The 1,153,433-nt window shown below is 37.6% G+C and overlaps 3 protein-coding genes and 1 pseudogene across 12 annotated transcripts; 2 read left to right on the top strand and 2 right to left on the bottom strand.

Annotated features, from left to right (window-relative positions):
- Window positions 1-304,832: 304,832 nt before the first annotated feature.
- TMTC2 (transmembrane O-mannosyltransferase targeting cadherins 2) lies at window positions 304,833-842,765 on the bottom strand. 7 transcript variants are annotated; one of them, XR_014295268.1, is made up of 14 exons: window positions 842,056-842,765; window positions 678,700-679,270; window positions 634,128-634,956; window positions 595,642-595,756; window positions 567,616-567,701; window positions 566,973-567,157; window positions 565,812-565,890; window positions 545,102-545,223; window positions 512,864-512,945; window positions 491,853-491,967; window positions 479,497-479,560; window positions 417,396-417,480; window positions 402,749-402,842; window positions 385,873-386,019 (listed from the first exon to the last, which is right to left on the bottom strand). XR_014295268.1 is itself a non-coding variant. In XM_082635122.1 (13 exons), exons 1-13 carry the CDS (start codon window positions 842,136-842,138, stop codon window positions 304,841-304,843), a joined length of 2,499 nt encoding a protein of 832 aa, XP_082491248.1. In that variant the 5' UTR covers window positions 842,139-842,765; the 3' UTR covers window positions 304,833-304,840. The 7 variants fall into 7 exon arrangements, 6 of the variants coding, with proteins under 6 accessions (XP_082491248.1, XP_082491249.1, XP_082491251.1 ...); XM_082635122.1 differs by lacking the exons at window positions 385,873-386,019; window positions 402,749-402,842; window positions 417,396-417,480 and adding exons at window positions 304,833-304,903; window positions 370,944-371,048; XM_082635121.1 differs by lacking the exons at window positions 385,873-386,019; window positions 402,749-402,842; window positions 417,396-417,480 and adding an exon at window positions 426,659-429,556 and having other exon boundaries at window positions 842,056-842,165; window positions 842,664-842,765.
- A 183,222-nt stretch (window positions 842,766-1,025,987) lies between these two features.
- Window positions 1,025,988-1,121,582, bottom strand: METTL25 (methyltransferase like 25; the record flags this gene model as incomplete). Of its 3 annotated transcripts, XM_082634973.1 has the most annotated exons (13): window positions 1,025,988-1,026,315; window positions 1,028,056-1,028,164; window positions 1,029,718-1,029,789; window positions 1,030,354-1,030,428; window positions 1,039,292-1,039,385; window positions 1,051,362-1,051,435; window positions 1,056,113-1,056,142; window positions 1,059,817-1,059,911; window positions 1,090,809-1,090,956; window positions 1,093,483-1,094,082; window positions 1,101,272-1,101,378; window positions 1,101,866-1,102,030; window positions 1,121,327-1,121,582. In XM_082634973.1, 12 exons carry the CDS (start codon window positions 1,121,580-1,121,582, stop codon window positions 1,028,072-1,028,074), a joined length of 1,809 nt encoding a protein of 602 aa, XP_082491099.1. The 3 variants fall into 3 exon arrangements, with proteins under 3 accessions (XP_082491099.1, XP_082491098.1, XP_082491100.1); XM_082634972.1 differs by lacking the exons at window positions 1,025,988-1,026,315; window positions 1,028,056-1,028,164; window positions 1,029,718-1,029,789 and having other exon boundaries at window positions 1,030,066-1,030,428; XM_082634974.1 differs by lacking the exons at window positions 1,025,988-1,026,315; window positions 1,028,056-1,028,164; window positions 1,029,718-1,029,789; window positions 1,030,354-1,030,428 and adding an exon at window positions 1,037,153-1,037,721.
- Window positions 1,114,933-1,119,141, top strand: LOC309812484 (LIM domain-binding protein 2-like; annotated as a pseudogene). The gene is made up of 2 exons: window positions 1,114,933-1,115,103; window positions 1,117,927-1,119,141. The product of its transcript is annotated as an LIM domain-binding protein 2-like (transcript).
- Window positions 1,121,583-1,121,695: 113 nt separating the features above from the next.
- CCDC59 (coiled-coil domain containing 59) lies at window positions 1,121,696-1,129,248 on the top strand. Its single transcript, XM_082634975.1, has 4 exons — window positions 1,121,696-1,121,918; window positions 1,122,888-1,123,224; window positions 1,124,329-1,124,428; window positions 1,126,394-1,129,248. Exons 1-4 carry the CDS (start codon window positions 1,121,711-1,121,713, stop codon window positions 1,126,553-1,126,555), a joined length of 807 nt encoding a protein of 268 aa, XP_082491101.1. The 5' UTR covers window positions 1,121,696-1,121,710; the 3' UTR covers window positions 1,126,556-1,129,248.
- Window positions 1,129,249-1,153,433: the final 24,185 nt, after the last annotated feature.

Below are 1,153,433 nucleotides of genomic sequence, written 5' to 3'. Positions count from 1 at the left end.
AGAAAACTGTTGAGATCCCGGGCCTGATCCCCTGCACACTGAAACCCCCTCCAGCCACATGGTTCCTGAGTGAGAGGGAAGGAGGGGCAAAAGTAAAGGCTGGACCTTAGGGACCAGCACCCCTGAGCAGTGGCTGGGGAGGGCAGGAGTTCCTACACACAGTAGGAGCCACCCACAGTTAGGGGTCCAGGAGTGATGGGGAGTTCCTGGGGGAGATGGTGGGGGGGGAGGCAGGAAAGAAGGGAAGGGAAGAGGGCCAGTGCTTTCCCTATCCACTTAGGCACCGGGGAGCCTGTTCAGCTCTGGGCCTAATCCTCTGCACTCAGAGCCTCCCTCCTGCACAGAAACCAAGCCCCACCCCTACCTCTACACTTGGAGACTCCCCCCAATGAGCTGGGCCTAAACCCCACCTACACACCCTCACTCAGGGCCCTACCTCCAAACTCTGGAGCTCCACTCTCCAGAGGCCCTCCTTTTGATGTGCTGCCTCTCCCCTTCTGTGCAGGTCCTAAGCAGAGGCCCCACCCCGTGCTTGAACGTTGCCCCGCTGCCACCTGCCTAGGTCCCACCCCACCTAAAACTGTGCCCAGGTTCCACCCACTCCCACCAAAACTCCACCCTCATAGCCAAGGCTTTCTTCTTTTCTGTTTTCCTCTTTTAGATTGGGGTCCTGTTTTACCTTGTTGATTCATTGTTGTTGATTCTTTTATAATTTTATCTTTCCTAATCTTTTATTTTTCTAATTTTATTTTATCCATTATACTTTGTTAGTGATCTCTTTTTTGGCTTGTTTCCCCCTGCCCTTTTTATTTCTTTGTGGTTTTATTTTACCTGTTGCAATTGTTACAAATATAGTTTTATTTTTCTTAATATTTTTTTATTTTTCTAATTTTTTATTCTTTGTATTGTACTACTCTTTTTTTCTTCCTTTGTTTTTTGTTTTTTTTTTACTGTGCTACAAACTTTGCAGGAACTTGGTTCCCAGGCCAGAAGTAATCCCGAGCTACTGCAGTGGGAGCTCAGAGTCCAAACTGCTGGACTAACAGAGAACCACAGACCACAGGAAATATCATTAAGAGTGAGGCCTCCCAGAGGTCCTCATTACAGCACCAAGACTCAGCTCAGTCCAACTGTCTGCAAACTCCAGTGCTGGACATCTCAGGCCAAGCAAACAAAAAGACAGGAATACAGCACCACCCATCAAAAGAATAAAAAATGAATTCTTACACACAAAGGAGCAAGGTAAAAACCTGCAAGACCAAATAAATGAAGATGAAATATGCAAGCTACCTGAAAAAGAATTCAGAGTAATGAGAGTAAAGATGATCCAAAGTCTCATAAACAGAATGGAGAAAATACAAGAAACATTTAACAAGACTCTAGAAGAACTAAAGAGCAAACAAACAGTGATGAACACCACAATAAATGAATTAAAAATTCTCTAGCAGGAATCAATAGCAGAATAACTGAGGCAGAAGAATGGATAAGTGACCTGGAAGATAAAATAGTGGAAATAACTACTGCAGAGCAGAATAAAGAAAAAAGAATTGAGGACAGTCTAAGAGACCTCTGGGACAACATTAAACACACAAGCATTCGAATTATATGGGTCCCAGAAGAAGAAGGGAAAAAAAGAAAGGGTTTCAGAAAATATTTGAAGAGATTATAGTCGAAAACTTCCCTACCATGGGAAATAGTCAATCAAGTCTGGGAAGCACAGAGAGTACCAAACAGGATAAACACTAAGAAAAACACGCCAAGACACATATTAATCAACTATCAAAAATTAAATACAAAGAAAAATATTAAAAGCAGCAAGGGGAAAGAAACAAATAACATACAAGGTAATCCCTAAAAGGTTAACAGCTGATTTTTCAGTAGAAACTCAGCAAGCCAGAAGGGTGTGGCAGGACATATTTAAAGTGATGAAAGTGAAAAACCTACAACAAAGAAAAATTATTCTAACCAGCAAGGATCTCATTCAGATTTGATGGAGAAATTAAAACCTTAACAGATAAGCAAAAGGTAAGAGAATTCAGCACCACCAAACCAGCTTTACAACAAATGCTAAATGAACTTCTCTAGGTAGGAAACACAGGAGAAGGAAAAGACCTACAACAACAAACCCAAAACAATTTAAAAAAATGGTAATAGGAACATACATATCGATAATTACTTAAATGTAAATGGATTAAATGCTCCAACAAAAAGACATAGGATGAATGGACACAGACACAAGACCTGTACATATGCTGTCTAAAAGAGACGCACTTCAGACCTAGGGACACATACAGACTGAAAGTGAGGGGATGGAAAAAGATATTCCATGCAAATGGAAATAAAAAGAAAGCTGGAGTAGCAGTTTTCATATCAGACAAAATAGACTTTAAAGATTATTACAAGAGACAAAGAAGGACACTACATAATGATCAAGGGATCAATCCAAGAAGAAGATATAACAATTGTAAATATTTATGCACCCAACATAGGAACACCTCAATACATAAGGCAAATGTTACCAGCCATAAAAGGGGAAATCAACAGTAACACAATAATAGTAGAGGACTTTAACACCCCACTTTTGCCAATGGATAATTCATCCAAAATGAAAATAAATAAGGAAACACAAGCTTTAAATGACACATTAAACAAGATGGACTTAACTGATATCTATAGGACATTCCATCCAAAGAAAAAAACAGAATACACTTTCTTTTGAAGTTCTCATGGAACATTTTCCAAGATAGATTATATCTTGGGTCACAAACGAGCCTTGAAAATTTAAGAAAATTGGAATCATATGAAGTATCTTTTCTGACCAAATGCTATGAGACTAGATATCAATTACAGGAAAATGTAAAAAATACAGACACATGGAGGATAAACAATACACTACTAAATGCACAAGAGATCACTGAAGAAATCAAAGAGGAAATCAAAAAATACCTACAAACAAGTGACAATGAAAACATGACAACCAAAACCTATGGGATGCAGCAAAAGCAGTTCTAAGAGGGAATTTTATACCAATACAATCCTACCTCAAGAAACAGCTCAAATGAACAACCTAACTTACACCTAAAGCAATTAGAGAAGAACAACAAAAAAAACCCCACAATTAGCAGAAGGAAAGAAATCATAAAGATCAGATCAGAAATAAATGAAAAAGAAATGAAGGAAACAAGAGCAAAGCTCAATAAAACTAAAATCTGGTTCTTTGAGAAAATAAAATTGATAAACCATTAGCCAGACTCATCAAGAAAAAAAAGGGAGAAGACTGAAATCAACAGAATTAGAAAAGGAAAAGGAGAAATAAGTAACCCTGCAGAAATACAAAGGTTCATGAGAGATTAGTACAAGCAATTATATGCCAATAAAACAGACAACCTGGAAGAAATGGACGAATTCTTAGAAAAGCACAACCTTCAGAGACTGAACCACAGAAAATATAAACAGACCAATCACAAGCACTGAAATTTAAACTGTGATTTAAAATATTCCAACAAAGAAAACCCCAGGACCAGATGGCTTCACAGGCGAATTATATCAAACACTTAGAGAAGAGCTAACACCAATCCTTCTCAAACTCTTCCAAAATATAGCAGAGGGAGGAACACTCCCTAACTCATTCTACGAGGCCACCATCACCCTGATACCAAACCAGACAAAGATGTCACAAAGAAAGAAAACTACAGGCCAATATAACTGATGAATATAGATTCAAAAATCCTCAACAAAATACTAGCAAACAGAATCCAACAGCACCTTAAAAGGATCATACACCATGATCAAGTGGGGTTTATCTCAGGAATGCAAGGATTCTTCAATATATGCAAAACAATGTGATACACCATATTAACAAATTGAAGGATAAAAACCATATGATAATCTCAATAGATGCAGAAAAAGCTTTTGACAAAATTCAACACCCATTTATGATAAATAGCTCCAGAACGTAAGCATATGGGGAACTTACCTCAACATAATAAAGGCCATATATGACAAACCCACAGCCAACATTGTTCTCAATGGTGAAAAACTGAAACCATTTCCTCTAAGATCAAGAAAAAGACAAGGTTGCCCTCTCTCACCACTATTATTCAACATAATTTTGGAAGTTTTAGTCACAGCAATCAGAGAAGAGAAATAAAAGGAATCCAAATCAGAAAAGAAGAAGTAAAGCTGTCACTGTTTGCAGATGACATGATATTATACATAGAAAACCCTAAAGATGCTACCAGAACACCACTAGAGCTAATCAATGAATTTAGTAAAGTAGCAGGATACAAAATTAACACACAGAAATCTCTTGCATTCCTATACACTAATGATGAAAACTCTGAAAGAGAAATTAAGGAAACTCTCCCATTTACCATTGCAACAAAAAGAATAAAATACCTAGGAATAAACCTACCTAAGGAGAGAAAAGACCTATTTGCAGAAAACTATAAGACACTGATGAAAGAAAGAAAGGTGATACAAACAGATGGAGAGATATACCATGTTATTGGATTGGAAAAGTCAACCTTGTGAAAATGACTGTACTAACCAAACCAACCTACATATTCAGTGACCTTTCAAACTACCAAAGGTATTTTTCACAGACTAGAACAAAGAATTTTACAATTTGTATGGAAACACAAAAGACCCCAAAGAGCCAGAGCAATCTTGAGAAAGAAAAACAGAGATGGAGGAATCAGGCTCCCAGACTTCAGACTATACTCAAAGCTACAGTAAACAAGAGAGTATGGTACTGGCACAAAAACAGAAACATAGAGCAATGGAACAGGATAGAAAGCCCAGAGATAAATCCAAGCACATATGGTCACCTTACCTTTGTTAAAGGAGGCAAGAGTATACAATGGAGAAAAGAGAGCCTCTTCGATAAGTGGTGCTGGGAAAACTGCATAGCTACATGTAAAAGAATGAAATTACAACACTTCCTAACACCATACACAAAAATAAACTCAAACTGGTTTAAAGACCTAAATGTAAGGACAGACACTATAAAACTCTTAGAGGAAAACTTAGGAAGAACACTCTTTGACATAAATCACAGCAAGATCCTTTTTTACCCACCTCTTAGAGAAATGGAAAGAAAAACAAAAATAAACAAATGGGACCTAATGAAATTTAAAAGCTTTTGTACAGCAATGGGAACCATAAACAGGATGAAAAGACAACCCTCAGAATGGGAAAAAATATTTTCAAACGAAGCAACTGACAAAGGATTAATCTCCAAAATATACAAGCAGCTCATGCAGCTCAATATCAAAAACACAAACAACCAAACCCAAAATGGGCAGAAGTCCTAAATAGATATTTCTCCAAAGAAGATATACAGATTGCCATCAAACACATGAAAAGATGCTCAACATCACTAATCATTAGAGAAATGAAAATCAAAACTACAATGAGGTATCACCTCACACCAGTCAGAATGGTCATCATCAAAGTCTACAAAGAATAAATGCTGGAGAGAATGTGGAGAAAATGGAACCCTCTTGCACTGTTGGTGGGAATGTAATTTGGTACAGCCACTATGGAGAACAGTATGGAGCTTCCTTAAAAAACTTAAAATAGAACTACCACATGACCCAGCAATCCCACTATTGGGCATATACCCTGAGAAAACCATAATTTAAAAAGAGTTATATACCACATTGTTCATTGCAGCACTATTTACAATAGGCAGGACATGGAAGCAACCTAATTTTCCATCGACAGATAAAGAAGATGTGGCACATATATACAGTGGAAAATTACTCAGATATAAAAATAAATGAAATTGAGTTATTTGTAGTGAAATGGATGGACCTAGAGTCTGTCATACAGAATGAAGTATGTCAGAAAGAGAAAAACAAATACCGTATGCTAACACATATATATGGAATCTAAAAAAAAGACAAGAATGGTTCTGAAGACCTAGGGGCAGGAGAGGAATAAAGATGCAGACATAGAGAATGTACTTGAGGACACAGGGAGGAGGAAGGATAAGCTGGTATTAAATGAGAGAGTGGCATGGACATATATACACTACCAAATGTAAAATAGATAGCTAGTGGGAAGCAACTGCATGGCACAGGGAGATCAGCTCCGTGCTTTGTGACCACGTAGAGCGTTGGGTAAGGAGGGTGAGAGGGAGCCGCTGAGAGACAGGATATAGGGATATACGTATGCATATTGCCTATTCACTTTGTTATACAGCAGAAATTAATACAACACTGTAAAGCAATTATACTCCAATAAAGATGTTTAAAAAGAAAAGATATATGCACCTCAGATATGGAAACAACCTAAGTGTTCATCAACAGATGAATGAAGTTGTGCTCTGTGTGTGTGTGTGTATATATATATATACACACACACACACATATACAGACACACACACATATACTCAAATGAATATTACTCAGCCATAAAAAAGAATGAAATTTGCAGCAACATGTATAGACTTTGGGTCCTTTATGCTAAGTGAAATAAGTCACACAGAGGAAGAGAAATACTGTAGAATAGGAATCTAAAAAGTACAGCACACTAGTTAAGATAACAAAAAAAGAAACAGACTCATAGAGGACAAACTAGTGGTTACCAGTGGGGAGAGGGAAGGGGGAGGGGCAATATAGGGAAGGGGGAGGGGCAATATAGGGATGGGGGAGTGGAAGGTACAAACTATTGGGTGTAAAATAGTCTTAAGGATGTATTGTACAACATGGGGAATATAGCCAATACATGTAATAACTGTAAATAGAAAGTAACCTTTTAAAAGTGTATAAAAATAAAAAAGTAAAACCTTTAAAAATTATATAAAGAATTTATTATAAATAAATAAATAAAACTATGTGTAAATGAACTATTCTAAAAGAAACAAACAAACCACAATGAGATACAACCTCACACCAGTCAGAATGGCTATCATCAAAAAGAACACAAATGTTGGCCATGATGTGGAGAAAAGATATCCCTTGTGCACTGTTGGTGGGAATATAAATTGGTGCAGCCACTATGGAAAACAGTATCAAGATTTCTTAAAAAACTAAAAATAGAGTTACCATATGATCCAGCAATCCTACCTGTGGGTACATATCTGAAGAAAACAAAAACAGTAATTTAAAAAGATACATGCACCTCAATGTTCATAGCAGCATTATTTACAGAAGACAAAATAAGGATGCAACCTAAGTGTCTATCAATAGATGAATGGATAAAGAAGATTGTGTATATACAATGCAATTCTCCTCAGCCATACCAAAGAATTAAATTTTGCCATTTGCAACAACATAGATGGACCTGGAGAGTATTATACTTAGTGAAATAAGTCAGACAGATAAAGACAAATATTATATGTTATCACTTATATTCTTTCATTTGCCTTATTTTTAGATTCTACATATAACAAAAAAGAAACAGAATCACAGATATAGAGAACAAATCAGAAATTACCAGTGGGGTGTGGGCAAGATAGGAGTAGGGGCTTAAGAGGTACAAACTACTGTGTATAAAACATGTGAACTACAAAGATATTATACAGCACAGGGAATATGGCCAATATTTTATAATAACTAACTTTAAATGGAGTATAATCTATAAAAATTTTGAATCACTTTGTTGTACACCTGAAACTGATACAATATTGTAAATCAACTATATCTCAATAAAAAAGCACAATAAAAATGAATCTCAAAAATAATATTTACTTCTTTCTAGCATTATTTCTAAAATTACATCTAGGTATATTTTTAAAGCATGTATCTTTTATTTTTTTTTAAACATAGGATTGATTGGCTTTAAAATCTGAAGTCTCCTATGAAATTTATCAATTCTTTTCTATATTCCTCAACTCCTGCCGAATGTATTCTTTACTATTTCCAAAACAAAAGCATTTAAAAAAGTTATCCTAACAGCCGTCTATTTCATTAAAAATAGTGCTCCTCAACTAGGGAGGTGACTAGAAATGTGGGAAACACTTTTGATGGTCACACTGACCGAGGGAATATTTGGCATTTGCGGAGTCAGGGTCGAATGTCCAATATGTTATCATAAATAGGATTATCTCTCATATTGGGACAGTTTCCTGACTAAATGCCAGTACCAAGTACACATCCATGGAAGAACACTAATCTGAAAATAATCAGGTTTTATATCATCTAAGTATATTCATTCCTTGTAGGACAATCTAAATTTCCAAACTGTGATATCCCAGATACAGATACATTTTAGTTATTTGTTTTGCATTTTGGTTTGTAATGATTTAGCTTTCTTTCTACCATTGTTCTAATAAGAAAATATTCCCAATGATATAGGGGTCCAAGGTAGTTTTATTTGTGGTTAATAAAGCTTTCTCTATATTTATGTGGGTAACAGTCACAATCTACTTTTCAAGTTTCACAAGCACTATTTACAGAGAAAAGTCTCAAAGATTATGTGGCTTAGTCTGTAATTTCTACATAAATCTATTGATCTTAAAAGAAAATGATCATTTAATGAAAAAAATATTTTGTAGTACAAGAGACATGGCTGAAAAACACAACCACAGAAACCAAATGATTCTATCAATGAATTTTTAGATACTCAGAAGCAAATTCTAAACGAGTCTTACCAACTCATAATGACTATCAAAGTCAAAGAAACATATCCAGAAGGGGATTCTGGAAAGATGGCAGAGTAGGTAGCACAAGATAAGGATGCCCACTCTCGCCACTTTTATTCAACATAGGTTTGGAAGTCCTAGCCACAGAAATCAAAGAAGAAAAGCAAATAAAAAGAGTCTAAATTGGAAAGGAAGGAATAAAACTGTCACTGCAGATGATATGATAATATACATAGAAAACCCCAAAGATGATACCAGGAAACTACTAGAGCTCATCAATGAATTTGGTAAAGTTGAAGGATATAAAATTAATATATAGAAATCTGTTGCATTTCTATGCATTAACAACAAAATATCAGAAAAAGAAATTAAGAAAACAATCCCATTTCCCATCAAATCAAAAAGAATAAAATACGTAGGAATAAACTTACCTCAGGAGGTGAAAGACCTATATTCTGAAAACGATAAGATGCTGATGAAAGAAACTGACAATGACACAAACAAATGGAAAGACATACTGTGTTCTTGGACTAGAAGAATCAATATTGTCAGAATGACAATACTACTCAAGGCAATCTACAGATACAGCTAAATCCCTATCAAACTACCAATGGCATTTTGCACAGAACTGGAACCAAAATTTTAATATTTGTATGAAAACACAAAAAACCCCAAATAGCCAAAACAATCTTGAGAAAGAAAAATGGACCTGGAGGAACCATGCTCCCTGACTTCAGACTATGCTACAAAGCTACAGTAATCAAAACAATATGGCACTGGCACAAAAACAGACATGCCCAGAAACAAACACATGCACCTATGGTCAATCTATGACAAAGGAGGAAAGAATATACAATGTAGAAAAGACAGTCTCATCAATAAGTGGTGCTGGGAAAACTGGAGAGCTACATGTAAAGGAATGAAATTAGAACATTCTCTAACACCGTATACAAAAAAAACTCAAAATGGATTAAAGACCTAAACATAAGACCGGATACTATAAAATTCCTAGAGGAAAACATAAGCAGAACACTCACATAAATCATAGCAATATTTTTTTTGGCTTCGTCTCCTAGAGTGAAGGAAACAAAAGCAAAAATAAACAAACAGGGCTTAAGTAAACTTAAAAGCTTTTACAGCAAAGAAAACCATAAGCAAAATGAAAAGACAACATACTGAATGGGAGAAAATATTTGCAAATAATGAGACAGACAAGGGATTAATTTCTAAAATATAAAAACAGCTCATACAGCTCAATATCAAAAAAACTGAACAACCAAATCAAAAAATGGGCAGAAGACCTAAATGGACATTTCTTCAAAGATGACATACAGATGGCCAACAGGCACATAAAAAGATGCTCAACATCGCTAATTATTACAGAAATGCAAATCAAAACTACGGGTCAAATGGCTATCATCAAAGTCTACAAATAATAAATGCTGGAGAGGGTGTAGAGAAAAAGGGAACACTCCTACACTGTTGGTGGGAATGTAAATTGTTGCAGCCCCTATGGAGAACAGTATGGAGGTTCCTTAAAAAGCTACAAATAGAGTTACTATGTGATCCAGCAATTCCACTCCTGGGCATATATCTGGAAAAGACAAAAATTCTAAGCCAAAAAGATACATGTATCCCAATGTTCCCAGTGGCACTACTTACAATAGTGAAGATATAGAAGCAACATAAATGTCCATCTACAGAGGAATGGATAAGGAAGTTGTGGTGTATATATATATATATATATATATATATATATATCTCATACACAGTGGAACATTACTTGGCCATAAAAAAGAAAGAAATAATGCCATTGGCAGCAATATGGCTGGACCTAGAGATTAGCATACTAAGTGAAGTCAGACAGAGAAAGACAAATACCATATGATATCAATTATCATCTAAAATGTGATACAAAAAAAAATGTTTCCAAAACAATAATAAGCTCACAGACATGAAAACGAACTTATGGTTACCAAAGGGGAAAGGAGGTGGGGGAAGGATAAATTAGGAATTTGGGATTAACACATACACACTACTCTATATAAAACAGATTAACAACAAAGACCTACTGCACAGCACAGGGAACTATATTCAATACCATGTAATAACCTATAATAGAAAAGAATCTGAAAAAAATATATAGATATATTAATATACGTATGTATAACAATCACTTTGCTATACACCTGAAACATAGTAAATCAATTATATCTCAATAAAAATATTTTAAAACCAGAAAATCATCATTTAATGGAAAATATATCTCATAGTACAAGAGATGTGGCTGAAAAACACAACCACAGAAACAAAATGATTCTAACAACAAATTTTTAGATAACTCAGAAGCTAATTTTAAATGAGTCTTACCAACTAAAAATGACTGTCCACGTCAAAGAAATATATCCAGAAGAGGATTCTAGGAAGATGGCAGAGTAGGTAGCACCAAGAATCTGTCTTCACATCTGGACAATTCCACTAGAAGGATGTATCTAATATAATCATTTAAACTCTGGGGGCTGTTGAAGGCTTGCGCTTCCAGGGGAAGACTTGGATGGAAAAATACAATTAATTGAGTTCAATTTCAGCTCCTAGCAAAGTAGCAGCTACCTTTCCTCCACCCCCAGCCATGTGGCAGGCAGCTGTGCACCACATTACTAGAAAAGCTGTACACAGCTTGCTGGAGCCAGGATGGGCAAAGAAAGGAACCTGGTCTCCAAATACTGGGGATCCCAGCCACTGATCACAGAGGTACAGACAAAAAGTGGGTGGCATCATTGTTGTTGCACCACCAACACTGATGCAAGCCCATCTCCCTCCAGCTGAAGTGACTGCCAGGGGATTTAAAGTTACAGCACCCCTTTTTCCTCTTTCAGGAGCCAGATATTAAAAACATGGACATTCAAAAGCAACAGCATATAAGGAGAAAATTAGAAAGTACTTGTGGATGCCCCAAAAAAGAATGAAAAAAATACACGATGAGACCTTAAGTTAAGATCTGTGGCTGATCCACAGCACAGAGACAGTCTAAAATAATCAAAATAACAAAATCAATAAAAACAACAAATAAATAAAACCTGGGGAGGGTAGATAATCTGATTCCTAGAGTTACCACAATATTAGAGTCGAATGTCCAGTGCTCAAGAAAAAAAAAAAAATCACAAGGAATGCAAAAAAAATTAGTATGGCCCAATTAAAGGAAAACAAATCAACAAAACTATCCATGAAATAGTAGTAATGGCAGATGTACTAGAAAAAGACTTTAAGTATCAAGTATTGTTTCTGACCATAAAGCTATGTGACTAGATATCAATTAAAGGAAAAAAAAACTGTAAAAAATACAAACACATGGAGCCTAAACAATGCAATACTAAATAACCAAGAGATCACTGAAGAAATCCAATACGAAAATAGAAAATACCTAGAAACAAATGACAATGAAAACAAGATGACCCAAAACCTATGGGATGAAGTAAAAAGCAGTTCTAAGAGGGAAGTTTATAGCAATACAATCCTACCTCAAGAAACAAGAAACATCTCAAATAAACAACCTAACCTTACACCTAAAGCAATTAGAGAAAGAAGAACAAAAACACCCCAAAGTTAGCAGAAGGAAAGAAATCATAAAGATCAGATCAGAAATAAATGAAAAAGAAATGAAGGAAACAAGAGCAAAGTGCAATAAAACATGGTTATTTGAGAAGATAAACAAAATTCATAAACCAATAGCCAGACTCATCAAGAAAAAAAGGGAGAAGACTCAAATCAACAGAATTAGAAATGAAAAAGCAGTAAAAACTCACCCTGAAGAAATACAAAGGATCATGAGAAATTATTACAAGCAATATATGCCAATAAAATGGACAACCTGGAAGAAATTGACAAATTCTTAAAAATGCACAACTTTCCGAAACTGAACCAGGAGGAAAAAGAAAATAAAAAGAGACCAATCACAAGCACTGAAATGGAAACTGTGATTAAAAATCTTCCAACAAACAAAAGCCCAGGACCAGATGGCTTCACAGGTGAATTCTATCAAACATTTAGAGAAGACCTAACACTTATCCTTCTCAAACTCTTACAAAATGTAGCAGAGTGAGGAACACTCCCAAACTCATTCTATGAGGCCACCATCACCCTGATACCAAAACCAGACAAAGATGGCACAAAAAAAGAAAACTACAGGCCGATATCACTGATGAACATAGATGCAGAAATCCTCAACAAAATACTAGCAAACAGAATCCAAGAGCACATTAAAAGGATCATACACCATGATCAACTGGGGTTTATCCCAGGAATGCAAGGATTCTTCAATTACACAAATAAATCAATGTGATACACCATATTAACAAATTGAAGGATAAAAACCATATGATAATCTCAACTGATGGAGAAAAAGCTTTGACAAAATTCAACACCCATTTGTGATAAAAACTCTCCAGAAAGTAGGCATAGAGGGAACTTACCTCAACATAATAAAGGCCATATATGACAAACCCACAGCCAACATCATTCTCAATGGAGAAGAACTGAAACCATCTCCACTAAGATCAGGAACAAGACAAGGTTGCCCACTCTCACCACTATTCAAAATAGTTTTCAAAGTTTTAGCCACAGCAATCAAAGAGAAACAAATAGAAGGAAGGAATCCAAATTGGAAAAGAAGTAAAACAGTCACTGTTTGCAGATTACATGACACTATACATAGAGAACCCTAAAGATGCTACCAGAAAACTACTAGAGCTCATCAATGCATTTGGTAAAGTAGCAGGATACAAAATTAACACACAGAAATCTCTTGCATTCTATACACTAATGATGAAAAATCTGAAAGAGAAATAAAGGAAACACTCCGATTTACCACTGTAACCAAAAGAATAAAATACCTAGGAATAAACCTACCTAAGGAGAAAAAGACCTGTAGGCAGAAAACTATAAGACACTGATGAAAGAAATAAAGGTGATACAAACAGATGGAGAGATATACCATGTTCTTGGATTGGAAGAATCAACCTTGTGAAAATGACTATATTACCCAAAGCAATCTACAGATTCAATGCAATTCCTATCAACTACCAATGGCATTTTTCACAGAACTAGAGCAAAGAATTTCACAATTTGTATGGAAACACAAAAGACCCTGAAGAGCCAAAGCAATCTTGAGAACGAAAAACAAAGCTGGAGGAATCAGGCTCCCAGACTTCAGATTATACTGCACGGCTACAGTAATCGAGACAGTATGGTACTGGCACAAAAATAGAAATATAGATCAATGGAACAGAATAGAAAGCCCAGAGATAAACCCCCGCACATATGGTCACCTTATCTTTGTTAAAGGAGGCAAGAGTATACATGGAGAAAAGACAGCCTCATCATAAATGGTGCTGGGAAAACTGGACAGCTACGTGTAAAAGAATGCAATTAGAACGCTTCCTAACACCATACACAAAAATAAACTCCAAATGGATTAAAGACCTAAATGTAAGGCCAGACAGTATCAAACTCTTAGAGGAAAACATAGGTAGAACACTTCATGACATAAATCACAGTAAGATCCTTTTTGACCCACCTCCTAGAGAAATGGAAATAAAAACAAAAATAAACAAATGGGACCTAATGAAATTTAAAAACTTTTGCACAGCAAAGGGAACCATAAACAAGACGAAAAGACAACCCTCAGAATGGAAGAAAATGTTTGTAAATGAAGCATCTGACAAAGGATTAATCTCCAAAATATGCAACCAGTTCATGCAGCTCAATATCAGAAAAACAACCCAATCCAAAAATGGGTAGAAGACCTAAATAGACATTTCTCCAAAGAAGACATACAGATGGCCAAAAAGCAAATGAAAAGATGCCCAACATCACTGATCATTAGAGAAATGAAAATCAAAACTACAGTGAGGTATCACCTCACACCAGTCAGAATGGCCATCATCAAAAAATCTACAAACAATAAATGCTGGAAAGGTTGTGGGAAAAAGGGAACACTCTTGAACTGTTGGTGGGAATGTAAATTGATACAGCCACTATGGAGAACAGTATGGAGGTTCCTTAAAAAACTAAAAATGGAACTACCATATGACCCAGCAATCACTCTACTGGCCATACACCCTGAGAAAACTATAATTCAAAAAGAGTTATGTACCACAATGTTCATTGCAGTATTATTTACAATAGCCAGGACATGGAAGCAACCTAAATATCCATTGACAGATGAATGGATAAAGATGTGGCACATATATACAATGGAATATTACTCAGCCATAAAAAGAAATGAAATTGAGTTATTTGTAGTGAGGTGGATGGACCTAGAGTCTGTCATACAGAGTGAGGTAAGTCAGAAAGAGAAAAACAAATACCATATGCTAACACCTATATATGGAATCTAAAAAAAAGTGGTTCTGATGGACCTAGGGACAGGACAGGAATAAAGATGCAGATGTAGGGAATGGACTTGAGGACACGGGGAGGGGGAAGGGTAAGCTGAGACGAAGTGAGAGAGTAGCACTGACATATATACACTACCAGATGTAAAATAGATAGGTAGTGGGAAGCAGCTGCATAGCACAGGGAGATCAGCTCGGTGGTTTCTGACCACATAGAGGTCTGGGATAGGGAGGGTGGGAGGGAGGTGCAAGAGAGAGGAGATATGGGAATATCTGTATACATATAGCTGATTCACTTTTTTATACAGCAGAAACTAACACAACATTGTAAAGCAATTATACTTCAATAAAGATGTTAAAGACGTTAAAAATAAAGACTTTAGGGCTTCCCTGGTGGTGCAGTGTTTAAGAGTCCGCCTGCCGATGCAGAGGACATGGGTTCATGCCCTGATCTGGGAAGATCCCACATGCCGCGGAGCGGCTAGGCTCGTGAGCCATGGCCGCTGAGCCTGCACGTCCGGAGCCTGTGCTCCACAACGGGAGAGGCCACAAGAGTGAGAGGCCCGTGTACCGCAAAAAAAAAAAAAAAAAAAAAAGACTTTATGACAACTACCTTTATAATACTCAAACCGAAGACATAAAGTCAAGAAAATGACATGTGAGCATAGTGGAAACATCAATAAGAGATAGTAAAGCTAAAACAGAATGAAAAAGAAATTCTGGAATTTAACAGTACAATAACTGAAATAATTACACTACAAGGATTCAAAGGAAATTTGAGCAGACAGCAGAAAACTTGTAGAAAAATGGAAATCATTGAGCCTGAGGAACAGAACGAAAAGTAAATAGAGCCTAAGGGACCTGTAGGATACGATTAAGCAGACCACATACTCATCATGAGAGTCTCAGAAGGAGAAGAGAGAAAAAGGGGCAGAGAGAATTTTTGAAGAAATAATGGCTGAAAACTTAATGTGACGAACGATATGAATGAAGCTCAGCAAACTCTAAGATGAACTCAAAGAAACCCACACTGATTCACACTATAATCAAACTTTCAAAAGCCAAAGATAAAATCTTGAAAGCACCAAAGAGAAGCAAATCATCATATACAGGGGATCTTCAGTATAATTATCAGATTTCTCATCATAATCTCTGGGGGTCAGAAGACAGTAAGCCAACAGATTTTTATTTTAGCACTTTGAACATATAAACCCCAAATCCTATATACAGCCAAATTGTCCTTCAAGAGTGATGGAGAAATTATGACAGTCTCAGATTAACAAAAGCTGAGGATAGCTGCTAGACCTGCCCTGCAAGAAATGCTCAAGGAAGTCTTGCAAGATGAAATGAAAGCACAGTAGTCTGAAGCCATATGGAAAAATAGCTATCTTAGTAAATATGTGGACAACTATAAAAGTTAGTATTGTTGTAACCATGGTTTGTAACTTGTGCCTTTTGTTTTCTACGTGATTTAAGAGACTGATACGTTACATGGAAAAACAAAACAAAACAAAACAAGTATTAGTGTGAAAGCTAGTATTACTGTAATTTTGGTTTATAACTCCAAACCTTGTTTTCTACATAATTTAAGAGACAGGTGCATTTAAGGGAATTATTAGTTTATGTTTGGGGGCACATAATGTATAAAGATATAATTTTGTGTTATCAATAACCAAAAGGGGTGGGGAAAGGGCTACAAAGGAGCAGAAATTTTGTATGTAATTGAAGTTAAACTGGTATAAATTCAAATTAGAGTATTATAATTTTAGGATGTTAATTGTAATCCCCACAGAAACCACAAAGAAAATAGCTATGAAATGTACACAAAAGGGTGTGAGAAATCAATGTAAATATTTTACTGCAAAAAATTAACCAAACACAAATGCAGGACAGTAATGCAGAAAATGAGACACAAAAGTGCTATAAAGTATATAGAAAATAAATTTCACAATGACAGAAATAAATCACTTATTATCAGAAAGTACTATAAATATAAATAGACTAAACCCTCCTATCAAAAGACAGAGTTTGGGGCTTCCCTGGTGGCGCAGTGGTTGAGAGTCCGCCTGCCGATGCAGGTGACATGGGTTCGTGCCCCAGTCCAGGAAGATCCCACATGCCGTGGAGCACCTGGGCCCATGAGCCATGGCCACTGAGCCTGCGTGTCCGGAGCCTGTGCACCGCAGCAGGAGAGGCCACAACAGTGAGAGTCCCGTGTACCACAAAAAAAAAAAAAAAAAAAAAAGACAGAGTTTGGTAGATAAAACAACTATGAACATGTATGAACCTAATAACAGACCATCATAATATATGAAGCAAAACTGACAGATTTGAAGACAGAAATAGACACTGCTATAATAATTGTTGGAGACTTCAACATCTCACTCACAATAATGGATAGAAGAACCAGACAGAAGATTAATAATAAAATAGAGGACTTAGCACAATACACCAAATTTAACTAGCTGACATATAGAGAAAACTCTGCACTACAACAGAATACACATTCTTCTCAAGTGTACATGGGACACTTTCATGATAGCCCTCAATATATTTGAAACATTTAAAATATTAAAATATAAATAAATATTGAGATGTAAGCCTCACTAAATTCAAAAAGATAGATATCATGCAAAGTATCTTTTCCAATCACAGTGCCATAAAGTTAGAAATCAATAACAATGAAAAGTGGAAAACTGTAGAAATTTAATGACATACTTTTAAACAATCTATGGATCAAAGAGAGAGAAATGAAATTGAGAACAAAATATACCAAAACTTATGGAACACAGTAAAAGTGGCACTAAGGGGGGAATTTATAGCTGTAAGTGCTTACTTTAAAAAATAAGAAAGATCTAAAATCAACAGCCTAACTTTACAACATAAGGAATTAGAATAAGAACAAACAAAACCCAAAAGTGGCAGAAGGAAGAAAATAATAGAAAAAAGTAGAGAAAATCATTGAAATCAAAAGTTGGTTTTCAAAAAGCTCAACAGAATTGACAGACCTTTAGCCAGATGGACTAAAATGATAAAGATTCAAATTACTAAAATTAGAAATGAAACTGGGGTTGTTACTATTATTTCTACAGAAATAAAAAAGATTATAAGAAAGTATTATGAACATTTGTATGTCCACAAGTTGAATAACCTAGACGGAATAGACAAATTCGTAGAAAAACAAAACCTGTAAAATTAAATCATGATGAAATAGGAAATCTAAATAGATGCATATGTAGTATGAAGAGTGAATCAGTAATCAAAAATCTCCCAACAAAGCCACTGGCTTTACTGGAGAATTCTACAACATACTTAAAGAACTAATGCCAATCCTTATCAAACATTTCTAATATTGAAGAGGAGGAAACAAATCCTAACTGATTCTGTGAAGCCAGCATTACCCTGATACCAAAGCCAGAGAAAGATACTATTGATACAAGAAAAGAAAGAAGGAAGGGAGAAAGAAAGGAAGGGAGGAAGGGAGAAAGGGAGAGAGGGAGGGAGGGAGAAAGAAAGAAAAAAGAAGGAAGGAAGAAAAAGAAAAGAAAGAAGAGAAAGAAAAGAAAGAAAGAAAGAAAAAAGAAAGGGGAAGCAAGGAAGAAAGAAAGAGAGAAAGAAAAGGAAGAAAGGAAGGAAGGAAGGAAAGGAAGAAAAGGAAGAAAGGAAGGAAGGAAGACTACAAACCAGTGGTCAAATGATTGTTGGCAAGGGTGCCAAGACCATTCAATGAGGAAAGAACAGTCTTTCAACAGACAGTGCTGGGAAAATTTGATACCCACATGCAGAATAATGAAGATGGACCCTTACCACCATATATAAAAATTAACTCAAAATGTAAGACTAAACCAATATAGCACTTTAAAAAATACATAGGATAAAAGCTTCATGATACTGATTTGGCAGTGATTTCTTGGATATGACACCAAAGGTACAGGTGACAAAAGAAAAAACAAAATGGACTTTATGAATATTAAAAATAATTTATCCACAGAATAAAAGTCAATCTCCAGAATGGGATAAAATATTTGGAAATAATATAAGGGATTAATATCCAGAATATATAAAGAACACTTAAAACTCAACAACAAAATACAAACAATTCAAAAATGTCTATTCTGTGTCTATTTCTCAAATGTTATAGTGAATATACCAAATGTTGGAAATAAATAATATCTTTTTTCAGAACCAACTGGGAAAGAAATACAATAAAAATCAACATATATTCTTTTTTCCTATTAAGTTGTTGGAGAACATGAACAGTGAGACTCATGTAGGTTAGCTGGCTCTTCTTGAAACGCTCATCAATTTAAAAATAGCCACAGGAAATTTTGGCTCCATAGAACAAATGCATATAGCCAGAGTGGCTGCTAACACTAATCTGAGGTGGAAAGAGAAGTCAGAGACCAAATCCATAATGCTCATATTTTTTACACACGTTAGCTCTATCTAAGTGAAAAATATGTACTGATGCTTGTCATTCCACAACTAAGAAAGTCACTCCTTCATGAGGAGGAGTAAAAGTGGAGCAAGAGGTCCTGAGTGTTGTTCTGGTGGGGAGCCTTTACATGTATGACAAACTTTTCTACCTTAAAAGCTGTAGAACACCAATGCTTATTGCAAAGCTGAAATAAAGTTGCAAATGATTGATTTTTCTTGAAGGAAAGCATGCTAGAGGAGGTTGCATAAATTTCAGAATTCTAAAGTACTATTAGAAGTCCATCAGGTGGCCCATGAAGAAGAGTCCTTCACAGAAAGAAACTGACATAGGCAAAGCATGGAAGCATAAAATAGCAGTGTGTGCATGGGGCACTGTAAGTAATTTGGCATGACTGGTGAACTAAACACACAGTTGGCGGAAAGATTTGGCAGAAATGCAGTAAAACAAGCAGGAAGAGGACAGTTCATTTAAGGCCTTACATGCCAGCTAAAGAGTTTGAGCATTATTGCAAAGGCCATAGGGAAAACTTGTAGTTTTTAAGCTGGCTTGAAAATCAGATTTCAATATTAGATCATTTTAATTCCTTTATGAATGAGGGATAGAAGGTTTGGGGGACTGAGAGTGTAGTAATGAAAATTAGAAGACTACTCCCAGGCCCAAAGGAGAAATGATGTGAGTCTGGACAAGTCAGTGTTGATAAGGAGTTAAATTTTAAGAGATGTTTAGGAGGTGACATAAGACTTGATCAGAGGAAGGAGTCTTGGCTTACTTCTAGATTTCATTATTTATGATTGATTGAATGCCAATGCCTATGGGCATAATAAGGAGAAATGGAAAAATGTGGGGAAAATACAATGAGTTTGTGGATAAAGCTATTGACTTTCAAATGCTTAAGTAAATGCAAGAAAAGCTATTCAGTATGATCATTTTGGATCTTGGAAGATGGGACCCAGGTGGCAATATAGATTATTAGCATATGAGGTTATTAGCATATGGGGTTTATGAAAGGTCATTTGGAGAAAACAGAATGAAAAGAGAACATAACCAAGAAAATGTTATCATTTAAGAATGTGGTTAGTAACAAATAACATAATAGGATACCCAATAAATAGTAACCTTCAAAAAGGCTTCCAAAATATACAAACAGCTCATACAATTCAACAACAACAACAAAAACCCAAACAACCCAACTGAAAAAGGGGGAAAGACCTAAACAGACATTTCTCCAAAGAACACATACAAATGGCCAATAGGCACATGAAAATATGCTCATCATCACTGATTATTAGGGAAATGCAAACCAAAACTGCAGTTAGGTACCACCTCACACTGGTCAGCATGGCCATCATTAAAAAGTATCCAAATTATAAATGCTGGCGAGGGTGTGGAGAAAAGGAAACTCTCTTACACTGTTGGTGGGAATGTAAATTGGTGCAACCACTATGGAAAACAGTATGGAGGTTCCTCAAAAAACTAAAAATAGAGTTGCTATATGATCCAGCAATCCCACTCCTGGGCATACACCCATTCCTCTGTTGATGGACATTTAGGTTGCTTCCATGCGCTGGCTATTGTAAATAGAGCTGCAGTGAACATTGTGGTGCATGTATCTTTTTGAATTATGGTTTTCGTTAGATATATGCCCAGGAGTGGGATTGCAGGATCATATGATAGCTCTATTTTTAGATTTTTAAGGAACCTCCATACTGTTCTCCATAACGGTTCTACCAATTTACATTCCCACCAACAATGTAGGAGGGTTCCCTTTTCTCCACACCCTCTCCAACATTTACTATTCACAGTTTTTGATGATGGCCATTCTGATCTGGGCACACACCCAGACAAAACTGTAATTTGAAAAGATACATGCACCCCTATGTTCACAGCAGCACTATTTACAGTAGCCAAGGCATGGAAGCAACCTAAATGTCCATTGACAGATGAATGGATAAAGAAGATGTGGTATCTATGTACTATGGAATATTACTCAGCCATTAAAAATAATGAAATAATGCCATTTGCAGCAACATGGATGGACCTAGAGATCATCATACTAAGCGAAATAAGTCAGAAAGAGAAAGACAAATACCATATGATATCACTTATAAGTGGAATCTAAAATACGACACAAATGAACATATCTACGAAACAAAAACAGACTCACAGAAATAGAGAACAGACTTGTGGTTGCCAAGGGTGGGGGCGGGGGAGGGATGGATTGGGAGTTTGGGATTAGCAGATGCAAAATATTATATAGGATGGATATATAGGATGGATAAACAACAAGGTTCTACTGTATAGCACACGGAACTATATTCAATATCCTGTGATAAACTGTAAGGGAAAAGAATATGAAAAAGAATATATATATGTATAACCGAGTCATTTTGCTGTACATCAAAAATTAACACAACATTGTAAATCAACTATACTTCAATAAAATTAAAAAATAAAATAAAAAGGCGTATTCCTCTCACATAACTAGAAACCCAGAGGCAACCACTCCAGGGGTTTTGCAACGGTTTAACACCGCCTTCAAGAACCTGGCTTGTTTCTTTGTTTCTACTCTGAATCTACCAGTGTGTTGGATTTTATGTTCACACTTGCTCCTTGATGGTTGTAAGATGGCACTGTCCCTCTGTCTCATATCCACATTCTACACAGAACGAAAGAGAAAGAGGCACTTTCAATATAAGAAAAGGAAAATACGTTTTTCAAAAAGTCTAAGATACACTTCATTGACCAAAATCGTCATATGACTATACCTGAAAGAAAGGAAAGCATTGTATTTTGATCTCAGCACATGGCTACTCAAAGCCACTTCCATTATTAAGGAAAAGAGTAGGCAGCGCTAATGGTAGGCAATTCATAGTCTCCAAAAAAAGTAAAAGAAGTTTGTTCCAACAATTATCAGAAGAGGCAGCCCTTGTGAAGTATATTGAAAAGGAGCAGCCCAAAAGACCATGAGAATCTTAGAATTATGACATATAATTCAAACAAATAGGGAGTGAGCAGCAGTATATATGTGTGTGGAGTTCATGTACAAGAGAACTGATGAAAACGTATGTTGAAAATGCTCTGAAAAGAGTAACTTCTTGTCTTGATTGCTCTATTTAATTTGCACATGAACTGTCCTTCACTTTGAAAAACTGCTCTTTTATCTCTATCTTTTGAAATCCTGCATATTTTCCAGGTTCTGCTCTACTTGTTTCTCTGTCTTCTATGATGATCTTTACTTCTTTAATGTCTTAGTGAACTAAATATATTTAATCATGTGGGTCCCTATAATCGCTTCTTTGGAAACACTTTGATAATTTATTTGTATCATCTGACCTTGAACATAATAGCATATTGAAGATTGTGGGGCCTCTCGGAACTAAAACGTGTGTTCGTCCTGATGCTGAGCAGGTAACTGAGACCAAGGCAGACATTACGTTTATCTGAAAAGTGCCACCTCCACCAAGGAAGCTTGCTTTCAGTGCTTGATGTGGGTTATAAATATTCCCCCTATTCTGATCCCAATTCTAGACAACCCTACACTGTCAACTCAGTTCCAGAGCTCTTCTTACAATCACAGACTGACTTCTCCCTTGACCTAATGCTGCTTTCTTCACTTGACTCCCAGGAGTTTACCTTGAGAGTACTCTCCAATAAACTTCCTAACCATTAGCCTTCATCTCAGACTCTGTGTCCAGGGGAACTCATAAGTATTTCATTGACTTTAAAAATATATACTAGTCTCTGATTGATTCCTTTCTTTCTTCATTCATCCAATACATATATGTGTGAAACACTGTTGTCTGTCAGGCAAAATTCTTTTGCAATAAGGAAAGAATAAAACAAATGACATCTCTACCTTGTGATGCTTATGTTTTAGTAGAGGAATACAGATAATTAGTAAATAAAATGTAGTTGTACTGTCTGTCTAGATTGTCAGATAATAAGAAGTCCTGTGGGTGCCACTGCCATGAATTGAGATACCTATTAGGCATCCAACTATAAAAGTTGTTGGATAGGCAGTTGGATAAAGAAATCTGGAGTTCAGGGTGAAATCTTTATTGAAGATGTGTATTTGGGAGTCAGCAGCACACAGATGGTATTTAAAATCAAAAGAGTAAATATTAGTAGAGATCTGATTGAGTCTTGGGCCATCACCGTCTACAGAGAATAGGAAGATGAAGAATCAGCAAAAGAGCCTCAGAAGGAGTGACTAGTAAAATAGAAAGAGAACCGAGAGAGTATTGATCCAGAAGGCAATTTAGACTGATAGGTGAGTGGAATACAAAACAGTGTAATGGAAAAAGAGTGAGGAGGTAAAATGGATTAAAAATAATCACAAAATTCTTATTCTCTGGCAGTAAGCAGTTCGAGAAAGGAGAGAGTAAGTGGAACTGGAAAGTCGTGAGAAATACTGGGAGCAATAAATTGATGCTGCTTAAATTTGGATTGAATTTTGGATAAGAGGGTGAGAAATAAGAGTTATGCCTTAATTGTTTTTATCTGTCCTCATGCTCTGCACACTGTTTTGGTCATCCTGGATAGGTGATGAATACTTGTTGAATCTCTCTCTTCAAACAGCTCTACCTCTAATTTTCCCATTTTGGTTAATGATTTCTTTGTCACTAACCCTCATTAACCAAAATGGGAGAATTGGAGGTAGAGCTGCTTGAAGAGAGAGATTCAACAAGTATTCATCACATACCCAGGATGACCAAAACAGTGTGTTAGTTGTCTTTATGTGTTCTTGTGCTTAAGACCTAACTTTTCTTTGAACATGAGCAATTTGTATACCATTTTATCATGTCCTAAGGCTACCAAGATGAATAAGTTACACAGTCAACTACTATCAATAGAATTTCAATCCACTTAAAAAAGGGATAACGTGTATTTATGATGATGGCCACCTTATGTGTAGCAACAGCCATTTGCTTTACAATGTACACATTTAGTCTCTGTTCTTGCAATGCGAAATATAGGATTTCTATCTCCACTTAATGGACAAAGAAACAGGGCTAGAATTAACTATCCAAGATGTTGAGTAATGGTATGAAGATTTGGAGCCAGAGCCATCGGAGCTCAACACACATTCTTTCACTATGCCATATCCCTTTTAGTCACAATGCAAATCTGTGTATTTTCCAGAGGAAGAGATGGTATTCAGTTGGATGTGTCAGGAAGGAGTCAGGAATTAAGAAAATGTTTGTGAGTTACCACAGCCATATTTATGCTTGCCTTTGTATTATTCTATTTAAAATATTTAAATAATCCATATACTAATTTTTAAAGAAACCTTGGAGATTGCTTAATTGTGGCCACTTAAAATTTTCTGTCAAGACATTGGGACATCAAAGGATTGTGAGAAGGTAAACCCAGGACCCACCACAAGTATCAAACTTTTTTCAAGTCAATCTTTGGTCTTAAAACTGTATATAATCTTTCATTTTACTCTATAATATGACTATTCCTATAAGTACAGAATTTTGATTTCAAAACATAAACATATATCCAGCATTATGCTTCACCTTGCTGTCTCATATGCCTTGCTAGCTCCCTCTTAATCCAAGAGTTAGATTTTCCATAATTGGAAGAAAACTCAGTTACCAGTCAGAGAGCCTTGCAAAGTTCAAGGTATTAGAATTCGATTCCAGTTCAAATGCGCTTATCTGTGAGTGACCAAGAGTCCACTGTTATCACCTGAGTTTAGGCTGTATTAATAATTAAAATTATTTTAATTGGGAAGTGAACAAAGATCCCTCAGAAAATTATCCATGCAATTTAGATAATATGAATTATAAAAACTGAGTTGAAGTGTGAATGAAACGCTTATCTGTGATATGTTGATCCCTTGCTGTGTGTGGGGCAGGAAACACCACATACTTGTATTTTACCCTCTCTTAACACTCCTTTAAAAAACCTCTCATCCTAAATGGAAAAAAAAAAAAGTTCTCAGCCAAAAGGAGTTTATTTTGTTTCTGTCTGAGTTTTGAGGGAGATGTCTAGTGGTGTTTATTGTTTCTAAAATTTTTGGCAGGACAAAGAAAAACATTTTTGCTTATAAAAACCATAGGGGAAATTTAAATTAATAAAAAGAGAATGAGAGCAAGTTTAGGCCATTCCTTTGAAGCTGGCTAGGCAATTCAAAGTCACAGGGTAGGGCATCAAAGAACCACTGCCTAGAAAGGCCTCTCTCCACCAAATCAAGCTTAAATATATTCAGAATAAATTGTATATCCAATACAACAAGCTTAAAATATTTTATTTCATATTGGCTGGGGTTAGAGTTATTGTCCTTTTCATTACTTCAACGTCATTTCTCTTTGTGTCTTTTTCCTCCCTCGTTGCCCTAGTTGATCTTTTCCAAGTCCCTTGTACATAAATATATCCTTCTCCAAGTATCCTCCCTCTCATCTCTACTGCCTCTGCCTTCTGATATTTTTTGCCACTGATTTAACTCAAAAAATGATATGAACACATTATCATATACACAATGCCTCACACCTTTGTGTTGGTAAATTTGACACAGAATTCCAACAAAAAAAAGCAAGCAGAAAAACAACATATTTTTTAGCTTTAAAAGATAACGTGTTTGAGAGGAGTTGCGGAAGATGGCGGAAGAGTAAGACGCGGAGATCACCTTCCTCCCCCCAGATACATCAGAAGTACATCTACACGTGGAACTGCTCCTATAGAACACCGACTGAACACTCGCAAAAGACCTCAGACCTCCCAAAAGGCAAGAAACTCCCCACGTACCTGGGTAGGGCAAAAGAAAAAAGAAAAAACCGAGACAAAAGAATAGTGATGGGACCTGCACCAGTGGGAGGGAGCTGTGAAGGAGGAAAGGTTTCCACACACTAGGAAGCCGCTTCACGGAAGGAGACTGCAGGTGGCAGAGGGGGGAAGCTTCGGAGCCACGGAGGAGAGCGCAGCCACAGGGGTGCGGAGGGCAAAGCGGGGAGATTCCCAACAGAGGGTCGGTGCCGACCAGCACTCACCAGCCCGAAAGGCTTGTCTGCTCACGCGCCGGGGCGGGCGGGGCTGGGAGCTGAGGCTCGGGCTTTGGTCGGAGCGCAGGGAGAGGACTGGTGGCGTGAACACAGCCTGAAGGGGGCTAATGCGCCACAGCTAAGCGGGAGGGAGTCCGGGAAAAGGTCTAGACCTGCCGAAGAGTCAAGAGGCTTTTTCTTCCCTCTTTGTTTCCTGGTGCGCAAGGAGAGGGGATTAAGAGCGCTGCTTAAAGGAGCTCCAGAGACAGGAGTGAGGCACGGCTAAAAGCGCGGACCCCAGAGACGGGCATGAGACACTAAGGCTGCTGCTGCCGCCACCAAGAAGCCTGTGAGCAAACACAGGTCACTATCCCCACCTCCCCTCCCGGAAGCCTGTGCAGCCCGCCACTGCCAGGGTCCCATGATCCAGGGACAACTTCCCCGGGAGAACGCACGGCACACTGCTGCAACGTCATGCTGGCTTCTGCCGCCGCAGGCTCGACCCACATCTGTACCCCTGCCTCCCCCCGGCCTGAGTGAGCCACAGCCCCAGAATCAGCGGCTCCTTTAACCCCGTCCTGCCTGAGCGAAGAACAGACGTCCTCAGGCGACCTACACGCAGAGGTGGGGCCAAATCCAAAGCTGAACCCCAGGAGCTGTGCGAACAAAGAAGAGAAAGGGAAATTTCTCCCAGCAGCCTCAGGAGCAGCGGATTAAATCTCCACAATCAACTTGATGTACCCTGCCTCTGTGGAATACCTGAATAGAAAAGGAGTCATCCCAAACTGAGGAGGTGGACTTTGGGAGCAAGATATATTATTTTTTCCCCTTTTCTTCTTTTTGGGGGGGTGTATGTGTATGCTTCTGTGTGACATTTTGTCTGTATAGCTTTGCTTTCACCATTCGTCCTAGGGCCTGTCCATCTGTTTTTTTTTTTGTTTTTTTTTTAATTTTTTTCTTAATATATTTCTTTTTTATTGTAATAACTTTATTTTATTTTACCTTACTTTATTTTATTTTATCCTCTTTCTTTCTTTCTTCCTTTCTCTTTCTCTCTCTCTCTCTCTTTCTCTCTTTCTCTCTTTCTTTCTTTCTTTCTTTCTTTCTTTCTACTTTTTCTCCCTTTTATTCTGAGCTGTGTGGATGAAAGGCTCTTGGTGTTGCAGTCAGGAATCAGTGCTGTGCCACTGAGGTGAGACAGCCAACTTCAGGACACTGGTCCACAAGAGTCCTCCCAGCTCCACGTAATATCAAATGGCAAAAATCTCCCAGAGATCTCCATCTCAACACCAATACCCAGCTTTACTCAAAGACCAGCAAGCTACAGTGCTGGACACCTATGCCAAACAACTAGCAACACAGGAACACAACCCCACGCATTAGCAGAGAGGCTGCCTAAAATCATAATAAGGCCACAGACACCCCAAAACACACCACCAGATGTGGACCTCCCCACCACAAAGACAAGATCCAGCCTCATCCACCAGAACACAGGCAACAGTCCCCTCTACCAGGAAGCCTACACAACCCACTGAACCAACCTTAGCCACTGGGGACAGATACCAAAACAATAGGAACTACAAACCTGCAGCCAGCAAAAAGGAGACCCCAAACACAGTAAAATAAGCAAAATGAGAAGACAGAAAAACACACAGCAGATGAAGGACCAAGGTAAAAACCCACCAGACCTAACAAATGAAGAGGAAATAGGCAGTCTACCTGAAAAAGAATTCAGAATAATGATAGTAAAGATGATCCAAAATCTTGAAAATAGAATAAACAAAATGCAAGAAACATTTAACAAGGAACTAGAAGAACTAAAGATGAATCAAGCAATGATGAACAACACAATAAATGAAATTAAAAATACTCTAGAAGGCATCAATAGCAGACTAACTGAGGAAGAAGATTGGATAAGTGACCTGGAAGATAAAATAGTGGAAATAACTACTGCAGAGCAGAATAAAGAAAAAAGAATGAAAAGAATTGAGGACAGTATCAGAGACATCTGGGACAACATTAAACACAACAATATTTGAATTATAGGGGTCCCAGAAGAAGAAGAGAAAAAGAAATGGACTGAGAAAATATTTGAAGAGATTAGAGTTGAAAACTCCCTAATATGGGAAAGGAAATACTTAACCAAGTCCAGGAAGCACAGAGAGGCCCATACAGGATAAATCCAAGGAGAAACACGCCAAGACACATACTAATCAAACTATCAAAAATTAAACACAGAGAAAACATATTAAAAGCAGCAAGGGAAAAACAACAAATAACACAGAAGGGAATCACCAAAGGTTAACAGCTGAATTTTCAGCACAAACCCTGCAAGCCAGAAGGGAGTGGCAGGACATATTAAAGTGATGAAGGAGAAAAACCTACAATCAAGATTACTCTACCCAGCAAGGATCTCATTCAGATTTGATGAAGAAATTACAACCTTTACAGACAAGCAAATCTGAGAGAGTTCAGCACCACCAAACCAGCTTTACAACAAATGCTAAAGGACCTTCTCTAGGCAAGAAACACAAGAGAAGGAAAAGACCTGCAATAACAAACCCAAAACAATTAAGAAAATGGGAATAGGAACATACATATTGGTAATTACCTTAAATTTAAATGGATTAAATGCTCCCACCAAAAGACACAGACTGGCTGAATGGATACAAAAACAAGACCTATATATATGCTGTCTACAAGACACACCCTTCAGACCTAGGGACACATACAGACTGAAAGAGAGGGGATGGAAAAAGATATTCTGTGCAAATGGAAATCAAAAGAAAGCTGGAGTAGCAATTCTCATATCAGACAAAATAGACTTTAAAGACTATTACAAGAGACAAAGAGGGACACTACATAATGATCAAGGGATTGATCCAAGAAGAAGATATAACAACTGTAAATATTTATTCACCCAACATAGCAGCACCTCAATACACAAGGAAAATACTAACAGTCATAAAAGGGGAAATCAACAGTAAGACAATCATAGTAGGGGACTTTAACACCCCACTTTCACCAATGGACAGATCATCCAAAATGAAAATAAATAAGGAAACACAAGCTTTAAATGATACATTAAACAAGATGGGCTTAATTGATATTTATAGGACATTCCATCCAAAAACAACAGAATACATATTTTTCTCAGTGCTCATGGAACATTCTCCAGGATAGGTCACAAATCAAGCCTTGGTAAATTTAAGATAATTGAAATCATATCAGGTATGTTTTCCGACCACAACACTATGAGACTAGATATCAATTACAAGAAAAGATCTGTAAAAAATACAAACACATGGAGGCTAAACAATACACTACTTAATAACGAAGTGATCACTGAAGAAATCAAAGAGGAAATCAAAAAATACCTAGAAACAAATGACAATGGAGACACGATGACCCAAAACCTATGGGATGCAGCAAAAAGCAGCTCTAAGAGGGAATTTTATAGCAATACAATCCTACCTTAAGAAACAGGAAACATCTCAAATAAATAACCTAACCTTGCATCTAAAGCAATTAGAGAAAGAAGAACAAAAACACCCCAAAGTTAGCAGAAGGAAAGAAATCATAAAGATCAGATCAGAAATAAATGAAAAAGAAATGAAGGAAACGATAGCAAAGATCAATAAAACTAAAAGCTGGTTCTTTGAGAAGGTAAACAAAATTGATAAACCATTAGCCAGACTCATCAAGAAAAACAGGGAGAAGACTCAAATCAATAGAATTAGAAATGAAAAAGGAGAAGTAACAACTGACACTGCAGAAATACAAAAGATCATGAGAGATTACTACAAGCAACTCTATGCCAATAAAATGGACAACCTGGAAGAAATGGACAAATTCTTAGGAATGCATAACCTGCCGAGACTGAACCACGAAGAAATAGAAAATATGAACAGACCAATCACAAGCACTGAAATTGAAACTCTGATTAAAAATCTTCCAACAAACAAAAGCCCAGGACCAGATGGCTTCACAGGCGAATTCTATCAAACATTTAGAGAAGAGCTAACACCTATCCTTCTCAAACTCTTCCTAAATATAGCACAGGGAGGAACACTCCCAAACTCATCCTACGAGGCCACCATCACCCTGATACCAAAACCAGACAAAGATGTCACAAAGAAAGAAGACTACAGGCCAATATCACTGATGAACATAGATGCAAAAATCCTCAACAAAATACTAACAAACAGAATCCAACAGCACATTAAAAGGATCATACACCATGATCAAGTGGGGTTTATTCCAGGAATGCAAGGATTCTTCAATATATGCAAATCAATCAATGTGATACACCATATTAACAAGTTGAAGGAGAAAAACCATATGATCATCTCAATAGATGCAGAGAAAGCTTTCGATAAAATTCAACACCCATTAATGATAAAAACCCTGCAGAAAGTAGGCATAGAGGGAACGTTCCTCAACATAATAAAGGCCATATATGACAAACCCACAGCCAACATCGTCCTTAATGGCAAAAAACTGAAAGCATTTTCACTAAGATCAGGAACAAGACAAGGTTGCCCAATCTCACCACTATTATTCAACATAAATTTGGAAGTCTTACCCACAGCAATCAGAGAAGAAAAAGAAATAAAAGGAATCCAGGGCTTTCCTGGTGGCACAGTGGTTGGGAGTCTGCCTGCCGATGCAGGGGACATGGGTTCGTGTCCTGGTCCGGGAAGAACCCACATGCCGCGGAGCGGCTGGGCCTGTGAGCCATGGCCACTGAGCCTGCACATCCGGAGCCTGTGCTCCGCCACGGGAGAGGCCACAACAGTAAGAGGCCTGCGTACTGCAAAAAAAAAAACAAAAAACAAAAAAAAAGGAATCCAAATTGGAAAAGAAGTAAAGCTGTCACTGTTTGCAGATGACATGATACTCTACATAGAGAATCCTAAAGATGCTACCAGAAAACTACTAGAGCTAATCAATGAATTTGGTAAAATAGCAGGATACAAAATTAATGCACAGAAATCTCTGGCATTCCTGTACACTAATGATGAAAAATCTGAAAGTGAAATTAAGAAAACACTCCCATTTACCACTGCAACAAAAAGAATAAAATATCTAGGAATAAACCTAACTAAGGAGACAGAAGACCTGAATGCAGAAAATTATAAGACACTGATGAAAGACATTAAAGATGATACAAATAGATGGAGAGATATACCATGTTCTTGGATTGGAAGAATCAACATTGTGAAAATGACTCTACTACCCAAAGCAATCTATAGATTCAATGCAATCCGTATCAAACTACCACTGGCATTTTTCACAGAAGTAGAACAAAAAATTTCACAATTTGCATGGAAACACAAAAGACCCCGAATAGCCACAGCAATCTTGAGAATGAAAAGTGGAGCTGGAGGAATCAGGCTCCCTGACTTCAGACTATAATACAAAGCTACAGTAATGAAGACAGTATGTTACTGGCACAAAAACAGAAAGATAGATCAATGGAACAGGCTAGAAAGCCCAGAGATAAACCCACGCACATATGGTCACCTTATCTTTGATAAAGGAGGCAAGAATATACAGTGGAGAAAAGACAGCCTCTTCAATAAGTGGTGCTGGGAAAACTGGACAGGTACATGTAAAAGTATGAAATTAGAACACTCCCTAACACCATAAACAAAAATAAACTCGAAATGGATTAAAGACCTAAATGTAAGGCCAGACACTATCAAACTCTTAGAGGAAAACATAGAACACTCTATGACATAAATCACAGCAAGATCCTTTTTGACCCACCTCCTAGAGAAATGGAAATAAAAACAAAAATAAACAAATGGAACCTAATGAAACTTAAAAGCTTTTGCACAGCAAAGGAAACCATAAACAAGACCAAAAGACAACCCTCAGAATGGGAGAAAATATTTGCAAATGAAGCAACTGACAAAGGATTAATCTCCAAGATTTACAAGCAGCTCTTGCAGCCCAATAACAAAAAAACAAACAACCCACTCCAAAAATGGGAAGAACTAAATAGACATTTCTCCAAAGAAGATATACAGATTGCCAACAAACACATGAAAGAAAGCTCAACATCATTAATCATTTGAGAAATGCAAATCAAAACTACGATGAGATATCATCTCACCCAGTCACAATGGTCATCATCAAAAAAATCTAGAAACAATAAATGCTGGAGAGGGTGTGGAGAAAAGGGAACACTCTGGCACTGTTGGTAGGAATGTAAATTGATACAGCCACTATGGAGAACAGTATGGTGGTTCCTTAAAAAACTAAAAATAGAACTACCATACGACCCAGCAATCCCACTACTGGGCATATACCCTGAGAAAACCATAATTCAAAAAGAGTCATGTACCAAAATGTTCATTGCAGCTCTATTTACAATAGCCAGGACATGGAAGCAACCTAAGTGTCTGTCATCGGATGAATGGATAAAGAAGATGTGGCACAGATATACAATGGAATATTACTCAGCCATAAAAAGAAAAGAAATTGAGATATTTGTAGTGAGGTGGATGGACCTAGAGTCTGTCATACAGAGTGAGGTAAGTCAGAAAGAGAAAAACACATACCGTGTGCCAACACATATATACGGAATCTAAGAAAAAAAAAAAGGTCATGAAGAACCTAGGAGTAAGACGGGAATAAAGACATAGACCTACTAGAGAATGGACTTGAGGATATGGGGAGGGGGAAGGGTAAGCTGTGACAAAGTGAGAGAGTGGCATGGACATATATACACTACCAAACGTAAAATAGATAGCTAGTGGGAAGCAGCCACATAGCACAGGGAGATCAGCTCGGTGGTTTGTGACCGCCTAGAGGGGTGGGATAGGGAGGGTGGGAGGGAGGGAGACGCAAGAGGGAAGAGATATGGGAACATGTGTATATGTATAACTGATTCACTTTCTATTAAGCAGAAACAAACACACCATTGTAAAGCAATATTACTCCAATAAAGATGTTAAAAAAATAAAGATAATGTGTTCAAGAAAACTTAATCTGTAAATCTGTGTTCTTTAAACCTAATCCACTGGCATTTTATATTAAATGTGTCAAATTGCACAATGAAAATTATAACAGATAAAGAACTTCTTTTGATCTTCTCTTCAGGTTCTAAGGCCCTTAATAGTGGGATTTGACATAAAAGAGGTCAGAGAAAAATTCCTAGAGATAGTGATATGTAAACTCAAAGTTGTAGGATGAATAGAAAATATCTAGTTAAGAGTGGAAAAAGGAGTGTTCAAAGCAAAAGGAGCAATATATGCGAATAGTGAGTATGAAGGACGGGAAGAAAGCCAGTTGGGCTGCATGAGAGGAAGTAGAGGAAGACTGGTACAAGTTGAAGCTAGAGCAGGAGGTAGAGGTTGCATGACACAGGGTGCTGAAGGCCATGGTAAGAATTCTACCCTTTATCCTGAAAGCAGTATGTATCATTAAAGGGTAGCAAGCAGAGGGGGGAACATGATCAGAAACGTATTTGGCCAGATCACTCTGCAATACAGTATGGAGAATGGATTAAAGAAAAGTTTAGAGAAGTTTGGGGGAATCAGCTTGTGGGCTATTGAGAATCCCAAGATTGTAATAAGTACAGAAGGAGTGTTGTGTTGGCCTTGCACATTAAAAAAAAAAAATCTGAGATATATTTAGGAAATGTGACTGACAGGACCTAGTGATGCTTTAGATATGGAAGGTGAGGAAGAATGCTGTGTCCAAGATGTCAGCTGTTATTTGCTTGTAAAAAATAAAAGGACTGCAGTGCCATTCATGGAGATCAGGAAAGCTGAGAAAGGAATAGAACTGAGGGAGAATATTATGAGTTTATTATTTTTTATATCCTATATCTGAGGTGATTTTGAGATTGCCAGAAAGGGATATCAGAGAAGGGGCCTGGGTAAGTGCATCTGTTCTCTCTGTATACCTAATAATAATTGAAGTCATAAAGGTGAATGAAAACATAAGAGGTGAAAACAGGAGAGATTCTACCATTAAGTTTAAGGAACTTCAATATTTAATGGCCTATAGTGATGAGCCCAACAAGAAATACAGTGAGGTAGGAAGAAAATCAAATGGTACTGTTGCAAGAAATTCAAAAGATGAGAATTTCACAATGCAAGAAAGTAGAAGATAGAGCTGAATGTTATTGAGAAGCAGAATAAGAAGGGTATTAAAAATATTCTTTGGATTTAGAGACAGGAATGTGATTACTGATCTTCTCAGTAACTGTTTTGGTAGAGATGAGGTGCCTGATGCCAGATCAGTTTGAGGAATAAGATAATAAATGAATGCGGCAATCATACACACCTCGTTTGAGAACACTGTATTAGGATTTTCTTGCTCTATATTTTGGTGAAATGACACCAAAACTCATACCCATGTTAGAAACATGAGTGTTAATCAAGATTCATACTTCTAATTTACTATTCTACTCTCAGTTTGAGTTGAAATTTGCAAAGTTTTGTCCTTAAAGACTTTTATGGCAAGCAGCATCTTAGACTAGAAGGAATGTTAGCCATGGATTTGAATCCCAAATCTATCAATGACTAGCTGTAAACCCTGAGTAAGCTACTTAAGCTCTCTAAGCCCTTATTACATCATGATAAAACATAACTAATAAAATTTCTCTCATAGAATTTCTTACAAATTAGAGAGATGACTGTAAAGTGCTTATTAAAATGATAGTCATTTTAAATACTAAAATTAGACATTTTTTACCCTTGTCTCCTTTTCCTTCCCCCAGCAATACTTATGTTCGGGTTTTCATCAACTTTTGCCTGGGTTACTTCACTTTTGTCCTAACTAGGCTCTCTTCCATTCTCTTCCAGACTGTTGCCAGGATGAACTTTCTAAAAGGCAAGCATGATCATATTGCTGCCTTCCTCAAAGCCCTTCAATAGTTGCCCCTAGCTTCCAGAATAAAGTTCAAATTTATCAGATTATCATCCAGGGTCCATCATGTCGTGATGCTTGCCCTAAAATCCTAGCTCTGTTTCCTGCCATTTGCCCATGTGAACACTTCCAATCAACCCCACAGAACTTCTTGCCATTCTCAAACAAATAGACTGTATTCCTCACATTGTCACACAGATAGTTCCCACTGTTCAGAGAGCTCCTCTTCCTATTCCTTCTTCAAAACTAAACTGAATCTCCACTGTAAAGATTTTCTTGAATCTGATTGGTATGGATTTTCTCTATGCTCCAATAGCATCCTGTGCATTTTCCTCTCTTGTGTATGGGTTAAAGCACAGACATTGGGTAGATTGCCTGGGTTCAAATATTGGCTCTGATATTAGTTATGTGCCTGTAAGCTAATTATTTTACTCTCTCTGTGACCCACTTTTCTCACCTGTAAAATTAGGGACATATTAAAAGGGTCACCATTTTGGATTGTAATAAGGAATAAATACATGTAAAGCATTTAACACTCAACTGTTAGACGTTAATATGGAGGTAGCATGACACCTGTTAGCTGTTAACACAGAGGTCTTGATAGCCTACTATACTATGAGCTCCTTGGATCAAAGGCCTTCTATTGTTTGCTTTTATAATACCAATATGTCACAGTTGCTCTAATGTCTATTGCTGCTCAAGTAATACTGAATAATGAAGTAAGTAGATGTAATAAAGAATAAATTTCAGTACATTTCATCTGAGATCTGAAAGCACCTATATGAAACAAGGACTAATATGGACACTGAGAAAAATCTCTTCCTTTGTATTAATAAATTAAGGAAAAGTGCCTTTCTAACATGGCTGTATGCTTACATCCCATTATTTACTGTTTGCAGAAGAAATGAACTATTGTAAATACCAGAAATAAACATTCCTTGAAGAGAGATAAATTACGCTTTATGGGAATTTGAATATGTCTTAATTGTAAATTTACTGTTATTAACAGAATAAATAATCATTTCTTAAAGCACCATTATTCATATAAATTAGATATATTTTCAATAAAAAATCTAGTTTCCATTTTTAAAAGATATTTTATATAATTAGTTAATATGTATTATATATAGTATTATATTAAATTTTCTAGTGTGGTCACATGAAATATTCAGGTGTTAATTAAGCATATTATGAATAGCCCAAAATGTGGTATACATTGTGGTCACTATTACCTATATAAGAATAAATGGAATAAAAAATGGTTTGGTTTCCTAATTAATTTTATATAATCTGAACTGAGCTCAGCAGTTCAGAGCATATCCTCTAATTTCTAGTGAATCAATTTCAACCATCTGTCATTCTTCACAGTAAGGTCAATTCTCAGGAATCAGAATTATTTGTTTTACAAATTACAAGAATAATTTATGAGTGACCATCTTAGAAGATTTTGCTCTCACCAAACAAGACAAATTGATAAGTGGCCATGAGCTAACTTACCTGTGTGAAGCATAGTAAATACCTCTCAGTTCCTTTTTTTTCTGGTACGCGGGCCTCTCACTGTTGTGGCCTCTCCCGTTGCGGAGCAAAGGCTCCGGACGCGCAGGCTCAGCGGCCATGGCTCACGGGCCCAGCCGCTCCGCGGCATGTGGGATCTTCCCGGACCGGGGCACGAACCCGTGTCTCCTGCATTGGCAGGCGGACTCTCAACCACTGAGCCACCAGGAAAGCCCCCTCAGTTCCTATTTTATAACTGTCTTTTGTCATACTAGAAAATTTTGCAAAGGAAAAATGCAGTTCCAAAGCTTTTAATTTAAGAAAACAGAATCATGATACACAAAGCCAAAAGAGCAATACAAACTTTTTTTTTAATGGTCACTTAGCAGTATAAAATCTAAGGCCATACATAACCTTTCTTTTCTTTTCTTTTTTTTTTTTTTTTTGTGGTACGCGGGCCTCTCTCTGTTGTGGCCTCGCCCGTTGTGGAGCACAGGCTCCGGACGCGCAGGCTCAGTGGCCATGGCTCACGGGCTTAGCCGCTCCACGGCACGTGGGATCTTCCCAGACCGGGGCACAAACCTGTGTACCCTGCATCGGCAGGCGGACTCTCAACCACTGTGCCACCAGGGAAGCCCCATACATAACCTTTTGAAGATTCTTTTTCTCCAAATAACTTTTCTATTCTAAACCTACCTATGACCTGGTTGACATGGACCCTTGCTTCAAAATCATAATCCATTGAGAAGAGTTTTGACCTCTTACCTTGCTCATGGCCAAGTCCTGGTGTTGTCCTTATTCTTCCCTTGAGTTCTTGAAACTTCTAGTCAATTTGATATTTTATCACTTGTTTCACGTTCTATTGGTTGCTCTATACTCAACTTTCATATCTGACATTAAGCATTACTCCCCCAATGACCAAAATTCCCAAATCTGATTTACCTTGCTCCTTGGAACTGTGCCTTCTGTGGTCACTTATCCAGCAAGAAGCCTAGCAGAACTCCATCCCTGGGAATAAAGATAAGATAATTTTTAAAGACAGGGAATAGAGAGTTTTGAGTATGCATACATTTCTAGACATAAAGTATACTAAATTACTTTTCTTCAAGTTTGAAACATACTGATTTAAGCATTAATACTGAAAGGCAAGTTTAGATTTTAATATTCACCTTAAGTAGCAAAATGCATGTTTTAAAAAATAACTTGGCAGGAGTTTGAAAAATTGAGAATTATTCTAATAGATATGATCTAAAACTACATAAATATGAAAAAAGGTATTCCACATATTTATCCATTAAATGCAGAACTTAAGCAAAGGAAATATTAAAACTGAAGAATTAGACCAAAAAAGTTTTTAAAAAAGCATTCAAATCAACGTTTCGGCTATGCTGAGCTGAGCAAGATAGACCTAGCCTTTTATGGGTACTTGTTTTCAAATTATATTCCATAATTATCACCAAATGTTTTATATTCCTGAATAGGAAAAAATAAATAATCACACAAGTCACTTTAAAATATGTGTTCTTTACTAACCAGAAACAGAAGCTGTTTAAAGTAGAAGTATGGATATCAACAATATAAATAATTCTGCTCTAAAATATAAAATTACCCATATTTTATCATAATAGGTATAATGTGAGAAAATTTACCCTGACTTCATTTTTCACAATATCAATCTCTAAAACGATTTTATTAGTAATAAAAACATTAACTACACACTTCTATCTTGTATTTTTCTCCCAAGAAAATGCTACAGTATCTTATTTTAATATTTTGAAATTTTGAATTTGGAAAATATGGTCTAAATATACCAGGGACACATATAACTGTCTATAGTCAAAAAATGATAAGGACTCATAGGAAACATGGTTTATGGAGTGTGATATTTCAGCCATTCTTTCAATTAATACTAATGGATTTTGTTTGAGCTATAATCATAATTATTAATATTAAGCATGATCATTGTTTCTTACTCAAAATCACCTTATGATTTTGACAGAATCATCAAAACCTTTTGGTTGTTTTCCTGAATTAGGTAGATTTTGACATCACTAGTATCAAGACCATAGCAACCAAAATGGATCGATTACCTGCTCATTTTTACAGGCAGAACCAGATTCCATTTCAGAAACAATGTGTTCTTTAAATTTGGGTACTGGAATATATTTAAGAGACCTTGGGTATATTTTCATTTATTGCACTTTCTGTGTCAACTTCTTTCATAGTAGATACCAAATACAGTCAAAAGTTCACAAAATCAGATATGTAAAATACAACTTTGTTTTTATCTTCAGTTACTGTTATTGAGATCCCAATTCCATGGATATCAAAAATGTGTAACTCTACCAATTCATGGTAATTAAATTATTTCTGTTTTAAAAATGAGTCTCTCAGAATTCCACCACCCACCCACACCACCACCATCACCAAGCACACACAAACATACAGAGGTGTGGTTCGCCTTAATTTCTCACTGAGTCATCGAAATCCTAGGGTGGAACTATATATCATCCCAGCATTAGAAGCGAGGCATCTGGTCCTCATGCCAGTTTCTGGCTTCTCTGGTCTACGTGGAAATGTAGTTTACATTCATCTGGCCCTCACTACTGTATTACCTTCACTGATCCAGTTCATGTCTCCATAACACTGTTTTAATTGTCAGAACCATATAATGCACATCCTCTTTGTCCCGAACACAAGTCTTATTCTGGTACCTTGATCCTCCCAACAATTCTGAACCTTTGGTGGGGATTGGTTGCTCAGGAACATTGGTTATCGTCCCACACTACTCTGGGAGTTCATGACTTTATATAGTTGAACTCATACTGATGTGACTAAGAATCTCCTTCAATCACTGCTACACTAATGCTGGGTGCCATTTGGATAGTGGGTTTTCCCATAAAATTTGCTGATTTCTTTATTATACTGTGGGAAGCCAAGTAATTAGTCTTTTCTGGGGGTTTACTTCATCTCCTCCACTCTTTGGGGCTTGGTCCAAAACTCAGGGGATGGGCATTTCCCAGAGAAACATTGTTTCTAAGGTCTAGTCACATTCCTTTGTGATCTCTCTTGCCATAAGCGAATCAGTCTAAACCTCACTTTCCTACCCTAACATATCAATTCTTGGCTCAAATTCCATCAGGCACTGGCTCCTCATACTTAAATGGAAGCTTCTGGCAGTGAAAGAAAAATACACATTTCTACCTCAAGCACAAATTTCTTGCAATTAAAATCCAGTCTTTTCAAAACAGTGTCTCCACCATAGGTTTTCAGACATTGAGAGATGAAGAATTTGACTCCTTGTTTTTTTTTCCCTTTTGTTTTATTCTTATCGTCTCTGCCCTGAAGATACAGTTTATACAAACACCTCCTGCTGCCTCAGAGGCTGAGCCCATGAGAAAGGAATGGAAAAACTTGGTTTCAATATCAAAACTCTGCCCAGTGCACTTGCCACTGTCCAAGTAATTTAGACTAGACTCTAGAGCATGGGTATTTAACGGCCCACTCACATGTGCTTTTTGCCTCTGTAGTTGTTCACGGGGTTCCCTCACGTTCTTCCCTCCAGGTTTGTATATTCAAATCCAAGCTCGTCTAAGCTCAAGTCAAATGCTGCCTCTTCCATGAAGCATCTCTAATCAACAGAAATAGTCAAGATGGTCTCTTCTTCACTATAAATTATTATGGTGTCATATCTGTACCACTGTTATGAAGTAGAAAACTTCAGACTTATATTGGAATACTCTTGTTATATGGTTTTTTCTTATATATTTCTTTAGTAATATTTTAAGTTCCCTAAATGTAGTAATTGTGTCTGAGTCCTGTATTTATCACTAGCCATGACTGTATCTGAATGAGATATTATATCAGTTTACTTCATAAATTGATCAAACCATTTAGCTTTCTCCAGGGCCTATTAAAATAGACAGTATGTATTCTAATATTAAAATACATAATTATATGTTAGTTTCCTAGGGCTGCTGTAACATAGTACCACAAACTACATGGCTTAAAAGAACAGAAATTTGTTCTCTCAATAGTTCTGGAGACAAAGAAGGCCAAAATCAAGGTGTCAACAGGCCATGCTTCCTCTGACACCTGTAAGGGTGAAATCCTTTCTTGCCTCCCAGTTTCTGGTGGTGGCCGTTAATCCATAGTGTTTCTGGGCTTGCAACTACATTACTTCAATCTCTGCCTCTGTTGTCACATGGCTTTCTCCTTGTCTGTTTCTGCCTTCACATGGCTATCCTCCTTTTTGTGTGTGTCTTTGTCCAAATTTCCCTCTCAAGGACACCAGTCGTCTAAATTAGGGCCCACCCTAATGACCTTATCTTAATTTGATTATATCTGCAAAGACCCTATTTTAAGTAAGTCCACATTCCATAGAAACCATGGATTTGGACTTCAACATGTCTTTCTGGGGAGATACAATTCAACCCATAACAACAGTTGGTGATGTTTGACACACAGCAAATATTTAAAATATATTTGAAGAATAAAAAACAGTTGGTTTAAAAACAAGGCGTTTTCATAATTTAACATACCTACTTTATATATGCCAGCTTATAAGCAACATGTAGCAGCATGATCCTTGCATTAATCAAATGGTCCATTTGAATTTAAACAAGTCTCCCTCTATATTACTGCCTGGTAGTTCACATTCCCCCTGAAAACGTCCTTCATTTTTATTTTAAAGCTTTTGATCTGAAACTGACTGCTACTGTGAATTTCCTGTTAAAGGTCCAAATCAAATCCATTTAATCAGTAATGGAATTGGGCCCATTAATCTATTTCATTACACATCACAGAGAAAAATCAAACTGAAAAGAAATAAAAAATGATGCTGTACAATATACCCACCTGCCTCTCTAACCCAAGCCCTTGGTTCAGCTGTTCAATTTAATTGCAAATGACTGAAGATAATGGATATTTATCAGCCTTATATTGTGTCTAGATAGTTGTTGAAGCATCTCTGAGATACACCACTGTACTGACATAAAAATATTAAAAACCTAGCTGTGAAAACTGAATAGCACTGCACCACATAAATGGTATTTGTGGTTATTGATAAGATATAGAAATTCAAGGGTGAGTAATATTGTGGATGAAATGATATCTGAGTGGTGATCTCAATTAAAATTGCTTAAGACAAAAGAGTGAATGATTAAATATTATCACATTCCTACTGCAAAGTACTAAACTCCCACAATATAAAGTTATTTCCAGTTGTGTCACTTATATTTGGCATTATTTTAAAATGCCATTCAAAATAATTTAGGTGCTGGGAAAACTGGACAGCTACATGGAAAAGAATGAAATTAGAACACTCCCTAACACCATACACAAAAATAAACTCAAAATGGATTAAAGACCTCAATGTAAGGCCAGACAATATAAAGCTCTTGGAGGAAAACATAGGCAGAACACTCTGACATAAATCGCAGTAAGATCTTTTTTGACCCACTGCCTAGAGTAATGAAAATAAAAACAAAAATAAACAAATGGGACCTAATGAAACGTAAAAGCTTTTGCACAGCAAAGGAAACCATAAACAAGACGAAAAGACAACCCTCAAAATGGGAGAAAATATTTGCAAATGAAGGAACTGACAAGGGATTAATCTCAAACAGCTCATGAAGCTTAATAACAAAAAAAACAAACAACCCAATCCAAAAATGGGCAGAAGACCTAAACAGACATTTCTCCTAAGAGGACATACAGATGGCCAAAAAGCACATGAAAAGATGCTCAACATCACTAATCATTAGAGAAATGCAAATCAAAACTACAATGAAGTATCACCTCACACCGGTCAGAATGGCCATCATCAAAACATCTACAAACAGTGAATGCTGGAGAGGGTGCGGAGAAAAGGGAATGCTCTTGTACTGTTGGTGGGAGTGTAAATTGATATGGCCACTATGGAGAACAGTGTGGAGGTTCCTTAAAAAACTAAAAATAGAACTACCATTGACTCAACAATGCTACTCCTGAGCATATTCCCGAAGAAAACCATAATTCAAAAATTACATGCAGGAATATTCATTGAAGCTCTATTTACGATAGCCAGGACATGGAAGCAACCTAAATGTCCATCTACAGAGGAATGAATAAAGAAGATGTGGCACATATATACAATGGAATATTATTCAGCCATTAAAAGGAATGAAATTGGGTCATTTATAGAGAGGTGGATGGACATAGAGACTGTCATACAGAGTGAAGTAAATCAGAAAGAGAAAAACAAATACCATACATTAACGCATATATGTGGAATCTGGAAAAATGGTATAGATGAACTTATTTGCAATGCAGAAATAGGGACACAGATGTAGAGAACAAACATATGGATACCAAGGGGGGAAATGGGGGGTGGGATGGATTGGGAGATTGGGACTGACATATATACACTACTGTGTATAAAATAGATAACTAATGAGAACAGACTGTATAGCACAGGGAACTCTAAATGCTCTGTGGTGACCCAAATGAGAAGGAAATTGAAGGAAGAGGGGATGTATGTATACATGTGGCTGATTCACTTTCTGTACAGCAGAAACTAACACAACATTGTAAAGCAACTATACTCTAATAAAAAAATTCTTTATAGCCATGGTAAGAGACCCATGTGACATTTACAACATAGCAACGCATGAGAAAGTAGCACAGAGATAATGTTTGAATAAGTAATTTTGAAAGCATTTCCACCTGCAAGTGTAATATAAGTCTTAAAAAACCGCAAATAAATTGTCTTGAATATTCATATTAATTCTATACCTCAGTGAGAAAATATACTGCTAAAGAGTAAAAAAGGAAGAATTAGTCATAAATACATTTCACAACTATGAACTTTTTCATATGACAATACAAAATAAATGACTACATGTTTCTAAATATCTCATTTCATTTCACAAAGTATATATTGTTACTCACCATTATAAAATTTGAAACTCTGATGACAAAAACAACTGAAATCTCTCTTTTTTTAACATCTTTATTGGAGTATAATTGCTTTACAATGTTATGTTAGTTTCTGCTGTATAACAAAGTGAATCAGCTATACATATATCCCCATATCCCCTCCCTCCTGCATCTTCCTACCATCCTCCCTACCCCACTCCTCTAGGTGATCACAAAGCACCGAGCTCAGCTCCCTGTGCTATGCAGCTGCTTCCCATTAGCTATCTGTTTTACATTTGGTAGTGTATATATGTCCATGCTACTCTCTTACTTCGTCCCAGCTTACCCTTCCCCCCACTGTGTCCTCAAGTCCATTCTCTACATCTCCATCTTTATTCCTGTCCTGCCCCTAGGTTTGTCAGAAACATTTTTCTTTTTTAGATTCCAAATATATCTGTTACCATACAGTATTTGTTTTTCTCTTTCTGACTTACTTCATTCTGTATGACAGATTCTAGGCCCATCCACCCCACTACAAATAACTCAATTTCGTTTCTTTTTATGGCTGAAGAATATTTCATTTTATATATGTGCTACATCTTCTTTATCCATTCATCTGTCGGACACCTAGGTTGCTTCCATGTCCTGGCTATTGTAAATGGTGCTGCAACGAACAGTGCGGTATATGACTCTTTGTTTCTTTTTTTTGCGGTACGCGGGCCTCTCACTGCTGTGGTCTCTCCCATTGCGGAGCACAGGCTCCGGATGCGCAGGCTCAGCGGCCATGGCTCACGGGCCCAGCCACTCCACAGCATGTGGGATCCTCCCGGACCAGGGCATGAACCCGTGTCCCTGCATTGGCAGGCGGACTCTCAACCACTGCGCCACCAGGGAAGGTCTATGACTCTTTTTGAATTACTGTTTTCTCAGGGTATATGCCCAGTAGTGGGATTGCTGGGTCATGTGGTAGTTCTATTTTAAGTTTTTTAAGAAACCACCATACTGTTCTCCATAGTGGCTGTAGCAATTTACATTTCCACCAACAGTGCAAGAGGGTTCCCTTTTCTCCACACCCCCTCCAGCATTTATTGTTTGTAGATTTTTTTGATGACGGCCATTCTGACGGGTGTGCGGTGATACCTCATTGCAGTTTTGATTTGCATTTCTCTAATGATTAGTGGTGTTAAGCATCCTTTCATGTGTTTGTTGGCAATTTGTATATCTTCTTTGGAGAAATGTCTGTTTAGATGTTCTGCCACTTTTGGATTGGGTTGTTTGTTTTTTTTGATATTGAGCTTCATGAGCTGTGTGTGTATTTTGGAGATTAATCCTTTGTCAGTTGCTTCACTAGCAAATATTTTCTCCCATTTTGAGGGTTGTCTTTTCTTCTTGTTTCTGGTTCCCTTTGCTGTGCAAAAGCTTCTAAGTTTCATTAGATCCCATTTGTTTATTTTTGTTTTTACTTCCATTTCTCTAGGAGGTGGGTCAAAAAGGATCTTGCTGGGATGTATGTCGAAGAGTGTTCTGCCTATGTTTTCCTCTAAGAGTTTTATAGTGTCTGTCCTTACATTTAGGTCTTTAATCCATTTGGAGTTTATTTTTCTGTATGGTGTTAGGGAGTGTTCTAATTTCTTTCTTTTACATGTAGCTATCCAGTTTTCCCAGTATCATTTTTTGAAGAGGCTGTCTTTTCTCCATTGTATATTCTTGCCTCCTTTATCAAAGATAAGGTGACCATATGTGCATGGGTTTATCTCTGGGCTTTCTATTCCATTCCATTGATCTATATTTCTGTTTTTGTGCCAGTACCATACTGTCTTGATTACTGTCGCTTTGTAGTATAGTCTGAAGTTAGGGAGCCTGATTCCTCCAGCTTTGTTTTTTGTTCTCAAGATTGCTTTGGCTCTTCGGGGTCTTTTGTGTTTCCATACAAATTGTGAAATTTTTTGTTCTTGTTCTGTGAAAAATGCCATTGGTAGTTTGATAGGGATTGCATTGAATCTGTAGATTGCTTTGGTAGTATAGTCATTTTTGCAATGTTGATTCTTCCAATCCAAGAACATGGTATATTTCTCCAACTGTTTGTATCATCTTTAATGTCTTTCATCGGTGTCTTATAGTTTTCTGCATACAGGTTTTTGTTTCCTTAAGTAGGTTTATTCCTTGGTATTTTATTCTTTTTGTTGCAATGGTAAATGGGAGTGTTTCCTTAATTTCTCTTTCAGATTTTTCATCATTAGTGTATAGGAATGCAAGCGATTTCTGTGCATTAATTTTGTATCCTGCTACTTTACCAAATTCATTGATTAGCTCTAGTTGTTTTCTACTAGCATCTTTAGGATTCTCTATGTATAGCATCATGTCATCTGCAAGCAGTGATAGTTTTACTTCTTTTCTGATTTGGATTCCTTTTATTTATTTATTTTTCTCTGATTGCTGTGGCTAAAACTTCCAGAACTGTGTTGAATAATACAGTGAGAGTGGGCATCCTTGTCTTTTTCTTGATCTTAGAGGAAATGTTTTCAGTTTTTCACCATTGAGAACAATGTTGGCCTGGGTTTGTCATATATGGCCTTTATCGTGTTGAGGGAAGTTCCCTCTATTACTACTTTCTGGAGAGTTTTTATCATAAACGGGTGTTGAAATTTGTCGAAAGATTTTTCTGCATCTATCGGGATGATCATATGGTGTATACCCTTCAATTTGTTAATATGGTGCAGCACATTGATTGATTATATGTAAAAAAAAAAAAACTAAGCAGGCTGTTTTAAAGCTCAGATGGAAAATATAATAAATATGGATAACCAGGAAAATTCTTTAAAAGAAAGCCAATGAGGGCCATCAGCCCACTAATATAAAATATAATATAAAGCTTTCATAATTAAAACAAGACAGTACATTAATAGACTATTGGAGTAGAAGAAAACATACAGAAATACACACACACTAACATGAACATATTTTAATATATGAAGATATTTGGATCTCAAGTTAGTAAAGAAAAAATAGCTCATTCTATAAAAGGTTTTGGGAAAATTGGGTAACCATCAATACAAAAATATATTTGGAACTGTATTTCATATCATACATTAGAAAAAAATTCAAAATGAATCAAATACTGAAATGTCAAATTTTAACAATGGCATGTGGTACAGCTGTGAAATGAATGCCCCTAATTTGGTCTTGCAAAACCAGAATGACCTAATTACAGAATTCCATTTTCTAATTCTTGAACCACTGGACATATGTGAACATTTTTCAGCTATTCATTTCCATTTGAAACCCTCTAATCTTTGGCTTCAGTGACTTCAGTGTTCAGTGCAGACTCAGGCCAGGCAGACAGTTACTTGTTCAAGATGCCAGTACATAAAGAACATTAAAATGTCACTGAATAAGTGATGAGAAGAAAAATTAACTCCCAAGATATTTTCTAGGTATATTATTGATTAAACTGCTTGAGTCTGAGGGAAATTCTTCCTTGACTCACCTTTCATAAACAATGTTTTACAGAGGTAGGTTTTTAAACTCCAAGGTTTGTTTTGCTGAGGATTGGGCAAACTGAGGCATGTCTTTTCCATCATCCTCCCATTCAAGTATTTAGCCTCTTCTCTGAATAAATGAGAAACAGCCACTTACAGAGTGACATTGGAATAGACATCCAGCTATTGTCTTGTATTGTAGACACTAAATCTTCAGATCTCCCTGGTCTTTTAAAGTCTTCTTCCCTGGGGCCTTTAATGTTTTTAAATATTACTGTTTTCCCCAGTTGGGTCCTCCCCTTCAGAGATCTCATCTGCTCTCATAATTCAAAAATAAAAAAATATAAATTGACGACTCCAAAACCTGTAATTATATCTTTAGTCTAGAAAACTTTTAGCTCCAAACTGTTATTACCAATTTCCTATAAATTGTTGTCTCAAGTCAGAGACAACCACATGAAGGCAGTTTAACATAGTAGTTAAGAGCTTTGGAGACAGACTGCCTGGGTTAAATCCCAAGTCAGCCAATTACTAAATATGTGATCCTGCACAAGTTGCTCAGTTTCACTGTGGTTCAGTTTCTCCAGATAGTTAAATCATTTAATATTTACAAACCATGTATAACAGGTTATAACACAGAGTAAGAGCTATATAATATAAATAAGAATAAGGGAAATTTACAATGGGACCTCCAAGGAACTTATCCGTGTGCTTCATTAGAAAGCCAACAGTTAGATATCTGTCACCCAGGACTCTGATGACCCATCAGCCTTAAGGAAGGTGACAGTAAAAGAAAGAGTACTGCTCATGCAAGCCCAATAAAGAGACTTGTCTCTGTATTATCTGTTCCTAGAGCAGCTAGAGACATAAAAGCATAAGATAGAAGGTGGGGAGGTATCCTAAGAGACATACTATCACCTTCCATTTGACTCCTGGTGATAGTAAGAAAATGAGAGAGCAGACCACACTTCCTCCCCACTCCAAGTCCTTTGGCCCCAAACCAGGGCTGAATTATGATGGGGAGAGGATATGAGATTAGAGTTGTAAACTAGACTTTTTAATAACTTAAAGTAGAGAGAAGTTCTAGAATCTGCCCAAGACATCATTAAGAAATCTGCTACCCAGCAGAGAAGGAAGATTTGACATCACACAGTTGGGAGCATTGATCAGAGAAAATATAAATACTTTTCAAGTGTGTACCCTATAAAGCTCAGACTCTCCAATAAACCTGTTATACTATACACAGCTATAAAGAGCTTTGACATATGAGAGGCAGGCTGTGGCACTCAAATGGCTCTGGGTGGAAAAACTTCTGCAAAATTTAAAATATTTTCATCGAGTCAAAAAAAATCAATAACATTTGACAGAAACCAGGAGTCACTTAAAATGGCTTATACTATAGCTGATTTTATTGCTGTAACAGAAAAGTCTACTACTAAAAATGACTCTTTTGCCCAATACAGTTTCATTAAACTCAGGAATTTCTAAAGATGATATGTTGATATGTCTTAACACACACACAGTCATACACAAACGTAGTCAAAATTTAGAAACTAAGTCATATTTTTAGCAAAATAAAAATTATGTTCTTAAATATTCCCCTCTTCATTCATTGTTTCATATGAATTATGTTATATAAGGAGGATACAAATAAAAGTGATTAAAATAAAAGGCTCGCAATAGAAAAGGGTGGACAACCACCTCCACAGTGCTGTTTGAAGAATGTCAAAACATCTACAGATGCAGAATTATATTTTTCCTATTCCATTTATTGAATAATAAATTGATTTTCTCATCTTTCAACATTGCTATTAACACCACTCTGGGATTAGGATAATAAAGCTGGGGTGGGGGAGGCATTATTTCAAAAAGACAAATTAAATCAGGTTGTTAACATATAAAACACTTAGTAGTGTAACAAACATTAAATATATCTAGCAAGCATTAAATATATGTAAATGTTTGGCTACTATGGTTAATGGTGGGGATTTGGGGAGCTTACATATTTCCATCAAAGTCCATTAATTTATTAATTTTGATGGTTGAGACTTTTGCTTTGCTGAAGAATTGTGACAGAGAATTGAAAACTCTCAATTTTAGATTAATGAAAGAGTAAAGAACATAGAGCAGACACATGAGACAACATGAGGATATTAAGAAATAGATCACAAATGATCCTTTGCAAAAAGCTAGTCTTTGGGGGAATCACACCCAAAGGAAAGGAAGACCCAACTAGTTCCTTCACCACTTAAGAGATTTTTACCAAAAGAGTTTTGTTTTCAACTTAACTTTCATAATAACACCAATAGAAGACACAGAAACAACGTGAAAAATGAATGATACAGGGAGAATGCCATGTGATGGCAGAGGCAGAGATTGGAGTGATGCAACTGCAAACCAAGAAATGCCAAGGATTGCAGGCAACCTAGAAGCTATGACAAGGCGAAGAAGGAGGCTGCCTTTCCCCCATGTTAATTTGGGGTTTCTACCCTCTAGAACTATAATAGAATAGATTTCTGTTGTATTAGCCACAAAGTTCATGGCACTTTATTAAGATGACCCTAGAAAATGAATACATATTTTGGTTATAAGAATCTGCCTGTTATATAAAGACCTCTAAACACAATGGAGATGGAAGATCTTTGCTTTGTGTTAGTTTCTTTAGGTCTTTCTCATGCCCCCAATACAGTTGATCCTTGAACAACACAGGCTTGAACTGTGCAGGTCCACTTATATGTGGATTTTTTTCACTAGATACTTACTATAGTACTACATGACCCAGGGTTGGTTGAATTAGCAAATGCCGAAGCACGGATACAGAGGGCCTACTGTAAAGTTATATGTGGATTTTCGACCACACATGAGGTGGAGGTGTCAGCACTCCTAACACTCTCATTGTTCAAGGATCAAGTGTAATCCTCTCTAAATCTGAATCCATAAATACAATAGAAAAATTTACTATAAACACCAATTTTTCCAAATCAGCTTCAGCTGGTTCCTTCAGGCATTTCAGGCATTCTGTATACTTTTAGAATCTCTAAGAATGTCAGCACCCTAGTTGTTCCAAATCCTCTCCCCCTTTTTCCTCCTCCTTCCTGTCCTTCTCCCTATTCTGTTACCTTTGTCTCTATCTCTACCTCTTTTATTACTGCCACTCCTTTCTTATTTTGTCAAATTTTAAGTATGAAATATTGCCCAGAAAACACTTCAGGACAGTTTCTCTGACAACTGCCCACTTATCCAGCTAGTATATACAGCTAGGAGGGCCCAGGTCTCACCCCTTAACCTGTTCTATAGAAAACTGTCACCCCAGTTTCCCAAGGTCTCTCTGGAAGAAAGTCAAACAACAAAAGGCGATGGTCATCAACCAGACATTCTATTGATATGTGGTTCACAAATTGTGCCCCAGACTAGCAGAAAAAGTAATACTTGGGGGTAAATGAGGAGTGCAAAATTTCTAACCACATTCCAGACCTGCTAAATTAGAAACTCTGGGGTTGAGGTCCTGCCATTTTTGTTTTAATAAGCCTCCAGGTGATTCTGATGCATTTTAAAGCTTAAGAATTACTGCTGTAGATGATGTTCAGCAAATTAACTCTCCATGTATAAAAGCCAGTTAGTAGCTGAGTCACAGGAGTGATCTAGAAATAAATCAACATGGAAATCAACATGGTTAATTAAGAGAGAAACAGTGAAAAAGCTACACCTATGTACTGTAGTTCCTTTCCTGATGTTTATTCAAATGGCTCACAGAGGTAGAAGGAGAAATTGTACTTTAATTAGAATAAGTAAAAGGATCACTATCAACTAGTTATGATGAAAAGATATAAATTTCTATGTATGGTTTGATATAGTCATTTATTTACTCAGAAAATATTTCTTGAAACTTTTTCTAGACCATGAGGATACTGCAGTCAAGAAGACAGAGACCTTACTTCATAAAGTCAAATCCTAGTAGGTATAAGGAAAGAACATCTCTTCCATCCTCTTTGAGTCTCCGGCTAGGCCTAAGAATTAAACTGACATAAGATGGATTAACAGGAGAAACGCATACAAGTTTAACCAAAGTCTTACGTACACATGGAAGCCTTTACAAGAGAATGAAGACCTGAAGAAGTGACCAGAACAGAAAGCTTTTAAACCTTATAGACAAAGAAAATAAATTTGTGAAAAACTGACAAGACAAAGGAGTTTGGCCTACAACAATAAACTGTTGAGAAGTGATCAGGAAGTAAGGGTTAATTTAACAAGGCTGGTTTGTACAGATTTTTCAGCCTCAATTCCCCATCTCTGGTGATAAAAATGTCTTCCTTCCTTGTGGTACAGGAAGGGTACCTTTCACATGGCAGTTTTATCTCTGGCTTTCAGGAAGAGGAAGGGAGGGTCAGAGTACCTTTCCTGTACCTGCTGTTTCGCAAGTGCCTTTAACTTAATCACTGTGCCAAAGCAGCATATTTTGGGGTGATATGCTCTGAATTCCTTCACAGCAAAGAAAGAAAAACTAAATGTTGTATAATTTTAGGGAGTGGTAAGAGTGATAAAGAAAACTTTGTAAGGGATTAGTGATGGCTGGAACGAAATGACGGATGAGCAGAAAAGAAGAATATTTAAACAGAAAAAGGAATGAAGTTTGGGATGTAGACTTCAGTTTGGGGATAATAGATTCTGGCAGAGAAAACAGAAAAATGCAAATACCTTGGACTGGACTGAACTTATACATTTCAAAGAACAGCAAGAAGGCCCGTGTGGCTGCAGCAAATTAGCAAAAGGGGAGAAGGTAGGAGATAGAAGTAGAGGGAAAGGCCGAATCATGTAAGGCTTTGAGGACATCACCAGGATGTCAGGTTTTATTCCAAATTTGTTGTGAACTCATTGGAAATTTTTCAGTGGGAGGTTTTTTTTTTTTTTTTTGCTGTACGCGGGCCTCTCACTGTTGTGGCCTCTTCCGTTGCGGAGCACAGGCTCCAGACGCGCAGGCTCACCGGCCATGGCTCACAGGCTCAGCCGCTCCGCAGCACGTGGGATCCTCCCAGACCAGGTCACGAACCCGTGTCCCCTGAATTGGCAGGCGGACTCTCAACCACTGCGCCACCAGGGAAGCCCTCAATGGGAGAATTGACATGATTTACTCAACTGCTGTGTGAAGAAGCTCTAAGTGTAACAAGAGTAGGAAAAAGGTAAGACCATTTAGAAGTCTAGTGTAGAGGTCAAAACAAGAGTAGGTGGTAATTTGGATGAGAGTGGCAGCAGATGAGATAAAAGGAACGGTCAGATTATAGGTGTACCTTAAAGGTGAAACTAACAATTTATGGATGGATTGGGCGTGAAGTGTGATAGAACAAGGATATAAGGATTACTTATAGGTTTGGGGGCTGAACAACTGCAAACCTGATAGTGCCTTTTATTGAGCTGGGAACCAGTATGGCAGCAGCAGGCCTGGAGGGGGATATCGAGGTCAATTATGGCATGTTAAATTTGTCCATCCAAGTAGAGATGTCAAGTAGAGAGTTGGATATATCATGCTGGTGCCGAGGGGAGAGACAAGACTAGTGAGAAAAATTGGGAGGAATTCATGATTTAAGAGAGAATCGTTCTGAAGACAACAGAATCCATAGGAGGAAAGGAGGGAGAGTTTGTAGGTAATTAGGGAGCTACTGAATTTTTTGGTGTGAAAGTAAATGTTCACCAAGAAATAGAGAGCAGGATTTCAGGTAAGCACCCAATAATATTTGTTGACATCTGTTCACATGTGTGACTCTGTTCACAAATGTGTGTCTGCCTAGTTTGATAAATTACTAGATCAATAGGACCTCATATTTTCTTTCCATGATCACCTTTCAGTGAACTGCAAAAATTCAGAGATGTTCTACCAATTAATCAGGGTTGGTAACATTTTAATTCAAAGACAAAATAGGGAAGGAAAACTGCATCAAAGGAAAAATAGTCAAATTTTAGATGTATGGTTTTTTTTATGTGGAAAAGGGCTAGAAGAGAATATTTATAGAAAATATACTATTATTAATTTAAAAACACTTACAAAAACCCATAGATCTACAGCCAAGCTTTAATGATTTATTTAATGTATTACATATTGTCAAGAGAGTGTAATAAATGTGTTCTATTGCCCATTAATAGAGTATGCAGAAACAAATAAAATGATTTAATATATTTTCTTAAAATGTTTCTATATATCTTCCTGGCCAAGTTGTTAAAATAACTTGTAACTAAATATTTCTTCCATTATAGCTTAAAGCCACAGAATCTATTTTTGTAAACTTGTTGAAACGTACATATTAAATGACTCTAATATTTGTATTTGAGAAAATTAATTAATGAATATTTGTCCTAAATGGTATTTGAGCATTGTAATTTCAAACAGCTGACTTTTGCTTCTAAGGTAGAAGAAATTTATAGTAACCATAAAGAAAACCCCAGAAAACATAAAATTATAGCTAAATAAGAAAGCAAAAAGCTAATAGTAAAATAGTGAAAAGTCCAATTAACATCATGGCTTTTCCCAACAGGTATATTGGAATATGTAAATCAGTTTTTAAAATATTGAAGAGGAAAAATTCTTTTGTAAACAATACTTTTTGGTTACAAATTCACGCTAGTAATTTTATAGCAAATCTATAACACGTGAACCACCATGAAGACAGGGCATGCTGTAATCAGGCTGATTTATGAATTTGCTATAAAAAAATGATTAGACACTGGATTTAACCATGCCACATCTGGGATTTGGCATTCTAACTGTAGAATTTGGCACTGTAGCCCAGCTGCCAGCCCTGCCACAGTGGTAGAAACTTACCAGTCCTTTGTAATAAGCTTGTCTGGAGAGATTCCTTTGATTATTTTCAAGAGAGAGAGAGAAAGAATTACATATATCTCCTACATGTGCTGAGGTGGCATGACTCATTTGTGACTGGAGGCTTTCTTACATATCTTACTACCCAATAATATCCGTATGAGTGATCACTGCCGTGAACTCAGGAAATGAATATCTGGATAGTTTTCATGATGATACTAATACATTATTCTAACGAATTCTGATGAGCAGGAACTAATACAATAATCTCACAAATTTCAAATCATATTATGCTGGACCATAGAGTAGCTTGCTGTAGCCTTAGCCAGCTGCCTTTCCAAGTTCTAAAGTGATGTATTATAGTATAAATATTATAATAAGGAATTTGATTTTGCTGCCAAATCATATCTACTAAAATTTAACAACTGAAAGTATCAAATACCTGTAAAAGAGTTAATTCTCCTATGGTCAGATTTTGAAATGACCCTGTTCTCAGTCTCACCAAAATCCCAAACTAGAGAGGTTACATCATATATTCTTTTTTGACAACTAATTTCTGGAATGATGTTGTTAACAGAAAAACAAAACTGTTGCAAAGGAGAACTCATTTGAGGGGAATGTTAAGATTCTGTTTTGAGACTTTAGAATTTTAATTAACATTATATTATAGAGATAAAGATTGAGGAGATAATTTGTAATTATCTTACTAGTGTGCCTGAAATAAAGTAAATGATGCTAGCTGCTGTAATAACAAATCTGAAAATCTTAGCAGCTTCATACAGTGCATGTATTCCTTGCTCCAATGCAAATATTTCTGTTGGCAAGCACTTCAGGTGATTATTCAGGGGCAGGCACTTTATATCTTCTTGCTCAGACCATGTCCAGTATCTCCATTTATTTGCTGAATAAAGATTAGGAAAGTCAAGTATTGTGTATGAAGATTTTTAGAAGCTGGGTTTTGAAATGACATACATGAATCACCCTTGTCCACCACTGTGTAAAACTGTAAGGAGGTTGGAAAATATAGTCTACTTGTGTGCCTAGGAGTAAAAGGTGAACACACAGAATCTCTGCCACATTTTGTTTGGTTAAGAGGTGAGGAATTGTGATGTGAACCTGAGCCGCAGAATGGAAGTGACCGTGAAAACTTGATGATAGGTGGGGATTTTGAAAAAGTGTGTGTACATGAAAAAGCCAAAGTTTAAACAGCATCTTATAATTCTTTCATACATATGGGGAAAGAGTAGATATAATTTTTAAAGTATATTAGTATTAAACTAATCTTAGTAAATATGAATCATATTAACTAAGCATTTCTGCCAGTAAGATAAATGAGATCAACACATTGAACTGGTTGAAGGGATCCAAGTTCTTTTCTTCAGTTTTGTTCATCGTTTAATGTGACTTCTGGGAAAACATTCTTTTTTTTTTTTGGAAATTAAATTTATTTTTTTCTAGTTTGAGCCTCTGTGGAGCTATAGCTTCATGTTAGACCTGCAAAGGAGGACTCTTTATTTTAAATCCTACTTTCTGCAATATTATATACCTCTCCTACACTTTTTCATAGATAATGTTGCAGTTCCTTGTTGTGTTAAATCAAAACTATGCAAAATAAGAGACCAGTGATATTGTTTCTCAAGGCATACAAACAGAACCCATAAATAGATATATTCAGCATTTCAAGTTAAATATCACATAAAAGTAGCTTTGTGCCTACCATGTGGTGCAATACTCTACACATTTCATGGTAAAGAGTGTTAACTGAGATTTACAGTGGAAATTTATCTCAAAGTCTGTTTTTTTTAAATGACATATTTTCCAGTAAATGAGTGGTTTTTTTAACTGGCACATTCTAATATGCTCAATGTTCATTTCAATTATAGACATATTACTCTGACAGATGTTTCCAAGGGAAATGTTTATTTCAATATTAGCAGAGAAACATCTGCTGCTGGAAGGAGAAAGATTGCCATTTTATTTCTCCAAAGCTTACAAAGGCCAGTGGCTCATCACCAAAACCGTCTACCATCCATCTTAAACAAACATATTTATATTATTAGGAGTGAGCAACAATTTCCTTAATATTTCCTGGAACTCCAATTGTGTTCTGCTGAGATACATGAAAATGTTTTTTGCAATTCTATAATCTTTTTATTTGCCTATATTCATACAACCCAAAGCTAACAGGGGTAAGATAGACTCATAACTCAGTTAAAAACTATTACAAATAGAGTAATGGAAAGAGAATACCTACAATATAAAAGGCAATCAACCTTCTTATTGATACTTATCCATCTGAAAATAACTTCAGACTTGGAAGAGGTTTTTCTCATTATAAATTAAAGGTTAGAAATATATCTGGTGTTTTCTTGAGTTCTGTGGTTGTAGAGAGAAGTTTTACCTTGACCTGATCTTTATCTTGTAAAGAGTTTTAAAAGGAAATGGAATTGCATAACCCATGGCATACACCTTCCTATCACTACTTTTTAGGAGAAAATCAAACTTGGTAAGCTTTTATTTAGTAAGTACCTTACAAGTAATGATCATTTTTTAATAAGTAAAACCTAATGTTCCAATGTAAAGACTCTTAAATATGACTGCTAACTCTCTAATGAACTGTGACATAATACTAAAGAGGAAAAGTTTACATTTATCATCGCTTCCAGCAGTAGAATATCTGGACATAACAGAAGTAATAGCTGTATTGATTTGAGTCCATGTGTTTTTGTCTAAGCCAAATAAAAATTAATAACATCACTTTTGCAAAGTAAAAATTGTTTTTTCCAACCCAAGTAAATATGATGATTATATCTCTTTACACAATGTATTCTTTCCCCTCGGAGTTATGACTAGTCCCCAAGAAGCCTAGAGGGTAAGACTTGTTTGTAACGTTGAGAAAAGGAATTAACAATTGGTTCAAGAACTTCAAGAAGCTCATAACTATGGCTGCTTTGACATAGGAAAACTGATGACTGCAGCAGGAAGTTTAACAAGAGAATTTGTTCTCAAGTTTACTTACAGAAATTCAAATCCCAACTCAACAGCTGTCTAGCTCTGTGACTTAGACAAATGACTTAACCTCTCTCTTCTTCACCTTACTTATCTGCAAAATGGAAATAATGATAATACCTAATTTGTGGTATTGTAAGTACTGATTTTGCAAAGTCCTTATGACAGTACGTAACATATAGTAAGCTATTATTGTTATTAATTTTCTGTTAAAGTAAGAGAGATTGTAAGAGAGCACAAAAGAAATATATAACCTGGTGTTATTCTTCTATTTTAGATCAATGAAATTAAATTACATTACACATGAATTTACTCACCTATTTAATAAATTTTTGATTCATTTTTAATTGAGGTATAGTTGATGTGCAATAGTATATGTTTCAGATGTACAACATAGTGATTCACAATTTTTAAAGGTTATATTCCTTTCATAGTTATTATAAAAATATTGGCCATATTCCCTGTGTTGTACTATATATCCTTGTAGCTTATTTATTTTACATAGTAGTTTGTACCTCTTAAACCCCTACCCCTTTCAAGTCCCTCCCCCCTTCCCTTTCCCTACTGGTAACCACTAGTTTGTTCTCTATATCTGTAAGTCTGTTTCTTTTCTATTATCTTCATTAGTTTGCTGTATTTTTTAGATTCCACATGTAAGTGATATCAGGCAGTATTTGTCTTTCTCTGTCTGCCATTTAATACTTTTTAGTCATAGCCTGTATCAGGCTATTTATTAGGAGCTTCGATTCTAGCAATGAACAAGATAGAAGTGGCCTGGCCCTCAGACAACTCAGAGAATTCCACCACTAGAAGGTATTATACAATTGTATGCAATTAAGAGTTACAACTGCCTTGAAGCAACCACTATGTGCTATGTTTTTATAATTAATAAACATAGCAATACTGTTAATACTGTGTTAATTTTAATCAACAGTTATTTTACATTTATATCTCTAACTTCACAACAACTATAGGGTACCTATTACACCCATATTATAAATAAGGATCTTGAGATCGCACAGAATTTAATGGCTTCTCTGAGCTCATGCAACTAGTAAAATGACAGGGCCAGAATTCACGTCTCTGCTCTCATTCACTGCACTAGCTATTATAAAGCAGAGGTCTCTTCTTAGAAATCCCTAGACTCTGTACTCTGTACAGTGTTTTTGTTCTGTTTTGTTTTTTTTGTGTGTGTGTGTGTGTTTTGTTTTGTCTTGTTTTGTTTATGCTGAGTGCTTTCTTCCCCCTCAAGGAACCATCTTCTATTTTCACCCCAAATCAAAACGCAAATTTTTTAATCAAGCTATTGGTTCTCAAACCTCCCTGCACATTGGATTAACTCTTAAAAAATACTGATATAGGGCTTCCCTGGTGGCGCAGTGGTTGAGAGTCCGCCTGCCGATGCAGGGAACATGGGTTCGTGCCCTGGTCCGGGAAGATCCCACATGCCGCGGAGCGGCTGGACCCGTGAGCCATGGCCGCTGAGCCTGCACGTCCGGAGCCTGTGCCCCGCAACGGGACAGGCCACAACAGTGAGAGGCCCGTGTACCGAAAAAAAAAAAAATAAATACTGATATATTGTTCCTACCACCAGATTTAATTGGTCTAAGATGTTGCCTGGATATTGAATTTTTTAAAGTCCCCTGAGTGATTTTAACATATTTTGAAGGTTGATAACCAAAGAACTATGATATAAATGACTTCATGGGTGGTGCTTAAAATAGGGATCGGAGATATAAATTAAGGGACTAAGTTTATATAATTTGGAGAACTATAGTGAAAAATAAAATAATAAAAATTACAAATTCAATTTTACAGGAAAAGTATTTTGTAGTATTTCTATAAAGATTAGAAAGATAATTGATTAAAACATATCTTCTTATTGTTGATAGGTTTAACAAGACAAAAGACATAAAATCTCCCCATATATTTTATATGTTCTATGATTAGATCTTCCACAAACTAGCTTCTGCCTTCACACATTTCAAACTTTGTATTTCCTTTATTATACACATTTTTGGGGGGGCACTGAGAGCCATAGTATGAGTTCACATTTCAGTACAACCTCTAACCCTGTCAGGATGCTCTGGCAGATTTGTATAACGGGTAGTGGTAGTATTCCTGAAAGCTATTCATACCTGGCACAGCTAGCCATTATTTAGCTATACACCAAAGATACCATGAACTGTTCAAGTACATCCTGCTAAACCCAAAGTACATTTATCCCCAACTCAACTTTCCCTTAACTAGATCCCAATAAGCCTGTGGCTAATCCACAGGTACTATACTAGGGGAAGTGTAATGGAGGGGAAAGTCATGTAGTGAAGAGACGATGGTCTCAAGTGATTGTAGTTATTATACTACTTTTGAAAATCTTACCAAAAATTCATGACCCTTAAGGGACCTGTCCAAGTGAGGGATCCTGACAATTTAGCTTTATGATATTCATGGCAAATCCATCTCTAAATATTAGCCACTATTATTGTCAATAGCATCTCCATCATTTCAATAGAGGGTAATAATCTGGTTAGAACATGTAGATAAAAATTAATATTAGTAAATGCCATTCTAATCATTTCACAGATATTAATGCGTGTAAGCCTCACAGAAACCTTGTGTAAGTAATATTATGATCACCAGCTCTCAGATGAAGAAGGTGAGACCCACAGAGGTCAATGACCTTAACTCACAAAGCAAGTAAATGTCAGATATGATGTGAACACAGGCAGCCCGACTCTAAAGGGCATGTTAGGGATCTCTATAAAGCTCAGCCTCTTAGATTATTCTTGAAGCTGAAAATGCATAGCCCTTTACCCTAGTTTGAAGAACCATCACATATTTATTTCAAATAACTGAATAGGGACTGTGGTAGTTGATGAAAATTGTGGAAAACTGCTTGCTTGAAATGAAAGATAGGTGGGTCTATGGGGTCAGTATGGGAGTCTGCCACATACTGTTGAGACAGCTCACATAACACATAAAGGAAAACTTTAAGGTGCGCCTGACAAGGGAAAAGGGAACAACTGACAGAAATGCCAAGCGAAAGGAAAACTGAGTCAATTTCCTACCTTGTGTCAAAGCAAAAGCCCAAAGCAAAGAACATTTATAATGTGGTTTACAAAGATACACAGGATCAATTTACAAGTTCCATATTTGCTATTAAGATAGATATATCATAATGTAAAGGCATTACAGGTCTAATCAAAGAGCTTACAAGGTATGGAATGCAGTGTTAATTGTGGTTCACCCAATCAGAAATCAAGAAGTGGAGTGTGTCGTGGATAACTGTATCTGTTCAACGTAAAATGTGTAATAGTTATGTTAAGTATGTGGTTTGAGAGGGGAACTGGGACTAAACTGAGGATCAATGTCACTCTGAATTCCCATTTATCCTAATTCAATTCAGAAGTCAGCAGACAAAATCAGATGCACCAAACCCTGACACACTGCCTATTCCTTGTTTCTGTCTCTGTCTGTTTGTCTCTCTTATAACTTATCAGAGCATTTAGCATTTATCATAATCATTTAAGTGCTTATTTATTTGCCTGTCCCCTCCAAAACATAGAGACCTCACTACTGGCAGATCTTATCTTTTACTTCTGTGTTCTGGTCTTTTCACCTCGGAAGTGTTCCATAAACCATAGAATGATGAATGAACAAATCAGTGGGGGAGGGAAGAAATGCAATGTCTCACATCCTGCTTACTATGCATCACAGGGTTTTAAAATCAGCACCACTGAACACAACACTGAGCAATGGCCAGGAATGTGACTTCCAAAACTTTCCACAAATATTGTACACTTCCAACCACCCTTCGAACACTTTTATTCTCTTATGATATTTATCATATCCATTCTCCAACAAATATATGTATATTGGGTATGACTAGGTGATAGACACTATTTCAGGCAATAGTGTAAAAGTGTTGGACAAAATGATTCTACTTTGTGTTCTATTTATAGAAGTATTGTTCTTGTCTAATTCTTCTATATTAAAAAAATTCTTATGGCCTACTCAACGTTGTATCACCTATAATACCTAATAATTCATCTAAAACATAAGTCCCCTTTTTAATTGCTAAGTGAATTTATACTGAATAAAAGCAAAACTCTGTGTTCAAATCTTGCAAGCTAAATTCATAGTGAACGGATATAGTTATGCCATCACTAGTTCCATGGGAAACTATTTATTAACTGCAGAATAGTCTTTCCCGAGGAATTTGTGTGTGTGCACTGCTGCTACTGAATCAGAACCTATGCTTTAACAAAAGATAGGATATTACAGAAGCCCTCTTCTGAGATATCACCCCATCGATATACAAAAATCCTTGATCTGCAGATACTGAGGTAGCCAAGCACCAAATAATGTGGTATCATTTTTGAGCACCCCCTAGCGTAAACAGTAACTTCCTCACTAAGTCTGTGGAATCAGAATACATCATCTCCTGTTATTACTGAGATCTGAAATTCCAATTTCTCCATCAACTTAAATAATTTATTTCTAGGCTATGAAACGATGGCCTGATAATACTTTTAAAATCCTTTTTTGTTTTATTTCAATAGTGTTTTATAAAAAAGAATTCTGAATTTTTATTTTAAAAAATTACTACGTTTACAACGTGCACTTTCAAGCATCCAAGCTCTCAATGAATTTATGAGCGCTGTCTCAGTGTTCCTGCCGTGCAGGTCCCGCCAAACGTTCTTTTGTTTGTTCTTCGAGAAATCAATGCTGTCTTCTCTAACGGGACAGAAAAGTTTTCCTGTGAAGTCAGTGTTCATTTCATTGTTTTGATTTTACCTCCCCACTTCCCCCAAATGCAAATATAGTTTTATAATTTTATTTATATCTAAGGTTTCGCTTGTTCCTTCTAGGAATAATACATGGAAAAAACAAGGTTAAAAAAGCTATATGTTTTACAATTAAGTAAATATTGCTAGGAATTTAGAAGACTAAGAAACATGAACTCTGAAACATTTTAATTCTTACCATCCCTCCTATTTTGAAACACATATAGTACAATATGTAATTCTATTGAGAATATTCTTCTCTCCATGTGGTAAAACTCGACATTAATTAACTCCCTACATGTCTATAGATAAAACTTTTAGTAACTTTCCTTTCCTATAGTGGAATTTAAGCAAATTGAGTCCAGTCTAAAGATGAGGTTCTACAATGCCTTATCTACTTCATATTGCTTATTAATTATTCTTTCTTGAAATACTCGCCAAATTATTGTTTTTTTAAGAAAAATGGATATATTTTAATGTGTGACTTTGGGCACGTTTGTAGGCTTTTCAAAGTCAAGCATTAACTAATATTCGCTCATCTTCTCATTTTACATTCCTACGCATATTCCTTCATGTGCATACAAATTCCACTAAGATTAAGGTGTGTCAGTTCATATCTACTTATCTCCATTAATTTCACTATTTTTACCTAATGAAAGGATTAACTTCATAGTTTTGATATTGTTAAAATCATAATTAATTTAGGCCATGGATAACTTTATGGAAATCAGAAATATGTCTGCTTTACTCATTGCTTGAAAAAGACAACATTTATTCAGCAGTAGCAAAGGTGGAATTTATTTCTTCTTTATAAGTAAAGATATGAAGCTCATTTTTCATATTTCAATACCTGAATCAAAAATGCTAATGAATTCCTCAAGATAATTCTACAAGAAAGAAAACTTCTAGAATCTAACAGAATATTTAACATTGCGTGAAAAGAAAGAGAAGGTCAAAAAACAGCCCAAATTCTAGCGACAATCACATAGCATTAACCTTGGAGAAATCACTTGTACCTCAATAATTTATGAAGGTCTAAATCCATAGTAAGCAAATGTTAATAACAAACTCCCATGCTGTGCTCAAGAACAGCTCAAAAAGCATTTTATACAACATATTGCTGTAAGTCAGACCGAAATCCAGAGTTAACATGTGCTTTGTTTTCAAACTAGAAGATACAAAAACATAAACGCAGAATTAAAATATTGTTTTACAGGCTGCCTCAGTTAGCAAATTGTTTTGCTCCAAGGGAGAAAAAAAAATGTGTGGGTTTTGTGTGTGCTTTCTTTTAAATCTCTTCTTAACATTCTAAGCTACTTTAGTATCATTACAACTTTAATATTACTACTAAAGTAATGTTTATTTTTATTATTATTATTTTTGTGTGGTACGTGGGCCTCTCACTGTTGTGGCCTCTCCCGTTGCGGAGCACAGGCTCCGGACGCGCAGGCTCAGCGGCCATGGCTCACGGGTCTAGCCGCTCCGCGGCATGTGGGATCTTCCCAGACCGGGGCACGAACCCGCGTTCCCTGCATCGGCAGGCGGACTCTCAACCACTGCGCCACCAGGGAAGCCCTAAAGTAATGTTTAAATAATACTACTAAAGTATTATTACTTTAGATTTAGATTTGGGAGTGACCAACTAAGTACATGGTCATTAAAACCTTCAAAGTAAATGCAAACCCTTAGACAAACTGAAAAAAGCATAGTGAGAAAAGAGGTGAAAGGAGAAATTTGGGGAAAACTATTTTTAGGGGTCAAACAAAACAACAAACAGAAAAGGAGACAAAGCTAATGAGCCAGTAGAGAGGGTCAGCGAGTTTGAAGATACAGAGAAAAAAGGAATCGATTGATTCAGGAGTGTTTTGGAGACGGAGAGGAAAGGGGTTTAGTCATGGGAGCCAGAGGATAAAGTATAGAAATTAACCTCGACTAGAAGGAGAAATACCTCGTCTGCATAGAAAACATTTAAGTATGGATGGATTTCGACGTGGAAATGGCACGGAATGGCAGTAGAAGAATTCAGAAAAAAAAAAGTCACACACATTGTCATGTTGGTGATAGTTAAATCATTATTTTAAAATATCTATAGTAAGAAATAAAATGGGAGTTTTCTAGGAGCATGTGGATGAATATGAGTGTGGAAGACTGTAGCCATAAATAGACTTCACTTTTCAAGATATTTGGGATGCAGAAACAGATTGATGTTTTTTACTGATTAAGAAGTTCAAAGACTTTTCCTTGCTGTTTGTCATCATCATTGTTGTTCTGCTGTTGGGGCATTTCAGAGGGAACAGTTAGAGCATGAAAAGATGAAGAAGGCAATAAAAATAGTAGTGGTGCAATTTTAGATACATGGGATTTTTAAATAGGTTAGCTTGCTTTTCTCATGTGTAAATCCTTGTGCTTGACCTTTCTCCATTCAACCACAAGTATCTTGGAGAGAATTAAAATTGAAAACGAAAGGAAAAAGTTAATGAACATCTTTGCCTTTCAAATTGTCTTGTGGAGCTCATTTCATTGAGGGACAAGTAACAGCAAAAAAACTTTTATTTTGCAACAGCAGAGATCGTCAAGAAGGAAAAACAGGATGAGGATCGAGGATCAAAAATCAAAGCCCTGAAGGAACATGGCATTAACTTGATTCATAAACATAGTTTTAAGAGGTAGATGAAGAGCAATAGTTTATAGTTATTCTTTGATAGTGTTAGTTCTGACTGAAAGGCCAGGAAAACCCATAAGGCAGAAAAGGGAGAGTCTCCCCAACCAAAGTGGACCATTCTCGTTAGGGAATCCCCACTTCTTCCAAGAGCAAGTACTATCTATACCAGCCCCGGTAAGAGGGAGACATTGCCTTGCTGAGGAGCCATGTAAGCAGTCTTTCATACTGCAGGTAGTAAGGGGAAGATAGCCTTTATAGATACCAGCATGATGCTGGCCAATCTTCAGCAGGGTAAATTCCCACCACAACGACTCCCATTAGACAAGCTGTTCTTCAATGTCCTACAACACTGACATGCTCTCCAAATAGGATAAGGTCCTGGATAACCAGAGAGGCACTGGAAAGCAGAGGGAAGGACAAAGCTCCATACGCCCCTGGGCTTGGAGGGGGATAAGCAGAGCCAGCTCCAGAATCCCCACACTCCCCAACAGGGGCAGTGGTGAAGTCTATTCCAGTTACACTTTTTAAAAAGAGGACAATTGATGTAAAAAGATCTCAGGAGGGAGAATCTAATCAAGAGCAAAGGTATATGTCAAGTCACATATAAGGAAGCAGGAACATGCTTCTTCTGAGGTGGGAAGGAATCAAGGGGAATTAAAATACAGAGGAGCAAATAAGGAAAGTGAGGGAACTATCAATATATTCACATAAATATAGGAGACTAGATAAGTTATGAGAAGATGGTGCTGGGAGGATGGCTGGTCTGTGTTTTGGGGTTTGAGAAATTTAGGGAATCTTGGATAATGTGACATGCTTTAAATAAGACATATTACAAAGGTCCAGCTGAAATTAGGTAGCATAAATATGTAGTTTAAAAATCATTAATTACCAAATTATAGCAACATTCACCATGGTTCAATTTATTTCCCCAGTAACAGATGTCCATGTTATGTGCTAGTTGCCAAACCACATGATTCTGTTTTGATAATAACTCTGGTGCTTATTTAAAAATATTATTTGTGTTATTAGACATAAACTGAATATTCAAATGTCACGAAGTAAAAAATTTTTGAAAACTAAGGCTACAGAATTCCAGTGAAATTACTCACACTTCTCCCATCTGTTATGCAAAAAACGTCCAGGCTTAAAAAATGTTAGTATATATAAATACTTGACTTCCAGCATTTGCCTATATACTGTGATTTACTAAATTGTTACTTTAAAAGAACAGAAATAATAAAACGAAAAGGGAACCAGCAGTAATAGACGAGTTTTATTAGCCCAGAGAGGCATTATACAGAAATGTCAAAATGACCACCTACTGAAAATGGCTGGAACCCTCACTTATTTCTAAGTGTCACCAACTGCTCAAAATAAACACTATGGATGATGTACTAGCAGCTTTATATGATGTTCTTTTAATGTTATCCATACTTTATTCACTCTTTTTCCCTCCAAACTTGAAGTGACACTGCATTTTATTTTGCTTTTTCCCTAGCAGCATATGCCATAAAACTCTTGCTTTCCTCTCCTAGATGAACTTCTTCTGGAACAGCCTCCTTCAATAAACCCATCCAGTCCTTCAAGGCCCACTCCAGCTCAACATGAAAAGGGCACAACTTTTAAAGTCAGAAAACTTGAGTTCAGAATTCACCCTTTGCTAGTTATGTGGCCCTTGAGCAAGTCTCACTCTGGACTACAGTTTCCTCCTCTGTAAAATGAAAGGATTCTGAGTCTCACCCTTCAACCTTTAACAGTCTGTGATTCAAATGCATAAGCCATTAATACTAAGAAGCTCAGAGAAGCAGCAATATACAACCAAATTAGGATCAAAAAGCACGCCAAAACTGTCTTAGAGGGGAAACCTGGGCTTCTACACCAATATTTCTCTACCAAATTCCCCAGATTTCCCATTTTGGGTTTAAACTTTCACATGAGCGAGACTATCATTGATAACATCAGGAAAAAAAAGATTAATTTGTGTATATATGTGTGTGTGTGTATATATGTGTATGTATAGATTACATATATATGCGTGTGTGTGTGTGTGTATATATATATATATATATATATATATATATTCTAGAAACCATCTTACAATTCACAGAAGTCAAAAGGCATTCACAAAGTACTGGTTGGCAATGTTAAGATTTGCTTACTTGATAAACCATATCCAACCATATGACTGCTAGGAAAGCAGTCATATAAAAACATTGGATATGTTATTTGTATAAAAAAAATATGCTTTGAATCATAAGAACAAACTAGTGCCAAGAACTTGTTATGATTCCTAAATATTTAAAATTATTTTGATGTAAGTGTATGCCATTTAGGAAATTACAACAAGTGTGCATTTACATTAATTTTTTTTTAAATCTCTGAAATAAAACTAAGCTATTTTGTTTAGTATCAAGAAGGAATGTTTAGAGTATTTTTCCAAAATAACTAAGTTCAATGAATTTGCCATTTAGTTTCTGCAAAAAGTACCATTTATATGCTCATATACGTATATACATGTAGGTAAAATAAGTGATAACACCATAACATTTTCATCGAACTCCCATTACTTCTTAATATTTCATCAATTATTTCCATGTACTGAGAATGCATTTTAGAGCAAAAACCAAGAGTCACAGCAAAAATTTTTAAATGTACTTTTGAAGCTTATAAATGCATAAAAGCAATAGGCAAGGCCAAAGGCTAATTTATAAAGATCACCAAAATAAAATGAAGCAGGAGAAATCAGATCAATTCTAAGAATCATTTTGCACCGACAGGATATTGGCTTAACTACTGTCTGAAAATTATAGAAACTCGTTAAATCATCTCTTACTGTATTGCCTTCATGTGTGTCAATGTTTTGCGGGGTCCTATATATAAAGACAACTTTGCACATTAATCCTCCAAGCCTTTATGGCTTCAGTAAAATATTATTCAAAATTGAGTTATGGACTAGATTTTTAAAAATCACATTAATACGGAATATCTCAATGAAGAGCCATTTACACGAGAGTATAAATTTTTACCTTTATCATTATTTTAGAGTATACAAATGCCATCTCAAAAACAAGGTTCATACGACATGTGAATTGCACACTCATCTTTTTAAATTATTAATATGAGAAGGAAGAATGTTACCTCTCAGTGCAGGCGGCTGCAGTGGCAAGTCCAGCAGCTTATGACTTAGAATCCTGTAAGAGTTAATTTACAGTATTCTTCTATTTCAAAGCGCTTATGTCTTAGATGGGTTCATACCTCTAAACACAAATTCTTATCTTTCCAGCTCACTTAACTCTAATCATTAGTCCCACTCCAATAACTCTTCAACCCACTGGGACCACTAATTTATTTAGCTATCACTTTTTCATTGGCAACCAGTCCCTCATTTTCTTATTTTGTTAAATATCCAGTTTAGATTCCTGGTCCACAGCTCTCATCTAGTCTTTGAACAAAACCTGAGCTCCTGTACTTATGCCCTCACCTGTACTTACTTGAAGAAAAATAAAAAAAAACAACCCTCAATCCTAAGTAAATCCAACTTTCTTATCATACCATGCCTGTACCCACGCTGCTCAACATGACTGTAGAAACCACACACAATCATGTGGGCTAGTCTCACATTACATTCAGGACCATTTATCTCACTCTGGACCTCAGCAGTGCTCTGGAATTCTAATATACATCCCCAGTGAGTTCACTCTCCCAATTACGAAGATTATCTCATACCACTTTGCATCTCCTCAAATTTTCAGCACCCACTTCTCCTCCCCACTCTCAGGTGATAACCACATTCTTAGTTCACTGAACAAACTGAAGCAACCAAAACAGACCATCTCCTCCTCCCATGCCTATGTCTCTATTGATGAATCCTGAAGATCCTTTTTGTTACACTGGATGACAAATCTCTACATCTATCTAAGGTCAACCCATTCACTTATATGCATTTCAAACTTGCCTCCATCTCAAGGACTTTGTTCCTTTAGTTATCACTTCTCTCTCAAACATAAATTTTATTTTTTCTCAGATTATTGGATGGTTTCTATTTGCACACCAATGTTCTATAATAACTTTCACTAAAGAGAAAAGAAAACTATACCTATGTGCCATTTAGTCACTGCTTAAATTCTCTGCTTGCATCTTGGCAAACTTTCTCAAAGGGTTTATTTATGTTTACTGCCTCCTTTTGATCTCTTAGGGCTTTGATCACAACCATTCCATTGAAATTGTTTTATTCAAGGATAATGACAGTCTCCAAGTTGGCAAATTCCATGGTTATATGGTCTATATGTAGTTTTAATTTTACTCAACGTTTCAGCAGCTTTTGACTAGATATTTCCTCCTTCTTGAAACATTTTCTTGTCTTCAGTTACAAGACACTACATAATCCTGGTTTTTATTTTACTGTTTCTGTTCAGACTCCTTCTCTGTATTTTCTTCCTCTTCCTGACTATTAAGTACTGGAATGACCTAGAACTCAATCTTTGCCTCTGCTTTCTCTATCCACCCTCACTTCTTAGGTAATGTCATCCAGTCTTAGGGCTTTGGAAACCATCTATATAACTTGACAACTCCTAAATTTATATCCTCATCTTAGAATGCCCCCACTATCTCTTGACTGTTCATCTAACTGCCAAATCTCTCTTCTCACTTGGATCTTTAACAGACATCTCACACTTAACGTTTCTAAAATAGACATTTGATTATTTCTACCCCTTCAAACCTGGCACCACAAGTTGCTCTGGCCAAAAACTTTGGAGTATTTTTTTTTTTACAGCCAAAATTCAAATCCTAAATCATGAACAATTACAGTGTGCTCAGTCTTTAGAATATACCTGAATCGAGACTTCCGGGTAAGATGGCGGAAGAGTAAGACGCGGAGATCACCTTCCTCCCCATGGATACACCAGAAATACAGCTACACGTGGAACAACTCCTATAGAATATACCTGAATCTGACTACTTTTTTTTTTTTAACCTCCACTGCTAGCACCTTATTCTAAGATATTACCTTCCACAGTAGCTGGAGGGATATCAATCTTTTAAAAATCTGTTTATGACACTTCTTATGTCAAAAACTCCCAAAGGCTTCCCATCTGGTTCACCTTGGGGACCTTACATCATGGTCTAGTATATTCTCTATGACCTCTCTCTTACCTCTCCCTTTAACCTTATCTCCTAATGCCCCTCCCCTATTTTCTGAACTCAACATATTTACACTCATTTCCTCTTCCTTAATTCCTTTCTTCCTTATATTGAGAAGACTTGTTCATTCACTTTATTAAGGTCTTTTGTCAAATTTACCTCCCCAGAGAATCCTTTCATGGACATCCTTTCTAAAATAACATTCCCCTTTTATTCTCTACCTTTAATCTGCTTTATTTTTCTTCATAACACTTATCTCCAAGAAATATTATAATAGTATACATACTTACATATTTGCTTATTTATTGACTAACTCCTCCAATGGACTATAGACTCATAAGGACTTACTCTCTGTCTTGCTAATTCCCTTATCCCTAACACAGTACTTGGCACACAGTGAAAGCAAAATAATTATGTATTGAATGAACAAATGACGATAAAACAAATGAATTTAGATAAATCCATTACAAAATTCAACAGTTAAAACTTATTCTATTTAAGATTCTATTACCTATTCTCATGTGTCACAAGTAGTGCATCCTTTGTGGCTTAAGTAAAATGTTCTTTAGTATTTTTATCAGTAACTATGAATTTCAAATATAGGAGTTGTCTAGAGTTTCTTTAGTCTCACTACTTTAGCATGATATTCAAAGATGAATCCCATTCAAATATAATGACATTCACCCGAGGGTCTCACTTGCCCTTGTTCTAGAATAGTATTTCATTGTAGTTTTGAGTCAAACTACCTGACCTCCAATACAGACTTAACTCGTTATTAGTTGTGTGACCTTAAACAAATGATTTAACCTCTCTGTGTCTGTTTCTTCATCTGTACAATGGAGAAAATTCCCATAATATAAAGGATTAAGAGATATAATGCATGTAAGGTACCTACATATAGTACCTGGTCCCCAACTTGCACTCAAAAAATGTCAGGTATTATTACACATATATTTCAGAAGGTCCTGACTGCTTTGTCCCTGACTTAAGGTAAAATATTTCTGGGGACACTGGCTTCCTTCTCACTATAAATTATTTTGTGAACATGTGTGGTAGACAAGGATTGAAAAAAAAAATCAGGAGTTCTAGGATTAAAACTTGCCAGTGTTACTTGTTTATGATATTAGGTTCTGAATATCTGATCCTCAGATTCTGAATTCTGCTTACCTTTCTACCTCAGAGATCTGCCAACTTCTCTTTATTCAGGAGCCCTCCCAGGACTTGCCTACTTTCCTTTATCTACCGAATACTTACCTGATAGTCAAATACCACTGCCTGCCATTTGCCAGATCTTTGTACATCTTAAATCTAGCACTTTTATCTTTCTGCCACAAACTTTGTAAATCATATTTCTGGCTCTGTTTCTGACTATGTTTCATTACAAGTTTGTGTATTTATTCTGATAGGTCAGTATGACATACTTCTTAGCATAATTTTATATTATGCTCTTTGGAAAATTTAGTCAGAGATAGAAAAACAACTAAATTCAAACCAATGTCAGCATCTATGTTAATGTTTCTTCATCTATTTTACTTTTATTTTTCAGAGGATTCTTTTCTCCTTTACATAAATTTTATCCCTCTACATATCTCTGAAACAAATGCTCTCTATTGAATACAGTAACTAATTTACATGATTAAGAATCAAGAGGATTTTTCTATTAAAATGGATTTCATTTGTTTTTTTCAAAATATTTTATGAGAGGGCTGTTATTCTCAAGCAACTAGCTAGTTCCTCCTAAAATCTAGTATGCGCTATTATGTTGTGTTACACTCCTTGATTTAAACTCTAAACTACAAGTGAAACAAATAAAATAGTTATAGGTTATTTACTAAATTAAAAATGTAGTCTTCCAAAATATATTTCTATTGCCACTCTTAAAGTTCAACAACATTGTCTTATTGGATAGATTTGAAACATTCCGTCAGAACAAGGTCATAAAGGGGCATTTTTTCATGTTTAAGTGAGCATATTACTTGAAAATTTGGAAAAAAAAGACTTTAGCATAACTATTTCAATGTATACACTACCCGCTGATGCTTGTCTCTAAATTTTAAAACTGTTTACATATTTATAAATTTGAAGGTCAAAAAAGTAATGTAAGCTTTAGGAGTGAAAAGCAAGAATAAAATTCACCTTATATTTTACACTAATATTTAATACCTTCATAGTGCTAAATTACAGTGTGAAAATGCAGGCATTTGGTACTTTAACTGGATTAGCAAACAACACACAAGTAGACAGCAGAAATGAAACTGAATGCATATCAAATACAATACCCAAGCAAATAACTAAGAAGAACAGTGTGTTGTAAATCTCCCCAAATGAAACTGATGTATGGAAGGTCATGCTGATTTACGTGCTAAATAAATATATATCAACAGTGTGATTCAGCTTTTAAAGCTAATGAGTTATGGAGGTGCTTTTACAGTATTTAGAATAGCAGTGCAGATGTAAGGTGAAGCTTTCTAAATTACCTAAGCAAAGAAAAACATACAAGGGTTAGTAAAGAGTCAGAGGAAAGATCCAGAATAAGAGTTTAAGACATTAGAAAGACTTCATAATACATCAGAGAATAATGAAAAATTGTTCCTAAAGTAGATTGCAGAATGAACAAGATATAAGATAAAGGAATAGCACAAGATGGTCATATAGTGAAATATTTTGACAATAAGGATAGTTAAACACAAGACTAACTTTAAGTTGTGGAGTCATTTGCTTAGAGAGATTTTAGCATGGACTAGGTCTTCATAGATGACATAGCTGGAACATAGTTCTTTCAAAAATGCTAAAATGTTCACTAGACTGCTTAGAATATGTTTGCAATTCCAAAAAATAAAACTTGGAATGTAGCGTCAGTGAACCTGATTCTGAATTCCAGCTGAACCAGTGTTTATTCTCACTCATCATGGCAGAAGTATAAAGACGTAAAGTTGTTTGTTAGTGAGAAGAAATAACACAGACATGCACACTTATGTCAAGGAGAGAGACAGACATACAGATTCAGGAAGCCACAGACATTACCATTCATTAAAAAATAAATACAAATAATAATAATAATAATAATAATAATAATAATAAATAAATAAATACATATATAAACACATATAAAGTAATCATTTAAAAAAATAAGCTCCCAGCCTTTGTGATATGCATATTGATAGGAGGGACACAAAGTCTTCTTTATAAATCACAAATAATGTCTCATTGTTTTATTAATGTGTATTTATTTATTAAATTCATAAGAATAATACAAATTTAAACATGATTATTAATAATGGACCAAATTCAAAAGCAGATATCCCAGTCCAGAAAATCATAGTTGTGAGATTCAGAAGAGGAAAAAGTAGAATTCAGAAGAAGAATCTCAATCATACCAGAATTGGGACCAGTCCCTTGGTTCTGAGGTTAATAATTATAAGTACTTTCCAGGTGAGAGGAAACTAGAAGTTGACCTCAAAATCCCAATCTATAGACGCCTAGTTATTCATCATGATACCTGAGTAGAAAATATGCTTATTTTTTATTCCTTAATGGGTTCAGTCATTGCCAACAAATCTTTCTGTCATCTTCAATAAATCCTAAATCTAAGAAGAAAAAAAAATACTCTCCAGGTATTTCCATGAGTTAGATTATCTGTTCCCAAATATTTTAACCTGAAGTAAAATATAATAATAATAACAAAAGGTAAATACTCTTTAAGAAAACCATCTTAAGCAGGCTTAACTTTGGATGCTCCACAAATGACAAAATAAAGATTAGTAGTTCTCGTATTTGGTAAGTATCTGAAGAATTTAGAAAGAACTATAAAGCTTTCTTTAGAATACCAAGTTTCAGTATTTAGTACTAGAAATTTTAAGATTAAAAATATGGGATGTGGCTTCCCTGGTGGCGCAGTGGTTGAGAGTCCGCCTGCCGATGCAGAGAACGCGGGTTTGTGCCCCGGTCCGGGAAGATCCCACATGCCGCGGAGCGGCTGGGCCCGTGAGCCATGGCCGCTGAGCCTGCGCGTCCGGAGCCTGTGCTCCGCGACGGGAGAGGCCACAACAGTGAGAGGCCCACGTACCACACACACACACAAAAATATATGGGATGGGGCTTCCCTGGTGGCGCAGTGGTTGAGAGTCCGCCTGCTGATGCAGGGGACACGGGTTTGTGTCCCGGTCTGGGAAGATCCCACATGCCGCGGAGCGGCTGGGCCCGTGAGCCATGGTCCCTGAGCCTGCGCGTGCAGAGCCTGTGCTCTGCAACGGGAGAGGCCACAACAGTGAGAGGCCCGAGTATCGGAAAAAAAAAAAAAAAAAAATGGGATGGCACTCTAATGTTTACTGTATGGCTCCCAATTGTTTGCGATACACAATTAAGATACACAAATACAAGTAAATATGTATTTTAATTTAAAGCCATGAAGGAGAATTACTCAAGGATTGAAACATTTATTTACTAATATCTTCTACAAATATCATGTTGAACTATATGAAATTGTCATTTTTGTAGTGCAGAAGTAGTTGAATATTGGTGATTTCATATTGTTAAATTCAACATTTATTCAAGCACATTTGTGTTTGAGGATCAGTTACAGGCACTGAGGATACAATGTGAGCAAAATTAGAGTCTGATGTCTAAATAAATTCATCCTCTTCAGTTTTCATGGCCTTTTAGTATATCTATATCTCCCATGGATGACTGTTTTCAGTCCATCCATCCACTGGTTCATCTATGCATTCATTCTACAAATGTTTATTTGGCACTTGATACATGCCAGATATTTGTCTAGGTATTAAGCACACATTCATTATCAAAAAAAAAAAAAAAAAAAAAAAAAAAAACGGCTTCCCTGGTGGCGCTGGTTGAGAGTCCGCCTGCCGATGCAGGGGACGCTGGTTCGTGCCCCAGTATGGGAAGATCCCACATGCCGCGGAGCGGCTGGGCCCGTGAGCCTGCGCGTCTGGAGCCTGTGCTGCCCAATGGTAGAGGCCACAACAGTGAGAGGCCCGCGTATGGCAAAAAACAAAACAAAACACCCCACACATAATCTCTGCCCTAATGAAACTTAACTCTTAGGAAAACAGACATCAAAACAAACAACCCTCACCACATTATGAATATAAAGATTGTGATAAATATATTAAAAAATATGTATAAGTGGCTTTATGAAAGAGTAACCAGGAAAATCTTGCCTGATTTTTGAGGTTTCACATTTTGTAATCAGTAGTCCACATTCTTTGAGGCATCTCAAAACTGCAAGGGGGGAACCTGTAATAATGCTTAATAGCCAATGTAACTTGGGCTAAGTACTTTACAGATGTTTTCTCATTTAATTGTCACAGCAAAGCAAACACAATTCTAGTCCCCATTTTACTGATCAGGAACCAAATCTTAACGGGTTAATAATTTGCCTAAGAACACAAAGCTAATGAATGATCTCAGAATTTGGACTCTAGCAGGCTTTCTCTCCATTATCTCTGTTTTCAGCCTTTGCTTATGTTGCCTCCTATAGCTCAACTCTGATTTATCCTGTCTGGCCTGGAACTCCGGGGCTAATATAACAGCCCCAGGACACAACTTTTCTAGAAAATATCCCTAGGGTTTTTCAACTAAGCCCTTTTCTTTGTGTGCTGAGATGTAATTGGGAAACGCAGGGCAGGAGAAGGGTGACACTTGATGGCATGGTCAGTCAGCCGAGAAACGACTGAAGCTAAGGTGTCTCAAGCAGTCATCATCTCTGTTCACATAATCCTATGAAATGTGATCTGAAGTTCCCTTTTAGTTTAGGACTGATACCTGATATTCAACAGTTATAAATTGAAGCAACCTTTACTCAAATCCAAAAATGCATACTCCAAAGATGCTAAAGTTTACAAACAACTGTAACTTAAAATCCTCAGAGTCTCACAATGCCTCTTTGTGTAGAGTTGAAATGGAAAAAAAAAAAGAACATAAGCTTCAAATTTTAGCAGACAGGGTTAAAACTTAAGAACTAGGTGAAATACACAATGTTAAATCCTTAAGCAAATTTAACATAATTTGGACAAGTGAAAGACATCTCAGAATACTTGACAGGAATTCTTCTATTAAGTTTCATGGCAAATGACCCTTATTTACCTCTTCTTATCACTCCTGATAAAGAAGTGATACTGTGAACACTACCATTTAATGCACTTACTCTGAAATATAACATTAAAAATAATGTAATTATGATTACAGTCAGTAAACACCAACTATAGAAGACAAAATTTCCTGTACCATCAAATTCCCTCTCTTTGATTATCCACCTCTCCCATGTGGCTAAGAATAGGGATTTAATCTTTACCATTTTCCCCTAGGCCTCATTTGTAGGAAGCATTTCCACTATGTCCAGAAGCCATAAATACATATTTTTTATGGATGTCTTCATCTGTATGAAGCTGCCAAGTTTACTTTGAAATCTACCATACTCAACATAGTAAGATGAAACATTATTTATAGTACTGTGAAAGTTGTTACTAATGTGTGGTATATGAGTTTATATATGACACAGGTTTCTTTGGTTGCAAGCAACAGAAACCAACGTGGACATTCTAATGAAAAAAGGAATGTGTTGGAAGAAGATACAAGAGCTCACAAGATCCGGGGAAGGTAAACAACCAGATTTAAAACTGACAAGAAACAGGCAACTACAAATCCTACCAGACCTTCCAAGTCACCACTGCTGCTACTAGGATCAAATGCCAATCATTTGTTCTGTTTTGAATTACTCTGTTCAAGTTTCAAATCCACCCCACCCCCCAAAAGAGAGAGAGAATCTGGCTGAATAAGCTTAGATTATAGACCTCTATCTTTTTCCTAGAGAAAGGAGAATTCTAGTTAAGTCCTAGTAAAAAAGCCCCCAAAGACCCCTTCTGTTTCTGGAGTAGGAAAACTTGATTTATTGCATTTAAAAAAAACTATGTACTGATGGTGGATCTTTCTCCAAAAGGAAATCGGAATGCAGTTAAAATGACAAATCACTGTTGATTGGCAGAAGACAAGAAAATCAAATAAAACAATTTTCCCCCTAAACTGTAGAATATATGCATCTCCTTTGACCCAACAATAGCACTCCTAGACACTCACCAAAAAAGAAATGCATACATATGTTCACAAAAAGTACGTACAAGAAAATTCAGAGCAATATTCTTGGTAGTGGGCAAAAAAACTGAAAATTACTCAAATGTCCATTAACAGTAAAAAGGGTAAACACTACATGCATAACAAGGTGAATCTCACAAGTATTCTGTCGAGGGGAAGAAGCCAGTACTAAACAGAACCTGGTGCGTTATCTGATGCATTCTTCTGTTATCAAATTAAAAACAGGCAAAACTAACCTGAGATGTTAGAAGTCAACATACGAGTTACTCTCAGGGAAGGTAGGAACTAGAGGGGACAGGAGGAAGTTTCTAGGGTGCTACTGATGGTCTGTTTCTTGATCCAGATGCTTCTAAATGCTGTATTCAGTTAGTAAAATTCTATCCAATCTATCTTTGTGATTGGAGCACTCTTCGTTGTGAGTGTGTGTATCACTGTATATCTACATAAAATTACATAAAGGAAATAATGGTGACATAAATTATAGAACAAAAATAGAAAAGATGAAAGGAATCCATATAGCCATCCTAATGCAGACATGACCAAAAAACAAAATGGAAGCAGCACAATATGTTCATTAGTTTTCATGTAATATTTATGAATCACATACATGGCATTTGCCTTTTCAGTAAAAAAGGCAGACTTGAAGTGATTTGCCTAAGATGGCATTACTAATGGCAGCAGGCACATGGAATAGGCTTCCTGAATGCCTGATGACAGTTTTCTTTTGTTCATATCACACCTCTCCTATTAAGCAGTTCCCAAAGTTTATACAGTTTCCATTTACAGAAAGCAGGATAAATGAGGTCCTACAATACCAAGTGTAATGACATAGAGCCGAATGGATGTCCCTACTTACAGCACACCTAGAAGGAGAAGTCACATGCCTGTGAGGAGCAGCTGCTTATGTACACTTAACAAAGAGGAACTGTCATTTAAGTTCACACTGATCATTGATTATATCATTGCACTTAGGGGGCCTGTCAGGGTGATGCCAACTCTTAGGTAGAGGCAAGGGTCATTTTCTAAAATCAAAGCCTTAAGTGAAAGCCACATGTAGGTAAACATTACCTCGGAAAAAAATTCTTATCGCCCACGACTTAACAATATACATATTATCTGTGTGTGCTCTTATAGAATAGTTCTTGATAAAGAACTAAAGTCTAAACTAGCATAAGATAAAGTCTAAACTAGTATAAGAAGAAAATCTAGGTATAGCAGCCAGAAATTCAAATAGTTTTGACAATTATATATTGATCATATTCCTAGTAGCAAATGAATGAGGGGCAAATTGAGAACTATGAAGTATCCCTGCTTGTTTCATTTTATTTTCAATATTAAACCTCTAAAATGTAATCAATTTGTTTGTTATGATTTTATAAACTAGTGTGTTCACACATTGGAGGGTGAAATCGATAGTTAAGACAGTGTGAAATGAAATGAATTCATGACAGAGGTCATAAGATGATGTCATCATAGTATTGAACTTTAAAAATACCTTGAGCAGAATATGGTGTATCCTCTGCCTATAGTTCACATATTCCCTAGACTTCTCATCAGATGACTGAAATGTCTCTAGGAAATGCAAATTGTAAGCCTGAAACCACAGTTGCCATTATAAATAAAACAGATTTTTCCACAACCACAGACTCCCAGTACATAAATCAGAGAGTTTTGTAATCCAGACCCACTGGGAAGATATGTAATCTATAGAATATGTGCTGGGTTACATTAAAAAATCTAAGTCAAAGATCTAAAAATCTTCTGCATTCTGAAACCCATCTGAGCCCAAAGATTTCAGATAAGGAATGATAGACCCTTATAATTTAGTAAATTATACAACTGCAGATTTAAAAGAGTGTAATATTAGATTGATGAAATTATTCTTTGTGTAGGTCAAAATAATCCAATATCAACACTTTTATATGGTTCAACCCAGTTGTTCCTCATTCCTCATACTTTCAATTATTGGTGTAACAAGATATTAGAATGTACCTGGTTCTCAGTTTCAACTGAGGCTCCAATAATGAGTATGGGTCAGACTCACCTTACCGCCCACCCAAAGGGATTTTAAAATAGGAATGCAAGAGAACCTATTCTGTGGTCCTTGGGACCCCTGATCCGCACCAAAGATATTTATTAAAGAGGAGAGAAGGGAAGGCTGCTTAAAAGTCATGAAATCCTACTTCTAACTCCTAGCACTAGTAACAGGAGACAGGGCTTCAAGTCCCCTACCTAGGAAAATTGGTTTTGAAATATGTTGGCTGAAATTGTTGGATACAGAGAAGGCTGGTACTTGGTTCAAGCTTGAGAAGTCTAAGCTATAAATGGGATCTGGCTTCTCCCTATAAGAGATGTGCTCCATCTTTGCTTAAAGGATGAAGCCAGGAGAGTGAGACTTTAGAAGGATCAGCTTGCACTTCAGAGTGCGATAGGTCACGAGATCCAAAAAAAGTGTTACCTACAGACAAGCGAAGGCCATACCAGGAAAAGAGCAGGCAAGGAGCCATCTTGGGTCTGTCCCTATAAGGCTGTCTGGAGGGACCAGAGACCTCTGGAGAAAGAGGCCAGAGTTGTAGCAGTGGATGCTCAGAGGCCAAAGAAGTCATCTAAGGGACCTTTCTCAATAGAGAGGTTTCCTCCACAGAAAAGGGGGACCAGAAACAAACCTGGGAGGGACCCAAAAGCATACCTCATTGTGCAAGCCATGGTGCAGGACAGAGCTTATTACCAGATCACACCAAATGAAAGCTGTTCTTGTCCTAGTCCCTGAACAAATCTTCCTTCCCCTTATTGAGGTCAAGACAGCAATTGTTAGAAGGAGAAACCTGTCTCACTGATCATCCCTGCTCCTTTTTTCGTGATAATTTCCAGTCTGAAACAGACCTTTGCAACAGCGAAGGGGGGTAGAAGAAAAGATTTAATACATGCAAATCCAGTGTTTAATTACAGGTATTGAACATTCTAACCTGGGTTGAGATTATATGCAGTTTAGAGGGACTAAGGTCTATGCAGAAAACACATGAGGTGTGTTTCTGAAGCATACTTGTTTATATTTATTAAACAAGATATAAAATGAATAATAATAACTCTGTCATGGACTAACCACATGAATATGTAGATAAAATTTGATTTTTCCTATATAACTTTTTCCTATGCAAAAAGAACTAGAAGGACACACAGTACAATTTCTGTGAATGCAAGAGAAACTCCCAGAAATGCTGCATTAAGATTATTTTTTAATTATAGTATGGAGGTTCCTTAAAAAACTAAAAATAGAACTATCCTATGACCCAACAATCCCACTCCTGGGCATATACCCAGAGAAAACCGTAATTCAAAAAGATACACACACCCCAATGTTCATTGCAGCACTATTTACAACAGCCAGGACATGGAAGCAACCTAAATGTCCACGAACAGAGGAATGGATAAAGGAGATATGGTACATATATACAATGGAATATTATTCAGCCATTTAAAAGGAATGAGGTTGGGTCATTTGCAAAGATGTAGATGGACCTAGAGATGTCATACAGAGTGAAGTAAGTCAGAAAGAGAAAAACAAATATCGTATATTAACTCATATATGTGGAATCTAGAAAAATGGTATAGATGAACTGATTTGCAACACAGAAATAGAGACACAGACGTAGAGAACAAACGTATGGATACCAACGGGGGGAGGGATGGATTGGAAGATTAGGATTGACATATATACACTACTATGTATAAAACAGATAACTAATGAAAACAGACTGTATTGCACAGGGAACTCTACTCAGTGCTCTGTGGTGTCCTAAATAGGAAGGAAATCCAAAGAAGAGAGGATAAATGTATAAGTGTGGCTGATTCACTTTGCCGTACAGCAGAAACTAACACAACGTTGTAAAACAACTATACTCCACTAAAAAATAAATAAATAAATAATTTTAAAATTATAATTATTAGGAGTAAAATACATGCAATTAGTAATTGCATGCAGTTAGTAAATATCAACTTTAATTCCATAAACTATCTTCAATATGAAATGATCATAAAATATTGGTCATGAGTCAAATGTTTTAAATGTATCTAAAGATTTAGTAAGGCTTTGCATCAGAAAATAAACACAAGGTAATTCAGACTGGAAACTTCATTTCCTGTTAAGGTTTAAACTTCTATGAGAAACATAACCACATATTTCAAGCCCACAGCTTGAGGATTTTTATCTTATATTTATCTGCACTCAGAGCTACTGTGTTTATGTATATAATCTTCTCAACTAATGCCTCACATTCATTAATTCATTCTACACGTATTCTGAATACCTACTTACATTTCAGATGTTCTAGCCAATGGGTAGATAAATAATAGTGAACTAGACATGAATGCATAGACTGCTCTCAGGAAGCATTGCACAATTAATAACAAGTATGACACATGTCACAAAATGATAGAAAGCATAAGAATGCTTCAAGGAGTGATGCATAGTTCTATCGGGGAGCAAGGGAGGGTAAAAAGTCACTCATTATTTTTGTGCACAATCAGAAATGTGGTCACTGCAATAGATTCACTATGCTCTTAAAATGACAATCAAAACATAATAATTGTGGTACTGATAAAAAAATAATGTATATATAGGACTAAATGAATGATTTCAAGTCTTTTTTCGCATTATTTTCAAACAATATTTTCAAAGGTGGCTCTGCTATATTTTAATCCAAAAGTTCAAAAGAAATACAGTTGACCCTTCAACAACACGGGTTGTATAAATACTCGCGTCTACTTAGAAGTGAATCTTTTTCAACAGTAAATACTATACTACCACACGATCCACAGTTGTTTGAATCCATGGATGTGGAACCATGGATATGGAAAAAAATGTGTATAAGGAGGGCCAACTATAGGTTATACTTGGATTTTCAACTGCAGGGAGCGTCAGAGTCCCTGACACCTACTTTGTTCAAGGGTCAACTGTATTTTATTTTTCATTCTGTGTGATGTCACAGAAATTTTACTTGGAGAAATGTACGCCTTTATCTCACAATAGTTCATCAGACTATTATCCTCATTGCTGATTCAACTTTTTGACATGCTTCTGTATTATTTTTTATTTTTTCTTAAATTGCCTAAACATATGACTATGATCAGCACAGTTTTTTCTGTCCATCTCAGTGACAGAGTCAGAAGATAAATAAAGAAGTGAATGACCAAACATCCATCCACTGAAAGTATCTCAAAGGAGGCATATTTTAAAAGGTACCCCAAGGCACACGGGAAGTTAGTTTTGGATTTGAAAATACTACTTCAGAAAAGCAATATTGTTTATTTGGAAGAAAAACTGAAGGAAAAGAACAATGGGTTAGGTGGAGAGCAAAACAATCTACTATAAAAATAAGCATCAAAGAGAAAAGTAAAAATATGCCATGTGGAAAAACATATGTCCCCAATGTGTTGTGAAAAGTAGCAAATACTGCTAAATCATACTGAGGAAAAGACATTTTGTCCTAGTGATTTTCTACAGATGTCAGCTGTGGCAGGCCACTAATTTATGTTTAGAGAAATAAATAAGAATAGGTTTAGTTGAAGAATTTTTAGGTTTGATGCTTAAGTTTTCTTGGAAGGATCACTGGTTATTTTTTATGCATAAAGAATACTTGCAACCAACAAGGACCTACTGTATAGCACAGGGAACTCTGCTCAATATTATGTAACAACCTAAATGGAAAAGAATTTGAAAAAGAATAGATACATGCATATATATAACTGAATCACTTTGCTGTACACCCAAAACCAACACAACACTCTTAATCACCTATACTCCAATATAAAATAAAAATAAAATATGTATTCTAGGCAATAATTAATTAATTAATTAATTAAAGAATACTTGCAAACACACACTCGAAGTAATCTTATTTGTGATATGAAGGCAGTAATGATCTGTAAAAGGTGCATGCATCACTATGGTAATAAAAACAATCAACCTCAGTCTCTCTTCTCATCCCTTCTTACCCTGCACTCACACAGCAGTTATTCGTTTTCCTGTTTCTGCTAATGGTATCACTGTTTTCCTGCCTTCCAACCTTGAAAGCAGCAGTTTAGATCACAGGTTTGGAATCAGACAACCACCCGAGGCACTAGCTGGGCTAATTACCTAACCTTGAGCAAATTACTTAATGTCTCTCAGCCCCATTTCTTTACTCTACACAACAGAGATCACACTATCTTGCTTACTCCGTTTTTGTAAAGATCACAATAATACATGCAAACCCATAGAGGAAGCATTCATTACATGAGCTAGTGTCACTTTCACCATGATTATCCACCCTTCCTTAGCAACACTATGGTATTTATCCTTCCTTCTCCTTTCCTATTCATCTTCATTCCGTCACCGAGCCTCTGACCCTCACTTCCTGCTATCTCTATCTCCATCTCCCAGTGTTCTTCTACCCTCTTCATAAACAAAACCAAAACAGAAAGGATATTCCTCTTCTGTACACCTGGTTTCTGCTACAAACACAACCTGTCCCTTCCTTCCCCTTGCGAAGCCTGCTCAAATGTGACACCCCATCTGCATGAAATCACAGGCTCATAGGCTATCCAGCCTAAAATGTTTTTGGATGGGGAAGTCTAGGATTACTACCTATCCTATCTGGTAAGTAGAGTCTTGTTCTTTCTGAACAAGATTACTCTCCGACCTAAGGCATTTAACCTCTGTCAGTACCTTTCAACCTCCACTCATAGAAGCCCTGGTACTCATTGTAAAGAAGAAAACCTGAGCAGAGAAAAAGGGAGTTTCTCTTTCTCCATAGATATTACAGTCTCAACACGTATGCTGTAAGTGTTCCCTTTGGTTCCTTACCACAGGCTCCTTGGAGGACAAGAGGTCATGTTGAGCTTTGGGGTTTTTCCTTCTTTCTTTCCCTTTCTCTCCTCTCTCTGCCTCCTGCCCCTCCCTCTTGTCCTCCACTTCTCCTCTTCTTTTTTCTCCCCATTCTCCCTCTTCCTCATCATTACACCTGGATGCCTAATGTTTTTTTCAGATGATCCTAAGCATGTCTGAGTACATCAAGGTGCATCTGGCTTGAGCAATACTCTGTCAATCACCCAGCAGAGCATCTAGAATCTCCTGTTCTGCATGGATGACATAAAAATAGGGCAAGGTATCAATATTCAGCCAGGTTGGATAAATGGAATTTAACTCTGTATGTTTTATTTCTGCCTTAACCGCCTTAGAAAAACTAAACCCATTCTAAGAGAAAGTAAAGGATAAGGTGTATAGCCAGCCCCTACAGCACTTGTCTTCGAATAATATGAAAATATATCGCCTCACTTCTAGGCAGAGAATAGTGGCCACCCATAAGGTCTTCTCGGCTCCACTGTCACCCAGGAGCAGTCTGGGAGGGAGAGTACTGCAGATATCGATGACTTAATATACCAGGTCACGCTGCCTCCTCATGCTTCTCTGTGGCAAAATGTCAATATCACTTCAGACTATGATTGTGCGCTATTGAATGTAGTCTACTGGGAACTGTGTTGTTCCTGCTTTTCATAATACACTTTCCCATGTGCCATTACTTCATCAGTTGAAGGGTAAGCCCAGGTGACCAAGGGAACTACTAGACTCTACAAACACTTGAGTACCTCTGACACACCATTATGCTACATTTTACCTCCACATCTGCCTTCATCCTACCCATCCTCTCTCTCTTCTTAATCACACATGCTTCCCTCTGTCTGGGATCATTTCCACCAGATAAACATTTTGAAATATCTCCCACATCAACACAAAACAAAAACCTTCCTCTGATATTCATATTCTCCTTCAGATAACAGCCAGTGTCTGTGCTCCTCGTTTAGCAAAAAAAATATTTTAAAAGTTTTTATCATCTCTGTTCTACTTCTCTCATTCTCTCTTGAATCCAATGAGGCTTTCTTCTTTGCTTTCCACTGAAACAATAGTTGACACACTTGGCAGTTATCTCCACTGTTGCTAAATACTGTGGTTGTTCTTTGGGTCATCTTCTTATTTGTTTTAGCCACAGCATTTGACACAGTTGATCATGGTCTCCTTCTCATAACAGTTCCTTGACTTAGCATTTTACTCTGCCAGATTCTCATCTTCTCAAATTCTAATTTTTGGAGTTCTTCTGGGTATAAATTTTGGGCTCTGCCTCTTGTCTCATGATTTTCTATCATCTATATCCTGCTAATTTCTAAATTTATATCTACAGTCCAGCATCCCTCCCCCACAAATTCATTTCACGAAATAAAATACTTTAAGCCTGTCTTAAACTATTTTAAGTGAAGTTATTTCTCTACTCTAAGCAGTTTATTCACCTATGATTGAAAACAATATCTATATTTTAGGGTTGTTGCAAAGTTGAAATGAAATACCTTAAGTGGACATACTATTTTAAAGTGCTAAAAAATATAAAGGATTAAAAATTAGAAAATACCTTTAATGTTACTTCTCAAATACACCCAGATATTCAAAATTTTAGTGGTGGGCTTCCCTGGTGGCGCAGTGGTTGAGAATCTGCCTGCTAATGCAGGGGACACGGGTTCGAGCCCTGGTCTGGGAAGATCCCACATGCCGCGGAACAACTGGGCCCGTGAGCCACAGCTACTGAGCCTGCGCGTCTGGAGCCTGTGCTCCAGCAACAAAAGAGGCCTCGACAGTGAGAGGCCCGCGCACCGCGATGAAGAGTGACCCCCCGCTTGCCACAACTAGAGAAAGCCCTCGCACAGAAGTGAAGAACCAACATAGCCAAAAATAAATAAATAAATGTGGGTTTAAAAAAAAAAATTTTTAGTGGTACAAATATAGTGCTACTTTTCAAAATGGCATTTCCTCTATTCAATATAGAATGAATATATCTTGTAAGAATATGCATTTTCTATGGGACTCATTAGAGTAAAATTGAATGTTAACTTTTAACATGTATCTGGCAAACATCTTTATTTTCTCTAAACCGATCCTTCAGGGAAAAAAAATGTGTCCCCCAAAGAAATTAGTGTTACTAATGAAACAGCACCAGATCAACCCACTTAAGACAAATTACTCCATTCATAATATTTACTTTCTGATTAGTCTTTGTAGAAAACGTCTAGGGAAAACCATAAGTAAAAGAATTCATTTATTAGAACAATCAAGAAAATTGATACTTTTTAAAACCTTAAAGTTCAAACAGGAGTTGAATGAATTTTTTATACTTTCAAACAGTTATTTTGATGACACAAAGACATGGACACAGTGAATGCTGCACGATGTTTTGCTCTGTAAGTCTAATTACAAAAGCTTGCTCTAAAATACAAAAGGGGGTCAGCAGGGGACACAGCTGACTAATAAATGTGGATGAGATTAAAGCAAACTGTACAAACCAAATACTGTTTTTGCAGCCTAATGATTTTTGAAAACTACTTGCTGGGTAATTATGATGAATCCAAAAGAAAATCTGGCATCCAGTGCTTTTAATTCAATTTATGAGTGATTAGGGCATTGAGAAGGTAAGATAATAGCTCTCTTAATGGGGTGGCTTTTAAGCACAAACTTACCTTTTGAATGCTTGAAGAAAAACATTTCAAGATTTAAAGAACCTTGCAGTGATTATTAAAACCTCTGACAAGCATTCTCTATGCTCTAATAATCAAACAAAATAAAAGTTCTTTGCCCTACTTGGCTTTACCCTTTCAATCCAGGTCAGCCAACCCACCCACGTTGTCACATCTTCAGCCTCATCTTCATTACAAGCTCTATAATCTCAAACTTATTTTCCCCCTTTGAGCACAACTTCTTTTCTTTCCCCTTTACCATTTCTTTAATATTACAGAATCTGATCATCAACCACAACATGATCCCTCATCCCCCTACTTACTTTTGCTATCCTCTACTCTTTATTTCACTTAACTCTATTTCTTCAACCTCTCTACCATAGACATACACTTCAATCAAACTCTCACCATATCTCTCTTGAGCGTCTGCTACAACATGCAAAGAGAACATTCAGAGCCTCAGTGGATAGGGCCAAGATAACTGGCAAAAAGCCACTGTGATTATAAAACAAGGAGAGATGGACACAAATAACAGCAGCGAGGCAAAATGAAATACTGGGATAGAAAAGAACCAGGACAACACGACCAAAAAAATCAGAAAAAGTTCAACAGGACAGAGATCTGGGTGAATATAAGATCTCTGTGGCATATATGTGAAAGCTGGCTATATTCAAATAGCCAAGGATAGAATAGATCCTATTACCCACACTGGGCCCCTTTCTATGCCCTTGAGTTCATCTGCTGGAAAGCTTTGGCACAGGCTGGTTCATTTATCAGATGGGCGGTGATTTCTTGTGATCATTATTCTGAGGCTTATGTCTTATCTAACAAGTCATTGGAGTTATTTATTTATAACTCCAGTAGTTATAAATATTTAGTTATCAGATGGAATTAATGGTGGAGAATTGGATCTTATTATTTGGTATATGGTTCAGGGAACAATAGCTGTGTAGCCACCCCTCTTCCTTAAAGATACACACAGTACAATGTTGAGATTATATATGTTACAATAACAAGACAAGATATGACTGATGTGGGCTCAAGACATAAACAGAGCCTCTAATTTTCCCTAAGTAAAAATAATATACATGGGATTTCCCTGGTGGTCCAGTGGTTAGGACTCTGTGGTTCCACTGCAGGGGGTGCGGGTTCAATCCCTGGTTTGAGAAATAAGATCCCTGAATGGGGTGCGGCGCAGCCAAAAAATAATAATGATAATAAAAATAAAGACATGTTAAAATATATAAATATACACATATAAATACACACACACACACACACACACAACCAGTCAGGGCTAGCTTCATAGTGTGTGACCTGGGCAATCACAAAGAGCCTCATGCTCTGAAGGGACTGGGCATGCTTTAATGCTCTGTTGTTGCCTTCTTCAAATTCCTAATAATTTTGTCTTTGAACTTGTGTTTTGCTAGTGAAAACTGATGGGACAGTGGAGCACGCATGTTACCAGAAAAGATATGCACACTGTACATGTGCATCTCTGTACCTGCTCATGGCATTTGCAATACTTCATGACACAGAATTCTGGTGGACACACAATGCATGTGAGTTCCATAAGACTCAAAGTTAGCACAAGATACCTGTGTTACATCTACAACTGAATAAGCAGAGCATGCCAGACCTGAGAGGTCACACTTAACTATTAGAACAAGAACTTGCTTCAAATGCAGACAGAAGTCAATCGTATTCTAAAAAACACGAAAAACCAAGAACTCCTACAGTATCTTTTCATATATGTGTTACTTCCATGTATGAGCTACACATTTACACTGAAAATGATGACATACGGAATAAAAGGGAAAGATAGAGCAAGCTGTAGTTCCTTTTCACTTCCTTACTCACCAGAGAGCTGAAGGCAATAAGATTAATAGAATGTGTGCATATCAAAACGTAATATAAGAACAAATTTTGTGCAGCATTTCCGTATGTATGAAGTATGAATTGTATACTTTTGGTATTTCTAACAAATTAAATATGTTGCTATTTCTATGTTATAAACTGGCATTGTGTAATATAAATATGAGCAGTAAAATTCAAACTAATAATTAAAAGTTTAATTTTTTAACTTAAAATAACATTAAATAACCAATACAAAACACAATGGCAAGTCAAGAGAGAGACTATGGAAGAAAAGAAAAAGCTTCATGTTCTGTTACCGTTAATTGTATTTTTGCTCCTTTTTGAACAGGGGGTCCTGCATTTTAATTTTGCACTGGACTCCACAAATTATGTAGCCAACCCTTGAACCAGTTTACAAATAGAGAGGGTGGAGCATGTTTAATTGTGTGTGAAAGAGAAGAAAGGAAAAGAATATGGCTAGGCTTATCCTTGGGGTTAACCTTGCTTGATTACATATTTGGGCATAGGAAGACAGGATGCACAAAGTATGCTTATGTAGTCATAACATTTTAATATACGTGCCCAGAAAGTTTCCAATTTAGAGAGATGAAAGCTGTGGGATGAAGCAATAGTTTTCTTCTGTTTCTATCCAATTTCCCCTCCTCCCACTTTTGAGAGTAAAACGAGTATTTATTACAATTTGTGGAAATTTTAAGAGATGATTAATTATATTATTGGAAATCTAACCTTTTGTAAAGAAATCTGCTGGTTAACATTATACTCTAATCTATAGGAGAAATACAATGATAGGGGTAGGTGGATTATACAAAACAGCATGTAATTCTCTGTATTTCATTCCTCTTCAACATGACGATCGGTTTTTTCAGATTTTCCCAGGTATGGATACTTATAAATGATTGCCATACTTAATGGCTTTCTATAACAAGCGCTCTAATAATACAGAAATTTTCCAGAGTTTAGTCAGTTATGTTGTCCTTCATTCATCCCATCACCATTGCTCAACATTTAAGCTAATCTTGATTTATTTGTTTTGACATCTCTTTCCTTTACTCAGTGCAGATGGAAATAAGTGCTTTTAGAACCTGGAAGAAACTTTAATTCCTATCAACTAAGGAAAAAACACAAAACATTTCCATTTCTACCACATTTAGAAAGAGGCAAAAACTACCTTTTTCTTTTCAAATTTAGTAGTTCCTAAAAGCAAGTATGCATTATTTGTCTGTCAGAATAAGGTAATTATTAGTGGAAATGATTAACATTTGCATGTACCTTGTCCTCTCAAATTTCTCTTGTTTTTTCTCACACATATCAGGCTGGTGCTCAGTAACTGTGCACCTAGGGAATCCTTCAAATACTGCAATATTTCAATATGCACCTCCTTGCTTCTCATGATTGCACAGAAGCTTTGGTTCATAGGTGCCCTGTGGGAGAGTGTGTGCCTCTGAAGTTGCAGGTTTTTTATAACCATGTCAAGGTCTTACTCTTTTCAGGAAAAAAAACAAAAACAAAACACTGACTTTGTTTATAGTTACATGTATTATCAATACTTTGCTTTTCTAGGAGATCTTCAGCATCACTAGTCAGTTTTCTTATAGATAATGGACTCAGACTTAACTTTTGGAAGGTGATAGAGTAAACATTCTTTGAGAAACAAGTTTGCCAGTTTTTCTTTGCCTTTTGTTTCCTAAAAGATATAAGATAAAGCCCTCATCTTTCTATGGTTCTATAAAACATTGTTTGTAATATATTTATCATATTGATTTTAAATATTATTATAAAAAACTATTTGTCCTCCCTCAAAACTGTGAGCTTTTGGCAGGACCCGGTAGGGTAGGATAAACAGAAATTATTTGTTCATTTTGTATCCTCAGTACTTAGCAAGTTAATTTATTTACTAAGCACTGAAGAAATGTTTGTTGAATAAATGAAGTGGTTGAACTTAAACCTAGATTTCCCCAGGGAGACCATATTCAGAGTTAGAACCCAAACATCACTGGTCTGCTCTATGTACTTATCTACTGCAGGAATTTCAGCTTCTTACTGTGGTGTGTGGTTATATATGGTGAGGAGGCACATGGGCTCATAAACAGTGTTGCTGTTGCCTTCATATAAAAATTACTTGAGATGGAAGCTGCACGTTGTTGGAACATTATGGCTACCATTCACAATGGCACAGTCTTCTTGCTTAGGGCATTAATTTCCCAAAGCTAAACCCTGAAGCTACGAAAGCAGTACTGGGTTCCCTTCAGTCAATACTGTTCAGGTACTCTACTGTTTTCCATATAAAAATGGAACTCTGTTCTCTCCAAATAAATGACAGACATTGTCATCATTAATTCATGTATTCAATTAACAAAGCTGGGTTGAATGTCTTGTAGGTGCTAAACACTGCTCAAGGCACTGGAGATCAAACAATGTACAAAATAGTAAAGGTAAAATAATGTACAAGATAGCAAAGGTACCTGTTCTCATGGCATTTAAATATAAGTGAGATGAGAGATGATAATACTTGACAAATCTATGATTTTAGATAGTCATATAGCACAGCCCGTGCTCCATATCTCAAATGCCTCATTTCTTTCAATCTGAGTCACAAGTTGCCTTCATATTTTATGGCTCTGAAATCAGGATGTCTATTACATTGATATGTAAATTTAATGCAGTGCATCCTTTTAAGTTGTTTTCTGTGAAAACCTTTTATTGATAGTGTTTGTGACGAAGAATGGCTCTTAAGTGAAAGGAAATATTGCAGTCCCTTCTGAAGACACCACTTTTAAGTTCTGCCTGCTACAGCTCTCATGGAGCACTGAAAAACAATTCATTCAATCAAGCTGAGAAATAGATGATCCACCCCCATGAGCTCATAGAATATATTCTTGATGGGTCTGTGTGACCTCTTCACTAGATATATTCAGACATACCTCAGATTTAAGCACAAGCTCTACTTCAGTTCAAGCTGTAACATTTTACAGCTGGAAATTATCTCATCCAATCCTCTCCTTTTACAGGTAAGAAAAGTGAAGCCTCAGAGGTTAGGTAAGATGTTCAAAGTCTACTCCCATGTCAGGATTGGATCCTATGTATTCCCAACTTGGAATCCATTTATCCATTTAGCTACCAACTACTTTAAATAGTTTAAAAATTCTTTCACCTTGCTTCCAGACATTATTGTTCCTAAGTAACATATGTGAAATCTTCAAAATAAAAATATACAAGACCTTGAAACAAGCTTAGAAAGATATCATTGGACACCTCCTCTGTAGTGGAGTTAGAGGATATATGAGAATGTGTAAGAAGCTCCCTCCTTGAGAATCACGGTGTCATGGCCAACTGAATAGCAGGTATTGTAATTTATGATCATCTTCAAACAATGCTTGCTCAAGAAGAATATATTAGTGTTATACCAACAATTTCTGTTTAATAACTTAAAACGATTGTCAGTTGCTGGTCCTACCTAGGTTGGATCCTATTAAACACAAAGGACACTATAAATTCTGGGTGATCTATCAGTGTAGGCTTCATGTTCGATGATAAAAAAGAAAAGTTATATAAAATGCACTGCAGGGGACTTCATCCTACTCTTTCTCTAAAATTCATTTCCAGCCAAGCAGTGGTAAAGCTAACAAAATTCTCCCTTTATGGAAAGGCCAAGAGTCACATCTATTTTCTCTTTCTTAATAGGCTACGTGAACAAAAGCATCAATGGGAAATGATGGTGGGAGATTTTGCTCAAATAAAAGATGATTTCTTTTTCTGAGAGTTCTGTGAGAAAAAACTATGTGAAAGACTTCAGCCTTTGTGATTTATATTTTAAAGACACTGAATATGAATAATGCTATATTTTTATAAAAGGTAGAAGGATGACATATACTTAGTACTAAAAGGGTTTTGGAAGAAACCTTCACTCTTAACCACTCTTTAATTTTGATCTTAGAATCATGGGTTTCGTCAAATATCACCCAAGTATTACATACATCATCAAGCAAATATTTGATAGGAAGTCTTGGAAAAGAAATCTTGTTTCCTCACAAAAGACCCCGAATAGCCAAAGCAATCTTGAGAGCGAAAAATGGAGCTGGAGGAATCAGGCTCCCTGACTTCAGACTATACTACAAAGCTACAGTAATGAAGACAGTATGGTACTGGCACAAAAACAGAAAGATAGATCAATGGAACAGGATAGAAAGCCCAGAGATAAACCCACGGACATATGGTCACCTTATCTTTGATAAAGGAGGCAGGAATGTAGAGTGGAAAAAGGACCGCCTCTTCAATAAGTGGTGCTGGGAAAACTGGACAGGTACATGTAAAAGTATGAGATTAGATCATTCCCTAACACCATACACAAAAATAAGCTCAAAATGGATTAAAGACCTAAATGTAAGGTCAGAAACTATCAAACTCTTAGAGGAAAACATAGGCAGAACACTCTATGGCATAAATCATAGCAAGATCCTTTTTGACCCACCTCCTAGAGAAATGGAAATAAAAACAAAAATAAACAAATGGGACCTAATGAAACTTAAAAGCTTTTTCACAGCAAAGGAAACCATAAACAAGACCAAAAGACAACCCTCAGAATGGGAGAAAATATTTGCAAATGAAGCAACTGACAAAGGATTAATCTCCAAAATTTATAAGCAGCTCATGCAGCTCAATAGCAAAAAAACAAACAACCCAATCCAAAAATGGGCAGAAGACCTAAATAGACATTTCTCCACAGAAGATATACAGACTGCCAACAAACACATGAAAGAATGCTCAACATCATTAATCCTTTGAGAAATGCAAATCAAAACTACAATGCGATATCATCTCACACCAGTCAGAATGGCCATCATCAAAAAATCTAGAAACAATAAATGCTGGAGAGGGTGTGGAGAAAAGGGAACACTCTTGCACTGCTGGTGGGAATGTGAATTGGTACAGCCGCTATGGAGAACGGTATGGAGGTTCCTTAAAAAACTACAAATAGAACTCCCATATGACCCAGCAATCCCACTACTGGGCATATACCCTGAGAAAACCATAATTCAAAAAGAGTCATGTACCAAAATGTTCATTGCAGCTCTATTTACAATAGCCCGGAGATGGAAACAACCTAAGTGTCCATCATCCAATGAATGGATAAAGAAGATGTGGCACATATATACAATGGAATATTACTCAGCCATAAAAAGAAACGAAATTGAGCTATTTGTAATGAGGTGGATAGACCCAGAGTCTGTCATACAGAGTGAAGTAAGTCAGAAAGAGAAAGACAAATACCGTATGCTAACACATATATATGGAATTTAAGGGGAAAAAATGTCATGAAGAACCTAGATGTAAAACAGGAATAAAGACACAGACCTACTTGAGAATGGACTTGAGGATATGGGGAGGGGGAAGGGTAAGCTGTGACAAAGCGAGAGAGAGGCATGGACATATATACACTACCAAACGTAAGGTAGATAGCTAGTGGGAAGCAGCCGCATAGCACAGGGAGATGAGCTCGGTGCTTTGTGACCGACTGGAGGGGTGGGATAGGGAGGGTAGGAAGGAGGGAGACGCAAGAGGGAAGCGATATGGGAACAGATGTATATGTATAACTGATTCACTTTGTTTTAAAGCAGAAACTAATACACCATTGTGAAGCAATTATACTCCAATAAAGTTGTAAAAAAAAAAAAAGAAATCTATGTTTCTTGTCCATAATTTGATGAACCTGGAATTCTACTTAACATTCCTCCTGAAGACAATGATAAGAGAATACGTGTGAGGGGGGTAGTAGCTAATGAAATCATGGAAAGTTCTACACTTCTTTCCTAAAGGTTAATACGTGTATTAGCCAATATGTTACTTTACTAGAGCTGCTGTAACACTACTACAAGCTGGGTGTCTTAACACAGTAGAAATTCATTGTCTCATAGCTCTGAAGGCCAGAAGTCTAAAAGTAAGGTATCAGGAAGGCCATGATCCCTCTGAAGGTGTAGGGTAGGATCTGTTCCAGGCCTCTCTCCTAGCTTCTGGGAGGGAGTTCCTTGGCTTGTGTCACCATCACTCCAATCTTTATATGGTGTTATCCTTGTGTGCATGTCTGTGTCCAAATTTCCCTTTTATAAGGACACAGTCATGTTGGATTAGGGGTCCTTCCTACTCTAGGATGACCTTCTTCAATTTAATTAATTACATCTGCAATAACCCTATTTCCAAATAAGTTCATATTCTGAGGTCCTAGGGATTAGGATATCAACAAATAAATTTTTAGGGAACACAATTCAACCTATTACAGCATATTAAAATCTTTTGGAATACCACTAAAGAATAGCATTTAATTTTGGTTTTATTGAAGAATTTCTTTTCTTCTTCTTATTTTTTTTTTAGAATAGAACACTTCACTACTATATTCCTGTTAGCATCTTATAAAACAGTATAAAAAAGAGGCAAAAGGGAAAAATTAAGGCGCAAAATGTAGACAGCACCTGAAGTTAAGGTGGTGGTAGTGTGAATGGAAAATGGAACTTGAGAAGGAAGCTGTGTAAATAATTGCTGCAGAAGTAGAAAGACAGAAGTGCAATGAATATGAAGGGAAGGAGAGATATCAACACAAAGAGGATATACACTTGGTATCCTGCCTGTATCAACTGGCTTTTGCCACATAACGGATCACCCCAGATCTCAATGGCTTAAAACAGAAACATGTATTTCTCATGGGTGTGGAATTCAGCTGCTCTCTCTGCTAAATTTGGCTGATCTCTGCTTATTCCCTCATACATCTGTGGGTTGTCTTTGTTCTATGTGTCTCTCAATCTCCTCCTGGGATTAGTAGGTTAGCCAACATGTCCTCTTTGTTCAATGTCCAGGGTAAAGAGAGCAAGTGGAAATATCTAAGGCCTCTTGAGGCCTGGGCTTGGAAAGGCACAACTCTGCTTCTGCCTCATTCTATTAGCCAAAGTGAATCATATCACTGAGCCCAGAATCAGAATGAGAGGTCATTCATCTTCACATCTGACATCCCACCTGAAAGCTAGAGGCCAAAGGAAGCTAATTAGCCCTATCTTACCACCCACAGATGCATCAACTGCAAGTTCTTTACATTTTTAATTTATCTCTTCAACCTGGAGTGCCTCCTTCCAGTAGCAATTATGGGCTTTCGTAAAGCCAGTACCTGGGAAATCTAAAGGCTACCCAAGGGAATATCTGGTGCATATGTTCATGTTTAACAGTGATAAAAATAAAGTGTATGTAAATAGGTACTGAGCTGCAGTATATATAGGTATAATATATACATATATATATATACACATACACACAAACACTCAACACATGTATTTGTTCTGCACACTAAACAAATACATAGACTAAAACTTTGGCCTCTTCAATGTAACCACCCTCTTTATTCACTAAGTCTACCTTCCTATTTTTTAGTACAGCCAGTGCCTTTCACCTCTTCCTGTTGGACCATATATTCTGATATGCAGTACTCCAAGAAATAGTTCAATGACCTGAGATATAAAACCTGAAAGTATCATTGAAGAGCTATATAACCCTTCTGAACACATGGCTGTGTTTTACTTGCATAAAATTAGCTATGACATGGAAATGGAAAATTCAATGCATAACAAATTAGGATAACTATGCATTCATCTAATATTTATTGAACACCTACTGTACACCAAGAACTGTTCTAGCTCTGGGAAGAAACCTTATATCACTAAAACCATCTATTTCAAAGGACTTTTTATCATATCACATTAAATCAGCTCTGACATAAGAAAAATTTCAATACATAATACATTTGATACTTGTTGATTCATCTAATATGTATTGAGTGCCTATTATGTTTCATTCACTATTCTAGGCTCCGGAGATATTTCAGTAAACTCAGCTTAACGTTTCAGTGGTAGTTACAGACAAACACCAAATAAATATAAAAATAATTCCAGGTTACTATAAGTGCTATGCAGAAAAGCTAAAGCAGAGTTAAAGGGTAGACTGTGATGGGTAGGTGCTATTTTATATGGATCTATCCAAGATGATAGACCAGGGGACACCTAAACAAAGTAAAAATTACACAGGGAGAGAGAAAGCCAAGAGAATACCTGAGAAAAGACTCTACCAGAGATAACTGCACATACAAAAGCCTTGTTGTGGTGTTATGTTTGACATATTTAAGAATATAAAGAAAAAGACCAGAGTGGCTACCAGAGAGGGAGCCAGCATGCAGATAAGGTAGGGGATCCATTAGAGGCCTTGTCAAGATTTGGAATTTCCTCCTAAGTGTTAGGAAAAGTCATTGGATGGTTTTGAATAGTGGTTGTAGAAGGACAGTGAGTCATTATTCTTGTTATTAAAGAATGCTTTTACTCTGTCCATCCAAACTCTACAACCTGGAACCAATCAATCTACCTTCCAGACTTATCTTAACAACATTATTCCATAAATCCTAATTCTTTAGGAAAAGATCCTGTCATCATTTCCCACTACTTCTGTCATTGCTTATCAAAATCTTCTCATCTTTCAAAGCCTCCAAGGATAAATGCCACCTCCTTTACAAAGGAACATTTCTGATTGCAATAATTTCTCCATCTTCCACTTTTTATCTTTTTGATCTCTCCATAAATTTTTATTTCTATGTTATTCCCTAGAGGTCCTGTTATTCAATACAACTGTCCAGTAATCAGTCAAATAATTGAAAAGGTCTATAAAAATGTGGAATTTTAAACATTGAGTCATTCACATCCTATTTTATAGTAAATTAAAATATGTAATTACACATTCATGAATATTTTAGTGTAGGGCCAAGACCTTTTCTTTGAGTGTGGATCTATTGATTAAAGTTTTGCATAATGCTCTCTCCTAAACCATGCTCATAATGCTTTGCCTACTCATCTCAATTTCACTTAATATTGAACAGCAACTTAAAGAAACCTGTACATAAATCTCAAGGTAAAATCTTTGAAAGTTTATCAGTTTTCTGTCTTTTAGTATCTTCCAGAATCTTGTTGCTCAAAGTATAGTTTATGAACCAACACCCTCATCATCATACCTTGGAACTCGTTAGAAACACAGAATCTCCAGATCTTTATCAGAATTAATTTAATGTGAATCCATACTTTAACAAAATCTCCAAGTGATTCTTGTAAACATAAAACTTGGCTAAAGAATGGTCTAGCACTTATCCAATTCAACTGCAATTTTTAAAAAACTACCTTTATTAAATCTCTTCAAAATATTGAGCTTAGTTTTCATAAACACAACTACTTTCTCTCTTGATCTCTATTTTTTCTGCACTCATATTTCATTTGTATATGAATCTGCAAAAAAGACTTAATAACATAGTAGGCCTGAGACTGTTCTCCTTAGAAAGTCCTGCTTGCAAAGCTGGCCCTTGGCTGGTGTTAGGGTGCTTGACAGGGAAACAATTCTCTACATTGGTATGAAGCTGTCTCGAAATAGTAAAAGTGGCTCTCTGTGCTTAAACTCTGCCAATGATGTAGTTTATGGTGAACACTTGCTCTCCTTCTGAGAGTCTGCAATTGTGGTGTATGGTAGGTAGAGGATGCCTATGTGACTGACTTTCAAAAACCCTGGACTCGGGCTTCCCTGGTGGTGCAGTGGTTGAGAATCTGCCTGCTAATGCAGGGTTCGAGCCCTGGTCTGGGAGGATCCCACATGCCGCGGAGCAACTAGGCCCGTGAGCCACAATTACTGAGCCTGTGTGTCTAGAGCCTGTGCTCCTCAACAAGAGAGGCCCGCGCACCACAATGAAGAGTGGCCCCTGCTTGCCACAACTAGAGAAAGCCCTTGCACAGAAATGAAGACCCAACACAGCAAAAATAAATTAATTAATTAAAATAGGTTTAATTAAAAAAAAAAAAAAAACCCTGGACTCCTAGGCTCATATAGGTTTCCGTGGTAGATAACACTTTACATGGGTTGTCACAACTAGTTTCAAGAGAAATTAAGTGTATCCTGTGTGATTCCACTGGGAGAGGACTCTTGGAAATTGGTGCCAGGTCTCCTAACTCTGTACCATTCACCTTTTCTGTTTGCTATTCTGCCTTGTGTCCTTCCCTGTAATAAATCTTAGCTGTGATTACAACTATATACTGAGTCCTTCTAGCAAATCACTTGAGTTGGGAGCAATCTTAGGTACTCAAAACACAAAGTAATTCTAAAATAAATTACCATATTACTAAAATAAATACAGCTGATTTTGGAACACACAAAACTGATTTTTAGTGAGCATACATCCCAATTAGCAAGAACAAAAGTGCATGGATCTCAAGAGTCACCAAGGGCAATTAGTACATCTCAAACATAGATCAGCATATTTTCAGAGAGATGAGTAGATACTATTTGTTAATTCTCCAAGGATATAAAGCTCTCCTTAAGGCAAGATCTAAGCTTAACAGACCCGTTTTCCCCCACAGAATATAACACTGTGCCCTACACATAATAAGCTATCAGGGAATATTTATTAAAGAATTATTTAACTGTTTAAATATTTGACTGAATTATATTTTAAGCAAGGTAAAAGAGTCACTAAGATATTTTTAAATAAAGGAAATGTAAATGACATGTACAGGTAAATCCAGTTTGCCTATAAATATTTTTAACAAAAGAAAACATACTATGTTTCCAGTCTTTCACTATCAACTTACTATGTCAGTAGTTTATTCTCAACATAAAGCAAAGCACTGTGTTTTTATTTTATTGGCTGCCTGACTATTTCAGGTTTTATGGTTTTTATTCTGGATCACTAAAGCCCTCTAAGGCAGAGAAAGTCACAGGGGTGTTCCTGCTCCAAAACAAACCTGACATTCCCCAAAGCCACCATTCTTCTTAACTGGTCAACAGATTCACTTCAATTTGTTGTACTGATATAAAACTTGAATTCTGAAAACTAAATACCCCAGGAAGCTATGATCCTTCTATGATAGTTTGAAGGGCTTTGCCATTTAGACAAGTAAATGACTCCGTTTAGAAACTATTATGAAAACCAAGAACAATTGTTAAAAATGTTGATTTATCATAATGTAGGTAAATTGCTTTACTTTGCAGCTAACATGATTTCCCACAGCCTTTGGTCACCCAGAGAGGGTTAACTTTAAAAACATTAACTTAGAATGGCCTCTGATATACATGTGCTAAAAATCATTTCATTATCATTTTTTTTCTGAATTAGAACACTTTGAATACCTAGACATCTGGTACCAACAAAGTCTATGTGATCATAATTTTGTCTGAATCCTCAAAATTACTGGTCAACTTCAACTTGTATTGGGCTGACCTATGTAAACCTGTGGAATGGAATACTGTTATGTACAATTTTCCACCTAATCTGATGCAGAATCTTTTGTACTCATCATATATAAAGGGCCACAAAATACTATCTTGTTAAAGACATTTAGAACATTTATGGACAAGGAAAACTAATTATAAATTATAGATTTCATTTTAAGTTGACTAAAGCTATATCTTCCTATAGGATTTTTCTCCTTGCCTTTAACCATAGAGTTCACAAAAATGTTAGCATACTGAAACAATTTGAGATATTTATAAAGGCAAGAAAAGGGTCTTCTGCTATCCTAAGGAAAAAATAAAGTGGGTTTTACATGAATCATTTTTCATTCATATTCTAATAAGTTTAGAACAATTAAAAAATTCCAGAATAACTGTATTTTAAATTTACCTGAGCATCATTCAGCAATATATATATATACTATATGTATATATGTATATACATATTTTATTAAGATGTTGAATCTAACATATTGATTCAGAGACCAGTCCAGTAGTTGATGCATAAAGGAACAAAATAAATATCTCTTGAATAAAAAAATTAATGAAGGCATTAACAAATAAATGAGTGAATGTGTAAATTAGTGAGAGAATTTTACAGGGATCAATCTTGACCTCTCTGAAACTACAAAATTTACTAGGAGAAAAAGAAGAGGTGTCTAACATAGTACTTTTTTGCCTTTAACATATTGTTAAAATAACACAGACATTGGGATTAGGAGAACAAAACATCATGCTGTATAGTAATTCTTTGTGTTGCATGATTCACCCCTCAGTTCTTAATATCTAAATCAAATAAGAGGCTACCATACTATCACAGATGTTTCTAATCATGGATTTACCAACCTATATAAATAGTATGAAAAGTATTTGTTTGTAGAACATGTACGTGTATATCAGAATTCCCAATTTCTTTTAAATGTGTTTTTCTAAATCCCTGTAAGGGTCTTTGTTAATCACTATACTCACTTTTAAAATTGGAAAATTGGAGATGAGATAATTACATGACTTGCAAAAGGGTTTAAATCAAGTAAATAGAAAATCATGCAATAAAATGATTTTATGCAATAAAATCATACAGTGTGATGCAAAGATGTTAACTATTCTTATAGTCATCAATGCTATTGTGAAATAACAGATCACAAAGCAGTTTTCTTAATTCTTGATTTAGGAATTTAAAAAATTTTGGATTTTAATTCTATTGGAAAATTCAAAAGAGAGACAAATGCATCAACCATCAATGTTAAACCACATGGAAGTTCTTTTGTCAAAGAAGATAAAGCAAAACATCAGTAGACTGCCTTTGAAAAATACAGTAAAACCCCAGGCCTGAAAATATACAGAGAATGAGATGTGTTTTGCTCTGATTTCCAAAGCCTGAGATCTGCACATAATACATCAGCTTTGATTTATTTCCATTCCTTGACTTCCTCAAATACCTGGTACCTAATTCTGATGTTTTCTTTCAAAATTAGTATTTTAATATCCTTATACACTTTATATGGGGGCTATTTCCACTATAATCATTTTCTAGTGGAAGAGAATGATTGATTCAGTCTGTGCCTTGGGATGATACTTTATCACTTGTCTTTCCTTTCAGTATAAACAACGGTTTAAAATGTTCACTTGATGCCTGAATGGAAAGTCTGGAGTATTTATATTTATGGAGTGAATACATGAAAAAAAAAAAAGATTGCAAATCATTGTCATAAAAAGAAGAATCACTCCTCAAACTATGCAGGAAAAATTGAGAATTTACATATATTTTTTATATATTTACATATGTATTTTAAATTTCTGTATGTTGTTATGTCAAAATAAAATTGTATGTAGTATGTAAATGAGTTGGTTGTGATGTCAGTAATATTTGGATTCTTGGCAAGTCAGGAGGGCTAGGACAGTTTTGCTGGCCTCAGGTATTGGAACCATCAGGGTTGTCTCCTTCATTCTCGTCTCTGCATTCCTTTGCATGTTGGCTTAATTCTGTCTTGCTGCTAAGATAAACCTTCTGCCAGTCAGGGGCATGGCATTAACAAATAGTGGGCTCAAATTTTCACATCTTAGTGACAGAACTGAAAGAGCTCTTCTTCCATCAAAAGTTGGAAATACTCCAGGGAAGGGGTATAACTGGCTGGGCTTAGGTTCGTGGCCACTTCTCAAATCACTGCCATGGCCAGGGGGCAAGTTCCATAGAAAATATATTAGTTCTCATTTGGACCACAAATTACAGTTAAGATGGTGTTACTTTGCTCAATAGAGGAGGAGATGCTGGCAATCAAAACAATGCAATCACAACATAAATGTCTAGCATTGTTTACATTATTAGCAATAAAAATGTAAAACAAATTGCCTATAAACAAAATTAAAATATAGTGTTATGTAAATATACGCTCACACAAGTGAACATGATCATTTTATTTCTCTCTCTCCTTTTTTCACTGCAAAATAAGATTCATAATTATTCTCTAAAAAGATTATTCTGAAATTAAAATACAAAATATCTTTAAAGTAACAAGGACTTATCTTGACATGAAAATCGTGACTCATAATTTGTTGCTAATTGTTCAAAATTTAAATGGTCACAATCTATATTCACTTTGAAAGAATTCTGCTAATCTTGCCTAAGTATTATTTTCAAAACAATATGCTTCGGGGTTATTATTTTTGTTAATAATAATGCCACTCATCATTCTGATATTCTGGATATATTGGCATTTGCATTTGTAGAATACCAGCATAAATGAATACACGTATTGTATATAGATAACGCAAAGTGATAACTCAATAAAAGGAAGACTGAATAACAAAAAAAATTATCTTTTACTATTGATATACATTTGTTCTACCAAGGTGTATATTTAGCATGGTGCTTTTATAAATAATCTACTTGTATAATTTCTCTCCAGAGATTATCAACTCGGAGAAGCAATTGTACTAGAAATAATTACTCTGGGGCAATATTGTGATTTTCTACATTAGCTGGGCAGAGTGAAGGTGAAGAACCTTGCCTTCCAGTCATTGAAACAAGAAAAACTTTCCACAGCTCAATATTACTGAAAAGAAGGACTCTGTGCATCTCAATTTTAGGAGTAGAAAGTTGTGATGTGTTTGAACATTTATAAAACCTAAGTCTATATTTTCAGATTTTCTCTGCATTACCTCAGTTTACCTTTCACCTAGGAGTGTTTCAAGGGATAACTCTTTCCTAAAGTTTAATTACGAAGATAATTTTTTGTAAGTACATAATGACCAACCATGTACAAATAACTTAACTGTTGCCTCAAGCCACACCAGCCCAAGAATTGATATGGGGATTTATTACCAGTAAAAAGCTCCATTCACTGTTTGCTACCACCATATACCAAGGTGCAGTCCCCTGGTCCCCTCAGGCTTACTCTCCATGCAGAATTAGAGAGAATTCCCAAGAGGTAGCTGAGGCCATCTCTCAAACAAATTTAGGAACTTTCTACCCATAAGTTCTGTGGCTACACTGTAAATCCTTCAGGTGGCACTGTTCTCACCATGCACTGTTAACCTGTTCTGGACACCACTATTTCCTTTGTATGCCTTAAAGTCCAGTGGTCATCAAAGCCAGCTCGACTGCTGGCTCTACTTCCAGTTACCCTTAGACACAGCTATGATTCCCCGTGGGCAGTATCAAACCTTTCAGGCACTATCTGTTCCAGGTATTGTGACAAAAAGACAAAATTAGAGAATGTCCATTAGTGTTACATTCTGAGCCAAGTTCTAGAGCAATGCTTAATAACAGGTATCACTATTTCAGCACTCACAATGTGCTAGGCACTCTGCTAAATCATCTCATCCAATGTTCATTGTTTAAAAATTAAAATCTGAAGCTAAAATTATTGAGTAAATTGTTCAGGATCACTCAGTAAGCAGCAGTGCTGATTTCCCCACCTACGTTTGACTCCAAAACTCAGCTTCTGAACCATGCTTCTAAATATTTACAGAGGTTTCATGAAACATTCTTTCAGCTTTTATTTAAAGCCCTTTCTTAACCTCTAAGTGAGTCTATGAGCTGCTGTGCTGTGAGAAATCCAAATGGAAAGCACTATGTTCTATGCAAAAGCTTTCTACCCCACAACACTGATACTGTGTTAAAGAGCTAAGCCTGTTGTATATGATTTTCTCTTTGGAACAAGTTTCTTTCCAAGATTGAGTTACTTTGCTCAATACAGGGGTAGATGCTGTCAACCAAGACAATGCAATTACAACATAAATGTTCAGCATTATTTACATTAACTGTTAGCAATAAAATGTAAAACAAATTGCATATAAACAAAATTAAAATATAGTGTTATGTATAAATGCTCAGATGCATAAGATGCCTAAACATCTTATATAAATAGATACAGGCTCTAAACCTGCCTGGAAATATCTTAGCCCAGCAACGGATAAAGTTGGTATCTGTGTATCTGGTATCATCTGGTCTAGAGTAAAAATTCTCCAACTTTTTCGTCCTAGGACCCCCAACACCCTTAAAAATTATGGAAGACCTCAAAGAACTTTAACCTGTGAGTTATGTCTGTGTATATTTACCATATTAGATATTTTTAAAGTGTAATATCTTAAATAGAACCACAAATTCTTTGCAGTTCCTTCAGAAAATAGAGTCTATATCAGAACCTTGAATACTTGCTAGCCTTTTGACTTGCTTTGGCCAGAATAATGCAGCAGAAGTGACATTCTATGACTTCCAAGACTAGGTCTTAAGACAATTTGTAGCTTCTGTTTTTGCTCTTTTAGAATTCCAAAACCACCATGCCCTGAAGAAACCACACCTAGTTTAGGAGATTAGAGGCCTTGTGGAGGAGAACTTAGATGCCCCAAGTAACAGACTTATGAGTCAGGACATCCTGTACTTTGTAGCCCAGCCAATCCTCATCTGACTGCAGCGTCATTATTGAGCTTAGAGGAAACCAAGAGAGGAAACTCTCATTCATCCTAAATAATATGGAGAAATAATAAGTCACTGTTGTTTTAAACCATTAAGTTTGGGGTGAGTTTTTACACAGAAATAGACAACTGTTATGGAAATCTTATGCAGTCTTAGAGTAGTTTTGGGTTCCTAAAAATTTGAAACACAAAGAAAATTAGATTCTAGTTAATGAAAAAAATGTAATGCTACTTTAAATATAATTCACCCAAAGTGCTTTTTTCAGCTTATTTCCATTTTTTTCCCAAAACCTTTGCTCTTCTGATTTTCTGAAAACAAGAACTAGCTTGATTTGGAAAGACAGCTTACAGACTAGGAGAAAATATTTGCAAACACGACCAACAAGGGTTTAATTTCCAAAATATACAAACAGCTCATACAGCACAATATCAAAAAACAAACAACCCAATCTAAAAATGGGCAGAATATCCAAGTAGACATTTCTCCAAAGAAGACATACATATGGCCAACAGGCACATGAAAAAATGCTCAACATCACTAATTATTAGAGAAATGCAAATCAAAACTACAATGAGGTATCAGCTCACTCCAGTCAGCATGGCCATCATCAAAAAGTCTACAGATAATAAATGCTGGAGAGGGTGTGGGAAAAAAGTGACTCTCCTACACTGTTGGTGGGAATTTTAATTGGTACAGCCACTGTGGAGAACACTATGGATACTCCTTAAAAAACTTAAAATAGAATTACCTGCATTCCTACTCCTGGGCATATATCTGGAGGAAACTATACTTTGGAAAGATACATGCATACCAATATTCATTGCAGCTCTAGTTACAATAGCCAAGACATGGAAGCAACCTAAATGTCCATCAACAGATGAATGGATAAAGAAGATGTGGTATATATATATACAATGGAATATCACTCAGCCATAAAAAAAAAAATGAAATAATGCCATTTGCAGCAACATGGATGGACTTGGAGATTACCGTACTAGGTGAAGAAAGCCAGACAGAAAAAGACAAATATATGATATCAGTTATATCTGGAAGAAAGATACAAATGAACTTATTTGTAAAACAGAAATAGACCCACAGACATAGAAAACAAATTTATGGTTACCAAAGGGAAAGACGGGGGGGCAGGGATAAATAGAAGGTTGGGATTAACATATACACACTACTAAATACAAAATAGATAACTAAAACAACCTGAAAAAGTGTGTGTGTGTGTGTGTGTGTGTGTATAAACTAAATCACTGTGCTGTAAACCTGGAACTAACATGACATTGTAAATCAACTATACTTCAATTAAAAATAGATTAAATTAATTAACTAATCAAACAAATAAAGAACTAGCTTTATTTACACAATAGCTTTTGGGAGGGTATAAAAAAATTTCCCAAGACTGTTCAGCTATTCCTTCAAGTGATGTGTGTGTGCATGCACACGCACATGCATACATGTGTGCTTAATATTTAAATTTTTGGCAACTTCTGCTGATTATTTGAATAGCTGAAACATTTTAATGTCCCTTTTGTATATGCAGCAAGAGTTAGTATAATGGTGCCCAGGATCCTTAATTATTATATTAATACATTTTTCGATGTGTTCTAGTTTTAAGTGAAATGTTCAGATTCTTTGACACTGAGGCTTTGTAAGAACAGGTCTAAATTAAACACAGAGTTGAGACAATTATCTGGCTAATCAATTCCCAAACCCTATTATTAAGAAAAAGCAGAGGTTTGAAGTTGAACATTTTCAAATTGGCTGTCTACATTGATTAGAAGTGGGTGGAATAAAGGGAAGAAAAGGGAAGGGAAAGGAGGAAGGAAAGACAAAAGGAAATAAGAGGAAAAGAAACATATAAAGAACTATCATACCTAGAAAAATAATAGGAATAAATCTCAAGCTGAAATCCTAATAAATGAATGATAAAAGCTTATGTAAGATAAAGCCACATTATTATTTTTCACATGAAAACTAAAACTAAACTTGAAAAAGTCACATTAGGATAAATCCTTAAAGATTTATGAAGGATGACAGATACTTAACTGCCTCGAGGATCAATTAGTACAGTTCCTTCATGACATTTGAAATTTAGCATCATATTTTACACTTTAAGCATAATAAGCTCTCAAAACATGTTTGTGGTCAAATAACATAAAGCTGTCTTAGTTAGAGGGAAGGTTAACAAAAACATGAACCAACAGAAAAGTGTTGAAAAGTGGACTTCAACATTTTGATACAGCATTATTTAAAAGTTATTTATTCAAATGGTCAGTAAATATTTCCTATATTCAGGTTCAACAACGAATAGCTAATGATCTAGATACAAGACAATTTATGAAAAAAAAAGTCACTGCCACACAAAGTGTATAGAATCAAGTTGAGAAGAAAGAACATTTATGTAGAAAGATTTTTTTTTTTTAAATAAGGTGGGATTTATGCTCCTGACCAATTTGGAGTATTGGGGGCTAGATTTATCCTCCTGTCTAAAACCACGTGAAAAATAAGCAAAATATAGGAAACAATATTTTTAAAACACTGGCCATCAAGTGACAAAGGACATTGTGATCTCTGAGAGCAACAAATGAGGTGAGCCCCAGGATTGCACCCACATACTATATTCAGAGTCATTCCAGACCATGACACAGAGACAGTAATCCAGATGGAGCCCAACAGTCTCCTTAAATTGAGGAAATGGAGCTGAGAGCCAGGGGGACCAAAGTGGCTAGAATTCACAGGGCAGACTCCTGGTGAGGGGAGAGTTGCAAAGAATAAATACCCCAGAGGTCTGCAGAGGCCCCCCCTCTTTGAATACTCCACAGAGTGTTGAGTGGCACATGTGTATGAAATTACTCAAAGCCAGGAAAGAACCACTTAAAAAGATGAAAGGAAATAGTACTCAGAGCACACACAGGAACAGGAATAATGTGTATCCTTTTGCCAGAATGAAAACCTGTAACTCACAGGACATTGGAGATTATACTCGGAAAGATCTTGCCTCAGTAGTGGGGAATAAATAATTAGCCACAGACTAAACACTGCTCTGGTTCTACCTAATAAATCTTAGAGGCAAGACCTAAGAGTACCAGTTTTCCAAGTAACTCAACTATATCCCAGGAACAAAGCTCAAGAATACGTCTAGGAATATTAAAAAAAAAAAAAAAAAAAACAAACATCCAACAAGGTGAAATTCACAATGTCTGTATCTAAACAATATACTGAAGAGCACTAGAAATACTATGTTGGTAAATACATTTTTTTTTTCATTTTGTAAATTTACTTAAAAGAGAAAACTGGACTTCTGCTTCCAGGAAGATGCAGTAGAAGCACTTTTCTTTATTCCTTTTCTAAGTACAACTAAAAACTCTGAATGTTATATAAAAAACAAATATAAAAAGACTTTGAAAGGTAGAGAAAAGTCAGACTGGGTAGGGAAATAGGGACCCAAGGAATGACATGGTGGTGAGTTCCCTGGGTTTTCTTTTTGCCTTATAACATTACAAACTTGGAGCTATAGAAGCCAGCAACCCACAGAAAGGATATTTATGTAGAAAGTTATTATTTTTGAAAAAGATGGGATTTATGTCTGTGGCCAATGTGGAGTATCAGGGACTGGATTTACCCTCCTACCTGAAAGCATGTGAAAAACAGTCAAAATATAGGAAACAGTGATTTTAAGAACATTGGACATCAAGTGGCAAAGATGTTTAAGTGTGATAACACACATACCTGCATACACACACACACACACACACACATGCACACAGCTTCAAAGAAAGTCTGTGTGTTCTAATGATAAGGCAGAGAAAAGGGGCAGCCTAGTAAGACAGAAAAGTTTTACACACTAACTGTTCTATTCCAACCAAACATGACAGAAAAAAAAATAAAAATAATAAAAAAAAAACAACCTGTGGTCACATATCACTGACTCCAGGAAAGGCTGATTGCAGAATCTAGACTTCTAACCTAGCCAGGATGTAATGAGTCACCCCAGCCCCACCCCATTGCCAGGGTGGTGTCAGAGAAGCACAAGTAGGAAGCCAGGACTTTTATCCTTTCTAGGTGGTAAAAAACCTCCACCCAAAGAGGTATCAATGAAAACCACCGAGGAGCAGTAACAAGAAACCCCTGTCTCTCCAGCCAGGCTGACACCAGTGGGGGCCCAGAGGGGAGCTAGAACTCCCACTTCCATGCAACAATAATTAGGAAACATTTTCTTTTGTGTCAAGAGGCTGGTGGGGAAACTTCACTGTAAGTCTCACCTTGCATAATGAGGTGATGCCCTCTTGCCTGCTGAAGCTAAGGTCAGAGAAAGCCAGCTAAAATGGAAAGTTTAAACAAGATCCAGATACTCATAACATACAAAACATTCAGATTCCAATTGAAAATCATTTGTCATACCAAAACCCAGTAAAATTTCTACTTGAAGGAAAAAAATACAAATCAATAGATGCCAAGACTACATGACAGATAATTTAGAATTATCTAACAAAGATATAAAGCAGCCATCATACAAATGCTTCAACAAGCAAACAAAAACACGCTTAAGAGCAAATGAAAAAAACAGAAATTCTCAATAAAAAAATTAAAAGTATTATCAAAAAATAGAGAAAATAGTAGATAATAAAAAAAATAAATAGAAATTTTACAACTGAAAAATACAAGAACAAAAACCCAGTGGAGGGGATTAACAATAGACAGGATAAAGAATCAGTGATGTTGAAGATAGAACAGAAATTTTCTAACATGAACAACAGAGAAAATAATACAGACACAGAACATCAGTGACCTGTGGAATTAGAACAAGAGATCTTACATTTGTGATATTTGGGTAATAGAGAGTAGAAGGGGGCAGGATGGGAAAAATATTCAAAGAAATAATGACAAAACTTTGCACATTTGGCAAAAAACATAAGCCTAGAGATTCATAAACCTGAACAAACCCCAAGCAGGATAAACCAAAAGAAATCCACACCAAGACATATTTTACTCAAACTTCTGAAAAATAAAGACAGAAAAAACTTTAAGGCAGTGAGAGAGAAATGAGAAGTAGAGGGAATACTCCCAAACTCACTTTATGAGGCCAGCATCACCCTGATACCTGAGCCAAACAAAAACACCACAAGAAAAGAAAATTACAAGGTAATATGTCTGATGAACATAGATGCAAAAATTCTCAAAAAAATATTAGCAAGCTGAATTAAACAACACATCCAACCATGATCAAGTGGAATTTACCCCTTGGGATGCAAGGTTAGTCTAACATAGGCAAAAATTGATCAGTGTGATGCAACACATTAACAGAATTAAAAAATAAAAACTACATGGTCATCTCAATACATGCAGGAAAAAGATCTGATAAAGTTCAACAACCATTCATGATAAAAACCCTCAAAAAATAGGGATGAAGGAAACTTACTCAACACAATAAAGGCCATGTTATGAAAAACTCACAGCTAACATGATAATCAATGGGGAAAACGGATAGCTTTCTCCTCTAAGATCTCATAAAAGGCAAGGATGCCTACTCTTGCCACTTCTATTCAAGAGTACTGAAAGTCCAAAAAAGATCAATCAGGTAAGAAATAGAATGCATCCAAATTAGAAAGAAAGCAAATTCTCTGTTTACAAATGACATGATTCTATATGTAGAAAACTCTAAAGCCTCCAAAAGTCTGTTAGAATAAACAAATTCAGTAAAGTTGCAGAATAAAAAATCGACGTACAAAAATCAGTTGTATTTTTTTTTTTTTTCTTTTTGCGGTATGCGGGCCTCTCACTGTTGTGGCCTCTCCCGTTGCGGAGCACAGGCTCCGGATGCGCAGGCCCAGCGGCCATGGCTCACGGGCCCAGCCGCTCCGCGGCATATGGGATCCTCCCAGACCGGGGCACGAACCCGTATCCCCTGCATCGGCAGGCGGACTCTCAACCACTGCGCCACCAGGGAGGCCCAATCAGTTGTATTTTTTTACACCAACAATAATTATCCAAAAAAGAAATCAAGAAAACTATCTGATTTTATGTTGGTATAAAATAGAATAAAATACTTAGGAACAAATTCGACCAAAGAGGTGAAAAATATCCACTGAAAACTGTAAAACACTGATGAAAAAAATTGAAGAAGAATGCAAATAAATGGAAAGATATCCATTCTGATCCATGTTCATGGATCAGAAAAATTAATAGTTTTAAAATGTCCATCCTACCCAACATGATACAGGATTCAACACAATTCCTATCAAAATTCCAATGGCATTTTCACAGAAATTTTTTTTTTAATTCTAAAATATGTATGGAACCACAAAAGACCCTGAATAGTCAAAGCAATCCTGAGGCATCAAATTCCTGATTTCAAGTTAGATTACAAAGCAATTGTAATCAAAATAGTATGGTACTGGCATAAATACAGACACGTTAACAAATGGAACAGAATAGAGAGCCCAGAAATAAACCCAAGCAAATTCAGTCAACTAATTTCTGACAAGGGTGCCAAGAATACACAATGGGGATAGGAGAGTCATTTAATAAATAGTGTTGGGAAAACTGGATAACCACATACAAAAGAATAAACTTGGACCTCTATTTTAAATCATACTAAAAAATCAACTCATAATGAATTAAAGAATTAAACATAAGACTTGAAGCCATAAAAATCCTAGAAAAGAAATAGGAAAAATCTCTTAGACTTTGGTTTTGGCAATAATTTTTTAGATATGACACCAAAAAAAAAAAAAAAAGAAAAGAAAGAAAGAAAGAGAGGCAAAAAAGCAAAAATAAACAAATGGGATTACATCAAACTAAAAAGCTTCTGCACAACAAAGGAAATAATCAACAGAGTGAAAAGGCAACCTACAATATGGGAGAAAATATTTGCAAGCAATTTAGTTGTTAATGGATTAATATCCAAAATATATACAAAGAACTGATACAACTCAGCATCAAACAAAAAACAAACCCTACAACTAACCCAATTTAAAAATGAGCAAAGGATCTGCAAAACATCTCTCCAAAGAAAACATATAAATGGTCAACAGGTATATGAAAAAATATGTTTAACATCACTAGTCATCTGGGAAATGCAAGTCAAAAACACAGTAATTGATATAACCTCATGCCTGTCAGAATGGCTATTATTAAAAAAAAAAAATTCAAGTGTTGGCAAGGATGTGGAGAAAAGGGAAGCCTCATGCACTTTCACTGGGAATGTAAATTGGTACAGATATTGTGAAAAAGAGTATAGAGGTTCTTCAATATGATAAAAATAGAATGACTGTATGATCAAGCAATCTCTCTTCTGGGTATATACCCAAAGGAAATGAAATCAGTAACTTGAAGAGATATGTGCATTCCCATGTTCAGTGCATTATTTACTATAGCCAAGATATGAGAATAACCTAAGTATCCACTGGTAGATGAATGGATAAAGAAATGTTATATATATATATTCAAAGTTAAAAAAGAAAATCCTGCTATTTGCAACAACATGAATGAACCTGGAAGACAATATCCTAAGTGAAATAAGTCAGACACAGGGGAAAAAAAATGCTTGATCACACTTACATGTGAAATCTAAAACAGTCAAATACATAGAAGCAAAGAGTAGAATGGTGGTCACAAGGAACAAGGAGGTGAGGGAAATGGGGAGATGTTGCTCAAACGGTACAAAATTGCAGTTATGTAGAAGGAATGATTCTAGATATCTAATGCATAACGTGATGATTATAATTAACAGTACTGTGCTGAATAATGGAAATCTGCTGAGAGTTGATTTCAGGTGCTCTCATTACACACACACAAACACACACACACAAATGGTAACTATGTTAGAAGATATATTAATTAGCTTGACTGTAGTGGTAATTTCACAATGTGTATGTTTATATATATATCAAATTATGCTGTAAACCTTAAATATATACAGTGTTTATCCAAAAATTAAAATAAATTATAAACATAATACTTGGCTAAGTTATTGGAAGATTTTTCGAAGTATGTTTTGGCAAATTGATTTTCTGAAACTTTTATAAAAACCTATGAAATCTGATATGCCTGATTAAATTTAACTAAAATTCCTAATTGCACATGTTGCAACTGTGAAATACTGGATTTTGAAGGTCATTGTGAAGAAAAATCTAACACATCTTATTCATGATTCTGATGTGGATTATATTTTAAACGGATAATATTCTGGGTTAACTAAAAATGTTATTAAAAAATAACAATATTATCATATAATGTAAGTGGTTTAAAACCCTTCAAATAAAAGACAGAAATTGTTAAATTGAATAAAAGAGAAAGCACCAACCATGAGAAATTCTCTTTTAATATAAAGACATATAGGTAACAGGTTTAAGAATGGATAAAGATATAACATGACAGCAATAATCTGGTAGAGTCTCAATGTTAATATCAGTCAAGTAGATCAGAGCTAAGAATATCGTCAGGGATAAAGCAAGTCATTTCATAATAATAAAGGAGCCAATTCATCAAAAGAACATAACAGTGTTCTTTATGCACCTACTAACAGAGCTTTGAAATGCATGAAGCAAAAACCAGAACAGCAAAGAGGCAAAAACAAATCTGAATTACAGCTGGAGACTTCAATAATGCTCTCTGAATAAATTATGGAACAAATGGACAAAATATCTGTAAGAACATAAAATATTTGGTTTTTTTTTTTAATGCATTTGAAACTAAGAGATCAGCAACTTAATCACACACACACACACACACACATATACAGTGCTCATTAAGAGATGAATAGATAAAGATGTGGTATAGGGCCTCCCTGGTGGCGCAGTGGTTGAGAGTCCGCCTGCCGATGCAGGGGATACGGGTTCGTGCCCCGGTCTGGGAGGATCCCATATGCCGCGGAGCGGCTGGGCCCGTGAGCCATGGCCGCTGAGCCTGTGCGTCCGGAGCCTGTGCTCCGCAGCGGGAGAGGCCACAACAGTGAGAGGCCCGCATACAGCAAAAAAAAAAAAAAAAAAAAAAAAAAAAAAAAAAAAAAGATGTGGTATATATATACACAATGGACTATTACTCAGCCACAAAAAAGAGTGAAATTCTGCCGTTTGCAATAGTGTGGATGGATCTAGAGAGTATTGTGATTAGTGAAATAAGTCAGACAGAGAAAGACAAATACTCTCTTTTGTTTTTGCTTGTTGGCCTTGTTCTGAAAACTATGAACATCTGGCAATGCTAGGCACATTTTCCCCCAAGGAAACACCTTTGTCACTTTTCCAACCAAGGCAGTTACACTGGCCAGTTCTACAGTAGCTGCTCGACTTTGTTCATTGAGTATTAATTGCCATCTACCATCATAGTCACAGTGTTATTTTCTTTACAGTAAAGGGGAAAAAAATTGTTTCTCGTGAGCTTCATTCACTTAGATTCCCTGCTTTGGTCCTGGGGCATTTTACTTTGAATGCCTGCTATATAGACTGTTATTAAGATCTTAACTGATTAAAACTTTGATTTTTCTTGGTCTTCTTAGGGTAATACACCCAATGGCAAGCTCTGTACCCATGGGTACCTCTGTACCCCTGGGCTCCACATCTGTGGACAAAAACGAAACACAGAACAAAGATGTTCCGAAAACAAATTCCAGAAAGTTCCAAAAATCAAAACTTGAATTTGCCATGCACCTGTAAATAGTTACATAGCATTTACATTTTTAGGTATTATAAGTAACCTAGAGATGATTTAAAGTATACGGGAGGATAAGCATAGCTTACATGCAAATGCATCTTTTTATATAAGGGACTTGAGCATCTGTGGATTTTGGTATATGAGAAAGGTCCTGGAACTCATCCCCCCTGGATACTGAGGGACAACTGTATACTTTAACAGTAACATTGCCAAGCAGGAAACATGCAAACTGGTACCCTTGGAAGTATACTGATGTTGCTGCATAGGAGACCTGTATTCTGTTTGGGAGCTCAAAAGAAGCATCTCTTCCTTGACAAATGGAGCAAGAATAAAAGCTTTCCCTTTGCCGCTCTGTGATAGAGAACGGAGTTAACAGAGAGAAATTGTGGTTAACAAGTAAAGAACAGGAAGTCAGTATTTTATAAGACATATTAGAGGGAAGAAAGTCTTTCATAGAAAACAAAAAATAGTCAATGCGAGTTAGACTTTAAACACTGGCAAAAACAATAATAAATGCTTACTGCGAAATATAATTTGGCTCCTGATGGGACAACTATAAGTTTGAGAGTTATTTTTAAATATCAGTGCTTTGAAAAATAATTGAGACTGGAAAGCAGTAAGAGGACCCTTGATCAGAGTGGCATGTGAATCCTTCCTTACAAATAAGCCTAACATTTATATGAGCTAGGAACTATGCTAATCCTCACAGAAACCCTCTTAGGTGCAATTTCTTCATTATTCATATGAAGAAACTGAGGCACAAAAGGGTAAGGGAATACCTGTGCCAATGTGCAAATTCAAATCCGTATGATCCCAGAGCTCTTGTTCTTGCCCACTTCACTGTACTACCTTTCTCTTCCCTTCATGTCAAGGAACAGAATACTGAAACAAGAACTCTGAGTACACTGCTTATCTTTGTTGTATGTATATATTTATACTTAAATTGATACACAACCGTCAAATCTTTATACTCATTCTAAGGAACAATTGACCTTCTCCAGGCAGAAGCCATTACAATGAAGAGATTTCTGGATCAGTCTGAAAACAACCTAGGACAAGTGGATGCAAAAATTGTCAAATGAGCCTGGAATCTAGGAGCATTCAGATAACTCAATTTGTTTACAGCCCTGTACTGGGACACAAACACTGTTTAATACTCTCAGATTCCCTCAGTTGCCACGTTCTTCCTCTCCTACAAACCACACTGGACTCAGATGAAACATCACACCGTGGGTTATAGGATCTGGTTTTCTGATTTAACTAGCAAGGCACTTTCTCTCTGGGAGTAGAAAAGAGTAAATGTTGACCACAGGAAACGAGAGGTTTACTTTCCTGATGACTACTCCCAGTGACAGTTTCTCCTCGCACTCTGATGACGTTCTGACTGCCAAGCAAATACGCATAGTAAGTGGCCTGCTATCTCTCTTTCCAGCTTATTGTGAGATAGGAACCTAGAGGCAATGCATAACATCTTCCCTTTACTGACTTGGCTTTCCTTTTTCCTTGTCAGTACTCTGGGTTTGCACTTCCCAGATACCTATCAGTCCTTTAATCCTTACTTTAGACACAATTTTCCAGAGGTCCCAGCCTAAGAAAATTGATACTGGAAATTGTTATATAAAATTGAACCTTGGGCTAATGTTTTATAATTGGATGGCTCACTTGTTTGAGAACAATTTCTTGTAATAAGGAGGATAGTATGAGCTGCATATACACTGCTGCCTTAACTCGTAGAGGACCTACCTCCACCTTATTGTGTCCAATCCCATTGTCAGTAGTGCTGAGGCTTTCCAATCTCACCAAAACATACTGTGTTCATGGAGCTTACTTGTGTTCAGATAACTGGATAAGATGTGGTCCACAAATCATATGTCAATCAGGAATGGCAGACAAAGACTAGGTAGACACTGCATAGCCATTGGTGGTTGGTAGTCTTCATTCATTGATAGCTCCGTGCTGAAGCAGCATTTACTATCTCTCTGATCCTAGAAATAAAAGGTCCATCTTTCCATGCCCCATTTAATTGACATCTATTTGGGGACAGCTTCTGGCCATGTCTCTTTTACCATGAGTACCTTTTTAAATTTTCTTTGCATATCATATGACCTGATACTCCTTTCCAACTAATGAGACAAATAAAATGGTATAGAAATTTTGTTTGCTAAGACATGATCTGTGATGAATATTGAAATTAAAGTTGCGTTTATGGCCATTCATCACTGAACCTTAGCATCCGAACAGACAATGATTATTTGTAAGTGAATTATTGTAGTTTATTTTTCAAAAAGCAATTCAATTTACAAATTTCTAAAATCTGTCTGTAATGGTCCATGTTATGGTAAATAATTCTAACTTGCGAGTAAAGAACTGAGTCTTAATTTCAGACTGATCATAATTAGCAAAATCTAATAGAACCCATTTCCCAGCCTCATCTTAATGGACATCAACTTCTCTACATTCTCAAAATTGCCATCTTTAATAATGGTGAGTTAGTAAGATCCGTGGAAGCCAAAACCAGAGCATCTAAAACACAATTTTCCCATACTTTAAATGCCTGTCAGCATCTTCTTCCATCCATTCCCAAGTTTCAAAAAGATCTGCAGGTCTTGAACACAGTATTTTCTTTCTTAGATGCCACTGGGCCTTCTTTTCATAGTTCTGAGGTAAGTCATTGAATCATTTAGTGTTCAAGTTATATTCCCCAAAGCTCTCTTAGTAGCCACTAATCCCCCAAATGTTTGAAATATCTGTAATTAGTAGATCAATATCAATTAGTGATGGTTTATGTTTTTAAGGGTTGGTGCTCAACGAGTGTTTAGATACCATCAACCCTATCTTTCATGGAACAATGGTATAATCCATGCCTAAATCTACAGACATCATAAACCTATATGCCACGTGTAAGCTAGCACCTATAACATCTTTTCTGTGTTTTAGTATCTTACTGAATACATTATTTAAATGAATAATACTTCAAAAAATTCATATCTCGAAATTAAAATTAAAAAAATTTAGATTAATAAATTATAAGAGGAAGGTTTTTTTGGTGGTGGTAGTGGAAGTTTTTGTTTGCTTGTTTGTACTTACTAGCCATTGGGTATCTGCTAAAAATCACTTAAGTCCAACACTGGCTACTGGTTCCCAAGTAAAGAGTTCAAAGCAGCTTAAATTTAGGGTGTGATGTGTTCATTCACTTTAATGCAACTCTGTTTTGCCAGATTCTTTTTCCTGTATCACCATCAATGGAGATTTTACTGCTAAACTGCACATTTTCAATGTGCTTCTTCACCTTCTTTGTTTCAGACAATGCAATATCCCTAAAGTTCTCCCCAAATTTCCTAAGTTTATTCAACTTCATCCTATGTTTCCCCATGGAAAGAGAAGCCATTTCTTCTGTCTTGGAGTGTCTCCCATAGACTTTCTTTCTACTGTGAACATATTGAGGAGCCTTCCAAAATCAGTTTTTAGGCTTTTGTATGGGGAATACTCTAGGTACCACCCAGGATGAGAGTGAATTAGGACACAATGACTAGTCTATCTGTTCTGCCTCTCGCATTAGTACACAGAATGTGGAAAGAAAGGGCATCCAGTTATTGGATGCCTTCCTGCTGCTGACAGAGTTGAACTTAAAAAATAATGTTGGAATTCATTGCAATCAGAAGTGTCTACGCTTCTGAACTCTTTCCAAGTCTGGGAATATAAGTGTGGCAGTATCTACCTACTGAATGTTGCTATTATCTGGTAAGGAAATTCCAATTAAATGATACCATTACCTAGATATGGATGGGTTCCAGAATCTCAGCATAAAGAGAGAAAGAAAGAAAAACAAAATAAAGCCAAAGTCTAAATCTGGAGATGTCTCTCATGTTTTTGAAAGAACTAATACTGCTCTCTGGCACCACAGAGTTTCTTCCCTGTCACCATACTGCATCACTACTTGGGTCCATGATCATGGATCAAGGTGGTATACCTCAAGTATCTCCCCTGGGCTATCTTAAGACATGTAACACCACTATTGGAACTTATATTTGTTTTGATATATGCTCATTGGCAGTAGTAGGTTTAGATCGTGGCCAGTGTCATTTCCACATGCCCTTCTAGGGAATATTTTTATACCCTCTCTCAGCTCGCCTTCTACTTCTGCCTCCTTGCCTTCCTTGATCAGCTTTAACAACTAAAAGAAGTTGTAGGGTGAGGGGGAGCAATCATACTCTACTTTTCAGACAGAGCAATTCACTTGGAAAAGCATGAGCTAGGAACTGATCCAAAAAAACATTTGAACTCATATCCAGCTTCCATAGAATTTTTAGGTTGCAAAGACATATTTTCCCCTAGCATTCTGGGAAGTTATTATGAAAGTAGCTAGAACTGCCCTCCAGCTCTCTACACACCAAAATTCCCACTTGAAGGCATTTACACATTCTGCCACAGTTACTGACATTCTTGCTTTTTTGATTTGTTTTGATTTGGCCTAGCAGTCACGTACAGAGTTTTCTAACTCTGCTACTTCTGTATCTAGCAACAACTCAGGAAAACATGCTGGGTCACAGTTCAAAAGGTCCCTGACCTGATACTGGGGTAGGATTTCCTGAAACCAGTCCCAGCTTTTGGTTATGGTTTCTTCCAGTAAAAGAGGAAATAAGTATCCTGAAGCCAAGATGCATTCATCAGTTTGGCAAAGTATTTTCCGACTCCTCCAGATTACCCGCCTTGAGGCTCTCTCCTTTTTTAAAGGATGCATGAGGAAAAATCTGATCACTTTTTATTGGACCTCAGACTAGCTTCCAACAAACCCTCTTTATTTCAATAGGCTAGCACACAAGGTAGATAATTAATTGCATAGAAACTACTCCCTTTGGTACAGCCTTCCTAAGTACTCATGTCTAATATGATTTTAATGATGCTTGCAACATCCCATAGATCCTATTCACAGTTGGTCATTATTCCTATCACCAGAAATGTGAATATCAAAATTGACCTTTATCCCTATGCATTATTCCTGTATGAACCTGGTGCTAAAGAAAGAGAAATATGTTTAATTCCAGCTTAGAGGTAATGTTACTGTGAAGTAATTCAGGTTTTACTCAGGACTTTCTACATTGAAATGTGAGCAGATGTGTAAATCACCTAAGAAGAAGGTGGAAAGTTAGACCAAAAGAGACAGGGCCTACAGCTTTTACCTGGCACATGGCAAGGTTATATCTGTGTATCATGGAAGGGCCCCCCAGATTAATGGGGATGGTGCTGACTCGGCTCAAAGACTTCCCAGCCAACTCTGTAGTTAGTACAAGGCTTTCATTTCAAGCCACTATTGCAGGTGGATTTACTTTCTAAGTAGTACATGAAGTAGAATTTAGTATCAAACCATCATTCCCCTGGGATAATGGATTATCACCAGCCCTGAGATCTCTGTAGAGACTGCCCATATGCATTACCTTCTACTCTACCACCTACATGGTGGTAACCCATTCTGACAATGGGGTGCAAATCAACCTTACCCAGTTGTTACAGGAGAATTTCTAACGCCATACTGATTGTCATTTCTGATTCTAGTAGCCCACTAACTGAGACTTACCTGCTTTCGTCAGGCCCCTACTCTAATGTCAGCAAGTCTGCCTCTGAACCCTGACCCAGGGCAATAACAATGTCACATGAAGAAAACCTTCTCAGATGAGCTGTTAGTCTACCTGGATTATAGGTATCACCAGTGATATGCAGGTGTGATGGTTAATTTTATGTGTCAACCGGGCTAAGGTATGCCCAGATAACTGGTAACATATTATTTTGGGGTGTGTCTGTGAGGGTGTTTTCAGAAGAGATTAACATTTGAATTGGTCAACTGAATAAAAAAGATCACCCTCACCAGTTTGGGTGGGTATCATTCAATTTGTGGAGGGCCTGAATAGGACAAAAAAGCAGAGGAAGGGTGAATTTGCTCCCTGCTCAAACTGGGATATCATCATTTCCTGCCTTTAGACTTGGCTCTCCTTGTTCTCAGCGCTTTGAGTTCTGACTAGAATTTTACCACAGACTTTCACAGGCCTCCAGCAGGCAGAGGGCAGATCGTGGAACATCTCAGCCTCCATAATCACATCATGACTTGTATTATATTTCTGTAAATATTCCTACCCTGGCCAGTTTAAATCTGTCACTGTATCATTACTGAATGTAGAGCTGTGCACTAGTGGCTGGCATGAGTGGATAAAACTAGCTCCAGCACACCTATCTAGATTACCCATGATTCCTTTCTTCATACTCCACTTCTTCATCTTGGAACCTCTTTGTCAATTATTTCACCTGAACTATAAAAGTGAATGACCAGTACATTGTGGAATCCACCCAGCCCACCCCCAACAGAATGTCTGTGTGTGTAAGTAAACTTCCCTGTTCAACTAGGCCATCAACATTGCCATATTTATTCTCACTATGTGCTCAGCACAAGACCGAAATGTACAGGTTTAGTGCCAGACCCTGATCCTGGATATTTCACCAATACATCATTAAAGAACTCTAAAAAATAACAGGACAAAATCAAGAATGCTAGAATATATTTACAGTCTTTGTATTTTAGGTCAGTTAACATCAAATTAAGTTGATTACCGACTACCAATAAATTGTTTCATACCAATAGTGTGAAAACAAATGACTCCATGTTATTAAACTATCAGAAGCACTCATATGAAAGGTTACGGGTTTCAAATTTTTTGGCTACCTTTTGTCATGAAATAGTCTAGCAGGTTGTCCTATTTCTGAGCTTCACAGTGAGTAGCCTAATTGAGGGCACAGCTGTTCTTGTGTAATTTGTCACTGTCTCTCTCTGACCATACTGAGTTTCTTTTCTCTGATATTATCTAAATTAAAAGTAAATCAACAAAGATAGAACACATGAGCTGGCTAGCTAACAGGGTGAGTAGAATTTTAAATCAACTAATTAATCAAACGGAAGATATCTGGTAAAACAAAAATGTAGTAGAGGAAAATGGTTAAGATCTAGACTTCCTGAACCAGAGATGTGTTTCAATCCCCACATCTGCCAATATCAGCTGCATCATATTGAACAAGTTACTGAACATCTGTTGGCAGCGGCTGCCAGCTGATCACCACAATGACTTTTACTTCTCGGTTTTTGGCTAGACTATATCTCTCATCTGCCCAATATTAGCGATGGAACAGAAAAGCAACAGATGCTACTTTGGGGCTAAGAATGTTAAGAAGCCAGTATTCATCCTCCATTCTCCTTTTTCAGTACAGACTGAAATACAGATTCAGATGACAATAAAGACTCCGAGGGATGGTGAAACAAAATGGAACAAGCCTGGTTCCTTGAATCACCACAAGGAGAACAGTCACCTGCAGACCAAGGCCATCACTTTGACTTTTCCTTGAGTGCACTGTCTTTGAACTTCAACGTATCTGTTACATCAGTTCAGCCTACCCAAATGAATACAACATCCGTTTAATGAAAGTATAATACCACTACCTGCCTTAATTAACATTGTCTTGGCTGGGAGTAGCAAAACTTCACTGAAGCTACACTAAGTTAAATAGAGAAATTTTCTGTAATGAAGTGGTAATCCAGGAAAATACCTGTCTCTCTAGCGGCAATAGAAACAATCAGAAAAGTCATTTAAAATCTAAGAAGCCACTTTTAAAATATCTCTTATCTCTGTATATGTTCATTATTCTATCTTTCCATGTAAATGCCACTCCACAGGTTGATTTTACACACCCATGTTCAAGAAAATAACATCTCTCAATTGCAATTTCAAACTCAAGGGAATAGAATCTATTTGACCCATCTTAGGCTAAATGTTCACCATTTTCCCACTTTAGAACAAAGCAATGAGATCACAAAATACTAACATTGCCAAAGGCCCACTCCTATGTGTGAGTCAAGAGGAGCGATTCTCAGTGTAAAACGGTTTGGGGTAAATAGACTCAAAATGGGTCAAGTACACTATCTCATGAATTATCATAAAAATTAAATGAAATCCTCCTGGAATCCTTAGCAAAGTTCCTTACACACAGTAAGGAACTTGTTATTCTTATGATTATTATTATTAGACATTGTACCAGTTTTCTGTTGCCATAACAAATTATCAAAAACATAGCAACTTAAACAACGTTCATTAAACAACATTCATTTATCTCACAGTTTCCATGGGTCAGAAGTCTGGGCACAGCGTGGCCTAGCTGGTTCCTCTGGTCCAGGTCTCACAAGAACCAAATCAAGATGTTGGCAGGACTGCGTTCCTTTCTAGAGGCAGATTTTTGGAGGCACTTCAAAGCTCTTTTAGTTTGTTGGCAGAATTCAGTCCCTTGTACTTATAGGAAATAGGTCCCTGTTTCCTTGAAGACTGCCAACTATGGGCTGACTTTATCTCCCAGAAGCCTCTCTCTGTTCCTTGCAGTTGGCCCCCTATAGCTCAGGACCAGCAATGGTGCTTTGAATCCTCACTCGGAATCTTTGCCTTCCCCTTCTGCAGCATCTTTCCTGCCTTCTCTTCCACCACATCTCTCTGACTCCAGCCAGAGAAAATTATCTGCTTTTAAGGCTTATGTGATTAAGTTGGACCCACCCAAATTATCTAGAATAATCTTCCCATTTTAAGGTTCATAACCTTAATTACACCTTAATTACATTTGCAAAGTTCCTTTTTGCTGTTGGAGTTGCATACATTTTTTTAATTGAAAGAAGTTAGCCTCCTAAGTATTGCTCTTACAGGTTTATCGAAGTCAAGTATTCATACCACTTATAAATTTTAAAATATATGTATAGAAAGTAATTTACATATAAAGGCAAACACAAATTGTATGCTTACATAATATTTAAAAATCATTACAGCCATGTTTATACCATGACCTGCTTCAAAATTTCTTCAGAACTATTCACAAGTAAATGGTAGTTGGGTCATATATGTCTATCATAATTTCTAAATTAGAGAAGTCTGGAGTAGTAATATTTAATATCTTTATGTGGTAGGTAGAATTGCCCCCCGAAAATGTCCATGCCCTAATCACTGGAGCCTATGAATGTTATGTTTTCATGTTAAAAGGAACTTTGCATTTAGTTCTGAATAGTTCTGAAGAAATTTTGAAGCAAGTCTTAGTAGAAACATGACTGTAATGATTTTTAAATATTATGTAAGCATACAATTTGTGTTTGCTTTATATGTAAATTACTTTCTATACATATATTTTAAAATTTATAATTATTCTCTTTGTTAGGTAACACATCCTCTGATTTATACATTCATTTCACATATTTTTTTTTTACATGCTCACAATTTCAGGTGCTAGAGATACAGTCCCGGCCAGCACAGTTTAGAGTCCTGTGCCATGAAGGAGCCTACACACTAGTACCGACAGACAAGCAATAAGCAAGTTAACTTAAAAATCAAGGTAATTTCAGATGGTGATATAACAGAGTTATGTTTTGGAGAGGGCCCAGAGAGCTAGGTAGGCAAAAGGCAGCTCTCTTTTAGATTGGCTGGTCAGGGCACATCTCCCTAAGGAGGTAGGATTTGAATCTTACCGGTGAAGGTACAGTAGAAGAATGTATCCACAGGGAAGGGAACCAGTTTGAAGGGATGTGGCAACAATCTTGGGAAAAAGTGACCAATGGGAGAAAGGTACCAGATGAATTCAGAGAGGGGGACAGAGGCCAGATCACTTGCCTAACACTTTTATGTTTTTTTTTTTTTTTTTTTTTTTGCCTAACACTTTTAAATTCTAATTGTCAATATAGGTACTTAAAAATTACAATCTGATATTAAAGCCATAAAACATACAAATAATCAGTTCAAACTAAACTTCACCAAACTTGTCTGCTTGGACACAGTATTTCAATCAAATATAAATGTATAGTTGAAAGAGAAAGTTATAATGATTAATTTCACCCCAATGTTTCCAAGTCCACCTAGTCCTATAAAATCATTCTTCTCCTTCAAGTGTAAATAGAACACATATTCCTTCATGGAAAAGATGTCCATGTCCCATCTGTAATGGGAGAACTAAGAATCCTTCTTTTTCCTCATGCCCTTTCCCACGAATCTTTAGAGTTCATGTTTCTTCAAGCCAGTTTGCCCTAATTTATTGCTCTTGCTAAATTTTAGTTTCACTTATATCTGTCTTCTGACGGTTTTTTACTTCCTCCCCAATTAGGAAAAGAACACATTTTCCTTAATTTTCTTCAAATGCACTCTCAAATTCCTCCCCCCCAACAGTTATATGTAATTGTAACAGACTGGTTACTTATAGGAAAGAAACAGGAGTAATATTGCAGCTACTTCAAACTTAATAATGGTCCTTCCTGTTCCAAATGACGTTGGCCATTCCCACCTGGGGGGTGGGAGTGTTCATACTGTTCTCTTAGCATTCAAAAATGTTGCACTCTGATTTCTTTATTCCTCTTCTATCACCTTAGCCCCTTTCTCAGGATTGTCAAAGGAAATCGAAATCAGTTATCCCCATAGCTGCCACGTCATAAGAGTACCTCAAGGTTTTTCCTTAAATGATACTTCTGTCTTTAACAGGAATTCTGCTGATGGACTGTATTTTATTCCTTGCCTTATAAACTATGAAGACTTTTTTTGAAAGACATAGATAATTTATTTTTCCTTTAGGCACTAACTTTCTTCATTATGCCATATATCACTCACACACACACACACACACACACACTTTCAGAGGAAACCTGCTCTATAAATGCAAAAAGGATGATGATAACTATTATTCATAGTTTCTTGTGATATATACTAGAATTCATCTGTAAAATGATCTGTTGCTGAGAGATGGACAGAATGAGAGATATTTAAAACCTTAGAAGGAAAAAAAGATCTAGTGGAAATGTGTAAAAGTCTTATTTTATTCAGTACCCCAACTTAAAAATGGCATTGTTAAAAAGCTCTATTCAAATTTGTAGTGAATAGAGATCTAAATTTAATTAATCTGTTGGCTTGAGAACTTTTAGAACATTTTATCTTTCTTACAGAGTCCTAAAATATGGTCTGTAAGCAGCCCTTGACATTTTTGTACATTCGAACCATATGTCTCTTGTTCAGACTCCCACTTTTTAACATTACATAGTTTAATGCCTTAAATACCTTGGAAAAAAACCCAGAATTCTGACTCTTATAAATCAAATGATAAATACCACAAGTTGTTAAATGATGATTCTGTCTGTTAATCAACATCTTAATATAAATGCTGTGACCATTTTTCAGAGAAATGTGTATTTGAATAATTTATGAAATCTCATTGTTTTGACAAGGGACATATAAGATTAAGGCCCAACTCTGTCTGGGTATTAATTCCAGTAATTCCAGTTCTGTCATTTACTAGTAAGTTACTTCACTTTTTGTGCTTCCATCTCCTCTTTTGTTATATAGGCAATAGTTCACACAGTTGTGTTAGAATTCAATGAGTTAATACAAGTAAAGAAGTTCTTAGATCAATGCCCGGCATGCAAAGGTATTTTTAAAGGATTAGCTATGAAACTATATGAGATATGAAACTATATGAAGATAGTAAATTATTATATTAAACTTCACAGAAATGGGGAAATGAAAGTATTGCTTCTACTGAGAAAACATTAAATTGAATAGGTTATCCAAAACTTTGCCCTTAATCAAGGGCCAACTGGACTAATCTTCACAAGTGAATGATCAAATTATGAAGAAAAAAGTTGTACAAAGTGTTGGGAAAAGTTTATTGTGTCTAAATTATAACACTGTCAGCTCTCAGGAGACAGACTCAAACCACAACTCATATCATATAAATCTCTTAATTGTACATAAAAAAGAATTCGTTACTTGCTTTCTTCTTAGTTCACTTTTCTCCCTATGCTTATTTCATCACCAATATATTCTCTAAAATAAAATGAAGACTTTTTTGCTTGCTCAAATCTAAATGCATTAGCAAGATATACATGTAATTCACAATTTTTAGGCCATCTAGAGATTTTTTTTCTCCTCCAGAGATTCCCAAGTCACTGATACATTTTTCTTTCTTCAGGGGTAAAACAAATTTCATTATCTTTATTTACAAGTGACTTTGCCTTTCACAAGTTATAGTCTATAACACAACTCTGTTTTAAAGATAAGCTACAATTTAAGAAATTCTGATGGGTGATTCGAGCATTTTACTTTTTAAATGTACACTGGCCTTTTTCTCAGATTATCCATGATTGTCAGTGAAGATTTATAGATATAAAGATTTTAAAAGGAAGAAAGCCATAAAATGAGATAAGTGACCATGTCACTAAAGCTACAAGGTTAAGAGTCATGGCGACACAAACCAATCATATGTCTCCTGCCCACTGCCCACCCCCAGCAAAGCATGACACAGGAAAAAGATTCAGGGAATGTTAAGAACAGGAGAAGACTAAGATCAACTCTGATACTTTTTTGTGCAGGTGAGGATCCCCCTGGCTCAAACAGAAAATGTGAGTAGTTCAAGTATAAAAAGGGTTCAGACTTTTTACATCTGAAATTCACTTCACAAGACAAGAGATATTTTACTACTCTCTCTTGCCCCCATAAAAGAGAAAATCTTATGTGGGCCTTATCCTGGGAAAAGAAGTGTTGCAGAAGTCTTGTTTTCATTCCTTTTCTTCCTCCCTTCTTGCCTTCCTTCTTTCCTCATTCATTTGTTCATATACATATAGATATAAAGATATATAGACATAGATATAGATTTAAATTTTAAACAAACACAACATTAAAAGTCACATTACTTTTATTGTTTTTTTTCACATTACTTTTAAATGTTGTGCTACCTTTTCCTCCCCTTTTTTGACACGTTTTATCACCATCTGAAATTACCCTGATCGTTTATGTGTTATGATGTTTCTATTTTCTTCTCGTCTCTCTCTTCTTGTCACATAATCTCCCTCCAACCTTCCTAGCAATTCTCATATCAGACAAAATAGACTTTAAAATGGACTATTAGAAGAGACACAGAAGGACACTACATAATGATCAAGGGATCGATCCAAGAAGAAGATATAACAATTGCAAATATTTACACAGCCAACATAGGAGCACCTCAATACATAAGGCAAATCTGAACAGCCATAAAAGGGGAAATCAACAGTAACACGATCATAGTAGGGGACTTTAACAGCTCACTTTCACCAAGGGACAGAAATGAAAATAAATAAGGAAACACAAGCTTTAAATGACACATTAAACATGATGGAATTAATTGATATTTATATGACATTCCATCCAAACACACCAGAATACACTTTCTTCTCAAGTGCTCATGGAACATTCTCCAGGATAGATCATATCTTGGGTCACAAATCAAGCCTTGGTAAATTTAGGAAAACTGAAATCATATCAAGTATCTTTTCCGACCACAACGTTATGAGATTAGATATCAATTAAAGGGAAAAAAATAAAAAATACAAACACATGGAGGCTTAACAATACACTACTAAGTAACTAAGAGATCACTGAAGAAATCAAAGAGGAAATCAAAAAATACCTAGAAACAAATGACAATGAAAACACAATGACCAAAAACCTATGGGGTGCAGCAAAAGCGTTCAAAGAGAAAAGTTTACAGCAATACAATCCTACCTCAAGAAACAAGAAAAATCTCAAAAACTACCTAAACTTACACCTAAAGGAACTAGAGAAACAAGAACAAAAAAAACCCCCAAAGTTAGCAAGAGGAAAGAAATCATAAAAATCAGGTCAGAAATAAATAAAAAAGAAAGGAAGGAAACAATAGCAAAGTTCAATAAAAGTAAAAGCTGGTTCTTTGACAAGATAAACAAAATTGATAAACCATTAGCCAGACTCATCAAGAAAAAAAAGGAAAAGACTCAAATCAACAGAATTAGAAATGAAAAAGAAGTAACAACTGACACAGAAGAAATACAAAGGATCATGAGAGATTACACCAAGCAACAATATGCCAATAAAATGGACAACCTGGAAAAAACGGGCAAATTCTTAGAAAAGGACAACCTTCCAAGACTGAACCAGGAAGAAATAGAAAATATAAACAGACCAATCACAAGCACTGAGACTGTGATTAAAAATGTGATTAAAAATCTTCCAACAAACAAAAGCCCAGGACCAGATGGCTTCACAGGCGAATTCTATCAAACATTTAGAGAAGAGCTAACACCTAAACTTCTCAACCTCTTCCAAAATAGAGCAGAGGGAGGAACACTCCCAAACTCATTCTACAAGGCCACCAGCACCCTGATACAAAAAAGATGTCACAAAAAAAGAAAACTACAGGCCAATATCAGTGATGAACCTAGATGCAAAAATCCACAACAAAATACTAGGAAACAAAATCCAACATCACCTTAAAAGGATCAGATATCCTGATCAAGTGGGGTTTATCCCAGGAATGTGGGGATTCTTCAGTATATGCAAATCAATCAATGTGATACACTACATTAACAAATTGAAGGATAAAAACCATATGATAATCTCAATAGATGCAGAAAAAGTTTTTGACAAAATTCAACACCAATTTATGATAAAAAAAACCCTCCAGAAAGCAGGCATAGGGGGTACTTACCTCAAAACAATAAAGGCCATATATGACAAATCCACAGCCAACATCATGTTCAAAGGTGAAAAACCGAAACTATTTCCACTAAGATCAGGAACAAGACAAGGTTGCCCACTCTCACCACTATTTTTCAACGTAGTTTTGGAAGTTTTAGCCATGGCAATCAGAGAAGAAAAGGAAATAAAAGGAATCCAAATCGGAAAAGAAGTAAAACTGTCACTGTTTGCAGATGACATGATACTATACATAGAGAACTGTAAAGATGCTGCCAGAAAACTACTAGAGCTAATCAATGAATTTGGTAAAGTAGCAGGATAGAAAATTAATGCACAGAAATCTCTTGCATTCCTATAAACTAATGATGACAAATCTGAAAGAGAAATTAAGGAAACACTCCCATTTACCACTGTAACAAAAAGAATAAAATATCTAGGAATAAACCCACCTAAGGAGACAAAAGACCTGTATGCAGAAAACTATAAGACACTGATGAAAGACATTAAAGATGATACAAACAGATGGAGAAATATACCATGTTCTTGGATTGGAAAAATCAACATTGTGAAAATGACTATACTAAACAAAGCAATCTACAGATACAACGCATTCCCTATCAAGCTACCCATGTCATTTTTCACAGAAGTAGAACAAAAAATTTCACAATTTGTATGGAAACACAAAAGACCCTGAATAGCCAAAGCAATCTTGAGAAAGAAAAATGGAGCTGGAGGAATCAGGCTCCTGGGCTTCAGACTGTACTACAAAGCAACAGTAATCAAGACAGTATGGTACTGGCACGAAAACAGAAATACGTATCACTAGAACAGGATAGAAAGCCCAGAGATAAACCCACGCACATATGGTCACCTTATCTTTGATAAAGGAGGCAAGAATATACAATGGAGAAAAGACAGCCTCTTCAAAAAATGGTACGGGGAAAACTGGATAGCTACATGTAAAAGAATGAAATTAGAACACTCCCTAACACCATACATAAAAATAAACTCCAAATGGATTAAAGACCTAAATGTAAGGCCAGACACTATCAAACTCTTAAAGGAAAACATAGGCAGAACACTCTTTGACATAAATCAGCAAGATCCTTTTGGACCCACCTCCTAGAGAAATGGAAATACAAACAAAAAGAAACAAATGGGACTTAATGAAACTTAAAAGCTTTTATAAAGCAAAGGAAACCATAAACAAGATGAAAAGACAGCCCTCAGAATGGGAGAAAATATTTGCAAACAAGGCAACTGACAAAGGATTAATCTCCAAAATTTACAAGCAGCTCATGAAGTTCAATAACAAGAAAACAAACAACTGAATCCAAAAATGGGCAGAAGTCCTAAGTAGATATTTCTCCAAAGAAGATATACAGATTGCCAACAAATACATGAAAGGATGCCCAATATCACTAATCATTACAGAAATGCAAATCAAAACTACGATGAGGTATCACCTCACACCAGTCAGAATGGCCATGATCAAAAAATCTACAAACAATAAAGGCTGGAGTGGGTGTGGAGAAAAGAGAACCCTCTTGCACTGTTGGTGGGAATGTAAACTGATACAGCCACTATGGAGAACAGTATGGAGGTTTCTTAAAAAACTAAAAATAGAACTACCATATGACCCAGCAATCCCACTGCTGGGCTTATAACCTGAGAAAACCGTAATTCAAAACAAGTCATGTACCACAATGTTCACTGAAGCTCTATTTACAATAGCCAGGACACGGAAGCAACCTAAGTGTCCATCAACAGATGACTGGATAAAGAAGATGTGGAATGTATATACGATGGAATATTATTCAGCCATAAAGAGAAATGAAATTGAGTTATTTTTAATGAGGTGGATGGACCTAGAGCCTGTCATACAGTGTGAAGTAAGTCAGAAAGAGAAAAACAAATACCATATGGTAACACATATATATGGAATCTAAAAATTAAAAAAAAAAAAAGGTTCTGAAGAACCTAGGGGCAGGACAGGAATAAGGATGCAGATGTAGAGAATGGACTTGAGGAAACGGGGAGGGGGAAGGGTAAGCTGGGACGAAGTGAAAGAGTGGCTTTCACTTATATACACTACCAAATGTAAAATAGATAGCTAGTGGGAAGCAGCCGCAGAGCACAGGGAGATCAGCTCTGTGCTTTGTGATCACCTAGGGGGGTTGGATAGGGAGGCTTGGAGGGAGACACAAGAGGGAGGGGATATGGGGATTTATGTATACATATAGCTGATTCACTTTGTTATACAGCAGAAACTAACACAACATTGTAAAGCAATTACGCTCCAATAAAGATGTTAAAAAAAAAACAGGAAAAAAATAATAAAATAAAACTATTAAATCCATGTATTTCAGAAGCTTTTGATATCCAAAATAAGGTAATTTACTGTGCTCTACATTCATGATTTTTTTCAATATCAGGTAAACTTTAAATGATTCTTAATTATTGGTTTTGAACTATAGACAACTAGGAATCATTTTCTGTCTTTTCTAAATAAGGATATGGCAGAAAATGGCATATGTAAAAAACCATCAACTTTCTTTAAGATAAAATTATGTTATTTGTTGTAACTCGTAATATTAGGTTTTAAATGTATCTGTTGTATGTATATAAGATGCTATTTAATTTTTATGATAATCATAAAGGTTAAGTAAATGACAAGATAGCTTTATATTATCATTATATAAGAGGCCATATAGATTAAAAGGTGAATAAATTAAATCAGGGAATACTAATGATCAATTCAGATAGTATAATAAAAAAATAGAATCAAAATTCAGTATAAAGTGAAGGAATTAAACATACTCAAGACTTATCACTTATCAACAAGCTCTGAGAATTGTCAAGAAGTTTCATATGAGAGACAAAAAGGAGAAGGAAACAATCTCTAACTCTTAAAAATAAGCACTGAACATGCACAATTTTCAAAAGTAAAACCCCTGGATTTTCTAAAAAGAAACTAAAATTACAGACCCTTATTAGGTGTAAACTTGAGATACTGTTACTCTTGACTGTATTTGGACTTATCTTTACAATCAAATTACTTCCTGAACAGCTCTTCGGCTCTGAACCATACATAGGCCTTTCACAAAGAGGATACGGTGACCCACCCAGAGTTTCGTACTTTGGTAAATACAAGATGGAGGAGATCACCTCTTGTGAAAGGTCCCCCATGTCAGCAACTTAGGAGAGCACTTACAGGAGAAATGTACTTAAGAAATACCAGAAATCAAAGAGACCAGTTTATCTTTTAGAGAAAAAAACACTATTTCAAGACTGTTTTTTTTAAAACAAGAGTAAACACAAGCCAATTCTGTCCACCCTCTAATACAATTAATGTGTGTCTTAATGCTTAATTTCTTTTTTAAAAAAAAATCTAATTTGTCTTTATTATCAATATGTAATTAGAAACACTGAAGTACCTTCTCATAAGATGGTTCCTATATCAGCTATGGGTTCTGTTCTCTGTTTAACACAGAAAAGAGGAAGGAATAGAAAGAAGGAGGGAGGAAGAGAAAGAGGAAAGGAGAGAGGAAGAGAAAAATAAGTTCTGCAAGTTACTCTGAGTCTTGAATTGTGCCTTAATCATCTGTAGCAAATTAGAATAAGTCATCAGGACATTGTGACTCTCCTCAGAAACAGGATTAAGGTTTCAGAAATCAGCATGGTATGAATCATCTTGGATTGAGAAAAAGCATTCTACTTAAATAGGAGGAATTATAAGGAATTTGTAGCATCTTTAATCTCAAATGTTTGAACAAAGAGAAAGATCAAAGTGTAATTTTTACCCACAGCCTTTGAAACCTTAGTTTTGCTTCATCTTTGGACGGCAAATTTTGGACAAGAACAGTTGTTCCTTTAATTTTACTACAGCCCCTACTGAAACAATAGGACTCATCAGAATTGTTTCTTCTCAGAATCTAAGTCCTTATTTTTTAATGTTTAATAATTTATTAAAAATGAAGAAAAATCAGTTATTTTAAATACTAGTGTGAGAACATTGTCTGGAATGCTAATTCCTCATTAATATTTGTGAGACTACTATAAAATAATTCATTATTGATAATGTTTTAAGGCCACATGTGTCATGTGTTAGTCAATTCATGGTTTTTCAAAAGAATCCTCTTTGGTTTTCCTCACTTTACAGACATGAAAGCTCTTAATTGAACACCTGGATACTTCATAAATGGCTGATTTTGCAGCACAAATCACATTGTCTCTCCCATTAAAAGAGAGCAGAACCTATATAATCCATTGCTGTTCTGATATTATGATTTATTATATTACAATTTATTGTATTATCTAAATACACTCAGAATTTTGTCCATGTTTTGCAATTTTAACTGTTATATATATATAATGCTCAGTTTTTTTGGAATTATTTTACAAATCTCCATACTAACATTTTAAGGTCTCAATATCAAATTCTACAAGTCTCCATGATGCTGTTCCCATAATCCAAATAAAAAACAACATATAAAATATTTGAGAGCTGGCACTTTGGTTAAGTGTTTCATTGCCAATTATGAAGTTCTAACTAAACAATTTTTCTTTTTTTAAGCCAAGACTTCATCATAATTAAAGATGTTATAGAAATCCGACTCAGCAAGCTTAGAAGTAATTTTGGAAAGCAAAATTAAAAAAACCATAAACGAGCAATTTGCATGTTTTTCTCCTCTGTTTCATTGCCATAGTGGTGGGAAAATAGACAGTTTATGGATTATGGTGGTCTCATCATTTCTAGTAAATCAACTGACTGACCAAAGTCTCCAGAAAGTTTCATGGTTCATGAAGTTTTAAGTTACAAATTCTCACATCATCCATCTTTCAATTTATAGCAGCTGGAGCAAAAATCTAGTTCTAAACAATTAGCTCAGAAAGTGCTGACCCCTTTTTGTTTGATTCCATCAGTATCATTCTTGAATGTGAATCCTAAGTCTCTAAGCCAATTCCTTGGCGACTTCTTAAAAGGGCTCCAAATATTTGCTCTCTTGGACTCATTATTCACTGACAGATATTTTGATAGCATTAGCTTACATTGATCACAAATATTTCATAGCTTTTGCGTTTTTGCTTGTGTGTTGACTTTTTTTGAGAGGGAAACATTGCAGTGAATTACAGGAGAAAGAAATGAAATATATCAGATAGTAATTGACTGGCAATTAAACAAACTGAAGCATATGAACTCAAGGGCATGCCCTAATTTGATGCTTATTGGTTTGTAATTTATGGCCTGAAAGGGTCAATATAAGATAGCTGCTGCTTAGATATCAAGTACGTATATAGATTATTGTGTCCTCAGCTTATGCGATATCTCAAAACTGTTTGGTGCTAAAGGCAAATCCCTACTCCCTGAAATACTCTTTTCTCTTCTGTGATATGTTAAATTTTTTAGGGAGGTTTCTACATACTTTACCAGTTATTCCTTCTCTACCATGTTCTACTGCTGAGTTTCCCTGTGTTTGGTAGTGAGCCCTATACCTGGTAGTTGTACCTGTTCCCATAGTGTTAAATATTATCTCTATGCTGACAATTCCAAAACCGTATCTCCTATTAAGACTTCTCCTTGGATTCCAGGCACTCATATCCAATTTTCTATACAGTATTTTTAACTGAATGTTTCACAGCCATCTCAAATAAATCCCAAACAAAACTCTTATCTCCCAGCCTTCAGCAAATTGTTCTCTCCCAGTCTTTTCTAGGTATATAGGGTACCATCACATGCCCAAATTGCTGACAGTGATATCATGTAGGTGATACTAGAAAACTGGGAGTAATCCTAAATTCCTTCCTCTTCCTCACCACTCACATTCAATCTATCAGCATATCTCATGATTTCTGCCTCAAAAATATATCTTGATTAGGTCTGCTTTTCTTCAGCTAATCTCCTACCCCCTTTGTTGAAATCCCCTCCAGGGCTACTAAAATAGCCTCTTACTGGTGTCTCTGCTTTTCCCACGGTCTTCCTCCATCCTATTGCTACACAGCAGCCAATTGAACATGAACCAGATCAGGTCAGGCCTCTTTGTAAAATCCTTTAACATTTCCCCGTTGCACTTCAATTCAAATGTTCCAATGTTGGCCTACAAGTTTTTGAAAAGTCTGACTCTTGATTATGTCTCCGATTTTACATATCTTCTTAATTACTATTAGCATCACTTCATCTCCTAGAATAGTCACTTTATCACTTTTCTTCCCTACCTAGGGACATAGTACTTATTTTTCATGGTACCTGAAATGCTATTGTTCTCCAGGTTCTGAACATGGTTGGCTCTGTCACATCTTTCAAGTCTCAATTAAACGTCACCTCATCAATGAGACCTTTCCTAACCACCCTGTCCATGCTCTTATGCTCTACCAAAGTTCTCTAGTCAGATAAGCTGAAGCATGAAGATGACAGGCTCTACCCAAGCTCACATCCAAGCTTTACCTCTTCATACTGTAGAATGTTGGACAACTCACTTGACCTCTTTGTACCTGTTTCCTTGTTTTTAGAGCACAAATGACAATAGTACCTACCTCCTAGATTACTGAGAAGATTAATGAGAACTGGTTCTGGCACTGTTGTGTCAACTTTCAATTCATGTTAGTTTTCTTCACAGCACTTCACAATTTGCAATTACTCATTTTTTGGTTTGCTTTATTTTGTTTTAGTTTATAGTCCGTGTCCTCCAGAGGACTAAGAACTCTATTAAGCAGGGTTTGTTTATGTGTGTTCTTTTTATATATCATTGTAAACTCAGTGGTAATATCCAGGACACAGTAGATGTGTAATAAGCAATTATTGAATCAAGAAATTATTTTTGAATTGGGTTTACAAACTCACACTTAAACATACATACATCTGGTTTTGTTTTTCCTTTGACTATGGGAAAAAAAATGTGTGGTTGCTTTAACCAGGTATTAATGATTCACTGATGATTAACATAGATATACATGTAAAGAATTATATTTTATTATATAACTATGCTCTTGTTTTTAATCCTAAATTCACTCTTACTAAACTTAAAATGTTTTAGCCATGAGTCACCAGATCCATTTACACTTCATTTTCTCTTTATTCTCTACTTTTAATAAATTTTATTCTTAAACATGGGGCTTCTGTATTTTTTGTAGCATCGGGGGCTTTCATTGTAGGGTTTCAGACCACATCTGATCTTTCAGAGATACCAGTGTTACACTTTAAACACCTCTAAAATTTAGGCAAAAGTTCTACGTTACTGTTGAAATTGCAACACTTTCTCTTGACCTCTGAATACTTGAGCTCTGCAGAAGGATGTTTCAGTCTTTAGATCACAGGGTTTTCTTTTCTCTCTCTCTCTTTTTTTTTTTTTGCTCTTTGTTTTTTACTATATTTATACTTTGAAGTTTGTCTTTGACCATCTCTTATCCTGAGATAGGTCTCAGGATTTCCAGTCTTCAAAAGGACTGAACCGTTAACCTTATGTCCATTGCATGACCTGTCTTCCTCTGGGCTTCCTGAAAACATTGGCTATACTCACCCTTTGCCATGCCGTGAAAAGTCTACATCAAGCCTCTTAGTGACTGATCAAGTCTGCTCAGACTGTAACACTGCATCGCTCCATTTTAACCTTTAGTTTTCCTTACTTGATAAAACAATATACTATTGTGAGATGTCGTTTAAAAAAAAAAGTGGCCCTGGAAATAACTTGCTTCCTTCCTATAGCCCCTCCATCTCATCTGGTTACCAAGACTTAATCTCACCCTTGCATTGGCAAAGTTATCTTCAAGTTAAATAAAATTTAGATATATTTAAGTTTATTTTTAGCACTTCCATCATGTCACTTGTTTTGGCACAATTAGATAACCATATATGAAGGCAGATTACAGTAAAGGAAACACACATGATAAATAGAAAAAAATTTGCTTGCCTGTAGTCATTATTCAGGAAATACCTCTTGAAACAACAATGAGATTCCAGTTTTTCACATATTTGATTAGAAAACATTAAGTTTGGTGAAACCTACAATGGACACAAGTGTGCATTATTGGCTGAAGTATAAATTGAAGTGCTCATTGTGGAGAAAAATTTGGAAATATCCAGGAAAAGTTAAAATGTATATATACATTTACCCAGCATTAGTACTTCTAATAATATACCTAGCAAACAGCAAAATACACAACTTTAAAAATTTACAAAGATTTGTGTACAAACTACACAAATTTACAAGACTTAACAGTTTCTTACAAGGAACTGGTAAGCATTTTTTTCCTGTTCTATCTACCATCTTAGTTCATGTTCTTTCAGCAGGGTTGACACCCCTTACCCCAAAAGAAGCATATGACCCAAAATTGAATAATCAGAGAATCACTTTCCATGACCCCAGCAACTGGTCAAGAGAAAGGCTTATGAATGAGTCATACCCAAACAGAGTAATTTCTATCACTTTTGCTTGAGGAAACAGAAGAGAGTGTCCCTCTTTTCTGCTGGTTTCCTGGGACAAGGCTCTGAGTCTAAAACTGCTGGCAGCCATTCTGCCATCTTGAAAAGGGAGCCAGCCTAATGAGAGAATCAGCCCAGAGGGGAGGCAAGCCAAAGGATGGAGAGACCAGTTACAGACGATATTAATTGAAGCTGTAGACCCAAACACACTCAACGTCAGTTGTACTTCTGATCTTTTTGAGCTCTGATAGCAAAAATTTCCTTTTTTGTTTAAGCCAATTTTAATTGGGTTTTTATAACACTTTACAAACAAAAGCCCAATAAAAATATAGTATTTTAGCACACAAATGGAAAAAAATCATCTCTGTGGAGAATTTTAATTATGACATACTTAAATGGAATATGAAACAGCTATTGAAGATAATAAGATACAGCTATAGATATTTCTATAGACAGACACACATCCAAGATATAATAAAGTTCTAGAAAAAAAATATATTATAGTGCCACTTAAAAAATGTTAAAATCTATATATATATATATTTACATAGACTTGTATAGAAAATTGCTGAAATAGTGAATAGTGGTTACTTTCACGATTTCTCATTTAATGGCATACTTTTTATTTTATATTCATCTGTACTGTTTAAATATTTTACCATGAACATGTACTTAAATTTATAATAAAGGTATATTTAAAAAAAATAAAGACATAGAAGCAACAAAACATGGAAGTCCTATTTTCTTTCTAGCCTAAGTCAAGGTGAAATCAATCTACTATAGAAGAGGGAGTAAGATCTAATACCATTTACTATTTCTTTCTCTGCTCAGGAATTAATGGTGTATATATCATACAACTGTGACAAACTGAAACAGAAAATAAGGAAAGATGTCAATGTATCAAGCCAAAATATTTTTATTTTTCTTACTGTACTCGACATAACTGATGTGGTGTAGAGAACACAGACTTTAAGATGGTCCCCTTGATTCCATCCCTGGTGTTCTTTCCCTTGAGTATGACTTGCTTTTAACCAACAAAATGTGGCAAATGGGATATAATGTCACTCCCATGATAATGTTGCCTTATATGGGAAAGGGGATGGAATGGCACTTCCGTGATTATATAAGACTCAGTCTTACTAGTCAACTCACTCTCAAGTCTCAGGAGTTCCCTCTCTGTCTCTGTCACTGGTTTTGAAAAAACAAGCTAACATGAATCCTATACTCACAAGGAACTGAATACTGTCAACAACTAAAAGGATCTTGGAAGCTGATCCTTTCTTAGTAGACCTTCCAAACGAGAACCAGCTAAGCTATGCCCAAGCTTCTGACCCATAGAAATTGTGAGATAATAAACATGTGTTGTCTTAAGTCATAACATTTGTGGTAATTTGTTACACAGCATAGAAAGGTAATACAGATGAGACAGACTTGAATTCTAAATTCCATGCAAAACTTTGTGACTCTTCTCTCTATTTTAAGATAAAAATATTCTTTACATACCTGTTCAAAAACATATCAATAAAAAAGCTAAGTATTTTTAAGTTGTATATTAATTAAAAGGGGACATAAATAGTAAAGAAAAGAGATGACACCAGGGATAAATTATATTTTCTTTTGGGAATTTATAAAACCCAACTTTGCTATACTAGTTCCTGGCATAAAATGAAATTCAACACTAACTATTTTTTAGTAATTCAAAAACCTAAAACATAAAATTCTGGTGCTTTCTACCAAAAAAGTCACTTACACTCATTAAAAAAAAAATGGAATGATGGGAGAGGATAAAATAAATGTGTACACACCAAAGGGAGATGTAAGAAAGGTTTGGTTTACATAAAAATCATTTAATATAATTTAAATTCTTGCCTTATAAATAATGCAAATTTAGTAAAATAGTCTATCCTAAGATGCACAGGTAAAGCTCTCAGTAATTTCAAAGGGAATTGTGCTTGCATATGTACTGTCTAAATTTTCCCTCTAAAAAGCAACAACAAAAACATGTCTATATTTATAGATATATTTAGAATGTGTTGTTTTCTCTAATATTTAGTAAACTACACACATACTTAAACTTATTTTAAAATATAAAATAAGATCCTTTCCAATTTTGAATGGATTTTAATCAAGTCAACCCACACACAAAGTCCCGCATAAAGACATATTTTTACATGAAATATTTTCTTCAGTAGAGTTCACATAAATATAGTCTCTCAGACTTTTTAGTAACTGTGGCAAAAAAAAATTATGATTGGGAATTTATTTTTCTTACAGCTTGTATATGTTTTCTTTTTCTTGGATTGTCTGCCCTGGTAGTTGGGGGATTTGAACAATTCTTTCCACAATGGTAACAGTCAGAGGTCAAAAGTTTCCAAGCATGGGCTAAACCTAAATGGCAAGAAAAATATCAAGATGTATGCAAAAATATACAGAAATGTTATTGATCTCATAAAAGCAAAACATACCAGAAAGCTGCCTTAAGAAAATAAACCTTGCATTTGTCCAAAAAAAGCCTATCAAGATGTATGTAATAATCACATAAACTGACTTAAAAATTTTATTTATAAAACAAAAATAGCCATATCTATAGAATGAACAGTATCAGGCAAAGAAAAAATTTAATGCCCTGTTCAGAATGATAATTATGGAGGAACAGATAGTGGCCAGTTTAATTTAGGAAATGAAAACCAACCAAGTGGAAAATTTGACAACTAAATTAAAACAAAAAAAAAAATCAAACTAATGTTGTGTATAAAAGTTCAAACTAATGTTGTGTATAAAAGTTTCCAGAATAAAGTGTAGAATTGAAGTAATTATCTGGATAATTAAAGCTCAAAAATGTAAATCTTTCTGCTCCATTGTTTAGGTATTTCAGGGAAATTTTTACTTGGAATTTTCATGTTACGTGACTGTACTGCTATATTTCATGAATTAGCATTTCTCCAAAGAGGATAAGTAAAAACTCAAGGGTTGAGAGCAATTAAAGAGAACTCAACATAGATACATAAATATCTGAAACTTCATACTTCACGTAACTTCAGAGGCCTCTGAAAGCATTATAAGGAATTGGGGCTTTATCCTAAGGCTAAGGGAAGACATCCGTATATCATATTTGCATTTGGAAAAATGTACTCTGGCTATAATATAGAGAATTTGTCAGAACAGAGCTGGAAGGGCAATAATATTGATGCCAAAGTAAGAGAATATGAATGTGCTGTTTGTTTAACTCTTCTGTACTTCAACTTATTTTCTCTGCTTCTTTTTCTCTTTGTTCACATTTTCAGTTCAAGTGTCATCCTTCCTATGGAACAACTTCATAACATTCCAACCTGTTCTGTAAAGTCAACCATTCCTGCTTTTGTACCCCATTAAACTCAGGATACATTTCTACTCTCTTACACAAACCACTGAGTTGTATACTTAAATTTGCCCTTTTCCTACTCAATAAGTTCTTAATGACACTTATTTTCTGTTTCCAGGATCTAACACAATGTCTGGACCTGTGCTTATCAAGAAAGTTCTGATTGACATCAGGAACAATTAGTTTGGTACTATTTTCCATACCCTCACTAAAGACCACTCTTAAAAAGATATTTTGAAAATGCCATTTTGGTAAATACTATTGAGCTACTTCAACAGCACTGTAATTTAAGTTGCTTAAGGAAGATATCTTGTCTGTGTTGATCACACTGCATCCCCTGGGCCTAGAACAATGTCTGTCTGTCTGTCTCTCTCACATGTGCACACACACCCGCCATTCATCTCTGAAAGAAAAGTATTTATTTTCAATGTTCAGAGGCTAAACAGTTAAGGTTTGTATTAGAGAGGAACACACACCTGAACAACCAAGGCAACAATAACAATATCACTACAATGTTAGACTCCATCACTACCCATCTGTATTAGTTTCCTGGGGCCGCTGTAACAAATTACCACAAATTGGGTGGCTTAAAACAATAGGATTTATTCTCTCAAAGTTCTAGAAGCTGAAAGATGTCAAGCAAGGCCATGCTCTCTGAAGGTTCTAGAGGAAGATCCTTTCTTGCCTCTTCCTAGATTCTGCTGGTTGTTGGCAATCTTTGGCATTTCCTAGTTTGTAACTTCATCACTCAGATCTCTGCCTCCTTTGTCATATGGTGCTCTTCTCTCTGTGTGTATTTGTCTTTGTGTCTCTTTCTTTCTTCTTATAAGGGCACTAATCATATTGGATAAAGGGCCCATCCTAATCCAGTGTGACCTCATCTTAGAAAACTATATCTACAACAACTCTATTTCCAAATAAGGTGACATGCTGAAATTCTGGAAAAGATATGAATTTGGTGGTGAGGAGGGTGCTATTCATCCTAGTATACCATTTTGAATAAACCATTTTGAATAAACCTATTCCTAAGCTGTGCTATGGCTCTGTACCTATCTGTAATAGCAAAAGGAATCACTACGAGAATAGTCTATAACAGAAATCTGCAGAAGCTTTAAAATCACAGCATTACTTTTTCTGAATTCAAAATGAGGCTAGTATCTTCCTACCCTGAAAGTCTAATATTATATGCAGGTGATAACATATGTGGAAATTCCATAATTTTTTCACATGGAAGCTATTGCAAAACTACTTGTCATAAAGCTAGTTTGTGGCCCACTCTCTTGTAAATATATACAGAATCCAGATTATTTTTCCTTAACCTTGCTCATATGTAAAGCCTTATGAAACTTCTCTCTATTCCCCCTGCCTTGGGAGCTCTTTCTGCAGCTGTACACTGATTAAAAGGGCGTTTTGTTATGTAGAGGAAGTCCAGAACACATGGAGATTGGGAGTGTTTGTGGTCTTGCCCTTTTCCCAGATTAGGTTAAGTAAATCTGGGCCCAGCAGCTTCAGAGGAGGACTCTACTATTTATTCTTATCCTTGTAGAAAAGTGCCTGTTCATCCTTGTTTTCTGTCACTAAGCTAATTGCCTATCCATGACTAAACAATTTCTCCCTGGACCCACCTCAATTTCATAGTAACTCACATTCTTAGAAAATAGCCCTTGATGAGGAACTTTGCCAAAATCTAAATGAAGTCTAAATAACATATATTCACTAACCCTCACTAATTCATTATTTTAGTTACCCACTCAAAGATCTATAGTAGTCAAGCATGATTTCATTTTACTAAAACCAGGTTCATTTCCTACTAGAAGGTCATATTTATTTATGCTTTCAGCATTCTTACTTTTTATCATAGATTCTACTGGCTTATTGGCTCCAAACTTTACACGAGATAAAACATAAATAGGCCTAGAGAATTATTTACATTTAAAATGTCAATAAAGAATTTAAATTATATTTATATATCACTACATATTATACACATAAACCTTATAAAAAGATATTTCAAGAAAGAAAAGTAAAATCAACCCAGTTTCCTCAGTCAAAACCAAGGCATGAGAAAACTAAATAAGTAAAACGTTCATGACAACATAGATTATTCAAAGACAGAACTGAAAGACAGAATTATCACTACTAAGGATAAATTCCCCCAAGACTAGAGATATTCAAGCATATAGTTCAGATAAACAAAGTGTCCTAGAAGATGGAGAAACTGAGGATGAAAGTGAAAGCAAAAGAGTAGCAAAGTATGGGCTTCCCTGGTGGCACAGTGGTTGAGAGTCCGCCTGCCGATGCAGGGGACACGGGTTCGTGCCCTGGTTCGGAAAGATCCCACATGCCGCGGAGCGGCTGGGCCCGTGAGCCATGGTCGCTGAGCCTGCGCGTCCGGAGCCTGTGCTCCGCAACGGGAGAGTAGCAAAGTATGTTAGATCACCTTTACGATTCTGAGATTTTGTGATTCTATTAAATTATTCCATATTATCTCTATAGACTCCTGCTTATTTCACAAGAGCATAACTCTCCCCTTAAAAAACAATGTTATTTTATTTTGTTATATTACATATATCATGTAATAAATGCTTAACTCTTTTCTAGGAAACTAGATTTTACTATATGTGTTTTCTTATCTAGTAGCTTTGAAAATACTATTACTACCCTAGGTTATGTTCAAGAATAATGTTCTCTATTTTAAAACCATTGCACTAACATATTCCCAAGAGTTGAAATTGTTTCATGAATCATAGCAATTCTTTCTAGGTCAAAACTGGCAAAAAATGGAACAAATATCTCTTTGTGCTCTCATAATTAAATCTTTTTTTGTGTGATTTGTCAATGATATGTGCCCCAGAAAGGGCATCTGTAGTTTTTTCACTTATCATGAATACTCTAAAATATTATTCCTCTTTCCAAACCACCTTGACAACTAACTGAACTAGTCAATTACTCTGTCCAATTAGAATTCAGAAATTCATATTTGCATTTGCCAATAATTTACCATTTCTTTCCTTCCAACTCTTTCTGCTACTTGAAATTTGCTTTTATTTCTTTGATTTTGATTCCATGATTGTCCTTTCACATGGCATTTTTTAAAAAAAACACTCGATACAAAGTGATAATAGAGACTATCTCTAATAACTGCCTGAGAGATTTAAATTCAGTTTCTTTTCCTCTTTATAAGGTCCATACTAGATTAACATATTTTTTTACTATTCCAGTCACTGGTTTTCCTTCTGCATAATTATTCTTTTAATTATACAATACATGAATGTCATTCTCATAAAAAACTGAAATGTTACAGAAAAACTAAAATCCCCTTCATATCATCATCCATACCACTCCTCAGATGTAACCATCACTTTTTACATAGATATTCTATTGTATTTCTGTGCATTTACACCCATATATGCACCCACAGAAAATACATAGTATGGTTATGTGGGTTTAAAAAAACAAAACAAAACAAAGCCTTAGAGATCTATCACAATACCTCTTTCTTTTCAACTCTTACATCATAATCCATACAATGGATATATTATTGTTTATCTATTCTCTTACTGGTGAGCATTTAGTCGTTTCAAAATGTGTATCAATAGCGTTATAGTGAATATCCTTATACCTGCTTTCTTAAGCACACAGCATTTAATATTCCCTCCCTTCTCTTCTTTTCCTGTTGTTCTATTAAATGTCTTTCAGGGTATCTCAAATATTACTAATCTCTGGAACTCTGTATAATAGTATTTTTTTGACTCTCCTTAGAATATGGTTGACTTTTCATTTTGACACTTAATGTAGCCCAGTTTCTTTTACAGTTATTTGTAAAATATCCAGATAATTTTGGATATTCTTCTACTTCTTGAGATATCCAGATAATTTTCTTAAATTTCAGCCATTAATGAAATCTTTATAAGCATGTTCTATGTCACAAAGAACTGTTTTAAGTACTAGGAATGCAGCAAGAAACAAAACACTATAGGCTCTGCCCATATGAAAAAGAAAGGACCATCTCCTATATTTTGATTCTCTTCTAGTGCTGAGCATAATGTCATAATTGATATAAACGTTCAATAAATCTTTGGTAAGGCTGACTTATGCTCATGATATATAAGTAAATGAGCTAAGACAACTATATACATAGTGTGATAGTTAATTTTATGTGTCAACTTGTTTGGGCCATGGTGCCCAGCTTTGTGGTCAAACATTATTCTGGATGTTTCAGTATGGATGTTTTTAGAAGAGATTAACATTTAAATCACTGGATTTTGAATAAAGCAGATTGCCCTCCATAATATGGGTGCACATCACCCAATCAGTTGAAGACCTGAATAGAACAAAAAGCCTGACATCCCCCAAGCAAGAGAAGATTCTGCCAGTAAATGTCCTTTGAACTTGAACTGCAGTAGATCTTCTTCCCTAAGTCTTCAGACTGATGAACTTTGGGCTTGAATAGATTTTGGACATGCCAGCCTACATAAAAACATGAGTCAATTCCTAAAACAAACACCCATGTGTGCAGGCACGTGCACGTGCATGTGCGCACACACACACACACTATTGTTTCTGTTTCTCTGGAGAACCCTAACTCATACACAGAGGGAAAATAGTGAAATAGCTTAGCTCTTGCTCTGGGACCATGGAGAGGTTTTTGATTGACAGTAACCTCTATTATTGCTGAGCCTCCCTTTCTGAGGATGGTCCAAATCAGACTTGACTATGTACTTAGTAGGAACCCTTCCCATGGGAAAATTGTACTGCCCCACTCTATTAACAAAATAAAACTTGCCCATGTCACTCACTTTGGCCAACAAATGAGTATCATCTATGCCATTTGCAAGTATATGCTATTTTCCCTCTGCCACACAAGCAGCATGTCATAGAAAGAAGACTCCTCCTTCATACTGAACCCCAGAATGAAAAGGCATAGAAACTAGAGCTGTACTAATTTATAAGTGCTGAACATAAATGTTAACAAGAGATAGGCCTTGCTTGTTTTAAGGATTTTGCAACTTCCATTATTATAGAAAATGTAGCCTTAATGGACTAGTATAGGTGACCCTTGAACAATGAGTGGTTAGGTGTGCTAACCCTTTGAAGAGTCAAAAATCCACATATAATTTATAGTCAGCCCTCCATATATGTGCTTCCTTCAAATCTGCAGTTCCACATCCATGTATTCACCCAAACATGAATTGTATAGTATTATCATATTTCCTATTGAAAAAATCTGTATAAAAGTAGACCCTTGCAGTTCAAACTCATGCTGTTCAAGGGTCAACTGTCCTGTCTCAGTAGATTATTGAACTAATACCCTCACCCATCACCAAAAAACCTTATAAAAAAGATTTTGTGTGTGGATGGATGGATAAAGAAATGTATTCCTCCTCCCACTCTAGGGAGAGGGTCCACATATATCTCATTGAATTCTCAAATGGTTTTGTATTAAAAAGATTAATAATCACTGCAAAATATGGGATGGAAAAGAAAGATGTTCACAATAAGTTGTGACAAGTATTCTAAGGAAGAAGCCTTCAGTAGCCTTTGGTAGACATCTGCATTATTCTGATTTACTCTGTATTTTAGAAGTTCTCATATGAGGAAAAATAATTACTGTGCCTGCTTAAGGCATACAGCTCTAAGACAGAATTCATTTGTTAAATAAAATATACATCAAGCACCAACTCTGCTAAAGCATATGGGAGGCACTTGTGACAAAGATAGAAATGGTCCCTGTACTACTGGAGCCTGTGTTCTAGAAACAGACTATATAAAGCTAGAGGTTTCTTTAGCATAGAGAATAAAGTAATTCATGGATCTAAATGTCAGCCTTCCTAAGAGTAGTAAATATAAGTTAAAACCTTGACATTTCCTGTCAACTCTGCCCATTCCCTATCTATCCCTTACTGATTATCAGCTTGTGAGCTAGATGGACAAAGACTAATGTGGAGCTGTTTAATATGAAAATAAAATAGTATACATTTTCAATAAAAACACACATTTACCAAAATGTATATATATATGTAATTTCTGTATCTTTGTCAACCACTATGTTGAATATAAAATACATACTCAGTGTTCTTGAATAAATTTCATTTTTCATTCACCCATCAAGTCCCTAAGAACAGTACCTAGCAAACTAGGTGTTGGTTTGCCTCAATGACAGAGTTAGAATCACATGAATATAATGTATGTGGAAAGAAACATGTAAACCATGAAACCAATGCTCGTAGGCAGCAATAGTAGCATAGGTAATTCTAAAGAAATAGTGGAGATTCCATTCATACCATTCATCAGCCATTTCTTAGGGGAGAGGTAAGGTAACCCTCAGGGCACTACCAAAACAATACAGAACTGCTGGCAACTACTTAGATGCCTAAGGCTGCTATTTAAGTGGAGGAGGAAGGAGCCTTGTTGGGAATTTTAAAGGAAATCCTAGAGAACTACAAGACTAGGGAACTTTGAAAATCTCCAACAGGACACATTCTGGAGTACTGAAAGGATGTACACATGCCTAGGAGAGACCTAGGACAGAAGAAGGCGGCAATTGCTCACCTATGGTTGATATTGAGGCCTGCACAATCGTTGTGAAAAGCTAAGCCTGTCCTGTAAAATGTGAGAAGTTTGAGGTGAACCTTCTTACACAAAACCCTTTGGGAAAGGGTGGAAAACATACAGGTAAGGCATTTAAGGAAAACTGACTGATGATTTACAGAACATTAAATTATACTGACCTAGGTGTGACCTCTAGAAAGCAGGCTTAAAAATAAAAACAAGAATTTAAAAACAAAAAGCTAGTAGAAAACTCAGTGTCTACATACCACAGGGAATACAGAAGCAAAAGAATTCGTCCAGGAAGGTTGCTAAACAATAGGCAGCAACACACACACACACACACACACACAAAAGCTATAAGAAGTGCTAGAGAGTGGAGAAATTTCATACCAGAGTTGATACATTTCTAAAATGCCCAGTTTCAATCAAAACTTATGAGACATGCAAAAAAAAAAAAAAAAAAAAAGGAAAGTACGCCACAGCAATGAGGGGAAGCAGCCAAAAGAAAATGTCCCAGAGGGAAGCTCAGATATCAGAATTAGTAGACAAAGACTATTATAAGCTATTATAACCATGTTTTAGATTTTTTTTAAAGAAATGCCTAAAGCATGAAAGGAATGTAGGATCATGACATCTTGTCAAAATAGAGAACATCGCTATCAAAAAATAGTCCTAAAAATTATAAAAAAGACCAAATAGAAATTCCAGAGTAGCAAGTACAATAACTGAAAGGCTCAACAAAAGATTCCAACTTGTAGAAAAATAATCTTTGAATTTGAAGAGAGGTCAATTTAGACTTTTCAGTCTGAGGAACAGAATCAAAGAATAATCAGTAAAAATGTACCAAGCCTCAGCAATCTATGGGTTACCACCAAATATACAAATATACACCTGATAAGAATCCCAAGTGAAGACAAAAAAAAGTAGAAAAAACATTTGAAGAAATAATAACGAAAGACCTCACAAACTTGGTGAAAAATATTAGTCTACTCATTCAGTAAGTGTGAAAAAAGAAAAGAGATACACACTTACACAGGTCTTAGGCAAATTGGCAAAAGTCAAAGACCAAGGGAGAATCTTGAAAGCAGCAAGAAAATAATGAATTATCACATACAATGTACCTTCAGTAAGATTAATAGCTCACTCCTCATCAGAAACCATTGAACCAGGAGGAAAATGGATAACATCTTCATAGTTTTGAAAGAAAAACTGTCAATCAAGAATTCAATATGCAGGCAAATTCTTCTTCACAAATGAAGCAGATAGGCTTCCCTGGTGGCGCAGTGGTTGAGAATCTGCCTGCCAATGCAGGGGACACGGGTTCGAGCCCTGGTCTGGGAAGATCCCACATGCCGTGGAGCAACTGGCCCCGTGAGCCATAATTACTGAGCCTGTGCGTCTAGAGCCTGTGCTCCACAACAACAGAGGCCGCGATAGTGAGAGGCCCGCACACCACGATGAACAGTGGCCCCCACTTGCCACAACTAGAGAAAGCCCATGCACAGAAAAGAACCAACACAGCCATTAATTAATTAATTAATTAATTTTTTAAAAAGCAGAAATTAAATCTCTCAGATAAACAAAAACAGAGTATTCACTGCTAGCAAATGGGCCCTATAAGAAATATTAAACAGAGTCCTTCAGGCTGAAACAAAAGGGCATTTAGATGCTAATTCAAATCCAGACAAACAAATAGAGTACCTGTAAGAGTAACTGCATAAGTATTATAAGAATCAAGATAAATATATTTTTCATTGTATCTATTTTCTTCTATTTTAAAAGATAACTGCATAAATAGTTATAAAACACTTTTAAACATATTTATTGTAGTATAATTGCTTTACAAAGGTGTGTTAGTTTCTGCTTTATAACAAAGTGAATCAGCTATACATATACATATATCCCCATATCTGCTCCATCTTATGTCTCCCTCCCAACCTCCCTATCCCACCCTTGGAGGTAATCACAAAGCACCAAGCTGACCTCCCTGTGCTGGCAGCTTCCCACTAGCTATCTATTTTATGTTTGGTAGTGTATATATGTCCATGCCACTTTCTCATTTCGTCCCAGCTTACCCTTCCCACTCCCCGTGTCCTCAGGTCCATTCTCTATGTCTGCATCTTTATTACTGTCCTGCCCTTAGGTTCTTCAGAAACTTTTTTTTTTTTAAGATTCCACATATATGTGGTAGCATATGGTATTTTTCTCTTTCCCACTTAATTCCCTCTGTATGACAGACTCTAGGTCCATCCACCTCACTACAAATAACTCAATTTCGTTTCTTTTTATGCCTGAGTAATATTCCATTGCATATATGTGCCACGTCTTCTTTATCCATTCATCTGTCAATGGACACTTAGGTTGCTTGCATGTCCTGGCTATTGTAAAGAGAGCTGCAATGAATATTGTGGTACATGACCCTTTTTGAATTACGGTTTTCTCAGGGAATATGCCCAGGAGTGGGATTGCTGCATCATATGGTAATTCTGTTTTTAGTTTTTAAAGGAACCTCCATCCTGTTCTCCATAGTGGCTGTATCAATTTACATTCCCACCAAAAGTGCAAGAGGGTTCCCTTTTCTCCACACCCACTCCAGAATTTTTTTTTGTAGATTTTTTGATGATGACCATTATGACCACTGGGAGGTGATACCTCATTGTAGTTTTGATTTTCATTTCTCTAACGATTAGTGACGTTTGGCATCTTTTCATGTGCTTTTGGCCATCTGTCTTCTTTAGAGAACTGTCTATTTAGGTCTTCTGCCCATTTTTGGATTGGGTTGTTTGTTTTCTTGATATTGAGCTGCATGTAAATTTTGGAGATTAATCCTTTGTCAGTTGCTTCATTTGCAAATATTTCCTCCCATTCTGAGGGTTGTCTTTTTGTCTTGTTTATATGTTCCTTTGCTGTGCAAAAGCTTTTAAGTTTCATTAGCTCGCACTTGCTTATTTTTGTTTTTATTTCCATTTTTCTAGGAGATGGGTCAAAAAGGATCTTGCTCTGATATACTTCACAGAGTGTTCTGTGGGGCTTCCCTGGTGGCACAGTGGTTGAGAGTCCACCTGCTGATGCAGGGGACACGGGTTCGTGTCCCAGTCCGGGAAGATCCCACATGCCGTGGAGCAGAGGGGCCCGTGAGCCATGGCCACTGAGCCTGCACGTCTGGAGCCTGTGCTACGCAACTGGAGAGGCCACAACAGTGACAGACCCATGTACCACAAAAAATAATAATAATAATAATAATAATAAAAATAATTAAAAAGTAATACAAAAAAAAGCAAGGAAGAAAGAAGAGAGCAATCAAACCAAAAAGCAAATCCACCAATGATAACAAGTGCTAAAAACTATACTAGGGAAAAAAAAAAAAACGGACAGACAGAACCCTAGGAAAAATGGTAAAGGCAAAGCTATACAGACAAAATCACACAAAGAAGCATACACATACACACGTACAAAAAGAGAGAAAGGAAAAAATATATATATATATCTTTTGGGAAGTCTGAGGTCTTCTGCTAGCATTCAGTATGTGTTCTGTTGGAGTTGTTCCACATGTAGATGTATTTCTGATACACAGGAAGTGAAGGAAGGTGGTCTCCACCTCTTACTCCTCCACCATCTTGAAGGTATCCCTAAAACATTTTTTGATGGATTTATAATTTTAATGATGCAATTCATTTGAACATTGTAGAATGTGGGAAGGACGAATTACAGCTAAATTTTTCTGTAGTACTGAACATACGTTAGTATTAATCCAAACTAGATTAAGATGCTAATTATCTTCCCCAAGGCAACAAGAAACCAAAAAAAAAAAAAAAATTAAAAAAGAAACACCTAATACATTTCAAAGATACACTGGAAAATATCTATTTAATACAAAGAAAGCAAGAATTGAGAAATAGACAGGGGAAAACACAGAAGACATGCAGAAAATAAATATCAAATGGCAATGGCTATACTAATATTAGGCAAAATAGCCATTAAGACAAAAATTTTTGTATGAAAAGAGGGACATTTAGAATGATCATAGGGTCTTTCCATCAGGAAAATATTCTGTTAAAAACATATATGCATCTAACAACAGAGCACCCCAAGATATAAAGCAAAACTAGTATAATTGATATGAGAAATTGACAATTAAACAATAAAAACTTCAAAGTCTCACTTTCAGTATTTTATAAAAATAGACGGTTAAGAAATAAATGAAAACCTGAACATTATAAATCAACTAAGCCTAAGAGACTACTTATGCTCCACCCAAGAACATGAGAATACACATTCTTCAAGACCATATGGAGCAGCTCTACCCACCACCAGTCACTCCTATCAGGAAACATGAAAAAGCCTCTTAGATAGCCTCATCCACCAGAGGACAGACAGCAGAAGCAAGAAGGACTACAATCCTGCAGCCTGTGGAACAAAAACCACATTCACAGAAAGATAGACAAGATGAAAAGGCAGAGGGCTATGTACCAGACGAAGGAACAAGATAAAACCTCAGAAGAACAACTAAATGAAGTGGAGATAGGCAACCTTCCAGAAAAAGAATTCAGTATAATGATAGTGAAGATGATCCAGGACCTCAGAAAAAGAAGGGAGGCAAAGATCGAGAAGATGCAAGAAATGTTTGACAAAGACCTAGAAGAATTAAAGAACAAACAAATAGAGATGAACAATACAATAACTGAAATGAAAACTACACTAGAAGGAATCAATAGCAGAATAACTGAGGCAGAAGAACAGATAAGTGACGTGGAAGACAGAATGGTGGAATTCACTGCTGCAGAAGAGAATAGAGAAAAAAGAATGAAAAGAAATGAAGACAGCCTAAGAGACCTCTGGGACAACTTTAAACGCAATAACATTCACATTATAGGGGTTGCAGAAGGGGAAGAGAGAGAGAGAAAGGACCCAAGAAAATATTTGAAGAGATTATAATCAAAAAATTCCCTAACATGGGAAAGGAAATAGCCACCCAAGCCCAGGAAGTGCAGAGTGTCCCATACAGTATAAAGCCAAGGAGAAACACACCGAGACACATAGTAATCAAATTGGCAAAAATTAAAGACAAAGAAAAATTATTCAAAGCAGCAAGGGAAAAACGACAAATAACATACAAGGGAATTCCCATAAGGTTAACAGCTGATTTCTCAGCAGAAACTCTACAAGCCAGAAGGGAGTGGTGTGACATACTTAAAGTGATGAAAGGGAAGACCCTACAACTAAGATTACTCTAGCCATCAAGGATCTCACTCATATTCGATGTAGAAATCAAAAGCTTTACAGACAAGCAAAAAGCTAAGAGAATTCAGAAGCACAAAACCAGCTCTACAACAAATGCTAAAGGAACTTCTCTAAGTGGGAAACACAAGAGAAGAAAAGGACCTACAGAAACAAGCACAACACAATTAAGAAAATGGTCATAGGAACGTACATATCGATAATTACCTTAAACGTGAATGGATTAAATGCTCCAACCAAAAGACACAGCCTTGCTGAACGGATACAAAAATAACACCCATATATATGCTGTCTACAAGAGACCCACTTCAGACCTAGGGACACATACAAACTGAAACTGAGGGGATGGAAAAAGATATTCCATGCAAATGGAAAGCAAAAGAAAGCTGGAGTAGCAATTCTCATATCAGACAAAATAGACTTTAGAACAAAGACTATTACAAGAGACAAAGAAGGACACTACATAATGATCAAGGGATCAATCGCAGAAGAAGCTATAACAATTATAAATATATATGCACCCAACATAGGAGCCCCTCAATACATAAAACGACTGCTAACAGTGCTAAAAGAGGAAATCGACAGTAATACAATAATAGTGAGCCATCATCAAAAAATCTACAAAAAATAAATACTGGATACAGAGTGGAGAAAAGCGAACCCTGTTGCACTGTTAGTGGGAATGTGAATTGGTACAGCCACTATGGAGAACAGTATGGAGGTTCCTTAATAAACTAAAAATAGAACAACCATACGACCCAGCAATCCCACTACTGGGCATATACCTGGAGAAAACCATAATTCAAAAAGAATCATGTACCAAAATGTTCATTGCAGCTCTATTTACAATAGCCAGGACATGGAACCAACCTTGGTGTCCATCAACAGATGAATGGATAAATAAGATGTGGCACATATATACAATGGAATATTACTCAGCCATAAAAAGAAATGAAATTGAGTTATTTGTAGTGAGGTGGATGGACCTAGAGTCTGTCATACAGAGTGAAGTAAGTCAGAAAGAGAAAAACAAATACCATATGCTACCACATATATATGGAATCTAAGCAAAAAAAAAAAAAAAAAAAAAAAAAGAGGTCAGGAAGAACCTAGGGGCAAGATGGGGGAATAAAGACACAGACCTACTAGAGAATGGACTTGAGGATATGCGGAGGGGGAAGGGTAAGCAGTGACAAAGTGAGAGAGTGGCATGGACATATATACACTACCAAACATAAAATAGATAGCTAGTAGGAAGCAGCTGCATAGCACACGAAGATCAGCTCAGTGCTTTGTGACCACCTGATGGGTGGAATAGGGAGGGTGGGAGGGAGGGAGACGCAAGAGGGAAGAGATATAGGAACATATGTATATGTATAACTGATTCACTTTGTTATAAAGCAGAAACTAACACACCATTGTAAACCAACTATACTCCAATAAAGATGTTAAAAAATAATAATAATAATAAAAAAATAATAGTGGGGGATTTTAACACCTCACTTACACCAATGGACAGATAATCCAAAATGAAAATAAATAAGGAAACAGAAGCATTAAATGACAACATAAACCAGATAGATTTAATTGATATTTATAGGACATTCCATCCAAAACAGCAGATTACACTTTCTTCTCAAGTGTGCATGGAATATTCTCCAGGATAGATCACATCTTGGGTCACAAATCAAGCCTCAGTAAATTTAAGAAAACTGAAATCATATCAAGCATCTTTTCTGACCACAACACTATAAGATTAGAAATGAATTACAGGGGAAAAAATGAAAACAAACAAACAAACACATGGAGGCTAAACAATACATTACTAAATAACCAAGGGATCATTGAAGAAATCAAAGACAAAACAAAAAATACCTAGAGACAAATGATGATGAAAACATGATGATCCAAAACCTATGGGATGCAGCAAAAGCAGTTCTAAGAGGGAAGTTTATAGCTACACAAGCCTACCTAAAGAAACAAGAAAAATCTCAAATAAACTATCTAATCTTACAACTAAAGGAACTAGAGAAAGAACAAACAAAACCCAAACCTGGCAGAAGGAAAGAAATCATAAAGATCAGAGCAGGAGTAAATGAAATAGAAACAAAGAAAACAATAGCAAAGATCAATAAAACTAAAAGCTGGTTCTTTGAGAAGATAAACAATATTGATAAACCATTAGCCAGACTCATCAAAAAAAATAGAGGGAGACGACTGAAATCAATAAAATTAGAAATGAAAAAGGAGAGGTTAAAACAGACACCCAGAAATACAAAGCACCCTAAGAGATTACTACAAGCAACTCTATGCAAATAAAATGGACAACCTGGAAGAAATGGACAAATTCTTAGAAAGGTATAACCTTCCAAGACTGAACCAGGAAGAAATAGAAAGTATGAACGGACCAATCACAAGTAATGAAATTGAAACTGTGATTAAACATCTTCCAACAAACAAAAGTCCAGGACAAGATGGCTTCACAGGTGAATTCTATCAAACATTTAGAGAACAGCTAACGTCCATCCTTCTCAAGCTTTTCCAAAAAAATTGCAGAGAAAGGAACAGTCCCAAACTCATTCTATGAGGCCTCCATCACTCTGATACCAAAACCAGACAAAGATACTACAAAAAAGAAAAATTACTGACCAGTATCACTCATGAATATAGATGCAAAAATCCTCAACAAAATACTAGCAAACAGAATCCAACAACACATTAAAAGGATCATACACCATGATCAAGTGGGATTTATCACAGGGATGCAAGGATTCTTCAATATATGCAAATCAATCAATGTGATACACCATATTAACAAATTTAAGAGTAAAAACATATGATCATCTCAATAGATGAAGAAAAAGCTTTTGACAAAATTCAACACCCATTTATTATAAAAACTCTCCAGAAAGTGGGCAGAGAGGGAACCTATCTCAACATAATAAAGGCCATATACAACAAACCCACAGCAAACATCATTCTCAATGGTGAACAACTGAAAGCATTTCCTCTAAGATCAAGAACAAGACAAGGATGTCTACTCTCACCACTATTATTCAACATAGTTTTGGAAGTCCTAGCCATGGCAATCAGAGAAGAAAAAGAAATAAAAGAATACAAATTGGAAAAGAAGTAAAACTGTCACTGTTTTCAAATGATATGATACTACACATAGAGAATCCTAAAAAATGCCACCAGAAAACTACTAGAGCTAATCAATGAATTTGGTAAAGTTCCAAGATACAAAATTAATGCACAGAAATCTCTTGCATTCCTACACACTAATGATGAAAAATCTGAAAGAGAAATTAAGGAAACACTCCCATTTACCACTGCAACAAAAAGAATAAAATACCTAGGGAGACAAAAGACCTGTATGCAGAAAACTATAAAACACTGATGAAAGAAATTAAAGATGATACCAACAGATGGAGAGATATACCATGTTCTTGGATTGGAAAAATCAATATTGTGAAAATGAATATACTACCCAAAGCAATCTACAGATTCAATGCAATCCCTATCAAATTACCAATGGCATTTTTTATGGAGCTAGAACAAAAAATCTTAAAATTTGTATGGGGACACAAAAGACCTGAAATAGCCAAAGCAGTCTTGAGGGAAAAAAACGAAGCTGGCGGAATCAGACTCCCTGACTTCAGATTATACTACAAAGCAACAGTAATAAAGACAATATGGTACTGGAACAAAAACAGAAACATAGATCAATGGTACAAGATAGGAAGCCCAGAGATAAACCTAGGCACCTATGGTCAACTAATCTATGACAAAGGAGGCAAAGATATACAATAGAGAAAAGACAGTCTCTTCAATAAGTGGTGCTGGGAAAACTGAACGGATTAAAGATCTAAATGTAAGGCCAGACACTATCAAACTCTTAGAGGAAAACATAGGCAGAACACTCTATGACATAAATCACAGCAAGATCCTTTTTGACAAACCTCCTAGAGAAATCAAAATAAAAACAAAAATAAACAAATGGGTCCTAATGAAACGTAAAAGCTTTTGCACAGCAAAGGAAACCATAAACAAGATGAAAAGACAACCCTCAGAATGGGAGAAAATATTTGCAATTGAAGCAACTGACAAAGGATTAATCTCCAAAATTTACAAGCAGCTCAATATCAAAAAAACAAACAACCCAATCAAAAAATGGGCAGAAGACCTAAACAGACATTTCTCCAAAGAAGATATACAGATTGCCAACAAACACATGAAAGGATGCTCAACATCAGTAATCATCAGAGGAATATAAATTAAAACTACAATGAGGTATCACCTCACAGCAGTCAGAATGGCCATCATCAAAAAATCTACAAACAATAAATACTGGAGACGGTGCAGAGAAAAGCGAACCCTCTTGCACTGTTGGTGGGAATGTAAATTGATACAGCCACTATGGAGAACAGTATGGAGGGTCCTTAAAAAACTAGAAATAGGATTACCATATGATCCAGCAATCCCACTGCTGGGCATATACCCAGAGAAAACCATAATTCAAAAAGACACATGCACCCCAATGTTCATTGCAGCACTATTTACAATAGCCAGGTCATTGAAGCAACCTAAATGCCCAACGACAGACAAGTGGATAAAGAAGATGTGGTACATACCCACAATGGAATATTACTCGCCATAAAAAGGAATGAAATTGAGTCATTTGTTGAGACGTGGATGGATCTAAAGACTGTCATACAGAGTGAAGTAAGTCAGTAAGAGAAAAACAAAGATCGTATATTAACACATACATGTGGAACCTACAAAAATGGTTCAGATGAACTGGTTTTCAGGGCAGAAATTGAGACACAGATGTAGAGAACAAACATGGACACCAAGGAGGGAAAGCTGCAGGGGTGTGTGTGTGATCAATTGGGAGATTGGGATTGACATGTACACACTGATGTGTATAAAACTGATGACTAATAAGAACCTGCTGTATAAAAAAAAATTAAATAAAATTCAAAAATTAAAAAAAAAAGACCACATGGAATATTCTCCAGTAGAGATCATATGCTAGGTCAGAAAACAAGCCTTAATAAATTTAAAAGAATTGATCTCACACCATTTATGTTCTGCAACCACAATGCAATTAGCTTACAAATCAACAACAGAAGAAAATCTATACTAGACACCACACTAAACACTGAATATAACAACATGATGAATGCAACTTACCCTTGATAAACTTACAATTGAGGGAGGAAACAGACATTGTATCTCTTATGTTTAATATAACTTAAATACATTTTAATCAAAATCGTGCCCCTGTAGATTTGGTACATTTTTTTAAATATTTACTGTATAATCTAGTTGGCAAAACAAGTTCACATTGTAAAATCAGTCAACCTTACTTTATGTCAGGAAAAAAGTATGCTAACTTTATTTTTCAATTCAAGTTTAATGAATTTTACAAAATACAACAAAATAATTAGATGTAGTCAGATAGATAAAATATAGTAGTAAAAGGCATTATGTTAAAAGTAGTGTTACCAATCTAATACAGTTAAATTTTTACAATTTAGAAAACTAACATATCAATATCTTGTTTCTTATTATTTTATAATAAACCAATAAAATGAGTAGCTAATATTAAAAGTTATCTATGAGGTGAGGAATTCCTTTGGGGAATGTATTTGTTTGCACATGCATAAATTCCTCAAAACTGGAGTTGAGCTTTTATGAATGATTAAATAAGAAACAAGAACAAAAATTAACTATCAATTTCATTCTACATGATGACTCTACTTTCCTAGTTGCATTATTTTATTGTAGTAAGAACACTTAACATGAGATCTACTCTCTTAAAATTGTTGTGTACAATGCATTATTTTTGACTATACATACCGTGTACACAGATCTCTACTTAACTGAAACTTTATGTCCCTTGACAAGTAACTCCTCATTTCCCCCTTCACCCAGCCCATGGCAACCACCATTTCCCTCTGGTGCTATAAATTTGACTATTTTACATTCCTCATATAAGTAGAATTATGAAGTATTTGTCTTTCTGTGACTTGTTTATATCACTTAGCATAATGTTCACAAATGTTGTACCATATGTCAGAATTCCTTCTTTAAGGCAAAATGATATTCTATTATATGCACCTACCACATTTTCCTTATCTATTAATCTGTTCATGGACATCTAGGTTGTTTCCACCTCTTGGCTATTGTGAATAGTGCTGCAATGAACATAGGAGTACTGATATCTTTTTGGGATTCTGATTTCAATTCTTTTGGATAAATACTCAGAGGGGGATTTCTGGTTCTATGCGACAGTTCTATTTTTAACTTTTTGAGGAAACTCCACACTATTTTCTATAGCAACTGCACTATTTTGAATTACCACCAACAATGTGCATGGGTTCCAGTTTTCCACATCCTGGTCATCACTTTTTGCTTTTCTAATAGCCAACCTGATAGGGATGAATGGATATCTCATGGTGGTATGAATTTGCATTTCCTTGATGACTACTGATACTGAACATTTTTAATGTACCTTTTGGCCATTTGTATATATTCTCTGGAGAAATGTATGGTCAGATCCATAAGCCATTATTTAATCTGGTTTTAAAATTTTTCCCTATTGAGTTGTCAGATTTCCTTGTATGTTTTGGGTATTAACCCCTTATATATGGTTTGCAAATATTTTCTCCCATTCCCTAAGTTGTCTTTTCATTCTGTTGTTTCCTTTGCTGTGAAGAAGTATTTTAGTTTGATATGGTCCTGCTTGCTTACTTTTGTTTTTGTTGCTGTGCTTTTGGTTTCATAACCATGAAACCATTCCTAAGACCAAAATCTGTAAGCTTTTCCCATTTTCTTCTAGAAGTTCTACAGTTTCAGGTCTTGCATTTAAGTCTTTAATCCATTCTGAGTTGTGTATAGTGTAAGAGCCCAACTTCATTCTTCTACATATGATTTTTCAGTTTTTTTCAACCATTTATTGAAGAGACAATCCTTTCCCCATTGTGTTTTCTTGGCACTCTTGTTGAAGATCAGTTGACCTTATATGTTTGTGTTTATTTTTGGGCTCTCTATTCTGTTCCTTTGGTCTATATGTTTTTTTTTTATTCCAGTCTTATACTGTTTTGATTATTATAGTTTTGTAATATAGTTTAAAGTCCAGCAGCATGATGCCTCCAGCTCTGTTCTTTTTTAAGACTGATTTGTCTATTTGTGAACTTTTATGATTCTATATAAATTAAATAATTATTTATCTGTAAAAAAATGCCATTGGAATTTTGATATATCACTTTGGGTAGTGCACATTTTAACAATATTGTTTTCCAATTCATGAGCACAGGTTGTCTTTCCATTTGTTTGTGTTTTCTTTAATTTCTTTCATCAATGTTATATAGTTTTTGATATAAATGTCTTTCACCTCCCTGGTTAAGTTTATTCCTAAGTATTTTGGTCTTCTCTATGCTAGTGAAAATAAAATGATTTTCTTAATTTCTTTTCACGTAGTTTGTTGTTAGTGTACAGAAATGGAACTGATTTTTATATTTTGATTTTGTGCCCTGCAACTTTACTCAATTTGTTATTAGTTCTAAGAGTTTGTTTCTTTATGGAGCTTTTAGTGGTTTCTATATATAAAAGCATGTTATCTGCAAACAGGGACAATTTTACTTCTTCCTTTCCAATTGGGATGCCTTGTCCGTTTCTTGCCTAACTGCTCCAGCTATGACTTCTAGTCCTATGCTGAATAGAAGAGGTGAGAGTAGGCATTCTTGTCTTGTTCCTGATTTTAGAAAATAAGCATACAGTTTCTCACCATTGAGTATGATGTTAGCAGGGGGATTTTCATATACGGCCTATATTATGTTGAGGTAATTTCCTTGTAATCTTAGTTTGAGAGTTTTTATTGTGAAAAGTGTTGAGTTTTGTCACATGCTTTTTCTGCATCTACTGAAATGTGATTTAGTTCCTTATTCGGTTAGGATGGTACATCATATTAATTGATCTTAATATGTTGAACTAATTTTGCATCCCAGGGATAAATTCCACTAGGCTATGGTGTCTGATCAACTTTTACATCTATGTTCCTCAGGGATACTGACCTGTAATTTTATTTTCTTGTGGCATCTTTGTCTGACTTTGGTATTAGGGTAATGTTGGCCTCATAAAATGAGTTTGGAACAGTTCCTTCCTCTTCAGTTTTTGGAAGAGTTTGAAGAGGGTTGGCATCAATTACTCTTTAAATGTTTGATAGAATTCATCAGTGAAACAAACTCAGCCTAGGCTTTTCTTTGTTGGGCAGCTTTGATAACTGATTTATTCTCTATATCAGCTATAGGTCTATTCATACTTTCTACCTCTTCATCACTTAATCTTTGCAAATTGTATATAGAAATATATTTTATCCATTTCTTCTAGGAAATCTAATTTGTTAACATATAATTGTTCATAGTAGTAACTCATGATCCTTTCTATCTCCGTAGTATTAGTTGCAATGTCTCCTCTTTCATTTCTGATTTTAAGTGTTCTTTTTTCCTTAATTTAGCTAATGGTTTGTCAATTTTGTTTCATTTTGAAAAGGTAACTTTTAGTTTTCCTGATTTTTTCCTATTATTTTTCTATTTTGTTTGTTTTTGCCCTAATCTTTGTTATTTCCTTCCTTCTGATAAATTTGGATTCAGTTTGTTCTTTTTCTAGTTCCTTGGCATATAAAGTTAGGTTGTCTGAGGTATTTTTTTTTTTAAGTAGGCACATATTACAAACTTCTCTCTTAGTACTACTTTTGCTGTATCTCTTATGATTTTTATGTTGTATTTTCATTTTTGTTTGGCTCATGGCATTTTCTAATTTCCTTTTTGATGTCTTCTTTGGCCCAACGGTTGTTCAAGAGTGTGTTGTTAAATTTTCACATATTTGTGAATTTTCCAGTTTCTTTTTGTTATTGATATCTAGTTTCACTCCACTGTGGCCAGAAAAGACACTTGGTATGATTTCAATCTTCTTAAATTCAATCTTCTTAAAATCTTAACTTTGTTAAGATTTGTTTTGTGAGCTAATATTTAATTTATCCTGGAGAAAGTTGCATAGGTGTTTAAGAATGTGCATTCTTCTGCTGTTGGGTGAAACAGTCTGTATATGTCTATTAGGTCCAATTTGTCTATATTATCATTTAAATACATTGTTTCCTTATTGATCTGTCTAGATATTCTAGTTTTCTTTTTTTTTTTTTTTTTTTTTTTTTTTTCCGTACGCGGGCCTCTCACTGTTGTGGCCTCTCCCGTTGCGGAGCACAGGCTCCGGATGCGCAGGCTCAGCGGCCATGGCTCACGGGCCCAGCCGCTCCGCGGCATATGGGATCCTCCCAGACCGGGGCACGAACCCGTATCCCCTGCATCGGCAGGCGGACTCTCAACCACTGCGCCACCAGGGAGGCCCCTAGTTTTCTATTTTTAACCAAAGAAAAAAACATAATGTGCTGAATATTGTGCCTACTAGCTAAAATATTTTTGGTTAAAGATATTTGTCAAAAAAAAGCATAAAATATTGGGCTTCCCTGGTGGTGCAGTGGTGAAGAATCCACCTGCCAGTGCAGAGGACATGGGTTTGATCCCTGGTCCAGGAAGATCCCACGTGCCATGGAGCAACTAAGCCCATGTGCCACAACTACTGAGACTGTGCTCTAGAGCCCGCAAGCCACAACTACTGAAGCCCGTGTGCCTAGAGCCCATGCTCCACAACAAGAGAAGCCACTGCAATGAGAAGCCCGTGCACCACAACGAAGAGTAGCCCCCGCTTGCTGCAACTAAAGAAAGCCTGCGCACAGCAGCGAAGACCCAATGCTGCCAAAAATAAATAAATAAATAAATTTATGGGGGAAAAAGAGCATAAAATATTAAGCATTTTGTAGAAGGAAATAACGTGAAGTTTGACTGTGATTGGGACATATTACACATGATTTGATAAAGATCCGTTTTTGCTACCTTTTAAAAATATACATATTAAGTCTTTTTTTTTTTATATATATATTTTTAAAAACCCACATTTATTTATTTATTTTTGGCTATGTTGGTTCTTCACTTCTGTGCGAGGGCTTTCTCTAGTTGTGGCAAGCGGGGGGTCACTCTTCATCGCGGTGTGCGGGCCTCTCACTATCGAGGCCTCTTTTGTTGCTGGAGCACAGGCTCCAGATGCGCAGGCTCAGTAGCTGTGGCTCACGGGCCCAGTTGTTCCGCGGCATGTGGGATCTTCCCAGACCAGGGCTCGAACCCGTGTCCCCTGCATTAGCAGGCAGATTCTCAACCACTGCGCCACCAGGGAAGCCCCATATTAAGTCTTGAAAAAAGAAAACATACAAGTTTTTTCTTTGGATTTTATCCAGCATACCTAGATCATTTTTGTAGTCCCAGAAAATACTTTAGTGATTTTTTTTAAAACTAACCTATTCTGCTTCAACTTTTGTGTCTGTTTTTATTTCTAACTAATTATACACCCCAGAGATTAGGGTCTAGATTAGTTAAGAATTGCTTATGTTTAAATACTTGAAAATGCCACTTTTAGCAGTTAGTAATTTTTGCTCCCAAGGACTCTTCCATCCAGAGGGGGAAAAAAAAGTATTTTTAAAAAATTTTTTTAATTTATTTATTATTTATTATTATTTTTTTGCTGTACACGGGCCTCTCACTGTTGTGGCCTCTCCCATTGCGAAGCACAGGCTCCGGATGCACAGGCTCAGTGGCCATGGATCACGGGCCCAGCCACTCCGCGGCATGTGGGATCCTCCTGGACCAGGGCACGAACCCGTGTCCCCTGCATTGGCAGGCGGACTCTCAACCACTGCGCCACCAGGGAGGCCCCAAAAAAGTATTTTTTAAAATGGTGGAAATGGGGATGGAGGTAAGGATAAGTAGGCAAATTTTTAAAAAGACAGTTGTTCTTATATTCAAGACCATATATGACCCTATATCTGAATACAGAATATCTCAAAAGACCAAAATATCCAATTTGTAAAAATCATGCTTCATTCTGAAAAAGATAAATACACAAGGAAAGTAAAAATGGGGAAGCACTCAGACTTTAGGCTACCTTAATTAACCATTGAAGGATACCTCTCACTTGTTTGTATCCCAGAGGTTTTTATATACAGGAGCAGTGCTCCATAGCAAGATTGGGGAGCAATAAAAGGGATGGTCAGAGGATTGAGGATTATTTTACATCTGTAAAGGAAAAGTGCCATTGTGAGTCCAGGAATATCTCAGGCAGAACGGTATTAGGAAAGAGAACATAAAGTTGATGTAGAAATTGCCTATGTAATTCTTTGGAATTCTCAGTTTGATGACCACTGATTTAAAACATAAATTTTGGGAATTGGAGAAAGCTGATAAAAGAGGGAATAGAAGAGAAGCAGGAAGGAAAGAAGCAATGGCTTAACTTGGCAATAGGTCAGAGTCCAGCAGAAAGCTGCAAAGGGAGAAATTCATGATCCAGGAGTGACCAAGAACTTTTAACATCATGGTGGTTGGTTCCCAGGGATTCTTACCTCCTGGTACTCATATCCTTGTGTAACATCATTTTTTGAGTGAATACTGGACCTAGGGAGTTGCTGCTAACAAATAATACTTCAAAAGCAATTAGATGTCAATTCCAAGATTAGATACAGAAAGACTCTGACTTCAGTCCCTGTCTCTCCCTCTCACACATGTACACCTCACTGTGGGGGGAAACAAACTGCCGTGTTGTTAGTAACTCCACACAGAGGTCTTCATGGCAAACAACTGAGGTTTCCCACCAACAAACAGCCAGACCTGAGGCCTACCAACAGCCATGTGAGTGTGCTTGGAGGCTCCCCTACTGAAATATCTATAGCCCCAGCCTGTCCCTTACATTGCTAGTATGTGAGAAACTTGGAGTCAAAGGCACATAGCTAAGCTGTGCGTAGATTCTTGACCTCCAAAACTGTGAGACAATAAATGTTGTTTGAAGCTGCTAGGTTTTGAGGTAATTTGGTATACAGTGATGGATAATTAATACAGACATGATTATCTAATATGCTATATTTAAGTGCTTACCTTCAACTATCAAGTAAGAAACAAAAGACTAGTATAGAATTCTGAAGAATCAATATCAGAAATCTTATGATTTTTAACAAAAATACACAGATGTACACATACATATGCAAAATAAAGTGAATTCAGAGAGCTAAAGTCTCTGATAAGGCTTTCTAATTCTCATCTATAAGGCTTTCTAATTCTCAGTTAAAGTCACCTTTCTTCATCTTCAGTTCATTCCCTTCTACATGTCCACTTTCATTTCCTGCAATGCAGACACAAGTGCATACATGAGCACACACACTGGAGAAGCATGCTATATCACTAGCTAGATTTACTGTTGCTGTTGGATATAGGTTAAGTGCTTTAAGAAGCACCTGAGATGATTCACATCATAATTCAAATTTAGAAAAAATTTTCCATTTTTTGTTGTTTTCTACAACCATCCTGACTCATGAAAACTAATCTAAATAATTCCTGCCACAATTCCACCTATTTTTTAACCTATGAAATAAAATTACATACCTGTTGTCAAAGAATTCAGAGAAAAAAAATGACTACATTTAATAAAGCTGATAAGAACTTCCCTTTACAGTATATTTGACTTCTGATTTCTTAGTTTTGATGAAATAGTGTTTCCTATTCACAGCAGGAGCTCTCTTTTCATAATGTTCCAGCAAAATGTCAGCACCTCCTATGGAGATGGTTGTCAACTTTACATCCTGAGCAGAGATACTGAAAACGATTGGGTTATTTATTTTAAGGCTTCAAAATACTGTGAGGTAACATTCATTCCACATGTCATACCTTAAGAATGGTTTTATTTCTTCATATAAACTTCTTTATAACACTGTCCTCAGATTCCTTGTTCTAAATCTCATTGCTTTATACCTTTTCTTTTTGACCTTTGAGTAATTCATATGGAATCCACCACACACTCATTCTACACCGTATTTCATACAATAAATAAGATTGTTTTAATCCTAAAATATATTTTAAGATATACTTTTATTATGAAAGAATTTCTTCTCTTGTGGAAGTGTGTACTATGCACAAACTAAACCACATTACTCACACTTAGGCTATTCATCCATTTGGAATATGCTTACGTAGAAGAATTTTTCCATCAAATAAGAAAGAGCCACAGATTTTATTACGAATGAAGGAATCCATTATACATTTAAGTAAATATGACTCTGTTTAAACAGTCTCAATGCTTTTTAAAATTAAACTTGGCTGATTGTTTGTTTTCCAGGGTGATCATTAAAGGACAAAGCAAAATGTCAGCGCAAAGTGTTACTGGCAAGCTTTGCTAGTTTGCTTCTCTCTGTAAATGAGCAGCCAATGGAACTTCTGTGCTTATGACAGTGTTCCAAGCAACCCATCTTTCTCAATCTAACATCCATTTGCCTATTAAAGTCTTATTTATCATCAATTCACCCTCTTCTCTTCATGTCCATTGCAGCTACCTTACTTCAGACTCTCATCATCTTTTTCCTTAAATTTAAATTTTCCTTTCTCTTTAAATTTTATATTTTGAAATAATTTCAAACATATAGAAAAGTAGCCAGAATTCCCATATCACCTTCAACCAGAATATCCAATTGTTAACATTTTACCACATTTGCCCCATTGTGCCATCCTCTATATACATATATACATATATGTATATACACATAGACAATATGTATATATACATGTACATAAATACACACAAATATGTCTAAGTCCTTTCCAGAACCTTTTGAGAGTAAGCTGCAGATGTAATACCACATTATCCTTAAATACTTCAAACACTCCAGTGTGTATTTCTTTACAAGTAGAACACGCATCTATATGAACTACCATATAACCCTCCTAATCAGTTATTCAGCATTGATAACACTGCCACCTTTTCAGACCCCATTCCAAATTTGCTTACTGTACGACTGTGGTAGACCAAAGATGGCTGCAATGACTTTGCTATTTCTCCCATCAAGATGTTTTGTCTAATTCCTCTACCCTTGAATCAGTTGACATTAATGATTGCTCATCAATACTGTGTGTGGTGTCTTGAGCTGCCATATAAAGTAGTCTGATTTCCTGAAACCACTATGCTGGAGCTGCCACAGGTAAGCTGTCCCTCTGAAACCCCCAGCTGAGCCCAGTCTTCCCCTGCCAAGTCTTTAGAAATATGATTGAGGCTGTACTGGGCCCTCCATTTCTGCCCACCTGCCAACGCTCAATACCACATTGCACAGAAGAATTGTTCAGGTAAACCTGGCCAAATTCCTGACCTAAAAAAAATCATGAGATATAATACAATGGCATTTGCTTTATATCACTAAGTTACCGGGAACACTTTTCCCCAGAAATAGATAGAACACCTCACAATGTCCCTTTTCTTGCTAGTCTAAGATCCTAGAAATATGCTTATACTTAGGCATTGTGTATTATAGACTCCTTCAATCTCGAACAATTCTTAAATCCTTCTCAGTCTTTCATATTCTTACAGTTTTGAAGAGAACAGGTCTTATAGCTTGTAGGATGGTTTTTAGCCTGGGCCCATCTACAGAGTCTTCATGACCAGAATCAGACCATGCATTGGGAGGGAAACCACAGAAATGATGCTGTGCTCTTTGTGGTACCTAACATCAGGAAGCACACAATGTCATCCTGTCCCAAATGATAGCAATGCTGATGACCTGGTCTTAGTGGTGTCTAACAGCTTTCTTCACCTTAAATTCACAATTTTCCTGATTGTAATGGATTAGTATTAGTATTGTAATGGATTAGGTATTCCAAGATTACACTAATACCCTGTTCCTCAAATTCTACCTACCAGCCTTAGCATCCATGGACAATTTCCAACTGAATCAACCTCATCTGATGTCTGTCAAATGGTGATTCTCTATTTCCAACACTTACTGGAACTCTGAGGAATAGCTTTCCATTGCACTGCCATTTACCTACTTGCTTGCTTAATTAATATGTATTAGCATACATTAATAGATTTTATTTTATTAAAATAATTAATGACTATCATTGTTTTGATACTCAAGTCCCCTTCTATTCATCTATTGAGAGTGCCTTCAAACTGGTTATTTTATCATTTTGAGACATTTTATTTTTGAGGACTTACTTTCTTTGAATAACATGTTTAAGGCACATCTTGGACCTTCTCTGCCCCAACCTATCATCAGCCATTTCTCCTTTAAGGGAGGATGATACTTAGAAAGCAAATTCTGGCCACTTGGGACACTCATTGCTCCTGAGACATCATTGTTTCTAAGCCCTCTCAGAACGAGGAAACATTTGTATTGCATCTATATAATTACAACTATATAATATCACATATGTAATACATGTACATACTAGGAGTTAACCTGATGCCCCATACTATCATCTAACAACCAAGAGTTCTTCCAAGTCTTCCCCATATGCATGATTGTATTATATCTCCTCCAGGATTGAGAAACTTGACTGAGTATATTTATTCATTTGCTCAATTTACTTATTTGTCTGATGTATCCCATCTTCCAACACATAAACCATCTCCTCCCGTTGCTGCCCCTGCAGCAGCCCCATGTGGTCCCATGTCCTCTTTTTCCAGGCCTGCTATCTCATGCCTCCATGGAGCTCCTCAACTCTGGACTGATTCTTCATCTAGCTCCACAGTCCTCCCTCCTTGCTCCATGTCTTTGGCTGCGGTACTGACTGTGCCGGGAAGGAAGTAGAAGACAGTGAAAAAGGGGAAATGGGAAGTGAGGAGATGCCCTTGTTCCCTCTTGTGACACTGAATACATTCTTAACAGTTCTCCTTGTCCTGGTTCATCCCCTAGCTCATCTCTTTCCTATCCTACAAACTGCAGACAGTATTCTTAGCAAGAGTACGATGTGTAGTGATGAAAATAGGAAGTTGAAAATAAACATTCCGATTATGTCTTCTTACTCTTTCACTTACTTACTGTTACTATGGACCTTTGACTTATCGGAGCCTTGGTTTCAAATAGGGAAATAATGCTTATTTAGAAGACACCTTGTTAAGTTTCAGATTGAACATGCAGAACGCCAAGAATATAATTGTAGCTGTTGTGGCATTTATAATTATCGTGAAAAATTCTAACATGATTCTGAAACTCCTGCTCAAAACACCTTAATGTAAAATTCAATAAAAAATGTAAAACCTTTCAATATACCTCATTACCTACAGTATCAAATCTAAACCCTTTTGTGTTATTTTAAGAGATTTTCCATGAGCTGGCCTCAGCTCACATCTCCAGCCTCACATCCCAACTCTCCCCAATGTCACTTACACCTCAGTCAACTTAACGGCCTTGCATTTCCTTGACTTTAGTATGTTGTTCTCTTTCTATGCTTTGCACATACTATTGCCCCAACTGAAACTGTTCTTTTCCTAAATATCCAACTATGTTAAACTTTAACTTACACTTCAAGATTTGGAGTTAAGTTCATGTCCTCTGGAAACCTCCCTTAACCATCTCCAAAACAGAGTTAACTCTTCCATTCACTGGGCCGCGACTGTGATTCTTAGGTGGCTTAATTATGTATAACACTTGTCACAACATATGGCAACTAATTATACACACACACACACACACACACACACACACTTGCCTTACTAGACTGTGAGCTCATTGAAGCTAAAAAGTACATCTTGTTCATTTTGATATCCCAAAGATATTTTCTGGCCAATAGTTCAGTCTCACCAATAATAAATCTTCAATAAATATTTGCTTAATAAAAAATCCTTATAATGGTTAGAATAATCAATTATTATTGATCACATATTAACTACTAATTACTCAGTACTGTGCTAAAGCACTATCAATTTTTCATACAAAAGAAACAACATAAAACCCTGTTATGATCATTCTAGAAGATCTCTATCCTATAAATAAGAAAAATGAGGCTCAGAAGAGTCACTAATTTGTATAAGTTTGCAGCATCTAGTAGAACTGACATCAGAGCCGAAGCTTTTGATATATCTATAATGCAGAAAATATGTAATATATACATGAATACCAAGGTAAATATAAAGAAAACTATCATTTTAAAATAGGCTTTATTATACACCTCATTTTTACTTGGACACAATAAATCATTAAAAATAATAAAAGTAAATGTTGAGGGTATAGCTAAGCTACTCTATAATACTGCTTCCTTGGCTCCACTGTAAGTGACCAAGTAGCCTACAGAGGATTTGAATGGACACTAGCCCCTCCATGGAGCACATGCCCTAGATAACAGCCTGCAGAGTCACAAGTAAATGAAAGTTCATAATAAGAATCCTCTAATGGCCCTTGTGATAAAGTTTCCCTGCCTCCCAAAGCCTTCCCTTGGTGCGCTCCTTAGATAAGACACTCAAGAAGCATATCAAGCCCCTACTCCTTTTGGTTTGAATTGATTAACCTGGACTTAGCCCAAAGCACTCCAGCTATGGACTTTATTAAAGGCATGTGCCCCAGGTCCTGCCATCTCTCTGCCTGCATCCTGCCTTGACCTCCCCAAGTGGCCTCTTAAGGCATGCCATGTAACTTCTCCAGGAAGTAATAAACTTCTCTATCTCAATTCCCTTGTGATCTTCTGTTAAACCAAGGCTCACCATCCAAGACCCCAGGGCTCTACTTTAAAATGATAATTTAACAAGGTCACAAAGGTAGACCACATGCAAAGCGAATGTACTAAACATTTTATATGCAATAACTCATTTAATGAGTCATAGATGAGAGACCTGATGTTCAGAGAATTTGAATGCCACATAGCCAGTAAATGGCAGAGCTCAAGATTCTCTGTTCTATCTAATTCAAAGTTTATTTTGCTGAACCACCTTGCAATCCTAGAACTTTCAAAATATAAAATACAGCCATCCTTTGTATCCCAGAAGACAAAACATAACATAGATTTGAGTGCAAAAAAAATAGACAGGAAATAAATTTTAAAAAGAGGAATTACTAACAGGCTAAGGCAGGGTTTGGTAGACCTTTTCTGAAAAAAAGCCAGTTAGTAAATATTTTAGGCTTTGTGAGCCATAATGTCCCTGTCACAACTCTTTAATTCTATGGTTATAGCAAAAAGCAACCAAAGGCAATACATAAAGGAATGAGTGTGACTGTGTTTCAATAAAATTTTATTTATAAAAGTAGGTAGTGGACCATAGCTTGTGGCCCCCTGGACTAAGAAACTGGATATTTTTCATCATAAAAAATATTGGAAACTATTGAGACTCACATTGTACTTCAAGGCCTATACTCCAAAAGAGCAGTAGGAAGTAGTATAGGAATGACGTGATAAAAAACAAGGTTTACTTGCAAGTAAACCTCAAGGCAGATGTGGAAACCGTTAGCTTTCCTGAAAATGCCAAAAAGGTAAACTGCCATTGGGTAGTTAATGTGTAAGATATTGTATAAAGATATAAGCTTGATGGAAAGTTTCTCAGAAACATGTGGTCACTAGTTTATAATCATTTAGAAGTCAGAAGCAAATATTTTGTTTCTAGGTATATATATCCATGTAGAATTATTTTACTGTGAAACAATCTTTTAGCATCTAAGATGCTTGTAAAACCTATTCTCATAAATATCATTATAAGTGAGAAAAATTTATCTCAAATGTTAGTGGATATCAAAATCACTTGAAATGTTCATTAAACATGTTGACTCCAGAGCCCCAACCCCAGAGATACTGATTCAGGAAGTCTTGGGTAGAGTACCCCAAGTTATTCTCATGAGGATGATCCAGACCACACACGAGAAATTCTTAACTAAAGTGACAATTCCATGTATGGCATGTATTATACTAAACAGCCAGGAGCTTCTGGGAAGCAGAAAGTTGATTCTGCTGGCCACTAGGGATAGTAAACAACCAGGAATAAGACTTGAAAATAACACTGGTTACCTTCTAAGATGCGATATGGTTCTTGAGAGAGATGTTTCTAAGAAGTTTTGTGTTTAGGAATTGGAGATTAAGAAGCTGCTCCCATTCAGACTGACAGTAAACCAGGGACCTGATCATTTAGTAACCATATCTATTGGCCTTCTGGGTTCTCCAATGTGTTTATTTCCTACTGCTTCTGTAAAAAATTACAACAAACTTACTGGCTTAAAATCCAAAACGCTTTATAATCTTGCAGATCTAGAGGTTCAAAGTCTGATATGGGTTTCACTGGGCTAGAACTAAGGTCTTGATGGGGCTGCATTCCTTCTGGAGGCATTAATGGCAATCAATTTCCTTGCCTATTTTAGCTGCCAGAGGTCACCTACACTTCTGTGAGCCCTTCAGCAATCTTCAGATCCAGTATCACAGCATCTTCACATCTCTGACTCTGACTTTTTCTTCTGCATTCTAAAGGGATCTTGTAATTACATTAGGCCTAGACAAATATTCAGGATAATCTACTTTCAAAATCAACTGGTGAGCAAGCTTTATTTCACCTGTAATTTAATTCCCTATTGCCATGTAACAACATATTCACAGGTTCTTGGGATTAAGACCCAGACACCGTGAAGAGGAGGAAGTACCCATCATTCTTTCTACCATACCCAGAGAGAAGCTTTCTCTCCAACCACAAGAAAGTAGAGAGTAGGAAAAAGAAAAGAGATTCTATGAGAAAGTGAGAGTAGGCTCCTAAAAATGTTAAGGGTATTGAAGGTGCCCTGGAAAGCAGCACCTATACATTTAGAGTGTGAGTTGCAGCCCAGTACAATTCAGCAGTGGAAAAACCAGAAGGAAGGAAGCAACACACCACATAAAGCTGCAAAGGGAAATTATATGGTCACAGAGCATGAAATGAAAGACCTATTGTCTGAGAAAGAGAAATAAAAGGGTGTTATAGACTGAAGGTTTGTATCTCCCCAGTATTCATGTATTGAAGCCCTAACCTCGTGTGGCTGTATTTAGAGATGGTACCTCTAAGGAAATAATTAAGGTTAAACGAGGTCATAAAAGTGGGGCCCTGATCCAATAGGATTAGTATCCTTTTGAGAAGAGACAGCAGAGATCTTTCTCTCCATCCCCATGCAAACACACCAAGGAAGGGCCATGTGAGGACACAGAAGGAAGCTGGCCCTCTCCAAGTCAGGAGGAGATCCTTCACCAGAAACCAAAGGTGCCAGAACTTTATCTTGGACTTCTAGCCTCCGAAACTGTGAGCAAATAAGTATGTGTTTTTTTTTTTTTTTTTACACCATCCAGTCTGTGATATTTTATGACAGATTGAGTAGACTAATACAGCGGGAAAAGGAACAAAGGTAGATATAAAGAACTATGAGCCCAAGCAAGAATACAGATTCATGTGGTCATCTTATAGATCTCAAAGTTTGGAAAATACATTCCTACAATTAAGCTACTAATCCAAACCTTATGCCAGGTCAATAGTCAATTTATTCTTTTTTAAATACATGTTTAGAGATATCCCTTGGGAAACATTTTCTATAATAATATTAAGATTAATACCTTCTCATTCTTGTAATAAAACTCATTTTAGGAAAAAGCCAAGTATTTTGGAATATTTATTATGTTTATCCTTACAGATTATTAATGTATAAAATATATAAATGTGGATAAATCAATATATTTAGATGCATTCACTTTACAGTTCATTGAAATGCATTTATTCAATAAGATCAAAAATTACTTTAATTTTCAAATTAAAAATTGAAGCCTTGGGCTTCCCTGGTGGCACAGTGGTTGAGAGTCCACCTGCCGATGCAGGGGACATGGGTTCGTGCCCCAGTCTGGGAAGATTCCCACATGCTGCAGAGCGGCTGGGCCCGTGAGCCATGGCCGCTGAGCCTGTGCGTCCGGAGCATGTGCTCCGCAATGGGAGAGGCCACAACATGAGAGGCCCGCGTAGAGCAAAAAAAAAAAAAAAAAAAAAAATTGAAGCCTCACTGAAAAATAAAAAATTCCATTTGTCTTCACAGGTCACTCTTTTTATATTCATGAGTCAATCATTTTCTTTGCTTGAATAAATTTGTTTTCAAAACTAAGTGTTTAATATGCATAACACCTTTCACAATATATGAGGTCAAAGAATCATAGAGCTTTAGAATCTGAAAATAACAAGATATTGTATTTTCCAAATCCTTCTACTTATTACTAAAGAAATAAGCATTCATAAAACAGACAAAAATAGTCTTATAACCCTATAACCTTCTGTTTTTCTCCTTCCTTATAATTTTGTTTCAGGCTGGAAAGTATGGCAGCCATGTCAAAAGCACACCAGGATAGCTTGGGTAGGGAATTATTTAGAAAGGGTTTATGGGAAATAGGCTAACTGGAACCTTGTTTGAACTTGAACAAATACCACCGTGCAGGTATCAATGAATTTAGTAAGCTGAGCCTGAACATGTCAGAACTACATAAAAGATGCTGCATAATAGTTAAGTCCATGAACACAGGCCATCTGTTGGTATTCCTTTTACACAGTGTCTAGCGACTTTTACCAAGAAGTTACAGCCATAGTGAATGGGATATGCTGTGTTCAAGGAAAACACTGATTAAAAAAGTAACATTGACTTCTAATAGTCTACTCAGATATTCAAACACATCTGAAACAATGAAAACATAAAACCTTTACATATTTCTATTTATAGGTAAGGAAATGCAGTATTATAGAATATCTTACTGCTGAGATATTCTCTGCTTATGGCTGACTTTAAGAAGAGATTCTAAAATGCTAGGTTGTGAGATAAATTTAGCAGTACTAGTCTTATCATTATCTTATTCCCTTTTGGGACTAGAGCTTTGATTAGGAGTGACACATATTCCTTCAGAATGTTCAAGATTTGGACAGAGTAAGATTCAGACCAGTAATTGAGACTGATCATACACATTAGTGCCAAAATTGCAGGCTTTTCACATATAACACTAAACACGGGAGAGGGGAAGAGGGGAGGAAGGGAAAGCTAACAATTGATTTTCTTACTCCCCTTGACAAACAAAAGGAAATCCCTAAATGCAGTCGTTCACATATTCCTGAATGTGTTACATTCATAGTGATTGAACTTTGTGGCCTCGTAGTTAGGTTTGACTACCAAGAAAAACTACACTAACCTTTTCTGAAATCTGCTTCTTCCTTTACCATCTAATTTGACGAGTCAAGTCAGTCTAACTAGTTAAACCATCTGTCAGTATGGATGACCCCCAATCTACACTATTAGAGGATTGCCCAACTTGTCTCTCATTCACTTCTCCTCTTGATTCTCATTACATTTTAATGAAGTAAAAGTAGAAAAATAATCATCCACACTTAATACAACCAGCTCATTCTTACCATTCAAAAGAAAAAGGCAATAGAGAAATTTTATAGTGAAAACACTAATGAATAATAGGAATCAACCCTAAGTTGAAAAAAAAGATGCAAAATTGAGAAAGAGAAAAGCAGTTTTTATTAAGATCTTAATTTAAACTCAAGAGTAAATTTTAACTAAATATAAATTAGGGTTTCTTTTTTAGTGTTCTAATGATATATGAATATTTAAGAATGTAAATAATAAAAATGATTCATAACCATTAAAATAATATAGTTAGTGTTGTCCAAATGCGGGTTGGAAAAGAATTTCCAGACACAAGACAGAATGTAAAGAAGATAGAATTTATTAGAGGAAAGGGTCGCTGCCAGAAAAGTGGGCCCACTTCCTAGTAGTCTGGGAGAGTAGAGCCCGAGCATGTGCTGTTGATCAGATTTTATAGGCAGAAAACAAAAGAATGGTCCTAGGTGAAATTTTCATTTACTGACTGGTCAAGGCACATATACATTCCTTCTATAACCTGGGACTGGGACAGGGCATATGCCTTTCCTTATTTGGGACAGGCCCTGTTGCCCAGGTGGGCGTCTCCCAGGTAGGCTCAGGAATTTCTTAACGATTGCAACATGGTGGGGAGGGCTATTAAGAGTCCAGTAGGGGGGTGTAATGCTGAAACTTTTTCAGGCAGGGCTGTCCTTTGTCCTTGAAGCACCACTGTCCTTGGAGCACCACAGCTAGCAGTTCCCCAACCAGAAGTGATGAGATAAAATAAGAAAGAGAAATCATAGGCACATACCAAGTAAAACTCTTTCTTGTATTATAGGAAATTTCAAAGGAAATGTACATAACTTGTAACTCCTGTAATATTAGCCTGAGAAAGTAATGAGGAAGGTTGTGTCAGATATCATGCCTGCTTCACTTATCACCAGCTTGATATCTAGATATCAGGGTGGTCACACCACATCAACACTAACCCAATCTCCTGAGACAATAAAAAGAATATTAGCATAAGCTATTCTCTTAGTCTTCTTCCATTTCAATCTTACTACAGCACCAACTGAGAACTTTACACACAAAAGCCCAAAATTTTGGTTCTCATTTTGTGTTTCAATAGGATGCCACCTCACTGTTGCTTTGTTTACTTAGAATATTTTTTTAAATCACTACCAAACATTATTTATAAAGACACATCAACTACAATAGCAGTCACAGAAGCCCTAACCTGTAAAGGACACAAAGTTTCACTCTACTGGATACAGAGTATATAAAGAAACATTTAAGATGCTAAGTCCTGAAGGACTGCATGAGAAGAACATGGCACAGCTGTGGAGGAAGATGTTTCTGGAGTTTGGGGAAGCTCAGGAAAAACTCTACAGGGGCTACAGGGTAGAGGATGTGCAGTAGCTTAAAGAAAGATTAGAACCTGGGTAAATTAAACAATGATTTAGAAATGTGTCCAGAAGAGAAAAAAACCCAGCCTCTCCAGAGAAGAGAATAGAAAGAGAGAATGAGGTAAACAGCAAAGTAGAGGGAGATAGATTTCACATTCAGTATTTAGACATTTGTTTTTAACCCACATTTCCAAACCTTAGTCCAATATGAACAAATAAATAATCTAAATTCCTTGGGTGGAGGAGACAATCTGAACAACAACTACAACAAGACCTAAGAGATAGGTAAAAGAGTGGGTTCACTCTGGAAAATATTATCACCTTCCTAGCTCATAGGTCAATAGCTGGGGAATGTTTCTAGGCATTGGGAGCAATTGCAGGATTTTAAGCATAATGACAATTTAAATGAGGCACTGAAATTCTTAAACATTCATATATGTTATTTCACTTAATCACTCAGGAAAGAGTGGCATAGGCAAAGCAGTGTTGTGGAAAATTCATCTGGGTAAAACTTATAAAATCTATTAAAAGAAGCAGGATATACACTAGGAGTCTATCACTTAGAACAAAATAATAGTAATAAAAAAAAACACTAAGAAGACTGTCAAGGAAGAAATCTGGTACACTTCAGAAAAATAAAGAATTTTAAAGCTACCTTTGGAACCGGAGCACAAGTCAGCCAAATTGAGAATCGTAGTGGATTTAACACTGACCTTTTGATGAAGGGATTAGTATACACCTCCTGCTTAGCTTTCCGTTGGTCCTGAAGATGAAAACACAAAGAAATTCCAAACCATTAGATTCAGAAGCAGGTACCTTCAGGTTTGAAGAAGAGGAGAACGCAGATGCTACAAGCCAAACAAGATATATAAACCAACGGTTTGCAAAGCAACTCTATCAGCATCACCTGAGAACTGATAGATAGTCAAGTCACTGGGCTTTCCCCCTCATCTACTAAATCACTTACTCCTGCTGTAGAGCCCCTGAGTCTGTGGTTTAACAAGCTCTCCTGGTGATTCGGATGTATGCTCAAGTTTAAGAGCCACTGGTATAGCTAGTGTTATACAAGCAAGGGAGATCATTCAGTTCAGTTCAAGATCTGAGAGAGCAGCTTCTTGAGAAAAGAGATCCAGTCAAAAAACCTAATTGGATCATTCCAGAGGGTAATTAAATACTTCAGTTTGCCCATGCCCAAACAATGCAATCTTCTTAGAAATGACCCTCCTGAAAAGACACAGGAAGAGAAATTTAATACAAAACTCAATGTCAATAGTATTTTATAACACCAAATCAATTTGATTTTGTATTTCCCTCTCTTTGGAATTACCCATTGCCAACTCCCCCTCCTAAACACACAATCTGCTATATTACAAGAAAGAACTTCTATACCCAGGGGAAGGAAGGTATTTGATAAAGTTTTGTTCTATCATAACATGTAGCAATACTTTCCTGAAGATTCATATTGAACTGAAGAATATACTCTATAATATTTCATTTAATAATATCTTTTATTAGAACCAAAAAACCCAAAGTTAGCAGAATGAAAGAAATCATAAAGATCAGATCAGAAATAAATGAAAAAGAAATGAAGGAAACAATAGCAAAGATCAATAAAACTAAAAGCTGGTTCTTTGAGAAGATAAACAAAATTGATAAACCATTAGCCAGACTCATCAAGGAAAAAAGGGAGAAGACTCAAATCAATATAATTGGAAATGAAAAAGAAGTAACAACTGACACTGCAGAAATACAAAGGATCATGAGAGATTACTCCAAGCAACTCTATGCCAATAAAATGGACAACCTGGAAGAAATGGACAAATTCTTAGAAAAGCACAACCTTCCAAGACTGAACCAGGAAGAAACAGAAAATATAAACAGACCAATCACAAGCACTGAAGTTAAAACTGTGATTAAAAATCTTCCAACAAACAAAATCCCAGGACCAGATGGCTTCACAGGCGAATTCTATCAAACATTTAGGGAAGAGCTAACACCTATCCTTCACAAACTCTTGCAAAATATAGCAGAGGGAGGAACACTCCCAAACTCATTCTACGAGGCCACCATCACCCTGATACTAAAACCAGACAAAGATGTCACAAAAAAGAAAACTACAGGCCAACATCACTGATGAACATAGGTGTAAAAATCCTCAACAAAATACTAGCAAACAGAATCCCACAGCACATTAAAAAGGTCATATACCATGGTCAACTGGGGTTTACCCCAGGTATGCAAGGATTCTTCAATATATGCATATCAATCAATGGGATACACCATATTAACAAATTGAAGAATAAAAACCATATGATCATCTCAATAGATGCAGAGAAAGCTTTCCACAAAATTCAACACCCATTTATGATTAAAAAAAACCTCCAGAAAGTATGCATAGAGGGAACTTACCTCAACATAATAAAGGCCAGACATGACAAACCCACAGCCAACATCGTTCTCAATGGTGAGAAACTTTCCTCTAAGATCAGGAACAAGACAAGGTTGTCCACTCTCACTACTATTACTCAACGTAGTTTTGGAAGTTTTAGCCACAGCAATCAGAGAACAAAAAGATATAAAAGGAATCCAAACCGGAAAGAAGTAGCTGTCACAGTTTGCAGATGACATGATACTTTACATAGAGAATCCTAAAGATGCTACCAGAAAACTACTAGAGCTAATCAATGAATTTGGTAAAGTAGCAGGAAACAAAATTAATGCACAGAAATCTCTTGCATTCCTTTACACTAATGATGAAAAATCTGAAACAGAAATTAAGGAAACACTCACATTTACCACCACAACAAAAAGAATAAAATACCTAGGAATAAGCCAACCTAAGGAGACAAAAGACCTGTATGCAGAAAACTATAAGACACTGATGAAAGAAATTAAAGATGATACAAACAGATGGAGAGCTATACCATGTTCTTGGATTGGAAGAATCGACATTGTGAAAATGACTCTACTACCCAAAGCATTCTACAGATTCAATGCAATCCCTATCAGACTACCAATGACATTTTTCACAGAACAAGAACAAAAAATTTCACAGTTTGTATGGATCCTGAATAGCCAAAGCAATCTTGAGAAAGAAAAAAGGAGCTGGAGGAATCAGGCTCCCTGACTTCAGACAATACTACAAAGGTACAGTAAATAAGACAGCACAGTACTGGCACAAAAACAGAAACATAGATAAATGGAACAGAATAGGAAGCCCAGAGATAAATCCATGCACATATGGTCACCTTATCTTTGATAAAGGAGGCAAGAGTATACAATGGAGAAAAGACAGCCTCTTCAATAAATGGTGCTGGGAAAACTGGACAGCTACATGGAAAAGAATGAAATTAGAACACTCGCTAACACCATACACAAAAATAAACTCAAAATGGATTAAATACCTAAATGTAAGGCCAGACACTATCAAACTCTTAGAGGAAAACATAGGCAGAACACTCTATGACATAAATCACAGCAAGATCCTTTTTGACACACCTCCTAGAGAAATCAAAATAAAAACAAAAATAAACAAATGGGACCTAATGAAACTTAAAAGCTTTTGCACAGCAAAGAAAACCATAAACAAGACAAAAAGACAGCCCTCAGAATGGGAGAAGATATTTGCAAATGAAGCAACTGACAAAGGATTAATCTCCAAAATATACAAGCTGCTCATGCACTGCAAGATCAAATGAACAAACAACCCGATCCAAAAATGGGCAGAAGACCTAAATAGACATTTCTCCAAAGAAGATATACAGATTGCCAACAAACCCATGAAAGGATGCTCAACATCATTAATCATTAGAGAACTGCAACTCAAAACTACAATGAGGTATCATCTCACACCGGTCAGAATGGCCATCATCAAAAAATCTACAAACAATAAATGCTGGAGAGGGTGTGGAGAAAGGGAACCCTCTTGCACTGTTGGTGGGAAAGTAAATTGATACAGCCACTATGGAGAACACTATGGAGGTTTCTTAAAAAACTAAAAATAGAACTACCATACGACCCAACAATATCACTCCTGGGCATATGCCCTGAGAAAATCATAATTCAAAGAGTAATGGGGGCTTCCCTGGTGGTGCAGTGGTTGAGAGTCCGCCTGCCGATGCAGGGGATATGGGTTCGTGCCCCGGTCCGGGAGGATCCCACATGCCGCGAAGCGGCTGGGCCCGTGAGCCATGGCCGCTGAGCTTGCACGTCTGGAGCCTGTGCTCCACAACGGGAGAGGCCACAACAGTGAGACGCCCGTGGACCGCAAAAAAAAAAAAAAAAAAAAAAAAAGAGTCATGTACCAAAATGTTCATTGCTGCATTATTTACAATCACCAGGACATGGAAGCAACCTAAGTGTCCGTCAACAGATGAATGGATAAAGAAGATGTGGCACATATATACAATGGAATAATAGTCAGCCATAAAAAGAAATGAAATTGAGTTATTTGTAGTGTGGTGGATGGACCTAGGATCTGTCATACAGAGTGAAGTAAGTCAGAAAGAGAAAAACAAATACCATATGCTAACACGTATATATGGAATCTAAAAAAAATTAAAAAATGGTTCTGAAGAACCTAGGGGAAGGACTGGAATAAAGACGCAGGTGTAGAGAATGGACTTGAGGACATGGGGAGGGGGAAGGGTAAGATGGGACGAAGTGAGAGAGTGGCATGGACATATATACACTACCAAATGTAAAACAGATGGCTAGTGGGAAGCAGCTGCACAGCACAGGGAGATCAGCTTGGTGCTCTGTGACCTAGAGGGGTAGGATAGGGAAAGTGGGAGGGAGATGCAAGAGGGAGGAGATATGGGGATATATGTATATGTATAGCTGATTCACTTTGTTATAAAGCAGAAACTAACACACTATTTTAAAGCAATTATACTGCAATAAAGATGTTAAAAATATATCTTTTATTATTATTATATTCAGAACTGCTCCTCTCCTAGACTTTTTTTTTTTTTCAGCACAGGCCTAGCCAACTGTTTCTAAACTACTTTGACTAATGCTATAAAAAATAAAATTAAAAATCCATCTCATAGTACCTATGAATCTTTACTATGAGAAGGCTCAATATTATATACTTGACTAAAGATATGATTTTATTTTGAAGTGTAGATTGTTCTAATTTCCCCATAGAACATCAGACTTTTCAATAGAATAAAAAATAAGAGAAAAACTAAAATCATTAAAGCTTTGATTTCTTACTCATTTCACTCAGTTTCAAAGTCAGGCTAGTTATAAAAGTTCTAGACATGCCACATTATGTTTTATTTCTGCACTATTACTTTACTTTTATATAGAATTTGGGAATCATATCAAAGGAAATATTTTAAACCATTCCAGACTCTAGGTTAGTGTGATGCAGCTTTTATTTATTTATGAAATTTCCCATCCTGTAACTATCCAAGTTTTGTTAAAGTTGGTGATCTGAAAAAGAAAGGCCAGTTATCAAACATACCCAAATTGTGAAGGTTTTTATGAAAAGATTCATCCTTCTGCTCTGATCTAATTGTTTGCTTTATGGGGATCCCCATAAAATTAGTCAAAGAAAACTTGTGTTTCCAAATAGTATATTTGCAAGCTCTTTTGCCAGCAGCAGAGGTGCTCAGAAACCCCTTCATGAGAATCATCCTTTAATTGGCAAGGAAATTCCTCAAGTTGTCAATTCAAAGTCATTTATGCTATATCTTGAGATTAGATCTTTCACCTTCTACTAAAAAGATGGAAAACATCTAACTATTACCATTACAACTGTTTCCTCAAGTAGCCATCAAAACTTAAGGAGAGGAGGCTTCAAAATATTTAGATGTCACTAAAATGATATTCGTGCTTTTGTAACGTAACAGGGTTATTGAAATGGTTTTTATATACAGAACATTATCACATTTATTCAATTTTAAGTTTTTTACACACATAAAGAATGGAAAGGAGAAATGAGATTTCAGAACTTCATATTTCCATAGTACACAGCCATATTGAGTCGCTGAGCCTTTATTATACAAGTGATGTAGAGGCCAAAGGAACAGCCATATTTTCATTTAAAATCATGCCGAAGTTAAAATTGTTACACCAATAATGTTCTCTCACACTCATACTCACCAAATTTATCTTTTCCCCCATTCTAATTTTGGAGGGAAAGTTAGAAGCCTTAAAAAAGCATTGTTTCCAACATTTAAAATTTAATATCTTCTTATCCTCCTTCCCTTCAAACAAAAGGAGAGCTCAAATAACTGAATTTTCCAAATTAGAAACACACACACACACACACACACACATGCAGACATACACATATAGAAGCCAGGACATATAGCACTTCATACAATTCAGGTAATCAAGAATCCTAGGCAATATTCAATGGCATGGTGTTAAGTAATAGATGAGTAATACAGAATCTCTGAATCTGGATAGCAAGACTCAATATTACCAAAAAGTTAATTCTCTCCATTATACTTTATATATTTTATAAATCCATCTAATTATAATTAAAATCCATAGGAGATTTTCTTATAAAACTTAATAAGATGGTTCTGATACATAGCTGTACTAGATAATGTGGGACAATACTCCAGATACAGGGAAAAGAAAACAACCTTATTTAAAACTGGGAAAATTAAACAGAGAGGTAATTTGCAGAAAAAGGAATATATTGAAGATCCTTAGACTTGCCAGTGATCAGAGAATTGCAAATTAAAATAGTAATGGGATATCATTTTTCCACCCAATTCGTCCAAAAAACAAAAACAAAAAAACACCCAATACCCAATGCTGGTAGAGGTATAGTGAAATAGGCATCAACAGGTAATGTTTCACAGTACCTATCAAAATCTAAAATACTTACATGTTTTGACATAACAAATTCTTACACAGAACCTATCCTTCAGAAATATTTAAACAGAAAGAAAAATATAAAAGTAGATTCAACACAACATTTTTACAGGAAAGCATCAGAACAGTAAAGTTCCATGTCTGACAATGGATGACAAAGGGATGGCAATGTGCCCATGATATATAGGTTGTCTGTATTGTTATATTTTCAAAAAGAAACATTATGTGCATATACATAAAGATATGCATGCTATTAAAAAATTTATAAATGCATAGGGAACAATCTGAAAGGATGTTAATAATAACATAAGCATAATAATAAAAATAACTAAAATCAAGTAATCACTATATACCAGGTACTGTATTATGTATTTTTTTATAGATTATCTCAATTAATCCTCCTATCAACCTTGTGAATATGTGGGACTATTTAATAAATATGGAACCTGAAGATAAACATCCAAGTTTCCACAATATTACACTGTGGAGTGGAAATAGGGATGAGGGTGAGTACCCCAGTAAGGTAGATTTATTTATACTTTTTACTATTAGATTGTTGGAATTTTAAAGAAAGCATGCATATGTTAGTTTACTAATTAAAAATAAAAAACCAAAATAGTTCTACTACAACACAGAACATGTTAAATACTACAAGCCATGTGGTAATAGGTTTCAAAGAAGAGAGAGAAGAATTTTGACCGAATAATAAGAATCATTTATGAAGGAAGTAACATTTGAAATAGGCCATGAAAGATGGGTAGGGTTTCAAAAGGTAGAGAGTACTTCAACAGACCCTCAAAAGGAATGAAAAAAGGGCAAAAAAGTAAGTACCAGATGAATACAGGGAACAGCAAAGAACTGCTTAATGGGATCTGAAGAAGTATTTAACAGAATAGCAAGAGAGAGAAGAATAGAGCTATAGGAGGCCTTAAATGATTCTGATATGTCCAAGAAATGACAAGGTAGAGTAGGAGATAAGGCTGAAGAGGCAAGAGGGCTTAAAGCATTTTGATTTACTTAAAAAATGACTAGAAAGCTAGCCCTTTGGATTAAACTAAAATACAGATTCTTCAAAGAGGTGATTCCCAACCTACAGGCCACAGATCTTTGGAACTGGGCAAGGTTTTTGCAAGAGGTTCACAAATCCACAAACTCAATAAATTTTTTAAAAAATGTCTACAGTCTAATTATCTTGAATTTTCAAAGTGGGCCTGTTTTCAGGCTGGATGTCACAACAGAAAAGGTGATGTGGTCAGTTTCTTATGTTTTTCCATCTGAGGCTCTCATTTCTGCTTCCTCACTCCATAGACTGTATCCAGGTCTTCAGGATTGAAACAGGGGAAGAAAAAGAGGCAAAGGACAAAAAAAACCTCCCTTGACTGGCACAGATACAATTTGGTGTTGGTTTCCCTTAGGCTTGCCAATGCAAAAAAAAAAAAAAAAAAAAAAAAAAAAAAAATATATATATATATATATATATATATATATTCTTTCTACAGGAGCTTATTTATGGGTTCTTTAAAGCACTTCCATTGCTGGGGACTCTCACTAGCAGTTGCCGTAGCCAAGGCTCTTCATCCTGTGGGTGAATGCCCTTTGTTCAAGATTTTATAAAAAACATTTTATTTGGGGGGGTCACCTCATTCCTCTTGAACAAAAGCTTACATTTTTCCTGGAAAATGGATCATCCTTGGCCTGGAATAACTCTGGGCATACAAAGTGTTCCCAAAGCTACTATGTCTCATTGTTCTATTATGAGAGCCACTCCCCGGCCACAGTCTCTTATCTCTGGGCCTTCTCAGATGCAGATATGAAACTATATTCATTCAGCCAACTGGAAACACAGGTGAAATTCTTCAATTTGTCTCTGAAGCCCCTCTAGGGCTTATGTAAGGAGGAAATAGCCTCTTCAAGGTGGAAGAAGGGGTCATCAGCATTCTAGCAACTCTTTCCATCGAGAACATGTGACTCAAAAAACCTAAAGTATTTACAAACTTTACAGAAAAATTTTGCCAAACCTCATCATATAGCATCAACTCTTTGTGTCTGGCTTCTGCCCCTAAGCTTGTTTTAAAGATTCATCTGTGTTGTTACATATCTTTATGTTGTTTCAATTATTCACCCCTTATTATTGCTGAGTAGTATTCCACTGTATGAATATAACAATTTGTTTATCAACTCTTTTATGGATTAAAATTTGTAGTTTTTAAAGTTTTGGCTACTAAAAATAATAGAATATAACATATATATTACAAATAATATAGAGTGCTGTAATATAAGTAGAATGGTGTTTTTTAAAGGCTGTATGGGTTTAATTCTACCAAAGCCCAATTTATCAGTTTTTAATGTTTAGTGCCTTATGTGACCAAAGGAATCTGCCTACTCCAAGGTTATAAAGAATCTCTACTATTTTTTTAGAACTATATTTATTTTGCTTTTTCATTTATGTCTATAGCCCATAGCAAATGTATTCTTTGTAAAGCATTAAGGTTTTTTTTTTTTTAATTCAGCTATTCAGTTGTCTCAGCATCACTTGTTGAAAATTATCATTTCTTACAAAGACCTACCTTGGTAACTTTGTTGAAAATCAGTTAATATACCATGTTTGGGTCTAATTCTGGAATTGTTCTTCTATTCCATCAACTTATAGGTCAAGCAGAAATACTACTCCATTTTTTTTTTATTTGTAAAGATTGTTTTAGCTATTCTAGGTCCTTGGCATTTTCATGTAAATTTAAAACTATCATTCAAATTTCTACCAAAAGGACAAAGAGGATCTGCTAGAATTTTGATTGTTGTTTCCTTGACTCTTCAGACGAATTGAGGGAGAATGGACATCTTGATAATGTTGAGGTTTCCAATCTATGAATTTGGTATATCTCCTTATTTGTTTGCATTTTCTTTCACTTCTCTCAGCAATGATTAGTAGTTTTCAGTTCACAGGTCTTGAACATCTTTTGTTTAATCTTACATATTTTATATCATTTTATTTTATTGGAAATGCTTCTATATTTTTATTTGATTTTCTATTTTTTAGTTGCAGTATTTAAAAATACTATTATTTTCATATTGGCCTTCTACCCTGTGGGTTGCTAATTTGACCTAATTCCAATAGTATTTTAGAAATGTCTTGTGATATTCTACATAATGTTGTCTATTTATATAGAGAGTTTTAATTCTTCCATTCCAATCTTTTTTTTTAACATCTTTACTGGAGTATAATTGCTTTACAATGGTGGGTTAGTTTCTGCTTAATAACCAAGTGAATCAGTTATACATATACATATGTTCCCATATCTCTTCCCTCTTGCATCTCCCTCCCTCCCACCCTCCCTCTCCCACCCCTCTAGGCGGTCACAAAGCACCGAGCTCATCTCCCTGTGCTATGTGGCTGCTTCCCACCAGCTATCTATTTTATGTTTGGTAGTGTATATATGTCCATGCCACTCTCTAACTTTGTCCCAGCTTCCCCTTCCCCCTCCCCGTATCCTCAAGTCCATTCTCTAGTAGGGCTGCATCTTTATTCCCGTCTTGCCCCTAGGTTCTTCTGACCTTTTTCTTTCTTTCTTTCTTTCTTTTTTTTTTTTTTTTACATTCCATATATATGTGTTAGCATACGGTATTTGTTTTTCTCTTTCTGACTTACTTCACTCTGTATGACAGACTAATTATGTCTCTTTTTTCCCTTGCATTCCTGGAGTGAGTAGGACAATTTATTATTTCATTATTTGTCCTCCAAGTTATCCATTGTGCATTTTATGAAATATTGAAAACACAGGTCACTCTTTTCCAGATTCCTGTTTCTTCCCTAGTTAACAATAGAAGAAATGATATATATTTTTGGCTTTGGGTTTGGGCAGCCCCTCACTTCCAGTATCAGTTTCCCTATGAGTCAAGTGTGCTGTAATTACAAACAACTTCAACATCTCAATGACTTAATATTTTTCTTGTTCATGTTATATAAGAGCTGCTGGTTGTCTGAAGCTCTATTCAGCTGTGGTTCCACTCCATGTATTCTTTATTCTGATCCAGGTTGAAGGAGTAGCCCCAATTTGGCAAATACCCATTGTAGTGCCTTGTACTATCCACCTGTTAAGCTGAGAACTGTTTTCCAGAATCTACTTCCCTCTAAAGCTCCATACTAGAGTTAGCCTGAAGAAGATTTTGCTTTATATCTGCAAAGCAGAAGTGAAACTGTGGCCATTACTCTCTGAAGAACATCAAAGTAAGATACCATGATGGATAGATGAGGAAGTCAAAACTTTATGGACTCAATACAGATAGACTAGTTATGGATAGACTGGGTGCACTGTAATTTACTCTTGCTCTTTTTTGCTCTGCATTTAAGTACCCTTTCTGAATGTCATCTTGTTGACCAATAGTGGTGTCAGACTCACCAGTAAACATTTGGTTGTAGATGCACATGGCAAAAGACCTCCCCACAAACTTCCCCTTCTATGGCCAGATGTACTTAACTTCTGAGATTCATTAATGACTTCTCTGATACTCAAAATCTCTGTCTATATCTTCAATTCTTCATCTCTTTCCACTATGTAAGTTCTACTTCTTAAAATAAATTCTTTATTTTATAAAACTCAGAGTAACTGTTCCCCTTTTAAATCCTGACTGATACACCCATTCTCTAACAGACAGGACATTTAAAGTAATCGTTTGGATGTGGCATAGATCATCACTCTTCACATACCATTGGCATTGGCCAAAACATATTACATGACCAAGCTGAACATCACTGATATGCAGAAGAATCCTTGAATGTGGATATGAGGGTGTGAATACTTGTCAAAATAATATAATCTACCATCCTTACCTATCCCTGAAGCAATCACTAGGTTATATGTTTGGATTTACTATTGAGAACCCTCAGAAAGGTTTGAGGATGGACACAATCTTACTTAAGTTACATGACTGACTAGATGGGAAGGATATTTTCCAGAGTGAATTCAAGATATGGCTACAAGAAAACAAGGAAAATCTATAAGCAGTGACTCACAGGTGTTCACCATGATTAATTGGTAACAAATAAAATAGTTGTTCATTTCATAGTAAAGTTTCAACTGTCCTTAAATAATCCTTGCACATTCCTTTTTAAAAATCCAGAATCAAAGAGCTCCTTGGAGTGATGTCAGCAACAGAGCTGAACAAAACACCCTCTTGTATCCCTTCCCCAACAATAATTTGGCATCCATCCACAGATAAAAGTACCTTTGTGGGAGCTACAGGATTTAACACAATACGCCACAGGACCCAGAAGGAGACTTGCCCATCCATGCACTGGGTAACAGGCACACAAACCTCAGTCCTAGCTGTGGACCCTGCAGTGTCTTATGAACTGGCTTCAGCCCCTCTCTGCCACAGTCCAGGAGCCTTTGGAGAACACTGTCTTAGACAATCACCCACAGACAAAGAGCTTTTGTGGAAGTATAGCTTTCCAGTGTAGAAGTTTCAGAAAACCACTGGAGGAAAAAAATAGAAGTTTGGACACATTAGAGAGAGTAAGAGGAACAGTTTGACTTTATCTGCATTATCCTCTCCCCTGACATGGCACTGCTCAGTGCCAAGAGAGATCATCTCAGCCTGTGATTTCTCCTGCAGGGAAAAGAAAAAGTGTGTGAGTGAGTACCTGGCTTCCCCAGCTGTATAGTATCTTGCCAAAGAGGCCCATTTCTCTCTCACCCCATCCATGAGTTATATAACTGGGAAGTGAGAAGAGACTGAGAAAGCAGCAGATAGGACCTTCAGAAGGTGTTAAAGGGACATGGATCCTACAAATTACATTGTAGGCTCTATTAATAAGCTTACTCATGAGCAACTGGGGATGCCTGGTGCATAGATCCCCCAACCAGGCAATGGTCACCCCCAGTGCTCTATACATTTTACTCATATATACCGCCATCCTGTAGCCAGCTCCTTATGCATGCTCCCAACAGCAATGACAGCAAGGTTTGACAGATACCTAGTGAGCATTTGCAGAAATCCAGCCAGAATCTGTGGGCCAGGGAGAAACAACAAACTTGAGCTTTACCTCTGCCCTTGGGAAAGTAAAAGGGAGGCTATCAGCACCCATGCTGGTGCTTTGCAGAACTGAGAAAAGGTATATAAGCTTAACTATTCTGTCACAAGAGTGAGCAAGAAACATCCAGCAGGCATATCCATAGGAGGTCTGAGAAAGCCTCAGAATTTCTAGCAGCTGATAGAAGGTATTTCTTTCCCAAATAGAAGGTATTTCTTTCCCAAAGTGAGTTAATAGAGACTAGAAGAGATAATCACTACTTCAAATGTGAAGACAGCAACACAAGACTTCAAGAAAAGTGAAAAATCAAGGAAAGAACACACCACCAAAAGATCACAATAATCTTCCAGTAATTGACCACAAAGACATGGAGATGTGCAGTTTACCCAATAAAGAATTCAAAATATCTGCTTTAAGGAAAGTCAATGAGCTACAAGAAAACACAGAGACAATTCAATAAAATAATGAAAATGATACATGAAAAAAATGAAAAGTTTAATTAAGGGATAGAAATCATGAAAAAGAACCAAACACAAATTCTGGAGCTGAAGAATACAATGACTGAAGTAGGAAAAAAATGTAATAGAGAGCATCAACAGAAGAATCAAGCAGAAGAAAGAATCTGTGAATTAGAATTCAGGGCCTTTGAAGTTGTCTAATCAGATGAGAATAAAGATAAAAGAATAAAAAAGAGTGAAGAAAGACTACATGGTCTATAGGATACCATCAAACGTAATAATCTTCAAATTATTGTAGTCCTAGGAAGGAGAAGAGAGGGAGAAGAGGAAAGAAAACTTATTTTAAAAAAAATAATGGCTGAGAACTTTCCAAACTGGGGAGAGATTTGGTTTCCACAATTCATGAAGCTCATAGGTCACCAAACAAACTCAATTTAAAGAGATTTTCTTGCCACAAAAAAAAAAAAAAAAAGAGAGAGAGATCTTCTCCAAGACATGTTACTATAAATCAAAGACAAAGTATCTTAAGAGCAACAAAAGTAGCTTGTACCTAACAAGGGCACCCCCATATAGCTATAAGCATATTTCTCAACAGAAACCTTACAGACCAGGAGAGAGTGGGTTGCTAAATTTAATGGGCTGTAAGAAAAAAAAAAAACCAAAAACTACCAACCAGAATACCAGCAAAATTTTTCTTTGGAAACGAAAGAGAGATAAAGACTTCCCAGATAAATAAAAGCTGGTGGAGTTCATCACCACTAGACCTGCTTTATAAGAAATATTGAAAGGAATTCTTCAAGCTGAAAATAAAGGACACCAATCAGTAACACAAAATGTATGAAAATATCTTTTAAAAAGAAAAAAAACTCCTGTTGGAATGCTGGCAGCAAAGTGAGAGGTAAGGTTAATAATGAGGGGCCAACTCCAAGGTTTAGGGTGATGGAACAGCACTGAGCTGCCAGTCTGTGGTCCAGTTCCTTTTCCTTATTCAGCAGATGATTACTGAGCTCCTCTCTGGAACCTGTGCGAGGATTGTATCAGAAGTAAAGGGGAGAATGAGAGGCTGTCCCTTACTTACATAACTGACAACATAGGGTCCTACCCTTCCAGTTCACTATCCCTCAAGTACTCTCTAAGCTTTAACCATACAAACGGTTCAGCATGTAACACTGATTTCGGCATGACCTGGGCAGTGCTGGTTTTGCAATTTAGTAGTTGTATTACTTTGGACAACCTGTTTAAACTCACTGAATTTCCATTTCCTCATCTGAAAAGTAGGGTTTATAACACTCACTTCTTCAGAAGATTATTATGAGAGTTAGAGATGGTTTACATCAAGAACTTAGAACAGAGTCAGATATATACTAAGTGGTCAATACTCAGTACACTTATTAATATGTTCATTGTAATCAGGCTTTTGAGTTACTAACAATAACAAATACCATTATTTGGAATATTATTCAGCCATGAGAAAGGAGGATATCCTGCCATTTGCAACAACGTGGATGGACCTTGAGCACATTATTTTAAGTGAGTACAGTATGATATCACTTATATGTGAAATCTAAAAGAGCCAAACCTGTAAAAAACAGAGAGGAAATGGTGCTTACCACGGGGGGATAAGATTGATGGCGTTTAAGGATACAACTTTGTAATAAGGAGGAACTAAGCCAGAGAGCTGTAATGAGCAGCATAATGAATATAGACAATAATATTATGGTATAATTATGTAATGTGATAAATATTGCTACATTGGCAATATTACAATATATAAACGTATCAAAGTAACCACTGTACACCTTAAACTTACACAATGTTACATGTTAAATTTACTCAATAAGAAATTAACAAATATATGACAAACCAGTAAAGGTAAATACATAGTCAAATTCAGAATACTCTTATAATGTAATATAGTGGTATATTAAACACATATACTCCAGCATAAAAGCTCAAGGACAAAAGTATTAAAAATAACTATAGCTACAATAATTTGTTAATAAATACCCAATATAAAGAAGAAAACTGGGACATCAAAAATATATGTGGGAGGAATAAAAGGATAAACATTTGCATGTAATCAAAGTTAAGTTGTTATCAGCATAAAAAGACTATTATAACTATAAAATGTTTTATGTAAGCCTCATGGTAACCACAAAGCAAAAACCTACAGTAAATATACAAATGATAAAGAGAAGGGAATCAAGTTTATCACTACAGAAACCAGCAATTCACAAAGGAAAGCAGCAAGAGAGGAAGGATGGAACAAATGAACTACAAATCAGCAAGAAAACATTGAGATGACATTAGTAAGTCCTTACTTAACAAAATTACTCTAAATGTATATGGATTAAATTCTCCAATCAAAAGGCAAAGAGTGGCTGGATAAAAATTTTCAAAAGACCCAACTATGTGCTGCCTACAAGACACTCACTTTAACTTTAAAAATGCACACAGGCTCAAAGTTTAGGGAATAAAAAGACATGCCATGCAAGTGGAAACAAAAAGACAGTGAGGGTGCCTATAGTTATAGCAGACAAAATACACTTTAAGCCAAAAACTGTAACAAGAATAAAAGAAGGTCATTATATAATAATAAAGGCATCAATTCATAAAGAGAATATAACAATTGTAAATATATATGCAGCAAACATCACAGTACCTACAAATATTAAGCAAAGACTAATAGATGTGATGGGAGAAATAGACAATACAACAGTATTAGGGGACTCTAATACCCCACTTTCAACAATAGATACATCATACACACAAAAAACTTAACAAGGAAATGTTGGACTAGAACTACACTTTAGACCAAACAAACCTAATAGACATATATAGAACATTCCATCCTATAGCAGTAGAATACCCATTCTTCTCAGGTGCACACTAAACATTCTCCAGGATAGATCATGTGATAGGTCACAAAACAAGTCTTAGTAAATTTAAGAAGACTAGAATCATACCAAGTATCTTTTCTGACCACAATAATATGAAACTAGAAATCTATAACAGGAGAAAACTGGAAAATTCACAAATATGTGGAAATCAAACATACACTTCTGAACAACCAGTGGGGCAAAGAAGAATAAAAAAGAAAGAATTTTAATATCTGGGAAAAAATGAAAATGAAAATATAACATACCAAAACTTGTGGGTTGTAGCAACAGCAGTTCTAAGAAGATAGTTTACAGGGGAAAATGTCAACATTAAGACCAAAAAAATTTTTAAATAAACAACCTAACTTTACCTCAAGGAACTAGAAAATGAAGAAGAAACAGCCCAAAGTCAGTAGAAGGAAGGAAACTGCAAATATCAGAGCAGAAATAAATGAAATTGAGAATAGAAAAGCAATAGAAGATTAATTACACTAAGAGCTAATTTTTTAAAGATAAACGAATTTGACAAACGTTTAGCTAGGTACCTTTACTGAGAAAAAAAGAAAGAAGACTCAAATAAATGAAATCAGAAATGAAAGAAAAGGCATTATGACATACCAAAGAAATACAAAGGATCATAAGAGACAACAGTGAACAATTAAAAGCCAACAAACTGGATAACCTACAAGAAATGGATAAATTTCTAGAAACATACAACCTACCAAGACTTAACCATGAAGAAACAGAAAATCTGAAGAGACCATTAACAAGTAAGAAGGTTGATCTGTAATCAAAAATCTCCCAACAAAGAAAAGCCCAGGACCAGATAGTTTCCTTGGTGAATTCTACCAGACATTTAAAAAATACTGCCAATACTTCTCCAGCTCTTCCAAAAAATAGAAGAGGAGGGAATACTTCTAAACTCATTTCATGAGCCCAGCATTACCCTGATACCAAAGACAGATAGGACACTATAAGAAAAGAACTATGTGCCAAAGTCCCTAATGAATATAGATGTAAATTTTTTCAACAAAATAGTAGCAAAAAAAAAAAAAAATTCGACAGCACATTAAAAGGGTTATAGACCATGATCAAGCAGGATTTATCCCTGGTATATAAGGATGTTTCAACATACATAAATCAATAAATGTGATGCACCACATTAATAGAATGAAAGATCAAAATCATATGATCATCTCAAAAGATGCAGGAAAAGTACATCCTTTGTTGATTAAGAACTCTCAACAAATTTGGTACCTCAACATTATAAAAACCATACATGGCAAGTCCATGGTGAAAGTTTTGAAGTTTTTCCTATAAGATTAGGAACAAGACAAGAGTACCCATTCTCACCTCTATTGTTCAACATAATACTGGAAGTCCTAGCCAGAGCAACTAGGCAAGAAAAAGATATAAAATGCATCTAAATTAGAAATGAAGAAGTGAAATTATATGTCTGCATATGATATGACATTATATGTAGAAAATCTTAGAGACTCCACGAAAAAAACTGTTAGAATTAATAAAAAATTCAGTAAAGTTGCAGGATGCAAAATCAACATACAGAAATCAAATTCATTTCTATACAATAACAACAAAATATATAAAAAAATAAAGAAAATAATCCCATTCACAATAGCATTAAGAACAATAAATTACTTAGGAATAAATTTAACCTTCTAGGAATAAATTTAACCATGAAGGTGAAAGCTTTGTACACTAAAAAGCACAATACAAGATGTTGATGAAAGAAAGTGAAGAAGATACAAATAAATGAAAAGATATCCCATGTTCATATATCAGAAAAATTAATATTGCTAAAATACCTATAATACACAAAGTCATCTATAGATTCAATGCAATCCCTATCAAAATCCCAGTGGTGTTTTTCCATAGAAATAGAAAAGAACAATCCTAAACTTTATATAGAACCACAAAAGACCCCAAATAGCCAAAGTGATCCTGAGAAAGAAAAAAGCTGGAGGCATCACAATTCCTAATTTCAAACTATACTACAAATAAAAACAGTATGATACTAGCATAAAAATAAAAACATAAACCAATGGAACAGAATCAACAGCCCAGAAGTAAGTTCTCCCATATACGGTCAACTTATTTTGACAAGGGAGCCAAGAATTCTCAATGGGGAAGGCATATCTCTTCAATAAATTCTGTTGGGAAAATTGGATTAGTCTCCAAAATTTACAAACAGTGCATGCAGCTCAACAGCCAAAAACCAAACAACCCAATCAAAAAATGGGCAGAAGACTCAAATAGACATTTCTCCAAAGAAGACATACAGATGGCCAAGAGACACATGAAAAGATGCTCAACATCACTAATTATTAGAGAAATGCAAATCAAAACTACAATAAGATATCACCTCACACCAGTCAGAATGGCCACCATAAAAAATATATAAACAATAGGGAATTCCCTGGCAGTCCAGTGGTTAGGACTCCACACTTCCACTGCAGGGGCATGGATTTGATCTCGGGTAGGGGAACGAAGATCCTGCAAGACACACAGTGCAGCCAAAAAAAAAAAAAAATCTATAAACAAATGCTGGAGAGGTTGTGGAGGAAAGGGGACCCTCCTACACTGTTGGTGGGAATGTAAGTTGGTACAGCCACTATGGAGAACAGTATGGAGTTTCCTTAAAGAACTAAAAATAGAGCTACCATATAATTCAGCAATCCCACTCCTGGGCATTTATCCAGAGAAAAACATGTTTGAAAAGATACATGCACCCCAGTGTTCATTGCAGCACTGTTTACAACAGCCAACACACGGAAGCAACCTAAATGTCCACTGACAGATGAATGGATAAAGAAGATGTGGTATGTATATGCAATGGAATATTAACTCAGCCATTAAAAAGAATGAAATAATGCCATTTGCAGCAATATGGGTGGACCTGGAGATTACCATACTAAGTGAAGTTAAGTCAGACAGAGAAAGACAAATATCATATGATATCACTTATATGTAGAATCTTTAAAAAAAATGATACAAATGAACTTATTTACAAAACAGAAACAGACTCACAGACTTGGAGAATGAACTTATGGGGGGAAGGATGGGGAGGGAGGGATAAATTAGGAGTTTGGGATTTGTACGTACACACTGCTGTATTTAAAATAGATAACCAACAAGGAACTACTGTAAAAATAAAGAAAAAAAAATTAATACAAAAAATATAAATAAAATAAATAACTAATAAGGACCTAGTGTATAGCACAGGGAACTCTACTCAATACTCTGTAATGACCTAAATGGGAAGAGAATCTGAAAAAAGAGTGGATATATGTATATGTACAACTGATTCACTTTGCTGTACAGCAGAAACTAACACAACATTGTGAATCAACTGCACTCCATTAGAAAATTAAAACAAAATTCTATTGGGATAATTGGATAATCATGCCGAAGAATGAATTGGACCCCTACCTAACAGCATACACAAAAATTAACTCAAAATGTATTAAAGACTTAAACAGAAAACTCAGATGCATAAAACTCCTAGGAGAAAACAAAGGGAAAAATTTATTGATATAGATTTTGGCTATAATTTTTTGGATATGACACCAAAAGCACAAACAACTAAAGCAAAAATCAACAAATAGGACCACATCAAACTAAAAAGCTTCTGCACAGCAAAAGAAACAAAATAAAAAATGCAACCAACAGAATGGGAGAAAATATTTGCATATCACATATCTGATGAGGGGTTAATGCCCAAAATATATAAAGAAAAAACACACACACACAATCTGATTTTAAAATGGACAGAAGAACTATATAGACATTTTCCCAAAGAAGACATACAAATGGTCAACGGGTACATGGAAAGATGCTCAACATTAATAATCATGAGAGAAGTGCAACTCAAAATCACAATGAGATATTACCTCACACCTGTTAGGTGATTATTATCAAAAAGGGATAGAAAAGTATCAGAGAGGATATGGATAAAAGGAAACCCATGTGCACTCTTGATGGGAATGTAAATTGTTATAGTTACTATGGAAAACAGTGTGGACGTTCCTAAAAAAATTAAAAGTAGAGCTACCGTACGATCCAGCAATCTACCTTTGGATATTTAGCGAAAATAATTGAAATCAGAAACTTGAAGAGATATCTGCATTTCCATGTTCACTGCAGCATTATTTGCAATAGCCAGGACATGGATACAACCTAAATGTCCCTCTGCAGGTGAACAGATAAAGAAGATGGGAGACAGATGATAGATAGATAGATAGATAGATAGGCAGACAGATGGATATAATGGAGTATTATTCAGCCATGAAAAAGAAGGAAATACTGCCATTTGCAATAACATGGATGGACGTTGAGGGCATTGTGCAGTGAAATAAGACAGACAGAGGAAAAGCAATACTACATGATATCACCAATATGATATGATATCACTATATAAGTGTTTGTAAAAAAACAAACAAACAAACTCAGAGAAATAGAAATTAGAATGGTGGGTGCCAGGGGCAGGGAGGAGGGGAAATGAGGAGAGGTCAGTCAAAGGGTACAAATTTCCAGTTATAAGAAGAATGTGAATATGTTCTGGGGAATCTAATGTACAGCATGGTAACTATAGTTACAATACTGTATTATATACTTGAAAGTTACTAAGGGAATAGATCTTTAATGTTCTTAACAAAAAAAAGAAAAAAGAAACGATAATTACATGAGGTGATGGAGGTGCTAACCAACCCTACTATGGTAACAATTTCTCAATAATAAGTGTATCAAACTATCACATTGCACACCTTAAACCTACACAATGTTATATGTCAATTATATTTCAATAAATCTGGAAAAAAAATTTTATTAAAAAAATCATTAAAGGTATTCTCAAGGATAATTACTTGAACTAAATATAAAAGTATTGAAATACTACTCTTGTTCAAATATTGGTATACCATGTAAATATTCCATATCACCAAAAAATTAGTTTTGGGGGTTTAGTTTGGCCCCCTAGTTTGGGGCTAGTTTGCACTTCATGTTAGAGAATGTTATTCTTGGTAAACAGTGCAACCCTGTCTCTCTGTAACTTTTGTGTGTGCTTGAACAAGAATTTAAAGGCAATAGGTTCTTAGCAGAAGGTGAATGCTACATCTTCTCCATGCTAATGTTCCTTACTTCTTTTTCTACTGCAGTTAAAATCATACTTCTGAAACAGGGAGCTTGAAGGATCTTCTCACTTGGGTATAGTTAGTAACATACATACCTTCCTAAGCATCCTTAGGAACAAACCGAACAACCTAGTTCAGGTGGTCCTACAGCCACCTCTGTAGGGTTGTCCCTTTCTATGCCATTTTAATTACTTTCTGACTTTCACAGAAAGCTGGCATTTTCAATGAAGACATCAACACCCAGGCAGAGCCAACACCCATGGCTTTATACTGCCTCATATTTCAGGCTCTAACAAATATTTTTAGCTGGATCAAGTCCATAGTGCTAAATATGCTCTATTACATTCATTCCTATGGAAACAGACACACAATGTCACAAATAAAGGATTATAAATTCACTGTCTGATGGTGGGGAAAAAAAAAGGAAAAGAAAATCTTCTTTGGCTGAAAGAATAGAGCTCTATTTAAAAAAAAAAAATCCTGTAGCAGGAACAAGGAAGACATAGGAAACAACCGAAAATTACCTTTTCTTTCGAAATACTGAGTTTTTCCAACAGGAAAGACTATAGTTTGAAAGCTGCAATTGACCTATTAGATACAAATTTAATGAGAAAATAATTTCAAGTGATGTCAGCTACTTAAGGCTGGAAGTTATCAGGGCTATTGATTCCATTATTTATTTATTTATTTATTTTTAACTGAGCAGCTGCTTGTATGGAAAACCATACTTAGTACAGCAGCCCACTTATGGACTATGACACCAGCCTCTTAACTCTGCCTTTCCCCTTTCAACCGTGTCACTCAGAACCCCTAAACACTCTCATCTCACAAAATAACATGGAAACTCCATCATCTGGCCTTCAAGCTTACCCAGAGCCTGACTCCAAGCCCACTTAATAACTTCAACTTTTAGGACTTTACTGTATGTACCTTCTGTGCAAGTCAAGTCAGATTGAGGGGGTTAGCTGTGCTCACTTCTTGTGCATTTCTGCCATCCATATTTAGCTCCTATTTTTCCCTCTGAAGTAAAAGTTCTGACCCATCATCCCATCATCTCCACATTTTAAAATCCACCTATACTTCAAGTCATGCATCAAATGTGACTTCTATTTTCATAAACCTAAGACTCACTTCTTTGAACTGCCTTTCTTTGTTAGACATTTTTTTTTCCCTCATCACTAGACTGTAAGCCAATGTACTGAATTTGAAAAACACTTATATACATAATAAATGTTTAGTAAATATTACTAAAAGTAACCAGCAATTAAGATGCTGAAAGTTTCATCTACATAAAAATTTAATATAAATGTATCAACTTCAGGTAGAAATTAAACTGGAAAAGAAAAAATGGTTCTTGTAAATCTCAGTGCTGCACTGAAAGGACTGAAAAGTCCTTTTCAGCCCTTAAACACTCACATTTGATTCAGAAAAGTTTGATAAGTCATGGTGAAGAGGGTGGATGTTTTAGCATCTTTCTCTTATGAATGAGAAAATGTATATGCAGAGAGGCTATATGGTTTACCCGGTCACAGTGGAAATCAGAGCTACTCATTCAGACCAATGGCGTCATCCACTAAGCCGTACCTCTAAGAAGCCATTTCTAAGCCTCCAACAGAGTGGTTCTGAACTCTCCCATGATAGTGAGTTGTTTTGTTTTTAATTTGAGTAGTTCACATACCTCAATATCCCCACTGAAAATCAGTCCCAGGAAAAGTCAGAGAACACGGGGAGTCAGGAAGCTAGTATTGGCATGTGGTTTTATTTATTTATGAAATCATCAAAATATTTCCTCTGATATGGGCTGGGAGGTCTATAGAATTCAAATATTCTACCTCACTTCTCTGACATGCAGACCTCAAACCTCAACTACTGGTGATAAGTAAATGCTAAGGAAGAAACATTTTCATATCTCTATTGCCAGAATTGGCTCCAGATCAGAGATGACTGATAGATGTCAGGGTTACTGCCCTCCATAGATCAAACACTTATTTTGCTATAATTTGGGTACCCTAAAGTAATTAAAAGAACATGTCCAATTTTTAGGATATTTGCCTAGGATCAGTTAAAAGACCTCTAGGAACTTACAATTCGCAATTTAAAACTTAGACACTACTGAATGAAATAAAATCTATTTTCCAAGCCTACTGCCCTCAGTAATTTGATGATTACTTTTCTTCTTGTTGCAATTGATCTCTGTTTAACCTATGCATGCCTGATAGAAAAAGAGATAAATATTTTTACTTTAAAAGGAATCACATAGCTGAGATTTTTAACTCAAGTATGTATAAACTGAGTTTATGAGTGGACATAACTTCAACATTATTTGTCAATCATATGTAAAAGAGCTAAGATCTAGACAAGGTGAATTTAGGCAGTATAGTATGCAGCTTTTGACATAGTTCACAAGGATCCCTGACTCTTGATATTCATCCCTTTGGGTAATACCCTCCCTGTGCATGTGTGCTGGACCTAGTAATTTTCTTCTAGTAAGTGGAATATGACCAAAATGCTGGAATGACACTTCTGTTATTAGGTTGTAAAAATCCTATGACTTCCCTCTTGCTGGTATTCTTTATTGCCTTCTTGATTTGCAGCTTTGATGAAACAAGCTGTCATGCTGCAGAGGCCCATGTAGCAAGGAGCTGAGAGTTGCATACATCCAATAGCTAACAAGGATCCATCACGCCAATAATGCATGAGGAACTGACTTCTGCCAACAGCCATCCAAGTGAGCTTGGAAGCAGATACTTTCCCAGTTGGGCTTTGAGATGACTATAGTCCTCACTGACACTTGAATTCCAGCTTGTGAGAGACCCCGAAACAGAGAACCCAGTCAAGACATGCCCATATTCCTGACTCAGAGAAACTGTGAAATTATAAATGTGGTTGTTTCAAAACAGTGTTTGAATTATTTTTTAATACAGCAATAGATCACTAATACCATGTACAGTAATGTTCCCAGGAAGCTGATACCATCATTGGAACCAAGGGTAAATCAATGGCTCACAACCTAGGCAAAGCAATCAGTATATTTCATATCTAAATGCACAGTGATTGGCTTAGATTAGACATGTGACCTAAACTGGACATTCGTAGTGAATCTTAAGCCATCGCAGCCCTGGGAGTAGCCCTTGGAGCCACAAAGGGAGGCAATTTTACAATGAATTTGAATCCAAAACAGACAGAGTGACAGAAAGAAATTTGGTCTTCAATGATATTACCAGACACTAGATCAAGCCTTGCTTGAAGTGAGTGAAGCTCTGGGTTTTTCAGTTAAATTAATTGTTATTTAACCTAGGATGAAATGAGTTGACTGATAATTTGCCCCATTAATATTATCCCAAATATTGTAACTCTTGCATTCCTCACACATTTGACTAATTAAAACTAAGAATTTTAAAAGTCCTTAAAGAGCACCTGAAAACTTTTCCAATTAAGTGATAAAATATACCTCCCATAACAGTAACAGACATAAAAAGCATATAATACAACTAAATATTGATATATGATAATTGAACTAGAATGAATATCAATGAAAGTAGCAGGTAAACAATTCAAGAAAACACCAACACAATTTTTTTTATAATAGCTTTTTTTTAACATCTTTATTGGAGTATAATTGCTTTACAATGGTGTGTTAGTTTCTGCTGTATAACAAAATGAATCAGCTATACATATACATACATCCCCATATCCCCTCCCTCTTGCATCTCTCTCCCACCCTCCCTATCCCACCCCTCTAGATGGACACAAAGCAGTGAGCTGATCTCCCTGTGCTATGTGGCTGCTTCCCACCAGCTACCTATTTTACATTTGGTAGTGTATATAAGTCCATGTCACTCAATTTAATTGTGTTTAACTGCTTTGTAATAATTAAACATCAAAGTCAACACATATAAAAGGGTACTTCTGAAGCAGCCACATAAAGTGCCTCAAAGCCAACTTTCTTTGAAGATAAGCTATGAAGTCTATTAAACAGAAAAATAAAAATGCCCCCTGTGTAGAAGGTTTGGAAATTGAATGGAAACTTAAATAGCTTTTGAACTGTCTAAAATGTGTGGGGGGATTTTCCATAACTTCAGAGAATTTTCAAACAATTCAATATTATACTTTTTTCCTCCTAATTCCCCAACTTATTAATAAAAATTTCTATTAGACTACATTATCCAAAAGAATGAAAAGAAAAATAAATCCTGAAAGTTACAAGAACAAAGAAAGGATATTCAAGCCCTCATTAGTAAGAAAATGGATCAGAGTTTCCCCTCTGTGATGGGAAATAATGTCTGCATAGCCACCCACCCAAGTAGCAGAGCTGTTTTCACAGGTCTAAGTCTTTTAGGATGGCCAGCTAAAGAGATCATAAATAATCTGACCCAAATGTTCTGTCCTATTTGCACAAACCACACAACTTTTGAAAGTTCTAGAAACCCCTAATATTTCCCTGTGGAATTACAAATGTCAAGTTATTTTTATAGCAATGTAAAGAGTTCTATTAAGACAAATATCAGGCAAATTTGTTTCTCCCTAAAATCTACTCAGCCAATTCTACTGCTAGGAGATAAATGAATTAAATTTAATGAGAGCCTACTATGTTCTAGGTACCATTCATTTTCACATTACTTGAAAATAATTCCTGTGGTGGTATACTTTTGTTATTATCTTTCTACATTTTTCTACAACTGATGACATAAATACACCCCTTCTTCACCCAACAACTATCCCCAAAGAAAACAAGGTTTCCTCCTTAAGATAAGTCTATAAATCAACTCATAATAAATCCGGACAGACATATACAAAGTCACCTTAAGAATTCTGAATGACTTCCAAGTCAGGAAGTCTATTAACATATCTAAACATAGTCTGCCTGAATTAGAAGAAGAGTTGGTCAGCTATGGAATCATAGATAAATCAAAAAGCAAAGTGGTACCTTCAAGGACTACTCAGACCATAGCTGAGTGGGTCTCTAACTTGCTGCTCATTGATCTAAAACTAATTTTAGATTAGCTAATTTGCTAATTTTAATTAATCTGGGTTGTGCCTAGGATACTGTTTTTGTTGTTTGTTTTGTTTGTTTGTTTAAAGCCCCCCAGAACTGCTATCTTATCTCCAAGCTGTGATCTGACTTGCCTGCATATTGTAGGGATAAACCCATAGGTTACTGGGAGAGGTAAAGAATGTTTTTCCCTATGTGTTTCGTATTATAGAGGTATGGCATAGGATACCAAGTCATGTTGTGTTTGGAAAATGAAAAAAGTGAACACGGTAACTGGAAAAGAAAGGATCTGAAACCTATTAAGATACAAGATGAAATCTGAAACAACAAATCCTAAGGTGTTTCCTCTACCCTCACCCTTTCTTATGAATCTAGTGGCTACTATGGAAGGAGGAGACTGAAAAAATTATGGTAATTTGTTAAATGAAACTCTGCTTAACTTCTCTAGGGCGCCATATAAAATGTGGCTAAATCATCATCATCGTGGTCAGCTTCATTATCGTCATCGTCATCAAACTTTCCTCCACCCACCTGGTTTCTGCTTTAATTTACATTAACTTAAAACTCCAGGAGTCATAGCTACAGGGAGAATGAGAATAAGTCCTGGACAACTTAACTCATTAAGTGGAGTGAATCTTGGAAAATACCAAAAATAGAGATACTCATCAAATATTGTCTCTTTTTTTCTATATCATAAGGGTCTAAGTCCAAATGTGCAAAACAGCTTCAATCATAATCCTCGTGTTACAAAAGTTTATACTTAAACTCTCTTTTACCAGGTATTTAGATGTTTAATAAATGTTAAATATGTGAATTACCTTTTTACTCTGTACGTGTTATAAACAAACAATATCGATAGGAAGCTTAAAAAGCTGATTATATGATTTATAAATCCATCCAATATTGAGGAAAGAAAAATCCAACAGGGGCATACAGTAAAATGAAAAATAAATAGTTGCCTTACATATTACCCAGCCTCAGAAGTTACTTCACTGTTTCCATTTATGCTCTCTGAGATTATAATCTCTCATTTTTGTAGAATTACTCATTTTTCTCTGTGTGATTAAGAAAAACCCTATTTGAAATCAATATGTAATTAATATTTTCTCAGGTTCGACCAAACTTTGGATTCAAAATAAGTCACATAAACAATAATAACTCAAATTTCAATCATATGTTGCTACTACCTGTCTAGTCCCTGATCTCTACTCCCATCCCTACATCATCATACCCTTCATCCTTAGGGGTATTTCAAACGTGTTCATTGACACTATTTTGCCTCAGTTCATCATTCATTCCAGACATATGTTTGTGCACCTTGCATGTACTAAGTAAATCCCTTCATTAATATTTACCCCTTGAGGATGCTGACTCCCATAAACTCCTTCCACTGATCTATTTTGAAACAACTCTGATTATTTATTCATGTCTCCCATTTGCCCCCAGAGGTTCCAAAGAAAGAGGTGGCAAAAAGGGAACTGAGTGCACTTCATCCTCACTGGGCTGAGCTGTCTTGTCCTCTACAGATATGGGGAAAATACCCAATTTTTTGAAGGTCTGTGTCATCTCTCATTATCTCTCCATTAAGGCCATACAGTTTGTGCGTCTGCCTCAGATCCCTTATAAAAATTAGAATCTTCAGCTTCTGCTTGCCATCTCTGTTTTAATAAGGCTCATACACACACCTGAGAGTTGGGATAGAAAATACCCACCCTCCTTCAGTCTCTGTCTTCAGGAGTTTACCTTTCCCAGTTTTCTTTCTCTAATTCAAATCAATGCATCCAAATAAAAGCCTGGAAACCATTTGTCCCACCACTTTATCACCCATTCCCAACCCCGAAGGACAGTTTTGCCTCAGAGAGGACTCTGCTCTACTTGTAAACTTATATATCACTTAAAGTAACAAGACTGATGCATATAAATAGTAAGTAATAATTGATTGCATAAAAAGTTACCTTCTACCTGCCTAATACAAATAATAAATAAAAGTATTCAATTAAAAAAAACAAGAATCTAATCTAAAATAATATCAGGCTTGCTACCTTGCAAACAGGCCAAAGCAATCTGCAGCAATGAGGAAATTACACGTTGAGGTAGATCAGAGTGCTACTGGCTGAGCATGCTTTGGCCAGATCTCAAGAAAGCAACACAATTAGTTAAATTGATGAATAAGGCATATTTATCAAGAAAGGAGTATAAGTCAGGCATAGTTAAAAATGTAGCACACAATATATCTTTCTAGTGAAGAATGACAGAATATACTATGCATTTGTTCCTATTAAAGAAAAGATATTTCATGACTCTGCCACCCTCGCCACAGATCACGGGTCCAGGGTTGGATATGAGACTAAAAAGCTAGCAATCTACGTAGATCACTCAAAAGCTGACTCAAAAGCTAGCAATCTTATACAGATTGATGGATCAATGAAATCAATGGGATTCTCTTTCTCAGGGAGTTTGAATGTATGACTTAGAGAGAGAGCCAGTAGGTTTTAGAAAAGGCAAAAAGACAGAAACAAAAAATCATATAAAAAAAGAAATGGAATTGTTGATAATGGCCAGAGAGTAATCAAGTCACCGTTCTGATGCTGACCTGGAGGAAGGATGGAAGGTGGGGGAAGGTAGGAATGGTGACACATTACTTACTAAGGGCCAGCCACCACCCTATATGTGCTTAGCATGTAGTAATTCATTTGTTCTTCAAAAACATATTAGAGGGACTTCCCTGGTAGTCCAGTGGTGAAGAATCTGCCTTCCAACGCAGGAGATGAGGGTTTGAACCCTGGTCGAGGAACTAAGATCCCACATGTCGTGGGGCAACTAAGCCCACGCACCACAACTACAGAGCCCGTGTGCCCTGGAGCCCACGCACCACAACTAGAGGGAAAAAACCCACATGCCACAACTAGAGAGAAACACAAGCAGACCGTGCGCCAAAACCAAAAGATCCCACATGCCTCAACAAAGATCCCAGTGTGCTGCAACTAAGACCCGACACAGCCAAAAAAAAAATAAGGAAAATAAATAAATAAAACCCAAAACATATTAGAAAGATACTATTTTTATCTGCATTTTACAGAAATTGCAGCACCTGCCCAACATCTTAGAGCTGAGAACAGGTTGAGGGTGTGGTTCTGAGATAGACTGCCTAGCTTCGAATACTGGCTCTGCTGCTATGATGACCAAATGAGTTAATATTTGTAAATGTGCTTAATATATTGCCTGGCACATAGTAATCACTATATAAATAAAGAACAATTACAAGTACAAAAGCAAATATGTAAAAATATGAAGCCACGCAGTCCAAGTCTATGTTAGTCAGAGATTTCCAGAGAAACAGAACCAACAGGATATATAGAGATCTCTATAAAGAGGAATATATTATAGGCTCACATTACTGGCTTCCATGGTTATGCAGGCTGAGAGGTTCCACAATCTCTTGGAGAAACAGGAGAGCTGGTGATATAATTCATTTTGAATCCAAAGAACCAGGGGAGCTTATGGTGTAACTCTCAGTCTAAGACTAAAGGCGTGAGAACCAGAAGGGCTGCTGGTGAAAGTACCAGAGTTTGATGGTCCAAGAGCCAAGAGTTCTGATGTGCAAGGGCAGGAGAAGATGGATGACCCAGCTCAATGAGAGAGAGAGAGAATTTACCCTTTCTCCACCTTTTTTGTTCTATTTGGGCCCTCAACAAATTGAACGATGCAATCCCTCATTGGAGAGGGCAGATCTTCTTTACTCAGTCTACTGATTCAAACGCTAATCTCTTCTGGAAACACCCTCACAGACACCTCCAGAAATGATGTTTTACCAGCTTTCTGGGCATCCCTTAGCCCAGTCAAGTTGACACATGAAATTCATCATCACAGATTCCATATCTATGCTCTTAGTCACTATGGCTGTGTTGTAGTGTGAGAGGAAAAATTGACAGCAGCTATCCTGAGGGTACAAAAAATAACAACCAAGTTGTTAAATAAAATCTAGCCACTTATACAGTTTCTTCTGGTTTTTTAATGAGAAGAAAGAAGAAAGCCAGTTTGGCAGGTTCTGTAACCTAATATATTGGAGTGTTTCCCTAAGCCATCAGCTCTGCTTTTGGCTTATTTTGCATCAACCCATCAGTAAGAAAAAAACTTTCCAGCATTTAGTCCTAAAAATGTCTTTTTCTCCTTCATGTTTGGTGTGTGGAGGATTCTCCAGTGTACCACATTCTACTGTTTCATTATGTGGCAAATAATCTGTATTGGTAAATAAAATTCTCTTTTTAAATGCCTCAGAAATTATCAAAAATTATGTGCACATCACATATCATTGGTCCGACAAGTGAAAATAGGTCCAGGATGTATATATTCTTTTAATCAAGACATATTCTAGAGGAATCATTTTGGGGGAGAAAGGTTTTAAAATTATTAATACATTTTTGGAAAAAATAAGCATATTCATTAAGCATTAATAATCAATAGAAATACTTAAAAATAGAACTTGTGAATCTTACAGTTTGTACGTAAAAGTTTCTCAAATTGAGATATTTATAAATTACTACTGAGGAAATACCTAACCATTTCATAATGATTTCAGTACAGAGATATTAGAAGCAGAAAAACTCTTAGGAAAAAAGATGTTTTATATATTTATAAAGACCATAAGTTGAGAAAACATGTATAAAATTAATATTAAGAATAATTTCTCAAGTTAAGTCTCTGCAAACACCAAAAAAATGAAAGGGTGGGTTTAAATACAGAGGTCAGCATAATAACCCCATTTTCCTCAATTATGTGAATAATTAGGTAATAGAAGAGATTGTTCTTGAATTGCCCAGACACTTGTGTCAAATTGGCCAAGATTAACAGTATTATGCCTATAGCAATTGGAATACATTCATGACAGTACAGCCAAACTATTTTTCTCCTATTTAAAAATCCATGTAGGTAGTTGCTCATGCATTCAACTGTGATGTATCTGTAAACACAAGTCAGTAAGCCAGAATGGGCAAATTCAGCTAGATCCCAGTCTGGAGCTATGGAAAAAAGAATTATTTCTCTGTTTCCTGACCCTACTGAGATAAGAGAAGGCTCAGTTTCAGTGACACTTAATTCCCATGTGTTTCTCAAAAGCTTGGAGCAGAATTATTGTTTTATCTAATGCCAAATTTATGTACCCTTTCTTCTATACCAGCTGGTTGATCAGGTTCAAAAATAAATCCTCTTTTATTTAATATGAAATTTAAAGAGGGAAAGATTATTTCTATAGTTTCTTTTCTTTCCATTGATGTATTTTAAAACAAAACAAATGAAATGGTGCATACAATCAAGACTTTGAAAAACATCCCCAATAAGGAAAGTTTTATAAATATCAGGAATTCTCTACAGGAATAGGAACATAATGAGATGTTATTTCTGAACCTAAATTGGAAGAAGACAAATTATAGGACAATATTGTAAAACTGTTGATATCATTTTCCAACCCCTTTATTTTGTTCCCTGTCTGACTTAAATAAACCTGAAAAGTCCATGCTATATTCATCTTAAATCACTAAATTTAATGGGCTGAATGAAAAGAAAATCACTCACACATATTCATCAGATTTAACAAGAAATCCTGAATTGATCTGTAAACAAAAATTGTAAAATTACATGATGCTTCAGGCTTACAATAACATAATTTAAGTAAAACATTTATTTCACTATCACAAAACATAATCTACCAAATTTTAACCCTCAAAACAACAAATTCCCAATTCCAAGGTTTTGATTGACATATTTCTTGAAGGGGACTTCAATTATTACTTATAATAGCAGTCATAAAAGTTTAAATTATGGTAAATTGGGGTAAAATTTACCAAATTTTGGTAAATTTGGGCAAAATGGCACTCATGAGCACATTAAAATAGATTTTGGTCCTCAACTACTTCATTTGGTCTATACTGGCATTAACTCTCAAAAGGGAAAAAACAGTCTGCCAGTAGAATTATTTGCCTAAAAACAAATACATCTGATAGGAACAGGGGGTTCTAAATAATTTGTTACTGAAAGTTAGCTAAACTGAGCCAGGAAAATGAATCACTTATTTCTGTGATGAAACATATGGTGCAGCAGTGTGCTTGAGCTGGCCCATACCAATTCACAAAAACTGATTAATTCTCAGGAATTTTGCAAGCTGGTTGTTAAACACAGCTATTACTAAAAATTACATCATATAAATTTACAATTCAGTAAATTTTATATGTATTAAATGCTCAAACCTCATCACTTCCTAATTATCTTAGTGTATCTTACAATTATCTTTGATTTTGATATTATTTACCTCTCATTTCTATATGTCAGAAAAATATAGTGTGCCACTACACACCTCTTCCTAATTTCATGCTTTGTCATCATGTTGGTAGCCTGAAGTCAGCCATTGCAAGAATATTTACACCAGAATAACTGGCAAACCCTATAAACCAAGGCTTGATTAATTGATTAATGGCCCAGACTTAAGTAATAGAGAAAATGTTAATATTGCAGGGTAAACTTAAAGTATACTATGGCTGTATCTGTTCCACTGTGAATAGCACACAATATTGAGGAAATATTCTTCCAGTATTTGAAAACCATTATCTGATTCAGCAAAGTTGGTAATGTCATTAGCAAATGAGTGAAATTCCAACATACGTCTTTGTAGTTTCATGTTGTCTTATTCTTAATGCAAATGAAAATATCAACCAACAGTCATGTTGGAAAGACATTCATTGGTTGCAACTATAGCTTGAATGTGGATATACAAATTGGGCAAAAACCAAACAGAGCATTACGTGAGAATCAATTGGCTATATTGTACTTACAATAAAGAGTATTGTATACTTCATTATTATTTGTAAAACATATGTTATACATTCTTTATATCTGTAAAATTTATAATAAATATATAAATATGCACCATTTTGTTTTATCGTAGCGAAACCAGTTGTTAAATTTTTACCAGTACACCAAAGATTCTGTATCCCTATATTGTCCTAACATAGCTGGTGAGTAGCTTTTTAAAGTGTGTTCTGGACTTGTATGGAGCAGCTAAGTCACCCCCTCCAGGTGAGTGGCATCTAGATCTTTCCTAACTGCCACGAAAGTCCCTGGATGTTTGCCAGTTAAGGGAAGGAATCTTCCCTATCACAGCTGTGCCCACATTTGACTGTACAGGAAAGTTTATAATAAACTGAGGTGAACAAATGGTAGATATGGTAATTGCTCTGACTGAATCACCTATCCCAACAGAAGGGATTAGGAAATTTCAAAGGCTATTAATTCAGAAAATTACAATGCAGTCAAGTTCTTCCATCTTTCTTTTCTGCCATTCTAATTATTTTGGTTTTTGTCTTTTAAATGGTTGAAGCAGCTCTCAACCATCATACCCTCACACTGAAACATGCAACAGAAGAAAAATCTTTTCCTTACTTTGCTTTTTAAAGGCAAGAAAAACTCTTGCAGTAAGCTCCCAACAGACTTTCTCGCAGTCTGTGTTGTGTCACTTACACACTCCAAACTCAACCGCTGACAAGAGGATTAAGTTACCTTGACTGATTCCCTCTCTGTGTCATACTCCCCTGAACCACAAAGCAACCTGACACCTAAATAAAATTGAAGTTATAGGAGAAAGTGAGGTTCGTAAGCAACAGTGTCTGCTGCAAGAATTTTCTCACTTTAAGAAAACTATTTCTGAGCCTTTGGAAGGAAGAAAGGAGTAGGGGAAAAAGAAACCTAAACTTTGGTAAAAGAACCCTTATTTATTAAATTATTTAATGTACACATGGAGTATTTCCTACATATTATACTTTTTACCAGATGCTGGGAATGCACAGATAGAAGACCAAACTTTGCCCTGAGAGAATTCAATCGTTTTTATTAAGCAGACAGGTAAATGAACAATTACAATACACTGTGATAAGAATTCTAATAGATATTCCTCAGCTGGGTCATCTCTACATTGACTGTGAATGGAAACAAAAATGAAATCTGTGACATCAGCAAACATGAATTTAAAAAATATCCTACACGAATAAATTCTGATGGGTGGGCCCAAAGGTATGAGAACGCCAAACTAGGTTCAAACCCCAAGTTCTTCCCATAACTTCATGTGTAACATTAAGCAAATTCTTTAAATATTTGGTTATTCAGTTTCCTCATCTTTAAAAAGTGAATGAATGTATTAAATCAAATTTAAAAGCAAGAGAAAAAACAATGTACATGTATGTAGTGATATCTTATGGGACCACAATGAATGGAAGGGTTTTTTTTTGCCTCCCCATCAAGAGAAAATACGCATAAATTTTAAAGAAGAGAAACATTGAAAGTGCAGAAATACTTTCAGCTAAATTGAAATGTTCTTATTAGATTAACTTAAAATTAGGGTTCTCAGAGTAAGAAGAGTGTATATAGAAACTAAAAAGCAAGAATGTGAGAGAAAATTTGTCAGAGAACGTTCCATTTTAGCATCAATATACTTTCACCTTGCTAAGATTTCAGCTGTTCAACTGACAAATACGTATTGGATGAGATGCTTTTCAGATGATTCACTGTTTTCTCTAGTCATCAAGACTGCAGAAAGATGATGGCCCTGGAGGAAAAGAAAAGGACATCTCCTAATGGAGTGTAACATGATTAAATGGATGAAATAGTGAATAAATGAATATCTTCATGGTGGCACACTTCTGCCACCTTATGGCTACAAGCCAAAATTACAGGATCAGCTTTTCAAGACATGAGCCAGAAATTTCTTCTTTCCTACTTGCTTTCTTCCTTTTTCCTTTCATCTGCCACACTGTAACTGCAGGCATCATGTGCAACATTGTGCTGGGTTCCAGGAATGCAAACAATTTTCACCATGATCTTAACTGTCAGAAAATTACTATCTAGTGAAAGAAATAAATATATACCCCAATGCAACATATTAAATACTTCAATGGATGCATGTGCAGAATGGTATAGGAGCCCATTAGAAGGCAAATATAATTTTTTAAGAAGATATCAGATGACCGTGTAATAAATAAAACTCTTAGAAACGTATTATCTGTCTCTGTGCTTAATTTAGGGAGCAGTAACTTCTCCCTATCTATCTGAATACGCAATATCTGATTCAATAAAATCATTGACCATAAATGAGAAAAACACCACAACTTTCATCTCTTCAAGGGATTCAGTACCAGGCACCACTACCTAAATCATTCAAATCATATAGTTGTCTATCAAATTTAGTGATTCCCTAGGGATTAAGAATTCACAGCAACCTAACAACCCTCGGTAACCCAGGTCAGCATTTGCTCTACCGTACCAGCAAAGACACCTTCCCTATGTGTGAATTCCTCCTTCACAACAAATAAAGTCCATTTTTTTTCTCAGTCCACACCTGGGAAGATGAAGAACAAGTGAGCAAAAGAATGTCACCTTATAAATAGCTTTTTTTTGGTATTCAAAGACAATTATTCATTTACTGCTTTTGATTTATCTTTCCAGAATAAATAATGACAACTTCTTTACATTATTAGCCTAAAAACAATTTCCCCACCACTCTAATCACTTTAAGTGCTCTCTAGCCTGTTTCCTCATTTCCTGAAATGTATGATTTTAAACTGGACACAATATTTAGGTAAAGTTCTCTTTCAAGGATCTTGTAAAAAATGATTTTTAGAAGGGAAAATAGAATTACATTCTTTTGGAAATTATTAAAATGTATACAAGTTTTTGATGTTAAAATATTATTTTAAAACCAAAAATAGAAAACCATTTATAAAGGTATTCCTTTAACATAAAAAAAAAATCAAAGGCTATATGAGAGGTTATTTTGCATTTCCAAGTGTAAATCTGTGGGAAATCATTATTATGTTCCTTATCATACAATAGCTTACTGGAAAATATAATTTTCAAAAAAAACTTTCAAGTGCTTGGTCAAGTTATAACTGCTTTGTGAACTGATTTTGAATGTTGATACACTTCAGCTTTGACTTGGCAGACAAACTACCCTAACTTAATTTTTTGTTCAGAATTTTGACTAATCGTTAGTCTATCTCCAGCGAGTTTAATTTTCTGCGATAGACTTACTGACTAAGAGCACCAAAGCTTTGAAAAGTTTCTAAAGAAGTTAGAAAGTTTTGGCACACAACATTTATTCATTCATTCACTTATGTACAACTTTTACTCACACTCACAAATTTGAGATACCTAACACACAAGGATATAGAAATAAAATTAAGGAATCAAAACCAAAAAAATAATTTCATTCTTTTACATGTAGCTGTCCAGTTTTCCCAGCACCACTTATTGCTGTATATTCTTGCCTCCTTTATCAAAGATAAGGTGACCATATGTGCGTGGGTTTATCTCTGGGCTTTCTATCATGTTCCATTGATCTATCTTTCTGTTTTTGTGCCAGTACCATACTGTCTTGATTTCTGTAGCTTTGTAGTATAGTCTGAAGTGAGGGAGCCTGATTCCTCCAGCTCCATTTTTCTTTCTCAGGATTGCTTTGGCTATTCAGGGTCTTCTGTGTTTCCATACAAATTGTGTAATTTTTTGTTTTAGTTGATACAGCCACTACGGAGAACAGTATGGAGGTTCCTTAAAAAACTAAAACTAGAACTACCATATGACCCAGCAATCCCACTACTGGGCATATACTCTGAGAAAACCATAATTCAAAAAGAGCCATGTACCAAAATGTTCATTGCAGCTCTATTTACAATAGCCAGGACATGGAAGCAACCCAAGTGTCCATCAACAGATGAATAGATAAAGAAGATGTGAAACATATATACAATGGAATATTACTCAGCCATAAAAAGAAATGAAATTGAGTTATTTGTAGTGAGGTGGATGGACCTAGAGTCTGTCATACAGAGTGAAGTAAGTCAGAAAGAGAAAAACACATACCGTATGCTAACACATATATATGGAATCTAAAAAAACAAACAAAAAAAAAGGTCATGAAGAACCTAGGGGCAAGATGAGAATAAAGACACAGACCTACTAGAGAATGGACTTGAGGAGGGGAGGGGAAAGGGTAAGCTAGGATGAAGTGAGAGAGTGGCATGGACATATATACACTACCAAATGTAAAATAGCTAGTGGGAAGCAGCCGCATAGCACAGGGAGATCAGCTCGGTGCTTTGTGACCACCTAGAGGGGTGGGATAGGGAGGGTGGGAGGGAGACCGATGCAAGAGGGAAGAGATATGGGGACATATATATATGTATAACTGATTCACTTTGTTATTAAGCAGAAACAAACACACCATTGTAAAGCAATTATACTCCAATAAAGATGTTAAAAAAAAAAAACCCAAAAAACTATTAGAAGAGAAAGTCAAGTTTCAAAAAGAATTCCAATATATAAGTCATAACAGGGTATATAAAACTGAGCTTCATTTTTTGTATTTAAGCTCCTTGATAATTAAAGTGAAAGGAGAATAATGTGGTCATTTACTACATATCTCAGAAAGTCTTTTTTGTTGATAGGATTAAAGTGTAAAAAAATGTTTTACATGCTGCTTTAAACTCCACGACCTTAAGTGGTTATATGGACATAACCTTAAATTATTCAAAAAGCAAAGAGAGCAACAGAATTTCACAAGATGCCAACTTTCATTAATATTAAAACACAGCTCAGTGAACAAGTTCTATGGATACAAGAGCCTGGCCTTCATATATGGGGCTGGTCACCTTGCATTAACAAGAACACACACAATTAATATTTGAAATGCTTGAACCTATTAATGAAAATAAGTTTACTGAGTGTTCTTTTGTTTCTGAGAATCCCTTATTTTCTTCTTAGTATTTTTACAACTGGAAAAATAACTACTTCTTTATCCTTTCAGGCTTATAGCGAGAGACCACTGTTTACCTCAGATCTTCTTCCTTTGGGGGAACACTGCAAGAAACTTCTGGACACCTGCATAACTAAAGATATTTCTTATCTGGGATAAGATAAGAGATCAAGAGATCAAGCCTCTTGTCACTTTCAGCTTAAACTAGCTTTCAGCAAAAGCCCTTCCACATTAGAGAGCAGATAATGCAAGTAGCCCTTATCACATTTTATGTTGCATAAATGCTAACAGAAACAAACATCTCTTACTTTTCCTGCAAAAGCTTGCTATATTCTCTCTTTTGAATCCATATATTATTGGGTGGGCCAAAACGTTCCTTTGATTTTTAAGTAAAAATAAAAGACGCATTTTTCATTTTCACCAAGAGCTTTATTGAGCAACATATTCACTGTTTTGATACACTACCTTCTGCCATCTTTCAGGCAACTTCATAACTCCATCTTCCCAAAGCTTTTTATCTTTTTGAGCAAAGAACTGATCCAGGTGTCTTTTACAGTCTTCCAGAGAATTGAAAATTTTTCCTTTAAGAGAATTTTGTAAAGGCCAAAATAAATGGAAATATGAAGGTGCAATGTCTGATGAGCACAGCAGATGAATCAGAACTTCCCAGACAAGCTGTAACAGTTTTTGCCTGTCATCAAATAAACATGTGGTCTTGCGTTATCCTGATGGAAGATTATGCCTTTTCTGTTGACTAATTCCAGACCCTTTTCACTGAGTGCTGCTTTCAGTTGGTCTAATTGGGAGCAGTACTTGTTGGAATTAATCGTTTGGTTTTCTGGAAGGAGCTCATAATAGAGGACTCCCTTCCAATCCCACCACATACACAGCATCACCTTCTTTGGATGAAGACCGGCCTTTGGTGTGGTTGGTGGTGGTTCATTTCACCTGCCCCACGATTTTTTCCATTCCACGTTATGGTACAGTATCCACTTTTCATCGCCCGTCAAAATTTGTTTTAAAAACGGAACGTTTTCATTATGTTTAAGTAGAGAATCACATGGGGAAATACGGTCAAAAAGGCTTTTTTCTCTTAACTTACATGGAAAGCAAACATCAAAGCGATGAACATAACCAAGCTGGTGCAAATGATTCTCAACGCTTGATTTGGATATTTTGAGTATGTCGGATATCTCCCGCTGTTGACTGTTCTTAATTAATGTCTCAATTTGATCTCTATCAACTTTAACTGGTCTACCCGACAATGGAGCATTGTCCAGTGTGAAATCTCCAGCACGAAACTTCGCCAGTCACTTTTGACATGTTCAATCAGCCATAGCACCTTCTGCATACACTACACAAATCTTTTTTTGCATTTCAGTTGCGTTTTTACCTTTCTTGAAATAATAAAGCATAATATGCCGAAAATGTTGTTTTATGCCATTTTCAATATTAAAATGGCTACACAAAAATTCACCAATTTTGATGTTTTTTTTTTTAATTCATGCTCTTATGACGCTGTCACAATACAATCTAACAAAATTGTTTCGAATGTAGTTAAAGACAACTAGCGCTACTAGAGCCATCTTACAGAAAAAAACAAAAAAACTTATGGGCCAACCCAATACAATGTAAGGGCAGATTTCAAAAACAATGAGGTACTGCATCTCTGATTTATCCTGCACAGTTTTTAGTGCTAAAGACTAAGGTCAGGCAGAGAAAGACAAATATCATATGACATTGCTTATATGTGGAATCTTAAAAAATGGTACAAATGAACTTATTTACAAAACAGAAATAGAGTCACAGATGTACAAGATAAACTTATAGTTACCAAGGGGGAAAGGGGTGGGGAGGGATAAGTTGGGAGATTGGGATTGACATACATACACTACTATATATAAAATAGATAACTAGTAAGAACCAACTGTATAACACAGAGAACTCTACTTAATACTCCATAATGACCTATATAGGATCTAAAAAAGAGTGGATATATGTATAACTGATCCACTTTGTTGTACAGCAGAAGCTAACACAACATTGCAAATCACCTATACTCCAATAAAAATTAATTTTAAAAAAAAGAATGCCCAGAAAAAAAAAAAAGACTAGTGTCCCTACCCATATTTTAATATTTAAAAGTACCTACTAGGATTACCCAGCATGGGCAACACAATATTGAAATAGAAGAACAAAGTTGGAGTTCTGGCACTGTCTGATTTCAAGACTTACCATAAAGCTACAGTAATCAAGACAGTGTGGTATTGGGGGGAAAAAAAGACAGATTAATGGTATAAAATAGAGAACCCAGAAACAGACCCCATAAATATAGTCAACTGATCTTTGAGAAAGGAGCAAAGACAATATGATGAAGAAAAGATAGTCTTTTCAATAAACAGTGCTGGACAACTAGACATTCACTGCAAAAAAAAGAAAAAGAAAAAGAAAAAAAAAAGAATGTGGGCACAAAACTACATCCTTCACAAAAATTAATCTGAAATGGATGGTTGACCATTTGTAAAATGAAAAATTATAAAACTTCTAGAAGTTAAAGTAAGAGAAAATCTAGATCACCTTGGGTTCAGCAATGACTTTTAAGATACAATACCAAAGACATGATCTATGAAAGAAAGAATTAATAAGCTGGACTTAATTAAAATTAAAAATTTCTGCTTTGTGAAACATACTGTGAAAAGAATGAAAAGGCAAGCCACAGACTGTGAGAAAATATTTGCCAAAGACATATCTGATAAAGGACTTATTTAAAATATACAAAGAATTCTTAAAACTCAACAATAAGAAAAACAACTGGTTAAAAAGTGGGCCAAAGACCTTAAGAGACACCACACCAAAGAAGAAAGACAGATGGTAAATAGGCATATGAAAAGATGTTCTATGTCATATGTCATAAGGGAAATGAAAATTAAAACAACAATGATATATCACTACATACCTATTAGAATAACCAAAATCCAAAACACTGACAACACCAAATGCTGAAGAGGATGTGGAACAACTGAATCTCTCATTCATTGCTGGTGGGGATGCAAAATGGCATAAACACTTTGAAAGACAGTTGGTGGTTTCTTTCAAACTGAATTTACTCTTACCATATAGTCCAGCAATTGTGCCTCCTAGAATTTAACCAAAGGAGTTGAAAACTTATGTCCATACAAAAACTTGCACACAACTGTTTACAGCAGCTTTATTTGTAATTACTAAAACTTGGAAGCAACCAAGATGTTCTTCAACAGGTGAATGGCTAAACTGTGGTATATCCAGAAAATGAAATATTCCTTAATGCTAAACTAAAACAAAACAAAACAAAACAAAAAACACAAAAAAATGAGCTATCAAGCCATGAAAAGACATGGAGGGACCTATTCACTTACATATTACTAACTGAAAGAAATCAGTCTGAGAAGGCTACATGCTGTATGGTTTCAACTATGTGACATTCTGGAAAAGGCAAAACTATGGAGACAGTAAAAAGATTGTGATTGCCAGGGGTTAAGAAAGGAGGAGAGATGAAGAGGTGGAGAACAGAGGATTTGGGGGGCAGTGAAACTAACTCTGTATGATACTATAGTGATGAATAGATGCCGTTACACATTTGTCCAAACTCATAAAAGGTACCACTAAAGGTGAATCCTAATGTAAACTATGGATTTTGAGTGATAATGATGTGTCATTGTAGGTTCATCAGTTATAACAAACATAGCACTCTGGTGAGGGATGCTAGTAATGGGAGAGGCTATGTATGTGTGGGGGTAGGTTGTATAGAGGAAATCTCTCTACCTTTCACTCAATTCTGTTATGAATCTAAAATTGCTCTAAAAGTTTTTATTAAAACATAAAAAGTACTTGGGATCTATCCCCAGGCAGACCCAGGTTTTCTGTGAGGCTAAAGTAAGCTTACTGAGAAAAATCCTAAAATTACATGATTGAAAATTTAAAGGAATAGTGTATATGACTTGATTAATAAAATTTAATTCCATTATAAAAGTCAAATTTAAGTTTATTATACATATTGTATATATTCTCATGTCAATGCTCTTGCCATATAATAACATATTCAAATAACTTTAATAATATTATGCTAACATGCTTGGATATTTACTATTTATTTGCCAAAGAGTCAGCTGAATATTGTACATGTTATTTCATTTAAATCTCATAATAATCCTTAAGGTGAGTATATTGCTGTTTTCCCTTAAGGGCACTGCTCTTTGTTGCGGTGAAATAACCCACTTAAAATTGACTTCCATTTTTCGTTTTACTGTAAGACAGATACAGAAAATACTTGAGCCTTTTGTGCAAACCTTCTTAATAAAATCTTTCATTTTAAGGTTGATTCAATACCTCTTCCTAATTAAAAAAAAAAAACTCTTAAACAAGGTTCTTTCAAGAAACCCCTTCTTAACAACTTCCTGCCTCACTCAAAATAAAAACTAAAGTGCTTATTACAAAGTCTAAGTCTAGACGGTCTGAAGCTCCATTAGCTTTCAGATCTTTGAAGATCATGTTCTTCTTTAAATATGCCAGATAAACTATTATATCTGGGCCTTTACATTTGCTGTTTCCTCTTCCAGAAACAACCATTGCCCAGGACTCTCTTTCACATCCTCAAGGTCTTTACTCTCAGTGAGTTCATCCCTGGCTACCCTACCTAAAATCAACCCATCCAAACATCTCAATCCATTGCCTGGTTACAGTTTTGGTTTTTTTTTGTTTTTTTTGTGGTACGCAGGCCTCTCACTGTTGTGGCCTCTCCCGTTGCGGAGCACAGGCTCCAGACGCACAGGCTCAGCGGCCATGGCTCATGGGCCCAGCTTCTCTGCAGCATGTGGGATCTTCCCAGACCAGGCATGAACCTGTGGCCCCTGCATTGGCAGGCAGACTCTCAACCACTGCGCCACCAGGGCAGCCCTGCCTGGGTAGTTTTTATCCTTAATGTTTACCATTGACTAACTTAATAAATCTACTTATTTATCTTATTTATTCTCTGCCTCTTCCTCTACAATCTCCAAGTTTACCTGGCCCATATTAGGTGCTTAATAAATATTTTTGAGTAAACTACTTCAACAGAAGCCGATATTCTGCTTAAAAGTGAACAATTAAAATAAAAAAACAAGAAAATGATACCTACTTTACCACTATGTAATACTGTTCCAGAAGTTCTATATATGCTATAAAACAAAACAATGACATCTAACAATTAGAAAGAAGAAAATAACATCTGTTTTTAGATGGTTATGACCATTTTTTTTTGTATTATAACCTACAGCTTTCATACAACATACAAAAGTAGAATAAAGAAACATTAATATTCATTAGGGATTTCAATAAGCTGACCAAGTATATGTAATAATTTATATCTTGCTTATATTTTAGAATAAAATAAAAAGTTGGAAGACCAGACCTTATCACAATAGCATCCAAGATACATATCTTAAGATAAAATTTTAAAGAAATTATAGACTTCATATGAATAAAACTATGAAAACTCAGTGAGAAACAAAAGAAAGCATTAATAAACTGATGAGAAAATACAATATTAAGATGTCACTATATGCAAATTAATTCCATATTAATTTTGGCCAGAGTAAATTCCAGATCAATTACACCATGAAAAATTAAAAGATTAAACGAAAAATAAGTAGAAAGATAGAAAATTATTTCTCCAATATTAAAGTTAGGGTAGCTACCCTCAACATGAAAGTACAGAAACCAAAACCACAAAGGCAAATTTTGATGTATTTAAACTATATTTTAAAACTCCTATTTAAAAATCATGTTAAGCAAAATACATACAGACAACAAACCAGGAAGAAATATTTGTAACATATGGGAAAGCCAAAGGTTGCTTATCTGCACTATGGAAATTGTACTTGGAAAAAAATAAGAAAAATATGTTTACCTCCTATGTCAAGGAAAATAGATATTCACAGAATAAATTAAAACAACCCTGTAACATATTACAAACCTTTTTCCCTTACGAAGAACAAAGATATGTGAATGGAATACCTAGTGCTGCTGAGCTTACATTACAAAGGGCACCTGAGTACTATTTGTGGGACTATAAAGGAAGACTACTTTGGGGAAACAATCTGGAAAAGTGTTTCAAGGCCTTATAAGTGTTTCTATGATTTATCCCATAGATTCACTTTGGAAAGTGTGTTTCAGGAAAATGATCATAAGAATATTTTTTACTATTTTTATCTAGAACTGTGAAAAGTTGGAAACAATCTAAAACTTTATATAAATATTATAATATATAAGCTTATATTTTAAGGACTTTGCAAGAGGAAAATTCTCGTGATGTAAAGTTAAATGAAAAAGTGGACCTCAGCATTGTACTTACTGATGATCTTAATTTTACACAATACGAATATATATTAGCTATTAGATGTACCTAATATATAAGCACTAAATAGAAATTATTATTTTTAAATGCTTTTGCATGCTATTTTTCTTGATAAGCATAAGCTTACTAATTTATTTTGGTTTTGAAACAGAAGTTTATGAATATATTTTACATCAGTTGGGTTGGGGAAAGATGGGAATAAAGGTGATTGTGTCCTCTCTCCATCCTAAGAAATTATGGTGTTCAGTGGAGTGGGTAAGATGAGTCGTTCAGGAGTCAAACTATGGGCTCCCATCCCAATCAGCTTCCTATCAGCTGTGTGAGTTCAGACAATCAGTGAGAGTCTCTGCCTCAGTTCTCTTATCTGTAAAGTGGGAATAATAATAATAGTGGCCTAATTGAATTGTGGGAGCACTGAAATAGTTAATGCCTATAAAGCTCTTAAAACCATCTTAGGACATAGCAAGCACCACGTAGGTGTTAGCAATTATCATCATTGTTAGCACAACTCTACTGAACTGACAGAACCCTCAGGCAGTCATTTATTCCAATCCCCAATGTCTAGTCTCAATCTTGTGCTTTGAATATTATTTTAAGGAGTGAAAATGTATTAGGAACATCATGCCACAGTGGTGGGTGGCAGTATTAAGTCAAGTCAGATCAAGCTGGCAACTAAGTTTTGTTTTTTGGGTTTTTTTTTTTTTTTTTTTTTTTTTTTTGCGATACGCGGGCCTCTCACCGCTGCGGCCTCTCCCGCTCCGGAGCACAGGCTCCGGACGCGCAGGCTCAGCGGCCATGGCCCACGGGCCCAGCCGCTCCCGGCACGAGGGATCCTCCCGGACCGGGGCACGAACCCATGTCCCCTGCATCGGCAGGCGGACTCTCAACCACCGCGCCACCAGGGAAGCCCGCAACTAAGTTTTATATGCTCTGTGAAACCAAATTTGTCTCAAAGGAAGAATTTTTTTTTTAACAGATGTCTGAGTAAGTGGATGGCAGACTACTCTTTACTAGATTTAATAATATGTGGCTCAATAGCCACGAACTTGCTGATAAAATCAGGATTGTTGAAAGGTACAGCTCATTTAGATATATGCATGTACTAGAAACAGCACAACGGACACCTCCTACGTGGTTCACTCGCCTGCTGACATTTCTCTATGATTAATCAGACACAAAACCTCTACATTGGAAATGATTGAACCAATGCACATTTTTCCCTTTGTGTGTGTTCCATGTTCTCTTTTCAATGTATAATTCCAAACCGAACTATGGGTACAGAGACATTAAAAATTCCGTGTGGAATTTTCAAGCAATGAGGCAAGGTAATTTATTGAGCTATTAATTTGTATTCTGTTCTCACTGAATTTTTCCATCCCCACATTCCCATCAGGTATCCAGATCTTTTTGCCCCTTTATCTCAAAAGAGGTTTGTGGTTACAGGGCTCAAAGCATTAATTGCATGCAGATTCCCTTCTCAGCTTTTGTGTTTTGAAAATTAGATTTCAAGGATGAGAAGATAATGATAGGGTAAAAAAGAAGAAGAATATTTTTGACAAATATAGGAAAAAGCAAAAATAAGAGGGAAAATGCTGAGAGTCATCACAACTAAGGGTAATGGAGGTTGCTGTATCCTGAGAATAGTTGGGAACACATTTCCTATCTCTGGCAGCACCCCATTATATGGCAGGGCTTCAGCTGGAGACTGCATTAGGGAAGTTGGACCTACCACATGGACTATAGTCTTGGAAAAGATACCCGTCCCCACATTTGATATAAAAGCAACAGATATGATTATCCCCAAGCTTCAACAAACAGTGTATCAGCAGCTACACAAACAGACTGAGGACCGTCTTCTATTTGCCAGGTTTTTGTACAACACCAAGAAGAGAGTGTGCCCCCAATAATCAAACGACTGTAATTTTACAAGTCTGACTCCCTATAAGTTCCAAGTCTGACTTAATCATATGTATATATGTGTGTATGTATGACATTTCTTGCCCATCTGAATTTATAGATGATGACTCATAACTTATAAAAATGTAATATAAATATCAATATGACTGCATATGAGAAGCATACTCATAACACATATGAAAAGTTCCAAACTTTTATCTCCATGATTCCCAAGTTGTTGCAAGACTGAATGAGAGCTTATGTTGTGTCTTTGGATCAAATGTAGACGGGTAGTAATAAAAATATGATTGCATTCTATTTTCCACTTTAAAGAAAATGATAGGTTTCTTTTCAAAGTCACAAGTTAAATTGCTACATTGATTTTTTTTTAAAGGAGCACAGTTGAAGCTAAATGACACACTACTTGTGTATTTTATGAACTATCTAGTGAAAGGAGTCATAATACCGGAATTTAGCATCCTTTATTATCTATTGAGCAAGTCAAGCCCATTCTTTACAAAAGACTGTGACAGCATTGAAGAATAAGTAACAAATCATTACGATTTCCTTTGCTATTCATTGAAGGAATGACAATCATGATTAATGTGCATGTAATCTGTAATTTCATAGACGTGAGGCCATATATTAAGCATTAATTATAAGACTTTCAATTCCTTCATCTATTAAAATGCCCAGCAATTCCCTTTAAGTCCCAGCTTTCAAAGAACCACTTGGCCATTCTCTTACTTTCAAGGTGAATCTGGGGTATGATAGATCTTTCAATCAGTAAGAGAGAAAAGGAAATGCAAATTGTTTTTCCTAATCTCTGTGCTCTCCCAGCATCATATTAGAGAAATGTTGCATAACTTTCTTAGTCTGGCACAACCTATATCTCTGACAGAGGAAGAGAAATTTTTCACTCCAAAAGTACCCACTTAAAGATTGGAAAAGAGTAAGGAAAAGTCACTTGGTCTTCATGAAGCAACTTCTCCTGCACTGAAAGCATCTCTTCAAGAGAACATGTCTTTTGAAGTCCTGATTCTAGAGTTATTTTCCATAGTCGACTATTTTGATGCCTAAAATTTATTGCTCTAATGTAGATTGTCAACAAGGAGTATTACTGAAAATTATTGGTTTTTTTGTCAGAGATTTAAGACTGGGTTCCAATACATAAGTTAACTTTACCTAAAGCACTCATATCACCTTTTACTTTTGGAACAAGCTGTATCACAGTTCACAGTGATTCAGATACTTAAGTCACATTATTTTCTATGGTTGACAGTGCAAGAGCTAGGCTTCAGACAGCTTCTCGTGTCCAAAGTCTTGATCCACTGTGTCAGTAAAGCGGGAGCGCTGTCATAGCATATTATGACACCTGTGATTTGTCTTCCTGACAACATCACAGTCTTTTGATTTACATGGACAGGACTTAAAATAAATGAGTGGAATATTCCCCAAGGCATATAATCAGTTGCATCTGTTGCAATCTTGGTATTTCCTTTGCCCTGTTTATACCATTACTGCCTCTACTGAAGCAGTATTATCATTAAGTGTTTCCATGAATATGTCCTGGCACCAGCTCATAGCACCACTGCTATACTACAAACACTCTCAGCCTCAAAGGACCATGGCTGTATTAGTATTACTCCAATACTATACTGATTGTGATAAATGTTATGAGAGAAAAGAATATACATTTCTTATTGCATTTCTTTGTATTTTTGTGTTTGATGACATAACAGCAAACTGTGTGGAGACAAAGTCATCTGTGAGGTAATCTTGCTGTACTGCAAAATAATGTAAAAATAAATGACTGGGTGTTTCTGAACAATATTCTCTGAAGTCTATAAAAATTGGAAGCATTCGACTTTGCTGTAGTAAGATTAGGAAATATCAGACAGGAAAATGTGCTTTGCATTTAAAACAAACATATGGTGGAATCAGACAATATTTGTGCAACAAGATGTATTCCTAGAAAATGACTATATCTTTGTATATATAGTTTAATCAGTTTACCTTACTGACAGGCTCTACTAATTTATATGCCCTATATCCATTTTTGGCATCCAAGTGGATGAAAAAGATTAAGCTGAAAACAAGAGGGATTAATATCAATAGGAAAAAAAAAGATGAAAGAAAAGCTATTCTTTAAAACTAAACAACAGAAATGAAGACTATAAACTTCCTAGGTTTCCCTGAATGTTTGCTTTTATTTAAAAATAGTATCATATACCTTATTATATGTTTTAGTACTTAGGATGGCTCATAAATAAAGACAAAGTTTCACAAAGATTTTTTTTCATAATTAAATAAGTCATTATTCAAACCTATATAAGATTTTCCTAGTAAAAATGAAAGAAACCTGGTAATGAAATGATTCCATTCTATGCAATATAAGAATCCTTTGTATTAAATTTTATATAGAAATAAGATTTTGCTTTTCATGTTGGAAAATATATTAAAGTTTTATTGTTCTACTGATTTTAAAATATATCCAGTAGCTTATGTTAGATTTAATATGACTTTGCAAATGCTTACTAATAAATGAAGAAAGTAGTGGTTAGGGTATTTTTCAAATAAAAGAAAAAACTTCAATGTTAAATGAATGTTAAATTTTTATCCTTAGTTTGAATACCGCAGATGCAATGAAATATCTTCTTAAATTTCTGCTAGTAGTTAAGATGAAAAATTCTCTAAATTAATCTGACTGAATTTCCTACCATTAGTAACATCTTATATTAAAAACTTTCAAAACTGAACCTAATAGTTAGTAAAATATTCAAATATTTAACATTTAAAACATTATACAGTAGAAGTGTTTTTATTTTCAAAATAAATTTTAGAGGTTTTCATTTTTTGTTTTATCTTCTCATTTCCTAATCCCAAATGTAACCAAATACAAGCAAAATATAAGTACAAAAATATACAACTTTATTAGTGGCAACCTAATAGAGTCATTAAAATAAAAATAAATTCAAATGTATATAAATATACATGTGTATAATGCATTAGTGGTTGTTTGTGCAAAGGGAAAATCTCTGATTTATTCATGTCACCAGTTTCACCACTATCACATGACTTTATCATTATGACATGACTAGAACCATCCTGTAAAGTTTTGTCATTAGCTAGCTTCACATTTTATCCAAGGAGCAACAGGGTCATGAAGAACAGAGACTGGGGCAAAGAAACACTGGAGGAAGCAGAGCAAACACTCGCCCTCTCAATCTTGTTAACTGACTCGCAAGCTTGAGTGAGAGCTGCATGAAACCCTCCAGTGGGTTTCCATGTCCCTCAGAGTCAGTGTCGAAATTCTTACAATAACCTACAATATCCTACATGATCTGACCCCATGAGTTCTGTGACCTTGTACCCCCTACACACCCCTTGCTCTTCCATCTCCAGTCCCACTGCAATGCTAGAAGCTCTAAGAACTTGCCAAGTATACTCCCACTCAGGACTTTGCACTTGTTCTTCCCTCTGCCTGGAACATTCGTGCCACAGGTATATCACTGTAGCTCAAACCCTCACCTTCTTCAAGTCTTTACTGAGTAGATTTTTTCAGTGAAAACATCCAGTGCCACTAGCAACTTACCTAACTACCCCTGAGCACTCCCTACCCTCCCCTTCTGTTTATTTCTCTTTAATAGACCGTATACCTTATAACTTACTATATAGTTTCCTTAGTTTTTAATGTATTGCCTGATTTCCCCACCAGAATGTAAGCCCTTTAAGAATGGGGATTTGAGGTGGAGGACACCTGTGTTTTACTTTCTTATACCCTCAGCACATTTGGCACAGAGAAGACACTCAAAATATCTGGTAGTATGTTGAATTGGGAAGATTGTGGAATAAAAATCAAATTTAAGAATCAAAAAGTATTTCATTTTCTTGCTAATAAACACACCAGAGGATTGCTTCTTATGAAGCAAACTTCTGAAAATGCAGTATACTGATTATTCCTTTTTGGTCACTTCCAAGATGGCCAAATCTTGAGACCAAGTTGCTTTATTTTAAATGATGAAAATACTGTACAACAAAGTCTGGGCTGTACAATTCTCTGACTCCAGTTTTTACCCTTTATTCTGTCACTGACAGAAACTGGATTATACCTGAGCATCCTTCCAACCACTAAAGAACACTCTACCAAAATACTGATTTCTTAAAGCTGTGGTATGCAGCCAGAGATTTTGTGATACACAAAATGTTTACAGTCCAAAAGATAACCTACTTATAGGAGTACTTCCATTCAAGGTTACTGGACTATTTACACATAAGATCACTGAAATATTATAAACTGCAAATCAAAAGCCAAGCGTGTGTTATGGCATTCCCTGCCAACTGAAAAGAAAAGGTGAAGCTCATTCTATCTTAGGAACTGATACTAGGATAGAAAAAAACAAGTTCTATAAATATAATCTTGGACCTGGAAAGAACCAAGGAGATCATTTTCCCTAATTCCTTCCTTTCATAAATGTCCAGCATACGGGTTCGTGCCCCGGTCCGGGAAGATTCCACATGCCACGGAGCAGCTGGGCCCGTGAGCCATGGCCACTGAGCCTGCGCGTCCGGAGCCTGTGCTCCGCAAGGGAAGAGGCCACAACAGTGAGAGGCCCGTGTACCGCAAAAAAAAAAAAAAAAAAAAAAAAAAGCATAAATGTCCAGCATATAAGAGACAGTAAGGAAATGTTTGAGGAATAAAATTGAGGAAATTGAAAACAATTATATGATTTGTCTTAATTCATATTAAGTGGCAGAAGCAGGAATAGAACCAGACCTCCTGATTTTTTACCCACAGCAATAACTTGAAAAATTAGAAAGCTGAAATGAGAATTATAAGAATTAGTTAATTCTGAAGTATAATTTTCCTATTTTTTTAAAAAAAGGGACAATTCTGACAAAGAAGAAAATAGACAGAACAATGTTTCCAAACTTACATAATTTAAAAAAAAATCCATATTCCCTAAAGTCCCATCATGGACAAGGCAAATCAGAGTCTGAAGGTGAGCAACCTAGAAATAACCTAGTTTGGGAGACAATATTGGGCAACAATAGACAATGGCCAGGTAATTCCTTATCTTTTGGTCCCAAAACCAATCAATGACAACAATTAAAAAGACTATTTTTGCTAACAGACCTGTTATGAAGAGTGAAGAACCAGCAACTGCACAATTTACTTCAGGATGAATCCTCACCCACCAGCCGTAAGGCAAATGACTTATCATTAATGTTTCAATATTTTGTACTCAAGCCACAGAGGATATGTCTCTGTCTCTCCCCAACCCCCTTCTTTCTAGCTTTCTTTTTCTGAGTTTCTTAGTGCAAAGAAAGTCCTCAGAATCTATAGATAGAAGCAAAGTTTAATCTCAAAAAATCTCAGCTATCTGTAGTTAAGCTTGAGAGTATTAGGAATTCATGTTAATTTGCCAAAATTCAAATATAATGTGTACTTTCTCAAATATTGCATACTTCTCAACAGATGTTCATACATCCATAGAGCCATGCTAACTTTAGACACAAGTTTTAATTTTGTGGAGTTTGTCTACCTTAATTCAAAGAAAAAAAAAGATAAAGACCTATTAAAAAATGAACTAGTTCTAAATATAATTTTTTAAAATGTTGTCTTATGAACTGTTTCTCATGATGATTATTTCGTTTATTTTTATTTGAAACAAAATTTTCAAAAGCACTATTGGTTTGTCAAATTATCACACTTGGTCTTTATCTCTACTTACCTACAGACAAAAACTCCAGAAGAAAAGGAAAAAAGTGTCAGGTAAAATTTTACATAAAGTATTCATAGTCATCATCAATAGCATTATCACTGTTCAACACATCAAGTGAGAAGTTAGAATTAATTTTCCATGATGCAAGGATGATCACAGTATAGAAGGAGAACATGACATATTCAGGAAAAAAAATATGAACTAAAAAAAGTAGTAATTTCTTAAAGAAAGGGAGGGATTTTTGAAAGGCTTTTCTGAAAAGCATGCCAGAATAGACCTTTAGGCAAGTGTTCACAAACTTTAGGAAGTACAGACAGTCCCCTATTTACGATGGTTCAACTTACAATTTTCTAACTTTATGGTGGTGCAAAATCGATATGCGTTCATTCAGTAGAAATCATACTTGAATTTTGAATTTCAACCTTTTCCCAGGCTAGCAAAATATGGTACCATACTCCCTTGTGATGGTAGACAGAGGCAGTGACTGACAGCTCCCAGTCAGCCACATGACCATGTGGGTAAACAACCAGTGCATTCACAACCATTCTGTACCCATACAACCATTCTGCTTTTCACTTCCAGTACAGTATTCAATAAATTACATGAGATATTCAACACCTTATTATAAAATAGGTTTTGTTTGAGATAATTTTGTCCAACTATAGGCTAATGTAAGTGTTCTGAGTACATTTAAGTAGACAAGGCTAAGCTATGATGTTCGGCAGGGTAGGTGTGTATTAAATGCATTTTTGACTTACAGTATTTTCAACTTAAGATGGGTTTATCAAGACATAACCATATCATAAGTCAAGGAAGATCTGTACAATAAAACCAAGTCTTCTCTACATATACATATTTTAGGGTTTGGACTCCACAGATTCTGATTAAATAGATTGGTCATGTAACTCAGGAATCTGCATTCTAACAAATACCTTAGGTAGTGTTGGGACTAAAAGTTTGGAAATTTCAAACTATAATTTAGCTTATTTAATTCAAACAATATCACTTTTGAAAATTACACAGCAGACTTAAGAAAACAGTGGTGTACTTGGGTACACCATGTTCCCAACTAGGTGCCTCAGTGGCACAAACACTCTTTTCTGCCCGAATTCACTCCCAAAGATAAATGGAAACTATAACTATCCATGTTCTGTTCTTGGTCCTAATACTAACAAAGTAACATTTGGCCTGGGCTGACACCTCTTCTCACTAGATCAGAAAATGCAGTTTCAAACAAAGATCTTTAGAGTAATGTTTTCTCTGGATCATCCAATTCTGACTCCCAATAAAATCAGAAAGCTTATCTCTTAAAATGCTCATTTCCATATCAGATGGCTTGTTTGTTGAACACATTGGACCGAGTGCAAACCATCGTATGCCTCCTAGGTCCAATTTGCTCATTTACAAGATGCTACAAAAAAGAAGGTATTATGAATAGTAACCAAATATGGAGTTACTTTAAGAAAAGTTTTATGAGAAAGTCCCTCCAAGCTCCTCCTTTGGAGGTTAAGCAATTTCTTTCAGTCTACTCTTTTATTTATACTTACGAAACCAGTTAGAGCCACTTCCATTACTGAATAAACCTTAGCTCTTAAGATAGGTGTTTTACAAACATCAAGGGAGGTGGTAACAAACACTCCCGCCTACCATGCCTTTCCTTTTCACAATTGTGCTTCTCAGAAGAGGTCAAGCTTTGTCAGAATTCAGAGCACTCATAATGATTGTTCTTTTCCCTCAGATCATACTAGATATAAACCAAAGCTGGTAATAAGAATCAAGGATTTCATCAGGTATAGTAAATATATCTTCACCGTTCCTGTCATAATGCAGAAAATGAGAAGTTTAAGTGTTTGGAAGGAGGCAACTATAGAAATTAGATTTGTCCTTTAAAATCTAATGTAATGTAAAAATCTAATGTAAAAAAAGAAAGCTCCTATTAAACATTAACATAGAACTTAAATAAACTTAAGAAAAAAACTTCTGGGTTGAAATCTCTAGTTTTTGATTAAACATGAAAAAAAGATTATAGGTAGAAGCAGGATATTTTAATAGCCAGGGGATTATTTGTTCGTCATAGGCAGTATTTATAAAACCATGGTAAAGAGACTTAGATTCTAGTTTAAAGTTTTTGACTAACTAGGTACATGACCTGGAACCTCATTTACTTTCTTTAGACCTCACATTCCTTATCTTTAGTGATAAGTTTATTACTGTCAGCAATCTCTAGGTACTTTAACAAGTTGAAGACTCTCATTCTAGATTAATCAGAGAAGGGTTTTTACTGCTACTTTCATTGAGCAGTTTATAAAAAGAAATGCCTGCTCTGGTTAGCAAACAAGGAAAAGAAAATAACTTCCAAGAGACTACTCAGAATCACTTCAGAATCTTACTTCTTAAGCCAAGTGACTGGAAATATGTTATATTGATTTAATTTTGATAAAAACATACTCTTCAGCATCTAATGGAAAGAAAATTTAGCTGATTAAAGAGTGTTCAAAGAGCTTTAGGACTTCAAACAGTTCTTACAAATCATTTTACTGATTTTAAGTATTTGACTCCAGCATGTGGGTTAAATTGTATAAGAGTATAAACAGGTCAAATATTAAGCTTGAGAAAAAATAATTTAGGCTTTTGCTTGCCCCCAGTTGTCTGTAATTGAATTATCTGCAAATGTGGAAAGGTTTTCCTGCCCCTTACATATACTACAAAACTTAACAAAATGTCAGAATTTTCTGTCCTTCTTCACTTATTATTATTAAAACGTTTAACTGAAAAAAGACTTAATATAGATGAAAATCAAAAAGTCTCATGAATAACTTTTGACTGCTTTAAGAAACATTCTAATTATGTAACTTTAGGTGAGGGGACACTTTAGAATCCATGTATCTGCACCCTTCAATTTATAGATGAAAGAAACAAAGCACATTGAGGTAAAGTGACTTATCCAAAATCAGATATTTTGTGACCAAGCAAGGCTAAGTTAGGGCCTCCTTATACCTAAAGCTCTTCTCTTTTCACTACTTTGTTATTGCCAAGGTTTTATACATTGGTAAGGGAGAAACAGGTGCCAATGTCTGAAAAGTATGGAAAACGCTGCATAGTTATTCCTCTTCTCAGAACTTCACTAAGCTCTTTAGCAAAAGAAAATTTGCACATACTTGATTTTGTTCAAGTTAATGGCCTCACTCTTCCTCTGCTACACACTGTCACTGTGCCTACATATATTGCTATTCAATATATTATTACATTTACTATGCAATCCTTAGAGTATTTGCCTCAGCCTATAGCCAAATTGTGTCCTAAAATTTATAAACCAAAACAGCTATACTATTTTACTAATATTAATCATAGAAATGTAGATAAAATACCTGGAAATGGATTTTTAAAAATGCTAGTCCAGGGAATGAAGAACATAAATTTAGGCCAAAGTTATCTATACAATTATACTTAACAGGAATTCTGGATTGAATGTGTTAGAGCAACTGAGCACACTTCTGATATTTGTTCAACTGACTGCATGAAATGAACTCACCCAAGGCCTAGGCTTAATAACTGAGGTTCTAGAACTTCTTTGGTAAAATGTAGATGAAAGAATTTCAAAGACTTAGGAACATAGGGTTGTTGACATAGATTTACCATATAAGATATAGTCATGCATCCCCTAGATGGCTCAGAACACTTTCCTTATCAGAGCATTGAGTGCTAATAGGGGAGGGAAGCACCAGCATGCCTTGAGAAGTTCACTGTCCTCTGTAGAACAGACCTTCATGTCATCAGACTCAACATCCTACCTATTAATTGAGAAGGGATCCATTCTGCCTTTATGGATCACAAAATGGATACTATCTGCACTGTCTTTGGTGATGGCTAATTCAACATGGGATCTGTTTCAGACAGACTCTGGGGTAACCATAATGAGTCCCACCTCCTGGTGTTCATTTCTTTGTGTAATACCTTCCCCATGAGTATGGATGGTGTCTATGACTTGCTTCCAACAGATACAATATAGTGAATGGTGGTTATACATTATATGGCTAAGGTTATGGGCAGCCGCTCTCATTATATATATATATATATATATATATATATATATATATATATATATATATATTGCATCTTGCTAGAAGACAGGCTACGGACTCACTATATGGTCTTTGATGAAGCAAATGGTCAGGTTGGAGAAGTCTATAAATCAAGAAACTACAGGATTCCTCTAGTAACCAAGAGCAGCTCCAGTTGATAGCCATTAAAAAAATCTGGGGCCCTCAATCACAGAGCTACAAGGAAGTGAATTCCAACAATTTGAATGAGTTTGGAAGTAAACTCTCTCCTGGTTGACCATCCAGATGTGAGTACAGCTTGTTTGATATCTTTACTGCAGCCCTGTGAGTCCCTGAGCAGAACACACAACAAAACCATGCCCAGATCCCTAACCCATGGAAACTGTAAGATAATAGATATGTGTTGTTTTAAATGGCTAAGTATGTGGTAATCGGTTATGCAACAAAGGAAAACTAGAACAGAATTCCTAACACTGAAATAGATGGATAGCATTTAAAGTGGGGGGAGGGAGGGCTGTAGGATCTGAACAAACAAACACAAAGACAAAAAGTCTAGGTTTAAGAAAATGAGGCCTTGTTTGATTTCACACAATGAAAAATCATAGCCCTTTATCCAAATCTTTTCTCCAAGTTATTGCATATTTCCCTTAAATGAAAGTGATTCTAGAACCAGAAAAAAGAATTTGGTAACTCTACCACAAATAATGTGGCATTCAGGGGTTGCTAAGACTAGAAAATTATGTGGGTCAGGTGATTGATGCAGTTCTGAAATTAATTTATCTTCATAATAGGTTAACTGACTCTAAAAAACTACCCTGTAATTTTTCCCCAATACCTGAGTGTATGGTTGGGATGAGCTTGCTCAGCAATTGGAAGGTTTACCATATTGACTCTCTGATCCATGAAAGTGAGAGCTGCATTGATCAGAAAATCAGAAGAGCCAGATGTAAGTCCATGAAACTGCCCCTTCTACCAAAATATATGTATGTATATAAATATGTGTGTATATCAATACACACACACATATATATATAATATATGTATATAATCTTCAGTGAAAATCAAATACAGTATCACTAAGAATGACTTCAAAGATGCAGATGATTTCTAGCATAACCTTTTTTTTTTTTTTTTTTTTTTTTTTGCGGTACGCGGGCCTCTCACTGTTGTGGCCTTTCCCATTGCGGAGCACAGGCTCCGGATGCGCAGGCTCAGCGGCCATGGCTCACGGGCCCAGCTGCTCCACCGCATGTGGGATCTTCCCGGACCGGGGCACGAACCCGTATCCCCTGCATCGGCAGGCGGACTCTCAACCACTGCGCCACCAGGGAAGCCCTAGCATAACCTTTTTTAACTCACTTGTTTGCCCTATCAGAGGATGAATGGATCTTTGAGAATTACAATCAGTTTTCAAAAACTTAACTATTTAGTGACTCCAATTTCAGTTGCTGCTATTCTAGGTATAGTCTCTTTACTCAAATCTTTCCTTGGAACCTGGTATGCAACTACAGATCAGAAAAAAAACTTTTTTTTTTCTACCTCAATAAACGTAGAGGGACTTCCCTGGTGGCACAGTGGTTAAGAATCCACCTGCCAATGCAGGGGACAGGGTTTGGATCCCTGGTCCGGGAAGATCCCACATGCCGCGGAGCAATTAAGCTTGTGTGCCACAACTACTGAGCCTGTGCTCGAGAGCCCGCGAGCCACAACTACTGAGCCCACATGCCAGAACTACTGAAGCCCACGTGCCTAGAGCCCGTGCTCCGCAACAAGAGAAGCCACTGCAATGAGAAGCCCATGCACCACAGCGAAGAGTAGCCCCTGCTTGCCGCAACTAGAGAAAGCCCATGCACAGCAACAAAGACCCAACGCAGCCAAAAATAAATTTTAAAAATAAAATAAAATAAAAAAATAAACCTAGAATATCAGAATCAGTTTACTTTCACCTGACAAGAACCACAGGTCACTTCCACTGTCTTATTTCAGGACTATATCTACTCTCTTAAACTTTGTCATAATTTACTTCTCAGAGACTAATACCATTTTCCTGATTGGCTACATTGATAATATCATGCTCATTGGAGCAAATGATCAGAAAGTACCCTAGGTATCATGGCAAAGCTGACATATCCCAGGCTTGGGAAAAACTCACAGAGAACATAGCAACTTGTACTCATTTAAATAGAAATATTCTAGGTATGCATTTGCTTAACAGGACTGCCATGCCTTTGCCACCATCAACAACTGAGAACTTTATGAATCCCTTATTCATCTTCATGGCATTCTGACTTTGAGACTTATTAGACAGCATAAGTATGCCAATAGTATGATGCCCTGAAGACTCATGATGTTAGCATATACCTCGACACCCCAAAAGAGTTCAAGGTCTTGTTGATGAATCAGTTACAACAACTGGGGGACACCACCTTGTATGGCTGCGTGTTTTCCTACATACTGCAATTTGCTCTGCATCAGTTATCAACTTATGGTGGAGTTATGAACATAAAAAGAATACACACAGAACTTGGAATTAAGAGGTAGAAATAACAACACTACCTCTCACCATTGCACCCAATAAGGCCAGCACACAATTTTGCTTCCTGTCCACAGGACTCTGCCTGGTTGATTTTTAGGTTTTAGAAACCTGACTACCTCCTGGAGACACAGCAATTATTCCAGTGAGCTGGAATTCGAGGCTGCCACCTGGTCATTTTTGGAACCACATGGCAATAAACCAACAACCAAAACGAGATGACTCTACTGTCTGGTGAATTTGATTCTGAATATCATAAATAAATATCATTATTGACACAAATGAGGGGTGAAGGGAGAGCAGTTTATATCTGACATTTCCTAAATTTGCCATGACCAGTATTAAATGTTAACAGGAGACTACAGCAATCCAATACAGATCCAAAATCACTCAGCTCCCTGAGGAACGAAGACATGTCTCCCCACCCCAGGAAAACCACCAAACAGTCTAGGGTATTAGCTAATGACAAAGAGTGCATGGAATGAGTCAGGGAGAAGAGGGTTACAGAACTCAACTATGGGCTCATGACCAGTTATAAAAATGAGGATGGAAGTAACTCCCTACATTTTCCTTCGTATGAAATGTTCTTCCACATATATATACATTGTATTAGTTATGGAAATCAACACATGCAGTGTTAGCCCACTGAATCCAGCTCCTCCAGTACTTTCAAAAATTTCATAACACACAGTATTACTTAAGCACAGTATTTTGTAAGCACATTATTATAGTCCTTTCCACTTAAAATATCTAGATTGCTCCAAGCTTAGGAAAAGAACTGTTCTTAATAGGATAAATAATGCTTACAAAAAGAAAAAAAACAACTATAAGAAACATATGCTCAGTGGTAAAATATTGCAAACTTTCCCTTGAGAGTAGTAACTAGGAAAGATGCCAACCACTATCAATTTTATATTTGATATAAACTAAATTCTTAACCAGTGTAATAAGACAAAAAAAGAAATAAAAGGCATAGGATCAGTAAGAAAGAAATAAAATGTCATTATTCACGGATAATATGATTTGAAAGACTCTACAGACATCTACTATATTTCAAAAGTTTATAGAATAAGTGAATTTATCAAGGTCTCAGTATACAATGTCAGTATGCAATAACCAACTGTATTTCTATATGCTGACCATAAACAAATGGAAAATGGAATTTTTAATAATACCTTGGATGGACTTCCGGGGAAGACTGCGGAAGAGTAAGATGCGGAGATCAACTTCCTCCCCACAAACACACCAGAAATACAGCTACACGTGGAACAACTCCTACAGAACACCTACTGAGCACTGGCAGAAGACCTCAGACCTCCCAAAAGGCAAGAAACTCCCCACGTACCTGGGTAGGGCAAAGCGGAGAGATTCCCGCACAGAGGATCGGTGCCGACCGGCACTCACCAGCCCGAGAGGCTTGTCTGCTCGCCCGCCGGGACAGGTGGGGCGGGCGCGGCTGGGAGCTGAGGCTCGGGCTTCGGTTGGATCCCAGAGAGAGGACTGGGGCTGGCTGCGTGAACACAGCCTGAAGGGGCTAATGTGCCATAGCTAGCCGGGAGGGAGTCCGGGAAAAAGTCTGGAGCTGCCGAAGAGGCGAGAGACTTTTTCTTCCCTCTTTGTTTCCTGGTGCGTGAGGAGAGGGGATTAAGAGCGCTGCTTAAAGGAGCTCCAGAGATGGGCGCGAGCCGCGGCTGAAAGCGCGGACCCCAGAGACGGGTGTGGGACGCTGGGGCTGCTGCTGCTGCCGCCAAGAAGCCTGTGTGCAAACACAGGTCACTATCCACACTCCCCTTCCGGGGAGCCTGTGCAGCCAGTCACTGCCGGGGTCGCGGGATCCAGGGACGGCTTCCCCGGGAAAGCGTACGATGCGCCTCAGACTGCTGCAACGTCATGCCAGCCTCTGCCGCCGCAGGCTCGCCCCGCCTCCGTGCCCCTCCCACCCCTGGCCAGAGTGAGCCAGAGTGAGCCAGAGCCCCCGAAACCGCTTCTCCTTTAACCCTGTCCTGTCTGAGCAAAGAACAGACGCCCTCCAGCGACCTACACGCAGAGACGGGGCCAAATCCAAAGCTGAACCCCGGGAGCTGTGAGAACAAAGAAGAGAAAGGGAAATCTCTCCCAGCAGCCTCAGAAGCAGCGGATTAAAGCTCCACAATCAACTTGATGTACCCTGCATCTGTGGAATACATGAATAGACAACGAATCATCCCAAATTGAGGAGCCAGGAGTCAGTGCTGTGCCTCTGAGGTGGGAGAGCCAACTTCAGGACACTGGTCCAAAAGAGACCTCCCAGCTCCACATAATATCAAACGGCGAAAATCTTCCAGAGATATCCATCTCAACACCAGCACCCAGCTTCACTCAACGACCAGCAAGCTACAGTGCTGGTCACCCTATGCCAAACAACAAGCAAGACAGGAACACAACGCCACCCATTAGCAGAGAGGCGGCCTAAAATCATAAAAAGTCCACAGACACCCCAAAACACACCACCAGACGTGGACCTGCCAACCAGAAAGACAAGATCCAGCCTCATCCACCAGAACACAGGCACTAGTCCCATCCACCAGGAAGCCTACACAACCCACTGGACCAACCTTAGCTAATGGGGACAGACACCAAAAACAATGGGAACTACGAACCAGAAGCCTGCAAAAAGGAGACCCCAAACACAGTAAGATAAGCAAAATGAGAAGAGAGAAAAACACACAGCAGATGAAGAAGCAAGGTAAAAACCCACCAGACCTAACAAATGAAGAGGAAAGAGGCAGTCTACATGAAAAAGGATTCAGAATAATGATAGTAAAGATGATCCAAAATCTTGGAAATAGAATAGACAAAATGCAAGAAACAGTTAACAAGGACCTAGAAGAACTAAGAAATAATCAATGATGAACAACACAATAAATGAAATTAAAAATACTCTAGATGTGATCAATAGCAGAATAACTGAGGCAGAAGAACAGATAACTGACCTGGAAAATAGTGGAAATAACTACTGCAGAGCAGAATAAAGAAAAAAGAATGAAAAGAACTGAGGACAGTCTCAGAGACCTCTGGGACAACATTAAACACACCAACATTCGAATTATAGGGGTTCCAGAAGAAGAAGAGAAAAAGAAAGGGACTGAGAAAATATTTGAAGAGATTATAGTTGAAAACTTCCCTAATATGGGAAAGGAAATAGTTAATCAAGTCCAGGAAGCACAGAGACTCCCATACAAGATAAATCCAAGGAAAAACATGCCAAGACACATATTAATCAAACTGTCAAAAATTAAATACAAAGAAAACATATTAAAAGCAGCAAGGGAAAAACAACAAATAACACACAAGGGAATCCCCATAAGGTTAACAGCTGATCTTTCAGCAGAAACTCTGAAAGCCAGAAGGGACTGGCAGGACATATTTAAAGTGATGAAGGAGAAAAACCTGCAACCAAGATTACTCTACCCAGCAAGGATCTCATTCAGATTTGATGGAGAAATTAAAACCTTTACAGACAAGCAAAAGCTAAGAGAGTTTAGCACCACCAAACCAGCTTCACAACAAATGCTAAGGGAACTTCTCTAGGCAAGAAACACAAGAGAAGGAAAAGACCTACAATAACGAACCCAAAACAATTAAGAAAATGGGAAGAGGAACATACATATCAATAATTACCCTAAATGTAAATGGATTAAATGCACCCACCAAAAGACAAGGATTCGCTGAATGGATACAAAACCAAGACCCATATATATGCTGTCTACAAGAGACCCACTTCAGACCTAGTGACACATACAGACTGAAAGTAAGGGGATGGAAAAAGATATTCCATGCAAATGGAAACCAAAAGAAAGCTGGAGTAGCAATTCTCATATCAGACAAAACGGACTTTAAAATAAATACTACTAGAAGAGACAAAGAAGGACACTACATAATGATCAAGGGATCGATCCAAGAAGAAGATATAACAATTGTAAATATTTATACACCCAACATAGGAGCACCTCAATACATAAGGCAAATACTAACAGCCATAAAAGGAGAAATCGACAGTAACACAATCATAGTAGGGGACTTTAACACCCCACTTTCACCAATGGACAGATCATCCAAAATGAAAATAAATAAGGAAACACAAGCTTTAAATGATACATTAAACAAGATGGACTTAATTGATATTTATAGGACATTCCATCCAAAAACAACAGAATACGCATTTTTCTCAGGTGCTCATGGAACATTCTCCAGGATAGATCATATCTTGGGTCACAAATCAAGCCTTGGTAAATTTAAGAAAATTGAAATTGTATCAAGTATCTTTTCCGACCACAATGCTATGAGACTAGATATCAATTACAGGAAAAGAGCTGTAAAAAATACAAACACATGGAGGCTAAAAATACACTACTCAATAACGAAGTGATAACTGAAGAAATCAAAGAGGAAATTAAGAAATACCTAGAAACAAATGACAATGGAGACACGATGACCCAAAACCTATGGGATGCAGCAAAAGCAGTTCTAAGAGGGAAGTTTATAGCAATACAGTCCCACCTTAAGAAACAAGAAATATCTCAAATAAACAACCTAACCTTGCACCTAAAGCAATTAGAGAAAGAAGAACAAAAACACCCCAAAGTTAACAGAAGGAAAGAAATCATAAAAATCAGATCAGAAATCAATGAAAAAGAAATGAAGGAAACGATAGCAAAGATCAATAAAACTAAAAGCTGGTTCTTTGAGAAGATAAACAAAATTGATAAACCATTAGCCAGACTCATCAAGAAAAGAAGGGAGAAGACTCGAATCAATAGAATTAGAAATGAAAAAGGAGAAGTAACAACTGACACTGCAGAATTACAAAAGATCATAAGAGATTACTACAAGCAACTCTATGCCAAGAAAATGGACAACCTGGAAGAAATGGACAAATTCTTAGAAATGCAAAACCTGCCAAGACTGAATCAGGAAGAAACAGAAAATATGACTAGACCAATCACAAGCACTGAAATTGAAACTGTGATAAAAAATCTTCCAACAAACAAAAGCCCAGGACCAGATGGCTTCACAGGCCAATTCTATCAAACATTTAGAGAAGAGCTAACATCTATCCTTCCCAAACTCTTCCAAAATATAGCAGAGGGAGGAACACTCCCAAACTCATTCTACAAGGCCACCATCACCTTGATACCAAAACCAGACAAGGATGTCACAAAGAAAGAAAACTACAGGCCAATATCACTGATGAACATAGATGCAAAAATCCTCAACAAAATACTAGCAAACAGAATCCAACAACACATTAAAACGATCATACACCATGATCAAGTGGGGTTTATTCCAGGAATGCAAGGATTCTTCAATATACGCAAATCAATCAACGTGATACACCATATGAAAAAACTGAAGGAGAAAAACCATATGATCATCTCAATAGATGCAGAGAAAGCTTTCGACAAAATTCAACACCCATTTATGATAAAAACCCTGCAGAAAGTAGGCATAGAGGGAACTTTCCTCAACATCATAAAGGCCATATATGACAAACCCACAGCCAACATCCTCAATGGTGAAAAACTGAAACCATTTTCACTAAGATCAGGAACAAGACAAGGTTGCCCACTCTCACCACTCTTATTCAACCTAGTTTTGGAAGTTTTAGCCACAGCAATCAGAGAAGAAAAGGAAATAAAAGGAATCCAAATCAGAAAAGAAGTAAAGCTGTCACTGTTTGCAGATGACATGATACTATACATAGAGAATCCTAAAGATGTTACCAGAAAACTAATAGAGCTAATCAATGAATTTGGTAAAGTATCAGGATACAAAATTAGTGCACAGAAATCTCTGTCATTCTTATATACTAATGATGAAAAATCTGAAAGTGAAATCTAGAAAACACTTCCATTTACCACTGCAACAAAAAGAATAAAATATCTAGGAATAAACCTACCTAAGGAGACAAAAGACCTGTATGCAGAAAATTATAAGACACTGATGAAAGAAATTAAAGATGATACAAATAGATGGAGAGATATACCATGCTCCTGGATTGGAAGAATCAACGTTGTGAAAATGACTGTACTACCCAAAGCAATCTACAGATTCAATGCAATCCCTATCAAACTACCACTGGCATTTTTCACAGAACTAGAACAAAAAATTTCACAATTTGTATGGAAACACAAAAGACCCCGAATAGCCAAAGCAATCTTGAGAATGAAAAATGGAGCTGGAGGAATCAGGCTCCCTCACTTCAGACTATACTACAAAGCTACAGTAATCAAGACAGTATGGTACTGGCACAAAAACAGAAAGATAGATCAATGGAACAGGGTAGAAAGCCCAGAGATAAACCCATGCACATATGGTCACCTTATCTTTGATAAAGGAGGCAGGAATGTACAGTGGAGAAAGGACAGCCTCTTCAATAAGTGGTGCTGGGAAAACTGGATAGGGACATGTAAAAGTATGAGATTGGATCACTCCCTAACACCATACACAAAAATAAGCTCAAAATGGATTAAAGACCTAAATGTAAGGCCAAAAACTATCAAACTCTTAGAGGAAAACATAGGCAGAACACTCTATGACATAAATCACAGCAAGATCCTTTTTGACCCACCTCCTAGAGAAATGGAAATAAAGACAAAAATAAACACATGGGACCTAATGAAACTTCAAAGCTTTTGCACAGCAAAGGAAACCATAAACAAGACCAAAAGACAACCCTCAGAATGGGAGAAAATATTTGCAAATGAAGCAACTGACAAAGGATTAATCTCCAAAATTTATAAGCAGCTCAGGCAGCTCAATAACAAAAAAACAAACAACCCAATCCAAAAATGGGCAGAAGACCTAAATAGACATTTCTCCACAGAAGATATACAGACTGCCAACAAACACATGAAAGAATGCTCAACATCTTTAATCATTAGAGAAATGCAAATCAAAACAACAATGAGATATCATTTCACACCAGGCAGAATGGCCATCATCAAAAAATCTAGAAACAAAAATGCTGGAGAGGGTGTGGAAAAAAGGGAACACTCTTGCACTGCTGGTGGGAATGTGAATTGGTACAGCCACTATGGAGAACAGTATGGAGGTTCCTTAAAAAACTACAAATAGAACTACCATATGACCCAGAAATCCCACTACTGGGCATATACCCTGAGAAAACCATAATTCAAAAAGAGTCATGTACCAAAATGTTCATAACAGCCCTATTTACAATAGCCCGGAGATTGAAACAATCTAAGTGTCCATCATTGGATGAATGGATAAAGAAGATGTGGCACATATATACAATGGAATATTACTCAGCCATAAAAAGAAACAACACTGAGCTATTTGTAATGAGGTGGATAGACCTAGAGTCTGTCATACAGAGTGAAGTAAGTCAGAAAGAGAAAGGCACATACCGTATGCTAACATATATATGGAATTTAAGAAGAAAAAAATGTCATGAAGAACCTAGGGGTAAGACAGGAATAAAGACACAGACCTACTAGAGAATGGACTTGAGGATATGGGGAGGGGGAAGGGTAAGCTGTGACAAAGCGAAAGAGCGGCATGGACATATATACACTACCAAACGTAAAACAGATAGCTAGTGGGAAGCAGCCGCATAGCACAGGGAGATCAGCTCGGTGAGATCAGCAAAAACAAAAAATACAGTAGAGAAATAATATAACTTCTTAAATTGCTTTTCATCTTAAATTTACTGACAAAAAGATTGCCAGATGAACTGAGAACTTAAGTGTTGTTATTCCAATTAGATGTTTGGAACCCCAAATTTCATATATTCTGTTGCACCAGCACCTACTGAGATGGTTTCATGAAAAAAGTGTTGGTTTTCTAGAAGTTTTTTTGTTTTTTTTTTGCGGTACGCGGGCCTCTCACTATTGTGGCCTCTCCCGTTGCGGAGCACAGGCTCCAGACGCGCAGGCTCAGCGGCCATGGCTCACGAGCGCAGTCACTCCGCAGCATGCGGGATCTTCCCGGACCGGGGCATGAACCCGTGTCCCCCGCATCGGCAGGCGGACTCTCAACCACTGCGCCACCAGGGAAGCCCCCTAGAAGTTTTAAATATTGGAGCTGCTAAGGAATTTAAGGTCAGAGCTGGTGTGGTCGCTTTGGACAGCAGGACATCCCCACATCTCCTAATAGCTCTGAGGTATGGGATAAGCACCTTCTGACATAAATAATACTATTAACATATATCATTTGTTTACTCTTGTGTTACATGTGTACTAGTGACCCTATTAAACATTGTCCTTCTTTGTATCAATGGTATCCAGAAAACAGTAAATATTTTTTTAAAATTTTGATGACTGAATAATGAATGAATGAAGAATATTATACCTTTATTGTTTCGTATAAATAAGGCAATAATGCCCAACATAATTAATTTTTCTGCGACATACTACATGTTATACCATCAAAACATTCCAAAAATATATAAAATTTATATCTTTTTACCTAAACTTATCTCATATTCTCCCATTTATGCCCGGTTGTAGAAAATGTCTTACAAATACAAAAAAAATCAGTCTCATTTGGTTTAAAACTCAGTTTTCCTAAATTAATTTTTAGTCAATTTAGGATTCTCCCACTGCTGCTGCTTCTTGCCTTTTCCCTAGATGGCATCTACATTTAGAATAAGTTTATATATAATTTCATGCACAAAGGAGGGGGGACGTACATTGTGGAAATCAATAAAGACCACCCAAATAAGAGCAAGCAAAGGCTATTTATTCAGGGCTTGTTATAGCAAGGGAGTTAGCCATCATCACTCACATTTGGCAGAGACTCAAAGCAGACAGTGAACTGGAAAGCCTTAGAGCAGAAAAAAGGGAGGCTTCAGGTGTGCTGTGATTGGGAATTGTTGGCCTAGGGAAGGTAGAGGTGGGCTAACTAGAAGCAGGGCATCCGATGTGATTGGTTAGGGGAGCACAGGGGTGTAAAAACTTGGGAAGCTGGCAGTGATTAACCCAAGTATTAAACTTTGGGGCGGATTGCTACGGAGAATGTGGTTTGGCTTCCTGGACTGGTTGTCTCAGGGATTGTGGGTCAGCGTTCCAGTTTTATATATGGTTTGGCCACTGTCCATTTGTATATGCACTGTTTCTACATTTAGCCCAGGATGGTTTTCTGCCATTTCTGGCCTCTGCTGAGTTGCTCTTTGTTACCCTAGGTGTTGGGCTAAGTCATCGGCCCCAACTAAAAAAGTTATGTTTGCTGTAGCCCATAAGCTCCAGTCATCAGGAACAAGCACATTGTGAGGTCCCTTCCAGGCATCCCACCCTCCTAGCCATTTCTAGACCCCTCCTAGGGACAGCAATGGGATGTGGAGTGGGCTCTGGGATGCTGCTCTCAGACACGCTGGATTCTGGCCATCCCAACATCATCTCCACGTGACCAGGTTACACCAAGTTTATCCAGACAACAGGTCTGTGTGCTAAAGAAGTTGGCTCCCTTAACTTCTCTGGTGTTTCCTTTGAACTTTCTGTCATTCTGCTTTTCTTCAGAATTTACCATAGCAAATAGGACAATAGATCTTTTCTTAAACCAATAAACCCCAATTACTTTCCCTCTGATTCTTTTACCACTTTTTAATGAAAAAAAGGGGGCTTTTGTATCAAAAGTGTTTCTCATTCTACAGTTTATGGAGTCTATTCTAAGGTCTGGGTTCTTTAGGGTTTGGTGCTGGAAGTTTAAAGCAAAAATTCTGGAAGTAAAACCAGGGTAACAACCATATCTTCTCCCAGCAGACAGTGGCATCCCTATACAATTGAACACCAGGGCTCTTGATGCAAGGCCTTTTCTAGATCTTTCCTGTAATCTTCTTAAGGGATCAAAAGTCAAGAATTTAATTCATTGTTGGTTCTCTAGTGTTCCTATGTGACAGCACTGAAAAGAAAGCCATTAGTTCCACATTACTGCTTGAACGGCATTGGGGAGAGAAGGGTAGGCCAGATAGGTGACTGCACATGGAAAAGAGAAGAGGTTAATAAAAAGAATTGAAAAATATAGTAAAATCTTTTCTCATATCTCTTTTAAGCACCACTTTTTTTTTGAAAAAACTTTTTTTTTTAGATGGTGGCTGTTGACATGTTGGGGTGTATCCCCTTCCAGTTGGTTTTTTTTGTTGTTGTTGTTAGTTTCTGCTTTATAACAAAGTGAATCAGTCATACATATACACCTGTTCCCATATTCCTTCCCTCTTGCGTCTCCCTCCCTCCCACCCTCCCTGTCCCACCCCTCCAGGCGGTCACAAAGCACCGAGCTGATCTCCCTGTGCTATGTGGCTGCTTCCCACTAGCTATCTACCTTACGTTTGGTAGTGTATATATGTCTATGCCTCTCTCTCACTTTGTCACAGATTACCCTTCCCCCTCCCCATATCCTCAAGTCCATTCTCAAGTAGGTCTGTGTCTTTATTCCTGTTTTACCTCTAGGTTCTTCATGACATTTTTTTTCTTAAATTCCATATATATGTGTTAGCATATGGTATTTGTCTTTCTCTTTCTGACTTACTTCACTCTGTATGACAGACTCTAGGTCTATCCACCTCATTACAAATAGCTCAATTTTGTTTCTTTTTATGGCTGAGTAATACTCCATTGTATATATGTGCCACATCTACTTTACCCATTCATCCGATGATGGACACTTAGGTTGTTTCCATCTCTGGGCTACTGTGAATAGAGCTGCAATGAACATTTTGGTACATGTCTCTTTTTGAATTATGGTTTTCTCAGGGTATATGCCTAGTAGTGGGATTGCTGGGTCATATGGTAGTCCTATTTGTAGTTTTTTAAGGAACCTCCATACTGTTCTCCATAGAGGCTGTACCAATTCACATTCCCACCAGCAGTGCAAGAGTGTTCCCTTTTCTCCACACCCTCTCCAGCATTTATTGTTTCCAGATTTTTTGATGATGGCCATTCTGACTGGTGTGAGATGATATCTCATTGTCGGTTTTTATTTATTATTTATTTTTTTTTGCGATATGTGGGCCTCTCACTGTTGTGGTCTCTCCCATTGCGGAGCACAGGCTCCGGATGCGCAGGCCCAACGGCCATGGCTCACGGGCCCAGCCGCTCCGCAGAATGTGGGATCTTCCCGGACCGGGGCACGAACCCGTGTCCCCTGCATCAGCAGGCGGACTCTCAACCACTGCGCCACCAGGGAAGCCCTCATTGTCGTTCTGATTTGCATTTCTCTAATGATTAAAGATGTTGAGCATTCTTTCATGTGTTTGTTGGCAGTCTGTATATCTTCTTTGGAGAAATGTCTATTTAGGTCTTCTGCCCATTTCTGGATTTAAGCACCATTTTTAATGTGCTTTCATATACATTGATTAATTTGATTCTCAAACAGTCCTGCATAGAGATAGAGCAACCACTTGTACTAATAAAGAGAAAGGTCCAGTGACTTCACCAAAGTTCACATAATTTAAAAACAGCAGAGAAAAGATTAAAATTCCAGAGAAAGCACTTCTCCTTTAACAAACTTAGAATATATAATAGGAGTACACAGTAATGAAAGTGGCTTTTGTTACGGCCGTTTCTTAATAATAATGGGTTTAGAAAGCTTTTCTTTCACTAAACATTCGATATTCTTTGCCTTATTTGGAGGGAGTACACTTTCCAGGATAAAGTAGTATCTGAAAGGGAGACTGATCTTAATTTTCAAGAGAGAATATCAAGGATAATCAAACTGGCATTGCACTATTTTTTAAAAACTCTGGTTGCAAATAAATATTTTACATTTATTATTTATAATATTTAATTTTACCTTTAAAAATTTCTCAGCCACTTAACTATAAACAAGTGTTTCATACTCTTCAAAAAAATTCTTTTCTAAATCATAATTGATAAAGAGTCATGTACCACAATGTTCATTGCAGCCCTATATACAATCGCCAGGACATGGAAGCAACTTAAGTGTCCATTGACAGGTGAATGGATAAAGAAGATGTGGCATTATATACAATGGAATATTACTCAGCTATAAAAAGAAACGAAATTGAGTTATTTGTAGTGAGGTGGATGGACCTTGATTCTGTCATACAGAGTGAAGTAAGTCAGAAAGAGAAAAACAAATGTCACATGCTAACACATATATATGGAATCTAAAAAAAAAAAAAAAAAAAAGGTTCTCAAGAACCTAGGAGCAGGACAGGAATAAAGATGCAGACGTAGAGGATGGATTTGAGGACACAGGTAGGGGGAAGGGTAAGCTGGGACGAAGTGAGAGAGTGGCATGGACATATATACACTACCAAATGTAAAACAGATAGCTAGTGGGAAGCAGCCGCATTGCACAGGGAGATCAGCTCCGTGCTTTGTGACCACCTAGAGGGGTGGGATAGGGAGGGTGGGAGGGAGATGCAAGAGGGAGGGGATATGGGGATATATGTATATGTATAGCTGATTCACTTTGTTATACAGCAGAAACTAACACAACAATGTAAAGGAATTATACTCCAATAAAGATGTTAAATAAATAAAAGTATTTTCCAAATTTATTTATCTTATCTTTCTTTTAGAAAGTGAGATACAGGAGCTTGGAATAGCAGTTTCAGAATTTAATTTCTAGTTTAAGGTTCTTTCCTATGTAAATCTTCAATGGCTCTCCTAGCAGTCATCAAATAAATATAAATTAAATCAATAATTATATAACACTTTTTCTGCTATTAATTGAGCGATTTTTAAATGATAATATTTAATGATAATGATAATAAATAATATCATAATTTTTTAAATGATAATATTTAATGCCAGGATAAGAAGGTGAGTCAGGACCTAATATAAACTGCTATTGGAAGTGTAAACTGGTATAACCTTTAAGAAAATTTTTTTGTGTTTCAGTGGAAAACTGTATCTGCTATAGCACATTCTTATGGATTACCATTTTCTAGCCCTGTCTGTTGTCCTGAAGTTATTTTGCAACTCTATGTAAGTTGTAGATAACTAATATAGATATATAAATGCTATCCTGCTAGTCATTTTAATTGCCTTACCCCCTCTCTGTGAAAAAAAAAATATCAGCGTTGTCTCAATTTGCTGTTCAGTTAGGGATACATTTACTTCTTCATATACATTTGTGTTATTTTGACATTTCCTTTGAAATAGTTATAACATTTGCCTGGTTCCCTCATTTCTTATAAATAAATTATTTAATATGAATTCATTTTACATCTGTGTGAAAGTTGTGATTTTACCTTTTCCTGAAAATTTATTAATAAACCTTTCTGGAAAATTATTTGGCAGTACAGCTGGCCTTCTGTATCAATGGATGCCCAACCTGGGGATATGGAGGGCTAACTATGGGCCGTTTTAAGGGAATTGAGCACCAGTAGAAGTTGGTATCTGTGGAGGGACTGGAACCAATCCCAGGAAGATATGGAGGGCTGACTACAGTTACCAATAGTCATAAAAATTTTCAGACTATGTGCCCAAATAACTTCACTTCTAGGAATTTGTCCTAAAGATATAGTGAGAGATATATTTACAATGATCTTTGTTTCAACATTATTTACAATAACAAAATGTTTATTTGGGAAATATTTATTTAAAAATTAGAAAAACTATTAAATAAATTTTGGTTGTGCATAAAAATAAAAGTTGTGAACTATTAATAAATAAATTTGGCAAATCTGAAGGATAGAAAATCAACATACAAAAATTAATTGCATTTCTATACACTAAAAATGAACCAAAAAAGAAATTGAGAAGAAAAGAAGATACATTTCCAATACCATCAAAAAGAATAAAATAGTTGGGAATAAAATTAACCAAGGAGATGAAAGACTTGTATACTGAAAACTACAAAACATTGCTGAAAGAATTTAAAGACATGAATAAATGGAAAGATATTCATGTTCATAGGTTGGAAGACTTAAAATTCTAGATGTCAATAGTACCCAAAGTGATCTACAGATTTAACACAACTCCTATTAAAATCCCAGCAGCATGTTCAGCAGAAATTAAAAAAAAAAATCCATCCTAAAATTTATATGGATTCTAAAGGAACCCTGAATAGCCAAAGCAATCTAGAAAAAGAAGAGCAAAGTTGGAGGTCTCACACTTCCTGATCTCAAAACTTATTACAAAGCTACAGTCATCAAGATAGTGTGATACTAGCATAAAGACAGGCATAAAGACATATAGACCAATAGAACACAATAGAGAACCCAGAAATAAATATATATACATATAAAATATATACACACACACATGCACATACATATTCAAATGATTTTCAACAAGGGTGCCAAGACCATTCAGTAAGGAAAGGACAGCTTCTGAAGAAACAATGTGAGAGAAATGGATATCCACATGCAAAAAAAATGAAAAATCTTAAATCATATACAAAATTCAGCTCAAATGGATAAAAGACCTAAATGTAAGAGCTAAAACTACAAAACTCTTAGACGAAAACATAGTGGAAAAAATTCTTAACACTGAATTTGGCAATAATTTCTTAGATAGGACACCAAAAGCCCAAGCAACAAGAGAGAAAAATAGATAAATTGGACTACATCAAAATTTTAAACTTCTGTGTATCAAAGGACACAATTAACAGAATGAAAAGATAAATCATAAAATGGGAGAAAATATTTGCAAGTTGTATATGATAAGCATTTATATCTATATCATATAAAGAACTCCTATAACTCAACAACAACAAAGAAAACAAATAACCCAATTAACAAGTAGGTCAATGGCATGAATAGGCATTTCTCCAAAGAAGATATACAAATTGCGAAAAAGCTCATGAAAAGACGCTTGACATCGCTAATTATTAGGGAAATGCAAAGCAAAACCACAATGAGACACCACTTCATACCCATTAGGATGGCCATTAAAAAATAAAAAAGGAAAAGTATAATGTTGATGAGGATCTGGAGAGATTGGAACGCTTGTGCATTGATGGTGGAACTGTCAAATGGTACAGCCACTGTGGAAAACAGTATGGTGGTTCCTTCAAAAAATTAAAAATTAACTTACCATGTAATCCAGAAATTCCAGGGTCTTGAAGAGATAGTTGTACACTCATATTCACAATAGCCAAAAGGAGGAAGCAACACAAGTGCTCCTCAATGGACAGATGAATTTAAAGAGTGTAGTGTATACATAAAATAGACTATTACTCAGCCTTAAAAAGAAGGGGATTCTAACACATTGCAAGACATTAGGCTAAATGAAATAAGCCAGTCATAAAAAGATCAATACAATATGATTCCACATATATGAGGTCTCTAGAGTAGTCAAATTACTAGAGACAGAAAATATAATAGCAGTTGCCAGGGGCTGAGGTGAGAGGAGAATGGGAAGTTATTGTTAAATGGGTATAGAGTTTAAGTTCTGGAAGATGAAAAGAGTTCTAGGGATGGATGGTGGTGATGACTGCACAACACTGTGTACATACTTAATACCATTAAACTACACACTTAAAAATGATTAGGGGCTTCCCTGGTGGCGCAGTGGTTGAGAGTCTGCCTGCCAATGCAGGGGACACGGGTTCGTGCCCCGGTCCAGGAGGATCCCACATGCCGTGGAGCAACTGGGCCCGTGAGCCACGCTGCTGAGCCTGCACGTCTGGATCCTGCAACAAGAGAGGCCGCGACAGTGAGAGGCCTGCGCACCGTGATGAAGAGTGGCCCCCCGCTTGCCACAACTAGAGAAAGCCCTCGCACAGAAACAGACCCAACACAGCCAAAAATAAATAAATAAAAATTTAAAAAATGATTAAGATGGTAAATTTTACGTAATGTGAATTTTACAATTAAAAATTTTAAAACAAGTAAACCATGAAGTATTATCTAAGGTGTGTTTACTCTGTGCATTTTCCCATTTAGAATCCTTATACTCACTCCGGGAGGTATGCTGGGTTTTCTTTGTTTTTTGGTTTTGGTTTTTTAATAGATCTTTATTGGAGTATAATTGCTTCACAATACTGTGTTACTTTCTGTTGTCCACCAAAGTGAATCAGCTATACATATACATATATCTCCATATCTCCTCCCTCTTGCGTCTCCCTCCCACCGTCCCTATCCCACCCCTCTAGGTGGACACAAATCACGGAGCTGATCTTCCTGTGCTATGCAGCTGCTTCCCACTAGCTATCGGTTTTATGTTCGTAGTATATATATGTCAATGCTACTCTCACTCATCCCAGCTTCCCCCTACCCCTTCGTGTCCTCAAGGCTATTCTCTATGTCTACGTCTTTATTCCTGCCCTGCCCCTAGGTTCATCTGTTTTAATACAAGGAGACAGTATAATGCAGTCATTAAGAGCACATGCTGTGGAGACCAACTACCTGAAGTGTGAGCCTGGTTTCACCGTTTTCTAACTCTATATCACTAAGCAATTACTAACTTATCTATGCCTCAAATTCTTCATTTGTCAAAAGAGAAAAATTGATTTCATGCATGTGAAGCACTTAGAACAGGGGGACAAATAACATTCAATAAAGGTGAACCATTATTATCTCCAGGAATTAGATAACTTGTCCAAAATCAGACAGCTAGAGGATTGTGGAGCCACAGTATGAATCCAGATGTACTGGATTTTAAAAGCCAAGCTATTAAATATCAAGTGAAACAACATCTCAGGTGAATGTAGTCATTAAAATGATGTTTTAAAAAATGTGTAACAGGAGTATGTATATGTGTGTGCATCACTCATATATATTCCTCTTACACAGTCACACATCTATTGAAAAAATAAAGGAATTAAAATTTTCAGGTGAATAATTTTTCAATAAAAATACATTTATGAAATATAAAAGTTTCTATAGAAAACAGTTCAGATGGTGTGATAAAGCTACCCTACCATATTATAAAGAAGTGCTCACAGAAAAATTTGATCAAACACATCATAATTAGCTTTTATTTTAATGTATTTTTATTTCCATTTCACATATAATAATTTATATTGCACAGAAATAATTGAATGATAATGTATAATTATCAAAATTTGAAAGGATAAACCTCAAGTTTCTCAGTTCCTTCTTTGAGAGCTTATAGAAATTCTTCTCTATCATTTAACTGAAAAGCTCACATAGAAAACAGCTGGATTTAATGTTGAGCAGTTTTTGTTTGTTGCTTTTGTTGTTGATATTTTTAGTTTTTAACTTTCCATGTGTTTAAAGCAGAACAAGACCCCAGATGCTTTTATCTGGCTGTTCCTCCTTTTAAGGAGGCTTCAATGGGATGTGTGAACATGTGGTTGTACATCTAAAGTCAGCTGGTCACTGTTACGCCAGGGAAGCAAAAGCCTGTGTCTTGCAGTCATTGCCTTTATACTCCTGTGAGGCACAGATTATCTCCAGAAGGTAACTTTGGTTGTACAGTCAGAAGAAAGAAATCAAGACATAGAAAACCAGTATGGGAGGAAAGTTGATGTTTCACTGTAAGACCTTTTTTATCTTCTGAATTTTATAACACATACAGGTATTATCTATCTTTTTTTAAATGATAATAGTTAAAGTGTTTAAAATTTGGGAAAAAAATTATTGTCTAGATCACACCAGCAAAGAGTTTTTTATGGTACAAAATCATTACCATTTACTTTTATCAAATGCACAAAATGTTTCTTCATGATACATGGGAAAATAGTTTGTTGACATAATAGCTAATTATAAACTATGATATAGTGATTACATGCTAAAACCAGTAAAGTTGATTTTAAAACATACAATTTAATAAACATCTGCCTGGCCAATATGGAAACAGAACTGGGTTAGATATGGAGAACACAGACTTACAATACATCCATCTTCAAGAAACGTATTCTGATTAGAGAAAAAGACATGCCTGTTAATCCAGATTTTAAAACGTACTAACACAATGATTGATCATTATGTGTTAGGCACTATTATAAGTGCATGAAATATTGTCATCTACTTAATCATTACAATAAACCTAAGAGGTAGGTACTTTTATTAGTCCTAAAGTCCAGATGGGGAAATGAAAGCATAGAGGGTACTAATGACTTGATAGTTAAGGTCACAGAATCAGTAAATGGTAGAGAAAATATGGATCCAAATTTGGATCTGAAGACAACACTCTTAATTATTAAGCTAAAGTTCCTCCTGACTTCTGAGATATAGTTGTTAGTTGAAGTCTCCCTGCCCCAGGAGAGTACACTAGGATTCCCTCGATATCCCCAGCTGTGCCCCTGTAGGTCTAGAAACCGTTGCAGATAATTTTAATTTCCCAGAGGCTTGGGTTCCTGTGGTTCCCTCTGATTCTGGGCTCTACTATCTCTAAATCTTGTTTTGCTTCTTTGTTATCATGTATGAAAAACTGAGCTCAAACTCAAGTTAGGCAGAAAAATTTTCTTCAATCAATTTTAATGAGTTAATCTTTAATGGAGACATAGGTAGGAATCTGAGAGATTTCTACCTATAACATAACACTATATGTATAACATAACACTCTTTCCCTTTTCTCTCAACTTCCCTCACTCATCTCTCTCTTTACCTCCTTCACCCCAAACAGCCATCAAGCCATTTTTACTAAGAAATACTGTTTTCCAAGAGGACTTCTGCTCATCAAAAATTACCTTCACTATGTTTTCCACACAATGTAAAACAAAAATATAAAACTTATTAACATGCACTGAACATGTACTACTGGCCAGACCAGAAATATCTTTGCCTCCAGGGCATTTAGATTTTGCTGGGAGAAGAAAGATAACAACACATAAATAAAAGAAAAATATTATAGAATGACCAGGGCTTTGTAAAAAAAACAACAAAAAAAATTACAGTAGGCTTCGACTCAGACTGTAAATTGGATGGACAAGTAAAGCCTGTCTCAGAAGATGACATTTGAACTGAGAGCTCAAGAAAAGGAGTCAGCCAGATCAGGCAAAGGCAAAAGCTAACACAAAGCCCTAAAGTTGTAATAATCACTATGAGTTCTAAGAACAGAAAGAAGGCCAGTATGGCAAAATAGGGGACAAAGGAAAAAGTGCTCTATCACAAGGTCAGAGATGGTTGCAGAGATATGCTGAAGTACAGTTTTTAAGCTAGAGTGAGAAGTTTGGTTCCATTCTAAGTTGCTTCAGTTTGGGCCAATCAGAGAAGCAGAACCACTAGGAATGATACAATACAAGGGATCTTAGTGCATTTGTGGGAGTTTGTTAAACTGTTTGTCTTGCTGTTGCTTCTCTGTCTGGCTGAGCTTGAGCTTATTAGAAGAAATATTTGAGAGGAAAAGACAGGCATAAAGTAAGGGTGTAAAAGGACAAATTGGATTTAAGGATGATGACCAAAACTGAGCTGGACACCGCAGGGGCAAACTGAGCAGGCTGTGGCAACAATACCTCTCTCTACATTGACCTCTGGATCAGAAAAACAGCTGCTGCTTCAGTTCTCTCTTCCAAGTCTCAAACAAACTCTTTTGTGGCCAATGCTAGCCCAGAGCCACATAGGGAAAGGAATTCTGGGGGACACAGTCCCAACTTAGTTGACACAGTGCAACACTACTACAAGAGTATAATGGGAAGTCATTGGATAGTGATAAGCAGTGGCATTACATGATCTAATTTTTGGGGGGTTTTTGGGGTTTTTTTTTTTGCGGTACGCAGGCCTCTCACTGTTGTGGCCTCTCCCGTTGCAGAGCACAGGCTCCGGACGCGCAGGCTCAGCGGCCATGGCTCACAGGCTCAGCCGCTCTGCGGCATGTGGGATCTTCCCGGACCGGGGCACGAACCCGTGTCCCCTGCATCGGCAGGAGGACTCTCAACCACTGTGCCACCAGGGAAGCCCACAGCATCTAATTTTTAAAAATCATCATCATGACCATTGTGGTGGTAATTAAGTTGGGAAAGGAGTCAAGTCTAACCAGTGGTATTCCAGTAAAGGTTTGCAACCTGCTACGGGAGGAGGAAAGGAATATTTGTATGTTCAGCAAGTTCTGTGGTATAAAACCTCCCACCATGGCCAATTTCAAGCTACCAATAGTTTAGCGACTAGTTCACCAAATTCCTAAAAGTTTAAGTTAGTTCTCATGTGCTGGTACCAGTCAGCTCCAGCACACAACTGAGTTTAGCTGAGAGACGAAGACTAGTTGAAAATGAGTTTCTGATAGTTGAGATTGAAAGAGTCACAGTTGATACTATACTCCACAGTGGTCCCTCCCTGTGCCCTGAGCAAGCTTGGGCACCTTGACTCTGTCTTTCTTGAGCATGAGATACTTTCCTGGGAGGTTCCTTCAGCATTTCTGCAAATATGCCCCTCATGTACAATTTCAACGTGCCTTTTAAATACTGTAAACTCAAGCAGGATCGCCCACTAGAGAACAAGATGAAATGACGCATGGCTTATTATGTTCAGCCATTGCACATTGACTAGAATTTGGAAGAAAAAAGTCTGAATCTAGGTGCAACAGACACAACTGAGCTTCTCACATCTGGTTACCTATCTATACTTTGAACAAACTAAAGGCTATCCCTTGGTCCAGAGAATCATAATTAATAACCTATACTCATGTGCAGGTTTTGAATTTGCAACTTCAGTTTTGTCCCTGAGACAAAACTATTATCTAACTAGGCTTTGCCCCATAAATCATCATCTTGAAATGCACAGAGCTCACAGCAAGGCAAGAAAATGCAGAGTTGCTCTAACCAACAGAGGGCATCCTTAAGGAAGGAAGAGAATGTTCCCCTTCTACAAAGAGGAGCAAATACAAACGAAAAATTATCACTCAGGATGCAGGAAAATGATACAATAGTGAGAGTCGCTTCATGAAATGGCATTCATCATTCTTTATTTTTATTTGCTACCTAGAGAAAAATCTTGTGATTTTTACACTGTCACAGAACAAGGAGAAAAATGAGATGACTCGTAATTTATACAGCTGACTTAATGATTTAACGCTCACATTTCTGAGAGTTACAAAAATCTTTCCTTCACTCTGGGACAACAGGCAATAAGCCAATCATGTGGAGTCATGGCTCCCCTTGCCCTCCCTCAGCATTGCTATGCTGATGGAGGCTATAATACTTCAGTGAGTTTTGCACAGAGAGACCTATTTGCAGGATCTCAGAGAAGACACAGCATTATTTTTATAAACTGATTTCTTGTTTGGGGTGAATCCTAGTTTTTTCAAGCAGAGTGCTACAAACAAGCCTCAGGCTAGGAAAGTCATTAAAAGGAAATTTAATTTACCACCCTCGTCTAATGTTTGTACTACATGTGTAGTATTTTTGTGTACCTTTGAACATCTTCAAACTACAAACTAAATGCAAGTCTTCTGCTTTCTCACCATTTTTTTTTTCTTTCCGGTACACGGGCCTCTCACTGTTGTGGCCTCTCCCATTGCGGAGCACAGGCTCCGGACGCTCAGGCTCAGCGGCCATGGCTCACGGGCCCAGCCGCTCCGCGGCATGTGGGATCTTCCCGGACCGGGGCACGAACCCGCGTCCCCTGCATCGGCAGGAGGACTCTCAACCACTGAGCCACAAGGGGAGCCCTCTCACCACTTTTTTATTACAGGTATTCATTTATGTGTCCTTCACTTCTTAATGGGGTCTCTCTTTCTCTCTCATACACATAAATAAATAGATAGATACATACATACAGATATGATTAATAATGGTATGGTTGTATGGGTGGTATCTATAAAGCCCTAGGTATGTGGAGTTCATCAAGGCTACACTACTTAGCTTGTATACTCAAGATGAAAATGCTCGTGAGAGTCAAGCAGTCCCACAAAATTAATTGATGAAGGGCTTCCCTGGCGGTGCAGTGGTTGAGAACCTGCCTGCCAATGCAGGGGACACGGGTTCAAGCCCTGGTCTGGGAAGATCCTACATGTTGCGGAGCAACTGGGCCCGTGAGCCACAGCTACTGAACCTGCGTGTCTGGAGCCTGTGCTCCGCGACCAGAGAGGCCGCAATAGAGAGAGGCCCGCGCACCGCGATGAAGAGTGGTCCCCGCTCGCCGCAACTAGAGAAAGCCCACGCACAGAAATGAAGACCCAACACAGCCAAATAAATAAATAAATAAAATTTATTTTAAAGAAATTAATTGATGAAGAGGTAAGAGTAAAGTAATTAAGATGATGGTCTTGGTAACTAGTCACCTTGCAAACCAGCATTAGTAGACAGATGGCTAAGGATGACCAAAGGTCATGCTGAAACTTCTAAGGTCTTTACTTTTGGATAACTCAGAAGTCAGCCTATTATAGAACTGGGCTATGGGTCTGTGAACAGAAACAGGGTATTTTAATTACTATAGCTGCAAAATAAACCTCTCCAGACTTAGTGGTATAAATAACCATTGTACTATGCTCACAGATTCTGTTTGGTTAGGCATTCAGAGCCAGGAGAGCTTTCTTCTTTTTCTGTTTCCACACACACACAATGTCTAGTGCTTTAGCTAGGAAAACTCAAAGGCTAGAGGTAACAAAATGTCTGGAAGCTGAAATCATCTGAAGGCTTGTTAACTCATATAGGAACTCTGATAGGAAATAAAGGCAGCAGGCTCCAACCTTGGGTAGGGCAATTTTGTTTGAGTTCTAAGAGCATCGACTCAAGAGCACCAGGCTTTCCTGCCTTTTATAACCTACACTCAGAAGTGACATGCATGTGACTTCTACTGCAATCACAAGTGCACCCAAATTCAATGGGGAAAGAAACTAGATCCCCTCCTTCTCAATGGGAGGAGTGTCAAGGACACATTTTAAGAAGAGCACGTGGGAGGTAAATATATTTGCAACTAACTTTGAGAAACAATTTCCCACTGTCTGCCCATTAGGCCCCCAAATTCATATATTCATGTGGAAAATATGCTCCTAATTCCCTCTAAAATCCCCAAATCTAATCCAATTATAGCATAAGCCTCAAAGTTAAGGGTCTTATTATCTAAATCAGGTCCAAATACATATGGGGCTCTTTAAATGTGACTACTTGGATACAGCTCCTTCAGTACCATTTCTGTCAATCTGAAAAACTGCGAACTAGAGTTATCTGCCCTAAACACACCCAACATATGGTGGTGGGACATCCATAGGATAACTGCTATAGATGCTCCCGTTTAAAAGTGGTGAAAACAGAAGACACATAGCAAGCACTGTCCTACAGCTATTTTGAAATCTAGCACATTTCTTGATTAAATTAAGTCCTACTGCCTGAGACATGTTCTCTCTGGCTCTTGGCTCTTCCCTCTAAGTTCCTGGTTCTACCTTCTGGGCTTTTGACTTTGTCTTCCAAGTCTTCCTTTCCTATAAGAAACAGACCATGTTGGCAGCTGAGTACTTCTCTCAGCCAGCTTCCTTATATCAGAGTGACTGGGTTTCAAGAGTGAGTGTCCCAAGAGAACCAAGAAAAAACTGTGCTGCCTTTTATAACCTGGCCTTGGAAACCACAGAGCATCATTTGTGCTATAGTCACAAGCTCTCCAGATTTTAGAATAGGGAACACTATAGCCCCTACACCTGTGTTAAAGATAAATTTTGAGATTAGCTTGTGGGATTGTACAAAATGTTTAAGGCACTTTTGGAAAGTATGATCAGCCATACTGGGGATTCTATTTGTTTGTTTGGTCATTTTAAACTGAAGGGTTTTGACTCAATCTTCGGAATCTTAATCCAGCTTAGCTAGTACTAAGTATATATAGGTGTAGAGACAGTCTTACATGGAGGTAAAGTGGCCAGTGACTTCCTATATGTAACAGGAAGCCCTATTCAAAAACATTTACCCCTTTTCCCTTGTGTTAGTAAAGATAGGCTAGGATGAAAGAGGAAAAAAGCCTCAAAAATATAATGTCTCTAAAAAATAATCATCTATTCCATGCTTTCTTCTGAGTGTTCTGGTTGACAGTTAGCTCTGTTCCATGTAGTCATTTAGGGATCCATGTCTTTAGGAACAGTCTACCATCTTCAGTAGTTGAATTCCAAAGTATTCTTGCAGGGGCACCATGCAACACAGCAAGAAGTAGAAAGGGAAGTAGAAAACAAAGTACTTAACAAGGTTTATATAGGCCAGATCTAGAAGTGGTCTGAGTTTACTCAGCTTCCATTGCCAGAACTCTGTAACATGGCATACCTAATTGCAAAAAAGGATAGGAATAGTAGCATAGTTTGTTCCCATGATGAAGAGGCCATATATTTTCTTGAAAAGTAGCATCCAACTTCCCCCAAATACACTCCACCAACTCTTTAGCAACCACCATCTTCCTATTGTTAGGGTACAGCAAATCTCCAACTTTGACTATCACTTGCGTAGTTCAGTCTCTCTTCACACCCCCTGGAGATTCACAATGCACCCTTCTCTGTCCTGAGCTGCGCCCTGAGAGACTGATCTTAGGGTTTCATCCCCTAGGCTCGCTTGCCCTCTGGCTTCTGGTTGGGTTTGTCCAGTGGGAGACGGAGAGAGAAGATCTAAAGGTAGGAGGAAAGAGGTCAATGTATTGATTCCCTTCCCCTGTTCTCTTGCAGCTTTGCTGTTGCTCTACCAGCAGCTTCATCCGAAGGCTGGAGCTTCTAGAGGGTGGCCAGTTTTCCATAACTCCAGTCCCTTCTGGACTCCAATAACACCATTCCCTCTTCTGGCCCTTTTAGGTCTGTGGTGTTAACAGCTTTCCACTAAGGCTAGTTTCTTAGTATTTCTCTATTTTTTTGTTGGTTGTCATAACCTTTCCCACCACTCTCTAAATAGTTCCTTCATTAAATGGTTGTTAAACTCTTTGAAATGTCATCTACTTCCCATCTTGCCCTTAATTGATACAATCGTTCGGTGGACTTAATTTGATTCAATATATAATTATGAGGTGCCTATTTGTGCAAATATGGGGTACATAGAATAAAAAGGGATTGTCTCAGTTTTAGTTATCTATTGTGTGCAATAAATTATACCAAAATTTAGCAGCTAAAAAAATTTAATATTTCTCAGTTTCTTTGGGTAACGTATCTGGGTACAGCTTAGGTGGGTCCTTTGGCTCAGGGTCCCTCACTGGCTACCATCCAGCTGGCAACCAGGGTGCAGTCATCTTAAGACTTGACTAAAAGAGGATCTCCTTCCAAGCTCACTTATATGTTAGTGAGAAGCCACCCTCAGTTTCTTGTCATATGGACTTTTCCATAGGGCAGCTCATACATAGCAGCTGGCAACGTTCAGAGGAAGCAAATGAGAGAATAAGAAAGGACAAATAAGACAGAGACAGAATCTTTCTGTAACCCAGTCTCTAAAGTGACTTCTCATTGTTTTTGCCATAGTTTACTCATCAAAAGCAAGTTACTAGGTTCAGCCCACAGTCAAGGCAAGGGGATTATATATGGACAGGAAAATCAGGAGGCAGGCCTCATTGGGACACATCTCAGAAGCTGCCTACTATATTCCCTAACCTGCCTAACATTCTTGCTGGGTCCCTCCCTGCAGTTTGCAAGAACTACCAGTAGGGGCTTTTGAGAGTATGGCCTACAAACACGTCTACCTCCCCCTTTCCACATCAGAAGTCAACATAGCTCACTGCCCATCATCAGAAGTCAACACAGCTAACACCCTCACTGCAAAGATAAAGATATCTATATATATCTATATCTATCTATATATATATATATATATATATATATATATATATAAATTAGAACTGCACTGCACCACTTTTAAATGAAAATCATTGCATAAAGAAAGGAAAAAGATAGAATCTGGGTCTATACAAAACTCTCAGTCAGTAATTTCTTGACATTAATTGCTAAGTAACCAATCGTATTCCACATTCTAATGGAATCTCTAATTGTATAGAGTTCCTTGCTCTGGTCTTCATCCCCCTATTCAGGGTGGGCAAAAATATCTATATACTCATTTGGGTATAGATTAACTCTCTGTTGGGAACCACTGAATAAACACAAAGTTAGAATAAAGTTACTTTTTTTTCCCCTTTGTTATAGCCTACTATAGTCACGTCTATTTTCTAAAGCCATGCCGTCTTTTCCTTGAAAATAATATTTGTATGGTGGAAGGGATTTATTGAGTAAAATTAGATTTTCAAAGGGATCAGCAATAGAGGTAGACTTCAAAGTAATGTAATTTACACCACTGAGCTTCCTTTGACCTGTAAATTTACAACAGGCCCGCTGTCACTTTCTTGCTCAATCATGAGAGATGTGGAGCATCAGTCTTTGAAAGAAGACAGACGACCTCACAACACACCAGGTCTCCAGGGCTCCTCAACAATAGGGTATCAAAAGAAATTGCATTTTGTTTTTGAAGTGCTAGCCAATAAATGACTCTGCTGCTCTGAGTCCTTTTATGATTCTCGTAAATCTCAAAACAAGCTAAAATATCAGAACTCTCTTAAGAAATAGTATAGTACTGAACAGATTATAAATTAACAGCCAGCAAATTTAATTGAGCCCACTTTAACCTGGTGAGCCTAAAGAGATATTTTTAAAGTATAAAGAAAAAAGAAGAAGAAAAAAGTGTGCTCACTAGGCCAGCTTTTCCAATCTCTCTGGGCATTAATTTTGTCTTTTTTAATAAGGAGTTCCTATTAGCTACTGCATTTTCAAATGATAAAATATCACATTCAAAAGAGCTCATTTTAGCACTGATTTTTATCTCCTGAGTTCTTAATAGAAAAATTAGATTCAGAACACAGCAAACTGTACCACTCTATGAGACTGGTACCTTAACATCACTTCCTATATTGGTTTCTTCCTTTTTTTTCTCTTAAATTCAAATCTCTCCTCCATTTCAATACATGCATTATTCTGAAAGTCAGATTTATATTCATAACTTCCCTCTCATAGCCTTGACTCCCAATAAGGTTAAATGATTAGCCTTGACTCCCTCTTTAAACCACCATCTTCAATCTTATGTTATCATTCTGCCAAAACTCAGAAATTTAACAGCACTTTGATCCAAACCAAGTGGACTTTCTGACTTTGCTCCCAATTCCAGATCTCTTCTTTGCATTTGATTACACTTTACCAAGTCTTAAAATGTGCTAATTTCTCTCAAATAGACCACCCTTCCCTTGAGTCATTTCTTGATCCTCTTTTGCATCATCTCCTGAGCTTTTCTACATTTCCATGTTTCAGTCACCATTATGGTCCAAGCTCTCATTACGCTGTGTCTAGATTAAGGCAACACCCTCCTCCATGATATCCCTGCCATTTGCCCCTCCCACCAGTTATGTGCTGGAGTCAATTTGTAACAGTTTATGAGAGTGGTTTGTTAAGTTTTCAGGAATTGTGCCAGCTGGTTTCTAACAAAGTATTAAAAATTAACATATATAAACTTACATTGAAATAAATTATATTTAAAATAAAGGTGATAAATATGCATATCTCACCACTTCCCACTTTGCTACATTTTACTATTTTCTGTGGTCTTGAGTTTATCTATAACTATTATATCTGTAAGCATGGAAACAGATATATAATGAAAGACTACTGTATACCTCTCCCCAATTTTTCATTAAAGGATGTATGAAATTGACCATGGTGGGAGAAACTGGTAAATCTTACAAATCAGGACATGGATTTTCAGAGTGAATGTTTCTGAACATTTGCCAGCTGTCACTGTCATTGCACTGTGACACATCAGCCTCCTCTGCTTCATCTTTTCCTTGGCGAGGAGCTCATGACTGGATATGGGTGCTGTATTAGTTAAGGTTCTCTGGAGAAACAGAACCAATGGGATCTACAGATAGATTGGATGGATGGATAGATAGATAGATAGATAGATAAAATAGATAAGATAGATAAGATATATCCATATATAGGATATCTATATAGATACAGATATACAGACATAGCTATAAATATGGATATATAGCAATATAAATACATGTAACAGGAGATTTATTATAGGAATTGGCTTACACAATAATGAGTCTGAGAAGTCCCAGGATCTGAAGTCTGCAAGCTAGAGAACCAGGAAAGCTGGCAATGTCATTCATTCCATGTCCAAATGTCCAAGAGCCAGGGAAGCCCCAGTATAAGTCCCAAACCAAGTCCAAAGGCCTGAGAACCAAAAGTGCTGTGGTCCAAAGGCAGGAGAAGATGGATGTTCCAACTCAAGCAGAGGGGAAATTCATCCTTCTTCTACGTTTTTGTTCAATTGGAGCCCTCGGTGGATTGGATGATTGCCTATCTGCACTAGGGAGGGCAACCTTCTGTACTCAGTCTACTGATTCAAATGCTAATCTCTTCTGGAAACACCCTCACAGACACACCCAGAAATAATGTTTTACCAGCTATCTGGGCATCCCTTAGTGGAGTCAAGTTGACACATAAAATTAACCCTCACAGGTGCATTTGGCCAGTCACTTATTGAAGAGCTGCAGGTCCAATACCAGTAGAGAGGTAATGTCTGGCCTGTAACTATAGTTTCAGGTAAGATAGAGACACAGAGACAAGAGACAAGATGGAACAGAACATGGTATAAGGTTGTTAAGTATGAGAAAGATAGCTTATAAGTTGTGAGTATAATTTAAATTAGAAGACTTTGTGGCTGTATCTTGAAGTACAATCAGCAATTACGAATTGGAAAATTCCCATTCAATACGTGTGCTTCAATCTCTTTGATGTTTACTGTATAATTTCTCTGTCTCACATGCAAGATGGTTAGGACTTTCATCCTTCGTCCTTTCTTACTTAGTATTTGTGAATCATAGGTTTTGGTTGAAAGCATTTTTAGCAGAACTTTTTAGGAAAATGCTTTATATTGTATTATAATACCAGTTACTTGACAGTAATTTTATCATCCAAAATAATTTCAATAGTCTGAATTGTCATTATATTTTATGTATTATGTTACACTAAATTTTCCTAAATAAAATTGCTTTCCTAAAAATTATAAAGATCAAATTCATTATTATTTTATAACTACTTTGATAAATCACTATATCAAAAAAGGCAACAGTTAATTTAGATGTCTCATTAAAAATGTTTCATACATATTATTATTGTTAGCTACTATGTATGCCTTTCTCCATTTTACTTTCTAAAACCTATAAGAGTAAGTTATAATATTAATATTTCATAGCTCTGAATTCCATAACAATGTTTTCCAAATTTCAAGACTTGTCCTCTAAAATCAATTTTCCTTCTTCTAGTTGACTACATATAGAGAAAGAATTTTCTATAAATAAAGACAATGCAAAAGTGAAAACATTTGTAATTGAACAGTTGGAGCTAATGGAACAAGGAAAACTTTTTTTATTGTTGTACCTCTCTGACTTATTCAAATTTGTTACAATGAACACTCACAAAAAAAGGAATTGAGAGGTGATTGGTAAAAACAATAACTTGGGCTTCCCTGGTGGCACAGTGGTTGAGAGTCTGCCTGCCGATGCAGGGGACACGGGTTCGTGGCCCGGTCGGGGAAGATCCCACATGCCGCGCAGCGGCTGGGCCCGTGAGCCATGGCCGCTGAGCCTGCACGTCCGGAGCCTGTGCTCCGCAACAGGAGAGGCCACAACAGCGAGAGGCCCGCGTACAGCAAAAAAAAACAAAAACCAAAAAACAATAACTTTATTATACAAATAATTATTTTTATAGTGTATTAGTAAAGGATTAACATTAAACTGATGGCGTGGTAGCAACCAGAAAACAAAACAAATTAGTAACATATTTCTTTCTGCGTTTCTTTCAAAATCTCAGCACCAAGTCCTATTTGTTGGAAGAATAAGTCAAGATTTTGTCTCCATTCATATGCACTTAAATCTTTTTTGTCTTCCACATTTTCTTTAATGAGAACTTAATGTTAGTAAGGGTCAATTTCCACTGAAGTTTGTTTGCATTTGTGGCTAAAATCCTCCCAAGTTCTCTGGACCCAGTCATCTTGCATCTTAAAAATTAAGTAGGGAAACCAGCAAGAGGGTTGAAGTAACTAAATCAACATCTACATATCTGTAATCCTAAACAAAGACACAAAACATGTGGCCTTTGGATGATGGTTCAGTAGCAGCAAATACAAAGGACAGCATAGGCAAGTGGGGTGAAAATAGTAATGTTACTAAAGTCAGCAAACCTAGGTGTGAAACGTACATAGACAACTGGCAGCTTTATGCACTCAAAGGAGTGACTCAACCACTCTGCTCCTTGTTTCAAAAATGCCATGAAAGGATGCTATGTAAGTTAATTCATAACATATAAAAGAAATCCCATCTTAATAATAATTGTTAATTCACACAAACTCTACAAATCTCTTATCTCACAGAAGTTCTCCACAAGTGCCACCCTGACTGAAACAAGCCTTTACCTTTACTTCAAGCATTTCACTAACAAATATTTTTACAGCCTCACTAGTCTATATTAGGTTAGGAAATAGAAAATATTTGTCAGACCTTTAAGATAGAGATCACTTGTCCTAATGAAGGTAGTAAGAAGTAGTGGAAAGAATACTGGCCTAAATATTCTGAAGATGATAAACCTAGTGGATGGTGACAATACTTTATTAACTGATTACATAATTTTTCCATTTCACCACATAATTTTCTGCATCCACTAGGGTGCTGGGGATACAATAATGAGCAAGAAAAAATATTCCTGGCTTTCTCCCAGCTTAGAGTCAAATGAGAATAACAGACAACTAAACAAGTAACTACAGTTACATGTGATATCATAAAAGAAATAGGAGCTCTAGTGGGAATGCATACAGGGATGCTCAAGAAGATCTAGAAGCTGGGGTGCCAGGAAGATTTCCTTCCATCCTCCCCCTAGCTCACTATGTTCAGCTCCACAGGCCTTTTTTTTTCTTATTCCTTGATCACTCAGGGCCCTTCCTTTATTGATGTTCTTATTCCAATTCTTCAAGTAACTGGTTCCCAATCAGCACTCAAATCTCACTTAATGTCTACTGTTCAGAGTGAACATTCTGAGTCCATATCTTAAGCAATCACTAACACATCACGCTGTTTTATTCTCATCATTACATGTATACGTGATTAAAATGATCTTCACTGAGGATTGGTTTAACCAGATGGTATCTATTTCTAGTACTAGGATAGGAGCTCTAGGAAGGCAGCAGTCCCTGTTTAATTTAATCACTGTTGAATGATCAGCATGGAAAACACTGTGGGTGATAAATAATTATTTGTTGAATAAATGAATGAATCTGCCTTGATTATCTCACACAATGTTTAGAGAGTCAAACAAATAACAATTAACCACAGTAGCAAAAGCCCTGACATGTTTATATACTATTTTTCAGACTAAAACAAAAGTTATATATATCATCTCATTTGAATCTCCCGTCCTATTCTGTGAAGGAAGGCTGGCATGACTGAGGAAACAAAAGCTTGTGGAGGTCAAGTGACTTCTTTAAGCTCTCAAAGATAGTATGTAAAAAAAGGCAAAGCTGAAATGAAACTATAGATCTTCAGTGGACAATCTGACGCTTTCACTGTACCACATGGAAAGGTGAATATTTTGTATACAAAGATGGTTCTGCACAGCCAGAATCCTAAATGAACAATAAATTAGAAACTCACCAACCACCTCTTAATTCAGCTTAACTGGCAAACACCCCTAGATATTCATGACAAATCCATGCATTTGCTTCCTTTCCCCCACACAATATGTTATTACATTCTGACAACAGTAGCATGTTTTTTACCATAGAAATGTTCCTTACACTGAATGAAGAGAAAAAGTAATTATTCATTAGCTATTAGTCTGCACAATTATGTAGCTGCTTGTTATATGTCAGATGCCTAGATGAGACTTGGCAGAGAAATGTGGAATTGAATAGAGAACTGAAAGTGCAGTATTCTCCAAATAATGTGTGAATATAAGTAAATGGCTCAGCAGCAAGGTGAACTAATAAAAGAACACTGCAAATTATTCTATGAAGAGAGGATCAGGTCTTCATCTCAACAGGTCTCAATAACAAGTAGCATTTGGGATAAATTCATTAACACTCACTCCAAAATTTCCCTTGGAATACTCAAATTTGATGCCATTTGGAAATCTAAAAATGTAATGTACTTTAACTTTCTAAAAAGTAACACAAACTTATGACTACTGGGCTTTTTTCCTAAGTATATATCTTCCTACTGTGAAGAGTAAGAACTGGGGAAGGGGACTGAGGAGGGAGGCTGGAAAGTCCATCTTTTAATCCATTTTTCACTCAGGACAGGAATAAAACCTTAGAGAATTTGGATTCTTTTAGACAAAAAAAAGAAAAGAAAAGAAACCTATCTTACTGTGCTAGACTAGCATTACTAGGGAAAGTACTTTCTCTGAATAACTGAAAGAAAACATTCCTTCTGGAATCATTGAAAAGCCAGAGGATCAGTGTGATTCCAGCAGAAACATGTGCAAAAATAAGTAAAATAAATAAAAGTACTTTAAATGTACACATTTAGATCCAAGCTTGGAAATGTGCTATTTCTTAATATTGTTCAAGACCAATATATAGCATTCTTATTATATTTTATGAATGTTTCAGTAATTAGCCTTTATTGGTCATATTAAATATAAAAATTTAACACAATATTTATCTAATTCCATTGGTTATGATAAAAATGTAAAAAAGAGGCAATTACTCAATAACCATCCAGAAACTTTGTTTCTACATGAAATATTAATAATAAAGTTTATCAACAAAAAATTATGTCACAGCAGAAACTAACACACCATTTTAAAGCAATTATACTCCAATAAAGAGGGAAAAAAATTATGTCAGGCTTAAATCAAAAGTATACAGCAATGCACAAAATATTTTTCTGATGTCACTATTTTTTCAAAATTATTTAATAGTGTATCTTTAATAGAGTTCAACAAGCCTTTATAGAAAACAGACAACATGTCTGCTATTGTTCTTAAGATACAAAGATGAAAAAGATGCTGAAGCTGTCCCCAAACACAAAATTTAAGCCCACCTGTAATCATACATAAAATTGCCCCTCCCAAAATATGATCCTGATGAAAAAGTTTTACTTGGTGAATTTAAACAAATAGAAAAAGTTCATTTTAAAGCAAATGCAATCTTAAAATTCCAAAATTTTATTGGGAGATTTATTTTCTGGCTAAGGTTGCTCCACATAATCATCTTCAACAGTAAATATAATTTTCCTCAACATGCTGATCTTTCTAAAGCTATGTAGGTAACAACACAAAGTAAATCAGTGTTTATATGTCTATAAACACTTCATGTATTTTCTCAGATACTGTATAGTGTTACCTCTGTTTCATATTCCTTCAGACTGTAAAATAAATATTCTTATTAAAATATATGGCTTTTCCAATACAAGCCTACCTCAAGAAACAAGAAGAAACTCAAACAAACAATCTAACCTTACAACTAAAGGAACTAGAGAAAGAAGAACAAATAAAACTCAAAGTTAGTAGACGGAAAGAAATCATAAAGATCAGAGTTGCAATAAATGAAATAGAAACAAAGAAAATAGCAAAGATCAATGAAACTAAAAGCTGGTTCGTTGAGAAGATAAACAAAATTGATAAACCATTAGCCAGACTCATCAAGAAAAAACAGAGAGGGGACTCAAATCAATAAAATTAGAAATGAAAAAGGAGAAGTTATAACAGACAACGCAGAAACACAAAGCATCCTAAGAGCCTACTACAAGCAATTCTATGCCAATAAAATGGACAACCTGGAAGAAATGGACAAATTTTTAGAAAGTTATAACCTTCCAAGACTGAACCAGGAAGAAATAGAAAATATGAACAGACAAATCACAATTAATGAAATTGAAACTGTGATTAAAAATCTTCCAACAAACAAAAGTCCAGGACCAGATGGCTACGTTGGTGAATTCTATCAAACATTTAGAGAAGAGCTAACACCCATCCTTCTCAAACAGTTCCAAAAAATTGCAGAGTAAGGAACACTCCCAAACGCATTCTATGAGGCCTCCATCGCCATGATAGCAAAACCAAAGATACTACAAAAGAAGAAAATTACTGACGAGTATCACTCATAAATATAGATGTAAAAATCCTCAACAAAATACTAGCAAACAGAATCCAACAACACATTAAAAGGATCATACACTATGATCAAGTGGGATTCATCCCAGGGATTCAAGGATTCTTCAATATATGCAAATCAATCAATGTGATACACCATATTAACAAATTGAAGAATAAAAACCATGTGATCATCTCAATAGATGCAGAAAAGGCTTTTGACAAAATTCAACACCCATTTATGATAAAAACTCTCCAGAAAGTGGGCAGAGAGGGAACCTACCTCAACATAATAAAGGCCATATATGACAAACCCACAGCAAACATCATTCTCAATGGTGAAAAACTGAAACCATTTCCTCTAAGATCAGGAACAAGACAAGGATGTCCAACCTTGGCACTATTATTAAACATAATTTTGGAAGTCTTAGCCACGGCAATCAGAGAAGAAAAAGAAATAAAAGGAATCCAAATTGGAAAAGAAGAAGTAAAACTGTCACTGTTTGCAAATGACATGATACCAAACATAGAGAATCCTAAAGATACCACCAGAAAACTACTAGAGCTAATCAATGAATTTGGTAAAGCTGCAGGATACAAAAGTAATGCACAGAAATCTCTTGCATTCCTATATACAAATGATGAAAAATCTGAAAGAGAAATTAAGGAAACACTTCCATTTACCACTGCAACAAAAAGAATAAAATACCTACGAATAAACCTACCTAGGGAGACAAAAGACCTGTATGCAGAAAACTATAAGACACTGATGAAAGAAATTAAAGATGAAACCAACAGACAGAGAGATATACCATGTTCTTGGATTGGAAGAATCAATATTGTGGAAATGACTATACTACCCAAAGCAATCTACAGATTCAATGCAATCCCTATCAAATTACCAATGGCATTTTTTACAGAACTAGAACAAAAAATCTTGAAATTTGTATGGAGACACAAAAGACCCCGAATAGCCAAAGCAGTCCTGAGGGAAAAATACAGAGTTGGAGGAATCAGACTCCCTGACTTCAGACTATACAACAAAGCTACAGTAATCAAGGCAATATGGTACTGGCACAAAAACAGAAATATAGATCAATGGAACAGGATAGAAAGCCCAGAGATAAACCCACGCACCTATGGTCAACTAATCTATGACAAGGGAGGCAAGGATATACAATGGAGAAAAGACAGTCTCTTCAATAAGTGGTGCTGGGAAACCTGGAAAGCTACACGTAAAAGAATGAAACTAGAACACTCCCTAACACCATACACAAAAATAAACTCAAAATGGATTAGAGACCTAAATGTAAGATTGGACACTATAAAACTCTTAGTGAAAAACCTAGGAAGAACACTCCTTGACATAAATCACAGCAAGATCGTTTTTGATCCACCTTCTAGAGTAATGGAAACAAAAACAAAAATAAACAAATGGGACCTAATGAAACTTAAAAGCTTTCAGACAGCAAAGGAAACCATAAACAAGACAAAAAGACAACCCTCAGAATGGGAGAAAATATTTGCAAATGAAGCAACTGACAAAGGATTAATCTCCAAAATTTATAAGCAGCTCTTGCAACTCAATATTAGAAAAACAAACAACCCAATCCAAAAATGGGCAGAAGAGCTAAATAGACATTTTCCAAAGAGGATATACAGATTGCCAACAAACACATGAAAGGATGCTCAGCATCACTAATCATTAGAGAAATGCAAATCAAAACTACAATGAGGTATCACCTCACACCAGTCAGAATGGCCATCATCAAAAAATCTAAAAACAGTAAATACTGGAGACGGTGTGGAAAAAAGGGAACCCTCTGGCACTGTTTCTGGGAATGTAAATTGATACAGCCATTATGGAGAACAGTATGGAGGCTCCTTAAAAAAATAAAAATAGAATTACCATATGACTCAGCAATCCCACTACTGGGTATATACCCAGAGAAAACCATAATTCAAAAGGACACATGCACCCCAATGTTCATTGCAGCACTATTTACAAAAGCCAGGTCATGGTAGCAACCTAAATGCCCATCAACAGATGAATGGATAAAGAAGATGTGGTACATATATACAATGGAATATTACTCAGCCATAAAAAGGAATGAAATTGGGTCATTTGTAGAGACGTGGATGGATCTAGAGACTGTCATACAGAGTGAAGTAAGTCAGAAAGAGAAAAACAAATATCGTATACTAACGCATATATGTGGAACCTAGAAAAATAGTACAGATGAACTGGTTTGCAGGGCAGAAATAGAGACACAGATGTAGAGAACAAATGTAGGGACACCAATGTGGGAAAGTGGCAGGGTGGGGGTGGTGTGATGAATTGGGAGATTGGGATTGACATATATACACTAATACATACAAAATGGATAACTAATAGGAACCTGCTATATAAAAAAATAAATAAAATTAAATTAAAAATAAGAGAGGGTCTTCCCTGGTGGTGCAGTGGTTGAGAATCCGCCTGCCAATGCAGGGGATGTGGGTTTGTGCCCCGGTCCGGGAGGATCCTACATGCCGTGGAGCGGCTGGGCCCATGAGCCATGGCTGCTGAGCCTGCGCATCCGGAGCCTGTGCTCCGCAACGGGAGAGGCCACAACAGTGAGAGGCCCGCGTACCACAAAAATAAATAAATAAATAAATAAATAAATAAATAAATAAGAGAGAACAAGAAATCCAAAATTCTATACACTGAGAAAGATACAAATGATCACTCTCTGAACGCATATAATTACCATGATTGAGACTGAATTTTGAGTTCACTTCCTCGTTTATTTGCTTATGCTCAAAGTACAGTATGTGTTATGCAATGCTCATTATCTTTAAAAAATGTTCTACTGGTATTAACTTCTAAAATAAATTTGTCTTATAAATCCTTACACAAGTGACAGACATTTAAAACCTAATTTACCACGTCTCCTGACAAGTTTTATAGCTTATTCAGGTATATTCTTCATATGTTGTTTTATGTATCAATATATATCATATATTCTTCATAGTGTTGTTTTATGTATCAATTCTCAATGAGAACTGAATATACAATGTTAAACACAATTCAGTGAAGATTTTACTTCAAGAAGATAAGCTAATTAAGTTTTGGTTTAGACATTTCAGGTTTTATTAGCTTGGTAGGGACATATAGCATATAGACTTCCTGTATTAGATATGGAAACTAGCAGATCTTGGGACACAAATAATCTACATTCATGATTTGTCTGGCCAACATTTAAAATTGAAAGAATTCACACATCAGTAGTGATTCACAAATGCTCTTGAAACAGAAGATTCTCCCCCACTGGGCTTGCACTCCTGTATGTCCACCATCAGCTGGAGCTGAGTAAGGACTGCACCCTTTAGATACCACTTGAAGCTGTTCCTTTGTCTGTCACCTGACCCCCTTTGCTCATTTTAATTACCTGCTCGGGCCTTTTAGACTAAAGTCATAGAAAGAAAGAGTGTGAACTGAACAGTTATCCTGTGCTCAAGATGCATTTACATATTCACTTGTAGTCCAAAACACACCAGTTTTACACACTTACTTCTCCAGCATTTTTGTTGGAGGCAAAGAAATATTCTTAAATTCACAGAATTTTCTTAAACTACTATAAGGCATATTTTTCACCATCTCTGACTATGTGGTATACACACATATGTACAAATCAAAACATGCTGCTAAAATAAAATGGTAATTGCTTGTGATCGGGCAGAGAAAAAAAAATTATTTCACAAGACTCCAATTCAAGATCTTTCCTTGAGTACAATTCAGAAAAGTCCAATCTATTCATTTTTTAAAAAGCGATGAATGAAAAAATTCTGCCGATGGGATGTCAAAAATGGAATTTTCACACTTCTCAAAACTTAATGCCTTTAGCATAAATTTTTCTGTTGTGTTGAATTGCACAAATATGTTTCTTTCCACTCTTGCTTGCTAATTTCTTAGAAGTTATTTCTGTGAGATCCAATTCCAATTTGACTGTTACAAAGCAAAATTTTAGAGACTGTCACAAGAACTTTTAAAGTGCTTATAACAATTTGGCTGTTTTAAAATTTCAACTGCATTTTGATAGAGTTGACATCTCTCTCCTGGCTTCCTTAGGGGGGCAGAAATTCTAAGAGGGAACTGTGTCACATTTCCCCTTCCTTCTCAGAGTGTTCATATATTTTTGTTTAAAGGGTTCACACAGAATACTCTGATAAAAAAAAAAACTTTTGTGATTAGCTGAGAAAATGTCTTAACAAAATAGATTTCAGGAAAGTTTTCAATCCTCCAGCAAATGTCAAAACTGAAAACTTGGCAGATGTCTAATTATTATTGCAGTTTTTCAAATAGACTTTTTATGACTCACCAAGACTATGAAATCAGTTCCATTTAAAGACATCTCCTATATTATTATGTCAGAATATCCTGATTTATATGTTATCCTCTGAGACTCATTGTGCTCAATCTGCCTTTGCTGCAAACATGGCAATATATCTTGTTCTCATAACTTGCTCCTGCTCTCCCTCTTCCATCCCTTCTTCCACACTCATCACAGCCTCGGAGGCAGTAACTATCAATTGTTCCCTTTAAGAGGTAGACACAATAACCATACTTCCAGGAACTCCCAGAACAGCTAATGTCACCACAGTCCACTTGTAATAAATGGATACTTAGCTCTTTGATACTATAAGGCTAAGTACAATGTATGATGGAGTCTTTATTCACAGATACCCAATTAAAATATCTAATGAAATTACCCTACTCTAATACTCAGTTCAGCAATTACCTAATATCCTTAGCATTGTTCTCTGAAAGAGGATATATGGTTTTTGAAATAAAACTTATGAGTGCACTTTAAATCTGTTTAAAATGCACAGGCTGTTAGGGTTACCAGTGGATTGTAAAACTGACTTTGAATTTTCCTTCAAATATGTTATAATCAGGTGGGAAAACTAAAGTGTTTTAAAGTGGTCTGCTCAAGGGAATTTAGAGGGAGACAGAAGAACTATGAATCCAGCTACATCATATACTGTATTATAAATATCAACAGAAGACTGTTAATTTTGTCTAAAGGAGGACTGAATCTGCATAGGATCACTGCCACATAGGATCAGATTGTCAAATCAGTTGTGAACAATCAGACCTCTTACCCATACAAAATAATATCGAAAGGCTAAGAAGCAGCAGCGAGAGGTTTAGGACGTTGAAAGCAGTTCCTCAGGTCCTTCTCTCTCGTATCATATGTGGGTATTTTGGCCCAGAATAGATGTGGTCTCTAAATGAGGTTCTTGTGTTCTTCACACAACTAGAGGTGTTTCAGTTAGGTTTCAATTATGATACATCTTCATCTTATACCCCAGAGAAGTGCATGGCTTACATGGCATTCTCGAAGGAGCCCTGTCTCTAGAACATGGGTTCGACTTCCTATAGGTAATTCTTTGCCAGAGATATCCTGCAAAAGGCATTTCTGATATAAGGTTTCTTCTTCCTAACAAATATCATTAGTCTGTTTACCCAGAGGGCTAGCTGACAAAACAATAAGACTCCTTTTTTTTTCCTCTGGGGAAAAGAGATGAATGGATAGCAGTTCAACTGTCTTAAAGTCCTTCTCTCAGGGATCCAGCCACATATTTTAGAGAACCCAAACACCCCAAATTAAGTGACTTTTGAAAATTCCCATCTCAACCTGGTGAGATTTAAACTTTAGAATCACAGGATCATATAAATTATGATGGTACATCATATAAAGTTTCAAATGATTGCAGTCCAAATCCACATATCATATTGCAAATTACCAATAAATTCAAAATACAAATATAATAAAGCATATATATTTTCCCTATAATAATAAACGTTACTGTCCAAAGATGCAGTTGCTTTTATTAGTTTTGTACTGGACAAGTAAATGTAATTACAGATTGCCTGAAACTGTATAATATCCTGAATTTATAACAAAAAACCCAAATGAGTTTCCTGCCTTCATTTAGCTTATAATTTAAAATAGCATAATTATAAATTTAAAAAATGTGAAGGGAAAAAAATCTCTTATGAGGGAAGGCTTGGATGCTGTTGAAAACCCATGGCAACAATGCTTAACCCAGATTTAATAATTGAGACGAAGTTTCAATTATTAAAAATTCAAGGAAAAGTTTCTCTAAGGAATTTGTTAAAGAAGTCCAGATAAGGTTAGAGAAATGACTGTTCAAGTTCAAGAAAACAGTGAATGAAAAGCCCTGTATTCAAAGAAACACAATGCATTTGAGAAATTGAAAGCACTTCAGTTTGGCATAAGGCAAAGCTGGAGAACTGAGCAAGGGCTTGATCAGGAAGTTCTGTTAATACATTTGAACTTCAGTGTAAGTACAATGGATTCCCACTGAAGAATGGTAATCAGAAGCATGGCATGATGCCTTTGGGAAATGTGCAAACCAGAAAACGGGATGGGACAACATTAAAGGAAAACAAATGGGGATACTGTTGCAGGAATCCAGGTGAGAGATGGTAGTAGCCCAAGTTTGAGTTGTAGCTATGGGGAAAAACTGACTGGGTTGAAAGATTTGAAACTGCCAGAACACAGAGATTGAATGAACATAAGGGATGAAGAAGACGGAAGTCAAGAATAACACCAAAGCTTATGGTTGGGCAACTGAGTAAAGGATTTGCCATTGATCACTGATTGAGGTACAAAACACAGGAAGAAGAGAGAATTGCGGGGAAACTATGAGCTTATTTTGTTGTATGTTAAACTTGAAAAGTCAGCCAGAATAACTTCATGAAGTATCCTACAGGAAGTTGGATGAGTAGATCTGATGCTAATGAGAAGTATCTGGTTAAAATTATTTACTTGGAAATCATTAGCATGGAGCTGGGAATTAGAGTCATGAAGTTGGATGCAACTTTTCAGGGGAATTTTCCCTCAAGAGAGATGAGAACAGAACACAAAAATTGCAGTACCAAGTGGAAGAAGAACATGTAAGGAAACTGTCTAAGAGCAAAGAAATGAGAAAGAAACAAACTAGTATGGTGTCATAGAAGCCCAGAAAATAGAAGGGCTTCTTCAAGAAGGGCAAACTCATAGTAGTACATGATGCCAAGGGCAACTGAGAAATACCCGTTGCAGCTTCTAAAACAAATGCGGTAACTTTGACAACAGATATAGTAATGGGAACACTGGGGGACAGAAATCAGATGGCATTAAAAGAGAAATGCATGAAGAGGTTTACAAGCCAAGAAGGCAAGGAGAATAAACCAAGAAAGAAATATTTTTTTTTAAAAAAGTAAGTAGACAACTCTTTCAAGACAGTTGCATGCAAAGAGAGAATTAGGGAGGTGACAGGAGGTATGCAGTAGGTCAAAGAATGTTGTTTTATTTTGCATATTTAGTATTATAATAAGAGAGACAGTCTTATTTACAGATTGATGCAAAGGAAAAAGGGAAGCTGAGGAAGGAAAGGAAAAAGACAGGGAGGACTCCACAGAATATGGTTCCTAGGAAAACAAGTGGAAGGATTAGTCTTGGAAAGGAGGAGTGAAAATCAGAGATGAGTGTGTTTGTCATTTAATGATAGGGAAGAGAAAATTGCTATTTTATATCATCATGTTCTCATTAAAATAGGATATACAGCCATTGCCAAAACTGAAGGGGGCTCAGGAGTTTGAAGAGAATGGAGAAGGTTTAAAATCATGTTTTGTGGAAATTAAGTACAAGACTGCTGAGAGAAACAAACAAACTTTTGGAGACATTATTTGAAGACACTGTAAAGTAACCCACTGATGGGATTAGCGGGTAGAGGGATTTCTAATTCAAGAATGAGTCAGCCATGAAAAAGAACAAAATAATGCCATTTGCAGCAACATGGATGGAGCTAGAGATTGTCATACTGAGTGAAGTAAGTCAGACAGAGAAAGACAAATATCATATGATATCGCTTATGTGTGGATTCTAAAAATATGGTACAAATAAACTAAACAGAAATACAGAACAGAAATAGAGTCACAGATGTAGAAAACAAAATTATGGTTACCAACAGGGTAGGAGGGGAGGGATAAATTGGGAGATTGGGATTGACATATACATACTACTGTACATAAAATAGATAACTAATGAGGACCTTCGGTATAGCACAGGGAACTCTACTCAGTACTCTGTAATGACCTATATGGGAAAAGAATCTAAAAAAGAGTGGACGTATGTATACGTATAACTGATTCACTTTCCTGTACAGCAGAAACTAACAGAACATTGTAAATCAACTATACTCCAATAAAAATTAAAAAAAAAAAAAGAAGAATGAATCATTCCCTGTTGGGATATTCCTCCTTGAAACCACAAAAAGTTTCATCATCCTATTTTAAACCTTACCTTAGAACAGCCCATTTCAATCAATTATATAGTTCAGGAATGTGATAGTAAAAATAAATGGCAAGCTACAGTTTGCCAGAAATACTCCTTAGAATTCTCCTGCCTAGACAGGACAAGTGGCTTCCCATCATATTGAATAATTCTATCAGAAATGTAAATATTGTCTTCCTTCACAAATTCCTAATATTTCCTATGACCCCCTACACTTTCCTCTGTACTTCTTATCTCGGTTTTTCACTCCAAAAGCTTGGAAATATATAAACTCTTAAATACCAAATGGTATGTACTTTGTTAAGGTTAGATACAGATTTTTGACTCCAAAATGTCTGAGTTCAGACCCAAGTTCTGCCATTGACTACTGGACGATTTAGGCAAGTTACCTCTTCGGAACCTCATGGTCTCGCTTGTCAAATGGGAAGCATCATCTCATGGGATATTGCAGATTTAACACACTGGAGGGTCTTAAATCGACGCCTAATACATAGTAAGCTCCCAATAAATGTAAGTTATCATTACTTTGCTGTATCTGGGGAATAGGACAGGAGTTTGTGTTACAGGCTGGCTGTTCATCACTCTGTGCTCTTCCTCAAGGAAGATATTTTGATTTGGGGCACAGTTCGGTCCGGCAAAAGTTCCACATCGTAATAAGAAACTGCCTCACCAGTTTAATAGGTTAAGACTTTTCAAAAAGGCTGATAACCAAGAAAACCAAAAGTAAAAATTCTGGAAAGTAGAGCAAGAAAAAATTAATTTTTTTATTCCCATCCCATTTTTAAAATTAAATCCACTGCTTATCTCTTTCTGGGACCACTGTATTTCGTCCAGAGACTATGTTCATGGCTGGGTTAAATAGCAAGCAGATCTTACCGACTATAAAGGCTGGCAGACCTGGTTATGATTTACAGAAGGAGACTGTGGTGCCTACTTGTCTGAATAATTTTAAGGACTTGGCAGATAATTCTCAAGGACTTTTTAATTGTAGCCCTCAGAGAGCCAGAGGACAGGCTAATGACCTTTGAAGATTTCTTTCATTCTTGACTTGGTAACAGCAAACTTTTCGTTTACCCTAGTATGATATATTTTACATATAATGTGAATATGATTCATTCTAATTGGACATAGCATTACTGCCAAGGACGGTCGTGGATAGAGCTCCTTCCTGTCTTCTATGTAAGGCAGTGGCCCTGCCTGTTGTTTAAATTAGCCTTTCATGCAACCACTAACTCAAGTCTAGTGATGATTCAAGCCAGAAACAGTAATTTTATTTATATGATGTCTTGCATAGAATGGAGGGCAGGCTAGTAAAAGAAAAACAAATGTGGAATGGACAATGAATTAAATCAAAGCTGCTTTGTACTCGGGATATGTATGATAGAGTCTATCTACAGAGGTTTATAATGACTGCCAATATTAATTATTCACCATGCAGCTTACCATTTTCAGGGAACCTGGGCTAATGCTAGGAAATGTAGTTCTCAGGGTAATATCTTCCAGCTGAATGATACAGAGCACAACAGCTTTAGCTGTCATGTCACTAGTTGAAAAAGGCATTTTCAAGGCAATATTTCAGTGGATAGAATAAGTTCAGACAGTTCAAAAGTTCATAGTAAACATATTTCATAGCTCTGTTCGAAATGGTGAAGGAAGGCTTAGTGAGGGAAATACTTGCATCTGATTCCATTGGGAAGGCCCAGTATACATGGTGGATTAAATGTAATTAGCCCCTGTCTACTTCAAGCTTTCTTCCCTTGCCTTATACCTATAAATGATTTCACTGACTGAAACTGCATTTTATATCAAATGGAAAATAGACTGACTTGTTGGTTGGGTCGGCAAAAACATGTTGCCATTTATTGACAGGAAACCAAAAGCCTGTTTTCATGAATGAAGTCATACGTAATTCTGTTTGATGGAAAGCAGTCCGTTTGAAAGTAGTATTAAAGAAGACTCTGGGTTTTTGATGGATGTTAATAACAGCATGAGAAAAAGGCTCTTCCCAGTAATGTTTTATTGCTTTACTCTATCCTCAGGATCTAGCCTTTCAAAATGTGATGTATTCGCCTGAGCAGTGGAAAGGCCTTTCCCCAAAGAGAAATACCATGACAGCCTTGTCTTTGTTCATTCAGTGAAATGCTGTTTGGACTGACCGTGTGAACGTATCTTTAGATTTGGCATTTCTATAATGGAAATAATAATAATAATAATAGTAATAATAATGCTTTGTGTTCCTAAAGCTCCTTTCTTTACAACTAACCATGCTCAGGAGAGCTCTAAAATATAAATTAAATGATTTTCTTTTTAAATATCTAAGTGAAGGACCGTCTTCAGTTAGGCTATTTTTGAAAACTTTTAAATCCTTGGCTTTTTACATTATCTTAGAATCACTCTTTATAGTCGGAGCAGCTGCATGAAAATGTAAATGAAATTCATATTACATTTCCTACAGTTGGACTCTCACTCACCTTAACTATATTAAGTAATCATCAGGGAGATTCTATTCTTTGAGTCAGATTTGATTAAAACTGTACGGAGTCATTTTCAGGAAGGACTAAAGAACGATTTCCATGTAAAATACATCCTTGAGCTTAAAACAGACACTAAGCCTGATATTCTAGCATTATTATATGTTAGAAAGATGTGTTAGAAAATAAGATTTTCTCTAAAAGCCAGTGGTAGGAGTTAAGAAACAGGAGTTAATGAGCTAAAAGGAATTTTTAAAGTTAATTAGAAATGTGTTCTTCATAATAAGATGGGAAAATAATTAAACATTTTGGGGAGGAGTTTTAACCACTTTTTAGTTTATTTCACAGAAAGAGGTAATCTTATAATCAGAACAACCTTTAAAAATACTCCAATTAATCACTAAGGTCTATAGTTAATTATAAAATTGGGGGACAATGGAAATTATCATGTTGTCAAAAGTTTTTTTGAATTAGAAAAGCTTGTGCTAAAGTCAACGTAGGAAAGGTGGATACGTGCTGAAATCTTTTTTTTTCAATGTTTTAAGATCAGTTTGCTCATCTCATAAATGCTCAAATATGAAGAAAAGAAGACCCACTTAATAATTAAATAGAAAATGCCAGTGTCAAGAGTTCTTGACACTGCGATTGTCCAGATTTTCATATTCTGTAAAATATAAACATTTTGAAAATTCATGTTTTTATGTGTATGCAGATGGGTAAAAAGTTATGCAGAATGAAATGAGGAAGCAGTCCATATTATAGGATTTGTGAAAATAACTGCATGAGTCAAAATATTTGACTTTGAATAATTTGAAACCTCCTACACTGATACTCCAGGTCAAAGTTATGATCAGGTAAGTGTTTCTACATTACCATTGTATTTGACCCTAAATGCACTTTCCTTATCTTTTTTCCTAAGCTAATACACTGGGACTTACCAAGGCATGAAGACATGATGAATATATGCAAGCAAGACTGATCACGGAAAGCCAACTGGGAAACATTTATCTCCAAGATGCTTCTTAATATGGCGAAGATTAAATACATTTGTAATGCAGTTTAAACCCTGTCAGTCACAACCCAGAGGGGTAGACAGAGGAAGAGGGTACATGGTCAGCAATCATACGAAGATGCTGTAACTGTTCCTTTTTTATCATCTTCTGACCTCATCCCACCCCTGACCTTTAGCTCCTACTTTATTCAATACACACAGCCCTGGCTACTCTTGTACATAGAGACGTGGGTAATGTAAATTGTTCAAGCAGAAGATCCACAAAAGAACAGACTTGTGTCCACTCTCAGCGGGAATCAATGAGGTTAGCAAGTTATAGTGTTCACAGGTGAGAAGATGTTCTTCCTCATATGTGTTGTGCTACAAGTCCACTGACAGTAGGATACAGACATTAAATGCTGTGTAAATTTTTTTTTTTCTTTTTTTGCGATACGCGGGCCTCTCACTGTTGTGGCCTCTCCCGCTGCGGAGCACAGGCTCCATACGCGCAGGCTCAGAGGCCATGACTCACAGGCCCAGCCGCTCCACGGCATGTGGGATCTTCCCGGGCCAGGGCACGAACCCATGTCCCCTGCATCGGCAGGCGGATTCTCAACCACTGCGCCACCAGGGAAGCCCTGCGTAAATATTTTTTGAGACAACTAATCAAGACATAAAGCGCTTAGCAAATGTTAGTTTATGTTATCTTTAAAGCTCAACAGCAAGAGAAAGAAATAAAAATGTTTGTGTACTGCTCCCAAATAATGGCACAGTCTCTTTAGTTTACTAACTCAGGGTATTTGCTACAGCAAAAGAAGTGAATTAATGGGATTAACTAACAATTACTTTAATAATTTATATTTATTGAGTACTTAAAACTCCTTTAGGCTTTTTCATACATATTTTCCTCTTGCATATTATAGATTATTAGCAAATAAGTGTGTACATTAACTAGATGCATACAACTGTGTTAAATAAAATACAGACTATATGGAAGTATATCATACAATCCACACCTTCAAGGAGTTTGCATCTTCTTAGAAAGACAACAAAATACATCCATGGGGAAAGTTAAACGGTAATCATATTTTAATAATGATGAGTATAAACATTATTTCTTATTTGGCCTGTATACAAACTTAAGATGCTAATACTATGCAGATACTAAGGGAGATATTAATATCATACCTATGGGAGATTTAACATGCGGAAAGTGCTAGGACTTATATGATTTTTTCCAAAAAATTACCCCAAACTTATTGTAGGAATTTGCAGGAAATTCCATTTTCTGATAAGGGATATATAAATTTTTTCTGTTGCTCACTATCAATGTTCAAGGATAATAATGCTGTAATACACTACCTGTATGCATATTTATATTTGAAAAAAGCCATTATGTAATTCAAGGTATTTCTATTAATATAGCAATGCTTATCTCTAGGACTTCCCATCAAAAAAATTACTGATTTCTTTCTTTATCGATTTTCAAGTTAATTCATTTACAGGATTTTTTCTTATCCCCCTTATCTACCAACTAAATAAATCAAATTCTTCATTTTTTAAATTGAAGCTACTTCCTGGTCTTCAGCCTTAGAGAGTACTGTAGCTGATTTACTGTTTCCCAGATCCAACACACAGCCTCTGTTTTCTCCGACTACTTTTTCTCCAACTGATGTTTATAGAGAGCCTTTCCTGGAATCACATTTTTAACAATCCTGCTCAAATTCTGAACACCAAATTGCCTTTCCTTGAAAAATGTCGGAGGGCTGTACATGTAAGATAAGATAGTGGAAGATGACATAGTCTATGCAATTTGTCTACAGAAATCTTCACCAAATGATCAATGACCACCTCTAACAGAAATATGGTTTCAATTCTCCCTTTGACAGATGGTCTAGTCTGCATTCCTGAGAGATATGTTTTCCCTGTCAAGCTTTTTTTTTTTTTTAATGTATGTGCTGGTGTTTGGGGCCAATTTAACAACTATATTACCCTGTTGGTGCTATTCTGAAGTACCACATCTGCTTTCACACTGAGTTTGTGTTTTTCCTATAAAGTGATATATATATATATATATATATATATATATAGTCCTATACTAGAAAGTATTTTCAACTCAGATTTCAATGTGGTCATTTCAAATCTAGAAGGAAAACATTCAAAAATTCAATGTGCTTTTCTTTTTTTTTAACCACTAAGAGCTCTGACGCATCAACAGTTACACAGATAGTTTAGTGTAAGTTGGTTAATTGTTTCAAGAGAATATAATGCCCCTATCTTTAACTTTGACATAATTCAATCAAAAAGGATTTGGGGTCATCCATTATGTTGTCAAAAATCACTTCCCTCCTACTGCCTCTCAGACCACAGCACTCAAGTGCTCAACCTGACAATCAAATTAGCTAAATTAAAAATCAGGTCTTAACACATGTATATGTATAACTGATTCACTTTGTTATAAAGCAGAAACTAACACACCATTGTAAAGCAATTATACTCCAATAAAGATGTAAAAAAAAAAAAAAAAAAGAATCAGGTCCTGCCTTAAGTGGATTCCAGACATGCTACTGTCCTAGGACAGAGGGTACCAGTTACGAAAAATCTTCAAGTGACTGTTGCTGCCTTTCTAGCTATTTATCTTGCTTTCTATTTCAGTGGCTATACATCACCTTCTTATCTGCCTGGAATTTTGATTTCTCTCTCAGTTCCCAGCTGTCTAGACATAGAATCCTCTCCTTGTTCTGTTTCTTGGTAATTACTTTTCTCTTACCTGGGACAAGTTCAAAACTGGAATTGGATTTTTAGAAATCAAAGTTAGGGAGGTGGTTTTCACTATGCTCAATCATTATGAAATACAATGCAATTTCATTTAGGGAAGATATCTAATTTAAGGGAGCAACATGGTAGTTTGTTAATAAGTTGCTTTGCTTCAATGGGTCTATGCATTTTTATTTAAACAGTGGATGACGAAGGGAACGGATGTGAAAAAATGTAAAAGCAGTCGAAATAAATACAGTTGGTGTTGATATAAAAAGAAAGACGATTATTTTTCAGAAAAACCTTGATGTAACCAAATGCTATTTGTTCAATGACATTTAAATCCTCCATAATACATATGTATGTTTAAACTATGATTTGAGCCTAAAATTTTCAAGTTAACATCTTTTTCTGCCTAAAGCATTTAAAAAATTATAAATCTATCTATTGAGATGAAGAGCTTGATAAGCTTGATTTTTGCCTGTCCATGTGGCTTTGGGCAAGGAAGTGATCTAAGCCTATGTATACATATGTCTATGTATACCTTGATTTAGCTTAAATATCAAAATTAAAATTAAACAAGTTTATTCAGATACCTACCTGATCTTTCAAGCCAGTTTAAACTTCCCTAGGATCAGTTCCTTGACCTCAATGGTTCCTAGTCTCATGGTGAGAAAGATATTAGTTATTACACTGTAACAGTGGTTTCTCAAGTCTGACTGTACATAAAAATCACCTGGTGGAGATTTTTAAAAAATATATTAAATGGTCAGTATCCACACCAAATGAGCAAAATCAGAATTTCTGTGGGGAAAATCTAGATATCAATACTTTTAAAGGCTCCTTAAGTTTGAGAACAGCTGCCCTATTCAATATACAGCTCTTGCAGCAAATATGACCTGCCCTCCAGGGTGTTATCATCTCCCTGAAAAGATAATGCAGTTAAAAAAATGTCAGTGACCACTGGGAGATAATTGTGATATAGCATTCAATCTGGAGTCAAATAAATATGCATTTAATTTTGGGCTCTGCTGCTCACTAGATATGTGACCAAGAGCAAGTAGGTAAACATCTCAGAGTCAATTGTTTCATCTGCAAAATGTTGACACCACAATACCTCAAAAATTTGTTGTAAGAATTAAATGTCAGAAGGTATTAACCAGCAAATTAGAGACCGTGTAATGTCTATATTGTGATTTAACAAATAGTTGTGGTAAAAGATTCCAGCGAAGACTGTTAAGTGAATGGGGAGCTTAACATGGATCAGGAAATATGTGGAGAAATGTTATACAAATTTAACTGTAGCTGTACCTACACAGAATTATGAATCAATAAGGTTGACTACAGTGACCAGTTAAGTTAAAGCACCTGCTAAATTGTTCTTTTAACAGACTTTACCCTCCTGATTCGGGGTTTTATATATTGACTATGAAGTATCCTTTTCTATGATTTTAATTGAGATATTTAAACCTCATTCTAGTACAAGGATAGAATTTCAGCCAAATGGTACTGAAAGAGTGATATAAATCCTTCCTTTTATATCAACCCACCCTAAGGATTAGGAAGTTACTTAGAACGTGGGACTTTCAGTGCTAAAACCACAATTATCTCAAGCCAACTGGGGCTGGTATTCTAGATGCCTATAAGCACACTATTGCCTCCTTGCCTAATCCAGTTCTCCTCTGTATAAGCTACCCATTATCCAGATAAGCTCTGTCCAGATCCTAGCTGTGTATCCTACAGCTGAGCCACATTTGTTCACTTCTGATTTCCTCAACTGGATTTCCTAGACTTTCCAATGATTCTTCCCATGATTCTTCCTTTTCTAAATTAAGTTGAATTCATTAATGTTACTTACAACTACGAATCTGATTAAAATAGCCAAATCAACAAGGAGAATTCTGAGATATTATAGTTACTATGCATTTTCAAATCTTTTCCATGACTGCAAGTATGTTTCCTGAGGCAGTGATGTCAAATGGGTTCACTGCACACAGTAGGTGCTAAAAAAGCAGCTGTTCGATGACTAAATACATTTTCTCATTCGAGAAACTTGATACCCACTAGCTAGTGCACGAACAAGCCTGTGATAAATCTTATAATCACGGCAGAGGGAAAAATCAGGAACAGAGAAGCTGGAAACAGCTGGAGAAACTCACTATGTATTTAAAAATGAGGTTTTTAAAAAAACTAAGAACCAGAATTTGAAGATTTAGGAATGACCATGGAAAAACCATGAAAACAAAATGCCCCATAAGTAAAAAAGTTGTGTGTTTCCAGGTGTTGGAAAGATTGTGGGAATAAATAATAGCTGAGAAAATCAAAACAGCAAGTTTTTCAAGTTGTGGTTCTATGGTTAGTTAGAACACTCAATACATATACCTTCCCACCTACCCAGAGTATTATCTCCTCATAAATGTCCACTGAAATACAGTTATCCCCCATTCATTATTTTTTCCTTAGGAGAATCTTGCCTGACTCTCCGCACTGCTCTATCTTTTTCAGACATATCTATTCTCAGCCTACTTGTTTTTGTAATGTTATGGTCCAACGTCTAATCAAGGTTTGTGTTTGTCAGGTCACTTTTATCTTTAAGCTCAACCTTTCAAAATAAGAATGTCAGGGCATTTCCATTTTTAACTTCTTTCAAGGCTCACAAACTATTGGGAATTTCTGGATTCTTTTGTCCTTAGAGAGTTTCTTTTTAATTTACTCATACTGTTTTAATTAAAAATGCTCATTAAAAAATACATTGGACAGCATATCTCTCGCTAGTTAGCCAAATGAAATCAAGAAATCCATGTAATCATTCCTTTCCCCTTCAAAGATTTCCCCCTCAAAGATTACACTGAAAAACTGTGTAAACAGCAAATGTGGAGTCCAAAGACACTACTACTGCTATTAGAGAAGAATGTTAGATTTTAAGGGACAAGCCAGCTGAAGGTACACATATGGAAACTAAAAGTATATCCTGTATTTTACTTTATTAATCCAATCCAATTGCTACATTACCCTGATAAAGTATCATATTACCTTAGCTTTAAAATAATCTATATAGCCACTATTTTCCTTGTGCAAAATTAATAGTTCTTTTCTTCCCTCCTTCTTTCTTTCTTTCCTTAATAATTCAGACAAAGAGCCATTAGACAGCCCCAATCAAGGAAGGAGAAAAGCCTGGCAGGGGTTGAGGTCATGGAAACTTCCAAGTGGGATAGCAGCCCACTGGGACTGGGAAATTGAACAAATAAATAAATTGAGCTTTCTCACTGAAAGAGAAAAAAATTGTAAACATGAAAAAAGGGAAACCTTGATGATAAATAGATATATATTTATCTATTTATAAGATATATATCTCCACTAGCTCTGGAGAGTGAGAGAGTCTGGGAACAGTGATACCCCAATAGCAATCAGCACACACTCACTAAAACCTACTAGGGCTCCTTGGATTAAAGAACTAATTCTAGAGCTAGGGCAAGAAAATCACAGAATAAGCCTGGAAAATGTTATGCCAGCAATTATGGAAATGCACAAAGAAATATGGAAACATGTCAGAGAGACACAGAAGCTAGCTTGTCCCCACTGGCATAATCTGGGACAATTTTTTATCAAAAGACTTGGTGATAGTAACAAACCAGGTCCCACTGAATAATATAGGAATCCGTAAGTCCACACTGAAATAAATAGATAGATAGATAGCAAAGTCTACCATATAGTAAACTGACAACAAATAAATGTAGAAGAAATAATGAAATTTGAAAATTACCATTTGTCAACCATAATCATAATAATTAATTCAGGCAAGAAACATCAACAAAACTGGTGGGTGAAAGTTGAATGAAGAATAGGATATTTATGTAAAGTATCTCCCCACAAAATATATACTAATTATAAATGAGAAAAGAATAGCTTTACAAGGGAAGACATCACCTTACTCAAGTGATCAAGGTTAAGGTTACCAGTGATGAGACAAAGCAACCCAAAGAGCCATCTGACGTCTTGCAGTGAAAAGGGCACAGAGTCACTACTATTTCACTCATAACCTGACTCTAGTAAGAGGAAACACCAGACCTTGCAAATTCTACAAAATAACTGCCCTGTAATCTTCAAATATCTTAAGGTCATGAAAATCAAGGAATGAATGAGGAACAGTTCCAGATAAGACAACTACATCCAACATGGGATCCTGGACTGGATCCTTTTACTGTAAAAGACCATATTTTAACAGTGGGTGAAATTATTTTTATGAAAAAGCATTTTATGGGAGTTTTCTATAGTGTTCTTAGAAGTTTTCTATAACTTGGAAATTATTTCAAAATACAAAGTTCAACTTCATAACGTTTTATGGACAAGGAAGCAAAGGCAAAATGTCTGCCATGTCAAAAAAGCTAATTAACTTCTGAGCAGGCACTACAATTCCAACTTACCATTCCAGTCTTCTTTCCACTCTTCTGTCCTCAAGTAAAAAGGAATATCATCCCATAAGGTCAGGGGCTTTGTTGTCTACACTGCTGAATCCAAGTGCCGACAATTGTGGAATTGTGGCAGGCTCCTATTTGGTGATGAAAAGTACCCTTTGGATTACTGTACTTTAGTTTGGAGTACTTTTGACTATAAGCAATACTTTTAATCTCCATTTCCAAATTGATATTTCTGATCATAATCAAACAATAAGGAAAAATGTTCACTGCTGCTCTCAGTCTATGCAACCTCTGAAAACTAAGAAGGAAAAAAGGAATTTTCCAGTGTTTTTCAGGATGCAGAAGTAGATCATGTAAACAGTAAAATAACCTATTGAGTTTTCTCTATCCTCACCCACACCTCTAAAGGTTGTTCCAGTCCATTCATGCACTCACTATAAATGTCACTCTTTGCCCTTTACAATCTGCTGTGGCCTCCAAGAGTGAGTCTAGACAGGTTAGTTTTCTCATTCCTTCTAGGAGAATAATATTGAACAATCACAGATACTTATAAATGCTTTATGCTAGCTCATATAAAACTATAAAACCAAAACAAACTCATAAATTAGGCATGGAAAAGACCACATAACCATTAAAATTCAGTTGATAATATCGTTTAATGTCATAGATCGTGCTGTATTCCTGACACTACATCACCAGTTTTGAATTTTAAAGTAGAAAGGTATATTTATGAGTTTAACTCATCGCCTGCCAACTTGATTCTTTAATTTTGGGCAAGAGAAAGCATCTATCCAAAATACAAATGCTGCCTAATGAAAATTTTTCGGATGACTATTTATAGTTGATGGTGGTAATTTACTGCTTCATTCACTCATTTAACAAATATTTATTGTGTAGCGGTCACTCTTTTAGTTAATGAAACTATTGCCAAGGAGAACTACAAACAGAAATGGAATATGGTAAGACAGCTGCTGAAAAGCTGAGTAGGCTACTGTTACAGGTTCTTTTTGAGTAGTGTGCTTATAGCACTCACTACTTTTATCAAATTATTGTAGAAACTTTATTGACACGATGCTTCCTAAAGTCAATTTATTTCCTTTTAAGGGAATTCTATTTTAAGTCCCAAAACAAATGAAATCCTTATTTGCCATGACACTCAGTTATATTTTAGACTTAATTATGGCATATGTATGGTGTAATTTATAAATGTATCTTATCCATACTTTAAGTTTTAGCATCTTAACACAGGGCATAACACATTATTGATAATAAACACTTATTGAGTTAAATAATGGAGTGAATAAATAAATGCTTGTGTCTCTTCTGGAGCTCTAATTTCTCAATTAAAATAGTATATTTAACCAAACTGAAAGGCTGTCATCATATGGCTATTTTTGTTAATGTTTGCAAATATAAATGAAGAATCACATTGCTATGTGCCCACTGCTCTTATGACTTTTTAAAAAGTGTTTAAGGATACAGGAAACCTTAAAGTTTTGCTAATTTATTGGAATTGGAGGGGGATTTTGCATTGGATGGGATTTCTAATTTAAAAGGATCCCTTCCATGATTTATCTAACTTGCCTTTCCCTGGATGCCAAAAAGCATGCAAAACAATCAACTCAGAGGGAGCAGCATGTTCAGAGTAAAAGGACTCATAAAATCTTAACACAATTTAAATTAAAAGGAAAATAATAACAAATGATATTTTAAAGTCTAAAATAAATCGTTGCACACAGTTTGGAGAAAAACATGATTTCATAAGTATTATTATGTATTTCACATGAGGAAATCAATTATCCATGTATACTCATCATAAGACAAGTAAAAGATTCTTTTACATCCTGATGACTCGCTTCATTAAAAGGAAAACAGCTTCCAGAAGAAGTTATGCTTTTAAAAAACAAGAATAGTCTCTAAACAACAAGGTCCTACTGTATAGCACAGAAAACTACATTCAATATTCTATGATTAACCATAATGGAAAAGAATATTAAAAATTAATGTATACATATGTATAACTGAATCACTTTGCTGTACAGCAGAAATTAACAAACATTGTAAATCAACTATACTTCAATAAAAAATGAAAAAATAAGAATAGTCTCACTTTAGGACTCCATCTGTTCTCAGACAGAGTAGAACCAATGAAGTAGATAACTCTTCAAAGAATACTAATCAGATTTGTATACAAAAAGAGTTGCACTCCAATTCCTGGCAGTTTGGTGACCAAACATGTTACCGGAGGTTCTACATTTCTTCAGAGTATTGGGGTGGGGGCAGGGGACGGTGATGGGGAGAGTTTTTCTTACAGTGCGAATTAAGCAACTTCCAAGGTGAAAAGATAAGCTTGCACTTTATCTATCCCAATGTGTTTCTGTAAGTATCAACTCCCATAATGCCATCCTGTAAGAGCTCAATTTATGCAGACACTATATTTTGATGATCAACGCACAGGATTTCTCTTTTCCTCCCTGATACTGTTACAAGTGGTGAAGTTAGAGTAGGAGAGGAGTCACTTTTCATGGTTTGTTGTATTTGAAATGCCAATACGGATGCCAATAAAAATTTTAGAAATCAAAGGCATGTTTCTCTTTTCTCTTTGTGATATCTAAGTGTTAAAGCAAGTATTGCTGCAACTTAACCTCCTGAGTCACTGCATACTGATTATATATATACTGCATTTAATTAAAAGGTTTTTTTGTTTTTTGTTTTACTCACAGGATGATAGAATAATAGAGTCAGCCCAGCCCTCTGACTTGTCACAGGAGCTTAACTAAACCAACCAAGGAAAAGGGTTATCCATTTGCTTCCTTCTCCCTGTTGGGCTTCTTCCTCTTTAATTTGTACTTTTACAGTCTTATTCTATTCTCTTTTCTTAGGCTTTATTGACATATAACTGACAAATAAAATATTCTATTGTATTCTTACTACAAACATACCCCAAACAATTTCTAGAAGTAGGTGAGATGTAAAAAATAAAAATGAAAAATAAAGTATCACTTTTAAACTATTTCTTGTGCAATGTATTTACTTGTTTCCAAAAGCACATTTATTAAGCTTCTATTTTGTGTCAGGTACATTCCTGTATTTCTGCTTCCTCTCTCAAAAAATAGGAAATTTTATAAAAATTTTAATCTGAATATAAATTTTAATCAGAAAACTACATTAATATATAATCATGATTTTCACTACCACAAAGGAGAGTTATACATTATTACAAGATAGTTTAGTAGCATACTGGTAATATTTAAACTGGTATCATTTGATTAAAGAATCAAATGACACCAACATTTCCCTTATCAGAATATTTCAGAATATTGTTCATTCAATACATGGCCAGATTAGGTAGATTCTGTATATTCTCCATATGTATTTTTTAACTCCAATTTCTCATTTACTTAAATTCAGGTCCTTGCCTAGATCAACACAATAGCTAACCTAAATGGTTTCTGACTGTATCTCAAACCATTTCTACTAGAGTTACCATCACTAAAAAGTGTTACTTCTAAGCAGTGCAAATTTGACCATAACATAGAAGAAAGAAATGGCCATGAGCTAACAATTTTTGAAGCTGAGTAATATGGAAATGGAAGTTCATTATAATATAATTAGGATTTGTATATATGAAACTTTTCATAAAAATAATTGCAAAACCACATGATAACTGTCGGATAAGACAATTCCATCTCACAGATTTTTTTTTCAGATACATATTGATATTAAAAGCTTTGCCTAGAATCAAACAGAATCATGTATTTTATACCCTAGTTTAGATTTCTAATGGCATCCTGATCATTCATATTAATAAATCATATTTCAACTTTTTCCTAGAGAAAAATTAATCACGAAGGGAAAATAGAAATAAGGAAGAACAAGCAAAATAAGAAACCAAAACAGAGTTTCTATTTCTATCGCAGCCCATGTGAATCTGGAAATGAATTATTTAACCTTTGAGAACAGTCTCCATGTGATCAAATTATAGTTATTATTTATTCTAAACACCACTGAAAATGCTTCCTACAGTGGTGTCATTATGTAAGTGCAAGTTGTAGTTAAATAAAAGTGGAACACAATTTTGTAAAACAAACTGAGCCAAACCTTGCAAATTGGCACATGTTCAGAAGATGACTAAAAAGTATTAGGAAGCACAAGTAAACTTTTTGATAATTTTGCTCAGATAGCACCAGTCATCTACCTACAAGAACATAAATATTGCTCTCAGTCTTGACAAACCTTCCATGATCCTTCATTAGGCTGGTTTTGATGACCTTAGAACTGATAAATGACCTTGTGAGATTACTGAAGACAGTCAATAAAAACACTGGACCTGGGATTCCCCAGTGGTGCAGTGGTTAAGAATCTGCTTGCTAATGCAGGGGACACAGGTTTGAGCCCTGGTTTGGGAAGATCCCACATGCCACGGAGCAACTAAGCCCATACACCACAACTACTGAGCCCATGTGCCACAACTACTGAAACCCGCGCACCTACAGCCCATGCTCTGCAACAAAAGAAGCCACCACAACGAGAAGCCTGTGCATTGCAATGAAGAGTAACCCCCGCTCGCCACAACTAGAGAAAGCCTGCCTGCAGCTATGAAGACCCAACACAGCCAAAAATAAATTAATCAAAAATTTAAAACAAACAATAGACCTTCATTTTTGCCCTGCCTTGCCTCCAATCCCCTTCAAGTAATAAAAGCATCTCAAATTTCCTTTAAGAAGCAATCCCTCCCCAACTTTTAGGCTACGAAATTCAGGTTGAACCAATACTACCCCCCTTCTTGATGTAAGTTTGACGAATAAGTGAATTCCATCCCACTGGTTCCAGCAATCAGTTCAGGGACATTTTTCCCAGGTCATCCTAAGACTTGTGTAGCACCTACTGGGAAAGAGAATGTTTCTTTCCACCAAGGTTAACAAGCTCTAAGGGTATGAGTCAGAAGCTACCAGAAGCCACCATGGGAAAGGCTTGGGAGGTGGGAGAGTTGGGAAAGAGCAACACTAAGAATAAATCCAACTCAGGGGGAAGCAAAGAGAAGGAAGTAAGTGTTATATAACCTCTTTGAAGAGCCTGAACTCAGCTGTGCTAGACAACACTCCCCTGGACACTCCTACTACACAAGCCAAAAAGCTTGTGTGTGTTTTTGGTTTCTGTGCCTTGTTGACAGAATCCTAACCAATAAACTGCTCTATGGCTTACTATGTCTCTGTTTTCTTATCTGCAAAACTGATATAATAGTTCTACTGAAAGGAGTAAATGAACAAATACATTTAAGGCTTTAGTCCACTGCTTGCATATAGGAAGTGTTTATTAGTATTACATGCAATTATGAGTTATTTTTAAAATATTTAAATCTTATACAATAAAATAGACAAACGATGGCTTTACCTGTGACACCATCAGCACTAGTGAGTATTAAATATTCATGTAGTAGAATCACTTCATAGTTTGAACACACAGAGATGCATTCCCACAACTTCACCAAATGTAAAACACAGTAATTGACTCCAGTAGAATTGCTATTTATTGAGATTAAATAACTGCATTTCTCAGAAATTAAAGAAATAGTTTCTAATGACTCTGGAAGTTAATTTTAATGTTATGAGTGGATCTTGTCTGCTCTTTGCTGGACTTACTACTATTGCCTTCAAGTCCACTCACTCTTCTAATACGCCCATTTCCATCAATTACTTGCCAACACTAGGACCTCTGGTCCAGTGACTTACACACTTGTCACTATCTACCAGCTCCCTCACTGCCTCACTTCCTTCCTTAACCAGTGAAATTCCTAAGGTCCCTTCTGTAAAAACTCAAGTCCCTCATCCTTTTCTCCTGTTGTAACACTCACCTGGCAAAACCTCAAACCTGGTTAAATATAGGGTTGGCCAAAAAGTTCTCTCAGGTTTTCCTGTAACATATTAAGGAAAAAACCCAAACGAACTTTTTGGCCAACCCCATATACTTCTTCACCTATTTTATCTGTATGCATGTATAAGTAGCTGAACTGGCTATAGGAAAACACCTCTGAAGACTGTGCTGATTGGACTCACTTTATTTTTATGACATGAAATATCAGGTAGGCTCTCACCACTCCAAGGCATTCTTTCCCATTTTCCTAGGTATTTAATTCCCCCATCCACAACACACACACACTATTTTACACCATCTGTTTTTTCTTCAATCCTCCATTACTTTTACCCCTTTCTCACTCTCAACTGAAGGCTTGGCTTCATGTTTCACTAGAACATAGAAATAATTAGATGAGAACTTCCTCATTCTCCTAGCACCAAACTAACACTTACCTGCATTTGCATGCAAATATTTAGGCTTCTGTCCTATCACAGTGGGTGAACTATCCCTGCACCTATCTAAGGACAAACTCTCTATGTATGTACTGCACTTAGATCCCTTCTTGCATACTCATGGAATTTGCTTCTATGATTTTCCTTCTCCCTCTTACATCCTCAAATTTTCCTCATACTAACATTCCCATCAGTTTGTGAACTCCAACATACAAACATCCTCTACCATAGCAACAAGGTTGGAAGGATTGATCCTGGAGAATGCTATTGTTTCTAATTACCTAGGTTGAATTACCACCTGCACACCTTACTAGCTGTGTGACCTTAGGCAACATACTTAACATCTCTGTCCTCAAATTTCCACTAAAACAGAAATAACAATATTGTCTCCATCCTACAGTTGTTAAGAGTATTAAATTAGATGTCTGGGGCTTCCCTGGTGGCGCAGTGGTTGAGAGTCCACCTGCCGATGCAGGGGACACGGGTTCATGCCCCGGTCCAGGAAGTTTCCACATGCCACAGAGCGGCTGGGCCCGTGAGCCATGGCCACTGAGCCTGTGTGTCCGGAGCCTATGCTCCGCAATGGAAGAGGCCACAACAGTAAGAGGCCCGCGTACTGCAAAAAAAAAAAAAACTAGATGTCTGTAGAACACATAGAAAAATGCCTGGCACACCGTAACTGATAGGTGGGTTTATTAAAATAATAGTAATCATGTAAATAAATCCCTTCAGCAATACACCCGCCTCTGGGTATTGATCAATTTATCTAAAAAGCTGTGCTGTGTTTGCACTGCCCTTACTTTCATACCCAGCATTTTCTCTTGAACTCCCACCACCCAGTCTTCAGTCTTCACCACCACACTAAAACCACCCTTACCAAGGTCATCAACTGCTCCATGTTTCCAAATCCAGTAGTGATATCTGTCTTCATTATACTGTAACTTTCAGCAGCATTTGAATCAGATGAGATGATCTTTCTTTTTTTTGAAATACCTTCTTCAGTTGGCCCCTGGTACATGCTCTCTTGCCTCTTTTACTAACTCAGTGGTTATGTCTTCTCAGACTTCTTAACTGGCTTTTTCTAGTTTTTCTGATCTCTACACTGTGCAGTGCTCTAAAATGTGGTACTTCTCTATCTCCTCTCATTTCCTAAGTGAGCTCATCCACTCCTATGGCTTAAATACTGCAACAGGCTGATAATGTCCAAATGCATACCTCCCTTACTGTCCATTCACGAAAATCCAGACTTGTAAATCCCATTTGGCCAAAGGAACATGCTACAATTGAACTCTTGATTTTCTTTTCTAAGCTCCCCCAGGCCTGCTCTTTTTGTCATTTTCTCCATTTTGGCAGAGAAGCAACTCCATGTTTCCAGTTTTTCAAGGCAAAAGCTTGAAGTCAACCTTGACTCCAAAGTTTCTATCACATCCCACATTCAACCCATTAACAATTACTGTACATTTCACCTTCAAAGTACATCCACGACCTTTTTCTCAAGATCTCTTCTCCCACTAACCTAATCTAAAGAACCATGATCTCTTACCTGAATTACCACAGTAGTCTCTTAATTCATCTCCCTTTTCCCGTAGGTTGCAGGTTGGGTTCTCCAGCAAGCAGACACTGAGATGGAATCAGGAATGCAAAAAGTGCCTTGGGCAGAAGTTGCTGCTGTACAGTGATGCTCACCTGATGACCTGATAAAGTCTCTGCCAGCCCAAGATGGGGGTCTGAAGCAAAGGTTGTCCACTAGAGGTATCCCACATTGAGCAGAAATGGCAAGACCCTTGTACCACCACCTTGCTTAGTAATTGGCCGGGGTCACTCCAAGAAGAGTGTGACCCCACTTAAAAATGAGGCAGAACCTGGATGAAGCTCACAACTAGAGCTTAACAGCCAACCACACGCTTCAAGCTGGGCAGTGAGTCCCTTCTAAAAGGGAATTAGAGTAGCAAAAATCTCCATCTTCCAGAGCATCCGTGCTCTTCACCATCTAGTGGTACTCCTCTACCATTTATTCTGCACACAGCAGCCAGTGTTATTTTTAAAATGTGAGGCAGGGACTTCCCTTGTGGCACAGTGGTTAAGAATCCACCTCCCAACTCAGGGGACACGGGTTCGATCCCTGGTCTGGGAAGATCCTACATGCCGCAGAACAACTAAGCCCATGCACCACAACTACTGAGCCTGCGCTCTAGAGCCTGCGAGCCACAACTACTGAGCCCACGTGCCACAACCACTGAAGTCCGTGTGCCTAGAGCCCGTGCTCCGCAACAAGAGAAGCTACCACAGTGAGAAGCCCGCACACGGCAACGAAAAGTAGAAACTAGAGAAAGCCTGCGTGCAGCAACAAAGACCCAATGCAGCCATAAATAAATAAATTAATAAATAAATAAAAATAAAATGTGAGGCAGACCATGTCATTCCTCTGTTCCAATACTTTCTCCTGTCACTCAACATACAACTCCATGGCCTAGAAGCCCCGACCACCTCTCCCTTCACTCTCCCTGTGACCTCATTCAACAACTTCCTTTCCATTCCCTCCAATCCAGTCCCATCTCAGGGGCACTTCCACCAGGATCTTGGCACTTGATGCTTCCTCATTCTCAAGCTTTCTTCCCGAAATATCTTTATTTCCTTCTGGTCTTTGCTTAAATGTTACTTTACTTGGATCATTCTCCCTGGCCCTTTATATAAAGTAGGCTGTACACCTCCCCCACCATTCTCCTTCCCTACACTTTATGTTAGTTTTCTACCAACTGACATGTAATAGATCACATTTATTTTTTACATAAACTTCATGAGTTCAGGGACTTTTTCTTCTTTATTCACTAATGTATCTTCAGTTCCTAGAGTATGTATAGAATAGACTCTAAACAAATATTCTGAATGAATGAATTTTCTCCCTGCTTCCTCCCATATCTTCCAAAAAGCTCAACTCAGTACAGCAGCTAGGAGATAACTCTAAATGTAAATCAGGTCATTAGGGATCAAAGCCTTATAATAGCTTTCTCCTGCAGTTATAATAAAGTCCAAAGTTCTTACAATGCTCTAGGTGACCTGGCCCTTGGAGACCATCTAATATAATTACCTTCTGCTTTTCCTCTTTCTCATTCCACACCAGCCACATGGGCTTTTTGTTGCTCTTTGAGCACACCCACCATGTTTGACAGCCATTGAGTGCCTTTGCACTTCCTCTTCTCTTATCCCAGAATTCTCTTCCACAAAGATATTTACATGGTTTTCCTCAGGACTTTGCCCTAAAGCTCTACCTTGAAGAAGACTTGTCAATCCGACTACCTATAATAGCATCACCTCCTGCCGTCTTCTGGTCCTTACACACTTATCACTAATTGATACATGTATTTATGTTTATTATGTGCCCCTCCTACCAAAATATCAGTTCCTTGAGGGCAGAGACTTTTTCTGGTATTTAATGATAAACAAAGCAAGGATATTTATTTGTATATCTACCCTCACAACAAACACACACTTGAAAGATCAGCCCAATTGTTTTGGAAATAAAGTCTAATGGTAAGACTTAGACTACTTCTGGTAGAATTATAGCACCTGAAATGTTTGGATTTTTTCTCTTTTGGTAAATTTTCCCTCCACGTTAATAATTATTATTGCAAATATTTTATTCTCACCCAAAAAATAAAACAAAGAGAAAGAAGCTCAAAAATTCCATCTTTTTGAAACGTTGCTGTACCTTTTATATTAACTGAAGGAAGTTATTTCTAGATCTAATGTGATACAAATTAATAATATTCCTTGTGACTTTAATTACCTTCCACAGTATAACACATGATTTAATGGCTAATGAATTTGAATGCATTTCAGACCTCCAAGATGTTAAAATATTAAAGGCATACATACATTCTTCACCCCCCAGGTTTCCATGTGGAGGGGCTTTGCTGGAAAAAATTCCTGGCCTGTAGCCTTACCCTTTACTCACTTTCCTGCGGGAAGAAGGAAACCTCATCTGCTTGGTAGGTTTGGGAGGAGGAACCCAGCATGGTCCTTCATCTCTCCCTTCTCTTCCTGAGAGGCAGCTGTCTGCAGGAAGCACATCATCACTGCTTTTCCTTGCCCTGAATTTTACACAGTCAGGTGCCCAGACAGGACGTCAGAGGCTTTTGATCAATGCCCATGACTTTGTAGGTAGGTTAAATTCACACATGAAGTAATAGCAGGGCTTCTTTGGTACAGGTCAAGCCACATTTCTCCAAATATGATTTCCAGACATAATTCTTATGTCTGTTTCTCAGATAAATACAAGCAGAGGGAGTTGTGTTATGCCTTGACCTACCAAGACACCAACAACTGCATCAATCTTCTTTTCAATTTGATAAATAATATGGCAGTTTAATTTTTAAAAATGTACAAGTATCCTCTTATCAAAGCACTGTGACTTTAAGATATTTAAGTAACATTTTTTCTAATGTCCCATTTTTTTCTTCCTATAAAGGTTCAAAGACATCTTAATAAAGTAATAAGAATAAGAATGAATTTAGAAGATGAACCCAAGACAGGCTTTGGTATCATAGAGTATAGCCTCTTTAAAGACTGGCTTTCTTTTCTTTTGATTATTATGGGTTGTCAACCTGCATTCAGAAGAGAATAAAGGAAAGCACTGCTCCCTTGAAATTCCCACCTCACCTTGCCTAACCTTGAAGTCTCACGTCCCTCATACCAAATCAGCGTGATAAATGACACCCAGCCCTGCTGACTCTTACTAGAATTTCAATTAATCATAACTTTTAAATCCTATGATTCTCTCAGTCCTTTTTCACTCTGTCTCCAAGGAAATTTGAGACACCTCGATAATGTTTACAAGCTGAATTTTTCATGGATATTTTCACAGTCATCTCAATAAGCCTCTCTACTATTTTCAAAATAGAAGTAAGTCTGGAATTTACTGCCTATTGAAAGAAGAATCCATTCTATAAGCATTAATTATAAAATAAGTGATATATAACAAACCTGTAAAAAAGAGGGTTGGGAGTGGCCTGCAGGGGGAATGACCTTGACAGAAAACAAACTGTCAGTAAAAGCTTTCACGGAGTTACAAAGCATCAAGTTTCAAACCAAAATCTGGAACAGAAAATTAAATATACATATAATGTCTTTTGGGGACTATTACATATATGAATATAATTTTAAAGTGTATATTTTTATGAAAGACCTTAATACTAGATTAAATTGTGAAATGACAGTTTGATAGTAAGATCAGATAGGAAACTGCCATATAACATAGTGGATGCACGCTATATATCTTGAGGTTTTGTTTTTCTCTCCAGAAAAATATCCAAAAATTTTTTTGAGTTTGATTCCCCCAACCCACCATCCATAAAAAGCTCCCATTTTCCAGAATCCAGCAGAGAATAAATATACCAAGATTCAATGTTATCTTTTTTTTTTTTTTTTTTTGCGGTACGCGGGCCTCTCACTGTTGTGGCCTATCCCGTTGCTCCGGACGCGCAGGCTCAGCGGCCATGGCTCACGGGCCCAGCCGCTCCGCGGCATGTGGGATCTTCCCAGACCGGGGCACGAACCCGTGTCTCCTGCATCGGCAGGCGGACTCTCAACCACTGCGCCACCAGGGAAGCCCTCAATGTTATCTTAATGAAAATTCACATGTTTTAGAATTCATATGTACAAATAATTTGGAAAATGATATAGACGTGAATAGACATGATACAGACATGAATAGATAAGGAGAGAACAAAAATTTTTCACTCAAAAATTCAGTAAAATAAAAACAAGTAAAATTTAGAAATTTTAGAGCAAATATCCATGTTTAATAAATATATATTGAATGAATAAATGAATTAATGTTTGAACAAATAGATACATGGATTGAGGAATAAATAAACAAACAGAATTCAATAACAAATTGCTAAAAGCTGAAGAATTTTTTTCTCACAACGTTGTGTGTACGTGGGTGTAGAGAAAGAAATATATATAATGCATATTTTATTGGTAGCTCTAATTACAGAAAAGTAAATTGGAATGTCCTAATAAAAATGGTACCCACGTTTATTACATATGCCCATCATATATATTGTATATTCATCTACTTTATGAAAACCAGCATGGTTTAATAAGTCACTTTTTGCAGAGTTGAAAACTTTATTATGTGTGGTGTTCTAGACAGAAAATACCAATTTTAATTTTTAAATGCCTTTTAAAAATGCTATGACCAATATATACAGAAGTTTCTACTCATATAAATCGGTCTCTAGTAGAAGTAGAAAAAAATAATAATGTGTTAGTGCTTGTTTTATAGCCATATAGCAACTGGAAGAATTTATGTTTTTCGTATCACCAGGCTTGCTATCAAATTGTTTTTGTCTCATAAACATATCTCAAAAAAGCATCATAAAAGTTTATAAGATCTTATCCAAACATTTTTCTTATTTAATATTATAGATGGTGTTGATACACTGGGTTATAAAATACAAATATTCCCAAATGAGTGAGGTTATTAATAATCAAAGAAAAAACAATCAAAAACAATTATTAAAGCATCATTTGAACCTGGAAACAGGTTCACATCCAATAGCAATATTCATCCCCATAATCTTATAAAAACTGGCTACAAATGTTTTCCCCAACTTCCACCTTTAACTGGGCACCTATTACTATTTTAAATCTCTTCAGTTTGCAGTGGATAATAATGAGCCTACAGATTAATACGAAGTGTCTGTTTATTAAATTTAACTAATGAGACTTTAGGTTTTTGTCTTACCATATTGAAATATTTTATAAGAAATATTTATAAATTTATGTAAAATATGTAATGAAAAACTCATAGCATATATCAGAGACAGCTTTGAGCTTTCTTGACAAGGGCTATACAGTGTAAAAAAATTGCCTTTAAAGAGATAAACTATGAACAACCTGCCAGCTTCACTTTCTACCCCTGGTAGAGCCACTGTGAGTTCTTACAGAAGCAATAAACTCCTTCATACTGTTATTTACAAAACACCTACTTAAAATTTACAGGTATTTACGCCTTTTTCAGAACCACCTCAGATATTAGCTCATCCTGACCTCCCAAGGGCCCTGTAAAGTACATCAAGTGTATATTTTTACTCTAATATTAGAGGTTAGGAAATAAACCAACTTATAATAACTGTCTAGGTGGGGCCATTTAGTCATGTGTTCACATGAGGATAACAGCACTTCACTGTATGTCTAGATCCATTCCAAATTCAAGAATTCCTATAATTTTGTATCCTCACTTTAAAAATACAATATATGTTAAGGGTCTGGAGTTATTTTTAAATGTTTCTAGTCTTTTACTCTTTCTGGTCATATATGACATATCTAGACTGAATTGCTTCTTTCTAATCTGTTACATCCTAATATTTTGGGAAAAGTAGCCTTAAATACAGATATTTGCAGGCCAGTTTATGTTTTCTCTCAAAGAGTCACTGTGGTTTTGTAACTAAGAGACAAGCCCTGTCCCTCCCGGCCCTGTCCCTTCTGTTCCTCTCATGCCATATTTGCATACACATGAGATGTTTTCTTATATACCTTTGGCAACTTGCTTTTCTCATTGAAAGTCAAATGCAATAACAAATTTCCTCACTATGTTCTTGTATATTTTACTTTCTTTCAAAAATACTCCTCTAGTACCATCCAAATGCAAACAATAATTCATTATTCTTAAATTTCTCAGCCTATACAGGGGCGTGGGTTAGTAGCAGAGGAGAAAGAACACTAGACTAAGAATCAGGCCCCTAATTAGTTATGAGATACTTGACAAGTCCTTCAGTGTCTCAGTTTCAGAGGGGATTCAGCCAGATAAACACTAACCCTTCTAGCTCTAACATTTTATGATTGTTCAAAATGAAAAGAAATTGATGATAGAATATGTGTTATTTACTTACAACATGCAAAAATAAGGATAAGAAATAGCACAGAGTGTAGGGTGTTAGTAAGAACATGATCCTCAGATTGAAAGTCTGTTTCTGCCACTCCATTTATCAATCAGAAGTTTCCATCACTTATCAAACCTAAAGTATAAAAATCAAATTTTCGAAGATGGTTTTTTGGGGACCCTAGTCTGCCATCTTCTTGATCTGCCAGCTTTCCAAATAAGGTCATTATTCCTTGCCTCAACACCTCGTCTCCCAATTTATTGGCCTGTTGTGTAGTGAGCAGAGCAAGCAAAGCGAGCTTGGACTCAGTAACAAACTTGGCTTAGCCAGCCAGGAGCCTTGCTGCTCGTGGCTAGCCGGCCCTGGCCAGGGAATATTGGGGCAAGGTCCTAGGAACTGCTGGGAACATTTGTCCTGAGGATCTTTCCTTCAAAACTCCCTGAAACAGCACTGGTTACCCCAGCGTTTGGCAGTTGAAGCAAGAAACCGACAAACTTCTGTGAGTTGACAGGCTAGATTTTGGAGGCCTTTAGATAATATCACTGGACTGGGTAACAAATGACAAACCTAATGGAAAACCTGATTACTTCATCCAGATCAACAGGAATTAATTACATGGGACTGAATGAACTGTGAAGTAACACTGGCAAATCTGTACCCTGATGAATGAGAGCTGTGAAAAAAGATCAGCCTACAACCAAGAAACACAAGTCATCATTTCTGTAGAGGGAGAAAATTATAAGCCCTTGGACTTCCCTGGTGGTGCAGTGGTTAAGAATCTGCCTGCCAATGCAGGGGACACAGGTTCGAGCCCTGGTCCAGGAAGATCCCACATGCAGCAGAGCAACTAAGCCCATGTGCCACAACTACTGAGCCCACGCGCCACAACTACTGAAGCCCGAGCACCTAGAGCCCGTGCCCCACAACAAGAGAAGCCACCGCAATGAGAAGCCCGCGTACTGCAATGAAGAGTAGCCCCCACTCACTGCAACTAGAGAAAGCCCACGCACAGCAACGAAGACCCAATACAGCCATAAATAAATAGACAGATAGATAGATAAATAAATAAATAGAAAAGAAAAGAAAATTATAAGCCCTGTTTGCTATAAAAGAACGTGACTGCCAGAGTCTTAAGGCCTTTAATTATCAGCTTTATGCAAAGCACCTTGGTGGGATAACAGACTGAAGAGCAAGCCTCAAACTTGTCACCTAACAAGCTTGTTGAAGCAGATGCCTGGCTCAGTAGATCTGTGGGGAGCCCAACAATTTGTCCCTCAGCAGCCCACAGATGATGATGGTGGTGGCGATGCTGCTCCTCAGACAACATTTCCATCATCACTGGATTATGTATGGTCGGGAAGCAAGACTACATCGGAAAGCCATTTCACAGTGAGATAAGCTTGCGGGACTCTCCCCAAGACATTTGATTTGAAGATGCTAAAAATTTAAGGCCTAGCTCATGGAGGAAGAAGAAATCCTTGGTTTCAGATTTATACCTGTTCTGTATTTTTAATCATGTGATCATAATCATATGACATCCTGCTAGTTTGTATATAGAAAGTCCTTCATGTCTTTTATTTATTTGTTTTATTTTTTTTAACATGTTTACTGGAGTGTAGTTGTTTTACAATGGTGTGTTAGTTTCTGCCGTATAGCAGGGTGAATCAGCTATACATATACATATGTCCCCATGTCTGCTCCCTCTTGCGTCTCCCTCCCAACCTCCCTATTCTACCCCTCTGGGTGGATGCAAAGCACCGAGCTGATCTCCCTGTGCTATGCGGCTGCTTCCTAATAGCTATCTATTTGGTGTTGTGTATGTGTCCATACCACTCTCTCACTTTGTCCCATCTTACCCTTCCCCCTCCCCATGTCATGGCCTTCATGTCTTTTAGACCTTAAAATATTGTTGTGAAGTATAACCATTCATCTTGAAGCTATACATAGAGTTGCTTGTGATAGAAAACTTCATTTTCTGTCATTTCTCTTGTGTATAAAGCTTTTGAATTCTTTTGTGATAAATGCATCAAGATGCTGTCTTTTCTCCCTTCACACTCGATTGCTATCTAATTTATCTAAGAAATAAATTTTGTAAAGCAATGCAAAAAAAATCAAATTTTCCATTTCTTATCAAACCTAAAGTATAAATCAAAACACATATCCTAAGTAGCTTTAAACTGATGGTCCTAAATGGAAATTTTTAACAATGCAATATATATCTATTTGAAATAAACAACATCATCCACTATCAATTATTTATCTAACTCCCTATCTATCTCTACATTTACATCCTTAATCAATAAAAGTCATGTCTTGATTGTTGTTCTTTTACTGCATGAAAACAAGAAAGTTTGGGTAGATTTTCACCCAAGTTGAGGTTTTTGAAGTCTGAAGTATAATCTCTTTAGCATATGCAAAAAAGTCTCTTGGGATATCCATGTTAGGCACCCCAAAGATAGGCAATCCTGGAGTGTGTCAAGGGTGGGGCATGTGAACTATCAATCAATATGTACCATCCAAACATTTTAAGTCAGAGAAAACAAGATGGTTTTAAATTTGAGCATCAGGTCAAAATCATAAGGGCAGACATTGGGAATTGGCAATAACTTGCTGTCAGAGTCTTTTTCAAATGGGGAACTCTTGGTATTGCTCAAAAGTTAACAGCAACAGAATTTGCTACACCCAGTTTATGATGATTTCTCTAAACAATGGAGAGAGAGCTGGTGATCAAAGTATTTATTAACCGCCCAGAGATGACATAAAGTTCATGTCTAAACACAGTGGTTCTATCTTATTCATTCACCAAAAAAAATTGCTTCTGGGAATTAAGTGAGACAAATTAGGTTAGAAAGAAAAAGAAGATGTGTAAATGCACTTACATTTTTATACAAAACGTTATCAACCATGAATTTTATCTCATACCAGAAACAAACATGAAAATGAAGTAGATCAACCTAAAGTCTCTTTGGTAAACTAAGACTCTAAGACACTAGAAATGAAAAACAATATAAACATGTCCCTTCAGGATATTTCATCATCTTGACAATATTGGTTGTGGGTATAAAACCTGTTTAATGGTCTAAACAAAATCTGAAATACACTCAGGAACTGGGTCACCTAAGTTAGAGTCATCTCAGAAATATTCTCAGTAATGACATGAAAAGTAATTTTAATTTAAAACAGTTACATCAATGAATTATAACTCTTTATTAATCAGAATCAGCTAGAATAAGTTAGATAACAAGTGACCGAAAATCTTACGCCAACAATTTTCACCCAAGCTATGTATATGTCAAGAATTTTAAAGCTCACCTGCATGTTGTCTCTTTCCAGAACTCACGTCTCTATCTGGAATACTGATGACCTTTGGCAGAGAAAAACAAAATATGGAAAGCTACACACAGGCCCTTAAAACTTCTGCCTGGAATTAACACAGTCATTTTCACCCATATTTCATTGGCTAGAGAAAGTTGCAAGACCACTCCTGTATTCAGAAGGACTGGGACAGAATATTCTCCCACAGGATGGGGACACCACAGAGTGGGAATTCTACAGGAAGAAAAATTGGAATACAGGAACAACTTATTCAATGCCCATACACTGTTGTGTTAGTGTTGTATTGAGTTTTGGATATGTAAACATAAGTTTTCCATTGGCCAGAATACACTATACACTCTATGAAATTGATCGTTCCAAATCAAAAGGCTTTCCACAAGAAAAACATGAACAGGGGAGCTACCTATGTACTTACTATGTCTGTACTTAGTGAACAATATTCCAATTTAACCCAGAATTCTAAATATGTTTGCCCCATGTTACCATGCACATTCTTTCTTTTGTTACTTTCATATTTTAGATTTAAATTTTATATTTTTTTATATTTTAGAAGTTAAAATGAGGCAATAATTCTATTGCTTAAAAGCAGATTGACTGGGAACTCTACTCAATAATCTGTAATGACCTATTTGGGAAAAAAGTCTAAAAGAAGAGTGATATATATATATGTATAACTGATTCACTTTGCTGTACACCTGAAACTAATGCAACACTGTATATCAACTATACTCCAATAAAAATAAAAGAAAAAAAAAGCAGAGAGAGCAGACAGCAGAAGCAAGAAGAAGTACAATTCTGCAGCCTGTGGAACAAAAACCACATTCACAGAAAGATAGACAAGATGAAAAGGCAGAGGGCTATGTACCAGATGAAGGAACAAAATAAAACCCCAGAAAAACAACTAAATGAAGTGGAGATAGGCAATCATCCAGAAAAAGAATTCAGAATGATGATACTGAAGATGATCCAGGACCTTGGAAAAAGAATGGAGGCAGAGATCAAGAGGATGCAAGAAATGTTTAACAAGGATCTAGAAGAATTAAAGAACAAACAAACAGAGATGAACAATACAATAACTGAAATGAAAACTACACTAGAAGGAATCAATAGCAGAATAACTGAGGCAGAAGAACGGATAAGTGACCTGGAAGACAGAATGGTGGAATTCACTGCTGTGGAACAGGATAAAGAAAAAAGAATGAAAAGAAATGAAGACAGCCTAAGAGACCTCTGGGACAACATTAAATGCAACAACATTCACGTTATAGGGTCCCAGAAGGAGAAGAGAGAGAGAAAGGACCCGAGAAAATACTTGAAGAGATTAAAGTCGAAAACTTCCCTAACATGGGAAAGGAAATAGTCACCCAGGTCCAGGAAGTGCAGAGGGTCCCATACAGGATAAACCCAAGGAGAAGCACACCAAGACACGTAGTAATCAAATTGTCAAAAATTAAAGACAAAGAAAAATTATTAAAAGCAACGAAGGAAAATCGACAAATAACATACAAGGGAACTCCCAAAAGGTTAACAGCTGATTTCTCAGCAGAAACTCTACAAGCCAGAAGGGAGTGGCATGGTATACTTAAAGTGATGAAAGGGAAGAAACTACAACCAAGATTACTCTACCCGGATCTCATTCAGATTCGATGCAGAAATCAAAAGCTTTACAGGCAAGCAAAAGCTAAGAGAATTCAGCACAATGAAACCAGCTCTACAACAAATGATAAAGGAACTTCTCTAAGTGGGAAAAATAAGAGAAGAAAAGGACCTATAAAAACAAACCCAAAACAATTAAGAAAATGGTCATAGGAACATACATATCGATAATTACCTTAAACGTGAATGGATTAAATGCTCCAATCAAAAGACACAGGCTTGCTGAATGGATACAAAAACAAGACCCATCTATATGGTGTCTACAAGAGACCCACTTCAGACCTAGGGACACATACAGTCTGAGAGTGAGGGAATGGAAAAAGATATATTCCATGCAAATGGAAATCAAAAGAAAGCTGGAGTAGCAACACTCATATCAGATAAAATGGACTTTAAAATAAAGAATGTTACAAGAGACAAGGAAGGACACTACATAATGATCAAGGGATCAATCCAAAAAGAAGACATAACAATTATAAATATATATGCACCCAACATAGGAGCACCTCAATACATAAGGGAACTGCTAACAGCTCTAAAACAGGAAATCAACAGTAACACAATAATAGTGTGGGAGTTTAACACCTCACTTACACCAATGGACAGATCATCCAAACAGAAACTTAATAAGGAAACATAACTTTTAAATGACACAATAGACAAGATAGATTTAATTGATATTTATAGGACATTCCATCCAAAACGAGCAGATTATACTTTCTTCTCAAGTGCACACAGAACATTCTCCAGGAGAGATCACATCTTGGGTCACAAATCAAGCCTCAGTTAATTTAAGAAAATTGAAATCACGTCAAGCATCTTTTCTGACTACAACGTTATGAGATTAGAACTCAATTACAGGGAAAAAAACATAAAAAACACAAACACATGGAGGTTAAACAATACGTTACTAAATAACCAAAAGATCAATGAAGAAATCAAAGAGGAAATCAAAAAATACCTAGAGACAAATGACAATGAAAACACGTTGATCCAAAACCTATGGGATGCAGCAAAAGCCGTTCTAAAAGGGAGGTTTATAGCTACCCAAGCCTACCTCAAGAAAAAAGACAAATCTCAAATAAACAATCTAAACGTTACACCTAAAGGAACTAGAGAAAGAAGAACAAACAAAACCCAAAGTTAGCAGAAGGAAAGAAATCATAAAGATCAGAGCAGAAATAAATGAAATAGAAACAATAGCAAAGATCAATAAAACTAACAGCTGGTTCTTTGAGAAAATAAAATTGATAAACTGTTAGCCAGAGTGATCAAGAAAAAGAGGGAAAGGACTCAAATCAATAAAATTAGAAATGAAAAAGGAGAAGTTACAACAGACACCGCAGAAATACAAAGCCTCCTAAGATACTACTACAAGCCAATCTATGCCAATAAAATGGACAACCTGGAAGAAGTGGACAAATTCTTAGAAAGTTATAACCTTCCAAGACTGAACCAGGAAGAAATAGAAATATGAACAGACAAATCACAAGTAATGAAATTGAAACTGTGATGAAAAATCTTCCAACAAACAAAAGTCCAGGACCAGAAGGCTTCACAGGTGAATTCTATCAAACATTTAGAGAAGAGTTAACACCCATCCTTCTCAAACTCTTCCCAAAATTTGCAGAGGAAGAAACACTCCCAAACTCCTTCTATGAGGCCACCATCAACCTGATACCAAAACTAGACAAAGATACTACAAAAAAAGAAAATTACAGACCAATATCACTGATGAATATACATGCAAAAATCCTCAACAAAATACTAGCAAACAGAATCCAACAACACATTAAAAGGATCATACACCATGATCAAGTGGGGTTTATCCCAGGGATGCAAGGATTCTTCAATATATGCAAATCAATCAATGTGATACACCATATTAACACATTGAAGAATAAAAACCATATGATCACCTCAATAGAGAAAATAGAAAAGCTTTTGACAAAATTCAACACCCATTTATGATAAAAACTCTCCAGAAAGTGGGCAGAGAGGGAACCTACTTCAACATAATAAAGGCCATATACAACAAACCCACAGCAAACATCATTCTCAATGGTGAAAAACTGAAACCATTTCCTCTAAGATCAGGAACAAGACAAGGATGTCCACTCTCACCATGACTATTCAACATGGTTTTGGAAGTTCTAGCCATGGCAATCAGAGAAGAAAAAGAAATAAAAGGAATACAAATTGGAAAAGAAGAATTAAAACTGTCACTGTTTGCAGATGACATGATACTATACATAGAGAATCCTAAAGATGCCACCAGAAAACTACTAGAGCTAATCAATGAATTTGGTAAATTTTCAGGATACAAAATTAATGCACAGAAATCCCTTGCATTCCTATACACTAATGATGAAAAATCTGAAAGAGAAATTAAGGAAACACTCCCGTTTACCATGGCAACAAAAAGAATAAAATACCTAGGAATAAACCTACCTAGGGAGACAAAAGACCTGTATGCAGAAAACTATAAGACACTGATGAAAGAAATTAAAGACGATACCAACAGATGGAGAGATATACCATGTTCTTTGAGTGGAAGAAGCAATACTGTGAAAATGACTATAATACCCAAAGCAATCTACAGATTCAATGCAATCCCTATCAAGTTACCAATGGCATTTTTTACAGAACTAGAACAAAAAATCTTGAAATTTGTATGGAGACACAAAAATACCCTGAGTAGCCATAGCAGTCTTGAGGGAAAAAAACGGAGCTGGAGGAATCAGACTCCCTGACTTCAGACTATACAACAAAGCTACAGTAATCAAGAAAATACTGGCACAAAAACAGAAATACAGAACAATGGAACAGGAATAGAAAGCCCAGAGATAAACCCATGCACATATGGTCAACTAATCTATGACAAGGGAGGCAAGGATATACAATGGAGAAAAGACAGTCTCTTCAATAAGTTGTGTTGGGAAAACTGGAGAGCTACATGTAAAAGAATGAAATTAGAACACTCCCTAACACCATACACAAAAATAAACTCAAAATGGATTAGAGACCTAAATGTAAGACTGGACACTATAAACATCTTAGAGGAAAACATAGGAAGAACACTCCTTGACATAAATCACAGCAAGATCATTTTTGATCTACCTTCTAGAGTAATGGAAACAAAAACAAAAATAAACAAATGGGACCTAATGAAACTTAAAAGTTTTTGCACAGCAAAGGAAACCACAAACAAGACCAAAAGACAACCCTCAGAATGTGAGAAAATATTTGCAAACAAATCAATGGAAAAAGGATTAATCTCCAAAATATATAAACAGCTCATGCAGCTCAATATTAAAAAAATAAACAACCCAATCCGAAAATAGGCAGAAGACCCAAATAGACATTTCTCCAAAGAAGACATACAGATGGCCAAGAGGCACATGAAAACCTGTTCAACATCACTAATTGTTAGAGAAATGCAAATCAAAACTACAATGAGGTATCACCTCACACCGGTTAGAATGTGTATCATCAGAAAATCTACCAACAACAAATGCTGGAGAGGGTGCGGAGAAAAGGGAACCCTCTTGCACTGTTGGTGGGAATGTAAATTGATACAGCCACTATGGAGAACAGTATGGAGGTTCCTTAAAAAACTAAAAATAGAATTTCCATATGACCCAGCAATCCCACTGCTGAGCATATACCCAGAGAAAACCATAATTCAAACAGACACACGCACCCCAATATTCATTGCAGCACTATTTACAATAGCCAGGTCATGGAAGCAACTTAAATGCCAATTGACAGACAAATAGATAAAGAAGATGTGGTACATATATACAATGGAATATTACTCAGCCATAAAAAGGAACGAAACTGGGTCATTTGTAGAGACGTGGATGCATCTAGAGACTGTCATACAGAGTGAAGTAAGTCAGAAAGAGAAAAACAAATATTGTATACTAACGCATATATGTGGAACCTAGAAAATGGTGCAGATGAACCCGTTTGCAGAGCAGAAATTGAGACACAGAAGAAGAGAAAAAACGTATGGACACCAAGGGGGGAAAGCGGCAGGGAGTGGGTGTGTGATGAATTGGTAGATTGGGATTGACAGGTATACACTGATGTGTATAAAATGGATGACTAATAAGAACCTGCTGTATAAAAAGATAAATAAAATTAAATTTAAAAAAAAAAGGAAAAGCAGATTGGCTAGAACCAGACTTCAGCAGTTCAGATACCTGCTCTGCTACTTACTAGCTATGAAACCTTGACCACCTGAGTTAGCTTTTCTGTATTTCAGTTTTCCTATCAAACAAGGAGAGCAATATTATCTTTCTCACAGTATTGCTATGAAATATAAATGAGACAGTACACAGAAATGCACTAGAATACATGCTGGAACCTAAGAAGCCCCGTGGAAGTGAAGATGATGGTCTGAAGTTGAATTGAAATCTCCCAGGTGACATTGAAACAACTTATTAGAAAATTCAAATATGATCAAAGCATTACTTGGCATCCTGTATGTGAGAAATAGTTACCTGCATGAAATTTTTTTCTTGCAAAACACCACTGAAATCAATTTGAATAGGTCAAGAGATAATCAATGAACTAATATAAGAACCTATTATGAGTATGTCTGATGCATTTTCCAACAGGAAGAATCAAGTTTAAAATTGAGGTCAGATCATATACAGGTTGGACTGAGTGAGAGGGTGGTATCACATGATACACCTAATATAAATTATTTTACACTTATGAAGCATAACTATAGAAATTTTGACAACAATTTGTCCTTCAAGCATTTGCTTGCCCAGTTATTTCCTCTCATTCCTACCTTCAATCTCATCTCTCCACATATTCATACCCTTCTACCTAAGAACCCGTCCCCAAAAGAAAACCCTTCATTTGATACAGCTCACTCTCCAGCAGCCATTCCATATCTTCACATCCCACTTTAAGAATTCTTATAGGGCTTCCTGGTGGCGCAGTGGTTGAGAGTCTGCCTGCTGATGCAGGGGACATGGGTTCGTGCCCCGGTCCAGGAGGATCCCACATCCCGTGGAGCGGCTGGGGCCGTGAGCCATGGCCGCTGAACCTGTGCATCCGGAGCCTGTGCATCCGGAGCCTGTGCTCCGCAACGGGACAGGCCACAACAGTGAGAGACCCGCGTATCACAAAAAAAAAAAAAAAAAAAATTCTTATAGAATTCTTAATTAACTCTTTAACACATGCATTTGACATATTATGGAAACTTCACTCTGGTTGTCTAATCATATTCCTATTTTCTAAGTCTTCAATTTCCTTCACTTCTTGAAAACATGTAATACTCTTGACCAAAATCCACTTCTTGAAAGTAGATTCCTCCTCTTTCATATGATATCTCAAAGCTTAGGTTAGTTCCTTCAGTAAATCCTTCCTTCTTCTATATTCCTGAGTCTCTAGCAAAAGTACTATATTTAATAAGATAATAAAGATGATGGTAGATACATTAACAAAATATATTCCTAATGGCAATAGCTAGTTAGAAATGGAAATGATATTAAATATTCAATTTGCAAGAGTGAAAAAAATCTATAAACTCTTATTGAAGGATGAGATAACAATTGAACAATTGGAAATATCATGTCCTTGGGTGAGACGGTCTGTAATGAAAAAGCCAATTCTCCCCCAAATTAATTTAATGTAATGTCAGTTATAAACCTAAGGTGTATTTGTTTACTTCCTTGTTTTTGAAACTTGAAAAGTTCAATTTAACATTGAAGGATAAATTTAGCAAAAATGGTTTAGAATATTCAGAGGGAAACAAAGAAAATCAAAAGAAGGATGAAAGTAGGTAGCTTTACTTTAGATACAACTTAAGTGTACTTGAAAGCCACTGAAATAAAAACTGTTTGGTGCTGGCATAGAAAGCAAATACGAGGAAAAAATGAAGCAAGGCCTGCCCAATCATACCCAGGGAGACTAATTCTGTTTTATTTTTTCTGAAGAGAATTTTGTTTCCTGATATGAGCTTAGCCAAAATTACATTGTCAAGAGATTACACAGTTTATGGTAAAGAGCTAACCACACTTGCAGCTTGAGGAACCAAAGAAAGTACCTGTTGGTACCAATTAATATCCTGTTAATGATACTAAGAAATACCAAAAATAAAAAAAGATATTAAACTTTTTTCTTGTACTGCAGAAAACAGTGGAAATGAAAATGTCTCAAGCTGGGTGTCAGAGGCCCATTGTACCAAAACTTCAGAGATCCATTTCTGCTCCATGATCAATAAGTGTTGGCTATGGCTGAGCCGTCACTCCTGTCTGAGTCTGGACAGTCATACCTACCACAAAGGGGGCTGATAATAATAAATGAGACAATTTATGTAAAAAGCCCTGAGCCTAATACCTAGCATATATAAAATTGTCAATGTATTGGTCTGCTTTGGGCTTGGTGATAAATGTTCAAAATAATTTTAATTTTCTAAAATTTTATGTTTCTTATAAACCACTTGGGCTACGTTCCTTTCTATTTCCTTAGTAAACCAAATCCCAACTCTGATATGTCTGAGTTTTCTTTGTCACATAAAGTTCATTAGTTTTGTAGCAAACGGATTTTGGGTGACAGTCTTTTAACCTCCAGTTTTTTTTTTGACTGAGAATACATTCTGCTGAGCAAAAATAATAATGTCCCAAGCTTGTTTATTCAGCGGTATAACTTCAAGACACCTTAATAGCCCTACGAGCCCAGTATGAACCTGTTGGATTTTGCTTGTGGAACCTGCTATCACAGCTTCTAGTTATTACTCTCTCAAGAGTCTGGGTAGAGCAGTGTGCTATGTACTCATGATTCATCTTTCTCAGAGTGACCAGTTAGTGACAAGATAAAAAATACGAGCTTGAAAATGAAGCTGAATTTTCAGGAAAAAGTTTAGCCTTGTTAAGCATGCAATTGGCATAATTTCAGGTAAAGGACAAAAGAATTTGCTTCCTTGCATAAATAATTTAAGAATCGGCCACTATGGTAGCAGCCACAGTGAATGTAAATTGCTCTTTCTGCAGATTTAAAGTTCTCTGGTAACAATAATAGACTCTTCGACCATACAGCTCTCACTTTCAGGCAACACTTAAGAGAGAAAGTTTCCAATGCAGATATCTCTTGTTTATTTCAAAGAGTGGTTTTTAAACACTTGCTCTAAATGTTAGTACTATAAGATCATTTGTTACGTAAAAAGCTAGCATGGCAGAAAATTTAAAGTGTCATTGAGGGGTTAATAAAATCAAATCTACATGGTTTCAATAAATTTATGGCTTATGTGGATAGTCTTCTTTGATTTTTTTTTTCTGTTTTTATCTTTTCTTTTGAACACGGGAGAGTGAAATTTAGGTCTCTATGAAACTACAAGCTTATGGGATAGACCAAGAAGTCAGGGGGAACAAAATCTATGTGAAACTAGTCTATAAAGTTTAGTTGTACATATTTTTAGTGTAGAAGGGAGTGTAATAATTTCCTTGAGTTTATGGAGTTTTTCCTTTATTCCTTTATATTCCTGTCATTCTGATAGAAAATAAAGTTCTAAGGTAATAAAATCCTTGTGTTGTATACACAGACACACACACACACCTCTTGTGTCAGATGAAGGGTAGTTCTACCAGTATCTCCACCCCAGCCCTCACCTCACGCCCACCCAAGGAGCTCTTTGGAATTTTGTGCAGTGCTGAACAGTAGGACATGGAGTTTCCCTGGTCCTTACCCACTAAATGACAGTATTGCTCCCCTCTCAATATAACAACCAAAAAACAACCCTACACATTTAAAACCAACACCCTCCCCAAGAAGGGAGAGCAGCTGTCATGTACAGTAGCCAAGTTATTAACTGTTGGATATTGTCTTGTGGAACGCAGTATGTTAAAAATCTCCAATATGGTGTTAGCTGTTATACTTGCCCCTTTGCTGAGTACTTTAAGGACAAGTAGAAGCGAGAATCTATGACTCTCAAACAGGAAAAGAGAAACATATTTATCTTCTCCCTGAGCTCACCTCTTCAATGATCCCATGGTTTCTTCTGAGTAGACATGCTTAGATAGTCAGGTCATTCCTTTCCTCTTCTTCGTATATCTCATCTTCCTAATGATCATCCTGAAGTTACCCCCCCCCCACTTTTTAACTCTTTTTAATATTATGAAATAGTTAAGTAACTCAAAAGTATAATGAAAATGGGGGACTTCCCTGGTGGTCCAGTGGTTAAGACTTTGCCTTCCAACACAGGGGGTGTGGGTTCAATCCCTGGTTGGGGAGGTAAGATCCCACATGCCTCGCAGCAAAAAAACCAAAACATAAAACAGAAGCCATGTTGTAACAAATTCAGTAAAGACTTTAAAAAATGGTCCACATCAAAAAAAAATCTTTAAAAAAAAAAGTATAAGGAAAATAAAATGAAGTCTAACCTACCAGCTTAAGAAATAAAACATTGTAAGTAAAATTGAAGTGCATAGAATAAGCACTTAATAGTTGGTAGCTTCCATTATTTTTGGTACTACTGTTTCATTTATCTGTGGGAGAGTAAGCAGAGATGATTCTCTTTTGGGTACATCAATTTTGACCCCTGGGATACACCCCAGCCCCCAGCTTTTATATTGACCATAACATTTCCCTCTTCCAGTCTACATTTTAGGTTTTGTCAAAAAAGACAGAGGGGATGAAAAATTATATGAAAAGAGATCAAAGGAGAAAAGCTCATAATAATCAGTAATAACAACAATAATCACAAAATAATAGAAGCTGTCTTCAGAAGGACACTACATAATGATCAAGGGATCAACCAAGAAAGAAGCTATAAAAATTGTAAATATACATGCACCAACATAGAAGCACCTCAATATATAAGGCAAATGCTAACAGCTATAAACGGAGCAATTGACAGTAACACAATAATAGTGGGGGACTTTAACACCCCACTTTCATTAATGGACAGATTGTCCAGACAGAAAATCAACAAGGAAACGTAGGCCTTAAATGACACAGTAGACCAGATGGACTTAATTGATATTTATAGAACATTACATCCAAAGGAAGCAGAATACACATTCATTCTTCTCAAGTGCACATGGAACATTCTCCAGGACTGATCATATGCTGGGCCACAGAGTGAGCCTCAGTAAATTTAAGAAAATTGAAATCATATCAAGCATCTTTTCTGACCACAACACTCTGAGATTAGAAATCAACTACAAGAAAAAAAAACTGTAAAAAATCACAAACAGGGCTTCCCTGGTGGTGCAGTGGTTGAGAGTCCGCCTGCCGATGCAGGGGACACGGGTTCGTGCCCCAGTCCGGGAAGATCCCACGTGCCATGGAGTGGCTAGGCCTGTGAGCCATGGCCACTGAGCCTGCACTCCACAACAGGAGATGCCACAACAGTGAGAGGCCCACGTACCGCAAAAAAAAAAAAAAAAAAAAAAAATCACAAACATGTGGAGGCTAAACAATATGCTACTAAACAACTAATGGATCACTGAAGAAAATCAAAGATGAAATCAAAAAATACCTAGAGACAAATGAAAATGAAAGCACAATGATCCAAAACCTATGGGAATGGAGCAAGAATATTTCTAAGAGGAAAGTTTATAGCAATACAATCCTACTTCAAAAAAACAAGGAAAATCACAAATAAACAACCTAACCTTACACCAAAAGCAACTAGAGAAAGAAGAACAAACAAAACCCGAAGTTAGCAAAAGGAAATAAAACATAAAGATCGGAGCAGAAATAAATGAAATAGAAACAAAGAAAACAATAGCAAAGATCAATGGAACTAAAAGCTGGTTCTTTGAAAAGATTGACAAAATTAACAAACCTTTAGCCAGACTCATCAAGAAAAAAAGGGAGAGGGCTCAAATCAATAAAAGTAGAAATGAAAAAGATGTTACAATGGACACCACAGAAATACAAAAGATCATACGAGACTACTACAAGCAACCCTATGCCAATAAAATGGACAACCTGGAAGAAATGGACAAATTCTTAGAAAGGTACAATCTCCAAAGACTGAACCAGGAAGAAATAGAAAAAATGAACAGACCAATCACAAGTACTGAAATTGAAATTGTGATTAAAAAACTCCCAACAAACAAAAGCAGGACCTGATGGCTTCACAGGTGAATTCTATCAAACATATAGAGAAGAGCTAACACCCATCCTTCTCAAACTCTTCCAAAATATAGCAGAGAGAGAAACACTCCCAAATTCATTCTATGAAACCACCATCACCCTGATACCAAAACCAGACAAAGATGTCACAAAAAAGAAAACTACAGGCCAATATCACTGATGAACATAGACACAAAAATCCTCAACAAAATACTAGCAATCCGAATCCAACAATACATTAAAAGGATCATACACCATGATCAAGTGGGATTTATCCCAGGGATGCAAGGATTTTCAATATCCACAAATCAATCAGTGTGATATACCACATTAACAAATAGAAAAATAAAAACCATGTGATTCTCTCAATAGATGCAGAAAAAGCTTTTGACAAAATTCAGCACTCATTTATGATAAAAACTCTCCAGAATGTGGGCATAGAGGGAACATACCTCAACATAATAAGGCCATGTATGACAAACCTACAGCTAACATCATACTCAATGATGAAAAGCTGAAAGCATTTCCTCTAAGATCAGGAACAAGACAAGGATGTCCACTCTTGCCACTTTTATTCAACATAGTTTTGGAAGTCCTAGCCACAACAGTCAGAGAAGAAAAAGAAATAAAAGGAATCCAAATTGGAAAAGAAGAAGTAGAACTGTCACTGTTTGCAGATGACATGATACTATACAGAGAAAATCCTAAAGATGTTACCAGAAAACTCTTAGAGCCCATCAATGAATTCAGTAAAGTTGCATGATACAAAATTAATACACAGAAATCTGTGCATTTCTACGCACTAACAATGAAAGATCAGAAAGAGAAATTTAAGAAACAATCCCAGTTGCCATCACATCAAAAAGAATAAAATACTTAAGAATAAATCTACCTCAGGAGGCAAAAGACCTATATTCTGAAAACTATAAAACACTGATGAAAGAAACTGAAGACAACACAAACAGATGGATGGATATACCATGTTCTTGGATTGGAAGAATCAATATTGTCAAAATAACTATACTACCCAAAGCAATCTACAGATTCAGTGCAATCCCTATGAAATTACCAATGGCATTTTTCATAGAACTAGCACAAAAAAATCTTAAAATTTGTATGGAGACACAAAAGACCCCAAATAGCCAAAGCAATCTTGAGAAAGAAAAACAGGACTTCCCTGCTGGCGCAGTGGTTGAGAGTCCGCCTGCCGACGCAGGGGACACGGGTTCGAGCCCTGGTCTGGGACGATCCCACATGCCGCGGAGCAACTAAGCCCGTGTGCCACAACTACTGAGCCTGCACTCTAAAGCCCACGAGCCACAACTACTGAAGCCCATGTGCCTAGAGCCTGTGCTCCACAACAAGAAAAGCCACTGCAATGAGAAGTCCGTGCAATGCAACAAAGAGTAGCCCTAGCTTGCTGCAACAAGAGAGAGCCCGTGTGCAGCAACGAAGACCCAACACAGCCAAAAATAAGTAAATAAGTAAATAAATTTATTTTTAAAAAAAAGAAAAAAAAAGAAAAACAGAGCTGGAGGAATCAGGCTCCCTGACTTCAGACTATATTACAAAGTTATGGTAACCAAGATAGTATGGTACTGGCACAAAAACAGAAATATGTATCAATAGAACAGGATAGAAAACTGAGAAATAACCCACACACCTATGGCCAATTAATCTACAACAAAGGGAACAAGACTATAAAATGGAGGAAAGACAGTCTCTTCAAATAAATGGTGCTGGGAAAATGGGACAGCTACATGTAAAGGAATGAAATTAGGACATTCTTTAACACCACACCCAAAGATAAACTCAAAATGCATTAAAGACCTAAATATAAGATTGGATACTATAAAACTCTTAGAGGAAAACATAGGAAGAACACTCTTTGACATAAGTCACGCAATATCTTTTTCAATCTGTCTCCCAGAGTAATGGAAATAAAAACAAAAATAAACAAATGGGACCTAATTAAACTCAGAAGCTTTTGCACAACAAAGAAAACTATAAACAAAACGTAAAGACAACCTACAGAATGAGAGAAAATATTTGCAAATGATGCAACCAACAAGGGATAGGTCTCCAAAATTTACATACAGCTCATGCAGCTCAATATCAAAAAAACCAAACAACATAATCCAAAAATGGGCAGAAGACATACAGATGGCCAAGACACACATGAAAAGATGACTCAACATTGCTAAGTATTAGAGAAATGCAAATCAAAACTACAATGAGATATCACCTCACACTAGTCAGAATGGCCATCATCAAAAAACCTGCAAATAAATGCTGGAGAGGATGTGAAGAAAAGGGAACCCTCTTGCACTGTTGGTGGGAATGTAAATTGATACAGCCACTATGGAGAACAGTATGGAGGTTCCTTAAACAACTAAAAATAGTACTACCATACGACCCAGCAATCCCACTACTGGGCATATACCCAGAGAAAACCATAATTCAAAAAGAGTCATGTACCACAATGTTCAAGCGCCCTTTTTTATTTTGTTTCAAGTGAATACAGTTCTCCACTGGTTGACGTGCCATTTCAGGAATGAAAAATGGAACATCCGTTTATATATTCATTAAGAAGCCTTTTTGCCCTCTACTTACATACCACAGATGACAACAATGAGATTTCCCACAGAACAAAAGAAAAACCTTTCAGACCCCAGCAGTGACTTCAAAGAATGAACACATGAGAAGACAGCTCTGTGCAGCAGCATCCCCTCCCAGGTCTGCAGCGTGATATATGGCAGGTCACCTTCTTCCTTGCATTTTAATATCCTTAGATGCTACTAAGGAGTTAATAATGCTTATCACTGATCCCCTTCAGGCAAGGTTAGGAGGCTAACGAGAAAAGACTATAAATCAGTGAGTTACCAAAAAAGGTGTTCTGGAGATACAGAGCCTCCGACTACTAACAAACCTTCTACTTTTAGAAATAAAATTACACAGAGCCTACTGCATACCCCTGGCCCAGCCCTGCACTGTATAACATACAAGCCCCCTCCCAATGGTGCTGTACCATATCCATGTGCACAATTCTCATTAGCCCCTCACACAGAGAAGTTTCTGCCCTACATCCAGCCCAATTAGATCGGAAGGAATAGTTTGATCATCTATTCATTCTGCTTTTTGTAAAGTTGTAAATTCCTAACCATAAAATCAAACTACACAGTATGAAAACCAGGCCTCATGGGCTCATTCTGGCTAGTGGTCTGAAGAGAATTCAATTAAACTGACACTTTAGCTCCTTGCCTGTGTGCCAGCATCCCACAGGAGACACACTCTGAACAGGTGAAGCCCATAGAGGGGAGGGCAGGTGACTGAAGGAACAGAGTACACTTTGCTCTTAAAGGTTACCTGGTGTATTAGTCAGGGATTTCCAGAGAAAGAGAACCAATAGAATGTGTATGTGTCTGTGTGTGTGGAGGGAGAGGGAGAGGGAGAGGGAGAGGGAGGGAGGGAGGGAGGGAGAGGGAGAGGGAGGGAGGGAGGGAGGGAGGTGGAGGGAGAGGGAGAGGGAGAGGGAGAGGGAGAGGGAGGGAGAGAGGGAGAGAGGGAGAGGGAGAGGGAGAGGGAGAGGGAGAGGGAGAGGGAGAGGGAGAGGGAGAGGGAGAGGGAGAGGGAGAGGGAGAGACTTACTTTAAGGAATTGGCTTATGCCACCAATGAAAGCTGCAAGTCCAAAATCTACAAGGTGGGGAAGCAGGCTGGAGACCCAGATAGGAGCCAGTGTTCAAGTCAGAAGGCTGTCTGCTGGCAGAATTCCTTCTTGCTCAGGAAGTCAGTCTTTCTTCTATTAAGACCTCAACTAACTGGATGAGACATACCCACATTATGGAGGGCAATCTGCTTTACTCAAAGTCTGTGGATTTAAATGTTAATCTCACCCACACAAAAACACCTTCCCAGAAACATCCAGAGTCATGGCTGACCAAATAGCTAGGCACTGTGGCCCAGCCAAATTAACACATAAAATTAATCACCACACCTTGTAATTATGTACTTACAGTTCCATTTCATCTGTTACATTGAGGAAGCAAGGGGTCTGAGAGTGTCTTCACTGCCTTTGAATATTTAAGGCCTAGCCTAGTACTCAGTCCCCAAAAAGTGTGCAATAAATATTTATTAAATTGAAAAACGTTGTGTCTTGTCTCAGTACTTCTTTACGCTACTACGCAGTATAACCGTAAGATTCTTCCTTGTGAAGTTACCTAGTGAAAGGTATCCATCTGTTATGGACTGAATTGTGTCTCTCCAAAATTCATATGTTGAAACTCCAACCCCCAATGTGACTGTATTTAGAGGTAGGGCCTTTAAAGAGGTCATAAAGGTTAAGAGAGGTCACGAGGGTGGGACCCTAATCTAACATGACTGGTGTCCTCATGAGAAGATGAAGAAACACCAAAAATACAAACGCACAGAAAAAAAGCCACACGAGGACAGAGTGAAAAGGGACTTGTCTGCAAGCCAAGGAGAGAGGCCTCAGGAGAAACCAGTCCTGCTGGTAACATGATCTTGGACTTTCAGCCTCCAGAGCTCTAAGGGAAAAAAATTCTGTGGTTTAAGTCACCCAGTCTGTGGTGTTTTCTTTTGCGGCAGTCCTGGCAGACTAATATACCCTCCAAGACGCTGTTCCCCAATTCATTAACAAACAAACCAGTCCAGTCCTGGCTCTGGGTCAGGATAGGGGCCTGTAAAAGTTGCAATGAAGGAAGCACAGTTGCTTTCAACTGAATGGAGCTGGTATGATATGTGGACTGGGCAGAAATTGCAATGAGGTCCCTCTGAGGAAACTAAATAAAAATCTAAAAGAGGTGGTGGATACATGCACATTGGCTTCCTTTCCAAACCTGCAGAATACAAGGCAAACTTTCATTTTCGCAAAGTAATAAACGGCATAATCCCCTTCCTGGGATGTTTTGTTGTTTTTTTTTTTTAATTTAAATACCTCAGAAAAGTTTTAGGAATGTCATTCACACCTCAGTCTGAATTTGTTGTGATCTGCTTTCTCAAATAACTGAAATCTGAGGAAAAGAGGGAGAAAAAAATAATTTTGAATCAAAAGATCTTTAGTAGGGTGATACAGAGAATAATTTAACATGATCTTAATTCAGAAACATACTAGGGGGCTTCCCTGGTGGCACAGTGGTTGAGAATCCGCCTGCCAATGCAGGGGACACAGGTTCGATCCCTGATCCAGGAAGATCCCACATGCCATTGAGCAACTAAGTCCATGCGCCACAACTACTGAGCACACATGCTGCAACTACTGAAGCCCGTGCGCCTAGAGCCCATGCTCAGCAGCAAGAGAAGCCACTGCAATGAGAAGCCTGCTCAGTGCAACAAAGAGTAGCCCCCACTCACCGCAACTAGGGAAAGCCCATGCGCAACGAGGATCCAACGCAGCCAAAAATAAAAAAAAATTTTTTAAAAAGAAACATACTAGGGATATAGGGACTTCTTCCAAAATTTACCTAGGATTGGCCTTATTATCCCCTGCACCTTAGAGATAGGCCAGAGTTAAAGATCTTAAAAAAAATTTTTTTTCATGACCATTAAGTTTCTGCCTTTCAAAATAAAACCAGTAAGAAGAACCTTAATGCTACTGCATCTCCTTTAAGCATTTTTTTCCTCATTATTCCTCTAAAATTTATCGAGCTTTCCTATGTCAGCTCCTTTGCTGTTCACAGTATTTTCTTTAAAAAAGGCTCTTGCTCCCCTGCCCTCCTTAGCCATCTAAATCTTCACCATCCTTAAAAATATGGATAAGATACCAGAGCCACTGTAAAGCCTTCCTCGATCAGTTCAATTAAAATTCCCTTCCATCTTTCACCTTTCTGTCCTTCCTATTCATTTGACACTTGAAATGTATACACAACATTAATTGTCTTTTCATACATTAGTCTTAATTCAATGATTAGATAATAAGTTCTTTTGCCTCAGGGAACATTTTGCACATTTAACTGCAGACTACATAAAGCATTGACTAAGCCTCAAAACACATAACATCTTCAAAATTTCTGCACTGATTGATGAGTGTGTAAATGATTAAATAGCAGTCTATCCTTGCTCCCAAGAGTCTGCTTGTTTTTTAAGCATAAATTTCACGCTTATAATGATGTTTAGTATGTGGATATATGCTACATGGGGTGTCTGATGTGTAATGAAGTAAGGCACCAAAGAATTCTAACGGGTTATGGAATTTTCTTTATCTTGGCTTTTGATTTAGTACAGATTTCTGCCTCCAGCAGAGATCTGTATTCAAGGCTAATATTTTCTGGGGACAATACAATCATTTATTCATTAAATATTATATTCCTGTGAGCGCCATTAACTCTGAGAGGTTCTGGAAATATAATAGTGTATATGCTGGGGGAGGGGGAGGGGGCAGGGATTAGCAGGACAAGGCATTAGTCTTCATGGAGCTCATAGTCAAGGGAGGAGATAGACATTATGAAAAACTGTACAAATGAGGACCCCAGGAACAAGACCCCAACCTAGTGCCTCTCCCTCAATCCATCTTTCCATTCATATAATATTACAATCACTGAAGTCCTACAAGGGGAGTTATACTGATCTATAAGAGCAGAAAGCAAGGGAATTTGGCCAATGTGGCAGGCAGCATCTAAAATGGCCCCCAGTGAGCCCTCTCTTCTGGTACTCACATCCTGATGCATGAGCTGAACCTAGTGACTTGTCTCTAATAAAGAGAACACAGCAAAATTAGGTTTGAAAAACGATGAGTTCTCCCTTTTCTCACTGTAAAGAAATTGATGTACCACTGAAATCCTCCAAGACTGGATATGAGCCTGGTTCTAATCAGAAGTATTCACTCTGAACCACCTTCCTTTCCCCTGCACACACATACCCTTCTCCCATCACACTCACAAAGTTTTTGTTGAACTGGCAAAATAGTTTGGTATCAAATATTGTTTTACAAATATTTATTGAGTTGAATATAGAGATAAACACAAGAATGCACTTTGGTTCCCAGTTAGTCCCCTTATCAAGTCCTCATTAAATTTATGGGGTATCAATTAAATAATGAATGTTGGGAATATTTTTGCTTTAATTATATTACACGTTTTCATCATGTGTTTTACAAATGTGTCATAGAGGAGGAGAGGACCAGATCCCTGAAGTCTGAAAGACAGCCCACATGTAAACTACATTAACTGATACAATAAACAACAAATCAGATATCAACTTAATGATGGGTTGCATGGTAAAAAATATAATAACAATTTTGGGGGGAAGATACCTTTGGAAAACTTTATCAGCTTTGTTAATTCTCATAAGAACAAGAATTTAAATGGTTTTGTTAAACAATATGCTAAAAGTTATTCTTAGCTCTGTTATAGAAATTTTAGGAGCATAAACACCCTATTAAATGGACTCTGGCATGGAACACTTACAGTAAAACTTATGTGAAGACAATCACTCTCCAAGCCAATGAAAAAAAATGGAATGGAAGGGCCATACCATCATAACAAGACACTAGATGCTAGCAACAGATGATACAGTCCATTTGTTTGTTCTCTCAACCATACAGTCATTTATTCACTTATTCATTAACACTGAGTGCCTTTTTCAGTACTAAGTACTAAGCTTGGCACCAGGGTTTTAACAATGAATAAGCCTTGTGTTTGATGGTGATTAGAGTCTAGTGAGGAGTATAGTCAAGTAAACCACATTTGACGCAGAAGCAATTGCAGAGATATTTAAGATATTGGAGAATCTGATAATAATTATAGACTCCCTTCCAAGAAAATGCACATTCTAATTATACCAAAGTTTAGTATACAATTGCAGAGGTTTCCAGGACCCTCAAACATTCATCCACAGACCACTAAATACCACCACAGAGTCAGAACATCTGGTTTACAGAGTCTCCTAATTTGTATTTGTGGTGTCCAACTGTAGGACAGCAGCACAAAAAAAAGTTTTCAGTGACATGTGAACATTTTCTGTAGATATACTTCTCTGTGGATAAAAATACCCTTGCCATGGGCCAGCTGCCTTTGGCACAAAGTAAGTTCTAGAGACTTACCACAGTTAGCTTAAAGTTTAGCAATGCATGCCCTGTTGTGCTTACATACTCATCTGTTTATAAAGAGCTGATCCAACAAGCATAAAGATCATTTTTATTTACCTTGTTTCCAAACCAGGTCATCTACCAGAAGAATTTATGTATAAGATAAGAAGAAAGGACAGTCCAATAGAATTGGCTCTGATAAAGTATCTGCTTGTGGTAAAAAAGAAAAAAATACTTTGTTGATATTTCTGGATTCATTCAAAGCTAAAACCAGACCTTTTTTTGCAGCTTAAATCTCCAAGCTTAATATTTTGAGGTTGCCAGTGTAGAGGATGCTAATTAAAAAAAATAACTGAAGAACACTAAAATAACTTTCTAATTGTCAATTCAAACCTTCCATGAATTTAGTTAGAAAAAAAGTTTCTTCCTTCTTTTTATACAAATTAATAAAAAATATCCAATTGAAATGCATTTAGGTATAGATCTAGATATTCTTGAAAATTAGCTGAGTTTCAATCAAAAATAACAAGGAACAACTGAAACAAGCAAATGTTTCTTTTGGAAGGAAACTGATTAACTAAATAAAGTAGATTTATTTTTATAGAGTGAGAAACCAAAGCTCAGATTCATAAAAGGGGACTTGGTTACAGGGAAAATGATATAGTTTTACAGACAAAGCTTTCCAATTCTATCAATATCACTATTTATACTAGCAAATGCTTTTGTTTTCAATTTTATTCAAATTCAATTCTGTAGGCATAGATTTAAAGGAAAAATAAAGCAAAACAGGGAATTTCCTTGAGGTCCAGTGGTTAGGACTCCACACTTCCACTACAGGGGGCATGGGTTTGATCCCTGGTTGGGGAACTAAGATCTCATATGCTGCAAGGTGCAGCAATAAATAAATAAGTGAATTTTAAAAACATAAAGCAAACACTCTTCATTCATTTTATATAACATTCATCCATTTATCATGCATTTACTTATCCATCCAATCAGTTAATTTAATAAGTATCTACTGAGCAACTTCCACATGGTCTGCCCAAGGCTTGGAAAGGAGATCTGGCTAGAGCAGTGAATTAGAGAATTGGTGCTAAGACATGAGGTTGGAAATGTAGGCAGAAGCCCATCCAGAAGGCCTTGTTGGGATAGGAGAGAGTTCAGATTTTCTTACAAATGCAAGATTAATCTATTCAAATGTATTTAGATAAGGATGTGATACAAACCAACCAGTTTTAAATCAATCTACTCTTAACTTTGAACCTTCTGTTCTAGTAAAATTACTTTACAATTTCTGCTAAAACATACCTTTCACTTTTCCTTCACACAACTTCTTTCCATGTGGAAACCTTGACTTTTATACCAACTAAACATTTAATGATATGAAACTTTGAGGACCTAAAATACATGACCTTAGAAAATAATTTAGGAAAAATATAGTTGGAAGCACACTCGAGTCAGAAGATTTTAAGTTCAGTCCAGACAGTTAGTTTCCATGACTAGGTGACTACAAAAATGCTGCGTCCACTTTACCTTGACTCTAAGAGCCTACTGATTTGTGGCTACATCTTCAAACTGGCTACAAAAGCATGCTTCTTTATTATCTACATATTGTCTTCCTTACACTTCTGCTCTCAGGGTCACAGTACTTTCTTTCTCTGACCTGCTGCTCCTTCATATCTCATTACTAAAGTCAGCAAATGTATCATGCAACCAAGTTTATCAAGAAACTTCTTCGTACGAAACACTATGGAGGATATTACAAAGGATACAGAAAAAGAAAAGTCTTAGGGAAGAAAAAGAGGAAGAAAAAAATAACAAAATATATTTTGGGCAAAGGAGTAAATAAGAAGATGATAAAGAAAGTGAAAATAATCTTTGCATTGCCAGCAACTTTATAAGGCAGACATGCATTTATTGAACAACAAGTATGTGTTCCAGCTATTAGCAGCTAATATCACCATTTGATTACTAGGCATCAAGGAGTGTGCTAAGCACTGTGCATACATGATCTCATGCAACCCTTCTAGCAGCTCTGTAAGTCAAATAGATGGGTACTATCATTATCCCATATCATAAAGGAGGTTGGACACTTCACCCAGACTCTTCTCAAACTTCTATTAGAATAAGAATCACTTGAAGAACTTGTTAAAAGTACAGAAACATGGGGCTTCCCTGGTGGCACAGTGGTTGAGAGTCTGCCTGCCGATGCAGGGGACATGGGTTCGTGCCCCGGTCCGGGAGGATCCCACATGCCGCAGAGTGGGTGGGCCCGTGAGCCATGGCTGCTGAGCCTGCGTATCCGGAGCCTGTGCTCTGCAACGGGAGAGGCCACAACAGTGAGAGGCCCGCATACCACAAAAAAAAAAAAAAAAAAAAAAAGCTAAATAGCCACAGCTGAGATATGGAGAAGGGAGGGATTATTTCTGCCTGAGCACAAAAGTAGGGAAGTTTTCACAAAGAAGAGGACACATGTATAGGGGTTTATAACTGAGTAGAATTTTACCAGGCCATAAAGGAAAGACAGGCACTGAAAGCAGAAGAAAGAAAATGATCAAAACATACAAGTAGTAAGCTTTTCATCAACATCTTATTCCTTAAATTATTATTCAGAAGATGATATATGACCCACAGTGGCAAGAATGGTCAGAAAGCATCAAGCGAATACATTGAAAAGATCAGTTTGAAATAGGATTTGAAATAGGACAGGTTAGAAATAGGACAGGTTAAGGAATTCAAATATATTTTTTATGGCAATGAGAAACTGAACTGAAGATTTGGTAATAAGAATGGAAAGAAGAGGATCGATCGGGAAAAGACGTTCTAAGGTAGAAGTAGAAGGGCTCGCTGTTGATTTGATATATTGAGTTAGTAATGGGTGGGAAGGAAATTAGAAAGCAAAATGAGATGAAGAATGTGGAAACCTGGGAAATACCAACAATTAAGAACAGAGTCAAAATAGTATGTTGAAGATGCTGAGAATAACTTAATATGAGAAATAGGAGTAGCAGCTGTCTGAGGGGAGTCATCATTATAAATTCTATACATGTCAAAAGGATAAATTTTAAGAAAAGATCATTAGGTGTTGTAACCAGAGCAGAGTTGAGGGCAATTTCAACAGAAAGGTATACTCAGATTACTGTACGTTGAGGAATGACTAAGGGACTGAGGTGGTCAACAGTGATGGTGAATTTGATATTTTTAAGAGGTAAGAAGAAGGAAAGTAAACTTGTGAACATATGTAGATCAAGGGTTTTTTTTTTTCTTTTTTAAAAAATTTATTTTGCATAATTTTGTGTTATATGAGAGAGTCAGTTATAGTCAGAATCTGAAGAGAAGGAATCAATACAAAGAAAATGGAAGATGTTATAGAAACAGGGAGTCAATAATGGGGCAAAGCCACAAAAGAAATGGGAGCGGGTGAAAAGAGCATTTTCTTAGACAGGACTAATAGAAGTAAAAATTGGTAAAGGTATGGTTTGGAGAAAATTTGAGCAAGCCCATTTTATTCTATCAAGACCAAAAGGTCATTTTTGACAGTGAAGGCTCAAAGAGGGATTGAAGAGCTTAAGGAAAATGGTAATGGTTTATGTCAGAAACAGGAAAAGGACTTGTAAAAGGATAAAGTTGCCAAGCAAAAGTGTTTTTAAAAAGGGCAAAAGAAGTGAATAGAAGCGTATTATTTTACTAGGGTTAGAAGGGAAAGCTTATCAGACATATGGCTGAAATTAGATAGATCCAAAAGAGCAGATACCTCTGAAATATGAGAATATCAGAGAATCTTAAAAGCCATATTTTCTTATTTACCAAACACCGTCAGTTGTAAGGCACATCATCAATTAACTGACAAATTTAAAGGATTAAAAAAAGAGTTAATTGTGACTGGCAACATTCTTCTGTAACCAAAGACTCATCCAGGTGCTAGAAATATTAAAATATTAAAATATATTTGAGGAAATTCATTCACCTCCTTAAGAAGACAGGTCTTTTCTTTGAATCACTTTATTTTCTCAGCAGACCCACAACACTCAGCGTAGGATCTTCCTAAATTTATTTTGATACTTTAGTTCTTGCTGATTTATAATTTTTCAGTCCAGTGAGAGAAAGTCCCAGATGTAACTAACAGTGAGCAGAATGAAAAAGAAGAAGTTGTCATTTCTCCTAATGTAGAGTGACAAACGAATGTTTCTAAGAAAGGTTCATTTTGGACTCTAGAAATCTGAGATTTGTGACCATGTGATTATAGCACTAACGGAAAGAAAGTTGATTTTTCACAACGCATAGAGAAAGGCTTAACTAAGCAACAGCCTAAATGCAATTGCAAGGAAAAACATTTTACCTGAGTAGGGAAAAACTATTATGAAGTACGTTAGAAGCAATAAAGAATATGAAATCACATTATGTTCTAATTACAAATCCATGGCATCTATTCTTAAGACCATTCCTAAGGGTTTACAGTTGGGCAATAACTTTGATGTCCTAGATACTACGACAAAGACATACTTAAAAGTAATAAAACCATTTCCTTCAAGTTTTCTGTGATTGTGTCTGCTCTTTATTTCAGAGGCTCTTCCCCAGGATTATTCTGCATTAATTAGAAGGTGAGTTCTGCCTAGATAGCTCAGTGTTCTGAATAAACCCCCTGCCCCTCTGCACAGCCCCTGTCCCAGCTCTCCATCAAATCACCCAACCCAAAGCCTCTCGTGTCTGCCTGATAACTCTGGTCTAGATCTGTGAGCTCATACCTACATTCTGCCTTGTCCTTTTGGAATGATGCTTCATTGGACTACCTGTGTCAAATTTCATTTTCAGATTTGTTCCCTCAAAACTACCTTTGAGATTCTACTGGCTATCTTAGTCTAGGGCCTTCAAGTCAGTCCTGTGGATCTCTCCTGCCTACATGGTGGCTCAGACAATGCCTCTGGGGCTCACTTAGACTCTGAGCTCCATGAGAACAACTACAGTGGCTGATGTGTATGAGAAACTCAATTAATAATTAATTAACAAATACATCTAGTCCACGCCCAGCAACCAGGGTATCTGCTTCTCCAGGGAAGAAATTCAGACAAGTTCCCCCTTTCCTTGTCCCCTGGTACAAAATCAATGTTGCCTTCTGAATCTACAGAATTATACAGCAATTAGGTTAGCACTATTTCCTGTCCATTTAGCTTCCAATAACTCCAGAACAGATCTAAGGTTTTTTTATGCAGATACTGATGAGCAAAAATGGCTGAATGTCACTTCCAAAGGACAAGGATCTCAGAATTCCTGAAAGATTGCATAGTCCTCCTGCTTGTGAGACCCAAAAGGTAAATTTATGGGATGTAAACCCTGACTGCTTTTAGATATTCATGTTCTGAATCACCAAGTTAAGCCACAATTGGAAGCTTTGAACCTTTTCCAACAAAAGTTTCCTGGAATTTTTCAAACAATTCAGTTTAATTTAAGGCAGAATGTTAGCATCTTCAATGAACTTTAAGCAAAAGAGAAGGAGGTCATGTAATTCAGGGCTCAGAAACGGATGAGTACTGTACTTCAAAGAAAATCTCTCTCTTCTGTGAGTCTGACAAGAAGGCCATGATAGGAATCTGTACGTGAAAATGTGGTTAGTGAAACAGAGTTCAACTGTATTTTTTCCCCAAAGAATGTCCTCTCCATCTGGAGCCTAGAAACGCAAGCTCTTCATGGAGAATATCTTTCTAAAGAGCACAACAATCAGGGTAAAGGTCATCTTCATTAATCGTCCTCTCATATAATAGAGTCAACTGTAAAAAAATGTATTAAGGCTAATTTCCTGAAGAGATGACGAGGAACCATGAAGCTCAAACAACTATCAGGCCTAAATGTTAACTGAAACAAGGCCCTTTCTTCACGTGCCTCTGACTGTTGTGGCTTCTGCAGTTTTCTCTTTTTCCCCATCTTCCCCTCTCCCCACCATGCTTTATGGAAGAAAAAAAATCAAGGATAAAACCGAAAATGACCCTTAAATAAAAAGGTCATTTTAGAGAGAAAAGAGCAGTCTGAAAAATCCTCTATTTTGTCAAATGGGATTTACTTTTCAATCTACCCAAAATTCTATAAATATCAAATTTAAAATAATCTGTGACAGATTATAACTTGCATATTCTTTTCTGATCATCACAAAAAGGAAATATTCCAGTGCAACCGACTATAGTGACAGAACTTGGAAATGGCTCTTCAATTCATTGACAGTGTTTTCATGAACAAAAATATAATTTCTATTTAAGCTATTTCTGTCACCTTTAAGTAGCATAGGGACCATTATCCTTTACTAGCCTTTAAGTGAAATGACAAGTCACCAGTTGTTTACTTAATGTAAAATCAATAGAAATATTCACACGGAACGGAGTAATAGATTGAAAAATGAACAAAACAAAGGTGCAATTTACTGTCCGGAAGACCAAATACAAACACATACACAGACACAAACCCGAGAAGAGTACCAACAACAAAAGTCCTTATTTTAGCTCAATCAGTAAAAATATGTAACAGAGTTAATAAAATGAGTACATACATAAAAGAATATTTTTGTTTTGCAGACTTTTTCTGTAAAAGGCCTAATAGTAAATATTTGGGGTTTCATGGGCAATATGCTCTTTCATAACTAGTCAACTCTGCACTGTTAAATGAAAGCAGCCATAGAACGAGGCAACCAATATGGTGTGGCTATGTTCTAAAAAGATTTATTCACAAAAATTGGTGGCAGGTCACGTGTAGTCTGGGGACCATGGTTTGCAATCCTTGATTTATATCAGTGAGTGCAAGTTATCAGGCAAGTAGTACACACTGGCTAAAATTTGAATGAATAAATAGGTACGTTGTGGATAGGACTTCTGATCACTTACATACAAATATATCTGTTTCAACAGGGAGGAACTGTTTCATGTGGTATAACTAAATAATAGAATCTGACTTTTAGTATTGGAGGTGACCTTAAAAAAGTCTGAATATAATCTCATTAATTTTACAGATGAGGACCCTGAAGCCAAGAACATTCAGATGGTGGGTACTATGCTACATAGAGTTTTTTTTTAAAGGAAGAATGTTCCAGAAAAAAATCATAAGTAAAACCTAAGAAATAAATGCCAAAATAGGACCTCTCTAGATGCAGTGATAAGGAATAAGAGAAACATTACTATCATGGGATTTTATTGTTTGTGATAAAGACAAGCAACAATTTAATGTTTCTGTTATTTTGTTTTATTGCTCTACCACAATTTGCCATAAATGACATTACTGAAAGAAGTGACTTTTTCTAACAAAAATAAACTAAGTTTCCATCTATTATCATTGTGAACAAAATTGTCAGGTACTGCAACAGGCAAAGAGGCTCAATTATCTGAGTAAGGTAGTATCTACTAATGTTTATCACCCAATTTCCCACTGTATGACTTCTTTGGTTATCAGGCACATAAATTATTTTATCTACTATATGTTGCTGTTTATTTAAAGGGAGGGTCTGCATATGGAAAGATTATACACATATCCATATTGATGGATCATAGGAAAAAAAGGTATTTATACTTCTATTCAATGGTCATTAAGGAGAGTAAAAAACCTTGGGTATAGATGAAATATTGGGAGAATTTTAAAGGATAAATGCACCAAAAAAACAAAACAAAACAAAAACCCAATGTTATCTTGTCATTGCATTAGTTTTTCATGGTATTTTAGGGAAGAACAGAGGAGGGTCTTAGGAATAGTTACTAGGGATAGAATAAAGCATAGGTCAGTGCTAAAAAACAATCAACTGATAGTTATTTGGGAGAAGAGCCAACATTTGATACCTATCTCTATTTCACAGTTTCTTCTTTAAAACATTTCTTGTAAGGATGTTCATAGGTCAGGGAAAAACAGGCAGGCCAATTAATTAACTAAGAGAAAGTAAATACACTTAAAAAAAAAAACAAATATGCCAACCTCAAGGTTAAGAACATGTGTAAACTTACATAAACTTGTTTACCTGAAAGAGAAGTTACCCTCAGGATAAAGCATCATGATCCCATTAAAAACAGTGCTTTGCCAATCAAAGTGAACAACCTGGAGCCAAACACTTACTCTTCCTCTTTTTCAATATTCTAGTTCCTGAAATGCAGGTTTGGACTAGGTGTTCTGTAGGTTCCCTAGAAGTCTCTAATTTTATATGTGTTTGCACAAATGCTTTTTTTTTTTCCTAAATCATTATCCAACTAAATGAAACACTACCTGAACATAATCTAAACTTCGATGAGATCATGGAATGAGGGGATATTGGCCATTTCTCATTTATCTTTCATGAGAAAATGACTTTTAACCAGAATAAATTTCAACAAGAACCTTTATATCACAAACTGAATGACAAAGCAACATAACATATTAAAAGATTTTAATGAATTAATCATGTTTGGAGAACTTCCTAAACCAAAGGATAATGTTTCTTTTTATAAGGTAGCATGTTTTTCTGATTAATGTTGTCAAACAACAAGGACTGCATGTTAATAGAAGGAAATCCTGTTAGTTCATTCAGGTATTACCGTGTCACTGTAGATTAGAATATGGGGTTTGGTACAGTATATCTCCGAAAAATTTTAATAGAGTAAGGTAATTAAATTTTTTCTCTACAGAAAGATTAATGCCTCTGTGCTCTAGGGTTGAAAGCTCTGAAAACCAACATGTATGTTTCAAAAGGTTTAACTTAAGCAGAACTAGTGCACGTTTCTAATCTTCACCAGTATCAATGAACTTTAAAACTGTTAACTGATTTGCCTACTTCTTGTAAATCACTTGCTCTAAGGGCGTCTTTCACAATTTTATTTAATCAAGGGCAGAGTTATTCATTCACTTCTTTTTTTGGTTGTTCATTTGCTTGTTTAGTAAATATATATTGAGCATAAACTGTTTGCCAAGTATATATGGCTTTCTGATGTCCACTACAACACCCAAAAAACTAACTGAGGGGTAAAAAAAAACCTTTTGGTCCTATTAGAGCTAGGTATTTAGTCACATAATATATTTTTTTCTTTTTTTGATTAATGGTTCTTCTTTTACCATTAGCTACGTATGTTTTGCTTAATAATGACTTCAATTTACTAATACAGGCATACCTCAGATATTGTGGGTTTGAGTCCAGACTACCACAACAAAGCAAATATCACAATAAAATGAGTCACTTGAATTTCTTGGTTTCCCAGTACTTATAAATGTTCACACTATACTCTAGTTTATTAAGCGTGTAATAGCATTACATTAAAAAAATATGTACATACCTTAACTAAAAAAATACTTTATTGCTGAAAACTGCTGACCATCATCTGAGCCTCCAGCAAGTCCTAGTATTTTTGCTGTTGCAGAGTCTTGCCTCGATGTAGGTGGTGCTGACTGAGCAGGGTGGTGGCTGCTGAAGGCTGGGGTGGCAGTGGCAATTCCTTAAAATACGACAACAATGAAGTTTGACCCACAGATTGACCTTTCACATTTTCTCTGTAGCAGGCAATGCTGTTGGACAGCATTTTCCCCACAGCAGAACGTCTTTCAAAATTGGAGTCAATCCTCTCAAACTCTGCTGCTACTTTATAAACTAAGTTTATATAATATTCTAAATCCTTTGTTGTCATCTCAACAGTCTTCACAGCATCTTCACCAGGAGTAGATCCCATCTCAAGAAACCACTTTCTTTGCTCATCCATAAGAAGCAGCTCCTCACCTGTGAAAGCTTTATCATGACGTTGCAGCAATTCAGTCACATCTTCAGGCTCCACTTCTAATTCTAGTTCTCCTGCTATTTCTATCACATCTGTAGTTACTTCCTCCATGGAAGTCTTGAATCCCTCAGTCACTCATGAGAGTTGGAATCAACTTCTTTCAAATTCCTGTTAATGTTGATATTTGACCTCTTTTCATAAATCATAAAAGTTCTTAATGGCATCTAGAACAGTGACTACTTTCCAGAAGGTTTTCAATTTACTTTGTCAGATCCATCAGAGGAGTCACTATCTATAACAGCTATAGCCTTAGAAAATGTTAGCCTTAAATAACAAGACTTGAAAGTCAAAATTATTCCTTGATCCATGGACTGCAGAATGCAGGCATGAAAACAACATGAATTTCATCATATGTTTCTATCAGAGCTCTTAAGTGACCAGGTGCATTGTCAATGAGCAGTAATATTTTGAAAGAAATGTTTTTTTCTGAACAGTAGGTCTCAATAGTGGGTTTAAAATATTCACTAAACCATGTTGTAAACAGATGTGCTATCATTCAGACTTTATTATTCCATCTAGAGAGCACAGACAGAGCAGATTTAGCAAAATTCTTAAAGGCTCTAGGGTTTGGGGAATGGTAAATAAGCACTGGTTTCAACTTAAAGTCACCAGCTGCATTAGGCCCTAACAAGAGAGTTAACCTGTCCTTTGAAGCTTTGAAGCCAGGCATTGACTTCTCCTCTCTAGCTATGAAAGTCCTAGATGGCATCTTCTTCCAATATAAGGCATTTCATCTACTTTGAAAATTTGTTGTTTAGTGTAGCCACCTTCATTAATGATCTTAGGTAGATCTTTTGGATAACTTGCTGCAGCTTCTACATCAGCACTTGCTACTTCACCTTGCACTTTGATGTTATGGAAACAGCTTCTTTCCTTAAACCTCATGAGCCCACCTCTGCAGGCTTTGAACTTTTCTTCTGCAGCTTCCTCACCTCTCTTGGCCTTCATGGAATTGAAGAGAGTTAGGGCCTTGCTCTGGATAAGGCTTTGCCTTAAGAGAGTATTGTGGTTGATTTGATCTTCTATCCAGATCACTACAACTTTCTCTACATCCACAGTAATGCTGTTTTGCTTTCTTACCATTTGTGTGTTCACTGGAGTAGCACTTCTAATTTCCTTCAAGAACTTTTCCTTTGCATTCACAACTTGGCTAACTGTTTGGTGCAAGAGGTCCAGCTTTTGGCCTACCTCAGCTTTCGACATGCCTTCCTCATTAAGCGTAATCATTCCTAAATTTTGATTTAAAGTGAGAGATGTATGACTCTTCCTTTCACTTGAACACTGAGAAGCCATTGTAGGCTTATCAACTGACCTAATTTCAATATTATTGCATCTCAGGGAATAGAGAGGCCTGAAGAGAGGGAGAGAGACTGGGAAGGGCTGGTCAGTGGAGCAGCTGGAACATACACATTTATCAATTAAGTTTGTCAATATATAGCAGTTAGTGGGGCTCCAAAACAATTACAATAACATTAAAATCACTGATCACAGATCACCATAACAAATATCATAATGAAAAAAGTTTGAAATATTGCAAGAATCACCAAAATGTGAAACAGAGACATGAAATGAGCAAATGCTGTTGGAAAATTAACACTTGCTGGATGTAGGGTTGCCACAAACCTTCAATTTGTAAAAAACATGCAGGACCCATGAAGAACAATAAAGCAGAGTGCATTAAAATAAGGTATGCCTGTATCTTTAAAACATAGATGGAAAACTATACCTCCATAAAGTAGTAAGCCTAAATGCCTCATCGTGCTGTGGATCCTCAGTCCCCACGTATGATCTTCTGATCTCCCTGTTTGTGATCTTTGAGCCAAGCCACTCGGTTTCCTAATCCAAAGTCCTTGGATCTCAGTGCTAGGATCAGTAGTCCTAGAATCCACAGGTACTTATCTCTTAATACTTCATAGACAAGAGTACCACAGGGGATAGCATGCAATGGCAGGGAGGTAGATGTTAGAAGAAACAGAGATGGTGGTAATAAAAGCTAATACTAAGTGCCTCCCTGTCTGGCACTATGCGGCATTCTTTATATATAGCATTGCATGTAATCTGACAACTAGAAGGTATCATCACCCCCATTTTACAAATGGGAAAAGTGAGATTCAGAGCAAGCTCAGAATTAGTTAGGCTGAATACAATTCCATCTGACTCTGAGACTTCTTCTCTTTCAGAGTATTCCAGAAGCATAGATAGACCAGGAAAGAGAGGTAGAAGAAACAAATCGAAAGAAATGTACATATATGCTGCTCCCCCAACCAATGTCCCATGAAAGCAGGAATCGGATTGCTGTTGCTACTCACAGCACCTCGCTGGGGACATTGTAGCCACTTCCTAGACATTGCTACATAAATGATAGTTTACTGGTATATTCTTCCTTCCACCTTTACATAGTGCCTTTCATGTTTATCATGGACAAAAATCAACAAGTAAAATAAATATAAAATTATACATGTATATGCAGGGTTGTACATTTATTACAATAAGAAATGTTGAATATTACAAAAGTAGATATAAGAAAATATGAGCTTGGGGCTTCCCTGGTGGCGCACTGGTTAAGAATCCACCTGCCAGTGCAGGGGACACGGGTTCGTGCCCTGGTCCGGGAAGATCCCACATGCTGTGGAGCAACTAAGCCCGCGCGCCACAACTACTGAGCCTGCACTCTAGAGCCCACAAGCCACAACTACTGAAGCCTGCGCCCCTAGAGCCCATGCTCCTACAACAAGAGAAGCCACCGCAACGAGAAGCCCGTGCACCGCAACAAAGAGTAGTCCCCGCTCGCCCACCGCAACTAGAGAAAGCCCGCTTGCAGCAACCAAGACCCAACACAGCCCAAAAAAATAATAAATTAATAAATTAAATAAAGAAATAGAAAAAAAAATTTTAAAGAAAATATGAGCTTGAACATTTTAAAATGAATATTAATTGGCCTTAGCTTCAAAATTGTCAGAGAAGGATAATGCATAAATATACAAAGCAGCAAAAAGAACAAAGAGTTATTGTCAATTATCTCAGAAGACTTTATTCTTGGCTAATTTCACCAAAATCATGTACCAGTTGGATTTATCATTTAGATGATCTTTCTGCTTTAGAGAGGAATACATTTATTAGAAAAACAGTGCTTATGATTCACATTCTCTTCAAAAATGACTATTCCCTCACTATGCTGTAATGGGGCAAAGATTATATTTAAAAATAGAAATTTGCGCCTACTGAGGTTGAGGGTATTGTCATTTTTCCATTGGGACTCCAAATTTCATTTTTAGAACTGAATAGAACAGGTTTAAAATTCCAAGCTTTCTCATTAATGTATGCAGTAATATCAGTCTCTAAGTGTAAACAGGAACTGAACAATGGACTAGCAAACAGTTGGTCTCTCAAACCTAAATAAAACATCACAAAGTTGAATTATCTGTATAATCTCATTGCCAGGAATGAATGGGCTTAGGAAAAAGGGCATATAACAAGTAGAGACAAGTAAAAGAAAGAAAAAACTCCTCCACCCAAGTATTCAGCTGGGTTGGTGGACTGGAGCAGCAGAAGATTCGTGATCCTCTGTGAAATGCCAGGGGTGCAGGCTAGTTCTTTGGCATTCTTCTTGCTTCCTTTCTTGTCTTCATCACAGGAACTTTGTTATAGATTCTGTGCAATGTATTTAAAGCAACCAAAAAAACAAAAACAAAAACAAAAAAAAAACATGGGGTTTGGAGGTAATCAAACTTGATCAATCCAGGCTCTACCATGTCATTTGACTTGAGGACAGTAATTTCTCCAAAATTCAATTTCTTCCTCTTGAGATTGGAAATAGTGCAAGTTAACAGTTTGTTGGGAGGATTTGAAATAATGATTTTGAATGTCAAGCATTGGCATAGAGTAGATGCTTCTAAATTGATTAAAACTACTGCTCTTCTTGTTATTAGTAGTAATAGTAGTTAATAGTAGTAGCATTAGTAGTAAAGTACTTAGCTAGTAACACTAGAATGCACTCTCCCTTTATTATGTAAAAAGAGACTTCAGTGGTGCCGAGCTAACCACGTCCTTCTCTTCCCCATTCCTGTATATGGAAATTATGGTGTCAGAGCCTCGAGTTCATTCTTCTTAGACAATTCCAGGTTCCCTCAATGTACCTTAAAACCAATGGCCTAATCACATAGTCCGAGACCACTTCCAGTTACTTTGTCTCAGGTAATGTGGTGCTTAAGCCAGTTTTCCCATTTGTGACAGATGGGCTGCTCCACGTCCAAACCTAGCTAGGGTCACACTCCCCAGTAATTCACTCCTCAGCTGATAGAATGATAGTGATTATGAACAAAATTTCCAATTCAGTTTTAATTTATAGTTTTTCTTAGACCAAACCTCAATATTTAATTCTGCAGAAAATTGTAGCAAAAAATACAATCGGGCATTGACAACCACTATTAAGTCTGCCCAGTCACCATAATTGTAGCTAAAGACTTTAAAATTGCTAAACAATATCTATATTGTATAACAGAACCATATGGGAGGAAAGATTGTGATTAGAATTCAACCCTCAAATTCAGAAAGTGATAGAATGAAAGAAAATTCCCAACACACATTATTGCAAAAGGCCCTTTTTTTTTTTTTTTTTTTTTACATTTGGACAGCACATCAAGCAATTTAAAGTTTGTTCCTAACAGGACTGTAAAGCTTGGGAACTCTTATTAGTCCTCTGCCTTTGCAAAACTGTGATAGCACTTTCCACTAAATTAGAAACAATCTGAACTGAGGAATCCATAGTCGCCTACTTTTTTCTTTGTAATCGCTTCTTCCTGAATTAAGTGATCCGTTTGGAGGATCTCAAAGAGGTATCCTCTGTACTTTCCAATGTGTGTGATCTTACTTTGAATTTATGTGAATTGATGCTATGCAGAGTATACCCCAGTTCAGATACCAGAAAGATAACAGTCCAGCTTGGGAATCTTCTTATAACCAGGGTTGGCTTTCTGTGAAAGAAAATGGACAGTTCCCTCTGGCAATCTCCTCTATTCCTCCTTTAGCTGCACTATTTGGTTTTATGTGCTATTTGTTTCTGGTTCTCAAACCAGGACCCCAGACCTCTCTCTGTCAAATCTCAACTGGGGCCAGTTTTGCTCCCTAGGGATTATTTGGCAATGCCTGGAGTTATTTTTGATTGTCACAACTAGAGGGCGCTACTGGCATCTACTGAGTAGAGCTCAGCAACGCCACTTAACATCCTACAATGCATAGCACAGTCCCCTACAATAAGTAATTCTGAGACCACAAATATCAATAGTCCCTTTGTTGAGAAACTCCACAAAAAGGAAGCAATGGATATTGTAAGTGTCAGAAAGAAAGAAAGAAAGAAATTTTCCTCTACCCTTTTAAATTCTTCTGTCTTGTCTATGAATTAATTTGACATGAGATAGATTAACAGGAGAAAATCAAAAAAAGTTTAACAATATGTATACATGAGAGAGACCCAGGAAAACTGAGTAACTCACCAAAGGGCCAAGACTCTCACTTTAAATACCATCTTCGGCTAAAGACAAAAGAGGAAGTGAGGGGTAGAGGTTTGGGACTTTAAAAAGGAGGAAGACAATTCACAGGGTGATGGAAAAGCAAGTATTTGGTAAACAAATGTTTGCTGCACCATGCAGAGACAATGGGACATAGCATGAACTCTGATCCCTAGGTCCTGGCAGTTTCCCCTACCACATCTTGCCCATATTCTTCGGAGATATCTCTGTGATAGCTCTATTCTGGGGACAGATCCCTTATAAAAATTCTTTTAAGCAGTTAAGGGGGAGGAATCAGGAAAAACTTACTGAGTCTTCTGCTTCTTAGAAATAATCAGCCTAAACTAATCCTCATGTCAAAGAGACACATTTTGGAGTGGCAAATTTTGCTCCTCTATATAAGCTGTTTTCAGTAACATTTATTTATTTATTATTTTTTTGTATTGTTATTGGAGCATAATTGCTTTACAATGTTGTGTTAGTTTCTGCTGTGCATTTCAGTAACATTTAAAAGTTGAATAAAATATGTGTTATCTAAGATCACAAGCTAACCAGAATTTAAATTTATTGTTTTCTGTTGAATTCTTAATAAATTGGTGTGATGCTGTTTTCCTGCTCATGAGAAGCTCTGATTGGCAACTGCCTTTTATTATAATATATAATGAGAAATGATTATTAATAAATGTAATTGAACTAGCAATTTCTTTTTTCAAAATACAAGGTCAATGGAGGAAAGAACAAGTGGGAGTCATAATGACTACTGGTAAAGTCGATAACCACTGACATAGGTCTTGGTTATCACAAAAGACTATTTCATCTTACAAGAAAGATAAATAATATTTTTTCTGAAAAAAATTAATTTCCAAACTTTTTTTTTCTATTTTGAATTTCATGATAGTTTCACATAGTAGTTTATAACCTGTAGTTTCAGTTTTGATTATCTCCCTGCTCACTTTTTACTACCTGTATGGGTCTCTTCATGGGACTTTCAAACTTGAAAGCATTTTCTCAGTTATGAGTAAGAAAATAGTTTTCTTGACCCAACCATTATGCTCTCCTATGTCTCTCTCCCTTTCACTAAAGTTTTCAAGTGAAAACTCTCCTCTGTTCTCCTATGGTTTGATTTTTTTTTTTTTTTTTTTGCGGTATGTGGGCCTCTCGCTGTCGTGGCCTCTCTCGTTGCGGAGCACAGGCTCCGGATGCACAGGCCCAGCGTCCATGGCTCACGGGCCCAGACGCTCCACGGCATGTGGGATCTTCCTGGACCGGGGCATGAACCCGCATCCCCTGCATTGGCAGGCGAACTCTCAACCACTGCGCCACCAGGGAAGCCCCCTATGGTTTGATTTTATTATTTCTGATCTACAAGAACCACAATGACCTAGGTCAACAACAAATCTTTCTCTGATTATTTATAAAGTTTCCTTGCATCTTCACTTGCCTTGATACATAAGGCAGGCAAAGAAAGTGAGAATGGGAAGGACAGTTGGTGACCCATTTTTAACACACAAGTCCAGCAGAGTTACGCTATTTCCAAATTGGAATCTGTGTGATATCCTTTCATCCCCACAGCCTATCCTCATCCTACTCCTGCTGAGACTTCACTAAGTTTCTTTACTTTGTGTGAATCATCTTTTTGTAAAATTCTGAAATACATACTTTCTTTTCTCTTTGACATATAAGCTTCTGCTGCCTCTTAGAAGAGCAGAATAGCCACCTCAGCCTCCAAAGAAGATGAAATTCTAGAAGACCTGCAATTTTGGGAGGCTCAGAATTAACATAAAGGTTTTTTTTTTTAAAGAGATGACAAAAATCACATCACGGTCACTATCAAGATTGTGGTTCCTAAAATTTAAAGACCATGTGTTATGAATTTTCATTAAACCATCTAACCAACTGGCTGACTGTAATGTGCCAGTGAGACAGAAGGGAAGGGGGCAGTGCACAACCTTTAAAAGAATGACACAGCTGTTGAGGATATGACAAAAACTGGGTAGAATCGACTAGGCCCAAGATGGCAGAAGATTCGACTTCCAGTTGGCCTTGAGCCTCATTATACACTCATTGTAATACATTAGCATATGCTAAGTGATACAACCACAGGTGCCATGACAGTTCTGAGGCTCACTATAAAAGGCCAAAAAGTGGCCGGTGGCCCAATTCTTGGAAATCTCTGACCTCTTCTCTGAAATAGTTGGAGTAACCCTCCCACTCATTAGCCTATGAAATTACCCAGCCCATAAAAACTAACCACCCCATATTTCAGGGCCTCTCGCCTTCTGAGATGGCCCACACTCTGTCTATGGAGTTTGTATCTCCCTAAATAAACCTACTTTCCCACTTAGCTCTTGGGGCAGAGCCCTCTATGCCTGCCCACTTGTATCCTTCACAAGCATCCTTTATTAATAAATCTGCTTCTTACCTATCACTTTGCCTTTTGCTGAACTCCTTCTGTACTGAGACATAAAGAACCTGAGCTTCATTAAGTCCTGTGATCAAGTGTGCAGTTTCTGCTGGGAGATTGCGGGTTCGAGTCCCCTCCTAAGCCTGAGATTGTGGGTTTGAGTCCCAACTGAGGTGCGATTGGGTTTGAATCCCAATCTGAGTAGTGCAGTTCCACCAGGACCCAGGCTAGGTGCTCATAAAACAAGCATGATCCTCTCTCACAGGGCTCATATTCTGTTACACGAAACCTATAGTTAAGCAAATGATTGCTAATACAATGTGACATATGGTATACTAGAGATATACACAGAATGTTGAAATATACACCTGTAATAGAAGCATAAGGGGACAGCAGTCAATCCTACAGGAATAGGAGAGGGGAAAGTCAGGGGAAAGGGAAACAAGTTGGGTCTTGAAATACTTGAAGTAGTAGTTTATCAAGCAAAGGGAACAGGTCTTCCATTTATACTTTCTTATTTCAAAAACAAGAATACTTTAAAACTGGAAAACTTTTCTTGTAAACAAAAGAGAAAAAGACTATGCTCATTAGATCTTCTATTTAAAATGTTCTATAATACTATACTATTCCCTCAATCTCTGTGTAAGATGCAATTTACTGCCTAAATAAAAACCACCAGTGTCTCTGATCTCTCTTCCTTTTTCCTTCAGCTCTTTATATTCTTCCTCATTTCCTCAATTAACTTTTCTCTGGACCCTTTCTTGACAACTACTCTTCAATTATCCAGACACATCTTTCTCCATTTCTAACCATGTAACTGCTATCTCAGTAGCAAAATATCTGATTGGGTGCAGCTTGACCTCCAGAGCACTTCTGTCCAATTGTCAGAGGAAATAAATTTAGTTGAGAGAGACTTTTATTCTTTAGGCATGAATTCTACTCTCCTTTTACTCCAACTGGGCCCATAGAGAGGACCCAGTTTTCCAGCTGGATATTTTGTCTCTGCCTCAACATGTGACTTAGGAAGCTTTCAGATAGAAGGAAGACACAAAAGTCTTAGTCAAGGCAAATTTTCACTCACAAAATAAGATTTTATGGGAATAGCCCAGTTTAAATTTTGCTTTTATTCTATAAATATATTCAAAAGTCACTTAAGCTTCCTTTGAAACTTTCTAGAGCTAATCATTTTGCAGAGTTCCTCTGGTGCTTAAGCAAATGATTAGCACTAATTGTTTCCCACCTTGAGGAAAACATTTTTAGTGGAAGAATAAACTAGATCTACAAAGCAGCTACTTTCTTATCTTGGACTCTACCATCTCTAATCCCCACAATGTGCTGACCCTGGAGCCCATACAGGTGTGATGTTTTTAGTATCCCTCCCTAAAATAGCCTCTGAAAAGCAGCTTATTTGATTTAGAAAATAATATGTTTGTTAAGTGTATTTTAACAATAATAATCCCTTGTTTTAAGTATCACGTGTGTGTGTACTATACACACACACAAACACAAATTTAAGTTAAATTAGAATAACATACAATAGCTTGCAAGGAAATTAAAAGAATAATATGCTAACCATGCTTTCATTTTATAGATAAAGCGACTGATATCCAGAAACTCGGTAACTACTAAGTTATATAAGTTAATTGATAGCAGAATCAGTCTGAACTGATACCAGGAACTCCTCCCTTCTACTCCAATGCCTTGTTCACATTATATATTTTACAATTAACTTGTGGGATAGAGAGTAGGGATTATTAAATGAGAAAATGCTTATAAAGTTCAGTGCCCAAAATACAATAATCAATAAATGCCAACTTTTGTGGTTGCTATTGTTGTAGCTGTTTTGATTGTTATTATCACTCAAATGTTGTAACTACTATAAAGATAGGTGCCAGAATTATTTATGATCATATCGTTTCAGCCAGCATCTTGCCAACCAGGGATTCTTAGCTTAGGGTCCATGAGCCTTAAGATTTCATAAAGTGTTTAAGGAGGCTCATAAACGCCCAGAAATGTGTGGTCAAGTTTTTGTGTCTGTATGTTTGGAAATTTTTTTTCTTTTTCTGGGGAGAGAAGAGATAGTTTTCATCAATTCTCAAGGCTTATCCATGTTGTTGAATGTCTCCGTATTTCATTCTTTTTATTGCTAAATAATATTCCATTACAGCTAAACTTTGAACTGTGTGGGCCCACTCATATGCAGGTATTCGTCAAGAGTAAAGACTATAGTACCACACAGTCCATGGTGGATTGAATCTGTGGATGCAGAAGAACAGTGGTATGAAAGGCCAACTGTAAGCAATACACGGATTGACCTCGTGTTGTTCAGGTCAGCTGTATATGGATAGATCACATTATGTTCATTCATTCATCAGTTGAACATTTGTGTTGTTTCCATGTTTTGGCTCTCATATATAATACTATGGATATTTGTGTCTTAGTATTTCTGTGAACACTTATTGGTGATTCTTTCGGAGAACTGCTGAGTCAAATGATAACTCTATGCTTAACTTTCTGAGGATTTGCCAAACTGTTTTCCAAAGGTGCTACACTATTTTACATGCCCACTAGCAATGTACAAGAGTTCCCATTTCTATACATCTTTGCCAATATTTGTTATATTCTTTCTTTTTTTTCTTTAACTATAGCCATCTTAGTGGGTGTGAAGTGATATTTTATGGTGGTTTTGATAGACACATCCCTGATGAATAATGATGTTGAGCATATTTTCATGTGCTTATCAGTCATTTGCATATCTTATTCGGGAAAAAATGTCTATTTAGATTGTCCATTTTTATTAAGCTTTTTTTGATTTAGTAGTAAAAGTTTTCATATATTCTGAGTAAAAGACCCTTGTCAGAAATGTGATATGAAATTATTTTCTCTCGCTCTGTGGGTTGTCTTTTCACTTTCTTAATGATGTCCTTTGAAGCACAAAAGTTTTTAATTTTTAGGAAATCCAATTTATCTATTTTTCAATTGTTTATGCTTTAGCTGTCATATTTTACACTTGATCTTAACCAAAAGGCTGAGAAGTGATTTAGCTGCATATTTTAAAAACCATTACCTAATCCAAGGTCATGAAGATTCACACCTATTGTTTTTCCAAGAATTTTATAGTTTTTGCTCTTACATTTGAGTCTGTGCCGTTTTAAATTTATTTGTATGTATATGTCGCAAGGTAGGAATACACCCTCTGGAATACTAATGCAATACACTATGAGACAGTTGAAGCCAATACCCAAATGATCTACATTATTATATATAAAATCTCTTCTAACTAAAGGTTTATTATAATAACTTTCAATTTTACATAAGGGAAAATGGAAAATATGTATATTGCAATTTTTAAGTGTTTAAAATTTTTAAAAATTATCCTAAATGACATGTACATAGTAGAGCTACAGAGGGAGTGTCATATTATTAGCATTTCATTCAATCTGAGCTAATCACCTTTCAGATCACATAATCTCAAGCAGCTCACAGAGTATTCACAGCAGAGAGACTAGCTACAAAATAATGGCAAAGAAAGAAAGCAATCCCTTAAGAAATAACTAGAAATGGGTATTTTGCTGACCATATTGTGGAAAGTGCATCTAAGTATCAATGAAACAAACTTTGTGCAATTACAAATGTCAAAAGCTTAATTATTTTGTAAATAGTAACTTAATCTCAATTCAAGAAAATAGTATCCTAGCACAAATCAAAGCAAGACACTCAAAGCATCAGCAAAACAGGCAACTCCCAAAGAGAATTCAAGACTGAACTTCAGTAGAGATAATCATAGTTATAACTGGATAGGTACCTACTCAGAGCAAACTCTCTCTAGACTGTTACAGTCTTGATTCCAGTTTTAATATTAGGCAAACCAGGTAAACAGCCTCACAAAAGATAGTTATCTGTAAAGAGGTGTGAAGGCACCCATCTGTGTATGCAAAATGATCTATTAGAATGACAGAAAAAAACATTGGAATCTCTATTTAACGCTTTCAATTTAAAGAAAGAGAAAAACCAATATTTACTGGTACTTAGCTATTAATATGATTTCATACTGATGTCCTCACTCAGTCTATATCAGATTACTTACGTAATTCAGATAAGTTCATGTCATGTGGGATTTCTTTCCCAAAGAAAGAGAAGTTCCACAATGGAGAGTTTGACATAGTGGTCCCACTCATCCTTTGGCTTTCAACAGAGTATCATATTTCAGTGGACGGGTAACCAAGAAGGAGATTTGTGTATTATATTAGCCAGTTGTAAGTAAACTAATCCTCATTAAATGGGTACAAAACTACAGACTATTTTTGTAAAAACTCATGGATTGGTAATATGGGGAAGAGGTAAAACTGAATAAAGAATGGCAGACTAAATCTTCTTCTAATCTCTAGTACCAGCTCCTCATCAGCCACATTGAAAGATAAATAATGATAATCTAATCTAATCAGACAAGAAGCTGCCCAAAATGTTGAAATTATCTAGAAGGCTTTTGAAATGTGAATTTATATATTATTTACAATGAACATTTTTATAGAGTGTTTGTGACTTTAACAATGAATGAGAAAGCAATTAGTTTCCAAAATAACTTCATGTTATGAAGAGAATGTTTTGGAGAAAAAAAATTTTTGGAAATCTCTCTCCTGATGTGAAGTTACTGTGAAAATGTGTGCATATCAATATGTTAAAAGAAAAGTTTATGTCTGTACACTTTCATTCAAAGAAATGGTTTTAGATATTTACACCATTTGTTCGAAATCTAGATTTTGTTTGCAAGAATGAATTATTGACTCCCAGGAGAGATTAGAATTTATAAAATGAATTCAATCTAGGAATCTTTGCATAATTAGTGAAAGCAGTTTAAAAGTGAATATCACGTTGTATTAGCTGCAGCCAATGAATTATTTCTTCCTTTTCTTTACACATGTTTTTAAATTTTTTTCAAGCTTTGAGATATAATTGGCATATATTATTGTATAAGTTTAAGGTGTACAACATCATGATTTGATACATGTATATTGCAAAATGATTATACCACAATAGGGTTAGTTAACAGCTCCATCATCTCACATAATTACCATTTTGTGTATGTATGTGTATGATGAAAACATTTAAATCTATTCTCTTAGAGACTTTCAAACAGATAATACAGTATTATTAACTATAGTCACCATGCTGTAGTTTAGATTGCCAGAACTTATTCATTTTAAAACTGGAAGTTTATACACTATTTCTTCCATTTAAATGTCCTACTTCTATGACAGCCATTAAAACCAAGAATCAAACTGAATTTAAAACCTGACTCTTAAATCTCTTTAAATGATATTTAAACAAAGATTTTCAAAAATAATAAAGCATATTAAAACATAGTATATTCTCTGCAATGTTATTAATAATAATGTTGGATGAAAACAAATAAGGATGTTTGTGTTAATAATAAAAATGAATGAAATTATTTTAAAATGTTATTGCTCTATATTATTCTTTTAAATTTCTATTATGAAAATTATATATATTGTACTTTAGTAAGTAATTTATTATTAAACAATTTTAGGTATACTAAGAGTATTCTCAAAATTGCTCATTAGTGTGTGTTATCAAAAAAGTTTGGGAATCACTGCCACAGAGAATGTTGCACAACATAGGTTTATTATTCTCTGAATATGCTTTATGGTGCACAATAATCTAATAAAATGGAAATAGCCCAGCACTGAGTGACCTAGATTCTAATCCAATTTAAAAAGTTGTAAAATCCCAGGCAAGTCAACTCACCTCTCAGAAACATTTTTGCACATCTGTAAAATAAAATGGTTGGACTGGCTGATCTCTAATGGCCCACCTAGCCCTAAAATTCTGGTTTCAAGATGTTCTTCGTATAAGACTATGAATTTACAGCTATGTATTATTTGATCATAATTACATAATAATTTATCATAGGCTTTAATGATGACAATGGACAAACAAAAAAGCAAAAATTAATTTTCAGAAAAGGAATAAAAATTCATATTAAATACCAGTTCTCAAGAGTATAATCAATCTGATTGATCATTTTACAAGTACTGTTTCCTGCCAAATGTTAGACACAGTGTTTTGCTTTTGGAGGGATGCAAAGATTAACACAATGTTATCCCTCTCAATTACATTCTACATAATACTTTGTAAATAAGTAATAGCAGCACTGATAGAAAGCTTATATCATTGCTTAATTCTCAGTTTACAATTGTGCTTTCTTTTCTTTTAAGTAGGGTTACATCCTAACATGCAAAAGGAAGGAAATAAAGCAACCTATATAGATGACCCCAAATAAAATGCATTAGAGGGAGTTCTTGTTTCTGGGTAAAATGTAAAAGAAGTTTTCATATATTATTGATCTAGGCTTTGTTTCAAATTTTCCTCATATATATATAGATATACATATATATACACACATATATATATGTATATATGTGTGTATATATATGTATATCTATCTATCTATCTATCTATATATCTATATATATCTTCCCAAATCTTACTTTTGGTCACAAAGAACTAAAGGTGTTGTTCTTTTGGCACTTTAATGTTTGCAGTCTTCCTACAGAGGGTGATCAAAGTAAGTAGACAGGTCTACAACAGTGTCACTCCATCATAAAAGATAATGTGCCTAATTTACTATAGTTCATTATTTGTAAACTTACTCTAAAGGAAATATTTATCCCAAAATGTGCATGCTTCTGAGATGGTTTCAGGGAAAACATCTTGTAGATATGATTGAAAGACACAGTTAATCTGATATACAATAATATTTTAAGGAAAAAAAATGACTCCCTAATTCATTAGAATTATTTTATTCACTCATCAATTCAACAGATATTATCTAACACTCACTCTACATTGTACATTGTTGTAAACTTGGGGCACGTGTTATGAACAAGACAAAACTCCTATCCTCCAAGAGTTTCCATTCTCAAGAGAGAAATAAAGTTATTTAGCAAACAAATAAATAGTATAATTCTTAATAGTGATAAGTGCTCTAAGGAAAAATATAGCTAGTTTTTAACAGGTAGAGTGGCTATAATATAATGAGAAAGGTAGGATTCTGATGAGGTGTTTGGAAGATTAGTTATGGAAGAGATTGGAGAAGTTTGGAATTTCAGATGTTGTAGAATTTCAGATGATATAAAAATCTATGGTCTGACCATGTAATGAGTAGAAGCATATAGCTTACATGGATTGGAATGGAATAGCAAACTCTGAAGGCATCAGCTGGGCCAGCAACAGCAATATTGAACCAGGGGAAGGGATGACTAGAGATTAAGGCAAATCGCCAAAATTCTTAATATACATGGGGGAGTAATTGATGTTAGAAAAGAGCCATGTTTAAAAGTAGGAGAGATAATCGGACTCCATTAGCCTGGAATAATGAATGGGTTTTTACAGAGAGATGGAAGAATGATAACCTCTATAATTACTCAAAAAATATTTAAAGAATGCTTAATTGATCTAAAAAAAATATAGTAAATCTAAAAAAACATGGGCATGTAGGAGAATAAGCAGCATTTAGTTTAAATGACTGTATAGACCAAGTGTCTTCAATGCACAAAGGAAATTAAGTCAACTAGGAGAAAGGATGTGAGAAGCATTCTGTGAAGAGGTAAAACATGTATGGGAACAATAGAAAGTTGTGTGAAAAATTAGAAATGGAAGAATGAACCTTGGATAGAGGAAAGCAAATAAGAATTTAAGTTCTGAAGGGAATAAGTAATCAGAGGGACTTATGTCCATAAATGACAAGAATGTAAATGAGTAAAGAGATACAAAAATATAAAGTCAATTCAAATTACTAGACACTAGCAAACATATACAATATAAAATGTAATACATATCAGACATATGTAATGATATGTATACATTTTTTCTTCATAAGATGTTTAAGAGGCTTCATTTATTCATTCACTCATTATTTCAAGAACAATTTTTTGAGCATCTACTTACTAGTCAAAAGCATAATCAGGAAAAGTCTGTTGAACCCAGAAACATTTGATAACCTCAGGTTTCAAGACAACTGTGCTAAAACAATGAAGTAAGCATACACGGTAACATAAAATAATTTGAGTTACTTCCCTTCTCTGATCTGGTTCCCTTTATTGATACCTGATTTAGTGGTTGAAAAGGATTGAAGGGTGGGCATTTATTCACAGAAATCTAACTATTACAACTTTCACTAAGTCCTTAAATTTAGAATCTTATGCTTGTGGTAACACAAGCAGAATTGGCATATGAACATGTATTGTTAACCAGTTCATTAACTTTACAATCATTTTCCCATTTTTTCTATCATCTTTTTTTTTTTTTTTTTTTTTTGCAGTATGCGGGCCTCTCACTGCTGTGGCCTCTCCCGTTGCAGAGCACAGGCTCTGGACACGCAGGCTCAGTGGCCATGGCTCACGGGCCCAGCTGCTCCATGGCATGTGGGATCTTCCCGGACCGGGGCACAAACCCGTGTCCCCTGCATCGGCAGGCAGACTCTCAACCACTGCGCCACCAGGGAAGCCCTCTATCATCTTTTATGAGTTCATTTAGAAAGAACTCTTTCTAAATGTCTAAATGATATACAAGTATAAATGATTATCCCATAGTCCAGATAAGTCATCCTGTGGCTAAAACTTTTCAACATGGTGCCTTTTACTTCCTAAGGAATTTATTATTTAGCAAAAGAGTCCATTACCAAGAAATTCCTAGGTAAGTATTTATAGTTAATGTGTTTTAGTAGTAGCAATCCTTTCCCCATCTCCAGTTATTAAGTTAAAACACATGACACGCTAAACTACTACAAGTGAAAATCAGTTTGGAGCACTCTTAGAGGAATAGCCAGATTCTTACCACCAATCCACCCCCTAAAAATGCTATGAAAATGATCAGGATAAAATCTGATTTATACTGAGTAAGAAAAGACAACAAGGAAATGCAGAAAACCAATCAAACAACAGAAAAGATAAAATTGGTCATTTGGTCATTTCAGTCAAACAACACACAGTGTCAGTAAAACTGGCTAATGGACTCCATTTTTTGGAGTGAATTAGTTTATCTTTTCAGTCACTGTGACCAGAGTATCATTAACAATTTAAACACGTGTTTATGCTAAAATTGTCTATACAATATCGGTGATTGATATTACAATGACTCCAAAATTCCAGAAATTTAATATTTCTTATGGGGAGAGAGAGAGAGAAAAACAGACTGTTTACCACAAGTGCTTGCCTTGCACATAATCCAGATAAATAGCTTAAAACTAGTGTAACAAAAGAAAACTTTTTTTTCATTTTCTTTTCTACCACTCAGTTTTCACTGAAAAAGCTTCCTAAGACACTCTTTCAGTAAGTATCTAAGTAATATATGAACTCTTCAAGTCAACACCATCATGCAGGCTCTACAGGCTTTAGGGTCATAAAGGAAATTTTACATCTTAAAGAATACACTGGTAATTAAATCAACATCTATGCTACACGAAGGAACAAAGACAGCAAAATGGGAGAAAGACATTTCCTGAGATCACTCCCTCCTCTCTGAGCAGTTTCCACCACTCTGTAAGCAAATATATCATTCTTTTGTTAACTGCCAATAAATTCCTGGTCTTCCTCCTTGCTTGTTTTTCTACCTGGAGGGCTGCGTTTGTTTTTTCCTGACAGCATTTGAGATTTCCAAGCTACCACAGGGGTGCCAGCCCATACTGTGCACAGTAAGTGAAGAAGAAACAATCTGGCTGTTGTTTTAACACTTTGCAAATAGCAACTTGTTTCTTCTGCTTGATTTTTGCCCCTGGACATCCAACAGAGCAATAATCAATCCACGAATAAAAGACAGGTTTCCCTTTCATCTTCCCCACCAGTAAATTTGGCAATTTCAGATGGATATTTACAATTCAAAGAAAAGTTTTGGTTTTTAAGCACGCATTGGTATTCTTTTACACAATAAGAAAATCTGTTACCTTCCTTAATTTTTTTAACTGAATTTGAATAAATCACTCTTTGGAATTTATGCCAACCACAACACCTAAGAACAAGGCTTTTTTTTTTTTTTTAATGGGTCCAAATGACAAGATTCTTCATCAAATTAACTATGTTGCTAAACATCATAGCAAACGATCAAAGGACAAGAAAACCATTCTTGTTATTTTGGTCCAACAAAATTATTTATTAAAATGAGTACTTATTAAGTTTGTCTATGGAAGCAAAAGTTACCACCCAAAAAATGTGTCTCTTTGGCATGAGGATTAATTTAGGCTGATTCTTTTTAAGAAACAGAAAGCTCAGGAATTTTTCCTGTTAATTCCCTCTTAACTGCTTAAAAGAATTGAGGTAAAAGGCCTGTTCCCAGAACAGAGCTATCACCAGAGTTATCTGCCAAGAATATGGGGCTAGGTATGGTGGCGGGCACTAGAGATCACAGTCTACTCTGTGTCCCAGTGTCTCTGCATGGCCCAGCATACATTTGTTTACCAAACATTTGCTTCATTACTTCCATGTGAATTTTCTTCCTCCCTTTTGAAGTCCCAAGCCACTACCCACAACATCCTCCTTTGCCTTTACCTGAAGGTGGTAATTAAGGTGAGCTTTTCAGCCATTTTAGCAAGTGACTCAGTCTTCTTGGATCTCTCCCATGTATACACGTACTTAAACTTTTAAAATTTTCTCCTGTTAATCTCTCTCATGTCAATTTAATTCTTTGATCAGCCAGAAGGACCTAACAAAGCAGAGGAAAATTTCTTCCTTGCAAACAGTTGGTGTAGTCGGCAGGATTCAGCTTTTCTCCCTAAGGCTGCTGCAGCCAGGAGGAGATCCTGAGACAAAGGACAAAGGACAGCAGAAAGTAAGAATTCTTACCATGTCAGTCTCCCTGATCTCTGCCTGCAGGTCTGTTGGAAAGGAGAATGAGTGCTAAGACTCTTTTTTCTTCTTCTAAAATTAGATTATCAGGAGAAAATATTTGTGGAACTAGTTCCTTGGACTTAGCAACTCTGGTAAATTTCATAGAGTAATTTATGGCTTAATTGATCATTTCCCTCCTGGAGATGGTCACTGTTTTTCTTTGTCTCTGTTGTGTTTTTTGTCTTGTTCTAAATCCTGAGAGTTTGACTTTTATGACCAGTGAGAATATACTTTCTGGTCTCTGCCATCTGGAAGGTGCACGTACTGACGTGTATTTGGTGGTCAATTGCATAGACTGGGATCTGAGCAGCTGTAGCGAGTTGATCAGAAGTAGGTAACAAAGCGACTGGCATTTGTTTGTCTACTCATGTCAGCTCTCAGGGGAGTTTGTCATAAGGGGTCCCAGTCCATAAGGGATCTTTGTCATCTCAACCTTTGTTGCCTTGTGAATACACTTGTGCAACTTTGTTAAACTATTCTTGGGAGTGGACTTTCTGGACCATCTGAGGGCTGCATCTTTTTGCACTCTCCTTTGGGTATGCTTCTTGTGACCATGATTAAGCCATAAAAAAGCTTATCATTTGAGTCACTAGTAAGAGTCTACTCATCAATTGGCCAATGAGTCCCTTAAATTGGAAAAACTTCTAAATTGGTAAATTTTTCAGAACGCTCTCATTACAAACAGCTGATTTTCTTGGTACCTAGGAAAAGATCAAATTAAAAGGTGGATACAAAGAAATAGAATAGCTAGTCTTAAGAACTCTCTTGATTAAAAAAAAAAAACAGTTCAGGAAATCTCATCAAATTTGCCTCTCAGCTTCTCCTAATGGGCCTTACAGATGCTAATTAGGTTAAGTAACAAAAGAATGGGAAGAGGCTAAGGGGAAACCAAGAGACTCTTCCCAAGTTGGAAATTTTTGAAGGGTTATTAAGGAATAAGGTAAATAAAGTAAATATTCAAAGAGGCAGAACAAAAAGGAATCAGAAAGGGAAGAATCATGGGACTCACCCCAGCAGGGTAAACATTTTTAGATGGTTATTAAGAAATGGGATGAATAAAACAGACATTGATGGGGTTAAAACAAATGTTTTAATACAGCACTATTGAAGGTTGGGTGGGTCATAGGGACACCTTTCTGGTTGCCTAACACTAACGGGTCCCGAACAAATGCGCTCTATTTACCCCAGTTTGGAGAAACTTAAAAATGCAGAAGGCAAAATTTACAATGAGAAACCTAACCAGCAATGGCTTGGGGCAGCAGTTAGGCTGATTAATCTAATTAAAGATTGACAAAAGAACCTGGGTCCCTTGGCTTGACCCCTCACTGGGGACCTAAGGCCTTTTACAAAAAAGTAGGTAAAAGGGCCTGGGGGTAGAAAGGAGAAGTTTCCAGGATTCCTTGATGCAGTAACCCCATGAGCTTTGGTACCAAAATCTATTGGTGGGGCCTGGCTACAATTAGGGTTGATAAGATTATAAAGGTTGGAATATTTAAGTGGGTGTTATGTGAGGAGGTTATGTCAACATTGCCTTCATGATTTATGGGAATGGATGTTCTGTCTGGCCAGTAACACTTCACCTATCTAGTGTTGTAAGACCAAGACTTGTGGATGGGGTCCTAGTGAAGGCAATGGTTAAAAGTATAAGGGTTGATGGAAGTGAGGTGAAAGTATTTGAATGGGCTTTATGTAATGTGGTTGCCTATTTTGGGCATGACTGTATTATCAGGATGGGTGTCATGTCTCACTGGGGAACACTTCCCCTCCCTGGTATTATAAAACAGAGTAGGTAAATCCGCCCCTTCAAGCTTCGTTAGTTAAACAAATGCTCAAGGGAACCAGTGGGATTGCCTGAGCTCACACAGTGTAAGGTAGAAGCTTGGGGCCAATGTTCAAGGGTTAAGGGAAGCAACTACCTTCGTCTGGCAAATCTATACAAAATCAGAAATGTAAACACAGCCCACAATCTCCTAAGACTGAGCCCAGTTAACTCAAGGAGTAGAACCTAAAACCAAAGGAAAAAAGAGGGGGAAAGAGACCTTTTAAAAGCACAAACTAGTGAAAGCCTCCCTCACTCAAAATCTAATTCAAGATTAGATGTCAAGGACAAATACAAATGATACAAGTCTTTTCCACCAATAGTAAAAAGCCTTAGCTATCTGAACAGATAAACTTAACTTATTCCAACTGTTATTTATAAACTAGTGAATTTTGTACTATTGTACCTGCCTCCTGTCTAAGGTTTTTTTTATATTAAATGAAAGCTATAAGATCTGTTTGCATCTGTCTATATGTTTTTATGTGTCTATTGTAGATGCACAATAGTTTTTTTTATCCCCCAGATGGTATCACTAAAATTAATTTATAAAAGAGCTCTATTTATTAAGCTTAAAAGTAAGCACTTATGAATTAAACATTTCTAAATCTCGGAAGTATAATAGAAACTAAGCCAACTGTTTTTCAAGTTCACGTGATCTAGAATTAAACTTCAGTAAATTAAAACAAGTTTAAGGTTTTGGTTTAATTAAAATAGAGATGTCTTTAGAGTTATCAGCATTAAGTACAATTCTTTTATTCTACCTAGGTGTCCTAAAAGTCAAATAAGCTCATGTTATCTGTTACAAAACGTGTCAGGAAAAAGAAAAACAGCTTAAGGTGATAGTTGACTTTGATGTCTTATGAAATTTTAATAGGTAATAACATAATTGTAAAGAACTATAACACGCAAGAGCTAAATCGGACTCCATGTTGGATCTTTTTCTTTGACTTTAACCTTTGCTTTTTGTTGCTTTTTTTATTATGATCATACATAATGGCCTGCCTTGGGGAACCTTGCCCCTCTGCAGTTCAGCTCACCGGGAGACAATCTGACCCTGCTCACCTGTGGATGGCTGCAAGAACGAAGAAACTAACACATCCCCTCACCCACCGTGGCTGGTCATTCCAGGAGATGTTTTGCAAGACTGATGGCCCTTTTACTTTACTTCCTCACCACCTCTCCCTCTCTATTCTGCTTTTTTACTTTACTTCCTCACCGCCTCTCCCTCTCTGATTCTATACAAGAAACTGGCATCCAGACCTTGCTAAGATGGTTTTTAGAGACACTAGTCTGCCATCTTCTCAGTCTGCAGGCTTTCCGAATAAAATCCCATTCCTTGCCTCAACACCTCGTCTCCTGATTCATTGGCCTGTCATGTGACGAGCAGAGCAAGCTTAGACTCCGTAACAGAGCAAGTAAAATTAAATAGATTTAAGCAGGATAAAATGTTTTGAGGTGAACATTTTAATAATAATTACATGTTACGGTATGTGTGTATGTAAAAATAACTTCCAAAATCTTTTTGGTTACTAGAAACCTTAAGGTTTTGCTAAGTTAAATATTAAGTTAACTTCATTGAATATCTAGATCATTTCCAAATAAGATTAAATAATGAAACATTGGTTACTGTATATAGGTTTAACTACTGTTTGCTTCCTTTTACAGAGGAATTAAAATATTTGGGTCTCTTACTAAGCATGTCTTATGACACACTGAGAAATTTTTTTATGAGAAAGCACATATTTCTAAGTAGTACTGGGTTGGCCAAAAAGTTCATTCGGTTTTAAGTAAAAATAAGACATTTTTCACTTTCACCAAGAATTTTATTGAGCAGTTATAAAATAACCGAATGAAATTTTTGGCCAAGCCAATTTACAAGCATGCCAATCCATAGAATGCTAATTTAAAACACAGTTCATAGGGCTTCCCTGGTGACACAGTGGTTAAGAATCCACCTGCCAATGCAGGGGACACGGGTTCGAGCCCTGAACCAGGAAGATCTCACATGCCGCGGAGCAACTAAGCCTGTGCTCCACAACTACTGAGCCTGTGCTCTAGAGCCCGCAAGCCACAACTACTGAAGCCCACGTGCCACAACTACTGAAGTCCACGTGCCTAGAGCCCATGCTCCACAATAAGAGAAGCCACCACGATAAGAAGCCTGTGCACCGCAATGAAGAGTAGCCCACGCTCCCACAACTAGAGAAAGCCTGCGCGCAACAAAGAACCGAGGCCAAAATAAATAAATAAATTTATAAGAAAAAAAGAAGACAGTTTGTAATTGTTTACCTCTTTTCACTAGAAATTAAAAGTTTCTAAGGGTTAAGAAATCTAATTAATATGTGATTAAGTCTACTAGAAATAAGGAAAGCATACCTGTATGTAAAGAATGTACATGTATATTGTGGTAAGAAAAATATGAGGAATAACCTTCTTACATTATATTGTAAGAACATTTCTAATGTTCTAGAAATTATATGAAATTCCTAAAATTCTGCTAATGTAATATGGTAAAATGTTATCAGTCATAATTCTACTTATCTTCAAATTCTTTGTGTTGCAGAAATAACTAAATTTACCTGTCAATTGAATTATAATGAATCAGATATTTACTATGCTTTTGGCATTTATAGACAATTATTTTTTTACTTTGACACTTTTGCAAAAATGTTTCATCTTCAAGTAGATTCATAGAAAGGATTTTTGACAAATATAGGTTTCTGAAAACTTTCATTTTATACCACTGAACTTGGAAAGAAAATACAGAACTCTAATGGAAAACTGATGGCTTCATAAAACTGTTAAAAACAGATCAAGAACAACAAGAACTACTTATAAGGGAGTCAATGAACTAATGAATATGATTACAATTTTCATGACTTCTTGTCTGAAATGTTACTGCTGTTTAATCTTTGTTTTCCATATATAAAGAAACCTTTCCCCTTATGCTATGACTTGCAGAAATTTGGCAAATTATACTTTTATAAACAGAACTGAAACATTTATCTTTTCCTCCCTACCTGATCCCTCTAGAATTTGGCAAATTTTAATATTCTTATTTTCATGGTGATATAGTTTTTTATATAAATTCACTAAGAATCTGTTCTGCTTGTAACAGGACACAATTGGGAACACTGGTTATATTACCAAAGATTTGACTGGAATGTCATAACTGAGAACATGCCTTGAATCACATGTGACTAGACAGATTTAAGAAGCTAAGGTTGACTTTATGAAGTCAAAAAGTCCCTTGGAAAAACAGCCTGGTACATTGCTTAGAGGGTGTAAGCAACCTTACCAGGTGATTAAAGAAGGTCACTTCCTGGAAGGTACAGGAACCATAGGAAATCTGGGGGACCTCAAGAAGAGAGGAGTTGTCCCAAATCCATAAGTATTACAGATGAGTCTGCTGCAAGTTACTGGCTTGGTTTCCTGACCTCAGAGGCATTTAAAAGTTCAGTCTGGAGAGTCCTTATGAAAAGTTCCAGCAAAGCATTTTTAATGGAGTCTATATGCTCAATCACTATTCTTGCTGGAATTATGTAATCAGGCCAGGTTTATTAAAACTAGACTTATTTTACAAACAGATTAGCCTCAATTTGGCTCTTTTTGGTAAAAATAAGTGTGATTTTAGAGAGAAAAAAAACAATGTGTTTCAGTAGAAACTATAATACACAATTGTGGATATTAAATTCTAGTTCCATAAATCATCTTCATTTTTCTACCTGTAAACTGAACTTGGTCCTATTTCTAGTTTCCTCAAATATTTGGCTACAACTCTCCAAACTAGTGTTTCCAATATTTCACCCACATTTTACTTAGAATGATTGAGAGAAAAAGCTGTCCTTCTCCTGAAGTCCTGCAAACAGAAGCTGAACGATTTGATATAGACTTAAGAGAGACCACAACAAAAGTCCATGTTTAGACAATATTTGAGCCTGTTGCTATGTAAGCCACTCAGAAAATTTACCCAAACACTCGATGACATCATCAGAGACACTTAAAATATAAAACAGGAAAATCTGTCAGATTGTCACTGCTTGTCCTCACTCCAGCTGAAGATGCTTTGAGCCTGACATCTAGAAATCTCAACTGGCAGCTCTCAGGATCCAGAGACTGGTTTTATAATTTGTTCCAATCATTAACCATTGTTTTTCTTTCACCTCCATAGAAATGCATCTTATTAAAATCTTTACTACTTGCATATTATAGGCTTAACTTTGAGAGCCCACCTGCATCAGCATCTCTTGAAATGAATTTAACTGGACTGACCTATTGTCAGGACTAAGTGACTCAATAACATGGAACAATCTACCAACTCAGCTTATGGACTGTGGAATTTCTTGGAGAAGTTTCAAAGGTGGGAGTATAGGGGAGCAAAATTGGCCACCCCAAAATGTGTCCTTTTGGCATTAAGATTAATTTAGGCTGATTATTTTTAAAAAATAGAAGACTCAGAAATTGTGGGATCAAGATGACAGAGTAGGAAGACTCTGAGTTTACCTCCTCACAGATACATCAAAACTACAACGACAAACAGAACAACTCTAAAAGCAACACTAAAAGCAGAACAGCTCTTCTACAATTAAGGATATAAAGAAAAAGCCACACCAAGAAGCAGATATCACAAATTTGGAAATCCTCCCTAAGGAACAAGAGGTTCAAGACCCACATTGCACACTCCAGGCCTGGGGACTGGCACCAAGAAAGTGAGCACCTAACATAGGCGCACCTAAATATATAAAGTAAATACTAACAAATACAAGGTAAGAAATTGACAGTTATGCAATAATAGTAGGAGACATTAATACCCCAGTTACATCGATGAATAAATTATCCTATCCAAACAGAAATCCAATAAGGAAACATTGGCCTTAAATGACACATTAGAGAAGATTAACTTAATAGATATCTATAGAACATTCCATCCAAAAAACAGAAAACACATTCTTTTCAAGCGCATGTTGAATATTTTACAGGATAGATCACATGCTAGACCACAAAACAGGTCTCAATAAATTTAAGAGATGGAAACCATATCAAGCATCTTTAGCAACCACAATGGTATGAAATTAGAAATCAATTTAAGGAAGAAAATGGGGAAAAACACAAACATGTGGAGACTAAAACAACATGCTACTATAAAACAAATGGGTCAACAAAGAAATAAAAAAGGAAATAAAAAATACTTTGAGAAAAATGAAAATAGAAACACAACTTTCCAAAATCTATGGGATGCAGCAAAAGGAGCTCTAAGAGGGAAGTTTATGGCAATACAGGCCTACCTCAAGAAACAAGAAAAATCTCAAACTTAACTTTACACCTAAAGGAATTAGAAAAAGAAGAACCAAAAAACCCCCAAAGTTAGTAGGAGAAAGGAAATAACAAATATCAGAGTGGAAATAAATGAAATAGAAACCAAAAACAATAGAAAAGATCAGTAAAGCTAAAAGCTGGTTTTTTGAAAAGATAACAAAATTGATAAACCTTTAGTAAGAATCATCAAGAAAAAAAAGAGGGAATAGAAAAAATATAAATGAAAGAGGAGAAATTACAACCAGTTTCACAGAAAAACAATCATAAGAGAATACTACAATTATATGCCAACTAATTGGACAACCTAGAATATATATTCCTAGAAACATATAACCTACCAAGATTGAATTGGAAAGAAACAGAAAATCTGAACAGACTGATTACTAGGCATTAAATTGAATAATTAAAAACTACCAACAAACCAAAGTACAAGACCAAATGGTTTCACAGGGGAATTCCACCAAACATTTAAAAAAGACTTAATACCTATCCTTCTCAAATTATTCCAAAAAATTGAAGAGGAGAGACTAATTTTAAACTTATTCTACAAGGTCAGCTTTTCCCTGATACCAAAAACAAAAACCCTCTAAAAAAAAAAAAATTACAGATCAATAGCCCTGATGAACATAGATGCAAATATTCTCAACAAAGTATTAGCAAAGCAAATTCAACAATACATTAAAGGATCATACATCACGATCAAGGGGGCTTTTATCCTGGAATGTGAGAATGGTTCAATATGTGCAACCAATCAACATGATATCCACATTAACAAAATGAAGAATAAAAATCACATGTTCATCTCATTTGATGCAGAAAATGCATTTGACAAAATACAACATCCAATCATGAAAAAACTCTTAACAAAGTTGGTATAGAGGAAATATACCTCAACATAATAAAAGCCATTTATGACAAACCCACAACTAACTTCATACTCAATGGTGGAAAGCTAAAAGCTTTTCCTCTAAGATCAGGAACAAGACAATGATGCTCACTCTCACCACTTTTATTCAAAATAGTATTGGAAGTCCTAGCCACAGCAATCAGAAAAGAGATAAAATAAATCCAAATTGGAAAGGAAGAAGTAAAATACTCACTGTTTCCAGATGACATGATTATTATACATAGAAAATCCTAAAGATGTTACCAAAAAACTACTAGATCCCATCAATGAATTCAGTAAAGTTTCAGGATACAAAATTAATATATAGAAATGTGTTGCATTTCTATACAGTAATAATAAACTATCAGAAAGAGAAATTTTAAAAATCCCATTTACAATCAAATCAAAAAGAATAAAATACCTAGGAATAAATTTAACCAAGGAGGTGAAAGACTTGTACTCTGAAAACATTAAGACATTGGAGAAAGAAATTGAAGACAACACAAATAAATGAAAATAATTTTTTGTGCTGTGGATTGAAATTAATATTAAAATAGCCATATTATCCAAAGCAATCTAGAAATTCAATGAAATCCCTATCAAAATACTCATGGCATTTCTCACAGAACTAAAACAAATAATCCTAAAATTTTTATGGAACCACAAAAGACCCAAATAGCCAAATTAATCTTGAGAAAGAACAAACCAGGAGGCATTACACTCCCTGACTTCAAAGTATACTACAAAACTATAGTAATCAAAAGAGTATGGGGCTTCCCTGGTGGTGCAGTGGTTGAGAATCCGCCTGCCGATGCAGGGGACACGGGTTCGTGCCCCGGTCCGGGAAGATCCCACATGCTGCGGAGCGGCTGGGCCCATGAGCCATGGCCGCTGAGCCTGTGTGTCCGGAGCCTGTGCTCCACAGTGGGAGAGGCCACAACAGTAAGAGGCCCGTGTACCGCAAAAAAAAAAAAAAAAAAAAAAGAGTATGGTACTGGCATAAAAACAGACACATAGATCAATGGAACAGATTAGAGAGCTAGAGAGCCCAGAAATAAATCCATACACATGTGGTCAATTAATCTACAATAAAAAAGGTAAGAATAGGCAATGGGGAAAGACAGTCTCTTCAATAAGTAGTGATGTGACAACTGGACAGCTACATGTAAAAGAATGAAACTAGACCATTTTGTCACACCATGTACAAAAAAACTCAAAATGGATAAAATGCTTAAATGTAAGACCTGAAACTATAAAACTCCTAGAAGAAAACATAGGCAGTATGCTCTTTGACACTGCTCTTAGCCTATTTTTTTTCATATGTCTCCTCAGGTAAGGGTAAGAAAACCAAAAATGAAAAAAATGGGACAACTATACCAAACTAAAAAGCTTTTGTACAGTGAAGGAAACCATCAACAAAATGAAAAGGCAACCTACTGAATGGCAGAAGCTATTTGCATATGATATGCCTGATAAAGGATTAGTTTCCAAAATATATGAAGAACTCATACAACTCAACATCAAAAAAACAAACAATCTAATTAAAAAATGGGCAGAGGAATTTTTCCAAAGAAGACATACAGATGGCCAGCAGGCACATGAAAACATGCTCATCTGTCACTAATCATCAGGGAAATGCAAATCAAAACCTCAGTAAGCTATCACCTCACACATTTCAGAATGGCTATCATCAACAAGACAAGAAATAACAAGTGTTGGTGGGGATGTGGAGAAAAGGGAATCCTCATGCACTGTTGGTGTGTTGGTGGAAAGTAAATTGGTACAGCCACTATGGAAAACAGAATAAAGATTTCTCAAAAAATTAGAAGTAAAACTACCATAAGATCCAGCAATTCCACTCCTGGGTATTTATCCAGAGAAAATGAAAACACTAATTCAAAAAGATATATGCACCCCAATATTCATAGCAGCCTTATTTACAATAGCCAAGGTATGAAAGCAACCCATATGTCCACAGACAGATGAATGGATAATAATAATATATATTAATATTTAAATATATAAAATCTCTATACACCTCTCTCTCTCTCTCACACACACACATACACACACACAATATGGAACACTACTCATACATAAAAAAATGAAATTTTGCAATTTGCAATAATATGGATGGACCTAGAGGATATTATGCTAAGTGAAGTAAGTCAGAGAAAGACAAATACTATATGTTTTCACTTATATGTGGAATCGAAAAAACAAAACAAATGAACAAATAAAACAGAAACAGACTCATAAGTATAGAGAATGAACAGTTGGTTTCCATGGGGAAGTGGGTTGGGGAATGGGTAAAAGGGATTAAGAGGTACAAATTACTAGTTATAAAATAAATAATTCACAGGATGTAATGTACATCAAAGGGAACAGAGTCAGTAATATTATAATATCTTTTTATGGAGTGTAATCTATAAAATTATCAAATCACTATGTTGTACATCAGAAACTAACATAAGTCAACTATACTTCAATTTTTAAAAATTAGACAAAAGTAAATTTTCAATAAATAAATAAATAAATAAATAACAATGACTCAGAAAGTTTTCCTTGTTACATCCTTCTTAACTGCCTCAAAGAATTTAGATAAAGGGCCTGTTCCAGATAAGAGCTATCAGAGAGATATCTATAGAGAATATGATGCAGGTATGGTAGGGAAATTCAACATGGCCTAGGATCAAAGTCCACTCTGTCCTATTGCCTCTGCAGGGCCCAACAAACATTTACCCAAAATTTGCTCTTCCATCTCATTGTGATCTGCCTTCCTCCCCTCTGAAGTCCCAAACCCCTACCCCCAACATCCTCTTTAGTCTTTAACTGAAGACGGTATTTAAGGTGAGGGTTTTGGCTATTTTCAGGGGTTACTCAGTTTTCCTGGGTCTCTCCCATGTATACATATTATTAAATTTTTTTTCTCCTCTTAATGTCTCATGTAAATTTAATTCTTAGGCCGGTCAGAAGAACTTAAAAGGGAAGAAAAAAATGTTGTCCTCATCAACACTTCCATTTATACATAGTAGAAGTCTAACAAGTGCTCAATAAAATAGCCTCTCTGAGGGAAACTACTGACTTTTCCTAGTATCAACTCTTTTTAAGTATTTTAGGCTATGAATCTTAATATTTGAAGTATAAATTAATTACCTGGTCTTATTTAAAATTAATATTTTTGCCCCAATCCTAGAGATTTTATTTCAGTAAATATGTGAGTTCAGAAACCCCTGAATCTGCATTTGGTCAGATGAGTTGAACAGAGACAGCTCAGGAACTGAACTTGAGAAACACCCTCGGCTACTCATTACTGGCTTACAGCCTACTGTGAGACACACAGGGTTATGAAATGAATTGTTTCCCTCCCCTCCAAATTTATATGTTGAGGTCCTAACTCTCAGTGTGGCTGTCTTTGGAAATGGGGCCTCTAAGGAAGCAATTAAGGTTAAATGAGGTCACAAGTGTAGGGTCCTGCTCGGATAGGATTAATGTCTTTATAAGAAGAGACACCAGGAAACGTACTCTCTCTCCACACATGCACCTAGGAAAGGCCATTTTGGAATATGGCAAAAAGGAGGTTGTAAGCTAGGAAGAAAGTCCTCACCAGAAACGGAATCAGCTGGAACCTGGATCTTGGTCTTCTAGCCTCCAGAAGGTGAGAAAATACATTTCTTTTTTTGAAGCCACTATCACCTACAAATTGGCACTTGCCATCTACCTCTACAAGGATCAAATTATGAGCCACTGAAGCTACTGACCAACATCCCCTGAAAGGAGTTCAGGGTGGAGATTGGGAATGAGGCACTCTGTGCTCTGGGAAAAACTGGCAGAACAGGTCTTTCAGATAGATATTTTCAGAAGAAGATTTTATGAGCCCAATTCTTGCATCTCCTCATATCTAGAAAAGCACTAAAATCCTTCATGGTGATATCTGCTCCTTGTGACTAGCAATAACCTTCATGAGACTAGCAGAAAACTTCTGCAAAAAATATGTGCTTGATTGCAGGTACTCCCCCTTCACCAAAACCACATATATATTGACACCACCCCCACCCCCCCCACACACACACCTCTTCGGAGCAGTTTCTCAGAGCTACCTAAAATACTGTCTCCTGGGCTATAGTCCTCATTTTGCCCCAAATAAAACCTAACTCATAACTCGCACACTGTGCATTTTTTTTTCAGTTGACACCAACCACTTTGTGGTATTTTACTGTGGCAGTCCAAACAGACTAATATACACAGTTCTCATCAGAATTTTATTCTGGATCCCTGGAAACTTCTCCAGCCTCCTCCTCCGTGTTCCTCTCCTTAGACAACTAATCCCTTCAGACCAGTCTTACTATTCTTCAATGAACTCATTAACCTACCCGGCTCCCTAAATACTTTATTTTATCTAGGGTATGTCATACATGGAGTACAGTTTTCAACACTTCAAATCTGCATAACAAAAAGACACAAAGCTATAGAAATACACAGAAAAAGTGGTAGAAACTAGTCAAGTGGCTGAATCACTCACTATCATTGTAGTCTACTTTTTCCTTCTTAAGACTTTCAAATTTGATTGAATTCGTACTGAAATATTATATTCTTAGCCAGGGATCAATGCATAAATTCCAAGAACACTCAAATATTGTTTGTAAAATGTTGGGTACATAGAAATTTCTCTGGTGAAAGAATCTCAATGGGATCTACTGACAAGACTTCCCTTAAGGTATAAAAATCTACCTACTTGAATTACAGAACGTGCTTTTCCAGGTGTTAGATATATGAATAAAAGTTTCCATTTTCAACTTAATCTGGTAAAATAGTCCCACGACGAAAGAAAAAAGTCACCCATAAAATGTTTAGAAGCTTAGGGCTTAACATAGAGAAGGAAAAAGAAGAATAAGTGTAATAGACTATTTCAGGTCCTGTCGCCTCCTTGGATCTTTCCTGAATTCTCCAATTCAAGTGTTGTCATCTGTTCCTCAAATACTCTATTTTCTTCTGTTTGTGCTGCCCAATTGATGCTTATACTCCATATCCAGCTGTTGCCAGTTTAGCTTTCATTAGCAGATATTCCTTCACCTTTGTAATACTTATAAGATGCAGGTTGGAAGCCTTGCTGGAATTGTGAAAAAAGTCAAAACAATGTTTGAGAGAAAACCTGCACAATGGCTACAGAACAGTGTTTCTTTTTTTAGTGCAAACACTACATTAAAAAGAAACAAACCTGAAAAGGAGTCACTTCTGCTAAACCTCACCCAGACTTAGTATCTAACCCAACTGCAGTTTCAGCCTCTCCCAGGAATGGAATTTTAAACCAATCAGTGTGGCATTTCCTTGTCAGCACTAATGAGGTAATCTGCATGATAAGACTCCCTCTAAGGAAAGGTTACCCAGCCTGAAACAATTCTTTTTTGGTTTTGTTTTGTTTTTTGTTAATAACCTCCTTGTCCCACCTTATATCTAGAAAAGCCTTCCAATTTGCAAAACTCCTTGGAGCACCTGTTTACTAGGTGGGTTGCTGCCAGAATCATGAATCACTGGATAAAGCCAATTAGATTTTCAAATTTACTCAGCTGAATTTTGTTTAACTAATACATGTTTTCTTTTCATTGGACTTAAAGGTACTGTTTATAAGCTGCAGTGTCTTATTCATGCAACAATCTATACTGTCATGGAAAGAAATGAGTGAAACAAGGGAATATTATCTACCAAATTTAAGACAAGAAAAAGTGTCAAGGATAATAATATTTAAAAGCAACACTTACCTTCTATAACCAAACTAACAATGGTATTAGAGTACACGTCATGAATTTGACAATTTGAGACTATAATAAGGTAAGTTCAAATCGATTAGCTTCATAAAATCAAAAATCCGGCTCCCCGCTCCCGAGACGTGACGGGGCCTGCTCAGCCCCTGCCGTTGTTGTTTACCGCCTTTTTCTTTTACGACAGAGATATACGCTTCAGAGTTGGAGCACCTGTTGTGCGTTTTATTTATTTATTTATTTATATAAATTTATTTATTTATTTACATTTGGCTGCATTGGGTCTTCGTTGCTGCGCACGGGCTTTCTCTAGTTGCGGCGAGCAGGGGCTACTCTTCGTTGCAGTGTGCAGGCTTCTCATTGTGGTAGCTTCTCTTGTTGTGAAGCACAGGCTCTAGGCGCGTGGGCTTCAGTAGTTGTGGCACATGGGCTCAGTAGTTGTGGCTCGCTGGCTGTAGAGCGCAGGCTCAGTAGCTGTGGCGCAGGGGCTTAGTTGCTCCGTGGCATGTGGGATCTTCCCGGATCAGGGCTCGAACCCGTGTCTCCTGCATTGTCATGTGGAATTTTAACCACTGTGCCACCAGGGAAGCCCTGTGTGTTTTATTTTAAAGATTTTTTTTTAATTGAGCTAAAATTCACATAACATAAAATTCACCGTTGTGACCATTTGAAAGTGTACCATCCAGGGGTACTTAGTACCTTCATAGTGTTGTGAATCACCCCAAAAGGAGACCCCACATCCATTAGCAGCCACCCCCCAGCCCCTCACACCCCCTAGTTTACTTTCTGTCAGTATGGATTTGCCTGTTCTGGAAGTTTCACATAAATGGAATTACACAATTAAAAAAAAACTGTCCCTGAAGGACATCTTGAAAGAAAAATAATGAGAAGGATGACACAGTACTGATTTAAATGAAAGCTAGATAACAGCAGCCCCTTGGAAACAATTCAAATAACTTGGTCTGGGAATAACTTGGATTCTCACATAAAGTATAAAATTGAGAGAGGCGGTATGACTAGGAAGCAGCTATCTTGCAGCCCTAACATTTCATACACTTTCAAAATGAAGAAACCACCAAGTTTCTTCTTCCATTTGAGAAATCACAGTGTTTGGCTATCAGTTGGGTCCAGAATAACCTCTCAAAAAGACTGAGGTTGACTTCCATTTTTAGCAATATGTCAGACTAGTCCTAAGAAACCTGCTACACAATACCTAAGAAGAGTGCACATGTGGTGACCTAGACGGGTGGGACGGGGCAGTGGGGAGGGAGGTGTCAGAGGGAGGGGATATATGTATACATATAGCGGATTCACTTCGTTGTACAGCAGAAACTAACACAACATTGTAAAGCAACTATACCCCAATTAAAAAGCAAACAAGCCAAAAACCCTTAAAAATATTCACTGATGAGCTGGCAGAATAAGGGCAATTCTCTGAAGCCAGAATTGTCAACAAAGTACAAACACATAAAGCCCTGAAGCACTAGAAATGGCATTCCCAAGGATTTGATTTTAACTGACCATAAGCCTGACTTAGGCGAGCATTAAAAATAAAGTTTAGGTCCCCTGAAAGTTGGGAAGTCAGAATGGAGACCTCCACCTAATGCTGGACACCAGAAAAGCATTCAACTTTGCTGGATGTGACAGAAACAGTATTATATGTTGATCATAATCCTTTCTCTTCCTGGGCACAGAGGAAGGCCCATTTTCCACCCTCCCTTGCAGTTTTTTGGGGACTGTGTGACAGCATTCTGGCCAGTAGGATGTGGGTGGAAATGATGTCCTCTATTTCCAGACCTGGCCCTCTAGAGGTAATGTATTCCACATAGTACAGTTTAAAAATGTGAGAGGACAGCCCACTCCACATCAGACTTGGCATGAGGAAATAAACCTTCATTCTCTTAAAGCCATTGAAATTTGGGAGCTTACTTTCAACTACATTTAGTCTACTAATTTTGATTATTAAAATAATTGAACCAGGAAAAAAAAAAACTTGCTCCACAGAGAGAAATAATTGGAATACCTGCTCTCAATAGGATGCTGAAATTAATACTCACAGTTGTGTTGGGGGGAAAAAAAAAAAAGAGTCCAAACAAAAATTAGAGTGGCCTCAAATTATTAGAGCCCCCAGGTACGTTGCAGATGAAATACAAATTCTCTCTCTGCAAACAAACTTTAAATCTAGGATCAAATATTCTCAAAGATACAATTCCAGGATTATTTTACAAATAAAAATAATAAAACACAGAAGGAGACAAGCCGCCATGCACAAGAGAGAGAGCAGAAAAAATAAACTGCAGAAGTAGAAATGCAAAAGCAACAATTATTAGAATTATCACAGGGATAATATGTTTCTATTAATAAAATACTATATTAAATGCTACATTAAAATTGTAATTAAACAGTAACAGAGTTTCGAGATGTACCATGCAGATTTGGAAAGAACCAAATGTAATTTCTAGAAATAAAAATGTAATAATTGAATTTAGAAACTCCAGATTAGACACTAATTAAATTCTGGAGAATAAATGAATTGAAAAGATATAAAAATAATATTTAGAATGTAGCACAGAAAAAAAATATAAAATATAAAAGAAGGGTTAAGAAAATAAGATAGTCATGTGTTCTAAAATATGTTTATAAAAGTTGACCCTAGCGATTGGAAATAGAATCAAACAAACTCTGGAGATTGAAATCTCTTTGAATCAATTTAACAGCAGAATAGACGGAGTTATACAAAGAACTAGTAAGCTGGTGGGTAGGTCAGAAGATATTATTCCTCATGAAACCTGGGGGAAACGATGCAAAATACAGATGAGAGTAGAAGATTTAGAACACATAGTGAAGCAATATAATAAACATTTCATTGGACTTCTAGGAAGCCTAGAGAGAAAGGGCAGAGGAATATTCAGACATAATAAAATTTTCCAGAGTTGATAAAAGACTCCTATTCTAGATTCAGGAAGCAAAATACATCCTAAGCACAATAAAAGAAAGAAATCTATAGTCAGAGCCATCCAAGGAAACTGAAAAACACCAAAACGTAAAAAGAAGATTTTAAAAAGAAGATTTTAAAGCCCATCAGAAAAACAACAACTTACAAAGAGCTTACATTTCACCAACAATATATTTCTTAACAATGGAAGGCAAGAGAGAGTTGGATTAAATCTTCAAGAGAGAAAATTCAGTGTATACCCAATTTAACCATATTTCAAGAATTGTGATGAATTAAAGACATTTCTATGCAAACATTTACTAAGAATATTACCACCAACAAACACTCCTTAAAGGAACTTCTAAAGAAAGTACTTCAAGAAGAAACTGACCCAGAAGAAAAGCTAAGTTGTACTAAATAAATTCAATTCAAATAAATCATTGAAAGCTTGATTTTACCAAACCATAATATTAACAATGTTTAACTGATGTAGTTAAGAACTAATGACAAGAGTTCTGTTTTAAAATATGTCAGGACAAGAAAGCACTTTTGCTGCAAAACTGCACAAAACCAGATAAGTTATAAATATCATATTTTAAAAGCATCAGAGAACTTTAGAAGCAACAAACTAAAATTCCAGAAAGAGGAAAAACTCTTTTTTGTGAGCAAGGATTTTTCTTTCTTTCTCCTGCAGGCATTTTCTAACTCTGGGTGCCTGTGGAGGCTCTGGCTTGATCAGTCAGGTCCTTGGCTACAGAAAAGAGAAACTAGCAAAAATTTTAGCGATTCTGCAGGAGTAGTGGAACAAATTGGAAACCTGGGGGTTTTCAAACTCGCAACTCCTCGTCCTCACAGAACATTTGCTAAGTTTTGGTGCTATACAGGAAGCTGAGAACTAGGCCAAAAGCTTCCTGAAGGCAAAGTGAAATCTCCGGAAGTCTTGTGGAAATAACCTAACTCAAATATACTACTAGTCTTACCTTCAAGGAATTGGCCGTAGTTTGAAGCAAGGTAAGCTGGAAGACTGAAGAGCTGGGTTGAGATCTCTGAAGGACATATAGTTGAATTTTCTGCAGTCTTCCAAACTGGAGGAGACAGAGACGTACCGACTTAGAATCAAAACCCTGCGCAGGCAGAGACGGAGCACAGCAAACAAGATGAGCTGGCGTAAAGCAGAAGTAGGCTGGGTTTATATAAAACAGAAACCCAGCCCCCAACTTTAATTAACGTCTGATAGGATTCAGGTGCTCCAAGCCTCACTCTATTTACCAAAAAAGGAAGATAACATAATGTAGAGCCTCAAGCGTTATAGCACAATGTCCAACATACATCAAGAAATTACTACAAGTGTGATGATGAGAAACTATGACCCAACTCTCATGAGCAAAGAAGAGGAGAGATGAGCCAGATACTGGAGTTAGCAAACAAGCCCTTTCAGAAACCTGTGGTTCATGTTAAAAAAAACAACAGAGAAAAAGAGAGGCAAAGTAGATCAAACGGTGGAGAATTTAAAAGAGAATTAAAATCTATAAAAGAGAATGAAACGAACATTCCATAAATGAAAGAAAGAAAATATCTGAAGCTAAGTAATTAATGAGTTGAACAGCAGACTGAACGCAGCTGAAAACAGTGACTAGAACTAGGTGCTAGTGAACAAGAAATTAGTGTTTAAAAAACTGAAGGAAAAAAAAAAGGTATGAGAAAGCACACACATATAAAAATGTAAAAGATTGTGGGACATTGTCTTTGTTCAGGTACCCCAGAGAAAGGACTTTGATGAAAAGATTTGCATTCAGGACATTTAATAGTGAGAGCTCTCCAGAAAAACATTGTCAGGAAGCTAAGCATGATTGAGCGGAGGGAGAAATTGAACTGAAATTCACTTGCAGGAGAGGCCTTAGTCAATCCTGTAGAGGTTTTGGAACTGGGATGGCCCTTCAGAGATGTCCCAAATTGAGGCAAGGAAGCTGGGCATTTTAACCTCCATGTTGCACCTGTCACTGAATGCAGTCTCCTCTGCGAAAGAGCCATAAACTTGGGCGAAGCTGCTCTCTTTGGCTGCCAGCCATGCTGAGCAGGGCCTCAGCTGTGAGTTGTCAGAAGTCAACATTCCTAGCGGCTGGGGGAATGAGAGAGGCATGTGGATTCACCAGAAGCTGGTTCCCCATAGCCTCCAGGATTGCCCACGCTTGGAGCTACTTGCTTCATATAAGTTCACCTCCCTGGAAACAACTCCAGGATTCTGGTTTATCTCTTTTCCTGTGTAAATTTGCAAGGACAAAGTTAGTGGACATATTACAGCCCTCACGATTGCAACAGTTCTTGGAGATATAATTGACATTCATTGTCTCTCTACTCTACTGACCACTCCAGATTCACTCTTGGCCACCCCATCTACTGGTTTAGGTGCTTTATGTGTGGGGTGACCAACTTATTCTGAGCATCTGTTCACTAAGCCTCTCTCTAGCCATGGCTGCTGCCCTCATCCATTCACCATCAACATTGGGCAAAGAAATGACAAAGGACACACACCTAGACCATTTGGGTGGTAAATATAGTCTCTTCCACCTTCATCGTGTAACAGAAGCTCTAACTTCGCCTAAGGATTAGAGTCAATTACCCTTGCCAATATAGCCACTTCTTGTCTGCTGGTCTCTTGGAATGAGAAACACAAAGTGATTAGATAGCAACCATGGAATAAAAGTTCTTAGGAATCTGTGTCCCCTGATGGAAGCATTCCTTCCCTGGGAACCAGGCTTTCTATAAACTTAGAATTGGGGGTTCAGTTAATATAAAATCCCCAAGTAGATCATCGAGAGTGATGGTAAGTGGGGCCACTCCTGTTTCCAGTTCTTGGTTCCAGTTCCTTGCATTCTAACTACTCAGGACAGAGCATCTTCTCATGGTTGCTAGTTAGGGTGTCTGCTGTGTCCTGGAGGATGGGGCCCAATCCTTGTAGAATACCATCTTCCAGGCAGTACTCAGGTCGTACCCTTAAAATCCATTCCATTGCTATAGCAGGCCAAACATTTCTGGGTGGTTTGGTAGGTGACTGGACCAGTGGATATCAAGTCATGTGCTCACAGCTACAACTCCTCTGCTTTAGAGGGGTTCTTAGTATGAGGCACGTTATATCACATATCTTCTCAGTGAATCAAACAACTATAAACCCTCATAGAGGGGTGCTGCCTAAGGCTCTCTGCAGGCAAGTTAAGCAAACAGGAGTATGGAATACACGTCAGTTCCAGACAAATCACTGTCAAGACAAATCACTGACTTCCAAGATGTAAGGAATCTGGTGTACTCAATTTCCTACCAATTAACTCTTTGGTCTCCTCCAGGGATGGGGCCAGACTGAGGTACAACAATGGTCTCTTGCTGGCAGGTAAAACATTCATTCACCAGTGGCACCCTTGGTGAATGGGAGCCCATGCAAACCCCATCCTAGCCACCATTGCTATGTCATGTCTGAGCCCACTGTGCTAGTAGCAGAATGGTGGGTGACGGAGGTTGGCTGGCATCAAGTTTTTTTTGTCGATTTTGCTGTTTAATGCCTACTGTGTCAGTTTTCCATGTATTGCCTCTTAGCCCTGAATGTCCCTTTCAATATATGCATTGTAACCAATAACAGATTCCTTTAAGATTTTCTCCTTTAAAATGAACTTGATGTTAAGCTTCCTTGGTGCAGGGTGCTAGAGAAATCTTACAGGAAGAAGAGAATTCCTGGAATATTCAGCGTGGGCTGGGGGTCAGCAGTGTGGAGGGGAGGACATCCAAATAGCCTACCCCAGTCATAGGCCTAGTGCATCTTCACTGCATTGCCTCAAAGCTATTTCAATTTTCATATTCTCTACCATAATCAACCCACAGCGAACTTGTTCACTTTCTCATCCCACCCTGGTTCACTACGTGGTGGCCATCATGCCAATTGGATCTGCTGAGTAGGATACAGCTAGCACCTTGGGAGATTATCAGTACCAGAAGGAAATAAACTCTATACCATTTCTGAGGCCCAGCATCTTAGTCAAATTTCTAGAGGTTCAATGATCTACAAAGTGCTAGGAAATTCCCTTTAAGAAAAGTTGTTATACCCAGCTCCACTTAGCACTGAAGTGGAGTCATAATGTTTACTAGGCATTTTTGGATTTTGAAGGCAAACGTCACATCTGAGTGTTCTGTTCTGATCCATTAAACAAGTAACCATAAGTCTGAGAGTTACAGGGCTTGAAGCAAAAGAAGACTCTACATTAAGTCTGACCATAGTGAAATGTGTTTAGCAATTGGATTTTATGACCCAGCAAGTCCAATGATATTTAAACTGTCCAGGCCAAGGAGGGCTCTGTACAGAGCCTTTAGCCAACCCAAATAGGAGAATCGCATTGCAAACCCCCAAGCAATAGAAGTAAAACCATATCCTCTTCTGCAAACAACAACTCTGCTTGCTCCTAGGTCCTGGAAAAGACTGAATATCCCACCAGAGAGCATCCAGACACCTTGAAACATGTCATGGACTGTTTTTTTTTAACTGATTTAGCAAGTTTTACTTCAGTCATGCAAATCAGCAATTCAAAACCAAGTGGAAAGGGTATAAAAGATGTCAAGCTAAAGCAAGTCTTCAAAGGCACAAGTAAGTTGAATGACCAGATGGCTCAGATGTCTGCAGCAACTAATCCTGCTGCATTGCCCCTTCTGCCTTAACCCACACTTACAGCCTTATAAGATTTCCTTAATGATCAATTGACAAGAAAAAGCATAGGCCAGGTTTACAGACAATATTAAGAAGATACCACAAGATATTACAGTAAAATGGTTTATGTTGATACAACAGAATACCATTCAACAGTGAAAATGAATGAACGGTAACTACGTGCATCAAATAGATTCATCTAGGAAATGTAAATCGTTGAAATACTTTATGTAGAAGAGTATATTTAGTATAACTCCATTTATAAAAACTTCTAAGGCCAGAAAGCTAAAAATTAAAATATTTGGGGATACATGAGAGAAAAGCAAGGCATGATTAATACAAAGTGTAGGATATGTATGCTTTTTTACATGTGGGGTGAGCAGTGGCGGTAATTCTGTTAGAGAAACACAGAGGCCTTCAAAGGAATTGGTGATGTTATAGTTCTTAAGCTTATGATGTATATGTGAGTATTAATCTATTGTCATTCTTTTTGCTAGTGGCTCTCAATCCAGACTGCACTTTGGACTCATCTAAAGAGGTTAAAAAACCAAGAACAAAACCCAAAAACTGATGCCCTGGCACCGATTGATTTATCCTGAGGTGTCTGTGTTCGAATGCTTTCCAAGTGATTCTAATACATAACTAGGTTTGAGAAACATTGCTTTGCACTCTTAATATACTCTCTTGTATTTTTATATATTTCGGATTTTTTTAGAAGACCAAAGATACCGGAAATGAAACAATTCTCTACTTAGACTTGTTGTGATGTATTGACCCATTATGCTCCATGCTCCATGGCAGCCAGGTCATGTGTTAGTTTATTGGCCTTTAGAGACAAGCCACATAAATGTTCTCATGAGGTAATGACTATTCCCAGCCTAACTCAGTCAACCCTGTTTGCTTCTCTTTAATCATCACCTCATCTGCTGATGAATTCTACCCTGGCTTAGCAAACTTCCTACATCAAAAACACAGGCATTTTTCTTTGTGCTATCTAGGTATTCTCTGATTCTGTATGTTTATCTTTTCTCTCTTATTATTTCACTTTTCCCTGCCTTTATGCCTTCAGGCTGTATCACTGTGGCTTTCTTCTTCCCTTGCTGACAATCCCATTTAGTGCTTTTTCCATTACTTTTCCTTCATGGAAATGTCTAAACATTGACTTAGGTCTCTTTCTAAATGAAGATTATTTTAGAAAGAAAAGAAGAGTTAAAATGCATTAACTAAGGACCTTGTCTTTTGAACTGGTAAAAGAAAAAACTAATTTAATGAGGATATTAACTCTGACAGCCCTGCCTCAGGTTTTTCTCTACTTTTATAAGTTCCTAAAAATTATACAGGGGTGGAATCAATAGCCAAAATCTTAAATGTCATGGTACTTTCAGCATGGTACTTTAATATCACTAAGAAACAGTATATTTTAAATATCCTTGAATCCAAATCAAAGATATCAAACGTGTAAAAATGAAAGTATGATCATTTAGGATGAAACTCAAGGAACTGAGCCCCAAAAAATCAATACTAGCTTTACTTTTTTCATGTAAGCAAAGTGTGAACATTCAAGCTAATAACACATTGGGGAAATTTAAGACATGAAACATTTCAAATTCCCACTACTGAATGTGAGATGCTTAAATGTTAATGGTATGCTGAGAATAACTGCGATTTTTCACCAGCATTTTTGAGAACTATACTGGCATATTTCATAGCTTATGCAAGCTATTCCAAATGAAATATTTTTCTAACACCTTTGAAGGGCCACTTTGTTATCCTAAATATTTAATAAAAATAGAAATAGAATAATTTCTGAAATGGCTTTAATTTTTCAGATATTTTCATTTATTTTCAGAGTGCAAGCATCTTGAAAAAAAGGAAATATACAAGGTTTATTCAAATATTTATGACATTTTCCAAAACATTTTCTCAAAATATTTAATAGAAACAAAGGTTAGAGATCATAGTTTTCCAAACATAATAGTATAACAAGAAAAATACCAGTTGCCAAGAAACTAGAATAATTACATAAAAGTAGTTAACCTTTGATATAAGACTGATTCATTTAAGTATGTTTCAAAAGATTCCTAGCTTCCAGACAGGAAACTTGAATAGGTCAACATAGTCTTTTCAGGAATGAAACTAAGATTAGGCAATTAACCTTTTAATCCACTTACCAGTTCAAATTCCCTTCATTTTAAAGTTATACAGGCAGCACAAAGATAACTGTTGGAGTTTAAAAGAGTTTTTATGAAAGAGAGAGATTATGGTGGGTTGTGTGTGTGCAGAGGATTTGGTAATTAAAAGTAAAAAAGACAAGGCTATGTGAGGAGATGTTTACCCTATAAAGATACGTTTTTTATGAAGGTTGAATTTTAGGTCATTATTTTTATGCCTCAATAATTTAAGGTGGTGATGAGTATTATATCCTGGATTAAAATATATATATATATATATATATATATATATATATATATATATAAACATTACACTTGGATAAACAAAAATACCTACTTAATTACCTAGTAGAATCCAGTGAGATACGTACAAAGATGACCTAGGGCAGAACTAAAGCACATATATTCTTGGAAGTGGATGTGGGAAGAAGGTGAATATGTCAAATAGTGTCAACAAGGAAGTGTCAGAATCTTTATGCTTCTATACAATTGGGGATATTTGCTTTTAGCTTAAGTAGACCTCAAATAGGTACATTTCAAACTAAAATAACTTTTTTTTTTTTTTAAGAAGATGTTGGGGGTAGGAGTTTATTTATTTATTTATTTATTTATTTATTTATTTTTGCTGTGTTGGGTCTTCATTTCTGTGCAAGGGCTTTCTCTAGTTGTGGCAAGTGGGGGCCACTCTTCATTGCAGTGCGAGGGCCTCTCACTGTCACGGCCTCTCTTGTTGCGGAGCACAGGCTCCAGACACGCAGGCTCAGTAGTTGTGGCTCACAGGCCTAGTTGCTCCGTAGCATGTGGGATCCTCCCAGACCAGGGCTCGAACCCATGTCCCCTGCATTAGCAGGCAGATTCTCAACCACTGTGCCACCAGGGAAGCCCTAAAATAACTTTTAAATGTCCAACCTTTTCTGATAATCTAGAGACTAAAATTAGCTTAAACAACTAGAATATTGACTATCTCACATAACATGGCATCCAGAGGAGAAGCAGACTCCAGATTGGTTGACTCAACAGCACAATTACATTTTTCAAGGCTCAGTTTGGGATTTATCTTTTTCTCAACCTTTCTGTAGTTCCATCCTTCATGTTGTCTTCATGTTAGGGCTCATAGTAAGGTGGCTGCATAATTTCCAGATGCTGGATCCAGATCCAGCAACATGCCTACAAAGAAGGCTCTTTTAAGAGTAAGAAATAGTTTCCCTAGAATCCTCCAGAACTTCTAACATTTCATGAGACAGAATGGCCATATTCTTTTTGGAACAAGTCACTGACAAGAGGTAATTTAATACCATGTGGCTAGCCTATTCATTTGGGGTAAGGATGTTGGGGAGAAAACTCTAGTATTTACTACATATTTCAGCATATATGGTATTCATTATTTCATTTATTTAATAAATACTTCTTATCTTAGGTGTCTATTGTGTGTCACTAGAGATATAGTATTAAACAATGCAGTCACTGGTTTGATCTCATGCAGTTAACAGTCTAGCTGGAAAGGTAGATAGTTTTTAAATTTTTAGAAATAATTGAATGACTTAATTTTAAAAAATGCTGTTGGATCTAACAAAATATGGATAAGATATATATGTGAAAAACAATCAAGCTCTGCTAAAAAAAAAAAAAAAAAAAACCTCAAAGAATTAAATAAATGGAGAGATATTCCACACTCATGTATAGCAAACTCAGTACTGTTAACATGTCAGTTCTTCCCAACTTGATCTATAAATTCAATGTAATCCCAATCAAAACCTCAGTAAGTTATTTTGTGGATATTGACAAACTGATTTTGAAGTTCATATGGAGAGTAAAACACCTAAGTAGCCAACACAATATGAATGGAGAATAAACTCGAGCACTGACACTACCAGACTTCAAGACTTACAATAAATCTACAGTAATCAGGACAGTGTGGTATTTATGAAAGAACAGAAAAATAGATCAATGGAACAGAATAGAAATCTCAGAAATAGATCCACATATAGTTAACTGGTCTCTGACGAAGAAGCAAAGGCAATATAATGGAGCAAAGATAGTATCTTCAACAAATAGTGCTAGAACAACTGGACATCCATATTGCAAAAAAGTGAATTCAGACACAGACCTTATACCCTTCTCAAAAATTAACTGAAAATGGGCCACTGACCTAATGTAAAACACAAAACTATAAGACCCCCTAGAAGATAATGTAGGAGAAAATCTAGATGACTTTGAGTATGACAATGACTTTTAGATACAACACCAAAGTTGTGATCAATGGAAGAAATAATTGATAAGCTGGACTTCATTACAATTTAAAACTTCTGCTCTCCAAAAGACACTGTCAACATAATGAGCAGATAAGCCATAGACTGGAAAAAAAAAACTTGCAAAAGATATATCTGATAAAGGACTGTTATGCAAAATATATAAAGGATCCCAAAACTCAAGAATAAGAAAACAAACATCCTGTCTAAAAAATGGGACAAAGACTAGCAGACACCTCACTGAAGAAGATATATAGAGGCAAATAAGCATTCGAAAAGATGCTCTACATCATATGTCATCAGGGAAGTTAAAATTAAAGCAATTAGATACCATTATATATGTATTAGAATGGCCAAAATCCAAAACACTGACAACACGAACAACTGATGAGGATATGGATCAATAGGAACTGGAATGGAAAATGATACAGCCACTTTAGAAGAGGGTTTGGAACTTTCTTACAAAAGCTAAACATCTTACCATACAATACAGCAATCAGTCTCTTTGGTATTTAGCCAAATGAGTTGAAAACTATGTCCACACAAAAACTTGCACACTGATATTTATAGCAGCTTTATTCATAATTGCCAAAACTTGGAAGTAACCAAGATGTCCTTCAGTAGGTGAATGGACAATAGAATATATATATATATATATATATATAAATAATTATTATATATATTATATATATATTATATATATTATATATATTATAGAATAGAATATTATGTTATGGACAATAGAATATTATTCAACACTAAAAAGAAATGAGCTATCAAACCATGAAAAGACATGGAGAAATTTTACATGCCAACTACTAAGTGAAAGAAGCCAATCTGAAAAGGCTACATGCTGTACGATTTCAACCATATGACATCTGAAAAAGGCAAAACTATGGATACAGTAAAAAAAAAAAAAAAAAAAGTGGTTCTAGGGGTTGTGAGAGAGAGAGGAATGAATAGTCAGAGCACAGAAGATTTTTAAGGCAGTGAGACTACTTTTTTCTGTATGATATTAGGCTGGATACCTGTCATTACACATTCGCCAAAACACATAGAATGAACACCATCAAGAGCAAACCCTAATGTAAACTATGAACTTTGGGTGAGTATGAACAATATAGATTGTTCATGGATTGTAACAAATGTACCACTCTGGTTCAAGATGTTGATAATGAGGGATGCTGTGCATATGCTGGGGCAGGGGGTACATGGGAACTCGGTACTCTCTGCCCAATTTTTCTGTGAACTTAAACCTGCTCTAAAAAATAAAGTCTATTTTCTGACTCCCCTGACTTCAATAAACTAAAGCTCGGACACTGTCAACCTTTGCCTCAATTCTATGCTGAATTTTCCTCTGCTCAGGCCCCGTCATAAGTATGCATGTACCCTTAGCTTAAAACTTCTCCAATTTCGCTGTTTGGGGAGACACTGCTTTGGGAAGTGTTCTCCTTACTTGCTGCAAGTAATAATAAGTCCTTCCTTCTCCCTATTTTTGGTTTGGTTGTGCCTACTGGTTTGACACTCCTCAAGAAGCGAGCCCAGTTTTCGGGTAACAGCTAGGACAATGATGTCACATAACATATGCTTACTAAAGGTTTAGAATGAATAAATGTCAAGCATTATATTACTTGCTACGAATAGAATGGCAACCAATATAAATACAATCCCTGCTTTCAGGGAGCTTATGATTGAGAAGATGAATAACAAAATAGGAAGTTACCCTACAATAAGTGTGGCAAGCTGTATGTTAAAGGGAATATAGTGTGCAATGCTTTTATTTATTTTTTTTTACCTTATCACTTTTTTCTGGGGTCAGAGTTTGCAGTTTGCATTGTTCTATGAATTAACAGTAATGACTATTGTTACAGTTGACCCCCAAATGTTTGAAGGTCCATATTATTAAATCACTTGTTGCCTTCCCTATTTGAGATTGTTCTCACCTCCACACTCCATGTCAGTGTTGTATATACAACACTCCAGCCATGCAATAGACTTACAATTAACTGGTTTCTCCACTCCACTGGTGACGTCTAGGCAATAACATTATTGATGGAGATATTACAGAGACCAGTTATAGAACTAAAATAAGTCTGGGGTTAGTTTCTACATGGATGATTCACATTCATTCAGTTGCTACTATCATTTTCATACTTTCAATTTGATTATAAAATTCCTCAAATCACTATGACTAGTATATATTAGTGGCCTAATTAATATTTGGTGAATAAATGGACTGAAGCTCTATTGGTATCATACTGTAAATACCTCCCAAGGACAGGAGAACTGGATTCAATTCTCTTCTGTTATTAAGCACTCCATCAATGAATAGTGTACTGCCTGAGTAGCAGAATTTGGCAAGTGTTTAATCCTACACTGTTGGCACAATCCTTTGGCTGTGTTCCAGTACTGTGTTCTTCTAGCAAGCTTAAAATCAGTAATAGGGAGCTTACCTGGTGGCACAGTGGTTGAGAGTCCACCTGCCGATGCAGGGGACGTGGGTTTGTGCCCCAGTCCGGGAAGATCCCACATGCCGCGGGGCGGCTAGGCCTGTGAGCCATGGCCCCTGAGCCTGCGCGTCCGGAGCCTGTGCTCCGCAACAGGAGAGGCGACAGCAGTGAGAGGCCCGCGTACCGCAAAAAAAAAAAAAAAAAAAAAAAATCAGTAATAGGAGGGTTAGTTCTGGAATCTTCTCAATCCTTAAACTGAAATTGACTGCTCTGTAATTTTAAAAAAGTCACTTTTGTCTACTTATTTATATACCTTTTAGGAAACAATGCTTGAATGTGTGTATTTTGTATGCATAGTATCTAAAAAATTTACAACCATCTTTGCACGTGGACAACAGTTTCTTGTAGAGCCATTCAATTTTTTTCTTGTTTCCACAGAAAATCTGTGCCCCAGTCTCGGACATTTTTTTCTTCCTTCATGACACTGTTTAGAACACTGAGGATGTTTGCCATGATAAGAGGATTCCAGCAAGGACTTGTCATAAGCAATTGCATACAATTAGGTTGAGTATGAGGTTGTGGATGTGGATTTTGTTCTTGACATAATGTCTCTGCTAAATTACTGACAGTAGTTTGAGGCTGTTCTGATTGTTCAGGAATATCAAGCCTTGAAATATATTCTACTCTTCTTTTTGATGTCTACAGACACACTAATTACTTTCTAACTGATTCTTTTCCTTTCAGACTCATTTCTTGTCTCATGCCAACTCTGTTATTTCCTTACTCATCCCTCTGTTTCTTATTCTCTGCCTTAAATGTACTTTCTTTCCCAAAAGAAAAGACATTTTTTCTTTTATGTTTTTTTCCTTATGATTCCACAAAGAGCAAGTACTATGAAATACTGTTTTCCAAGAATAACCTAAGGATGATTCCATGGCTCAACTGATTTGAACCAGAAGATCCATCCTTCTTATTTTCTTATATGTGAACTTCAATGGATATTTTCCTTCGGAAATCTCATTTATTTTTTCTGACATTTTTCTTGAACTCCTTTGGTACTAAAAGGTGTAATAATAATATAAATAATAATTACAATTTATCTTTCATCTATAATTTTAACAGAAAGTATCTGACAAGTAAGCACATGTGCATATATTTCTTTGAAATTTTAATACAGGGCTTCCCTGGTGGCACAGTGGTTGAGAGTCCACCTGCTGATGCAGGGGACACGGGTTCGTGCCCCAGTCTGGGAAGATCCCACATGCCGCGGAGCACCTGGGCCCATGAGCCATGGCCGCTGAGCCTGCGCATCCGGAGCCTGTGCTCTGCAACGGGAGAGGCCACAACATTGACAGGCCCGCGTACCACAAAAAAAAAAAAAAAAAAAAAGTTTAATACAGTTTGTATTTAGTTTTAGGAGTAACTGGCCTTTTGAAAATATTTGCATAGCACTTTCCTAACTTTAGAATTAGTTTTTGTAATATCTGCTAGATCAATGTTCATCAAACTTTAACGTACATATGAATCACCTAGGGATCTTGTTGAAATATAGATTCTGATTCAGTAGGCTTGAGGAGGGCCTGAGATTCTGGATTTTTAACAAGCTTCTGGTGGATGTCAATGTTATAGTATGCACTGCTCTTTCAATGGCAGAGTGCTAGATAGTAAAAGCTACAAAAGAGCAAAGACCTTGACATCTTTGCTCATCACCACATCTGTTTTATCTACTGTAAGGTCTATTACATGCTTGGTTTTAAATAAATATTTATTAAGAGAATAATGAGCTCCCCCAAATCATCCACACAGCACTGGGAGAGAGTAATGGCAAACGCTATATTCCAACTTTACAGAAGTTCCAAAAAGTAAAGTAATCTGTCAGAACCATAGCTTAATCTGATTGTGCTATTAACAAGGATAGTAACTGCTCCTTTTTTCCAGTGTCTTCTTACTTAATTTTCCCTTAGAAGATGCCAGAGTCTCCAGTGATTTCGGAGTACATAACTCTGCATTTGATTTCCATGAGTTGCGGATGAAGTCGTCTAGGAGGAAGCTAATTTATCTTTGAAGTGCTTTTATATCCACTCATGTGGTCATGTATAAAAGCCCTTGTAAAACTCTGCATGGATTTTCCCAGAGACCATTTGAATGGTAAAATTGGGGAATACCTTTTAGGAGGGAGGAAGATTCAAGATTCCAATTAAAAAATAGGATTCTTTTAGCATGACCCTGTCACTCCTCCGAAAAAAATACACAAGGTACAAAAATTCAAGGATATAATCACCTTGTTAAATTTGGAATTGCAAAAACAATGTTATCAGGAAAGAACGTGAAGCTCTCCCATCAAGGCTGTGATTTAGGGGCTACTAGTAGTAACTTCTGGAGCAGCGGGAGAAAATCATTTTCAAATGTTGGAAGCCGATTAACTGTAATGAAATATTGTTGAATAGCAATCAGTAATTCTACTTCAAAGTATAGTAATGGATGGAAAGTAAACTTTCCAAAGACGCACATTCATTGTGCAGTTCTTTAAAAGACCACTTTAATTGTCAGGTCATTTTTGATTCAAGGTGTTCTAAACCATATTTTAGCAGGAATTCTGACAGCTGGGAAAAATCCACCTGCTGAGTTACTACCTTTTAATTACCCAAATGAAGAACAAAGTAGAAAACATGACAAACTTAAATAGAAAAAGTGAATTTAAAGTTAAAGAGTTATTACTCATACGTTCTAAGGTTAACTTAGCTCTCCCGTGTATGAGAGAGGAAAATGACGTTTATGATTCACAACTCTTCCTAATTCTTTTCCTCTCTAAGGAGAATAGATCTTAGGGAAACTCATTTGCCCTCCTGAGTAGAGTGACAAGTAACGATAATTTTGGAAAATGACGGGGAGACAGGAGGTAAGAAGAGAAATAAACCATTGCTAAATTGTTCCAAAGAAATGGAAGTGTGAATTTTATGAGAGGAAGGGTGGGTCAGCCAGAAGACTGGAGTTTTGGAAATAGATGTGACAGCTGCCAAGGACAGAGAGCAGAGGTAATTAAAATGGATTCTTTCTTTTTTTTTTTTTTTTCTGGCCACGTCGTATGGCTTGCAGGATCTTAGTTCCCCAACCAGGGATTGAACCCAGACCCCGGCAGTGAAAGGACCAAGTCCTAACCACTGGACCACCAGGGGATTTCCAAAATGGATTTTTAAGGAAGTTTTATAAAGTGATAGATTTTATAAGGTCCATATCCCTCCAATCTAGGGTTTCTTGGCCTGAGCATATTGGCATTTGGGACTGGATAGCTCCTCACTATGGGGACATTCCTATGCATTCTACTAACTTGGGCAGCAGGCGCTCACCCCTAGAGATAGTAGCATTCTTCCCCTAATCGTGACAACCAAAATGTCTCTAGACATTGCTAAATGTCTCCTGGGGGGCAAAATCACCCTCCCTTGAGAACCACTGATCTAATCTCAAACCTTTTGATAAAGGTCTACACTGGTTATCTGTGCTTTCAGGGTTTAGTAGGTATATGTGTGTAATGTTTTTTTTTTTTGGCAGTACGCGGGCCTCTCACTGTTGTGGCCTCTCCCGTTGCAGAGCACAGGCTCCGGACGTGCAGGCTCAGCGGCCATGGCTCACGGGCCCAGCCGCTCCGCGGCATGTGGGATCTTCCCGGACCGGGGCACGAACCCGTGTCCCCTGCACCCCTGCATCAGCAGGCGGACTCTCAACCACTGCGCCACCAGGGAAGCCCGTGTGTAATGTTTTAATTTATGTTAATGTTCTCCTTTGTTTCCTTGGATGTGCAAGTTGGTCTCAGTGCAGCACAGGGCAAGAGCAGAAGTTTCCAAGTCAGTCCAATTACATTCAGATTAACCCTTGAGGGTTTCTGTCTAGAATACTTACCCTGGGCTTCCCTGGTGGCGCAGTGGTTGAGAGTCCGCCTGCCGATGCAGGGAACACGGGTTCGTGCCCCGGTCCGGGAAGATCCCACATGCCGCGGAGCGGCTGGGCCCATGAGCCATGGCCGCTGAGCCTGCGCGTCTGGAGCCTGTGCTCCGCAACGGGAGAGGCCACAGCAGTGAGAGGCCCGTGTACCGCAAAAAAAAAAAAAAAAAAAAAAGAATATTTACCCTAAAATGCAAGTACAGCCACAACTCAATTTGAATTATCAACTTAGAATTGAGACAACATTGCATCCCTCTAATGACTGTGAAGGGCAAGTCAGTGGATACTGAACTGACAAGAGGTGTGATGACAGACCACATCAAATGTAAAATAAGAGAGTAGAAAACACCCCTCAATCACACTTTCAGTTTTTCACAGGTTAGAGAGTTAAGGAAGTATTCAGGACTGGCCGTTTCCATTGAAAAAGCAGGTGAACACATGCTATAAAATCTTACTCTAATAAAATAATCCAAGGGAATCCATGTGAAATTCTAGACTGAAAATTGCAGTTTAACCCAACCTTTCCATACATGATGTGTCTTAATAAATTATATCATTTCCTGGAAAAGAAAATCAAAGAAAGATCAGGTATAAGCTGATGTATGCCAGCAAATGTGTTAACAAAGTATATTAAAAAAAAGAAAAAAAGCACTCACTTGTAACATACATTTGCCGATTTCTGTGGTGTAAATACTACCACCATAGCCAAGTTCAACACTGATATTGTCACTAACATGATGTCACTGAAGGCAGGGTTACAAATAATTGCACACCATTGTCTCTCCTGAGTCAATAGGTGCAGGCGCTAACACACTAGTAGGTCTGAGGCAGGCATGTTTGCGCTGGTTCACAGCCTTGCTATGCTTCAGCTGCTCAAAAGTGATCCCTCAGAAAGAGAAGCTGTGGGGTATATCATGAAGTAAGTTTTAAAAACACTAATCCACTAGTCTCTTTGCCATTTCAAAATCTTCCCCTTTGGTGTCTCTTATCTTTCATTTTGTAGAATAATTTAGTGATCTTTAACACTGAAGTCGCTGGGGCTGTTATTATCTGGTGTAGACTAACTAGAAATGCTGGGGCTCATGCAAAAATTTATTTTAGGTATGTAACATATTTATAGTTAGTATGCCACACACCTAAAACACTGAAATGTGAAAATACACACGTGCATGGGATGCTGCCTTCCAAGTCATGATTAGAACATACTTTTGGGTATTATATTGTATATCAAGCCTCAAAGGTAGATAAGTAACAGAGATGGCCTAAGAGTTTAGAGGATTTCAGTGCTGTAATTATATGAGAACTTAATACCCCAAAGCTCTAGGTCTATAGAAGAACACTGCACTTCATTCAAAAGAGCCTAAGAAAAGATGGAGAGATGTGCAGGTTCTTATATTTATAAGCATATGTAAACTTTAGAAAGAGATTTTCCCTGAATGTTTATGCAGAATCAAAAGATTCTGGTAGCAAGATTTGAAGGTTATGTGGAGTGTAGTTTAAAGAACTGGAAATGACTGGAACAAGGCAGAATCAACAATGTATCAGCACATTGGCACGAGGGACTGAAAAAGCTTAGGATTCCCCAGAGCCTGTACAGCTCTCACAGATGAGTGAAACCAAATCAGAAAGCAGAGGGAGAAGAACAGAAGGTGTTTGCTCTGAAAGAATAAGAAAATCAGGTGAAGCACCAGTGCAGTAAGCTGTTGTCGGCCTGCCTTGGAGACCGAGGTGGGCTTCCTGACCACCGAGGCCCCCAGGCAGGAGGGTCAATTTCCAACCCGATTCCAAAGGCTCCTCAGAGCCCGGCTGGGCCCCGGAATCTGCATTAAATGTGGTGAAGTGTGATGAAAGCAAGATCATCATGATCACTCAGGCACTGTTCGCTTAGAACTAGACCACAAGGCTAATGGGAAAAGTTTAACAAGTAACCCAATATTGCTCAACTCTTGGGAGATGGAAATCCTCCCAGATTTCATTGTCAGAAAGTAACTCTGAAAAATACTACCTGATTCCTACTGAAGACATAGGTATAGCTAAGAACTAAACTGGGCAGTTATTACATGCAGACCCACTGAAATTCTTATACCAATGGATTTGCCTGAATTACAGGGTCACTCTCTGCTATAACATCTCTGGAGGTTTCAGTGATAAGGGGGGGAGAGGTTGTCAGTAAATAGTGTAGCTCAGTGTAAAGAAGACTAAGAAGTTATTTTGTTTTTGTTGTTCTTATTGTTTTTTGTTTGTTACTGTACTGTGTTTTGTTTTGTTGACTAAGAAGACTATGATGGAAAAAATATTTTGTTACATACCTAAAATAAGAAATACATATTATTGCAACCTAGTCCACACACACACACACACACACAAATTGTAGCAAAGGTCTTGCAAAACAAAACCTACTTATTTTCTGATCTATTATAGTTCAGTGAAAAAACACTGGTCTTACCCACCTTGGTTTCGGGATTCATTAACTCATAAATACCTATCTTTTGGAAACTATGTTACATAAAACCTCCTGTTTCAAGGTGCATTGACCCTAAAGTTAAATTTTTCTACATAATAAAAGATTAGAGAGGAGCTTCAAGATGGCGGAAGAGTAAGACGTGGAGATCACCTTCCTCCCCACAAATACATCAAATATACATCTACATATGGAACAACTCCTACAGAACACCTACTGAACGCTGGCAGAAGACCTCAGACCTCCCAAAAGGCAAGAAACTCCCCATGTACCTGGGTAGGACAAAAGAAAAAAGAAAAATAGAGGCAAAATAATAGGGATGGGACCTGCACCAGTGGGAGGGAGCTGTGAAGGAGGAAAGGTTTCCACACACTAGGCAGCCCCTTCGTGGGTGGAGACTGTGGGTGGCGGAGAGGGAAGCTTCGGGGCCACGGAGGAGAGCGCAGCAACAGGGATGCAGAGGGCAAAGCGGAGAGATTCCCGCACAGAGGATCGGTGCCAACCAGCACTCACCAGCCCGAGAGGCTTGTCTGCTCACCCGCCGGGGCGGGAGGGGGCTGGGAGCTGAGGCTCGGGCTTCAGAGGTCGGATCCCAGGGAGAGGACTGGGGTTGGCGGCGTGACCACAGCCTGAAGGGGGCTAGTGCGCCACAGCTAGCTGGGAGGGAGTCCGGGAAAAAGTCTGGAGCTGCCGAAGAAGCAAGAGACTTTTTCTTCCCTCTTTGTTTCCTGGTGCGCGAGGAGAGGGGATTAAGAGCACCGCTTAAAGGAGTTCCAGAGACAGGCGCGAGCTGCGGCTAACAGCGTGGACCCCAGAGACAGGCATGAGATGCTAAGGCTGCTGCTGCAGCCACCAAGAAGCCTGTATGCAAGGACAGGTCACTATCCCCACCTCCCCTCCCGGGAGCTTGTGCAGCCCGCCACAGCCAGGGTCCCGTAATCCAGGGACAACTTCCCTGGGAAAATGCATGGAGCACCTCAGGCTGGTGCAACATCACGCCGGCCTCTGCCACCGCAGGCTCGCCCCGCCTCCGTACCCCTCCCTCCACCCCGGCCTGAGTGAGCCAGAGCCCCCGAATCAGCTGCTCTTTTAACCCCGTCCTGTCTGAGTGAAGCACAGAGGCCCTCAGGAGACCTACACGTAGAGGTGGGTCCAAATCCAAAGCTGAACCCCGGGAGCTGTGCAAACAAAGAAGAGAAAGGGAAATCTCTCCCAGCAGCCTCACGAGCAGCAGATTAAATCTCCACAATCAACTTGATGTACCCTGCATCTGTGGAATACCTGAATAGACAATGAATCATCCCAAATTGAGGAGGTGGACTTTGGGAGCAATGATATATATGTTTTTCCCTTTTTCTCTTTTTGTGAGTGTGTATGTGTATGCTTCTGTGTGTCATCTTGTCTGTATAGCTTTGCTTTTATCATTTGTCCTAGGGTTCTGTCTGTCCGTTTTTTTTTTGTTGTTTTTTTTGTTTTTTTTTCGCGGTACGCAGGCCTCTCACTGTTGTGGCCTCTCCCGTTGCGGAGCACAGGCTCCGGACGCGCAGGCTCAGCGGCCATGCCTCACGGGCCCAGCCGCTCTGTGGCAGGTGGGATCTTCCTGGACCAGGGAACGAACCCATGTCCCCTGCATCGGCAGGTGGACTCTCAACCACTGCATCACCAGGGAAGCCCTGTCCGTTTTTGTTTGGTTTATTTTTTAGTATAATTTTTAGTGCTTGTTATCACCAGTGGATTTGTTTTTTGGTTTGGTTGCTCTCTTCTTTCTTTCTTTTTTTTTTATTATTTAAAAAATTTTTTTAAAAATTATTTTAATTTCAATTTTATGTAATTTTACTTTGTTTTATTTCATTTTATTTTATTTCATTTTATCTTCTGTTTTCCTTCTTTCTTTTTTTTTGTCCCTTTAATTCTGAGCCATGTGGATGACAGGTTCTTGGTGTTCCAGCCATGTGTCAGGGCTGTGCCTCTGAGGGGGAGAGCCAAGTTCAGGACACTGGTCCACAAGAGACCTCCCGGCTCCACATAATATCAAACGGCAAAAATCTCTCAGAGATCTCCATCTCAACACCAAGACCCAGCTCCACTCAATGACCAGCAAGCTACAGTGCTAGACACCCTATGCCAAACAAATAGCAAGACAGGAACACAACCCCATGCATTAGCAGAGCGGCTGCCTAAAATCATAATAAGGCCACAGACACCCCAAAACGCACCACCAGACGTGAACCTGCCCACCAGAAAGACAAGATCCAGCCTCATCCACCAGAACACAGGCACTAGTCAACTTGACCAGGAGGTCTACACAACCCACTGAACCAACTTAGCCACTGGGGACAGACACCAAAAACAACGGGAACTACGAACCTACAGCCTGCGAAAAGGAGACCCCAAACACAGTCAGTTAAGCAAAATGAGAAGACAGAGAAACACACAGCAGATGAAGGAACAAGGCGAAAACCCACCAGACCTAACAAATGAAGAGGAAATAGGCAGTCTACCTGTAAAACAATTCAGAATAATGACAGTAAAGATGATCCAAAATCTTGGAAAGAGAATGGAGAAAATGCAAGAAACGTTTAACAAGGACCTAGAAGAACTAAAGAGCAAACAAACAGCGATGAGCAACACAATAAAGGAAATTAAAAATTCTCTAGAAGGGATCAAAAGCAGAATAACTGAGGCAGAAGAACAGATAAGTGACCTGGAAGATAAAATAGTGGAAATAACAACTGCAAAGCACAATAAAGAAAAAAGAATGAAAAGAAGTGAGGACAGTCTCAGAGACTTCAGGAAACCTTAAACACACCAACATTCGAATTATAGGGGTCCCAGAAGAAGAAAAGAAAAAGAAAGGGACTGAGAAAATATTTGAAGAGATTATAGTTGAAAACTTCCCTAATATGGGATAGGAAACAATCAAGTCCAGTAAGCACAGAGTCCCATACAGGATAAATCCAAGGAGAAACATTCCAAGACATATTAATCAAACTATCAAAAATTAAATACAAAGAAAAAATATTAAAAGCAACAAGGGAAAACCAACAAATAACACACTAGGGAATCCCCATAAGGTTAACAGCTGATCTTTCAGCAGAAACTCTGAAAGCCAGAAGGGAGTGGCAGGACATATGTAAAGTGATGAAGGAGAAAAAACTACAACCAAGATTACTCTACCCAGCAAGGATCTCATTCAGATTTGATGGAGAAATTAAAACCTTTACTGACAAGCAAAAGCTAACAGAATTCAGCACCACCAAACCAGCTTTACAACAAATGCTAAAGGAATGTCTCTAGGCAGGAAACACAAGAGAAGGAAAAGACCTACAATAATAAACCCCCCAAAATTAAGAAAATGGTAATAGGAACATACATATCGATAATTACCCTAAATGTAAATGGATTAAATGCTCCAACCAAAAGACATAGACTAGCTGAATGGATACAAAAACAAGACCCATATATATGCTGTCTACAAGAGACCCACTTCAGACCTAGGGACACATAGAGACTGAAAGTGAGAGGATGGAAAAAGATATTCCATCCATGAAAATGGAAATCAAAAGCTGGAGTAGCAATTCTCATATTAGACAAAATAGACTTTAAAACAAAGACTATTACAAAAGACAAAGAAGGAAACTATATAATGATCAAGGGATCAATCCAAGAAGAAGCTATAAAAATTGGAAATATTTATGCACCCAGGATAGGAGCACTCCAATACATAAGGCTAACAGCCATAAAAGGGGAAATCGACAGTAACACAATCATAGTAGGGAACTTTAACACCCCACTTTCACCAATGGACAGATCATCCAAAATGAAAATAAATAAGGAAACACAAGCTTTAAATGATACATTAAACAAGATGGACTTAATTGATATTTATAGGACATTCCATCCAAAAACAACAGAATACACATTTTTCTCAGGTGCTCATGGAACATTCTCCAGGATAAATCATATCTTGGGTCACAAAACAAGCCTTGGTAAACTGAAGAAAACTGAAATCATATCAGTTATCTTTTCCAACCACAACACTATGAGACTAGATATCAATTACAAGAAAAACGCTGTAAAAAATAGAAACACATGGAGGCTAAACAATACACTACTTAATAACCAACAGATCACTGAAGAAATCAAACAGGAAATTTAAAAAAAATAGCTAGAAACTAATGACAATGAAAACGCAATGACCCAAAACCTATGAGATGCAGCAAAAGCAGCTCTAGGAGGGAAGTTTATAGCAATACAATCCTACCTTAAGAAACAAGAAAAATATCAAATAAACAACCAACTTTATACCTAAAGCAATTAGAGAAAGAAGAACAAAAAACCCCCAAAGTTAGCAGAAGGAAAGAAATCATAAAGATCAGATCAGAAATAAATGAAAAAGAAATGAAGGAAACAATAGCAAAGATCAATAAAACTAAAAGCTGGTTCTTTGAGAAGATAAACAAAATTGATAAACCATTAGCCAGACTCATCAAGAAAAAAAGGGAGAAAACTCAAATCAATAGAATTGGAAATGAAAAAGGAGAAGTAACAACTGACCCTGCAGAAATACAAAGGATCATGAGAGATTACTACAAGCAAGTATATGCCAATAAAATGGACAACCTGGAAGAAATGGACAAATTCTTAGAAATGCACAAACTTCCGAGACTGAACCAGGAAGAAACAGAAAATATGAACAGACCAATCACAAGCACTGAAATTGAAACTGTGATTAAAAATCATCCAACCAACAAAACCCCAGGACCAGGTGGCTTCACAGTCGAATTCTGTCAAACATTTAGAGAAGAACTAACATTGATCCTTCTCAAACTCTTCCAAAATATAGCAGAGGGAGGAACACTGCCAAACTCATTCTATTAGGCCAACATCACCCTGATACCAAAACCAGACAAAGATGTCACTAAGAAGCAAAACTACAGGCCAATAACACTGATGAACAGAGATGCAAAAATCCTCAACAAAGTACTAGCAAACAGAATCCAACAGCACATTAAAAGGATCATACAATGTGATCAAGTGGGATTTATCCCAGGAATGCAAGGATTCTTCAATATACACAAATCAATCATTATGATATACCATATTAACAAACTGAAGGAGAAAAACCATATGATCATCTCAGTAGATGCAGAGAAAGCTTTTGGCAAAATTCAACAATGATTTATGATAAAAACCCTCCAGAGAGTAGGCATACAGGGAACTTCCCTCAACATAATAAAGGCCATATCTGACAGACACACAGCCAACATCATCCTCAAAGGTGAAAAACTAAAACCATTTCCGCTAAGATCAGGAATAAGAAAAGGTTGCCCACCCTCACCACTATTATTCAACATAGTTTTGGAAGTTTTAGCCACAGCAATCAGAGAAGAAAAAGAAATAAAAGGAATCCAAATCAGAAAAGAAAAAGTAAAACTGTCACTGTTTGTAGATGATAATACTCTACATAGATAATCCTAAAGATGATACTGGAAAACTACTAGAGCTAATCAATGAATTTGTTAAAGTAGCAGGATACAAAATTAATGCACAGAAATGTATTGCATTCCTATACACTAATGATGAAAAATATGAAAGTGAAATTAAGAAAACACTCCCATTTACCACTGCAACAAAAAGAAAAAAATATGTAGGAAGAAACCTACCTAAGGAGACAAAAGACTTGCATGCAGAAAATTATAACATTGATGAAAGAAATTAAAGATGATACAAATAGATGGAGAGATATACCATGTTCTTGGATGGGAAGAATCAACATTGTGAAAATGACTATACTACCCAAAGCAATCTATAGATTCAATGCAATCCCTATCAAACTACCACTGGCATTTTTCACAGAATTAGAACAAAAAAATTCACAATTTGCATGGAAACACAAAACACCCCGAATAGCCAAAGCAATCTTGAGAAAGAAAAATGGAGCTGGAGGAATCAGGCTCCCTGACTTTGGACTATACTACAAAGCTACAGTAGTCAAGACAGTATGGTACTGGCACAAAAACAGAAAGATAGATCAATGGAACAGGACAGAAAGCCCAGAGATAAATCTACACACATATGGTCACCTTATCTTTGATAAAGGAGGCAAAAATATGCAATGGAGAAAAGACAGCCTCTTCAATAAGTGGTGCTGGGAAAACTGGACAGCTACATGTAAAAGAATGAAATTAGAACACTCCCTAACACCATACACAAAAATAAACTCCAAATGGATTAAAGACCTAAATGTAAGGCCAGACACTATCAAACTCTTAGAGGAAAACATAGGCAGAATATTCTATGACATAAATCACAGCAAGATCCTTTTTGACCCACCTCGTAGAGATATGGAAATAAAAACAAAAATAAACAAATGGAACCTAATGAAACTTAAAAGCTTTTGCACAGCAAAGGAAACCATAAACAAGACCAAAAGACAACCCTCAGAATGGGAGAAAATATTTGCAAATGAAGCAACTGACAAAGGATTAATCTCCAAAATTTATAAGCAGCTCATGCAGCTCAATAACAAAAAAACAAACAACCCAATCCAAAAATGGGCAGAAGACCTAAATAGACATTTCTCCAAAGAAGATATATAGATTGCCAACAAACACATGAAAGAATGCTCAATATCATTAATCATTAGAGAAATGTAAATCAAAACTACAATGAGATATCATCTCACACCAGTCAGAATGGCCACCATCAAAAAATCTACAGACAATAAATGCTGGAGAGGGTGTGGAGAAAAGGGAACCCTCCTGCACGCTTGGTGGGTATGTAAATTGATACAGCCGCTATGGAGAACAGTGTGGAGGTTCCTTAAAAAACTAAAAATAGAACTACCATACGACCCAGCAATCCCACTACTGGGCATATACCCTGAGAAAACGATAATTCAAAAAGAGTCATGTACCACAATGTTCATTGCAGCTCTATTTACAATAGCCAGGACATGGAAGCAACCTATATATCCATCAACAGATGAATGGATAAAGAAGATGTGGCATATATATACAATTGAATATTACTCAGTCATAAAAATAAACGAAATTGAGTTATTTGTAGTGAGGTGGATGGACCTAGAGTCTGTCGTACATAGTGAAGTAAGTCAGAAAGAGAAAAACAAATACCATATGCTAGCACATGTATATGGAATCTAAAAAAAAGAAAAGAAAAAGAAAATGGTCATGAAGAACTTAGGGGCAAGATGGGAATAAAGATGCAGACCTACTAGAGAATGGACTTGAGGATATGGGGAGGGGGAAGGGTAAGCTGTGACAAAGTGACAGAGTGGCATGTACATATATACACTACCAAAGGTAAAATAGATAGGTAGTGGGAAGCAGCCGCATAGCACAAGGAGATCAGGTCAGTGCTTTGTGACCACCTAGAGGGGTGGGATAGGGAGGGTGGGAGGGAGGGAGATGTAAGAGGAAAGAGATATGGGGAGCTATATATATGTATAACTGATTCACTTTGTTATACAGCAGAAACTAACACACCATTGTAAAGCAATTATACTCTAATAAAGATGTTACCAAAAAAAAAAAAAAGATTAGAGACACACAAAGAGAAAGATTTTGAAAGGGCAAGGAGACTGGTGGATCAACACTAGATATAGAAAGAGGCAGGAAAAACTGACTGGAGAGAGAGGAGGGAGGTGGATGATGTAATATCTACCAGATTAAGAGGCACTTTGAGGACTTCCCTGGTGGCACAGTGGTTAAGAATCCGCCTGCGAATGCAGGGGACACGGGTTCAAGCCCTGGTCTGGGAAGATCCCACATGCCGCGGAGCAACTAAGCCCGTGCACCACAACTACTGAGCCTGTGCTCTGAGAGAGCCCATGAGCCACAACTACTGAATGCCACGCACCTAGATCCCGTGCTCCGCAACAAGAGAAGTCACCACAGTGAGAAGCCTGCATACCGCAATGAAGAGTAGCCCCCACTTGCCGCAACTAGAGAAAGCCTGCATGCAGCAACAGACCCAACGCTGCCAAAAGTAAGTAAATAAATTTATTTAAAAAAAAAAAGAGGCACTTTGAGAAAAGAACAGATATGATTAAAATGGATTTAAAGAAAGTTTTACCATATTAGTGGAATTGTAAAGCCATTCTTCTCCCGGAGAATAATATGAAGCATTCCACATTATTAATATCTAGCAAAATTCCATATTATTATTTACTGCTTTTAAAAGAGATATTTTGGTACCATAAAATCAATTTTTTGGTCCACCACCAGCGTTTTAAAAAATAGAATAGAAAATATCAGTGAGCACTGCATGTATTATTATTTTGTAAAAATATTGTTTTAGTTATATGTGCATATACATGTGTGGGTGTTTGTATGTGCTTGTCTGTGTACTGCACTACAATATAAAATGAATTCTTTACTGAGGGTGGGAGTCAGAACAGTTTAAAAGCCACTGCTGTAGAATATTCTTAAACATGTATCCTAAGAAACACAAACCTTCATAGCAGCATTATTTATATGTTAAAAAAGTGGCAACTCTGAACATCCTTAGACAGGAAAATGGATAAATAAACTGTGGTATTTTTATATCATGGAATACTAGACTGCAAGAAAAATGAATACACTACAGCTTTACAAAACAGCACAGATAAATCTCAAAAACATGTCAAATGAAAAAACTTCTCACAGAAGAGCATACACAGACTTACTCCACTTACATAAAGTGCTAAAATAGTCAAAATAGAAAATATATGGCTTAGTGATATACACTGATATGAGAAAACTTTTTTTTTTTTAAAAAAGGAAAGGGGTGGTAAATATATCAGAATTCTGATTACATCTTGGAGCCTGAAAGGACAGACAGACATTTAGGGAAGTGTGTTGTTTCCACTTCTTAAGCTGATGTGGAGTGTATGTGTTTGTTTTTTGTTATACTTTAAAGTATATATACAGGTTATATGTACTCTTTTGTATGTATATTTTATAAAAAAAAATTCTACAGTGAAATTACTGTTGTTGGAACAACATTCTTTTAGTTAACAATGGAAGAATTATTGGTTTTGAATATTTTATATCTAAGACTTTAAAGAATACCTCAATATTTTAAGAGCTTTTTTGTTAATTTTGGGTGGGGTGTAGTTCTAGTTGTATAGTCATATCATCTGCATATAACAGTAATTTTGCTTCCTCCTGCTTGCTATAGTTCTTTTTGCTGTTGTTGTTTTATGTCAAATTGTTTTATCTAGAAGCTCCAGAAAAATTAAAAACAAAAGACATTTTTAAATTAAAAAATAAAATATTTTCTTTTATTCTACACTGTAATGAGTGTAAGGTAGATTGTTGCTTTAGGAAAATGTTATTTATTATAAAGGATGATGTTATGAGCTGAAATGTGTCCCTCCAAAACTTGTATGTTGACGTCCTAATCCCAAGTACCTCAGAATATAACTGTGTTTGGAAATAGGGCCTTTAAAGAGGTAATTAGGGTAAAATGAGGCTTTACTGGGAAGGTCCTAATTCAGTACGAATGGTATCCTTAAGAGAAAAAGAGATTAGAACACAGCATGTATGCACAGAGGAAAGACGATGTGAGGACACAGTGAGAAGGCAGCCAACTGCAAGCCGAGGAGAGAGAACTTGGAACACTAAACCTTGATCTTGAGCTTCCAGCCTCCAGAAATAGGAGAAAATAAATTTCTGTTGTTCAAGTCACCTAGTCTCTGGTATTTTGTTATGGCAGCCAAGCAAGACAACTCAGATTGTATATCCTTAGAGTCAGAAAAAACTATGCTGAAGACCTGGTTCTAGCACAAACTAGCTATGTGGATTTGGCTGCATTACTTGAGCTCTCCAATGGTTTTAAGCGATGAATAATAATAATACCTACAAACGGGGAGTTATCAGAATATATGCCTGAAGTATTCATAGTAAGTTTAGCTATTATTAAAAGTTGTCGAATTTTTTAAATGCTATTTCAACACATCTCAAAATGCATAAAAATATCCCTATCATGAGGTGCAGGCATTTTACCCAATGGGAAAAAAATGCAGACAAAGATATACACCACAAGATATTAGTCACAGCGTGGTTTATATTAACATAGAGTAGAAATAATCCAGGTATTTAAAAATAGTATAACAGAAAGTAAGATATAACTGTAGACAGAATATTTTGTAGTTATTAAAAAGCACTGTGATAATATTTGCAACACATTAAGTACAAACAACAAAACCTTATATAATGGTATGACCTTAACAAATTAAATATACCTAGAAAAAAGACTAAAAAGAAAGAGAGTATGTCAAGATTATTCATAGTGGTTCCATTTCCCTAAAAGCATAACCTGTGTGTGCGTATTACCTATCCAAAAACTAAATAAAATTTAGCTGTAAATAACAAAATGTTAGTGATTACCCTATTTTTAAAACACAAAATAGAATTCAGATCTGTTTTGATAATTCATATGGCATAGAGTATAAGCACTGTAGGACTTAATAGTTTGGAGACATATTTCACTTCAGGTCAACAAAGTTTAAATAGCTACCTGTTTTGTGATAGATTCTTATATACTAAGAATTCTAGAGATGTAGTGGGTCTTCAGAGGAGAACTATGAATATTCCAGGAAGTGAGAATAACACAAAAAAAGAGACAGCTCTGTATTAATAGAGTCTAAGTAGCCTACTGTATTATTTACTATAGAAAATAAACACTTTGCTATAAAATTTGAACTATCTATAGCCATATTTCTTAATAATTTCATTTGTATCGCTCACAAGTTTTTATTAATTTCAAATGGCTATATAACTGAAAATTTATTATTTTTATATTTCCTCCTTTCCCTTTATTAATTATTTATAAACATAAGATTTATCATCATGATCTGATATTCAATCTTATGTAAAAATAAATAAGATCACAATGTAATAGGAAAGACCAAAAAGTAAGTAAATTATTGCACATGAAAATTGATGGCAATTTACCAGCACATTAGTACCTAGGCTTTTATGAGTGAAAAATTAATAAGAAGGAATAATATAATTATTGTTTATTTTGTTAGTAGTATAAGAGTAAACGCCGAATGGTGTGAAACATTGTTAGACGGTTGTTAAGCCCATTACTAATTAAAACTCTTCCAAAACTTGCTGTATGAATAAGTACTTAAATAGAACTTGACTTAGTTCAATTAAGAATTTCTCTTTTTACGGTTCTTCATAGATGCCTTGTTTTAAAAAAACAACGAATGTGATAATACTACAAATTGCAAATTATTATTTTAATCATGTCAATTTTTGCATAATTGGTAACTGTTAGAAACGTCATTGATAAGAAATGTCAAAGAATGTCTTTTGTTTCCATTTCCTTGATATTTTCAGGTTGCAAAACAGAAAAAGTCATAATAATTGGATCGGTTTTTTTTCAAGTAATATTTAATGAGCTATACAATAAGGACTATGCTAGATGCTAAGTGAGTAAAACTGACAAATTCCTTGCCCGTATGGAGATGTCATTCTAGTGGGTGAGTTAAACAATAAATAAGGGCATAAAATATAATCAAATTAAATGTTTCTGTAAGTGCTGTGAAAAATAAGAGCAAGTGGTAGTGAAACAGAAAAAGAAATGAGGATGTACAATCTATTTAGATGGTAACAGAAATCATTCTGAGATGAAGATCTCCCAGTTGAAACCTGAAGAATGAGAACTTGACCCAGCATGGCTGACTTTTAGGACCAAGAGGTAAAGCACCATGATGAGGCTGGAGATGCAGGGAGGGGCAGATTGTGCCAATTCTTGGATTTCATTTGAGATACAATGGGAAGTCAGTGGAGGATCCAAGAATGGAAGTGCTATGACTAAATTTATATTTTTAATACGTTGCTTTTTGCTGCCTTTTGAGAATAAGTTGGAATGGGACAGGAATGGAAGTAAGGAGAGCAATAAGGAGGTTCTTACAACAGTCTAGACGAGGTATTGACATAATGGTAGCTTGGACCAGAGTGGTATCCATGGGAATTGAAAGTTCTGAACATTATGTAGACATTATAGCAGGATCACTTATCATATTTGTTCCAATAACCTGCTGACGTATCTGTACCATGCATCATTGTGAACCACCTGAGGACTGGTACGTTTCTTATTCATCATTGTCCACCAAATCTCTGATGCTCATTATTGAATAAAAATACGCATGAATGAAAGAATGCTCAACATCACTAATCATCAGAGAAATGCAAATCAAAACTACAATGAGGTATCACCTCACACTGTCAGAATGGCCATCATCAAAAGATCTACAAACAATAAATGCTGAAGAGGGTGTGGAGAAAAGGGAGCCCTCCTACACTGTTGGTGGGAATTTAAATTGAAACAGCCACTATGGAGAACAGAACATAGGTTCCTTAAAAAACTACAAATAGAACTACCATACGACCCAGCAATCCTACTCCTGGTCATATACCCTGAGAAAACCATAATTCAAAAAGAGTCATGTACCACAATGTTCATTGCAGCTCTATTTACAATAGCCAGGACATGGAAGCAACCTATATATCCATCGACAGATGAATGGATAAAGAAGATGTGGCATATATATACAATGGAATATTACTCAGCCATAAAAAGAAATGAAATTGAGTTATTTGTAGTGAGGTGGATGGACCTAGAGTCTGTCATACAGAGTGAAGTAAGTCAGAAAGAGAAAAACAAATGCCATATGCTAACACATATATATGGAATCACACACACACAAAAAGTTTATGAACAACCTAGGGACGGGACAGGAATAAAGATGCAGATGTAGAGAATGGACTTGAGGACACGGGGAGGAGGAAGGGTAAGCTGAGACGAAGTGAGAGAATGGCATGGACATATAGACACTACCAAATGTAAAATAGATAGCTAGTGGGAAGCAGCTGCAGAGCACAGGGAGACCAGCTCGGTGCTTTGTGACCACCTAGAGGGGTGGGATAGAGAGGGTGGGAGGGAGGGAGATGCAAGAGGGAGGAGATATGGGGATATATGTATATGTATAGCTGATTCACTTTGTTATAAAGCACAAACTAACACACCCTTGTGAAGCAATTATACTCCAATAAAGATGTTTTAAAAAAACCCATATGCATGAATGAATAAATCCTATGAACTTAAACCCCAGGCTTGAACATGCACATTTTTAATTGTACCATATAAGAATTAATAATGTTTATCCTTTTTTTTTTCATGCTGCCAAACAGCTGTGTCAACTTCTAAAACAGATTAAGGTCTAGAAAATATTTTAAGAATCACCTAATAAAACCCCTCTTTTCACAGGTCAGGAGACTGGAGCTCAGATAAAGGGTTACTCAAGATTATATTTGTTAGTAGCAGAGTTAGAAGTGGAACCCAAGAGTTCTTATTCCACAACTGGTGATCATTCTACTGTTCTATACCCTTCTGATCAAAATCGTGTGAAAACGGTTCAACCAGTTTGCATAGCATAGATATAACTAAAAGTTTCATAGAAGATCATGAACATAGTTTAAATTATAGACTTGCTTATGAAATAAACTCTCCTCAAAAATGACAAACTCTGGAATACCAACACACCACTTTTTAATTTACTCGCTCAAAGGACTTCATAAATTAAAGAGAACAACACCCACATACACATTAAATGACTAAATGTTCTTTGGTTTCCAAGGAGTTCTCTCACCAGGCCTTAGAATAGAGATGTTTATGATGGAAGATGAGGTCATTTTTAAAAAGAAAACATTGGTTCTTTTGAATCTATGGACAAGCGAATGTGTGTCAATATGCTGCTGACTCAATCAGACCACAGTAACCATATGAGAATATTCTGCAGTGTTCCCAGACTTCTGAATACTTATGACATTTTCCCATACTAAGACTATGACCAAATGACAACAACAATAAAAATCTGCATAACATAAGCACTGCCACACTTAAGAAGGCACACCACAGGTTCTGTATTTCCAGTCCAGGGTTGATGAAACCTGTGTCACAGACTATATAAATTGCCCGTGAAGAATGGAATTCTTTATTCTCACATTGTCATTTATAGAGAGCTAAAATGTTAAATAAATGTTAAATAAAATGTTAAATACCCAATTCTTCCTTCAGGGCTTAAAATCCCAACAAATTTGGGAGCCCATGAATGCTTCTGACACAGTTATAGATAGCTAAGCCTTAGAATGTTGCCATTGTATAAGGTTCTTCCAAATACGCTGGACATAGTTTAAGAAAACAGCATTGGCTCCTTGAAACTGACCTATGCCATAGTTTAAGAAAACAGCATTGGCTCCTTGAAACTGACCTATGCCTTATATTGACTGCAAATTCAGACATGTGTGGCACACCTGGAAGGGGAGTCTGTCTGTAGGAAGAAATGAGGAGACTCTTGTGAAAGAATTAATCCAAAGGGAATAGAGCGTAGATACACAAGTGTGGTCCAAGGACATTTGCACCACCATGAATTCACAATTTCCAAACTCAACTTGGAACTAAAAAGTGACAGAAATCCTATGTTGTTCCCTGATCCAGAATTCATTCCAACACTCCACAACTATTGCAAACTCTGCTCTCCTAAAACCTCTAAGTCCTACCCCTCTCCTTTCTCTCGGCAGATGGTTTCACTTCCCACCTCAGAGAGATAACAGAAGCGATCAGGTATCAAAACCCTCGGCTCACTGCTACCCAAATCAGTAAACCTATTGATGACCACGGCCATTTTTTTTTATGCTTTACTGCTGTTTCTGGAGAAATGACATCCTTCTTCCTATTCATGCATCAATTAATTCAACAATAAATCATTGTAGAATGCTTTGAATTTCACCTTCTTTGGGGAAACTCACCCATTGGTTATCTTCTCTTTCTTCTATATCTTCAGTCTCTTCCTCCTTACTGAATCCTTCCCAGCAGCATTTAAACACTTCAAATTTGCCTCATCTTAAAGAAACAAATGTACAAAAACAAAACAGTTATTCCTTTCACCCTAGCTTCCTAGTCCCCCAGTTCTTACCCATGGTTGTCCTTTCCTTCCCAAACTACTCATATAAGATGTCACTTCCTCTTGCTTATCTCCACTTCTACTTCTCCATTTACTTCTCAACCCACCCCAAATGGCTTTCAGCCCAACCTTTCTTCGGAATATGCTCACTTTTATCTCACTAATGACTTCTATAGAGCAAAATCCAACAGAGCAAGTCCCCAAATCCAACTTTTCACCCCTTCTCTTGCTTGAAGTATCATCAGCATTCAAAATGGTTAGCTGCTCCCTTTTTCTGGAAATAATTTGCTTCCTTGGCTTCTCTGATTCCATATTCTCTCCCATCTCTTTTCCCCCCTTATTTCTATGGCCTCTTCCTCTCTGCCTCCATTGACAGCACTACATTTTAATGTCTCTCAGGGCTCAGTCCTAGGCCATCTTTTCCTCTCACCCTAATCAATTCTACCTACTCTTACAAATTGAATGACCTCCCATAGTATATGCTGAGGATGCTCAAACTTTATCTCCATTTTGGAATTCTCTATTGACCATCAGGTCCATTTCCCATCTATCCCTGACTTCTCTACTTGAAGAAAGCAACCCAAGTTCACTTTTCAAACACTGCATTTATTACCTCCACTCATTCCCAGAGCTGTCAATGCAATCCTTTTTCCCTGCATCAGTAAATAGAAGCACAAGTGACCAAGTTATTCAAGCCAGAAACTTGAAAGTCACTTGCCTCCTTTCCACCCTTCACACCCTCATAGCCAAACACGTATCCTAAAAATTCTACCTTCTAATAGCTCTAGAATCTGTCTACATTGCTCCTTAATCAAAGTTCCAGTTATTGTTCAACTACTCGACTATAATAGAGTAATATATTGTAATATACTCTATTGGTATACCTTTGTGATTGCATTCTTAAAACTGTAGCCAGACTGAGCTTATAAAATGCAATTTCTACTGTATATCTCCTTGTTTAGAAGCTTGAATGTTTTTTACATTTTCACTATATATATTTGCTTCCATAAATAATAGATACCGTTTTATTTATGTATTTAACTTTTCTATACATGAACTGTATACTAGATATTCCTTTAGAACTTGCCTTTTTAACTAAACATCTTACTTTTTAAATGTTATCCTCAACAACTCATAAGCTCCAAGGCACTTTTTTTTTCAACTCATGAACAGGGTTCCACTGTATGACTAAACCAGGGTTTCTTTATTTACCCCTCTACTGAGGACTATTATGTTAGTCCCACTTTTTCATTGTAATAAAAAATGCTGTGATTAAGTTTCTTGAAAATGTCTCTTGTGCATATATGTGAGGTCTCTAAAATAGATACCTAAAAGACAAATTGCAAGGTCATGGGGATCGCACTTTTTGAGCTTCACTAGATACTACATCATTACATAGGACTGATATACTCCAACTTCAGGATACTGGTTATCTGGAAAGACAGGGAGGAAGAAGGGACATGAGTCTGGGATTTTAGCTGAAGTGAAATATTTTATTTCTTCAAACCCTGTGAGGCAAATGCAAAATACTAGGCTCGATGATGACTATAGAGGTATCTAATGTATTATTTTTTTACATTATTTTGTCCTTTTACAATATTTAATAACAAAATATTTTTAATCAAGCTTTCAGTGTTTCTCATTATCTTAGAATAAAAGTCAAGCCTTTTACTGTGACTTACAAGGCCCCCCTTGATCTGGTTTTCATTGGTATTTCCAGCCTCATTAAAGAAAACACAGAGGTCTCATTTGACCTCTTCAAATGGGGTTTGATCTCTGGGAATGCAGGGTCTTCACACATTTTCCTAATCCTAAATCACTGAATATACTGAATTCCCACATTTTAGCTAGTTGCTTTAGTTATTCTGTTAATTATTTCACTGCCAGAATATCATTCTTGAACATGGCTTGAGGCACAATTGCTTCTCCTCCAATTTTTCCCACGGTCACTTACTTATTTAATTCCTTCTCAGCTCTCAGATCTCAGCCTAAATGTTACTTCCTCAGGAATCCTTTCCTGACCCTCTGAGGCTGTTTAATTTCCCCTCAATATACCCTTTCATACCACTCTTTACTTCCCATTTTGCGACATCCCTTACATTTGTAATTATTTCTTCAATATCTTTTTTTTTTTTTTTTTTTTTTGCGGTTCGCGGGCCTCTCACTGTTGTGGCCTCTCCCGTCGCGGAGCACAGGCTCTGGACGCGCAGGCTCAGCGGCCATAGCTCATGGGCCTAGCCGCTCCACGGCATGTGGGATCTTCCCAGACCGGGGCACGAACCCGTGTCCCCTGCATCGGCAGGTGGACTCTCAACCACTGCGCCACCAGGGAAGCCCTTCAATATCTATCTTTAAACAATAAGTTATTGATTGATTTACTTGTTTGCACCTATCACCCCCATTAGACTCTAAGCCCCCTTAGGACAGAAACTGTGTCTGTCTTGCTCAAAACTCTATTTCCAGCACCCAGCACAATGCTAAGCACATACATGTTCAATCAACAGTCACTGGAGAATGAAAGTGTCAGAGAAACAGTGTTAGGTAGGGTATGCTGGATGCTCCAGATCAGCTCCCAACCCTCAAAAGAGCTGTGGAGATCTAGGGCAAGCGGCATGAAATTAAAAAAAATAATAATAAAATGAGAATCACATTGCCTCAGATCTGTGAGATATTGAGAGCATAAAGCAGCAAGACCTTGGGGCCCATATGAATACATGTGGTTCAGGTTGATGTTAAGTCAACTTTCCACATCTGGTGTGATAGTTGGTGCAGGATGGAACAAGAATGGGACACACAGGCTTCCCTGGTGGCACAGTGGTTGAGAGTCCGCCTGCCGATGCTAGGGATACAGGTTCGTGCCCCGGTCCGGGAAGATCCCACATGCCGTGGAGTGGCTGGGCCCGTGAGCCATGGCCGCTGAGCCTGCGCGTCCAGAGCCTGTGCTCCGCAATGGGAGAGGCCACAACATGAGAGGCCCGCGTACCGCAAAAAAAAAAAAAAAAAGAATGAGACACACAATGGTCTGAGCCACAGCAAGAGCAACCAGATGTGGAACCAAACACTAGACTTTTGAGGGAGAGGAGACATCATTGGGATGATCAGAGAAGTGACCAGAATGGCAGAATGTTGTGTCTTAGTCAGGAGCTCTACATTTACAAGCCCTTGTGAGAAGGTATCAATTTATCACAGAGTCAGTAGGGGCAGAATCATAGAAACAAAGAACTCATATTATTATTGCTGCTCCATCACACAGACACTTGATTATTTTGTCACTGGATCACAAAATGAAGACTAGATACGTGAAATATTTTCATAATTCTATGTGACGTGGCAGAGCTGGAAATCATAGGTCTATGCTATTAGTTTTATCTAAAACACAGAAATATAAAGTGTGTTAGATCTTTAAGTAAGGGCAGATCTAAGGCAAAGAGAGTTCAAGTTTGCAAACAATCTATGGCTTTCAGTAAAACATCTGTTTTTAACTCTGTACCTGATCAGTTGCTGCAAGTTATCTACATCCTAAGAAAATACTTATTTATGCTATGTATACGTGCAGAGTTGAATAAAACATCCAGAAATATCTTTCCCTTCAAAAATTATTTTTTTTAAATGAGTTATTTTGTCTACCTGATCCTAAATCAGTGAATTGACTGAATTCCCACATTTTAGCTAGTTGCTTTAGTTATTCTGCTGTTTCACTGCCAAAATATCATTTTTGACATAAACCTGGCATAGAAAATGAAAACATAAGCTGTCTGAAGAAGCAACTCTTTAAATCCACCAGTTCTCTCACACCTCTTGCAGTTACCCTAGTGATGTTATTAAACATATTACTTTCCTGACCTCCTAAGACATTCTCTGGGGCCAGTACCCTAGACCCCATAATTCACTCAAAAGCTAAAGCTATTGTCAAGGCAGCAGTAATATATCCAAGAGTCTCGATAAATAATTCATTGAATGCATTCATTTCCAGAAGATGCACTCGGCTATGAACCTGGTTCTTCTTCAAGACAGTGCAAATATTGCCTCAAAATTGAAGAGCTAGTTCAACATGGAACACCTATTGGGAAGGCTGAGGTAGAAAGACACATTTTAGTCTACAAACATTAAAGTAGATTGTACATGCCTGTTAACTTGCAATTGTATTGCTGTCTTCCAGAGCAGCATTTGCAACCACAGGGTGGGAGAGGCAGGGAGAGAACCCACAGACTGGGGAATGAATAGAAGTTTGTGGATCCTACAAGCACTTCCTTGTGATGGCCCAGGGAGGAAGCCAAACCCCCAGATGGCTGTGGCCTCTAGAGGTGAGGGTGATCCAGAATCAGTGTGTCACCTATTTCTTCCTCTCCAGCTGATGTGCATTCACTGCTTCTCTAGTTAGCCTCACTGAAAGAGCAGGTAAAAATCCTTGTCACCTGCCATTTAAGCAAGTGGAATTGTATTCAGTTTAGCATTTCTCACGTGAGGCATACTGTATCTTTCTGCCAAACTAACGATCACCTGTGTGGCTTTGGCACACCGCCAGCACTTTCACTGGGCACTTCCCTCCTCTTGACGCTCCTGCTCATCATTAAGTCTGGCATCTGTCCTCCCTGGTTACCACAGAGACATCAGCTGGACCAGCCCATGTGGTCTCTCGGGTCTGGAGACTTCTGCCTCAGAGTCACTACTGGAATGTGGGAAACTTCAGAAAGGCTAGGAGGCCATGTGCCTAGGATATTAAGTCCTTGGGAGTGACATCCGAGGGAAATCTTTGCCTCTTTGCCGAACCTAACACAGTGTCTGTCAAAAATACCCGATCAATCGTTCTTTTCAATATTCTGTCTTTTCTATTTTGAATATAAGCCACATGAGGGCAGAAACTATATCTTTCTTGCTCACTATGTGCCTGGAACATGGTAGTGATTTAAGAAATATATGGTGAGTGAATAAATGTTTAGGGGATGGATGGATGGATGGATGGATAAATGAATGGGTGATGGGCAAACATTTTCTCATGGGTCTTTGGGTTTCACAGAGTTCAATACTATTTGAAATGAATCATCCCAATATCCCTACAAAATGGCATAAAGACAGAGGAAGAAAGCCTTGTTAAAGACTCCGCTAGGTACAATTAGTGGTATAAAAAAAAGAAAGGCCCTTTAAGACCTCTGTGTTTATTAACCTCACTAGTATTCCTAAACTGAATATTATTTGCATTATGTAATCTGAACATGTTTAATTCTAGTAAATTAACATACGAGCAGTTGCTAGAGTAGGAGAGACTATTTGTGTTTTCCCTGAGATCTGCCCTGTCAATCACACCTCTAAATGCAGCTACAATAATTAGTGCCTTTAATCAATTTCCAGACCTCTTTGTTCCATAGACTGTAAAGTTCAGGGAAGGCATTTCATGAGTGAGACTGTTGTGAAGACTCATATCTTCCACAGCAGTGGGCGTGTGCGTGAGGAAGGAGAGGGAGGTTCCCCTGTTCTCAAGCTTTCAAATCCTGTCAGTGGTGGGGGCAGCAACACAATCAGAACTGTGTCTTTGAAAATCTATAACATCGCTTAGCTCTCTCCCAGATGCCTTAGTGCCCCTATCATATTAGCTCTGTTGGCATTTGGAGGGAAAAGAACTTCTAAGGCATTTTATTTTCTGTGAACTTGGAGCCACGTGCAAATATAATTTTTTTTTCCTTTTTTGATGAGGAGTCCCTGCTAATATTTAATAATGTGATCCTGTGCTATGAAAACAGTTTCTCCAGTTGAAGAATAAACATAGGCAACATTCCAGGGCAGGCAAGGCTGAAAAACTTATTATTGTTATTACTATTTCACCTCAGTAATACTAGTCTGAGGCAACTAGTTTCATGGAAAATGTGTGTGGACCTGCACATGTAAATAAACACTGCCAGAAAATTGCAGAAACATTGAACATCCATTCAAGGACCAAAGAAGAAAACTGCTAGACTCATTAATGACACATCTTTCAGGGTTATTGGTCCTTAGGAGACCAGCTATTTTAATTTTTTGGTCTTCCTACATTTGTTAGAAGTTATGCTGAAAACTTTTGTACCTGCACAGAGGAAGGGACAATAAACAAGAAAATAAACTCTCCGTTACCACCAGGAAAAAGAAAAACTAGTGATCTGATGAGACATAGTAGAAGAAAAATCTGGAAAACTGGTATTTTGATAGAACTTGGTGACCATTTTTCCTAAAATGAAATAAAAATTTAAGGAAATGTGATATTGCACTTTGACCTTCACCACTCCTAGAGTTCCAGTACACTGTAAAATCTGTTCTCCTAATTTCCATCTTCATCTTTGAGATTGCAGTAGCTTCCCAGGACTTTGTCTTATGCATAAAGTTATTATCCCCTTTTGTATCAGGTCTGTTGTAAATGTTCATTATAATCACTGCTGCTTAATTTAGCAGATGGTTGGAACTGAACAATTCTTCTCGGAGGAATTAAATATGGTTATGTCATTTCCTAAGTTGATTTAAAAGAAGTAATTTGAGATCAAGCAATGTTTCAGATTCAGTACTAGTTCAGAATCATTGCCATAGATGTTTTCTTTTCTCCACTTCTATAATTTTGAACATCTAAGATGAACTGCATTGATGTTCCAATTTTTTACATTTAATGTTCTTCAACAAAGAAGTAAAGATGAATAAATTATTGTACCCAAACCCCACATTTTACTACATGATTTATCAGGAGTCCCCAAAGGAATTTTCCTATTGTGTTTGCATCTCATCTGTTGTCAGCAAATACAAGGTGGATAGAAATTATTTCTTACACCAAACTTCTGATCCACCTCCCATGAATACCTTGCACTGCTCTCAAGATATCGGTGGTCACATATAATTAGCACGAAACAGAGAGGCTTCATCTAAAAAAATGTCATCTATGTTTTTTGTTCAATGGATATTCAATTGGCTGAGAATTATTTTAGCAGGATCACACATTTTCAAAGAAACTGAAAAGGAGAGATTGTTCGTAGTCCCCAGTCTGTCTCTAAATAACAGGGTCCTGCTCCCCACCCTAGCATCTCTTCCAAAAAGGAAGTATTTCTAAATCAAGATTTCACCATTCATAAGGACTTATTCTTATATGTTATTCAACTGTTTTTTTGTTTTTTGCGATATGCGGGTCCCGTTGCCGAGCCCAGGCTCCGGATGCGCAGGCTCAGCGGCCATGGCTCACGGGCCCAGCTGCTCCGCGGCATGTGGGATCTTCCCGGACCGGGGCACGAACCCGTGTCCCCTGCATCGGCAGGCAGACTCTCAACCACTGCGCCACCAGGGAAGCCCCCTCAACTGTTCTGAAGCTCCAATTTCTATGCTCTACCAGCCACCTACTTTTCCTGTTGATTTTCACTTTGGACACTACAGGGAGCAAAAGAGGGGTAATATTTGAGGGTGGGCATAGAGGGTTGATACACCCTGGGGAGCTCATTACTATGCCATTATATTTTGTATATAGAAGCTTTCTTCTGAGGAAGTAAAGAACCTTAATTTCAAATAGGAAGTCAGCTTTGCAATTGCCCTGTGAAACTGGCAAATTATATTAAAACAGGCAGACATCTAGCGAGTGCTGGGATTATAACAGAAGGTAGTTAGGTGACCTGGGCTTGTGTTTGTGTCTGTCACTTGCTAGCACTTTAGACTTCAGATTTCTGTTTTCATATCCTCTTCATAACTGCAAATTATGGCAATGAAGAGGAATAGAATACCGTATATGTATAATAATGTATATGAATAATATATACACATTATTTTATATATGAATATTTAGATATATTATATATATTCACATATAAAATAAGGTATATCATATAAATAAAATAATGTGTACATAAATAATATATATAAATATATATATAATAATGTGGATACATTCCATATATATTCGGACATTCTCTATGACTGATAAAAATACTGTTTGTGTAAAGATATTTTTAACATTATTGTTGTCAGTAATCTCTCCCCTCTCTTCAGAGAAGTTGAGAGAAAGGACTGGTAAGATGCCATCCGCGGGCATCCTTGTGCCCTGCCTCAGATGGTTTTCACCACTGCTGCTTCCGTCCTCGGCACCCCCCAAGGAGATAAAGGAACAGATGTACACTCTTCCCTGTGCTTCGTCAGCTACATGCTTTGTATCCCAGTCATGAGGATGGCAGCTACTGTGGTGGTGATAAATAGTAGTCCAGCCCGGCTGAAATAGGTTTGCAGCTGGCTTCCCAAGAGAAACCTTCTCTCAGCCTGGCAGAGGGGAAACGGCATAAGTTTTATAGTCAGACAAGCTCATTATCTAATCATGGTTTCTCGCTTATCTACCACCAGTTGAATCCCGGGCAGTTACTCAATCCTTGTAATTCTTGTAATCTTGATTCCCTCCTACTAGATTAAAAAGAACTGAACTACCCTTTTAGGGTATTGTAAGGCTTAAGTAAGCAACCAAAGTGAAGCTTCTGATGCAGTCTTGATCACTAAATAGGTCTTTAATACATGGTGTATCCTGTCTTTATTCCATCTTCAATTCTTCTTCTATTCTTCTGGCAGCATCCAAGAAGCTATCAGGACCATTCACTGCAGACTCCTTCTCTCTGAACCAGTATTCCTCAGCCCATCCCCCCACAAACCAGCATCTCCCCTAGAAAAAGTGTTTGGTTTTTCTTCCTATAAACGTCAATGACATTCATTGGAAAAGTTATCCTTTTGTCATAATTTCTTGTGATCCAAAGTAGCTTTCCAATTAATTCTTTATTAGGATTATTATTGTATTTTGCAAAACAGACGATGGGAGAAAGCATCTCCCATAAGAGCCAAAGAGCTCTTATATGCTTTTCCTTTACACCGCAGCATTTTGGTTTATAAATTTTTGTCTCAAACTTAGTTTCATTTGAAACCAAGGAAAGCTTTTCATCTGCAGCCTGTACTTTTATAAGGATTTACAAACGTTTATAGTCAGTTTTGCTGTCAGTTTGCATTTATTTTTCTTGAGTTCCCTAGTGGCTATGCCAAGAATATAATCGGTTGTGTGATACACAGATAAATTTTTCTAGCAAACACTGATAAAAGAGTAATGGTTATTAAAATTTCATATGATAAAGAGTTAATTCAAAGAATCTGAATTTGAAACTATATGAGACCTTCAAGGTCACTTGCTTCAATACCTTATTTTTAAACAGCTACCATGATAGAACATTTGCAAATGTCATGGTGTGTTCTATTAAACGCATCACATATTGTCTAAATTCCACATGATTTCCATTTAACAGATGAAAAAGTTGAGGATCTAAAAGGTTTAATAAATTTTCCAAGGTCAGGTGGCAGAGAAAGATCTAGACACTGCTGATTCTTAACCTTGGCTCTTTTCACTAAGCAATGATTATTGTTTTATGTGAGAGGAAACTGAAACCGAGGGCTCGTCATTGATTGGAAGGGGGTGACGGAGCTGGGATGAGACATCTTGGTTCTTGAATACCCAATTTAGTCTGTATTTTGACCTTATCACCCATTAAGATATTATGAGATGGGCTTCCATCATATTTTTCTTGAGGGTTTTCATTTATATTGAGGAATTAAACACAAACATGGGTCCCTGACTTTCTACTTTGTCTCAGTTTTCCATTTGTGTTCATGTTTTCTTTTTCATAATTCTCCACTTCTAATTCCATTGTATTACTTCTTTTCATTACACAGGCCTTTTAAATCTTCTCCATAACTTAAGGGATAGGTAAGGAATGAATGAATGAAGTATAAATAGCCCTAAAGAGAAGTGAAAAATGCATGAGCAAATTAAATAGTTTAGGGCTCTAAGAAATGTGATGTTTTGAGTATAAATGATGCTTCTTCTCCTCTCTGCACTATACTTCACTCTCCTCTATATGTTAAAGCACCATAGTCCACTGCATGTCCTGGAGAAGTACAGCCAGGCTGAGGTCCACAAGAAGTAACCAGGAACACTTCGGGAATTTTTACAGCAATTGCGTGAACCACCTTGATTTGCTCAGGCCTTTTCACCCATGGCTTGGTTGGATCCAGGTTCCGATTTAGGGCTCTTTACGCTGGCTTTTGATTCTACCTCCAGTGCTTGGATTTGATGGCTGAGTAAGTCTGACTCTCCGGGCTTGGGTCTTCCCAGCTTTCCCAGGCCTTGGCTGAAGCATACTACTAGAGCCTTCTCCTTTCTCCTTCAGGATCCATTCCTCTCCTGGCCTAGCCCCCAGGTCTCAAAATCCTGCTCTCTGCTCAATGGAAATGTGTTCAAGCCAAGACTGTTCATCCCTGTTCATCAGACATATTTCCCCAAGGCAGTGATGAATTTATCCATGTCTTTCCAACATTATATGGTCTCCTCAGCATAGTAAACATTAACACAATGCAAAGCACACTTTTTAAAAATCCAGGAGGTTGGTAAAGAATGTGGCCATAAAGTAAAATGAAAGTCTTTATGTGAGCAGTAACTTTGATGTGGGTATAATAGACATAGCTAACCACATGATCACACAGCACCAGGGATCATCTTCAATTCAAGGGGAAAAGAAGTAGAAGTGTTTTGTGCCACCTATCTTACCTCCCAAATGCTCATGGTACCCAAACCTGCTACATACACCACCTTTTCTCTCTCAGTCTGTATCTATGGCCTCACAGGGAGTTCCCTATATACACTTGACAGAGGAAGAGAATCCTGGTTTACAGATGGTTCTGCACAATATGCAGGAACCTCCTAGAAGTGGACGCTGCAGGATCACAGTTTCTTGCTGGGACACCCCTGAAGGACAGTGGTGAAGGGAAATCCTCGCTGAGGGCAGGGTTTCAGGCAGTGTACCCGGATGTTCACTTGGCTTGGAAAGATAATTAGCCAGACATGCAGTTATATAGCAATTCATGGACTATGGCCAATGGTTTGGCTGGATGGTCAGGAAGGAATATGATTGGAAAACTGATGACAAGGAAATCTGGGGAAAATTGATGACAAATATTTGGATAGACCTCTCTGAGTGGGCAAAAATGTGAAGATATTTGTGTCCCATGTGAATGCTCACCAAAAGGTGACTTAGCAAAGGAACATTTTGATAATTAAGTGGAAAAAAATGACCTATTCTGTGGGTACGAATCACCCTCTTTCCCCAGCCACCCCTGTCATCGCCTAATGGGCTCATGAACAAAGTCGCCATGGTGGCAAGGATAAAAGTCATTCAACAACATGGACTTCCACTCACCAAAGCCAATCTGGCTATGGCCTTGCTGAGTGCCCAATCTGCCAGCCACAAAAGACCAACACTGAGTCCCCCATATGGCACCATTCCTCAGGGTGATCAGCCAGCTACCTGTAGCAGGTTGACCATATTGGATGGCTTGCATCATAGTAAGGGCAGCATTTTTTTCTTATTGGAATACACACTTACTTTGGTTATGGATTTACTTTCCCTGGAATGCTTCTGTAAACCACCATCCGTGGACTTATAGAATGCCTTATCTACTGTCATGTTTTACATTGCTTCTTATCAAGGAACTCAATTCACAGCAAGTGAAGATTGGCAATGGGCCCATGCTCATGTAATTCACTGGTCATCCTGAATCAGCTGGTTTGATAACTGGTGAAATGGCCTTTTGAAGACTGAGTTACAGTGACAGCTAGATGGCAATACCTTGCAGGACTGCAGCTAGGTTCTCCAGAAGGCTGTATATGCTCAGAATCAGCATCCAATATATGGTGCTGTCTCTCCAATAGCCAGGATTCATGAGCCCAGGAATCAAAGGGTAAAAATGGGAAATTCACTACGCATCATTACTCCTAGTGACCCACTGGCAAAGTTTTTGCTTCCTGTTCTCTTGACCTTATGCCCTACCAGCCTAGAGGTCTTATCCAGAGAGAAGAATGTTTTTACCAGGAGACACAATAATTCCATTGAACTGGAGGTTAAGACTGCCACCTGGCCACTTTATACTCCTCATGCCTCTGAATCAACAGGCAAAGAAGGGAATTATGGTGTTGGCTGGGGTGATTGACCCTGACTATCAAGGGAAATTGGACTATTATTCTATAATGGAGGAAAGGAAGAGCATGTCTAGAATACAGGAGACCCTGTAGGGTGTCTCTTACTATTACCATGCTCTGTGATTAAGATCAATGGAAAACTTCAACAACCTAATCCAGGCAGCACTACTAATGGCTCAGAAGATTCAGGAATGAAGGTTTGGGTCACTCCATCAGGTAAAGAATCACGACCAGCTGAGGTAGTTGCTGAAGGCAAAGAAAATACAGAATTGGAAGTAGAAGAAGATAGGCATAAATATCAGCTACAACCATGTGACCAGTTACAGAAACATGGACTGTACTGTCATGAGTATTTCCTCCTTATTTTGGTATGGATATGTGTATGTGTGTGTGTGTGTGTGTGTGTGTGTGTGTGTGTGTGTGTGTACAACTTGTGATGGCTAATTTTACATGTCAGCTTGACTGGGCTACGGGGTGTTCAGACATTTGGACAAACATTATCCTGGATGTGTCTCTGAGGGTGTTTCTGCAGGAGATTAACATTTGAATTATAGACTGAGTAAAACACAGTGCCCTCCCATGGGTGAACTTCATCCAATCCACTGAGTGTCTGAATAGAACAAAAGGTTGAGTAGGGGAGAATTTGCTTTCTCTGCCTGACTGTCTTCAAGCTGGGACATAACTATTCTGCTGCCTTTGGACCCAGACTCAGACTGGAACTTATACCTTTCACACTCCTGGTTCTTGGACTTGAACTCGGACTTGGACTGGAACGGTATTGTTCCAGCTGATGGTACTATCAGCTCCCCTAAGTCTCCAGAAGATCTTGGGACTTCTCAGCTTCCACAATCTTGTGAGCCAATTCTCCTCATGAGCCTATATATCCTGTTCATTCTAGTTCTGTTTCTTGGGAGAACTCTAATATACCTGTTTAACACTTAATCACTACTTGTCACTTTATATAAAATGATTTGTGAGATCATTTATGGTCTGACTACATGTCCCCTGAGTGTATTACAATAGCAATAGCTATTGTTAGTATTATTACGATGTACTAATTACCAGACTACCCACTACAGCAACAGTAATGACATCCAACCGTTGTTTTACACCTAAAAAAATGCCAGGCACTGTTTTTAAATATTAGTACTTTATATGTACTAATTCATGCAATCCCTACAACACACCTGTGAGTTAGATATCATTATGATTCGAATTTACAAATAAGGAAACTGAGGCACAGAGAGGTTAATTAACATACTCAAATATTGGGTTGGCCAAAATGTTTGTTCGGGTTTCTCTGTAACATCTTACAGGAAAACCTGAATGAACATTTTGGCCGGCCAAATTCATGCTGCAGCCAGGACTTGAAACCCAGCAGGCTGGACCTAGATCTCTATCATGTAAAATGTAGCTTAGATTATTTTGCTTTGGAATTCCATAATGGAGGGCAGTAGTCTTCACACTATATTCTCTGCACCTAATACATCAGAAAAGTAGCTTGAAAGTATAGTAGTAAGTAAGTAAGTAGTATCCTGGAACTAGACCTACTGGACATGGATCCCAGTCCTAACTCAATCACTTTTAACTGTGTGATTGGAGGCAAGTTACTTAACCTTTCTGTGCCTCAGGTTTTTCACCAGGATTTTTGTTACAGTTAAATAAGCCAACACTTATAAAGTGCTTAGAACAGTATCTGGCGTTTAGTAAGTATTCAGTAAATGTTAGCTTTTCTAATCATGCTGGTTTTATTCATCAATTTATCCATTCCCATCACCCAGAAAAAGGCATATAATAGAGACTCAATAAATATCTGATACATTAAAGAATATGTTTTATTCCACATTGCATTCTTTTTTTTTTTTTTGTGGTACGCGGGCCTCTCACCGTTGTGGCCTCTCCCGTTGCGGAGCACAGGCTCAGCGGCCATGGCTCATGGGCCCAGCCGCTCCGCAGCATGTGGGATCTTCCCAGACCGGGGCACGAACCCGTGTCCCCTGCATCGGCAGGCAGACTCTCAACCACTGCGCCACCAGGGAAGCCCCCCACATTGCATTCTTTTCTCTGACAACAGTACTGCCCACTTTCCTTCCATCCACCCCTCCATCACCTATAATGTATGAGGCACTGTGCTAGAGGCTAGGGTGACAGAGAGGATAAGACATGATGTTGCCCTTGAGGCACTTGGAGCTGAGTACATAAACTGACATAATACACAGAATATGGTGTCATGAGTGGAATAACAGTCTAATCTGAACCTTATGGGAGGACAGAGGGTGGAACATGTATCTAACTGGGAGGGAGGGGGAGGGGCGCTACCGCCAGCAGCCATGTAAACGACCTTCTGCTGTCAGCTGCTTGTAGTAACTAAGGAAAATAGACTGTTCTCATAACCATTTCCCCAAATATCAAGATAATGCTGCTGAGGACACTGGTTTGTTAGGATGAGCAAATTCAGGTGCAACCTTACCGGTGGAAAGATTAGATGGCTACCTACCTCCTGCCTGTTGAACGGATGCCAGGACGGGTCTCCTGGCCCCCACAACTCTTCTTACACAACTGAGACCAAATACGTTCTAGGCCTAAAGGAAAGAAAGAGGGCACGTCAGTCAGAAAGGCATTTGCCTGCTAGTGACTAAATGCCCAGTGAAGACTGCCTTACAGACGGGGGTGATTTTTCTCACGTAACAGGAAGTCTGGCAATAAGCAGGTATTGGCCTTGATTCAGCTGCTTAACAATTTTATCAGGAACTCAGGTCTTTTCCTTTCCCGTAAGGTGCTGGCTTTGGCTTTTATATTCATCACCCCATGGTTGCAAGACGGCTGCTCTCACCGTCAGATTTCACTTTCCTATTCAAGACCTGAAGGGGCAATTAATATGCCAGCCTTTTATGAAGAAAGCAAAGCCTTTCCAGAATTCCGCCTAGCAGACTTCTGCTTGCATTTCATTGTCACATGGGCACTGCCAGCTGGACTGGAGCCTGGAAAAGCCAGAGACAGTACTATCACAATTCGCTTAGACGAGGGGTTGGTAAACTTTTTCTGTAACAGGCCAGATAGTAAATATTTTAGGCGTTGTAGCCCATACAGTCTCTGCTGTAATCACTCAATCCTGCCATTCTAGCCACCATCGACAATCTATAAATGACTGAGTGCTGCTGTATTCCAGTAGCACTTTATTTATGGACATGGAAATTTGACATAACTCTCACATATGATGAAATATTATTCTTGTGATTTTTTTCAACCATTCAAAAATGTACAAAACAATCTGAGCTCACAGGCTGTATAAAAACAGATGGCAGGCCTGATTTGGCCCAGGAGACCATGGTTTGCTGACCTCTGGCTTGGACCAATGATAACCCATCAACCAGATCTGGGCAAAAATCTATGACAAAGTTGGTGTTCTAATAGTTGAACTATTAGAGAAATGACTACTGGATAGGGAACTAACAATGCAGCAATAAAGGGTAGCTTTAATTTTCTATATGAAATAGGATGTATATAAAGTATTTACTGTATGATGAGGACATATGTTAGTTCCTTTCACTTTCCTCCATTTTCATTTAAAATTATTTCTTATTCATAAAGGCCTTTTCTCTGCTCCATGAAAACAGCTGTTATCCAGACTCTGATTTTTAAATAATTAATATCAGGGAAGTTTTTTTTTTGGGGGGGTATCTATCTTTCAGTCAACAAGGGATTGATTACTTCCTGTTGCTGCACTTTAACGGAAAGCTAAAGAGCCCTAAAATTTATGAACTAGAAACTCTATTTAAGTTTCATAAATGTTTCACAGTTTTCTTCCTGGCTTCCAGTGGTGAGGGAAATACAAATGGAAACCTAGCATAGAGAAAGATATCCTGCGTTCTGCTTTTGCCCAATCTCATTATACATTCTCCACTTATAGGAGAGAAGAAAAAAAAAAGATTTGTAACAAGCAAAAAATAAGCTTCCTCTTTATATATTTAATTACAAAGGCAATTTCCTTTATAGCCTACTTACAGGAATACCTCTTCACATGTTGCCAAAAGTATCATAACTTGTTTATTCAAAGGTTATGTGTGAATGAGAGCTTTTTGATATTAATCAAGTAATTTGCTAGCATTGCTGGGAAAAGGAAAAAGCTTTATCCTGAAAAATGAAACAGTCCATTAATCACGTTCACTCTATTGAAGACAATTATGGAGAGACAGGACAAACAGACCCTTCAGATAAGAAATTCCTAAACTGATGAAACTTTTAATAGGGTTTGGCATAGACTTCTGCATAGAAAGTGATGAAGTAAACTAACTTTAATCAACTTACAAATTATATCAGGTATTTATGGATTCAAAAGCTACCGTTTGTTATTAACCGAAAAAAACCCAATGAATACGCCAAATTCAAGAGCAAAATTCTTGCATATGGACTTTTTTGTTGGTGTTCATTTATTATCTCCAGTTAAAGTTAAAAGGTGAAACAGAATATGCCTGTCCTTAAACATCTGTCTCATTTTTTTGGTTCCCTCAGCATCACGCTCTTTGTAGGTTTGAGACTGGGTCTCCATCCATCAAAATTAAATTCTGCAGTAGGAGGCGTTTAAAACGATTTGTATAACTATAGCTGAATAGATAAGGTTGCAAGATAAGGGATAGGAAAAATAACTCTGTCCTGAGGCAATATGGTACATTAGAAGGGGTCTTTTTCTGGCATGATGAATTGCAACAGTCCATTAGTCAAACACCAACAAAGAGTTAAGTTTTATAAGCCAGGCATTATCTGAATTAGTTAATAACATTAAAGCAAATTGAGAGAAAAAGTTTCCATAATATTGTCAATTATTTCCTCAATTCGTTTGCAAACTTCATTGTTACTAAAATTAAAATTTTTTTAAAATGGTATGATGTTAGCCATCAGGGAAATGCAAATAAATACCACAATGAGATACCACTTCGCACCCAGTAGGATTGTTATAATGAAAAAAAAAAGAACATATCAAGCATTGATGAGGACATGGAGACGTCAGACTCTCATATATTACTGATGGGAATGTAAAGTGTGGGAGCCACTGTGGAAGACAGTTTGGCAGTTGCTCAGAAAACTAAATGTAGGGCTTCCCTGGTGGCGCAGTGGTTGAGAGTCCGCCTGCCGATGCAGGGGACACGGGTTCGTGCCCCGGTCCGGGAAGATCCCACATGCCACGGAGCGGCTGGGCCTGTGAGCCATGGCCGCTGAGCCTGCGCGTCTGGAGCCTGTGCTCCACAACGGGAGAGGCCACAACAGTGAGAGGCCCGTGTACCGCAAAAAACAAAAAACAAAAAAACCCCAAAAAACTAAATGTAGAATGGTCCTAGGACCCTACAGTTTTACTCGTACGTATCTATCCAAAAGAACTGAAAACACGTGTTCACATGAAAGCTTGTACATAAATGTTCGTAGCAGCACTAATCATAATATCCCAAAAGCGGAAACAACTCAGTTTTTTAAAAATGGTGTGATAGAACCTAGTCCTAAAGAAATTTTCAAATACTTAAAAAATTCTAGGTAAATCATCATCTTTGAACATTTCGAGTACACTTTTAAAAAAATTTTATTTATTTACTTATTTTTTATACAGCAGGTTCTTATTAGTTATCTATTTTATACATATTAGTGTATATATGTCAATCCCAATCTCCCAATTCATTACACCACCACCACCGCCTTCTCTCATTTCGAGTACACTTTTATAAGATCATGTGGTGGAGAAAAAAATATATTAACAGCAGATGTCACAGAATCACCTGGTAAGGGAGGAACTGACTTTGATTAGAGCAGGAGTTTTGAACTCAAATGCCTCTAGAGACTGAGCAGAAGCAGGGGTGGGGGTGGGGTGGGGACTGTGACACACCTGCAAGTAAAGTCCTATCCAAATGGAACGGCAGCTGCCCACAGAGATGTGGCCCCAGTGGCCAGATATTTTGTATTTCAAGGAAAACCAGAAACCCAAGTTTGTTTTTATTATTTTTTTTAAACTCTAGATTCCTAAATATTTGTTCACACTTTAAAAAACATGTGTGGAGGCTAAATTCAGCCTATAGGCTGCCAGTTTTCAAACTCTGTTTTACAAAAAACACCTGGATAATCAGCTTTCCTTATAGGAGGACAGGTCTGGAGGCCTCTGCATAAGCAGGTAAAGGGAATTGTGAGATTAGGATGAGCACAGGAGAGAGGACCCCCTGAGAGGGGTCTGAAACCCTCGGAGAGAGGTAACCAGTGAGAAATCCCACTTGCCGGGAGAGGCTAGAGAAATACAGAAAACAAGGATGTTCATATTCAATTTTAAGTTTTTTGATTAAAATCACTGTGCCACCCAAACCTTTAAAGCTGGCCACATACACAAATGCAAATGGTTTTAGGGGAAATCAGAAAAGAGTCTGCTCTGAATGGTGGAGCAGTAAGAAGAAAAAGCCAAGAGAAGAGTGGAAGCGGAGGCTCAGAGCCTCAGGATGTGAGAGGCAGGTATTCACAAGAACTAGGGAACTGCACCAAACCTTCCATAGAAGATGGGGAGGCCAAACATCGGCTGAGCTCAGCTGACGCTTGAATTGCAAGAGAAAGCTGCAATTGGTACACTTAAATTAGAAGCAATTCATGCCAACCCCCCACTACAGACAAGTAAAGAAAGAAAACAAAGGGACTGGAAAAAAGCTAAATTATTTTTGTGAGCCATGTATTCTTGTTGTACGATTGAATGATCCTCTCCTCTTTCTACCCTCTCACCATGTAGGGATGTAGGTGGAACTGGTCTCTAGTTTTCAGTGAAAGTCTTTCACTGAAAGACTGATGGAAACACTCCTCAATCACATCTGATCCTCAGAGACTAAGGGAATAATGGTGTATTGATTGTGTCCATACCCATCAATGCCTGCCCAGGATTTAGACTAAAGTCATAAAATTAGGAGAGAGAAAGACCTGCTTTTGTACTGAACGTGATCTTGAATGAGTCATATGGCCATTCTAAGCTTCTGAATCCTCATCTGGAGTTTGGATTTGAGGGTAATTATGATTCTCTTGTCTACTTTGTCAAATTGTTTTCAAGAGCTAAGTATAAAAATAATATGAAGCCTTTTGAAAACTGCAAAATGCTCTGCATGCAAAAAAGATAATTACAACAGGAACACAATCTTGAGAGTGAAAAAATGAAATAATTAACCCTCTTCATTCAGATTTATATCTATGGGAAGGACCCCACTGCCCTGCAATTCCAAGGAGCAAGTTGAATGCCATGTATGGCATATAACACCACCCGGGGAGCTAAAGCCAATGGAGAAAGGTGATATAATTGGGGTGCTCCAGTGGTCACCTCATTTTCAGCAGTGCTTAGAATTACTGAGTGTGTTGCTTCCTGTATTAGAGAATTCATATTGCTTAATCATTCGGTTAATGTCTCCAAGATGAAATACGTTTAAAACTAAGATATTTAAAGGTCGTTTTGGCAATTTCTCTTATCCTGAAAATGGAGGGCAACAAATCTACGTTTGCCATGTCTTCTCATGATCTGAGTGGTATTTCTTTTCCAGAATGAGGACAGGAAAGTGCCCTAGATAGAGGAGTGATTCAGCTCGGTTGTTGACAGGCACAGAGGAGAGTGTGAAGAGATATGCCAAGGTGTTTACAACAGGAGCTTAAGAAGTGCCTGCCCTCATCTCCTTTGGACTCTTGCTTGTCTGGATTTAAATTGCTCACTGAAGGACAAAAGCTTTGATCTCACTTTATTTCCTCCGCTAATCAAAACATTTCAAAGTATGTCTCAATCCTCATGACTTCCTCTCCTGGAGGATCAAATGAACAGACACTTATGTTTGAACTCAAGTTTAGTTGTAGACTTTCCAGCCACATAGTGAGTGAGTTAGAGTGAGACTGTGTGTGTGTGTACATGGATGTGTGTGCAAGCACGTGTGTGTGTATAACAGAGAGAAAGTGGACACGGTTGGTGAAAGGGAATCACACAGATTAGTCAATGATCATAAAGACTTGTAGCAAATGTATTTACTGTTGTTACACTGCAACAGGGAAATGGCATGTTATTCATATTTTACAATTATTCTTTGGCCTATAAAAAGCTTTCATCTAGCTAGTGCACTCCAAAAAAAAAAAAAGCCTCAAGTAAAATAAAGGATAAAACGCTAGCCAGGGGCTTCCCTGGTGCTGCAGTGGTTAAGAATCCTCCTGCCAATGCAGGGGACGTGGGTTCGAGCCCTGGTCTGGGAAGATCCCACATGCCGCGGAGCAACAAAGCCAGTGCGCCACAACTACTGAGCCTGCGCTCTAGAGCTCGTGAGCCACAACTACTGAAGCCTGTGCGCCACAGCTACTGAAGCCTGTGTGCCTAGCGCCCGTGCTCTGCAACAAGAGAAGCCACTGCAATGAGAAGCCCATACACCACAACGAAGAGCAGTCTCCGCTCTTTGCAACTAGAGAAAGCCCGCGTGCAGCAAAGAAGACCCGATGCAGCCAAAAATAAATAAATAAATAAATTTTAAAAAATCAAAGGTAATCACTTGTTTCTATCCCTCACACACAAACTCACCCCTCTCCTCCCTCACCAATTCTGATTCTCTGGTAACAATGATCTTTTACACAATACTAGAGGAGTGTCCAGCTTTAAAAAAAAAAAAAAAGCATTTTAATTCTCTTATGACATTTTTAGTATTTTTGGAAAGAAATTACTTTGCTTGATTTCTCTCTCAATATGTTTTTTAAACTTTCATTATAGTCTCTAGCTGCTCAATGATGTTACCAAGAGAAAGTTCTCAGAGGAGTTATTTTGAGTCTTCTGGGATGGAAAAGAAAGATACATGATAGAAAATTATTAGAAAAAGTGCTTCTAGGAGTCTTGAGCTATTACTGAAATATCGAACTCGATTCTCTCCACCTGACTTGAGAATGGCTGATAGCTTTGTCTTGAATGAGGGATATTCCTGTCAAATCCAAAGGAGGTAGGAGAGAAATTAAATATATTTCAAATCAGAATAGACGGACAGTTCTAGTCTAAACTTCAAATTGGTTGAACATTTTTCCAACCTCTCCTGTGGTTGTTCTCTCCATTCTCTTCTTTGTTAAATGTTTTCCCCCCTATAATACAGTGGCTCAATCTTGGCAGGTTATGAAGCAGCCAAAAAGGACACAGTCTCAAACTGTTCCAATCAAATTCTCCTCTTCTACAACAAAAACTTAATTATTTCTAATGGCAATTAACTGTCCATTTCCCATGTGCCCATCCTTTCTCTCTCCACCTTGGCTTTCTCAAAAATGTAGAGCTTGAAGGTCAAATAGAGACACATTGTGGCTAATGTTTAATCAATAATAATCATTAATTTGTAGTAGTTATAATAAGGGCTGCTGATATCACCAGATTTTCTGTGTACAGAAAAGATGACATAGTTTTGTTTTTATTGGTGAACTATAGAAAAGTGTTAATATCCCAAGCAAGGTCAAATTCCCTACTTCAAACATTGTTCTGGTACAAGTGGCCATATTTAGAAGACCCTGATTCTCTAGTTTTGATCCTGGAGGAGAGCACGACTCTATTCTGCTGAGAGACGTGGGTACAGCACATTCAGGAATCAGTTATAAGGAGAGCTTGAGTTGTTGTTGAGTAGAACACAAAATACAGTAGACAGGGTAAAGACTGACAGAGAATTCGATTATCTTGTTAAAATTTTTATATAATAACAAAATTATATATTGCCTAATTCCTGGATTATAGGATAAAATTTAGCTATAAGGATTTTATTTTATGCCAAACACCCTGTGGATGTGTGAGGTTATGTCCCAGCTTCACAGATAAGGAAACCAGGGCTCAGAGGTATGAAATAACCTGTCCATGCCCCAAAGCTAGCAAGCAGCAAGCCTGTCCCCATGCTGCCCTATGCTCACATGTCCTGTGTCATGAGAGCACTCAGGCAGTGAACCTGAGTCCGGAGGTGGTTTCTCCGCCCCCTTTGGTATTTCTCTAGCTATTCCATCTCCCACAAATCACCTCCTCCACCTCTCTTACTACAGAGTGATCATGAAGATGAAAGAAGGTTGCTATGATAGTCTGGATATTTACATTCCACCAAAACTCATATGTTGAATACCTAACGCCCATAGGTGATGGTATTAGGGGTGCTTAGGTCATGAGGGCAGAGCCCTCATCAATGGAACTAATGCCCTTATAAGAGAGGCTCCAGAGAACTCTCACCCCTTCCATCATGTGAGGGGGCACAGGAAGTCTGCTACCCGGAAGAGGGCCCTCACTCGACTATGCTGGCACCCTAATCTTAGACTTCCAGCCTTCAGAACTGTAAGAAACAAATTTCTGTTATTTATAAACTACCCAGCTTGTGGTGTTTTGTTATAGCTGTCCAAACAGACTAAGACAGGTAAGGCATGAAAAACATCTGAACAATTTAGACTGTGAGAGCCAAACAAGACTTCAGTGAACATGTAACTAAAGCCATTTACTTTCCACCTGAGGAGTACAAGGCCCCCAAGATAAGTGATTTAACCAAGTTCCCAAAACTAGTTAGTGGCAGTTATACAACAAGCTACAGAAATGTTAGATATTAAGTCATCTTAGTATGAAATAATTGCACAGTTGATTCTATTCTAAAATCAGGGTAGAGTTTTAACTTGGATTGAGGCACTACGCTCTGAGACCAGTGAAGGCAGGGGCCATGTCTTTCTTTTCTCACATTGTTTTTCTAGCCTGGCACACTGTTGGTAGAACATAAAATAGATCATAAATGAAAATTACATCTACTATTTGCTCATGATCAACATGATATTTTTGAAAATCACTTCCTAAACAGTTGAGATTTGGGGATCCAATGACTTTTCATTTGATGTTTTCACAAATGAAAGTGATGACCGTTTTCACATAGTATACATTTACAGTACAAAGAAAGGAAATGCATCTAAGCCGTGGTTATTCTCTTACAAGGGAAAAACTGGGTTTCTTTGGATAATTTAAGAATTGTAATCATTCCAATTCATTTCTATGTACCTTTGGAATATGATTTTTCACTTAATTTAAATATTATTTCCAATACTATAGAATTTGCTTCCTACTGTTTAACACTCAACTCAGTTTAATGAAGGGGTATTGCTAGAAAACATGGCTTAAGCATTGGAACTGCCACAAGCTGAAATGGCAATGCAACCAGGGTAATTCTGTTTTATTTAGTTTTGTAGTAGAGAAAGGTGCGTACCAGGATTTTAACCTTCTTCCAGTGTGATTTTGGGTGGTCTTCCTGCAGAATGGAATCAGAGAAGACATTGTCTTTTTTTTTTTTTTGCGGTACGTGGGCCTCTCACTGTTGTGGCTTCTCCCGTTGCGGAGCACAGGCTCCGGACGCACAGGCTCAGCCATGGCTCACGGGCCCAGCTGCTCCATGGCATGTGGGATCTTCCCGGACTGGGGCATGAACCCGTGTCCCCTGCATTGGCAGGCGGACTCTCAACCACTGCGCCACCAGGGAAGCCCCAGAGAAGACTTTGAATTGGCTTTCATTCTCTCTGCCACTTCACCACATATTGACCTCTTGATGTGGTTATTCCATAGAGATTTGAGATGTATTTTGCCCCCTGGGGTACTGCTGGAATTTGAAGCTTCTTGTTCACTTGAAATTTCTGTGAAGTTTTTCTCTTAAGTTTTCCAAAACATTCTCCCAACTTCTTACAACTGCTCTCTGATGTTATTGTGTTAGTTCATTGTCTACTTCCAAAGAGTGGAGTGAAGACCTTTTGTTTAGCAAGTAAATCGTGGATCAAATGAGAAAGTTCCAAATATGTGAGACAACTTGATGAGGTCATTTAAGAAAACCTAAAGGAATCTACGAAGTTAATATCTAAAATGGGGTTTGGGAAAAGTTTCTGGAGATTTCCAGCTTTCTCATCGGTCTGTTAAAATCCAAGACAGTATAAGTGTTGTTGCTGTAGACGATTTTAAAAAGGCTAATAAACGTATTTGTTATCAATGCTTTATTGTTGAAAACAAAATCGAAATTCTCTGGCACATAAAACAATTATTTCTACAAAAGGAAAGCCTACAAATCTTGATAATTTATACAAACAACAGTTTCTCAAAAAATAAAATTTTAATTTAGTAAACTTGTGCTCTATATTTTTAGCACTGTCTGCAATAATCCACCATAAATCCCTGAGCGGAGACATTTTTTGACCATGTTCTACAGACCCCCTCAACACTCCCCCCAAGTTGGTCAGTTACTAAGCCCAGCCCTGTAGTGAAAGGTGTCAGGGACATTTAGTTGTTAATGATCCATTTTATGACACAGGCCCAATTATTAACGCTACTTGGGAACTGGGTCAACATGAAGTGCCTCTGCTGTGCCATCAGCGAACCTACCAAGAACCAAGTGTGTGAAAAGAAGAACAATAACAATAAAAAGACACAAAATGTTAAGACTAGGAAGTCATCATAGGTCAATAACTATTTAAATAAATAAAAATGTTAGACACTGAATTCACCTCTATATCCTTATATTAAATTCCTTTTTTCCTTTATTAATTTTTGTTTTGCAATTGCCAATGCACTAGAAGATGAAAAATATACTTCAATCCACACTTTTGGTTTGACCACGTGTTTGTTGTTGTTAAACATTAAATATCATTCTGAAAACACAGTGATTTAATTATAATTTAACTTTTGGCCCTTCAATGAAATGTTTACCAAATAATATACATATTAGGAGGGCCTTCTTTTAATGCCATCAACAAATCTCTCTCACTATGTTGCCTTTCTCACCAAAACACTAATGCCATAGGAACACTACTTTAATTCTTTATCCCACTTTATTCAGATATGCAGCAAAGCATATAAAATATGAAGAAAACATAATATGATCTATTTGCATGTCCAGCTTCCCTTAAATGGGGATGCTGACCATATATACACTGAATGTGAAAGGACAAGAAAAAAAGCTAATTTTAAGTTGCAAAGAACTGGTTTAATGAATCAAGTTTTGTTACTTTGCTATGGTAGAATAATAAATAAATAAATATGTTGGGTATTGTATAGCTACTTTCTCTAGGAAGAAGTTGAGAGTGGATCATTGTTTTTACAAAGTTAATTTTTAGTAGCAAAGTTTGACTGCAAGTCAAAAAATGTTCAGTAAATGTTTCTTTCTCTCTACTTCCCTTATAGTCTTTTACTTGTGAAATTATCACTGAAGTGGTTACTAATAGGTAATGAAATAAAATGCCAAATTTGCTAGTGAAAAATAGTTTTCAACTGTGAAAAGCACTTGGCAGGAGACCTAGAAACACGTGGGCTAATGCTATAGTCTACTGCAGCTTAAAATAAGCCATTTTTTATGTCTTTTGGGAAGAACAAAGTATGATTAAAAATAATTCCTCAAAAACTTATCAGCACTGCTGTTTAGGTACCTATTAGGAAGTGATTAGCATTTCATACCGACTCTTTCCAAAATATAAAATCGTTGGCAACCATCATTATACACCCTCGCACAGACTTGATTTTTAACCCAGCAACATCTGGAAGGCACAAAGCATCTTCCCTTTTGTCTCATAGCTGCTGGTTAGTTATTGGAACTAGACCATTTGTTAAGCTTCCTTTTGATTTACTGCCTTAGCATGAGCGTTAACCAGGAATAGCCATTTTAAAAGGCAATTTCAAAAGCCTAAGAATTAATACAATGAATCCTCCTAGGCAGTTTTGGGAAAACGTCAGTGACGTCAAAGTAAAATACGCCTGCCTGGAACACATAAGGCCTCCTCATTCCCTCCTACAACACCAGTGAGAAACATGGTTTGCTCTGTTCTGTATACCCTTTTTAGAACATGAAAAGCAAAGGATGCCCAAAAGATGGTGACATCTAAATCATAAAGCGTTATGTGCACTAGTCAGGAAACAAATGTAGACTCTGACAGATCCTGACACAGTATTAAAAAAAAAAAGAAAAGTTTTCTAAGTTTTAGACACTGATAAGCAGGCTGTCCCAAAGAGGGAAGACAGCAGCGTCAGGACAACCGGCCAGCTCACCAGGATTCACACGACACTTGAATCACTGCGTGTGAACACTTGACCGTAATAGTTTACCGTGGCTGAACAGAAATTCTGACTTCCTCTCACAGTGTTTAAGGAACAGTATAATTTCTAAGTGAGCTTTCAAAATTGAACAAAATTTGAAACTTAGACTCCCCTCCCCCCTTTAAGAATGCCAAAAGATCCTGTTTTAAGTGCTCTGGTTTACAGTTCTATGGGTAACAATTATATCCTGCAGGAGGTTTCCAATGTTCCTCTTTTTGGTGTTAACGGCTGTGCCCACAGCAAAGTGGATACTCCCAGAAGTAGCAGTGACCTCAGTGACCTCTGCCCCCCGGTTTTGAAGTCCAAACTAGCTCTTGTCATAGCACTGCTGGGAAGTTCTGTTCGTTAATGAAGCTGGCTTTCAAATATGGAGGAGGATGAGGTACGGCCCTCCCGTGTCAAGTCTTGGAAGTCTTCAAGCCTTGCTTTTCCATGATGTTCCAGAGTTTGCGGAGATTGGACTGTGTGATAATGTCATCCGGCTTGAGCTGTAGCGCTCGCAGGTAGTTGGCCTCGGCCTTCTGGAGTCGTCCATTGAGGTGGAGGATGGCTCCCAAGTTCATCAGAGCAGCTGGATACTGGAACCAGAGAGAGGAAGGAAAACGATTAAGAGGCCATGGCAAGCTTTCCTTCATGGAAGACAAAAATCTTCATCCATTTATGCAAATGACTCCCTTATGTCTGGAGGCATTTTATGGAAGCAATGTAGCAATTTATACAAATAGATAAAACAGGAAGGGAAAAAAAGGTTTTCAAACAGCTGCTGTGTACTTTGTGCTTTAAAGAGGGCAGGCAGTTAAGGAAATAGCTTTTTCTTTAATGAGAAAGTATAGGTTACCTATGGAGACCTAGTAACCTAGTCACACTGTACTTTCTTGAGAAAAAAGTTAAACGGGATACAATTTTAGACGGAAAGAATTGAACTTTTTTTCAACTCAATGCCAAGCAATAAAAAATTAAGTGGGAAAAGTTGACAAATCTATGTCTACCCATTCTTTGCTTTCTCTCCTTAGCAATATTCTAGGCCATTTCTGCAAACATATATAAATAAGTAAAATAAGGCCTTCCCAAAGGAAAAAACACTTTGCTTGTTATCTACGAATAAGGGCTGTCCTGTTCTTGTCTTGTCCCTGGAACTTTCTGGCTAACAAAGGGCAGCTGATACCTTGGCAGTTACATAAATGCATATTTCAAACATCAGATAAAACTAAAATTGTTTATGCTAAGATTATATTTTCATTTCACAGATGGTGTCAACTATTAATTGTCTTGGCAACTATGATACAGCCTAAAATAATTCACAATTATTTTTATGGTTTAGTGTTTTCACAATGCAAGCATTTTTTTTCAGCTGAATTCATACGACTCCACTCTTTACTGTAAATACAATTATTTCTGAATCAAAAACAATGCTGGGGGGAGGGTTGAATAGCTCAGAGTAAATCAGCTGGGAAAAGATGATCAGATTTGGATTTGAAGAGATCTGGATTTGAGTTCTTGCTCAACCACCGGCTGTGACCATGGTGAGGTCCCCTAACATATCTGTGTCCCAATTCTTTCATTTACGAAATACTGAATAAACATCAACTTTTTTGCATGTTGTCAGAAAGATAAAATGAGAAAATAAATGTAGCATAATATTGATACGTGCACATAATAAGCACTCCACAAATGTCAAGTTCACTTTTTCTTGTCTCATTTTGCTTGAGGTCTAGCACATGCATGTTTATGATTTTTATGTTGTTATACATACTTTATAATTTTTGTTTCAATGGCTGCATAACATGTCTCTTTGGATGTATACCAAAGTTGTCTTAAGTCTTCAACTGCTGGGTATTATTTTCCGACTCTTCTGTATCCTTTTTTCTTTTCCAAAAATAATGTTGCAAATATAAGCTATTCCTGACCTTTGAAAACCTTTTGGTTAGATGACTCCATACTTATCAAGAAAAATACAGATGGTCAACTTCTAATTTTAAACACCAATCCAAATAAACATAGCTTTTGAGCAGTGAATAGCTCCACACTGGAAACCTAAAATAACACCACCTACTCTGTCTTCCTGAAAGAACTTTGTTATCATATCACCCATTGTTATACTGAGTTTCTTGATGCTGGGACACATTTCTGAATTATGTCCACTCCCAGAGCTTAGCATGACTGCCAATAAACAGCTACTAAATTGAAGGCGAAGTGTGTTCACAGCCTGACTTACTGGAGATGCTAAGTAGATAAAACGTTCAGACTTCCTGCTATCCTGAGTGGGAAGAGAGGAAATGGGGAGGGAGAACCACGGCTGGAGACCATTCCCTACTAACCAGAAATAGAAAAGGCCCAGTGTTGGGGCTGAGAGAAACCAGATGGCTCTGTGGGGTAGTGGTTATTTCTTGAACCACTTTATTATCAGAGTCTGTACCTAACTATAATTGCAACTCAAGGGGATTATTAAAAACACTCAAGAGGTTACAGAATCACATGCCTAGGTTCCAATGCCAGTTCTGCTCCAGTGACATGTGCACTTAGGAAGCACTGAGACCACAGTTTCTTCTGGAAACGGGATGAGAACAGTACTTGCTTCACAGGGTTGTTAATGAGATTACATGAGGATACAAAATTATTGTCTTTTCCCTCTTCTTTTCTGTCTCCTCATCATCTCAAACACACAAAGTAGGATCTTCTTGTCAATATGCCTGAATGACCACTGAGTCCAAATGCTGAGGATGTGTGAACTGGCTCTGCCTATACTAGGTTTGTAGCCTTTCTTAGGTTAAACCTGGAAAAGACAGCTGTGAAAACAGGTGGTGAAGTACATACCAAGCCACATAAATAGGCTTTACTATTGTTACTAAATTGCCGCCTGGGGTCCATCTCTCCTTAGACTACTTTGAAGTCACCTTTCTGCTATCAAGTGATGGAAAAAAGTTAATATTATTCGAAGAAAACACAATTAGGAAGTTATATCTGTTATCAAAATGAGTTCGGAATGCTAATTATAATGGTGTTTGGAATGATTCTAATTTTGCATTATCCACGTTAGTGTTACTCATTAAACAAAATAATAAAAAATTGACATCATGAAGTTAATGTGGGATAACCGATCTCTTGAAAGCTCACATATACTCATTAACTGTGTCCCCTAAAGAGTCAAAATCCAAATAAACTAAAAATGTGCATATTTAAGAACATCATTCAATATTTTTAAAGCAGCTATAGATGCCTACATTCAGATGAAACATTTTGGTTTAGATATGTCTATTTTAATAGAGTAAAAAAAAGCTTTTTTTTTAAAATTTAAAAGCCTATGGACATACATTATGTAACACTTAAAGCATCACTGTAACTTCTTATTTGAATAAATAGAAACTGATGAAATTTACATACTGGTGTGCTCAAATGTGACATAAGAGTATCATTGCCTTAGGTAACTGCTTTGATAGTACCAACCATTATTTTGATAAAAAATTTCATGTGTTTGTTAAACATTTATGAATAAAACTAGATATAGAAGACTTTCTTCTTATATGGTTATTTTCTCTCTTCAAAGACAAGGGCTTCTTTATCTTTTAAGCCTGTCATGTCTCTCCTCCACAGCAATGACCAGGGTAGCTTAGTGGATGCCCACTGGACTGAATGCCTTCAGGTCTTCTAGCCTTGCTACAAAAATTGCAAGGAGTAGCATTGGCATCACCTGGGAGCTTAACAGAAATTCAGAATTTCAGTTGCCACCTACTGACTCAGAATCTGAATTTCAACAAGATCTGCCAATGCTTTGTATGCTTATTAAAATTGGAGAAGCATGGTTCTAGAGGTTATTTCCGGATTCTAGATTACGTCCTTTTAGGGTTTTTGAGATGAAGTTTCCTATAAGAAGATGAAGTTCCTACAGAACAAAAGTGTATCAGATCACATGTCCATCCTTCCATAAAGTAGAATCCTTCTCTTGGCCATGTAATTATTTAAGGTAATAAATGTTCAAATGAAACTTTATTAACAGAAGCCATAAATGACTAAATATTGTTAGACAGAAGGAGAGGGAATGAAAAGCCTTTTCATAACCAAAGAAGAGCATGTAAAGGTTTCTAAACAGATTTAAAGACTACCTCACTATATAACTGAAATGCAAGAAGTCCAGGTGACTGACTGGCTGTCTGATTACATAGTAGTGTCATTGCTCTCTGCCAGCTATGACTCATGGACTGGGGAACAGAAACCCAACCACATCTGCTGATGTCTTCCCTCACACACATCCTCTTTTATTAAAGACAGCCGATGAAATTTTCAGCATGTTAACAAACGCAGTCAAGCAGCTTGCAACCCAGTAACATGGGGCTTGTGGCTCCTCACAGACTAGAAAGGAAAACCAGACCTTTCTCGTTTCCTTGAAGAGGACAGATGCTTTACATCAAAGGGGCTGACTAGCAGCCATAATGAGGCAACGAATGATGTCTTTTCCAAGTCTCTAGGGAATTATGCCTTTATCGTTACTTCACTGTGGTCTTTGGCTTACTTCTCTAACATTGGAGGCAATAAGCAAAATTAAAATTAATATATATGTAGATGTATATTGGGATGAGGTAGAGTAAAGGTAAGATTATGAAGGTCTTATTCTAATCTAATGCCCTTGAGGCTCCCAAGGAACCCAGCCGATCACACAGCACTGGAACACAAAATCATCTTCCTAGCCTTTGCCTATTACATAGTCTTGGAAAGACATCTATGGAGGAGGAATAGTGAGACCATAAGGGGATTTAAGATTGGGAATCCATGTTTCTACTGGGAACAGGACTAAAATATAGAACTTTGAACAGAGGACATGGGTGAGGCCTAGGAAAAGGAAAAGAAGGACTTGGTTGAAAAGTTCTGGAATTGAAAACCCACACAGTGACTGGTCTCTCTGTATCCCATTAGTCCCTGAGACCATGTCCCTTTTCTGAAAATAAATCAAGAGGCAAGAGAAGCTATGAAAAAGATGAAGACAGAGATAACAGACCAATAGTTCTAGTTTTATAGATATATCCATTTTCACTCAAAGTGTTGCTGAAATTATCCATATAGTTGTACATTTACTGTTGTAAGAACTAAATAACTTTTAAGAAAGAATGTCTGAAGTTAGCCTTACCCAGCTGTTATTCAGTTAATACACTACACATTTGGGGGATGTTTTCAAGATAACCACCTTTAACTTCCCTTCTGAATTTGCAAACTTAAATTGAGTTTGCACAGTCTGAAGGTTTTAATGGATTCTCACTCTTTTTCAAATAGTTACCCCATAACTTAATGAAGGCTGCCTACTGCCATTCAACTGGATTCAGTTGAAATTGCTTACCCAATTTAATTTGCTGGAGCAGTAACTGTACATGATGCTTAAAAATGAATGGTATAAACTTTAAAGAAACATATTCATGAAAAAGAGTATTTATGCATACATTTAAGGGATCTCTTTATATTTATTGTGCCTTGTACATGGCAAATATTTAATAAATAATTACCGAATTAAAGTTTTTAAGATTATCTATCAGGTTTATGGGAAAAAAGTGTGACATGGACTGAGACAAAATTAGATACCCTGTTCTCCTCGGTTCCAATATCACTCCTTCTCCTTGGTCCCACTGGCATGCGCAGTGGGCTGATACCAAGCTAGAAACCTCAATACATTACCCTTGATTCCTGGGGAATGAATACATTCCCCCACATGCACACATATACATTCATCCAGTTGTTCAGTCTTGGCAACTTCACCCTCAAATCTCCCTTAAATCTGTCTTTCAATTATAATTATGCTCCTTTCTCCCAACTTGGTTTAAGCCGTGATCAACTTCTGAGATTGTTTAAATAAAATTATTTTGACAGAAAAGAATAATAAATGAATGGGGAGCTGAAAAGACTGACGGGTGACAGGTTAAATGAATGAACACACAAGTAAAGCCATATGCAGGGTTTTTTCTTTACTGTAAGTATTTTAGTCATACAAGAATTTCAGAGTACCATAAAAACTGTGCACCTGCTTAACAAATAAAACTTTATAAAGACAACTGAAGCCCCCAAATATCTTTCAGTGAAATAACCCCCCTTTCCTTCTAAGAAAGCCACTCTCCTGAAGTTGGTGTTTATCATTCCCATGTATGTTTCACACTTCTATTTTTTGTGTACCCATAGCAAATGTATGATCTTATACATTTGTAAGTTTTAATTGTATACATATGTCATTATCCGTCATGGGATGCCATCCTGACCAGCACTCACTTGGAACTTGAAATTTCTGCTCATCTTTTTGTTTTTCAGATTTATCCTTGTTGATATATGTAAGGTTTTGTTATTTCACATAAATTCTGTTGAATGACTACCCATTTTCTGAAGGACTGGCTTACAGACTATTGAAAAAAGGCTGCCACTATAATTCAAAAAGCTACATGCCCTCCTATGTTCATAACAGCACTATTCAAAATAGCCAAGACATGGAAACAACCTAAATGTCCATTGACAGATGAATGGATAAAAAAGATGTGGAACATATAAACAATGGAATGCTACTCAGACATAAAAAAGAATGAAATAATGCCATTTGCAGCAACATGGATGCAACTAGAGATTATTATACTAGGTGAGGTAAGCCAGAGAGAGAAAGACAAATACCATATGATATCACTTATATGTGGAGTCTAAAATATGACACAGATGAACCTACCTACAAAACAGAAGCAAACTCACAGACATAAAGAACAGACTTGTGGTTGCTAAGGGGAAGGAGGATGGGGGAGGAATTAATTGGGAGTTTGGGGTCAGCAGATGCAAACTATTAGATACAGAATGGATAAGCAACAAGGTCTTACCGTCTAGCACAGGGAACTATATTCAATATCCTGTGATAAACCATAAAGGAAAAAGAATATAAAAAAGAATGGGTGTGTGTGTGTGTGTGTGTGTGTGTGTGTATAACTGAATCACTTTGCTGTACAGCAGAAATTAATACAACACTGTAAATCAACTACACTTCAATTTAAAAAAAAAACCTCTCATCTTAAAAAAAAGGAGGCTGCCATCAATATTCTTGTGAATATCTCCACATGTACTTATGGGAGAGTTTCTAAGACTGGAGTTGCTAGACATGGGGGATCTTCAACTTTGCCAGATATCACCAAATTGCCCTTCTGTGTGGTTGTAGCAAAATGCATTAGCATCAACATGTAACAGGGGTCTCTGTTTCCTATCCTTAACACCACTTAGTATTGTCTGGCTTTTTAAGTTTTGCAAATTGAGAGTTGGAAAACAGTATCTTATTCTGTGCTTAGTTTTTTTTCCTGATTACTAGAGAGGTTAATAATATTTTCAGAAGCTTACTAGCTTTTTACATTTCCTCTTCAGTGATCCACCTGTTTTGTTTTTTTTTTAAGTTATTTATTTTTGGCTGTGTTGGGTCTTCGTTGCTGCACGTGGGCTTTCTCTAGTTGCGACAAGCGGGGGCTACTCTTCGTTGCAGTGCGCTGGCTTCTCGCTGCGGTGGCTTCTGTTGTTGTGGAGCACAGGTTGTAGGCGTGCGGGCTTCAGAAGTTGTGGCTCACGGGCTCAGTAGTTGTGGCTCGTGGGCTCTACAGCGCAGGCTCAGTAGTTGTGGCACACGGGTTCAGTTGCTCCGTGTCATGTGGGATCTTCCCGGACCAGGGCTCGAACCCGTGTCCCCTGCATTGGCAGGCAGATTTTTAACCACTGCGCCACCAGGGAAGCCCGATCCACCTGTTCTTTAACATTTGGACAGAATACGTTCTGTAAGGATTGTCAACTACATGGTGATATTTGAAAGGTAATTATTCAGGGCTCCCATCACCTCAGAACAGCTGGTAAATAAGACTGTCTGGCCTGGTGTTTTCCTGGTCAGTCACTTTCTCAAGACTAACAACTAGATAACCACTGTTTCGAAGGTGAAAAGTCTGTTATACATAAAATGGAAAATCCTTGATATAGGTGCACTTTCAATGCGGTGAGAGGAGGATAACAGAAATCTGGGCGAGAGGGACAGCAGGAGCCACCAAAATGAGTCACAGTGACTATGGGAAACCTGGACCACTGTATGTAGGAGACGGATGGCTTTTTGCTGGTGCTCCTAGCATGCAGAACAGACTTCTCTTTATGGCCTGCTTCTCTGTCTCTATTCAGATGCCTTGCTTTCTGGCTTCTTAGCTCCTTTTCCCAGGGGCAACAAGCAAATTTAAGATGAACAATATGTTTCATATTCTTCCTCTCTTTACTGCCCTCCATTTCTACTGGCACTGCCTGGGTTAGCATCTCATCCCATTCCTAAATGCTATCAGCCTCCTATTCTCCCCACTTTCAATTTCTTCCTTACTCCAATACCTTCCACCTGACCATCTGTCTTTCTTAAGCGCATGGGGGTTTAGAGGGTCAACCTGTGCCGACAGAAAAGAATCCACTCTTCATCCCAGTACTAAGAAACCCTTTACAACTTGGCACCCCAAATAAGCCCTCCATATACATTCTTCATGAGCCACGTGAAACTTCTCTTTCTGCCGTGTGCTATTTTGAGCATCCATTTCTTATCAAACTACGCTTCTAACAAAGCTCTTCTTCCACTCTCTTTTTTACAAATTTCTGTTCATTTCAAAAACGAACTGAACAATCTCTTGTTCATAGCTTACTTTCTATGTTGCCATAGCACTGTCTACATACATTAATTGCAACACTTACCACAATGAATTGTATCTACTTGTGTCTGTCTTCTATGCTGGAAGGTAAGATAGTGAATTTACTTTGTTTTCATAGTGCTAGTGCCAGGCTCTGGCATGTGAAAGAAACTCTCAGTGAATGCTTTCTGAAAGAAGGAAAATTTGTACGGTTTAGCAAAAAGAGGTGACCTAGGAGAGGTAAATTCTAGTCCAAACAGCGTAATTTAACAAACATTTATTAAGCACTTACTATATGTCAAGGTTGCTGCCAGATATGCTATATAAGTGGTGAAAAAGAACAATATAGTTTTTTGCTCTGTGTCTTGAGCCAACTTTAATTGCACACTTGGCATTTATCACTATTAGGAGGTGTACATTCTATTATGTATCATTTATGCTCCTGAAATTTGTGAGGTAGGCAAAACTGATATCCATGCCCTGTTTTTTTTTTTTTTTTTTTTTTTGGTACGTGGGCCTCTCACTGTTGTGGCCTCTCCCGTTGCAGAGCACAGGCTCCGGACGTGCAGGCCCAGTGGCCATGGCTCAGGGGCCCAGCTGCTCCACGGCACGTGGGATCTTCCCAGACCGGGGCACGAACCCGTGTTCCCTGCATCAGCAGGCGGACTCTCAACCACTGTGCCACCAGGGAAGCCCTCCATGCCCTATTTTAAGAACTATAGGGCATGGTACAGAAGAAGGCTTCACCGCCCTCAAGGAGTTTATAGTCCAGGCCATGAATACAAATTCTTCTACACCAAAGAAGAATCAGACATGTCTACAAAGGACATACGAAGACTGAGCTAAGGGGTAAAGGGAGATTCCTTCCTTATGGGTGTGAAGCTTTTAGACAAGATAAATGATCAGGTTGCTTCAAATCTTTTATTCTTCTGAAATAAGAATGATACAGAAACTTTTGAAATGAATGGGTCATATCAAAATCAGTTTGTTACTTTTTAAAGCAAACTGCAGAGAGCAGAGCCAGCAGTGGAGAGAAGCCCTCACAGAGCAGGGTCTGCATTTCAATTAGTCTGGAGATTCAGATGTTAGTAGTGACAGCCATGATGTTAACCCTTCTGAGACCAGACCAAAATGGAAAAAGTTTTATTAAAAAATGAAATATTAATACAACAAATGAAAGGTCTTTCACAAAATTTTATGACAAAAAAACCCCACAACCAATGCAATGTTCCCAATTCAGAAATGATAGTTCTTTGTAGTCATATGCTGACTACAGTCATTTTTTTTTTTTTTTTTTTTTTTGTGGTATGTGGGCCTGTCACTGCTGTGGCCTCTCCCGCTGCGGAGCACAGGCTCCGGACGCGCAGGCTCAGCGGCCATGGCTCACAGGCCCAGCCGCTCTACGGCATGTGGGATCTTCCCAGACCGGGGCACAAACCCACGCCCCCTGCACTGGCAGGCGGACCCTCAACCACTGCGCCACCAGGGAAGCCCTACAGTCATATTTTGAATAAAGCATCTCTGCAAAAAGATTTATCAAACTGTACATCCAGCAAGGGAAAACAACACAGGAAGTCTAGCAATGGCAAGGCAAATGCTGACAGATAATAGAAATGATTCATTCTGATTCTCAGTTTCAACACAGTATTTGTGTTTTTGAAATAGCTTTGAATAAAACAAAACAGATATAGGTGACAAGCAAGACACGACGCTGTATTAAGCAGTAGCTTCAATTCGTCAGTGACATGTTTTATCCTGTGTGCTCAATCCTTATCTCCTACCTCTGTTCCATCCAGCGGGTATTACAAGAATGTTCATTTAACTTTTATGATGGGTTTGATTGCCACAGTGTGGAGTGCTATTCATTTCAGTAGCAATCAAAATGCCAACAGCTGTGGTTTGGGGGATAGCAAACAGTGACTGTAACAAAGTCATTTCAAAGGTGGTGGCAATTTCTAGCAGATTTTAAAGTACATCTACTAAATTAAGGATATGACCTCAGAAATTATTCTTCACTGAGGATGATCCTATTTCAAAGATAGGTTTTCCTTATGTCCTTAATTTCACAGTAAGTCTCTCACATGATCCAAATGGAAAACCTTGATCCCAGGCCACCTAAGTTTCACTCCCAGCTTTTTTTTTTTTAACTTTTTTTAATTGAATGAAAAATTCTTTAAATTGTATAGTGCTTTACAGTTTTCAAAAGTTTCACACACACATGATTTCATACAATCTCATAATAATAACCCTCTTCTCCCCCTATCCCTTACTCACAGTTTTTATAAAATGCAATTGGGGGCTTCCCTGGTGGCGCAGTGGTTAAGAATCTGCCTGCCGATGCAGGGGACACGGGTTTAAGCCCTGGTCCGGGAATATCCCACATGCCGCGGAGCAACAAAGTCCGTGCGCCACAACTACTGAGCCTGCGCCCTAGAGCCCGCGAGCCACAACTACTGAAGCCCGTGTGCCACAACTACTGAAGCCCGTGCGCCTCGAGCCTGTGCTCTGCAATGAGAAGCCACCACAATGAGAAGCCTGTGCCCCGCAACAAAGAGTAGCCCCCGCTCACCGCAACTAGAGAAAGCCCGTGTGCAGCAGCGAAGACCCAATGCAGCCAAAAATTAAATGAATAAATAAATTTTAAAAATGCAATTGGCACACTTTATCTTGATTTGCAACAAGCACGTAGCTCATCATTTGAAGGAAAATGACTAAAGAAATTTCTACCTATGTGAGAAAATATACGATGACTTAAAGTGCGTGAAGATGAGAAAAATCGAAGTAAGAAGAATTTATTGAAGGTTAAAAACAATGAAGGAAAGTTTAGAAAAAGATCTGCACGGTAGGCAAACATTATGTCTCTCAAACACCAAGAGCTGTCTTCCCTTACTAATCTAGAGAGCTGCTACAAAAGCCCATAGCATCGTCTCCTTTTCTTTGAACCAAAGTCCTTGCCTGTTTCTAGTCCAAATACGATTTAAGCGACATAATTCACTCTGCACTTTATTCGTTTCTTTTTAGCATGAAGAGGAGGGAGGAACACGTGCATGCTCTCTCAATCATAGTCATGTTACACAGAAGGATGTCCAGCTGTACAGGCCATCCAAGTGTGTATGTGTGAAGCATGAGTTTGAATATATCTAATACAATGACTGCTCATTCCAAGGAGTTGAAACATGTCACTGGAATAATCATGTTTTTATTAAAATGTATTTTCAGAGACATGTTGGAAGTTGAGATTTAGACTTATAATATTTAAGAACTCAACTGCCATGGAAGATGGAAGCAGAGAGCTAATTCTTTTCTTTTGCTGGGCGGGGTGGGGGCCGGCGGCTGGCCTTTTCTTTTCTTTTTTTTTTTTTTTTTTGCTGTGTAAATTGATCTGATCCAAAAAATACAATACAGCAAGAGGTATGGACATACCACATTGACAGAATCAAAGTTATACTGGAATAAAGACTTGACAGGGGCTTCCCTGGTGGCGCAATGGTTGAAAGTCCGCCTGCCGATGCAGGGGACACGGGTTTGTGCCCCGGTCCGGGAAGATCCCACGTGCCGCGGAGTGGCTGGGCCCGTGAGCCATGGCCACTGAGCCTGTGCGTCCGGAGCCTGTGCTCCGCAACGGGAGAGGCCACAACAGTGAGAGGCCCGCGTATCACACACACACACACACACACAAAAGACTTGACAGATGCCACAACAATCAGATCCAGGAGATTATTTTTAACCTATGTACATCACTTCTCATAATTAACTTCTATGTTTGCAATAAGTAGCTTTGATCTGATGGAGGTCAACTGAGAGACAGTAATTTGCATGCTGTGGAAATGACAGATTTGTTCCTGAATGGGACTAATTGGAAATATTCATTTTTTTATTACGGAAATAAGCATGTCAGAGACCTTAAAACAGTGGATTAAGATGAAATTTAGGTTAGGCATACACTCTCTAAAGATGGATAACACATTTTTTTTTTCCCTTTCACAAAGCAGATGGGGACCCTGGTGTGAACAAGCAGGATTAATGCAAGGTTGACAGTGTCATTCAGAGCAATCACATTTCAACATGACATTAGAAGGCAGCAACTGTACATCCACAGAATGAAATAGGAAGAAAAACATCTCCCTGGGAGAATTCAGGCACACAGCAAGTGGAAAGTTTTGTGAATGCTCTAAGTTAGGACGACCAGATCAAATGTAATGAGCAGGAGCAAAGCAATCCCTCCAGAAACTATAAATCTTTCCAGGGACTAAAAATAAAATGTAAACACACTGTCTGCTGCATGGCATTCTATTTGCACTTTCCTAGGGCCTAGACTTTGTTGATACATGCTTGTAAAAATAATGATGCAAGGTCTTCACACATCATTTCAGAAAATATTCCATCAGGACACACCAATCAAGGTGAAGCCATGCTGTATTCCAAGCCATTATACTGGCCAAAGTGTCACACCTGCTGAAAATGTAAAAATAAACATGGCTTGTGCGTATCTACACTCATGGCAAATCAAGGGAGGCTGAATGGCAGAACTTCTGCCACTCACGTAGTCTAAGCTCACATCTCCCCCTCAAGATCTCTGCATTCATTTGCACACTTGGCCTTTACTTCTGAAACGCTCGTTACCTGAAATTGCCACGTTCAGACTGAACCTCCTAACTTAAAGCCTGTATAGTCAGCACGTTATAGGAAGGCATTAAAGACTGGCTTGATGACACTTTTCTGCATAATAGCTTCCAAAATTGTAAATAAAACAGATTTTGTATCACCGTGACCTAATCTTATCTCTTCTCTGAGCAACTCTATTTTTGAAAATGCTACACACTTATTTTCTTGACTCCCGTCCTTGGTCTAACCTATTAATATAAAACAAGTGAGCAAGCAAGCAAATAATAAGCAATCAATAAAGCAACTGCACAGACCAAGAGTCCAAGCAACTGAGAACCTCAGATATACTTATTGAACACTTATTCACCCATACTCACAAATAACAACCAAAATACTTGAAAAGGAAGGTAGAACAAAATAAATTATTCCAATGATTAATTCTCTTATTCCAACTTTGATTTCTTTTAGACTCACCTTCAATACAGAGTTAGGGAACCATAATGAATATGTGATACATGTCAAATATGTCTACAAAAGCACAAGTACATTTTCACCTACTCAAAAAACATAATTTTGTATTGACAATGCAACAACCTTGAATAGTGATTTGATATTTGACTATAGAAAAAACTTGGTTACATTTCATCTCTACCTATTATTTGTATCTGAACAAGAAAACAAAAAGAACTTCTCTAGAAGTATAAGAGAGGCACATCTCAATTATTTCATGTAAGAAATTAGAGGCAAGATCCTTTTCTGCTATTACATATTAGCTAGTCTTAAAGTATCTTATAAATACTTCACTAAGTATCTAATTAAATTATAGGCCACTTGTCTCATACATGCTTAATGTCCATTACATATAATAACTAAATCCAATTTCAGTATCTTGAAATGGTTCATAGAAATTAAGCTATGCTCTAATGCCTACAATTTAACACTTTTATTTACTTCAGTCAAAGACAGAAGTTTTAGAACTTTGTGACCTTCTTTGGTTCATCCAAGAGAAGAAGAAATTAAGTGGTAATTATGAAGGCAATATTCTTAGAAAATTAAGTCCTGGATGCTAAGTGAACATGACAGCCACGTGAAAGGGCAGCCTCCAGCAGAGAAGCAGGAGGGCATGTGGTGAATCTACAGGTTTTTTAATGCCAGAACTTGAAGAACCCATGAACTAAAATATTGCCTGCCATATCAGTAAATAAAGAATGTTGCAGCCATCAAGCCATCACATTACAGCTGCCCGGAGAGTGAGCCCTGAGGGAACTCAGGATGGAGACAAATGGGCTGCCCACTGCCAAGCCCATCTAGAAATCAGCTGCTGCAACCACCTCTGAAGATGCACCCTGAGGCAACTCAGGATGAGAAAACACAGGATACTGGCCCCAGATAGCTGAAGTGTATATCAAAGGAATGATTTCAGTCAGCCCTGACTCTTGCATCTTCCTATACATAGAAAAGTGCTGAATTTTTAACTTGAGATAACTGGTTTTCTTTTATTAACACTAATGTTAATAAAAGAAATGTTTAGACTACCTGGTCTTTTGTTGCAAAATCTCATATATTGATATATCCTGGATCCCCCCTTGCCTCTTTGGGAACGGTTTTTCAGTGTTATCTGAGATGCTGTATCCCAGGCTTGAAGCCCTCAGAACGTCCACTGAACAAAACATAACTCTCTACTTTCAGGTTGTAATTTTTTTCAGTCGACAAACCATAGCAGGACAGGAAGCATGGCCATCCCAAGTGTAAGTAGATCACTGCATTAAGTATCTCTTACTAAATAAATGGGGGCTTAGGGAGGTTGAAAAAAAAAAACTATAACAATGAAATAATTAAAATTTCAAGAAAAAAGTCACTAAAGGAGACTTGTAAGCTGCAAATGGTTAAAATATCTCTCCTGTAGTTCTATGACTATCATTTCTAAAATACGTTTGAGCTCTTCAGTGATCTCATCCATTATAGCCAAATTTCTTTACTTTCTTTTTTAATGAAATTTGTTCATTCATTAATTCATTCATCTAATTATTGAGCACCTATGTTGGGGATTCAGCAGTTCACAAAACACTTCAAAAATCTCAGGCCTCATGGAGCTTAAATGCTACTTCTAAGACATACACAAAAAAAATAAGTAAAATATATAGCACGTTATATTGTGATATATGATACGGTAAAAAAATATAACAAAGGAAGGGTTTAAGGAATGTATATAAGGAGAGAGGTCAATGAACTACAGTCTGTGGGTTATCTCCAGCCCACTGCTGGCCCATTTAAAAACCTACATGTTTTAAATGGCTGAAAACACTCAAAAGAAAGAATAATATATTATGATACATGAAAATGACATAAAATTCCAATTTCAATGCCCATAAATAAAATGTTTCTGGAACATAGCCACATTCAATCATCTATGTATTGTCTATGGCTGCTTCCGTGCTGCAAAGGCATGCAAAGAGCTGAATAGTTGAAACAGAGACATTATGACTGCAAAGCCTAAAATATTTACCATCTGGTCTGCTACAACCAAAGTTTGCCAATAGTAAATAGGGAGATCAGGAAAGGTCTTAAGAGACGATGGCACTTGACTGAAGAATTGAAGGTGTAAGCTTCTCAAGGAGTGACATGATCTGACATATGCTTTGAACGTTGTGCTTAAAGTAGACTAATGAAGGACTCAAGTTTAGTATTATAGGTCAGTAGTGACGTTGCTGCCTTTGACAAGGGTAGTTGCAGTGGAAGTTGGCTTACGCGACTAGAAAAATTAGATGATTTACTGCAGTGGGAAATACCATGTGAGAAGGAGGAGTGGGAAGAAGATCAGGGGCTCAGTTTCGGACTAGTTGCTTGAGGGGGTCCCTGCAAGTGGAAATACTAAGTACACACTGAATAGATCAGTCTGGAGTCCAAAAAAGTGATCTCAGCCTGAGATATACATTTGGGAGTCGTCACTGTATTTAAAGCTAGGAGAGAGGTTGGGATCTCTGACAGACTGAGTATACAGAGAAGAGTGAAGCTGTTCAAGAAGAGAAAAACTTCAAGGTTAAGAGACTGGATGGTTGGGAAGGAATCAGCCAAGGGAAGGAGTGATAAGATGGAAGATGGACCAGATTTAGGAGGTAGCAGAGAGAGGGTGTGCTGGTAACCAAGTGAAGAAAGTGCTTCCAGGAGGAATGAGTAATTATCTGTGTCAAATGCGATTAATATGACAATAATGTTAAACTGAGAACAAACAGATTTAATGATGTTCTGTGCTGTTCTAGTAACTTTGACAGGAGCAGTTTTGGTGACATCACTGGGGAAAAAGCCTGTATGGAGTAGGTCCAAATGAAAATAGAAAGGTTTGCTATAAACAGAAGGAGGGATATTGAGTGGTAGTCAGAGGTATAAATGGGCTTGACAGGCTTTCTGTTTTTCAATTTTTGGAGACATAATATCATGTTTTTGTGTGTGTGTGTGGGGGGGGGGGTACGTGGGCCTCTCACTGTTGAGGCCTCTCCCTTTGTGGAGCACAGGCTCCGGACGTGCAGGCTCAGCGGCCATGGCCCACGGGCCCAGCCGCTCTGCGGCATGTGGGATCTTCCCGGACCTGGGCACGAACCCGCGCCCCCTGCATCAGCAGGCGGACTCTCAACCACTGCGCCACCAGGGAAGCACCATAATATCATGTTTAAATGCTAATGGAGAAAACGTGGTAGAGAGAAAAAAATTTGTTAATATAAGAGAGTCAGAGAAACAGAAACAGAAAAACGTAGAGAGGGAGGAGAGACAGAGGAAGAGGGATCGGGAACATCCTTCAGTCAAGAACAGAGGCATTCAGTGAAGAAATGCAGAGGCTGGTTTGAGCTACACGTATGGACAGTTTATCCATAATAACGGGAGGAAAGGTAGCATTTAGAGGCACAGATGCAAATAGATGGTTAGATTTTGTGATGGGATTCTGTGGAAGTTCTCTCTGATTACTTCTGTATTCTCAGTGAAAGAGGAAGCAAGGCCATCAGTTGAGTGTGATGATGGAAGAAGAGCTGTTGGAAATTTCAGGTGAGACAGTAAAGTGTGAACAGTAATCTAGAAAAATGTCAGACAGAACAGACTAGAAAATTATAGTAGGTTTGCCACCCAGCACTGTGGTCTCACTTGAAGTAGTGATATTGAGCTTAAAGTGTGTTGTCTTCTTAAGCTACGTTTAGCTTTAAGATGCAGATATGGAACAGGCAGAGATGGATTTAACCAGGTGTTGTTTGCGCCCGAAAAGTATGATGGGCAAAAAGAAGCAAAGGAGCTGAGATTGCATGCAAGGGAGTGATAATGATTGACCTTGAAATGTAATCTCAATAAAGAGGAATGTGAGGTATAATAGTCAAGAACATTGAAACACTCGTGATTTCAATGGACTGTAGGTCCTGGGTGTGGCCAAAGCATTTGGGAAATTGGTGCCAGAGCTAGAGATGGTAGGCAGGTACTAGGCTGTCTGAAATGAGACCATGGAGGTAGAGAAAAGAGCAACTATTTAAGAGGGCTCTCTTGACAGACCAAAGTTAATACAGTATTTTAAGAGTTGGGGAGTGATTGATGGGTGATGCAGGCAAAGGAGGGAAACAGAATCTTATGGGAATTAGATTCTGGGGAAGAGGGGTGACTTGTGAGGATGGGGCCTTTTTGGGGTGACTTCTGTGAACAGGGATAGAAAACATGACTGAGATTAGTCCCGATGGTACCAAGGAAAAAAAAAATGACACCACAATTTTGTTAACAAATACTAGCAAGGAGGGGCATTAGTTAGGATAACTTTTTTTTCCTTTTTAAAAACTTTATTTCATTTTAACTTTTTATTTTATATTGGAGTATAGTTGATTAGCAATATTGTGTTAGTTTCAGGTGTACAGCCACAGTGATTCAGTTATACATATGCATGTATCTATTCTTTTTAGAATTCTCTTCCCATTTAAGTTGTTACATAATGTTGAGCAAGAGTTCCCTGTGCTATGCAGTAGGTCCTTGTTGGTTATCCATTTTAAATATAGCAGTGTGTTCATGTCAATCTCAAACTCCCTAACTATCCCTCCCCCCAACCCTTCCCTCCTGGTAACCACAGTTCTCTAATCTCCAACTCCAGTTTGCAGTTATTTCTTTTACCCCTCCCCACCTCAGAAGAGTGGTTCTCATCTCCGTCTTAAAAGCCCAACAGCATTTCAGAAGGAGAACATTATTCTATCTACCAGAAGAGAGAATCTCTATGCTCTGCTATACTGACCGAAGTAGAAGTCTTTGTGATTACAAAAGTCATTGAAATTTTAAGAGTTGGCTTCAAAATTCAAAGGTGTCATATCAATGAAGTTAGTTAACAACAACTACGGAGTCTGCATCCTGCAAAGACCATTCAAAGTAACGGGGAGTGGGCTTCCCTGGTGGTGCAGTGGTTGAGAGTCCGCCTGCCGATGTAGGGGACACAGGTTCGTGCCCCGGTCCGGGAAGATCCCACATGCCGCGGAGCGGCTGGGCCCGTGAGCCATGGCCGCTGAGCCTGCGCGTCCGGTGCCTGTGCTCTGCAACGGGAGAGGCCACAACAGTGAGAGGCCCGTGTACTGTCAGAAAAAAAAAACCCAAAAAACAAAAAACAAAGTAACGGGGAGTAAAAAGGAAAGTGGATCTTGCTCTCAAAATGTTTTCAAACTCAAGGGAAGGGAGGAAGTGGCAAATACAGATAAGCAACATAAACAAATAAAAGTACACAGACATCTGAAGAAACACTTTGACATCCTCCTGGAATGTTATCCACTTTTGGCAGTACTCCACTTTGTTCAGCTTACTACTGAGAACCACTACACAATCCACAGTTTATTTATCAGAAGTATGTAGTGCTTCTCCTATAAAGAACACTGACTGATTTGCATTTTGACACAACCCTTTTCTTATATTTCAGTTTGATATCGTGTGGTCAGCAGAGCAATTCGACTTCTTGCCAAGATAAAGTCTAATTTCATCCCCACAACATGAGAAGAAATTTACTTTCCTTCCTCTATTCTCTCCTTTCATCATTAAGTAGCAAACTAGACTAGTGACCAAATATATTTTGTTCCTTTCTTCACTTATAGAAAAAGTAAGACGTGGCATACTTTCCATGCTGCTAGGATTGATGTTCACGGGATGGACGAAGGACCCATGTATCTACTTTTCTTGCTGTCTATCCAAAATCAAGCTTCTTCTCATGTGGGTACAAACTCACTTACAGGAATATTTGCACCCTAATGGCTTGAAAGTCGCAAAGGTCTACCCAGTTGCAAGGAGCTAATGTCAATACGTAAGCTAGTCACATACACTTTGCTGTCAACTGCAAGTTTTTGAATTACCTTTGTAATATGAATTTGTTACCTGCTTTCTAGTACAATTTCCCTAGTGAAAACAGCATTAGCCCACTGTTCACCTGAAGCATGACAAATCATCTTCATCCTCACTGCAATTTTTTGTTCAAAGGTATTGTATATACAAAGCTCCCAGATCTTTTTTTCAGTCTTAGTGTCTTAATGGGTCTGAAAGTCTGTCTTCCATTATTTATACTACAGACACTTTACTTTTTTTTTTTTTTTTTTGCTATTTAAAAATTTTTCAAAGCACATATACTTACATGGTTTCATCCTGAAGGATTCAGTTGTTCAAAGTAACACAGCCAGTGATCAGTACTACTGGGTCCAAAACCCAATTCTCTCCACTCTATTTCCACTCTACTATTCCAACTTATTATGATGGTGATACGGGGATTGTTTTCATTTTGGTAAACACTGGCAGTGATTCACAATGTCTGTCACAAACATTCGGATAGATTGCACTGACAATATCCTGTAACTATAATTTAAGGGCATAAGGCTAACTGGAAGATGGAGAGAATGAGACAGAGGTATTAACAGATACAGAGAATCTATCTGCACCAGCACGAATTTTCTATGATTTTTCTGAAACACACTAAACAGTATTTGGGGTCAATGAAATTATTCTTAATTTAGCCTTTACTTCTTGCTTCGTGTACTCTAAAGTGTGAAAATAAATCACTATCTACTTGAAGAAAGACAAAATTTATATCTTTATAATTGGCCCACTGCTCACAAACAGTAGGGTTAAAATTATAATGCTTTAATATTTAAAAATAAACACTGCTGTCCAAGATTATTTAATCACACCAAATAGTCTATTGAAGTTTTATCTTTTTTTTTTTGGTTTTTTTGTTTCCGGTACACGGGCCTCTCACTGCTGTGGCCTCTCCCGTTGCGGAGCACAGGCTCCGGAGGCGCAGGCTCAACGGTCATGGCTCACAGGCCCAGCCGCTCCGCGGGATGTGGGATCTTCCTGGACCAGGGCATGAACCTGTGTCCCCTGCATCGGCAGGTGGACTCTCAACCACTGCGCCACCAGGGAAGCCCTGAAGTTTTATCTTTGAATGCAAAATCGTGTCACGAGCAATCATGCTAAATGCCTGTTTTAATTTACTTGATTTATAAATTTAATTTTCATTTATCAAGTTCTATTCAATGAAGACTGATTAAAAATATGATCAATATTGTTTTTAGCTAGCCACCAAAGTACAGGGAAAACTTGTTATAAAACACGAACTGCAAAGCAATTCAATAATAAAATAACTGTTAATCAATTAGAAGCATCTAGGATGTGCTGGTAGTACCATACTTACTTTCTGGAAGAAGGTTCCAGAGATTCTGTAATACTCACTTCAGTGTTTATTAGGTATTAGAAGTAGAAAGATCATCTTAACTGCAGCCATTCTTGCTAGTATTTGTTAGTGGAAAAAAAAATAGTGTTCTAGACAGGTAAAATATAGAATTAGCGCCATGTATATTATCTAGGTTAAGATGCATTACAGTGGGGGTTTTCCCCAAGCTGTCTGATCTACATAATTATATTTTGTTCAGAAAGATCATTCTTGCTGAAAATAACAAACAGACCTCAGATTATAAAGGTGTTGATATAGTTATTCCCCAGTGAGGAGGAAATGTTTTAAGGCAAATATACCAAAACAGTATATATGTATGTATATCTCCAAAATGGCAAGTAGGAACAGTTCTGGATTAATAGTAGGAAGATCCAAATTTTAATTTTTACTTTAGCATTTCCTACCTATATGACTTTGGAAAAATTACCCAACATTGTTAAGTCAGTTTCCTAAATGAAAAACAAACAAAAAAACCCCCTGCAAAAATAGCTGTTGTTTTTCTCATTAGATATTATGAGGAATAATAAAGTAGGTACACAAACAATTTGCAAATTTATAAAACCCTACAGAAATGTTAGATATTATTGTACAGCATGTTACCAAAAGAAAAGCTGTAATATTTCAGTGGTAATGCGCAAACTTCCAGATGGTACTGTCTTAGTAGAAAAAAAACTAGATCAAGGGTGAAAATACATTAGTTATAAGGGTAAGCTAACCAACCCCAAACTGAAAGAAAATTAACATTTTTCTTCTTTTAATCTGGGGGGGAAAATTCTGTTTTGTAAATTCTTCGGTTGAAGAAGAACAATAATAAGCCTCGGAGAATCTCTTAATCTCGCTTATTCTCAAGAGGCATCTGAGGAGATGTAAATGTATGTGCATAGAGCATATATACAAGTATATTTCACTTCCCAATGTTGGAGGAATTTGGACTCCGGGAAAAAAGCAAACTATACTAATGGTAGCACAAGGAAATTCAAAGCAGCATATGGTTAAACTTCGGCTCTAAATCACAAGTGTACGTTTAAAATCCAGTGTGAGGGGACTGTGGATGTTGTGCACAGTAAGAACCTTACTAGAGGAAAAAAAATTAAATTGAACTCATCTGGTTGCCTATGGTGTTGTTTTTATTTAGTTTGGAAAATTTCATTCCTGCTATAAATCTTTACCATAAATGATAAAGAATAACACCTATGGTGTAAGAAAAAAGAACAAAATTAAGCTTTTAATCAAGAAATTAGGAGCTCCCTGGGAAACAGCTGGGGAAGGAGGAGGTATCATATTTCATTCTTTTGCAAAGTAGGAAAGCCTGAAAAAAATATTGGACCTTTATAGGAGGATATTGGCATTAAGAGAATCTGATGATTATGGAACAAAATCACTCTCTTCCAGCAACAGAGATAGATTTCTCTCTTAGTATAGCATATTCATTAAAATAATTCATTAAAAAGATATGACACTCTAATTTACTCTAAATTCCTTAAAAGGGTATAACATACCCTAATCTACCTAACAAGTCTTCTCAGTGGGTATTTAGGTTGTTTCTACTTTCTTTGCTGTTAGAAATAATGCTGCAGTACCCAGATATGGCATTTGATACAGATTTTCAAGGATGAATTAATTCCTGGGGCCAGGGAGAAGAACAGGGTAGGACCTATGGGCAGGAGAAGAACTTCAGGGGAATGAAAGGGTAAAGTGCATGGAATTTCACAGCATGTTGCGTTCGTGGATGGCGGTGGTACTGGGAGATTGGGAGGTAGTAAAATGAAGTGCCTTGTAGTACCGGGGTTGCCGGCATTGGGTAGGGGCACACTTGCTAAGGTGAGCTCATCTTTTACGTCTTTGGTTTCTGATAAAACTTTTGTTAGGAAAAGGATTTTGTATCTGCCCAGAAAGTGTGGGAAAAGATTATTATCAGCAATGAGAAGTCAAAGAGTATTTATATTTGTAACTGGAAAGAAATGTGTTTTAGATGCAGTTCTCGTGGCTAAATTAGAGGATCAGTTTGAGGAACCTGAGATTTGAGGCAGAAAGAGCAGTTAGAGACCTCTTGGAAATGTCATGCCGGGAATTATGGAACCCTAAGCTAAGGCAGTGAAAAGAGAGGTGAAGAAGAGATATTACAGAGAGCCATTTTGGTTGTTATCTGATAGGATTTGGTGATCTCCTGCGGGAGGAGGGTGGAAAAAGAAAAGAAAGGTGAAGCTACCTTGGAAATTATTAGCTTGGCCACTTGAGTGAGGGTAAATGTAATAACTGATGTGAAGAATCCATGCGGAAGAGATGTGCTGGGATGGAAGGATGGAATCAGTTGTTCTCAATATGTCCATTTTTCCCATCTCTACCTAGGACTAAGACATCACCGTCTACAGAGTAGACTCCTCCAATGGCTGATTAACTGTCTCTCTGCTTCCAGCTGGTCTCTATAATTCATTCTCCATGCAGTAATGCCAGACATCTTTGTAACATATAAATAAAATTATTTTCCTCACGCTTAAATTACCCAAGAGAGGGCTTCCCTGGTGGCGCAGTGGTTGAGAGTCCGCCTGCCGATGCAGGGGACATGGGTTCGCGCCCCGGTCCAGAAAGATCCCACATGCCACGGAGCGGCTGGGCCCGTGAGCCAAGGCCGTTGAGCCTGCGCATCCGGAGCCTGTGCTCCGCAATGGGAGAGGCCACAACAGTGAGAGGTCCGCGTACGGCCAAAAAAAAAAAAAAAAAAAAATACCCAGGAGATTTCCCTCTGTACTTAAAATCAAAGTCATTCCTGCCTACCCCTACTTATCTCTCCAACCTTGGCTCCTGTCCCTCCCTCTCTCTCTCTCATATGCTCCTTGCCCACATGGGTTTTCCTTCTGCTCCAAGCTTCCTCCCATCTTGTCTTCAGGCCTTTACACAAGCTGTTCCTTTCCACTTTTTTGCATGACTAGCTCCTTGGTACTTCAGTCCCAGATTATATCTCACTTTTTAGATATGCTAAACAGTGATTATCCAAACTACAGTATGTGGCCTGCCAATTACTCTTATTTTTTTTATGGCTTATGCTTTTTTTCATAACATGCATCATTCAATAATATTTCATGTTTTTATGTCCTTTCCAAGATCAGAATAAAAATCCTTTTTGTAAATAAAAGGGACTGTATTTCCCTTGTTACTGTTCATTCCTAAGGCCTAGGGCACTGCTGACCGCGAATAGATATTCAATACATATTTGGTAAATGAAAGAATAAATGGTGTGCTTGAAGTGCCCCGTGGCACAGCTATGTGCACATAGCTCGAAAGTAGTTTTGAGCCCAGAGGAAAGAGAAAGCTTGGAGAAACGGAGGGATTAGGAACAGTTGTACGATGACTGATTTATATTTTGTAGGCTAAGCTACTACTTGTGTTTGCATGTATGAGAGAGAGATTGAGAGAGAGAGAGTGTGTGTGTGTGCGTGTTTGAAAAGAATGACATCCCCATAATAATTACTTTTAAGTCACTTCATTATATCCTTTCCAGGACACAGAAACAAACTAAAACTCATCTCTCCCGGATTTCTCTTTCAATGGCTAGTAGCTTGAATTGGAACCTTGGCTCCACCACTAGTTAGGTGTATGACTTCAGGCAGATCACCCATCTTCATCTCTTTACTTGATAGCTATTTACTAAGCATTCGCTGTGGATAAAGATACTGTGGGACTCTGCTCTCACGGAGCCTATACTCTTGTGAGGGGAATGAACAATCCAATCATCACACAACTAAATGAAGGTCAACTATGATACAAACTATAAATATGAAGCAAATTGTAGGGAGCAAATGCAGTTCAGAGGAGGTTTCCCTAGATGATGACTGCCAAGTTGAGATCAGATGAATGAGTAGAAATTCATAGGTGAGGGAGCTATGGGTAGAAGTTCTAGAAAACCAGTCTGATGAGTGCTCAGAGAGCAAAGGAGAGAGAACTGTGAGATGGGACTACAAAGATCACTCAAGACCGTATCATGGGGGCTTCCCTGGTGGCGCAGTGGTTGAGAGTCCGCCTGCTGATGCAGGGGACGCGGGTTCATGCCCCGGTCCAGGAGGATCCCACATGCTGCGGAGCGGCTGGGCCCATGGGCCATGGCCACTGAGCCTGCACGTCCGGAGCCTGTGCTCCGCAACGGGAGAGGCCACAACAGTGAGAGGTCCGCGTACGGCAAAAAAAAAAAAAAAAAGACCATATCATGAGGGGCTAAAGGCCACCGTAAGGGCTTAGTGAATGAAGGGCTCCCACATACTGCCTTTCCCTGGTAGCTTCTCCCACTGATAACACCATGCATACTTTGGTGTAGGTATAGTAAACTTCCTGAATGTGGCAGAAAACTTACTATTCCAAACAGTGTCTCTAAAAACCACAAACTCTTCCACATATACAGAAGGCATATTTGAATAATGTGTAAAGTATCTGTAAAGTGAATTAAATAAAAGCAACTTGGTTTGTGTTGGTTAAAAGGGATGCATCTGTGACATTTGTAAGATTTTTCTCTCAATCACATACATGCTCATGATGTCAAATTTTTATAATAGTAAGAAATCATCAGTCATGACTTCAGAACTTCAGATCTAGAGCAGTTTTCCTCATCTGAGTGTAAATTTCCATTTCTAATATTTAAGAAGAAAGAGCTTGTTAAGCAAATTAATATTGTGGAGAGGGTTTCCTAGAGGCATATTTAACCTACCTGCAAGGCCAACCACTTTACAATACATGGCTTACGTGCAAATGAGAAGTTACAAAATGTAAATTAGTTTGTTCATTACAATGGTCTAGTAAGGCTTAGAACCGCACTATCATTAGTTAAGTCACTGTGATAAAGTTATAAAGCTGCATTTTCTATTAAAATTCATTAATTCTCTATTTCTTTCACTCATTCACTCACTCACTCACTCACTCACTCACTAAACCTGCTCCTTGGGGAGTCTTCCCCATCTCAGGATATGGCAACTCCATCCTTACGAAAGTTGCTCAAGCCAAAAACCACGGAATCTTCTCGACTTTTCTCTCTCACACCATACATCAAATCCATCAGCCAATACTGTAGGCTCTGCTTAAACAGATGTACACGCAGACACAGACACTCATACACACACCCACGATCATCCCACCTCTTCAAGAATTTTTTCTTAGTCACCTTTGTAAACTTCGCTTTTAATTGGCACTAATATGTCAAGTTTGGGAATCACAAAACCTCCTGATATCTCTCCATGGACTCTAGGTTTAAAACACTCATTCTACTTGTTCTCTCTGGGTTTTTAAAATAACTTCAACACCTGTATCTCCAGCCCTGATCTCTCCCCTAATTTTCAGGCTTGCATTCAGTTGCCTGATAGGCATCAAGGACATCCAGCAGTCAAGGTCAATGCATTGTCTTGCCTATCAGAATGCTCATCTTTCCGGATCCCCTATTTAAATAACAAGTGGCAGAAGCCACTTGATCCCCCAAGCTACAGACTCCTCCCTCCTCCTTACTTCCTTGTCCCTATTAAGGAATCATCAAGTGCTGCCCATTTGATTGCCTAAATATTTCTCAAATATGCCTCTTCTCCCGCTCCTACTTACCACTGCCCTAGTGTAAGGGAGCTTATTCGTGTTGTGTTTCCTAGACCTCAATTTATCTCCTTTGTTCAGGCAAGGAAGGCAGGAGAGGAGGTTCCTCTGTGGAGATGTCGCAGGTACGAACTTAGTATAAACTCACCTACTGCAATCCCCCGCTACCTTCTAGACGCTCACAGAAACAAACTCAACAAGCTGACAACTTATTTAATACACAGGAAAATGTCTGAAGCAAGAGTTATAAAAAATATTGTGGTGCCTCTCCTTCCCTGTTTTCTATGATACCTTTGGGAATTCATTGGAGTTCCTGTCTCATTCACTGAACTTGGCAGCTGTAATTCACAGACACAAAGAGAAAGGAAAAGTCTGCAGATGTCTGTCTTTTTCCTTTTCTTGCCTTCTTTTTGGCGAAGCTCAGCCAGGGCAGAAAATATAAAAATACGTAAAATATCACTTACAGACTTGATCACAAGAAATTTAGCTGTGTATCTTACCTTTGCAAGGATTTTCCTCTCTAACGTTGTTACTCATTATCTTGTTGAGCTATTCCACATGCTAAAGTAATATAGACTCTGATAGAGGAATGTGTGTGTACATGTACACACACACACACACACACACACACACAGAGTGACATCCTGAATAGGCAACAGAGTTCCTTACATGCCTCCCAAGAGATAGTATGGGGATCTCTGAAGCACAACAGTACTTCAATACTGAACACATCGTATCTTAAAAATGTTCCACATTCCCACCATTAAATTTCAAACCCATGTGCAAATAGCTGTTTGCATAACCATAGGGGAAAGAACACGGTATACTTTTATTTAACTTTGCCACTTGTCTATATCTCAAGACAAGGGACAGCCAAGCTTTGCTTGTCTCTTTATAGTTGTAGTAAACAGAATTTGATCCTGCTTGATAGAGGGATGCCTGATAGGGGATCTATGATAAAGGTTCATTTTTAATCATGGGGACAGCAAGAACATGGATGCTATTTTTAATTAACTGAACTATGCAAAATAACCTATTATAAATAGAGACGTGTATTTAGAAAGGTAAGAGTACATGATGCAAACAATATAAATAATATGATGAAGACTGCTGATTGCTCCTCCAGTACAATCTAGTTTTCTCTTCTTTCTGGGTACAGGGCTACCTGCTAGAAACAATATTCCCCACTTTGTCTTGTGGCCAGGCTTGGTCATGCAATTAAATTCTCACCAATGAAATGCAAGCAGAATGGATGTGTGTAACTTGTGTAAAAGGAAATCCTTACCCTGAAGTTCCTTTCTTTTGTTCTCCAACACATGAGGACAGAGCCATGCCTATAATCAGTTGCGACCATGCAGAAGAGGCTAATGCTCTCTGGGATGGCAGGACAGAATGGAAGGAGGACTCCCTTAGACTCTCCTGGAGGCTGGGAGGAGTTGGGCCTGGCCCTGTCTAGGCGAGAATACTGCAAAAGTATACCCTTTGGGAGAAAGCAAGATCATCTCTAAAACACAGTGGCAACCATGAAGGCAGTAGGTCAGTTAGGGATGCCCCATGAGCAGAAGCATGGCTCTCAAAGGCACACAAATGTACTTTTCCAAAGGAGGTTCAAAATGTCCATTTCTTCCTTTCCATCCAAACCAACATATACATGTTGGTATTTATTCTCTCACACATATTCTTTCATCGCCCTTCCTCTATGTGTGTGTAAACTCACATGCCATAGTGGAGAAGATAGACATCTTGGTAACAAGAAAACCTACTAGAAAAGTGGGCAAAAGATGTATTATAGGCAAGTCTCACAGAAGATGCTTAACAAATAATTAATATATAAAACATTTGAGGGCTTCCCTGGTGGAGCAGTGGTTGAGAGTCCGCCTGCTGATTCAGGGGACGCGGGTTCGTGCCCCAGTCCGGGAAGATCCCACATGCCGCGGAGCACCTGGGCCCATGAGCCATGGCCGCTGAGCCTGCGCGTCCGGAGCCTGTGCTCCGCAACGGGAGAGGCCACAACAGTGAGAGGCCCGCGTACCGCAAAAAAAAAACCCACAAAAAAATCATTTGAAAAGCTGTGTTACCACAAGAGTAGGCAGAAAGAAGCAACCTGAAACAACAAAATAGAAATTTTTAGTCTTCAGGTTGTTCATAATTATAAAAGATGTGTATTACTCCAATCTCGCCGCTGGGCTGCGGGGAATGTGAACTGCTGTAACTTTTTTGGAAAATAATCTGGCAGTATAGCAACTATGAACATTTAAAATGTTCATCTTCTTTGACTCAGCAACCATACTCTTAGGAATTTATCTTAGAGAAGTAAAAACAAAACGTTTAAGGAGCTATGTAAAAGGAGAATTGCGGCACCGCTTATAAGAGAAAGGGAGAAAAGAAGAGCAAATGAAATGTTCATTAATACGGTAAAATTTGACAAACTGATGGTAATACCTTAGTGAACTTTTACTCTTCTTTAAAATGACCTTCAGTTATACTCTAGCGTCTTAAAATATTTAAAGCCACATACTAGTGTCACCTGTGCAAAGTGCAGTTTAGAAAGGGAACGTGGGGCAAAGTATGCTGGGAGAAGAGCAGCGAAGGGAGGGCAAAGATGATGTGCTGAGCTTTAGAACAAAGCGGCTTTGGACAGGGAAAGGCTTACTGTGGTGACTAGGAAACCACCCAGACACTTCTACAGAGAACATGTAGCCATTCTTTGGGGAAAACCTGAAAATTATATGAATGGTTAAGTTCAGCGTTGAAATCTGTATATTTAGGAAACGTGACTTTATTTGATACTTGATATGACTGAATGTATTAGATGATCTACCAATGTCTCAATGGAATAGAACACAAGAGGAACTCTTGGAATTCTGGGAGAACTCTTGGAGCGCTGGGTGTAAGAGGAACCGAACAAACGTGCACTTCTTTCAGGAGAGGAATAGGAACAGATTTACATTTTAGAAATATCACTCGGCAGCAACCCAGGACATGGATCTAAGAAGGAAGCGGATCTAAGAAGGAAGTAGGATCACCCTGAGGGCCTGTACAGGGGCAATGTGGGAAGAGATGGAAAGGGGGGAAGACAGGTTTGAGAAATGAGAGATGGAATGCCTAGCAAAAGGGCAGACTTGTTGCTGCTGTCTATGCCTCTTGCTCAGTGCCGGGGCAGATGATGGCACCGTTCATATACTCTGGGAATTCAGGGATAAAAGCTGATCTCAGAAAACTATCTTATCCAAAGAAGTTAACGTTTTGCAGACACTTGTGATGTGTCAGCTGCATGACTCTTAATGCATAACAATGGAAATAGAACCTTCACTAGTAAATTAGTGCAAATGAGTTTTCTCTCTAAAGGGCATGGACGTGACCCTCGTAGCAGGGTGTGATGTTAGAATAAAGTACTTTAGTGATTATATTTCATTTGACTTCTCCAACTGTAATTCGTTTCTTTCCTTTCTCCTTCACTCAGCACAAGGATTTAAGTAATTTTTTTCAAGACACAGACTAAATCCAGGAAAATATATCTACATCTAACCTTTCTCTTCTAATGCTTCTGAAAATTAGATATTTTAATGCCACACTTAAAACATCTAAACCATGGTAACAATCTTACAGTATATTATGACTATGCCTAGTCTTTCCAACTTATTAGGGATTTGATGTGAAAAGAAAGGCATAAAAAACGCTAAACATGGGGACAGGAAGATGCTTTTTTCTCTCCATGTCCTCTATCACAACTCAAATTTGAGCCCATGAGCCCATGTTGACTGTAATCCTAGGGTATATGCATTGAATTCTGCAAAATATAGGAAGCAGAAAGCACATGCACAGAAGCACAAAAAAGAACATAAAAATCTGCCTTTTGGTTTTTACACTATCAAGCCAACCCCTTGCTCTGCCTTTATCAAGTCAAGATGCATCACTGAAAACCCCCAGAGTCAGCACTGCCTACAGAAAGGTCATGACTTAGGAGAGGTCAGCATTTGGAGTTGAAAGGGGCTTTTTTTGCTCACTACCATGCCATACTTCAAACTGAGATTCTCACGATGAGCCTGTAAAGATTTTAAGAATTTAAAATTTAAGGATTTTATGGCTTATGCTTTTGTTCTTATACTTCTGACATAGGCATCATGCTGGCTACAGAGCAGGCTATAGTTATTTGTCTGATTTAGTTTCAGAGTGCTTAGTGGGCCCAAGTGATTACTTAGTTTGGCTAAGAGCACATAAAAAATACAAAAATGTGTCTGCTGTATTGTGAATTAGTTATCTTCTGAAACACCACAGCTAATAATAGCAACAGTACCATAAAGTTAATAAAAACAATAATAATAAGTGACATTCACTGAATGCTTATGATGTACCCTTCAGTTTTTTAAAGTTAATTCTCACACCAACTTGATGTGAAAAATAAAATGAGGAATTCGAGTTAATCTGTATAAGGCAATGCAACATGTAAGTGGCTGAACCAGAATAAAAACAAAGGTTTCACTCAGTTTTTTTGTTTGTTTGTTGGTTGGTTTTTCTGCGGTACGCGGGCCTCTCACTGTTGTGGCCTCTCCCGTTGCGGAGCACAGGCTCTGGACGCGCAGGCTCAGCAGCCATGGCTCACGGGCCCAGCCGCTCTGCGGCATGTGGGATCCTCTCGGACCGGGGCACGAACCCGTGTCCCCTGCGTCGGCAGGTGGACTCTCAACCACTGTGCCCCCAGGGAAGCCCTTCACTCAGTTTTATAATATAGTGAAAGCACAAATGAGCAGATGTTCCAGAAGAGCCCAAGTTAGGAAGTATACAGAAGGAAGCAATTCAAAGGCTCATTATTATCATTTTCATTTTAAAAACAGATGATAATGCTGATAACAGCTAACCTTTGCTGTACACTTATTATGTTTCAGGCACTAATTTAAATGCTTAAAATCTATTAACTCCTTGGATTCTCAAGATGATTTTATGATTTAAGTGCTACTAATACCCCATTTGACAGAAGAGGAAATTGAAAGACAGAGAGGTTAAGTAACATACTCGAGGTCACAAAGTAAATGGTTTAGCTGGAACCGGCTGATGGAAGCAAAGCCAATCGAGAAAAGAATGCTAGCTTTTAAAGTGGGGTCCACAGTCTCATGGCACATTAGAATCAACTGGGTAGCTTTAAAAACTAGGATGATGGGGTTCTGTCTTTGACCAATTAAAATCAGAGTGTCTGGTGAGATGCAGGGCTCAGAATGTTGTAAAAGCTCCCTAGGTGATTCTAATGCAGCTAGGGCTAAGAACCACTGTACAACATAAAGTCAAGACTACTATTTCTATTCTCAGAAAATAACATTTGGGCTCAAGGTCAATGGCAGGAGGTAGATTAAAAACTCAGTAATAAATAATAGAACTATTGCCTTTGCTGTGTTAGAAAATTATTAACACTGATTGTAAGCAAAAACATTATAGATAACTTAAAACAGAGTCCCAGAGTGAATATAGAATCTTGGGTTTATTTAACGGATGTCAAAGCTGACTTTCTTATCAGTTTTAATTGGATAGTAAATTCACTCTATTGTTTCCAGAAACAGTCCAGGAATACCATGTTAGGAGAGGCCTTGCAGGATCTTTTTTCAATTGGGCTCAAATAGATGGTTAATTTCTAAAGTGTTAATTTCATTCTGTGGGTTCCATTTTTCATGGCACTTATTTCTGATAGACACAGAGGGCAATATTTTCAAGGTATAAGACATATTCCTCTCAATCCAAGTGAATACATACCACTATCTTACTATTGTTTTATGAATGGGATTTCAAACAACAAATGAAGTCCCAAAGAGAAATCTGGGATGCAAAATTTTTTGTAACATGATGGAAACTGTCTATGGACAGCCATTAAAAAAGTAAATAAAACAAACTATGCCCTCTCCCCAGGGCAAAGAGAAAGGCTATGAGAAAAAGGTAAGGTAGAAAAAGCCTAATGCTTGGTAAACCTTACCTGTTGAGGGAAGTCAGGACAAATACTGGCCCCACCAAGACCTTTTCTCAAAGGCATAGTTAAAAATATATATGTGTATTCCTTGGTTTTCCACTCTTATTTTACTTTTCCTCAACTGATGGAACTCACAGAAGAATTAACAGCAAATGTAAACTGTGGAGGGGGCTCAGACTGAGAGCTCTTTTCCAATGATGAAGTGTTGATTCAACAACCCCATCAAAAACAGAACATCACCACCAAATCCCGACATAGGACGTGTGGTCAACACTCTGGCCCTTGCTTCCTGATCCAAGAGACTCACTACCAGGCTAGACACAGTGATGGCAGGAAGAGTCTGGGGAAAAAATACTCTCCCTGGAAAGCACACATACTAGTTTAGCCAATTTGTTATTTTTGTCTTTAAAATGATTTCTTAACCACAGTCAGGTTTCTTGAAATGCAGGCAATTTTTCTTTTGGAGAAAAATTGGCCTTTCGTTCATTCGTATGGTTGACACAAACCACTGATCCCCAGGGCTGCGGCTTGTCATATTAGGTTTTGGCACTGTTGCCCTCTCTGTATAGGTGCCTCACCATTTTTTTTGTTTGCTTCTCATTTCCCCTTTCACTGGTATTTTCCTCCTATTGTGGCTCCCCATATCAAAATAAGTCATCCATAGACAACAGCACAGGGAAATAAACCACAAAATCTAGTCTTTTTTTTTTTTTTTTCCTTCATAAAATTGACTAATGGGGAGGAAAACTTTTTGGCTTATTATTCTTATTCTAAGTTTTTTCACATACCCTTCTTATTTTTAGCATCAAAATATTTGTCATTGTTTTTTTAAAAAGGAAATCTTATATAAGGTAAATTACCTGTGGAGAGGGAGATATGCCCTTTAAGGGGCTACTTTTTGGAAAATCACTGGCCAGTTTTCAATAAGGTCTGAATGTATTTATAAAATCAGCTTCTACCTTATGGTTTACTTTGTGTTTTGCAGAGGAAAGTGAGGCCTGTAAAGGAGGTAGGCATACCATTAGGTCAAACAAAGAAGTTTAAGGGTTATACTTTATTTGGATTATAGCGCTATAGAAGCTGCTCCAAAGGTTTATAGCTATTCATCCTGTGAGATCCGCTGTCACTTCTACCACAGGCTGAGTTTCAGAATCTGAATATATGAACACTTACCAAGAGTGATTCTGCATTTCCTGAGAGTATGAAGTCATTTCAAATTGGACAGAGTTCCAGTTCATTGTGATCACTGTCTCCTGAGACTCAGGTAGAGAGAACCAAAAGACCCAGGGTGGGTGCAAGTTGCGGGTACACAGAGAAGATTTCAAGGTTCTCCATTCAGCGAGAGTTAAAAAAAAAAAAAATCAACATTACTCTTAAACATCTCTCTTAAAAAATCACTTGGATGGCTCTTGAAGTAAACTACAGTACAGCCTCTCAGTGTGTTCCTGGCAGCCAGTCTCGTTGCTCTTGGTTTTATTTCCAGCGCTGTAAAAGATCAACGTGTTTTGTGCTGAGCAGCCCATGTTGTGGTTGGCTTGCATTTAGAGGCTGAATTTCATTGGGGGAGGGGACACGTTGAACACAACATGTTTCAAACACGAGAACCATACTCAGTGCTGCAAGATGTCTACGCTAGGAAAGGACAGGAAGCCAACACAGACTGAGAGGACAGAAGCTTCCTGTGAATCCCTTCCCAACATTGACCGAGCACCTACTGTCTTCCAGGCACCACCGCATGTGCTGGGGAAAGCGGAAGTACAGAAAATAAAGTCCTTGCCACCACAGAGCTCATGGTCTGGAGAGCGGACACAGATAATGCACGTAGGTAAGAAAATACATAGGCTGTAGATGGTGATAAAAACCAAGGAGAAAACGTACAGCAGGACAGGATAAAAGAGGTAGGGTATATTACTGGTACGGAGGTGTTTCTTATGAAGAAGGATGGGAAACCTTACTGATACAAGTTGCTATTTGAGCAGATATTTAAGAAAGTGCCAGAGCTAGCCATGCTGCTGTCCGGAGGAAAAGCACGGCAGCTGGAGGAAAAAGTACGATTATAAAGCCCGGAGGAAGGAGCATGCTTGAGTCTGTGACAGGCAACACCAATTTGTTCGTTGTTTATGTAACCTCGCAAGTGGAATTGACTTATTTAAAAATTATTCTCTTCGTGTAAAGAATATATAGACAGGGCTTCCCTGGTGGCGCAGTGGTTGAGAGTCCGCCTGCCGATGCAGGGGACACGGGTTCGTACCCCGGTCTGGGAAGATCCCACATGCCGCAGAGCGGCTGGGCCCGTGAGCCATGGCCGCTGAGCCTGCACGTCCGGAGCCTGTGCTCCGCAACACGAGAGGCCACAGCAGTGAGAGGCCCGCGTACCACAAAAAAAAAAAAAGAAAAAAAAATTAAAGAATATATAGACAAATTCCTGCAGTGTAAATAATTTAACAGTAGCTCTGGACCAAGCAGTATTCTAAGTGCTCTGTATGTATTGTTGCATTTCCATAACAAACCCTCTGAGGTAGTTAGTATTACCTCCGTTTACAGAGTGAGCAAATGAGGCTTAGGGATGTAAGCAACACACCCAAGATCTCAGAGCCAGAGGCAGGCGACGCCCTGTTTAGTACACCCAAGCCATGTAATTCCAGAGCCTACACTGCTAAGCTACGTTGCCTACCAGGGCTTGTGAAAATGGCGTGATTCCACTGGAAGTTCACTGCAGAGACTGCTCTTCCCAAACCAGTGAAGTCACTGAAGCGTGCTATTTATAGCAACATCTAGTAAATAGACAAACCCTATGTGCTACCCATGTCTCTGTACATTCAGGAAAGCAAAACCCAAAGTTTCTTTGTGGAATATCATGCTGGAAGTAGGTATCTTTTTTTGCACTGCTGCCGTATGAGCGGAATACACTTTATCCCTAAACATTAAAAATGTTTTGATGCCATTAAGGTACACAAAATATGTATTCATGATTAAGTGCTACACTTTTTGAGATATAGCATATATAGGCCAGACCAGGTGGGGTGGGAATAGATATAGGTTCTGGAAAACATGTTAAAAGAAAAACTTGATATATATTTGAAGGTGCTACACTAAATAAAATCTACACTATATCAAGGATCATTTAGCACTATACACTGTAATTTTACAAAAACATTTAGTTCAAAATAGGCTTTCGAAACCTGCAGTCATGAATTGCCCTTTGACTATCAACTTTATTGATGGTGTGTATCATGTTTTGTCACCATTCCTGCCTTCACTAGGGATCTTGACTTGTTCTGAGGCTATTGCCAACACGCATCTGGCAGACCTCTGGTTATTCCCAGAGCCTAGCATGTTCTAGCACACTTTAAGTGCTATAGCACGCATATATTTGAGGAGATAATAAATTTCCATTAAAGCAGAGTTGAAAATTCAAACCAAGTTTTAAAAAGAATTCAGTCATATAATAGCTTCATGCTGTAGTTCCTTTTACATAAACATCTTCACCATATCCAGCAGCTTCAGTTTAGACACGACAAGTACTTGGATTGGATAAATTAAGGACTAAAAGATCAATTCCGAATTACTCAAAAAAAGCTTTTTGCTGTAATACTCTATTCATAACGCATCATTAAACAGATTAAAAACCTACAATCAATTTAGCATATTTCTAAGTAGTTTTTTTTTTCCTTTTCTAGGGATTTTTTAAAGGAGAATGTTAATATTACTTTATTTATATGTGGGGGAATTTTAGATTCCTGTGTATTTAAACATTATTGTACTGGAAATCACAATAACCTTAACATACGAACTTTTGTCAAATACATCTCTAGACCGTAATACACATATAGTAGGAATAAAATGAAATCTGACATGATACCTGCACGTCATTCTACCATAACTCTCATTTAAAGAACACAAATTCAGTTAACAGCAAAACTTCACAAAGAAATTGCCAGGTAAGTAAGAGTCTACTGTTCAAAGTATCTGGCCTTCCAAATCCTAAACCAACATTTCACTAAATCATTTTGCTTGCTTCAGCTTATTAAAGGAAAGGAAATAAATTACCTTTATGAAAAAATGAGATTCACTGTGGTTGTATGAGTCAGCCCAAGACGAAGTAATCAACACATTTCAAGCAATACAAAAACAGTAATTTGTTTGCTATGTTTCTTGAAGTCCCTGAATATTCTCTGAAGATAACACAGTGAATTCATGAATTTTTAAGAACTGTTGTATAAGGTGTGGAAGATGCAAACTTTCAAGACTCATAAACTATATAAACCACTCATGAAAAAAATTAAGAAACAATTAAATGCTAAGCCTGCATCAGCTACATCTCTGAGAGAGTAGGAATCACAACTTCCTTGTTTCTCATTATATCCCTGGTATTCATTTTAGATACTGACATATAATAGGCACTCTGCTTGCCTGGATTTGTATTCTGAATCTACCACTACCTGTGAGATCCCAGACAAACTAGCCTGCCTCTGTTTCTCCATCTGCAAAAATGGGGTAGAATTTAACTTTTTTTTTTTCTTTTTTTTTTTTTTTTTTTTTTTTTTTTTGCGGTACACGGGCCTCTCACTGTTGTGGCCTCCCCCGTTGCGGAGCACAGGCTCCGGATGCGCAGGCCCAGCGGCCATGGCTCACGGGCCCAGCCGCTCCGCGGCATATGGGATCCTCCCAGACCGGGGCACGAACCCGTATCCCCTGCATCGGCAGGCGGACTCTCAACCACTGCGCCACCAGGGAGGCCCTAGAATTTAACTTTTAATGTTTAACTAGTATAGATGTTGTTAGGCTGATGCTTCCTAATTTTTTTAAAAAAGACGTTTTTATGGTCTCAACATTATCATGTTTATTCTTCTACAAGTTACAGAGACAAAATTTTTTTGGTAATAATTCATAATAGATACAAGCAGAAATATGGACCTATAATAGTTGTTTATCAACTTTTAACCCACTCAAAATTATCACCTCCATTTAGGTGAATGCTCTCTTTTTTACATCATTAAGTGTGTATAAAAAAGGTTCCTAACTTCCAAACATGGAGACACAGTTTATACAAATTCAAATGTAAATAATGGATTTAAAGCAATCATATGGTACTACAGTGCTTATGGTATAATCCATCATCTGTTCACCATAAACGTTCCCTACAAGTAGGAAATGTTTAGGAGTTACTGTGTCAATCAGCATAGTAGAAAAGAAAATGATAATGTTATATTACTCAATGAAAGGAAAAATAAGCATACGTGCATGTATCCAGTAAAGATTTCCAAGGCTAATCAAAGTACATAATCTTCCTTCGGCAGCAAAATAATTCCATCTTCCAGATTTATGGAATCTATTGCTTTCAATGCTAGCCTAAGAAAACTATATCAAAAAGAAGATATTAAAGTGGAGAAAAGCAACTAAACATAAGTGAGAAATTATAAATTCTACATAGGAATCTTTCTCCATAAGAAAATTCGAAAATAAGCACAGATATCCATGTATTTGCAGAGTGTCATTTAAGTAGAGTGACCTACAGAAATGCATTTTAAAAATCCTTTGTTCTTTCAATATTTTCATATTGGCACTTTTTCAAATACAGTTTTTCACAATTTCTGGTATCATTTTAATAATGCATGTAATCATGGATGAAGAAAAGTATCAGTGCATATTAAGGATATACTTATTAAAGTAGCTTTGATTTGCTGATAGATATGTACATTAGCATACTTGTGGCTACAAATAAAAGCTCAGCTAGTTGAAACAGATGAAAGCTATGATTACAAAAATTTAACAAATAGTATGACTCTTTGGGAAAAGATAGTTGAACCTTGTTAAGAAAAGGGAAAACTACCATTGGTTTCTGTAAACCAATAGTGGAAAATGCACTATATATTTAAGAAAAATAATTTGTCTTGTAGGAAAACTAAATTAATACATATTGAGGATTTTTATTCATTTGTTTTAGTAGCTTTTATTAGGATTTGTATATAAACAACCAGTAAAAATTACAGGTGGAATCAAGAAATAAACTGTAGTACAAATACATATTCCATGGGGAAGATCCAGCTATCTTTTATAGGATTAAACAGTTAAGTAGAACAGTTAAGGAAGAGTAACTTAGATTGGAGAATAAGGAAAAAAAAGTGTTTGCAAGCAGTAGCAGTAAATGTTCTACATCTATCCATTCTTGAGCTTGTTGAGATCTATCATATGATACTATCAAAAACATAGTTGGTTATTTCCACATGTAATTTAAGCAATTACTTTCTTTAGTATAAATTGTATATGTATATATACATATATGTAAATATATAAATATATATTTCATAAATCATTCTAACAAATCTTTTCAAAATTGCTTCTCTCTTTAAAATTCAGTATTCCTAATCTGAAGAAGTTACTTTTAAAATGAAACCAATTCAGTGATTTGACCATTTCAAACTCTCCGTCACAAAACCTTTAATGGCACCACATTTGCCCTCTTTAAGTTGCCATTTACTCTTCAAAAGGGCAGTGTCTCAGTAGGTCATAGTATGTGGTAAAGCTGCATTTCTGGGAGTTATTTCGCTACAGATCTCATTTAAGAAAGTGACAAAAACAACAACAAGAACAACAAAACGGAGATGAAAACCACAGAAATAATGAGAGTAAGTAAAATATAAAGGTCCTATTCTTAAAAACTTGAGTTCTCTATAGTTTTATTTTTTGCTGTAATCACAATGCAGGTTCAGACAACTGATAAAACTCTGAATACCATACCACAGTGGCCATTTGTTGGCACTTGGTATCTAAGGAAGTAACAGTTGATAATAAGACAAAGACTGAGACATTTTGTAGCATACACATTTTTTTCCCTCTCTTAAAGATGTCATTCTTTTCAGCTCTCTTCTAGGGTTTGTTAGCAAAGATGTTACAGCAATATATTTAAGCAAATTCTTCTCAAGTTGATAAAGGGAAACTCCTGACTTTGACATTATCTAGCGACAAGAAGTTTAACATTGTAACAACTCAGTCTGGGAAAATAACATCATCCAGAATGACACAGAATCTCCTTGACCAAAGAAGACATTCCTCTGAGTCCTCTTTTTGACTAGGTCTCATCCTTGGGTCTTTTCTTAGGCCTGCCTAGCCCAGCTGTAGCAAGAATTCTGCTAAGTTAATTTAGCGAGAATCCCCCCACCCTCACTATCTGATCATACTGGCTTGTCTTCAGCAAGAATTCTGTAAGTTGGTTTTCCAAGAATCCTCCTACTCTTGAGGTCTCTTCTTAGTAATTTTCCATCCACTGACCACCCCCTGCTGTCTCTGCTGTATGCCAGGTTGAACCTCATCTGTCTCCCTTATTTCCATAGTCATGACACTTATCACAACAGTCCTGAATAAAGTCTTCATTACTATTTTTAAAAGCATTGGGGACTTCCCTGGTGGTCCAGTGGTTAAGACTTTGCACTTCCACTGCATGGGGCACAGGTTCGATCCTTGGGTGGGGAAGTTCTGCATGCCCCGTGGTGTGGCAAAAAAAATAAATAAAATTTTTTTAAAAGCATTGGAATATATATTTTTTTCTCTTTAACAAAGACACAGGACTTTCAAGAAGAAATTATTCTATCAATCTACTAATTTTTCAGGATCTGCCCAACTTTTACTTGTCTTTAGGGTAAAGTTAAACATAACTTTATCTGTAGATGTAAATGAGAGTTCAGGTAGATAATAAAGAGTTAGGAGTAGAAGAAAGGTAAGAAAATAGAAAAAAGAGGAGTGGAATGTTACAGGAAACTCAGAAGAGGGAGGGGATAAAGAATCATACACAAACATGGCTTTTTGTTAATGTTTCAGTTATATTTAGAAAAAACATGGCCCCATAAGTCCAATCAAGGATGAGAAACATAAATGTCTGAAATAGAAATGGGGGAGAAATTTCATATACAATGGAATACTACTCAGCCATAAAAAGAATGAAATAATGCCATTTGAAGCAATATGGATGGACCTCGAGATTATCCTACTAAGTGAAGTAAGTCAGAAAGAGAAAGACAAATATCATGCAATATCACTCATATGTGGAATCTAAAATATGACACAAATGAACTTATCTACAAAACAGAAACAGACTCCCAGACATAGAGAACAGACTTGTGGCTGCCAAAGGGGAGATGGGGTCGGGGGAGGGAGGAACTGGGAGTTTGAGACTAGCAGATGCAAACTATTATATTTAGAATGGATAAACAACAAGGTCCTACTGTATAGCACAAGAAACTATACTCAATATCCTGTGATAAACTATAATGGAAAAGAATATAAAAAAGAAAGTCTATATGTGTAGAACTGAATCACTTTGCTGTACAGCAGAAATTAACACATTGTAAATCAACTATACTTCAATAAAAAAAAATTAAAAAAAAAAGAAATGAGAGAGGCCAGCTGTGGAAATAACCAAAGGGGATTATGAAGAATGTGGTGACTGGGGGTGAGGGAAGGTCATATCCTTCTCATGGGAGCAGCTACTGGTCCACCCTAGTTCCCAGGTAGGAACATGGGCCAGTGTGGTTAGATTAGCTGAGTTCAAAACAAAACAAAACAAAACAGGAATCTAGTTTCTCTGGAAGAAAAGGGACTAAAAGTAATTTTAGTGTGTGGTCCCCCAGTTCAAACAATTATAGCTATAAACTGATGCAAAGGATACCCTCACAAAGAAATGTGAGTAAAAATAAACACGTTTGGAATCAGAGAACATAATTAAGTGGAATTCCCCAAAGTTTTTGATGTTCCTCAACCCTTAAGTACTCAGGCTGATTTTCTTTATAGCCAAGAGCCACGGAGGTTCCTGCCCACGTCTCACACCCCCTCATCCTTTTCTGGTTGTGAATCTAAAACACACACACAACACATACATACATTTTCAAAAAATAGTGCTCAAACATGACTGCATGTGGATTGTGATGAATAACAATACCCCAAGGATGGAAAAACTGTAAATTCAGCTTAGTTGAGCCCAAATATCTGATCCCAGTCCAGGTGACAACTAGCCCACATCAACAGCTAGTAAACAAGTGGATTATACTAACCATCTTTGTCTTCTAAGCATGAAGAATTATACAGATGATAAACAAAAACAGTAATCACTTCAGAAATACATTTTTTCTGGTTTATCTCACATTTTCGAAATAGAAGTATAACACAAAGCAACAACAATGTAATCAGAGAGAAATGAATGCACCAAAAACTCAACTTTGTAACTTGTTAGAAGAAAAGCAACATCTAAATAATTTGGAAAGAAGATCTACAGTAGAAAGGAGTTTGAAGACAGATATGAGTGTCTTCTCATATCTAAAATTGGGGCTAAAATCAATCCTGGCATAACTGAAGCTCTCAGGGAAGTGAGCAACTATTTTGCTGAAATCAGACATGAAGAATTAGATATTTGATTTCTACGGCTGTGTGCATAAATGTCCATAACATCAAAAGGATTACGCCTATTTATGAACTGAAGTAGAATTAGGGTTTGTTGACTTAATTGGGTATGTGTGAATAACCAACAGTTTTTGTTTCAATGATATCTCTGGGCCCTTTTAATAATACCAGATAAAATATAGAGGGAAACTAATGGCAATTTCTCTCTTGATGGAAACCTATTTATTCTGGGTTTGTCAACTTACTCTATTTTTGACTGTAAAATACATAGAGGTATTTGAAACTGAAATGACTAGTGAGAATGGGAAATATATTTACAATATTAAAATGCATTTTACTCATAAAGTCAATCTGGTGATTCTGGGATCCATATATTATTAATGCCTGAAAGTCAAGAGACACATGGTATGTAATTTTCCCACATCACAGAAGCCTGTGGAAAGTTTTGGAAAAGGCCATATGTTTTTTCCTCCATTTACAAGCAGAAATGTGGTTTAACTGCTTCCCAGACAAATTATTATTTACTCTACCATTTTTTTTTCCCCAGTGAGATGGCAATCTCAGCAATTTCCCCCACCAAAATCCCCTATATGGTCAAATCTGAATCTGTCCTGTTTAACTGAATTTCACGGTCTCTTGCTCTAATTAGGGTTGAGGAATATCTTCCCCATCAGAAAATAACTATAACTCAGAATATTTTCTCTCTCTTCTATCAGAAGGTAATTCTTCCATCAGAAGTTAATTCTTACCCTTTCCCCCCAGATCCTAGTCTTAGTGGTTATTTCTACTGCATAGCCATCTCTCCCTACCCTATCCCACAACCATATTTACCATAAAAAGGGTAGTCCAAGTTGAAAGGAATGTATTGTAGAATCTATGTACTAGCTCATAACACAGCTGTACTCTCTTACAGTAAGCTCACTTCTTTGAATCTCATATTTCTCATTTGCTCTTTGACATATAATCATTGCCAAAGAGCCCCAAATGTATAACATCAGCTTTGATTTTATAATAATACTCTGAAATAATTTATGTTCTAAGTGCCCAGGAAAGGTATAATGCATATATGTAATTTTCTATTGGACAGTCCAATCCTTGGAGCACATTCCCCTTGAATGCATATGTAATGAATGTGCACTGGAAAACATTTATAAAATATTATACATACTAGAAATATAAAGGGTGAATACAACAATCAGTGTAAAAGTCAGAGAACTGAATCAAAACTAGAAGCAATTGACCAGTGGTTTCAGAACTTCACTGAGAATTATCACAAGATGACAAAGGGCTTAAGGCCAGAATTTCTCCTGGCACTTACTGATCATATATAGATGGTCCAGACCTATGGCAAATATTATCTACTGCCTGGCCTGGCCTGTTCAGCTCTATCTACAGGGCTTTGGCTTCAAATTCTGCCCTTTTTGCCACAGGACCAACGGACAGCCAAATAAAGATGACAGTAGGAAATTCCTACTTATGCATGCTCTAGTTCTAATTGTTTTTTCCCTCCTTATATCTTCATAGTCTACTTTTTCTTTTTCAGTCCCTGGGGAGGAAATAATCCTTTAAGATCTTCTATATTTCCTTTGCTTTCCCCTCTACTTGGACACATTTTAAATCTCATATTTAAACACACACACATACACATACCCTTTAACACCTTTTTTATTTTTTATTTTTTTGGCGGTACGCGGGCCTCTCACTGTTGTGTCCTCTCCCGTTGCGGAGCACAGGCTCCGGACGCGCAGGCTCAGCGGCCATGGCTCATGGGCCCAGCCGCTCCACAGCATGTGGGATCCTCCCAGACCGAGGCATGAACCTGTGTCCCCTGCATCGGCAGGTGGACTCTCAACCACTGCACCACCAGGGAAGCCCTAACACCTATTTTTAATATTTAATAAACACATACTTAATATTTATTTGGTATTGCCCTCTTTCATTTACTTCCACACTTATTTACAGATTCACTTTACACACCCTGCTCCCAATTCTCAGGTCCTTAACACCTTAACAACTTCCGCCCATATCACTTGCATGAAACTGAACTCACAAAGGTAGCCCATCATCTTATCCTTTGAAGTCAAAGGACTTTTTCAGTCCTTGTTTTTCTTTACTGTTTAGCAGCAGTGGAGATTGCTCACCAATGTTGATTTCTACATCCTACTGTTGTCTCATGCCTTCCTTACCCTGTATTCCCAAGGCAGGAATGCTCAGGGCTGTGAAACGGGCTCTCTTCTCTCCTTCTGTACTTTCCCTCCCTCGGTGATCTTATCCTCTCCCTTGGTACTATGCTGTTTCTGCAAATGACTCCTGCACCTCTATGCCTAACGGTGGCCTTTCCCCCAACTGCCCACTTGATAGGAATGTCCTGTAGAAAATTAGAATATCTTCCCTCTCACTTAGAATCTGCTGGGTTCAAACTTAACACTTTCTTCTTGAAATAAACACATTTTTCTGTCCTTTTTCTGTTTAGGGGATTTTTTTTTTCCAAGTTACCTAAATTTAAAATTTTGGATCACTCATTGGGCCAATTAATTTTCCTACTCATATCCTATCAAATAATATGCTTACTCTCCCTGCATGTTCTTTTCCATTCTACTATGTTTCTGTATTTTAGGATCTGTATTATGCCTTGTGCCTGTACTATTTTATTTTCTTTTTAAAGAGAGAAGGCAAGTTTTTTTTTTTTTTAATTTTATTTGTTTATATTTGGCTGCATTGGGTCATTGTTGCTGCGTGTGGGCTTTCTCTAGTTGCAGCGAGCGGACTTCTCACTGTGGTGGCTTCACTTGTTACGAGCACAGGCTCTAGGTGTGTAGGCTTCAGTAGTTGTGGCTTGTGGGCTCTAGAGCGCAGGCTCAGTAGCTGTGGCGCACAGGCCTAGTTGCTCCGTGGCATGTGGGATCTTCCCAGATGAAGGCTCGAACTTGTGTCCCCTGCATTGGCAGGCGGATTCTTAACCACTGCGCCACCAGGGAAGTCCTGCCTATACTATTTCAATGACCTTTTATTTGGTTTTCTCAAAGCTGCATCTGTCATTTCTACTTTCCCAAATGAAACACACATTCTTCATCACATCAGATAAATTACCACTTTCATTACGTCATCCTGCTGAACGCAACCCTGGAATACAAACTCCTCATTCTCAGTATGGTATTCAATGTCCTTCATCTGGTTTTATATGATTTTTCAGTTCTATCTTCCCCCACTCCTCCCCTCTGCCCCCCACCATGGGCAATATTAACCACATCTGCTTACTGTTCCTTGGGTATAGTTCATGCTTTCTAAGCTCGTGTCTTTGTTCATGCATATGCCTCTACCTGCCAGAATTCTCTCTTTTCTCCTCTTCCTGCTAAAAACTTCACCTATAAACCTCCAATCATTTCAAGATTCTCTAAGTTTGTCAACTGTGACTCAATGCCTTCTAGGATCAGCCCGGTTGAAAGTTTTTTTTTTTTTTTTTGCGGTACGCAGGCCTCTCACTGTTGTGGCCTCTCCCGTTGCGGAGCACAGGCTCCGGACGCGCAGGCTCAGCGGCCATGGCTCACGGGCCCAGCCGCTCCACGGCATGTGGGATCTTCCCAGACCGGGGCACGAACCCGTGTCCCCTGCATCGGCAGGCGGACTCTCAACCACTGCGCCACCAGGGAAGCCCTGAAACTTTTTTTTTCTCCTGTGCACTTTTCCAGCACGTAGCTTCTGTCACTCACAGAGCACTTATTATACAGCATCTTTTACTGCCTTGAAGTATGAGGATTTGGATCCCTGGTTCTTTCCCCCACTTTCCCCCCGCATTAGATAGTATATTTCTCAAGGTCAGGGTTAATGTTTCACAAGTTGGAAATCCTACTGCACTTGGCGTAGAATTTTACACAATGTTAGAACTTAATAATAATAATTAAAAAGTTGAATGAATTCAGACCAAAAACAATTACATGCAGAAAAATACAAAATATAAAGAAATATAATTCCTCATTATGAGGAATTACTCTCTTCTAACTCTGGAATTTACTAAAAGCCAAGTAGAACTGGGTGACTTTGTACTTTGCAAATTCCCCATCCTTCACATTTTACGGAAAATTTAAAAACCTATAAATTAATGCAGAATTTGGCTCACTTCCCACAGGAGGAACAAAACCATTTTATTTTAATGTTCTCTCTAGTCCTCAAGAGTCAGCAGTTTTTGATGTGAGTAAACGGGAGAGAAGACAGAGAAAAGTGTTGTCTTTTTAAAGTAACCTCCACAGAAAGATCAATTTTATTTATAAAAATGGAAAACTGAAAGTGGAAAAACCTAAAATGGCAATTTTGGTAAAGAGTTTTCCCACTACAAAAATGTTTGTCTAAATGTGCACTTAAATAAATATACTTCTCTAAATGTGCACTTCAGTAAATGACGATGTATTCAATACCCCTGATGAAGAAACAATATCAGAGTCTAACATTTCAAGTTATATGTGCCTGCTAACTGACAAAGGATTAATCTCCAAAATATACAAGCATCTCATGCAGCTTAATATCAAAAAAACAAACAACCCAATCTAAAAATGGGCAGAAGACCTAACTAGACATTTCTCCAAAGAAGATACACAGATTGCCAACAAACAAATGAAAGGATGCTCAACATCACTAATCATCAGAGAAATGTAAATCAAAACCTCAATGAGGTACCACTTCACACCGGTCAGAATTGCCATCAAAAAATCTACAAACAATAAATGCTGGAGAGGGTGTGGAGGAAAGGGAACCCTCTTGCACTGTCGGTGGGAATGTAAATTGATACAGCCACTATGGAGAACAGTATGGAGGTGCCTTAAAAAACTAAAAATAGAACTACCATATGACCCAGCAATCTCACTATTGGGCATATACCCTGAGAAAACCATAATTCAAAAAGAGTCATGTACCACAATGTTCATTGCAGCTCTATTTACAATAGCCAGGACACGGAAGCAACCTATGTGTCCATCGACAGATGAATGGATAAAGAAGACGTGGCACATATATACATTGGAATATTACTCAGCCATAAAAAGAAATGAAACTGAGTTATTTGTAGTGAGGTGGATGGACCTAGAGTCTGTCATACAGAGTGAAGTAAGTCAGAAAGAGAACAACAAATACCATATGCTAACACATATTTATGGAATCTGAAAAAAAAACGGTTCTGATGAACCTAGGGGCAGGACAGGAATAAAGACACAGATGTAGAGAATGGACTTGAGGACATGGGGACGGGGAAGGGTAAACTGGGACAAAGTGAGAGATTAGCACTGACATATGTACACTACCAAATGTAAAATAGATAGCTAGTGGGAAGCAGCTACATAGCACAGAGAGATCAGCTCGGTGTTTTGTGATCCTCTAGAGGGGTGGCATAGGGAGGGTGGGAGGGACAAGCACGAGGGAGGAGATATGGGGATATATGTATACGTATAGCTCATTCACTTTGTTATACAGCAGAAACTAACACACCCTTGTGGAGCAATTATACTCCAATAAAGATGTTAAAAAAAATAAAGTTGTATGTGCCTGCTGATTTAGATTTCTTTATTTTAGCATTTGGTCACTGGAATTCTTTGAATATGAATAACCCTAAAAGTCAATTAATAATTTTCAAGTAAGTTGTATGGAAAAATAAGACTTTCGTAGAAGAAAAAAATATAGAGCAATTCATCAAGGGACATACTGAAGAAATGGAATAGGTATTTTACTAAGAGAGGAATTCATCTCACAGATAATCAGCAATCTTCTTAATACAGTAAGTAGGCAGTACACAGGGTTGCAATAAAAAATTTTACTTCACATAGTCATGGCCTGACATGAGCACTGCTGAAAACTCCACAGAGGACCCCGACATACAGCTACAGACTGTTGTAGCTGAAACTAAACAACAGAAGAAAATGCTTTATGAAAAATAAGAATAAGATTAGATTACCATGTAGACAAGAAAAATAGAAAAGATAGTGAAACTACTTAAATAGGGAATAAGAGTTGAGGTCTGTTTACCATGTTCTCATATAAACAGGTAACTGAAATTTATTAAGTACAGAAATAACAAAGAATGTTTTTATGACAAAGGGAATAAACAGCTATGAGCAAGATAAATGTCAGATGGATGTTTTAATTTAGATCACATGCTAACTGCTAATAATTCATGACATGGGGCTATTGTTTAAATAGGTCTCTTCATTTCAGAATAGAAACCTGTGCTATTGTTAAGGTTTACATTTTTATCAGTCTTGTCTTGGTGGCATCCTACTTACCAAATTATGTACAGAAAACCAAACACAAGTCATAAAACAGATTAGGGAAATATCACATCTGTTGATCATCAACTGTAACATCATTTACTTATTGTTAAATATAGACTTCATATCTTATCCAAGTCTATAAAATACTTAGTTTATTGTTACCAGAGAAGAGGAATCTCATTTGAATAAATGCATTTTTCAAAAGCAATCTGCGGCATGTTTATGAAGAAACTTTTTGGGGTTTCAGAAAAAGTGGCTTCGAGTTGGAGATTAAATATTGATTTTATGATTCGGCCAGCCTTTAAAATAAATAATCTTATAAGTCAGGTCTAAATCTTGTGGTGCCTCATTTTCTTTTTCATTTTGGAGGTCAGGTCAGAGAGTTCAGATAGCCCTTTTCTCCCTAATCCACTACAATGTGCTGAAGACGGCCATCTGATCAACCACTTAACCAAAAATAAAAGTGACACTCAAGGGACTGCTACTCGATGAATAAAGGTTGAACTTACCATCATTTAGTATATATAGTCAGAGCATTATATCATTCTATTAATCATTCTATTATTGATTCTATCAATCAATTCTATTAATCAAAGAAGGGAAGGAAAGGAAGGAAAGGAAAGGAATGGGAAGGAGGATAAGGAAGGAAGTCAGTCAGTCAGACAAAAAATCCTGATTCCTGTCTTCAGTGAACTTCTAAGTTTAAGGTCTCAAGTCCAACCCTTTTCTTAGAAATGCTACACAGGATGCCCAACTCAGGCATTTACAAAGCTGTGCCTCCTGCATACCTCCCCCTGCTCCTCCTAATTTCCTTTTCCTGCTCCATTTTTCTCCAAAGCACTTATTGCCGTCAGACATACTATGTATTTTATTTATCTGCTTCTGCTCTGTCTCCTCACCACTAGACTATATGCTCGTAAGGGGCAGAGACTCTTGTCAGTTTTGTTCACTGCCGTGTATCCAGTGCCTGGAATAGTGTCTGGCACTTAATAGATGCTCAGTAAATATTTAATGAATAAATGAGAGGACCATTATGATTTTGTTTTTCTAGACTTCTGGCTTGCATTTTCTCTCTAAGATACAACTGCATTTTTTCCGTCAAGCTTTCTCTTATACACACAGCAGCCTGGGTTACAATGTGATTCCACTTATTAGCTGTGATACTGGGTGAGTTATTCATTTCTCTGAACTTCAGCAGAATGAGGATCACAGAAGTATCTGTGGGTTGTTGTGAGAAATAAATGAGAGAATTCACTTGAGGTATTTAGCATGATGCTTGACACATAACAAGTGTTTAATAAATTTTAGTGCTTATTATTCTTCTTCCAACTATGAAATTATTTTCTTCTGTTGCAAACAGCTTACCGATTCTTAAAGTACCTCATAATTAACGAAACTGGGACATTTAGATTCAGGGGCTAAGGTTACATGTGGTTGAGTCTCTTGATCAAAAAGCTACTTCCTGTGTGGGTTGCTTTCAGGAAGCATTAATCCTCCCCTTGTTCCACACTGTATTTCAATTAGTTGATTATGTTCAGTCTTGTCTGCTACATTGTGTGGTCTTTTAGGGTATGAAATCTCTGTATCCTATCACAACGCAGGTACTCTATAGACCTTTGTCCAATAGATGAGTTACTGTAAAGAAATGGGACTGATTCCATTATTTGTAGTCCCATCACATGTGCATTTTCATTACTGTTTGAAAATTACATTTCTCAATAGACGGCATAGATCCAGAGAGCAGGGTAGAGGTTTTAGTGTTGCAGAGTGATGCAGAGCAGTGTGGATGAGAATAAAAGCAATGCCCTGGAATTCAATGATGTACTGTGAATAAAAAAGTGCTGAGAAGACCGATACAAAACCAGTTCTTATTCTCTCGTAAATGGTTACTCTATTTCAATAGCAACGATCTAATTTATGGAAGTGTGACTACCCAGGGAAAAATTCTAATAAAAAATACTTGATAAAGTTGGAAAGCACAGTTACTAGAAATGAGGACTGTGGAATAGGGAAGAGGCATGCAGCTTGAGGTCTGACAACACGTAAGAATCACTGAGTTGTTAGTCTGAAGGTATGTAACACCACAGCAAAAAATACTTTCAAAGAACTCATTTTAAAAGTCATCCAAATGCAAAATATCTAATAATGCTAAAACCTGTGTTCAAATGATAAAAATGTATGGTGCTTCACACAGGGTAGTAAACAGCAATTTGTACCTCTGGAAAAAGAAAGAAGCTTGAGACAGGCATATTTTATGGTTGAATCAGCCACTTAACACGTATTCAAAATAAGAGATCAGAGAGAAAAACACCAGTATCACAAGGTTTCTATGTCTAAAACTCTCACATGCTGTGAGTCCATCCCTTTGAATAATGCTTCTCATTAGGAAGGTACTTACATTAGGCCTCAGCTTGGCTGCCAGATCATAATACTTCTCGGCTGCTTCATTGAGGCTAGCCTGCCTGTTAAAGAAAACAAAAACAAAAACTATATCATTTAGTTAAAAATTTTAGATAGGTGAACAGAATCATTATGTAGCAAAATAATATTAACTTTTAAAAAATTACATGGGCCTCCCTGGTGGCGCAGTGGTTGAGAGTCCGCCTGCCGATGCAGGGGATATGGGTTCGTGCCCCGGTCTGGGAGGATCCCATATGTTGCGGAGCGGCTGGGCCCGTGAGCCACGGCCGCTGGGCCTGCGCGTCCGGAGCCTGTGCTCCGCAACGGGAGAGGCCACAACGGTGAGAGGCCCGCATACCGCAAAAAGAAAAAAAAAAAAAAATTACAATCATGCCAATCAAATAATATGGTGATTAAGCAGAAAAATATCAGTAAAAATTGAATGCACACAATGTACTTGTCATGATCTTTAAGGCACTGTAAATAATATCTCAACCTAATCCTACTCAGTAGGCATTATTTTAAATTTACACGTTAGGAATTCAAAATGTTATTTTCCTTTTCCAAGATAATACAGATAGTATGTCACAGGGTTGGGATTCTCCTCTTTCAATATGATGTCCTAGAAAAATCTTAACTCTTAAAAATAAACTGTCAAGATTACTATTTAGTTGCTTTTGTTTTATGAAAATAGTAAACATTTTCAGGTTTTAGAAAAAAAAAAAAATCTATCTAGAAAGCTACTTTCTTTACAGTCCAGGAGGGGAACTTTCCATTGTGTGTAGTTTACCTGGAAAAAAAAAAAAAAAAGGCCAGCCTCTCCCTCCCTTTGCTCTCTCGCCACCAGGGTGGGCACATGATGTAGCCTCAGCTAATGGGATGTTCTTGCTTAGGACTTTCATTCCTGAGCAAATGACAGAAAGATGAGAGGATGGCTAGAATTTGCTCACAGAGACAGTGGTGGAGGCACCAGGGCTATATCCTGGTCAGAGTCTTCCTGTAAAGAACTGCTACTGGATGTCCTGCATCTTTGCAGGAAGAGTCTGGGGCTACTTGGTTTCATGCCAGTTCAAGCTATGTCTTCCAGTCTATAGTGAATTCTGTAGTTCCCATAGCCTTCAAATAGCTACAGTCAGTTTTTCTTAATTACTACCAAATACCATGAGTGGCACAGGTGACTTACACAAATAAGATGCAGACTAAACTTTATAGGTTTGTGCACTGTCTATTCTTGCAATTCACAGCAAACTCCCTGGTTCAGCCAATTGGTTAACAGAAGAAATCAAATCTCTTGAGTCCCGAAGAAGCTCAGCCAATTAACCATCAAAACATTATGCTTGGGGCTTCCCTGGTGGCGCAGTGGTTAAGAATCTGCCTGCTAATGCAGGGGACACAGGTTCGAGCCCTGGTCTGGGAAGATCCCACATGCCACGGAGCAACTGGGCCCGTGAGCCACAACTGCTCAGCCTGCACATCTGGAGCCTGTGCTCCGCAGCTTAAGAGAGGCCGCGATAGTGAGAGGCCCGTGCACTGCGATGAAGAGTGGCCCCCACTTGCCACAACTAGAGAAAGCCCTCGCACAGAAACGAAGACCCAACACAGCAAAAATAAAAATAAATTAATTAATAAACTCCTACCCCCAACATCTTCTTTAAAAAAAAAAACAACAAAAACATTATGCTTTTTGCTCATGCCATGCTGCTTTCTGAAAACCTTCCAAGATGGCAGATAATAAAAGCTAGAAGCTCTTGCAGGTTACACTGTAGTCTGGTGACCATATTTGTGTAGAAAAGAAATGCTATAGAAAAAGAACAAATTCAACTTCAGATGATGTGTATAGCACAACTATAGTGTGAACAATAGTAGTTAAAGCCGTGCGGTCCTGCAGTTAAAATGGAGTCTTGAAACTGTGATGTGAAGAACGTTTTGAGACAAGAAGATTGCAAAGAGGTCAGGAATAAAGAGGAGAAACAAAAATTAACTTTCTCAATTAGAAAACCACTTCTCTCTTTAAAAGAGAAGGCAAACTAGCCATACCTATAAAATTGAATTTGCACTTTGGTCAAGACACATAAAAATTATAAAGACATATGGCATGCAACCATATAAACTATAGGAATAAGTGAAGATAACATTTCTCTGGAGAGCAGGACATATTTTTCTAATTTTTAAAGGAAAAATAATTAGAAACACTGCTATTTTTAATGGGGTTATAGAGAAAGTAAAAGTCCTTGACTTAAGACTCTACTGGACTTACGACATGTTACAAAGTGCTGTTGCAATTTATATTCTCATAAATGTTGAAGTTCAATTTCAATATGTCAAGAAAAGTACTTCAGTCTGGTATGAAACAGTAAAAATTCTCTCGCTAGGGTATTTAATGAAGGTTCCCTAAACCAAACTATAGAATCACTTTGGTTCAGATTCATTTGGAAATTTGAACCAGAATTCATTAGGTCATGCCCTGGAAAGGTTTTCTCCAGAGGAAAATAAAAGGCATGGAGTAGGAAATTAGAGTAACTTAATTCTACAAAGAAGTAAGTTACTTTGAAGCAAGATCAACCAATAGATGTCTAACATAGAAAGTATGGTGACCATTAATATTCATCTTTATGGACACTCAGATTCATGAGGTAGATAAGGATCAAAAGAGAAACTCAAGAATTCACTAGGTAAAATGCCTTTAAAATAATAATCAATGAAATTGAAAAAAGGTTTTTTCCCCCTAAAAAGGTTATTAGTTTTTCAAGCCTTCACTGTCTTCAGTCTTTTTAATTCCCAAAGGAAATATCTAGTTTAGAAGACTTGATGTAGAATTGATGATATTCTAATGAAATAAGAAAATACAATAGAATTTATTATATTTGTCATATAACTGTGAAAATTAATTTTGATTCTAGGACTTTTCTTCTAATATTAAATGGATTTTACTGACTACTAGGCACTTATGGCAACACGTGGAAAACTGTAGGGAAAAGAGTATGTCAGTTCTATCCACTGAATCTTCCTGAATATCCTTGTTTTACTCTCTACAGAGAAAACTCATGAGGAACTCTCCAATGTCTACTTTATGGTGTAAGCTGTATTGCATACTCCCCCCTCTGCAAGAAGCATCCTGGGAGACTTAATAAATCTTAATGCAAAAATGATTGAATCATTAGTCAACATTTGAAAACTGAGGAAATTAGCAATATCCTGCCAGTTGCTTAGGGGATTCTAGTAAACACCCTAGAACCTCAACCACTGGATTGTTAGAGATTGATTATAGGACTCAGGTTCCAAAGACTATTGGGATCAAACTATTTATAGAAACTGATAAAATATACTTTTCCTGAATACCCATATTTCTTTTCTTTGTTCACTATTTCTTTTCTGAGATAGTAAATTCTCTATGTATCACTTACAAAATTCCATGGATTGATTACTCTGTTTTCCAGTTTCAACAATATTATGAATCTATTGCTATTATTGCTATTATTAACCACATTTCAAAGATGGTTAAAATGAGGCTTAGAGAAGCTGACAGTCCCCCAAGGCAACGCAGCTGGTAAATGGTTGAGCTCAGAATCAAGGGCTCTAAAATAAAATATCTGAATCACAGGATCATGCTGCTATCTTTGTGAGCGCCGGATGTATCAGAATGACATGTGGTACATTGCTCTGTGGCAGATGACCACAACAATTCTTACATAAAATACTAAGAAAGCAATAAAGCATGCTTCTTGATTATTATGCTTAAAAGCGATAATTTAAAGTAAGGAATGAGATTTGAAAAGGGAAGAATATGAAAAAAAGAAAAGGGGAGAATATGGAGAATATTTGCAATGACAGGTTTTACATCCTTCCAATTTTAACTCCCAAACTGATAGAAGTGAACTTCACCAGACACAGCTGAGCACAGGATAGTTTTAAGAACAAACAGCGAGGGGCTTCCCTGTTGGGGTAGTGGTTGAGAGTCCGCCTGCCGATGCAGAGGACGCGGGTTCGTGCCCCGGTCTGGGAAGATCCCACATGCCTCAGAGCGGCTGGGCCCTTGAGCCATGGCCGCTGAGCCTGCTCGTCCGGAGCCTGTGCTCGGCAATGGAAGAGGCCACAACAGTGAGAGGCCCGCGTACCGCAAAAAACAAACAAACAGTGAAATGCACTATAGTATTTTGCCGCATGTACTTCACCCTCTCCCATAAAGAGGGGAAGGGTAGGAATTCAGGCGAAAGGCAAGGAAATAGGGAATGAGAAAAAGCAAGAAGAGTATTTGGATACTTACTTTCTTACCCCCCAAATCTCCTATTTTGGGGGGTGGTGGTCACAATCAGACAGAGAAGGGGATCATAAGTTTCCCGCGTGTCCAAGTAGAAGACTCAGAAGGTGAGTAAAGGGGAAAGTAGTTGGCTCTGCCAAGAGATCTCCGAGGCTGTATGTAGACAACCTTGTGTTCTGGCCACAGTATACTTTACAAAAGCCAGGAATGAGATGGTAAGAAAAGTTACTCTTACCAGGAAACTACACTGGGTCCAGATGGGTGACTACCCTCATCTAACATGTCACCCTGAGTCAACATTATGTCCCTTATCTAAAGAATAAAGATTAAATCACCATGCCAACAATAGACATCAACTGGAGACTGATACAGTGGCTCCTTTCTTATTAACTCCTGTCCATCACATATGTAAGGCCCTCTCCCTCTGCATATTATCTGTGGCCTCTCAGGGCCACAAAAGGTAAGGAGGTAGAAAAAGCCAGATGGTATTTGTAAACTAGATTATGAAGTAAACCTTGACTTCTGAAGAAATCACTGGGTTGCGCTGATTATATTTTTAAAGTCTTTAGATTCAGTTTTTCTGCCATCAGTGAAAAACCAGTTTCAGAGTGAAAAAAAATAGTAACAAAAGTCACAAACAAATGTCATCATTTAATTACTACAGAATTCCATTTTTGCACATGGGACTATGAAACTTACATCTGTTAAAAAATATAGAAATATATTTCATACAGCTAATTCTTCTCTTTGGTATTATTTTATGACATAAAAGTGTCTTTTGGAACACAGGTTTAGGGCCCAATATTCTTACAAGAAAAGATACATAAGAGAAAGTTGGGAATCAGTTACATTATGAAACAACTTAATATACCCCGTAAACTGTTTGAGGAGATTCTGATTAAAAGACTCATTTGCAATTACCTACATTTTTATGTATTCTGTGAGAATTATAAAATTAAAGGTTGGTATATTTTAAATTACTTCCTTGAAAAAATATAGAAAATAAAAACTCAAGTAGCATTTAGAAGACTCTCTTTAACTACAATTATTAATGGTTGTGAATTGTCAGTTTTGAATTAAAATTATTTAATATGGATGATAACCACTGTTTGACTCATATGAAAGACAATATTTTATTTAAGTCTTGGTGATCATTTTCAAGGATAACTTATGAGGATTTTTTTTTTTAACTAGAGAGCCGTTTGTTCCTGTATCATGAAAGTAAGGTGAAACAGTAGCTGATGTTTCCTGTGCTCTTGCCAACTTGATAAACTTACACTTAGCTTTAAGTTACTCAAAGCAGAGGTAAATTTTAATTCTAGTTGATAAACTGTACAGTAGTAATAGAAGTAGAACTGAAATAAACACGGACATAAAAATGTATGGGGCTTCCCTGGTGGCGCAGTGGTTGAGAGTCCGCCTGCCGATGCAGGGGACACAGGTTCGTGCCCCAGTCCGGGAAGATCCCACATGCCGCGGAGCGGCTGGGCCCGTGAGCCATGGCCGCTGAGCCTGCGCGTCCAGAGCCTGTGCTCCAAAACGGGAGGCCATAACAGTGAGAGGCCTGTGTACCGCAAAAAAAAAAAAAAAAAAAAAAAAAAAAGTATGGAAAACCTTAAAATAGCAAAACCAGAGTCACATATATGTAAAAATAATGGAGTAGGAAAAAAACCTTGTAATGAAACTCCTAAAATAAATTATTTATGATCATCAAGGCTTCTTAAATGAAAACTTCTCAACCAAGACATCAAAAATGGCTTCAAGACCTGTAGGCAGCTGTCTCAATACTAAATATAAAGGATAGAGAGGCATAGTGGAAATGTAGCAATAACAGAGGAAAAGACTATGCTGACGGTGTAAGTTTTACAGAATGATTCCTTGAAGTTAGATATTTCTTGATGTCCCGTAAGAATTTGAGCCCATTGTTTCATGGCCTCAAATCTTTGAGGGCTGCTAAGGACAGGTTAACCTTGTATCTGGAAAGGTTACATAATGAAATGTACTGGAAAAATTAAAAGGAAGGAAATGTGTATCAGTGATGCCCGCTATAATATTCCTATATAGTAAATTACTACTTATGTTCAAGTTGTAATGCTTGGGTGGGGAGCAGGGTTCAGAGGGATGACAAGAGGAAAGGCAAACTAGAACTTGCTTGCAGGAGTGGTCCAGGAACCAACATCATAAGCAACACTTGAGGCTTGTTAGAAGAGTAAAACCTCAGGAACCACCCACACATACTAAATCAGAACATGTGATGTAACAAGATCCCTGGGTGATTCACATGAACATTAATGTTGGAAAGGCACAGAGTAGGAAGGTACCTACCTTTAACCTCATCTGCCACACCCCTTTGCTTTAAAGACCTTACATCCCACTATAGCCTACTTGAAATAGGCCTCTCTTATGCAAAACTTGGCAGTAATGTACAATTTATAAGTAGAAAACCCAATTACTTTTTGAGCGGTCTTCGGTAATTTGGGAAGTGTTAAAGAAGAAAGCATATTACTTACGGGGTCTTGGAGATATATATATCTCTCTCCAATATCCAACGTATGTGTGCGTGTGTGTGTGTGGGTGTACATTCACAATCTGCTTTGAGAAAATAACCTGATTTTGTTCCTTTATTCCTTAAGAACGTCTATTTTATGTCATTTCCAGTGAAATTATTTGAGAATGAAAATTGAAAGATAATTTTTTCTCATATATTCACTCTGCTCTCTAGAAATTAGGGAAGCATTGGGAACCAGTTGGTACAGTACAGTTTTGCTTTTCTTACTACCTTAGGAAGCAGTGACAACTTGGGCCCTTAGGCCTGGATAAAAGGAAACTGCACACTTATCTCAGCAGTGTGTCCTTCGTCAGACAATATACCGTGATGGTATGTCTATAAACTTAATGTTCCTTTGAGAGTACAAACTTGGAGTTCTCTCTCCTATGACTATATACCGACTTTCTAAAATTTACCACAAAGGGATAATCTAATAATACTGGAAGGATCTTACTATTTAGGATTTACACATTTGAAAACCTGTTACTCTCTATAAATCCTTTTTCCATCAATAAATTCAGGAATCACAGCTTCTAGGTAATCACCCAGTTATAAAGCTATGAGGGAGCCAATGTGACACAGTGAAAACAGTATTATACTTGGCAAGAATATGCTAAGTTTAAATCCCAGCTTTACCAAGTATGGGAAATACCAACTCTCTTTGAGCCTCAGCATCTTCATCTGTAAAATGGGAATATTAGTGTCTAGTTCATATATGTGAAATTATAATTAAGAGGGTGACATATACAATGCAAAATATGGTGCCAGATAGACAGGAGATATTTGAATAAATGCTACTTTTTCTCCTTCATTACCCTGTAAATGGATTTAAAAAAAGAAAATAAAAGAAAAAAACAGCTTTCCACCAGAGCCCATGAATGCTGTGAATGAGTTAAATTTGTTTTCAGTGCCTCAAGATTTCCTCTCAGGTGTCAAATACCTTTGTGCGCTTTCTAGCTTCCAGGTCTGGGAGAACACTGAATAAATCCATTCATACTAAGTGCTTCTAACAGAATAATTGATTCAATATTTTCCTCTCACAACTCTATAGACATAACTCTACTGAGTTTTAGTATTTAAATCCCTTTGATATTTTCCTTTGATGATAACCAATCTGCTTTTTTTTAATGCTCTCATCTGGAAATATCCAGTACTTTTTCCATTTTATTTGAAGTACTAAAAATGTCAACACATGTAGTCAACCATTGATTATGTGAGGCCTTCAACATCTGTGATCACCCTCCTTGGAAATATATTTAGTAATTAGCCACAGTGTGCATCCTATCTTCCCAAACAAGGCAGAAGCCGAAAATTCCCTCATTTTCCAACTTTCTTCCAGCCAAGGTATCAGCATGTGACTCAGATTCCATCAATCAGATGCAACCTCAAGAGAGTCAAAATCAGAAGTAAGTATAATGGGTAGGCAGCTGCACTCAGAAGACTCATCTTCTAATGAATGTGGTGCTTGTTCTTCTTGGTTCCTTGTGGGCGATGGTGTCAGAGCTCTGGATTCTAAAAGCTGCTGAGCCCCAAGGAAAGCTAGGTGGTGGGAATTATTTCTGGCTATGTAGAGTACTCTCAAGCCTATGGGAGAGTCTGTGGGCTACAGAATTCTCTACAATAAATCCTGTTTCTGCTTAAACTGGCAACAGTGGATTCTCTAGTTTGCAACTAAAAACGGTGACCCATGCAAGTTTAAGAGTAGATCTATTTTCATTAAGTTTGGTTTTAATAATGATGATTAAAGACCTCCATCCTATCTTGGAAATTTTTTCTATTTGTTGATAATTGCTCATCTGCGCTATGTTCTCCTTCAGAAATTTTCTATTTATATTAACATTTATACAACAAATAATATTATATATGTATATATGCCATATCTAACTACATACACATACATACAGCATAATTATATATACATAGTTATATATACAGAGACAAAAGTATCACATATTACATAAACAATACCTATATACTATACATGTATATACAACTATATATACATAGTTGTATACTATATATAATTATACAAACATATATAAATAGAATTACTAGTGTATATATACTATTCTCAATCTATTCATCAATCTTTTATCCTTTCAGTCATCATTTTCATGTCTTTAGTATTTTTCATTAAGTTCTGGGAAAATATCTACAATTTCTATTTAAATTTCAATCTATCAATTTTACATTGCCTCCACTGTAGTTATAAACTCAGAGATCCTATTAATTGCTTAATCTTTTCTGATGTTATATGGCTCCTCTTTCCAACTATGTATTTTATTTTCACAGATATATTCTGATCAGTTAGGATAGGTTAGATTACACTGCGATAATAGACACATCCTAAATCTCAGTGAATTAAGACAAAATTTATTTTGCATTCATTCATCCTATCCAATGCAGGTGAGAAGGGAAGTTTGTCTCCCTTCGCTTATTTCTGGATCTATTTCCACAATTTTCAAGTCAGAAAAAGGGAAAAGCACTGACTCTTACAATTTGGGCTCAGAAATAACATACATCACGTTCACACACATTCAACGACCCAATAAGACCCAGGAAGGTCTTCAACTTGGAAGAAGGCAGGAAAGTGCAATCCTATTATGTTTCTTGAAGTGGGAAGGCCAAATATATTTGGTGAATAGCATTAATACTTCTATCCCACACAGTGTTCTTGTGAATCACCTTGACAACAGGAATTAGAAATGTTCTAATTCTACAGAAAAAGATCTTTCTCCATTACTGAGAATTAAAATGGATCTATTAGACATTTCTTCAATTTCAAGCCTCTTGAAGGTCCTAATAAGTTAAAGATTTGCCCCTTGATGGGCTCTTCCAAACTAGTCTCTTCTGGCGGAATGATTTTTCTTTTCCTTTTTCTTTTTGGCTTTTGTGATAAGCGGTTTTTTCCTTATTAATAGATTCTTTGTGTCAATTTATTGGGAATTACCCAAGGAAAGGGAAGTTAAATAAGTATGCTTCAAATTATATCTTGGACTATAACATTTCCTAAATTGCTGATTTGGTATATTAGGTCAACCATTGATCCAGCTAACCAAGACACAGCCAGGGAGACATCTGCCCTTTCCCTCCCATCGAACTGATCACCAAACCTTGCCAATTTTGTCTCCTAAATATCTTAGGAAAGAATAGAGTTCTTGAAGGAAAAAAATTAATATCAAACTCAATTTACAACAATTTGGCAGCCCCAAGGGAAATGTTAGATGTAACGGTGAATAAGCAAAATCTTGACAGCTAACCATTTTGATAAGGCTGCATTCAAGGGAAAACTAATAACCTTTTTTATTCTTTTTAGCAAACAAAGTCCTACATGCTCTTGATTAATAAGGAAAGAGGCTGGTGTTCAGCTTGCACAATAGGCATTCAAGAAATTGTTGAATTTGACAGAGCTAAAAAAATAAGTAAAAACATTCATACGGACTGCCACCAAGTTGAATAAGGATATGACCAGGTTGCTGTGGTCATACTCGCAATCAAGATAGGAAGGCGCTGACTGAATGCAACTTAATGAGGAATGCAGACCGTAGAAAGCTGGAGGGAATGTTCTGAAAAACAAATCCTAAAGATTTCCACGTCGCCAATGTATAACAAAAACTTTCCACTGGTTTCTAGCACTATGGTAACTACGGAAAAGTTACAAGCTATATATTTAACAAGGATGTTTTTCGTAATGTTCTTAAAACGAGTTTCCGAGTTTCCGTTGGTAGACCTTGAATTTCAGATACTGATTTAATATATAGCAAAATGCCTTGTTGATGAAAGTATCTATTATGATTAAGATAAATTAGTTTCTAGTAACTTGTGCATTCACATTCTAAATGGTTTATTGTAACTAAAAGCACAGTGTTTTTTTCATGAAGAACAAAAAAGTCCTCTTCCCATCACAGCACCTAACCTTGTCATGCAAATTAAAGTATCTTTTAAAAATTATCCTTCTATTGAAGGTTCCTGCGAACTGGCTACAGTTTATTTTTAAAATATACCAATAGTCTATTGAATCCTGATTTCTCTTTGTAGGTACCTGCTTTAGGAACGCCAAGCATTGATATGGAATGAGGGTATTCAACTGAAACCTCACAGTACACTCTTTCCTCTCAAACACACTTCAAATTTCTTATTTAAAACTTATTAAAAGCCAAGGAGGAAACCATTAAGATACAGTTACAGTAATAATCTCAAATTATAAATCCAAGGTAATTTACAAAACTTGCTTTAAATATTGGTTCCTGGGGGACAGGGGTAGGTGAGGGTATGTGATTATAAAAGGAGAATATGAAGGATGCTTGTGGTGATGGAAATAGTCTGTATTTTGACTGAGTGATGGATACACAAACCTATACATGTAATAAAAGTACACAAAACTAAAAACACACAGACACACACAGGGGTACAACGAAAACTGGGGAAACCCAATAAAACCAGTGGACTGCATCAATGTCAAAATACTGTGTTTGATACTGTATGGTAGTTCTACAAGACATCACCACTGGGGAAACTGGATAAATGGTACAGGGATCTCTCTGTATTATTTCTTAACTGCATGCAAATCTACAATGATCTCAAAAAAATTTTTTTTTAATGTTCCTCTACTTTTCTCAAAAAGTCCATGTTTTAAAACCATCCACATGTGGACCAATTCTCTGATATTTTTCTTCCCATGTAAGAGTAATCTACATAATTAGAAACTTGCCCCTAGAAGCCAAGTTCAGAGACCACAGTGTGAATGCCACCCAAGGAAGCATTTACGTGGAGATATAATAGAGTGAAATTCAGGTAACAGCATGTGCGAGGGGTATACGTATGGCTAACAGAACAAACAATGCTTTTTAAGCAACTGTATAAATCATTCAAGTTTCTTAAAAACATCCTCCTTTAATGCACTGACTTTCATTTTATATTCACACAAAAAACTGTTCATCTGCCTTTTGTTTTGCTATTATTGTAATTAGCCTTCAAAATAGTCTTTCCGAAAACAGATGCACTAATGGTCTAAAAACATATATTGTTTTAACACATAGCAACAGTGTTAATTATAGGGCCATTTTGAGAATTTGATAGGCCTTAAGTATATTTGTATTTGATAATCCTCTCTACTACCAAGCATAATAAAACATATCCACATGACCCATTTAATATAATTAATACAAAAACACAAATATTGAGATGCAGTTGACTGACATAATGTTTTGTCTTGGAAACATTTAATTAGACAGTTACTAATTTCAATTTTGCAATTTTCCTTTTGTATTTTATGGCCAATAATTTTTGAAGGAAAGAGAAAAGGGGCCTGAATAATTTTCAGAGAGTCCTAAAAGTTCATATACCCTATATACTATGCACATAAACTATAATGAATTAAATAGTCCTGACTGATTTTAACATGGTTAAGCAGCATAATTCACTTTTAGAATATGGAATAAGGTGACATATAAGGGGAATTAGTATAATTGATTTAATTATATTATATTAATTTAATAAGAATAAAGCTACAGTGTTGGTCTTCTCAGGCACAGTAGCAAAAACTAACCTGAGCATGTGGGCAGCATTGAAGACCACATCAAACTCCATGCTATCCAGTTCAGCCGCTTTTTTTGCCATCTCAGCTGCTTCTATGAGGCGAGCTTCTTCCAGAAGAAACTGACCTGCAAAGCATGAAGTCAAGTGAGCTGAAAATTGGAAAATAATAATCCTGTGAAACAACTAAAGCTGCTATAGAGAAAAACGTAAGAACAGTGGTAAGGGTGATATGAAGGTAAGATTTATGTGTACCGCGCATCTACGTGCTCATTATTTACTCATATTTTATATACCTTTCCCTTAATTGCAGGGCATCGCAATGTACCTAATCTGGTACATTAACAAATTTTTTTTTCTTAAAAATCCTCCAAAGATTATTGAAGCAAGAAATAAAATGAACAAATTTAAAGATACACTACAGATATGTAAAAATGTTTTTAAAAAGTAAAGCAAAATAAAAAAGACTACGGGGGGGATTTTAGTTTTCTGATGGTCAAAGAGTTTGGGGATTAAGGCCCCATATTAGTTCTTTTGAATCTACAGCTCGGGTGCAATATATTTCAGTAAGTCACCCATCAACTGGTTTAAACATTAGTTGTTTCAGCTATATAAGTCACTATAATCATTATGTTGCATCACTAGTATAAAATTTAATTATTAGCTATAAACCTCTGAGATCCTAAGATGAGAGTTGCTTTGTAGGAAAAAAAGATATGTGACAAATATAACTTGAATTGATTTTAATTACTGATCCTTTAAAACAGTTTTTGTCTCTGATGCACATTCACAAACAGGGCTACCCATATCAAGATATATTTATTTCTTATATTTAAGTAACACTAAAATTATTGGAAGAACATAGGTTGGTTTAGCATTAACTTATAGATTGACTAATAAACATGGAAGAATATTAACAAATACAGATTTCTGAGATTACTTTCAGGTCAGCTTTTCAAGGTTAGAATTATTGCAGATAGAGCCACACAATTCTTCAAAACTGTATCTCGAGAACTGTTATATGATGCTATCCTACAATCATATTGTAAAGGCAAAGAAAACAACATAAAAGTTGGGCCCAATTTTAAGGCTGTAAACATGCAAACAGAGAGAGCAGGCTGCTTTTTCATAGCTAAGGATTTATTAGCAGCAAAAGTAATGATGTTAAAGCCTTGTCTGATACAGATAATCAAATGAAAACCAAATCAAGGGAGGACAGAGATATGCAGAAACCACCCATGCAACTGACAGGCTTATAGAATTGTTTTCTATTTATTATTTCTCTTTGCTTTCACATTCCTGTTTGCTTAAAGTTCAAGACTTTAACAACATGAAAAATAGTTACAAAAATGATTGCAAGTCCTAGGCATACATGGAAACTGAAAAACTTTAAAAATGGGGGGTCCCTCAGGGCTTCCCTGGTGGCGCAGTGGTTGAGAGTCCGCCTGCCGATGCAGGGGACATGGGTTCGTGCCCCGGTCCGGGAAGATCCCACATGCCACGGAGCGGCTGGGCCCGTGAGCCATGGCCGCTGAGCCTGCATGTCTGGAGCCTGCGCTCCACAATGGGAGAGGCCACAACAGTGAGAGGCCCGCGTACTGCAAAAAACAAAAAAAAAAAGGTGGGTCCCTCGCTTACCGTTTATCTACTAAATATTACAAATTGTCTTCTGACCTAAAAGGACCAGTTCTTAAAATACAGGGGAAGTTTTCTGTTTTAAGGATTTATAATAAACTACAGCCACTGCCTGTACTTAACCGTTTCTAAACTTCAACTGGTAAAGAGTGGTGCGTAAAGATAGGCCTAGGATTTTAATCCTACTTTCAGACTGGGAGTTGGAGATCCTTCAGTTCTTTCTACAAAAAGTTTTACATCACTTTCTTAGTTTGTCACCTAACATTTGGTGCCTTTCTCATTTCCCAAAACAAATATAATTGTTGGGTCAGAAAATTATTAAGAAAACAGAGTTGTAAATGGTTATGTTGATAAACAGAAAAACACATTACTTATGAAATTCATGTAGACCCTAACCCTACAGACATGTTGATATGAGATACAATTTAAAGTATATGAGGTTTTAAAAAAAGTAAAACAAAAATTAGACAATCTGTGGCGTACTGAATAATTAACATCCCCTCACATATCTTAGTACAGGATACCAGGCTAAACCCATATTTCAGTTAGCTATACTTATCACAGATTAAAAAAAAATTAAAACATAATATTAGGACTTCCCCGGTGGCGCAGTGGTTAAGAATCCACCTGCCAATGCAGGGCACATGGGTTCCATCCCCGGTCCAGGAAGATCCCACATGCCGTGGAGCAACTAAGCCCGTGCGCCACAACTACTGAGCCTGAGTGCCACAACTACTGCAGCCACGTGCCTAGAGCTCGTGTTCTGCAACAAGAGAAGACACCGCAATGAGAAGCCCGTGTACTGCAACAAAGAGTAGTCCCCACTCGCCGCAACTAGTGAAAGCCTGTGCACAGCAACGAAGACCCAACGCAGCCAAAAATAAATAAACTGATTTTAAAAAACCATAATATTAAGGCCTATTTACCTAACTAAATGTATTAATAAATATACTACTTATGTGATATTTAAACAAAGGATAATGTAGGAATTTATCAATTGTTCTTTTTCCTTTCTAGACAGATATTAATCCTGAAATGTACTCTGTATTAATAGTAGGAAAATACAACAATTAATGGAATAATGAAGGTTATTTTCTTAAAATTTATTACTCCAGATGGTAGAGGGAAAAGGAGATAATATTAGCTCTGGTAAAAAAGAAAGAAGGAAGGGAATGAAATCTATACTGTCCATACAGAAACAGAGACGGACAGTGACAAGAAGTCTGTGTGATGAAGACAATGATACTCAACGGCCTAAGAGGACAGTTGATATGCAATGTCCAGGGCAAAGCCTTGCAAGGTCTATTAATGCCGAACACATCTCTGTGTTCGTCAACAACAAAGAGTAACATTAACTAATTGTGTAAAATCAAATATACAATTTTTAAAATATTTAAAAACATTTCCTTATGGTTTAGGTAAGCTTTGCCACAGAACATAGACTTTGTAAGCAGCTTCCAAGATCACAAAACTACACAAAACACATAATTTCTAGTATTGCAAATGGTGACAGAAAGAATTCCTATATGATCATTTTCTAACAGGGGGATTCAATCATCATATTAACATTCAGAAAAACAATAACACAGCATATTAGTAAGGTATTTGCATAATTCCCTGCACTCTGTTCTCGACAGGCCATAGATCTCAACAGTCCAGGGTTAGTGTGTTGCTATGATAAAGCCATAAAACATTATGGAATGTGAATCATTTGGTATCTCTTTTTAAAGTGAATTTGAAAATCTGAACCAAAGTTGAAAGTATGTTATTATTATGCTGTTTATATAGTAATCGTTTGTTTGAAAGAGGGCCCCAAATTTATGGAAAATAGAGCAATAAGCATTTCAAATATATAGAACCAACGTAAATAAGGAAACAAAGACATACTAGGTTTCTTCTAAATAATTATCCGAAGAGCCTAAATCGATACGTTGTTGGGGGAATAAGAAACAAACAAACAAAAAGATGACCTTAATTGCTCCTCTTCCACCAGCTTCTTCTACTATTGCTCCCACCAGACCCTGGCTCCAGACTCTGAACTACTTCCGCTTCCCTTAGTGTAACCTGCTGCTTCACATCTTTATTTGTCCTGAACCCTCAGCCTCTAAGGTTTCTCTGCCTTGTCCCACCCCAAGCTCCAGGCCCATCTTGCCTACCTCTTGGACATCTTTCATTTTTATGCCCTAAGTCATTTCCTTCTTGGTGAATCCTTCTTTGACCACTTTCCAATAGTGGTAGAACTGCTTATGATTTAAGTTCACTGTACTATGATTTACCATCTAAACTAGAGTACTTAAAAGAGTGAAAGAGAATGGCATTGTCAACTGTGCTATAACGAGGGGGAATAAACCAGAATTGTCCCAATACCGCTGCCCCACTTACAGCATATGTGACCGGCTGTTGATCTCAATCCTCTTGTCTTGATCACTACTGGGAAGTGAACTGTTTTACACAATAAGGCACTGAATCAGTTTTAGGAGAAGTGAGCAATACTAGCAAGTGAGCCAGAGGTGCTCTTCACTGAAGAATATAAAGGTCGACAGTTGCGCCCACCAAGACAGAGACAGATCCTGAAGTTCTGTGGGTAGGAGCTGCTACTGGGGCTCTGAGATTGAGGGTACCTCAGTCTGAGACACAGTGGAGCTAGGACACTGTGAGAAGTGAAAGGTGTTAGAAGAGGAAAGCAACAACACTTGAGAAGAGCAGGCACTTCGGGGAGTCCATCCACACTGGTGGATTCTGTAAGTCCTGAAAGGTTGCCTTTCCCAGTGGTTCCCCAGCTTTAGGGCACATCACAATCACCTGGAGGACTTGATGAACCAGAGAGCTAGGTCCCATCCCTAGAATTTCAGATGCGGCAGGTCTGGGGCAGAGCCTGTGATTAGCAATTTTAAGAAGTTTCCAACTAAAGCTGATGCTGCCAGTCCAGTGCCCACAGTTTGAGAACCAGTTGTCTTATGGGAACAAGAAAATAAATGTTTTGCACCATACTCGGGACTCCATGTCTGGGATTGGGTACCAGTTAGACTGAACTTTTCTGGAAGTCAACTGCATGTGGCATGCCTTTCCTCATATTACAGGCATAATGACCAGGTTACACATACCTGTGTAGCTAGAAATACATGTGTATGAATAAGATATACTCATTACATATAAGTTTACTCTCTCAAACTCGAAATAAGGAGATTTAAGAGTTTTATCCCTCATTTGCAGACTAGATCTCTGAGACATCACTTTTCTTTCAGATATAGTAGACAAACACATTCTTTGTGTTTGATACTTGAGTAGACTTTCAAATAAAGAAACCACAAAAATTTAAGTAAAATACGTTTTGTTCTCCGGGGTGTATTGTGCTACCACACTTTATCATTATTTCTTTGGTTTGTAATTTGTCTTACCCAAGTTAATTACTGTCATTTTATTTCCTTTCTCCAGTCAAAGGGAGAAAAAAACAAGATGAGAAACTGTAAAGAAAGAAAGAAAAAAAGACGTTTGAATAGGAAAAAACAGAAGAGGATATAAAAAGAGAAAGCATTCTCTAGAGGTCCAGATACAAAGAGTGTAAGTCTCCTCACAGGCTAACATGGGAAAAGGGGAAAAGCAGTCAACAGTTTTAGATTCAACTGTTTCAGTATTAAAGGGATACCATTTCTTCTCTGGACAATTCTCTAACTGAACAATTTAAATTACTTGGTAGATTTTTACCAACATATCAATATGACAAGACTGTGAAGATCAATCTTTCATTAATTCCTGGATTTAAAAAGCTGTCTGAAAGGTAGAAATCCATAAAATTGTAAGCTGGCCTTAAGCCGTAGGCTCAAATACTGCTTAAAAGTTCTGCATATAAACTCCCTAGCTTAGTGGAACTGTCACTTCTTACTAAAATACTATGAAAAATTCACTCTTATGATCAATGCTACTAAATTAAGGAGATAAAATGATCTGTAATAAGTGTCATAATGATCCAATTCTCTTTAGTAAAAAATCATTCATATATAGCTTTAAAAATGGTCAAAGGCAAATGAAAATCTTATTTATAAAATAACAGCTAGAACATAGCATTTGCGTTAAAATATTTCCCCTTAGAGACGACATCAGATTAGCAAAATGTATCCAGAATTGTCTTACTTCTACTGATACCACCCTGTCTCAAACCATCTTCTCCCCCGGGATTACAGCAATAACTTCCTAATGGGTCTCCACACTTCTGCCCTTGATTCTACAGGGTATTCTCAGCACAGCAGTCAAAGAGATCCTGTCAGATCCCGTCATTCTACAGTTGACCCAGGGAAAGTGAAAGTCATCACACTGGACTACACTGCCTGATATGACCAGCACGGGGCTCTCCCCCCAACCTCTACATCGGTTCTCTGACCTCATCTCCTTTGTCTTCTATGACTCTCCCTCTTGGTTACTTAATTATATTAGCCCCTTGCTGTTCATCTAACTCACCAGAGTAACAAAGACCCATGCTCCACAGTCTTTTGCCATTCCCTCTACCGGGAATGCTCTTTCCCCAGATATCACAGTGGCTCACTCTCTTACTTCCTGGCACATGGTGGGGGTTTAATAGATTCATATTCAATAGCAGGACTGAATTAACTATTCATATTGCTTCATCTTCCAGAGCAAGCTAGAACCTAGTTAGCCCAGGTCACCAGGCACTTGCCTATTCATAGCCTCTCATCTCACAGTGATTTTCAGGCAGGGCTGCAGTGAATGGCCACACATGCTGGGCACTGCACAATTCTCAAGGGTGCCATTCACAATGATGTCTCTATGAATGTGTCTCTTGGACTTGAGCAATATGGTGGCCGTGGCCATGGTTTTAGAGCTTTGAATTTCCCTCGGAATACAACAAGTGATCCAGACATCAATGAAACCTTCAAAGATATCTTAATTCCAGAACAGTTCAAACTACCTAAGGTGGCTAAAGTTTATTATATTCCATTGTACTATGGAATCACTTGAACGGTTTGGGAAAAAAAGAAACTGTAGGTTAAAGTATCCAACCCAAGATATGTACATTGTGCCTTATATAAACAAGATTTGGGGGATATGAAGATAAATGCAACATTTATCCTTGGAATAGTTCCCATCTAGCAGAGGAAAGAGGAGATTATGGAGATGGTTTAACTAGTTTAACTATAAAATGGATATAAATTTGAAAAGGGGGGTGTGCAAGGTATCAAGCTAAGTGCATGATTTCTGGATGGAGGTGGATTGTTTGGCTTTGTTCAACTTATAATCAAATTTAAATATACATAAAGGGGGCTTCCCTGGTGGTGCAGTGGTTGAGAGTCCGCCTGCCGATGCAGGGGACACGGGTTCGTGCCCCGGTCCGGGAGAATCCCACGTGCCGCGGAGCGGCTGGGCCTGTGGGCCATGGCCACTGAGCCTGTGCGTCAGGAGCATGTGCTCCGCAACGGGAGAGGCCACGACAGTGAGAGGCCCGCGCACCGCAAAAAAAAAAAAAAAAAAATATATATATATATATATATACACATACACATACACATAAAGGGCACAAGTAAGTGAACTTTTACAAAGTGACTATGGTCATATAATCAGAAGCCAGATCAGGAAAAAGAACATTACTAGTATCCAGAAGCAATCTATACCTGAGGGCTTTTTCCAAAGACTCAGATGACTGGAACAAGGAAAAAGCCACAGTGGAGGGATTTGGGCGGACTGCTTTTGGTGACGTCTAACGATAACAAGAAGAGTGGGTACAGTGGGGCTGAGGTGAGCCTTCATGGGCCGCTTCTATTAGGGGAGGTGGGTAATGCATTCCTGGTGAGACAGCGTGGGTGATAACCCAATGGTCAGGACTTAGACAAGCTGTTGAAAAGAGAGTCTGCTGAAGACAGGCCACTTGTTAATGTGTGCTCCTTATGCCTGGGAGAAATAAAATTATGGAGGACCATCTTCTCTCTTGCTTCTTGGAAGGGAAGCTTGCTGAACGTCTGAGTGAGGTATGCTCTCACTCTTCAAACCAATCTCTCTCCCCTGCCCTTCTGTGAGTTTTGCTGCTTTATGTTTTTGTGCGTTGGCTGCCTGAGTTAATAAAAGCTGTGGTTTACTGAGACAGACTCAGTGTGATAAATGTGCCACAGTTACTGGCTAAGAAAACAGGTGGGCCTGGGAAACAAGGAAAAGGACACCCAGTAGATCAACCTGGACTGCTCACTTTGAGGCTGGAAGGCCCTGATCTGTCCCTAAGATCCAGCCAAGAATTTGCCCTGAATTGGACAGGTGGCATGAAAGGTGTCCAGTGCCAAGGGGAGCAGAAGAACAGCAGGCCAGGGCTCTGTGCTCACCTGAAAAGGAGGTCAGGAAGGTGAGCATTGCTTTATTGCATTGATTTCTCCCCTGACTCTTTCCAGAAGGGTTATGAAACTGATGGAGTTATGAAGACTGTCAGATGGGAATGGGAATTAGCGGGGAGCAAGGAGGAGAAGAGAGGAGACTGGGGAGGAGTTGCAGAGATCAGAGAGAGCGGAGGAGCGGGGAAAGGGGCACGGAGGGGGAAGCAACCCAATCCCATTATAAGTTTAAGTAATACATAGATTCAATAGAGATCAAGGGTGCTTCATCAAGAATGAGACATTCATGTTAAGACTTGAAACAATCTGAGTTTCATCACCTAAAGATGAAGAGAAAGACATAACTAAATGAGGGGTACAACCTAATCAAAGACAGAGGTAAGCAGCCTCACTTTGTTCTGGGATATTGTGTAACCTGAGACAAAGCAGCTGTAAGGAAAGAGATGAGGCAGACAGAGGACTCAAACGCACACACTGAAGTCACTACAGAAAGGAACATGCCTCTGAGACTAAGTTAAGGCAGGTGGTAATGAGAATGGAGAGAGGTGGTCAAAGAGCTTACATCCTCTTCCTAAGAGGAGCTCAGAGTCTTCTCACTGTGCTCCACACCATCTCTAAGGGCTTTGTGGAGGTATTCACTTACAGATGCATCCGAAGGCATGGAGGAGTCAATGGCAGGGTATACGAACGTAACTTTGGGAACCATTGTTTTAATTAAGCAGAAGCAGAATGCAAACAAGAATCTCCCAAGTGCATTCGGTCACTAAAATCAAATAGCTAAGACTGGAAAAACAGTCCCTGTCTCTGTCTCTTTCCTCCCCACCCTCTCTTTCCCTGTTCCCAATTACTTGTAACTTATAATCTTCTTTCTTCTTATAAGCAATTATTCCCTTTCCCTCTGGTCCTCTCTGCACGTTGACAGGTAAGGATTTATTCTTCTTCTTAATTCCTAGGTTCTTATTCTGTCTCCTCTTCCCCTAATTTCTGTCCCTTATTTATATATCTTATTCAAAAATTTTTCTATACAATTCATTCATTCCAGGACATTAGTATGGTTTCCACTATAATTTTAAAAGAATAAATGGCCATTATTACAATTTACTGAGCATTTATTACATGCCAGTTATTTTATGAAATTGCAAGTGAACCCTCACAACTTGAGTCAGTAGCAATCATCTCCAGATTAAGAAACTGAGCAGCAGAGAGGCTAGGGGAAGGTGGAACATGCTCAAGGAGATAATCAGCAGTAGGGCTGGGTGTGCCTCATTCCAAAATCCATGATCTGCTGTCCAAAATCCAGTGCATTTTCTGCGCCCTAATCCAAAACTTAATTCAGTTCTCGTCATCTTGCTTTTATAGCTTTTTGAGTCCTATACAAAATCTTCAAAAGAATATATGTAAATTGTTGCTATGGTCTGAATGTCTGTGCCTTCCTCCCATTCATATGCTGAAATCCTAGCCCCCAAAGTGATGGTATGTGGAAGTGGGGCCTTTGAGAGGTGCTTAGCTCATGAGGGTGGGGCCCTCATAAATGGGATCAGTGCCCACATAAAAGAGACTCGGAGAGCTCCCTTTTCCTTTCCACCACAGCAGAACACAGAGAGAGGATGGCTGTAAATGAGGAAGCGGGCCTCACCAGCACCAAATCGACCTGAGCATGATCTTGGGCCTTTCAGCCTCCAGAACTGTGAGGAATACATTTCTGTTGTTCCTAAGCCATGTAGTTTATGGTATTTTGTTATAGCAGCCCTAGTGGACTAAGACAAGAACTTAACTGTACCTTTTTCTTAGCAAAACAAAATTTGGTCAGCAATGATTTAAACAAGGTAGATCCTATTCCCGTGCAAAAAATGGAAGCAGAGATAAGAAAAGGAAAGAGTAGAATCAACTGAAAGCCAGTCTATCCTCCCTTAGTCATTCTTTTATTGAACAAAATATTGACGGACCACCTGCTTCGTGTGAGGTATTGTGTTCAGTGCTGGAGAAAGACCACCTGGTTATTTTCAAGATTCTCTGGTTTTGAGCCTCAGGTTCCTCACTTTTTAAACAAGGATAACCTCAGTGTTATCAGAAGGAATAAACAAGGCAGCATGAATAAAACTGCCCAGGGTGGGGGTTGGCGCCTTGCCTCCTGTCTTTTCTCTTCACTCCCCTCTGCTTCAGCTCCTTCCCTCCATCTGCCCCTTTCAGGCTCTTTCTCTGCCTGGAGGACCTCCAGCTGGCCTTCCTTCCTGAGGCTTTCCAGTACATGATTATGAGAGCTCCGTGGGTCTCTCCACCAGCAGTCCTCCAAAATCTTAGCATTCTGGATCTGTGTCACATTTGAAGACCCACCAGGCTCATATTTCCTAATAGTAAAACTTTGAAAGCACCAGGCAAACCATAAAAATATCATGGGCTGGAGAGCAGACAAGGTTCAAATCCTTGCTCTTCCAAGTTACTATGCGTAAGGGCCTTCGACATGTCACTTACACTCTTGATACCTTAAAGCTTGCATCTGTAAAACAGGGATAACGTTACTTTGATCTAACAGGGTTAGATTACTGGAGTGACAAACTGTGCATAAAAGCACCCAGCACTGGGTCAGAAATGTAACTGTTTGACACTGAGATTCCATAATAAGTGTACTAGCATTAATGGATACATATGTGCCTGGCATGACACTAAGCACTTTCCTTTATGTAAATTCTGAAAACTCTGGAGTTAGGCCATGCCATATTACTTGAATTGATTTAATCATTCTAGTACTGTGAGGCATCTTATAATCCTTGTATATTTTATAACAATAGTATTCATTTCTTTTTTGAAATATAATAAATATAATAAAACTTGGTGGGTGCTATGGTCTAAATGTTGAAATCTTAACTCCCAAGGTGAGGGTATTAGTACGTAGGGCCTTTGGATGGTGATTAGGTCACGAGGGCTCTGAGATTTGTGTTCTCATAAAAGAGGCCTCAGAGAGCTCCCTCATTTCTTCCACCGTGCAAGTATACAAGGGGAAATCTGCAACCCAGAAGAGGGCCCTCACCGGACCATGCTGGCACCCTGATCTCAGAATTCCAGCTTCCAGAACTGTGAGAAATAAAGTTCTGTTGTTTATAAGCCACTCAGTCTGTGGTATTTTGTTACAGCAGCCTGAACGGACTAAGACAGTGAGTCAGACCTATGTCATTTTGGAATCTCAGAAGCATGGTATTATGAACATCTTCCATATGGGGAAAGGGGAGCGCGAAGAGGTAAAAACATTTGCTTACAGCTGTACTACTAACAAGTGGCCATTTGTATGACAGTGGTGCCAGGCTGCATAATGCCTGATTGCTATCACCATAATGATTGGTGATTGGTTTTTATTTTTTATTTATTTTTATTTTTATTTATTTTTATTATTTTTTGTTCTGCAGTATGTGGGTCTCTCACTGTTGTGGCCTCTCCCATTGCGGAGCACAGGCTCCGGACGCGCAGGCTCGGCGGCCATGGCTCACGGGCCCAGCCGCTCCATGGCATGTGGGATCTTCCTGGACCGGGGCATGAACCCATGTCCCCTGCATCGGCAGGCGGACTCTCAAACCACTGCGCCACCAGCAAAGCCCTGAGTTGGTTTTTAAATGTGTTTTATGAAAAATGCTTATAAGGCTCAAGTATACACTGCATAGGGGTTATAGATTGATATACTATGTACTTAATATATTAAGAGTTTTAGTTGTACTGTGAAAACTAAAATTTTATATAAAGTGTTTATATTTTAAGTAGTATTTTATATTATATTTTCTGTAAAAGGTTTTTGGAAATGAAATTTAAAAGGCCAATAAGTAGTAGATTCAAAATAATAAATATTATATGTATACACAATTCTTACTTATTCTCCTTCCTGAAAAGAAAATTCAGATAGAACCAAGAATGGAATATTCATCGTAAATGCATGAATTCCATAAAGACTTCTCCCTCTTATTTTCAAGTCTTTTATGGCTTCAGAATAAAAAGGTAAAAAACAACAGAAGAACAAAGACTGCCTCATCATTCACTGAAGCTTGGACCTTAAATGAGTTGTCCATGTTTGACAAGATAAATAGAAATAGTCTTCTACCTCTAAATGTCCCGAATGATAATAAAAGGTGAGTGATTCCCAACTTTCAGTGTATCTGATACATACTGTATCATCCACCAATAAAGCATCCATGGATGTAAAATATCTGTGTTCATCTCTTACACTGACATAGAGCTGATGACAGTGCAACACAGCAGTCAGGAGTGTTCTGGTTCAAATGCTGCCTCTATACTAAGTGGCATTGAAATCTTAGATAATCTACCTTACAGCTTGATGACCTCACCTTCCTCATTGTAAAATGGAGACAGGTAACTTCATCACCTGGCTTTTGTGGGGATTAAATGCGAATTTCTCAGGACACAAGAACACTTAGTAAATGTTTGTACTGTTATTATATTTGATGAATTCATCATGTAAATACAGTATTTAATAGAGAATTCAGACAAGATGCCTTGCTCTACTTTTTATTCCTTTCTCACTTAATTTTTGTCTTAAGTTTTACATGTTGAGTTCTGTTAAATAATTTTTGGATAATTATTTGGTTACTATAATAATTTTCCTATCTTTTCTACAGACTATCTGAGCAATAGATTAAGATGCTTGTACTTTCACATTTTGCTAAAGAATTTAGTCCTTCCAAAACTAATATGCTCATTAAAGAAAACATAAAATAGAAAACATTAAGCCTGCCCCCTGCCAAAAAAAAATTGACTGTAAAAGTCCAAAAAGCTAAAATATCCATCTTAACACTGTTTACTTGTTTTACTTTGCTTTTTTAATGATATAGCTATTTTGTATAATTTAACCATTCTTCACGTACCATAACATAGATAGTTGCCTCTGTTATTATTATTCTTTATAAATTTAACCTAGGGTTTATAATATTTCCTCAAAAAGGGATAACCATAATTTATTTAATTATTTTCCTTCTTGGGGCATTTAGATGCTTTTTAAATTTTTGCCTCTAATAAATAGCAATGCTGTGCTCTGATTACTATCTTTGTTGATAAATGTAGAAAAAAATTATAATTTCTTAAGATATATTACCAAGAGAAGAATTACTGAGAATAAGTGCTAGAGCAGCTGAAAAGAATTCATTGAATTCTTTACTTGAATTTGAATTTCTTTGATTTCTAATGAAATTGTATGTTTACCTATCTTTTAAAACCTATTGTATTTCTTCTTTTGAGAATTGTTTGTCTGTAACCCTTGGTCTTTGTATTCTATTTTCCTCATAGTTTTATAGAGTTTCTCATGTCTTAAGTAGTCTGATCTTTTAGCTTTTGCTTTTAAGGAAATTATTTCCTATCACTTTACTGTTTATCCTTTAACTATATCCCTTTTTTTTGCAACAAATTAATCATTTAATTTCCCCTTCATTTTTGGCTTGTAAGCTTAGCTAATCCCTTCCCTATTTCTTCCCATTTTACTCATGGGAAAGTTTTAACTCTAAACGTCTCTGGAAAGTATCTCATATAAAATACACACAGGTAGGAAGGTTAAATTAAATTACTAAACACATTGTTATAAGAGGGAATTTAAAAATAAAAAATCCTAGGCAAGAAGTGAAATAGTTTGGAACAACATTTAGAAAAATCCAATTCTAATTATACACCTGTAAACTGCCTGTATTGTCCTTGGAGCAATAAAAGCACACAAAGCACTGATATTTTAGCAAAATGTTTTCATCCTAAGCATTGAATATAACTGGAATCTCAGTGTAATTTTTGCAAAGGCCAAAAATATATTTTCATTTTTAATCAAGGAAATACCACTATTTAGTTCATTATTTAATTTTTAAAATTACTCTAACAATTTCTGAAGTGATTAGAAATGAAATGTTACAACCAACCTCAGTTCACTGCCATATTCTATTTTAATTACAAACAATAAAAACCATAGGCCTCTCACCAATTCAACCCATTACATAGTTTTCAAGCTGCTTCTTCTAGTGTTCACTGATGAAATGTCAAACCCAATATTTTAACCATTTTCTCCAGTAACTACTTTTTTAAATGAAATGTAATATATATAAACCATACTGAAGAAAAACCGACTACAACATTAACAGAAAGTTCTGGACTTAAAAAGTTGAAAGAGCTGGATTTTCAAGTTCTTCTCCCACTACAGACATATGTTGAAAATGTCGGATCTGGAGAGTCACTTGAAAATTCTGAACTTCTATTATCTTAGTCAAATGTATTGGGATCCATTCCTACCTCACAGGGGTTAGATAATGACCAAAGAAGATCAGGGTCTGAAAACACTGGGTTAGATCATAAATTGTTTGATAAATGTAGTAAGAAGTTTTCAGGATTCTAATCTTGTTGATAGTGATGTCTCTACAAAAGAATACAGATAATTATAGTTTTAAAAAGTCCACACTTCTCTGTGGGCCCAAGATGGAAAATGACCACCTCTCATAATTTGGAGTTCCTCAGTTTGGAGGTACATTCTATGTATCTTCTCTTAGCATCTAACTATGGTCCTAGTTCGGTCCTTAAACTATTCTCCAGACACATGCCGTGCCTTCTGCCTCAAGCATTTTCTCTGCTTTAATGTTCTTTATTGCAACCCCTCAGTTCTACACTTTTGTTTGGAGAACTCCTACTCATCATTTAAATACAGCTTACATGCACTAGCACGGCTCTCCTGCACCCCAGCCACCCGGGTCAAGGCCCCTTAGTGGATACTGTGTCTCCTTTTAAAAATGAATTGTAATTGTAATTAAATCATTATTTTTATAATTTGTGCCTCCCTCTTCAGTTTGCAGTCTACATTGGAGCCTGTCTGGTTCCCTGTGGTATCTCTATGAAACTGAGTAGAATCCTGTGGCTCCCCACCCCAATTCCCACCCAAGTACAAAGGTCCTTCCATGTCCCCTGCCTCTTGTTTGTAGAAAAGCTGAAGTTTCCCAAGCCTCCCTGAGTCACAAAAGAGCAGGCTCAAGTAGTTAATGATAAGGACAATAGCGTCACAGAATCTTTCAGTGTCTGATGCACATTCCTGAGGTGTTTTACAAATACTATAATTACTACCAGAGGGGAAAAAGCTAACTGCATGATGACCAGATTGTAGCCATGACATAAGCTGCTCCATCCTGAGCAGTACTGAATCTATGAGTAGCACAAATGGCCTCAAGTGAATGGGATTAACACTGTTGCTCATAATAATCTATATCTTTGTGGGCATCAAAATAATTGTAGCTTGCTGTGTCCATATATGTAAGCAGGCTAAATTGTCTAGCCTGCTAAATTGCTGACAAACTAAAATTGTCAGCAAAGAGATGCTACAGAGCCAGGTCAACATCTTCTACTCTGAGAATATGGTGCCCTGTGTCAGCATGCAGAAGTTATAGAAGATGGACCTTCATCCCTAATCCCACAAAAATGGAATGATGTCTGACAAATGGGGATTTGTAAGAGCTCTTTTGCCCCTTTCCTGTTTATCTATTTCTGTTCCCCTTAAACCTTAATTATAGAAACGAGATCACTAAGTAACATTTAACCTAACTCCTGACTTATGCTCTACTGAATGTGCACAATATCTTGCCTAACCTGTTGATTCTTTCCCTAAATTAAAAGAAGTAGGAATCAACAATTATGTAGTTAAAGAATGACTAGCTTTCCACCCCCAGCAGCTCCCTTAGCGATGCTGCAGTCAGTCCACATGGGCAAGATAACATCTGAAGAAAGATCATGAGGAGTCAGCCAGCCTGCCCGCAGTGGAAAACGATGCAGAGCTTGACTTTCTGTCTTGATGATTCACTGACATTTTTCCCTTTAAAAACTGGCATGGCTGAGCAGAATCTTCAGAGTTAGTTTTGGGACATGAGTCCACCTTCTCCCCAGATTGCCGGCCTTCTGATTAAAGCAACTTTTCCTTTCTACCAATACTTGCCTCTTGAGTATTGGCTTTTGAGCAGCGAGCAGCTAGACCTGAGTTTGGTAACACTTACATCTAGTATAGTGCTTGCTAAATACTGAACTGGAGGAAGATCAGGACTTGTCACTATTGTTGGAAATGAACATCACCCAGAGAGAGGATCAATAATGAAGAAAAAGACAATAAAGTCTTTGCTCTTAGAAACATATGGTTAAGAGGTAGATGGGAAAAGAAGAACCATCCAACATCTACATAAAAGAGTACTTCTCATTATCATTTGTCACAACCTGCTCCCTTTTAACTTTTTATCTTTTGGTGCTTAATATCTAATGACTGTCCATCTGCCCCAGATTTAATCATAGTAGGTACCTTATAACAAATATGTATTGGTTTTAGTTGTTTCGGTCTATATCAAATTTACTACTATGCAAATAAAGAAAAGATTTATAATATATTCTTTCTGAAAAAATGGTTTTTCCAGTAATTCTTTAAAAAACAAAGGAAAGGGCTTCCCTGGTGGTGCAGTGGTTGAGAGTCTGCCTGCCGATGCAGGGGACACGGGTTCGTGCCCTGGTCCGGAAAGATCCCACATGCCGGGGAGCGGATATGCCTGTGGGCCATGGCCGCTGAGCTTGCGCGTCCGGAACCTGTGCTCCGCAACGGGAGAGGCCACAACGGTGAGAGGCCCGCGTACCGCAAAAAACAAAAAACAAAACAACAACAACAAAAAAAAACCCAAAGGAAGACAAAGAGACAAGGAGGGACTTGTCTTGACTTTCATTCTTTTGGAAGAAGCTTTCTACTGTAGCCAAAAGGAAATTCATGGAGAATCCCTTGTAAAACAGGCCCACATGAGACATCAGGGCACCAAATGTTCACCTCTGACATTTATAAATTAAATTCTGTAAAGACTAGACAGGATTTGTTTTTTATGGACATGGGAGTACACTGTAAGCTTGATGAGATATGAATACAACATTATACTATTACTGATAGCATAGTTTGAAACCTATTTTTTATACATTCCTTAAAATTTTTGACGAAAGACCAGTGAGAAATTAAGTATATATTAGACACAACACGAAATATGAGTTGGAAAACATTATGGAAGCCCACATCAACCCTTTCACTTTACAGATGGGGAATCTTAATCCCAGAGACTATAGGTACCACAGAGGCCTACATTTAACCAACTTTTTTTTTTTTTTTTTGCGGTACACAGGCCTCTCACTGTTGTGGCCTCTCCCGTTGCGGAGCACAGGCTCCGGACGCGCAGGCTCAGCGGCCACGGCTCACGGGCCCGGCCGCTCCGCGGCATGCGGGATCCTCCCAGACCGGGGCACAAACCCGCGTCCCCTGCATCGGCAGGCGGACGCTCAACTACCGCGCCACCAGGGAAGCCCTTAACCAACTTATTAAACCAGTTTTAAAAACCTGCCTCGCTTTCTTTCTTGCAAGCCAACATGAAGAAAAAATGGCAATCTCTAATGCAATCCCTTCTTCCAAGACATAAAACTAGTGGATTCAAAACAAAAATAACTAATAGTACTTTTAAATACTGCCTTCTAATTGCCATTGCAGCCAGTATAAATTTCTGTAATTTCCTGTCTATTCCCAACTGAATGGCATATTCCAAGTCACTTGTATCAGCAACAAGCAAATGAAAAGCATACAATCACCCAGCAGAGTAAATTTCCAATAGAACAAAACTCACTGACTCTGGCATTTTCATTGACATTTGCAAAAACATTAAAAAAAAAAAAAAAAAGACTCAAAACCACATTTACCATTTCACTTACATTACATAAACATTCATTTAACATTGACATTTCATTTAAACATTTATTTTTAAGCTGAAGAAGTGTTACTATTCATTCAATCCATGGGCTATAAATACCCTAAGAATATCCATAACCAGTAAGTTGGAGAAGAACTGATATAAAAATCATAGTATGCATCTTCTTGGACAAAGAGTAAAACAAATTCTAACGGAACAAACTTTCAGTCAGTTTTGGAACCTCCATCCAATTCTAAAATTAAGAATATATCTGAGCTCAACATTTATTGCACATTACTGTGACATGGCAATATGCTAGATATGGATGGTGCAAACAATGGAAAATACGTCTTCCCTATTAATTACCTTAGAATTTTCTAAGGAAGGTAAGTGTATAATTTCAATTTAAATACTTGCATTCCCACAACACTCCCCAGCCTAAGCCACCACCATTGTCTTGCCTGTGAGACAGCAATAGAGTTCCCCTTGCTCTACTCTGACCTTTCTCTCATCCTGTCTTGCCACATGGTCCCTTCCATTGCTCTTACAATAAAATGCAAACTCCTTAGCTTGGTTACAAAGGCCCCTGGGCTGTAGCCCTGCCTCCTCTCCAAGTTCATCTCCTCCCACTTTCCCGTCAGGTTTAATATGCTCCAGTCACATTAGCCTGTTTCTTTGCTGTGAACACAAGCTTGTTCTTGCCTGTGACCTTTGAACTTTCTGTTTCTTTTGTCTGAAATGCTCTTATCTGGCTCTTCAAAGAGTTGGCATAAGCTAAGATTTCATATATCACCTCCTCAAAGATGCTTAACCTGACTATTTGGTTTCAAGAAGTACCCTACTGCCTACCACATCACCTTCTAAAAATGACATCATCCTATTTATTGCCTACATAGCACAGACTCACTTTCTGAAAACAGAACGGTGCTTTGCATCTTATACATATTAAAATTAATAAAGACCCTTCCTTAAAAATTTTAAGCTAAGTCATGATTTATATGAATTTGACATTCTAAAACTGCACAGAAGGGCTGACTAATCAAAAATATCTATCTACCTACCCAGCCACCTATCTACCTACTTGTCTGTCTCTTTATCTACAATGTTGTGAAAGAAGTGGAATATATATTACAGAAGAAAAAACAATGATGGTTATCAAGCGACCTAAAATTTAGTTACTTACAGCTAACTTGGGCAAATCAACTTCATCTCTCCTGGTTTCAATCTACTTATTTGTACAACAGGGGTTATATTAGATAATTTTAGAAGAACTTTTCATTTCCAAATTTTAGTCATTTGAAGCAGATTTTTTCCAAATAAAAATCATTAATAGTCCTTTAAATGTACATTTTTAAATAACCTGAGGACAGTGAGATAGGAATATGAGGCCCTCAGCTATGGGCTTCCTGTCTGTTTGTAGGTTACTTTGCCTTAACTACTACTTTTTGATGCCTCATCTTCAGTCCTTTCCATTTCCTATTCCAGAGTGGGGAAAAAATATTGAAACTATTTCATAAAAATATATTGAATTATGCACTCATTCCTCCCTTGGAAAATAAATGTACTTCTAATAATAGGTATATGCCAAAAAATTAAAATAACCTGAGTACTAAGAAGAATCAGTTTTACACATGCATCTACAGAACATCTATCACTGTTTTCCAAATAACATACAAAATAAAGAATTTGTTTCACTTTCTGTTAAAACTAAATCCCCAAATTTCTCATTGGAGTAATATTCCCTATTACTACCACTGGAAAAATAATTATTTTCAGGAGAATACTGTAATATAAAAAACAATAATAAATAAAAAGAAGTGGTAAAGATAGACAAGTCAGAATAATAAATAAGGGGGCTATCTCTTAAAATTAATAAATAGTGACTTTTTTCAGTGGCATTTCAGATGAAGCAATGATGAAGTTTAAAGGAATTGAATGTGAAAAATCTAAAGCATATAATAAAATTATAGGAAACAAGCTTAGAAGATGCAGTAGGTAGGATTAGTTTGAGGTACAGAAAATGCAAGCAGCAAGACAGGATAAAAAGAGTCCTATTTCATAAAATGACAGGAGGTCCTTTAGCACTCATAGAAAATAATCAGGGAATTACTTTAGCTCAGTAGGGGAACCCAAAATAATATGCATGAGAAAATCCTAATTTAAAATATTTCATATAATAAAACCTGAAGAAGTAAACTAAATTCTGCAGCAAACTTAAATTAGTTGACTACTATTTTAACATGGCAATAAAACTGCATTGTGAAACAAAATCAGGAGTGGTAATGCAATAAGTTGTGTGAAATTACATGCTATGTTATGCTGGAAAGATAAAGTATCACAACCCTAGGTTTATAAACATTTACACACAATATAAACAAATGGACCGGTGGTTGGTTAAGTGTATCCTCCATTTTTTTATTTCCATTTTCCACACTCATAGCCTGTCACTGATCTATTTTTACTAGTGGGGAAATGGAAGAAGAAATTTAATATTATACAAGCATATTAGCTTTATTTTCCCAAGATTTTTCATTTCCATCCATCTTTAAGTTTACTACTTGATAAAACAAACACATCAAAGCCAACAGTGGTCAAAAATTTGTTTTTATTTTCCAAGGGATCAGCAAAAGTAAATGCTTTTAGGCTCTTTGAAAGCCAGTCCAAATGAAAACATGGTAGAAATCAACACATCTTACCCGACACCAAACCAGCTATATACTTCGCCTCACTGAACACATGACTCACTACTAATGACAGCATGGAGTGTGACCAGAGTTGTTACGTAACTTCATTCCAGACTGATTAAGATAAACCGAGTGAGAGACACATCCTTTTCAGCCTTTACAGTTTTTATCCTTGACCCCAATCTCAGGCATTTAGAGAACAGGCTGGGGTAACTCCGTATCTTCCAGAAAGCAAGACTCTGAGGCCAAAATGTAAGCCTCTAAAACTTCAAAATGATACATTCAGTGAGCAATACATTAACATTTAGAATGAAAAGAGAGCTAATATTTTAATTATATTCCACGCATCAGGCAAGGAGCAAGATGATTTTCTGACGAGACCTCATTTAAACTCCAAACTGAACTTGCAAAAAAAAAAAAAAAAACCACAACTGTGAAAATACCTTGCCCCACTGAAGTCCTATGAAAATTACTAAAAGTAACCATAAGGCATAGCCCTTGTTAACGGGACTGCTTTGAACAAGAAGGCAAGACTATAGCATGAGGCTACATCTACAACAGCAAAGTCACTGTCCTTTCAAAATGTTCTTTGCCCGCACAACCTAAATCTCATATCAACATTCACTGTAAACGTGGGGGACATGGAAAAAAAAACTATCAACCACTCACCATAATGCATGTAACAGTTTCCTTTGGTGGGGTCCAGCTCAATAGCCTTCAAGAAGAATTTTTCAGCCTCACTCTTACGACCCTTGAAAAACAGAGAAAATGGATGATTCAGCAGCGGATCATGAGGGATTCTTCACCTCCTGGGCCCAAATGAAGTAGACTAATGTCTACTTAGTAATCATCATCAAAAAACAGTGTTTTGTTTTTATCTAAATGAGGATGATCAAAGAGAATATGTTGAGAGAGAAGACTGAGGTCAGAATCCTGGGAAACATCAAGATTAGGAGAGACAGTGAGAGTGAGTTCATTAAAGACGTCAAAGAGAAGAGACCAGGAGAGCAAGAGAAAAGAGGGAAAAAATGGTTTCACGGAAGCCAAAAGGATAAGAGTTTTCAGGAATGGTGGGAAACATATTTTCATTTTCTATTTTATTTTCTCCCTTTGATCTGTTTCTCTTCATTCATTCATTCATTCATTCATTCTTCCTTATAAGGAATGATGACTATTTTAGCTTTGAGATGGTTTTGTCTTAATGTTCACTTTTATTTATTTATTTATTTATTTAATGTTCACTTTATATAGGAAGGAACTAAGTCACAATTTGTTGACTCGCAAGCAACTACTGCTTATCCTTGCTGCTGTCATTCAGGACTACAATACTGCTAAATCAGGATTGAATCTAAAGCTAGATCTTCTCCCTAGCTACAGTTTTAAGTAAACATTACCATAATCCTCAGAAAAAAGGTAAGCAAAAAGTAGGGGCAAAGGCTTATATGCAATAAACTGATTTTTCATGAAATAATATCATAATCCAGGCAGATTCTAAAACTAGACATTCTTTGCTGTGCTATAGCTTCTGCACCAAAATTGACTCCAGAGTAACAAAAAGGGGTGACTCAAGGTAGGAGAACAACCCAAAGAAGACCCTTCCTAAAACACTTCTGTCTCGTCCTGCAAGGTTAAAATGAAGATCTATGCTAACTGGGTGGAAGCAAGGCACAGGGTGGTATTCAGAAGCTGTGGGTCTAGAGTAAAGAGAAACAATCTTATCTGTCTGTTCCTTCTAATTTAAACGCTATCTACCACATAAACTTCAGGTGATGTTTTTCTTTCCCCTTCACATATATTTTTAAAATCACTTTTAAGGAGATAATTTTTCGAAAGATAGAGGTGTATGGTTAAGCTAATATTCACATTTCATGCAACTTTGACTCATTTCTCCATATGACTTCTCCTTTTTATTCGTTCATTTAAAAAATTCACTCTGTTGCCCTCTTTCATTTTACTAATGCTACTCCAGTCAATAACTCCTCTTTAATTCACAAGGCTTGTCAAATTTCCAATAATTAAAAATTTAAAATCTCTTGAGATATTTCTCACAGCACTTTAAGTTCAAAGGAAAGCACAGGCAAAATACTTGCTACACATATCACACTTTGATGAAGTTAGTAAGAATTAGCAAGAATCTTACCCAGTTAGGATTCACTGAATGATCATGCAGTTAAGAGCACAGATGCCAGGAGGCCAAGCAGCTCTCACACTTATGTAGCTATGTGAACCTTGGAAAATAATTTCATCTCCTAGTTATAATTTTCTCTGTTACAAAAAAGAGGGCAGGTGGAGAACAGAGGATTTTTTGGGCAATGAAACTATTCTGCATGATACTGTAATGGCAGATACATGTCATTATACATTTTTCAAAACCCATAGAATATACAACACAAAGAGTGAACCCTTATGTAAACTATGGCCTTTAATTAATAATAATGTGTCAGTATTGGCTTATTAATTGTAACATGTACAACATGAGCTCAAGTTGATACAACCAGAGAAGCTGTATAGAAGGGTGGGAGAGTATATGCCATTTCTGTACCTTCTGCTCAATATTTTTTTTGTAAACCTAAAACTGTTCTAAAAATAAAGTCTATTATTTTTTAATGAGGATAATAAAATCTATTTCATAAGATTACTGAATTATGTGAAAGGATACACATGAAGTAGCTATTACAGTACATAGGCATATTCTGAGTTTATAATAAATGTTAACTATTATTTATATGTAGATATATATATACATATACATATATAATATGCAACAGAATGCAGAGTTCTGAATGACAAAGAATATGTTTTATTATATACATAGCCTCAAAACACATGGTTAGCCTTTAAATCACCACTGGAAAATAATGTACAAAGAACTTGCAGAAGATGATAAAAGAAAGATGTAAAATGAAAACTATCATTGGTAAAGAGTCTGTACAAATGTTATATGCAAAAATATAAAAGGGTCTGTGAACTTTCTTCCACTTAAGTTTTAAGGACAGAAGAGAAGAAAGTGGCTCATTTATCAATGTCACAGTAAACAGCGTAGTAAAATTCTTATGTGTAGTCCACTGGCAAAGCAATAGTATATAGCTTTAAAAAACAAATCAGAACTCAAAGGCCAGTAGTCTCAGGTTACTCAAATGAACCAGGTTATTAAAGACAATGAGTCCCACCACCTCCTAGATACAAAACAAATACATCAAAGGCCAGAACATTCTTTTTTGGGGGAAGTATCAAACCATCATGCAAAGACCCATTTTTCTACTTTGACCACTATTTGGTCAAGTGCCAAATTATGAGGAAAATAAAATTCTCAGGACACTATAATTCAAGCAGATGCACAAGCCAACCAAACACACACATCGCTGGGTCCTAGGAAGGGTGGTAAGGAGGTCACACTGTGTTTAACCAGGTTTACTCTGTTCACTATTATCGTTATAGAGGGGTAGGTAGCAGTTAAGAAAGTGGAGAAGAAGAAAAACATGTCTCAGCAGGTTTTTCTTGGAGTCTTTTAGATTATGTCAGCGTTTTCTACAAGCAAGCATTATGGAGTAGTCTCTGGTTAAATGAACTTCTCACATCAAACATTGTTATTCATTTTATATATTGGTTGAGATGTTTGGACACAAGTAGTAGTTGAGAAAACCAAGAAAAAGGGACTGTGGTCAGCTGTGACAAATAAGGCAAATGTGAGTGGAGAGGCTCGGTTTCCACTGCCAGGTCTATGACTTATTTGCGTGTTCACTTGTTTTTGTAGGTTAAAAAACTTGTATCGAATACCTTGTGCTGTTCTAAGTACTGGGGATATAACCATATAACTGAACAACACAGACTGCTCGCTTGCAAGTGCTACTTGCAGGAGGCACACAGCAAACGAATAACCCAATAAGCAAGGGGATCAGTCATAGAGCACTGAGGGCTAACAATGAATTTCTTCAATTCTCATTGAGAGAACCGGCCCAGAGCCAGACTAGCCTGTGTTTGAATCTTGCTGCCTCTACTTATTTAGCTGACTCTGAGTCTCTTTTTCCTCATTTGGAAAAATGAACATAATACCAATTTTGAGGGGTTGCTAAAATCATAAGTCAAAGGGAAATAACTAGCTTTGGACCTGGCACAGAAAGCTCTGACACTTTGATTTTTCTTCCATCTCCTCAAAAAAATTTTATTCTTTCCACATTGAATGCCACTGTCTGGTTCCCAACTACCAAAATTCAAAAATCCTTTGCAGAATTTTATGTCATGGTAGAAACTAAATTTCACGATTTTCCTATAAAATGTCTCTCACTCACAATACTTCCCCATCCCCCAATAAAAGGCTCTTCCGGCTCACATCTTTTTTTTTAATATTCTTTTTTTAAAAAAAATAAATTTATTTATTTATTTTATTTTGGGGTCTTCGTGGCTGCACGCAGGCCTTCTTTAGTTGCACTGAGGGGGGCTACTTTGTTGCGGTGCAGGGGCTTCTCATTGTGGTGGCTTCTCTTGTTGCGGGGCACTGGGTCTAGGTGCACGGGCTTCAGTAGTTGTGGCACGCAGGCTCAGTAATTGTGGCTCGTGGGCTCTAGAGCGCAGGCTCAGTAGCTGTGGCGCACAGGCTTAGTTGCTCCGTGGCGTGTGGGATCTTCCTGGACCAGGGCTCGAAGCTGTGTCCCCTGCATTGGCAGGCGGATTCTTAACCTCTGCACCACCAGGGAAGCCTCTGGCTCACATCTTGAATGCTACAATAGATTTCAGATTTCCTGACTCACTGAACTTCATTTTACCAGCTTAATAATACTTAAACAGAACTGTTTTCATGTTATGCCATTGCTCAAAAATATTTTAATAGCACCCTGTTTCCACTCATTTTATTTAATAACCAGTCTAATTTTCAAAATATTTCACAATCTAGTTCAAATCTTCTTGGATAAATTCCTGTACCTTATCAGGCCAATTTCCTTATGTACCTTAACTGTAGCTCCTATGTTCTTCCTTAATTATTTCTTCTGGTCTGTAATGTTATTCTTTTTTTTTTTTTCATTCATTCATATATATTTTATGTTTCAGGCCTTGGTTGAAATCCCACTTTTTTATAAAGCCTTCTGTGATGGCTCCAACTCCCAGTAATTTCCCTTTTCTTTTAATTGTGCTTATGTGATTATTTTTTTTAGAGTCATCACTATCACACTGGAGTCACACAACTTGAACCCTAAAATACTAGATCAAGGGCTTTCATTATAAACTAAGGTGGTTGGCAAGTAGAATTTCAAATTTGAAAACTGTAATTCTCGGAAAGTATTTACAGTTTGTATATAACAATTTAGTGTATTCACACGGGAGTCAGTTAAAACAGCAAAAACCCAGTACACAGAAGCAAAGAGCAACTGACAGTGGAAAAGATTAGAAAGTCAATATCAAACAGACCTATAGGAATACTTGGCAAATACTTTAGAAATTTTACCATCAGAACTTGGAACAATTCTAGATTAGACATTCTCTGCAGTTAGTATATTAGTGCTGATATGAAGAATTAACTGGTTGGATCTGAAGCAGCATAAATGACTATGGGATGAAGGGAAAGAGCTAGAAAGATGAGAAAAGAGGAGAACTGAATGGAACCAGTGCAGAGACATATTCCTGGCAAGGGGTGCATGAGTAACTAGGGGGTTAGGGATTTGAGATTATCAATATACTTATCCTTATATTCGTATAATATTTGTAGCACTCTACTGAATATTAAAAACAGATTCAAGAGTAATATCATTTAAACTCATGAAAAAAAGCATCCTCAATCAGGACTAGGCTTGGTCAGGTCCTCTTCTGACTGGCAGCAATAAAACATACACATGTAAGATAAATATTCAGTAAAGTTTAGATAGCCTGTTCCACAGCATAAGATTAGTTTTCAGCACATTTATTTTGTTTTCTAATTAAACTGGATGCTACTGTCCCTGTTCAGAAAGAGGTGCCCACCTGAGTGGGTATACAAGGCAAACAGTTTCTCTTCTGAGGGCTGATCAACGTTTTTTCCAACTATGAAGTGATGAAATATAAAACTAGATACTTATATATTTATACACACACACACACACACACACACACACACACACACACACACACACACCCCAAACCTGGAGCTCCTACTTAAGGAAGCACTTGGGAGTATTAAACATGAGAAAATGTTATACTATTAATGGCTTCAGCTTGAATTGTCTTATTTTTAAAAGTCAACCATATACCAAATTTTGTACTTATTTTTGGTAACAAATCACTCATTATAGGTACCACCCTACACACAGTATGTTTTGAGGCCACAGCTCAGAACTGCTATTTTATTGAATGACCTAAAAACATCAAGACTTTGCATTGTTGCATTGCATTATAAATATATAATATAATATAATTAGTGTATTAATCTTGTTCTCTAAACTAGATTACTCCCATAAGACTTTACTTTTTCATCTATAGCCATCCAAGTGTTCTATAAATATAATTACCAGTCAACAAATGAACAGGCTACCACTATTTTCTTGTATACAACTTAATAGCATATAGTTACTCCTTAGTCATTTAGTTCACATGGTTACATGTTTTCGGTAAACTACAGAGCTATGAATAAAGCAGTGATTTCTACACTTTACTTCTGGAAACTGTCACATGAACCAAGGTCTATAAAACTATAAAAACTGTTCCTCAGAACTAGCCTGATTCTCAACCAAATATTTATATCCTAATAAGGGACTACCTGTGTCTTCAGCATTGGTAGGAACACCAGTTAGAATAATATAAAGAACAAACCAGAGGATTTCCCTTAGGTGGCCCTACTCATATTTAGAGGCTGCTGTAAGTTTAGTGTAAAGAGTCTCCTTCTGCAGTTGTGTATCCAGCAGTCACTCCCACACATTTAGTGTCTACTTTGAGGGCAAGTCTGACAATGGTGAATGCCAGTCATTTTTCACAATCAATGAAAATCACATCTTCATTTCACATTCAAGAGTGTAGCTACACAGATAAGAAATAAAAAAGGGAAGCAGCCAATAAAATGGGTCCAAAAGCTTATATGTAGTTTGGTAAATGTGTTGTTTACAGCTGCATTATAGTTTAATGAGTACAAAAGGAAAAGCAATCAAATAGCCTTGAAAAATTAATTTGTGAAGGCCACCATTTACAAATAGAAGTGTTGTTTCATGGTCTATCTTAACATCACAGTGTTTGTATGCGAAGTGTCTTCAGGATAAAAAAGGTTTTCCTCATCACAAGAAAAATACCATTTAAAAAAATCTAACAGTTGAACTAATTCTTACTAATCAAGATGATTTACATCAAACCATTTAGTTCTAAAGTCCCTCCAAGTCATTATATATAATCAGCCAGAGATAACCTTAGAGGCAAAGTGAAGGGACGGGGCAGTGGTAACTTTCATGATGAAATACTTTACTTATTAAGCCTCCAGATGTAGGTGAACCATTAAGCCTCCCAGATTTAGGTGAACCATTAAGCCTCCAGATTTAGGTGAACCATTAAGCCTCCAGATTTAGGTGAACCATTAAGCCTCCCAGATTTAGGTGAACTTTTGGAAGGGGAGGAGGCCACAAAACTGGCTGAAATGAAATGGCGGACCAAGTGGGATGAAAGACTTCAGTAGACTGAATTTCCCTCAAAGAAGTTAAAGTGGATCATCCACATGCAGCTGGGGCTCTGGCTCGAATGTCAGACATGTTACATGAGCAATAGGCACAAATAAGCAGTTTGCAAATACCAAAAAATAATGTTCAATATCCCTGTGAAAACATATTAAACTTACTCAATGTTCAGTTTACCTAAAAGGTAAATTAATACATTGAGATGTTATTAATCATCTATCAGTGAAGTTGCCCCAATATTATAGAACTCAGTATTCCTGAGGGTTCATAAAAACCAGCACTCAGCTAACACATAGCTAAAATATAGTAAAACATAATAAGATCTTCCTGGGAGCAATTTGATATGCATCAAAGCTCTTAAGTCATAGGTATATCTTGGTCAAACAGTTCTATCTCTAGGCATTTGTCCTAAGGAAATATCTGTAAATACCGAGAGGTAGCTATTTATTTTCACTGCAGTATTGTTTATACAAATTCAGTGTCTATCAGCATAGACTTGGTTGACCAAATGTCATTTCAATGAAATATTATGTATCTACTAAAATGATTTGGTAGAAATTATTGAAACTACAAGAGATTTCCATGATCTGTTGCTAAATGAAATAAGCAGGTTTTAAGTTTCTGTTTATGTCCTAATTACATTTAAAAAACAAAAAGAATATTTTAAAAAGGAGGCTAGCACTACCTGTATCACTGGCTCATTTTACTGCAGAATTTCAAAGGTGAATGAGAGGGTTGGTCCTTTGGTATTTCAAGACTGACAGGGAGGGAAGTACACTTCTAGATTAGACTGTTAAAAAATAGTGCTGTGTTAGTGTCAAACTAAGTGTCCTGAGAACACAGAACAACTCAGTCCACTGAAAAGGGAAAGAGAATGCTTCAGAGATGTGACTTTCACTCCACAGAAATGGATTAAGCTCCTGCTATGTAACAGGCTGTATTCCAGATCCTGGTAATCAAGACGAAGTTCCTGCCCTTTCGCAGTTCACATTCTGGTGGTGAAATGATAGTTCACACATGAGCAGGTGACACTGTCTAAAGCAGTTGGTACAAAAAAAATAATAACACAGGCTAAGGGAAGAGAGCAACACACACTGGGGTGGGATGATGTCTGATAAAGTGGTCAAGAAAGGCCTCTGGTAACACTGGAGAAGTGACCTAAGTAAAGGGAGCGAGTGAACCATGCAAAGATCTGGCATGTTTGGAATTTTAGGGACTAACAAGAAAACCAATATGGCGGCAGGGGAGTAAATGCCGCAAAGAATCACAGGAAATGAGTGTGAGAGACACGAGCGACCAGACTGTGTAGAGCAAAGTAGGCACTGTGGGGAGTTTGGAATTAGTTTTTCTTTTTTGGTAGTAAAAAAAAAATCACAGTTTCAACATCGGATGCCACATGTTGCTTTGACTCATATCACTTCCTTGGTGTTAACCAGCAAAGCATCAAACAGCCTCTGGGAACTGCACAAGATATGGAACACTTCATCAGTGTGTGTCATCCTTGCGTGGGGGCCATGCTAATCCTCTCTGTGTCATTTCAGTTTTAGTGTACATGCTGCTGAGGCAAGCCCTGGAATTTCTTTTGACTAGGAAGGAACACGACAAAGGATTTTAAATAGAGGTACAACATGATCTCACATATTTTTAAGAAAACACTGGAGATCTTGGCTGGAAAACTGACTGTAGGGGGCACAGAAAACAGGGAGACCACGTAGGAGGTTATTAATACTCCATGGCTAAGACTAGGGTGAAAGAAGTGGAAACAGTGAGATGTGGTTATATTTGGAATATCTTGCAGATAGGTGACTGATGGATTGGGTACGTTCTGTTTGATTGAAATGCTAGGGCAGGAGAGTATGGAGGACTAATTTAGAAAGACTGGCCAGAAAGGAAGTCACAGACCAAGCCTTGGCAAGAACACCAGATATCTAGTACCTTCCCTGAGAAGAAAGTAAAAGAAAACTTGGAAGAATGCCAAGAGGAAAGCAAAAAAAAGGGCAAAAACAGAAACAAAAAACTCTTCTATTTCAATCATGTTTTCAATAAAAGAGAAGAAAAAGATTTTAAATAACTACTGAAAATAAGTAGCTTGCTTTCCATAAATATTTAAAATATTTGATTAATAAAAGTAAATTCTATGTTGCTTTCTACACAGCTTTGACATTAGGAGTTAAAAGTTAGATTTTAAGGTATAAATACAAATAGCTAATTTCTGAAACATTATATAACTGAAGGTGTTTAACTTACTCAGATTTCTTGTTATATAACAAGTTTTTACTTCCTTTCTACATCTGTTCACTTGTATATTTTCCCTTCAAGCTTAAAGAGGTCATCCACACACACTGTAATAACATTTCACTGGAAGGTAATTAATTTGATAGGTTACAACCACATCTTAAGCTCCATCTGGGCAAATTGCTTAGGCTGTTACATTGCATTGCTATACTAAAGTCAAAGTCAAGTTAAAGCCAACATCTTACTACAACTCTTCTCCATCCATAATATCAATTTATGAGAAGAGAATTCAGATATTTTATTAAAATGTCTAAGGAAGTTGCGGTGAAGTAAGTAGGAATTTTGTTTGGATCAACTGTATAATTAAATTTCAGATAAATGTATCCTAAAATTTACTTTAAAATTATGAAACTCATTTTTAAATATCAAAATCAGCTATTTTTAGACTTCAGAATAATACACAGAATTTATCTTTGACTCACCAATTAAATAGAAAAATATCTGTTTGTAATTAAAATAATGAACTTTTAGCAGTTCATTAAATTTATTCGTTGATTTCCTTAATCCAACAAATATTTATTGGGAACTGTGTTGAGCACTAGTATGAAAATGGTGAATAAGGACATAACCCTTGCCCTCATGAAGAGTCCAAAGCTGTAGCTGTTAGGAGTACAACACAAATAAGGGCTGTACATTTCACTTAGAACTAGTTGAAGCATTCAGGAAAGGTTTCCAAAAGAACTCCTGCTTGCTCTAACAATCTGAGAGCTGTGTATGATTAACTAGTTGTATGATCTAGTTGCAGGGTAGACGAAAGTATCTGAAGTAGAGACACAGCAAGGGTAAAATCTCTGTAGCAAAAACACTGCATGAGCCCAGGGTGAGGGAGACAGAGACCAGGAGTAGAGGTGGGCCATGCGACAAGGTCGGAGGGGTAGAGCCCGCCTGGCGAACAGATTACATGAAGGAATCTGTCCTTATCTGTTTTGTCAATATCGCTCTAAGGGCTGTGTGGATCACGGTTGTAATGGGAATGGAAGGGGTGCGGGCAGGTTAATCCAGGCTTTTAAAAGAGAGTGATGGGGCTGATAATGGAGATGAAGATTAGTGGACTGACAGGAGGGATATTTAGGTAATAGGGATAGGATTACATGATGGATAGGAGAGGGATGGGGTGTGAGACAGAGGTCACAAAGATGACCTCTAGGTTTCTGATTCTGAAACGGAGACAAAGCCGGTAAATAATAGAAAAAGAAAGACCAGATTAAGGGGGGAAGATCATGAGCTCAATTTTGAGAACTGTAGAGACTGAGGTACCTTTGAGACATCTGAGCTGTCAAAGATGTGGTTTGTTAGGCTGACTCAAGAGGCCTGAGGTAAGGTAAAACAGTATTTCAAGAAGATAGAAGTAGTCAATTATGTCAATTGTTGAAAATATCCAGTGGATTTAATGACACAGAGATCATTGGTAAGCTCAGTAAGGCGTATTTCTATGGCATAATAGGTCTTAAAGCCAGAAGGAGTCGGGGGGAATTTGGGGAGTGAAGCAAGGAAGTGGATACCCTCAGTCAATAGTCTGGCTCTGAAGGGGAGGGAAAGTGACCATGTCAGCAGAAGGGAATGAGACATATTGAGTGTTTTGAAAAAGAAAACAGAAAGGCAAAACATAAATCACAACTGGGCATAAAAATTAATGTGTAGGGCTTTTTTCCCCCCTTAGTTTAATTGAAAATTAGAAGAGAAAACCTCAAAATTCCATTTCTAGGGTTCTTAGGTAACTTTCCAATTTGGTCATGGCCAAACTTAAACCAGTCCAGAATTCTTTAAACTGTGTCATTTCCTCCTGGGTGCCCTAACAGCACTTGATTCCTGCTTTTGTTGTGACACTTACCATATGTACTCTAGTTACCACTTGCAATCTCTTCTAATTGTAAACCAGTTTAGGGGACTTGTTTAGTCAACACTTCGCTAAGGGCCAGATGCATAGTAGGTGGTCATAAATGCATGAAAACATTAAATATCTTGGAAAAGCAAACACTCAAAACGCACTTCATAAATGCATGCTCTCGTTGGGAAGTCCTGTTGCCTTAATGAGGGCGTAGGTTTCAGTGGGTAAATCTGATTACATCATAAGGCCCGAGTGATACCCAGAACGTCACCCCTGGCACTGTCGTCAACACCTCCTCTATACAAGGGGTAAAAAAGAAGCCACAATTTTTATCAGCCTGCTGTGGTCCATAAGACGGCACCACAAGTTCGTAGAAAATAGTTTCCAATAGGAAACTTTAGATGGATAAAGTGGTCCACGTGATCACCGCTTAGGGAATTAGTGCCATTGGAAAGCCCCTGAACCTCAGCTATTAGCAACAGCTCCAACCATTGTCTTGCACTGTCTGTGCAAATGGGTGCTTCTTGGTGTCATGAGAACTTGCTGGATCACTCCAGCCCAAACTGCCTAGCAACAGCCTGGAAAGCGGCTATGCTGATTGGTCCCCACAGAGCTGGCTTTGGCTCACGGAGCTCAGGGCTGACACTCGGGCTGCAGAAGCTTAAACCCCATGGGGATAGTCAGGAAAGCTGCGCTGTGAGAGTGGAAAAGCAGGAGCCCCAGCAACAGCTGCTTTGCAGCTGGGTCACAAAGGAGAGCAAGCAATCCCTCGACACCATAAAAGGTAGCGGATGATGGGAAGGCAATCTCTGTGCCTCCATTTGTCACTGGCAGGGTGCCACTGGCTCTCAAATCCAAATGCTCTCACAAGAGGATAAAGCCAGATGTAAATAATTCCCTAAATTTATACTTTTTTTTTTTTTGGTAGAAATCTTCAGCAGTAAAGGACATAGAGGGTTATTTAATTTATTTAGACTCAAAATTCTTTGATGATTGAACCAGGGTGCTGAATAAAGCAATGGATTCAGTCACAGAAACCTGAGTTCTAATTTGGTTCTGATACCAAGAAGGTGAACCACCAGAGAAAACCCCTAATTTGGATAGGTTTCATTTTTCTCCTTTGCCAATCAAAGGACCTAGGTTAACTGAACTCTACTGGTTACAATTCTCTGTTTAAAAAATAGAATTCAATTCAGGGAACTCATCATTGGTTAAAAATTCAGATTAAAGGAGAGTTAAGCTCTTAATTCATGTCATACTCCTTTGCCTCCATTGCCTTCCAACCCATGACAGAGAAAAGGCATTGGTTTTCCCCCAGATCCAGCCAGCCGACACTGAGATTGGGGATAGTAGCTGAGACCTAAAATCAATTGTAGTTTACTGTACTAACAAATGAAACTAAATGGAGTTGGAATAAATAATCCATTTATCTTCTTCTGGAAGGATTTTCAAGGTAAAGATGCCTATCAAAGGCAGAATGTCCTAGAAAGGTTCTTACGCCAATTAGACCACATACATATTGAATGTGTATACTGTGCTTCTGGTTTTGGAAGTAATTCTTGGAAGTAATTCTGGTTTGCCTGAAACTATTCTATGTCCACTGTTCCAGTGGAAAAATAACAGCACCCCCTTCCTGGTTTGAACAAATATTCTGTAGTTGCCCTAATTCTTGTTTCCCTCTCACAAGTATTCACCTAAATCAGATGAGTCCAACAATGGCTCTGTGACGCTGAGATGTCCCAGCAGATGAAACCAGAAGCCTCCATTAGCAGCATCGGTGAGATCTCAGCTTTCTATCCCCGCCCCACTCCTAACAAAGAAGGCATGAACAAAGACATCCTTTCACAGCACAAGACCACGTGATCTTTGTCAAGAGTAATGAAATTTCCATTCATCTCTGCTTCCGCAAAACAGATTTTTCTGGGTGTCTGTTGTCCTAGCACATTGCAATTTTACTTTGTCTTTACAGGTTATATGATAAGAACAGAAACATTATAAAAGCAGCTTACTATGTGCCAGGCACTGTTCCAAGAGCTTTCTCTGTATCGTCACATTAAATCCTCATATTACACCTGAGATATTATTATTATCCACTTTACAGAATAAGAAACTGAGGGACAGAGGGGTTAAGTACCTTGCCCAAGGTACAGAAGCTTGATTTGGCAGAGCTGGGGTTCAAACAGAGACCATCTGGCTTCACAGTTTGTGGTATTGCATTATCGACTTGGTTCAGAAGTTTACTACCAGGAATCATTACGTTATTTAAAGATGAGCTTTATGGAGTAGGTCCACCTATACATTCATGCACCCACCCATCCATCCCTCATCACGTATTCAGAGGGTATGTCAGGCACTGGATAATGAAAGGACTCCTGCTCTTTAGACTGAATAATATGATAACTCTGGAAGTGGGCATTTATCAATTGGAAGATCATACTCGAAAGGGCTCTCATTAGACATATGCATCCTACATAAGGAGAAAACAGAGACCAAGGCATCTATTGTGCCTGAGTGAGTTTGGGGAGGTCTCATAAAAGAGGTGGCATACTTCAGCTGGCTCACAGATGGAGGAAAAGTTGGCCAAGCATCAAGACAACAGACTACCTGCTAAGTCCAAGGGCTGGTGACTTACAAGTTCTCTTTACAAGATCCAAATTAAGAATATTGCTTAAAAAGTCAGTCTAATGGAGAAAATGTTCCTTGTTTTAACAACATTAAAAGGCCTTGTAGCTTACAAAGGTTCATTTGATATCAACCAACTCAAAACACATCTATTTGAGAAAATAAGGTTATTTAACAACTCCAGTTACCAAATTTCTACTTTATGTCAGTCTAATGATTCTTGAGCCACCTTCTGTGAATAATAATTATCTGTGACTTACAAAGAAAGAAAAACCTATTGAACACAGCATTGTTTAGTGTGCAATCCTCATTCACTTTAATTTCTAGAGTGTGAAGTGACCAGAGGTAGTACATATACAATAACAGGAAACTTTAATCTAGGCAAAAACGGGAAAAATACACACACACACAAACACACACAGCAAATGGTCAGAGGCTGGCACATTACCAGCAGAACAAGTTTGTATGTATAAATACATATGACAAGCATATCGCCGAACTGGATCTTTCCCAAGTCCTAGCAGAATAGTGTGCAAGTAAGAAGCATACACACTTGGGTTTTGGCATTATCATAGAATAAGATTCTCTCTTTCTCTTTCATACAGTAAGAGAAAATGCATAATGTCACAAGAAGATGTGGGTCACTAACAGGAAAAAATCGAGTACAGAGGTGACATGGAGATGGAAAATAGAAAGTCTGAACTTCTCTGCCTCTAGATAGAAAATTTAATAGCGGTTCAGCTCAGGGCTAAATTATCACTGTCAACATCTCAGACCCTCTTGACCTTGGTAGGAAATATGTGCCACGAAGGCTGCATAGAACTCATTAGACATCAACCTCCCAAATTGTCTTCATCACAGTCTGCTGTGTAATTGACACCTGAGCCGACAGGTTTATCTGTGAGATTCAAGAGGGGCTGAATTGACACTCCCAATCACAAGAGCATCTTTAAAAGCCATGCGGAAGTCTACAGGAAGGTGGTGGAACACTCCTTGCATGACTGCTGTAAATACAAAGCAGCCTTTGGAAGAAACATATTGACCTATTCAACTTCTAAAAATGGAATACATGTGCACGTTGGGGTATATGGTCCCATGCCATGAAAAACACAAACATGGCACTTTGAAGACTTGGGGGAAAATATAAGCTATTAAATTACTAAATCATTTAAAGTGGTATTAATTTTTAAATAAGCATAGATATGTTATAAAAAGAGAAGCATCAGCATAGAGGAAAGATTGCAGGCTTAGGAATCAGATAGGCCTGAGTTTGATCATCTCCTCAAGAACGATCCCTAAAATAGTTGGGCTACTTGGCAAATTGTTTAATGTCTCCAGAAATTCAGCACCTTATAGAGATAAGATGATACCTCCTGATAAGGTTTATAACTGAGACAGTACACATTAAGCTTTTACAACAGCGCATGGTATATAATAAGTGCTCAACAAATGTTAACTGTCATGATGACTGTGCAATAGGAACAGCAGTAGCTCTCATGCAATATCTTAAAAGGATTAAACAAAGTAAAATACATTTTTAAAAGCACAGCACAGGGGCTTCCCTGGTGGCGCAGTGGTTGAGAGTCCGCCTGCCGATGCAGGGGACACGAGTTCGTGCCCCGGTCCGGGAAGATCCCACATGCTGCGGAGCGGCTGGGCCCGTGAGCCATGGCTGCTGAGCCTGCGCGTCCGGAGCCTGTGCTCCGCAACGGGAGAGGCCACAACAGTGAGAGGCCCACGTACCACAAAAAAAAAAAAAAAAAAAGCATAGCACAGCAACACATTGTTAGCACTCAAAGAAAAAGTTCTCCTCCTAACTAGACCTCTTATACCTAAATCCATTTACTCAGAGGTGGCTCACGGAAGTAGATGACTAGTTTTCATGTATGTTAAGCAGCATTCTTGTAACACACCCACATTAAGAACTTTGTGATCCCAAATACTTTGCTAACAACCAGACTATCTCTTGTTCTTGAATGTCTTAGAATATCACAGGCAAAAATTGCCTTTGAGTTCAGAGAATTTGAAGAAAAGAGAAAACAGGGAAAATACCTAAGCTCGAAACTGAAGTTACAGTAAAAAGTACTTACGACCACTTCTGATCAAACTGGAAGACCTATATAAATACTGGCGACAGTTTAAGAATATATTTCCCCTTATTCAGAAATATGTACTTTCCAAAAGGTCCATTTTCACTTTGAAATCTTGACATGATTTGGCAAGCTCATGTTGAACTAGTTAGTGCGGCTTAAGCTGTTACCAATCTTGGAACAATAAGAAAGTAGAAGAATTATAGCTGACTCTTCACCATTGCAATATTCAGATAACTGGTATTTCCTGGAAGCAAAACTTGAGTTAATCAAAATATCGTTTTATTCAGATCTGTCCTTCTTCACACTTCTTTTCCAAAGTAAATGCCAAAGATTATCATATTAATATTTTTAATTTTGTTTCTAAAAACATAACAATGAAATAAGAAGTAGTGGATAGGCAATGGAGGGAAAATAAAAGGAAGTATAGACAACACCCAGAGAAGACATTATTTTCAGCAAATAGCTTTTGTACTGAAGGATAAGCAAGAAACAGAGTAGAAAAGACAGTTTTTGGTGTTGCTGGATTTACTAGATTAATGATCAAATGAAGTTAGAAAAGCATAAGGAGACTAAGCTAAGTGCCTAAACAAGGGTCACATATATACAATGGAATATTACTCAGCCATAAAAAGAAACAAAACTGAGCTATTTGTAATGAGGTGGATAGACCTAGAGTCTGTCATACAGAGTGAAGTAAGTCAGAAAGAGAAAGACAAATACCATATGCTAACACACATATATGGAATTTAAGAAAAAAAAAATGTCATGAAGAACCTAGGGGTAAAACAGGAATAAAGACACAGACCTACTTGAGAATGGACTTGAGGATATGGGGAGGGGGAAGGGCAAGCTGTGACAAAGCGAGAGAGAGGCATGGACATATATACACTACCAAATGTAAGGTAGATAGCTAGTGGGAAGCAGCCGCATAGCACAGGGAGATCAGCTCGGTGCTTTGTGACTGCCTGGAGGGGTGGGATAGGGAGGGTGGGAGGGAGGGAGATGCAAGAGGGAAGGGATATGGGAACAGATGTATATGTATAACTGATTCACTCTGTTATAAAGCAGAAACTAATAAAAAAATAAATAAATAAAAATAAATCATATTACCTTTAAGAAAGATTTTATACAACAGGAAATATTCAGTCTTTCTGGGATAGTGACTGTTTTAGATTTGGGTGGCTTATAAGAATAATAGTAATCCATTCATTTCACAAATATTTGGATATCTGAGATGTCATTATGAAAAGAAAAATTCCTCAGAGTTCCAAATAAAGATTTCTTAAATGTCTTTTAGTACAGTAGCTATTTTACTATTTGTTTCAAATTGAGTAAGTGAGATTGTGTTAATACTTTCTAACATCACAAATGAAGTTCAACAAAACTATAGCAAAACCATGAAAAGAAAAGCTTGCTTCTTTTATAGTCATGATCAGTGTAAATTCAACCTAATCACTTCTCAGTGAAAATATTTCATATTGCTCTCCAGCCCAATCAAATTCACGTATCAAGCTGACTCTTCAACTAAAATTATAGATACTATGAGAGTTTATATAAAAGATATTATTATTCCTGGCTGCCATACATGATACTCAATAGTTAAAAAAAAAACCCAAAACCAAAAGATTATCTGTATTTTATTGTACCTGTCAGAAGAGCACATATTCATTATCATCACTATCACTGTTCATGAAATTCTACAAACTCCCCTGAAATGAATAATTTATATTATGCACTCTACTGAGATTACATTCCAAGGCTATCAGAGCAAAACAGATAGCCAGCAGATCATGCTTCGCTATGTCACCAAACAGAAAAAAATAAAGGAATATATTCAATTTTGTGTTTTTTCATTTCTATCTTTCAATAGTAATCAGGATTTCTATATTCGTGGGATTACCATATCATTTTTACTGAGACAAAAAAAAAGAAAGAAATTTCACTCCCCAAAATGTTGTTATCCAATTATTTGACCCTTTAAATTCACTCTTCAATCCGTTTTTAATGCTGAGGATTTTGACATTTTTAACCAACAGAACAAAAAATAAGTTCTCATATTTTTTATTTACTTGAACCTACTTAAAACATCACTTTTTTTCTCCTTCCTAATTACTTTTACATGATTTGGCAAGCTCACGTTTATTCCTTCAAACTTTTATTGTTCCTTTCTCTCTCCATCTCCTTCCACAATGCAACAATGAAATAATGTGTCCAACACATAGTTATTGCTGTAGGAGACCCTCCCTTGGCATCTGAAACAAATGAGTGAGACAGTGCTGCTCTCAGTCTAGTGGGGAAGACAGACATGAAAATGACTAACAGTAACAGAAGGTGCTGGAGCCACTTTCATGAGAGCACAGATAACAGAAGAATCAAGTCAGTGCGGAAGGGTAGTGATGTATCAGTGCTATGCCCTGACAGAAAACTTTTATGTGAATTGGGCCAATCTCTGCTCCAGAGTCATTTCATTTACATTCATTCAATAAATATTTATTGAATAACTATGTGCCAAGCACCAAGCTAGTAACAGTAATGAAGAGACAGGGTCTCTACTCTCACTGCCTAAAAAAAGCAACCAATAGTAATACATTAGTATTCAGCTATCACAGATATTCACGTGCAATAAGAACCCTGCAAGAGAAGCATGAAGGCTGCTTGGAAGAATCAGTCACTGTTTTATGGAACGTAGTGTTAAAGATGAAACTGGATGGATGGATAGGGCTTTGCCAAGTGGAGATAAAGGAAAAAGATATTCTAGGCCAAGGCAGCAAGCAGCATGCTTGGAAAAGACAAAGAATGAACAGATTCTTTCTTAACCTACTTAGGGAGCCATTAGAAGTTTAATATTGTGGGGGGATAATGGCTGATGAGGTTTAATGAGAAAGGCTGTGGCCAAATAATAAACAATGTTCCATGCCACACAAAGACATAAAGATTTTACTGAATAAGAATCATGATATTGTTCTTACTGTTAATTGCTAACAATTATTGAGTCCTTACAACATACATACCTGGCAGTGTTCTAAATGCTTTTATAATACATTTAGACTCACTTAACTTCTGGACCCTCTCAAGAAGGAAATACTTTTGCCCTCATTATACAAACAGGCAGAATAAGATAGAGAGAAGTTAAATAACATAACCAAGATCACTGAGCTAATAAGTGGTAGAACATGCCAGGCAATCTGGAGCCAGTGTTCATATATTACGGATGCAGCCCCTCTAAGGTGATGGAGTGCTAATGGAGAAGGGAGGCAAGTTATGTGATCAAATACATTTTTCTAGACATCTGTTTCTATACCTTTGAAATACTAAGAAAATAACTACTGAGCATTTACTACATACATTATTCTTTGAGCCACAGGAAAACAAAAATATACAACACGTCCCATGAATACCTGCAATTCCCAGTATATTCAGACAGAGATTGAGATAAAGAAACAGAAATAGAGAGACAGTCAAGATCTGCTTATATGATGAAGAAACCAATGGAGCCATGAACAGGTAGGCATACTTTAAGTGGTACTTTTGATGACTTGCTGGAGGCGGACTCTGGACTAGCTTGAGTGAGAAATTCCTGAAGGCCAGTCTTGAGGGGGTGGGGGGGTCCCACTCTTTCATGGTCTTTATTCCAAGAACCTGACCAGGTTCTCATAATGGAGAACCAAAAAAGATCCCCTCCTGGTGAGGGGAAGGGAAGAAGAGAAATCCTTGTGAAATATATCCAGAGCCTTCTCAATAACAAAGGCCTGACCCTCCAAGGTAAAAGACTTTACTAGAGCCTTTAAAGAGCCATGGCAAAAAGGCACTCTCTGACTTCGTCCTCCTCTAGCCTTCTTGTCTCATCTAAGGTGGTGGGGGCGGTAGCTCTACAAGCAGAAAAACGTGTGAAGGTCATGGGACAGAGACACAGGCTGAATCAAAGACTGAGATTTAACTGAACGATTATAGAACATTCCCCCTCCACCATAACTAACACCTCCACGACACGGCTCCAGTATGATAATACTGAAGTATACCTGAAACAGCTTCAAGACACACAGTCTCTCTGAGAAAGAGTATTAAGAAAGCCTAACACCAAGATGGAGATAAAAACAAGGACACTAGAGAAATTTGAAGCTGCTAGCACCAAAAGCTACAACAAACACTAAACAATGCTGAAATCCCAGCCAGATTAACATAAATCTTCATATTAGAGGCCCAATAATTTGAATTATATTACGAATTCAACGTATCCAACATTCAACAAAAAAATTACAAGGCATGACCAAAGGAAAGAAAAACATAGTCTGAAAAGACAAAGCTATCACTGGAACCATAAGATGTTGGAATATGCAACAGATGTTAGAATTGTCTGACAGGGAACTGAAAATACCTATGATTAATATGCTAAGGACTCTAATGGAAAAAGTAGACAACATTCAAGAACAGATGTGTAATGTAAGCAGAGAGAAATTCTAAGAAAGAATTAAAAGGAAATGCTAGAAATCATAACAGACATGAAGAATGCATTTGATGGGATCATCAGAAGACTCAGCATGACCAAGGAAAGAATCAATGAGTTTGAAGATAGGTCAATATAAACTTCCCAAACTGAAATGTAATGAGAAAAATGAATGAAACGTACAGAACATCCCAAAACTATAGGAAAATTTCAAAACATGTAACACATGAGTAACTAGAATATCATAAGAGGAAGAAAGACAACAGGGCAGAAGAAATATTTAAAGTAATAATGATGGAGAACTTTCCAAAATTAATGATAGATGCCAAGCCATAGATTCAGAAAACTCAGAGAACACTAAGCCAGATAAATTCCAAAAATAATAAGCCTAGGCAGAGTATGTAAAAACTGTAGAAAACTAAAGGCAAAGAGAAAATCTTAAAGTCAGAGGGGAAAAAAAAAAACACCTTACCAATGGAGCAACAAGGTAAGAATTTCATCGGACTTCTAATCAGAAACCATCAAGCAAGAAGACAGTAGAGTAAAACACTGAAAATGTTGAGAGAAGAAAGAAACTACAAAACTAGAATTTTATATCCAGCAAAATTTTCCTTAGAAAGTGAAGTAGAAATAAATACTTTTTGGACAAATAAAAACGGAGGGAATTCACATGATCATCTCAATTGATGCAGGAAAAGCATTTGACAAAATTCAATAACCTTTCATGATAAAAAAACACTCAAGAAACTAGTAATAGAAGGAAATGATGTCAACATAATAAAGGCCATATGTGAAAAACCTATAGCTAACATCATATTCAACAGTGAAGAACTGAAAACTTGTTTGATGGGTAATGAGTTTCAGTTTTACAAGATAAAAAGTTGTTTTGCAAGATCTGTTGCAAAACAATGTGCACAGAGTTAACACTACTGCATTATATACTTAGAAATGGTTATGATAGAAATTTTTGTTTTCTTTTTTTACTACAATAAAAAAAATAAGGTGGAAAAAAAAACAGAGAAGGAAGAAGCCTTTGGTAACAAATAGAAAACAGTTACAAACCTGGTTGATATTAATTCAAATATATCAATTATCACTCTAAATATGAATGGTCTAAATGTACCAATTAAAAGATAGAGATTGTCAGAGTGAATAATGATAATAATAAAGGGCTCAACTATATGCTGTCTACAATAAATCTACTTTAAATATAAAGACGCTGATAGGTAAAGCAAAGGGACAGATATAGATAAACCAGGCTAACACTAATCAAAAGAAAGCTAGAGTATTAATTTCAGACAAAGAAGACTTCAGACTTAGGAAAATTATTACAGTTTCTCCCACACTATTTGCTTACTTAATTTTTTCTAAGGAACACCTAGACGTGCTAATGTCTACGGAATACACTTGGGGAATGTATTTTGTACCTTCTGGGAATACTGCTTTAATAGAAACTATCAAAGCAATAATGGCAGTGGTAAAATCTTCTTGGTACCCTTAAACTTCACCGTATTTGAAATTCCCCGACTTATAATCAAGTAAAGGCCATCCTTATCATGTAGCATTACTATTTGAATCAGCTTTGTTATAATTAAAAGGTATCAAATTTAATAAGTGCCATGTATACACAGTTATTTATATAAATAGGTTGAGAACTGTTGAAGTGGTGAGGGGGAGAGGATGGAGGACCCCTTTTCCACACAAGTGGAAACAGAGTGGAGAAGATAATTACCACTTGTGGCAAATGCACATCCTGGGTGGAAAGAGAAAAACAGACACCTTTAGGAAAACTATCTTTAGCCAAAGCAATAGATTTCAACTTAATCCTTTACCTCTACTGAGGTAATCTCTTTGAGATATGCAAAGATACCTTAAAATAAAATACTCCTGATCAGTAATTTTCTGCTTAAAGTGAGTAAATTTCTGATTCAAGCAGATGGAAATTTTGTTCTTCTTCTAACTAGTGTTGTTTCATCCCCCAAAATGAGAAATAGAACAAACTTTACAGTGGATAGTATCTTTAAGTTCCATTGCTCAGGGACAAAAATTTTCCAGACTGACCATTACATCTACCAATTATAGTACCTATTTTTCCATTATATGGCATTATAATACATGGCATTATTTAATGGCCAGTGCCCATCTTAAACCCAGTGCCACATGGTTAATGTCAAAGGGACCAAAGGGTCATATTAAGTGTCAATCCTCCTGCATGTTACCATCTTCCACCTAAAGTATTAAACCCAGTGCCACATGGTTAATGTCAAAGGGACCAAAGGGTCATATTAAGTGTCAATCCTCCTTCATGTTACCATCTTCCACCTAAAGTATTGTTACTACAATGCACACTGAATTATAGTGTCAGCTCAAGAACGTACGCCATCCTGTCACTTTTGACAAAGAGCCTCAATTACACCTCAGAAATAAGAGTCCTGCAATTTTAAGTCTTTTAAAGGAATTATGCTGTTCACTGTGAGAAGAAATAAATACATTTATTAAATAAATTTTAGGCAGGTATGTGCTCAGGTGCTCTGGCTTCAACTCACTATCTACCAGTTAAAAGTTAACCAGGTAAAGGTCAGCAGTCACTTCACTCAGGCTTCTGACCTTGTGCTCCCGTTCAGTTTGGAATATCATAATGTTTCCTTCAAGACTTAAAATACAAGAGAAACTACACACCATATAAGGTACACCCTGTAAACCGTATCTAAATTAAAAATTCAACTTTCAACTTCACTATTTTCTTGTTACTTCACATATATAGATACCTAAATCCTTTTTTGAATTACCCATGTTAAAATTCTTCTTTAATTTAATGATATACACGGAAGTTGTCTTTTCACTTCAGAACTGCATTCTAAGAAAATCTAAAAACTGAATAAAGATTTTCTTTAAAAATCAATTTTTACACATTTTGAAGTTAGGCATTTATGCGCACAAGGCACCATATATCCATATTTGCTCATAATTAACAAAAGGTTAAAGAGAAATTTAAGTACAGCTTTTAGAAAAACGGAGTATAATGCAAGAGGCTTTGGACACAGGTCTGAACCTCTGTGAACCACAGTTTTCTCTCTCTAGAGTAGGTACCTAGATCGTGGGATTATGTGAGAAATATCAGAATAGCATATTCACAATGTCTAGTTCACTGCATGATGAAGAGTACGAGCTAACTACAGGAAGTACTCTGATTAACCTGATCACAGAAGCGGCAGGGTCAGGGGCCACCTTGTAGGTAATATTTAATTCTTTTTAAGTAGGAAAGCAAGAGATGAGGATTGATGTCAAGGGAGATAGGAAATGAATGAGAAGTTCAGATGGTCCTAGAAGCTCAGGACTTGGGGAAAAAAAGAAGTTGAACTCAGAATTAACTATTGTTTGGAAGAAGTATAATTTTAATAAAAAACTAAGGATAAAATCTACAAGTCTGCAGATGTCATGCTTCAGGCTGCTGAGGCTCAAGTGGCCTCATATGCGATATAGATGAATATAAGGGGGAATGACCAAAATGTCATGGGTTTGTAAACATGTTCATGGATGGGCTGATAAACCTATTTACGAGGCTGCAAAAATGAAAACTTTCACATCTTAGAACAGACGTGGCTTCCTTTATATATATGCCTCTGTGTGTGTGTGTATATCTGTGTGTATGAATATATGTATACACATCCAGAGGCTACAGGAAAAAATAGGCAACTTTTTTTTTGTGAAGTGTTGATCCAACCCCTTGGGAGGAAAGATTCTTGCTTTTGAAAATGTATGCGGTCAGTACCACCTTTTTCAAAGGTAAACAGGGGCTTAGACAAGGATGTTTTAACAAGGAAAGATACTCAAAATTGCTTCTATTAAACAATGATCAAACTAGGAAAATATAAAACATAAATTACAAACAGAGTTTAACTCACATTAAAATGTGTTCATGCTTGATCACATGACAGGAGAGTCAACATGATGTAGCAGAAAGGATAACAAGCTGGAAATCGTGATGCCAAGTCATTTCGTGTTATCAATGGGCTCATGTAACAAATTAAAGGACTGCAAAATGGGAGAAAAATACCTACTAAGTGGTGTGGAATCCCATGCCTCTAATAAAAATTAAAAGGAAAATAAGATTAAGGTACCTGTATAATTGTCCTTTCTGAAACAAAAACCATTTCCACCAGTCTTAAGCATGGTAGCCCACCAGTGAAGCAACTATAGATAGTTGTTATAATTCCCCCTAAAGAGAATACACTGAGGTCTTCCTGAGACCAAAGAAATGCCCTGCTGGTCTTTGTATCACCACTGTTTATTACAGAACATGACACAACGTTCAGGTTCAGAAAATGTATATTGAAGTCAGGTCTTTATAAAGGATTGCTCTTTTAGAGTCCTGCAAGAAAGCCAAGCTATATTTAAGGGCATACGGCTTCTCCATCTGCATCCCTCCAATAACATGGGATAGCAGAGTCCTGGGGGATTTTGAGGCCTGAGCCTGCTGGGCTGTTTATTTATATATTTTTGCTGGGCTATTTAAATTGCACTAAATGTTAACTACAGACCAAATACAGAAACCAAACAAAATAACAATGAAGTTTAAGTTAGTTTCAAAGCAGCAGCATCCTATCTACCCCTAAGTAAAAAGCTAACATTTCTTTTCAAACGTAGCATCATGATATGTAGATAGAAAGCAGGTAGAATTATTCCACATGACCTTCAATGCCTGAGAATTTTAGTATTTTGATTTTATTATTTCTGCAAATATTACTATTCTGAGAATATTATTTCTGAGAATAATGTTACTTCTGGCAAAAGAAAATATCTGTGACAATGACTTTTAGTAACTGACATAAAAAAGCAGAATAAAACTCTGGAATACTTTGGAGATACTTGGATTCCTGGGTCACTCAGTGGCAACAAATAGCGTAATTACAAGATCGATTCTATAAAGATACCTCAATTAAAAAAAAAGATTGATTCTGTATATCAAAATACATAAAAAAGAACTATCAGATTCATTATGCTTCAGAGTAAAAATAATACAATGATAACACCCAGAATGCTAAATCATAAAGTTTAGATGAGGCAATTTCATACAAAATGTTTAGCTGAGCACTACATTAAATTTTCTTCTATATGTTATCTAATATTTCAGTGGCATGATATATGTGATATATGCCTTCTCTTTTCACGGAATAAATTTGCAACTTCAATGGTATATATCCGTAATAATCATTCAGTGAGTGTCACAGGAAAATTTTTTGTTCCCTGCTCCCTCCAATCCAAACATGACTGTGCACTGATTATAATAAAACAAAGGAACCTAAATGTTAGTCAACGTGCAAAACGGGAAGAGCTTTGCTTTAAAGAGGAGCAAATGGAAAAATAATCTCAGCTCTAAATAGTAATGATTATGACAAAAGGCCCAAGGAAACACACAGCGCTGCACTCCAGATAGACTACACTGCCACCATTTTAGCCTGGGGTATGGAGCTTTTCCATGGAACTTCAAGTACTTTCACAACTGGAGTTTTACGTAGCCCAATTAACTTTGGCTAGACACAGAAATCTGGCTCAGTATTTCCACACAGTAGCCAAAATAAAGGTTTGCTGCATCAAGAATTACTGTCAGAGTCTCCCATATCCTTCCTTCTCTTTTACTAACCTAAATCTGGAAAAGAAGCTAACAGCCAAGTTGCTTTTATTACAATTTAAGTCAATATTAATTTTACTGGCTCACAAAAACTGTAAAATATATGGCTGAAATAAATTGAACAAAGACAAAAAGAAGGAGGACCAAAAAAAAAAAAAAATCAAAGTAAAGATGTACACACAACTAGAGAACACACATGGGTTTAGAAACAACTATAAAACCATCTGAAACACCATAATAATGGAAATGCTATTCCTTCTTTTCTCTCTTAATGCATGCCCAATTTCAAATTCATGGCATTAGCCCTAGGTAACAAAGTTCAAACAAGGAATAAATCAATTTTAAAGAGAGCTTGTGTTTAGTATTTTAATTGGATATGACATTGGTATGAAAGTTCCATATATTCTAAAGAGATGTCACCCAGGCCCAGCTATATGTAACCATGGAGGTTACCAGTGACCCTAAAGCAGAACAAACTATTCTCTAGGGTACCCTGGAACATTTGTATTTGAGTTGTAATGTAGGACCCAAAAGTGCCAATAGCCAAAAGTTAATGTTAAAAGTTAAAAGTTTTGCCAATAGCCAAAACCCTTAGTTAATGACCTATAACGCCTAATAATAAAAATGCGTTTACCCATTCAAACTAAACTAGCATTTAGAGGTAATGTCTAAAAATAAGTTATAAAAAATGGGGATGGGACTTCTCTGGTGGCACAGTGGTTAAGAATCCGCCTGCCAACACAGGTGACACAGGGTCAATCCCTGGCCTGGGAAGATCCCACATGCTGCGGAGCAACTAAGCCCGTGTGCCACAACTACCGAGCCTGCGTACCACAACTACTGAAGCCCACGTGCCTAGAGCCCGTGCTCTGCAACAAGAGAAGCCACCGCAATGAAAAGCCCATGCACGGCAGTGAGAAGCCCACGCACTGCAACGAAGAGTAGCCCCTGCTCGCCACAACTAGAGAAAGCCCACGTGCAGCAACAAGGACCCAACGCAGCCAAAAAATTAAAAATAAATTTAGTTAAAAAAAAAAATGGGGAGGCAGGAGTACTAACTTCCTTTTAGAATCTCTGATCAATTATAAAAGGGGGGAAAAAGCTCCACACAAAATTATTTAATATAGAATGAAAATTAATGATGCTTAATTCAGAAATCCTTGAGGACGTATCCAATTCCACTATTTAGTAGCTTATTTATTCTTGGGGACATTCCTTAAATCTTTGAAGCTCAGTTTCCTCATTTATAAAAAGAGGACAGTACTCATTGTAAAGCTTCATGAAATAACATATATCAATCACAGGCACTCAAGAGATGTACAGTCCTCTTGTGACCACCTCCCCTTCCAGGGTCTTGGAAGATTACACTGTATCCACTCTACAATCATGCCACTCTCATTCATTTATTCAGTATATATCATTGGGAATTAGAGTGATGCCTAGCATGGATTAACAAATCTCAATACATGTGTTGGCAAAATGAAGGTACTAATGAGGACATGAGAATCAGGCTAGGGAAACAGAAATATTAAAAAGTCAGGCACCCTGTATACCTTTCACTTATACAGTACTATATGTCAATTATATCTAGATAAAACTGGGGGGAAAAATGACCTATGCCCAGCCCTTATGTAACTTAACAAGGGAAATGCAAAAGGAGGGTACAGGGATAGTTATGAAGATACTGAAATGCCATATACTAAAGATATAAAAAGATAAGTTAAGACTTAGTCCCTGTCCCATGTCCAGGGTCAAAAGACATAGATTTATGTCTGCCATTCAATCTAAAATGTGCTATTATAGAGATACTGAAACCAGTGCCATGGAAGTACAGAGAAAGGAAAAAAATAATTGCTTGAAAGACTCAGGCAAGACTTCACAGAGGAAATAAAATTTGAACAGGTAAAGAGAGGAAAGGGACATTTCTGTCAGAGAAATAAAAAAGGATTTGATCTATGGAATTTGTCAGAGCATTCTGGGAAATTCCAAATCTTTTTGAAGTTTTCTAAATACTATAAATACTACAAATTCTTAAAGAAAATTTTGTACAAAAATGCTTTGAGTGAATCATTCCACTGGCTATAATAAAAGCACCAATAATCAATTTTTTATCTAATTTGTCTCAGAAAAATGTAATTCTTTATATGAAGTCCTACTCTATAGTCAAAGTCTAATTTTGTTGCACGTCAGTTTTACATATTTTGCCTTTGGTCAGTTTTGATGGAACAGTAAAAACACAATTCCATTTCTATTCTTCTTCCCTTGAGAGTAATAGCCAATTCCATTTTATAATATTTTATATTTAAAACACTCAGAAGTCAAATGTGCGGCATTTTCTACCTTGCCAATTCCATGTTAAGTCAATGGCATATTACCAGGCCAAGAAACCCAAAATTAGACAAAAGCAATCCACTGGGATCAGAAATTTGCCAAATCTCATAATTCAAAAAGAGACTGTTAAGGACGGTTGTGCAGTTTTTGGCACTTTGAGTTTAAGCCATTCCATAATAGGATTTGTATTTCATCTAATCAGCAAGTCAGAAACTGTGAAAGTTCTCTTGATTGGGGGGGGGATTAAAATTTGATTGTAATACATGTCTTTCCCTCCCTTCCTTCCATATGTTTCAGTAAATTAAAGCTGCTAAATCTTGTTTTTAAAAATACATTCTGAAAAATAAAGCAGCCTGGAAAACCATATTTTTGGTACAGGAAACAAATTATTCAGGCGTGAAAAGAAGAAGGAACAAAAATTTTAAAAGACACGTAGTTTCTATATCCAAACTAGTGTCACAATCTAGGTATATTCAGAATTAAGTACATTTAAGCATTCAGTGTTTTTTTTCTAAATGATTTTTTTTGGCGGGGAGGTAAATCAGGCATTTGAAACTTTTAGATTCTTTGAAGGTGGCCATTTCTCAATCTAATTAAAAATGTTTCCATTTGAATTCTATAAGGACATCTCAAAGACAGTAGTTGAGGCCCAAGTTATATATGAATTACATTTTTATATGGAGCTGTGTGAATTATCAGCCTACCAGAATAGGAAATGGAACAGGTTTTCATAAGGTAAAATAATTTTTTTCTAACTGATTAAACTAGACATATTATGATCCTATAGACGGCCAAAACGGCAACTTATACCCTCCAATTCTAAGTAATGTTCTTTCCCTTTCTCTGTTCCTTCTTTTTTTGGGCCCCCATATTAATTTATTTCATAATTTCTTCTTTCATATATTTTTTCTTCATCTTTATGTTTATGTATGAAAACATTTACTCACCTTTATTTTCTTATACTTCAAATGAAAATTGTTTTGCCATCATTTTTTTTTAACTTCTAAAAGCTCTTTCTTGTTTTTTCATTATTTACTTTTTATGGCATCCTGCACTTCACAAAACACTATATTACCATCTCTAAGGATTTTTTTTTCTTTTGTTTCCTTCAGTTTCCTTTTGCTAATCATTTGTTTCAGTTCCAATCTTTTACATTTGAGGCTTTCCTAATATGACTGATGATCCTTGGTTGCCCATTGTTATTTAAAAGTAATAAAAGCTGAATGAACTCCTTAGGCATAAGTATGCTTTCTAGACTGGAGTCACTTTTGTTTGTCTGGTTTGGGAGCTAGTCATTTTCAGGGACCTCCAAGGGTAGGTATATGGAAATCTTTTCCCTACGGTGATTCAGTTTCTCCAGATAAGAATGCAACCATTTCTTGTGGGGGGAGGTGAATGTATGTGCGTTGCTGAGGGGGTACGAACTTTGTGTAGCTTGTGTTCTGCGGGTGGCAGGGGAGCGGTACTGACAATCTGAGTACTCCCCTGGAAAACATTCAATCAATCCTCTTTTCAGTCCCCTCTGCATTCCACCTTTGACTGGGCAAGCTGTTCCTGAGTCATAGAGCTCTCTCACCCAACTGCTCCACCACTGTGAGCACCCCTTCCCCACTTGGAGGTGAGTGCCTACTGGCTAGCACTGTGCACATGGGGAGAAACTTGACTGCCGCATATGTAAGTTAGAACTCATTACCCTATTTTATACTCCTTAACTCACTCTCTTCTATGCCAGCTGCCGCCACGTCTTGAGTCTCTCCAGCTTTCTTCTCATTGTTATCCCGTTCCAAACTCCCTTTAGATGGTGGTTTACTCTGTTCTGACAAATCAGTTGTAATACCTCTTTCTACTTTATGACTTCCAAAAATCAGTTTAAATTTCATCTCCCCTCCCATTCTGATTGTTCCTGTGAGGTTATTCCTTCTCAATAGTTTTATTAAGTAAAAGTTTATTCTGATTTACCCACATAATCACCATTTCTTTGTTCACCAGTCTTTTTGCTCCCCACTTAGCAACTCTTTCTAGATTTAACTGTGTTCTTTCAGAGGACACCTTCAGTAACGTCTTCAGCTAGAGATTTTAGTGGACTGACTTTAATTTCTTGGCCTAGGAATTCCCTGATCATTCAAGTAAAGTAAATTCAAAACCCAAAGCCTGGTAAAGGGAGGATGATAGTGACAAATTCTCTGCAAATATTTCAGATTCCATGCTGAGACAGACAAACTTTCATGCTGCCCTCTTGTATCAGTATGTGAACTTTTTCTACATTATTCTTTCACTGAGGATATGAACTTTCCTGCTTTATTTAGGCATCTAATTCCTGGCTTTCTGTTGGTCCAAGGTTTTGTCTCTTATTCCAACAAGAAGGAAAACAAACAATAAGATCCTTCCCATGGGTTGTTGCAACTGGTAAACTATCCCAAATCAGCTGTAGGAACAGCCGATTGTTTACTGTTCTGGTGTTTAGTTATTGCTTCATTTCCATCCCTGGGAAATTCTCTTTCTACACCTTGAGCTCAGCCATGCATTAAGAGCATATCTGTTGTAGTTTATTAGGCATATCTAGATATTTTTTAGTGGGATGCTTTCTGGTTACTTAGTCTGCCTATATAATCTCTTTAGTAACATTGTAGTGGTATCTTAGAATAGATACATAATACTTTTAAGTGTTTAGCTTATCATCTTCTGTGGGAAATAAAAATGTTATTATTTTTAAATAATTATAAGACACCCTTCTAAGAATTCACTTAGCAATCACTTTCCTGACCATTTGCTCTACGTTTTGCTAGTGTTCATTTATTTTTAGTAATATTGGAGAGAGATTAAGGGATATAACTAAAATAACACAGATAAGAGATTCAGATTAGGATTGAGGCTAGTTGTACCACTTATTAGCTGGGTGAAAAGTTAGTTAAATATTCTGAACAATCCCTGATTGTATAAAATAAAAACATTAATATTACTTTGAGGCACATAAAATTACAGTTTTTGTAAGTCACAAAGGTAGAATATCAACAATTTCTTATGCTTTGAATAATACCACTTTCACAGAAATGTGGCCAAGAGAGTTTGTCACATAGTGGGTGGCCAAATGATGGCTCCACTTCTCTTACAGAATGATTTCCAATTAGTAGAAATTCTAGGTGACAGTGATGGACACACACGCAGTTATCTTATATAATGCTGGCTTTTTGGAAAGAATCAGACTTAATTCCACATTAAAGCCAATCTGGGGTTAACACAGGCTTGGAGAACATAGTCATTATACAAATATTATTATTTTCACAAGTTCATTATATAATCACACATTTGGAGTTCTCCATTTATACATTTCAATTAAGTTACATCAAGGATACATATCCAGCCATAAAAAGAAATGAAATTGAGCTATTTGTAATGAGGTGGATGGACCTAGAGTCTGTCATACAGAGTGAAGTAAGTCAGAAAGAGAAAGACAAATACTGTATGCTGACACATATATATGGAATTTAAGAAAAAAAAATGTCATGAAGAACATAGGGGTAAGACAGGAATAAAGACACAGACCTACTAGAGAATGGACTTGAGGATATGGGGAGGGGGAAGGGTAAGCTGTGACAAAGTGAAAGAGCGGCATGGACATATATACACTACCAAACGTAAGGTAGATAGCTAGTGGGAAGCAGCCGCATAGCACAGGGAGATCAACTCAGCACAGGGAGATCAACTCGTTGCTTTGTGACCGCCTGGAGGGGTGGGATAGGGAGGGGGGGAGGGAGACGCAAAAGGGAGGGGATATGGGAACATATGTATATGTATAACTGATTAAATTTGTTATAAAGCAAAAAAAAAAAAAAAAAAAAGGATACATATCACATTTTATCTATGGCAAACCCCATAGCCAAAGGAATGCATTTTTCTGTACAGAGTTCTAACTTAGTATTATCATCATTAAATCCTAACAATCTGGGTTAACTGGCCAGGAACCGGTACCTCAAACCCTATCTGCCTCAGTCTGCACAGGCAGAACCAGTTTCTAAAGGGTGAGAAAGGGAGTTACTCACTGTTAGAGCAAGCAGTTTCCCATAGGTGAGATGAGCAGGGATGTGGTCGGTCTTGGATCTCAGTGATTCCATATACCAATGCTCTGCTTCAGGGAGCTTGCTTAGTCGCATGTATGCTTCACCTGGCAAGAGAATCATGGAAATCAGTATGAGGATACAGCTTTCCACAAACATTTGCAACAGATCACATCATCATGTTTATATTCCACACATTTTCAGATTCTGTGGCAAGTACTCTCATCCGTTACCTCATTTGATTCCCCAAAAGTCACCATCATGTCTATTTCACAGATGAGAAAACTTGTGTTTGGAGAAATTAAGTGAAATGCCTAAAACTCAAAAATGTAGTACATGATAAAGGTTTGATTTTTTTTAACTTAGAAACATCTAACTCCCAAGAATATGTGCTTTGTCACCATTTCTTTTTTTTTAAGATTGGGTCTTTCTTATGTACAATCATTTGTTCTTTTTTATTCACATTCATTCATTCCTTCAGACACTCAAGTATTTATAGAATAACTACTAATTGGAGAGTATTATGCAGGACCTAGACAACAGAAGTTCAAGGTCCTACCCTCTAAGGTTGACAACCTTGTTGAGAAAAGTAAGATTAAATGAAGGAGTTAAAAATATTTGGGTTTAAGCATTGGTGCTAGATTTTAGTTTTTTTCAGAAATTATTTGTATTTTATATTTTAATAAGTAAATAAAATTTACCAGTTTCCTTTGGAAAATCCAGTGAATATATGACAGTTATTTAGCATGCCCATCACCATGTACAAAGCTAGTCTAAGGCCTTTCAGCCATCAGCTGTTTTCTTTCAAATTACACAAATTTTGCCCACCAAATAGCATTTCACTAACAGCCAAGCAAGAGAAAAAAATTGGAAATAAAGCCAAAAGTGTATCAGTTGCCGGCTTATTATCATCCCTCTCTCCCTTCTATGCTCAGAATATGAAAGAATATTCACCTGATGGTAAAAGTATATTTTAAGATGATTTGTGTATTTAAGTTAAATATTATAGTTATAATAAACACTGCAAATGTTGAAGCTACTTAATTTCTGAGACCAGGCAACAGACTGGTGACCTGCATTATTTTTCAAGCAGACTCTTATAGCTTAACTAATCATAACTATGATGGCTTTTTCCATTTAGAGGAATAAGCAGAGGCTTCTCCTAAATGTGTTACCCACACTGGTTGTACATCTTTGCTTCAAAGGAAGAGCTAGCTTCCTTTTACTTTAATCAAATTCTTTTTGCATTAGCACAGCACTGTCAATAGAAATGTCTGATGAATTGATTTGCGTCTCCTGACCTTTTGAGTGCCCTTTGCTTGACCGGTTAGTAAAAATATTGGTGACAAATTATAAGTAACATGCATAAAAGTGTAGGTACCACTCACACACATCTATGTGTTTCTAGTTCTGAGAAAAGTCACTAAACTACATTATCATAAAAATGATAGCTCGAAAAAAAATTTTTTTCCTAAAGCTTAAAATGTGTTCGCATTTAAGAAGAAATTGGTTAGACTGAATCAAATGCTCAGGGTGAGATGCAAGAAATCCTGAAGCAAAGACCAAAAACTAGAATAAAATATACAAAATATTCATAGTTGTTAGAGTGGTAGGATTAGGCATGGATTTAAAAAAATTTTTACATGTTTCTGCGATAATTATATTTTTTAATTATACTATCTCCTAATAAGTGAAACAATGTCATACAATTTTCTTTTTGGCATGTTGAACCAATAAATACTTCCAAACAAAACAAATAGTAATTTTCCTTAGGGAGAGTGAACCACTTCTTAATACTAAAACGGTACTAGATATGATTTATATAACAGAAAAGATGCACAATCCTGAATATTAAAAATTGTAAAGCAATTAATGATAAACCAAATCCAACTATTTATCTCTAAAAGGGATTCTAAAGCCAGAAGAAAACACATACTAATTTCAGAGTTAGAGCTGAAAGATGGGTCTGCATTATAGGTTCTGTTTGGAATTGACCTGAAATTCTACTTTGGGTCTTCAAGTGCTCATAGATAACTTTTTAGAAGTTCTACAATTATTGAATGTAATATGGCTTCTACTTTTCATTCATTAAAAATTCAACTAACTTGTAGAATAGTAACAGGTAAGTTACCTGTACAGAAAGAGAGTGCAGGAGAACCCCAATTCCAGGGTGCTTTCAAGATTCAAATCTTTATATTAAGTGTCTGATTTTTAAAAAATCATTTCAGACAGTGCACTATTTTTTTCCAAGTCAGAAATCTATCATGATTAAAACCCATTTTGAAATGAAATATTATTAATTTGCTAACTACTTAGGTTGAACTATTTTGTTCAGTAAGGACTCATAAGCAACTTATTAAGTTATAAAGCTTGTGAGGTGGAGAAATACCAAAGGACCACAAATAAGAAATATAATGCCATAATGCATCTTGGCAAGTATATGAAAAATGTAAATAACTAGCTTACTTAGGTACTATTCATTACAACTTAGAAAAACTTCAAGTAACCATTCAGTGCATCTCAGTAATAACAATGACAATAACATTCATTGAATGTTCATTACAAAGTAAGGTAGCAAGCTACAGGGAGCAAATGTCTGACTTACATGCAGCCACTCCTCCCATTCTATACCTTTGGGCACACAGAATGTTTTCTCACTTAGCCCCACAAGGGGCCTTACCGCATCACCCTCATTCAGCCAGTACTAACTAACTTTTCAAATTAGGTTTGTGAGATGAAACATATTTTCAATCTCTACATTAGTTGCTTATGTATCTCATTTTTTAAACTAAGGAACATCCTTAATTACCTGGATTTTACAGATAAGAAAATTGAAAAGCACAGTGGCTAAATCAAACACACAAAACCATAAATGTAGCAAGTGGTAAAACTGCAATTCAAACCCAGGACGACCTGACCTCAGTGCATTGCTAACCTGTTGGTAGTGAACAATCACAAACTTTCCAAGTCTCCAGCTCAGGTGAAAATTATACTCTGCTTCACTCACGGAAAGTTGTTTTCTAGCTATGATACACTGGCCATCAAGTTCATTTCACTTTGCCTTGGGCTTCTCTATTGAATTAAAGGAATAAGGAAGAGAAATAATAATCCACGGTTGACCTTTAAAAACGTTTCTGCCTCCTACTTTTATTCAATTATTAAGAGAGAAATATGTAACATATAAGATGTACTTTAGTCCTAAGGTTAACCTTAACACAAAACTGCCCATAAAAGTGGTAATAAAATCAAGATGTAGGGCTTCCCTGGTGGCGCAGTGGTTGAGAGTCCGCCTGCCGATGCAGGGGACGCAGGTTCGTGCCCCGGTCCGGGACGATCCCACATGCCGCGGAGCGGCTGGGCCCGTGAGCCATGGCCGCTGAGCCTGCACGTCTGGAGCCTGTGCTCCGCGACGGGAGAGGCCACAGCGGTGAGAGGCCCACGTACCGCAAAAAAAAAAAAAAAAAAATCAAGATGCAAAACCTAAAATGCAAGAAAATGATCATGGATGAATTTAAATGTGTTTAAAAGGCAACTCAATAAAGATTCAGGCAACAAACAATACAAGACCAAGTACTTGCTATATCCCTGGCACTGCCAAGGTAGGAGCCTCATATTTCTCATTTCTAATTCATATAAGGGGTTAGAACACTCATTTGTGAATGTGGAGGAAGGAACAGGAATAATAAGTGACTTGAACAGTTAATAATCCTATCTTAAAAGGTGTGAATGCCTGGAAAGCCCATACTTTTTGCCAATGCATCAAGCTACCTACTATATAAAGTTTATTACTTACTGAATACCTACTAAAGTATTATATATATATATATATATATATATATATGTATTTGGAGTATAGTTGCTTTACAATGTTGTGTTAGTTTCTGCTGTACAATGAAGTGAATCAGCTATATGTATACATATATCCCCTCTCTCTTGGGCCTCCCTCCCACCCACCCCCCATTATCTTTATACTTTTTACATTATTCCTACACTCTAATTAGTATTGGTCTCATTTTACAAATGAAGTGACTATGGGTCATTGAGCTTAACCAACCTGCTCAGTGTTTAAAAACAAGCAAATGACAGATTCAGGATTCAGATTGGATTCTCTCTTTTTCTTTCTACTATTACACTCTGTCCAAATACTATAAAAAAATAATTAGAGAAGGGATAAAATAACTGCAAAAAGTGCCATTAGTGGATTCAGTATTAGGAGAGAATGGTATACATGTAATCCTTCAAGCTTGATTAAAATATTAAAATCACAAAAATTCCATAAAGGAAATGGCCACAAGAAAAGAAAGTTCAGTCAATTCAATAAGGAAGGGAATGAAGATACTTGATCGGGAATGGGGTGGAGGGAGGAGGGTTAAGTCATCTTCTCTGGTACTATAATTCTTCTTAACTTACAATAATAGAAAAAAAATGTTTATACTACCCAGGAGGAAAGAAGCAATGATGACTATTTTTCTTTCTCACTCTACATACACACACACAAAAATGACATAATAGAGGTACCTTCGTAAGAATTCAAAGATTTGCAGGGTGATGATGTAGTGATCAGGTTCATCACCCAGATTTATTTCCAATTCACTCACAGACAAAAGGGATTTCGATGTCTCCAGGCTGGCTTCAGGCAGATATAAGCCAGTTTCAGATGTAGAACAAATAATGTCACTCTTCCTCCCTAAAAAGCCCTGAATCTAAATAATCCAGGCAAAGACTAACTCCTTAAAGGAAAGAATGCTGGATTATTGATGATGTAAGAGTCCAGATCTCACTAATTTTCATGTTTCAAGTTACTGGACAGCTCCAGCTATCAGATAAAGAATAGAGCATGTAGGGGTACATACTACCCCTACCTGCTAGTGTTACCTTTTGTTTCTCCTGCCCTTGCTCAAGAGAATATATTTCTATGTTAAGATTCAGTTTAGATCCCCTATTTTCTTTTCAGCTTCATTTAGATATAAGTGGCATACAGCACTGTAAAAGTTTAAGGTGTACAGCATTATGACTTGACATATATATTGTGAAGTGATTACCACAGTAAGGTTAGTTAATACCCATCATGTCATATGGATACAAAATAATGCTTTTTCCCTGTTATGAGAGCTTTGAGGATCTACTCCCTAAGCAAATACATCATATAGCAGTGTAAACTACAGTCATCATGGTGTACATTACATCCCTAGTACGTCTTTGTCTTATAACTGGAAGTTTGTATCTTTTGACCACCTTATGCAATTCCTCCACCCTCCAAATTCCCTATTTTTTTAAATTTTTATTTTATATTGGAGTATAGTTGATTAACAATGTTGTGTTAGTTTCAGGTGTACAGCAAAGTGATTCAGTTATACATACATCTATTCTTTTTCAAATTCTTTTCCTATTTAGGTTATTACAGAATATTGAGCCGAGTTCCCTGTGCTATACAGTAGGTCCTTGTTGGTTATCTATTTTAAATAAAGCAATGTGTACATGTCAATCCCAAACTCCCAATCTATCCCTCCTCCCCAACTTAAAAAAATGGTTTTTTTTTGTTTTGTTTTTTTTGTTTTTACCAAAAGTAATCACCCCTTTCTTAATTCTTACACTAATTGTTAAATCTCTTTTTAAAAATTCTTAAATAGGGACTTCCCTGGTGGTCCAGCGGTTAAGACTCCATGCTCCCAATGCAGGGGGCACAGGTTCGATCCCTGGTCAGGGAACTAAGATCCCACATGCCACGTGGCTCAGCAAAAAAAAAAAAAAAAAAATCCTTAAATACATATCTTGCATATCAATTTCAGTTAGCCAACATGGATAATGCATATGATGGTAAACCTAAAGGCTAATGAGGTAGCATTCATTCTTGCCTTCATGGTACTTACAATCTTCTGAGAGAAATATATTTATCAGTATTCTCCAAAGTTTGATTTTTAGGTGCACATGAAACAACACAAAAATTGTTTTAATTTAGTACTTATAAATTACATTTAATCTGTTTTAAAATGTGATTTCATAGATATGTTTTAGAATGAAGAAAATTATCAAGTAAATAATAAAACAGATGGTAATGAGCAAAATCACAGTGAACAATGAAACATGAGTGCAAAAGGTGTGAACAACACTGAATTGCATGTGCCTAGCTATAAGTTCAGAAGTTCTAAAAGTTTCAGAAGAATGTTTGTAAAATACAGTGACACCAACACACTGGGGAGAAATGCTACCTTTGTAAAAGGGCTCACGTAGGTTATAGCGTTTTTCTGGCCTGTAAAGAATAGGAGCATTCAGAAAATAGCCCTACATGATTTCTAGTAGGCTTTCTGCTGCTGATATGGTGAAAGCATCTGATTGTCAATATTGCAAGTGTTTTAGGATACTTTGCCTGAAGGTCAGGCGTTCTATGGTAATCTGTCTAATTTCTAAGCTCTCCCAGCTTAAGGACTTGGCTGGTCACTAACGTAATCATTCCATTTTTAAGAAATGCTTCTATTCCATTTAAGATATCAGGTTTATTTTGTTTTCTTTCTTTATTTTGGCTGCATTGGGTCTTCGTTGCTGTGCGTGGCCTTTCTCTAGTTGCAGTGAGCGGGGTCTACTCTTCATTGTGGTGCGCGGTCTTCTCATTGTGGTGGCTTCTCTTGTTACAGAGCACGGGCTCTAGGCGCGCGGGCTTCAGTAGTTGTGGCGCACAGGCTTCAGTAGTTGTGGCACTCAGGCTTAGCTTCTCTGTGGCATGTGGGATCTTCCTGGACCAGGGCTTGAAGCCGTGTCCCCTGCATTGGCAGGCGGATTCTTAACCAATGCGCCACCAGGGAAGTCCTATATTGATGGTTTTTATAAGTAGTGTTTTTCTGTGCTGGTCATTTTTCTTTTAATGAGCACTTTACCCATCTTCAAGTTTATGATTTTTTTTATATGTTACTTTTAATTCTTTCCTTAGGAACTAATTTTGCCACATAATTTTAAAATGAAATAAACACATTTTAATTAATTGACTGATTAACTTGGTTTGTCCATCTACCTGTTGAAATTATTTATAATTATGATGTAGCACAGAATTATGAATTATATACCAAAAGAGTAATTAGATGTCTGGGTTTCTAGTTCTTACTTTTCCATTAAAACTTTGTATGGTTATAGACAAACAGGTTATTTGACAAGACCTTTGTTTATCATTCACAAAATGAGGGGCTAAGACTACACAACTCCTTAATCCCCTAAATTATATAATCATTTGTAGATTCATCCCTGTCCAGGAATTTACATAGTCATTTCATAAACCAGTGACAATATCCTAGTTAGTTTAAAAAGGAACTGTCATATTCATGGATTTTCTAGATCATCTACTCAAGATTGACTAGCCCAAGTCCTGATTAACCCTTTAAAATTTTGTTTTTTTATATTTATTATCTAATTACTAACATTATATCTACTCATTGTAGAAAATCTGAAAGATGATAATTTTATTAAATCAGATAGTGGTTGGTAAAATTTTGGTGTTTTTCCAGAATTTATTTTATATTTTGAAAAAAATCAATTATAAGTAAAATATTTTGCTAGTTTTAAATATTTAGGTTCCTTCTAGCATTTTAAAACTATATTAAAAAATATGATAAATTTTCCAAAATTATATTTTCTCATTCAAGATCAATTTTTTGTGTATTCAAATTCCCCTCCCAATTTTTTTGCAGGTACTACACCTACTTCAGCAATTATCATCCTTCTTTGTCATTACTTAAAAAAAAATTTATCTTATTATCTTAGAATATATATATAGCAGTAGAATTCTTGAACTGATGAAAATGCATATATTTTCACAAAATTTTTAAATAAAATTTTAACCAGCAATTCTTTAAAATTGTGGGTCACTGTTTAATGGTTTTAAACCATTTTTTAAACCATTTTTAATTAAGACATTTATCTTTTCCTTATAATAGGCAAAAGATGGTAAAAGCTTTTCATTTCAGACTATTTTAATTTTTACATATGCAAATCAAGTTGACTTTTCCTTTGTAGTTTAATCACTATCTATTTTGCACAAAATTATTCTCCATCATAGGGACATATATTCTCTTCTACTTATATAGTTTTGTGATTAAAATTAGCTACTTATTCCACATGAAATACATTTTACCATATGGTGTGAGGCAGATATCTAATTTTATTGTTTCCAAACAGTTAATCAATTCTCCCAGATCAGCTTTTATAAAAACTCCCTTCCCTCAATCATATTTAATTCCACATCTATTATCTATGAAGATTTAGTAAAATTTGATCTGTTTCTGGGGTCTCCATTCTGTCCTACTAGTCAGATTTTCTGTTTTTATGCCAGGACAACACTGCTCTAATTACTACAGCTTCTATTGATATTAATATTTTAATATCAAGTAGAACAAGTCTCACCCATTATTCTTCTCTAAACCTTCTTGGTTCTATTTTCCTGTTAAGTCTACTAGATAAACTTTAGAATCATTTTGTCAAATTTTTGATAAATTTTTGAGATGTTTATTGCTATTGAATTATAATCCAGGGATCAATTAAAGATGGCAGTTTTTACAAAATTGACTTTTCCTATTTAAGATTATATTCAATTCTTCATTTATTCCAACTCCTGTCTGTCCCCCATCTTTTTAATGTATCTATAGGACTTACCTCACCAATTATAACCTTCCTGATCTTAAATTAGACTATGAGATGTGTAGAGCCAGAGAGAAAACACTTCATCTCTTTATCTGTCCTCCAACCTAAGTTCAGAAGTGGCTCCACAGAGTCTTGATAAATATCTGAGAAATAACTGATCACATTATGTATCAACTTGAATTTAGATGTTACATTTTTGCCTAGTATGTCACTGAAGAAAAATTTCCAAGTAACTTCTTTTTCTAGAATCTATAGGTCAGACAGAACCACATGACATCAGGAGACTATTAGGTCAAGAGTTTAACTTGCTGTGATTTTAATTCTCACTTTTTACTTCACGGTATTAGCATTAACATAGAAACATTAGGGAGTCTGGCCTTTACTTATTTATGTCATAAACTTGCTGTAACTATTGGCTGTCAAATTTTGTGAATCTTTTGTATTTCCATCCTAATATTTTCTTCAGCATTATGGTACCATAAAGATGACAGAGTCCAGTTACCTTAGATATATTAGTCCTGATTGGAAATCCTTAAGAGGTAGTGAACAGAGCAGGCAAAGACAAAGACAAAAATTAAAATGATTACAGAAATTAGGAAGGCTACTTAGTATCTGACAACAGACTTTAACAATTATAACTTCTTCCTTTGGGGCGGAGTGACTGGAAGTAAATGAAATATAATCCAAGTCTTAAACTGAGGGTTATGAAAAGGTTCAATACGTAACTCTTTAGCAAGTTCTTACAGCACCAAACTTAAGGGGAAACGCTTGAAGCCAGAAAGCATAGTTTTAAAGCAAGGAGAGGAAACGCAGGGGAAAAAAATGAAAATGTGTTTCATTAAGTAAAATCACAAATCATGAAGAAAGAGGTTAAACTTCAGTGAAAGTTAAAAAGGTTCCTAGTATTATATACCGGAAACATCTGATGTACCATCAAAATTTAACTTGGAAAATAGCCAGGAGCCTATGTTACTATGTCTCTTTTTGCAACTGGGGACCCTGAAGTTCTCTAGGCTAATCAATTTCCTTTATGTTTTCAAGGAAATAAATCACTAAGAGCAATCAATCAACAAATGTTGGAGACAATCCCATAAAATGTTCAGATTTTCCAAAAAAAGAGAAAGTGAGACTGTGTGTGTGTGTGTGTCTGTGTGTGTGTGTGTCCCTGTGTACGTTGGAGGTGATGATCCGCTCCCAAAAAATATAATACTGTCGTCAAGAGAATTACAATGCAATAAAATAAAACGGCTTAATACAACTGGAATATTTAGGGAATACTAAAAATATATGCAAGGAACTTCTAAATTGTGTTTAGAAAAACCCAAAGCTTACACCAGAAAAAAGAAAAAAGAATGAGTAAATGTTATACTAGCTTCGAAAGAATTAATGAAAATAACAGTATTCAGAGAAATAGGATATAAATATTTGCAGGAAGACATCAGAAGAGAATAATAAAAGCATTTTCAGTTTTATACACATCTTCTTAGGATTACATTTCATATGTATTCCTGGATCAAGCAATATGTCTCTATAATATGTAATGAATAATTTATTTTGTACTATAAATTTTTATATTAATGTTAATTACTAAGATATATCAAAAAGTTAAAAATTCATTCTATTTTTAATGAATACTTAAAAATAAGATTCTACAACAGCTCACAGAACCCCATACTCATAATTCACATGTTGGCAAAAAAAAGACTTGTAATCTGGAACAAAACTTTGCATGTTCTATTTTAATGCTTTATTCAATTTGAATATGACAATAGCTTCACCCAGTGTAAATAAAATCACAACTAAGTAACAGTTCATGGGGGAGTTAAATAAGATTTTCAAGTAGGAAACAACTTTTCCCTACCTATTAGGAAAAGCCGATATAAATACACACAGAGCAAAGTATGTACAATTAGTAATATATTTAATTTTTAACTTCATTTGTATTACAGACCTATTCTAAACATGTGCAACAATTTATCATTTTCTTGACACTGATTTTCAAGATTGTATCCTTCATACAAGATTTTCTTCTTCCTCATGATTATGTGCATTTCATCTCAATGTCATCAAAATTGGCATCTTTTAAGAATGTCAGAATTCGAAATTTAGTTAATTTTCCAAGTATAACATAGCATCACTTTAATTTTCTGAGAACAATCCAACCCATATTTATTACTGAGTAAAAGATTCACTCCGTGGATAGTGCCCAATAAGAGAGTAAAATATACACTTCTTTTTTCTCATTTATTTCTATTGAAGCCTCAGAAAACATATTTTTCAAGCAGAACATATTGAAATTATTTGGGAATCAGAGAATAAGGATATAATTAGGTATTAATTTGAATACACTCATTTCCTTATAACTCAATTTAAAAATAAAGTTTTTAAGTCTCGTTTTTTTCCTTTACCACTAAACTGGCAAAAGTATGAATTAATGTAACAGGTGGGCTCGTGTGGTTTTAATAGCAGTGAAATATAATCAACTGTCTCATATCGTATTTCCAGGAAAGCAAGCAACATCTAGACCTAAGCATGATCCTTAGGCAATCCCAGCACTGGCATGAAAATGTTCAAACTCCCCATAGGGACCATATATCTTCTGGTCCTGGGTTTAATTGAAACTTTAAACAAAATATATTACCTATTTAATGCAGCTGAACTGGAGGCTGGCCTTTGTAGTGTATAGACTAATGCCTAGCAAATTAATGTCTGTAACCATAGTACATAATGTAGAATTTATATCAAGTGTGAATGGTAAAAAGAAAAAAAAATAAACCACTACAGTATTATAATGAGAAATGAACTTTTAGGAGCAAATTGTGTACATACATTTCATATATTTATTCTTTTTGATATACAGCCAAAAGCTCATATTTCCTTATCTTAATGGCTCCATATCTTACAAAATGAATTTCTAAAATCTCCTGGCCCTGGTCTTATCCTTTCTCCTGGTCTTGTCCTTTCTGACAAACGAAAAATGAAAATGCAATGAAAAGATTTATCTTAAAAATTAGAAGTTAATATTCTTGTAGAGGTACACAGGTCAATGGCTAATCCAGTTATACAGTTGTATCATATTTGAAGGGTTGACTCACAGATTTTCAAGAGTGCCAATGGAAGCAATCAGAGGAAAATCACCAGAACTCAAAATAGGGGAAGCAGGTGGTATAAAAAGCTTAACACTACTGGAGTGTTAATGCTTCCACACTTGAAAGATGTGAAGTTCAAATCTCACACAGTTAAAAAACCATTTCTTTCACAGTCAGCATGCTAAATGCCTTGAGCAATCCACTTAAGAACCACCAGTCATAGAAGAAAACATTAAGCATGTGAACCGTCCTATCAAAAATTTACTCTGAATATTTCTATTCTAAATATATTCGGGAACAAAGTGAGGTCAACACATACACACACACGCAAATGTGCACACTAGAAAAATCCAACAAAAAGAAATTATGCACTAAAAAACCAACCATACAGAGGCTGAGAGAAAAACAGACTTCTCTGACAGCCAACCTACTAAACTGAATTCAGCAGAGTATACATCCTTCGAGTAGAGTTAGGATAAATTTACAGGTGAGAATTTTTGTGTTTTGTTGTCAGGAGGTACATGTGACATCTTCTTTGTCAGTTCTTACCTAAATGAGAGTAAGGAATCTAAAGGTCCCTGGTAGCCATTTATGACAAAACTTTTTCATTCCACAAGTTTCTTTCTCAAAAATACAAATTCTAACATTTGGACAAGCTCTTTACTCCAAAAATTGTTATAATAAATTCACTGTGTCTCCTATTTATTGGTTCTTTCACTGTTCTCTCTAACTAGCTCAATGAAATTGGGGAAATCTCTCACAATTGAAGAGCCGTTTTCACAAAACTGAAAATTAAGTCAAAAGATTCCTTCTTTTTTCTGAGAGAATGTGAGGAAAAAGCATCTTGTCAATTTTAAACCTATGTAAGTAAAAGACTTGTTAGTTGCAGGCTGATGGAGGAAAATATATTTTCTAACACTGAGCTAGGATTTCATAAGTAACAGGGATGTGTATAAAAAAAGATCTAGGAATTATCAGAAATAAGAGAATCGAAATGGTAAGATCAAAATAAAGGCAAATGAGGTAATAAATAGCAATGATCATTATCATGGAACTCCCCTGGAAGAATGTAACCTCTCCCTAAGATAAAAGCATGTTACCCATAGACACATATTTTTTAAAGAACAAGGATATATAAATATATATGCAAATTGTGACACTAGTGTCATATCAAAAAAAAAAAAAAAAAAGCTTGAGATTTTTGTTCGTTTTGTTTGTTTTGGTTTGTTTGGTCCAGTCAACATAGTAGGCCTACATAGTTATAAACAAAATATTCTCGAGGCTAGAGTAATACAATTATCCATTTTATTTATAGGCATTTACTTATTTAGGAAAGATACTAAAGAGCACTAGACCAACTGTGAAATCACAAAGTTCTATGAGAGCAGAAACCATATGGACTATTTCCATTTCATCCTACCACCACTATACGCACCCCCCAACTCAGGTCCTGTGACTTGAAGATTTTTTTTTTTTTTTTTTTCACACAGAGGTTATTCTAAACATAGTGACTGCAGACTGCAACAACAAGGCTGTAACTCTAGACTCATACTCCATGAATACATCGTGGCTTTTTTTTTTTTTTTTTTTTTGCGGTACGCAGGCCTCTCACTGCTGTGGCCTCTCTCATTGTGGAGCACAGGCTCCAGACGCGCAGGCTCAGCAGCCATGGCTCACAGGCCCAGCCGCTCGCGGCACGTGGGATCCTCCCGGACCGGGGCACGAACCTGTGTCCCCTGCATTGGAAGGCGGACTCCCAACCACTGCGCCGCCAGGGAAGTCCCATTGTGGCTTTTTGTTCTCAAGATATATTACCAAGATGAAATGGCCTAAATTGCTTATATATTATAATTAAACCCAACAATCACTTTGCATTGAGAAAGCCAAGTAATTTTATATTAAATAGTAAATAGGCTTAAAATGACCTTTGGGATTGGAAGGGCTCAAACTGATAAAATTGAAAGCTACAGCCTTTCTTAGTTTCCCATAATCTCGTAGGATTATTCAAAAGCAATGCTTAAGTACACATAGTAAGGGAAATAAACAATTATAGCGAAAGAAGAGAAAAAATGAGGGTGGTTAAAAATTAACCTACATTAGGGCTTCCCTGGTGGCTCAGTGGTTGAGAGTCTGCCCGCCAATGCAGGGGACACGGGTTCGTGTCCCGGTCTGGGAAGATCCCACATGCCGCGGAGCAGCTGGGCCCGTGAGCCATGGCCACTGAGCCTGCGCGTCTGGAGCCTGTGATCCGCAAGGGGAGAGGCCACAACAGTGAGAGGCCCGCGTACCGCAAAAAAAAAAAAAAAGACTAAAAAAAAAAATTAACTTACATTAAAAGAATTTTAATATACCGCATTTCATGCATCTGTAATGAAACCACAATTCTGTAGGTGTTTCATTCTTTTAAGATGAGAAGGTTTTTCATATATATTTGGACAAGGAATGATATCTATATCCACATATCTATACATCTATATCTACATATAGATATATATGCTGGTTTTTAAATGGGTAAAGATAAGCTGTATTGACATAGTGAAGAATGTGCCAGTTTTGGCAATACAGAGGACTGCATACAAAAAGCATTTAAATTTAAATCAGTAAACTACTGGTTCTAACACAAACTGTGTAATCCTAAACAGATCAACCTAACTCTTTGTAGGTCCTTTTCTTCTCCTGTGTCTCCCACTTAGTAAAGTTCCTTTAGCATTTGTTGTAGAGCTGGTTTGGTGGTGCTGAATTCTCTTAGCTTTTGCTTGTCTGTAAAGCTTTTGATTTCTCCATCAAATCTGAATGAGATCCTTCCCAGGTAGAGTTATCTTGGTTGTAGGTTCTTCCCTTTCATCACTTTAAGTACATCATGTCACTCCCTTCTGGCTTGTAGAGTTTCTGCTGAGAAATCAGCTGTTAACCTTATGGGAGTTCCCTTGTATGTTATTTGTCGTTTTTCCCTTGCTGCTTTGAATAATTTTTCTTTGTCTTTAATTTTTGCCAATTTGATTACTATGTGTCTCAGTGTGTTTCTCCTTGGCTTTATACTGTATGCGACCCTCTGCACTTCCTGGGCTTGGGTGGCTATTTCCTTTCCCATGTTAGGGAAGTTTTCGACTATAATCTCTTCAAATATTTTCTCGGGTCCTTTCTCTCTCTCTTCTCCTTCTGGGACCTCTATGATGTGAGTGTTGTTGCGTTTAATGTTGTCCCAGAGGTCTCTTAGGCTGTCTTCATTTCTTTTCATTCTTTTTTCTTTATTCTGTTCCACAGCAGTGAATTCCACCATTCTGTCTTCCAGGTCCCTTATCCATTCTTTTGCCTCAGTTATTCTGCTATTGATTCCTTCTAGTGTAGTTTTCATTTCAGTTATTGTATTGTTCATCTTTGTTTGTTTGTTCTTTAATTCTCCTAGGTCTTTGTTAAACAGTTCTTGCATCTTCTCGATCTTTGCCTCCATTGTTTTTCCGAGGTCCTGGATCATCTTCGCTATCATTATTCTGAATTCTTTTTCTGGAAGGTTGCCTATCTCTGCTTCATTTAGTTGTTCTTCTGGGGTTTTATCTTGTTCCTTCATCTGGTACATAGTCCTCTGCCTTTTCATCTTGTCTGTCTATGAATGTGGTTTTTGTTCCACAGGCTGCAGGACTGTAGTTCTTCTTGCTTCTGCTGTCTGCCCTCTGGTGGATGAGGCTGTCTAAGAGGCTTGTGCAGGTTTCCTGATGGGAGGGACTGGTGGTGGGTAGAGCTGGGTGTTGCTCTGGTGGGCAGAGCTCAGTAAGACTTTAATCTACTTGACTGTTGATGGGTGGGGCTGGGTTCCCTCCCTGTTGGTTGTTTGGCCTGAGGCGACCCAACACTAGAGCCTACCTGGGCTCGTTTTTTTTGTTTTTTGTTTTTTGCAGTATGGGGGCCTCTCACTGTTGTGGTCTCTCCCGTTGCGGAGCACAGGCTCCAGACACGCAGGCACAGTGGCCATGGCTCACGGGCCCAGCCGCTCCACGGCATGTGGCATCTTCCCGGACCAGGGCACGAACTCGTGTCCCCTGCATCGGCAGGCAGACTCTCAACCACTGCGCCACCAGGGAAGCCCAGTACCTGGGCTCTTTGGTGGGGCTAATGGCAGACTCTGTGAGGGCTCACGCCAAGGAGTACTTCCCAGAACTTCTGCTGCCAGTGTCCTTGTCCCCACGGTGAGCCACAACCACACCCTGCCTCCACAAGAGACCCTCCAACACTAGCAGGTAGGTCTGGTTCAGTCTCCTATGAGGTCACTGCTCCTTCCCCTGGGTCCCAATGCACACACTACTTTGTGTGTGCCCACCAAGAGTGGAGTCTCTGTTTCCCCCAGTCCTGTCAAAGTCCTGCAGTCAAATCCCACTAGCCTTCAAAGTCTGATTCTCTAGGAATTCCTCTTCCCGTTGCCGCAACCCCAGGTTGGGAAGCCTGACGTGGGGCTCAGAACCTTCACTCCAGTGGGCGGACTTCTGTGGTATAAGTGTTCTCCAGTCTGTGAGTCACCCACCCAGCAGTTATGGGATTTGATTTTGCTGTGATTGTGCCCCTCCCACTGTCTCATTGTGGCTTCTCCTTTGTCTTTGGAGGTGGGGTATCTTTTTTGGTGAGTTCCAGTGTCTTCCTGTCGATGACTGTCCAGCAGCTAGTTGTGATTCTGGTGTTCTCGCAAGAGGGAGTGAGAGCATGTCCTTCTACTCCGCCATCTTGGTTCAGGCTCAGATCAACCTAACGCTTTGAGTGTTTTCTAGCTTGTAAAATAAAAGATTATGTTAGGAGGATTTTAAAGATATGAATCTTGCATCTCTAACATTCTATGATTCTAAAAATCACTTACAATTTGAGAAGAGAAGAGGAGAAACTGAGATTCAATAAAGTCCTACAATAGGTGTCAAAATAAAGAATAATTTTGACTAAGTCTAGGGGAAAAATATGTCATGACAGGAAAAGGAGAAGAAACTCTAACCTAAATATGACGATTTCAATTTAAAGGGAATACTCTATTAATGGAATTAAATTAATTGGGCATTAACTAAGCATGCTGTTTCACTTTTGGTTAATGCAGTTAATGATAAAAGATGGATTTTGACTGTGGTTGTTGAGAGATAAGGGGAAATGGACTTCGAGAGAAAATGCAGCAATTCTAGACAGGACAGAACTAAACAGAATCCCCGTTGGTGACTCCAAGGCCATCAGTACGTCAAAACTGTATCTATAGAGAAATCAGATTTATATTGGTAAATACAAAAAGAGCTGCCAGAGAGAACACAAGGAGAGACTTCTGGAGTTTAAAGCCCACAGAAAGGATAATGATTACAACGGAAGGTAAATGGTATGAAACACTTACTAGGTTGGGCATTTGGTCCGATATGCTTTACCTTCATTATCTCAATCAATCCTCAAACTGACACTACCATTACAAGCACCTTATGGATGGGGAAACTGAGGCTTCAGTTAAGTAATTTGCCCAACGTCACTCAGTTGTTAAGTGTCAGAGCCATAATGTGAACCTGGGCTATCTGACTTCACACTATACTGATTCTCCACTGAATCCAACCCATTCTCTCAAGAGGAAACTGAGGTCCACAACTGGCTAGGAGCAATTTTAACAGTTATTGTGTGATTTGGCCTCTTTACATTTCATGTATTTTCATACCTTACTAATTTTAACTACCACCTAGGTGAAACTTTAATTTTTGTTTATAAAAATGATATATAGTGTCTTTTAAAATATGATTTGTACATGCTCGTAAATTCACTTAATTTTGGATGGGACGATACTCCTCAATTATTGTTACTCAATCACCTTGATCCTATGAAATCAAAGAGAATAATGAGAATGTTTGTTGTTTTTTTTTTTTTTTGCAGTACACAGGCCTCTCACTGTTGTGGCCTCTCCCGTTGCGGAGCACAGGCTCCGGACGCGCAGGCCCAGTGGCCATGGCTCACGGGCCCAGCCGCTCCACGGCATGTGGGATCCTCCCGGACCGGGGTACGAACCTGTGTCCCCTGCATCGGCAGGCAGACTCTCAACCACTGCGCCACCAGGGAAGCCCGAGAATGTATTTTTAAATAGATTTTTAAGTTTACTTATGGATTATCATAATAAAAACTAAGTCTTATGATAAAATATAGAAAAATATAAGTTGGGAAGCAAGTAATACTCGATAATCAAACTTGTTATTTTCTATTAATACACAAATGCAAAAAAGGCTCATTCGATGTTCAGGGTAGGTCAACTACTGGCATGCAGCATAGAGTGATATGTTTTTCATAAAATGTTCAAGGCAAGGGAAAATGCAAAGGGCTGGAGTGCTGGGTTTTTTTTAAGCAGCTGCAATTAATTGAGTCATTAAAATGATAATAACATTCAAATATAATTGTATTTTTCATACAGATTCCTTTATGTCTCCTAACCTCCAAATAAAAGAAAATAAATAATGTTTGCATATATACATGCAAGTGCTTGGGGGTAGTGGTCTTGAAGGGGTAAATGAATGAGCCGTGAGACAAATGAATACTTGCAGGCTAAATCTAGCCAGACGTTATAATCCATCACTGATCCCTAAAGGGCACCAATAATATGCAAATGTGAGAATTAGAAAACACATTCAAGGCTGTTGATAAACTTGATAGGATAATCAGCACATGTTGACAGACTAATGAAAATGATGAACTGATAGGGCAGCTTATCTCCTGGGCCATTTTTTTTTTCTTGTCAAATGGAGGCTAATCAAAATGTATTAGGAGTTAAAGCCAACACTCAGAGGATTTCACCCATTTGATTAGGAGGTGAACTCATTCTCGGAGAAAATCATAGTTTCGTGAACAACTGAAACTACAAAACCTAGTCAGCTGACAGACCGTCACATAAAATTAAACAGAAGGCAGCCACTATAATTATGGCAGAAATCTGGAATTATAAATTATATTGGGATTCTCCCCTTGCAAATTGTTAGAGGGCTTTGCAGAGTCTGGGCAAAGCGGCTCCCTCCTTCTATAATGGAAAATAAGACAAAGGACTAAGCAATCACCCCAGGGATACACTTATCTTTTGCTGCCTGTGTGTGCTCAGCATCTGTGTAAACACATGAGACACAGATCTCAAGGTGCCAGCTGAATTTTCAATCAAATGTATTTACTTAAAATAATTGAATGAATTTTCTCAAATCATTAACTATAGTGAATACCACACTTCCTATTAACAATAAAGATGCCATATGCTGTCTGCTGTCATGGATCTGAGTCCTTTCCTAATTTAAAGAAAGATATCTTCTCTGATAATTGAGGAAAATTGGGAAAAAGTCCTTCCCAAGCATTAGCGTTAAAAATCAAATTATAAACTAAAACCACTGTGCCTCCTCAGACAAAACTAGAGAACACAGTTCTTTCAATATTCATTTTGAAATGAATAACCATCCAGCACTAACACAGAAAGTTAATTCAACTGATAAATCTACATACTCCAGGTACACACTTTATGGACATGTACATTTCACCTGAGAGGATAGATTGATGGTAAAATGTTAGATAGTAAAAGGTGCGGTTTTAATTCACAAGAGGGTAAAGACAAAAGTACATTTAAGGAAGTTAGATTTTACCTTTCAGTAATTATACCAAAGAGAAAAAGAAACAGCAACTAAAACTATTCCAGTGTCCTCTTTAACACGAGCATTAAATCACCCTACTGCTGTCCAGGCTAAATGTCAGGATTCCCAGAGACAGGGAATGAATATAAACGTCTCCCAAATCTTTTTTTTTTTTTTTTTTTCTATTTACTGACCTGTGCCTTGTTCTAGCTCTAAACTATTTCTGAATTTTCTGTTATTTAAAAAAAAGTAGAAGTGAGTGTCCTTGCCAGGCATATATTTTCTAGTTTGGGAGGACTTGGGATTTTATATGCGTACTCAAAGCCATACAGCTACTACCAAATGTCTCAAATCACAGAATATAAAAGCATAAAATAATCCTAGAGATCATGTAGTCACATTTAGTTTATATGCACGAGGAAGGCCTAGAAATACTAAGCAAATTAACCAAGTTTAATGAAAAAAGAAAATCTGAGTTTGCGATTTGTTGTTCGGAGAAAAAGAAATATTTGATTTGAGGACAAAAGTAACCCCTTATCTGGAAACAGCAGAGTTAATCAATCAGCAGAACATCTTAAACTTTAGGGATTCTTTTCAAGAATCATATACCAAATAGGCAATTTAAAGGTGTGTCCACCATCAAATTAGCTGTGGTAACAATTTCCTATAAGGCTGCCATGGATCAATTGCAGGTAATAGGCAGATTATTTTATTAGGAATTCTAGTTCTTGACCCCTTGTACCTAGAAAAATCAATGGCCTAGTGTACATACTTTCTGATTAATAAGAAAATTAAGCTAATTATTCAATGTAGAAAAAGGAATAATTGTAGTAGGATATTTACACTCTCCACAGTATTGTTTTTACTCTAAAATAATACCCTGAAAAAAACCTCTTGAGATCCAAGCCTTTATCAGTGAAAACCATACAAGTTGGCTCAGTTGCTCACATTTTTTTATAAGCATCAAAACCATGAATCTCTACATCACAGCAATGTTTATTTTTGAGGAGGACATTATGATTAAGAAAATAACATGATCAAAAATTATCACAAATTTGATAAATTCATGAAAATCTACATGTACTTTATTCATCATTTTCAATCTCTAGGGTCTAGCTAACACTCAATACCCACTTCAGTTTTTGAGCTCCTTTTGAACAACTCTGGGATCCAGCCAATTCTTGAAAATCACTATGTTAACACATTTATTTCTCTTAGAATAAGTATGCTTTGTGAAAATTTGAATGTGACACTCAATTGTGAACAGGGGTTTTGTTAGTGAGGATTAACAATATGATTTATTAGAATTCCATTTAACAGAATTACAGGTTTCAATTTTTCCACAGGCCCCTGAAATACCAATTAAAATATTACTATTTTACTTACCCATCATGTTGTACAAGCTCTGTGGGGCAAACTGCCTTGGCATTTTCTGAATTGCTTCCTTGTATACACTAAGTGCATCCTAATTTAAGAAACAGAAAAACAGCTAAAGTACAGGGCTATTCACTGAAAATAAAACAACAACACCCTTCCCAAATTAAAATCTTCCATTGTTCTTTCTAAATGGTATTTAGAGGAAAATAATTAAGCCGTCCTTTGATATCATACTGCCTCCATTTCATGAATAAAAATATTCAACCCAGTCCGTGAAGAAGGTCATATAAAAATCAGTTTAACAAGGAGTCAAATGTTACCATTGTTCTCTCAATATAAATTTTTCAGTTCCCATAGATTATGCAATAAAATAACCAGAAGTCACCCACAGTCATCTAAAATCTGTAGGTACTTCAAGTCAGGTGATCAAGTAGGATCTAAATAAAATATCAACTAACGAATCTTCTAGCTACTGAGACCTACTGAGATCATTAAATGCAATTATTTTTAAAATTCTATTTTCACCCTCACATTGCAGTCTTAATACATCGTGTAAGAGTATGTGTGGGTGTCATTTGAGGAGGGAGGAGCCATACTGAATGGGAGAGAAGAAACCCATGCAGGCAGGCTTCGTGAGAGAGACAGGGAACACAGGACTGGGCCAACCTCCCAACTTCCCATCCAAGACCCTGTCTCCATCACCTTTCCCCTCTCCCCAACTCAAAAACACAATAAAATTAGTTTTCATTGGGTTATTCTTTTAAAAAGAATGAAAAGAAACGAGTAGGATTTATATCAATCATTTACTCAATACGCAGAGTACAAAAATGTATTTTTTTAACATCAAAAAATGGATATAGATAAAAATAATAATGTGTCTTGAATTGTAAAATCAAAGAGATGGTGAGCAAATAAGCTTGAGCTGCAATGCATGTTATTTTCTTTTCCTGAGGAGTCATAATTACACTGAGAAATTCACAGTGAAGAAATCCATTAAACTTTTGCTTAAGCAGAGTTTTTTTCCAAAAGAATTTCACCATAAAACTCTTTTAATAAAAACACTTATTAGCTTCTTAAATGATCAGTGTCCCTACAATGAGATCGTAGGTAGAAAACATTAAGACTAGATCAGAACAAGGGGGAGAAATAAGGCAGAGGTTTTGGCCTGACCTCATAGTGTCCCTGCTCATGATAGAGTTTCCCCAGGTTGTACAGACAGCTGGTGACCGAGCTCTTATGGGCATGAGGGTCCTTTAGGTTTTCGTCAGGGATCTCAGAACACTTCAGGAACGTGCGTCGAGCTTCTTCTGTCTTTCCTTGGTTCATTAGAATAATCCCGGTGTTTAAATATGCAGCTGAGGAGAGACAAGTGGAAATACAAATGTTGAGAAGATGATGTACACTATGGAAACGATAAAGTTATCTTTACTTCAGTTTTGTTTCTATGTATTATTTCTGATTTTAAAAGAAAACCAAGAAATAAATACCCAGGGAACAAACGTACAAAAGAACAACAATGTAGTAAGAAGTACAGGTATCACTGAAAAAATCTCTGCCTTCAAGGAGTCAGAATATTTTGAGCTTAATATCTAGAGAAATAAAAGTTATATTTATCTTAACATATTAACACGATAAACAGGCACCAAAATATTAAAATTGAGAGAGATGTAATTGTTAAAGTCTCATAATTTGATTGGCAAGTATTCAGAAATTGAGTTACCATGTTTTTTAATCTGTGAGGCTTTAAGTCACCATTTTCACAAAGGGAGGGAGGGAGGGAGGGATATTTTAAAAGGACTTGAATATTACTTACAAGCCAGCGTAGGCCTGCTCCCGATCGCCAATTTATAATAATGTAGTGCTTCTGCAAACCTGCTGTTCTCTTGTAGAAGTAACCCTCTGCATGAGCAAAATAGAAATTTGGAGACAAGACTGTATGACTATACATAAAATCAAATTTTCATTTTATATTTCTAACATAAAAATGGTTAATGGGGCCATAAAAATGATGAGGTACTATAAAAATAAATTCTAAATAGAAGGAAATGATTACTCAGGAGAGGAAATACTAGAGAGGGATCAGCTGCATTTACATTGCATTAGAAAGTATTAAGAAGTATTTTCAAAAAGCTCTTTACCCCCCACTGAAATTTCCCTTTTCCAGCAATCTTTTCTCTCCCACTAGAATTACAAACCACCTGGATTTCTCCTTGGAGCATGCACAGTTTTTCATCACTTCAGAAAGGAAACCTGTCTAAGGCCCTGATATACATATATACATTTAAACCTGAGACGCCTCTCCCACTGACCATATTGTTTGGGAAATATTGGCCCATGACTGCTTGAAAGGCAAAAGGTAATCTGGATCAATAGTATAGAGTCAGAATCTTATCAGATTCCATCAAAGACTGAAGACCAACCACATTGGTATTTCCTTATTATTTGGATTTGGTCAAATAAGCTTAAATTTCAGAACACTGGGCGAATTTCAGTTCACTGTTGTGGGACATGCTTTTGTCTACAGACCCTCAGACTCTGGGCCTCCCTAGAGGCTCCTTTGGCAGTGCGTGGCCACATGGATTATCCCAGCATTTCCAGGCCCTGCCCTCATGACAAGTGAGAATCAATTATAATCATGCCTGTGAAAATACAGTGTCAAGGAACTGGACTGAGTTCTGAAAGTTCTCACAGAGGGCTTTCTGGCCTATCCCTATTCTCGTATAATCAGCAAGTGTCTTACAGATATTTGGCACTTCTCTTGGACCCGAGTACTACTGTCGTCAACCTCAAATTGCAGATTCCATTTGCCAGCTCCTGAGGCCTCCAAAAGGCGGTAAAACGGAGGTTCGCAAAATGAGAAGGCCACTGATAAAAACTTATCATTTTGTAGAGTATTTTAAAAGACTCAGCTTTTTACTTAATGGGCATGATTGAAAAATAATGAAGTAAATCACCCTGAAATTAAAGTTAGCTCACTGTCATTAGCATATATTAACCTCATTATTCCTATTATTTGTTAAAAGAGCCATTTGAATAAATGAAACTGTTCCAAACCACATTAACAGTTACATATACACAGAAATGCACATATCTGTAGAAAATTTAGAGCAACAATTTGATAATGAAATTGATATGCTTTGCTGTTAAGTGTACTTTTCAGTTGCTAGGAACAAGGAAAAACAAAGCTTCCTGCGGTATTCAAGAGTCTGTGAAAAAGTTCAGTTATCTTTAAAAGCAAGTAAAACTGATAAAGAGAAAGAACACTCACATACTTTCCAAAAGGGAATAATATTCTTTATAAAAATAATTTTGACAAAATGCTTTCCAGTTAGCTAAGCTCATACACATTATCTCATTTCAGAAACATATCTACAACCTTAATTGTCTTTGTCACTTTCCTTTGAGGTTCAGATAAAGAGGTGTTTCTTCTTTGATACAAGGCCAATGTCATCAGAGGAGAAATCCATCTTAATCCGAGTCTTTCTACTTTCCTTAGGAACTAAAGTCCTTCCATGAGCCCCTTTTTATCCAATATCTTCAATCTTTTTCCCCATTGCAATTTCCTTTCCCTTAAGACTACAAAAATGTTTGTGTGCCTCTTAGCATAGAGAGGAAGATAAAACCCTACCACCTTATCATTCCTGCATCCACCTCTTAACTACCTCTTACTGTCATTCTTCCCCTCAAAGTCAGATTTCCTCTAAGAATAGTCTGTGGTGCACATGTCCAATGACTCAAATCCCATTTACCCCTAAATCCAGTTTAGGCTCTTTCCCAGAATTCTGCTGAAATGTCATAATCGAATTTCCACTAATTATCAAACTCCCAAAATAGTTTGCTTATATGAATCACCTACTCAACTGTAGCATCTGTGACTATTAAACCCATCTTCCTTCCTGAAACTCTTGTGTTTCCTCGGCTTCTGGAAAACCAGTCTTCCTTATTCTCTATCCCTGAGACTATCCTTCCAAGAATGAAGAAAAGTGTATCTTTATTCACATATTCCTTTAAAAGAAGTTGGTATTTCCCAGGTCTTTGTCTTTTTCTCCTTTTCTTGGTAAGTACTGTCTCTGCATGACAACATGCATACATGCAGCTCATATGCTGACTGTTCTCAATTCTAAACTAGTGATCTCAATTCTAAACTAGTGACATCCAGATCTGTTGAAAATTCAACAGCTTACTCAACCTCATCAATCTAGGTGCTTATTAGCTGGAATTTCAAAACCAACACATCCCAAAATTGAAAGCAATATTTCCCACTCAAAAATAAAGAGATAAATGAAAGAGATAAAAGAAGAAAAAAAATCTTTCCTCAAAAATCTTTCCTTTACATCAGTTGCTAAAATCAGAAACCTGGTTATCACTCATGACTTTAAACCCAGGTTTAAGAAGTCTCCAAAGCCTACCAATTCTTATTTTATTTTCTAAGGCTCTTTACTCTGGCCCCTCAAGGGTCACTTTTACAGATCTGGCAGAGCCCTTTTTACCTTTCCTGTCACCTAAATAACTGCAATCGCCCACTAATTAGTCTGCACATAATTACATTTCTAAAGGACAAATATGCTGTTAGGCTAGACAAAAAGCACATGAGGAGATGAATGCATATCTTTGAAACTGTACCTAAAGCCCATAAACCTTGAAAATGATGTATTCAGCCTCATGGGCTCCCCAATACTGATGTATTACAGTCCTGTCATTTTCCACCTCATAAAATACAGCATGATAACCACACCTAGACAATCCTGTCCAGCCTGCCTCATTCTTTGGAAGAAACTAGTCACACAGAGGGATGGAGCAAGCCAAGTCTCCAGGATTATATATAAAGTGGCTCTTTGAATTAGAGAGCATCATCCTCTGTATCATCTGAATAAAGTTAGCAATGGAGTGAGTCCAAGTTAGACGGCTATTGTGACCAATTTCTCATGGCTAAGGATTTAATTGAGCATCAACTATGCTCTAGTATGCACACTGCAAATGTGAACGAGACAGATGCACTCTCCTGGGGATGCACGATCTATTGAGGGAGACAAATAAGAAAATAAATGGTGTGGAAAATTACTATGATAGGGCACAGAGGAGCAACACCACTCTAGCTCAGGAATGGACAAAGGAAAGTTCACGGAGTCCCAAGTGCCATTGGGCAGAGGCTTGAAAGTAAGCAGCAGTTAGCCAGCAGTAAAGAGTGTCATCATCAGCCCCATGTTACTACACAGGAAGAAAGCGAGGTCCACGGAGAATTTACCAACTAACCCTAGGTTTTATGGTTAATAAGAGGCAAAGCCAGGACTGGAACACAGTTTCTTTGATACTAAATCCCATGCTCTTTCTAAAAGAAAAAAAGAAGAGGAGAGAGAAGATAAGTCAAGTCTAGATGCATATATACTAGGTTATGTTTCCTTTTGCTCTAAAATTCTTCAGATTTTGGATAATATGAATTTGAATTAATGCTCTGAAAAGGAATCCAAATGCCATTTTGACAGTTCAGGATGAATTTGGGTCAATTCTAGCACTGTAACAACGAGGCTTCTATTACTGCAGTTTTCCACATTTATAGAACCCATTCTTTATTTTACTGAAGACTGGATAGAAGGATAGAAACCCTTCACGTTGTAATAGTTGTGGTTGTAATAATAAGAGCAACAACAACAGCTAAACCCATTTGGCACCTACAGTGTTACATATATTAACTTAATTTACATATATTAACTTATTACTCATCAATAACCTTATGAGGTAGGTTATTATTACAAGTCTCATTTTACAGATGATGAAGCTGGGGCAAGTAAAAGTTCTGCAACATACCAGAGGACACACAACTAGCAAGAAGTGTGCCACAGTTCAAGCCCAGCAATCTGATTGTAAAGGAGGATCTGTATTTTAATAGACCATTCATACCAAAGGCTTTTCCACAGCTGTTTAAAATTGATGACACAGTTTGTTTACATGCTGATCATGTCAATAAAATCTTCTGGTTTCTATGTATGTTAGAAACAACAACACATTTTTTAAAAAAATAATATCAGCTGTTATTCTTTTTTTTTTTTTTAGATGTTGGGGGTAGGAGTTTATGTATGTATGTATGTATTTATTTATTTATTTGCTGTGTTGGGTCTTCGTTTCTGTGCGAGGGCTTTCTCTAGTTGTGGCAAGCGGGGGCCACTCTTCATCACGGTGTGTGGGCCTCTCACTATGGCGGCCTCTCTTGTTGCGGAGCACAGGCTCCAGACGCGCAGCCTCAGTAGTTGTGGCTCACAGGCCTAGTTGCTCTGTGGCATGTGGGATCCTCCCAGACCAGGGCTCGAACCCGTGTCCCCTGCGTTAGCAGGCAGATTCTCAACCACTGCGCCACAAGGGAAGCTGACAACAACACATTTTAATATACCATCAAGCTAGAATCTAATAAGAAATAGTTTTATCCATATTATGTGAAGTTGCTTTACAATTAAGGAAACGGGCCCATGCTATACATCAATGGGAATTCAAAGTGTCTTTTCGGGGAGAAATTGAAAAAAATTGTTATTGATCTCTAAATAATAAATGGTTGGGTCACTTTTATGTATCTGTGTGTAGGTGGATATATTATAGTGTATTTTAATAGATTCAAATCTTTTACTTCTCATATTTCTCTCCCAGTGATTTATCTTTCAGAACCACAGTCACTGAAATTAAGCAGCCAGTGAAGAATACAAATTGGAGAAACAGAAAGAATAAATACTTGTTATAGTCAAAGGAAGAAAACACATCTGGATACAAAAAGTACTATTCACTGTAACACTTAAATTCCAGAAGACCACTTTACTTCAAGAAAAAAACAGCAAAATGCCCTCCCTTAAATCCTTTCAGCTTTTTTTTAACCTGATTTTGACCATTTTGTAGGAATTACCATTAAGTGTGTAGAATTTCTTTTTCTTGTAAAAGTTTTGCCCATCTTTACCCCAATCTCCCCTAACAACCCTTTCTCTAAAATACCATTAAAAAAAAAATCACAATACTCCTGATACTTGATAAATGAAAACCAGTCAAACCCATGGTAACAGTGGACTGGACAGAGTTCAATGCAAACATTACGTGTAAACAGGCAGACCAATCCCCAGCTGATCTAAATATTGACAGAGACAGAAGGGGAGCATTTTTTAGTACAATGTTTCTCAACCAGGGGTGACTTTGTCTCCCAGGGGACACTGGGCAATGTCTGGAGACGTTTATGGTTGTCACAACTGGGTGGATGCTATTGGCATCTAGTGGGTAGAGGCCAGGTATGCCATTAAATATGTAAACATGTTAGAAGACACAAGACAGCCCCCCAAAGCAAAGATTTATCTGGCACACAAGACAGCCTCCCAAAGCAAAGATGTATCTGGCCCCCAATGTCAATAGTGCTGAGGTTGAGAAACCACATTTAGCATTTCATACATACTAACTGCAACACCTCTGTTCAGAACATAAGGTCCTCATGTCCTTGCCAACCACATACATGAACTATGTAAAGAATATAGAATGTAAAAAAGCAAACTACAGGGAATAAATTATTTTTTTCAATAAAAATCTAATCTATCATCATTTCTACTTTTTATTTAAAAAGGCAAAAAAAATAAATTTTCTAGATTATTTTAAAAAGCATGTCCTTCCCCACTGCTGTCAGTACATACAAACAAAATGTCAGTGGCTCTTTGTAGGGGGTTGCCCTCAATACAGAACTGTCAAAACATACAAATCTTCAAGTAAAGCTACCTTTTGCCTCAAGTTCAAACAAAGGTCTTTAAAAATCGTTGAAATCTGACATGTTCGAAAATTGGTATTAATAAAGCACATCAGCAGAAGTATACTTTTCAAGAATATGTATGGCAGTAAACAGAAGAAAAGTATAGTTTTCAAGAATATGAATTGCAGTAAACTAAGCGGACATTTACTCAGAACATGGGTGAAACAGGATGCGGTTTACAGAGCCATGAGCTGTTAAGACTAGGGAAATACTAAAGGATAGTAGCTTTGTTTCTTTTTTCAATTTCATTAAAGCATAATTTGTGGCACTCCTACACCATATTAAACATTGAGAATAAGATTACCAAACAATAGGTAAATATTTTTTGAATGAACTATCTCATGAAGACAGACGATCAAGCACACACAATACAGTGTAAATGAAGCCTAAAGTGTTCTGGGAACCCACAAAAGGGATACTTTTCCACGATGACAGGTCAAGTGAGGTTTGTAGGGAAGGCAAGCATGCAGGGAATGGAGTTCCAGACAGATCAGGCCACCATGCTTATGAAAACTCAAAGTTACAGAGGATAGCATTTTAATCTACCAGTAGCAGTAATGGCAAGCTTCATGGAAATTAAATGATGATCTATGTTAGAAGCCTTCTGGAAACTGAAAAGCTAAAACAACTTAAAATTAAGATTATATTATTGAGAATATTTCAGAAATAAGTTGTTTGGTTATTCCCTGGGCAAAAATTCTTAGTCATCAAAATAAATCAGATAGCTTAATGTTTACAGGCAATGGTTCACAAAATAATTGATAAACCCTAAGGTCCAAATACTAACAAAAACATCATGTTCATGTTAAATTGAGACTTTTTTTCTGAATTTTATTTTGTTTGATTATCCTTTAACACATGTAGGTACTCTGAAACTAAGATTTCTTTCCTCAGAGATAAGACATTATATGTTTTAGATGTTCAATGTTTTCCTAAGGTATTCATGCCTCTGAAATTTCCCAACTGAAATTAATTGGCATTGGCTTGGCATCATATTCAAACTTTGCATTAATTCAAATTTAATAATTGATTTTGCTAATTTAGCTAATGACTCTAATAATGAGATTTTATATAATTTAATTGTGAAATGGCATTACAGTTGCATTTCTTCTGTTTTTCCAAGATTAATGCCTAGTTTTAGTTTATGTTCATAGTAGGATATTTGGAAACATAAATCGTTAATCTCTATTATCAGACAGAAGTGATAATTAACAGCATGTCAAACTCATAACACACAAATGCCCCCAAATCTTGCTTGATAAAATAGGTATCAGGAAAAAATCTCAAGTGACTATCCCAGCAGTAAATGGAATGAAACTCAAAGTCCTTTTTAAAAACAGAAGCTGTAAGTAAAACGAATAAATTACTACTACTTGAATCAACTGCAGTAATGCCAAGGTTTAGGGTGACACAAGAGCTTAGAAATTAAGTATCTAATATGCACAAGCCACTGAATATATACAAAGAACCAGAATCAATCAGCACAGGAGTCTTGGTCATGTGACTAAATTCTATCCAATGAAATGAAAGCACAGTAGCCAGAGGACCTCTAGGAAAAGTCCTCAAAGAGGAGGGAGCATGTTCTCCCTTACCCTTCCTCTGTCCTGCTGACTACAGGTGGAGGCCCAGTTCTGAGGATGGTAGAGAAAAGCCCTGTTCTGAAGATGGTAGAGAGCAAACTGAAAGGAGCCCAGGAAACTGAGCCCTTTATAAAAATTTCCCATGACTCTGGGACTGCACACCTCTGGACTTCTCTGTACAGAGAATACAAGTTTAATTAGTTTAAGCTAATGCTGTTTGGGATTTCTTATCACTTACTTTCTTATCTCTTCTCTACCGATAAAAAAGCACATGTAAATGACCCAATTTCATTCCTTTTTATGGCCGAGTAATATTCCATTGGGTCATTTGTAGAGATGTGCATGGATCTAGAGACTGTCATACAGAGTGAAGTAGGTCAGAAAGAGAAAAACAAATATCGTGTATTAATGCATGTATGTGGAACCTAGAAAAATGGTACAGATGAACCGGTTTGCAGGGCAGAAATAGAGACACAGATGTAGAGAACAAACATATGGACACCAAGGGGGGAAAGTGGCAGGGGGTGGTGGTGTGATGAATTGGGAGATTGGGATTGACATATATACATTAATATGTATAAAATGGATAACTAATAAGAAGCTGTTGTATAAAAAAATAAATAAAATAAAATTTTAAAATAAAAAATATATATAAATATATATATAAATTTAAAAATATATAAATATATAAATATATACATTATATATAAAAATGAAAAATATATATTATATATAATATACATGCATATATAATATATATTTTAATTATATATAATTAAAATATATATATAAAAGCACATGCATTGTTTAGTTTTTCTTTTGTTTTTTTAAAAACTAAAATATGTAATATCAAGTATGGCTCTTATAGAGAATTTTAAGGAAAACTTCTATTAATTATATTTGAATGAATACAAAGTATGTGTTGTCTGGTTTTGAGTGATAACCAGATGATGCAATTTGCCAAGTATGAAATTTGCAATTAAAATATTCAATTAAACTTATATAATTTTAGAGTGTAATAGGGGCATGAAATTGGAACTCTTAAATTAAATGTCTAGACATCAGAGTGGTCAGAGTTATCACTCTTTGCCAAAAAGAGTGATGACATTAGTAGCATTTTTTAATATAAAAGCATTTTAGTTAATCCTCTCAATCCTCAAATAACTAGAAAGAAGCAGATTCATAGGAATTATCACATGAAATAGAAATAGGTAGGGTTTTAATCTCAGAAAAAAGATATAAGTGAGATATAAGTGATTGAATTTGAGTTTCATGAGAGATCCCAGAGACAAAGTTATATAAATTTTCTGGTCTCACATGGCACATCTATGGCTTTCAGGTCACCCTAGGATAATAGATTTTGTATTTGAGGACCACGCAAAAGAATTCTCTCTACTCATATATTTTTTCTCAAATCATAAACTCAACTTTCCTTCTCTCCTTTTCTTTTAATTAAACTAGAAAAGCACTAAGAGAGAAAGGGAATATAAATAGTTAACTTTTTACTTAAAACACACAATTTCAATTTATTAGAATAATAATATGTGTGTTACAAAAAGCATAATTTAATTGGATACTAATTTTAAACTACTGCTAAGTTATTATACATGATAATTATATACTGTATGTACTCTGAGCGAAATAAAAAGATGTCACTTCTTGAAAAAGTTAAATCCCACTGAGCTGAGTAATGAGCAAGTTGTTTCCCCACTCCATACTTTTATTGCATGAAGAAGAATGGAAATGGAGATGGAGCAAAAGACAACAATCATGTGACGTGAACTAGACAGATGCGCACACATGATTCTATTACATAGCTCCCCAAAGCTGAAACCCGTTTCACTGGTTATCACTTCTAAGTGTCACAGAACTGCCAAGTAATACAGTTTCAGAAAATACAGTTAAGCCTCCTCTCTGGTATCTTTCTTTTGACACAGACCTGTTTATTTGTTCTAAATTGGATTTTGTTTAGACTTTGACAACTGAATGAAGTACAGTAATGACATGCTATTTCATAAAGATGATTATTTTTTATTCTAACCTATCAAATATGGGGCAGTAGGCATCCAATCAAAAAACTGTTTTTATATTTCCAACACATTACTAAAAACCTCATCAATTCATATTAGGGGGAAAAAGAACAAGTTGTAGCTTTTATATTTTAAAATTAGTTTTTGCTCAGGGTCTAAAGAAAGAGAAATGTATCCTCACTATAGTACCATGTCTGAAAAATAAATGAAGACTCAGTTAAATGGAGCATTCATTACAAAGATACTTCTTCTGAGTTAGAGCCTGGACTATGACATCTAAATAAGCCTTTATCCCATATAAGTCCACTTCTACTCTGTAACAGGTCCTGAACAAAATGCTTCATGATTATTATCTTATGTAATTCTCTCAATAAACTTATAAAGGTATAATCCCCATTTTACAAATAAGGAGCCCCAAAATCAGAATGGCTACTCAAATCCACATAGCTAATTTTGTTGGATCTGGGATACACAGACTACATTGTATATTAATATATGAATAATTCACTTTATACCTGTCTTCCGAATATATAATTATGGCTATATTTTCCTCTACATGTCATACGATAATAATAGGTGTGAATATACTTTCCTAGTTAAAAAACAGTACTTAATAGGAAGAAAGAGAATTAACACTCGATGTGTGTTTTCCATATTACTTCTTTTCATAATTAAAATTAGCAATTTCAAATATTATTACTCTTTTTACTTTAGAGATATAAAAACATCAGAGATAGAAATTAAACAACTTGCCCATGATAACACAACTGGAAAGTCTTAAGATGAGACTCAAATTCAGAGCTGCCAGGCTTCAAGTCACATGTCTTTCCATGTCTTTCCCATATTAGTCCACTGGGAATATGTACCTGTTCTTAGTTTAAGCATTTATAATTGCCCTCTCTCTCCTGCTCATACACCCAGTGCTTTTCCATTTTCGGTATCAACAAACTTCTCTTCTCTCTTTCTGTATTTATACATGCCCATCCCAATACATAAACATCTTGGATTTGCTTCAAAGGTGGGTAAACTACAGCCTCCAATGCCAAGTCAACTTCACCAAGAAATGCATTATGATGAAATGCATCATAACCAATATACTTGGTGTGATAGTTAATTTTATGTGTCAATTTCATTGGATCATAGGATACCCAGAACACTAGTTAAACATTATTTCTGAGTATGTCTGTGGGGATATTTCAGGAAGATTAGTATTGTATTCAGCAGACGAAGTAAAGCATATTGCCTTTCCCATTGTAGGTGGGCATCATCCAATCTGTTGAGGGTCTGAATAGAACAAAAAAGAGAATAGGAAGATTTCTTTCTCTCTGTCTCAGCTGGGACACTGATCTGCCCTCAGTAATCCTGGTTCTCAGGCTTACAGACTCAGAGTGGAATTTACACCAGGCTCTTGGTCTTTGAGTCACACCAGCATCCTTCCTGGGCCTCCAGCTTGCAGAGGGCAGATCATGAGACTTTTCAACCTTCATAATTTCATAAATCAATGACTTACAATAAATCTCTTTACTATATACATACACACACACACACACACACACACACAATCGGTTCTGTTTCTCTGGAGACTGATTAATGCAACTTATAAAGGGGTTTCCCTGAGTTATTCTTGCGCTCAAGACCTACTTCTCTTAATGGAAAAGTTTACCAGTGAGTGTAAGCAATATCCTCACACAAGAGAGCTGTGAGCTGTTAGAAACTGAATGAAATTAACAGCTAACAAACTCTTTAGCTTTTATCATTACACAATTATATCAAGTTTCCAGGAACTTTGTTTAATCCTTGCTACAACATTAGGTGATATCAGAGCCCAATTTTGCAGGTGAAGAATAAGGATTAAGCAATTTGACCAAGTGCAGGACCAATAAATGGGAGATCTGAATCCAAGTCTGTTTAATGCCAAAACCCATGCCCTTAATATTTCACAAAGCTGCCTCCATGGTGTGAAATTTTTTAAAAAATGAAACTTTTCCCTTTTCCCCACTCCTTTTCTCCCCACAAAAACAAATGTTATTCAGGTAGGTCTACATATATTTTCTGGGACCATAGTCAAATCTCTTTCAAATATGTCCTCATTCTCTAAGAGAATTCTGTGATTTAAAACAAGCAAAATTAAGAACTAAAGCATACCTAACACAAATTAAAGGCATTGACCACCAGTGATGGAACTTTAAACCTATATACAGATTGCTTTTATTCTTTGCTATTTACAGGGGCTATCCAAAATCGATGACTAATTATTATGTCATTTTTTGAAGGAGAGACATTTATCAGTTGGATGGTGTACAATCACTGTGGAGGAACCCCAAGCTGGGATACAGGAGTAGGCCAAAGCTTGACCTGCTCAGTAAAAGTCAATGTAATTAGACTTTTGATTTGTTCATTCATTCATTCAAAATATATTTTGAAAGTGCCATTATAGAGATTTTAATGACTGGCAGAAGAGAGAGATAATTTAAAAAGCAGGAACAAAGTTGTGTACAGGGTACCATGACACAGTCTGATGCACTGTGGAAGTCCACAGAAGGAAACCTAACTTAAAACTAGTTTGTTCAGGCACTGGGAAAAAAAAAAAAAAACGAACATTTGTGAATTCCACAGGAATCAACACACTCAAAAAAATATTACCAAAAAAGAAAAAAAAATCAGGGCCTGATTCCATCACAGATATGGTTATAATTTGGGTTAGAGATGTTCCCATGGGCACACAGTGATTTAGTGCAATGCACTCACTTTTAACATAAATGTTCAACAAAGTGGGTGTTTTCTTTGTCCCTTAACAGCAGGTCTCTAACAAAAGTCTGCTGTTGAAGCAATAAATTATGAAAGAGGAAAAGGTATCATGTATCTCACAGACCAGCAGGAATAGGTGTTAGGTCAAACCAGCAGTTTCTAACTTAAGAAAAGGCATGAGCAGTTCCAAAAATGAAAGTCTTAGTCTATCTCTTTTGGCCTGGAATAGATTTTACAACCTAGAAACAATTCACTCATGGGCTTATCCTGCAGTACTTGAAGAATTGAAAGAAAACACCATTTATAACAATGTTCCTAAAACTGTCCTTGCAGGTTTAATTTTGGTGCTGAGAAGAGATGTCCCTTCACCCAACTCAAGGGTCAAGAGAGCAAGGATCTATTCGTGTCAGGAGGCATCCTTTACAGGTCCTAGCAGTGGGAACCAGAGGCAAATTAGTGGCTGGAGACAAGGAATAAGAGCTGGCGGAGCGCCAGAAGATTTGAACGGAATGACGGAAAGTTGGGGATTGAGGTGCTCAAGGAAGAGAAAAATGGGTGAATACTTTCAGCCATTTTGGGTGAATGGGTGAATACCATGGGTGAATACCACTTGCTTTTTAGTTTCTAATCTTTTCTGTTGACTCCACCCTCATATTTTATAAAGGTACTGGCCCTTCCCAGAGAAACTTCTCACCTCTGAATGCTTCCCATTACTTTTTTTAGAACAGAGTCTAGAAATTGGCCAGCTTGTTCATCTTTCCTCGATGTCAGTTGTTGCTTTTGATTACAGTTCCACTCTCTTCTTCAACCCTAAGTTTCAGGAGACTGAGTACTCATTTGGCATCCCAGGTCTGCACCCACCCCGAAATCTGGTCTTTGAGGAGTTAGAGGATTTACTGAGAATTTTACATGAATTAGGCAAAGATACAGGGGATACACACGCGCGCACACACACATGCACACACACACACACACACCGTCATTAAAACGAAAAACCAAAGGCTATTCACAGAATATAAATGGCGTTCAAAATTGGACTACCTTTAGACTTCAGGACAGCTCAGATTAATCCCCTAACTTGAAATTTCTATTCTCTAAGAAAGTGTCTGCCTGTCTGCCTGTCTGATGATGAGATGTGGTTACACTGACCAGGTTGGATCTTCTCTAGATGATTGGTGAGTGTTTCCTCATAGTGTTCTCCTTATTATCAGAACTGCAAGATGGGATCACTCCTCCTTCTTGCCATTCATCCAACCCCTATCCAGTCATTTCCAACTACAAGGGTGCCTGGGGCAAAGTCAACTTAGGGGCACTGTAATTGCAAGCAATGGAGGAGTAAAGAGAAAGGGCATCCTTCGGTCTCTGATTCTACAGAGGTAAACAGGGACGGAGGAAGAAAGAAAAAGCAGGGAGGCAAGTCTCTGAAATAATCATTGATGCACTCTTCACACACAAAGAGCTTAAGGAAAATGGATGTACCTAATCATGGAAAGCACATATAAATATACATACAACATATATTTATCGAGCTTGTTTCTGTGAGCTAAGCACTGTGCTAGGCACTTAGGAGACATATATATAAACCCTGTCTTCAGGGAGCTTACAGGTTAGCAATATACAAAATAAACTATACATTTGTATTTATTTTAATACCATTATATAGAGCTAAACAGGAAATTATAAAGTTCACTAGAAGGTGATAAATGTGATGTAAAAAAAAGGAATTAAGTAAAGGAGAACAGGAGTGTGAGAGCAGTGGAGGGGCTGCAGTTTAAATAGCGCATCTGGGGAGCCCCATGCAACTGTTTGGAGCGAAGAATTGAAAGGAGGGATATGAGATATAATTTAGCCACAGTAATAATTTAGTACATATTTATATGAATAACATATAAGAGAAAAATAAGCAGCAGATGACAAGATATTAATTTTTAAAATTCATCATCATCTGAATACCCAGGTGGCCTCCAACTTCAATTATACTTTAAGCAACTTCTCCAAAACACAGGCAAAATCAGTTACGTTTTGTGTAAGAGAAAAAATAAATTAAATGGAAGACAATATTACTGTATTTCCTGGTGTATCTAGGAAATAATTCTTAAGTCATAGTAATTAGAAATCTGCAGAGGACTGATTGGAACTACTCAAATAACAAATTTACATCTGTTCATTTTTTTCAGGAGTAGAGGAAAAAAGACACTTTTTTTTTCATATTGCAAAACCTCCTTCTGAGAAAACTGAAATTAATTTATTTGAAATTCTGCTGCCTATTAGCCTGCACTTTCCATATGAACATCATTTTAGGAAGAACAACAAAAATGCTTCTGGCCATTTGAGCAACTTTCAATCAGTTTTAAAGTTAAGCCAAACAAAAGGCATGAAAACAGGATGCAATTATGAATTTCTTAATAAACGTCTTTTATATGCTTTCTAATACATGTCTTCAAATTTACCTGCAGTGCTCTGGATAAAAATGACTATGAAATTAAAGGCCATTTTAATGAGATTTCAGAAAAATGTCTTTCATCATTTTTCCAACATGGAAAATAGTTAAACTCTCTCTATACAGTTAATCTTGAATGAGTATTTCTACATGGAAAAGCATGACCCATACAATGCCATTTTAAAACTACATTTATAATAGAAAACCTATAACACAAACAAGCTTAGGAATGACTTAATCTCCTTCTTTCTCTTTGCCAGGCTCCAATTTCTAAAAGGATTCTAATTTCCCTCAATTTTACTTTGGGTTGCAATGGGGAGGGCATAGTTTAACGGTCAGTACCAGCAAGCAATCCTAGACACCAGTACCACAATGTGTAGTTTCCATTGCTATAAAAGAAATGAGTGTGAAATAATAAGTGCTTTAATTCACTTCTATCCAAAAGCACTTGTTAGTACCAAGAAGGTGTCAAGGACTTCACTATGTGCTAGAAATAAAGACATAAGTAAATTACATCCCCAGTCCCTAAGGAGCTCCTAGTGTGAATTTCAATTCTTTGGTCATCGTGTCCATGGATTTCACAGGATAAAATTATTCTCTAGGATATCTTGTAGCTTTGTGATAGCAAAATGTTATTCTCTACTACATTCAGGAGAAGTGAATAATATTTCCAAGTTTTTAGACCCATGATTGATGCCACTATGTTTTTTCCCCCACAGGGACACAAAAACCTCATAGAAATACTTAACTTCTCTATAGTACATGATCTTTGGCCATTTTCTCCCTTCTTACTGTCCTATCCATCAGCTTCAATGGCATCAAAGTACCCTGGGCTTCTTGCCTCCTCCTTGAGCACACTTTATGGTTCCACTTGCTCTACCAAGCTCCTTCAATATTGGTATTTCCCAGGATTCCATCCATGGTCCTTCTTTCCTTTATCCTTACATATATTACATACACACACACACACAATTATTGACAGTCAGTTTCAATTTACACACTTAGATAATTACTCCAAAATCCACATCCTCTACCTCAGAATGCTCTCACGAGTGGTAGAAACACGTTCTAGTTGCTTAGTGGATGCCCAATAGTCATCTGAAACTTATGTAGCCAAAACTGTACAATTTTCCCCCTAAACAACCTTGTTCATTTGTCTTTCAAGTGTGATTCCTCTTGTCTTTCTTATTCTTCCTTTTTCTCCAGCCTGAGTTAAGTCCCTGCCTTCTCATAATAATACAAGCATCTCTCCCTTAGAAGAGATATTACTTTATTACTAAAAATATATATATATATATATATTTCTTTTTTTTTTTTTTTGCGCTACACAGGCCTCTCACTGTTGTGGCCTCTCCTGTTGCGGAGCACAGGCTCTGGATGCACAGGCTCAGTGGCCACGGCTCACGGGCCCAGCAGATCTGCGGCATGTGGGATCTTCCCGGATCGGGGCACGAACCCGTGTCCCCTGCATCAGCAGGTGGACTCTCAACCACTGCACCACCAGGGAAGCCCTACTTAACATATTTTTAAATCCAAACTTCAAGCTACTTGAGGGCAGAAACTATACTTTCTTTGTCAGCTTATTCCTACCATCTAACAGAATATCTGTCACTCTGAAGGCACTAATATTTGTTGAATGAATTAATGAATCCTTATTTCCAATACAGGAACTTACAAATGTGTTCAAGTGTACAAATGTACTCAGAAAGTATAATCAGTATTAATCAAACTTTATAATTGGTCATTACATCTCATAAATGGGTGCAAATTAGTGATGTTTGACGTAGGTGTTATCAGCATTGGGGATTTTAGAGTTGCAAGAAAACAGATTTCACCTTGAAAGCTAAACTGTAAAATCAACTCACAATGAATCAGAGAACCAGTGTTCAAAAAATGAACTGTGGAAAGAAGATAGCCATGAAGCTAGCAGGTATGAAGCGCTTGCTTGTTTAACTATGTTAACACAACCACTGAGTACAAAATGTAAAAGTCTGCATGAAAGAGAAGTGGTGTGACTTGGAAGAAAGGTCTGTAAACGGGGATTTACAGAGGCAAATGCCAATAGCACTTATTCCAGCACTTTCCAAGGAAGGAAGAGCTTCAGCCAAGAGGTTTCATAGCATCAGGCTGTCTTAGACTAATGTCATTATAAATTAATCCATCCAATACTCTTTAGCCTGATGTTCTTATAAACTGAATGTTTTTAACACATGGATACATATGCTTACCGGACAGACTTATGACTCTCATGCAGATTTGACTGGACTCTGAGTCCTTCTAGCACCTGTGACAGTACAGTGGGGGAAATCCCGTGAAAACACCACTACCACAGGGGCACTCTGTCGCTCTACTCTGTGCTTCTATTATCTAAGTAGGTTGCTCTGGGACCGATCACCCCAGGCAACTAAGCACCCCACGCACCTAAACTGATTGTTTCTTCCCTCAAACTACTTGCAAAAACTCGCTAGATATTTGAATGCTGTAAAATGAGCCTTCATGTTACCTACAATTTGTAATTTGAACTAATAATTACATATGATGCTTTACACTATAAAACTTGCAATAAAAATCTTTCATCGGGGGCTTCCCTGGTGGCGCAGTGGTTGAGAGTCCGCCTGCCGATGCAGGGGACACGGGTTCCTGCCCCGGTCCGGGAAGATCCCACATGCCACGGAGCGGCTGGGCCCGTGAGCCATGGCCGCTGAGCCTGCACGTCCGGAGCCTGTGCTCCGCAACGGGAGAGGCCATAACAGTGAGAGGCCCGTGTAGCGCAAAAAAAAAAAAAAAAACCTTTTCATCTTGTGCTTTTTTTTTAATTGACCTGGATGTGTTATTAAATTATTTCTGACTTCCTCTTTACATCCTACAGATGTCCAGGTCATCATATATTAATTCTCTTGCCTTAATCTATCTTGGCATTTTGACAAGACAGGCTTGGCCAAATTTCTAGAATATAGTGTAGCATGGCCAAAACTCAAGAATGCATAATTTAATGCTAAAATATATTCAAGAATTCACATTGTTCAAATGCATATAAATGGTTGATGAAATCATTAAGCATGGTTAATTTGCCCTAGTTTCAAATAATCACTAATTTTTACTTTTGAAAATATTCTCAATAAAGGCTACACTTACATACTTAGTTCATCCACTTTTCCTTTAGACATGGTAATGTTACAGGAAGTCTACAAATTAGAACTGAAAATTACTAAAAGACACATTTAAATAATGTGTTTCTATAAAGAGAAATCAGTTGCATAGCCACTTATACATCTCAAGTAGGATTTTAAAGGGACTATTACTATTTTAAGAACCATGAAGCATCACAGTTTTAATAAATCAGAATAGAAGTATAGGCTTCATTATTTACTATTTAATTTTTTTCTGATTAACAAATGAAAATGTAAGAATGTGTTGTGCTGAATCATCCCTTGGCTGGTTATCCAATTATGTAACATCCATTATCTTCTCTTACCAATTCTGAAAAACAGTTTTCAATATGTTTGTAACAAAGAAAATATTTTGGGTTTGGTGGGAGAAAGGGAAAGAGAACTCAAGTCTTGATACCAGATGATATATTGCAGAATCCTTATCCCACATCCTTATCCCACATTTTCTTGTTTCAAAAAAAAGAAAAATCTCAAATAAACAACCTAAATTTACACCTAAAGCTATTAGAGAAAGAAGAACAAAAAAGCCTCAAGGTTAACAGAGGGAAAGAAATTATAAAGATTAGATCAGAAATAAATAAAAAAGAAATGAAGGAAACAATAGCAAAGATCAATAGAACTAAAAGCTGGTTCTTTGAGAAGTTAAACAAAATTGATAAACCATTAGCCAGACTCATCAAGAAAAAAATGGAGAAGATTCAAGTCAACAGAATTAGAAATGAAAAAGGAGAAGTAACAACTGATACTGCAGAAATACAAAGGATCATGAGAGATTACTACAAGCAGCTATAAGTGAATAAAATGGACAACCTGGATGAAATGGACAAATTCTTAGAAAAACACAACCTTCAGAGACTGAATCAGGAAGAAATAGAAAATATAAACAGACCAATCACAAGCACTGAAATTGAAACTATGATTAAAAATCTTCCAACAAACAAAAGCCCAGGACCAGATGGCTTCACAGAAGAATTCTATCAAACATTTAGACAAGAGCTGACACCTATGCTTCTAAAACTCTTCCAAAATATAGCAGAGGGAGGAACACTCCCAAACTCATTCTATGAGGCCACCATCATCCTGATACCAAAACCAGACAGAGATACTAAAAAAAAAGAGAATTACAGCCCAATATCACTGAATACAGATGCAAAAATCCTCAACAAAATACTAGCAAACAGAATCCAAGAACACATTAAAAGGATCATACCCCATGATCGATTGGGATTTATCTCAGGGATGCAAGGATCCTTCAATATATGCAAATCAATCAATGTGATACACCATATTAACAAACTGAAGAATAAAAACTATATGATCATCTCAATAGATGCAGAAAAAGCTTTTGAGAAATTCAACACCATTTATGATAAAAACTCTCCAGAAAGTAGGCATAGAGGGAACCTACCTCAACATTAATAAAGGCAATATATGACAAACCCACAGACAACACTGTTCTCAATGGTGAAAAACTGAAACTATTTCCTCTAAGATAGGAACAAGACAAGGTTGCCCACTCTCACCACTATTATTCAACATAGTTCTGGAATTTTTAGCCATAGCAATCAAAGAAGAAAAAGAAATAAATGGAATCCAAACTGGAAAAGAAGAAGTAAAATTGTCACTGTTGCAGATGACATGATACTAATACATAGAGAATCCTAAAGATGCTACCAGAAAACTACTAGAGCTAATCAATGAATTTGGTAAACTAACAGGATACAAAATTAATGCACAGAAATCTCTGGCATTCCTATACAATAATGATGAAAAACTTGAAAGAGAAATTAAGGAAACACTACCATTTACCACTGTAACAAAAAGAATAAAATATCTAGGAATAAACCTACCTAAGGAGACAAAAGACCTATATGCAGAAAACTATAAGACACTGCTGAAAGAAATTAAAGATGATACCAACAGATGGAGAGATATATCATGTTCTTGGACTGGAAGAATAAATATTGTGAAAATGACTATACTACCCAAAGCAATCTACAGATTCAATGCAATCCCTATCAAACTACCAATGGCATTTTTCACAGAACTGGAACAAAAAATTGCACAGTTTGTATGGAAACACAAATGACTCCGAATAGCCAAAGCAGTCTTGAGAAAGAAAAATGGAGCTGGAGGAATCAGGCTCCTGGACTTCAAACTATACCACAAAGCTACAGTAATCAAGACAGTATGGTACTGGCAGAAAAACAGAAATATAGACCAATGGAACAGGATAGAAAGCCCAGAGATAAACCCACACAAAAATGGTTGCCTTATCTTTGATAAAGGAGGCAAGAGAATACAGTGGAGAAAAGATAGCCTCTTTAATAAGTGGTGCTGAGATAACTGGACAGCTACATGTAGAAGAATGAAATTAGAACACTTCCTAACACCATATATAAAAATAAACTCAAAATGGATTAAAGACCTTAATGTAAGGTGAGACACTGTAAAACTCTCAGAGGAAAACATAGGCAGAACACTCTATGACATAAATCACAGCAAGATCTTTTTTCACCCACCTCTAGAGAAATGGAAATAAAAACAAAAATAAACAAATGGGACCTAATGAAACTTAAAAGCTTTTGCACAGCAAAGGAAACCATAAAAAAGATTAAGAGACAATGGGAGAAAATATTTGCAAACAAATCAACTGACAAAGGATTAATCTCCAAAATATACAAGCAGCTCATGCAGCTCAATACCATAAAAACAAACAACCCAATACAAAAATGGGTAGAAGACCTAAATAGACATTTCTCCAAAGAAGATATACAGATTGCCAACAAATACATGAAAAGATGCTTAACATCACTAATCATTAGAGAAATGGAATTCAAAACTATAATGAGTTATTACTTCACACCAGTCAGAAATGGCATCATCAAAAAATCTACAAACAATAAATGCTGGAGAGGGTGCGGAGAAAAGGGAACCCTCTTGCACTGTTGGTGGGAATGTAAATTGATACAGCCACTATGGAGAACAGTATGGAGGTTCCTTAAAAAACTAAACGTAGAAGTACCATACGACCCAGCAATCCCACTACTGGGCATATACCCTCAGAAAACCATAGTTCAAAAAGAGTCATGTACCACAATGTTCACTGCAGCACTATTTACAATAGCCAGGACTTGGAAGCAACCTAAGTGTCCATCAATAGATGAATGGATAAAGAAGATGTGGCACATATATACAATGGAATATTACTTAGCCATAAAAAGAAACAAAATTGAGTTATTTGTAGTGAGGTGGATGGACCTAGAGTCCATCATACAGAGTGAAGTAAGTCAGAAAGAGAAAAACAAATACTGTATGCTAACACATATACATGGAATCTGAAAAAAAATTTTTTTAATGGTTCTGCTGAACCTAAGGGCAGGACAGGAATAAAGACACAGATGTTGAGAATGGACTTAAGGACATGGGGTGGGGGAAGGGTAAGCTGGGACGAAGTGAGAGAGTAGCACTGACATGTATACACTAGCAAATGTAAAACAGAGAGCTAGTGGGAAGCAGCTGCATAGCACAGGGAGATCAGCTCGGTGCTTTGAGACCACCTAGAGGAGTAGGATAAGGAGGGTGGGAGGGAGACGCAAGAGGGAGGGGATATGGGGATATACATATGCATATAGCTGATTCACTTTGTTATACAGTGGAAACTAACAGAACACTGTAAAGCAATTATACTCCAATAAAGATGTTAAAAAAAAAAAAAGAATAAATGAACCTCAAATATGTGAGGCCTTTTTGAACCAAAATACAGTATTTTCAATATGGGAAATTTAAAAATTGAAATAAATGTAGAAATACACATATCTAGAAGGGAAACTTGAAGAGTATAACAATGTCAGTTTACCTCACTTGAACATATAGTCACTGGAAAACCAACTAAAAGCCCAGACTTCTAAGGCAATTTAACAAGGCTATGATCATGTTCATATTAAAGACAAAACACAGAGGAATAATCAAGAATTGCTCGAAAATAAATAGGAAGAATGGGAAACTTGCCTTAAAATATAAAATATACTAGAAGTTACAGTAAATAAAACAAATTGTTCTTGGTGTGGGTTACCAAAAGACCAAAATAAAGCCCATGACAATGACTCCAGGGTTATATACAAACTTGGCCTAGGTGAGAAGCATTCAATAAATTATTATGGGGACATTAGTTTTCATTTTGGAAAAAAAAAATACCTTAATACAAAAAATAATATATCCAGGGTGGACTAAGTACCTAAAGAAAAAAACCAAAATTAATTATAAAACTATTCAAAAAATGGACAATAACTTTTAAAAATATTAGCCTATGAATGGTTTTCATAGAGACACAAAATTACAGAGGTTTTAAAGGAAAGGGTCTGTGGATTTTTTAATATATATATATATATATATATATATAGAGAGAGAGAGAGAGAGAGAGAGAGAGAGATTCAAGTTATATACAATAACGATTATCATAAGAAAAGTAAAAATACAAGAAAAAGCTAGGAGAAAATACCTGCAGAAAAGATGTTTGTGTTATACATGTAAGTGCAGCAGAGGGACCCATTTTCACCTTAAACCCCACAAACCAACAAGAAAAACTTCTCAATAAAGACTAGGCAAGAAACCTGAACAATTAATTCCCAGGAAAATTACAAAGAGCTAATAAATAAAATAAACTCCACTGGTAATTATGGAAACATGGTTTTGAAGCAACATAGCTTTGAAACCACTCCATTGGGCATTTATTAATGCTGTGTAACAGTCCCAATTGAAACAGTGTAATGTTAATGAAAGCAGAGACGGTCATGAAAATTATGACATTTGTATATACATCCAGAAGTTAAAAAATCACTGGTGATGCACATACACAGGGGAACAAGTTAAAAGTATGCCTGTGTAACTACATGTTGTAACTACATATAGAAATGCTCATGAAAAAAGTGAAAAGATATACACTAGAGGAGGGAAAAAGATGTGTAAGGAATGCAATAATAATTTTTATGCTTTACTGCTTATTCTGCAGTACTGCTTCAATGTTTTCAACAAGATTCTATTTGAGTATAAATTAAGTGGTAGGGCTTCCCTGGTGGCGCAGTGATTGAGAGTCCGCCTGCCGATGCAGGGGACACGGGTTTGTGCCCCGGTCCGGGAAGATCCCACATGCCACGGAGCAGTTAGGCCTGTGAGCCATGGCCGCTGACCCTGCGCGTCCGGGGCCTGTGCTCCGCAATGGGAGAGGCCACAACAGTGAGAGGCTTGCATACAGCAAAAAAATAAAAATAATAATAAAAAATTAAGTGGTAAAAATGATCAATTAAAACAAAATGAAAGTATGTAATAAGTGTTAGGCTTTGCTCTTGCCATGTGAACAGGTAGGTAGGTACCTGTAAGCTGTCTCACCTCCTTCCAGGAATCACTAAAGGGCCAGATGAGTTGTGTATCCAGATCTCTGGTGACCCCAAGCCAATAGAATTCCACCAAAATCTCTCAGTCACTTGATATCACACATGGCAAGCACCTCCTGGCCCTCCTGTTTGATAGCCTTTCCTGAATTGTCTATTTTGGGAGACAAGTCTGCTTACCTGGTATCCTTTGAACACCTCCCTCCATCCTTTATACACATACATACACACATCCATGGAACTTGGCAGGAAACCCTGCCCTGAACTCTAGCCTTTTGGCCAAGGGTTACTTTCCCCCTCATTTCTACAGACCTCACTTCCACAGGCTTCTCATGCCTTGTTTTCAACGGGGATTCAAGGAATGGCTCAGCCCCATTATCAGATAGTCCCGCCACTTCCATTCTGTAATCTCTGATCCTTCTAACCTCTCAAGGGTCCTCAAAAGCTGGTCCTGAACCAACAAAAAAATCTCTCATTAGAACTAGATCTGTGGTGACAACTCTGCACCCCACATTCCCTCACTGCTCTATCCTCCTATATTACTTCCTTGGAAGACAGAGTTCTCGGCATCACGAGATATATAAACTTGTTGAAATTCTAGGCAAATTTTTAGCTTCCTCAATCCCCACCCCCCTGTTAAAAATTCATGTGCTTGACATTGTGCTTGGTACTGGGGATAGATAGAATGGTACCACTATGTGTCACTCTGCCTCTTAAAATGAAGCTCCCAATAGGCAGCTATTGGTTGAATTATGTCTCTCCCAAAAAAGGTATGTTGAAGTTGTAACCCCCCATACCTTAGAATATGTCCTTTCTTGGAAAAAGGATCACTGCAGATGTAATGTGATAACAAGGGTGGGCCCCTAATCTAATATGACTGGTATCCAGATAAGAGGATGTGAAGGAAAAGTTACACAGGGAGATCGTCATGTGATGAAAAAGGCAGAGACTGGGGTCATGCAGCTGCAAGCCAAGGAACTCCAAAGAATGCCAGCAAACCACAGGAAAGAGGCAAGGAAGGATTCCTCTAAAGGTTTCAGAGGGAGCTTGCCCTGTGGACACCTTCACTGTGAACTGCTAGCCTCCAGAACTGTGTCATAATAAATTTCTATTATTTTAATTAATTTTTATTTATTTTTGGCTGTGCCGGGTCTTCGTTTCTGTGCGAGGGCTTTCTCTAGTTGTGGCAAGCGGGGGCCACCCTTCATCGCCGTGCGCGGGCCTCTCACTGTCGCGGCCTCTCTTGTTGTGGAGCACAGGTCCAGGCGCGCAGGCTCAGTAGTTGTGGCTCACGGGCCCAGTTGCTCCGAGGCATGTGGGATCCTCCCAGACCAGGGCTCGAACCCGTGTCCCCTGCATTAGCAGGCAGATTCTCAACCACTGCGCCACCAGGGAAGCCCCTAAATTTCTATTATTTTAAACCACCTAATTTGCAGTACTTTGTTACGGAAACTAATACACAAACCAAAGCTAACACAAATGTCTTTGTTTCTGAAACTTCAAGATAACAACTCTAGACAATAACAACTCCAGAATTGTTTAATGACAATGATCAACATATACTTACACAATTCAAAGAATGTGGCTAATACCCATTACTAATCTTACCACTTATAGTGACAAATGGAATCTCCTCTGCTCTGATATGAATTTCATAATTCATTTATAAAAGCAACAAATATAGCTAGAACTCCTGTAGATATGGAGAGATATAATGACCAATAAGAAACTGCCACTACTTCATGAAGCTGAATATGAATGGTAATGACCATTGTACTTCAATATTAAATATGGTATTTCTATAACTTTAGAGAGGTAATCTTTATGCTGTAGAAGTATTTATTTATTCCTAGTTTATTTATGTCTTATTCTGAGGCAGATGTTGATCAAAAGCCTTCTTGGCACTTCTAGAAATGATCATAATTGTTTTCCTCTTCTGACTTTTTAAATTGAAAGAGTACAGCAATTGAATTGTGGTATTGAATACTCCACTATAAAACTTAGAATAAATCTCATCTGATAGTGGTGTTTTAATCTTTAATATGCTGCTGCATCCACTATATTAATTTTAAGATATGTCTACATTTATATTCATAAGTCTATTGGCCTGTTTTGTTTCTGTTATTTGTTCTTGCTTGTTTGCTTTTTGTTTTGTTTTTTGAGTTTTGTTGTTGTCGCTATTCTCTTTTGTGTTTTGGTTTTAAATATCAGACCTTTTGCTATCAGTTTTATCTAGCTTCACAAAAATAAGTGAGAAGTGTAACTAATGCAAGAAATACCATTTGATTAATGACTTGACAGAACTTACTTGTGAAATGCCTTAACTTGGTTCCTTGGAGAGAAAATTCTTTAATATGGTTTTCAAATTTTTCCAAGGTTTTTGATTCAGATTGCCTACTTCTTCTTGGGCTAATGTTAATCATTTATATTTTCCCAGAAAAGTATTCATATTACTAAGATTTTCATATACATAACTAACATTTTGTTATTTTAAGCTTCCATACATCTGGATGCAGGCCCTTTCTCATTCTCAGTATTATATTGTATATTTGAGATTTTCTATTTTGTCCATTACCTTTGCCATATATTGTTGATCTTTTAAAGAACAAGCTCTTACATTTATTCATTACTTCCCATTGTTTCTCCATACTCTACTTCATTAACATTTTCTTTTTACTTCCCTTAAATTTATTAGTTTATTGTATTGCTCCTTTCCTAGCTTCTCAGAGTAGATGATTACTTAGATGCTTACAGAACAAAAATGACAACTAACTTATGGTGGCAAAATCTCTATTATCCACAGAAATAATCCCCTCTGTTATGTAAGATAATCAAGAATTGATTAAACCACATTACATTTATCATCTGCATTCTGAAATCTAATGCCTAATGAAATATTCAATGCTCTATTGAATTCTTTGTTTAGGTGGCAATTGGAACAGACGGACTGGGACAAATCTATAACAGTGAAAGAACAGAGCATTTTTCAGACGAGAAATCAATTGTATTTCAAATGGCAGTGAGTGGTGCAGTTAAAAGGTTGAAAGTCGACTATGTATTTATAAGATTTGACACTGTAAATCACTGAGTGGTGGTCCATCTGCTTTGTCCCTGAAAATTTATTATACCTGAAAAGAGAAACCAACATCATAAGGCAGATCTGTTAAACCTGGTCTTAAAATTACTTGTGGGAACTACTGAATTTTAATAAATTTGATAATATGAATAAAAGGTTAAATATAAGGCTATGCAATAAATGTACTACATCTATTGCTATTAAGAGTAGAATTGGGGCTTCCCCGGTGGCACAGTGGTTGAGAGTCCGTCTGCCGATGCAGGGCACGCGGGTTCGTGCCCCGGTCCGGGAGGATCCCACGTGCCGCGGAGCGGCTGGGCCCGTGGGCTGTGGCTGCTGGGCCTGCGCGTCCGGAGCCTGTGCTCCTCAACGGGAGAGGCCACAACAGTGAGAGGCCCGCGTAATGCAAAAAAAAAAAAAAAAAAAAAAAAAAAAAGAAGCTGACAAATTAGTTTAATATTGTCAATATTACATAGCAGCCATTAAACACAAGCAGTAGACATCTTATATGCCTGGTCCCTTCCTACAGGGAACTGGTCCTCCTCCTTTCTATTCCAACCCCAGAGGCACTGTCAATGGAGGGCTCTTATAGCCCCAGACACACGGCCCAAAGTTTCATTTAAGAAACGATCCATGATCCCGGAAAGGTTGGTCAGAGATCTTTTTCCAGGATTAAGAGATACCAAGACAACTCCTTCAGAGACTAAGAAGAGTCTATATGCATAAAGATGCATGAGTCATTTCATTAACTTAGAGTCCCACAGAGAAAGGAGTGAACCCCAAAGAAACCAAAGACACAAAATGGAGACAAATACCCGAAACATAATAAAACACCTGGATCTAATTTTGCCTTCATCTAGTCAACCCCAGGAATTTTCAGTTATGGGGGCTAATAAATTCTCTTTTGTGTTTAAGCAAGTTTAGACTAAGTTTCTATTACTAATAAATAAAAGAGTGTCATAAATACAAGAGACAGAAAAAGGATTTCAGTTTAATTTGCATTTATCCACTCACATCTAACTGCACCCCCTGGGGCTTTCCATTCAAATAACAGAACAGATTTTTCCCCAGGGATTTTTCTAACCCAGCATACACAGGCATTCTAAATTATCCCATTATCCCAACCTAATTGTCACTACTGTTGGAGGAGGGGGTGGAAAAATAAAAGAAAAACATTATCTTATTTGATAACTCCCAGGTTTAGTACATGTTCTATATATACTTTGACACCAGCAATTCTTTAACAGAGGATAAAATCTATTATTAAAAATCAAGATATCAAATACATAGAGTATCATACGTAGCAGCCTTATTTTAGGAGCCCAACCAAGTACTAATGATGTGAACTTTAAAAAAAAAAAAAACTAAAAGCATTTAAACCAATTTTTATGTTATATGGCATAGTACTTAAAAAAAAAAAACCTCAGCCATATTATATCAATACACATGAATATCAATGATGTGGCCCAAAACAGAGATCACAAATACCATCCACTTACTGATCTCAGAGGCATGATTCATGAAAAGACTATTTCAGAATATCAGCTACCATCATCTCCATTTCCAGCAGTTAAATCAACAGCCCCTCTCGCCACATGTTTCAAAGATGAACCAAACCAGAGAAAGCAACGCATACTCACAAATTATAAAGCATGTCAGCCATGTTGCTTCGGTAATACAAAGCATTTCTATAGGCGCTTTCAGCTTCAGAAATTTTGCTCTGACTCTTGAGAACATTTCCAAGGTTACCCCATGCTGCCAAAAAGAGAAAGAAGTATTCAGGCTGAGTGTCATTCCAATTATATATGACATAATATCAGGCCGTCATGAAGTACCACAATGAGAGAAAAAACTCTCATAAAACATTTTTAAGAAAGCAAATTTATTTCCTTTATACTCCAACATTTCATCAAACTAGGGGATTAAATACAATGAAAGCCTAAAACAAAAATATGTCTCAAAGCTGATATACACATACAGTTCATCATAAGGCCAAGAACTATGTTATCTTAAGATCACCTACAAAGACTTGAAGCTCTTTCAAATCCTGGTAGGGGTCTTCGTGGACTGAAATTATTGTATACTTACTAAACCAGAAACTGTAAGAAATCATCTTAAAATAAAGACTTCATTCAAATACAAAAATACTGATAAATGACATAGAAGAACTGGGAATAAAAAAGAAGATAACTAAGTAGATCAAAGCTATAAAAAGGCTTAATAGTCATCAGAATGTATCAGTAAACACCATGCTTCTTAAAAAAGTTAAGTATATATGGTTTATTCACATATAATGTTCTTTTATACCCTTCCTGTTAATAAATTCATACATGGTAAAATCAGTAACAGTGTTTTCACACATAGTCACACTTAAAAATCGACATTTTCTGTATACCCTTTATGCTTCACTCTAAATAATCATGATTTCTCAATATTATAAGACACCCCATTAACAGCTGCCCACACAGCATGGCTCTCAAACAGACCTATCCCTCAAACTTGGGTGCTTCTCTTGTCTTCTTTCTTTCCCATAAGGAGATGGGGTGTCGGGTCCTGAAATCAGAGTCCCTCCCAACTAGAAGCTGAGGATAAGAAGGCTCATGTGTGCCAAGATCTATTTATTTGGGTAATTAATAGCTGTATATGAAGAATGAAACGGGTTTTGAGATATCACTTTTTAATGCATAAAAATGTGTAGCCTCTTTCAATCCCAAATTTGCTTATGTGCCCTGTAATTTAACACTCTGTGCCTCTGTTTACTCATTTGTAATATGGGGGAGAATAATATCTCCTGGGTTTGTTGACAAGGATTAAATGAGTTTGTATACGTAGGGTGTTTAAGACGGTGCCTGCCACGTGGCAAATACTCAATAAATATTTTCACACCAAGTTTCATCTTTCACTGCAAACCAACATTCACATGCTACGAATAGGCCTTGGCACTATGAGTCCATAGAAAATTGAATCCTTATCTTTTTGAAAGATAAAAGTTAAAAAAATACTAAGTATGAAAAACATACAGTAAAATAAATTATGATTATCTTCAAATTAAATAGGCAAAACACCATATGTATTTTATATCCAACCCCCCGTCCCACCACCAACATAACAAAGTATGGCTCAATGCAAACTTCTAATAGCCAGGCTGTTTTTCAACCCACCTCACCTCTCCCAAAGTTTTGCTTTGATTGTGGCATTAATAAATGAAAATATACTTACACTGGAATCACTCCAGAGAAATGCATCCAACTAGTAATTTAAGCACCAGGAAAACATAATCATAATGCTATCCCATCTTACCCATTGTCTTTGAACACAGATGATGAAAAAAAATTATAGCAGGAAATTACTTTGAATATTAAGGCATATTTCCAGAGAAACTGATTGACATTTTTTCAAGTACTTCTAGCCCAATTAATAGTTAATAGTCAACAAATAATTATGTCTAGAATATACATTTACTCATTTGGTTAGTGGTTCATTTATTAATTCATAAATGTATTTGTTTATTAAGCACCTATTTGTGCCAGAAACATTATTGGGGGCTGGCACAACTGTACATACATACAAGTTCTCACCCACTCGCAGCTTATGTTTGAAGTGGGGAGTGGAGTGGGGATGGGAGGACCACACAATAGAAGAAATGAATTAACTTCAGGTGACAAGTGCTACAAACAATATAAAACAAAGTAAGATGGAGGAAATGAGGCTAATTTAAACAGGGATATCTTAGAAATAGGGAAATGGGTGTGATCTCTAAAAACTGAGGATAAGGAAGTAGTCTTGCAAAGACCAGCGATTCCAGGTAGGGGGAAAAGTAAGAGCAAAGAATCTAAAATGCCTTCCGCAAGGAAAGGCAGCAGAGGAGATGGTTATTTCAAAGTAAGACTACAACTTATAAATTAAAAATCATCAGTAAAGTTATCTGTGGCAAAGCCACAGCATGTTACTAAGTTTCTTTTGTCCAAGCAGAAATCACTCACGTATTTATGATTAAGTCATTGCCCTAGGTAACTACAAAAAGGAGAAAATTCCCAAATTACGTACGTATTTTTTAAACAATTTTAATTGCTTATGGATGAAAGAGGTAGTAGTCGGGAGAGAGGAAAGAAAGGGTAGACTTGGATGTCCTGAACTCATCTGACACTCACCAACAGGCCATTCTGTTCTCCTGTTGTACATATACAACAGGAAAACAGCTGGAGACAAGGTTACTTTGAGACAATGGTAAATGATACCAAGCAAGATCACTTCATAATTTTACTAAACACAAAAAAGAAAAAGGCCACTGTACCACCCACAAAACAGCAAACAACCCCCTCACTTGCTAAACAAATGACATCTTTAACCAGGCATAGATAGAATTGTCCCAGCATCCGATCTAGAGGACTCCCCTGTTTCCTTAGACCCTTTCCCAAATCACCCAACCAAAATCCAAATCCAATGACAGGACATATAATGAGATTCCCCAGGACCCCAATGGTGCAGTGTTCCTTCAGTGCAAGGAGTACTTAAGCCAAATTCCTTACTACCAGTGTGTTCCTGCTGGTCTCTGGCACCAACATAGAGGATTTCATCACATTCAAATATGAAAACAATTCTTCTTCAAAATCCCTTTTTCCTAATTGCTCTTTAGTACTGTGTTTACCAAAAGAGAGTTTAGGTTTTTAAGTAAGAGCTGACAAGACTAAGCCTAAAATTTTTGCCTACTATTTTTTTTTATTGTTACTATTCCATACTTTTAAATTTAAATACTATTGATTTTTGCTTCAATGCTACCAGAACCCAATGCTAACCTAAAGATTACTTCTAAAAATATAAAGCTACCCTACAGAATATAACCTAAAATTAAAAATCCTGTTAGTAGTCAACTAAATAGTAACCTTTTCACAAAAGTTGTTCATGTTTCAGTAATAAAACAAAAAGGAGGAAAAAAAAAAACATTGTTGACATATAAACCAGTTAAAATCTAGCTTTTACAGATATATTATAGTTTAAAGGAAAATACATTAAAATAAACTATAAAAAGTACATCTTAAAAGGGCTAATGTGATGATTTCAAATCTATATAATTAACCTATAGAATTAATCAGTGTAGCTTTAGGATTTTTTTTTTTCCTACTACTTGACAAATTTGATCATATCAACCAAGTCAACTGTTTTATATCACATCAATTTTTACACCTAGCTGGTCTGATGACTTGAAAGTATCCAAACCAAAACTTAAAAAATATGGAGAAATATTCCAAGGCTCACGGATGGGACAATTTAACACTATAAAGATGTCAATTCTCCCAAAATTAATCTATAAATTCTATATAATTCCAATCAATATTTTAGCATAATTTATTAACAAACTCAAAAAATGTATTCTAATAACAATAATAGAAGAAAAAAATGAAACTGGGTCTTTATAGCATATTCACCATATACAAAGGTAAACTCCAGATGGTTTTAAAAGATAAATGTGAAAAAGTAAAGCTAACAGGGGAGAGGAGGAGAAGATGGCGGAAGAGTAAGACGCGGAGATCTCCTTCCTCCCTACAGATACACCAGAAATACATCTACACGTGGAACAGCTCCTACAGAACACCTACTGAACGCTGGCAGAAGACCTCAGACCTCCCAAAAGGCAAAAAACACCCCACGTACCTGGGTAGGGCAAAAGAGAAAAGAATAAACAAAGACAAAAGGATAGGGACGGGACCTGCGCCAGTGGGAGGGAGCTGTGAAGGAGGAAAGGTTTCTACACACTAGGAAGCCACTTCGCGGGCGGAGACTGCGGGTGGCAGAGGGGGGAAGCTTCAGAGCCACGGAGGAGAGCGCAGCCACAGGGGTGCGGAGGGGAAAGTGGAGAGATTCCCGCACAGAGGATCGGTGCCGACCAGCACTCACCAACCCGAGAGGCTTGTCTGCTCACCCGCCGGGGCGGGCGGGGCTGGGAGCTGAGGCTCGGGCTTCGGTCGGATCCCAGGGAGAGGACTGGGGTTGGCGGCGTGAACACAGCCTGAAGGGGGTTAGTGCGCCACAGCTAGCCTGGAGGGAGTCCGGGAAAAAGTCTGGAGCTGCTGAAGAGGCAAGAGACTTTTTCTTACCTCCTTGTTTCCTGGTGCGCGAGGAGAGTAGATTCAGAGCGCCGCTTAAAGGAGCTCCAGAGACGGGCGCGAGTCGCAGCTATCAGCGCGGACCCCAGAGACGGGCATGAGACGCTAAGGCTGCTGCTGCCGCCGCCAAGAAGCCTGTGTGTGAGCACAGGTCACTATCCACACTCCCCTTCCTGGGAGCCTGTGCAGCCCGCCACTGCCGGGGTCCCGGGATCCAGGGACAACTTCCCCGGGAGAACGCAGGCGCGCCTCGGGCTGGTGCAACGTCACGCAGGCCTCTGCCGCCGCACGCTCGCCCCACCTCCGTGCCCCGTCCACGCACCCCGCCACACCCCCTGCCTGAGTGAGTCAGAGCCCCTTAAGCAGCTGCTGCTTTAACCCCATCCTGTGTGAGCGAAGAACAGACGCCCTCCAGCGACCTACACGCAGAGGCGGGGCCAAATCCAAAGCTGAGCCCCGGGAGCTGTGAGAACAAAGAAGAGAAAGGGAAATCTCTCCCAGCAGCCTCAGAAGCAGCGGATTAAAGCTCCACAATCCACTTGATGTACCCTGCATCTGTAGAATACACGAATAGACAACAAATCATCCCAAATTGAGGAGTGTGGATGAAAGGCTCTTGGTGCTGCAGCCAGGTGTCAGTGCTGTGACTCTGAGGTGGGAGAGCCAACTTCAGGACACTGGTCCACAAGAGACCTCCCAGCTCCACATAATATCAAACGGCGAAGATCTCCCAGAGATCTCCATCTCAACACCAGCACTCAGCTTCACTCAACGACCAGCAAGCTACAGTGCTGGACACCCTATGCCAAACAACTAGCAAGACAGGAACACAACTCCACCCATTAGCAGAGAGGCTGCCTAAAATCATAAAAAGTCCGCAGACACCCCAAAACACACCACCAGACGTGGACCTGCCCACCAGAAAGACAAGATCCAGCCTCATCCACCAGAACACAGGCACTAGCCCCCTCCACCAGGAAGCCTACACAACCCACTGAACCACCTTAGCCACTGGGGACAGACACCAAAAACAACGGGAACTACGAACCTGCAGCCTGCGAAAAGGAGAACCCAAACAAAGTAAGATAAGCAAAATGAGAAGACAGAAAACCACACAGCAGATGAAGGAGCAAGAAAAAAACCCACCAGACCTAAGAAATGAAGAGGAAATAGGCAGTCTACCTGAAAAAAAATTCAGAATAATGATAGTAAAGATGATCCAAAATCTTGGAAATAGAATAGACAAAATGCAAGAAACAGTTAACAAGGACCTAGAAGAACTAAAAAACAATCAATGATGAACAACACAATAAATGAAATTAAAAATACTCTAGATGTTATCAATAGCAGAATAACTGAGGCAGAAGAACAGATAAGTGACCTGGAAAATAGTGGAAATAACTACTGCAGAGCAGAATAAAGAAAAAAGAATGAAAAGAACTGAGGACAGTCTCAGAGACCTCTGGGACAACATTAAACACACCAACATTCGAATTATAGGGGTTCCAGAAGAAGAAGAGAAAAAGAAAGGGACTGAGAAAATATTTGAAGAGATTATAGTTGAACACTTCCCTAACATGGGAAAGGAAATAGTTAATCAAGTCCAGGAAGCACAGAGAGTCCCATACAGGATAAATCCAAGGAGAAACATGCCAAGACACATATTAATCAAACTGTCAAAAATTAAATACAAAGAAAACATATTAAAAGCAGCAAGGCAAAAACAACAAATAACACACAAGGGAATCCCCATCAGGTTAACAGCTGATCTTTCAGTGAAACTCTGAAAGCCAGAAGGGACTGGCAGGACATATTTGAAGTGATGAAGGAGAAAAACCTGCAACCAAGATTACTCTACCCAGCAAGGATCTCATTCAGATTTGATGGAGAAATTAAAACCTTTACAGACAAGCAAAAGCTGAGAGAGTTCAGCACCACCAAACCAGCTTTACAACAAATGCTAAAGGAACTTCTCTAGGCAAGAAACACAACAGAAGTAAAAGACCTACAATAACGAACCCAAAACAATTAAGAAAATGGGAATAGGAACATACATATCGATAATTACCTTAAATGTAAATGGACTAAATGCTCCCACCAAAAGACACAGATTGGCTGGATGGATACAAAAACAAGACCCATATATATGCTGTCTACAAGAGACCCACTTCAGACCTAGAGACACATACAGACTGAAAGTAAGGGGATGGAAAAAGATATTCCATGCAAATGGAAACCAAAAGAAAGCTGGAGTAGCAATTCTCATATCAGACAAAATAGATTTTAAAATAAAGACTATTACAAGAGACAAAGAAGGACACTACATAATGATCAAGGGATCGATCCAAGAAGGAGATATAACAATTGTAAATATTTATGCACCCAACATAGGAGCACCTCAATACATAAGGCAAATACTAACAGCCATAAAAGGGGAAATCGACAGTAACACATTCATAGTAGGGGACTTTAACACCCCACTTTCACCAATGGACAGATCATCCAAAATGAAAATAAATAAGGAAACAAGCTTTAAATGATACCTTAAACAAGATGGACTTAATTGATATTTATAGGACATTCCATCCAAAAACAACAGAATACACATTTTTCTCAAGTGCTCATGGAACATTCTCCAGGATAGATCATATCTTGGGTCACAAATCAAGCCTTGGTAAATTTAAGAAAACTGAAATCGTATCAAGTATCTTTTCCAACCACAATGCTATGAGACTAGATATCAATAACAGGAAAAGATCTGTAAAAAATACAAACACATGGAGGCTAAACAATACACTACTTAATAACGAAGTGATCACTGAAGAAATCAAAGAGGAAATAAAAAAATACCTAGAAACACGTGACAATGGAGACACGATGACCCAAAACCTATGGGATGCAGCAAAAGCAGTTCTAAGAGGGAAGTTTATAGCAATACAATCCTCCCTTAAGAAACAGGAAACATCTCGAATAAACAACCTAAACTTGCACCTAAAGCAATTAGAGAATGAAGAACAAAAAACCCCCAAAGTTAGCAGAAGGAAAGAAATCATAAAAATCAGATCAGAAATAAATGAAAAAGAATCGAAGGAAACGATAGCAAAGATCAATAAAACTAAAAGCTGGTTCTTTGAGAAGATAAACAAAATTGATAAACTATTAGCCAGACTTATCAAAAAAAAAAAAGGGAGGGCTTCCCTGGTGGCCCAGTGGTTGAGAGTCCGCCTGTCAATGCAGGGGACACGGGTTCGTGCCCCAGTCCGGGAGTATCCCCCATGCCACGGAGCGGCTCGGCCCGTGAGCCATGGCCACAGAGCCTGTGCATCCGGAGGCTGTGCTCTGCAGCAGGAGAGGCCAGAACAGTGAGAGGCCCGTGTACCACACACACAAAAAAGGGGAGAAGACTCAAATCAATAGAATTAGAAATGAAAAAGGAGAAGTAACAACTGACACTGCAGAAATACAAAAGCTCATGAGAGATTACTACAAGCAACTCTATGCCAATAAAATGGACAACCTGGAAGAAATGGACAAATTCTTAGAAATGCACAGCCTGCCAAGACTGAATCAGGAAGAAATAGAAAATATGAACAGACCAATCACAAGCACTGGAATTGAAACTGTGATTAAAAATCTTCCAACAAACAAAAGCCCAGGACCAGATGGCTTCACAGGTGAATTCTATCAAACATTTAGAGAAGAGCTAACACCCATCCTTCTCAAACTCTTCCAAAATATAGCAGAGGGAGGAACACTCCCAAACTCATTCTACGAGGCCACCATCACCTTGATACCAAAACCAGACAAGGATGTCACAAAGAAACAAAACTACAGGCCAATATCACTGATGAACATAGATGCAAAAATCCTCAACAAAATACTAGCAAACAGAATCCAACAGCACATTAAAAGGATCATACACCATGATCAAGTGGGGTTTATTCCAGGAATGCAAGGATTCTTCAATATATGCAAATCAATCAACGTGATATACCATATTAACAAATTGAAGGAGAAAAACCATATGATCATCTCAATAGATGCAGAGAAAGCTTTCGACAAAATTCAACACCCATTTATGATAAAAACCCTGCAGAAAGTAGGCATAGAGGGAACTTTCCTCAACATAATAAAGGCCATAACCCACAGCCAACATTTTCCTCAATGGTGAAAATCTGAAAGCATTTCCACTAAGATCAGGAACAAGACAAGGTTGCCCACTCTCACCACTCTTATTCAACATAGTTTTGGAAGTTTTAGCCACAGCAATCGGAGAAGAAAAGGAAATAAAAGGAATCCAAATTGGAAAAGAAGAAGTAAAGCTGTCACTGTTTGCAGATGACATGATACTATACATAGAGAATCCTAAAGATGCTACCAGAAAACTACTAGAGCTAATCAGTGAATTTGGTAAAGTAGCAGGATACCAAATTAATGCACAGAAATCTCTGGCATTCCTATATACTAATGATGAAAAATCTGAAAGTGAAATCAAGAAAACACTCCCACTGCAACAACAACAACAAAAAATATCTAGGAATAAACCTACGTAAGGAGACAAAAGACCTGTATGCAGAAAATTATAAGACACTGATGAAAGAAATTAAAGGTGATACAAATAGATGGAGAGATATACCATGTTTTTGAATTGGAAGAATCGACATTGTGAAAATGATTCTACTACCCAAAGCAATCTACAGATTCAATGCAATCCCTATCAAACTACCACTGGCATTCTTCTCAAAACTAGAACAAAAAATTTCACAATTTGCATGGAAACACCAAAGACCCTGAATAGCCAAAGCAGTCTTGAGAACGAAAAATGGAGCTGGAGGAATCAGGCTCCCTGACTTCAGACTATACTACAAAGCTACAGTAATCAAGACAGTATGTTACTGGTACAAAAACAGAAAGATAGATCAGTGGAACAGGATAGAAAGCCCAGAGATAAACCCATGCACATATGGTCACCTTATCTTTGATAAAGGAGGCAGGAATGTACAGTGGAGAAAGGACAGTCTCTTCAATAAGTGGTGCTGGGAAAACTGGACAGGGACATGTAAAAGTATGATTAGATCACTCCCTAACACCATACACAAAAATAAGCTCAAAATGGATTAAAGACCTAAATGTAAGGCCAGACACTATCAAACTCTTAGAGGAAAATACGCAGAACACTCCATGACATAAATCACAGCAAGATCCTTTTTGACCCACCTCCTAGAGAAATGGAAATGAAAACAAAAATAAACAAATGGGACCCAATGAAACTTAAAAGCTTTTGCACAGCAAAGGAAACCATAAACAAGACCAAAAGACAACCCTCAGAATGGGAGAAAATATTTGCAAATGAAGCAATGGACAAAGGATTAATCTCCAAAATTTATAAGCAGCTCATGCAGCTCAATAACAAAAAACACAAACAACCCAATCCAAAAATGGGCAGAAGACGTAAATAGACATTTCTCCAAAGAAGATATACAGACTGCCAACAAACACATGAAAGAATGCTCAACATAATTAATCATTAGAGAAGTGCAAATCAAAACTACAATGAATTATCTTCTCACACCAGTCAGAATGGCCATCATCAAAAAATCTACAAACAATAAATGCTGGAGAGGGTGTGGAGAAAAGGGAACACTCTTGCACTGCTGGTGGGAATGTGAATTGGTACAGCCGCTATGGAGAACGGTATGGAGGTTCCTTAAAACAGTACAAATAGAACTACCATACGACCCAGAAATCCCACTACTGGGCATATACCCTGAGAAAAACATAATTCAAAAAGAGTCATGGGGGCTTCCCTGGTGGCGCAGTGGTTGAGAGACCGCCTGCCGATGCAGAGAACACGGGTTCGTGCCCCGGTCCGGGAAGATCCCACATGCCTCAGAGCGGCTGGGCCTGTGAGCCATGGCCGCTGAGCCTGCACGTCCGGAGCCTGTGCTCTGCAACGGGAGAGGCCACAACAGTGAGAGGCCCACGTACCCCCCCCAAAAAAAACAAAAGAGTCGTGTACCAAAATGTTCATTGCAGCTCTATTTACAATAGCCCGGAGATGGATACAACCTAAGTGTCCATCATCGGATGAATGGATAAAGTAGATGTGGCACATATACAGAATGGAATATTACTCAGCCATAAAAAGAAATGAAATTGAGCTATTTGTAATGAGGTGGATAGACCTAGAGTCTGTCATACAGAGTGAAGTAAGTCAGAAAGGGAAAGACAAATACCGTATGTTAACACATATATATGGAATTTAAGAAAAAAAATGTCATGAAGAACCTAGGGGTGAGACAGGAATAAAGACAGAGACCTACTAGAGAATGGACTTGAGGATATGAGGAGGGGGAAGGGTAAGCTATGACAAAGCGAGAGAGAGACATGGACATATATACACTACCAAATGTAAGGTAGATAGTGGGAAGCAGCCACATAGTACAGGGAGATCAGCTCGGTGCTTTGTGACCGCCTGGAGGGGTGGGATAGGGAGGGTGGGAGGGAGACGCAAGAGGGAAGAGATATGGGAACATATGTATATGTATAGCTGATTCACTTTGTTATAAGGCAGAAACTAACACACCATTGTAAACCAGTTATACTCCAAAGATGTAAAGGCAAAAAAAAAAAAAGAAAGAAAGAAAGAAAGAAAAGTAAAGCCAGCATAAGAATATATAGATTATCTCTGTGGAAGGGAAAGTGGCTTCTTAAAAAGACCTCCAAACAGAACTCAAAAAGTAAAACAATTGATGAATTTGAGTATCTCAAAACGAAGGACTTCTACTTATGGAAGGACACTATGGACATGCATTAATACACCAGGAGAAGATATTTCAAACATCTAAACAAACAAGGATCTGTACTTAGAAATAAAAAAACTCCAAACAAAGCAATAAGAAAATAAGAAATCCAACAGTGGGGGGAAAAAATGGGCAAAGGATATGAACAGGAATCTACAGAAAGGGAAACCAAAATAAACTCTAGAATACATTAAATAATTTTAACTAATACTCAAATTCCTTAGTAACCCAGAGAAATGCAAATTATAACAATGAGACTTGAGACTGGCAAAAATTAGAAAACTGGATAAGGCCAAATACTGGTGGGGATGTGGAATGGACCCTGTGCACTGTCGGGGGCCTTGTAGCCTGGGGAAACCACTGTGTTCTGCCATCTGACAGTACTTACTCTGTCAAATCAGCAAATGTTACTGACTACGTCATGAATCATCCCTGACCAGCAATCCCACTTCCAGAGAAATTCTAAGAGAACATTAAGAGGATGTTTAATGCAAGGCTCTTAGTGTTGGCTGATAGTAGGAAATAATCAACCTGTCCATCATGGGAGTATCATGTGAGACATAAACTTCATGGATTACTATACAGCAGTGAGGACCAGCAAATTCCGTGTAAATACTGTAACATGAATGGACCTTGAAAAGCCTACAAAGATTCAAAATATCTAATGCATTCTTTTAAAAATATTAAAAATTCATTCCCACCCAAAATATCACTACATATTTTACAAGGGTACATTATAAATCTAAGGATGCAAATCAAGTACATTAGAGCAGTTACCTATGATGCCAAGGGAAATTCAAGTTAGGAATAGAGATAAAAGGGAAGAAATACATAAATAAAAGAGAGGAAAGTTGTAGGGATCACCCTGAAAACTGGCTGCAAACTGAGGAATATAATTAACTTCTGCAGCTGGGTGGTAGGGGATGAAAAGGAGAATGGATGGGAGGGGAGGATAGGAAATAAGGGACAAAAGGAAAGTGAAGGTCACACTTCACATTCTTTTAAAATAGTGATGGGGTTATTCTATATCCTACTTCAGGAATAAAGGGTTTAACATTCATTAAACTTTTTCTTGTACTAAGACAATTCGAAACAGATGTTTGAGATTATCTTCAAATTTTCACTTGGTAATTATACTTTGGACCAACATAACTTAAAGATCTTGTAGTTTCATTAATATTTAATGTCATTTACACTTTTTACATTTTTAATCTCCTATATTTTATTGATGCATTTATTTCACTGCAGTGACCTTTAAAACTACAGTTTGATTGGAATAAAATCCCTGAAATTCTTCCAAGAAATTGTGAGTGAAGCCTAAAAAAATGTATCTAGTTTTTTAAAGTCTGTATTTTAATAGTGTGCCCAGATGAATCCAATTCACACATTAAAGCACTGGAGATAATAAAGCACTTATTTGAAGTTTAAAAAAAATGTAATCAGTTTATCCTAAAGTCTCAATGTAATGTTTGAAAGTTTTTCCCAACAAACAGCATTTCAAAATATTCAGAGTACTCATTTTATTCCTATTTTTGACACAGGTTATACTATAAGAAGCTGCTCTTGTTGGGGGACTACTGTCCCATTTCATGGGCTTAATGTGCACCACTACAAGCCTAGGGAGAGAAAAAGAGAAGGAAAAGGTGAAGGGAGAAGGAGAGGTGGAGAAGGAATAAAAATATATGTATACTGGGATAATAAAAATAACAGTGCTTTCATTTATTTAAAGTTTACTATATGCTTGACAGTGTCCAGAATTTATTTAACACAAAAGTAACCTTTGAGGTCCATTACTATACCCATTTCATTGATGTATAAACTGAAGTTAACTTTTTAAATTGCAAAGTTAATGACAATAGAGAACCAGATCTGTTTCCAGGCATCGAAATCTCACCCTCTCAACACTGAGTCGGAATACAAAGTAGATCACATATTACAGTACTCAATATTTACACATATTTAATTGAGGGACTAGAGTATAATACGGAACCAAGATAAATTATCCAAATGAGTCATCCGCTCAGAACTAGTAGGGACAATATACTCCAGAAACAACAAACTAAAGCTATCTAGTACCCATATTTCATAATGTATTTTCTATACTACAGAAAAATTAATGCCAAACAATATATTAAGTGTTTTACATTTCTTCGGGAACGGAATTTTAAATGTCACATTTTCTAGTTAATGCAGTGGAAAGAGAACAGAGTCTACCTATGTAAATAAATGGTTGTTGCTCAAAGATACTGGGGATTTAGGTACATTCATCAAGGACTCCTAGGTGCCCTGAAGATGCCTTACATGTGACAGAGATTTAAAAAGCATTGTTTAACAAGTACATGACTTAGTTCTTAGGACTAAGAACTTTTCAAAAAGAAAACGAAATTTTTCTTTTAAACAAAATCAGGAAGCAAAGAAGCAAGAATAACTCATATCTCAAGGGCCCTTCACACTGGTATTTAACTGCATCTAAAAGGTATCCACTTACTAAGAAACTTGACCTTAATTCACAAGGAAAGCTTCTCTTGTACTTCGTCCACAATCTGCCACAGTTCATTTTATGTTCTTTGAAAGGCAGAAAAACAATTAAATATTCCCATCTTGCAAAAGTTCTTCTAAAGAGAAAATCAAATGTGAGGCCCTTCTGGAAATGTTAAGTGATCTACAGCAATGAATCCCTCCAAAATTTTTTCAAAGCCCTCATTCAAATACAGCAGCTCTAAGTTCATAAAGTAATTCAAACTTACTGTAAAGTAACTACTGCAATTTCATAGCACTTGATATATTTCACAAAATCAATGCAGGGAGATTTGAGCCATTTTTTCAAGGATATATATTTTTTTCATTAATTTAATTTTACTTATTTTATTTTTGGGTGCATTGGGTCTTTGTTGCTGCACGCGGGCTCGTCTCTGGTTGTGGCAAGGGGGCCTACTCTTTGTTGTCATGCGCAGGCTTCTCACTGCAGTGGCCTCTCTTGTTGTGGAGCACGGGCTCTAGAGCGCAGGCTCAGTAGTTGTGGCGCATGGGCTTAGTTGCTCCGCGGCATGTGGGATCTTCCTGGACCAGGGATCAAACCTGTGTCCCCTGCATTGGCAGGTGGCTTCTCAACCACTGCGTCACCAGGGAAGCCATTCAAGGATATTTTTACTTTACACTAAAAGTTTGGAGATATTTATATTCATTGATTATTAAAAAAATGTTTAAATAATTTTATGATTAAGGCATGCATTACTCTTTGAAAAATTAGCTAATAAGATGAATGAGGGTGGGAGGGAGATGCAAGAGGGGATATATGTATAGCTGATTCACTTTATTATAAAGCAGAAACTAACACACCATTGTAAAGCAATTATACTCCAATAAAGATGTTAAAAAAAAGATGAATGAATCTCTTAATATTCAAATTTTAGCTACTTAACATTCAGGCATGCAGTCATGCCTCAGGGTTATCATACCAGCATTTCCATTTCATTGGTGCAGTGAACACAGCCACCAAAATCAGCAAGGACTCCATTTTTGACTTCTGCCTTCAGCTGTAATTTATTTTTACTTTAGAACTTTAATATATGTCTTTAGTCCCTGTATCAACACCAAGTTCTATGTAAAGATCTGGCAAAACTGAAACATTTAATACTGTTTTAAATAAGGTGATAAATCCTAATTTTGCTTCCTCCAATTCTCTAAGTTACTTGTTTGAAATCAGAATGCTACCCCCCAAAAAGTTTAAACATTGAAATTTGCCAGTTATCTAAGCCAGGCCAGCAGCAAAAGAAAATAAATACAGGAGTGCCTAATGTACCTGTACTGGATGAGGAAACTGTGCCTCCGAGAAAGTGACACTTAAAAGCTAACAGAGCTAAAAGTTATGTCTGCTTGGTTCCAAAGCCCTTGTTTTAATCACTATGGAACACTTGGACTTTAGATGTGTTCCAAAAATGGTGTTACAAAAGATATAAGTTAAATGTCATTTTAAAATATAAAGGATAATTATGTTAAAATTTCTAACCTCAATGAAAAGGGAAAAAAGAGAAAGAAAGTAGAAGGAGGGGAAAAAAGAGCCACTCAACTGCATGAAACTTAAGATTAATGTGAATGTGGTTTTTTTTTTTCTTGTTAACCAGAATGATTTCTCATTCTATCCATTAACAAACATTGTAAGGGAGTCAACATTTGTAGCCTGGGCTTTTTACTAATTGTATGATAGTGACTCCAGGGAAATAAGAGCCCTTATAAGCCTACAAGAATTTATTTTTCCTAGTAATTATACCTTGGATTATTACAGAAATGAACATAATGTTAAGTGGGTAAAAAAAAAAAAAAAAAAAAAACTGCCTGGCTAAAATGTTAAGTGGAAAAAGTACACATAATTTAAAGATTATGATTCATATGATACCAGAATACATATACTATATACACTTTTACACTCTAATTAGAGCAATTTTATAATATGCAATTATTTCTCATTTCCCTACCTTTGGTTACTTCACACGGACCTGAAACTAAGTTTATTCCTAATAAGGGAAAAAAGTACTAAAAATGAAAAGATAAAATTTAGTATCCCACTGATATGTTAACATGGTCTTGACAGCACTGTTAATCACTACGCTATCTATGTGCATATTGTAATATCCACATATACAGCTCAGTGCAGGTGTTTTGGTTTTAACATATCTAGGGTTGGGCCTCCCTGGTGGCGCAGTGGTTGAGAGTCCGCCTGCCGATGCAGGGGACACGGGTTCGTGCCCCGGTCTGGGAGGATCCCATATGACGCGGAGTGGCTGGGCCCGTGAGCCATGGCCGCTGAGCCTGCGCGTCCGGAGCCTGTGGTCCGCAACGGGAGAGGCCACAACAGTGAGAGGCCCGCGTACCGCAAAAAGAAAAAAAAAAAAAAAAATATCTAGGGTTATTTCTTAGCATTTTACCATCTGCAATCTCTACTGTATTCTGACTATGAACCACCCCCAGGTCCACAGTTCAGTGTCTGCTATCAGTGCCATGCATGGTCTGTGGAGCTGGGTCTCACCTGTGGAAGCCTTCACTCTTTAATTTCCCATCTGTGCTCAAAATTTTCCCCATTGCCTCTCCATCAAAAGAAAACAAATCTCTTTATGTTCCTTTCTGATAGCAATGTGCTCTCTGTGAAGTTTCTGATTAACTAACCCACAGCGTTATACAGGAAGACAGTAAATACAGTTGCATTTGCAAATATAATGACTGGACAAGGAGGAAGAACTTAGAAGCATCTGAGCTTTGAGGCTCTCCTCAAATCTTACCAACAGACCCTTTTTTTGGCCTATTACACTGTCAATCTAAAACACTTGGTGAATATATAACTGGTATATAGTGACCCTACTTATACAAAAGACATACCAATTCAGTAAAGACTCATCAGAAATTCCTCACATCTGGCTGATCTCTTAGCCTATGAGGCTGTTCAACCACTACCATAGGTTGACTGTAAATTCTACAGAGTAGTTGAGTTGCTTCTGATTTCATATAAGGAACATAATAGACCCAAAGAATCTCTTAGAGTTTGTCTCTGACATATTTGGTATTTGACTCTGGCTCAGCTCTAAAAGATGAACAACCTGTAGAAAGGGCAAGAGTTCAGGAATTCTAAACAACTCCAGGGGGAAAACAGAGAAGTGATTTTTTTTTTTTTTTTTTTTAGTTCTCTCTTTTGTTCCTTTACACTCAAATCTCATAATCTACTTTATCTCACAGTGAATCCTGTCATCATTTGGATGGGTCACTGCCATTGAATGGCCCCAGGTTAATTTCCTATTATGTGTCACTAAAAGGAAATTTGATGTGGAAACATAAACCAAAATATCCCAAACCTAAGGTTTTAGTTCTAGCTCTGTTAACAATTAGATCTGGGTACAATGAAGTAAATTACTGGGCTCACCTATTTCTTATTAACAGTAGTAAGTAAACATGTAATATGGGCCAAACCCTGGGCTAGGGTGCTACACACACTCTGTCCCACACAGTGGTATTGCTATACTCACTATACAGATCAGCCACTTGACACTCTAAGGACGATCATAACAGCTATTCATGGTCTGGGTTAGGATTAGGACCCCCGTCTACCTTACTACAAATCTGCCCTACTTACCATGCCTTTCCTCCCTAAGCATTCTACCTCTCTTTTAGTTTCTCATCTGTCAAACAGGTGTAACAATGCTTGCACAAGTTAAACTCCAGCATCACTGAGATAAATAAATAAGAAAATAGAACTCTGCAAAGTACATTACTATGGAAAAGGAACAGTATGTCATTAATAGATCATCATCCATAAAAAGCATAACCAGCTAGATACATGCTTTAACAGTATATCTCCTGTATTCAGAATCTATGGTCATGCTACTGAGGATTTCATTGCCAAGCAAATCCAGGCCAAGAAAAACAAATCTCAAAGCAACATTAAATACTCTCAAAGCCAGTTTTAAGAAGAAAAAAATAATAAAAATCAAAGATTACATTTTATTTTTAAAAAAATCAGCTCCGGGGGGCCCGGAGGAAGATGGCGGAAGAGTAAGACGCGGAGATCACCTTCCTCCCCACAGATACATCAGAAATTCATCTACACGTGGAACAACTCCTACAGAACACCTACTGAACGCTGACAGAAGACCTCAGACCCCCCAAAAGGCAAGAAACTCCCCACATACCTGGGTAGGGCAAAAGAAAAAAGAATAAACAGAGACAATAGGATAGGGACGGGACCTGCACCAGTGGGAGGGAGCCGTGAAGGAGGAAAGGTTTCTACACACTACAAGCCCCTTCGCGGGCGGAGACTGCAGGTGGCGGAGGGGGAAAGCTTCGGAGTAGCGGAGGAGAGCACAGCAACAGGGGTGCGGAGGGCAAAGCGGAGAGATTCTGGCACAGAGGACCGGTGCCCTCAGGCACACACCAGCCCGAGAGGCTTGTCTGCTCGGCCGCCAGGGCGGGCGGGGCTGGGAGCTGAGGCTCGGGTATCGGCTTTCAGTCGGAGCGCAGGGAGAGGACTGGGGCTGGCGGCAGGAAGAGAGCCTGAAGGGGTTAGTGCACCACGGCTAGCCCGGAGGGAGTCCAGGGAAAGGGTCTGGAGCTGCCGAAGAGGCAAGAGACTTTTTTCCCTTTTGTTTCCTGGTGCGCGAGGAGAGGGCATTAAGAGGGCTGCTTAGGGAAGCGCCGGAGACAGGCGCGAGCCGCGAGCCGCGGGTAAGGCGCGGACCTCGGAGACGGGCGTGGTCGGCCGCCGCCGCCCGCCGCCGCCGCAGGGCCTGTGTGCGAGCGCGGGTCACTGTCCGACCCGCCTTCCGGGGGGCCTGTGCACCCCGCCACTGTTGGGGTCCCGAGACCCGGGGACGGCTTTCCCGGGAGCGCGCACGGAGCGCCACGGGCTGCTGCAACGTCACGCCGGCCTCTGCCGCCGCAGGCCCGCCCCACACTGCGCGCCCCTCCCTCCCCTCTGCCTGAGTGAGCCAGAGCCCCCGAATCAGCGGCTCCTTTAAACCCGTCCTGTCTGAGCGAAGAACGGACGCCCTCCGGCGACCTACGCGCAGAGGCGGGGCCAGGTCCAAGGCTGAGACCCGGGAGCTGTGAGAGCAGAGACAGGGAAATCTCTCTGTGCAGCCTCGGAGGCAGCGGATTAAAGCTCCACGGTCCATTTGATGTGCCCTGCGTCTGTGGAGTGCATGAATGGACAGCGAATCATCCCAAATTGAGGAAGTGGACTTTGAGGACAAGATTTAAGACTTTCCCCCCTTTTCCTCTTTTTACCACGAATTATTCCAAATTAAGGAGGTGGACTTAGAGAGCAAGATTTCAGACTTCTCGCCCTTTTCCTCTTTTTACAACGAATTATCCCAAAGTGAGGAGGTGGACTTGGAGAACAAGATTTTTGATTTTTCCCCCTGCTCTCTTTTTGTGAATGTGTATGTGTAATCTTCTGTGTAAGATTCTCTCTGTATAGCTTTGCTTCCACCATATGTCCCAGGGTTCTATCGGTCCGTTTTTTTTTTCAATAATTACTTTCTAATTTTAATAACGCTACTATATTTCATACTTTATTCTATTTTACTTTACCTGCTCTTTCTTTTTTTCCTACCTTCCCTTCCTCCCTCCCTCCGCTCCTCCTTTCCTTCTTTCTTTTTCTTTCCTCCCTCCCTCGCTCCCACCCTTCTTTCCACTTTCTTTTTCTTTCCTTCCTCCCTCCCTCCCTCCTGTCTTTCTTTCTTTCCTTCCTCCCTCCCTCCCTTCTTCCGTTCACTCTTCCTTTTGCTTTCATTCCTCCCTCCCTCCCTCCTTTCTTTCCTTTCTTTCCATCCTTCCTCCCTCCCTCGCTGCTTTCTTTCTTTCTTCCGTCCTTCCTTCCTTTCTTCCCTTCTTCCTTTCTTTCCCTCTCTCTTTCTTTCTTCTACTAATTCTTTCTTTCTACTTTTTCTCCCTGTTATTCTGAGCCAGGTGGATGAAAGGCTCTTGGTGCTGCAGCCAGGAGTCAGTGCTGTGCCTCTGAAGTGGGAGAGCCAACCTCAGGACACGGGTCCACAAGAGACCTCCCAGCTCCACATAATATCAAGCAGCGAAAATCTCCCAGAGATCTCCATCCCAACACCAGCACCCAGCTTCAGTCAACGACCAGCAAGCTACAGTGCTGGTCACCCTATGCCAAGCAACTAGCAAGGCAGGAACACAACCCCACCCATTAGCAGAGAGGCTACCTAAAAACATAATAAGGCCATAGGCACCCCAAAACACACCACCACACGTGGACCTGTCCACCAGAAAGACAGGATCGAGCCTCAACCACCAGAACACAGGCATTAGTCCCCCCCACCAGGAAGCCTACACAACCTACTGAAACAACTTTAGCCACTGGGGTCAGACACCAAAAACAACGGGAACTACGAATCTGCAGCCTGCAAAAAGGAGACCCCAAACACAGTAACATAAGCAAAATGAGAAGACAGAAAAACACACAGCAGGTGAAGGAGCAAGATAAAAACCTACCAGACCTAACAAATGAAGAGGTAATAGGCAGTCTACCTGAAAAAGAATTCAGAATAATGATAGTAAAGCTGATCCAAGATTCTATTTCCAAGATCCATAATCTTGGAAATAGAATAGACAAAATGCAAGAAACAGTTAACAAGGACCTAGAAGAACTAAAGATGAGTCAAGCATCGATTAAAAATACAATAAATGAAATGAAAAGTACTCTAGATGGGATCAATAGCAGAATAACTGAGGCAGAAGAACGGATAAGTGAGGTGGAAGATAAAATAGTGGAAATAACTGATGCAGAGCAAAATAAAGAAAAAAGAATGAAAAGAACAGAGGACAGTCTCAGAGACCTCTGGGACAACATTAAACGCACCAACATTCGAATTATAGGGGTTCCAGAAGAAGAAGACCAAAAGAAAGGGACTGAGAAAATATTTGAAGAGATTATAGTTGAAAACTTCCCCAATATGGGAAAGGAAATAGTTAATCAAGTCCAGGAGGCACAGAGAGTCCCATACAGAATAAATCCAAGGAGAAATACACCAAGACACATATTAATCAAACTGTCAAAAATTAAACACAAAGAAATCATATTAAAAGCAGCAAGGCAAAAACAACAAATAACACACAAGGGAATCCCCATCAGGATAACAGCTGATCTCTCAGCAGAAACTCTACAAGCCAGAAGGGAGTGGCAGGACATAATTAAAGTGATGAAGGAGAGAAACCTGCAACCAAGATTACTCTACCCAGCAAGGATCTCATTCAGATTTGATGGAGAAATTAAAACCTTTACAGACAAGCAAAAGCTGAGAGAGTTCAGCACCACCAAACCAGCTTTACAACAAATGCTAAAGGAACTTCTCAAGGCAAGAAACACAACAGAAGGAATGTACCTACAATAACGAACCCAAAGCAATTAAGGAAATGGGAATAGGAACATACATATCAATAGTTACCTTAAATGTAAATGGCCTAATGCTCCCACCAAAAGACACAGAGTGGCTGAATGGATACAAAAACAAGACCCATATATATGCTGTCTACAAGAGACCCACTTCAGACCGAGAGACACATACAGATTGAAAGTAAGGGGATGGAAAATGATATTCCATGCAAATGGAAATCAAAAGAAAGCTGGAGTAGCAATTCTTATATCAGACAAAATAGACTTTAAAATGAAGACTATTAGAAGAGACAAAGAAGGACACTACATAACGATAAAGGGATCGATCCAAGAAGAAGATATAACAATTGTAAATATTTATGCACCCAACATAGGAGCACCTCAATACATAAGGCAAATACTAACAGCCATAAAAGGGGAAATCGACAGTAACACAATCATAGTAGGGGACTTTAACACCCCACTTTCACCCATGGACAGATCATCCAAAATGAAAATAAATAAGGAAACACAAGCTTTAAATGATACATTAAACTAGATGGACTTAGTTGATATTTATAGGACATTCCATCCAAAAACAACAGAATACACATTTTTCTCAAGTGCTCATGGAACATTCTCCAGGATAGATCATATCTTGGGTCACAAATCAAGCCTTGGTAAATTTAAGAAAATTGAAATCCTATCAAGTATCTTTTCCGACCACAATGCTATGAGACTAGACATCAATTACAGGAAAAGATCTGTAAAAAATACAAACACATGGAGGCTAAACAATACACTACTCAATAACGAAGTGATCACTGAAGAAATCAAAGAGGAAATTAAAAAATACCTAGAAACACGTGACAATGGAGACACGACGACCCAAAACCTATGGGACGCAGCAAAAGCAGTTCTATGGGGGAAGTTTATAGCAATACAATCCCACCTTAAGAAACAGGAAACATTTCGAGTAAACAACCTGACCCTGCACCTAAAGCAATTAGAGAAAGAACAAAAAACCCCCAAAGTTAGCAGAAGGAAAGAAATCATAAAGATCAGATCAGAAATAAATGAAAGAGAAATGAAGGAAACGATAGCAAAGATCAACCAAACTAAAAGCTGGTTCTTTGAGAAGATAAACAAAATTGACAAACCATTAGCCAGACTCATCAAGAAAAGAAGGGAGAAGACTCAAATCAATAGAATTAGAAATAAAAAAGGAGAAGTAACAACTGACACTGGAGAAATACAAAAGATCATGAGAGATTACTATAAGCAACTCTATGCCAATAAAATGGACAACCTGGAAGAAATGGACAAATTCTTAGAAATGCACAACCTGCCAAGACTGACTCAGGAAGAAATAGAAAATATGAATAGACCAATCACAAGCACTGAAATTGAAACTGTGGTTAAAAATCTTCCATCAAACATAAGCCCAGGACCTGATGGCTTCACAGGCGAATTCTATCAAACATTTAGAGAAGAGCTAACACCCATCCTTCTCAAACTCTTCCAAACAATATCAGAGGAAGGAACACTCCCAAACTCATTCTACGAGGCCGCCATCACCTTGATACCAAAACCAGGCAAGGATGTCACAAAGAAAGAAAACTACAGGCCAATATCACTGATGAACACAGATGCAAAAATCCTCAACAAAATACTAGCAAACAGAATCCAACAGCACATTAAAAGGATCATACACCATGATCAAGTGGGGTTTATTCCAGGAATGCAAGGATTCTTCAATATACGCAAATCAATCAATGTGATACACCATATTAACAAGTTGAAGGAGAAAAACCATATGATCATCTCAATAGATGCAGAGAAAGCTTTCGACAAAATTCAACACCCATTTATGATAAAAACCCTGCAGAAAGTAGGCATAGAGGGAACTTTCCTCAACATAATAAAGGCCATATATGACAAACCCACAGCCAGCATCGTCCTCAATGGTGAAAAACTGAAACCATTTCCACTAAGATCAGGAACAAGACAAGGCTGCCCACTCTCACCACTCTTATTCAACATAGTTTTGGAAGTTTTAGCCACAGCAATCAGAGAAGAAAAGGAAATAAAAGGAATCTAAATTGGAAAAGAAGAAGTAAAGCTGTCACTGTTTGCAGATGACATGATACTATACATAGAGAATCCTAAAGATGCTACCGAAAAACTACTACAGCTAATCAATGAATTTGGTAAAGTAGCAGGATACAAAATTAATGCACAGAAATCACTGGCATTCCTATATACTAATGATGAAAAATCTGAAAGTGAAATCAAGAAAACACTCCCATTTACCATTGCAACAAAAAGAATAAAATATCTAGGAATAAAACAACCTAAGGAGACAAAAGACCTGTATGCAGAAAATTATAAGACACTGATGAAAGAAATTAAAGATGATACAAATAGATGGAGAGATATACCATGTTCTTTGATTGGAAGAATCAACATTGTGAAAATGACTGTACTACCCAAAGCAATCAACAGATTCAATGCAATCCCTATCAAACTACCACTGGCTTTTTTCACAGAACTAGAACAAAAAATTTCAAAATTTGTTTGGAAAAACAAAAGACCCCGAATAGCCAAAGCAATCTTGAGAACGAAAAACGGAGCTGGAGGAATCAGGCTCCCTGACTTCAGACTATACTACAAAGCTACAGTAATTAAGACAGTGTGGTACTGGCATAAAAACAGAAAGATGGATCAGTGGATCAGGATAGAAAGCCCAGAGGTAAACCCACGCACATATGGCCAACTTATCTTTGATAAAGGAGGCAGGAATGTACAGTGGAGAAAGGACAGCCTCTTCAATAAGTGGTGCTGGGAAAACTGGACAGGGACATGTAAAAGTTTGAGATTAGATCATTCCCTAACACCATACACAAAAATAAGCTCAAAATGGATTAAAGACTTAAATGTAAGGCCAGAAACTATCAAACTCTTAGAGGAAAACATAGGTAGAACACTCTATAACATAAATCACAGCAAGATCCTTTTGGACCCACCTCCTAGAGAAATGGAAATAAAAACAAAGATAAACAAATGGGACCTAATGAAACTTCAAAGCTTTTGCACAGCAAAGGAAACCATAAACAAGACCAAAAGACAACCCTCAGAATGGGAGAAAATATTTGCAAATGAAGCAACTGACAAAGGATTAATCTCCAAAATTTATAAACATCTCATGCAGCTCAATAGCAAAAAAACAAACAACCCAATCCAAAAATGGGCAGAAGACTTAAATAGGCATTTCTCCAAAGAAGATATACAGACTGCCAACAAACACATGAAAGAATGCTCAACATCATTAGTCATTAGAGAAATGCAAATCAAAACTACAATGAGATATCATCTCACACCAGTCAGAATGGCCATCATCAAGAAATCTAGAAACAATAAATGCTGGAGAGGGTGTGGAGAAAAGGGAACACTCTTGCACTGCTGGTGGGAATGTGAATTGGTACAGCCACTATGGAGAATAGTATGGAGGTTCCTCAAAAAACTAAAAATAGGGCTTCCCTGGTGGCGCAGTGGTTGAGAGTCCGCCTGCCGATGCAGGGGACACGGGTTCATGCCCCGATCCCGGAAGATCCCACATGCCGCGGAGCGGCTGGGCCCGCGAGCCATGGCCGCAGAGCCTGTGTGTCCGGAGCCTGTGCTCCGCAACGGGAGAGGCCACAGCAGTGAGAGGCCCACGTACAGCAAAAAAAAAAAAAAAAACTAAAAATAGAACTACCATATGACCCAGCAATCCCACTATTGGGCATATACCCTGAGAAAACCATAATTCCAAAAGAGACATGTACCAAAATGTTCATTGCAGCTCTATTCACAATGGCCCGGAGCTGGAAACAACCTACGTGTCCATCATCGGATGAATGGATAAAGAAGATGTGGCACATATATACAATGGAATATTACTCAGCCATAAAAAGAAACGAAACTGAGCTATTTGTAATGAGGTGGCTGGACCTAGAGTCTGTCATACAGAGTGAAGTAAGTCAGAAAGAGAAAGACAAATACCGTATGCTAACACATATATACGGAATTAAAAAAAAAAATGTCATGAAGAACCTAGGGGTCAAACGGGAATAAAGACACAGACCTACTTGAGAATGGACTTGAGGATATGGGGAGGGGGAAGGGTAAGCTGTGACAAAGCGAAAGAGAGGCATGGACATATATACACTACCAAACGTAAGGTAGATAGTTAGTGGGAAGCAGCCGCAGAGCACAGGGAGATCAGCTCGGTGCTTTGTGACCGCCTGGAGGGGTGGGATGGGGAGGGTGGGAGGGAGGGAGATGCATGAGGGAAGGGATGTGGGAACAGATGTATATGTATGACTGATTCACTTTGTTATAAAGCAGAAACTAATTTAAAAAAAATCTTAAAAAAAAAAAAATCGGCTCCTAAGATAAACATGCAGTATATCTCAAATATCCATCAGGACACCATGTTATACGCTATATTACATTAATATATTCAATATATTAATTTTTTTAAATTTAGTTTTTGGCTGTGTTGGGTCTTCATTACTGCTCGCGGGCTTTCTCTAGTTATTGCGAGCGGGGGCTGCTCTTCGTTGTGGTGCATGGGCTTCTCACTGAGGTGGCTTCTCTTGTGGAGCATGGGCTCTAGGTGCATGGGCTTCAGTAGTTGCAGTGTGCAGGCTCAGTAGTTGTGGCACACGGGCTTAGTTGCTCCTCGGCATGTGGGATCTTCCCAGACCAGGGATCGAACCCGTATCCCCTGCATTGGCAGGCAGATTTTTTTTCTTTTTTTAAATACCAGCAAAGCAAAAGCAAGTTTATTTGGGAGCAGAAAACAACTGCAATTCGAGATACGCAACTATAGCAAACCACATGTGAGTCCAGCAAAGAAAGGAGAGGAAACTTTTTGTTGAGGAGAAGGGAAAGTTGGGAGGGGCTGTTATAAACAAAAAGTCCACTATAGCAGGAGTCCCCAACCCCCGGGCCATGGGCTGGTACTGGTCCGTGTGGCAGGCAAATTCTTAACCACTGCACCATCAGGGAAGTCCAATATATTAATTTTTGACAGTCACTCTTAACTCAGCACCTAGTGCTGAACATGGAAAAAGTAGTTAATAACCAGAGAAAACAGCATTTTAAAAAGTGAAAAATGATCAGTAAAAACAAGTATCAAGAATAAAATATTTATGTGAGCAGAAAAATATTTACTTACGAATGCTAATGAGAAGAAAAATTAGCTATTAAATAAATAAATTTCTAAAAATATCAATTACTTTTCCATATGCACAAATCTTGGGCAACTATTATTTTAATGTATTTTCTTCTGTACTTTCAGCTAACTACGAACAACAGAAAAAAAGAGGGAGGTTAATTTTCTTTGCCTTTTTTGCTGCTACAGGACAAACAGATAAGGGTTCTTCAAAGGCTGTGCAGCCAGTACTTGTATGAGGCATTTTTGCATCACTTGAGAAATATTGAAACAAAGGATGATGTTATTCATTTAACAGCCTTAAACGTACAACTCAGGAAGTCTACTTCCAAACAGCGAAAGGAAGCTAGTACATAGAGGGGTAAAAGAAATAGGAAGAACCAGAAGGATGAATGCACTAAAATGACATTCTCACATCAGTTGAGCACTATGAGAAAGAGAAGGGCTGGCCCATTTTCCTGAAGCTCTAATCTTAACTGGATCTATCCATCCAAAAGAGGCCATTAAAGGCCCTTTTACACCAAACAAATCTACTGGATACATATTAGTGTTTAATAAATATTACCAACTAGAAATTATGACTAGATATGTGGTTTTAGAGGCATAAACCCCTATATTCCATCCATGAGTCCTAAGTGGTGTTGACATTCAGAGGATTTACATTTTAAGTTGATTAAAACCCACAGAGAAGCTATATTGCCCTATGAAATCATCAGGATCGGGGTTAGGATGTACTTCTTTAAGTCTAAACTTTTAACTTAAAAACCTCAAAAGTAAATATCTACTCCAGGCTCAGTTTGGACATGAGCTGGGAACCAACAGCCATGATCAAAGAAAGGCAGGTCTCTGATCAAAGTACCACTTAAGACTCTTGGTTCTAGAATCGCACCACAGAGCCCAAAGGTATGGCACAGAAAAACTTTAGTGTCTGTATCACCTGCCCGAAAAAACTTTCTCAAAATCATTGTCCTAAACTGTAAAAGCAAAAGAGATTTTTAAAATCTTGTGCCACTGCTTCCTAATAATAGAATTGCAAGAGCAAAAGTAATTTCAAATAGTGATTGGAGATAAGAAAAACGCACAACACATGGATTTGTATAATATCATTAATTAATATGCTCATGCTTTCTTTATGTAAACCCAGAAACTTATCTCTACTTGAAAATTGTTTTCAACACTCACATGAATATGGACCACAGCATTTAGTTTTAACCACTAGAGTGAACACGACTTGAAGCTGTCCTTGGGATATATTCAGATAATATGAAAACAGACTAAGTAGAGAAATGAGGTATTCTATGCCAGTTTTGCAAACCACCAAAGCTTATTTGTAAAACTCAAAAAGAATAAGCCGGGCTTCCCTGGTGGCGCAGTGGTTGAGAGTCCACCTGCCGATGCAGGGCACACGGGTTCGTGCCCCGGTCCGGGAAGATCCCACATGCCGCGGAGCGGCTGGACCTGTGACCTGTGAGCCGTGGCCGCTGAGCCTGCGTGTCCGGAGCCTGTGCTCCGCAACGGGAGAGGCCACAACAGTGAGAGGCCCGTGTACCACACACACAAAAAAACAAAACAAAAAGAATAAGCCAACTGATAAAGTAAAACCAGATATTATCTCAACATATCTCAGACCTCCTGCTCCTTCCTGGTAGTCTCGTGATACATAATTTGAGAAATTTACTCTCTTTTCCCAAGGAAAGAAAAGAGAGGAAGAGAAGAAAGAAAGTTTATCGCATTTCTTTATTATACAAACTCCCAGTTGTAATATGCAGAGCCCCAAACATTATAAGACTATAAGTTTCCTCTGCCATCCAGGGAAAGAGCTGGAAAAAAAGTTCGTTGACACCTCAGTTATCTGTTCTTGTCAAAATTTGACTCTCAACTATTGTATTGCATATCTAATCCAGTCCCTTCTTTCTAAACTTCCAATTCCTAGAGAGAAAGTTCTCCCAATTAAAATGTATGCCTACACTACTCCCAAGAAAGATGTTAATGTTGATATTTTAATATAATACCCCATAGTGTTTTACATAGAGAAACTGAATTATGCTGTTTAAAGTGACTGAATAAATGTTCAGAGCGTCAGCTAACATCATTGGGATTTAGACTCCTAAATGCAAGACACAACAAAGCCCCTAACAGAGTCCAGCCCTTGAGCAAGTTTTTTTGTTTGTTTGTTTGTGCCTGTTTCTCTCTACTATTTAATCAAGTTGGATTGTAGTGTCTTACTTGGTAAATAATATTATCATTTTTAAATCGTATCTTTTAGTGTTTGGTCCTTATTTTTTAGTAAGCACATATATGTTTCCACTAGATCCTCCTGGGTGGTAATATTCCTATGTTTAAATTAGAAATAAATTTAACACTAAACTAAAAACTAAAACTCAACAGAGGAGAGATTTCTAATTTAACACCCATATGCATAAAAATAGGACTCACACTTTGTTTCTCCCATAGAGTTATATATAAACAGTCTTCTACATCCAAGTCTTTTTCAATAATTATACAACTTGGAACATCTCAGATTTTTCCATAATCCCTTGAGACTTAACTGGAATTTTCTTTTACTTCCACCATCACCAGTAATAGGTGTGCACGTGTAATACAGGTAAAACTAAAAAACATGTGTGTTTGTCTTCTTGAAAATCGGCTATATCTGTGACATTATCTGAAAGTTTATATTACAGCAGAAAACAAATATACATTACCCTTCTGTGTTTTATAAGGGTCAAATACCTGTAATTTGATTTTGCTTAAGACAGTGCTCTAATATACTTTTTAGCTTACTTTGGCAACTTGGTTCTCTTGTGGAAGGAGAATTTAAAATTTCAAAAATATCTTATATGTCATAAACAAACAACTCTATTCTCAAACTCTAACTTCTAACGTAGCTAACCCATTCCTTAATAGATGCTAGATTGAAGGATATTTCTTAGGTGTTTCTCTTTCCGACAGTACAGTGAAACTCGATGTTCAGAGATTGCCTCCTAGTACAGAAAACATGCTAGACAGAAATTACAAAATATTTGTTAATGAATGTATTAATTGATGGGAAAGCAAGGGCAATCCCTAAGCTTAGAAACTGCTTGAAAGCAGGAATCTAGAAGGTTAAACGGTCCTGAAGATGGTATTCACCTTGCGTACATCTGTGAAACTAAGAGGAAAAGGGCTTGGGGTTTAGTCGGCTTCAAAAGGGAGGTCAGATTGGAGAAGCCAAACAAACTCAAACCCCCTGAAGGGAAGTGCCAGTCTCACTCAGGGACATGGGTGAAAAATTTAGAAGAATATAAATTTGATAAAACATTATAAGTAATTTTGGGGCTTATTCCAGGAATACAAAGTAGGTTCAACATTAGAAAATCTATTAATATAAATCATTAACATAAATAGATTGAGTGGAGAAAATCACTATCATTATCAACATTAATTCCTAAAAAGAAATTTTAGACTAGAAATAAGAGGAAAACTCTACTGATAAAAGCTGTCAACTGAAAAACCTATAAAGTACACATAATTAATGGTGAAATATTTAAAACATTCTTTCTTAAACAAGAATAAGGCAAAAATCCTGCTGTCATCACTCTTGTTTGAGATTGTAATGGGGGTTCTAGCATAAAATAAGAGAACACAAATGAAAGAAACAAAACTGTGAAATAAGAAGAGGTATGGGGGAGGTCATCAACTGTTCTGGTAATAGCTTTCTCTTAATCTGCAAAATGCATGTTTTAGTAGTATCCTTTAAGTGGTTCAAATATGAGGTATGTGTATATATTTCTCAATGAATGAAATATTTCACATATGTTTAATTAAAAAAAAAAAGGCAAAGAGGGCTTCCCTGGTGGCGCAGTGGTTGAGACTCTGCCTGCCTGCCGATGCAGGGGACACGGGTTCGTGCCCCGGTCCGGGAAGATCCCATATGCTGCGGAGCGGCTGGGCCCGTGAGCCACGGCCACTGAGCCTGCGCGTCCCGAGCCTGTGCTCCGCAACGGGAGAGGCCACAACAGTGACAGACCCGTGTACCGCAAAAAAAAAAAAAGGCAAAGAAATGTTACAGCATTTTAAGAATCAAATACAAAACTAATACGGAAATCAGAATAAAGTAACTTTACACTTATTTTAATTATATGTGAGTTTCAGTTCCTTTGAAATATAACCACTGGTAAATATATTCAATCTAAGGCAACACTAATTTTAGGTTTGAGGGTTTTCAAAAACCCTTAAAGATTCTAAAAGTTCTGTTATGGATAATCCCAAAGAAACAGCAGTACGTCACCTACTTCACTGGTAATACACTGTAGGACCATTTTCACTGAGTCTGTTGTGGTCTGTTTTTTTTGTTTGTTTTCTTCTTCCCTATACAACTGTACTTGCAGCCATTAGAGCTGGAACCAAAGAAAAGATTTATGTGTTATTCCATTCTTAAAGGCAAGGAAACCACATGCTTTTGAACTACTGTGGCTTACTCTATCTCAACTGAGAAACAACCGGAATTCAGTTCCTCAAGAATCAAATGTTTAAAAGGGGCCTTAACAATTTAGCAGATTTACTTGTTTAAATCCTTTGGTTGAGCCAAGGAGACGTTTTCATTTTACTCTTGTCAGTCCCATTATTTTATATTTCTTTTTTCTACTCAGGAGAGACGAATTGAGAAGAAACACTGAATTTCTTTACCCTCTGGAAACCTGATTCCACTTTACATTGTTTTTCTCTCAATCAGCCTTTTAGGGGGCTTTTTGCTAGCTATCTCCTATCATATCTGTTAAAAATGAAAATCTGTATTTTACAGCTTTTTAACTCAGGCCAGCCAATCTGATAAGATATTATACTGGTTTTCCTTCCTGACTTAACTGCTTCATGTTATTTTTCATAAAAATCTGTACCTCTTTTGAAAATTTTTCATCTTCAGAAGTAACATGACAAATTAGTTAAGAAATATAATAAGATTTATTACACAATCTCAAAGCTAGCTGGTTAATTGCAATTTACCATAGTTAAAGAAGACAGTCAATTAGAGGTAATCAAAAACTTAGACCATAAAATCCACAAGGAATTAGTCAAGTTTCACATGACTCAGAGGTTTAGATTGCACTTAAATTATGAATTGTTTTCTTCATAAAATGATATTCCTTCCACATACTTGTTTCTTGAAATCTGCAACCATGTGAGGTTGAAATTGAAGTGTCAATTTTACAGAAATCCAGGAAAAAAGAGAAGTTGTCAAATGTTGCATGGCTGAAACAACTATTTAGTTTCTGTTTTTCTATATCTAAATGGGCAATATTTGTCATTTGCATAAGGAGGCGTCGAATATAGGATGTGTGAGTAATCACCCTTAGAGTTTCAAATACATGCATCATTATATACACATCTTTTTTTTTTTTTTTTTTGCCGTACGTGGGCCTCTCACTGTTGTGGCCTCTCCCGTTGCAGAGCACGGGCTCCGGACGCGCAGGCTCAGCGGCCATGGCTCACGGGCCCAGCTGCTCTGCAGCCTGTGGGATCTTCCCGGACCGGGGCACGAAACCACGTCCCCTGCATCGGCAGGTGGACTCTCAACCACTGTGCCACCAGGGAAGCCCTATACACATCTTTTGTGTCTATCATTTCACATATTTACATTAGAAAAAGGCATTAAAATAAATGTTTTCTTGTTAAATTTTCCTTGGATGAACGCTGCTTCATTGTTCCTAATTATTTTAAGAAATTGTTTCCAACAATTAAAAAGCATAGTCATGTTCTCTAAAGCAAATTGATATAGAGTTAATTAACCAACCATTCTAAAGAGCTGATTTGATTTTTAATCTATAACTTGAAAAAATGTAAATGCCTTTTAGCACACCAGCTATGCTGCCTATATGTTATCATTCTTTTTTATGTGTATGTGCCCACTGATCTGTTTATCTATAATAACTTTGTTAGTCTCTGCTTATGACCTTAATCACTAAGGAAGTCAGTGAGTAGGTGGTTTTAGGGAAGACTGGTGAAGAGTTTGAGACGTGGACAAATCACCCAGGTAGAGAAGTCCCACATAGATAGGAAGTCACGGGGAAGGTAACTTAGAAATTCAATGACACATTTATTGACCCCACACTATATCCCAGGTAGTGGTCTAGATTCTATACAGAAAGGTAAATGAAGGCAGTCTTTGGACAGAACCTTGCAGAATGAATCAGTTTGGGGAGGAGGCAAAACCATACAAGAGGCAGCTGTGGAAAATGAGAGACAGTCAAAATCGTGTAGTGGCCTTGAAAGCCAGAGAGCAGAAATCAGTGGTGCCAAATTCTGTAAGAGCCAAAGACACATGGGGATTTAGATAAGGCCAGAGGCCAAGAAGGAAAGTGATCATACATTGAACCACCTTGTAATGAATTAAGAAATGCTTGTTTCAAGCAAATGCTAATCAATACAGTTTATAAAAAATGGTGCTTTAAACACACACTTCGAAAAAAAAACCTTTTAAATATTATGTGGCTTGCTCATTAAAGCAGTCATCAAAGAAAATTTCCTTTTTCCTAAGCACAAAAATGCAAAGAGTTATTGTGAAATCAGCAAACTATGGTAATCAACTATGTCTAGTATTTTCCTGACATTATCAACCACATAATGAGACAGGACTTGTAGTTTACATAGTCCAAATCAGCTATCATTTCTCCACTATCCAGATTTAAACCATAAATTAGCCACACAGTCACTATGACAGGCTCTACCCATCATCATTTGCATCCAATCAGTTAATGACTGGCAGCTGTCTGCAGGACCAATTACTGAAGGCAGCAGCTTTCATGTATAATGCTTCATGAGGCTTAAAATCATATTCTGTTAAAGTACACGGAAGACTGAAGTACTCCAAAATTTGCAAAGGCTTTCAAAGGAGGGAAAGAAAAACTAACTCAATGAAATAACTGTAATCTCAGACAACCTTACATAAGACTGGCTTTAAAGGGTTTCTAATCTTTGGCTAGGCTCAAATAACATCAGACTTAGAAAAATCTACCTTAAGGAAGATTACGACCAGTCTCATAACTGCTAAAGAAGTCACTGTAGCCAGAACTATATTTATTAGCATGTTATAAACAGAAAAAATCAGGAACCTCGATTTTAAAAGTTTTGCCTTGTATCAAAATGGAAGCGTATGTCACACAAGGCACTCGTGGAGTCCAAAACTAACTCCACTCCCAATTCTATCCCTCTTATTATGGAGTGTGCCTCAGTACCTGGTATATCAACAGCGAATTTTACACTTTCACTTCCTTTAATGAATGTTCATTTTATCTCTAAACAGGTTCTCTAAACTCTTTCAGGAGAAAGATTATGACTAAAGTTTATTCATCAGTGTATTCGTTACTGAATGCCCTCTCTCTACCAGGCACTGTCCTAGTCGCTACATATATAGCATTAAAAAAATGCGAAACTCCCTGCCTTCTGTGTCGTGCATTTTAATGGACACTGACAATGCATTCAAACAATAAACACAGAAACATGGAAAATACAGTATGTCAAATGGTCTGAAGTTTTATGGGAAAAACAAAGTATGGAAAGAGGATAGGGAATGCTAGACAAGGCAGAAGCAGAGGGGTAGTTGCAATTTTTCAAAAGGTAGTTTTACGTAAAGCACCTTATTGATAATGCAACACGGGACTGGAGACCTAGAGGAGGTGAGGGAGATAGAGGTGAGACTGTCCTGGGAAAAACATTCCAAGAAGAAGCAATGACAAGTGCCAAAGCCCTGAGGCACGGGCTTATCTGGAATAGAAAAGGCACATCAAAGGGGGCCAGTAGGGCTGGAGTGAAGCAAGTGAAAGCAAGGCTGGGAGATGTACAGTGTCAAGTCTCTATTGTGTGCTTTGACTTTGGGAGAAATGGGTACCAGTAGAGGACTGGGGGCAGTGAACACCATACTCTGGCTTACGTTTCAAAGGAATCATTAGGGCTACTGATGACAGGCAGATGCTAAGGATGGAAAAATGGAAGCAGGAGTTCAGCTCAGACATGTAAAAAGCTTGGAACTCATCACTCCCATTCTTACAACAAGAATACACTAAAGGAACTGCAAAACCAATGGCTTTTCTTGGGGACTTCCCTGATGGCACAGTGGTTAAGAATCTTCCCGCCAATGCAGAGGACATGGGTTGGATCCCCGGTCCGGGAAGATTACACATGTCGTGGAGCAACTAAGCCTGTGCACCACAACTACTGCACCCGTGCTCTAGAGCCTGCGAGCCACAACTACTGAAGCCTGCGTGCCTAGAGCCCGTGCTCCGCAACAAGAGAAGCCACCGCAATGAGAAGCCCACGCACCACAATGAAGAGTAGCCCCCGCTCGCCACAACTAGAGAAACCTCGCGTGCAGCAACGAAGACCCAACACAGCCAAAAAATAAATAAATAAAATAAAATTTTTCTTAAAAATGCTAAAGGAACTGCAAAACCAACGGCTTTTCTTGGAACCATCAGTGAATTGAGGTCACTGGGCAAACCATCACCAGGAAATCTGGAGAGACTGGAAAATCCAGTCATGCAGAGATGAGATTACCTGGAGCAGAAACTGATAGGAACAAGTAACTGGCGATTTTGAGAGGAGTTGCTGGAAGCTGAGTTGTAGAAGAGCTTCAGTAAGAGGGAGAAACTCCTGGAGGCCACGGTCTTAGGGGCCTCTACTCTTTTGTGGGTTTTACCTCCAGGGACCCCCATTCTCACATTGAAGAGCCAAGAAACAGGCCTTCCTGGCTCTACAAGAGGAGGAGAAATATAAATTTTATGAAATAAGCCCTGATCCTCCTCCATAACAAAGGTCTACTCTCCAGGGGAGGGGCCTTACCCAGAGCTGTGGGAGACAGTCACCCCTATCACTCCCATCCCCTCTGGCCTTCCTGTCCCAACTAGGAGACACAGGGAAAGCTAAGAAACTCTCATAAAGGTTACAGCCCAGAGGCACCAGGATTTAATCACTAAATAAGGGGACACTTCCCTTCTCCTACATTTAACCAACACACTTACAGGGTTTCATGATAAAAGTGGTGAATTTACAGCAGAAAGAGATGCAAAATACAGACTCTGAGTTCTTGGGGAAGCCCAAAGACAACAGGGGAGACAAGTACAAGGACACCAGGGAAATACAATGCCTCTGGCACCTATAGCTACAGCAAACATTAAACCCACGCCCAACTCAGAGCCAGATTAACATTAAAACTCACATTAAGCCTATTTACCTAAGTTCCTATTACCTGATACATCATGTCCGACTTTCACAAAAGCATGCTAAAAGGCAAGAAAATAGAAGCAAGGAGATTACTTTAGAGGTTTTTAGTAATAACCTGATGAAAAATGATGGTGACTTTGGCCATGATGTTAGCAGTGGAGGTGGTAAAATGTGGTCAAGTTCTGGATGTACTTTTGAAGAGACAGCAGAGAGGATTTGCTGATGAAATGGAGGTAGGGTACAAAAGAAAAAGAGGAGGTATGGATGACTCCTAAGTGTTGGTCAGAGCTTTTGAGAAAATGGAGTTGCCACCAACTGAGATGGTAAATGCTGTAAGTAAAGCAGCTGGCTGGGGCGCAGGTTGGGGAGGGGGCATTATTCAGGAATTCAATTTCTGATGTCTCAAAAGATTTATACTATTGGTCAGCTGTGTACTCATTTAACTAATAAAATTTGGAGTACCTAAATACTATAGCACTTCTTAAGTACTAAGAAGGAGACATGGAAATATATCAGAAACCAAAGACATGCTTAATAATTGTTTTACTGAGTGAATGGATGAATGAAGAAATGATCAGTCATCTTAACCATGTCACCAAAATAACTTCAGCAAAATCGGAATCCTAAGTGTCAGCAGTACAGTAGCTAATGCTGGAAAATATCTAGGAGTCTACGAAATGCTTTTGCTTAGTCTGGGACAGAGACTGCTACTTACACTAGCATCTCAGTATCTGCCCTCCCCTTCCTCAAGAGTAATAAAATTTGGCTGGGTGCTTAGCTTCCCCAAATAAAGATAACATTTCTCAGCCTCCCTTGTAGCTAGGTGTGGCCAGTAGTCTGGGAGCAAGCATGGTGTGGCAATTTCTGTGATATGGTCTTAAAGAGAATGGGAACACCCACCATTTGCCCTTTCTCTCCCTCTTCCTGTTAGCTGAAGTGCTGATGTGATGCTGAGGCATCTTGGACCACTTGGACAGGGTGACACTACTGAGATGGCAAAGGAACAAAAGCAAAGGAGCACGGATCCAGAAAACCTATGGCGCCATCTTATCAGCGCTGGACGGCACAGGCTTAGATTGTTACATGAAAGAATAAAGTTTCTATCTTATTTAAGCCACTGTTATCTTGGCTCTTTGTTACAGTAGCTTAACCTGAAACTTAACCAATACATTTAACAAATCCTTACAACAACCCTGTGATGAAATTAATATGCTGGGGTTTTCTTTTAATTCCTGACTGTGTATCTCTTTCAAACAGCAGGAAAATAAACTAGCAACATAGCCTTGTTTTATATACTTACATGTACCAGTGAAGAAAAACTAGCTGAAAAGCATTCTGTGAGAACTGATTGCAACAATTTTTACAGCAAGATTGCGGTTCAGGCATTCAATAAACTGTGCAGCACTCACTACGTAAAAAGCCACATGGTAAGATTTTTCCAAGAGAATTGAGAAATCCTATGCTCTGTATTAGCTCAATTTTAATGTTTCTACTCCCATTAAAATCTCCGCAATCTATTAAGCATTATAAGTACCAACAATTAGTCCCTTGGCTGAAAGAAATGAATAGTGGTTCACTGAACTCTTGACTTAATTGGTAATCAATCGATAGGGGTGTCAGAGTTGTTTCTGGGGCATCCAGATCTTTGGATATATATATATATATCCTGATACATATCAGCAGGCCATTCCATTCATTAGGAACAGTTTCACACATTCAGTATTTGAATAACTGGTACAGAAATGTGTTGGAAAAAGTGGAAAAAGCCCAGTTCAAATGCTATGCAAGCAACCATAATTTGAAGGATAAAACACTAAAAAATGCCTTATGAAGAACAAGACTCTGTGGCACTATTTACTATGATATATTTCTACACTTAAAATGCACACTTATTTTCATTCAACTGCTCTCTAGCTTCTCTCATCATTCATTGCCTAAACCAGACAGATCACTGAATTAACAGCTTTTAACTATTCATTTATGCTTTAAAGGCTACTTTCTACTCAAGCAATAGATTCTGAGATTTACTAAAACAATTTTTTAAATCAAAAGCAGTAATGAAAAATATGTTCCATCTTCTCCTTGTATAGTGAAAAGTTTATTCCCTTAATTGACTTAAGGACTTTCAAATAAGAATATGCGAACTGCTTGGCAATACCCAGATTATTTAGTCTCTGCAAAGCTAAGGGTGACTCACACTTGCATGCACACACACTGATACCTATAGACACCATGTCAAGGTTCAGAGGTGGCCTTACCTCCAAATCTTTTAAAGGTATCAGTGTAAGCCTCGTGGTGTTTCCTCAGGCAGTGCTTAGAAAACAGAAGAGCTAAACTATACTTATGTGGGATAACCTGACTCTCATGGCATGATGAAAAGAGATGGTGTGCGTACCAGTATTTTAGAATGCGGAAACCAAGGCTTTTTCTAAATTCTTACAGGCGTCAGTATTTTTACACAATAGGAGCTCTAATTCCTCTGGACAAGTATACTCAGAAACATAGGAAAACACTTCCCTATTCCAAATATGGAATGCTGGATGTTTCTAAAATAATGGTACTGCTCCCTCGCTTAAAAAAAAAACAAAAATTATAGGGCTTCCCTGGTGGCGCAGTGGTTGTGAGTCCGCCTGCCGATGCAGGGGACACGGGTTCGTGCCCCGGTCTGGGAGGATCCCACATGCCGCGGAGCGCCTGGGCCCGTGAGCCATGGCCGCTGAGCCTGCGCGTCGGGAGCCTGTGCTCCGCAGCGGGAGAGGCCACAGCAGTGAGAGGCCCGCGTACCGAAAAAAAAAAAAAATTATAAGTATTGAGTAACAGAACCTCTTCTTCCTTAATACTGCGTGTTTTAAGGCTAGAAGCAAAGATAGAAAAAGGCAGAAACCGTAAACCGTCCAGGCAAAAGCAGAAAATAAGACATTACCTTTAGCTGGGTTCACTTTTATCCCTGACCTGTACAGCACCTCCTCATTCTGCCACTCTCCGTTCCGGATCGCCGTCTTGAGTCCGTAGAAAACAATTAACGTAGCTGCAGCATAAAAAATCAAGCTCTTGAGAAAGCGCTTTCGGACTCTGACGTAAAGGGCTCTCGCACCCACTGTAACAAGGAGGCAGAAGCCCATGCTAGGAATATACAGGACTCGCTCGGCAATTACAAAGCCGACGTAGAAAAACAGGTTCGTGGCAGGAACGAAGGGTATGATTAACAAAGATAAAGACAAAACAACAATGTTCTCTGTAGAAGGAAGCCGTGTTCTCTGCGACACGTGATTTTTAATGCCATTTTCTACTTTGGATGGAAAGCTGGGCTTAATCTCGGAGTTCCGGTACTCCGCCTCTGAATGGCAGCTATGTCCATTGGCATTCTGCTTGCCATTGGTTACAAATTTCCCGCTGCATTCTCTTTCTACGCTTGGGCTCTTCAAACCATAGTAGGCAAGGAGGAGGAGTCCAGTATAGAAGGCCACGGTGTGTAGGTTTCTCCAATCACAAATTGTTTTGAGCAGAGGCACGGCATCCATGGACCAATCAAAACTGAGGGTATCTGGGCAGAGCAACAGCCAAAGGTTCTTGGTCGGCAAGTAGAAGAAGGTGAGTGTGCGAGCCAGGAGGCTATCCGAATCAGCAGCAGGGTTGTCAGAGTTGGAAAAGCTTGGTGGTTTGTTTCCCATCCAGTATAAACGGGCACCCAAAAGGGAAGTTCCCCAGAAAGTTAACAAACTAATGCTGAGAAAAAGAGACAAGTTCTTCCTCTGAAACCAAAAGAGAGGGGGAAAAAAAATTAAGATCATCATCAAGACAACATAGGAATACAACACTTAGAGATGAAACATACTTTGAATGGATAACTAAAAACAGAGCATTAGGTTTCAAATATGTGACTTCGTTTCCATCTCCTTTAAACGTGCTTACAGATATTGTAAGCTTAAAAAAAATGGACTGTGGAATTCTACTCTGCATATAACTTTTTTTTTTTTTTTTGCGGTACGCAGGCTTCTCACTGCTGTGGCACCTCCCGTTGCGGAGCACAGGCTCCAGACGCACAGGCCCAGCGGCCATGGCTCACGGGCCCAGCCGCTCCGCGGCATGTGGGATCTCCCCGGAGCGGGGCACAAACCCGTGTCCCCTGCATCGGCAGGCGGACTCTCAACCACTGCACCACCAGGGAAGCCCTCTGCATATAACTTTTGATGAGTATCTTTTCTTCTTGTTCCTCTCTAAATATCAATAACCAAAACTTCAATTTCTTGACCTCTGTAAAACGGGTTGAATACATTTCCCTCTCGAAACAGGTGTCAGGTCAAAATAAGACTACAAAGTGGAAGTACTTAGCACTGTATATGGGATATAGTAGACATCTAATAAATGTCTTCTTTCATTTTATAGTTTAGATTCTGGGGAAAACAAGGAGCAGACATGCCAAAATATATGGAGTATGACAGGATTCTGCATGGCTCAATCGCATTTAGCAACAGGTATCCCCGCTTTTCAAAAGTTCACTTTATGCCACCTTGCTTTTACAAAAGACCTAAATTAGTACCTATTTTCATTAACAACAACAAACATGCAAAGAGGATTTTCACTTTTACAGAAAAGGTGAAAAGTGGAAATAGGTTCAGCATGTGTTTCTGCAGGGAGCCATCTACAGAGGCAGTGCGTACCCCAGTGAGTGGCACCACCAAGCTCCTTCCCCGGGAGCTATACTCAGTCAGCATCGAGCTGCCATAGCTTTAAACTGTTTCTGTGAGCATTTGCACTTTATCTTGATTTATCTGGTACTTCCCTTAGCAAGATGTGCCCTCAGGTAATAGCTTATTCGCTTTAAGCCATTTCGGCTTACAAAAGGTTTCACAGCAACAATTAAAAACCACGGTATGTCTATGCCAGTCCCCATTTAATTGTCTTGAATCTCCTTGCAGAATTTATAAACTGGGTTTTCATCTGCTACCCTGTGCTCTCAGTGACATCAGTGACAATAAACATCTAATAAGACTCCTCGTGAATCCTAAAATTTTCATGTCGATAACTTTTTAAAAATAAAATGACTTTAATAATGGACTTATTTCAAGAGAAAGACAGAAAATTGTGAGAGGAAGGCCAAAGGGCATCCCTGTTAATGAGAAATTTCTGGCAAACTCTTTCAACCTGAATAAGAATTTAGTGACCTCAAATAATTTAAGTCCTGAAGAAGCAGCGGGGAAGGGGGAAGGATGGACACCATATCCCAACTTTAATGATCCACTGCTAATGTGATCTCTTACTACACACATTCTGGCACTATATAAAACTATCTTCCTCAAAGACATTCAGAAATGTGCTTGGAACCATGCAAAGAATATGCCAAATATTTAGTTTAAAAAACAATCTATAAAAGGCAACAAAAGCAAATATAAACAAGTGGGACTACATCAAACCAAAAAGCTTCTGCACAGCAAAGGAAACCATCAAACAAAATAAAAAGGCCACCTACTGAATAGAAGATAATACTTGCAGGTCATGTGTCTGGTAAGGGGTTAATATACAAAATATATAAAGAACTCATATAACTTAATAGAAAAAAACAACAATCTGGTTAAAAAATGGACAGTGGATTTGAACAGACATTTTTCCAGGGAAGATATACAGATGACCAATAGGTATAGGAAAAGGTGCTCAACATCACTAATCCTCAGGGAAATGCAAATCAAAACCACAATGAGATATCACCTCACACCTGTTAGAATGGCTATCGTCAACAAGACAAGAAATAGCAAGTGTTGGCAAGGAAGTGATGAAAAAGGAACACTTTTGCAGTATTGGTGGGAATGTAAAGTGGTGCAGCCACTGTGGAAAACATTTTTGAGGCTCTTCAAAGAATTAAGAATAGAACTACCATATGATTCAGTAATTCCATTTCTGGGTATTTATCCAAAGAAAACTAAACCACTATCTTGAAAAGATACCTGCACACCCATGATCACTGTTCACTGCAGCATTATTTACAATAGCCAAGACATAGAAACAACCCAAATGTCCATCAATGGATGAATGGATAAAGAAAATATGGCACATATACACAATGGAATATTATTCAACCATAAAAAAGAAAAGCCTGCCAATTGCAACAACACAGATAGACCCTGAAGGCATTACGCTAAGTGAAATAAATCAGACAAAGGGCAAATATTGTATGATCTCACTTATAGGTGGAATATTAAAAAAAAAAAAAGCAAAAAACTGAGCTCATAGATTAAAGAAAACAGATTGGTGGTTGCCAGAGGCAGGGGTTGGGGGGATGGACAAAATGGTTGAAGGGATATAGGTGGTCAAAAGGTAAAAACGTCCAGTTATAAGATAAGTAAGTCATGGGGATGTAATGTATAGCACGGTGACTGTAGTTAACAACACTGTATTGCAAATTTGAAAGTTGCGAAGAGAATAAACTTTAAATGTTGTTGTCACAAGAAAAAAAACAGAAATTTGTGTGTCTGTGGCGATGGATGTTAACTAAACTTACTGTGGTATTCATTTTGCAATATATACATGTATCAAATCATCATGTAGTATACCTAAAACTAATACAATGTTAAATGTCAATTATACACCCCCCAAAAAGAAAAAAACCTTAGTCCACAAAACAATATATTTTGAGCATGTACAAGTTCTATTAAAACAGTGTCTGTATTAAACTGTCACTGGCCTCTCCTCTGACTCTCTCTTGTTCACCCCACCTCTAATTGCTGGAAGCCACAGAACTCATCATGGACCATCTGCTCCACCTCTACTCTGAACCAAATAATCTCAGCAAGGATCGTGATTTTAAAATTTATTAGGAAATACTAATGACACCACCTTAACTTTCCTTCATCTCCATGGTCATTTATCCAATTGCCTGTTGGGCACAGTCATAGACACCTTAGGTACCTCAGACTCAAGATGCCCAAAATAGAAACTGTTCATTAATATCGTATCACAGTAACACTAAATTCACAGAATTAACTGCCTCAGTGTTTTAAAAACATCTGTGGCAGACTTCTGCTCAAAATTAATTCATGTAATGTTATATGGAATTTTTAATGGTTGGGGGAGTAATATGTTCATTCATCACCAAGCTTTCAATTTCAGGTCTGCCCTATCAATATGCAATATTTGAAGACTCATTTTCATCTAAGAATAACTTTTGCAAACTATTCTTTTGCTCCCCTGAAATTCTACCTAGCAAAAGTCCTAAAATTTCTTGATTTTAGGGAAAAAAACGCATAAAACCATATGTTTAAAGTTGTAATAACTTGTTGGATCAATCACGAAACTGAGTATTCTTAGATTATGCAAGAGAGAAACACATCATTTGACAAAGACAAATGAGGCCAGGTATCAAGGTATCATAAAGGAGACAGATCTTGGAAAACAATTCAACTTTGAATTTGTACCAAAGTCCATTTTGTAACTAAGTATTAACCAAGTGTTCTAGGTGTAATTAGGGCCATTCTATTACAGAATCTTCTGGTGGGGGTAAGCAGAGAGGATGAGCACAAGGAAGAAGGCATTACAAAAAACAAGCTGTAATCAGGCAAGAAAAGCAAGGGAGTAAGAGAACCTTGGGGAAGGAAATTAATCAGGTTTCTTTGCTGGTGTGAAACTCCAGAAGAAGTTAGCCTTAATAATTACATAATTCTATGATTCCTAAATATAGAAATGTCATAAGGCAAACCTACCTTATCCATTAATTTTTAATAAAAGCATCATTAAATTTTAATAAATTTCTATCAAAATAAAACAAGATTTAAGATACGATAAAATCATTCTAGTTTAATAATGCTGGAAGAGTATTTAAATATACTAAACTACAAAATAAAAATGTGAGTAATGAAAACTATTCAACGATAGGCTAAGTGCTGAGAAAATGAGAAAAATGAAAAAGCATAAAAATAAAACACTAGCATGAAGTACTTTACATTTTAAAACATTTTCACATACAGTCTCTGATTTAAACAACTGACATAATAACTAAGATCAAGAGACATAAAGGTTGTGAACTGAGATGCTCCATACACTCATTCTGCCATAATGGTGAAGTCTACAAGGGCTAAATAAATTACATTATTAAAGGAAAACTGAGCTAACAGGTAAAAGAAAATTGATGTTTAAATGTTTAAAGTAGAAGAGTTTCTAAAGCCTTGTGATAGGCTGATACTTTACAAAAGTGTTAGCCAAAGTTTGAAATTGCAACTTTCAAGTCTCTTTAATGCCTTCTCGCAGAATTTTGTTTAAAATTATCACCTATAAAAATGGGATTCTGATAAAACCAAATCTCTCTTCTAACCTCACATTCAGTATTCCTGTGGAGATGGCCTTAAAAGGTGAAAAAAAAAAAGCATGAAAAGATTTTATTTATTAATTTTAATCCTTACATTCTGATTTATGGATTAAATCAAATTAACAATTTTTTATTGAGCTACAACTAGGAGCCAAGTGACCATACAATTAGCCTCAGCATTTCTGCATTGTTTTGTTCTTGGCTTGGTGCGTCAAATTGATTCAACACAGTTATTTCAAAGATAAGGCATGAGAGTTCTGATGAACTGCCACCATAGACTTGAAAGTCAAAACTAGTAAAAACCACATATAGAAGATGAATTCCAAAGTCTGGGAAATTTAAACATGATCTAAGTATAACCTTTGATTGGGAGCATTAGAAAACGATTGAAATTTAATAGCAAAAGCATAATCAGTTCATTCAACACATCATTAAGGCTGCTTGGTGTGGCAGACACTCTTCTTCTATGTGCTGGACATACACCTGTAAGAAGAAACGAGAGCCCATGTGCTCTTGGAGCTTTGTGTATTCTACTCTGCCTAGAAAAATACTTTGAAAGGAGAAAAATCTTAGTGTTTTCAATGATAGTTTTCAAACCTAAAGGACCATCAATATCAATTGTGAGCTTTTAAAAATACTGATACCCTAGTCTGACTAAAATCTCCATAGGAGACTGTAATATATAGGCAAGGCTGAGAATCATCACATATTTTGCACAAGTCTAATTCTTATTACTACCACTAAAAATACTGTTGGACTCTGGCTTTCATTTCACAGTCTAAGGCATATTTTCCTCATTCTAAATGAAGAAACCATAATGAAACATAAATAATGCTTTCTTTCAGTCTCTGGGACAAATTGAACTCAGCATAATAAATGAAAGTCAGGCTAAAAAGGAATTGAGGTCTTTGGAATAAGTAGAATTCAGGGTTGAAATATTCAAGTCTTGTTGCGACATTCAGAAGACAGAGGGTTCGTTCTCAGAAAAAAAAAAAGTGAGACTTCTAAGTATGAACCACAAAAAGCAAATAATCCAATAGTAAATACAGATGTGAAACTACAGACAGGAAATTCAGAGAAAAGACAACAATAAACATTTGAAAAGATGCTCAATCTCATTGATTAATAAAATGAAAGTTGACGTGAAAAGAATATATTTCAAATGAACCTAAGTGAAAAAACAAACAAAAAAAAATAATTGGATATTAAAGTCCCTGAAATTGTGTTGAAATGACAACTATCGCACATTGTGAAAAACATAAATTGTACAATTTGGGTGGAAAATTTGGAAGTGTTTAGGAAAATTAATAATTTGTATTCCCTATCATTTGGTAATCTGGATTTAGTTACATACTCTCTAACAAAACCTCTTAGATCTAAATACAATGTCATCTAATGCAGCACTATTTATAAAAGCAAAAATAAGGAAATAGCTAAAAATTTCAATAGAGCAATATGAAAATAAATTATGGTATGACCATATAATCTAATCTATAAGGTAATTAAAAGGAAGACCAGGGCTTCCCTGGTGGCGCAGTGGTTGAGAGTCCGCCTGCCGATGCAGGGGACACGGGTTCGTGCCCCGGTCTGGGAAGATCCCACATGCCCCGGAGCGGCTAGGCCCAGGAGCCATGGCCGCTGAGCCTGCGCGTCCGGAGCCTGTGCTCCGCAATGGGAGGGGCCGCAACAGTGAGAGGCCCGCGTACCGCAAAAAAAAAAAAAAAAAAAAAAGGAAGACCATATATATAAACTATATATAATATATATAAAGAGATACAAATATTTATATATATGCATACATATATATCAACATGAAAAATGCTATATAGCAATTAAGACAAACAAACCAAATCATTTTAAAGTAACATGACTAGTGAATAATCATTGTGTAAAATATTCGTATCATAAAACCATATTGGCTATTCAGGAAAAAATACCATCTATTTTTCACAAATGCATACATATATATGTAAAGGTTTTTTGTTAGCTTGTTTTTGTTTTTTTTCCCAGTCTAGAAATAATTACACCAAACATGAGATGATGAAATCTCTGGGACAGGATAGGGCAGGGAGATGGACTGATAGAAAAGAGACAAAGGGGGGCTTCAAATTTCTGAGTAATTGCTATTTATTCACAGCCTCCCAAAATTTATTGTAAAAAACAAGGTTTGACAATTCGATGTGCCTAAACGTATATTTCTTGGGTTTAAAAAAAAATTTTTTTTTGAAATATTCAAATAATGTTAACAAATCTAAATTCTGGTCATAGGTACTTAAGAATCTGATGTGTTAGTTCCTATAATTTTCTATATTTAGTATTTACTGTAGCTATAATTTTATAATTGTTTCTTAATTAAAAAATACTTTTCCATGTCCCTATTCAATCTATCTACAATTATTTTGTGATCCTTGCCTTAATTTTGCTAGAAAATCTCTTAATTTCATAATGCACCCTAGTTGGGATACTAAATTATGATAATATTACCCCAAAGCACTCTTTTATATCTGGGGTATAATCACTGACACATCCTTGAATCCCCAGAAGCTAATACACACTCTGACATTTGTAGGTATTCAAATAAATTATTCTTAAACTAACTCTGACCCTCAAACCAAAAGTTTGTTTATACCTATCATCTCACACATTTTGAATCTTGTTATGATAAATCCCCACTCCTAATCCCTTATGAAGCCTCATAAATTAAACAGTATTGCACAACTCCAAGGCTATTTAAAAATAGCTTGTTGTCATCATATACAGAAACTTGGCCATGTCACCTTTATATCATAACACCTTTTGCCTGTTTCCATCTTTCTCCATGAAAAGTACACACAAAAGCAATGACATATGTTCTGGAGGAACAGTTTTCTGACTACAACTTCATTCCAAAAGTAGAATTAGAAATGGGAAATTGATTGCATCACTAAAAAAATTCTTATCAGACGCATTTTATGTCAATTATTGAAGAGACAGGGTTCCTTCATGGTTTAATTCACTATTTACTTACAAAATGATATAAATCTGCTTTATGAAAGTCTAATTTCTCTAAAAGTTCAAATACATTCATCTTTAAAAAAATTCTCCTTTAACATAAAAAGCGAAATCAGACCTAATCTCCATTTCATTTTAAAGAACTATACATTGCTAATCACAAAATCTTAGAGGGATTTTTATGGAACTGTCAAACACAGGAAATCATAGAATGGAAATCAGCTAAGAATATAAAGTTCATGGTTGACAATTTTATCTCTATGCTTTGGACACACTAATCAAATACAAGAATGTAGCTACAGCTTAAGCAAATAATGAGAAATTTATCATAGAACATAAAAGTCTTTCCCACACATCACCTGAAATATGAAGGCAAAGCTGATGAGAAGACCCTGCCCTATTAATTAGTGGTGATGTCTTCATAGAAGCCCTGTGGTGATTTTCTCCTATGGGGAGTCTTTGACTAAAGAAATAATACAAGAGAAAAGCAAAAATCAACTACAACAGCTCCCCTCTCTATTATTCAAGGAAAACTCATGACGGCAACCTCAACACTGTCTTCTGCTCTCACAATCTGTGAGACATAAAGGAAACTGAAAGGATTATTTTAGACTCAATGAAAGAAAAATGTAAACATTCTGCCTTAAAGTATTAAAACCATCATGAGACTCACTTTTTGGCAAACTAATGAAAATAAATTACTTAAACATAAGGCCCATTTAATTCCAAATTAAGCCCTTGGCAATGATAGTAGAGTTGTAATAATAACGTAGATAAAAATCAGTATCTGAAAGTTATAAGAATAACTGAGAGAAAAGGCTATCCAGACATAACAAAAATCGAGCATTCCCTATTTTGTATCCACCATTCATCACTGAAGTCATAAGCTTTCACTTTATCAACAATATAGGATTTCTCCTCGCTGTCCTCCTCTCTGAAATAGTTCTCACTGGAGACTCACTCTAAAACATGAATGCAAAAGCAGATTTTTCTGAATATGTGACAAAAAGGAATGCATGGCTAAAAGTATAATTAGAAATTTTTTTCTAGAATATATTCATGTGATTAATCAAAGTTTTGTCATAACCAAGTTGTCAGGTAGTTCTGTTTCCCTTCAAAGGAAAAATGGGTTTCCTTATTAATAATTACCCTCTATACAACATCAGAAACTTTTTTCCATACCAACTAACAGACAAAAGAATTTTAATGTTTGGTATTTCAAAAGCTATAAAGAGGTTCAATGGGTGGGCATATCCAGTCTTTGTGAGGAAAGAATTTAAAAACTAAGGGCATTTAAAAAAAAAGTATGTTGGTGAGATACTTCACACTTTAGATTATAAGGGATTTTTTCATTTATTCAAGCTGACTCTACAATACACCATAATACTTTATTAAGTTTGGCCATCTATCAGGAAGTATTTCACATATCCAGAAAAATATTTAGCATCTCAATAAAATCAGTTATAGATTGAAATTCACTGATGAAAATGTACAGATTTTTTTAGACCAGATTATAACTTACCCAACAAGGTTTTCATCAAGGGAAAGTATAGTTATATAAAAATCCAAAGAGTGTTGAAGCGTATTCATGTATCTGATATAAGGAATGACACAGGATATTTATCTGAAGTTTAAAATCAAATATATCTGGATCGATTTGGTAGTAAAAAGCCACCAGAAACAACAGGATTTTCTTTCTTATTTCAATTACAACCACAACTATTAGCCTATTTGAAATCTTCTCATATTTCTTCATATATGATACTAGCTAACATTGGTAAAAATGGACATTTAGAATAGTTTTTAAATGTGATGTAAAGAGAAGAAACCTAAGACAACCATCTATTCTTCTTTCATTTAAGCGTACTTGAAAACACCTCCTTAATTTTACTTAAAATTTTGTTTTATTTATTCCTTAAAAGGTGTTACCTAGTGTTCACATCTTGATTTCAAATACCATTTTCCAATAAAAGGAACCAAGGTTCCTTGGAGAAATGTACTGATTTTAGGACTGGAGCAGGAAATATACAAGATGATCCTGGAGCATCTTGTAGTGCTAGAAGGTAAGAAAGTGCTCAAAATACACACACACACACACACACACACACACACTCACGCACCCACCTGTGGGATGTGGCAAAGTGCCAAAGGGACACAGGAGCTTACTTAAAGAGCTCCCCTGGCTGAAGCCAGAACAATTTGAGCAGTAAAATAAGTAGTATTGGGTTATAACCTAAAGTATAAAATATCCATGAGTCCATACTGATAAATAAACGATATAATAAAATGATATGAAAAAAGGGGAGCAGGAGGGAATCACTTTACAGTAGAGAAACCTGAAAAACACTATCTCAGCCAAATGATCAAGGTCAACCTGAACAGTGATAAGTCATGTTGATAGCATGTACCCTTCATCCTTGATATTACATGATGCAAATGTCACTTTATCTGTGTGATTCCTCTCAAAACCCATAAACCCAGTCTAATCATGCAAAAAACATCAAGCCAATTCTAATAGAGAACATTTTACAAAATATCTGACTAGGAATCCTCGAAACTGTTAAAGTTTATCAAAAATAAAGTTTAAGAAGCCACCACAACCAAGAGGAGCCTAAGCAGACATGACAAATAAATGCAATGTGCTATCCTAGATGGCATCCTGGAAGAGAAAAAGTACATGAGGTAAAAATGAAGGAAATCTGAAATAACTATGAACTTTATTTAATAACAACATATCAGCATTGGTTAATTAATTGTAACGCAGATACTATACTAGTGTGAGCTGTCAATAATAGGCAAAACTGTATGTGAAATATATGGGAACTCTGTTCTACTGAAGTTTTCTGTAAGCCTAAAACTGTTCTAAAAAATAGTCTCTTTTAAAGAACGGTTGTTACTAGAATAAAAGCTGCTAGAAACCAAACAAAATTAAATAGATGGCCTTTGATAGATCAATATCTGAAAGCTACGAGCCAAGAAATATTAATAACTGACAATTAACATCAACATAAGTGCCTATTAACATTTTACATGTCTTCAAAATTAAAAGGATAGAACAACAAAATGAAGTAAATGCCCATTTAATTCAGGTTAAAGGACCACAGTTGTTTATATGGATTGTATGAGAGATGATATACCAATTTCAAATCCTGTTTGGGTTTTGTCTGACACTCCACAGCTTCTGTAGTTGACTAGAAACCCCCAAACAAGAAGCAAATATCAAGGAAAGGACGCTTCTAAACACATAGCTAGGGTGTTTTGGTTGGCATGGTGACCCAGTCTTCCTCATTAAGCTAACATGGGGAAATCAAGCAGTTAACAATTCCTTGTGTACCCATGGCAAGCTGCTTCCAGAGCTAACTATTAGAAACTGAAGTACCCAAAGAATTCAATTACTGAAACTGCAAGGGGTGTGCCACAGCCCCTACCCCATTATACTAAAAGCTAGCCCCTGAATGCCAGCCTTCAGAGTAATCTTGTTTAGCTTAAAATAAGGGGTTTAACACTTCCCACCAGGCAGTGCGCTATGGTCAAATCAGGTTAGCCATGAAACAATCCAGCCTTTATGAAGAAAATATGTGAAGAAAATAGCCTTCGTGACCTAAGAAACAAAAAAAGCTTTAAACCAAAGAAGACACCTCTCTATCAAAACACTTTTGGTTCTTATTAAGCTTCTTTGCCTATACTTTAAGATGACACCTAATAGGGCGAGAAATCAAAATAAAGGAGCTCAAAATTAATTGAATTTGGAAAAGGACCTCTTTTTCCATCCATTTCTCCTCAAATGGGCAACTGCATTGCAAATGCATTTCCTGCACCAATGGATTAAACAGCAACATTCTTTTAACTCTGTGTGGCTTTAGTGAGACAAACCAGCCATTATGAGATGCGTTCCAGTCTCATTAATGAGGTAAGCATGTGAGTCCAGCATTTTTGGAAACATAAAGAGACAAATTATAATGAGACTTCACTTAGTGGGGAGGCCAAGAGACATCCATCTTCTCTCAAAGAGAATAGACAGCTATTTAATGAGTGTGGGAGTTTTCCTGTGAAGACACAAAAGACACCAATAAGAAAAGGAAGATTTTATACATATATATATATATGTATATATATACATATATATATATATATATATATATATATATAAAACAACATACATACCTAATAGGTAGGTGTTCGTTAATAAGCATAAATTTAATGCTTAATGTCTTTACATGGAAATAAATGTGTCCCCATTCTATAATTACACTTGTCTTCTGCTAAATATGAAGAGTAAATTCAATGTCAAAATGGATGAATGATTATTCACTTTCTCTCAGGGTTAAAAATGTAGCCTTTTATCTATATAATTCTCATGTGGATTTTGTCTATATTCGCAAAATGCCCACTGATGTATACAATAACACTTTTTTTTGATTGGGAAACTGAGGTAGAGTAATCAGAGTCTTTGAAAGAAAATGTTCACTTGGGAAAACATCCATCAATTTTTTAAATTCGTCTCTCAATATCTGGTGATTACAACCATTCAGAAATTCCCAGACAACACTCTGGCACATACTTAGGCATTATAATTATTAGTCATTCAGAGCAGAATTAAACAGAACTGGAATTCTCAATAAGAACACCTGAGTAGAACATTCCGGGTTTACTAAGCAAGGAGAACGGGGGTCATCACCTCTCCTCCCCTTTACCCTTGCCTAACTGAAAACAGAATAAACAAGTGCCCATGCCAGATTTTCAAGTGATCAGAGTAGGAAGGGAAGTTACGGTTACTAGAATCTACTACAGAAAAAAAAAAAAAAAAAACACTACTTTCAAAATTTTTTGGGTGGACTATTTGGTTTGTTCCCTTGAATATAGGAAGAGATGTGAGGAGTAGCAAAGTAGTGATATCAGCGGTAACCTAAGGCTAGTTATTTGAAAGTACCTTAAAAACAAAATTTGAGTCTAGGGATGGGTGATGTGAGAAAAGACGAAAAATATAATTTGAGTTCTCATGAAAATAACAGTCATCTCTCAACGTCTATGCATCTTATTACTATGAAAGTGAAGTTCTTCTGGAAAGTAAATAGTAAACCTAGATGGCAATACTTATTATAAAGAAGTGGGATATCTTTTCTAAGAGCACCAAGTAATATTTGTACCATCAAATAAGCATTTTTAAATTCATGCTTTTATTAGCTGAAATTAATCATCAAAAGGGTGACCCTCGATTACACTGACTTCATGAATAATAAACTAGTTGCATGTTTCATGTTATGCAGACACAGAAATGATTCATATAGCTGCCAAGTGGCCATGAGCCAGATGTTTGAGAACACACGAAAATACTAGCAAGTTTTCAGTTCAGATTCTGTTCCGATGGCCTCTCCAAGTGTGTCTTACTTGCCAGAAGCTTAGCAACTTAGCAAAATGCAATTTTGGGAGCCCACTGGTGGTGGCTACCAATCTAAACAGATGGAATTTTTATGTAAATATTACCTACCTAATTTCTTTTTTTCCCTCTTTTATTGTGAGATTTGAAATTAAATTTTAATCATATACTAACTTTTAAAGATTATATATGTGATCTAAGGTGTTTCAGAAAGTTCATAGGCAGCTTCACAAGAAGATTTTGAAACAGAAAGGAATTTGACAACTGTGAAACCCATGTAACTATTGCAGTATTTGTCTTCCACTTGAATAAGATTTCAATACAACCCAAAAGTTTGATCTTACTTCAAATTAGTTTAAAAAAAGAATTCTGCATTTATTAAATACCTATTTTGAGGGGCATTAAAACTCTCCCCATTAATCTTCCTTTTTAAGCACGTCCAGCCTTTGGATTTATCATTAAAGTAGTAGATTTCAAATCTGGTTAAAATCTGTTTTTTTTTTATTAAGATGCAGATCTTTGATTTTTAGCAATATCAATTTTAAAAAATCCTAGAGTTAAGATTTACTGCAAAAATCTCTCAATGAGTCTTCAAAACATATTTGGATAATTCTTTCAGCCCAACACAGCTCCAATTAGCACTAATCATTGCCATGCCCTAATTATTTAAAATTAAATAAATTGAACTTACACGTGCAAACATTTTGCAATTCACCCTGCATCCACTTCTCTTTTCAAGTTAACTCATAAGATTAGACAACTTGGTTTAATAGATTATTATCATTGGATTAGATCCAAAAAGCATTCGTCTTATGGGAATTTTGTCTTGCTTTAATAGTTGTGGTTTAGTGGATGCTCCCGAACTAAATTGTCAATCATTTTGATTGGCTCCTGGCCCCAAGAACCCTGCTGGGAGACAAGCAAGAAGCTTTTTTCCAGGTGTGTGACTGGTGCTCAGTAAGTGTGGACGAAGCAAAGGGCAAGTGGAAAGGACTGGTTAAAATACCTGACTGGGCTGCTCCGGCTTCCAGCGCCATACTTAACATGCCCTTGTTCAAACACGGTAGTTATCCCTGTCCCCACGTAACGTGACCAGTTAGGCACCTTCAGTACAGCAACGAACCAGCAACACTTAGAAGTGTACAAACTCATGCAACCCATGCCACGGGCAAATCGAACATTAATAAAACCCACAGTGTATAGTAACACTGTGCTATAACTTTTGGTAGCCAGAAAATAATAAAAATTACAGGATAGGCTTGAGTCTTTATTTAGCCTCTGTGACTCAAGCATTCCCTTTTAAGGAGTATCAGGAAATTCCATTCTCGAACAGGTTCCGTAGCAACTCCTAAACTAAACAGCCGCAAAATTTTACAATGAGGATCATATTTCTTAATAAATCCATTTTTCTTCTATTCTGGACCATCAAATCAACCCACATTATCTTGTTCCTTTAATAATCTAAACAAATGCAGGTTATCCAAATGATATGCTAACGTGAGTACAAATTAAGCTCCATTCTATTTTTCCATGAGAGACCAGATATTATGAGGAAAGAGAGAATTGTGTGTAACTGCCTAATGAATTCAAACACCTGTTAAGTCATTTTATCCCTCCCAGATAAGGCCCCAGAATCTAGTGAAGAGGGCAGTGCCTAGAAAACAACATTCTATTTTGTCATTATATTTCACTGTGAAATGTGGGGCGAAATCATTTATTAGTAGGAGTAACACTAATTATGAAGGTTTAGTAAACATTTTACAGAATGTTTTTACATATATTATCTCAAGGGATGCTTTCTAAAACCTTGTTTGTAAACTTTGTGAATTTGTATTTTACGAAATGGTAGGTGGGGGCGTCCCTGGTGGCGCAGTGGTTAAGAATCTGCCTGCCAATGCAGGGAACACGGGTTCGAGCCCTGGTCCAGGAAGATCCCACATGCCACGGAGCAACTAATCCCGTGGGCCACAACTACTGAGCCTGTTCTTTGGAGCCCGCGTGCTACAACTCCTGAAGCCTTGTGCTCCATAACAAGAGAAGCCATCACAATGAGAAGCCGTGCACCACAATGAAGAGTAGCCCCGACTCGCCACAACTACAGAAAGTCCGCGCACAGCAACAAAGACCCAACGCAGCCAAAAATAAATAAAAACATAATAATAAAAAATTTTTTAAAAAGGGTAGGTGGAACTCAGACGAAATGGGTTGGTCAGAATCCCAGAGCTAATGGGTAGAAGAACTAGGACTCAAAGTTATGTCCTTTAGGGCTTCCCTGGTGGCGCAGTGGTTGAGAGTCCGCCTGCCGATTCAGGGGACACAGGTTCGTGCCCCAGTCCGGGAAGATCCCACATGCCGCAGAGTGGCTAGGCCCGTGAGCCACAGCCACTGAGCCTGCGCGTCCGGAGCCTGTGCTCCACAACGGAAGAGGCCACAGCAGTGAGAGGCCCGCGTACCGCAAAAAAAAAAAAAAAAAAAAAAAGTTATGTCCTTTAAAAGTCCAGGGTGCTATGCCCTCCCCCTCCCCCCAACCAAACCACACAGCTCCCACTCTTCAACCACCATCTCCAGTCCTTCAGGAGCCAGGTTCCTTAACCTGCTCTCATGCTCTCCAACCTCGAGGTGTTATCCAACATAAAAGACCATCACTTCCACAGGAGAGGCTCATAAAACCACAGATGGGGAAATGCTAGAAGAGGTCTAGAGATCAGAAATCTCTATTTGTAAAAGCCCAGAACTTTGGAAATTATCTCCTCAATGTTTATTTTTGCAGTGAGGAAATGGATGTCCATAGAGTTTAAATGTGTTCCCCAAGGACAGAGAGCTATTTGGTTGAGGTCAGGACCACAGATTTCATCTGCCTTTGTGTTTGTGGCAAGGAACTTGATCCCTCTGCTTCTATTTTTAATGACTACTCTATAACAAGAAACTATAATGATTCGGGAATAATTATTAGATTCCAATGTCATGGACCTAGTATTCAAAGCTGTCCAAAATTTGGCCCATCTTTACTACGTAAACTTCAAAATTCCCTAAGTAAAAAAAATATATAATTTAATAGATCTCTATTGGAGTATAATTGCTTCACAACACCATGTTACTTCCTGTTGCACAACAAAGTAAATCAGCCATATGCATACACGTCCCCACATCCCCTCCCTCTTGAGCCTCCCTCCCATCCTCCCTATCCCACCCCTCTAGGTCATTGCAAAGCACCTAACCAATCTCCCTGTGCTATGCTGCTGCTTCCCAGCAGCCAACTATTCTACATTCGGTAGTGTATATATGTTGATGCTTCTCTCATGTGCCCCAGCTTCACCCTCCCACCCCATGTCATCAAGTCCATTCTCTATGTCTACCTCTTTATTCCTGCTTTGCAACTAGCTTCATCAGTACCATTTTTTTTTTTTAGATTCCATATATATGTTAGCATACGGTATTTGTTTTTCTCTTTCTGACTTACTTCACTCTGTACGACAGATTGCTAGGTCTATCCACCTCACTACAAAGAACTCAAATTTCATTTCTTTTTATGGCTGAGTAATATTCCACTGTATATATGTGCCACATCTTCTTTATCCATTCATATGTCGATGGACATTCAGGTTGGTTCCATGTCCTGGCTATTGTAAATAGTGCTGCAGTGGACATTCTGGTGAATGTCTCTTTTTGAATTATGGTTTTCTCAGGGTATATGCCCAGTAGTGGGATTACTGGGTATTATGGTAGTTCTATTTTTAGTTTTTTAAGGAACCTTCATACTGTTTTCCATAGTGGTGGTATCAATTTACATTCCCACCAACAGTGCAGGAGAGTTCCCTTTTCTCCACACCCTTTCCAGCATTTATTGTTTCTAGCTTTTTTGATAATGGCCATTCTGACTGGCCTGGGGTGATAGCTCATTGTAGTTTTGATTTCCATTTCTCTAATAATTAGTGATGTTGAGCATCTTTTCATGTGCCTCTTGGCCATCTGTATGTCTTCCTTGGTGAAATGTCCATTTAGGTCTTCTGCCCATTTTTTAACTTGATTATTTTTTTGATATTGAGCTCCATGAGCTGTTTGTATATTTTGCAGATTAATCGTTTGTCTGTTGTTTCATTTGCAAATATTTTCTCCCATTCTGAGGGTTGTCTTTTCATCTTGCTTATGGTTTCCTTTGCTGTGCAAAAGCTTTTTAAGTTTATTAGGTCTCATTTGTTTATTTTTGTTTTTATTTCTGTTACTGTAGGAGGTGGGTCAAAAAAGATCCTGCTGTGGTTTATGTCAAAGAGTGTTTCTCCTATGTTTTCCTCTAAAAGTTTTAGAGTGTCTGGTCTTACATGTAAGTCTTTAATCCATTTGGAGTTTATCTTTGTGTATGGTGTTAGGGAGTGTTCTAATTTCATTCTTTTCCATGTAGCCGTCCAGTTTTCCCAGCACCACTTATTGAAGAGGCTGTCTTTTCTACATTGTATGTTCCTGCCTCCTTTGTCATAAATTAGGTGCCCATATGTGCATGGGTTTCTCCCTGGGCATTCTATCCTGTAACATTGATCTATATTTCTGTTTTTGTGCCAGTACCATACTGTCTTGATTACTGTAGTTTTGTGGGATACTTTGAAGTCAGGGAGACTGATTTCTCCAACTCCGTTTTTCTTTCTCAAGATTGCTTTGGCTATTTGGGGTCTTTTGTGTTTCCATATAAATTGTAAGATTTTTTTGTTCTAATTCTGTGAAGAATGCCACTGGTAGCTTGATAGGGATTGCACTGAATCTGAATTGCTTTGGGTAGTATAGTCATTTTCCCAATATTGATTCTTCCAATCCAAGAACATGGTATATTTCTCCAACTGTTTATGTCATCTTTGATTTCTGTCACCAGTATTTTATAGTTTTCTGAGTACAAGTCTTTCACCTCCTTAGGCAGGTTTATTCCTAGGTATTTTATTCTTTTTGTTGCAATGGTAAATAGGAATGTTTCCTTAATTTCTCTTTCTGATTTTTCATTGTTGGTGTATAGGAATGTCAGAGATTTCTGTGCATTAATTTTGTATCCTGCAACCATACCAAATTCACTGATTAGTTCTGGTAGTTTTCTGGTGGCAAATTTAAGATTTTCTATGTATAGTATCATGTCACTGGCAAATAGTGAGTTTTACTTCTTCTTTTCCAATTTGGATTCCTTTTATTTCTTTTTCTTCTCTGACTGCTGTGGCTAGGATTTCCAAAACTATGTTGAATAAGAGTGGCGAGAGTGGACATCCTTGCCTTGTTCCTAATCCTAGTGGAAATGCTTTCAGTTTTTCACCACTGAGGATGATGCTTGCTGTGGGTTTGTCATATATGGCCTTTATTATGTTGAGGTAGTTTCCCTCTATGCCTATTTTCTGGAGAGTTTTTATCATAAATGGGTGTTGAATTTTCTCAAAAGCTTTTTCTGCATCTATTGAGATGATCATATGGTTTTTATTCCTTAATTTGTTAACGTGGTGTATCACATTGATTTGATTTGCATATATTGAAGAATTCTTGCATCCCTGGGATAAATCCCACTTGATCATGGTGTACAATCCTTTTAATGTGCTGTTGGATTCTGTTTGCTAGTATTTTGTTCAGGATTTTTGCATCTATGTTCATCAGTGATTATTGGTCTATAATTTCTTTTTGTGATACTTTTTTCTGGTTTCTGTATCAGGGTCATGGTGGCTTTGTAAAATGAATTTGGGAGTGTTTCTCCCTCTGTAATTTTTTGGAAGAGCTTGAGAAGGATGGGTCTTAGCTCTTCTCTAAATGTTTGATAGAATTCGCCTGTGAAGCCATCTGGTCCTGAACTTTTGTTTATTGGAAGATTTTTAATTACGGTTTCAATTTCATAACTTGTGATAGGTCTGTTTATATTTTCTAATTCTTCTTGGTTCAGTCTTCGAAAATTGTACCTTTCCAAGAATTTGTCCATTTCTTCGTGGTTGTCCATTTTATTGGCATATAGTTGTCTGTAGTAGTCTCTTATAATCCTTTGTATTTCTGCAGTGTCATTTGTGATTTCTCCTTTTTCATTTCTAATTTTATTGATCTGTGTCCTCTCCTTTTCTTGATGAGTCTGGCTGAGGGTTTATCAATTTCCTTTATCTTCTCAAAGAACCAGCTTTTAGTTTTATTTATTTTTGCTATTGTTTTCTTCATTTCTATTTCATTTATTTCTGCTCTGATTTTATGATTTCTTTACTTCTACTGACTTTGGGTTTTCTTTGTTCTTCTTTCTCTAGTTGTTTTAAGTGTAGGGCTAGATTGTTTATTTGAGATTTTTCTTGTTTCTTGAGGTGAGATGGAATGTTATAAACTTCTCTCTTAGAACTGCTTTTGCTGCATCCCATAGGTTTTGGGTCATCGTGTTTTTGTTGTCATTTGTTTCTATGTTTTTTTATTTCTTCTTTGTTTTCTTCAGTGATCTCTCGGGTATTTAGTAGCACACTGTTTAGCCTCCATGAATTTGTGATTTTTTTTATAGTTTTTTTCCTGTAATTGATTTCCAGTCTCATAGCATTGTGGTCAGAAAAGATGCTTGATATGAGTTCAAGTTTCTTAAATTTTTTGAGGCTTGATTTGTGACCCAAGATGTGATCCATCCTGGAGAATGTTCCATGTGAACTTGAGAAAAAAGTATATTCTGTCACTTTTAGGTGGAATGTTCTATAAATATCAATTAGACCTACCTGGTTTCTTGTGTCATTTAAAGCCTGTGTTTCCTTATTTACTTTCTGTTTGGATGATCTCTCCATTGGTATAAGTGGGGTGTTAAAGTCCCCTACTATTATTGTGTCACTGTCGATTTCTCCTCTCATGGTTGTTAGCATTTGCCTTATGTATTGAGGTGCTCCTATGTTGGTTGCATAAACATTTATAATTGTTATATCTTCTTCTTGGATTGATCCTTTGATCATTAAGTAGTGTCCCTCCTTATCTCTTGTAACAGTCTTTATTTGAAAGTCTATTTTATCTGATATGAGTATTGCTACTCCAGCTTTCTTTTGATTTCCATTTGCATGGAATATCTTTTTCCATCCCTTCACCTTCAGTCTATATGTGTTCCTAGGTCTGAAGTGGGTCTCTTGTAGACAGCATATATGTGGGTCTTATTTTTCAATGCATTCAGCCAGTCTGTGTCTTCTGGTTGGGGCATTTAATCCATTTACATTCAAGGTTATTATCGATATGTATGTTCCTATTACCATTTTCTTAATTGTTTTAGGTTTGTTTTTGTGGGTCTTTTTCTTCTCTTGTGTTTCCTGCTTAGAGAAGTTTCTTTGGCATTTGTTTAAACCTGGTTTGGTGGTGCTGAATTCTCGTAGCTTTTGTTTGTCTGAAAAGCTTTTGACTTCTCCATCAAATCTGAATGACATACTTGCTGGGTAGAGGAATCTTGGTTGTAGGTTTTTCTCTTTCACCACTTTAAGTATATCCTGCCACTCCTTTCTGGACTGCAGAGTTTCCACTAAAGAATCAGCTGATAACCTTATGGGGATTCCTTTGTATGTTATTTTTTGTTTTTCCCTTGCTGCTTTTACTACTTTTTCTTTGAATTTAATTTTTGTTAGTTTGATTAATATGTGTCTTAGTGTGTTTTTCCTAGGGTTTATCCTGTATGGGACTCTCTGTGCTTCCTGGACTTGGGTGACTATTTCCTTTCCCATGTTAGGGAAGTTTTCCACTATAATCTCTTCAAATATTTTCTCAGACCCTTTATCTCTTCTTCTTCTGGGACCCCTATAATTCGAATGTTGGTGCATTTAGTGTTGTCCCAGTGGTCTCTGAGATTGTCTTCAATTCTCTTCATTCTTTTTTCTTTATTCTGCTCCTCGGCAGTTATTTCCACCATTTTGTCTTCCAGCTCACTTATTCATTCTTCTGCCTCCATTATTCTGCTAGTGATTCCTTCTAGTGTATTTTTCATTTCAGTTATCGTGTTGTTCATCTCTGTTTGTTCTTCAGTTCTTCTAGATCTTTGTTAAACATTTCATGTATTTTCTCAATCTGTGCTTCCATTCTATTTCTGAGATTCTGGATCATCTTTACTATCATTACTCTGAATTCTTTTTCAGGTAGATTGCCTATTTCCTCTTCATTTATTTGGTCTTGTAGGTTTTTACCTTGCTCCTTCATCTGTGACAATTTTTTTTTGCCATCTCATTTTTATTTTTTTATTTTTTTAATGAGTGGGATTGTATTCCTGTTTTACTGGTTGTATGGCCTGGGGCTTCCAACACTGGAGTCTGTAGGCTATTGGGTAGAGCTGGGTCTTGGTGCTGAGATAAGGAACTCTGTGAGACTTCACTCTGATGAATATTCCCTAGGGTCTGAGGTTCTCTGTTAGTCCAGCGTTTCGGACTCAGAGATCCCATGGCAGGAGCTTCTGCCCAACCCTGGGCTCGCAAATCAATATCCCACAAGCCGCATGGGGTGGCCAAAAAAAGAGAGAGAACAATAACAAAGTAAAAAATAAAATTAGTCTAGGAAACTAACCGATATGGTAGAAAGAATGTAAAAATAAATATATAGATGAATCAACAACCAGAAGATACACCAGTAACACAATAGTAAAAAAGAGGAGGAGTGTGGAAAAAAAAAAAAGTGTGGTGGGGGGAGGGGGGAGGCCTTGGCTGTGGAGAGAGGGGCCTAAGCAAGGGCGAGGTTTGGGTGGTGGGCGGGGCCAATGTTCAGGACCCAAAGGGCTGGAAAAGGCTCTGGGGGCTGTGGAATTGGGGCTTAGCCTCAAGGAACAGAAGGGGCCCCAGCATGCCTCCTACCCCTGGTCTCAGAGGGCAGGGGACCTCACTTGGGAGCCCAGCAGGCTACCTGGGCTCAAGTGGGCAGGGCAAACACCCTCCTCTCCTCTCCTGCTCCTCCAGTCTGGTGTCTGGGAAAGCCCCTCCAGCCTGCCTCTCCTGATCTTCCTGCCCTCCCTCCTATGCTCCCAGGACCAATGCAGCTGGGGGGTCAGGGAAGAAGGGGCCTTGGAGGGCAGGGGACCCACCGGGGAGCTCAGCAGGCTCCCCGTGCCTTAGTGGGTGGGGCAATAGCCCTTTGTTCCTCTCCCACTCCTCCCAGAGGGCCCCTCCTGCCTGTCCCTCCTGATCTCCCCAGCCTCCCTCCTATGCCCTCAAAGACCCATGTGGCCTGGAGGGGGGTTTGGAGGGCAGGGGATCAGCCTGGGAGCTCAGCAGGCTCCCTGGGCCCAAGTGGGCCAAGGCAATCACCCTCCACTCCTCTCCCACTCTTCCTGGAGAGTCCCTCCTACCTACCTCTCCTGATCTGCCCCGTCGGGGGCACCGATCTTGTCTGGCCTCCACTTCCCCTCCCCCCTCAGTCCCCCTATGTCCTACCAGTTCACTCTGGGGTTACTCCCGTCTCCTTGGGGGTCAGAGTCCCCCACCAGCGGCCAGCAGGTGCCCTAGTTGTGGGGAGACACTAACTCCGCATCTACCCACACCACCATCTTGACTCCTCCCTCCCTAAGTAATACTGATCTCTTTTTTTGTTTGTTCAAAACTTCAAAATTCCCCCAGGTATCAGTCTCATTAAACAAATTTGCATCCATCTACCTAATGTTTTAAATGTCTACACTATCTTAAATGTTCTCCGCCACCTCCAGTTCTTCTTTAAATTCCAGTTCTTCCACAAGACATCCCCAACTTTTCCTGCCTACATTAATCTCTGACTTCTCAAAGTTCTCTAGTCTTACAAATTTGTACCATATATGAAAGATATATTGTAAAGGTCAAGTCTAAGTTGTTAAGGCCCAAAGTGACACTAAGCATATATAATCTTAATGATTATCACACCCTTCAGAAGTAAGTCTCACTGCTCCCACAGGAATACAAGCTCCTAGAGGACAGGGATTTGTCTGTTTTCTTTAGCAACTGGACCAGCACCTGGCACAGGGCAGGCACTCAACACTAGATGGATGAATGGGCACGAGAGTGACTGAGTAAATGACTGATTGAATGAACAAAAGAACAATGAACCAAGACGGCAGTCTAGAAGGGAGCTGCAGGGCAGATATGAGCGCAGTAATAGACACACCAGAATCTTGATATAATGATCGAACTGTCCAATCTGATCTCTCTAGTCTACACACCTATAAAGGACAATACAGAGAGGGGATTCTTTATCCCGGGATTTTTTGAAGTCTACATGGCTAGGTGATAAGGCAGCTCCTCATTTCTTTTAACTTACATATTTTATGTCGCTGTCCATACCTTCCTTTAACAAATCGTTTATTTTTCCTGGTGGGTACTATATTAACTCAGGAGTCAGAACAATGGTAAAGCATTTACAGGTCCCGGTAGCTAATAAGGCCTGTCTTCCTTACTGTAGAAAAAAGTCCAAATGTTTTTAAAATATATTTGAAACATGAAGCCTGGTCAAGTTCCTAATCTTTAGGGCTCTCTTTAATCAATGAAGAATAGGAGAAGAATATAGTGTCTTAAAGAAAAGAAAAAAACAGGGCTTCCCTGGTGGCATAGTGGTTGAGAGTCCGCCTGCCGATGCAGGGGACACGGGTTCGTGCCCTGGTCTGGGAAGATCCCACATGCCGCGGAGAGGCTGGGCCTGTGAGCCATGGCCGCTGAGCCTGCACGTCTGGAGCCTGTGCTCCGCAACGGGAGAGGCCACAACAGTGAGAGGCCCGCATACCGCAAAAAAAAAAAGAAAAAAAAAGAAAAGAAAAGAAAAAAGGAGAGGGAGAGACAGAGAGAAGGAGGCAGGGAGAAAAGGAGTCAGGAAGACAAGACTTTTAATCATTAGATTTGTAAGTTCACCTGAACAAGATGACAGTAATCAAATTACAAAAAAACCTCTGGGCATCATCAGCTCTAAATAAAGAGCCTTAAAATATCCACTTCCCTTCCTGAGGTCTTCAGGAAGTGATCTGTAGTATTAGGAAGGCTTGTAAAAAATATATAACACTGGACAAACGTAAGGCATTACAGGTATGATGGATGGATATTCTTGAAACAGCAATGTTAGTTCCTTCAAAAGGATGTTATTGTGGGATGTGAGAAACTTCTAGGTAACTGCATACCTCCCAGTGATGGGAGACTATGGTCCTAGGGAGGAAGCTATTTTTAATCTCATTTCTAAACATTCCTGTTGAAAATGCAGTCACTTCCTAGTTTAGTGTCATATGTAGAGAATAACAAAATTTAGTAAATGATAAATATAAAAATGGACTAACATCTTTGCAATGTTAGATAAGAGTATCAGAATATTCACATTTATTGCAATTCTCTAATGAACTCTGACTTCTAAAAAAATATTTAAAAAAATAACAGGAAAAACCATACATATGTTCTTATGGCACATACTTTAAAATTAGCCAATTTGCAGAGAAGAGTAACCGTCTTAAAACGGATAAAAATAAAACCAGCTCACATTAATGGAGCACTTAGTGTGTGCTAGGCATTCAGAGATTTCTACATAGTAACTCATTTAATCATCAAAAAATCCCTAGATTTGAGGTGTACTGAGACACAAAGAAGTAGAATCAGAATGTCCAGGTCAGGGCACTATTAAAACAGCAGGCTTTATTTATTCATTCCCTCATGCAACCAGCTGCCTCATTAAGATAGGGACGAAAATATTACAAACCATCGCCAAAAAATCTGAAATAACTTTGAAAAGGGCCAAATGTAACGTTGCACTCAAAAAGAACAATTAAACGTTACTTATTAAAATGTATTTATGGAACATTCAGAACTGGAGATTATGGCTTGATGAGTTTGAAAGAAAAGAAAAGAGATGCCAAATTCACATGGATCCTTAGAGTTAGTTATCTTGGATTTTTTAAATTCTCAACCAATACTTCTAATGATGTTTGATTGCCCCAAGTGATCCTCATTCAGACAGAAGGAAATGGCCAGTTTTCAAAAAGACAGGATGAGAGAATTATAACCCAGTAAATATAACATTGCCAGACTTTCCACTGCTGCCCAACTGAACTATGTCACAGCCACCAACACATCGATCACCAAGATATTAAAAAAAAAAAAAAATCACTGCCAAAGCAAATAACTTCTTATCTACTAAGGACGTAAACACAGTAAGACATACACCATCACTCCACTACCACCAGTAACAACACCGGCCAAGAAAAAAAGATTATGAAACCAGTATTTACTTCTCAATTTTCTTCCAGGGACAGCTCTCCTTCACGATAAAAGTGCTTGGCCTTTGTATTAAGAGCAATAAATATCCTCAACATCTCTTTCTAAATATTTTGCAAAAAAAAAAAAATCAAGGAAGATGCAGAAAAAGAAAAATTCAAGTACCCTTATATTACAAGCTAAATTTCTACTGAAGATATATTTTTACAGCTGCTATGAACTTCTAGAGCTGGTTATTCTTGGAAACCACCTTCTGCTTACTTGGGCTTCCTTTAGGGGAGAATTGTTACCAAAGTTTACTTTGCATGATTATTTTGAATGAATTTGGTATCCAGAGAATAGTCAGGGTGCTAAATTCGGACTTGAATTTACTTTCAAAATATAGGGTAAAGGAGAGCCCACTAACACAAAGCAGGATAGGAGATATCTGCTCCGTGAGCTCTCTGGTACTTGGATAAAATACAGAACAGGAAAAGAGAGGATTTGTCTTCTCAGGGTCACCTCAGGCAAACTTCACCACTCTAGATTTCCTCCACTATAAAGGAAGAAGATTAATATCCTCTTGACAGGAGTATTAAAGGTCCAGATAAAAGTAAAAATGAATGTGAAATTCCTTTGTAAAATGCATGTGACTTGTAGGAAATTGAATGAATGATACTACTATAAAGATATTATCCCGAAATTGGATAATAGTTTCTCTGGAGAGCCTGTATGATTTAACTCATATGGCTGTGTGTATCAGCTAAGGTTCTAGATAAAGTCAGCAAACTAGAGCCTACTGGTCAAATCTAGTGCACACCTGTTTTTCAGATGAAGTTTTACTAAAACACAGAACATCCAGTTGTTTGCAGTAATCCAGCAGAGTTGAACTGTTGTCATGGAGTCCAAATGATGGAAAATATTTACTATCTGGCCCTTGACACTGAATGTTTGCTGACCTCTGAGACAGAGAATACAATATGGCAAGCTCTCAGTCTAGATCACTGTTTGACAGTTGACAATATTATTTCTTTTAGTTTTTTTTTTTCTTTTAAAATTTCTCTATAGAGAATAGCAAATTCAATTTGGTATTGCAAGAAAACATGCTCTTTTTCCTGCATGGAAAAAAGGATCAAAGCCAATTTCTAATTACGGGCCTAAAATGACAGTACTGCTCATGTGAAATGACATAAGGAAACAATTATGTGGACTAGAATAGGGAATTAAGAATTAGAAAGTATGATGGACTTCTAGGAGAATCCATTTCAGAAAACCAAGTGTTAACTGTATTTGAGTTTAGAAGATAATGAAAAAATAACTTCAAATCATCATGATAAAAGGGAGATATGAAGATATTTTAATACAAATAGATTCCTCTGAAAGGTGAAACAAAACATAGAGCCCACTTCAGTTTGCAATAAATGCTTGGTCCTCAAAAAATATTATTATAAGTACTTGGGGATCTAATCTTCTGTTCCGGCAATGAATGAAGAACTTAATATCTGCATAATAATTCCATTTTTCCAATCAGATTATTTCAAAGACAGAGACAGTTATGATTTTACTAAAAAAAGATTAGCAATAAAATTATTTTTTAAATTATGATTAAAAATAGTATGATATAATTTGGTTCTTGAAGCATCCCCAGAAACTCCCATATTAGGAAAATAACCCCTGGAGAGGTTAAATGACTTGTCCACAATTACACAAGCAGGTAGTGGCAGAAACTGTGAGAACCCAGGCCTCCTGATTAGAACTGCAGGATTTATGTCATTATGCCATATGGCCATACTTTTCACAGCATGTTCTCCTTTCTCTGAAATCACAACTTCTCTCAAATGTCTAACATTTTTCAGAGGCTCACGTGTAATTAACCCAGAAAAAGGCCACCAGCAGGATGCAAAGGTATAGCTTCAAACAACCTTTATGTAAGTCTGATGTAAATCAGCAAATGTCTTAATGGCATATTAAATTTTTATAGAATTGTTCTCCTATAATTAACTTGATGTTATTTCTCTTTTAAAGCTGCTCAAAAGTAAATCTACCTCTAGGAAATAAGCTGAGACATATTTTAGGATGGCCATTTCTTTAAAGGGGTAAAGAAATATTCCAAATTCTGTTCCATTTTTAAATATGTTTAGTTTGTCTAAAAATATGCTTCCTTTTTTAAAAAAGTAAAGTTATGGAAATTGGGTCTATCTTAGATTTTAAAAGCACCTTTACACTTTGATAAAACCCCTGGTCACAACTAAAAAAAAGTCAATAACATGCACTTAAATAGAACACAATTACTTCTGCATGTGTAAGACATATGTAATACACACTGAGAGGCAAATATATGGAAAAGACTTAGAAGTACCTCGATTCCTATTTACACTATAAGCCGTTGTTACTCATTCAAGAACCAAGGGCTGCATGTACAAAACACACAGTCAAGAAAGCAATCAAATACTGATGTCAGACTCTTACTGCAGAGAATTGCATTTATGTAGGGGCCTACAATTTATCATAATTTTGAAAAAACAAAATAAGGATCCAAGCATTCTGACCTAAACATAACCCCAAGGAAGATACCTTGATTACCCAAACTCCATAACCAATTTGTTAAACAGGAAATAAGACAGGCAAGCATATTAAAGACACGAGTGAAAGCATTCAGGAGTCTCAGTAAGATTTTAACCAACTACATGGATTGAGGTGAGAACTTTTTTCTACAGATCTTATTAAACTTGAAAAAATTTTTTTAAAAAAAGGGAAAACAGCAACAACCCTACATCTTTTAAAAACAGTAACTACAGCTCCAAACTCCCTCATTCTTAATTTCAAAATATGGAATTAAGATTTTGGCGATAGTTGCAAAAACTTGGTGAACACACTGAAAACCAACATAAACTATACACTTTATATAGACCAATTTTATGATATGCGAATTGTATCTCAATAAAACTGTCAAAAAAATACCAAAAAAAAGCCCAACCTGAACTGACATGAGGCTATTTACAGTCTTTATGCCATTTATTGTAAATATTCATATATTTCCCTTCAGAAACACTAAAAGTTTCTTAATTTGAAATGCTGCCATGTTGGGGGTGTTATCTAATACAGAGTTTATGCACCATTAGTTCCAAATAATTTTTTAAAAAACAGAATTACATCTGGCCTCAAAGGTTATGGGTATTGCATCAGGGAACTTAGAGCCCCTTTTTATAGAAACAGAGGAAAGCTCAGATTCTGAAAACACTCTTTACAATCCTCGTCCAACAAGACCCGACATCCTGTGCAGGATGGGACCCACTAAGACACATAGGCACTTGTTGGCATCACAACATTGCTAGTTATTCTAAGCTGTTTTATAATTTTAATGAAATTTACAGGAAAAAGTTTTTAACCTGAATTATAAAATCACCTCTGTATCACAGACTCATCTTTTCTTTTATAAAGCCATTAGGAATGCATTGCCTATACATGTAAATAAGTTAATAAGGTTGATTAGCAGTGATGCGGCAATATGAAATTCGGAGCCAAACCAAATGTTTCACTGTGAACTGACTCCGGATAATTCTTTTTTGCATGCTTTTGAGAAACACTATGCATTTCAGAGGAGGGAGAGGAGCTGTAAGGAGCTTCAGAAGCAAATCTAAACCAGTCCAACCTCAAAGGAGGTATGTACAAGGCCTCTCTTTTAAATCTGTTCAGTGTAGGCCAAAGCCATGGTGGACATGCTATGCCCTTGCAAGCCAGTGGGATGTTGATGATCAAGCTCAGAATACTCAATGACTATTTCTCTTCTGGGACAGGAAGATGCAAAAGAAAAAGAGTATCCAGTTCTTGTTCTAAAGGAGGCTTCTAAACCAACTACACACACACACACACACACACACACAAAATCAGTATTACTCATATAATACCTTAAATAACCAGGCCACATTTTACTTGAAGGAACTCAACTGAAAGATAATGAGCTGCACTGGAAATGATCACTGGATTTACAATTAGCACTGTCTTTGAAATCCAGCTTCACTGCATGCTAATCAATTCAGGGGAATTCACTCAATCTCTTGTAAAATGGGTACAAATAATGACCCCACAGGGTTACTGTGACAGTTAAATTAGAAAACAAATGTAAATTCCAAGAGAACAGAAATTTTGTCTGTTTTCTTAACTGCTTTATCCTCGACATCTAGAAAGGTGCCTCATACCTAGAAGACACTCAGTACCTATGTTTCAAAAAATGAAAAAATAAGAAAGCATGGAGCAAACTTCTAGTCACATGACAGGTATTGAGGGAGAAAAAAATGGAAGTTGACTCTGAACCCAAGTTAAATGCACCCACATGAAATGTTTCCAAAACCAGTTAAAAACAGAACAAATTCTTGGATGAGCAGAGCTACTGAGATGCCACTGCTTTTCTGTCACTCAAGACTCTTCCCTCACCAGACTAAATAAATTTGTCAGACGTGTGTGCACTTTATATGAAATTCTATTAGCATTAAGGCAGAGTGATATAATTTGTACACATGTCTTATACTTCCTAGGGACGGGGGTAGTATATTATCCATCTTTGTATTTTTAGCACACATAAAATCAGCTGTTGCATGTGGAAGTGCAGGTTATTTGTATTTAAAGCTGTTCCAGGTAAACAGCCTTTGTCCCAAGACCAAGTAATACGAAAGTGGTTGATTCTTTCATCATCCTATTTGCATCTTCCATTTTAACCAAACTTGTACAGAAACAGTATAATGGAAAGACCATGAGCTTTGGTGTCAAAATATTGGAAGGAGATCCCTTCTCCCCTAGGCGCTCTCTGAATCCTTGGGCAAATTATTTCACTCCCATAAACCTTAGTTTCCTTATCTGTAAATGAGGTTAATAATACCTACTCTCATAGAATCGAACAAAGAAATGCACAGAAGACACTTTGCTAGCACACCACGGTAAGCCTTGATCAATGGTGGGTGTTATCGTAATTACCACCAGCTCTGTGTATATGCAAATGAAGGCTAATGAATTCAAACTGGGTATTTCTCTTCCTCTTTAAAGAATATGGAAGTCAGCAGAGCCATGGAGAAGATTATACTGCAGAATGCAAAAGAATCAAAGACTACAAATTACCCTGTCCAAGAACCAGAAACTTTTGGCTGTTGCTTTGACAGCTTAAATTCAGCCCTTATCTCACTCAGACTGCCCATTTTTCAATTGGCACCTCTGTATTTTCTCCTTTCTGGCAATTTTACCTTCATTTTTGGAACCACCCTCACTTTTGACATTAGGGTTGTCACTCATTCGAATACTCACCCAACAGTGAGAAACTAAAGTCATATCTTATGGTCAGAAGAAACTTTAAGCATCTTTAAGACACAAGTGGTGTCCACCACACTCCTGGAATTGCAAGCACCAGGGTGAGTGATGATACACCAAGCTGATGAGTCTACTGCTAATGCCTGAAATTTTTCATCTCCAAGTTTGAGCCGTGGTACCTTGGAGAGTTGGAAGAGGGTGTCAAAAAGGAGGTGCCCCAGTATTTATTACTTCTCCACCTCTAGACCAATCTCAGACTCAGCATCCTCAAAGAGAAGATCCCTGGATTGAGGGGTAACCTACTCCAAACATAATATCCTGTTAGTAAAGGAAATTAACCAAATCAGGAAGAAAAATACTCTGATTTTAGTCACTTTGTGTTCAGCTTCTGGTAGCTGCAAAAGTATATGTTCCTATTGAAAGCAAGCTTAAATCAAGCTGGAGCCCTAAAATAGCAATAGGAAAATATTTGAGCCCTTAAGTGAAGCTAGTTCAGAGGGGTGGGGGAGGAAGGGGCAAGGATAGGAAAAAGATGGGCCTGGCGGGGAGGAAAACAATAACAAAACACAAACCAACTCAATTTCAAAAGGTGCCCTGGAATTTTTAACACAGCAAAAGAGAAAGAACCTAGGGTGAAATAAGAAGCGCAGAGTCTTAATTAATGACATACTTGAGGGGTGGTACATAGCAGTCCATTACAAGTCTCTAAACTAAAGTGGCAAATAGAAAAGTATTTCCATAGTAACAAGTTTTTTATAAATTAAAGGCAGGGAAGCAATGTGCACAGTGGTAAAAGCACTGGACCTGGAGGACGAGGTACCATGCCAACTCTATGCTTGACTTACCCTGTGACTAATTTCTGTGGGCCCCACATTCTGTGAAAAGAGATGGAGTAGCATATGGATACATAATTTCTAATGTCCTTCTCCAGCCACAAAATCTTGCGTCTTTATGAATATCTTATAATGTTTAATAATATTGTATGGGGTATCAGATTCTCGATGTGCACCAATGGGCCCCAAACCCAGCTATTCATCAAAATCACAGTGAGGGCTTCCCTGGTGGCACAGTGGTTGAGAGTCCGCCTGCCGATGCAGGGGACACGGGTTCGTGCCTTGGTCCCACATGCCATGGAGCAGCTGGGCCCGTGAGCCATGGCCGCTGAGCCTGCGCATCCGGAGCCTGTGCTCCGCAACGAGAGAGGCCACAACAGTGAGAGGCCCGCGTACCAGAAAAAAAAAAAAAAAAAATCACAGTGAAATCAGCTCTTTTGCCCTTTTCCTGTCTGCCCATTTCTGTTCCTCTCTTAACAGTAAAAGAATCTAATTATAGGAATGAGATCAATAAGCAATTGAAACTAACCCCTGACTTATGCTCTCCTGAATGTACACCATGCCCTGTCTAAGCTGTTGATTCTTTTCCTAGTTAAAAAGAAGAATGAAGAATTAATCTGTTAAAATATGACTAGCTCTCTACCTGCAATAGCTCCCTCAGCAATCCTGCAGACAGATCACACGGGCAAGGTAACATCTGAAGAGACAGCCACCCAGTCTGTACACAATCAATAATGATGCAGAACCCAACCTCCTGCCTTGACGATTCACTGAGATTCTCCCCCACTCCCCCATTTTTTCCCTTTAAAAACTGCCATTGGGGGCTTCCCTGGTGGCGCAGTGGTTGAGAGTCCGCCTGCCGATGCAGGGGACACTGGTTCGTGCCCCGGTCCGGGAAGATCCCACATGTTGCGGAGCGGCTAGGCCTGTGAGCCATGGCCGCTGAGCCTGCGCGTCCGGAGCCTGCGCTCCGCAACGGGAGAGGCCACAACAGTGAGAGGCCTGCGTACCACAAAAAAGAAAAAAAAAAAAAAACTGCCATTGGGCTTCCCTGGTGGTGCAGTGGTTAAGAATCCGCCTGCCAAGGCAGGAGACACGGGTTTAAGCCCTGGCAAAATGCCACATGCTGCGGAGCAACTAAGCCCATGCACCACAACTACTGAGCCTGCACTACTGAGCCTGCACTCTAGAGCCCGTGAGCCACAACTACTGAAGCCCATGCACCTAGAGCCTGTGCTCCACAAGAGAAGCCACAGCATTGAGAAGACCATGCAGCACAACAAAGAGTAGCCCCCGCTCGCCACAACTAGAGAAAGCCCGTGCGCAGCAACGGAGACCCAATGCAGCCAAAAATAAATTAATTAAAAAAATTTTTTTATAATTAAACATTAAATAAATAAATAAAAACTGCCATGGCTGAGCAGGATCTTCAGAGTTGGTCTCTGGACACGAGTCGACCTTCTCCCCAGATTGCCAGTTTTTCTGATTAGAGCACCTTTGCTTTCTACTGACACTTGCCTCTTGAATTATTGGCTTATGAGCTGCAAGTAAACAAACCTGGGTTTGGTAAGAACAGCAGGAACTTTTAAAAAGGAGTTTCTTGGGAATTCCCTGGTGGTCCAGTAGTTAGGACTCGACGCTTTCACCGCTATGGGCCTGGGTTCAATCCCTGGTCGGGGAACTAAGATCCTGAAGGTCCTGCACCGCAAACCGTGAGGTGCGGCCAGAAATAAATAATAAATAGTAGTTTCTTTCCTGCCGCCTCTGCGCCAGCTCCCCCTCAACACCTCAAAAACAAACAAAAAATAAGCAGAGCAAAATATTATGATTCGGTAGCTTCCAGTTTGGGGTTATAATCTCTGGTTTAAAACAGTTTCCCCAGGAAAGGCTGATGATCATCCCAGTTTGGAAACCCATAATGAATCCTAATCTTTAGTCACCATCCCCCACCCACCCCTGTTATTACCTGTCAATTAAACCAGATTTTTAAATACTGAATTTTCTGAAATCAAAAACTAATTTTACCTATAGACTTTTCTCAGCAAGCCCAAGTTACCAGATTTAAGTTTCTGTAAAAATAATTTGGTCTGAATGTTATGAAGACGGCTGAAATATTTCATAAAATTTTTGGCAGCCAGAAGATAGTAATGCTTTAAAAATACAACTTTTTGCTTACTCTGCTCGCCCTAGGAGGTAGGGAAATAAACTAAACTGTGGAACAGCAGCAATAACAACAGCAAAAAGCAGCCTCAATGTTTCCCTGAAAAGGTTTGTTATAAAAGATTCTGGAATCAGCTGCCACAGTATTGGCTGCCAGGCTGGGGAAGAACAGGAGGAGGAGAGAGATGCACATTCAACCTTAGGTGATAACTGCTTCCTCTTTCTCCAAAGAATGAGACTTGAACGCTGCAAGCTATTGCAGCTACTGAACTAATCTTCCTTACTATAAACCTTACCAAAAGGAAATATACAGGAAACAGGGTAATGGGGGGGGAGCAGACCAGAAAAGGCCCGGCTCCCTTCCACTTTCATATATATAAGCAACAGCACCATCCTGAGCCTGAAGGGGAAAAATCAGGCTATAAAAGTATGAGACGATGGCAAGATATTATCAACGGAGAAAAATTAAGGAATGAGTGTGTGTACCTATTTTCAATCAAACAAAAGATAAATGATCAAATCGTGTTGTTCAGAAAAATTATCCTTAAAAAAGGTCTTCTTCTCAATATTCTTTAAATTGTCAGCATTGGTGAATAGGGTAGCAAATAAGTTGGTTGCCATTTCACCCTGCATCCCACTAGAAAAGCCGGAGCTATGCTAATTGAGTGCTCCGTGAAACAACAGACAAAAAGTTCACTACTATTGAAATGCTGTGGAAATGCAGTAAAATGCTGATGATCATGATACGTACTATAGAAGAGGAAACTGGCTGAAGAGTGTACACTTACTATATTCATATCTGGCAATACCTTGGCAAGGCAAATATTATAGTCCTAGTTCACAGACCCTGTAACGGATGTTCAATACGTTTAGTACTTTATCTAAAATCAGGTCATCTAAATCTAAACCTGCATGTTCCTTCCAGTCCTACAGCCTTTCCAAAATAGCCTTACTTGCACCTATACGTGAGAAGACCAGCCAATCACCAAGTCATTCTTCAAAGTGAACATCACTTATATTTAACTTTTTATCACACTATGTCATGAGATTTTTTTTTTTTTTTGCAGTACGCAGGCCTCTCACTGTTGTGGCCTCTCCCGTTGCGGAGCACAGGCTCCGGACGCGCAGGCTCAGCGGCCATGGCTCACGGGGCCCAGCCGCTCCGCGGCATGTGGGATCTTCCCGGACCGGGGCACGAACCCGTGTCCCCTGCATCGGCAGGCGGACTCTCAACCACTGCGCCACCAGGGAAGCCCTGTCATGAGATTTTAAGAAAGAAACTTCACTCGACGGAACACGTAAACTGGCAAATTTTTGCCTGCATCTTCAAATTAGAAAAAATAATCCTATGTAATTTGGAGCTTTCCATTTCATAAAAGTTATGGAAATACACTCAAATCATTCATGTATATCTTTGGTATAATCCGACTACATTACATAAACATGTATTCTGATAGAACACACAAAACACACACACACACACACACACACCCTTTTATAGGGGGAAGGGACTCAGTGTCTTATATGTTAAAAACTAAGACAATGCCCTCAAAAGGTTGGGTTGGTACTGCTAACAGGTATAATGACTCAAAATTCATAAAATTAAAATATTAAGGTTTTTTCTTTTTTGCTGTTTTTAAATACATAACATTTAATTATTTTTAAGCAGTCACAAACGATGTTGCATGTAATCAAAGACTATTAAATGTACTTGGTATGTAGTTATCTTCAGCAATACATTAATGGAAATTCTAGATATATCTTCCATTTCTTCATATACTAAAAGCTAAGAGTCATTTATTTGTTTTTACATGTCCTTCATTTTTCTCATATTGTCCCTGCTGTTTTCTCTGAATCTTATTATTAATTATAAGCAAATCGACAACCACATACCCAAAGGCAGGTATTGCAGATTCCCCTATTACACCAAAGAGAAGCATTATGATCTTTGCATTTTATTTGATTTCCTGAAATGAAATGAACAAACATGTGGAGAAAGAAAGAAAGTGTCCTCTGGAACACAAATACTGACTTCACTAATCAAGGCCATAATTACTCAGGAAACATGTATTAAATTCTGAATTCATGTTATTTCACCTGATGCAAGAGTTGTAATCAGACCAACAGAGCATACAAGAGCCATCTGAGTGCTGCAGAGTTGTAAAGACCAGCCCTGAGAGCAAGGGTACATCGACCTTCCCAGCACCAAATCACTGCAGGCTTTTGTATTAGAAAGTGCTGTTCTTCCCTTTTGATTTCTTCTTTTCCTTTTTGAAGAAAGGAATACTGTGATCAATAGGTATGAAACTGGATAAAAAAAATTAAACATCACACCATGCAACCTTTACCATAGTATCATATATCACAGATATTCTAATAATCAAAGAATCTGATTTAATATTCAGTTTTATCCAACGCACCTCCCACCCTGCTCACACCTTTTAAGGAATCTCTCACGTACTCTGGAAATCAGGCTTTCTATAGCTTAAGTTTCACTTGAGAGATCAACACTAAATTAGCATTTCCATTGTTCCAGGCATTTAAGACAGGAATCTGACTTCTAGGCAATGACAATGGATTTCAAATTTGTGCAAACCACATCATTTTCTGTGAAACTGACAGAACCCAGCTGAATATGAGTAACCTGATAGTCATGAGATCCCCGTCAGTCAATTTGATTCCTCTGAGCCAAGTGATGTAATATGCATCCCAGACAGTGTTATGAGAAGAGCAGAGATGATTTCAATGAGACTCATTATTTATTCATCACAAGGTCCAATTTGCGTGTCATTTTCACTGACAGTGTACTCAGTTAACTGGTTGAAATTTAGTGCTGATAGGGTGTTTTATTCCGTCCTGTAAAAAATGCTTTTTCTGTCTTCCTTTGTGAAAGAGTACAAAACAAAGAGGGATTTGTATTTGTGGCCATTCACAGTAATATCCGAACACGTTTCAGGAATACTGGAAGAATGGACATAGGAGAGAGCCCTTAAGGACTCCCTGTTTTTCTCATTAGGAGTACACAATAATATGCCAAATATTACAGAGTAAAAAGTACGACAGTATTAGCCTTCAGAAAATAACTGCTTTTCTTTTAAATGTTAAACAACGAAATAAACACTGATGGGAGACGCACTCACTGAATGAGATACAACTTCTTCTCCTGAGTCCGGTCCTTAATCTCATCACCCAAGGGACCCTCTCTCAGGTTTAGGGGAAGAACAGAAAAGAAAGTTCTCCAAGAGGCAAGAAGGAGTGGCCTATACATTCTTGGGCTTCTCCCATGGACCAGTCCAAGGGCTAGCACATTTGAAAGCCATGCATCATTTCCCATCACTGTCGGGGCGACAACCCATCTTAAAAGGCCCCTACGTCGTTAGCCACGGTAGCTGTCTCAGTCTACCTTTCCTGATTCATTTTCCTCTCTAGGTCCTGGTGCTCTGTGTATCTAACAAAAGGACAGCTCTGTGCCCCTCAGGAACTTCCTCTGAGGGTCCCTCCGTGTCATGCTCAGGCTCCACTCTCCACTCTTCCTCGTCTGTCCAATTATAAACGCCCATATCCCAAGTATCCTTCGGGGTCCTCCTCACACACCTTTGCTGCTGAAGGCACTTCAGCTGAAAGTCACCTCCCCTTCCTCTAAGCCGCCCTAGTGCTCCCAGGGCCTCCCCTCCAGCCCTCACCACTCTCCAGCTTGAATTTCAGTTCTACACTGGCAGGTACTATTCTCCACTTCCTACTACTCTCAAATGTCCTTCAGGGCAGAATTTTTTTCGATTCATCTTTGATTCCCCACATCACCTAACACCATGCCTTGCACAAAGATGAATCTTTAAAAAAATAATCATCATTTGTGAATAGAACACTGTCCCGGGTATTAACACTCTAAATGCAAGCATTACAGAAACCTGCAAGGGTAGTCAGCTTCCCAAATTTAAATAACTGGAACCTAAACCACAACTAGAATACAGAATCATCTTAAGTCAGCTGAGCGAGGAAGCCAACCTGCAGGAATAAAATACCCTATTCATCTTTGACTTTTTGAATTGTAAAATATTTCTGAACCTCGACTTTATTTGTGGTGTTATCTGGTTAGCGGTCTTGGCAGCAGTTCAAAGTTTTAAAGTACTACAGGTCATGAATATTAAATGCCACAAAAAGTTTACTTGGAGGAAATCCAGATTCATTTGTAACTGCATGACAAACAGTCCTCCAGTTTCAATAATGTGAGGAAATACTGTGATCGGAATCGGAGTATCTTGCTCTATCTGGATTCTCACAAAGTCAAGTGTAAGGCAAATGGGGGAAAAGACAATCCTCAGAAAGCAGGAACACTACTTGGAGTGGCACAGATGGTGGTTAAAGACAATCAGAAAGGGCAAATATATCCTATTTCATTCAAGGCAATGGATATGAGGGTCACATCTTGGGTAAAACCACAACCTGGTCTAGAAAGAAAAGGGACAGAGACATAAATGATAACAGATTCCACCAACGTCATCCAAGAAGCTTAATCAAATAAAAAAAGCACATGTGGATTCAATGTGCAAATACCTGCAGGCTATGCGCTGGCTCTCCTGTACACGGGGAGTCACACAAAATAATCTGATACACAGAAGCACTACGTTTAATGTCTTCAGTGTTCCAACAGTGACAAACCCAAACCTTCAACAGAACATAAGCCCCAACCCTTGGAAACCATTGTCAAGATAAACCCTGTAAATGGTTTGGAAATATGGGACTGTTTGTTAGTGTGGGTCTGATCACTGCACCCCGCTGTAGAGCCCAGCTTACATAATACCCAAGATAAAGGTAAACTTGCTCAACAAAGGCAACCTCTATCAAACACATCCTGCTTAGCATTAGAATAAAGTTATTTCTAGACAGAGATGACTTGTTTTTTGAAAGTGGCAATGCCTCCCGTTTCCCTCTCTAGTCTCTTTATCTTGTTTACATGAAATAGAGCCACAAGATTTTATTTGAAGGAGGCTGTCCAGATAATGCACATCTTGGAAGCAACTACAGCAAAATTAATGCAGCCATCTTTACAGAGAGTCTTTAAAAAGATCAAACTCAAAGGGCTTCATTTTTCCAAATTATTTTGGGCTGTAATTAGAATTGTTACACCCGCTTTCAGATTTCCTTCCTTTAAAAAAATTTTTTCCCCCACCTGTAACTGAGTAAGTGATTATGAAGCTAATAAAGGGGGGAGAAAAAGATGTTTCCACATTAAAACAGTTAACAGATGTTAAATAAGCACAGAAAATGGCCACTAGGCAAGCAATGACTGATGCTGGGTAAGTAAGAAAAATGTTGCCTTTACTGATTTTATTACCCATGTACCTCCTGGGGTCATGAGAGACTTGTAAAATATTTTGTGGGCAGATAAAAGTCTAGCATTTATTTGCAAGGCTAGTGTAAGTGTGTTTCAAGGGCTCCCCACTCCCCTGATTTCGTTTTATGCTGTCAAAAAGTAAGTGAAAATCATCTAAGAAAGGCTAAAATAATCATTTGGTGAGAGGTCAAGAAAACTCATTTTTCAACATTTTTCTGACATGCATTTCTTCCAATCCTACCTTCCAGACCTCACTAACCAGTAAATGAAATCTTCACTGTAGAAAGGGGAGAGTATAGGATTTCACTTTACCATTGCAGCACATCCTTTTCAAAAGTCAATCTTAAACAAGGGTGAATTCAATAATTTACTAGGTACCTACTATGTGCCAAATGGTGCACGAGATGCCAAGAATCATGTAGGAAATGTATTAAATAGATGCTGAAGTAAAGATCTAGAACATTTAACAATTTTCAAAAAAATAGTTAGGAACTCTAATTTTGTTCATACACATTCCTGAAGATTTTATATTGTTTTCTTAGACATCTTCCTAACTGTTGAAAACTATAGTATTTCATATTATATTCAACCACATTATTTCATAAGTCATATTACTCTCTTGATAAGCATTTACTAAACAAGTTACATGTGTTAATATTTTTGACATATTCAGAACAGTGCCTGGCAGATATAAACACTATACATGGTTACCAAATACTAAATAAAATATCTATGATTTTCTGGGTACCTACTGTTTTTCAAACACTTCATCGAAGAAAAAACTTTCGTATTTCTTTTGCAGAACTACAAAAAATTTACATGTCATATGGACACGGGCATCCCTTGCATGAACCTTAGAAGTCAGAAAATGGCAGCCAAGGCTTCTGGCCAAATTCAGTCATCCCAAGGATATTGTCTGGCCCAAACAGGGCATATTTGTTCTTAAATTAGTAACCAATAATAAATAACAGGAGATGTCATAGGAAATACAGATGTCTCTCTGTCTTAGAAAAATATTAGCCTCTACGAAACTGAACCCTGTATTTGCTTATTGCAATAATGGGATGGAGAGAAGCACGAGTGGGAGAGCATAACCTCTAGTTCACCACAGGCCCTTCTGCCTGGTCCTGGCGTGCATCTGACTTTGGGGCCTGGATCTGATAGGTCTCTAACTTCTGACATTTCTGAAGAAATGTGAAGGGAGAAGCTGAGTGTGACTGCTACGAGAAAAACATTACGGACAAAACTATAAAACTGGAGAGCCTTGCTCCTCTGGTTTTAATAATTTCCAGCTTGAGGAGGACCACCATCTTTAGATTTTTGAGTATTTGGCTGGTTCTCTAGTTTACCTAATAGAGGTAAACATTTGTGCACTGGATTTTTCTGTTTATATATAAGTTATGTTTTAATAAGGCAGGGAAGTTTATTTCATCTGGCCAACTATGATAACTCTGATGCAGAGTTAATTAGTAAGACATTTAAGACGATTATTCGTTTAAGGTTGAAAAGTCTTTTAATCCACTGCCTTCAGAGTCTCTTCTAACTCACCCCAGGCATAGAAATCTATTTATTTTAAAGACAGAATATGGAATTTTTCTATAACTTCCATATGTAATCTATGCCAGTGTTTATAAGCCCCATAGTCATGAAATTCTAAATGAAAGTTTTTGCTTAAATATTCATGCTTCAGCTTCAGTTGATTCCTAATTCATATGCTTTCAAACCACTGCATGTTTAAAGACTAGTAGAAATTTATCTTTTGGCCTTCTCTTTCTTGAGATAAAGAATTACATTTCCACTGATATTTCTTCTTTCCTTTCAACTAATGTGCATTAAGTGACTTCCAGATATTGGGCACCCAGTTCACAACGAACACTCTACAGTTTCACATAATCTTCCTAACGTCTCTATGAGAGAACATTAATTATCTCTATTTCTACATGAAGAAACAGGTCACTGAACTAGTCCAAGGTGACTCAGCCAGTGCACGTTAAGATTCAATGCCTATTATTTTCTTCTCTACTGTGGAGTCATCTGACTACTTTCTTTATTCATCTTCACACCTTCACCGTGTAAGATCACTAGACAGTCACAAATATGTCTTCTAGTCCTAGTGATTCCACCATTTTCTGGGTGACTTTCACATCTCTGGTTCTCTACACCTCAGCTGGAAACAAAGGGACTGGCATAGATGGTCTCAAGGTTCCTTACAGATCTGTAAAGTCTGTTATCCCAATGTCCTCATTAAGCTCACTGGCCCAAAACCTAAGAATGAAAGAAAAAGCTAAGCTGAGATAGCAACTATCAGATGAAGGGTTTTGCTGCCCTGACCACTTCCCTTGCCTGCAAGCAGTGGCTGCCAGACAGCCTGGTCAAGTTTCCATTTGAAAACTTCTCAAGACACTGAACATTCAAAGCCATTAAATCCTTTCCCATAGTGCGGGGGACTTCACACCCTCTACTCTTACGAATTCCTTCTCAGTGATGGGGGTTCGGGGCAGGTTGCCACAGAGTGTGCCACTTTGGCATGTGGATTATATGGAGAAGACAATTAAGGCCCAACAGACTCAAGAAGAAGTTTTTACTTCCCTCTTAAATGCCTAAAAGAATTTAGTTAGCCTGTGTCAGGAAAGGAGTTATTACCAAAGATAACTTTTTTACATAAGGAAGACTCTTTGGTCTGGAGTGGCCAACATTTGCTCGTCCTGTCTTCCTCCCTCTGAAGTTCCAGACTCCTCTCCCCTTTTCCTTAGCTCAGGATGGCATAGAAACCTCAACTGCCTAACTGTTGAGGAGCTTCTCCTGTCTTTGAGGGGATCCTGTATGTACAAAACTAAATTTGTTTTTCTCCTGTTAATCTGTCTTAGTGGCAATTTGATTATTAGGCCAGACAAAGACCTTCGATGGAGAGAACAGTTCTTCTCCCCTGCACTAGTGGCATGGCACTTCTCGTTTTCTGAAGCAGCAGTTGCATGAGTAAGGCTGCCAAAATACGAGATGCCCAGTTATATTTTAATTTCAGATGAACAAAGAATAACCTTCTGTTATAAGTATGTCCCAAATACTGCATGGGACATATTTATAGTAAGGAGATCAATCAGCAACTTAATCCTTGAAAACAGGCTTACAGACCTGAAAATTTCTCAGAAGAGAACTTCAAAGGTCCTAAAAGCAAGTCCTGAATTGACATACCAAGGTAATTTCCTAATTCATGAGATAGTAACATGAAAATTCTGTAGGAGAAACCACAGTGTTTCACAGGCTATCAACACAAGGTCTTAAAACACCCAATCTGCATCCCCAAATAGTTCTCACCCTGCATAGGACAAGGACCATGACTTACACTTACTCTATTTGTATTTCCAGTAAAACAAGAAAACTGGCTATTATTGATGGCATGGTTTTCAAAGGAAAGAAAAATTTCCTAAATTTCCTTGAGAGACTAATTAAAATTGATTTGAAATTAAAAGCTTGACTTTCAAACCATATGTTGTTTGCAAAGCATCAAACTCTAACAAGAGTTTTCTTTTAAAGTTTCAGCATTTAACCGAAATCACAAAAGAACTTCATTAAGCACTTGATACTGGAGTTCCCTGCAGAGCAGAGGCACAGCAGTACTTACTCTGCCTCTTACATGTAAAAAAAAAAAAAAAAAAAAAGTCATTTAAAAATAAATGTTGCCGAGGACTTCCCTGGCGGCGCAGTGCTTAAGAATCCACCTGCCAATGCAGGAGACACGGGTTCGAGCCCTGGTCTGGGAAGATCCCACATGCCACGGAGCAACTAAGCCCATGTGCCACAGCTACTAAGTCTGCGCTCTAGAGCCGGCGAGACACAACTACTGAAGCCCGCGCGCCTAGAGCCCGTGCTCCCCAACAAAGAGAAGCCACTGCAATGAGAAGCCCATGTACCACAACGAAGAGCAGCCGCCGCTCGCCGCAACTAGAGAAAGCCCGCGCGCAGCAACGAAGACCCAACGCAGCCAAAAATAAATAAATATATTTTTTAAATAAAATAAAAATAAATAAATGTTTCCATTTCCCTCAATTTTGTTCTTTATTTCAATTTCTTCCCAATTGAATTTTAAGTAAAATTAAGAACTGAGAGGGAAAAAGTGGTAAAAACTAGAAAACTTGACAGCTTTCTCAGGGTCAGTATCCTAAACCATAATCCCTTGCTTAAGAGTGTCCAAAAGGATAGAGGAGCTGGCTGTGGTCCATGATTTAGAAAATGGCTGAGGTCTGCAAACACTGGCGAAGTTCCGTCTTTATACTTAAGTTAAAGCAAGGGTGAGTTTATTGCCAGGGAGGGAGGATGGGGAGATGGGAAGGAGGCAGTTTCTCAAAAGGGGTTGGTCCACCCAAACACACCAGCAGAAAACTGCTCAGTTCTCTCTAAGTATGTGGGATGCAAAAGTGCTTCCGTGACCTTCAGACGACATTGCATTTGCAACCACTAAGGGAATACAGAAGAACACATATTAAGCCCTGAAGCAAAGGTCTTAATTGGCCTCAGGGCAAAACTTACAATAAGCACTTTCTGTTTTGACTCTTCTATTCTTATACACTACATCAGGGAAAGGTGAATATGACTCATAATTTAAGAATGTGAGTTCCCAGTGCACTGCAGAGACGGTTGTTTTCCAAAGTCAGCTCAGGAAAAGTAATATTAACAAATAGCAGAGGATTTCCTCTTGACAGAGTCGAGCATCTAGCTCTATGATCGGCTGTGTGATTTTTTTCAAACACCTTTTAGAGGCAGTTTATTGGATTACAGGGAATTGGGGCTGAAATCGAGGAGTAAAACTAAATAAATAATAAAGATGCATATTCTTTACAAGGCAGGATTGTCCTTCTAGCCCCTTGGAAATCATGAAAATAAGAAACCTGAGAAATAAAATAATCCGTGACTGACACCCAGTTAGTAGGGAAAGGTCAGAGAGGACACTTCCACCTCCCGAAGATAAAAAAGTAACTTACTTTAAATTCTCTTTGAAGAGGAACACATTTGCTTTTTAAATGGGGAAAAGGGACCAAGCAAGGAGAGGACTCGGTAATCCAATGCTCAAGCCCCAACAATCACTTACTTTGTAAATGGTGGGTAAGATCTGTTTCATTTTCAGCCTGTGAAAGACAAAGACGTCATAAACGGCTGAAACCGCCAGGACCGTGACTCCTTGTTCCTTCCACAGCATGCTGCATCCGGCGCACAGTCCTGTCCCCAGGAACCAGCCCCAGGTCCTGGCCGAGGCGCCCCTTGTAGAACAGTGTTTCATGTAGCAGAGCAAGGACAGGAGGAAGAAGAAACTGGCCCCCACGTCGGCCCGGCCCACGATTCCTGCCACCGCCTCCGTGTGGATGGGGTGAGAGGCAAACATCAAGCCAGCCATGAAGGTCCAGTATCCATCCCCAAGCAGGATCTTGGAGAAGCTCGTGAAGAGACCAGTGACCGCCGCATGCAGGAGCACGTTGACAAGATGGTAGCTCCAGGGATTCAGCCCTCCGATGGCATGGTTCAGGCGGAAAGAAAGAGTGCAGAGTGGCCGGTAGGACTTGTGGCTGCCGCTGTGGGTTAGCAGCGTCCCCCAGAAATCATTGTAGAAAATGTGGGTCCATGGGGTTTCTGGGAGAAGGTCCTGATTAGTCTTGATAGCACGGCTAAAAAATAAAATGTCGAAACAGAAATCTGATGTAAAATACAGAAAGAAAGAAGAAAATACACTGTTAAAATATACTGCTAAAACACTGCCTTCCTTCCTAGCTTTGTCATCACGTGGCTTTGTCATCCCGTGGCTTTATGATGGGATTCCAGGTATACATGATTAATGCAAATGAGCCTTGGAGCCGGCTTTACAGGTAGATTGAATTCAGATCCTCCCCTTAATGGCTTACTAGATCCGCAATTAGGCTTGTATTTGTCTCCCTGAAAAGCTTTCTTCCTTGTTTGAATGCAAATACCTCTGAAGAATAAATGCAGAGTTAAAGGCTTAACTCTTAAGGTTCAATAAAGCAGTTGCCAAACAATTGCCCGCCTGTGGCATGTTGGCTAGAAAGTCTCAGGTGATACTGGTGCAGGGGATACATTTAGAGCAAGGACTAGCCCCCACCTCCCCCCGCTAGCAGAAATAAATTTTAGGTAGAACATCTGTGCCCAGAGCAATGCTTCCCATACATGCAGATCACCTGGGGATCTCATTAACAGGCATGTAAAGGTTCGAATTCACTAGGTCTGGGGAGGAGCCCGAGATTCCACACTTCTAACCCTTGTAATTATTCATTTATCTACTGTGTAAAAAAGCAAAGAACACTGCTTTGCAGACACGTGAGTGTTCTGGAGACCTAGTGCAAAGAACATCTTGGCCCTGTGAGCTGCTGCTATTATTATTCTACAAAGACTGTATTCTAATCTACAAAAAGTCCCTTATAAAATTCAGTTTGACCCACAACCTCTGAAATTAGGTGCATCTGGGGGCTGGAATTAAAACAGACATCAACATACATTAATAGTAGTTGGTTATCTACTCTGCCAAACACTAGGCTAGTCCTTCTGTATATATTATCTATTTATGAAAACGAGCTGACTTTTCTAGATGCTCAATAAAAGGCAGAAAGTCTGTCAAAATCAGGTTGTAAAAAGTACTCAGCGTTACAGACAGTTCTCCAGTGTCTATAGTCTCCATTTTCCCATACTCAAAACACCTTTAGTTTTTAGCTGGGTACATGTCTTCTGGACAAAAAATGATCATTTCCTATCTTCCCTTGCTGCTAAATATGGTCCTGTGACTCGTATTTGGCCAGTGACTAATACTTGGTCAGCAGAACATAAGCAGAGTGCTAGGCACTACTAGAAAAAAGTCTCCTTAAAAGGAAAAAGCTTAGTATTCTTCCCTCTTCTACCCCCTACCCCCTTCCTGCTGGAGCACAGGAGTAATAGCTGGAGTTGTAGCAGCCATCGTGACTCATAAGGTGTCCTTAGGAATAGAAGTCATGCCAACAGAGCAATGAGACTGAAGGAATCCGAGTCCCTGTCATGGTAGACCATACCAGCCCCTGGCAAACTACCCGAGTATGAGAAATAAATTGCTATCTTGTTTAAGCTGCAATAGTTTGGGTGTTAGCACAGCTGAATCTACTCATCAGTGAAATCCCTTGTTAACAGAAGACCTACTGTATCACAGTGGTTTGATTTTCCATTTTGATTTTGATTTTTACAAGGCTCCGTGTATTGACTGTATATAAATGAATTTCCATATAAATTGGCTTTTAAAATATTAGAAACAGATGTTAGTCTGGATCCATTAAACTAAAACACCCTGTTATGACATTCATCAAGAGTCTACCCCCAGAAGTAATTGCTTAAGACTTGATGGGTTATAATTAAAATTTTCAAGAAATATGAAAAACTGCCAAAGTGCCAGTGTTGTTGGAGCTGATTTCAAGCCATTGAGAACGAAAAGCCAACTGGCCTCCACTAAACATTAACCTAGATATTGATGTGAATATCTCTAATATCAATGCAGAAACGTTCATACTATCAAAGTCAGGGCAGCAGAAAGTTCAACAGCGAAGCACTGTGGGATAAGGCTTGGCTAATCTAGCGAGAAAAGCTGAAATGCACATTTTGTTTAGGACAATACTTCACCCTTTCAGTGGCAGATCCTTATAGAATGGAGACACACGTTCCCTAAACCAGGTTTTCTACATGCTGTTAGTTCAGCTCCATAACTGACTCTGTAAAGACTTTTTGAGGGAAAGGAAAAAAAAGAAGCACACCTTTAAAAATCTGTTCAAAGCTGCCAGAATTTCTTATATCCGTAGCAATAAATCTAGTAATCTGCAGCAGCCAACAAGATATACTATGTCTAACTCTCATGAAACAAGAATTTCAAAACAAAGAAAACTAACAAATCTCATAACTTCATTGTGAGAAAAACCTTTGATGAGGCACAGCCCTAAATTTACACTGTAGAAAAAGAATTAAAGGCAAACAGTGTCAATAAAACAATAATAGAAGAGCAAAGGAACATCCCACCCATGTTCAAAATATACTGCACTAAGGGAGACTTCGGTCTGATAAAATTCTCTGATGGGCATTATCTTATTATTAGCCAGGTTTTTATTTACTCAATAAATGTTACGGCAAAAGAACATGAAGTAAGACTAAATTGTACTGGGCTTTAGTACATAAGTCACGTCACACATGCAAGTCAGTGATAAGGGATGCATTACGTATCCCTCACATCATATTAATAAAGATACAGACCAAAAGGGATTTAATGGAATCTGAATAACCTCAACACTCAACATAATAGATTCTCATCTATTTGCATTTTCTTATGCAAGTCCAAAGTGAAAGAGGGAAACCTGCTATTTCTCAGGCAATGAAAAGGCTTAACTCAAAACAAAATGTCATGCTGATATAATTTCTGATGTTACTTCTGTGAGTGGGTATTGAAAATTCAGAAAGACACTAAGGAATTGGGAAATTTTCCACTCCAGGAAAGGTGAAGAACATTGAAGCAGCAGGTGTGGAAAAGAAACAATTGTAGGCAGAATTCTCCAGAGAACACAGGCCCAAGAGACTGACTTTTGAAGCAAAAAGATCCAGTTTCTCAAGCTTTCAAGGAGGTCTTAATCTGTTTTCAGCTTTGTTCATTTGTGGCTCTTTGTTTTTTGCTGCATCATGATTTTTCCTTTAAAAAATGTTGACAAAGGCCAACGCTATTGTAAAACGTAAAACGGATGAATGATATGACACTGCCATCCCAACTGTCCTTGTGTGGGTTTCTCTCAGTACTATTTTTTCTGTCCATTGACCTTTTCAGTCATGAGCACCCACAAAAATGATGGCCATCAGTCCTTCAGAGGAGGAATGATGCTTAGATTCTCCAAATATCAAATGGCACACTCTTCCCAAGTACTTTCAAATTGTTCTACTAAAAAGTAAGTAAAGGCCAAACTCTATATTTAAAAAAAATTTTTTTTCTTTTAGGTGATGGGTTGAAATTTGTTCCGCAGGAGAAAGAAGAAAGAGCATGGCCTCTGTTAACCTGCCCTCCTTCAGTGCTACCCAAGCACGCCGATCTATGCCCAGAAAGGGCAGTGAAATGCAGTGGTTAAGAAAACCGAGTCTGGAGCCAACTGGACCGGAGCTACACCACCTCTCTGTACCTCAGTGTTTTCATCTGCAAAATAAGGATAATAACTGTACTTGCCTTATAGGACCATTTTGAGGAGTAAAGGAGTTAGTAAGCAAAAAGCACATTGTTATATGTAATATATGTAACACATGTTAGCTGCTGTCATTATTAGTATTATCACCATTAACACCAAACAACCAGTGCTAGTCATCGATGCAGAATCAGTGCTCTCTCTTCATATATATATAGCCTTCAAAAATCTAAGTACTATGGTCCTATTTCACTTAAAATTCCTTTAAGCTTTTATGACACTCTCAGCACAAAATAATAAACATTTATGAAGTCTTACCTGGGGTCTTTTAACACATTACTCTTCCCATTCCCCTCCTATCTTTTTTGACTTCTTTCCTCTTCTCCTTGGCTAGCATCTCTATCAGAGTTTTCTCCCAAATGTGGACGTTTCTCTCAGTTCTGTCTCCTGACCTCCCCTCTCTCTACACTTTCCACCTCTGTGGTCATCATCTTTGACACCTGCAACTCAAGAGATGCCTTCTCCATCCACGCCTCCAGCCTGGGTGTGGCTCACAAGCCTACACTTGTACTGCCCCAGGTGAAAGCCACACCTGAATGATGCAATCCCGGTTCCTCTACTAACACCAGAGTCTTACCTTTGGCCAGTTAACCTCTCTAAAGCACAGCTTCTTTACCTACAGTTGGTATATAACAACGCTTCTCACAAATTGTTGTGTTGAAGATCAAATGAGGCAATGTTAACTTAAAATGTTTGAAAAATTACTTAGCCTGGTGTCACGGACTGGTTTTTCCAGACCCCTTCTTCTTAGTTAACAGTGTCCTGGTCTTCCTTCTGAGAACAGGCCACATCCACCCTCAGTCCATGTGCATAGAGTGAAGCTGTTATCCCCACCTCCTGATGAAAGGCTATCATTTGATTCGGCCAGTTAGCGTACTATATCCCCCCATCCTCATTTCCGGCCACAAGAACTGACTTAGCAGCCAGCCAGGTCAGTCGGAGTCAAAACAGCTCCAACAATCTACTGGGAAAGGACATCTTATTTTAAGAATGAGATGAAATCCTAGGGCTACTAAAGGATCCCCTGAAGACAGAGCCTAAGAATGAAGCCAACACAAAAAACCCAGATCAAGGAGACAGAGGCAATTCTTAGTGCATCTGGATCCCATCGTGCCTGAAGCGAACACTGCTAAATAAGCCAATAACTAAATAAGCCAATAAGCCAATACACTAGTTTGCACTGTTATTCTGACATGTGCAACCAGAAGAGTGCTAAATAAAATAGCACTGTGTAACTATCAAGCAATATTGTTAGTTGCCCTTGCAGTATCTTCAGCTGAATTCAGACTGAATCCAAATTATTTTCCTTACACACCACCTCCTTTTTCATTACAAGCCCCTCATTAAGCACCATCATTCTCCCACCACTGACACCGCGGTTGTGCATGAGGGGTCCTTCTCTCTTTGCTCCTACATCTACTTTTAAATTGGTTAAGGATATGCTGACGCCAGTCAGGATCTCAGAGAAAAATCCAACTCGCAAGTTTCCCTTAAATTCACCTCTAACTTCTCTTTTCTCCTTCCCCCGCCCCCGTTCAGGCTTCCATCACTTCCTACCTCTACTGCTTAGCAGGCTTACTAAAAGCGCCTGTTGATTATTGTTTCTATCATTAGGCTCAAAGTCCCCTCATGAAAAGCGTATATTTTCTTCAATGTCCAGTACATACTAGGCACACAACAAATATTTGTAAAACTGAACTCGTCATCCCTGCTTGCTTTCATTCCCCTTTTGATCTATTATACATGCTGTGGATAGAGAAACTTCTGGAAATATAACTCCTGAAGTATAACCCTAACACCATCATTCTGCTTCACAAGAATCCCTCATCACATCCTAGTTCTTACCAAAATAAACACCCTTCCCAGCCCAGCATTCAGAGCCAACCCCATTATGACTTCTAGGCCAATCTCCCATTACTTCTCTATATGCATCTTAATGTCAACCGAACTTCCCAGCTTCTAGGCCTTCGCTCAGATTATGTTTTCCCTTCCTCTGCCTGGATTGCTGTTCTTCGACCAGTTTACATCTGTCCAGATACACTTCAACTGCCAATGCTCGTTTGTGATGCCCCAGTCTCCCGTAAAGTCTCTCCTAGTTATTGTTGCAAATCGGCTCGATTTTAACATTGCGCATGGACACATTCCCATGAATAACACTGACTGCGGGCTTCCCTGGTGGCACAGTGGTTGAGAGTCCGCCTGCCGATGCAGGGGACACGGGTTCGTGCCCCGGTCCGGGAGGATCCCACATGCCGCAGAGTGGCTGGGCCCGTGAGCCATGGCCGCTGAGCCTGCGCGTCCGGAGCCTGTGCTCCGCAACGGGAGAGGCCACAACAGTGAGAGGCCCGCGTACCGCAAGAAGAAAAAAAATAAAAATAAAAAAAATAACACTGACTTCTTACTAGCCTCGTCAGGGATCTTAAATGGGGTGAGATGTGGAAGACATTTCAGAAGGAGTAGGAGGAAATATATGCACTGAAATCAGGGCATTTTAACAGGCCCTCTTCTCTACCCTATTGAAAATCACAACTCAACAAAATGGGTTGATTCTGTCTTAAGAAAATTATTCACTCACTCATTTATTCATTCATTCCGTGATGGGCTAGACACTATAAAGGGCACTGAAGACAGATGGTGAGTAAAACAGATGCACTGACTTCGAGAAACAGCCTAGTAGAAGAGGCAAAGGTGTGTAGAGGCAATTTTACTGCAGTATGATAAATACCACTCTAACACGAAATCCTGATTGCCTTGGGAGAACAGAACAGACTTCCGACAGTCAGCGGGTCAAGAGCTTCCTGGAGGAAAGCATGTCTACGTACACGGAAGGGGTGAAGCAAAGGAGTAAGGGAGTTAGGATGTCGCCAGACTGATGGGCAATATCTTCAAGGACCATGAGGCAGGAGAGAAGAAGGTGGTGAGCTTGGGAGCTGAAAAAAATGCAATAGGTTGGTTTGGCTGGAGTGAAGTTTGAGGGATGGAGTGGCAGGAATCACTGGCATTACTCTGTCTTGTACTATTGTCCTCCATGGGATGGAGAGCAATGTGGCTAGACATCAAGCTCCACAATGGTCTTCAGGTCCGATTCAGCTTGTTAGGACTTGCTTTATCTCCCCAATGCACTGTTAACTCCTAAGAAACAGAACAGTATCTTATTTATCTTTTGGAGCCTTGCACATAGTAGGGATTCAATATATATTTGATGAACTGAATTCTAACTAGAAATGATTGGTATTGATAAGCTGCACTCACCTTTTAGAAAAATTCTACATTGTTTTAAGTATATAGGGAATGATCACTTGCATCTAAAAGTAGTTCACTCACTCTGGGCACTAAACTCTGTTCACTCAATGATAATTAACTGAGAAAAACCATCAGGTTAATTGGCTTACCCAAATGTCTTTGGCACACATTTCCCACTTAACCTATAATCCCTTCATTAGAGTCTCTCTTTAGGGATAAGCCATTATATTTAGAAAGCTCCAGTAAATATGCAAATACTTAGCTACCAGGGTCGGGAAATGAGAGATATATTGTAACATCTTACAGACTGTCTTAGTCTGGCAAGAAGCAATGCATTTCAGATTCACAGAGGAATGTCAGGTAGGGCAAATAAATTTCGGTGTTAGCTGTCTTGGTCCCTGCAGAAATGGAAGGCAGTATGCTTTAGGCATGAAATTATCATTACACATGTAACACATTCCTAAACTTATTTCCATCTTGATCTCCTCCTACTAAATTATAAACCCTTCAACAGCAGAGATGATGACTTCCTAAGCAACTGGCACTTTTTAAAAAATGTGAATTGTCACTGTCTAGATGTTGAATGAAAAGAGGCCACAGGAGTAACAAAGAGCCTGCTGTCAGACATCCAAGGAACAGGGTCCCCGAGTAACTGCTCGCTTTGTGAGAAGGTAAGTCTGAGAATGCTCAGCCTTGTAACTAAAGGAATATTCTTAGTGGACTCCTCTTCCATCCCTTTAGGAGTTTTTCCTATAAGCAATAAAGGAATTTTATGAGCTACATCTGACACAGCAACCCTCTCCAGTTCCCCCCACCCCCAAACAAAGAAAACTAAGCCTTCTGATTAAACGTGGCCCCAGCTGCAGCTGAACTAAGCTGAACTAAGATGCTGGAGATTCGGATTCACTCTCTAGAGCTTCCCGAGTCTAGAGTTTGCCCAGACACTGTTCTTGTCTTAGTGGTTGAAAATGAAGAGGATGAACCTTGGCTAAATAAGTGTCTTTAGTTCCCCCAAATAAATCAATGCTGCCATTTTCAGAGTTTCTACAGGAAATGGTCAAGAAAAAACTTTAAGTAACCCTGAAAACAAATTAATAATCCATTTAAAAGAAAGCTGATGATTTAAAATTAAAACTTCTGGGAATTCCCTGGAGATCCAGTGGTTAGGACTCCACACTTCCACCACAGGGGGCATGGGTTCAGTACCCGGTGGGGGAATTAAGATCCCGCATGCCACACGGTGTGGCCAAAAAAAATTTAAAAAATTAAAAATTATTTTAAAAAAATTATACAATTAAAACTTCTGTTACTAAAAATGTTTTTTTAAGTATTAATATGAAAAGCATTTGATAAGATTAAAGCAAAAACTAACAGCATGAGATAATCACGAAAACCATACTCTAAGCATTTAAATTTCACTGATTAAAATAATCCTCTGGGGCTTCCCTGGTGGCACAGTGGTTGAGAATCTGCCTGCCAATGCAGAGGACACGGGTTCGAGCCCTGGTCTGGGAAGATCCCACATGCTCGCGGAGCGACTGGGCCCGTGAGCCACAACTACTGAGCCTGAGCGTCTGGAGCCTGTGCTCCGCAACAGGAGAGGCCGTGACAGTGAGAGGCCCGCGCAGCATGATGAAGAGTGGCCCCCGCTCTCCGCAACTAGAGAAAGCCCTTGCACAGAAACGAAGAAAGACCCAACGCAGCCAAATAATAAAATAAATTTATAAAATAATCCTCTACCTTAATATCAGCTTCTTAACAAGTTAAAATATTTTTCATTGCCTTGCAATCTGCATGATGAAAAATAATATTAATCTTTTCCACACAAGTATTTGTTCACTATATCCACATCATGCCACCCTAACATAAAATATTATACTTACAATTCACCTCCTTCAAGCTGTACTAAATTGAATCAGTCTCAACTTAAAAGCTTAATGAAAATATCTTTACTCCTAGTTTTCCAGACTTGAAATTAGTAGCCACTGGAAGAGGTACTATGAAGCTTTTTCACTCCCAAAAGTTTTTCACTCCATAAACTCCAAGTTTATGAACCACTTTAGCACACTGCTGTATATAATTTATGAATTTCAATCAGTTTCATAGGTTCTCATAAATTCATAGTTCTATAAAAAGGTGATTAAAAAATTTTGGTTTTCGGGCTTCCCTGGTGGTGCAGTGGTTGAGAGTCCGCCTGCCGATGCAGGGGACACGGGTTCGTGCCAAGGTCCGGGAAGATCCCACATGCCGCGGAGCAGCTGGGCCCGTGAGCCATGGCCGCTGGGCCTGCGCGTCCGGAGCCTGTGCTCTGCAACGGGAGAGGCCACAACAGTGAGAGGCCCGCGTACCGCAAAACAAAAACAACAACAACAAAAACCAAAAAAACAAATTTTGGTTTTCTTACATTTCATACTATGTTTCCCTTACAATGGGGTCTTGAGCACTAGTGATATGTTTTAAAGTACGACTGGTTCCTTATAATTCTATTTTTAAAATATTACAAATATTTGATTTTTTTAAGATGAGTAATGAATATGAGATTATAGCTTTCAAAAATGACTGGGCTCTATTGGACACCAGAGTCCAAGAAAAAGAACACAGGTGTAACCATGAGATTCTAAGAACATCTATTTTGTGCATGGTCTTGTTCTATGTGTTTTTACAGAATAAAAGAAGATGATGTGCTTTATGCTTAAGAATACAAATGCATTCTAAATAAGTAGGCATGGCAAGCTGAGAATACACTTTTTCAATTAAAATACTTGCCTATGTATATAAACATGTTGTACAAATTTCAGAACAGATATCCTAAAGTACATGGAAGTTTTCCCAACTACTCAAGTATTACCCTAAAAAAAAAAAAAAAAATCACATCCTTGAGGAGGTGTCATAGAATAATCTTCACTTAAGGTAAATAGGAAAAGTGCCTTCTGGCTATGATACTGCTTGGAAACCCACTAAGAGTTCTCACTGCCAGACCATGGAAGGTAGGGGGAAATTTTTTAAACCAAGAAACTAACAGGCTTTAAGAAAACAGGCTCCATTGGGAGATGGGAAGATATTCACCCACATCATCCAGATGTTTGGCTTATCTGTAAGCCTAACTCCTGTCTCCTCTGAATTAAGTCTTAACCAAATCACCTTTCTTTATTCACTCCTCTCCTTCAGCCAAACAGACTAGCCAAGAGGCTTCTTTAGCCAAATATTTGCAATGATCCTTTGTCTTTTCTGCTTAAAGTTTTCCACATGTTGCCAATGTATCCCTCACAGGTATCCATGATACAATACAACCTTGCATTTGTATCATGCTTTTATATTTCACCAAATGTGCTCATGTTCACGACTGTCTTGAATCCTTGTCACCGCCCCGTGAGTAAGCAGATGTGGACGTGACAAGTTAGGAGTCCTGCATGAGACAACTGCATTGGTACAGATCAGAGCCGCCCATCCTGGAATCCAAACTTCAGTTCCTTGTCTACTGCCCTCCCTATGTTACGGGCTGAATTGTGTCCCCCTAAAAGCCCTATGTTGAATCTCGAAGTGCCTCAGAATGTGACTGTATTTGGAAATTGGAGCTTTCAAGAGGTAATGAAGTTAAAATGAGGCCTTTAGGCTGGGCCCTAATGCAATCTAACTGGTGTCCTCATAAGAAGAGGAAATTTGGACACACAAAGAGACACAAGAGGCACACGTGCACAGGAAAAAAACCATGTGCAGACCAATGAGAAGGTGGCCATCTGTAAGCCAAGAAGAGGCCTCAGGGGAAACCAAACCTGCTTACACCTTGATCCGGAACTTTCACCCTCCAGAACTGTGAGAAAATAAATTTCTATTGTTTAAGCCACCTAGTCTGTGTTATTTTGTTATGGCTGTCCTAAGAAACAAATACACCCTACTATACCATAGAGACCATTGTACGTAATTACATACACTCTCCTGTTTATCCTTCAGAGTTACAGAGAAACTAGATTTCACACAAAAGCTATATTTGTCCAATACTATGTCTGGTACTCTTTTTTTTGTTTTTGTTTTTGTTTTTTTTGCAGTACACGGGCCTCTCACTGTTGTGGCCTCTCCCGTTGCGGAGCACAGGCTCCGGACGCGCAGGCTCAGCGGCCATGGCTCATGGGCCCAGCTGCTCCGCGGCATGTGGGGTCTTCCTGGACCGGGGCACGAACCCGTGTCCCCTGCATTGGCAGGCGGACTCTCAACCACTGCGCCACCAGGGAAGCCCTGGTAGTCTGTTTTTGATGACAGGGGTTGAACTGCTTTGTGAGTATAAATAGGACTTTAAGAGGTATCTTATTCTTAGTTCTGCCAGGATTTGTCTACATGCTTTACCAGAGGGGAAAAAAATCCTGATCATGCCAATGGGGCATTAACTCTAACTAAACACACGTAATAAAACACAAGTGCTACTTCATATTTACATTGAGATCACAAAGCTTACAGAGCACACACACATCTCATATTATCCTCACAATACTGCTATAAAACAGAAAACTACGCTGGGTGGCTTAAGTTAGTTAAAGAAGAGCACATACTTAATAAGAGGCAGAGGGACTTCCCTGGTGGCACAGTGATTAAGAATCTACCTGCCAATGCAGGGGACATGGGTTTGATCCCTGGTCCGGGAAGATCCCACATGCCACGGGCAACTAAGCCCATGCACCACAACTACTGAGCCTGCACTCTAGAGCCCGTGAGCCACAACTACTGAGCCCACATGCCACAAATACTGAAGCCCGCGTGCCTAGAGCCCGTGCTCTGCAACAAGAGAAGCCACCACAATGAGAAGCCCACGCACTGCAACAAAGAGCAGCCCCTACTCGCCACAACTAAGGAAAGCCAACGCGCAGCAACAAAGACCCAATGCAGCCAAAAATAAATAAATATAAATAAATTTATTTTTTTTTTAAAAAGAGTCAGAGAAAGACCTTGAACACTGTTTTCCAAACTACTCCATTTAACCTTCAAAGCAGCCCTGTTCCTCCACATGGACAATAAATCTCCCACGAGAAGTGTTTGTAAGATGATTTGAAAGTAAAATCCTAGTCTATTATTGCATTTTGTCTGGAATTCATATATCTGCCCTCAAGACTCAATAAAGCTATAAAAATGTTTTTGTGCCATATTCTTTTAATTTCTGCATTTCAAAAACAAAGTCTTCTTTTAACACTAAGGAGTCTTGGAAAACGTGAGTCAAAGGAAGGTGTTACTTGTCTCCCAGTGACGGGTGAAAAAGGCAGCTTTATGAAAGCCAAAAACTAACCTATAATTTCATATTACAAAATATAATAGAAAACATATTCTGTCAGAAATTTTGCTGCCTGCATCCCTTTTCAGCCATAAAATAGTTATACACACACACATACATCTGAGAAAGATCAGACTTTAAACATATTGCAGCAACACACACACACAACATGGGAAGTTTCACCAGGGTTGCCTGTGATGACAGGATACACAGACATCCCTACAATAAAATCAGCCTCACAGCTAAATCAGAGAGTCTTTTTGGACACAAGAATATACGAGCCCTGATGAAAAACAGATAGGCAAGGGGGAAAACACTCTAATTTAAAACTAACACAGATGAGCCTACACAAAGTACCCAAACATTTGGTCCACAAACCACCAGCAAGCCTCTAATTTGACATGGAAGGCAAGAGATATTTCATCCCAGAAGGAGGAGAGAAAGATATTAACCCCACCATTAAAATTTATTGGCATTCCAAAATACAGTACTTTCTAATATAGATGTCATTCATTGACCAAACTAATTATCAAGAAATAAATCAAACTTGAGGAAGCCCCGACACTTTCTGCTCTGTGGCCCTTTAAATAAATCATACCGACACTTTCTGCTCTGTGGCCCTTTAAGTAAATCATAATGGTAGGCATTCAAAATACTTACGCTGAATAATGAAACCATTAGCTCTCTCAGATCTTTTGTTATAAACAGACAAATTATGAAGCACCAACATGTCCCTTTAAGACTCTTAAGCATGGTATTATATTTTACCCTTTCGCTGGCACCCAAATCCTCAAACTTGGAAGAGTTGGATATGAGAAGGGTCTGGTTTAGTCCTCTGTATTTGAGATTGCTAAATCCTCCACAAGATTAGAAATCCCAAAACCTTCACTAAGCATAGTTTCTGTCACCCTGTCCATTGCCAATAAAAGAAAATTTTTTTCAACTCATAAGTATCCATGCTAATGAAATTCACAAGTAATGAAGCGAACAAGCAGAACCTAAGTGTAAGAATGGGAGACAGTATTTAATCAGAGGAATCTAAGCATAACGGATCTAATTTTTCACTCCAGTCTGTAAAAAAAATAATCTACATCTTTTATCTGAAGCAACTCCTAAAATCAATGTTCAGTATAAAACGCAGACACGCACACACTTTAGTCAGCCAAATCTCAATTCAAATTCTTCCTCTTGAATATACTAACTGTATGATTCAGTGTTCTCATCTATAAACTGCTGTTCCTGGTGAAGATAAAATAATAATTAAATAAGATAAGGAGGTTAACTCCTGACACATAGTAGTTGATTCATAAATGACTGTTACCACAATGAATCACCTCCCTTGCCTTCCTGGACCCCACAGCATACACTCCACAACACAGCACTCCATCTAGCATTCAGTATCGTTTATCTTTTCTCTTAGCAGATTCTTCAGGTCCTTTGCTCCTCTTTCCCCACCGCAGCCACCTGAAATTGTGCCTGTGTTCATCGTAAGTTAAGCCCATTAGCTAAACTAAGAGCGCAAGAATGATGCTCACAGCGGTCTTAACTGTCTTGAAGAATGGATGACAGCAAGGTTAAGTGCGGGGACCAAAAAGCGTAACAGAAAGAAAAAGTCACGGGACATATGTCACAGTGCACAGCCTAATTAGGATATTCTGGGAAGCAGCCTCATAGGAAGGAGAACAGTTATATATCATCAGAGAAGCTAGGCTTGCGTATTTCTTTTTGGCAGAAAGATCATCAATTCTAATAAAACTGTAATGTGATCCGCGAAATTTTTTTTTTTTAGCTTCCCAAGGCCTATTTTTTCTTGCACAAAGTAGGAAAAGGATTACTCCAGGCATTTCTAATCACTCACACACACACACACACACACACACACACAATCATTATGTTTTCAAAGACAGCAACTTCTATAAAAGAGGACAATATATATTAAACCATTTATATCTTTGCTAACAAAAAGTAAAAGTCAACATAGTATTTAAAAAAGTCCTCCCATGGGCCTCCCTGGTGGCGCAGTGGTTGGGAGTCCGCCTGCCGATGCAGGGGATACGGGTTCGTGCCCCGGTCTGGGAGGATCCCATATGCCGCGGAGCGGCTGGGCCCGTGAGCCATGGCCGCTGAGCCTGTGCGTCCGGAGCCTGTGCTCTGCAACGGGAGAGGCCACAACAGTGAGAGGCCCGCGTACAGCAAAAAAAAAAAAAAAAAAAAAAAAAAAAAGTCCTCCTTATATTCTTCATATAAGCCAATCTTAGGCAGGTGGGCAGTAAATTGGCTGTAATTTGTGATGGCCTGGAAGACAATCTAGAAAGGTTTAAGATCAGAAATGTAATCACCTTGTGAAAAAAAGCAATGTCACACACTCTGTCATGGTCACTCCACTCAGAGCACATGGATTTTCACATTAAAAAACTAACATTAAAAGTTGCCTTGGGGAGGATAACAGAATAGGCATCCCCAAATGCTATATCAGTCCTCCCTTCTAATGGTTTCTTTTTTGAGGGCATCCTGGAGAGAAGTTCAATCTTTCTAATGGAAATATAACTGTACTACAACCCTCCAAGGGCATTTACCACTTTAAAAAGGAACTCCAAACTCTGCTGTCTTTAAAAGGCAATAGGTCATTGGGAAAAGTCATTTTTCAAAGCTCCAGTGAACTGGCACTCTGCTTTTAGCCAGTCACAGAGATAAGGCATGTAGTCTCAGCAACAGAATCACCTTACTTTAATTTTTAATACCTGTGCATTTCAGGGCTCTCAAGAGGAATCAGTGACTTACTCGTGGCATCATCAATGTCTTAGACTATCTGTATGCATGCATTTTGACAAAGCAGAAAGGAAAATCATCCACCACCTATTAATTTTGGATGAACATTTGAAATAGTTTACAGGAGAACATAAAGGCATCTTCCTCTCCATCCCCCTCAAAAAAGGAAAAAAATAATAATCTCATCATTGTCACCTCTCAGAATTTAAGTGAAAATAAAGCTCCTAGAGGGGAAGGCATGTGTTTTTTATTTCCCATTCTGAAAGCGCACACAGGTATCAATTCAAATGGCAGTGAATTCGTCTGGAATGTAAAAGACCATGGGGTTCACACGTATAAAGATCAACAGTTGTTTTAGAAATTAGCTACACCACATCTTAAACTTCTACATCAGTTTTAAACTGATCCAGGTGTTATCATCAGAGTAGAAACAGATGCAGTGTTAGCACATTAAACTGTGAATCCAGCTCCAACACCGCTTAATGGGCTCCACATGCTGAAAATGATCATCATTGTAGGAAGTACACTCCACCAAAAGCCTAACTTTCAAACCAGACCAGAGTTTCATTATCTACATTATGCTCACACACAACTACTCTGGGGCTAACATTGCTCTTACATTGATTACAGTGCATTAGTAGTTTTGAGGGTAGAAATGATATTAGGAGAGTGATGCAATAACAGAGAAACAAAGCCATGGTTGTCAAGTGTGTGGACATCGTGACATCCATGCTGCCACCACAATAAAGTCAAGACTGGTTGCACCAGCCTGTCTTAGCTTGTGACTCTCTTTGGATCCCCAAAGTGGCTCAAGGAGGTGAGACGAATGATGAGGAAGTTTACATAAGAACCAACATGACTTAACATACGTAGAGAGCTTTCTAGTTTTCAATGTATTTTTATATGCATCACGTGATGTCACAAATGCTTTTCCCATCTTTTTAGTGAAGAAAATAAAGACTCTCATCCAAGATCACATAGTGAGGAGGGAGCAGAATTAGGGAAAAAAATCAGATCTTTGGACTAGTGTTCAAGTGTTACTTCTGCAACTCCAATGTCTCCAGTCACGAAATTTCTGCACGGGGGAGGCCCTTGCCCCCATTTCACTTACAATTAAACACACACACACACACACACACACACACACACACAACCAATCAAAATTTTTTTTAAAACCTGTGTTATACTTGAAGAATAATAATGTACAATAAAGCAGCACAACTGCGTTTTAGTCAATTCCCTTCGGCCAACACCATTTATTTTGAAACTCACGGCACTGACGAAAAGGTCTAAATGATGCTGAATTAGTGTAACATACTAGAAAGCTGTCTGGAACAGAAAGGATTTCACCATGGAGCATCCTGCATATATTGACTTTTCTATTGACCAAAAAGCCTTCCAGTCTTTAAATAACAACTTCAAAAACAGACTATTAAAATCAGGCCAAACTATTCTTTATAGTTTTTCCACTTCTAGAGTTCAACTTTGATGAAAATTAATTGAATTTTTAAACTCTACTGAGAAGTCACTATTGTACATTTCTTGAATCAAGTCATTTAATTTTTTTTTTTTTTTTTTGCGGTACACAGGCCTCTCACTGCTGTGGCCTCTCCCGTCGCAGAGCACAGGCTCCAGACGCGCAGGCTCAGCGGCCATGGCTCACGGGCCCAGCCGCTCCGCGGCATGTGGGATCTTCCCAGAGCGGGGCACGAACCCGTGTCCCCTGCATCGGCAGGCGGACTCTCAACCACTGCGCCACCAGGGAAGCCCAAGTCATTTAATTTTTAAATCCCTCCTATTTCCTGAGCTTCAGCCTTAGTACTTATTTTGCACCAAGCAGACCTCTGTAGATAGTTTACCCCAAGGCAAGCTAGCTTCCAAGTATAACTCATATGAAGAATGAAAGCTGCTTTTGTGACAAGGAGACAGCGTCTAAATCACATTTCAAGGGGGGCCTTCAAGAATAGGTATTAGAGTTTTTGTGAAAAGATGCTTCTGAAAACTGACTTCTATTTTTATTTTTAATCTAACAGGGTCTTATTTGTTGTCCCTTTTGACTAATGTATATATCGCACACATTAGAAACTAAGTAATCAGGGGAGGAAAAAGAAAAAAAAAAAAAAAAAGGTGGCAGAGTAGAAGAAACTTTTGAGTAGATTTCCGAGAGAGAACACCAGCCACACAAAATCTCAAGCCTTCCCGTCTCAACAATGATGGAGGAAGGTAGTCAGGTCAAACGGTTTGGTTTCTTCTGTCCTCTGGCTTGTACTTATCAGTATAAGAACTGAAGCTAGATAACCTTAATTATAGGCAAAAAAGGTGATATCGGTGTCTGTATTATGTTCCTATTGTTATCGTAATGTAATGTGATTATGAGTTTCCTATCGTTACTACATACTTAGGGGCAAAAAAAATCACAAATTTATCATCCAGTTCCAGAGGACTTAAGTCCAAAAGGGGTTGCCCTGGACTGAAATCAACGTCAGGATTGTGCTCCTTCTAGAGGCTCTAGAAGAGAATCCAGTTCCTTTTCCAGCTGACAGAAGCCATTCCTGGACTCATGGGCTCTTTCTCCATCCTCAAAGTCAGCAATTAATTCCATCACACAACCTCTGCTTCCATCCTCTTCTTTGACTCTGACTCTCCTGCCTCCCTCTTTCCAATACAAGAACCCTCATGACTGCACCAGGCCCACCCAGATAACACAGGATAATCTCCCATTTTAAAACCCTTAGTCTCTTTTGCCATGTAAGACAGCATATTCACAGGTTCTGAGGATGAAGACTTGGCTATATTGGGGAGGCCTTTATTCTGCCTACCATGGTGTCCCACTTAGCTAGGCTTAACCCAGCATATTAACAAGGTGATGAAAATTATTTCCTGACTAAAGTACACACGGTACTCCATCTCCATAGGCCCATCTCCATAGGCACACAGGAGCCTATATGTGCATACAAACTGACAAAAATTACCATCATTTCGTATTTTCTATACTAACCAAAGGAAAACATGATACAAATGGCTGGAGCAACACTCTGATAAGACAAAGTAAAGTGGAAAATAGGTTGATAGGTTAGAACAAAGAAAATCCCAAAGCTTTTCCTGATTTGAAGGAGAGGAACAATTTTTATAACAAAGCTCCACACAGCTTTCATCACTCAAAACTCCCTCTAAAATCCCTCCTGGGCCTCAAATACAATCTAGAGAACTAGACTTTGTAATTAAGGTAAGTGGTCAGTTCGTGGCTGTGGATTTCACATATGTTATGTTATATCCAGGGATGATATTCAAAATATTATCAACTACTAGAGAATGGGCAGTACTGCAACAGGGTTTTATAGGGCCTCTGCTATGTTCAGCATTAAACTTTAAGTAGTTGGTCCTTGGGGAGGTCCAGGTGATCTCGGGTGAGGGCACAAGATGGTCAAGGAAGAGCCTCAGGGGGGCAGGAGGCAATAGCTATTTATCAACTGCAACTGTCAAACCAGTGAGAACTGGCTAAATATTAGTGTCTCAACAGAACTGATTTAGTTGGCCAAGGACTGCCACAATGAGTATGCATCCCATTCCTAATGAGGGAAATAAAGTCAGATGGAAAAGAATGCCTAATTTAAAAAAAAAAAAGAATGTGTTGATACTATTTTAAGCAGGGGGATGATGAGATTAACAGTGCAGTATCCAAACAGATCCTGATAGAATGGATGACCAACTGAAATAAACAAAGTGAAGTTTAATAGGGATAAGGATTAGATCCTAAGACCTAAAGTTGGGCTCAAAGCCAGGAGCTACAGGATGGGAAGATGTGAGTCAGCTACATATGCATGGAAAAATAGTTGGAGATTTTAGAAAAAAGGAAAACTCAATGAGTCAGTGTAATGTGGCCACCAAAGAAAAAAGAAATCAAATGCAAACTCAGACTGCAGTAAAAACAAATACAATATATAATCAAAAGCTACGGTACCTACATGAAGGATAAAATAAACTCAAACATCTCAGTATTATTACATATTACAGGGAGCTATTACCAGTATTACTACTGACTATTGCTATTATACATACTAACAATAAAAATAAGAACGATGAACTAAAAATCACTAAACTGTATACTTTAATGGGTGAGTCATATGGTATGTGAACTATATCTCAATAAAATCCTTTTTAAAAGAAAAAATGAAAAAAAAATTAGTGATGAGAGATATTTACTAATTAGTTTTTGTGACAGACTTTATAACAGAAGAATTCAAATTCACCATCTACTTTACAGGATGTTGTAAGATTTAAATTAATATCCTCATCTTCAGAACGATTAAGTCAATTACCCAAGGTTACCTAACTTTAGGGAACCGTTTGGGAAGAGACCTTAAAACCAGAAAACATTCAAAGACGCAAACAAAATGACACGTGGATCTTGGAACCATGTCACTTTGGGAACTTTAGAAAAGACTTATTTATCCAAGTAAAAAGGCCTTTGGAAAAGGCTTATTTATCCAACTTAGAAGAGAGAGAATAAATTTCTTCAAATTATCATCACACCAAAGAAGAATTTAGACTTGATCTATACTTACCATGAAGACAGACAGAGATCATGGAATTACGAACAGCTTGATGTTGAGCTACATGGAAGAACTTGAACGGTTAGATATATCTCTAGTGATAGAACACTCCACCTTAGGGGTTAGTGAGTTCTCCATCAACAGAAGTCCAAAAACAGAGGTGAGATGGTCATGATAGAATAATATTAGATGAGGGCTAATATTAGAATAGTAATATTGTTCTTAGAAATAATATCCATGGACTATCTGGCATGCTAATCATATTTTTAATAAAAACTCTTAAAATAAACATTAAAATCAAATGTTTAGGTGAATACCTCCTAAAATCAGAAGCACACATACCACACTTAAACACACTGTTGTAACTTCTCAGTTACAAGAGTGCATACATTTTTCTACTTAGAGGTTTTTCCCCCCTATCTCTAAGCCTTGAAAATCCCCTTTAAGAGACCTGGTGGGTAATTATCGTATTTTGGTACGGCTGTGGTATTGTTGCTGTGTTTGTTTGCTTTGTTTAAGAGCGGACAATGGAAAAACATGTCCCAGGCTTCCTACTTACTTGGCTGTATTCGCCTCACATTTTGGAAACCAATTATTCATATAACGGACAACAGCCTTAAGTGTCAAGACAGAGCTCTGGTCACCATTAACTTTTCTTAAAGTTGAGCTCAAAAGTCTTGAATACATTATTGAATTTATCAATATTCCAATTAGCTAACAGATTAACAGCTGTATATTTGGCATATTTGTTTGGGATTTTCGCTTTCCTTACAGACTTATTTGGCAATATCCCATACGTTTAGTGAGAGTGAAACAGCTCAATGAATAAAGAAGCATTTTGAGAAAAAGAAATAAGATGTGTCTAACTGCTTCTCTTCCACAACTACCTTGAGAGACCCTCAACAAAGAGCAGAGACTTCTCAGAGCCCAAACTACCTACATTTTAAAACACAGAAGCTTTTAGTAGACTTACTTTTAGTTGACACTGCTTTGTAGCCTCACTAGCAATTTTGAAAATATCTGCCATAAACTGAAAAAAAGGCTCTTCACACATGATCAAGGTTTGAATGGGGATTCTCACCCAGCTTTAGCACCTACTTTAGTTGACAAATGTTTGTCCAGCTGGTTTTCCTGGTTTATTATGCTGTGGTGGAACAAAACATTTTCCACCTTGCTACCTTAAAAAATAAACTTGGTCATTAAAAAACACTTTAGAAAATATGGCAGCATTATATGTTCTACTCCATAAAGTTTATTGACATTTTGGAAAAGAAGACAAAAAGGGAAGAGGAAAACCTCCACTAAGAGAAAGCAGCCAGGTCTAACTACAATTAGATGGAATTTTGTGCTAGACTGAAGCCATCTTGGATAGTCCTTGGATGGCATTAAATCTCTTGGACAGTGCCTTCCTTGACCATGACTCAAATTTTATATTCAATTTCCACTGGGGGTGGAAACAGCAGGGAACTGGGACTGCAAATCTGGAACTAAAACATTTGCTTCCTAAGACAGACCTTTTACATCTCCTTTTGTCCTCCATCTCTCTTTCCTCCTTTTAAAGAAGTGGTTTCATTTCTTTGAATGACAAATTAAGTTAAAGCTATAATTCAGAGAATTTTAAAACTTTTTGCTAGGCTTCAAAAGCTGCTTTGAATTAGTAGCTGCCACTGGCATGCAATTTATTTGTAGTGAAGACTTGTGCCTTTCAGTAGATTTTTTTTTTTTGTCTAAGCCTCATAAATTAATAAGAGTTTAATAAAACTTCACCACTGCTTTGCAAAAGAAATGCTGTTGCGATTACAGAAGATATACCCCAGGCAATAAAGTAGGACAAATTATCACTCAGGACAAAACATAGAGGTACTTTAAGCCACTTACAAAGATAACATTTGCAATAAAAATAATTGTTGAAACAGTCTACAGTAGTATATTATTTATTCAGCCTGAAAATGTGTAGCACAAGTTCCACTTATAAAAGAATTGCACACATAATTAAAAACAGCAACTGTATCTCAAATAAAACGTACATCACGTCTGGCTAGGGTGAAAAAGAAGGAAAGACGGAGCAAGTTTGGCAAGACATTTTGCTGTGTGACAACTCAGCTTGCAAAGTTACATTTGAGGATTTTTTTTCTTTGTAACGTCACACTTGAAATGAATTTGGCTAGACGGCGAGTATAAAAAAAAAATTAAGACACCAAGCAAGTTTGATTCCATGAAGAGAAGTGGTTATTAAACTGGTTATCCAGCCTGAGAAGCTCACCCATATCTTTAGGTCACTTCAAAATGGTAATGGTTGCGCTTCCCTGGTGGTGCAGTGGTTGGGAGTCCGCCTGCCGATGCGGGGGACACGGGTTCGTGCCCCGGTCCGGGAGGATCCCACATGCCGCGGAGCGGCTGGGCCCGTGGGCCATGGCCGCTGAGCCTGCGCGTCCGGAGCCTGTGCTCCGCAACGGGAGAGGCCACAACAGTGAGAGGCCCGCGTACCGCAAAAAAAAAAAAAAAAAAAAAAAAAATGGTAATGGTTGGGTACTGCACACATAAAATATTCTATACAAGCTATTTCCTATCAGTGATAAAGGCGACCCTGAGCTACGAGTCCAATTTTAGGCAAGTGATGACATAATAATTGTTAGGAGCCAAGAGGGCTTCTATCCATCTCAAAACTTTTCTTAACACATCTTTCAGCCTCACCGGAAGTTCTCAGTACGATCCTTTAGGAGATGCACGGTGCCAGTTACATTCTTTGAGTGTCCACAGAGAGAGACAGAGACAGAGACAGAGAGACAGACAGAGAGGGAGGGAGGGAGAGGTAGAGAGAGCACACTGGAGCAGGAATCGAGGGCTAGGACTGTCAGTGTTAGTCCTACCATAGCCTGTTGGAACATCTTCTCCCTCATCTAGGAAAAAAAAGTTTGAGACCAGCGATCTCTCAACTCCCTTCTGGCTCATTTAAACAAACAATAACACTATGAACATTTCTATACTAAGCATTTCAGAAAAAAAGTACATCATCGATAAAGACGTTGGCCTGAAGATAAAGATAACACACAAACCCACACCTCACAGAATTACTGGGACAATCCCACTGCCCTTTACTAAAGATAAATCCATTCAACCAATATTTATTAGGGACCTACAATCTACCAGGCCTTGTACTATGAGAGGGCTTAGCCCAGGCTCTGGTCAATGAGACATAATAAACTATTCTGGGAAATATTTTCTCATTGATAAGAGAGAAAAGCACTCCTCATCCCTTCCCCCTCCCAGGTTCGTGACTTATGAGAACGTGATGTGTGGAGCTGTAGCCACCTTAAAAACAGGAGAGGAGGGATGTCCCTGGTGGCGCAGTGTTTAAGAATCCACATGCCAATCAGGGGACACAGGTTCATGCCCCGGTCCAGGAAGATCCCACATGCCATGGAGCAACTAAGCCCGTGCACCACAACTACTGAGCCTGCGCTCTAGAGCCCGCGAGCCACAACTACTGAGCTCACGAGCCACAACTACTGAAGCCTGGATGCCTAGAGCCCATGCTCCGCAACAAGAGAAGCCACCGCAACAAAGACCCAATGCACCCAAAAATAAATAAATAAATTTATATTAAAAAAAAAAACAAAACAGGAGCGGAACTGCTGAGCTATGAGAATAGACGGACCACGAATCCTTGATATCATGGTTAAGTCACCAAGCCAACCCTGAGACCACCTTCCTCCAGACTTCTTAATAAATAAAGAAATAAACTTATTATAGTTTAATGCACTTTTAATCAGCTGTTATTGGTTACCAAAGTCAAAGCAACTGACAATAGCCTTATTTATCTATTTGATATTTCGTATATATCTCTCACCATCTAGAGCTAACAAATATTCAATTTTTGTATTATTTATTTCAATTAGGCTTTTCTTTTAGAACAAAAAGATATAATTACTGTTTAACTGTTTACTGTTTAACCTATCCCTAGCCTATTCCTTACCTTCCCTTTCGAAGTTACCACCATCCTGAAGTCAGTATGATTCTTTACCCCATGTTTCTGTGTTTTCATATTTTTACCACTTAAATATTTTCCATGTAAAATAGATGGTATTGTTCTGTGTACACTTAAAACTTACTGAAATATATTATAAACTAAGCTTCACTCTACAACGTACATTCTCAACCAACAGGTGTCTGAGATTTGCCCCATATCAATACAACTTCTTCATTGTAAGTACGCAGAGTATTTCAATGAATGAAGATTCTACAACCCAAGAGTACTGGCAGACATTTAGATCATTTCCAATTTTTTTGCTTGACATGGTTTTTTAACACATAAAACTCAAAGCTATTGCTTAGCCTTCAAATTATGCACTAGATAGGGGAAAAAATAAACCTGAAAACACACAGTACATATCCTGGGAGACTATTAGGGCATGGTAAAATGGCATGGTAAGAAAAAAAGGCTACTGGACATACTGTTCTTTAGGAAAGCACCACCGTTATCTGATTTTCTACTAAGCATCATCTCTAAGCTATTTTATAAATTAGTGTCGGTATCACCAAAACACTGTTCTCAACACTGAAGGACAAGATATAATGTGCCTCAATGAGGCCCTAAACAGCTAGTTCACCTATGCTGCAGACATTTATATTGGCTAAGGGAAGTCTAGATCGATAAACACTTTAAGGCCACTGTGCTAGGCAGAGACACAAAGGTGCAATTATAAAAACACAATAGAATTCAATTTGAGACCATACAGTTTAGCTTGTGAAAATGCTGTTTCAAACCTTCCAATCTTGCATTCAACATTTAGGAAACAAACAGATTCCCCTTAGAGGGAAAAAAAAAAAAAAAAAAAAAGCTGTCAGGTTGCTTTTGCAGCCCATCTGCAAACCTCATCTGTTAACTCCATGCTTTAAAATATTTTTAAGTGCATCCCATTGCTCTTGGGATAAAAAAGAAAACCTTTAACATTGTCTACATAGTTCAGGATTACACGGCCTCTGCTCACCTTTTCGGCTACATCTGAGGCCAGCTCTCCTTTAATATCAAACCTTCAGTCACATCAGACTTTTATCGCTTCTCTTACAGAGTTCATAATGCCCTAGGTATCTTTCTAAAGACCCTCTAGAGCTTTTCCTCCTATCTTAACCCCATCCACCTTTACCTTGCAAACTCCCTCTCCTCCTTCAAAGTTCAGCTTCAAAGTTGATTTCAGAAACCTTCCTAACATTTCTGAGTAGATGAAGTCTGTTTTATGTTTATAACACCCATCACAATGATAATTATTTGCTTAATGATTCTCTCCTCCACTACACCAAACGGGCTGCAAGGGCAGAGACTATGCTTTGTTTTTCCACAAGTATATTCCTATATCCTGGAAGAGTGCTTGAAACATATTAGGTGCTCAAATAACTTCTCAAAACCAATAAAAATACTGCAAGGGAAATTGTCATAGGTTTTGACACAGTAGACACTCTGTAAATGCTGGCTGAGTAAACAAATCTCAAACAATACCAAGTGCCAAGTAAGACACAATTTAAAATTCAAATACAGCGTTGGCACCTCTATAGAGTACAAATTCTGCAGGACACATTCTGGTCTTTTCTTTCTCAGAAACATGAATATAACATTATGACAATCATCATCATTAAATAAAATGACTCTTACAAATACTCTCATTCACAGACGTGAATGCTCTATGTCTGTGAATGCTCTATAATTATTGTCCTGATATGTGCACAGTCTGTATTTCCACTGACAGTTAATCTTATTCTATTTGCATATGACATAAACTGAATTTTAAAAAATTAGGGCAGAATAAAGGTTAAGGGTAACTATGTACATTATAAAAGATCAACCCTTTACTCTTTCTAAATTACACTTTTTAATTTGGCAATTCAGAACGTTGGGATTTAAGATTTTTTCTCCTATCTCCTCTCCGTAAAGAACTAGAAAGCACAGATCACGTATCGCCATCTATTATATACTTAATATTTATTTATTTATTTAGAGGTATAATCGACATATAACATGATATTAATTTCAGGTGTACAACATAATGAGTCGATATTTGTATATACTGCAAAATGATCACCACAATAAGTCTAGTTAACATCCAGAATGACTTATTTATTTAACAAAGCCTTTATATCCCTTGGTATGTGCTAGGCACTGTTACACCTTTACAAATAAGAACTCATGTAATCTTAAGGTTTAAGAGGTTGAGTAACAAATAATAATAATCATTATTATATATAAACAGCACTAAGTTGTCTGTGTAACTTTTTAAAACTAATATGGATCAATTAGGGGCGATATTTGCCAAAATTAGCTAATGGCATGCTTATCAGTACTGATTTCTACCACCAAGCTAGGATTGCTTTGATGCCTCTTTTCTTAAAGTGAATGATCTCTTCACTTGTAAAATACTTTTTTAAGTATTCACAAAAACCAAAAACTTGGATGGCGTAAATTCTCTTTTAAACGCCACTCATTAAACAAAATTCAAATAAACAAAATTTCAGCAGATAATCCCTGGTTTGCTACTCACGAGCTGTGTAGGAAAAGGCCTTTTCTTATCTTTATATAAATAAGGGATCAAGACAACTGATTTTGAGTCTCCTTCGAATTCTAGCACTCTTTGTTTCTACAATATTATCATGAAAATAAGCCAGACACTGGGAAGTCGGTTTGGTTCTGACTGTGGATTTATGTGAGGATCCTGAAAGCCTATCTGAATCAGGTCTCTGATTTCTTAATTGTCAACAAAAGAACAAAAACTAAAGAAGGTTGATGAAACCATAGCACAGCCAGGAAATTAAGTGTTTCAGAAGTACTGCCTTACCTGGAGAATCCTGATGCCACCTAAAAAATATTATTGTCAAAATAACATAAACCCTTGGACTGCACATTAAACAGTTTATTCCCTGAAGATTACTGAGAACACTACTGCTTTTCAATAAATGATAATAAGTCTGCATGTATTTTAATCACTGCATTAGGCCGTACACAACTTCCCAAATGACTGCCCCTGAAAATAGCAACTTTCTGAATTTCAGTCTCTTGATTGTTTTATCTTAACATCTAATTTTTTTTTCAAGTTGAAACACCTATCATGATGTGCATTAGCTAATTTAGCATTGTTTGGGAGCTACATGCATGGTCCAAGGGTTCTATGGGTGCTGACAGTGTACCCCAATTAAATTGCAAACATTTTGAGGACAGAAAAAACCCTTTATAATTTTTTTTCTCTAAACAACCTAGTAAAGTCTATCATTCATAATATTGATAAATGCTTAAATATTTGCCTATTTTACAAAGAATATTTTTCCCTAGAGTATATCAAGGCCCTTCAAAATTGAAAGCATTTAAGATGTTCATCCTTGTGCTATATCAGGCAAAGGCATGGGTACTAGTTGACCTTGGCCCCCATAAGAAACTTCCTCACCTTCTCATAAAGCTCTATATCTCTGATCTATTGTCCTATAATGCAATAGGATAAAATTTAACCTGGGTTATTCAAACTAAATCATACCTCCAAAATTCACAAAAGTTGCATATGTATTTCCCTCTTATATTTAAAGGCCATATCATTTGATGCAAGGAACAATAACAGTTTGAATGCCAGCAAGCACAAGACCTCTCTCAGCGTGGTCCCTTACTAACTGAGTGAACTTGGGCCATTTCCTTAACTCACTGAGAACCGTGTCCTCAACTGCTTGACAAAGGGTAAGTGGTTAGTTAATATGACTTACCTTCTTCTTGCCCCTCTCCCTACAGAAGAGAGAAAAGAAGTAGGTATTACACCTTTACAGATTTTAACTCTATACAAAACAAACCAGCTTAACATTGTTCCTTAATTAAGACATCATGGGTAGCTAACTTCCAGTGTCTTTGATATTTTACATCTTACTCCTAATATTCCTTTTGACCATTTATTTATTGATATATTACTAGACCTAGCTATTTTATAATTTCACATAATAAAATCTCAGTGTTGGATTCAAGTCATAATGTCAGCAATTTTAAGAATTGCTTTATGCAAATCATTTAGCATCATTACACTCGAATCTTTGCATCAGTAAAATAAGGGAATTGGGGATCCCTAAACTCTTCTTTAGCTCTAAAATGGATACATAAGATTTAAGATGAAATATGTTAATCTAATAAGTAAATTTTCAGAAAAAAGGAGGCCAAATTGCAGGCATTAATACTTCACAAATACACACAGGGCTTTAGTTAGGCTTGAAAGCTTCTTACAGGTTTGGTCACCAAAAAGATATTCAAAACCCCAGTAAACGAGATTGCATGTTAGATGGCCATGTAAGAGAGAATTTCAAATAGCTCATCAGGAAGGCCACGTATATTCAACCAGAGGAAAAAAATCAGTCCATCCAGTATTAAGAAATACTTTCTACTCCCACCAAAGATGTGCAATGATTTGAAGCAAATGTTGTTGTATAATTACATATGAACATAATTGAGGCTCTCCATTTCTGCTAGTCTTTCTATGTGAGTAAGTGATTTGAAATGGAATGCAAAATTTAAAATACCTTTTTTAAGCAGACCATTAAAATTATACTCTGGGCTCTAAAACTTAGCAGCGAACAAGAAAAATCTTTAGAGACGTGGAGTAAAAAGATAAAAAGGTAGCACAAAGTTAAAAAGCAGAAGATTACATATTTAGTAAAGCCATTATTGGGACAAGGTTAGCACGGTCTTCTAGGGGTCTAACTACGGAAGCAGAGAGCATGTCAGTATACTCCCTTCCTTCATAATTATCCTTTTAATCTATAATCTTCATAAGAAGGAAGGCTACACCAGGATGAGTATAAGATATACAGTACTGTAATGAAAGCTCAAACCACAGTGAAACATGTACTCATTTACCAATTTCCTTCATGGGGTGAAAAGACATTCAAATTATATTTCAGGGTAGATTAATGAATTTGCTTAAACATCTTTTTTTAAATGAAGTTTGAAGATCAACTTGATATACGTAAATGTACCCAAAACCAGAATCATCTGTCGCTTCCTCTCAACTTACTACAACCAGCAATCTGAAATAAGTTTTTTGAACCTGTGGTGAAATTTTCAGTTATTATTTATGTATGTGTACTCTCTCACTAAATATTGAAGAAACCTGGTTATCTCCAGCAACCTGGTGGGGGGGGTTATGTTTGGTTTGGTTTGGTTTGGTTCGGTTTGGTTTTTTAATTACAGAGTAAACAAACTGGAAGACTTATTAAGGAAAGTTAAATATAAAAACTCAAAATAAACAAAATTTCTTATTATAGGAAAACTTCCATTTCTTCAAGTTAAGTCTTTCTCAGAGTATCCCGATGATTTGGATAACTATGTTTTCATAGCACATGTAAATATACACATCTATTTGGTAGAGGTCTTTTTTTGTGGTGGTGGTTCTTTTCAGAATACATAATAGGGTTTTTTTCATCCTACCAGGTTGGAGAGATAGACTCTCAGAAGAGAAAGGGTTAGAAAAGGAAGCAATTATGTATAAAATGCATGAAAAGCAGAAGAGGAAGCACCAGTGACAAGAGAAACTAACAGTGAAGCACTGAAAACACTTAGTTGAATTGAGAAATTGATATTATTTTAAAAACAGCAGCATTGTTCCCCCATGTGTCTTGGTTCTTCACTGACTGCAAGTCTCTACTCCCATGGCTGACTGTATCTGGGAGTCCTGCCTGCCCTCCCCATTCAGGTTCAGCCGGAAAATAAGAAAAGACGACAACCCACCTCACATTTCCAACTGTCTCTGTCCCGTTATAAATATCTTCCGTTTCCAGTGCTATTAATAAATCCAACATTTTTTCAAATAAAACAACTTCAGAAAACAACTCTGACTCAATGTAAGAAATAAAGTTTTCATAGTTTCCTATCTCTTGTGTCAAAGGAAGGGCTGAATCATAATGGAACACATACAGTGGCTTCTAAATTACCCATCTATTTTTAATACATTATTTCCTGAAAACAATCTCATCAATAATTAGCTTCCCTCTCACTTAACTAGAAAACTTAAAATTCAAATGCAAATGTCAACGATCACAAAACATAGGATCTACGCCATTCATTTCTAACATCCTAGTGAAAAGTGATTTCTCAGGCCATTTAATTTCACCAAATTTTTACAGGCATGAAATTCCTATGAATTTCTTTGTAATCCGTTCTGTATCTTTTCATTTTATCAAATACTGGCAGCATTCCTTTTCTGCAGACACTGCTAGATGTGACAGAAGTTGATTTTCACCCAAATACCTAACTAGCATTTCACTGCTATTCATTCACACATTTTTATTGAGTGCTTGCTATGTGCTAGACACTTTTAATAGGTGAGTTATAGAACAATCTTGAACCAAATTATTATAATTAATAATGTACATTTTTAGTGTATCCAGGTCACACTCCTACCTAGTCTGGCCACCAAACTCACTAGCAAAAGGCCTTGGGCTCTGCTAATGTACTCAGCCTGTTGCATAATTATTATGTATTCTCTCTTTAAAGGTCAAGTCTCTGCAACAGAAATTATAAGATGCAGACAGAATACCCGTTATTTAAGAAATGGAATGACAAGCAGCACCTAGACAGCACTTAATATTTACATATTACTCTTCCTCACTCTCTTTTTGGGGGAGGACGGGCGAAGAGAGAAACAGAGTGAAGGCACGAGGAAATCAGAAGAAGAGACTCAAGATTGGAACACAGGCAAAGATAAGAAACATCTACCCATCTTCTCTGGTACAAGAAGATATGCAGGACTAGAACATCAGAGCAAAAGAAGAAGTAGCTACCATTCCCCTTCTCAGGGCCAGGGCTACGTGGGTCTTCTCTGTGGAAATAATGAAAGGGAGCCAACATTGGAACTATCAAAGGTCCAAATCCTCTAATAATTGTATATTCTCCCACTGCAGGTTTTTACCCATCCTTCTTTGAGCCAAGGAAAATATCTATGCTACTGATTATCCACTCACTCTTAAAAATACTAACTAAATACTTTTATTTTTCATTCCACAGCAATTGGGCTTTAACAAATCAGGAAATGTGCAAAGCCTAGTATAGTACTCATACGAAGAGTAAGAAGTAACAGCTGGCAGCATAATTATGAAGGAAAAAATATTAAGGAATTTTTATTAAATACCAAAATCAAACTAACAGTCTGGGGTCACTTTGTGTAGTGAAAAGTTTTCCTATACATATAACGAGTTTCTGAATGTGTCTACATATTAAAACAAAAAACAATATGCAATGAACACAACGATGGTATTGAGTTATGTGAAAGAATAAATCCAATATACTTCAATTATGATGGTAAGTATGGAATGTATTTTGTAAGGATTTCCCACCAATTTGCTAATGTTTCAGAATAAAAAAAGCTAACATTAATAACAGAATTAATTTATGGAATATATCATTTCCCAAAATCAACAACGTGGTAGATGAACATGTTAATTTCAGTTCCATAAAAGGACACTGAAGTAAAAGTTTAAAATGCTCAGAATACTCTAGGCTTTCTTTTAACATCATTTCAAAGAAGGCTTTTAGGATGCCCCCTCCATCCTCCTTCTTTTTTGTCTTTTTCTAGCATTTTCTCCCACACCTACCTCTAGACTTTGGCTCGCTCTTGAGCTGTGTAAGGATTTTGAGGCTAATTTGTTTGGTCACGGCTAGACCACCACATGGAAAATGAAAACACCCCACTCTGTAACGTGCTCTGCTGTACAAAGGACAAAACAGCGACACCACAGTAGGAGAGCCATATGCATTTTAATAAAACTATTTCAGATGTCACCTATTTTTAGAAACATTGTCAAATTTTCCATTTGCTACTGGGAATTTGAAGGAGATGTTCACTGGGAATCAAGTCTGTCACAAAATAATCCAGGAACATTTTCCTTGGTATTACAGGTTGATAAGGTTAGATTTGTATACACAGGGAATACATTGTCAGGGGGGCATTTGAGCTTTAGTTTAGTCTTTCATACATCCTTCATGATCTTTGTAGACCCTCCCCCCAAAAAAGGGAGAAATATAGGCTATATACGACTTTTTAGAGTAGTTTCAAGTTCACAGCAAAACTGAGCAGAAAGTACAGTGTTCCCATATACCTACTGTCCCCCCACATCAACATCATGTACCACAGTGGTACATTTGTTACAGTCAGTGAACCTACACTGACACATCACTATCCCCTAACGTCCATAGTTTACATCAAGGTTCACTCTTGGTGCTGTACATTCTATGGGTTTTGACAAATGTAAAATGACATGTATCCACCATTACAATATATAAAATAGTTTCACTACCTTAAAAATCCTTTGTGCTGTGCCTATTCATCTCACCTTCCTCCCTAACCCCTGTCAACCTCTGATCTTTTTACGGCCTCCACAGTTTTGCTCTTTCCAGAATGTTATGTTCTTGGAATCACACAGCCTTTTCAGATTAAATTCTTTCACTTATGCATTTAAGGTTTTTCCATATCTTTTTATGGCCTGATAGCGCATTTCTTTTTAGCACTGAATAACATTCCATTGTATTAGAACACTTCTGATGAAAATTTTATAGCACCTTGCAAGAGGTACAAGGCAGAGGCCACATCTACTTTTTTTTTAAAACTTCCATGTTCCTATCACATAACCAATATCCAGTAAATGAATCGCTGAATGAATATATTATTGATTAGATGAACATGCAAATGAAGTTACTTACTCTTGCTAAGCCTCATTTTCATTTCCTGTAAAAAGAGGCTAATACTGTTTCTCATAACGCTACATGAAAACTAGAAGAATACCTTTAAAAGAGTTATTAGCAATAGCAACTATTATCATGAATTAACTAAAACAATATTTTCAATTTGGGGTCATGAATCATTTAGTCCCAGGAAAATAAAATGGTGAAGGCAAGAGGAAATCAAGGCCGGAATTAGGGCGAGACACCTAAGGCACAACATTTAAGGCTCTCACTCTCCTGTTTGGTGCGTCAAGATCCAAAACGTTTTCAACAGACTAGTAAAAAGGACCAAAACAAGCAAAATGATATTTAATGTCCTTGAATATAAAAACCTAGAATCCAGATCCACAAATCAAATGCACCAGTAAAGGACAAGGGAGCTCTGGTTTAATAGCAGAAAACATGAGTGTTTTAATTATTCACAAGGTTATTAAGAATCTATATTATAATCTGTTTGCAAAAGTAATTTGTTTACATACATAAGGTGAATTACTAAAAATAAATAGTAATATATAATATATAGTAATAAATATAATATAAAACATATGTAATATAAAAAATAATAGTTCTGGGCTTCCCTGGTGGTGCAGTGGTTGAGAGTCCGCCTGCTGATGCAGGGGACACGGGTTCGTGCCCCGGTCCGGGAAGATCCCACATGCTGCGGAGCGGCTGGGCCCATGAGCCGTGGCCGCTGGGCCTGCACGTCCAGAGCCTGTGCTCTGCAACGGGAGAGGCCACGACAGTGAGAGGTCCACGTACCGCAAAAAAAAAAAAAAAAAAAAAAATAGTTCTTAGTAATAGGTCATCAGCAGTGTCTAGTTCTGAATACTACATTTCAAAACAAATGATGATAAATGGAGATTTTCATAATATCAAATCACTTTGTTGTGGACCAGGAGCTAACACAGTGTTGTAGATCAATTATACTTAAAAAAAAAACAAACTCATAGAAAAAGAGATTAGATTTGTAGTTACCAGAGGTGGGGGGTGATGGGGAAGAGGGAGACTTAGATGAAGGCAGTCAAAAGGTACAATCTTCCAGTTATAAGATAAGTAAGTATGAGGGGTGTAATGTACAACATGATAAATGTAATTAACACAGCTCTATGTCACATAGGAAAATAGTTAAGTAAATCCTAAGAGTTCTCATCACAAGGAAACAATTATTTTCTTTCTTCAATTTTATATCTATATGAGGTGATGGATGCTCACAAACTTACTGTGGTAATCACTTCATGATGTATGTAAGTCAAATCATTATGCTGTACACCTTAAACTTAACCTGTGCTGTATGTCAATTATATCTCAATAAAACTAGAAGAAAAAAAAAGAAATGAGGAAAACTTTACTGAGAGAACTGTTAAACAAAGACAAGAATTATTAAAGGGGGTTGCAATATCTACTTTTCTGAAGGGCGCTAAGCAGGGTAAATTTCATCTTCTATAGCCTCTACTAAATTCAATTAGGAAACCAGAGACAAAGGAGTGAAGAAAACTAGTTAAATTTTAGCCACTATTAAGAATAGTATATCAAAGAATGTTTATAAAGGAAAAATTCAAATACTAAGGAGAAAAGAGAAAAACTAAAAGTATCTTAAAAGCCAATAATGTTACTAAAAGGACAAAAAAAAGAACTAAAAAAAGTTACCAAAAAAAAAAAAAGAGAGAGAGAAAAACAGGATAGAAAAAAGAACCGAGGCTACCCAGTGTTTTTTACATCCCTAGAAACAGTGTAAGTTAAATATAAATAAATGAATAAGTAAGCACACATATACCCACTTTTAATCAGTTCATTTAATAAATACAAGGAAAAGAAGAGAACCATGATAAATTGGAGATTATCTAAAAGAATAACAGAAGAATAAAGGATCTAGGAACCATGTTATCTAAATGGTTAGAAAATGAGAGATAAGTCTGATAAAAGAGCCACCATGTCATATGAGAAATTAATGTTGAAAGTAATGAGGAAGAAAATTAACTTTGAATTGAAATAAAAATTTTTAATAATTGAGTTGTTCAAGAATGGAAAAAATTGTGTCCTAAAGTAGTAATCTTCCTTTCTTCCTTTCAAAGAAAGCATTCAGACAGGGGCTTGGTGACCATCTCTAAGTAATACTGAAGATGCTGTAACTCTAGCATTTTCCTCACATTTAGAATGAAATATAAGTAATCCTAAAAACTATGTAAAACACTCCTTAAACACTATGGGATGCCCACTAGACTAATTCTTATGAATTATTTAGAAAAAGTTAGATCTTAATTTTTTATGCTTACTGTGAATTTGGTCCGTAAGTTTATTTTTAGACAGCACAATGAAAAATAATAAAAATGCATGATAGTGGTAAGAAAGCTTATCCACTGTAACTATTTCAGATTCGAGATGAAGTCTATGGCTGCACATTTAGCCAACAAATGGTCCACTTTTTATTTTCATATTAAATTAAATTAAATTAGCTTGCAGTTCATGTGGTTCAAAACAGATCTCTTTTCAGGATCTGTCATCACAAAATTCTAAGAGGCTGAACATGAGACAGCAAATAAATGATGGTTGAAAACACTAGAACACTATTTAACATCATATTCATTAAGCAGATATTAGTGAGCACTGCCATACTAAGTATTACAGAGATTCAAAGAACCCTAAAAATGCTGACAATCAAAGCAGGGGTTGTCCTTCTCTCAATACACTTACACATGAAATACTTCACCTACATCTATGATCATTGTTACCAGTGATCTAGAGAAGCCTGTAATTAACCTTTCTATTGGATCATGGTATAAGGCATCTGGCCAAGCACATGGGAAGAGTTAGGCAAAATTTTGCTACATGTTTGAAAACAATGGAAGCGTTAAAGTTAAGCCATCCATCATTTTTTTTAGACCTCCCATAAATAAGAAACAGTTTTAATTTTGCAAAGATTTACTATGGAAAACTTATATTGAGAAGAAAAGACCACAACATGAACACGGACAAAAGAAATTACTCTTCTATAATATTCATCATCTGGAAGTATTCGGAGTTCTACTTTCCTTCATTAATTAACTTAAAATATAAAAGGGAGCCAGCTAGCAGGTCTATGAAAATTACTAGAATAAAGTTAAAACTTAGGTCTAGAAAGTTCAAAACTTAAGACTCTATAAGAAATGCTAAATTATTTTCAGAAGAAAATAGAAGAAAAGATGAGATACAAGTACTGAATGATGAGACACAAGGAAAAATTAGCAATTTTACTTGCATCTTAAAATCAAGCTCCAGTTCATTTCTTCCTTTAAAGTGTAAATGTAAGTAAAATGTGCTGCTTGATACAATACAGAAAATGCTACCAAAGACAGAGAAGATAGAAATTAGAGTCCTAAAATTTTCTATTATCACAAAGGTCAACCTACACACCCATGAATGGCTGGCATGTGCCACCAAACTTGAACCTACCAGTGAAGAAACTGATACTTCAGTTCTCTATAATATGGACTCCCCTACCACCAAATGAGCCTGAATTGATTAGTTGACCCTAGTAATTGTTACTTTTTTAAAATTCCAGAATCAGTTGCCTTTTGCCTCTCTGCATTTTCTCACTGGTAGGCTCAAGCCCGGTGGCACATGCCAGTGGTTCTTGGATGTATACGTTGATCTTTGTGATAATGAAAAATTTTAGACTCAAATTTCTATCTTCTCTACTGCAGAAAGGCAAAAGGCAAATAACTGATCGGGAGTTTAAAAAGTTAACAGTATCACAGTCATCTAATCAACTTGGTTCATTTGGATATAAGGGAGTCCTTATTATGGAGTAACTGAAATGCCAATTTCTTCTTTTATTACCTCACTGTGTGCACGCTCATTGAGGAATAAGACAAAGTTTAATGACTAAAGACACAAATGACCTAATGAATAAGGGTGAAGAATTTGATTCAAACAAGTCACTGGTAGTAAACACCCCCCCCCAACACACACACACACATTCAGTGATTCTTTTTTCCATTGCCAAGGGCAATAGATTTTAACAGTACAAATGGCCTTTTGTCATTCCATGTACAGAGACATAATAATAATTCAAGAATTCAAGAATTATTACATGACATAGGCCAAATTGTATTATACAGAATTATTGAACTACAGGCTCAATTCCCAAAAGAATATTATATAACAGTGAAATAAATACAAGACGGTTTTAGGGAAAGGAGAAAACTTCTTAGATACCAGGTAAAATGGACAAAATTGATTTTTATAGAAGAAAGAAAAATTCTTATTTCTTCTAACTTGTGTTCCTATGTTCATATACTGTCCTCTGTCCACTTCAGCAATTCAAGCTAAACTATTTCTAGAGTATGGATTGGAATAAGCAGAAGAAAAGTTTTATTTGCCTAGACAAATCTTATCCAATCTTTCTTCCAAGAGAAGATTCCAATTAGAATCTTCTCTAATTTTTCCTATCTCTACTAAATATTTCCGGTACTTGGAAATTTACTAACTTGCAAGCCTGCCGTTTCCATTCTTAGAAACAACAAACAGTCAAAACAGTCCTCTCATCTGTAGAAATAAATTTCTAGGCCCAAGATGGAGCCACTCCTGCCCAGGGTGCCATGTCAGCAAACTCAAACTTGGATAACTTTCATGTTCCTGTAAATGCTCTGCTTGACCAGAAATTCGTATATCCAGTCAGCCAATCCCCAAATGCCAGGCCAATTCTGGGCCTTCTCACCCCAAACTAGCCTGACTATGTGACCTCAGCCAATCAGATATTTTCTATGTTTTCCTGCTTTTTGCTCTTTATCCCATATAAAAGCTACCAACTTTCGGCCCCATTTTACAGTTCTATGAAAGGAGACTGTCCACTTCATGAAGTGTTAAATAAAGTTTGTATCACCTAAATGGTCTTCTTTAATCATTTTTTTAACATGTCTTAACCTCAGCCTAATGTTATTTGAAGTAAAGCCAGCCAGATTCTTAGTGGTCCTGAGGTAACAGAGCCACTCCACACACTTGCAGGAAGATGAAAGTCTATTGTAATGGACATACACTCTCACTTATTACAAACTCATACTGGGTCTCAGAGGTCACAACATTTTAAAACCATCACCTGGGCACTATCTAATCAAGAGGTTTTTGGAGGTTTCCTGGTGGACTCTTAAAAACACTGTGGCCCTCAAGAAGTCAATGAGTATTAAAGGAGCCCCTGATTCTAGGGTGATGGGAATAGAGTATGTGGATTGCATATGTGCATCAAATAAATGCCATTCAATTTTAAATAAATTCTTCATGAGTAAAGCTTAATTTCACTAAAAGAATTTGAGCTACTATGTTTGGTCATTCTGGAATGATCTAGGTTTTCTTGATGTCTTAACGTTTTAATGTCTTAAGGTTTATAAATTTTTTAGCAACTAGAATGGAAAATTTCCATGTTCACTTCTAAAATGAAGAATTAGAGAAAGCATAACCAGCACATTCAACTCAACAAAGTTTTTTAAAGGGGCAAACTTCCTTTTAGACAAAATTTGTTCATTCATATATACAATCATTTAATACATACCTACTATATCAAGTATTATGCTCAGTTATGGAAATAAAGATGAGCACCATCTGCTTCCAGAGGGAAGAGAGATGAAGTTAATATAGGTCTATTAGAATCCTTAAGGAAGTAAAGGGAGGTAAAGACTTGCTCAAATTAAACCACTCTTACTCCAACCTCAACCCAGGCACCTGAGAAGAATCATCCTGTATAATGGAAGCTAATGGAGCCCATACTCTCTCCTGGGAATGGGCAGTATTATCCTTCAGACTGATTCAACATGTCACTCTGAAGCATATGGGGCTCTTCAAATTTGCTGGGTCACACCTTCACTGTGCAATGAATTAAATATTTTAGCCTCCAAACTTTCACTCCTGCTTCTTCCTGGACAACAACATATTTATCTTCAGCAGAACACTTGCCAACATCAATACAACTTGAAAGAGAGATTTCCCACAATGGGGATTGACTGTTATGATCCCTTTTAAATTCAAGGATAATAGAGAATTCAATTCCTGACCCCAAATGTCAGAGGAGCTACATTTTTCCCTCCAATGTTAAATGTAAGGTTTGATCAAGACTCAAGGGAATTCTTAATTGTGTCTTTAAAAACTGGAAAAGTAAAAAAATAGTATTTAAAAGAGTATGGTTTTAAATATTTTCCAATACAAAAACCTTCTCACTAATCAGTATAAATTTGATTGGTTGCCAGAGGCACATTAGGCCATGGGTTTCTAAGACTTTGAAAACCACACAAGAAATCCCAAAGAAATCATTTCCAAACAATATAAATCAAGCTACATTTTGCCATACGGATATCCTACAATGCTTTACATGTACAGCAACCTCAGTGAAATCCGTAGACGCAGCCTACCTGATGGTAAAGCATACATAGGGCTGTAGGCTACAAGATGCTAACCAGAAAGGAAACATTAGGAATATGGAATCAGAAGAGACGACAGAATTTACAGGTTACAAAAGTTAAGAGTTCAGAGAAATAACCATGACAAATTTCAGCCAAGTGATGAAAGGAATGATAATAAGACAAGGATCTGGTTGTTAAATTTAAACTACAATCTGAAATGTTGGCAAAGATAATGGAATTAGCATCTGGTCTTCGTAATGAAGTGTTTGAGGTTGATCCACTCATGGAACGAAGCATAAAAATCAGGAAATGCATGAATGAACAGCTTTAATTGAAATTACATACAAAGTCCTTAAGAAAATGACCACGCTGTTATCTGTCACATACTACTCTCAGAAAATCCCATTGGTCATCTCAAGTTTAGGAGCACCTGCCATGTCCCCTCCCTCCTTCATGCCCTCATACATTGTTTCACACCTACCCCTTTACATCTAAAAGTGGTTTACATGTTTAAAAAAAAGAAACAAATAACAGGTCCCAAATGGAGTCACTTGTGCTGAGCCCCAGGTCAATAAACCAAGACAATATCTAATCTAATTATAGTTTCAGCCTATCCCAGAAATGTGACCTATAACCAGGTAATCTGGAATTAAGTGATTAGCACTAGTGAAGTAATCTGCATGACAGACCCCAGCCCTACCCCCAAAGGAAAGTGACCTTGTCTGAAACAATCCACTTTTTCTTAGAAACTTCCTTTTTCAGCCTCCTTCTGTCTTCTATCCCTAAAAGCCTTCCATTCTGTATAGTTCCTAGGACCACCTTTCTACTTTCTAGATGGGATGCTACCCAATTCATGAATCACTGAATAAAGCCAATTGGATCGTTAAATTTATTCAATTGAATTTTTTTCATTAACAACATCTCCACTTTTATCTTTTCTTCCATATCACTGATTCTCAAATTTCCTATTAGATCTTTCCATCTGGATTTCAAGCAGTACTTCAAACTCAACATTTTTAAATACTCCTCATATTCCTCAACCACATATGACTAGTTCTGTGAGCAGCCTCTTCATTTTCAGTTTTTGCTGACTCCAATTTGATTTGGTTCAAAATCAAACCATTCAAGCAATGCCCTGTCTTCTGTATCTGTTCTTTACTTTCTGTTCCTTTCAGTAATAACTGGTAATTCTGGCTCTCATTACCTCTTAGTCTGATTACTGAAATAGCCCTAATTTGTTTCCCATCTGATTGTTTTCTACATGCTTCCTTTCTACTCCTCCCTAAATACTACATCAAGATTATATTGTCAAGGCATGAGATGACTATGGAACATACCTGTTCAAAAACCATCCATAATTTCCTTTTACTTGCCAACAAAACACACTTATTTTGGCTTGACATGAAGGGTCCTCAGCAATCGATCTCTAGTCTTTTTTCTATCTTATTGTCCTCGACATGCCTATGCGTATGTCACATTATAGCCAAACTAGATAAACAGGATACCCCCTTCGATGCTTTGTACTCTCCCATCTTAGTAGCTCTACCTGGTGATAACTTTCTAAGCTAGAAACATCTCCCTCAAAAGCTAATTTCCTCAAAGAAGCCTTGGTCATTCATGCTGAAAAACAAAATCTTCCCCTTACTTAAATTGCTAAGACAGAAACAAGGAGTTATAGAAGAGTGGTTAAGACAATGGATTTGGCATGCGAATCATCTGGATTCTAAAGCTAGCTCTGTCAACCACTAGCTGACCATCAGCAAGTTACTTTATCTCTATAAACCGTAGTATCTTCATCTGTAAAATGGGAATAATCATAAATACCTGTATTTTAAGGATGGTTGTGAGAGCTAAATGTACCAGCACCTGGGAAGTAGCCATAATTGCCAACCATCAGCAGCAGCAGCATTCCCCATTCCCTCTGGTAGTGTAATCAGTGTACTGTGACACCAGAGGAAATACAGTTGGCACTACATCTTGATCATCATCATCTCCTAGCACCTACTAGAATACCTGGCACATAGGAGTTCAATAAATGATGGTTAGAAACACAACTGCACATAGATAAGATAATAGAAGGAAATATAGCTTAAAAGAGTAGGGCTGGTAGGAAAAAATTTTACCAAGCCCAGTAGTGTAAACTGGCTGCCAGAAAAACTTTTGAAACTTCAAAAACATAGTTGATCGATCAAGGGAAGTAGTAGTTTCATGGTATACTGCTCAGTCTAGGGCCACATATTAATTAAATGTGGTACTGATTAAATGGAATATGTCAAGAGAAAGGTGACCAGAATGGTTAAGGATATAAAAATAAAGCCAAATAAGAAACTTCTGAACAAAGGAAATGGAATATTTAAATTGAAAGTGAAAAGCTCAAGTGCAGATAGGACCATTGCCTTGAAATACCTGAAAGACTGTCACTTGTAAAAGGGAATAGCTGACCTCTGTGTGGCTTCACAGGGAAAAGCTTAATAAGGGAAAATGTAGTGGAAAGAATCTTTTGACTTAATAAAAATAGAACAACTATTAAAGATGCCCAGGAATATATCAGCCTACTATTATTACAAAGTAGTGAGTCCTCCATAAACATAAGCATTCAAGCAGAAACTAGATAGCATCTGCCGGAAATGCTACGAAATTTTAAAATATATATATTGCCCTAAGTACTACATAGTTGAGTTCCTACACATTTTAAGGAAAAGATACTAGTAAATATTATTACATTGAGGCTAGAGAATAAATGAATGTACTGGTCTGATATGTCTGTTAAACTTTGAGTTTCCACAGAATAATAAAATTGGGTATACAATATGATTGTAATCAAGTAAATTATATATACCAGTTAAATCTAATAATAAAAAATGAAAACTTTTTCTAGGGATAGAGGCTCTAAGTGATTTCACTGTTTCTTAAAATTTGTCCTTAATTATTAAAAAATCATGCTCTAAATCAGTCACATTTCTTGCATAAAAGAAACACCTAATTCTCAATATTTTTCTACAGGCTTACAAGATATTTATAAAAGAAATAAGGGAGAATAAAAGAAAGCAACAAAGGGAGGGAGGGAAACGGACCAAGCCAGTCAAGGATTTATAATCTAATGTGTTCACTGATTTCAATGAGCCTAGAGATGACTTTTTATCACATATAAAGGACAGCCTCAAAAATTTTATCATAACTGTCTTTGATAAAGCTATTCCACATGATACAGAAAAATATCCAATAGATTAAGTTAATAAAACAACTTGATTTTAGTTCTGTCTACATTTCACATCGATTTGATGTCACTTTAAATGTCCCTTCCATTCAAAAGAATTAGTTAAGTCTGTTGACATTTTCCATTAAACAGACTAGCTGTGATACATGCAGACTTCCAGTTTGGCCATTATTTTAAAGTAATTCCTTACCTCTTATGGAGTTTCTCTTTAATTCTCAAGGAACTTAAGGATTCATGAATCAATTTTCTCCATATAATCACTATGAGAGAGATGCAGCTAAAATAACATCCAATGACAGAGAGTCTAAGACAACTACAATAACTGATTTTGTTTCTAGTATGTTTCAGTGAGATATAGTAGCCACTGAGGAAGAAAAATTAAGGCATCAACAATATCCTAAAATTTGAGTTATATTTAAAGAGCTTAGGAAGCAGAGCATGCTACAGAAAACTTCAAATAGACCTCGACAAAACACATTCAGTGGGACTTCCCTGGTGGCACTGTGGTTAAGAATCTGCCTGCCAATGCAAGGGACACGGGTTCAATCCCAGGTCCAGGAAGATCCCACATGCTGCAGAGCAACTAAGCCCATGCACCACAACTACTGAGCCTGCACTCTAGAGCCCGCGAGCCACAACTACTGAAGCCCGTGTGCCTAGAGTCCGTGCCCCGCAACAAGAGAAGCCAGCGCAATGAGAAGCCCGCGCACCGCAACGAAGAGTAGCCCCCACTGGGGGCAACTAGAGAAAGCCCGAGCGCAGCAACGAAGTCCCAATGCAGCCAAAAATAAATAAATAAAAATAAAAGTAAAAAAAACCACATTCAGTAATTTTCCTATAGCAAGGATTTAAATAATATCATTGTATATAAATGGTTCCTTCATTCCGATAAATATACATGAGCTCTTACCGCTGCAATTTAAAAAACTGTATTTTGAGTTTCTAAAATAATTTGCAAACATATGAAACTTCAGACCTGTCCTTCGTTTGAAAATAATAATTTAAACAATTTTTTTCCCCTGAGTATTCCTTATAACATATCCATTTACACTGATTTTTCCTATTTGTATTGTTTCTAACACTGATTATAATTTACACATAATATTAGCTTAAGAAATATGTATAGTAAGCAGCCAAATTAGTATCATTCTTATGAAATATTGGCTTTCCCTGGTGGTCCGGTGGTTAAGACTCCACGCTTCCACTGCAGAGGGTACGGGTTTGATACCTGGTAAGGGAACTAAGATCCCACATACTGCATGGCACGGCCAAAAAAAAAATCATTCTTATGAAATATAAATATAAAAGAAATTGACCAAGCCTCACTAATTCATTAGAATATAATTTCCATGAGGGCAGATTTTTCTGTACCACGATGTGCAGAAGTACTCAGTTGGTGCTCAATAAATATTTCCTACATAAAATGAATGAAAAGCATTTGACTTCCATTCTATAAAAGTCTTGTTGGAAAATATAAAATTTCCCATGCTTTAAAGAAGATTTTATGGACCCAATTTGGAGATCAATATGTTACATGTGAAATGTTTGAGTTTTTTCCCTAATAGTTCTGTTATTAGTGTAAATTATAATTTCTACGTTGTTTAAAATTAAAACAGCTTGTAATGTGGAACTCATATGTACATGGTACCCTCACTTTTTACATGAAAGACAATTTAAAATCTCATCCATGATACTTTAAGGAAAATCAAAATCTTCTAACATTTGACGGTAATCAGCATAAGCTTCCTTTGACCACAGCAAAGGGAAAAAACATACACTTTTCCTTTTTTAAAGAAAGTGGTATGTAAGAACAACTGATTATACTTCACTTCTCTCTTATTAAACAGGTATAGATTTTGATTATGAGCGACATTTTCTCTTTGTATACAAAGGTAAATATCATTACACACAACCAAAGCATTCCAAGTTTCTTCAGAAAAAGACTCTGCATATAAATTCTCAGTTTCAGCTCTTCCAAAATGGAGAGATTAAGGTAAAGTACATGGAAAGGACTGGCCTAACTTAGATAATATACAAATTATACAAACCCATTTCACACACATTTCTATCCAATACAAAAGACAGCTGAAGAAAATTCTGTACATCTTGGGCATGGGACTCCTATGTTTCTTCTCAAAGTCACCAATCCAGAGAATGTTTGTAAGAAAGGATTACTTCTTGTCTATTACTCACTCCTGACATGAATCCCCAACTCTCTCTCACATTCCAGTCCCCCAAACCACTAGGCTCCAGGCAACTGTCAAGGAGCGACTGATTACATACATAGAATCCACTCCTACCTGCAGCCCCTATCTATGCCCAGAGACCATGGGTTCAAAAAGTAAGAAACAATGCAAATGAATGAGTGTTTGTGAGAAGGTCTAAAAGCAATAAAACTGATTTTTAAATCTATTCCTAGATCCATTTATATCTTATATCTTTATACTATTTCTGTGCTTTTTTTCATTCTGTGGCACCACCTCAAGGCGTCCATTTCCCCCACAGAAAATCTCCTCCTTGAAAACGAGTTCCAATGCAACTTTCTCCTTAAACCTACCAAAACTGCACCCAGAGGATTGAAGCATTCCTTCTTCTGTGCAGTCAAAAAGCTTGCTGCGCTTGTTTTACTCTCCTTTGTAATATTAGCTATATAATATACAATGAATCTCTTCCCAGCTAGGGTATAATGACATTAAAAGAAAGATCTGAGGCTTTTTATTTATCTTATAAAGTACCTAGCATGATACAGAGTAGACATTCAAGAAAAATCTATTAAACCAGATTTGGAATTTTCTTCCAATGTATATTACTTATGCCACTGTATATTACTGATAACTAGCTGTTAATATTCTTTATTTCTCACCATGGATGCTTTCATTTACTATTTCTAAATATTAGCAGATTTATAAATGAATAATTTCGGAGTCAATCATTTTCTCTCATTCAGGGTAGAAAGTTAATTGAGATATATTTCTTTTTTCATTAAAATAAATCAGTGAGTAATGGATTAAAGAGAGTAAAAAATCTTGAAAATGGCGGCTAATACCAAATGGAGAGAGAGATTATATAAAAGCTTAAGTATAATTTGATATTGTAATGGACAAAACTTTTGACTTATACAAATTTACATTTGAAAAAAAAGTTGATTATAGAACACCTATATGCAAAAGTGTTAACAGAAAAGAAAAAAATATATCTATTATAAAATAAAACTAATTAGAAACTGTTTAGTAAAAAGGTTTGTTATACTATCTGAACAAAATAGACAAGAAGGGATTACTTAAATTATAATATTGAACTATTTATACCTTTGAGATGCAGCAAATAGCAGCAGAAAAGAACACTGGACTAGATAAAAGACTCAGTACAAGCTTTGCCTCCAGTACTTAAAAAGAACCTCGTGGCACACAGAGGGTGGTCAGTGAGTATCTGAGCAATAAATAAGTAAACAAAGAAAGGAATGAGAGTGTATAATGCTTGATGATTAATGTATTTGATCTTCCAGTTCAGTTTCCATATCTACAAACCAACAGCAATAATTCCTTCCTTATCTAGGAATTTTAGAGATTAAATAAGATTATAAACATAAAAGAGCTTTTAACACTACAAAGCAATGTACAGATAAAAGTCATTTTATTGTAATTAACTTATCTTACTGTATGTAGAAATAAAATTATATTGCCAACTATTTTTCAAGCAAGCATAATATCAAAAATTCTGGAAAAAAAATTTAAAGGATACATGTACACTATTTATATTACCATCCACTTCTTTTTCTGCGTTTCAAAAAAATTCATGTTGTTTTAGGTAATTTAGTTAATCATCTCTGAGGTATCTAGAATTTTAATAAAATTTTAGTTCAATTTATATCAATAATTTCTATTGCCTTGTAATCCCCAGAGAAGAAGCCACAAACCATTTTTTGAAGACTGACTCTAGAGATGTCAATTTCTACATCTAATTAAATTTTTTTTTGCGGTACGCGGGCCTCTCACTGTTGTGGCCTCTCCCATTGCGGAGCACAGGCTCCGGACATGCAGGCTCAGCGGCCATGGCTCACGGGCCCAGCCGCTCCGCGGCATGTGGGATCTTCCCGGACCGGGGCACAAACCCGTGTCCCCTGCATCGGCAGGCAGACTCTCAACCACTGTGCCACCAGGGAAGCCCTACATCTAATTAAATTTTATCCAAGTCTTTATCAAATAAAACTTGACATTTCTTAGAGCCCATTATAAGTTAAGAATGGGCTACTCACTTTCAGATAGCTACACATATAAACTGGATAATTCTGCTTTTAATCATCCATCTATATTTTAAATAGTTTTACTTTTACTCACTCATATATTCACATAAATTCATACAATTCCTTTCTAGCCTAAATCTCAATATAAATCTATGTATTAAGGTGACTCCAACACCTAGTACACCAATATCCTGTCATTGGTCTATTTATGATCTCCTAGAATAAATTAGTCTGGATATTTTCTGTTCGTTAGTTATTCCAGGGAAGGTGGATTTTGCCTCATACGATGCTGCTTCTGTACCCTCATTCAATGTGGCCACACATTCAGAAGTCATACATTATTGATCTAAGGTCCAAGAACACATTTATGGAATATTATTGACACGGAGTCACAGAAATATGCCTTGCCTCACATTACCCTTCTGGCACATCTAAGTCTACATTTGGTGCGTATGTCACAGATGAAACTGAGACTGAACTATATCTACTTTATCTCATAGAGGCAGCACTCACACGTGATATGAAAAGGGAAGATTTTCCCACCAGTCGACACTGAGCCAAAGGGAACTAGTTATCTGTCTGTTTTGCTCCATATGAATAATATAATTTAGAGACTTGTTCCTAACACTCTGGTTTAAGCTTCTCTGCCCCTCCAGTCTTCTGTCAAGGAGTTAATGGTCTGGAAACTAACATTTAAATGAACTGGGTAAAATACCTAATTAAAGGAACCCTGGGTGAATCCTTTTCTAAAAAGAAAAATCATTTGGCAATGAACACAATCACCTCCTTACATGATATTTCATAGGTTTAAAAACTGTATGTTGGGCCTCCCTGGTGGCGCAGTGGTTGAGAGTCCGCCTGCCGATGCAGGGGATGCGGGTTCGTGCCCCGGTCTGGGAGGATCCCATATGCCTCGGAGCGGCTGGGCCCGTGAGCCATGGCCGCTGAGCCTGTGCGTCCGGAGCCTGTGCTCCGCCACGGGAGAGGCCACAACAGTGAGAGGCCCGCGCACAGCAAAAAAAAAAAAAAAAAAAAAAAAAAAAACAAAAAACAAAAAAAAAAAAACTGTATGTTGAGTGAGGCAGCACATTTGTATCTTAGAATATTTCTCTTAATTATTTAGAATTTGAAGATCTACCTTCACATTCCTGTTTGCTTCAAACAACCTCTCAATCAGTCCTATGTATTAAGGCTCTGTTTTGAACTGAAAGGGGTTGATTTTTCAACCAAAGAAATTCCTGAAATTTTTAGGGGAAAAAAAGTCAGTAGGGCTTCCCTGGTGGCGCAGTGGTTGAGGGTCCGCCTGCTGATGCAGGGGACACGGGTTCGTGCCCCGCTCTGGGAAGATCCCACATGCCGCGGAGCGGCTGGGCCCGTGAGCCATGGCCGCTGAGCCTGCGCGTCTGGAGCCTGTGCTCCACAACGGGAGAGGCCACAACAGTGAGAGGCCCGCGTACCGCAAAAAAATAAAAATAAAAAATAAAGTCAGTATAAGCAGTTTTTATTTTTTTTAACATTTACAGACTCCTTAACTCCATATACTTTGACTTGGACCCCCCTCATCTGGGCCAAACTGTTTTCTAAAAGGTGGCCAACCTCCTTAATCTCAAAAAACATTTAATGCTATTGTCTACTATATTTGTTTTAAAAGCCTCTCCTCTACTATTCTGTGAAGTTGTACTCCTCTTTCTGCTCTCAGAAGCTCATTTTCTCTTCTCTTCTGTTTCCACTTCCTCCTTTAAACCAGAAAGCTTTTAACTATATTGTTTTCTTCTATTTACCACCCCACAGAACTCAACGGTCTTATCTTGTCAATGAGAATGAGTCCAATATTTTTTCCACCAAGAGAGTCTCTTTCATATTTCCAATTCCAACCTGTTAGGTGTATGCATCTGGATGTCATGATGTCATCATGGCCACTCAAACTCAACATATCCAAAATTTAACATCTTTTTCCTATATTCCTGACATTTGTTAATGGTACCCAGTCTTCCCAGACACCCTGGATCAAAACACTGAGGGCTACCTTTGACTCTGTCTCGTATTCTAACCTGCATCAAGTCCTGCTGATAATACTTCTACAGTATTTCACACCTTGCCATTCTCTCTACGTTCCAGCTTCCATTAACAACATTCAGGCCCTCATGGCCATAAGCCAGGAATACTACAGAAGCTCCTTAAAGGCTTTCCGCATCACCAGACCATCTTCTCTAAGTACCCTACACTGTCAGACTAGCCTTCCTACTGCAGGGCCTCCTTAAAGAGGTTGCTCCTTATTTGCTTACCACAAGGGCTAACCCATTTGCCTGCTACTCTAAGCTTCCATAATCCATTCTCATTCTGCCTTTCCAACATGAGCTCTAACGTTTATTCATCAAACCAAGCAATTCACTTTTCTGTATGTCATGCACTTTACTTGGAATTCCCTCCTTTACATCCTACTGACTTCGTCAACATCAGTTTCATCCTTCAAGGAGAAAAACTTTAAAAGTTTCTTTGAATTCCCCACTTGGGAATCAGTTCTTCTCCTTCAAGTGCCTTCAGCCTACTGCCTTATGTCCCTTATTACGTTGGAAGCTGTCCTCATCCCCGCCCTGCACATAGAGCCTTGCATATAAGAGATTCTTAAAAATGATGGTCAAATATTTTGAAAGTTGTCAAAACTCTTGCTTGCCCTTTAAAAGGTTTAAAAATAAATACAGTGATACAAAAACACACAAAATTTACAAGAATATAGCCTGGTACCCAGCACTTCCATGCACTTGCCTTCTAAGCATGCCAATGTGTGTTTATGATTTAACCCCCTCTTTGTTGTTTAAAAATGATCTACAACCAACTGGGACAGCTCTAAACTACACACAAACACATTCCATATTTCCCAGTAAATGCTAACAGGAAAAATGTGTTTGTATGTGATTTGACTCTACCAATCAAAATTCAACAAGGACAAATCCTGTTTTCCCCTTACCCCTGCAAAAAGTGTGGACGTGACATCTTTATTATTTCATCAATGAGAATTATACATTTCCAAGTTCTCAAGTGTGGGAACTCTAAAACTACTAAAATCTGGGGGAGGGGAGTGTTAACTAGTTTTGACTATTTTAAGAGCTTAAGTGAATTCTGACGTTTATACTTTTTTCCCCTTTTCCTCCAATAATCTGCTTTAATGACAAAAATATGAGCTCTGAAAACACAACAAAGAAAACAACTTGAAAGAGAAGAAGGAAGCCTGCTGTCCAGCTGGGTGCCAAGTGCTAAGATCAAGTGCCCAGACACACAGTTGAAGAGAACAGAGACCACGGCAGAGTCGGAGTTGTAGTAGACGCAGGTGAGCAGCGCTGCGAGGTAAAAAGCCAGATGTTTCCTTCCACTCTGGGAAATGCCTGTTCCCCAGCATTCTCAGGGGCCGTGGGTCTTTTTGTTTGCCTTCTTATGAACTGTCCTTTAGTGTGCTCATACTACAGGCCAGGCACTGTACCTAGAGCTTAAGAGTATTATCTGATTCAATCCACAAGCAATCCACAGTGAGGAAGATACTATTACTACCTTTGGTTTACAGATGAAGAAATTGATGCTCAAGAAGTTAACTGCTTGGCTGAGATCACACACAGCTAGTAGTTGCCATGTTAAATTCTTAACCTCTCTGCTTCATACCTACAAACATGGATTACATTAGTTTTTGTTTATATTTATTTGCTTTATCATTATTATGCTATTACTTATTCCTATGGGTGTCTCATAAAAGGCCAGAGAACTTGACTTGACCTGAGACTCTTGACAATAAAACAAGCCTGACTGCAGGCACGTGTGCTGGTTAAACTTCACCATGATGCTCCTTCACGCTCCTCGGTGATACAATGCCCCAGTAAGTAACACTGAGGGCTTCACCAGCAAGACCCCTGTTATGGGTTGAGCTGTTTTCTTCCACAAAAGATATGGGGGAGTTCAAACTCCTAGTGCCTCAGAATGCAACCCAGTCTGAAGATAGATAGGGTCTTTACAGGGGTAATCAAGTGCAACCCGAATGAAGTCATTCGGGTAGGCCCTAATCCAATATGACTGCTGTTCTTATACAAAAAGAAAATCAGGACACAGACACACACACACAGAATGCCATGTGAAGATGAAGACAGAGATCAGAGTAATGTTTCTACAAGCCAAGGAATGCCAGACATTGCCAGCAAATCAGCAAATCGCTGGAAACTAATCAGCAAATCACTGGAAGCTAGGAGAGAGGCATGGAACAGATCCTTCCCTCATGGCCCACAGAAGAAACCAACCCTGCTGACAGCCTGATTTCAGTCTTCTAGAACTAGGTGTCTTTTTCCTGTATTACCCAGCTTGTGGTACTGTGTTATGGCAGCCCTAAGAAACTAATACACACCCCCGCTTCCAAAAATTTAAAAGACATGTGGCCACAGTAGCAAATAAGAGACCATATTTCCATTCTACCTCTGCATGTATTCCCTAGGAAATGCCTCTTAGTATATTAAATTCACTTCTCACCTCTGGGAAACAGCAGGACACAGCCTCTCTTCCTGCAATAGGCACCCTGGAAGGGAGAGCCAAGTGATTCCCGAACAAGGTAGGCTTTGCATCATCAGTCTATACCATCTGCACTCTGGTTTGCAGGACTGAGTTCATTTTTCACCACTGAGTGTATTTCTCATCAGTGTTATCACGAGTACAGTAAGTCTAGGCAAGTTTCAAAATCACAGATAGCTACTACAGATAAGTTAATTACCTGGTAGTAATTCTCCCATGGAGATATTTTATAAGCTCGAATTTCAGCTAGACTGATGCACAGGCTGTCAGAAGGGAGTGACCTCAGGTTTTATGTCAGGGAGGAATGATATTTTTTGCTGGAGTTACGAATGCAATGTGGGCTTTTCTGAGTGCCTCAACCAGAGATCATTGCTCTTGAAAACAAAATTTTGCCTGCAAATATCATCATTGCTTGGATTTGCTTCAAATGTATATTTTCTTTACCTCTAGCTGTTCATTAGTCACAATTTCTCTAAGTAGAAAACCTTTACGTCTTTCATAATAAAAATTAGATCGGTTATATGAAGAAGGATTACTCTTGAAAAAAATGCTTTGCAAACAAAAATTTAGAGATATCCACAGTACCTAGGAACGATACGTATCATAGCATTTCATATAAATCACATGATCCAATCTTCCCACCGAGCCTAAAATGACTTAATATTGTTCTGGTTGTGTCTATGTAAAACCCTTCAAAAACATGTACTAAATATATGAATAAGCCAGCAAGCCATGGTCAGATACTTCAAAGGCTGATGAACTACAGCCTATTATCTTAGAAAGTGGATTTACTGTCCAATGCACAGAAGTGGACAACAAAGGTACTGAGGTATGTTTTCACATAAGTTTCTGATATGACATTTTTTTTTTGTCTCCGTAGACCTTATTTCACACAGCAACCAATATATATGATGGCACTTGAAGAAAATAGTTAGTGATACTGAAACAACCACGTATTAGCCTACCGCACGGTCGTTTCTACGAGAAATTTGGCCAGCCTATTTATTCACTTTAACAACCTATTAAGGAGGTCGGTTAGGATGGTTAACCTATCCGGTTAAGGAGGCCTATTTCTCTGAAGTCCATAAGAGTGACTGTCTCCTTCATTATGCTACAGAAGTATAAGGATTGCCTTCGTGAATAGAACAATGAATGAGAAGACAGCCTCCACCCCTTTTATTGAAATTATAATTAGTAACACATAACCTCACAGCAGCACCTAGGCTTTACAGGAAGTAATATTTCATCAAATTACTTTCCAACGGTAAAAATAAAAACTCCATAATCACTTGCAGAACATCTCTAATGTTATGAAAAACAGCAATCAGTATTGCAGAAAACAAAGCACGGAAGATAATAAACAATATAATATATGAACAGTATAGTATAAACAGTTTGAGTTTGACAGGCAACTAAATCGATTGTTTCAGATACTCTTTTGATCTAAGTCATAGCATGAACCAACATGTAGCCTTCTATTACAGACATCTTAAATAATAATTTTTTATTATTAAAGCTAACTTTTATTGTGATCTGATTATAGCTAACCAGATGATGATTTAAATAGAATTTCACAGAATTGTGAAGCAGAAACTTTTATATCCCCATTATTTATTTATTTTTTTTTGCAGTATGTGGGCCTCTCACTGTTGTGGCCTCTCCCGTTGCGGAGCACAGGCTCCGGACATGCAGGCTCAGCGGCCATGGCTCACGGGCCCAGCCGCTCCGCAGCATGTGGGATCTTCCTGGACGGGGCACGAACCCGTGTCCCCTGCATTGGCAGGTGGACTCTCAACCACTGCGCCACCAGGGAAGCCCTATATCCCCATTTTACAGGTGTGGAAACTGAGGCTTGGAGGAATAGAGTAACCTGCCCAAGGTCATAACTAGTAGCTGGCAAGCTGCAGAACCTGCACTTACATCCCAGGCTCCCAAGTTCACTTGCTCTGGATTTTTAGGCCACGTTGCTTCTTAACAGACACAGCCTAGAAAGAAGGGGGCTTGGGAAGAAGTCTCAACCGAGGTTTCACCAAAGAGGATGATGAGGTGATACGTACAACCTCAGATAAGGTCTCTGAAGCAACTGCTGAAACTGATCCTGGCTGGCCTTTCTGGGCTTAGCATGGCTTTGAACAGTGGGGCACCTCCGGATGTAGCCATATCCTCAGTAGGGACAGGAATCATCCTGAGGTCAGCCAGGGACACCCCAAGTACAGCGCAGAAGAGAGGACTGCAGGGCAGGAGTCCTCCCATGACTCCAAAGCTGTTTTTCTATTTCTGGTAACAAAATCTCTGACAATCTAGTGGAATGCATATTCTTGGTTAACATAGGTATTTAGCTATATTAAGGGTGTGTGAGGGCAGTGATGACAGGGAAAGGTAAGACACTGAATGAATTCAATGTACATCTATGTATCTACATCTGTTAGGCTAGATGCTAATTATTGAGTACTTTCAAATACACGATCTAAGACAGTAGAAATAGAGGGAACTTTTTTTTCCCCAGTGATGTCTTTGCGCCAGGTACTATGATGAACAGTTAACAAATAAGTATATTGAGGTTCTCAGAGGTTAATCATATTCCTCAGGGTCACAGGGCTACTAAGAAGCACAGGCTCTAGGGCTTCCCTGGTGGCGCAGTGGTTGAGAGTCCGCCTGCCAATGCAGGGGACGCGGGATTGTGCCCCGGTCCGGGAAGATCCCACATGCCGTGGAGCGGCTGGGCCCGTGAGCCATGGCCGCTGAGCCTGCGCATCCGGAGCCTGTGTTCCGCAATGGAAGAGGCCACAACAGTGAGAGGTCCGTGTACCGCAAAAAAAAAAAAAAAAAAAAAAGAAGCACAGGCTCTAAACCCAGACCTGGACTTCGTTACATCACTGTGCCATACACCAAGAGAACACAATGATTACCCGGGACGTGAAATGGCTCTGGACTGCTTTGAGATTTCAATTAACCCCTGCACACCCCATCACCTTGGCTCTAACTCATAAAATCACCATATTTTTCAAATAATACTGTATTATTCAAATATACTACATTAACATGGCCCTAGTAAAGAAAGATAAAGAATGAAAACTAAACCATGCATCTGATGTATACTCAAAATTAAACACAAATAGATTTGCCACTTTTCCCTCACAAAATTAAGTTTGCCTTATCAACTAAATGTACACTACTCTTCTACAATTCTTTGCCACCTACTTTTTTTTAATTGAAGTATAGTTGATTTACAATGTTGTGTTAATTTCTGCTGTACAGCAAAGTGGTTCAGTTATACAAACATAAGTATATATATGCATTTTTTAAATATTATTTTCCATCATGATTTATCACAGGATATTGAATATAGTTCCCTGTGCTATACACTAGGACCTTGATGTTTTGCCAGCTACTATTTTAAAGTCTATTCTCCAGTGGTTACATAGATTACAAATATCACTGCTTAAAATACTGTTTTTTAGGATATATAGAATTATGCCTAACTTCAGAAAGACACATTAAATTGAACACATCTGTCATTTAACACAACTTTATTAAATGTGCTCTGAAGAATACATTTTTTCCCCTAACCACCCCAACAAAGTTATTCTTAGACCAACTACTTAAATTGCTAGAAGAGCCTGAAGTTAATTTTATCAATTTTTTTCACCAAAAGATAAAGGAGGCCGTTGAGTAAGTTAAAATATATGTAAAGGACTGGAAATAAGTGGTCGTTATATGTATTAAAGTAAATCACACTAGCTTTCCCTGAAGTTTTTTCACTAGTAAAACCAGAAGCCAAAGAGTTCAATTTACCACCAGCCCCTTCAGCTGGTATCGGTCTATTATAAAAGTCCTCTTTTTGAATAGCAAATAAAATCATTCTTCAGTCTTGTTTCCAGATACCTTAGTAACCAGCTCTATTTAGTAAGCATTACCCCTCTCTAATGCTCAGTGCTTTCATGAAAATACTGGCAAAGAATCTGGCCAGGTCACCTTGGCTACAGACACCCTCTCCTTCCAACAACCACCCTCTCCGTCCTATCTTATTAAAATCCAACAACTTAAAAGGCTCACAGGAGGCCTCTCATACTCATCTCAGATACACACACTCGGTGTCTTCTGTGTGGCTGGCACTGCTCTAGGTGCTCAGAACACTCTGGTATTCTAGCACATCTTATTACCTCCGAAAGGAGAAAATCACTGACACAAACCTGTATCTACGGATACAACATAAGAGAAAAAGCAGGGGAAATTATTGAATCATGCTCCCCAGCTATAAACCTGCGGAAGCCAACATTCATGTAAGGCAACCCAATCTCAACCTTACAGATACAAACACTAGGCTGAATATGGGACCAGGATATCAAGATGTGGGTGAGTTGTAGAGAGAATTTGTGGAATGAACAGGCTGCCTTACCATATAATTTTCTCAACTTCCTCCATTTCAAGAGATTCATTAATGAACTATTCCAAGTTGCATTACATTTCTTAGGATCCTAGGCTCCTTTTCTTTATTTTTCCGAAAGATTTCTATTGGCATTATTGCTACCTTCTCTGGCATGCTTACTAAAAGGCAGAGACTTAACAGTAGCTTTATATGAATATTCACGAGAATCCCATGATTACTGTCTTTTTTTTTTTTTTTTTTTGCAGATGGAGAAACTAAAACTTAGAGTAGTTAAGTAGTGTGTCTAAAGTCAACCAGTCAGTAACTAAGGCAAGTCTGTCTTCGAACTCTAATCTTGTAACAAATATACTGTGAAGAGGTGGTTAGATTCACCTTCTCAAATTGGAATATCATATATTACGGTAATTGAAGGATCATTTTCGTACGTTTATAATAGAATCCTTTATATAAAGTAGGAATACAAGTAACTCTTTTGACATAACACAAAACTGTAGACGTTTTTACTTAAAATGTAAAACAGCTGAATTCACAGGAGGTACAGTCCTCCATTTGTCTGTGGAATCAACATTCTCTAGGTAGGCAAGGCAGGGCTTGGCCTGTTCCCTGAAATGTCACTAACGATATACCTCAATTTATTTCCCCTTTTTGTGTGTCAGTGGATAGATGTAGTGGAAGACGGGAAACGTGAATCATTTATACCTTTAGGGAACAAAAGGGGAACCAAAGCGAGAGGACAAAGGCTAAAGGGAGGAGCTGGAAAGAAGGCATGTGCCCCAGGCGTCAGCACTAACTGAACAAATTGCAGGGCTGTGCCCTGTCCCACACGCTAGCGGAGGGCAGACAGTTGCCCCAGGACCAAGTCACATGTGCCTTCTTCTCACGCATCAACAGACCCTGTGCAAATAAGTGAACAGCTGCAAGTGAGTGACTATGGCACCCTGGAGCCATCAAATTATAAAGAAGGTTTTCTATCAGAAAGCTGGAAATCAAACACGTGAAATTTACATTGTGGCTACAAAGCAGCTGACACTGAAAAACTTCCCGAGAGATCAAGCAAGCATAAAAGTCAAGTCATTTTCCCAAGTCTCATATACAGTAGTTAAGCCTATTAAGAACATCGTAAGCGATGCTAATTGGTTCAGGGGTTACATATCGCTTTTGTTTGTTCCCATTGAGCCTTCACACACTGCAGTGAATTGGGGAGAAAGACAGTGTAATAAATCTATCTGAAACAAAACAGCATTGGGGTTTGGAAGATGCTAATGAGCTCCAGTGTTCCAACTTGAAAACCTCCCATGCCCACCCCGACACCATATCACTAACTCCTAAGTCATTTCTAAGGGGAGCAGGAAGAAGGCGTGTAAAAATTCAAATCCTCATGCTGTTAATTCCTTATTACAATGAATATGTTTAAAGGGAAATCAAATGTCATTTGAGGCAGTAATACTAATTTAGTCATTTAGAATGAAAGCATGTTCCTCTGCATCTAAAACATTAAGGATAAATTGAATTTGTATCATTTCATTGGAAAACTTCATCACCATTAATTAAATAATGCTTCTTAGATGTTATTATCTTCAAAGTAAATATGTGCCCAAATTTAGAACTGAAGCTGTGTTTTAATTAAAAAAAAAAAAAGACTGAGTCAATCACTTTATTATCCTGGGATAAAGATTAGTGAGACACATAAATGAAAGAACTACACAAAATACAAAGTCCTTTACAAATGTTAAATATTATTTTGAGAGCTTAAGAACCCAAGACCTAGAAGGTGAAAGAGAGGGGATCCTAAAAAAGAAAATATTATGTTATCCTTTACATACCATTAGTCAGATTTGTGTAAATACCAAGTAGTGAGGACATCGTGGAAACTATTCAGAATTATTAACCCATACAGCTATCCTGTAACTAAACGGTGAAATGGTTGTGTGAATTTATGTATATGTGTATCTATTCAGTCAAAAGGTGCCCTGCTAAAGGAAAGATAAACATACAGCACACTTGCAGAAATCACAAAGGGATTATAAGGACTGCACAACGTATACTAATTTCACTTGACAAAAAATAGACCATGCTTTGTGTTCTAATTCAGATACTCAGCACATTTTAATTTATCATAATTTAAAGATGAATTGTACATATACTACATGGCAAGCCACTCTGTATCTTTAGAAAATCAAAGATGAATACGATAATATTCCTCTCCTGACTTGTCTGTCTAAAGAAGGAAAGAAGGAAGAAAGGCAGGGAGGGAAGGAAAAGAAGGAACTTTTTCAAATACACTGAACCTGGTCCAGTAATTTATTTCTCCTCAGCAAAGTCAGCATCCCTTCTTCTTTTTTCTCTCTCCTTTTTTTTTTTTTTTTTTTTTAGTATTTTATCATTTTATTAAAAAAAAAAACAAAACTTTAAAACTCCAATGCCATTTGAAAGGTAGAATTTCTGGTGTTGTTTCACTGGAGTGCTAGATGGATGAATAGACTAATCTCTCTCTCTTGAGCCCCTACCATTTGGAGAGGAAGATAAATTACATTCTACGTAAGAATGTATGTCATGATACGCTCACCCTTCCTGACAGCCTCAAGAAAAAATAAGCATAAAGCAAATGATAACAGGATGGTATTTACTTAATTTCCACTTCCTTACTTTACTCATATTTGTACAAAGGACTGCCACACCCAGTGACTCACATCATTTTGGCACCGAAATTATTCTTGTTGAGATTTTTTTCTCTCCTTTCTTTTTCAATTTTCAATGTCTTAAGAAGGAAGGTTCAAGAAAGAGGGGGGAAAATGCAAGAGAAAAAGGAAACAGAACTTCCTACCTGTAGTCACACAGCGTCCCCTTCTAAAGAGAATCCATGAGAGGGGGAAAAATAAAGTGTTATCAAATGACAATTCCAAACCAAAGCAAAACGAGCTACTAATATTAGAGAAATTTCAAATCTTGAATCTTTCAAACAGGAACAGGAAACTACAGCCAGAGAGAAAACTAACTCCTACCAGCCCAACCCATCCCGCCACAAATGTGACAAAGTCTTGGGCTCAACATCAATAAGCACAGTACTCTGGCCCTGACAGCATGACCTTGGGTAGTTCACTCATTTTTCTGAGCAGTTTCCAACTCTGTAAAATAAAGGATAATGTTAATAACACTTGCCTTGCCTACTCCACAGGTTAAATGTGAAAAGCAAATACAATGCAACATAGAAAGCAAATGGAAAGCATAATCTATCACAAACTCTTATGCATTCCTATCATGATCTCACAGAAGACTCAAGGTTACACTCAAAGAAGGGAAGATGAATCAAATGCCCATCAGGCAGAATTCTTTCTATGGTATTAACAGCACAAATTTCTCTAGATTCCCTGGCTTCTTTCATCGCTGTTGTTTCTTCAGAGGTGATCAAGAACCAGAGTTGTTTGCATATCTTAGTAGAGCGACTGACTCAGTCAATATTTCTACATAATTTTGAATCAGGTATGGCATATTGCACTTCAAGTCAATACTGTTCGTATTAGATGCAAAGACAAACTTTTAACGAATCTGCTCATTGCTCATGTTGCTAATGCCATTAATATACCATAGTAATATTTATTTATAGAGTCCACGTGTGTTTGTTTATTTCTTATTTCAAATGTTTCTTGACCATAATAGTATACGTAAACCTACTGGATCTTCCCCTCTTTATTAACAACTTCTGGAATTCAGCATACACATATTTAGAGCCTACAGGATGCAATTCTTCTTCTTCCCAGACTGTTTTGGATGCTCTTGATCATTTGGCAAAACCCTACTTCCTACACCTGCCATTCAGAAGATTAAAAACAAAAAACGCTTAACTTTGTTTATCCCATGTTTCAGTGGCTGGTTTCACAGAGACAAAAGGAATGAATCTAGAGATTTTAGGAAGCCATGTGGTACAAGGAAACGCTTTATCACCTGAAAGGAGCATCCCTCAGTGAGTTAGGAACATCTGGTGACAGACAGAAATAGGAAACAGGCTTTCCTTTAAAAGTTAATTCAGAGCTCCTTGGCTCTGAAAGTGAAGAGTGGGAAAAGCTGCAGGGGTTTAGAACTTCAGAATTCTAGGCAAAGGAGACACAGAATAGGCCAAGAACCCAAGAGCAGTTAAGTGCTCACGGTTAGTGCAGTGTGAGATGTTAAGGACATAATTATAACATACATTTTCCAGAGTCCCTGAAGTGCCAGATGGAAAAGATGGAGACATTAGTTCTTGAACATGAAAAGGCTCTGGGAGAGATGTGAAGGAAAGAAAGGAAAGCAAACTAAGCTAGTAATTTTTTTCTCATCACACTAGGGAGATTGCAATTGAACAAACTGTAAGAAGGCAAAAAGACATACGCGAAACACAAAGGAGCTCGTAAGAAGGGGAACGAACTACTGGTGGCAGGGGTGGGGGTAGACTGCAAATGGGAAAGGGTACATATTTACAAGCCCAGCATTGCCAATCCCACACCCCGGCAACCCCGCTACGCACGTTCCTGCAGGTCCCAGCCTACCAAACATTGCCATTAAAAGCAAACCCCGTAACCCCGAGAACTGCGTCCTCAATAAATATATGCCATCTAACCTCAAGTTTGCTAGTAGCTACAGGTACCTGCAATGATGTAAGAATATTGAATATTTCCATTGAATCTGTGGGAAAATACTTATTTTTCTTATTCCAAATATCTATATAAAGGGTCAGAAGAAGTCCTGTCATGTCATCTCTGTACCAGAGTAATATTGCTATAAACTATTCTTTCCCAAAATAAAAAGCACTTTACTCAAAAGATGTTTCTAAAATGTTACATAATAATATAACAATAGAAGGGTTTTTTTTTAATCAAGTCATATTTGAAATACAGAAGCAGACCTGATGTTTTGTTTGTTTGTTTTTTAAGGAAACCCATGACAGACTTTTTGTATAGAAATCACTGGAACACTACTGGGACACTAGCTAGTCTATTCCTATCTCACACCAAAATGCCATTTTGGGAAAGCACATTTAACTTCCTTAAAAAAGGAAACACACTTTATCAGAAGGGAGCGAGGAAAGACAAGTTCAGCCCACCGTTCCTCTAAGGACATATAATGTCCAATGCCTGTGTTTAATCAGCTAAGAGAATTATATACACACAAACCTGTACCGATATGATAAAATAAATTAGCTCAAAGATAACTGTAAAAGATAAAGACCTTAAGAAGCAAATCTAGCAAAGAGCAGTCTCGGAAGGTTTAGCAAATCCTAACGCTACAGGGAAAAATATACATTCATTTACATTTACAGATGGATTCTGTATTATTCAAACCCTTTTAGAGTGAAAGTCTAAACATCACTATAAACAATTGCTTAATAGTATCTCCTTTCCAATTCAGAAACAATTAAACAGCAAAAAAGGTATTACACGTAAAGTGGAAATTCAGTTCAGAAAATAAGTCCAATGACATTTCATAAATAATACCCGTCAGCTGTCCCATCCAACTCAGACCACCTAAAATTAACTCTGGGAGGAATACAGAAAATGGTAAAAACTGCTTCACCTGGTAGATAGTGAAAATATGAAAAGGGAAAACATTTTTACTGGTTTTCATTGGGTATAATCATTAAAATGTACAAACCCACCATCCAACCAAGACATAACATATGTTAGAAGGAAACAGCCAGATGACGGTCACTGGGCAAACAAAACAGCATCAGAGCTAAACACAAACTTTATTGTTATATAGTCTTCTACAACACAATAAAGACAAATAAAAAAAATGAAGCACTTTCCATTTTCTCCAACTTGGGATAAGAAAACTGCACGAGGAATTCATTTTTAAATGCTATAGACATAAATCAACTACAGAGTAAACATGTTCTTAGAAAGAAAAAAATCTACAGGATCCCTTGGAGTTGGTGTTGTTCCCTCTCCAAGGTCCTCACAGAGACAGAGGAAAATCTCTCAGGAAGAGTTCTCAGGGGCCTGAGACATCTTATTCAAATGTGATGGAATAAGTCACTGCTGGAGACAAAAAGAAGAGATGTAGCAAGTAATATTCTAATCAAGGAATCCCCAGTAAATGAGAGTCAGCAAAGTCCATATTTCAACACGCATCATCGGCACTACTTCAAAATAATGACAGAGGCTCATTTTTTCCCAAAAATGTAACCAAAATCTGTTTCCCTATCAGAAATACCAGCTGGTGAAAATGACTCTCAAAGTACAAATTGAAGGAAATTAATTCAGTGCCACTGATCTCAGTGTCAACATGAATAAAATGATGGCAATGAAAGAAATAAAATAAGCCTCACTTCTGAACTGTGAGAACCACTACAAGTTATTGGGCAATATCTAGTGTACTACACCTTGTGACATCTTTACATTATTGACTTATACTGTAATTAAAATGGGGGAGGGGGAGATAATTACCTTTCCAGGTGTATATGTCATAATTTCTCAACTAGATTATAATTCCTTTGAAGAAGGAAAGCAGAAGTTTAGATGCTTTTTCTTTTTCCTAACACTCTGCACACATAGAGATAGAAACATATAGAACCATCTGATCTATTGCTTCTTAATAGAAAGGAAACCTCAGCAAACAGAACACAAGGAAATCAGAAGAAGCTATCAGTGAAACAACAGTCAGGTTATCAGGGCAGCTTAATTTTCTGTATTGTTCTACAGGCAAAAAATTTAAAAACACCTTAAAGATTGTCTCTGCAGTGACCAAAATTTGGAAAGAAATCTAAAAATCAGAGAGGATACAATAAAAAGCAGTCTTGCCTTCTCTCAGAATTTTAGTATTTACTTAAATCTCAAATTGAAACAGAGACATAAACTCCTACCCAGGGCCTTCCACCTATCAGAGTGAACAAATATCTGCAGAAATGAACCAGCTCTGTTTGAAAGCAGAGCTTTACTGCCAGTGACTTGGTAAACCAACTAATATTCACAAGACACAAAGAAAAGAAAAGCTAAATTCTCACATCCCAGTGCAGAAGAACATGCTCTGATTTGTTCTGTTTTGTTTTGTTTTTAGTTTTTTTCTTTTAGATTAAACATTAAAATAGCTGATACAAAGAGAAAGAAGAGGGCTCAGGATTAAGCACAGGACAGGGGAATTCCTTTTCCAATACATTTCCCAATTCTGACAAAAGTCAAAGGAAAATGGAATTTGTTCTCTACATCTTCCCCATCTAATGTTTTGGTGCTCAAGAAATTCTCCAGCAGCTTCAGGCCCTAAGGAGAGCTCGCAAAGTAAAACTGAGTCGTTTCCCATTGACCTGTATCTTGATGAATCCTCCATCGCTGTAGGTTTAAGAGAAACAAAAACCACAAGGAAGGTAGGGTAAACTTCTTCCCTTCTGTGCCAGGTAAGAGCCTTCGACTACTCACTCTTATCGTTCCCAAATGGAAATGGAAAATAAAGAAGACATAAAAATTATAACCTAGGTTATTTTCTGAAAAATCTAATGTGACTGGAACAAAACACACAAACACACACACACACACACACACACACACACACACAAACACACAAGATAAATCGATGACACACAGAAAGCTCCAGGGCAGAATTCTGCAATAAAGCTGATGTTCTCCACTAAGGAAATTAATATGCTGTTAACTCTAGCTGAATATTTGCTGGTAAAATTAAAGACCAAAAACCAATAAATGAAGCATGGAATTACCCTGACAAAATGCTAACCTCACATTTCCTAACCACTTTCAAACTTCCAGATAGAATCCAAAAGAAAGTCAGCCTTGGTCTACAGCTGGAGGGAGAAAGAAGTGAGGTGGCCTTAAGATACTTGAGAGAGAGAAAGCCTAGAGTGTTGCTTCCTTTTATGTCCACCACATCAGCCAGGCCATTGGTAGTGAAGCAGGACACCATGGCAGATGAACAAATTGTGGCCCTCTATTAATTTCTGACACGGTAGGAGGAAACATGAATCTTATCAAGCCACAGGAGCATAGACCTAACACCCAACTCCACCTAGGGGGTATACTTAGCAATAACATACCATGTCAACTTCATTCTACTTTCTAAATATGCAGTCCTTCTACAACACAGCCCATCTTCTCCTGGGTACAATGCCCTAAGCAATGCCTTTAAAGGGGGCTTTCACACTCCCAAGGAGGAAAGTTGGTACAAGATAATCAACTGGGGTATGGGAGAAATATACTGAGGCTTCTATCTGTATCTCTTTATTTTAGTTTCCATTTTTATAGGCTTGTCATATACAAGATATATTACTACAGTATTATATGTATATAATGTATTTTCCAAATAGTTATAGTGTACATGTGTTCCAAAATATTTTTGGAATGGTAGAGCAAATTGGTCAAAACAAGGGAAGAATAACTACTAGCATAGAGGCAGGCCTACTCTATATATTCCTGTCAGCTGAGGGTAATTCATGTCAACAATGGCTGTAGTCAGAATTCTCCTCATCCTTGTGTATTCCATTCTAAAGTCTCCAGAGAACTGTTATACACACTATCTCATGACAACTTCTCTCAACTCTGTGACATAGCAGGTAGATGGGGTGCAGTCCCAGTTTTTAACAGCTGAGAAAACTAAGAAATGGGAAGGACAATGTGAGGTTGATCCGGTCCTCTTCCCCAGCCTGTTCCTCTAGTCCTCTGCTAGAGGTTTGTACCCCATACAAAAATCACCTCCTTGAGGATACTTCAAGTGCTGGAAAAACAACAGTAAATTATACTCCTTCTGAAATGATAACTTGGTAGTGAGCCTTCCTCCCCCAGATTTTCACAACAATATAACCATTCTTCCAGACAGGTTAAAAATCATGAGCGTCAGTCCCTCCCTGAGAAGAATGTGAATTTAGGTAGAGAAAAAAATCAGTGACCTACTAAAGGAAGTGCACAATCAGAATTCCACAGATGGAAAAAAAAAAAAAAGAATTCCACAGATGGGACACACTTCTACTCTCTGAGCTACAAATCTCCTAATGTCAGGTCACAGCCAACGAAAAAGAAGGTCTGTATCCATCCACCCGCTTCATGTTTGTATTTGAGAGGAGACAAAGCTGAGGGGCAAGAGGCAAGGGAGGATCTTTAAATTGGCCTTAGGACCACTCAGTGTCCGTCTGTCCCTCTCTCCCTCTTCCCTTCTCTTTCTCTGTCTCTGTGTGTCTGTCTCTCTCTGTCTCTCTCTGTCTCTGTCTCCCTCTCTCTCTCTCTCTCTCTCTCTCACACACACACACACTCACACATCGAACTTCTTGTAGAAAGAGCTACCAAAATATTACCTAAAAGCCAAAAACCTGCCCTACAACTAGAAAATAGGTTTGTCTTCTCATGCCATGAACTAAGTAAGGACTTTTATTTAATACATGACCTGTCTTACTTTTTAGGGCCTAGTAAGTTTCCCCCAAATCCAGGAAGTTACCCAAATCCATTTAGCATCCAATCTCATATGCCCTTAATTGAAGCATTTCTAATCAAAAATGCTTCAATTAAGCATTACCCAATCTTCACTGTAAAAGAAATTGCATAAACAAGCTTATCAAGCCAACTAGCCTGTCAACATGAGATTTACGGCGCCCATGAAAGAAGAAGTGGAAGCATCCCCCCCACCCTAAACTCCACATACTCTTTCTGTACATAAAGGGGCAGTCAATATTTTTTGTTAAGTTCATTGCAATAAATATGTCACACTATCAAAATTAGGAATAAAGAAGCTACTCAGAAGTAACTCAAAAGTACTGTGTATCACACAAGCCTTGAATCCCAACCCTTTCAACAGCCATCTACATCATACTTCGTCAGGAAAGGATAAAGAATATCAGTGGCCACAGGACACAGATTTCTTTCCACTGTCCTCTTTTCAGAGACACTGTGCTTCAGTGACTATGCCAAACACTGATCTCAGAGGTTCTGTTTCAGAATGTGGCTTTGTAACCAGCACCCCAAAGTGGTGGCAGGAGAGGCCTTTGACTTGCACTGGCTTCAGTCAACACGTCCATAAGACGAGAATGGCAGTGTTGGTCAAAGAGGTCTGTAACGCATTCCTGATCCTCCCATTAGCCAAGCACTAGGAAGGTGCACAGAACTCTCAGCTGAAATGCAGATTCAGTGTCTTTCAAATAAAGCCAGTAATAAATTCTGGGGCCTATATTTACCAAGGTCAAACACACACCAAGCATGAGGTCCACAGAATTTTTTCTTGTTGTTCAATCAGTTTCATCAAACAGTAGATAACCATATTGTAAATATTTCCTAAACCTGAGGTCATTGAACCTGCTCTCTCTTTTTCAGCACTCTTATCATACCTTTATCCAATATTCATGGTCCGCAGCGTTAATGTGGAGGCTGAGATCATCTATTTTTTAGGAACCCAGATTTAAAGATTAAGGATTAAAGCAGCTTCCTAAGGAGCATCTGTCCATCATTAAGAAGCACTGAGGCCAAAAATTCAGTTCTTCACTGTTTGTTTATTTATGTTAATGATGTGATTGCTACTTCTTTCCAAATAAATAGAAATGTTAAGAGGCTCTTCTCCGGGGGTGGTGGGTCTTCAATCCTAGTAGTTCAGTTTAAGACCACCAATGTGGTCTTTGGAGAGGGCCCTGCTTTCTAAAGCACACAGTTGTAAACAGCAACTGGTTGAAGGACTAATTAGCATTAAACAGGCCCCACGAATGAACAGCAAGATGACAAGGGTCACTAAACTAAAGAAGAGGTCAAGGTACCCCAGTCCCACAGGACAATGCCCAAGGTACCCATGCAAATTAGGGAAGCAGCCCAGGCATGTAGGGGATGAGCAGTTGGACAGAAAACCTCCAATCCTCCTTTCACTTTTGTCTCCTAAAAAATAAAAGAAAAAAAAAGAAAGAAAGAAAAGAAAAGAAAACCAAATGGCCCACTTCTTCGGTGCAGCAATAATTAGTAATCACTTCTGTCCAGGAGAAACAACAAATAAAAGGCAGCTAAGAACATCGCAATGGTAACTAAGAAGAATTAGAGAATACACTTAAGCATCCGTGTTAAGATGGGCAGTGGTTTTCTCCCACGACATCCCAGTATTTCCACCACAAAGAGGAAATCGGTGCAGCTAACTGCCAACTTGTTGAATTTTTTTTCCGTTGAAGAAAATAATAAAGAACAAACTCCACACACATCCTCTATTCAAAAGTGACAAAGAACCCCTTTTTCAAAATGTACTATGGGACTGTTGGTTTTTTCATTCTTCAAGCAGTAAAAACCCTTCCTTCTTCAAATTACTGCAAGATAACTACAGAAATTTGATTTGGAAAAGTTTGAGAGAGATATTTTCAGCATTTGGAACCCTGTTAACTTTGATCTGATCATCAACCATAATCCCCTGCCCTGTTTTGATTTGTTGGGTTTTTTTTTTTCTTTTAATCCTACTTTTGTTCATAACCAACTTGGGGAAAGTTTTAGCTGTCCTGAATGAGAACAGACTCTGTATCAGCCATCAAGTTGCTTAAGGTCAGAAAATATTTATAACTGCAAAGGCAAAAATTTTCCAAGATAACACAAAAAGAAACAGAAGTTCAGAAAACTCAAAATAAAATGTAACATCCATTAGTCATTCATTATTCTAGCCCTACTTTCTAAAACAGAAAGTTGTTTTTATAACAAAAACAAATGAGAGACAACCCTACTAAGAAACTTTTCCTCTAGCTAGACAGCAACTTAAGAACAAAGTGTTTGCAGCCAGAAAGCCCATTAATTCTACTTAAAAAAAAAAAAAACTTCTGATATGTTGAAAAATCAACAACAAAAAAGGAAGATGAGATAGAACATTTTTATTCGAATACATAAGTACATTTTGTGTCCCATGCATTCTCTGAGAACACAGATACATTCTTATCACAAAACTGAAAAATGTTAGTTCAAATTTCTCTTGGGGAAAACACTATTTTTTTGGTTTATATTTCTAAGATACTTTTTTAAAAGTACATTTCCTAATCGTTCTCCGTCATTCCATTTGACTGTGAAAGAATGTGCAAATTAACGTTAGGAACTTCCCTTATATGCTACTTATGCTTTTTATATATTCATGTCACAAGGTATCAGTATAATACATAGAATTTATACCATGTATTCAATAGTATGTGTATTATACGAACTTTCGATAAAAGAGGTAGGGATTGCTGTCAAAAAACAGCACTGAGTCTGATATTTTAGGGAACTTATCTCAAAGCCATCTACTCTATATATTTTTCACAAAAGAGAAAAATGAAATAAAGTCATTTTATTGCTCTTTGAAGCTAGAGAAAACTACTTTTCTTAGATGTTAGATCAGTTAAACTCATTTGATTAATGAAAATGATCAAGATATTCTCCTTCCCTCTAAGATTATTCAAGGCAGACAAGTAAGCAGCAGTTTTGCAATAAACACTTAAAAAGGTTTAAAAAGCAGATACTGGCAAATGCTTATATTGTGCTTTGCTCAATTCATTAATGATCTTACAGTGGGTGTGGATGTGCTAAAAGGGAAACAGAAAAGACGGAGAGCAGATAACTAGTCAAAATAACCTTTCCTGTAATTAAATATTTACAGATAAATGGTTCAGAAAGGAACTTACCAAACATCTATCTTTGAAGGAACAACCCCTACTCTGGAGGAGAAATGTGATCGGTGAGACTCCATTAATGTTAGAACTACTGCGTGAAACATCCTAAGAATGTGGCTATTTTGTTTCATTGCTGTGCTAAGTGAAATTGCTGAAAGACCCAATCGATTGTCACATCTTCACTAGTCTTGATTACAGTACAACCTATACTTGCTAGTATATACTTTCTGAATAACAGAGATATTCATCATAAGCTCATCCTGGCAGGTTTTACAATATACAGCTATGCCCTGAATATTAAGTTTCTCAATTATAATAAATGTGAGTTACATCTGAAAGGCTTATCATGTGAAATATTCTTATTTGCTATCTTCTATGAGTGATTCCATTAGAATAATCTATTTAATAGATCCTATTTGATATTTTACATCCCCTGCCTAAATCCTTCAGCATCTCCCCATTGGCAAGGTTACCATAAACCCATCAGCATCTGGTTTTTGCCCACCTTTCCCACCTCGCCCCTATCACTACCAACATAATTATGCAGCACTGCAACCATTTCCAACTTCCTTACACTTTCCACTTGGCCACGATGTTAGGATTCTTTGCTGATCATGTTATGTTCTCTGTCTGGAATGTCCTCAGCCACACACTGCTTGCCCGGAGAGCTACTCAGCCTTGAAGTGTAAGAATTCTTAAGTGACCAACAACCACAATAAAAGGAGCTCTCCAGTTTAATACTTAGCAAGCCTTATTTCAAACTTCTTCAGAAAGATGAAGCTGAAGAAGAGAGAAGACTTTGGACAGACCTAGAATGCTCAATATTTAATAACGTGCCCATCACAGCTCTCTAGGCATGGCTGAGAGATAATGAAACACTCTAAGATACCATCTCTGCTTTTAAACTATGTAAAATATCATCAGGGCAGTAAGATTCTTGTACATAAAATAATTAGTAGACACTAACAAATGTGACCAAAAAACAAGGGATGGGAATAAGAATGATGAAGATGTATATACTATTTTACAATGTATACAGTAATTTCCCTATATTACCAAATCTAATCCTTGTAACTGAATGAAGGAGTGATTTTTCTTTTCTTTTTTTTTCTCTTCTTCCGCGGCACGCGGGCCTCTCACTGCCGTGGCCTCTCCCGTTGTGGAGCACAGGCTCCAGACGCGCAGGCCCAGCGGCCATGGCTCACGGGCCCAGACGCTCCACGGCATGTGGGATCTTCCCAGACCGGGGCACGAACCCGTGTCTCCTGCATCGGCAGGCGGACTCTCAACCACTGCGCCACCAGGGAAGCCCAAGGAGTGATTTTATATTATACCCAACTTACTGAAAGTAAAAATGAGTCAAAAGGTTATACAACTCTTTTTAGGATGGATCTGGGACATGATTCTAGAACACGAATATCACTCATTCTCACTTCACTTTCTCAACATGGTACAACCCCATAGAGAAAGCAGACAGAGGGAAAGGACCCTGATCCAAGGGACCATTTGGAGAATGGGAAGGATCTGGAAAGGGAGAAAACAGCTAAGCTTTTCTATTGAAAAACAATGAAAATAGTATGAACATCAACAATTTTGGAGACAGTGAAGAGAGGAATCTGCAAGAGCGAAACATTCAGCTGGGGAACCAGTGCCTAAAGAGATGCAAAGCCAAGAAAAAGCATTTGGAATGAGATAGTATATAAGTCTGCAACTGGCAGTTTGTGAGCAAGTCAACATCAGATTTAAAGAATTTGAGAAAGACGTTTTAAATAATAGCCTCCAGTACATTTTATTGGGAAAACCTCCCCAGGATTCACTATGAATTTAACAGTTTAGCAGCTGGAGAAACTTGGACTTAAACACATAAAGGAGTGGAACATCCTGCATCCTTTGTAAAGATGGCCACAAGACAAAAAAATAAATGCACCCTCTAAAGATTTCTTTTAGACATTACACAGTATGGAAAGAGGAACGCATTCTTAGGATATTTCACATTGATTCCTTAGTTTCACTGCCTTATTATGTCAACAGAAATATTTCAAACAGAACAGCTTATTTAACCTATTTTAATAACCAACCAAGTGGTATATACTGATTGCTACAAACAGAAGAACCGAGAGTGCCTGGTTTTCTAGAAGAATCTGAGTCCGTGTTTGCTATTCTGCTGTAGTTATTAATTATGTCCCCTTTCACTCTCAAAATCTAGCTTAGACAATAAACGATAAAGTCTTCCTAGCTAGAAGATACTACAATGAACACAGCAATTTCAAGGCTGTGACGGGAGACTTCCTGTTACACAACCCTAAAGGGCACCATTCACACTGAAATCTATGAATATGGCACCCCTGGGGCTGTGTCACACAGAGGAAGAGGGAACCAAGAGATCAAAGCATGCTGGCTGGCTCCTACTTTCAGAACAGTTTAAGGTATACTTTTCATAGCTTATTTTACATGATGCACCTTTGTCCCACAGATTTTGGTATCTAAACTAAATCCCCAGCAGGAAACAAACAAAAATAAAATGTGCAGGTGACCTCAAAACTAGGATACACCCAGAGTGGAAACAGGACGCTAGCATTCCCTGGGGACTATCAACCACAGCCGGTAACGCCTAGGAACCATCAGGAAGGCCTACACTGGCCCTTTCCTCTCTTTGCTCCGTGCTGTTATGTTTAGCATATATATGTTTAAAAAAAAAAATCTAAACATAAAACAGATACTATAGGAAAGGCTACCATGAATAAGGCAAGACATTCCTAACATACATTAGCTAATATTGATATTTATGTACATATCACTGGAAACTCAATAAAAGTTGGTTCAATTCAATGGGATACTCTATACATACACATACTTAATTTTCTTGGTAAAACCAGAAACAGGGTTTAACACACACACATACAGACAACCCATTTCCAGTTTTTTCGTAAATTATGTTTCCTCTTAAAAGGAAAGAACACGATCCTCTCAAAGAAAAATCTGCCAAGCCCTCAACTTGAGACTAAAGAAACTGAAAGATTATAAATGTGTCAGAGAAAAATCAATCAAGCATAAAAGCAAAATGGGCTGAGTTTTGTCTCCTTCTACTAGATATGACTTGGTACATTTACGTTCCCTACCACAGTGTTATTAAAAAAGGAAGAAATATGACCATCATTATACATCACAGGCTTTTACTGCTACTAGAGACTAAGGCTGGCCTCAAGCAGAACATTTTTATTCTCCAGTAAAAATATTTTTCTTCTTGAGATTGCGAAAGTGTTCAGTGACCATTATTAGTTACCTAGAACTCCATGTACTGCATGAGACCTAAAATCAGCTATAATCACAGCTCAAGTTCTCTCTTAAGTTTCCCTTCATTTGCACCTCTCACAAGGTTTACTCTTCTAGGCCCTCACCCATGGCTCCTGAGTATGGGAATCCTGTTTCTAACTATTCGATTCAGGCCCTAAAAAATAGGCAGTCCCTGGGCTTCCCTGGTGGCGCAGTGGCTGAGAGTCCGCCTGCCGATGCAGAGGACACGAGTTCATACCCCGGTCCGGGAAGATCCCACATGCCATGGAGCAGCTGGGTCTGTGAGCCATGGCCGCTGAGTCTGAGCATCCGGAGCCTGTGCTCCGCAACGGGAGAGGCCACAACAGTGAGAGGCCCGCGTACCGCAAAAAAAAAAAAAAGGCAGTCCCGCTTTAATTTTTTTCCTTATGGTTAAATTAATATTTTCATTAGTAGCAAAATCAACCCTAAAATAAAATCCTATTTATTAATGGCATTTTGGGGTCAATCTTACCAATCGCAATATTCGCAGTTTATTTGGAAGTTGAATGGAAATCAAGTAGAGGGTTTGTGGCAGAAGCACCATGCTGTTACTGATATATTTCCCCTTAATGCTTTATGACAGAACACCGGTTTGGGCCAAGGACATGATGACTCAAAGACTATTTCTCAACCTCCCTGGTAGCTAGCTGTGCCCATGTGATCAATTTCTAGCAAAGGGGACCCAGTAGAATTGATAAGGACAATTTCCAGGTCCTACCTTTGGAGGAAAGTAGTGCCACCCACTTCTTCTTCCCCAGTACTGCCTTGAGTAGAGACACAGTGCTAGAGGGCATGGCAGCCATTTAAGAAATGAGATAAAAGCCCAGTCTTGAGGATGGAAGGAATTTTTATGTGAGAGCAAAATAAACTTCTATCATCCTGAGGTCACTGTTACTTCGGCTTATTTTTAAAATAGCAGCTTTGGGACTTCCCTGGTGGCACAGTGGTTAAGAATCCACCTGCCAATGCAGGAGACACGGGTACGATCCCTGGTCGCACAGTGGTTAAGAATCCACCTGCCAATGCAGGAGACACGGGTTCGATCCCTGGTCAGGGAAGACCCCACATGCTGCAGAGCAACTAAGCCCATGCGCCAAAACTACTGAGCCCGTGCCCCGCAACAAGAGAAGCCACCGTAATGAGAAGCCCACGCACCGCAACGAAGAGTAGTCCCCGCTCGCCACAACTAGAGAAAGCCTGCGCACAGCGGTGAAGACCCAACACAGCCAAAGTTAAATAAATAAATAAATGTATTTTAAAAATTGATCTTTAAAAAAATAATAAAATAAAATAAAATAGCACCTTCAATCTATAAATTGATGACTATATCAACCATTCTCTTCATGTCTCTTCATTTCTAGGTAAAATAATAGAGGAAAAAGGTAAAGATATCCTGGATGAAAGAAATATTCTTCCTAACCATTGGCAGGGCAATACCAATTCTAAAAAATGCAATTCTCACACTTAAAAAATATATTTACGTATAACAGCACAACAAGGGGTTACTCTTCATTCTGACACAGAAACATCTTCCCTAAAATTCTCACCTCTGAAATTGCCTGGGAAAAAGAAAAGGTAACATCTACTTTAAGAAAATGGAAAAAAAAAAAAAGGTCTCCAGGGGCCACTTCAGGGCTCAAGCATTAATGTTCTGGCTAAAGAAATATCCCTTCTCATTTTGCTGTGGATAAATTACATGCTAGAAAAGTTTTCTTTCGTCCTCCACACATCAACCACTACCTAGGAAATTCTAACAGTCCAAACAATATTCATTATTTATCACAAATCAACAGATATTTTATCACAAACTGCAATACAATCAAAAGAACGTTAGGTCGAGCAGTAACAGATGACTGCCAAGCTTTGGACTGTATATAATTTGAAACAAGACTCTAAAACTGCCAAAAAGACATAGAAGCTGGTAGTCCCTGGTGACAACCAATACAACTAACTCAGGAATAACTGTGGGGAGAAGCATGTGGGAGAGAGTTTAGAAACAACCAAGCAACATATAACATTTTCACTTGGGCTCAATTTTTGCATCAAAAAAAAAATGTGGCATATAAATGATATGAAGAAAAACTATAATCTACACATACATCAAAATACCAAACTACATTTAAAACTAAACAAAACAAAACAAAAAACCACCTTCTTTCAAACCTATGTCAATAAAGAAATACAAGGACAATTTTCTAAAGTAATCAGTAATTACCCTGCCTCTTTGTTTCACACCTAGGAAAGAAATATCCTCACCTAGCCCAGCATCACTTTCAACAGCTGAATAATTCAACAGATGATTAATGAAAACAAAGACCCAGCAGAGAGTTTGCATACTTATAAAATTCCACAATTTCTTGGGGAATTAGCATTATTTGGCTTAGCTTTTGATTCCAGGGGAAAAAGAATTCAATTTATTTGAGGGTAGGGAGGGTGGGGACAGGAAATACTCTAAATTAATTATTAACTGTTCACCTTAACAGAAGTCAAAATGTTCTACCTCCTGCAATGATGTAAACTACTTCCTATGTCTACCATCACTAGACAGCAGAACCATCAGTAGAACGTTCTGCAATAATGGAAATGTTCTGCACTGTATAAGCCACTAGTCAAGAGAGTTTAAGGAGCTCTGGAAATGTGGCGAGTGCAATAAGGACTGAACTCCTTATTCCTTGAATTAACTGGAACGTTCGGCCAGTGGCTACCGTATTGGGAACACAAGTCCAGATGGAGTTCCATTTCCACCATCTTTCAAGTCTCCACTCAAACACTATCTCCTCTACGAAATATTTCCAGATCCTGCAGCCTAGAAGTTAGCCCTCTTTCCTCTGGTATGCCACAGCAATTTAAATATACAGAGAGAAGTTGCATGGGTTAGGTCAGCAAATAAGGCAAAAATTTTGTTTAATCAAAATGACTAAGAATCCCGTACAAAGAAGACTAGTAATTCCTAAGCCAGTTTTTCTCCCAAGTTGAAATTAAATGCAGGTAATGGAGTTCCACTAAAATAGTGCTTATCACTTTCTATTGTTCATTATTTATTTATAACCTCTCTGTCCTACTCAATTATTTATCTTTGTCTTACCCATGTCAATATAATTTGTATTGTCAAGTGCAAAGGTATTGCATTTAAGCCAAACCATTATTTGTTTTTATTTATAATGAAATTAAGGACTGGTTTGAAAGCAAGGGTACTGAACTCCTAAGCCTTCAGTGGCCAAGCAGGTTTAAGAAAAAAAGAAAGGTGCTCTAACAGGTGACAGCCACTACCCAGTCCTGCTGGTGATGCCACATGGTGATGACAGGTCAGGCTTGCCAGCTCTTTCAAGTTTGCAAGGGAAGCCAGAAACACAGGTGTTTATTTAAAACCAAATTTATAAATGTTTAACTTATTCAATTAAAAGGAGAAAAAACAAAATAAAACCAAAAAAATTAAAAAAATGAAAAACCAAAAAAAAATGTTTGAATGTATCAAACAAATATCCTCTGGCAAGATCCCGCCATGGATATCTGATCTCTGCCCTACGGGATAAGCTCTAGGCAAATTCACTTTCTTGCATTCAACAGACGGGGTCCATTTAGATTAAATGCTTAGGGCAAATCAATCTCCCCCTTGGCCTTTCTTGTACCAATGAAAAAATTATCTCAAGGGAAGGCTCAGGGGTAGCTATTCTAAAGGTCAGTGGTTGTGTTTATTTACCTTGCTTTGAGGAATAACATATCCTCTTTTGTAGGCTATACTCTATGGAGGAAAGTTATTGAACCCTCAAACGGACGGAAAAATCTTGCTGAACTAAAACAGAGCACGCCGTTCTTCCAACATCCTGTAACAGAGGAAAACATAATAGGTATCTGAAAACCTGAAACCCTAAATCTTTCAGATACCCTTATAAACAATGGACCAAGAGCTACTAGAAGCAAATCAACTCATCAAATGCATACCTTTAAGAGATTTAATTGCCCAACCATTTACTACAGTCATAATGTATTAAATGGGATACTAAATTTCAGACTGGAAGGTTTATTATTTCCCAGGCAAACTGAAGTAAAAGTCACAATCTGGCTTGCAGTTACGCACTTTATAAACGGTATGATAATAAATTACTCAAAGCTACTTAAATGCTAATGGAATTCACATCCACACACGAAATTAAACTCTAGTAGTAGAATTTTATACTTGGGGTAACACAGATAATTTTCAATAAAAAGTCAGAATACAGGCATCTTGGTTCTTCAGATTTTGGTAGGACTGCGTTAAAAGAAAACAAAACTTAGCCCATGAAAAATAAATATTCTTACATCACTTCTCACTTTTACCCTCCAGAAATATCTAAGGAAGACGATGGCTTGAACATATATAACTTCTAGGTCATCATAATAATTGTTCAGTAGTTGCTCTTAGCTACTTAACAGCTACATCTCGCTGCTACTGGAGTAACACTGCCAGACTCTCGTGGCCCCTCAACGGATCCTTAGAGAAATGGAGAGACTTGGTGGATGGGGGAACTGTGGATGGAGCTGGGCATGGGGGGGTCAGTCCTTCCTTGGTCTGCTTTGGGATCTACTTGCCTGCAGAGATTGTATATTTTGGTATGTTCTCTAAGCCACCCAGCAGCCAGGCAGAATCTGTCCTTGGAAGAGAAGGTCTCTGATTGCCCGTGTTGCTTGTGGCTGGGTGTGGAAGCCTTGTTAAGGAAAAAATATTAGTCTTTCAGATTGTCACAGTCTATGCCGCATTCAAAGAGCTTTATCGGTAATTAAGCAGAGTGTGATCCCCACCTGATTCTCATACTCTCTCTCGATTGGTTCTGATCTAGACAAAAACAAAAAACTTTAGTGACCACCTAGAGGGGTGGGATAGGGAGGGTGGGAGGGAGGGAGACGCAAGAGGGAAGAGATATGGGGCTATATGTATAGTATAGCTGATTCACTTTGTTATAAAGCAGAAACTAACACAACATTGTAAAGCAATTATACTCCAATAAAGATGTTAAAAAAAAATAAAAAACTTTAGGCTCTCAGAACCTCAACCATAATGACCAATAAATATACCACTGTAAAAAATCCTGCATCCACACTATAAATAAAGGAAGCACCCCTATCAAGATGCCAGAAACTTTCAGGAATTTCTTCTGGAAATATCACATAAGGAACCTAATTAAAAAGACATTAAAGGGCTTCCCTGGTGGCGCAGTGGTTGAGAGTCCGCCTGCCAATGCAGGGGACACAGGTTCGTGCCCTGGTCCGGAAAGATCCCACATGCCGCAGAGCAGCTGGGCCCGTGAGCCATGACCGCTGAGCCTGCGCGTCCGGAGCCTGTGCTCTGCAATGGGAGAGGCCACAGCGGTGAAAGGCCCACATACCACAAAAAAAAAAAAATACATTAAAGACCTAAAAAACTGGCCACACCACCAGAAAACCACCCAGTACTGTAGGAAGTACACAAAGCAGGTTTTGCAGCATTCACTGATGCATCTTGTTTCAGGGTTGGGAGCTGGAAGTGTGGACAGGCCCTGGGAGATGGGGCATGCACTGTTCAGTGTAATGCAGAGCAGCTGTGCTGGGAGGCCCACTGTTCACACAGCCAAACAAGTGTCCTGGGGCCTTTCCTTCTATAAAGAGCTGAAGTACCAGAAAGGGGGTTAGACACAGCCATAGTTCAAACCTGGCTCTGAGGTCAAAGCAAAAACACAGATACTAAGTGTGCATTCGGACACTATAGACACAGCAAACGGCAGAGGGAAAGAAGGAGACACAACATTCCTCTGCTGGACTATGTAGAGCTCCACCTTCCTCTCCGCTTCTCCTTTAACTTCTAAAACCTTCATCCTATAGTGTTGATTTTTATCCCCTCGCTCCCCAGCACAAGTTCTCAGAGAAGGAGCCTCATGGAAATCCTACAGGACTGGACAGCAAGGTAAAGTATGGTTCTGAACAGACCTCTCCATTTGCAAAGACAATGTAGCAGGAAAAATATATATACAAAGTAACTTTAAAACATAAAAAAACCTTATTTCTGAAACAGAATCACTTCAGGTAACAAATTCTTAAACTCACCTTTGTATTTTCAATACCACTTGAGAAAACATGGTCTCTATGAACCAGATCTGAGAGTCTAGAATGAGAGTTTATATAGGACTAGCTGGGAAAGCAGCAGGATTTAAAGGTTGTTGGGTTTCTTTAGGAGGTAGTTTACTGAAACTGTAAATTCAATATCAGAATTTAAATCCTCACAGGATGAAATAAGCAGAATCAATCAGTAGAAAACAAACTTCCTCCATCCCAAGGAAAAGAGAAAGAAAAATCAGATGAAGAAGGGAAAGCTGGGTAGGGCACAGAAAGAACGGAAACCAACCTACCGGTAACCTTGGAGGGACAGACCAAGGAAAAGGAAGAAAATATCAAACATTTGGGAGGAAGAAGCTTTCGGAGGCTGATACAAAGCTGAGGACTCAGGACAAGGTAATGACTGACACCAGCAAAATTAATGAAAACTAACCAAGGTCTAGCTATATCCTAGCTCATCTTTGAGGTGTAAGAATTAAAAAAGAACCCTAAGAGCATCAAGACAGAAAAATGTTTAAACTACAAAGAGACTGGCTTCAAACTTTCCCAGAAGCCAAGGAAGCAACACTGTATGTAACTCAAGATTAGCATACACAGGTTGTTCATTCGTGATGAGAAAAAAAAAAGCGACAGATACACAAAAGCCCTTATATATTTGTATACAAAGGTGGTATTCATACACATACAGAGTCAAGAGAGAGATGAAAAAATAGCTATTGTAAATGTGGTCATGAAAGAGAGTGCAGGGCTTCCCTGGTGGCACAGTGGTTGAGAATCCGCCTGCCAATGCAGGGGACATGGGTTTGATCCCTGGTCTGGGAAGATCCCACATGCCACAGAGCAACTAAGCCCTGTGCGCTACAACTACTGAGCCTATGCTCTAGAGCCCGCAAGCCACAACTACTGAGCCTGTGTGCTGCAACTACTGAAGCCCACGTGCTTAGAGCCTTGCTCTGCAACAAGAGAAGCCTCCACAATAAGAAGCCCGCGCACTGCAACGAAGAGTAGCCCCCACTCGCGGCAACTAGAGAAAGCCCATGCACAGCAACGAAGACCCAGTGCAGCCAAAAATAAATTAAATAAATAAATATTTTTTAAAAAGAGAATGCAAAGACACAAAAAATTTTAAAGAAAAAATATAAATACATGGAAACATAAAAAGAATAATAAAATGCCAAAAAGAAATAGAGGGAGAAGAGTGGTAAAAGAGAGTAAATTTGAGTAAATATTGCCAATTTTAAAAGAGGATACCAATGTATCTTTTCTTATATTAATAATGAATACAAAAATATATGTTCCTGTGCTTTAAAAACTTAAGATAGGTATTATGGAAACTAAAAAAGATGAGCATTCCTCTCAAATAACTTAAAAAATAATCCATCAAGAGCACTGAACTACATGAGAGAAAAAGACACAGATTTAGCCAAGGCAATATATGTGACTTATACTCCTATATTTAAAGACAGTTTCTTAGAATGAAAAGATAAAATACAAATGAAGATACACATACACACAGATGGGTAAATAGGGGTGTGTGTGTACAGACGGAGGAAGACGAGAAGGAGGAAGGGAGACATACATATGTATAATCTATCCTAGTGAACAAATGTAAAGACTGACAAGAATGTTTACATAGGGCATTTGAGCATGACTAAAATCTGTGCAGTAGGCATTACCTACTAAAGGTAGGTAAATGTAAATGAAAAAATTGCAAATTAGAGAGGTGTAAATGAAAAATTTGCAAATTAGAGAGGTTTCACATAGCAAAAACTAAATTATTCAAAATACATAATAAAAGAGAATAAATGTAGAAATATAGGAGGGAAGGAAATATTAAGGGACCTCTTTCATTTTCCATTTACACAGGCAAAAGAAAAGGATATACAGAGAATCTGAATATTAGAACTGATAAGGTTGCTTTAACAAATATATATTAAGTTCTACATGCTATAAAAGGTACACTTTTTTTTTTTTTTTTTTTTTTTTGCGGTACGCGGGCCTCTCACTGTTGTGGCCTCTCCCGTTGTGGAGCACAGGCTCCGGACACGCAGGCTCAGCGGCCACGGCTCATGGGCTTAGCCGCTCCGCGGGATGTGGGATCCTCCCAGACCGGGGCACGAACCCATGTCCCCTGCATCGGCAGGGGGACTCTCAACCACTGCGCCACCAGAGAAGCCCAAGGTACACCTTTGATTGTTATGGAGTACTTTTAAAACTAATCCTGTATTATAACAGAAAAAAAATCAGCACATTTGAAAAAGGAAGTCTTTATCACAATGAATTGAAACTATAAATTACTTTAAGATGTATAAATTAAAAATCTGTAAATTAAATATTACTTTATTAAATAATAAAAAGAAAAAACATTAAAAAATGATAAAATTAACACCTATGCTTTGTTGCCAAGTAGTAGTGAGAGGCAAATTTATAACAAAAAGCTTTCATTTCTAAGCACTTTAAAGTAGAAAAAGGTAAATAAGCATTCAACTACAGAAATTAGAAATATAACAAGAAAAATACTAACATAAAAATCAAGTCAGACATTCATTAGAATATAGAAAAAACATTGTAGAACTGATTAGTACAACCATGAGTAAGTGTTATGAAGCAAAAGTATGAAAAAGAAAACACTCTAGATCAGTAGTTCTCAAAATTTACTGCACCTACAGATCACTTGGAGAAATTATTAGAAGTATATAGACTTGGGCTTCCCTGGTGGCACAATGGTTGAGAGTCCGCCTGCCGATGCAGGGAACACGGATTCGTGCCCCGGTCCGGGAAGATCCCACATGCCGCGGAGCGGCTGGGCCCGTGAGCCATGGCCGCTGAGTCTGAGCATCCGGAGCCTGTGCTCCGCAACGGGAGAGGCCACAACAGTGAGAGGCCCGCGTACCGCAAAAAAAAAAAAGTATATAGACTCACCTGAAGGGATAGTGTTCAGGACTGTCCACTTTAAACTAGCATCCCAGTGGTTCTCATACCTGTGGTCTGAGGACACCCCTTTGAGAATTAAGAAAATGTTTTATACCCAGAGCTCATGTCTGTTAAAGATAAATAAAATAATAAAACAACTCAATAAAAAGGAGACAGACAAAAATATGGCAAGGATATCTCAAGGTATAAGAAAACACTATTCACCATTTTATCCTAATAAATTTTAAACACTCAAAGACATAAATTACTCTCCAGAAAAAAAAGAAAAAAATGAATGATTAAAGAAGAAAAATAAAACTGAACAGATCAATAGCCACAAAAGCAGTAAAAAGCTGTCAATGAAATACCTTCTGAGGAGCACCAAGCCAAGATGGTTACATAGATAAATGCATACAGACCCAAGGGACACATATTCGTGTCATATAAAACGTTTCAGAGAACATAAAAACTTCCCAAATGGTTTTATGATGCTAGCATAATCCTGACACATACGGCTTAAAAAAAGAAAACCACAGTCCGATCTCACTCATGAAAACAAATACAAAAACCACTTGCATATAGACTCTAGCAATGTATTAATATATCACCCTGTACTTCTGTTGGTTTTAGTCTCAGGTACAATGTTCATTTAGTTACAGGAAAATTATTAGCATAGTTTTTACATCAACACGTGAAGGTAGAAAAATAGATGTGTGTGTATGTATTTTTTTTTTTAATGGAAGCTGTTTGTTAAAGACAGCAAAGTGAAAACACATTTACCTCTGCTCTCTCACAAAACCCCAGTGAAACAACAGTAAAGAGGCATAAATGCTCAAGGACACTTTGTTGAAAGACCACACTTTGCCCACATACTCACAGCACCTTTCTGTATCATGGTATTTAACCATTCATTCAATAAATATGTATTAAAATTTAGTCTGTGTCAGATAGCATGTTAGGTGTTCTCTCCTTCCTCCAGGTAGATTATTAGCTTCCTAAAGCAGGTACCCTGTCATCGTATTCACTATTTTCTCATCCTGGTCATATCAGTGGGGCTCAAAAAGTATTTGTCAAAAAAAAAAGAATGGAAGAAAAGTTAGAAAGAATCTAACTAGCAAAAGAAAGCACTCAAAAAAGAAATTATCAAACAAGATTTTTCAGATTTTTAGTTGCAAACACTGTAAAATGTTCACGAACTCAGTGGGTCTCAATATCATTGAGCTCTCACTAGACAGGGATTCTTTGGGGTGAGGTTTCTTTTGGATGCAGACTAGCATCGTAAGCCAAGCTAAAAGAGCTTCAGGTCCTGGCCCAGGTTCTGGTGGCCTAGGACTCTGTGACAGCTTTAGAGTTAAAAGCCTCTTGCTGCTTTGGATCATGAAGGCTTAGAAGTTTCTCTGTGTCTGGGCTTTCAGTGCTGATGCAGAAAATGCTCCAGCCTTCCACTAGTTTCCTACATTACAGGGCTGAGGAGGGTTCAGATGTTCTCCGACCCCCTCCTTCTGCCTTCGGGCTGCACACTTTACACTGTAGGCCTCCTGGAACATCCGGAGAAACGTGTATTCTTACCTGTGACTACACACTCCTATTGCTGGGAAGAATCCCAACCAAGTTACTATAGCTCTCCCAGCTTCCTGTTTTTCAACAAATAAAAGCCCCAAAGAAAAAAGATGGTGTAGACTCAGTGCCAGTTCCTGTGATGATCCTTACTTAAGCCGAGAAGAGCAGACAAACATCTGCCCGGCGACTGATCACTCTCCTTATTCTGTTTTGACTTAGTTCCTGCACCTCATTTCCTTCTTAGAGGAACCACAATTAACAGCAAATAGGTTTTGCAGCTATCTGCCATTCCAAAGTTGCATTTTTCACCTACTTCTTATAAAGATAATTGTGTATTCTAAATCTAGCCTGATGAAAATGTCTGACATGGCAAAGAGTTCCTGAATATTCAGATACCATGTCAGTTTCCTTTCCCAGTCATCCCTTTGCATTGCAGGCATACTATTCTTCTTGTCCCCCAGTCTAGAAATTCTGTACTCATTGCTGACTCCTTCTTTGTCCCTTATATTCAATCCCTCAAGTCTTATCAAAGGAAATAAAGAGGTTAAGTGGCCACAGCATTCCCCTCAGGACAGTGTTGGGGAATAAGGCTGGTGTTATGTATGTGGTGAAGACCAGGATGCTTTGGGACAAAATATTTAAAGAGCTCTGCAGTAGCCCTGCACAAGCATTTGGGAGAATGAGGATGAGTGAGGTCACCAGGAGAGAGAAGATGGCGAGCAATCTGGTAGATGGTCAGTCCCTGAGTACACAGCCAAAAGAAGCAATGAATGAACATTTCCCAGAGCAGTAATCACTGAGGGGCTTTAAAAGACTGATATTTCTAAGGGTCCGTTTTAAGTTGTTGCTGCGTCGTACTGTAAACCCCCTTGCTCACATCAAACCTTCATTTAAGTCTAGGTCCAGAGCACTAACATCAGCAGGGCTCTGGGAAATAAAGAGAACACTTCACCTAAGCAGGTTGCCAGGGGGTGGAAAAGAGACACCACAAGTAGGAGACACAATGTGTAATGCGATCCAGATCACAGCAAAAGCAGAAACTTAGAGTTGGCAGCAACTAGGAAAATGTGGGCTTTCTATGAATCCCTACAGACAGTTAAGGTCACAGGGAATTCCAACCTATGTTGGACAGGGATTCAAGTTCATACTTATTTGAATCTGAGAATGGGGTGGCCACAGCTTGGACTGCACGTTTCTCCCTTTTGAGCCGTCTCCATTTCAGCCAACACAATACTTGTCCCCACCCCTCACTGCTCTGCAGTTTCTCCCCCCTGATCAGGTGCATGCCTCATGAAACATTACCGAGCATCACGACATGCCAGGCAGACAGGTAAGCACTTTGTATCAGCATCTCCTTTAACATTTAGTACAGTGAAATATACACTCCCTTCTGTCAGGGGTTAGAAAATGGAGACTCAGAGAAGCTACCAAACTTGATCAAGATCACATTGCTGCTTAAGTGGCAAGGATAAAACCTGAACTCATCTTCCTGAGACAAAAACCCATGTTCCTTACTGTTCCCTGTACTGTATCCTCAAACTAAGATGTCCCTTTTATAGGTGAATCCTGGACTTCAAACTACCAATTTGCCATTGAAGGCTCTCCAAAGAAACCTGGGGCACAGTGCAAGCTAAAGCCCAGTGAGGAATAATTTTAGTAGATGATTTAATCTTCTCCTAAAGCTAAGAAAATATAGTTATTGAATGAAAATCTGAGAATATGCATTTGTGTGTTTTTTTACACTGGCTGCAAATGAAAAGATAATGCCAAATGATGTCAGAAATCTCGCTAGGAAGATGCTACAAATATCTGTGTAGAGATTCAACTAAATGAGAACATCTCAAAAATGCTGACTACACATTTTAGAATAACTAGAAAACCTAGGTTTGTTTTTTTTTTAATGTAAATTCATTATGTCCCAAATTTACTTGGTTAATAATTTGTTTTTCTAATTCTGAGATCTGACTTTGGAGAGAAGTGATAGAATGACTTGAATAATGAAGAAATTAGAGAAGAATTAGGAAAGGACAAAACACAAGAAATAATCCAGTGGCATCACCATTCACCATATAGTTATTTTACATACACTTTCCTAAAAATTAGGTTAGTGAAGTACCCCAAAATCTGTTAAAATAATACTGTTCGCATTTAGCTTAGAGGAGCACCAAAAGTTTAAACACCCTCACATTTCTCTAAATCACTTTATCTATCAACTCCCAGGTTTCTAACCCACAGGCATTCATTCACCCAAGCATTAACTGGAGTTGACATTTACAAGTCATTTAGAATTTACAAACTAGTTTTGGGGTTGTCATCTATAAAAGGGCATGGTTCTTATTTGTTACCAGAGCTTGGAAATTATTTCAATTTTTTAAACTTTTTATTTTTCCAGCTTTTCACACAACAAGATTTTTAAGAACAAAGTTTATAATATATCAATCAAGTACTGGAATTTTCCCAGTACTTGAGTAGAACTCAGTGCTTATATACTAATCACATCAGATAGCTACTGACACATAGGATCAGATTTCAATATTACAGTACATTCTCATTACATAAAAGTGTTTTTGTATAATCCTTGGGACTTTTTCCCCTAAAGAGCAAGAATTATTCAAAATTTACAGTGGAATCTTATCTTTTAAGATAAGTTTTAAAAACTCCATTTTGGGCTTCCCTGGTGGCGCAGTGGTTGGGAGTCCGCCTGCCGATGCAGGGGACATGGGTTCGTACCCTGGTCCAGGAGGATCCCGCATGCCGCGGAGCAGCTGGGCCCGTGGGCCATGGCCGCTGGGCCTGTGCGTCCGGAGCCTGTGCTCCACAACGGGAGAGGCCACAACAGTGAGAGGCCCGCGTACCGCAAAAAAAAAAAAATCCATTTGAAGGAGGAAAAGTTACTTTAAATTCTTAAGACAGCTTCTTGCTCATTTTATGTAACAAAATAAAAGCAAGATTAGGTATTAAGCAGGGTTCAAGGCATTCTTTAAACAAGTCTGTTTAAATATACACCGGGCCACTGAGACATATTCTCTTGATATAAATGTTCAAAATACGTGATCTGGATTTGCTTCCTAAAGCAGGGTTCTTCAAACAACAGTGATGGTAAGAATACTAGTAAGTGGTTTACACAGTACTTTACCACTAAAGGAATTTTGCCATATTCTATTTCACTTAATTGACATACAGCCATGGAAGCAAGTCCGATATCATCACGCCTGTTTTACCAATGATGAAACTTATGTTAAGAGGTTAAGATCAGATGTGGCTTGAGAGATGAAGCACTTGTATAGATTCCAATTCTTGACACCCAATCCAAGATTCATCCCTTATGGCTACGCTATCTCCTACAGTGACATCTTACACTACGGCTTGCATTTCTCAAGTCAAGTTCATGGTAAATATTTAGCAGATGGGAAGCTCTACTGGATATATATTTACATCAAATAATGCTAAACTAACCAAAATAACCTAATCTTCGGTGTTCTATTACTGTTAAAATCTATTTTTACTATAAGGGATAATATGCTTTGAGTTTAAATTGGTGTTTGAATAGAAAATAATTATTCCACAGTTTTATTTTCACATTAACAATATTAGTTATGTCACACATCTAACCTTCTATACTACACTTATAACACTTATTAACACTGTCAGATAATTTTATAAAATTTATAATTCAAATTTATCCTTCTAGGTCTAGGATCTATACCTAGGAAGGAAACTATACAAATAGTTTAATAAGTTAATGCTAAATTGTTTTTCAAAGTTTTATACCAATTTATACTCACACTTGTAAATATATGAATTCCCACAGATCCATACCAAATCTTAGTACTGTCAGTAATATTGCAGAATATTATACAGTAGTATAAATCAGTAAGAGAATCACGTATCACAAGGATGAATTTTTAAAATATTACATTGAGTTTTTAAAAAGCAAATGACAAAAGGCTTTATAGAACTCAATATCATTTTTATAAAGCTCAAAATGTAAATGTAAAAAATGTAAATAGAGAGATATACACATACATAATAAAACTACTTCTAAAAAAACAGCAGCAGAATAAACACAAAATTCTGGATGGGGTTTTCTTCCTGGTGAAAGTGGAAATATGGGATTTGGGTGCAGTAATTAAATATATTTTACTATATTCCTTTATAAGTATAAAATCATGTAAAATTTGTATTTTTATTGAAATATAGTTGATTTATAATACTCTGTTAGTTTCAAGTGTACAGCACATTGATTCAATATTTTTGTAGCTTATATTCCATTATGGTTTATTACAAGATAATGGCTATAATTCCCTGTGCTATATAGTATATCCTTGTTGCTTACCTTTTAAAATTTGTATTTTTTAAAGTGACAACCGTACCACACAAGTCTTACTTTACATTACAGTAAAATCTTAGAAAACACTATTTCTGCCAAAGGAGTCAAGAATTTGGATCTTCTAGAGACTCCTGACTAATCCTTTGATATTTCAATCATACTCTTTTGAGGGGTCTCTCTTGTCATACCCGTAGTGATAATTGCCTGATCCAATCCCATTATACCCCATTTATCTATGGGTTTACGTGTTAACTCAGATCTTACTGAGCCATTCCACTAACTTCATGGAATCCCAAATACTTTGCAAGACGTCTAATTTGTGTGCATTTTGCAATGCATCTGCATGCGATTTTGAGATGTTCACAGAAGATAGCAGAAGACTTATCGACTTGATGCCAAAGAGCAGAGATGCTGGTAGGATTAAGCAGAGAGGGATCCATGAATAAGGAGTCATTTATTAATGACAAATCATTAATAAATATTTTCTTGGTTTGGAGAGCAACCTTATTCCTGCAGGAACTATGATAATAAGCACAGTACAAGTTGGATTCCTAGCACTGAGTACATTTCCTAACCTTTGTAGAGCCTCAAATTGCTCTTCAGTGAACTGACGGAAACATTAATAAACCGCTGGCCCCTCAACATTACTATAAAGAAGGCGAGGCAATTTATATGAAAAACTCTGTAAACATTCAAGCACATTTAATCAAATATTAATATTTTAAAGAGATTTGTATTCATGAGCAAATTGCCAGAGAAGGAATTACACAAATGAAGCAATGTTTATTTCAACTTGGAACCAAATGAACAAAGCACATCACAACAAATAATAGAGGAATAAAATTAGTCCTCCATATCCGCAGGTTCTGCATCTGTGAATTCAACTGTGCATTGAAAATATTAAAAAAAAAAAAATCCAGAAAGTTCCGAAAAGCAAAACTTGATTTTGCCCCACAATGGCAACTACTGACGTAGCATTTACATCGTATTAGGTATTATAAGTAATCTAGAGATGGTTTAACATACAGTATAAGGGAAGATGTGTGTAGGTTATATGCAAATATTACACCATTTTATATAAGAGACTTGAGCATCTGGGGTCCTAGAACGAATCCCCAGTGGATACCCAGAGACAACGACTGCTAAGCATGTCCCAACTTTCACTAGAGGAGGCTCTCACCGGCTTCCTAATAGAGTCCCAGTAAAATTACTGAAACTGCAAGCTCCTCAACTATGTGGAAAATGGGATCGACTTACTTTCAACTTTGCAGGAACATACCTATATTAGATAAAGTTAAGGTCATCTACATACTGTAAGCCAGGACAAAACTGAGAATATTTAGGGTTTGTCATGCATTTTCTTTTTATCCCTGGAAATCAGGGTTTGTTTTAGGAAAAGAACCTGGACTAAAAAACACAAGGTTTTAAGTAAAATAAAGCTTCTAAGATAGCAATGTTTTTATTACCACTGCTAACACAAGGATTCAAATTTTCTTCACAGGAAGGAAAAGGCCCTTGAAGGCAAAGGGCTAAGTTAGAGCCATTTGCATGAATCCCCCTGTAACAGTGTGATATTTGGATTGGTAGTTGCCCATCTGTGTGTACAAGCAGTAGGGCTATCACTTCTGCTATGTAGTTGATTCCCTTCAACAAAAAAACCAAATGCTGTTGGGCCAAAGGAAAATGCTATCAAAATCCACAAATTTTTCCACATTCAACGGAGCTGGTAATGATTGCTAAATAATTCCCCAAAGCCAAATCTCTCCAGGTTCTCTATCTGCTTGCTTTGTTTATATCCCATCACTGTTCAGGATACTACTACGCTGGAACTAATTATTCAAAGCCAGGAAGGGGGTCTGTATATTCCTTTGTCACATGCTGTGACCAAATCTGGAAGCAGTAATACCTGCCAAAAACAGCAAGGCCACATCAGTAAGGTGAAATCCTCCCACAGCTTTACTGGCAGGATGATTGCTCCCAAGCACACCCAACCTCTTCTTTTATAAACAAAATACAGGGTTTCCCCTTAACTTTTTGACACAGACTAATAACCCAGCTACTCTTGTTAATCAAGGACTACTCTGTCCTCGGAAGCGTGTCATATACCTCAAAGTCCTGGAACTGTAAATCATTATAGATGGGAGGGACATGGAGGGCTGGGTTGTTCAATTTTTTTTATAATCTTACATACTTTTATTAGTACATAGAGAAAATATACCAAGCATCCAACCTAAGAAGTCAGAAAAATAAGACAAAAAAAAAAAAAAAAAGAAAATATAAGGAAATGATAAAGCTGTGACTAGGTAGTTTTAGAGATAACTTTACCACACAAAGAACAGGTAATTCCACTCTTACACAACTTATTTTGCAGAATAGAAGAAGAGGAAATGCTTCCTCCACTCATTTTATGAGCTACTGTAACCCTGTCTCCCAAACTAGACAAAGGCCACCTATGTCACTTGTGAGCATGGATGTAAGAGTTTTGGTTTTTTCTATTATGCCATTTTACCTTTAGTAATTTACTTTTTGTATTGTAATAATAAAACACATTTTTATTTTTTAAGAAAAATTAAATTACTGACCAAAAATAAAAATTAAAAAAACCAGTATACTGGCCCTAGAGAGTTAAGATGCATATCTAAGGAATAACTTCAATGAGCCCAGACTCTTGCATACATAGAAAAGCAATAAAATCATTAACTTGAGATGTTGTTTTTGTGACTAGCAGTAATCTTTTGATATTCAACTACATTTTTTTGTTCTTTTTGTTGTTTTGTTTTTTTGCTTTTTTGGGGTTTTTTTCCAGCAAAAACTCCTGTATATCCTGGCTTCTCCCTTACCTCTTCGGAACAGTTCCTCAGAGCTATCTAAGAGGCAATCTCCCAGGCTATAGTCTTCAGTAAGGTACTGAATAAAACACAATTTGCATCTTTAAGGTTGTGCATTTTTCTTCAGTTGACAATACATACACCAAGTTAGTTTTGAGGATGAAGGTGGATCCCACATTAAATTAATAAGAGTGAATCAATTAGGTCTATTTGGGGTACAAGGGACAGAAACCCAACTCAAACTGGTTTACAAAAAAAAAAAAGAGAGAGAGAGAGAGAGAGAGAATTCATTGGCTCACATAACTGATAAGATATTCAGACTGAGCCATCAGGAGGCTGTATTTCCAGCTCAAGCTCTGCCTTCCCCTCAGGAATGATGGGAGCTCCCACCAACACCGGACTATCTTGCTTACTACACGCTAAGAAATGCCAGGGGAAAAAGTTAGTCTCCTTTCCAAAAATTGCAACAGAAAGTCCAAGAATTGAGTCTCACTTGACCAATATTGGTTACTTAGCCATCAATTAGTCTCTGTGGGCGGTGGATGGGTCCCTTGTCCATCATAGCAAGGGGAGGGGTGCAGGTAGCCCCTCTTGAACTACACAGAATATACCAGGAGAGGTTTCCCAAATGAAATTCCAGATACTGTAAAGAGGAGAAAGGGAAACTGATGTTGATGTTGGAGAAGCACAAACAATAGCTACCACCATAATCAACCACTGCTCCAAACCTTAATAGAACAAAGGAAAAACAGAGGCACTGAGCAGCTCAACTTACCTGCCTAAGGACGCCTCTGTAATCAGAATTTAAATTACATTGGCTTACAACACTGATGAAACTGAAGAATTTTCTCCTCAAAGTGACTGCAAGTTGGAATGTTGGTAGGCACTCCAAATACAATAGTATACAGATGAACTTTGATTGTAATCTCTTATTTCGAGGAAGCTTTGACTTGTGAAAGCTGCTTACAGATAGTACTTGGAAAACAATTATGCCTCGCATGACATTTTTTTCTGGGATGCTTTCTATAGCTCATTTAACCCATCCTCAAACATTCTTGTTCACAAGGAGATGAGTACCATTGTACTGTACTTTGAGAAAATCAAATACAAGAAAATCCAACTTCCAGGCCACATGAATTCAGGAGTGCTTTTTTACATTCCAAAATGATACAGCATTGCAGGAACTGACTCAGCTGAAGTACTTTTTAAAAGTATCTCTAGGGCTTCCTTGGTGGCGCAGTGGTTGAGAGTCCGCCTGCTGATGCAGGGAACACAGGTTCGTGCCCCGGTCCGGGAAGATCCCACATGCGGCGGAGCGGCTGGGCCCGTGAGCCATGGCCACTGAGCCTGCGCATCCGGAGCCTGTGCTCCGCAACGGGAGAGGCCACAACAGTGAGAGTCTCGCGTACCACAAAAAAAAAAAAAAAAAAAAAAAGTATCTCTAGTACAATCCAAATACTTAATTTACAAAGCTTTGTTCTACAAATAAATTAGCAAAGCCTATCTATTGTTTTAACAGAGGGCCGTCCATTTCTTATAATACAAAGTTGCTAAGCCTAATGCCCCATGGGTTTTTGTTTTTTGTTTTATAACAGTTTTCTGAACTCAGTGAATTAAACTACTGGTGAGAAAATCAATAACAATATTTGTTTCTAGAGGCCACTAAGAAAGGAGTGCGTTTAAAACAATGCAATTACTCTTGATTACTATTGTCAAAGAAATGCCTTAGTTTCTCAATCATCTCTCCATTTATCTGATAAACAAAAGGCAGAATAATGGAAATACGAGCAGATGTCATTCTCTCGGGGTATCTCCTGGAAAAACAGGTGGACTCCAGGCATAACTCTCAACCTCTTCATTCTGGTGACATCTCCATTTGTCCCTTTCACAGATGTGACTGTAGGATTCCAGCATGTTCCAATGCCTGGCAAAACATGACCTACTAAGACTCCTGAGAGAATCTGCTCAATGATGGCTCTAATTACATCAAGCTTTTCTAATTAATGTAGTACAATTTATTTTTACCTATATTTTCCTAGGAGGGCCAAACAGTTTCATTGACACAAGACACAGGCTGACATTTGAAATCAATTAACTTTTGCATCTAAAAACTAGAAATGCATTTTAGAAGACCTTTGAAAATTTGAACAGCTTTACACACAATCAATTGGGTCTCACAGAGAATGTATTATGCCTTTGGCTGTCTCACATGAGAGACCTAAATTTCAGAAGTTATGTGTAAAGTTTTCAAACCTTCTTTAAAAGAAATGAGCTCTTGAAGTTTCCGTTTTTTATAGATTTTTCTCAATTCAGCAAACAGAAATGAATGACTATTTTCCTAGTCAGTTTCCTCCAGTTAAAATTACTAAGCCACTCAATATATAAAACAGTGGCCAATACATAAAACTAGTCATAAACACTTGTTATAATAACATCGTATTTACTTTTAAACCTTAACCCTACACTCAGTAAAGCCACAAATGAGGAAATCATTTAAAGAACGTTTACACGTGGTTGGTCTTTTTGCTTTTACAAAACTTCTTCTTTCCTTTATTCTTTTTTTAATTTTTTTTTTTTTTTTTTTTTTTTTTGGCCGCTCCACTCAGATTGCGGGATCTTAGATCCCCAACCAGGGATCGAACGTGCGTCCACAGCAGTGAAAGCACGAAGTCCTAACCACTGGACTGCCAGGGAATTCCCTTCTTTCCTTCATTAAAAAAAAAAAAAAAAAAAAAAGCTATTCTGTTTTCAGTGAGCAAACTGGCATGACAATATCAAGACTGCACCAATAAGTGATTTCCTCCTTGTACATTTTGTTAAAAAAAAAAAAAAACTCTACACAATTTATCTGTGGAGTTACTTGGCTCCTGAGGGTAGGAGGGCAAGAGTAATGAGTAGAAAAGATAACCTGCCTACTGGACCTACTGTATATCTGGTAGCTGTGGGCTACTGGAATAGAAAAGCCAGGGGGCCAACCAGGTATAGGGCTTTAACTTATTGGCTTAAGAGAACAGAGCTCATTCAGAAAGGTGAAGAAAATACCTGGAGAGAGAAACCCTCACTATCGCAGCCCTCAAAGACAGCAGGAACAAATGATCCAGGTGCCTGGAACCTAGGTGTCTAATGACAACAAGACAGTAGCACCTGATGTGGGAGATTTCAGAGCCAGCTGTGCTACCCCACAGCACGGCTACAAACAGGGATAAAGAGAAGACAGAGGGATAAACCTTAATATATGGCTAAACCTACTCCCCAAAGTCTTAGATTATTATTTATGAAGTTCGTTGCTCCTATTTAAAGCAAAGCCCTACTGTAGTGCTTAGTTTCTTTAGAGTTCTACATACTAGATGTTTACTCATGTCGACTAAGGTAACCAACTAGAGTTTAAAACAGAAAAGGAACTCCCAACAAATGAAAAAAATTGACAGTCTACAAGGAAGTGTATTTAGTTAACAACAATTTGGAAAAATACTTAACTTCATCAAAAATACAGACTGCAAGTTAAAATGGAATGCCATTTTTCCCCTGTAAAAACTGCAATAATTCTGAAAACCAATAGCCAATAATATTGGTTAGAATAAAGTATATGTTCACAATAGTCTAGAAGCAGTGGAAATTGGCGCAATCTTTTTCTGAATTACCTTGGAATTCTGTTCACCCTTTAACACAAAACTATTTGTCTGCAGATGCCCTAAATATGTAAGTATCAAAAATATATTTCACACTCCATACAATGTAAGTGTTCATAATTCCAGATATTTTTTCTAAAAGGGGGGAAAAAAGCATTAGGAATAATGGTAGGTGCTAAAATCAATAAATTTTGAAAATCCATATTTAATTATGCAAAACACTGGCAAATTTGCTAAAACTATACTTTCAATTTTTCCTTCTTTAAATGGACTAAAAACATTATTGAGTGTGTCACAGAATCTTGATATAGTCATATACATTCACATACATATTAATATATTCCTATACATTCCTACTTCCCCCATAAATAAGCAATACACACATTTTTCATGATTTCTTCAAGATCAGTCCTTCTAAACCCATAGCTTTTCCATTAAGAGATGATTTACGACAGTTACAAAATAAATTTCTGCACAGTTTCCAAAACAACATTATACTTCTTTTTATTTCAGAAACCTGGAATTATGCAACATTGTGCCTCAGAATTTAACATTATCCCAGAAATCTGTTAACAAAAAAATAACTCTCATAGAACACAGGTAAAGATCACAGCTCTGAAGTAATACTTGCCTGGGTGCAAACCCCAGATTCACCACTTGACCTTGGGCAAGTTATTTAACTTCTCTTTAACAGTTTCCTCATCCAAAAACTACAAATTTGCTCATTCAATAACTATTTACTAAGTACACCAGGCACTATAATAGCTGCTGTCCTAGAATTTAGCCCAGAAGAAGAAAACAAAGTCACTGACCTCATAGAGTTTATACACTGGTGGGATAACTCAGAAGGCTGTGGTGAGGAACTAGAAAAATAATACAGATAAAGCACTTTGTGTGGTGTCAGAAACAAGCATACACTCAAAAGATGAGGGCTCTAAAGTCATAGGATTGATAATAGTTATTATTATCTCACAGGGCTGATGATAGCTATAATTACCTCACAGGATTGTTGTGAAAATTAAATGAGCTGATTCATACAAAGCAGTTAGCCTTAGGTTAAAAAAATAAAATCTCTATACATACCAGCTATTATTATAAAATAATTAACATCATGATTATTTCTAATATAATCTCTATTCACTGGGGGTGGTAGGTGGGGAGAATGGGGTGATGATTGCCAGGAGGGTCTTTTAAGTCCTTTAAGAAATGGCAAACCCCATGCTGTGTCAGGTCACCTCTCAAAAACATGAGGAAAGGATGTCAAGGGCTGTCTCATTCCTTCATCTCGATCACGCATGCTGGTCCCTAACAGAAGCCTGCCTGATTGGGTCAGCATTACAGGAAGTATTTAACATCCAACATTCTTTGTTTAAAAAAATGGTTTTAACTTTTAGAGCTCAATGATATAAAACTTCGGAGGCACTTCATAACTTGAACCAAATACAATTAAAGGGAAGGAAAACAAAAGTACAACTAAGTGTATGGTGTGACATCACACAAGCATCAGAAATGGCCGAAAGGAATGGAGACACGGAGTTCTCTGTGCTGAAGCTGGGCCTCAAAGTCAGGAACTCAGCAGCTATACATACACAAAAAAAGCACCAGGTGTACAAGGTGGAGCTGTGCCCACATTTCAGACTCAGGTGAGAAAGGCTGAGCAGGTAGATTGTGATAAGAAAAAATGGTTTTTCATCTGTCTCTCTCACTAGAATGTAAGTTGTGGAGGACAACAAAGATGTTATTTTCTCACTGTGTAATATAAATGAATGAATATTTGTGTCTAAAGTGGAAGCAAGTCCAAGTTGAAAGAGTTTGGCAAATCTTAATTGTTCCCAACACTAGAAGAAATGATAATGATGTAATGTGATAGAGGCGTTAGCTAACGTTACAATGGCCATCATATTGCACTATGACTACATCAAATCAGTATGTTGCACATCTTAAACTTACACAATGTAGCATGTTAAATATAGTTCAATCTAAAAAAGAGAAGCCAGAATGATCCCACACTAACATGGGTCCACTGGAAAAGAGGGAAAAGATGGTTACAAAAACAGAGAACAGCCCAGTCTACCTCCTATAATGAGCAGACACACGTCAGGCCACCACAGAAGAGGCTCTACCCAGCTTCAGCACCAAATCAACAAAGAAAGGAATTCTATTTCTTGGGTTCGAGTAAAACAAGAAGTTACTCTTACTCATCAAACCTGAACATATAATTTAACTTTCACTAAAAATAACATTTTGAAAAACAAACTATGCTTAAGCACAAACTATGCATAAGGTTTATATGCAAGAGCTTTACATAACTAATATTTAATCCACTCATTTCATTCATTTATTGAGTAGCTCCTATGTGACAGGCATAAAGTTAATGCTCTTGTCTCCATTTTACATATTAAAAAATCAGGGTCTGAAGAGGTTAACTCTCCCAGGATCCTACAGCTAGAAAGTTGTCAAGTCAGGATTCAACTCTCTCCAAAGCACATGTTCTGTTTAACTACTTATCAGAAGCAACTGGGTACTTACCCCAGTCATGTGAACATTGTTGCAAACGACTTCCAAACTTTCTTTAAAACTATGGTCCGTTAGATTTAAGAAACAAATAGGAAAGTCCATCTTAATACACGAAAGCAGTATTTTCTTTTTTATATTACCCAGACCAATTTTCTCACGTATTACCCAGATTGATTTTCATTAGATTATTCATACTGATTACCAAATCTGATTTGTCATATTAGAACCAATCCAAAAGCTATTTGGAAACAATATCAAATAAACCCTCAAGGGTAAAGCAGCTGCCATCACTGAGAATGTTCAAAAGAAAGTGCTAAATGTGTTTAAAGCAAAAAAATACATCAAATAACTGCAGAATCATTGGGAGAGCTCAGCCATGGCTCAGTTTAGAAGGGAACACTACTCCACTGAATGAGTCAATGTTCTTATGCTGGCTTACTAATGAGTCACAAGCATGTACACCATACTTCATTCCACGCTTTAGAATCTTTAGGGAAAAAAATAACAATGGTCTCCTGAAATTACCTTTTTGTCCTATTCCTTTCCTTCCTTACATTTGGCATTATGACAGAGTAATCGCCATTATCTGGCTTTGCCCTTTGGCTCCAATTTAAAGCTAGAATTCATTACGCACCACAGTGAGATATAATGGAAACAACATTGAACCTTGAATCCAGATATGAGTGCCTGATCCAGCTCTGCATCTAGCTAGCTCTAAAACCTTAGACAAACTCATAAGTTCTCTGGACTTCTATTTTCTCATGTGTACAATTAGAATATTGATGGTAAATCTAAAACTCTGATAATGTTATCCAACTTTTTTTTTTTTGGTGTCCTGAAAACTGAAATTAATTCAGTATCTCTAACATCTCCTAGCACAGAGGAGAGGACCACCCTGTCTATCTGTATGCATATTCGTTTTCTATTGTTGCATAAATTACCACAAATGCAGAGGCTCATAATGAGGCCAATATATTAGCTCACAGTTCTGTAGGTCAGCAGTTCAGCATGACTCAGCTAGGTTCTCTGCTTAGAGTCTCACACAAAGCCAAAACCAAGATGATGGCTACATTGGCCTCTTATCTGGAGGTTCTAGGCAAGAATTCACTTCTGTGCTTATTCAGGTTGTTAGACAAATTCTGTTTCCTGGCTATTCAAAGACTGACCAGTTCCTCGCTGGCTGTCAGCTGGGAACTGCTCTCAGCCTCTAGAGGCTGTCCACACCTCTTTTCACATGGCTCTTCCACCTTCGAACCAGCAATGGCCAGGTGAGTAAAGTCTATCTCAGGCTTTGAATCTCTCTGACTTCCTCCTTTGCCACTGCCAGAGAAAACACTTTTTTTAAAATTAATTAATTAATTAATTTGTTTTTGGCGGCGTTGGGTCTTCGTTGCTGCATGTAGGCTTTTCTCCAGTTGCAGCGAGTGGGGGCTACTCTTTGCTGCGGTGCACAGGTTTCTCATTGCGGTGGCTTCTCTTGTTGCAGGGCATGGGCTCTAGGTGCACGGGCTTCACTAGTTGTGGCACACGGGCTCAGTAGTTGTGGCTCGTGGGCTCTAGAGCACAGGCTCAGCAGTTGTGGCACACAGGCTTAGCTGCTCCGCAGCAAGTGACATCTTCCCGGACCAGGGACCTAACCTGTGTCCCCTGCATTGGGAGGCGGATTCTAAACCACTGAGCCACCAGGGAAGTCCCTCTCTGCTTTTAAAGGGCTCACCTTCTGGGGTCAGGCCCATCTGGATAATCTCCATATCTTAAGGTCAACTGCTTTAGGACTTTAATTACATCTGCAAAATCCCTTCACACTAGTGCCTGGATTCACGGTTTACTGAATAGCCAAGGGATGGGAACCTAAGAGGGCCATCTTTAGAATTCCACCTACAATGTGTGTGTGTTGATATGTGCATGTGTGTGTCCCTTCACAAAGCTGGAAGCCACAGCCATTTTTTGTATCTCCATTATACACATAAGTGCTGAAATATGATGCGTCCCATAAATATCTGTTCAATTCAGCAAAATACTACCCTGTAGACAAAAACACACATGGTGCTAAATGCTGCCATTAATTGAGCCCTAGCACTCAAGATGAAACAGAAATGTGATGTACCTACCTCAAAGCAGATACTTTATAAGCCAGATGGATAAAATGTTGATTATGTATTAGTTGTTTCAATAGGAAAATGCCACATACGAATAAAAATCTAAATAACTGAGCAAATGAGGAAAACGAATTTTTAAAATGCACATACAGAGACCTTCAAGATGGCGGAGGAGTAAGACGCGGAGATCACCTTCCTCCCCACAAACACATCAGAAATACATCTACATGTGGAACAACTCCTACAGAACACTTATTGAACACTGGCAGAAGACCTCAGACTTCCCAAAAGATATATAATTTTTTTTTCCTTTTTCTCTTTTTGAGTGTGTATGTGTATGCTTCTTTGTGTGATTTTGTCTGTATAGCTTTGCTTTTCCCATTTGTCCTAGGGTTCTGTCTGTCCGTTTTTTCTTTTTTTTATTTATTTTTTCTTAGTATAGTTTTTAGCACTTGTGATCACTGGTGGATTTGTTTTTTGGTTTGGTTGCTCTCTTCTTTCTTTCTTTTTTTTCTTTTTTAATTACTTTTTATGTTTTTTTATTTTTAATATTTTTTTTATTTTAATAACTTTATTTTATTGATTTTTTTTCTTTCTTTCATTCTTTATTTCTCCCTTTTCTTCTGAGCCATGCAACTGACAGGGACTTGGTGCTCCAGCCGGGTGTCAGGGCTGTGCCTCTGAGGTGGGAGAGCCAAGTTCAGGACATTGGTCCACCAGAGACCTCCCAGCTCCACATAATATCAAACGGCAAAAGCTCTCCCAGAGATCTCCATCTCAACGCTAAGACCCAGCTCCACTCAACAACCAGCAAGCTCCAGCGTGGGACACCCTATGCCAAACAACTAGCAAGACAAGAACACAACCCCACGCATTAGCAGAGTGGCTGCCTAAAATCATAATAAGGTCACAGACACCCCAAAACACACCACTGGACATGGTCCTGCCCACCGGAAAGACAAGATCCAGCCTTCTCCAACAGAACATAGGCACCAGTCCCCTCTACCAGGAAGCTTGCACAACCCACTGAACCAACCTTAGCCACTGGGGGCAGACACCAAAAACAACGGGAACTACAAAACTGCAGCCTGCGAAAAGGAGATCCCAAACACAGGAAGTGAAGCAAAATGAGAAGACAGAAAAATACACAGCAGATGAAGGAGCAAGGTAAAAACCCACCAGGTGAAACAAATGATAGGAAAAAAGCAGTCTACCTGAAAAAGAATTCAGAGTGATGATAGTAAAGATGATCCAAAATCTTGGAAATAGAATGGAGAAAATACAAGAAACATTTAACAAGGACCTAGAAGAACTAAAGAGCAAACAAACAGTGGTGAACAACACAATAAATGAAATTAAAAATTCTCTAGAAGGGGATCTTTGTATTTAATCATAGTAGGGGATTTTAACACCCCACTTTCACCAATGGACAGATCATCCAAAATGAAAATAAATAAGGAAACACAAGCTTTACATGATACATTAAACAAGATGGACTTAATTGATATTTATAGGAAATTCCACCCAAAAACAACAGAATACACTTGTATATCCTCTAAAGTGCTCATGGAACATTCTCCAGGATAGATCATATATTGGGTCACAAACAAAGCCTTGGAAAATTTAAGAAAACTGAAATCGTATCAAGTATCTTTTCAGACCACAACGCTATAAGACTACATATCAATTACAGGAAAAACTCTGTAAAAAATACAAACACATGGAGGCTAAACAATACACTACTTAATAACCAAGAGAAGACTGAAGAAATCAAAGAGGATATCAAGAAATACCTAGAAACTAATGACAATGAAAACACGAGGACCCAAAACCTATGGGATGCAGCAAAAGCAGTTCTAAGACGGACGTTTACAGCAATACAATCCTACCACAAGAAACAAGAAAAATCTCAAATAAACAACCTAACCTTACACCTAAAGCTTTTAGAGAAAGAAGAACAAAGAAACACTAAAGTTAGCAGAAGGAAAGAAATCATAAAGATCAGATCAGAAATAAATAAAAAAAGAAATGAAGGAAACAATAACAAAGATCAATAAAAGTTGGTTCTTTGAGAAGATAAACAAAATAGATAAACCATTAGCCAGACTCGTCAAGAAAGAAAGGGAGAAAACTCAAATCAACAGAAGTAGAAATGAAGAAGGAGAAGTAACAACTGACACTGCAGAAATACACAGGATCATGAGAGATGACTACAAGCAACTATATGCCAATAAAGGGACAACCTGGAAGGAACGGACAAATACTTAGAAAATACACAAGCTTTTGAGACTGAACCAGGAAGAAATAGAAGATATAAACAGACCAATCACAAGCACTGAAATTGAGACTGTGATTAAAAATCTTCCAACAAACAAAAGCTCAGGACCAGACGGATTCACAGGCAAATTCTAACAGACACTTAGAGAAGAGCTAACGCCTATCCTTCTCAAATTCTTCCAAAATATAGCAGAGGGAGGGACACTCCCAAACTCATTCTATGAGGCCACCATCACCCTGATACCAAAACCAGACAAAGATGTCACAAAGAAAGAAAACTAGAGGCCAATATCACTGATGAACACAGATGTAAAAATCCTCAACAAAATACTAGCAAACAGAATCCAACAGCACATTAAAAGGATCATACACCATGATCAAGTGGGGTTCATCCCAAGAATGCAAGGATTCTGCAATATACACAAATCAACCAATGTGATACACCATATTAACAAACTGAAGGAGAAAAACCATATGATCATCTCAATAGATGCAGAAAAAGCTTTCGACAAAACTCAGTACCTATTCATGATAAAAACCTTCCAGAAAGTAGGCACAGAGGGAATTTACCTCAACATAATAAAGGCCATATATGACAAACCCACAGGCAGCATCATTCTCAATGGTGAAAAACTGAAACCATTTCCTCTAAGATTGGGAACAAGACAAGGTTGCCCACTCTCAACACTATTATTCAACAAAGTTTTGGAAATTTTAGCCACAGCAAACAGAGAAGAAAAAGGAATCCAAATCAATAAACAATAAGTAAAGCTGTCACTGTTTGCAGATGACACGATACTATACATAGAGAATCCTAAAGATTCTATCAGAAAACTACTAGAGCTAATCAATGAATCTGGTAGAGTAACACAATGAAAAATTAATGCACAGAAATCTCTTGCATTCCTATATATTAATGATGAAAAATCTGAAAGAGAAATTCAGGAAACACTTCCATTTACCATTGCAACAAAAAGAATAAAATACCTAAGTATAAACCTACCTAAGGAGACAAAGGACCTGTATGCAGAAAACTATCAGACACTGATGAAAGAAATTGAAGATGATACAAACAGATGGAGAGATATACCATGTTCTTTGATTGGAAGAATCAACATTGTGAAAATGACTGTACTCCCCAAAGCAATCTACAGATTCAGTGCAATTCCTATCAAACTATTAATGGCGTTTTTCACAGAACTAAAACAAAAAATTTCACAATTTGTATGGAAACACAAAAGACCCCAAATAGCCAAAGCAATCTTGAGAACGAAAAATGGAGCTGGAGGAATCAGGCTCCTGGACTTCAGACTACACTACAAAGCTACAGTAATCAAGACAGTATGGTACTGGCACAAAAACAGAAATATAGATCAATGGAACAGGATAGAAAGCCCAGTGATAAACCCACACGCATATGGCCACCTTACTTTTGATAAAGGAGGCAAGAATATACAATGGAGAAAAGACAGCCTCTTCAATAAGTGGTGCTGGGAAAACTGGACAGCTACATGGAAAAGGATGCAGTTAGAACACTCCCTAGCACCATGTACAAAAATAAACTCAAAATGGATTAAAGACCTAAATGTAAGGCCAGACACTATCAAACTCTTAGAGGAAAACATAGGCAGAACACTCTATGACATACATCACAGCAAGATCCTTTTTGACCCACATCCTAGGGAAACGGAAATAAAAACAAAAATAAACAAATGGGACCTAATGAAACTTAAAAGCTTTTGCACAGCAAAGGAAACCATAAACAAGATGAAAGGACAACCCTTCGAATGGTAGAAAATATTTGCAAATGAAGAAACAGACAAAGGATTAATCTCCAAAATTTACAAGCAGCTCATGCAGCTCAATATCAAAAAAACAAACAACCCAATCCAAAAATGGGCAGAAGACCTAATTAGACATTTCTCCAAAGAAGATATACAGATTGCCAACAAACTCATGAAAGGATGCTCAATATCACTAATCATTAGAGAAATGCAAATCAAAACTACAATGAGGTATCATCTCACACCAGTCAGAATGGCCATCATCAAAAAATCTACAAGCTATAAATGCTAGAGAGGGTGTGGAGAAAAGGAAACCCTCTTGCACTATTGGTGGGAATGTAAATTGATACAGCCATTGTGGAGAACAGTATGGAGGTTCCTTAAAAAACTAAAAATAGAACTACCACATGATCCAGCAATCCCACTACTGGGCATATACCCTGAGAAAACCATAATTCAAGAAGAGTCATGTACCAAAATGTTCATTGCACCTCTATTTACAATAGCCTGGACGTGGAAGCAACCTAAGTGTCCATCGACAGATGAATGGATAAAGAAGATATGGCACATATATACAATGGAATATTACTCAGCCATAAAAAGAAATGAAATTGAGTTATTTGTAGTGAGGTGGATGGACCTAGAGTCTGTCATACAGAATGAAGTAAGTTAGAAAGAGAAAAACAAATATCATATGCTAATAAATATATATGGAATCTAAAAAAAAAAAAGGTTCTGAAGAACCTAGGGGCAGGACAGGAATAAAAACACAGACGTAGGGAATGGACTTGGTCACGGGGAGGGCGAAGGGTAAGCTGTTACAAAGTGAGAGAGTGGCATGGACATGTATACACTACCAAATGTAAAACAGATAGCTAGTGGGAAGCAGCCGCATAGCACAGGGAGATCAGCTTGGTGCTTTGTGACCACCTAGAGGGGTGGGATAGGGAGGGTGGGAGGGAGACGCAAGTGGGAAGGGCTATGGGGATATATGTATACATATTGCTGATCCACTTTGTTATAAAGCAGAAACTAACACACCATTGGAAAGCAATTATACTCCAATAAAGATGTTAAAAAAAAATGAACATACAATTCCTGGTTATTTGCCAAACTCCTGTGTTCCATAACTTTTTCTAACGTTATAATTAAAGCTCTTTGTGTCACCAGAAGAAACTTCTAATGTAAAAGCAAGGCCTCTCTACAAAGATTCATAATGCTTTCAGTAGCACAGTACTGCCCTCTCCAGCCAGGGCCAACAAGTAATACAATTTAGGATCAACACCTTGAATAGTGCCCACAATCAAACAGACGGCCCAGGTAAAGAGCAGGACAAAAGAAACAACTCATTCAGCCACAGTTCCTAATTCAGGAGGCTGAAACATTTTGCAGTATTTCTTAAATTTAAAAAGGGGGAAGGTTAAAAAGTATGCACTATATTCCTAGATGCTCTGAATAAGCCACGGAATTCATATTAACTCAAATAATTTATTCTTGAGCCCCTACTTGCCTGCTTTGCATCTTCATGAAAACAAAATGGTATTTTTTCCAAAGCATAAATAATCCTGTTCTTTTGCAGGCTGATGTGACATCTGCATAAAGATAATTAATTCCCATCTTCCGCTATTATCTATTTGTCCATTACCAAAGGGCAAGTGGTGTTTTCCCTAGGTTCTTGTGTGCTAATGCACACAAGATAATAATAAGTATTTTGAGCTATTGAAGAGCAGCTTCACAAGGACATGAAATTAGCTAAACACACATCACAACACTCTGGTATTTACAACAGGCTCCCATGGATAATGAAACTTCACTTAGGACACGATTTCTGTTCAGTCGACACATATCAAATACTATTAAAGGGATCGCTACCTGCAAAGGACCTCAGCTGATCTAATTTAACTTTATCTTGTAACACAGGGGAGTTAGAGCATTCTTCGTGACAGTCATCTTTTCAGATTCTACAAAAGGTTTTTCTGCAACAACTGTTATCTGTCCATCTCCAGAACAGCCAGATCAGATTTAATCATCATGTGCGGCACGGCATGAACTGCTTTAATTTGGGGTTGCCTGAGCTCTGCTTGAGGAATGAAAAAATTAAAGGGCACACACATGAACAGAAGGGAAAATAAATCCCTGTCGTGTCTTTCAAGATGCTCACTGATGCCTTACTGGTTTTTTTTTTCCTTCCAGAAATAAAACTGGATTTATATTCTAAGCATTTCTCCATTCCAAACCTGAGATTGCAATATCTTTTGCAGACAGTCTTGGACAATAAAAAGAAAGCCAACAAGCATCAGAATCCCCCCCCACAAAAAGTATAAATGCCCCTTCAGAAAGTTAAATTAATAGTTTCATTAGCCTAAAGAGTTACTTTTTCTGAGAGATACCTAGTAGAGGACACTTTCAAAATGGGGCTTTAGTTGGGAAGATAACTGCTTAAGCTGTTGCTTAATATTTGGGTGGGGTACTGTTGGTGTCTGCCCCAAGGCCCGTCAGCCCCCTGCTCCCAGCCGCCCTCCAGTGAAGGGTCACCATGTGGCACAATTCCATGAAAGGAAATGTAAGTAGAGGTTTGCAGGTGGAAGTTCCATAAAAGTTTATGACGCCTCTATAAAATAAAAAAAAATTTAAATACCTGGCAGATGTGCCCTTTCCTACACTTTGCTCCCCCCACTTCTCTCTGCCCAGAATATGGACCTGACCCTTAGAAGTGTAACAACCAGCATGCAAGCATGAAGTGACATGGTGAGGATCTAAGGCAACATGCCAAGGATGCTGGAGGAGAAAGGCTGGCCCTGGTATGTAGTGTGTGTGGATCAGCCCCCAACACTGGCTTCCAAATCTCTTGTTATTTGGGGAAAATAAACCCCTTATGTGTTTAAAGTCTCCAGAGACAGGTTTCCTATTATTTGCAAAGAAAAGCATTTCAAACTGAAACCATACTTGACTCTTATTCCCTTTGATGAGAGTACTAGAAGTTCACACTTCAGAAGGTTGTCATAATATTTGCTAATATTTCTCTCAAACACACAAATACTACTTTTGATAGATATTCCATAAAGAAGGTTATGGAAGTCTTACCACGTGTCATTTAATAGTTATTGCTGGTCAACAGTAGTCAAAGCCAAAGTTTCCAAAAAATATTATGGAACAATTGGTTACCAAGCACTTAATATATGCTTGCTTAATTACAAAAAAGGGCAAAAAGACAACAAAACTTTTCTCTCCAGGAGCACTCTATCTAGTTGAAACAGCTAAGGAAAACCATGGAAAACAGGAAAATAATTGGAAACAATGAGACAAAATACAAAATATACACTTGAAATACATAAGTCACAATGCATTGTGACTAAGGAGTCCTGTCTTCTATGGTGCCATGAGAGTTATGTTTTCTATAGTGTTAAGGTAGTTAAAAGAAAGGGCAGATTATTGGGAAATAAAACTGTCAGAAAGGCACCAGTAAAATAAATAAGACTTGCAATGAATTCTAAAGGCAAAGTGGGACAAGAAATGCTTAAGAGACCAACACTACCACTCCAGCTGAAAGGGAAGGCTTGTGTTGGGAAGCAATGAAAAGGAATAATAAAAACTACCACTAACCGAGTGCCTGGTAGTCCTTACCTAGCATGGTGCTAAAGGCTATATATCTGCTCCTTCATTTCATCTTCACAATAACTGTATGAAGCAGGTATTATTATGCTTATTCACCAATGGGTAAACCAAGGCTCAGAAAGAATGAATCAGCCAAATTCCACATAGCAACTATTGTAACTGCAAAACAGATTTCATAATAAAGATGGTGAAAAGGTATAGACAGTCAAAATAGTCATAGAAAGGGAACTGTCTACATATGAAGCAAGCACAATACACTAGAATGGGTAAATACTAGAGGCAAGGTGGTCACATGGTTGGGGTATGGACGATGAGCGAGTGGTAATAAAAACAGACTGGATCTAGGGAATGAAGAATGTACAGGATATAGTGGAAAGGCATCCTCTTTAGAAGTCAGCTATTTCTAAACTAATTTTTTCTCATTTGGACTATCCAGTTGCTTCATGTTCCAATCTACCATGTAGTGATGGCATACAATGTAAATATTAGATATTACTATATATATATATATATATATATTTTTTTTTTTTTTTTTTTTGTGGTACGCAGGCCTCTCACTGTTGTGGCCTCTCCCGTTGCGGAGCACAGGCTCCGGACGTGCAGGCTCAGCGGCCATGCCTCACGGGCCCAGCCGCTCCGCGGCATGTGGGATCTTCCCGGACCGGGGCAAGAACCCGTGTCCCCTGCATCGGCAGGCAGACTCTCAACCACTGCGCCACCAGGGAAGCCCAATATTACAATATTTTTGAAAGACATCTTTGTCTCATTTAAGCTTAGCCTTGTGTCATTTAGGCTCAGTCATGAGGCTGAAGACATAAAGGAAGCTGACATGACATAGGTGAAGCCTCCAGAAGGAAATAAATGAAAGCATGCTTCTATCTTAAAGGATTTTGGTAAGGATGCAGAGCACAGAAGAGTTCATGAAAGTCAAGTACAGTGGTCCTGCACTCAGTGGGAAAGGGATGTGCTTTAGGAGGAGCGTCAAAACATTTGGGGGAATGGCAATCCCCTTTGGCCATACTAGGCTCATGATGACCTCCCCATAGTATGCAGTGGACCCAGAATTTTATGTGACCCAGGAAGGGAAATGCAAATGCTAAGAAATATATGTAGACTGGAAGAACAGTACTAGGATCCAAACAAAGGGATCTGTCCAGATTCTCTCAACAGAAAGACAGAACCACTTACATCTTAGCAATCACTTTTCCTGATCACAGGGACAGATGAGAATTCCAAGGGCTCCATACAGATCTAAGGACCGCATCTCTCCCTCTATCCAATGTCTCACTTTCTCTCCCATATACCCTTTTTTTTTTTTAATATTTACTTACTTATTTCCCTGCCTTGTGTCTTAGTTGCGGCACGTGACATCTTTGTTGCAGCATGCGGGATCTTTTGTTGCAGCCTGCAGGCTCTTCATTGTGGTGCACGGGCTTCCCTAGTTGTGGCACGGGCTTCTCTCTAGTTGTGGCACATGGGCTCTAGAGCACGCGGGCTTAGTTGTCCTGCGGCATGTGGGATCTTAGTTCCCCGACCAGGGATCGAACCTGAGTCCTCTGCATTGGAAGGCAGATTCTTAACCCCTGGACCACCGGGGAAGTCCCCCCAAATGACTTCTTGAAGATGAGAAGAGAGGTAGGAAGGCAAAACCTAGAGCCTCCCATTTCACCTAAAGATATGACTTAATTGCATTGGACTAATTTTCTTCTACCTGACTATGTAGTGGTTCCCTTCCCTACTATCCAGGAAGCAAGGAAGGCCAGATCAGTTAACAGAGTAATAAAAAAGCTCTCATTTTCTCTGCACATCTGGACTGAGTTTGAGTCATTTAACCATGCACTGCAATTCAAAAAAAAAAAAAAATCAATCAAAGCTACCCTTAGGAAAACCCTCTTGAGGGAATACAAATAAATAACTTTTGAAAAGCTTGTGTAACTGGATATTAAAATAAGTTTTGGTCGAGGCCCCAGATGATAAATATGAGATACACAGGGAGGTGCAAACTAAAATGCAAATTTCAAAGTGTGCATCACAGAAGTACCTGACCCATCCCTGATGTAGTAGTGGGCACAAAAGTGTCGGGTAATAGAGAGGAGAAAAAGGGAGAAAGTGATACCTCCTTCACCTCAAGAAAGAGGAACCTCAAGAGCACATTCAAAGCTTGTTATGTTGTCTCAGGGTTGGAAGTCACCATTTAGTGGTGTCCCTAACCTGAGAAATATCAGGTGGCCTGGGGCGGCATGACAATGCTGTACCTGGGAAGCACCGATGGTTTCCCTTTCCAAAGGGAGGTCAAAGATGGGCAAGTGTTCCCTGTGGATCAGCAACAGGTCTGGCAGAAGGAAGAGCCAGCTTGGAGCGGTTTTGAATTTTCTTAAGAAGTCCACATGGTAGGGTCACCAGTAGAGACTGTGACACAGACCATCAAAAAACAAAGGCTGAGGGGAAAGTGTCAGCCAGAGGGAAACACAAAACACTCCAGGGGAGCTGTGGTCAGCAGATCCCAGCAGGGAAGGCTCTGATGGATTCAGAGACACACCCATAAGAAAATGATTCAGCTCTGAGTATCTGTTAGGCCTCAAGTATGCAAAGCCAATGTGAATCCACAACACACACAGAAAGCTTTCCTGTGGACGCTTTATTTCAGAACAGTCTTTGACAGAAGACAGGAGAAGAAACAGAAAGGAAGAAAGAAGTATGCTCCAAGAAGCAGGGGTTCCTCTCTGTTTTGTTACTTACTGTATCCTCAGCCTAGAACTAATAGGTGCAATGAATGAACGTTCATCACACTCCCCTGTCCAGAATGCAGATTCCCTTCCATAGCAAAGTCCACCAAAGGCAGAGGATTTATTTCCCAAATGAGACTATCATTGTAAGTCAAAGGGGTTATAAGGCTTTCTAGTACCAGAAAAGTCAGAGGACTTGCTAGAATTTTGATTAATAACAGGGGATAAACTTCACCCTTTAAGTACATTTTAAAGATTTTTTTTTCTTGAATCTGGACCATTTTTGAAATCTTTATTGAATTTGTTACAATACTGCTTCTGTTTTATGTTTTGGTTTTTTGGCCGCAAGGCATGTAGGATCTTAGCTCCCTGACCGGGGATCGAACCCGCACCCCCTGCATTGGAAGGCGAAGTCTTAACCACTAGACCACCAGGGAAGTCCCATGAATACATTTTAAATGGATAGTAGGAAGCACAATTTAAATTTGCCTTATGATTTCATCCCATGACTTATACGTGTTCAGTATACTAATTAGCCAGGAAATGGTTTACAAAGCAACTTGCCACACATGCTCCATTTCATCTTTATATCAATCCATCACACTTTCATAGTTTAAGGAACCAGGGCTCGATGAACAGTAAGCAACAATCCTGGTTCTATGATACACATTTTGTAAAGCCACCTCTTGTACTCTTTCCAGTACACCCCATTTTCCTTTAAGATTTTCTGACTCATTCCTCCTGGATCCCTATCTAGCCTCTCCTATCCACATAAAGATAGATAACCTTGGATACTTGCCTTAATTACACCCCAGCTATTCCTAACAGATGGCCCTTTCATCCATTATTCAGTTGACTTAGGCTTTGTGGCTTCCTGACCAATGATTAAGAAATTTATCTCATTATATTTAACATAGGATTAAGTTCAGCAAAAATAAATAGAAATTCCAAAATAAGAGTGATGCACACAAGATGGGATTTCATTCCATCTACATAAATATATGGTCCAGGGCTAGAAACGGCAGATTCCTGATAATACAGGACCCGGACAGAATCCTATCTTGTTGCTCTGTTATATTCAACTCAAAACATCTGCTTTGTGGCCCATCTTGGTCCTACCACCACACCTACACTCCAGTCAGCAGGAAAAAGGAAAGAAAATGAGGCCTATCAAGTTACACACATCTCTTCTACTTATATCCCACTGGCCAGAACAAAATCATATGGCCACATCTACCCGCAAAGAGGCTGGGGAATCTGAGCTCCTACAGAGCAGAGATGTGTCTTATTCAAGTGTTCAACATGTAACTAACACTGCTTAAGACACTGGCCACTATGATTTTTACAATCACTGCCACAGTCATGCACACAACAAGCATTTATTAAACAACTTTCTATGTGTCATTTTTTAATTAACTAAAGTGAAGACTTACTAAGGATCATTTTACTAATTTTTTTCATCACTGATCAAAACAGCTATCACTGACATTAAAATAACTAACAATAATAGTTGGTTCTGCGCTGCCACAATAGCCTCAAAATGTTTAAATATTTGGTGGTGAGTGATCTGGAATTCTCAGTCCATATGAATGAGAACATATTCAACTCTTGCATTTTCCTACTAGGTCAAAAGACAATTTATTCCAAGTGAGTCAGAGGAAAATGTTCCCAAGTCTTAAATAAAACTCATCATACAGCATTAAAACTTGAAAAATACTATGAAACTAAAATGAACACAAGAGCCAACCCGTTGCTTATATCTATTTAAGAGAGAACATAAGTAACTATTAACAATTCTTAGTGTGTTGATTTGGAATGCAAATGTCTCTGTATTCAGCAACTGATCACAAAATTTACAAGGCAACAGACCACTCTTCTTAATCAAAATCACAAGAAATACTCTCATAAACTAACTGAAAGGTAGAAAGTCTGATAAAGCAGCTAAAACCAAAAGATAAAAATCAGTTCCTCCATGACATCCAGGCCAACAGCTCACCCTGGGGAAACATGTAGTTTTATGAATAAAGAAGACACTCCCCTTTAACCACTAAAGATAATATAGGTTCGTCCCTGGCGTACTAATTTAAGGGAACATAATCATTTTTGTCATTTGTCCTTCGCAAACTTGCAAATGGATAGAAAAGAAAAAAAAGTACTTAATTATATTAGATCAAATGACTTAGAGCATTTTATTTAACTTGGAACTATTAGAAACTTCTAAGAGAGGAAAAAAGAAAAATACCAGAGCAACTCAATGTCTCCTGTAAATTACTATTAGGAAAGCTGAGAATTGAAAGCTTGCTTTCCATACCAATGCACTTTCTTCCCTTCTCCCAACATATATTTATTATTCCACATCATTGCCTAAAATGCTTTCTTTTGAATGTGATCCTTTGAAGGACATCAGGGAATAGTCTTCCTTTGGGCGCTGGTATTTAGAGTAATATATTCCCTCTTTAAAATGCATACAGAAAAGCTCAATAGGGTGCTTGTGGCTTACTCTCAGGAAGCTTGAGCATCACAGATTTAAATCAACCTCAAATTTCTTCACAATCAATCAAATCTGTAGTTGGAAAGTTCTGTGTTTTTTTAATCTTTAACTTCTGACTATTTATCCATTTTTATTTCCTGAACTATTTGCAATATGTATATAAACAAAGCCTAGAGGCAAGCCTATTATGTTGCGTACAGTGGCATCCACTTCCTCTTCCCTTCCTGGGGTAGGCAGAGCTGCCTGCCATTTTAAATAAATATATTAATCATATGGCTATTTTTAAAAGTTTCCCACAGAGTGGTTGCTCTAAAGCAGTAAACGGAACTGTCTAGTCTCCCAGTGTGGATGCTTTGAGCGTAGGTTCAAATTCATTTCTAAACAGAGCTGCATATAACAATTTTAATTATTAACTTGACTCTCCCTGTAGTGTCATTTCAGACCTGACATTTTAAAAAAACACGCGTTAGACTGTTCAGTTGGACATAAAATAGGAAGAAATTATTTGGCTAAATTAGTGTTATATTTACCGTTACTCAACTTTATCGTTTACATCAACGTGATTTTAAGTTTCTCAAAAGGATGGAGATTAAACAATACCATAATTTTACAACTCTAGTCAAAATTTTATTAGGGAAAAGACTCACGGCATTAGTCATTCAAAGCTTATCACCATTCAGCACAATTTCTAAATGGATCAGTCAATATTACCTCCCCTTGGACATTTTCTTTTAATGGTCGTAAATTCTAACTAATCTTTAGTTGCTTACATTTCATATGATTTAAGAATGTCTCAAATCATGGATACATTGGTGTATAAAAGTGGAGCATTTATTCATCTGTAAGGTAAAAGGGGGATTAATAAATCTCCCTACTAGATCTTAAAAGCTGTGTAGCTGGAACGTTCCTTAAAGTTAAAGACTTCATTTCATCTTGGATTAGCTGAAAGCAACCAATATTTTCCTTTTCCAACTGTCTATTCTTAGGTAAAGTCTATTGTTTGGAATACATTCAAAACAGCAAGTGGCAATCTTGGTTTGTACTTCTCAGAAATGTTAAAATGCTAGCAGTAATATAGCAATCATGGGACTAAATATCCATCATGGGAATAATGCCCAGACCATAGAAAATGTTAGTCTCTTCAGACAAGGCCAAGGAAGAAAAAGCACAGTGGAGTAAAGGTTTGTAATAAAAAAATGATTCTGATATTATGTTGCAGTTGCCCTCACCATTTATATTACTGGAAAGCATGCATAATAGAATGCAACAGCTAAAAACAATGATGATTATAAAGCCACTGAAATCAAAGATGAATTTAAAAGTCAAAACTAGCAGACTTTTTATTATATGAACATTCTCACGGTACTTTATTGATACTGGAAGACTTTTTTTTTTTTTTTTTTGGTGGTACGCGGGCCTCTCACTGTTGTGGCCTCTCCTGTTGTGGAGCACAGGCTCCGACGCACAGGCTCAGCGGCCATGGCTCACGGGCCCAGCCGCTCCACGGCATGTGGGATCTTCCCGGACCGGGGCATGAACCCGTGTCCCCTGCATCGGCAGGCGGACCCTCAACCACTGCGCCACCAGGGAAGCCCCTGGAAGATGTTTAAAGCAACTCCAAGACAAAAGAAATTCTGTTTGTATACATAGGACATGTTTGTCAAAAAATAAGTTAATCACCTTGACAACTGTTGATAATTATTTTAATAAATGAGGAAGTGGAAGAATATTGAGAATGCCAGAATACTAACCTAAAATAATATTTAAATGTAGTCAAAATAATATTTAAAGTGAAGTTTAACTTTGATTAAATTTTCAGTACCATTCATTCACCATTTATGTTCAATCACTCACTTCCGAGGTACCTCAATGGAAAAGAAAAGACTTATACTGAGTGAGCAAGGCCTGGGCTGGGCTAGGGTTAGGTGAGAAAGGCTTTCATCTCAGGTGCAAAACGTAAAACTCAGTAATCAAGATAAAGGAATTAATACAATATTTTAAAAATCAAGTTAATGCAAAAAAAAAAAGGTTTAAATAAACACAGGATCAATATTGTAACTGAGCAGGACCCTACGGGACCCTCCCAGGACAGACCCCCTCTATGTCCTCTGCCTGTCTCTTTTTGTAGAAAAGCTAGTTGCCCAGGCCTTCCCTGAGTCACAAAAGCCTGGTTCAAGAATTAATGATTGAAAGGATATGAACAGGTAGTAACAAAAGTAGCAGTTGGGCCAGGAGAACTGGTAACAATTTAAATAGTAAATCCTCCACATGGCAATCACAGAATCTTTAGTTCCTCCCTGAAGTACATAGATAACAGTATCTGATACACATTCCTGAGTTGTTTTACAGATACTGAAACTCCTACTGAATGGAAGAAGTTAACTACATGATGGCCATGAGCACGTAGCCCACAGACCTGCTGGAGCCCAAGAATTGGTAATGTTAACCCCTATGACACCACGCTATTACCCCACCATCAGCCAAGCGGAGAACTGTGCATGAGATGATCACACACCCTGTGACACCCCTCCCTCACCTTGCCTTTAAAAATGCTTCCCTGAAACACATCCAGGAGTTCAGGATTTTTGAGCATCAGCTGCCTAGACTCCTTGTTTGGTGCCTTAAAATAAACGCTGCTTTTTCCTTCACCACAACCTGGTGTCAGTAGATTGGCTTTACTGCACATGGGTTAGCAGACCTAAGTATGGTTCAGTAACAATATTACACTGCTGACTTCCCCTTTTGCCTCAGACTGAAATATGGCTCAGCACAAGTGGTTACTGATTCTGCCTTTATTTGGATATTTGGTTCATTATTTTGATTTGGCATTAATTTGATTTTTTAAATATTACGTTAGCATATAATTTACTTTATTACTGAGTTTTTGGCACTACCCCTTGCCCCTAAAATTTTGTGCTTGAGGCAAATATCTCCCTCACTTCCTCCTCGTTCCAGCCTGCTGTTTAGGATTCAATAAATAACTGTTGAATGAAGGACAGAATGTGTGAATTAACTTATGTCAATATTTCCTTGTCACCTGCAACAAATCTCAGACTCTTTCCGACATACTCTCTTGATAGCTCCACTTATGAGCACCCCTCTTTGTCAGGTACTTTATTTATATTACCTCTAATTCTCACAAGAACCCTTCAAGGTAAATATAACTCTTCTCATTTTATGACTAAGGAAAACGAGTCTCTGACAGTCACTTTTTCCTAACACAAGCCCTCAATAAATATTGCTGGGATAATAATGACAAAGCCAGGCTTCCCTGGTGGCGCAGTGGTTGAGAATATGCCTGCCAATGCAGGGGACAAGGGTTCGAGCCCTGGTCTGGGAAGATCTCACATGCCACGGAGCAACTAGCCCCGTGAGCCACAAATACTGAGCCTGCGCGTCTGGAGTCTGTGCTCCGCAATGAGAGGCCACGATAGTGAGAGGCCCGCGCACCGCGATGAAGAGTGGCCCCCGCTTGCCGCAACTAGAGAAAGCCCTCACACAGAAACGAAGAGCCAACACAGCCATAAATAAATAAATAAATAAATAAATATTTTAAAAAATAATAATAATGACAAAGCCAATAAGCAGAGACCCAGACTTTAACCCAAGTACATGTTCCTCTGGCTCAGCAATCGTCAACCCCAAACAGCCATTCTTAAACCTCTCTCATTGGATTTTGGTGTTCCTCTTCTGTTTCCAGTAACAAGGGTGGTAGGCAGGATATTAAGATGACCCTCACAATCTCTGCCCCCTGGTGTCACTGCTGTGATCACGGCAAAAGGGTGATTATATGGGTGGGACTAATATAATCACATGAGCCCTTTCTTCAGAAGCAGTGAGTGTCTCTAGCTGGTGACACAGGATGTCAGAGAGATTTGAAACACAAGGACTAAACACGCCATTGCTGGCTTTGAAGAGCGCTGCCCCCAGCTGACAGCCAGCAAGGAAATGGGAACCTCAGACCCACAACCACAAGAAACTGGACTCGGTCAACTACCAGAATGAGCTTGGAAGCAGATCTTCCCCAGAGCCTCCAGATAAAAATCCAGTTGATTCCTATGCTTTACCCTTGTTAGACTGTGAGCAGAGATCACAGCCGAGACTGCTAAGACTTACAGTAATTGTTTATGCAGCAACAGAAAACTTACATATCAACCCCTGCATAACTTCATCATAATATTACAAAGCATGGCAATTAGATAATTTTTCATCTGAGCTCCTTATTATCAAGGCCTAAGGATTAACCCACACACCCTGGTGTGACTTGCCCAAGGCCAGACACATCAGAGGCACACAGCTGATGTTGAAGAGATGAATGAATTCGCACACTAGTGTTTCAATAAAGATTTAAGGTATTGACAGTAATGATGAAAAAGAAGTAACTTACGTCTAACATGGGCCCTCAATCAGTATTCGTGGGTTAAACTCTGCCATTCTATACCGTGTTATGTAATTGAAGGAACACACATTTCAAAGACCAGTTCCACAACTATGCAAACTTGGGATATTTACTTGGATATAATCTCACCTTCAGTTTATAATCTATAAAGAACTACACAAGTTTAGATATAGAACGACTTTTGCATTGTATCCCCCACACAGAAGATAGACAAAATATCCTTAATGTCACCACATTCCTTATTTCTCTTCACTCCAATTGCCCTGCCTTCCAGCTTCATCACTGTCATCAGGGTGACACCCAAAATCATAATCTCTGAAAAAACTTCCCTCAAAACTACTTCTACCTTCTCCTGTGCACTGTTGGTGAGAGTGAAAATTGGTGCAGCCACTATAAAAACAGAACTACCATATGATCCAGCAATTCCACTTCTGGGTATTCACCTGAAAAACACAAAAACACTAATTCAAAAAGATATATTCACCCCTATATTCATCACAGCATTATTTACAATAGCCAAGATATGGAAACAACCTAAGTGTCCATCTATAGATGAATGAAGAAGATGTTTTCTACACATATACACACACACACACACACACACAATGGAATATTAGTCAGCCATAAAGAAGAATGAAATCGTGCCATTTCTGACAACATGGATGGACCTAGAGGGTATTATCCTAAGTGAAATAAGTCAGAGAAAGACAAATACCATATGATCTCACTTATATGTAGAACCTAAAAAACCCAAACAAACAGACAAAACAAAAAGACTCATAGATACAGAGAGCAAACTGGTGGTTGCCAGAGGGGAGAGGAGGGAGTGGAGGTGAAGATAGGTGAAAGGGTTAACAGGTACAAACATCCAGTTATAAGATACGTAAGTCATGGGGATGTAAGATACAACATAAGGAATATTGTCAATAATATTGTAATAACTTTGTATGGTGACAGAGGGTTACTGGACTTATTGTGGTGAGCATTTTGTATTTAAATGTTGCATAACTATATTGTACACCTGAAACTAATACAATATTGTATGTTAACTTTACTTCAATTAAGAAAAAGAAAAACTTCTATTTTCTAAGAGAAGTATGTTCAAAGGCATGTCATTTACAAGAAGAAAAAGGTAAGAAGTAAACCTAATCACTTAGACTGACTGCCCATAAGCAGTTCTTAGAAAGGTAAAGCCACACACACACAAAAAGAAAAACTCAAATCACTGAATTAGCTGCTTAATGTTGACTTCCATCCATAACTCTAAATTCTACACAAAGGAGGGAGCTGGTATGAACACTGTGTATATATTCATCTGTTAATCCCAAATACTTATCATGATACCTAGTAACATAGTAGGTACTCAATACATGTTTTTTTTAAATGTGTGTAATCTCATTTATTTTTATACAATTTTTAAATGTTACACTACATTCACAGTTATTATAAAATATTGGCTATATTCCCCGTGTTGTACAATACATCTTTGTAGTCTATCTTACACTCGATAGTTTGTACCTCCCACTCCCTTACCCCATTATGGCCCCTCCCCCGTCTTCCCACTGGTAACCACTAGTTTGTTCTCTGTATCTGTGAGTCTGATTCTTTCTTGTTATGTTGTTTAGATTCCACATATAAGTGATATCATACCGTATTTGTCTTTCTCTGTCTGACTTATTTCACTTAGCATAATGCATTCCAAGTCAATTCATGTTGCTGCAAATGGCAAAATTTCATTCTTTTTTATGGCTGCGTAGTATTCCTCTGTGTGTGTGTGTGTGTGTGTGTGTGTGTGTGTATCTACATATAGACATATATACCACATCTTCTTTATCCATCTGTTGATGGACATTTAGGTTGCTTCCATAGCTTAGCAATTGTAAATAATGCTGCTATGAACATTAGGGTGCATGTATCTTTTCGAATTAGTGTTTTTGTTTTTGTTTTCGGATATATACCCAGAAGTGAAATTGCTGTCAATACATGTTTATTGAACTCAAATAGCACTAAAATCTGCGATGATTTTTGGCATCCTTAAACGTATATGCTATCATCACTTTACAGCAATGAATTCACTATAATTCAGCAGGCTTAAAATAAATGATATTTTCCAATATTCACTCTTTTTTAACTGCATTTCTATTATTCAACTTGCTTTCTTAACTGCATTTATGTAAACATAATGAATAGGGAAAGTGCTTCACCAGTGGAAAGTATCGTGAAGCAACTAAACAGATGCTAAGAAAAATTAAAATCAAAAAATTGGGGGGCTTCCCTGGTGGCGCGGTGGTTGGGAGTCCGCCTGCCAATACAGGGGACATGGGTTTGAGCCCTGGTCTGGGAAGATCCCACGTGCCATGGAGCAGCTGGGCCCCGTGCGCTGCAACTACTGAGCCTGCGCTGTGGAGCCTGTGCGCCTGGAGCCCATGCTCTGCAGCCAGAGAGGCCACGACAATAGGAGGCCCGGGCGCAGCAGCAGAGAGTGGCCCCCTCTCGCCGCGGCTGGGGAGACCCCGCGTGCAGCGACGGGGACCCAACACAGCCAAAAATAAAATAAATAAAATAAATATTTTTTTTTTTAAAAAAGGAAGAAAGAAAATACATTGTTCCCATTCACATTCCCACCAACAGTGTGATCAAAGCTCCTTAATATAAGGGACCATTACTATAAATTCTATCTTAAAAGTGATTTTCAAAAACAAAAATTGTTTTAAAGATTTTTTTAATATATTAGTCAAAGCCTTTAATTGCTATAATTATGTAAATACAGCCCACTATCATGGTTCTGGTATTAGTATCCATGCTTTGAAATTCCCTTACAAGGTCCTCTTAGGGCAATTAACCTTTTTTGGATGGCACCCAAGAAGAATCTATGTTTTAGCATATCCTAAGCTCCAGCTAACAGTGTTTTAGGTAGGTGCTGGAATATTCTGAATTAGAACTATAAAATTACTTAACTGTGTGACCTACAAAAATACAGATAAGCCATGCTTCCACACAGCTGAAAACCTAAATTAGTGCTCATCTATCTGTGAATAACCACCACGTTCAATTGTTCACTGAGACCTTAAGATCAAGAGAACCAAAATGCAAAGAGGTTATAGCTGCGCTTCAATAAAACAGTAGCCAGAATAAATTTTTTTAAAAAGCCCCAATGAGACATTTACTCTGACAAAAATCTGTATAAAAATCAATAGTAAAGCGTGATAGAGATTTTTAAACTTCCAGAACCAGTATTACACAGCCAGAGTCCACTTGAAATTGCCTTTGGTAAAGAAGGCTGAATAATTTTTCAAATACATAAAAAACAAATCCTGAAATTTAACACCAGAAAAACATTTTAACAATTCTTAGTTTCCAAAAATACCAGCCACAATCGCTACCAAATAAATTTCCATTGCTCTCCCACTCCAACATTTCTAAGCATTACCTCCCAGTTGACATGAAAATAAGAGGGGAACGGGGCGAGGCAATGAACAAGGAAGAAAAAGAGAAAGCCCTCATGACTTACAAATTAAACTTCCTATTAATCAGGAATTGGCTCTATGTTGTTTTTGCATATATTAGCATGATCCACGAACTAAAGCTGAGCCATTTAGTCATTTATTACACACACTATTCCTCATAAAATAGAACCTTGCCAGCTAAACACTTAACTTGGTTTACTAGTTCCTGAATACACAGCAGTCTAATTGCAGTACACATGCATAACTAAACTGTATAGCTAAGATATTACTTTCGCCAAATCCCACATTTGTTCTTTTTCTTGACTTGGCCAAAAATAAAGCCTATTATTTATAGTTCAAGCCTGAAACTTTCAACAGATTGATAAGTAAACAAATTAATACATATACCAAGTATTTAAAAAGAGGCTTCTGATGCCTACAGTTTTAAGAGCACACAGCTATAAATTTTTAGTCCCAAATCCTCACTGTTCTAAAATTTGTATGTGACCTACTAAATACTTCTCACAAATTATATCCTGACAGCATGTTATTTCTCCTTACTGAAAATATTACTGTACTCACTAACATATAATTTTCTTTCTTAAAAAGATGAGGAAAAACCCTGAACTCCTACATGCCAAGCCTTACCACCACACGGCCAGACACTCTGGAGCCCCACGTTGGCAACCTACAAAGTCACATTCGCTCAGTTCAGCGATAAGCCTGTTAGGTTGCCCGACACAATCTTCTGTGCTACATATTACACAGCAAATTTAAGTGATGACAACTATCAAGTACTGTGCTTTGCAAACTCTGAAACAATGCACATTTGTAAAGGTAGCAGCCAATATTCAATAGATTTTTTTTCATTTGTTGAATATATAAACACTGATAACTCTGGCACTTGATTCTAAATTTGCCAACTGTAATTACAAACATATGTGCGCATTACATAGCTACGGATGCACTTAAAATAATTACCTTATTGAAGATGTCTGCTTCTCCACAAGCTACTAGAAATAGCTGCAGAGCTACTCTGAATGCAATAGCTTTCCATGTGCAAACACAGTAATCAGAACAACTTATATACTTGGAAAGGCAATATAGATATCTGTATACCGCACTTCTTCATTTTTTTACCCCCCTAGAAAATTTTATTCCACTGTTTCCAAGCAGATCTCACTTTGCAAGTGTGCCCATTAGAATTCTACCGGATAGGGTGGCTACAATGATGTAAAGGGCACTGAGGTATGGTCACAGCTTCCTTTTCAGGATGTCTCCCCTAAATTTTTCTCATCCCGTTGTCTCTGATTCTGAGATTACTTTAGGAGTTCACTCTTTTTTTTTTTTGCGGTACACGGGCCTCTCACTGTTATGGCCTCTCCCGTTGCGGAGCACAGGCTCCGGACGCGCAGGCTCAGCGGCCATGGCTCACGGGCCCAGCCGCTCCGTGGAATGTGGGATCTTCCCGAACTGGGGCACGAACCCGTGTCCCCTGCATCGGCAGGTGGACTCTCAACCACTGCGCCACCAGGGAAGCCCAAGGAGTTCACTCTTAAACTACTGGCTTCACTGAAGAATATTTATGTGATATATATAAAACCGTACAATTAATAGGCTAAGATTGTTAATCTCTGTAGCGGACATGAGTTGAAGAGAATGGGCAATAGTTGAGAGCATTTACTGGAGACCCGAAAATCTGTCGCTGCTGAAACAATGTTGTTTAAGTGGACAGAGCTGGGGGCTGGGTACCCACCACCACTTCTTTCCTAGGGCAGGCACATAACTGAGAAGTGGCCCTGGGGCAACCCTCTTATTTTTCCAGCACAGATAATCATCCAGGAGAAGAACTCGAAGAGATGAAAGTAGCTGATTGGGGGAAACACAACTCTAAGACAGGCAGTGGATGAGGCAGGGTCTGTTTTTCATTAAAAGTCTTACAGTATCTTTGACTTTTCAAATTAGAAGGATTACTTTAATAAAAACAAACTTGTTATAAAAATTAAGAAAGTCAAATAATCTCAAAACCAGTTTTAAGGAATAATGTTCCTACTGTTTAACAGGCTCCAGGGGTACACAAAATAGGAAACTGAGCAGGACCTCCATCTCTATTACCAAAGTTCTCAAAACCAGCGGGCCAGCCCAGAAGCAGGCACTCCAGTTAGCTAAGTGATAATGGTGGCTGCGAGGGGACAAGAGGGCCAGGTATTTCCAGTTATTCTAATGTGTGTGTTCCAAATGCTGGAGACTTCCTGGTACCACCAGGAATCAAAAGAAAATGAAGACCACATCCTTAGTTGTGGCTCTGCCACTATGTGAGGTATTTTACATTCCTAATTTAGGTTCTCAAAACTCGACCTTGGGCTTCCCTGGTGGCACAGTGGTTGGGAGTCCGCCTGCCGATGCAGGGGACGCAGGTTCGTGACCTGGTCCAGGAGGATCCTGCATGCCATGGAGTGGCTGGGCCCGTGGGCCATGGCAGCTGAGCCTGTACATCCGGAGCCTGTGCTCCACAATGGGAGGGGCCACAGCAGTGAGAGGCTCACGTACCGGAAAAAAAAAAGAAACAAAAAACAAACAAAAATAAACTCGACCTCAAGTGTTAAAAGGAGACGCCAAAATAACAAACAAAATAACAAATTAACAAAATAACAAATAAAAGTGCTTAAGAGCTATAACTTGTATGGCAATTTAATATTCTGTTCTGCCACTTTGTTTTTTCTCTCCCTCTCTCCCTCCCTTTCTCTCTTTTTCCTTTTCTTTTCCTTTTTTTAACTTGTTGGACTATCCTGTCACTGGTGTGCTTTCAAGTGGAGCTGGGTTATGGAGTGATCTTTTCCCCCATGCCTCAGATTTCTGGGTAAAGTCTTGAATTAAAACTAGATTTTTTTTTTAAGTTGTGTATCCCCTGTGTTGAGAATGAGACAGTCATTTCTGGAGAAGATTCGTTCACACCAATAAAAGAGAATCAAATTGGAAAATTCAAAGGCCCAACAAACAGAATGCAAATGGCTCTGAATAAGTAGTGTAGTTTAATCTCAGTGCAAGAGATAAGTCAATACATACATAAAAAGGATTAGAAGAAAATATAACAGAGGGTTAAGAATGATGATAGGCTTGAGGTAGTAGAATTACAATTTAACTCCTCTTTTTTTTGTTTGTTTTTTATAATGAGCATTATGACTGGGAAAAAAGAAAGTAAATGTTGCAAGTGCTTTTTTAAAATTGTTTTAAGAACACCAACATAGGGCCTCCCTGGTGGCGCAGTGGTTGAGAGTCCGCCTGCCAATGCAGGGGATACGGGTTCGTGCCCCGGTCTGGGAGGATCCCATATGCCGCGGAGCGGCTGGGCCCGTGAGCCATGGCCGCTGGGCCTGCGCGTCCGGAGCCTGTGCTCCGCAACGGGAGAGGCCACAACAGTGAGAGGCCCGCATACCGCGAAAAAAAAAAAAAAAAAAAAAAAAAAAAGAACACCAACATAAAAGATCAGAATTAGAGGGCAAACAAAGAAAACATCAGACTTTCCTTATTTAACAGGTCACTCAACTGTGTATCAGCCAAGAAAAGGGACTTTCCTAAGGATACAGAGCAATTCAAAGGTTGTATGGTATAATGGGTTAAAAGTAGGCTATCTGAGCCCAAATCCTGCCTTTGCAACTTTCTAGCTATGTGACCTTGGGCAAATTACATTACATCTGGTGGCCTCAGTTTCTTTATCTGTAAAATACAGGTAACAACAGAACCTTCCTGCCAGGGTCATTAGGAAGTCTACGTAAAGTGCCTGGGCCAATACCTGGCACATGTGAAAAACTCAAACAATGTTTTTTTGCTAGGAAAAAGAATAGCGCTGTCATTACCATCTCATTATCATCATCTGGGAGGTAGGCTTCACACACTATTCAGTCATCTATGGCTTTCCCTGTATTTTTAATCTCAATCTGTGGGCACTATAAACAATTGGGGACCACTTCCAGTCAAGGGCAAAGAGACCCAGAACTATTTTTCTTGACAAATCGTGTGAACTACTCATCGAAAAAATGAAATCCATAAATCATAATTTCAGTTTTCTAAAGCAACCTGATCAAAGGAAAATTAATGTTCAGAACAAATAAATTCACACTTAATGAAAACACCTCCAGCTATTAGGAAGCTGACAGAAAATTTAAAAGGCTAGAAAAGTGACTGGTAAAAAGAAAACTTACTTTGAATACACAGATTAGCAAGATCTTTCGAAAAAATAATTCCCCCTAACTCCATTTCTAAATCCGGATGTATTCCAAAAATATTTTCTACTGATGGTTTTTTTAAAAAGACATTTTATTAACATTTTTTTTTAAAGAAAAAGGCTTCTTGCTCTAAATCTAGTTTATAATTTCCCTTCCTGCTCTCCTACACTAGAAAAGAACATTCTGAATTTTTGGATAATTAATAGGAAGAGCTCTCAAAAATTCAAGGCAATTAGCTTAAAATGACCTTTGCCTTTCCTGATTCCCTGTGGTTCACAGGTATCATCTCCTCAACACCAAGAGCAGAGAGATGTTTACTGTACAAGCATAATACCATCAAAGGTCATGAAGTCACTCAATATTTTTCCTAGGGAAGTATAAATGGATACTGCTATCTACAAGAAACAAAATATGAGATAATAACGTCACTCAATAATAGCCCTATGTTCTCAGAGAGTCATACCAGTTCTACCTCTAAAAGATTTATTATGGAATATAAGCCTGACAATTGATCATCAGCCTCTTTCGAAGTCCCCATCCAACAATTTTATTTCCTTCAAGTCTAACAAGTAACATAATTGATATGTCCTTCCTATTTAAGACTGCCAGATGAGAGGCTCTGACTAAATAGGCAATCTCCCTTCACTCCTCATTAAGGTAACGATAGATTCTTAATGCACACCATGGCACTTTCATATGACTCCAAAATGAATAAATGATTGTTTCTGAATTTCCAGTCTAGCTTGCATGTCTCAATGCTCAAAACGGAGCTACATCAGAAGGAAACTGGACAAGATTTTCCTTCCCCAGGGTAATTAACCTTTCTTATCACTAATTCTCCTAACAAATTATAAGAATAATTGATTCTTATAACAAATCCAGAAGTTCTTTGTGTCTTCATTTTACTGATGAGGAAATCAGACCGCAGAGAAATTAACTGAAATATCTCGGGCTCTAAGCGACAAAGGCTGGCACTCAAATGGTTACTTGGCAAGAAAGCCTATACTCTGCCTTTCAGTGCACTGAACAGGCTAGGTGTGTTTTCAAAAGTCCTAGGATGCTTTGTAATGTACTCCAGCCTGTGCTTTGGTTTGGTAAGGCACAAAGGCCGTATTAGATCCTATCTCCCAGAAGGCCTTGCACAACCACAGCTAATAGGGAGCAGAAAACTGCAGTGGGAGTTCCTAAGTTGAAACAAATGGAAACCTCCATGCCACAAGCTTTCCCCTCACAAGCAGGATCCGGCTTCTGAGTAAGTTAACTGTACCAGTTAACTCTCAGCTTCAAACCCACTCTTGCACCAAATTATAAGACTTGAGGTGTCATAATTGCTATATTTATATATTTCTCTTCAATTCTATGGCTATAAATCCTAATTCACTCATGCAGCCTGTACTTAATGAATGCCTACGATGTATCAGGCTCTGTGGTAGGTGCTATGAAGATGCAATGAACGAACACCTGATATGAAAAACCTACAGTCTTATAGATGAGCTAGATGGAACACGTTAAATTCAAAGGATTATTATAACAAGAGGCAGAAAGTGAGGGATGCTTGTCAAAATGTGCTTTGTTTCTTAGGATGGATTTTATTGACACTTGATAAAATCAGGTGAAAGAACTAGAACAGACTTTTTTAATGCCACCGAAGTTAATTTTTCTTGAAACTATCTCTATTCCACAGCTTAGTAAATCACATCTTCTTGAGGTGGCAACATTATATGAGGTTTCACATTAGTACTTAAATCATTCTTTCACAAACAGTTTTAGGGGAAAAGAAAAACATATAAGAAGTGGTATGTTTCCATGTGAGAATACTACTTAAATCCAAGTCCTTTGATTTTTCTTTCTTAAGTCAAATGCTGATGCATAATTCATTAGGAGAGTCTTTATAATGGCAGGAGTTGGGAGAGCTGATGACCAATTTGCAAAATACACAAAGGAAAAAACCTTGTAGTTCTTCCAGCAGCAATCCAGCAAAAATGAAAACAGCCACAGAATGTGTGAGAAAAAGCACTGATGATGTCAGAGGACCCAGATTCTAATCCTTGCTGTAACCAGAAGACAGATTTGGGTAGGTCATTACCATCTTGAGACCTCAATTTCTTCATCTCCAAAGTGAGGATAAAACTGCTTGGTCTAAATGTAAAATAGGTAGCTAGTGGGAAGCAGCCGCACGCACGGCATAGGGAGATCACTGGGTGCTTTGTGTCCACCTAGAGGGGTGGGATAGGGAGGGTGGGAGGGAGACTCAAGAGGGAAGCGATATGGGGATATAGGTATATGTATAGCTGATTCACTTTGTTATACAGCAGAAACTAACACACCATTGTAAAGCAATTATACTCCAATAAAGATGTTTAAAAAAAAAAAACTGCTTGGCCTATTTACACCACACATTCTCATGAGGAGTCAAACACTATAGAGGATGGGAAAGCACTTTGAAAAAAATATTACATCCTACATAAATGGTCACACATATCATCACAGAAATCTCAGAAATGTAGTCAGAGCAAGGCAATGACTTTTCAATAAATCTTTAAATAGCTTGCATATTTTAATCTCTATTTTTGTCACTCTCACCAAAATTAACTTGGAATTTTTTTCCAAGGAGTTTGCTAAAATCAATCAACTGTCCTCTTCACAATTTTTAGAAATTACCTCATAGTCAACTGTTGGATGCAGTCTTTTTCAGACAATGGTTCATTGCGTAATTGTAGACATAGCTTCTATTCAGTAGGAAACTATAATAAAGAAGTCATTTCTCAGTTCTTTAAATGTTAAGACTCAAAGTACCAAAAAAGAATTTGTGGAATTCAGAAAATAAAAAACAGAAAACAAAAAACATAATTGAAGCTATTATGAAGATTGAAGTAAGCAGAAATTTTTTTTTTCTTTAAACTTTCTCTGCTCCTTTGTCAAAATGCCCATGTTTTCTGGTCCAGATGAAAACTAAACAAGCATGAGGTTCTTCTCTCACTGGGTGGCATACACTAGTGAACCCATCCAGCACTGCCACTCACAGAAAGCATGGGAAACAAGGAAGTAAAATGCTCTTCTGAAGAGTAACTTTTACTTACCAGAAACTGGAGGGGAGAGGAGGGATTTTAGCTATTTTGCTGGAAGGTACACAGATTAAACCCAATGACTTGTGTGTCCTTTCAAATTAACTCCATTTAGAAAACCTCTCATTAAATGTAATCTAATTTAAATGCATATCAGAACCACTTATATTTAACTCCTCTCTTGATGAGCAATTAGTTTTATTCTTGCTTTCCTTTCCTGATCTACTTACAGCTAAAACACAGCAGAGATAAGAAACATTTATTAAATTATCTTTTGCTGAGCTTTCTAGATCCAAACAAATCCTCCCCCTCCAACCCTCACCTCAGCCATTAGGAGGTGGACAAGACAAGACAAAAATTAGGTTTTTGCTCTCTTCACAAGTCATAATCAAATGACGAGACATATAAAAAGATGCTCAACAGGACTAGTCATCAAGAAAATGTAAGTCAAACCCACAACAAGATAACCATTTCACATTCACGACAATGACAAGAATGACAAAGACAGATAATAACAAGTACTGATGAGGTGTGGAGAAAATGGAACACTCACAGACTGCTAGTGGGAATGTAAAATAGTGCAGCCACTTAGGAAAATAGGCTGGCAGTTCCTTAACTGGTTAAACATAGAGTTATCACATTACCAGCAACTCCACTCCTAAGAATATACCCAAAAGAACTGAAAATAGGTACTCAAACAAAAACTTGTAAAGGAATGTTCATAGCAGCACTATTCACGATCACCAAAAGGTGGAAACAATCCAAATGTCCATCAATTGATGCATGGCTAAACAAACTTGGTGTATCCATACAATAGAATCCACAGTGAAATATTAGTTGGCCATAAAAAAGGAATGAAGCACTGGTGTATGCTACAACATGTTAAACCTTGAAACCATTTTGCTAAGTGAAAGAAGTCAGTCACAAAAGATTACATATTATATAATTCCATTCATGTGACTAGCCTAGAACTGGCAAATCTATATAAAAAGATTAATGGTTGCATAGGACAGGGGGGATGAGGGCATAGGGGGTGATAGCTAAAGGATATGGAGTTTCTTTTTGAAGTGATTAAAATGTTCTAATCATTGTGGTGAGAGTTGCACAGATCTGGGAATATATTAAAAACCCTCTTCTGGGTATATACCCAAGGAAAATAAAATCAGGACCTCAAAGAGATCTCTGCACTCCCATGTTCATTGTAGCATTAATCACAGTAACCAAGATATGGAAGCAGCCCAAATGCCCTTCAACAGATGAATGGATAGAGAAAAAAATATATATCTGTATAAAATGAAATATTATTCAGCCATGAAACCCTGCCTTTTGTGACAGCATGGATGGACCTTGAGAATATATGCTAAGTGAAATAAGCTAGACAGAGAAAGACAAATACTGTATGATCTTGCTTTTATGTGGAATCCAAAAATAAGAAAAAAATCCAACCACAGACACAGAAAGTAGATTAGTGGTTACCAGGGGCTGCGGTAGTGGGGAGAATGGGGATTTATTGGTCAAAGCGTACAAAGTTGCAGTTACGTAGAACAAATAAGTGTAGATATCAAATGTACAGGCATGATGACTATACTTACTACTCTATTGAACACTGGAAAAACGCTGAGAGTAGATTTCAAGTACACTCATCAAACACAAAAATGGTAATATGTGAGGAGATACGTTAGTGGGCTTGACTATAGTAATCATTTCACTATGTATGAATACATCAAGTCATATTACACACCTAAAATATATACAATTTTTATTAAAAATACAGAAATGGGAAAAACACTGACTTGTACAATTTAAATGGGTGAATTGTATGATATGTGAATTAAATTTCAATAAAGCTCTTGCCAAAAAAAAAAAAAGAGCAGAAAGTATGCAATTTTAGAGATGAGGTAAACTAATCATTGTACTTCAAAATTCAAATCACTTTAATTGTAGAAATTTCATTATAAAAATCTTTTCAAGAAACAACAAAAATAATAATAAAAACTACCATTTATCTAGCATGTACCATTTGCTGGAGAACTTACACACTTCATCTCAAACTTTCTTAACATTCAGATGTTTTTATTTCCACGATGCAGTTAAAATGAGAATCTAAGAGAAAGCATAAGTAGCTGTGGTCACACAGTTAGAAAACCAATGGCACCAGAACACGTACCCAAGGTTACCTGACACCAAAGCTGTGCTCTTTCTCCTACATTATGATACCATAATTAAAAGAGACAGAATCATGTTCTCTCTTTCAGGCCCAAAGAAAATTACTACATGAATAATGTAAGTATAAAGAAGGGAAAAAGCATTCACCCAGTGTTAATTTTACCTGTATTACATGATATTTTTATTCATTCTTTAAATATATTTCCTGAGAGTCTACTATCTGCAAAATAGAGAGATGGTTGTAAAACCTTTTTAAATGAATATTTTATTCATTTGCAGTCTTTGTTTATTTATCTTGTTAATGTATCTTATGATTCAGGCTTATTTCAAATATAATCATCAAAAAGCCACAGAAATGTAGTAAGGTCCATATCACTCCAAATGTAGTAAGCACTCAATATTCTGAATATATATGCGAAAACAGAAAAGTGATGCTTCCTATTTGTAATCAACAGGATTAAACTCTCCAGAATCCAGAACGGGTATGAATGCGGTATTTGCAGGTCTAAACCCTAAGTCTGTATGCTTATTTGTATCCACAACTTCAAACTGGATCTTAATAAACTTGCCCCAAACTTCCTATTTCCATTTTCCTATGAAAGTTTAAATCTCTATAAACATAAAGGAAAACATATCAAAAATCATGGTAGGGACTTCCCTCGTGGCACAGTGGTTAAGAATCCGCCTGTCAATCTACAGATTCAATGCAATCCCTTTCAAACTACCACTGGCATTTCTCACAGAACTAGAACAAAAAAATTTCACAATTTGTATGGAAACACAAAGACCCCGAATAGCCAAAGCAATCTTGAGAACGAAAAATGGAGCTGGAGGAATCAGGCTCCCTGACTTAAGATTATACTACAAAACTACAGTAATCAAGACAGTACGGTACTGGCACAAAAACAGAAATATAGATCAATGGAACAGGATAGAAAGCCCAGAGATAAACCCACGCACATATGGTCATCACCTTATCTTTGATAAAGGAGGCAAGAATATACAGTGGAGAAAAGACAGTCTCTTCAATAAGTGGTGTTGGGAAAACTGGACAGGGACATGTAAAAGTATGAGATTAGAACACTGCCTAACACCATACACAAAAATAAACTCAAAATGGATTAAAGACCTAAATGTAAGGCCAGACACTATCAAACTCTTAGAGGAAAACATAGGCAGAACACTCTATGACATAAATCACAGCAAGATCCTTTTGGACCCACCTCCTAGAGAAATGGAAATAAAAACAAAAATAAACAAATGGGACCTAATGAAACTTAAAAGCTTTTGCACAGCAAAGGAAACCATAAATAAGACCAAAAGACAACCTTCAGAATGGGAGAAAATATTTGCAAATGAAGCAACTGACAAAGGATTAATCTCCAAAATTTATAAGCAGCTCATGCAGCTCAATAACAAAAAAACAAACGACCCAATCCAAAAATGGGCAGAAGACCTAAATAGACATTTCTCCAAAGAAGATATACAGATTGCCAACAAACACATGAAAGACTGCTCAACATCATTAATCATTAGAGAAATGCAAATCCAAACTACAATGAGATATCATCTCACACCAGTCAGAATGGCCATCATCAAAAAATCTACAAACAATAAATGCTGGAGAGGGTGTGGAGAAAAGGGAACCCTCTTACACTGCTGGTGGGAATGTAAATTGATACAGCCACTATGGAGAACAGTATAGAGGTTCCTTAAAAAACTAAAAATAGAACTACCATATGACCCAGCAATCCCACTACTGGGCATATACCCTGAGAAAACCGTAACTCAAAAAAAGAGTCATGTACCAAAATGTTCATTGCAGCTCTATCTACAATAGCCAGGACAAGGAAGCAACCTAAGTGTCCATCAACAGATGAATGGATAAAGAAGATGTGGCACATATATACAATGGAATATATATACAATGGAATATTACTCAGCCATAAAAAGAAACGAAATTGAGTTATTTGTAGTGAGGTGGATGGACCTAGAGTCTGTCATACAGAGTGAAGTAAGTCAGAAAGAGAAAAACAAATACCATGTGCTAACACATATATATGGAATCTAAGAAAAAAAAAATAGGTCATGAAGGACCTAGGCGTAAGACGGGAAAAAAGACACAGACCTACTAGAGAATGGACTTGAGGACATGGGGAGGGGGAAGGGTAAGCTGGGACAAAGTGAGAGAGTGGCATGGACATATATACACTACCAAACGTAAGGTAGATAGATAGCGGGAAGCAGCCGCATAGCACAGGGAGATCAGCTCGGTGGTTTGTGACCACCTAGAGGGGTGGGATAGGGAGGCTGGGAGGGAGGGAGATGCAAGAGGGAAGAGATATGGGAACATGTGTATATGTATAACTGATTCACTTTGTTATAAAGCAGAAACTAACACACCATTGTAAAGCAATTATACTCCAATAAAGATGTTAAAAAAAAAAAAAAAAAGAATCCGCCTGCCAATGCAGGGGGCACAGGTTCGATCCCTGGTCCAGAAAGATCCCACATGCCATGGAGCAACTAAGCCCCATGCGCCACAACTACTGAGCCCACATGCCTAGAGCCGGTGCTCCACAACAAGAGAAGCCACCGCAATGAGAAACCCACTCACTGCAATGAAGAGTAGCCCCCGCTCGCCACAACTAGAGAAAGCCCGCACGCAGCAACAAAGACTGAACACAGCCAAAAAAAAAAAAAAAAAAAAAGAATCACAGTAAATAGGTGGATATCTTTAGAAGTACTCACTAAACCACATGAAATTGCTGATCTTTGACCATTCTTTTTGGGGTTTTTTTTTTTTTTTGGTTTATTTGGGGTTTTTTTGCGGTACGCGGATCTCTCACTGTTGTGGCCTCTTCCGTTGCGGAGCACAGACTCCGGACGCGCAGGCTCAGCGGCCATGGCTCACGGGCCTAGCCGCTCCGCGGCATGTGGGATCCTCCCAGACCGGGGCACGAACCCGTGTCCGCTGCATTGGCAGGCGGACTCTCAACCACTGCGCCACCAGGGAAGCCCACTTTGACCATTCTTGATAGACAAAATGGCACTGCCATATGGTTCATACTACACTTAAGAAGTACACATTTTCTGAGTTCAGGCTTTATATTCAAACTGTTGGCCAACTCTTGACCTTCATTGTGTACCAAGAGCTCCAGCACCAGAGGCCAGGGGACCAGGGTTCTAATCCAACACGGTCACTTAGCAGACTTGTGACCATAAGTAAATTATGCCCTGAGCCTCCAGAGTTCCCCGTTCTGAAACCTGGATATTAAAACATCGGCCTGGATTTATAGGTTTATTGTTGGGATATACTAGGAAAGCCCAGATTTCATAGATTTAAAGCACTGCCACGTGTAGGGAATATTAGTTTCTATCTTGCTTTGCTTTGCAACTTCCACAATACTCTGCAACATGAAAGCGTAGAGGAGCTTTGTTGGTTTTTAACTGGATGAGATGAAGTCTGAAATCTAACTCCACAACAACCCGTGTTGTGTCCTTGGGGACGCCGCCTAACAGTGATCCTTCAATTGTCTCATCTATAAAACTGGTCATGAGGCGGCAGCCACTCTTTTGCTCCTGATAATTGGTTCCATGCACGAATATGAGCCCACGGTTGTCAAATTCTTTTTAATGTTTTTTAAATTAAGAAAGGTGTAAATATGAACCGGGGAGTAAAGTGTCCTAATTTTTAGATGTTGGCTACCTACTGTTTTTTTGTTTTGTTCTGTTTTCCTTTGCTTTTTATTTTTTTGTAACACAATTCAGAATAACCAAAAAACTAGGCTGCCAATTTACAACTTCAGAAATGTACAAAATGCTTGATATACTGTCACTGCTAAACAATTTACTGAATGAATGCCCTCTGGATAATTAAAAGAGGTCTCTTGAAGATTTCAAGGTGTTTTGTGTTGTTCATTTCCTGCTTTGGATTTTCCAATTGTTTCTAATTTTTTAAAGAGCCGATTTTTATTTGCTCAATTTAGGTGCCTAAAATAAGTCTCTTAAAGTACACAATATAAAATTACCCTTCAGCTATTACTCTTAGGAGTAAAATCAGCCGATAATAAATGTGCCTTGGGTGCAGGTTCACAATGTGGTGAAGAATTTTATGACTTAATTGCTTTAAGGTCCTCAACTTCCAGGCATACCAGGGTAGGGGTGATAAATTCCTCACGGATACAAACACCCCAGCATTCTAAATCACCCTCTCAAATTCCACCCTTACATTTGTGATGCTTTAAATATGAATATGTTAATTTCTCAACAGATTGTATAAAGAACAATGCTTGTATATGAGAAGCAGAAAAGGCTCATGGGCATTTCAATAACTAAGTCTTGGTCTTACGTATAAACCTCCTCATTTTCTACGTAATGAATGATGCAACACAGGGTACTGTAGTGCACAGCCTTAAAGACCACTCTACTTGATTCAATGATATATCCAGGCACCTGACATATGTCTGTCCCCACAGTTAACTGGCACTCGCAGAAACAATTTACCAAATATTCCAAAGCATCCAAATATGAATGCACCATTAAAACTTGACAAGCGTCCACTAATTCTGATAATGGCACCATTATCATTTTTAATTCTACCACCAGCAATTTGTGCCATTCTCTGATGGCGCAAATAAGAATAGATGATTAGAAGTAAAAGCTTGTTCCTTAGAACACAATATTTACATTTTGTGTAATAAACTATAATGAAAAGTTGACATTTTGCCCAAAGATGTACCAGATTTGTCAAAGATTTACCAGAAAAGTCTATTGCATTCAAAACTGGATTCATTTGACCACCAACAACAAAAAAAGAAAAATGATTTACACACCGAGTTTTCCAAAAGAAATAAAGCAAAAGAACCAAAACACTTAGTACCCCTCTTCTATTCAATTTTACATAATATTGGATAATTTAATTTTCACTATTTCATAATGACAAAAATAAAACTAAATAATAATGTGATCGGATTTGGGAGGGAGTGGGGAGGGGGAGAGGAGGAAGTAATTGCTCTTGTTGTCATTATCTTTTAGAGGTATCTTCACTAATACAGTCACGAGGCACCCTTTGCATTGATGGTAACAGAATGTGAACTTTCTAAACAAGGTTGTGTCCTACTTTCGTTCAAGTCCCATGAGCCAAGAAACAAACCAAGACCAATAAACAGAGCAGCAATCCTGTAAAGATCCTTCCTGGTTTCTCTAAGGGAAGACTCAGAGTCCCACTAAGTCATTTTTAATATTTAATTTTAGAATGCCAGTTATGAGAATATTTTAATTATCTTTTTCTTTTTCTGTTTGTTTGTTTGTTTGTTTGTTTTAATTCCTAGCACCTAACACAGATCTTGAATATAGAAGGAAGGGAGCAAGTACAGGCGAATCTGGGGGAGGCAGAAGCCAGCTTAGCCATCTTGCACATTATCCCAAAGGAGACCAGAAACAACAAGTCACAAGAGGCAACAGGAAAATGCTTCACAGATCCTAAACAAGCAAACAGCTGAAAGACTGGCATTTAAAAAAAAAAAAAAAAAAAAGACAAAAACATCTTTTTTTTTTTTTTTTAAAGTCCAGGCACAATTTTCAGGGCGCCGTTTCTGAAGCACTCTGACATGCCTTGATAACTCTAAGAGTGCTTTTCTCTTACAGTCCAGTGAAAACAACAGCTAAAATAAAATATTTATAATGATCCCAACTCCAAGCACTTTCTTTTACAACTTTATTGAGTTTTACTTTATATCATAAAATTCACCTATTTCAAGTGTACAATTCAATGATTTTTAGTAAACTTACAGAGTGGGGCAGCCATCACGATAAATCAGTTCTAGAATATTTTCACAATGTTATTAAGATCCCTGATGTTTATTTGCATTAATCCCATTCCCACTCCCAAGAAGCCACTAATCTACTTTCTCTTTTCTATAGACATTTGCCTTTTCTGGGCATTTCACATGAATGGAATCACACAATATTCTATCACTTTCTAAATATGTAAAATCACTTAACTTTGCTATGCCTCATTTTCCTCACAATGATCGTACCTATATCTCACAGAGCTATTATAAGGACTAAATAAGATAATCCATGTAAAGTGCTTAGAATCCTGGCTGGCTCACGTCAAAGGCACAATACACGAACTTAAAGTAGTTAATACCCTACTATGGTTTGCTGTCTACTACAGATTCTATGTCAGCAGAGCCTCAACTTCAACATGTCCAAAAATGAACTCTGCCTTCAGAACTGCTTTCCTCCTGAGTCTGTTCACACAGAGAACACTCTGAGTATCCAGACAGTTAACAGAAACTTCCACAAATTCTTTGATTCTTTCCTACCCATTCTCACATCCGGTCAGCAAGTTCTAGCATCCTCTTTCCTCCCTTGAATTTGCTTCTTTATCTTCATTCCCTGAGCTTTAGTCACAGTTCTCCATTTTTTTTTTTTTTTCCTGATTTAGTGCAAAAGCTTCCTACTTGTTCTCTCTACCTTCGGTGGTGTTTTCCTCCAATCCATCCTGCTTCTGTCAGAGGATTCTCTCTTAATATGCAAGTCTGATCATCTCTCTCTCCTTCAAGGGCCCCCCTAGCTTTCAGTTGAGCTCATTAGGGCCCATCACAAACTGATTTCTACCTACTTCTGTATTTCCATCCCTGGCCAATCTCCCAAATATGCCCTTGGTACTGGTCGTTCTGAACAACCTGCTGTTTTCTCAATGTGTAAGACAGTCTTAGGGCTTCAGGCAAGCTAGTCAGTTCACAGCACCCCAGAGACGGCCATTTGCCTTTCCCAAAGCTCAGCTCAAGTAGCACTTTGTTAATCAGATGCCCGGTCGTGAATCACCAAGCATGATTTGGAGATACCTTCTCTGTCCAGAGTTGAATGAGGTAATACTCAAAGAGAAGCTCTCACAGTGCCATCAACTCAGTGAAGTGGTTCTTCTTGAGCCCAAGTTCAGCATCACTTGACTTTGGTGAAGGGTAGGGGTGGGGAAAGTATGGAGGAGGGAGGAAGGGGTGTGGGAAAGGGAGAAGCAGCGAGAGGAAATGGGGAGAGGAAAGAGAAATAGGGTATGAAAGGACAGGAAGGGAGGAGGGAAAATGGAAGATGATAAAGGTAATGCGTGCTCCCTGAGGACAAAGGATGTTGGAAGAGAAAGAGGAAGACGGGGTAAGACCCCCATCTCTGAGGGGAGGCTTTTCTTTTGGGCATGAGTCTTTAGTAACAATGTAAACCCTTTCTGTTCCCCCTACCTGTGATGATAACCATACCATTTTTCTTTCTATTTTTCTGTTTCTGAAACAAGACCACGCACAGTGATTCTAGCTCTAAACTGGAGGAAAAATTTACACACTTCCATCTGCTGGAGACAACATTTCATTTCCTTTCTAAAGCATTCTCCACATTAACTGTCAATCAACCAAGAGTTACTTTTCAGGTTCTCCATCTGTTTTCATTTTTTTCATGTCTTTCATCAGAATCCACAGAAAACTAGACTTATTTCAATATGCCATAAATATCAAGGATATTTGGGTGAAAGAATCAGAGTTAAAAGAGGTATTAGAGGTTATCCAAATCAGCAGTTTCCAGTACTTTCTCCACAGGCCCCTTTAAGTATATCCACCTGCACTCAACCCAAGGCCTGGCTTTCAAATAGTTTCTACACCTAACTTTGTCTTTTCACAATGCAGCTTTCAATTTTATTAACCAAAAATCAAAGCTAACAATCAGATTTTCTGACAAACACAAGCTACTCAGTGCTAAGACCCCTGAATTTATGTAATTATTGATCAAAACCCAAGACAAAATAACACCTCAACATTTTGTTAGCCTATATGATCCTGTATTGGCTAACTACAAGCTTAGGGGTTTTAATGGAAGTTGATGGTGGATTCTGATTGTGAATTTCCATGTCCCTTCCCAGGCTTCAAGCTACTGACTCCAGCCAAACTCTTCCAAGTTTAGAGAGATGAAAGCCCAAGAAATCTTAGAGCTCTCAATACTGCTGATGATCCTTCTTTTCTGCAATGTTTCTTCACAGGACCTTCATAAGTGTCTTCTTATCCTGTTCTCATCTTGGAATGCACAAAGAGAATTTAAGGAGTCCATGAACTTGGATGAATAAAAAGTACATCTTAGCTTTCACTAGTCATAAAGAAACTTAGCAATGCCTTTAATTCTGAATAAAGGCAACTAACCATGGCAGTGATTTCATCACCAGTAGGAATCACAGATGCTTTTCTATCACAGTACAATTGTTGCAAATTTCTCAAAAAATCATTTACCCTCATCACCACTTCGATATTACGGCAGTTAGTGGATCTACCACCTGGTTTTGTTATTAAATAGATTAATAAAGAAGGATATATTTCACTACACAATAACTTGGTATTTTAGTATTTTGATAAATATATTTCAGTTTGGGGGCTTCTATATGTTTTATTTTATGCAAGTAATACAATTTTTTAGGAAGAAGTCCATAGGTTTCAACAGATGGACAAAGGGATCCACGACACACACACAAAAAAAGCTGCTTTGAAAGCAAAATTCACTCAAATGCATCTCTGTGTACCCCACAATAACAAGATGGGGTAACAAAAAGTAAGTACTTCTTTGAGTAAATTGTGCAACCTAACACAGTTAGTGGGAAAAAACAGGATTCAATTTCAGATCTCCCGAACTCTCGTGTATTCCGATGCTTTCATAGAGGGGGTCAGGAGCCTGAGCTTCAGAGATAGACAAGTGGTTTCAAATCTGATTCATCATTTAATGGCCAATGACCTCAGGCAAGTTACTTAACCTCACAGAGCCTGTTTCCATGTTTATAATAACTGCCTTATTGGATTGAGAGGATGAACTGCAATGAAATATGTAAAGAACTTACTATGATATTTTGCACATAATTTAATTTTTAAGAAGATATAATAGGGACTTCCCTGGTGGTGCAGCAGTTAAGAATCCACCTGCCAATGCAGGGGACATGGGTTCAGTCCTGGTCCATGAAGATCCCACGTGCCGTGGAGTAATTAAGCCCATGTGCCACAACTACTGAGCCTACGCTCTAGAGCCTGTGAGCCACAACTGCTGAACCCGCCTGCCACAACTACTGAAGCCCACACACGTAGATCCCGTGCTCCACAATAAGAGAAGCCACTGCAATGAGAAGACTGCACACCACAAGAAAGAGTAGCCGCCACTCACCGCAACTAGAGAAAGCCCACGTGCAGCAATGAAAACCCAACACAGCCAAAAATTTTTTTAATTAAAAAAATAAAAGATATAATAATCTACTTCATGCCTAAATATCTTTATGGAGTTTTTCAAAATACTATTTATATCCCACATAGCTTTACCATTCTCTAAAACTTTACTCCCAGTATGATGCCACTCTCCACATAACTCTCAAAATCAGAGCCTACTTTCTTCTCAAAAGAACTCATGGTCCCAGAAGATCTGAAGCTAACAGCTAGAGCACCATGGCCCTGACCCTAGTTTCCATCTTCAGACTTCTAATAAGTCCATCTTTGAACCCCACATTAAGTCACACTACTTCCTCCTGCCTACTCCCTCCTGATCATCATCCTGGGCAGCTTGATGTTTTTCATCTACCATTATCCATGCTGAAGACACATGCAAAACTCTGCAGTAACAGTTTTGAAGTTTCCATCATTCTAACAACCTGGCATTCCCTCCATGAATCCATATGATTCACCATTTGCATGCCATTCCACTAACAGAGCACCTGACGGATTAGACAGAAAATTAAAGTGTATGAAGCAGAATTGGATTTCATGCTCATAACAACCCTATGAGATCAGGAATTACTGTCCTCTTCATAAATGAGCAAGCCCAGGTTCAGACAAGTCACTGAATTGCCCCCCCCCCACCCCGTAACACTGCCAGAGAGTAAAAAATTGAAGAATAAACTCAAGGACTCCCACTAGTCAATGATCCATCATACTTGATTTTTCTTCCCTTTATTAACAAAAATATTTAGCCCATTTTCTCAATTTCTTATTCCCCTGGAGAATTAAATATACAACTTCTAAATATTTCTCTTTTTAATGCATTATTCAGGTATTATGTTCATACTGATCATGATTCATTCAGATCTTGAGTTAAGTACACAATAGGCGAGCTGGAAATGACTTGAGATGGAAATACTGGGCTGCCTAGAAAAGAAAGAAGCATGCTGGCAAAAGCAAGAATCCAAGCAAAAGAAGAAAGAACCCAAGCTACGACAGCTGGATCAAAAGAGGAACAACTAAAAGGGAGACTGTAATGTACTTTGAACTTTGTGGAAGAAAACAGGGTACCCATGTTGGAAGCCATATTCTCCTTGATGTAGCTCAAAATGATCAATGTGATCAGAGCAGAGCCAATAAGATGTCTAGATTCAGACATGAACCCCTGCCAGCGGGGAATTGTGTCTCAATTGATCACACAGCACCAAGCCAAACCCTTAAATACGAAATGTGAGTTGGGAGGGTAACTTCAGTATAAACACTGATTTTATGGATATGATTTCAACAGTACACATTTTCCTATTACTCCCATAAAGTATCTCACTGATATCTAAATAGCTCCAAGCCTTACATAATGTAAGTGCTTGGACACGTTCACACATCACCATACCTTTGGCTCAGAGCAACATCAATTCACCACTTGCATATTGAAAAAACTACAGAATTACAACAGGCCTAGAACTGCTGCCAACAAATGCACTGCCTCTGTGCTATTTGTAAATTGATTGTTTCTCCTTTGGCTTACGGCAAGTAGAGAATTGCGTATAAACGCATATATATTACATATCTACTCATAAAATTTAACATTAGGATTGAACTTTCCCCAAACTCAGAATATCGTGCTACCCTTTAAACAAGTATTACAATATATGTTTGATTTAATGCGTCTCTTCTAGCTTAATGTTTTTAATTGATTTCACTAGCTCCAGGTCAAAATCATTCTACCTAAACGTCTGCTTTCACAGAAACTGTTTATTACCTGGCTTATGAATTAAGAATTTTTAATAGGCCCTTATTGAAAATCAAATGAACAGGTTATTTGGTGTTGTTTTTAAGCAGAACAGGTGGCTACTGGCTAAAATGTATTCTACTTACTTATCAGGCCTCCCAAGTCCATTTCACATGCAAACATAATTAGCTATTCTTCAAATTAATTATTGAAAATAATACCAAAGGCAGCATTTTCCACTCAGTAAGGATTAATCTATCTATTATTTTAAATTTGCAAACCAACCTTAGAGGTACAAATTTTGAAAAGCCAGGTAAGACTGCTTTGTAAATCTTACTCTTCTAGCCTCACAAGTTAACAAGACTCCTGAAAAGTTTAAGAATCAGATATAATCCTGCAGTAGGCAATCCTGGTCCTGACACCGATTTTTCTACCTGAGGACAACCACGTCCAAACCGCAACCATTTGACAAGTGGAGACTCTAAAAGAACCTGTAAAATGGCAATCCAGTTCAAAGCAGAAACATACGGCCTTTTTCCTTGCCAATAAGAAAAAAAACAGCACATTACTGAACACATTTTATCAAGGATGCCCCTTGGGGAGCCCAGAGAATGAAAAAGCATCAAGACGAGGCTGTCAACAACCAAGCAGTGATGCAGTCACTTTGTAGGTGCCAAAACCTCAATCACAGAAAATCAGTACCAGTGGGCCGACCCCCTGAGAACTAGATACCAGAAGAATACCAAACAGCTGCTTAGGGCTGAGCTAAAGCCAGGCCCAGACCCCGACCCGGGGGGGAGGTCAAGCAAAACACTTGGAGAGCAGGTTGAAGCAAAGCCTGAAACAATGTAACAAAGCAGCAGACAGCTGGGCAACAACTGCTGGGAAACTGCAGGCTTGCGGCTCCAGAGGCAGGGGAGCCAGGTTCACAAACAGCTCCGGCAGCGTTCCCTAGGCGGCCGCTCTGAGATGAAAGCAGTGGGCGCTTCCTTGAGGCCCAACGGGACTGCCAGGCTGCACAGGGGCTGGGGCACCAGCTCACAAAGACATATTGTTGCCTGAAAACCCACTGCTCACGAAGTCACTCAGGATCCAGGGACGAGTTAGGACAAAACCCATAAACGACTGCAGACATGTGGCATCCATGCCATCTAGTCACTTAGGGCTCTTCTAGACAAACAGGCTGCAGTTTGCCAAGTTCTACCAAAAATCACCGGTGAGGACTCACTATAGTGTCATCCAAGAGAAAGGGAAGTCAGTAACATTTTACATCTGTAAGACTGACCTTGAGCTTTAACTCCTAACAAGTGTATCTTAGACCTGTGTTTCCCATCAAATGTCAGGGAACCCCTGAGAGGGCCCAGGGACCAGTAAGATCATCCTCTGCTCTCAGGGACCAGTAAGATCATTGCTGGAAGAGTTTTAAAGGTATGTGTTTTCATTTAAATCAGAGGGTGGCAAACTTTTTGGTTAAGGACCAGACAGTAAATATTTCAGGCTTTGCGAGCCCCAAGGTCCCTGTTGGAACTACTCAATTCTGCCATCGTAGAGAGAAAGCAGTCAGAGACAACAAGTCCACAAATGGGTGTGGCTGTTTAAAAAACAGGCTACAGGGTACACTGGCCCACAGGCTGCAGTGCCTACTCCCAGTTTAGATGATAGTCCAGAATACACACACATACACACACACCCAAAGGAATGAATGTTCTACCTCATATGTGTGACCACCTCATAACTAAGTAAGGCCACATGACTCCTGAGATTGCATTTATGATCGAGTTGGCACCAAAGCGTACTACTCAAATGGTTAAGGGTATTAACAGACTGGAAGTGGACATCATGGGTTCCACGGACATCTGTGGTCTCCCCCTCTTCGCAGAATCCCTTTTCCTTCCTTGTAATGAACGCCCCCTTTCCTATACTGCACATGGCATGGGCTCGGCAAACCTGCGTCCTCTTCACTCCGATGCCAGACCAGAGGTACATTTCATGGATGAGCTTGTAACCTAAGTCAGGATAACTAAGATCCCCTCTGGAGCATTCTGGGAGAGCTAGGGAAGAGATCTTAGGTTGCCACTGGCCACAGTGACCACCAAGATGGCCAGACCAAGAGATGGAGAAAGAAATGAAGTCTTCAGGCCTCATCAGGGCTCTTAGGTTCAGACAAGCAAGAGGTTCTACTTTTTCTGAACTGGGCTTTGGGCACTTGAAACCTTATTATCAAAATAAAACATGCTAGCAAAAGTAAAGGGCAGATGACAATGTTTTAGCAGCAATTCAAAGCAGCAATACAGGCATGCCAAACTCCAAAGCACCCACAGCAACTCCATGCTGTGACATCTCACTGCTTCTTCTTACTCACTGAGGAAAATAAGCACATCCCTCCACCATCTTTCACCCCAAACTGATCTACGTGTCTGCTTCCTTTTCCACCCACTTGCTCCAGACAGAAACCTGAGAATAGTCCCTCTCCTACAACCCTCCACATTCAGCTTGTTACCAAGTGACATCAACTTTTCTTCACCTTTTCCTTTCTATTTCACCCCAATTTTTTTCACCTCTGTTTCTACCTTATTTTAGCCCTCATCGCGAACAGGAATACAAATCCTCCAATATAATCCTATAATGGACCCCTTTCTGGTCTCTCTGCTTTGGATTTCACCCTTCTTCAGACAGTTCTCCAAATTTTATCAGGGAACACGAGACCCCCGGTGATCTGGCTCCCGCCTACCTTGCCAATTCACCTCTTTTCCCTCCCACTTCCTACCCTCTACTCTAGCTTTAGGCCCTGCTCTTTGGATGCCATGCCTTTCTCTTTCTGCACATTTTTTTCCCCAAATAATCCTCCCTCTCTCTCATTTTATTAAGCTATTTCTTATTTGTTCTTCAGAAACCAGTTCTCGATGAATAGCTCAGACTTCCCGGGAAGATGGCGGAAGAGTAAGACGCGGAGATCACCTTCCTCCCCAAAGATACACCAGAAATATAGCTACACGTGGAACAACTCCTACAGAACACCTACTGAACGCTGGCAGAAGACCTCAGACCTCCCAAAAGGCAAGAAACTCCCCACGTACCTGGGAAGGGCAAAGCGGAGAGATTCCCGCACAGAGGATCGGTGCTGACCGGCACTCACCAGCCCGAGAGGCTTGTCTGCTCGCCCGCCAGGGCGGGCGGCGCTGGAAGCTGAGGCTCGGGCTTCGGTCACAGCGCAGGGAGAGGACTGGGGCTGGCGGCGAGAACTCAGCCTGAAGGGGGCTAATGCGCCACAGCTAGCCGGGAGGGAGTTTGGGAAAACTCTGGAGCTGCCGAAGAGGCAAGAGACTATTTCTTCCCTCTTAGTTTCCTGGTGCGCAAGGAGAGGGGATTAAGAGCGCTGCTTAAAGGAGCTCCACAGACGGGCGCGAGGCGGGCTAAAAGCGCAGAGCCCAGGGACAAGCGTGGGATGCTGGGGCTGCTGCTGCTGCCGCCAAGAGGCCTGTGTGCGAGCGCAGGTCACTGTCCACACCGCCCTTCCGGGAGCCCGTGCAGCCCGCCACTGCCAGGGTCCCGGGATCCAGGGGCGACTTCCCTGGGAGAACGCACGGCGCGCCTCGGGCTGGTGCAACGTCACGCCGGCCTCTGCCGCTGCAGGCTCGCCCCGCACTCCGTGCCCCTCCCTCCCGCCCGGCCTGAGTGAGCCAGAGTCCCCGAAGAGGCTGCTCCTTTAACCCTGTCCTGTCTGAGAGAAGAACAGACGCCCTCCGGCGACCTACACGCAGAGGCGGGGCCAAATCCAAAGCTGAGACCCAGGAGCTGTGAGAACAAAGAAGAGAAAGAGAAATCTCTCCCAGCACCCTCAGAAGCAGCGGATTAAAGCTCCACAATCAACTTGATGTACCCTGCATCTGTGGAATACATGAATAGACAACAAATCATCCCAAATTGAGGAGCCAGGAGTCAGTGCTGTGCCTCTGAGGTGGGAGAGCCAACTTCAAGACACTGGTCCACAAGAGACCTCCCAGCTCCACATAATATCAAACGGCGAAAATCGTCCAGAGATCTCCATCTCAACACCAGCACTCAGCTTCACTCAACGACCAGCAAGCTACAGTGCTGGACACCCTAAGCCAAACAACTAGCAAGACAGGAACACAACGCCACCCATTAGCAGAGAGGCTGCCTAAAATCATAAAAAGTCCGCAGACACCCCAAAACACACCACCAGACGTGGACCTGCCCACCAGAAAGACAAGATCCAGCCTCATCCACCAGAACACAGGCACTAGTCCCCTCCACCAGGAAGCCTACACAACCCACTAAACCAACCTTAGCCACTAGGGACAGACACCAAAAACAACGGGAACTACGAACCTGCAGCCTGCAAAAAGGAGACCCCAAACACAGTAACATAAGCAAAATGAGAAGACAGAAAAACACACAGCAGGAGAAGGAGCAAGATAAAAACCCACCAGACCTAACAAATGAAGAGGTAATAGGCAGTCTACCTGAAAAAGAATTCAGAATAATGATAGTAAAGATGATCCAAGATTCTATTTCCAAGATCCAAAATCTTGGAAATAGAATAGACAAAATGCAAGAAACAGTTAACAGGGACCTAGAAGAACTAAAGATGAATCAAGCATCAATTAAAAACACAATAAATGAAATGAAAAATACTCTAGATGGGATCAATAGCAGAATAACTGAGGCAGAAGAACGGATAAGTGAGGTGGAAGATAAAATAGTGGAAATAACTACTGCAGAGCAAAATAAAGAAAACAGAATGAAAAGAACAGAGGACAGTCTCAGAGACCTCTGGGACAACATTAAACGCACCAACATTCGAATTATAGGGGTTCCAGAAGAAGAAGAGAAAAAGAAAGGGACTGAGAAAATATGTGAAGAGATTATAGTTGAAAACTTCCCTAATATGGGAAAGGAAATAGTTAATCAAGTCCAGGAGGCACAGAGAGTCCCATACAGAATAAATCCAAGGAGAAATACGCCAAGACACATATTAATCAAACTGTCAAAAATTAAACACAAAGAAATCATATTAAAAGCAGCAAGGGAAAAACAACAAATAACACACAAGGGAATCCCCATCAGGATAACAGCTGATCTCTCAGCAGAAACTCTACAAGCCAGAAGGGAATGGCAGGACATAATTAAAGTGATGAAGGAGAAAAACCTGCAACCAAGATTACTCTACCCAGCAAGGATCTCATTCAGATTTGATGGAGAAATTAAAACCTTCACAGACAAGCAAAAGCTGAGAGAGTTCAGCACCACCAAACCAGCTTTACAACAAATGCTAAAGGAACTTCTCTAGGCAAGAAACACAACAGAAGGAAAAGACCTACAATAACGAACCCAAAACAATTAAGAAAATGGGAATAGGAACATACATATCGATAATTACCTTAAATGTAAATGGACTAAATGCTCCCACCAAAAGACACAGATTGGCTGAATGGATACAAAAACAAGACCCATATATATGCTGTCTACAAGAGACCCACTTCAGACCTAGAGACACATACAGACTGAAAGTAAGGGGATGGAAAAAGATATTCCATGCAAATGGAAATCAAAAGAAAGGTGGAGTAGCAATTCTCATATCAGACAAAATAGACTTTAAAATAAAGACTACTAGAAGAGACAAAGAAGGACACTACATAATGATCAAGGGATCAATCCAAGAAGAAGATATAACAATTGTAAATATTTATGCACCAAACATAGGAGCAGCTCAATACATAAGGCAAATACTAACAGCCATAAAAGGAGAAATCGACAGTAACACAATCATAGTAGGGGACTTTAACACCCCACTTTCACCAATGGACAGATCATCCAAAATGAAAATAAATAAGGAAACACAAGCTTTAAATGATACATTAAACAAGATGGACTTAATTGATATTTATAGGACATTCCATCCAAAAACAACAGAATACACATTTTTCTCAAGTGCTCATGGAACATTCTCCAGGATAGATCATACCTTGGGTCACAAATCAAGCCTTGGTAAATTTAAGAAAGTTGAAATTGTATCAAGTATCTTTTCTGACCACAATGCTATGAGACTAGATATCAATTACAGGAAAAGATCTGTAAAAAATACAAACACATGGAGACTAAACAATACACTACTTAATAACGAAGTGATCACTGAAGAAATCAAAGAGGAAATTAAAAAATACCTAGAAACAAATGACAATGGAGACACGACGACCCAAAACCTATGGGATGCAGCAAAAGCAGTTCTAAGAGGGAAGTTTATAGCAATACAATCCCACCTTAAGAAACAGGAAACATCTCGAATAAACAACCTAACCTTGCACCTAAAGCAATTAGAGAAAGAAGAACAAAAACATCCCAAAGTTAGCAGAAGGAAAGAAATCATAAAAATCAGATCAGAAATAAATGAAAAAGAAATGAAGGAAACGATAGCAAAGATCAATAAAACTAAAAGCTGGTTCTTTGAGAAGATAAACAAAATTGATAAACCATTAGCCAGACTCATCAAGAAAAAAAGGGAGAAGACTCAAATCAATCAAATTAGAAATGAAAAAGGAGAAGTAACAACTGACACTGCAGAAATACAAAAGATCATGAGAGATTACTACAAGCAACTCTATGCCAATAAAATGGACAACCTGGAAGAAATGGACAAATTCTTAGAAATGCACAACCTGCCAAGACTGAATCACGAAGAAATAGAAAATATGAACAGACCAATCACAAGCACTGAAATTGAAACTGTGATAAAAAATCTTCCAACAAACAAAAGCCCAGGACCAGATGGCTTCACAGGCGAATTCTATCAAGCATTTAGAGAAGAGCTAACACCTATCCTTCTCAAACTCTTCCAAAATATAGCAGAGGGAGGAACACTCCCAAACTCATTCTACGAGGCCACCATCACCTTGATACCAAAACCAGACAAGGATGTCACAAAGAAAGAAAACTACAGGCCAATATCACTGATGAACATAGATGCAAAAATCCTCAACAAAATACTAGCAAACAGAATCCAACAGCACATTAAAAGGATCATACACCATGATCAAGTGGGGTTTATTCCAGGAATCCAAGGATTCTTCAATATACGCAAATCAATCAACGTGATACACCATATTAACAAATTGAAGGAGAAAAACCATATGATCATCTCAATAGATGCAGAGAAAGCTTTCGACAAAATTCAACACCCATTTATGATAAAAACCCTGCAGAAAGTAGGCATAGAGGGAACTTTCCTCAACATCATAAAGGCCATATATGACAAACCCACAGCCAGCATCGTCCTCAATGGTGAAAAACTGAAACCATTTCCACTAAGATCAGGAACAAGACAAGGTTGCCCACTCTCACCACTCTTATTCAACTTTGTTTTGGAAGTTTTAGCCACAGCAATCAGAGAAGAAAAGGAAATAAACGGTATCCAAATTGGAAAAGAAGAAGTAAAGCTGTCACTGTTTGCAGATGACATGATACTATACATAGAGAATCCTAAAGATGCTACCAGAAAACTACTAGAGCTAATCAATGAATTTGGTAAAGTTTCAGGATACAAAATTAATGCACAGAAATCTCTGGCATTCCTGTACACTAATGATGAAAAATCTGAAAGTGAAATCAAGGAAACACTCCCATTTACCATTGCAACAAAAAGAATAAAATATCTAGGAATAAACCTACCTAAGGAGACAAAAGACCTGTATGCAGAAAATTATAAGACACTGATGAAAGAAATTAAAGATGATACAAATAGATGGAGAGATGTACCATGTTCTTGGATTGGAAGAATCAACATTGTGAAAATGACTCTACTACCCAAAGCAATCTACAGATTCAATGCAATCCCTATCAAACTACCACTGGCATTTTTCACAGAACTAGAACAAAAAATTTCACAATTTGTATGGAAACACAAAAGACCCCGAATAGCCAAAGCAATCTTGAGAACGAAAAATGGAGCTGGAGGAATCAGGCTCCCTGACTTCAGACTATACTACAAAGCTACAGTAATCAAGACAATATGGTACTGGCACAAAAACAGAAAGATAGATCAATGGAACAGGATAGAAAGCCCAGAGATAAACCCACGGACATATGGTCACCTTATCTTTGATAAAGGAGGCAGGAATGTACAGTGGAGAAAGGACAGTCTCTTCAATAAGTGGTGCTGGGAAAACTGGATAGGGACATGTAAAAGTATGAGATTAGATCACTCCCTAACACCATACACAAAAATAAGCTCAAAATGGATTAAAGACCTAAATGTAAGGCCAGACACTATCAAACTCTTAGAGGAAAACATAGGCAGAACACTCTATGACATAAATCACAGCAAGATCCTTTTGGACCCACCTCCTAGAGAAATGGAAATAAAGACAAAAATAAACACATGGGACCTAATGAAACTTCAAAGCTTTTGCACAGCAAAGGAAACCATAAACAAGACCAAAAGACAACCCTCAGAATGGGAGAAAATATTTGCAAATGAAGCAACTGACAAAGGATTCATCTCCAAAATTTATAAGCAGCTCAGGCAGCTCAATAACAAAAAAACAAACAACCCAATCCAAAAATGGGCAGAAGACCTAAATAGACATTTCTCCACAGAAGATATACAGACTGCCAACAAACACATGAAAGGATGCTCAACATCTTTACTCATTAGAGAAATGCAAATCCAAACTACAATGAGATATCATCTCACACCAGTCAGAATGGCCATCATCAAAAAATCTACAAACAATAAATGCTGGAGAGGGTGTGGAGAAAAGGGAACACTCTTGCACTGCTGGTGGGAATGTGAATTGGTACAGCCGCTATGGAGAACGGTATGGAGGTTCCTTAAAAAACTACAAATAGAACTACCATATGACCCAGCAATTCCACTACTAGGCATATACCCTGAGAAAACCATAATTCAAAAAGAGACATGTACCAAAATGTTCATAGCAGCCCTATTTACAATAGCCCAGAGATGGAAACAACCTAAGTGCCCATCATCGGATGAATGGGTAAAGAAGATGTGGCACATATATACAATGGAATATTACTCAGCCATAAAAAGAAACGAAATTGAGCTATTTGTAATGAGGTGGATGGACCTAGAGCCTGTCATACAGAGTGAAGTAAGTCAGAAAGAGAAAGACAAATACTGTATGCTGACACATATATATGGAATTTAAGAAAAAAAAATGTCATGAAGAACCTAGGGGTAAGACAGGAATAAAGACACAGACCTACTAGAGAATGGACTTGAGGATATGGGGAGGGGGAAGGGTAAGCTGTGACAAAGTGAAAGAGCGGCATGGACATATATACACTACCAAACGTAAGGTAGATAGCTAGTGGGAAGCAGCCGCATAGCACAGGGAGATCAGCTCGGTGCTTTGTGACCGCCTGGAGGGGTGGGATAGGGAAGGCGGGAGGGAGACGCAAAAGGGAGGGGATATGGGAACATATGTATATGTATAACTGATTAAATTTGTTAAAGAAAAAAAAAAAAAGAAAAAAAAAAAGAAACCAGTTCTCACAAGTGCCTCTCTCATCCTCCCTCCCACTCTGGGTCAAGTGCCCCTCTTACATACTCACAATCATAAGCACGTCTCCCTGTTAAGGAAACTGTCTGTTTACTTGGTCTCCCCACCAGACTCTAAGATCCTTGAGATTATGGACTACATCTTCTTCAGGGTCAGTGTCCCCCATATTAAACATGGTTCGTGACACAGCTAAGCATTTACAAATGCTTGCTAAAGGAACACAGGAATCACAGGAGCTGAAAGCATCCCACACTGATGCTTTCCTGGGAGATAACACACATAAGAATGACTTAACACTTTTAAATCAAAGGCGAATGTCTATTTGAGTGGATTTCCTGAATTTAAAATAAACCACATCAAATCTTTCTCCCAAACTTTGAATAGAATTATCATATTTTTATACTGTAATTTTCAGAAATCAGGTTACTTAAATGGTAAACATACCCTTACTTTTTCTTTCTCTCCAATCACTTCTAGTAACAACAGCTGTTTCTGGTCTCTGAGGTAAGTGACCAGAATACACAAAACAATTTACAATGTTATTACTAAGTATCCTTAAATCTTTTGGTTGGTATGTGTATAAGGAAATTATCTCTTTACCAGTTTTGCTGCTTTCTAATTTCTATTCATCTCCTTTTTTCTAAAATCAGTGCTGACAGAAGTTGGCAGGAACTGATACTTTTCTTGGGAAAAAAATCCTTAAAATTAATCTCCTTTAAGTGAAGGAAAACTGATAATATTTCACAAAAGAAATCACTCATTAGCTTCCATTTACTCAAGATTATGACATAGAATACCATTCTGGTTTTCAATAAAGTTATAGCTACAGTGTTCCTTTGGCCACTTTCTACCAATTTCAGTTGATTCTGGTAAACTCTTTCTGAACACACAAATAGCCTGCAGACATACACAAAAGATTTCCTTCAAATGCAGTAGGTAACCTGCATGCAAAGCATTTACTCTATTTTTATAGAGATTCCCAGTGATGCTCAAAGAAAAAACATTCTGGCTAAGTTCTGGTTTGTGTTTAAGTTGTTATTCCAGTTTAGAGAAAACTTTAAAGTAAATAACGTTCTTGTCATATCTTAGGTTTTACAGGAAATCTTTGATCTTCATTTTCAACCAGTTTTCATAAATAATGATGACATAAAAAGAAATAAAAGTGAAAATCTAAACAAGATTATTCTTAGTATTGAAAACAATATTAACTTTTAAATATCATATATGGTCTACCTTAAATCTACAAGGTTTGTGTATATGAATAAAGTGTCCAATTTAACATTAAATTTGCTAATTCTCTCAGGCTTTAGTTTGAAAAATAAACCCAACCCCCTACCCAAAATCATAAATTCTCAGAATGCAAATTCTAAGTACACAAAGATGAAATCTGGGTATTTATTATGATAACTGCCTTTTTAAAAAAAACACAAACAAGCTGCTATTTTATAACACACACCCCAAATTCAGCATGCAATCAAAATCTACCACAGAATTTTTTGAAACACCAAAGACCTACTTTCCACAAATACAGTTGAATTCAGAGGATTTCCATTCTAACAAACTGTCTTTTTTTTTGTTTTTTTTTTTTTTTGCAGTTCGCAGGCCTCTCACTGTTGTGGCCTCTCCCGTTGCGGAGCACAGGCTCCGGACGCGCAGGCTCAGCGGCCATGGCTCACGGGCCCAGCTGCTCCGCGGCATGTGGGATCTTCCCGGACCGGGGCACGAACCCGTGTCCCCTGCATCGGCAGGCGGACTCTCAACCACTGCGCCACCAGGGAAGCCCTAACAAACTGTCTTGATTTAACCTCAAGAAGCTGTCAATCAGTCGCTGCTCTGGTTCCAATCCGCAGAGGTACCAATCAAAATGACCCATCTTCCATTGCAGTGCCTCTGTTTTCCCCTCACGAAGAAAGGTCATTCCAATTTCTCTATAATGATCCCTCCTCTATACCATGAAAGGAAAGCACTGTATCATAAACAAGAAAGGGCCAAAATACTCTTCAAGTCATCTCCTCTCAGTTCACCTTCTCCTTCATAGTAGATAACCTCTCCTTTCCATCCAACTCCTCACCCTGGAGAAATCCAGCTGTTGGTCTTTTCTTGAGTCTTAAAAATCAACTGCTGAGGCATGTTTTATAAGGTCCTGAATTATTGGTTTCTTGTACTCATTTAAGTTAATCCCAGAGAGTTGAGAGCCATAGTACAGAAACCATTTGTCGTTTCCCTTTAATAAATTAAAAGAGTATGACGGATTTTTTTTTTAACCCATCAGTAACAGAATCTGGTTTATTAAAATACTGGGTAAATTTTCACCTGAACATTCTAAAAATATTCCAAGGAACAGATGTGCACTAGAGAAAACTAGGCTGCTATCCAACAAGAACCAAAAGTGGTCTCCTCTTTAGGAGCTTGCCACTTGCTGTTAGAATTTAGTTATCAATAGGAACAGGGTAATAAACATTCCAACCAGTAAGAAGGTAACACATGAGAAATAAAACTATGATCACGGCTGAGGTAAAAACATGTTTGGTTGATATGGTTTGTTGTATTAATGCCTCATTTTCATTTTCACTGTAAAACATTAGATCCCTAGTTGATCTGGTATGTGTACCAAAATGCCCAATGTTTTACTGAAAACATTATCAATTGCCTCCAAATGGCCAATTTCATACATATTTCTTAGGCAAATGAGCCCAAACCCTAAACCCTATAACTGTGACCTGCTTTAAGCTGGAAGGCCCCTGGAGGATCATTAGAGCCTCACCCTGACTTTAAAGAGGAAACCATGTTATCAATACAGTAAACCTTCAGCATGCTAAGCTTACTTGGACTTTGAGGGGGAAAGTATTTTCTTTTTTGGGGGGCGGGGAGAGTGGGGGAGAAAGCCAGAAATGTTAGTGTCAAATGGTAAGTAAACGTGTGAAAGATCTGTTTTAAACAAGAAAGAGATCAATATTCTTAAATGCAGAACTACCTGTAAATAAATTAATGTGAGCTGTAGGTCCTGGTGAGAGAGCAAGTTAGAGAGTAAAAAGCTTCCCAGAAAAGGCTTCAAAGAACAGAGCTTTTCTATCCAATTTACTCACTGTAAAACAAAAGGTATATAAAAAGTATTCCTGGGATTTGGGCTAACTCTCTATTCAACATTATCTTTTGCAACATAACCGAAAACAACTCCGTATTTTCATTAAGATTTTTCTTATTAATATTAATAAGGAATAACAATATTAAGATATGTCCTTAAACAATGATTTTCCTTAAAAATCTAAACTACATATCAGAGAGTGAAACAATTCTTATAAGATGCTAAGAAATCATAATTTTGCCGACACTCCTACACACCGTAAGTATTATCTAATCTAAAGAAGAAAGTCACTTGATGTGAAGAAGATGGGAGATATCTGGGTTCTGGTTTTCGCATGTACTTTTTTTTAAATTGGTTATTCAATTAATTTGTTTTTTATGTTTTAATTTTATTGGAGTGTAGTTGACTTACAATGTTGTGTTAGTTTCAGGTATACAGCAAAGTGATTCAGTTATACAGTTAATCAAGTATATACCACAAACATTTTATTGGCAAAATTTGTGTGTGTGTATGCACGCATATGTGTGTATATAATGGTTAAATTTCAACCTCATTTCTCCAAACCTATAACCCAAGATGAAAATTAAAATTTTAAATGAGTAATTATTTAATATACTTCACCGAACTTTTCAGTGACACTAAATCTATCTGCAATACCAAGTTAAATATTATTGGAAATAAGTTTAAATTTTGAATATTGGCTTTAAAGAAAATTCCCTAAGAGCTCTACAATATTTTTAGATGTTATTATATAATGATTTTTAAATATCAGCTATAAAGTTAATGAATAATTTCTTGATCAAGAGAAATACTTAATAAGTATCCCAGACACCACCATACCAGGCATTTTATAAAACTTATTAAATTCTCCCAAGAACTCTAGGTATTACTATCCTCATTCTATAGAACAGGAACAGAGGCTAGAAGAGTTTTAGTAACACAATCAGAATTACACAATTAGCAAGTAACAGTTCTGGGATTAGATCCCTAATTTATCTGGCTCCAAAACTCTTGTGGTCTTTTTACTTTTTGCCACCTTGTTGCTTGGAAAGCTCTAAAAGAAAAAACACATTTTCTAATTAGTTACAAAAATGTATCACCAGGTTTAGATATTAGATGTCACCATCTAGTACATGTGCTAAGCACATTTACTACAGATTCTCAGTACACCACTGATTAACACAAACACTTCAATGCAGAAAACTTCAGCTTATCTGACATCTATCTTTCCTAATCACTGGGCTGCCAGGACTGCTCTAAACCTGAACATACTCCCCAAAGAAAAGGGGTTTCATTGAAAAGAGAGATCATGAGTACCCAGTAACAGTATACCCTGCCAAGCAGAACCAGAGTACCAACGATTATTCACACCCGATGCACTGCAATTGGTCCTTTTACCCTACAGAAGGAAAGAAGTGCTCAGATTGGCCAGAATATCTATTCAAAATAAGCACAGAGACTAGAAACAAAGGGAAAGCTGCAGAAAAGAAATACAGGAGAGCAAAACCTGCTTCTACGGTGAGACTAGGGACAGCTGACCAAAAGGGTGGACGGAGATTAGAAGCAGAGATGGGGCAGGCAATAGAAGCTGAGACAACAGGAGCTCAACCACTGACTCCGAGTGAAAAAGTGAGCCGGGACATAGAGTAGAACACAGCTCTGTTCTCAGGGCAGAAGAGTGAGATGCTAATGTACGGGGATAACTGAGTCATTCATCCTCTGGTCCAACACCGTCTACATCTGATTGTAACATCATGCAGCTTTTTAAACACAGAGAAAACATTCATCAGACTATTCCATTTGGTCCTCACTCTGTGGTTGGCAGTTGTTTTCATCATTTGCACTTCCTGACCAATTACAAGACCAAGTTTTAGAGGCTTAGTAGCTCAAGTACTAGTTAATAAAGTGTTATTTCCGAGACTAAAGACCTCTCCGCTTTTATCTTAGCCCAGTGTTCTTTCACAATACTGCCTGTAGTACAGAGTACAGTGTTTTAAAAAGCAAGAAATAATTATAATTTATTTTAGAATAAGTTCTTTAAAAAGATTTCTACTGGGCTTCCCTGATGGCGCAGTGGTTGAGAGTCCGCCTACCGATGCAGGGGACACGGGTTTGTGCCCCGGTCCGGGAAGATCCCACATGCCGCGGAGCGGCTGGGCCCGTGAGCCATGGCCTCTGAGCCTGCGCGTCCGGAGCCTGTGCTCCGCAGCGGGAGAGGCCACAACACTGAGAGGCCCGCGTACCGCCAAAAAAAAAAAAAAAAAAAAAAAAGATTTCTACTAAGTAGGAATGTAAAACTTCCCATATATATGGTATTCACCTATTCAGAAATCCACCAAAGTGCCCAAAGGCTGAGGTATAGTGTACCAGGTTAAAAAAATCAAAGGGGCCCAAGCATTTCTAATACTATGTAGATATACCTTTACCCAGTAGCATCACCCAGTGCCTGAATATCATTAATAAATCTTTATCTTTCCTACTCTCAGCTGCCTAATGCCTATATTTTGCCACCTGCCTGACGTCTATAATTTCATTCAGTGTAAGCCAAGTTTCCTTACAAGGGATTGTTCAACAAAAGTACAAACTCATCAAGGCACTGTCTATAGACTCAGTTTAGGCATCAGCATCTATTCAAGTCATAAGCCTAAGGCAACCGCCTATCAGTTTATTTGTAAAACTCAGAATCCAACATCTGTCTCCATAGTAACTACAAAGAAGATGATATTGTAATACAAGTTGGTGACAGATATTTCAATAGAGATCATCTCCTAGATTTTAGCAGGCTCTCTACCTTTTCAAAATGTACACAATATCTTAAACTCTTAAGATCAATTTAAAGATGTCATGATTGAACAAATATAAAACAAAACAGAGAGATTAAATAAAATGGCTAAACTCATATGCTTTTGAGATATAAAAGATTATCCTAAATCTTTTTTAATACAGGAATTTAGGCCGTCTTTTCCGAATATCTGTAAAACACACTGATCTAATGTGTACATTGCATGAACCAGCCGCATCTATCACACCTGGGGATGACAGAAATGCAGACTCTTAGACCCACTCCAGGCAGAATCTGCATTTTAACAAGCCCGGGTGATGTGCAGGTAGATTGAAGTTTGGGAAGCGCTGATCTAGAAATATATATACATATACATAGATGGAAAGAGATCCAACAACAGGCCCAGCTCAAAAATGTCTTTTTAGGAGAGGTACCAAAATATCCAGCTGGTTCAAAGAAACTGAGAATTTGAACTGCATTTTAAAAGATTTTCTAAAAGGTAATCATCCATATCAAAGGATGAAGGTAGGGTGTGGAGGTGGGGGGTTATGGGAGAGGACCAGGTCTAAAGCCCCCTGGCCTACCACAGGCATCCTCAGTATCATATCAGGCCTGAATTTAAAAGTACCTACTAAATACTCTCTCACAGAAATGGTTTACTTTATGTTAATGACATACAAGAGGTTTTAAAACAGTGAAATTTCATTTTCTGTTCAACATGGAACAAAAGCCAAAAACACCACTGTTTCTAAAAGAAAAAATACAAAGACTCTTAAAAATATAGAGGTGGAGGAAACCAAAAGAGATCATTTCAATAGGATATTTTAAATAGAAGACTAGATATCTGTGGCAAACTAGAGTTGGTAATTTCAGGCTGGACTCTGGTGTCTTTATAATAGATTTTTGTTCAAATCTCAAATTCATTTTCTTTGGTTAAGTCAGTACATACCCCTATAAGAGTGGGTTAAATTGTAAAACCTTATTTCTTTAATATAAATTCAGTGACACAACTCAGCTCCATTTTTTTTTTCTTTCAATGGAATAACAAGAATAACCTTCCTTTTTTTTTTTTTTTTTTCCGGTACTCGGGCCTCTCACTGTTGTGGCCTCTCCCGTTGCGGAGCACAGGCTCTGGACGCGCGGGCTCAGCGGCCATGGCTCACGGGCCCAGCCGCTCCGCGGCATGTGGGATCTTCCCAGACCGGGGCACGAACCCGTGTCCCCTGCACCGGCAGGCGGACTCTCAACCACTGCGCCACCAGGGAAGCCCCTAACCTTCCTATTTTAAATAAGGTTTACCAAATGAATTCAGGTATACTAGTTTTACACATCAGTTAGAAGTAACTGCCTCCCACTAAAGGGCCTATTTCTGCAAATAAAAATGTCTTTTTGCCTGATTAAACTTCTTCATCATCGGAGAACTTTTCTTCTGCAAACTTGTACTTGGAAAATTTGCCGTTAGAAACTTGCTTGTCAAAATGAGCTCTTTTCAATTTCTTTGGGAGTGCAGTCCTGTAGTTAATTATTTGGAGGAGGAGAGAAACACCCTATTCTAAAAGTACACCTGACAAACTATTCAGACCCAAGTATTCTACCTTAAGGCATGTTTTACAACCCAAAGCAGCAGGCTCAGTATTTATAATACCTTTAAAAACCTGAAGATAGGAGGGCAGAGGTACACAAAAGATAGTTTATAAAACAATGAGAATGGTCCCTAGGGGAACAACACAGCTGCCAGCCTTACCCTCCTTCTCCCAAATGGCTCTGTAATGACAATATACAATTGTTTCCTAGTTAAACCATAATCATAAGACTATAGTGAACTTGCTTTTTTTTTTTTTTAACTTGATGCTCCTGAGGAATAATCACACACTTATTATAATAAATTCCACAGAAATAAAGAGTAGTCATCGAAGACAAAGGGAAAGACACATTTTATTTGGACACAGTACCTAACACATAGCTGCTATTCCAAGGGCACTGATGTGTGTTTCATGTGACAAATCATGTAATTTAGTCAGTGTCCTTGATAATAACTATATGCTGCGCCACGCTTCAGACCCTGCCTCACCCTGATGTCACAAATGCCCCAGCAAAGAAATCAAGAAACAAAAGCTTACACCAATGTATCATAAGCAAACAGCATCTCCTCTGCCATGTACTAAGGTACTTTTAAAACAGATACAGTAGCACAGCCCTCAAGCAATGCGGCATGTTTATAGCCTTGGAATAAGTAAATGTACATATAATTTCACTTATTTCCATGATAAAATGGAAGCTAAAGGTGGAGTTAGGGTTTTGAATTCTAATCTCTTTTCCAAATTAATTTTTTAGACATCAGCAAGTCAAAATCTCTCTCCATCTCATCTTTAAAACAATCATTTCTAGTTATTCAAATTAACTGTATCTTACGAAGTGCCCTTAAATAAAATAAATGACTTTAAAAACACAACAGGAACTTTTAATGTAGAATCTTGAAAACAAATCATTTCAGTGTTCCCGCCTTCTTCAAATTTCTCCTGAATAGACAGGCTTACTCAATTCTTTCCTACTTACCTGTAAAGAAAAAAGCTCACGGTTGAACCCAAAATTGTAATTCCCAAAAGTTTCTAAAAGACTGAAACAAACATCTATAACTTTTATCCTAAGAAACCTTGAGTACCAGAGAAACTGACAAATGTAACTGAAAAACTAAACTGTCAGAGTGGAGAAAAAGAGATCAATAGAAATTTGATAGTGCCGCATCTTGTTGGAATTAACTGCCTAGAAAATACAACCAAAATAATCTCTGAGGCAAAAGTCTTCAATCCCTATGACCAGTCAAGGCAAATCTAGTTAACTCAAAGAGTTCAGCCACTGCAGACCTCCAAGCAAAACAACTGACCTGAACAATTAGGAAGGAGCCATTTGGGAAAGGTATTCTAAAGCTTCCACAGATATGAATAAAGTGCCAATGAGCACCAGATCAAGAAAAAGTCCAGTTCAAACCACCAACCATGGATCCTCAGCAGAGATGCTCTGCGAAAGAAGCCAACAGAATCCCAATAAAAGTTTAAAAATATGAGTATCAATCAAAATAAACATGAGTCAATGCAAGTGAAATTCTGCTAAAGGACAAGCTATCAGCATTTTTTTTTTTTTTTTTTTTTGTGGTACGCGGGCCTCTCACTGCTGCGGCCTCTCCCCGCTGCAGAGCACAGGCTCCGGACGCGCAGGCTCAATGGCCATGGCTCACGGGCCCAGCCGCTCCGTGGCATGTGGGATCCTCCCAGACCGGGGCACGAACCCGCGTCCCCTGCATCGGCAGGTGGACTCCCAACCACTGCGCCACCACGGAAGTCCGCTATCAGCATTTTTTATGTCTATCATCAGATTCCCAGATTCAAACACTATATAGTACCTGGTAAAGTACAGGTAGGAAAGGACAGACAGGGACGCTTACTGACAATGGGGAACAGCTGCTGTTTGTATTATGCACTATATATAAGGGAAGCCCATGTCTAGTGGTGTTCATAATTAGTGAATTAATGAATGTAGTCCTTTATTCCTCAAAAACACATACAGGGCTTCCCTGGTGGCGCAGTGGTTAAGAGTCTGCCTGCCAGTTCAGGGGACACAGGTTCGAGCCCTGGTCTGGGAAGGTCCCACATGCCGCGGAAAAACTAAGCCCGTGCGCCACAACTGCTAAGCCTGCGCTCTAGAGCCCACGAGCCACAACTACTGAGCCCGTGTGCTGCAACTACTGAAGCCTGCGCACCTAGAGCCCATGCTCTGCAACGAGAGAAGCCACTGCAGTGAGAAGCCCACGCATTGCAACAGAGTAGCCCCCGCTCACCACAACTAGAGAAAGCCCGCGCGCAGCAACAAAGACCCAACGCGGCCAATAAATAAATAAATAAATAAAATTAAAAGGAAAAAACCACATACAAATCAAATCTTCAAAGAAACCATCTAGCGTTGTGCATAATTACACCTGTAATGATTCAAAATATTATGCCTTTTTCATCCCATGAAAAATAGGATGTAGTTCCTGGTGATAGGCCTCTCCACTTTTTTCAGCTGGGCTCTTAATGAGGACAGCTATTCATAGAGGGAAAGTCCTTATGTTCAGCAACCCACTTGTCCTTTCCATCAAGGCTGCCACACTTGTCACTTTTGTGAAGCCATTTAAAGGAAGGACCCAAAGCTCATGTAAGACTTAGCTTCCAAGAGAGGACCAAAAAATTTAAGAGATGAATGTTACTGTGTTGAAAGCATGTTGGGTGAGAATAATGAAGTTATAAGAAAGTAGGTTTGTCAGCCATAGATTTATCGGAGCGCCTTAAGGGTAAACTTTGTCCTTTCCTAATATTATGAAGGTGCCTGTTTTAGAGAAAACATACCCTTCGCCTATGATAAACAGCTGCACCATCAAGGGCATTTTTTTTTTTTTTTTTTTTTTTTTGCAGTACACGGGCCTCTCACTGTTGTGGCCTCTCCCATTGCGGAGCACAGGCTCCGGACGCACAGGCTCAGCGGCCATGGCTCACTGGCCCAGCCGCTCCGCGGCATGTGGGATCTTCCCGGACCGGGGCACGAACCCGTGTCCCCTGCAGCGGCAGGCAGACTCTCAACCACTGCGCCATCAGGGAAGCCCATGGGCATTTTAAACAAGTGCTTTGAGCGCACGGAACAGCAACAAAGAGATTAGGAAGACAAACTGCTCTTAACTCATGTTGGAATCCAAAAGGTTGTAGCTATTTCAGAATTATACCAGCAGGGAATTCAGTATTACTATAGGGACACGTTAGCTCTGAAAAACTAAGTGCAGATGATGAGATGATGTAAACTAATAATGTGCAATAAATGCAGCCCCTCCCCCAAACATAGTGTATTTATAAATGAGAAAAACTAAGAGACAGATGGCTGGCAAGCAATTTCCCCTATGGCATTTGCACATGTCCATTCAGTGCTTGTATCTGGGTCATTTGCTAGGATAAACCCCATGTGACAAGCTCGATGGAGGTAAGGAAAAGTGGCCCATACCTGCTTCACCGAATTTTAATTTTAATTTACTGTTAAGGGATGTACTTATTCAAACAGCAAAATGAACCTTTTCCACACAGATTTGATTAAACAATCAAAACTTAGCTAGAAAATAAAATGTCACATAAAATATTTCATAACCTATGAACTGTACCCACTGGCCTTTTTTTTTTAGTACATTATCAACTGGGAAGGAAATGAGAGTAAAATAACACTCTTGTACACATTACCTTCTTCCAATAAAGACCTGAAGAGACAACCTTGCATGCAAAGCAAACTTCTCCCTTATTTACTTTGATTTTATAGTAATTCTTTCTAAACATGCTTTTACTAAATACCAGACATGCCTTCAGTGGTTGAACATACTAGAATTTTAAGATAACAAACCCAGATTGGTCCAAGGCAAGTTTATTAGAGAGAACTTTTCAGAGAGATGTTAGAGGGACTCATCATTTCACAAGTTATTCTTATACCAGGTCAAAAACCCAACTGATAAAAAAACACTAAAAGACCAAGGAGAAAGTATAGTTGAATATCTTCAGGGGGAAAAAAAAAAAAAAAGGTTTTTCTAAAAAGCTTGTCAATATACCTTAAATCTTCTATTCCTTCATTTTAAATACTGTTAACCAAACTCTTTATAACATTAAGGGGAAAAAAACCTTAACAAGTGTTTCTATAAAACTGAGATTTACATTTACACCTAAATGAATAACTAAACTAGGGATGTGCTACTGAAAGTTTGGAATAGGTTTGATTTCAAAAGTAGAAATTCCTGCTGTGGAGTTGCTTCTCCAAGTTTCACAAAATTACTGCACACCAATAACTAAGGAACCTAAAGGTAATGTTAACGATCATGGGTGAGTTTAACAGTTGCAGAATGGGCAATAAGGAACAAAAATTTCAAAGCAGCCAAAAAACGCATTTCCCACTTTCAAAAACTCAAATTGCCTTTTTTTTTTTTTAACTAATGCATTATTTTACACACATGAGACTAAAAAGATGTATTCGGTGCATTACGTTCTTACTTATCTATCACAAAGGGCATGCCGTCAATTAGGTGATATGTGCCAAATGAAATCACACTAGGAAACAGCAGTTATCGTTTACTTTTGTTGCTTTGAAGTAAACTGACTCTTCTTTTAGGGCTATCTTTATGCAAAACATAGCAGGACTTCTAAAGAGGATGCAGGGAAAGTGATGCAATGGTATCCTCGACAAATATGTAAGAGAGCAGAGAATTCAGGGTCAGCAAGTTTTTCCCACTGACCTAACATCAAATTTCTCCAGAAAGGGAGACAGTCCTTCACGAAGTCACATGCAGCATGACTTCAACTTTGGCAAAGACTGCATATTTATAATTCCAATTTTACTCTAACCACAGTTTAAGATTCAGTACAGTCTTTACTAGATTGAAGGCAAGGGGAGAGGGGAGGAAGCTGAAACTGTATATGCTTTTTCATCAGATATGATGAATTCTACTCCTCTACTGTTTGTTTCATCACATCAGAGCCATAGTCTTACATTCAGCACAGAAACACTTGTAAAATATTCAATTTTACCATAGGGAAATTGATTTTGCTAGAAGAAGGTTTCAGATGACCACTTAATCTCAACCAAGCTACATTAGACACTGAATATAATTACATATATAGTTTACAAAGTAAACCTGAGCACTACATTTAAAAGAAATGATAACTTGGAGAAGTACCACAGCAATAATGTTTAAGCTGAAGCAACAGAAAGCCCTCCTACAGTAAATGCCAGATTCTTCAGCTAAAATGCAGAGTCTTGCTTTAGTTAAGCAAGTCGAGCGTAAGAGCTCCCTCCCTCCCTTGAGCTGCCCTTTCACTCCCAGCACTGCCCTCTCCTTGCAGAACCATATTTCACAAAAGTTCCTAGGGTGGGGGGGTGGGGGGGAGGGGAAGGGGAGTGGGCGGTGTTGCAGCAGAAGCCACAGATGTAGTTTAAACAAAGTTTTACACTTGAGTCTTTGTAGTATGAAATGGAATGGTGGAAATAAACACATTATCATCATCCTACAGTTTCCACTTGACTCCCCAGCTTTTTTCCCTGCTTCTCACACAAGCGAGTTAGAGCAGTGAGACAGAAGAAACCTTGGCACTGAATCACCTGAACATGCTATGCAGACACCAAATATGTGCCATGCTCCTATTAATACATATTTCATAATTTCTAGGATTCATAAAAACCAAGTGTGGCACTTGTAAGATTTCATACTCGCAAGAGTACGTGATTGCATGTGCAGTTCTGCTACCAAGAAAATTAGAGTAAAATACACTTTTCAGATTGTAACTAAGTATCATGTATATTTACAGGTCTTCAACGTCATAATGGTATATATTGTCTATATGTCACACATTGGGCATGCTATCAGTTAGATGATACGGGCAAATCATCACATTAAATTCACCTATGCAGCTAGGTATAACTCAGGACTTTTGACGCTCCATTCAATGTATAGCAGGTAAAGAACTTATAACAATTGCCAACTATCAAAGCACAACTAATTTATCATCACACTCACACCATTCTGCCGAGTTACGACACTAACACTTCTGACTGATGATTAAAGAACACAAAATAGGCATTAAGTCTACAGGGAAATGTACATGCAAGTGTAGTTTAGTTCCAGCCTTAATCTTTAGTAGGATAGTTTCTTCTGACACGTACTTTTTAAAGAACTGGACAGCAATAAAGAATAGCCACACCATGCTATTTGCTTCATTTATCACAGTGTTCTACAATAGTTATAGTATTACCGTAAGTTACTTTTTTATATAAGTCCTAAATTATTGGTTTAAGTGCATATACTCTTCAAACTGTCCCCAACAGTGCCAGTAACTGCCCAGACTCCTCCTCCCTGAGCTCGATTTAGCGAAAAGTCACCCAACTTTGGAAGCAAGAGCTTTTCCTGCCAAGATTCTAGAAATAGCAGGTGCAGAGTAATACAAAATTGGCGGGTACAGAAGCAGCTCACCTCACTCTTACACACAGACCATTTACTTCTCGAAGCACGGAGCAAAACCGCTGAAATGTGTACACTGCCTAAAAGTTGAGGAAAAGTTTATGTGTAACAGTGGCTTCCTATCAACTAGTCTCTGATAGACACTACGTAAAATGCATTAAGAAGCGTTTGCTGGATGTTCTTGTACCTATTATCAGGGGATTTCATAACAGACATGTGGGTGTGAACCAAGATTCGCTGACTGAAGGCATACATCCATGAACATGCTTTTAGCTGGAGAGTGGGCACACAAGAGGATACAGAATATGGCTAAGCACCACCAGGAGAAAATTCTGCCTTCCTCTCCCCTCACTATCAACCACTTTGCTTAAGTTCACTCACTGCCTCGCCCTGACCCTGAGGATCCATTCACTTTCCATAACCCAGAGAGGCTGCTGAAAAGCTGTCAAAGTAAATCTGTGCTCACTTTTTGGATGGTTTAACTTCAATGGAGCATGAAACACCCCAGGACGGTTAATAAGTTTAGCCAGGCGTGCTGTTCTCCCTAATATATTTTAATTATGCGTCTGTTTTAATTGTCATCAGATTAAGTCACCGGAAAGGCACAAATTGGAATTTTCCCTAATGGCTATTAGAGCTTTTCATCAGTTTCTAAACACTAACAACGTTTAAAAAATAGGTAGAGACACGAGCACAACTGTGACATTTCCCAGAAATCGATGCAGTTTCTTTGACAACACGGTTCAGGTCTCATTAGCCACCCAAACTAACCCAAACGCAGAAGACAACTTCAGTCTCTAGGGGCGTCTGCTTCCCCAATTAGCACAAAAGAATCGCTAACGTCTAAAGTAAAACTCCCAGACAGAAACGAAAACCCAGGCTTTTATAAAGTGCTACTCCATCGATCGGTGAGGGAGGCGGGGGAGCGGAAGAGACGGCAGCAGCAGTATCCTGGCTCAAAGTAAAGTACACCATACGTCAAAAGGGAAAGTTGAAATACAGTGCCATTTCTCCACTATTTTGGCAACTGTCAAACGTGCGTTTTAACCTCGGGAAATAAAAGTGTCCCGTCAATAAAAGGAAACATTACAGGGAAGATCTATTAGGGGACGGGGAGCAGCTTCCTTCCAGTCCAGACGTAAAATCGCTCAATGTGCTTTTGTTGCACCATGGAATACCTAAGATTATTTATTTAATACGTTCATTAAAGAGTTTCCCAAACTGCTGTGATTTCCGCTAAGAAACTTAAGCGTCTGCCAACAACCTAGAAGCAAGGGAGAGGAACCTGCTGCAAACTAGGAACCCAAACTCCCTCGGCCCGCCCAGTGCGCCCGCGTCCCCGGCGTCTGTTTAGGTGTTGATGTTTACGCGTCTCCTAAACCTTCAGGTGCTGGACCAGCTCCCCCAAGACGCACTTCGAACCTTAAAGCAGGAAGCTTCAGAGCTACCGCGGAGTCCCCAAGCAGCCCGCCATCCCTTCCTCTCACCCCCTTACCTGTCATCGTAGCAGAAATCCGCACTCAGGGTGTTGAGATACAAAGCGAGCCCTAGAGCGCTGCTCACCAACTCTGCAATCATCTCTCCACCGCCTTCCCTCCGGCTCGGCTACCAGCGCGAGGGCAACAGCGGCAACAAAAAACAGAAGCATCAATCCCCACCTTCCGCCGCTTTCTCCTCCCAGCTTCACTTTTCCCTCGCTTCCCCACCCTCCCTTCCTCCCTCGGGTCCTTCCAATCCACCGTTCTCCTCCTCCTCCTCGCGCCCGTCTCCGCAGCTCCTGCGTCCTCCCCGGGTGCGGGCTCACACCGCGCTCCCCATGCCCTGCGCCGACGAGCGGCGAGCGGCGAGCGGCGTTCGGGCTCCGCGCCCCCCGGCGGATGCACAGGGCTAGTCCTTCGCGCGGCTCGCGCCCCCACCCTAACCCATGGCAGTGCAGGGCGCCCTAGGTGAGGAGTGGGACTCGGAGGAGGTGGAAGAGTGCGGGGTGGGGACAGAAGGACCGGACCGAGCCGGGCTCTGAGACCAGCTGGAGGAAGAGAGAGAGAGAAGGGCGGGTGGGAGGGACAAGGCGAACCGCCTCCCCTCGCCGCCTCCCGCTCGCACCGCTCCGGTGCCGCTCGGGCAGTCTCCGGCCGCCACAGCGGCTGCAGCTCATTCACTCTTTATTAGCTCCCCTCCCGGCCCCAGCCCCTTCTCCAATGAAGTGAGAAGCGGTGGCTGGAGACTCCAGAAGCTCCCGCGTGGGGTTCTCGGAGCTGTCCCCCGCGCCTGCGTGGCCAACCCTCCACCGGGTTTGCCCAGCCCCTTTCTCCACCCAGATCCGCCCCTAAGGTTCCGCCCACGCTACCCCCTGGGCTGAAGCCTCCTCCCACACTCTCCCCCGGCCGGAGGCTCCTCCTCCCCGCCTCCCGCCCTCCCCTTGTTTCTTTCACCTTCGATTTCACTCTGGGAAGCCCAGGGAACCCAGGGGCGGCGGCTGGAAGACAGCCCAAAGAGGTAGCTGGAGTGCGCCCTGGGCGGGGCAGCTAGAGGAGGAACGAGACCGAGGAGGACGCAGTCGCTCGCCCCGCTGTTGCCTGGCGGCGCCTAGCACCGACTGGATCTCAACCCCAGCGCTGCGTGTGCCAAGCGCTGCCAGGCGTAGGTCCGGTCAGCTGGAGAGACTTCTGGGGACCGGGAGAGGAAGAACAGGTTTGGCGAGTGCCGCAGACTTGGTTGCCACAAACACACACGCGACCTCACACCCTCACTATGCGTGAACCGAAACGGTGCGGGGGGCGGAGGGGGGGCGTTGGAGAGCTAGAGGGGTGTCTTAGGAGGGAGAGATTTCAGCTCCGAGCCGACCTTTGTCCCGAATGTCAATGGAGAGACGTGTGGGGAGGGAAATATTCCCGCAGTCAGGTTAAAAAGAAAGGACCCCCTCAGAGGAAAGAAAGACTAGCGCACACACATCCATACCCCGCAGCTGCGGGAGCTTTTCGTGGTTTCAAGGGAACTGTCAGGCTGACCCCAAGAACACGGAGAAGAGACGCCTGTACAACCGAGTACAGCGCTACCCTTCCACCTAGGAAGGTGGGAAGCTAATGCCCTTTCCTTTCCGCCCGGATGCAGGACTGGATGGAAGGCGTCCAACATGATGAAATATGGTGTAGAAGAATGGTCTGTGTAGAACGAGCTCTGGGTACTAAAGTTGCAAGAGCAAAGAGGACCGTGGGCTGCCTGCCACATCTCCTCCCGGCTTGGCCCCTTTCTGGCTGGACGAGTGGCTCCCGGGACCGCGATGAACACTACTGCAGCGCCCCCTGCTGCATGGCAGCCACAATGCATGGAAAACAGACCTGTAGAGGGCTGACTCCCCCCCTCCCCCCCATACCTCGGCCATAGCTCCAAAGGCAGCACCTAACCAGCAAGCTGTCCAAAACGGCGGCAAGAAATTGAGCCCCCCGGATGTCTGGCAGTGCCTGAAAAGCAAATGCCGTGGTTTGGGTGTCTGCAAAACAAAGCGACATCTTTTCCTGATTTCACAAGGAAACCTATGTATTATTCACAGGTGAAATTATGAATATTTATTATACCTGTTGTGCCATGCACGAAGGTCCCATTTTTGTGCCCTGGGAAAAACATAAGTAAACGCACATAGAGGGAACTGTATCTTTAAAGGCAGGGACTGATCTTTCACCTTTTTTTTTTTTTTTTTTTTTTTTTGCAGTACGCGGGCCTCTCACTGTTGTGGCCTCTCCCGTTGCGGAGCACAGGCTCCGGACATGCAGGCTCAGCGGCCACGGCTCACGGGCCCAGCCGCTCCGCAGCATGTGGGATCTTCCCGGACCGGGGCACGAACCCGTGTCCCCTGCATCGGCAGGCAGACTCTCAACCACTGCGCCACCAGGGAAGCCCTACTTTTTTTTTTTTTTTTTTTTTTTTTTTTTTTAACCCCATAACCTCTGCTTAGTGTCAAAAAGTTTTTAAAATCATATCAATTGGCCCATCAAGGTCCTCTGTGTCCCTCCACTGCACCCATCTGGGTGACCTTTGGCCAGTCACCTAACCTCTTTGTGCCTCAGTTTTCTCACCTATAAAACAGTGATGATAATAATACCTATCTATGGGCACTATTATTATGAAGATGAAAGTAGTTAACATGTGTAAAGCACCTAGAAGCGTCCTAAATGCAATAGCAGCGGTAGCTGTTATTTATTACTACTACGATTATTATTATTCTCTCCAACTTCCTCTTCTCCTTTAGGTTGTCAGCTAACACCTAGATGTTTACCCCCAAAACATACTGCCATTCACATCCACACTGCTCCAGTCCTAATCCAAGCTACCCATGTTCCCTACACGGACAAATGCAGAAGCTTTCTAAGAGCTCTCCTTTAGGTTGTCAGCTAACACCTAGATGTTTACCCCCAAAACATACTGCCATTCACATCCACACTGCTCCAGTCCTAATCCAAGCTACCCATGTTCCCTACACGGACAAATGCAGAAGCTTTCTAAGAGCTCTCCTTTAGGTTGTCAGCTAACACCTAGATGTTTACCCCCAAAACATACTCCCATTCACATCCACACTGCTCCAGTCCTAATCCAAGCTACCCATGTTCCCTACACGGACAAATGCAGAAGCTTTCTAAGAGCTCTCCTTTAGGTTGTCAGCTAACACCTAGATGTTTACCCCCAAAACATACTCCCATTCACATCCACACTGCTCCAGTCCTAATCCAAGCTACCCATGTTCCCTACACGGACAAATGCAGAAGCTTTCTAAGAGCTCTCCTTTAGGTTGTCAGCTAACACCTAGATGTTTACCCCCAAAACATACTGCCATTCACATCCACACTGCTCCAGTCCTAATCCAAGCTACCCATGTTCCCTACACGGACAAATGCAGAAGCTTTCTAAGAGCTCTCCTTTAGGTTGTCAGCTAACACCTAGATGTTTACCCCCAAAACATACTCCCATTCACATCCACACTGCTCCAGTCCTAATCCAAGCTACCCATGTTCCCTACACGGACAAATGCAGAAGCTTTCTAAGAGCTCTCCTTTAGGTTGTCAGCTAACACCTAGATGTTTACCCCCAAAACATACTCCCATTCACATCCACACTGCTCCAGTCCTAATCCAAGCTACCCATGTTCCCTACACGGACAAATGCAGAAGCTTTCTAAGAGCTCTCCTTTAGGTTGTCAGCTAACACCTAGATGTTTACCCCCAAAACATACTCCCATTCACATCCACACTGCTCCAGTCCTAATCCAAGCTACCCATGTTCCCTACACGGACAAATGCAGAAGATTTCTAAGAGCTCTCCTTACTTCTACTGCAATTCTCACCCCTCGCCAGTCATAACTTCAGGTATTAGACGGAGGATTCTTTTGAAACCCTATGATCTCCCTGCTAAAAGAAAATGTTCAATGATTTCCTGTTATACATAAAATAAAACTCGAATCCTTACCACAGCTAGCCAGCCCTTCGTCTGGCCCAATGGTGCTCGCCCGTCTCACTGTGCTCCTGTGTTCCAGCCACAGAGACGTCCTGCTCCTCCGGAATCTACACTTTTCTTCCCCCCCACGTGGAATGCCTTCTAGCCAGACCTTCTCCAGCTCCTTCTCAGCATTCAGTCTTAGTTCAGTCTTAGTTCAAAGGTCATCACAGGAAGGCTTTTCCAGCCCACACTTTAGGAAGTAGCCTCTCCCCCAGCAATCTCTATCCCATCAGGCTGCATTATTTTCTTCATAGTACACATGAGTATCTGGAATCACCACCAGAATTGTGGCCCCAGGAGGCCAGGGACCTTATCAGTCTTGTTTTCCCTGTAATGCCCAGCACCTATAAACATCTGGACAGGTAGAAGAAAAGAAAGTTCACTGTTAATGAACACGTAAATGTGCTCAGCAGAAACTAGAACCACTGAAAATCCACGACTTTTCATCATGAGAGAATAGGGTAAACGGATTAACTGTCAATGTTAAAGATAGTAAAGTATTAACAAAGGAGCGAGGGAGGAAGCAGGTTAAAACTTCTTAAGAACGACATTGGCTCTTCAGGAAAGTGGGAGTGGTGGGAAGTCACAGGCGGCTCCCTTTAGTAATTAACAGGAAGGGCTCAGGGGCAACAAAGCACCGAGAGAGACGTGGGTTCAGTCCGCTGAAAGCTTGTAAGCATTTTCCAGAGCTGTCTTCTTTCTCAAGGAGCCAACGGATTTAAAGAAATATTTTCTACACTCCTCCCTCACCTCCTCCTTTTCTCTTCCCCCCCCCCCCGACTCCTCCAAATTAGAAGCACGGGAGACCGAGAAATGCCGCAGAGTGGCACGTCTTGCCATCCCTGATGAATGGAAGGCTGAAAATCCAGCTGTGTTTGAGAAATCCAGTTGCTTTTAACAAATTTTCCTACTATGATTTAACGTGGGTCTCAATATTCTTCCAGGGCATTAAGCCTTGGTCTCTTTCACACGGCTCTCCAAGGGCTGAGAAGCAGCCAATGCCTGCATTTTTGTGACCTTCCTTGAACAGCTTTGAGGGGGGAAATCAGATTAAAGATGTAAAGATGTCATCACTCTCCTTGCAGATCATTTCAAACCTGAGGACATTGCTATTTAATTTATTAAGGTATACTTACCCATTGTGAGATTGCTGCCTGGGTTTTGAAAATATATATATATATGTATTTTAAAAATTAAAAAAAAATATATATATACACACACATGTATATTCTATTTAAAGCTACTGTTTCTCTCCACAGATGAAGGAAATTAGGCTGACTGAGTTGAGTTTTCTACCTTACACACCAGACTGTCCAAAAAAGTGCTAAGCCTTTATTTTCCCCAAGTAGGTTCCACACATCTGTTACCTCACCACTTCCTCAGTGAATTATTTTTTATAGTTGCCCTGACCTACCCTGCATTTGTTCTGCATTTCCAGCCCTTTGTTGTACAATTCATACCTTTGCAGTGCCAGTTCCTTGGGGTAAAGATTTCCTTATTTGCCTAAGACATTTTTAGTTTATTGTGCAATACTATCTTCCCTTTGGGTGTTGCATAAATATTAACTAAAAATCCACATCTGGTCTTGGTCATCATTTCTATTTGTCCTAATATAATTTCTCTTTGAACAATTCATTTGTAAAGTGTGCCAAGGGTGAAATGTGGCACATAAATTCTCCTGCTGCCTAGAATGCCTTTTAAAGTGCCCACAGATTTGGTTATTTATGAACAGAAGATTTGCACCTCTTCCTTGCTCTCTCAATTCTAAAAATGTACCAGGCCAAAGTAATTACAATCTCCCATATGTTTTGTGAAAAGGTATCCAAGAATCTCCTGCTAAAATCTTAACAGATTGACTAGGAAGCAGAAAAGCTCTAGCCCAGCAGGTGAAACTGCCTGTTTAGGGAGGGCAGAACAGAGCTCTCTGCTGGGGGACTCGTAAGTTCTGGGCTTTACTCAGGAAATAACCCTGCAGGAGAAAAACAGCAGAGCGTGGATGAAATGTGGGTCAGGGAGCTGAAAGAGGCACCAGGGCTGCTTGGTTAACTAATGACAGTAAATGCATCGGCTACACATGTTACCTTTGGATGTTTCCCAGCATACCTTCAAATGCTACCCTGTAGACATTACAAATGTAACATCACTTTATCCCAAAACTTGTGATCCATAAGGAATATAATTAGGACGATGCAACCATGGAAAGAGATCCTGTCGCCTCTGCCACAAACCCAGGTCTGTTAAGAACCAGCTGCTTGGGCTTCCCTGGTTGCGCAGTGGTTGAGAGTCCGCCTGCCGATGCAGGGGACACAGGTTCATGCCCCGGTCCAGGAAGATCCCACATGCCGCGGAGCGGTTGGGCCCGTGAGCCATGGCCGCTGAGCCTGCGCGTCCGGAGCCTGTGCTCCGCAACGGGAGAGGCCACAACAGTGAGAGGCCCAAAGAAAAAAGGAAAGCAAGGACAGCCTCCTTCATAGAATCTCTCTGAATGCATTCACAAGCACTGGTATAAACAGTGATCAAAAATATTCTAACGGCTTGAAAATGGCACAGAATTTGGGTAACAGAGTTTTGATAAGCCTCAGATTCTGTAAAATAAAAGATAAATCAAAGAGAAGGTAGAAGACTAGTTTTGAGGTGGATCTTAGGTAAATTAACCAGTTATTCATGAACATTGCCTTGATGCTTAGCCCAACATGAACTCTTCAGAGCCAGCATCGTCCAGTAGAACTTTCTGGAAAGGCGGTTTTATACCTGTGCTCCCCAGTGTGGTAGCCATCAGCTACATGCAGCTACTGAGCACGTAAAGTACGGCTACTGTGACTGAGGAGCTGAATTTTAAATTTTGTTTAATTTTAATTAATTTAAATGTAAATAGCGACATTGGCTAGTGGCTACTACATTGGACGACACAATGAGTGCACTTAAAAGCCAGTTGCCTAGGGGCTTCCCTGGTGGCGCAGTGGTTGAGAGTCCGCCTGCCGATGCAGGGGACACGGGTTCGTGCCCCGATCCCGGAGGATCCCACATGCCGCGGAGCGGCTGGGCCCGCGAGCCATGGCCGCGGAGCCTGTGTGTCCGGAGCCTGTGCTCCGCAACGGGAGAGGCCACAGCAGTGGGAGGCCCGCGTACAGCAAAAAAAAAAAAAAAAAAAAAAAAGCCAGTTGCCTATTCCTCCCGGTGGTCAAAGCTTTAGCCTGGAACCTCTTGCTCTGTTCTCTTCCACACTCACATGTGACCTGCTTTTATGAAATAGCTACCAGCTATTTCATAAAATACACTTTTTAGGTATTAGGCATTTTACAGAGCACAATCTATGTTCATGATCTCATTTAATCCTCTCAATAGCCCTGGGAGATAGCTACCTTTACCACCATATTTTACAGATAAGGAAATGGAGGCTCAGAGAGGTTGATAAATTGTCTGTAGTCTTACAGTCTCTAAGTGATGGACCTGACATTTGAATACATATCTTTTAACTCCAAAATCTATGCTTCAACTGTTACTCAGTGTAGTCTCCCATTCAAAGGGCCACATCCCCATTAGGATCTATTTCAGGAAAGGGAATTCCTGGCTAGAACCAAGGTGCTTTGATTAAATTCATATTCTTCCTGCTCTACTGTCCCTCAGAAGATTCAGGATAAAATACCGTGGAAGTCTTTCTTTGTCTACCACTTTTTCCTGATTTTTCCCAAATCTGATATGGATACCTGCAAACACTACACTCTAACCTGTGATAGAAACCCTCCCCCATAAAATATACACACACACAATACATTTTTAAGAATAAATGTATTCAAAGCATGCATAGGCTTTTTCCTAACATAATCTATACCATCTATGAGAAAAATAATTGGGATAAGCATAACCCAAACTCCAACACAATAATGAAAGTATTAACGTAAATTAAAATTTGGAAAACCAAGTAAAGCATTTATAAAAGTGACAATATTATTATGTTAAAAATACCACTACAAATTTGCACATCATAAAGCATGTTTAATCCACTTATTATTCCTATTAAATGATTAGAAAGTCTATTTGCAGTTTGGCCTATTCATCTAATAGTAAATGACTGAAAATCAATGCACTTAAAACTTCTGCAATAGATTTAATTAATTTGCCCATTTGAATGAATAAATATCTTAACATTTATAATACTTTATTTAATAATTACAAGTAAATGATATATTTATGGCCTTACATATAGCCTTCCACCATCCTGTATTTTTCTTTCCAAATGTTCTTTATCTCTTTCATCTTTCTTTTTGTCCTTTTCATTCTATTCTTCCATTTTTGCATATTTTTCTCCAACAAAAGGATTTAAATCTCAGTGCACAAAACAACAGTCACCCTCCCACATGTGAAGATCTTGCCCTGAGATATATAAACTAATAAGAAAACAGGTTGTCTGCAATGGTAGATTCGAAGTTAAGACATTTATTTTCTTGGCAGTCAGTTCCAGAGAGGCAGTCCTTGGATTGAAATGGACAAATGATGACAACACTGAATTAATCAATTCCAAACTGAGCACCAATGGGAACCTGGGTCAGGAGCCTCTCATTCCTCCACACCTCCTGCCTGAAGTTAATCACGTGCCAGTGCTAGGCTGGAAGGTTATGATCCACTACCTTTGATAATTTCAGCCAAGTGTCTCCCCCGATTTATACTGCAAACGTGTGACACAGGCAATTACTGATCTGCTTTCTGTCAGGAGAGATGGATTTTCATTTTCTAGAATTTTACATAAATGGAAATAACACTATGTACATTTTCAGGGGTGAGGGTTGCTATCTTCCGCTAAGCGTAATTATTTTGAAATTCTTCCATGTTTTGTGCATATTAGTAGTTCATTTCTTTTCATCTCTTTCTCTGAGTAATATTCTATTTGTATAGCTATACCACAATTTGTTTATCCATAGATCTGTTGATGAACATTTGAATTGTTTCCAGCTTTTGGCTACTACAAACAAAGCTGCAATGAACATTTATGAGAAGCCTTTGTTTGGACATAAACTTTCGTATCTCTTGGATAAATACCTAGGAGTGGGATGGCTGAGTCATTTGATTGGTAGTGTTTAATATTTTAAGAAACTGCCAGACTTTTCCCAAGGTAGTTATAACATTTTACATTCCCACAAGCAGCTTAAGAGAGTTCCATTTATTCCACATCCTTGCCAACACTTGATGGGATGAGTCTTTTTAATTTTAGACATCCAACTAAGTGTGTAGTAGTATCTCAGTAAAGTTTTAATTTGTATTTCCCTAATACTAATGGTGTTGAGCATCTTTTAATATGCTTATTTTCAACCTATACATCTTTGGTGATATGTCTGTTCAAGTCATTTCCTCTTCTTCCCCTCCTCCCCCTCCCCCTCCTCCACCCCCTCTTCTTCTTCATTGTTGTTAGCTGCTTGAGCAACACAAATTTATTAGCTCACAGTTTTCTGGTCAGAAGTCCAGCATGACTCAACTGTGTTCTCAGTTCAAGGTCTCATTTGATGGGAATTAAGTGGTTTAGACAGCTGAGCTCTCATCTGGAGGCACTGGAGAAGAACCCACTTCCAAACTCATTCAGTTGTTGGCAGAATTCAGTTGTAGGACTGAGGTCCCCATTTCTTTGCCTCTTAGCTTTTATTTTTATTTATTTATTTATTTTTTGGCCTCACCGTGTGGCATGTGGGATCTTAGTTCCCTGACCAGGGTTTGAACCCATGCCCCCTGCAGTGGAAGCAGGGAGTCCCAACCACTGGACTGCCAGGGAATTCCCCACCTCTTAGCTTTTAGAGACTGTCCCCTTCCTTCTCACGAGGACCTCTTAATTTGCAAAACAGCAGTGGTGCTTGGGGTCCTTTATATCCTTCAAGTCTCTCTGCTTTTTTTTTTTTTTTTGCCCATTGAAACAATTACATTGTTTTCTTCTTATTGGATTTTGAGAGTTCTTTATTTAAAATATAAGTTCTGGGGCTTCCCTGGTGGTGCAGTGGTTGAGAGTCCACCTGCCGATGCAGGGGACACGGGTTCATGCCCCAGCCCGGGAAGATCCCACATGCTGTGGAGCGGCTGGGCCCGTGAGCCATGGCCGCTGAGCCTGCACATCCGGAGCCTGTGCTCCGCAATGGGAGAAGCCACAACAGTGAGAGGCCCACGTAACACACACACAAAAAAATTAAAAATAAATAAATAAATAAATAAAATATAAGTTCTTCGTAAGGTAAGTAATTTACAAACATTTTCTCTCAGCCTGTGGCTTGTCTTTTCATTTTCTTAACAGTGTCTTTCTTTTTTTCCTCAGGTTCCTAATAGCAACACAGGAAATGGGTTTTAATTTCTTTGCCGGCAGCTCTGTTTGGGGGCCATTTAATGAGGATCCAGCTGCAGTGCAGCTTTGGCTGTAGCAGTACTGGTATGGATAGGAGCGTACATAACTAACGTGTCACATTTTTTTTTTAATTTTTTTTATTTTTTTTTTGCTTTATAACAAATTTAATCAGTTATACATATACATATGTTCCCATATCCCCTCCCTTTTGCATCTCCCTCCCACCCTCCCTATCCCACCCCTCCAGGCGGTCACAAAGCACCGAAGAGCAGAAATTCTTAATTTTGATTAAGTTGAATTTATCTTTTCTTTTCTTTTTTTTTAGATCTTGTTTTCGGTGTTGGATCCAAGAAATGTTTGCCTATTTCAAGGTCACAAAGATTTTCTCCTGTTTTCCTCTAGAAGTATTGTAATTTGTGGTTTTAGAATTAGATCAATGATCCATTTTCACTTAGTTTTTATATATGGGATGAGGTATGGCTCAAAGTTTGTTGGTTTGTTGGTGGTGGTTTTTTGGGTTTTTTTGTTTTGGGGTTTTGTTTTTTGTTTGGTCCTTGGATATCCAATTGTTCCAGCACAGTTTGTTAAAAATTCTGTTTTCCTCACTGAATTGCCTTTGTATCTTTGTTAACTGACATATATGTAGGTCTCTTTCTGAACATATAATCTGTCCATCGATCCTTCTGTCTATTTTTATGCTAATATCAAACAGTCTTGAGTATTGAAGCTTTATAAGTCTTGAAATTGGGTAGTGTAGTTCTTACAACTGTTCTTTTTCAAAGTTGTTCCTTACCTCTATTTAATTATGAAATTTTTAATTGTATTTCCTTTCATTATTATGAGCCCTTATAATTTTGCTCTTGTTTTCTTTTGCTTCTTCTTGATTTATTTATTAATTATATTTATATGTTAGTATGTGTTTATATATATGTGGGCATTTAGGTATGTAAATGTAATTGTATCTGTTTCCTGAGTAATTTTCTTTGAATAAGAAGTAGAGTGAATATTTATGGTCTATGATACCAATTAGTAAAATGGGCAGCGCATGATTAAGATATGCAGGTATCGGGCGTCCCTGGTGGTGTAGTGGTTGAGAATCCGCCTGCCAATGCAGGGGACATGTGTTCAATCCCTGGTCCAGGAAGATCCCACATGCCGCAGAGCAACTAAGCCCGTGCGCCACAACTACTGAGCCTGCTTCTCTGGAGCCCGCATGCCACAACTACTGAGCCCACATGCTGCAACTACTGAAGCCTGCATGCCTACAGCCCATGCTCTGCAACAAGAGAAGCCATTGCAATGAGAAGCCCGCACACTGCAACGAAGAGTAGCCCCTGCTTACTGCAACTAGAGAAAGCCCATGAGCAGCAACGAAGACCCAACGCAGCCAAAAAATAAATAAAATAAATAAATTTATAAAATTAATTAATTAATTAATAATTAATTTTTTTAAAACTTTAAAAAAAAGATATGCTGGTATCACTCCTTCTAACCAATATCCTTAAAATATTTGTTCAACATGTATTTTTCTCTGTGTTCCAAATGAAAAAATTATTGTACACTTTGAAAGTGATACAACACGTTAACCTAGCTGGTATTATCACTCATATCTATACTGTCATTGGATTGCACTAATCACCAGCTTTCACAAGAGATAAGTGATTTAATGGATATAGTTACAAGCGTTTTTTTCCTAGTATTTAAATTCCCTGCCCCCCTCACGCTTTCATGCCAACAAAACATTTCCCATTTTTCTGTGGTTCCTGTTCTATCATTCATTTTACTTTTTTGAGGTTTCAGAACAAGACAACATCTTTGGAAACATCTTACAGTGTCTAAACTTTAGTTGTAAATCACTGGTTCTCAGCGAACAGCACATATCATGTTTTGTAGTCAGTTTTACCCTTTCGGCTGACAGGAACTACAGACCGCAGTCTCAGGGTTATTGCACCAGGCGCCCTACTTACAGAAGCAGGCTACAAAAATACGCATTTCAAGACAGGCTGATTCTGACCCAAAGGGATTTTTGAGTTGCAATTCAAGGGATCAGTCATCTTTACAGCTTGCCAGTTATGAAAGGAGTCAAATATGCACTACATTTCCAATTTATTTCAGTTGTGATTTTGTATCCCTAATGGATCAGAGCACTGGGCAACTGCCTGGCTGACCCATCTTTTATCCTGGCTCTGGGTACATGTGACAATTCCGCTGCCCAAATAACACTACTAAAAGCCAGGCACCGTGGCTGCCCACATGTATGCTTCTAGCTTGTTTGAATCCGTTGTTTTTCTTTATCCCTCCTCCCTGTCTCCCTTACTGTCTCTCTTACATACTGCCAAATTAAACTGGGTTTCTGATGTAGGAACAGAGAAAAAAAAAAGTGTTTATATTTGTTGAGCGTCTACTGTCTACTGGCACTATGCCAGCTATTTTAAATACACTAGGTAGCTTAATTCTCTGTCTCACCAGATAGGTATTGTTATTGTCTTTTCACAAATGACAAAACCGAGGGTCAAAGATATCAAATAACTTATGCTGGATGAAGGCACAAATAGTAAATGACGACCCAGGATTCTATACCATGTCTGTCTTGTTCCAAGAGCCTTTATTTTTTTTAATTGTGTATGATGTCCATTTTATTAACAATATTGAGAACCATCTTCAGAATGAAGTGACTTTTTCAGATTCTCTCTTTCTTTGAGCCCTTTGTAAGATGATGAAGAACATCTTTGGGGAGGACTTCAAAGTGTTTTCTTTGTTGAGATTTTTGTGAAATAATGAAATCAAAGGAGATAGACTCATGGGCCATGCAAACACAACTACGTTTAGGTTTTGCACAAACAAAAAATGAAGGCAAGTCCAGATGGCTACTGAATTTGGGGCAGGATATGAAGAATTTGGAATATAAAAGATAGAAACACTAGTGGGAGTGAATTCCTACAGAGAACACCAAGAAGCTAAGATTCATTCTTGAAAATGCTATATCCAATAATGGGCTAATGTCCAAAAATACAAAGAACTCATACAACTCAACATCAAAAAATCCAAATAACCCAATTAAAAATGGGCAGAGGATTTGAATAGACATTTTTCCAAAGAAGACATACAGATGGCCAACAGGCACATGAAAAGATGCTCAACACCACTAATCATTAGGGAAATGCAAATCAAACCACAATGAGATATCACCTCATACCTGTCAGAATGGCATTATCAAAAAGACAAGGATGTGGAGCAAAGGGAACCGTCTGCACTGTTGGTGGTAATGTAAACTGGTACAGCCATTATGGAAAACAGTAAGGATATTCCTCAAAAATTAAAAATAGGGCTTCCCTGGTGGCGCAGTGGTTGAGAGTCTGCCTGCCGATGCAGGGGATGCGGGTTCGTGTCCCGGTCCGGGAGGATCCCACATGCCGCAGAGCGGCTGGGCCCGTGAGCCATGGCCACTGAGCCTGCGCATCCGGAGCCTGTGCTCCGCAACGGGAGAGGTCACAACAGTGAGAGGCCCGCATACTGCAAAAAAAAAAAAAAAAAAAAAAAATTAAAAATAGAAATACCATACTATCCAGCAATTCCACTCCTGGGTATTTATCCAAAGAAAACAAAAACACTAATTAGAAAAAATAAATGTACCACTATGTTGTTCACTGCAGCATTATTTACAATAGCCAAGATATGGAAGCAACCTAAGTGCTCATCAACAGATAAATAAAGAAGATGTGAGATATATTTATATATACATTATATATACATATTCCATTGTGTATATATGTACACATATATGTAATAATATAATGTGATATATATTATATACATGATGGAATATTACATATATTATACAAATATGTAATAACAATGTGATAATGTAATATAATAATGTAGTAAATAATATAATAATATTACATTGTATGTATATATATACACAGTGGAATGTATATACATGTACACATACACACACACACACACAATTGACTATTACTCAGCCATAAAAAAAAAGAAAAAATCTTGCCATTTGTGACAATATGAATGGACCTAGAGGGTATTATGCTAAGTGAAATAAGTCAGACAGGGAAAGACAGGTACAGCATAATTTCACTTTTACATGGAATCTAAAAAACAAAACAAATGAACAAACCTAACAAAACAGAAACAGAGCCATAGATTCAGAGAACAAACAGGTAGTTGCCAGAGGGAAGAGTGGGGGGGGGGGGCGAGGAGAAAAATAGGTGAGGGAGATTAAGAGACACAAACTTCCAGTTGCAAAATAAATGAGTCAAGGGTATAAAATGTACAATGTGGGGAATATAGTCAATAACTATATAATATCTTTGTATAGTGACAGATGATAACTAGACTTATTATGGTGATCATTTTGAAATGTATAGAAATATCTAATCACTAAGTTATATAACAGGAACTAACATAGTGTTGTAGGTCAATTATACTTCAAAACCAAACAAACAACTCAGAAAAAGAGATCAGGTTTGTGATTACCAGAGGCAAATGGTCGGGGAAGTGGGGACTGGATGAAGGCAGACAAAAGGTACACACTTCCAGTTATAAGATAACTTAGCAGTAGGGATGTAGTATACAACATGATAAATATAAGTAATGCTGCTGTAGATTATCTATGAAAGCTGTTAAGAGAGTAAATCCTAAGAGTTCTTATCACAAGGAGAATTCTTTTCCTATTTCTTTAATTTTGTATCTATATGAGATGATGGAAGTTCATTAAACTTATTGTGGTCACCATCTCACAATGTATGTTAGACAAATCATTATGCTGTACACCTTAATCTTATACAGTGCTGTATGTCATTTATGTCTCAAAAAAAACTAGAAGAAAAAAAAATTATTTTTTTGGCCACGCTGTGTCACTTGTGGGATCTTAGTTCTTTGACCAGAGATTGAACCCGGGCCATGGCAGAGAAAGTGTCCAGTTCTAACCACTGGACCGCCAGGGGATTCCCAAAATATTTTTTAAAGAAGAAGCCATTTCAGGCAGAGAATGGACCAACTCTCACTGTTGGAAGTTTTATCTCTCAATCTAGCATTGAGAGCCAAGTGAGGGGATGTCACTCTGCACAGATAGACATTAAGAAATACCTATTTAAACTCTTTTATAGATAGAGAAAAATTAGCCTTTTACCTTGAGGCCCAATACAGACATTACAGAATACAACATATACACAAAGATGTACTAATTACATTCCTTATCTCTTCATCTTATTAAAATCACCTCTTAAAAATATTTTTTATAACAGAAACACCAGGTAACAAAGAAGTAAAACTTGGCTATCCATCCTTGGAAAGCGTTCAAGGTTCTGGAAGCAATTACTCAGTAAAAGTGACTCAAAACAACAACAAAAAATTCTTAATAATATGTATAGATACTTTTGGAAAATTCTAGAACTGTATAATATTAAATAAAGAATCATTCATGAAAAGTGATGCTGAAAGTGGTTGCCAGGGGCTGGGGGGAGGGGGCAATGGGGAGTTCCTTTTCAATGGGTACAGAGTTGTCATGCAAGGTGAAAACATTCTGAAGATCTGCTGTCTTACAATGTGCATATAATCAACAATACTGTACTGTACACTTAAACATTATTAAGAGGGTAAATTTCATGTTATGTGTTTTTTACCACAGTTAAAAAAAGAAAGAGATGTTGGGAAATCAACTTTAAGTGATAATTAATGAATACTTGCAGAGTACCTCTTTTAATGCCATTTCAAGTTGTCAGATATTATTGGAATTAAGAATTACTATTCACTGTATATGTTTTTTAATGTTACCCTACTAAATATATTTTAAAAATACACATCACAGCATATCTCTGTAATACCAACACTTATTTCAATAAGCTGACTGTTGGCAGAATTATTTCAGCAAAATAGATCATGTATTTAGAGGAAGATTAATCTGTTTACTATTTTTCTAATGCATTTAGCAGGAAATAATATGAAACTACAGTTAAAATCAAAGTGTTTGCCTGAATATCAGATAGAGCTACCACCCAAGTGGTTTTTTAGGAGAGGTCATTTCCTATCTCAGATCAGTCAGTGGAGCTAAAATATTATTTAAGATAGGACCTTTTCAGGAAAAACATCAATAAAAGTAGCTTCCATTTCCTCTGATTCACTAATTGCCACTTGTTATTAGAGTGCAGAGCCTCCAGATCTAAGTGGCTACTTGGTTCCTTGATTATGCTTCTCCTGTGTCATATAAAAACAAAAAAGCCTTTGGAATGTAAAAGTCAGTAAGAACAGGCAAATACTCCACTCTCCTCGCCCGTCCCTTGAAGTCCAAACTCCAAATCCAAAGATCTTTTCGAAATCTCATATAACATCAGTATTACTGACAGAATTGAAAGCCATCTTTAGAATGTAATCTAGAATTACTTTTCAGGACATGAAAGAATATACCTTGTCTTTCTTTAAAGATCTTATATTCAGAAATTTGCATTTTCATGGACAGAGCTGATCCATGGATCAGCTTAGTTTCATAATAGAGATATGTTTTTATAGTTGATACTAAAAACGCAGCACACAATTTCAGCCATTCAACGTTGTCAAAAAAGCCATCCATGTTAAGGAAATTGCAAAGTCATGAGACCCCAGATTGACTCATAGGGAAAAGCAGTTTCAAGAGTCTTAAGATGTGTAATAAAGATTTTACAAAATTGATTTTATAAGATACATTCACTTAAATTAATGAAAACATGTATAATATTTTAATAGGAAATTTACTCATAAATATCAGGTCAAACTCTCATCATAGTTAAACTTCTATGGGACTTCCCTGGTGGCGCAGTGGTTAAGAGTCCACCTGCCTATGCAGGGGACCCGGGTTTGATCCCTGGTCCGGCAAGATCCCACATGCTGTGGAGCAATTAGAGCTGTGCTCTAGAGCCTGTGCTCTAGAGCCTGTGAACCACAACTACCTAAGCCCACACACCCTAGAGCCTGCATGCTGCAACTAGTGAACCCATGTGCCACAACTACTGAAGCCTGCATGCCTAGAGCCCATGCTCTGCAACAAGAGAAGCCACTGAAGTGAGGAGCCCGTGCACTGCAACGAAGAGTAGACCCTGCTCACCACAACTAGAGAAAGCCCACATGCAGGCAGCAACGAAGACCCAATGAAGCCAAAAATAAATAAATTAGTTTAAAAAAATAAAAAATAAATTAAATTTCACCAATATATTGGACCTATAGATTAAAACCAGAATAAATAATTTCCTGAACAATCACATATATGCACTTTAAAAAAGTATGCCATGCCGTGGCACTACTTTAAAATTATTCAGCCAATGTCTTCTTGAGCTCCACTCAATGATAATCACAAATGTCCTTTCCATTCAGATTCGACCTCAACCAAAACCAAGAACAATTCTCACCATGGCAGAAAATACATATGCACCATCAGCAAGTGGAGGGACCTGGGGTCCACATGCTTCCTGTTTCACCCCTTCTATTTGCCTACTGAATCAGTGCTTTCCCCCTCACCCCGGTTATGTTGGTTGAATCTATGTATATATCCAGACATCTGTTTTGGTTTTCTCTCATCATTTCAAAACCCATCTGGATGTAGAGCTTTTCCCTTCACCCAAGCCCACTTGGCTGGAGCCCTGACATCCTGCCTAGGTTTGACAGGATTGTCTTTGGAGGCTTAGCTCTGTTACCTGGACCCTCCCGCTACTCAAGGAGGTTCTGCTATATATCATGTGAAACCACAGTTCCATCCCTCTCTTGACTTCTAGCAGAGCCTGACGCCTATGGACTTCTTTGGCTGTATTCCCACTCAGCAGACTGGGTCTCCTCACATAACCATACCTGCTGGAATCAAGCCCAAGTTCATCAAACATCTTTGGACTCTGTATATTGGACAAGAGAGTCCCCTTATGAAGTCACCCAACAGCTGGGGGAGATTTCTGTTTCATGGAAACAGTTTTTTCACCACCTTCAAGCTTGCTGTGCTGATTAGGTCCCAGTGCGCCTCGCTTCTTTATATATTTCCGTTTGCCATTCTGTCCATTCTCACAAATTTAGTGTGATAGTCTCAACTCTTGCACATGGCAGATAAAGAATGTTGTGGAATATTAAACAATTCATTTCTTTTATATTTGAAGTCTAGTAATAAAATGTGATACCGACTCTTTACACTGGCAGCCACAGGAACCTTGAATAGTGGGGTTATTAATTGATTGATTTTTATAAAATTATTTAATGAGATTTATTTGAATCATTTTGATTTAAAGTAGTTATATTTACTAATTATAATTTGTATTTTTCCTTATGAGTATTTTATTTATTTATTTATTTTTTTATTTTTATTTTTTGCGGTACGCGGGCCTCTCACTGTTGTGGCCTCTCCCCTTGCGGAGCACAGGCTCCGGATGCGCAGGCTCAGCAGCCATGGCTCATGGGCCCAGCCGCTCCGCGGCATGTGGGATCTTCCCGGACCGGGGCACGAACCCGTGTCCCCTGCATCGGCAGGCGGATTCTCAACCACTGCGCCACCAGGGAAGCCCCTTATGAGTATTTTAGAAGAAATATCATTTACTTTGAAAGCAAAATAATTTGTATTTCTTTTTTTACATAAATTTATATAGTTTTGATGAAAATAATTCAAATTTTATACACTTTAAAAATAATTGCATATTTACTTCCTTAGATCATTACTGTTATTAGGAAACAAATTATGTAAAAATCTTGATTTCAAAAACATAATTAATGAGTTTGCTGGGATGAAACATGAATACAAGGAAATAATATTATAGAAAACATATAATAATGTGTATATTATGATTGTTTATTTTATTTTATTAATTTTTTTTTAATTTTTTTTTTTTTTTGTGGTACGCGGGCCTCTCACTGTTGTGGCCTCTCCCGTTGCAGAGCACAGGCTCGGGACACGCAGGCTCAGCGGCCATAGCTCACGGGCCCAGCCACTCGGTGGCATGTGGGATCTTCCCGGACCGGGGCACGAACCCGTGTCCCCTGCATCGGCAGGCGGACTCTCAACCACTGCGCCACCAGGGAAGCCCAATTGTTTATTTTATGACTTACCAAAACATCACTGTGAACACCCAATGTGAGCAATAGTAATTAAATTCATTCAGCTTTGGTATTTTGCCAAATTTCAGTCATATGGAAAAACAGAACTTTACACATATTTTTCAATTTTGTTGATATGAAAGTATATTTGTCGCAAAAGGAAAAGTGTTTGCTTGATTTAAGAGGTAGATGGTATGTGTTTATTCTTCATTTATACTCTTGCCTTGGGCTCTGTGAATGTTAGGGGCAGGCCTAAGTTCCATTTTATATCAGAAGAACTGAAAAATAATATGTACTTAAAATAGAGTAACAAAACTTTGTCCCTAACTTCTCTTAGCTTTGGTTGTTGTTGTTATTTGTCTGTTTTTGTTGGTGGAGGTGAAAGTGGGATTCTACTTTCTAGAGTAGTGTTTATGTAAGCCTCTGATTACCGATGTTAAGAGGCATTTTGAGCTGCTTTCTAAAGAATGTCACAGAAATACTCATTTGTTTTGCTTGATTCTTCTACGGAATACAGTATTTCACAGGAGAAGATGATTTCACTTCATGGGTAGGTCTCCCGTACTTGAATCAAAGACATACTGTGACTTGTCAGGATGTGATGCAGGTGGAGGGTTTTTGTGTGTGTCATAATCTGTGTATCCTCATTTCTTGGCAGCTTTGTTGTCCAACAGAGGGAAAACTTAAGGAACAGCTGAAATCTGTTTCTTATCATCATATTTTCCAGAGAATGGAGCAAGTCCTCTTGTCATCTGTTGGCTCAGTATCCATCTCTGCTGTTTGTTCTGTAAGATTTCCCTTGAGGTAAAAATGTTGAAAGACAGCTTCATTCCTTTCCTGCTCCAGTCCTTTGCGTAACACCTGCTCCATAAATGCTCATCACTCGAGTAAGGTTATAAGTCGTCCAATTATCAAGTGATCTGTTTTAAACTTTTAATTTGTAAAATAAAAATATTTTATTTAATCCTTTCACCATACTCTAACCCAACTATTTGATCTGTTCTGTTATTTATCTTTCCCTGTGTATCCTGTACACATCTGGTTTTATAAACTATGAAAATGGCTGTATGCAAAATGTACATTTTCAGAAGATGGCATTCATAGATCATGCAGGGCACTTTTGAACAATCCTAGGCCATGACAAGACATTATGAGGAGAGACAGAGGACTGCTGGGGAGAGAAGGACTTCAGCTGAGTTGATGGTGGCTTTGTGCAGCGATATATCCCTTTTTCTAAAGAAAAATGTTACCTGCAATATTCTGGCCACATTCCCAGTTGGTCAATGGTATGCTGTCTCTCTAAATTCTGCAGCTTCAATTACATGCACTGCCCTAATGGACTTTCTGTCAGGAATGGTTGTGTTGATGTGCCAGTTAAAACAGCTGTTGCATCTGATGTGTAAGAAGCTGTGCTCAGGGGCTTCCCTGGTGGCGCAGTGGTTGAGAGTCCGCCTGCCGATGCAGGGGACACGGGTTCGTGCCCCGGTCCGGGAAGATCCCACATGCCGCGGAGCGGCTGGGCCCGTGAGCCATGGCCGCTGAGCCTGCGCGTCCGGAGCCTGTGCTCCGCAAGGGGAGAGGCCACAACAGTGAGAGGCCCGCGTACCACAAAAAAAAAAAAAAAAAAAAAGAAGCTGTGCTCAGGAGAGCAAAGAGACTCTCCTATACAATGCCAGTGCAGAAGTTAGAGAGTTTCCAAATAAATAAATAAATAAATAACAATTCTTTTGAAGTATTCCCAACTGCTCTTCATTTATTTAAACATATTCCTTCACGCTATCACAACTTGTTTATTAATTTTCAAAAGACATCCTGGTTATGCTTATTTTGAGCTTTCCAGATTTCCCAGACATGTTAATCAGAGTCATCAGACTGACTCCTCTTGATGATTACACTATCGACGGATCGCTTTTGTCAGTTGTGTTGTGTATAGAAAAATAGCACCACAAAAGCTGTACATTAAACACTTTTTGTTAGCATGATGCTGTTTTACCTAATATATGGTTCCTGCCTTTAGGAATACAAAAATTTTGTTGCCAAATAGGTATTTTGATCACAAAATCATCTTTATGGGTTTTTTTCTTTAAATAATAAAATGATTTGTCTATTTTTCCATTTCCAGACAGAGAAGAAATAAGAACCATGTTCTGACCACAGTTAGGTAGGCATATTTTTTGACCTTTTCCTCCACCTCTACATTGAGCATAAAGATTTTTAAAAATTCAAACGGCCTGCAAATATCCATGTAGACTGAAAAAAACATTTTCTTCTCTTATTATGGTTAAAGGCAAATTCCCAAAATAGTGCTGGCACCCAGTGGTTACATAGTAAGTGTTCACTGGACTGAATTATTGCACCCTTTCCCTGCATTTATCTCTACTAGAGGTAGTTTAAAATAAAGTATCGGGGGCTTCCCTGGTGGCGCAGTGGTTGAGAGTCTGCCTGCCGATGCAGGGGACACGGGTTCACGCCCCAGTCTGAGAAGATCCCACATGCCGCAGAGCGGCTGGGCCTGTGAGCCATGGCCGCTGAGCCTGCGCGTCCAGAGCCTGTGCTCCGCAACGGGAGAGGCCACAACAGTGAGAGGCCTGCGTATCGCAAAAAAAAATAATTAAAAAAATAATAATAATAAAAAATAAAGTATCAATTTAAGCATTGATTTTTTTTCTAAAACACTTGGCTTCTATGAGAAAGTCCATATGCTAATAATAGCATATGTTAAATCATTAATTCTATTAGAAAGTGATGAGTACCAACAGTGGAGAGAAACATGCTATAGTTACTTATTTATACACAGACTTCCTATTTTTTTTTCAGTTACTAAAATGGAATCATAAACCAGAGGGCAACACATTCCTTTTCTCTACCACCAGATGCACATAAAAGAACTATGGCTCAAAAGGAGGACGCTTGTTATTTTTTGTGTGACCAAGAAACAGATGGAGAGTGATTATGTGTTCTATGTCCTGTTGACTGTTTTAAAGCAAATAAACATTAATCTGTATTCTGAGTTTGGATTTGTAAACAGTGATCACTTAGGCTGAGCAAGACACCACTTCAGATTATCAAAGATATAAAATGATAGTGGGAGTTTCAGCCCATTTAGTTCTGCTACACAAATCCTGGACCATTGTTTAATGTATAGTGAAGTATCTGTAGGAGATGTCCCAAAGCTCTTGTGTAAAGTGGGATTCATTGGATAATTCAACCCACCTTGTGCTTAGGGAAGTTTTGAGTACATTCTTTCACATAATGCTAGAAGTATAAAGATGAGTATGATGTAGCACAGTTCCTATCATCAAGGAATGCAAAAATGAGGTGGTTATCATTGCCCTTCTGGTAGTTTGCCATGGGTGCCACTGCTTAAGCCAATCTTCTAAGAACATAGGCACTTGCTCAATTGTTGTCCAGTAGGTGACTATTATGCAGAAGTTATGGTAACTCCCTTCAGGAGGGTTAAAAGGTTTAGTGGGAATTCATGACTTTTGCCCTTTGGCATTTGACCCCTCAGTCCTCCTGCTCTTCAGGCATATTTTGGCATTCTCTCCTTCTCTCAGGTGAAGACTTTGTTCCTCTTCCAATGGTCTATCACATTTGGCATAAATCTCTCTTCCCTCCTGCCTCTCCCTCTAATGCTATTTTGGTGGATGAGAATCTTAGTTCCCCAAACATGGTATGTAAGGAACATCACCTTGTTTAAATAATTCAGATAAAAAAGAAACCTAATTGGAGTCCTACCGCACTGGGTTGTTTGGAGATTAAAACACAGTCATTTGGTGGACAACTGCTTCTTTTCCCTGGGCTCTCTGAGGAATCCCGTGGCTCATGTGTTTGACTGAAGTGGAAGGGAGACTCTTCATGTTCACCCTGTCATGGTTGCTGCAGGTAATTCCCATTGCTGAAGCCCGTGTGAGCCCTTGAAGGTCAGGAGACTTTCTGCCATGCTTGGGGGCCTAAGAATCTCATTGGTGCCCAAATCTCAGATCCAAATGTTCAAACCTTCAGAATCCACAATGCTTTTTAAAAAATTTTGTCACTTCCTTCAGGTACTGCAAGGGAGTGGGTTGAAAATGGCTGAGAATCCCTACTAATCCCATAAGACTTTAATCTTAGCAAACTTTTTTTTTTTTTTTTTTTGCGGTACGCGGGCCTCTCACTGTTGTGGCCTCTCCCATTGCGGAGCACAGGCTCTGGACGCGCAAGCTCAGCAGCCATGGCTCACGGGCCTAGCCACTCCACGGCATGTGGGATCTTCCCGGACCGGGGTACGAACCCGTGTCCCCTGCATCGGCAGGCGGACTCTCAACCACTGCGCCACCAGGGAAACCCAGCAAACATTTTTTTAAATAATTTTTTATTTTTTTAAAGATTTATTTATTATTAATTAATTAATTAATTTTATTTTTTTGGCTGCGTCGAGTCTTAGTTGTGGCACACGGGATCTTCACTGAGGCACGCGGGATCTTTTGTTGCGGCGTGCAGTCTTCTCTCTAGTTGTGGCGTGTGGGTCATCTCTTCTCTAGTTGTAGCGCTCAGGCTCCAGGGCGCATGGGCTCTGTAGTTGTGGTGCACAGGGTCCAGAGCGTGTGGGCTCTGTAGTTTGTGGCACACAGGCTCTAGTTGAGGCGTGCAAGCTCAGTAGTTGTGGCACGCGGGCTTAGTTGCCTCACGGCATGTGGGATCTTAGTTCCCTGACCAGGGATTGAACCCACATCCCCTGCATTTTAAGGCAGATTCTTTACCACTGGACCACCAGGGAAGTCCCAACATATTTTAATTTACTACTCATACAGGAAGTGGGAGTTGTCTTCAGATACTTTTCTTTTAGTCCCACAAACTCCCCTTAAGACAGGGGAGCCCAAAGGCCCTGGATAACTTCTTAGATCTAGGGAAGGGATAGAAAATTATAAAGAACAAAGCACAATCTCTCATAATCATTATGTTTCTCTCTCTCTCTCTGAGGACTTAACCTGTCTTCTGCTTCTGTTTTCTTTTTCTTTCTTCTAATGCAGTGATTGAATGCTTGCTAGGGGCCAACCTTACAGAAATCTTTAGAGATCAATATTATTAATCCCATCTGAGAGTTGCAGAAACTGGAGGGAAAAGATAAATAAAATAGCAGAGCTGAAATCTGACATTGTGTCTGCTTACCGATTTCAAAGGAAGAGTATTTAAATGGAAAGAAACGTCTAACATGGGATTAGGACTCCTGCATTGTGCCCAAGCTCCTGCAAAGTGGGTGATCTTGACAAAGTTGCTTAACCTCCTAGATCCCTAGTGTGCTTATCCAGAAATTGAGGTACTTGCTCACAGAGTTTGTTTAGTTATTAAATGAGATCACAGATGATAAACTACTTTGTGAAGTTGGAGGCACTGTACAAATGTAAGAAGCTGAGGTCATCCTATAACATTATGGCTCCACAAGTTATACATTCAAGGTGATCAATATTTGGTAGTTAGCCAATGAGCTGATTGGGCTATTCCCAGGAAATCAGCAAAAGGGAATCTGTGTACAGAATAAGAGGAATCTGATTCTAAGTGTGGAGGAGATTAGGAACTCTTTGCAGTGCATCAGAAAGGTTGACACGGAAGAAAGTAATAGGCTTCCCTGGAAGATTTGTGTTAACTCAGCAGAGAAAGAAGAGCATTAAAAATAATGTTCACAGACGCAAACTATTATATATAGAATGGGTAAACAACAAAGTCCTATTGTATAGCACAGGAATTATATTCAATATCTTGTAATGAACCATAATAGAAAAGAATATGAAAAAGAAAAATATATGTATATATAACTGAATATATATATGTATACATAACTGAATCACTTTGCTGTACACCAGAAACTAAAACAACGTTGTAAATCAACTACACTTCAGTAAAAAAATAGAAAAAACAAAAAATCATGTTCAGTGATCCCCGACTACTAAATATACAAGAGATAGTCTACAAGCATGGCTGAAAATCAATTAAGAAATATGCAGAAGCCAAGTGAAGAGCCATCTGTGAAGAATCTATGCACATTAAATTCAAATTTAAAAATCTAAGCATTCTGACAGAGGAAGTTATAGACTACAAATGATAGTAGAATGACACCACGTGTTATGACTAAAGACAGAATGAAACACAAACAAAAAATTAAGGCCCCAAATTGAGGAGGATAAAAACCAGAAAATCTGTAATATTTTCTAATTTTATCATATCTAGCATGTGCCAGGTATACTTGAAGGTAAGTGTTAGATGATCAGTGATGTGACTCTCTTCCTTTTGCATTCAGTCCAAATGAGAAATTATAGACAGAAGTCAGAGAGAAACAAGATCTTTTTACTAGTAATAACAAGTGTTCATTTTTATTGAGCATTTACTTAGTGATTTATAGGGATTAATTAAACTAATCTCCTAATAATGCTTTGAGGTATATTCTATTTTTATTCTCATTTCACAGAGGAGGAAATGGAGAAAGAGAGAGAGAGAGAGAGAGAGAGAGAAGAGAGAGAGAGAGAGATTGACTTTACAAAGGAATGAAACAGGGACATATAGTAAGTAGCAGACCACTATTTGAACCCAAAACTCTGGCTTCAGGAGAGGGTGCTTAACCAGTACGTTGTGAAGTTGGACTGGAGAATTTAACCCTGAATCCAGAAGAGGCTTCCTCATATAACAGCCCAGATGTAGATCTCTGGACTCACACTTTATGAATTTGGGCTTCCAGAGCATCCTGGGGAATTACTACCTGCCTCAAAGCCCACCAAGCTCAGAGAGGCCAAAAGGCTGAAAACCTGAGAAACTACTGGATTTTTACCTAAATCTCTGAGGTGTGCCATTCTGAGCCAAGGCTTCTAAGAAGGGGTTTTTGTCCCTCCTCACTGTCTTTCACTTTCTTCCAGTGGGATGCAGATAACAACAAGGCTAGAGAACAGCAGAACCACAGATGAAAGAATTCTCAACCTCTGAATCACGATGTGTTGGAAATGCACTCCCCTCTAACCCCGGCAACCAGGAACACCTGCCTTGGACTGTTATAGAAAGAGAAATAAACCTTTATTGTAACTGAGCCACAGCACACATTAGGGGTCTGTTTGTTACTGCAGCTAGCTTTACCCTAACCAAAATAGAGGAGCAGAGAGAGAAAGCCCATATGTGTACACCAAGCTTTAACACATTATCCCTGCCCAACAGAGAGCAATGGATTGACTAGTGGATGCCAGACGCTCTTCATTTCACCAATTATATAAATTCCTTCTCATCCTGTGGGGACAAGCTAATGAGAAAGGTGAAAGGAAGAGCAGAAAGCCTTAAGCCAATATCTCTAAGAGAGAGAAATTTCTATTTTTTATTTTAGGCAGAAATGTGAGGACAGTGAGAAAATTGTTTTCCCCATTCTGTAGGTATTATTGTCCTTGTTTGAGCTGAGAAAATTGAGGTACAAAGAGATTAAGTACCTTGTCTACATTTGCTTCTATTTATACTTTTATTTGTAAGACATAATTTGATTGCATGGCCCAAAACAAAAGGCCTAAAAGCAAAATATGTCAAATGTGAACATAATTATGGAGATATGAACATACAGTCATGTTCTAAAGACCAAAATTAGGGAAGAGCTTTTTTAAACAAAATGCCTTTGACAAGAAAACAATAAACCAAAATACAGTAGATTTGTCCATTATACTTCCCTACTATAAACATTAATCCCTGTTAAATATTTAACAATGAGCTGCTTTTCTCTCAAAAAGAACATCTAGAGGCCACAATAAAGAAATTAAGGCTTGCCTCCTTGGTTTGGGGGAAGAAATTCATGTAATAGTGCAATCCAGGTTTTCCACAAATTCAGAATCTCTACCTTAAACTGGGTCTTTACTGCCAGGCAATTACTAATTCATACTTCGTGTTGATTCCCTAGAACTTCATATAATGCTTATTATTATTATTTTTATTTATAATTTTTTTTTGCAGTATGCGGGCGTCTCACTGTTGTGGCCTCTCCCGTTGCGGAGCACAGGCTCCGGACGCGCAGGCTCAGCGGCCATGGCTCACGGGCCCAGCCGCTCTGCGGCATGTGGGATCTTCCCGGACCGGGGCACGAACCCGTGTGCCCTGCATCGGCAGGCGGACTCTCAACCACTGCGCCACCAGGGAAGCCCCATATAATGCTTATTAACCAAGCATTTCCATCTTACTCAAGGTCTGGGTCTCTCCAGAATCTCTAGAGAGCAGAATCTTGCTTTCAGCTCCACGGATGCTGAAAGTTGGGATGTGAAAATAACTATTACGGGAGCTGAAAGTGGGGTCTATGGGAGGGAGTTTGGTCAGATGTGTCCCTCTGAAAGTGACCAAGGCTCTGAGACTCTTTCCTGTGAGTTCTGAGAGACTGACTGAAATGTACAAGAGTGAGACCGCAGCAGAGTGCCGACTTACTAATTTAAAATACAAACATCTCATTCACACAATCTGTGCATTCTCCCCTCGTGTGCACATTTACATGAGAATCGACATCATTCTCAGGAAGAACATTTGAATTTCTGTTGTGGAAATGCTGGCACAGGGCTGAGGCCACTCGATCTCCCCAGGATGAAGGCTTTCTCTCCCTGGAGTTAGCTCACCTTGAATCTGAAGTTTGCTTGGAAGGCAGCAACCAGGGATGGGGGGTTGGAATAAATGTTGAACGTTCTCCAGCTTTCCTCCCTGGCCCTCTTCTTAATCTGTATCTTTCTCCAGGCTATCTCACCCACACACATAACTTATATCACGGAATAGAGGCAGATGACTTACAAATTTGTATCTCGGTCTCAACCTCTTCTCCGAGTTGCAACCCCTCTATCTGCCTGCCTGCTTGACATTTCCCCTTGAATGTCTCAAAGGCATCTCAAAATATGCACATCTCCCAGACCAACTCATGAAGTTTCCCCTCAAAACCATCTCTCCTAGGGTTCTGTCTCCACGAATGGCACTGCCTTTATCTGGCTGCACAATGTAGAATCGCAGGAGTCACCCTGGATAAGATTCTCTCCCTTACAACCCTAATAATTTATTCTTTTCCAAGTCCTGTTGATTCTAGCTTCTAAAAAAATCTCACCGACGTCTATACTTCAATGTATCACCGTCAACAAAATGGTGTTTCAATTACCCTCATCTCTCACCTGGGCAATTACAATAGCCTCCCTGATCTCCACGCTTCCATTCTCCAATTGATCCTTCATATTATAATTATAATGGTTTATTAGAACATTTATCACTACCCCACGCCCCCTCCAGCAATGATTTCCCACTGCTATTGGGACACATGATACAAATCTCCTAAATGCCATTTGAGGCTCTACCTGGTCTCAGTGCCCCTCTCCAAGTTCATCTTCCTCCACATGCCCCAGCCCCACAGCTCCTACCACCTGGTGTTTCTGGGTCTCTTATTTGCTGTAGCTTCCCAAGCCCCAGCAACACGGCACGCACAGTTCCTCCTCTCTAGCACCCTCATGCAACCATCCCTTCTTCACGGAGTCACTGCTTCACAGTTTTTTTCAGATCTTGGTTCACATAGAGCATCCCCAAGGAATGCTTCACTGGCCTCACTGACTTGGACAAATTGCCCTGGTCTAGGCTCTCCTCACCCCATTTACCTTTGCCTTTACCTTTTCACCATTAGCGTTTGTCACCATTGCCATCTTACATCTGTAAGCTCTGTGATACAAAGAATTGTATCTGTTTTTACTCATGATTTTGTATCCCAATGATTTGTACAGTTTTGCCCTTAAAAGTTATTCAATAGTGTTTGTCATTAGTAAATTAAAAATGATGAGTGGAAATAGAACTACCATATGTCCCAGCAATTTCACACCTGAGTATTTACCCGAAAAAACAACACTAATTTGAAAAGATACATGCACCCCAATGTTCATAGCAGTATTATTTACAATTGCCAAGACATGGAAGCAACCTAAGTATTCATTGACAGATGAATGGATAAAGAAGATGTGGTATATATAGACGATGAAAGACTACTCAGCCATAAAAAGAATGAAATTTTGCAATGTGCAGCCACATGGATGGATTTGGAAGGCATTATGCTAAGTGAAATAGGTCAGAAAGACAAATACTGTATGATATCACTTATATGTGGAATCTAAAAACTACAACAAACTAGTGAATAAAACAAAAAAGCAGCAGACTCACAGATATAGAGAACAAACTAGCAGTTACCAGTGGGGACACGGAAGAGGAGAGGGGCAACGTAGCAGTAGCAGGGAAAAAAGTTATTTTGGGATTATATGAAATTATGTGTGTGAAACTTTTGCAAATTGTAAAGCACTATAGAATCTTTTAAATTAAAAAAATAATAAAGTTGGCAAAACTGGGGGAAAAAGTGATGAATGAAATATATGCTGGAGGCACCAGGATGAGATTGCCCGACACACCTCTCTCACTCTAACCACAGGCACGCATTAAAGCAGAACACTTGAAGGCAGGTATCTTTGTTCCTTATCTGGGAATGCCCTGCTAATGGGTCCTGGAGCCAGACTGTCTGTATTAGAACTCATACTCCATCACTTAGTAGTGTGGCTGGGGCAAGTTATTTAGCTGCAACTAAGCCTCTGTCTTCTCATCCATAAAATAGGAATAATTTGGTACTTAAATAATTGGATGACTATGAGAACTAAATAGGACTGTGGCTGCACACACTCAGTTCTCAACACTTCAGCTGTTATTAACATGACCAGCTTCTCTCTTTTTCTGTATTTCTTTTTCATTTCTTTTTCTGTATTTCTAAGTTTGATCAGTGGCTTCATAGTCTGACTCACTTAGTCTTTTTGTAATTATATTAGTATTTAAAGTCAGTATCCCCTGTCCTTTGAGAGATGGAAGCTGGATCTGGTTTAATGTAAAAGGATAACCCCCAGCCCCAGCCGCCCAAAAAGCAGCACCATGCTTCTCACACACAGGAGAACGGACTTGTGATCTATGTAATTTACAATCGGATCTTCCTTACTATCTCTCCTCTGAAGGGCGGGTCCTACTGCAGAGGGATATGATGACTTCCCAAACCTCTTCTCCAACAGAGCAACCCCAGTTATTTCCCATATAACACTACTTCTAAAACCTTCATAACCATGGTCACAACCTGGTTCAATTACATTCCCTCTCAGGAATGATGTGCCCAGAACTGAGTACGATGCTTGAAATGTGGTCTAATGAAGTGCCTTGCTCACCACTGGCCAGTAATAAATAACTCGTGACTATGTTTATAGATACAGCTCCATAACTATATATATAGTGCACTTTATTTTAAATCGAGAGTCAGGGAACGTGTATTGGATTGAATAGTGTCCCCTGCCCCCCTCAATTCATGTCCTTCCCATAACCTTAGTGTGTGAACTTATTTGGAAATAGGTCATTGTAGATGTAATTAGTTAAGATGAGGTCATACTGGAGTAGAATGGACACTTTATACAATATAACTGGTGTCCTTATAAAAGAGACAGAGAGATAGATTTAGATAGGAGAACACCATGTGAAGACACAGATGCACAAAAGAAAGATGGCCATGACAGAAGGAGACTGGAATTATGCAGGCATGCCATGGATTGCCAGCAACCACCCCAAGCTGGGAGAGAGGCATGGAACAGATTTTCCCTCTCAACCCCTCAAAAGGAACCAACCCTGCTAACACTTTGAATTTGAACGTCTAGCCTACAGAATGGTGAGAAAATAAATTTCTGTTTTAAGCTTCAAAAAAATTTTTTAAATAAAAAAATAAAGTCAGTATTTCCTGTAGGTATCTCCCCCCTACCTCCACCCCACCACTCCACATGTCCCTTGAAACAATGGACCACTTTAGGTGACTTTGCATATCTATGCTTGGATGTACTATCTGTTGGTCTCGAAATTCCCCAGTATTCAAATTCTTGGGACCACCTTGCCATAGCCCTCAGAGCTAACCACAAAAAAAAAAAAAAAAAATGTTGCTGGATCTGTATTTAATTCTTACCACAGGCATTTGCATTAATGCTGCACTTGAAGAATCTAAAGGTTTTCAAAAACTGAAAGAGCTTTGTTTATGCTCCTCTTATATGATTCCCAAAACACATATTTAAGCAAAGTTGAAAATATGGACAGATTTGGCAGTCCTCTGCCTGCCCCTCCATTTGGATTATCATATTTAGGTGGGAAAATTAAATGTAGGCATATTCTTTGCATGTGGTCAAGAGTACAACCTTCAGCTTGTTCTGCTTTCTCTTTAGCCCCATGAATCTCTCCCTCCATTGCTGTTCTCACAAGCTCTCTGCTTGCCAACTCTGATCGCCCCTCCACTCCCTTTTGTACAGGCTGAGCCTGGGAAATCTTGAGGTTTCATTTTCATTTCAATTACAAAGCTATCTTTCTAAGGAAATGTTTTAATAAAGCACACCAGTCTCACCAACCTGATGCTTCTCAGAGTGCCCCCCCCCCGACCCCTTTCAACTGTGAGAGGACAGGGTTGCTGCTGTGATCCTGAGTCAGATTTCCAACCATCACCAAGTCACACTTGGCTTGGTTAGTGGCAGCAATTAATTCTTGAGGGCTTGTTGTGCTCCAGGCATGGGTCATGGTAATAGAATTCTCCTTTATTCAGGGGCTGGGGAACAGTGGCCAGAACAGGTCCGGACCTGAATAAAGCATTTCTGACTATACGCATATCTTGAAGAATCTTCTACATCTATAGTAATGTTGCAGCTAGAGAGCCAACAGACATCAATTTATTGCTATAAAATGGGATGCCAAAAAGTAAAAACCACAATAAAAACCATGGCTTTGCAGTCTCAGTTAAGGGACTATCAGAAGGAAGAACTGTTGCTATTAAAAAATTATGGGAAAAGCAGAGACATTAATTTTGCATGTCTTACATTACTGTGTTTACAATCTGTTATGTTTCAGATAAAGGTCTAGAAAATATTTCTCATACTGTGTGTGCAGCTTAGTTTCAGTGTACTCCTCCATGGAAAAAGAATGAGAAAAAATCAAATAAATATGTTTGTGCATAAGGAACAAATAATTTGCTTGCCAAAGGGAAAATTTATCAGGTTGAAAGTTATTCTCTAGAGATAGTTTTTGTGAAATCAAGGTTTGCTTTTTTTCTCCTTCAAAACTTCTTTGATCTTCCATTTTGTCATTTGTGAAGAAGTTCAATGTCATGAAAAGTATCAAAATATATAATCATTAAAAGCCATGGGTTCTGAAAAAAACATATGTAAAATATCAAGAATTCAAGTCCTTAAAAAAATACCTAATATATCCAAAATCAAAGCAGTCTGTTGTATCATTAAAATTAAATCAAAAAGAGCAAAACACTCTTTCTATGTTTCTTAGAGCAGGAGGATTTAATCTTCTATCTCTAGGGAATCTATGTTGGATGATGGACTTTAGGGGATCCCTGAGCCTCATGAATTTGATTATAAAATTTTAGAGGTGGACATATTCACTTTCTTTTGAGACAAGGGTCTACTATTTCATCAGATTCTCAAAGGTCCGTGACATCTCCAAATTAAGATCCACTGCAAAGGAAACTCCATTTGAAAGCTTGAAAATAAAAATTTGGATTATTATTACTAAAGTAATAATTAAATGTTAGGAAATTGAAATACTTATTTTCTTTGGAATATGAGGAAAAAATTACAATGTTTTTGACTAATTTTCTTTCAACCAGGTAAAGAATAGAAAAAGAGAAGTAGAATATTTTCTTTTTAGAAAAGGGTAGTATAGCTACAACTTAGGTGAAAGATTGAGAGATAGAGAGTCAAGGAATACTAAAACCTTCAATAAATTTTCCTAAAACATACGATATCTTTCATCCAATATCTCCTGGATTAAACACAATACCCACTTTTGCTAAACTCTAAACTTCTTAAAAATCATCTTCAATTCTCATTCTATTCTCTCTCCTCCATACTCAGAATGTCCACCACTATCTGTTCTCTAAAGATCCTTATATTTCTCATGCTTAGATCTCACTTCGAAGAGGCAGAATTTTGTGTACCTCTACTTCGTGATTCAACTAGTTGGGTGTCTTGTCTAAAAGTCTTACCATTCTTTTGCATGTGGATATCCAGTTTTCCCAATACCATTTGTTGAATGTGTACTATTCAACACCATTTCCCCATGTATATTCTTGGCTCCCTTGAATATCGGCTGACTGTATATACATGGGTTTATTTCTGGACTGTCTATTCTGTTCCATGGGCCTGTATAGCTGTTTTTTATGTCAGTACCATACTATTTTCAATTACTGCAGCTTTGTAATGTATCTTGAAATCAGGATGTGATACTCCTAACTTTGTTTTTCTTTCTTAGGATTACTTTTGCTATTCACGGTCTTTTGTGGCTCCATATGAATTTCAGGATTTTTTTTTCTTTTTCTGCACAACATAGAATATATAATGTATATACACTTAAAAATGTATAAAAAGGGTAGGCCTCATTTTAAGTATTCTTACCACACAGAAAAAAATACAATATGATAAAGGTCATATTGAAGGAGCATGTCCTGAAGGAACATATGCTGTTCCCCTTTCTAAATCTGGACTTCCTCCAATTGCTCCTGTTTCATTAAAACCCTCATACAGTTGTATAATCTGGAAATTGAGGACCCATTCTGGACACTTCCCTCTCCCTTATCCTCATATTCTATTTTTCACAAATCCCTGCCAGTTTCAAACATCTCTCAAATTTGTCCCCCTTTCTCTGTCTCTACTATCTCCATCCTGGTTCAGGCTACCATTATCACTTGCCTAGATGAGAAACAGTCTCTCCTGCTAGCTTCATGCCTGTTGCTTTCTTACAAACCATTCTTTCTGTGGCAGCCAGAGTTTTTCAGAAACATACATCTTGTCATCACATATCCGTTTAAAACCATTGAGTAGCCTCCAACAGTTCTTGAGATGATGACCAAAATGTTTACCATGGATGCAAAATCCTGGCCAGTGTTCCTCATGTATCTTTTAGCATTCTCCTTGTTCTCTACAATCCAGGTTCAATGGTTTCTAGATCTCTCAAAACTGTTAAGTTCTATGTCTCCTCAAGGCCTTTGTACATTTTGTGCTTTGCTTGAGACTTTCCTACAACCACACTACATGCTTTACCTATTCCCACTTCTGCTCTGAGTTACCATTCCTTTCCTTCAAACCTTGGCACATACATCACTTCATGAGGAAGCTTCCACTGGCCCCTTCCAAGGTCAGTAGCACCCCTACTTCCATGCTCACAGTGTCCTCTATTTTTCTTTTAAAACAGGTAAGACAGTTTGTAGTTGTACATTTGTTTGATTATTTGAGGACTGTCTCCCTCCACCTCCTCCTACTCAGCTATAAGATCCAACATTGTCTGTTTTGCACACCAGTATAATAAAACCACTGTTTTATTCCAAATAAATATTGAATAATGAATGAATGGGTGGTTCTGATCTGTATGAGGGAACTATACACTATGAGGTTGAGAGCCAAAACGCATAAAGAGGGAGAGTGCAGAAAACCCTACTGGCTACCTCCTTTCCTTTCTTCATGGCTATTTTTGTATATCATCAAAGTAGAACTTTCAGCTCCATTGAACAGATCTATTTGTTTTACCATTAACAAAAGGTAAAAATGCCCTTTAAAAACATTTGCCTAGGGATATTGTGTTCCAGCAGAAAACAGGATTCATTTCAAATGGAGAGATTTGTTGAAAAATTTCTCACAGAAGTACCTATGGGCAAATGAAGAAAACAAACAAGGGACGGTGATGCTCCAGAGACCAACATCAGCTGGAGACCATTACCCTTAGTACCAAAGGGAAAAGAGGAGGAAATATGGACCAGGGGCCTCCCAGTGAAAGCTATGGTTAAAGAGGAATGTGGAATCAGCCCTATGTAAATATAGCACCAAAGTAGGGAAGGTGCAGGGGAAAAAATACTCTATGCTCTCTCTTTCCACCCTTACCTCCCATTGGTTGAACACATTTAGAAGCCAAATGTAAGCAAGCCAGGGATTTATAGTCCACAGGGGCCAGCTTCTTGTGCAAACAATGCATGACAAACAAGAGCAGAGATTGGATCTGGGACCGACAGTGGACATAGGCACATATTTTCTATTTCTGGGGAGAAAGTGTCCCCATTAGGAATGGAGACTTTCATTTTACTTCAGGAAAGAGGTGTTTAAAATGTCAAAAGTTATGGGAATTCCCTGGTGGTCCAGTGATTAGGGCTGTGGGCTTCCATTGCAGGGGGCATGGGTGTGATCCCTGCAGGAGAACTAGGATCCTTTATGCTGTGCAGCCAAAAAATTAAACAAACAAACAAATAAAGGTCAAAAGTTCTGAAAACCTAGAGAAATGTGGTTCACAGTATCTGTGTACTAATCAAATCTGTGTCACAAAGGTGGGTTAGCCACATAGGAAGACTTTAATAAAAATTCAAATTCTTTTAAGACAAAGCATTCTTCACCAAAACCAAAAGATGTATCTTAGTGAAAAGAGATAGAAGAATGAATTTAATTTAATCAGCAATGAAGAGCTAAAGGATAGGTAGCAAAGATACAAATATAGTTATGGAATGAATCTAAACAATGGCAGTGCCAACTTGACATTCGTAAGCCTCAGTTTCTGTAGTAGGCAGAGTAGTGGCCCCTCAAAGATGTCCAAGTTCAAATCCTTGCAACCTGTAAATATGTTAGGTTACATGGCAAAGGGGAATTAAGCTTGTAGATGGAATTAAATTTGCTAATCAGTTGACCTTAAAATAGGGAGATTGTCCTGGATTATCAGTGTGGGCCCAATGTAATTGCAAGGTTTCTTAAAAGTGGAAGGGGGAGGCAGGAAAGGAGATCAGGATGATGGTGTATAAGAAGGACTTCAAAGCTGCTACTACTGGCTTTGAAAATGGAGGAAGAGATTGACAAGACAAGGAATGTGAGCAGTCTCTAGAAGGTGGAAAAGGAAAGGAAATGGATTCTCTCCTGGAGCCTTTAGAAAGGAATGCCAGCCTGGAGACACCTTGATATAGCCTGATGAAACCCATCAGAAGTATGACCTATAGAACTGTAACATCATAAATTTTTGCTGTTTTAAGCCACTAAGTGTGTGGCACTTTTTTTACAGCACAAACAGAAAGTGAATACAGTCTCCTCATTTGTGGAATGGGGGCGAATAATACTGCTCTTGAGAAGAAATTTAAAATATGACTCAGCTCCTCCTCAAAGCAAATATTTTAGTGGTAAGAATTGAGGCTTATGAAAAGATAGGTGGCTTCGTAAAGACATGTCTTCATTTCTAGAGCAGAAAATTTCTCTAAATACATAGCTGGATGAGTTACAGAGAAGTCTGTTAAAAAGATTTTTTCCCTGCTTGTGGAGCACAACTGCTCTAAATCAGTCAGCCAGACACGATCCTATTTCTTTTAATTAATTAATTATGTATTATTACTTATTTATTGTTAGTGACAAGAAAAAAACTGCATATGTTTATAAAATTAATTATAAAATACAAAGTAAAATCTCTAATGTGTCCAATTATTTAGGGTAGTGTAACCTGTAGTACCAAATAGATTTTGAAATCTCATGTTACAGTCCAGGGCAGCTACTCAAGTAGCCAGAGTAACTCTCCTCTGGGCTCTGTCCTTCTCTGGTCCACCTTCTTCTATGTCTTATCACTGTGTCCATCCAGCCAGTGGAAGAGGAAAGAGCTTGGAGCAGCATTCACATGGGGGAGGCTTGTGGGTAGGGTCTAGAAGATGCACATTTCCCTTACCGTGTATTAAAACTTAATCACTTAGCTACACTTTACAAGAATGCTTAGAAATGTAGTCTAGCTGCATGTGAGTCCACAAAGAAGAGAGATAGAAGTTTATGAATAGCCAGAGGTCTTTACCTCATGCATAATGAAACAAAAGCTAAAAACCTGGCACTGTCTATATAAAAAAAATTATGTGATCATTGTTTCAGCTCTGAGACTTCAACAATAATTAGTTGAGGTTTCAGTAGTAAAGCCATTGTTTGACTATCAATTATCAGTGGAAACTGGTTGCTTTCCACTTTCTCTCTAAGACCCATCTAATAGTCTTTGAGGATTAAAAGTGGTTATATACATGTCACTTATCATAAAGCTTGGCACACAGTAAACATTCCAATAAGTTGGATCTAATATATTACTGAAATTAGTGCCAAAGTTAAAATTGTCATTATTTAATTTGTGATAGAAAAGGGAATAAAATTGATAAATTGAGATCAAAAGCAATAACATAATAATAGTAGAGGAGTTTAACAGCCCACTTACATCAATGGACAGATCATCCAGGCAGAATGACAGAAAATCAATAAGAAAACACTGGACTTAAATGACACATTTGACCAAAAAGGAATATATTCATATATATGTATATATGTCATATATATATATATGACATTCCATCTAAAAGCAACAGAATACACATTCTTTTCAAGGGCACATGGAACATTCTCCAGGATAGCTCACATGGTAGGCCACAAAACAAGTCTCAGTAAATTTTTAAAAAATTTGAAATCCTACCAAGCATCTTTTCCTACCAGAATGCTATAACACTAGAAATCAACTATAAGAAAAAAACTGCAAAAAAAACCAGACACATGGAGGCTAAACCATATACTACTAAACAACCAATGGATCACTGAAGAAATCAAGAAATACCTGGAGACCAATGAAAATGAAAACACGCAAGCTAAAATCTATGAGAGATGGAGATTCAAGATGGCGGAGGAGTAGGTGGACGTGGAGTTCATTTCTCTCCACAGATGCATCAGGAATACATCTATAGATGCAACAATTCTCACAGAACACTGGCTGAAAACTAGCAGAAGACCTCGGACACTGGAAAGGACTATAAATATCCCCGCATAACTGGGTAGGACGGAAAGAAAGAAGGGAGAAAACTGGGTAGAATGGAAAAAAAAGAAGGGAGAAGGAGGAGGAGAGGAAGACGAACAGGACCTGCACACTGGGGGCGGGGGAGATGAAGCAGAGGAGAGATTCCCTAATTTGCGGAAACGCCCTCTCCACAGGGACATCGATTAGGACAGAAGGGAAACATTTGAGGCCACTGGAAGAGGGTGAAGCAGCCGATCTGTGGCAGACGGGACAGAGTGGGAAATACACAGATGGTCCGTATCTTGGCCCTACGTGCCCTGGACTGGGACGTGTGTTCTCAGGTGTGCAAGAGGGCTGGGAGCTAGTGCGTGGGGCTTAAAGAAGAGGCCCAGAGTGGGGGGTGTGGTTGGGTGTAGGGAGATGGACTGGGGGGACAGGAGGGAGGAAATCTGCAGCTGGGAGTGCCTGTGGAGGAAGACTGGATTGCCATGGGAACAGGGCGCTACTGCTGAGTGACACGCAGGGAGAGGAGACACTATTGTAGCCTCTCTTTCCTCACATGCTGGTGCGTGCTGACGACAATAAAAGAAGCCCCCTCAGAGAAGGCCCTCAGTAGGGCTATATCTCTTGTGCCCATGACCGCCAGCTTCCCTGCATTTGGCACCACCGGGGTTCCCATGAACCAAGCAGTCATACCACCTCTGCGCCCGGTCCTCACAGGGGCGACCCAAGACCTCTAAGGCAGCCTCAGGACCAGGCTTCTGTGGGTGGACCACATGCAGAGGTGGGGATAGAACCAAAGCTGGACCCCAGGGACGGGGTGACCAAGGAAGAAGTTCGAAAATCTTTCCATCAGCTGTACAAGCTGCAGATTAAATCCCCACGATCAGATAGGTAGACCTTGCATCTATGGAATATCTGAGTAGACAATGAGTGTTCCCACAAATGAAAAATGTCTAGCTCTGGCAGCTGTGGACTTTGGGGGCAGCACACGCAGGAATTGGGCCAGATCAGAGTCTGAGTGGTCCCCACAGGGCCCACAGCAGGTCTAGAGACCAGCACAGAGGCAGAGGAGAGCCTCTTGGGGAGGCAGAGGTGGGCTGTGGCTCACAGCATGTGCAAGGACACTCACAGAAGAGACCCCAGGGAAACATAATTATTATAATTAATTTTACTATGTTTTGATTCATTCTGTTGTTGGTTCAAGCTTTTGTTTGTTTTTCTTTCTTTTTTTCTTTTGTTTGCTTGTTTTAGTCTTTTTTCTTTATTTAGTATTTTGGGATCTCCATGTTTTATAACATATTTTTATTTTTTATACATTTCTATTTTTACTTTACTTTTCTGTTGTTCTGCATTCTTTTCCCTTATATTTTATTCCTCTTTTGCATTAATATATTTTTCCTTTTTCTTTTCTTTTTTTTTTTTTTACTATATTTCCATTTCTACCTTGCTTTTCTGTTGTCCTGTGTTTTTTCCCTTTTTATTTTATTATTATTATTTTTTAAAGCATTTTTATTGGTTTCTTCTCTTTCCTTGCTTTATTCTTCAACTGGCACACTGCTTTGGTTTTTTTTTTTAGCATCTTTATTGGAGTATAATTGCTTTACAATGGTATGTTAGTTTCTGCTGTATAACAAAGTGAATCAGCTATATGTATACATATATCCCCATATGCCCTCCCTCTTGCGACTCCCTCCCATCCTCCCTATCCCAACCCTCTAGGGGGTCACAAAGCACCGAGCTGATCTCCCTGTGCTATGCAGCTGCTTCCCACTAGCTATCTATGAGACGGTATGGCTATCCTCTCACTTTGTCCCAACTTAACCTTCTACCTCCCCATGTCCTCAAGTCAATTCTCTATGTCTCTGTTTTTATTACTGTCCCGCACCTAGGTTCATCAAAACCAATTTTTTTTTAAGATTCCATATATATGTGTTAGCATATGGTATTTGTTTTTCTCTTTCTGACTTATTTCACTGTGTATGACAGACTCTTTTTCCATCCACCTCACTACAAATAACTCAATTTTGTTTCTTTTTATGGCTGAGTAATATTCCATTGTATATATCTGTCACATCTTCTTTATCCATTCATCTGTTGATGGACATTTAGGTTGCTTCTATGTCCTGGCTATTGTAAAGAGTGCTGCAATGAACATTTTGGTACATGTCTCTTTTTGAATTAAGGTTTTCTGAGGGTATATGCCTAGTAGTGGGATTGCTGGGTTGTATGGTAATTCTATTTTTAGTTTTTTTAAGGAACCTCCATACTGTTCTCCATAGTGGCTGTATCAATTTACATTCCCACCAACAGTGCAAGAGGGTTCCCTTTTCTGCACACCCTCTCAGCAGCTGGCAAAGGGAAAGGGATCCCACAACTGAAGCGGGAATTGGGGGACCACTGGGAGGACACAGGATCAAAAGGGAGTATGGCCAGGTTTTTCCCTGCCCTCTTGAGTCCCCAGGAGCCTGCTGAAATCCTGAGCCTGATCCTCTGCCCACTGAGGCCCCCTCCAGCTGTGTGGGTCCTGAGGGAGTGGGAGGGAGGGAAGGGAGAGCAAAAGTAAAGGTTGGAACCCCAGGACCGGCACCTCTGAGGGTTGGCTGGGGGAGGGGAGGAGTTCCTACACCCAGCAGAACCTACCCACAGTTAGGGGTCCATCAGAGATGAGGGAGACCCTGGGGGAGACAGTGGGGGGCAATGCAGAGGAATGGAAGGGAACGCGGCCAGCCTTTTCCCTGTCCACTTAGGCATCAGGGAGCCAGCTGGGCTCCCGGGCCTAATCCTCAGCCCTTGGAGCCTCCCTCCTGCCACGCAGAGTCCAAGCCCCACCCATACACCACCACCCAGGGCCCTACCTCTACAATCGGTGACCCCCTCCAATGCGCTGGGCCTAAACCCCACCCACACACCCTCATCCAGGGCCTTACCTCCAAACTTCGGAACTTCACACTCCAGAGGCCCATCTTTGGATGTGTTGCCTCTCCCCTTCTGTGCAGGTCCTAAGCAGAGGCCAACTCCACAGTGTAACGTCACCCTGCCTAGGCCTTGACCCCAAGGCATTTTCTGGCTGTGTGGGTCCTGAGCCGAGGCCCTGCCCCATGCTTTAATGTCACACCCCCACCCACCTAGGTCCTGCAACATCCTAAAGCCTGCCCCTGACTAAGTTCCAACTCCGACCCCATAGCCAAGGCTTTTTTTTTCTTTTTTCCTCTTTTAGATTGGAATTCTGTTTTACCTTGTTGATTCATTCTTGTTGATTCATTTATATTTTTATTTTTCTTAATAAGTCTTTTATTTTTCTAATTTTATTTTATTCTTTATACTTTGTTATTGTTCTCTGCTCTTGGCTTGTTTCCCCCACACCTACCCCTTTTTTTCTGTTGTGGTTTTATTTTTACCTTGTTGCTGTTGTTTCAATTATATTTTTATTTTTCCTAATATATTTTTTATCTTTCTAATTTTATTTTGTTTTTTATTCTTTGATATTGTACTGCTCCTTTTTTTCTTTCTCTCTCTCTTTTTTTTTTTTTTTTGTCACACCATGCAGCTTGTAGAATCTTGGTTCCCAGGCTGGAGGTCAGGCCCGAACTCCTGTGGTGGAAGCTCTGAGTCTAAACCACTGGACTAACAGAGAACCTCACACCACAGGGAATATTAATTGGAGTGATGCTTCCCAGAGGTCCTAAACTCAGCACCAAGACCCAGCTCTATCCAACTGTCTGAAAACTCCAGTGCTGGATGCAAACCCAAAACAATTAAGAAAATGGTAATAGGAACATACTTATCAATAATTACCTTAAATGTAAATGGATTAAATGCTCCAACCAAAAGACACAGACTGGCTGAATGGATAGAAAAACGAGACCCATACATGCTGTCTACAAGAGACCCACTTCAGATATAGGGACACATAATGACTGGAATTGAAGGGATGGAAAAAGATATTCCATGCAAATGCAAATCAAAAGAAAGTTGGAGTAGCAATTCTCATATGAGACAAAACAGACTTTAAAATAAAGACTATTACAAGAGACAAGAAAGGACACTATACAATGATCAAGGGATCAATCCAAGAAGAAGATGTAACAATTGTAAATATCTATGCACCCAACATAGGAGCACCTCAATACATAAGGCAAATGCTAACAGCCATAAATGGGGAAATCAACACTAACACAATAATAGCGGGTGACTTTAACACCCCACTTACACCAATGGACAGATCATCCAAACAGAAAATAAATAAGGAAACACAAGCTTTAAATAACACATTAGACCAGGTGGACATAATTGATATTTATAGGACATTCCATCTGAAAACAACAGAATACACTTTCTTCTCAGTTGCTCATGGAAAATTCTCCAGCATAGATCACATCACCTAGGGTCACAAATCAAGCCTCAGTAAATATAAGAAAATTGAAATCGTATAAAACAGCTTTGGTGACCACAATGTTATGAGACTAGATATCAATTACAGGAAAAAAACTGGAAAAATACAAACACAAGGAGGCTAAATGATACGGTACTAAACAAACAAGAGATCATTGAAGAATCAAAGAGGAAATCAAAAAACACTTAGCTACCAATGACAATGAAAAAATGACAACCCCAAACCTATGGGATTCAGCAAAAGCAGTTCTAAGTGAGACATTTATAGCAATACAATCCTACTACAAGAAAGAAGAAAAATCTTAAACAACCTAACCCTACACCTAAAGCAATTAGACAAAGAAGACCAAAGTGAGGAGAAGGAAAGAAATCATAAAGATCAGATTAGAAATAAATGAAAAAGAAATGAAGGAAACAATAGCAAAGATCAATAAAACTAAAAGCTTGTTCTTTGAGAACATAAACAATATTGATAAACCATTAGCCAGACTCCTCAGGAAAAAAAGGGAGAAGACTCAAATTAACAGAATTAGAAATGAAAAGGAGAAGTAACAACTGACACTGCAGAAACACAAAGGATCATTAGAGACTACTACAAGCAACTATATGCCAATAAAGTGGACAACCTGGAAGAAATGGACAAATTCTTAGAAAAACACAACTTTCTGAGATTGAAACAGGAAGAAATAGAAAATATAAAAAGATGATCAGAAGCACTGAAATTGAAACTGTGATGAAAAATCTTCCAACAAACAAAAGCCCAGGACCAGATGGCTTCACAGGTGAATTCTATCAAACATTTAGAGAAGAGCTAACACCTATCCTTCTCAAACTCTTCTAAAATACAGCAGAGGGAGGAACACTCCCAAACTCATTCTACGAGGCCACCATCACCTTGATACCAAAACCAGACAAAGATGTCACAAAAAAAGAAAACTACAGGCCAATATCACTAATGAACACAGATGCAAAAATCCTCAACAAAACACTAGCAAAGAGAATCCAAAAGCACATTTAAAGGAGCATACACCATGAACAAGTGGGGTTTATCCCAGGAATGCAAAGATTCTTCAATATACACAAGTCAATCAATGTGATTCACTGTATTAACAAATTGAAGGATAAAAACCCTATGATCATCTCAGTAGATGCAGAAACAACTTTTGATAAAATTCAACACCAATTTATGATAAAAACTCTCCATAAAGTAGGCATAGAGAGAACTTACCTCAACATAATACAAGCCATATATGACAAACCCACAGCCAACATTGTTCTCAATGGTGAAAAACTGAAACCATTTCATCTAACATCAGGAAAAGACAAGGGTGCCCACTCTCACCACTATTATTCAACATAGTTTTGGAAGTTTTAGCCACAGCAATCAAATAAGAAAAAGAAATAAAAGGAATCCAAACTGGAAAAGAAGTAAAGATGTCCCTGTTTGCAGATAACATGATACTATACATAGAGAATCCTAAAGATTCTACCATAAAACTACCAGAGCTAATCAATGAATTTGGTAAAGTAGCAGGATACAAAATTAATGCACATCAATCTCTTACATTCCTGTATACTAATGATGAAAAATAAGAAAGAGAAATTAAGGAAACACTCCCATTCACCACTGCAACAAAAAGAATCAAATACTTAGGAATAAACCTACCTAAGGAGGCAAAAGACCTGTATGCAGAAAACTATAACACACAGATGAAAGAAATTAAAGATGATACAAACAGATGGAGAGATATACCATGTTCTTGGACTGGAAGAATCAACATTGTGAAAACGACTATACTACCCAAAGCAATCTGCAGACTCAATGCAATCCCTATCAAATTACCAATGGCATTTTTCACGGAACTAGGACAAAAAATTTCACAATTTGTATGGAAACACAAAAGACCCTGAATAGCCAAAGCAATCTTGAGAAAGAAAAACGGAGCTGGAGGAATCAGAATCCCTGACTTCAGACTATACTACAAAGCTACAGTAATCAAGACAGAATGGTACTGGCACAAAAACAGAAATATAGATCAACGGAACAGGATAGAAAGCCCAGAGATAAACCCACGCACATATGGTCACCTTATCTTTGATAAAGGAGGCAAGAATATACAGTGGAGAAAAGACAGCCTCTTCAATAAGTGGTGCTGGGAAAACTGGAGAGCTACACGTAAAAGAATGAAAGTGGAACACTTCCTAACACCATACACAAAAACAAACTCAAAATGGATTAAAGACCTACATGTAAGTCCAGACACTATAAAACTTTTAGAGGAAAACATAGTAGAATACTCTATGACATAAATCACAGCAAGATGCTTTTTGACCCACCTCCTAGAGAAATGGAAATAAAAACAAAAATAAACAGATGGGACCTAATGAAAATTAAAAGCTTTTGTAAAGCAAAGGAAACTACAAACAAGAGGAAAAGAAAATCCTCAGAATGAGAGAAAATATTTGCGAACGAAGCAACTGACAAAGGATTAATCTCCAAAATATACAAGCAGCTCGTGCAGCTCAATATCAAAAATCAAAGAACCCAATCCAAAAATGGGCAGAAGACCTAAACAGACATTTCTCTAAAGAAGATATACAGATTGACAATAAACACATGGAAGGATGATCAACGTCACTAATCAGTTGAGAAACACAAATCAGAACTACAATGAGGTATCACCTCACATTGGTCGGAATGGCCATCATCAAAAATCTACAAACAATAAATGCTGAAGAGGGTGTGGAGAAAAGAAAACCCTCTTGCACTTTTGGTGGGAATGTAAATTGATACAGCCATTGTGGAGAACAGTATGGAGGTTCCTTAAAAAACTAAAAATAGAACTACCATATGACCCAGCAATCCCACTACTGGGTATATACCCTGAGAAAACCATAATTCAAAGAGATACATGTATCACAATTGCAGCACTATTTACAATTGCCAGGGCATGGAAGCAACCTAGATGTCCAACGACAGATGAACGGGTAAAGAAAATGTGGCACATATATACAATGGAATATTACTTAGCCATAAAAAGGAAAAAGAATTGAGTTATTTGTAGTGATGTGGATGGACCTAGAGTCTGTCATACAGAGTGAAGTAAGTTAGAAAGAGAAAATCAAATACTGTACGCTAACACACATATATGGAATCTAGAAATACGGTAATGCTGAACCTAATGGCATAGCAGGAATAAAAGATGCAGATGTAGAGAATGGACTTGAGGACATGGTGGGGAAGGGGCAGCTGGGACAAAGTGAGAGAGTAGCACTGACATATATATATACTGCCAAATGTAAAGTGGATATCTAGTGGGAAGCTGCTGCATAGCACAGGGAGATCAACTTGATGACTTGTGATGACCTAGAGGTGTGGGAAAGGGAGGATGGGAGGGAAGCTCAAGAGCAAAGGGATATGGGGATATATGTATACTTATAGCTGATTCACTTTGTTGTGAAACAGAAACTAACACAACATTGTAAAGCAATTATACTCCAATAAATGTATTAAATTAAAAAAATAATAAAATATATGGGATGCAATAAAAGCAGTTGTAAGAGGGAAATTTATAGCAATCCAAGCCTACCTCAAGAAATAAGGAGAATCTCAAATAAACAACGTAAATATACACTTAAAGAAACTAGAAGAAGAAAAAACAAAACCCAAAGTCAGTACAAGGAAAGAAATCTTAATAACCAGGGCAGAAATAAATAAAATAGAGATAAAAAGCACTAGAAATTATTAATGAAACTAAGAGCTGGATCTTTTAAAAGATAAATAAAATTGATAAACCCTTAGTCAGACTCATCAAGAAAAAGAAAGAGAGTGCCCAAATCAATAAATCAGAAATGAAAAAGGGGTAGTTACAAGCAACACACAGAAATACAAAGGATCATAAGAGATTACAATGAACAATTAAGCACCAATAAAATGGACAACCTAGAAGAAACAGCCAAATTCCTAGAAGTGTTCAATCTCCTAAGCCTGATCCAGGAAGAAAAAGAAAATATGAATAGACCAATTACCAGTAATGAAATTGAGTCATTAATAAAAGAATTCCCAAAAAACTAAAGTCCAGGCCTAGATGGCTTCACATGTAAATTCTACCAAATATTTTGGGAAGAGTTAGCACCTATCCTTCTCAAACTATACCAAAAAATTGCAGAGGAAGGACTTCTTCTGAATTTATTCTACAAGGCCAACATCACCCTGACAACAAAACCAGACAAAGATATCACAAAAAAAGAAAATTACAGGCCAATATCACTGATGAACATAGATACAAAAATCCTCAACAAAATATTATCAAACCGAATTCAACAATACTTTAATAGGACCATACACCATGATCATGTGGGATTTATGCCCAGGATGCAAGTGTGGTTCAATACCCATAAATTGATCAATGTGATATACCATATTAACAAACTGAAGAATGAAAATCATATGATCATCTCAATAGATGCAGAAAAAACTTTTGACAACATTCATCATCCATTTATGATAAAAACTCTCAACAAAGTGGGTATAGAGGGAACATAACTCAGTATAATGAAGGCCCTATATGACAAGCCCACTGCTAATATCATACTCAACAGTGAAAAGCTGAAAACATTTCCTCTAATGTCAGGAACAAGGCAAGGGTGCTCCCTCTCGCCACTTTTATTCAACATAGTATTGGAAGTCCTTGCCACAGCAATCAGATAAGAAAAACAAATAAAAGGAATCCAAACTGGAAAGAGAGAAGTAAAACTGTCTCTGTTTGCAGATGACGTGGTATGATACATAAAATCCTCAACATGCAACCAAAAAACTACTAGAGCTCATCAATGAATTCAGTAAATTTGCAGGATATAAAATTAATATACAGATATATGTTGTATCTCTACACACTAACAATGAACTATCAGAGAAATTAAGAAAACTATCCCATTTATAATTCCATCAAAAACAATAAAATACCTAGGAAGAAATCTAACTAAGTGGGTAAAGGAACTGTACTTGGAAACTATAAGACACTGATGAAAGAAATTGAAGATGACACAAACAGATGGAAATATATACTGTGTCCATGGTTTGGAAGAATTAATATTGTTTAAATGGCCATACTTTCCAAGGCAGTCTACAGATTCAATGCAATCCCTATCAAAATACCAATGACATTTTTCACAGAACTAGAACAAATAATTCTAAAATGTGTATGGAAATACAAAAGATTCCAAATAGCCAAAATAATCTTGAGAAAGAACAAACCTGGAGATATCATGCTCCCTGATTTCAAGCTATACTACAAAGCTACAATAATCAAAACAGTATGGTATTGGCACAAAAACAGACACATAAATCAGTGGAACAGAACAGAGAGCCCAGAAATGAACCCATACTTACATGGGCAATTAATCTATGACAAACGAGTCAAGAATAAACAATGGGGAAAAGACACCTTCTTCAATAAATGGTGTTGGAGAAACTGGACAGCTACATGCAAAAGAATCAAACTGGACTACTCTCTCACACCATGCACAAAAATAAATTCAAAATGAATAAAAGGCTTAAACATAAGACCTGAAACCATAAAACTTCTAGAAGAAAACATAGGGCAGTACTCTCATTTGTCTTAGTAATATTTTTTTGGGTAGTCTCTTCAGGCAAGGGCAACAAAAGCAAAAATTAACAAACGGACTACTTCAAACTAAAAGCTTTTGCACAGTGACAGAAACTAGCAACAAAATGAAAAACCAACCTACTGAATAGGAAAAGGTATTTACAAACAATATATCTAATAAGGGGTTAATATCCAAAACATATAAAGAATGAAAAGATGCTCAATATCACTAATCATCAAGGAAATGCAAATCAAAGCCATGGTGAGAAAACCACCTCACACCTGTCAGAATGGCTTTTATCAAAAAAACAACAAAGCACAAGTGTTGCCAAGGATGTAAATTGGTGCAGCCACTATGGAAAACAGTAAGGAGATTCCTCAAAAAATTAAAAAGAGAACTACCAAATGATCCAGTAATTTCACTCCTGGGGATTTATCTGAAGAAAATAAAAACACTAATTAGAAAAGATACATGCACTCCAATATCCTTTGAAGCATTATTTACAATAGGCAAGATATGGAAGCAACCCATGTGCCCATCAATAGGTGACTGGATAAAGAAGATAAGGTATATATATATATATGTGTATATACATGTACACAATGGACTATTACTCAGCCATAGAAAAGAATGAAATCTTGCCATTTGTGACAATATGGATGGACCTAGAGGATATTATGCTAAGTGAAATAAGTTGAACAGAAAAAGACAAATACTGTATGTGTGGAATTAAAAAAAAACCCAAATGAACAAACAGCTAAACAAAAACAGACTCATAGATACAGAGAGTAAACAGGTGGTTGCCAGAGGGGAGGGGGTTAGGGAGATGAGAGGAGAGAAATAGGCCAGGGAGATTAAGAGGTACAAAATTCTAGGTGCCAAATAATGAGTCACAGTTATGAAATGTACAGTGTGGGGAATATAATCAATAACTATGCAATGTTTTTTTATGTTGACATATTGTAACTAGATCTAATCATGATGCTCATTTTAAAATGTATAGAAATACCAAATCACTAAGTTTTATTACAGGAACTAACATAGCATTGTAGGTCAATTATATTTCAAAAACAAACAAACCAACTAACTCATAGAAAAAAAAGATCAGATTTGTCATTACCACGGGGGGGAGGGGTAATTTAAGGAAGGCTGTCAAAAGATAAAAAATTACAGTTATAAAATAAATCAGCACTTGGGATATAATGTTCAACATGACAAGTATAATTAACACTGCTGTATGCTATATATGAAAGTTGTTAAGAGCGTGAAACCTAAGAGTTCTCATCACAAGGGAAAAAATTGTTTTTTTCTTTTCTTTTATATCTATATGAGATGCTGGATGTTCACTAAACTTATTGTGGTAATTGTTTTATGATGTATGTAAGTCAAATCCTTATGCTATACCCTTCAAACTTATACAGTGCTGTATGTCAATTGTATCTCAATAAAACTGGAAGGAAAACAAATAAAATAAAATTGCTTTGTAGTTAAAATAAGTAATATTATAAAAATATTTAAAAATGTTTTATCCGTATTAGTTGTTTTAAAAAACAACTAATAAGGATAAAAAGAAACTTCCCCAATAACATCTGATTAGTAATAAGGCTGGGAATGAGAAGCTAAACCAGCCTGAACCAGAACATTGTCCCTCCCCAGATTTTCTAATTATATCTTATGGGGAAAGTTCCCTGTCCTCTCTGGTCATGGAACCTTAAGGGTGTGATCCTCCAAAGTCACTGCGACCATGTCCTTCCTCCAGGCAGAAAGCCTGAAAGAAGAAGGCCAACATCCAGAAAAAAAGCAAAAAAAAAAAAAAAGAGAGATGCTACAGGAAAATCTTCATTTTTAGTTCCCATTGACTCTGGAGCCATCCTGGTTGTTTTAGTTGTTTTCATTTCGGGAGATACTTCAGTGTCTTTCCAATAAATCAACCTTTGCACCTTAACTAGTTCAAGCTGTTTTGTTACTTACAACTAAAAAATCCAAACTAATACAATATGGGTTGTAGAGGCAAGTTTTTTTGAGGTCTTGATAAAAAGCTTAAAAGAAATACTACAAATCTTTGTTACACAAGGATGAAGACCTACCCTCCTGAAAGAGGGGTAAATGTGAGAGCAATACTAAGTGCATCTATAGAGAAGAGAATTACTTGCAAAGAAAGGAACCAGAAAATTGAAAATTGCCTCAGGACAATTCTAAGCTACTGGCTCCCTTATCAGTGTCCAGCTAGCTCTTGATTCTTCATGCTGATGATGTGGAGGCAGTGCAGAGAAAAATCTCATTCTAGTTCTTGGTTTCTGTTATACTTTATGAGAATTCCTAATAAGCAGCAGAATTTACTTCATTACCCCCTCCTCCTTTCCACTGGATTTTTGAAAGTATTGATTAATTACTAGAATGTGAAAGGACACGAAGCAGAAGAGAAAAAGGAAAAGAATGGATAATCCTCAATTTGGAAAATTCATCCCAGGTCACTGAGCAGTGACTTGATAATGGATAGAGGGAATTATTGTCTCATGCGGTAGTAGAATGGAGAGAAAAAAAGGAAAAGCCGAAGTTGAAACCAACATCTTGGCCATAATCAGGTGTAGGGAAAGAAAAAAATTTCCTCGACCTTCTTAGAGTCTCTGGCTGGATCTGAAAATTAAACTGACAAAGATTAATAGGAGAAAAGCATAAAAAATTATGTTTTATGTGACACAGGAGACTTCATAGGAAATGAAGACCCACAAAAGCAGTTAGGCATGAGCGTTTATGCTAGGTTTGATGAAGAATGGACAGTGATAAAAGAAATTTTCACATACTGAGGTATGGGGAAGTCATTCTGGCTTATACCTGAGCTAACTTGAATTTGATGCTAGCTAACATAGCCTGTTTGTGGCCTATCAAACATACATTGTACATCTGCTTTAATTATTAGAGGAAAGAACACATGACCAAAAGTAAAGATGGTCCATATTAAAAATAAAGATTAAATGTCTCTCTTCCTGAGAGGCCAGTACTGGTCCTCCTCCTTTGATTCCCTTCCCAGGTGTCAAGCCCATGTTGACTTGCTGTGTATATGCTGGACTGTTCCTTTTTTTTTTTTTTTTTTTGAAAGCTTGAAGAAATATAAGCCTGACGTGTTTAACATTCTTTGACCAGATTAAAAAACTGTGCTGAAAACCCTGCTTCTCCAGAGAAGTTTCTCAGAGTAATCTGGGAAGCAGGCTTCCAGGCTAGTCCTCAGTTTGCTCAAATAAAACTCTATTCTTCTTAGTGACTGTTTATTGATTATTTTCATCAGCAACAGTCGTGGAGGAATATGATAGGTTAAAGAATATAAGGTAAATAAAAAAAACTGGAGACACTTAGCAAGGCCTGTTTGTTCAGACTCTTCTCAGAGTCCTGTTTTTGGAGATAAGGATGCTCCTCCTTTCCTCCGGGGATAGGAGGAGCACCTCTCACCTGAGGTTTTTATGACCCACTTCAGGGGAGAAGTCGTGAGGAAGGTCACCTTGACTTTCCTGCTTCTGCTGTTTTCTCAAACTCCTTCATTTTAAAATCTTCAATATGCCAAGGTTCCATGTTTTGGGGTAGCATGTCCAGAGCCCCACCTCAGGTAGTGGAACATGTACATAATTAAAATAACAACAATGAAGAACATTCTAGAACATGCTAAAGTTATATTGGCGGTCTCTATAAGTGAAAATGGTACCACATTTTTAAATGTAACCCAGTTATAGAGACCACAAACAAGATCATTTGTTGCCAGCAAAAGTCTTTTTGAAGGTGACTTCAGAATAAAGCTTCTTCTTCCATCATAGTTTACAAATACGTCATGATTGGGGAGGTCGTTGCCCTCTGCTGGTCTTCTATTTGAAGTGTAGATCTGTGTGCCCAGAGACAGAATTGTAAAGGTGGGTGCAGTAGTCAGTACACATGCTCAGGGCCTGATTAATCATTAGGTCAGGCGACCCACATCAAATTATGTGCATCTATCCACCGACCTTTTCTTTTGTGATAATATTCAGTTGTGTAAATGACAATAAATGGCCCACCATGCTTTTCAATGTGTCAGAAATATATTTCAGTGTTTATTTTAGGTTTTGGCTGTTTCAAGGGAAGGAAGCAATTGATATTTATAGCAAGTTATTAGATTCTGAAGTTAATAGTTTGTGTGTATTAAATTCTGAATTAAAATGACTCACTGAAACAGGACTTTAAGATTTTTTTTTTTTTTTTTTTTTTAGATATTCGCCATGTATTTCTTCTTTTAGGTCTTTTTAAAAAAAATGTATTTTTTTATTTTTATATTTATTTTTGGCTGTGTTGGGTCTTTGTTTCTGTGCGAGGGCTTTCTCTAGTTGCGGCAAGTGGGGACTACTCTTCATCGCGGTGCACCGGCCTCTCGCTGTCGTGGCCTCTCCCATTGTGGAGCACAGGCTCCAGAGGTGCAGTGTCAGTATTTCTGGCTCACGGGCCTAGTTGCTCCGCGGCATTTGGGATCTTCCCAGACCAGGGCTCGAGCCCGTGTCCCCTGCATTGGCAGGCGGATTCTTAACCACTCTGACACCAGGGGAGCCCCTTTAAGATTTTTTTACAACTGTTAGTGAGATTAGAAAGAACCAAACAGTAAACGATGTTACACTTTTCTGTCTTCTAAATTTTGAACACTTGTATTTACCTTTGAGGCAGGTCACACATTTACTTTTGGGGGAAAAAGAATCACACACCACAGTAGGCTTTTTAGTGATGAAATTGTGAAACTAGATCCCTCACAGTATCCTGAAGACAGGGAAATGACTTGAATGTAGATGTTTCTGGTCTAAGTCATTTGTTCTCTTTCGAAATGTAAACTGAGTACGTGGCCTCTGTCAATTTAGTTGTCTCTGGGAGACATTTTCATTTTTAAAATCTTCCCAGTGCTATAGATTATTGCTTAGTCTCAGAGAACTGTCGGTGCTCTCCTTCAGGCAACTGTTTACAGGAAATCTGTAACTGAGGTCATGGGGAATACTGGAAACAGCAGCGGGCAGACAGCTCACTCCAGAGGACACCCTGACAGAAGAACTTGATGCTTTGTTTGTGGCTTATCTAAAGACTGAATAACTTGGCTATAGGACAGTGCTCTATTTTGTTCTTTTGAGTCATAGGACCACACCCTTGTGGCTGGGTTTCCTTAATAATTCCTTAATTAATGTTCTCACTGTCCTTCACACAGAGAAAGGTTAGCATGGGGACAGGAAATGAGGCAAGACTTAGTGTGAAATGGTATCTGAGAAAAGCATTTCTCACCGGGGCCTACTGGCAGTTTTGTCCAGATTTCTGAAGTGTGGAAGGAAGTCTTACGGCTTATGAGTTCAGAACAAAACCTTGGAGTCAAAAGAATCTTGACCTGCTACTTGAGAACACGTTGCTGAACTGGGCTGCTCTGATGTCCGTGCATCAGAGCTGGTCCAAGAAGTTTGTGTTCTCAGTCAGTTTTGAGAAAGTACAGAAACATAGAATCTGTAAACTTTACAGCAGATTGATAGAGAGATTTTTATGTCTGTTTAGTATAATAATAAATAAATTAGGGCTCGTATTTTTATAGCTTTTTTCATTTCATGTTTTTATTTAATTTTATATTTAAAAAGTTTTTGGATAATGATGGGCTGAAACTAAAAATAAAATGGTTCTTTACCACAGATAGCTGGAGAGCACTTGCATTAAACAATTTATTGCATTTTCTTATTGGAGGAATATCACAACTTTATTGCAAATAATAAGTGAGATAATGTTAGTAGCCAATGGACACTTAGTAGCCATTCAGCAGACATGAGCTAATTTTATTTATTTTTATTTTTTAAAAAATTTTTATTGGAGTATAGTTGAGCTAATTTTAACATATGTTGCTATTTAAGCCAGGACTTAAAAGAATGAGGAGGAATTCACTAGGTGAAGGAGTTCAAGGTGAAGGTTAGTGACTGGGGCGAGGATATAGAAAAATATGAATTTATGAAAGGGTATGTCAATCCGGCTGAAAATTTGAAAGTGTAGGTCAAATCCCTAAAAACTAAAGTATAGTTGACCCTTGAACAACAGGGATTTGAACTGTGCAGGCCCACTCATACGCAGATATTTTTCAATAATAAATACCTCAGTGCTACACAATTCGTGGTTGGTTTAATCCTCGGATACAGAGGAACTTCTCATACAAAGGGCCGACTGTAAATTATACTTGAATTTTTGACTGCATGGGGGGGTCAGCACCCCATATTGCTTTGTGTCTATTATGTGTCCTGGGGGTTGATGAATCGTCTTAATAGCTGGGCCTATTCTCCTTTAAAATTGTTTTTAAGGTCTTCAAAATTCCAATATTTATGACTCTATTATTTGTCCTAATTTTAGTTCTGGAAATACAGCCACTCGATATATGCGTGATGATTGACATTCTCACATTGGTGAGATTCAAAATTATGAAATATGGGCATTGGAGTTTATTTTTGTATGTTGCTACATATATCTAAATGCAAAGCCAAATTTGTTTAAAGGTTATAAAGGAAATATATAGACATTTCAGAAGATTAAAATTTTATAAATACTCTATGAGACTTTTCACATAATCAATGCTCTTAATTACAAATACTCCTAAATTTTGGACCCTTATATAACCTCTGCATGGAAGAACTTTGTTATTCATTGCACTAAGTGAGAATGTACCCTTGAAAGTATAATAATAAATCTATGTCTTTATAGATATTCCTTAATTACTTTTGAAGCATTTGGAATTATTGAGGTGTAAATGCAGATGTTCCCAAGTTTTAGGAAGTGGCTAAATAACATTTTACTTTTCATTACTTATGTGTCACAACACACCTATGATGGAGGAAATGCGCTGTAATTCTCTGCATTCATAATACCATTGAATTAGTACAAACAGTAATGACTTAATGGCAGAAACTGCATTAAAACGTTTAATTCTTTATTCTCTCTTATTTTCCCTTTTCCTGCTGAGACAGCTTGCCTACACTTTCTGAAGACAGGTTTTCTTTGTTATTTGCATTTCCCCCCTTTTACTTTAGACTTTCATTCCTTTGAAACACATTCTCATCTCATTTTTAACTAAAAACAAATGAGTCTCTCATTCTTGTTAATGAGTTATGGTTTCTGGCTTTAATGTTAGAAAGTGATCTTTCTTAAGAAAAATTCTAACAGCAGTACAAAGGACCTATTAGCAGTTGTTGGGGGTATGGTCCCCTTCCATGACTGTCACGGTTGTGTTGTTTGATGTGGAATTGGCATTGTTTTCCTGACAAAATGCATATTGCAGATGGGGGACAGCCAAATCTTGTTGAAATGGGCAATTGTAAGATGGATGGAGTCCTGAAAAGCCCTCAGCCAGTGCAGTGAACTGGTTATATTATTTTACTGGGGAGAAAAAAAACAGATTGTGATTTGGGGCCTGAATGACTTGAATGATAAATCAGAAGCTTCCTCTCATTTGTACACTACATTTGTTAGGGAGATTTTGCTGGACAGAAAATTGCAAATTGTCTGCTGAATTAAAGGATATGAAAATTAAAGTGGCCAATTAAATGCAAATCATCACTGTTCTCAGGACAGGTACTGACTGACCTCATAGGTAAGTCGTGCTTTGATGATTACAGCAGCATTTCTCTTCTAATTCTGAATGGACTTCAAACAGACATCATAAACAATGATTTGTGCGGTGAACTGGGCAGCTCCCTGCTGGCCCTTACATTTGCTGTTCCCCCGTTTGAAAACAAGCTGCTTTGCAATTTTGCCTGGCCAGCTCCTTCTCAACATTCTAGATTCAGCCCAAATATCTCCTTCTTGAAAAGGACTTTCCTCTCCACCTTATCTAAAATAGTATCTCCTGCCCATCACGCTATGCTTTTATTTGTCATAACTCCTACCACCATGTGATTTTATCTTATTTATAAATTTGATTACTTGCTATTGTTTGTCTCTATAGAACATATATTTATGGGAGGAAGGACCATATTTGCATTTTCACTGTCTCCAATCCCTGGTCCCATAGGTGCTCAATAAATATGTGTAACTCAGTGAAACAAAATTTTTAAATGGGGTGTGTGTGATATCTCTTTAAAACGCAAACTACCCCCCCGTTATTTTTAACCAAGCACAAGAAAAGTCATTGATTATATTATAAAACTTTTTCTTAGAACCGTAAGAGTTCTAAAACCATGTCCTCTTTCCACCAGTTTTTTGATATGCAAAGAAATATATATATATATTTCTCTGTAGGAATTTGGTTTAAAAGGATAATTATCAGAAAAATAGAGAACTTTCCATAAATAGGCACACAGAAAAAACCCATTAACCATAATGCATAACCATATAGTTGTTTTTCATCTGTTTTTTTTCCTTCTAGTTGGGAATTTCAGCAAGAATAATATCATTAATACCATGCTATGGGGGGGATTTGGGGATACTATTATTATATTACACAACTCTCTATATAACATTCCTTTTCTCCGTAGCTAATGGTTGTCCTGAGTCAAATCCCGTTATTCAATCTATTTAGCCTGTACTTAATCTTTATTGATCTTTTTTTCATAAAAAAGAGAAAAATCAATTTTCTATTATGTTTGTTACACAGATAGAGTAAGATTGCAGTGGGCATGGCAAATAAAGCAATTGATATGTACTTGCTGAGATGTTCAGTTTAATATATTAAAGTGAAACTATGAATAAGATAATAAATCACCACTTGATCTCTATTAGTACTTCTGTTTATGAACCTGAACATCCCAAAACATGTGCATGGATTTGAATGTTAAACATTTTAAAGTAACTTTTTTAGAGGAAACAGACATATTTAAACATATTTACAATTTAGATTTCTAATTTTAATATGTCTCCAGTGTACATGAGCTGGAAAACAAAATGAGTATAGCCACTGAAAGATGTTAAATTAGCCCAAGGAATCTGGCATATAAGCCGAGGTTAACTATCTCTACCCACCGTTTAAATACAGCACTCCCAAGGCAGCTACATTTAAGGTTCTGTCATTCTCATGCTTTGGCTTATTTAGAAGCTGAAGCTTATATAACTTTCATGTTCGAGGATTTATACTGTTTCTTTCTCCTAAATTCTGGAAAATGACACAATGCAGAAAAGGATCTGTTACATAGTCTTGCCATTCTATAACAAGACTTGCCGTTTTCTAATGGAGAAAAACAGCCCATCTACAATGGGAAATTAGGCAGAAGACATTTGCACGCTTTTATTTTATGCACCTGTTAAACATCCGTTATGGGCGGATTACTGTATAGTCACTCGAACACAAAGAATTATGAAAAACAGATCACTACATTTAGAGCTTTTAAAGTCAAAGGGGATGATGGCCTATCTGTGAACCCACTGATAACATATGCGCCGTTTAGGAAAAGGGCTCTAAAGCCTTTCTCACAGGAGAGGAAACAATGTGGGGTTTCTATAAGTGATCCATACAGGCATGTAAGTGTCTGCCAGGATTAAATAAGTAGGCCGCAGCAAGAGCCTGCACATGGGAGTCATTTTAAAGCAACAATGAACTTCGCTTATAATGATAGGCTGCCTATTATTAAAACATGGGCAGCATTAAACACAATTACTTCTAAAATGTGGCCACAACGAACACAGGCTACAGCGATTATTGTCACTGCCCTCAACCTGTTAACTAAGATATACTGTGTTCTCTCAGTAACTTTATCCACACGACTGGGGGGAAATGAAGGCAAAGAGAGCCAGTAAAATTTGTACAGTGTCCGGAAATTTAACACTGTAAAAAATTACTAAACAGAAACTTCAATTAAATACAATCAGGAGACTAACGGGGGAGCTCTTACACCCTGTGATTATAGCAGAGCCCAAGAGGAAGAAGAAAGACTTCTTCCCTGGCAAGGACTCAGCCAGTGAAAAGCCATGGACGTATTGCTACAGTCCTCCCAGCTTCCTTTTCCGCTTTATAAGAGCTTTCTCCTTTTCTTGCCATAAGGGGGTGGCGGTGGTGGTGGTGGTGGTGGGGGGGGTACTTCCATGGTTGCAGACACCAAATTGCAATTTTTTGTTGATCCTGAATGAACCTATCTTTGCTGGAGAAATAGATGGCAATCTATTTCAGGTCAACAAGATCAAGCTTTGTTGGGGCAAGGTAGAAAACATAAACCTCTGGTGTGTTGCTCAGTACTGGCCCTACTATAAAGCATGCCTATGAGACAGACCTGGTCATTTCCAATCCTGGTGCCTGCTGCCTGAGGCAGATCATCACCAGAAAGCAAGCTGGTGGGGGGAAAGTAGGAAGGCTCTCTTGTCTTCAGTCAACCCCCGAACCATACTTATGGCTAGTGCTCCCTACCCTGGCTGTATATTGGAAATACCTAGAGAACTGGCTAAAAATCCTGAGCTCCATCCCAAAGATTCTGAATTAATTTAATTGCTTTGAAGTAGGACCCGGATCATTGCTTGGTACTGTCTTTCCCAGGTGATTCTAAGATGCAGGTAAGGTGGTTAATCACTATTCTAGGCAAAGAAGACTGACATTCCCAAGTAAAGGGGTTGAGTCAAGCCTTACTCTTAAAAAATCCTTTCAAGCCATCATTCTGTGACTTTTTCCCTTGAATGCTACCCTTGATATTTATTTGAATCTGATTTCCTGTAAGTAAAAGCATTCAGGATATTGGGAGAAGAGGCAGTGGAGTGTAATTGTGTCATCCACACTGGACTCGACAACCTAGTGGCAAATCCACTTCTGACCAAACTGCCCAACTTGGAACAAATCAGGAAATCAGTTATTTAAGGTTGGAAAGTGACAAAGGACATGAAACTAAATGTATTGCAGGGATTGCAAATTTTCATATTTATGAAATGAATAACAGGCAGAAAATCTTGGTGTGTGCATTTACTGTGGGCTGTCAGAGAAAAAAAAATGTCTTCATTATCAAACAGGCCTTGGTGTTAAGTGTCTTGGAGCCTATGGGACTATTCTAGATATTAGAAATCTTCAGTAAAATCACAAATGAGAAACACATTGTGACATGCACAGAGTCTGGACATTCCAAGCACATATGTCTATAATCTTAACCAAATCATTGGAAAAGAAAAGCTGCAACTAGATTTTCAAGATGCCTAGATGTGAGGGTCTGGAAAGTATTAGCAGACAGGGAAATGAAGAAGAGCAGTTGTGTGCAGTAACAGCTGGAGCTCACTCCCGCCTAGCTGACCACTGTAAGTCGGCTCCACAGCTGCACATTGTGTTGTCACTTTTGATTCTTTACTTGCAAAGGTGGATCAGCCAGGTACACACATTCTAAATTTTGAGGATCATCAGAAAGTCCCAACCCCAAGTCTCCATATTTGCCTTGCTCGAGTGCTGAAAATCCCCAGTAATGTACAGTAGAAGGATTGGAAGACAGGTTTGGTTTCAGGATCTGCTGCTCAGCAGCTGAGGAAACTTGGGCAAGTTTTTTAAACTCTGAGTATCATTTTCCTCACATGCAAGACAACGTTAATTTTAAAAATTACCACACCTAACTCCCAAGTTTAATACAAGAATGAATGTAATTTGTTTGGAAGAAATTTAGTGTGCAACTTGCAAAGTTTGGTGAGATGGGGGAATATCAGCATTATTAAAGCATCAACTTTATAAACCTTGAAGAACTCTCATGAAAATAGTAACAAAAGTCACCAGTTATCTAATGCTGCATAACAAATTATCCCAAAACTTTATTATACTTATAAAGTTTCAGGATTAGGAATTTGGGAAGGGCTCAGCCAGGCACTTCTAACTTAAGATTTCTCATGGCTGCAATCAAATTTCTGTTGGAGCTTATTCAGTCATCCAAAGGCATGACTGGGTCTGGAGAATTTACTCAAGGTGATTCATTCCAGGGCTGGCAAGTTGGCCTCAGCCCCTCTCCATATGGGCCATTGGGCTGCATGTGTGTCCTGACAGTATGACAGTTGGCATCCACATAGCAAGCAATCCAAGAGACCACGGTGAAGCTGCATCACTATTTGTGACCTAACCTTTGAAGTGACACACGATCACTTCCACTTTGAACTCTGATTCAAAGCAGATGGTACTACACAAGAGTGTGAATTCCAGTATATGAGAATAATTGAGAGCGATCTAGGAGACTTACTACCAACACTTAGCTATTTATATTTTTCTATGTGGTAGACTATCAAGTGTTCTCAGATGGAGTTTGACAGGGAAAGGAGAAAGAAAACTCAAATCTACCCAAAGTAAGACTTGTATGTACTACCACAGCAAGTAACCCAAGACAAGAGCAAACCAAATTATAGAAAACCTTGAAAAAGAAGATGGAGGAACAATGGAAATAACCCACAATAGATTGCATGATTTTCTGAGACTAGTCTAGCTCACAAATAGCTCAGAAGTGGTCCGTGTTCAAAGATCTTATAATCAAATTGGCTTCTAATTGAAGACACAATATTCATAAACTAAACAATTATCTATCATTTGAAGAGAGCATATGCAGTAAATATTTGATTCAGCAGGCTGTGCTAATGATTTGACTGTCTCCAAATCCATTATCCACTCTTTCTTTGCTTTGCTCTGTATTGCAGGTAACTGAACCCTGCCAACTTTATTTCTCAGACTCCCTTGCCAGCTGCTCCTGGCTGCTTTTTACCAGTGGGAGGCATTGGCTAGAGACCAGCATGTGGGACAAAGAAGCCAGGGTATTTTTTCCCTCTCCTCTCTACTTCAGGTAGCTTCTCTAGCAATAACTGCCCTTTCTCCATATTTCCAGCTCCCACCAGACAGCTGCTCCCTCTGTGGTACAAGCTCACGTTGGACAGCCTCTGTCAAGGTCTGGTTCTCATGAGGAGACAGCGACTCTTAGGCTTGGTTAACCCTACCTCCTTCCCTGAGCTTCTTGCTATTGCTGTTTTCAGGTTTGCCTCACTATCGTCTGTAGACCTTTCAGCTCTTCCAACACCCACACTCAAGCTATCTGATGTGGGCTCTGCTTTCCTGACTCATCCTGACTGATAATGGTAAAGAATAGGTCATAGATGGCCCCAAATCTTGTTCTAACCATGGCACAAAATGTCAATCTAAAATTATGTAGAATAATTAGGTAGTCTAAGATCTAGACTGATGTGTAAAGGTTATGATATATCTACCAAAAACAATGGGACTATCCCAACTGAGTCTCAGTGATTATGTGTATGTGGAGTTTGTTGGATGTTTGGGAGGATACGAAGGAGAGAGGGATGATAGGTCATATATAATAAATACTTCATGCCTAGGATATGTTCAGACAAGTTGCTCTAAAGGCTCAGAGGAAGAAGAATACATTTTACCTTCAGGAATCTGGATGGTGGGCACAGAGCAGGGAGTTTTGAATAGGGCTTTGATGTACCAGTAGATTTTGAAAATTAAAGATGGGGATGACAATATTCCAGAAGTAAGGAGGAACAGGTGCAAAAATTTAAGAGTAAAAAAAAACCAAGGTAAATTTATTCTTTATAATGGGTCCAAAGAATTGAAGGACTTAAGTAATATTTTAGGATTCCCAGTTGCTAATTTTCATATACCCATGACTTATAACTAGTGTAGAAGTGACACTTCTAGTGTATGTGCAACTATAGGAGTAATAAGGGACTTTGTTTTCCTTACTGCCCAATCCAAGGTGCCTGATAATGTGCTCAGGATAGTAAGTGCTCAGCAAGTATTTGTTGCATGAATTAAAAAGGCACAGTCTTCCGTATCATAGTTCATGGGAACTGTAAAACCATTTCCTCATTCGTATAAGGATCAGGCACATCCTAAGTGAAGGCATTATTTAAATGTCTTCCCCAAACATGTCAGAAGAACAAAGCACAGCATTGCAAACCACTCTAACTACATTACCAAGATAACTGCCAACACCTCTCAAAATGTGAGCTTCGAAGCACGTGAATCTGTGAAATCTCGAAGATTATTTACTGCAACTCTTTTTTAGCACAGTCTGGGCTTGGGTTCAACAGGATTCAACACTTATTTATCCCTTAAAAAATGTTCATACTAAAATGTGGCCCTAAGCAGGGGTTAATGGATCATTAAACTGGAATATCTTTCCAAACTTACACAGCTGCTCCAAGTGAAAACACCAGACTCCCAGATGCCAGGCTTGTGTGACAGAGCTCTGGCACCAGTTAGGTTTGCTATTCATTATTCCACTGTCTTACAACACACCCGGAAAACAAAGCCCTGTAGATGGTTGGTCATTTTCCTGGCTCGTGAAAGAGCAAGGGCCCTAAGGGCAGCACCTGGAAGAATTCCACCTGTAGGTAGGGACTTTTAATTGAATTCTCAAATACACTTTAGAGCTCTGGAATGCCACTTCTTGGAACTATTGCTATTATTCCCCACTGGACACATCTTTACTCTGACTTTTGTAAAGGTGGGAAGCTGTTCCAAACATGTTGCAGCCTGGTAAATGTGGCTACAGTGAGACATTAACAAATCCTGCCTTTGGAAAAACTGTTTCTGACCATGGACACTTGCTCTGAGCCCATCCATTTCAATTAGTGAGATTTTGTTTCTCACTTGGTCTATTTTTAACAAGCAGCTAAAAACCTCATACAAATGAATATGAAGAAAGTTTGCATTCTTTGTAGTGGGAACGTCCATTCATCAAATGTTATTTCAAACAAATGTGTGTGTGTGTGTGTGTGTCTCTGTGTGTGTGTCTTTATAAGAAGTTTTCATATAAGGGAATTTGATCTTTATAGTGCCCTTTACATTCTGGGGAGGGGTGTGTTGGGACGAGAGAGAAAGGTTACATTGGTAATTGTGTTGGTGAAGAAAGGAAGAAAGAAAAGTTTGTATGATGGTTGCTTACCAAACTATTGTCAGAACTCTACATTGTAGCCCTTGGAAAACAAAGTTTTTTTGTTTTTTCTATTAATTAGTGGATAACAGTAACACTCTAGGGATAGAGCTGAGGAGATATTTTTACTTCTTACTCTCACCTAAGACCAAAGGATTTCATTTGCCAGTGTCAATGTTTGGTTTAGCAGTGAAGAAAACACTCAAAAGTCATGCTGAGAATGGCTCCTGGTTGGATCAAGACTACAGCAATTGACTAAGATTCTGGAAATCCAGAATGTTATAGGAACCATGATCATGGCTGAGAGGACCAACTGGCCATCAGTTACCACATATGATCCTAATGAAAACTTTAAACATCTGAGGTTTGCCTGAGGAAGACTTTTATGTTATATAATCTTTATGGCTATTTCTGTTCAACTTCTTTCCATAATCGGTGGAGATAAGTAGAATCTCAAAAGTTATTGCCTGTTCAAAATATTAGACATGCCCAAGCACACTGGGTAGAACATGTCTAGTTATCAACATGAGCCCTCTCAAAGCATGGACAAAATTTGATTTATAAATAGAAGAAAGGTGTACTTTGTCAAACTTAAAAATTTTTACATCCATAGCAACACTGTATGTATGATTATCTTATATCTTGGTAAAATGTTTCAGTGTATGCATTTTCTCAAAGCACCTTTAGTATTAATTTCTATAAGAAAACTAACATGAGATACAAATATTGGGAATACTCTACACAATCTTAAAAAGTTTCTAGTTGTAGTAAAAGTCAGAAATAAATACGATTTAATTCTGATTTAAAATCTACTGCTGATTCTCTTTTTATGTATTCATCCTTTACCTCTCTTATCCCATTGTTGAATCAATACATATTTGTTTATTATTCTTGTTTTATAATGACTTCTTTTTGGTAAAAATTGTGTTTGTTCATAATTTTTGAGAAATTGAAGCAATACAGACAAGTACAAAAAAAGATTTAAAAAATCCCACTACCTAGAAACAACCATTGTTAATATTGAATTGGGCATTAATCCCATCATCTCTCGTGTGTGACAAAAGATCAATATATCAATTTATCATTTCTAAATTAATTACAGGTGTTTAAAGCTGGGTTCCCTGGAAACAGAGGCTAAGATGGAATTTGGGGAGCAAATATTCCTAAGGGATCAGCACTCATGAAGGGAAAGGGGAGGAGCAGCAATGGGCAAAGGGAAAAGGCAAAAGCTGTGATGGAGGCACAGGAAAAGCCTTGGCCAACCCATCAGGGAGCCCTGGGGAGGGTACTGCCTGGAGCCCTCAGAAGCCCACTTGGTCAGGGAAGTCACTCTGTCCCCAGAAGGAGCATGACACAGGCACAGTGTCTCCATGCAGTTGTGGCTGTCCTTGAAGGAGCTGGCAGCCTCAGGCTGTTGGCTGACCTCATTCCCCTCAGCTGGGCAGTGAGTCTTTTCTTGGAGGGGAATCTGGGCAGAACATCTCCATGCCCACCACAGCAGGAGTCTATTCCAGTCTTTCATTTACAGAAACATGGCCAAGGAACCAACTCCTCTAGTGGTGTCATCAAGTTCAAGAATTAAAACATCTCCCAGAAGTAGCTTTTGTAACATCCAACAAAGCACATTTACATTTACTCTCACATCTTCCCTCTAGTTAAACAATTGCTTTAATAACGCATTTGGCAAGTAGTTTTAGAACTGAATCTCTGTCTTTATGGCATAGGGAAAATGTTTTTATTAATAGCTGCTAATTCCTATTTGTAAGAATTGCTTATGTTACATAAAAGAATAGACTCAAAGTTGGAAAAGACCCAAGAGCTCATCTTGTCCAATTCCTGCATTTTACATCTGAAAACACTGGCTCATAGAAGTAAAGTCTCTCATCTAGGATTATCTGATAGTAGAACCAGGGCAAGAACTCATGTCTTAATTCCTAATATAATTGCTATTTTATAAAAGATAATGTACGTTTTATAAAAAACCCATTAAAAAGGGAAAATGATGAAAACTTACCCCCAAATCTTAATTTCATAAAATTTATCCCACCAAGTGTATGACATTTCAGAATTTATCATGATAGTTTTCATTATAAAAACTACCATTTGAATAGGTAATTAACAAAGAACTAAACCATTTCAGATGTGATCTTATATGAAAAAGTTGAGCTGTAAGGTTGCTCTAAGAAATTCAGCAACATCTAAATTCTATAGAAACTCAGAATTTTCACAAATGATGTTTCATATTTAGTTGAGGGTGTCATTGTTTGGAAATTTTAGAAAACAGAATAAATTTGAATAAATAAATAAATTTGAATCTATCTTTTGGTCTTTCAATAAGAGCTCTGTAGATACTTATGTGAAATTTAAAATCTTGGAAAATAGAGAAGATTGGTTCAAGATGGTGGAGTAGAAGGACATGCACTCACTCGCTCGAGACCACTGGAATCACAACTAACTGCTGAACAATGATCGACAAGAAGACACTGGAACTCACCAAAAAAGATACCCCACATCCAAAGACAAAGGAGAAGCCACAATGAGATTGTAGGAGAGGTGCAATCACAATAAAATCAAATCCCATAACTGCTGGGTGGGTGACTCACAAACTGGAGAACAATTATACCACAGAAGTCCACCCACTGGAGTGAAGGTTCTCAGCCCCACATCAGGCTTCCCAACCTGGGGGTCTGGCAATGGGAAGAGGAATTCCTAGAGAACCACACTTTGAAGACTAGCAGGATTTGATTACAGGACTTCGACAGGAATGGGGGAAACAGAGACTCCATTTTTGAAGGGCACACAAAAAGTAGTGTGCACATCAGGACACAGGGGTAGGAGCAGTGACCCCACTGGAGACTGAACCAGACCTACGTGCTAGTGTTGGAGGGTCTCCTGCAGAGGCGGGGGGCAGCTGTGGCTCACCATAGGCACAGGGGCACTAGCAGCAGAAGTTCTGGGAAGTACTCCTTGGCATAAGCCCTCCCAAAGTCCACCATTAGCCTCACCAAAGAGCTGGGTAGGCTCCAGTGCTGGGTTGCCTCAGGTCAAACAACCAACAGGGGAGGGAACCCAGCCCCACCCATCAGCAAACAACTGGATTAAAGTTTTACTGAGCTCTGCCCATGAGAGCAACATCCAGTTCTACCCACCAACAGTCCCTCCCATCAGGAAGCATGCACAAGCCTCTTAGATAGCCTCATCCACCAGTGGACAGAGAGCAGAAGCAAGAAGAACTACAATTCTGAAGTCTATGGAATGAAAACCACATTCACAGAAAGACAGACAAAATGAAAAGGCAGAGGACTATGTACCAGATGAAGGAACAAGGTAAAACCTCAGAAAAAAAAACAAAAGGAAGTGGAGATAGGCAACCTTCCAGAAAAAGAATTCAGAATAATGATAGTGAAGATGATCCAGGACCTTGGAAAATCAATGGAGACAAAGATAGAAAAGATGCAAGAAATATTTAACAAAGACCTAGAAGAATTAAAGAACAAAGACCTAGAATAATTAAAGAACAAACAAACAGAGATGAACAATACAATAACTGATATGAAAACTACACTAGAAGAAATCAACAGCAGAATAACTGAGGCAGAAGAACGGATAAGTGACCTGGAACACAGAATGGTGGAATTCATGGCCGTGGAACAAAATAAAGAAAAAATAATGAAAAGAAATGAAGACAGCCTAAGAGACCTCTGGGACAACATTAAATGCACAAACATTTGCATTATACGGGTCCCAGAAGGAGAAGAGAGAAAGGACGTGAGAAAATATTTAGAGATTACAGTCGAAAATTTCCCTAATGTGGGAAAGGAAATAGCCATCCAAGTCCAGGAAGTGCAGAGAGTCCCAGGCAGGATAAACCCAAGGAGAAACATGCCGAGACACATAATAATCACACTGACAAATATTAAAGACAAAGAAAAATTATTAAAAGCAACAAGGGAGAAACGACAAATAACATACAGGGGAATTCCCATAAGGTTCACAGCTGATTTCTCAACTCTACAAGCCAGAAGGGAGTGGCATGATATATTTAAAGTGATGAAAGGGAAGAAACTACAACCAAGATTACTCTACCCAGCAAGGATCTCATTCAGGTTTGATGGAGAAATCAAAAGCTTTACAGACAAGCAAAAGCTAAGAGAATTCAGAAGCACCAAACCAGCTCTACAACAAATGCTAAAGGAACTTCTCTAAGTGGGAAACACAGGAGAAGAAAAGGACCTACAAAAACAAACCCAAAACAATTAAGAAAATGGTAATAGGAACATACATATTGATAATTAGCTTAAATGTGAATGGATTAAATGCTCCAACCAAAAGACACAGGCTTGCTGAATGGATACAAAAACAAGACTCATATATATGCTGTCTACAAGAGACCCACTTCAGACCTAGGGACACATACAGACTGGAAGTGAGGGGATGGAAAAAGATAGTCCATGCAAATGGACATCCAAAGAAAGCTGGAATAGCAATACTCATACCAGATAAAATAGACATTAGAATAAAAAATGTTATAAGAGACAAGGAAGGACACTACATAATGATCAAGGGATCAATCCAAGAAGAAGATATAACAATTATAGATATATATATGCAACCAACATAGGAGCACCTCAATACATAAGGTGAATGTTAACAGCCATAAAAGGGGAAATTGACAGTAACACAATAACACTGGGGGACTTTAACACCTCACTTACACAAATGGACAGATCATCCAGACAGAAAATTAATAAGGAAACACAAACATATATTTTTTTTGCGATACGCAGACCTCTCACTGTTGTGGCCTCTCCCATTGCAGAGCACAGGCTCCGGATGCTCAGGCTTAGTGGCCATGGCTCATGGGCCCAGCCGCTCCGCGGCATGTGGGATCTTCCCAGACCGGGGCACGATCCCGTGTCCCCTGCCTCAGCAGGCAGACTCTCAACAACTGTGCCACCAGGGAAGCCCAGGAAACACAAACTTTAAGTGACACAATAGATCAGATAGATACAATTGATATTTATAGGACATTCCATCCGAAAACAGCAGATTACACTTTCTTCTCAAGTGCTTATGAAATGTCCTCCAGGATAGATCACATCTTGGGTCACAAATCAAGCCTCGGTAGATTTAAGAAAACTGAAATCGTATCAAGCATCTTTTCCGACCACAATGCTATGAGATTAGAAATTACTTACAGGGAAAAAACCATAAAAAAACACAAATACATGGAGGCTAAACAATATGTTACTAAATAACCAAGAGATCACTGAAGAAATCAAAGAGGAAATAAAAAAATATTTAGAGACAAATGACAATGAAAACACGATGATCCAAAACCTATGGGATACAGCAAAAGCAGTTCCAAGAGGGAAGTTTATAGCTATACAATCCTACCTCAAGAAACAAGAAAAATCTCAAATAAACAATCTAATCTTACACCTAAGAGAACTAGAGAAAGAAGAACAAACAAAACCCAAAGTTAGTAGAAAGAAAGAAATCATAAAGATCAGAGCAGAAATAAATGAAATAGAAACAAAGAAAACAATAGCAAAGATCAATAAAACTAAAAGCTGGTTCTTTGGGAAGCTAAAAAACTTGATAAACCTTTAGCCAGACTCATCAAGAAAACAATGGAGAGGACTCAAATCAATAAAATTAGAAATGAAAAAGAAGTTACAACAGACACCTCAGAAATACAAAGCATCATAAGAGATTAGTACAAGCAACTCTATGCCAATAAAATGGACAACATGGAAGAAATGGACAAATCCTTAGAAAGATATAACCTTCCAAGACTGAACCAGGAAGAAATAGAAAATATGAACAGACGAATCACAAGTAATGAAATTGAAACTGTGATTAAAAATCTTCCAACAAACAAAAGACCAGGACTACATGGCTACACAGGTGAATTCTATCAAACATTTAGAGAAGAGCTAACACCCATCCCTCTCAAACTCTTCCAAAATATAGCAGAGGGAGGAACACTTCCAAGCTCATTCTAGGAGGCCACCATCACCCTGATACAAAAAACAGACAGATACTACAAAAAAAGAAACTTAAGACCAGTATCACTGATGAATAGAGATGGAAAAATCCTAAACAAAATACTAGCAAACAGAATCCAACAGCACATTAAAAGGATCATACACCATGATCAAGTGGGATTTATCCCAGGGATGCAAGGATTCTTCAATATATGCAAATCAATCAATGTGATACACCATAATAAAAAATTGAAGAATAAAAACCATATGGTTGGGCCTCCCTGGTGGCGCAGTGGTTGAGAGTCCGCCTGCCGATGCAGGGGATACGGGTTCGTGCCCCGGTCTGGGAGGATCCCATATGCCGCGGAGCGGCTGGGCCCGTGAGCCATGGCCGCTGGGCCTGCGCGTCCGGAGCCTGTGCTCCGCGGCGGGAGAGGCCACAACAGTGAGAGGCCCGCATACCGCAAAAAGAAAAAAAAAAAAAAAAAAAAAAAAAAAAACCATATGGTCATCTCACAGATGCAGAAAAAGCTTTTGACAAAATTCAACACCCATTTATGATAAAAAAACTCTCCAGGAAGTGGGCATAGAGGGGACCTACCTCAACATAATAAAGGCCATATAGGACAAATGCACAGTAAACATCATTCTCAATGTTGAATAACTGAAAGCCTTTCCTCTAAGATCAGGAGGAAGACAAGGATGTCTACTCTTGCCACTATTATTCAACATAGTTTTGGAAGTACTAGCCATGGCAGTCAAAGAAGAAAAAGAAATAAAAGGAATACAAATTGGAAAAGAAGAAGTAAAACTGTCCCTGTTTGCAGATGACTTGATACTATACATAGAGAATCCTAAAGATGTCACCAGAAAACTACTAGAGCTAATCAATGAATTTGGTAAAGTTGCAGGATACAAAATTAATGCACAGAAATCTCATGCATTCCTATCCACTAACAACAAAAGATCAGAAAGAGTAATTAAGGAAACAATCCCATTCTCCACTGCAACAAAAAGAATCAAATACCTAGGAATAAACCTACTAAGGAGGTAAAAGACCTATACTCAGAAAACTATAAGACACTGATGAAAGAAATCAAAGATGACACAAACACATGGAGAGATATACCATGTTCTTGGATTGAAAGAATCAATACTGTGAAAATGACTATATTACCCAAAGCAATCTACAGATTCAGTGCAAACCCTATCAAATTACCTATGGCATTTTTCAGAACTAGGACAAAAAATTTCACAATTTGTATGGAAACACAAGAGACCCCGAATAGCCAAAGCAATCTTGAGAAGGAAAAACCGAATTGGAGGAATCAGGCTCCCTGACTTTAGACTATACTACAAAGCCACAGTAATCAAGACAATATGGTACTGGTACAAAAACAGAAATATAGATCAATGGAACAAGATAGAAAGTCCAGAGATAAACCCATGCACCAATGGTCAACTAATCTATGACAGAGGAGGCAAGGACAATGGAGAAAAGACAGTCTCTTCAATAAGTGGTGCTGGGAAAACTGGACAGCTACACGGAAAAGAATGAAATTAGAACACTCCCTAACACCATATACAAAAATAAACTCAAATGGATTAAAGACCTAAAGGTAAGACCAGACACTATAAAACTTTTAGAGGAAAACATAGGAAGAACACTCTGACATAAATCACAGCAAGATCTTTTTTGACCCACCTCCTAGAGTAATGGAAATAAAAACAAAAATAAACAAATGGGACCTAATGAAACTTAAAAGCTTTTGCACAGAAAAGGAAACCATAAACAAGATGAAAAGACAAACCTCATGTTGGGAGAAAATATTTGCAAATGACTCAGCGGACAAAGGATTAATCTCCAAAATATATAAACAGCCCATGCAGCTCAATATTAAAAAAACAACCCAATCCAAAAACGGGCACAAGATCTAAATAGACATCTCTCCAAAGAAGACATACAGATGGCTAAGAGGCACATGAAAAGCTGCTCAACATCACTAATTATTAGAGAAATGCAAATCAAAACTACAGTGAAGTATCACCTCACACCAGTTAGAATGGGTGTCATCAGAAAATCTACAAACAACAAATGCTGGAGAGGGTGTGGAGAAAAGGGAACCCTCTTGCACTGTTGGTGGGAATGCAATTTGATACAGCTACTATGGAGAGCAGTATGGAGATTCCTTAAAAAACTAAAAATAGAACTACCATATGACCCAGCAATCACACTACTGGGCATATACCCAGAGAAAACCATAATTCAAAAAGAGACATGCACCCCAATGTTCATTGCAGCACAATTTACAATAGTCAGGTCATGAAGCAACATAAATGCCCAATGGCAGACAAATGGATAAAGAAGATGTGGTACATATAAAGAGTGGAATATTACTTAGCCATAAAAAGGAACGAAATTAGGTCATTGTAGAGACGTGGATGGACCAATAGAGACGGTCGTAAGAGTGAAGTACGTCAGAAAGAGAAAAACAAGTATCGTATATTAACACATATATGTGGAATCTAGAAAAATGGTACAGATGGACCGGTTTCCAAGGCAGAAACAGACACAGATGTAGAGAACAAACGTATGGACACTAAGGGGGGACAGTGCAGTGGGGTGGTGGTGGTGGTGGGATGAATTGGGAGATTGGGTTTAACATGTATACCCTAATATGTATAAAAGAGATAACTAATAAGAACCTGCTATATAAAAAATAAAAAATATAAAATTCAAAAATAAATATAAAATAAAATATTGGAAAAGAAAAAAACCTAAAAGTCTAGCCTTATTATTTACGTATTATGTTTTTTCAGGGTTACAAAGTAGAGGGAAAATCCCTGGAGAGTATATGTGGCAGTCTAGGGCTGAGGGGGTACCAAAATTTGACACCCAGCACTGAGTATTAGCAAAGACACAAGATTAGATTTGTCTGTCATCTCTTAACAATTATGCTGACCCTTTCAAATCCTTGCACAATACAGAGAAACCAAGACCAGTGTAGTTCAGAATCTCAAGAGGTTCTAGCAATGCCATGATGTTCAGAGCACTTTCAGGGCTGTGTTAGATATGTCTCCTCCCCAGTTCAGGTTTTATATAAAAATATTTTAAAATTCTCTCTTAGTATCTGCATCCTTCCATCACTGTGACAACCAACTGTATTTTCAGAGAAGTCAGCAAGTCACTAATACCTTCTGAGCAAATCCTGAGACATGGGATTTCAGAAGCCTCACCTCTTCTCAAGAGTTTTTGGAATCTTGTGACAGCTGACAGTAACCCATAAGCATAAACATTTTGATGCCAATGTGTAGTTAGTCAAGATTTTGGTTCCATGTGTCAAAACTCCAACCTAAACCAGGTTAGGGCAAAGAACGGGAATTTGTTCACTTATGTGACTGGGAGGTCTAAGCAATGATGACTTTAGGCATTGATAAATCCAAGTTCAAAGATGTCTTCATTAAACTACTCCCTTTTCTCCATCTGTAATTTCTGCTTTTCTCTGGGATGGGCTCAATCTCATATATGCATTGAGTGCCCCCAAGATATCCACAGACAGCTTTAGACTTACATATACTTATAACTGGCAATATCAGAGGATGGGGTAATCCTTTCTTTAGCAAAAGTCTCAGGGATATTTCTAATTGGATTGGTCTGAGCTATGTGCCCCAAGCACCTGGTGCTTGGGGTACAGTCAGCACCACCTAAAACAACTGGGCCAAGAATGACGGAAGAATTATTGCACAAAGAGACGTTGGGTATTAATAAAATATTCACTGAACAGCATTTAGTTTGGGTTGTCTCTCATGAATAGCATAGGATTAAAACAAACAATATGCAAATTTTACATATCAACCAGAGGAAGGAAGAAACCTTCTAATCTAAAAGAGATCAGGCTGAAAGACAGAGGGTTGAACATTATATAATCCTGAATAATCACAGAAACACAATATTATCTGGAGAGCCTGTGACTCTATACCTCCCCTGAAAATACTTGGTTGTTTACTGGGATTATACCACATTTTAATTTTGATTAGATGACTTTCTATTTCAAGTTAAACAAACCTAACTAAATCTTCATTAAGCAAAAGAGGGAAATTATTAGCTCCTTATAATAGAAAAAACAGGTCTTGGTTTCAGGCAGAGCTAGGTCTAGGACTCAAATATTTTCATGCGGCTCTTGTTTCTCTCCATATCTCAGCTCTACTTTCTCTATATTGGTTTCAAAAAAGTCCTGAGGCAGAAGCTCATCATTTCTGACTGGCACAACTTGAGTCATGCACCATCCTTGAACCATCACTGGACCAGAGGGATGTGGTACTTTGACCAGACTTGACTTATGTGCTCATCCTGGGAGCCAGGAGCTAAGGTCAATTTTGTTCAAACCACATCAACAGGGGTTTGGGATTATGCAAAGCGGATGCAGTATCAACAAGAGGAAAAGAAGATATCCCCTGTAGTCTAAGCATCCTCTTCCTATTCTACAGACATAGTGTAGCATCCTGGAAAAGACAGGAGACGATGAGGTCAAGGGTTTAGATTGAAAGATTTTGTAGAACTTAAGAAACTCTTCAGCCACATAAGGACAGGAACTTTAAAAACCTAAAAGGGTGAAGCAAAAGCCTTTTTTGTCACCAATGACAAAAAAGGCTTTCAGCACAATTTACACTTATATTCTTTGATCCCTGTGGCTGCTCTGGCTAAACATATTTCCATCCTTGATTTGTAATATCTTTCCACTCGGCTATAAATTCAGCTATTGCAGCTCTGTTCTCATTCCACGGCTTCAGGTTTGGTGCCTCTCCTGGTCTCTCAAATCCTAGCGTACTCGATCCTGTGATTCGTCCTGGTTTCTAGGTACCCTGTCATCCACACCTGTTCCTTCAGCTGCTCTCCTTTGATATCTCAACCCTCTCACCCCACAATTATTCCCAGTACTCTCCATCACCTGTCTCTTGCCTCCATCTGCCCATGGGCAGCAGGAATCATTCTTTCTCCTGAAACCTATAGGTTATTATCTCAAAAAGACTTCAAGTTTTAGGATTCTGGCAGGATTAACCTTAAGAAAGAAAGACGGTACTACTTTTCCATGCACACAAGGTGCAGAAGCAATACAATTCTATAGAGAAATGTTGAGGTTGGAGAGGAGGGAAGTTGGAAGCACTCATGTGGTACAGCCTCTATTTTCTCAGACACATAGGAGAGAGAAACAGATGCTCAGAGAGATGGAGGAACAGTCGTCAGAAACAGCTGTGGAGAAGTGGTAGGTAATCCTTCAGATGACTGAAAATATTTCTGAGCTGCTGTGAGATCCCAGCTGAGGTCACACAGCATGAAAATATGTAGCAGAAGGAAATATATTGCATTTTCCTTCTCTTGGTATTTGAAGATATTTTTAATATCTGTACATTTGTGCATAAATTCCATTAATATTTTATACAAGTTGAATGGCATAATCACTAGCCTTCTAGATTGGTAAAATCGTCAATGAGTCAATGATAAATTGAGTCTAAAAATAAGTTTGTGATCTTCAAACATCTTCCATCAGAAAGTTGGGTAGAAAAACCGAAGAGCTTTAACACAGGATTTTTGGTGTGTTTTATTTTTGTCTTTTATTTTTTTTTCAATTTAGAGCCTGTAAGCTTATAATCCTTTTCCAATAATTCTTCAAACTTTGTGTTCATGAGAGAGATTCTGATTCAGTGGGTCAGTGTCAGAGATCCTAAATGTACATTATGAAAACCACCCTATGTATCTGTGAGAGCTGATCCCTTGATGAGGCTTTAGAAGCATTGGTCTATGTGGAGGAACAGGCGTAGTATCTGTCAGTCTGTAGAGTCTCTGTGCTGCAACTAGCCCATCAAGTCATCTTTCCCACCAATTTTATCCTAATGCTGAAGAGTCAAATTTACCTTTCTTCCATTTCGGTGAAGAACTATATATTTCACCAGCTGGCAGAAACGGAACATGGTTCCCAGTAATTAGCAAAGCAGTTCAAATGGCAAACTGTATTTACAAAGGAATCAAAAGATAATAATGAGCAAAGTTAAAAGCCTCGGGCATCACATTTTAATGGTTGGATGACAACAGGCTCTGCTAATTGATCGCATTTTATAACCACAGCCTAATAAAGAAATTCGTCTTGAAGGAAGGCCCAAATTCCTACACATGAATTTCTTCGAAGTGATAAAGTAATAGTAGATATAATGGCATATTTTACATACAGGGGCTTATTATGATAAACGTGACTCATAATATGAAGCTGGGGACTTTGAGCTATAATTTAGCAATCTAAGAAGGGGGAAGGCTGCAACTGTGATGAAACATTTGTTATGAACTTAGAATAGTAACTCAGATCACCTGTCTAATGTCTCTAGCTGAAAGAAATGTAGCCAGAATCAGGGGAACCTTTGATATCTTAGTTTGAGGAGCACAGGACAACCAGTGGAAAGCTGTGCATGTTCTCTGCAGTGAGAAAATAATGGAATTTACATTTCAGGTAGGAGGAAAGAGAAGAGACAGGATCTAGCTAATTTTTTAAGGGAATGGACAATATTCACTTTACTTCATCATTTCTGAGTACACACATGCTGCTCTGGAGGGTTCCCCAATGATATATCTAAAATCCAAAGCAAATATAGGAGAAGTCAGAGGTGAGTATAGAGATGGATGGTGACCAGCCATGGGACAGAGTTCAGGATGGGATGGAGTCAGAATGGAAATAAGGGAAGTATATTGATATGCTGTTCTTCCTCTAATCTCCTAATTCAAACAATTAAAGCCCAACAGGAATTTCCTGTCATAATTTGTTAATTCATTCAATTATTTATCCTACAATCTTTAGTGAATGCTTATTATACACTGAGGTTTGTTAAGCTCTCTTCTAAGGGGACACATCTTTCCCTTTGCATTTTACGGGTGAGAAACCAAAATGCAGACAACAAAAGGAGCACAAAATTCTATTGTTAGTTCCAATAATGAGACAGAGAGGGTGAGAGGGGAAAGAAAAAGAAAGAGAGAGAGGGAGATAGGGAGAATATCATCTTAACATGAAACATATACAACAAAGAACTCTAAAAGGCTTATGAAGTGCTGAAGACAATAGTTGTGCAATCTATGATATATCAATTAAACAGAATATTATTCAACCATTAAAATGTGATGAAAAGCATAAATAATGTGAAAAATGCTTATTACGTTATAGAAAATTTTAAAAGATGTAACATAAAGTACAAATATGCATTAAAAACAATATAGGGGCTTCCCTGGTGGTGCAGTGGTTGAGAATCCACCTGCCAATGCAGGGGACATGGGTTCGAGCCCTGGTCCAGGAAGATCCCACATGCTGCGGAGCAACTAAGCCCGTGTGCCACAACTACTGAGCCTGTGCTCTAGAGCCCACAAGCCACAACTACTGAGCCCGTGTGCCCTAGAGCCCGTGCTTTGCAACAAGAGAAGCCACTGCAGTGAGAACCCCTCGCATCTCAACGAAGAGTAACCCCTGCTCGCTGCAACTAGAGAAAGCCTGCGCGCAGCAACGAAGACCCAAAGCAGCCAAAAATAAATAAATAAATAAATTTATATACAAAAATATATATATAACGGCAAAGAAAATTAATCAAAATATTAACTTTGGATGTGTTTAGATTGGTAGGGCTATGAACATCCTTCTTTTCTTTTTCTTCCTATTTTTATGTGTTTCCAGATTTCTTTTTATGAAAACAAAATACTGTATAAAAATATACATGACCTACTAGAGAATGTATAAATTTGGCTATATATTTTAAGCATATACCATTGCATGTTCCTTTTGAATTTTTGTTACTGATATTTATAAATACCAGTTTCATACTCTAGCTTGGGTTTCCACTAGTCTTTGAACCCAAGCATACATAATGTATCTATCTATTTATTGCTTGTGTACTTGTATGTCAATGATTTGTCATCCCATAATTATTACATAATAGGAAAGAGAGCCACAGATCTGCAGAGGTTATAACATTGTGATACAGTGATCTTTGCTTTCTCTATCTGGTGCTACCTTATTTTATTTGGAAATTATAATTTAAAAAAAGATTACCAAAGAGCACAACATAAATTCTTTCAGTGTTTTTGAGGGTATTGAATTAACCAGTGTCCATGTGTGTTAATGTGTGGATTTCATAACATGAATGAAATATTCAGAAGCATGCTTTCCAATAAATATTTGAGAAATGGGACATATAGTAGAATTTGAAGATAACCATATTTGGCTCAAGACCCATTGATTCTCAGTCCTTTAGTTACTATTCTGGGCACTAATTGTAACATATTAAATCAGTGGAAGCTCATTTACTTATTCCAGGTGGAGAATTTGTGGTCATTAAGATGGTGACTTGAGCTACCCATCAATAAAAATATTGTGAAAGTGGCGGGGAAAGTTTTAAAATATAAATTTAATTTAATGTTTAATAAAACATTTCAAATACTTGAGAAATGGTCATTTGTATACATTTTGGGGACTATTTTTAGCCCCACCTCACCATGGCTGGCGCCTGGTAAGCATCTTTAAAGTAGGCTTAAACTAATTTACACTGTCTTCATCTTAATTAGTTCAGTTCAGCAGGGTTTTATTAATATAGCAGAATAAAAAATATTCAGGGGCTTCCCTGGTGGCACAGTGGTTGGGAGTCCGCCTGCCAATGCAGGGGACACGGGTTTGTGCCCCGGTCCGGGAAGATCCCACATGCCGCGGAGCGGCTGGACCCGTGAGCCATGGCCGCTAAGCCTGCGCTTCCAGAGCCTGTGCTCTGCAACGGGAGAGGCCACAACAGTGAGAGGCCAGCGTACTGCAAAAAAAAAAAAAAAAAAAATTCAGGATAAAGGTTTGATACTCCATAGTAAGTGCGTGCATGTGTATGTGTTCAAGCATGATTGTGTGTTTGAGAACACGTGTGTACCTTTCCATGAAGTAGGACAAAGCATTGATGGCACCCAGGGTGGCTTGAGAGAACTTTAGCCTCCCTTCCCCACTTCCAACAAACCCTTTTCTATGTTTTCTCATGCATGGTTGGTGGTTCCTTAATCATATGAGAAATGTTATGCAAATGCAGCTTCATGATTCATCTCACTTCTTTCTCTAACTAGATGGCCAACCCTAAGACTCAGAAATATCACATAAGTGAAAATTCTGGAGCTGCCCTCCCAGGGCAATCAAGAGGCCCTGAAGACTCTTCCTGTAGAATTTAGTGTCCCATGGATGCATTTATTTTATGATTCTTTTTTTTTTAATTGAAGTATAGTTGATTTACAATATTGTGCTAGTTTTAGGTGTACAGCAAAGTGATACAGTTATATGTGTGTGTGTGTGTGTGTGTGTGTGTATTCTTTTTCAGATTCTTTTCCCTTATAGATTATTACAAAATATTGAGTGTAGTTCCCTGTGCTGTACAGTAGGTGCTAGTTGGTTATCTATTTTATATATAGTAGTATGTACATGTTAATCCCCAACTCCTAACTTATCCCCCTGCTTTCTCTTTTGGTAACCATAAATTTGTTTTCTATGTCTGTGGATCTACTTGTGTTTTGTATATAAGTTCATTTTATCATTTTTTTTAAGATTCCACATATAAGTGATATCATGATGTTTGTCTTTGTCTGGCTTACTTCACTTAGTGTGATAATCTCTAGGTCCATCCATGTTGCTGCAAATGGCATTATTTCAGAATGGCTATGATCAAAAAGTCTACAAATAATAAATGCTGGAGAGGGTGTGGAGAAAAGGGAACCCTCCCACACTCTTGGTGGGAATGTAAACTGGTGCAGCCACAATGGATAACAGTACGGAAGTTACTTAAAAAACTAAAAGTAGAGCTACCCTTTGATCCTGCAATCCCACTCCTGGGCATATATCTGGAGAAAACCATAATTTGAAATGATACATGCACCTCAGTGTTTATTGCAGCACTATTTACAATAGCCAGCACGTGGAAGCAACCATGGATACACCTTCGCATGGGTATGCATTCCACTCCAAAACTGTAGTTGTGAGAGAAATCAAATTAAATCTGACTCTGAACTTCCATCTTGCCAGGATGGTAGGAAGTCAATATAAGTCACTATTTGGGTGGGGGGGGGCGGTGCTTGTCAGAATCCCACAAAAATTCAAGAAACATATAATGCCTCAGAAATGAAAGTGTTCACTTCAGTTCATGATGTTCTCCACTGATTTCATTCATTCATTCAACAAATCTTGAGAACTTACTAATGGACAGGCATTGTTCTAGGCACTGAGGACACATCAGTGGGCTAGAAATCACCAGCCAGGCCCCCTTGGCTTTTTGCAGGCAGGCAGCTCTGTGGCTCCAACGCTGGTAGGTTTGCTGATGCCGGGTGGCCTGAGCCCAAGGTCCAGCTCCTCTAAGTCTGCTTCTCAACCATCCTCCACTGAGGCCTTGCTTGCTCCAGGCAACACTGCCACTCTCTCTCTTGCTCTCTCACCCATCTTTTTTCTCTTCCTCCACCCCACACTATACAAAACACACTCTCCCCTTCTCCCTTCCTCCAATAAGTTTCTAAAGCCCGGAAAGCAGATTATCTGTAAGCAACATTTGTTTTTTGTCCTCTAACACAAACCTCCTCTCTGGCAAGGTGGTTCAAAGGTCTGGCTTGGAAGAAAGGGTGTAGGGGAAAGGGCATGAAAAGGGAAAGAAATAAGTTTATACGACAATAACAAACCTTGAGGGAAGTGTGGTGGGGTCTTAAAGAGCCTTTCCTTTCCCAAAGCTAGTTCATCTTTGGCTTCTCAGGGATTTTTTTATAAGCTCAGTCTGACCCTTTATGAAATTGAGTTTATTTTTGCAAGAGGTGAAAGGATTTAAGGTCAGGTCTCATGAGCTTTATCTAGGTTCGAATATTTGTGTGATTCTAGGTCTCGTTTCTATAATCAAATCCAAAGTAAAAATAGATGAACTAGAAACATTCTGGGCCTTTAAGAGTCTATTTTTCCTATTGAAGCTTCCTATGTCCTTTATTCTTTATTAACTCTCTATAACCTGGACATATTTGAAGCAATTATTAGAGATCAAAGCAATTGAATGTAAGAGAACAGCATTTAGAGTTACTCCTGCAAAAGAGACATCATATCTACTTCATTTACATCTCAGGTAGGAAAAGGATATTCAGTCACTGAACTAAAGGATAATCAAACACACCAGAGGGAGTTTTAAGAATGCATGATATTCAAGGCAGTCTGTGATAGTTTACCTCTTTGAGAATCAAAAGCTAAACTTTGGAACTTTGAAGCCAGCACTATTTTAAAGTCTAGACATCAATGAGCTGATGTGAGAAGGAATATAAGTTGGCCTTGGAATGGAATACAAGTAGTAGTGTGAATAAATGAGGGGTACAAACTCTACAATTTGCTCAGTTTCCTAAATCATCTTCACAGCTATTTTCATGGAACGTAGCATTTAACTTTGACTTTGGACAGCTTTGGCATTTCTGAACTTAAGGGTGACTATTGATTACTCAAACCCTAAATTTTATGTATTCTTCTTTTCTATTTCTCTTTTTTGCCAGTTTCTGGTTCAGAAGAAAGCCTTGTAACGGGGTTAGATATCTCCTTCTGGTAAACAATGTATTCCTGCCCTTTATCCAGTCCCTGTCATCCTCACCTGAAACACCTCCTTGTTACATGTATATGCCCTCATACAATCCCTTTCCCTGTAATCCTTGGCAGGAATCCATATTTCATTTCCAGTCCTAGACACTGCAAGAGTAATACATATGAAAACAAAACAAAAATGCCTTTAATGCATGCTGGCTAAGTGATTTGGTAAGTTCAAAGATTTATTACCCTCGAAGGCAAATATTTAAGAGGTCTCTTTTCAAATGAAATTTCTATGGAAAACGTTTATTTGCTTTGGAATTATTTATATGCTAATCATTTACATCCAGCTGGATGTGTATGTTAGGAAGAAAATCCACAACTCTGTCTCTGCCGCGGTGGCAGGTAGGAGAAGTTGTGGTGGAATTGCTGATTTGACCTTCTATAAATTTAGCAGTGGAATAGATGTTCCAGATCAGTGGTAGTGGTCACTTTATTACTTTACTACCAGGGAAGTATTTTTGAGAGGCAGTTTTTGCTGGAATCTGGCCTACAGAGTATTACTTAAGTTTAAGTAATACTACTTGAAAGTTTTTATACTTCTAAAGAATTTTTTTTGTGTGTGTGGTATGCGGGGCTCTCACTGTTGTGGTCTCTCCCGTTGTGGAGCACAGGCTCTGGATGCGCAGGCCCAGTGGCCATGGCTCACGGGTCCCGCTGCTCCGTGGCATGTGGGATCCTCCCGGACCGGGGCACAAACCCGTGTCCCCTGCATTGGCAGGCGGACTCTCAACCACTGTGCCACCAGGGAAGCCCTATACTTCTAAAGAATTTAACAATATTTTCTTCTTCCTCAGATCCTTTGTAGAAAGGAAGAAAAAAGAAATTAGGAGATGAGAGGAGAGAAAGAGGAATAAATGTGATTAAAATTATATTGTACAATGAACTTTTCTAGGTATTTTCATAAGGCATCAATGCATAGATCTGTACAATTTGGAGTTAGATTTATGATATTACTTAGATTTTTGGAAACCTATTTTGACTCTGAAAGCATACAATTTCACACGAGAGCCTGAAATATTAATTCACATGTGTAAGCATATTAATCAGCCTCAATGTCAAAATGACCTAGAGTGAGTGAATACAATGAAGCTGAAAGGGATCAGACTTTCCTTTTCAAAATCATTCTTAATAATTAAAAACACCCACTTCTCAAAGCAAAAAAAAATCTAATTCTTTATAAAAATTTAAATGCATGCCATAAGCTTTGCATCTAAAATATAAAAAGCAAGGTTTTTTTTTTTTTTTTTTTTTTTTTTTGCAGTATCTCCCGTTGTGGAGCTTAGGCTCCAGACACGCAGGCTCAGCGGCCATGGTTCATGGGCCCAGCCGCTCCGCGGCATGTGGGATCCTCCCGGACTGGGGCACGAACCCCTGTCCCCTGCATCAGTAGGCAGACTCTCAACCACTGCGCCACCAGGGAAGCCTGCAAGGTTTTTTTATATTAAAATAATAAAACTATGTGTTGAGTTCTAACTATGTACCAGTGACTGTGCTTAGGCCTGTGCCAATCTTCCCTTCACTGTTACAACCTAAGATAGATACAGTTCTCTTCACTTTACAAGGAGGAGTCAGAAATATCTAAGGTATCATGAGTATTATGTAACAGTCCAGTATTCCAGCCTAGGACCAGCCACCTTTAAAGGCCATGTTCTTACTTTAGGCCTCTTACAGCTTTGATATGAATATAACATTGAGACCAGAAACGAAAGAATGATGTTTGAAAGAGAAAGCATCTAGAGCCTGTGCCTGTGTCAGTAAGGTTGAATTAATCGCAGTTCAAGTTCAAGCTAAGAGAGCACTCAGGAGCCGGTCAGCTCCCGAGCCCAGATAAAACCACTGAAGTAGATAAGTGGTAAAGGGAAGGCAGTGAGGGCACGTGACTTCAGGAGATGGGACATTTCCATCCTACTTCCGAGCAGGTCAGGAACATAAGAAAGTAAAACTAAGTTATTTCAAAAACATGTTTGAGTGTATCCGATGTGTCAGGGAGAGAAGCATGTGCCAGGGATACAGAGGTGAGTCTTAGAGTAAAAGCAGACAGTGTGTCATTTAGGACTCCTCTGCTGCAAGTGATGGAACGCCTGTCCCAAACTAGTTCAAGCAAAGAGATCCTACTGAGATCTTAATTGAGGTCACCAAGATGTTCAAGGGGCCATCTGGTTTCAGGTATGGCTTCATCTGGGGCTCAAACAATGTCACCAGATGTTTCACTGCCCCCAGTGATTTCAGGCTTGTGCTTGCCTTTACTTTGTCCTGCAGATGAGAGGTTGACAGAAACCAAATAGCGCCCTAGGAGGACAAAAGTCCTGGAATCGAACCTTACTAGGTCTGACTTGCTTGGCCTGGGTGTACTTTGAAGCAGTCATTATGGCTAAGCAGATGGAACGCACCCACTGGCTGAGCCAGGTGGTGGGGATTACACAGGAGGCAAGGAGGTAGAGGTTAGAGAAACCTAAATCAGGATCTTAATGTCACGAGACGAGGGAATGGACCCTAGGCGACAAAGCTAATGTTTGCCACCTGTTTGTATTTCAATGTGATGAGTCATCTAATAGAATTAGGAGGGAGTCAAATCAGAGAGTAGGACATTTCTAACTCGATTAAATACAATATTTAGGCTAAGTCTTGAAGATACATGGAAATAAGTCAGGCAAATGGGGGTGGGGGGAAAGAAACACTGCAAGAGTGAGTTGAAATGAAAGATCAAGGTAATTTTTCAGAACTGTAAGGGCTGTGTGACTGGAAAGCTGGATGTCGAGACTGTGAAAGGCAGAGGGAAGGAGGAGGGAGGGCTGAGTAATAAACAGGCTTATGGTACCTCGTGGGGAAGACCACGGCTTTGGACTTTATTTACTGAGTGATGTGGTTCACTGAAGGTTTTCAAACAGAGCTCAAAGACAAGAGTTGTCAAACTTTTCATGTAGAGGGCCAGTGAGTAAATATATCAGGTTTTGCATGCCATCTGGTGTCTACTAGTCACCTCTGCCATTGTCATGTGGAAGCAGCCACAGACAATCCACAAATGAATGAGCATAACTATGTGCCAAGAAAACTGGGTGTATGGACACTGAATTTTGAATTCCACATAATTTTTACATCCCAGACAATGTTGTTCTTTAACTAAATGTGTTTTCAATCGCTGAAACATGTAAACATAAAGTCTTAGCTTAGGATGGTTTAAAAAAAAAAACTAAAAAAGAGGCAGGCCAGGTTTGACCTGTGCACTTGATCATCGTTTTGCTGACCACTGTTCTTAAACGATCAGTTCTATGTTTCCAGATTACCTAGAGCAAATACAAAAGGAGCAGTAGATTAAAGAGAGAGGCAGCAAGGAGAGCTACTAGGAGACCACTGCACTAATCCCAGTTGAAGTTGGTTCACTGTAGACGAGAAATTGAAAGTGTTGAGACTTAAGGCTTTACAGCTTAAGAAAGGAAAACTATGAACTAGGTGACAAGGTAGCCTTTGTTACAGAGTTCGTTCTATCAGAGAATGAACCTGGAGTGATTAGAGAGAGGGCAAGATGGAGGTTGGTGATTCAAGTTGGGAAAAAGGGAGTAATATAATCCTAGAGGGTAGAATGTATTTCCTGAGACTTGAAGGATCTGGCAGAGATGGTAGGTCAGTTCTGTTGTGGAAATATCCGAAGTGCAAGGACCTCAAGGTGGGGGGAAGTTGTGGACAGCTCCATAGATGTTAGGGTCAGTGGTTGAGCTTGGCACCCTAGGAATGTATGCCGTTACAGGAGGAGGTGGGTTTGAACTGCTCTTCAGTGGATTGGAAAAGAATCTCAAATCATGACCATTATGGACTTAATACCCAAAGTCTTCCCTCTTCTAGATTTTATAAATCCTCCTGTTCTTTAATAATTTTAAGAGAAGAGGAAGTATCTTTTAGAAACAGACTAAGTTGGACTTTCTACTATCTGGGTGGGTAGAGCCTGAACCAGATTAAATTTCAGGGAATGTGATATTATCTGAACTCTAGTACTGTGGGCAAATTCACACCAATGACCAAGAGGATATTTGAATTTTTGTCAAAAATATTTTAACTGAGAGATTACACTGCATCTCTGCTTATTGATTCTAGTTAGTTGGAATACACTATGGGATAAGTAGATTTCATTCTTAACCAAGTAAAAAACTCCAGCTATATATAGCAGCAGTGAAGAGTTCCTGCCATCTTGAAAATTTAGTCACTGTGTATAAAGTGAGAAAGTAAGGATTACTTGACATAAACATGACCCATCCTGGAAAAAGAAACACCAAGAGTGGGTCCTTCACCCTCTGAATCAAAACAGAATCCACCCATATGAAGTATAGTCTGTAACTGAAGCATTCACCTGTGAAGCACAGCATAGTGCTACAATGAATATAGAGTTTCTTTTTAAGATAATTTATCAAGTAGAAAAGAATTTATGGACATGATGTAAGAGAACGCTTGCTGTAGTACATTTGGAACTTTCATTCGATTTGCACTATTCATTATATGAAAGTTAAATTCAATAGGTTTTATATGAATAAATTCTGAGATTTTTTCAAAGGGCCTATTCAATGAAGTATTGCTAATGGCCACTTAATCATCCAACTAAGGCACGGATATAGTACTGTGGAAAGTAAAATGGTTTGCTCAAAGCTACTCTATTCACGTAGGCACTGGAAGCAAATGGAAATCTTCAGATTCCTAACTTAGCTCTCTTCTTTACCATTATTATTGTTACTCTCTGTTTTTTCTCCCACATTTTATACTAACATATGCGCCTCTATCATTTATGGTAATTTCTGAAGAAGAGAAGAAACAAAATTATTCTACTTAATGTATTTATTTACCCTGTACTTGGAATTTTTTCATTCCTTCACTCTTTTATTTGAAAATAGTTAATGAGTACCTGTTCAGTAACAGACATTGGACTAGATGTTTGGGAAACAAAGATAAATAATAAGTAAACCAAAATCATAGTCTAAAGCTGGGATACTCATAATACGGCCAAGGGTAAGAATCATTAACATCAGTCTGGAACTCACTAGAAATGGAAAATCAGGCTCCCAACTTTACCTAACAATCTGTGTTTTAACAACACCTCCAGGTGATCCTGACCTATACTCAGGTTTGAGAACCACAGGTCTAGGGAAAATAATAGAAGCAAATAGATTTACAAAACATTTTGATAAGAGTTATGTATAAATTCCTATTGGAGCAGAGAGGAGGAAGCTTCTGATGTCTTCTACATTTGGTTTACAGAATACATGCTCTATCTAAAATGCAGATGTCCTTGGCATCCCTCCTCTGCATAAAACATGTCACTATTCCCTATTGCCTTCAGAATAAAGTCCAAGGTTTCACATATTGTTTGAGGGGCTCCAGGATTTGGCCTCTGTCTTCTCTCCAGTCTCATTTCTGGCCACTCCATCAGCACTGTATACCTTGTAGTACACATACATGCACACGCCACCCACACGCACACACAGACGCACACCCACACCCACACGCAACCCACACGCACACACACGCACACACACTCACACATGAACACCCACACCCACAAGCACGTGCACATGCATGTGCACATGCACACCCATGAACACGCACACGCACACACACACATGCACGCAACCCACACCCACACACACACCCATACCCACACGCACACACACGCGCACACGCACATGTGCACACACCACACTATTTTCACCTCCCCTTGTGCCCAGAATATCTTTCCCTCATGCCCCTCCACAACATTGGACAACACTGGGACTCCACTGTAGAGACATTTCCTCAGGGCAGTATTTCCCAAGTTCCCTACAGCCACACAGCTGCATCTGTGTATAACTCTGAACTTATCACATGGTAGTGTTTCTCAGTATATCTGTCCATCTCTGCCATGTAACTGTTAGTTCCTGCAAACAAGAATGTTTAGTATTCACTTTAGCGTTCTTAACATCAGTGCAGTGCCTGGGACCAAATGTAAGGACAAAAAGGGTTCAATGAATGCGTTTTAAGAAAGGAGTATATTTCTTCTATAAAGGTTTCTGTACTATATGGCTAGCCTTTTAGGTGTATGCTTGTCCTTCAACTCTGGAATTATTAGGGCAGTCCCTGGATTGGAAAGTTCCTATGATTTTCAAACTTTCTGAATCAAAAAAATTGCTGAAAAATTAATGGAAAACATTTTAAAATTAGAATTTCAAATACTCTCATTGACATTCATGGCAAGAAAGTTTATAACTTTCTTTGGAAACTTTTCTGTGGATATCTGACATTAAGTGACTCCCTCCCCATCTTGTCATTTTATACCAATTTTAGGATTCTGTGCAAGTTAATACCTTGTCATCTGAATATTACTCAAAGATTTAATGGATACCTATTATGGGCTAGGTGCTTGAGGTAGAAAGTAGAGTGCTATGACATAAATATAAGTTCCCAATTTAGAAGATAGGCATTGTTAATACTACATACATAATATTGATTTAATACTGTCCATAATCCGTGAGGTAGGGATCACCATATCCTTGTTTAAAAAGAGATTAATTAACTAAATATCACATGCCTGGTTAGTAACAGAACCCCAGACATGAACTCAGTTTGTTCTGATAATATTGTGCTCTAATAACTGTTTATTGCTTTCCTTGGCTCCCTTCTAAGTTTCATGGAACTGTTGGTTAGATATGTTTAACTCCATTTTCATAGATGCCTTTGTTATCAAGCACAAACTTTTGGAATGGTTAGCAATCAAATTTTAGTTTAGAATGTAAACCTCTAGAGGTGGACACCATGTATTCCTAAGTCTCTTGTTCAAAGAATCTATATTTCTCCATTCTGCTATGTATTTACAGTGAGTTTAAAAGATTATTTAGATGATTATAATTGTTTCAACTCAATTTTCACACCATTATTTCATTCCACAAGTGTCGATTAAGCACCCATTATGTGCAAGATATGAGATATGTCTATGCCCTGGAGCTATAGAGAGGAGATAAGGTTTCTCTCTTTGGAGAGATTATATCAAATGGACAAAGACAGATAAACAGGTAATTACCATACAGAGTGTCTTGGGAGCAATAAGCACAGAGTGCTGTGGATACACAATGGAAGGACACATGACCTTGATGTGGGTATGGAGGAAGAGTTACAGATGGATTCCTGGAAAAATAATACAGCTGACACCTTCCACTGAAGGACTAGTGAAAGTTAGGCTAACGGAGGAGATTATTTCTGTGCAGATGGAATTGCATGGACAAGAATCTGGAGGCCAAAATTCACATTTATAGGCAAGGTATCAGGCTGTGCTGGACGTCTTTTATTTTACAATGAGTGTAGACCCTGTCCTAAGAAACATGGGAAACTGGTGAAGGAACTTAAAGAGAAGCATGGCAGATTTGAGTTTTATAAAAGTCCCTTTGGTTACTGTGTGGAAAATCAAAGGGATAAAATATTAAGAGCAAGGAGATCCATTAAATAGTTGTGGCCCTAATCCAGGAGCACACAATGTTGACCTAGAGTAGGGACACTGGTATTAAGAGAGGTGGGTAGACTGAAAAGATACCTAAGAGTTAGAATTGACAGGAGTTGGTGGTGGATTGTAGGTGGGGGAGGAATTAAGGGTGGAATCAGGGATACTGTCTAGGTGTCTGACTTGGAGAACTTTTACCAGACTAGGGAACTCAGAGGATGGATGCTTTTAGAGAAGAAGATGATGAATCTTGTTTTTGAAAGATTGTGTCTGTGAAGCAGATAGAACATCTTACAGTGTCTTTGGACCCTGCTGGTCACACAGAAATTTATAGGCAACCTAAAGAAAGTATCAGGAAATGTCTATAGCATGTCAATGTTTTCCTAAAGCTTAAATCGTTATCAGAAATTACCCCCTTTTGGGTTTAGAGTAAGCTTGAAGTCCAAAATTTCCTTATAACCCTTAAAAATATTAAGTGTATACCTTGACATGATGCTTAACAACCACTTAAACTTAATTTTGATTAGCATTCTTCCAGCAACTAAGAGTATACAATTGAAAATAGATATTCCCACATGTCTTCAACACATCAGTCATGCCTTGGACATCACTTAACAGATATTTTCTTAATATTTCAGAATTCCTGAGTTCAAATTTTAATTTTCATTAAAGATCAGATTACTGAATTGAATCCTAGAATAGCTTAAGTTCAAGAAGAATATTTTTGGGGTATTTTCATTAATTGAAACATAAATTTACTGAGGAAAGAATAATATATATGCTCACAGTATTTCAGAAGCTAGTGGTCTTTTGTTCACCTTCACAAAGACTTAATCTCAGTGGGATCCATCCTCCTTATTTTATTAACCTTAATAAAACTAGTGAAGAAATAACTCATCACCAGGTCATGGGAAAATGTCACTGAATCATCAGTATGCAGCAAGTCATACTGCAATTTGCTTTAGTCAGCGCTGATATATTAGGCATTTTATTCTGTTAACTGGCTGATGATAAATGCTGCTTTTAAATGTTGATGTTGACTCTTCTCTCTGTACCATTTTGAATACATAATTGCTGTCCTAGGTACGTGAAGAACCTCTACCAGTTCAGATGGTGAATCAGCACACTCAACCACGCATCCAGAGGGTCTGCTATTGTTAGCTCTGACCCAGGTTTCTATGGCCAACAATAACCCTGCTAGAGAACATATCAGCATGCGTGGTATCAAATACTGAAACAAGAGCAAACTCAAATAATCTCAGTCATGAATACAATCGGTCTGATGAAAGTGATTTGACTCAAATCCCTGAACAAAGACTGTGTCATTGCCAAATTCAATTGAACCATATACTTCGCAGGTCTCAAATAAAATTTCATTCACTCCACAGTAAAAAATAACACTTGAAGGACTTTCATGTTCTGAAACTTTCATGTTTCATTTAAGTTAAAACAAACAACAGAGAAAAGCATAGCACCTAGAAAACACCACTGAATTTGAAATCTTTCTAGGTTTCATCAGAATCTTTTAATGTCTCTTTTCAGTGTTGTATCAACCTGATACTCAAAAATGCAGCAAAGAAAGACAGTAACATAATCAGAGAGAATATTATAAGGTCTATTAACAAAGTAGTTCAGTCACATCAGCTGAAGGGAAACAGCTGTGGATGCTGAAACCCTTGGTAAAGTAACTCTCCTGTTGCTATTTACAAAAACTCTCTGTCATCATGCCTGTTGTGTCTGTCATTTGCACCTGGTATGAGGGTTTTTTGGAGCAACCACACATCATTTACATGCACTCAAGAGCCATTGCATTGTAGAATCATTATTTCTAAATGCTGACTCTTTTGAATTCAAAGAAAAGACTTGGGTACAACTTTAAATAGATAACACACTACAGAGAAGTTTATTAACTGGAAGATATGCATAACCTTAAAATTTTTTTTGAGCTCCTATTATTTTCTTGACTCATGATGCTTAATTAATCCTACTCATTGTCATATCTAACTGTGATTTAGGATGTCAAATGTATGCCTCTGCTCAGAATGAAACTGTCACTCAAATATATATATATATATATTTTTTTTCCATTTGTTTTCCTTTCTTACATTTCTCCGTGATGATCTTAGCTTACTCAGAAAAAGTAAATTTCTCTGTTCTTTTTTTCACATCTTCTCCTTTAGCAAGGCAATTACCTTGTTGAAGAGTTGCAAAGTTCTTTGGCCAATGTGGAACTTTCAACTCAACAACAGATAATTATTAAGAAATAGACATGGATCGACCATATCGTTTTGCACCTGATTAGTCAAGTTTCTGGAGCAAGAGGAAGCTGATGAATGAGGATGCTGGAAGGAAAGGAAGATAATGAAGGCTGGGAGGTAGGAAAATGGCTAACATACACCAACAGTACCTTCCAGGCTCATGGTTCAATTAGAAATGTGGTCATTCTTGGTTGGACCCCCAAAGACATTTATTGCTTCCAATTATCCCCCAACTCAGCCCCTGCTTTGCAGATTTGGAGCTGCACCCCTATGGACTTCTTCACTTCACATCACACTCCTCTAATCTACAAATAAAAAACAGTGCTAATCATTGAGTTCTCTGACTTCTGTATGAGGTCTCTGCTGTTGGCAATATATCTCTAAGGACCTCCTACCTCTAGAAATAACCCCATAAAGTTCTGATGCTACAACTCTCAAACATAAATTTCTCTTTACTTTGAAATCCTTCTGGATGATCATTTCTGCAGAGGGGAGCAGCATGAATGCATGTTGTAGATAAGGCCACTTTAGTCAGTAAAAGTGGCCAAGATGCTCATGTCAACAAAAGCCAGATAAATGGTTTTCGGTGACATGATTTACATTCTCTTTTCTTGAGTTCTTATTGATCATTGACAAAGACCATGGTTACTGGGAACGTTTGATTGGTTCCCAGAAGCCTGTTGAGTTCTACCCTGATCTTAATTTTGGATTTGACATACTCAAAGCTCAGCCAAATACCAAGGGAGAAAGAGTACCAGTGAAGTCACTAAACCCATATCACAGAAAGATATGAGCACACACTAGCATAGTGCAAAAAATGTATCTTAACATGTTTTTAGAGTAAGAATCTCTCCCATTTAAACCAAAGAACCCAAGGATTGTTTTATCTTGGAAAGGTTCTACTCAAATTCCAATGCATGGTTGTAAGTGTTTTTGCTCATTTGTGTAATTAACTGTGGAAAACGGAAGTTGTATTAGGGTTTGCCAAAGAAACAGAACCAATAGGATATAGATAAATAGGTAGATAGATAGATAGGAGATTTATTACTTGGAATTGGGCCATGTGACTATGGAGGCTGAGAAGTCCTACAATCTGCCATTTCCAAGCTGAAGAACCAGAAAGATCAATGAGGTAATTGAGTCCTAAGGCCTGAGAACAGGGAAACTAGTGATGTACATCCCTGCCTGAGTACGAAGGCCTTGAGAACCAGGAGCACCAACTTCCACAGGCAGGGGAAGATGAACTTCCCACCTCAAGCAAATAGAGCAAATTTGCCCTTCCTCTGCCTTTTTGTTCTGCTCAGGCCCTCAACAGACTGAATGGCGCCCATTCATATGGGTGAGGGTGGATCTTCTTTACTTCAGTCTACTGATTCAAATGCTAATCTCTTCCAGAAACACCCTCACAGACACACCCAGAAATAAAGCTTTACCAGCTTTATGGACATCCTTTAGCCCAGTCAGGTTGACACATAAAACTAACCATTTTATAAGAGCAGTGGTGGAAGCTATGGATGAGCTCAACTGAAATAATTTCCAACCCCTAAGAGCCTGAAGAAACACACATTTCTTAGACAACCTTGTAGCTAGGGCTCTTCACATGACTTCAGTTTCACCAACGAAATGTTCTCATTAAACACTGAATCAGAATTGAATTCTCTGGGAAGAGAATCAGGGTGTGAGATAGCCAATTTGCAGGCATAGATCATGGCAGAAGTGGCTGGCTCTGGACCCAACAGCTGTAGGGACAACTTCCCAGTTTAGCAGGTAATGTGCTTCTTTAGCTGTCCTACAGAAGTGAAGGTAGCTTTCCTGATTATAGCAGAAGAAGAACAATTCTGCAGATCGGGCATCTCCTGTGTGCTCAGCCTGGAGCCTGTTCCTCAGTACAGCTAAAGATATTGTAAGCACCCAATTCCCTGAAATAAACCCCTTTCTGTTTATAGTAGGTTAAGGGATTCTATTATCTGTGATTGAAACCTGACTTAAAGAAGAGCCAAGAGAAAAGTAGACTAAACAAGAGAGCCTTCAATATTTGTTGACTACTCATTTCCCATTTACTGTTCTAATTTAATTTCAATTTCTACAACACTTTGGAATAAGTATTATAATTGTACAGAAAAGGAAATTAATTCACAGAGAGGTGAAGAAATTTATCTTGGATCACACAGTGTAAGAGCAATAAAGCCATAATTTGAAGGCAGATCTGTCTTATATTAAGTCCCATGAGCACAGTCACTATGATGTTAAGCCTCCCCAGCAAAAAAGGAAAACGGACTCACTCTCAGTAACTTGGTAGGTTGTGATTGAGGACAATTTTGTTCAAGATCAAGAAGTAACAATTTATTATGTTCTTGAATACTATCTCAGATTCATTATTACTGATCAATAAATGTTACACATCTCTTTATTCTTATGTAAAAAGCAACTGGTGACTTTGGGTGGACTATTTATGATTTTACCTACTGATGACTCATGGTTTAAGTGCTAGTTTGATGCATCATCTCTGGGTTCTGCTAGTACATCTACATTCAGCATATGGTTTTGCTGCCCATCGAATAAGATTTTACCTGCCCAGAAAATAAGGCTCGGCTTGTACTTAGGTGACCAACCATTCCAGTTTGCCCAGGACGGTCCTAGTGTTAAAATCAAAAGTCTGAAATCCTGGGAAGCCCTTTAGTCCCAAGCAAATGAGGATGTTTGGTCACACTATTTGTACCCTCCCTTCTCAGTCTGTTCTATCTGCCCTCCGCTAACAGCTTTCATGTACTGGAAATCCACCATGGCTGAGTTTTTCTATAGCTACTAGTCTTTTCAGAGAGCAAACACCTGTCACCTTTGTCTCCTAATGAACCCTGTTCCCCTGGGCAGTGATCTGTGTTTTTCTTCTTTTCCCAGAGAACCAAACAGCCCAGTCCAGCCTTGACTGCCTGGTTCTTCCTTGAGGCACAAATGGCACAAAATACCCCCCAAAGCAGAAATAACTGAAGACAGGCACAGAGCTCACTTTTGGTAGCATGGCAACCACTGCCAGCTGCTTTTGAAGCTGCTTGTTAGTGTGAAAGTTATTTTGAATAAAGTTATTTGTTAACTGGGCTAGAAACTTCCAGCTCCCTGCAAGTCCTGCTTTCTTAGATTATTTTCCCCCTCAGGAATCTTTATGATCCAAAAGAGATTTGAAGATATCACGAATAATAGGAAATATCTGCCAGCACGCTTCCAAATGGTTGAGAATGTCCCTGCATCCTCAGCCTAAATTACTCGAGGTTATTTCTTATTCCTTTGACTACTAAATGAGAGATAACAAAACTGCACTCAAATAGTCCTTTCCTTCCATTCAAGATAATAGCTTACTCTCCATCCCATTCAGCCAGGTAGATGCATCATAATGACAACTGAAGATTATTAGCGGAATTATTTCATGATTACCCACCCACTCTCACCTCCAAACAAAAGAAAATTACTGGTCTTAGTAATTTGCAATCTACTGTTAATTTACTTATTCAGTTTTATTTCCCATTATTTTGTAATCATTTTTTACACTTTAGCTGAACTCACTGATCTAAAAACAAACAATCCAGACATAAAAAAAAACAAATTTATGGTTACTTAACGGGAAAGGGGTGTGGTAAATTAGGAGTCTGGGATTAAAATATACACACTACTGTATATAAAATAGATAACCAACAAGGACCTACTGTATAGCACAGAGAACCATACTCAGTATCTTGTAATAACCTGTAATGGAAAAGATCTAAAAAGGAATATATATACATATATATACACATGTATATACACACAGTTATATATATGTTTAACTGAATCACTTTGCTGTACACCTGAAACTAACATTGTAAATCAACTATATTTCGATAAAAATTAAAAATAAAAATAAACACTCGTAATTGTTTCCTAATCTATGTCCATCCTGTTGTCACCATTAGAGCGTTCTCTCCTCTACGCTTCGCTGATACTCACAACTCAGCTCAACTGATTACTGTTATGACCCCCATTACTACTACTACTATTGCTCCCGCTACTACCAGTGCCACCGCTATTATTACTACTGCTGCTAAGACTGGGACTATGACAGCAAGTACTACTTCAACATCATTAATCATTAATTACCTCAACATCATGAATAAGTTCCTTGGATGAGCCCCACCCTATTCTGAGTGCTTTGCAGTAACTGTTGCATTTGCATCTTTATCATATCTCAATGAGTGACTATTATTTCTGGTTCATGGGTGAGGAAATTGAGACATGAGATATTAAATAACTTTGACCAAAGTCACAAAGAAAATAAGTGGTGGGAACTGATGTGAAGCCAGGTCTGTTGGGCTTTAAAATTCATATGCTTAAAAACTCTGCAATGCATAGCACAGGGAGATCAGCTCGGTGCTTTGTGACCACCTAGGGGGTGGGTTAGGGAGGGCGGGAGGGAGGGAGATGCAAGAGGGAAGAGATATGGGCATATATTATATGTATAGCTGATTCACTTTGTTATAAAGCAGAAACTAACACACAATTGTAAAGCAATTATACTCCAGTAAAGATGTTTAAAAAAAGGATAAGAATAAATATGAATCATCAAAAAAAAAAAAAACTCTGCGATGTTGCTTTCCCCAGGAAAATCATCCTTAATAATTTCAGTCCTACTAATTTGATACTCTTTCCTCTATGACCCTTAGTTTCTATAGCATTCATATAAACAGTGATGGTATGTTTTAACATTGTTATTTTACTGAGTGGTATGCACATATATTTTCATTCCTCGAAATAGTAAGAGGTGTATTTCCCCACTTCTGAACCAATGATAAGCATATAGTTGAAGCTGAATAAATACGACTTAAATTGTTTTAACTATTGAGTCTCTATGATTACCTTAACAAGGTAACTGAATTATTTCTAACAATATCCTTTGAGTTTGAAAGATATAGGATATGGTTTCAAGTAAGTGAAAAGACAATGACCTGCTATAAATAATATATAACATTAGTGGGCTCAATGAAACACTTATAATTGATATAATATAATTATGGGTTAAATATTGGTATTATACAAATAATATAAATTTCAAAGCATGTGACAACAAAATATTAGAGATAGGGCTTCCCTGGTGGCGCAGTGGTTGAGAGTCCGCCTGCCGATGCAGGGGACACGGGTTCGTGCCCCGGTCTGGGAAGATCCCACATGCCACGGAGCGGCTAGGCCCGTGAGCCATGGCCGCTGAACCTGCGCGTCTGGAGCCTGTGCTCCACAATGGGAGAGGCCACAACAGTGAGAGGCCCGCGTACCGCAAAAAAAAAAAAAAAAAAATATTAGAGATATAAGACCCCTTGAGAGATGTTAATTATAATCATCTGCCTGTTGGCCAACTTCTGAGGGATTATCTATTCCCTTTTTTGAAGTTCTCTAGGAAAATATTCAATATAACCTTCCTTTTGAATTTATAATTTGGGAGCATGATATCCAAGCCATTGCCTCAAAAACCCCCCTTCCCTATTACTGCATGATTAGCTAATTGGCCATTTCCCTAGAGCACTTCCCTCCTCCAAATACCAGCCCTGAGTTAATTTTAAGCAAATTATCCTTAGCAAATGACTCAGTTTTAAGTTCTTCTCTCTTCTTTTTTTTTTTTTTTTTTTTTGCGGTACGCGGGCCTTTCACTGTTGTGGCCTCTCCCGTTGCAGAGCACAGGCTCCGGACGCGCAGGCTCTGCGGCCATGGCTCACGGGCCCAGCCGCTCCGCGGCATGTGGGATCCTCCTGGACCGGGGCACGAACCCGTGTCCCCTGCATTGGCAGGCGGACTCTCAACCACTGCGCCACCAGGGAAGGCCAAGTTCTTCTCCCTTCTATCACCACTCTTCGGTTTGACTGTTAAACACATACTGAATGCCTCTCTGTGTAAGACACTGTACTATTTAACTTCTGACATTCTAGAAAGGGAGACAGGTGAGGAAGTAAAACATGATGTGATAAGGCAAGTATTGTTGTTTTACTTAATAGTCACTATAGGAACAGAACAAAGGGACCATAGGCTTTTTTAAAGGGACTGTGAAACATTACGATGCTTGAAAAAAAAATGCACTGGCTCCAAAATATGAAAAGACAACTGCAAAACTAAAATACATATTTATTTAAATACCTATAGAACATACCACTATGTCACGATAGTTTAGTGATAGTTTATGATGTTTTGAATAATACTGCTCTAGGCTTAAATCCTGGTTCTGTTATTTCCTAGTTATGTGATTCTGGGCAAGTTATTTAGTCATTTTTTCCTTACTGGTGGAACATGGGTAATTATAACACTTACATATAGGGTGGTTTGACAATGGAACAGGCATAAAGTGTTCTGACTGTGGCTGTCAGCAAGTAAGTGCCCCAAAAAGGTAACTATTATTAAATCATGTCAACTTTGCAAGATGTAGATGTGTGTGTGTGTTGGGTTTTTTTAACATTTATTTATTTTCTTTATTTTCTTTTTTGGCTGCATCAGGTCTTAGTTGCAGCACGTGGGGTCTTCATTGAGGCATGCAGGATCTTTTGTTGCAGTGTAGGCTCTTCGTTGTGGCGCGCGGGCTTCTCTCTAGGTGAGGTGTGCGGGTTTTCTCTCTCTAGTTGTGGCGCATGGGCTCCAGGGCGTGTGGGCTCTGTAGTTTGCGGTACGTGGGCTCTCTCGTTGAGGTGCACGAGCTCAGTAGTTGTGGGGTACGGGCTTAGTTGCCCTGCGGCATGTGGGATCTTAGTTCCCCGTCCAGGAATCGAACCCATGTCCCCTGCATTGGAAGGTGGATTCTTTACCACTGGACTACCAGGGAAGTCCCTGGATGTGTTTTAATGTTTGCTATAATGTAGGGTGGGACCACCAAATGTAAGAGTGCCCAGGGCCTTGTTCATGGCAATTGTGGAGGTATGCATGTCTTGGGTAGGAGGAAGCTGGGGTGTGGGTTCTGCTTAGGGAGATCAGGGAAGGACTGAAAGGGAAGGGGATGTTGGGGATGAATCGTAGTCTTTTATCGTTTGCCTTTTCGATACTTGTGTGATTCCTTATCTCCAGGTCAGAAAAAGGAAATTGAGGATTAACTATTGCTTTTCTCATTTCTTCCATGGGATAAATTTGCCTTTCCATCATGCTTTTGGACTTGTGCCTGACTTTTTTTTAAAAACTTTTTCCCAGGCTTTTTGTTTTGTTTTGTTTTGTTTTCCTTGGCCTTTGCTGTGTTATTTTGTCTTCTTGGGTTCTTTCTGAGAATATAGGTTCATAGCAATATTCCTTTCCTTCTTTTTAAAAAAATAAATTTGCTTAAACTTTTATAAAAAACTCAAATATGCTTGCTTTTGCTTCAACAGTTCAGTAAAATAAATTGGAAAACTTCTTGCAAAGTGAAATTTTCTTGTAGAAGTGCAGACAAGCTTATAATGTAGCTAGAGATAGCTATAGTTACCACTACAATTCAATTTATTTTCTTTCTATGGCCGGAAAAGTACAAGGGCGTACTATGTCATGAATTCTTGAGTGATTCTTAACACATGAAGGCATTTTCAGAAAAGAATCTTGCATTCATTGCCTCTCGTTAATGGCAATGTGAAATTTTGACAGCTAGAAATGAGCTGTATGAACTAGCATTTCAGTTGTCTGGAAATATTAAGAATTTTGGAGATGTCATTTAAGTGCTCAGGCTCTTTGCTCATGCTAAAGACTGAAAACTTCCCCCTATGTGCTCTACTGGCACGAGATTTTTATTTTTAGAACCTGAAAATAATTACATAGCATGTTAAGCCCAGACTCTTGCATATGGAAACAACCCCATGCAATGGGAGTTCCAGCTTTGTCAAAAGTTTATTTGATATTACAACTTGAGGAGAGAGAAAGGAAAAGATACTTTCCTTTATAATGAATCCATTTGGGAATTTTTTTTAATAGGGAAAAGGTCATACTAATACTGTTTAATGTTCCTATATTAGATACAATAAAGTTTAGGAAATATAGGTTTTGGAGTCAAACAATATTAATTTCAGTTCAATGTTTCATCACTTGTTAAGTTTTCCAGTATCTCCTGGTATAAGTTTCCCCATTTGTAAAATTAAGTTGATAATACATAGTTTTATTGTAAGGATTAAAGGAGACAATTTGTGAAACACTTAATATTATTCTTGATACATATTAGGCCAAGAAATATTTGTGACTTTCCTCCTTTCTTTCTAAAGGATAATTCTGAGTTTATCCCCTTGATCCAGAAATTCTGACCACTTACTGTCAGATGGATGTAATTTATTTTAAAGTTGGTGACAGAGAAAGAGAAGGGAAGGACCTGAGACCCTGAATACCCCCGTCTTATCCTTCCACAAGTCACCCTTTCCTGGAAGTCACCAAGAAGACAAGCCCATGCTGTGTGCATGCCCCTTATCACTCTGAGGCTTTGGCCCTAGAGCACAGTGCAGCGTTCCAGGGCTGAGCTAAACTGAGCCACGCAGGTGACTGCTTTCCTTGGTCGGGGGCAGAGGTAGTGCCTCCATGGTTCTTCTCTCCTAAACCCTATGTGAACCTGGCTCTCCTTTTGGTGGAGAACAATCTTAAACAAGGGTAATACCCTGCTAGAAAGGAATGCTTCTTCTTCCCTACTCCTGAAGAAAATGCCACTGGCAGAAACGTTCCCCCTCTTTCAACCCCACAACTCCCTCTTCTGCATGAGCCTTTGGACAAAGGGCCGAGCATGAGCAGCTCAGTCAACTCCTACAGCTGCCTGCAGGAAGCATACACTCTCCTCTGTTCCTTCATGCTGCATCTTGCAGAGGCAGACCCCAGTGGGAAGTTCGGTGATGGCCAAGTGTCACCTGTGAGTGTCTAAGTCTGAGGTTCAATATAAGGAAGTACATTGTGGCCATGAACCTAAGCCATATTTTTCAGTATCACCTTTAATATTAATAAGGTGGTGTTGGGCTTCCCTGGTGGTGCAGTGGTTGAGAGTCCGCCTGCCGATGCAGGGGACACAGGTTTGTGCCCCGGTCCGGGAAGATCCCACATGCCGTGGAGCGGCTGGGCCCGTGAGCCATGGCCGCAGAGCCTGCGCATCTGGAGCCTGTGCTCTACAACAGGAGAGGCCACAACAGTGAGAGGCCCGTGTACCGCAAAATAAAATAATAATAATAATAAAAATAAGGTGGTGTTTTCCCCCATCAGCCAGTTTGTCTAAACTCCTTCTTGGTTCAGAGCTTTAATAGTCGGTCTGATACCTCTTGTGGTCAGCCTCATGTCCTTTTGGTCCTCCTTTTATGCCAGCCATGCTGCAGTAACCAGCTCTGTGTAAGTGTACCCTGACAGCAGTTCACCTCAGCTGTACTTCTTTCTCACTCTCTGCCCCAGGGCTTCTCAAACTCTACAGCTTTGGATGCCTAAGAAAACTCTCCTAGCGCTCAAGCTTGCATGGCAATTACGTATGCCCTGCCCTCATGCATACACAACATGATGTGCAAGGAAGTTAACACTCTTTGACCAATGGGGGAACAGGAGCTGGTAGATAAACACTTCCTTCTCTGTGGGGCACAGTTCTAAGGTGTATATTACATGGATCTGCATATGTTCCAAATGAGATCAAGACCCATTTGCTCCCAGTCATGAACTTTTCAAGAATGCACTGTTACAGCAATACATATTAAAGAACTTAAAATTGCATGCACTCTTCAACAATTCTGCTTCTAGGACTTTATTCTGAGGAGGATGCACAAAGATTATCCTACAAGAATTTTCATAATTGTGAAAAATTAGAAACAACCTAAATATCCAACAATTTAAGATTAGTCTATTTCTGTTTTGTATATACATTCATTTGTATTATATTTTGGATTCCACATATAAATAGTATCATATAGGAAAAAAAAAACGCACTGTTGTATGGACTTTCCTTCATGTCAGGGGCTCAGTCTTCATCCCTCACTACCATTCTCTAGAATCACTTCCCAGGAATGAAGTATCTGCCTGCAAACCCACATGTCAGACTCTTCTGTCAGGGAGCAACCTAAGCTAAGAGAAGCTAGAAAGTGGAGACCTCTCTATGCCTTTCCTTTGCCCCAGTGTCTTTGATAACCAGGGAGCTTGAGAAACAGAATTTAGTGGAATTTGAGGATCAAAATAATACTGAGCACGAGAATTTGGGTGAGGATTTTCCTCCCACCTTGGCTTGTCACTGAGCCTTGTTTACCTTATCCACCAGCAAAGGCAGTTTTAATATCAACCAAACCAGCCCTAGGAGAGCACACTCAAGTCTCAGGCTGCTTTGGTTTTACCTTGAAATATGCAGGTATCGACTTCCCTAAGATGGTGTGGTCTGGGCAGAGTTTTGATGAATAACTTTTGAATAACAGAGGCCAAAGAAATATTTTCTATTTAACTACGTTATTAGATAAATTAGGTAAGCCAGGGCTTTAAACAGCAGCTAAGTTTTCTGTGAGTTACAAGAGTTCTATTTCTTCTAGCTTCAAGTCATTTGGGCCAGACCTAGGTAGGGAGAAAAGCTATGCTGCCCTGGATTCTGTGCCATTTTCCTGTGCTTTCAACTGCCACTTAGGACCCTGGGGAAGAAACCGCAGAGGAGAGGGGCAGATTCATTCTGAAGCTGATTAAGTTTTTGTTTCAGGGCCCTTCAGTTGCATGGGCCCCTTCCAATATGCTCACATGACTGTTTTTATGGAATCTGAGAATTAAGACATTTTCACTGCAATTGCTTAGAGACTGCTTCTTTTGACACATTGTTGCAGGCTGCTTTGGAGTCTTGCTTAGGGTAATTGCTTTGGAGATACACTGGAATTGGATTTAGTGAGATATATTTATGTGGTTCATAGTCACTTTCAAAGAAGTTATTGCTTGTAATCCTTGGGTAGGAATAACTTCTGGGAGTTCTTCAGTGCTCACTGTCCTGACTCACTAAGCAAACATATACAAAGGTGCAGGCCTAAAGTTCATATCACGATAGAACAGAAACATGTGAGCAGAGAAGAAAAACAAGGCTTGACATGTGAACTATTCTTCTACCTATAAACATAGAAAATTAGATACAGTTATTCCTTTCTCATTAATCCCTGGTCAAAATGGAAGTTCCCAAACATCAGAAATACATTTCATAAACATACCTAGTAATCACTGTTTTTCTTATATTGATGGCATTCAGGTAGAAAATAATATAACAGAACTCCTCTTTGTAGACCACAACTCCGTAGCAGTATGATGAATACTAAATATACCTGTGTGTGAAGTAAAGTATTTGATGGGTCCTGTAAAGAATAAAAAAAATTCAATCAACCTAAGAATAGGCTGAATTATCTTTCTATACTCTCTATAGAAAATTCTGTGAATGCACTGTTATCGTAAGAAGAGGCGATCAAAAAGCATGCCACTAAAAATGTCAGAGAAAATTATTACCAAGATGTTTTAAGCAATTAATAAAATATACTATTTTTCTAGATTTGGTGACATTATTCAGATTTTAAAAGTTTATATACTGTGATTTTTTTCTCATTCTCAGTGACTATGTATTTTTCTTATCTAATTTTGCCCAAACTTTTGTGTTCTTTTCTTAAAAGGGGGCCTCAAAATTATATAAAGCTTCAAACCTATAAAACCTGATTTTTGCCTCAGGTTGATGGGCTAACTCCTTGTCTTCAAGCCATTTGTTTACAGACCCTTAAATGTTTCTTCAATTATGTGGCACCAGGTTGGCTTTGGACTTGAAGATACATTTTCTGACTTTGTCTTTAGATTTTGGAGATACAAAGTGTTAACTCACACATAGAGGGGTACTTGGTATCCATACTGAGTTCCAGACTTCTAAAATGACTAAAGTAACTAAGAGTCTTGTGCCTGGAATATTCTGGTTCTAGGAATTCATTTTGTTCAGGAAATCAAGGAGAAACCAGAATAGTTTACAAAACATCCTTCAGCCTTATTATCAGAAAGGGAGCAGCAGGATAAGAACCAAGAATTAAGCTAGAGGGAGAATTACTCTTTCCTTAGGAGGAAGTTGAAATTTTAAAACAGAGAGATATGAATGGAAAAATGATGAAGGCTAAGTCAGAAAGAGATAAAAGCACAAGGGAGATAAATATGCTTCTAATGGTTCTGAAAATGTGATTGGGGCTCATATTTGACTGCTTAACTGAAAACTGTACTGAGTTATGACAGAATCTAGCAAAGAAAGAGAGACAAGTTCTCAGAAAGCTTCCTGGAATACACTTCCCCAGAAGGGATAGAAATCTAGGAAAATACAGTATGGAAGGAAACCCTGTTAAAATCACAATTAGCATCTACAGTAAGAATTTTCTGGAAATTACCCCTTAAAGATTGTGACAGTTGTTCGAAATGGTTAAAATAAATTTCACTGGTCTGCAAAAGGAAGACCAGAGGACCATCATAAGATATTCAAAGGATTACAGAGGATCAAAGTGAAATGAAACTCTTACTCTGTGTGGGGAAGCAACAGCTATTGCCTGTGTCCTGGGGGAACCAGATTAAGAAATTTATGTAATTGAGATTCCAAGAGAAGGTGCAACAAAATTATTCAAGGGAAGCCAAGCCGGAAAATAATAGATCAAGGTCAGGCTTTGGACGGATGTTGGTCTGTTGGGAGAATTCCTCCTGGGTGAGAATATCCAATTCACAGACACGGAGGTGGCCAAGACTTATCTGAAAACTAGTTGCTTTGGCAGGACCAGAGCTCACTAATTTCCTATTTCTTATTACGAAAGATCCTCACTGAAACAAATTTATGAAAAATGGTTAGACAAATAAATGTCTGTCCAGAGAGCAGAGTAATAGTGAAAAAAAACAAGCTCTTGAGATTTTGTAAATGGTACTAATTTTATATTGGTTAGAGAAGAAAAGGATCTATTTAAAAAGCAGATTCAACTTCCTGAAAAGAACTGAGAGACAATTGAGGTAGAAAAAGATATAATAACAAGAGAAATGTTATTTATGTTCAGCACATTAAAAATGTGAGAAATTTCCATGTCTTGGGAGCACATAGCAGAGATATTAGTCTACCCTACCCTAGACCCAAGAGGTACATACTACAAACTCAAGAGAAGCTTCAATATTTGAATAGGTTAAGGTTGACTTTTCTGCTGAAACAAATGTGGAGGATGAAGGAGAAATCTTCCCAGAAGGCAGGTTTCTTTGACTTAAGCAATTCCACAGCAAGAGGCATTGTCAAAAGCTTCTATAGCAGGACTGAAAATATTGGATATAGAGTCTTTGTGGGTAGATACAATTTATGTTATATTCAATTCAGCATTGGAGGACCAAAAACACCAGGATCAATGTGTAAATGGAAATTAAGCAGTATTAAACATGCAGAAAGGTCTCAGTTTAAGACCTGATAACTGGGGCTACCACCATAAGACATTTCTGAACTTGCAAAAGGCAGTGATGTCAAAAATGTCACTCTCTGAGAAAATCATATTCATAGGTTAACTTCCTGCCAGCTGCGGTATAATCATACTGCCAAAATTAATCTCTAAATGGGAAATTTCTTGCAACTAAGTTTAAGGACCCTAGGCACAGACTCTGAGTGGCTGACATTGGATTGATTCCCACCTGGTGAGGTTGAAACATACAAAAAGTTCTCTGTCTCCTTTTTTTCCTCATGAGTGCTTGAGTTTCTGCTATGGTCTTTGATACCACTAAAGCCTGGGTTTGGTAGACTGCATCAAGCCTGGGGATTGCCATATTTTCTAAATTTTTTGGTCTAGAACTGTTAGAATATTCTGTATCCTATTAACTTTTTGACCCTGAGTTTTAATTTATTTGAATTTTAATCCATAGGAACAAGTACATTTGATTTAAAATTTTAATTCCCTTAGATTTTAACTTACAGGTTTTGTACTTTCATTTCTTTGGAAATTTACCTCACTAATAGAACAATTTGATTTCTAAATTTATGTCTTTAGACTATAACTTTCAGTGAGATTTAATCTTTGAAACAATTTTTCCCCAGGAAATTCATAACAGGAGAGCTTTATATTGAATCCATACTTAAGTGAATAATGTATGTATATAAATTAACAATATATGCTCAGAAAACATATACTGAGACAATGGAATTTCAAAATTTTAAATTATTAATGAAGCTTCAATTGTTTCACATAAAAATGTTTTAATAATTTATTTAAAATCTGAAGTTTATTATTTAAAATATAGTTTAGGGCTTCCCTGGTGGCGCAGTGGTTGAGAGTCTGCCTGCCGACGCAGGGGACACGGGTTCGTGCCCCGGTCTGGGAAGATCCCACATGATGCAGAGTGGCTGGGCCCGTGAGCCATGGCCACTGAGCCTGCGCGTCCAGAGCCTGTGCTCCACAATGGGAGAGGCCACAACAGTAAGAGGCCCGTGTACCGCAAAAAAAAAAAAAAAAAAAAAAAAAAAAAAAAAAAATATATATATATATATATATATATATATATATATATATATAGTTTAGTACTTTTGTTGATCCTGTAAAGCTCGAAAGAACAAGAGCTAAAATAACCTAATTTTATTACCTGAGAAGAACAGTTTTAATGAGAAAAATGACATAAAAATCTTATTGAATTTTGTACAGATGATGTTAGAGGAAAGTTAGGGAGAAAGTTGAGAGTTCCAGGCAAAATTTTAGAAAAATTTCCAGATGTTTTAATTTAGCACTGTGTTAGTCACTGTATTCAATTGTCACTGGATGATGTAAATCACTTTATATATTTTCTTGATAAACTTTTATTTACTCTCATTTATCAAATAAACTTTGTAGAGAATCAAATAACATATCATAAGACCTTGGAGCAAAATAATGAAAATTGGAAGAGTATTTTTGCTCCAATGGACAGTGTTTGGTGCCAAGACTGCAAAAGCCTCATTTATGCATTTAATAGAAATTGTGAAATGGGATATTTAAGTATTTATAAAATGAAATGTTTTAGAGATTTGGCTTTAACAACTGAGAGTTTAACAGAGATTCAGTACAGTCTTTAGCTTTAAAGCAAAAAATATATCTTGGTTACAAATGCTATGTTAATAAACAAATGATAAAAATGATTGAATATATAAAATTAAATAAAGGAAAATATGAAAGTGAAGCAAATGAAATTATAGTAATATAAAAAAATTCATATTATTTTAAATCAAGCAAAACAAAATTTTAGTCTGAATCCTGGATTCAGAATAAAATATTTAGAATGGACAAATCCTAAATTTCACTTTGGACTTACTCCAATCTTCAAATGTTGATGGAAATATCAAAACTGGATGGGGAAAACTGTTGCCCCAACAAGTATTTATGGGTCCTACATATTTATATGAATAGAATATAGCCTCACAGCAACTGGTAAATCCCATAGACAAACTGAGGGCATGCTTTGGTTGTTCTTGAACTGCACTTTTTTTCTTAGGTAGAATTCACGGTAGAAAATGGGGCAAGGAATACCTGAGCTCTAAATCTTAACATATACATACTGCTATATATAAAACAGATAACCAACAAGCACCTACTGTGCAGCACAGAGAACTATACTCACTATTTTGTAATAACCTATAAGGGAAAAGAATCTGAAAAAGAATGGAGATATATATATATATATATATATATATATATATATATATATATATATATATATATATTTATGTATAACTGAATCACTTTGCTGTACACCTGAAACTAACACAACATTGCAAATCAACTATACTTCACTTAAAAAAATAATAAGAATAAAAACCCCTCAGATCTTCTGATTCTTATTCCTAAGCCTAAACTGAACCAGAAATTTTTAGTGGGGAGTACTTATAAAAATTATTTTCGAAGACTCTCAGGTGTGAAAAAGTAGAAGTAAGTTTCTCTATGTACAACACAATGTAACTTTGTTCACAAGGCCTGTGTCTACTAAAGGTAGATAATAAAATTTTACCAATTCAGGAGAGCTCCATCACTTCCACTGTGAAACACAGTCATCTCGAGGTTACTCAGTCAATTCAGACTGTGTTTCTCATCCGTTTCTCTTTCTCCTGTACTCTGTAGAAGCACTATGAGTTCCCAGGGGTAATGCCAGTACTGGCAAATTGCTACCTCTGATCCAAATACCATCTTCTGTTCTTCCTGGCCTCTGCTGGGGGCAATTCAATGTGTCTGGAAACGGCAGTTGATTTCTGTAACATTCACTGCCAGAGTCCCAGTGCTGCAGTAGCCTCTGGTTAATTTGAACGTTGGTCGTACATCGATTCCCCCTACTATTAGGCTTCTCCCAATCCACTGTTCTCAGCATTTCCTCCCTTCTCCTTGGGATTCGGGGAATCTATGAGGCTGCCTTTAGACCCAGCCATTGGTACACCCTCTTGAGCATTCTACTTTACTGCTCAGTACATTGCTCAGTACTGTCGTCTTTTATATTCTGGGAGCCTCTCAAATACGTTCTGGGTTTCTATCACCGTTTTCATTATGCTGCTACCCACCCAATCCCATTCCAGAAATGTAGAACATATGAGCACCCTTCAGGGATCCACTATCTAAAGTCTAGTCATGTCCTTAATAATTCTCCCTTAGTACCCATTACCCTAACTTCCCTATCTCTCTGAGATAGAAAATTGCTTTTACACTGTCACAGATTCCCTGCACATTCTCTGATTTATGCATAAACATTGTGCTCTGAGAACTCCAAGGACCTCAGGCTTTGGAAATCATCAAAACATTTTATCACTCAAAAAAGCCTAGCTTCTATAATAGAAAGGCTTGCTTTCAAGACTATTGCTTAAACCATGGACTTTTTAAAAGGCTTAATTTGAAACTTGAAGATGAACCATGCCTTCTTCTCAGTTATATTCTCACTGGCCCAGAGGGCATTCATAAGCAAAGCTATTGTGGTTGCCTGGATGGTGGGATGATAATCCGTATGAGAAACCATGAGGAAAAGAAACTGAAGTTAGTTTATTTCAAAATATTAACCACAATATTTTACACAAGGCATCAGCACAAAGGAAACACGATTAGCGGCTTCTTTTATATATTTTCCTTTTCCTACTCTCTTTAAAATTGTAGTGAGATGCAATTCCTAGTAAAACAACTACCTGTGGTACAAATGGCCAAAATCCAAGGTGAGTTATGTGTAACAGAGAGAGAGAGAGATTTATTATAAAGGCACTGAGCTATCTCAGGTAAGCCAGGGACAAAAATGGGGTTGCTGGACTTACAAGACACCTGAAACCAGGCATGAATATACCATCAGGACCACTGGTGTACCAGAAACAGCCCTACCAGATCACCAGAGTCGATTATTAAATTTAGGAATTTTGTAAGTTGGTTGTAAAACACAGTCATTATTAAAAATTAAGTTAAACAAACTTACAGTTAAGTAAATTGCATTATTTAAATAATTGGGTCTCACCAATTCCTAATTTTTTTTTACTCTTACTGATGTTAATATTATCTATTTGTATTTTACTATTATATAGGCTCCTGAAATTATTTAGATTTATTGTATCTGTATGTTGGAAATACTATATAACGGTGTGCTACTAGGAGTCTCTTTCCAACTCACATTTGGTAACATCCCATTGGTAGTTGTTTTAAATCAGCCATGGTAGAAAAATTCATACCATAGAATTTGGCCAATGCTACAATTAGTCCTTTTTTTTTTCATTAAGTAGGGAGCTGATTGTTAAACGTTGTCCAGCATGCCAATATTCAGGACTCTCTATTTCCTATGTCTTTTGTCTCATCCTTTTATGCCTCTATTTCACTATTCCTCCTTTTCCCCTATTGGCCAGTTATCTCTGAGTTTTTGTGTATGTAGCAAGAAACACGGATACCAAGAAGTATTAAGATTCAAGGTACTCAAAGATAGTGCCAAGGGGATGAACTGAGATAAGAAGAAATTCCCAGAACAGGGATGCTGGGAGATAATCTCAATCTATATTACCATATTCACATCCCCTGTTTAGAGCTTTCTCTTGAAAGAATCTCCCATACAGTTGCTCAGAATATCTCCAGGAAGTCCATTTCTTGGTGTCCTAATTGTTTTCTCTACATTCTAGCTTCTTGCCACTGCCCTCAGTGCAAGTTAAAGAGTTCTTTTTGCCAGATTCAAATGGCTACATTAGTCTCTTCCTCTGAAAGTGAGACTTTGATACAAGTTTAAGTGCAGAAGTAGTCTTTCAAGCTGCCCACAGAGGGCCAATAAAACAGAAAGACTCTTTTTGAAAACAAGTTAAACTCTCACTAACCCCAGGAATTTCAGAGGACGTATTTTTCCAAACTCTCATAACTCTAGTTAATTTGTTGAAAAAATGTATTCTATAAAATATAAAAAGTTCTTTTTCAAAGTTATTTCAAAGACTGGGGACTCTCCTGAGCTTTCTCCCCAGCCAAGATGATAGAAAAATGCTTACTGGACAGAATGATGCAACTCAAGTCCCTCTACAAAGGTGACATATTATTCCAATTACATGACTAACTTGCATATAATCTCTTTGCTTGATGTGAAGAAAGCAACCACTACAGGAAATTCCTTGTTGAATTCTGTCATTTGAGAATAAATTTCCAGAGATTCGATTATTCTTCTTTTTAAAAATTTAAGAATCAGCTGACTCGCCTAGAAAACCATTTTTGACTAATGACACAAAATATTTATTACTCTTCTGGTTGACTTTCATCCCCAAACCCTTTATCTGCAATAGTTTCTTTTTTTTTTTTTTAAATCTTTTTTTTTTTTTTTTTTTTTGCGGTTCGCGGGCCTCTCACTGTCGCGGCCTCTCCCATTGTAGAGCACAGGCTCCGGACGTGCAGGCTCAGCGGCCATGGCTCATGGGCCCAGCCGCTCCGCGGCATGTGGGATCTTCCCGGACCAGGGCACGAACCCTCATCCCCTGCACCGGCAGGCGGACTCCCAACCACTGTGCCACCAGGGAAGCCCTGCAATAGTTTCTTTAAAACAAAAAATCTGTAAGTGAAACAAGCTGCCAACCAATCTAAAATAGTTCATGTTTAAATGCTAAAGACCTTCTGAATTTTCTTTTAATTCCAGCAATTCTAGAGAAACTTGACTTTCAAAGAAGCCATGAACAAATTGAGAATAAGACATGTTATGATGCAACACAAAAACGTATGTTTCAATGTCCAAAATTAAAACTCTTAACATTCTCATTAATAATGCCCTGGGTCATGTCTTACGTCTACTTTACCAACTATGATATTTAGATAACTAGGTCAGAGCTCTCTCCATTACTCCCTTCCAAATATCTCTGCTCAGTTAATTTATCTCTAAACATGGAGTCCTAGATTTTGAGGGAATTGTGAGCAAATCCAGGACAGAGACTCTCACGTGCATATCTGAATCAATAGCACTCACTGCAGCGTTGGGCCTGGAGATGGCCAAGAAATCTTGGTTGAATAAGTAAATGAATGAAGCTCAGATACCCTTCTTGAGATCACTCTGGACTTCAAGAACAAAGTATTTGTAATCCTTGAGAATAATACTTATATAGTTTCCATGGTGGTTCAAACTAGCAGTTTTTCCTCACACGAAGAAAGAGAAAACAGAAATGTGAAATAGCTGAATTGGGTGTGTAATGTCATAATGTTGTTAATAAGTAGTTTTAAAATGCTTTCTACAAAACTGGTAGTTAGACCTACAGGCTTAATTAAATTCATATTAAAAATTTTTTTGCAATAATATTTCACAGATGGTGCTGTGTACATCCTATAATATCATATTAGAATAAGAGGCGTCAGATCTGGTGGCTCCTCTTTGAGTGATGAGAAGATTAATTAGTGGGTCCAGGGAATGTCAGTCTACTCCATCTATCATAAAGTTCCCTGTCAACATTTACCTAATGGGTTTAGCAGCCACTGATGATCTTTGACCAGATCTGTTATTTCACTAAGGATTATAAAATGTTGACTTTCTTAATTTTCCTATGTCTTCTGAATTATCTGTTCTACTGTAAAGAATTTTTCCACGTTAACTATTTGTTACCTTGAAACATGGTTTGTATAGGAAAGGCAGGTAAGTTCTTGATTTATTTCTTTTATTTACCAACTTTCAGAATAATAAGGTGGTGCTCTAGCAAACCAATGAGGTTGCCTTTTTTTGTTTTTAGTATCATGAAGAATTCATGGATTTTTTTACATATGTGATCTGTTGTAAACAGTGTGATCATTACTCTTTTCGATGCCCAATTTTCCATTTTATACTAGTGAGAACTTCTTCAAGTTGGCTCCTGAGACCTTTTGACATGAGTCCTGTAGTCTTGGATAGTTTCCTTGCTTTTAGTCCAACAAGATATCTCAGGATCACCTTGTATATGTCCTGTCATAGACATGGAACCAGTTTAAAAAGGATCCTTGGATCTTTTTAGAGAGATGATATTTAGAGACCAAAATCTGGGCACTGCAGTTGTTCTTTTATAGATTGTCACTGTTTCTAGGCCTTTTCAATATAGAAAGGTATGAAATAAGCTGTTATATTTTGTTATTTTTAACAAGATAAAAATAAATAAGGTGTACTGACATTCCAATAAAAACATTACCTGGTTTTTAGTTAATTTCATTGATTTTGTATTTCTCTTTCTTATTTTACAAACCTTGGTTCCTAAAGACATTAGCACAATTATTTATTTTCTCTACTCTTCAACATATAATTAGTAGTTTAAAATATCACTACATAATGCTGTTCAATGCTTTTTCATGATTTTCTTTTGTTCTTAGACTAAATCCTGCTAGGAATGTACAGTCAAATTACTATGTTTTAAAGTCACTTGAAATAATTCTACTTAATGTTCATTCATCTCATTTTTTTGATCACCAACATCTAAAATCCCTAGTTTCTAAGGTGAAAATGAGTGTCACTAGCTTTTCTTTCATCTCCAAATCTTTACCTTAGCTTAACTTCTAACACTTATACTTTTCACTTTTAGATTTTCAAGGTTATTAGAATGTATATCTAGCTCTCCAATCAGTTATTGGAATTCGCTGTTTGATTTGGTTTTGCTTTCTGGAATTTCTAATTGCCTTTCTTTTTTTCTTGAACAATTTGATTTTATCATGTCTTAAACATATTTTTATGAAGATCTTTCATAGAAAGGCCTCCATTTTTCAGCTCCACTATGCATTGTTTGCTCTCCAGCCTTGCTTCGTAGCTGTCATTCTTCCTTTCATTAATCCTCAGTTTTGTTTCTCTATTTCCTGCCTCTCGCATTTATTCCCTCACTTTGCTGGGCTAACGTATATTCCTGAAAAAGGAGTTTGGGAGTTATACTGGACTCAGTGTAAGTACTCCTTCAGATCCATGCAGCCACTCTGTTCTCCCTGTGTGCCTTAGTTATCTGCTTGGCCTCTTGCCCTTATCACCCCTACCAATGGCTCAGTCCATTCCCACACAGAGCCAGGTCTCTGCTGCAGTTGCTGCTACGACTACAGTATAAAGAGGCCCAACCGTGGTGCCAGTGCTGGCAAGAAGAACCTGACCAAGTAGTTTTACTGAACCTATAGGTGCTCCAGAACATTCCCAGAGAGGTGGGTAACACAATCTTGAGGTGCTGTGATGTGGGGAAGGCTTGAACAGGAGACCTGAGACTTGAAAAAGCTAGCAGAATAATTCTCTCAGCTTCCCTGACTGTGGACTGTTCTGGGACATAGTAGATCACATGGCCTCTCTGAAGATCTCTCTGAAGCCCAGAAATCAGTTGCCTAATTTAACAACGTTTGGCCAGCTCAGAGATGTACCCTTTTAATTTTCGACTCCTCCTTCCCTACTTTACTTCTCTTTCCCTCATTCTTGCTTTCATGGAATTGAACTTCCTAATAAAGTGATGGTCCCTCACCTTTACTGTTATTAGTTTATTCCCAGTCTTGTTCTCTCGTTCTGTATTTCTATAATTTTACTTCAGTGATGTAAAATTACAAAACTCCAGAGGGATAGTAGGCAAACCTTTGTAACTAGTTTGCCATTCTGAACAGCACATCAATGTCACTACTTTAAGAGATAGGAGTATCACAGTGGACAAGTACATGCATTTGGGTCAAGGCCAGAGTAATTTTTGTTCATTCATTTACTCAGTGAATATTTACTTGTGATAAACATAAGCTAGAGACATGAGATTCAGAAATAAAAGATATACTCTCATCCTCAAACTAATGATTTCTCATGGCAATACACGTATTTTCTGAATGAATACTCTGGCCATTTCTCAGTCATGGTATATACCTTTCTTGCACTTTAATTTTTGTCAAAACTCTTCTCAGAGCCTCTGTTCTGTCCTTGTTTCTAGGATCTACATAACCAGAAGGCTGGCCATTGAAGCCGGCAACACAATCTCAATCTCCTTTTCTTTAGCTAACTGTTTTTTTAAAGCTTTTCCCTCTGCCATGGCTGAGAGAGAAATGGTTGTTCATAACAAAGGCTGGAAACAATGCTGAAGGGAAAGTCACATTTTTCTCTTGGTCTTTTTTCTCAATTTACTAAACCATTGCGACCATTTTCTCATGTATTTCTCACACCTCAGGAGGTAAACAGAGTGGGTGTTGTTTCTTCATTGCATAGAAGAGGAAACTGAGGCCTAGCAAGTTTAACTGTCTGCCTCAGGGGTACTAAATGTAACATCAGGCAAGAATTCCAGTCACATCTCTTGGATCATTTTCTCCAGTGACATTTTAATAGAGCTTCAAGGCCCAGGTAAGAGATGGAAAGACAGTCAAGGAATCTCTGTGCCTTCTGTTCTTAGTGCTGCTTATGAACTCAGATGCAGAAATCAATTTCAGAATTTCCAGAATCAAAGGAAGAGTGAAAGAACCAGGCTCAGGAGTAAAAATGAGGTGTGCCTGGGGATCCAAGTAGCTCAGTCCTCTTGTAGATCCTGTTCTGACTGCTCCCGACCCTAGTCTATTAGTCCTCACTCGTGGGTCCCACGTTCTTTGCATCTGGCTGTCCAGCTCACATACTGAGTCCCTGATGTGTTGTGGGATCTTTTTATTTCCACTCATTTGGATACCCACAGGTTGTTATCTCACCACTGCTGGACACAGATTAGATATTTAATAAAACTGTATTAAATCTACATGAATGAATACATGTACACCCTAATCTGATATTCTCTTTCAGTCTTATTTGCAAAACTTCAGTTCGGTCATTTCCTCTCCTTTTTCACTGTTTCTTTAATTTCTCATCTCATGTCCTGACATGTTTATATTCCTAGAAGCAGAGTAGTAATTAGAGCTTCTAGGTTGTAAGGAAAAGAAATGGACTCTACTATGCTAAGCAAAAGCTTTAACAATATAATAAAAAATAAATAAATGTGAATAACGTGGGATAATTTGAAAACAGAAGGAAAGGTGAAAGAAGCAGGCTCACTGGGAGCAAAAATGAAGTGGCTCTAGTTATCCAAGTAGCTGAATTTAACTGACAGGCTTGTCAGCTTTGCCACCTCTGAGATGATTCAGCTCCATCAGTTTTCCTGTCCTAGAATCAGTGTGTTCAGCATTCAAAGTCCCAGAGAATGAGTCTGATTTGTCAGCATTTGGTCATATACTCAAGCCCTAGCTGGGGAACAACTTGACCAACAGTCCCTGAAGATGACAGACAAGGGCAAGAATGAATCCCCTCCAACGCCCCCCCACCAAAAAATTTTAAAGTGCTATGACAAAAATAAGGGGAAATGGATTGTAACCACCCAATTTGCAGAGTATACTGGCAAGAGCAAAGAGCTGGAATTAGGAAATCTGGGTTCACATTTCAGTGTTTCTGTTACTTAGTTGTGTGACCTCAGTGTGCTGTTTCATATTTCTACAATGCAATTTCCTCACTTACAAAATACAAAGCTTAGGGAGATGATAACTAACTTTCCTTTTTTTTTTTTTCCTAAAACTGTTTTTCCAACTTCACAGAGTTCTCCCCAGGTAAGTAAAGAAGTTTATAACATAGTGGTTTTATAGACCTGATGCATTTCCTCTGCTTCTATTTGGAACATCGTTAATGGATTAGTAGCCCTCGTGTCACACACTTTAGAAGTCTTCTTCCTTCTCACCCGTGCTCACCATTCTGTGCTGACCCCAATACCTCTCCTTGGTCCTGGCCTTCCCCGGTACAGCTTATGCTCTTCTGATGTATGAGATTCTGTCCTTTAATACCGCATGACGTGCTTTCTGAATTTCTTTTTCCACCAACAATATAGAACACAGAAGCTATTTGCTTCTTTCTTCATTTTTTTCCAAAGGAATTTTGTCAGTCAAACTGACAGTAATGTTTCCAACCCCATTTTCCCACTTAGATTAATTAAACCCTTAAGTTTTTAAAACAGTTCTATTTTCTCTATCTTATCCAGAACAGATGTTGACTTGGCCCTGAATAAAAAGCTGAGACATATTTTTCCCCCACCTTCTTCATGCTTTGTTAATGTAGAAACCAACAGTCATTTATCTTTTAATTCTTTCAATAGTTATATAGGCTGTAGCTGAATTGATTCTATGTATTGCCATAAGCAAAATTAATTCTTACTTCTTCATCCTCACATAATATCCATTTTGTGTAAGCCACCAAGTTAAGCTCTATTACAAATGCAAAGATACACAGGGTATAGTCACTACCTTGGAGGAACTTATATCCTAAGATTTTCAAGGGGAGATGAAACATAACAGCTCCCTAAAATACAAAAATGAATATAATGAATGTCATAAGACAGTAGTGATGCAGTGTTACCAAGTGTAAAGAAGAGAGATGGTATCTCCATTCAGGTGAGCAGGGAAGGCTTCATGGGACAAGGGAGTACTTGAACTAGGATCCAGGTAAAGAGAGAACTGACCTCCCATCCTCCCCTCTTGCTCCCCAACAATCTATTCCCTAAATAGGAACAGTTAATTGGTTCCTGACTCCTTTGTAGCCAACCCTCCAATGACTTCTCACTGTGCTGGGGATAAAATCCCCACCTCTTTCTGTGGCCCACAAGGCCCTACATGATCTGGTCTTTGCTCCTACCATTCTGACATCCACCCATCATTTTCTAGCCATGCTGGCCTTCATTCTAAGTCTTGGATACAGCAAAGGACATTTGCTTTAGGACACGTGTTCTTGCTGTTTTTTGCCTAGAACTCTCTGCCCCCAGATCTTTACAGGACTGGTGTTTTCTTAACATTTAGGTCTCATCCCAAACATCACAGCTTCAGTGAGATCTTCTATGACCCCCGTCCATAGTAATGCATATCCAATGCTCAGTTGCATCCCTCTACTTTGCTTCTTTCAAACTACCTGAAATTTTCTTGCTCATTCATTTACTTTTTAAATTTCTGCTTTCCCCTGACTAGAATATTATCAATAGTTTTTATTATATGGTGGCCCTTTATGTGAGAGAGTAACACTCACTAATATTTGGCTTTATTAGTATCTAATTTATTAATCTTATGATTATAGTAAATAATAAGTTTTTAAATTCCTCTAAAAACTACTTAAAGAAATTAATAAAACAAAGTTCAAGAATTTAGCAAATTTCCCCAAACTTAAATATTTTTTATCAGATACTTCCAAACACTATATTTTAGGTTACTTTGAATGTCTTAAATACCTTTTAAAAATAGACAATATACTACTACAATGATTATAAATTAATAAACACATTTACTCTAAAACCAGAAATAAAGTTATATTTATTATATATATAGTATAGTATAATATGATATAGTATATTATTTTGTCTTTCTTTTTATTATTTTTTTGTCTTATCTTCCTAGGCTTCCATTAAGATCCTTACATGGGGTTTTGATAATCTTACCAGATCTTTAAGAAAATGGTATCATTTCAGCCTAATCAGGTTTTGTTACGAGTTATGAAAAGTTTAATTTTTGGTTGAGTCATGGCTCTGGCTGAGCAGTCTAAGGTGATTTCTAGGCTGCTAATCTAGAGTAAATTCCATTTTCTAATAAAATTCTAATCATTACATTGTGAGGTTTTTAATTTTTTTGCTTTGTTTATAAAAGTTTTAATTTTTTGAGACTTGGTAGCTTTCAAAGAGGTAAGGAATTCTTCTAAGTTTTATCCTATCCATTGCCTTGTCATGTTGATACATCAGTGTGGTTTGTCAGTACTATTAAAATCTTATATATTTCTTATTAGTATTTTATTTTAATTAGTTGGGCCATCAAGAATTGTCAGCTCCTAGGAGATGAGAGATTTTGTCTGCATAGTCAGCTTTACTCTTTTGTACATTTGGTTAATTTATCATTTTAGAACACTCTGTTGAAACCTCCTTTTACTTGATTATTGTATGTGACCAATGAAGCTGATTAGCTGTGGACACCCTTTGAATCTGATTAATTACATGTGCTGATCAGGCTTTCCTTTTCTTGTTACTGAATCTACTTTTGCTGAGATAACTTGGCTTTCTTATGGACACTTTTGATCAAAGAAAGTATATACCTAAACTTTATAGATAGATATTTAGTTAATACTTTTGTATGTTAACAATTCCTTATATATTTGGATCAATAAAATATGAAGCATATTCTATCAGACACACTCTTCTTGTATATTGTGATAACTTTTGGTGATCTTCTATAAACTTTTCTTGTTTGAGTATTATTAGGAACTTCTAGACTTTCTTAGATTCAATCTGTTTAGCTAACTATTATAATTGTCACAAGAATTATTATCATTAAACTTATTTTAATGCTCAAACTGTATAAATTTGACTACTAAGGGTCTCTGCAGCTTGCTTCCCTTTATTTCAGCACTTCTGCTGACATTTTTTTTTTTCTGCTGACATTTTTAAAGCATGCTTGTGTCTAGCAACATCCTTTGGAGTTCAGTTTCCTTATTTATGAAATTAGTACAAATAAACAGATGGCCCAGGTCCATACTGATTTTCTTTTCTGCCCTAAAATTTGGCATCATCTACCTTTCAAGGAGTCCTCATTTTGTGTGTGTGTGTGTGTGTGTGTGTGTACATGTGTGTGTACAGATTAGAGATCAAAATATGTATACTAGAGAATTAAAATGAGATTTGGGTCACCTACAATAGTTACAAAGCTGGAATGCATATCATGAATTTACACCATTTTTTCCATTCAACATGTCACATGACTGCACTGATACACACACACCCACATACACATATATATGAACATACAAAAATATGATAAAATATATATTTAAGAAGGAATAAAAACATTTAAAAGCATAAAACCAAAAAGGTAGGTGTTTAAACATTCAAGGTGGAGGACTCTGGGAAGATGGTGGCAGAATTTTTAAATTTCCCCAAATCTCATCATATAAACAAGTATAGAGACTAGGAGAGCAAAACCTAAAACACATGGACAACATCTACCACTAGGTTAACTATAAACTCCCAAATATGAGCAGGTGAAAACAAACCACAACCACCAAGAAGACTCACACCATTTCAACAGTGATGTGAGAGAAAGCAGAGAAAAGACAAAAATTTCTGATGGCTCCAGAGCTAAAAAGTATCCAAATTACCAGCAGGTACTCACTGGTAAACTCATCAAGAAAATTCGAGGCTAGCAGCTGGAACTGGGAGGGAGAACTGCAGACCTTAATTCACAGTGTGAGCTAAGGGACCATGGTATGAATGACGGTGTTGGACAAATCTGGGCTTTATAAACCTTTGAGAGTAATCAGCTGAAATTCCCTTCCAGTATCAAATTTTGCATCAAGTAAAAAGTACTGAAAGTAGAACTTCAATAGGAAAAAAATAAAAGAAAAAGTTCAAGAAAATATTGGGGAGAAGGAACCAGAGTTAGCAGATCTCAGGAAAATGTCAACTTTTGTTTTTGAACACATTTTGAATATTACAGAAGGAAATCTAGAGCTATGATTCTAGGAAAGCTATCTTGATTCCTCCTTTTCTAATACAGGAAAATGCATAACAAATGAAAAGCACAACAGAAAAGGATTTTTATAAAGAGACAGTTTTATAATAAGAAAGAAAACAAGGAGCAAAATAATATCCTTACAGACAATGAAGTCATGCCAGGATAATTTGAACACAAAAATAGATGAAAACTGTAACCAAATTCTTCAAAGATAAAATGATTTAAGAAAATGTTAATAGCCATGAAACAACAGAAATCTTAATTCTAAAATTTTAGAAATTAGATAATTGGAGAACAGAATAAGAAGTAGGAAAATTTGCAACTTAAGCTCACAAATGTAAAAAGTTATTAATAAATGAAAAAGTCATTTCAGAATTGAAGAATAAACCTGAAGGAATTAATAAACACAATGAATGCCTTAAGAGAAATAGAAAGTAAAAGGTGAAAAATGAAAAAGAAGTAAGGTGTTAAGAAGTATTTGAGAGACAGTGATAGTTATAGATGACAAGCAAAGAAGACCAAACACACATATAAAATGGGATCTTGAGGACAAAAACTAAAGCAATGGAAGATAAAAAATATTAGAAAATATAAATCAAGAGAACTTTTCTGAAACAAAAGATGGCTTGAAACTACCTGTTGAAAGTGCAACTGTATTCCTGCTTATGAAATAGCTAATTCTATTCTGAGCTTACGTCTTTCTTGTAATACTTTGCCAAATGCAGTCAATGGAAACTAACACTTGCTACTAACATTTTGTCTTTCAACTTCTTCCCCTAAGACTTCAATTCTAATAGGTATATTAACTGCTTTATCATTTTTTTGATGACAATTTTACCATGTGTTTTGTTATTGCATAATATGGACCCTCCTCCTTAGAGCCTCAGATAAAAGTTTTCTCACTGATCATCACCCAACCCCTAACCCAATGCCACATATTCTTTTTTTTTTTTTAATTGGGGTATAGTTGCTTTACAATGTTGTGTTAGTTTCTGATGTACAATGAAGTGAATCAGCTATATGTATACATATATCCCCTCCCTTTTGGACCTCCCTCTCCTCCCCATGCCACCCATCTAGGTCACCACAGAGCACCAAGCTGAGCTCCCTGCATTATACAACAGGTTCCCATTAGCTATCTATTTTACACACGGTAGTGTATATATGTCAATCCCAAACTCCCAATTCATCCCACAGCCCTTCCCACCCCCCTTTTTCACTGTAGCACTCCAATTCTGGTCTAATTCTGTATTAGCCAGGATAGACTAGACTATGCTGTGGTTACTAACCATCCCCAAATCTCAGTGACTTAAACAATAAGGCTTTTTTTCTCATGTTGTGTCTCTATTGCATGTCAACTGGAGGCTCTGATTCATGGTTTTCTTATTCTGGGATCCAGACCTTCGTCTGGATCATTGTCAGTAGCCGTGACAAAGGAAGAGATTTACCAAGGACCTTAGATGAACAATTAAATGTTACAGTTCGGAAGTGGCTCATGTCTTATTGATGACTCATTTACAAGAACTAATAACATAGCCCTGTCTAAACACAAGATCAGGAAATATATTCCTATCCTGGAAGGGGGATGAAACAGTATTTACCAAACAACCCTAATGACCTTCAACACAAACAGAAACAAATGCTATTCTATACTTTGCTTTTATCACCTAACAATGTTTTAGAATTCTTCCTATCAGCATATTTTTACATCATTTTTCAAAGCTGCATAGTGACCCAGTATATAACTATAATAATCAGTGATTTAGCCTTTCTGCTGCTGGTAAATATTTAGAATGTTTTGCTATAAGTATTGCTATATTGAACATACTTGTACATAAATGTCTTTGTATAAGTAAAAGTATAGCTTTAAGTTAGAAAGATAAAGAAAGCACTGACATCACTTACAGATAGGGTTCTGTTGTTTGAAGCTGGCGTGGCACTCACAGCCGGACCATATTATTCTCCTGTTGGACATAAACAATTTCATGGAATACCAACATCAAACAAGGTCACTCTGAAACCATGATAAAATTAGTCTAAACAAGACCACTTCGTAATTTTCTCTAAGCACAGACAAAAACAAGGTCACTGTACAACCACCACAAAATACCAAGCATCCTCTCTTCCACTTAAGACTGGCTGTTGTTTCTTTACTAATTATAGCTTTAGCCTCATTCTAGTCTGCCCTCCCTCTAGATAAGATTAATTGAGATAATCATAGACTTGTCCTGACTTTCTGACAGCACCCAACCTAGTTCAAAGTCTCACTTCCTTTGACTCTCCCCAAAACAACCAATCAAAGCTGAAATCCTATAACAGGGAGTTAGAAATGAACCCTCTTACTGAGGCACCTCATGGCTCCCTGTGGTATGAATTCTACTTTGCTATAATGAGTCATAAATCCAACCAGTTCAACTACATGTGCATTCCTGGTGCTCCTTGACTGAAAGCCATTGACACATATAATCCTTGAAGTTAAATTGTGTAACAGTAAGGTAGTACAATTAAATTTTGAGCAATGTTGGTTATTGTCCTTTAAAAAGATTGCACCCATCTGGGATGGGTGAAGAGGTCTGTTTCCTCACAGCTTTGCCACATTGTATAACACCAACTTTCTTGATCTTTGCTGATCTAATATATAAAAAAATAACATCTGCTTCTTTTGATTTACATTTCTTTAATTATAACTGAAGTTAAGCATTTTTTACATTTTAAGTCATTTTTTTCCCCTCTTACTCAGTTTCCTATTGGGTTTATCTTTTCTCTTGATTTGTAAGTATTCTTTAAAGATTAAGACTATTATTTCTTTGTGTGTTATATGAGTTGCAAATATGTTACCAGCTTGTTACTTGCCTTATTTTTAATAAAATTTTGTTATTGTAGTTTTACGTAGTCAAATTTATTTTGCTTCTTTATGGCTTCTGAATTTTGTATGTTAACTAGTTCTCACTTTAAAATTATAAAAATAAAAATTATTCTATGTTTTCTTCTAACACTTTTAGAGTAAGTATTCTCTGTTCTTACATGTTTTTTTCCCTGTAGCAATTGCCTTTGATCCCCACACCTTCCACATTGAAGATTTCACATTTATTGGTACTAACTTTTCTTACTTTTTTCCTACTAATTTGTATTTTACTTTCAGTTTCTTTAATAGCTTCCCCCTACTCTTGTGTATAATTACTGTTTGTGACTCTATTTCCCTTTCCCTATGGCAGTAATCCCTGAAGAAAATGGTGTGAAACTACACTTGCTATTCTCAGCTATGTATTATTGGGTTGGGTTGCTCCAGAGAAGCCCCTGAAACTCTCAGTGGCTTAAGTTAAATGGTGATTCCATCTCCTGGCCATTATGGTCCAAGGTAGGGCCCACAACTTCACTGGAGGTAGTTACATACAAAGAGACACATTTTGCCCTTTATGGAAGGAGAAATTTACTCTCTCTTCTGCAGGAGCTAAAGAACCTATCATCTCTCAGTAGATAGAGTGTGAAGATGTGAAGTTTAGAACATGGCAGCTACTTTTCAACTCTAATGGACAAGCCTGAATACACTGAGGTCACCATGTAAACCCTGAAGGATGAAGCAGACACCTTGGAAAGATGAGGGAAGGACTGGAGAGTAACGATGCTGACATCATTTGAATTGCTAGATCCAGCTCTGCCTGAATCCAATCCTACATCTGGATTTTTCACTTAGGTGAGATAATAAATAGGTGCCCCTTTAAAAAACCAATTGGAGTTGAATTTTATGTCATTTGTAACCAAAGAATTCAGGATACTTTTTTCTTTCTGTCTGTTATCTTTTAATGTTTCTAACATTTCTGTCTTCTAATTTCATTTCACTCTAAGTCAGCATTGCACCTGGTAGGTTATGCCCTGATTCTGGATCATAGCTACTTTCTTGCTGGCCCACACAGAATAGACCTACAGAATATACTTTTTTCTTTTAATTTGAATTAATTGCCAACATTTAAAAATGGAAAGGAATTTCCATAAATATGCAGATTTTTCAAACTGGGTTGGCCTTTAATTTCAATTGGTTGGAACTAAGTAACAACTATGATATCAGGCACATGTCCCTTTGTTTATTTACCTTTCTGGTTTCCCTGGGCTTTTGGGTATGGGATCCTCATCTACACCATGATAGATAATAGGGATGAAGAAGAAGATAGGGGTCCAGGATTGTTCCCAAGTAGAATAAGAAAACTGCGACCCCCTACAGGATGTCTTCACTACTTTAGACTAATCTCTGTTTTTCTCAAAGTATTCAGTGAATTGCCAGTCATACAGGGAGTCCTTAATAAAAAGATTAATTGAAAAATTAAGAATTACTTTTCCAAAACCTGTAAAATGCAAAGCCAGTTAAAATAAGAAGTCTTAAAGTTATTTTCTTCTGCTTAATTTGATATATTATATAAGCATAAAAACCCATCTCATAATTGAATGCTACTTTAATGAAAGTGCTAATGGTGGCTTAAAGCTTTTTAAATTTAAAAAGATCTAAAAATATCACTCCATGCTTATCTCTAACACATTCTACTTTATATCAATACAGCTTGACTGAGTCTAAATGACACTCCGTGGCACACTTTAGTTCTTTATAAAAGACTGCACTAACCAGCAAATGTAATCACAAGATGCTATCGGTCCTTCCAAGCAGGAGAATGAAATCAGTCCTAGGCTGGTGACGTGTCTGGAAGGATTGCCTCCCTTCTCTAAGTCAAAGGGGACAGGCATATTTTCTAAGAGAGTCTGAATTCTGTCCTGGTAAATGACCAGGCACCCTGACTCTTGGTGGATTACAGCTGGCAGTTATAAAAAGAAGCATTATACAGATAAGAGCTTTTATTTTTAAAATAAAAATCCATCACACTTAAAATTTTGTTTTGGTATGATATGGGCATTTTAATAACATGTATATCTAGTAAGTACTTTTAGTATATACACTCCAACATTATATGTGAAAATGCTCTTTCATAGATATTCTATAAATATTTTATAAATATTATTCATGTTTTATTTTCTTAGAAGAAAGTTATGTTTACTTATTTGTGTTAAGATTCAAGGTCAAGAGTCAGGTTAAAGGCATATAAATTCTGTTTAGTGTTAAAAGTCTAATCTTTTCACTGATGAATTTGAGTATAGAGTTGGGCATGATAAAGAGGAAAAGTGAAGTCAAAGGCTACTGAATCATAATAATAGCTACCAATCCTGAGTACTTACTATGTGCCAGGCATGGTATTAAAAACTCCATATTTCTCACAGAGTCTTTGTAATATATCCTTATTATTCCCATTTTCCTTGCCCAAGGACTCTAGAAGGGTTTGAAATGCTGTTCTGTTTTAGGGGCGTGTGGTCTTTGTTGAGAATCCTGGTCCAGAGATCAAGAGGAAGATTTTCAGGAGAAAAGTGCAAGTTGGAGATACATTTATGTACTAGATTGTTCAGTAGTAAGTTACTTTCTCTAGTATTTTCATTTAGTTAAGTCTTAGGCAAATATTTCAGGCCATGTGAGCCTCACTAATTTACATGCTGTCTTTGTGCAAATTAGAAAAAGGACTGCCCTCTGGGCAGGTAAGGCTGGCCAGGGGAATGTGAGCTATATTTCTACCAACACTAGCTCAGTTTGTCGGGAGCCCTTGTGCAGAACACAACCTAGAGAACCATTTCCTGTGTCTCTGGCTGAGGATAATCCAACAAAGCTGAAGCAGCGGCCCTGAGGTCATAATGGTAGTGGCACAATGATGTGTCATGACATTCAAGAGGAAGCTAAATCTCAGGGTCAGTCGATGGCTCAATAACCCCTGTTCACATAGAGATTGTTTTCATTTGAGAGACTTGGGAAGCCTGAATTTACTTTTATCAAGGAAGTTATAGTAGCCCTTTTAGTTAGGAAGACTGCCTTTTAGAAGATAGGGACCTCAAATAGATTAGGAGAAATAAACTACATTAATATGAAAAAGCAAAGAAATTGTTAACTTTTTAACTACAAATCACGGAAGGTCACACCATGATCTGCTTGGGAAGCTTCCTAGAGAAGAGGTGATTGGAAGAGTCAAAGAAGCAAAAATAGCAGATCAGTGTGAGGAAATTTTGAACAGGTGCTTTGAAGATATCTGGAAGTGGAAAACTGGGCAAGGATATTGGGATAAAAGAGAGATTACATGATATGGGAGCATTGAACACAAACAACTTGAAAAAAAATTTTATGGTACGGCCGTCTACACATCAAGTCCCATCTTGATTACTTGCTATTTGATCTTAACCAAAGTATTTGGCCTCTCTCTCTGAGCTTTTGTTTATTGACCTATAAAAGAATGTTAAGGATTAAAGGAAGCATCATAACAATATCTACCTCAAGTAGTTCTTTTGATGATTAAATCAAGTGATGTATGATGAAGTGCTTTGTAACCCATAATGCACTATGTCAAGTGGTATCTCTATTTATATTTTACCATTCATTTAAACAGCCCCTGCCCATAAGGCAGAATGTCAGATGCTGAAGGATGTCAACTGCCAACTCTCAAACGACATAGATAACCACCAGAATAACTTGGTGATCAGGCAAACCTGGGCCATTATCTACTGTTGTTATTATATTATTATGTCCTTACTGTTAGAGAGAGTATCACCTAGATAGAGTCTTAATAGGGTCTCTGAAGGAAGAGATCAGAGATGGATATTTACAGGGGTTTAAAGTCTGGGCTCCTGTGGTTTAATCCTAGTCTTTCAAGTCAGGGATCTCTTTGAGACTGGAAAAACTTCATGATATAAATAGTTTAAGACCAGTAGTCACAGACAGGTAGAGATGAATATGATTCTTGATGAATAAACAATTATTTGATCAGCAAGCATCTTGCCAGATGAGCAAGCTATTGTCCTAAGAAGGCAACTGGTTGAATAGCTTATTTTTCTGAATGAATTTTCTTGAAGTTCCTGAAGTAAGTGAAAAGTAGCAGAATGTGCCCTCTCCCACCCCTCTAATATGCTTCTTTGGTATAAGGATTATTTTGTGCTGATTATTTTTAAGAAACTGCAAACACTGGAAAAGCTCTGAAAACACAGTAGAGTTACACTTTTGTAAGGAAAATCTATATTTATAAAGGAAATTTACATTAGAAGGTGGGCCTGTATCAGGAAGAGACTTATTACCAGAGATAATCTTTTTACCTGAGAGACTTATCTGCTTGGCAGGATAACTTTTGATTACCAAATATTTGCTCTTCTCACCTTTCCAGGAATGGCCTTTCCCCCTTTGAAGCCTCATTCCCCTATCCCTTGCCTTTGCTCAGGATGACGTATAAGTCTCAATTGTCTGGCTGCGTTCTGAGTCTCATATCTTTGTGGTGCTCCCCTATGTGTTTATGTAATTTAAAAAATGTTTTTTCTCATGTTAATCTGTCTTTTATTACAGGGGGTTCTCAGCCAATAACTCAGAAGGGTAGAAGGAAAATTAATTTTCCTCCTCCACAAAGCAATGAAGTAATTTGCTGGTTTGTAGCCTTATCTTCCTGGAAAATGATAGTAAAGTCATATTGATGTAGGCAACCTTAGTTCTGTTGCAATAACCATCAAGGCCCAAGACAGAGCTGTCCTGCCAAGAGTGCCACGTCAGCAAATTAAAATCTGGATAACTTTTGTGCCCTTATAAATGTTCTGCTTGACCAGAAACACACTATAGCCAGTCAGCCTGAAACTAAGTCCCCCTAAAACTGACTTCCTCCACTGAGTTTATGATTAATCTCTCTATTCAAAACTTTACTCCCTTTCTTGTCCCATCCTTGTTGCCCTCAGAACTGAGGAATAGCAAAGAAAAGTGGGGATTGAAAGGGAGCAGGACCCTATAGGGCCTCCCCAGGTACAAAAGCCCCTCTGTGTACCCCATTTCTTGTCTGTAGAAAATAACTTCAGTCTCCCAGACCTTCCCTCAGTTCCAAAGAACAGACTCAAGCAGTTAATGATTAGAACAATAGTGTCACAGGACTCATAGTTCTTCCTGAAGGGATATAGGTAACAATCGGATGCATATCTTTGAGTTGTTCTGCAGAAACTAAGACCCACCCCCACCTGGTGGAGAATGGTGATCATATGCTGACCTACAAGCACTTAGACCTCAGACTGGTTGAAATCAGAAGGTTGATGATTGAGATACTTAAAACATCACCCTGTTACCTCACCACCAGCCAATCAGAATAAGGTACACAAGCTGATCATACATCCTACGATCTTCTCCCCTAACACTTTTTAAAAAAAACCTTGCCTGAAAGCCATCAGGGAGTTTGGGTCTTTTGAGCATGGGCTGCCCATTCTCCTTGTTTGGTGCCCTGCAATAAACACTGTACCTTCCTTCACCACAATCTTGTGTCAGTAGATTGGCTTTGTTCTGTGCAGGCAAGGGGACCTGAGTTTGATTCAGTAACAAGCCATTCCTCAAATGCCAAACCAACTCTGGGCTTTTTACTTATTTCCTTGTTCTTTATTCATTTTCTAGTTTTCTCTTCTTTGTCCCTTATTCTTTCCTCTTGAAATGCTTGCTACTTTCTCCCCTGCCTTACTGCTCTCCAAATGGAGACTGTCCACTTCATGAAGTATTAAATAAAGCTTGTTTGTATCACCTAAATTCCCTTCTTTAATCATTTTTAATAGTTCTTAGTCTTGGTGGTGAAGTTATGTGGCTACGTGCAGTCTTATTTTCAGGGATATATAAAGATATTTCAAGGGAAAACCTAGCACCGTGGAATTAACTGAGACTTCGGACCTACTGAGTTCTGGGTATAGTCCTTGGAAAATTACTAAATTTCCTCATTTTTGAAAATTGAGACCAACTCTGTCAATATGACTTAACTATTTATTTCAGGTAATTCTTTTCCAGGAAGATAAGAATGTAAACTAATGTATAATTTCACTTTTTGCTTTAGGAAATTCTTGCAAATTAGTTTTCTGGGCAAAGAGTTTGCTTATTCTGGCCAGCAGTTCTTCTATCAGAACAATAGATTACTCATCTGAGGAAACAACTCACTTATCAGAAAATTTTTACTATTAAGACTCCTTTCAGGGACTTCCCTGGTGGCGCAGTGGATAAGACTCCATGCTCCCAATGCAGGGGGCCTGGCTTCGATCCCTGGTCATGGAACTAGATCCCACATGCAGGCCACAACTGAGAGTTCGCATGCCAAAACAAAGGAGTCTGCCTGCTGCAACTAAGACTTGGTGCAACCAAATAAACAAGTAAATAGATAAATATTTTAAAAATAAATAAAGCCTTACACCATTTCTAAAAAAAGAAAAAGACTCCTTTAAAACCTTCATCTTGATGTGTCTTCTAATTTTGAATTATTATGCAACAACTTTGCCCAATTCTGATACATTTCCTGCAAGGAAAGACCACACTAAACCACTTAATCACAGACTCCAGACCCTGTAAATACTCTTCCCTACTCTTTTAAGACTATGTCAAAATGGTGTTCTCCCTTACTGCAGTAAGTCTATTAACTTAGCTTCACTTAATCAACAGGTTCTTAGAAAGGTCTCTCTTGGGTTCAATAATCAACAACTTAAAAAAGAATGATAATAAATATGTTCCAGTCTGGTTATAAACATTAGAATATGTACACACAAAATAATGAGCATGGTGTCTGGTGTATGACAGACACTCCTTAAATGATGGTCATTATTATTACAGGTAAGTTTCAGAAAGATTCTACTCTGCTCAGCAGCCTAAGACCAGAAAATATGTCTTTTTCCATATATAAGTGTTATATTTCTGAAGATCCCACTGGTAGAATTAATGGATTTAAGAATATAAGATATTAGGAAAAGGAGGATAGAATCTTGGGAGACTATATTACATGTGAACAATGAAGGTCCTTAAAAATGGTTTGTTTTTTTTCAACATGTTTATTGGAGTATAATTGCTCTACAATGGTGTGTTAGCTTCTGCTGTATAACAAAGTGAATCAGCCACACATATGCACATATCCCCATAAGCCCTCCCTCTTCTGTCTCCCTCTCACCCTCCCTATCCCACCCCTCTAGGTGGTCACAAAGCACCGAGCTGATCTCCCAGTGCTATGTGGCTGCTTCCTACCAGCCACCCATTCTATAATTGGTAGTGTATATATGTCCATGCCACTCTCTCACCTAGTCCCAGCCCAACCCTCCCATCCCTGGGTCCTCAAGCCCACTCTCCACGTCTGCATCTTTATTTCTGTCCTGTCCCTAGGTTCTTCAGAACCATTTTTATTTTTTTTTACATTCCATATATATGTGTTAGCATATGGTATTTGTTTTTCTCTTTCTGACTTAATTCACTCTGTATGACAGACTCTAGGTCCGACCACCTCACTACAAATAACTCAATTTTGTTTCTTTTTATGGCTGAGTAATATTCCATTGTATATATGTGCCACATCTTCTTTATCCATTCATCTGTCAATGGACGCTTAGGTTGTTTCCATGTCCTGGCTATTGTAAATAGAGCTTCAGTGAACATTGTGGTACATGACTCTTTTTGAATTATGGTTTTCTCAGGGTATACGCCCAGCAGTGATATTTCTGGGCTATATGGTAGTTCTATTTTTAGTTTTTTAAGGAACCTCCATACCGTTCTCCATAGTGGCTGTATCAATTTACATTCCCATCAACAGTACAAGAGGGTTCCCTTTTCACCACACCCTCTCCAGCATTTATTGTTTGTAGACTTTTTGATGATGGCTATTCTGACTGGTGTGAGATGATACCTCATTGTAGTTTTGATTTGCATTTCTCTAATGATTAGTGATGTTGAGCATCCTTTCATGTGTTTGTTGGCAATCTGTATATTTTCTTTGGAGAAATGTCTGTTTAGGTCTTCTGCCCATTTTTGGATTGTGTTGTTTGTTTTTTTGATGTTGAGCTGCTTGTATATTTTGGAGATTAATCCTTTGTCAGTTGCATCTTTTGCAAATATTTTCTCCCATCCTGAAGGTTGTCTTTTCGTCTTGTTTATGGTTCCCTTTGCTGTGCAAAAGCTCTGAACTTTCATTAGGTCCCATCTGTTTATTTTTGTTTTTATTTCCATTTCTCTAGGAGGTGGGTCAAAAAGGATCTTGCTGTGATTTATGTCAAAGAGTGTTCTGCCTATGTTTTCCTCTAAGAGTTTGATAGTGTCTGGTCTTACATTTAGGTCTTTAATTCATTTTGAGTTTATTTTTGTGTATGGTGTAAGGGAGTGTTCTAATTTCATTCTTTTACATGTAGCTATCCAGTTTTCCCAGCACCACTTACTGAAGAGACTGTCTTTTTTCCATTGTATATTCTTGCCTCCTTTATCAAAGATAAGGTGACCATATATGCGTGGGTTTATCTCTGGGCTTTCTATCCTGTTCCATTAATCTATATTTCTGTTTTTGTGCCAGTACCATACTCACTTGATTACTGTAGCTTTGTAGTATAGTCTGAAGTCAGGGAGCCTGATTCCTCCAGCTCCGTTTTTCTTTCTCAAAATTGTTTTGGCTATTTGGGGTCTTCTGTGTTTCCATAAAAATTATGAAATTTTTTGTTCTAGTTCTGTGAAACCTGCCATTGGTAGCTTCATAGGGATTGCATTGAATCTTCGGATTGCTTTGGGTAGTATTGTCATTTTCACAATGTTGACTCTTCCAATCTAAGAACATGGTATATCTCTCCATCTGTTTGTATCATCTTTAATTTCTTTCATCAGTGTCTTATAGTTTTCTGCATACAGGTCTTTTGTCTCCATAGGTAGGTTTATTCCTAGGTATTTTATTCTTTTTGTTGCCATGGTAAATGGGAATGTTTCCTTAATTCTCTTTCAGATTTTTCATCATTAGTGTATAGGAATGCAAGAGATTTCTGTGCATTAATTTTGTATCCTACTACTTTACCAAATTCATTGATTAGCTCTAGTAGTTTTCTGGTGGCATCTTTAGGATTCTCTATGTATAGTATCATGTCATCTGCAAACAGTGACAGCTTTACTTCTTCTTTTAAGAATTGGATTCCTTTTATTTCTTTTTCTTCTCTGACTGCTGTGGATAAAACTTCCAAAACTATGTTGAATAATAGTGTTGAGAGTGGGCATCCTTGTCTTGTTCTTGATTTTAAAGGAAATGTTTTCAGGTTTTCACCATTGAGAATGATGTTGGCTGTGGGTTTGTCATATACGGCCTTTATTATGTTGAGGTAAGTTCCGTCTATGCTGACTTTCTGGAGGGTTTTTACCATAAATGGGTGTTGAATTTTGTGAAAAGCTTTTTCTGCATCTGTGGAGATGATCATATGGTTTTTATTCTTCAATTTGTTAAGTATCACATTGATTGAGTTGTGTATATTGAAGAATCCTTGCATTCCTGGAATAAAGCCCACTTGATCATGGTGTATGATCCTTTTAATGTGCTGTTGGATTCTGTTTGCTAGTATTTTGTTGAGGATATTTGCATCTATGTTCATCAGTGATATTGGCTTGTAGTTTTCTTTCTTTGTGACATCCTTGTCTGGTTTTGGTATCAGGGTGATGGTGGCCTCACAGAATGAGTTTGGGAGTGTTCCTCCCTCTGCTATATTTTGGAAGAGTTTGAGAAGGATAGGTGTTAGCTCTTCTCTAAATGTTTGATAGAATTCGCCTGTGAAGCCATCTGGTCCTGGGCTTCTGTTTGTTGGAAGATTTTTAATCACAGTTTCAATTTCAGTGCTTGTGATTGATCTTTTTATATTTTCTCTTTCTTCCTGTTTCAATCTCAGAAGGTTGTGCTTTTCTAAGAATTTGTCTGTTTCTTCCAGGTTTCCATTTTATTGGCATATAGTTGCTTGTACTAATCTCTCATGATCCTTTGTATTTCTGCAGTGTCAGTTGTTACTTCTCCTTTTTCATTTCTAATTTGATTGAGTCTTCCCCCTTTTTTTCTTGATGAGTCTGGCTAATGGTTTATCAATTTTGTTTACCTTCTCAAAGAACCAGCTTTTAGTTTTATTGATCTTTGCTATCATTTCCTTGATTTTTCATTTATTTCTGATCTGGTCTTTATAATTTCTTTCCATCTGCTAATTTTGGGTATTTTTCTTCCTCATTCTCTGATTGCTTTAGGTGTAAGGTTAGGTTGTTTATTTGAGATTTTTCTTGTTTCCTGAGGTAGAACCGTATTGCTATAAACTTCCCTCTTAGAACTGCTTTTGCTGCATCCCATAGGTTTTGGGTCCTCGTGTTTTCATTGTCATTTGTTTCTAGGTATTTTTTGATTTCTTGGTTATTAAGTAGTGTATTGTTTAGCCTCCATGTGTTTGTATTTTTTGCAGTTTTTTTCCTGTAATTGATATCTAGTGTTATAGCGTTGTGGTTGGAAAAGATACTTGATACGATTTCAGTTTTCTTAAATTTACCAAGGCTTGATTTGTGACCCAAGATCTGATCTATTCTGCAGAATGTTCCATGAGCACTTGAGAAGAAAGAGTATTCTGTTGTTTGTGGATGGAATGTTCTATAAATACCAATTAAGTCCATCTTTTTTAATGTGTCATTTAAATCTTGTGTTTCCTTATTTATTTTCATTTTGGATGATCTGTCCATTGGTGAAAGTGGGGAGTTAAAGTCCCCTACTATGATTGTGTTACTGTCGATTTCTCCTTTTATGGCTGTTAGCATTTGCCTTATGTATTGAGGTGCTCCTATGTTGGGTGCATAGATATTTACAATTGTTATATCTTCTTCTTGGATTGATCCCTTGATCATTATGTAGTGTCCTTCCTTGTCTCTTATAACATTCTTTATTCTAAAATCTATTTTTTCTGATATGAAAACTGCTACTCCAGCTTTGAGTTCCATTTGCATGGAATATCTTTTTCCAACCCCTCACTTTCAGTCTGTATGTGTCCCTAGGTCTGAACTGGGTCTCTTGTGGACAGTATATATACAGGTCTTGTTTTTTTTTTGTTGTTGTTGTTTGTTTTTGCGGTATGCGGGCCTCTCACTGTTGTGGCCTCCCCCGTTGCGGAGCACAGGCTCCGGATGCGCAGGCTCCGGATGCGCAGGCCCAGCGGCCATGGCTCACGGGCCCAGCCGCTCCGCGGCATATGGGATCCTCCCAGACCGGGGCACGAACCCGTATCCCCTGCATCGGCAGGCGGACTCTCAACCACTGCGCCACCAGGGAGGCCCCAGGTCTTGTTTTTGTATCCATTCAGCCAGTCTATGTCTTTTGGTTGGAGCATTTAATACATTTACATTTAAGGATACGTATGTTCCTATTACCATCTTCTTAATTGTTTTGGGTTTGTTTTTGTAGGTCTTTTCCTCCTCTTGTGTTTCCTGCCTAGAGAAGTTCCTTTAGCATTTGTTGTAAAGCTGGTTTGGTGGTGCTGAATTCTCTTATCTTTTGCTTGTCTGTAAAGCTTTTAATTTCTCCATTGAATCTGAATGAGATCTTTGCTGGGTAGAGTAATCTTGGCTGTAGGTTTTTCCCTTTCATCACTTTAAATATGTCCTACCACACCGTTCTGGCTTGCAGAGTTTCTGCTGAAAGATCAGCTGTTAACCTTATGGGGATTCCCTTGTATGTTATTTGTTGCTTTTCCCTTGCTTTTAATATTTTTTCTTTGTATTTAATTTTTGATAGTTTGATTAATATGTGTCTTGGTGTGTTTCTTCTTGTATTTATCCTGTATGGGACTCTCTGTGCTTCCTGGACTTGACTATTTCCTTTCCCATTTTAGGGCAGTTTTCAACTATGATCTCTTTAAATACTTTCTCAGTCCCTTTCTCTTTCATTTCTTCTTCTGGGACCCCTATAGTTCAAATGTTGGTGTGTTTAATGTTGTCCCATAGGTCTCTGAGACTGTCCTCAATTCTTTTCATTCTTTTTTCTTTATTCTGCTCTGCAGTAGTTATTTCCACTATTTTATCTTTCAGGTCACTTATCCGTTCTTCTGCCTCAGTTATTCTGATGTTGATTCCTTCTAGAGAATTTTTAATTTAATTTATTGTGTTGTTCAACATTGTTTGTTTGCTCTTTAGTTCTTCTAGGTCCTTGTTAAATGTTTCTTGTATTTTCTCCATTCTATTTCCAAGATTTTGGATCATCTTTACTATCATTACTCTGAATTCTTTTTCAGGTAGACTACCTATCTCCTCTTCATTTGTTTGGTCTGGTGGGTTTTTAACCTTGCTCCGTCATCTGCTGGGTATTTCTCTGTCTTCTCATTTTGTTTAACTTACTGTGTTTGAGGTCTCCTTTTTGCAGACTGTGCGTCTGTAGTTCCTGTTGTTTTTGGTGTCTGCCCCCAGTGGGTAAGGTTGTGCAGTGGGTTGTGTAGGCTTCCTGGTGGTGGGGACTGGTGCCTGTGTTCTGATGGGTGAGGCTGGATCTTGTCTTTCTGGTGGGCAGGACTGCGTCCAGTGGTGTCATTTGGGTGTCTGTGAACTTATTATGATTTTAGGCAGCCTCTATGCTAATGCATGGGGTTGTGTTCCTGTCTTGCTAGTTGTTTGGCATGGGGTGTCCAGCACTGGAGCTTGCTGGTCGATGAGTGGATCTGGGTCTTAGCGTTGAGACAGAGATCTCTGGGAGATCTCTCGCCAATTGATATTACGTGGAGCCAGAAAGTCTCTGGTGGACCAGTGTCCTGAATTCGGCTCTCCCAGCTCAGGGGCTCAGGTTTGACAGTCGGCCAGAGCACCAAGACCCTGTCAGCCACACGGCTGGAGAAGATGGGCTGAGTTGGGTGTCAGCCACTGCCCTGTTGTAGCTATGTCTCAGCTGTCTCCAAAGGTCACCCAGATACATTGGGTTATTCCACCATTCCTCAGAACTTGCAGATGCCAGTCTGGGATTTATAGATGTCCTCCTGATACTCTTCATTGAATCACCTTGCATTCACGGTGGTGAAAAATATGCTAATAGTGTTGGTTCTCTTCAGTTCAGAGACTGGGACAATCTGAGCCTTCATGTGGCCAAGTCAGGAGCAGCTGGACAATGGTCCCAAAGTGATAACATGTCACATTCCAACAAGGTTTTCCGCAGTGCCCAAGCAGTAGTCCCAAGCAGCTGCTCTGCTCAGCAGCAGCACTCTGACCGGGGAACTTGCTGGAACCCTCAAACGAGGATTTCTGCTGGCCCTAGAACCTGACTTGCCCACCCAGACAAGGAGCTGAGGAGAGAATCTCCCGGCCCCGTCTCACCAGAGGAGTAGACACCTGGAAGCTGCATGGCCAACAGCACAGGAGCTGAGAGGTGGGTGGGTGGGGCTGACAGCCTCCCAAGAAAAGCCACAATCACGTGGAGGGTTCACGTGCTACTGTCCAGGTGGGGGCAATTAATCCAGAGCCAAGGCTGAGGGTAGTTCCTGGCCCACCCTGTCTGGAAAGCCTGGCTTTTTTTTTTTTTTAAACATTTGCCAAAATAAAACAATGGTAACATATAATACATGCACTAAATTACAAGAGTTATACTTGTATTTGCATGTTTTAAATACAACAAATTTCCGGTTACCATTCCCAGATGCCTAGAAGAAAAACCAAATTTTCTTTCTCAGTATCAAGGAGGTAATATTCATTTCACTTGGTTGAATACAATATGCTATTCAGAATTAGCCAGACTCAAGGTTAAGGCCACAATTTTCCAGACTGACAATTCAGTTCAAGACTTGACACCAACTGCAAGTTTGGGGATTTCCCAAAACTATCATCAGTTTCAATAATTCACTAGAATGTCTAACAGAATTCAGGAAAAAGGTATACCTGTGATTATAGTTTTATTATAGCCAAAGGATACAAATCAAAACCAGCCAAAGGAAGAGATGCACAGAGCTGAATCTGGGATTGGGCAGGCTCCAAATGTGAAGCTTCTGTGCCCTCAGGGACATCTTACCATTCCCAGCATCGAGATGTGATAATCCGTACATGAAGTTTTGCCAACCCAGGAAGTTCATCTGAGCCTCAGTTTCCAGAGTTTTTACTGACACCTTATTACGTAGGTATGATTGAAGTACTGCCCATGTGGTTGTACTCAGTGTCTACTCCTTTCCACTCCCCAGAGTTCAGGCTGATAACCTATGGCTCAAAGTCTCAATCCTTTCATCAGATGGTTGGTGTCTGAGTGTGCCCAGACTCCATCTCAAGTCATCTTGCTAACATAAAGTATCCAGGGTGATGGAGACACCTCATTACCATAAAATATCAGGTGTGGTCTGAGAGACCCACCATGAATAAGAAAATTGCTCTTATTACATGGGAAATTCCATGGGTTTAGAGTTTACTTCCCAGGAGCAGGGACAAGGACAGACTGCTCTTTGGGTAAAGTTAATTCTTCACTATGCATATGCTTAATACTAATATTTATAAATTGTTGAGCACCTACAATGTGGCAAATACTTTATATATTATTTCTAAGTCTCACTAGGATTACTATGATAAAATCTTATGTCACATTTTGATAGTTAAGAAATTAAATGTTTTACCTTACCCAAGACTGTAATCTAGTATGTAGCTAACCTATAATTAGAACCCTGATCTGTCTAGCTTCAAAGATCACACCCTTTCTACTATCTCTAGCTTCATTTTATTGTCAATAAATATAAACAGACACTATATGTTCCACCATGATCCCCATTCCAACACCTCCTATGGCTGCTCATCCATCCAAATATTCAATACCTTTCTGCCTTTTTTTTCTAAAGGTAAAAATACCTAAGTTATACTCCATAGATAAGAACTTGGAGTGATAACAATATACTGTAAATTATTGCAGGTAAGGGAAAGTGCATATGTAGTAAAATTTAAGAGATGCATTTTTCAGTGTTCTCTGATTGTAAGGAACAGAAAACACATCTGGATAACCTGCAAAAGGAAATTTCTTGGAAAGCTATGAGGTAATTCATAGAATTAAAGAAGATGCCAAGGAACCAAGTATTAAAATTCCCTGGGCAGAGGGGCCATTGGTTTAGTTTGAGTTATGTCCCTATATCTTGACAGCCACAAGCAGTCTTCACGAAAAGGAAGAGGGGTAATTCCCCATAGAAAAATCAAAGTGTTGCTATTGTAAGGAGGAGGAATGTATGCTTAAGCGAAGGAAAAAAAAAAGAAAAAGAGATTTTATCACCAAGGGGAATTAGTAATAGTGGAAGTATATACACACAAACAAGAGAGACAATAATCACACTCTCCATGGAAAGATTAAAGAAAAAAAAAAAGCCTTAACTTTTATGTACACAGAACAAATTAAAGAAAAGACTCACAATATTAGGTTAGTGGTAGTGGAGAAATTGGCTTAGATAAATGAAGTTCTGAATTACTAAAACATACCAAAACTTGAACTTCTTTGTCTGATTTTTCCGTGGTGCTTTAAAATATAAAATAGTGTCAGTAGCGAGTGTGCCACAAAGGAGATAGCATCACACCTCCCTTAATAAACATATAATGTACATAAAAGCAGGGTGCTTGGTAAGAAAATATAGCCTTAAGATACACCCTCCCTCCCCAGTTTCCATTTCTACCAGGGTTGCTGTTCTGTGTAGTGGATTCATTGCAAAAACTGTCTCAATTTCTACCCGTCTCTCTGCCACCCTTTTGCAGATATGACTTTCCAGTTCCTTCCATGGAGACCTGGAGTCTGTCTCCCAGCCTTGGCCCCAGGCTATAGACTTGTGGCTTGCTTTGGTCATAAGTATGTTGTCATAGCCAAGTAATTCCAGTTCTGAGCCTAGGTCTCAAGGGGTCTTGTAAACTTCTGCTTGCTTTGGTCATAAGTATGTTGTCATAAGCCAAGTAATTCCAGTTCTGAGCCTAGGTCTCAAGGAGCCTTGTACACTTCTGCTTGCTTTCTTGGATTCCTGCCACCACAATGAGAGTAAGTCCCTTTAGCCTGCTAAAGGGAAGTGAGAAAACTTTGGGGGTGAGCAGAGTGGCTCCTGCTGGGGCCATCCTAGGAGAACCAGCTCCTAGCTGGCCTTCCAATTGGCTGAAGAAGCAGAAGCAAGACCAATTCCGATTGGCTGAGCCCAGCTGAGATCTGCAGTACACCAGCCAAGTGCTGTCCTCGTAACAACAGAAACCAATGCTTATTGTTGTATGCTTCTCTGAAGTGTCGTGTTTGTTATTTACAGGGCAATATTGTGGCCATGGGTAACTGATTTGCCTCCTGCTGTCTAGCAGCTACTGAGAGGGAAGAATCAGAGGCCTGCTCTGGTTAGTCCATGTTTTCTCTTGCCAATACTCAAAAATAAATAAAATATGAGGAGTAAATTATACTATTTGACCATCATGTTTTCATGAAGCATTAAGAGGAATACAGGCAAACCAACTAAATTTTACAAAACCAACTTTCATGTACAAACACATAACCACAGCCTAAATTTACTTGATCACTGTCAACTTTCCTCTACACTTTGTGGTTTCTTAGACCCAGGCACAATGTTTACTTAAAATAAAATTCTCATTAGTAGGTATCTTAAAAACATATAGCTGTGAGTATATTTTTGAAAAGATATTTTCATTAAAAATTATTTGCTTATATGATAAGTATAAAAACTGTTCCTTTCTGGGCTTCCCTGGTGGCGCAGTGGTTGAGAGTATGCCTGCCGATGCAGGGGACGCGGGTTCGTGCCCAGGTCTGGGAGGATCCCACATGCCGTGGAGCGGCTGGGCCTGTGAGCCATGGCCGCTGGATCTACGCGTCTGGAGCCTGTGCTCCGCAGCGGGAGAGGCCACAACGGTGAGAGGCCTGTGTACCAAAACAAACAAACAAACAAACAAAAAACTGTTCCTTTCTAGTCCAGACAACAAGCCAAAAGAACCTCCTCAAGCTTGGAAATTACTTTTCCTGAAATCAAAAAAAAAAACATATGAAACTTGAAATCAGAGCTGAGAATTAAAACTTTAAATTTTCCAGGTGAGATTTATTAATATCTATTGCATGCTAATGGGACATTCAGAACTATATATACCCATATACTTCCATCTTATTTTTATAGATCTTGGACTCAGCTTCTTTCTTTAGGTTCCTTCTGGAGCAGAAGTTGCTCAGCACCTTGCATCCTCACTTATAAATCTTTTCTGTTTTTATTTGCCCCAGCTAAAATCTCTATAGAGATTTTTGAGTCTCTTCCTTTCCCAAATCTTTCCCTACCTTCATCTTTTTCTTAAATAAATCAAGATAATTTTAAAAGAAAATGAATAACCCCTCTTAAAGGAAGTGATAAGAGTTTATAGTTTCCAACTGCCTTTTACCTGAGTGCTCCGTGGCATGATATTTTTTTCTCTTTACTCCACATGGTAGCAAATTTTTATAACTGGTTAATACATAATCATTGGAAACCAGATTATATTCTGGATAAGCTAGAATGAAAGGAGTCAATTTCCTGAATAAAAATAGATGACATTTTTCTCTTTGAATACTATGATACCAAGTTTTTAATTATGGACTTTTTATTGTAGCTTGCACCCTTATCAAATAATTGTTTTCCACCTAATTCTTAGAGCAGCATTCCCAAAGGACTGAATTTGTTAATACACATTTGATAGAGAGCTATTTTGTTTTGCTCATTTACATGTTTAAAAGAAGGGACTGGGATAGAAAATACACCCTGTGCACCACAGCAATGATGAGAAAGAGGAGCTGCCGTAAGTAGGGAGTGAGGGGAGAGTTCGTGCGCTGGAATAGGACGTACAAGTATTTCAGAAAGAGAGCAATGGAGAGGTCCAAGGACAAATTGATAATTTGTCTTTTAAGGTGAAAATATGCCTCATGAATATCTGATTGGGGATTTGGGAGGGTGATGGGAATGAAAAGGAGGTATTCAGATCTTGTGTCGAAAAGGTCCTCTTGGCTGTAGGAGGTCTTTCCTTGAGACAGTTGGTATCCCAGGGTCTACAACTGTGGAATGGTAAAGGTTGTTTTCAAAGAAGGCCTGAAAGAGGAAAATGATAACAAGAAGATAATATCTAGGGACAGTCAAAGAAGTTAGCATCTTGGGAACAGCTGGAGAGCTGGGCCTAAAAATACAGATTGAAAAGTAGAGACAAAAAAAAAAAAAGACTATTACTTGGGTCTGGCCTGGGGAAGAATGGCAAATATGGTCAAGAGTGTGAGTGAATTAAAGAAGTAGAAAAGAGAAGTCAGTTAAGAATATACCTGTGACCTTATCTGGGTAGGATCAAGCTCCTATGGAAACCCAAAGGAAGGCTAATAAATCATCACCTGGACCCAGAACAGGAATGAGAAGTTGAATGGGCTATTCGAAATTCCGAGACTGCACTTGCAGAATAAAGGGGAACAGATATACAGCATAAGAAATGATTGAATTGTGTCAAAAGGCATGGCATTAATCAGGCTTATGGCCTTGCATCATAATCCTTGGGTGTAGTTTCTTCTCTGATAAAATGAAAAGGTTGCACGAACTAATCCCTTAGATGTCAGCTCTCATATCCAAGGAATCTGACACTCTCGTAAAACCCTGGTTGCATTTAATCTGTGGACCCATGTTTCTCAGTGGTGGGGGGGATATTTGGCAATATCTGGACATTTTTAGTTGTCATAACTTGGGGAACGCTACTGGCATACACTAGGTACAGGGCAGGGATTCTGCTACATATTCCACAAGGAACAGGGTACTCCTCCTCTCCCAACAAGGAATTGTCTAACTCACAATGTCTATAGTGCTGAGGTTGAAAAACTCTGTTATAGGCCAAAATTTATTTGCATCCAATTCTTGTTTACCAGTCACTTAGTTCTTCAGCTCCTCTAATTGGTATAGAAAATACTGGCATTAGCATTCCATTAGAGAGAACAGGCATAAGCTGGGATCATTCTGAAGGAAGAAAGCTTACCCTTGAAACTATCCACTGATGAAGCAAAAATGTCACAACTATATTTATCATAGAATAGCAATGGAAAAATTATTTGTGTCCTTAATTCTCTCATGAGGCCTATTCAGCAGTGGAAGTAGATTTTAGGAGCCAGGAGATATGGATTCCAGTGTGTTCTGTCATTAACCCATAGTCATTGGACCAAGTCACTCAGTCACAGAGATTTGATAGTAGTATAGAATTAATATATGTTTTACCTTACATCAGGATTGCTATGAAAATCAAATGAAAGGAGATCTGAAAGTGACTTGAAAAGTTAGAAGTGCTAGAACTATATAAAAAGTGATTTATGCTTATGTTTGTCATTATTTCAAGCATATTCTCTAGCTAAATTTTGTGATATATGAAACTGAGCTCAACAAAAATTTGAATTCCAATTTGGAAAAGCACTGTAATAGATATTATCCACACTACAAACAGGAAAACAAAACAAAGTTTCTGTTCACTAAGTGCTGAAAGTCTACTGTGGGAAAGGTATCAGTTATCTATTACAACAATAAGGCTGCACAATAAACCATTACAAAACCCTAAGTGTCCTACAACATTAAATCTTTATTGCTCAGCTGTCTAGGATCAGCTGAGGTTTAGCCAGGTGGCTCTGTCTTGGCTTAGCTCTCTCATATATCTGAAGCTTGGCTAGCTCTCAACTAACCTAGGACGCCTTGCTGGGGCAATTGGCTCTGCTTCATGTGTCCTCATCCTTGTGTAGATTAGCCTTGAGCATGTTCTCATGTTAGTAGTAGAGGGCAAGCTTCTGCTTACAACTTGTCTGCTACTGTCCCACTGGTCAAAGCAAGTCATGTGACTGAGCTCAAAGTGTGGGTGCAAACTTTCACCCACAGTGAGTGAACACTGTAAAGTTACATGGCAAATGATGCAGATGCAAGGAGTGGTCATGATTTTGGCCAATGATGCAATCTACTTTAGGAAACAAACATAGATACTGGATGATGAAGAGTTACATCCATACCTGATGGAGAGGATTATACGTCATTGAAATTTTCTGAACTTTGAGTTGGATGAAATTACTGAGTGTAACTCTGAGTTGACTTCCTTGAAGGGGTAATGATTTTGTTTCATATCTAAGAAGAAAGGCATTCACAAATGTTTAGTGGTGAAAGGGATGGATGGTGGAAAAGTCCCTTTCTCCCTAAATCTATATGGAATTGTATGACTCACTCTTGCCAATGGAATATGAGCAGGAGTAATTGTGTCATTTCCCCAATAAGATAGTTAGGAAGTAGGTGTACATTCCCTGTTCTTTCTTTCCCCTTCCCCTGGCTGGAGGCAAAGTACTTCAAGGCCCTAGGAGATGATGAGCCACAGATGGACAGAAGCTGAGTCCCTGAATCTCCATATAGAGGAAAGTCAACTGCCAACCATCAATAAACGGCATTGGACCAGTACCTGAGTTAGAAAGAAATGGTTGTGTTAAGCCACTAACATTTTCAGACTTATTTGTCACATTGGCTAGCATTATTCTAATATCACTCAATTTTAATATAATACTGTCACCAATTTAAAAAAAATTTTAAAGAATTAAAATTGCTTTTTCTTAGAAGTTTAATACAGCTTTTCACCCAAACCTAAGAAATTAAATCACTAACACCAAGTGATTAAATCACTTGGTGATTAAATCACCAAATTAAATCACTAACACCAATTTCTCACCAAGTGAGTATCTAATCTGTTTGAAAGTTTCCAGCAATGGTAAGCTTACTAACTTCTGAAGCAATCATTTCTCTGTGAGAAAATTCTGTTTATAGGAAAAAAATTTTCCTAGTTTGAGTTGCATATCCCTATATATCTACCCATTTGTCTATTCTAGAATTACCAGGCTTAAACTTATTCCCTTATTCTCTCTTCTAAAAGGCTGGTTTAGGTTTTTTTTTTTCTTTTCTTTTTTTTTTTTTTTGGCTGTGCTGCGTGGCTTGCGGGATCTTAGTTCCCCTACCAGGGATCAAACCTGGGCCCCAGCAGTGAAAGCGCGAGTCCCAACCGTGGGACTACCAGGGAATTCCCAAGGGCTGGTTTTTTATTTCCGGATATCTATACATTCTACCTCCAAACTATGTCTTTTCTTCACAAATCAATCATGCCTTAAAGAAAATAAATTAAATTTTAAACTATCTTTGGGAAGCCCAGCAGCAGTAATTACATATCAAGCTTCAATATTCTTTGTAAACTGTGATAGCCACTAATTATACTAACTCTGTGACAGGGTAACTTATATTGTTAGTTGAGAAAACTAATACATTAAAAAAGAATCTAACATACAGAATGAAAGTCACAGGATATTTTGGGGCAAAAACAAACATTTGAGATTTTTAAGCATTCCAAACATAGTGGTAGAAAGAGACCACAAAGCCATTTACAAATATACGGATTTTACCATGTTGGGACTGATAACTTTTTGAAGTTTTTGTCCCAATATTTTGACATAAAGAAGGATCTGTATTAACTAAGTCAACTAGAAGAATTTTTAATGTATTTCTAAGAAATTCTGTTTTTTGAAGTTCTATAACACCAGCATCTTGTATCCATTATTTGTATTTATACTTTTTTTTTCTCTGACTTGAATATTGATTCAATTATGCAAAGCTTCCAAGAGGAAAGCTTCATATTGAAAACTTCTGACCCCTTTGTGCAGTATTTACTAACCAATCAGACCTTTCAGGAGTTTTTTTCCTCCCCCTAAAATGCTAGAACATGGTACATGGCGACCTCTACTGGTTCTCAGATAATGTAGCCAAAGTCATTTTGACAATTTCAGCAAACAGCAGCTGCTTTTGTGAGGCCTAGGGAAAATTACTAGCATGAATTGAAGAGTAAATATTTAAGAAAAATAACAGATCTCTGCTAGCTTTAATGCAGTTTCAAATTCTATGTTCAATAATTTCTTCAGTTTAAGAAATGTGTTGGATTTTGACCCTCACCTCCCACCTGTGTTTTACTTATTTCTGAGAATGAAAGCATAGTTACTATAGAGTCAGGAAAACACATATTTCAGATTTCAAAAACAATTCTTGATAATTTTACTTATTACAAAAGGAAGACAAGCTTGTTGAAAAAAAATTCAAACATTCATGAACTGATACCAGTAAAAACGTGAAAGTCTCTTCATCAGCATTTCCCCTCCCTAGTCCTACTTTCCAGGATTCAGGTTAATTTCCCATGGGAAAAAAATATTTTTCGTGTGTGGACTACCTGGCTTGGGATTTTAGGCTTAGTTTATGTAGACAGAATTTAAGCGTATGTTGGCTTTTAGAGTAACAGGGTAAGGAGGAAAAAACTACACTCTCCTTCCTTAGCCTTTAATAATTTAATACTCAAGAAAATTGCTCACAGATCTTGCCAGAGGAAAGATTTAGCTAGTTTTCTTCTCCTAAAAGTATCAGGGTGCTAACATTAATTTTCAAACAGGTGGGAAAAAGAATTCAGTGTGCTTGAATATAAGTATCCCAAATCAAGGTTTTCAAAATTAAGTACACGGTAAGAATTGTGCTCCACCAGAATTAATAAACTTATTTTTAAAATAGGCCAAATTCCATTTAGAAATGTTGCAACATCAAAAATCTCTGAATAGGGACTTCCCTGGTGTGCAGTGGTTAAGAATCTGCCTGCCAATGCAGAGGACACGGGTTCAAGCCCTGGTCCAGGAAGATCCCACATACTGCAGAACAGCTAAGCCTGCGAGCCACATCTACTGAAGCCCGCGTGCCTAGAGCCCGGCTCTGCAACAAGAGAAACCACCACAATGAGAAGCCCATGCACCACGAGGAAGAGTAGCCCCCGCTTGCCGCAACTAGAGGAAGCCTGCGTGCAGCAACAAAGACCTAACGCAGCCAAAAAAAAAAAAAACCAAATCTCTGAATAATAAGGCTTCTTAATTCTTCACTCATAGGAACATTTAATATTAGACATCTAACACAAACACAAGACAATGCCGAAAAACAAGCAATCTTAGTAGTTTCATGGAGTTCATGGTATGATTTAACCTATAAAAAAGAGTATTTAAAAAGCTTTTTTATTCAGGATGAAAACAGGAAAGCTAGAATTAAGAGTATTTTGTGCATGTAAGTTAGAAGTTTACTAGCATTTCAAGATAATAGTTTTAACTATTAGAAGATGGGTAAAATCCTAGCTATATCAGGTCCTTGAAAATGGAAATTAAAAAAGAAATTGTTTTTCAAGAAATTTATTGAATGGGTACAGAATAAAACACCATTCTCCAATAACTGTAACATTCACTAGAAGATTTAATCACTTTGCCCTAAATTACAGGAGTTTGCTGGATGTTGAAAGTTTTTGAATTAGATTTTTTTTTTTTTTTTTTTTTTTTTTGCGGTACGCGGGCCTTTCACTGCTGTGGCCTCTCCCGTTGCGGAGCACAGGCTCCGGACGCGCAGGCTCAGCGGCCATGGCTCACGGGCCCAGCCGCTCCGCGGCACGTGGGATCCTCCCAGACCGGGACACGAACCCACGTCCCCCGGATCGGCAGGCGGACTCCCAACCACTGCGCCACCAGGGAAGCCCTGAATTAGATTTTAATGGTTGCTTAGGATAGAGAACTAGCTTGTGCTAATGAAGTGAATCAGGCTAGTGGTTTTCAGCTGTGGGTCCTCAGACCAGCTCTGGTTTGCCACAGTATTTCCCCTGGTCCACCATGAAATCAGAACACTAAGATAAACCAAGATGATTTTTCATGAAACTAAGTACATTAAATTTAAAGAACTGCACTTTAAACTTTGTGTTTGTGCTATCAATTATCTTTTTTATGAAAAAGATAATAATGGAACAAAATAAGTAAAAATAAAATTAAAACTGATCTTATTTGGCAAAAGAAAAAGTTGACAATACTCTGGTTCCCCCCTCTCCAAACTTCTGAAATTTTTTTACATATCTTTAAAACACCAAAGACTGTTGTCACTGCCTTGTCAGTCCTTTAAGTTTTTCAAAACGGTCATTTTACCCTAACATCTCAGGTATGCAACTTCTGAACCAAGTTTCCTCAGGTCAGAGTTCGTATAGCACTTACAAAATCCCCTATTTGACAGTAAGAATACAGCTAAAATAACATGTGACTTATCATAATTCCAAACTATTATAGAACTTCTGCATTTTGTGGAAAGATTTTTTTTTTGTCTTCTGGTTTTTGAGAAACACTTGTGAAATCCACATGTATATCAGTGGGATTTATCTTTCAGAATTCGGAAGATATGTTTTGCCAGTCATAAATGAACTGTAATCCCCACAGGCTCAAGTTTAATTCAAAAACACTCTCTCCAGAGCTGCTACATTTGGCAATCCACAGTCTCTCCTCCATATGCTCTCCTTAGGGGATTTTACATACATTGTCCAAAATGGTTTCTACTAAGGATGTCTGGAAAAGTAGATATTATGGACACAGAAGGGCCATTAAAGGGAATTTGAAAACAGATCCATTAAGTTGAAGTATACAATTGTAAGAGTCTTCAAGTTGGATGGACTCTGCTAATTGATATTCAAGGAATAACTCCATCTACCCGCAGTTTATATCATAGTGTCTAACTGCTCATGCTTGTATCGCTAACCAACCTGGTTTGGTAGTCTCCCTGGAGAGAGGAATATTAGCAGAACGCGGTGAGCATAAAAATGAACAGCAGATAAATAATGAATTGTCCCTAAACGTGGGCCTCATTTCCATTCCATTCTGTTGTTCAGCGCCTTCACTGTTTCAAATAGCCATCTTTTTTTCATTAATTACATCAACTCTGCCCCTGTTATGTCTCGTTGGAAAAGAGAAAAGAAAGTTTCCATGATTTCCCTTCTAGACTGTGGAATGCAGCAACTGTTGTGTTCTGCAAACATCCAGTCATATCTTAGAATCTCTGGTCATTTTTGAGTGGATTTAAAAACACTTTTCTGTATTGTTATGCTCACTGTCCCCAAACTTGTGAGCTTGTGTTTCTTTTCTCTCTCTGCTCATCTTTTGTGGCCTTACTCCCTTTTCCTCCACCTGGCTCTCATTTTCAAGCTTTGTCATAGTTCTCAAGAGCAATGCGAGTATCCCAAAGGTTTCTCTGCTGGGCCCTGTCTCAGCCCTACAACACTATTTCTGAGGGATTTGCTTTAATTATGTTACATTTCCTTCCGTTTAAATGACTTCCAGGACACAATCTCTCTTCTGCCATGCATGTTGGACAACAGCACTGTGGTCCTTGCCATGCGACCCTTGGCAAAGGCAGAGTTTGCAGTTTTACCTGCAGCAGCTGCCTTCACGGGTTGGGAATCACGTAGTCATAACGATTCCCTGAATGTGGACAGTACTTTCTGGTTTTGAAAGTTCTTCCCCACCCATTGTCCCATTTGACACCACAAGGATCCTACAAAGCAAATAGGATGTCTGTTATTCTTCCCATTTGAGAGATGAGGAGAAATATGGCCCTAAGAAGTCATGGAATCGGATCAGCAAACTCTGAACACTGGTGAGAGATGGAACAGGAACAAGAAGTCTGGCTTCTGTCTTTGGTGTTTTCTCCCAGTGCTTTTTCTCCAGTCTCTCTTTCTGCATCCGTAAAATGGGAAACATACTACCTTTGTGTTATGAGGAAAGAATGAAAGAGTCCGGGTGAGTGCCACTTGGTAAGTGCTCGGGAACTGTTTATGGTGATCCTTTGTCATATAAATCCAACAGCTAAATTGGCTGAATAACATACATATGCAGCTGCTCTTTGGCTGCACGCATCAGGATGTATTGCTCCTCCAAGGAGAGCTTTTGAGCGGCCACTGACTGAACTACGTTACTTAGAAATTGATGTTTGGTTCCAGCAGTGCAGCAGCAACAATCCTCCTCCCCTTGCTCCCACAAGGAAAATGATACATGTAGCTTGATTCTTCTACACAACACAACCAGCTAACCCAACACAGTATGGTGCACGTGTGGATAACAGATTCTGCATTTACAGTATCCAGTCTCATGATTTACAAGCTGTATGATCATGGTCTGGACAAATTATTTAATCTCTCTGTGCCTCAGTTTTTCCTCTCCATAAAATGTGGATATTGAGCCTTATCAAATGGGCTTGTTGAGGGGAATAAATGAGTATAATAGTGATGTTTAATTTAAAAATGTGACCAGGGCACTAAGGTAACTACCAGATATAATAGATCTCCAAAATGCAAAATTCTCTAGTCCATTGTAAAGAAAATACTCGAGTCCACTGACGTTATGAGCCCTTTACCTGGGTCCTTCACTGAGAGCAGCGATATGAAAACAACAAAAGGGCTGGGATTTGGAGAGGGTCTATCAGGAGACTTTCCTGGGTGAGAGCTGCATTCTTACCTCCCCCCGCGGGGAAGGGTGTGGTCGTGCAGCCTCCCCAAGGCAGGCCTGGTGAGAGGGGCTTCCCTGGAACCACTCAGAGAGTATGGTAGGTGTTCCTGGGCCGCAGGGACTGTAGCCCACAGCATGCCTGAGAGAGTGAGAGCAGCTGATGACAACAGACCAGAGAGTTGCCTCTGGGCAGTAACTGCACCTGCCCAGTATCAAGTTAAGGTGTGTGGATCCTGGGGACTAGTTGTAGAAACTATGGCTGTGAGGTCAGCCTGCGGTTGTTTTTAAAGGGATTCCACTCGAGTACACGGTCCGCGGGGAAAGGAGACGGCAGGCGTCTAAAGCAGAATGGAGAGGCTCAGTCAAAGCTGAGGCCCAGCCCATGATAAGAGAGTTTCAGCAGAGGGATCTGGGAGGAAGTCCCCAGGGATGGAAAGGTTCCCTGGAGAAAACGTGTGAGTGCCTGTTGGGGAAAACTTTTCCTGTTTCCTATTCCTCCTTCCAGGAGCCTTCCTGCACTGTAAGTAGCCAACCAAAGGCAGACAGACCAATGGGGATGCAGAGGCAGGAGAGTTTTCCCTTTAAATCAAGTTTAAACTTTGACTATAACACAATAACGTATGTTTAATTTATTTTCATTTTTTAACATCTTTTTTGTAGTATAATTGCTTTACATTGTTGTGTTAGCTGCTGCTGCATAGCAAAGTGAATCAGCTGTACATATACATATATCCCCATATCCCCTCCCTCTTGCGTCTCCCTCCCACCCTCCCTATCCCACTCCTCTAGGTGATCACAAAGCACGGAGCTGATCTCCCTGTGCTATGCGGCTGCTTCCCACTAGCTATCTATTTTACATTTGGTAGTGTATATATGTCAGTGCTAATCTCTCACTTCGTCCCAGCTTACCCTTCGCCCTCCCTGTGTCCTCAAGTCCATTCTCTGCATCTGCGTCTTTATTCTTGTCCTGCCCCTAGGTTCTTCAGAACCATTTTTTTTCTTAAATTCCATATATATGTGTTAGCATACTATATTTGTTTTTCTCTTTCTGATGTACTTCACTCTGTATGACAGACTCTAGGTCCATCCACCTCATTACAAATAGCTCAATTTCGTTTCTTTTTATGGCTGAGTAATATTCCATTGTATATATGTGCCACATCTTCTATATCCATTCATCTGTCAGTGGACACTTAATATGTTTTAAATCATAAATTAGGTTGTGTTTATGACTTGAAGTGAGTGTAGGACTATTAACTAAATAGAACTTGTAAAGTCACAGGCTGGCCCAGGACGCCATCCAAATAGGGAAAGGAACAGCCCCACTGAGCAGGACTGAAAGGAGAGAAAGAGACAGAAACCAGGCTATTCTGTAATTAAATCTGATGGCTTCTGATTAAGGTCAGTTAGATAAAGAATCTTGAATATAGAATGTTCACCAAGCTACTAGTATTCTTATTTCTTTACTCTGAAAGCCTATTTTCTTATCTGAAAAGTAAAAAATTTGAATGCGAAAGAATATTAACAAGTAAAGTTTAAATATTTAAAGTCTCTGACCCAATAAAAAGAGAGCCATCATTACTTCCAGTAGTAAGGAGCTCACTACCTCATTAAACTATTAGAAACCTACAGATGCTACAAAGTTTGTTCTTATAACAAAACAAAATCCATATTCATGTAATTTCTATCCATTTGTTTATGTTTTATCCCCTGGAGGAACACAGGTCATGAAATTCTGTGGTTTTCAGGTTTTCTTCTCTCTTCCACATAATGTTAGAAAACAGTTACATCTTCCCTTATTCTTTATTTTCAGCCTAAATATTACTGTTTCCTTCTACTCTTTTTCATATCATGTATCACACTTCTCATCTTGATCTCCCTCCTCTGCAGGTTTTCCGGTTTGTCAATCTCCCTCCTCCTGAACTGAACACAAGGCTGGATCTAACCTCAGAGCAGAGCTACTTTAGCCATCATATAATGTGCGTATTAGGTTTGTGGTCAACTCAGACGTCTCAAGTTATTTTCTTAGGAAATAGCCCCCAAAGTCAAGCCCTCTTTATTCTGTACTCATACAGCTGGTTATTAAAAAGTGAAGCAAAAAAATGTACTTTGTTATATTCCATTTTGTCAGTTTTACCCTAGTGTTCCAGGCTTCTGAAAATATTTGGAATCTCTCTTCTGATTCAGACCGATTTTTTAGAAATTATTTTTTCTCTATCCCAGCTTTGGCCATTTGATAAGCATTCTACTAATCTGCATTTAAGGCACTGATTTAAAAAAAATTGAAGAGGACGATTATTTTCCAATGAACATCCTTGGGTGTGTAGATACTTGTGCACACTCAGTGCATTTCACCACGGCATATACTCCAAAGTGGAATTATTGGGTGATAAAATATAAGTATTTTCATTTTATTAGACGTTGATAAATTGCACATTTTTAAGATGTTAAATACAATTTGGTTACAATTAACTTTCTTTACATGAGGGAGTTGCTGTTTGTGAAGTCACAGTTTACACTGACTGTGTAAAACAGGTCATGGAATGCACGTGACAATGACACCCAGGGTGCAGGGCTGGACGAGCCAGCTGCACGGTCCAGATTCCCATGAAGGCAACAGCGCTGATCCTGTCGCACTGGCCTGTACCATGATTTTGGCTTTGGTCTGACCTTGTTTCTGCCCACATTCTAAGCCTGGTTATTTGGCTTTATGGTGCTTCTATGAGCTAAAATTTATTCATTAAAAAAATTCCATTTCTGTTTAAATGTAAGGCCAGAATTATTTTCTGTTGCTTACGGCTAAGAGGATATCGCAACTCTTTTCCTATTTCTACTTAAACGCTCCTTTCCATTTCTTTCCCCAGCAGTTTCAGAGTAAGAGTTCACTCTTCTGTTAATACGCGTATTCATACATATTCGGATACTCCCACAAACTGAACAACTGCTATCCCAAATGAGATCCAGTTTTTTTTCTATGAATGTCCAGGCTGCTTCCTCAGGTAGGAAATTCAGCAGAATGGGGTTTCCCAGCCTTCCCACACTCTGTATTCTTTCTTCTCTTCTTTTGTACTCTGCTCTTTGTTTCATTTTGATTTTGTTTCCATGCTTATTTCTCACACAGGCAATGAAATAAAACCCAGAAATAAAGGAATATGGTATCAATGGCCGTTAAAGTTAGCAAATTTAGCAGTGATCAATACTTGGAGGAGAAAGTGGCATGTGGATGAAAAACACACTGCAATTCTTTTCCTGTTGGAAGTAAATATTTTCAGCACCACGCTTAAATGGTAAGTCACAAAAGTAAAATAATAAGAATGCATTACATGCTTGTCCTGCTGGACTTAAGCTCCGTTCTGGCTCCTTTAGTTTGCTTTGCAGATTTATACTCTAATCCACTGATTGTATATCTTATAATTTGTTTCTCAAAGGACAATTTTATTTCCTTTACTTGCTAGTTTTTAGGAAAGGGAATGTCATTTTTGGTACACAGCTGCATTTTAATAGGAGAATTTTACACAAACATTAAAAAGTGGTCGAATTGGGAGTATTTCTAAAAATTCTGGTCACCAATTCTAATGTGTGCATGGGGGGTTTCCACACCACCAACAAGCAATTCTCTGACATCATCTGCATGGCCTACACTTCAACTCAATTCTGACCCTCCCTAGAGAACAGCTTGAGCTCCTACAGATTAAGGGCTCAGTCCCACAAGACCCCCTTCTCTCACATCAGATGCCAGTCACAAGCCCAGGTTGTTACCTGTGCTTCTGACCAACCAGCTATGGATTGGAGGTTCCAATGAACATCTCACAGAACTCAGAAAAACAATTTACTTGCTAGATTACTGGTTTATAATTAAAAGGTATAACTCAGGATCAGCCAGGTAGAAAAGAGTGTAGGGCGAGGTATGGAGAAATGGTGAGTGTGCCGCTTTCTCCCAATCTCCACGTGTTCACCAACCCTGAAGCTCTCCAAACGCTGTCCTTTATGGTTTTTATGAAGGCTTTATTACATATGTGCGATTGATTAAATCACTGACCACTGGTGATTGATTCAACCTCCAGTCCCTCTCTCCTCCCCAGAGGTGGGGTGGGATTGAAATCTCCAACCCTCTAATCACTGGGTTGGTTCCCCTGGCAACCAGCACCATCCTTAAGTGCTTACAAAAGTTACCTTATTGACATAAACTCAGGTGTGGTTGAAAGGGGTTTGTTAGGTATATTAAGACACCTTTATCACCCTTATCACTTAGGAAATTCAAGAGTTTTAGAAGCTCTGTGCCAGAAACAGGGACAAAGACCAAATACATATTTAATCATAATATAACATTCTTGTTAGTTTCCAAGAAGTTGTATCTGAAAAGACTGAATCTCAGCATTAGGTTACCCAATAAAAAAGAAGAGTATCTCAGACCAGAGCCTCTGGTCCTTACATCCTCAAAAGGCTTCTGAACAGAGCATCTAATCTGAATTGCTGAGGGTAAGCCTCTGGCATCTAGTTTTTACAAACCGCAAGTCATTTCACTGCACAGCCTCTGTTGACAATTAGTGACCTAGTAGAAGGTTAATAACAAACACTGTGGTGGACTTACTGGCATTGCTGGCCTGGCGTCCCTTCTCTCTCCTGGTGCAGCCATCCTGATTTCCTTCCTGGGAGACACGCTCCTCCACGCACAGCCAATAGTTCAAAAGGGGCTGACCCCAGGCTGCCTGCTCCGGGGGTGGGGGGAGGGTGAGATATGTAACTCAGGTTTAGCCAATCCATAGTGATTGGTGCAGGGATAGGTATCTGACCCAAGCAAGCCCTGTAAGCCTTGATTGCAACCCTTCTGTTAGAACTGTGGGTGAAGAGATTCATTCTTCCCCCTGGGATTTCATTAGGCTCATGCGCCAGAATCACTAGGATCAGCTAGTGACCTAGAATTGCTCGGTCAGCTTGAGGGGTGGGGGCATGTAGAAGAGGCTGAGCTAAGAATGAAATCAATTCAGAGGAAAGCAGAACAAGAGTGGGCGAAAGGGCAGAGGGAGGGCAAGAGAGAGTGAGAGAGCAAGAGAGAAAAAGGTAGAGGATAATATTGGTATTTGAGCCCCTGAATCCATCTGTATCTGAACGAGATTAGCCCTAGAACTTTTCAGAGCCATAATGTGTCTTAGTCTGCTCAGGCTGCCATAACAAAATACCATACACTAGGTGACTTAAACAATAGAAGTTTATTTCTTATGGTTATGGAGGCTGGGAAATCCAAGATCAAGGTGCCAGCAAAGTAGGTTTCACTTGAAGGCAAAGTAGGTTTCACCTGAAGGCCTCTTCTCTTGGTTTACAGGCAGCCTCTATGCTGGTGTCTGCATGTGTGTGTGTTTGTGTGTGTGTGTGTGTGAGAGAGAGAGAGAGAGAGAGAGAGAGAGAGAAGAAGGAGGAGAAGGGGGAGGGAGAGAGAGAAAGGTCTCTGGTGTCTCTTATTTTAAGGACACTAATCCTATCATACCAGAGCCCTACCTTTATGATCTCATTTAACCTTAATTACCTCTTTATAAGCCCTATCTCCAAATACAGTCACATTGGGTGTTAGGGCCTCCGTATTATGAGCTTTGGGGGGATAAAATTCAGTCCAAAGCATGACACAATAAATTCCCTCTCTTCCTTAATTCTGAAGGCATTGGGTTGGATTTTCAGTCACTTAATATGACAGAGTTCCAAATGCTATATAGCCACTGCTGTTGACTTCAGCACTCAACTCATTCCATTTCTGTCCTATGAGTCTGCCTTCCTAAGCAGACCAGTGCAGTGGGCAACAAAGCCTTTAGGACCGAAGAGGCCTTCTAGTGGGGAGGTTCAGAGCATGGTCTCTGGAGTCTGGGCTGGGTTTGAGCTCCAGCTCCGTCATTCACTTAGCCTCCCTCTGGGTGTGTGAACTCACCTATAAGTGGTATGGACAAAAAGGCCCTACCTCTGGAATTATTATGAGGATTTGAGGCAGATTTTTTTTTTTTGGGTCACCACAAAGGATGTCAATAAACATGCACATGTTCTTACATTGACAAAAAACACAAAATGAGATTTCTCTAACGTGCAGTGATTTTAGGGTAATTTCAAGATGATACCACATCCTTCCAACACAGTAAAATGAAATAATGACCTTTGTGAACAGGAGACTCTGAAAAAAAAAAAAAGAATGTAAGGAATACATTTAAATAATTTAGGTCACAAGTGATCCCATTCACTTTTGCAATGTGGTGCGTGTTGTATTCAACCTCTGTAAATCATTTCTAGTTCTATGAAGAGGGCCATGAAGTCTCCATACTCATTGGAAGGCCGTGGGTAGTTTCTCAAAGTATGGTTCCTAGAGGCACACTGGTGGGGATCACACACATGTTCACAGTAAAGATTTCACTGCCCACCACCTGGAGTTTTTTATTTACTGGGTTTGGAGTGGGGCCCCGGTAGCTTCACATTTCAACCAAAAATTCCCAGGTGGAATTCCCAAGTGAAAGCATTGGAGTTTGTAAGCTTGGGACTAGATTGGGGGTCAGCCAAATTCAGCCTTCCACCTGTTTTTTATGGCCTGTGAGCTAAGAATGGTTTTTACATTTTTAAATGGTCGATAAACAATCAAAAGAAGAATAATATTTCATGATATGTGAAAATTAAATGCAATTCAAATTTCAGTGTCCATAAATAAAGTGTTATTGGAACACAGCCACACCCATACATTTTGTATCTATGGCGGTTTTTGGGCTACAACAGCAGAGTTGAGTAGTTGCCACAGAAACCATCTGACCACAAAGCCAAAATATTTACAATCTGGCCCTCTATAGGAAAAGTCTGCCAACCCTTGGACTAGATGGTCTCTAAGGTCCCTATCATTTCTGAATGTATTTTATTCACTGTCTTATTTACCTCCTTCCAAATGCAAATGCACTGCCAAACCCTAGAGCTGGCACAGACCCCTGGAGGTGCAGAGTGTGGGTGGAGATCAGACACCGGGATGAGTTATAACTTAGGAGGCAATGTGAGCCACGTAGAATAAATTACACATTAGCACAGTCAGAAAGTGAATACAACTGCACCAGCTAATCCTTTCATGCCACATTACACGTACCGGGCTCTGGTTACAGTGCTCCCACACGCTGGCTCATGGAATCCTTGCAACAACTCTGTGATGTAGGTGCTATCTTTATCCTCCTTCTATAGTTGAGGAAACTGAGGAATGGAAAGGTTAAGTAACTGGCCTAAGCGTACGTTATTCTAAGTAGCAGAGTGGGAATGTGAACTGAGGTAGTCTAGCTGCAGTGTCTGGGCATAAAACCACTAAGCCATTACTGCAGGTGATAAGGTAAACGTCATTTAAAGGTAAAAATCACCAGGTTTGGACTCATATCTCAATTCCAGTTTGAAAGTCAGGGTAGTGGGATGCTACCTTCTGGTGAACATGACCTCACCTTTTTACCCAGGGTCACAAGGTTAAATATCCTCAGGGCCGGTTGGGAGCATCGCTGAATGAGGAACACTGCCTTCACAAACACAGCTGTTTTTCTTACTTTGAAGAGGACCGTGGAAACATCCTTTTCATCACAGGAAAACAGCGGTGTGAGGAGTGACGGTAACTGGCAGTCGAAGGGCAAGGAAACAATCACGTGTGGTGAGGCCTGCGTGTGGCTGGAGAGGAAGCGCCCCATCGAGAAAGGGCCTGCTCGTCCCCTCTAGCTTCTTACTGACATGTAGAAATGAGGGCAATCCAGATTTGGGTAGTGTGACCTCCCAACATTTCAGAGTTCAGCAATTAATTCAAATATTAAAAACAAAGAAAACACACTGTCTGGGCCAAACAAAATAAGATTTCAAGTCACCAGTGTGGGACCCATGCTTTAGTAATTTTCTCTTTAGGCTAAATCATCTTAATGCGAAGCCTTTTCAAATGGATTTGTAGGCCCAGACCTTTAATCAGAGCATGGCTGCCCCCTTGAACTGGTGCCAAGTTTTGCAGTCAACTGTAGTTGATGAGAGCTACAAAGTTACCTTCAGATGTCCGAGTCCTACCTGGCAGATACTTATGCTGTGATCAAGCTTAATGCCCTCCTTATGTATGTTACAAGAAATGTCTGCTTTATGTTAGTAGACAATCTTTACCAGGACTGGCAGCATTGATAAGTGCTTTTCCTTAATGGAAGAGCATATTTTCATAGCTTTTCCAGGAGTATCTTGGTGCTTTTAATGGAACCATGATCCATCCCCTTAGTTATTCTTCAATCACACAATGCTTATTTCATTGAATATAATGGCTCATGCCCATTCACTGATGGCCCCCAAATAAAAGCTCTTTTTTGAAATTTGAAAGTGCTCCAGAGTAGAGTACACAACAAGGAAAAGAACAAAACAGAAAAATGCCAGTTGTTCAGTTGAAGCAAGAAAAAAAAATGTTCGGAGTACTGTAAACTTGAGTGATAAATCACTGTTAATAAAATAATTTAAAAACTATCCGTCACTCTGACAATCTGAAATGGTATTTAAATCGTTTAGACATTCTATGAAAAGTCTACCTAAAGAACTTTCAGATCCCATAGGAAACAATTTTTTTATAAAACAATATTTTAAAATATTTTCTGTGAGATTCTACACAGAAAAATAGTGCCTTAAATGGAATTTCAAAATCAATCAAAATTTATTGCTCAAATTTGACGTTTATGTGTTCCAGTTGGAGTTCATGGACTCTGCACAAAGTAAGCATTATTTTGAATATTTTCAGTTACTTTAATATATAGTGTCATAAATAAAGGACAAATTGTCTTCAGAGGCCTACCTAGGAGTTTGGAGTATGAAAAACATGACACTTTGGCACTCAAAAACAATTCCCAAATGAAAACTAAAGGATTATATAGAAGCACAAACAGGACACTGAATTAAGAAAATGCGAAACTTTACAAAACACCAAATGAAAAAAAAATCACAAAACACTTAACACAATATGGTATCTTGGATTAGATCATGAAACAAAAAGACATTAGTGGAAAACTACTGAAATCTGAATAAAGTCTGGAGTTAATACTAATGTACCAATGTTGGCTTCTTAGTTTTGACAAATGCATGGTCTGAATGTAAGATATTAACATTAGAGGAAACTGGGTGAGAGGTATATGGGAAGTTCATTTTTGCAACTTTTCTGTAAACTAAAATTATTCCAAAATAAAAAGCTTACTTGAAAAAAACCCCCACAAAACTGGTAGGAGTATTAATCTGTGCCCTTAAAGCAAATAACAGAATAGGGTAGGCTGATAAAACTTACTTGCCATTAGTGCCATCTGCGTACGCACGTGTGGGTGGTGTATGTACATGTCAGGGGACAGGTGGGGATGTGTGAACACAGGTAACATACTTCCATCTTCTTCTCAGTTGACAGTCTGCTACTCCAAGCGTGAAAGGACAGAAATGAGTGTGGGAAGTGAGTTCCTAAACATTCTATTAATAAAAATATATATAATAAAACATATTAATACAATACATTAATTATATTTATATAGACATTAGGAATTCCTGTGTTAAAAAAGATAGGTCATTGTAATTGGACAACGTCCAACTTTGGCTCTTTTGTGTGTTTTTGAGTTTTTTAAACAATTTTATGTCTTTGGTTGTATCTTTAAAAATATATACCAATGAAAAGGATTAGAGTTTGTTTCCAGACTCTATAAAGCACACTTTTATACTCACTTCTATCCCTTCACCAAAGAAGCTACATTGTCAGGTTTCCCTTTTGCTGTACAGAACAGAGGTGTTAATGAGGTCGAGTAGACATATACCAGCATGTTAAAAGTAACTTGAATAGGTCTGCTTTTGGGCAGGATGTAGGAGGTCATAGTAAGCCAACACTTTTACTGTAACCACCAAAAAAAGGGCAAATAAACTACCAAAAAAAGCACATATTTTAAAAGATATCAGAAAGTAAGGAAATGGCATAAACAAAAATTCCAGAAAGAGGACAATCACTTCCTGAAATAAGCTGGCAGTTGTTGGCCATCATTTTCTTTAAGGTCTGAAGATTGATCTTGGCTGAGCCAGAGAGCTTCTACTGGGGGAAAGAGATCCTAGCAAATCTTTCGGCTTTCTTCTGGGGCTAGAGGAATCAAAGGGAAACATGAAGGGTCTCAAGAGATAGATGATAACAGTGCAGCATTTGAAATGCAAGTAGAGAACCTGAACTGTGCCCAAAGACGTTTTGATACGGTTGAGATCTCAAGAATCAGGATTGGGACATCGGGATCCAGCTGACACAGATTCTATACAGAAATGAAGGGTGGAGCAGATCTGAGATGGCCGATTCCTCCTACTTCATCACTTCCTATGACTCCAGCAGCCGATTATGACGCCCGTCCACCTCTGCACCAGCACCAATTCCTGTGTCAAAAGTTCAAGCAAATGGGAACCAGCAGAAGGGCACCGGGTTCAGCGGTGATGGTGTTGTGTAGTGAACCAGAGCGAAGCTCCTTCCTGGAGACTGAAGGAACCTCAGATGGAAGCACAGGGTGAGCTCATCTACAGATTTACCATTGGGTGCCTAGAAGTTCCATGGTTCATGAGGAAAATGTATGCCAGTTGTCAATTTGACTCCATCCCTGATGACATTAAGACGTGATTTCTGTGCTAGGCCTTCAACACTCTGAGTTAAATAGATATGACTTTTTCTCACTCAGTAAACATGAGTTGAGGACATTTGCCTTGAGGGAGCCAGAATCCTTAATTTTTGCATGAAGTGCGTTACAGAATAGCAGAGCAGCTCTGTGCTGAAATTGTCCAAAGGTAAGAGAAAAGCAGCGCTGCAGCTAGTGAGTCACATACGGAATCTTTTCTTGATGGATTCAGTCACGATTTTTAAATTTGTTTCTAAACCCCACTATTCTTGGCATTATTCTAATGTGCACTGTTCTAAGAAGCTGTGAAGGGAAGGTCAAATTCTAGTTTCTTGCTGTACATCATTTGTCATCATAAAAGAACAGCTTAAACCTGAGTCAGCAGCATCTGTTAATTTTAGTGAAATTGAAGAATTAAAACTCCATGTCATGAAAATGGAGTTTTAGGAAATATTTTATCCCCTTTATTTTGTCCTCATCTTGATGTATGATCAGCTGCATTTAAGTTTGGGGTTTATTTATTGAAACAAAGCAGATATAAGGCACATGATTTAATCTATAAACAATTTCAGTTTGGCCTATTTGGCATTCAAGGTGTGTGCTCAATTTAGAATGGCTTCTGCTCACTCAAATCTCTCTCTCACGTGCTCAGTGATTAAATATTTAGATTTACAGCAAGCTCTTGACACCACCATAAAAAAGGCCACATTTAAAAGCACTGCAAAGTGCCATAAAGACCTCAGAAAATCAAATATAACCTTGAGAAACACTGTCAATATATGGGAAGACAGTATAGTGTATATTTTTATTTTGTTTTGTTGTGCTGATTATGTATACTGAGTTCTCATAAATGAAAAGAAGTCATATGTTCTAAAAAAGTATCTGTCAAAGTAGCCTAGATTTATATGCATCACATTGTTTTCTTTAATAACAGGTTCAATTTGAATTTTGATATAAAGAATTAATAGAAAATTGGGGCCATTTGGGGAGTTAGTCTGTGGCAAGTTTTTCTAGTTACAAGGAAGCATTTAATTTATACACTTTTATTCTAATAAAAGATGCTAGTAGAGGAAAATAAAATACCAAACATCAGTAAATGTGATATTAGCAAATATAATTTCTATCATTCACATATAAAACAGATGGTATGTAAGAATTAATATATTTGAACATCAGCCCACTTAGAAATATTATCTAGATTTAGTAATTTTTACAGTGCTTTCTTCACATGGGTCAGCTGGAAAGTCTAAATAGTTGCTATACATTAAAAATATAATATTAGTTGCAGATAATTTTTAGAATCAACTCAATCTTTTGCACCAGTTTAGATTCCCCTGTTACTTCCTTTCATAAAATCCTGTTTAGCTCCTTCATTTTATTTGTTAAATTATAATAATTGACTAATTAATTGTGTAACTTTTGTTGTAGTGCCTTTCTTGTTACGTTCTGGTCTCCATGAGAGCTGAGACTATGTTTCTTGTTCACTATGCTAAACTTAATATTTAGTCCAGCGCTTAAAACATAGATCTGTTCAAAAAAGATGTTCTTAATGGATAAAGGACTGAATGACTGGCACCAGCGCTGGGCAAACTATGGCTCAACTCCAGCCCACTGCCTGCTTTTCACCGCCTGCAAGTTAAGGAGGTTTTTTCCATTTTTAAATAAATCTACTTTTCAAATGGTTATATAAGTGCCTAAACAGTAACCTCAGTTTTGCCTGTTGGCCCATAAACTCTACAATATTTACTATCCGGCCCTACAAGAAGAAAGTTTTCTGACCTTGATCTGGATCAGCACTGTTCACTAGAACTGTTGTGATGATGGGAATGTTCCATAGGATAGCCATGGACCACACGTGGCCAGTGAGCACATGAATTTGTCTGGAACTGTTTGCACGGAACTGAACTTTTTATTTTATTCCATTCCGTTTTAACTAATTTAAATAATCCCACGTGGCTAGCAGCTAGTGTGTTAGATGGCAGTAGACCTAGAGATACAAAAGAATAAACCTCATGTGAATACAGCAAATAGTTACTCAGAGATCAAGTATATCTGCAGAAAAATATAAAAATATGCACTAATCTAGCAGTTTAGTTAGTCTTTCTGGCAAAAAAAAATAGAATATAAAAATAAACTAAATTATCTACCGGTAGTTCATTAAAACAATCAATGTTATGACAATACTTTTAAAAAGCACAAAGGTAAAAATTAATTCATATAATTTGATAGTTACACAGAAGCTCATTTAAAATAAGTGGTGGTTCTTCATCCTATGAACTGTAGTTGAGAAAAGAGCTCTTTTAGATAAGGAAGATAATGTTAATGTTCTATGAACAAATAAATGAAGAATACTGCTTTAATGAAGATTTTAAAGTTTTTCTTTGCTTTATTGAAGGACACACCACTTATCTGCAAAGAAATTCTTGAAGTACATAGAATTCTATTAAAGCAAAACGTTCTATAGAACAGTAGGAAGACATTAGAGCCCATAAACAAGTAAAATCAATGATATAATCTGATGTTATCCTCAAATAGCATTAAAGTAGGTATTAAGGTGGATTGAGGGCTTCCCTGGTGGCACAGTGGTTAAGAATCTGCCTGCCAATGCAGCAGACACAGGTTCGATCCCTGGTCCGGGAAGATCCCACATGCCGCGGAGCAACTAAGCCCGTGCGCCACAACTACTGAGCCTGCGCTCCAGAGCTCGTTAGCCACAACTACTGAGCCCATGTGCTGCAACTACTGAAGTCCGTGTGCCTAGAGCCTGTGCTCTGCAACAAGAGAAGCCACCGCAATGAGAAGCACGTGCACTGCATTGAAGAGTAGCCCCCGCCTGCTGCAAGTAGAGAAAGCCTGCCCGCAGCAATGAAGACCCAACACAGCCAAAAGTAAAATAAAGAAAATAAATAAATTTATATTAAAAATTGGATTGAGAAGATTCAAATGGCTACATGAAGTTTACAACACCCACATTAATAAATGATTTCAAGTCTTTAAGTTGAGAAGCTCTTAAAAGGAAATCTGAATTTTGTGCTATTTAGCATTGAAATTGTTTGCTGCTGTTATTTATAACACTTGAAGTTAAAATAATTAAAAACTGGAGTAATCTCCTTTTCTTGCTTATGCTGTTTCTGACATGTCTATGTATGAAATAATATCTCCCTGAGTAAAACTACTTTGGCTGCCCTCTTATTTCAAATGATTTTATCATTAGGGAAAAATCTGAAATCACAGTGGACAAATAATCCCTTAATGCTTTTCCTGGCTAGCAAGTAATTTGTCAAAACAATCCAATTTCCAAATGGCATACAAAACCAATAAGATACTGAGCCAATACATCTGTTCCTCTCTGTATTTAGAGTATGGACAAGTGCCTTTCATTTTGGGTGGAAAATCCTGATTTTGGATTCTTTAACATGACAATTTAGCTCTAGTAACAAAATATCATTTATCATTTCTCTTTGATAAAACTTTAGAATTTCTTAAAAGTCGGGTTTTATTGAGATACAAGTCACATGCAATAATATTCACCCTTTTAAAGTGCAGTTCAATAAATTTTGACACACACGCAAGTTGTGTGTTCACAACCCAAATTAACATGAGACATTTTCATCACCCCAGAAAGTTCCCTTATGCCCCTTTGTAGGCAATGCCTCCCTTCACCCACAGCCCAGTGGCAACCAGTGACTGATCTGTTTTCTGTTTCTACAGTTTTGACTTTTCTAGAATGTTGTATAAATGACATATAAGTACAGCATGTACAGCAGGTGTCTAGCTTATTTTGCTTAGCCATTTACTGTAATGCTTTTGAAATTCATCCATGTTGTTGCTGGTATCAGCAGTTCATTGCTAGCTGTTGCTGAGAAGTATTCCATTGTATGAAGGTACCACAATATTTTTATCTATTCTGCTGTTGATGGATTTTTGACTACTATGGATAAAGCAACAATTAACATTTGCTGTATGGACCTCTGGTTTCATTTCTCCTAGGAAAACATCTATGGAATTGTTGGGTCATATGCTAAGTATGTTTAACTTTACAAAAATCTGCCAAATTGTTCTCCAAAATAACCATATCATTTGCATCTCCATCAGCAATCTTTAAAGCTCGGGTTGTTCTACATTGTCTCCAACAGTTAGTATTATCAATCCTTTTAATTTTAGCCATTCTAAAGGGTGTGTAGTGATTATCTCCTTTTAATTCATCTTCTCCTGTTGATTAATCATGTTGAATAGTTTTACATGTGTTCATTGCTGTTTGCATATCTTCTTTGGTGAAATATTCGTGCAAATCTTTTGCCTTTTTGCTGAGTTTTTGTTTTAATATTTATGTACTCTGCCAATAAGCTCTTTATCAGGAACGTGCTTTGCAAATATTTCTTACCAATCTGTGTCCTGCTTTTCATTTTCTTAAGTGTCTTTTCAAGAGCAGACATTTTAAATTTGATGAAGACCAACTTGTCAGATTTTTTGCTTATGGTTTATGTTTGTTTGTGTCCTAAGGAACCGTTCCTTAACTAAAATATTTTCTCCTACATTCTATTCTAGGTTTTTAGCTTTCTCTTACATTTAGATCTAAAATCCATTTCAAGTAACCTTTTGTATGTGATACATGGTAAGGGTTGAGTTTTTGTTTTTTTTTCATTTTGATACCTAATTATTTGTTAGCACCACTTGTTGAAATGAGTGTTTTTCCCCTTGAATAGCTTTGACACCTCTGTCGAAAATCAACTGCCTATATATATGTGGGCCTATTTCTTAACTCATTAGTTTGTTCCATTCACCTATTTAACTCTCTTTAAACAAATACCACACTCTTGATTACTATAATTTTATAGTAAGCCTTATAAAATTTTACATTTTAAATATATAAAGGAATACTGATATCCTTCATAAACCTAAGTACTCCTGAAATAGTTGTTTATCATATAGTGTAGGTAGAGGCTTACACTGATTTGGGGAGATATCATTCCTCTAAATATGGAAGAATTGCTATTCATAGTTGTTATTTTAGGTGGTCTGTTTTCCTGTGCTCTACAGGTAGAGGGTATACTGAACCCAGGGGATCCACAGATAGAATTCAGGGCATCCATGATCGTGGATCTTGGAGAAAACCTATTACTTTATTTTCACTAACCTCTGATTGAAATTCAGTGTTTCCTTCTATTATAAACGTGGACAAAAAATCTCAGTATGACTGGTAGTACCTGAAACTCTTGCCAATAGAAGGTGCAGATATCTTCATGTCACATTACAGCTGTGGCTGATATCTTCAAATATTGCTCACATTTATTGTTACTTCAAAATCATAGTAGTTTTTATTATTTATTTTAAAATATTTATTTATTTATTTGTTTGTTTTTGGCTGTGTCGGGTCTTAGTTGCGGCACACAGGATCATTCATTACAGCACGCCGGCTCTTTGTTCCGGCGCGCGGGCTTCTCTCTAGTTGTGGTGACTGAGTGGGCTCCAGAGCATGTGGGCTCTGTAGTTATGGCACATGGGCTCTGTAGTTATGGCACATAGGCTCTCTAGTTGCGGCATGTGGGCTTAGTTGCCCTGTGGCACGTGGAATCTTAGTTCCCTGACCAGGGATCGAACCCACGTCCCCTGCATTGGAAGGTGGATTCTGAACCACTGGACAACCAGGGAAGTCCCCATAGTAGTTTTTAGAACTGCTACTTGATCTTATTGTTTAATGAGTAATAAATACACATATTACTAAATTATCATTTTTAAAAGCTCTGTTGTTAACTATCTCTATATGATTGGCTTCCTTTGTCAAATTATGTATTTTACTGTATGTTAAAAAACATTGCTTGAGAAGGGGCCCAAGGGGGTCTCTGGCACAGAAATGGTTTAGCTCTGCCCTCTGTATTCCCATTTCATAGACTTACTGCTTAGGCTGTCCTCCAGCCTGAGAGGTCCATTCAGAGTGTCTTTTATGCTTCAGTTTAGAACACTGCAATATTACAAGTTTTGGGTTATTTCACCTTATACCACATATAATATAATTACGATATATAACATATTATATATTATAAAGGTTCAATAAACCTTAATTAAACAGGCGAGACTGAACAATGCTCCACGTCAGAATCTGGAGATTCAATGGTGTTTCTCATGGTTCCTGCCTTTGAGTCATTCCGGCCCAGAATTGCAGGCAGATAAGGAAGTAGGCCTGGCAATGTACTGTTCCCGTGCTCTCCACATGGCAGCCACCTAGATGATGTTCTTACTCCTCACCTGGGTGGCGGTGGAGGTGTAGGCAGAGTATCAGCCACTGCTTCTCATAGGAATTGACACATATGAGGAAACCTAGAGAACAAGAAGGCATTAACCAGAATGGGAGGAGACTCACTCAGAGGAAACCTGTGCAAGCATGAAACTTACCTCTGCCTGCAGCCTTGGGGCAGAGGAATGGCCAAGGGGGGAAATATGCATGGCCTGCCTTCCAACTCCCCCGGATGTGTCCGGGAAGACAATCCTTCTCACCATGCACAAGTCAAGCGGCTTCCCACTCTTGATGAGAATATTCAGCTTGCATTTACTATTTTAGCCCGGCAGGCGAAAGTTCTTTCTCTCAGGCTCCCTCTTCCCCCGACAGGAGTTATTAGGTGCAAAGCCCTTGGCCAACGCAGCCCTTCTGGAAGGGCCCCTCCCCACTTCTTGTGCCTTCCTCAGCGCCTCTTCCACCCAAGAGCTCTCTCAGTGTGCATCCTTGGCTTCAGCCAGTTCCTTCCCTCCTGGACTCGTGAGGGGTACCTGAGAGCGGGCTTAGATACCATGGTACAAATGGGAGGGACACCTGTGGACAGACTCACCGTCCCAGTTTCTCCTCCAGCACTTCAGCCCACGGGACCCCGTCTAGAGGGAAAGAGGTCTTCTCCCACCTGGATTAATTATGAAGAGACATTCCCTCAAGCCTTTCCTCAGCCGGCCAGCAGCAGGGGCTGCTCAGCTAGTGAGGGACTAACTGACTCTCCCGCACTGTTAGCAGCTGGGACGGAGCCTTTGCTGCCTGTGTCTGCTGGGGCACTGGGCCCATTCCTTTGTGATGGGCTCTATTTTTCACTATGTTTACCAGGGTCTAAATGGAGCAAATTCCACCCACACATCTTGGTAAGATAGGGGTGTAGATGAAAAATCTTTCTATTTTTGAGGGTTTCTGTTTACTTGAGGAAATTGCTTCATCTTGCTCAGTTATCCTTATAGGAAACAGGCTGCCTGTCTTTGAGGGGTTCCTGCTTCCAGTTGCTGACGTGATATTATACTTTCTGAGGAAGAGGATGGTGCTCTTTCTTGCCCTCTGTAGGAGAGGTTTTTTTGTTTGTTTGTTTGTTTCTTTTCTTTTTGGAGGACATTTTAAATTATGACCATAAAATTTCATGGCTTCACTTACTGGGCACTATTCGATTCTCTCAGAGGACAGGATAGTTTCCTTCCCCCTGGAGGATCAGTGTATTTATTTCCTTCCTTTCCTCGCCAGCATGCTCTGAATGCTTTCACTGCTAGGCACGGGACAAACAGTAAAAATGATAGATTTCCTGCCCTTCTAGGTCAAATAGAGGAATACAAACATTTTAAAATTAAGCGTGATAAAGTGATATTGATGTTGTCACAGTCATCTGTGCGGAGTACCACTGGGGCCTAATAAAAGAAGAGTATTTAAATGTGGGGGCGGGCTCATAAATACCGAAGGACAACACAGGAAAGTGTTGGCAGGAAGAGAAAGGGATGCTAGCCTTCCTGGAAGCAGGATCGGTGAGAGCAAAGTCCAGATGGAGGCAACACTTGAGATGCCGTGGGAGTTGCGGCAAGTCTGGATCATTTGAAACTGGGGTTAGATGGAGTGCAGAGAAAGACTATACGAATGAAGTAGGCAAGGGAAGCATCATGGAAGATTTGGATGCCCTGCTTAAGAGTTTGGATTTTCCTGTCAGAAAACTGGAAAGCCACAGAAGAGTTATAAGCAGGGGTAGGAGACTGATGCCAAGGAAACCAAAGGGCAGTTATGAGGCTCTGAACTTAGTAGCAGTGGGACTGGAGAGGAGGGGCAGTGAGGAGAAAGGTAGGAGGTTGAATGAACATGACTTAATGTTCCAATGGATTGGAAGGAGTGAGAAGTGTAGGGTGATTATAGTTTTCAGCTGAAAGTTTACTTCACTGAAAAGGAGTATTAGAGGAAGAGTAGGTTTGACCGGAAGTTTAATTTTAGACATGTTGATTTTGAAGTGCTGGTGGAATGCCCATGGGAGTGGCAGTGTCCATCAGGCAGATGAATAAACAGGTCTAGAGCTCAGGAGAGAGAGGTAGCCTAGAAATTCAGATCTGAGCATCATCAGATACAGGTCATTTTGGAAGCCAGGACCATGTCCCATGGAAAGTGTGTAGAATGAAAAAGGCCCAAGGACAGAGCCTTCAATGGAAAAGACTAATAGTTAAAGGACAAATAGAGAAGAGGCTTCAAAGAAGGCAGAGAGAGAACAGACAGTGGAAGGAGAACAGTCTAGGAGCAGTGGCTCTTTTGGCTTCTGGTAAGCAACTCTTGGGGGTCAGATGTTCTCTCCATCTCCCTGAATCTTACGGCCTTCCTGTTTCTGTGTATTGGCTTTATCTCTTCTCTCTAATGACCTCTTTCTCTGCTCATTCAGTTTCTGACCCTCATAACTTTGGCTTCACATGGTCAAACACTGCCCCTAGAATCTCTTTATATACCATGAATTTTCAACTTCTACCCCATACTTTTGTCTATTTCAAACTCCTGAGAAAGGGAGAATCTGATAGGTCTAACTTTTCTTCAGGTCACATCAAGGATCTAGGTTGCCTTGACCAGGTGTGTACTCATGCTCCCACCACCTGCGGTCCTGAGAGTCTTGGGTATAAAACATGGCTGTCTGTGTTCACCCCTTTGACAGGAGATATGGGCAAAGAGAAAAAAATGTGGTTAGTTAGGCTGAATGATAATCTGTAGTTTTAGAAAGTTTACGGAAGGGGTTCCTCAACAATGGCAGACACTGTAGTATAGTCAAGAAAGTATCCTGTGGATCTGGTGATGTGGATGCCAGTTGCTGGGATGGGGGGAGGGATCTGGCTGCTGTGAGTTGGCAGTGAACGAGGGAAGGAATTGGAGACATAGAGCTGTGGCTTCCCCTTAATCAGGATCTTTATCTCAAACTTTATAATATAAAGGAAGGGGGGTGATGTTGATACAGGACGGAGTCTAGTGAAGGGGGGTGATGTTGATACAGGACGGAGTCTAGTGGTGGTTGTCCTTTCTTTTCCGTCTCAAACATGATTATTATTTAGTTATTTGCCCTTGTTCTGTACTAGAGCAGTGGGTTTGGACCTATGAACACAGATAACAGAACTACCCTTTGAAAAAGGAGAAGGGATCCCTTTGAATGAGACCGTGGGAGGGAGGGAAGGAGAAGTGACGTGGGTAAATTGCAGGAAAGGTAAGAGGTTGGCAAAGGGCACTGAGGTCCACTCTGTGAAGTCTTTCCCACTTCACTCCCTCACTTCTCCTCTCCTCCCTAAGAGTTAACTGATAATTGAATGATCCTGCAGATTCTGAGATATCCTAAACAGATCCCATAGAGAATCCAAAGTAGGGTAACTGTCCTGGTCCTTTAAGACTGAGCAGGCTCTGCTGTTGAGGGCAGCACACCAAGGAAAGCCAGGCTGCTAGTAGGCTTGCTTTATGGTATAGCTTTCTTTGGAATCATCTGTAATGCTGATCGATTAGCAGGGGTTTCTGTCAGCCCTACCAGCATTCTGGGGCAGCCCACCCAGTCTGAATTCTGCTCCTCAACCTAGCGATGGCCATGGTGTCATGGGCTACTTATAAAATATCATAGAACTCACTGACTCTCATTATATAAACTCTCTCATTATGTAAATAAAGGAACTGAGACCTGAAGAGGTGAAGTGACTTGCCCAGGGTCACATACTTGGTGGCAAAACCAGGAATAGAACATAGGCTCCCCAACTCAAGACTCAATGTTATTATTATTATTGTTTTAGCGTGATCATTTTCCCACTAATTGCTTAATATCCTGCCAATATCCATTATGTGCTCAATGAGAGTCCTGTTTTTTTTCCTGAGGTGATATTTCAGGTGGGTTGTGAAACGTGAGCAGAGCTCACCAGGCAAAAAGGTAAGGCAAAGGGTTTGACTTGGGCTAAGTGTGCAACATCTACTGCCTGGGATGAGGTAATTATCATGCACAGAGACAGAAAGTGACCATCAGAGGCCTCTCATGGCCTCTGTTTGAAATACCAAAAGCTTGGAACTACATGCCTTCACCTGGCCATCCTTCCTAAGTGGACAAAACACATGCACCACCCATCATCTTGTCCATTCATGCTCTTACATGTAACCTACTGTGTTCTTGCCCCTTCTCACTCATTCTCCCATTGCTGTGATCCTTTCTACCGAGGGCTTCTGGAAATCCTTATCTAGAGAAAACCAATGACCCTATACTATCACCTTATTCACCAAACACCTACCACCCTGAAGCTTGGTTAACTCTCAAGGAACCACTTGCCAATCTCTCCAGTGCCGGATGCTTATTTTCTCACATCACATGGACCATGAGGAGAGGCTGGGAGGCTGAGTGGAGGAGAGAGGGGTTAGCCTTCCCCCTGGTCCCCACTCTCCGTCTCATTGTAAATTCTCCACTGTTGAATAAAAGCTGGATGTTAGCTGGCTATAGCAGTTGCCATCTAAAAAATTCTTTAACATTTGAAGGAGATTTAACATTTGTCTGTTGTCAACTAATGTTATTTCCCTAGATAATCTCTCTGAATGACATTTTTTTTCAATACTCTTCTCTCTCTAGATATGCTTCCTCAGTAACCCCTTGAACAGTCATGATTTAAACAACCATTAATAGATCTTGAGCTCAAAGTTTCCTATGGGTTCTAGGTTGCATATTGGATATCTTCAACATGTGGGTATTTCACAGACACAGCATATCCAAAATTGAATAAGCAACCCCTAATTCCCAAGCAACCACTTAGACCTTTGTTCCTTCTTAGACTTGCTTCCTCCGTAAATGGCTGTGTTACTCAGCTAGTCACCCATGCTAGAAACTTGAGGGGAGGAGAAGGGTGAGTATCCTAGACTTCACTCTGTCTCTCCTACAATATAGAGTCAGTAACAAAGTCATGATCATTTTACTTCCTTGACAACTTTTTTCTTTTCCATTTCTACTTCCTCTGCCCTAATCAAGGCATTATCTCTTTTCATTTAGGCTTTTGAAATGGGGTCCTAACGGCTGCCCTGGCCTTCAGCTTGATTCCACTCCAATCCATCCTCTAGGCTATATAGTCAGAGCAATTATTCTAAAATAGAACTATAATCACATCACTCTCTTCCTAAACTCCCTCAGTGAACCTTTTATGCCTTGAGAGGAAATGTATCTCTTTGGCATGCCATTCATGGCTTCCATGCCTAGGACCCTGTCAACCTGTCTGGTCTTATCTCCATACTCACCATTCACATTAAACAACTTTCAAGTCCCTAACGGAGTCATGCTCTCTCATGTTTTTGCAATAATTGTTGCTTGTCCTTATTGAGACGTTACTATATACAAGGATCTCTATTACTTGATCTCTTTCTGCTCATAACTGCATGTGGTTACTGTTTTTCCCCCAGTTGACAGATGGAAAAACTGAAGCACAAATAAGTTAACTAATCTAACTAAGGTCACACAGCTAGTGAGGGACACAACTGGGATTTGAACGCCTATCAGTCTCTCTCTAGAACCCATTCTTTCAACCACTATTTACAGCACTATCACTCTGTCCCTCCTCCTGGAAGACCCTTCTTTCTTCCTTCACTAGCTTAATTCATACTTACCCCTCGGCCATTTATTCTGGCTTCTGCTTCCATCAAAATTCTGAAAAATCTCTCACAAAAAATGTCAATGATGGACTTCAGTGGGAATTTTCCCATTCTCTTCTTACTGGATCTTTCAAATGCTTCCAACCATTGGTTACTCCATAGGCCTTGAAATATCCTCTTCCTTGATTCACATGATGATCTGCTCCTGGTCTTTCTGCTTTATCTCTGGATGTGCTTTCACAGCCACGTTTGTTGTTCACACTTCTCTATAGAAACTTCATATTGAAGTTTTAGTTTCTCCATTCTTTTATCCCTATGCTTTTTACACCGAGTGATCTCATCCATGTTCTAGCTTCAATTTCCATCTATATGTTGATAACTTCTACATTTGTATCCATGCTTTCCCTTTGTTCTACAGACCCTTTTAGACCAGTGCTTCTTTAATATTCCGTGAATCTCTCAAAAGTATCCTGCACTCAACATATCTGAAATGGAATTTTTAGTTTTCTCCCCAATATTGCTCTTCAGTGTACTTTAGCACCACCTTCCACCTAGAGAAATAATCTAGAAACTTTTATAGCCCATCAACCAAAGAGCATTAAGAACAAAACTGTAGTCCGAACTAGATTTATTTCGCTGACTGCAGCCAGGGGGCATGCACTCCAGGAGAATGGGGGGTTGTCTCAGTAAGAGAGAGTTTTTAGGGACTTCTTCTAGGATTTGGGCTTGTAATGCACGGTTGTAGGGAGGATTTAAAAACATGAGGTCCAGTTTTGAATTGGAGGTTGTCAAAAAGCTAGGGAAGGGCTTCCCTGGTGGCGCAGTGGTTGAGAGTCCGCCTGCTGATGCAGGAGACGCGGGTTCGTGCCCCGTTCCGGGAGGATCCCACATGCCGTGGAGCGGCCGGGCCCGTGAGCCACGGCTGCTGAGCCTGTGCGTCTGGAGCCTGTGCTGTGCAACGGGAGAGGCCAGAACAGTGAGAGGCCCGCGTACTGAAAAAAAAAAAAAAAAAAAAAAAAAAGCTAGGGAAATTCAATAACTGTCTTACTTATTCTTTTTTTTAATACAGAAAGCAGGAGGATTAAAGTGGGTTGAGAGTAGTCACTGCTATGAAGTTGGAATTACATGTTAGCCAGAAGAGAGATGCTGAGAATGGGCTTGCCTGTCTTGTTCCAGACATGTCACTGAGTGGCCTTCTCTGAATATTGTCTATAATTGTCATTTATTTTGAGTTTTAGTAACTCCCAGTTTTAGTTAGATGATTTTGGAAAAAGTGATTTTAACTCTCAGCTTTAATTTTCCAATATAAAAAATAAAGCAAATATCTATTACTATTTGGAGCAGAAAATTCAAGAACACTTTACTTATGATTTTAGTTGTACACATATTTCCTTTCATTTTAATAATGAAACTCTTTTTATGTGTCTCAGAAAAAAACAAATATTTTTCCTGCCATTTGCAAAAACAGTTCCATCTGACTGGTAGATTATGAGACCTATCCTTTAGAGGCAGGACAACCAAGAAATCATCAGTTACTTGAAGTTTATAGGATTATGCATCCACCAATTTCTTGACTGTCTCAAGAGGAAACCAAATAATTAAGAACAACACAGAAGACCCTCCAATAATCAAGAAGTAAGACAGTATCTGTAGTGGCTAAGCAGTTAGACTCTGAAGCCAGATGCCTGAATTTGAATCTTGACTTTACCATTCCCATGCCTCCTCCAACTTGGAGCAAGTTGCTGGACCTTTCTGTATTTCAATTTTCCCTTCAGTAGAGCAGCAGAAATATTATAGTCCCTTCCTCTTACGATTGCTATAAAGATTAAGTAAGTTAATAAATATAAAGTGCTTAGAACAGCACCTAGCATAGAGTAGGCACTCAATAAATATTTAGTTGGCATTATTATTATAATCCATCATGTCATTTGGAGTTTAAAAAACCTTTTAAAATTTGAGTAGTTGCCAAGGACACTCTGTATAACGGTACGTAGGTACATAAGAGAAATATAAAGTTGGAGTAACCTCTAAAATTTTTAAAACAGATCTGGCTACTCAAGAAGACTCCTTCAGAGAGCTCTCAGATGCCAACACACTTGAGAATAGTGAATCTAGAATTATGTTAACATATTGGAAGCTTCCATGGAGACTGCAATGGTGAAAGAGCAATTTGAATAGTAGACTTTCAAAACTGTCAAAGAAATTGATGATGTATCCCTACTTGCCAGAAAGGAGCTTATGCAACACCTTTGGACTGTATATAAGAGGAACTACTGGGGGCGGTTTCATGAAATCTATAACTGAAGTGGCTCCTTCTTCTCTTCCTGTCAAGCTGGCCATTTTGACATCTATTAACTAATACATGTAAGTGGGATAAAAATTTTTTTGATTATGACATCTGTTTAAATTGGCCTTCTGTGTCTGTTCATAATTTCAGTTAAACTATGTGCTTTTAGTATTTACTAGACTGGAGGTGGATTCTTTGGGGAAGAGAAAAACAGAGGTTACAACAAAGATTAAATTGTAGGTTATTATTATTTTTTTAATAATCAAATGGGGCACATAAAAAAGTTCTTTGTATTTATTCTTATATTTGGTGACCGGTCATTTGTGCAGTTTTGGAGGGTATCTTTGAATTTAGTTTGTTGGCACACTTATGTAGACCTCAGTTATCTGAACTGATTTCTGTCTAGTCATTAGTAGATTGCTTGCCTATGTTTCCTTATATTTTATGTACAAATATCTAGGCAGGAGCCTATTCAGGGTTTGCAGTTCATTGTTACTGAAGCTGTCTGTGGATTCTATGTTTAACCATCATTGATTTCCCAAGCTGGAAGTTTTTATGAAAAGAACTAAATCCAAATTTGGCCCTGGATTGAAAAAAGCAGAGTTCCTAAATAGTTAATGTATATGATACACTTAATAGTATTATCAACCTTTAACTAGCAATTCTCCTTCTGGGAATGTAGTCATACAGCGTAAATGATTGAAGAGGAGAATGTCATATGCTCATATGTATTCACAACAGTCTGAGGCACAGTAGCAAGAGGTTGGAAGGTCTAACAATAAAATAATGGGTAAATAGAGTATATGTCATTAGGATGGACTCTTAAGTCATTAAAAATGATCACGATGAAGGCAATGTAGAATTATAGGGAAATGTTTCTTACATAATATTAAGTAAAAGAGGCAGAATATAAATGGTATGTTGATTGTTAAGGCAGATATAAACAATAAATGCATTTGGACCGACTGAAAATAACTACTTGGTGGTGGGAATGTGAGTAATTTAACTATACTTTCTTCATTTTTTTTAAAACCAAAAGAGAGAAAGTAAAGAGTTTTTTTTTAAAGAGTTTTAAATAGCATGATCATATTATTCGAGAGCCAAATTCCTCATTCATTTTTCATGGATTTGTAAAAATGATAGCTTGTATGTTAACTCAATTTGAGGTTTAGCCCAGGAACCTGATTTGTTTGCCTTAATAGATTCACTGTATCTTGATTTTTAAAATAAATTCTATGAAAATTCCAATGCCAACTGGTTTGCTATCTTTATTAATAAGCAAAGATCGCATGGGTGAAAGATACCCTAATCAGAGATAAACAGAAAAAGCATGGAATAAAATGTGGAGCATCTACCAAAAGATATGAAGGCCTTTTGAAGAGTTGTTCCTAATTTATATATATAAGTTAGAGTTTTATGGTAAATATGCAGATAATACAGAACATTTTCACATTCTTAAATTTTACTTACAAACTAAATCTTTTACATTATATTGAAAAGACATAGCCTTAGTCAGTTGTGAGAAATGGCTGCAAAAAAACCCACAATTCAATCCCCAAATTTATTAACAAGTCCTGTTGGAGTAACGCCTGTTAAAAAATGTCAGCTGAAGGCAGAAGGGATTTGTGAAATTCTGGTCTCCTTGTTATTTATTCTTCAGCAGTGACTGAAGAGAGGGAGGTCTAATATTCTTAGGTACAGACCTCTCGAGCGTGAGGCAAGACGTGGTCCATTTAGGGCAGGGCTGTGAGTGAGCACCCTCGGGATTTGCATGCTCCCTAACCTTGGAATGCAGCAGATACTAAGGGGCCTGGCAGGGTCTTCTGTGTTCTTGGGCATAAAACTCTCTCAGAGGAGCCTTAAAGAGGCTGTCTTCTCAAATGTTAAGCATTTGGGGGTCTCTTAAAATACCTATTCTGACTGAGTAGGTTTGGGGTAGGGACTGAGATTCTGCATTTTTAACAAGTTCTCAGGTGATGCTGATGCTGTTGGTCTGCGGAGTGCAATTTTGCGTAGTAAGACTCTAAGCTCAGCTTACTTGAGGAAAAACAAGTGATGCAGGGAATCTCCTGCTTAATCTTTGCTTCCCATATTATTTCTACGACTGGAAGCTAATCTTTGGACAGGGAAGCATGCCACTGGCGTGGACTTCAATGTAAAAAGAAGTGTTATTACATACTGGAATAATTTCTTACAATTTTAACTTATCACTCTGGTGTCCAGAAAGATCAGTACTGGTAACTAAGAAATATACTCTGTAACTCATATGTTGAAGTTTTAAGCATTGCTATATGCCCACCAGCTTTTTGGAATGTTATTGTCCTAACATTATGCTGTGTGGTCATCTATTTGGTTAGCTGTTTTTAAAATTTTCTTTGGAATTTTCAAATTTCATTTACAGGCCTCTTTATAAAACCCCCTCTCTGATTCTTCTGGGGTGGCCCTTGTATATATGATACATAAAATGTCAAAGTAGTTGGTATTTAATAACTGGCAATTATCTTTAGGTTTATTTTTAGTAATTATCTTAAGATTTATTTTAAATTTTTATTATTTATTTATTTATTTATTTAGTTTGGCTGCGTTGGGTCTTCATTGCTGCGCGCAGGCTTTGTCTAGTTGCAGCGAGTGGGGGCTACTCTTTGTTGCAGTGCGTGGGCTTCTCATTGCGGTGGCTTCTCTTTGTTGCAGAGCACGTGCTCTAGGCACATGGGCTTCAGTAGTTGTGGCTCGTGGGCTCTAGAGCGCAGGCTCAGTAGTTGTGGTGCACGGGCTTAGTTGCTCTGCGGCATGTGGGATCTTCCCGGACCAGGGCTTGAACCTGAGTCCTCTGCATTGGCAGGTGGATTCTTAACCACTGTGCCACCAGGAAGTCCCAAGATTTATTTTAAAATTAAAATTAATATCATGGGCAGGAAGCTTCTTGGTTTTCACTGATCTTCCTAAGTAAGTTAAAACTAACCATTATCTGGCACATATATACAATGGAATATTACTCAGCCATAAAAAGGAATGAAACTGAGTTATCTGTAATGAGGTGGATGGACCTAGAGTCTGTCATACTGAGTAAAGTAAATCAGAAAGAGAGAAACAAATACCAGATCCTAACGCACATATATGGAATCTAAAAAAATGGTACTGATGAACCTAGTGTCAGGGCAGGAATACATACGCAGACATAGAGAATGGACTTGAGGACATGGGGTGGGGAAGGGGAAGCTGGGACGAAGTGAGAGAGTAGCATTGACATGTATACACTACCAAATGTAAAATGGTTGGCTAGTGGGAAGCTGCTGCATAGCACAGGGAGATCAGCTTCGTGCTTTGTGACCACCTAGACGGGTGGGAGGGAGACGCAAAAGGGAGGGGATATGGGGATATATGTATACATATAGCTGATTCACTTTGTTGTACAGCAGAAACTAACACAATATTGTAAAGCAATTATACTCCAATAAAGATATAAAAACAAAACAAAACAAACTAACCACTATCACTGGTGTTCAATTCTTTCAAAAGTGGCCTGGGCTGCCACTTTTAACTTTAAATTGCAAAGTTCTGATTTTAACTTAGCATATACTTACAAGACAATAAAAGCCAAGTATGAATCTATTATCCAAAGTAGTAAAAACAAAATACATTATTTGGAATGTCAATGGGATTCTTATCATTGAATCTTTTTTTCTTAAATCTATGAACAGTGAGCTGAGAGATCTCTTAAATGTGTTTCCTGTAAGAACACATTTTTATAGAAATTACATTTACATGGCTATTTGTTTAGTTTTGAATATAGTACTATACACCTTAATTCTTTGGCCCACCAAAGTCTGGAGATCACAGGGTTAGACAAAGGAAAGAACAAGAAGGAAGTCTGTAAGCAGACACTGGGCACTGAAATCATTATGCTTTCAAGATAATAATTAAACCCTAGAGTGAATGAAAAATGGGTGAACTGTTCTCAAGTATTACTGCTTGCTCCTTGGGTGTATATTACTGTTTTGATACTAGCAATCTATATCCCTAATACACGCTACTGAATTAATTTGTTATTCTGAGAATTGAGGTTAAGTGTGAAAACACCAGTTTATAGATGTTCAATAAAGTTTTGTTGGACTTTATATGTCTTACTTGATCAGAAACACATATACTCTGTTTTTGGAAAAGTCACAGAGATTTCATCTTCTGTTTCCTATTTTTCCAAGATGGCATTTCTATTTTGGCCCTGATGAACAGCTATCCTACCTTTCTTATGCATTTGCATCTTGTAGACAGTTTAGAATCTAAAAATCAAGACATAAATTAAATGTGTATTTGATGTAACTCCACCAGGCTACTATGACCTTCAGAAGCTCTGTAACACTGCTTTATTTATTAACTAAACAAAGCTCCAAGAGATATAAAGTTTTAATTTTCATAATAATAGAACAGTAAGAAGATATTGGTTGAATTTACTATTGTTTCATTAATCTTAAAGGTAGGAGGTGTGCTATTAACAGCAGCAATTTTAATGAAATCCTTTCTTCTCTAAGCATCTGCAACCCATTTATTAGAATGAAAACACATTACCAAGAATCTCATTAACAAAAGTGGATATTAAAACTGTGCTAGAGATCTAAAATATGAAGCATATTTTTAAAAATTCAGATGTTTATTTTCAAGAGAAACGGACAGTATTTGCTATTAATTAGAGAAAAGTTATCCAAAAAAATCATTTACCTTGCAAAAGCTTTCAGTTCTTACACTGTAAATGTTGATCCTCAAAACTACTAAATATCACTCTTCAATACAGTAAAACCTGCTGTGAAGGGATGACTTCCCAAACATAGTATAAGCTGGTAACATGAATGTAAATGTGGAGCCTTTAAAGGTATTGTTTACATACGTAAAAAGATGGTCAACATCCTATACATTAAAAGTGAACTCTCTCCTTTGCCTTCAATTTTATTTTTAGTTCCTGTCCTTTTGGATTAAAGTGGAAATAGAGCACTAACATTTTTTCTTTATGATTTAAAAATCTGTCCCTTATGCCTTTATTCACAGAGGTTTACCTGCACAGTTATATTGTCTACTAAAACTGGAAATAGTCTGAAGTCACCAGAGCACCAGAGATGTCTGTTGTCATAATCAAATGGATCTGGAATTGTTTTATCTTTCCCTTTAAACACATTATTTGAGTATAGTTTGCTCGATGGAAAACCACCATCAACTAATTTTCTTAAAAGAGTTGTGGCAGTATTAGAAGAATGGATTCTTTCCTGAGAGGGCAGCTAACTCTGAATACATGTGCATTTAGTTCAACATGATTAGCTGATGCACACCAAATCCCATGTTGACTAAATGGAAAGCAATGTGTTGAATTTCAGGTTGGAATTTGCATACTTCCTCTATTTTTCTAAAATCCAACATGTTCAATCATAACTGTCTGAGTACAAATTAAAGGCTTTTCCTCCCATGAATTTTAAATACATGCTACTCTGTTCTGTGCTGAAATGTGTTAACTCTTTTATTCTGGATTGTTTATTGGAAAATTCTGATAAAAACAGTACAATTTAAAAAAAGGTCTTTCATTGACAGAACATCTGCAAACTTAATGAGGAAATCCACTGAGATAAATACATCAACTAATAAATTCCCATACATGTAGCCAGTAGTATCACTGGCCAAGTACAAATCATCTGGGAAGGTTTGGAGACTTTCAGTTCCTTTGGTCACAGGTTAACCAGAGCACATATTTCAAATAACAGATAATTTCTTAAACAGTCCTCTCCTCCACGAAAACAAGCCATTCTACTGACCACATTTAGAAACAACCCAAAGGAAACTATAATTAAGGGGAAGAATGGGACAGAAGTCAACAATCTAGGACATAGTTCATGGTAAAGCATTGTGTGTTCATGTAGACACTTTCTTCTTCTCCTCCCAAATGTCATTATCTAACTCTTAACTCTTCCATATGCCTCTCATATGTGTTTCAATGACTAGATTATGAACTCCTGAAGATTAGGAACTATCAACAGCTTTTAAATCTTTCTCCCCAACCTTAAGTGTTATAGTCACATAGTTGCAAACTAACAAGATAGCAGGTAACAATTACATTTAACATCCACAAAGTACTTCTATTGAGATGTAGGAAATTAATAGAGGATTAATTGCAGATTCAATATAACAGTTATATGATTATTTATGTTTTATTTTTCTTCTTTTGGCAATTTTGGCATATTGCATTTCTTTGAGAAAAATTTCCTTTTTACACAAATGTTCAAATTTATCAGTATAAATCTGTTCAAAATATTCTTATTACCGTTCTAATTTTTATAGGATCTATAGTGATGTTCCCTTTTATATTCCTTAGTTATTTAACTGTTTTATTTTTTTTAATGATTACTCTTTCAGAGTTGTGTCAATTTCATTAGTTATCTAAGAACCAACTTTCAGAGGTGTTAATTATCTCTCTGTGTGTTTTTCTTCCACTAACTACTAATCTTTTGATTTTCGGTCTTTTTCTTTTCTAATATGTGTTCACAGCTAGTGTTTCCTTATATCATAGTTTAGCTCATCTTACAAGTTTTGATGTCTAATTTGTAATGAAAATTACAATGATCTGTAATGAAAAATTATAATTTTTTCATTATAATTCAATTCAATTATTTTCATTATTATTCAAAATATTTTCTGATTTCCACTTTCTGCTTTGACTCGAAAGGTATTTAGATGTATAATTCTTAAATTTAAAGCATAAGGGACCTTATCAAAATACCAATGGCATTTTTCACAGAACTTGGACAAATAATTCTAAAATTTGTATGAAAACACAACAGTCCCTGAAATGCCAAAACAGTCTTGAGAAAGAACAACAAAGCTGGGGGTATCACACTCCCTGATTCCAAATACTACAAAGCTACAGTAATCAAAACAGTATGGTGCTCGCACAAAAACAGACACATAGATCAGTGGAACAGAATAGAGAGTCCAGAAATTAACCCACACTTTTATGGGTAATTAATCTCCAACAAAGGAGGCAAGAATATACAATGAGGAAAAGGCAGTCTCTTCAACAAACAGTGTTGGGAAAACTGGACAGTTATATGCAAAAGAATCAAAGGGGACTACTCTCTCAAACCATGCACAAAAATAAATTCAAAATGGATTAAAGACTTAAATGTAAAACCTGAAACCATAACACTTCTAGAAGGAAACATAGGAAGTAAGCTCTTTGACACTGATCTTAGTAATATTTCATGGATATGTCTCCTCAGGCAAAGGAAACAAAAGCAAAAATAGACAAATGGGACTACATCAAATGGAAAGGCTTTTGCACAGCAAAGGAAACTAACAACAAAATGAAAAGGTCACCTACTGAATGGGAGAAAATATATGCAAATGATACATCTAATAAGGGGTTAATATGCAAAATATACAAAGAACTCATACAACTCAACATCAAAAAAAACCCCAACAACCCAATCAAAAATGGGCAGAGGATCTGAATAGACATTTTTCCAAAGAAGGCATACAGATGGTCAAAAGGCACATGAAAAGATGCTCAACATCACCAATCATCAAGGAAATGCAAATCAAAACCACAATGAGATATCACCTCACACCTGTCAGAACTGGCTATCAATGAAAAGAACAAAAGTAACAAATGCTGGAGAGGGTGTGGAGGAAAGGGAACCCTCGTGCACTGTTGGTGGGGATGTAAATTGGCGCAGCCACTATGGAGAACAGATGGACATGCCTTAAAAAACTAAAAATAGAACTTCATATGATACAGCAATTCTACTCTTGGGTATTTACCTGAAGAAAACAAAAACACTAATTTGAAAAGATAAATGCACCCCTGTGTTCACTGCAGCATTATTTACAATAGCCAAGATATGCAACATATGGAAGCAACCTAAGTGCTCCTCAGTAGATGAATGAGATGAATGGAAACAGAAGATGTGACACACACACACAATGGAATATTACTCAGCCATAAAAAAGAACACAATTTTCCCATTTGCAACTACATGGATAGAATTGGTGGATATTATGTTAAGTAAAGTAAGTCAGACAGAGGAAGACAAATACTGAATGATTTCACTTATATGTGGAATCTAAAAAGCAAAACAAATGAATAAGCATAACTAGACAGAAACAGACTCATAGATACAGACAACAAACAGGTGGTTGCCAGAGGGGAGTGGGTCAGGGACAGGGAGAGAAATAGGTGAGGGAGATTAAGAGGTACAAAATTCTAGGTGCAAAACAAATGAGTCATGGGTATGAAATGTACAGTGTGGTTGGCAAGGGTGGGGGGGTGGGGAAGGGATGAACTGGGAGTTTGTTGGGGTTAGCAGATGCAAACTATTATATATAGAATGGATAAACAACAAGGTCCTACTGTATAGCACAGGGAACCATATTCAGTATCATGTGATAAACCATGATGGAAGAGAATATATTGATAAAAAAAGAATATATATATATATATATGTATGAGTGAATCACTTTGCTGTATAGCAGAAATTAACACAACATTGTACATCAACTATACTTCTTCAATTAAAAAAAAACTATGCATTATCTTTGTATGGTGACAGATAATAACTGGAGCCATCATGGTGATCATCTTGAAATGTATAGAAATATCAAATCACTATGTTGTGTAACAGGAACTAACATAGTGTTAACTGTAGGTAAATTATACCTTAAAAACAAACAAAAACAAACAAACTCATAGAAAAAGAGATCAGGTTTGTGGTTACTAGAGGAGGGGGATGGGGTGAGGGGGAATTGGATGAAGGCAGTCAAAAGGTACAAACTCCCAGTTATAAGATAAATAAGTAACAGGGAACATAGTGCACAACATAAATACAATTAACATTGCTGTATGTTATATATGAAAGTTTTTAAGAGAGTAAATCCTGAAAGTTCTTATCACAAGGAAAATGTTTTTTTCTTTCTTTAATTTTGTATCTACATGAGGTGATGGATGTTCACTAAACTTATTGTGCTAAATATTTCATGATGTATGTAAGTCAAATCATTACGCTGTATACCTTAAACTTAAACAGTACTGTATGTCAATTATATCTCAATAAAACTGGAGGGAAAAATAAAGCATATGGAAATTTCATGTATTTATTTATATATGTACTATTCATATGCATATATGTGTATACACACACACACACATATATATATGGAATGGAATACTACTCAACCGTCAAAAAGAATGACATTTTGCCATTTGCAACAAAATGGATAGACTTGGTGGGTATTATGCTTAGTGAAATAAGTCAGACAGAGAAAGACATATACTATATGTTATCACTTATATGTAGAATCTAAAAAATGAAACAAACTAGTGAATATTTGTTCATTAGTTTATATTTTGTTTGGAATAACAAAAAAGAAACAGACTCACAGATATAGAAAACAAGCTAATGGTTGTGAGTGGGGAGAGGGAAGGAAGGAGGAGCAGGATAGGGGTAGGGGATTAAGAGGTACAAACTACTATGTATAAAATAAATAAGCTACAGGATATACAGCACAGGAAATATCGACAATATTTTATAAAAACTATAAATGGAGTATAACCTCTAAAAATTGTGAATCACTATATTGTACACCTGAAACTTACATAATATGTAAACCAACTATATCTCAATTAAAAAAAATAAAAACATGTATAAAAAAAAGCAGTCAGTTTAGCTCATAGCCATCTAGGAAAAAATGAAACCTCATGCCTCATGACAAAGACTTTGGAATAACTATGCATGTTAAAGAGGGTAATAATAATTATTATTATTATGCACAGTAGCTAGAAACGCCAATTAAAGATCATCAGATGCATGTAGTGTGGGAGGTCTTTTGCATAAGTCTCAGCATTTATACCTATAGATACAGAGCAATCACTGTTAGAAATTAATCTAAAAATGAATATTAATCTTAAAATAACAGATTATGTCAGCAAGCAAAATTGCTGTGAAACATACTACTGAGCATAAAGTAATGTTCTTCATCCAGTAATCAAATCCACTTTTTTTTTTTTTTTTTTGTGGTACGCGGGCCTCTCACTGTTGTGGCCTCTCCCGTTGTGGAGCACAGGCTCCGGACGCACAGGCTCAGCGGCCATGGCTCACGGGCCCAGCCGCTCCGCAGCATGTGGGATCTTCCCGGACTGGGACATGAACCCATGTCCCCTGTATCGGCAGGCGGACTCTCAACCACTGCGCCACGAGGGAAGTCCTCAAATCGACTTTTTTTTTTTTTTTTTGCGTTATGCAGGCCTCTCACTGTTGTGGCCTCTCCCGTTGCGGAGCACAGGCTCCGGACGCGCAGGCTCAGCGGCCATGGCTCACGGGCCCAGCCCGCTCCGCGGCACGTGGGATCTTCCCGGACTGGGGCATGAACCCATGTCCCCTGCATCGGCAGGCGGACTCTCAACCACTGCGCCACCAGGGAAGCCCTCAAATCGACTTTTAAATGTGGACAATTCCTCAAATTTTGAATGGGGACACTAAAAATCCATTTGTAAGTTGTCTGATTAGAATCTAGAACACATTATTTTCCCTACAAAATCAATGTCATAACTTATTTATAAGTTCCCATTTCTCTCCCTCTAGGACATTTAAAAAACACAACTACTGCTTTTATATTATGCATTATGTGCCAGGAATTAAGTACTTTACATGGAGAACCACAACCATCTGCATCAATGTGACAGAGCTATGGGGTCTAAGAACTGAGACCACCTGTTTCAACATGATTTGTTTGTTTATTGCAAGAAAACTTTCCCCAGGAAAGATAAGACTGTAAACCAATAAATAACTTCATTGTTTGTTTCAGGAAATTCCCATATATTAATTTATCTCAGACAAACAATCTGCTTTCCTTGGCAGAGAGTTCACTTATCAAGCAACAGTTTACTTATCAAGACTTGGTTCAAGACCCTCACCTTGCTATAGATACTAACCATAAAACTTACGTCATGAAATTTCCCCAGTCTGTTCTCCACCTTAAAAAAGCTGCCTTAAGCTCCTTGAGCCCAGACTTCCAAATCTTATAAATATCCTTTCCTGACTTCCTCCTTCAGAGACAGTCAAGACTGTCAAGGGGAAGTCCTCTATGGCTGAAGAGAATTCTAATAAATTTAGTTTTGCTTGATTAAGAGGGTGGCTGGAGATATTCTGGGGGAGTTGAATAACATATATTTAGTCCGTTAATCCTCTTAACAACCTTATGAGTAAATTCTATTCTTATGTTATTTTTTACAGATGAGAAAACTGAGGCACACCGAATAGTTAAGTGACTTAGGCAAGGACACAAAACAACTTAAGTCACATGAATCTAAACTACGGTATTAATATTACTGAGTCCTCCTTCCCCCTAAGTCTATGGATTTGAAGATACCCTAAAGAATCCTGTGCCCTGATCCTCCCAGCCCTGTTCAGTAATTATAGTTCTAATTACTGTAATTAGTAATTTTATTGTCTTCTTCACTGAACTCTGAGGACAGGGACATGTCTTGTTTGCCTCCATACTGCCAGTGCCTACTAGCATAATCTCTGACACATGGTAGGCATTCAATAAATGTTTATAAAATAAATATTAAATAAAACCCTACTTTACAAATGAGGCTCTGAGATATTAAAGAGTCTTGCTTTAACTCACCCAGAAGGTAATTGTCAGAATTGGTGCTCCTGCTAATGCACCACTCTTTCGTTCAACTTGTAAAGGAGTTCTCAAAGAGCAGTTTGTTTTTTTTTGCGGTACGCGGGCCTCTCACTGTTGTGGCCTCTCCCGTTGCGGAGCACAGGCTCCGGACGCGCAGGCTCAGCGGTCGTGGCTCACGGGCCCAGCCGCTCCGCGGCATGTGGTATCTTCCCGGACTGGGGCACGAACCCGTGTCCCCTGCATCGGCAGGCGGACTCTCAACCACTGCGCCACCAGGGAAGCCCCAAACAGCAGTTTTTATGAGATGAGTCTACAAACAGTGCAACAGGGATTCACGTGTATAAAGTCCTACCAACATATTGTGTTTCTTTGCTTTCTGCTGAAATGTTATCATCTCAGTGTGACCGTACAGATCATCTCATGTTGATTAGATGCTGGAATCTCACATTTGTCTCTGATTAATAAAAAACGGAAAGCTTTAATTGGTAAATGCAATTTCTGACAATGTTTTGAAACACTGGGAAGTTACTACACACTTTCCTTGGTATTAAAACATTTGTAATTCACTTCTCTTTACCCATATAAGTAGAGCTTTACCCATATAAGGTTCTTTTTTTTCTTTATTATAAGGAGAAACGAATGTTATATAAATATTTGGCCATCAGAAAAAAAGTTTAAAATTTTACATAGAAGTTAAAATTATGAAAGGAAAGAAGGTAGGCTTGGAACGGTTTTCTGCTCCTGAGATAGATACTCATATAGCAAACAACATAAGGAAATAAAATAGAATAAAATAAGCAACCTAAAGAGACGCATCAACCAAATGCAAATGTGTGAACCCTGTTTTGACTTTGAATTGAACCAACTGATATAAAAGACATTTTGAGCCAATCACGGAAATGTGAATGAGGATAAATAATAGATTATTATGGAAAGAAATCCTTAACTTAGAAATATGTATTTACGTATTTATGTGAAATAACAAATTGCTTGAGATTTACTTTAAAATTCTCCAGGGAAGGTGAGTATGGGTGGCAAATGTGTGTCTGTGTGCACTTTCATGTGTGTCCTGATGAAACGAGATTGGTAAAATGTTTATAATTACTGAAGTTTGTGATGAGTATATGGGGATTTATTATACTGTACTCTCCACTTCTGGACATGTTTAAAGTTTTCAGCATAAAAAACTTAAAAAATGGCTAATTTTCCCAGTGTTGTACTAGGTATACAAAGCACCTGATCATTCACACATATACTGGCTACAAACTCAGTATCACAACCCAAAGCAAAAAATTATTCTCATCTGTGTATAGACTCTAAAACTTAAGAAAGCAGTTACTTCTTCTTCTAGGAGAATATTATGCAGTCTCTAGCTGAGAATCAAGGAAGCTTTTTCCCAGTTGTCCATCTCTTCTGTGTGTATTAGAAACCTCAAGTTTTCTGCTAATGAAAGGACTCTGTACCACACGGGGCAGAGTGTGGGTCTTCTCTTATTCACTCCTGCTTCTCCTAGATTGGTTTTTTACAGAGTACCAGATGATTCATAAAGTGCCAACCCATCTTTTATTTTAGTAAGATAAATAGCCCCAAGAGTCCTTAAAGTGAATATCTCAATTATAAGACACATATTCCTTTAAGGACACAGAATATTTCCTTATGTAATTTAGATTAAAACACAGTATAAAATATGCATTATATTAAGCACTTTTTATGTCCGGCCTGCTTCCTGGGTATTTATTTAAGCGTGACTTTTTCTCTCCTGATAACATGAAAAATCCTTCCAAAATGTGAAAGAAAATGCTAATGATCTTCAGGACCAACTAGTTTTACTGTATCTATACCTATACCTTTCATCGGATTTTAAGTTGGTAAAAAGTCAAAATGTGATATGCAGCAAATAGCAAGGGTCTCAAATACTGGACAGGAAACAAGGCTCAGATTACAATGTCCTATAGACGTACTCACTCAGAAATGTAGGTCAAATCCTTTTATAATATTTTCATGAGTTCTTGATTTTTTTAAATTAATGCATGCTTTGACAATGGAAAATGGATTAAGGCATTCTGTTGTTAGCTATTATTTTATTGCCTATTTAAAATATATAGCAATGTTTTTCAAATATTTATGTAACATGGCATTAACGTTTAGAAAAGCAAAATTAGCAATTGATTCCACAAACAGATACATCTAATACCTTGCTTCAATTGAAATCACTGCTGCTTCTTCAGTGCAATAATGGCATAACATCTGGGAGATTTCACAGGATCAAACAACTTCACGAGTGCAGACCACGCAATATCATCCTGCAAACGGTAAGTGATTTAAATAGGCAACTACTTGTTGAAGATAAAAATGAGAGATGTTAGACTACATACTGGAATATAAAAACTACATGAAAAACAAACTATATAAAAGAAAATTATTCTTTGTTGAATAAAATTAACATTTAGAAATTCACCTTCGGGAATTTATGTTGAGGAAGTAATTAAAGATGTGCATAGAGAGTGAAGCACAAGGCTACTCCTTGCTGCAATTGTGAAAACTGGAAGTGGCTAGAGACAACTGGGTATTACTTAAATAAATTATATGATGAAACATTATTCAGCTTCTGTACTACATTTAGTGAGATGGAAAAATTCTAAATAAAACAAATGAAACAAATTAGATGCAAAACTGCATTTACAATTTGATTCCAATTTTAAAGTAGAAATAATATGCTCATACATGTACATGCAACAAACATATATTAGAAGCTCTAGAAAACATATCAATAATTTAATAGCTAATGCTGAAAGGTGAGATAATCATTACTTTTAATTTTTTTTATATTCTTCATTTAAAATTTTCTAACATAAGTATATATTACTTTTATAATAGTAAAATATTATTTAAAATATTAACAAAATGAACAGTTATATGATTTCTATCACTTCATTACCAATCTGTTAAACTTGGTGCATACTGTTTTGCCTACCTATTTTATTTAGGTCACTGGAAATTGTTTTGAAAGGGAAATGATGAGTACCTAGTAAAATAAGGCTGATTCTGTGACCTAACAAGTTGAGAACCAAAAGATTCCAGTGATTTTGAATTAGTTAGTAGCTTAGGAAAGTACATAATTATCTAAATATTTAAAAACTGCCTTTCTCCATAAAAATACCAATTATTAAAATCCATTTGTTCCAAGTAGTTTGCTAAAAACAAGTAAAGCTCTCCATATGATAAAACAAAATTATTAAAATAAATAGTTTATACTGGAAACAAGGCTGAATCCACAAATGGGCTTAATTTTAAAGAGCTCAAAAACATAATTTTGATCATAGCTTAGAGTAGAATCTGAAAAACACATTTTTCCCAAAGGTAACAAAAAATCATATTTTTTGGTCATTCAACAAAGATAAAACAAATAAGACTGTGAAAAAAACAGAAGCAATTATCACTGATGAGAAGGAAATTTCTACACGGCAGAGTGCATATGTCCAAAAATTCAAAAGTGAATTAAAAGGTGATTCTTACAAAATGAAGCATAAAAATGATATCTTTTACATCTGGCCTTTATTAATTTTAGCTATACAATATGTCATATATGATGGTTTGTGTGCATCGTCTACTGTATAGTAATTACCATAAAATTAAAAGAATGTAAACTTTATTATAGTAGCTTTGCTGGAAACATCTGTTGTACATATGTTTTTGTTTCAAAAGAGATGGAAAGAATATTTAGACTTGGAAAATATAATGAGAAAAATTATCTTACTAGTTTTATGTGAAAGAATGTTATCCTAGTTATAAGCAGATCCATATTACTGGGTTTAATAAATATATTTGTTATGCATTTAAAATTAACATAATTTACCTGCTCTTTGAGGTAGCAAAGTCGATCCAGAAGAATCAATGTCTCTATGCAAGGAGCCAGAACAACTTTCAACTAAAAGAAAGTATAAGATAGGACAGTGGTACTTTAAAACAAACAAAAATACTAGCTTAACACTTGTTTAAGGAAATGTATCTACAGAAACTCATATAAGGCCAAATCTCCAATACCCATTGTACATCTTCAGAAAATAAATACTTCAGAGATCAAAAGTTTTTCTTTAAAAGTAAAAGGAAAAGAATGTCCTTTGAGTGACTTTGGGGTAGAATCCAAAAGCAATCATACATATGTGATAGAAAGCTTTTAAAGGGGTACTAAGAATGAAATTCATTAAAAGGAATGCTTGTGAAATAACTGCATTGAGACCAATATGTGTTCAAAGAACTCTAAAACTTCTTTCCATGCATTTATAATACACTTTAAGAGAAATCTACCACGTGTTCTCTTTATTACATTACTGACACCTAATATAGTTCTAAAAGAGGAAATGATCCAAAACGGTTTTTCTACATTAAGAGAAAAACAACACAGATTGGTTGGCCCCATAAAAAAATTTAATAGGATCCTACTCAAGTCTAGCAACATATTCAATTTAGTATGTTTAATTCTGAGATTTACCATATTAAAAGCCTCCAGCTCATTCATTCTAGGCTTGTACTTCTCGTAGTAGTCCATTATAATTTTTTCTGGCAGCTTCAAGATAAAACAATAATAAATTTAATAACAGTTAAAAATATTTTTTTTCTAATCAAATATACCCTAAAGTAAAACAAACATAACAATTTAAAACAACCTTAGGTGGCCGAAGAGCTCTAAGGATATTCATGAAGCAAGTCAATATAGCTAAATTCTTTCATTTAAATCTTCTGTACCAATATAGGTTATTCAGTATATCCTAAATAAAATCACCAATAACAGCCTATTAACTTTGTTTGATTTCAACAAGTAGTGATGAAATACTTACTTTCACTTGTTTCTATGCTTGGGGTGCACAGTATATCCAGTTTCCCTTATTATTAACATCTTACAATACAGTTATTTGTTATAGTAAATGAACCAATAATGATATATTACTATTAGCTAAAGTTTACATTTCATTCAGATTTTCTCACTTTTTACCTAATGTCCTTTTTCAGTTCCAGGATCCCATCCAGTTTACTACATTGTATCTAGTCCTATTGGTTGTGACAGTTTTTCAGACTTGCCTTTTCTTTTTTTTAATTTTTATTGAAGTATAGCTGACTCACAAGACTTGCCTTGTTTTTGATGACCTTGACAGTATTGAGGAGTACTAGTCAAGCATTGTGTAGGATGTTCCTTCACTGGGATTTGTCAGATGTTTTCCTCATAACTAGACTGGGGCTATGGGTTTTGAGAGGAAGACTACAGAATTAAGTATGATATTCCTCACATCATATTAAGGGTACGTACTATCAATATGATTTATCACTGTAGATACTGACCTTGAGTACTTGGCTGAGATAGTATTTGTCAGGTTTCTTCACTGAAATGTTCCTCCTTTTCCCCTTTCCACATTGTATGCTTTGGAAGAAAGTCACAACTTGCAGCCCACACTTAAGGAGTAAGGAGTTATGCTTAAGGAGTGAGGGTGCAATATCCAAATAAATTATTTAGAATTCTCTTCCATGGAAGATTTTTCTCTTCTCTTCCATTTATTTATTAAAATCATCTTTTTATAGATCTATATAAGGGGGCCCAGGTACACAAAGGTGGACCATACTTCAACTTCATGGGGAATGGGTCGTATGATTGGATGAGAGATACACAGTTGTTCAGAGATTCTCCCCACATGCTACCTGATCAGAAGATAGGTTAGCAATTGACCTTATTTTCACCAGTAGATGGTAGGACTGAGGCTGCTGATATACCCTTGGCTAGAACTCAAGGTAGGTGGATGTGGTACCAAATTGAGAATGCAAAGGAAAACTTCTTAAAGGAAATTAAAAGTGCTACTCCAGTGAACATATGAATGATATGAAAACAAAAGTCTTACTGCTGATACTGAGAAAGTTGCAGTGGTCTGGATAGAAGATCAAACCAGCCACAACATTCCCTTAAGCCAAAGTCTAATCCAGAGCAAGGCCCTAACTTTCTTCAATTCTATGAAGGCTGGGAGAGGTGAGGAAGCTGCAGAAGAAATTTGAAGCTAGCAGAGGTGGGTTCATGATGTTTAAGGAAAGAAGCTGTCTCTGTAACATAAGAGTGCAAGGTGAAGCAGCAAGTACTGATGTAGAAGCTATAGTAAATTATCCAGAAGATCTAGTTAGGATAATTAAAGAAGGTGGTTACATTAAAGAACAGATTTTCAATGTAGATGAAACTGCCTTATATTGGAAGAAGACGCCATTTAGGACTTTCATAGCTAAAGAGGAGAAGTCAATGCCTGGCTTCAAAGCTTCAAAGAACAGGCTGAAATCTCTTTTGTCAGTTAGGGGCTAATACAGCTGGTGACTTTAGGTTGAAGCTGACCTCATTCACCATTCCAAAAATCCTAGGGCCCTTAAGAATTATGCTAAATCTACCCTGCTTGTGCTCTATAAATGGAACAACAAAACCTGGATGATAGCACATCTGTTTACAATATGGTTCACTGAATATTTTAAGACTATTGTTGAGACCTACTGCTCAGAAAAAAAGATACTTTTCAAAATATTACTGCTCATTGGCAATGCGCCTCAAGAGCTCTCATGGAGATGCATAATGAGATTAAAATGTTGTTTTTATGCTGCTAACACAATATCCATTCTGCAGCCCATGGATCAAGCAGTAATTTTGACTTTCAAGTCTTATTTAAGAAATACATTTTGTAAGGATATAGCTGCCATAAATAGTGATTCATCTGATGGATCTGGGCAAAGTAAATTGAAAACATCCTGGAAAGTATTCACTATTCTAGATGTAAGAACATTCATGATTCATGGGAGGATGTCAAAATAACAACATTAACAGGAGTTTGGAGGAAGCTGATTCCAACTCTCATAGATGACTTCGAGGGGTTCAAAACTTCAGTGGAGGAAGTAACTGCAGATGTGGCAGAAACAGCAAGAGAACTAGAATTAGAAGTGGAGCCTGAAGATGTGACTGAATTGCTGCAACCTCATGATAAAGCTTTCACAGGTCAGGAGTTGCTTCTTATGGATGAGCAAAGAAAGTGGTTTCTTGAGATGGGATCTACTCCTGGTGAAGATGCTGTGAAGACTGTTGAGATGACAACAAAGGATTTAGAATATTACATAAACTTAGTTTATAAAGTAGCAGCAGAGTTTGAGAGGATTGACTCCAATTTTGAAAGATGTTCTGTTGTGGGTAAAATGCTATCCAACAGCATTGCCTGCTACAGAGAAAATGTGAAAGGTCAACCTGTGGGTCAAACTTCATGGTTGCCGTATTTTAAGGAATTGTCACTGCCACCCCAGCCTTCAGCAGCCACCACCCTGCTCAGTCAGCACCACCTACATCGAGGCAAGACTCTGCACCAGCAAAAAGATTAGGACTTGCTGGGCTTCCCTGGTAGCGCAGTGGTTGAGAGTCCGCCTGCCGATGCAGGGGACACGGGTTCGTGCCCCGGTCCGGGAAGATCCCACATGCCACGGAGCGGCTGGGCCCGTGAGCCATGGCCGCTAAGCCTGAGCATCTGGAGCCTGTGCTCCGCAACTGGAGAGGCCACAACAGTGAGAGGCCCGTGTACCGCAAAAAAAAAAAAAAAAAAGATTAGGACTTGCTGAAGGCTCAGATGATGGTCAGCCGTTTTCAGCAATAAAGTATTTTATTTTTTGAATTTTATTTTTTTTTATACAGCAAGTTCTTATTAGTTATCTATTTTATACATACTAGTGTATACATGTCAATCCCAATCTCCCAATTCATCCCACCACCACCCCCGCCACTTTCCCCCCTTGGCGCCCATGTTTGTTCTCTACATCTGTGTCTCTATTTCTGCCCTACAAACCAGTTCATCTGTACCATTTTCTAGGTTGCTCATATATGCGTTAATATACGATATTTGTTTTTCTCTTTCTGACTTACTTCACTCTGTATGACAGTCTCGAGATTCATCCACGTCTCTATAAATGACCCAATTTCACTCCTTTTTACGGCTGAGTAATACTCCATTGTATATATGTACCACATCTTCTTTATCCATTTGTCTGTCGATGGACACTTAGATTGCTTCCATGTCCTGGCTATTGTAAATAGTGCTGCAATGAACATTGGGGTGCATGTGTCTTCTTGAATTATAGTTTTCTCTGGGTATATGCCTAGTAGTGGGATTGCTGGGTCATATGGTAATTCTATTTTTAATTTTTTTTTTTTTTTTTTTGCGGTACGCGGGCCTCTCACTGCCGTGGCCTGCCCCGTTGTGGAGCACAGGCTCCGGATGCGTAGCTCAGCGGCCATGGCTCACAGGCCCAGCCGCTCCGCGGCATGTGGGATCTTCCTGGACCGGGGCATGAACCCATGTCCCCTGCATCGGCAGGTGGACTCTCAACCACTGCACCACCAGGGAAGCCCCTATTTTTAGTTTTTTAAGGACCCTCCATACTGTTCTCCATAGTGGCTGTATCAATTTACATTCCCACCAACAGTGCAAGAGGGTAGCAATAAAATATTTTTTATTAAGGCATGTACATTATTTTTTAGACATAATGCTATTGCACACATAATAGACTAAAATACAGTGTAAACCTAATTTCTGTATGCACTGGGAAACCAAAAAATTCAAGTGACTTGCTTTATTATGATATTTACTTTATTGTGGTGCTCTGGAACTGAACCCACAGTCTGAGGTATGCCTGTGTTATTATAGTGGTTGTAAAAAGCAGCAGGAACTTACTTATGGGAATAATGAACATGTTCTTTGCATATCACCAGAGATGACAGGCTTCTTATATATTTAAACTGTATCAGGAATTCGCTGTTTCTTTAGGGTCAGATGACCTCGTATAACGTAGATCATTTCTGGACACAGTCAGTCCTCCATATCCATAGATGTGGAACCCACAGATACAGAGGCCTGACTGTACCATACCATTTTATATAAGGGAATTGAGCATCCTTGGGTTTTGTTATCAGTGGGGGGTTCTGGAACCAATTCCCCACGGATACCGAGGGACCACTGAATATTACTACATGGAAGTTTATGAGCTCCTTGTATTTTTTGTTGCCCTCCCACTTGTATTGAAACCACCTAGTGATTATGATTACTACTAATTAACTTTGATCTAATGTCCAAAGATCAGTTTATTTGGTCTCTCCACATGTGCCTAGTCCTTTGGCCTCATCTCTCCCCACTGTCTCCTCTACTTGCTTTATGCTCCAGCTGTGCTGAGTCCAGAATCATGTTTCTTACTCTCTGTGGTTTTGTACAAGCTATTTCCCCCAACACACACACCTGAAATTCCCTGCTCCCTACCTTCCCACCTTGTTTGCTTAATGAACTCCTATGCATCCTTCAAAACCAAGCTAAGGCATCAATGTCCTCTGAGAAATCTTACAGGCAGAGTGAGTCACTCCAAGCATACATACTTTATATATGTCTAATGTTGTAAGTTCATGCTATGATTACTTGTTTTCTTTTCTCATGGGTTATGTCTTAATTATCTTTGTAGCTCCAGAGTTTCCACTCTTCTTGGCACATGGGAGATTCTTCAAAATAAATGTTTGCTGGTGAGTAAATGATTTTGGTCTCAAAAGTTTTGCTTTTGCTGGCCAGTTTTGGAGAAATATTTGAGGATAATTTTCTGAGTTATCCCTTCCACTAAGGTTCTAGCTTAGTGATTTTCAACTTTGTCCATTCAACAGCACACACCCCACTCCCGTTAAATCACCAGTTTTATTGTCTATTTCATTCTCAATATCTGAGAGTAATATTTATTTGAATATTCATCATATGTATACAGCACACAAACACACATACATGCAAGCTCTAGAACATAAGCTCCTTTTATTTTCCCTTCTTATGGACAAATGCTCCAGCTCGTTCTTTGTCTAGCAAGCAATAGTAGTTTTGCTGCTTTTAAAATCTGATGCTTCAAAAATTTATGGATGTGTGTGTGTGTGCAGTACATGCATGTGGAAGGAGAAAGAGAGAAAATTAATACAAAAGAAGAAAAAAATGCTGTGGACCATGAATATGAAACCTTGAGTACAATTATAAAGGTTTTCTGAAATTTGGTGAAATGCCAAAGTTTGGGACAGAAGATAAATTTAAAAATACCTAGTTTTTTTAAGGTCTAGGTAAAGCTAATCACTAGGATTTTGTTATTTTAGACAATTGTAAAGTTCTATTAAAATATTTTACAAAGAAGTAATTGAACTTTACTCAATTACAAGGAATATTACTGTAAAATTTCATTCTAAGCAGTCCATCTATTATAAACAGTATACTTGCTGATATAAGGTGGCTGATGTTCTGCCACAATTTATTGTTTTCAGCGGCTTGGCTTTACTGTGAAATCTAAACACTCTTCTTAAACAGAACTGTATCTTATGTAGGGGTGAAACAATATCACCCTTAAACGGTTAAGGCTATAAAAGATTAAAAATCAAGGAGGGGATCATTTTGATAAAAAGCCTTCAAAATATAAGAACAGAAGCACTGCTTTTCCCCACTTCCCCACTCTATGTTTCTTGGTGTAACATGGCATTTCAAGATAATATGGGGTCTATAATGGGGATGTTAATGGAATCACTAAAATGACAAATGCTTGAAGACAGCGTACCTTAACTGGGGGTGATTTTGACCCTCAGGACATTTGTGGCAATGTCTGGAGATTTTTTTAAAATTTATTTATTTTGGATTGTTACAATTAGGGTGCTACTGCGGACACCTAGTGGGTAGAGGCCAAAGATGTTAAACATCCTCCAGCGCATAGGATAGTTCTCCACAATTAAGAATTATCCAAATGTGCTGAGTTTGACAAAGTCCTGCTCTAAGAGAAAATGTCCAATGCTGTCTGTCACAACTGACTACAGGACATATGGATTGATATTTTAAGCTGTGTATGAACCACGTATATATCCAGCACATGCTGTTCTGTTCTGGTCTTTGGAATGATGATTTGTCTGGGAATGTTATTTTTCCTCATGTTTACATGATTTCTTGTGACTAAGAAAGTATCAGAGCATGTTAGGAGATTTCTAGGCACTTCACTTGCTTACATAGTTTTGAATATGAAGAGATGTGCTTTGAGAGATCAGATACACATCAGCGGTATTCACCACACTTTCAATTGTATATAAAAGTTTGTTAATAAATGATTATAGATTTAGTCAAAGATCTTTTAAACACTTTGGTATATCTAATATTTTAAATTTAAGTGGTTTTGATACTTTTTAGTAATTAGAATCTTGTGAAAGTTAATTTCATTTTTAAAATAAAACTATTCATAAATCTCTTCTTGTGTTTGTGGTCAAAACCTTCATTTTAGCACTGATATTTCATAATGTGGGAGAAAAATAATAGGATTTTATATTATATCAGAAATATAAGCTTGGTTTTAATAACTTATCCTATTTCCAAACACTCTGGCCTGACAGACACAACCTTCAATTCCTCTTGTTTAACATAAAAACAAACAAAAATCCCCTCAAAACACATATTCATCTATTTGCTTCCTCTCACCCCACTACCTTTGAAATGCCTTATTAGGTTCTGTACTCTTCTCCCCTTCCAGCTTGGGTTTCTTGTTCCTTTTCTTTTCCTCACCCATTTTATCCAACATATTTATCTTTCAATGAACTTAAATAGCTTTAAGAGAAAAATCAGCAGGGCACTATTAATTGTCTTTACTAACTAATAAAGGTAATCATTTAAGACTGATATTTTATGGTGATACTTATCTACATTAGTCTTTTCCTTTTGTTTTTAATTTCACTTCTCAGTACAGTGGTGGTTGACAGTGGAGGTTCTGACGTAAGTTGAATCTGCGTTCAAGTTCCAGCTCTGCCACTTGCTCTTCAACTCTGAGAAAATAACTTGCCTTTTTGTAAGCCTCTCTTTCTAGATCATTACATTGGGAATAATAATAGTATCTTACTCTTTTAGTGAAGAGTAAATGAGATAATGTTATGATGTCTTTAGCATAATAACTATAACATAGTAAGTGCTTAGTAAATATTAGCTATTATTAATATTCTAATCAGTAATATAATGATCATATTAAGAAACATTTACTATGGTTATTATTAGAGACAAACCTGGGAAGAGAAAGCATCACGAAAAATAAGTAACACTCTTTCTGGATTTTTACAGTTTGGTTTTTGACAAAGGATAATACATTTTTAGTTTAAGTAAAAACTTAGCTCTATATTTGTAAAAATTATGCTTAGGTTTGTGTTCCTGATAGTAAATGTAAGACACGGAATTGAGACACGAAGTAAACATATGCATTAAGAAAGACTAATTGGAAGGAAGACCAGTCTGATTAAAAATATTAAAAAAAAACAGAAATAAAATAACTAGGATAACACTGTCTATTCTTACTTATTTATGCAAGACTAGAAGGACCTTCATTTTGGTGACTAAATAAAAATGTTTATAGGAGTCATATCAATTGTATTATTATAAGCAGTACACATACAAAGATAAGAATCATAAAAACTAGTATTATTTAGTTAGCACTTACTATGTACATTGTATTCAGCATTTTATGTCTATTACCTCATTTAATTTTTCTTAAATCCTATGAATTAGAAATGCTTTTTCAGAGCTATTTTACAGAGGAGGAAACTTATTAGTACCAGTCTAATTGCTTTAAGTAATAAAGCAACTGGGGAGTAAATGGGTAACTGGTACAATAAATAATAATACCCTCTGGCTTTGATATAACTTAATCATATCTGTATAATTTTTCTCTTTCAAGAAGAAACCTTAACCACCTTAATCACCATTCCTTAATCAACTATTTTTTTCTTTATTTCAATTTATAATCAATTCAAAATACCAAAGTGATCCAGATTCAACTTAATATTTTAGTTAATAACTCATTTGAATCATGTTGAGAGTTATTTTTTTCTCAGTGTTAGACTATTTATTACCACTAGTCCATCAGCTTACCTTTTGTGTCTTCAACAATATGTTCTCAATTATTACCTTGGGCTTTCTTTGACATTACCACTTTCCAGGATTCTCCCATTCAAAGGGTTTTTGAATTTAAGATTTTTAATTTTAATGCATTATACAGCCTTTAAATACATGCAGTTTAAAATTAAAACCATCGTCTCCTGATGTACTTACAATTCCCATTTGCACTTGCTTTTTAAGTCTATTTTGATTTGAAAATTGGCACAAGTTTACCTGAATAAACCTGAAAGGGGAATCACTCTGGAGGTGTACAACAGCAAACTATCCGTATAATATTGACAGAAAAGGTGAACTGGAATAAAGGTAACTGGAGTTTGGTTTCAATATAATTTAGATGTTTTTCATGAATAAGAGAAAAGTAGAGGGCAAATAATTTTGTATTATCTCAATTCATAACCCTATAGAAGTTCTCTTGTTTCTTATAAAAACAATGGGTAATCATATACCAACCTTGGACTCATCTAATCCAAGCTTCTTTAGAGACTTTCTGACATAATCCAGAAAGGAAGAGGATTTGGAATAAATTTTACCAACATGCCGATCACTGCAAAACAAAATTGAATCACTCTTTAGTTTTTCCAATTTAAATTATAGATGATTTTAAATTCAGTCATGAAATATTTTTAAATACCTTCTGTGCATATGGCACAAGCTCCACATGTGATAATAATGTAGTAATATTTTTGTGAACACTTTTAGTTTACATATTACAAAAATATTCGGAATCTGCTTTTGAGAATTCCTTCAACATACAACAGTGGAAGACATATTATGAAGACAATACTGTGAGAAAGAAGTTGTAAAGTTAGTATTAAAAAAGCCTCATTTTTAAAGGGAACTATAGGTATTTCGAAAGGTTCCATTGTGCTACAAAGCACATTTTCACTTTACTGGCTCAACATTACAGTGCACATTTCATGGTAACACCTGCTAATAGTGGTGACATCGAACAGCCATGCAAACAGAACTTCAATGCCAGCCATTGGAAAAGCACCATATGCTGCTGAGTTGGGTCTGACTTGATCTCATTTATGCCCTGCAGATTTTCATTACAGTATAAATAAAATATGAGATGGTTTTAAATTTAAATAATGCAATGCTGGACTATCACATCTCACAATTTTGGTTGCATTGGTATAATTGCATTTGGTTGCATAGGTATAATGTAAAAATCAAGAGAATAAAAAATTTACCACCTCCAAGTATCAAAAACAATGAATAAAAGCTCATTTACTCTTGGCAATATAAATATTAATCCCTATGCTTAGTCAGACATGAAGCTCTATCAATTCTTCCATTGAAATATACCTCAAATATATAACTTCAGCTCCACTTCTAGATGGCCACTTCAATTACACTTGTTATTACCTCAGGTCCTAATTATTACAGCTACTTCCTAATTAAAGCTGATGCTTGTCCCTTCATTCCTGCCTACATTGTCATGCTATTTTGTTAGAAGAGCATTTTCATTTACCACTTTCCTGCTCAAAAAACTGCTTTGAAATAATAGTCATTTGAAAAGGTATAGGTTCCAGGAAACAGAAATTATATTTTTTATTAGTTTTTGTGTAATTCTCAGATCCTACACATTTATATATAAGAGATATCATATAATCGATATGGACATCTTATGTATCACAGTATATTGAAATGATAAACTGTGTAGCCAGAAAAAGGAAAAAAGCCATTTAATATTAACTTCCTGCTCCTCATCTTAAAAGGTTTTAAAACTTTTATTATTATTATTTTTTAATTCAGAGGGGCAAGCAATTCTTTCCCATGAGATAGTGACTTTGGTTATTTTATACCATCTATCACCACCTAATAGAGTAGCTTAAGAGAGAAAGCAGAGCACAGTAGATAAGAGTGTAGCTTCCAGTCTGTTTCTATCACCTACTAGCTCCCTGTTTATAAAAACGGGATATTAATAGTCCCAATTTCGTAAAGTCACTGCGAGGATGAAATTAGGTAACACATGTAAGGTGCTCAGAACTGTGCCACCATGTGAGTCATTTTCTTTGCTATCATGATTGTTGTTTTTATCATAATTGGAATTATCATTTGGATTTTTCTTCGATTACAAAGTTAAAAGAGCCAGAGTGAGAAGCTCACAGGAAAGTGCTAACCATTGTAAGCTGAAGACAGTAGACAGTATAAGTGTAGGTGGTATCGACTTGTTTCCTGGGTTTTGTATTTCAGATTGCTTGAAAATAAGAGAAACATTTAAAATTTTAATTTGCCCTCATCTTACTTTTTCTTTTCGGAATATACTACCCCTTTTCTGTTACAAAATCTCACAACTGGTTATGAGATTACTTTTAGTGTATTAAACAATAATTTGCTACATAAGACTTGTCCCTTAAATCCTTTGTTGAGGTATACTATTTTGGACCTGTTTTTAGCAGCAACCAGTAAGGGAGAAAAATATCATCCAAATAGAAATAGAAAGGTGATTATCTGATCATGTTACTTCTCTTTAAATTCCTCCAGAATTTCCCATGACTCTTAGAATTAAGATCTAAATGCTTAACATAGTATATAATAAGCCTTGTACCACCTGGTCCATTCTGACAACCTCTCTAACACTCTTAGGACACTGCCTCTCCATTCACAATGACAGTCTTTCTAGTTTCTTGAACACATCATGCTTCTGTCTATAAACACTATTTGTGTTACACTTCACCCCTGATCTTTTTGCCTAGGGAATCCCGAACTCAACCTTTCAGATCCTATCTTAAATGTTGCTTCCTTAGGAAAGTCTTCTCTGGCCTCCCAGATGAAGTTAGGCTCCCTACACAGAGAACTTTTCCTTCACATGCTTACTCTTTTTTGTTTCTTTGAGTGTCTGTCTTTATTTTTTTTAAGTCAGTGGACTCCAAAGAGGAGTGAGCATACCCCAAGGGAAAGAGAATATTAGAATTTTAATTTCTATTTATATTTACCTTTTTAATTTCAGTTTTTCAGTTTATTTAAAAATTTATACAATAGACTAGTAGAAAGACACATATATCACTTATAAATAATTAAGTATTCATTTTGGGGGTGCATGCTCAAGAATGTTTATGACAGAGATGTGAAATTTAAAAATATGTTTGAGATCACTGCTCTGAGCAGCTGGAGAGCAGAGTTTCCACCTGTTTTGCTCATGACCATATCCCCTGTGCCTAGTGTAGACACTCCAATATAGCAGGATCTCAATAAATGGATTAAATAATTAAATAAATATCTCTTGCAGCTTGCAGAAACAAAAACATCTAGTCAGACTATAACATGAAATGCGCTAATACAGTAAATAGATCTATTTGCTAATCAAGTAGAGTTAGGAAGGCAGGCTTAACTATACAAATAAACAAGTGTGATTTAAAAAATATATATAGAACTACTGAACAAATATATAAGGAACAGTGCAATGTAAACAAAACAAATAGTAACAGTTAGTATTTATTTCATGTTTATGATGTGCCAGGACCTGTAAGTCCTTTGCTGCATTTACTTATTTAATCCTTACTACTACTCCATGTGGTAGGTCCCACTATTATCCCCATTTTAAAGATGGTGAAACTAAAGAACAGAGAGGTTAAGTAAACTGCCCCCAGTTTGAATTCAGGAAGTCTGGCTTTAGAATCTGAGATATTAACTACTATTAAATAGTAACTCTGGCAGTTCTTCAACAGGATTTATACTCGATATTGTTAAACTGCAGATGAAGAATGTCTACCTCTGTGTTATAGACAAACAGAAGTAGGCAGACTCCATGGGAACTCAAGACTGAAATAAGTTTGATTCCTTGCTCTACCATGTATTTACCGCTTAAAAACCTCTCTTTGCCTCTCCTTGTTCAGCAGTAGAAGGTTGAAGATGAGAGTCTATGTATGTACCATGCTTGGCTCAGTGTCTGACAAACACTCAATGAATGGAGGTCATTTTCCTGTTATTGTGCTGGGTTCTAGGGGTAGAATCATCCACAGTTTATAAAGGAAGACAGGTGAACAAATGCTATAATTCAATGTGATAAGCAAAAGATGGTGCTCAGAATACAGCACAGAGTAGGGAGTGCTTCAGCTGCTGGAATTGACTAGGGTAAGCTTTCTTAGAGGAGGAATTAAGTTTCAAAATGTCTCAGTTTCCAACAGTGCTGTGAACAGCAATACTGATAAAACAAACGATAAAATTATAAAAGTAACATACTAAAATTAGGCCAACACGTAAAATATAGAAATAGGTTACAACAATTTTTTTTAAACTGTTCTCCTTAAGGACTCCAAAGAGGTACTTTAAAGGGTTACAATTTTCCATAAAATATGAAAAGGATAATTGTGTAAGAAATAAGTCCTTTTCTAAAATTTATTAAATTTATTTGGTTCTATGTAAGGCTGTGTTTGAAAATAGAGTGCTATTGTTAAAAAATTCAGAAAAAATGGTTTTATTACTTTCACGGTATAGAAAGAGAAGGGAAGTACCAATAAGTCCATTTTGGTTTAAGAAAAAAAAGTATATTTTACAGGAAACAGAATGTCGATTTAAATATTATTACCAAAGCAACACAAGATTTAGTATAATGAATCAGGCTTTTAGAACTTTTGGAGGTAAAAGGCTACTTTTGCAGGACATGGCACTAATCTCTAAAGTCTGGGTGTCTTACAAATCAACCTTCTTAAAAATAATAGCTGTAAAGAGAGTTTATGATGTAGAATGCAGTCTGCTCTTTTGAAGCTACCAGAAAAAGAATATTTCACTCATCAGACTTTAGGAGGGTCTATAGTTTTAAGGGTAAATACTGTAATTCTAGTAATTAAGAAACAAGAGAAAAAAGAGGCAGGTGCAAAAAAGATCTGAAGAGTTACCTATATAGAAAGTAAAAGCACAGAATAGGACTGTTAACAAATGGAATATGGGGCAATCCCATTTTTAATTTTAATTTTTCGTAAGTGCCTATTGCATTTTTCTCATTATTTAACACTAAAGATTTGGAGTCTACCTTTTACAGTTATACATTATGACATCACAGAATCACTGCAGTCTTAATTTTTGCTGACGTGTGTGAAGATAAATAGAAATCCTTCTCTATGTTAATTAGTTAATATAATTAATATAATATATATATAATATAATTGCTTTCTGTAAGAAAATGCCTAAGATCAGGGATCTGGATGCCATCTTGTTCTGCCTCCTCTGATGTATCTTCAACTTCTCTTTACTCACTGAGTCTTTACTCTTATCATCGGAAAATGCTCAAGTTTCTCTGTCTGAAAAAACCAAGCAAGCAAACCAAAATCCCCCAGGCCAAACAAAACTTCTGATTCTATATTCTAAAACTATCTACTAAGTGGTGGTTGTCATATGACCAAACGCCAAAGAGTTGAACATGAGTCTGCCTGTCCAATCACATAAGTTAGTTCACGTGTCTGGCATACATTGTCATGTGCGTTCATCCTCTACAAGTGGTTGTGCTTTTGTGTATTTTACTATACAGTACTGTATAGAGTGCAGTAGTACAGTATCTTTATTACAAGCCCAGGATGTCCAGAAGCAAGTGTAAAAGCAGCGGTGATGTAGCTGGTACTGCTAAGAAGCGCCAAGTGATAATGATGGAAACAGGTGAAAATAATCGAGAGAGTGGAGTGACAAGAGGAAGAAGTAACTGAAGAACTGAAGAGATTCATGTCGCAGGGAACGGCAAGGGGATTTTCTTTATTTGAGGAGGCACTGTTTCCGTTTCTGAGGCACAGGACCTGAACGCAGAATGGTATACAAAGGTTGCATCAGCTGTTCAGAATGCAATCCATTGCTATAATGTCTTCTAGGATGAGAAAAAAAGAGCTACTACTCAGACATCACTGGATCATTTTTTCAAGAGGGTAGATAGAATTGAATCTAGCAAGGAACCAGAACCTGTGCCATCAATGTCAGGCGTAGTGAAATTGCAGCTTGCCCTCTGTCTCCGATTGTGATGATCCTTCAGCTCTACCATCTCCCACCTCCTCTCCCCCCTCCAGTCAGTAACTCTTCTTGCCTGTTCACTCGATGCCAGCCCCTGTATGCCAGCTGTTGTACTGTACTACTGTGCTTTTCAAGGTACTGTACAGTAAGATTAACAATGTTTCCTTTATTTTTTGTGTTTGTTTTTTATGTATATTTGTGTGAAAAGTATTATAAGCCTATTATAGTACAGTACTATATAGCCAACTGTGTTAGCTGGGTACCTAGGCTAACTTTGTTGCAATTACGAACAAATTGGACTTAGAAATGCCCTCTCGGAACAGAACTCGTTCGTATGTAGGGGACTAACTGTATGGCAATAAGAGCTAATGAGAAGCTGATGACAGAGGAGAGAAAGCAGATAAGAAATGTTAGCGAGGAGTGATGGTGGATATCATAGAGATAATAATTTTGAGTAAAGAACTAAAGAAAGAGAGTGAACTAGCCATGTGGATATCTGGTGAGGAGCATTCCAGGCAGAGGACACATTACGTGGAAAGGCTCTGGGGGTAGAAAGTGTTCCTGGTATTTTCAAGTAATACCAAGGAAAGCAGTACAGACATAAATAAATGGGAAAATAGTAGAAATGAGATCAGAGAGATAATGAGTAGCTCCATCATATAAGGCTTTGTAGGTCATAGTGAAAATATTAGCTTTACTTTCAAGTGAATAAGAAACCATGGGAAGACAGTGAGCAAGATCTCACTTAAAAATATTAACAGGATCACTGTGGCTATTGTGTGGAGAATAGACTCTAGGGGGCAAAAATAGAAGCAGGAAGACCAATTAGGAGGTTACTACAATAATCTACATGAGAGATGATGGTGGCTTTGACCAGGGTGGTGGCCCTGAGGATGGTTAAGAAGTGGTAGAATTTTAGATATATTTAATTAGACAGACTATAAAATTGTTGAAGGACTGGATCCAGGCAGTGTGAGAGAGAGAAGTCAAAGTTATCCTGGCCTGAGCACCTAGAAGAATACGCTTGTCATTAACTGGACTATAGATATGAAATTCACCAGCATATAAATGGTACTGAAAGCCATGAGACATGATGAGATCACCTAGGTAGTAGGAACTGATAGAAAAAAGCACTCCAAAAATGAGAGGTCTGAAAGAGGAAGAGGAGTCAGCAAAATAAACTGGATTAAAAAAAAAATGAAAAAGGTGACTATCTTAAGAGGGACTTTCTCTAACAAATGAAAGTAAAAAGTGGTAAACTGTGTGAAATACTTATGGCAGGCTAAGTAAGTTGAGGATTGAGAACTGACCAGGAGATTTAGCCACATGGGGTCATTAGTGCCCCTGAAAAGGGGAGTTTGATGGAGTGATGGAAGTAGGGTCTGATTGGAATTCAAGTGAAATGGGAAAGAAATTGGCAGCGCTTTCAAGGAGTTTTCCAGTAAAGGAAAGAACAGATATGGGATAGTAGTTGGACGGGAAAATGGTTCCAAAGAGGATTTTTCAGAATCTGTGCTCTTAACCACTATGATAGATGACTTCAATTAATAAAGCTGTAAACTGGCCATCGGGGCTCACCAGGTGGCAGAGGAGTACACACAAACAACTCATTGTACATTTAGATTCAATAAGAGCAGTGAATCCCAGATTAAGTACTATGGGAGGAGAGAGTGAGAAGGAGAAGAGAAAGATACCAGAGATGTCTTCCAAACTGGGTTTTAAAGAATGCCTAGGATTTCACCTGCCAGAGGTCAGGGAAAGAAAAGATGCAGAAATGGGGAGGAGAATATTTCAGGTAGGCAAAGGAGCTCCAAGGAAGCATACGAGGTCCAAAAATAATTGCATGGAAATGATGAATAATCCAGTATAAAACAGTGTGCATGGGCAGCTGCTTGGGGTGCAGAGAAGGAAGAACGGGGTGATGAATTAGTCTGGAAAGGACATTAGTGGTACCTTAGAAATGGCCTTGAATGCCATAATAAGGACATTTTAGTTTTTGAGTATAAAGAAGAGAAATTATCAAACATTCTGAAGTGAGAAAAGTGACATAACTGTTTCTGAAAGATATATGATGGGACTTGAAGAACAGATTAAAAGGGGGCCCTCTGTCAGAATAAAGCACGGTTAGCATGCTAAAAAGGAATCAGTATTCTTTCTTTTAATAAAAGTGAATGCACTAGATCTAATTAAAATTCTACTCAAGTGAATCCAACACCACCCACATGCTTTCCCCAAAATACAATTGTAAGAACATGGTTTCCTTGTAGCATTTTCCAGAGAAGCAACATTAGTTTAGGAAATTATAGGAAAAGGTAAAGTAGACATATACTAAATAAAAATAAGCACATGAAGGACAGAAAGTATCAAAGTTCAGTTTCTCCATCATCAGAAAATATTTATGAAGTTATTTATTTTGCATTTTATATGCTAATACCTACTGAAAGACTTAAAGAACCTTTAAGTATTTCTTAAGACTTAACATAAAATTTTGCTGAAAATGGCAATCACTTAAGGAAGTTACAAAAATCTTCAAAATACTCTTCAATGTAAAAGATACAGACCTGCTAATCTGACCACACATTATGGACTAAAGAAGTAGCTTTAATTTGGTGAGCCAGTTTTCATGATCTGGTTTTTCACATACCTATTTGATTACTGCAAAATCAAAATGAAAGTTAAACTAATTCATAATTACAGGCATCAAAATTTATGTATTTTTTCTACAGCTGTTTACAGTACTCATTATGAAAGAGAATAATAAAGTAAGTAAAGTATACACATCAATTTCTCTGCTCTCTTTTGAAGTGTTCTAAAGGATTTTTATCCCTTATCCCATTAAATGCTTTCTTTGGCATTTTATTCCCTTAGAAAGTTTCCAGATAAGGACTAATTATAACATTTTAAGATTATATAAATTATTGAGTTTTAACATAAGTGTTAAATGCTAATTCACAATTACAATAGAGTAAAAATGCTATAGTTTTTAAGCCCATGAAAAAAGTTTACTTCTAATCTTATGTTATAAAACAATTAAACTTAAAGAAACTTTCAGAACAATATTTCAAGTAGTCTGAAACAGTATATCACTTGAAGACAATTTATTTAATTAGCAAGGCAAGCTAAACAAAATGCAGAAGAAATAATTCAGTGATCTTATTTTCTGTCTTTAGTAACCTTGCTGGCCAGTGATTCCAATCAAGTTAACCTTGTTAACAAGGCTAATACAAGGAGACCTATAACTCCACTCATATTAAAAATATCCCAAAGAATTTAAACTAAAAAGAAGCATGGGATAGCAAAAAGAAAACTTTTGTGGACTATGAATTTGGTCCTAGCTCTGGTTCTTTTAGGCTGTACGACTTAAGATAAGCTTTTAACCACTTCATCCTAATTTTCCTTACTACTATAATGAGGTGACTGTAACGGATACTAGGAGTATAATATGTAGTTCAACTAACCCTGGGGTGTAGCCTGAAATGAGTTTATAATTTCACTGCTGTTGAACACAAACAAGTATTTACAAAATACTATGTATAAGTTATAAAGAATGTCCATAAAATGAACACTTATATGCAACACCAAACTTGAGAAATAGAACATTAACAGTCTCTAGAACTTCCTATGTGTCCCTCATCTTCCCCACCTCAACACTTTGTCTACTCAGTTGTCCTCCCTCCCATAGGATACTATACCACTGAATATTGCTTGTGTTTATCATTCTTATGCTTTTCTTGATTCTTTACCACATATTTACATTCCTGAATTAATTATACCATTTGTGCTTGTTTCCAAATTATATATGAATTTTTCTATAACGTTTAGATTCACAACACTCATCCACTTGGATGCATGTAGTTGTAATTCATACATTTTCACTATGACATAGTATTCCACAACAGTTTATCCATTCTCCTATTAATGAAATTTTTATTCCTAGACTTTTGCTCTTATAAACATTGCTGCTAATGATCATTCTTTTTTGTTGTTGTTATTGCTGTTTTATTTTATTTTTTAAAATTTGGCTGGGCCGAGCCGCGCGGCTTGCAGGATCTTAGTTCCTGGGCCAGCGGTCGAACCCGCGCCTGGGCAGTGAAAGCGCTGAGTCCTAACCGTGGACTGCCAGGGAATTCCACTTTTCCGTAGTTAAGAAATGGCATCTGGGGGAAAATGAAGCCCTAAAAGCTGGCTTCCTTTCTCTTGGTTTCCATCTTCTAGACATTTGCTGTGTAATTTTTAATTTCCTTGGTAGTCTCTGATGTTCTCAAACCAATTAAAAACAAATTTAAATACACACATACTTGCATATACACAAACACACATACTTGTACACACACACCACACACTTGCATATATACACATCTCTAGCATTTTTAGTTTTTCTCAGAAGGAGGGTTAGCCCTAATTACTTAGTCTGCTGTTACTGGAAGTAGGTTTCTATCATTTTCTTTGGTTTCTGCACATGCCATCCTGACTAGAATATGGAAGACTCCTGTGTGGACACTACATCCTATGCATTCAGAACCTGATAGGCTGCCTGCCCCACAATGAACAACCACTGGGTTAAAAATTATAACATGTGCACGTCTTGGCAACTAATTAGAATGTGTGGTTTGATGATAAGAAAAGAATCGAATATGATTTTAAGATTTCTAAAGCTTGATAATGGTCATGCAATTCCCCAGAAATGACAAAAGAAGTCAAGAGACAGAAGAAAGAGGAACAGAATTGGTGGGAAGCTAACTTTGTTTTTTGTCTGTGGCTGAATCTGGTGTATTTTTAAGGTGCTTAAGGTACTTAAGTGAGGCTGTTTAGAAGCTGTTGCTCTATATTGAGAAATAGAGATTTGAACTTCAAAAAAGAGGTAGGAGCTGGGTACATGATTTAAGTTATTTGTTGTGAGGGTAACTGTTAAGAGAAAGAGGAAATATAAAGAGACAGCAGCTAAGTGTAAAACACTAGAGAATTTCTGGATATACCAAGGGGATGAGTAAGAAGAAAAATGCTTACAGAAGACAGATGAGAGTTCAAGGTAGGAAAGGAAACTTAGAGGAATGCAGCTTAATGGAAGACAATGAGGATGAGAGTTTGGAGAAAACAATTATTACATGATCAAATATGGCTGAAAGGGCTTCCCTGGTAGTGCAGTGGTTGAGAGTCCGCCTGCCGATGCAGGGGACACGGGTTCGTGCCCCGGTCCGGGAAGATCCCACATGCCACGGAGCATCTGGGCCCGTGAGCCATGGCCACTGAGCCTGCGCATCCGGAGCCTGTGCTCCGCAACGGGAGAGGCCACAACAGTGAGAGGCCCGCGTACCAAAAAAAAAAAAAAATATATATATATATATATATATATATATATGGCTGAAAGCTCATTAAAGATCTGGAATCAAAGAAGTCTTAAATAACATCTACTGAGTAATAAAGGCAGGCAGGAATGTGGAGGATTGGAGAGATTTGAATTTTTAAGTGAGAAGAAAGGTTCAGAAAAGAGTGTAGATGATCTTAAGTGGTCATTAAGAGAACAACAAACACAGTAATGAACAGACTTGATGTCTTAAAGGAAGGCAGGCAGTCAATATTTGAGTAGACATGAATTTGCACAATTTTGTGACTTTTTCCAATAAGGTTAGCATCTTGGGGTGAGTTTAGAGAAAGGAACCAGTTTTCAGGAAACCATGAGAAATTCACTTTCAGACATTTTGAAGATTAATATATGGAAAAGAGAATGGAGATAGGGACACAGATTTGGGAGTTATCTACATAGAAATGACAATTAAAATCAATGGTATATGTGGATATTTGTATGTCATAATTTCTTTTAGTAAAAAAATAGACTATTTTTCTTAGAGAAATTATACCTAATCTGAAAATAGCTTCTATTTCTGTTAATAAGTTTGGATTTGTTTTTGAGAACTTGAAAACTACCCTATTTTAGTTTGAAGAATAATCCTATTATAACGAAATGGCAATCAGAATCCTAAAATTATAACTAGTACGAAGAAACATTCATGAAACTTGAAGGGACTGCAGATGTATGCTTGAGTATGGCACAGTTGTTGAACCAATATTATGAAAAATTCTCCTAATCCTTGCCTTTCTGTATAGGCAGCCATTATCTGGGGAAAACAGAAACAAAACATATGCAAGGCTACTATTCTACCAGTACAGACATGAATGGCCACCTGGCTATTTAAGATTGATATCTGCTCTAATTAGTTAAGTGTTTATGCTATAGTGGTTGTGAAATATTTTAAATATAACCCCTGCTCATATTATATTCACTGAATTACTTACATATAACATTTCAATACTTCTCAAATTCTGAAGTACATTTTACATATATTTCTTTATCATCACAACAACGTTTCAGGACAAAAGGGAATCATTAGAACCCTTACTTTAATAATGATTAACCTAAGATACGGTTGCTGCATAGTTCTTTGTTACTTACTGAAATCATGCTCAAATTCAAAGCTTCTTCTACTAATAACAGTGACCCTGAATGAATTCACCTGAAAACTAAAAGTCACTTCACTTCTAATACAGGATAGTTATTCTTATTGAAATGAAATCATCATACCATTTGGTGATGCCATAACAATCTTTAATAATATCCTGAAGTACGGCACGATAGAAGAGTGATTCAGTAGGCAGCTGAAAAAAATGCAGATATATATGAGCACAAGAAACAAATAAAAAACAGAAATCAAATCAATACTTGAGTGTCAGAACCATAAGTGAATGTTAGAAACCTGAGCTCATTGCTAAACATAGGGGATAATTTTATAACTTTTCTATTCTAAGTTACAATGTACTTGGAGGCTAGTTCTCATTGAGAAAATACAAGAAACTATGAAAGTAGTAGTAGTGAATGAGGAAGAAAAGGAATAATCAAAGAAAAATTAGCTAATGTCCCAAATGGAGTGTTTATCAGTTAAAAACGTAGAAATAAACTTCATGACCAACCAAGTCAGTCCTGTATAAGAGAGCAGACATGTAGGATGTGTGCAAAAGAGATAAAAATGTGCACCTTTCCTAATGGTGGTGGATTAGAGATATTACCAAGGATTCACAGCCAGAGAGAGAAGGTACTACCCTATGTAAGGACATACTAAAATATGTCTGAGGCCTAAAAGATCACCGCATTGCTACTACAGAGTTGAAAAGAAGGGCTTTGGAAAGGACATGAGATCAGAGACTGAAGTCTCAGCAGGACTTCATTTCCTGGGGAAAAAGAGGTAGGAAGTGTCCATGAAGGTGCAAAGGTAGGAAAAAAGGAATGGCTGAAGAGAAGGTCCCTAATGATGCATAAGAGTTTCAAAGTAGGAGGTAAAAAAGTACTATACATAAAAGAAAGAGTGCTTCACTGTAGCAATGTAAGAGGTACCCTTAAACTAAGAAAATATAAAAAGTTGCCAAAACTCCATCCACAGCCCCATCCAACAGAGATATCAGCAACAACCACCTTGCTTCCATGCAAAGTTATTATTGAAAAAAAAAAGGAAAAATGAGCAAGTATGGAGGGAGGTTGGCAATACTGAATGCTTTTGAGAAGTCAAGTAAGTTGAAAACTAAAAACTCTCCAACTATGGGTAAAGTTTTAACGATAGAGTTCAGTGGAATGTGTACTTCACTGAGTTATCCTTTTGTAACTTCTATTCTCCTTCTGAGCCCCAAATTGTTATCTTCATTTGTTTTCAATGAGAACACATCTGGATTCAGGTGGAGTTTAACAGAAAACAAAATTTTGCCTGTGTGCTCAGGCAGAAAACCTACTCCATTGTCCCTTTCCCCCATCTAACATCGAGTTCCTACACTATGGGCCCCAGGTGCTGACTACAAAAAACCACAAGTTGGGAGTCGAGGGTCAACCATTATTTCTTGGGTCTCCACCCGACGGCACTGCCTTCTTAAGTCACTGGAGAACGTCTGACTCGTAGGGTCCTGACAGAGCACTTTGAACAACACAAGTTATATCCTCTCTGGATGCTGACAACAGTGAGGAGGGTGATTACAGTAGGAAACGGTGTTAGGGATACCACAGTCCCCAACTCAACTCCTAAAATAACTCAATGAAAGCAGACACAAATACACACTTGAGTGCTCACACTCAAATTTATAACCTTCAAAAGGCACACTCCTTATGTAAAATCTCTTTCCAAATGCAACTTCTTGACTTGAGACAAAATCTGATTTCTAAGCTTTCCTTTCCTGAAGATTTCTCCAAACATTTCATTAAGAGTTTCCTCTCTCTGGATATATTTTCCATTTGATGTTTTTTCATCTTGAGTAATTTTTTTCTTCAGTACCCCAGATCTCTGCTTTATCATCTGCTCCCCACTTTCCCCAAATCCTTTCAGTTCTCTCACAAAAGTGCTGAAATCCCTTTTCATATATTAACACCTACTCTTATACTGTTCTACTGAAATTCAAGGCATTTTGGGAAATAAACTATTACATGAAGTGAAATATTAGTATTATAAATGGCTTACAAAGTTCTTTTTAGTTGATTAGCTATAATAGGTAGGAATTTCATTTTTATTTATTTTTAACATCTTTATTGGAGTATAATTGCTTTACAATGGTGTTAGTTTCTGCTTTATAACAAGGTGAATCAGTTATACATATACATATATCCCCATATCCCTTCCCTCTTGCATCTTCCTCCCTCCTACCCTCCCTATCCCACCCCTCATCACAAAGCACCGAGCTGATCTCTGTGAGGAATTTCATTTTTATGTAAATTTTATATGAAACTCCTAAAAATAGTCGAGCTGTTACTTGAAGTGAAGAAGCCTAGCTCTGATGTCCCAGTAGTACCAAGTCATGATGCTATTTTGCCTCTCTGACACTTTGGCAGGGATAGGGTGTCATTCATTTTTTTATTAAATACTTTCATTTAGGAAAGCAAAGAAACCCTTAAAAATAAAGCTCTCCTTTCCCATGCCTTTTAGAAAAATTATGTAAAATGGTATCCAAATAATTTAGAAATAACGTATATTTATATTGTTATTAAAAACTGATTGTAGAAAGGCCACCAAAAAAGACCAAGAAATGTATTTTAAGCAAGAGAACATACAAAAATGGACTGCACAGAGGAACACAAACAGGATAGAATAAAAATCATAATTCCCAAGTTACCCTGAGTAAATAAGAGCTTTACAGCTGTTTCCTAAGAGAAAGGAGAGTTATGAAGTGCCTTCGAACGTGCATTCCTGGAATAACTAGGACTATCCATCCTGATAAATACAAATGGGGGTAAGTGGGAAGGAAGTCAACATCTCCCGAGCAGCCTGTGCCTGACTACTCCAGGAATAAGCTAGATGTGGCTCAGAGTTTACTTTCTTTCCTTCACAAGTGATAAATCAACTTAACAGTTTAATGCATTTTAAAATGGGAGGGAGCAGAAAGAGTACACCCTTAAAGTATATATGTGTGTGTGTGTGTGTGTGTGTGTGTGTGTATGTGGTGTGTATATATATATATATATATATATATATATATATATATATATTAGACATGCATTTTACAGGTCTAGTGGAAAGGGCACTAAGCTGAAAGAACTCTGCAATTAACTGAGCTAGAATGCACTTCTAAACTTCTGCTGTACATCATGTTCTCAAGTTTGGGGAATACCCAACTCATAAGATTGACTGTAAACATAACAAGCCCTTGGGAAATTGAAAAACAGAGCACAAATGCATTGGAGCACTTTTATGATTAAGGCTCTTTCCTCTTCCAGACCCCAAAGGAACCACTATTTTGATCTGTACTATAGTTAAGAGCTAGGGCTCCAGAGTCAGAGACTCAAATCTCAGTGTTCACTACTTAACAGTTTCCTCATGTGTATCGTGGGATAACAGTCCCGATCTCACAGGCCATGTATGCAGCACTTTAACTGATGAAGAAAACTTTGAACAGTACTTTGGTAAGCTCTGTGTTAAACTTAGGTATTATTTTCATGATCATAATTATTAACCACCTGTAACAGTAACAACAGTTGATATTTATTGAACACTTACTATGTGATAGACATTGTTTTAAGCATTTTACATCTTTCACTCATTTAATCCTCACAAAAACTCTATGAGGAAGGTATTATTGTTACTCTTATTTTTTTAGTATTATTATTATTTGTATTTTACAGATAAAGAAATTAAGCTATGGAGAAATCATGATGTGTCTCTGATCACTAAGCCAGTAACTGATGAAGACCAGCAGACTGCTGATGCAAACCAGCAGTCTGAGACTAAAGCTTACACACTTAAACAATATGCTCAAATGCCTTTAAAAAATCAGTTTTTATCAATTTTCAGATAGGTATAATGAGTATTCTTAAAAAAACCACACAAAATTCTTAGCATTGTGTCTGGCCCAAAGAAAGCACTCAGTAAATGATACTTGTTGCTACTATTATGCTACTTTTATTCTTAAAAATTCAAATTGACATATTAATTCTCCCTGAAAATAAGCAAAAGAGAAATTTCTAAAATTTAGGTCCAATAAGAAGACTTCTGTGAAAAATTTAAAAGGAACTCTTAAAAATATACTTTAAGGGGCATCCCTGGTGGCGCAGTGATTGAGAGTCCGCCTGCCAATGCAGGGGACGCGGGTTCGTGCCCCAGTCCAGGAAGATCCCACATGCCACGGAGCGGCTAAGCCCGTGAGCCATGGCCGCTGAGCCTGCGCGTCCAGAGCCTATGCTCAGCAGCAGGAGAGGACACAACAGTGATAGGCCCGCGTACCGCAAAAAAAAAAAAAAAAAACTTAAAAATTCCTAATATGTTTCATAAATCTTAAGGTAGAGGAAAAGGCAATTACATGAATATGTGAAAGATACATTTAACATCTGTTTATATGTAAAAACCCATTTGGTTGTTGCAACTAATGACTAATGAAGTCAATAAAGAAGAAAGTTAAAAAACAACCAACTAAAATGTGTGGTTTGGACTATAGCTAAAAAGTAAATTGAATGCTATAACTTGTTTATCTTTGCTTGAACTAAGCCCATAAAAGCCTGACAGTCAGCAATAACATTCTTTAGAAATATTTATAGACTGTTTAATATAGTATGAATAAATGAGACATTAGTACAAGAGTATAACGTGGAAGTTTTCCTAAAAGTTCAATTTACTTTTCCTGAGAATTCACTTCTCTTTTAAAGTAAACTTACAGAAAATGTATAAGTTTGAATATGAATAGGTGACAAGAACAGGTGATATTTATAAAAATCCATCAGGTTTTAGGTTCATCAGCAGGTCAAGTATGAAGAGTACTTTGAGAAAAACTATCACGTTCATCAGTTGGATTAGAGTAAACATGCTCACTTACCCCTTGGCCGACTGCAACGCGCTCCAGTGCCTTTAAGGAGAAAAAAATAAGACAAAGACAGCTGATATATTTAGTCTTGTCTTATAAGACTTATAAACACACTGTATAAGGGCTTCTAAAAGTGACACTTAAAAAGATTAATTAAATGATAACATATAAGTTTATACACTTAAAAGTGTTAATATCATTAAGGAATGGTAACTGGTACACTTGTATAATTTAGGGCTGATATATGGATGTGTGTCACGCACACAAACACATACACACCCCAACTGTATACACTCCTTGAATTTTAGAAGGAATTAGAAAACAGGAAAGAAATAAAATGACATATTCTTGGCTAACTTTTACTGCAGCTAAAACAATCAAATAAATCCAAAACTATTATTATGTATAGACATACATAAACATATTTATATGAGTACTACTTTTTAACTTATTTTCTTCCAATTTTTTATAAATGTATAATTTTATCTTTTATTAAACAAAATTATATTGAACTGATTATAGTTGAAATCTTAGTTTAGAAAAGTACATATCTTTTTGGTCTGCATGGTCAGATTCAAATCAAATTCACATATGATCAAGTCACCATAAGAGAAAGTAATACATATTTTTGCAATTTTATATATAGCTGCTTTTACAATGATACTTATTTAAAATTCAAAACACTTTTATAAAAAAATTTATAAAATTTTCCCAATATTTTATAAAATCTTCCCAATATTTCTCATAAATACTCATAATCTAACATACATGAAAGGATTTGTTATAATTTAAAAATGGAATAGGGTCTTCTGAAACTTTCAATTTTTTGGACATGCATTTCTACACTTACATTGTTTTATAACTAAATTAGATATAACATTTTAGCTAAAATTTTATTTTTAAAGTTTTTGTTGGAAAATATTTCAAACATAAAGAAAACAGTAAAATGTAACAGTGCATATACTTCCTACTCAAATTTAAAGTACTCATATTTGCTTCAGATGGCTATGTCTTCATAAATAATACTTTTTAGATACAGCTGAATCATGTACTTTTTTTTTTTTTTGGGAGGGGTACGCGGGCCTCTCACTGTTGTGGCCTCTCCCGTTGCGGAGCACAGGCTCGGGACGCGCAGGCTCAGCGGCCATGGCTCACAGGCCCAGCCGCTCCGCGGCATGTGGGATCTTCCCGGACCAGGGCATGAACCCGTGTCCCCTGCATCGGCAGGCGGACTCTCAACCACTGCGCCACCAGGGAAGCCCTGAATCATGTACTTTTAAAACTGAAAGAAAATGTGCAGATTATCCCAAGTGCAAATTTCTCAGATGCACAAGGTCACTGACAATGGCGGCATCTTGATGCAAGCTGCACAGCTAGTTAGCAGGTGAACAGGAACTAAAAACTTGTTTTCTGAACCCTGGTTTACTTCTCATGCCCTCACACCATGAAGAGTTAGTGGGAAAATGAGTTCATGGTATAAAAGCTTGCTTTAAAGAAATTTTTTGAAGGAAAAAAATGTAATTTTTCCATTGACTTCAAGGATACCTTCATGAACATCTAGAACCAGAGTGTTATGAATACAGAAGATAGTTATTATATAATTTTTGTATTAAATTAAGTAGCAACAGGCCCAGAACAAGTATGTTATTGAAGAAAAGACTGAGTTTTCATTTACAGTACTGGTTGTGTTCATTTCAGATTAAATTTTTGTGTTACTTGCTTTGCTAAAAGGCCGAACTATCAATAATAAAGAAACAAAAGTTTTTAATAATAAATGATTTGGCATCAATAAAAATATCATATAACACAGGACTACTTTTGGTATGTGTTGCTGATGTGTTTGTTTTAGAAATACCAATGATAAAATCTGATTACATAATAAAAGATAATCAGGTAGGTGATAAGCAGTTTCTTACAAACATTAATAATTTTTCTTGGGTAATAAATATACCAAGTGTTCATTTCATACTAATCCAAAATATTTTACAGTTTTATCAGGCTAAAATTATGCTGACAAGATTGCACTAATGTAATTAATTTTTCCCCTCTAGTTAGTACCCTTAACAATTTATCTGAAAGTGTCACCAGAAAGGTATACTTCTCTCTCTCTCTCTCTCTCTCTCTCTCTCTCTGTGTGTGTGTGTGTGTGTCTCTCTCTCAACCCTTTAAGCTTTGAATATTTGTAGAAAAGGTCAGTTATGGAGCAAAAGGCAGTAAAACAAGATGCACCAAAAGAAATATGTTCCTTAGACTTTCCTAGATTACTCTAGCAACAAAAAAAGAAGTCAAGGTGAGCAAAGGCAGGGATAGAGTTAAGGAGAGGGGCATTCCATGAGAAGCTGACATTGGTCAGGCAAAGTTCTTAAGTGCGGCACAGTTGACAAATTCTACATTTTGGAATTTATTTTTCAAAAACTCTTCTTTTTGGTTTGTTGAATGTTTATTTTTATAGCAAACATTTTTATTTTGTGGATATATTGTATCATTTTATCTTTCTAAGGGATACTAATAGTTATTTTATTTTACTTTGGATAGTATCCATTTCCTCCAAGTTGCTACTTTTCTATTTGTTTATCTGATCTCTTTTCTTTCATGTTAGACTTTCTTAGACAACTAATGATTCTTGGCTTTTTGATAATTAAAATGCGGTAATCATAAACTTGATTAGAAGCACTGTGCTTATGAGTGAGGACTTTTAATTGTGGGTCTCACCACAAAGGTCCTATTTCACTGTGAAATCCCTAATGCCAATATCTTTAGTCTTTTCTCTTAGGCTAATCATATTCCCTATAAAAGACCATTTCAATTTCTTGCCTAGAAGGTGTAAGCTGCCAGCATTCTGGGAACCAAGTCATTCCAAGAATGACCTCTCATTCTAACAAGACCCTAAATGAGTATCATTTACAAATATAATGAAAGAAAGACAAATTCCCAGAAAAGTATTTTAAGAGGACTCACAAAAGGAAATCATTATTTGAGCATAAATAAGATTTCGAAGTTAATGCTCAGATATGTGACCCAGAACACTGGAACACTTTTTTATATTGCTGTGTTATTGGCAATATAAAAAATATTGAGATAATGACCACAAACTAGTTAAGTTATCTTGGGATTGGACATTAAACACATTATTTTAAAAGCTATATTTTAAATTTATGATGACAAAGTCCATTTATACCATTTAACTGGCATCTGTTCCTTTTTAAACCAACATAACACCACAAAAAGAGAAGACTGTGGGCTAAAGTGTTCTAGGTCTAAGGACACGAGCTAAATAAAGATTTCACTTAACTAGATAGTTACTCCATATCCCAGGTAGCTTAATAAGATTTCTCCCATTTTATAAAAAATTAGGAGGCCAAATGATCTGCTACAAACAAACACAAACATACCACAGAGCTGTGGATAAAGCACTAAAGTAATTCTGTGTTTAAGACTTGGTTGTTGGTACATTTTATATGATAATTAAAGTAATTATATGTAAGAAATTAAGTACTATAATGTAGAATTATAGTATAATTATAAATTGTTATCACACTGCATGCAGAGTGAGTAGTGTTGGAAGGGTAAGTCATTTTTTTCCTCATAATTTGCAATGCACAAAAACGTTAATAATGACACTGCAAAACCTGGCATGTAATGAAGCCAAAAATAAATAAATAAAATTCTGCAACATCTGGATAAAGCTCTAAGTCCAGGAAAAAAAACAGTCATACCAAACATGCTGACATTCTGGCATTCCGGCCACAGCACCATCTCTCTTCCTTTAAATAGTGGCACATTGGAAATCCCCACTTTTCTTGGGTACATTCTGCAGATGGAAGAAAAATATGGATTATTTAAATAAAATTCTTCCTCTTTTAGTTAAAGTAAATAATCTATCGAGAAAGCATATCAGTCATTTGAAAGTCAAACAGTAGTTAAACATGTAAGTGGTAATGTTTAACAGTTCATTCCAGTATGTTAATTAAAAGCATATTAATATTATGAAAATGGTATTTTCTCAACAACAGCTGTTTTGTATTTAAGCTCCAGGTCTGATACCAACCAATTTGCCAAAATTATTTCTCAAATATTTAGCAAAAGCAATTTAAAATGGAAATACTTTGCATGTTCAGTGTAACTACAGAAGATAAATAATGAGATACTGGGCATTTACTGCTGACCCGACTTCTAATAAAATGGTTTATTAAATGTGACATTTGGCAATTTATTATAGAACAATATTAATTCATTCCTAACAATGTTGAAGCATCAATTTTTTTTCCAGCCACGATGTTCACTTTCCAGAAAATGAACAGCTGTATAGGCTCTTATTTTTTCACTACATTGACAGGCTGTAAGATTTTCAACTGTGATTCAGTTTGGCTCAACTGCATTTATGGTTTGAGTAACAACAAAAAAATCAACATTTTCTGCTTAATCACAGGTATCTGCTGCCCAACTCACTAACAGAGTTACACGTGCAACTTGCAGATGTGTAAGCCCCTTATGTACAACTATTAACTGCACAGGTTTCTCAAAAGGAAAAAAAATTTTCTATTTTAAATTAAAGTCTAGAAAAGCTTAAGCCTATCAAAACTGTGGCAATTAAAAGAAAACTGAGATGAATATAAATTTTCTATTAGGTTAAGTAAAACAGAACTAGAATACAAGAAAATGCTTTAAAAGAAAATACTGTTGAGGTAGATTCCACTAAATAAACTTCTGTGTTATGAAAGGTCAAATGATTTTTTATTAAAATAGAGAAAATTTAAATTTCATGCAGATCATAAGCCTGTGATAGTGATTTCTTTCAGGTATTAAAGTAAGATTTACAATAGACATTATTGATACTCAGATGGAAGATACTGACCCTGCCCTAGGAATATAAATAATAATAATGCTAGTATTTATACAGCACTTAATATTGTTAGGCACTATTGTAAGTGCTTTAAATGGAATAACTAGCTTTAAATGCTAAGAGCGCTAAATGTATTAACTAGTCACCGCAGCAGTTCTGTGAAATAGGTACACTATTATTCTCATGTTTCAGATAGAGAAAGTGAGCACAGGGAGGTTAAGAAAACTGCCTAAGTTGCAAATCTAGCACATGGCAGAGGTGGAATTTAAACCCAGGCAGTCTGACACCAGGGGCCATGCTCTTAACCACCAGGCTATATAAACAATTTCACTTTACAAGTGCCCAGGAATCATGGAGCCCTTGAAGCCTATCCAGTAACTAGGGACCCTGGACTACTTCCTCTGTCAATTTCCAAGATGCCTTGAAACAGCGTTTGAGTTTTACCAAAGGCTTTATGATTTAACTGAAACATGATTATTGCTAAATCAAAGGGTTACTGTAAGTACTTCACTTTTTTTCTTACAACTGAAGAAAGAAATATCTAAACTTTACTGTAAAGGGTAAGGGGCTAGAGAAATGGGGTTGTGGTCTTTTATTGAGAGTGTTAGGAAAAGTGCTAACCAATAAAACAGCTAGTTCTTTCCCTTCCCCCATCTGTTCTCTCCTTCTTCCTTGTAGTAACGGCACTCAATTTTTACCTGGCTATTCAGCTGCTCGGGTTAAAGACTGCAATTCCCAGACTCCCATGCAGTCACCAGGATAGCTAGAGGGTAAGTTTGGGCTAACTGGATGTGGGCAGAAATGATGTGTGCAAATGCTCAAAGAGGAGTGGGGGGGGCATGATCTTTCCCCCCCACTTTCCACCTCACTTCATCCCTCCCCTGTCTGGAATGTGTTCAGGTTGGCAAGCAGACAGTGGAGCAACAAAATAGAAGGATTCTGGGTTCTTGGAAGGCTTTTTGGTGCAGAGCTCCTTTACTAACTCTAACTGTCTACCGCTGGACTGAAACAGAAATATCCATCTGTCTTGTTGAAGTCACTGTTACTTTGAGTTTGAACCCATTTTGCACCTAAATCTTTATCTTAATTTAATGCTTCCCAAACTTTTTTTGTAGCTCAGCCCTCTGGGAATATGGCAAATTTTATACATCACAGTGGAATAAACAGATAACTGTGTAGAGGCAAAACCCATGGGATGAAGGAAGCAGTATCCCGGGAACTCCCATACAGCATCCACAGCACACTAGTTGAATAGTTCTGCCCTAATTAATACAGAAGTCTTCTTTGAGGATGTGATACCTGAGCAGAGATTTAAATGAGGAAGTAAGCCATGCAAATATTAGGGGAAAACAAGGAAAAACGAACAAACAAAGTGCTTCCAACAGGATACAGTTAATCTCCAAAAACATAATACCAGAACATTTTACCATTTAAAATGATTAGCCAGCAATTTCTCAACTTATAATACCCCAACCAAATACCTACAAAATAAACTTCTAATAGGGGAAAAGAAGAGATGAAAGTCAACTTACTACAGAACACGAAAAGAATCCCACTTAAGAAACAACCAATGCATTTGTAATGAAAAGTATAATTAGTGCTCCATTGCTCTGCAATTCACCTTATGTTGCCAGGAAAAAAGCAGGTCTACTTGTCTGAAAACAGGTAGAAATTTCCTCTGCCAATAATAATCTAAAAAAACTGACTGAGAAAAATTACAACTTAACATTAGACTGAAATGGGAAGAGTATTTCTGGAAAATATATTACAATGGAAGGGGTACATTATTTCCAGGAAAAAAAAAATCTAAGAAATCCATGCCAAAGTTACTCTCAAATTGTCGACCTACAGAAACTGTAAGAGATAATAAAATTTATTCTGTCTCTAAGCCATTCAGTTTTGTGGTGATTTCTGAAACGGCATTAGATGATGCATACAGTCTTGAAGTAGCAATCGAGAGGCTAATTACCTCATACAAGGGAACCGAGACCGAAAAATGCACTGCTTGATGAGGATGGGAAGTATGCTTCCTCAGGAAGGAGCTAAGTTTTGATTAGACAGTAAAGGAATTTTCAGAGAATAGGCTGCAGATAAAGACACTTTTAGTAATGAATGACCAAATTCCAGAAAATTTTGGAATTGAGGAGAGGCAGAAGACTAGTCAGAACAAAGGACATATAGAGATACATTTGATGAGAATCCCAGAAATCAGGAATGAATCGTGAGGCCAGGGTTTCTGGTGAGGGCTGACATGAATGGGGATCAAAGGCACGATGGGATTGGTCTTTACCATCCCTAGAGAGATAGTGGTGAAGCTGTGAGTGTTGTGGTAGGGGCTGAGGAAGGAATTTTTCAGGGGAATACAGAGTTCTGGGCTTGACAGTTGATAAAGGGAAGATGCAGACAGGGATACACAGGACTCCTGGCATTCCTCTTGATTTCAGATGATATAGCATGGAAGCCAGCAGGGGAGCAGTCACACACTGAGCACACAGGGCTGTCACTGGAGAAATGGAGGCTGCAAGATGGCAAGCATGTTCCCTAACTTGTGTTGATGAAGGTGACGAGGTGGGGAGGAGGGTTACCGTCTTCCTTAGGGCTCATAAAACTTCTCTTTGCCACCACAGTGAAGGCCTACAGAAGGGTACCCTTAACCTGTGTGTAAGAAAGTTCCCCCTTCAACTCTACATAACTGTGTGAAAGACAGCTGAAGGTCAGTCTTACTCCATGCACATGGCTCCCCAAATCTCCATCCAAAACACCCATGAACTTTAAGGTCCTAGGGCAGTTTACAGCAATTGCTAGCCTTGGCTCAGGGCTATGTGAAACCACATTAGAGAATCACTCCTCTGGACACCCAATGATTGTGTAATCACCTTGAAGTTTTCTGAGTCTGCATCACAGTTTCCTCTTTGATTGAGGTCACAGTAGCCTCACAGCTCTGTTCAATTTGTAAGAGAACAAGTGCAAAAAACTGATACAGAGAGACACCCTCAAACAAAGCCTTTCATATACTGATTCAATATAATCTTTAGAATCTATTTCACCAGCTTCATTCTGACTGCAGTGAAGAATGAGGCTCCCTTCTACGTCCTGAATCAAAGTCACCGTGTTCACCATTTCTATTGTTAAGTCTCGGTCTCCTATTTAACTGTTTTCATATACTTATATTCAAATCTACTTAAACTGGGCATTAAACTTCCTTATCAGTGAATCAAGTTGCTTTCCTTTACGAGCAACTTTCGTGCTATCTTTAAATGATAATTTTGGAGTAGATGAAGCCTCTTGTTCTTTTCTTCTATTTCATTTCTTAGTCTTTTTTTTTTACATGAGATACAATTTGTTTTTATTGGTTATCTATTTTATACATATTAGTGTATATATGTCAATCCCAATCTCCCAATTCATCCCACCACCCTCCTGCCCGGCATTCCCCCCTTGATGTCCATTCGTTTATTCTCTACATCTGTGTCTCTATTTCTGCCTTGAAAATGGGTTCATCTGTACCATTTTTCTAAATTCCACATATATGCGTTAATATACGATATTTGTTTTTCTCTTTCTGACTTACTTCACTCTGTATGACAGTCTCTAGGTCAACCCACATCTCTACAAATGACCCAATTTCATTCCTTTTTATGGCTGAGTAATATTCCATTCCATATATGTACCAGATCTTCTTTATCCATTTGTCTGTTGATGGGCATTTAAATTGCTTCCATAACCTGGCTACTGTAAATACCGCTGCAATGAACATTGGGGTGCATGTGTCTTTTTGAATTATGGTTTTCTCTGCAAATATGCCCAGTTTCTTAGTCTTTGCTGGCTTTAGAAATGCATTACTCTTGTAAATGTAGATGTTCTACTAGTTCTTCCTTCTTGTGTTAATAATATTATCCACTTAATTAAACAAGTTTGAATTTTAGAACAATCTTTTATTCTCTCCTTTAATCTCCAAGTTCTTATATATGCATCCTTTTAATTATATCTCCTTTTCGTTTTCAATCTTCATTAGCTCTTGACTGGGTAAGTGTAATACATGCTAAAAAATTCTTTTTCCCTTTCTTTTTGTCTTCTTGTCCTTCCTCTATATTAAGAATAACAGTATCTTTCTGAAAAGATCTACATAGGCCACTCAAACAGCTCTTGTTTCCATCATCACCAGCCTCTGAGACCAAACCCAATGGGTATTTTTCTTACTGTAGATTTTCGAGAGCTTCTGATACTCTCTCCTTAAAACATTCTCTTCATCTGGCTTCCATGGTATCATTCTCTCTTATTTGTGGCCTAATGCTCTTCATAGCCCCTTGATAGCTCATTATTTTCTGTCTATTAAATGTTCTTAAGGCTTAATATTCTCACTCCCCAAGCCCCTTTTATACTTCTTTGAATAAAGGCTCATAAACGCACATGCCTTCATCTGGTAAACTAAAGTATGAAGCGGCTAGGTAGAATGTAATGGGTACTAAAAATTTTGTATGCTAACCAAGTATCACATTTGTCTGGTCCTACTGCTTTTTAAAGTAAAATTTGGGCATAGTAAGTCAACCTAAATTGCCTAAAATTAGTCTGACCTCTTGCCCTATCTATACTCTTTCCCTAGACAATCTTGTCCATATCTCAATACGTACGGATGATCCTTGTAATACATTCCAAGGGCTGCCATAACAAATGGCCACACATTGGGTAGCTGAAAACAACAGAAATGTATTCTCTCACGGTTCTGGAGGCTAGAAGTCTGAAATCAAGGTATCAGTTGGATCATGCTCACTCCAAATGCTCTAGGAAAGAATCTCTGCTTGCCTCTTCCTAGTTTCTGGTGGTTGCTGGCAATCCTTGGCTTGTAGATGCCTCACTCCAGTTTCTGGGCAATTACATCTACTCCTTTAAATTTAATTCCCACATTATTTCAGTCTGAACTTCTTTCTGGATTTTGACGTAAGAATTTTAAACTATTTGCTGAACGTTTCTAAAATGAAAAATATGCTAAAATAAACTCATTTCCTAAGCCCACAAATCTGATCTTCCCCCATAATGATATATCATTATGTAGTCAACCAACCTAAAACCCTGCCATCATCTTTAGCCTTCACCGCCACCCTCACCCCGACCCTACCACGTTTCCCTACCATTGGTTACCATATTAGTTGGTTTTTATCTCTGAAAAGGCCTGGTAAATTGTTGTCTCCTCCTACTGTTCTTATCTAAAGTATCCTTGCTTTGGACTCTTATAACTACTCCCTAACCAGTCTCCCTGTCTCTGATCTAGCTCCATGCCAGTCTATCTTCTATTATGCGAAAAATTACTACTTTTCAGAAATGTAAATGAATGTATGCAACTCTTTTGCATTAAACACTCAAAAATATTTTTATGGAACAAAGTATACTTTGCTTTCCACTGAATAATATTCTGAGACCTCAGTATAGCATTCATGGCTCTCATAATCTGGCCTTAATTTCTTTGTTCATCTTTCTAAATGAAGACCAAATGTCACCTTTTTTAGAAAGCTTTCCTTTATCCCTTAGTCATGAAAAATTACTCTCTCTTCTAGTCTTAATAGCATTTGGTTGATACATCCATCACTCATTACTTCTTTCATTCATCTTTTCAATAATTCATGTCTGTAGTTGATTAAGATCTATAGGTCACGAATATATCACTCTCAGACATGCATGAAAGTTCTACGTAATTGCTTGTGAATTCCTCACTACATCATGAGCTCCCTAAGGGGAAAGAGAGTATCTCACTTATCATACATCCTCTACTGCCTACTACAGAACTTTGTTGAACTGAATCAACAGAATTACATAGATGAATCAAGATTATCTACACGTCCTCACTCTACTTTGAAAATACACACTTTTAAAATTTCTTGAGACCTAAATGAAATCTAACATATAATTTTATCTAGGAAAAATAAACAGGTATTATGCTGTTAGAGACAAATTTTTGTCACCTAAGTTAAAATCTCAACTTACATTATACCTTTGTATATAGAGGGTTTTAGACTATCTTATTTAAAACCACAATGACTATTATTGAAAGATAGGAAAATAAAGATAAGGAAAAATATATAAAGCGATTTTTGAGAGATTTTGCTTTACTCTTCACATATCTGACCCTCCTCTCCCTGTTTAGTTTTTCTCCTGTTTATAACCTGACATTATGTATCTATTTATTTGTTTTTCTATTCCCTGATGTCTTCTATCAGAGTATAAACTTAATGAGGGCAGGGACTTTGTTTTGATCAATCTTGTATCCCTGGTCCCTAGAATAGTGACTAGCATGTGTCAGGCATCCAATAAATATTTCTTACATGAAGAAAAAAAACCCCAACAAAATCCTTAGGAATAAACCAAACTAAAACTGGGCAAGGTTAACACAAATATCTGAAACAACAACCAAAAAATGAAAAGATAATTTATGTTACAAAGAAAAAAAAATCAAAGACAAAATTTATTCCCATAATGATCTTTAAATTCAATGCATGTCAATAAAAATCCCAACAGGCTTTTTTTTTTTAAATGGACTTTAACAATCTGACTCTAAAACTCATTTGACACACAAATTATCAAAATCAGCTTTTACTTTAAATCTGGTCAGCAATGTTTATTATGATCTAAACATTATAAAGATAATGAGATGATTTAAAAATCACTCTTTTTAAGCATAAAACATTTTGAAACATTTCTATGAATTTGCACTGTAAACCACATATACTTTAATCCCAAATGAAAGGCTCAAGTAAACTTTTCTACCTAAGCCTTATTAAATAAATTGTTGATGTGATCAAAATTTCAATTTTCCTCTTGCCAAGATCTCTGGATAAATAAAATATTTCATCATCAAATTTTAAAATGCTTCCTAATTGTTAATATTAAATAAGCTTTTTAAATATTAATTATCTCCTTCTCTAAAAGATGGTTTACCCTTTTCGCATCTACACTAGAAATATTAGAAAGAGCTCTAGCAAAATATGAAACAAAAGCCTTATTGTTTGACTTTCCTATCTGGCATTGTTCACCATACGTGCACTGAATATCCTGGCTTCCATTGCTGAGCCCAGACAATAAATGAGCTGCAGTCAGCGAGCCCTTCATGACTGAAATCTCTTTTTTGGGGAAACTCACTCAGTAACCCTATATCTGGTCTCTAAAAAATAAAAAAAACATTTGTATGTCTTACACAGACCAATGAAGTAAAATAGTCACTTTTTAAAGTAAATAAATAAGTAAAACTCATATAAAAGAGAAAAATGCATGAGGTTAGCTAAGAAAATTCTGACAAATAAGAACTTTGGGGGACTTGCTCTACTGGATTTCAAAGGTTCAAATAAACTACAGTAATTTTATTTTATTTTATTTTTTTGCGGTATGCGGGCCTCTCACTGCTGTGGCCTCTCCCGTTGCGGAGCACAGGCTCCGGACGCGCAGGCACAGCGGCCATGGCTCACGGGCCCAGCCGCTCCGCGGCATATGGGATCCCCCCAGACCGGGGCACGAACCCGCATCCCCTGCATCGGCAGGCGGACTCCCAACCACTGCGCCACCAGGGAGGCCCTAAACTACAGTAATTTTAACAGTATAGTATCATCACAGGAACCAACAGATTAAGGGAAAAGGAAGAGAACCTAAAAATGCACTATCTGAGAAAGGTGTCATTTCCTATCAATGTGTGAAAGCATGGATTATTCAATAAATAGCATTCAGAAAAATATAAAATTAGAACCATTTTGCAAATCATAAACAAAAATAATCCAGATAGATTATGGAACTAGATAAAACAAAATTATAGTTAGAGGAGAAAATTAGAAAACAAATACCATCAATATAGCAGAAGCAAAATAGAACATGGTACATCCATTCCAAGGAATACTTTGTCCTGTAATAAACAAATTCAGTAAATCTATATATATTAACAATGGAGAGAGTTCCAAGATACATTGCTAAGTAAGAGAGCAACACTGTACTGTTCTTCCTTATTAGGTCACCTTGCTGGTCCTCCTTATCTTCCCAAACTCCTTTGGAATTTTCCTAGGTTCCGTCTCTGTACTTCTTTTCAACATTTCTGCTCCCTAAGTGATCTCACTCAGACTTACTATCTATATGTTAATAACTCAGGGATTTATCTTTAACCCAGATTTGTCCTCAGAAACCCAGAATTATCTATCCACTGATAATATAGCCTCCACACTTGAATTTTTAAAAGGAAGGTCAAACTCAACCTGTCCAAAACTAAACAACTTCCACCTCAATTCTATTCTTTCAGCAGTCATATCCAGTTCACTAAATGACAACTCCATTTTCCCATTGTTTCAGGCCAAAAATCTTTGAATTACACTTGGCTTTCTTCTTTCCTTCACACCCCCATTGAATCTGTCAATAATTTCTGCTAGCAATACTTTAAAAATAATATCAAGCGTTTAACCATTTCTTCTACTGCTCCTCTCTGATCTAAACCACCATCATCTCTCATCTAGATCAGCTTCCTAACTGATCTCCCTGCTTCTGATCTTGACACTTTGTTTCATCCATACTGGTGTCTGCAGTGTTCCTTGAAAAAGGCAGGCAAGCTCCTCCCTTTGGGCTTTTTACTTGCTGTTCCCTCTGCCTGGAACACTATTTCTCCAGAATAACTGCATTGGTCCCTCTCTCATCCTTCAAATGTCTGCTCAAATGTTATGTTAACAAGGTCTTCCCTGGCTGCTTCATATAAAACAGTGTCCCTTCACAAAAAAATCCTCAACAAATTTAAGAGGACAGAAATTATTTCAAGCATCTTTTCTGACCACAACAACAGGAAACTAGAAATCAACCACACAAAGAGAAATGAGAAGAAAATGATTACATGGAGACTAAACAACATGCTACTAAAAAACCAATGGCTCAACAATGAAATCAAAGAGGAAATTTAAAAATACCTTGAGACAAATGACAATGAAAACACAAACATACGAAACACATGGGATGCAGCAAAAGCAGTCCTAAGAGGGAAGTTCATAGGAACACAGGCCTTCCTCATAAAGCAAGAAAAATCTCAAATAAACAACCTAACCTACCACCTAAAAGAATTAGAAAAAGAAAAACAAACAAAACCTAAAGTCAGCATAAAGAAGGAAATAATAAAGATCAGAGAGGAAATAAATAAAATAGAGATTCAAAAAACTTAGAAAAAAATCAATAAAACCAAGAGCTAGGTTTTTGAAAGGATAAACAAAATCGACAAACCTCTGGCCACTCACCAAGAAGGAAAGAGAGAGGACCAAATAAACAAAAAAAGAAATGAAAGAGGAGAAATAAAAACCAATACCACAGAAATACAAAAAAAAAAAACCCATAAGAGAATACTATGAACAATTATATGCCAATAAATTGGACAACCTAGAAGTAGTGGACAAGTTCCTAGAAATATACGGCCCATGAAAACTGAATCAAGAAGAAACAGATAATTTGAACAATTATCACTAGACTTGAAATAGAATCTGTAATAAAGAAAAAACTTAACAAACAAAAGTCCAGGACCAGATGGTTTCACTGAGGAATTCTACCAAACATACAAAGAAGAACTTATACCAATTCTTTCCAAACTCTTCCAAAAGACTGCAGAGGAGGGAACACTCTCAAAGTCATTCTATGAAGACACCATTATCCTAATACCAAAACCAGACAAAGATACTACCAAAAAAGAAAATTACAGGCCATTATCTTTGATGAACACAGATGTGAAAATCCTTAACAAAATATTAGCAAACTGAATGCAACAACACATAAAAAGGATTATATACCATGATCAAATTGGATTCATCTAGGGTCACAAGGATGGTTCAACATACACAAATCAATCAATGTGATACACCACAGCAACAAAAGACAAAACCCACATGATCATCTCAATAGATGCAGAAAAAGCATTTGATAAAATTCAGCATCCATTCACAATAAAAACTCTCACCAAAGAGGGTATAGAGAAAATGTATCTCAATATAATAAAAGCTATTTATGACAAACGCACACCAACATAATACTCAACAGGGAAAAGCTGAAAGTCTTCCTGCTAAAATCTGGAACAAGACAAGGATGCCCACTCTTACCATTTCTATTCAACATAGTATTGGAAGTCCTAGCCACAGCAATCAGACAAGAAAATAAATAAAAGGTATCCAAACTGGCAGGGAAGAGGTAAAATTGTCATTATATGCAGATGATATAATAGTCTATATAGAAAACCCTAAAGACTCCACATAAAAACTATTAGAACAGATAAACGAATTCAGCAAGGTAGCAGGTTACAAGATTAATGTACAGAAATCTGTTGAATTTCCTTACTCTAACAATGAAATATCAGAAAGAGAAGAAAAAAAAAATCCCTTTTAAAATTGTGTCCAAAAAAAAAAAAAAGTAGGAATAATCCTGACCAAGGAGGTGAAAGACTTACATGCTGAGAACTATAAAACATTGATAAAGGTAACTGAAGATGATTCAAAGAAATAAAAAGATATCCCATGTTCCTGGACTAGAAGAATTAATATTGTTAAAATGGCCACACTACCCAAAGTAATCTACAGATTTACTGTGATCCCTATCAAATTATCCATGACATTTTTCACAGAACTAGAACAAATAATCCTAAAATTCATATGGAACCACAAAAGACTCAGAATTGTCAAAGCAATCCTGAGGAAAAAGAACAAAGCTGAAGGCATAACCCTCCCAGACTTCAGACAATACCACAAAGCAACAGTAATCAAAACAGTGCGGTATTGGCACAAAAACAGACATAGGATCAATGGAACAGAAGAGAGAGCCCAGAAATAAACCCACACAGCTACAGTCAATTAATCATCAACAAAGGAGACAAGAATATAAATGAAGGAAAGACAGTCTCTTCATTAAGTGGTGTTGGGAAAGCTGGACAGCCACATGTAAATCAATGAAGTTAGAACACTTCCTCACACCATACACCAAAATAAACTCAAAATGGATTAAAGACTTAAATATAAGACATGACATCATAAAACTCCAAGAAAAGAACACAGGCAAAACATTCTCTGACATAAATTATACCAATGTTTTCTCAGGTCAGTCTCCCAAGGCAAAAGAAATAAAAGCAAGAATAAACAAATGGGACCTAATCAAACTTATAAGCTTTTGCACAGCAAAGGAAACCATAAACAAAATGAAAAGACAACCCATGGAATGGGAGAAAATATTTTCAAACAATGCAACTGACAACAGATTAACTTCCAAAATATATAAACAGCTCAAACAGCTCAATATCAAAAAAACAAACAACCCAATCAAGAAATGGGCAGAAGACCTAAATAGACATTTCTTCAAAGAAGACATACAGATGGCAAATAGGCACATGGAAAAATGCCCAACATCTCATTATTAGAGAAATGCAAATCAAAATTACAATGAGGTATCACCTCACACCAGTCAGAATGGCCATCATCAAAAATTCTACAAATAATAAATACTGGAGAGGGTGTGGAGAAAAGGGAACCCTCCTGTACTGTTGGTGACAATGTAAATTGGTGCAGCCACTATGGAAAACAGTAAGGAGGTTCCTTAAAAAACTAAAAAGAGAGTTGCCATATGATCCAGCAATCCCACCCTTGGGCATATATTTGGAGAAAACTCTAATTCAAAAAGATATATGTACCCCAATAGCAGCACCATTTACAATAGCCAAGACATAAAAGCAACCTAAGTATCCACTGACAGATGAATGGATAAAGAGGATGAGGTACATATATACAATGGAATATTACTCAGTCATAAAAAAGAATGAAAAAATGCCACTTGCAGCAAAATGGATGGACCTAGAGATTATCATACTAAGTGAAGTAAGTCAGAGAAAGACAAGTATAATATGATATCACTTATATGTGGAATCTAAAAAAAATGATACAAATGAACTTATTTACAAAACAGAAACAGACTCACAGCATAGAAAACACATGTATGGTTACCACAGGGGAAAGGCAGGGCAGGGTGTACATTAGGATATATACAGATAGATATAAATCTATCTATCTATCTATCTATCTATCTGTTTATTACTCTGCTGTCTCTACCCACTAGGATCGAATGACAGGACATGACAGCAGGAACATTTTTCCTTCCATTTCTCTAGCTCCTAGAAAAGTACCTGGCACGTTGTAGACATGCTATAAATATTTGTTAGAAGAATACGTAAATGAATTAGTGACTCATTACATTTATCTTAAATCCTAAATATATGTACATATATGTATTTTTATATGTACATGGATAGAAAGAAGTATGAGAAGGCAGTGTCACTGTGGGTAGTGGTGCCAAAAAAGGGCTTTAACCTTTTATTGTACATGTTTGTATACTGTCAGAATCTTTTTATTAATGATAATATATCTATGTATTACTTATGTTAAGAGGTAAATAAATAAATGCTTAATATTTTTAGTTTATTCACAGTACAAAGTACTTTATTAAAATTTATTTTTGTGTGTGTGACATGCATCTGTGTCACTCTTATAATGTTTTATAATAAAAATAAAATTTAGGTTGATAGGCACCTTATAGTTTCTAACAAAAAAAAATTTTTTTAAGTCCAAATATATATCATTTACCAACCCTTTTGTTTTGAAGTTCAGTCTCTGTTCCTTGTTATCCTTTTAAAGGATCAACTAAGACTCCCTAGGCTTCCTTACAAATACTCTTCAAGGGTATCTGAAGACTTGCCAGGTAGAGACTGACACACTCTCAAGTAAAGATAACATTTGAATTTTAGTTGTAAAAGTTTGGAAACTTATTTCCCACCTTAGAATGTTATAGCTTAAAATAAGCATCAAAGGCTATAGCACAATTCTATGAAAATTTCTTGATATTCATTTTAGCCTTTAAATAAGGTTAACTGTATATGGTATTCAAAATATTATCCAAGGATAACAGGCATATTGAAATTATACTGAACTGCCCAGATTTCTGAAGCATTCATATCTTACCAGTTTCTTGAATATATTAAAACTAAAAGGATAAATATAACTCAACTATGTAAATCAGACCTATACTCTTGTGAAATAAAATGTGTATTTTATGTCAAGACAAGAAAAATTTAAACATAAAAAAGTCTTCTCTGTCCTCTGGCCTCTTCTCTCCCTGCACTGTGCATTGTGTATCTGCAACATGCATCGACCAAACCTCCCCCCATTGGCAGGAATACCTGCTCAACCATAAAGAGCAACATTCTCCTAGCATCAACAAGACAACTCCTTAAAAGATAACTTACCTTCTTGATCTTGTAAGGGGCCAAGATGACGCTTAGATCTGGATTGTGTAAACTGTCAATAATGTGCCATTTATTTATTTATTTAACATCTTTATTGGAGTACAATTGCTTTACAATGGTGTGTTAGTTTCTGCTTTATAACAAAGTGAATCAGCTATACATATACATATATCCCCATATCTCCTCCCTCTTGCATCTCCCTCCCACTCTCCCTATCCCACCCCTCTAAGTGGTCACAAAGCACCGAGCTGATCTCCCTGTGCCATGTGGCTGCTTCCCACTAGCTATCTGTTTTACGTTTGGTAGTGTATATATGTCCATGCCACTCTCTCACTTTGTCCCAGCTTACCCTTCCCCCTCCCCGTGTCCTCAAGTCCTAATATGCCATTTAATGTACATCTCAAAAAACTAACTGTGCCTTGACTTTTAATGGGTAGAGCAGTTTGCAGAGCTTTCTGAGATGCTGTTCCCAGGTTATAATCTTCAATTTTGCTTGAATAAAATTTTCCATTTCTTTCTTAGATTGACTAATTTTCATCAACACCCTTCAGTTAAAGAATAAATTCAAACTAGTACAACCAGCAGAGGAATAACTAGATAATTTAAAAGTAGATAAACTCTAAAAATTGATCCACTCTCTTAAAAATGCTTAGAATAAATATGGGTATAAAAATTTGGTAACTTAAAGATATAAAAGTTATGTGTTGCTCTCAATAAAGATTCAAGTCATAAAAGAGGTACAGAGAAAGATCCTAGAATTCAAGACATTTAAAGAAAATCACAGCAGAGCAATCATATGTTCACATTAATTAATTAATCAATTCCATAATATGAACTGAGGCCCTACTGTGTCCTCTCCTTCTGCCTTCACCGGAAAGTATCTTCAATTTAAGTCACTGAGATATATATTCCATGGTCTTTTGTTTCATAGAATACTCTAAAGAGGATAGCTGGTTAGTCAGTGGTAAAAGAATAATTTATTATTTCTCATTTGTTTCTCTCTAGACAACACCAGGTTTAGCCCTTTTTACATCATCCTTTTTTCTGCTTCTCATCTCCACTTGTAGCTCCATCACATAATCAGTGTATTAATATTTCACTTATCCTTTGGTTAAAAGCACAGCTAGAAATGTAATCTCAAAGGAATATGTAAATTATAATATATACACAAAAGAAAAACACCTAGTTTAAAATGTATATATTGCTTTAATAGAGTCATACCTACATTCGAATATTGTTTCTTAATGAATCAGTCTAGATAGTACTGCCTTGGTATTTTTATGCATGACTATAAGAATGGCAAAGTTCAGCTACTGACAGAAAACACTGCACTGGTCTGGCAAACACTGTGAGAGCAACTTCTCACTGTGCATGACAAGTTTCCTCTGCTGCTCTTGATACACTCCTTATATTCAAGACTCCAGTCTTGATAAAAGACTTTACACTGAGACACGTATGGACCATCTGAAACATTAAGTCAATGAGACAATCTTTACACTAATATTATGAATCACAGTGTAACTTCATTCCTATGAAAATTTTGCTCATTGCGCCAGACTGATGAAAGAAATTTAGACAACTTGCTTATAATTTATCACGTGAAAAAAGATATGTGAGAATACGATATTTATAGCAAAATATTTTTCAACATCCTTTGCTATGGTATACAAATCCAAATTTGTATATAAAACTAGTAGAATGTAAAGTAGTTTTTTTTAAAGGCCTGTTTTATATTAGTTTGATTGTAAACTTTCTGATAAGAATTTCTATCAGCTTTGATTTCATATTACCTTATATTTGAAGCATATACTATTTCTCTTTATTACTTCTTTTAAGTGGATATATTAATTTTGTTTTAGAGTTAATTACATTCACGAGCACAGGGAGAACTTGTTTTTTGCTGAATAAATACAATCTGCACGAGCTTCTAAAACCACTTTCTATTAGTCACAAAAAGTAACGAAGCGCAAATTAAAGAAAGGGGAAAATGTATTAAAACTCCATGTCTAACTACTTGTAGGCAGCAAGAAGATGTCCTATGGCAGAAGTAAAATCAGTGCCAATACTCTAGAAAATGCACTGACTGAAGATGCAGATACAGCTGTCTGTGTGAGGTGATCGTGCACAGACGGCCAAGTACATCTAGAAATCTCTGCATTCACCCCATGTTAACTGGCAAGAATTCTCCTGAGACATAAGCCCAGCTGAACAGTGAGAAGTAATGTGATGTTGTAACTAAAGCTTATAAACAGCTGAATCTACAAGGTCAATAGTAGAGTCCAGTTATCTGCTCTAAGATTACAAGAGTGACACCTTCTTCAAGCCAAGATAGCTCCTGATACTTACTGAGTTTCTGAACAGGTTAATAAACTGTTAATATTGATAGTTAAGAAAATGAAAACTTAAATATGAGTTTAACTAGGAATTACTGTTAGATAATTATATCTCAACATAAAACTTTGGGAAAATTTACGGCCATTCTTACAATGTCATAGATTTAAAAGTATGATTTTCAAAAACTCCCCATTATCCTACTCCAAATGCAGAATCAAAGCAGGAAAGCACAGTATTTGTTTATGCAAACCCTATATAATTAAGAAGAAAAGAAACTAGAACTAAATCTAAATGTTGTGACAAATATAGGTGAAGTTCAGTTTAAATAAAAGACACATTTTGGAAAGCAACATTCAAGTCATAGAATCATATTATTAAGAGTCATAAGAGAGACCTCCAAAATCATCTAATGTAACACCTCTCTTTTTACGAATTTACAGGTGATCCACAAGGCAAACTGATTTATCCAAGGCCATAGCACTGAAGAAACAGAAGTCAAACTCTAGTCAGTTAAAGCATCTCCTCCCTACAGGGTATTTTTGGACTTCCTTGGGCATTTACATATTACTCTGTGCAGCCAACTCTAAGACAGCACGTATCACACTGTATTACAACTGTCTTTTGTTACTTGTCTTCCCATTGGGTTGTCAATTTCTTTATACTGTCTTATCTAGGTATCCCTGGTGTCCAGCAAAGTGGGCAGTTGGTGGGTACACAGTTTCCTGAGTGTCTCCTACATCTCAGCAATTTCTATGCTGAAAAAAATGTTCATTGATATTCTCAATGCCCAAAGTTGTTGTTACTAAATCAGCTCTTATGTCTTCATAATTTCAGAGAATCTTCATTTTAATTTCAGGCTGATTTTAAATTAGTCAGACTTGCTAAAAAATTTCCATGCCCCAATATCCAGATTCTGGATCAAACAGTAATGATTTATAGAAAGACTAAAAGAAAGTTCATTGAAAAGAATTAATTTGAAATATGACCAATCATTTATAAATTACTTGTGTTTAAAACTTTCTTTTTGGGGGGTGGGGGAGCAAAGGATCAGGAGTTTGAGAATTAGCAGATGCAAACTATTATATATATGATGGATAAACAACAAGGTCTTACTGTGCAGCACAGGGAACTATATTCAATATCCCGTGATAAACCATAACGGAAAAGCATATGAAAAAGAATATATACATGTATAACTGAATCACTTTGCTGTATAGCAGAAATTAACACAACACTGTAAATCAACTATACTTCAATAAAATTAAAAAAAAATCTTTCTACAAAGAATTATTTTGAAATACAATCACTTATAATTTGTTTTAAATAATAATTTGTTTTCATTTTCTCAAATTTTAGGCTAAAATTCTTTTAAAAATTTTAAGTCATGAACATGTGATATAGCAGGAAGTTATTAACAAATCTGAAAAATCTCTGTGAGAATCAGTGAGAAACTGAAGTCCTTATTTGAAAAGTTGGACAACTGAAAAAGAAACAAACTAAGGAAGACATAAATATTCCTTTATATTCGTCAAAATAAAGCAACTCATTCTTTTAACAAATATATATTCAGCATCTGCTATATACCAGACACTGGGATGCTTTAAAGATAAGCTGATTTGCAGCTTAAATGAACAAATTCACTTACATATAACAAACATAAATCTATGTTTATTTCAAACTGTGGGTTAAAGCCAGTGGTGCAGTGAAGTTGGCTCCAGAGAGAAAGAGATTGCGTCATCTCTTCCCAGTTCAGCATTCAGTGACAACAGGTTGATAGCTTGAAACTGGCCAAACTGGGTGTATTTATATCATGGAAATCAGGAAATGCTACATATTAGGGCTTTTATTCAGGGATGGAGCAAACCATTAAAACATATAGCATCACACCACTGGCTATGACCCACTACTGGATCATGAAATTAATTTAGTGGATTGTGATCAATATTTTACACAATAGAAAGAAACAGAATAAAGAATACCAGCACACATTGTGTGTTGTGAGACCCAGTACCTTTCAAAGAACAAATATTAACTAAAAAGAATAAAAAGTACTTTTTAATAAAAGTTCAGTACCAGTATTATTTACCTATTTATCTATCTATATACATACTAGGTAGTGATATAAAATGTATTTAATGTGGGTCTGAGTAAAACAAATGCAGAATCACTACTAAAATCAAGAGAACAAATACAATTTTCTTCCAAGAACACGGTTTACAACTTTATGGTCATCATATGCTTTGTGGTTAAAGATAACATGCTTGGGAGAAAAAATTTTGTAGTTAATAGGTGAATATCTGTAATTTTTTTGTTTCTTCTCAAGGAATAATAAAGAGAGGAGTTATAATTTATAATCTGAGGTTATAGAGATTTAAAGTTCAATAAGACCTCTATCTCACCAGGGTAGTGTGTTTTCATCATTTTGCTCTAGTGATCTCTGGAATGTAAAACTTCCCTAACCTGTTTCTTAACTTTGCTATGAAGGGCAAAGCCAGCCTAATACCTTTAATTCTCAAACTACTTATTTCAACATAATTATTTTTTCTCAAGATGTCTTATCAAATACTTTTGTTCCTTCTTTAGTTTTAAACAGTGCTGAATCAGTTTTTCCTTAATTTATAATTTCATTTCATGCCATTTCTTTAATTGAGCACTTACTATAATACCACATATTATGGTGAGTGTTAGGCATTAAAAGAAAAATTTTAAAGATAAGCTTTTTGTCTTAGAGGAGCTCAGAGTCCATCGTGAGAGATAAAAACTAAACCACCTATGGTTGAATAATGTGGTGCTACCAAAGCAAAAGAATATATGGAGAAATCACTGCACCTCTCCTTTAGAGAGTTATTCCTCTCAACCCCCAAAATCAGGACACAGAGAGAGGAGACAGGGAAGAAGGAAGGAAGGAACTGCTGGTAGGGTGGGCCGCGGGGGAGAAGAAAAAGGATGTTTCTGCAGATCCTTTTAGAAGCTATTCAACAGTCATTTTTAACACCTGTCTACTCTACTTGCCCCAAAACGGAAACTGAAAAAGTCAAATATTCACTTTGTCAGACTCCTTTGCAGCCAGAAGGTACCCTGTGAATTATGTCTAGACAATGAGACATGAGGCAATTCTGCTAAGAAATTTCTGGACGGATTTTTTTCCTCCTTGACAAAAGGAGAGAGATGCTTGAGAAGAAAGGCTCTAATTCATGCCTACTTCTCATGAAGACATGATGCTTACAACTGCAGCCGTCGCCTTGTAGCCCGGAGAGGGAAGGCTAGATGTGAGCCCAGTGCCCTGATGTCAGAAAGCCAGTGAACCGACCCTAGAACTGCTACCCCCCGACTGCTGATTATGTGAGATAATGACTTTATTGCTTATGCCACTGTTAAGTAAATTTGCTATTATTTGTAGGCAAAAGTATTTAAACTGATAGAGGTATGGTTAACCACTCTCTTGCTTTCCAAGATGTGGCTCTTCAGAAGTCACATACCTCTACATTATAGGCAGAATACATCCTGAAGCTTTCTCAACCTCCTTTCTCTCAGTGCCCATGTAGCCCACACAGACAGAAAATGATTAGAAATGAAATAAGAAGCTAATTATGTAGTACATGCAATAAAAGCAAAAAAGAAAGGAGAAATTAAAATAGAATTATTAAAGTCATGTCAATTTAATAAAATCTTAATCCTAATAAACAAAATAGCTGATATCTGCATAAAAAGACAGCTTATAGAAAAAGTGGGAGATGCCACATTTATCTTACGAGTACCTATATTTACTGAACCTTAACACAAAATAAAGGCCTTTAAGGATAGTGCTGCTCCTTCAGACAAAAGGTGAGCACTTTTACATGAGCTGGGACACTCAGAGACACCTCATCCTAACCATATTCCAAGAAGGAAAACAGCAGCAGGTCACTTTATTCGACTGTGAACAAGTTATAGAGTACAAAACTGAAGAGAGGGAGGCAGGGATTAGGGAACTGTCTTAACCCAAAGGACACATTTACCGATCCCTAAACTGTCTCAGTCTCTGCCAAATCGATGTCCCTACCCAGCTGCTAAACTCAAACTAGCCAAGCTTTTCCATATTTAAGGAGCACTGTTCTTAAACCCAGGTGAGGGCTAGAACTAGTGCTTGGCCTCTATTCTGTGCCCTGGAAGAACTAGCATTTGTGTACTCCCTGAGGAGCATCTTCCCCTACTCACCCCTATTTATGCCCACACAGTCTGCCTATAATTTTGTCTCAGGTTCTCATTCAGATTCTAGTCCTCTGATAAAACTGGTACCATTCAGAATGCTAACACACTGGGTTACAGCCCTGATGCTTTAAAATTTAACAGAATCTCCCCAGAGGCCAAATCCTATCCCTCTACCCCAGCTCTGAGTTTTAAGAGTGTGAATCTAAGCCAGAATGATTGGGCTAAAATTCTAACTCCTTCACTTATTAACTGTGTGGTCTTAGACGGGTTACTTAACCTCTCTGTGATTTAGTTTTCTCATCTGAAAATAAACATGATGATAACAGTACAGTCAGCCTTCCATATCCATGGGTTCCGCATCTACAGAATTCAACTGTGGATTGAAACTATTTGGAAAATAAATTCCAGAAAGTTCTAAAAGGCAAAACTTGAATTTGCTGTGCACCAGGCAACTATATACATAGCATATGCATTGTGTTAAGTGTAAGTAATCTAGAGATGATTTAAAGTACACAGGAGGATATGAGTAGGTTATATACAAATACTATGCCACTTTATGTAAGGAACTTGAGCATGCATGAATTTTGGTATCCACAAGGGTCCTGGAACCAATCCCCTATGGATACCAAGAAATGACTGTACTACTTTACAGAGTATTATGAGGAATAAAGTAATTAATAAAAGTAAAGTATTATATTTGAAATAGTATTTCACTCATAGTAAATGCTCATCATTTTTTTTGTTTTAAGTAGAACTCTTTCATTTTCACTGTCCAAACGTCAGTCAATATACTGGGAGAGCCAGAGAAAGCCCTTGCCATAGTATTTATTAACCATCATGTGTAGTTTTACATCTGATCAGAAACTCCTGCTGCATGTGCTCCAATTTTCCAATAAGACCCTTTGATAATAGATGTCAGCTCATATCTGACTGGAGTTTGCCTTTTGAATACCAGCGTCAGCAACTAGCTACCTCCTTTGGGGTGAATGCTTCTCTTGCATTAGTTCTCCTAGCCTTGGTCCCAGGATTTCAGGTTTCCCCACTGTTCTACTGCTAGCGTCCCAGTGAATCTCATGGTTGAAAAATCACAGGCCTTAACAACTTCTGCTTTTGGTCATGTTATTGTTCTGCTCAAAATTCTCATTTCCAAAATGGACTTTCCATATGAGGTCCTTTTGAACTGACTCCTGCTTTTCTTTTCCACCTCATATCACACTTCTGTACTTTATATGAATCAGGTTATCACCTAGAATATTCATCCATCTCCAATGAGTGCCCTGCCGTGCCTTAACCCACTTTGTTCCTAATACTTGGAATGCTCCAAGTATCTCCACATTTTTGTCTACCTAAACCCTACCCCACCAGATCAATTCAAAAGTTACTATCTTCACAAAGCTCTTCCTGATTTCCTAACAGGAAATAATTTTTACCTTCTGGCTGGAATAGCTCTTTTAACACTTATCATAGTCTCTTTTTTTCTTATCTCTAAGAAATCACTTATAAATCGTATATATTCATATATATATAATGTGTTATTCTTTGTTGTTGCAATTATTGTTGGCTTGTTGTATATTCATAGTGCCTAACAGTTACAGTCTCAAGGTAAAAGTTTCACCAAAGGAGAAGCATTCAGAACAAGACCTTAGATCTACCTGTACTAGATAGGGTACCACAAAAGAGCTCAGAACATAGGTCTTTAAATAAGATAGAAATCTTTTTCTCTTGTCATAGTACAGAGAAAGGCAGGCAGTATAGAGCATGTTATCCAGAGACCCATATGGGTCAGGTTGCTCTGACATCCTTGAAGAGTTAGCTACCAACTTTAGTATCAAGGTGATTGTTATTCCTTAGCCAGTAGGAAGAGCGAAAAAAAAAATAGGGGGGCAAGCAGTTCCCTTTTAAATAAATTGCACACATTATCTGACTCATATTCTACTGGCTTGAATTTTCTCACATGGAAGACAGGGACTCTAGCTGTGTGTCTGGGTGATGTTTGCTCTACTAAAACTAAGAGGAGTTATATTATTAAAAGAAAGAAGAGGACAATGGATATGATTACATTCTGTTACATGTACATACTGTTATATTACCCACACTCCTTATCACTCTCCCCCTTGCAGGGACCTATTCATGCATTAATATTACACATGTGTGTATACACACACACACACACACACACAGAGGCAGACAGTGCTAAATGCCTACCAATATCCAGTTTCTCCTTCGTTACTCACAGAATCTTGATTTCATTTGGAGCTGCAGTGTGCCCATCTAGGAGGTTACATTTCCCGGCCTTCTAGAGATGGCCTATGGAGGAGAGGAAGTTGTTGGGTAGAATTTCCAGGGAAGTTCTTTAAAGGATGCTGTCTCACATGGGAAAAGTTCTTCCACCTTCATATTTCTTTCCATTTGAACTACAATGGCTGGAGCAGCAGCAGCCATTATGTAACCATAGTGAAAGGCCAATAAAACTGCAGAGACCTTGGCCCTCACACCCTTGAACCATATGAACCAATGTCAGCTACTACCTTACAGATTTTCTGGAAAATAAGAGAAAAATAAATCCTATGTGATTATGCTACAACAGTTCCATTGCCATGTATTTAGATGTCTGTATTTATAAAACTTCCCCAAAGTAGGATCACTCATATATAAAGCAATCTCAAATTATTAAGCATGTTCAAAACTTTGCCCTGAAACTTGGTCCTTCCTTAGTTTTTCCCATCATGTAAGCTGTACCATCACCTACCCAGTGGCTTGGAACCGAAATCTGGTAATAGTCCTTGACAATCCTTCTCCTTTATCTCTACTCCTCTACATAAACTGAAATGTTTCAATCTACTCTATTTCTACTACAGCTGCTCTAACTTTAGTCCTTATCCTTGTGGTCTCAACTTACGAGAGTCTGTCCTTTGGGACTCCTCTCTGTGTTTGCCTAAGTGCAAGTTTTATCATCTGTAACCCACTCCCTGCAGGGCTCTGAAACCAAAGCTCAAGTTTGCCATGGTATACAAATACCCTTAGTAGCTTCAGCATTTCCATCATCTTTGTGGACTCCTACCTTCTCCTGTATATTGACCTGATAAATACTATGTATCTTTCCAGTATTTCAATGCTTTTAAGAAATGAAATTTAATTACCTTCAGTATTTTTAGTTGAATGGGGTGAGGGGCAGGCAGGATACCTAGCCAGTCAGATTTGGTGATTTACCTTTTTTTTTTTTAAGTTCTGAGCTTACAGTTGGTAGATTTTAATCAGTAGAAATTCCAAAGGCCAGAATTTGGGAAGTATTCCCCCACAAAGATTTGAATTTGCTTTGGCATGGGACTGACGGAAGACTGCCTTGTCTCATTCAAGGTCATGGCTTAGTATGAGCTTTTCAGGTCCAGCTCCCCCACCATGTAGGAGGGCCCAACGTTAGTCTCTAGATCCCAATGGGACCAGCATTTGCCTCAAGACAATACCATCTGCTATCTTATGGCTCACAGTTCCCTGCTCTAGTTTCAACTCCTCTTCGTCTCTCTTCCCTTTCTCTCCTTTTAATTTTTTGGTTTTGATTTTTCTTGATCCATGGAGATTTCTCTTATTTTTGTAGAGTCAGCAATGCTTAAAAAAATACATGTTCTAATTTAGGCAGGGTCTAGCTGAACTATAGCAGGAGAGTTCCTCAGAAAAATCATACATGGCTGGAAATGGAAGTAAAGCACATGCTCTTCTGAAAAAAGAAACCACACTTTATTCTTCTACATCCTCCAAACTTCTAGCATTAAAAGGTGAAAGCAAACAAACAGATTTGTTTAATAAAATACATATTATATGCGATAGAAAATACTGTTAAATCTTTACTGAAAAGACAGCAATTGTGTGCACTGCTGCAATGATGAGATTAATTCACTGCTATTTACTTGACTAAGAAATTACTCATATCTTTCTGTAGCTACAATACATGGTGTAATGCTGATATTAACTAGCTAATACTATCTTAGGAGTTTTTAACAGCATATACTGAATATCCAAAAGATCTCAAAATATAAGATACACTTATTTTTAAACAGTATGTTACAATTTCAAGTAACATGCTCAAAGTATTGTCCTTCAACATCCAGACACCTTTCCAGGTGAAGTACCTCTAAATTTAAAGCAGTGAAACCAATTGTTAATTCTAAAAGACACTGAAGATGACTATATAAGGATCTAGCCTCCTCCCTTAAAACTCCTACTGGTGACATATTGAGAAACAATTTACAGTAAGAAAGGTATCATATCCCCTTAACAAGTTTCTATTTGATACAGAAATGGCAGGACCAGACTGAAAGATGCCACTACAAGATGATCTACAGCCCTCCTTTGGTTAAAAAAAACAAAAGGAGATGGAGGGCTCTAGGGAGGATCACCTTAATTCCCCGGTAGAACATTAAGGCCGGGGTAAACATGAAGGTAGGTCACAGGCTTTCAAGGGTTACACCACTTATATTTGACTCTGCAGATCTGCAGTATTTGGAGGCACTAATGACATTAGCAGACTCCCTGACACTGGGCTGGGAAGAGGTAGGGAGAGACCAAGCACAAGTCTCTGCCCAGACAAGGGCTGCTTCTAGAAGGAGCTCCTATTAAGGCCACTCAATAAGCTCTATGAAACCACCTGATCTGACTTTCTAGGACCCCAGCTCTTTCTCTACTCGTGCGACACTCCTAGGCCTCAGATATGATCATGTAAACATACAGGAAAAGAAAATTACCATTCATGCTTCGGACTGGGCCTGAATGACTCAGTTACAGCACTAACATCAATTTCTGACAGAATACATAGCAGGTTGATACGTTAGGCTGAAAAAACACATACAGATGATAAAGTCCAGAGGCAGAAAAAAAGCGCTGCTTCTGTCTTGTGTTCACTTCTAACAGAAAAAAAAAAAATTTCCTAGGAAACTCTCTAGTATTCTCTTCATTGATAAGAACCGTGTCTCATATCCTTTCCTAAATAAATGGAATTACCATAACTAATTCAGATTGAGAGTCACGTGTTTCTGAGGCTATAGCAGGGCTCAATTGTCCTAATAACTGATGCTTGAACAAAATCATAGTTCAGTTAGCAAGGAAGAAGAGAGATGTGGATCTGGATAGGTAACCAGTAGTGTTTCCTCAGCATGCTTCTACCTTTATGGGAAAAACAACCAAAAGAAGTTCTCTCTCCAACTTCAGGGGGAAGAAATAATATCAATATTTCAAATTAATTATGATAATCAGTATTAAGACAAAACACTGAAACAAGTCAAGCTTGGGAAAACATATATATTCTATAAAGCACTGCAATAAATAATACTGTTTCTGGTATTTCGTGTTCTCCTAGGAACTACTGGCTTATAATGTATAAATATTTAAAGCAGTTTTTAAAACATATGGTAGAACTTTGGTATTCATAATTGCTCAGAGAGTTTTGAGGTATTTTTGAAAATTAACATTCATCACAGACCACCTCTATGGTCTACCACGGCATACTGGGTAAACATATTCATGTAAACACGTATTGTTTACATAGTACACATCATCATAAAAAGTTGCAGTGTACATACCAGACTTTTCTACTGTACTATGTTGGACTATTAATAACTCAAATTTACATCCCAAAGGGCAACACTGCCCCAATCCAAACTTAAAAACAGCTGTGCAAACAAACTGAGGGTTAGAGGCAGGTGTGTAAGATATGAAGGGAGAGACACATGACATACTTGATTATTCAGAAATATAACTCCATGGAACCTAGTCCTAGACATATGACAGGAAATACTCTAACCTTGTCCGTGCGAACACCTGTCCTATAAGTTAGTTATTTTAATATAATGATCAAACTGTACAGTGGTGGATTTCTATTTTAGCAAGGAATACTAGGACTATATAGCATATGCTGTATGAACAAAATAAGACCACATCCATATTCCATCTTTGCAAACAGTCACTGCTAAATAGACAAGAACAAACTGTTTGCTGTTGTCTGCCTTCACACACACAGACATCACTGCTCATCAGTAAAGTTAAGCTATCAAAATTCTAGTGGTGCTCATAATAATTATCTTGGACATTCTTTTCTTGTTCTACATTTCTCCCCTTGATTTTGTCTAGTTTCTAAACTTTAACTTTATTGTGCATTTATGCCCTCTATGTTTGGTTTCCCCGGGTTTTCACTCTGAGCTCTATGTTTCAAGGACTTTTGGGGGGGCGGTTAATTACTTTGCACTCTAGACTCTGATATACCCTTCTGGACCCTTCTGGGTTCAGCCTTTGGTTTGGATATGCAAACGAGCACATGAGCAGAGTCCACCTAAGTCTCTGCATGGGAGAGGTTAAAATAACTACAAATAACCTTGAATATATTTCTACAGAACCTCTTCTAAAATTCTGTCTTCTTAGGAACCATAACAAACACCTGTTTTCAACGATGCTGTTCATCAGAACTACCTATAGTGCTTCTTAAAAATACTTATATTCAAATCCCATCCTTAGAGATTATACATTAGAAGGTCAGCAGTGGGTCCCAGGCATCTAGACACTGAAACTGTCATGTACGATCCAACTGGGCAGCCAGAATTGAAAAACACTGTTATAAAAATTGCAGGAGATGGTTCATACCTTCTTTCCTTTTACTATAGCCAAGATAAGGCAAGAAAAATGGAAATAGGGGTGTGGGAAAGAGAGAAGGGCGTGAGTTTTGCCATCTAGCTTTTGAGATGAGAAAATGCGGCAGCCCAAAGCTAGGCAAAACTGCAGCGTGAACCAAAGTTGCTTTTATTCCTATCACTTATTTTTCTCCTATCTCTTGGCTTTCCAACTCTTTCCTTCCAAAGTATTTGAAGGTACTCACATTGCATACATCTTCACCTAATTCATCATACCACTCAGTCCTGTTTCTTCCTGCTTATTCTTTGCTTTTCTGACAAGCAAGGCTCCCAACCCTCTGTTCTTTTCAGGTATTTATGAGGAAATCAAATGACATTAAGGTATTACTATTAGCTTTAACCACTTAAGTTTAGTATTGTTTACTTGATAATCTCAATGATTCTCAATGGTTAAGATATTTTTGACAGGAAGGCCTTTCCATGAATTAACTCTGCCTGTAAGGGGAAAATGAGAGTTTGTAGCTGCCAGTCACTGTCATTAACAAACCTTTCCGACACTTTTTCTTGCCTGAGTCCTGGGCCCAAAGTCATCCTATCGATGCAGTGAACAAGGCAACTGCCACTCAATTATCTATTCAACACACATTGTACAAACATTGATCAACATGAACCATGTTTGAGGCAATGTGCTTAGTTCTGAAGATACAAAAGTGAATAAAAACTAGTGTCTACACTCAACTCATAAATCTATCAAATCTTCCCATGGCAGAAACAAAGTGGGAGAGGCTGAAGATGTGGATGCACTAATCTTTCTTCTTCCTTCAGATTGTGCAAAGGCCTCTCTATTGAACATGCCTTATTCAAAGATATTTCTCATTTCAGTCTGAATACCTGGTCAATAAATACTTCTAAACAATTTAATGCAATAGTGTGTTAGAAAAGGTAACTAAAGTGGTCTCATTACCCAAAGGTCTCTCTCTAATCTTTTTATTTAGCTCTAAAACTATATATCTTCCCTTATGTTTGTTTACACTTTATTAAAACACATTATAAATAAGTATAATTAAGAATATTAAACAACTATTTGACTAGGGAAAAGAAAAGGTACCTAAAGACTGACATAAAATGGACAGGCACAGGAGCAACTGGTCACTCCCTTAATTTTTTTCCTACCCTGGCAAGTAGCTTCTGCCAACCCCCTTAAAGAACAGAACTGAAGAACCAGACATCAGATGAAAAATGTACCAATGACATTTCCTGGTTGTCATAAAATAACGATAGCCACTTAAATCTGAATTTCTTTACATACTCAACAAAAACCAGACAGAGAATAGATAAAATTACTCATAAGCCACATGTACAATACGTATTTTGATTTAAATGTAAGTGAAGAAATAAACATCTCAAGCCAGCAGAACCAGCTCTGGGGATCACTCCAGAAGGAGAGTCAGATGTAGAAAAATGTGTGTGACAGAGAACAGAGCGCGCTGCCAAAAGAGAGGATCCCTCTCATGGTGTAAAGTACAGAGATTAGGTCTGAGACCTGATACTGAGCAATGGCTGCAAGGGTCCAGCCCGACCAGAGATGGCAGTCTTAAGACGTATCACCTAAAGAGGAGAGGGAGGCCCTTTGGAAGGGGAAGGCATTTGGGGGGGCATGATGATAAAGTGAAAGAAGGAAGCGGGCAACTGAAATTAAAGATCTTACACTGTAAGACGGTATCTCTGAATTGAAAGACACACCAAGTGGCTACACCTACCCTGAACTAAGCCAGTTATTTAAAAAATCCATTTCATTGTACCTATAGAACAAGAAACTTTTGAACTAAGAACAAAACCTTCCCTACCCCAAATTTTATGATTGCTGATCCAGGAAAACACATTGCATTTAATATTTTACAAGCTGTACAACTGTGACTGTATTAAAGGTTGGTTTTTTTTTTATTTCTTTTAGGAAAGATGCACAAAAAGGGCTAAAAAGTAATGTAAATATTTGGGTATATACTTTAGAATAAATAATTTTTTAGGTTTACCTTTCCCCCCCAATTTTTATCTTGAAAAAAAATTTTTTTTTTTTTTTTTTTTTCAGTACGCGGGCCTCTCACTGTTGTGGCCTCTTCCATTGTGGAGCACAGGCTCTGGATGTGCAGGCTCAGTGGCCATGGCTCACGGGCCCAGCCGCTCCACGGCATGCGGGATCTTCCTGGACCGGGGCACGAACCCATGTCCCCTGCATCAGCAGGCGGACTCCCAACCACTGCGCCACCAGAGAAACCCCTTGAAAATTTTTTTACTCGGAGAAAAGTTGGAAATAATGGCATGACAAACATATATTCTTCATTTAAATTAAACTATTGTTAACTTTTTGCCAATTTGCTTTCTTTCTCTCACTCTGTGTATCTGTATATATTGGCAATTTTACTTCTGTGTACTTTTCCTAAAAGATACTTTTTAGAACCTTGACATAAAAAATTCAATTAACTCTTTTCCCCAAAAACCTTTGCCAGTTTCAAGGATGACCTGTTTCACCCAGGCAATTTTCAGTAGAATCATACAATCATCATTTTTACCTGTTGGAAATGACTAAATGACAAATAATCAAATTTTTACAGTCATCTGGGTTTTAAAATTGAGAAAAAGAGCAAGCAATACCATCTATATTCACACAACTTCCTGACCTAAACATTCTTAGCAAGGGACACTGGATGTTGATAAACACTTCACTAAACTAACAGAAAAGAGAACTGCTAATATTAATAGATAACCATCTAACCTGAACCAGTGGTTTTGAAACCATGTGTCTAATAAGAGATATAACATATAAAATGGATCAAAGAGGAACTTCAGGAGTTGCTCTGGATGAAGGGTTGTAGGTGTTTTCAGTCCTGTCAACGTACTCTGTACTTTGCTCCTCAGGCACCTTCTCAGACCAGGGAGCACAGTTTGAATACTATTATTTTCATACAATTGCACAGTTTTCCAGCTTTTAAAAATCATAGTATTTTGACCCTTCAAACTACAGTAAGAAACTTTTTGAGGGGACAAATATCAATATTCGTTACAAAATGGAGAAGGCTTTGGAAATGAAAACAAACCTTGCCCGTTCTATATTTATGACAAAATAACTTAGCTTTACTACCATAGTAAATGTATATATCTTACAAATATTTTTAAACAAAAGTTCTCTAAAAATACACCACACGAAAATTTCACATATTTGCAGTTTTCGGCATTCATTAAGACCATACTATGACTAAAAAATCTATAATAGAATACAACGCAAGTGATAGTTCATCAAATTTCATTTGATGTAACATTTCTAAAATTGCAAGAATATCAGATATTATCTCAAATGTTAATTCAAAGTGACAATAATGTCAACAACAAAAAAAGGAGAGATACAAAGCAGCCATTATGCTCAAATAAATAAAATTACGGGATATGAAGAACTTGTACCTTTATGTGGGTTTTCAAACTCTTCAGATAAGAGGTGGTAGCAACAACCCACACTGCAAACTCCCTTGATTTCAGACTTGGAAGTAAATATTCGCAGAGTATTTGGAGCAAGATCACCACAAGTATGCAGACCTACCATCAAACAATCCTTAAAAAATGAGAAGAAAAAATAAATTTTGGAAATTAAAAGGAGGGTTAAGAAACATTTAAATGTTTATTAAAATATGTAGAGTTTTCTAAAATGATGAAATTTTACCTAGAAAGTATTGTACGTCTTTTATTTTCATAACAAATAACTATTGCCTTTAAAGGCAAAATGACTGATCTTTTACCAAAACTGACATAACTTTCAGTTGATTTTCTAGTGTTTTTGGTTACTTACTCATTTGAATTTTCTCTGGTTTCTTTTACAACTAATATTTGCTTAACGACTACTCAAATTAACGCTGGATCAATACAACGTAGCCTGCATTACTAGGACAAACTTATGATTTGAGACACATTAATACCTTACTAGTCAATTTTTAAAATTCACTTCTTCACCCATACCCATCAAAACTTATAAAACATTGTCATAAAAAAAAATTGTGTTGCTAAATCGGCATTTTTACTCCAACACCAAAAGTTTACTTAGTTCATTCACTGCATCAAATATGACAAGATTAAATGCAATATAAAGTTTTTGTTCTAAATTTTATAACATGAATTTTATGTAAAAATTCTACAAAATGTTCTCCTAATTACCCAAAGCGTAATTTAGATGTATACACATACAGAATGGGTGCATAGGCATGCACTCACACAATCTTGATCAATATACCATTTGTTTGTTTTAACTCTTCAGTTCCTTAGCTTCCTCTTCTGTAAAATGAGGCTAATAACAGTATCTCACCTCAATGGGTTATTGCAAGACTTTAATAAGTTAATACTGGTAAATGACTTAGTACAATCTCTGGCATCCAATAAAATTCAGTAAATGTCTTCTATTCTTACATCATCATCATCATGTTATAAATTCAAAATAATAGACATTAAGTTGTAATCAAGTATATTTTTATAACTATCTTCAGAACAAATACAATTTTTTCACTTAAGTTATTTTACCAAAAATGTGATTTTAGCCCATATAATGTAGACATAGACAGGGCTGACGTGTTACCTTTCTAAAGAAAATAACTGTACCTGTAAGTTGCTTCAACCTGATAGAACATTCTGTTGCTTCAACCAACATTCTCTTCAAAGCACAATTTCTGGAGTGTTGTGCAACTATTTTGCTTTTCTCAATGATTACATAGTTTGGGTAGGTTTTATTTAGACATTATAATGTTATAAATAAAAAAAGGAATTCAGAGAGAAAGGGCTTATTGCTAATTAAGGGTAGATAACAAGAGACATAAATCTCTTTTAGGCTAGTTCTCCCTAAATACAACACCAAAATATTTAATCTCATTTTTCAGTGTATTAATTACACAAGGTTAGTTAAAAATACCAGCAGGTGGCAAACAAAAATACGCAATCAGCATATTATCCTAACAGTAAAATATTTAAGTATTGTATGTGTGTGTTGTAGGGTGGGGAGGAGAGGAGATGGGAGGTATTGGTTAATTCTGGTTACTAAATTGCTACTTAACTAAGGACCCAAGAAATAATCTTCCAGCATATCTTTTATAAGTCAAATTCTTATAAAAGTCTGCATATAGTTTGGATCATATATTTTCCAGAAGACTTTTAAAAACATAAATATATGATAATAAGCACTAAAAATATATACATTTTAAAGTCAGGATAAAGTAATTGGGGCCGTTTAACCCTAACAGAAGGTTAAGCTATAACTTAATTACTGATTTCATATATAGGAAAAACAGTTAATGAGGATTAACCAGTTTCCCATAATTAGTGAAATCCTGAAATACCTGGAAAAAAGAAAAATTCCCCATTCTAAAATGATAGAGCAACAAAACATTGGTTAGCTACCAAACAAGGATTTGAATTTATAAAGAATTCTTGTATCTTTTGTCTATTCATTCTTTAGGGAAGAATTTTCAAAAACTTTAACAAGAGTAGAATAGTATAACTTCAAAGGCTACTCTGTTTTTTTAAAACAATGAGTTAGGCCAAATGATTTCTAAAAACTCCTCTACAATATTGTTTTCACATACAATGTTGCCTTTAAGATATATTATCTCTGCATAACTTGACATACTTGTACTTTAGAAAACGTTCAAATTTTTTAAGAATACACAGAAGTTGGTCTTGCTCAAGAAAACTGCAAATTTGGTTACCAAGGCTAACATTAAACATAATATTGCCCTAGGTACATCTTTACTTCAAATTTAAATAAAATGTAAGAGCTTTCTTGGATTGGAATTTTAACAACTCATAAATTGCATAACGAGAACTTAGTTGACTAGCTTTTGGATTAGTACTTCTGTTTAATTTAGGCTTACAAATGAGTGGAGGGTACTCCCTTCTGGAAAATCATAATTGTCAGATTGTCAGATTTTGACAGCTGTGGAAATCATGAAAGCCTGAATATAATTTTATTTTCTTGGTCCTTTATATTAATGTAATCAAATAAGATATGCAGGTTAAGTAAGCTACCATTAAAACTTAATTCTATGTCTTAGAGCCTTTATATATAAATGAAATTGAGGAATTAAAAAAATAAAATTACCTCCAGATCTTTAATAATATCATGTAGTTCTGAATCAGCAGTGATAAAAGATGTTAAAGGTGAATATATATTGGGTTCATTTGACTTTGATGTCACTTTTCTTCTCTCTTTATTTGCTTCAGACATTTTTCTCTTGGGTATATGGGATGAAGAAGTAGGTTCTATGGCATTAATAGGCAAAAGGTCCCTAAGAGAAAAGGCATTTTCAAAACACAAATTTTCTTCTCGATATGAATAAACATGTAGGTTTTCCATTTGTTTTCTGATGTTAGAAATTACAGAGCCTGAAAAATCTTGCAGAAAGTCCGAGGTCGACATCTTTTCTTGATTTGCAGTACTGCTCTTACATACTCCCTCAATATCGGCTTTAAATTTAATTTCATCTTGCGCTTTCCTTTCTTTTGTCATTTGTAATGCCAGTCCATTGACATCTAATTTTGACCGCCTACGATAGACTTTCCAATGTTTCTTCAGTTTCCTGTTTCTCTCCTCAGCTCCATGAGTATTGGTATTTGAGGAATCAATTCCATAAACTTTTAAGCCATACTTCAAGGACAAAAAGGAGCTTAGGTAGCCTTTTCCAGAACCCAGGTCAATTATCTAAAGAAAACCAGAATGAATTAAAAGGATTTTAGTCAGATGGTAACAGAAAGCATTTGTGATATTTTTTTAAAAAGTAAAGGAATGTATAATTTATACAACCTGCTATGCTTTTTTTAATTTTAATTTTTGATTACTATTAAAAACCAACAACTCTCATCATTTTTATTCAACATTTTAAGAGAAGTTCTAAGCAGTATAATATAATAAGTCAAGGAAAAGATGTAAAAGACATAAGTATTGAAAGTAAAATTGTCTTTCTTCATAGATGACATGATTGTATCTGTAGAAAATTCTAAGGAATGCATACAAAAGTTAAAAGAACTAGTAAGTCAAGTTAGCAATGTGTCAAGATACAAGCTCATTAGAAATGAATAATGAACCATCACAACATATGCATTACAGTACTAAAGAACAATTAGAAAATAAAATTTAAAACCAATTGAATTAAAATAGCATACAAATAGAAATCTAGGAATAAATTTAACAAAGGTTATGCAAGACCTATACACTGAAAACTATAAAACATTGCATAGGAAAAATTTAAAAGAGCTAAATAAAGATATACCATGTTCATGAAATAGTTAGACTCAATATAAAGATGGAAATTCTGCCACACTGACATATAGATTCAATGCAATCCTAATCAAGATCCCAGCAGGGTTTTTAAAAGAAATTAATAAGTAGATACTAAAATTTATATGAGAAGGCAAAGTACCTAGAATAACCAAAACGATTTTGAAAAGAAAAAATTTGAGGATTTACACTGATTCAGGAATCAATATAAAACTACAGTAATCAAAACAGTGTAGTGCTGGTATAAAAATAGATATATAAATCCATGGAATAAACAGAGTCCAGAAATAGACCCACAGTTATATAGTCAACTGGTTTTTGACAAAACAACTAAAGTAATTCAAAGGAAAAGATAGTCTTTTCAACAAATGGTGTGGGTATAACTGGATGTCTGTGTGGGAAAAAAAAGATTTTTGCATGTCATATGCCAAGCAGGCATATTTTTAATTCCTGCATATCTTTGTGACGTTGGGAGGGAAAAAGATTTCTTATGTAGGACATAAAAAGCATAAACTACAAAGAAATAATTGAAAAATGGACTTCATTAAAATTAAAACCTTTGCTATTCAAAATACATAGTTAAAAAGGGTAAGAACTATTTGCAAAACATATATCTGACTAAGGGTTTGTATCCAGAATATATAAAGAACTCTAACAACTCAATAATAAGACAAGCCACCAATTAAAAAATGGGCAGAACATTTGAACACACACTTCACTGAAGAAGATATACAAATGACCACTATAAAAAGATGGCCAATATCACTACTCTTTTGGGAACTGCAAGCTAAAATCATAATGAGATACACACAAATGTAGAATGGTACAGTCACTTTGGAAAACATCAGCAGTTTACCATAGAGTTAAAGCATACACTTATACTATACAACCTACAAATCCCACTCTGGGCTATTTACCCAAGAGAAATGCAAACATGTCCACAAAGTCTTGTATGTGAATAAATTCATAGAGGCCAAAAAAATTGGTAACAACTCAAATATCCATCAACCAATGAATTGAAAAACAAATTGTGGTATATCCATACTGTAGCATACTACACCCAAAAATGAGGAACAAAGAGTCAATGCACATAAAAATATTGATGACTCTAAAAACTATGCACTAAAGGATAGTCAAACACAAACATCTACACACTACTTGATTCCACTTATACGATGTTCTAGAAAAGTCAAGCAGAGCAGTAATTCCTTGAGAATGGAGGAGGAAATATCTTGCAAAAGGGTATGAGGAAACTTTTTATGGTGACAGAAATATTTTTTATTACAGTGGCTAAACAACTGCACACAATTACCAAATGCATCAAAGTGTACACCTAGAATTAGTGAATATATAAATTATACCTCAATAAAACTAAAAATGATAAAAGACATATAAAATTACCAAGATTGTTTACTGTATTGTCATGTCATTTCATAAGAAATAAATGGACAATTACAGAAATATTATCATAGGAAATCATTATCTAATCTCATTATATCTAATCTTTAATTCCTAAAATCAATTAAATCCTGATATAAATATGAGCCACTCAAGGAAAATTTCCTATATTTGAAATAATGCATATCATCAATGAAATCCTCAAAAATTTCAATTCAAGCAAAATTGCAATTCATAGGTAAAACTCCAATAAATGATGTCCACTAAATAAGTGTCTAGCTTACAAATAACTCCCTATGCCCCCTTTTTAATGTTAATCTCTAGGCTAGGTATTATGGGAAATACAGAAGCATTATATATCTTGATCCTAAGGAACTACAATCTAACTGAAGATAACATACTCATGAATACAAGGGCTACAGAGTAGAAATTCTATTAATCAATTTCCTCATATCTGAATCTCTAGAGAAAGCAAAGCTCTCCATTCCCTTCCTTCCACAAAAACACATTCACGGATGCCAATGGCAGCTTAATGCTAGCAACCAATGGGTTGCTTGTAAGCACCAGGACATTTGTTCCCCCCAATACAGATGTTTTCTTACCAAGAGGTAATTGAGTTTGTTCCCAAATCTGCATATAACGATTCCACTTGTGAATGAGGAAAATTTTGGCTGCAAGTAACAGAATATCAAATTTCCATCACTGAGAAAAACTCACCTCACTTAAGAAATCTGGCAGTAGAGTAGTTGAACCAACCAGAGGCTCAACCACATATGGCCTTTGGGCCAAAGTATTTGTAATTCCTCTGGTTGCAAGATGGCTGGGGAAAATCTAAGAATCATATCTTCACAACATAATATCTGAAACCCTTTTCAGTAATAGGCAAAATTTCCTAGAAAAATCTATCAGCTCACTTATATCTTACTGACCCAAATTGATTTTTATCCCTCTCCAAATTGGCCTTTCAGTAATATATACAGTGTTAGCAAGAGAATGGCAAACTCTGCAATTAAAGGTTACATAAATCATCATATTTTTGCCTTCAAACCCTCTTATCTGAGTAGCAAAACCTCCACAATCCTGATCTCTTACCCCTTACTCACAACGGTCTTTTCCTTCCTGGATCATCTTATAGGTTTGAAGATAGAGGAGTGTCCAGTGTAATACCTGGTGGGAGGTATCTTCCTTGTTTCCTAATTCTGCTTAGAAGACTTTCTCACAGAAATATTGCTACACATAGTGATTACATTTCTTAATATTAGTATTAGTATGGTACTATACTTCAGATAGGAGAGTTATATTTTGTTGACTGACCTGGAGATCTAACTACTATATTATAAGCTAATGCTTTTCAAATTTACAACTCCAGTATGGAATTCTACCATGAACTTCATACTCATATCCAACAGTGTATAAGTTAATGACTTTCAAATTTATAACTCCAGTATGGAATTCTACCATGAACTTCATACTCATATCCAACAGTGTACCTAAACATTTCCACTTGAAAATGTCTTATAAGCATCTCAAATTTAACATGTTCAAAACTAAGTTCTTGATAGTCTCTGTAAAACCTACCCCTCCCATAATCTTCTCCATCATAGTTAATAGTATCTCCATACTTCCAGATGGAGAACAAGACTCCTTTCTTTCTCTCATACCCTCCACCTGAATTGTGAAAAAATCCATAGTCTTACCAAGGGTATTTCATACCAACTGCACCCTAAGTCTAGGTTATTGCAACGGCCTCCTCAATGATCTCCCTGCTCTCACCTTCCCTACTTGAGTCTATTCTCAAGAGAGCAAAACAAAGACTGATCATATCACACCTCTAAGTAAAATCTCTCATCACTTCCCTAAACTTACCTCCTGCTACTAACCTCCTTTGTTACTAAGCTTTTTGCCTCAACTCTGGAAGCTCATGCTCACATGAGCTAATTTCTGAAAAGAACCAGCTTGAATGTTTACAAAGACTATGGCAAAGAGTGCAAAGGTAATGGAAATATTGGGGTGGCCAAAAAGTTCGTTCGGGGTTTTCCGTAACATGTTACAAAAACCCGAACAAACTTTTTGGCCAACCCAATATTTGCTTCATAACACTCCTCAACATGGCAGTCAGAGTGATCCAGTGGCTCCAACGGCTTCCCATCTCATTCAGGATAAAAGCCCAAATCATCATAATGGCCTCTAAGACTCTCCAACTTCATGACCTGCTTCTGCCACCCCAACCTCAGCTCCTACTACTCGGTCCTTGCTCTCACCACTGGAGTTAATCTGGCTTCTTGGCTCTTTCAAGAATACAACAAGTGGGGCTTCCCTGGTGGCGCAGTGGTTAGGAATCCATCTGTCAATGCAGGGGCCATGGGTTCGAGCCCTGGTCCGGGAAGATCCCACATGCCACGGAGCAACTAAGCCCGCGTGCCTAGAGCTCGTGCTCCACAACAAGAGAAGACCGTGCACCACAACCAAGAGTAGCCCCCTCTTGCCGCAACTAGAGAGAGCCCACACGCAGCAACGAAGACCCAACGCAGCCATAAATTAATAAATTAATTAATTAAAAAAAAGAATACACCAAGTATATTCCCGCTTTAGGGCCATTGAATGTGTTATTCCCTCCATCTAAAATACTTTTCATCCGGATATTCTAATGGATAACTCTCTTACCTCTTGAAGGAGGTCTTAACTCAAATGCTATCTTTACAATGAGGTCTTACTTGCCCCTCTCTTCCTAATCAAAAGCTTTAATTCCCCATCCCTGAATTAGCTACTTCCTTTTTTATTTTTTTCTCCTTAAAGTATATCAACATATACGATAAAATATACTTATAATGATTTTATTATCTATCTCTCCTCATTAGAGTATAAATGCCATAAAGGCAAAGATATGTTTTGTTTTGTTTTGTTTACTACTGTATCCTCAGCATCTATAATGGCACCTGACACATGGTAGGAGCCAAAGAAATATTTAATAAATGAACGCATGCATGCAAGTGTGAATGAATGAATATATTTTAGAAATAAAAATTAAGAAGTAAGAAGGCTTGGTGATGGGGATGAGAGAGGCAAAGGTTTTTGGCATGTAGGGAGCAATGTGGTTGAGGCAAAAATAAATTGTTTTTTTTTTCTTCTCTAGTTCTTTTTGGTCACTAGTAAAGTTAAGATTTTAGTATCTGGGTTTCCAACTATCCCCATGAAACCTACATTTATTAAATCTGCTTTTTAAAAGGAAAAATAGTATACACATAATACATTTCAAACTTAACTATTTTGAGAATCAAATATTGCTATTAAGTAATTTCAAGAGAAAGACCCTGTAAGTCTTTAATACAGGTTTTTTTCACTCACTAGAAACAATCTCCATCACTATGAAAAAAGTTCCCTTAGAGAAGGTCTAACATGAAACATTATGCTATTTCAAATTTTTTTTCTCTGCACTTTAGAAATAAAATAAATCCACTTTATTAATTTAAAGTTATTTATTATGTAATATTTCATATAAATAAAAGAATAAATGTAGTTGAAATGTAAAGTTATAAAGCACAATAATAAATACCCCTCAAAGATTTAAGTATAAGTGATTTATTTGGGAGGTGAAGAAAACACTGACAGGAAAATAGAGAAGAGAAAAAAGAGAAAGGAAGACAGCCCAGTAAAAGGTATGTTCTTAAGGAAAATACCACTTTAGGACAACCTGGGTTTAATCACACTGAGAAACTTGGAGAGCTACTGTAGAACACATACCTCATAGTCATCCCACCTGGAAAGTGCAGGAGTTGATGTATCTGTTTATCAATGTGTATTAGTCATTAATTCAAGGATGCTCACAGAGAGGAATTAATCCCCAGAACTTGTATGCAGGAAGTGCCATGCTTCAGCAGACAGAGAAAACCCACAGGAAAAGAAATGTAGAAACTGCCAGGTAGAAAGCAGCCCGGCACACCATGAAATGGTGAGGCCCAAGAGTATCTGAATAAGGCATCCAGTAGCGTCTGCTATACCCATGAACCTACTAGCCATCCTAAGAACTAGAATGGTAGTATTTCCATTCCATATAACTATGTTTTCTTTCCATATCCCATCTCCCTGCTTCCCCTACCAGAGGTAACAACTATTCTCAAATTATTGTTTATGATTCCCTTGCTTCTTTAATGGGTTTTGTGCATATATTTTTTGCATTAAGAATATACCATTATTTTGCTTAAAAGCTTTTTAAATATGATACCATAAAATACGTAGTCTTCTGTAAATTGCTTATTTTTCCCGTTCATTTTTATGTTTCTAATATTCATCCATGTGTTATGTACAGCAGCAGTTTGTTAAATTTTACTGTGTACTTGCCCTTTTTACTCCGGTTGAGTATTACTGTCATGGTGAGCCTGTTACCGATCCTGACAGGTACTGCTTAGATATGATACACTGGAGAAAAGGTTTAAAACTATTACCTCGGCTCTTGCCTTTTAGTTCCTACTCTAGAGAACTATGTTGCCATAAGTGGTTCTGCATACCTGGCCCAAGCTGTGATCGTTTTCTAATCAATCTCAAACTCTCCACAAGTCTGAAAGAATACATGGAAAAGATTCTAACACCTAATAAAAACTGAAGAAGGGAAAAAATCCTCCATTACCCCCATAGATGTTCTTGTAGGGATAAGAAAAATAACTTACTATTTTTATAGGCCAATGGAGGCAATCACTGATTTTATTTTAACATCTATTTTCAGACATTACCACCCTTCATAAAGGCTATTTTTTACAACAGGAATGCATTATAATTCTGACACTATGAAAGAATCCAAGTTTCTTTATGTTACAGTAATGAGGCAGGTGCCCCAGACCACAGCATGGTAACCCAGGTCCTTGAGAACACCTAGTGGTAAACAATTTTGCAGAATGCCATCTTCATAATGCTGCCTCAAATTGGAGTTACAACATAAGAAAAAGAGAATTACCATAGCTTCTATCCACTCTGAAAAGAGTGAAATTTGTGGCAAAACATTAACAGTCATATCTTATTTTTAGTATAAATTTGTTTTTATTGCAGCATATTGGGAAATGAGAGCATTTTTAAAGGATCAGATGTGATGTGACATCTCACATCAGCTATTACTTAATGACATTTTAAAGGCTAGACAGTGATAGTAGAAAAGGACATTTGAATGATACCCCCCAGAATGGCAATAATTTTAACACATGAATATATAGGGAAATACTCTTACCTGCTTTATTCCACAGTAATCAGCAATACTGCTGATGACCTCTGACATTGCCTGAACTTCATGAGATTTTTTCAAATTCATAAACTCATCTAGCTTCACATTTTCATCTGAACAAAAATAAAACAAAATTAAAGTACTGCTACTAAAGAAACAAAACTTAATAAGAACCATCAGTTGATGCTCATGTTTTCTACAATTAAATATGAAAATAATACAGAGATCCTATTGCAGTGTCTGTATGATGGATCTCTATTAGTTTAGCTGCTATGAATCATATTTAAATTAATAAAATGAAAAGACTCATATAACATTATTAAAAATGTTCCTTGAAATATAAAACAATTAACTACAAAGGAAAAGACTGATAACTAGACTACGATGTAGGAAGAAAATGTGGAGATCTATACCTAAGTTTTCTGTTTAATATGGTGCATAAGAAAACCTACTCATTTAGAACAAATCAGTCTATCGGGGCTCATGATATAAGGTCTAACAATAAATTAAGAACATGTTGGAAATGTATACACATATGAAGAATATATTGCTTCTAAAAATGCCTAAAAAACATACATACACACACACAAACACACCTACCAGTTCTCTGTTTTTGATTTCCACGAAGGGCTACAAGCAACTGTTCAAAAGGAGTACATATTCCCAAGTTTTGTACAGAATAATATTTAGCAGCCAGAGCGAAGGCTTCCACACTCACCAGCTTCTGGGAAGTTTCACAAAATATTTTTGGAAAATCAGTAATATCTAAAAAATCAAGATAAAAAGAATTGTTGGCAACAAAATAAATAATCACTAGCTAATTTGTTGGAGATTTAAAAAACAAAAATCACCGATCTTATAACAAACTATAATATTTTCATTTTGGTGTGAATTTTGGCAATATCACTAATGGTTCTACTATATTTGTTATTTAAACTATTAGCTATTTGTAGCAGCCAGTTTCCTCTTTAATACACTATACCATTATACACTTAGATTCCAAATTAAAATTTGGCCTTTTTGTTGTTTCTTTAAAAGCCAAAAAAAAAAAAAAAAGAAAGAAAGAGGTTTAATACCGTGCTAAACTGTAATGTACTCATTAAATTTATGACTGGTCCTGGCTGACGTACAGCTGTGAATTTAAAGGAGGTCAGTCCATCAAATGTCGTTACTCCCTGTCCACACTGCAAGTAGAACAACAGCAATATTCTCAATGGTATAGATGTTATTGTAAAACAGTTCCTGCATCATTTGGACCATGTAGAATTGTGTGGGTGTGTGTGTATATGTGTTCAACGCACTGTCAATACGACTTCTAAAACTAATCTGGTTATGATCAGGTGAAAACAGTTCATTTTCTTCCCATAGTCAGTTTCAAACCAGACATTGTCTAAGCTTCATACAGAAACTACTGATAGTTGCTGAATGCTCACTTTAGAAGAGTAAACTGCCACACTGTTTGCAACATCCAGTGTCCCTCTCTGCGTGAGGATCATTCACCCTGTTGAACTCAGATGTGGTTACATCTCCCAAGGTGAACTATGCCATTTTCAGGCAGAAGTTTTAAAAATATCAAAAGAGTCACTACATTTTCTTTGCCCAGAACTGCAATTGTCAAGATAGAACCTGCCTCAGCCTGAGTCCCCAAGTGACGACAACAAAGGCATCACTGCTGTCAAACTACAATGAACATGTGGCATACATGAAGAGCAACCTTCACTGTTTTTAGTCACTGAGTTTTTAGGCTTATGACCGTAGCATAATCTTGCCTACTCTAATGGATACACATCAGTACAGATTTGCTTTTTATTTGTTCAGTTTCATTTTCCTACAGCCATTTTTAATGCATATTAATTTATTTATGAAGGTTTAAAAAAAGGCATTCTGATATGTATTAGTAGTTCAAAGAAACTCTTTGGATGGAGTAGTCCATTTACCGAAAATTATTTTTAGTAACTAAAAAAAGTACATCCAGTGGTTAAATAAAGCATTTAAAATGTTCACCTTACAAAAGCATGGTGCAATTCTGGGAACAACTTAGGTCCTATCAGAAAAATCATACTATATGCTATGAAGTTCATTCTAGCTAGCTGATACTCCAAAGTTACCTATGAAATTATAAAAACCTGCTTAAACACAAAAAACAGTGATGCTCCCTGGCAAAAATTAAAAGCAAGAAAGTTGAAGAAGGCTTGCAGAATGCTAACTAAATAACTAAAAACTACATGTTTAAGACAGTACCTTTTGAAAGCTAATATCTATTAAGTTGATGGTAGTAATGTTTACCAAATTAATTAACTAGAAAATCAGCAGAGATGTATAACTTCCATTTCTGAATCTATTAAATGGAAATTTAAACTACAAGATTACTATAGTGCGTTTATTTAAGATACATTTTGTGTATTATATAAAGTTCTTTCGACATTTTACAAACTGAATTTACTAATGCAGCCAAAAAGTAATAAAATCCACATCAAAATATTTAGGCATGATACAGAGGGGAAAACTCAGTCCACTATTAAGTGAGCCTCTCAGGTTTAAGGGCAGTCTCAACATCCCCAAGTTCCAGGGCACAATTTCTTAGCATGTGATAGAATAAGAGTAGTAAATTTCAAAGTGCAGAGGGGCTATTATAGTAGTCAGTTATTGGACAATGCTACCAACAGAAAGAAATGTTATGTTTCTGTTGGAAAAGTAAAGCTTCAAATCAATTTAACTATCCTACTGAAAATATTTGAAAAAATTCCAATCCAAGCCAAATTAATGTTGTTAATTTGCTTTTAATTATAGGCCTCCTAGTAATTTCAGAAATTTGGAGATCTAAACTGCAAAGATATTAAATTTTTAACAATGTTTCCTTTTATAAAAAGGTTAGTGTTCTGACTCAGTCCATTGGTTTATGTTATTTAAGGCTACACCAGTTTATTCAGATAGTCTAGAACTCTGTGAAAAAAATCTTTTTGAATTATGAAAATATAGCTTTTGTAACTTTGTTTTCAAATGATCCAGCTTCCATTACTTGCGATTTTTAGAGATTCAGAGAGATGAAAGGTGTCAATGATCTTGTCTTTACTTCTATCTCTGAAACAGTATGTGAGAAAAGTCCCGTGGTGACGGTAATAGTATCCGTAGTCCTCACAGTGCATTCCCAGATACTTGCACCCTGAGTTTGGGTTTGGCAACTAGCAAAATAAAAACCACAGTGTTACCCAACTTATTACTTAACTTCTTAATTAAATTTTTTACACAGGGAAAGCTTCATTTTTAAATTTGATACCCATTGCACCTGCATATTCTACGGTTTGATTGCTTTGCCAATATCTCCCTCTACTGGAAGTACTTGTTCTGCTTTATTACATGCTCTGTCTTTATTTACTCTTATTTTTTGTACACCCACAGAAGTTTCTTACAAGATAGGTTATTTGGGCATGAGGGAGCAAAGGCACCAGAGAGGCAAGGGAGAAGTTAATTCTATTAAATATGATATCAGTATATCCCTATCCTTTTTTTTTTTACAGCAGAGATCAATATACAAGGAAAGATAGAAAGGTTATACATACACATGTTGCATTATGAAAATTTCAAGATAGAGAAATGAATAATAATGTTTCTAAGCTAAAAATAAAATAGAAACAATCAATGAATATATAATATTGACATTTAAAATAAATAAAATTTCAAAACTAGATTCTGGTATTTTACTTGAATATTATCTAGCACTTTAAGGAAGACAGAGTACTGTTAGGATTCACAATTAACTCACCACTATTATTGCTAACATTTATTGCACGTATACTATGGGCCAGGCACTGTGCCAAACAGTTGACATTGAATGGAACGGACTTATAAGCTAGGTACATCGTGCTCATATCCCCACTCACAGAGGCTTCAATTTAGCCAGGTTCACACAAACACTAAGTAGCAAGGCATGTGAACCAAGGCTGTGCGCAGACCTTGTTCTTAATTCCCACATTTGATCAACGCGCCACTGCAGTGAGTAACAAATGAAATCAGGAAAGACAGCAGTTAAAAAAGCGCTAGGCAGACTGACTGTCAGAATCAGGTCTAACAAGAATTCCCTCTGGCAGAGATCAATACATGGTAATATCTTAAGACAGTTTCAAGCTCATTTATCTTCTTAATTCTTTCACTTCCCTCACTCCCCTCAACACCTCCCTCTTTACCAGAAGTGATTTTAAGATTTCATGAAATAAAAAGAGTAATTTCTACATTTAAAACAACTGATAGGTCTCTGAAAAGAAAATTAAAAGTTTTTATGATAAGATGTTGTTGTAGTTATCTATTTCTAGAAACAAAGTATCTCTACTGCTTCACGCCCAGTTGTAAGGCAGTAATACCTTGCATATACCAGGTATTCAGTAAGTAGGTAATCAATGAAGGGATGAACGAAAGAAAGTCCTCCATACATTTACTACTGTAGCATCACCAGGTACACTGAGAGAAACAAATGCTAAGATTCTGGGGTAGTAGTTTTCACTGAGGCTACTACAGGGACTTCAACAGTACTTCTGAGCCTGTTAGAAGAACATAAAACCTCGTCTCAGCCCTAATGTTTACAATCACAAGGTGAGACAAAAGTGATTGAAAACATTTAGAATGTGATATAAAATACAATTATGTGCTAAATTCTGATGTTTAACTGTGTTACAGGGGTTAGGGCAAAGGTCACTACTGTTTTTATCACACACCCTAGAGATGTCCTATGGTCCAGAATTTCAAGAAGTCAACAGTGCCCTCTTCATAACAATCTTCACAAGGACATAGAAATGTTATGGACTCACTTCTACATGTCCTACAGTGTCTCCAATCCAAAAAGCCCAGAACGGAACTGAAAGTTCTCAAGGTCACCAAACCTGTCCCTTTTCCTATCTGCTATCCTGTTTCATAGTGTCGTCAGTCACCCAGTGCTCAAGTTAAAAGTCTACATCATCTTAAGTGCTCCTTGTACCCTCAATGCATATCCAGTCACCCATTGAACCTGATGCAAAACTGTCTCTCCTTTGGGACCCCCTCCCCCCCCATCACCGCCGTGGTTCGAACTCTATTAGTACCACCAGTGTTTCCACAGTAGTGATTTGTTTCCTCATCAATAGAACTCCCAGAGCAGAATGCTCAGTGAGTGTTGGCTGAGCTGAATTGAACAGTAGTGATTTGTTTCCTCATCAATAGAACTCCCAGAGCAGAATGCTCAGTGAGTGTTGGCTGAGCTGAATTGAACAGTAGTGATTTGTTTCCTCATCAATAGCACTCCCAGAGCAGAATGCTCAGTAAGTGTTGGCTGAGCTGAATTGAACATGTTTTCTAAAATGGAAATCTACTTCTATTCAATGCAAGTTTAATTACACATTTTAAGGCTTTGGCTTCTACCAACAGTTGACTTTGGGCTTCAATCTTTTATACTTGTTTAGTAGACTTCAGTCAAAAGTTAAAGCTGTCTTGCTGAACTATGAAAATTATATATAGGATGTATTAAATTTTATGAATGTTTAAGGATATCCATAACCCTATAATCTATTTAAGAAAGAAACAGAATATATACTGTTGCTTTTTAAAATAAGTCAATTTATATCACTCCATTATGTGCTAGGAAACTTTTTGCATAAGCTCCAACATGATTTATGGCTGCATATGAAATGAAAAAATATGTTATCTCAACATGTAAACCATGCTCTTAGAAAGAATGATATGATTAACAAAAATTGACATGCATATCCTTATTGTGCCAATATTACCATTACACTGAATGTTCCATTACGTGGAACCATTTCAAAAGCATTTTCACACTTAACTAAGTTTTTATAGAAATCAAATTAAATATAAAAACAGGAAAATCTAACCACAGTATTACTACTCTAACAAACCCTTTTCATAGTTTAATTAGAAGGAAAATAAAAATATACAAAGAAACAGAAGTTTAGAAAATTGATTTGGTATAGAAAAAATAAACTTGTTAAAAAATAAACAATTCTGGGATGCCTACTATGTGCAAGGTAATAACTGAACCTGATAAAGCTAATTTGTTAACAACTCGTGATTCATCTACGGGATATAGTGTCTTATCACTTATGAGGCATGTGGGCAATGAATGTTCAGTGTGGATTCCAGAGGGCTCAACAATTCCCCGTTAGAATTCTTTTGAGATGCCACATGGGATGCACTTACTCAGGTCTTGGCACTTGTTTTTTCCTCTGTCTGATACCATCTTCTCTCAGATAGTTTCATGGTTCTCTCTCTCACTTCCTTTAGGTCTTTAATCAAATGTCACCATTTCAGTGAAAACTTCTCTGACAACCCTATTTAAAGCTGCAACCTCACTCAACTCTCATTCCTCACTAATCCTGTATCAGTGTTTTATAGCACTTATCACCATCTGACATAGTAAGTAACATGCAGGAGGACACAGATTTTTGTTTACTGCTGTATCCTGAGAACCTAGAATGATGCTTGTCATAGCACATATTCAATGAATGAATGGGTAAATGAATGAGCAAGAACTAGGTCTGTATTCTGGTTCTCAGACTGCCTCTCCCTCTGTGGCCATGAGCAGTCTATCTATCTGCTCTAAGACTTGATACCTTCATCTATTAAATGGGGGCAAATATCTACTTTACAGTATTTTAAGGAATACACATATATATGCGCACATAGGCATATACGTAAATATGTACATATACATATATACATGTAAGTAATTACACACACACACACACACACACACACCATCCTAAAACAGTGCCTAGAATATAGTAGGCAACTCCCAAAGCACAAAGCCCAAATTAAGTAACTGAGTGTCCTAACACAGCACTTGGGATTTTGTTGGAAGAATGTGGGGCAGAAAATACTCAAATATTTAGGCCCAGAATACCATATAGGCTACTAGAGAAGAACTTGAAACAATGATCAATACAAACATTCAGTTTCTAAACACGGGGCCTGCTGGGAGAAAGGAAGTTTGGGCTCTGGAAGTTGGATGCAAGCCCTCCATTGTTAGAATGAAAGCATGACTAGGGACAGGTAAGTTGCAATTTGAGACACAACGTGCAAGTCCAACAGCCAGCACTGGGTTCTACAGTGTAAGTAGGTTGAAAGCAAGAATTTCTCCGTGTTTGGGAGCCCAGTGGTTAGCAGTGGGCACCATGTCCTAGAATCAGCTTGAAAGCTCAAGGGAGAATTTCTTACTAAATTTGAAGTGAAATTCAGTAGATAGATTATAATCCTGACCATGCCTTAAAGACCTGATATAGTTTCAAGTCTGCTTTACTATAGTGTTTTAATTTCCTACATCAGAAGTCTCTATTTTCAGAAAATAACCAAAACCAAGAGATAGATTACTAGGAATTCCACAACTTCAAACTCCATTTAAAATTAGAAGCACTGAAGAATAAATGAAATAAATATTTTCTGAAAAATAAATTCAATTTAATAAACCAAATATGATTTTGTTAGCACAATACTAAATAAGTTTTAGATTCTAAAACTCTAAAAATGGCTTTATAATTGTCAAGAAGAAAAACGAACCTATTTCAGTGCAGTCACTGCTATGAGATCAATCTCTTTGTTCTTCTCTTGCTCCTACCACGGAGATCTCATTTCCTATTTTCGCTGCCATTTTCTGACCACCACGGCAGGCTCCGCCGCCCCACAGTGCCTCAAGGATGGCAGTACCTTAGTAACGAACACTGCCATTGATCTCTTACTGAGAAGACCAGTATTTCCTTTCTATACACACACTGACTTGGGCCTAGACTTCCAGGCTTTCAAGAAAAAAAAAAGACTTTACAGTTTGTTTATTATTGAGGCAGGAAAAATAAAGGACTTTTTGTCCCAGGTAAACAGTAATTGTAAGTAAAATTAAGTTACTAATAAGGAACTTTGAGAGTAAAATTAAGTCACATCTGTCTCTTAAAATTGCACTTCTTTCCCTTGTACATTTCATTAACTTGAGTTTAATTTCATCTGCTATTCTTATTCTAAACTCCATTACTTACATTTCAACATTAACACAAAATAGATGTCTATTCTACTCAGCTGAATTCAGTTATAATCATTTGCCAAGTAAAAGGAACTTGCAAGAGGAATTTGCATTAAATATACACTTTCTCTAGTTCCTACCGTACCTCCAGCAGATCTTGCTCCGATCTTGCTCTTTACTTGTTTAATTTTTGTAAATGATGTGTATAATTCATAAAAACCAGATCAATTTTATTCTTTAGGGACCATTATTTAAGGTGACTGCAATAGAGAAAAAACAAACACAAGGCCCACCTAAACCTTACATTCGCCACTCTGATTTTAATGATCAAGAAAGAGGGAAGAATTCATTTTCAGTAATTGTTATTGGTATTGCCTAAAGATACCAGTCTAATACTCTGCAGCTATATCGGAAATGCAGTTCCCCTCACAAGGGAAGTTTCAGAACTTCATAAAGATTAGTTAAAGAAATGTTTGAAAATATATATCATAATAAGGAACAGAAAGCGACAAGGAAAAAAAGAAGAATGCGTACAAGTGCTGGTCTAAAGCAAGATGAAGTCAAAGAGCTTTGTAATACTAATAATGCTTTCAACCAGCGGTTCTTATCCTGAGGTCTAAGAGCTAAAGAAGCTTATGAATCACCGAAAGCTATCTGTAAAGTTTTACATCTATGTGTGAGCATATATGCCTCTTTTTTAAGGAAGAGGTATGATAGTGTTCATTTGAATTAGCCTTTTATGGGATTTGTGACCTAAGATTAAGAATCACTATCTTTTACTCTTCCTCACCTTTTACTTTACCCAATGTTAATATTATAACAGACAATTCAACTAAGTATTTTTTCTCTGGCTTCTAGAGATCATTTTAAATATTTAAAACAACATAAAGTTATTGTTTTATTCGTTGGTAGATAGCTGTTAATTCTTAATATAAATTTCATAGTTTTAAAATTAATCTAACTTTGAAAAGATAACACTTTTCTCTCCAGTATTTTTAGTACTAAACAGATCCTCTCTTATTGTTGATGGTCTAAGTTACTAGTCTGAGTTTTTTAGATAATGCCCATCTAACAAAAATAAATAAATAATTTAAAGTACCAAGCAACAGGGCTTCGCTGGTGGCGCAGTGGTTGAGAGTCCGCCTGCCGATGCAGGGGACACGGGTTCGTGCCCCGGTCCAGGAGGATCCCACATGTCGCGGAGCGGCTGGGCCCGTGAGCCATGGCTGCTAGGCCTGCGCATCCGGAGCCTGTGCTCCGCAGCGGGAGAGGCCACAACGGTGAGAGGCCCGCATACCGCAAAAAAAAAAAAAAAAAAAGTACCAAGCAACATAAAGTGAATATCTAAACAAAAAGAAGACACATTTATTCTGATTGGCTAAATATAAGCATAATTTAAGTAGAATGAGGGAAAAAAATGCCATAGATAAGAGGAATTTCATGAACTTTGTTTTACTAAACTTCTAAATAACTGAGTGATATGGGGGAAATCAGAAGTTGGGGGGGGTAACCATTAAAAACTAGAATATAAATTCAAGTTCTAAATGGCCCTATCTAAAGGGAACAATCGGAAAGCACTTTCTATATATCAAATAAATAAAATATGATGACAAAGTATCCTGAGTTCCCAAAGATTTGCTTGCATTTTTGTCACCCTTACCCATAATTACAGCAGCAACCCAGGAACTGGGCTGACAGCTGCCACTATCTTTTTGTTGTGTGAAATTATTTCCACACTTGAAGTCTGCTAAAAAGACCTAGAAAAATATAAAAAGGGAAAATAGAGTTCAGGAAAATACATATGGAAAGTGAAAGGATAAAAGTTAAATACAACAGAGTAAAACAGACGACACTAATTATTTCTCTGTTGTTCTCACTTTCTACTTCCAACATGCTTTCTGGCTTCATGTGTTTCAAATTAAATCTGAGCACAATTTCAATGCACCATAATCACCACCATCACCACCACCAAGAAAAAAATACTTAGAATGGCCAAGAAGCAATTTAATTTATTGAGATGCAATAAAAATACTTTAAGAGAAACCGCAACAAAACAGTCTATCATAGGCAAAAACTTCCTGTGTTGTTCAATTAAAATGATAGTAAATTAATTATGCAGATGCTCACCAAAAGGAACCAATTCTAAACATTTATTCAGCACCCAATCCTGGTAAGGATCATGTAAGTGACGATAACAAGAAACAGGAGAAGTAGCATATGGCCTCAAGAAGCTGAAAGAAGAGAGTCAAGAGAGGCCCTGGAGGCTCTGGCAGTCTTAGAGCAGCCCTGGGCTTTGGCAAAGTCACAGAGGATGGCTTCGCAGGCACAGAAACCTGGATTTCCTGAGAGCTAAATAGGTTTTCCATAACTGATTCTAAGCAAAGTTATAAGAAACTGACTTTATAAACTTATTACTTTACACTGAGATAACCCATATCATTCATTTGATGAGACACTGTCTCCTAATTTTAGAATTACAACTAGAACAAATAAAGACAGATATTCTTAAAGAAAATTTTAATCAAGCTGGGTAGCTGTTTGAGTGGCCTGTGTAGTCATGATCTATTTTGGTTTCATAAAATATTTTGGCTCTCCTAACTCAGAATCTCTTCCGTTTTGCCTTTTGGAAGATTTTTCTATACTTATGAAGACCAATTAACTCCTGAAAACCAAAAGATAATTCACTTGAGCATGTTACAGATTTATATATGTAGTCATTACTTCCTAAGGACACAGCCTAGTTCCCTTGAAGTGGGGAAAACAAAATCTTAATCCTTGAGATGAGATATAGGAGATAGTTTGCTTTATCAGTAAAGTATTTAGAAGCTATCACTACTGGCTTTTTTCTCAGATGGTTAATCTCACCCATATATGTGATAAACTTTCAGAAATTTTAGCCTGAAATGATGCCTGCCTTGATTTTATCTCCAGATTCTCATGGTATCTTTCTGTAATTTTTTTTTTTTTTTTTTTTTTTTTTGCAGTGCGCAGGCCTCTCACTGTTGTGGCCTCTCCCGTTGCGGAGCACAGGCTCCGGACGCGCAGGCTCAGCGGCCATGGCTCACGGGCCCAGCCGCTCCGCGGAATGTGGGATCTTCCCGGACCGGGGCACGAACCTGTGTTCCCTGCATCGGCAGGCGGACGCTCAACCACTGCGCCACCAGGGAAGCCCTCTTTCTGTAATTTTCAATGTACTGAATGAAGTACTGCATTTTCACACAGGAAAAGAATAGAATTAAGTTAAAAAACCTATAAGTTGGATCGAGTCATACAAAAACAAGGATGACAAACATAATATGGACAGAAATCACACCACAGCTATCTAGTTCAGTACCATATTTCCACGGGTACCTTCAATAACATTCTTTATAGATCTATGCTTCACTTCGATCTTTAAGAATAATTTACTCATCGATATGCCAGAAACTGTTCAATGTGCTAAGAACACAAAACTGAAAAAGGCAAACACTGTACTTTTGTTTTTAGAGAGTTTATAATCTAGCTGCGGATAGGGACAAGCCAGTGGACAATGCCAACAGGATGACATGTGTGGATATGGGAGAGTATATGGGGTGTTATAGGAGCACGTACATTTCCAGAAGTTCTTGACCATTTATTTTTTCCAAGGAAAGAAAGACCTAATTACACCATCACCACCACCTTCATCATTACCACAACCCTCACCATTTATTAGCCACACCTTACTGAATCCATGCTATATTCCCAGTTCTATGCTAGGAGCCATATTACATCATTTTTCAGCTTTACTACAACTTTGTAAGATAGGTAATACACTTGTGAAAAAGGAAAAAAATAACAACAATAACAATCAGCTGTGACAGAGAGCGAGCAGCCGATAGCTGGGGTGGAACTGGCGCTGGCACACAGACCACACTCTTCCCTATAAAATACGGAAGCGTTTACAGTAGTACACCAATATCAGACCAAGCCTGTGACCATTCGAAGTCCACAACCATGACTGAGCACAGACAAAAACAAGTACACTGTGCAAACACAACGCCCTCCACGAAAGGAGCCCCACAGAGAGGCTCACATGGTGAGAAACTGAGGCCCTGTGCCAACGGGCAGCACCAACTACCCCCCTATGTGAGTGAGACATTGTGGGGGCGCGTTCCCCAACCTCAACCAACTTCAGCAGCTGCAGCCCCACCAGCAAGTGGACTCTGAAACCGTGAGACCCTAAGCCAGGTCCATCCGTTAATCTGTTCCTGAATTCCTACCCCACAGAAACTGTGTGAGAGCGTGTTATCAGCAACAGGTCATGTGTAACATTAATATAATTGTCAATGAGTGTGTACTCTTCCAATGAAAACAATTATAAGGGAGGTCGTATAATTAATATTAATACTGTGTTGCCCTTTCATTCTTAGGCTGTTTTCTTCTATTTCTTTGAACATATTTATGATACCTACTTAAATCCAACATCTGAGCCCCATCAGGATCGGCTCCTATTAACTCATTTTCTCCCCCCTTGGGTCACACTTTCTTTTAATTCTCCGAACACAGCTACTTAAACCCAGCATCAGGGATCACCTGGAATCAGTTTCCTGAGTATGAGTCATACGCTCCTGTTTCTCTGCACATCTTGTGGTTTTGGTTGAAAAGCAGAATTGTGGATAATTTATTGTAGTGGATCTATTTTGCTTTTCTAAGGATTTTGTTGTTGTTATTCTACTGAGAAGTGAACTTGCTTGGACTCAGACTGAAATCTATCTCCCCCTCAGCGTGCAGCAGCTGGTGTCTCTGCTCAGTTGCTGATTAGCCTGGCCCCTGAGGGTATCCCTGAGCCTGTGTAGTTCAGCAGGCAGATGAAGATTTGGGTGGATTTGAGAGTCAGATTGGGGGGCTCATCCTCCCTGTGGTTACATTTGTTTCCAACGCTCCCCAGCCTAAATTTCCAGTTGCTCTGCCAGCCCTGAATTCTGCCCATTGATACAGAAATTCAATCAGGCTTTTGATTTTTGCCACCCAAGCTGTGTCCACAGCTTGGGGAATATACTCTGTCAAAGGTGCAGCAAGTCTGCACATCTTGCCAGGAGCTCTGTCTTTCAAGGGTTCACCATCCCCCTAGTTTCGTCAGTGTTTTTGCTGGATTCTCTTAGTCTCCCGTGCCCGCATGTGCACGTGTGTGTGTGTTTGGGAGGGGGTGTGTGTCTATACTTCATCCAGGGTTTTAGCCAGAGGTTATCCTCACATCTTAGATCTCAGCCCTTCTGTGGCCCTCCTTCCACAATGTGCTCCTTAAATTTCCATCTGCTCTCGTCTCTGAACTCTGTTGTGGCCATCTTGAGCTGGGAAGAATGTCGTTTTCCACTGCCAGATCTAGGGGGGGTTTGGAGCACCCCCAGCAAGAAAGTCATGAATTCACAGTTCTTCCCAATCAGTAGCAGTTTTCCAACAGCAAACTCTGCTCATATTTCTGTCCCCCTTTGGTCACCTTCCAGAACCTTCCAATAGTTTTTAATAATCCGGTCAGTGTTTGTCATTGTTACCTGCTGGAGGCACTGCCTGACCTCTTCAAGCAGCCATTACCTGAAGCCCACCCTGGACTATTTTAACAGCCTTATCCTGTCCTCCTGCTTCCACCGTCACCTTCTCCACAAAGAAGCCAGAGTCATCCCTCCGAGACATAAATCACACGGCATACCCCCTCATGAAGTCCTTGAAGAGCATTCCATTCCACTCAGGGGAAAAGCCAAGCCCTCAGTATGGTTTGCAAGTCCCACATGAAGTTGCCTCAGGCCGCTACGCAAACCTCACCTCTGATCAGTCTCACCCGGATGGCTCTGCTGTGCCCCCAGAACACACAGCATGTTCCCACTTGGTGCCTGCTATTCACCTGGCCTGACATACTCTTCCCTCAGATAGACCATTTTTCTCTTTCCCTTCCTGGAAAACGAGTGTGTGTGTGTGTGTGTGTGTGTGCGTGCATATACAGTTTTCTGGGTATCAACCTTCACTAAAACATAGGCTCCACACACGCAGGGATTTTATTGTGTTCAGGAGCATAACAGCAGGGTCTAGAACAGGGCCTGGTAGGTAGAAGGCACTCAGTAAACATGAGTCAAGTGAATGCATGGGTTAAGTGCTGCTCTTTGTTAGGCATTCCGCTTAACCCTTACCATGTATTTACTCACATAACTTTCAGACTGCCCCATCAAGTAGGTACTGTAATTATCCCCATTTTATGGATGAGGAACTGAGGCACAAAGAGTTGTAGCCCAAGCTAACCAAACGAGTAAGTGGTGCAGCCAGGACTTGAACCAGGCAGTCAGTCTGCAAAGCCCACTGCATTAGTCTGCTCGAGATGCCATACAAAATACCACCGGCTGGGTGGCTTATACAACAGAAATCTGTCACAGTCTGGAAACTGGAAGTGCAAAATCAAAGTGCTGACAGAGCTAGCTGGTTCCCGGTGAAGCCCCTCTCCCTGGCTTGCAGACAACTGCCTTCTCACTGGGTCCTCACATAGTTTTCCTCTGTGTACACCCTTCCGGTGTTTCTTCCTCTTTTTATTGGATTAGGGCACCACCCTTTTGACCTCTTTTAACCTTAATTACCTCTTTAAAGACTATCTCCAAATATAGCCACATCGGGGGTTATGGCTTCGAATTATGAATTTGGGTGGGGACACAATTCAAACCACAACACCCATAATTTATGCCCTTAAAATACAGTTATTTTCACCATCTTTCCTTTTTAATTGTGGAGAATTGCGATTGTTTTCTCTCTAGTTCTTTTTAGATGAACAGAGGAAAAGAAACTTTCAGGACTCTGACCAGGCCAGAATATCACCTGGCAAGAGAAATCTACTGAAATGGCTACACTGAGGATTTTCAGAAACAACTTGGTCTCATAAAATACCAAATGACTTTCACACACTGTGCATTAACTCAGTGCAGCTCGGGGAACTGTGTTTATTTGTAACTCCTCATATCAAGCTGGCAGAAAACCACACTTCTTGGGAGACCCTAATGGAAATCCATTCAGGGCTCCTTGCTGCTCCTTGAACACACCGTGCCTGCTCCCACGTCAGGGCCTCTGCGCTCCCCGTTCTCACTATCTGGAATGCTCTAGCTTCATGACTCAATGTTCTCCTTGTTTAGATTTTTTGTCCAGAGTTATTTCCATGAAGGTTTGCTAGGACAACCTATTTACAATTGCAAACATATCTTCCTCCTGCCCATCCCCTTATTTACTCCTCTCTTTGCTACTTGATTCTTCTCTGTGGCACTTTAAAAAAATTATTTCTACGCCCTCTAGAATGCAAGCAAGATGAAGATACGGAGTTTTATTTGCTTTATTTACTACTATTTCCCTAGCTCCTAGAAAAGTACTGGCACACAGCAGACACTAAGTAAATGTTCCCTGAATGAATGGATGAATGAACAAACTTCCAAGGTCACAGAGCTGGTAGAATTGGAATCTGTACCCTGTCTGACTAAACAGTATAAAAATTAAGTGCTAAATTATACTTATAGAGAAACTAACAATTCTTTAATAAGATACAAGTCTGGTCAAAGAGCAAAAAATACTCTTCTCTGACACAAACAATAGACTTCATATAGTAATGGAGGAAATGTCCATATTTACATAATCTTTACATAAACAAAAATTAATATTCCTTACAAGCATACATTATAAAAAATTCATTATTTTTAATACTGGAGGTGGCAGACCATTTGTACAACTGAATATCTTGTATATAAAATTTGGCAGGGTCAGAGACATTTCAAAGGTGAATAATCTAGTCTAGATTCCATTATTGTTGAACTGACACAAAACTGGTTGTGTTTCCCAAAAGATGTATTTTATTCCTAGCTGAGAGAACAAATAAGTGGTATTTTTCATTTATTTATTCGTCAAATATTTATCAACCACCTACTCTGACCAGGCACCATTCTAGGCACTAAAGATACAACAGTGAAAAAACAATTCTTACATTCTTGAAGAGGAAACAATAAAAACAAAACAAAAAATAAGAAATGTATCCATGTCATCAAAATATCAGATTTGATAATAAATGCCCTTTGTAATTCAATCTTAAATAATCCAGAAAAACCTTTATCACAGTGGTAAAGACCTCAGACTGTGGAGTCCGATGACCCATGCTTGCATCTCCATTACAAGCTGTGCCCCTAGTAAATTACCTCCTCAACTGGCAATTTCACAAATGGGGAAAACAGAACACATCTTGCCAGACTAATGTAAATATTAAAAGGGAAAATATGCAAACAAACAACACACTGCAGGGAAAATAGTAAATATCAGTTAATCCTATTATTGTTATTATTAGGATATATAAACAATCTAATTCTTCCATTGTATGAAGCCTAGGCTAAACCCATACGAAAGTCTTGGGTTTCATATTTAATTAGTTTCTTTTACTCTTCTGGAAGCCAGAATGAGTCATTCGTTAACTCATTCAACAAATATTCATTGAGTATTTAATTATGCATGCTAGGTATTTTACTAGGTGCTGGAATACAGCAGGACAGACATGATCTTAAACCCTTTTGGAGTTTAAGTTGCCACGTTGTCATAGGTATTAGGCATTATGAGAGTAAACTGAAGAAGTGCCTGGATGTTTGGCCTGAGGCGACCCAGCATTGCAGCCTACCCGACTCTTTGGTGGGGCTAATGGCAGACCCTGGGGGGGCTCACGCCAAGGAGTACTTCCCAGAGCTTCTGCTGCCAGGGTCCTTGTCCCCACGGTGTGCCACAGCCACCCCCTGCCTCCGCAGGAGCCCCTCCAACACTAGCAGCTGTCGGCAGGATCCTCATCCCCCGTGACCTGAGCACTGTGCTTGTAATACTGACCTGTATTACATTCTCAAACACTCCGAAGAATCCTACCACAGCTCATCCATCACGGTGGACTGCGACCAGCGTGCGATGGTCACCCAGCACGGGAAGCCCATGTTTACCAAGGTGTGTGCAGAAGGCAGACTGATCCTGGAGCTCACCTTTGATGATCTCATGAGAATAAAAACGTGGCACTTTACCATTAGACAATACAGAGAGTTAGTCCCAAGAAGCATTCTTGCCACGCGTGCACAAGATCCTCAGGTCCTGGATCAGCTGTCCGAAAACATCACCAGGATGGGGCTAACAAATTTCACCGTCGACTACCTCAGGTTGTGAGTAATGCTGCAGCCAATGCAGGAACTGATGTCCAGACATAAAACTTACAACCTCAGTCCACGAGACTGCCTGTAGATCTGCTTGCTTCACAAGTGGCAGCGGATGGTGGCGCCGCCAGAACCCACAAGGCAACCGACAACGAAACAGACAAAAAGAAAAAATTCCACCAGCAGCAGCACCGGGAACACTGCCAACAGCACGGGCGGCAAGAAGACGACGCCAGCTGCCAACCTGAGTCTGTCCGGTCACGTACCTGGGCTAGAGCGATCCCAAGCTGCAGCCTCAACCCTGGGAGGGGTGGAGCCCTGTGTCATTCAACAGCAGTGACCCCTTCGGGCCAATTTAAGGAGCGGCATTGAGGGGCCCTGAAGGAGTCACTTCCAGTCCTCCTCAGAGGATTTGATGGTGGTAGGAGAGCCAACTGATGGGAGGGGAGTTTGGGGATGAGGACAAAAGGCTAATCACTAGATTAGAAAACACGCAGTATGATGCAGCCAACAGCGTGGACGACGACGAGGAAGACTTCACCAGTTCACCAGCCCTGGGGAACAGTAGCCCATGGAACAGTAAACCTCCCACCACTCAAGAGACCAAATCAGAAACCCCCCCACCCCAAGCTTCCCAGTAAGATTGACCAGCTCCAGAATCCACTGTCAATAGCCCCTGTGAGTTACAATCACTATTTCAGATCCTTACTCACAGCAGAGAAAGGAAGAGACATTAAAACTTTTCCATGCAAATACCTATTTCTAAACCACAGGGATCTGAGTTTCTTTCTTTCTTTTTTTTAATTGAGAGGATCATTCCAAATAAACTTCCATGACCCCTCCCTGGAGGCCTTCACAGGTAACACAGATACTGGCAGTGATCGTAATTAAAATAAGAGCAAAAGCTAGGCTTCTCCAGGCTCGGTTTTAACCACATTTGTTAATTTCACTCCCCCCGCCCCACCCAACCATCCAACAAACGCCATATTGTTAATAAACCCTCAGTGTTCAGGATCTCATTCTATCCCGAACCCAACTACAGACAGACTTTTTAATATTGTAAAATATTTTCTGCTTTTTGACTTGCATGTGAGAGTTACTTGTTTCAGTAAAAAAAGGAAAAAATCCACTTTTGGAAAGTAATTTAAATGTACCTTTATTTATTTTTTCCCCTTCACCTTTTCTTTCATTGGGTAACAGCTAAGAGGGCCCAGCAGGGTAATTTATGGCCGAGCCAATGTCAATTGGTCCTCCATCCTGAGTTGGTTCAATCGAGCCGAGTGCTGAAACAAGAAATGGCTTTTTGTCATCAAAGACACCAAGGCAGATTTTTATGTAAAGAAAGGCACTTGGCCCCTTGAGAATGTAGGCGTTTGTAAAATTTCTGCTGATCCAAATATTTTCAAGCCATGTAATCCATTAATTTTGTGGGCAGTTTAATAAATCTGAAACTCTTTTGTGTTTTTCTTGTTGTATCTGAGTTGACTGTTGTTTCTTTTCATAGTATATTTCCTGTATAATATTTTGTAAAGCCCTAACCTGGTTCTTTTATGGGGACTTTTCTTTGGGAGCAATTCCAGTGTATTTATGTGAAACTTTATTAAAAAACTAATTTTTCCATTTGCATATTAATGCATTTCTCTATACGTGTAAAGACACAGTGGCTCCATGTATTATAAAACAGCTGGATTTTATGTATGTTTATTGTTAAGTGTGCCAATAATAAACTGTTAACGACCAAAAAGAAAAAAAGTACTTAACTTTCCAACAATAAACAGTGACTTTAAAGAAACCAGTATTTACCAAGATCTATCATAGGAAGGCCCACCAGTGGTGCTTTGCCTTCAGAGAATGCTCAAGTGAATAAAGTTCACCAGCAAGGGCAAGGTTGGGACCACCTGGAAACAAAGAAGAAGAAATCCCAGGATCCTGCTGGTGTCTTCTCATCATACTACTTCCAAAATGTACTTGCCTTAGTAGAATCTAAGTTTCAGTAGTAGATATTTTATAAACAGTTTTCAAAAGAGATAGCAAATACTCCCTGTCTTCACTACTACCATCCTAGCCCACAATCGTCTCATCTCTTCCTTGTATTACTGAAATGGCCTTCTAACTGGCCTCTCAGATTTGCCCCACTAGTCTGTTCTTCAAATAACTATCACAATTATCTTTTCAAATGTAAAGTATATTAAGGCACTATATTGACTAAATTGCCCAAAGCTTTCTCATCCTACTTCAAACCCAGTATCCTTCCGAGGCCGAGAGCCCCGCGCGATCCGGCTCTGCCTACTTCCCTGGCCGCACCTGCCACTGCCCGGCACCTGGCTTTAGCCACTCAGGCATCTGAACCTCAACCCACCCCGCTCTTTCCTGCCCAGGGGCTCCGCGATTCCGTGGGCCTGAAATCCCTTCCTGCGGCTCACTACAGGCCGGCGCCTTCTCAAGCTCATGACCACCCAGGTGAAAGCAGCCTCCTCACACAGTCGCTATCACAGTTGACTGGTTTTATTTTCTTCTTGGCCATAATCACCATTTGAAATGATCTTGATTGTTAGGTGTTGATTTATCTTCTGCTGTGCTCCACATGCAATCTATAAGCACTGTTCCCCTCCAGTTAAGAAAATGATTGTTTAATTACTAAATAAAGAAAGGTCTTAGCAATGTTTCTTGCTCTCCTTAAACTGTGTAAATACACAAGCACCCATTGAAGACAGGGGATTCGGGAGGAGCGTCCCGCCCCACGCCGCCAGGAAGCGGAGAAGGGGCTCCGCTCCCTACCAGGCAGCGCATCCCTGCCTCGCCAGTGCCAGCCGCGACGCGTACCAGTTTCCGCTCGACTTCCGCTAAGGTACACCACCCTTCACTGGGCGGGACGTCTCTCCGCCTTCCTGAACGCCCCGCCCACCCGCCATTCACCTGATCCACTCTCGGCTTCCACCTGGAGGCGCGCCTCCGAGGCCTGGGCCTCCGCCTCCGCCGCCGATCTCAGCGCCGCCAGCACCGTCTCCGGGGGCAAGTCGACCACTTGCTCCCACACGGACTCCGTGTAGAAGTCCACTGTATGTGCACTGGAAATGGACAGAGCTTCCTTCAGGAACCGCAGCAGCCCCTGCAACTTAGCACGCAACGTGGACAGGTCCTGGGTCACCGGGAGCGGCCCAGAAGCCGCCATGACGCCCACCCTCCCGGGCTGTAGGTGGCGCAAACGTAGCCGCAAGGCAAGGGCTCAGTGGAAAGTATAGGCCGGATAAGTAGAATTCCGATCTGGACTGTGGGTGGGCGGCTGATTGCTTCTGCCTGATGACGTATTTTTTACGGCGCCAGTTGTTTTTCTGGCGCCACGGTTGGTGTGCCATGGCGCCGGTAAGGCATGCAGCAAGGGGGCAGACAGGGAGCTTTGGGTCGCGTGGCGAAGGAGTTTCACTGGTCGGATTCAGAAATAAGATTATGAAACGGAGGACGTGGCGACCTAATCATCCGCAAGCCTTCGCGGGGAGCGTTCGCGAGGGTATGTATGTAAGAAGGCAGCCTTTTACAAGTCCTCGGGCCTGCGAAATCTTAGGATACGCGGTCCGCCCAAGCTGGGAAGGATTTAGGAACCAGACCGAGCCGTACTTGGGGCAGAGAAATCTGTTCTTAAATCTGCTGAAGCCGTGGGCGTCTCAGAGTTCTGGATGGGAAGGCGAGGCAGTGTTGCTCTGAATCTTTCAACATTTTCCTGGACTTAATCCCATCCCTCTTTTCCTCTACATTTTCCCCGTGAAACCGTAAGCAGAGAGAATCTATGAGTCCATTTGTGCACGTATTACGGTAAAGGATAGAAGTCGGGGCCGGAAATGTACTGCCCCACACTCTTTCTGATTACAAATACCCCAGAGCTCTCCAGTCTTCTCTTACTGTGTTTATTTGCTTCGTTTAAGTTTGTGTTTTTCATTTTGTCTTGCTGTTTGTAAGTACTTTAAAAACCAATTTGGAATGTATAAATCTTAAATAGGTAGTTTTCTGATAATTGCTGTTGAGAAAGTGATACACCGTCTTTCCTCGTTTGCGTTGAATTGCTTGAGAAAATCAGTCGTAGAGTATTTTCTCTAACGTAAGGTAATAGATGTGAGGTTTTTTTCCCGGAGGTATTTAGTGAAGACCTAGGTTAAGTGTTTTAGATGAATTAAGAAATCTGTTTGATTTGTGAGTACAATAAGTTGGAGTTGTGCCACACTCTAGTCTTTTTTTCTTCTTTGAGATTCTTTAGTTCTGCACAATTACTGTTAGCCTGGTCTTTTTGCGAAGGACCAGTATACTGTTCATTCCATTCGCTTAAACTTGTTTTCTTGAAATAACGTTTTAAAGCAAAACATAATGTAATTCTAGCATCTAAACGTGATGATATAAAAAGTTTTAAATTTTAATTTAGCAACTACATTTTTCATGCAAATTATTTTCTCAGAAAGTAATTCATGACTGATACATTCTTCAACAGGACAAGGCTTTGCATTTCGAAGAAAACTAAAAATTCAGCAAAATTACAAGAAATTGATATGGAGGGAAAAGAAGGCGAAAACCTCACGGGAATCCCAGTTCACGGATCGGTACCCTGATCATCTGAAACATCTCTATTTAGCTGAAGAGGAAAGACTCAGGAAGCAGCTTAGAAAAGCTGACCAGTCTTTGTTAGAACAAGTTGACCAGCCTCTCTCAGAAGAAGAAGTTGACCAGCCTTTGCCAGAAGAGCAGTGTAGCACCGACGAGGCTTTGTCTGAAGAACATTGTAGCGTTGAGCAGCCTCATCCAGAAGAACAATGTAGCATAAGCATAAAGTATGTATTACCATCTTTTGAAATCCTTCATTGTAGATGTAAGTAGGGTTTTAGGAAAGAGATTACAGAACAATTTCTGTAGTAACTGGGATTTTTCTTAAGGCATATTAGAAGCCACAGGTAATTATGTGAAAATATTTTCATGGAGGCTTTCATGTTAGCTTAAATGACTATAAATTAAGTCAGGAGGTAGGCTTAATAGAAGAAGTAATGGAATGGGAATTAAGAGACCTGGGTTTTAGGTTTCAGCCTCTCAAATACATTTAACTTACTTGGACCATGGTTAACTCCTGTTATTAATGTATGTTTTTTAAAAAAATTTAATTTTTGAGAGGTATTATAGTGTAGTGCTTAACATCGTGGACTTCGGAGCTGGCTTTAATATGTTGGTGCCCAATGCCCTCTTCTCTAAAATGCAAATAATAATAGTAAGTATGTAATTTATAGCTGCCATGTTGTACAGCCCCAGAGTGGATTATTTACAGACTGTGGTATCTTAGACCTATCTCAGATGTTGTGAAGATTAAATGAGTTCATTTTTATAGGTATTTACAAAGGCATGTGATACTTGGGAAGTGCTACGTGAGATTTAACTGCTACTACTGTTATTATTAACCTGGATTTTTTTTTTTCCCAAGAGGACATAGACTTGGTTGCAATTAAAAAAACAAATGAAATGGAATAGAGACAAGTTGGTCAGAGAACTTTGGGATTAAAGTTCATGTACACCCACAAGGTCCTTCATAACGTCCTTCAAATTCATGCCTTTTTCAGTCTGTCATTTCTACCATTCATATGGTTTCCTGTTTTTAAACTTTTCAGATCTTTCAGAGCTTTCTGTATTTTCCCTGGTTGAAATATTTCTCCAAGACTTTCCATTTACTATTTTCTATACCTTGAAAGCTGTAACAAAATTGCTAATATGTTATTTGGACATTTTACTAATAAAATTAATGTCCTCTTTCTTTCAAGTTCTCTTCACCCCCACCCCTTAAGTTGCATTAGTGAGATTTGACTGTACAAGTACTATTTGACATAATTGTGTCATAATTTTGGTTATATTATTTTTAATACTTGTGATTTGTTTTCATTTATCTTGCAAAGTTCCATTACTATTCCAAAGAAAAATAAAAAGAAAACATCAAATCAAAAAGCACAGGAAGAGTATGAGCAGATACAAGCTAAGCGTGCTGCTAAGAGACAAGTAAGATCTACTTTTAAAATATTTAGATTCATGTTTCTTTATCCTAAGTGTATATGTAAGCTTTTCTTCTTAATATGGGGCACATAGTATGCCCTCTGTAAATATTTGCTGAATAAATGAATAATCTGAGAAGAGCTGGAGAATTTCAACATTCAGATTCCTTGATTGTTTATATTACCCTTGAGAGGTGATAGTAGTAGTCAAGAATAGGATTTTAAAGGTACTGCTCATAGGTTAATAATATGAGCATCTGGGACAGTGTTTCTCAAGAGTAAGGTCCAGATAGTTGCATTTTTTTTGACAAGTGCCTCGAGATTATGCATAATAAAATTTGAGAACTACTAATTTTTTTAAAATGTAGATGATTTTCATAAATTTACATTAAAGAGTTGGTCTTGCTTATTAAAAACCTTACTAGATTAACTTAGCAAAAAGTTACCACACTTTGTTATCATTCAGAAACCCAAAATTATAACAGCCTTTTTCAAATGAGCAGAACAGAAGTATCCACAGCTTCAACAAAATTATTTTATTTGTGGTTAATTCTTGTTTCTTATGTTGAAGCTATATTAATCTATCACTTTAAAAAGGAGAGCACAGGGCTTCCCTGGTGGCGCAGTGGTTGAGAGTCCGCCTGCCAATGCAGGGGACACGGGTTCGTGCCCCGGTCTGGGAAGATCCCACATGCCGTGGAGCGGCCAGGCCCGTGAGCCATGGCTGCTGAGCCTGCGCGTCCGGAGCCTGTGCTCCACAACGGGAGAGGCCACAACAGTGAGAGGCCCGCGTACCGCAAAAAAAAAAAAATGGAGAGCACATCAATCAAAAATACCTCAAAGATGGCGCTGACATATAATTTCTTTTGTGTCTTAGCTTTACAAATTGTGTAATTAAGAAATCTGGAAGTTTAACATCTAAAATTTGTATGATTATTCTTAAACTGATGGCAGACTAGGGTAAAGCAGAAACATTTCTCCATGGAAAAACTGGACCTTTGTTTTATAGTTTGTTAAGATTATGCATTTTTTTAACCAACCTTCTGATACCTGCCACCTTTGGAAATAGTATACCAGATGAAATATGGACCATTATACTGAAAAACATTTACTATTTCAAAACAAACTTCCTTTATGTATATATAAATGTTACATCTTTGTAATCGTGAAAATTGAGCATCAGCCTTTTATTTGTAAGGTGAAGATAAATCCTAGCATAAAAAGTTTTAAAAGAATGGAATATGCTGTGACGTATATGAAAGCACTTTGTTAATTATGTCACCGTACAAATGTAAGGCTGTGTCATTTGGGGGCTATATGCGTTACAGGAGAAACCGAAAAACAGTTCACATATTGCATTATTTAAGAATTTTTAACTTTTATATTTAAGAATATTGTATTTCAAGTAGTGATTTTCAGGTCTATATAATTTCAAATTATTTTTCTTTAAGCTCCAGTGAATTTGAGTCTTTATCTTAGCAAATCAAATGAGCATGTTAATTCTTAAATAATCAAAACCATAATACCTAGCACAATATTTTACATATATATAGTTTGTAGTCAATAAATGATTCTTGAATTAAATCTGGATCAGATGGCAAATTTAAAAGAATACCAGATATTCTGGAAATGATTTGTGTTACATGGACTAGATAACCTCTAACGTCACTTCTGACTCTTCAGTGGATCTAATTAAATGTGAAACCATTAAATAAATGTGCCTTCTTTCTTCTGTGCTTTAATTTTATTTGTATACAAATAATTAAAATTGTTTAATAACTTTACATTATTCTATGGCATAGCATGTATCATAGCGGCAAAGAGGGTACACTGCTGCACTTACGAGTAACACCTCACATTTTGCAAAATATAAGACAAACCTGAAGTGTTTGCATGGTGATAGCTATTTCAACAAAATTATTGAACAATATCGTTTGTTACTAATGAAAATTATATATGTTAATAATTTCAGGAATTTGAGAGGAGAAAACAAGAGAGAGAAGAAGCTCAAAGGCTCTACAAAAAGAAGAAAATGGAAGTGTTCAGAATATTGAGCAAAAAGACTAAAAAGGGGCAACCAAACTTGAATTTACAAATGGAGTATCTTCTAAAAAAAATACAAGAAAAAAATTAGGTCAGATGTGCTGCCTGATTAATCAAGAGTTAAAATATCTTCTGGCTATTGAGTTCTCTTGTATATGTACTGTTCCTCCTAACAGTTAACTAAATTTGTCAACACGGACTGGATTGCTAAGCTATACTAAACATAAAATGTCCAAATATTTTTGTTTTTCTAAAAGAAAATTTTCTATATATGCTCTGCATTATATATGATTTCTTTCTTAATTATTTGCTGCTGAATGAAGGTTGGCCTTAAAAACTGAAAGAGGGGACTTCCCTGGCGGTCCAGTGGTTAAGACTCCATGCTTCCACTGCAGGGGCCACAGGTTCCATCCACGGTCGGGAAACTAAGATCCCGAATGCTGCTTGGTATGGCCAAAAAAAAAAAGGAACTGAAAGACCCTGCTATTTGAGCAACAGGTTCAAGCATGTAATAACTTTTATACCATATGAAATTCAGATGAAATAAAGTGTTTTGAAAATAAGGGAGCAGAACTTTCAACAAATCATTTCAATCAAATGTTTAAATTTAGCAATCAACTATTACGGTTTTGAAATTCCATAGTAGTGGAATGGTGAAGGAGGCAGAGACTCCCCTTCGACTTTTTGATTTATTTTAAATTAAGTACATTTTATAGGGGGATGGTCTTTCCAGAAACCTGTAAGCAGGTTTCTACCTTCGGCCCCCACCATGGTATAGTGAGGTCCTTATAAAGCAGAGTTTGATATTTATAATCTTTTCCTTAAGTGGATGTACATAGCTTGCTAGTGTAATATTTTTTGAATGATGATGGTAACCCAGCAGTGTCACAGCAGGAATTAAGCTTTCCACATCCTGTGGGACCCTATCATGTAAGAACATTGTTACTGGACCTTACCAGTGTTGTCTTTGGTGGTAGGTTTGTGAACCAAGGGAAGGTACTGGAATACTGCTTCTCCTGCCTCCTTGCAATCACTGCAAAATGAGAAAGGCTTGGTTATCATTAAAACAAAAGAACTGCAATGATATTTGTAAAACATTGCATAGTAACGTGCAATCCTTTATAAGTGGTAACAGATGCAGCCCAATATTGCATTAAGGTTTTGGTAAGTCCTCCCACTGTACTGAGCATTCTGCATTTAAAAAGTACAAGGGGGGAGACGCAAGAGGGAGGAGATATGGGGATATATGTGTATGTATAGCTGATTCACTTTGTTATAAAGCAGAAACTAACACACCACTGTGAAGCAGTTATACTCCAATAAAGATGTTAAAATAAATAAGTAAATAAATAAATCATGCCAGTCATAAAATGCAGTGTAAAAGAGCAAATTCTGAATATAAAGAGATTTTGATAATACTAGATAGGAAAGATCAGGACCACAAATGACACCTTGTGACTGGGCCTGCACCACAGCAAATCTATACTTTGCAAGATAGTATCAGTGTTTGAAATGCCAGAGAGAAGATACAGTGTGCCATGCTAAATGCATGGTGATAAATGTAACTTCTTGCTGAAAAATTTCTTGCAGTTTATTTGAAGTGTGCAGGGCATGGACCCCTGACTATTGGCATAAACTGGTTGGCAGCATGATGAGGCTGAAGCCATCCCCAGCTATCCTCCTTCCTACAGACCCATGAGTTTCTACTGTAGAGTTTGTATTATGAATTGTCTCTGACAATAACAACTGCTGGGTTCTGGGAGCATAGTTTTGTCCAGGGTAACTGCTGTGTAAATCTGGTGAGTGTGAGGCACGTGTTAGAATTACTTTGGATGTTCTATTCTTTGGACCTTTTAAAAATTGAGACACACCATAGGCTTAATGTTGAATTAATATTAACTTCTGAGGAGCTGAATGAGCTACATCCATTTCCAAGTAAAACACACAGGCTGCCTCTGCTGTAGGAATCCATCTAGGCATTAACATTTCTGGCTGTGAATGAACAAAATAAGAAACTGGAAGGGACTTGTTGGGCTTTTACCTCATAAGGGCAAGAGAATTGGATTTTGGGTTTTGAGATTTTTGCCTTTGGACATTAACTTGAAAGGTAATTTAATATATAGACTTTATTTTCTCCCTAGGAGTTTGAAAGGGAAATATTTATACTAAAATGTGGGACATCTGCATTTTACTGGCAGTTTAACACTGGGCTCTCTTTAAGTATTTGGATAATTGCCATTGAGAACACTTGATGGAGTCACCCATGGAGCTGAGAGCCTTACATCCGAGATGCACACTTCATGGGCCTAGTGACCCTGGGTTTCACAAAAAGATACATTGAGATATAATCAATTGAACATATTTAAAATGTGTAATTTGGTGAGTTTGGGCACATGTATACACTCATGAAACCAGCACCACAATCACAAATCCATCACCATTATCTCCAAAAGTTTCTTCATGGCCCTTTGTCATCAATCCTATCAGGGGCTCCCCAGATGGGTCCCTAGCAGCCACTGATGTGCTTTCTGTTACTATAGATAATTTGCATTTTCAAAAATGTTATAAAATTGGAATTATCTACTGGGTACTCTTTTCTGTCTGGCTTCTTTCAGACAAATTTGAGATTCATCCGTGTTGTTGCATTTATCAATAGTTCCTTTTTATTGCTAAGTACTCTATGGTATGGATGCATCAGCATTTGTTTATCCATTGTCTGTTGATTGACATTTGGGTTTTTTCTAGTTTGGGGCTCCCACAAATAAAGTTACTATGAACATTGTGTATAGGTCTTTGTGTGGACATATGCTTTCATTTCTCTTGGGTAAATGCCTAGGAGGGAAATGGTTCGGTCACATGGTAGGTATAAAACATTCTAGGAAATGTGACATCTCTAAAGAAATTAAGGCACTGCAAAAGTGGCTACCTGCTGAAACAGAAGAGCTTGTGCAGTCAAATTAGGGACCCAACAATGACACTCAAGATATAGCATTGTCTGCGTTACATCTATTTGTATGCAGGCCTTTCAATGAGGATGCTTCATTTTCTGTTTTAAATCTCACCACTTATCTCAGCCTGTTCCTTGGAATACTAATAAAATAACTGGGGAGGTTGTCTCCAAAAGACATTGAAATCTATGATCCTACTAGCCTTGCAAGTTTTACTAATTTCCATTGTCTGCCTCTGCTCCAGCAAGCTTAATTGAGACTTGCTCTGTAACAGCATCATGAAATTAAAGGTTTGCCAGGTGGCACCATATCAGAACAACCCAAATTATAGCAGTTCATTCACATGTACCGTCCTCTCCGGTGCAATGTTAGATTCCTTCTACTCTTTGGATTAGACGTGAATAGAATATTGACTCTACTAACATGAGTAGAATATTGGAAAATGACCTACTAAGATTCAAATGAATCCTTATAACCCCCCACTGAGGTCATCCCAGTATCCATTCAAACTTGAAGAAATCTCAGGAATACAATTCATTCCTCTTGAGTCTTTATTAGAATAAGGATGGCCACATCTTAGTCCTTGCAGTACTCCCACACAGCCAGGTAAGAAGCCGATCAGAAAAGGCTATCCCTATTCAGGACCTCAAGGTGAGCAATAGAATTGTGATCCCTAGATTCCTAGTAGCTCCCAACACAAATATGCCCTGTCCTCCGTCCCTGAAAAAGTAAATATTTCGCAGTGGTCAGTTTATATGCAGCTTTCCTTACTAGACACATAGATAAAGACAGTTAATATTTGTTACTTTTGTGGGAAAATTAACAGTATATCTAGATGGTTGTACCTCAGGGATTTACAGAATTCTCATATTTCCTTTCATCTAAACATCTAAACAAAAGGATTTAATTTTTCTCTGAGAGTTCATCCCTGTACAATATGTAGATTACTGTGCCCTCTTAATCTAAGTAGTTCACAAGAAGACTTCATATAGCTCTTTTCAATATCAGCTGAAAAGCTTTACAAACCATGTAGAAAAAAAGCTATAATTTTGTTACAAAAGTGTATAAATTATTTGGGTCACAATCTGTCAGCCATGGATGTTTTCCATTCTCCAGAACAGAGATGATTCCATTTGACCAACTTTCTAAACTAAAAAACAATGAAAAGAATTTGGGGGGGATTAACTGGTTATTGTGAGCAATAAATGCCTAATTAAAAACAGAAGTAGCTCAGTCCTCTCATGAACTTATTAAAGCAACAATTCCTGAGTCTCTTCCATGCGAAGCAGAAGTGAAAGCAGCTTTCTCCTCTTTCACTGCTTCTCTTCAACAATGCCCCACTTTGGGTACCCCTAACCGTGTCGAACCCTTCTCCTTTTGTTCACGAGAGACAGGATGATATATTAGGAGTATTAGCTCGCCGGAGCCTGTAGGTTGCCTCTCTTAACCTAGTCCTTAGTTTAGTAACTGAGGCATACTTTTTATGCTTGCAGAACTCAGCTGTCAAAATGGTTGAAGCCTCTGCCAATATGTTGTTTGCTTCTCACTGACTCTCTGTGGTCTGCACCTGCTGAACAATCATTGTTACTTTTAGACAACACTCAAGATTTCTCTATCAGCAACTTTTCCATTTATGAAGTCCTTTTTATCTCTCTTACACATCACTATTTAACATAGTTCAAACCTTACTCTTGTAATGTGATTCCTTTTCAGGATGAAGGGGAAACATGTGACTCTAGCAATAACTGAGGAAAGCAGGCCCAGGACTAATCTTACAGAACCCCTCTTAGTTCATCTTGATTTAATACGGTTTATAGATGGATTTTATTTTAGAAATTACAAAGGCCTCCTCTTTTGTTGTATCTGCTGAAAATGCAGCCATTAAGGGGCTCCATTTCATAATATTTGATCTTCCCAGGTAGCAGAATTAATAGCTCTGACTGAAGCCTTTATTGTGGCAAAAGACAAAAGATATGCTTTTAGAATTGCTCATGATTTTGAAATGTCATGAAACCTAAAGGATTTGTGACTTCTTCAGATATTTTGACTAACTGTGGGAACAATATCAATGATTTAGTAGAAGCTATTCAAAACTCACAAAGAAAAAATGGTTATTAAATAGCAGCACGTAGGCAGACCAAAAGCCAACGGCAATGCCCTTGCAGGGCTACATGCTAAATGAGCAGCTTTTACCACCCCAGCTGTATGAGATGCTTCTCTCCCGACCAAGTTGACGTCCTTCCCCATCAAACCTTCGGATGGATAATTGCTCAATTTAAGCCAGCTAGAGTTGACTCACAGCAATCAGACTGACCTTCTGAAAAACAGAATTGTCCATCACAGGGATGAAGGCTAGAAGTCTGAAATCAGGGTGTTGGAAGAGCCATGCTCCCTGGGAAGGCACTAGGAAGGATCTGCTTCACGTCTCTCTTCTAGCTCTGGCTCCTTGGCATGTATTAGCAAACTCTAGTCTTCACGTGGTGTCCTACCTGTGTGCATGCCTTTGTTTCCAACCCTTATGATAAAGACACCAGTTGTATTAGGACTCACCCTAATCACCTTATTTTCACATGATTACCTCTGTAAAGACCTTACCTCCAAATAAGGTCACATTCTGAGGTTCTGGTGGTTAGGACTCCAATATATCTTTTTTGGGGGATACAATTCAACCCATAACACATATCAACTTGCAAATGCTTTTCGACATTACTGAACACCATTTCTGTTCTTATTATGGGCTCATGTTTCACAGTGCAAGCAAACTGCCAACCAAGCTACCAACTACCAAATCAGTGGATTTCTACTCACATGAGACCTTAAACTGAGGCTGAGTCAAAAAAGTCTCCAGAAGCAGACAAGAAGCAGTCACTTTGCCCAAGAACTGTGAACCAAGGAGATGACAGTGGATATATAGCCCATGCCTGAAACTGACAAAATAAGACAGCTGAATGAATTTCTTGAAAACAATCATTCTCTTTTTGTAATTATTGTTCTGGTATTCTTGGTCATTTAACCCAAATATCACTAGATCATTGTTTTCTCTCAGCATAGTTGAGTTTAACCATATTCAGTGCTTGGTGTATTCGAAATACATGGTTACAGTTAGCCTGTGCCTTTGCAATAGCATTTAGTGCAGAAATGCTTGGGTATATGGGAACTTTTTTTTTTTTTTTTTTTACAGAATATCTCCATGCTACCAGTATCTTGTAATTCTAGTTATTATGCAAGGCATCTGTGATTACTCTAGTCCCCAATGACCATGATCCATATGAGGTTTGGGAACACTTTCCTGTTTCTCTGCAGAGGCCCAGTTTACCTGATCAAAAACCACACAGGCCATGAGGTCTAAGTGGGGACAACTTTTGTTACAACTCAATTTCAGAGGCTAAAAACAATAATAGATAATGATCAACACAAATACGTGTCACTTTCAGGTATGTTCAAGAAATAAAAAATAATATAAAAACGATAGTGGGATACAATACCAAGGGTCTTCAGTGCAAGTTTTCTAAGGATTGATTTTGAGTAACACCTTCTTCCCTATATCAGGTTGGTGAAACCAGGGCTTATTGCATGTTACCTGTTAGCTGATTAGGCTTAGAAATTTAGCCTACCTTATGTCAACCTTACAGATTGTACAGAATCCATTAGTGAAGGCAAAGCAATATTCCATCCACCAAAATTAGTTCATCACTGGCTAGAAGGGTTGCTTGGATCAAGGAAAATTTCTACTTGCAGTTGTGTTTATGGTAATACAGTACAGTTGTATAGGTTTCAGAGAATTGTTATCTTAATGAATCAGCTTTATTGCTAAACCTCTGAAATATAGTGACACTCAAAGATGATTCTGTGCTACAGTAGACTGAATTCCTTATGGTCAAACTTTCTTCTCTGGGATAGAGAGATAACCACAAGAAGGGACAGATGAACTTTGACCTCTTGGGCACACTACATACAAAGCAAAGGCAGCCAAATGCCATAATCCCAAATTGGGGAAATCACATATAATGCAGAGGTGCTTTGATGGTGGAATCCTAAAATGGGCACCATACAAACACTCTAACCAGCCTAGGGCTTACTTAACCCACCAATCCAGATATAGCCATCCAATAGACGTCACTGAGAGATCTTGTTTTCCTAATATGGAACAGAGATTGTTCACCATCTCAGGGTTATAGAAGACCTAACTCCATTTCTTATCCCCCCAAACTTTTTTTGTGAGAGCCTCCTATATTTGGTCTTTTATTATTATCTATATGCATACTAAAATTATTTTATTATCATATACTATTATTATAGTATATGTAATATTAATACACTAGAAATAGAGAAACTAGTAGAAGGAGCTGGTTTCACAGAAGTGGAAAAAGTCAAGTAGATCTTTAATACCATCCACTCCCACTTGCCATCCTTAGGAGAAAGTCTTTTAGAAATTCTGCTTGAGTTAATACCATGGCAGTAGGTTTTGAAGGTGACTTTTTGTGCTTTTAAATGTAGATTAAAACCTGAATTTGTTTAAAAAGCATTAGCATATCTGTGTGACCTGCATTTTATGCTTGCTTCTTGAGAAGAGTAGTTTGGATTTCTTTTTTTCCTAATCTACATATAATTTGGTGTAGTATCAGTATATCATTTTAAATTGTAAACATTCACAGTAACTGCTTCCTTTATTAAAAAGTGATAAACTACTGCTAAATTCACTTATTACATTTACCCCCAAACTGCTTTTCCAAGCAAATTTTTTTGATATACTTTATTAACAAATTAATTAAAAAAACAAATCTAAGTTTTGAATCAGAGAAGAGAGGCCTAAAATTTAGAGCAACCCATGCCTAGCCCTTTAAAATTATTTTTTGAGATATATTCTGCAATATGAATTAACACAATTTATAATTCTGGATATTTCTATATGCTTCCCAGGGTGTATACTCTATCATCAACTCTGAAGGCTTATCCACATTATTTGATTTAATAGGATGTTTTTACATTAGTGGCCTAAAAAGTAAGCCATCCACAGGAGTCATGACAACAACCTTTTTGTATACAAAGAAGTTTTAGCAATAATGGAATATGTATTGTTCTCAAAATCAGAAACCACTAATTTGTGGGAAAGGAGAGAATAGGTCTTTGCTCTTGATTGAAATAGTTTGAGTTTGCAGTATTCTACTGTCCCAATAATGCCTAAAGCTGGGAAACATTAATAATTTATGTAAAGTATGACAGTATGAAAGTATGTTTGAATTATCAACTTACATATTTACAATTTGACTAAGGATGGAATTTATGTTTAGAGTTGTGATTACAAAATTATTGTTGGGCTTCCCTGGTGGCGCAGTGGTTGAGAATCTGCCTGCTAATGCAGGGGACACAGGTTCGAGTCCTGGTCTGGGAAGATCCCACATGCCACGGAGCAACTAGGCCCGTGAGCCACAACTACTGAGCCTGCGCGTCTGGAGCCTGTGCTCCGCAACAAGAGAGGCCACGACAGTGAGAGGCCCGCGCACCGCGATGAAGAGTGGCCCCCGCTTGCCACAACTAGAGAAAGCCCTTGCACAGAAACGAAGACCCAACACAGCCCAAAATAAAAATAAATAAATTAAAAGAAGGCTCAACATTTGGAAAAAAAATATTGTTTTGCCACTTTTTAAAAAGCTATTAAAGAGTTGGAGAACTAGCTTATATGTTCAATCTTGGGACACACTGTAGATGACAATTTCTAGTTTGGCTTCTGATACTATGAAATGGGACAAAGTGCCTCAAGATTACACATTGAAATAGTAATAAATACTACTTTTAGGCCTTACTAAAAATGGCTCAATTAACTGTACTCATGTACATTTATTTCATTTATATTTCATAGAAACAGAATTCTAAATATAATTTAGAAGTGGGAATCTATGAAGTAAAATACTGCTTATTTGCTCAAGGTCACACAACGATTTGGTTTCTAAGCCAGAGACAGAAACTCAATTTCCTAACATCTACCCCAAGCTGCTACATGGATAACTCTAGAAATTCCATCTGTGAAATTTCAATCAAGACAGATATTTAAGCCCTTTGAAAAATTTGCTTACCCTGTAATTCCACATTTCAGACTGATTATTATACAGTAAGCCACAGTTGGGTTTTTTTTTTTTTTGGATAGTACATGCTGGCACAGCATTTTGCACCACTTTGGAGTAACCATGACACACACACATTTGAATAAATTAATGTCTAGTCTCAAATGACTCTTCTTGGTTGACCAGTATAATCTCCTCTCTAGAATATAAAATGATTTCTTAGCTAGTTTTTCTTTCCTTTTAAAATGACACTCATATCTATAGGTGTCCATCTAACATTCCATGTCTGAGATTTTGGAGTCAGTGGAAAAGGAAGAAATGATGAGAAAACCATTTAGAACCATGTTAAATGTTTACATGAAAATTAATCACAAGTCTACTCCTTACAAGCTGTGTGAAATTACAAAATAACTACTGCCTCTGTGCCCCAGTTTACCTTTCTGTAAAATGAACATGATAATATAGGTTCATAATTTATTTTCCAAAACCCTTGGGTCCAAGGGTGTTTCAAATTCAGAATGTTTTGGATTTTAGATAGGTAATTCAGTGCAAACACCATATATTTACATAACAGTCACAGTAGGGTTTCAAGCAGTATATTAAAATATTAAAATTGCTGCAGCAAAATGAATAAATATTCAAACTAAGAGATAATTCAAGAATAAAAATAGCCTCATATCAATTCAGGTCAGATTTCTGCCTGTGTGAAAAAAAAAACAAAACCAAACAAAGTTTTCAGAGACTTTTGCCTTTCAAAATTATAGCTGAAAGATCATAGACCTGATATAATATGTAAATCATAGAGTAATTTAAGTGGATAAATAAGTTATTTCATGCAAAGCACTTATACTGGTAACTGACACATAGTAGTTACCTAATTATTATTTTAATATTGTGTATCTTATTTTTTCTTTGAGATGTTACACATCGATTAAATCAACTTGTTTGCAATAAAATATAGTCAGTTGCCCAAAATTATACTAAGATCTTTATATACACTATCTCATTTACTCCCCTTATCAGTCCTCTGATAAACATTATTATTGTTGCCATTTTCCATTGAGGAAATTATCATTCTTTGTAATATACTCCCTTAATCAAATTTAATAAACTGATGTGCAAGCCATGCTTCATACATTTCATACAGAGAATAGTATTCACCTCAAATAAATTCCTCAAAATTTGTTCTTTGTGAAAAAAGTTTTCAAAATTGCACTTCAGTTGATTCAAGCATCTTGTTTCCAAATAGGAATGATATTCATTACTTATTTGATGAAAGTTTCTTTTAAGCCAGTGACTCATTTTACAATTATAAAAATGAAGAAAAGATATTCAAAGTTATCAAACTCACATATAACATGTTTCTAAAAAAATTATAGTTAAGAAATATCTATACTTGTCTTTTCTTATTTTCCAGTATCAGATGTATACACAAAAGTGTTCTCTTAGCTATCTGGTGGCCAACAAATTTTTGTATAGTATGAATTATGCTAAAGAATAAGCCAAGTAGCAGTACATTTTAAAAATGTATAAGTAAATGAATATTATAGATTTTCCCTAAATATTAGAATCAGATGAAAATGCAGATTTTTTATAAAGGAAAATTATGTAAAATTATGAACTACTAATGCATTGGTATACATCTTCCCTGTATAGTGTCTTATATTCCACATACTATATTACAAACATATTTTTATATCATTAGTCTGATAAATCCTTATATTAATTATTTATAGGTAAATAATATTTAATAATGTTGAGCCATAATCTTCTAATTAATTGCAAATTATTGACTTTTAGATTATGACTATCCTAAAATGAAAAACAATGTAATGAAATTTGTGTATAAAAACCTTTAAACACTTTTTGAATAAAATTTTCTTTAGATTTCTGTCTTACATAAAATATCTATACAAAAATTCATAACACATTTTATGTTAAACTAAGCCATAATGTGTACCAGGTGGATGTTACAAAGTATTCCTTTTTGTGCTTTAAAAAAACCTCTTTTGGATCACACAAATTTTCAATTTTAGTGGAAATAAAATATAGAAAAAAAGTACTGTATATCTTTCAGATCTGAAAGAGAGTAAAAAAATATGATTATTTTTTCCAACTCCTTCTTACATAGGCTTATTGAAAGATGAAAGCTCCTAATTATATTGTTTTATCATAAAGCTATGATAATAACCACCATTTTTTTAAAAGACGATGTTGGGTGTAGGAGTTCATTAATTAATTTATTTATTTTTGCTGTGTTGCATCTTCATTTCTGTGTGAGGGCTTTCTCTAGTTGTGGCAAGTGGGGGCCACTCTTCATCGCAGTGCATGGGCCTCTCACTATGGCGGCCTCTCTTGTTGCGGAGCACAGGCTCCAGACACGCAGGCTCAGTAGTTGTGGCTCACGGGCCTAGTGGCTCCGCGGCATGTGGGATCCTCCCAGACCAGGGCTCGAACCCGTGTCCCCTGCATCGGCAGGCAGATTCTCAACCACTGCACCACCAGGGAAGCCCCTAATTACCACCATTTTTAAAGAAAGGATATTTTGTTTTAATTAATTTGAAATGGTAGTTTGTATAAATGGGAGATAGAAAAAAAAATCACTTCGTGCACTTGGCTCCAAAAAACATGAAGCTCCAACATCTGGATTCAGATGACATGATACTATACATAGAAAAATCCTAAAGATGCCACCAGAAAACAATTAGATCTCATCAATGAATTTGGTAAAGTTGCAGGATACAAAATTAATACACAGATATCTGTTGCATTTCTATACACTAACAATGAAATATCAGAAAGGGAAATTAAGGAAACAATCCCATTTACCAGTGCATCAAAAAGAATAAAATACCTAGGAATTTATTCCTAGGAGGCAAAACACCTGTACTCCAAAAACTTTAAGACACTGATGAAATAAATTAAAGATGACAGACAAACAAACAGATGGAAGGATATACCATGTTCTTGGATTGTAAGAGTCAATATTGTTAAAATGACCATACTACACAAGGCAATCTGCAGATTCAATGCAACCCCTATCAAATTACCAATTGCATTTTTCACAGAACTAGAACAAATAATTTCACAATTTGTATGGAAACACAAAAGGCCTGGAATAGCCAAAATAATCTTGAGAAAGAAGAACAGAGCTGGAGGAATCAAACTCCCTGACTTCAGACTATACTACAAAGCTACAGTAATCAAAACAGTATTGTACTGGCCCCAAAACAGACATATAGATCAGTGGAACAGGACAGAAAACCCAGAAATAAATCCACACACTCATAGTAACTTAATCCATGACAAAGGAGGCAAGAATATACAATTGATAAAGGAAAGTCTCTTCAATAAATGGTACTGGGAAAACTGGACAGCTACATGTAAAAGAATGAAGTTAGAAGATTCTCTAATATCACATACAAAAATAAACTCAAGATGTATTAAAAGACCTAAACATAGGACCAGATACTATAAAACTCCTAGAGGAAAACATAGGCAGAACATTCTTTGACATAAATTGCAGCAATATTGTTTTGGATCTACCTCCTAGAATAATGGAAATAAAAGCAAAAATAAACAAATAGGACCTAATTAAACTTAAAAGCTTTTCCTCAAGAAAGGAAACCATAAACAAAATAAGAAGATAACCTATGAAATGGGAGAAAATATTACAATCCAACCTATGGAATGGGAGAAAACAATGAGGCCAACAAGGGATTAATTTCTAAAATCCCAACAAGGGATTAATTTTGATATTAAGCTCATACAGCTTAATATCAAAAAACCAAACAATGCAATAAAAAATGGGCAGAAGACCTAAATAGACATTTTTCCATAGAAGACATATAGATGGCCAACAGGCACATGAAAAGATGATCAACATTGCTAATAATTAGAGAAATGCAAATCAAAACTGCACTGAGGTATCACTTTACACCAGTCAGAACGGCCATCATCAAAATGTCTACAAATAATAAACGCTGGAGAGGATGTGGGGAACAGGGAACCCTCTTACCCTGCTGGTGGGAGTGTAAATTGGTGCAGCCACTATGGAGAACGGTATGGAGGTTCCTTAAGAAACTAAAAACAGAGTTACCATATGATCCAGCAATCCAACTGCAGGGTATATATCTGGAGAAAACTATTTGAAAAGATACATGCAACCCAATGTTCATAGTAGCACTATTTACAATAGCCAAGACATGGATGCAACCTAAGTGTCCATCAACAGATGAATGGATAGAGAAGATGTGGTATATATATACAATGGAATATTACTCAGCCATAAAAAAGAATGAAATAACACCATTTGCAGCAACACGGATGCACTTAGAGATTATCATACTAAGTGAAGTAAGTCAGACAGAGAAAGATAAATATCATATGATATCACTTACATGTGGAATCTAAAAAATAATAATAATACAAATAAACGTATTTACAAGACAGAAATAGACTCACAGACATTGAAAACAAACTTATGGTTACCAAAGGGGAAAGGTGGGGAGACATAAATCAGGCTTTAGGGATTAACAAATACACACTACTATACATAAAATAGATAAACAACAAGGACCTACTGTATAGCACAGGGAACTATATTCAGTATCATATAATAACCTATAATGGAAAAGAATCTGAAGAAGAATATATATATATATATATATATATTTATATCTGAATCACTTTGCTGTATATCTGAAACTAACACAACGTTATAAATCAACTATACTACAGTAAAAAAAAAAAAGGAGCAAAATAATTACCACATTCCTTTTCAATAATATCCTGATATATTATAGTATGTTTCTAGAAACTTTCAGTTCTCTAGAAGATTCAATCTTATACAGATATTCTAGAGAGGAAATATGCTTTCAGTAAATATGTTTTTTTGTTTGGTTTTGTTTAAAGCAATTAACATTAGGTCTCAAAATGACATTCTGGAATTATAAGTGCCTTAAATTTAAAAAACAAAAAGAATAGATATCCAAATTGGGGAACCCAAGAATGTGAGTTTAATGCGCAGAGGTTATAGGAAGAATGGGGACCTGGACCATGTATTTCTTAAGTCTGATTTTTTCCCTTCCTGTGCATATAAAGAACCATTAACAATGTAATGATTAATTTCAGAATAACAAAAAAGTCCAGCTATCATCCTGAGATTTAATGAGCCCTTTTCTGGAACACATGACATTTGTTCTTTCCTTCTAACAGATAAGTCCTCTTTGAACCAAAGCTAGACAATTGTAAAAGGCTCTCTGGCCTGAAGAATCCCTTATGGACTAAGTAAAAAAGTTGAATTTAGCTTACATTTAATTTGTAAGTAATGTAACAATCCACACTTTATATTAACAAATGTTACTACAACACAGGTAGGCAAATAATTGTTATTTTTTACCCTCACATTTTGTAGTTAACGTAGTTATATATTATATTATAGTTAATATAAATAAACAGGCAATACAGCATAGGTAGGGAGAGCTGTGGAGATGTTTCACCCCGATACTTTATAGTTAATAAATGGTACTATATTTGAGATAGGGAGACCTTTAGACAGGTTGGTCTTCTTCATCTCATGTAATGCAATTGAACATTTCCCCAGTAATACTGATCAAAATAAAGAACAAAGTCTATATGTTCTCTGAATTGTGTTAAAGTTTATAATTCCCCGGTTATAATACAGATTAACCTTTAATATAATGCATTTTGTTTTCTAAGATGAGATGAGAACATAAAATTTGCATTATCTAAAGTCACAGCATGAGACTGCTTAAACTCTGCAGCTGGATGTTTATAGCTGCTTTTCTCCTAATTCTCTTTGTAGTGCTGTAATTGGACGTGCTACATATTAAAATTCACATCTTTTGTGCTGATGTTGTATTAATGCATTTTCTTAAGTTGAGCGTTCAACTGTGACAACACAAATAATATAAAAATATAAAGGGCTCTGCTATCCCCGTTTTCTTCCTTTTGCTATGAACTAAAGAAAATGACCTCATTATGACAATGGATTCCTCCATGACCTACTACTTTCTTATTTCTTTAACGTCCTCTCCTGATGCTCCTGTATATGCAATTTATGTTGTACTAAAATTCTCATGATTCAGTAAGAATTGATCCGTGATGTCACACTAGGTAGGAACAATGTTGTAGGGAAGAGAAGTTATTTTAGATGTACTTAATTAATGGAAAGTGGGATGTAATAGAAAAGGGAAAATCTTGGATGCCTTCCAAATTTGTATTTTGTGTGACATAGTGAAATGAAGTCCTAAGGGCAGGGTGGGAGGGTAAGAATTTGGAAATGACATCAAGTCATATCCTGTGGTTTCTCTATACCTTGCCTGTACCTGTGTAAATAGTTTCCTTATGAACCTCTTCTCCAGTTTATGTCATCTGTTTCCTGCCAGGACCTTGACTGGTATAATAACTGGTACCCAAATTGGCCTCAGGAAGCAGAACTTCAAATTTTGGAAATAGATTGCTCACATATTTGAGGAGTGCTGAGAATGGACATGGGTAATCCATGACATGCAGTGACATTATGATTACTCACATGATCACTTATTTTAGCATGTGATGAAGTATATGGGCAGGCAACAGTATTGGGAATTCAAGTGGATGTAAAACTCAGTTGCTATGGCAAAAACAGTGATTATAGAAGTTGTGGCTCTTTCTGATGGCCCTAGAGAGTATATATGTGGAAAATGAACAGTTGAAAACTAAAAATATCTGGCATGGATGATTAGAAAGTTTAAAAAGAAGTCTTGAAGGAGTTCCTCATTTCCTATGGCCAGAGGGTGAGAACCAAGTCCAAGGTCCAATTCTGAGGATTTCAGAATTCAAATAAATTCTCAAGTGCACCAGGTCTCTTACACTGATAGAAAAGTATTGGTGGCAGAAGGAGTGGAGTTTTAACCCATGAGAAAGGGTCATTGAGCAGCAAGGATGAAGCTGGGAACTTTGATGTTCTCCCCACTCCCAACATCAATTCACTCAAATATAAGACATAGAGAAAAAAAAAAACAACTCTTCTGTATAAAAGCCTTTCAATGACTGCATGTGCATCACAAACTAATTCCCCTCACAACACACCCATCACTGCTTCTGGACAAGGATTGCTCTATGAGGAGATGGCCCACACACCCAAAGGAGTTCAGGACCTCTCCAATCTTTATTGGCAAGAAATAAAGAATGTGTGTGGGGGTGGATTTTAAGGGATTTGACCAAGGAGGATAAAATATAAGGCGTAATCAGGCTGAATCACTGTCATGGATGCATTCAGCCAGAATATGAAATTTAATATATTGGCCTAAGCATGTGAAAAGTTGTTAATAATCTGATGAATTGGCTCACTGAAGCCTGGACTCATCAATAACCCACATTTTACACGTGGAAATGCCTGACCTTTGCTGGTATACTCTAAAGGAAGAAGTCTAAAGGCTCAAAAAGACAGAAACGTTGGAATGAATCCACTCAGCCCCTTCCAGCCATATCCCAAAGATGGATACTTGAGAATACTTCCTTCATCAAAGCTCTAAGAAATGTATTTATTACTGAGGAGGCTGCCAGCCTGGTAGGTGTGGAATTTTAACTGGCTGCTAACCACAGCCATTATGAAAAATTAAATTAATTATCCCAAAAGGCTATTAAAATAATTCTTCTTTCCCCAACTATATATATATGTGAAGCAGGAACTCCTTCATATACTTCAACCAAAACAACATATTGCAACAAATTGGATACAGAAACATATATGGGATCCCAACCGTCTTTTTTTTTTTTTTTTTTTTTTGGCTCTACGCGGGCCTCTCACTGTTGTGGCCTCTCCCGTTGCGGAGCACAGGCTCCGGACGTGCAGGCTCAGCGGCCATGGCTCACGGGCCCAGCCGCTCCGTGGCATGTGGGATCTTCCCGGACCGGGGCACGAACCCGTGTCCCCTGCATCAGCAGGCGGACTCTCAACCACTGCGCCACCAGGGAAGCCCCCGTCTTTTTTTAAGTCTGAAAAAAATAAAGAGATTTGCAAAAATATGGAGTAATGCCACTTTTCTTATTATATTTTTTATTTTAGAAAATAGTTATTTTTCACAAACTGCATTACTTATGTTAGCATGTAAGCCTCTCTACTATCTGATTTATTAATTTTAAATAAATAAATATTTTGAAATTGTGTGATTTTAATTTATAATACAGTGAATGGTGAGATATACGTGTAGTGTCTATGTATAGTAAAAGACTTCTTTCCTTAATATATTTTAAGAGTTTAAAAAGAAGGGGTTCAGAGATAAAAAAAAGTTTAAGAACCAGTGCTTTAGACCATTTTTCTGCCAGATAGTCAAACAGCTCCCTCTCTCTCGTCTTTCCTTAGGTATTTATTAAAGATCACCTACAATGACTATCAGAAGTAAAATTGCAATTCTTTTCCTCCGAATATATATCTCCTATCTCCCTCCTTTCCCTTATTTTTAAAAACTTATCATTAACTTACATGTATCTTATTTATTTTATTTACTGTGTGTCTCTCCAGGTGAATATTATAAGTTTCTTCAAGGCAGGGAAATGGTATGCCATATTTACCACTGTATCTATAATGTCTAGAAGAGAGCCTCGTATGTGGTAAATGTTTAATAAATATTTTAAAAATATATATTATCTTTTGAATAAATATTTTGTTGAATGAATAAGTGAATTTCAGTTATCAATTCTATGGATAGACTTCTCTGACTTCCCTAATTAGCTAGAGCAAGAGTTCCAGTTTTGTGCCATGGACATGTCAGAATATATTTTTCTAAAGTTTAAGAATATTATCATAAAATATCGAATGAACACTTGTCAAAATGTATTCAATTCATTAATGAGGTAACTAGCAGGAAGGTTAAATTTGTTCAAAGGAACAGATGTTGGGTTGTCATTGGAAAAACAATACCAAATAAGCTTTCTGGTTAGATGCAAAACTGGTTAATATCCTACAGAGCAATAAAACCATAATTTGGAGGATTATATTTTCTACTGAAAGAAAATAAACAGACAAACATACACAAGTTAACATGTAAAATCATACGGTCTGGGTCTTTAATTGATAGGTGATATGACAAACAAACAATAGAATTATTGATTCCTCTGGGTAATAAAATATTCTTTGGATTTCTCTGTTAAACAATATTCCAATATGACATCGAAAGGATATATTGCTCTCCCATCATCTTATTTCCAAATTTTAGACAGTTTTTCTCAAGCATTGTCCTTGTATGATCATAAGTAATCTCCAAAGACTATGCCTAACCACAAAAATGGTTGGTGTCATTGTGTTTTGACCTGATTATTTACATAGGCTTACTGTACTGAGAAGTGTTCATTAATAAAGGCTCATAGAAAATACAGGGTTGAGCAAATTTAGGCTAGAAAATTAACTTTTATCTAGAAATTTCATAAGGAATATAGGATTGGACTTTTAAAATCTTTATTTGCTCTTTTGTTTTGAATCTAGAAAACCAAGCACAAAAGTCTCTTTGTATAAGATTTCTTTCAGTCCCTATGAATTTGGGTGAACTCTCTTTCTGAAATCACCCAAATAGTCTAAGAGGCCTGGCCTACCAGTAAGTGACTTTTCTTATCAGTTTGGGACTGGGATCTTGTAATTCATATAATAGATGCCAGTTCAGTTTGGTGTGAGTGTGTTGTGGACATTGGTTCCATATGTGAAGTGAAACACTTATTCCTTAATGGTGAGCTTCTGCGACATATTATCAAGTATAATACTCTATTATGACCTTGGTTGCACTGTCAATTTGTCAAATGTGTCCGGGTAAAATGAAAGATGGATTTTTATTGAACCTATGAAATAAATGAATTGTCATCAATAGTAAGACTCAATGAAAGCATCTATTTCTAAATTCTAGAGGTCAGTGAGACTAAGATATCATTTTCGAAAGGTTTCATTTCAATTTACAAGAGCATAGTCTACTAAATTGAGGGCTAGAAATGGATTAATAAGAAAAGGAAAGACATCCTCATAAACCCATCAGAAAATAGATATTTAGAAATAATAATAACAGTATGCCCAAAGAAATAACCACAAGTAAATATGCCTCATCAGTGTATTTGATTCTATGTAATTAATTCCTGTTCTTCTAGATCTGTTTTCTTGAAATCTTCTGCTTCTGAATGAGAACGATTCCTGAAAATCATAATCCAGTCTTCCAGGCTGCCTAAAAATTGTCTGAGCAATTTTCACTTAAACTCCAAAGGCTGACCATGAGTCTGTCCCTAAAAAGATTACCTGGTATAGTCCCTTTCAATGAGTCTCTGAGACTACCTCAATTTTTTGTATGTAGTGTATAGCAGAGCCCTCAAGAAAATATGAAAGGAAATAAGAAATTATCATTTGATGATAAGACTGATGAATGGAAGTAGTTAATTATTAGAACAACTAAAAATATCAGAATGAGGAGAGATTATCAAATAGACCATAAAACCAGATTCCCACTTATTGATGCTGCAAATTGAGTAAGAATAGACATAAAGATGAATGGAATAGCATGGAGCCCAGAAACAGACCTATGTAGAAATGATCAGGTTTCGCTTCTTTTTTTTTTTTTGCACAAGTGACAAGATAATTCAATGGGGAAAGGATTATCTTTTCAATAAATGGTGCTGGACCAATAGGATAACCATATGCACACACAAACACACACATACACTCACAAAGAAAAGATGAAGAAAAAGAAAGAAAAATCCTTGACCTATATAAAACTTGAAATGGCTCATAGGTCTAAATGTAAAAGCTAAAACTATAAAACTTCTAGAGGAAAACACAGGAGAATCTTTGTGACCTTGGCTTAGGCAAATGTTACTTGGACATGACAACAAAAGCATGATCCAAAAAAGAAAGGATTGATAAATTCAACTTCATCAAATTAAAAATTTTGTTCTTTGGGAGACATCATTAAGAAAATGAAAACACAAGCCACAGAAAGTATTTGCAGGTCATATATCTGATAAAGGACTTGCGTCCAGAATACATAAAGAATGTCCACAACTTAATAATAACAAACAACCCAATTAAAAAGGGGGCAAGGATTTGAATAAAGACATCACGAGAGTAGACATAAGGATGGCAATACGTACATGAAAAGATGCCCAGTTTAATTAGTCACTAGGAAATTTCAAATTAAAATCACGCCTATTAGAATGGCTAAAATCCAAAAGGGAAAATGCCAAGGGTTGATGATGATGTGGAGAAACTAGAACTCTCTGCCAAAAACCATGAAAGGCCTGAGATTTTACCCTACATGAAAGCTAACAAAGTAGTCTTTCACATTTTGTGGATGCTGGCAGAAGACACAAGACCCCTGACTCTGAGACTCTTTATCACTTAAAACAATAGCAGTAGCCAGAGTATTATTTTCCTGCATCAGGTCCCTGAGCCCTAATTCCCACAGGGTGATGGCAGTAAGGCCAGGTGGATGTTGTGAGTGCAGTGGATATTTATCACAGCTGAAGAGCCCTAAGCTTAGAGAATCTAAATCTAAATCTAAATCTTCTGAAACTGAATCTTCAAATCTGCTGATCTTTGCCTCAGAGGAAGACATTATCTTATTATACTAGGTAGTAAGCAAACTCCAGGCTTTTTCAAGGCTGTTCACTATAGAAGATACTTAAAAAGAGATAGCCTGAGACAAAAGATCAGTCAATTGCTCTGCTCACAAAATGTGCAGAAACATGAAAGATACATGAAAATTGTCTCAGTATCCTCAAACATTATTGGTGAGAATGTAAAATGGTACAGACATTTTGGAAAGATTTGGCAGTTTTTTAAAAAGTTAAACATACACTTACCATACAATTTGGGGAGTCTATTCCAAGGTATCTACTTAAAAAGCAGAGAAAAAATATACAATATATCCATACAGAGACTTGGATACGAAAGTTGATAGAAGAATCATTATTCACGATAGCCCCCAAATTATACCTCAGTAAAACTGTTTTTAAAAATTTATGGAAAGAAAAAAAAATACAGCAGTGTGTCTAAAGTTCCTGGTTTCAAATTCTCTTCTATCTCTTCTAGCTGGCAACAACCATCTTCTTACCTCCTTCAGGCAGTCTGGCCGAGGCATGCAGTGGATTCTAGTTAACTGTTTCAGCACCAGGTTCAAGGTGCTTAACCCTGTTAATGGTTCTCAAAACCCCTGTGCTTCAGAATCATTTGGAGAGCTTTTAAAATGTACTAGCAGAGGAGAAACAATCCTCAATTCCAAAATTTTGATTCAACCAGCATGAGCACACTATTCTTTTGTTTGTTTGCCCCCCAGTTGATTCTAATGTGCAGCCAAAGATGAGAAAAAAATACTACACTACTTTTCTAGAAAAATTGTGAAGCTATTTTGGGAGTCAGTATTGCTGGCACCTGTGATCACAGCCAGGCACCACCCCCCCCAGTGAAACTCATGGTAAGCAACTGAGGAGAGGGTTTTCCCTACCTAATCCGTAAAACTGTAGTTCTCAGCACGGGATTGGGGTTCAATACCCCTTGGGGAGTTTTCTCAAATATGTGTGCTTGGCATGTCATTGTTCCCCTACTCCATACTGGAAATTCCCCTGGCATTTTTCACTTCTCTCCACCCGTATTTCATGGACACACACTGCCGGGTGGATAGAATTTCTTTTACTTTTTTGAGGGGCGGGGAGGAGGGAAGTGGAGAAAAACAAAGAGGAATTAAGACAGAGCCTATAACTTAAATATGTACAGAATGTACTTTATGTCCTGAAAGATAAATACTTTGTATTAATTCTTTCTTTTCAATTTTATCTTCTTTGTTAAAATTTCAAATTATGAACGTATTGGTAATCACTTTAACTAATTAAAAATTCAAAGATATGTAAATGAAGTTAAAATTTGCTCCCACCCTCCTTATTCCTACCACTTGGTAGCTACTCTACAGGGCCTAGTTCTTTTTCTTCCTCCATGTCTTCTATGCTCACACAAACATAAAAAATCGTATCTAAAAAGCCTATTGCTGTTATGGCTTTTCTTAAATTCATCTTAATGATTCCTTATGATCAATACATATCTCTTTCTGATCAATATATATGCGTATAATTACATCTTCCTTTAAATAATTGCATAAGAGAACGACTGTACCAAAGATTTTTGATGGATATTTGAATGCTCCCTAGTTTTTGCCATTACAAATATATCACCTTAAATGTCACTAAATACATGGCCTTACAGGTTTGTACTGTGGCACTTTTATTTTTATTGGATAGACTCCCCCAAGTAGGGTTACTTCATCAAAAGTTGTGCCTGTGTGTGTTTGATTTATAGATATTGCCAAATATTTTTTAGAAGATTGCAGCAGCTTGCACTGTATATTACTGTATTTTAAAATTTTGCTAATTAGCACAAGGCTGAAGACAATTATATTATTAATGACTTGTAACCCTCACGGTGCATTTCATTTTCATTTTTTATATGTTTCAGGTGTACAGCATTATGGTTCAACAACTGTATACAGAGTGATCACCACCACAAGTCTAGTTACCATCCATCACCATACATAACACCCTTCACTCATTTCACCTACCCACCAACCCTCTTTCTCTCTGGCAGCCATTAGTCTTTTCTCAGTATCTATGAGTTTGTTTTTGTTTTATTTTGTTTGTTCCTCTTTTTTTTTTTTTAGATTCCACATATGAGTGAAATCATATGGTATTTGTCTTTCTCTGTCTGACATTTTTCATTTAGCAAAACGCTCTCAGGTTCCATCCATGTTTTTGCAAATGGCAGAATTTCATTCTTTCTTTGGCTGAGTAATATTTCATTGTGTATATATACCACATCTTTATCCTTTTATCCATCAATGAAGACTTAAGTTGTTTTCTTATATTGGCTATTGTAAATAACGCTGCAATGAATATAGGGGTGCATATATCTTTTCGAATTAGCATTTTCTTGTTCTTCAGATAAATGCCCAGAAGTGGAATAGCTGGGTCGTATAACAGTTCTATTCTTAATTTTTTGAGGTATCTCCATACTATTTTCCACTGTGGCAACACCAATTTACATTCCTACCAGCAATGTATGCGGGTTCCCTTTTTTCCACATCCTCTCCAACATTTGTTATTCCTCATCTTTTCGATAATAGGAATTCTAACAGCTGTGAGGTTGCATTCCACTTCACTTTTCTCGACTACCTGGGAGGATGAGCAGCTTTTTGTATGCTTATTGACTATTTGGATTTCTTCTTTTATGAATTTCCTTAGAGTAAGACTTTGGGTTTTTTTTTCTATTAGGTTCCTTGTATTTTTCTTACCAACTTATAACCTCTTTTTGTGTCTTAGGGAATGTATGTCTTCACCTATCATATTTGTTGCCATATTTGCCCCAAATCACTTGCCTTCGACTTTGTTCATGGCGTTTTCCTCTTATGACAATGTATGTGTAGTTAAATATGACTACTTTTCCCTAATAACTTCTGAATCCCCTGTCTTGTTGAGGAAGACTTTTCCCATCGAGAGCTATGAAATTTTCCAAAATGTTATTCTAGTATTTATATGGGTTTAGAGTTTTTATATATATATATATATATATATATATATATATATTTATTTATTTATTTATTTATTTATTTATTTTATTTATTATTTTTTTTTGCGGTACGCGGGCCTCTCACTGTTGTGGCCTCTCCCGTTGCGGAGCACAGGCTCCGGGCACGCAGGCTCAGTGGCCATGGCTCACGGGCCTAGCCGCTCCGCGGCATGTGGGATCTTCCTGGACCGGGGCACGAACCCGTGTCCCCTGCATCAGCAGGCGGACTCTCAACCACTGCGCCACCAGGGAAGCCCTAGAGTTTATATTTAAAGTTTTAAAATTTCATCTGGAACTTGCCTTTGTACAGAGGTAAAGGTTTAATCTTTGCTTTCTTCCAGAAATCTGACTAATTATGTCACCATTCATTGTTATCAAAGTCCTCATTCCCCACTTGATTAAATTGTCATGTCTGTCATTTATTAAATTCCTAATACACTCTTTTGGATGCTCTATGCTACACTTCTTGTCTTTTCTTGTGCCTGCCTCAAACTGTTTGGATTACTGTGATCTTATGTTAATATTCTTTCAACACTCACTTCTTATGATACTAAACTGTAATTTTTTAGCCTGAAATAGAATAAATATGCTTATTTTTACTTGAATTATTATTATAGTTGAAGTCTTTATGTAACATTTAAAGTGTTTCTGTTTTTTCTATTCTAGATTACTATACAAATATATGAATGTCTTTTTAAAGTTAAACTATTTCTTCAAGCCAGCAGAGGGTGTACAAGGTACTGTTTTACTAGTGAGGAATAAAAAATCATTTAAACGTGTTCTTTTACTGATTTAGGGAATAAATTTAAGAATTCAAAATAGTTATTCCATCAAATATCTTTATTATTAGAAGTTTATGCCTATATAATCAAAACTTGCCTAGATATTTGTTGGCCCACCATAAGTCACATAATTTTATTATTATTATTATTATTATTATTATTATTTTGGCCACACCATGCAGCTTGTGGGATCTTGATTCCTCAACCAGGGGTCGAACCCAGGCCCTCGGCAGTGAAAGCACAAAGTCCTAACCACTGGACCACCAGGGAATTCCCACTTTTAAATTATTATTTTTATTATTATTTTTCGGCTGACATCACATAGTTTAGAGAAGAACCTAAATTTTCTTTTGAACAAGGATAATTTTTGGCATAAATTTATATGTACAGTGCAGATCATACAAAACTGAAATAATGTATAGAGTAGAGTAAATGTAATTCCAACTTATTTTTGAAAATCAAACTCATGAAAAATTCAGAGAAAGTGACTGTAGAATAGTTAGTAACCTTATTATTTTGTCACTTATTTTTGATCACATGAGCACTCATTTAAAATGCTAGAACGTACAGGTAAACACAGGAAAGTCTTGAATGAATAACGTTTCTAAACATTTTTGATGTGCTTCGTTCCTTAAAGTGTAAGAAATTGGAAAACACTGCAAACATGTAAGATAAAAGGGGGTTGATAATTTAGTAGGAACTTATAAAGGGGCTAGTTTATGTTGGATATTTTGAAAAAGCTGTGTTATTCCAATGAAAGATTTTGTCTGCAGGCTGCTGCTCTTTGATATTTGTAAATATCAGAATGATGGAGACTGCTGTGAAGTAGAAAATGCTTCACTGAATCTCTCAGTAGCGGTAATCCAATCAAGCAAAGGTTACAAAAGCCCTATGGGCCACTTGTTATGTGATAGCAGAGGTAGACCTGATTTTGTTGTATCAAATATTTTTTAAGCCAGGAAGCTTAGTGTTAAATTTAAAGCTCTATCAGGGTAACTCTATTACTCTGAGTTTGATATATCCATTTCATTTTTGCTCCACATTTTTTTCCTGTTTGTTGTCAGTATATATTGTGTGCTGTGTAAATGATGTAATGTCTAATTAAGAATGATGAGGCAAAACTGTTTAAACATATGTTGTGTATTTGTGTATAGACATATGGCTACTGACACACATACCCTCAGTAAATAACCCTAATTTTACTTACATTTGTGAATTAAAAATGTCCAGGAGGAAATATACCAAAAATATAAGGAGAATTTAGCGCTGGAATTCTGATTGTCAAGAATACAAGTGGTTTATTTTTCTCTTCATAATTTTCAGTTTTCCAAAATTTCTACAAATAAAATAGATATTAATTTTTATATTTACAATTCTATTATTATCAGAAAAATAAATAAAAATTAAATAGAAGCACTCCTAAGAATTCATTAAAGTAAATCAATGGTGTTGCTACTAATTCCTGTCCTGTAGAAGAATTATTGGTAGTGGATAAATAAAATACCCTGAGCAGATAAACTCAACCTGGTAGATAAAAGTTTGCTTTGGTCACAGTTGCCTATGAATATGGGTTTCAAAACAAACATAAAGGCTTAACTTAGAATTTCATTATGTTTTAGAATCATCACTGCCTTAATGTTCAAACATCTATTTAAGTTCTCCTAATAAGGAGAAATGCATGTTTGTTTATGGCTTTTTGTAAATATATATGCAGTGATCTATGGCTTTAAAAAAATTCTGTGTTTCTGTGACAGTGTTTGTTAATCCAGCCAACGGAATTATTTACAGAGAAATGGAGCACGTAATAGTTCTTTATGTACAAGTAAGAACTGTTTCCCCCAAAAACCTTAGTTACCTGAATTGTTCTAAGATTATTTGTAAAATCTGAAACTCACTGATTAAAGAGAAGTGAGAATTCTACCTTTTGTGTAAATTCTTCAACATACTCATAAAAAAAAAAGAAACCGTCCTTATAAAGGATTTACTAGGAGAGTAAGAAAAATTAAGTTTCAAGATGGCACAGTGATTAATCACCAATTTTATATCTAACACCATTAGGTTTATTCTCATGAAATTTTTATGTCAATCTGCTCAGGATGATGTGGAATCATTTGTCCCTCGAGGTTTTCTAAAAAAGATGAGAGAACCATTCTGTTGGAAAGTTGAGAAATTCACCTATCTGAGAACAAGGGAGTGGGGCTTATGTACTGTAGACTCCCTTTAGTCAGTCTAAACTGACATGATTTCAGCATATTGCACATTTTATGATTCATCAAAGGCATATTAATTAAATAGGAAAGTCTCATCATCTTTTCTTGACTCTTCTTGCTTTGCTGTTTTTAAAGTCTGACACTATTATGCTCACTTTTTGGATTCTGCCACTTTCCCTTATCATTAGTTAATCAATTAAATAGGTATTCATGGAGTGCTCCAACAGTGCCAAGCTCTGTAAAGCCATGAGTTTGAATTTGGGAGATTATCCTTGCTGTTTGGGCACAGGTGCTCACGCCGGGGGCTTGCGTTTGGGCTGCCTGAGAACCAGCATCCTCTATGCACCAGGCTCACAGCACATGCATGGCCATGTCCC

The sequence above is a fragment of the Mesoplodon mirus genome, assembly GCF_964341445.2.
Source record: "Mesoplodon mirus genome assembly, chromosome: 11".
Taxonomy (NCBI): Eukaryota; Metazoa; Chordata; class Mammalia; order Artiodactyla; family Ziphiidae; genus Mesoplodon; species Mesoplodon mirus.
The sequence above is the reverse complement of the archived record's forward strand: the minus strand, read 5'-3'. Positions and strand labels throughout refer to the sequence as shown.

What these genes read in the sequence shown, in the direction of transcription:
- TMTC2 (XM_082635120.1), bottom strand. Translation starts at nt 842,138, where the DNA reads ATGATTGCAGAGTTGGTGAGCAGCGCTCTAGGGCTCGCTTTGTATCTC. An exon ending in AAACTGTTACATGCATTATG is followed by an intron (nt 491,968 to 512,863) that starts GTGAGTGGTTGA and finishes CATGCTTTGCAG; the next exon opens with GTCAGTTTCTTCTGGAAGAA. An exon ending in CAGCCAAGCTGAGGCCTAAT is followed by an intron (nt 429,557 to 479,496) that starts GTAAGTACCTTC and finishes CTCTGGTTCCAG; the next exon opens with TATCCAGCTGCTCTGATGAA.
- CCDC59 (XM_082634975.1), top strand. Translation starts at nt 1,121,711, where the DNA reads ATGACGTATTTTTTACGGCGCCAGTTGTTTTTCTGGCGCCACGGTTGG. An exon ending in CGCGGGGAGCGTTCGCGAGG is followed by an intron (nt 1,121,919 to 1,122,887) that starts GTATGTATGTAA and finishes ATTCTTCAACAG; the next exon opens with GACAAGGCTTTGCATTTCGA. An exon ending in CAATGTAGCATAAGCATAAA is followed by an intron (nt 1,123,225 to 1,124,328) that starts GTATGTATTACC and finishes TATCTTGCAAAG; the next exon opens with TTCCATTACTATTCCAAAGA.